Source organism: Ambystoma mexicanum, chromosome 2q (assembly GCF_040938575.1).
Source record: "Ambystoma mexicanum isolate Mex_15411 chromosome 2q, UKY_AmexF1_1, whole genome shotgun sequence".
Taxonomy (NCBI): domain Eukaryota; kingdom Metazoa; phylum Chordata; class Amphibia; order Caudata; family Ambystomatidae; genus Ambystoma; species Ambystoma mexicanum.
Genome location: NC_090924.1, coordinates 358,822,876 through 359,976,308, shown reverse-complemented (window position 1 = coordinate 359,976,308; position 1,153,433 = coordinate 358,822,876). Strand labels below are relative to the sequence as shown.

General features: G+C 46.9%; 2 protein-coding genes across 5 annotated transcripts; one reads left to right on the top strand and one right to left on the bottom strand.

Annotated features, from left to right (window-relative positions):
- Positions 1-204,087: 204,087 nt before the first annotated feature.
- On the bottom strand, positions 204,088-476,032 carry DCTN5 (dynactin subunit 5). The gene is made up of 6 exons (XM_069647388.1): positions 475,870-476,032; positions 455,747-455,815; positions 416,912-417,030; positions 305,734-305,845; positions 212,875-212,977; positions 204,088-208,301 (listed from the first exon to the last, which is right to left on the bottom strand). The coding sequence occupies exons 1-6, from the start codon at positions 475,915-475,917 to the stop codon at positions 208,204-208,206; spliced, it is 549 nt and encodes a 182-aa protein (XP_069503489.1). The 5' UTR covers positions 475,918-476,032; the 3' UTR covers positions 204,088-208,203.
- A 113-nt stretch (positions 476,033-476,145) lies between these two features.
- PALB2 (partner and localizer of BRCA2) lies at positions 476,146-1,121,687 on the top strand. 4 transcript variants are annotated; one of them, XM_069647386.1, is made up of 14 exons: positions 476,146-476,391; positions 527,630-527,814; positions 575,506-575,565; positions 591,275-591,368; positions 644,781-646,544; positions 734,025-735,433; positions 792,082-792,174; positions 793,354-793,518; positions 861,382-861,467; positions 862,614-862,775; positions 889,024-889,140; positions 902,619-902,706; positions 1,016,255-1,016,403; positions 1,119,834-1,121,687. In XM_069647386.1, exons 2-14 carry the CDS (start codon positions 527,764-527,766, stop codon positions 1,120,048-1,120,050), a joined length of 4,455 nt encoding a protein of 1,484 aa, XP_069503487.1. In that variant the 5' UTR covers positions 476,146-476,391; positions 527,630-527,763; the 3' UTR covers positions 1,120,051-1,121,687. The 4 variants fall into 4 exon arrangements, 3 of the variants coding, with proteins under 3 accessions (XP_069503487.1, XP_069503486.1, XP_069503488.1); XM_069647385.1 differs by having other exon boundaries at positions 527,627-527,814; XR_011303236.1 differs by lacking the exon at positions 902,619-902,706 and having other exon boundaries at positions 527,627-527,814.
- Positions 1,121,688-1,153,433: the final 31,746 nt, after the last annotated feature.

The following is a 1,153,433-nucleotide window of genomic DNA, read 5'->3' as shown; positions in this document are numbered from 1 at the left end:
GCTCTACTGGCAAATGACCTTATGTTCCTAGCTGCTTTCTACCCTCCTCACTCACCTACGTGCTTCTTCCTACCATCTGCAGTACTCAGTGTGGTATTTGGCGGGGCCTGGCGCGTAGGCGCTGCGGACACCACGCAAGTGTATAAACACACAGACTCCAGCTTGCAGGCTCACTGGGGAATCCTGTTTTGGCGGGCTTCCCCACTATTTTTCCTTTCCTGCATGATGATGCTGCATGTCATTTCGCCTCCACATCCAGTCCTCTACACCACATCCCTCCCCACCTTACATGATAAATGTCAAACAGGCACCCGTGGCATTGATGCACACAAGCAGGTAATTAAGTAAATAATGTAGTCATCTCACAGTTCACTAATACACGCCATGCAGAATGAAACCTCTTAGCTTCGTGGTTAGCTGCGGCCGGTCTCGCAGGGAATATTTGGATCTGCTCCCACGGGGCGGCTCTGTATCAGTCACTGGAGTCCCTGGCCTCTCTCGGCTGGATTCGTGAGGGTCTTGATCTAGGTGCCGGAAGCCAACTGTGGTGTCTGTTTCATTGCAGTCGCTCGGCTGTCTTGACGTTTCACGAGGATGATCTTAACTGATAGTCGCTCCCCCAACTGGGGTCGCTTCCCTCCACATGGTGGGTGGTACTCGTCGAAAGTGGGAGGTATTCCAGGTTACTGTCTCTTGGCCTCTCCTTGCCATCACCATCCTGGAATCTTTATCGGCCACTATCCATGGGGCTGGTTCATAAAATAATCCCAGCTTTGTCAGATGAGACTGGTTCTTGACTAGCACTGTGTCCCCTAGGGTTACATTGTGGTGCATGGCTCGACGTGCTTGGCTTTGCTGCTCGTTCCATGCTTGCCCGTCTTCCTTGACTCACTCATGGTCTACACTTGGCATGGTCCAGCTGGTGAGCCCTTCCTGGATGGGGGTCCAAAACATGAGGGCTGCGGGACATACGTGAGTTGATGAGTGGGCTGTCTGCCGATATGTTCGCAGGAATCGATATATCTCTGGAAGTCACGGTGCTCCTAGGTCTTTCGCAATGCGGATCACTTAGTTTTACTATGCCATGAAGCGTTCCGCATCCCCATTCGCTTGGGGCCAATGGGGGGGATTCTGTGGTGTTCAATGTTCACATTGTCTAGATAGCATCAGAGTTCTCGCTCTTTGAATGGGGGCACGTTGTCACTTTTTAGTTTGTTCGGTATGCCGTGGACAGCGAACATTTTCTCTAGTGCTGTGATTTCAGATGCTGCACCGGTGGATCTGACTGGTTCCACTTCAGGATACTTGCTGAACTCGTCAACTGCTACGAGTAGGTATGCCTCATTCGCAACTAAACAGAAGTCCACACTGATTGTGTCCCACCTCAGCCGACTGCGTGGGGGATTCTCAAGGGGTTCTGATGGGCCTTGCCATTGAGATGCTGGGCACATGGCACAGGACCCCACCAGGGCCATCATCTTTTGCTGCATGTTTGGTATCCACAAGCGTGAATTAAGGAATGCTTGCATTTTAATAATGCCTTGGTGGCCTTTTTTGGCTAGTTGGAATGGCTGTTCTTCCAGGGCCACTGGCAGGACGATACAATGTCCCTTCAAGCCGATACCCTCTGGGGAGATGGAGAGTTCTTTACGCACCCCAAAGAGGTTCTGCAACAGTTCCTGGGTAGTCGGTGTCTGGTGGGCTGCCACTGCCAGGAAGTTCTTCCAGTCCCCTGATCTGATGGAAGGCACCACTCGGTGTAGGCATGGGTCTTGTTCTGTTTCACTCTGGACTTCTTCCAGCTTCAGGCTCTTCAGGCGGGCGCATGCAGCCATGTGACAGACATGCTCGTCTGTCTCCTGGGCCGCCTCCTGTTCTCCTCGGGTGACTGGTCGTGGGTGCTGTGAGAGGTAATCAGCAGGATTGTCTCCTCCTGCCGGTCAGCCACCTCAACGTAAAACGGTTGCAGTTGGAGCATCCACTGCTCTAGACTCGTCGGTGTGTGAAAAATCGGCACACGTGTCTTGTGGTCTGTGTAGACCGTTGTGTGGTGTCCTAGGTAGTACACTTGGCTTCCTTGTTGTTTCCCTCACCTCGGTGTGCACCTGGGAGAACTATTCCCACTTTTATTTGTTTATCTCTTTTTGGCTGTTTTGCTGCCATTCAGGGGCGTTGCTAGGGGGGCTAAGGGAGCTATAGCCCCTGTACTTTTGGTTGTAGCCCCAGATAGAATCTCAGGAGCTACAGCCAAAAGCCTAGATAGCCCCCAGTCCCAACAGTTCTGACATCAGCTTAGCCCCGGGTCTTTTCCTGACCTAGCAACTCCCCTGCTGCCATTCACCTCGCTCTCCTGTGTCTCGTAAGCTCTGGTGCTGGCTCTCATGGCGGGAGTGTTGTTGGTGAGCTCCCCCTACCTCGCAGGGGCTGTCGTCACTGTGTGTGCCTCGCGCTCTCCGCGTCAGGCAGCTGGGCTAGCAACACGGCCTGCGCCGCGTATTTCGCTTGCTAGTGTTGCCGCAGCTGTTTCAGTGTGTTCAACTGTTACTGGCGAGAGGTCGTCGTAGGAGGAGCGGTTGTTCCGCCAGCAGGATCCGGGACCACCGTCCTCATCACCAATGTGGTATTTGGTGGGCCCTGGTGCATAGGGGTTGTGTGGGGCGCGCAAGGGAATAAAACACACGGACACCAGCTTGGGGTGTCACTGGGGAATCCCGTTTTGGCAGACTTACCCACTATTTATTTTCTTTCCTGCATGATGATGTTGCCTGTCATCAGGCCTCCACACTCTTTCCTGTACACCACACTCAGGTGCACACTGGCGTTCTGGAGGCCTTCTGTGCAAAGCTTCCCATCTACGGACTTTTCATGTGCCCTCACTGGCTCCATCTTACAAAACTACATGCTCTTTTCCTTTGCCATATTCCAGTGCCCACCAACATCCCATCTAACTCACCATCCCTACTTCTTCCAGTACTTTTCACTATCAGGCAGCTGTAAAGTCCACTCACCTTATATTCTCTGCAAGAGATGTTCCTGTGTAACCCCATGTTTCACAGGGAGTGGCTAAAGTACATGTCTGACCAACAGCCAAGGAATGAAAAGCAATTTTTCATTTTTCAGCTATTATTATTTTAAGGAACGATTTGATGAATAATGATAAATCCTGTGCTCAGCACCGCTCCATGGTATCTGGTTTCCAAATCATGGTATCTAGTTTTCCAAAGGGTGGGCTCAGGCACTTCCTACTGATATAAAACCCTCAAACAAATGTATAAGTCAGTACTTAACAGTTATATATAAAATATTATTTAAACGATTTTATTTATTGCGCACACTTCGTCTTTGATGGAGAGTTGGAGTGAGCTTGTGAGGGGCTGTAATACATTAACCCGATGACGGGTGAAACAATCCCAGGCTAGTTACTACTTCGAATCAAGAGGTAGGTAATACCCTTAACTCCTAGACACCCGTGGGATGAATACAGTTAGTACTTGGAACATTCCTTCAACGGGGCAGAAAACTAGGCCACGGAACTCCCATGTATTTCTGACCGACTAGAACATACCTCTAGCTTTCTAACGGATTGAAAAAAGGACCCTGCAGTTGGGAGCTCGCTCTCTTGGTTTATGACAAAATGACCTCTTCTCTGAAGGAGTACAGGGACGAGTATTGGCTAAATTGCCTAAATCCAGAGCTTAATTTATGAGGGTGTTTGCCAATGCTCAGCCCTGGCACTTATTTTTGAGTCCCGGCACTTCTTGTCTCAGACTCACTTTAATTATGAAGTGGTGATAGTCAGTGCATCCATCAACCACAATGAGCAGGTGCGAGCTATAGCGTAACGCCAAATATGTCAACACTGTGGGGAGCAGCAATGGGTTGGTGGAAGCAGTGGTGCCCACCCGCAGTGCCACACAACTGCTAAACTAGCAGTGCTCCCAATCGAACCAGGCACAGCCCGAAAGGTATACCTCCTTCCCCTTTTGGTAATGCAGGCCAAGGGCAGGCTATATCTTCAGGAGGGGTGTGAATTAATAAGAGTAGTAATACAGTTTTAGTACAATGGTTCCAAAATAAAATGTCCAATCAAGGTTCTATAAAAACATAAGGAATTTAATAAATACAATCAATGCAACAAACTAACTAAAAACACTACACACCAGCCCCTATAAAAGAAACACAGAGAATGCAGAGCTTTGCATGAAAGGGCAACTCTGGCTTGATAATCATGGGTGTTCAGGCAAAAGACTTGGCTACAATATCAATAGTTCCAGGTTATGTTTCTGCAGAAAAGGCAGACAAGGGGATGTAAAAGTTACAATGGTTCTTTTAAATGGACCTGGGTGCAGGGCTCTTTAAATGCTCTTTTATCTTGTTGTTGCAGCTGAACAACATCAAGCCAGGATTGAAGGTACTTTTTGAGATTCAGCGCTGTGTTGTGGAACTGGGCGACAGAGTCCAACACACAGTGTGGTTCACAAGGAGCAATAGCATGCGGCACGAAGAAGCTTGGAACAGGCAGGAGATGTCTGGGATGGTGTAGCTCGACCCAAACACAAGCAGTTTGATGTGAAAACCAGGGCCCAGAGCTGTTGCTTGACTTCAGGTTTGCTGGTGAGGTCAATTCAGGGTGAGTTCTTCAGGAAGTTGGCTGGCACTGAAAAGGAATCCTTCACTTACAGTGAACAGGGGCCTGGTTCCAGTGCAGCCAGCAGACAGGCAGTTCAGACCCACTGCCCCCTGGGGATGGTTAGGGGACAGAGCTCCTCTCAGCCTTGGATGACTTCTGTCTTCACATCACTGGTGAAGGACTTTGGAATGGACTGCACTCCCATCAGTGGTCCAGAGAATTCTTCTTGTGCTTAAAGTGCCTGAAGATGACTCAAAGAATTGGGAGGTGCCCCTTTCTCAAAATTAAAATGCCACAGGGGATTGGTCCAAAGCAAGCCTGCTGTAGGGGGCCAAATCCTGTTTTTGTAGCAAGTGCCATTTTCCTTATGACATCACACCCAGAGTACCTTGTCCACAGGAAATAGAGGGGGGAGATGAACAAGGAAGAGATCTCCAACAGAAACCAAGATGGGGCGGCCCTTCTCCAGGACACCCTTCCCTCTCTGTCTACACTTACTCCAGCCCCTTCCCATTCCTGCTGGCTTCAAGGGAACTCCAGTGATGAGCACCCATGTACAGCACTGTCCCTTCCCCTTTCCCCTGGCACTTTCCCCTCCCACTCCCCTGCACTTGCACAATCTCAATGTCACTTGGCCTAGTAAGATCGTTGTTTCTGTCCTCCCTCTGTTCCCCCCTTCCTTGCCTCATCACGCCTTGAAACACTTGTGTGTAGGTGCGTTACAAATGCCATATCATATCATATCACCCTCATGTGAGGCTGACTTTATTATGTCAGTATTGCCCCTGAAGTACTGTTTTCCGGGAGACCTCTTGGGGTAAGATGCTATCTCCTGAGGGAAGGTGTTACCCTTCCTGCTGAAGAATCAAATGGGCAGCATCCTGGCTATTGTTCATTGCAGCTGTGAAGACAATCACAGTAGACACGAATATATATCAGTCTTGACATAGCTGGCCATGCTCTCAGAGCTGACACTGTGCTATCAATTTCTGTGGCTGTATAATTGTGAGTCCTTAGCAGCCATCATGCCACAATCAGGCCTGGGTTAAGTTTAAAGATGTACGTGCCACTTGACTTACTAAGGCATACAATTGTTATAATTCACATCAGAGATTCAGCAAATTAAAAGCCACCTCCCCCTGCAGGAACCTTGTGTTCCAGTAACTGTCAGGAATGCACAGTTGACCTTTGCACCTGCCCTGTGCCACAGCAGAGCTGGGGGCTGAATGTGTCTGTAGACTAGCTCAGCAAAGGCACATATGTGAAGCATAATTTCAGCCTGCATCATTTATGAAAGAGGGTCTCATTAGAAGACACACCTTTCAGAAACAGAATTATGTGCATCATTTTATTTTCATAACATGTTTTCACAAGCTAGGGCTTTATTATTATTATTTGTAGGGTATTTATTGAGCGCAGGCCTAGCTCTGGAAAGCAACAGTGCGCTTTACAAGTCATACAGGGAAATACACAGTGAGGGAAGCAGAGATACAAGTGAGAGGTCGTTAACAACGGGGGAGAAAGGGTGGCAAGTGTGTGTGGACCTAGGTTTGAGGAAGGAGCCGTTCCTTAAAGCGGACGGTCTTGAGCTCCTTCTTGAAATGTAGAAGGGAAAGGGCGAGTCATGCATTGATGGAGAGAAATTTCCAGATTCTGGGGGGATAGACAGGGAAGGCCTATCTTCTGGTTCATTCCTTCCAGCATTCCCCACCAGCACTTGTCTGCTCTACTCTTGCCACCATCAGGCCGCTTTACCATCGTATTTATTCCTGTATTCTGTTATGTTATTTTGCATTTATATATGTACATGTACTGCACTTCCCCCTCTCCCTTCCCCCAGGCACTTTTCCCTCTCTCCCTACCCTTGCACTTGCGCGATCTGAATGACACTTGGCCTAGTAGGATCGTTGTCTGTCTTTCCACTGTTTTTCCCTCCTCTGCCTCGTCGCGCCTTGAAACACTTGTGTATAGGCGCGTTATAAATGTCATATAATATCATATCATATCACCGGCAGAGTTCAGGTCTGCACATGTCCTTACTTCTGGTGGATTCTAAGATGCAGAACTTCCTGCCGAGGTAGCTTGGGGACTTGAGGTCAATGAACTTGTAGATGATGTATTAGCATTAGAAAGGGGGCCAGTACAGGCTAATGAGACTCGGGGTGATGTGGTCAAATTTAGGGAGTCCTTTGATGAGTCATGATGCAGCATGCAAGGCACATCTCATGGTACCAGGGTGATCGCCAGAAGGCCTTCCAGAAGGGCATTGTGTTGTATCACTTGCCTTCCACCTAGGCTGCCTCCCTAATACCCCAACTGGTACTGGTTACTTTATGACCAGTCCTAATGCCCAGCACATCTGCTCAAGCCAATACCATTTTCCCCACCTGCCATGAGGCCTGGCACGGGTTTTGGTCACTCCTCTCACTAACGCTGTTTACATTTTAGAGTCATGATTACTAACTACCCTGCGTGCCTTTCCCACAATTGTTGATCATTAACTAGGCTTCCTTCCTCAGAGGCTGTAGATGTGGTGAAATGTGAATTGCTTTGCGCAAAGATTTGTTCATTTTGCTTACAAGAGAAATGGTTGGATATAAAAGCTTTTGCGGCGAGTGCCACCAATGGGAGCAGGCCTGCCTGAACTGCCAGGACAGGTCCTGTCTGCACAGAAACACAAGTAACCCCAGACACGTTTCGGCCTTGTTGGGCCTCATCAGTGAGGTGCAGCTTGCTTCCTTATGGCGCAGCGAGCAAGGGACCCGCGTCTCGGCATACTCCCTCTCACATTGGGAGACTGGCTTGGTGAAAGCCCCCACAATACTGGTGCCTGCTTGAGCAATGCTCAACTCCATCACGCAACCATCACCCACCAATTTGATCGAGCTCCCATACTAGACGGGCCTAGATTATGCCGTCACTGGAAATTAAACTACACATAATCTATGCACTTACCACTGATGACGACCATCAGTTATCACATAAGCACACACACAACCACAAACATGTCCACCTCTTCCCTGTGTGGTGTCCTCAAAACTTGTTTGTATTATTTTTCTCCCTATTCACTACCACTCTACACCAAGGTGTCTGTCCTACCTGCTATTCCAGAATGTTCTATCTCTATCCTTCCCTAGATAACAATCAGGCGAAGTCACAATATGCTTAATCTTTGGACAGTGTGCAGGCACTGCAAGACCACCACGTTGGTGACGAGCACTGTTCACATGCTGTATAACATGCCATAACAATATTCGCAGTTTAGTATGTCATCATAGAAAGGGGAGTTGCCTCCATCGATATACATGTTCTTTTTATCACAGGTGCTGAGTACACATTGGGCCTCATTATAAGTTTGCCGGTCCAGTAACAATGGTATCAGTAAGCTTGCCGGTACCATTGGTACTGGACCGGCAAACTACGAGTTCTGCTGACAGGTGCCTTCCCGCTCGCCAGGTCTGACCTGGCGGGCGAACCGGCAACCGCGAGCAGAATGGTGCCGGTGCATCCGACCTCCCCATTCCCATTGAGCCTTATGGGGCTTAAATGGGAATGGGGAGCATTTTATTCCGGCGGCCGCGAATGGGCAATTACGGGTCAGGCGGGGCCGTAATGACCCGGTAATTGCCCATTCGCAGGTGCCGGAAAAGTTCGCAAATTTGGCGGCAGCCTGCCAGTTCTACCAGCAAGGCTGTCCCCCCCAACTTTCAAAGCACACCATTTTGTTTCCCATTCATTTGGCTGGGGCACCTTTTCTTCAGTTGTCACGTCCCCCCCAACATTTTCAGCATCTTGTGTATTCAGGGTTCCTGTGTCTTTTCTCCATTTTCCTTGAAGAAATGTGCTGAGTTTTCAGAGACATTATTTACACTTATTGGCAAGTGACCCCGCCCAGCCTCCCTAAACCAGTAGTGCTCATATTTAGTGGGAGCTGATTTTTTGCCCCTGCAGCGAAAATAGAAAGTTTGGCATCCATGTTTTTCTTTGACGTGAAAAAACGGGACGAAATGTTGATAGCAGACAGTGGATCATGAAAGGTAGAATGTGTTCACTCTTAGGCTCAGACAATGTGGACATCAAATGTGAGTGTAAAATGGGCAGAGTAGTATACGCGTCTCCACATGTATTCTTGGGAAGCAAGTTACCAATTGCAATTTCATATCAAAGGTCTTGTGTTAGCATATAACAGTTATACATTGTATGCAGGCTGTATACATGACTATATATACGTATTCAAAAGATCATGAGATCGGTTTGTTCCTTCATACAGCCTTACCTTCTGTGATCACATTGACGCCTGCATAACTTGGAATAATAATAACCTTTTATGAAATGCTACCCATCGTCAGCAATGCTATCCATACTGAGAATGTGTGACACTGCACACACCGTTGCACTCATAGCAGCATCGGGTGTGGATATGGACACCTGTGTATCGGCCTGGGCTGGCATTCCGTAGCTTATCGGTTGCCACTGCTCCCGTCTTCATTCTGCCCATCATCGTCCCCTATTTCCCAGGCTATGCTATTCTGTCATGCACTGTTTTATTGCAGTCACACGACCTTCTTATACAATGCGGTAAACTGGCGGTATTTGGAGGTGGTGCAGCACTGTTACGCTGACATGGGTGATATTACACAGTGCAGCCACCGTCTTGCTTGAACTGTTCTTTGGTGCCTTTTTTCTAGGCCTGGAATGGGGGGCTCTGCTTAAGCAATGATGCAGCCGTGTCCAGGACATGCAAAACTGTCACTTGGCATTTGCTGGGCACAGCAAAGAATACCATTATGTGTATTGTACCATCACTGTCCTGCCACTGAGAAAGCTGCCAACGCAAGAATGGGCACAGGGTTTTCTCAGGTAATCAACCACTGCATCCAGCCAGAACTCTGCATGGCAAAGTGCTGTGTTCATTGTAATTTACAATTGTCCCCTATAGCAAAGCATAAAGGTCAGTTTATTCTAGTGTATAATTGTCACGCTCGCTCTGTGCACTAGTATGGTTCGGGTGGGGAGACTCTTTGTCATATTGACCTTTTGTCCCCCACACCTTCATTCAGCACACATCCAACTCTTGGCTCTCACTCCTCTGTCAGCGGGCTCAGCATTACCAGGCTTCTTGAGTACTCCTCACAAGGGAACTCATTATGAATGCCTGTTGGTTTAGCCCCCACAACTCACAGAAACTCCTGAGTACATCCCAAGACCCTCACACATCAATAACTCGATTTTAAATAATACTAACACATTGCTCTGCAAACTGGCACGATACATTTGCTGTGACCTATGTCTGTTTTGTTCAGTGAATACTCAACGAGCACAGTAAGGGTGTCCTCTTTCTTGTGTGGGGGGCTTGTTGGGTGAGGCCTGTGAACCATGTATGAGAGAGAGATTCCGCAATAAGCTATCCTACAATATTGCACTACAAGTTGGAGACATAACCTGAACCTAGGCAGAATTAGAAAATCATCTTTATCACCATATATTAAAGATGAGATAGTAGGGTTACCAAAAATATATCAAAATGTATTCAATATAAAACATCCTAAAAATCAGACCACTCGGTCACATTTGCAAGTCAAAACAAAAACAACATAAAACATGTTATTCACTACAAGACTCATTGCACGTAGTGCGGTAAGGGTTTACCGGTACCGGTAAGGGCACCGGTACCGGTAAACCCTTACCGCCTTACTACGAGGTCCCTTTGCGGGTTGGTACTTTAACGCCTGCTGTTTAGCAGGCGTTAAAAACCAACCCGCAAAGGGACCAGGGTGCTAATTAAGGTACCGCAATTTGCGGCACCGTAATTAGCGCCTTCCCCATTCCCATAGAGCCATATGGGGCAAAAATGGGAATGGGGAAGGGCAATGGGGAAGGGGGAATTACCGTCCCGCCAACCTTGGAATAGGGCGGTAATTCCCCTTTCCTCCAAGGCGGTGCCGGTATTTTACCGGCATGGACCAAGGTGCTAATAGCACCTTGGTCCTCCGCCTACCGTGTAATGAGGCCCTATAATCTGGTTATTAGATGATGGTATCCTTCAGCTATGTGACTTTTTTCAGAGCAATTCATTTTTATATCTTGAAATAAATCCCCAGTCTGTTATGACACAACAGGCTGTTTTGTTCTCCTACTTCCTCCCTCGTTGCAATTTCCCTCTTACCTTTTCAGGCCACAGTCTGTTTTGCACTGTGGGTTGGGGCCACAGTTTGCCTTATCAGACAAGGTCTTGGCGCTTTAAGACCACTATGCCGGTGATGTGTGCATTATGCAAGCCAATTAACACAATATAGCATAATATTACATAAGATCCAGTTTTGGGCGGGCCAAGGCTTGGACAGCAGATCTGAAGTTGTTTGTTGGGATGAAGGCCTTGATTTACCATAAGAGGAAAAGTTGATACCAAGCCATTTGTGTCTTCCTTGTTACATACTGCTTGAAGGAGAGGTGTCTGTCAATGTTGAACCTAATGGGTTTCGCGCAGGTGGTCAGCTGCAGTGTGAAGACCTCGAGGTTCATAGCTGAGGGTTACGTCTGGATGTCAGGGTGTTCAGTGTTGTTGGTAAGCAGTAGGAATTTGGTCTTGAAGGGGTTGAGCTTCTGGTAAGCACTGGACATCCAGGACTGGATCAATATGAGGGAAGGCATTAACCTACGGATGTCTTTGATGGAGGATATCTTAACGTAGAGCTGCATATCATCTCAGTACTGGTGGAAGTGGATGTTGTGAGAAGCCAGGAGCATTCAAAGCAGTTCCAGGTAATGGTTGAAGATCATGGGCGGGGTCTCTGCAGGACTCGAGGTAATGGGTACAGTGGGGGATCAGGAGGAATTAATTTGTACAAATTGTTTGCGTTTAACAAGGTACGATTTAAACCAGCTGAAGACAGTCTCACTTATCACCATGAAGTGTTGTAGAAAGTCAGTGAGGTCTTGTTGTCTACTGTATTTAATGCGTTCTTGAGGTTGAAGACAACCAAGAGGCCAGGATGGCCATCGTTGAGAATGTTAAGGACATAGTCAATCACCTTTATGGTAGCCGTTTCTTTGTTGCATCTGCGTCTGAAGCCAGATTGGTAGTACTGAAGAAGGTTGTTGACATTGATGTGTTGTGGGAGCTGCACGGCTATTTCTTTCTCAAGGATCTTACCAAGGAAGGGAAGTTCGGTGATGGGTCGGCAATTGATGAGGTCCTCAAGGTACAATGTTGGTTTCTTAAGAAGCAGGAAGATTTGTCCAGTCATGAGGATTGAGGGGAAGCTGCCTTGAGTGAGAGAGCTGTTGATGATTGCCAGGTAAGGGCAGAGTGCTTCAGTTGGAGGGGTCTTGAGTATGAAGGCAGGGAGGATGTCATCCCCATATGATGTGGTCTTGAGGGATGCAAGGGAGGCAGCCAGGTCTTCCATGATGCGTGTCATGAAAGTTGTGCAGGTAGTGGTGGTTTTGCCAGACAGGATGTTTGGTGTGCTGTCAGCTGTGTCGTTGGTAATCGTACAAAAGAATGTCATCACAGAACTCTTAATTTAGTACAAACATTGCACCGAATGCTATTAGGTTACAGATCAAGCAGTCGCTATAACATATGGTACTAGTATATTTATTACATAAAAATATAAAAACATCATATCTGTATCACAAAAGACAAACTTTTTCACTTACATTCATATTATTTAGCACATTAACTTATTTGCTAAATAGAAGGAAGCTCAAATAGTGTGCGCAAATTAGTAAAGAGAAAAGAAAAAAGGAAGTAATATAGCTCCACCTCCCCCATGTGACTGATAGTTACACCTGTGCAACAGATCGGTCACATGTGTTTGAAAATACAATCATGTGTTTAAAACACATACTTGGTACAATTATTCTTAGTAATTGTGCGGGTGTCCATCTTGGGACTGCATACAATACTTAATTTGACGTCACTGTTTTGTTTCATAGTGCCAAATCCTTGAAAAAAAAACACATCGGCCCTCATTAGGACCCTGGCGGATTTTTTCCGCCGTCGGCGGACTTTTCCGCCATGGCGCAAAGTCCCTTTACGCCATGGCAGATGGCGGACTTACCGCCCCATTCCGAGGTCGGCGGGGCGGTAAGTCCCCATTGACCCATTTACCCTTCCCCATTCCCATTTCGGCCCCATAGGGCTCAATGGGAGTGGGGAAGGCGTTAATTACGCCACCGTAAATTACGGTGGCGTAATTAACACCAAGGTCCCATAGCGCCATGGATTTTTACGCCCGCAAAAAGCGGGCGGAAAAATGACCATGGCGCTATGGGAACTCGTAGTTGGCGGTAAGGGGTCGGCGCAGCTAACGCTGGCGCAAACCCCTTACCGCCAGGGTCCTAATGAGGGCCATCGTCTTATGTATTTGAATATGAATAACACCCTATGTTCTGAAATCATACATTTGTCAGTAGATTCTCTATTTCTGTAATACGGGTCACGCTAGGAGTCTATGGGCCTCATCACGAGTTTGGCGGTAACCCTTAAATCCGGCGGTAGCGGTGTTACCGCCGGATTTAAGGGTCCACCAAATCAGGGCTTCGGCTGATTTCCCCCCAGCTCCTAGCTGGGGGGAAATCTGCCAAAATTTCGTGCTCATACTGCCGGCGGGAAATCCACCAGCACTAAAAGCCAAAATTTTCCCATTGAGCCCAATGGGGAATGGGGAGTTCCCGAATGGGCTCAATGGGGAATGAGCAATACCCGTTCCGCCAACATGATCGCTAATAGCGCCAGTGGGTTTGGCGGTAGGGCTAATAACGCCAGTGCTTTTAGCGCCAGCGTTACTGCCCAACTCGTGATGAGGCTCTATGTCTCCATTGAATGTATTAAACATTATATTCAATGCCTCCTCCTCCTCCTGATTGGAGGGTTGTCTGGCAACTGCACACAGAGACGTTTCAGCGAAGTATGCCTCTTCTCGCCTTCATCAGGATGACCTGATTATAAGTGAATTCTGCACAAGAGACATTTTAGGTAATAATTAGTCCAATGCACCCTTCATCAGAAAGCCTACTCTATAATGATCCTTTTCTGTATTGACTGACTTTATCTGTGCAGTAGTGAGGCGTCAGCTGTCAATACCCTGGCTTTAAATTTTCAGAAACTTAACACTTTGCTTGAAGAACAACAGAATCACCTGTGCCTCACATGGAGACCTGCAAAACATAACTAACACTAAGAATGCCCCTGTTCATTTTCTAGAATCGTACCTTACTTTCTTCAGCCACCAGCAGTAGGGGTTCTCCATTTAGGAGATGTAGCTGTGTTGTTGGTGCCCATCTGCTGGAGGATCATGCTGAACTTGATGAAGATAGAGTTTATTGCAGTGGATTTTTCAATGAGTGTGGTACGTGTGGGTCGGGCAGAGGGTTGATGCAATGCTTGATGGCTTAAAAGAGGGCTATTTGCGATGCTCACTTTGTCCCCTAGATACAAGCGCCGGATACAAAATCAAGATGGAAACCACAGGCAATGAGTTTAGCACCTTAAAGCAAGAGCACCTCTATCCATCCTCTAGACATTGGAGCTCATTTTATAGAATTTCATAATTTGACGGTGGGGACGTGGCACGTTTGCTCTCAGACATAGCCATGTCCTTGCCATCAAATTACAAAATTCTGTAAAATGAGATCCTTTGTGTTCAGGGCACTGGGCCTGACATGCTGTGAGTAGAACATCCCAGGCTTAATACCCAGTGAAACCGATACCTGACATGGTCTCAAACGTTGAATCACTGTACCATGGCAGAACAGGTTTGTATTTGCCTACAAGATAATGAGATTAACTGCACATTCAATATTCTTAGAAAAAACAAACCTGAGCCTGCCGATGCATGCTTTCTAGGAAAGGTGTGTATCCGTCTGCTGGGGCTCGGTCACTGGTGCAGCCTCATACGGAACCAGTGTTACCATTTAGATTTTGTGGTTTGTTAAAAGAACAAAGCTGCTGAGAGCTCCAAAGCACACCAAAAGTAAGGAAGGTCTGAAGGACAACTTAAACAATTATATTATAGTTATTGAAATAATTAAAGGTGCATGGGAAGATAATATCATCCTTGGCACAAAGGATGAGTAACAAATGTGAAACAATCTACTATCCTTACACTTAGGATACTCCTGTACCCCACAGACCGCCGTCCTTTTTTTTTCTTTTTTAATTCCCCCCACCCCCAACTTAACTTATTTCCGCTGCAGCGTCAGGAGCTGCCACTGATAGGCTGCAGAAGAGTAGGGGTGAGGCTGTGGGTCATGTGCAGCATCAGGACATGCTCCTGCCATCGACCTGAGCAGAAGTGAGACCTATGCAGTCTTACAGAGGCCTTGAAGAAGCAGGAGATCGTCAACACTGCTGTCACAGCACAAGATGGCATTTTCAGGAATGTATGGACTGACAATGGAAATGACCCAGTGATGTAACCAATGCCAAACACTGGAATGGCATGAGAAGGAGGTTGTTCCAATTCCTTGAAGGATCCAATCAGAAAACAAAGTTCTGCGAAATTTGACCCATGTACCCCTGGAATTGAAAGCCGGTTATGCTAAATCTGAGATGTCTGAGGAGCAAGACATGGTAGAACCTTGATTAGATGCAAAGCTTGGGTAGCTGATCCAAAATCCCAGAGGGCAGAAAAGAAACTCTCATTTTTGTGGTTAGTGCAGTTACTAACTAAATCCTGTTTTTACTCTGAACAGATCTAGGGAGAGACTTGCACGTTTTTTGCAATGTTGGAGGAGCTGTCCTGTGAACCTAGAACCCCAGAGCGAATTTACGAACCACCAGCAGAATTTCCCTGAAAGTCTTCAAATCCCCACGGAAACCACCACAACATTTCCCGCTGCAACGGTTGAACCTTGCACCTCTAGAATGAGCAAAAGTTTACTGGCGCAGGTTTGACTGATTTCCTGGTCTGCCACAGGAGGGTGTCGCCTATAGAATCCAGCATGGCCAGACTTTTAAAATGCACCCTGTACTGAAAACACACGCTTGGGAACCAATTGAGCTGCACCCTTCAAACACAAACAAGATCAACTGGAAATAAAGTGGAATTTAAGATAGATAGATAGATAGATAGATAGATAGATAGATAGATAGATAGATAGATAGATAGATAGATAGATAGATAGATGACAGGCCTAAGCAAGGCTTCATCAAGCTCCCCCATATGCCGCTGACCACCAAAGACCAGTCCTCGGGGAAGGGTCAGCTCTGCATAAATACTCAGACTCCCAGTTTGTGGTCTGGGAGTTTGGAAAAGGGAGTTGGAGTGATCGGGTAGAGAGTATTGCAGGCGGGGCAAGGCCAAGTGCAGAGAATTGTCAGAAGTAGTTGTAGACCAGAGGGGAGGGAGGTAGAAGAAGAGGATGGAGGAGGTGAGAGATCAGTGGGAGAGAAGGTTGGTCGAGCCGAACATCAGGGGAAGTTGGAAACAGAGCAGGTTGTGGAAGGTGAACATTAGAGAGGTTGGGAAGAGGAAAGTAGATGGTTTACAAGAACATCAGAAGATTGAGGCTAAGATGCAGTGCTGTAGCCAGGATTTCTTGCCTGGTGGGCCTTCACATTATATAAGATGACTCAGGGCAGGGGCCACTGCGATTAAAGGAGATATAATCATGTGCTGGGATGTTTTCTTTGGTCTGCTCATGCAGACAAAGACAGAGTTAGAATTCTATGCTTTGAACTAGTTAAAAGATGCAATTCAACCAAATACCCATTTCCATTGTCATAGAAGTTAAAGTAATGTAAGTCCAAAAATAAACTCATCTGAGTTTAATAACTGTACTTTCAAGACACAACAATCTAGCAATAGGTACATAACACATTTTAACAATAGCAGCCCCAGCAAAGCTATACAGGCTGTAATATAGATGCAGGCATAGATGTATTTACAACAAGGACGACTGGGCCCAGGCCTAGGGTGGCAGATTGCCAGTGGAGCAGCATTTTATTGCAGTTTATGTTCTATTTACTGGTTGTCATTTCTGAAATAAAAAGCTCATTTTGTTTCTCGAGTGTGGCTGATCCACAACACTGCGAGTAATTTTGAGCTGTTAGCAGTCACTCCATTCTGACAGCTAAAGTCTTTGATGGCCAAACTTGTATATATGCTTGATATTTGCAAAAGCTTTGTTAGGTTGAACTTTGTTCTAAAAAAAAACCAAATGTTTAATTAAAAAAAGAAATGCATACCAAAACCAGCGTGCTTTAGATATTTAGTCACACAACTCTCACAGCATATATGACAGATATAAAGCTCTTTGGTCATTCTCATCTTCCCAAAATGCCCTATAATATGCAAAACAGACAAAACATTATTGGTTTTATTGGTGCCACTTCACATTATCTTTGGAGTTCTTTCTAATCAATACACACATACACTGTTTTAAGCAATCACTTTTATATATAAATACACAACATGCATTTTTTAAACCGCTGCAAAAAAGAAGGGGTTCCCTTCAGAAAAGTAAAGGTTAAAAATTATGAATCATTTTACCACATTGAACGCATGCCTATGCTTAAGTCAAGCACTTGGTAGGTGGCACTTAAATGATGTTCAGAAGCAAGCACTCATTTCCCTCCCCAACCCTACATTTCAGAGGTCTGTGGCTACCCAAAAGGTGCAAGCCTGAAATAGATCATAGAGAAGTTAAAATGGCAAAGAGTAAATCTGAATGCGCAAGTGCATCAAGACACCTCTGAAAGGATGCCCAAAGCCATACAAGGTTGAGATCAAAACTGTGTGCCAAAGGTATACACTGTTTCATAGCTGTAAGGGGTCCCGTATAAATATCCATTTAGTCATCTTTACAGAAGCTGCTCAGTGCTAAGCAGGCAAATGGCATCCCTGCTGTGTGTATCACGTCTCTTTGATGACATTCTGCTGCATGTTCAGTACTACCAGGATAACCAACTGCAAAGTATGTCACACAATGCATAGCTGTGATGCTTACTAAGTAATCTTTACATTAATTATATTTTATATACAAAGTAAGACTTTCACTGTGAAACAGTACTTCAAACGACAGCAGGACAGCTACATCTATACCCACACATCTCAAAATGTTCCTATGTTTTGTACAGTCCAACCAACTCTATGGAGTTAACAAACATTTTAAATGCCCTTAAACGCAAACTAGCAAGACCCATAGCCTAAACCACAACCACAAAGGTAATATTGTGCTGCAATGCCCGATCCATTGTTCAATTTTACCCTTAGTGTTTTGGTATTTTTAACAATTGCACAAACAGCAATGATGTAAACAGTATGTACCACGTCATTGGTTATAAAAGGTGCCTGCTTTGTGCAGCTATGGAGAATGCAGTTGCTTCACACGCATGCATGGTCAGGGTCGCCCTTTTCCATTACTCCACCTTGAGAATCGTGAGAAACCAGAAGGTGTCACCCTGACTACTCACTGGGGATCTGTCATCCAGGTGGCCAGGACATGGCCATCACCTTTGGATCCAGTTCCTGGGGGTGGACCAGTGCAGGAGGATCACTTGTGTGTGGGGCCCTCGGGGAGTGGGACACCTTGTGGTGAGATGTGGTATCCCCCCTAGAATCCCTATAAATCAGGTAGGATATTTGGGGACTGTAACCCCCCACCCTTCCCTTCACAAACACTACTAAACAGCCAACAAGCTCTGGGAGAAAACAGACGAGTACCTGAACAATGTACTGGACATGTCCCATTACCATAGTCAGGGAATCGCCGTTAACGACTCGCACCTGATCTCCATTGAACTTCCCCACACAGATAAAAGGCAGAGCATGAGATCCCACTTTGAGCGAGAAAGAGCACACAAAGAAGCAGCTTCTTCCAGGCCACAGCTGAATCGATGGAGAAAGACGACAGGTCGAGGAGAGAGAAAAAAGAGGGAGATGTCCTTGAGCTTTTCGACAAGTGATCATTATACTCTTGAGAATTTGAAAGTAGCACGTGTAAAGTCAGGAAGTGAAGCAAGAGAATCCTATTCTGTGTGTCCGAGATACCCAGAGCACTCCTGCATGACTGGTCGAGTCAGGGAGGAACAGCCGCTGCCATGGTATCATCCTTGGCTCCCGGATCAAAGACGAAGGCAGAACCTTCAACACAGCCAGTGCGTCCGGAGGAACTGTGCGAAGCGGCCTGTGTTTAAATGAAGGTTACGAGCGGCGACAATGTCTCTTCAGAGAGCAAACGTTGAAGCGTTTGAAGAAAGACGGAAGTAAAATAAGGAAAGCTGATAAGTGTGTTGAACATTTTATGAGAGAATCAAAAGATACAAGTTTGCCGAGTGGTCTGGCACCACCCTGGGGCTCAATTGAAGGTCTCTGGCGAAAGGTATCTTACAAAGAAACAAAGCAGTGAAATTTTAATATTTGAATAGTGACATTGCAAATGGAAATCCGATACGAGAAAATCAAAGTAGTCATGCAACGGTCTGAGAAAAATTCTTTGCACAATCGAAAGTCTTCGATATAAGTGAACTACTCATTAAAGTGAACCCTACCAAGGTCCAAGCCCGGCTGAAGGAGGGCTATTAGGGTTGCAAGTCACATGTGGGTCCGAGCCCGGCTGAGGGAAACCTATTGTGCCTTTGAGTTGTCAAAAAGGGGTCAGAGCCCGATCAAGGGAGTCCCGTTCAGACATTGTGGAAGAATACGGTCAGAGCCCGGCTGAGGGAGACCCAAAATGAATGTTATACCTGAAAATGAAGGACAGTGAACTTTTGAGGAGAGAGAACTTTAAGTATTGTTTTGGTAACCCATGGCCTTCTGCAAGCGAGAGACTTGGGGAGAACGAGAGACTTTATCGCAGAAGGTCCTATTTAATTTTTGAACTGCATCCTTGTGCTCGAAAAAGCTACAGTGTTTCCAATCTCCAGTGTGACGCTTTGTCCCTTGCTGAAACGTGGGGAAGAGGAGCGTATCACTCTTCTGTCCTGACATATTGTTTTTTCCTAACATATTGTTTTTTGAACATTCTTTCATTTGCATACATCATTTTCCCACACCATTTGTATTTAGAAGGATTGGCAATAGGTGTATTAGTATAGGCCCTTTTATTTCGACAAGACTGCACTAGGACTGTGTTATTTTTACTTTGATGGTTGAAGCCTGCTCCCATCCTTAGATTTAGGGTTAGACAGGCGTTCATCCAACCCACTGAAGTTCAATAAACCCCCTTGAAATGTGATTACTTGTGTCTGTTTTTACTGTTTGATACCATGCCTTCCTAAACAGAATGCACGGCCAAAGATTCCAAGAACCTTCTTCAACTGTCTTTACTCTACTGAGGTGTCTATGCCCAGGCCGAGTTTACAAATTTCACTTGCGATTTTGCAATATTTTAATGGTGTTCCAGCCCAGGGGATTTGATGTACATCAGCTGCAGCAGGTAACTTGCCTTATTTCTATTTTGGCCACTGCTAACACAGAGTTGTAACCATGAGAAGGGGGTTGAGTTCTTTTAATTCAACATCTTTATAAGATGTGCCTGTACCACTTGCATATATTTCATATGTAAACTTTACCATTTGACTAGACCGGATGTAGAAATTCAGTTATGCTGCATTAATATTACAGACCAGTCTAGGTGCTTTTCATAGAGTGATAGTGGGCAATTTGTCAGAGAAACCAGATATTGGCACTGAAACCAGAATTCCTCGTTCCAACCTTCTCTCACTTGTGTCAATTTGGCAGACAGTTGATGTTCTTATTGCTTCCTCTAAAAGATTTTTTCAGACTTAACCGAAAGTAGACAATTAGCCATACCAATCACCTCTAGTGCACTCAACTGTAGAATACACTGCCTTCTCCAAATCTTGGGCAGCAGAGATCTGAGAACACTCTTTCAACAAACATAACACAGAAGAGGATATGATCGAATTAATAGAGGGGATGCAATAACTTTCTCATCCTTGCAGCCTTAAAAACGTCTTTATAATGTTATAGAGCCAAAATGGGGGTGAAGGGGCACAGTTTAGACAACGCAGACAGAGTTTGTTGAAGGGGTGGAATCTGGTGAAGGTGCAGAGTCTGGCAGAGGTGAAATAATGTTGATGGGGGGCACATGCACTTATTTGGGCCTATGGCAGCAGAAAGCCTAAATACGCCACGGGATGCAGAACACAGGTCAGTAGACGTATGACAAAGGTATGTATCCCAGCATGGGTATAGAACTCAAACTGTCTGCCCCACAGAATGTACAACAGCTGAAGCATGGACGAAGGAGACAGATTGGAGTGTAACGTACACATAGCACAGCAAATCAGAAGTTACTGGGAAGGCGCACATACCCGAACATACACTATTATTAGTAGCGGCCATGGTGCAGCATATCAATGCTCACTATTATTATGAAGCAACACTAAAGGCATTTAAACCATGAGTATAGATTTTTTGAAGAGGGCACATTGAAAGAAATATTACTTATAGGATAGGAGCTGACAATTTAGAAATACTACAAACTGGCAATTTTGAAAAGTTATGCAGACTGAGATTAAATGAGTTTCCCAGGATGACACACTTTTGGTGTAGTCTGCAGTTTTGGATCTGACTGCATAGTTCCCAAATTATTTTCACACAGCAAGGTGTAGTATTTGTGTATGTTTGACTTTCATGAACCGCAAATTATACTTTCTTATTTTGTTCCGACTTGAAAAGTACAGAAATCACATGATAAACCAAAATTACAATATTTTTAAAAGAATAAGTGCAGATAAATGTCATCCAAAAGCAGAATGACTGAAGCTTTATTTTCTTCATCATACATGGCATTCTAAAACTATCAGAATACTAATTGATGTTAAACTAAAAGGTTGCCTATTTTATTTTTAAAATTAAACCAGACCCAGCAAAAGAAATGTTGTGATATGTTCACCTTATTGTAGTCATTGTTTGACACAGACTTGCAGATTATTATTCATAATGTGAAGAATATGTGAAATTGTAGAAAAAAGCAAACCGTTTTTGTGTCAAATAATCAAGCCTTTAAATACATCTGCTAGACGCTGCTGACATTTGGTTGGCTCTCTCCAATCTTTCGACGCCAATGGCCAGCAGGAAAAGAAGGAGCAGGCAATCGGTTAAACAATGCCATCATAGTGTGAGAAAGCAAACCCTTTCACTGAAGACAGCACAGTTCTATACAATGGGGTAAGATGATCTTTCCAAGATCACATTCTTGTCCCATGGCAGAGTCAGGATATGTGCCTTGGCACTTTGGCTACACGGTTTCTAATTTGACTACCTAATCAAGGTTCCCGACTAATGCGTTATGCCCTTCATTAGGGCTGGATACCCCATTTTTATAAGCCTCATTTGGAGGACCAAGCTCTGGACCTGTAACAAACTGATGCTAGGTTCGTTTTTCTAACAACCAATTTATGGTGTAAGTATGTTGATTTGTAGCACAATAGATGTTCCTATCAACAACGTTTATATACTCAAGATTACCAACTTCAGAGAGAAGAAAGGCTAATTCATGCTAACTCTGCATTGGTGAGATGTGTGCCTCTAATGTGGCATATGAACAAAGGCCTAGCCATTAGAATATCAACACTAATCGATGACTAAACCATGACTAAGTTTGCCTCTTTAGCTCTAGCACACTCTCCCATATCAGTGGCTAAAGCACTTTAGTCTATCACATCATGAGCTCTACCTATGGATAACATACTTGCAAGATGTCTCTGCCAAACTCATAGAATTTCCCATTATCCTGCTAATGCCTCCCCTTTTTACGTACAAAGCCACACTCAGCCAGGCCACCAAAAGTGGCAGAAGACCACTTACATTACCTCGTATCACATTCTGCACTGTACATGGGAGTGCTTTAGTCAGCAGAGCTATCCCCTAAATTGCATACACAGCACCTTGCATGGTGAGGTCTTAAAAAGCAGTGCTATCCCCCTAAATCAGTTGTCCCCAACCATACAAGGTGCGGCTATAGAGACACAGATATTCCCCTAAATTACCATTCCTGCATTGTACATGGCAAGGCTTTTCATAGCAGAACTATCTCACTAACTGACATATACCATATCGTACCTGGACAGAACAATCCCCTAAATTGCATGTACTGTACTTTACATGCTCCCGCTTTAGACAGCAGAGTTATTCCCCTAAATGAAGAGCCCACATGCCACGAGAAGGTAGAAAATGACCAGGCAACCAAACAGAGCCCACATGGCCAAAACATATGTCTTTTCATAGCTTTTGGAACCAGTTCAATTCTGCGCTCTACAATTCTCTGACATTCATCCTCAGAAATCATACCAATATATCTAATAGTAGTGCATGCTGGAGAACAAATCAGTACACCCCCAAATCCCCCAACAACTTCAGTAAAGTCAGCCTCCCTCTCCCATCCTCTTTTTAATGCGTAAATAGCTGTTAATGGGTGTGGCAGTACCTTCCTGTTTCAAGGGAAAGCTCATTACCCTGTGCATATTCTACTCCATGACAGCCATACCCTACCTTTGAAAGGGCAGCCTTAAACATCTGGATACATGAAGCATGCATGTGTTTGTCCTCGTTCCATCATTTAGCTGTTGTGCAAAGCTTTATAAGGAACTTGGGCAGAGATCCATTACCTGGCAAGGGGCCAATGAGACTGTAAAGTCAAGATTGAGGTCCTACTCTGCTGTCTATCGTATCCTCCCTCCCAAATATCCTTTCTTTCACTGCCAACATGCTTCTCTCCACATTCCTGCTGCCACCACACCCCCTTTAGGCCAATCTGGTGAACTTCAAAGAATCTACACTTCACCTACTATCTTTTCTGCTCCTTGTTTCATCGCAAAGAAGGCCCTGCAGGACTGCAGCAGCACTCTGATATCGAAGTCCTTGTGCGGCCTCAAAAGCTGGTGAATTGTGACCGTTGGTGTCAGGGATAGTTTAATTTTGGCATGTGGCTGTGCCTTGTGTTAGAAGTGTTTGGGGCTTGTGGGAGACAGCAGGGAGGACCTTTGGGAGAAGCGCCCCTTCCTGAACCACATGACGAACACCCAAAAAAACTCCTTACCCAACCCCCGATGGGCCCTGCCCCACGATGGCAAAAGTCCGAGCAGGCAACTGAGCTCAGCACCTGAGCATATTAGAGTGAGGTTTGAGGTGTCTCTGAGCCTGGCAACCAAAATGTTAAGGAAGGTGAAATGGGTGACTGCTGTCCTGAAATTTCAACCAGCGCTATCTCTGAACCTAATGTTCTTGCATTCCATAACCCTTTGCATGTAGCTTGTGGTAAAGAGTGGTGTTTCTAGACTGCTCCAGCCAACTCGCAAATGCTTGTTTTGTTACAAATGGCATACAATGCATCTATTATAGAGCGAGAAAGAGAGAGCGAGAGATATAACAACAGAGAAAGAGAGAGAGCGAGAGAGACAGAGAGAGAGAGAGAGGTTCCATGCAATAATGTCCCTGTGAAAAAGTCATCAAGTTCTGGCGACTTTTTCCTGGCTATCAAAATTCTTTCCCCAAATATTCTAGGAGGGGTATAATTATATATTATTACCTCAAGCCCTAGAATATTTGGCGAAAGTGTTTGATAGCCTGGAGGTTCATCATTAAAGCATTTTTTTTTAAAGTCGCCAACCTGCCATCTTTTTTCATGTGGACATTATTACCTGATACTGAGAGAGAGAGGTGAGCAGGGGATTGGCAGTGACAATGTGAGCTAGTGAAATGGGACCTGCCTGCAAGAGGATAGAGGTAGGAGTGCTGGTTGCAGATTGTTTTGCCTTCTAAGGCCTACTCCCCTGTTCCCCCAACTAAGTGACATCCCTCTAAGATAGCCCACCATCTTCCACTACACACACGAATTCCCCACAATGGCAGCCACATGCCTATACATTGGGACATCAACACTAATAGAACCTTGGCTAAGTTCTTCTCTTTAGCCCTATCACACTCTCCCACATCAGCGGCTAACCAGACCCAAAGCACCTTAGGCTATCAGATCTTGAGCGCTTCTCTATGGATAACACACTCACAAGTTTCCTCTGCCAACCTTCTTGATGGCCAATTGGCACACACGAACATCAGACCTGCAGCCATCAACACCACAGGATTTGCATCTGCCTCTCCTATTATCTTACTAATGTCACTTTGTTTTTTCTTAAAAAAGCAGCACACAGCAAGGCCATGCCAAAGTGGCAGATAGGCACTATACAAGACCACTTACATTACAACTCAGAATTTCAGAACCATCGTGGCACTCAACATGCCTTTAAAATGTGGGTATTGCACATTATCAATGTACTCCCCAAAGAACAGCGCAAATGTGGAATAAGTTGTACTATGTTGGACTCACAAACTGTATGTACTAGAGTAAATACACAGTGCATTACAGTACTAATGGATCAATTCAGAATTTAGTTAACAAAACACACACTACACACTCGGGGCACAGGATCACACTATACAAAATCAAAATGAAATATTTTTAAACAAAATGCACACTGACTTCTTTGTATGAGGCAACCAGGTGGGGGCCTTTCTCAGAGTTTTAAGTGTGGTCACTTATCAGCACACTGCAATCAGTATTCCAGTTAACTCATAAACAGAGCCGCTTCCCGCTCCACACTTTTCCCTTTCCCTGTACTTAATGTCACAGGTTGGGTCCTGGAGATTAGAGGGTAAACCTTGACCCTCAGGCCACAACCTGTCTATGCCACCGCTGAGGAGAGAGAGGAGCTTGACGAAAGAAATCCTCAGATTGCTAGAGGTCAGAGGAGGAACAAGCAGCGGACAGGAAGACCAGAAGTCTTCTAGGGAGGCTTGGAGAAGGAAAAGTAAAGAGTCTCTGAATATAGATCTGTGGGGTCCTGTAGGAGATGGAGGATCCTAGCTGCAACTCTATCCTAGGCAACAGCTGATATTGTGCACACAGATGATGGAGCAGCCCAGAAGATCATACAATGTGGCACACACTGTGATAAACTAGAAGGTGTCTCACCCACTAGTCCCCGGGGATCTGTCACCCAGGTGGCCAGGACACGGCCATCGCTTTTGGATCCAGTTCCTGGGGGTGGACCACTGCAGGAGGATCACCTGGGTGAGGAGTCTTCGGGGAGAGGGAGTGGGACACCAGATGGGGAGACGCGGTATCCCCTTCCCTGTAACACATTTACCACATCCAATCACGCCGGATATTTAGGAACTCAACCCCACCCCTTTTACAACACAACACAAACCCTTTCTCACGGACAGCCCGCTATCAGAGAAAATGGACTAAAACCTGAGCCGTATACCTGACGTATCCCAATACAATGGTCATACAAGGTCAGGCAATTACTGACTATCACACACACACACCTGACTTCCATTACACTTTCCCACACGGACAAAAGGCGGAGCAGGAGAGCACACTCTGAGCAAGGCAAAACACACAAGAAAACAGCAGTTACAAGATGACAGTTTAACAAGAGGAGAAAGACAGCGAAACAGAAGGGGATTGCAAGGAGGGGAGTTCCCTTGACCTTTTCGACAAGGAACTGTTACTTTCATGAAACCTTGAGAATAGAAAACGTAAGACCAGGAAACCCAGCAGAAGAATCCTGTATTTTGTGTCAGAGGTAGCCGGGGCTCCCCTGTGTCAATAATCAAGGCTGGGAGAATTGACAGGTGCCGTGGTACTGTCCTTGGCTTCAACAACAAAGCAGCGTCAGTGAAATCCACACAGCCGTTGAGGTGGGGAAACCGATAAAGTACAGGTCTGTGTTGAAGCCAAGGTTGCAAGCAGCAACATTGCATGAAACAAACATTGTTTGAAAAGCATTTGATAACCAACGCAAGTGAAGTTGAAAGGCAGATGAGTTATTGAACTTTGAAACCAATATACAATACCTTTGACAGAGTGGTCCGGCACTGCATGTGTGCTCAATCGAAAGACTCTGTAAAGTGTCCAGCTGAGAGTTAACAAAAGTGAAAGAGTGGCAAAGAATTGTGAATTGAAGTGGTCCTGCAACGGGTCAAGCAAAATCTTGCACACAGTCAAAAGTCGTTGATGTTGATAAAGAAAGTTTATGGCAAAGTAGATAAAGTTGGTCCTAGCCCGGCAGAGGCAGATGAATTGAAAGCTTTGGGTTAACGCAAATGTATGTTATTGGTCCGAGCCTGGCAGAGGGAGACTGATTGAAGATTTGATGTCAAAGTGGATGTGAGCCCGGCAGAGGGCGATCCGGGGTGAACAGTGAATCACCTGAGAAATTGGATACGTTAAAATGCAAAAAAAATGTTTAAAGTGGATCTGAGCCCGGCAGACCGAGATCAGAGGTGGATAGTTAAACACCTAAGAAAATTGTGTATATGTGAAATACAAAAGAAAAGGAACTTTATTGTTTGTTTGTTGCATCAGGCCCTCTGAAAGAAGAGACTTTGAATGGCAAAGAGACTTTGGCACAGGCCATGATGTTGAAATTTTGAACTGCACCTTTGTGCTAGAGAAGGCAGACACTGTGCTAAGCTCGAATGTGCTGCCTTGTCCCGTGCAAAAAAACTTGGGGAAGGGAAGCCTATGCCTTGAATATCCTGACATATGATATCTTGAACACTTTTTCTTTTACATAACATTGTTTCCCACACTATTTGTATTTTGAGGTAAAGATTGGCAATAGGTTTATTAGAATAGGCTCTTCTATTTTGACAACACACCACTAGGACCACCTTATTATTATTTGATGGTCATAGCTTGCTACCATCTTTAGATTTACTATTAGACAGGCGTTTTTCAATCCCAATGGAAGTTCAATAAACATCATTGAACTGTGGTCACTTGTGTCTGTCTTACTGGTGATACCATATCTTCCTTACAACACTGAGAAACATCCACCAGCAGTGGTCAGGAACTCCTCAAAAACCTGCAATGAACATAGATGAAGGGTGTGGGCAACCTATAAACTTGGGAATAAAACTGAGAAACACACTCATTATCTGCTTTTCCTGTGCTCCCAAATATTCTTTGTTGTGCTTTATGTAATTACAACATTGTGAAGGAGTCCCATGTTTAGTCTGTTTGTCCACCTCACTTACCATATGGCAGTGGATCGTAGCAGCTTTACCTATAAAACGAAGTCTGGTATCTTGTCCCAGGGTTTGTACTTCTCTTCCTGCCCAGAAAGTCCTTCTCCAGTCCCTCAGTCCCATTCGCTCCCTGAAACTCATTTAAGGATGTTTCTACAATAGTCTGGACATAATGGTCGGATGGTAATCATTCAAAAGTATCTGGGATATTAGCAACAACCACAGCAATATCTTTTCAACATCTCACCAGGTGTTTCCCTGGTGTCATTCACAGTCTTTAGGAAAGAAGACAATTCTCCATATCTCCAGTCACTGATTCTCATGATTGTGATTGTGGTCTGAGCCCCACGTAACCCTGTCATTCTCATTTCCCTTAGTAGGGCGTCATTCATGGAAGAGGTTGGCGACAGCTTTAACCAGCGTCACTAACTGGTGCCAAGCTTCTCACCAGGGCAGGTGTCAGCCCTTAGGGTTCTGTGGTTGAGCAACCAAACCTGAGCCAGAGGTGGGCAGAGATTGTGGTACTGGTGGTTGCAAATGGAGGATCATATCCTCCCACAGTTCAAAGGTGGCCGTGGGTTCCCTCAGACGCCTCTTACTGTTTTCCTTATTGCTCGACTTCCACTCATACCTAGAGGGATTGTCTCTAGTCCTCCCTTCTCACCCTCAAATCTAGGACACTACTGCCAAGCATTCTCACTGGCCCACCACATATGTGTTCCTCCTCCCTCATTCACCCTGTAACCTAGACACAGGGAGTGTGATTCCCTTGTCGTTGCCCTCAACTTCCATTGTGCTCTTCTCCTGACTTGTCCCTCACTGCAGCCTTTCCTCTTCACACAGCCAAACATGCATAGTCTCCTTCTCTAAAACCCCACGCATGGTGCTTCCTGGTTTTCTTTTTACAGTTGTCCTCGCCTCTTGAGCTGGCCTTTCCGTGTGACTGTGTGCAGCTTTGCGTGATTTCCCTTGCCAGTGCAGAATTGGGTGTTCACTAATAAGGTTTCTTCAGCAGGTGATTTGATTCGGGAAGCATGGTTCTTCTGGACAGCCATTATAAAGCTTATCTGCCATGTTTGATTCAGATCACCTGAAATTCCCGGACATGCACAGATGAGCGTTAGCTTTGTGCTGAACCAGCAGTCCTAGCCCAGCCGATGGCACCAGCTCCTCCATGAAGCATTCTTCTCAAGCTGATGTTGTTAATCGATTCCACTTCAAATACATTACAGTGTACATTAACGTGGTGTGAACATTTCTTAACCATGGGCCTAATTTAATGTGCCCATAGAGCATTCACTCTCAACACCAACTCTAGCTTTATTCTGTACATCTCTTAAAGTGCTAGGCGCTGCTGGGGGTACACATGTAATGAACATCTACCTCCAGGCCAGGGTTTTGTAGGGGTGATCAGGGAATCCTCACACCACCATGAGCCCATGTGGTCACCTCCACACACACTTCAAAGAATAGGCACAGGACATCACCATACTACTTTAAGACTTTTGACAAAAGTGTCAAATTAGAAAGATTCACAGGACCCAAAGAAGGGCCTCCAAATCAGGAAACACTTAAGTATTACAGGTTGGGCCTGTCGGTAACATGCGCAGTTAAGTGTACAGAAGCCTGCCATAGAGGCCCAAGCTGCCATTGAAGGAGCATACAGAGGTCTATTGGCACATCACTTCCTATATTGTCTGTGGTACCATATAATTATGTTCTGTTCTGTGGCTGGGTGCAAGTCTGCTCCACAAAAATGGGGGCCAAAGTTGAAAATACTAAATGATGGCTGTAGGTCAATGGAGACTCACAGCTTTTTTATCTGAGTCCTTCTATAGTTTTCAGTGAGGTCAAGGGGGATTGCTGGTGAAGCACAAAGCATGTGAGAGAGTGTAGAAGACTAGGAGAGGGATAGGGCAGGTATAGGGACAAGAGCAGGCAGAGAGGAGGTCACCGGAGTGGCTCCTGGAAGCCATAAGGTTGTGTGGTCCTACCGGCAATTAATACCCAGCAGGTCAGTAACATAGTTGATAGTCAGCATGAACACATTCTACTCAAGGTGTTAAAAATGTATACAACTATGAAACTTTGTAGAGGTATTTCTGTTAGAACCAAAAATCTGTAGCAAAGCCAGGAATGGACAGGGCATTATGGAGTAACTGGGCCAAAAATAAAGCCTGCCCCTCTAAAGATGCTGGAAGATTTTCAAATGTTGCTACTTAAAAAGCCAAAACTCCTCTTGAGGACAGAAAAGAGGAAATGAATAATGAACAGCATCTCCTATTAATTTTCAAGACTGGTGATGTAACCCTAAGTCACAGAAACAATTAAGTCATCACAAACTCATAAAAAGGTACCAAAATGACTATGTGATTGCATGTTCTGTGTTTATCAAGCTCTTCCTCACATGCCAGCGTATGGCATGTGTGAGGAAAATGTTTCTGTGGCAGAGGTTTTGGCTGCAACATTCATAAATTAATGCTTTATTGTGGGGTTCTTTAGCTCTATCCAGGAAGGTGGGGATTTCTTCTCATGGTTTCTCAAGTTCCTCGAGACTGCGCTTAAGATTTCCAACCCTCTTCTTTGTTTTAAGGTGTGGTCTCTTTACCGTGGCGGAGCATTATCTTTACGACCCCAAAGGAGATCTGGGACCTCTTGGAGCACACACAGACTGTTCCGCGTCTAGGTATAGATTGCAGAACATTGCTTCTCAGTAATGGAACACACTGTTCCAGATAGTACCGCTGATATTGTGAGTCAATGAGCTGTAAAATGAAAGCACATATGGCGCGCCAAGCATTTAATGTCTGTAATTCAGGGATTGATCGTCAGCATGTAATTGCCAGGGCTGTTTCATGAAGTGAGAGTAGCCTAAAGTAAATGCTCACAGCAATATGGCCTTGTTAGGGGAGGTTTCCTAAAGTCCACCTGGAGGAAAGACTCTATAAAACTATCCCTTGTTAAGACTCTAAACAACTATCCCAGGTATCCAACTCTTAGTATAAGTCTGTACTACCCAAAGGATTAGTAGAATGGGAGAGCAGCCAGGCTTATCTTATCAAGAGAAGGTGAGCTGTAGGTAAGTACAATGAACCTAGTCAGTACATTAGTCCATAGAAACTGTTACACACTGGAAGTTATAATTACATATACGTATTTTATATACACAAGGCAAGGTAGGTAAATACTATTTTAGACTAACCAATATGCAAAGGAAACATCAACAATACTTCTCATAGGTGACTGCTTCAATAGTAGTTGCTTGCGCTTACAATTGTTACAGAAAAGTACGGTAATAACAGTTCTACTGTTTAAATAGTAGGGGCGCGCACCCGCATTATTTACAGTGAAATGACCGTTTCTTTCGTTGACAAAGTCACTGAAAGTCTGTAGAAAAGAAAAGAAGGGTTATTCAACACTAACAGCAGTGATTTACCTCTTAGCAACACTTTTCAAGGCTCTTAATGAAAGCAGTCCAGTCTCTAACTAGTCAAGAGTTCATCAATGTCAGTGTAGGATGGGAGTAAAGGTCTTATGCAGAAGCAGAAAAGGCAATGTTCCTCAGGACACTTTAGTTACTTAAATAAAATGCTTTAGTAGGATAACACAATTAATAAGGCCCCTGCAAAGGACTCCCTAAAAGCACACCAGCTGCTCAGCCTGGGCAAGAGGTATGGATGGACACCCAAACACCTGGTATCGCACTCCAGTCGCACTGGAGTGACTATTTGGCTTGAGGTAAGTTCTACCTTGAGCCGCACAGTATCTTAGGGTGGTTGAAGAAAACGCAGGTGGGTTCTTTCCTGTGCAGCAACGACAAACCCAGTCTCCTGATTCCTTGGTCTTGTGATGAAAGGAAGGATTCTGAGTGGGATGTCACAGCAGCAGTCACGAGAAAGTACCCTCAGCAAGTATTTATTTGGTCTCCCAATGTCAATCTGCGGTTATGGTGCCTTTTTATCAGCTTTAAGAGTGAACGGTTATCGCCCGGTCGATCTTCCTCGATTCTGCAGTCCTGCACTCTGGTAAGGGGTCTTGGATGAGTGGGATTGTGTCTCTGGAGATTCAACTGGAGCTCACCAAAGCTCTGGGAGGATTTGTTCACACAAAGATGGTGCACTGCAGATTGGTCAGAGGTCCCCTGGTATTTGTGGTTTGAAGCCCTGGAAGGTCACAGCCCCTCTGGAAATGGATCGATCAACAGTTTGTCTCAGGGCTGGTTGGTCACACCAGCCAAAGGGAAGGAGTCATCCTCTTCTGTGCTCCTCTGTCGATATGAAAATAGGGTCAGGACATCAGTGGTTACTTCACTGTTACTGGAAGGATCTGCAGGCATCTCTGGTCATCTTCGGCCTTGGATATTTTGTTCCAGTGGTTGACTTGCCTTCTGCCTCATGAACCTCACCTTTTATTAGGATTTCCCATTCACTGCTCTGCAAACTCTCCCTGCAGTTTACAGAAAGGGGTGGGTGGTTGTCCAATCAGGACCCCCAGAAGGAACTGGTTGCATTCAGGCACTCTGGCAAACAAAGGGCAGGGGAGTTTCAGGCTGCTCCCCTGCTTCCTGCCTTCACAGACACAGTGGAGCCTAGGTGGGGACACAAAGGGTTCCCGCCAAAGGCAAAACTCACATTCAGACCTCCCCCTCCTAGAATGGTAGAAGAAGGGCTAACAAAGGGCAACCATACAATGAATGGTGAAAAAAGGAAGGAGCCACCATCTTAGAACATAGATTACCCCCTGGTGCATAACCAAGGCTGTGAATAGTCTGCAGTAGAAAATAGCACAAAGGTTGGCAGAACACATCCACTGCCACAAGCCATAACTATAGGGTTGTCACTGTGACTAAAGAGTCACAGGAAATTAACAAGGGGGTCCTGGGAGTCCCTCTGCCAGACATTAGTCCTGGTTACAAGAGACTAACCCAGAGTCTTTAGCTCACTATCTTTCACAGAGAAGAAATATCCCAAACATATCAGCCTTTGTCCTGCCCTGGGTCAGTCCAGCACTGAATGCTAGGCAATTCTCCTCTGAAATAATTGCTAGACTCATTAAAAGTTTATTTCAGGCACACTTCAGGGGGTGAGGCACTGATTTAGTATGTTATTTAACACTGCAAATTCAAAATGCAGACACAAACTATAAGCATCCATTTCGGACTATGTATTTTGCTTTTTGCAAGTTGCAGTTATAGCCTATTTTTTTCTGCCATTGTCTCTGTTAGGATCAACACAAGACATTCCATCTCAGTGTCCTCGGTCACTTGACAAAATCCTTGTGCCTAAAAGCTTGTGTACAGTGTAGAAATGTTTGACCATAGCAGATAAAGTGGCTCTTGATTTCATTGTGACACAATTAATGCGTTGTTGCAATGTCTCCATCTGTCCTATTTCCTTAGCAAGCTGTTGAGGATGTTTGTTTACATGTATGAGGTAACGGGTGCCCAGAGTACGGGATGCCGTGTTAGTGGACTGCTTTACCAGCGCCACTGTAAATTCTGTAATACACAGTTATGAACCCTCTCGATGGTATGTATTTTGCCAACCTCTGAAGCCTGAAAAGTAGATCCACGCAGGCTTGACATGTGGCCAACTTTGCACCAGACCCACAGATGAATTGGTCTGGTGTTAAATCTCAGTTACCAGTGTAATGGTGTCCACTACAGATTGTAATTTGCTTTCTGACTTTGAGATCGTTCAGACATGTAATTGTTTATTTTACTATATCCGGTAAGATAACTATAGCCAGTAGGATAGCTCAGTGGGTTGAGCGCTCACTGCTGGAATGTGTGTGTGATGTGCAGGTTCGAATCATGGCAACACCAACACAGCCTTTCATCTTTCTGAGGTTGATGAATGAGTACCAACACAGGTTGGGTGATATTGTATGTATATTTGTTCTATATAAAGAGTGAAAGCGTACTTGCTATATAATAACATCTATATCATTTGGCCTTGGACGTCTGCCTGCATTCACAGTCATTTGGTAATATGGTCCTATACACAATGATATTAACAAAACAAATGGTGATCCATTCTTGGACAAACTGTATATCACATTACAGTGATATCGTAACCATATTTTTCCTAGTGTACTGGAACAATGCTATGTGATGCCACGTCCTGTTTTGGTAAGGGGTGAATGGTTGTGTTCCATTGATTCCTGTGAAGTCACTTCGGGGTCTGGTCAAATGACATCCTTCCTGCTATGTCATCAGAGGTCAAGGGTCATGAGATGTTACTTCCGCTACCCCTGGCATTTTTGTGAAATGACATCCCTGCTCCCCCTCCGACAATTTAGCAGACTTTTTAGAGGTGTGTGACAACATAGTGTTCAATATAAGAGTACACTGGACATGTCTATAATCTCATCAAAGCAGTGATAAGTGAAAGCATTATAATTTATTTCATGCATTATGCTTCATTCTTTCGAGAGAGGGGAGCCTGCTACCTTATTTTACTTTTTTGTAAGGAACTTGGGGTTGGTCACCCTAAGTTACCAGGGGGAACCGAGACGTGGACCGCTTGCTCACTGTGCTCAGTGAGGCACAGCTCCACCTCACTGATGAGGCCGAACAAGGCTGAAACACGTGTATGCGGTTGCTGTTGGTAGTCTTGTTAAAAGGAGGTTTGCCTGCATTTCGGTGCTGGTCTGCCCTTGTGGGCAGGACAAAGACTGATCTGCAAATGGTTATTCCTCCTTTGTGAAAAGTACTGTGAGCTAAAAGCGATGGCTGCAGACTTTCAAAGTGGGTAAAAACCACTGAACAGGTTATCATGCCATGTTCTTTCGCGAGAGGGGCGCATGCTACCTTTTTTTATATTTTTCCTAGTGTACTGGAACAATGCTATGTGATGCCACGTCCTGTTTTGTTAAGGGGTGAAAGGTCGTGTTCCATTGCTTCCTGTGAAGTCACTTGGGGTGTGGTGAAATGACATCACTTCCTGCGATGTCATCAGAGGTCAAGGGTCGTGTGATGTCACTTCCGCTACCCCTGGTATTGTTGTGAAATGGCATCCCTGCTCCCCCTCCGACAATTTAGCAGACTTTTTAGAGGTGTGTGACAGCATAGTGTTCAATATAATAGTACACTGGACATGTCTATAATCTCATCAAAGCAGTGATAAGTGAAAGCATTATACTTTATTTCATGCGGTATGCTTCATTCTAACCTAGGCATTATAGGTCATGAGCTTCATTAGTGCGTAGACACACGGGTAGGGAAGTATAACAATAATTGGATTTTGAAGCTGTTCTTGCAAGTTTACAGAATTGGAGAGGTATGTCAATAAGTGCCCGCCCTAAATTTTCATTTTGGAAGCAGTCACCATTTCTAATTCTACTAACACGGCACATACAAATATGCAGTAAGTATATATATATATTTTCTGCTACTTTCGTTTCTCCCATTATCGCACACCAGCCAAGATGGGTTCCGATTTATATATTGTTAATAGGCCTTGGGCTTTTACAGCAGACCCAAGTACATTGCATTATATTACATTTCCAATTCTGCTTTTACAAGACAGGGTGGACTTTGGCATAAACAGAGGTCTTAAGAACTATGCACACTAGGACTACCATGAAGAGTTCCTTGCTATTCAATGATGCTCTCTCTTTACAGTACCACAGTATGGAATAGGTTGCCAGGTAGAGAGGCAGCCCATCTGGGGACTGTGGGAACTCAATCTGGACATTAGGTGGATGCATTGCGAGTAACAGCTTTATTAGGGATTGGGTCAGTTTCTTATTTATGCACAAGTAAAGATCATTTCAGTGTTGACGTGTGAGTCAGGCTTCGTGGTCCTCAGGGACAATTTCGGTGAACTTCTACTGTAGGGTTTTCTGTGCACAACAAAACACGAAGGTTTATGTCATCAAAGCGTGACAGGATTGGGTCAAAACAAGTGTGTGAATCACCTAACCTAGCAGGACCTATAGTCGAGAGTCCAACAGGCCGATTCATGGAATTAATGTGCGCTGAAAATTTCGGCGCAGGCGTGCGAAAACTTGCGAATCGCAGTGAAAGAGCGAAAATCGCAGTGCAAGTGCGAATATCGCAGGGAAACCAGCGCACATCTATTCATGGAAGTCCGTGTGCGAGTAAAATCTGGGATGTGCGCTGAAAAAGTGCGCGGCGCACGCCAGCGCACAGGTTATCTAACGGTGTGCGCTAAGGCCACAGCGAAAGCGCACATAGCGCGGCGCACATAACAAAAGTAGGCGGAACACGGGGCGTAACACTCGGAATGGGGAACAACTCATGAAAATGTGGGCGTCACGGGGGAAGTACAGGAGGCAAGTGCGCGGAACGCCCACACGCTCGCCTACAACACGTATTCATGGAATCGAATAGGGCAAACCAGCGCACGGGCAAAGACGCGCACAGACCCAAACCCGTCCGCCACACGAAGGCAGGCGGTAGCGTCCCTGCGCTGGAAAATAATGTGCGCCAAAATGTGTGCTAACAAAAAGCACGAATATACAGCTCTGATGAATGTCCCATACTGTGGCCCCCTAGGACAAATGACGTGCTAAGGGGTACGCGACAAACAGCGACACCCGCTGTGTGAAAAATAGCGTGTGCGTGTATTTCGGGAGTGCGCGGGAAGTTTTACATGCGATCGGGCCCGGGGGAGCGTGGTACGTGTATTTCAGGGGTGCGCGTGAAGTTCTACATGCGATCGGGCCTGGGGGAGCGGGGTACGTGTATTTCAGGGGTGCGCGTGAAGTTCTACACGCGACCGTGCCTGGGGGAGCAGGGTACATGTATTCCAGGGGTGCGCGGGAAGTTCTACACGCGATCGGGCCAGGGGAAGCAGGGTATATGTATTCCAGGGGTGCGCGGGAAGTCTCACACGCGATCGGGCCAGGGGAAGCAGGGTACGTGTATTCCAGGGGTGCGCGGGAAGTTCCACACGCGATCGGGCCTGGGTGAGCGGGGTACGTGTATTACTGGGGTGCGCGGGAAGTTTCACATGCGATTGGCCTGGGTACGTGTATTTCAGGGGCTCGCGGGTAGTATCACACGAGATCGGGCCTGGGGGACCGGGGTACGTGTATTTCAGGGGCTCGCGGGTAGTATCACACGTGATCGGGCCTGGGGGAGTGGGGTACGTGTATTTCAGGGGCTCCCGGGTAGTATCACACGCGATCGGGCCTGGGGGAGCGGGGTACAAGTATTTCAGGGGCTCGCGGGTAGTATCACACGCGATCGGGCCTTGGGGACCCGGGTACGTGTATTTCAGGGGCTCGTGGGTAGTATCACACGTGATCGGGCCTGGGGGAGCGGGGTACGTGTATTTCAGGGGCTCCCGGGTAGTATCACAATCGATCGGGCCTGGGGGAGCGGGGTACGTGTATTTCAGGGGTGCGCTGGAAGTTTCACACGCTCGCCTACAACACGTATTCATTGAATCGAACGGGGCCAATCCGGAAACACGTACGCCAGCAGGAAGCAGGCGTACATCGACCCGCACAGCATAAAAGTGCGCGCAAACAACAAACAAGCTCAGACGCCAGGATGAATATACCGTTCCTAGCAGCAGTGGCCGTGGGATACCGCAGGAGGAGAAGGAGGATAGTCAGGGCCAGAGTATTTACACCCAGAACCAGCCTTTTTGGGATGCCTGATGACCATGTGTATGGGAGGTACAGGTTCCCACCTCACATCATACTCGACCTGGTCAGTGAGTGGGAGGATGACCCCACATCACCCACCCTGTGCTCACAAGCACTCAGCCCCCTGGAGAAGGTCCTTAATGTACTGCACTTCTTGGCCACTGGATCATTTCAGCAGACAAGTGCCATAGTGGGAGGGGGGTGTCACAGGCCACGCAGTCAAGCTGCCTACACCAGGTCTTGGCCATCATCACTGCACGCCCATCAGTCCGCAGGTACATATACCTGCCCAGAACACCTGCAGAAAGGCAGGCTGTCGCCCAGGATTTCTACGGGGTGGCACAATTCCCCAAAGTGCTAGGTGCCATTGATTGCACCCATGTGGCTCTACGTCCCCCCAGGGCAACTGAGCACATCTATAGAAACCACAAGCACTGGCATTCCATCAACGTCCAGGTAGTATGTGATGCCAAGGGAATCATCACCTCAGTATATGCCAACTATCCAGGGTCCACCCACGACAGTTTCATTTACAGAATGTCAACCCTAAACCGGGACCTAGAAGCTGGGCGGCATGGCGATACATGGCTGCTTGGTGAGTATAAATGCCACTGCGCATGCATGCATGTCAGATACTGAGTAATGTCACAACCCCACTAATGATACCCATCACCACCTCCCCAGGGGACAGTGCCTACCCTCTCAGCACCCACATGATGACGCCAATTCGGAACCCCACCACGCCACCCCAGGTAAGATACAACACAGCCCACATTGCAACCCGGGGCATAGTGTAGAGCACATTCGGAGTGCTCAAGTCACGCTTTCGCTCCCTTGACCGTTCTGGCGGGCAGCTGTTATACGCTCCCCCAGTAGTGTGCAGGATCATAGTGGCAGCATGTGTCCTGCACAACGTTGCAACACGCCGGGGCCTGGCCGTGGATGTGGTGGTGCCCCCACATCCCCAACCACATGCACGCCCGCTGCGCATGGGAGGGGAAAGGGCACGGGGTGAGGCAGTCCATACGCAGCTAGTGGCTAATTACTTCACCTAAAATCACACCCGTGTGGAGTGCACACAGCCCTGGCACATACCATCTGACAATCAATGATGACTCAATCTGACAATGATGATGCCTCAATGGACAGTCAACTGTCACAACCATACCAGCCTGTGATTGTACATCTGAAAGTGTTCCATTGTGTGCTTCCCTACCTACACAAACACCACCAATGCTGTGTCATCAAAAGACACACTTCTATGCTGCAAAAATCATTACCCCCTTGCAAGATACAACATGACAACAGTGCCATGTCACCCAACCCCTCCACAGCACCGCCACCCAACACACCATGGCATGTCATTCTATGTGAGAGCAAACAAAGTCATCCCCCAAACATGACACAAGTATCACAAAGTACAGTGTCCCTAATGGAAACTGGCCACACACAATATGCCCCCATTAATGTAGAAATAACAACACACATGACCAAATACTTACCACAATACAATCCAGCTACCCAACCCCAAACATAGCATAAACATGACAGTACTAAGGTAAAGGATATTGTCATCCGCAATCGCTACCGCGGGTGGCGGCTCCTTCCACGTTGGAGGCTGCAACCCGGCAGGTAGGGCAGTGCAGTCCCTTCTTTGTGTCTGGTCTCGAGTCATTGGCCTATCGTAGCACTGCCGGAAGTTATCTGACCAACAAGCCCGGCAGTCGCTGCGTTTCAACCCTTTGCTGGTCCTCGCTCCAGCGGCTCTGGTTCTTACGCTCTCCCAGCTGTGCCCTCTGGTCGCCTCGGCGTGCGGCGGGTTATTTCTGCCGGCTTGTTCCTTTTCCTTGGGAATGAGCTTCCTCTCCTTCTCTGTCGGCCGGTTCGTTTTTCTGGCGGCGGCCCTCCCTCTTCCAGTCTCTCCCTCGCCGACCTCTCGGTATTTTCTCGCTTCCTCCTCCTAGTCTCGGTCGCTGCTCCGGCGGCGGGCGTATTTCTCCTCTTTGCCGCTCTTTTCTCTCGCGGTTCTCCAGTTTTTCCCTTTCTTCTTTCTGTTGTATTCTCTCCTGTAGGTCCTCTCTTGTTCTACCGCGCCTGTGTTTCCCTTGGGCCGGTTGCTCAGTGGCTTCCTTCTCACCTCGGCTGTTGGATCCCGTTTATCTAGGGATCCTCCCCTCTCCTGCTCCCATTCATCGGAGTTTTGTCGTATTGGATTTACTTCCTGTGTTCAACCCTGTGGATCTCGTCTCTGCTTCCAGTCCTACTGCTACATTTGGATCTTCACCTACTTCATTGCCAGAAGTCTCCTAAGGGTTTTTTTCCCACGTGTGGGTTTTTTCCCTTTTGTCCGGCCTGTTCCCGGAAAAGGGGCCCCAGGACGGCTGTCTATTCAGCAGTCACTGTGGCTTCTCACCGAGACAGGCAAGTGCTACCTAAAAAAGAACAGGACTACCTGACCCGGCGGAATCTACGAAACTCAGGTCACTCTGAAGACTCATGTGAGGAGAGTGTGGAGGGACGGGAAGACGAAGGAGTTCGACAGCTTAAGCATTCACAGATACGTAGTCTTACAACATGATTATGCCAGCACATTGACCACTTCCAACTGTACAGTGTTGGTGCCACCCACATCTGTAAGTGCACTGCTTACAACATGAACTCCATCTCCAAAGTAGACGGCCTTGTGAAGACATGAGGAATGAACCTGCAAATTAGGAGGGAGACATGGATGCACAAGCACACATCAATACATCATGCAGTGCACAATACAACAAAAATATGCACTAGGAATGTATACACAGTATTGACTACAGACTGCCCACACATGTCGTGGGAGTCCAACGTCACTGTGTAAGTCACTGTCACTTGGGCACACCCTTTGCAAGCCCATGGAAACGGGAAGCAGGAGGGGTGTGTGTCTCACGAACCCAAGCATCTAACCCAAACTCAGGACAAGCCTGCATGTGCCCAGCCGGAATACAGTGGATGCCCACGGGAGCCACACAAGGCAACACACTGCAACAAAAAATCAAAAATCAAAAATGGCCATGTGGGGCTAGGGGGTGGGGGAGGCACCCAGGAGGTCCGAGGACAGGGTGCACACCAACAGCCACCTGTGTGGATGTTGCGGAAAAAAAAAACCTCCATGGGCTCATGGCCTGCACGGCTACGCTATCGTGAGAGAATCAGAATCTCTGTGGTCGCTCTCTTCACCCTGTGCTGCTGCCGCCACAGGAGGTGGTGGTGCTATGGGAGGCAGCCCATGCAAAGCCCTAGTCTGGTCCTCCATGGCAGCCAGCATGCGGGTGTGGAAGGTCTCGTTCTGGAGAAATATGGTGCAGAGATCCCCATGCACCACCTAACGTGATGCCCGGACCTCCTCCCGAGTTGCCTGCATCTCTGCTGAGAGCGTACGTGTGACCCGCTCCAGCAGCTGTTCTGTTCTTGTGACAGTGGAACCCTCAAGGTCCACAAGAGTCTGCCTGAGGTGATGGACTTCTACCCTCAGGGCTTCCCTCTGGCCCTGGGACTCTAAAGAAATGGCTTCCCGCAGAGTGTCCAGGGCCGCCCGTCTGTCCCTGTTGGATGCCATGTCCTCCCTGAGTGATTGCAAATGGAGTCTGTTGCCTGCTGTAGTTGCTCCATCTACCTTTCTGGGGGGACAATGGAAGTGGCCACCCTCTCCATGGCTTGAGCCATCATCTCAGATGATGCTGCCTGTTGGTTTGCCATACCGTATATGGATTGCTCCCATGCGGTATTGCCTGGTGGCAGACGGCCACCGCGTTGGCGAACACCACACCTGTCTGGGGCAAGGCGAACTGCGCCTTGCTATGTCGGCACTGCCTGAGGCTGCAGGACTGCATTCCCCCTCTGATCTGCTGGCCCAGGAACAGGATCAGATGTTGCGGAGTGTGGCCCTGCATCCGTAACCACCAAAGGCGGACCTACCAACACTGACATCCCCATAGTGGGCTGTACCCCTGGTGCAGGTGGGTCGGACAGAACAGAATCCCTTCCAGAAACACCTACCTGCGAAGCCACATAGGTCTCATCATCCGAATCAACACCTGAATAGAGGTCCGGGGAGGTGCACCCAGAGACACCCCGAGAGATAATGGTCTGCAGCAAGAGAGGGTTCTCCCCCACCACCACACCACGTCCCCCATGGGTGCCCGGTCGTGCCTGAGATCCCTCCTGGGTCTGCACCATCTCCTCAGCCTCAACAGCATCAAGTGCGTCATCCCCTGCAAAAAAATGAAAGACAAAAAATGGAAACAGGCATTAGCACCATGGCACACAATTAGGCCTGACAAGCTACAGAACCAGTACTTGATTGACACATGTCCCACATGACTATAACCCTCCCATGCATGCACTGTCTCTGAGTTTGAAGGGGAGGCAAATGTCAGACACTGATGACACCAAGATGGAAGAGCAACACATTAGCTGCATGCTGGCTAGCAGTGCCATCACACATTGGCCTGTGAGTGGCATGTCCAATCCACATACATGACACACGCCATCACACAGATGGCATGTACCATAGGCATGTCACATATGTGACAATAGGGCTGAGAAATGCGTAGCAAAAGTGGGGGAATTGAAACAATCAGCCTGAATGAACACAGAAAAATACGGAACAATGTTGTTGCAAGATGCCACTTCAAGGGCAACTGGCGTGATGTTGCACAAAATGTCTACTGTGGGCAGAAGAGATACTGTAATACCCAAATCCAGGGCCGCAGAATATTTTGGATGAAGCACATGGGTGACCCAAACCACTCAGGCACACACACCCTCACCTGGCACTCAACCAGAACCCCTCACACACACAACATACACATGGATCACACACACATGGATGTGCACTCACCGGACAATGCCTCGTAATCTGGCAGTTCTCCCACACCTTGGATCTGCTCCTCTGTGACGTAGGCCCCAGCAACATGCTCATGTAGAGTGAGTTCAATGTCCTCTTGTGGAGACCTACCTCCAGTCACCAGAGTTGCGGCATGACTTGAGGCCAGCTTTTTCTTTGCCCTGCGCTTAAGGTCGTTCCAGCGCTTGTAGCACTCACCAGCTGTGCGCCTCACAATCCCAAGGGCACTTATGCTGTCCGCTATGGTCTGCCAGTGTGCCTGACGTCGAGCAGGTGTGGTCTTACACCCTGAAGTGATCAACATTTCGCCGTCATGTGCGGACACATACTGCACAAGTGCATCAAGTTCGGCATCATTGAAGCTAGGCTTCCTTGGCGTGCCGGACTGCGTAGCCGTGTCTGGGGTATCAGCCTGTAGTGGACGAGCACTCTTCCTCTTTCTTTTGGAAGGTGGTGGGGATCGTGAGTGGCTTACGCCGCTCCGGTCACCAGGGGCATGAGCACCGGTGGACTGTGTAGTAGTAGTGTGCGATGGCACACTGACCATAGGACTTTCTGCAGGCATTAGCTGAAGTGTGATGTTGGCAGGGGGAACCTCAGTCTGATGGACCGGGACCGACACTGTCCTGGCTGGGAGAGTCAGAGCTGGGGTGGATGGAGCTGCAGCTGCCCCTGCAGCCTCCCCACCCTGCCTACTCGGGGCAGCAGATGACATAGCTGCCCCTGATCCACGTGGCCTGGTGACACCAACTTGCACCGCCACACGTGGCCCAGACTTGGCGACCTGGAAGTCAGCCTGGGAGTCACCCTGTGCCAGGTCAGGTGCCACAATGGGCCGGTCCAACAAGGGCTAAGCAGAGATGGTGTCAGCCACGTTTCCCTCAACCATGGGGGGGGGCATGGGTGTCCCTGACTGGTCCTCCACACATGGGGGGCTAGTGGTACCCTGCAAATCCCGGCCACGTCCCCTACCGTGCCCACCACGCCCAATTCTTGAGGCTCGGCCACCTTTGCCACCCTTACCGCTTGGTCGCCTCCCAACCATGGCACTGATCTTGTTGTGCGTATAGGAGTTGCAGTAAACTATTGTCCTGGGCAATTGGGGGTCAAAGGGGTAGGGTACTAGATGGAATTCGTACCCTAGTGCTCTAGCAAGGCTGCATGTGACCCCTGGGGAAAGATGACGGGTCACGCAACGCACAGGCACCCCAAATACAGAAAATAACGTGCACGCAACCCCTCGTAGACCACGTGCGTGGGAAAATGAACCCGCACTACTCTGTGGCACCCAAAAACACAAAAATGAACGTACGTGTGTTACACGCAGCCTACAATGACCTCTGAAGGGGTACGCGACACACGGGGCAAGCACAGTTGGTAAATACGTGCGCGACTCACCGTCTGCCTGGAAAAAGAGCATGAAAAATAAGCGCGTGTGCACGTTGGCAACACCCCCGCCAAAAGAAGAATTGTACGCTGTCTGAGGAGACAGGACAAAAGAAGAAGTGAACGCTGTTTGAGGAAACAGGCCCAACAGAAAATCAGAAAAAAGCTGTCAGAGGTAACAGGAAGTACGAACTAGAAACGCTGTGAAGTAAATCGCGTGTGAACCGACAAGAAGTACAGAATTCACCCACTCACTCTCCACGAAAAGCACGTACAAGGAAATGACGTCCTACATGTACCTTTTGAACCGGCCCACACGTCCCACGCCACTTCCGCGTATACGCGCTAAGGCCCTATCCTCCAATTACACAAGCTGACACTCGGACATGCAGTTCTTGGACGTGTAACATGCACCCGTCTACAGGGAAACGCCTGTGCACGCACATCACAGATGCACTTACGCGATAAGGGCCTTTGTTCCAATGAAATCGTATACGCGTGCTGACGCGCTTACGCGCTAAGGGCCTTTCCTCGAATTACACGCTGACGTGCAAGATTTTCATGTGCCAAATCACTCCGTATCAAGCTGGCCACGCGTAAGCACACGGAAGACCACACTCCTGCCCAGAAAGCCGAATTGCTGCCCCACAGAGCCCCGAGCACGCTCCCACCTGCCATCTGCTGCTGCCTGCCTGCCTGCTGCCCACGTGCCCTGCTATTTGCTGCCTGCACATCAGCCAGGGGTGCAGTTGCTGTGACCACCCCTGCTGAAACCGAAGACTCCCGACTGGAGTACCATCTTGCTCCACAGCCCAGCCCCAGGACCCAGTTGCCCACCCACTCCTGCCTCTGGGGTTGCCATGTCGGGCACTACACCATCTGGCACCACTGGCAACCCCCAGCCAGAGAGGCAGAGGGCCACCAGCTTCATTGCCACCGAAGTTGGTGTCCTGGTGGAGCAAGTCCTGGGGCAGTATGACGCCCTCTAAGGAAGTTTGCGCGCCGACAAGGAAGGACGGACCCGGATCTGGACGGACATCGTGACTGCCATCAACGCGGAGGGGGTGGCAGTCCACCTATTCCATCATGTCAAGAAGCACTGGGAGGACTTCAGGTCCAGGACCCTCAGCAAGGCCCGGCGCCTCTTGAAGGCAGCGGATGCTAAGGGGCGCCGGGGCCACCTGTCGGAAGATCAGATGAGGGTCCTGGAACGCATATCCCCAGCGCTTCACGTCCAGGTCCTTGGGAGGCAGACCCGTCTGGAGTCGAGCGGTAAGTGTACATGCATACTGATTGTATGCTGTGCGTGTGGTGGTGTGCCAGTAGTGTGCAGGTTGCACATGTGTTTTTGTCGGGCCATGTATGTACAGGGCCGTGAGGCTGACACATGCGAGGCCTCTCATGTGTGACACATGGATGGTGCATGTGTGTGTGAGCTTGCATGCAAAATGCTGATGTGTGGGCACACATGTTTGGATGACTGTGTATGTATGTTGGGATGGTTGTGGTGTCACACATGGATGTTGGTTCCAGCTGCATGTGTCTGCACCGTGTGCATGTGCATGTGTGTGTATTTGACATGGGTGCAACAGTGATGCAACATGGATGCCTGGGACACTGATGTGTAGAAGACTGATTGCCAGATGTCACATGGGTGCAAATCTCATCACTGCGACAGTTGTAGGAGGTGTACACATGCATGTGAGTGTGGTGGCGTGTGTGCGTGTCTAGTGCACTCCTTGTGTTTCATGTGATGTCAGGCTCACTTTTGGTTGTTCATGCTGTTGTATGTGTATGGATGGTGCTGGCTGTTGCAATATGGCTGTGGAATAGCTCATGTGTGTGAATTTAAATGACATGTGTGTTGGGGAATGTGATGCCATGCCTGAAGTTTGACAATGACACTCGTGTGCAACTGTCATGTGTGTATGAGTCCATTGTACAGTGCTCTGATGTCTGTCTCCTATCTCTCCCTGTCTCCGTGTCAACTGATGAAGAGGGTGGAGAGGGTGCTGTGGAGCACAGCGGCAGGGATCGCACCGCCAGCCGGAGACGCAAGGCCCGGCTCCCCTCCCAGGTTGTCATCTCGTCGGGGAGTGAGGAGTCCGGTGCCGCGTCCCAGGTCGCAGCTGCCGAGGGGAGGTTCAAGAGGAGGAGGTCGGAGTTGGACTCCTCGGCAGCAGAAGGGGCAGCTGAGACCCCACAGGGCCTGACGGAGGAAGATGGCACGGAGTCATCCAGGTTGGTGGGGGTGTTGGTGGAGGAGGAGGCCGTGCAAGGGACAGAGACGGGGTCTGGAGGTGGGGATTCCACTGGTGCTAGTGGTGCAGTGCAGGGGCAGGGACAGGAGGCAGCACAGGCCGCCGCGGAGGTGCCTGTGTGCAATCCTGTCCCTGATCCTGTTACTGCATCATCTTGCACCAGCAGGGATGCCTACGTCCAGACCCGTTCTCAGGGAGGGGATTGGCTTACACCAACTGGCCTTCCTCTCCCTGCGTATGTGGCTATCCGGCACCGGGTTGAGCATGTCCTGGGTGGGGTGGCGTTGCGTCAACGGGCCATGCGAGCTGACCTGCAGTCTTTTCATGAGGAGACTGCACGTCTTCTCGCATGGCTCGTTGACCGCGTTGACCCACTGGGACAGCTCACCAGGGCCGGGTTCCTCTGTTTTCTGGACCTTGTTCCGACCCCCTCCCCTCAACTGAACCCCCTATGCCCCAGTCGTCCTCCATGCCATCTTCCCACCCATGTATCACCTGGGTACCCTGTGGAGCTGCCTCTGACCTTGCGGCCAGGCTGGTGGAGGACACATCCCTGCCACAGTCGGGAGTCGTACGTCCAGCAGGGGTGGCCACATCAACAACTGCACCCCAGCCGGAGGAGGATGTGCAGGCAGCAAGAGCCAGGGCACAGGCAGCGGCACAGCAGCAGCAGCAACAAGGTGGGAGCCATGATGGCTCGAGGCCTTCATCATCGGAGGGGCAGGCATCGGCCGAAGGGCAGGACCCTGGACGGGAAGTGTCTTCCGTGTGGCAGCGGTTGGGCCATGCGATAGATGCGGAGGGGCAGCGGGCGGAAGAGGCACAGCTCACGATGGTCAGGGCGGAGAACTCCATGCAGAGGGCCCTGAGGCGGTCCGAGTGCCACGAGGCCATTCGCAGGGACCTGGAGATCCAGATGTCATCGTCCCTGCGAACCCTCGTGGCCATGGAAGAGGACCGCCTCCAGGACATTGAGCAGGAATTCGATGATGCCCTGGCCCGGGACATCAACGAGTGAGCCGTTGGACTTGCCCGCTGCCCTTGTAAATAGTTAGTTAGTGTTAGGTTTCCTTTCGTTTTTTCTTTATTTTGGACCGCTTGAACACTGAACCACATTTTTGTATATAGTTTTTTTATTAGGTAGTAGTATTTGGTAGGTTTCATTTATTGAGTTGGGCTCATGGACCCTGGATTCTTCAATTGTACATAGTTGTACATTGGATTCATCTTTTTATATATTTTTTTTGTGTTCACCATGGAGCAATGGTTTTTACTTTGTTTTTAACCTTGCATTTTATTATTTGGACTGTGACTTTGGACACCATTCCTATTTGGATTTCTTTGGCTTATGATTTCTTGTTTTTCATTATTTATCGGACATGGACCATTTCTTTTGTTATTCCCATTGTTGTGTGTTTAATTTGATTTACGTTCATGTTATCTTTAATATATATTTTTTAATACTTCCATTTGTGGTATTATCTCATTGGTTTCATGCATGTCATGATTTGTGTTTTGAGATTCACTTGAACCCATTGTGTGTGTGTGACGGACATGTGTTCATTTACATACTTGCCATTGGGGTTGTATCATGTAATTGCCTTTTCTATGTGGGTGGATGCAATACTTGGTTGGGTCTTTGTGCTGGGTAGGCTGGCCATAAGGGCCATGATTTAGGATCGTCATGACCTGGGGGCAAGGGGACATGAGCGGGGGCCTGCTGACAGGTGCCCCGCACTGCTGGGGGGTGGGGGTGCAGGGGGACATGAGTGGGGGCCTGCTGGCAGGTGCCCCTCACTGCTGGGGGGTGGGGGTGCAGGGGGACATGTGTGGGACATGAGTGGGGGCTTGCTGGCAGGTGCCCCTCACTGCTGGGGGGTGGGGGTGCATGGGGACATGAGTGGGACATGAGTGGGGGCCTGCTGACAGGTGCCCCTCACTGCTGGGGGGTGGGGGTGCAGGGGGACATGTGTGGGACATGAGTGGGGGCCTGCTGGCAGGTGCCCCTCACTGCTGGGGGATGGGGGTGCAGGGGGAAATGAGTGGGACATGAGTGGGGGCCTGCTGGCAGGTGCCCTTATTGCTGGGGCGTGGGGGTGCAGGGGGACATGTGTGGGACATGAGTGGGGGCCTGCTGGCAGGTGCCCCTCACTGCTGGGAGGTGGGGGTGCAGGGGGACATATGTGGGACATGAGTGGGGGCCTGCTGGCAGGTGCCCCTCACTGCTGGGGGGTGAGGGTCCAGGGGGACATGAGTGGGACATGAGTGGGGGCCTGCTGGCAGGTGCCCCTCACTGCTGGGGGGTGGGGGTGCAGGGGGACATGTGTGGGACATGAGTGGGGGCCTGCTGGCAGGTGCCCCTCACTGCTGGGGGGTGGGGGTGCAGGGGGACATGAGTGGGGGCCTGCTGGCAGGTGCCCCTCACTGCTGGGGGGTGGGGGTGCAGGGGGACATGAGTTGGTGATCAGTAGTGCAAGGTGACATGTGGCTTTGCTGGGGGGCATGCCCATGGTGGATGGGCTGCCTGTGGGACATGACCAGGGGTGCAGGGTAGTCCCCTGTGGTGTGGGCTGCCTGCAGGGGCTGTGGAGAGTGTAGAGGGAACACCTGGGAGGACCCACACTGCCAATTCACGTGTAGGACTACCCGGCACCCCCGTAATACACGTACCCAGCCCATTTGCGTGTGAAACTTTCCACGCACCCCTGAAATACACGTACCCAGGCCAATCGCGTGTGAAATTTCCCGCGCACCCCTGAAATACACGTACCCAGCCCATTCGCGTGTGAGACTTCCCGCGCACCCCTGAAATACACGTACCCAGCACATTCGCGTGTGAAACTTCCCGCGCACCCCTGAAATACACGTACCCAGCCCATTCGCGTGTAAAACTTCCCACGCACCCCTGAAATACACGTACCCAGCCCATTTGCGTGTAAAACTTCCCGCGCACCCCTGAAATACACGTACCCAGCCCATTCGCGTGTGAAACTTCACGCGACCCCCAGGAATACACGTACACCACTCGCACAGGGCCTATCGCGTGTGAAACTTCCCACGCACCCCTGGAAATACACGTACCCAGCCTATTTGCGTGTGAAACTTCCCGCGCACCCCTGGAATACACGTACCCAGCCCATTCGCGTGTGAAACTTCCCACGCACCCCTGAAATACACGTACCCAGCCCATTTGCGTGTGAAACTTCCCGCGCACCCCTGAAATACACGTACCCAGGCCAATTCGTGTGAAACTTCCCGCGAACCCCAGTTATACACGTACCCTGCTCGCACAGGCTCTTTCGCGTGTGGAAGTTACCGCGAAACCCGTAATACACGTTCCCCGCTTGGCGTTTGCTGTTTGGCAGTCCGGTAAACTGGTTTTGGGTTGGCGCAGACCTTTGCACTTAATTGGGGATTTTGATGCCTTTTCCTTGCGCGAGGGCGTTCTTGGGGGCGTAACTGGCGCTGCTGCAGGGTCGCTGCGCCACTTTGAGCCGTGGCTGGTTTTGGAGGCTAAAATCCATGAATACGCTGTGCGCTGAAATGGATTTTATCGCACGCGGCTGGCGCAGTCTATCGCACGGGAACACTGTGTGCCAGCCGCCTGCGCCACTTTTGTGCAAATTTCCATGAATTACCCTGTCTATGCACTATTCTACAAGTGCAGGTTCCTGGGTGATCACAATAGACACACACACTCAGATGCCCTGTTCACCACCTTTGTGAAAGAGGGTAAAGAAGGAAGCGTTTCTGGCTATTTTAAAGTGCATTCCGAATTCACACGTGGATGCACTTCAAAATGCACAGACAAAATAACCATTCCCCTGAACATGTTTGAATGTTTGAACAGGGGCAGATGGACACACAATGCAAGAAAGTGCCAATGGACTTCTGAGCACTTCTGAAGGCATGTATTGGCCAGCACACGTCTGTAGCGATACAGTGCCGAACTCACTTCAGAAAGGGCTATGGCGCCCAACACATTTCTGTAGAGATACAGAGCACAGCTCACAGCTCACTTCTGAGGGGCTGTACCCACCAAAACACTTCTGTAGGGATACAGTGCCAATCTCACCTTTGAAGGGATAAAGGCCCTCGTTATGAGTACGGCGGTAAGTGTTAAAAGTGGCAGTAATGGATTTACCAACACTTTTACCACTGCACGACATTAGGGAGTCAGAGAAAATGGGTTCAGGCAGAATTGCCACTAGTGCAATTGGCACTAAAAACTATCAGAATTAGCCCAGCGATAATTCCGACAGCAGAATGACTGCCAGCATCCAAAACGGTAATTCTGTTGCGTTATAAATTGAAATGCTGCCGAAATACCTTCAAAAAAGGGCAGTAATTCCTCCACAAACACAGTGCAGTTATCTCCACCCAAAAGGAGGAGGTAAATGCAAACATGTGAGTCAAATGAAGCTACGGGTGTACCCAATGGACTTAGAACGGGTACATAAGGGCCACACCTTTCCCAAACACACTTCCCAGCACCATGCTGTCACTAGCAGTTGCGAATCTGGAGATGCAGCACAACCTGCTCTCAGGGACGTCAATTCACCACATGCATGGGGTAGCGAAAGTGACATCACTCACCCAATGACCTCACAGGAAGTGATGTCATTTGACCTTTGACTCTGGTGACATCACATGAAATGACATTTAACCCCAATGTCAACACATGAAGTGACCAACGGGTGTAAAAATATAAGAAAGCTTACATTCATAAAATACCAAATGGGCACTAAAGCAGACATAAGACCTTTTAGATACCAAGCTTATTTTCATTATAGTGCTGCCTTGACATGCCATGAAGGGGGTCATGTTACGAGATAGGTAGACTAAGTAGAACCAACGTAGACCAGTGGCATTGCCATGCATATGGGGCCATGTTGCTGCACAATTCAGGTCTAGTAATCATATGCCAAGTAAAGCCCCACATATGCAGATGCTGCCATAATACAGTGTGTCTAATGTGACCTCTGAAGATACAGCCATCCCATGTCTGTATAGCCTTGATGCTTGGTATGATCAAAATATGTAAGTTACAGCTTTGTACAACCAGCAGCACTTCACATCGCAAGGTCCTTCAGGACAACACAGTAGCATGAGAGTCGAGCAAGGTCCTTCAGGACAACACAGTAGCATGAGAGTCGAGCAAGGTCCTTCAGGACAACACGGTAGCATGAGAGTCGAGCATGATCCAAAAGCCAGTCAGATATCCACTAAGAGGGAACTTCCAGCACCACAATGCATAGGGAAATGTAGTATGCATATTATGTGCGTACCTTTCCCTGCTGTCAACAGACCCAGCCACGAGATGCAGCCTGCACGAGCGCCAGCTCCTGGAATGCAGGAGACGTGCTTGAGAGCGAGGAACAACAACGGGTGATTCAAAGGACAACCGATGATGCAGCTGCCAGTTGGTGGGCTCCACAACTAATCCCTTTTCCCATATAATCTATCATCACACGTGTTAAGCTATATAGTAATAAATATGTATTTGTATAAACGTACCGCGTCATTGAATCCCTGTTAACCACTACAGGAAACCATACCTACACAGCCAACACTACAGCTCGGCACTGACAGGCATTGATGTCATGTACACTGCAAACCATGAATGTAGAGGTACAGTGCCAACTGCCACTACCTTGTTCCTTACAGAACACCAGATGACATTTTTCTTCTGGCCTAATGTTTATCTTTGGCTTCTCTCAAACAGCTCCTCTGCATGGATCACTACCACAGTGAGGACCTGCAGCATTGCCTCACCAAATTTTGAGTTTCATAGCCCCATTCTGGCACTTTTCCCTTCCATTTGTCCTGGGACATGTTTGCCACAAGTTCAGCCTTCGGTTGGCTACAGGAAATGGGTGATTTAGGATGGATTGTATTCTTAAAGATGGCCACCACTGATCTTCCCCTTTGCAGCATGATGTTCTTTTCACCTGCCGGTAATTCCGCCGGCGGAATTTCCACAGTCTTTTCGGGGAGCAATGGTAATTCTGCAGATATTTGGAAGAATTACCATCCAGTGGTAATTCCACCAGATGGAATTACTGTTACAGCTGAAAGTTTGTGCACGCTCCCGTCCACATGTAATGTGGCAGTAATTCTGCCAGACAAACAGCGCTAACTGTTATTCCGTCCAGTGGAAATACTGCCATACTTACCACCGGACTCGTAATGAGGGCCAACGTGCCTAAAACACCTGTGTAGGGATAGAATGCTCAACTCACCTCTGTTGCAATACAGTGCTCATCTCACCCTGAAGGAATATAGTGCCTGGGATGAAGCTACATTTAGGAAGCTGTCTGAGGGGAGCAGAAAACTCTGGGGGACAGGAAGAATTTGGGGCCAGGTGACACCACTCACTATGCAATCCAACCGCTGGAGGCACTATACAGCAGAGCTCCCAGAGTCTTTCCACACTCCGCATGATTCAGGGAGGTTGTAGGAGAGTTGTTCTTAACGACTCTTATTTCCAACAAAGATAATCTCAATTGCTTCATTGGAACTATTATAAATAAATAAATAAAATAAATAAATAAATAAAATAAATAAAACTCCAAGTTATGGTTTCTGGGAATAAGATTCGAGACATACCCAGGCAATGGATCTGGATTGAGGAGTGCATCCAAGGAAGGGGAAGCCCTGCCTCATAAATGCAATATCTAACAGGGAGCTATGTTGTTCCTTTAAGGGAAACCACCAGCAGCGCTCCCCATGGAATAGAGGTGAGGTACACCAGACCCCAGACGGGGTGGAATGAAGATTCCTCTTGACCCTCACTTCCTGCACAGATAGTACCTTCCTCTCACTGAGCCAGAATAGTGCAGTGGAAAAACACTTATTTCGCCAAACATTACATACAAAACACTAATCCACACATTAAAGGTAAGTGAGCAGGCCCCAGTAATTCGAAATTTGGCAGGCGTAGACCATTTTACCTGGAGGGAGGGCAGTACACCTGGGAAAAATAGAATCCAGCTCTTCCCGAAACAAATTCCTACAAGCACATGAAAAATGTCCAAGATGGAGACCAGATCTATTAATGCCTTCCCTGATAGGTTCTGAGCTACAAAGACTCACAGGGAGAAGTGGTTCCCTGCAGGTCACTTCAGGGAACCAGCTATCACCCCAGTAAATAAGAGAGCAGACACGTGGTCCTGGCAGCAAAAGAGAGTTTTGGATTCCTTTGGTCTGGTGAGGGGAAGCAGGAGTGAAGACATGCCACACAGAGCAGAACCCCATGAAGGTCCAGGATAGCTGAGAAGATTCAAAGGGGGCAGAGGGAACGAAGAGACTGGACATATCCAACCACCACACTGCTTTTATGGCGAGGAGAGCATCCTATCCATTGGAGAGTTAGAGCCCTGGGTGAGAGCCAGTGCCTGTGAGAAAACAAGCTCCTTGGAGGGCGTCAGATCCTGCAAGAGATCCAGTCCCACAAAGCCAGACCCAGGAAGGATATCAGACCTGGTACAGAGCCAACCATAGGAACGGGGACAGATCTTGGGAGCGAGCTTGTCCAGTATGGAAGCCAGACTCAGAAAGATAATACAGGAATGCAGCCAGAGCCTGCTAAAGATTCAGTCTCATTAAGAAGGCCAGCCTGAGAACAAGAGTGAGACCACACCAGGCAAACAGACCCAAGGAGATGGGCAAATAAGGGGAGCCAGATCCCAGGAACAATGTGCCTGTTAGGGGCTATAGTACTGCCCCTGGCCAGAGACCAATGCAGAGAGACACGTGGTACCAGGCTGCACTGGGAATCCACTTGAGACCGAGAATCCGAGCCTGTTGTGTGCTCCACTGGAGCGAGAACTCAAGCCTGTTATTGGCTCCACTTGAGAGAGAGAATTCCAGCATGCTGTGGGATCCACTGGAGAAAGAGATGTCAAGCCTGTTGTGGGCTATACTGGAGAAAGAGACCTTGACCCTGTTGTATGCTGTCCTGAGCAGGAAAACAGGAACCGATAGTGGGCTCCACCCGAGAAGGAAAACTATAGCCTGTTGGGGGGCTTCGGCCCAGAAGGGTGGCCACAGCCATTGGATTACAATACCTTGCTAATGGACAGGAAGGACCAGAAAGAAGTGCCGGGGTCTTTTAAGCACACAGTTAATGGGAGGGACCCTTTTTTTGGTAAGCTCATTGGGGGGTCAATACGACTATGGCGGTGTGGGAAAAAAGTGACGGTAATTCCATTACCGTCACCATTCCCGCTCCACCATACTACAAGTTTGGCCATGGAGTGGAGGATGTACCACCAGCATCATGCTGGAGGTAAATCCTCCCACATTCCGCCGAAAAATCGGCAGAATCGGTAGACTTACTGTGGCGGTAATTCTGCCAGCAGTAATCCCACCAAACTGCCCCATGGGGTCCTATGGAATCCAAATGAATTAACACTGCCACCACCACTTGTAATCCGGCACTAATTCCGCCAGACCAAGTGGCGGAAATGGTAATTCTGTTGGGCAGTATTCCATTGGATTTACCACCGTAATACCACCAAACTCGAAACGGGGCCCAGTGTATTGAAAGCCTGAAATATATGCATAGAAACAAGCAAACCAGACCTGGATTCAGATTAGATTGGATTACTTTCACCACATTTCATTTAGCACATCCTGACAGTGTTTTCCATTTTTTTTTTATTTTTTTTTTATTTGACCCAACTGTTTACAACAAGTTTTGCAAGTTTGAGTAAGAGATTCCACTTTTGTCCTTCTTCAATGTTAAAACAAATTAATGATGAGCATGTCAAGTCTTCCCCCTCCCTTTCACATGTCTTGATTAATTCTCCACGGTGCTAGTAGCAGTTGTTTTCCTTCAGAGTTTAATGTTTTCGGGCACTCTGACCACCTCCAGCTGGATGTTCTGCAGAAATTGTGCTACTGCTATTACGAATTTTGTACTTTTGCCGCTCATTATGCGGCTCCTCCAAAGGTCTCCGTCACAGAACTCGAGGTCTTTGAAGAGATGCCCCATATGTATGGATCTTTGCCTAGAGGTGCCCAGACATGGCAGGAGCAAATGTCTTATTGTTTCAACTTTATCCTTGGTGTCACAATATCGGCAAATGTTATTATTTGAGATTCTTCTTATCGACAAGATCTTGTTCGTTTTCAATAAGTTTTAATAAGTGTTTTCCATTGCGTTTTCCTCTTCCATTTTAGCTTGCAACCCTGGGTACTGTAGGAATGTGCCCAACCTACATTCCTGGGCATTTTTCCTTGGGGGCTAACCCACATTCCTGGGAATTTTTCCTTGGGAGCTAAGGGAATCCTGAGGACAAGGAGAAAGGTCCCAGTAATGGACAGGTCACAACTAGGAATATCAACACCCACACCAGCATTTGTTTTTATCGCACCCTATTCACTGTTTGTGTAGGTTTTGTAGGCCACCCTGCATGCTTTACTCCCAGATATCCACGTAGGCTTTCATCCACCATTCCTCACATTAAAAATAAAAGTGTTCTCTCTGTGTGTGTTCTGTATCTTCCCAGGATCATTGCATGGCCAACACAGTTCTGAAGGGTTAAGCGCCAAGCTCACTTCAGTAAGGGTATAGTGCCCACACTACTTGGTAACAATCCTCAGCTTTCCAAGCCCAAGGTTCAGTAGCTCTCTCAAGTGGGCCATGCAGCACAGTTGACTTAGGGAACCTCCCCATCGCGGTGAAGTCCCATGGGCCATGTGCATGCCGTCCGGTCCTCCCTATCGGCTCCTGGTCTCTGCGGCTGGCTATCTTCTTCAGGTCAATGCGGCCTTTTATAGACATCTTGCACAGATTTCTTATCTTGCATGCCACTGGATCGGGTCGTCTATTTTAATCTACTTTTTAGATTGTGGTGTGCATCCTGATAGGTTGGAGCCTGTTTCCCATTCACCCATGTCACCTCAGCAGGGCCTGAGGTTTCAAAAGCCCCGGCTCACATCTGAGACTCGGGCAGAAATCCCACCTCTTTTACTGGGCCTCCCAGCAGCTCACCACTGCCTCGAGTTCCCTGGCTCGGGTTGCCCCATCGCTTCCGTCCTCTCTGTACTTGCCTACCTTAATGCCAGTCCCGTCTGGAATGCAAGATCCAGCATTGTGGCCTGGTCTGCCACCCCGGTTTATCCCAGTTCTTTGTCCTTCTTTAATGGCCTGGGTCCTATCTGGTACCAGTATACGGAGCCTGCAGCTCACTTTGACCTGTTTTGCCCTCCGTTGGCAATATTGATCGTCCTTGCTGGGTATGAGTGGATGCCAGCAAGGGTACCAACTGGCATGGGGCACCCTGCGATATGTGTCTGCCCTGTCAATTTACCCTCTGCGTTATTCACCTTCCGTTTGGCGGATTGGGGGTGGGGGTTTGAGGGTATACTTGGATGACCACGAGGGTACCTGCTGGTTTAAGGGGCTGGAATACCAAGTCCTGCTCTCTCTGGATAATCCATTACGGACTGGTCACCTGTGTGGTGCCTGGTCTTGAGTGATTTGTATGCATGCGTCATGGTGTTGTGTTGTCTCACTGGTCCTCCATGCATGGTAGCCGAATGTGGGTGCCTGTGAGCGAATGACACCCCAGAGAACGCTGGGCGAGTGTGTTGCACGATTCCAACAATGTTAGTTGGACCTGAGCTGGAATGCCCAAGTATGGACTGGTGGATGTCTCCCATGTGATACAAACAAACTCAAGCATAACTGGATTCTTGTAACTACTAGTAAAAAAGGCCCACGTTTTCCCTAAATGCCTAACTCCTTGCACAGAAGAGAAGTACATGTTTAAGATATAACACTAGTGTGTTGATGAGGTCTTCTGCAACAAACTCTAAACGTGTTGTGGAGGGAGGGGCGGGGGGCACAGTCAAGTGAGACCCTCTACCCACGCATAAACTGTCCCTTCCATCATCAGGTTATGTGTTGCTGTGCTGTTAAGCTTCCGAGTTGGGCTTCTAACCGGACACTTGGCAGAGAACGCCCTCCAGATTATGCTACATTGGTGGGCATTTGCCCAGGTAGCCACCTAGTGATGAAACGGGTATGGCATGGTTCATTTGACGTTTCCCGTCTTGGGCTGCCAATAAAGAGGGCGATGAAGGAGAGGTACTCTTGATACTGCGAATGCCGGAGCCTGGAAGCAGCTGAGCTGTACAAGTGATGGCAGTGTAACGAGCGTTGCCGGTGGTAGCACTGTCGATGCCACAGGTCATTTCCCATTCTGAGAAAAGACTTGTGTGGTGGCAGAAGCAGAATATGTGGCGTGTCAGATTATGTTGCACGTTCTCCATTGTGTGGTGCAGCACGTATGTGTGTATTATTTCCAATGCCTTACCTGGCCGACCTCTCCTCGATGATCAAAGTTGCAAGAGGAGTGTTGTTCCCAGAGACTGTTGGCAGGCAGTTCCCCACCATTGCTGCCATCACCCACAGCTGCATCCCACAGTGGCAACACATTTGGAGTTACGCTACAGCTCACACCTTCTCGTTGTGGTTGATGGATTCTCTGGCTATCATTACTTCATGACCAATCCTGAGTCTGAGACAATAAGTGCCAGGACCGCAAACACCCCCACAAATTAAGCACTGCTGCTCTCCCGTTCGTGGAATGGTGTTGCGTTTGTTCTCTATGCTGTGCACGAGTACCACCTGATTCCACCAAGTGGCCACTGGAAGCTTTCCAAATGGATTTAATCCCCTTGAAGGCTATAGCTAGCTATCAGTGTGTTAAGAAGCCTCCCACTACTGGCATTGCCAGCGAAGTCAGGGCTTACACTGCCACAACTCCCTGACAATATTGAAAAGTGGATAAAAGATCACATATATGTTAAATGTACATCAATACAGATCTCCAAAACAAGAAGGTATGCTGACATTGAACAACATATGTTTGAGAGTGCCCACCTCCTCATGGTAGGACTAATATAGCATGCCAGAAAGAGTCGTGTCCATATTTTCTGTCATTATTTATAAACAGGGTTTGAATAGTTGAAGCTGCCAATGACCTACTGCAGATTTTCTTCCAGATGGCTCGCTTCATTGCCCTTGCACCCTAGAATTAGGATGTATCATGGTGGTTGAGGACAGGAATTTGCAAATGGCGGAACCCAAAGTATAAGTCAACATGAAGCGAGGGCTAGCTGAGACACTGATCTCCTCAGGCTTAGAACCACTGTGAGATAATTGAAGGTTCCACAGATATTCGCCAGCAGGGAGATCGACTGAAGACTGCAAAGCACACAAAGTCTCTGGTATTGGATAACAGAAATGATGCCATCTAGAAATGGGCATTGGAATCTTTTGTCAGGCGGTAACAGTTAAATAGAACTTGCAATTCTGGTCTTTATCTATCAATTTAGGGGCTAGGGGAACAAATCACAATGCTAGAATTTTGGTGAAGAACTTCAATTCTGAATTCATCAGGGATACAGGTCAGTCATTCTTCAGCAGAAGGGGTTCCAGTTTTGGAATAACAGAAATCCTGGCATCTAGACATGGCCAATTGAATCTTTTGTTAGGCGGCAACAGTTAAATAGAACTTGAAATTTCGGGGAGAGTAAGTCTACAAAGTGTGACGAAATGTGGGATTCAGTCACTTCTCCCCAGGGGCGAGCCTTTGCCTGTGAGGCTGTGGAGGTGAGCCCGCTACGCCATACCATCCCTTAGGGTAGAGGCAAGCAGGACCACACCAAGAGAGACTCTCCCCTTGGGGATAATGACTCCCGCTCCCATGAGGAACTCCCTACCCAATTCCCCAACAAACCAGTGCTGATAAAAGCTACTGGAAGAAAGCATGAAGAATCAGTGGAGATTTGCTATTGCTATATGGAACCCTTAAGAAAACCTGAAGAAAGTTACCTATGTGGTACTCAGAACAAGAAAACCGCAGGAATAATATTGAGTGCAGAAAGAACACAGAACAAGGACTTGAACACTACGCCTGGGAAGTCCCAGCCCAGCATCATAAAGCTGGGAGGAGGCGATCCACAAGAGAGTGAAGTCCTGGAGTTCCAAATCCGCTGTTGCTGCAGAGCAGAAGGCAACAAGAAAACATAGCTTCCAAACCGGGAGGGATGCTCTCATGTGAAAGTGCCAGACTGCTAAGAGGTGGTGGCTCACCCAAAGGTACAAGGGAATACCTCAAGGACGCTGAGACTTCTTACTCAAGGGCACTGCTGAGTGTGCTGGAAGAGGAGAGAGCAGTGAAACGAGACGCCATCCTGAGAAATGGGCCCTGTGCAAGCTGTAGACCAAGTGACACAATCCCTGAGTCAGAAAGGTAACGGGGAGAGCAGGAGACCCGGCAGGGCACCGTATATAATGATTGGGACACTCATACTGATTCCAGTGAAAACGAAGTGGGGAAGAAGAGTGAACATTTTTACTGGGTCACTCATACTCGTCCCAGAGAAACACAAGGGTGGAAGAGAACTGAGAATCATTACGGAACTACTCATACTCATCCCAGTGAAAAACAAGGGTGGAAGAGGACTGAGAATCATTACGGAACTACTCATACTCATCCCAGTGAATAACAAGGGTGGAAGAGAACTGAGAATCATTACGGAACTACTCATACTCATCCCAGTGAAAAACAAGGGTGGAAGAGAACTGAGAATCATTACGGAACTACTCATACTCATTCCAGTGAAAAACAAGGGTGGAAGAGAACTGAGAATCATTACGGAACTACTCATACTCATTCTAGTGAAAAACAAGGGTGGAAGAGAACTGAGAATCATTACGGAACTACTCATACTCATCCCAGTGAAAAACAAGGGTGCAAGAGAACTGAGAATCATTACGGAACTACTCATACTCATCCCAGTGAAAAACAAGGGTGGAAGAGAACTGAGAATCATTACGGAACTACTCATACTCATTCCAGTGAAAAACAAGGGTGGAAGAGAACTGAGAATCATTACGGAACTACTCATACTCATCCTAGTGAAAAACAAGGGTGGAAGAGAACTGAGAATCATTACGGAACTACTCATACTCATCCCAGTGAAAAACAAGGGTGCAAGAGAACTGAGAATCATTACGGAACTACTCATACTCATCCCAGTGAAAAACAAGGGTGCAAGAGAACTGAGAATCATTACGGAACTACTCATACTCATCCCAGTGAAAAACAAGGGTGGAAGAGAACTGAGAATCATTACGGAACTACTCATACTCATCCCAGTGAAAAACAAGGGTGGAAGAGAACTGAGAATCATTACGGAACTATTCATATTCGTGCCAGTGAAAAACAAGTTTGGAAAAAGAGTGATAATTATTACTGGATTACTCATACTAGACTCAGTGGAACACAAGGCATAAAATAAGTGTGAGGATTATTATTGTAATGATCCTAGGTGTGTAAGTAAAAAGTTATCAGCAGAGTCATTCTCCTGTGCCTTGGTTCCTTTTGATAGTGATAGGGTCAGGAAAGATTAGTTTTGTGTATAGAGGACAGATTCTTCTTTTTCGGCATTCACGGACAACTGATGAGCACCCTAGTTAGTTTGGTTAGTCGAGTAACGCCATAGTATAGGAAAAGTCGGACATGTTTCCTTTTCTTTAAATAAAGAATTAATTGAATGCCAGTTCAGAGTCTGTCTCCTACTTCTGACTCATCACAAAAGGTAGACAAGAAATCCATAGGGACCTGGAGCTTTAACCTTTTTTAGTTTGTTAATTGTTAACTTAATATCTTCCTGAGATACATCTTTCACTAAATTTGAGAATTCAACTGGTGCAATGGTGTGTTGCATGGTCTTGGGGGTATTTTGCAAGTAATTGTCAATTTGTTCATTGGGAGTTGTCAAATTCGGCAGTGTATAAAGAATCATAGTATTCAGCAAACAGTCGTGCTACATCATTATCTTTCACAATAGCCGCATCCCCCACAATGAGAGAAGCAATTTTATTGTTGTCATTTGCTGTCATTTCTGGCTTTCAGTAGGGTGCCAGTAGTGTACCAGCTTTATTGCCACCACCAAAGAACTTACATTGGCCCTCATTACGACCCTGGCGGAAATTGACTGACCGGACCGCAACAGCGTAAATAGCGTTTCCGCCATTGCACGAAGGAGCAAAGTGCGGCTAATTACGACCCATCGGGCACGAGCATTACGCCATGGCGGAATCCGAAAGGCTGCGATGGCGGAAATGACCCCAAAACGGCCCTTACCGCCGCCGTACGCTGCACCAGGTGCAATACCGCCACCCATCTTAGCGGTCACCGTAATGAGCGGGCACCGTAATGAGCGGGCACCGCAAATTACGGGCACCGTAAATATACGGAAACGGAAGTAAAAGCATGTGGCCGGAACGGGAAACAGCACGCCGCACAACTATAAAATCCGAATCCCAACACAACCATTAAAAATCCGACCCTGACACACATCCCAACCCGTTAGCAACCCCAGTTAAAAAAATAAATATGGGAAAGGTAGCCAAGAAAGCGTGTGATCGCAAGCGGCAGGTCCACTTCTCCCGAGAGGAACTGACCGTGCTGACCGAGACCCTGCAGGAAAATGCCGCCGTCGTCTTCTCCAGTCAAATGACCAGGACGGCCCTTGCCAACAAGAAGGCCATATGGGCCCTTGTGGCACAGCGCGTAAGTGCGGTGGGGACAACACCCCGCACGCCACAGCAATGTCGCAAGCGGTGGGACGACCTGCGGATCCGCGTACGCAGCATACTTTCTGCGAACAGGAACATCGCCACAGCTACCGGGGGGGGATCAGAGTCGCCCATCAAGTTGACCCCCTGGGAGGAGATCTGCGCCTCCACCATAGGAATGGAGAGCATAGAGGGAGTCGGAGGGATGGAGAAAGGAGTGCCGACATCCGGAGAATCAGGTAGGTTGGCCAAGAGAAACAATGCGAAATCCACAAACCACGAACATGTGCAGTACCATGTGACCCCATAGTGCAATACATACTTTGCCCTGACAGCGCCCTCTAAAAGTCAGAATGAATAAACAAATTAATCAAGATGCCATAAACAACCCCTACATGTGCAGCATGCACCCCCTAACTGCAGGCAGCCAAATGAATGCATCCTCAATCCACACGAAAATGAGACCACCTCCAAGGCCCAGTCCCATATCAGCCTCATGTACCACCCCAATGCATTTGATACGTTGCCATTCCAAATCCGACAGACCCATAACTAACGCTCGCCCCTCTTTACTCCACCACAGGGTCCGATACCAACGACGAGCTGCAGGACACCCCTACCAGCACGCCTGCAAAGAGGGCCAGGACCAACGTCCCAAGAGCCTCCACCTCAGGTGCAAGGATCAAGACACGGCAGCAGCAGGAATCAAGTGCCAGCACACTGGAGGGGACTGCAACAGGCACCCCAGCAGCCAGCAAGTCCACAACCCCAGCACCACAGGTCCCCCCAAAGAACGTATCTGATGGCACTGCCTCTGGTGGTAGCAGCACCATAGGTGACACAGCTGTCATGCCAGCATGCTCCGACACGGAAAACAGTGCTGGCGACGTAGGTACCATCCATGACCTTTCCCAATCCCCCTGCATGTCCCATCCCCTACACCATGACGAAACCACGCAGGGGCACCCAGAAGACGACGACTGGCCAACCCCCACAAGTCCTGTGCCAAGGCAACATGTGTTGAGCAGCCCCCCTGTCACACCACCGCAAATGTCCATGGCCCAGCAGAGGCAACAGTCCCTCGACCTGCTGATCGAGCAACAGCAGGAAGTGTCCACGCTACTCAAGGACCATGCGAATGAATGCGGGGGTTCCAGGGCAGCCATGGAAACATCCACCGAGACACTCAGGGCACAAATAGAGAAAAGTAGTGAGAGCCTCAGGGGAGAAATGGAGAGAAGCACCGAGAGCCTGAGAGCACAAATGGAGAGAAGCACCGAGAGCCTGAGAGCACAAATGGAGAAAAGCACCGAGAGCCTGAGGGGGGAACTGAATGCGACGTCCAAAGACGTTTGTGCTGAACTTGCTGCTGTGCGCCGTGTGCTCTCGGAGCTCTCACAAACCCTCAGAGACATGCATGGACGCGAGCAGGCAGAGACGTCATCCGTGGCAAGTTCCGTCCAGGGCAGCCCCCAACGCAGATCTGGCAGGAACCTGCGCTCCACGGGCAGGGGTGCCCCTGATACCCGTAGAGGGGGCTTGCAATAGCGTCTACCCACGGGCAGCATGCATATTTGGACACTGGTGTTGGGGGGGGAGGAAGTAGGGTGGAGGGGGTGTGTTGGGCTTCACTGGGTGGCGGGTCCATAGGGTGTATGAATCAAATCACATTAACAATACAGCACTTCATTATCATCCAATGACATGTGTGGACATTGATATTTGCGTACGAGGCCTTCATAGGCGTACAGTCCACTATGTGCCTGTACTACACACACACAGTGCCACAGGTCCCCTTTCCGTGTAATAGGCACCATGCGTGGTTGCTAGAAGCATGCATCTATGATGCTCTGTCGGATTGCACGTGCATCCTGTGCCTCATGGACTCCTTGGGGTGCCTCCACATCCCCACCCTCATCATCATCATCTTCAGGTGCATGCAGTACAGCGTCAGGGGGCATGGGCACATTCCTACGTATGCACATGTTGTGCAGCATGACACATGCCATGACCATCTTAGAAACCCTCTCATGGCTGTACATGAGTGCCCCGCCAGACCTGCTGAGGCTGCGGAAACGAGCCTTCAGTAGGCCGAATGCCTGTTCAATGACCACACGGCTACGTGAGTGGGCATGGTTGTAGTCCTCCTCATGCTGGTTCTGTGGGTTCCGGATTGGTGTAAGGAGCCATCTCTTCAGTGGATACCCGGCATCACCTGTATGGGACGAATAAAGGGTGTCAGTGGAATGATAGTGCTAAGTAGCCCCCCCCCCCTCCTGCAAGGTCATTGACGCATCAAATGGGCCACGATGTCATGCATGGAATGAGACTCACCGAGTAGCCAGGATCTGTGCCCTGCGTGTCGCTCCATGTAGCGTGGTATTCTTGTGTTCCTCAGGACCATAGAATCATGGGTAGATCCTGGAAATCTGGCACAACAATGCGTAAAGATCTTGTTGGAGTCACACACCATTTGCACATTGATTGAATGAAATTGTTTCCGGTTGCGGTACTGGACCTCCATGGCATGTGGGACAACCAATTCAACATGGGTGCAGTCGATGGCACCAATGCAACCCGGGATGCCGCCAAGTGCATGGAATCCCACCTTTGCGTTGGTAATCTCCTGGTACGTGCGTGGTAGTGTGATGTGGTCGTCGGCGTGCTTCAGGAGGGCATCGTGCACTTGGGAGAGTGTCCGTGAGAACAGTGGCTGTGAAATGCCATGCAACTGTCCCACTGTGTGCTGGTAGGTGCCTGTGGCCAGGAAGTGGAGTACAGACACCACCTTCAGTAGGGGTGGGATGGCGGTTGGGCTATCTATCATGCTCACGAGGTCAGCATGTGTCATGTCCACAATGGCGATTATGGTGTCCCGGTCCAAACGGTAGAGGGTGTGGATCTGCTCAGCAGTGAGGTTGAACGGATCAGCTCGGAGGCGTGGGATTGCGGGCCGCCTGCGTGTTGGTAGTGGCAGTGCTTGTGGGCCTTGCTGACCCTGCCTTGCCCTCCTCCTCCTCCTTCTCCTCCGTCTCCCCTGTGCGCCCGGTTGTTGTACCTGTTGTTGTTCGTCGTCTTCTTGTAGTTGTAGCACTTGCAGTGCTATCTGGTGCCCCAGGCCCAACATCGCTAGTCCTGCCGGTAGCATTTTGGAGTGGGAGTGGTTGTGGGAGGGGTTTGGGTCTGCTATATATGTGCTGTCGGCCTGTATGGCCTCCACCTGTGCTGATTGAATGAATCTGTGGCAGATGCAATCCCTTCTGGCCGAGCACGTCCCGCACGTAAGGCTGCATTTGGCCGCATGGCATCTTGGGATTGGAATCATGTATCAAATCCCGATGGCAGTGTGATGTACTTTGACTGATTTTCATGCTATGCTCCCATTGTTACACATGCTATGATTGCAGCCGCTTACATACCTGTGAAGAGTCAGTGGTATGTAGGGCTCGATCGATGGCCGACCCTCATGCAGCACAGTATCGTACTTCACCGACGGGCGTGGCGTCCCATTTGTGATTGCAGCCAGTTAGCATTATGACACACAGCCGCACTACATTGATGTAATTGTGAATGCAAGCGTTCACAGAAGCCTTTTCGACGTAATGTTGCAAGTGAGGAATTCGAAGGCCAGGATTTTTGGTTGCGAAGTAGCGGTGAGGAGACGCCCACAGGTCTGCCTGGAAATGTAACGTTCTATTGTTGAATGTCCTTGGGACAGGGCCCATAACGAGCAAGCAATGAATGACATGAATTGAATGGGATGCGCAATAGCGTAGTGGACGATAAGGCAGGACGTTCCCAAGTCCATCTAGCTTCACGACACTACAGATCCGGCCAGGAGCACAGTGGTTTTTGCAGACTGCATTACGCACAGACGCGATGGAAGTTTCACATATTATGTGAGTGAATGTTCATGCGTTTTCATTGCGGGATGAGGGAATGATGAATGGATGCATGGACAGATGATTCCATTTAGGGTCTGCCATGTACATGTGTTTTTTGATTCAATCCCCTTCCCCTGCGCTATGTGATGCAAGGCTGCCATAGTGGGACTTACGTCTATCTGCCCTTGTCGGATCCTCCCTGTCTCGACGCGCCTTCATACACTTGTGTCTAGGCACGTTACTAATCCCATGTCATGGGTTCTATCTTGACGGACGCATGCACAGTAACCGACGTTGCCAATGGTGTATTAACCTCGATTGGTTTCGTTATGTATCGATACTGATTTAGGGGTGTGTATATTCCTTTGGAGTGGGCTAGCATGCATATGGGTGTGGATTTGGTGTGTTGAATGAAGATAGTGATGCATCATGTGTCCTGTAGTGCAATCGGTTAATTTGTGTTTCATTTTGGTGACAGGTATCTCCTGCCCTATTGCAGATGCCATCTGTACGCCACTCCTCCAGATGGATTTTACTCTCGACACCTGCAGCTTCGGGTGAATCAGTGGAGCACCATTACGATCTTATGGGACGATCGCCAATGGGCCACATGCCCTTACGCTGTTCTGGTGGCTAGGTGCAACATTTCGGCCTTTCAGCTGGACTAGTGCCTGCCTCATGGGACGGACCTGCGGTTCTTGCCGCTTCCATGTTGCCTTTTGGAACGTTGATGTTGGCCCTGTGTGCCATGATGGTACAGGGCGTCACACAAGTGGAAGCTGGTCAATTATTGCAGATGCAGCCCTCGGTGATGATGGATGTTTTGGTGTTATTTTACAAATTGCTGTGAGGCCTTTGTCATTTGGATGTGCATTTAAATTGTATTCCGATATTTGGCGTGTTGCGTTATTCTTTGCAGGTGATGTGACGATTTTCGATTTGTGGCGGTATGTATTGCGAGATGATCTGCATTGTGTTCCGCCTTCTGAGTTGAGTTGTGTGGTACAGTACTGGCCGCTTTTGCCTACGTAGCACAGTGTGGTCACGGATAGGGGCTGCCATTGTGACTGTTTACATGATGTGCTGTTCAGGGGCGGGGGATTGGCTTTTGGCCGACTGGTGCCTGTCAGCCAGGTCGATTGATGGTATGATGGGATGTTCAGAATGTGGCTGGTCACAGGTGCCTGTGTTTGCGTGCGTTTGTTGGAGGGGGACTGGGGTCATGTCCATTGGAATAGCTTCTGTATTGATGCCATCTGTGCCCTGCAGCTCCCATCGGCCCCTCTTGGGATGTGCCTGGCTGCTCAGTCACTCTGCCAACTTGTGTGGTACATGCTTCTGCTGATGGTTGGTTTGTTTACTGGCAAGAGTACAGGGCTGGTGCAATCCCCCTCAGGATGCTGTTTTGGATGTTGCCTTGAGCTGGTGGCAAGCGATGGGGGACTACTGTTGTTTTGTGTCATGTGTTCTTGATTTCCATTTTGATGTCTTGTACCTTCACATGCCTGTGCTGCATCAGTACGGCTATGGTGACATGCCGTACATGGATGCCCACTCACGGGGCGCTTTGAACACCTGCATGCATTTCTACGTTGGCATGCATGGGTGAATTGTAGATTTCACTGGTTGCATGGTGTGAGTACATTGCGCCTGCCAGGAGTTGTGCAATGTGGCCAGGGAGTGGAGTACAGGCACTCAGTGGGCCATTTACGGTTGGTTCACGATGCCGTATTTCTCGCCATGGCGGGATGGTCCATTCCGCCATGCCTGATGGCGTTAGGTACATGTCCGCTAGGGTCGGAATTGGCGTACCGTTGCACCATGGTGGTGTTTGCGGTTTGGCATGGTGCGCGCGCGCGTGCTTAGTGCAGTTAGCGTTGGCGTTCACTACGGTGTCGCTAATGGCTTCGTACTTTGCGGTGACGGGTCATAGTCGCACCGAGCGCTTTTCGATGGCGGTATTGCTTTTCCGCCATCGTTTTCCCCTTTCCGCCAGGGTCGTAATGAGGGCCATTGACATTTCAAAAGCACACAAGACGTTTTGTATGAGTTTTGTATGTTGTATTAGATTTTGGCATGTATGATGGATTTCGACATTTCATTAGTGACATATTCAAGTAATCTAATTCCATATTTTTGATAGCCTTAAAAGATTCAGTTACAGCCTTCTTTGCTAATTTGTTTGTCCTTGCCACAAGGCTGTGTGACGAATCGAGGGAATGTGTCCATTCTCCCCAAGGGGAGCCCCCTTTTGAGGCTAGAGAGGTGAGCCTGATTCGCAAAACATCCTCCCTTGGGGTCGTGGCAAGTGGGAGCTCACCGGGAGAGACTCCCCCTTTGGGGACAAGGACTACCATTACCGTGAGAAACTTGCTGATGCCCTCCATGTGATGGCCTATATGTAATTATGGAACACTCCAAATCAGCACAAGTTAAATAACTGGGACGAAGAGAAAATGGACTTATACCATTACCAAACAGAAAAAGAGCCTATCTCTTTAAGTCAAAAACTGTGCCGAGTATGCATAAAGAAGAGGAACAAGCAGAGAAAAAGAGATGCAAGCAGGGAAAAGCCCCTGTACAGAGAACGTCTGAGTAAGGCAGAGGCAAGGCAGGCCACGGTGCCTGCATATTTTAGAATTGCTTCATAGAGGAGCAAGAGAGTGTCAGCATGTTCGAGGAAGCAGAAGCCAAGAAGACCGGAACGGAGAGCTTGGTGGTGGCGTGGCTGCGCAGGCAGCAAGGTGGACAGGCTATTCCCACAACCACGCCAATACCACTGCACCGACAAACCGACTCACAGGCCGAGTACCCCTAACAATACCGAGACGCCAGGAAGGAGAAGGAAAGGCGTCCAAAGCCTATGTCACAGAGAACAAACACACAAACGAAGAGAAGGAAGAAGAAGGTCCCACACACCTACGGGTACCAGAGACGTTCCCCCTCAAGACTGAAGGTAAAGGAGAGAACAGGCATACCAGGAAGGAAAGGGGGACTTGTTATAGGATCAGAGATACTCGTCCCAGTACAAATGACGAGACTGTGAAAATCCCATTAATAAAATTGCACTGTATCAATGTGATAAAAAGAAGCCTAGAATCTACACAGAGGGGAAGAAACAAAACGGGAACATTGCCACCTTGGGAAAATAACCCAAAGTCTAAGAAGCACAAATTGGAACACAATAGAGAGAGATATTTGTGTCCCAAAAACAAAAGGGACACCTAGTATAGACTGTATACAAAGAAGTCCAGAGAAGGAAAAGATGAATCACAACTGTATAGAAATACAAAGTCTCAGAGGAAAAAGACACTACATCAGAACTCTCAGAATCATATAGGAAAGGGAAAAGGATACCGACCAGAACCAAGCAACCATTAATGATGGGAAGACTATCAATCCCATCAGGGAGTTGCAACAACTGATACAAGGGATCACGAGAGACTATTTGAGAAAGAAGAAAAGTCAAGTGGAGAAGCACAACCAACGGGAGAAGGGAGTCATTCTCCTGACCTTAGTTACATTCTCATGACCTTAGTTAATTATAAAAGCGGTAGGGTCAGTTAGCTTAGCTTTGGACGGCAGACTGTTTTTTGGAGGCATTTTACCACGACTTATGAGCACCTTAGTTAGTAAAGTAGGCAGGGAATCCCCATAGTGATAGGAAAAGATAGGCATTCTTTGATTCTTTAATAAAAACACATTACAAATGTTCTCAGTGTCCGCATCCTTCTGATCCACCACAGCTGATTTTATGGCCGTCAAGGGTAGCTTTATAGGTGTCCCATACAATAACATGGGGATATATGTTCTTTGTCCTTGAACTGGAAAAAGCTGTGTCTGAATTTTACAATGGAGTCCTTAAAGTCTTGGGAGCAAAGGAGGTCTCTGCTAAGGCGCCCACTATTATTTCTCACTGATGTATCTTCCCAATCCAAGGAGATTGTGACAGAAGCATGGTTAGAAATGAAAAAAGGGACAGTTCAGCTTTGTACCCATGACTCATCAATTGCTTACATAAGAAAAGATCTATTCTATTCTAGAATATGAAGAGTGTATTGGAGAGTAAAAAGTATATTCAAGACGATCCGGGTTGCATAGCCACCACATGTCTGCTAAGTTATTGCCATAAATAAATGTCATCATGAGAACTGGCTAACATACCTAGTGATATAGAACTTCTGAGAAGGATGCTTTAGGAGCCTGGTGATACCATAACCGAGACTGAATAACTAGCCAGGGAGGTTTGGGGGGGGTGGGTTATTGGAGCCATCTAATGAGCAGTAAACAACTGAAAATGGTTGAAGAAGCAAAATAATGGAGGCTGGGAAAGCTGAATGGGGTTTAAAGGGTATGGAGGGCACTTGGCCCAATGAAAGGGTCAGATAGAAGGACCGTATTTATAGATGGATGCAAGGGCTTGACGACTGCCACAATAAAATGAAAAGTAAGATTAAACCTTGAAGATCTGAATCTTCCAAAGCCGCCTTCTCCCATTCTTAATAGGGCTTTGATACATATACTGAGTATTGCTGCAGGGTGGCGAATAGGTAGGAAGGGCTGAGATCTGATTTGGGGAGAAAGGTTGTTTGTTACAGAACATGCGATTCCAGAGCCTGGCTATGTATCACGTAGCATGTATGTTAACCAGCAAAGCATGCGTACTTTTTGTAATTTATGTCTGGATCAATAAAAGATAAATCAATAAAATATATATTTTTTAAAACACAATTATCACCCAGCAGTTGGTTGTGGTGGCATCCCAGCCAATCAGGAGGCTCGAAATGGGGTCTTTAACTCATAGTAAATCCCTTGCTCCGAGCTACCTAGGAAGCGGGTGGCCGCAATCTTCCCCACCGGGATTAAGGTAAGTGGGCCCTGCAAGTCCCCTTATCCACTCCCCTCAGCCCCCGTTTCCACATCCCGTATGCACTTCCACTCTGGGCCCACTTACCTGACACTCTCTTGTCCCTAACCAGCACTGGGAGCCCTCTGTGTTCCTGGCGCATCTCCGTCACGGCAATGACCGCCATAGAAACGCAGAGAGGATTACATGTAGTTGCCTTCTCCCTAGACCATGGCGGACACCTAGGTGTGCAGTTTTTTGTCTACTGGGGAAATGATAATCTGTTAGCATCACAGTATAACATGTTGGGGTGGCAATAGCAATAAACCCCTCTGTGCGGGGCATAACCGGGTCTGGTAATGCCTCGCGGCTAACTTATTGTGAGTACTCCGGGTTTCCTGGGATTGGCTCAAATCATCTTGGCGGTGGCAGGCAGACTTCAGGTGGCATTCCTTAGTGGATTGCGTGCCCCCTTTTTTGAATTTAGGTGCAGTGCCATATTGAATTTCAATTGACATCCGGGGAAAGAAGAGGCTAGACCCTGTTGGCAGCTATTTTGGGCTCTTTCGGTTCAATTATAGGACAGTTTAAAGAAACAACATGCCTTGGTGTCAAAGAACTTTTGGATTCGTTCTATTTCTGTTTTTGAAAATAAATAGAGAGAATGTTTATTATAATCATTTAATTGTTATTTATGTTCCTGTATCTGGCCTAGTAACAGTAATAGTTAAAAATAAAGACGGTATGAGGATCCCTTGTGCAGATTAATGTATATTTTTCAATGCTGCGTACCCACCTCTACAGTGAGTGGTTGGATGTCTACTTTCCACTAACATGGGTTTCAGTTATGGACAAAACGTGTATACGCACCTTGCCCCTACATGCCTGTCCACCCGATATTTGGGGTTCATAGAAGCAATACTCGTTGACAAGGCCTAGGGAGGAGTCCTCCAATGGACAAAAGAGCGTCTCCCGCTGATATTACGTCATGTACGTTCCCACAGGGGTAGACATTCTGTTACGGAAGATGCATGGTTTTTCTCTTGCTGACTCTGGAATACTCAGGTTTTGTATGGTTGTTAAATGAAACGAATAAACCACATAGTTCTCATAAAAGGAGAAGGTTGTCACGTGCACGTAAGATAAAGTCCAGAAATAGCCAAACACCTCCACAATTTAGAAACCATGAGGTCAAAAACTAAGCTAGAAGAACAATGTTTAAAATAAAATGTCAGTTGGGGTGTCTCAGAAGTATGTTTAAAAATGATAATGGCAATTTTGTTTTTCTTGGATGCCTCTCAGAGACCCCCGCACTCCTCCAAATGCAGTAGCCAGATTGGAACTTTTACAAATCCAATTGCTAGCCTGTGTTCTGTTTTGTTCTCGGACATGAAAACACAGAAGCGTCTAAATACTACCCGTCTTCTCACACAAATATTGAAATCCATATATTTTCTGACAGAGGTCATTTATTACTCCCATTTTTTTAAGCTTGGAGGCATTTTGACTTTCAATGAAATGTGATGACTTTCACATGCGCAGTTATGGAGCCTTTGATCGAATTCCATCCACAAAAATATACTGTGCTTAATTCCTTTTTGATTTTTGTAGAACAAAGTGAAGGTGGTTTCTGCAAGAAAGTGTGCTCTGCTAAAGACACTGGGGTCATTACAAGTTTGCCGGTCCGGGAACTATGGTACCGGTAAGCTTGCCGGTACCGTAGTTGCCGGACCGGTAAACTACGAGTTCTGCTCGCAGGTGCCATTACGGCCGCCCGGTCTGTACTGCTGGCCGTACCGGCATCCGCGAGCAGAGCATGGTGGATGCACCGGCACCATTGTCAATGGTGCCGGTGCATCCGACCTCCCCATTCCTATTGAGCCCAATGGGGCACAAATGGGAATGGGGAAAAATGCTTTCCGGTGCCCGCGAATGGGCAATTACCGCATCTGGCTGGGCCGTAATAACCCGGTAATTGCCCATTTGCGTGTGCGGGAAAAAAATTGCAAGTTTGGCGGCAGCCTGCCGCTTTTACTGGCAAGGCTACCGCCAAACTTGTAATGAGGCCCACTGTCTCCATAAAATGTGTGATTAAAAAGTGATGCCCCAGGTCACATCCAACCTATCATCTGTTACGCTCACCTGGCTCCCACAGAGGCGTCAATCTGGACTGGACTGCTGCGGCGTCCACCAATGTGATGCGTAGGGCCGAGATGACAGACTGGACTGGCCCACCTAGCTTTGTTTGCTTGGCCCCTAGGAATATTCTTCTGTAAATGGAGAAAAGGAATTAACCACCCATGGAGTTGAGCGTAAATCCCCCCACCCCACTGTTCTCCCCACTGATCACCTTGGATGTCCCCTCTTATAGTCTCACCTGATGATTTGAAAAGATGAGCTCTCCATCCTGCATTGAGCGCAGGGGGGTGTAGATAACCAGTTGCTTCACTGGCTCGAAGGAATTGGTGAGTTCCAGGATAATATTGACTCCGATATTCCCGGCAAGAAGCTGTAAGTATGTAGTTCGTAAGAGTTCAAATGCCTGACTTTCACTCTTGTCCGATTCCTTGGAGGTTGCAGCTTGACCCTACTGAAGAGTTCCTCGCGGCAACCGGTAATGTTCTGGTAAGGATTTGTATTATCCAACACAGTTCGAAAAAATAATGTCCATATGTAACCTGTTGCTTTCTCCCTTATTCAGGCGCTGAGAGAAAGTAGGAAGTCTCGGGGAATAATGCCTCCGGCAGTAAAATCAGGTAAGTCCTTTGTGGTGAGGAGGGTTCCCCTTGTTAGTCCCTTGTTTCACCTTGCTGTCCTTTTGTTTCCCCTTAGGGGCCGGGGTTCGGCTAGGATGCAGTGGAAGCTGCGCCGACCCGTGAAAAAGAATAGTACCCCCGGTGGTAAAATCAGGTAAGTCTATGGGGGGTATTCCTCTGTGTATTCCCTTGGCTCACCTTGCTGTTCTTGTCTTCTCCTTAGGTGCCGGAGTGTGGTGGGAACATGCAGGAGGATGCGGTGAAATGTGAAGATGCAGCGAAGGCCGGTGAATTCAGCGCGGCGCTGCAGCAGGCGAGGCGACGTGCATAAAATAACTTCTTTCTTCCAGCTCGAAGGCGTGATGGATCGGGAATTCAGGTAAGGATCAAAGGTATTGCTCTTGTTCTAAACTTTTCTCCTTCTTTCTCCCTTTTTCTAGGAGCTCCAAACTCGAGGCGGGCGTGGCAGAAAACTGTAAGCGCACTTGCAGGCATGGTGAGCGTTACGCTGCTGGATGCAGAATAACGCGAAGCGTGTGCTGCTCTTTGGGCGTGGTTTAAATAGCCTCCAAAGTAGTTCCAGTTAAGTATTCCTCCCCAGCCCCACCCGAGTAAAAAAAATAGTCCCTAGGTAAAATAGTCCCTTCCAAGCCTCGTTTGGCTTGGAGCTCTTGCAGCATGGTCTGCATCAGGTAAGTTTGCAGCATGGTCTGCATCAGGTAAGTTTTAATCTAGGAGCCTGGCGCCTATGGCGCCAGGACTGACTCTCCATTTGAGCCTGGCATCATAGGCGCCAGGACTGCACCCAAACAGCCCCTAGCGGGGGTTGTTGGGCTTGCTTGGGGTAACTTGATGCCTGCTTCCAGGGTTGCTGGACTTGGTCTGGGTCCCCGGGGGTAGGCATCATGACAGCACTCCCCCACAAGGCCCCTCCTAAAGTCGTTCTTCCCTGTGGTTTCGGTTTGTCTGGGAAATTTCGGTGGAGTTTTTTCACCAATCGAGGTGCATGAACATGATCACTAGGTTCCCATGACCTTTCCTGTGGTCCGTAACCTTTCCAGTCGATTAAATAAAAAAGTTTTGACTTTATCAACTTGGAGTCCAGGATGTTCTTAACTTCAAATTCGGGTTCTCCGTCTACAAGGATGGGGTCTGGTGGTTTGGTTAGTCTTGTCCCTGGTTGTACTGGCTTTAAATGTGACACATGAAAGACGGGATGAATTCGCATATTAGCAGGTAAATCCAACTTGACAGCCACCGGGTTGATAATGGCCTTAATAGAGTAAGGTCCCAAATATCTGGGGTTAAAGGTCTGTGTTCCCTTTAGAGGTATATGTTTTGTGGCTAACCATACTTGGTCCCCTATTTGGTATTGTGGAGAATCACTTCTATGCCGATCAGCATCTTTCTTTCGCCTGTTTTAAATGTGTAGTTGCTTCCTTAAAGGCTTGTGTAATCGTAGCGTGCAGATGGTCCACTGAGGGCATTTCTAAGTGTTGGGGTGAGTCAAGGTCTGAGGTGCGAGGATGGTGCCCATATAAGGTATAAAAGGGGCTTTGTCCAGTTCCAGAGTGTACTGAATTATTGTATGCATATTTGGTGATCCAAAGAATGTCTTTCCAATTACTCTCCGTCTGATGTAACATACAACGCAGGTATTGTTCGAGAGTCTGGTTGGTCCTCTCCGTTTGACCATCGGTCTGGGGGTGGTGACTGGTTGATAACCTCACATCGATTTGTGCCAATTGACAGCATTATTTCCAAAAATGTGAAATGAATTGACTGCCCCGGTCAGAGACAAATACGGACGGAAATCCGTGTACGCGAACAATGTTTTCGAGGAACTCCTTGGCCAGGATTGAAGCAGAAGGTAATCCCTTTAAAGGAATAAAGCGGGCCATCTTGGAAAAAAGATCCACAATAACTAGAATGGTGTTAAATCCATTGCATGGGGGTAGATCAGTAATAAAGTCTAACGATAAAGTGTGCCATGGTGTAGGCAGAATATCTAAAGGTTGTAAGAGTCCAGCTGTTTTTTTCTTTTGTTTTGGGCGCAAATGCCACAAGACATCACAAATGATTTAATATCCTTTCGCCAGGTGGGCCACCAGAATTGTCTTTTAATTTTAGCTTCAGTTTTTGCAATACCTGGGTGCCCCTCCATTAGGGTATCATGATAACGGGAAAGGACTAGCTCTTGTAGTTCCTTGTGTGGCAGAAATAGCCGTCCTTGGTAATAAGGCAGATCATTGGTGACAGAGTAGTTTGGGCCTTTCTTTATACAATCCTGCAAGGCTGTAGAATCAAAGAGTTGCTGGATCTTTACCTGAATGTCCTCTAGAGTCTGTAGAGCAGTCATGCCAAGAATCCTTTGTTCGGGTATTATAGGTACTGGTTCAGGGTTCACTTCTGCCTCTCCCATCCTTATTCGGGATAAGGCGTCTGCTTTACCATTCTTACAACCTGGTTGATATGTTATCACCAAATCGAACTCGGCAAAGAACAATGCCCATCGGAGTTGACGTGACGATTGGGCCTTGGCTGTCTTTAAATACTGTAAGTTCCGGTGATTGGTGATCACAGTAATGGTATGCCTGGCACCGAGAAGATAGTGCCGCCAAGCCTTGAAGGTGGATTTAATGGCTAATAACTCCTTAACGGTAACCGCATTGTTTAACTCAGGTGCCGAGAACTTTCTGGACCAAAACGCTACTGGATGAAGCTGGCCAGTTTCAGGGTCCTTTTGAGACACGACAGCTCCCATGGCTAGACTGGATGCATCAGTTTCCACTATGTATGGAAGTTCAGGGTGTGGGTGCTTTAATACAGGTGCAGACGTGAATTTCGCTTTCAGCTCTTGGAAGGCATTTTCAGCTTCTTTAGTCCACATAAAGCGTTTATTTTTCCGCAAGAGTGCTGTGATGGGATGTACAACATGTGAAAAATCCAGGATGAATCTGCGGTAGAAATTGGCAAAGCCGAGAATACTTTGTACTCCTTTAACTGAACTTGGTGATGGCCACTTAAGGATTGCGTCCCCCTTTCGTGAGTCCATTCGGACTCCCTTTGGGGTCAGGATAAACCCAAGGAATTCAACTTCTGTGGCATGAAAAACGCATTTTTCCAAATGCATTTTTCCAGTTTTGCATATAGTTTGTGCTGGCGCAATTTCTCAAGGACTGCTCGGACGTGCTTCACATGGTCAGATTCTGAAGAGGAGTATACTAGAATATCATCGATATATACGACAACACAAACGTCAATGAGTTCATGAAGGACATCGTTCATGAAGTATTGGAAGGCTGCAGGTGCATTGCACAACCCGAAAGGCATCACCTGGTATTCGAAAAACCCATACTTAGTGCGGAAAGCAGTCTTCCGTTCGTCACCCTCTTTTACACGTACCAGATGGTATGCCCCCCGGAGATCTAATTTAGTGTATATGCAAGCGTCCTTCACTTGGTCTAGTCGTTCAGGGATCAGAGGCAATGGGTATAGGTTCTTAACAGTTATCTGGTTCAATGCGCGGTAGTCTATGCATGTTCTGAGGTCACCTTGCTTTTTGGGCACGAAGAACAAAGCTGAAGATGCAGGGGACTTAGATGGGCGAATAAAGCCATTGGAAAGGTACTGGTCTAAGTATTGTCGTAGGTGAAGGTTCTCAGGTTCTGTAAGGGCATAGAGCCTGCTACAAGGGTGTTGTGCACCGGGTATGAAATCGATTTGGCAATCGTACGATCTGTGAGGAGGTAAGGTGTTTGCCTGTTCTTTTTGGAAGACATCCTGGAATTCAGGAGGTAGTTGCATGACTGCTGTGGTTACTGTGGCCAGGCCTGCGCTCAGATTTTTCTTTGGGTAACAATCCGGGAAGGTTATTCTCTTCTCTCGCCAATCAATACAAGGATTATATGTTTCTAACCAAGGTATCCCCAGTATTATTTGGAACTGTGGGGCCTTGATTAGATCAAACACAATAGCCTCTCGATGCCCATCCGGACCCAATAATGTCATCTCTGCGGTGGAATGAGTTACAGGCCCAGAGGCAATTTCAGTTCCATCAACTGTGGTGATGACATCTGAGGTGGTTTTTCGGCAGAGAGGCAGATTAATCCTGGAAGCCAATTCGTAGTCCTCATAGTTTCCTATGGCCCCGCTATCAATGTATGCCATTACTGCATGCATACGCGATGGCTGCCCTGGATCTACGAGGACCATTGGTATGATGAAATGCGAGGTCTGAGTTTCCTTCTTCAAGCTCGGCAAGCGGACCTCTACGCTTGTCGGGCGTGGTCGTTTCCCGAGTCTGACTCCATATGGCTTTTATCAGCAGCTCCTACCACCTTCTTGGGTGGTTTTACAGGGCAATCCCGTAGAAAATGCCCAGAAGTTCCACAATACAGACACAATTGCATTTGCCGTCTCCTTTCTCTTTCCTTCTGGGTTAAGGGTCCTTTAACCCCTCCGATTTGCATGGGTTCTGAAGCCTCTGCTCCTTTGGGGTTAGCGTGGGTTTTGACCAACACCCTGTTCTCAAACTTGGCTCGATCAGCCCTTCTGTTCTTAAGTCTGTGATCTAACTGGACCACTAAGTCTATATATTCAGCACAGTCTTGAGGTGGGTTCACGACTTGAGCCAAGACATCCTTGAGTTCTCCTCGAAGCCCTCGATGAAATAACGTGATTCGTTTTACCTCAGACCATCCAGTTTCCACTATCAACCTATTAAAGGTTGCGATGCAAGATAGAAGGTCCTGGTTACCCTATCGTAGGGACAAAAGTTCGTTATCCAGGGCCTGTTCTTGGGGGTGCCGGGCAAATCATCTTTCCATGCTCGTTTGAAAGCCCTGAAAATCCCGAAGAATTGGGTCATCCTGAGTAACTAGTGGAATTGACCAATCAGCTGCACTGCCGCTGAGATATGACAATACAAAGGCTACCTTGGCTTGATCGTTTGGGAAGGCTCCAGGTCTGCATAAAAAGTGCAAGCGGCATTGGTTCATAAATACGGCAAACCGTTTGGGATCTCCAGCAAAGCGTTCGGGTGGAGCTAATGGAATATTTCCAGGTAGGTTTATTTGCACAGGGTTACTCGATAACACAGAAGCTGGATTTCCCCTGGAACCAGGTAGGGGTGCTTGTCTAGCCTGGCTTTGCAATAGTTGTCTACAAAGGTCATCAGTTCGCTCCTTTGACAAAATCAGTTCCCTCCTAAGGGCATTGGTTTCTTGACGGGCGGAATGCACTTCGGCCCTCAGTTCCCCTAGTAATTGGGCCAATTGGTCAGTCACTGAGGTATCCAGAAAGCCTGTAGGTAGGCTTCGCGTTCTGTTACGCTCACCTGGCTCCCACAGAGGCGTCGATCTGGACTGGACTGCTGCGGCCTCCACCAATGTGTCACGAAGGGCCAAGATGACGGACTGGACTGGCCCACCTAGCTTCGTTTGCTTGGACCGTAGGGATATTCTTCTGTAAATGGAGAAAGGGAATTAACCACCCATGGAGTTGAGCGTAAATCCCCCCACCTCGCTGTTCTCCCCACTGATCACCTTGGATGTCCCCTCTTATAGTCTCACCTGATGATTTGAAAAGATGAGCTCTCCATCCTGCATTGAGCGCAGGGGCGCGTAGATAACCAGTTGCTTCACTGGCTCGAAGGAATTGGTGAGTTCCAGGACAATATTGACTCCGATATTCCCGGCAAGACGCCGTAAGTATGTAGTTCGTAAGAGTTCAAATGCCTGACTTTCACTCTTGTCCGATTCCTTGCAGGTTGCAGCTTGACCCTACTGAAGAGTTCCTCGTGGCAACCGGTAATGTTCTGGTAAGGATTTGTATTATCCAACACAGTTCGAAAAAATAATGTCCATATGTAACCTGTTGCTTTCTCCCTTATTCAGGCGCTGAGAGAAAGTATGAAGTCTCAGGGTATAATGCCTCCGGTGGTAAAATCAGTTAAGTATTTTGTGGTGAGGAGGGTTCCCCTTGTTAGTCCCTTGTTTCACCTTGCTGTCCTTAGGGGCCGGGGTTCGGCTAGGATGCAGTGGAAGCTGCGCCGACCCGTGAAGAAGAATAGTATCCCCGGTGGTAAAATCAGGTAAGTCTATTAGGGGTATTCCTCTGTGTATTCCCTTGGCTTACCTTGCTGTTCTTGTCTTCTCCTTAGGTGCCGGAGTGCGGCGGGAACATGCAGGAGGATGCGGTGAAATATGAAAATGCGGCGAAGGCCGGTGAGTTCAGCGCGGTGCTGCAGCAGGCGAGGCGACGCGCATAAAATAACTTCTTTCTTCCAGCGCGAAGGCGCAATGGATCGGGAATTCAGGCAAGGATGAAAGGTATTGCTCTTGTTCTAACCTTTTCTCCTTCTTTCTCCCTTTTTCTAGGAGCTCCAAACTCGAGGCGGGCGTGGCAGAAGACTGGATGCGGACTTGCAGGCACGGTGAGCGTTACGCTGCTGGATGCGGAATAACGCGAAGCATGTGCTGCTCTTTTGGCGTGGTTTAAATAGCCTCCAAAGTAGTCCCAGGTAAGTATTCCTCCCCAGCCCACCCGAGTAAAAAAATAGTCCCTAGGTAAAATAGTCCCTTCCAAGCCTCGTTTGGCTTGGAGCTCTTGCAGCATGGTCTGCATCAGGTAAGTTTTAATCTAAGAGCCTGGCGCCTATGGCGCCAGGGCTGACTCTCCATATGAGCCTTGCACCATAGGCGCCAGGACTGCACCCAAATAGCCCCTAGCGGGGGTTGTTGGGCTTGTTTGGGGTAACTTGATGCCTCCTTCTGGGGTTGCTGGACTTGGTCTGGGTCCCCGGGGGTAGGCATCATGACATCATCTGGCTCAGGGAGTAAGTAATGTAATCGATGGCATCCACATAGAAGATACAGCCATGCTTCTGTTGGTCATAATCCAAAGACATCAGCCTTTGGAAGGCAAAATGTAATACTTTCAGATACAAACTTACACACAGCTTCCAATGTGCACATGGGCAACTGTGTAGCAGCTTTCACATGTTGTCTTCCTCTATGAGTCCATTGGCAGTAAAGAGGGTCACTGTATGATGCTGGCCATTCTGTCGGTTGGGTGATGAATCATACAGATCCCTCACTGAAACCCTGCCTGATGTCTCCTCCCATGTTACCAAGGAAGGTAGACGCTTCCTGTTCCTAACCCTGGGGGGGGGTGGTGTACTGCAGAAGGATCGCTTGGGAGGAGATGGGGCCCAGGATGATGAGGAGATTCTGTTGGATGAGAGGCAGTATTTTTTCTCTGGAAGGATGTTCCCAAGATACCTAAATAGTTAATGGCTTATTGTCACTTTAATGTCCCTAACCCTCATGTTAGATCTAGAGTTGTGGACTTTAATGTTGTAAAAGCTGCCCAAATTCTACCAAAAGAAAGATCCTTTTTGGTATCCCAAACTAAACAGCTTCCTCAATCCCAAGGGTACAATGTAAACGCATATAGAAATATTGTCTTCAATAAACTAGCTTCCTCTGTAAAGACTAATCTTCATAGCCCTTCTCTTAATACCTTTAAGGGAATTAAACCTACCCTTAAAAGTAATTCAAATATGCTAAAAACAAATGTTGAAAGAAACTACACGTCCCAGAATTCCAGAGGGACAATGAAGATAGCTGAAGAGTCATGCAGATGTAACAGTCAGGCAATTAAGCCTACTAGACATTGCAGTAGTAAGGCAATTGAGGCTAATAGCCCACACCTGAAGACTATTTCTGAACCTGGGAGGCATAAAAGGCTCCCTCAGGTACAGAAAGGCAGAAGGAGTGGAAGGCGCTTGAATGTGAACTGGAGTGCAGGCTGCAGCAGTGGAAGCAGGAGGAAGGCCCAAGGCTGGCAAACCAAGCAGAAGTGGGAGAACAATAGAGATGCCGGAACGTGGAGGCAGCAGATTTCACCTGCGTATTCTGAGAGGGTCATCACAAAAAGTGCAATTATCCTGAGGACATGTACAGGCTCTCGTAGCATTTGTATCATTCAACGGTGTTCAGTTTTAATACTTTCTAATACTCATCAATCCAATTTATTTTGTAATTATTTCATATTTTATTCTGATTATTTTACAATTTAAAAAAAAAATCTTACTGTATGAAAAGACAGTGAACACGGCAATACACATTAAAACATTATTACAAAAACCATACCACTACGATTACATCAGATTAACATAGCAGCATATTGTGATCCACATACTCACTCATTCGTACCAATTTAATGCATACTCATCCAAAAAACACTCATCCTGGTGCAAATCATGCAATCATAACAACAGTTAAAAAACCAAACTCAAGGTCTCACAATTAGACTTCTGATGCAGATACAGTTTAATATCAATCAATGCACCACTAATTTGATATTTCTGGCATATATTGTCATAAATTCAATATATACAATTGCCACAATTCTCATTTGTAAACCAAAAAGGAAAACAATCGGGATCCTTAAAGAAGAACTTGAGCTGTAATGTTGTCTACTCGAGTTTCAGGCTTGAGGCACACTGTATTTTTTCTACCTCAGCCCTCATCAGGACATAAACAAGTATCTTCTTTCCAGATCACAATAGAAGATGTTAGACTATTTTGCCAGTGGTAAGTCTATCTTGACTGTGTTTTTCACATTCCGAGACTGGATCTTCTTGTAGGGAGAAAGTTCAATGCAAGGGTTCCATTCTCCACTCTGGAGCACTATCTTCGCTATTCACTTACACAGCCTGTGCATCAAAACGCTCCAAGATGGTGGTATGTTCGTTGTCGGCACAATGTTCCTTTCAATTGTGCAAGGGGAGGCAGACTGCGCATATGCGAGCCACGCATGAAGACCTAGGAAAATCTCGCTCCCGGCGGCCGCGAGGAATATCCTGAAATCTCCTGTTCCCCAGCACCCACTTTAGGTGAAAAACAGAACATTTTCGGCGGCGGGACCCCAGGAAGAAACAGACCAACACAGGGCAGAAGGTACGTCTGGAACACCAGGCCTGAGTGGGGATGCTGGGCCATGGGTAAGGAGCGGGGGGAGCCCCAAACAAAGGGGGACAAAGGTCGCCACCAGCAGCACTCAACCCACAGCAATTGAGCACTGAACCACCTAACACAGGCCGCCCATGAGGCTGCGCCTCACACACTCAGGCTGCAGCCCACCCTCGCAGAGACAAATTGAGCAACACATCCCCTTACAGACTTGGCCGCGCAACAATAACCCACAGATTCTCCAAAGCAAGGTGGCGTAAGAACACCCCCCGGCAACCAGGCGAGATATCCCACAAGGAGCAAATAAAAGGAACTCCCCCACGCACGTCTACGGCACCAGAAACAAGTGGGCACACGGCAACCCGCATGGAGGAGAACATGGTCACAACCTTGTACCCCCAAAGGGCAACTACTGGCGCAGAGAGGTCCACACATGTCAAGAATCACAGCCTATCACTGCCACACCACCCCTTGCTCCAAACATCGCAATGGGTAAGGACAAAGCCAAGTGACAGTCCCTCCAAAGCAAGATGGACCTATATACGGTCGGACCCCACCAGGGTCCCCCAACTACAACTCTCGAAAATGGGGAGAATGGAGACAAAGAACTCCACATATCCTTGCTAGATGTCATGAAAGCCATTAACGAATCGCGGACGTCCCTCGAGGGGAAAATGGGAAGCTTGGCTGCAGAGGTATCCTTCCTACGGCAGACCTCCATGAACTATCCTCGAGGGTGGGAGAAGCCGAACAGAGGATCTCCAACTCGGAGGACATCATTGGACATATAGAGAAGCAGTTTGCCACCATAACCGAAAAAGTATTGCAACTTCAGAATACAGCCGAAGACAGTGAGGGGCGAGCGAGGAGAAACAATATTCGGATCCTCGGAAATTCCCGAAAGAGAAGAGGGCCCCAGCGTAGAGCTATTTCTGGAAGACTGGCTGGCCGACGTAGTTGCCCCCAAAAAATTCTCGAAGTTCTTCTCCATCGAACGAGCTCACAGAGTTCCGACCGGCCGACCCGTCCCCGGAGCACACCCACGCACAATCATTGCAAAACTCATGAACTTCCGAGACAGGGACGCAATTCTCCAAATGGCCCGCACCACAGGGTCCATCACATACAATGGCCACAGGGTCTGCTTTTTTCCAGACTACACCAGAGAGGTACAAAAAGCACAGCAATCATTCGACTCAGTCAAAAAGAAGCTGCACTCTCTCTCAATGAAATATGCTTTGTTCTTCCCAGCGCTACTAAAAGTGCACTACGAAGGCATCACCCACCAGTTCCACTCACCCAAGGAAGCCTGGGACTGGATAGAGACACAAATTCTGAATGGTCCAGAACATTCAAGATCACCACGAGAGCCATCGCGGCAGATGCCAGAAAAGGATAGCTCACCACCACAACAGAGCCCACGGAGCCACAATCATCCCACTCTGTCACAAAACAGCCCGGACAGAGAAGGGACCAGGTGAAGCTGGCCGCAACGACCCCTCTCTCACACACAATGCAGAATTAAGGGGACTGCAATCTGGCGGCCGCCACCGAACATCGAAAACCTTCTCGCAGTTGATGTAAGCATCCTGCTATCTTCACAGTAAGCCTCACGAACAGACGAAGCGAACACTTCATAACATCAACGATTTCCAAAGAAGTTTTATAGTTTAAGTTCAATGTTTGGGCGACAAGTGCTTCCAGTTGGGGGGGGGGGGGGAGTACAGGGCGGGGGGAGTTCTACAGGTGTTGGCAACCAGAACCACAGAATAAAATGGCAGGACATCCATCCCTTCCGACGCAGGAAATACAAGCACTCCACCGGCTGGGTCAGAGAATGCCACAATACCCAGTTTCAAGTCATACAGCTACAGGGCAGCCTTCAGACATCCCCCTACAAGAGATACAACCGGCTACTCCAGGTTTATACTGCGCACCCACTGACAGCGATGGACCCAGGTATGGGAGACACTAAGCAAAGATCGAGAAATCACAACACACGGACCAAGAGACTACCAAGACAAGGGATCCTCTTAGATTCCTCTAAACGAGACCCACATATCCAGGACAAACACAGATAAACTGTCCCTATTGACCTGGAATGTCAACGGCCTTGGCTCCTGCATGAAACGTTGACTGGTGCTCCAATACCTCAATTGATACTCATCAGATATAGCCCTCATCACGAAAACCCACTTGATTGGAACCGGCAACGGCTTCTTCAGAAGGTCCAATTACCCGCATGTATACCAGGCAGGGTTCACAAAAGGTTCCAGGGGCACGATGATACTTATCCACAAACAGGTACCTCTGCAGGTCAGGAAAGTGCTGACCGACCCCTGTGGCCGATTTGTAGTGCTACTTGCCGACATCTGGAGAAACTATGAGGCCTATTTGCAGCCTACGTTCCCCCCACACTCATAAAGGAACTCCTTGGCGAACTACAAAACATACTGTTCGAAGAAGAGGCGGACCTGTGGGCTCTCGGGGGGGACTTCAATGAAGTGATGGAGGTCACCGCCGATAGATCCCACAGAAGAGCCGGAACCCGACATGCCCCGACCGCTCTGTACACTTTCACCGAGACACTGGGAACGTCTGACACCTGGCGATCGCTACATGAAACTGATGCTGGATTCTCGTTCTACTCCAGTGCACACAAAACATTCTCGAAAATTGACTATACTTTCATCCCCCGCAACATGTCCCACAGGCTAGTATCTGCTGAATTTATGGCAAGAGACATCTCGGACCACTCCCCACTCCTTATAACCATGGCACTTTTTTGCCACTGCCCAGACACCACCTGGCGCCTGAACACTTACCACCTAAGGCTTCCTGAAATTGGTGAAGAAGTAGAGAAAAAGACAGCAGAACACTTTGAAATAAATGAAGGCTCAGTGGAATGCTCAATCTTGATATGGATGGTGGATAAAACGGTGCTCCTTGGAGAAGCCAACTCTGCGGTGTCAGCCCACTGCAAACGACACACTCAAAAGATCGTGGACGACGAAAAACGAGTATCTGAATGTGAGGAACAATTCCTTGCGCAAGGAACCCAAACCACAAAGGAGGCCCTGATAACGGCTCAAGAAGCCCTTAGCAACGTATCCCTGGATAATGCACAGACAGCTCATCGACTAGTTTGAAGCCAAATCTACAAGAAAGGGGACAAGGCAGATAAAACTCTAGCCTGGCTGGAGAGACGCGAACAAACAAAAGGGTACGTGCGGACTATCGGATCACCTGAGGGGGAACTACTAACTGGAAACTCCGACATAGCAGAAGCATTCGCCATCTTTTATGAAAAACGCTATGCCCCACCCATAAGGGACTCCACACGCGCTCCTTCTAAATTTCTTGACCGGATCGAGCTCCCGAGACTCTCAGCACAACAAGCAGACCTTCTAGATACCAATATTACTGAAAATGAAGTGCAAGAAGCGCTTGCACAGCTTCAAACCGGAAAGACCCCAGACCCCAAAGGCTTCCCAGTGGAGACCTGGAAATACCTCGACACCACACTAACTGGACACATGCACCGCATGTTTCTCCAAAAGTAAAGAACAAGGCGCACTCCCCCTGGACCTCAGAAGAGCGTGCATAGTAGTCATACCTAAAGCCGGGAAGCCTCCAGAAGAATGTGCATCCTACCGCCCCATCTCGCTGATCAATGGAGAGGCCAAAATCCTTGCTAAAGTACTGGCAAATAGACTGCTCAAGGTGATTGAGTCTCTTGTCCACCCAGATCAATGCCAATTCATGCCCAACAAGTCCACCCGCATGAACCTATGTAGAGTCCAACTTGCCCTTGACAGGGCCCGAGAGATACCGTGCCCACTGGCCCTCCTGGCAGTCGACTTTGAGAAAGCATTTGACTCTGTCGGGTGGGAGGCCCTGTGGGAAATCATGGCCCGAATGAATTTTGGGCGAGACTTCATCTTCTGGGTTAAATTCCTATACGCATCCCCAGAGGCATCCGTAAGGGTAAATGACAAGACATCTAGACTGTTTCCACTGGGCCGTGGGACCAGGCAGGGCTGCCCCTTCTCTCCTCCTATTCTTGCTAGCTATTGAGCCACTAGCAATTAAACTCTGATCGGATAAAAACTGGTCCGGATTCACCTGGCCAGGGGGAGGAGAAGATCGGCTCTCGCTCTACGCGGACGACCTCCTCATATACCTTAGCAATCCTCTCACCTCATGTCCGATTATGTCCCACACCCTCAAGGAATATCAAAATGTTGCCGGTCTGAAGGTGAACAAGCAAAAAACCATCTACTTCCCGATCCAGGGTGGCAACACTGCGATCCCCGAGACTTGCCCTTACCACGTCTGCATCCGAGAATTCACATACCTAGGCATACGCATTGGCCCGACCCTAGCCAGATACCTCCAACTTAACCTGCAGCCTGTACTAGACAGATTCACAAGGATGTCTCCCACTGGCAATCGCTCCCCCTATCATTAATGGGCAGGGCAGGGCAGCTCTGTTTAAAATGATGACACTCCCAAGACTCCTATATGTTATACAAAATGCTCCACTCCCCATCCCACACGAAACCTTTGCATGCATAGACAGGAACCTACGCACACTGCTCTAGGGAGGGAAACAATCCAGAATCGCTCTTACTACACTCCAACGCTCTGTATGGGAGGGAGGCATTGGATTACCATGCATACACACGTATTATCTAGCAACACAGACAGAGGTGGTAAATGAATGGCTACATGCCAAAGCCGCATTACTACATATCTGCATCGAAATCGAGGCTATGCACCCCGTACCACCCCTTCAAGCCCTTTACACCACCAACAATCGAACCTCGAAAATACCAAGAATGTCACTCCATATCTGCCATGCCTGGAGGGAAGCACACAAACATATTGGCTGGGGAGCAAAACCAACACTAGCCCAACCTATATGGTACAACACATACCTCCCAGAAATACAGAGAATGGGCTGTTTCGACAACTGGGAAAAGCGAGGGATAACCACACTGGCACACGTGATCCAAGAGGGACGCGTACTAGAGTTCGATACTCTTCACGACAAATTTGGTCTGACACAGATGGACCGGTTCCGACATGTACAGCTGGCTCACGCTATACACACCCAGTTCCCAGACATATCCACCATACTTGCCTGCTCCCCCTTGGAGACCAACACTCTTCCACAACGTATCCCCTCCAAAGTCACCTCCATGCGCTACCAAGCCCTTAACTCTTTCTGAACTAAAGAACTCACTTAACTGAAAGAGAGATGTGAAGAGGATCTAGGCGACCTGGAACCGGAAGACTGGGTAGATGCATTGATGTTTCCCCGTGAGATAGGTATCGAAGCCAAACTTAGACTGATACAACTCAGAATACTTCACCGCTCCTACTACCCTCGCACAGCCCTCGCCAGATGGGGAAGGACCGGAGCGGTGACATGTCTCTGATGCAAACGGGAGACAGGTAATTTTTTTCACATGATCTGGGACTGCAAGGTGCTACAAACCTTCTGGGACGAATGCTTCAATACGGTTTCCAACATACTAGGAGCACCAATTCCGAAAGACCCCAAAATGACACTCTTCGGAATCTGGGTGGAGATCGACCTTACCAAACATGTAAATCCGTTCCTAGCGGTGGCATTGGGAGCAGGGAAATGACTGATCGCTACAACCTGGGGCTCGGCAGACTCAATATGCTTGAACCGCTGGATCAATGAACTAAGCAGGTGCGCATCTATGGAACGCTGCATCTACAAAAAAAATCTGAAAACATATGGGGGAAATGGCTAGACGTGTACTGAGAGACACCCCCTACACCCCCCGTCTCCCCTCCCTCCCCTTCTGCCCTCTCCTCATCCTGGGACATATTACATAGCCAGAACTGCCACCCGTTTTATGACTCTCATGTGTACTCAAGATAACCTTATGACTTTGCTACCTGCCATTGTGAATACTGCCATAATTCTCTTTACTGATGAATGCCTATGTTTATGATGTTTTGATGTTTTAAACTCAAATAAACAGAGTTATAAAAATGCAAAAAATTGCGCAAGGGGAATGCAAGAAGGGGAGAATTCCTGATGCAGGACATTTGACCTCATGCCAGGATTAAATTGTTATCTCAGATGTTGTCTGCCTTCAATAAATGACTGGGTTCACTCAGTTCAACACGGCGTGTGAGGCTTTGAAACACAGCTCACTGTCCATTCAGTCGTCCTGTGCCACGTCTGCGCAAGCTAATTCACTGGAAATTCTATGAAACGGTCAAACTGTGAGTCCTCTCCTCTCAAACTCTGTAATTCAGAGGCTGAGCAGCGGAAGACGTGCAGGAGAAACAGTTTTCCCCATGTGAGCATGATTGCAATGGTTGCCGAGTTGCTGGGGTGCCGATCACTGAAGCAAGAAGCAATTATCAAGTCGAGGGTCTTGCGAGTATAGGAGACTCCCAAGACGTGTGGGTCCCCAGCGTGCCAGAAGCAGTAGAAGTTGTAGCAGTAGTAGGGAAAGCAGTGTGACCCACAGCGCAAATGCTTTAGAAGCCAGCGAGTAAAGCACAATATTCTAAAGTATTGTGCAAGCCTTGCTGGTCACAGTAACCAGCTCCTTTGCCACTCGTGTAAGACTTTCAGCAAGTAGAAGTGGACCACTGTGTTAAAAATTCTATGAACAATGGAATTGGAACACACATATATTAAGTAAAAGGCGTCTTGCTCGTGTGGGAAGTTAACGATTTTAAAACCCATTGTTCCACTAACCGAAGACTATTATCGTTCAAACAGTTGTCGGGTGTCCCTAATTAAGGAAAGGGAACACTGTGAAGACCCTTGCAGAACACTTAACTGTGACAATATCAAAGTTACAATCTTTACTGTGGCAAGACTACATCAAGAAAGGTTTTTTGTGTGCCTTACTGTTCATGTCATGTTGAATTGCCATACCTTTTCTTTATGTGTTTGTTGTTTAGTGTGTGGGCCAGTTATCCTGTGTTACAGTGTGTACCCTTAACTTTTAGAGTAGGCAGGGAATTCCTCAGCAGAGTAGGGACAGTGAGGCGTTTTGATATATTTTCTTTAAAAATAAAATGGCATATTTTGAAAGATCTTGAAACAGTTGTCCGCCTCCCATTAATGACCCCTCACAGATGCCTCTACCTCCAAGTCACGCCTCAGATAGCATCCTTTCTTCCATACCATGACCAATGGTGCTTGCCATGCTCACACACTGCTCCAGTCAACCAGCATGACATTGTGCGGCTAGGCTACCGTGCTAACTATCAGCAGTGCCACAGCAGGGTGGGTTGACAATAAAAGGACAGCCAGTAGCACCAACACAGTGGCAATGCCAGGAGGGAAATGCCATTGATGAGTAAGAGTGCCCGTCCTGAGTGCAAGCACACACAAAAAGATCTGGCTGCAGTGTTTGGCAGGAAAGTTACAGTTCAGTAATTATTTTGTCTACATTTATTCATCAATTTACCATAGGAGGAAAGCATGTTTGCCCTATTTTCTCTGGCTAGGCCCCAAGGATCGGCGCAGGTAAATTATCATGGCTTGCCTACGCTGATGATATTGTTGTAATGGACCATACTCAAATTGGGCTGCAGCGGCTATTGATAGCCTTATCTGACCATTCAGACCAAAATGATGTGAATATAAATCCAGCAAAGTCTAAGATTGTGATTTTTAAACATCCTAACAAAAATATCAAATCAGATCCATGGCATCTGAATAATATTGTGGTGCCGATAGATAAAGAGGTTACTTACCTGGGGTGTCAAATACCATCCTACCCCTCTATGTCACATTTGATGTCAATATTGGAATCCAAACAAAGAAAACTGGGAGCGCAAATGAAAAGGGTGTACTACAAGTACTGCAAATTTTCCCTTATACATCTGATCAAATTCTATGGGGCAAAGGTACTTCCATCTATCAGTTAAGGGATAGAATGCTACCCACAATCCTTTGAGGTAAATTGGGACAAAATAGAGAGTCAGCTATGGAAAAAGGTCCTATCTCTACCAAACTGTATACCAATTGCAAGTTTACGATATGAGTTGGGCCTCGGCTCTTTGCTATTTCAAATGGAATGGAAATGGCTAAGTCTATATAGACTATTTCTGTGTCCCCAGAAAGTTTCTCTGTATGAGGCAATAGCAGATCAAATGAAAAGTAATGATAACAGCTTCCTAAAGAAATTGACTGCTTTCTGTACAGTTATTTTGACAGCAGTGGACTCTAAAGTGGATATTCTAATCCAGAACCCTCTTATGGTAAAGAAATATCTAAGGATAAATGACTGGATTAGAACTATATCCAAAATGAGAGAGGCCAAATTATTAGCCTCATGGACAAAAGACGACAGACCACTTGGTTTCCTTCCAGCATATCTTAAGAGAGCATCTAGCAAACAAATAACATCACATTTTTTAAGATTTAGGCTAAATTTGGTACTGACTCTGGAATTACAGCATATTCGAGACCCAATAACTTACCCCTGTAACATCTGTAATAAATGTGAAGGAGTGAGACAAACCACTCCCCATTTGTTATCTGAATGTAAGGGTGCGTGGCCCATGAGGCAGAAAGGATTCCAGTAATTTGTGCATAATCAGGAAACCTTGAATTCTACCCTTTTCTGGGAAAGATTGTCACAAGGTCATGAAACATTTCTTACTTATGAAGTAACAAAAGTCTTGGTTGACATGAATCTATTAGTAAATGAAACTGAACTGCCTCTACAAGGTTGAGGACGTTTTAGATATGTTTCTAATTTCTTTTTTTATCTGTTTGTTTATTTTGTATAACTGAAATCCTTTTTTTTTTTATTTAAGATGTTATATATTGGTCGGTTTTTGTAATGTTGTGTTGATGTTTTTCTTTTCTTTTTTCATATGTGCTAATGTTAATGTATCTTTTTCTTTTATTTGTGTAAAAAGTCAAAAATGTTGACTAATATCACAATAAATAAAAAAAATAATAATTCTCTGGCTAGACAGTCAAGTTCCACTTGTCACCTATAAAATCAGAGCAAAGCATTAATGATGATGTGTTTAAAGAAGCACTAAAACGTGTCTTATTTCAAGACACAGCTAGTACGTCAAGTTATTTTATGTTATGTTGATCGCTATTTCTAAATCGCATATCTGCCATAGTCGGAGCATCCATCAACCCCAATCAGCCAGTGCAAGTTGTAGCTTTTACCCCAAGTATGATGATACTGTGGGAAGCAGCCATGGTTGGTGGCAGTGGCGGGAGGAGGCCCGTCCGGTATGTCACAGGCATGCTAGACAATATTTGATCCCTGGCACTTATACTTTTACAAATGAAGACTGGGGGTTACAAGTCAGCTTTAGTCTTTTCTGACATGCCTATGATATTCCACTGCACTAGCCTCTTTCACGGAGAAGTGGACGTGAAATTGCTGCCTCAACCATCTCACATTGATTGACCAAGGAGGCCCCTAGGTGAGAGTATCTTAGAAGGAGGATAGCTCAGGGGCAAGGGGATGATAGCTCAAGGGCAACGCGCTCGCCTTGGAAGCAAGACAACGTAGAGCAACACAGGTTCGATCCCCAGGTCCACACTTAGAAACCTCAGGGTATTAAGCGCGTTACAAATAACCAATCATATCATAAAATAACAATAGATGAAAAGGAAAATAAGAGACCTTTGAAGGAAAACATTATTTAATAACAGTGTGTGTAATGGTGTAAATGAAGGTAAAAGTAAAGCTAAAAATACACAACAAACCAAATAAGTCAGCATTGACAAAAAGGAATGCACATTAACAGGAATATAAATGCAAGTGTACAGAACATGAAATCAAATGAAGTATATTGTGTCACAAGTGCACGTGTCAATGAATATTAGCATCACATATCAAGAGACAACTGTTGTACACAATGGAGTATTTAGACATGAAATTAAATCCAGAGGCGCAGGTCATATGTTTTAAAAAATTTAAAAAAAACAGAATACATCTAAATGTTGACCCACATAGAGGGGTTTTCGGCTAAGTAGGCCTGTGGTGTCTGTGTGGCCCAGCCTTCTTCAAGACAGAAGGAGTTTTTTACAGTACTGGCACCCACAGGTGAGTTGTGTTTCAACCATCTAACATATCTGAGGTCATCGGTCCAGTAAGGGGGCAAGAAGTATCCCTTTTATTCGGCCCACACTTTAACACTTAATCTTTTGAGTTCTGGAGTCCACATTCTCATTAACTTTAATGTTACTGATAAATCAGTGCCCGACTAGTGGGGGTGTATATCATTTGTGAAAGTAGCACTCTTGCTGTACGCTCTATGGTCTACTGCTACTGTAGGGACCAAGCAAGCGAAAGAAAATGGGCTGTAACCTACTCAGACATCAAGTGGAACGCTGTTTCAGCCCCATGTTAAGTAGAGGCCTTTCAGGTGAAATCATACAAGGAGCTAAAATAACGGCTCTGGCTAAGGTGGTGAGGTCTGGAAAATATGTGGCCAAAAGGTTCTTGAAACAAACAATACGACCAGTTGAGAAGATGAGCGGTGTGTAATTTGCCTGTTTCCAGTCGTGGGCTGGAGTAATAACTCTACCCAGTCAGCTCAGGATGTGCAGTTTTTATTTTTATTATACTGGATCTGGCACCAGTGAGTGATAATCCTAAGGCGTCATTGGCTACTGTGATTTCCTCAGTTTGTTCTGCTGTTCAGGATCTAGAATCTCCCTCAATAGTGTTCTCTATCGGGCCCTTCCATTTCTGCAGTGTGCAATCATGATGTGAATCAAACCCTGCCTTTTTGGGCAAATGTGTGAACACTGATGCTGCAGATACTGGCATTGAATATTCCATGGGGGTGCAGAAGATAAAGGATGGGACAGACGGTATTTGCTCTTTGGAAAATAAATAGACCCAGTTAGCATGTATGCTTTCTGTAGCACCAGTAAATGATAACATTGTTCGAAATAGGGAGTGGCCAATGAAGACACCCTTCCCCTCAATCAAAGTTTGCGTGCCTTACTATGGTTTGTGTACTTTTCAGGCCATGCCCATCCTGAAAGCCACGCCCCCAAATGTGGCCCCCCTCTCAATTTCTTAACCCACTTAAAGCTCTACCCAGGGCTCAAACTGCACACTACATTTAACAGCCTTCAGGCTACCAGAGGAGAACGCGCAGAGAGAAGACAATGGGTGCTCATCATCAAGCCAGAGAGGTGAGGCCGCTCAGCCTGCAGTGATCCTCTGCACAGGTTCACGGTAGGGTCACAGATCACCAGAACACAACTGCTGGCCATGCCATGCAAATTCAGGTGATTGAGTCCATGCCCTGCTCTCAGACAGCTGATACATCCCAACGGGTGCAGGGGTGCTCACAGTTAAAACCGAGGCCAGGGTTAATCTGAAGATCTTTGCAGGGCCACATTGAGCGGAGGACTTCACGGCCAATCTAGAACAGCTTGTTCATAAACATTTCTTGGATTCCATGTCAGAAACCGACTTCGAGATAGATATTGCAAAAGGCATACCAAGGGCCCATAGGGTCCCCGAAATAAAGATCCTAAAAGAGAAAAACTGCAACCTGCTATAGTAAACCCTTTGGAAACACTGTGTGGAGGCATCACGGCCAGGGCTGATATATCAGCTGGATCCTACTCTTACTTTATGTGCAAGCTGAAGGCTCCTGAAACATTATGAGATGTTGGGAGCTAAAGACTATACCCGTAGCACTTAAGAGTAAGGGCTGCAAGGTTGTCATTCCCCAGAGATCTATCAGGTATCTGCAGCAGACTTCATGCATAGGTTTTTAAACTGGAGTAAATTAAATTTGTAGTGGCAATATTTACAGGAGAAACTAAGCTTAATAATTATAGGTCCAGTTATTAAGTTACATTATTTCAATTTAATATTTTGACTCCGAAGGGTGGGCACTCTGGGAATGTGCTTGGGGCTTATTTTTTTGTTTTTAGCAATTCTGGTCACTCTGGGAATGTGCTTGGGGCTTATTTTTTTGTTTTTAGCAATTCTGCTCACTCATTCTTAAATTTCACGCGGATGGAAAGACGGTTTCCTTTCAATGGAACAACACTGGTGTGGGGAGGTGTTATAATAGGATATGAGGGGTCATTTATAACGCACTTAATACCCAGAGGTTTCTAAGCCGGAGCCGGTTATCGCACCTGTGTTGCTTCCTGTAGTCTTGCTTCCAAGGCGAGTTGCCCCTGAGCTATCCTAATGAGACTATAGCTCTACTTCACTGAGAAACGAATTTAAGGCTAAAGGTAAAGCTATAACATGTATTAAATGCTGGAGTCAGTTCCGAGGACCTATAACTACAATGGTTTGCCTCTGGCTGTTAGGTTTTAAAATGTGTGCCATACATTTGGTAATTTTTGTAGTTGCCGTGTTCCTGCTGACTTGGGATGCTCTTTACTGTATTGCTTACAGACATTGTCATGAGGGTTCCGGATATTATTTGCGGATATAATGTGCTATGCATTTCTCACTATGGATTGTACTTTGGCGGGATGACACATTTATGAATGAGTTGGGTATGGCATTAAACAATAAAAAGAGTATGCAACCCAAACATAAAACTGGATTCTACCTGAAAATAATTATAAACTATTAAACAAGTTCTTGTTAGGTCTGGAATAAAACAAAATGTTCTCTAAAAAAGAAAAGCTCTAATGTCAGATGCCTAATGGCACCTGTAACCATGCCAGTACCATGAATAAGAGCCAGGGAAAGCATAATATTAATAATGAAATGGCTCCTCCCTAACCTCTTGGTCCACATCTCCTACCAGAGAATGAGTGATTTGATCGCCATTGTTTCTTCCCCTAGTTACTTGTAGATCACTCTATGACAAATTGCCCACCTTCCCCTCCCGTTGTTAGCTCCCCACTCCCTTGCTTCTCTGCTGCCCTCACCATGTTCTTCCCCCTATGATTGTAAAGCGATTGGTTCCTTCCCGAAGCTAGGTCCGCGCTCAATAAAAACCCCAATAATAAACAATTCTGGCAAGGCCCAAAACCGCCTGACCGCATTGGGGTTTATTTGGATTCATGTACAAATCATTTGTTTTACCAATGTTTGATCACACCCCATGCAGTGTCGTAGCAGACTACAAATGGAGTAATTTGCCAGATTACACTCTCTTACCTTTGGGTAGCTAGAGTCCATTGGTCTTGAGAAAGCAGAATGTGGATAGAGAAACGGCAGCATGGGATCTCAGACAAAGAACCCTTTTACCTTTTTGGAACTCCCTTTATGCTTAGCTTCTGCCACTCAGTGACTCCAACAGGAGCAAGCCACTCTGGGAATGTCTGGAAAAAGCAGAGGACAATTCACAAGGTAGTTGTCCCTCTTGGATCTTAGTTCGAGCTTTCTGACAACAGCAGTGGTAAAAGTTCTCGAGAAGTATGACATCGTGATGTCAAGAAGAAGGCAAAGGTCCCTCCCTGAAAATTGTGCTTCCAGGAAAATGTCCTCCTTTGAGAATCTAGACCCCCATGTGTTCATTAGTTAATGTGTCCTATATAGACCATCTTTCTCCTGTTTCTCCTTTTTTCTCTTTTTTTTTCTTCTGTGCGCTTTTTAGTAAATGTAAATTTAAAATTTTAGTTTATTCTGGTTTCCTGCATTTTTTTTTTTTTTTAGCGCTGTATAGCTATGCTAGTAACTAGAGAAGGAAGACTGCATTTTGATAGTCTTTCGTTTTGTTTTTATTGTGAATAGAAATAGAAGATTTTGTAAAAGGTTTTTGTATAACCAAATACAAATAGAAAAAACAAAAAAAAACAATCCCCTGCTTGGATTAACGAATGAAGGTAATATGAGAGCGCCACTCTGTTAGTTACATATTGAAGTTATTGATAGTTCAAAGCTCCTTTCCAAAGGTGAAGATAGTTGGCCAGATAAGGGAGCGAGACCCTTCCTTTGATGCCTTAGAGAAGCAAAAGGGACACTGATGGAAGTTCTTGGACCTTACCTGCAGTTGAGGACCTGAGACCAGGACAAGTAGGTACTGTGAAGGCATAAGGAAAAAAGACACAGACAACAGATTCACTTTTCTGAAATAAAGTAGTTTATTTCTTTATGTCAGGATGGAGTAAGGTTTAACTTGCCCTATGCTAAGGTGGGATATCCCTTCTAAAGTAAATAAGGATAGTCTACATCATTAAGCTCAACTCCGAAGTCCGTCTGTGTCCAAAACCTATACTTGCCCTCACAACTAAAGATATACAATGTGTAGGGATGTCAGCAACAAACAGTGTCCTAACATAACATTCCGAGCTTCTTCCAGCTTCCCCTTCCTAAAGTTAAAAATAGTTCCACAAAAAGGCCTCAGGTTTCCTTTCCCCAAATTCAACAAAGTTCCAAAAGGTCTCAGGTGTTCCCTTCCCTAAGAAGGCAGCTTTTCCAGCTTCAAAACCACAGTTAGTTCAAATCTCTCAGCTTTCAATAATGGTTCCAAATCAACTTTCTAACATTTCAGGCTTTTCAACAGTTCACATAGAGTTCTCCTTTCTTTAATCACTTCAACAATTATTAGGCAAAACAGCTTCAGTATCTTAACTTTCATTGCTTCTTTCAAAGTAGGGGATTACTCGGTCTGGGCGCAGTTGTCAGATCACACGGCCCTCCCATTACAGGTTACGCAACCGATAACCCTTCACACCTGGTTATATTCACATGTTCTCATTGGACTTCCTTGCCAACACAAGCGTTCTCTCTGAATCTGTGTCATTAGTCCACTTTCAATTCTGTTTCTGTTTGGCAGTCTCTTGGCTCTGCCACAGCGGGACTTTCACAGAACTTGCTTTGTGGTGTGTATTCCTTTCCACCACTTGCATTCATATTGTCCATAAGTGCTCATCACTTGGTTTTCACGTATTCCATAAGTGCTCATTACAGGCTTTCACTTTATTCATACTTTCACATTGTTCATCAATGTATCTCTTGCTTTCACTTACTCCATAAGTGCTCATCACTGGTGTTCACTTTGTTTGATTGATTGTTTATTTATTATGCGCTCATACACAAGTGTTTCAAAGCGCAACCATACATCGGAGGGGAAGACATAGGGAACACAAGACAAACGATCTTGCTAGGCATGGTACATTCAGATTATGCAGGTGAACAGACACAGGAAGTGCGTGGGAGGGGGGCTTTAGGGACCAAGTGCGCCCAGTCCTGTCAGAACATGGGTTAAGTGCAGAGAGCTACCACTCTAATGGGTCGTAAAAGAAGTACAGCAGTGCTGTGACAGTGCAAGGTCCGGGGGCAAGTGCAGGAGACTTGCGAGGAAGCATGGGACCTGTGAGGCTCTGAAGGTGCGCCAGGCAGCCAGTCGGCGAAACTGAGCAGAGGTAGAGGAGAGAGAGAGCAGAGCGAGAGAGCAGAAAGAGGTCGTTAGCAGGGGAGGAGGAGAGAGAAGGAGGAGGTGAAGAGAAAGGTCTTGAGGAGTTTCCAGAACTTAGGGAGGTCTGGCTCAAGACGGACAGAGCAGGGAGACTGTTCCAGACGGAGGCACCTACAGTGGATAAAAATCTTCCCCCAAGTCTCTGCTTGGAGAAGCGGCTTAGCCGCAGAGATTTGGAGTAAGATGATCGGAGGGCTCAGGAAGGTGAGTATTTAGGAAGAGTTAGGAAGAGAGCGTTTCAGATAAAGTGGGCCCAGACCCCAGAAAGCCTTGTGGACAATGCAAAGGGTCTTGAAATTAATCCTTACAGCCAGGAGGAGCCAGAGAAGGGATTTCAGTGCTGGAGTAATGCAGTCCCTGGGCTTGAGGCCAAGGATAAGTCTTGCGGTTCTGTTTTGGATGCGTTGAAGAGGACGCAGGATAGAAGAGGGCAGGTTGAGAAAGAGGCTGTTGCAGTAGACCAGCCTAGAAAGGACCAGGGCTCTGGAGGCGGTGTGCCACTGGGGGAAGGTGAGAAAAGGTAGAATACCTCTGAGAAGGTGCAGTTGGTAGTGGGACTTTTTAGAGATGTATGTGATGTGAGACGAGAAGGATAGAGTGGAGTCGAAGATGAGCCCAGATTTCTTGCCTCATTGGTAGGTGGAGGCGCAGGGCCAAGGGAGGCCCGCCAGAGAGAAAGAGGGAAGGTGGGAGCAGGGGTCCCGATTAGGACAATCTCTGTCTTACTGGCATTGAGGCAGAGGTCGTTTGCAGCACACCATGACTGAATTGCGCACAGACGGTCAGGTATGAGTGAGGAAGAGGCCAAGGGTAGCCTGAAGGAGAGCTGCGTTTCATCCGCATAACACTGAAAGTTGTAGGTGAATGTGGCTATTATATGGGCCAAGGGGACCATGTAGCCGTTGAAAAACCAGGGGGATAGGTTAGATCCCTGGGGGACACTGCACATAGAGAGAGTGATAGGGGAGAGGAAGGACCCCAATTCCACCTGGGATGGGCGGTCAGATGAAAGGAGGTTAGCCACGCCAGGGCCTGATCAGTGATGCCCAGGGTATCATGGAGACATGCGATCAGGGTGTTGTAGTTCACTGTATCAAAGGCCGAGGAGAACTCGAGAAGAATGAGGACAGAGGGAGGGTTAGAATCGAGGTTTGAGAGCAGATCTTCACTGGTGTTCCAAAGAGCAGTTTCCATGCCTCTGGATGCTCTAAGGCCAGACTGGTGGTCATGGAAGCAACCAATCGATTCAGTGTGGAAGGTAAGCTCAAAAATAGACAACTTCTCACAGAATTTGCCCAGGAAAGGAGTGATAAAGATCGGGTGATAGTTTGCCGGAATGGAAGGGTCAGCAGAAGGTTTTTTGAGGACAGGGTGCACAAGGGAGTGCTTAAGAGCTGTGGGTAAAACTACAGTGGCAAAGGAGAGGTTGCAGAGGTCAGCCAAGGCATGGGCGAGAGAGTCAATGTTGTCCATGATGGTTTTGGAGGGACAGGGGTCCACAGGTTTGGAAAGGGCTTTCATAGACCGGACTGGTCTATTGACCTCCTCAGGTGTGACAGGGCGGGGGAAGAGTGAAGAATGGGAGGGGTGGGGTGGCCAAGGGCTGTACAAGAGTTGTTGGTGTATGAGGTGGTGAGGAAGAGAGAGAGGATAGGATGTCCTGTGTTTTTGAGGTGAAGTGTGAAGCCAGGGCCGAGCAAAGGGCATGGGTTGTTAATAATATAATTTCACATTACTTTCTTTTCACTTGTGCAGTGTTTTCATATACTTTGCATATCTTTCTTCTAGTTCGGTATTTAATAATACTGTTTGTAACTCAAAAGTACTTTGCAGCTTGTTCGCTATTCAAAATGGGTCCATTCAGTCTCCAGACTGAACCCGAGGGGGCTCTTTAAGACGAGATGAAGCTCTTATGGGAAGGATGGGGAGGCAGAAATTACTCAAACATCAATAATGAGGCTGACTCAGGAAGTTGGCAAAATGTACGCTGTTTTATTAACAATTATCTAAAACAGGGAGTACAACGGACATCTACGAATGTCAACAGTATCAAGCTCTAAGAGTTTCATAAAAAACACTCTTTTATGTTAATGTTAAAGGATATTTGTACCGCACACTATCACCACCGGAGTGGTCCCCTGGTGCTCTGGCGGCTCTGAGAAAAAAGGGAAAGGGGGGGATGAGTTAGTGGGAATGAGCTGAAAAGTACAAGATAGCAGTGATGTGCTGTTAGCATCCTCAACCCGGTGGGGCTTAGTTTATACAAAAACTAGTCGCCATTGATGTCATGCTACATGGCAAATTGTAAAAATGTATGTGGGTCTGTGGTTGGGTAATGGGAAACATCTACATATACTTTCTATGGGGTTTCATGTCGTGATTGGGTCTCTACTATCAGGTGGGCAAATAAGCTCTCCTCTAGCGCAAGTCATCTTCATCATCACAAAATACACAATGATCTATTGGTTCACAAACTATAGGGCTCTTTGCTACATGGCCCTCATTGGTTGGCACGCATGTACCCTTCCAGAATATTCCACTCGCTAGCAGCGCACACGCTGGCACTCCAGGTGCGGGTGGGTTGGTTTTGACCATACCTCCCCACCCAATTAACCCAACATCTATCATCACTCAAGCTGTCTGTCATAAAATTAGCCTTTGAACATGGCCTTGCAGGCTTCACAAACTGCTGGGAATAATATTGAGTGAGCATACTCTTATCTTCTGTTCCCTTGAGTAGTTCTGCTCACATCTATTTTCATCTAGGTGACATGTCTGAAGACCATGATTCGAGCTTCAATTCAATATTAAGTGGTATTAAAACAAATAGAACTTGGCAGTCATTGGGCCTCATTTCGAGTCTGGCGGTAAGCCTACTGGTGAAAAGAATTACTGGCGCCTGACTTCCCGGTAACACCAGGTTATTACAACCCAGCAGCCAGGAAGTCAGGCACCGGGCCATTTTTTAAGTCCCCATTCCCATGTACAACGGTGCCAGTGCTTCCGTGAAAGTCTGCGGGCGGGTGCCGTTCCGCCTGCCAGGTCTGACCTTGGCGGGAAGGACAGCACCCGCCCGCAGACTCGTAGTGTGCTGGTCCGGTAACAACCATGCCTGTAGGCTTACCAGCACCGTTGTTACCGGACCAACACACTTTTTAATAAGGCCCATTGTCTCTCAGCTGCACCTTGGCAGTAGATTGGCTTGTCTTTTGTATTAATTGTATCCTTTGACTAGACAACCAGTTCTCGGCTGCATTGGCTTTCTTGACACTGGGCCAGACAAGCCTCCTTGATTCTTTCTTGCTCGTCAGCTAATGTTTGTTAACTGTGACACACTTCAGGATTCCTTCTCATAAGATCCCAGTTTGCTACAGATTTCTTATGCAGTCTATTATACTACGTATAGCTAGCTTCTATGATCACCTAGTCTACTGTAATTGCTGGCTCTGTACATTCATAAAACGATTTGCATTTTCTTCGTGATCTTCACATGTGTAATCTTCATTTTACACGCAACAGGTTACTCGATTCTTTACTTCACCATCGGATTCTATATGTTCTCTTTATGTGCTTCCCCATTATCTCTTCTTAGTGCGACACGTTGCATCATGTGACGTCACCAGTCTGCTCTTTCATTCATCTTCTCCTGCTCTTCGGGGATCTTCCCCAAGAGACTGTCAGCTCTTCATGGATACATAAAGAATGGCTTTCTTAATGGATACTTTGCATCAAAGGCTGCTCGTGTTATTGGAATCAATACCGTTGTAGTCTTTATCACTATCTCTGGTTCCCAAAATACAGGCAGGTTAGGGGCGGGACTTCTGGTAGAGGCTTTTGGATCCCGCTCGACACTCCCCACTCTGGTTGATTCATCGACCACTCCTTCATCAGTCTTCATATTCAGACATCCTTTCGTGAAGCAGTGCTTCTTTGGGGTTCATATCTTCATCACCCCTTTCAAAGATCCTACTGATTTTACATGACCATCAACGCTGCAGGTCATGTGACTGCATTGTCCACTTGGGCTGCAATAGATCCATCTTCCTACATACTTCTTATGGTCTCTTGGATACAGGAACTTCGTTCGACCAGGTGCTTGGATGCTGTCCTTTATATAGTCTCTGATGTCTTCATGAGTCAGCTCCTTTAGTTGAAATCCCGATTTGGCATTGATCATGATTTTCATCCCTATTGCTTTCTATGTTATCTTTTTGCATTGTGTAATTATTATCCTGGTCACACAAAATCCAAACATTATCATCACTAGAAGTGCTCCAAGAAACTTGAAGATGATTTCCATCCACTGAGGTACCCATGAGAAGATTGACGCAAACCAGCTGTCATCTGCAATGTCCTCTACTTCATCTTCCATCTTGACGTGCAAGTTCGTCAATATTGTTATGGCCCCTGTCAAGGTTCCATTCTCTTCATCATGAGAAGGTGTGAATGTACAACATGATTGTCCAATGTTGGCACAAACACCTCCATCCATGGCTGTAATCATATCCAAGATATATCTATTCTGGAGTGTCATTAGTCTTATGGCTCTCAACTCTCCTTTGATTGTGTTGAATCCCTTTATGGCAGTGTTGAATGTCTCCAGGTGCTCCAAACTAGTTGTTTGTAACCATTTAGTGTTTGCCATCGTCTGGATCCCTGGCTTGAAGATAATCATGAATACTGATGAGGTCTTACTGAACAACCTGTGCTCATATCGAATAGTCAAAATCTTCTATTGATTTGGCTGAGAAATAATTCTCCCTCTTCATTCGAGTAAGAACTTCAAGGAATCTCTTCCTTCTTAGATGAGCATGGACTTTGGTAAACTCCCCAATGTTCAGGTCACTTTTTGGGATCACCAATGCTGGCACATGAATAATTACTATAGAACACAGTCCTCCCCAGTCTCTAGGTAGCTTCATATAAGCTCTGGATCCACACGCCCAGTAGTGATCCATTATCACAATTGTTCCATCCTTCATTCCTGGTACATCAAATTTTCAATCGCATTGTTGATTCTCTCAAACTTTTCTTGTGCCATTGTTTCTGAAGCAAATTTCTGCACTTGCTAGAGGCACTATTTGCACTGGGCCTCCTCTATCTTCGACCCAGGTCAGCAGCTTAGCAAGCTTCGCCATAGTGGTTTGCATCCTGTTTCCACACGGTCTATAACTGCTCTGCATATAACTGCATCTTCTTCCCATCCATCTGGTGAAAGTACTGTTCGGCAAACTTGCATCTGTCCTCTTTCTTTGCAACTTCGTATTGCTTCTTCAGTCTTTCCTGGGCAATTGAGCTTTCTGTTTATTTCCCATCTGATTCCTGCTCCCTTCATTCCAGGCTGTTCGTATCTTATCACATGATTTCTGGTGTGTGCTCCTGCTCTCGTCTTCAAATCTTGAACATAATGATATTCATCTGGTGCTGTCCATTCTGTTACCCATACTAACGATGCTGTTCAGCCCTGGAACTGACCCTTTGTATGCCAGAGTGCAAGTTGAGTTAGGCAATGAGCTGTATGACATCTATTTCTATAGCTATGAATATCTTAGACTTCCCCCAATGCGTAAGGTAGGAGTGCAAAAACATAGCAACTCTCCTCAGAGGTTCTTTTGCCTGCCTCTTTCATCTGCTGATACCACATGTTATTCCCCAAATGTGCTGTGCTGTCAAGATAATTATTTAACTCATAATCATCTTCTCTCATACCTCTCCTAGGTCTCTTTCTTTTATAGTGGGTGTGTATCCAATGGTCATGGAGCAAATCATAAACCAACCTTCCTCCAAAGGGGTGTAGGGCCATCTGTCACAGAAATAGGTGACTTCACATGTGTCACTGGTGTCGGGACAATCACATATGGCCTTGGCCTTTGTGAAACAGCTGTGTCTGCTAGGTTCACTGGTGTGGTAAGGATCAAAGGGACTGCTGCCCTTTTTGGAACAACAAAATAAACAGTGTGTATCATGAGAAACAGGAAAACAATAATGAATGTGGTGCATGCATATATTATACACCAATACATCAATCCCCACCAGCAGTGATTCCTTATATGTCGCTTTGCTGTTTCGTTGTCCACTACAGTATCATTATTAGAACTCCACATTATGCTTCTGTGCTACTTTTTAAGGAAGGAAAAACATCTTTAATTAGGCAAATTTGTCAGGTGCTCAGGAAGCTGCCGAATCTGTTCTATTATTTCCACAAGTAGGACGATTCATAGGATCTTGTACAAACACATAAGTGTTGGTGTTGCGCCAAACAAGATAAGGATGAGCTTGAAGTAAATAGTAAAAGATCATAACAAGTAATCTGTGGGCATCGTCATTAGACAGGACCATTATTAGGGAGACCAAACAAGAACTCAGTAAGGAACAAGTCTGGAAACTGCTCCCTCTTCCAGTCGTTAAACAAAAACTCAGGATTTGGCATATTTTTCTGGACTTCAATACATTCTAAAGTCCAAGTTTTAAAGATATTTCGGTGGCTCAAGCAACAAGTTTGCACGCCTACTATAATACCTATAAGGAGTGTTCACGAAAAGCCACAGTCCAAATGCACACTTGCATTTATTTATTCAGCACTTTCTGCGTCCTTCTTCCTAGTCATCGATCGAGTCTGCTCGTGCTGAACTACTTCGTGTTGACTTGCTTCCAATTCAACGGGTGGGGGTGGATTGGTCTCACCCGCGTAGGGCTTGACGTCACTCAAGTGTATCCAGGCACGCCTTTCCAGGACTTTTAGTGCTGAAGGGGTAATGTTCTCTATTTTAAAAGGACCAATAAAACGGGGCTTGTGCCACTTCCTTGTGAAGTTGCGGATTAGGGTCCAATCTCCAATAAATAGTCTACATACAGGTAAAAGTACTTGAATTCTGGTCGCTGAATGGTCTTTGCTTGTATCTTGAGACCAACACCCCTTGCTGCTGTATTGCTCTGAAATGACAGCGATACTAGCGGTTATACATGTCAAACAGTCATTCATCTAATTTCCTAACATTTCAGCTGTTATGTTATGTATATTTCTTAAGCGCACATACACACAAAGGTATCTTGGCGCTTTGGTGACGCAGGGAGCAGGAGAAAAATGGAAGACCCTAATAGAGAAGTCTTTAGGGCGTGGCAGAAGGACAAATGATTTTCAAACGCGCGAAGCGACAGTGGAAGACTATTCCAAGTTTTTGCAGCAACAACAGAAAAGGCTAGGCCGCCAACACAAGATAGTCTGACTCGGGGGATGAAAATCACGAGAGCAGACTGAGAGCGCAGAGGGCGGGACGGCACGTAGCAGGGGAATTTGGTTTGAATGTATTCTGAACCCTGCTTGTAGAAAGCGCGGTGGACAATACACATGGATTTCAAGAGAATGCACTTCTCAATAGGTAGCCAATGCAGTTGCCTGAGGAGCGGGGTCATGTGGGTTCGAAAAGGGGGATGAATGACCACCCGGGCAGCAGCATTTTGCAGCAACTGTAGGCGGTTGGTAAGGTGGCCAGGCTGGCCCAGATAAAGGGAGATACAGTAGTCTGTGGTGCTCAGCACTAGGGCAGCTACCACCAGAGCGTGGTATTTTGTCGGAACAAAAGGGAGCACTTTGCGCAGTATACGCAATTTAAAGTGTCCAGACTTGCATACATCACCTAATTGGGGTGCCATAGATAAGGAGGATGAAAGTGTCACACCAAGATGTTTTACTGATGTCGCCGGAGTGGGGCAGATGCCTAGAGACTCTGACCAGAACTCAGGGGTCCAGAATAAAGGGGGCTGGAGGTGCCAACCACCAACACCTCTGTCTTGGACCCGTTGAGCTTCAGCCAGTTTGCAGCCATCCATGCGCCGAGGTCTTCCAGACAGCCCCTAAACCGAGTCGCAGTGTCTGCTCTAGTGAGATCGAGCAGGACTACAAATCTGTGTATCATCGGTGCAGGAGTAATATCTGAACCCGTGCGACAGGATGAGAAGCAAAAGTGGACGAATATACATATAGAACAAAATGGGGGAAGAGAGCTGATCCCTGGGGTACTCTGCTGGGGAGTAGACCGGGAAGAGAACAGAAAGGGGGGAAAAGATACTGACTGGGTCCGATTGGATAAAAAAGCCTGGAACCAGTCAAGCACTTGACCTGAGATACCAGCGTCGGACAGGCAAGCCAGGAGGGTGAGGTGGTCGACCGTGGCCGACAGATCTAGCAGCAGTACCACACCCACCCCACCCTGATCCACCAGCCGAGAAAGATCGTCCATTACGGAGTTAAGGACGGATTCCGTTCCTCTTCCGGGGAAGAAGCCAGATTGAAAGGGATCAAAAATGCAAGACTCAAGAAACGAAGAAAGAATAGGAGAGACAACAGCCTCAAGATCCTTCATAGAGAAGGGAAGTAGGGAGATGGGTCAGAAGTTAGCCATTCCCTCCGGGTCAATGGATAGCTTCTTCAGTAATGGAAGCACTAAAGCATATTTCAGTTGACTAGGAATCGATCCAGTTTGTAAAGAGTCATTAAAAGCCGCAGTAATATGGGGAAGTATCACATTAACCGTGTCTTTGATCAGAGTAAGAGGAATAGCATCTGCCAGAGAGGCAGATTTAAGGCCCTGAATAGCCTTAAGTATCTCCGAATTAGAGAACACAGGAAAGGAGGACCACTGGGCAGTAGGCGCAGGCAGCCCAGGGAAACAGGGAAGATTGCCAGTGGTGGGGGCTGCTTTAGCAATGCCAGCACAAATAGTTTCAATTTTGGAGGAAAAGAAAGATGATAGCGAGTCACACAGGGCTTGGGAAGGAGTAATCGCCTAGCCTGTTTTAGACGGAGTAGATAGAGAGCTGACTAGTTCAAAGAGGGCTGTAGTTCAAAGAGAAGCTGTCCCCATCTAGAAAATACGGCTCATACCAAAAACTTCACTGCGCAAGTGGCGTCAGGATGTGTGCATGGGCCGGCTTCAACCCATCTCGAAAATGGGCACACTACCACTATCATATACCTATATCCATTACATACTTGCAGCATGTCAACATAGTCAATGGGCCTCATTATGACCCTGCCAGTCCGGAAAGAACGGTGGTGGTAAAACCGACGCCACCATTCTTTCCAGACCGGCTGATTAAGAGTCCTGCAGGTGGGAGGTGTCACTCCTGCCAGGTCTGACCTGGCGGGTTTAACACCACCCGCCTGCAGGCGGACATGGAAACACCGGCTCTGTCATAGACACAAGCAGTGTTTCCATTGTCCCCATCCCCATGGAGTCCTATGGGGCTCCATGGGAATGGGGACTTACACAATACCGCCTCCGGAACTCCCAGGTCACCGGGGTCGTAATGCCCCGGTGATTCTGGGAATCACGGAGGTGTAATGGTAATACGAGTTTGGCGGTAACCTACTGGTTTTTCCGGCTGGTTACCGTAGGACTCGTAATGAGGCCCAATTTGTAAATGCTGAAACGGACCGTTCAGTCTAGGAATTACTCCCCTGATTGTTTGCAGCGTGCGCCCAGCAGTAAACCGTTGACATGCGATGCAATTTACTACATAAAATGCAACGTGTTCTAACAGGTTTGGTACAAACCAGTACTACGCAATAGCTGCTGCAAGGCTTTCCCTAGTTACATGCGCAGGGGAGTGCAGCTGTTCAAGCGTTACCTTTAGTAATGCTACTGGCATCACTGGCTTTCCAGTGCTGCCTTGCCGACATAAGGCTTCAGTGGGGGGTAAAGAACACCCCTCCTTTCCCATAGCTCCTTATCCTGTGTAGCACTTCCTTGAACTCCTATCAACTGTGTTTTCGGCAAATGATTAAATCCTTCTTGTATTACCGTAGCTATAGTCACCCCCCCTCTTTATACTAGGCATGTCAAAACTTGAAATATCTGAAGAATCTGTAACCCTTTTGGCCTCTTGGTCTGCTGCTTTGTTTCCGTGTGAAATAAAATCAGTTCTCTTAGCATGTGCTGCGTATTTAACTATTGCAATGGCTGCTCTGAGCTGTAGTGCCTTAATAAGCCTGTCCAATAATACTGTGTGTTGCACTGGAGTGCCGTTCGCTCGGAGGTAGCCCCTCCTTTTCCAACGTGCTAACCCTGCGTGCACAGTTGACGTCACATAGGTAGAGTCATTGTACTTCGTCACTTCCTCTAATTCGTATTTCTCAAGCGCGATAATAAGTGCCACCAATTCTGCTGCCTGTGCCGAAAAATGAGATAGCAGCCTTACGCTTGCCACTATTTCAAATTCTCTGTTTCCCCTGTATTTCACTACAGCTGAACCAGTCCGTCTTTCTCCATTATTTTGATCGATCTTCGACGACCCATCAATAAAGAGAATCTCCCCTCCTGACAATGCGTTTTCATTTACACGCGGTATGTCATCATACAACTCTTCATAGCTAGCGCAATCATGGACCTGCTCACCCTCTGCCACAGGCTCAGCTACAAATTTGGCAAGGTTCACTATCCTGCATCCGACTATCTTAATACCAGGATTCAATATAACTACTTAATACGCAGAAGCTCTCTGGTTTGTCAATGTACCCTTAGGTTTTTCCAAAATTGCAAACAAGGCAGGCTCCACAAACAATGTCATAGAACATGCCATCACTATATTTGTAGCCTTCTCAATGGCGAATGCGGCTGTAGCCAGCGATAGTTCGCAAGGAAAGTGTCCTCTCATAACTGGGTCTAAAATCCCACTGTAATATGTCAGAGGTTTATACCCTAGAGTAGTTCTTTGTGTCAACACTGCTGTCATAACTGTCCCATTTGTATGCTAAAACAGGTAAAACTCTTCAGAATAATTGGGAATCCCTAAAACTGGAGCTGTACAAATTGCTTTCTTTAATTCATCAAATCCTTCCTCCATTTCCTCAGTCCATTCTATTTTATCTTGGTTCACTTGTGCCTTCGTAAGAGCCTGCATAAGTGGTCTTGTGTATGAACTATGATCAAATACCCACACTCTAACATAGTTGCAAAATCCCAGAAACTGCTTTATCATTCGCGGTTTTGCTGTTTTTCATAATTGCCTCTGCTCTTTTAGGTGTAAACTTTTTTCCCTCATGTGAAATCAACCGACCTATATACAACCCCTCCTTTTGGCAACACTGTAGCTTTTCCTTGTCCACCTTACATCCCTTTTCTGCCAGAATAATCACTAACTGAATTTAGTCTTCCCTGCACTCGTCTTCTGTCAAGCTGCAAACTAAAACATCATCTACGCATTGCAGTACAACACTTTTCCCTTTCAATTCAACATTGCTTAGGTCCATCTGAAGGACCCTATTAAAGATCGATGGAGACTCAAAGTACCCCTGAGGTAATCTTGTGCTTTTCAGTTTTGTCTGACGGAACGTAAATGATGACAGATCCTGAGAGTCTTTATGGAACGGGATTGGGAAGAACGCATCCTTTAAGTCATCACAGTGAAATATCGTGCTTCAACAGGAATATTACACAATATTGATTGATTTATTTATTTATAGAGCGCTTTACACCAAGGCGCTCTTTGCCTTGGTGTAAGAGCCAAGATATCTTTGCCTTGATATCCTTTGAAAGATATTCAAAGGATATCTTTTAAGATATCCTTTGAATATCTTCAAAGGACTTGGAGCTAGAGGAAACTCTGCCTCTACAATCTGGTTAATTGGTCTCATGTCCTGAAAAACGCCATGTCCCTCCTTTAGATTTTTAATCAGACACAGTACCGTATTGCATGGTGACTCTGCCATCACTAGAATACCCTGTTCTATTAATGCTAAAATGGTTTTTAAAATTCCAGCATTTGCCTCTCGAGACATGGGATACTGCCTTGCTCGAGGTAAAACTGCTCCTGGTTTCAGCTTAATCTGAACTCCTCCTACGCCCTTAAATAGGCCTACGTCATAGTGGCGTGTAGTCCATAACGAGGTTGGTACTTTGTCTAAATCCTCCTTAAAATATTCTGGACGCTGCCGTACTATCATCATTTGCTGCAGGACTTCTCTTTTTTCTATATTAAACCAATATGTAATATTCATTTCAAATATCAACTCTGCTGGATAATCTTTAAACAAATCCTCATCTGTGACATCAGTCAGTTTATATCCTTCTCCAATAGCAATGACTGTTCTTCATGGTCTTCCCTTATCCCTTCCTTCAAGCATGGCTAATTCTCCTTGTATTTTTAACTTGAAAAAAAACACTTCTACTGGTTGCGCTCCTGGTGTACACGGTTTAATCATGCATTTATTGTTTTTCAGTAATTAATTTCCAGTTAATCAGCCACTGGTGTATTTACTATTCATATACATTTTTTCAAATTGTTCAATCAATCTCACATTTGCATTAATTTTCATCCAGTTTCCTCCCATATATTATCTAGTTTGTTCCATGTATTTTTAATTCCCCTCGTACTACAGCTGCTACGAATTCTAGAGGGATAACTCGTCCCCCCTCTTCGATCATAGGTATCTGTGGTCTAAACAGAAACTCATCAGTTATTCTCATAGTCTTTCCCACTAACCCAGACAACCATGTTAACAAAATGTGTATGCCATACAGAAAAATCTCAGGTTCGAGTGGCATTCCTCGCAGAGCCACATGCCCTGTAAATGCCATTATAAATTCCCCCACATTTAAATAGTGCATCCCAGGAGTGGAACACACTATGCCATCATCAGTAAATGAAATCGTCATGTTAAGCTTTGTCATTAAATCTCGCCCCAGAATATTAACTGGTGTCTGCCGTGAATACAATAAAGGGGCAGACATATCACATTTTCCCATAGAAATTGGCAATTCATCAGTAAAAGGAACTCTACTTGTAGCTCCAGAGAAGACATGAGCATTCATGTAATTTCCCGATAACGGAAATGTTCCCTCCCGTATACATGAGCGAGTTGCACCCGTGTCTAATAAAAAAAAAAAAGATTTGCCTTCTATCGATACATCAACCCTCGGTTCCTCTTGGGGGTCTAGTGTTACCGACAGTACTGAACACATCAAGTCACCCTGTGGCTCTCCTATTGTCGATGTAGCCTCATCCCAGCACCCGTGAAAGGATTCTCATTTATTACAGTAGAACCTCCCACTCTAGGTGTCATTAGTTGTCCCGTGTTTGCATTCTGCTGTATTTTCATGGGTACATGTTGTGACTGCCCTTGCAGCGGACTCAATGGTGCTTGCTGTGCCTGCTGTATTTGTGTCACTTGCTGCTGATACACTGGGCCCCATTACGAGCTTGCCGGTCCGGATATAACAGTACCGATACAACAGTACCGATAAACTTGCCCGTACCGTTGTATCCGGACCGGAAAACTCAGAGTTGTGCTCGCGGAACCGGTGGAATGAAAGTCACCCGCGAGCACAGGCACCATAATGATTGGTGCTGGTGCTACAGGCATCCCCATTCCCATTGAGCCCTATGTGGCTCAATGGGAATGGGGATCACCCCATTCTGGTACCCACGAAAGGGCAATTACCGGGTCCGGCTGGGCCAGAATACTCCGGTAATTGCCCATTCGCGGGTGCCTGTCATGCCACATGCCCAACATACAAGAGACCCTCTTCTAATTTGCCCTCCTTGCATATTCTGATTGTCATTCTGCATGTTCTGAAAACTATTTTGGTTATTCTGAAAAGCACCCCTTCTTCGAAAACCCATTCCTCGGCCTCTCTGCATAAACCCAATTCCTCCTTGACCTGTTTGACATTGATTATTTCCCTGTGATGCACCCATAGGTTGCTGCATTCCTAGCCCTTCTCCGCTTGTCAAAACCGCCCATTCTAACGTGTATTTTTACAATTTCTTCTGTACTAGCTTGGCTTCTTCAAGCATTATGGTTTCTTCTTTTTTCTTATTCTTCTCTTGCCACAGTCGACAGTGATGCACTATGGTCAACTATATTTCTGCCCAAGGTTTTGGTTCCATACCCACTAACTTCTTGAGCTGCTTCTGCACTTGCTCTGGCAGTCCTTGACATAAAATGTGGTAAAATACTGCCACTGATTTCCCCCAAGTCTCCCTCGTTTCCAAAGACCACAGTTTCTTAATAGTCTGAATGTAAGCAAGCGGATCTTCCCCTTCTTGCATTTTACGTGCCATAATTGCACCCATATCTGAGGTATCAGGATACTGTACTATGCTCTCCAAATACCTGCCCTACAATTGTTAAATTACGCTCCATGGTGAGCGGTATTCTGTGCCGTGACACTAGAATAGCCTGCTCATGCCCAAATGTCATCAGCCCTTTCCCCAATAATGGCTTCTAGGAGACCCTTAATGTCCCCTATTGCTAGAGTATTCCCTTCTGTCATTTTTTCTAGTTCATAAATACATTTTCCTGCGCCCATCGTTAAGCTAGGAAGTTTACATCTTAAATCATCCTTATCCATTTGTGGCCATGGGAAATACTGTGGCCTAGCTCCCCCTTTCTCTAACAAGGGGAACTGCGTATACCCAGCTCTGCCATTGGCTCACATTGTCTGTCTACCCATAGTAGGGACAATGGTTCTGCATCACCTTCTTCCTAGCAAACGCCTTACAGGCCGATTCATGGAATATTTAGCGCGGCGCAAGTGGGCAAAAACGTGCGAATCGCAGTGGAATAGCGAAAATCGCACGAAAAGCAGCGCACATCGATTCATGGAAGTCCGTGCGCGAGAAAACCAGCGGATGTGCGATAAAGTGCGCGGCGCACGTTGGCGCACAGGCCATCTAACAGCGTGCGCCAGGTCACAGCGAAAATCGCACAGGCCACAGCGAAATTCGCACATAGCGCGGCGCACGCAACAAAAGTAGGCGGAACACGGGCGTAACACTCGGAATGGGGAACAACTTGCCAAAACGTGGGCGTCACGGGGGAAAGTACAGGGCACAAGTGCGCGGAACGCCCACACGCTCGCCTACAACACGTATTCATGGAATAGAATAGGGGAAAAAAGCGCACACTCAAACCAGCGCACAGGAACAAACACGACCGCCACAAGAAAGCAGGCGGTAGCGTCTCTGCGGCTGTAAGAAATGTGCGCCAAAAGGTGCGCCAACAAATAGCACCTATATACTGCCATGATGAATGTCCTATACTGTGGCCCTCCAGGACAAATGACGTGCAAAGGGGTACCCACAAACACGGACACCCGCTGACAAAAAATATGTGTGCGTGTATACCGGGGTGCGCGGGAAGTCTCACACGTACAGGTGTTCACGTGAAGTTTCTCACGCGATCGGGCCTGGGGGAGCGGGCTACGTGTATTTCAGGGGTTCGCGTGAAGTTTCTCACGCGATCGGGCCTGGGGGAGCGTGCTACGTGTATTTCAGGGGTTCGCGTGAAGTTTTTCACGCGATCGGGCCTGGGGGAGCGGGCTACGTGTATTACAGGGGTTCGCGTGAAGTTTCTCACGCGATCGGGCCTGGGGGAGCGGGCTACGTGTATTTCAGGGGTTCGCGTGAAGTTTCTCACGCGATCGGGCCTGGGGGAGCGGGGTACCACTCACCGTCTGCCTTGCGTGTAGAAGAACGCGTAGCCAACACCCGCTGTGAAGTAATAGCGTGTGAACCCCAACGGATGGAAAACACACGCACCGCACGAAAAGCACGTACAGAACATAAAGGCACGCGGGATCACCAAGCCCTGCCAGGGCAACGCCCGTGTGCAAAACGTCACAGACGCGCTTACGCTGTAAGGGCCTTTGGTCCAATGAAATCGCGTACGCATGCTGACGCGCTTACGCACTAAGGGCCTTTCCTCGATTTTCACGCTGACGTGCAGGATTTTCACGTGCCAAATCACTCCGTATCAAGCTGGCCACGCGAAAACACACGGAAGACCACGCTCCTGCCCAGAAGGCCGAATTACTGCCCCCCAGTGCCCCGAGCAGCCTCCCACGTGCCATCTGCTGCTGCCTGCCTGCCTGCCTGCTGCCACCGTGCCCTGCCATTTGGTGCCTGCACATCAGCCATCTGCAGGTGTCCAGTTGCTGTGTCCACCCCTGCTGGAACAGAAGACTCCCGACTCGGATAACATCGCTCCACAGCCCAGCCCCAGGACCCAGTTGGCCACCCACTCCTGCCCCTGGGGTTGCCATGTCGGGCACATCAACATCTGGCACCAGTGGCAACCCCCAGCCAGAGGGGCAGAGGGGCACCAGCTTCACTGCCACCGAAGTTGGTGTCCTGGTGGAGCAAGTCCTGGGGCAGTATGATGCCCTCTTCAGATCGTCCCGCGCCAACAAGGAAGGACGGGACAGTATCTGGGCCGACTGTGTGGTTGCCATCAACGCGAAGGGGGTGGCAACCCGCACCATCCAGAAGGTCAAGAAGCGCTGGGAAGACTTGAGGTCCAGGACACTCATGAAGGCCCGGCGGGGGGCCGGGGCCGCATGAGTTCCATCCAGTTGAGGGTCCTGGAACGCGCACACCCAGCGCTCCACGCCCAGGTCCTTGAGAGGGAGACCCGTCTGGAGTTGAGCGGTAAGTGGCCAAGCATTGCTGTGTGAGACAGGGCATGTTGCAGTGTGCTGGTTGTCTGATACTTGCCTGCATGTGTGACATAGGCCATGTACGCATGTATGTGTGCAGGGACATCATGGGAATGCATGTGCGACCTGTAATGTGTGAACCGCACGGTTGTTGCATGTGTTTGAATGCGACATGGGGAGCCCTGTGCAGATTGCACACATGAGAGCATGGCAGTCTCTGTTCCTGGACATGGGTGGGGGCGAGGGATGGGTGCTGATGCCAGATACATATGTGGTATCCATGTCTGTGTGCCTGACCTGCGTGTCTGTGACTTGTGAGTGCCATGGATGCATGACACATGTCTGTGACAATGTACAGATTCACTGATGCAGCCTAGTCATCCTTGTATGCACTGTGATTGGGGTGTACGGGCCAGATGGATGTGACTGAGGTGAAGTGTGTGCATGTGATAGGCATGACCCATGATGCATGTGAGTCCCATTACATTGTATGATTCGAGAGTCCATTGGACATGCATTGAAATGTCCATGGCACGCACCATGACTGTCACTGTGTGTGTTTTGCCTGGACTGACACATGTGTTGTGGTGTGACATGATGGAAGTGTACTTTGACAGTGGCACTCATCTGCTATTGCTTCCTGTCTAGGGGACCATTGTACAGTACCCTGATGCTTGTGTTCTATGTCTCCCTCTACGCAGCGGCTAGTGAAGGAGAGGGCGGAGACGGCGCTGTGGAGCAAGGCGGCGGGGATGCCCCCACGGCTGCAGCGGAAGGGGTGGGTGTGCCCCCACAGGGGCCTGCTACGGCGGTAGACGGCGAGGAGCCATCCAGGTTGGTGGTTTCCAGAGAGGAGGAGGAGGCCGCCACTGAGGTGCACATGGGGCCTGGTGGGGGCATCCCTGCTGGTGGAAGTGGTGCAGTCCAGGGGCAGGGGCAGGAGGCAGCACAGGTCACCGTGGAGGGGCCTGTGCATGTCGCTGTCCCTGAACCTGTGGGTGCACCACCTTGCACCAGCAGGGATGCCCCGTCCCAGGCCCGTCCGCAGGTAGAGGGGACGTCCATGTCATCCGACTCCCCTCCACCTGCGGACGACGGGACCCCTGGCCGTGTGGAGAAGGTCCTGATTGGGGTCGCGATGCGCACGGCTGTGATTCGTGATGCCGTGCGTGCTTCCCAGGAGGAGCACGCACGTCATCACGAAGAGCACCGTGCCGACGTGGCCCAATTGGGATCGGCCATGTTCGGGGGTTTCCTGCATGTGTCGGCCAATCTGGCGGCCCTCTCCTCCTCTGTGGAGACTATACGCCAGTCGTTCTCCTTGCCGTCTTCCGGCCCAGATGCCACCAGGGCCCCCTGTGGACCTGCCCTGACCAATGCAGCCAGCTCGGTGGGGATCCCATCCCTGCCACAGTCGGGAGTCAGAGGTCCAGCAGGGGTGGACAACACAGCAACTGGACCCCAGCAGATGGAGGATGTGACGGCATCATCGGGCAGGGCACGTGCACGACGGCGTCGGTGGTTTCCATCATCCTGGATGCCGTCGTGCTGGCAGAGGCAGTGGCGTCGGAGGCAGCAGCAGGCTCGACGTGGGAGGCATCATGGCTCGGGGCCATCAAGATCAGAGGGGCAGGCATCGGCCGGGGGGCAGGAGAACCCTGGGATGGTAGTGTCTTCCGTGTGGGAGCAGTTGGTCCAGCGGATAGGTGTGGAGCGGCAGCGGGCGGAAGAGGAGCGGCTCACCATGGTCAGGGCGGAGTTCTCCATGCGTCGGGCGTTGAGGCGGGCTGAGTGCCTCGAGGAAGCTCGCAGGGAGTTTGAGGTGAACATGGGGTTATCCCTGCGAGACCTCGGGGCCAGGACAGAGTCCCGCCTCCAGGACATCGACATGGAGTTCGATGATGCCCTGGCCGGCAACATCACAGAGTGAGCCGCAGGACTTCGTCGCTGCCATTGTATATAGTTATATAGTTAGTGGTAGGTTTCCTTTAAATTATTTTTTTTTTATTTGGTTGCGATTGGACAATGCGCCACTTTTTGGTATATAGTTCAGTTTTTAGTTAGTTAACATAGTTAGGTTTCATTTGGTTGGGCTCATGGACCCGGGATTGTCTTGTAAATAGTTCTTCTATGGATTTTTTGATTTTTTGGATTTTTTTCATGGACATTCATCTTCTTTTTGTTGTTTTGCTTTGTGGTTTTTCTCATTTCATTTCCATTCTAGTTGATTTTCAATACATTTTTACTTTCATCCTTCAATGTGTCGTATCATCTCATTACTTTCATGCATGTCATGTTGGGTGTTTTAACATTCACTTGCAGCCATTGTGTGTGACAGACATGTGTGTTCATTTGCATTATTTACATTGGGTGTGTAACATGTAATTGCCTTTGATATGTGGGTGGATGTGATCGTTGGTTGGGCCTTTTGGCAGGGGAGGATGGCCATTACGGACATGATTGGGGATTGTTGGGACCCTGGTGCAGGGGGGCATGGATGGGACATGGGCGAGGGCCTGGTGGAGGGTGCCCCGCAATGCTGGGGGGTGGGGGTGGTGGGAGACATGAGTGGGGGCCTGGTGGAGGGTGCCCCTGCACTGCTGGGGGGTGGGGGTGGTGGGAGACATGAGTGGGGGCCTGGTGGAGGGTGCCCCACACTGCTGGGGGGTGGGGGTGCTGGGAGACATGGGTGGGGGCCTGGTGGAGGGTGCCCCTGCACTGCTGGGGGGTGGGGGTGGTGGGAGACATGAGTGGGGGCCTGGTGGGGGGTGCCCCTGGATGCTGGGGGGTAGGGGTGATAGGGGCCATGAGTGGGGGCCTGTTGGAGGGTGCCCCACACTGCTGGGGGGTGGGGGTGGTGGGAGACATGGGTGGGGGCCTGGTGGAGGGTGCCCCTGGATGCTGGGGGGTGGGGGTGCAGGGGGACAGGAGTGGGGGCCTGGTGGTGCTGCCCCTGCACTTCTGGGGGGTGGGGGTGGTGGGAGACATGAGTGGGGGCCTGGTGGAGGGTGCCCCACACTGCTGGGGGGTGGGGGCGCTGGGAGACATGGGTGGGGGCCTGGACGGAGGGTGCCCCTGCACTGCTGGGGGGTGGGGGTGGTGGGAGACATGAGTGGGGGCCTGGTGGGGGGTGCCCCTGGATGCTGGGGGGTGGGGGTGATAGGGGCCATGAGTGGGGGCCTGGTGGAGGGTGCCCCACACTGCTGGGGGGTGGGGGTGGTGGGAGACATGGGTGGGGGCCTGGTGGAGGGTGCCCCTGGATGCTGGGGGGTGGGGGTGCAGGGGGACATGAGTGGGGGCCTGGTGGTGCTGCCCCTGCACTGCTGGGGGGTGGGGTGGTGAGAGACATGCATTGTTGATCAGTAGTGCAAGGTGACATGTGGGTTGGCTGCGGGACATGCCCATGGTGGATGGGCTGCCTGCGGGACATGAGCAGGGGTGCAGGGTAGTCCCCCGTGGTGTGGGCTGCCTGCAGGGGCCGTGGAGGTTGTCGAGCGTACACCTGGGAGGACCCACACGGCCAATTCACGTGTAGTACTCCCCAGAACCCCTGGAATTCACATACCCTGCTGAAATCGCGTGTGGAACTTCCCGCGCATCCCTGGAATACACGTACCCTGCTCGCACTGGCCCAATCGCGTGTGGAACTTCCCGCGCACCCCTGAAATACACGTACCCTGATGAAATCGCGTGTGGAACTTCCCGCGCACCCCTGGAATACACGTACCCTGCTCGCACTGGCCCAATCGCGTGTGGAACTTCCCGCGGACCCCTGAAATACACGTACCCTGATGAAATCGCGTGTGGAACTTCCCGCGCACCCCTGCAATACACGTACCCTGCTTGCACGGGCCCAATCGCGTGTGGAACTTCCAGCGCACCCCTGAAATACACGTACCCTGATGAAATCGCGTGTGGAACTTCCCGCGCACCCCTGTAATACACGTACCCTGCTCGCACGGGGCCAATCGCGTGTGGAACTTCCCGCGCAGCCCTGAAATCCACATACCCTGCTCGCACTTGCCCAATCGCGTGTGGAACTTCCCGCGCACCCCTGAAATACACGTACCCTGATGAAATCGCGTGTGGAACTTCCCGCGCACCCCTGGAATACACGTACCCTGCTGTAATCGCGTGTGGAACTTCCCGCGCACCCCTGTAATACACGTACCAAGCGAAATCGCGTGTGATAATTCCCGCGCACCCCTGTAATACACGTACCTGGCCAAATCGCATGTGAGAATTCCCGCGCACCCCTGTAATACACGTACCCAGCCGAATCGCGTGTAAAACTTCCCGTGTACCCCTGTAATACACGTACCCAGCCAAATCGCGTGTGATAATTCCCGCGTACCCCTGTGATACACATGCCCTGGCTAATCGCGTGTAAAACTTCACGCGTACCCCTGATATGCACGTTACCCGCTTTGCGTTCCTTGTTTGGCAGCCCTGTAAACTGGTCCAGGGTTAGCGCAGCCCTTTGCGATGATTTTGCGATTTTGATGGCTTTTCCTTGCGCGAGGGCGTTCTTGGGGGCGTTACTGGCGCTGCTGCAGGGTCGCTGCGATACTCTGCGCCACGGCTGGTTTGGGAGCCTAAAATCCATGAATACGCTGTGCGCGGAAATCGGTTTTAGCGCACGTGCCTGGCGAGACAATCGCACGCGGACACTCTGCGCCAGCCGCTTGCGACACTTTTCTGCGAAATTCTATGAATTACCCCGTTAGTCTGCTCACATATGGCGGAAGTGTTCTTTAGGGGGCTTAGAATGTACTGTAGGCTCTGGCATCCTATCTTCAAATTTTTCTTGATCTGTCCATCTTACTTCCTTGTCCGACATCATGCATCCTTCCGAACCACATGCACTTTTCTCCTTCTTCCCCTTGGAAGGCTTCCCCGTCCTCATCTGACATATCTAATCCCCAACTAGTTTGGCTTTCTTCACTCTGACCTCTGTTCAAAGTCAGCCTGTCTAACGACAAGGCTCTATGCTCGAGATTAAACAGGCTTCCTTCTTTGCCTTGCGATTGGGCAATCATAGATCAATCTTGCTTCTTGATTCACCTTTTGTCCTCATCTCTCGATAAACTTTATCAATCCTATCTCTGATGCTTCCTATCTCGAAACTCTCATCTATGTTTACCCTAGACGGTCCTGGCGTTGCCTCCTATACTGGAGAAAACTCCTCTAGGTTTATTCTAAGTGGCTCTATCACTGCTCCCAGTGGCAGGAGGAACTTCTCTATATGGCTCCATGATATCTCTGGGCATGGTTCCAATAACCCCTTTTCGAATATGCTCAATGTCGTGTTCACTTTGTCTCCTTTTTCATTCCATTTCTTCATCAAATTCTCTTAGTTTCTTCGCTTCCCATCTAACTCTTTCCTCCTTCCTTTTCTCTATGGATTTCCTCATCTCCTTGTCTTTGCATTCTTCTATCCTGCAATTTCTGTTCTTCTTCTCTCTTCCTTTCTAACCTGTCATGTTTTTGAGTGCTCTCTGTCTGTTGTCATATCTCCTTTGCTCCTCTGCCCTTTCTTCCTTTCTTTGCTGTTCTTCCTGATACACTTGTTCTCGCTGTTGTCTATTCTTTCTCTTATTTTCATCTTCCCTCAATCTTTTTTCTCGTTGCCTGTCTTTTTTATCTTGTTCGGCTTGATCTTCTCCTTGCCTAACTTCCTTGATGCTTTTCCCATTAAGTTTAAGCAATATATGTCCACCCATCCATTTGTTCTGCACAAGCATTATCTCGTCAGGTTTATCCTTTTCCCCTTTCCATATTTTAATTTCTCGTTCTATCTCTAATGATACATTTGGTCATTCACTTTTCTCCTCCTTGTTCTGCAAGGCCTTAAAGATTTCTCTCTGTTTCTCTTACTCTCTTCTGAACTATCGCCACTGATATACGCAGGTGGCTCGTATATTGAATTTCTATATCCTGTCGCACCTTTCAGTGCCTTTAACGGATACAGCCCTATATCGTCTGCACTATAGCTGTTTACTTCCAATGGAGTAGGGAGAGAAGAAGGCTCAACACCCTTCTCCTTGCTCTGGTTAAGCATCCATTCTTCATGGGGCGGATCCTCTTGCTCCTCCTGGTACATTTTCCAGAGCTCTAGAATAGCAAACCTTTTCTCTAATTTCTTTCCTGTGAATGCTGCATGCAGGTATGTGGTCATGTGCTGCAAAACTGCTTTTGACAGTGATCCCCCTTGTGGCCACGGCATAAACATCTTATCTGCTATGCCTTTTAACCATACTGAACTATACTGTTTGATCTTGGGCATATGTTTGGGCAATGTTTTGCACATGTGCATCAGTGGTGTCTCTTCTCCCATTTTGACAAGTCTCAATTGACTGTCTATACTTACCAGTGTTTACACAAGAATACACTTTCAGAAAAATGATAAATATCAGCGTGCTCCACACTCGCCGCTCAAAACCTTCTCTATGATCGACGTCGATATTAACTTAGAGTAGATAATAACTTGTCTCTTTTAAACACAGCCTATCTTTGCCGTTTTTTTTCCCGCAACACTTCTTTAAAACACAAAATCCACAAACAGACAAACATAGTCGACTCTCACATGCACGTCATGACACCACTTTCCACTAGCCACTAAAATACCCTCCAATGGGAGTTTAAGTCAATTCCTTTTGCACATCTATCTGTGTGTAGCCTATTTTTATCCACTTGGATTTTGAAATGACTTCTTCAATGCTCCTTGGAGGAGGACTTCTGGGCTTCTAGATGCTATATGTCTCTGCTTAACACTCTATCATACATCTTTGATGTTTGCCTGTCACACACTAACAAAACACTGGTTACTTTATTCTATCATAACCCCTTTCCCCACAATTTGCCAGTCTCTTAGTCTACTCACCAGTCGCTTTTCAGCTGTAGGTCCTCGGTATCGTCTCCCCTCCTACAATCCGGCCACTGCTGCCTTCAGTCCGCTCGGCGCCTGTGGTAACCAGGAGGGATTTCGTCAAAAAGGGACCCGTCCCACCTGTATCTTCTTTACTTGCAAGCTTGACTATTTTGGCCGTTCTCCACGGGAAACTTTGCGTCCTTCTAGCTAGATGGCGACAGGTGTCTGATTATCCGAGAATCTCAAGTCAACTAAATCGATGGACCTTTTATTTTAACCATCCGACCCACTACCACTTGAACCTGAGGGAGCTCTTTACGACGAGGTGGCGCTCTTATGGGAACAATGGCGACCTTAAACATCAATAATAAGGTCGACTCAGGAAGTTGGTAAAAGGTACGTTGTTTTATTAACAATTATCTAAAACAGGGAGTACAACGGACATCTACAGATGTCAGCAGTATCAAGCTCAAAGATTTTCATAAAAAAACACTCTTTTGTACTAAAAACTTGTCACCATTGACGTCATGCTACGTGGGAAATTGTAAAAACTTATGTGGGCTGTGGTTGGGTAATGGGAAACGTCTACACATACTTTCTATGGGGTTTATTGTCGTGATTGGGTCTCTACTATCAGGTGGGCAACTAAGCCCTCCTCTAGTGCAAGTCATCTTCATCATAACAAATACACGACGATCTATTGGTTCATAAACTACTTCTGGGATTTTCCACTCGCTGGCACCGCACAAGCTGGCACTCCAGGTGCAGGTGGGTTGGTCTTGACCATACCTCCTCACCCAATTAACCCAACATCTATCATCACTTAAGATGTCTGTCATAAAATTAGCCTTTGAACATGGCCTTGCAGACTTCACGAACTCCTGGGAATAATAGGGTGTGAGCATGCTCTTATCTTCTGGTCTCTTGCATAGTTCTGCTCACGTCTATTTTCATCTAGGTCACATGTCTGAAGACCACCATTCGAGCTTCAATTCAATATTAAATGGTATTAAAACAAATGAAACTTGGCACTCATTGTCTCTCAGCTGCACCTTGGCAGTAGCTTGGCTTGTCTCTTGTATTAACTGTATCCTTTGAATAGGCAACCAGTTCTCGGATGCAATGGCCTTCTTGACACTGGGTCAGACAAGCCTCCTTGATTCTTTCTTGCTCGTTAGCTATTGTTTGTTAACTGCAACACACTTCAAGCTTCCTGCTCAAAAGATCCCAGTTTGCTGAAACACGATGTGGAATATCCAGATGTCTTATGCTTATATATATCTTGGCGGCACCGCCTGCACTCTATTATACTATGTATAGCTAGCTTCTAGGATCACTTAGTCTACTTGCGTTGCTGGCTCTGTACATTTATAAAACAATTTGCATTTTCTTCCGTGGTCTTCACACGTGTAATCCTTATTTTACACGTAACAGGTTACTCGATTCTTTACTTCACCATCAGATTCTATATGTTCTATTTATGTGCTTCACCATTATATCTTCTCAGTGCATCACGTTACATCATGTGACTTCACCAGTCTTCTCTTTCATTCATCTTCTCGCACTCTTCGGGGTTCTTCCCCCCAAGAGACTGTCAGCTCTTCGTGGATACATAAAGAATGGCTTTCTTAATGGGTACTTCGCTTCAAAGGCTGCTCGTGTTATTGGCATCATTACTGTGCCGTAGTGATCACTATCTCTGGTTCCCAACATATAGGCAGGTAAGGCGCAGGACTTCCAATAGAGGCTTTTGGGTCCTCCTCTACAAGACCCATTCATTATAGGTTTTCATTTGATCAGCATTTTCCTCTTCACAAATCCAGCCCCTGGAGCACCCCGGCATGAGTGTTCCCTCTCTGTCACTCACCGGTGTACGGCCGCTCCTCTGGGTGTCTTCAGTTTCTTCACTGGCTTTCTCTTGCTCCCCTGTCACTTATCGGGATCTCTGGCGAAAAGCACTCGCCTCTTCTGGACCTTGCTGCTGTGGTCGGTGGTACACTGGAGTATTCTGTGTCTCAGAGCCCTGGCTGTGGACACTCGGCACAGGAGACTGCAGGGCTCTCAACTCCCTTGTGGCCCGTTCAGGCCTCAACATCTTCCTCAGCCCTCGGCAGCCTTCAGCGTCCTTTTCACCAGCCCCTCTCCAGCCTGCTCCACGTCAGGTTGCAGCCTCCTTCTCTGCAGACAGGCTTTGCTCTTGCCGGTCTCTCCTTTTACGCATCTGTAGCCTCTCAACGTATGCTCTTGCTTGTCTCCCTTTTATGCACCTGTAGCCTCTCAATTGGTTGCAGGTGCAAGTCCTTTGCCGGACCATAGTTAACTTTATAAGTGGGACATGCCTGACCTTTGTAGTGGTACTCCATAGTCCTCTTCCTCTACACTAGGTGTATACCATGTCTCACCTAAAGACATCCTCTCCCCATTCCCCAAGGTTCCTCCACCAAGGGGATCCTCCCTCTCATATCCGCCCCCAGGGTCGGGATACAAAAACTATGGCCTTTCCCTGGCCACCTGAGAGGAAGATCCCAGTGGAGTAGATGGGAGGATGCCCTCAGGTTTCACAGTACCCAGAGAGTGACAGTTGGATTGGAGTTGCCATCAAGCACCGAATTAGCTCATTCAGCAACCTATGGCCTAAGCTATTGAGTCTGCTGTGAACCATCAAACTGACCAATCAAGCTTTATCAAGCCAACCACTTAAGAGATGCCATTGATGTGACATGCCCATTGGGCCACCTTACCAACCTTGGGACACAGCTGAACCTACAGCTTTGTACCATTGGTCAAAAAGTGAGAGAGTCAAGATTTCCTAACTTGAAGACACAACACCGGGCAAAATTAAATCGGGCCTTCTAGCCATTGAGGTAACTGAGTGCATTTAATCAACTCAAAGACGTCAAACCAAAGCGCAGACTAATGTAAAACATGCAGATGACCACCTTGACAGGGTTCAGTAATCAACAAAGACACTAAGGTAGATTATTTGTGGGCTAGTTGTTATTCCCATGCAACCTATGCACCCTGACCCAAGCCGCAGAGACTGGTCAGGTACCCATTACCTATATCCAAAGACATTTTAAAACACTTGTTTTGTGCTTTTTCCCTTTTAAAATCAATTGCCTATTTTTCCTCTTCTGCAGTACAATACCGAGTTAAACAGACTGCATTTACATCATAATCAGCTTGTGTTTACTGCACAGTTTCTTTGCAAGAGTAAGTGGTTAGTCTGTTTTGTATTCTTTGAGTTTTTATTAAATACTTTATTTTTACTGAGCCTGGCTTGGTTATTCCTTTATTTTAATACTTTTGTATTTTATTGTTAAAAATACGAACCTAGCTCAAGAGCAGCGGAGCACTGTATAAGGTTTGGGTAGCCATTGTCTGGGCTGGCATCTTTTAACAGTAGCGCAGTATTGTGAGTTGCGTTATGTGCTTCCATGGGGTTTAGTCCATGTCCAAGTGCTGTTGAAAAACCATGTTTTGAGAGATTTGCAAAATTAGAGCATTTTGCTGGGATTACTAGTCGATACTGGTAATGAGTTCCAGAGGCCAATGCAGTTCGCACAGGATGTGAATGATTTGGTCACATTTCCGAGCCCCCGTAATAAGACATGCTGCAGAGTGTGAACTGCTTTTAGGGGAGCCAAGTGAGTGGCTAGGAGCTCTGTCAAGAGGACATTTCCCCCCATCGATGTGCAAGACTACAGGGGCCGGCACTATTGTGCGGAAGTTTTGCAGTGGGATGAACGGGTTGATTTTCAGAAGGGTGGAGATTTGGAATTGGCTTGGTTAGCTGGTTTGGCCCTCTTGTCTATGTGTTTCTGGAAGGACAGGCTGCTGTCAATGATGAAGCCTAGGGATTATGCGGAATCCGAGAGTTGCAGACTAAATCCTTCCAGGTGCATATCACTGAGTCATTGTTGGACAAGCTGTTTTAGTAGAGGGACTGATGAGGACGAATTTGGTCTTTGCTGGACTACGTATGAGGCAGGCAGTCGACATCCAGGACTGGATGATGGCTAGGTATTCGCAGAGGTGACTGATGTCCTGTGGGCTTTTTATTCTCACGTATAACTGAGTATCGTTCACCTATTGATGGATGGCTATATCAGAGTCTTTGAGGAGTGTGCCCAGAGGCTCCATCTAAAGGTTAAAAAGGATCTGTGAGAGGATGGAGCCTACGGGTACTCTGCAGAAGACTGGGAGTTGGTCTGCTTGCAATGTGTTAATCTGCAAGCCTGGTGTATGCCTGAGAAGTAGGAGGTAAACCAATTCAGGGCAGTGCCAGAGAATCCCATCCTCTCGGCGAGGAGGGAGAGGAGGATACAGTGGTCGACTCGGTCAAATGCAGCCAAGAGGTCAAGAAGAACAAGGAGACACGAGTCATGATTTGGAGGGCATCATCTACCACCATAATGGTGTCCGTCTCAATGCTACGTTTGGAACGTTACCCCGACTGATACTCATTTAGGAGGTGTAGTTGATTGAGTTGAGTGAGTAGTTGTGAAGCAACTACTTTTTTCAAGATTTTGCCAATAATTGGGAGGCTCGTAATGGGCGGTTAGTTGACCCAGATGTCTGGGTCTAGAGTCATAGGTTGTATGAGACACGTCTTGAGGGTGTCTGGGACTGACCCTCCTGTGAAGAAAACATTAATAATGCTGAGTAGTGCGTTGAGTGCCGGGCCCATCAAATGTTTAATGTAACACATGTTACCTTGCTTTGATGATTGATTTGCATGCATGATGTGTGCATCATACATTATGATGCATGCATCATTCACATGCTGCTGCAGCATGCAAAGTTGAGGGGCCGGGGCTGCCGCCGGGCTGGCGGCTGTCATCGTGCCACCACTCCAGGGGGCACGGTGCCCCCTGGAGTGGCTGTGCTGTTGTATTAGTGATAAATGTGTATTAGTGATATTAGTAATAAACGACCAATTTTAGAGTACAATAAGCATCCATTTCGGACTATGGGCCTCATCACGACCTCGGCGGTAACGCTGGCAGTATTAGCGCGGGGGCTATTAGCATGACCGCCATAGCCCCCGGTGCTAATAGCGCGGGATCGCGAGTTGGGCGGACTTGGAAGTCTCCATTCCCCATTGAGCCCATTCGGGAATGCCCCATTCCCCATTGGGCTCAATGGGGAAATTTTGCGCTCACACCGCCGGCGGATTTCCCACCGGCGGTATGAGCGCGAATTCTTGGCGGATTTCACACCACCTCAGAGCTGGGTTGAAATCCGCCGAGGCCCTGATTCGGCGGACCCTTAAATCCGGCGGTAATAGCGCTACCGCCGGATTTAAGGGTTACCGCCGAGGTCGTGATGAGGCCCTATGTATTTTACCTTTCGCAAGTTGCAGTAATAGCATGGTTTCTTTCTGCCGTTGTGTCTGTTGCGATCATCACAAGACATTCCATCTCGGTGTCCTCCGTCACTTGACAAAATCCTTGTGCCTAAAAGCTTCTGTACAGTGTAGAAATATTTGACCATAGCACATTAAGTGGCCATTGACTTCATTGTGCCACAATTAATGCTTTGTTGTAATGTGTCTATCTTTCCCATCTCCACGGCATGCTGTTCAGGATGTTTGTTTGCATGTATGTGGTACGAGTGCTCCGAGTATGGGATGCCCTGTGAGTGCGCTGCTTTCCCTATTTTGCCAAACTCTGAAGCCTGAAAGTAGATGCATGCAGGTTTGACATGTGGCCAACTTTGCACCAGACCTGCAGATAAACTTAACTGGTCTGCTGTTAAATCTCAGTTACCAGTTTAATGGTATCCACTACAGAATAATTGCTCATTTTACTATAGCCGATATGACAGCGCAGTGATGTGTGTGTTAAGCGTAAGTGCTATACAGTAAGATATTATCATTTGGCCTTGGACATCTACTTGCATTCACAGTAATTTGACAATATGGATCTATACACACAGATATTGATACATATGGTGATCAATTCTTGTATGAAATGTATATCACATTAGTGAAATCATAACCATATTTTTCGTAGTGTACTTAGGAACAATGCTATTTGATGCCACTTCCTGTTTTGTCAAGGGGTGAAAGGTCATGTTTCATCGCTTCCCGGGATGTCACTTTGGGGTGGGGTCAAATGACATCATGTCTGGTGATGTCATCAGAGGTCAAGGGTCGTGAGGTGAGGAGTAGGCCACTTTCTTTGAGGCGAGGGGTGGGCAACCTTTTTTTTGGGTGTCCGGGCCTATTTCTTGTCCCAGTCCAACCCTGGCCACAATGGTGGTGGAGTGCTAAGCCACTTTGGATTGGGTAATCAGAATCCTACAGCTGATGTGGAGAGATTTGAGATTTGTGAAATCTCCAGGGTTATGGTTTTGCACCACCATTTCTATAGGGCTCAAATTGAGCCTTTGTCTGAGGTGGGCTTTGGGGTTACCAAGGGGCGTATTGTTTGGTCTTAGAACTGAACTTTTCATTCTGTGGTTGTTTCAAAGTTTCCGCTGCTGACCTACAACCCTGAAGCATATAACCAGCCATTGGCCCGTGTTGCCAAAGTATTCGATCTACTTTTGTCTCTTTACCCTTATGACTGAAACACTTCTGAGCCAAGCTTCGGTACAGGTTTGGGCATAGCACATGGACGACTCGCCTCTCCCTTTTGCTACTTCTAACCAGAATAGGATATTGTCACAGAACCTCAGGACATCGTCTCCCAAAAAGTTGCCCAGCACCCTGAGGAATAGAAACTAGTGCAGCAGATTTAGAAAGTGGCAGGGATATTTAGAGAACAGAAGCTCATTAAAAAAAAGATATTTTATTAGAATTTCACAGAATCCAATTTCCAGAGTGACAATAGTCCTCAAAATGGCTCTGTACCTTTTACACACATTGAAAGAACAAATTATTATTGTGGGCCAGTTTCTAAACTTAGAATGTTTAGTTTCCCTTATCATCACCTTCCCTTTTTTATACAATTTAGTTTGGTATAAAACCGATTTTGTAAATATTTATTTTACTAATGTGCTTTTACCCCTGTGTATGAAATATCAATAAACCAGTGCTGACAACAGAATGGTCTCCTACAAAAGCTTTTAGACATGGAATGCACCCTTGATACACAGATGAGTGCTTCGTATCCCTCAGTACATAAATGGGAGTTCTTTTCTCCTCTACCAAAACACCGTCTGACATTTGCTAAAGATAACAGAGTGGTGCGAATGGCTGAGAAAAACAAGGCAGGCTGTGCCCTTCTTGACCGCCCAAACACCCTTCGCGCACAGACAGGAAGTTCCTCCCTATTTTCATTTGTCAATGCACTCGTCCTTCATAAGCACAGACGACAAAAACATCCGGCTGGCTAGAAGGTAACGAGGACCAGCTGACAGTGATTACAAACACACAGCTGGAAAGGAAGTCATTATTAATGTGTTGTGCAACAGAGACCAAGAATGTGCAACACCTGACTGATCCTGAAGGATATCAATGGGCCTTTCATGAGTCGCTTCGTTCGTGAGGTTTTGTGTCATTAGCACAGGTGGCAAAGGAATCGTTTAATGACCAGATCGTGCCAGGGCGCTGCATTCTGGAGCCGACCTGGGCTTTGGATTTGTTAATGCACCGATTACTTACCAGTAACCTTCGTTACTCCTACAGTTCCTCGTCTGAGTCTTAACAATTATGAGCCATTCTGCCTCCTGGAGACATTTCCAAGCATTAAAGATTTTTTATGAACATATTCCCTGCCCTTGGGGTAGCAGATAGTGTTATCCATCCAAGGCTCTTTCTGTCCATATCAATTATAGATAAGGAGAAGGCGGTTGGGGGGAAGGGTCTTAGGGAGAATTTACATTTCAGTACTTAATTCCTGCCACCTTAGAGACCCTCACCTCTTTTGCTGGACTTAGGACTTTTTAATTTGATCCCTGCAGTGAATGAGACCTTTTTCAACACTCATGTGTTTTTACCCGATTTGGATTTTGTTTTTTCACAGTTTCAGTAGTCTGACAAACTCCATGACAAACTCCATAGGCATCTACTTTTTGTATGGTGACACACAGCACCTTCAGAGCAGTGTCACAGAGAAATCCTTTTAAATCTCATAAGGTCTAACTACCTTTTCTTTTGTGAACTACAGTTACCAAGAATAGTCAAGTGAAATTGACTTTACTTACCTTTTCTCTTTGTAGGTCCAGCACACACCATTTTATGTGGAGTGCTGAGGGGTTACCTAGTAACCCCTTATCCTACATTCTCATGTAACATTTTTAGGCTACCCTCCCTACTTTAAATGGCTGGTGGCAGTGGTTTACTTTTTCTTACCATTGTGCTTTTCTACCGCAGGTTGAACCCTCAGCTGCAGTACAGCACCCATGGGTGACCATTTTGTCAAAATGGCCTCTGTCTTCTTTTTTTGCCATTTTCTGTTTGTGAGGTCTTTCTTGGCTTTTACTCTGTGTGTTGAGACAGATTTTAGCTCTTTGTTTTTCTTGCCTTTGATGGGTATTAGCCCTGAAGCGCGCCCCTGGCTCCAGTGTAAAGACAGGATGTGAGGGAGGGTCCTGAATCTCCCCGGTCCTTTGTCTCTAGGAATGCCCGAATGCAACTAGTCCTGATTGGCTGGGTGTGCGATTGACAGCCTAGGCTGTGCATGAATGGGAGAAACCTGCTTAAAAGGTGAGTGTTTTGGGACTACAGGCAGAGTCGACCACTGGGAGAAACACCCAACAAAGAAACCATGAACAAAGCTTGCTGCAACCTCCTGGACCTTTGAATTGCTCGGTGAAGCCCTGCTGCTGTGCTGAACTCCATTTTTACCTCGACAGAGAAGCTCCGGACAGAACAACCTCTCCCCTTGGGTTAGTGGGACCAACTAACCCCTAGACGAACTCCACTGGACCACCATCCCCGACTTGCTGTGTCTCTCCGTTGCTTCGTAAACCCAATGCCAGGGGTCGAGTATCCGTAGTCGAGTGCAATGTCAGGCATGGAACGAATCCGGCTAGAAGCTCCAGGAGACGCCTAAGGACCATCCAGAAGCAGGACCTTCAGATCCAGAGTCCCCTCACCAGAATGCAGGACCAAGGGACAGGGTCGGACTGGGACAAGGAATAGGTCCGGTCAACCAAAAAAAGTCCTCTCATCACGACCCTTGACCTCTGATGACATCACCGGAAGTGATGTCATTTGACCCCACCCCAAAGTGACATCTTGGGAAGCAATGAAACATGACCTTTCACCCCTTGACAAAACAGGAAATGTCATCAAATAGCATTGTTCCTAAGTACACTAAATTACTGTGAATCCAAGGCCAAATGATAATATGTTATTGTATAGCACTTAAGCTTAAGCTCTTTTTTATAGAACAAATATGCATACAATATCACCCAACCTGTGTTGGTACTCATGTATCGACCTAAGAAGGATGAAAGACTTTTTGGAAAAAAAAAAAAATTGGAGAAAAAAAAATTATTTTCCAAACCGGCCCAGGCATGGCCAGAAACCGGCCACCACTCCCCCAGGGACGATTTAGGCCAAGGGGACAATCTGACCTTGTCGAGGGAGCAAAGAGAGCCCAACCGGTATCCAAGAACCGCAAACGGTGCTGTTTGCTAAGCGCTCAAACCGCAAAGTGCCGCTGAACCGAAAAGAGCCCGAAGCTGCCGATGACCTACCAAGTACCGCCGCAGGAGCCCTCCAGACATCCTCCCTCTTGCTCAGGAACCAGTGTCTGCACCGCTGTAGCAAGATAGAATCCATCTGGACCACTCTTCTTCTAACCAGAGATACTGTTTAGGCTTGGGGTACTTACCTCACTGCCTGTAGCCACGCTTTTCTCACTGGGGAATTGCATTGGCTTACCTTTTGGAGTTAATTTTCACTCTCTTCTCACAGGCTTAACAGCGTGTGACCCTACAAGTGATTTTTCTAAAATAACTCTCTAACCTTGTGCAAGACTTTGATCTAAGAAGTGCAACAGATCCCAAATAACTTTGGCTGTCCTTGCTCCCTGAGGACACTTCTAGTCCATCGACTTTGATACTGTTTGTCCCTCATAGGTGGTAGCTTGTATTCTGTTACTGGTGGGAAAGGCTTATCTAGATTTCATTGGAAGGTTTAGTTATCCTCACATATCCTGAGAAACTGTCCTACCTTTTTCCTTCCCTAACCTTTCCTTTCTGCAACCTCAGAATCTGCAAAGTATAATAGTGAGATATATAAATGCCAATACTGTCCTTGTGATTGAAGTCACCTCAGGGTGTAGGAATTGTGTATGAAGCATATTCAAAGATTATCCACTAACTTGTTTTGATTCTGAAAAGTCATTTTAAAGTATATTTCCATTGTTACAACCAATTGCCTTTTTAGAGGTTAATTAAATAAATAACTATTTATAACTGAAACCTTGAGTGTAAGCGTTACTTGGCTACTTGTATTTACGCATTTCATTTGTACAGCTCTACAGCTCACATTTACCACTCTTGAGATAGGCCTGGCTGCTCAGTCACACTACCAACTTGTGTAGTACAGACCTATACCAAAGCGTGGGTTACCTAATACCAAGCAGATAAGTGTTGTGTAGTCTCACACAGTGCGACAACATCCATTCTTACCTAACAAAGAGGAAAAGCATTGGGACCATAAAGAGTAAAACCCAGAGCAATGAAGATTACCTTCAAGTAATCAGGGCATTTCCCCTCTTGTAAAAACAAGGAAATATCGAGGCTGAGTACCACAAAAGGAAATACATCAATCACAGGCTAAAAAGATTCACAGATCTTTATTCTCTACAGTTACAAAGACACACAGATAAGCTATCTGGCTCTCAACACCCCGCAATGAGTACCAGCCCGTCAAAGAGAGGAGAGCGAGTGCTGGACATCTAAACATTTGTGGAGTAATATTGTCCAGCCCCTCTTCGTGTTAATAATCTGCGGTCTAGAGTTCATGCCTAGTTCACATTTGGTTAACATAATATTTTACAAAACACAAAAATACACTTGCCCACCAATTTTCAATAATGATTCAATGAAAGGTAAACAATGTGAGTTCATGAAGTGAAATAACAGAGTTCAAGGTGCAGGGGAGAGAGACTCGGCCTTGGTGTCTAGGCCGGGATATACTAGGAAACAAAGGAATCCAAATTATGGAAAACTGCGTCCCCTGCACACTTTCTAAAAGTCAATAGGCCTAAATGAGTTTATCAAAGATATTTGATACATAGTTACTGTCTCTTATGATTTAAATATTCATAATTCAAATAAGCAAAGATTCATCAAGAAATTCAGTGACTCCTTTCATTAGAGAAAACGTTGTTCTCCTTTTTATTAATTTTTTCAGTTGGCCCAACGAGTTTCGAGATTCAATTACTCTTCATCAGGGGCATAGGTTTCAACATAAATTTCACAATCATCTATAAAGAAAAATTTTTAAACAGATACATACTGATATTAATAGCTATTTGGAAGCAAGAACACAATTTTAACCACAAATCTAAACCAAATTTTGAACATAATTTAAAGCAAAGACCTTTTGTTTCTAGTCACAAAATGGACAAACTGTCCCTTGTGTCATTGGGCACCTAATGGTGCTTAGGTGTAAGTATTTTCATAAAGAAACATTTGTAAACAGTAACATGTTTGGTTTGCATTTAGATTTTGTCACAGTGTGGCTGCGAGATGACAAATTCCTCAATTTACCCACACATTTTCTTGATTTAGTGAGACAAAGGGGCTTAATCTATACATACACAGCAATGCATATCTCTGATCTAATTTATGTATTGTATGTAAGAACGTAACAACCTAACTGTTGAATTTGTAAAATTATATAGCAAAAATATATATCAAAAGAGGACTCACCCTTCTTCTAAGGGTTTGTAGAAGAATCTTTAGCAGGAGGGATGAAAGCCCAAAAATGTCAATGTTGAAGAAACATGGTTTCCATCATGTTTAAATAAGGGTGAAGCTGACTCTAGTCTGCTATAGGAGGATGAGAGCGTAAGTAGAGAAGGACCTGGTATATATGGGCAGAAAGTGGCTACCCATAGAGAAAAACTTACTTGGTAGAAGACGCGGACGTGATCTGCAACGGAGATGCGGCCAGGAAGCACAGCTTTCTGAACGCATCTCCCGTGGCTGGGTTTATTTATGTTAATTGCATCGTATGCCGTCACTCGCGCATGCGCGAGCGGCGTTCGAGGTAATGACGTCACTCACGCACGCGCGAGCGACGTAGATGGTTAGGTAAGTATTGGCCATAGAAAAGTCTGTTGACCTCTTCCGGACAATCATGTAGGAAACAGATTACTTGGTAACAATGGTACCATAAGTATATATATGTGAATTGCATCGTCTGATGTCACTCACGCATGCGTGAGCGACGTAGAGGATTGGGTAGGTATTGGGCATAGAAAAGTCTATTGAACTCTTCTGAAACAATATGTGGAAAACAGATAACTTTGTAACATTGGAGGAAAACTGGGCAAAGGGCGCCAGCTGTATATTGCACGCGCACGCGCGGGGCACGTTTACAATAGTGATGTCATTCAAGCCTGATGTGATGAAAAAAAAAGGGGGGTAAAGGAAAACGAAGTAAAGAAGAACATTTAGAGAAGACCTGGGGGCAGGCACGTATGAATGGCTGTCGTGCCATATGTAAAACTTGAACATAATTAAATAAATGCAACGTACTGACTAACAAGTCAGACGTGGTGATGTACTGCAGAACGCTCAATGTAGGAGGGCAAGGCTTTGAAGTTAAGATGTAATTGTGAGGTCTGGGGTTTGTGGGTAACCTACCTTATGGGTAAGTAGGCCTTATTATGCAGAATGTCTGTGCTGTAGAGCGCATAGTGTGTAGAGATGATACTAGAGGAAAAATGAGCCCTGACTAGCATTTGTGTAAACGTGTCTGAATGATAATAAGTTGAGATGCAGAGACCTATTCAGAGATCGAGTATTGCTGTGATGGATAAAGCCATAATTAAACACCAACATTTCGTGTATACACATGTTAAAAAATAGAAAACAATAGTCATTTTACATAATTGTCTACCCCAAAACAGATGGGTGTACAATCTGATGTTAGCTCCTTTGGATGTTAAAAAAAGGGGGGGGGGAGTTTGTGCACTTGTTAGTACTACTACTCCAGAATTACAAGAAAATAGAGGTAAAAAGGCACTTAGTATCTTGATGATATGTGTATGTACAGCTACAAAAATGGTCCTATGTAATAGTCTTCATTCAGACCTAGAGGGGTCATTGAATCCAGTTTGTTGATCCAAAATAGTTCCCTTTGTGCCAGCAGTTTGGGTAAGTTGCCTCCCCTACTGAATGGACGTAAGACTTCCAATATTACTAGTCGCGTTTGGAAAACATTATGTCTCATATCACGAAAGTGTCTAAAGACCGGTGATTTGGTATTTTGTGTCCTAATACATGATTTGTGCTCCGTCCACCTATCTTAGGCCCTTCTGTTTGTCTTGCCAACATAATATTTCCCACAAGGGCAACGTATAGCGTAGATAACATTCTTTGTGTCACATGTTGCAAAGTTCTTCAGTAAAACCTTTTTTCCTGTATGTGGATGGCGGATAGGTCGCCTTTGATCAAGTTGTTGCAGTGTTGACAATGTAAGCAGGCAAAGGTGCCAACTTTTGGTTTGCTTAGTGTCCTCTGGGATGTTGGTTTAATTCTTTCTGCTCTTATTAGTTGATCTCTGAAGTTCTTCCCTCGCTTGTAGGCCATCATTGGCGGATCCGGGAATAGCTGTGATAGTGTCATCTGATTTGATGAGATCCCAGTTTTTGTGATTCATTCTTTTAATTTGAAAACTTTGGCTCAAGTATTTCAGCGTGTTTATCAGGTTTCTGTCTTCAGTCTTCTGGTGACCTTGTAAGAGAGTATTTCTGTCCTGAGCTTCAGTCCGTATGATAGCTTTGTTGATAGTTTACGGCGGAAATCCTCTATTCAGGAATCTTTTTTTCATGGTATTATATTCATCCTGTAGTGTGTTGGTCTCTGAAGTGATTCTTTTAAGTCATAATAGTTGACTCTAAGGCAGGTTGTCTTTTAAATGTTTCGGGTGATGGCTTGCCTGATGTAGGCAGCTGTTCACACCCATGGGTTTTTGAAAGATTTTTGTTTTGATGTTCGTGCCAGTATATTCCACTGTGACATCAAGGAAGTTTATCGAAGGTTTACCTATTTCGATCGTGAAACCAATTCTCGGGTTGCAGGTGTTCAAATAGTTCCAAAATTCGAGGAGTTCTGTTTCTGTGCCTTTCCAAATTCCAAATATATCGTCGATATATCTCAACCAAATTGTATTTTGTTCTTCCATGTGGGGTTGTCAAGTACATATGTTTTTCATGAAAATATTGGCATAGGATGGGGACACTGAAGACCCCATCGAAGTGCCTGAGATTTGAAGATAATATTGTCCATTGTACCTGAAATAATTATTGTAGAGAATGATTTGGAGTAATTCTAGAGCAAAGACTTTTTGGATATTCACTTCTCTGTGTGTCAGCAAGAACCATTCCATTGCTTCATTACCTTCTGAGTGAGGGATGGAGGTGTATAAGCTATTGACATCCATTGTAAAGAGTAGTACATTTTCTTCCACCAGCTCTAGTGATTGTAAGATTCTCAGAAAATGGGTAGTATCTTTAAGGTATGTACTAATAGAGTGTACTAATGGTTGGAGAGCAGTGTCCAAGTAGATGGCAAGTGGTTGAAAAATGCTGTCTGTCCCTGCAACTATTGGGCAGAATGGTGGATCGTTGGCATTTTTATGAATTCTTAGGAGTCGGTAGAAAACCGGGGTGACAGGATGTTTCTGAATTAAATATTCTGCTGTTTTATCAGAGATCCAGCTCATGGTCTCAGCTTTGTTCACAGTTGATTGGATAATAGAAATGATCCCTAGTACTGGGTCATTATCAAGTGGTTTGTAAGTACGGGCATCTTCCAGAAGTTTCAGGCATCCCTTGTCGTAAAGTGAGGTGTCCATTAAAACAAGGGCACCGCCTTTGTCAGCTTGTTTAAGCATAAGGGTGTTATCCTCAGCCAATTGTTTTATGAGTTTCAATTGGTGTTTCCTTATGTTAAATTTTTTTGGGGGAGCATATTTAAGGCATTTCAAGTCTTTCATAGTTCTCTGTTTAAACACATTTAGGAGAGGGTGGTTTACCTGAGGGTGGAAGGTGCTCTTGTTCTTCATCTCCAGATATTTTGGTGTCTCTTTAGGTTGTAACTTATCTTCAGTATTGTGGAAGAATACCTTTAGCTCCATTTTCCTTATTAATTTAAACAAATTAACTTCTTCAAAGAAGGAGGTGGAATTAGTTGGAATGAAGGAAGTTCCCAAATTTAATGTTTCCATTTGTGCTGAGGTAAGTTGTTTAGATGAAATATTGATGACCAAGTGTTTATCTATTTCTTTTTCTGACGCAGTTTTCTTCTTTCCTCGTCTTGCTTTTCATTTCCTAAAAAAGGACGTGGTTGGGTTTCAGCTGCGGGCCTGGTTCTGAGATCTTCAAGATGTTCTGGGATTGAGTTATTAGTGGAAGTTGATGCCTCTACGGGCAGAGATCTATCGTCGACTTCCCCACTTAATACTTTGCTGCTGTCGGTGTTACTGTTCGGTGTATTCTGGGGTCTCTGTGGTCTCCTTGGTGTTGGTCTGTTGTTCGCATAGAACTCCTGCCAGGGGTAAACAATGTCCGTGGTGTAATCCAAGGTATCACAGCGAAATTTTCTGATCTTACGCTGTTCTGTGTCTTGTTTATATGAATCCAGTTTGTTGTTTGTATCTTCCAAAATTTGTTTTAGTTCCGTTTCTGTTTTGAGTTTCGACAATTGTACTGAGACCTCTTCTATTTCTTGCTGTAGGGAATGACGTCATCACCTTGAACGCCGCTCACACATGCGCGAGTGACTTCAGACGATGCAATTAACATATACATATACTTATGGTACCATTGTTACCAAGTAATCTGTTTTCTACATAATTGTCTGGAAGAGGTCAACAGACTTTTCTATGGCCAATACTTACCTAAGCATCTACGTCGCTCGCGCATGCGTGAGTGATGTCATTACCTCGAATGCCGCTCGCGCATGCGCGAGTGATGTCATACGATGCAATTAACATATATATACCCAGCCCCGGGAGATGCGGTCAGAAAGCAGTGCTCCCTGGCCGCATCTCCGTTGCAAATCACATCAGCATCTTCTACCAAGTAAGTTTTTCTCTATGGGCAGCCACTTTGTGCCCATATATACCAGGTCCTTCTCTACTTACGCTCTCATCCTCCAATAGGAGAATAGAGTCAGATTCACCGTTATGTAAACATGATGGAAACCATGTTTCTTCAACATTGACATTTTTGGACTTTCATCCCTCCTGCTAAAGTTTCTTCTACAAACCCTTAGAAGGGTGAGTCCTCTATTGATATATATTTTTGCTATATAATTTTACAAATTCAACAGTTAGGTTGTTACATACAATACATAAATTAGATCAGAGATATGCATCACTGTGTATGTATAGATTAAGCCCCTTTGTCTCACTAAATCAAGAAAATGTGTGGGTAAATTGAGGAATTTGTCATCTCGCAGCCATACTGTGACAAAATCTAAATGCAAACCAAACATGCTACCGTTCACAAATGTTTCTTCATGAAAATACTTACACCTAAGCACCATTAGGTGTCCAATGGCACAAGGGACAGGTTGTCCATCTCAGACTAGTTTTGTAACTAGAAACAAAAGGTCTTTGCTTTAAATTATGTTCATAGATTTGTGGTTAAAATTGTGTTCTTGCTTCCAAATAGCTATTAATATCAATATATATCTGATTAAATGTTTTTCTTTATAGATGCTTGTGAAATTTATGTTGAAACCTATTCCCCTAATGAAGAGTAATTGAATCTCGAAACGCGTTCGGCCAACTGAAAAAATTAATAAAAAGGAGAAGGCCATTTTCTCTAATGAAAAGGAGTCACTGAATTTCTTGATGAATCTTTGCTTATTTGAATTATGAATATTTAAATCACAAGAGACAGTAACTAAGTATCAAATATCTTTGATAAACTAATTTAGGCTTATTGCCTTTCAGAAAGTGTGCAGGGGACGCAGTTTTCCATAATTTGGATTCCTTTGTTTCCTCACATAATATTTTACAAAGGATTATACATGTTTGTATTTCCACAGTGATACAATGACAACGTAGGCTCGCAAATCTTACAGCAAGCTCCTTTTACAAGTTGCATTCAATCGAGTTCAGCCTATGTCCACGCTTGGCGTTTACATTTCATTGTTACAGATGTGTATTCCTGGATGAGGCTTGTTAGCGTAGACAATGCTAGGACAACAGTTCATGTATAGTACAAGGTCTCATTACCTAGTCTAAACAGTCGGCCTTTGGACAGTCTAACCGTTAACAGAACTCAAAGGTTGGGAGCTTGGTTGCAAGTTGAAAGCACAGTCCACCATTTTAGAACAGAGAATATACGAACAGAAAACAAAATGGCGGATGATTCTAAAATGGCGGTGAAGTCGATCCAAAATCGGAACTTTGCAACGCGGTTTTCCCCATAGAGCGACTAGGCTTAGGCCAATATAAATCAAAAGGAGGCACAATACGATTTCCGTTTAACACTCTTGTCTCTCTTCCCCATTCCAGTCCAAACGATCATGAAGATGTGCCCAGCATTCAACCTTTTCATCATCACAGGAAAAGGTTGAATGCTCAACACATATAATTAATAGAGAATACAGATACAGTCAGGGCCGCCTTATCCATAATGGGCAACAGGTGCCATCCTGCACCCATTATGGATAAGCAAAGACAGACCAGGGAAACCTGAACACTCTGCAGTTGAGATAGTGCTCCTGGGCCAGCTGTGTTGTTTAGGAAACAAGTTTCCCTTTTGCATGTAGTGCCCCTTCTACACATACCCAAGGAGTCATACAAGGCTAGGGGTGTTTTACGTCCTCGGGCTTGCATGCCCATTACTTGAAACGAAAGAGGGGGCGTCCTACCACTTACTTTTGGTTACTTTACATATATATTTCTGTAAAGGCTAAACTATTCAGCATGCTTAGTATGACAGAAGCTATTTTATTAAGCTAGCTTTCATACAAAAAGAAGAAGGCGAGCAATCAAGCCCTTAAAGGTTACAATGTAGCCTTTTTATTTAGCCAGTGTTAGTAGGTGCAGATACGTTTTTGCATTAGGTTAACATGCCAATGTTTAGTTTTTTATGTACATGTACATTAAAGAACATTCATTTTGCTCAGCAAATACATCAAAGAAAAGTAGCAAATGCATAGGAGGAAATTAACAAACAAAACATGTAAAAACAATCAGGCTTAGTGATTTTCAAACCCACGTGAACATTGGTGGTTGACCTCAGCGTGCAATGTGTACAAAAAACATAGTATAATGTTTAAACACAAGGCAACCAACTGTGTAAAGTGCAAGGAGTCAAGACCATGAATCAAAAAATCATTTCTTTCTGACATTGGGTATATTGATGTTGACTCATAGACAAAGGGACCTAGTCGTTGGTCTACGTCTGGAAGTAGATCGGATTATGATGCGGGATTGGGGGAAGTAAGCCCTCAAGGTGATGTAATCCCGAGACGTTTTGGCGGGAAGCCTTCTTCATGGGCCTCGACTTGGTCTCCCTATATGAGAAACAGAACATGCGAGAAAGGCTCAAATGTTGTGGAACTCGCCTATAAAGAACTGGTCTAGTGGTTCAGATACTGGCATGCATTAAAAACTAGATTTAAGACTGTGCGGGTGGACAATGGAGGCATTGTCCGGTAGCTTGCTTACACTAGTTACTAACCTGGACAGAAGTCGGGGGTTAATGCTCCTTCCAGTTGGGGTGGGCAGGAAAAAGGGGAACAGGAGGCTGCGTACGGCGGACCCCTTAGAACTGGTGGAGGTAACTGCTAATGATGGGTAAGGCAGCTGGTGTGCTGGATGCGCTGAAGGGGAGGAGAAGAAATAAAAGCAGGGGATGTAACCGAGGAAAAATTCGGGTAGTGTTGTGGTATGTGCCAAAAACATAGAACTGCTGAACAGATTGGTGGAAAAGTACCTGTATAAGCGGTCGAAGAGCTGCTGAAAATGCTGGACTCTGCAAGGTAGATGGTGGATCTGTGGCAGGTGCCTGGATGTGGTGGTCAAACGTAAGACCTCATGATTGGGGGCACTGAAGCCAATAAGGTGAGGGCTGTGAATGCTGTGGCTGTGTCTTAAGATCGATGTAGGGCTTCAGGACCGAGTAACGAAAGCAGGGAAAATTATTTAATTAGAGCAGGAGCTAAAAAGTGGAGGGTGTTCTCGCAAGGACTCACATTATAGTGCGGTCCCTGATGGAGGGGAGCACAGGAGACCGCCTGCCCTGGCCCACAGGCTCTCCCACCGGGCGGGGGACCGTGGGTGGGGGCGCCAGGGCACTCATACCTGTGTGGCAGCGTGGGGGCGGATGGATCGCTCAGGATGCGGTCGCCGTCTGCAGTGTCGGCGCACGTAGAGCCGTGGACAGAGCTGTATCAATTGTGCGTGGTGTGCATGCGTAAGTGGGTAGTTGCCTTGTAGTTGCGCATGCATGTACAGCGTGGGCCCGAGGGTTGGTGTGACAACGGGCTGGAGGAAGAAGGTCCTCGCAACCCAAATTACAGGGAGTTCTGCAAGAAGGTGGATCTAAAGTCCGGTAGGGCATGGTTGCTTGAGTTTGGACATCCTACAGGATGGTGTCAACAAATGAGGGAAATTACATGTTCATCGCTGTGGCTGACAGCATGCCTGATCTTATACGAGCGGCACATGCATGATAACAATATTTACATGGCCCAAGTGTAGAGTTGATGCACATAAATATGATCCAAGACATTAACCTGTTCAAAAAATATATATATTCGTGAATGGTACAGAGTGAGAAGTCATTGCTGTGTAGCGCCTTGCTATACAATTGATGAAAAGGATGCAACAAGATGCAGTTGAAGGCACCTCGGGGGAGCTCATGCAGAATACATGCATGATATTTTGCATGATGACATTTCTAAAAAAACATATTTTGCTTGTGGATGCAACTTGGCTGTGTACTGCTCTAAGGGTGGAGGACAGTAAGCCGGAGTTGTGGTCGGAGTGGACTGTCCTGCTCGTGTAGAGGCAGAGCTGTAATGGGTCTCCCTGGATGATAAATAGAAGGGCAGTAACAAGGAGGTATGAGGATAGGGAAAAGAAAAGGGAGCCCGAGTAGCATGATCATAGAGCAGCTGTAGCCTGCATGTCTGATCATGTAAATGTAGTTGGCATGGCTTAATTGAGTCCCTTGGTGGTGGCTTTAAGTTTGAAAATCCACCAGGATTCCTTGTGGTTGAGTGCATTGGATGCGTTGGTGGTGTTGAGCACTGTATCCGCAATCCACCAGTGTATATCATCCGCGCTGTGTTGATACTCCATATAGTGTGAAACCAAGGGTGCCGTGTAAACTTGGCAGCGAATCCTACAGCGATGTTCGCCAATGCTTTTATTTACTTGCCTCTGGGTGTGGCCTACATATCTTAGTCCGCAAGGACATTCGATTATGTAGACAACATTTGCAGTTTTGCAATTAGAGAAATGTTTGATCTTCCATTCCTTTCCTTCGACCTGGAATGATGTTGTGTTCTTGGTGAACCTACATACATTGCACGTTCCGCACGGGTGATGGCCCACTAGTTCCCGCATGCTGCAAAGTTTTGTCCTTTGGGACTTTTTATTGAGCCTGGCATGTGTCAGCATGTCTTTGAGGTTTTTGTCCCGCTTGAGTGCCATTCTTGGGGTTGGTTCATTCGGGAGGCTCAATTGCACCAAGGGCCAGAATTTCTTGATGGTGGCCTTGAGTCTGGTTGTGTTGGGAACAAACCAAATCTAGATAGTCCTAGTGCACTCCCAATGCATTCAGTGACTTACAATCTTTAAATTGTCTATATGTACTTTAATAGGGTGCGGGGGAGACAAAAACAACCCTGGCACTGGGTTGTGGTACTAAGATACAATACAACAGATGTCCACTACCTTGTGGATCTCTCCCGTCCCCTGCACACCCAATGTTTGTTGTAAATACAACCAAAAAGTAATTTGTTTTTTTGTAGGTTCAAACCTTATTGTAAATGTAAATATCAAATAAAATTAGTATCAAACAATCTTGTGATGTATTTCATCAATCAGTTTATAGTAAAAAGAACATTCTTTTCCAATCTTCATTATTATTCAAACAAAGTGCATTTCAAAATTGGTATTAGCTTTTGACTTATATTTTGTTTCAACATAGTGTGGATAAACAAATTCAAATCATTAATATCAGATAGTTTTTCATTCCTTTCAATAATACTTCTTATTGAACATCCAATATTAGATTGTGTCTCTACGCGTTTCGGGGTATTAACTCCCCTTCTTCAGGAGTTGTCTATCCTTTTTCATGTGCAGTTCTCACATCTAAAATAAGTAAATAGAGTATTGTCACTCATCTGTTACATTTACATTTTCTTATTTTATATCTGTCATTCATTTTCATCTCATAATTACCTGTGTTCTTTCTTATAGCAGCCGTTCCTGTTATGCTAGTGAAATCGGCCTGTAAGGTTAAAAGAATAAATATAAGGATGAACCCACTATTGTTTATACTACCAGAAAGGTTCGTGTGTTAAAAACCCATATGTGGATAATAAGAGTCATGGTGTAATACCAATGGTTCAAGAGTTATCTGTTTGCTGTCCTCAGCTGATGCACCAATGGGTGCTCAGATGCCTCTTTCCTACGTCAGTATTCTTCAATCAATATTTTAAAGAGAAGATTTTGGTTCAGGAAATCAACCGGTACCATCATCCAATGATATGTGTCCTTGTTCCAGTAAGGGGTATTCAAATTGTCCTCCTAGTTAAGTTGGTTAACTTAACACCCGATAGTGAATCAGTAGAGAATTAATATGGAGTTACTTCCTCATCAAGTTTAGAACTCATGCTCCAGTCTATTAAGTCCTCAATGGTTATGTGCATATGGTTCCAAGTTCCCCATGTTTTTAGGGCGTTTTAGCGCTTACCTCAATTCGTTCTCCTAATCTTGCTAAGCTGCCGCGGTAGAAGGGATCCGCAAAATGGCTGCTTTTGTTTATGTAAGCGTCACGGTGATGACGAGTTTGCGTGGTGACATCACGCGGCGTGAACCATTGGTATTACACCATGACTCTTATTATCCACATATGGGTTTTTAACACACGAACCTTTCTGGTAGTATAAACAATAGTGGGTTCATCCTTATATTTATTCTTTTAACCTTACAGGCCGATTTCACTAGCATAACAGGAATGGCTGCTATAAGAAAGAACACAGGTAATTATGAGATGAAAATGAATGACAGATATAAAATAAGAAAATGTAAATGTAACAGATGAGTGACAATACTCTATTTACTTATTTTAGATGTGAGAACTGCACATGAAAAAGGATAGACAACTCCTGAAGAAGGGGAGTTAATACCCCGAAACGCGTAGAGACACAATCTAATATTGGATGTTCAATAAGAAGTATTATTGAAAGGAATGAAAAACTATCTGATATTAATGATTTGAATTTGTTTATCCACACTATGTTGAAACAAAATATAAGTCAAAAGCTAATACCAATTTTGAAATGCACTTTGTTTGAATAATAATGAAGATTGGAAAAGAATGTTCTTTTTACTATAAACTGATTGATGAAATACATCACAAGATTGTTTGATACTAATTGTATTTGATATTTACGTTTACAATAAGGTTTGAACCTACAGAAAAACAAATTACTTTTTGGTTGTATTTACAACAAACATTGGGTGTGCAGGGGACGGGAGAGATCCACAAGGAAGTGGACATCTGTTGTATTGTATCTGGTTGTGTTGGGACCAAAGGTGGTCACGCATGTCATCAGATGTTGACTGTCTGTATCTCGTGTTTGGGGGTGAGTAAAGTTTCTCTTGGAGTATATTGTGCTCTCTTGTTGGTGTTGCGGATCAATTTTTTCGGGTACCCTCTGTTTTAAGTTTGTTTTGCAAAATGCTGGCATGTTTTTATATTGTTCAAGCTCCGTACAGTTGCGTCTGAGACGTAAAAACTGGCCAAATGGTAAGTTGTTCCTGAGGTTGCTCGGGTGGTTGCTCCTATAATGCAAGAGAGTATTTCTACCTGTTTCCTTCCAATATAGAGAGCAGATAAGTTTGTCTTCTTTGGCAGTGATTTCCAGGTCCAAAAAGTTGATGGTAGGATTACTTTTGCAGAGGGTGAATTGGATTTCTTCTGTTTGTTCATTAGCCCAATGTAAGAAGTTGTCCAGAGAGGTGTCATTGTCTTGCCATATGAGGATAATATCATCGATAAAGCGGTACCAGTGGGAAATCTTGTCTCTGAATGGATTGTTAATGTTCAAAAACACCTCATCAAACGAAAAGAAGTTGTTGATAAGCGCCAGTTCCAGTAGTTCCACAATGAAATTAACCAGGACTCTGGTTTGTGTCATGTGATGTGTCAGGTGGTGACGGATGCATTCCAAGGCAGAGTCTTGCGGGATGCTGGTGTAAAGACTAGCAATGTCCATGGTAACCAGAAGTTCCCTCGTTGAATGGAAGGTTTGGTTCTCGAAAATAGAAATGGTGGCCATGGTGTCTCTCAGGTATGTTGGAGTTTCCTGGCTCAGAGGTTTGAGAAAATGGTCCACAAACCTGCAGATGGGTTTGAGAATGAACCCGCAACCAGAAACTATAGGTCTGCTGGGTGGGTCCAGTTGTTTTTTATGAATTTTAGGGACGGCGTAGAATGCCGGGGTTCTGCCCTCCGAGGTGTTGAGGAAGGCTTCCTCCTTGTCTACCCCCGTTCAAAAGCCAATTTGGTTGCTTCCTGGATTTTGATTTCCATTGTAGGATCTTTTTTCAGTCTTTTGTAATTGGTAGTTACGTCAAGGAGATTCCTTACCATGCCTTTGTATTGGTTAAGGTTTTGTGCTACTATGCCCCCACCCTTGTCAGCCATCTTGATGACTATTTGTTTGTTAGTGGAAAGGCTCTTGAGAGCTCTGTGTTCGTCAGTGGACAAATAAGACCTTGATTTTGCTGTGGTGTCCTGAAGTTTGGACATTTCTTTTTTGACGCATTTTTCGAAGGTTATGATGGAGGGTGCATTCTCATTTTCTCTTGGATTGAAGTTGGAGGGGACTCTTAGACCCGAGTCTTCATCCTGTTCCATCGGTTCTTTGTCCTGAAAGAATGCTTTGCGTTGTATTGTTCTAAAGAAGGTCGACAAATCCTGGTCCAGTTGGAACCAATTAGTCTTGGTGGAGGGAACAAAAGAGAGACCTTTGGTTAAGACCATAATTTCGGCTTGGGAGAGTGCAGTCCCGGATAGATTAAAAATAGGGATATTTTCGAATGTCTCCGTTGGTTGCAGCGCCCTCTGGGTGGTTGTCTCCACTGCTGGTAATTGTAAGGGTAAAAGGGCATGGGCATAGGCATTGGCGGTGGTGGGCCCCACTATCGGCCTCTGGGACCCCCTCTCCCTAAAAAAGGAACCTGGGGAGGTAGTGGTTGAAAGTATCCCCCTTGTTGTTGTCTCCCTGGGGTTTGCGAGTGGTCGTCCGATGATCCTGAACTGGAGATGTCCGAGAAGGTCACCCATTTTCTACGGCCTCTGCTGGGTCCGGTTTGGTTGGCTGCTCTTTCTTTTTCTTTTTTATCTTTATAGTCTGCTGCTAGGTAGGGATAAACATTCTAAATCTTGAAGTTCTGGATGTCCTTGGCTAGTTTTTTGTGCTTCTTTTCTAAGGTGAGGGCCATGAATTGGTCAAATGTGGTATTTATTTCTTTCAGTTTATCTCGTGCGTTTTGTAAATCCTCATTACTGAGGAATTTTCCTTCTTCTGTGGCTAACTCCACCTTGATTTTGGCGTGTATTCTTTGTGCCATGGCAATCGTTAGAACCATGAGATCTCGTGAACATTTAGGGAGTAATTCATGGATTATTTGCGCCGAATAAAATGGGATTTGTGCGCCATTCTGACCGCAAATCCCCATTTGTTAAACAGGGATTTGAGGGCAGAATGGCGCACAAATCCCGTTTTTTCGGCGCAAACAATCCATGAATTACCCCCTTAGTGGAGATCTTACTGAACCCAAGCATATATTCTGGGTCCTCCAGGAATAGTGCTGGTTCATTGTGGATCGTGAGTCCCAATGGGACCATGTTCACTCTTAGGTATTCCCTAAGGAAGTGCCCTTGGACCTCCGTCCGGAAGCACTTCTTTTTGAGTTTCAGCAGGTCGTCCCCTGACGCTGCAGAGGCAATGTGTTGTTGAGCGCCTTCAAGATCGAACAGAGTGGGTCCCTGGATGATGTCTGAAGTTTCTGCTCCAGAGAAACTGAAGGTTTGTTCCATAATGGGTGTTGGAAGTCCGGGGCAGAGCCCATTAGCCAGGAAACACTTGTGTATAGGGGCGTGATAAATGCCATATCATATCATGCTACCACACCATAAATAATTCATAGAGGGCCCACCTATGCCTCCGTACTCCCCGGCCGGTTAGGAGGGCCTGGGGCTGTGTGATCCTGCCACTCCGCCATTACATAAGGAACCAGGACTCAGGAAGAGGTGTCACAGATGGCCTCAATAACAAGGCAACCCCCAGAGACAGTTTAAGGGCTTTTAATGCAAACAGGCTCTAAGTGCTGCCTCTCACTTTCTCATCTAGAGAAAGCAAGTCCCCCCCCTAATGCAGGTGTTCCTAATCTACAGGTTAGTATCTATTGATTATTTTCCCCTACTGTCTAAGTTCTGTCTGCCTTTTGGTGATGGCCTAAAGGCAAATGCCTTATCTACTTAACTCCCTCAGGGTTGTCCTAGGTGTGACCTACTCTATTATCCCGGTTCCATGTTGTGGGGGTACCTTCTCGACATTCAAGTCCCACTGTCTTTCTCTCTCATGCCCTGGTATTCCTCCACCTTTCTACTTCCCGCTCTCGTCCTCCTACATCTCCACCCACTTTCTGTTCTCTTCTGCCTGCACTGTCCGTCCAATATCTCTCTCACTCACCTACCTCCACCCTCACCATCCTCCAATCTCGGATCCTACTGATTCCTACTCTTCTTCATGCAACTCTTTGCACTACTACTCTCTCCACCCCTACATTACTACGACTACTCCCACTTCTCCACACTTCCACTAATCTGTACTCTCCAGACTCCCACCACTCTGGCCTTTCCACACAACCACTACTCCACCCCACATTCTCCTCAATCACCCTTCTTTCACTCCCTCCCTTATTCCTCTCTCACTTCCATGCAGAATCATAAAACAGTACCACTTTCTCTCACCAACCAATACTCACCTTTTCTCTAGATCACCTCCACGTTCCTTTCCACCATCCTTCCTCCCTGGGTTCTCTTGGTCTGCCAACTCCTCCGCCTTGGACCTCACCCGCACAACCAACATCTTGCTGTTCCCTGACCCGGCTTTATCCTCCCACTTCATCTCTAATTGATCCTCCACTGCTGGCTAATCATGTCTTCTCCACCACACCCACCCGGGAGATGTTACAGATTGGTAGATACATAAAATGGGGACTAAGCCCCCTCAGCTTTGTGGATTTTGGTAATGGTGGCACGCATGGAATAATGTCCAAGTTTGTGTCCCAGAGCCGGTCCATGACTATAACACAGGTAAGCGGTTTGCTATGCAAAGTGCTTACGTTCATGACAGGGAGCTGCTCCACGGCTTCTCTGCCTGTACTGGAGTATGTTCCCGAAGGCAGCGAGTAGTGATCCCTGGCTTTGCTCAGTGTTTATGGTGGGTCGCAATGCAATTTTCTACCCCCCTCCCACCCTGTTGGGGATACGCTGGTGTGAGTCTTTTCGCTGAAGGCTCTGGTGAGCTGCCTTGCGGCCGATCATCTTTCAGGACGGCTGATAAAGGTTGTTCTATGAAATAACAATACAGACTGCCCAGCATCTTTTTCAAGCGGTATGGGTGATCAACAGTAGTACTGCTCAAACACATTTAGGCACTTAAGGAGGGGACAGGAACTATGGTCCTCAACTGCCACCTTCCTCCTCTGGAGCAGGAATGGATCTATTTTCCACCCCAGTAAGCCTCCCACCCCAGGCTGAGAGGGGGCACCATCACAGGTGTTTGACCGACAACCCCGAACACCTATGTCTTCCGGCCTTTAAGGCTTTAAGGTGTGCAAGGCAGTCCACCTGAAGTAAAAGCAGCGGGAGCCCAAAGTTGCAGAGACGAAGGGAGAGAGGGGCAGGGAGGAGAGATAGAGAGGAGAAAGTAAGAGAGGGGGATGAGAGTGGAAAAGTCTCACATGGATGTTTCTTTGCAGTGGCATGGCACTATGAGCAAAGCCAAAGTGAGTATTCTTACGTGGAGATACTGGCCTATAGAGGCCCTACCAGCATGGACATCTTTTCTTGCAGTGTATGACAGGGTCAAGCTGGATCCCGCCAAACCTGTCGTAGGTGACCTACAAAGTGCATGCCAGAGCCAATCCTACCCCAGCGGCAGGGTGAGGGAGTTGGGGCACCCTATTCCCTGAATGTGCCTGGCATACTTTTAATGGTGGCACCACTGTCGATCACACCATGCCTTCAGGCTTTTTTCTTGACAGAAATGTTTCTTATTCCTTGCAAACCGCCGGCTCCAGAAACCAGTTTGTCAACAGCAGAGAACCCCAGGAATGGAAACCGAGATGCCAGACGCAAGTCTCGCTCCATTTACAGCATCCAAATTAGCAGCATGAACACCAACTTCCCAGACTGTAGGAAGAAGATATGAACAGCAGACGTCACCGAAACGGGCCACGGAAGTGCCATAAACACCAGAGAGTGCAAAAGGGGTGGGTTCAAGTGGCTTTTTTGAAATAATCGGCAAGTGTAAATCAGCCCCTAGGAAAAATGAAGAGATCAATTGGCCAAAGCAGTTAGGTGCTAATAGGGAACAATGGGGAGGGAAAGGAAGCAGTAGAGAAAGAAGCACAGAGTATATAACACCCACTCTCACAAACATGGATGAAGGGGTGTATGAGTGAGGTCAGGAGGAGAGTTGGTGGACAGGGTGACCAGGTGGAGGAAGGAGGATGGAGGAGTGGGGAGCTAAGGAGTTACTCGAGATATTGGAAATAAAACACGTAAGGTATTGTGTGTGTGAGAGAGTGGTACTAAGGTGAGAGAGTGGTATGGTTGTTGGGAGCATAGATGTTAGAATGAGTCAGAGGAGAGGGAGGGCATGGGAGAGAGGGAGAGTAGGTGGGTGAAGATAGATATTGGAAGGCAAGATAGAAAGGGTGTGTGTGTTCTTACCTGGGGATACTGGCCTACTTGGGCACAGCCAGCAAGAAGATGTTTTCTTTCAGTGGCATAGCATTATTACTGACTTCACGAGCAAGCCCTATGTGAGGGGTCCTAGATCGGGATTCTGGCCATAGTGGACGCAGCCAACACAAACTGATTTTAAGTGGCACAACATTATTACTGGCATTACATGCAAAACCAAAATGAGTGTTATAATGGCTGTGACGAATCGCAGGATTCAGTCACTTCTCCCCATGGGGAGCCTTTCCCTGTGAGGCTGGGGAGGTGAGCCAGCTACGCAATACCCTCTCTAGGGAATCGAGGCAAGCAAGACCTCACTGGGAGAGACTCCCCCCTCCCCCTTGGGGACAATGACTCCAGTTTGGATGAGTAACTCCCTAGGTTACTCACCCACAACACAGCAAGAATATTTGGGCAATACTGAGAAGAAGATAATCATGCGAGTAATACAGAGTATTCACGCAACAGAGAAAAAGGCCTTTGGTGCTCCACCGGGAACGACCCAGCGATATGTAATAAAAGGAGGAGTCATCGTCCTGCAAGCGAGAGAAGCCCAGGTTTTTCAAATCAGCTGTCAGAAGAGAGGTTAAGAGACGGGGCGTGCAGCTTCGCAGCGGGGACAAAAGCTGGTGTGTAAAGGCTACACAAGAGAAGCCTGGAGGAAGAGAAGCTGACGGAATGAAACTTCAGACGAGTTAACAAGTCCTAGGTGTTGGCGTGACCATAAGTCGGTGGAATGGGAAGACCAACAACAACACAGAGACCACAGACCCGTGCAAAGCACGGAGCGGGTACGAGAGAGAGAGAAAAATGCAGAAGCCAAATGCCAAACCAAGGAAAGGATCCCATCCTGAACACAAGCCAGTGATTCTAACCCCAAGAGAAAAAGGTACCGGGGAAGGCGGGCGACCCAGGAGGGATACTGGATATAAAAAGTATAAGAATCCTTCTCATCCCAGTAAGCACCTAAAGTTAATGTTCCCTATGAAGGGTGGAACGTTATATGGGAACACTCATACTGGTCACAGTAATGACAAAACACTAAGAATTATTATTTGAACCTTCATACTAATCTTAATAACTGTGAAGTGGAAAAGGAAAGTGGGAACCCTTTTAAGACCGTCTCTAGCTCAGGGTTGCCCAGCCCTGGGCCTTGAGGGCCAGAATCCTGACAGGTTTTCAGAATATCCCTCATTAATATTGACAAGGAAAAATGTGCACTCAGAATCATTGTATGGAAATGTCTCATGGATATTAATGAGGGGTATCCTGAAAACCCAGCATGGAACCAGCCCTCGAGGACTGGAATTGGACAGCCCTGCTCTAGCTGACCCAGCCAGGGAAAAGAGTGGACATTGTCTAAAGAACAAGTGACACATTTGAATAACAGAGAGAGAGAGGAATCATTTCAGAAGGGGAAACCATGGTGTCAAAAACCCGATTGAGACATTGAAGAGCCCTATTTCTGAACTGCATGAACTGATCAAAGTAGTTGCCAAGAACAACCTGCGAATAAGTTACTAAAGTGACTATGCTGAGAAGCAGACCACAAGAGGAGGGAGTCATTCTCCTGCGCCTTGGTTGTTTTTGATAGTGGTATGGACAGAATAGATTAGCTTTGGACAGAGGACAGATAATCTTTTTGGACTCAATGATGAGGACCCTAGTTAGTTTGTGTTTGGGGCAGGAAAACCCCATAGTTTAGGGAACGTTAGGAGTTTGCATCATTACATTTTTTGCCTTAATCTTCCCAGAGTTGATTCCTTCTACCATCCTACACACTGAGCACTATTCTTCCTTTGAGATCCTGGTGCGCAAATTGGTCATCTCTCCTTCCTCCACCTTGACCATTGCTACCATCTATCAGCCCCCTGGCACTTCTTCTTTTCCTTTCTGAGTGGGTGGACTTCTGTTCCTTCCTTCTCTCTACCGCCTCCAAGCTGCTACTACGAGGTGACTTCAACATCCACCTAGACTCCCCTTGCACAACAACCACCCTTTTCACTGACCTCTGCTCCTCCCTATCCCTCTCCATTCTTCCCTCTGGCCCTACCCATTCTGCTGAACACACGCTAGATGCCACCATCCACTCCAACCTCACTCTCTTATCTCCCCTGATCATCCCTCTCTCCTGGTCTGACCACTCTCTCCTCACCTCCCACTTGGGTCCATATGGCCCTGAGACAACTCCTCAAAGCTCTGCCAACCTCGTTCACGGACATCCATACGATGAAACGAGTTTCAGCTACCGCCTTCTCTTCCACCTTCATTTCCCCTTGCCCACCCAACACAGACGTTTGCGCTGATTCTGTCCTCAGCAACCTTTATCTGTCCATCACCAACATCCTTGCCCCAGTCAAGAGGATCCGCCTGAAACCTGCCTCCAAGCACCTGGCAAGACTTCAATCTTGCAGACCAAAAACATAATTGCAGGGCTGCTGAATGGAAGTGGCACACTTCAGGCTCACTCTCTGACAAACGGGCCTGCTGCCTTATCCAGAGACACTACAGACTCTCCATCCGTGCCAAAAAAAAAGAGCCCACATTCAGGCACCAGTGTCCAATGCATCCAACAATACGGCTGAACTCTTCAAAATCGGCAGGGAACTTGCCAACCCATCCACAGCATCCTCTGCCCCTACTCCTTCCCAGGACCTCTGCAATGCATTTGCCTCTCACTTCACTTCCAAAACCCAAGTCATAGTCAATAGCCTTGTCACGCACTCTCGCAATCCAACCCTCCCCCAAAAACCGCCCGCCCCCCCACTATTCACCCTCCTTCTTCCTCCTTCCCCTCCTTCACTCCTGTCTCCCCTGAAGAAGTCACCAGTGTTGGCAACTCCATGAAGGCCTCATCCAAACAGGTTACTCCTTGCCCCTCCAGAACCATCAAGGAAAATGGGCCTCATTACAAGTACTCCGTTCCGGAATTAACACTGCCGGTAAAACCATACCGGCACCGTTTCCACGTCCGCCCAATCATGACCCGCGGCCCCGGAAATAGCACCACCCCCATCCGCCACCGCGGAAATAAGTGTTCCGTTAAGTCCGTGTGCACGGAAACCCCTCTGTTACCGGCAACACGAAACACCGCGAGCATCACAACTAGCGCGGACACGGAAACACCGCCAGAAAAATGGCGTTAAAACCGTGATCACGGTGGCGGTACCGCCGCCACCGCGAACATGACGTTAAACACTGCCTGCTGAACTGAATCAGGGCACAGGTGCACCAAATCAGCCCAGCTGGACCTAGCAGCCCACTGGGAGCCTACAAAAGGGCCACACCCAGCCCAACACAACACAGAACCATGCAGGCAGCAGCTCTAGTAGCACTGGGACTGGGCCTACTCAACCAACAGGCAGCACTGCACATGATGGCAGTAATGGTGCAGAGGAGGAGGAGGCGGAGGAGGCGCAGGCGGCAACCAGCCAACCCTGCACCTATGGCAAACCCCATTGTCCAGCCGGCCACACCCCGCAGGCAGCCAGCAATACCACGCATCAGGGCCTCACCCTGGAACCTCACCCCAGGACAGATCCACACACTATACCGGCTGGACCGTGCAACAATACTGCACATCACCGCCATGATTGAGGACGACATCAGCAGCCAAATTGACACCCCCACCGCCATCCCCCCCCTCCGGAAGGTTGTGGCAGTACTGCATTTCCTTGGCACTGGCACCTATCAACACACGGTTGGTGAGCTGCACGGCATATCACAGCCCTGTTTTCAAAAATCCTGGTACAGGTACTGGATTCCCTGTTGCGCCATGTGTCGGAACACATAGCCCTACCCCGCACCCTCCCCGAGGTCATTGCCACCAAGTTGGCCTTCCATGCCATAGCAGGCATGCCAAATTGCATAGGTGCAGTTGACTGCACCCACGTTGAGCTGACAGTACCACGTGCAATTGAGCTGGTGTTCCGCAATAGGAAACAGTATCACTCGTTGAATGTACAGATGGTATGTGATGCCATGCAACTGATCACACACTACTGCGCAAGTTTCCCAGGCTCAACCCATGACTCAATGGTACTGCGGAATTCCACGTTGCCACGGTACATGAAATGCTATGCCGGACAAAGCACATGGCTATTGGGTGAGTACAGCTGACAATGCACAAACCCTGTCGAAGTGGTGTGTGTGTGTCCAGGCCAATGAGCATTGTGAGTGTGCCGCTGTGACCGCACATGCATCACCCCCCCTTCCATCTGCCAAATACACAGCGGATACCAAACATCACAAAGGAAGACATAACAGGTCGCCACAATGTGCCCGTGCACACCCTGCCACAGCCCATCCTGTCACTGTCCCATGAACCTTGTGCCACTGCAGACACCCACCCTCAAATGAAACACTGCCCTCAAAATGCACGAGATGCCTGTAAATGAGACGTTGTGCATTTACTACTTCAGTACAGTGGAGTCACTCTGCCATGTGTGGACAGCACTGCACTGTGACATGCTCACAATCAAATGTCACCCGCAGGGCACAGTAGACATGCACGTTAATGTGTTGGCCCATATCCAGTTTCCGACAGACATTCTGATGCCCAATATACACCTCCAAACACTGCATGGCACATATGCATGAATGAACAATGATACAAGATTGCACAGCATCAGATGAGTACATGATGCACAAACACTGACATGTTCCCCCCATCTACATCCCATGTAAGTGATGCCGGATATGCACTCACGCCATGGATGAAGACACCTGTACGGAGACCAAGGAACAGGCATGAAGAGGCATACAATAGGGCACATGTCCGCACACGTGGAATGATTGAGAGGACATTCGGACTGCTGAAGACACGTTTACGCTGTCTGAGCAGATCTGGCGGAGCACTGCTGTACAGCCCAGTGAAGACAGGTAAAATCATGCTCGTATGTGCCATGCTGCACAATATATGCCTGCGCAGGAACATCCCAATGCCACCAGACGCAGATGAGGAGGATGGGGATGAGATGGCACCACCTCCCCCTGGGGGTCCACTTGATGGCCAGAGAGCATGGGATGGCCTGATTCGCATTTACTTTTGAGACACATCACATTCACAGCAATGCACGAACATGGTGACGACAATAAATGATTAGTTGCACTGCCAATGAAATGATCAATGTCCACACATGTATGTCTTGATTTCAAATGGTGATATATTGATGTAAACACAACAGGGAAGGAGGTGCATTGGTTAGGGAAGCTGTACACCCGAGCCCACCCACCACCCAAACGTACCCACCCCCACCCAGGCCCCATTGTTCAAACCCCCAAAACTACCTCCCCCACCACCCAAACGTACCCACCCCTACCCAGGTCCAATTGTTCAAACCCCCAAAACGACCTCCCCCACCACCCAAACGTACCCACCCCCACCCAGGTCCCATTGTTCAAACCCCCAAAACTACCTCCCCCACCACCCAAACGTACCCACCCCCACCCAGGCCCCATTGTTCAAACCCCCAAAACTACCTCCCCCACCACCCAAACGTACACACCCCAACCCAGGCCCCATTGTTCAAACCCCCAAAACTACCTCCCCCACCACCCAAACGTGCCCACCCCTCTCACACCCTTCAAGTCCACGTCCTGCACTGCCCCACACACATGCCATCACTTCCGTGTGCTCTTCTGTGCCTGTGCAACCTTGCCCGAGGGCCCCGTTAGCCTACTCGAGCGCCTCCTTGGACTGGCAGTAGTGGAGCTGGATGGTGTGGTGATGTTTGATGGCACTGAATCTGGTATTGATGGCATCCGTGCCAGATTTGCCTGTTGCCCAATCAACATGGCCTCTATGAGCCTGGAGGTGTTGTCATTACCCTCCCGCACATGGCGTGCAAGGGTGACTATTGTGCTTGCAAAGCGTCCAATAGACCTTGACAGGCGACGCACTGAGGTGCTATAGCTCTCCCTCTACAGCCTAGATTCCTCAAGCTGCCTCTCCACCAGCTGGGTGAGGGTAGCCTGCTGCTCCTCCATCCGCTGCATGCGGGTATTCAGCTCGGCCATAGATGGGGTGGGTGACCTCATGGGACTCCTGAGTGAGGTGGGGCTGAACTCCAGCTGATGGAAGGAACCCATGTCCTCAAATGTGGGCATCTCCCCCTGTGGCCCAGTATCAGAGTGCTCTTGCGGGGCACTGTTATCACTACAGGCCGCCCCCTCTGCAGTGCTGCAGCCTTCTGTGTTGGGTTGGGTGGCCAGGATGGGTTCCCGTGGCACCTGTCTTGCCTCAGACAGTGTGGAGACAGTGGGGATGTCGGTGGTGGTGGGCGGCACATCTGTTGCAGTTGGTAATATGGGCAGAGATGCCGAACTGCCGGCAGCATCCTCTTGTGTGGTGGCGGTGGCTTGGGCACTTGCCGGTGCAGATTGCCTGGCCTGTTGTGCAGTGTCACTGTCACTTGATACGGCTGTGGGGACACAAAGGACATGCAATTAGTGTTGTGGTGGTGGCTGATGGGTGCATCACATGCGTCATACAGGTTGGACATTGAATAGTGTTAGTTACATGCATCTGATTGCTGGGGGTGTGCATTTTTCTGATGTTGGTTGCCATACGGATCATGTGTCCTAAGGGCCAGTCATGCACTGCTGGGGGGGGGAGGGGGGGGGGGGAGTTGTTGATGGGTCCTATGGGCCAGTCATGCACTGCCGGGGGGGGGGTTGTTGATGGGTCCTATGGGCCAGTCATGCACTGCGGGGGGGGGGGGTTGTTAATGGGTCCTATGGGCCAGTCATGCACTGCTGGGAGGGGGGGGTTGTTAATGGGTCCTATGGGCCAGTCATGCACTGCCGGGGGGGGTTGTTGTTAATGGGTCCTATGGGCCAGTCATGCACTGCGGGGGGGGGGGGGGTTGTTGATGGGTCCTATGGGCCAGTCATGCACTGCTGGGGGGGGGGGGGTTGTTAATGGGTCCTATGGGCCAGTCATGCACTGCCCGGGGGGGGTTGTTAATGGGTCCTATGGGCCAGTCATGCACTGCTGGGGGGGGTTGTTGATGGGTCCTATGGGCCAGTCATGCACTGCTGGGGGGGAGGGGGGTTGTTAATGGGTCCTATGGGCCAATCATGAACTGCTGGGGGGGGGGGTTGTTAATGGGTCCTATGAGCCAGTACTGCCATCTACATATTTTCATATGGCATTCAGGTTTCACCACTTACCAGCATCTGCAGGTGGGCTCACTCCTGCCTCAGCCTCCCCGATCCCATGGATGCCCTCAAGGTGGAGGACACTGCTGCAACGCTCCTCCCATGCTTGCAGCCTCAGTGGGGAAGGGGGTCCTCCGCCTGTACCACTGCTGCGTTGGCGGTGTGTGGATATCAGGTTGCGTACCCTCAGCCTGAGGTCGTCCCACCGCTTGTGGCAGTCCTTGACGCTCCGCAATGTCACGCCCACAGCGGTGCACTTGCGTGCTGCTTCCGCCCACACTTCCTTCCTCCGCTGCTGTGTGGCACGCCGTTGATCGGCGCTGAACAGCATCTCTGCATTCTCCACAATGTGCTCCACCAGGACAGTTAGCTCCGCCTCACTGAAGCGCTGTTTCCGCTGCCTCTGAGCTGGAATCCTGGCAGACATGCTGGTGGTTCCTTTTGCCTTCTCACAGTATGGATTGTGCTTGTGCTGACTCTGGATGGCAATGGATTGTGCTTTTATATGATGGCCGCCTCTCCGTTTCCTGTTTTGGCGATCATGGTATTTCCGGTTCCGTGTCCGTGGCGACGGAGGCGGACACGGGTTTTGCGCTACTTGTGGCAGCGCTATGTCCGTTTCCGTGACTTTTTCCGTGATGGCAGTAACAACGTTTCCGCGTCCGTGTGGTGCGCGCGACCGACAACATGTAATCGGACCGTCTTTCCGCAACCTTGCGGACACGGAAACATTTTTACCGCCGTCACGGATTTGCCACGGTCCGGCCCTGGCAGGTTGTAATGAGGCCCATTGTCTCTCTTGCCCCTGCTCTGGCTGATCTCTGCAACCATTCCTTTGCTACTGGTTCTTTTCCATCCTCCCTCAAGCACTCCCTTGTGCACCCCCTCCTTAAAAAACCCTCTGCAGACCCTTCCTGCTCAGCCAACTACTGCCCCATTTCCATCACGCCCTTCCTGGGAAAACAGCATGAGAAGCTGGCCCTACCCCAACTCAACTCTCATACAGAACTTGTTGGCGGTCTACATGACCACCAGTCTGGATTCCAAGCATACAGAGGCATAGAAACTGCTCTTCTGAACACCTGTGAAGAACTGCTTGCATCTCTTGATTCCAATTCCCCTGCTGTCTTCATCCTTCTTGACCTCTCTTCTGCATTTGACACAGTGAATCATTCCATCTCGTAAAAAGGCTCCATGACACCCTTGGCATCTCAGAGCGGGCACTGGACTGGTTTACCTCCTTCCTAACTGATAGTTCCTCCAAAACCATTCTGGGTCCTTTATCCTCCCCTTCTTCCTCCGCTACCTGTGGCATCCCCCAGGGCTCCATTCTTTCGTCTTGGCTCTTTAACATATACCTTTCTCTGCTGGCACAACTAATTTCCTCCTTTTCCCCCAATTTCCAGTGCTATGCTGACGATACACAACTTTTCTTCAAACTTCCCACTGACGCCCTTGCACCCTCCTTCATCCCTGGCTGCCTCTCTGCCACCCAGGCTTGGTGCACTGCCAATGACCTCTGCCTCAATGCCAGCTAAACAGAGATTCTCCCTATTGGGTCCCCTGCACCATACTTCTTCCCGGCACTCTGGCCTTCATCCATGGGCCCCTGGCCCTTCCACTGTAGCTAGGAATCTCCGAGTCATCTTTGACTCCTCCCTTTCCTTCATCCCTCACATTCAGGATATTGTCAAGAAGTCCCACTTTCAGCTCTTCCTTCTTAAAGGGATCCTACCCTTCCTCATCTTCCAACAGAGACTTAATGTTACCCGAGCTCTGGTTCTCTCCAGGCTAGACTACTGCAATTGCCTCCTCCTTAATCTTTCTTCCTCCACCCTGCAACCCCTCCAACTAACCCAGAATAGGGCAGCAAGATTTATCCTTAGCCTCAAGCCCAAGGACCGCATCTCTCCAGCCCTACAAAGCCTTCACTGGCTCCCGGTCTCAGCACAGATTACATTCAAATCCCTCTGTATCATACACAAGACTATCCGGGGCCCCGGAGCCACTCTATCTTCAACGCTGCCTGACCAAATACTCTCCTTCTAGACTCCTCCGTTCCTCCGGCACCAACTCTGTATGTTAAGCACATTGTAGCTGGTGTGCGATCACTTTCCTCAGCTGGCTCCCTGCTGTGGAACAGCCTCCCTATCCCTCTGCGTCTTGAGCAAGACCTCCTTAAGTTCTGAGAAAACCACAAGACCTTTCTCTTTACCTCCTCCTTCTCCTCCTCCTCTCTTCCATGCTAATCTTACAGCAGCGTGACTGATGTGCAGGGCCCTTATGTGTTCTCGGTGGCCTGACCGCCCAATTCTCTCATCCCAGCAGCTGTCTTTCTACTGCACTTATTTGGCTCACTCACTGATCGGGGATTGCACTTACATTCTTCTCTTAGCACTTCTCCATGAGCATCAAACCACCTCATCCCTCACCCCTCTTCACTTGCACATTTAACACTCACAAGGCATAGTAGGTTTGTCCCCCCCTTCCCTTTATTCTCATTTTTTGTTTATACTATTATGCAATTATTTATCATTGCTGTAATTCATTGTCCCCTGCCCCCACCCTGTTTGCCCTGTGGACGCTTTGAAACAGTTTTGCTAATTGTATAAGTGCCTAATAGGTGACCAATACAATAAAATAAAGTCCTCAAAATGGAAGATACAAATCTCTGTCCATCTTCTGACGCACCACATGGGATACGGACTATGTGGGCATAGCCATCTCAGACATGTTTTCCTGCAGTGCCATGGCATTAGTGTTCTTATGTGGGAACGCTTAGAGGATTCACAAACTGTAACTCCAAACAAGTGATCTATTCAATTCATTGTCCTTGCAACAAGCTATATAGAGATGACATCTATCTCTGCGTGCATTAATGAACACAGATCAAAAATCTGTAACGCACACACTGAAGCCCCATTTATAAAAACACTTTCTGGAGTTCATTCAAACAGAGGACCATCTGCAATGGGTAGTGATAGACAATCTCAAACCTGATCTGCACAACTTCTCCGCTGGTAACATCTTCTGGCCCCCACACTCTAAATAAACTCTAAAGGTGTAAAGGGGGTTGTTTCTTGACTTTTCCGAGGGCTAAAATGTTCAAGTTCAACACAAGAGTTCAAATCCAACAAAAAGGCTCTTCTCACGAACAATGAGTTCTTGACTTTTCCAAGTGATCAAATGTACAACTTCAACACCAAAAGTTCCAATTCAACAGAAAGGATTTGCTCATGAATAAAGTTCTTTTTCCAAGGGATTAGCTTTATTCCCTAGTTTCCTTAGATTAACTTTCACTAGTTCAACACTTGTGGGGAATCGGCTCCCTTCCCCTAAGCTTTCTCTTCCTTTAATACTTTACAGTTCTTTAAGGGATATGCTTTCTCCTAAGGACTTATCTCTTCTCGTTATAGTTTCCCAATAGTTCATTAAACCAAGGACCTTTCCTTGCAGGTCAATATTCTTAATATCAATCTCCACCTGGGCATACTTCTGCCAGGTCATGTTGCACACTTGTTTCACCTTCACCTGGTATACTCTCTTGCCAGGACTTTGGTGTATAAACAGTTTGTTGCACAAAACCTTAACTTCATATGGCCCGCTATCTTGCTAGGACCCGGTTACTTACAGATACTCAACTTCACCTAGTATTCTCTTTGTCCGGGGCTAAATTATACAAACACTTTGTTGCACAAATCTTTAACTTCACCTGGTGTATTCCTGTGCCAGGACTTTATAAACACATTGCTGCATAGATTCTTTACTTCACTTGGTATACTCTCCTGCCAGGACTCCATTACTTTTAAACATTCTTATACAGATACTAAACTTCACCTGGTATTTTCTTTGTTCAGGATTTTATTACACAAACCATATTTTGCACACATCTTTAACTTCACCTGGTATACTCTTGTGCCGAGATATTTTTACATAAACAGTTCATTACTCAAATACTTAACTTCACCTGGTTTGTTTACGTCCCAGGACTTTCCATTATGGAACACTTTTTAATCACAACCTTCATTTAGTATAAATGCTTGCCAGGTCTTTGGCATATGGGTTGTTCTTGCCTACCCGGTTGAGGTTCAATAACCCACTAGCAACTGGCATTATAAACAGTCTGGCTTCTTTAATGACTTTCCTGCCTCCTGCTCGCAGCGTTCTCTAGAAGCGTTTCCCTTTTATTTAACCACCCGGTAATCCACTAATTTCTTCTAGGTTCACTGGTTATTCCTGTTGCTGCTACACAGCAACCTTTATTCGCTGACAATCCGGTAACCCTGCTTTCTTCCCAGTGCCTCTTAGTTCCTCTCCACCTTGCTGTACTGCCTTCGCGTGTGCTTCCTACAGCGCTCCAGTCCCATGGTGTCGGTTTTCATGATGCGCGGTTCCCACAGCTTTCTCTGTCTGACATGTTGGCTTCTCCATTCCTTCGTCGGGTCTGCCTCTCCGACTTCTGCCACAGCGTCCCTGCCTTCAACGCAGTGGTCAGCAAGCTTATGGTTCGCGAGGTGATTCAGCGTCTGTAGCTTTCCTCTCTCCTGCCTGCTCTCAGCTGTGACCATCCCATATTTAAAGTTCAAGGTCTGCTTATTCATTTCCCAACAACTAGACCACAGTATTCACTGCCCAGCATATGTAATCATCATTACTCAGTCACCCTTCTTCATGTCAGTTGTTCTGTAATTGTTTTCTGAATGACTTGGCGACAGTGGGTACTGAGCTTCCCGGAGAGTGATCTTCACTACTCCCTGCCTCTTCATTGTCCAAACCAGCAGTATGTTTTTCCTAATGGGAGTTTGGGGTTCAAACACCCTAGCTTTCTACAGAGGCGGGGGATAACTGTGACAATGTGCCATTAAGACATGAGGGACTAAGGAGACATTCCTGAAAGGGAAAGGAGGGCATGTGTTTTCCACCATGGATGTCATTGAGTCTCCCTGAGAGTCACCTTTCGACGGTCAGGGTCAGGTAGCGGCTGCTGTCCCTTGGCCATATAGGGGAAGGCTATTGCAAGGAAAGGAGTGATGACATCCTTGGATTCATCACAGTACACAAATGTATACGCAGTCTAAAATGTGTTAAAACCTGTAAAAACTCATATAGTACATACGTGTATGATATAAGAAAACTAACATAATGGTTTCTAATTTGTGGATTCCCCAGATATCCAACATAATGCCTCAATCGATGACATACACGCCCTGAGAAAGGCTGAGCCATAAATTGTAGGTACTAACAGCGAAACCTAAGTTGGCTACCCTGAAATACATGATGTGACACAAGATTGTTCCTCTACAGACTGCAACCAAATGATTGGAATGTGGCTTTGTCAACTTCGTAGTATGAGAGTACGACGTTGAATAGTTGACTCACGTAGCCTGTACTCTACTTGACTTTATCCAGATTGGTGTACACCGTTTATCTATTTTTTGATGAACGAATAATTGATTGATTTTTGTAAATTATTTTGATGGGTTCACACTTGGCGTTTTAATTATATGTCTGTTCTGTGTGTGGGTGAATTTTCTATCTAGTAAACATATCGACTGACTATTTGGATGTGCTGAAATGAATTTTCTATAGTACATTTGAAATAAATGTTAGTGTATTTTCTAATGGTATTTGTTCATCTTTTTTGATGTTTTCTTAAGGTCTTTAGTTATTTGTCTTTAAACTTATCGGGTTCTAATTTATGTCAATGCAATGGTTGCTGACCCATTGTATCCAGATACAGCTTGAGCATTAGGGTTGCCCCTATACAAGTGTCTTATGTGGGAATACTGACATATATATTGGTAGTCAGCATGAGCATGTGTTTACAATGCCATTACTGCCATGATGGGCAATAGAGAGGAGGGGAAATACAGATCTCCCATGCTCCCCGGTCATTTAGCCTCTTCATGGGTATCACTACCACCAAGATCCCCAACCAACATTGGCAAAGCAAAACATGCCATCGTAGTCAGGCTACACATCCAGACTAGAAGGAAGGGGGCATTTCAAATTAGTGGAGGATGACAAAAAGAAAAAACTGAGGAAGATGAGGAGAGAATACATATTGGTGGTGTAGGAGGAGAGGAGTCTTAAAGATCAGGTGGGGAAAATGTGAACAGATAACGAAGGGGAGAAGAAGAGTCTGAAAGAGGAGAGAGACCACTGGGGATGAAAAGAGAGGCAAGAGAAAGAGGGTTAGCAGAGGAGGAGCCTCAAGAATTGAAAATCATTAAAGGAGAAAGAAGCGAAGAAGATAAGGGGGATAGAAAAGGTGAAGAACAGAAAGAAGGAGAGGCAGAGTTCAAACAAGTAAGTGGAGTTGCCCAAGAATGGAGTCAGTTAAAGAAGAGGCTGTATAAGACCCAGGGTCCAAGGGAGGCTTCTTAGCTGGTGTAAGAGCAGCACCCAGGGGAGATCCTGACAGCCTATAGACAGGATTAAGTCTGGGAATACCAGGGTTTAATGCAAACCAAAGAGTCTGACATCTGACTGATGTTCAGACTAGCCAAAGCAAAAAGTGTGGTGGTGGTGAAGAGAAGATAAACGACATCCTGATAAACTTTACAGAAGGACAAGAAAGACATCCCACTAGGTCAAGAAAGAAGTGGGGGCATTTAAACACCAAAAACTGAGTGATGTTATATCTACCACGGAGGAGGAGATTCAGGCAGAGGGGGAAATACTGAGGACCACAGTCCTAATAGGCCTACTTTTCGATTTTTGCACGACTCCAGCACTTGTTTTCAGTTACACCTAATCTTTTATATTCTGTTTGTAATAAATCCCTTGAACTTTATACATCTTGGCTTTCGAGATGACTGTTGATCCCAAGATGCAATAGTACTTAAATCAGTAGATTCCAACACAGCTGTGCCGAAATGTTCCCAATCCATTCAGAGGCCATCACCTGTAACCAGTAATACTTCACAAAGGCCAAACGAGTAGGTTGTGTGTCAGCCCAACACAACTCTGACATGGGTAAAGCCTTCCTTTCAGCCTCAGGATGGAGGTACCACCCCAGGTAAATCTCTCAGGATGTGATTAGGTCAAACCAACCTATTGTTGTTCGAATGCAACCACAATTGACTGCCTCACCTTTGTTCTCAATGCAGCCGTACACCACTCTTTCAACCTATGCCCTTAATGCAGAGTATCTGAATGGAGCTTTTCTGTCTGAACATATTCAGACAGCTCTACAGACTTCCAAAGGGTCATCCGTAGTCCGATTCGACTGCCCACTATCGAATTGTAGGACGATTGATTCCTGGGACAACTGGAAAGTAGAAAGAAGCCTTGGAAAAGATGAGGGAGCTTATCCAAGAACCAGCCCGTCCCAGAAAAAGGTAAGGAGAAAGGTAATGTTCTGAACCCAATTCACAAAGCAGATGGGCAGCGGAGACAGCAGCTTAAAGAACGTCTTAGTACAGACAGTTTTTTCCTGCCTTCCCCAAGGGCAGGAATGGAGGGACCAGTAACCAACAAAGGTATGTAACTAGTCCAGGACAACAGGTTGAGATGGAGAATGTGAAATATTGAAGCTTCATAGGAGCAGAGCTGCATGAGGTACCACTTGTATAGTACCACCCCCGAGGATTCTCTAAATGCCCTTGTGGATGCAAGTTGATCCCTTAAGGGGGATACTGGCAGGCCCAACTTTAGGCCATCTTGCAGAGAAATCTGAAATGTCTATAGGTGCACAGGATAAGTGGAGCCAACCTTTGGCCAGACACCAAGCAGAAAAGAAAGACCAGTGATGGTTAGACGCCTTAAATGTAGCCAGACACCTGGAATGCTGGATAGACAAGGGAAGATAGTAGCCATACGGATTACCAAAGCTTACACAGGGAGCTGGCTTCAACAATCAACTCCTGTAGATAGGCCTACTTTTTTTCCTTCACTCCTTGTTCTCCTAAAGCACCAGGTCTTTCTTACAATCAGGTGATTACCCAGGGATGCTGGAATGCCTGGTTTCCCTGGCTCCCGAAACTGGCCAAACGCTCTGTGATGATTGATGCCGATCAGCTGCACACTCATTGTCAGTTACTAACTACCAGAAAATCCTTCCCTTCTTTTTGAAGAGTATTGATGGTGGTCTCTGTAGAAATGCATTACACGAAATGTAACTATCCATTTAGACAGACGCTCCACTAGGGCAATGCCGCACTTGGCTTCAATGGCCAATAAAGTCTTATCCAACATTCTGGGCATTCTACGTTTTTTATTTAACAAGACTTGTCAAGTATGCAACCCCTTGCCACTCTAAAAATGAAATCCCCCTGTCGATTCTGTGTTCAACATTGCATTTATACTGGGCCACCAATATGCATCTCTCACTCCTTTTTTTGAGGTAAGTTCTTAGATGGCCTTGTGATCTGCCAGTATTATTGTATGTGTCAAGAACACTGGGAAGTATGATTTGGGATCTGTAGATAAGTGTTTCTTTTTGAACAAAGATATCTCCTGCAATGTTGCAGTGCAGCTGAAGTGTGAGTACGATTCCATTCAGTGGCCCAGAGTTGTGCAGTATTCTATGTGTCCTTTGTCATAACTTCGTCTTCTTGCATGCATTTAGTCTACTGTTCAAGGGACAGACCAGGGGTTGTCTCTGGAATGATTTTGCGCATTAGGGCTACTAGACGCTCGTCTTTTAATAACATGTTTGGATTCTTTGGTCTGGAGAGAAGCCTGGAAAGGCAATCAGACTATCTGTTGGGTTTATAAGGAATGTATCTAATGTTAAACGTAAATTCTTGCAATTTTGCTGCTAGCCTGACGAGTCGAGGAGTACATGCTTTGGTCCTGTCGAGCCACAACAATTGAACAAGAGGCTTGTGATCAGCGAGTAACAGGCAACTTCTGCCCAGATGTATGATCTGAAGTGAGCTGCGGCTAAGGCACAGGTCAACCTCTCCTCTTTGAGAATGGAGTAGCTAATCTCAGAATCAGTAAGTGATTTGGGTGCACAGGCAATAACGCCCTCATCAAGCTTTCTGTTCTCCCCCCCCCCCCCCCCCCCAACAGTCATTATTACACAAGACAAAATGCTAAGGATTTGTTAGATCTGAAAACAATTTGGTGGTGGTTAGCAAATCAAGTTTTCTAGAGGACCATTTCTGTCAATCCTTCCCTCTCTCCCTCAGGCATCACCAACGGGCAGTGAACAATTCAATCTCAGTGGCTGAGGTTTAAATTGCCAGGCACTTCTTTCTTGGTTCTTGTAGATGGAAGCATGTCTTTTGGTTCTATGTTAGAAGACAAAATTGTTTTGGTGGAAATAAAATGGTTGAATTATTTTTAACTGAATATTTCACTGCAAAATGTATGGAGACATCCCGCTTCCAGTTCACCAACTCTCTCACCCACCTCTTCTATATACCTGACCCCTACCCGCCATCTACCTGTTTGCGGTTAGGCTTTCTGTTCTGTATCAATGTGGCACTGACTCCACAGGGGCTGGCGTCCACCACTATGGACTTCTGTAGACTGGGTTGAAAGGTTTCAAGCAGGGAGCCAGTGCAATTTCATATCTTATTGCACGAAATTCTGCTTGTGACTCATCGATCCACTGGCACGTGGCGCAGCCCCAACTTTCATAGGTTCTGTTTTATTGGAAATGTTCTGTACACATTTTGCATAGTACTCTACTAAATCTATAAAAACGAGTTCATGTTTATCATAGGGGAGCTGGTGTTGGCATCTAACAAGTCCATGCTGACCCTTATGGCATCAGCTGACCAGTTGAACCCCAAGTATTTGACTTCGTGCTGGAAGAACTTGCATTTAGTTATCTTTGCACAGCATTTGTCCAGCAAGATGATGTGCTCTTTCCGCGACAAAATCCCAAACGCACAATACAAATGCACTCGTAGGTGCTCACACATATATCCTGCAATCTTTTCAGGAACATTCAGGCCCATTTGAATACAACTGTGCGCGTTTGGAACAAAAAACTTCATACAATTCATCTTGCTTTCATGCTCCTCGCCTATAAACACATTTGTACTCCTCTAGAAAAAACAACTGTGTAGCAGAGGCAGTCTAAGAATAAAGTTTAAATAAGTCCTTCTCTGCGCTCCCTCAAACTCTCTCTAGACAATCTCACAGTGCAATGTTTAAGAAGCATTATCTTACAACCTATAGATCTTTTCTCTTTTTGACGAGGCCTTCCTAAGCTTCAATGTCTACAGTTTTCATGTTGCTAAGTCGCCATTTAGAGCAAACCGTTTCCAAAATGGCGTTATTGCTACAATGTATGCAGGTCATACAATTTACAGATTTCACACAGATTATACCATATTCTGCTTCAGTAAAACAGCACTCCTTGCCAGCTGAAGGATTAATTAGATCAAGCACCTGTTGTTCGCCATGCTGTTAGTCTCTTTTCCTTTTTACTACACTATGCACACCAGCAAAATCTTTCCATCTCTCACAATGAAGCGTGGGCAGTTTAGCCCATCTAGAGTTAATCGCCACTTTCTGAATTATGCCAGAAGCAGTGCATAGTTTTTCACATTGACAACTGGAAGACGGTCATAGCACACTAACTAGGAAAAGCAGCCCATCCGTCCACCGGATGTTAAAACTGTGTAGTCGATAACCATCTTTAAGAAATGCGTAAAAACCATTCTCTTCGACAGGATCGACAAACCTATAACCTGGCCGATCCATCTGCTTTATTCTGTTTCCTCTTACTTGCCACGCTCTAAGGCCTTTGGGTATTTGGCGCCTTACCTAAACATTAAAATAAATTAAGGTGTGGCGTGCTACCACACCCAATATTTACACATCCCTCCATCCTCATCTAAAACCCTGCGTTTATTCAGAAAATGTCACAACTGAAAACCCCCAGTTCTGGTACCAATAGTTGCAATCTGATTCGTTTGACACTTTCTGGGTGACAGCATGCCGAAAAAACACGCACAAGGAAAGTTACAATATGTATCATTATGAGATGGAATAATAATAAATGCAGCAGAACAGAAACAAATACCTCCCTACAATGTCCAATCAGCCTCTGGGAAACCACAACCTCTGGGAAAAAAACTTACTACAGGGGACAGCGACATAGGCATCACTGACTGTGTACACCCACTTGCTGCTGTCTAGAGAGTGTGTAATACATAATATTGGACTATATAATACAACAAAACAGACAAATCGTCATCTTTACTTCATCATGGAGTACACCAGAAGCTGACAGCTTCACGATTCCCTTGCTGGTACAATCTGGCCTGTCCATCAATGCTGACGCATGCCTTTTCATAAAAGTTTCAGAAAACAAAACATTGGCAGGCACAAAAACATTTACTTGCTTCCGATGCCATTCTACAGCAGAGATGGGCAAAAAACCCCCTGAAAACTGCTTACATTAAGTTGCAAGCACAGACAAGAGATCAATACTGTTCCAACACCAAAAAAAGTACCATACATTCCTAGTTCACTATAGACATTAAAATGTTGGGCACTAGAAATTTCACAGGCAATTCCAGGAAAAACCTGATCTGGCATACGCTTCCAGAAGCTCTTAGACTTCTTAGATAGAATAGGGCTTGGGCACTAGGTGCTGAATCAACGTGCGCAGCACTGGCATAATTCTAGCATGCTGTATATGAGAGAATTATAATTCTGCAGCAAGGCCACGAGGAGGAGGTGTGCCCACTACACTTGATGTATTGGCTAATAGGTAGTTGGACCAGGACATCTTGCACTCAAAGAAATATATGATTGTGGTAGCCAGTAGGTTTTGTATTATTTAATTGGTAATGTAAGTGGTCAGCCGACATATGTTTCGACCCCTCCAAGTCATTATCAAGGCTGAGTTTATACATGGTTGTCTATTGGTGCATATTTATTTCAAAACGTATGTTCGTGGTTGTTGATTCACCCATTTGAAGTCATATACATTGTGAAAACAATCATGTAAAGTGTTTGTTACAAAAAATAGCTAGTGAGCAGAAATCATATGTGATAGAGTTTTTGTGACATTACATTAGTAGTTTTCCCACATATTTCCAAAAGCGTAGTGATCGTATACATCATTTTTGAAAAGGGTTTAAAAAGGAGAGATAGAGAGGGGAGAGAAGGCAAAGCATTTAGTTAGCTTATGTTAATCTTTGTGTTATTTTTGCATATTGGGCCTTTTTATAAGCAGGGGAGTTGTAGCCAGACACGGACAGCCTTACCTATAGAGATTGGTTTTCAGTTACCACGTTTGGCAGATCTGGATAGGTTTTCATCTATCCATGTTGGGTGTGGATAAGGGATTCAATTCCGTCCTTTAGTAGACCATTGCCCGGTTGGGCGGTGGAAGTCTAGAATTGAGAGGGAAGTGCAGGTGAGCATGTTGCGTGGTCGGATACCCAAGTGTAGTGAATGGCCTGAGGAATCTGTTGGTTAGGTGATGGCTATACATGTCTCGTGGGCAGCACTGTCTGGGCGTAGGGCACGTGCCTGGTTTCAGTTTCAGTGTATATAGGTTATTGTTACAGTTTAATAGGATATTGGTATGTTTAAACCTTGCGGTGGAGCAGTATGCTGGGACGCCCAAGTTCTAATATTTAAACAGCTGCTGAGTCGTTGCTGTAGGTGTCTGTTTGGGCATCGGCTTCCAGGTGCAGGCGTTAAGTAATGGAGTGGTCATGATGGCAGGACTGCCTATTATAGGCGTGAGAGCATGGCTCACTTGTCTGGCATGCAGCCATGTCTTGTTACACAGACAGGTGCAATTATAATACAATTCGAATAGGTCGTATCTAAGGCTCTAAAACTGAAAGGAGTTTAAGTGGTGTAAGCCCTTTATGTACAAGGGGAGTTTTTAAACAGCCGCTGCTGTGTTGCTTACCTGGCCTGTTGCCCGTTCTCTGTCTCGGTGGGATCCTTGAAGCTGGTTGGCTCTACAATTCACTACTGCCTGCAGCTCTATTTGAGCCTGTTCAGTAATTGTAAGTCTCTGCTGTCGGAGACACTGCTCCATACGTGCGCATGTGCACGAGTTCAATATGCAAGTCATTTCAGTCGGTGAAGACACTACGCCATGTGCTCGCGCATGCACGCAAGTTCAGTATTCTAGTCATGGCTCAGGGCTGGAGGCGCCCATGTGCTGAGTGTTGCAGTAAATGAACGGGGCAGTGGCATGTTACATCTCTGGGATGCAAATGTGTGCTGTTTGTGTACAGCACACAAGTGTGATTGTTGTGATGCTGCTTGCTGGCAGTGGCAGTCTTGTGATGCATATTTGCTGGAGCTGGTTATTGTTAAAAAAATGCCTGGAACTGTGAGGTTTCTCGTGGTCCTGCTGGTTAACGGGATCGGGATGGAATTGGCAAAGGCTGATGCTTTCAATCACAGAGAGCCCCTTGTGTGCTTCTTGGTGGTCCTGCTGGTTTACAGGACTGGCCTAGGGCTTAGTAATTAAAGGAGCTTGTGATATTTAAAGTCAATCGGAGCCCATTGGGAACTAAGGGGGCTGTTGGTCTGATTGGACAGGGAAGGGGGAGGCTGGCGAGGTTCATGTGGGGTGGGACCCATCGTCGGTGAATGGGGGTGCTCATGGGGGTACCAGGTCAATAAGGGTGGTGTCTAAAGTTAAGTAGTTCCGTGCCTGGGTCTGCAACTCTCATAGCGATTCATCATTAGTTCTTTACAAAAAATACATTGAATGGAGGCCGTTAGCCACACATCTAAAACGTCAAATTAATCTTGCTTCTTGTTGTCTTAGTTTTAGTTTGCGGTTGACGCCTCTCGTGCCACAAGTGGCGGCCTGCAATCCGACAAACCGAATGTTCTTCTAACTGGTGTTTTATTTGCCGGTGGGAGTCTCAGATACTGTGATCCCATCATGTTCAAGTGTCCTTGAATACGTGTCCGAAGCTCTCTAATGGCACTTCCTACGTACATTTTATCACAGACAATCGCATAGATCACATATTTAGTGCAGCAGTTTATATGCTCATTGATCGTGAATTCGTCACAGTTTTTGAATTTTGCAGTTTGTGTATTCATTGCACAGGTACACATTGAACATGTCCCACTTTTCGAGAAGCCTAGGAACCTGATTTGGTAAGCCAGTCTGCTTGAGGTTTTGGACTGTGAGGCATACATGAGGGGCTTAGTAATGAGCGCAATGTCGATGCTCTGCTGAATGACAATGAAGGATAGTTTTTCAAGCTTCTTTTGAGGTCATCATCCATTAATGAAAGTGACCAGTGTTTAACTATTCTTTGGAATTTAAAGCTGTCAGAATTAAACTTGGTCACAAACCTGATGTTTTTGTCAGTGGGTGCCTTGTTCCTGGGTATTAGCAGTGATTGTCTGGATAGATGCAGGCCATCATTTCTGCTTCTGCTAGGATGAATTGGATGCAACCATTGGTGCAGTAGTTGCCATTCTTTTCATGCTTCCTCATTATTGCAGTTCATGCTGGCTCTTATGCACTCTCCTTTGGGTAGGTTCTTGATAACTGAGTTTCTGTGACAACTTGAAGCATGTAGTACTGAGTTTACCTCAGTTGATTTTCTATAGGTTTCTGTTAACAGGCTTTTATTAGAGACCTGTATACTGAGGTCCAAGATGTGGATCTCTGTTGCACTGGCCTTGCTCGTAAGCTCTATACAAACTGATTGATATTAAGGAAGGTCACAAATGTATCCAGTTGCTCCTGGATTCCTTGTCACACTAGGACGATATCATCAATAAATCGATGCCAGTGTTTGATATTACTCTTGAATGACTTGTTTACAAGTGCATGAAGCTGTTGTCCAGGGCATAGTTGGCTCTCATTGCCACACCTTTTGTCTGGCGATAGTACTCACCATTAGATAGGAAGACCTTGTTTGTTAGCGAGAAATCCAGTTGTTTTTTTGGTCATTTCAAGATGGCAAAATTATGAGGCTGATTTCTTTGAAAAGAGAACATCTATACTGTCTGGGGCCAGTTGGTGGTCAATGGATGTGTACAGTGTTTTGACGTCATGGGTGGCTAGTAAAAAGCCTGATTCCCATGTGATCACCTCTAAAATTTGCCACGAGACTCTCAGGGATGAGGGTATGCTTGGCACTTCCTTCTGTATGATGTTAATATATGTGGACAGGGGTACAGTGATCCCCACTATGCTGCTCATGATTGGTGTTCCTTCAGGTACCTCTTCAAAGATTGTGTGCATCTTTGGTAGAAAGTGCAGTGTTGGCATTCTGGGGTAACTCACCCCCAGGCATCAACCTTTACAAAATCCAGCCCGGTCCCCTTAACTAGCAGGACCACAAGAAATCACACAGCTCTAATAGCCATTTTTTGACACTAACCAGTTCAATAAAGCTCCAGCAAATATACTTCACAAAATTGGCACTGCCAACAAGCAGGATCACCACACAGCACACATTCGCATACCAGAGATGCATCGCGCCACTCCACCGTTCATTTACTACAACACTGAGCACAGGCACGCCTCCAGCCCTCAGCCAAGACTTCAAAACGGAACTTGTGCAAAAACGGAGTAGTGTCTCCACCTAGCTCAATACCCTTTAGCCATGACTAGAATACTGAACTCATGAGCATGGAGTAGTGTCTCCACAGACTCTAATGACTTGCATATTGAACTTGTGCGCATGCGCGAGCATGGAGCAGTGTCTCAGACTGCACAGATTTACAATTACTGAACAGGTTTAAATAGAGCTGCAGGCAGTAGCGAATTGTAGAGCCAAACAGACACAAGGATCCCCCAGAGACTGAGAACAGGCCAATAGGCCAGGTAAGCAACACAGCAGAGGCTGTTTAAAATCGTCCCATGAAGTTTGAGAGCCTTAGCCACAACCTATTCGAATTGTATTATAATTGCACCTGTCTGTGTAACAAGACATAGCTGCATGCCAGACAAGTGAGCCATGCTCTCACGCCTATACTAGGCAATCCTGCCATCATGACCACTCCATTACTAAACACCTGTACCTGGAAGCCGGTGCCCAAACAGACACCTACAGCCACGACTCAGCAGCAAATGTTTTAATATTAAAACTTGGACGCTCCAGCATACAGCTCCACCGCAAGGCTTAAACTATAACAATATCCCGTTAAACTCTAACAATAATCTATATACAATTAAACTGAAACCAGGCCTGTGCCCTACGCCCAGACAGTGCTGCCCACGAGACATGTATAGCCATCACCTAACCAACACATTCCTCAGGCCATTCACTACACTTGGGTATCCGACCACGCAACATGCTCACCTGCACTTCCCTCTCATTTCTAGACTTCCACCGTCTAACGGTCTACTAAAAGACAGTAGGGGCAGAATTGAATCCCTTATCCACACCCAACATGGATGGATGAAAACCTATCCAGATCTGCCAAACGTGGTAACTGAAAACCAATCACTATAGATAAGGGTGTCTGTGTCTGGCCACAAATCCCTTGCCTATAAACATGTTCGATATGTAAAAATAATACACAGCATAACATATACTAACTAAATGCTTTGCCTGGTGGTCAGTCAAATAGTCGGAAAGAAAAGTCGAATGACAAAAATGTCGAAAAAAAAATATAGAAAAAAAAGTCGAATGTATTCCTTTTTTTATTTATATGTATTTTTTGGGTTCGGTAAGTAAAAAAAGGGGTAAAATGAAAACAAATTGAAAAAAAAGGGAGGTTGGGGGGAACCCCCCCATTTCGAGAAAAAAAAACGTATTGAAAAAGAAATTCGACTTTTTTTTTTCAACATTTTTTTTTCTATATTTTGACTTTCGACATCATTTTTTTCTACTAAATGACTATAAACCGATTTGCCTACTCTCTCCTCTATCTCTCCTTTTTTCAACCCTATTCAAAAACTATCTATACAATCACTATGCTTTTGGAAATATGTAGCAAACTACATCTGCTCAGTTGCAGATCTGTGGGAGATTTACTTTTTCACAGAAACGTGAGTCCAACACGCGCGTTCCTCATCCGAGAGTATAGCCCTGAAGAAGGAGATTGTATCTCCGAAATGCATAGGCACTAAATCTCTCTAACATTTGTGTTAGCCTATTTTGGCTTTTGCTTCTGAAAGAAATTATTTGCAATTCAAAGAAAACTTGATAATTAAAGGATTATTTGTTTTTGGACATATTTCTCCTGTGTCCTGGAGTAGCGCTACAAAGTGAATTTAAAGAAGAATGCCTGGCTTCTCAATACGGTTGCATGAACCGCTTTCACAAATATATCTAGTAACCGCATATGAGATACCATGTGTGAGCGACTGTATAGCCAAGCATGTATACTTGGCTTCTTTCTTACATGTTTTCAATGGGCTCAGGTGTCTCTGAGCTTTGCACAGTCTGCTCCTCTGAATATTTAATTTATTCTTTATGAGTAGATCTTATTTGTTTTGAATTTAGCTCTACATTTTTCAAATTTCCGGCTGTGCTCACCTTCACGCTTTCCAAACTACAAATGTAATGTCACAAAAACTCTATCACATATGATTTCTGTGCACCAGCTACTTTCTTTTAAACAAACACGTTACATGATAGTTTTCACAAAGTATATGAGTTCAAATAGGTGAATCAACAACTATTAACATGCTTTTTCAAACAATTATGCACCAGTTGACAACAAATGTATAAACTCAGCCTTGATAAGGACCCAGAGGGGTCGAAACATGGATAGCATTGGGCGTGCTGGTCTTGGAAGAAAGACCACGTAGACTAACAGAGGCTTGAATCCTGGATCCGCGCTTAGAAACCAAACTCTGATATTAAACGTGTTATAAGAAACCAATTAAATAAATGTGTTGGCTGACCACTTACATTACCAATTAAATAATTCAAAACCTACTAGCAACCAGATTCTACATATTTCTATAGATCTATATATTTCTTTGAGTGCAAGGAATCCGGGTCCAACTACCTCTTTAAATTCTTAGTTGTGTGAAAGAATACTTGCTGAGGCCTACTTATAGGTTTGTCTATTTTAGACTACTCATTTTATATATGTATCAAAATGCCCAAGTACTTATGTAAATAATGACATTTTTGTATAACAATTTCTATTAGTTTGACATTGAATGCTGAATAAACCGATTGACTGGTCCATTGATTCCTCAAACTAGCACCTTTCAACCTCTGAATACCTTGCTATTCTGCATACTAAGTATGCCTTTAATATTCCACCATTCTACAAACAGTCTCTCTATGCAGGTCACCATCTGTCACTGCATCTTCTCACTCTTTCTAAATTTACTTTATGGCTACAATTTCTTTACAATCGCCACTCTCCTCATTTGGCTTATGACGTGGGTTCTTTAATGGAAACACAGATGCACAATCTGCAGCAACTTGGCAAATACGATAGCACCTCAAAGTTGTAACGCTACAAATTCACATATTGTCTAGAGATTCTAAGTGACATTCCATGGGACCCTTTGTTAGAAAAAGCTTGGATCAGTGTTTATGGTCCGACTTCACAGTCAAAGTAATTGCCCTAACATCGGATAACAAATACATATTTAGACCACAGCAAAGGCTTCTCTTTCCACCACTCAATAATTCCTTTACCCGCTGGCAAGAGACAGCGAGACAAAAGAAACAAGAACCTACATTCCATCTGTTACCTATGCACAAATGACTCGCATGCGTACTTATAAATGCATTGGCTTGTGTCAAAGTTACACAAGATGGGCAAGTGAAAAACCCCTTTCTGTATTTCCTTAAATGCCGCTCAACAAGCCAGAGAACAGTAAATGTGTACTCCTTTCTTTAGGTAACGCCTTATTGGCTCAAACATAAGTGTAGATCGCTTACAAATTTTGATTGTGCCATTCACAAAAAGGACATGAATTGGTCTTTATGGTTCCATTCAGATGACTTTGAAATTGTTCAACAAAAAGCAACTGAAGGGCGGGTTACCCCTACACAGCAGGAAATGGGGTAGCAACACAAAATGGTCATCTTGGACAACATACTTGATAATTCAGCAATTTAAGACGCAATTAATGAATACAATTAATGAAGGCATCATCAACCACATCAATATACATTCAAAGTGATTCTCAATCCAAATGAATTTAATGAAGAAAATAAATAAGTTCAATAGATTAGAAAGAGCAATGTTACAAGCAATTGCTCAAACAATTATTTAAACAAAGTGCACATGCCAGAAGTACATTTGAACAAAAATAAATTCAGTGATCACAGAAGGTCCTAGTTAAGTAAATGTTCCTATTATCATATTTACAAAAGCATTGGGAGAAAGCAATGTACATGCTGGAAAATATTTTATGCGATTTGTCAACAGATGAATACAGAACAATCTTGTGTGTTTCAATTCATTAGAAGGGAGACTGGAATGTCTTCCATGGGGATCCGTGACTCAAAGATAAATTTTAAGTCCCAGTGTCCAACCGTGGATGGCACCAGAAAAGGATATCTTCTAAAATCGAACGGAGAGAAGATAGGCGAGGTGAAACACTCCCAATATGATTGCAGGGATGGGTCGACATCGTTGGATGTTTCGGCACCAGCTTATACTGTGCCTTCCTCAGGGCTAGGATTCTAGTGAAGAGCACTCTTATAGGTGAAGAGTAAGGTAAAGTATAAAGGTAAGAAGATGTGGAAGAGTAGCAAAGGTTTGCAATTTAGAAAGTGAGTGTGAAGAAAGAAAAGTCTCACCTTAAACAGGTGGTAATCCAGTTTGCTGTACGTAGTGGAGGTGTGTAGGCAAAGCCTTCCCCATAAGGATGAGAAGAATCCTTTTAGATAAATGATAAAAACAGTAAGGGCTGGATTTATGGTGGCCAGCATCCATGTGCAAGGAGGCAGGACGCCAAAAAAAGGGAGTTTGTACATACCTAACAGTAAATGGGCTTAGGACTGAAGCAATTTATGGAAGAGAGAATTATTTTGCCAGTAATTGACAGCACATGAATCCTACAGGGAATAGAGTATGGATGTCACAGTTATAGATGGACAATTAATAACCAGCAATGAGTTTTTGAAGGCAAAAACATCTCCGAATATATGCACATATCTTAATAATGTGCAGGTTTTGGCAGAGAATCAATGTCTAATGGTGAACTGGGAATAGTTCAAGAAAACAAGTGCAACTAAACAAATTAAGGGGGGGTCCAGCAAGCAGTTAGAAAGGCAGAGAAAAGCAAATAGCAATGGGCTGTGGCTGGAGAGCGGTAGCCTCACTACCAAAATTCTGGAAAATTACAAAGTTCAAATGAGGGACAGAGGTCCGGTAGCCTGTCTCAAGGTGCAGAGGAGGAGTTTTAAATGGGACAAGGCTTATCGCACTCCAAGGGCGATCACTGCCATGGATGGTCGTGGAGAATGACATCAGGGCATGCTGACGTCATGTCAACAACGTAATGGTGTCAATAGAATCCAACGGGCTGAACAGGTAGGATAAGAAAAGAAGAAACGATTTTCTATATGTTTAGATATGTGCCTGAGATTGAGAGACTCACCACCATGATGTAGAAAAAGAGTCTGCTGTGAAAATTAATAAATGGAGTCCCTGCAGGTTAATCAAGAAAAAAGGAGTCATCAGGTGACTAAGTTAGCAATCACAATGTGTGGAAATTGTCAGGCAGCATATCAGTAACAACCACCCTAAAGTTGTGAATGACGGGGGGGGAGGGTAGCTGAAGGTCTTCATTCAAACCAAAGATGTGTTTGGAGACGATGAATCCATCAAGCATCCTTGTAAATTAGGGCTCTTTCAGGTATGGTGCTAGAATATACCCTTTTGCGGACCCACCAGATCATATCCTCAGGGTATTGGTTCATTTGAGTATAGTGATGTACAAGCATGCATTAGGGGTTCTGCATCTAATGCGGGACCTGTGCTCAGAGATCCTTATGTTCACAGCATGGTTTGCTCCACATATCTCTGTTTGCAAGAGGCATTCAATGCAATACACAACCTTTTGACTCTTGCAGTTAATCATCTAGTTGAGAATCCATTCTTTGTCTCTGATAATGAAACATTCAACTTTTTTAGTTAGCCTACATACTGAGCAGTCCCCACAAGGGTGGTGGCCAACAAGAAGTCCCAGGTGCCAAACGGTTGATGGTTTTTCTTTCTGTATCGCGAGTGGACTAAGCGGTCCCTGAGGTTTCTCGATCTCTTGAGCACAAAGAGAGGTGTTCCTACCTACGGAAAATCGAGTTTGAATAAGTACCAATGTTTGCAAATGATCTTCTTCAGGTCCTGTGTATTGGGGCAAAAGGCGGTGACCACACATGTTATTCTATTGGTGTCATGTTTAGTTCTGGTTGTGATAAGGGACTCCCTTGGGATATATCTGGCTCTCTTACGTGAATGGCCCACTAACTTCTCAGGGTATCCCCTAGCTAGCAGGCAAGAGTCTAGGGTTTCTGCATTGAGTTTGAAATCATCCAATGCTGTGCAGTGCCTTCAAAGTCTTAACTATGGGCCCAGCGGGAGATTGTCCCTTGTGCTGCGTAGATGGTAGCCCTTGTAATGCAGCACAGTGCTCTTATCTATGGGTTTTCTGAACAGGGTTCAGGCCAGTTTTCCATCCATGTATTTGTCAAGTCAAGAAAGGTGATGGTATGGTTAATAAACTCCAAAGAGAACTTAATGTTGGTACTGTATATATGGAGCCAATTATGGAAGTGCTTCTCAGTGGGGATATCACCATGCCAGATAAACAGAATATCAATCTATCTTCTCCATATCCTTATGCTGTTCGTAAAAGGATTGGCAACTGAAAAAATGAAATCATCCTTAAACTGTGCCATGTATAAAATGACTGAGCTAGGTACCAAAGCCACACCGATAGCCGTGCCACAGATTTGCAAAAAGACATTTTCATCACATCTGAAATAGTTGTTTTAAAGACAAATCGTCATGAGCTAAGTCTGGGGAAGTTTTATATGTGGTTTCACTTCTGGATAGACAGTGCCGAATACAGTCAATAGCCTCCTGTGATGGTCCGCCTGGACTAATGTCCAGGCTGACAAGAAATGTATTGTTGACATAGAAGTCTGTATCTTTGAAGTGTCAAATAACTGCTGTGGTATCCCTCAGGTAAGGTAGATTGTTTAAGGCTTAAGCTTTATGCCTTCCACCAAGATCCAGGGGCATAGAGTCGTCATATGTCGACCAGCAGTTTGGCATTTTCTTTTCTTAAATGTTAGTCCACACTTCGACTCTCTGCAGGTTATCAGCAAGCTCCTCTCGATTCTGGCTTTAATCAAGCCATCTTCTTGGTAAAAAAGCAACACTTTCTAGTACTGGCTCCTTCAAAGTGCCCTATGTGCTCTTTCCCTACCCCTTCACACTTTATGGCTAGACCAGTTGCCCATATTATGCCTTAACCTTTTTTAGTGCCAACAGCAGTAACAAAGAGAACAAGAAATTGAAAACAGAAAGAGCAATAGCAATTCAGCAGGTTCATACTACAAATCCAAGAATACCAGCGAGCAGCAATCCATTAGTCGCCTAAGGCACACACACATTCGGGGACCTGTAGGCGCAGCTGCTGCCTAGAAAGTAAACCTTTTTCGATGCTGGCAGTATCTACAGGTCATGTATTTCTTCTCTCCCGTTTTCTCTATTGTATTTGCTTGCGGTTAACACTACTGACTTATATGCATGTGTTTTATGTGGCTGGTTAACCACGAGTTAAGAGCCCACCTGTGCATTGCAGATAAGACATGAAGGCTGGTGAAGGTACATCCCGACACCCTCATTGACAGTCATCATCTTCAACAGGCTAGTAAGCAGTGATCTCAAAGGGGTGTCTGGGTGCGTTGCCTTAGCATTATGCTTACAGACCCCCTTCGCCGGACTCAATTTTCTCAGAACAGGTCCCATCCCGGGCCTAGATGAATACTGTCGGCACAGAACTTCTTGCAGTTTACTCTGCGTCCTTTCTGATTAATATGTGAAAAGACTGTTTTTGTGAATAAGGTTATTTAAAGAAACATTTTGAGTTGAGGTTACATGGCTAAAAATAACAAATCAGTAAAGCACAGAAGCTGGGGGGCAGGGAGCGGGGGTAGCAACAATGTGTATAGGGGACGAACACCTGCCCGATAAAGTAAAATAAATGACCTGGCAAAATGCTGTCCAATTCGAACAACCTTCTTTTTTTTTAACTTTCTTTATTGGTTTCATATAGCAGTCAGTAATAACATTACTAATAGAACAGTAACACGCCCTCCCCACTAAGCGACCAAGTACAGCACATCCGTACAAATACAACCATTAAGCATGAAGTAATATGACATGGTCCGTCACAGTGTCGAAAATGTTTGTCCACATTAAGCCCGATTCCCATATATTTTACAATAGAATATATTGGCCCAGCACTCATGAATTCTCAGCTCACCAGGTCCTGTTATTGTCCATATTTAGCTTCCCACATAAATGGCGTCATGCGTCATCATGGAGAGTGAGGGCCCGCAACGGAAGGGCTCCCCCCAGGGTAGGCAAGGTTCTGTATCTTTTCGGCAAAGTAGTGTCTGAAAGGGTCCCAGTAATCACTTGGTCTGCTACCGCTTGGCAGCGTGGCTGCGTATTGCGATTCTCTTTTCTCACACATATTCATAAAGTTCAGCCATCTCTGAAAACATGGTGCTTTGTGCTTTCCCCAGGTCTTATCAATTAGAGATCTGGCGGTTACTGAAGCCATCCCCAACTATTTCCTTTCCGCTCAGGAGCCCCCTTCAATCATTGCCAACGACCACAACTCTGGGCAATAATGGCTTTGAAACGTTAACATTTGAGACATGGCGTCCTCGACTTTTTCCCAGAATGGTCTAATATGTGGGCAAGTCCATGCTACATGACAGAAATCGGCCGAATATGAGCCACATCTTTTGCAAAGAGGGGATCTTTCAGGATGCAGGTGGGAAGGTGAGTAATAGACCTGGTGTAGGAATTTAAAATCGATTAATCGGAACCGGCTATTCTGGGACCGGTTACGTGTTTGCATGCATACAATTTTCCACTGCGCTTCAGTTATCAATTTCTCGAGTGCTGACTCCCACCTGATTCTAAAGTTCTGACCCTTTATTTCTTTCTGTGTTCTAATCTTGTAGACCGAGGATACAAGTTTCCTAATGGACAGCGGGGTAATAACATATTGAAGTATTGGGGAGGGGATAGGGGCACGTGGGAAAACTGGCCATTTGGACTTCAGTACCTCCCCGAGATGGAAATACAGCAGCACGGTCACCGCCGTCCAATCGCCTCAGGTTTTCAGGATGTCCCATGTTATAAACTCCCCGTTGTGTACACAATCCCCCAGAGTCAGGATCCCCAGACTTTCAAAGTGAGTTTGGAATACTTTTTCATGGGTAATGAGGGACTCCGAGTACCTTAAACATGGGCACATTTTGGGAATAACAGGCACCCCCTTCCACCACTTGGCCCCATGTTTTACATGGGGTTTCCACTGGTTGAATCTCAGATCATCCCGATTTCCCCCAGTTCCCCATAACAGTAGCTTCAAATTGTTTGGGTAAGTGAATGCTTTTGCCAGGTGCATATGTGGGAATTCCACCATGGGGGACCACCACCATACAGAGTTTTGAATCTGTGCACCCATGAAGTATGTATATAAATCTGGATATTCCAATCCACCATATTCGTAGGGAAAGGCCAGAGTGTCAAGACACTCTTGCCTGTTTGCCCGGCCAGCCAAGCCGCACCATCAGGCTTCTAAGCCGGGTACAGAAGCTTGCAGGGGGCCACTGTATAGATCTCCTGCAGATTGGGTCATTAGGATACCGAATGCTGTGTGGGCACCATCTGATGTCCTCTCCTATGTCTGACTGCTGGACTCTTGAAGTCAGAGGTAGTACCTCCGATTTAGACCAATTTACTCTCAACCCTGAGAGATTTCCCGAACCTGCATATTTCCTGTACCAGAGGTCATACATTTTTGCCCGGGGTGTTTCACGTACAGCAGTATGTCATCCACATACAGGGAGATAATGGAGAGATGCAAATTAATCTTCAAGCCTCGCTGGGAATGGTGTTCCCGTATGCAACAGGCCAATGGCTTGACAGGCAGAACAAATAGAATTGGCGACAGGGGGCAGCCCCGTCGCGTCCCCTGCGTTGGATAAATATATTCAGAGGTCATTTCATTAGAGTAGACTGCCACTCTGGGTGCAGTGTATAACAAGCGGACCTATAGTAGAAATGTCAGCCCAAACCCAGAGCGATGGAGGACCTCAAACAGAAAAGGCCATTCTACAGAGTCAAAGGTCTTCTCTGCATCCAGTGCGGCCACAGCAATTGGAATTTCAGGATTGACATTATGCATAAGTATAAATAGTCGCCTCAGGTTATTTTGGGTGGACTGTCGCGGGATGAAGGCCGGCTGGTCTGAGAGGACCAGTGCCTGCACATAGGGTAGAAGTCTGTCAGCAAGTATTTTAGCTAGGATTTTGTTATCCGTGTTGATTAGGGACAGTGGTCTATATGAGGTACATTTTAGGGGGTCCTTGTCCAGTTTAAGCAACACTGTCACAAGGGCGGTTCTGATAGACTCGGGGAGGACACTTGAGGATCTAGCAGCCTTGTACATGTCCCGCAGGTGTGGCAACATGAGGTTCACGTATGCCTTGTAAAGTTCAGCCATTATCCCATCTAGGCCGGGAGCCTTTCCGTTAGGGAGGGAGAGGACTGCACTGCAGATTTCCTCATCCGTGAGAGGGGCATCCAGGCTCTCGCCCTGAATTGGGTCCAACCAACCTAGAGCTATTTTATCTAGATATTGCGCTATGGAGTCATGTCCAACCTCCAACTGCGATGTGTACATGCGGTCATAAAAATTGCAAAATATACCATTGATCCCCTCATGTGTCTAGGGGTTCTACCCAGATCCTCTACTTCTATAATAACATCTAGTTACTGCTCGCTCTTAATAGCCCAGGAGAGCGTCCTGCTAGGCCGGTCGCCCTCGCTGTATTTTATCACCGGTATAGGATCTCCAATAATCCTCTCCTCCCTGGCCGCCAAAAGACTCAACTCCTCCCTTTTCATTCTCAGCATATTACGCACCGCTGGGGAATCCGGATATCCATCTGTTTCTGCACTGGGCACATGGCTACCCTCTGAATTCAGGCCCGGATCCCTGCCCACCCAGCTACATACCTGCACTGCCTCATGGCAACCCTTACACTTGGGTCTGTATCTGCAACCCTACAGTCCCCCTTCCTGCACTAGTTGTCTGTGCTTAATTCTTGCGCTTACCAGCTGGCCACAATATCTGTTTATTGATCACGTGTTCAGCACTTTCCATTCCTCCCCTGCCTCTTGCACTTTCCTCCCTCCCTCTCTGCTGCACTTGCGCATTCGCAGTGTCACTGGGCCTAGTAAGATCGCTGTTTTGTTCCCCCCCGCCGCTTGTGCCCCTTCCTTGTGTATGGGCGCAATATAAATAAAATATATCATATATCCCTGTTGTATCTCCATGTATTTAATAACAATCTCTAGTGTATTCATGGACATACGTAAAGCCTTCAGGACACCTCCTTTTGAAATAAAGCATCCCCCAATGTAAACCTTAAAGGCTTCGCATACCACCCCCGAGTCAGGGACCGAGCCCACGTTGGCTTGAAAGTTAGTTTGTATATTTTGCCCAATTTCTTCCCGGAACACCATGTCATAGAGAGCACTAGCCCTAAATTTCCAGCGTAATTGTTTTGTGGGTCTAATCAGTCCTGTAATGTGAATTAATACCAGGGAATGGTCTGAAAGGGTTTTGGGGAGTATGCTGGCACTAATAATATTCTTAGCCAGGGTTGCTGTTACCATGACATAGTCTATCCTGGAGGAGTTGCCGTGCACACTAGAATAAAAGGTGTATTCTCTGTTAGTGGGGTGCATCATGCACCATGTAGTCCGTGATATTCTGCTATGGCGCTCCACTTCTGGGCCGCACGTGGGAGGGCGAGTTGTACCGTAGTTGACCTATCCAGGCCTAAGGTGATGGCCATGTTAAAATCACCCGCCCACACAATCTCATAGTCCGGGAATCTACGTATGTGGTTAGCACAGCATTGAAAGAATTCTGGTAAGTCTGTGTTTGGAGCGTGTATGTTCACCAGAAGGGCCCTTAGGCCAGACATCTCACCTGCCAGTAGGATATATGACCTTCCTCATCCCCAATCTGTTCGAGGAGCTTGAATTCTAGTGAGCGGTGTATGACATGGCCACCCTCCGTGAATGTGAAGTGTAGGAAGAGCAGTACCTATGTATACCCCCCCACCCCGCTGTCTTAGGGAGGGCTGTTGTAAGTAAAAAACTTACAACAGCTGAGGAAAATAAATGAAAAAGAGATGCCGTGCCAAGACTATCTTGGCACTCAAGAACTTAAACAAGCTGATCAAATCAGAATTACAGTAAAAAACTCACAGATGGCGTCCAGAATAAATGAAAAAGAGAAAAATCAATCGGATAACACAGAGTGGAATTGGCTGGCTGCCACTTTAGCGAACAACAATGAAAGCTAATGCCTAAAGAACTTAAAAGAAGAACAACTTGTCCTTAGCTCCTGGAATACAAGAGGTTTTACCCATTTGTTTAACAGCAATGGGAAATGGACCTGTGACATGGATCTGATCTGTTTGCAAGAAACTTGGATGGTTACGTGTCCTATAGCAGAAAATTTTGAAGTTGCAATCAACCCGGCTATCAAAAGAAACAAAAAGGTAGACCAAGTGCTGGCCTGCTTATATTCATTAAAAAAACATCTGGCTATAGATTGCAAGTCTAAGAACGTATCACTGTACATCCAAAGTAGCTACCATCATAAAGAATGATGGCACAGAAAACAAACCTACACCACTCTCTATTTTAAACCTCTATTGGAATCACCGTGAAGCTGGAACAGTTTCTTTTGTCGACCAAGTCATTGACTTAATCGATGAATTACTGATTGCTGACAACTCTACTCATATTATTGTTTGTGGAGATCTCAATATCTTTGCATCAGATAACCTAAACATCATTGATCTGAAAGTACACAAAATGCAAGCTAGCGACCATGATATGGTCGTAGCTCGCTTTAAGATGATCAAGCAAACTGTTTTGCCAACATGGAATCATAATATAACGCTAAACTGCGGAAGAAATAGATTGAAATTTAACACAAAGCAGATGAGCGAAATAAAAAATGAATATGAAAATCATATCGACCGTTTGGGTGTTGATTACACCCCATTGTTGGAACAATACAAGATCGGAAATAATCCAAACAATACTCAGAGTTAAAAGCTAAAACATGCTTATTATACAGAAATTGCTGGCAGAAAGAGGGAAATGTGCAAGGCTTTACGACAAATTAACAATCTCCCTAAATCAGATCAGTTAGAGAGGAAGAAAAAATAAAAATCAGACAAAAGGTATAAGAATTGGATCATAGCACATCGATCCATGACGGAACAACATGATGCAGAAATAATGATGAAATGTCTGAAAGAGAGGAATTCGTCTGACTTCTGGACAGTAATGAATGATGAATGCAGTGTACAGCAGGCGTCACAAGAAAACATGGTGACCGAAAAAAAATGGATTGAGCACTTCTCCACGCTGTTTGCAAAAAAGGGCAATACCATTGATCCTTCTATGCCATCTCTACGACATTGGGATATTCATTTTGACCAAGATGACACTCCTGACGTGTCGGCTGAGTTTTTTTAAATTTTGTTTGATAAAGTCGCAGCAGATGCAATTACTCCTAGCTCCTGGAAGAAAGCTATTGTCGTGCCTATTTTCAAGAAAGGCAACAGAGCTAATCCAACGGACTATCGTCCAATTGCCTTACTTGATGTTATAAAGTATACGCAACCCAACTTCAGCAAAAACTAAAGGAATGGCTAGCTCTAACTAACCATCTAGATGTTAGACAAAGCGGATTCGTAAAAGGAGTGGGATGCTGTTTAAACCTCATACTAATTAACTTATTGAAAATGGAGGCAATACGAAAGGGCTCTAAAGTATATCTTGCTTTTGTCGATCTGTCCCATGCTTTTGACAGTGTTGACAGGGAAAAGCTCTGGACAAAACTAAAAACCTGGAAATGCCCTGAAAGTCTGCTCGCTGCCATTAAAGACCTACTTATAAACACTGAAATGAACATCCGATTAGATGCAAATGGCACCTTGTCAAAACCTATCTTAACCTTTTGTGGAGTCAAGCAAGGGTGTCCCTTAAGCAGCCATGATATTCAATGCATTCATCTCTGATATTGGCGAGGTTTTTGGAAAAATTCAGGGGTTTGCTCCAAAAATAGATGACTCCGCCCTGAATTGGATTCTCTATGCTGACGATTAGTATTAATGGACCTTACACCAATTGGGTGACAACGAAAATTGCAAGCTTTGGAGCAATATGTTAAGGACAACGGTTTGTACATAAATCCAAGCAAATCAGTTGTTCTTATCTTACAAGATCTTAAAAAAGGTACAGCTAATGCAAACATTTTTAGATGGCACTTGGACGGCGCGCCTGCAACACGTGAATCAGTTAAATATCTGGGCATGTGGCAGAATTCAAATATAAATGATCACAACTGGATAGAAAAAACAAAATCCAAATGTCGCCAGCTTAGTGCTCAAGCTGCAGCACTTGATAAAAAATATGGTAAATTCTCTTTGGTTCCCATAATAAAGTTTTATAAATAAAAGGCGGTGCCATCTTTAATCTTTGGCGCAGAAACTGCTTTTGGATGTCCAGCGACAATGTGGGATACCCTTGAAAATATTTTTTGGTCAAGAATTCTGAAAGTAGGGAAGGGCATTCCAGCTGCAATAGTACGATACGAATTGGGACTAATATCCATTAATGCAAAGATAATTTGGAACACCTTGGCAATTTTCCGAAAAATAATTTTGCCCAATGGTCCACGATCAAGAGAACAAACAATCGAATTCAGTTTTTTCAACTTGGTTATAACAATGCCACCAAATTTTGGCTGATATAAACAGTGATAAGACCACCCTGGTTGAAAATCCAGATGCTGTAAAGAAGAAATTGTGGGAACATGATTGGATAAACACTGGTATGAGCAGAGCAAAATATTCGCTAATGAAAAATGTTCCTCTGGAAGGAAAAGCCTACAACTCTCTGTACAAATACCTTGAAAAATGTCCAAATAAACAAAAAAGAATACTCCTCATGAAATTCAGATTGTACCAATTCAAAACAAAAGAAGTGATTAAGCGTTGGCCTAAATATAAGAGGCTCGATCCAAAGTGTAGGTTTTGTAACCATCATGAAGAAAATATTAAGCATCTCATTCTTACCTGTAACGCTTTTAAAACAATAAGAAAGACACTATTTGAAGCAATTGTTGCAGAAAAAGCTCACCACACAATGGAAGAATGGTGGGAAGAATGCTTCATGGAAGCAAACAAAAAGTTTACCTATGCCTTGACACTTCTCCTAAAAGAAATCGAAGAACTTACTAAATCCAGCGTGATATGGGGACGGAAATCTGTACTTCTTTAGGCTTCCATCTATTCAAATAGTGTTTGACTGATTTTTCGTATAATTTGAGCGATGGTTTCGTCATTCATGATGCTTTTGTCTGTAATTGTGTAAATGTGTGAATTTTACTTTATGATTTGTCTTTTTAAAGGTTTGTATAAACCAATAAAAAAAAAAAATCTTGTTGCAAATGCGTTTCATGCAAACATATTATGTTTACACTATGGTTCTTAACATAATTCGTAATCAGACAGATTTTTTTCCAATTGGTAAACCCACATTTATTCCACAACATCACCGACAGTACATTGTCCGATTTATCCCCTGCTCTAGACATTCCCATGTTGTAAACAGTAGAGAAGATTTTCAGAACCTCTGGTGCGTTCTGGACTCGGTTATATCCAGCCAGAAAAAAAGGGTTTGTGCCTTATTATGCAATGGGCATTGTTTTTTTCTTTTCTTGCGCTGCGCTCATGTCCCTCCCCCATCCCATTTACAAACCCCTCTTTAAAAAAAACACACAGTACCAAATCCCACTAGTAACCACCCCCCACCCACGCCAGAAATGTAAACCTACCGGCACCCATATCCCCCCCCCACCCAAACAGCCCTCATCAACTAACACCAAACAGTGTCTACAGTGGCTGTGGAGATCAGGGAGCCGTAGGCGGCTAGATTGCTTGTTACAGCAAAAGACTGTGTCCATCATATTTGCTTTCCTATCTGTTCTATCTAGGATTTACCATCAGGATTGTCCAGGCAGTGACAAAGATCCATGGAAATGGGACAGTAGTATCATCAAGGTGAGCATCCGGGTGATCCCTCAGGGTCGGGGAGGCCCAGTGCAAAGCATTCAGCAGCATCCAGAGAAGTGAAAAAGATTGCTGTACCATTATGCACCACTCTAAGCTTGGCAGAATATAACATTGATTAGCGTACTTCCTTCCTCCGCAGGGTATTTTTCACGGCCCGAACGGTTTTTCTTTGGTCCTGCACTTGTGAACTAATGTCTGGGAAAAGGCGAATAGTCGCAGAACCCCACTGCAGTTCTTTCCTGTCTCTGGCAGCTTAGAGTAGAATATCCCTGTCGCGATAGTTGATTCTGGCAATGACGGTGCCACAGGAGGTGGTCTGGCCGCCAGAGATCGGTGTGCCTGCTCCACCATGAACATGCTTGTGACCGCGGGTTCCACCACCACCTCCATTTGCAATGTTTCCACAAATGTTTCCCCATGTTGTCGACAGGCATGGACTCAGGCACTCTTAGGATGCAAATGTTATTCCGTCGGACCTTCCTTCGAAATCTTCATTTATTCGCCACCACTTTATTGACCGTTTGCTGGAGTTTTGCAACCTTCCATTGCAGGGCAGTTACTTTGTCTTCACCTTCACCTATCCGCTGCTCCGCTTCAGTCATGCGGCCACAAAGTTTATCTATTTGAATGGCTGAAAAGTCAACTTTACAAGTGAGAGCATAGATTTTTGGACCAAGGTTGTCTGTGCTACTTTTCAGGGTCAGCAATGTTTGGTTTAGGGCCGATACATCAAGCTCGGTGGGGCCCTGGCTCTGCAATGGAGGGGGCTGCAATTGATCAGGCCGTGTAAATTGATCCATTTTAGCTTGCCTTTTGGAGTTGCCATTTCACAATGTCCAATGTGGTCATGCCCTCTATTCCGTTCTGCTTTTTTCCGGGGTATGAATTTGCTGTCTCCTGTTAGTGGAGTGGGGTCCGTGAGCCCCGGCTACCCAACTGTTGAGGATGCCTTGTGTAGATCAGGCTTTTCGATGTCTTTGGTGGGGATTAAGGCAGGAAGTAGAGTACAAGGAGAGAAGTGGAGAATCAGCACCTGCCTGTCCCAGTGTGCTAGTACATTTCAGTTAAGTGCATGCACAGGGCCGCGCAATGAAGCACCAGCATGCGATATGTCGCAGGGCCTGCCCACATCAGACCCTCGGGTCTGTGAGCGCGCTACACCAAATCCATGGGCAGAAAGCTGAGCTACGCCCGACCCAGGGGTGTGGGGGTGGATCTTCAACAGTGCCTACAAGGCTACTCTCCCCATTTCAACGGCCAGCCCCTCACGCATGGAACGGAGGACCAGAGGGGTCACACCACTCACACCAATTGGCCTGGGGCCGCTCAAGCCTCCGCTCCAGTGTTGCAGCCGTGCGGTCAAGAGGTCAGCTGTCCCCCTGCATAGGTCTCTTCGTCCCACCCCCTTATCGGGGCAGGGTATGTGCAGCCGGCCTGGGCCCACTGGCGCCACAGAGCGCAACACAGGGCTAAACGGTCCGTGGGAGCCTCACCTATTGTCTACGTGTTGCCGGCAGGTCCCAATGCAGCCAAGTTGTCTCTCTTTGCCGTCGGCAAAGATCAGGCAGGTCCGTCCCTCAGTTCGGTCCACAGCGGTGCAGTTACAGTGTTCTACCAGGTAGTCCGTATTGCTGCAGAGAGGGCACCCTGCAAACCAAAACTTCAGTATCCCACTGCCCCAGCCTTCATACAAACATACATTGAGTTTCAAGCAGGTTCAGAGTCTCTAGAGGCAGGATGTTCGAAAAGGATTTCATGCCTTTGCCGGAGCTTTCTCAGGCGGTGGCCATTTTCCATGCAACAGCAGCCCCCCGCCCCCCAAAACAACCTTCTTTCTAAAGACGTTTTTGACAAAGTTTCCATTGGAACCCCTTTCAATCTGCAGCTCTGGCTGGTTTCCAAGAGCTAAAGCAGGGTCTCCAACTTCACTGCCAGTGTAGCCTCTGCCGGCAAGGTACTCTGAAGACGTATCACCCCTTCCTCCCCCTCACCACCACCACCATACAAGGGCACAGCTTCTTTGCAGCAAACTTTCCCTCAGTGCCCCTAATTGCATGGTGGGATGCATTGCCCCATATATGGCACACTATCTTGGTATATTACAAAAGACTCTTTTTTCTTTTCTTTTTTTTTTTTTCTTCTGGTAATTGTATCAAATTTATTTTAAACCAGGGAAAAGCAAGGTTTCTAAGTATTTCTATATTTCAATTTGTATCTAAAGCAGGAAAGTAGCATTTGCTATGTACATCAGATTAAATTACAGCAAATGGTAAAATTGTGAAGAACATTTACACTGCACATTTTATTTCAGTTCAAAGTTATTCATACTTTTTTTTTTTTGTTAATGTGTTTATTGGTTTTTGACACAGTTAACTCATTGATAGACAATGTGGTATGCATAACTCAAGAACAACATTGTGTAACTTTCCCAAACCTCCCTTCCCTCCCCCTTCCCCCTTCCAACCGAGACCACCGAAAAGTCCTCAGTCTTCTTTAGGATCTCGTGCCGGGCCGGGACTGTTCGTTTTGTCCGAGGCACAGTCCTGCGCCTCCGGGTGGAGTAGTGGCACCGTAAGCGCCACCCAACTGAGCAAATCAGCGCTGGAGTCGAGGCGCTGCACGTGAATCGCCGTTTCCCACGCTGCAGTCTCAGCAGCTATCCATCTCCTGAGGTCACCCCACCAAAGGGCCTCGGTCGGACCTCTGGCGCTCTTCCATTTCATAGCTATGCGCCTCTTCGCGGTGATGTAGATCAAGTCAGTGAGTCTATTCAGGGGCTTATTCTTGCTGCTTCGCTTGTATTGCCCCAATATGCAGGCTGCCGGCTCACGTATTTCTACTTCAATCCCCGCAGTCGCCACCCTCTCCTTCACCTGGGCCCAGAACCTCTGGATCGTCGGACAGCCCCAAAACATGTGGGTCATTCCTGCCCTTGGCTCGTGGCATTTTGGGCATGTCTGGGTTGTAGCGCCTTTGAACTTAGATATAGCTTCGGGCGTAAGGTAGGCCCTATTGGTGATGTACAGCTGGATGAGTTGAAGACGGGCATTCCTGGAAATCTTTCTATGGTAATGTGTTATTTTCTCCCATGCTTTGTCTTCAAATTCCAGGCCCATTTCTCTTTCCCACCTCCCTTAGCATTTTAGTTCATTCTTGGTCGAGCCCTGCAGAAGGGCCTCATATATTCTGGAGATTTCGTGGCCGCCTTCAGCAGTATCCAGTATTGACGCAACGATTTCATTTTCTATGATTTGGACGGTAGTCCCCGGCCATCTAATCTTCAGGGCCTGTGTCACTGCTCTGTGGAGCAAGAACTGGACTGTGGGCAGGCCTGTGGATTCACTGAGGTCCGTGAATATCATGAGTTCCTGATCGTGAACAAGGTCCCCAAGCACTGCCACCCCATAGGGTTCCAACTGGGTGCGTGTTTCTGTGTGTCCCCATGAGGATTTAGCCATGACTGCCGCAATGGGGATCTGCGGGGAGTACGGGTCTGGCGGTCCCACTGTTCTGCAGGCTCTCTTCCAGAGCTGAGTTCCAAGCTTAATCAGGTAAGGATACTGTCTTAACGCCCCCTGTTCCACCCACAGCAGGTCTCGGAGTAGCAGTCGAGGCAGGGCGGGTTGAAGTAGTCGGGTGTCTGTAGTGGCTTCGTCTGCCATCCAATGTGTTACATGTCTCAGTTGGCTGGCCAGGTAGTACAGTTCGAAATTAGGGACTTTCAATCCCCCTTTTTCATAGGGCCTTTGGAGAGTGTCGAGCGCCACCCTGTGGCTGCCACCCTGCCACAGGAACCCTCTACAGAGTTTGTTCAGCTCCCTGAAAAAGGCGGGGGGGATGCAAAAGGGGATGTTGGTGAAGCAATGCAGTAGGCGGGGGAGTGCCACCATTTTGAGGAGACCTGCCCGCCCAGCGACAGAGAGAGGGAGCTTACCCCAAAAAACCATGGACTTAGCCAGTGCATCTTTTGCCCTGACTGTGTTGAGGATGTGTTCGGTACTCGGGTTACGGTGAATGGTAACGCCCAGGTATCTAAAGGATGTCACCTGCCACTGAAGGTCCAGGGGGGGCAGGGATCTGTGCTCCTCACTATATAGCGCAGCGAGGGGGTAGAGACAAGACTTGTCTTTATTAATCTGAATGCCTGTGTGTTTGTGGAAACAATCTAAAGTCTCCAGAATGAGGGGCAGGAGGTGCTCAGGGTCATGTAGGTACAGCAGCATGTCATCTGCGTACATGGAGATAAGATGTGTCACTCCGTCCAACACAATGCCTCCGTCTCCGTATTCCTGGCGGAGATATGCAGCAATCGGTTCTGCAGCAATAATGTATAGCATGGGGGAGAGAGGGCATCCCTGCCGTGTGCCTCTGTAGAGGGGCCATTTGTCTGAGTAAGTCTTGTTAATGCGCACCCTGGCGGTGGGGTTAGTATAGATCAATTGGGTCCATCTAAGGAAGGCGGGTCCAATCCCCATCTTAGCCATAGTGGCATATAACCATTCCCATCTCACCGAGTCGAAGGCCTTGGTGGCGTCCAGTGACGCTACAGCATATTTCTGGGGCCCTCGCTCGGTGCTATATATAATGTGGTGTAATCTACGCAAGTTTTCGGTAATGGAGCGCCCTGGCACGTAACCAGTTTGGTCCTGGTGAATCAGCACAGGAATCACTCTGCGTAATCTGTTAGCGAGGAGTGCCGTCAGTATTTTACTATCTACATTTAACATAGAAAGTGGCCTATATGACCCACAGTCCGTCCCATCCTTCCCGGGTTTCAGCAAGGGGATAATAACTGCCTCTCTCATGGAGTCTGGGAGCGTGCCTTGTTCATAGGCTTCGTTATATACCTGCGCTAGCAGTGGGGCAAGGATCCCTCGTACGTCTTATAGAATTCCCCTGGTAGGCCATCCGTGCCCGGCGCCTTCCCAGAGGGTAGTGTTCTAATTATTGCCACCACTTCCTCAGGGGTGATCGGATCATCTAGGACTTCGGCCATCTGTGTATCTAGTTTGGGTAGCCTTATGCAGTCCAGGGCATCCTCGATCCCGGAGTCGGGTGGAGGCAGGGTCAAAGAGTAAAGGTCACGATAGAACTCGGAAAAAACAGAGTTAATCTCTGCCTGGGTGTGCGCAGTAGTACCATCTGGTCTGCGTACGTGGCAAATGGGGGTCCTGGGGGTTTCTCGCCTGTACAGCCACGCTAAGAGTTCCCCAGGTTTATCTCCCAGGGCATGAGTCCTTTCCATGTGCTTAGCATAACTTAATTTCCCAAGGGTCTCCCAGTGCGACAGACAGGCTTGTCGTAGTTTGGTTATTTCCTGCAAATGTTCAGGAGTCGAGCCTGCCTCGCTCTCCAGTTCTCCCAGCTTCTTTTCCGCACCCGCCAGGGAATTTACGATGGATCTCTGGGCACCCCCCACCGTGGCTATCATTTCCCCCCTCATAACCACCTTATATGCCTCCCATGCAGTGCTGATATATTGTACACTATCTAAATTATTTTGCCAGTATTCCTCCGTACTGTCTTGTATGTGGTCGCGGAAGGCCGCATCGAGCAGGGCCTCGGCTCTAAGTCTCCACGTGGGAACCGGGGGTCTAGGCGGGTACACCTCCCAGGTGGCCAACATGGGGGAGTGGTCAGACAATACCCTTGGTAAATAATGTGCGTCATGGAACATGGCTTGCTGCCCATGACTGACTAGAATATAGTCTAGTCTAGTGTGGACATTGTGTGGAGGGGAGAAGGAGTATTCTCGCCGCTCCGGGCCCAATTCCCTCCACAGGTCACAGAGTGAAAAGTGGCTTATCAATTTAGCTAATATTTTAGCTGGGGGGGACGGGCGTGAGTGTTTAGTGTTTGACCTATCTAAGAGGGGGTCTAGGGTGCAATTATGGTCTCCTCCCCAAATCATAATGCTGTTTGCGTGAGGGCCCAGTCTGGCATATAGGGAGTTGAAGAAAGCCGTGGCATCGTTATTGGGCGCATAAGTGCTAACCAGGCACAGGTCTCTACCCTCCACGGTGCCCTGTACAAGGGCCATCCTGCCCTCATCGTCCGTCTTGGAACCCATTACTCTGAAGGGGACGGACGGGTCGATCCATATCAGGACCCCTCTTGCAAATGAGGAATAGGAGGAGCCAATGAGGGTTCCTTGCCACTTTTTGGCTAGCGCCTTGAGTTTTTCCCTTGTTAGGTGTGTTTCTTGCAGCATGGCGATTCCGACCTTCTGGCGTCGCAAGTATGTGTGAATCCGGCGTTGCTTCACGAAGCTATTCATGCCTCTGACATTCCATGTCATAACTTTAATTCCGTCAGCCATAGGTGGCATGGTGTCCGTTACTTCTCTCCAGCCCTGAGCAAGGTCCAATTAATGGTGGATCTGTTGTGAGGTTATCCAGTGATCTCGGTGTTTGTTGAACAAAATTCCCAACATGGGTGTACACCCCCCTTTGCTCCCTCCCCTTTATTCCCTGTGTCCCGCCCCCCCCCATAACTGCAAACAAGTCAAACATAGAACTAGCCCAGCGAGGTCTCCCTCGTTATGACAAACCCGTTTCTGCTCCTTGGAACCGTACATTGGCTCCAGGTGCCCTACGGGAGGGTATGTGTACCCAAAAAAAAAAGAACTTTCAAGGGGTTGGAGTGAACCTTGACTCGTGCGTCTCCTAGCGAAGGATCCTTTCAGCTGTATGGAATTTCAGTGCACCCACCGGTAGTGGGTGAAGAACGCGCAGTTCCCAGCAAGTTAATGGGGAGCAATCATCTAGGCTTCCGTTTCCTTTCTTCAATATCCGGTACTTGTAGACCGTCCATCCAGTCCCTGGCCTGTGCAGGGGTGTCGAACAAGTGTGCTTTGTTTTTGTGCAGTACTTTAAGTTTTGCCGGGTACAGGAGCATGTAGCGCAGCCCGGCGGCTTTCAATCTGGCCTTCGTGTGTATGAACTGGGCTCTGTCCATTTGAACCTGGAAGGTATAGTCGGGGTAAATAGCGATTTTGGCAGAGTCACGTATTATCTGGCCGCCTGTGCGGGAAAAAGCCAGGATTACTTCACGGTCCCTGTAGTTGAGAACTTTAGCTATCACAGGTCTTGGTGGGGCCCCAGGTGGTGGTTTCCTAGCGAGGGAACGATGGGCCCGTTCAATCGTGAAGCCCTGGGAGAGTTTCCCGGCGCCCACTTCCTGTAAGAGGAGGTTTTCTACATAGGTTGTGGGGTCTGAGCCTTCGGAGCCCTCAGGCAGCCCGAGGAGGCGTATGTTATTGCGTCGGGCTCTCCCCTCTGCTTCTTCTGCTCTATTTTCCAAGTTTTTGACCCTTTGTTGGAGTTCATCTACGTCCCGGAGGAGGTGTGTTTTAGATTCAGTGTTTTCCCTGACCTGTGTCTCGAGCACCTCCGTCCCGCCAGCCAGGGTTCGGACGTCCTGTCTTAGGAGGCCCAGGTCTGTAGCAACAGCATCTATCTTATGCTCCATTGTCGCCTGAAGCAGCCTGATGGCTTCCAGGATCTGGGTGTTGCTGGGCTCGGTAGGCGTTGTAGTTGTGGGGTCTGGATGATGGTCTGTGGTCCCCCCACTCAGGTCCACGAGGCCTGTTGACTCGCTGGCTGTGTAAGTATCCATGGTTGTCTGCCGCTGTCGGGGCTTGCTGTTTTTACCAGCCATCTCGGGGATGCACAGAGGTCCAGCACCGGAAGCACCTAGAGCACAGGCGGCAGTCCGCAGATTCCTGCTGCAGAGGGGAACCTCTCACTGACACCGCAAGGCCCACCCGGCAGCGCCACCCGGGACCGAGGCGAAGATCTGTAGGTGTCTTTGTGTCCTGGGGGCACCCGGGGGTCGCCGCAGAGGGGGCAGCGGCCCAGTAATATGGGAGGGAAGGCAATGTCCGTTCAAGAGGGCAGGTGGAGGCAGCTCGCAGTTCACTGATATGGGTTGCCTAGAGGTGGTGATGCTCCGAAGTTCATTGCAAGCCCTCAGATCAGTGGATGCAGGCCTATGTTATGGCAAACCAGGTTGGCCAGTTCGTCGTGGGTGCCGCTGGGCATCCAGGTGTCCGTAGGGGCACTGCATTCTAGGCGGGATCCCACCGGCCGCCAGGTGCAGGGTGCCAGGTAAATCCGGGCAGTGGGGGAGCGCTGATGCCTCTTGTTGAGGGGTTGTAGGGAGCGGGTGGGCAGTCCAGACTGCTAAATCATACAGTTGTGTAGGGTGGGGAGCTGCGGCTCCAGTGCCTCGAGGGAGGCCAGCCTTGCGTGGGTGCGGCGAATGGGTTCCCTTTATTTATGAAACTAAGCCTAGGGGGCTTTCCAGCAGGATTTCCTGGCGAGAGATGAGGCCCCACTTGAGCGTGGCGCACCAAGCGGCGGGGGGGAATGCCCGCTTCCTGTCCTGCAGATGCCGGCTCGATTCTGCCAAGCCAGGCGGCCAGTTCACTGAGAGCGCCCCCGGGCGCCCGGATGCCTGCGGGGACACTGTACACCAGGCGAGAACCCCCCGGCCGATGGGCGCAGGCAAACCCGGGCAGCGGGGGAGCTCTGAGGCCTCAGGAGCGCTGAGGCCTCTTATCGGAGGCGCTGCAGGGATCGGGCGGGTAGTCAATCCAGGGCGCAGGGTCGGGATCAAGGGCTCCGGTGGCTCTAGGGGGGCCAGCCCCGCGTTCCCACCACACCCAGAATCCCAGTTCGGGCTGGGTCAGCCCCCTTCCGCCTACCTAAGCCGCGCCGGCCGGCCACGGGTCTCGCTGGCGTTCCTCCTGGCTCAGCTGGGCTCCGCTGCTCTCCCCAGGCTGGTCGCAGCTCAACGGTGGGCTCAGGGGCCCGATCGCACCTCCGCGCCGCTCCTCTCCCTCGATCCCAGCGTGGGCTATCAGCTCCGGGTCCGCCGCTTGTCTCGGCGGGCTACGTCCTCTGCAGTGCAGGCGAGCTCCGGTCCTCCAGACGTTAGGATGCGGGAGCCGCCATCTTGGCACACTCTGCTCGGCACAATTCGTCCGCCTAACAACGGCGTTCGTAGTCTTCGGTCGACTGGCAGATGGTTCGGGTGTATGTAGATGGGGGTTCCGTTACAGACGGTGCCGCTTGCCGGGTTCCAAAATTAGTTAAGATTAAGTAGAAACAGCTTATAGTGGCACATCAACTCAGAGCTCACACGAGACACGTCCGCTCTACATGGCGGTTAGCCACGCCCCCCCATTACAAAAGACTCTTGTATATCAAGCCACGCAGTGTCAGTAGTCTGGCCCAGTCAAGAGGTGATGGAGATTCGACTCAACCTAGGGTGGGAGGCCTGCTTGGGCGGAAGTCCGAGCCAATCCTACCCCAAAGGGGCAAGGTGTCCGTTGGGAGGGTCACTGTCACTTTCCCTTCCTTATGTGCCAGCATTATTCATAGTAGTACCACTCTTGATCACCCCATACCCGAGTTACAAGACGCTGGTCAGTTTAGAAACCTACAATTACCAGCATGCAGAGTGGTGGACCAGCAAGAGAACAGCTCACACCAGTCTCCAGAATGGGACAGCATACCAACTTCCCCTCAACTGGAAGCTCTAGGAAAAACCACCACTATGTAATGCCGCACAGCGGATTATGGACTCAAGCACATACGCAGAAAGCTACCACCCACTCCGGAAAGACACAATGCTCACCTGTGGCAAAGCCGCAGCGTGGCTCATTGGAAAAAACTACAATAGAACGGACATTGATAACAAGCATATGAACGCTTACCATAGCTGCCCACCTGTGTGGGACTGTGCAATGCCGTGCCTGAGAAGGGGCCGGGCTTAGATGCCCTCATATGGATTTTTATGTTTGTAACACCTCCTTATATCCTCCCCCTCTTACCTCAGTAGCGTCTGGGTGTAGATTGTTCAGGTGATGTCAGAGAAGGAGGCGGCATACCAAGAGACCAGTAGGAGAAAGGGGAGTGTAGCAGAGAGTGGAGGTGAATTATTGAAAAAGATAATATTGGATGGTGAGAGAAAGTGGTACTGTGTTGCGAGTGTGCATGCAAGTTGTGTGAGTGATATTGGGAGTAAGAGTAGGGAGTGATTGAATGCATGATTTGGGGAGCAAAAGGATGGTGATTGAGAACGCTGCGAGGAGTAATTGTGTAAGAGTGGTGGTGTGGAAGAACTAGGTGTAGTGTGGAGGCTGGAGTAGTTAAGGAGAGGAGGGGGAAGTAGTAGTATGGAGCTGAGAATATTGGAGGAGGGAAGGTAGGCATAGTAGTGGTGCCAAGTGGTAGCAGAGGAACCAAGGAGGGAGTAGTTGTGATGTAGATGTGGAATTAGGAATAGTGAGGGAAGAAGAGTGATTGGAGCATAGGAGGGAGTACAATTGGAGGGTGGAGGTAGATAATGAAGAGGAACATCAGAGGGAGAGAGAACGAAGTGTATGTGAGAGACAGTGGGTGGAGCAGAAGGAGATCGGGGAGAGTGGCATAGAGACATGCAGATAGGAATATCAGAGCACGGAAGGAGAAGACTAATGGGCCTCATTTCGAGGTTGGAGGTAGTCGTGGCGCTATTAGCGCCACGACTACCTCCAATACCGGTACCGAGTCCGCCCTCGTTCAATGGGGACTTACCGGTCTAGTCCGACCTTTGCGGGACCGGTAAATCCCCATTGAAAAAGCCATTCCCATTTCAGCCCCCATAGGGCTCAATGGGAAGGCGCTAATAACGGTACCGCAAATGGCTGTACCGTTATTAGCTCTGAAGTCCCTTAACGGGCCCCGTTGATAACGCCTGGTAAAACCAGGTGTTAAGGAAGGGACCCGCTAAGGGACCTCGGAATAGGGTGCAAAGGGATTACCGGCACCAATGTCCTTAACGGTGCCCAGCATCCCTTTGCACCCACCTCGTAATGAGGCCCCAAGTGTGTGAAAGGCACAAACCCCGAGTAATAACACCTTGGGGAAACTTCCAGTAGGAACCCCTAGATTGTTCCGGGAAGTAATTAGACAGATAAGGCAGTTGCCTTTAGGTCATCACCTTGAGGTAGGCACTTTTTAGATAGTAGGGGTGACTGATCAGTGGTGATAAGCCTAGGGTTAAGAGATGCTCAGGCTAGGGAGGGACCACCGAGGGTCCCTAGACATGTCTGAAATGTTATGTAGTAACTTGTTTTTGAGTTGAAGGAGACAATGATGTCCTTTGTTTTGTAGTAGAGAACACCACCTAACCTGACCTTGATAGGCATATAGAGGGGTAATCCTTTTCTCACTTTTGTTATATTTGGTCTATTATTGTTCTCCCGTTCTGAGAAATTGATCCCCCATACAAAAAATTAAGGGAGATTACCTTTGTTGAGGTAACAGCTGGGGAGACCTACAGCTAGGGATTGGTAGCTGAGCCAGACACATACCCAAAGACAAAGGAGGGATTAGTTGCTTGGCAGAAAACTGGCTATGCCTCAACGGGGCGAAAACTGAACTTCTGTTAATTGAATCCCCGGCCATCTTGGGTAAATTGGACAAGCAATACAGCTCCTTCACTGTTGTTAATATACTTATCACTGTGTCCCAGTCAGTCAAGACCCTGGCTGTCTATTTGGACTCTAACCTGACTATGAACAAACAGGTTAATGCCATTTCCTCCTCCTCCTCAGCCTACCACTCCAAACTCCTCAATGCAGGCAGACCCTTCTTATCCCAACAAAACTGCCTCACCATTGCAAGGGCAATAATTGGGTCAAGATTAGACTACTGTAATGCCCTCTTCATAGGGACTTCTGGCAAGAAAATTGCTAAACTCCAACTAGTACAAAACATTGCCCTTAGGTCCGCCACAGGCATCTCCAAAAGGGGCCATATCTCTGAGGTGAGGAGGCAAGTTCGTTGGCTGTCCGTCAAAGAGGATTGTTTTTAAAACCCTCGCCTTCACGCATAAATGCATCCATGATCTGGCACCCCTACTGGGTCCAAAGAATTGCCAAACCAACCTCAACCAGGCCTACCAGAAAGGCTTACACCAACAGAATCTCTGTGCCTAAGACCTGCAGAGTTTGCACTGGCGGTACCCTTTTTCCTACTATGGCCGCCTTGCACTGGAACTCCCTCCACTCTCATATTAGGATGATTGACTCTCACATATCCTTCCACAAAGAAATTAAGACCAGGTCATTTGTATGACTCTGCACCCTTTACATACCCCTTGCATCTTTGATGTCTGTCGTTTAAGTGCTTGGATGTTATCCCTATGCAATATGGAACCTTCATGAAATTGTACTCTTTGCCAAATGCCTAATTTACCTATATCCCCAGGCAATATGGAAACCTTCATGAACTTGTATTTGCCAAATATTTAATTTAACTATGCATGGAACCTGAGGATCACTGCGGAACCTTGTTAATGGTGCCGGTGGGAGAAGCGCGATGACATTATGTCATCACGCACCCGTCGCCATGTAATTTCTTAATTTACTCGTGGAAAGTGTGTCTGTGCTTGTGTGGTACGACCATGTTGAATTATGTAAACATTAACGTCTCTACTGTGTGCATCAATTTATATATAAAATGGATTCTTCTGGTGCTTTCTGGAAATCTCACAATTGTAGATTCTTAACACGCAGTAGCCTTGTATACAATTTAGACACTGGCCTAATTGTTAACCAAATCAAGAGAATTGTTTGCAGTGGTCTCTAGATTTTGTAAACCAGGCTGTATTGCATCATCGGTTGAGCCTTCACCAGCACAGGCAAATAGATTTCATGTATTTTTCAAAGAAAACATTGAAAGTATACAAGAAAAGACTGAAGAGACTCAGACACCTCATAGCCAGATAACAGTTAAGGTCAAATGCTCCAGTATATGCAGCGGCAGTCAGAAGTAATACCGAACATGCAAAGTTCCCTTTTCAGCCAGTGACAGAGGAGGATGTTCAGGCTTTGATATTAAAGCTTAAACCTACCAACGACTCCCGGTTTACTTTACCGGCATGCTCGGCCAGAAATATGGCAGAAAATATTGCCCCTTTTGTCACCACATTTGTTAACAAATCACTGACCAGGGATCTCCTTCCTCCTCAAAGTGCCCAGGTCCTCTTCCATGGTACCAGGGAACTAAAAAAGTGGATTATCACCCCCTTGTTAAAAAAACTAATTTAGACCCAGCGGAGCTGAAAAATTACCACCCAGTTGCGCGCCTATCATGGCTAGGCAAAAGTTTTAGAGAAAGTGGTGACTTTACAACTGCAAACATTTGTTGAGAAGGAATCACTACTTTATGAGTTGCAATCAGGTTTCCGGCACATGTATGGGAAGGAAAGAGCCCTGCTGACAGTGTATGATGAGCTATTAGAGGCTGCAGACAGAGGCAGACTTACTCTTTCTGTAACGTTAGACCTGTCCTCAGCCTTCGACACAGTCAAGCATAGTATTATACTAGAGCGCCTTTCAATGCCTGGGAACGTCTCCGACCAGGCTTTAAGGTGGTTTGTATCCTTTCTTGGTGGCAGATATCAACAGGTGAATTCCGGGGCTATTTGTCAAATGCTATTGTAATGAACTGTGGAGTTCCACAGGGGTCGCTGCTTTCCCTTTTGTTATTCAATCTATAAAAGTCATGCGTTAGTTATCATTCTTACCCCGATGATACACATTAAGGTTGACAATATTGAGGGGACCTTAGTCAAAGTGAATCAGTGCCTGGAAGATATAAATTGATGGATACGAGAAACCAACTCCAGCTGAATTCAGCAAAAACAGAGCTGATTCTGTTAAGATCAGACAAGCAGGTAGCAGCTGCAAGAGAGTCTCTGACCCCATGCATTCTTGGGGGAAAAACTCCAATTGTCCACCAAGTTTAAGAACCTAGGATGCTCATGGCAGGAGAATTTGGGTTGCGAGACACAGATGGGGGGCAAAGGTCCAAACTGTGTATTACTCATTACGAATGCTACAAAAAGTTATTTCATACATTCCCATAGTGGTTGGAGCAATGACAAATACCCATCTAGACTATTGTAATAGTCTCTTGATGGGGATCCCAGCCAAACAATTGTATAGACTTCAGAAGGCCCAAAATGCAGCCGTTAGACTGATTGGCAGTCTGAGGAAATCAGAGCATGTTTCCCCTTTACGGAGGTCACTCCATTGGTTAACGGGTGAGGACCGTATTAAATTCAAGGTCACCTGCTTGATTTTTAAATGCCTAAAGGGACTGGCCCCGGAGTATCTAAGTGAAAAAATCCTACCTCACAATCCAGTGATGAATCTCAGGTCAAGTAACTAACTGTTGCCAAGCAATCCCCGGTCAACATTTGTTACTAGAGTGGACAGGAGATTTGCAGTCTTTGGACCTAAATTATGGAATAGTATTCTGCAAAAAAATGAGGGAATGCCAGATACATGTCCAGTTTAGGAATTGTTCTGACAACTCAAGACACAGTGACAAAACATGTATTGGGGTAGTTTCTGCAACTGTACCTCAATATGGATAATTCCAACTGCGCCACTATATGGTTAAGTCTGTCGTGGGCGTGTTACGAAAACAAAACAAAAAAATACAAAAAAAACATTAATCAACCAATTTTACATTCAAAGGTGACTAACCCGATAAAATAATTTCAAGTACAATCAGTCAACAGTGCCTACACTTCTGTTTCCTTAACAAGCAGCTTGAGAGTTCGGCAATATAAACATTCCCATTTCTATACAATCTTCTCAAGTGCAACGTATCATCTGGTGGTAAACATTACATGTAAACAAAATTGTTACTTAACCTGTTCTACTTTCAGAGGTAACAACCCAACCTAGGTAAAGTATTTTCAAGTGCAATCAGTCGATGTTACCTGCACAATTATTTTAACAAACAACTTAAGAATTTTCTAATCTTAGCATTCCTATTTATGTCAATTCTTATCTAGTGCAACAGTATGATTTGTTGCATTTACTGGTAGGCACTCCAAACTAGAAGATAATTTTATTCCATATGTTTTTATCCATTGTAAAAATTCATAATGGTTGATGGCAGTAGAATATATTGCATATAAGCCTCATTGTTAATTAACTCATTGTACAATCCTTAATGATGATCAATACACAATAGACTGTTTTCACATACAGTTTGTGAATTGTAGAGACCATTTCTTTAACAATTGGTTACATCAAAATTACTATGGAGGCAGTATATGTCATGCACAGACCCTGGAAACTATGGCAGCGCTGGAGATTCCACTGATGTGCCTCCACAGTCCAGACCGCAATCACATCCATGGTCTAGTCTTTCCCAAGATGGCTGCCGCTGCTTTATCCTTTGGTGATTGCAACGGATCGGTGCCTCTGGGTATAAAGTTTGTAGTTCACTTCTTGCCTTTCCTTTTGTCCTCTGCCTTCAAGCTGTTTTTCCCCTGGCCTCTCGCTATCACGTCTTGTGCTCTGTTTCGCAATCGGTGGGTGGATCTCCGTTTCCCATCTCTCCCGTGTTCTCCGCTACTGCTCTGCCGGCTCTCCCTCCTGTTCTGTCCATCCTGGTTGTCTCCTGGCTTCTCCTCATACTGCTTGCTTGGTGCCCTTTGTTCTGTGCTACTCCTGCCGTGCATCCCTTCCTTATTAACGGCTTGGAGCTTCTGCTAGACCTTGCTGGTTTCCCCGCAAGACCCTCATTCTTCAGATTCAACGGAAGCCTGCACTTTTCACCGTTTCTTTTGGAGAATCCCGATACATTCTCATCACACCTGGTCTTCCAGCGATCTCCTCGCATCAACACCACACCAGTTTTTTTTTTAGCCTCTCATCTTATTTCCTGGCGGTGGTTGGCTCCTTGGAGTCCCCACTGCCTGGTGTGTCACACACACACAGGCAAAGTGGCCTCCGGAGGAGCTCGCCCCAGCTCTTCAAGAAGAAGGAAAAGAAGACAGCCAAGATCAAAAAGGATAGAAGAAAGAAACAGAGGCTACTGAAAGCTCTTTGGAAAATACAGGTGAGGAAGGACAGAGGGAAGATCATTCAGAGTTTGAAAGTATAGTTCTACTGTGTGTGGACGTTACAAAAAAATTGGATTCTTCCTATAGGCCCACTAGGGAGCAATGGCCACAAGTTAATATATCCTGCATTTTAAATGTACCAGGCAAAATTGCATTCTTCATTAAGAACATTCGGGAATAATTAATTGAGCCGGTCTATACGGTAGGTTTCTCTTTGGTGCAAGAGTTTTGTGATGCTGCATTTGCTTGATTTAGGTTCCACCACTTCTAGGATCTGGCAACTCATTTGTGATATTTGGCGATTGGCTTCCAAAAAGTGACACATCATAAGGGATCTCATGTTTCCTGCACGTACAGTCGAGCGATGCTTGTCCTACGTTATTCTGCTTTGCGTGTAGATTGCCTTATGTAGTATTTGCCACAAGGGCATTTAATGCTGTATATTATATTGTTGCTGTTGAAAGTTCCAAAACACTTCAAACACATTTTCTTAACAGAATTAGGATGAAACACTGAATTGCCTTTCAATGCAAAGCTACAATTTGAGCATTGCAGACATGGAAAGGTTCCACATCTGCCAGGTTTCATAGGAGGTCTGTTTGTGCCGCTTCTTACCGGCATATATTTAATGTTTCTGCTTCTAGTGTATGCAAACATTAGAGCATTTACGATTTTACTCACTATTAGCACATGATGGTAGTAGTAGCAATACATGTTTTGGTGGTGAAGTAGAAATGTAACTTTAAGAGTGAGTAAAGTAATAGACAAACTGAGTTAGTAAATTAAATTTGGTTTTATTTTGTATCATTTCAACAACATGGTTGTCTTCAGAAGTTAAGCAGGTTAATTGCAACTTGGTTGAACTGGTATAGGTGTAACGTGATCATGCATTAGGTGCGATCTAAAAGTAAACGTGAAAGCATTTCTCAATGTTTTCATTTTACTCTTTAGTGTGCTAAATAGCATGCTTCAGCAGAAAACAATGTCCTCCAAGAGAGGAAGTTTCTTGTGGAAAAGAATCTTGGCTGGTAACTGCATTGTTGTTTCCCTCTCTGATTCTGAAGACAGAATGCACTCCATACCAGTAGTTATTGACTGCATTCTAAATATTCAGATTGGCTGAGAGGAGGTCAATAACAATCTCCATATACAAACATGAAATAAACTGAGAAATTATAAAAACATTTTGAATTTACAGAACATGTTATTTATTCCACGTTTCAATTTGCAGTTTGGCTTCCCAGCCATCGGGGACCACGTGTGCCATGGGGAAAAGCATGCTCATCAGTCCAACTGTGAGATTTAAATTGCTTTTTAATGGAATAATGACAATTCTTTGGATGTAACATAGGGAAATTATGATGAATTTCTTGGTTCCTGGTCAATGGAAGTGCATTGCTTGATGGAGTCAGTGTATTCTAGCATTGTACATTTGGGATTTGTCGCCTTTTTTTATCGTGTTAGTGTGAGGTAGTGTCAAATGGATGGGACATGTGAAATATTGGAAAGTCTTTTTTTCATTGTTCCTTTAATGGCAGTGGTTTTAAAGTTAAAGATTGTTACAGATTTGCAGGCTAGAATAATGCTGTGGTTTATCTATCAGATTTCTTTTTAATTGGAGTTTATGATGGTACACCATAGGGAGGCCATTGATTTACATATTTAAAATGTGGGCTGTTTTAATTGAAGTAAGGCACATGCAAACTGGAATTCTTGCTTGAATTTTAGGAATAATGTATTAACAGAAAGGATTTCGAATGTCTGAAAAGATGTTCAGATTTAAAACAGGTAACAGAGCAGATTTATATTTCTGTAAAGGTTACTGTTAAAGGCTACACACTAGATAATGTAGCCATTCATTTCTAATGTTTTTTCACTTTTTCTAAATACATGTTGTGCTCAATATTTTCATATTTTCCTCTTGCCAATTAGGCTCTTTTAATGTAGGAGTAATTCCAAAAACTTAGCATGCTTGTCCTCGATTTAATAAGTGACCAAAGGATTGGACAGTATGCCCTTAAGAAATGGTTTATTCACTTTTGACTCCCCAGTTTGTTCAAAAACATTTCCAAATTGTATTCCAAAAAATTATTATCTCCTTAACTCCCCTTGTGAAAGTCTTCCCAATCGCCTTTGAATCTGTTGAGTATGGAGAAGCAAATACATTTTCATTTACAATAAAGTACTTTAAGTTCATTATTAAGTCATGTTGTTGCAGTAATTTGGTTTGTTAAAAAAATAAACTTAATGGACACAGACCTTTACCTTGAAAAGGTCATTCAGTGGCTGTTTAATGTACAACGTACAGGCTTGATTTGGAGGATTATTCTTCAAACAATTGGTTTAAAATATGAACATAATTTCCTCATGCAGTCTGTAGGTGGATGGTTTGAGTTTCAAAATCATTACTATTTTGAGAGCGAATGACCTCAAGAATATATTCCACTGCTTCCCCACAGTTTGTTTTTTTGTGATACATCTGTAAACAACTAGATTATTTCATGAAAAAACTATAATGTATTGAACATATAAAATGGTGCAGGATTTTCAGATCTCAATTTGTTTTGGTTTAAAATATTATTCTAGTTGATAAATGCATCTCCCTAAACTGGACTCAATTCCTCTGGTATGCACAATTCTCCATAACTTGTCGATTAGTTGGTGCTTGATCTTTTTTTGTCAGTCCTGGTAACTTTTTCCTGATAAATGGTAAGGTTACTTTGCACAACTTTCCTTGAGACTGGAGCTTGTGCTAGCTCCGCTTTTTATTCATAGTGTTTTCTTCCAGTAATTTTTCCTGTCCCTTCGATTTCAACCAGATCTAGCAGAGGGCTGTGTTTAGTTTGTGATGTAGCCTCTTTTCCCACGGAATTTGTCTTCCCCCAACACGTTTCTTGTGAAATAGTAATTTCCACATCAGTTTATGTCTTTGATTTTTTTTTCCTTCAACCTGTATTCTTTCATGAATATGTATTCCCCTTTTCAATGCATATGTTCAACTGAAATTCTTTCTGATCTTGCTTTGTAGGTCTTAGAATAATTATTTCTAGCTCATTTCAGTGTACATTTTTAGCTTAAAAATAGTGTGTATGCATTTGTTTGCAGTCTATATCAACCTAACCTTTTCTGCAGGTCAGATAGGGCACCGGATAAAAAGCATTGGAATAGAACATTGGCCTCAGTGACAGCATGTATGGCTGCATTTGTCTCGCCTCAACTCAGAGGGTGGTATCATTCGTGGCTCATGAAGGTTTTATTGGAAACTGTGTTTGATTAGTACTTTAACTTTAAATGTGGTTGCATGTGAGCTTTTAATTTTATAATTACATTCTCAATGCATGGTATATTGATATTGTTTTTGAAAACATGGAATTTATTTATTTGATAGGTTTAACTAACAACTATTTACAAGACACCATTGCTGCCAGGTGCAACTTACTTCTGGCTGTTTTCATGTGCGCAAAACGTTTTTGAATCCATGGTCTTGCAATAATTCATCAACAAGTGTTTTATATTTTTACAGCCATACCCTACAGGGCTTGCCCTGCCCCAACAGGTGAGTGCTTTATTCCATCTGACACAACTGAGAGACTTTTTAGAACTGCCAGAGAAACAGTTTGGTCAGAAGGCACTAGTGCTGAACAAAAGACTGCATCATCTTTTGAATACCACAATTTGACTGTGACAGGTTTCCAAACTTGTTAAATAAATAAATTAAAATGACTCCAGACGAACATATAACCTCTTTAATTAACCACTCCATCATATTCATGCGCCCCAACGACAAATTCAGAGGTTGGGCTGACTGGAATCAGGATATGTTTTGCACTTGGTTTTGAAGTGCAGGAGGGCCAATTGCTGATTGGCTCAGAGCAGGCTGATTCACCACAAATGGATCTATGGATAATTTAGTCTTGCCAGAGGCATCATCTTGCTTTCGTTGCTGCTCTTTGTGTACATATCTCAAATTACTCAGGCAATAGCATCCCTACACAACACCCACCTAAAGCTTCCATTAACACAACAATCAAGCCGAAAAAACGATGACTAGACTGATGAGGAGCTCTCTGCCAGGAACCAGCAGATCCATGAAGAAAGATCACAGAGGGTAGAACTGGATTCAATTACAAAATTATTAAAATAAAGGAACAGGCTGGAATGTGGCAGCACACAGCCATGTAACTGTAATAAATACAAAGCATGTAAACATAAGACATACCGAGTTGTTCTTGTTCTATAATGGTTGGCAAAAGCCTGCAAAAGAGAAAATATATAAAAGGGCTAGGACATAGTGAGCAAACCAAAGCTGGGAGAAGTTTCTTCTACCAGTGGGTCTTAGTCCAGGGTATATTCTACTGGAGCTCAAATCAGTTCGATCGAGATGGGGTACTGATGGTATGTCAGATCTACTAGGAGAACGATCTAGTTTGATGCAGTTCCCACAGCATGGACAAGTCATGACACACCTTAGGCCAGTGGCGGATACATCACCAGTGCTACAGGGGCTATATTGACTGTTCTGAGGGGGATCTGTCAGGAGTGGGATAAGAGTGAGGCAATGCTGTACTGCCTTTCTGGACTATAGAATGATGCCACAGAGGACGTTAACAAATATTTATTTAGCAGGCACGGACTTGGAGAGTTCTATCCAAAAGGGGGTCAGATCAGTGGGAAGAGAACAGGAGCTGGGATGTATGCATTCTCCCTCTGCAATTTTCTCCAGTCAGGATGCATGTTGGCCTATGTCACATCTGTCAGGAGATGTGCAGAGGCCAAATCTGATAGGTTGAAGGGAAATAGGGGTTGGAGAAGGGGAATTGGTGTAGATTTGGGTGGTTGCTCCAGAATTAATCAATTCCTGGCTGCACCTCAAAATGGTCCCACGGAGCTTTAAATCTGTGTTAGGGGGAGGAACTTCTGGTAGTAGCTCTTAGTGACATCCACCATCAACTCTTGGGTGCACTCGGGAAGTTCACTGGAGAAGAGCCCTGGAAAAAAAGATAGACATTCAAGGTCAGAGGGCAAACAGTAAGGATATTTCCATATTAAGAATGACATTTTAGAAAGGGGATCCTAGCAAATGTATGCCTTCTGGGGAACTTCAGATTTCATTTGTTACAAAATTGCATTATCCCTCTGACCAACTCATCCAACATTAGGTGAGGTATTCAGTACAGACAAGCCTTTCACTTCAAGACACAAAACAGACAGGTTACTATGTCAGAGACTGAAATAGGTCAGGGATATTTCGCTTTGCCTTGCAGTCTAGAATAGCCTGGTAGCTTGATACCAACTACTACCAGAAGCAACTACCTGGATAACGGATGCCGTGCAAAAAAACCTACTTCTCCTTGTCAGAGCCCACCCTTCTGTTACTCCTATGCAATCCCAGCAGCCGCTGCTCCCCTTGCATCCTACCTGTAACCCCATGGGTATGTGCCATGTGTAGAGCACTCCACTGATTCCCAGCTATGTTTCTGCTTTATAAAAATACAATATATACAGCTCTGTGACCTTAATTCTTGTTAATGCACCTGAAGGAGCATGGACATCGAGAAGACAATTAGAGCAAAGTAGGTCATAATTAGTGGACACAAAGTTGGTTTGTATCTCATGTGGACGTTTGAATTGCAGAATGCAATTTACTAGATCCTTGTTCTGTAAAGGTAGCTCCAGCTTAATGTTGATGTGCTATATCCAGATTTAGCTCCTTGCCATCCTACTGTCCCATGTCGGATTTATTCAGTCTCTAGTAATAGGTGGGGCGATATCGTTCCCCCTGCTTGCTCGGGTACAACATCTTGGTTGTATTGGTTCATTATCAGAACCATTGTGTGCTTGACCCTCTGTCTTCAATTCTAGGAGATTCTGATGCAGCCGTAGGTCTATGTAATTCCACATGCCTTGCCCTTTCTTGTTGTCTGAAAGTGTACCCCAAACGAGCACAGATGCACCTGCTGTTACTTTGCAATTGGCATCTGTGCACTTTCTTCCCTTTGTCCAATTCTCTTTTCCACTAGTCTGATGCTTTCGGTAGGCCTGGGATTAGACCCACTACTAAATCCTCCCAATCTCCATTTAGACTGACACCATTGAATATTAAAACACACACACACGCACACGCACACACACACACACACTTCCCTTGACAATACATGTATGGATTTTGTGTGTAGATAGGTAGCCTGGCAGACATTCTGTGAACACTCACTTGACAATGATTTTTGCTTAACAAAGCAGACAGATTTGTTGCACTTCTGATGCCGTGGTACATAGACGAGTGTATCTGCGAGAGACTACCCCAAAATAGATTTCCGTATACTAGCAAGGGAATGGAAAGTTAAGTTATTTCAAATGTTTGCAAGAGAGATTGTTTTAAGGTATTAGACATAAGAAGATGAATGCACCCGTCTACCCCTCGGTGCGCGTGGTGGCATTCCCACTTTCTATTTTACAATAGCATTGAACGCAGCAAGGCGATGACAGTTATCCATTGAGAGTTGGAGCCCAACAGTGGGGTCAGAGCCTGACCTGTGTTAGATCGTAGGGAGACCGCGTTTGGAGTCTTATATTGTGTTAACCTTAAATAAATGAACATAACTTCATTAACTGTTGCTGCAGCTTCCTTACCACAGCACCCTTATCTCCTCCCTCTCAAGATGGTTATTTTGTTATTGCCCTTTTTAACAATTCGTGGACTTGTTCAATAGTGTTTTTTCATGAAATAGGGTTTGCCCTAGTTTTGTTTAAAATACCATGCAATACCAGTATTGTAAGGTCAGCAGTGTGCAGTTGTCTAGAGTTATTAATGGCCACTTCTCTGGGTAGAACTTTAATATTCCTTGATTGGAGCGATGACATATGAGGGTTATGGAGGGAGACAGGGCTATGGGTTGAAAGCAGAATCACTAGTTTTGCGCAGAGGCACCACCTTTACTGAACCAGCCGCTTCCCTTTGGAGTTGGGTATTGCCTCTGTAACCATAATCCGGTGTCACACTTTGCCAGGGCTGTAAATAACCGATTTTGGGAATGAAGGTGAAAGTCATGACACTGTGTGGGGTTAGACCTTGCACAAAAATAGTGTTGTAGTGTGCATGATGGTATTGTGCAGGCAGAAAAGGTCCTTCAGCCGGCTTGTTTTTGCTCTTATCATGTGCTTTAATGCCACTATCAGTTTTGGTTTGCAGGTGGCACTTTAGCACTACCTAGTGAGGCGGAATTGTTTTGGCTCAATAGGCATCACCATTAGGTTTGGCTCTTAAATGGCACTTCAGCAGCTACTGGTAGGTTACACAGTTTTGGCTCCTAGGAGACACTTTCGCACTAGCAGTAGTTTGCAATGTGTAGCACTTTAGCATTATCAAGTACAAGTACATTGTAGCATAGAGCGTGCTTAAATGCCAGCATTCGGTTTGTCTCATAGGTGGTGCTTTAGCATCACCTGGTGAGGGTACATAATTTGGTCTTAGAGCTATTGTGTTACCTTTAGAACCTGGGAGGCAGGATAGCTTCAAAGTAAGCCCAAAAATATTATTCTAGATAATGGGGGTATGGCATTTTACAGACAGTGAACAGTTGAGCACAGGGCCTCAAGTGGGGTAGGAGGCACTGAAGTTAAGGTAACTTTTCCGGTTTCTTTGCCTGGGACTTTGGAGGACGGCTGCACAGCTGAAAGTAATTACTTTAACAAAGCTGCACTGTTTGCTTTTCCAATGGTTGTTTTTAGTTTGGGCCAAGAAGTTGGTCATTTTCCCCCTGCTGCATGTTGATCTTGATGTGTGCAGCAACAATTTCTACAATGGTGTTACATAATAATGTTTTAAAACAATAAAGTGGCGAGAATGAAAGAAAAGGTCCCAACATTTTTTCAAACGACGATTCAACTCCAACTCGCCCATATTTGTTCAAAGCACACAAATGTGTGGTTTTTATAGTCTTATTTTTTGGTGTTCCCATGTCAGTCTAGGATGTGTCTTCTGGTGAGCAGTGACAAATGATTCTTCTGAAGTTAATTTTAGTAGAGGTTTGGTGATGGTGGGGACATGAAAATTCAACACCTTTATTCCTTTGGGTTTTCCCTTTCTGGTCAAAGCCTCTAAAAAGGCTTTGTGTCTCAGACCTTCTGCATCAATGTGACATGCTTAATATATTAATCCCTTCCAGCACCCTTTCCAGTGGGTGAATTGGAATATGTGTCACTGTAATGTTCTAATAGGATTTTTGTCTCAGCATTTATCAAAGGAACATCTTCAAATAAAGAACGCCCTTCGATACCTTCATTTATTTGTACTAGGAACACCAGTATCCTTCAACTCAGACTCTTTCTGTCCAAGACTCCTGTGCAGCAGAAGACATGGCGCAAGGAGTCTAGTGTTTAATTACGTTTTGTACATAACCCAAAACATTAAAACTAGGGAAAATCTAATTGGGAAAGAAGAAATAACCCATTCTTATACAACCTAGCCCGTTGTTAGGTGTGTCAATGATTGTACGATCTTTGAAAAAATAGATACAATCTTTATTAGCCGAACACTGTAGGGATAGACAGCCAGTACACGATCCATTGTCCTTTAAATCTCCAACTGTTTCCGTATAAGGTATTATCTGATGTTGGCACTCACTGTGCACATGCTTCTGAGCCCTATGGCACAAAAAACACAGACAAAATGCATTGTTGGATGTGTGGATCACTGCGACAATTGAGACAAGACCAAAAGGAGTCATTCAACAAGCTCCTAAATGACGCCCACACAGGAAGAGCTTTTTTTCCAACCCAAACGCTAAAGTGCATGAGTATGCAATGTATGTGAATCTAGAACCATTGTGCCACTCTGTGTGGGTAGCCAGAGAGTTGCTGTGCAGAGGTAGCCTTTGGGTTTCTTTGTTCCTGCAGAAATAGTAATTTCCTTGCATTGTCACTAGTGGTAGACGTGGAGCAAAATATTAGTGGAACTGTGACTGCGGTGGCGGACAGAGTAGGAAGGAAGGGAGCAATGTGCAATACATGTTTCAAGGGTTGCAGTCATGCTGTTTGACGGTCAATTGAGTTGAAACAGCTTTCACTTTAGCTGTAACTGTTATCCAGTGATAAAATGGAGCTTTGACTTCACAAAGAACTGTTCCGGAATGGTGAAAATGGTTGCAAAAAAGTAGTGGAGCTGTTAACAGTAAAAAATAAAAGTAGTAGAACACGGCTCCCGACCGTTCCCGCTCAATTCCACTACTGAGAGTCACAACAAGGGTAATTAATTCATTTGCAGGAGTAGCTCCTGTGCCATTCTGCAGGAGTAGCTTACAACCCACATTTTGCTTCACTTCTGAAGGGGTAACTGACAAAGTCACCCTTCTGCAGTTCAGCCCTTGCACTGCTGTGAGTCTGAAAGGGCAGCATTTGAGCTGCTCTGAAGCATAGTCCTTATGCTGCATTGCAAGGATAATTATTGGATTGCTCTATGGATAGCATCTATCCTACTGTGGGATTGGTAGTGGAAGGCGAAATGGGCAAGGATAAAACTCACATCTTCATACAACCACCTCAAGGACTTTGCGCACGACTTACCTGGGCAGCCTGAAAAAACTGTAAACGGAGGGACAACAGTTTCTGGTGGCAGCACAGTGTTATCGAGAATTTTACAGCAGTCTTTTAAAACACACCTTCGTCCCTGGAATAGAAAAACAACATAGGAAGAATAAGAACATATCAACTACACATGCATAAAGATTGACATCTCTTTATAGGCATCAACATAAAGGCAACACAACTCATACTCATCAGGAGATAACCAGAGCGTCCCAAGAAAATGGCACCATAGTTCAGGTCAAAGTGTGTTTGGCTACGTTTGAAACTGAAATTGCACTGGTTTCCTGGCTACCCTCTGATCTCGGGCCCAGGACCCCTCCCCGCCAGTTGCACTCCTGAACTGCGCCCCTGGCAACCCTTGCCCTCTGGGACTGTTTCTGTATCCCTACAGCCCCCTACCTGCACTTGACACCTTATGTCTGCACTTACCCTTGCACTTGCCACCAGCTGGCCGCACTTTTTATCCATTGTCTTTATTTATTTACTGTTTATCCTATGTACTGCACGGCCACCTCCCCATTCCCCCTGCACTTTTCCCCTCCCTCCCCCCCTCCCCTCCCCTGCACTTGCACGATCTCAATGTCACCTGGCCTAGTAATATCGTTGCCTCTGTCTTCCTTCTGTTCCCCCTCCCTTGCCACGTTGCGCCTTCAAACACGTGTGTATAGGCACGTTATAAATGCCATATCATATCCTATCATTATGGCACAATCAGGTTACAGTGGGAGGATTGCTTTTCTTGACCACGAAATGAATGAAACGAAGTAGGAACTAATCTGTATGTGTCTTTGTGAAAGTCTTACTGGTCAGTCAAGCATGCATTTGCATTATTGCGTTTATCACAAAAATGATATATATATATATATATATATATGCAATATTGTATTTATGTATGGTGCAACTTTTTTTGTTAGTTTGAGAATATTTCTGAGCCATATTTACAAAAAGATAAGTGAAATGGAATGTTCACAATGGAAGATGAAAAGTAACTCTTGTATTTTAGTTAACGACAATGGCACTATAGCACTTTCTTCTTTTAGCTGTTCTTAAGGTGGAGAATTGAGAAATAGGTCCAGAGTGGTGCATTCATATTTTCCCTTTGGTGATATTATTTTACCTCATTTCCCTACTGCACAACAAGATGGATCATGAAAAACTGACTGTGGAAAATATGTAATATATCAATGCTAATCTTGATCGCGCACTAAATTTCTTTCGATTATAACAATAGTGTACAGTTGCTGCCATGGCTATTAAGAGATTTTATCGGGAAGGTTTTTAAGATGAAATGCATATTAAGTAGGAAGTGTTATGGTTATTTGTAAAAATAAGTTAAATGTAAACAGGCAGTCCTTTAATCATTGTCTTCTTTCATATTCACATTTTAGGTGGTTGCATTTTATTACATGCTATGGATTGCGTGGAGAACTATGTGGTAAATTGAAGGCAGACTGTATATATTATTAGCTTTTTCGAGCCTAGTTCTTTAATCATTTCAAACTACTTGAGAAGGAAGGGCAGACGACCCTTAAGTTACGTTGGATGTTTAACTTTGCAAGATGTCACCAAAAGACTTGCCATACTGCCATATGGAGCATTGCAAAATGAACTCCAGTAACCTTAATAGCTGCTGTACATTGTGTCTGGCTGTCATCTTGGTTTAACTCCAGTAAGCTCAAATTAAATGGCTTCTGAACATGTCTCTGGCTGCCTTCTTAATACATTTGAATGGCAACTGAAGAATTTGTCATGCTGCCACTTTCATTAGAGATTCATAGCCATAACAAGACCTTGAATGCCTCAGATGCACCTGCAAACATAGTCCGATGACTCTTAGCGGGAGATGGCATTATATAAGCAGATTGTTAAGGTATAACAGAGGACCGGGGTTCACAATACACCTTCACCGCTCAAGAGCACCCAGGGCCCAATGGACCCTCCCCCGGTATACAGACTGGGATCTCAGCCAAGGGCAAGTTAGAACTGTCCTTTATTTTTCATAATCATACAGGAAATAGGAAATTCTCCAGCAATCACAGCTCCTGAGCCTGTGTCAGGGGATTTTGTTGGGATGTGGCGTCATAAGTCGAGGCTCCCAAAAACCTAATAGCTTACATGATTGGGTAGATGGGGTGGTAGTGCATATAGCCAACACCTATAGAAGTTAGTTGACTGGCCCTCTCATGTCAGGTGGCTTTGCCCGAGCCTTCCACGAAAACTATCTATTACACTGTTGCAGGGTCGCAGGATTACCATTGGCCTTGCCCTTTGCCATCCACCCCTGTATTTGTGTTCCCCGAATGGCTGAAGCAGGTCTCCTCAGGTCTGGGACCCAGCTCTGTTCTCAGCACTCTGTGTACCTTCTCATGGTGATGAGAAAGACTATGTGTCCCCATTGTTGCTACTGGTATAACCACTTTGCCTTAGAGAGCCGGCAGGTTGCAACATTGTAAAACAAAACATGTATCATTTCTTGTCTGCTTCGCTGGGAACTGCTCCTCTTCCCGCCATGGGTAAATGGCTATTGTTCGACCGCAAAATTTAGCTTTTCTGTCTGCAATTAGTGAGGATTGATTCTGTTATTTTGCAGGTGGCTCCTTGTCACTGGGGCCAGGGATGTTCTGCTTATCTCCGACCTTTGCTGGGAGCACCAGCCCTGGACAGTGTGCTGCAAAATCTGTTTTCCTTCCTCCCATATTCTGAGGCCTGTGGCTTCATGTAATTCTACTATAATTACGCTATGATTTCTATATGTCTACATTGTATTATTTTCCTTATGTGTTAGTGGTAATTGGTCCTTCCAGGTTCCTTATATGATCCTGTAGTTCTATATGGTTAGTTGCAATAAGTGTCTGCAAGCTTGCTCTGTATCTCTAGCTTTCCTTGCGTTTCCGAGTTTGGCTGACAGAAAATAATAAAAGGCTTTCAACAGTATGTACAGAACTGTGTAAGCATGTTCTTTGTGTGTGCACGTGTGTGTCGTGTAACTTTGTGCATGGATGCGAGTTTGCTTTGTGGCTAACGTTACTATGTTGTGGTGTCTCGGATGACGTCAGCTCAGCTGGATATTTCTCTGTCGGTCAGGTCCAGTGAGGCACCTGCATCCATAATCAGTGTTGAGGCACCTGTATACAGGAAGAAGTCAGCTGGATAAGGTTTGAATGGTTGTCTTGAGAGAATATCTGTTCGCATATGTAGATGTCACTGGCCCTCCTGGGGGCTGGTCAGTGACTGGAATCTTGCATTTCTGGCTCTTCGGGCTGTCATGCTTATGGGGGGTCAAGAGGGGCATTCCATGGACCCTCTCTTCAAGATGTAATCGTGTGCTTTTGTGAAATCCCATACATGGCTTTATAAGTGGGAGATATTTTGGAGAAACAAAGGAGCAGAATGACTAGGGACCAGAGAAAGAGGTCACGCCACTGTGGCAGAGCTGGCAGGATGGACCATGAAGCTATACTTTGCGTAGCAGGGGGCAGATTGCTGGAACCCATTTTATTTAATTTTTGGAAACCATTATTTATCCAAGGCTATTGTTTTTCTTAAATTTTGAAATATTCTGTCTACCTGAATCATTGAAAAAACTGGGACGAATCAGGGTACAGTTTGGCTGCTTTTACCACTTCCGATCAGCCTAGGATTTCATTAAAATGGTGGCAGATGTTTTTTATAGCTCTTAAATTGATTTTTACATTTTAAGAAAGCCATTGGTTCAATTGGCTTTCAATTTCTAGCACAGCACTCAATAGCTGTCTATATGAACAGCACTAGCAGGAGTACAATCTCACTGTATCATGGTTCAGATGGCTTCAGACATTCATGAGTGGCTTTAGAGGTAGATGGGAAGAATGGGGATGCTATGAAGGTTTTGTGCATACGCTTACATCAATATACGCAATAGATCTGTAGCAGAACAGAACGCAGCGCAATTGTGCGAAGTGGAAAACTTTGCATTACTAAAATTTCGAATCCCGCTTCCCCCCCCCACCCACGACCCCTGTTCCCTACTTACTTTTCTTATTGGCACCAACCTTCTCTCCTCTCCGATCCTCCCAGCGCACCTATGCCTCTGACCCCCAAAATGGGTAGTGACTCCCGTCGCAGGGTCCTTTTATTTTATTTTTTAAACATTATTATCCCTTCCCTAGGAAGCAAAGCAGGGAACACCCACCCCCCCCGAAGTCCCCGAATCCCATTACAAGGAACAGCGGGTAGCGGGGCACAACCCCGTTCGATAAAATGGGATTCGGTCTTTATTCTATGGCAAATGCGCATTTCTTTTGTTGCATTCAGCATTTCTTTTGGGACATTTTTCCGGGACTTCGCTGCAATGCTTCGCGCCACTTGTTTATATATGAGGAACAAAACCTAATAGGTCACAAGTTAGCAATTGGATACTTCCAGGTGAATTACATTACCCATCTCCAGTTTTTTGTAGTTTAATACCACAATAACGCATTGCATTGTCGAATTGCTACGATATTTTTCTTGAATTAAAATGTAGCAATTTCCACCATAATGAGCTTCACACCTAAATGATATTTCATGTATTTATCGCAATTGTGCTAATTTACCAGTTAAAATAATATATATATATATATATACACAATGAAACAGATGGCACCGAAAATCTCTCATAGAAACAGTTTAAGGGTTTTATTTTTCTTTATGGGCCCTAACGCTGTTCCTCTCTCCAGCGTCTATATTTGACTCCTACCTAACCCAGGCATTTGTGACCCCTGGTTAGTGCTAGCAAATGTGACGCCCTACTGTCTAGAAACTGTCTCATACTACAGATGGCACTCCAAGATGATGGCCGTCTACTCTTCCTTCAGGGTTTTCCTAACTGGCCCTACTCTATCCAAGGGTTAGTGCTCGAATGGGAATTGGGATTGTGCCTTGCACTGACTCCAGTTTGAGTCAGGCTGTCCTTGCACGTCCACTCTCACTGCTTCCTGCTGACTCCTCCCTCCTTTCTTCTGTCCCTTAAATGATTCACTCATCCTGATCCTGCCTCCACACTCTTATGTTACTTCTCTTCTCACTCCACTCTACTCCTCCGCCTTCCTGCTACTAGTCCCCACTTCCACGCCACTACTCCGCTCCACCACACTACTTCCTTCCACCTACTAATAATACTTTCCTCTCCTTTCCTCACCTACTCAAACACCATTTCACCCTGTACCATTCTTTCATTCACTCCTTACACTTCTCTACTTACTCACAACACAAACATGCACACTTCGTAACTGCTTCCACTCCTACGCCAATATGTCACCTGCTCCATGAATCTTCTCCACGAGCTGCCAATCCCTCTTTCCTCAAGCAGGTCTCTTGGTCGACCTCCACCTCCAATCACACACGAAAAACACACACTTACCACGACTGTCACCTGCTACTCCCTTTTATCCTCCTTCCGCTCCTTGGATTGTGCCCCTGTTCTAGCCAATACTGTCCTGTCCTGTCCTGTCCTCCCATGGTGTGTATGTGCAAGGAAGAGTCTTCAAAGGGGGGCTAAGCATGCCCACTTTCTCTGCATGGGCTTGGTGTGTACTGGGCCTGGAGGCACAGGAATATCAGAGCTCATGCTCTTGTTTCGGGTGCCCATTCTGTGGGGTCTGTCGTTAAGTCTCTCTAGGAACGATGTGTTCTGTTCCATTTTTATTTCCTGGTAGTCCACGGGGCTTCCGTGCTTGTGAGTGGGCTCACCAGCTCCCTCCGACAGCTCTCCAAGGCCATTTGTGTGGCCACATAGGGGCAAGCTTGGACTGGCCTATTGGGCAATAGGCCAATGCCTGAACCAAAAACCCAACATGCTAGTGTGGACCAGTTTTTTGGGTGAAAGTGGGCCCGTTTTATGGCTAATATGGGCAAGTTTGACGAGTTACTTCACTATGCGGCAAGTATTTTTGACCATTGTTGGTGAATAAACATTCTTTAAATTGCACAATTTGCATCACATTTACTCAAAAAACTCTCCCTGGCATACTATCCAAACAGTCTGTCACAAAAGGAATGAATTGCCATTTGCAACTGTGGGCCCCTTTTTCGTTGGTGCCTGAGATAATGTTATGTCCCAGTCCGACCCTGCATAGGGGTGCAGCTTCTCTCTTTCATTCATGCAGTGAGATTGCCTACAGCGTTCTTCGGTAGCTGCGTGTTGGTCCCTCTCTTGCGGCGACAGCGCTGGTTTCTCTTCTGTTGGGGCTGTGTTCTTGACTTTGGATGCCCGCATTCTTAAAGTAACAGAAATACACTGGCAAGCCTCTACTACAGGATGGAGAAAAAAGTCTGGGAGCAAACATACGGGTACTGGTGGGCAAAACTTCCACCCGCAAAGTGAAAAGTGCAGAATTCGTACTGGATTCCGCTTCTGCCCGTTCCGGGAAATCAGCATTATGGTTCGCCGCCGTTGATGTTTCCATGTTGGTTTCATAAAGCGAGACGAGAAACATATTGCACGGATCTTCTTTTAGATCTGCGCTTTTTTTGTGCAATGACATGTGAAACTTTGCACAGGGTGTCGATCCGTACTAGGTTCATGCAGCGATCAAAGAAACTTTGTGCCTGTCTTTTGCGATCCGTGCTAGTTTTGTGCCACGGTACAAGAAACTTCGGACCGTCTTTTTTTGACCCATACTAGTTTTGCGCTCCTGCACAAGAAACTTTGCATGGGTTTTTCAATCCGCGAGTCAAAAATGATTAGCAATTAATTTTTTTTATTTCCTTTGTATCTCACGACTCACCTTAACTATAGGGCAGTGGTATAATACAAGTAGAATAGTCAATTTGAGCCAAGTCACACATTCCACAAAGCTACCTAGTAGCCATTACTGGAAGTTTACCTCCAATTCCGAACCACATCAGCAAGGCATTGTGGGCATGCAAATTAGCTCAAATGCGAACCCTTTTTGCCATGAAATTGACTTTGTTTTAGAGGGCAGTGTTACTTTTACATAGCTTAATCAACCCAAGACAAACGCATACATATTTATATATACACATATATATTAATAAATGAGTGTGTTCTGGATATTCATTTACAGACAGGAACATTACCAGGCTCATCCCTATTACTCAGTCCTAAAAAGGGAGCGGTTGAGATTTATCATCAGTTTGTTAATCACATGCTCAAGTGGCTAAATTCTATTTTTGCAACATTCATATTTGTATTTTAGCTCCATGCTACATCATATATAGGAAAACCAGCACACCCAATGTTGTAATGTCAAGGATCAAAGATCATAATCCGATAACGGGCTGTGGTTGACCACGTAGCTCTAATCTGCGACCCCCAGAATGATGCTGCCCTGGTATTGGAAGAATCTTCATCCATATAGCATAGTTTGAAACCCCAGCTGACAAAAAAAAAAAAAAAAAAAAAAAAAAAAAACATGCAGTTTCACAAACCAAGGAAGCCCTGGTTCGAGGAGGAATGCAGAAAGAGAGAGGACTATTGCAGACATAGTCCACCAGAAAAATCTTAAAGCAGCTTATAAACTAACCATAAGAAAAAGATATTGGCAGAGAAAAGCTGGGAAACCTTAACCGAGGCATGCAGAAAAAAGGATTCCAATTCTTTCTGGAAGCTTGTGGTTGGGGATATCTCTAGCCATACAGGTGAACCACAGGGCAGGTGTAGTATTGGCCTCCTGATACCTGGCTGAGCCATTTCTCGACACTATATCAGGTAGAAGGGAATGGAACTGCTACAGTGTTGGAATCTGCGAGTGCAGTCTCAGTGGACAGGAGTTTTAGAGCCCAACTCGAGGAGGTGAACAGGGCAATCAGCCATGAAAAGTGGAAAAGCCCCTGACCCAGATTGTATAAGTATTGACATGTCTAAGGAGGAGCTAATAGTCTAGGGCACTGTACTAACCAGAATGTTTAATGCTGCCAACAAACTGGGCATAGTTCCACCGACATGGCAAGAGGCTGTAATAATACCCATCTATAAAAAAAAAAAGGAGGGGGGGGGGTGGTGAGATGCCTGGAAACTATCGACCCATCTCCCTCCTCGATTGAGCCGGGAAAATCTATGCAAAGGTCATATTGGATCACGTGTAAAGTTGGACTACATCAGAAGGTATTTTGAGCAAGCTGCAAGTTGGTTTCCAGGAAGGTATGGGAACTGTGGAACAATGTTTCGGTTTGGACCTTCTGGTGAAAAAAATATACAACTCTGCAATACTAAATTATACGCCATCTTTGTGGACCTCTGCACTGCTTTTGGCTCAGTCCCACGTAGTAAATTATGGTCCATTTTGGTAACTTATAAAATACCACCAGCGCTACTTAGTGTAATACAAGCGTTACATAAGGACAGCAAGGCTGTTGTCTGCTGGGGTGTGGAAGGTGAATACACCGAGCCATTTGCTGTTCAGTGGGGTGTTAGATAGGGATGCGTTTTGGCTGCACTACTTTTCTGCCTCTACCATCAACGGTCTTATTGAAGAGCTGGAGGCTAATAGTCTGGCTGCACCAACGATGGGCAATTATTTCTTCATGGGTAATGCGGCGCTGCTTGCAACTAGCCCCATGGGAGTTAAACTTGCGATGAGAACCTATGCAGAGAAGTGCGAAAAATTATGCCTGGACATAAATACAGCTAAAATCAAGATGTGGATTTTCAGGCATAGATCTAGGAAAATGAACATCCATATTTAAGTTAATGGGGTAAAGCTGGAGCAATTGCCAGCCTACGATTATTTGGGTCTCTGATTCGCTGAGAGCGGCCTTTGGTTCGAGCATGTGGTGAAAGAGAATTTGAAGCTAGAGATGTATAGAGGAAGAATAAGGACGCTTCTTCATCGCATTATCCCCAGCTTTACAACTCTTCAGGGTGCAAGCAGTCTTGTATGGGGCTGAAATCTGTGGATATGCTAATTCAACTGCTTTGAGCATCTCAGAGAATAACTTTCTAAAATGTCTGCTTATACAGCCGAAAGGAACTCATAATGCTATTTTACATCTGGAATGTGACATTCGTCCCATTGAATAATTTATAATCATAAAGCCGTTGCTTTTCTGGGCCCGTCTCTGGGCGTCTTCTGCCCCAACAGACTTTAGGTCAATGTTAACTGAGTTTAAATCATTGGAAGGCAGTGGTGCTACTCCGTGGCTCAGATACGTCAAGTTCTGGGTTGCAGGCTTGGCTTGCCTGACCTGTGGTAATGGCCATTTGCTATGACCAGGGATGTTCAGTACACAGTACAATCACCATATGCAAGTTCTCTTTTTTTGAATTTGAGAGCTGGTATCCTGAAAACAGCTGCATATACGACAAACCGATTTCTACATAATTCCCTCGCTTGGCTAATGTGCCTCAGTGGAGTCGATTTCTCATTTCGTGTTATGTCCAGAGTATGCTATATTAAGATCACAGTACCTATTATCCATGTTCAGATCGCACGATATCCGCAAGGTTATGGATGCACTTTACTTCTGCACTAAAAGTAATAATCCTCTTGAGATTCATTATGTGGCTAAGTATTTGTACAGGGCTTGGTTAAAGAGATGGAGAGTCCTTGATTAATCTGACAACACAATCTAGTTCCCGATCCATTTGTTCTTATCTTCTTTTGAATTTTTTTTTTAAAAATGTGTTGAATTGTTTTATGGTTTATATTTTATGACGAATGGCGTATATTTTGTAAAAAGTGCTTTGATGGTTTTTATATGCAAATAAAGCTTGTTTGACTAATGTATATTTAGTTGCTGTCACAGAGTATGCTCTCTGCTGCCTTCTCTGGGTTTGGGACCAACTAACTATACTCAATCTTATACAGGTAAGAACAGTAGTATCACTGCTACGGACCCTTTAAAAATTGATATATAATTGGCCCTTTCCTGCTGTGCCTCATCTACAAAGTGTGACATCCAGGTGGCAGTGGCAACAGAAACAAAATATTCGTTGCAAGGGTTTGTGCTAAAAATATAGGAGCACATTTCTGAAAAGTTTTCATCAGTTCTCTGCAGTCAGGTGGAGGAGGGGCTTGCACTGAATATAACGCATACATGCCGTCTTTGTAGTGCAAGTAAATTGCATTTATTGTTTTCACATTCCGCACACAGGTGCGCATGTCAATTACCAACAGAAATAGTATTATTTCAGCAAGAATCACTACAGCACAAACCATTGAGTAATTAACTTTCTTGTGCAGTTGGGACTCGGTCTATAGCGACTACAAAGAAAAACACCAGAAATGTGGGGGGTTTCTGCAACTGAGAATGCCAACATTCTCATTTTATTTGCATTCTACAGTGCCCGTGACATTATAGCAGTCCCATTCCAGCATCAATGTGGCATTTGGGTCTGCACTTAGCTACGATGGCAGCACCTGCAAGCCTTGGCCATACGCATCGTAACTATACCAGTCATATGACAGCGTTATTGGGACATTAAACGCAGCACTTGGCATAAGATAGGATCGGCACGTTTATGGTTATACCTCAACATACGGTTTACTTTTCCCAGGTTATAATGGAAGAGCCACCAGAGCACCTGGAGAACACGGAAATGGCAGCAGTGCACCCTGCCAATGCTTGTTTTAGTCATGCAAAGGGAAAAGAAGCCCCAGCTTCACCCTGCATACCCTTTTTCAAGAACAATAACTCCATCCCTGCTTTTGTGTTCTTTTTACAACCAGATGTACACTTCCTGTAATTAAAAAGGCTATCATCCCCTGGAGGAGATTATCCCCTGGCCAGGCGGCCACACCAACTATTCTGACATTGCATGGACGCGACACACTCGAGCCTTTTCCATCATTTTAAATCTAACAGATTTGGAGTGGTGCACGGATTCCTCAAACGTTTTTAAAAGCTTATGTTTGGAAGCCAAGTAAAAGTTTTTCAAAACATATACTTTTACAATCGATACAGGCAATCGCAGCTCAACTTGCTACTACTACATACAGACTACACATTGACAAGGCACGTTTATTTAGTGTCAGAAGGGGGGAAATGAAAGTATGCATTGCAGGGCAGGACTACAGGCTATGCTAAAAACAACCAAACAAGAAAATTGTGTGTGTAAAAAAAAAAGATGTGCAGTCGGTGGGCGTCCAGACGCCATCCATTCTCCCATAAAGTGGTTCAAAAAGGTCAGACTTTGATGCTTTTTAAGTGTTTTTATATCGAACATGTCCAATGCGACGGTAAGATGTATTCACTTTCCTCAACTTCAAGGTGCAGTAGCCCCCTCTACATATGACTGACCGTTCTTAAAATCACACGGCATTCTCCCGGCACACCCCCACACCAGGAAACGTATAAGACTCATTGGCTTGTGTTGCTGGTGTGAGGCATGGGGAGATTGGGAACAGCTCCAAAGTACTGTGCAGGGTAAATGGGTTTATCCAACAAAGGACAACCATAAAGGATAAACTGAAAGTTCTGCAATATTTGATGAAACACTAGATAATACTGTAACGAGAACAGAAGGTCGACACGCTCAACGAAGCTCAATGGCTGGAGCATGTGTACAGTAGTTATTTCTACACTGGGACGCTGTACACCCCTGCAATATCAAAGTGGAGTGGAGTGGATATCAGGCCTGAAATTCGTGCAAAGGCCTAGTGCTTACACAACTGATACTGAAAGCTATCAGCGGCTTGTGCAATTAGTACAAACAGAAGCAGGTGTGACCTGGCGAGCTCAACATTACAGTTCCCACAACTCTGCAGCACAAGAGTCTGTGGCTCATGGCTGAAAATGTACAAGGTAGTCACCCTATCGACTTTTGCAGTCCTAGTTCTAGCCCCCTTGATCAAGACACATGAGGGGCGTTTATCACTGTATGGGTGCTGGAGAATGCATTTTTATGCAGCAGCATAAAAATAGCACAAAGCAAAATGAAAGCCATGGCACATGTGCACATCCGACCATGCCTCACCCTTTCTTCTTTCCCTGGTCTTGTCCCCTCTTCCAATGCTGTAACGTGTCAATTACATCATGATGGAGAGGGACGTCCAGAGGTGGGCTGACTGGAGAAAGGGACTAGAGATTCAAGAGCCAATTTGCTGAGCAACTTGCACCTACTACTATATCCAGTCCTTTTTTTCCACACGGATGGGCTAGCTAATGCAAGAATCATAAAAAGAAGAGAGAAGGCCCCAAATCCACACGCCAATTTAGCCAAACAGGTTTCTTAAAAAAGCCTGTTCAAACTGCGGATCAGCTCCTGAGGACTGTGGGGGATCAGAAGGAGTCGAGACACGTTGGACATTTATTGAGCTTTACATTGAAATAATAGCAAAACACCTAACTTGCCCTGTTGCTAAGGGAATGATCCCTACCCAACCAAACTAAGGGTGCTTGTCTGTCGTCAAAAGTCCAAGTCAAACATATAAAGTCTACTTCTACCTGACACTACCACTGGAACTAATAACTAAAGATGGCAAAATATAAATCTGCTGGCAACTTACCCTTTGCCCGGTTTCTTGGGCTTTGTTTCAGGGTTATTCCAAATGCAAACAGTTCTGGAAATGTAACCAACTCAGAAGCGTATATTGATCTGGGTTTACAAATTCTCTTTCATGAGCTTTTGCAGCCGTTGGGACATATTCATAGGGACATATTCATAGGTTGGATATCCCGGAAATTGTGAGACCTATCAATATCCTCAATGTCCTTCTGACAGTCTTTCTGTATGCAATCTCTTCTTTTAATTTGAGTGTTAGGACAGTTTTTCTGCAGGCCAACTAAGGGCTTAGTAAAACCACTCAACTGAGACAGTACAAGACTCCATGCTTAGTATAAGGCTATACCACCTGAGTTCATGGTAGCGTGGGCAGAGCAGCTAGACATATGGTAGCGTAGGCAGAGCAGCTAGACATATTTTAGGAGGGAGAGAGGGCTGTAGAATGAGTACAAAGAAATTGCAATACAAATATTGCCCAAAGAAACACTAAAACACTGTGTATTGTAAAAATAAATGGTTTATTTTAATACAAGTAGGCTCAGACATCGGTTTCATAGTTTTCCCAAGTTTCTTTGTTTACGATATGCTCCCCAGGCGGCCTCCCCTTCTTCCTTCCACTCAGGTACCTTTGTTTATCGCGGATGGAGCGTTTCAGGTTTTGGTGCTCGCCTGGGTCTCCTGTTTTGGTCTGTCCCATATGCGCTCAAGTCTCCCCAACTGCTCCACTCTGTGCTTAAGCGGTTTGCCACGCTCTGCAAGGGTTCGCTGACGGGAGGTTTCAGCTCTCTGGCTTCTCTGGGTGTCGGTGTTATTAGACCGGCTCAGGGCCTACAACGTGCTTCTGTAGTCACGCCACCACATTGGACCATCCTCCACTCCGTCCTCACAGTAGCTAGTCTGCTGTGTTCGGGATGCCACGTCTCCAGCATCTTGATGTGGCGTTCTCCGCTTCTTGGATTGCTGCGGTCTCTGCAGCTCCAGTCGGCTCCATCCCTCCAAGGCGTAGCTACGTCAGAGGACTTCCCCTGCGTATGGCTCTCCTCCTCCTTTCTGTTCCACTCGTCCTGGTTATATACAAGTTTGTTCTTAAAAAGCATATTCGCTTTTTCTTCAGGTGCTGTGGTTCAACCAAAATGGCCTACAACCAAACAAAAGGAGGGTATGTTTTCCATTACTGAAGACATTCATATATATGTAGATAAGGTGGCTTGCATAAGGAGTTCCCTGTGGGAATGAGTCCTTGTCCCCTAAGTCACTCCCAGTGAGGTCTCACTTGCCCAGACCCCTAGGGAGGGTCTTGCAGAGCAGGCTCACCTCCCTAGCTTCAAAGTTAGCGATATATATGGGGTACGGGAAGCTCACACATGAAATGGGAAGCGATAACCAAACTGTTCGAACAAAGAGGCCTAACGGCGTCCCACTTAGAGCTCTATTTAGCATCACAAGCACAATTTGCAGGCCATTGGTACTCCCACCAATGACACCACAATACACCAAGCCCTTAAGTTATATAGTGCTTCACCTGCAAATTTAAAATCGATTATTCTAACTAATCAACATGGAGATTAATGCTCGTTTAGACCAGGACCGTACAACAGTGAATGCCTGATCAAGGCTTATTAAGAGACTAGGACATTTGTTACACTCCAGGAATTTGTGGCTAAACTGGGCGATAACCCTATCAAATCGCTAGAATATATCAGAATGAGGTCGGCTGTTCATAGCCGGTGATCCTCATTCGCCCAGGAAGCAAACATTTGCGAGCCGATGGAAATGCTGGTACACAGCGTAGACTCAAGGAAACCTGTGTCCAGACTATATAAAGCATGCCAAGTTAGTCGTGGATCTACTAGTGGTGCCAAAGAGAAATGGGAAAAGGGTCTAGACATAATAATACAAGATGAGCCATGGCAACGCTGGTGTTGCCCGACCAAAGGTTTCCCTTAACGGGACATTCAGGCTCATACAATTTAAAATACTTAATCATCTACATTACACCCCTGCACATGTCTCGAGATTTGTACCAAATGTCCGCAGCGAGTGCATGAAATGTGATGCGACAATTGCAAACTCCCTCCATATGTATATACCCGTGGATCACCCAATTCTGGCAGGAAGTGCCAGATGTCTTATTCGGCATCACTGAAGTACCACCTACACTCTCACCCCTCAAATACCTGTTGGGCGACATCGGGAAAGTAACAATAAAAATCTGTAGGCTCTTTAACTTGGGCCGTTTGATTGCCAAGAAATGTATTCTGAAATATTGGAAGTCTAGCACGACCCCCAATGCTGCTGAATGGCTTAAATAATTAACATATTCTAACGAGAGGGAGGAAGGCTATATTTCAACGATTGTGCCTAGATGCAGGCCAAAGGACATCTGGGGCCTGTTTCGAGATTATTTGTTATGATATGATAGGTTATTTATAACGCGCTTAATACCCAGAGGTTACTAAGCACGGACCGGGGGATCGAACCTGTGGTGCTCCATGTCGTCTTGCTTCCAAGGCGAGCATGTTGCCGCTGAGCTGTGTTGAGAATGAATGAAGCTTAGCAAAATACGTGACAATAAAAACTAATCTATAACATGTAATCGGACTCCTGACACTGCCACTGGAAAAATGATACTTGTTCGATGCAATGTTGTAATTTGCTCGTCAATGTGAAACGTGTTGAAGGAAACGTGTATGGTAAATAAAGTTTAATTTAAAAAAAGAAAGTGGAGTTTGTCGAGAAAGCTGGAAAGCACCAGAGAAGAGGAACCTAGTGAGGCCAGAAGAGAAGTGTGCTCCAGTGAGTGGGAAGAAGAATCCCTTGAGCCCCAAAAGAGGGGTGTGTTCCAGTAAGGGGTTGGGCGGGGGATGAGGGGAAGAGAGCTGGGTGAACCCAGAGGAAGGGTGCGCTCCAGTGGGGAGGGGAAGAGTCCCTTGAAACCAGAATAGGGGTGAGCTACAGTCAAGAGAGATAGACTGATCTCCAAGAGGGGCCGGGCTCCTTAGCCCTTGAAGAGGAGAGCGAGTAACAGAGATAAGGAGAGCCCCAAGAAGGGGAGGACTTTTGGGACACTAGGCAAAGGGAGGAAGCCCTACAAATGGTGCAACACCAGGTAACAGATACAAATGACTGAAAACAGAATTAGAAAAACATTAACGCAAGGGAAATAAAAAGAAAATTAACCAGTGCTCTGCACTTGAGGCTTCAGTCCACCCTCGTGCAAAAAAAGGACTCCTGGGGTGAGGCTGGGGCGGCACCTGGAGGGGTATAGCTTTGCGTGCACAAGGCTATGCATTCAAGGCGGGAAGTCCCAAGGGTATGGAGGAAGGGGGGCGGGACGTAGAAGTAGTGTGGAGTGGCAGGTCCTGGGGTACCTGCAGTGCTGTGCAGCATAGAGGCCTTGTTGTCCCCAGAAGAAAGGATAAGAACTGAGCTCTAGAAATCACTAAGCAGGAGACATTCCTGTTTAGAACGTTCTGTGTGCATTTTTATTTGGGGTCATCATATATATAATCCCGCTGTCAAGGACTATGTGTCCCAAGAACCTTTATGTTACAACCATCGTGAAAACAATTTCCATACAATAGTCTTATGTCTTATTTTTGCTTAATAAACCCTTTAAATTGCTCCGCTGTTGATAGTTGTGTTCCCTCTCCCACGTGACACTTTTCTTGCAGCCCCAGTTCATTTAGTGATGGGGCTGCAAACTGTGACTCTACCAATGTATTGGACAAATCTTGCATGATTCCTCAAGATTGATTATGCTGGCTAGGGATGGTAGGTGTTTTAATCCAAAACATTTAGAGGTCCAAAGGTTGAAGGCACCTGATTAAGGGGAATCAAAAAATAATATAACGTATCAATGAAATGTTTGGCTACTGTTAAATTGGCTGTTTTTCAAAGAGACTTTTCCATCGGTAAAATGTGGCGCAGGGTGCTGTTCGTGCCCAGATTAGTGATGAATACCCGCATGATACAGAAATCCGTGTAAAAATTATGTTCTTATGAGACCTGAAAGCGGAGGTCTCTGAAAGAATGTAATCTGGTAATCAGTGGTCTGAACAAAGGCACTGGAGACAAAGAGGAGGTGGGTCCGCATCAGAGAACTGCCCAGACCCTGCACTATTTAAAGCCAAACGTCGGGAATATTAAACATTAGCCAGAAACAAGAGTATAGAAGAGGGAAAGGCTAAAGACCCCAACTTCGAATCAGAGAAAAGCAAGCACCATGACAAAACCAAAACTGAGGCCTAGAGAGGGTGACACAAGCTTCAGCAAAACCACCCATTCACCATGAGGGGAGGGAAACCAGTTGGTGTAAGGGGGGCATGGAGCGGGTGGAACTGGCATGCACAGGGCTTCCCTTTTGCCTCGTCATATTTTAAAGTTGCTGCATAAAAGGTAGGAGGCCTAAAAGAAAAGCGTGGAAGGCAGAACGGAATGTGTGACGAATCACATAGATCCATCACTTCTCCCTAATGTGGAGCCTTTCCCTGTGAGGCTGGGGATGTGAGCCCGCTCTGCAAAACATCCTCCCTAGGGGTAGAGACAAGCGGGACCTCACCGGGAGAGACTCCCCCTTTGGGGACAAGAACCCCCGTTCTTACGAGGAACTCCCCAAGAAACATACCACTAATATACTGCATAAAACATCCAGTGAAGAAAGGTATGAAGAACATACCAAAATATGGTATTGTCATCAAGAAACTCTGATTATCCCTTTGAAGGAAAATGTACCTTCTAATGAGATGGAGGAAAAGATCTGTGGATGGATACAGAGCGAAAAACAGAGAAAGGACTACGAGAATGCACCGGGGAAGACCCACGGCGACGTAATAAAAGAAGGAGGCAGAGACTGGTAAGAGAACCTGCGAGTTACATATTCGCTCACAGCCATATGCGGAAGAAAAGCAGGACGTGCAGCGTCCCGTATCTAAGAAAGAGAGAGAGAGAGAGAGAGAGAAGAGAAACCTCAGGCGCACGGCATCGGGAAGGAGCAGAGAGGAGAAAAAGAAAAAGAGGAGAGAAACCGAGGTGGATGCAAGGCGTCCTTATCCCAGACGAAAGCCAACTGGTGGCGTGAACACACCAGAGCAGTGGTGGACCAGTGGGGGTCTGTGAATGACGCCAACACCACTTCCGTGGAAACTACACGGAAGATACCGGCAAACAAAATACAAGCAAGATCATACATGAGACAGGAGTGCGGAACACCGGAAGAATTCCAAAGGCCAACCTGACAAGTAGAAGAGAGGTTCCCAACCAGGCAGTAAAACCGGTGACGTTATCCCTGAGCATGAAAGGTAACAGGGAAAGCGTGAGAACTGGGAGAAGGCCTGAAAATCATTACTGGAACGCTCAGACTCATCCCTGTCAAGATAAAGTATTAACATAGAATGCTAATCCTTACTCGAAGATTTATACACTAAGTATTGAAGGAGAAAAACTTGAGATATTACAAAATAAGAAACTTGGTGAAAAAGGACAACCTGAAGAGCCGAATGAAATAGAGGATAAGGGCCAAGCCCAAAGTGAAACCACAGACTATTTATAAATAAATAAATGTTAAGTAAAGAGAAAAGTCCTAAGTGTTACCTTCTGAAAGGATAAGAATAAATACCATAAAATAAAACAAAAGAGCCAGAGGAAACGAAAAAGTACACACGAGAAAGGGAAGGGGTTAAACTTGAAGATCCCAGTATCAGAACTGTGTGAAGCACTAAAAGGAATTACCAAAAACTATCTGAGAATAGTGTATTGAACTTGGTGAAGAACCAGCTTGCGGGGTAGAGAGTCACTCTCCTGTTATGATAGTGGTAGGGTTAGAGTAGGTTAGTTGGGGCAGTGGACGAATTCTGATTTGGGACTCTCACTGATGACTGACGAGCACCTTCGTTTTGTTAGGTAGGGAAAACCCATAGCATGGAGAAAGGTAGGCGTTTATGCCTTTTATTTAATAAAAATCATCAGTAAAATGGAAAGTCAGAGTTTGTGTCGTCCTTCTGACCCGCCACAAAAGGGATAGACTAAGTAGCAGTATAGCAACAATCAGGTAGTAGACCAGATGAAACAGAAAGAAATAGGGGGCAAGATACAGTGAATAACTGACAAGCAAACATTACCTTGGCTGTTACTGTGAGTAGTCAGAAATGCAAGACGGTCAAGTAGATAAGAGTTTTCTCACATGTAGCCATTTTATTAAATAACTAGTGGATATACCTGGCGTTGCCCGAGCTTTCATTCCCTCATAGGTAAAGGTAACTGCATAATTTGGTGAAACAGTGTGGAATTGATTAAAGAACAAAGCTTTGCCAGGCCACAAACTCACAAACCAATGTTGACTTCTGCTGAAATCCAGGGAAAGGGGTGGGGTGTCCAAATGTCATGTAGCCAGTAATGACCGGTTAATGTCCTAACAGGGCCCGAACAGGTGGCACTGCAATATTTTGTGCAGATTGGTGAAACGGTGTGTAACCATATCCTACACTCTTCATGCCAAAGACCTTTGTGGCAGTGCTAGAACAGAATGTTTTTCTTTTTAAAGTAATTGCAAACTAGAAGTAATCGGGATGATATGTTTATTAAGCTAACTATATCCAGTCTGGTTAGGTTAGTGTATCTAAATCTCATATTGTCAACTACATTTCATTAGGAAGAGGTAGTTGCATCATATTTGAACACTTGAATATGTACATGATTACACGGCCAAATGCTTCTTATGGCAAACCTAGTTCTGTGACCCGTTGGTTGCTTTCTTCTGTGCAACTGGTTGTCAACCCATGAGCTGATGCCCATATTCCTTGACTTCTCACCTTGTTGCTTTATACTAGATACCCTGTAAGTGAAATTGCTGCAAACTACAAAATTACATGTAGTTTGTCAGTTCTCTGACTGCTACACCATCCACTCTCCTTGCTCTTACCTTGTTTCCTTTTACATAATGAATACACAAAGCTAACTAGATGTTTACGCAGAGTAGTGATCAATAGTTTCATTGAGTCCATACATCTACAGATCTACTGCAATACCATACACTGTAGGTAACCTCCAGAGCTCGATTTACTCTAAGATTACCTTATATATTAGCTCCTGCAGGAGAGAGCTGGCCAGACTTGTGATGATTTTTATCATATTTATTTTTGTGTCCATTCATGTAGCTAACATTACATTTTACAGGCACTCCTCCAGGGCTGGCAAAGTCTTTTAACCCCCTTGGATAGTCGAGTAGCTTTTATGAAGGGTGGGTACCATTTACCATTTGCAGGAGGTGTTTGAACTTTTCTTTTAAACATTTACTTTCATCCAGTAAATGCCAAATAAAAGTTTCAAATATGCAAGGCTGGCATCGGGGTGGCAGCAGTGTGCCAAAAATAGTGGGTTTGTGATTTACAAAAAGCACATTTACATTTATTTTCTCATCCGTTGCCATGGGTCAAGTGCATTTTCGAGTAGGTACACTAAGCTACTCTACTTGCAGGTCAACCTGAATTTTAAAGAATTTGCAAGGCTTGGCTCATATCACTAATGTCTTACTTCAGCGGCAAATACAACTATGTATTGTTGCACATTTTATGTCTTTGGTACAAATAACTTGTGAAATTAAAAATATGACATTGTCTGGTGGCACATTTTTTTATGTCTGGTGACAATATAAGTACAACATTGCTAATCAAATGGGTTTGTTTGCTAATCAATAACATTTTAATTAGCAAACTCTGCTAATCGATTTTTGAAAACTAGTTTATGCCTTGTATTCGCTTTCCTGGTATACTCGCCTGCCAGGATAAAAACTCCTACCACTACTACAAGTACTCGGTTATGAGGTTTGCTTTAAACTTTCCACACTTAGATCCTCAATGTGGAAGGTTAAATTTAAAAAAGTGCTTTTGACTTTCAACAATAACACTGGGGTTCACAACTTCTTCACTACGGGTACAGTACACATAGACCCTGTTTTTCTCATTGATTCGGTTGCCACATACAATGCAAGTTAAAATTCCCTTCCCTTTTGATGATTTCTACAAGGAGGGCTTCTCTACTGCCACCTTTGGATTTCTTTTTACACCACCAATTAACTGTTGGTAATGTTTCTTTTTCAGGCATCCCTCATTAGGGAAGCTGTATTCCCTAGTTATCTTCCCTTTCAGGTAGTAATCTTTGTAGATTATATTCATTTGGTTCAATTATTGTCCCCTCTTTACTTTGACAATGGTGGTTACAATATTTTTCCATTAGGTCTCTCTCAACCTGACAATCACGCCAAAAATGCTTTCGTTCAACAGTTTGCTGACTCAAAGCATTCCCTTTGAATGACAGTCTTTTGGGGAGCGCCCCAGGGTTACCTAGCGAAGTCCAACTCACCTGTCTTTCCTTGCGCTTCCATTGGACCTGCTGCTGCTTTAACTTCTTCTTTCGTCTGGACAGTCTGGGCATCTAACAGGTCTGGTAAAACTCTCTCTACAGGACAGCTAGACTCCGTACCGCTTTCTGCTGCGAGTTCTCTGCATTCAGGATTTCCGACTCTTGCGACTCTCTTGGCACTGCATCCCACTGACAACACAGCAGAGGTTTCGGTGTATTCTTCCTACTACGTCTGCTGCAGCCTGCACCTAAAAGGGCTTTAAATATTTGCTCAGGTGTGGGTCATTATTACCACTAGACTGCACAATACAATTCTGCAACTCTGAGCTCCTCCTCCTCGTCTCAGTACTAAGAGCATTGTGGGACTTGAAGTCCCTAAGGTTCTTATTCATTTTAACATCAAACCCTTCAATTTTACAATAGGCCATTAAGACTGTGGAATTATTAGGGAAGTTGATTAGAAGTTTCTGCGATTTCTCCTGACCAGAGTCCCCTCCCATGTGATCTTCCTGCAGAACATCAGCCCCAGTGTTAGGGTCATGTGGCGGCTGCCTTTCCCTGGCCACATGAGAAGGGTCCCAGGACAGGGACTTTGGGATGATCACCTCTGATTGATCACGTAACGCTGAAAGTGGTATATGATGCCCATCAAGACATTCACTAAAATGACCAAACTCCCTCCCGCCATCCACCCTCTGCCGACTGTGCAAAGGTCAGTTATGCAACCTCAGCAGTTTGCAAACCAGGAAGATGCAGAACACATGGACTACAGTAGGGTTTTAGAAACCACTAGGTTAGGCCCCCTGTAGGCCTATATTCTTGTTTTCTGCTAAACGGAGATTTAAAGAACAGGCTGAAACAAGTTATTGTACGGTTCACCAGGGGCAATAGCGGTTTCCCCAACTACCTCTTTGGTTCACCTAGCATTGCACCCGCAACACCTAGTTGTGTGAGAGACAGAAGGCAGACAAGACTTGCATGTATTCAATGACTGCCCTTGAAGCATGAAGCTGTGTAAGGAGACAGTCCCTCTACCCACTGTTCACCCTAGTCCCCAAACGCTAAGAAGAAAAACATCACTGCAGGGCTTGCTCAGCCTCCAGCTCAGCATGTCTGACTCAGGCCCCCGTGTTTTTGTCTTTTGTCCTAATACTGCTGGTTTTAGATGTGAAACATTTAGAAGTTTATGTTTGTATTTGTTTTCATTCTGACTACGACCAGCTAAGCAGGACTGTTGAGTCCCTCCATTCCATAATAAAAACAGTACCAAACAGCCTGCAACAAACATCAAACAGTGGGATAGACTGCAATCTCAAGTATGCATTCACTGGCAATCTATACATATTTATATAGTTTAGGATAATTACATTGGATGTGTTACTTTGCTAATACACACGTATGGGGTGCTTAATGCTGTGTTTGCAATATGATAGTAGCAACTGAATCTGTAACCAAATCAAGAGCCTGTACTCTAACACCCCCATAACAGTCTGACTTAACACCTTAGGACTGCTAAGCAAAGAAATACAAACGTATAGAGGAGTGAAACAGGGCTGCCCATTGGCCCGACCCTTTACAATTTTTGCATTGCTGATCTGGGAGAACATCCAAATTCTGTCCAAGCTTCCCTCTGAGAGTAGGCAAGATGAAAGTGACTCATTAACTGTATGCTAATGACTTGGTCCTTCTGGACCACACTGAAGTAGGATTACAACGCCAGCTGGATGGCCTTCAGAGATATGCGGAAGATAATCATCTAAAATAAACATTTAAAAAAACGAAAATTATGACTATAAAAAGGAGCACCAAATACAAAAAGACAAAATTCAAATGGTTTCTGAATAAGACAGAAATAGTAAGGGTTTCATCATTGAAATACTTGGGAATCGCTGTTTCAAGCGGCACAGTGGAGACTCAAGCTCCTGATACACTAAAAGCTAAGGCCATGGCATTGGCAAGTCAAGCGTTGATTTTGAAGAGAAAATACTGCATATATTCACTAGTACCAATACTATAATTCTACAGATAAAAGGTTATACCTACTCTCACTTACGCATTCTAAGTGTTCCTTAACTTGTCACATAAATGGTGGCACCTAATGGAGGGCCGTTTTGGGGAAAAAGTTATTGCTCTGCCTCAATCGTTACCTATTCCGGTCATCAAGAAAGAACTAGGCCTGTGTTCACTAGTAATGACAGTCCAGTGGAAGAAACAGTTTGTTTGCAAAATGTCTAAACCAGTCTTCTACACCCATGATTGAGGGGATCCAACAGGAACTATTGTATGGTACCAACCCTTCAATTAGGAAATGGGTAAAAGAGTGTGTACACATATTAGAGGATTTAGAAAGCCAAATTGAACAGCTGCTTTGAACTCCAGACACAATAAAAAAATGACAAAGAGACTGGATCACTACAATGGAGGAAGTAACTCGGCTAAAGCTCCACCATGACCTTGCGGCTGGAGACAAGAAAATTAGGTGTGATACAACCGTACCTAAAAAGATGCCCGGACCCAGGATTCTGAGCAACGTTCATGAAAATTAGATTTAACCTATACAACGTGGGAGAAATCACAGCCGCAAGAGACTCTGCTCATTATAAGAGCTCTTCCTGTAGATTTTGTAAGCAAGAGGATACGAAAGAAACCCTGATGCACCTCTTCACTCACTGCCTCTACTTTTCAGTACAGAGGACACGTTTCTTTGACAGTTTTCTAAAGGATTACAAAACAGTAACCGCAGACGCATGGTGGAAATTTATGTTGAATGGTCTGAAAACATCAGTGTTAATCGCCACAGTTGGCTTTCACAGAAACGTTTTGGAAAAGGCGCTCACAATGAGAGTTACTGCTGATACACCCGAGATACAGGTCGGATGACTTTATTATGAGGGGCTAGGAAGGTAGATGATGATCTGAATGAACAATACCTGGGCTTTCGTTTCTTTCCTTTTCTCCGGTCTCTGTTGCCAAAAGTTTTATGTAAACTACAATGCAATAAAATAAAATGTTTGGAGAACAAGCGTACAGAGGTGCGGCTTGACACGTCAGTAACGCGGAAGTGAGGGTCCTTTCCTCTGATCGCGGAGAGTGGTGATTTCGGAGCTCCGAGTCGAGCAGGAAGCAGAGCGCTAGCGTTTTTTGGAGCGTCTGATCACGCTTGATCACGGTTGCCTCAGAGGTCGCAGTTTCTCAGCAGTTTCTTGGCGGCCTGACGGCACCCGCTATCTGAGGACTCCAGGAGCACAGGGTACGGGGTGTCCCTAGTGTGCTCCCCAAAAAATCCCTAAAAATCTGTTACTGCCAAACAACACTAAGCATAGCATGCCGAGTCCTACACTTGCTTTGACAGCACGTTTCACCAGCTTCACCAGTATCCCTTATTTACAGGCTCTGGTGCGTTAGGTACTGGTGTGTCAGTAGCCTTGGTACCTTTGAAATAGCTTCTGTTGCCTCTGTTTCTTGCGCAGTGCAGTGCAGAGCAGTGATAGCCAGGTGAGCCTCATATTGGTCACAACACCACGCACCAATACGCCCCCTCCACCTTAATCAGTTTCCGGGGTAAAGTTGGAAACTGAGATATATCAGCGGTAGCGGTCAGGCGACTGTGGGGATTAATTCCCTTTGATCCTGAGCTCCGATACCGACACTGATACTAACACTGCTAGAGCTTGATAGAGCTTGATAGAGCCACTGAGATAAGTTTGCAAAGCATCCATTGTGGCTGACTGTGGAATTATTTGACATTATCTGGTTTACATCTGGTTTCTATCTCCACTGATCTGATTTCTCTTTCAAAGCATTTCTTTGGTGCGAAGAGATTTGGTGTGCCCCGATTGCTGTTTGAGCAGATGACTGTCAGCAGAAGGCCCTCTGACACGGAAAAAAACTCTCCAACACCGGCGAATGTTAAACCCGTGGATGGCAATGAAAGCATCAGTGGGAAAAAATGTAAGCAAAAAAAACTGCTAGCCGAATTCTGCTTGCATCTCATACCTTACCTACAGCACTAGCCTTATTAGATCGACTATCCGCTCAACAAACACTCCACCCACGTGATGATGGTGCGGAGCTGCGAACGAGCCAGCGAAGGCGATCCAGACCCCTGTTCTTCTGGCCCCTGATCACCGGTCGAGTTCAATTATTGTCTCGGCGGTAAACATCTCAGTGAATCAAATTCACCAAGGCAAACTCAGTGAATCTATTATAAAACAGTCCCAAGAAAAGCCAGTCGTAACAGAAGGGGAAGCTTTAGAAGAACTGGCATCCGCAGTACATCTTGCCCTCCCGGCGAAATCTACGTTACTCCAGTCAACCAGAAATATAAATAATGAGTTGGATGATCTGATTGTTAGCCCCTTGTTCCCCACAAAGTCACCACATGCAATAAGCAACGAAATCCAAAAGAGCACTGTAATCATTTAATCAACCTGGAATCTGAGGCGACGGCTACGAATTCCACCAAACAACTGCTTGCTGTCAACAAGAACTCTCTCCCCTTTGTGGTGAGTGATGACGAACTATTAAGCCTCCCAGAGGGGGAGGCTGAACATTATATTGCAAAGAATGCTGCTCCAAGGGACCCAACACAGCTACCTGCTCAGCTGATGAAGACACCTGCAGTTGACAAACTTAAAAGCCCGAGTAAAGGCTCAGAATTCTCAAGGCTGGCACTGAATCTTCCAATCAGTATCCCATCTTGTATTCCGTTACTAACGACGGAAGAGCAAACATCAGGCTGTGTTCAATCTCTTCTGCAAAAAGAATATTTATTCGAAAAAAAATCACAAGATTTCATTGCAATCAGAGAAACATATTTCAAAGATCAGAGTAGGTAAACCAACGTCGAATCTAACACCTGAGCCCTCAGATCAAGGAAATCGTAGCAGTTATGCCTGCCAGGCACCTGCGGATCCAGGAGTTCGACCCAGAGCATCGCCTGACTTGCCCTTGCCACAGGTCGTACAAAAACTACCCGATTTAGACTAGAGCTCCATTGCAAGGGCTCGACGTCTACAACGTATTGTCAAACTTAAGTCAAATTCTAAACACCTCTCTAGAGATCAAGACCAGCTAGTGACACATGCAAGCACCCCTCAAGCCCTGAGCATAACTTTCAATGATGAAATTCAACCGTTAAACCCAACAAGAAATCTATCTCCCATTGATCCTCAGTTTTATCTGGATTGTTCAAATATCACATCCTCTGAACAAGATGGAACCCCAGTAAATACCTTGCAAGCAAACATCTCGGCTGAAGCATTATCGCAAATTCATAATAACATTCTTGCAGCATCAGCGGTTGTGCTTGCGCCATTTACCAAATTGTATGAATCTTTACATGGTCAATTAATTGACCAAGGAGCAGTGATTCAAAACTTGGTTAAAAAAATAGAAAAATAAATAAAAATAATCGACCTTTTTACTGAATTTCTTTAAACAAAGATGACAAAAGACGCTGACCTATCGATCAGATGGCAAGAACGCCTTAGCGATTTAGCCGCAAGACATCATTGCCAAAATGACACACTGATTGAAGGCTTACTAGATGCCGTAAAATGGAGGAGGAAAAACGTCAACCAAGATTCTCTAACTCAAGAAACAACATCTATCACACAAAGTAAATCAGTTGTTTCAAATGGCGATGTTCGATCCACAAATGTGACAAACACTGCTCCAAATGGCGCTGAACCATCTTTAAATGTCGACATCATCCTTCCAGTTCCTCCACACCTTTCCTTACCAGAACCTGATCTTTTGCAGGCTGGATTAGGTCCATTGAAAAATGTCGACCCTCCAAGACACGAGTCTGTCCCGCTGTCGGACATTCCAGCGGCACGCAAGGAAATTCTCGGCCAAGTGAAATTCCAACCAAACTCGTTTAATATCTTCAGTGGCCCAGCAAAAACTATACCCACAATTAAAACAAGTAAACCAGGAACAAAGCTTGACAAAAAGAAAACTTCAAATCGTGGTGAAAAAGACAAACAACTAAAAAGTAGACCTCAAAATGTAAAAAAATGTATAAGAATTTTGACAACACCAAAAAAAAACAAGCCTGTTTGAACGGAAAAAAGATCAATCACAACAGGATCTTCAAAGAAAAGTGTTGGCACTGACAAATGAGAAAAAACAGAACTGACCAAGCAATCGGCCAAGCGCCGACGAAAGGACTCTTGATACAAAAAGCTCAGACAGCTCGGCAGCTGAGAGTTCTGTAGATTTATGTAATCTATCTACGTACTCAATTAGAAGTGATGCGGATTTTGACTCCGCCTGCAACAACCTATATCGACAAATCTGCTGAAAAGAAACTCCTTCCAAAAGTGCAATTGAGTAAACGACAAATCCATGAAGCATCAAACAATGAAAACTCCAATGAGTCAAATGTTGTGAACTCACCTGTAAATTCTAAGTTAAATCCAAAGCAAACACTGAACCAGAGAAAAAACGGACTGCATCTTCGCTCTAGAGTACATGGCGACAAAAGCTCAAAATCTAACCGGAGCTCATGGAAACTTTGTCTGCAGAACATTCAATCAGACGAGAATGAAGTAAACCTGAACAGAGCCAATGTTTTGAAATTATTTGCCTTTGTTCCACAACTTCGGACAATAACGACCGACGACATAAAAATCGTCAAATATGCAACAGAAAAAACTGCAGACCAGGTTTTGCTTCACATAACATCTTGTGCAGTAAAAAACATTCTTTTACAAGCAATAGAAGAGCTGCTTGTCTTCTGATTCGACATCACCCTGGAACCCGATTTGACATGACAAAACGGAAGGCCTACAAGTAAAACAAATACAAATGATCTGCACAGTGATGCTCGTCGGATGTCCCTACGGAAATCATTATCGCTCCCCCAAACAACAAGAGGTGACCCGGAATACAAAGCCCGATCTGAAGGAAATAGTTCTGAAACCCATTTGAGCAATGTGTTCCGTCAATAACAATGAGTGACCCGGATCAAGCAAAGGATGCTTTCCTGGAATACCCGTGGATTCACTCATCCGTTTAATAACTTTACAGAACCCTTAAATCACGTTTTTGTTATTTGCCTTCAAGAAACTTGGCTTCGCGAGGCTCCCATCCGGGATATATACGATCTTTCTAAATCGAGCAAAAAAAAAAAACATCAAAGGACGACCTTATTCAGGCTTATTAACTCTAGTAAAAATAAAAAATTGGATGACGCCCCTAGTATCGACACATCCAAATCCTTTCGTACAATGTACGCTAATCCAAACTTCCAAGGCTAATACTAACAACTATAGTCACCTACTTGTAATAAATGGTTATTGGAATCCGGCAATGATCTCAACTTTGCAATTTATAACAACTGTAACAACTTTAATTGATGACGCTTTCGTCAACTACTCTGACTAATCAGTAATCATATGTGGTGATCTGAACTGCACCTAGTTTCGATTTAACGATCAAACTCTGGAAAACGTTCAGTTTCCCGAAATAGAAGTAGCAGAACGAGGTCAACTCTGGTCACAGGCTCTTGCCTCACGAAATTGTCAAATGGTCAATGGTAACAGCAAAGGTGACCAACCCTGCAAGACAACTTGGAAACGACTCCAATGTAGAAACAACTTCGATTACTTCTGGGTATCCCGAAATGTATTTGAAAGAGTGGAGACCCTAGAGGTAGTCGTGAAGGACTCTAGTGATCATAACTTGCTGTGTCTTTCATTGGACCACGAAGCCTTGGACACTATTGTCCCCATTAAACTACGCAAAAGCAAGCGAGAATCTCACCTCAACTCTTCGTTCACCCCCTCACCTCAAAGAATTACGGATCCAAAAACGTAAACTCCAAGCTATTTGGAAGCATACACCCTCAGTTGAGAACAAAACTCTTCTCGACAACCTGGCCAAAAAATATAAGAAGTAAATAATCCAAACTAAAAAGACTACATTTAATGAGAATTAGTAAAGCCAACTCTAACTCCAAAGAGCTTTTCTCCATCCTCTGAGAAATGGAAAACCCAATTGCTCCTATAGATAACGTCCCCAAGGACAAACAATGGTGCACTAGTATCCAAAACTAGTATCCTTAACTAATAAAATCACAACCCTCCAATCCAAAATTGCTACGAAGAAAGCATCCTTGAACCACACTGGAACTGACACTTCCCACATCATAGATCCGGCCAGAATAGACAATCACAGTAATCACAAACTGTTCAGATTTACCAATATATCCATACTGGAAACTGAAAAGGTGATATTATCGCTGAAACCGTCCAACTGCCAAGGCGACAGTTGCCCAGCACAAGTCATTAAGGATGCAGCAAGAGACTTAGCGCCCTTCATTTCTAAATTAATAAATGCCTCCTTCAGATGCAGTTCTGTACCCACTAACATCAAAGAATCTTGGGTACTGCCTCTCCTTAAAAAAACAGACCCTTGACCCAGCTATCCCGACCAATTGCAGGCCCCATTACCACAGTCCCATTTCTCCTTAAAATCATCGACAGAGTAGCGTATCTCCAGATTCAAAACTATCTGGAGACAAACCAACTATTAGGATCACGCCAATCTGGCTTCAGACCACTCCATGGTACTGAAACGGCCCTAATCGACCTTAAGACACAAATCGACGAGTTGAAGGATAAATGTAAAACAGCTATGCTCCTCCTCCTTGACCCATCGGCGGCCTTCGACCTAGTGGACCACGCAGTGTTATGCAACCATCTAGCGTCTGCCGCCCACTTCTCAAGTGAAGCTATAGCCTGGGTACAATCCTTCCTAGCTAACCGTACGATGAGAGTGTTCTCCCCACTAGCCTCAGTGGACCCAATACATATCACTTGTGGCGTCCCACAAGGTTCATGTGTCTCCCCTACTATGTACAACATCTTTACTAAGCCACTCTTCGATAAACTTGACAGATTGGGGGTAACCTACACCAATTATGCGGACGATACGCAGATCCTCATACCCCTATCTGGCAACTTTGTTGAAGACACAGCTCTAGTTAACAAGATTTACCTCATCATTCAGGCATGGATGGCCTCCCACGGCCTCTGCCTGAATGACGACAAAACTGAGATACTTATTTTGGGTTCAGACTCTAACCTCAAAAAACTCAGCCCTAATCATCTTACCTTCAATATAGATGGCAATATAATCAAAGTGGCAACCGAGGTAAAAACTCTAGGTTTCTACCTTGACTCTACCTTATCCCTCAAAAAACAAGTTAATTCCCTGGCCGCCTCCACAGCTTATACCTGCAAATTAATCAGGGCCTGCAGACCTTACTTGTCCAAAACCAATTGTATCACAATAGCCAATGCCTTAGTCATGTCCAAACTGGACTATTGCAACGCCCTATACGCGGGCTCCAATAAAACTGTCATAAACAAATTGCAGATAGTACAGAACAATGCTCTTAGAGCAGCCTTGGACATAGCCCGCAGAGCACACATTTCCAACATCAGGAAAGACCATCATTGGCTCAAAATCAGCGACAGAGTTCTCCTTAAAACGCTATCGCTCACACACAAAGGACTGAACTACACTGCGCCCCCATACATCTCAGCTAGACTGATCAGAAAAACCTCTACTCACTACACAAGAGCATCCAACCACTCTCTACTTGAAATTCCTAGATTTAGACTAACTAAAGCGGGCGGAGTAAGCTTCCCTATTAGAGCTGCCCGTGCCTGGAATGCTCTCCCTACTGCACTGAGAGCCAATCTACCTTAATCTAGATTCAGACATAATGTGAAAAGATGGCTTTGGATCAATGACATCTAACTACTTTGACTCTTCCATGACCTGACCACTAATGACCTCACTGCTTACAAGATGTGAGGTACACATTTCGTGTATCTCCTGCATATTTGTATATCTGTATTGTGCACGTCATAACATATACAATGTATCTTCTGTATATATCTCTGCTATGTATGTATCCTTGCTATGTATGTAACCTAACTTAAGTATTCTTGCTACTGCTGTGCCCGGCTACCCCTGGGTTTGGAGCACATTATCAAATAATAAACTAAACTAAGTACATCTACAGTCGGACATATATGAAGTACCCCTGTCAATAAATGCGGCAGGAAATCGGCTGAGAACTAATGGCCGTCAAATTCAGCAACTAGCCCTGTGGCTCTCAGATTCAAACAGCGTTGAATATACTCCGATGTTGGCCGAGTTTATGCTGAAATCTACTTACACTCCAAAACATCTCTTCAGCAACGAAATTGCTCAGGCAAAAAAGATATTGAGGAGAGATCTACGTATGATAAGGAAGTCCCAATGTCATCAAGAGGTCATACAAAGAAAAATTCAAGAACAGCGCCAGGTTTACAGAAACTGGCTTAAATCCCACTCGGTGATAATTGAACAAAACAGAGCCGAACTCATGCCAAAATTAATCATTACCAAAAACACGCAAGAAATATGGCCAATTCTAAATAAAGGAAATACAAAAACAATTCTAAATGTATCTAATGGAATAACAAGTGCAAAATGGGTTGAGTACTTCACAAAGATATACGAACTACCCCATCAACATCTACAGGAAATGTTTCCAATCATCAAAAGCCTGGGACATAACACCTTCCAGTGAAGAACTAGAACTTGCAATTCAAAGGTTAAAGAACTTGAGAGCAGCTGGCCCAGATAGAATTTCCAACATCATGCTAAAAAAACACAAACATCACTGGGCCAAATTCATGGAACGTTTGTTCTGTCAAATCTCAAGATCCATGAAAATCCCTGACTCATGGTCAAAAGCAATACTGGTCCCGGTTTATAAGAAGGGCAATAGAGATGATCCATCCAACTATCGCCCTATTGCCCTCCTGGATACCATGGGTAAAATATTTGGATCATTCCTTCGCCTGAAGTTGACAGCATGGGCATCAAAAGAAAAGCAAACAGATTGCCGACAAACTGGCTTTACGGCCTAAGTAGGTGTCGATGTAAATCTCATACTACTAACCATACTCAAACTCGAAGCTCTAAAATCAAAGAATAAAATATTTTTCGCATTCGTTGACCTTAAACAAGTGTTTGACGCAATAAATCGGGGAAAACTCTGGTTCAAACTCCGAGGGCGGAATTGTCCAGCACAGATTCTTGGTCCGCTTATAGCCTTGCATACCAACACTACAGTTCAAGTCAGAGTAAACTCGCAAGGTGTCTTGACCGAACAAATTCGAACGTATAAAGGAGTAAAACAAGGGTGCCCCCTAGCAGCTGAACTTTTTAAATTATTCATCTCAGACTTGCCAAAGTGGTTGGAATCTGTTCACTGCTTCTCCCCAATGATAAATGGAACACCAATCAAATGCCTTGTGTATGCAGATGATATTGTGCTGATTGATAAAACTCAGATAGGTCTGCAACACCTGTTGCTCAGTTTAAACGAGTACTTAAAAGCCAATGATTTACATCTAAACACAGGAAAAACGAAGATCATGTGCATTGGAAAAAGTTTATTGAGGAAAGATAAAAACTTCAAATGGGCAATTGGAAAAGCTCCTCTAAGTATTGTCACATCTATACGATATTTAGGAATAATGGTCAATGACTCGATCTGTGAATCTGCTTGGACAAACGACTTAATTGACAGAACAAATAAATTAGGTCTACAAGGAGCAAAAATCAATAAGGATTTTGGGAAATTCTCATTGGTGCCAATAATAACTTTCTACCTGCAGAAGTTCATACCAACAATAAGCTTTGGCAGTGAAATAGGCTGGAATCTTGACCATCGTCGTTGGCAGCAACTAGAAGGCAGGTTCTGGAAGCGAGCCTTGGGGCTCCCTAAATGCATCTCAATGGTAGCATTAAGATACGAACTGTCCTTAAACTCGCTTTATATGACGATAATATGGAATACGAAATCTTCACCAAGGAAACGAACATACACAATCGAGTTTACTTTGTTTATGGAAGTCACAAATAAAAACGATCATGGGAGCCGCAAACATTTCCGTTGATGACCTGCTTGATCGACCCCAGTATGCGAGAAAAAAAAACTTGAAATGTGGGACTGGATTAATACCTACGACCATCGAGCAACTCTTAAATCCACGCTCCCTGGTTTCCTGTGTATGCTGAAACTACACTCCCAACCTAAGTACCTAACAATGTGTCCTTCATGCTATCACAGGAATCAATTTCTCAGATTTATATTGAACGCATTGAATAACAGAGAAAGGCAATGGTTGCAGCGATCAAAAAAAATTGTCTCTGACAAATGCAGGTTCTGTAATATAGGCAAAGTTGAGTCGCTAAAACATCTTATAACAGCTTGTTCTGAGCTTAGTACCACCCGAGAGCTTCATCTCCGTATCTTCAAACCAGCATGCTATGACGCCGAAGAATGGTGGGAAACCGTCTCAGCTGGGAACATCATCATGTTAACATGCATTATAATAAACTTCCTCGATGCGATCCTGATTACAGACTAAATTTAAATCAGTAAAATAAGAAACTGGAAAACATCTTTGATAAGCATCAGGGAGTTGTTTATCTTCAATTAACTTTGAGTTGAACGGATAAATTCAACTTTTAGATACCTTAATGTAACAAAAGTTTGATACATGTATTGAACTGAAGTTTTACAATAACATTTTTTTTTAATGTTTTTTTTAAAAGTACACTATATGGTCCTAACGCACTGCAACTAACAATCGGATGTGTGCAAGCCAAGGCTGCCAGAGATTGGTCACATAAAACCCCAAGCTTAAGCACGAAAGAGGCAAAATGTTAGAACTTTCATGATTTTGAGACGGCTCTTGATATAATAAAGGGGAAAGGAATTGCAGGGCAAGTGTGCAACTACAGAGAAAGCAGAGCCTCCCTTGAAGCGCTGTATATAAATACCTGCGGTTATTACGAGGTATTAACAAGCATTGTATGGCATTACAGGGACAATTTAGGATACACTTGGCAAACGATCATAGCTACTTAGCATGTGAAGCTGTGCTATACAAATGAGTATACCAGACCTTAACTGGCATTTCTGACGTATTTGAGATTGCACTTGACATACGATGGCCTCAACTGCACACACAAGTCTGCATCGCATATAGAATGATCATAAGATAAATATGAGCCATTCACTGGCATTAGATGGTTTTTGAGTTGAGGGTGAGCTTGGCATACAATGGCAGTAATTAGACACGTAAGACTACACAATGCTTTGGAGGCATTAGAAAGCGCTTCCTAGGAAATGAGGTTGCACTTATAAAGGTGCACCAAAACTTGCTCGACGATTGCTTACATATTATTTACCTGGTACTGTTTTCTAAAACAAGCATATAAATGCAGTATCTGTACATAGTAGGCTACACTTGGTATAATATGGCAGCAACTGAAAACAGGGTTGTGTAATAACTATGCCTGGTGTGTGATGCTATAACTTGCATAACTTGCATTAGATACCAGTAGGCCATATGCAAGTTTATTAGCATATGAAGGTAGTGTTCTGTTAGGTGGAAAGAGCTCATAGCATTAACTGACCCATAGCACAAGGTATTACCATAGTAAAATATTGATAGGGGTCCAAAACTGTCATTTATTTGCTTCGGTAACTATTTGTGGAATAGGGAACTTACTAAAGTTGTTTTTACGTCCACAACGCCACTTCCAAATGTTATGACATCACTTCCTCTGATGTCATCAGATGTGTGAATCAGTTCCCCATTATATAGGGCTGTGCGACCAACTCGCTAGCAACAATGAAACGGACGGCACTCGAAAGGCCTGGTAAGTGAAGCCTCACAGGTAGGGTGACGAGATTAAAAAAATAAAATAAATCGTGAAAAGCCATTGAAATAAAAGTGGGACTAAAGTAGATACAAATAAAACGTTAGTCCTACTCAGTGTTGCCAGGTCTGCTTATTATAAGCGACTTTGGGCTTGTTTTTGCCCAAAGTCGCTTATAATATTTGGAGGTCGCTTGTCGCGGTTTTGTCTGCTTGTTGGTGTCTGTGCGCTTGTAATTGGGCTTGTTTACATTGCAGTTAAGCCCATTACACGTTGCACAGAGCGCCCTGCACTGGGCTGCTGGCAGCCTGTTAGGACATGCGATTGCCCCTTTGTCTTGCTCCTGGGTGCTCTCTGTATTTTGCATATGCTTAGGCATTTGACAGTGATGGGATCGTTACCTACCCACTAGGTGGCCCATCAATGTCAAATGCCTAAACATATGCAAAAAGAAAGCCCACTTTGAAAGTCGAGTCATGCTGACAGACACACTGACATTTAAAGAAGGGATTGTTTCAGTTCACCAAATGTTTTTAGGAAAATAGTCACACTATAGCAATGTTATCCGGGTTATATCCCCAGTGCTGCTGCATTATCCATTGAAGTCCTTTATTTATTATCTTTTTTTTTTTGCAAGCCTTGGTTTGATACTTGGTTAGATATCCAAGGATTCAGTGTCATTGGAGTCTATTTGGAACATCTTCTCAGAGAGATTTTATTTTCAAACTTCCAGTTGGCTATGTTACAATGTATTTAAAATTCTTCTAATTCGGTTCATGTTGTTAGTTACCCTGCTCAACCTCCACAATATGCACACTTCCATCGTCCCCACTACAATTGGCAGATGTTGCAAACGGATGACTAAAGCCATGTTGTGCTTAATCAGTAACACATCTGTAAAACCCATAGATGTTTTCTTAGCAAGTAGTAGTGGAGACCCAAGGCAATCCTGTGGGCAACCAATTAAAACCAAGTTTTAAACTTTTTTGTGCCCCATTTATCTGTCTATGGGGATCAATGTCAACATAGATATACTTTGCGATCAGCAGCCAGGATTACCAGTTTTTCAAACAGCTCCCTGCCTCAGGTTCCTGTCCACTCACAACCGGGAGCCGGCGAATGCTCTATACCCAAACACTGACTGCTCTACTGCCAAAATGGTTTGCAATGTATTGAACATAGCCAGCCAGACGTAGATGACCAATCTCAAGGTGAATACAATACAGTAGTGCACAGTAGTGTAAAAAGAAAATATATTTCAGGGCAGCATTATTTTGCATTCTGGGACCTCTAGTCTCCATTCAATAGAATATTGTTGTTTTAACACAATGTGTCAGTGTTCTGTCTATGTATGTTTTTGCTATTATGTTAATTTCCTTACTTTTGAGACCTTTCCACAACGTTTTAGGTGCACGCTTGCTTTTTCAGCTTATTTGTATGGGAGTCAGCTTGTTTTGGAAGGGCATTCAGCTTATTTTTTCCTTCTGACACTGGTCCTACTTCTATATTGCTGCCTTGTGGCGGGGAGGCTCACAGGCACACTCCCCTCATTGGAGGAGAGCGCCGGTGAGGGGAAGGGGGGAGGAATGCACGCAGGAAGAGTTGTGCCGGCCGGGACAGATTTTGAAATCGGGCCCCGGCAAAAAGCGGGGCCGTAGCCACCCACCCTTTCAAACCCCAGACAGGGTTTATAAAATCAAAAAACTCCTGGGATCCCGGGTGATTTCCCCAGGACGAAGGGCGATTTCCCCGGACTGTCCCTGGAAAACCGGGACGTCTGGTCACCCAACTCACAGGGTGTGCGTTTGCATACATGCCAACCCTCCCGATTTAGGCGGGAGACTCCCGATTTTCCAGTAAAAAACCTTGCCATTTTTTACTTTCTCCCACCTATAATATTTAATTTCCCAATACAATCCTATGGCAAAATTCCTCTCTCCCGATTTCTGTGGCAAGATCTCCCTCTCAGCTGCCCGAGAATGTTGGCATGTATGAAAACGCTCTAATGTTAGGCGAAGAGCTACAGTCCCTTTCATTGGTTAGGGGGTGCTCAGCAGGCAGCAGTTGATGGTAAAAGGTGTAATAAGGACACGCTGCCTTGCAGTAGACCCCCACAGACCAACACTGGCACAGGTATTCCGTCCGGGCTCTGCATGCGCGGGGATGCTTTTTATTCCCCGACTGAGTTGCATCATTCCAGTCGCAGGCTTAACCAGACCACATGACTACAAAAGGATTGTGAGGGTAAGCCCATTTCAATGAGCTTTTTATATGAAATGTTCACAATCTGTTTGCCAAATGTGATAGTTCAAATGAATGTTCAAGCAAAATCCCAAACACGTGTTAAATATAAGAAAAAGGAAACTAAAAACTTCAAAAATGTAAGTAACTGTTTGCTTGTTTGACAAGTACCGAAAAAGAATAACTTTTTTGCCGAACCGTGTGTTTTAAAAATCACAAAAATACATGCCAATGTCTACGACATGTTTCTCGAATATACAGCCCACATCAGAGTGTATATGCTCCATGTGCTGAGCGGCTAGTGTTTGCTTAAATATACTGTTAACCAAAGCACTGCATTTTCCCGTGTTCTGGTTTAAGTAAAACAAATCTCTCGGCGCGCGGGTGCTTGGCCCTGCTGGCCACCGCCAACAGGGCGCACCTAAAACTAAAAAGGACCTGCGCCAAAGCACTGTTCCAAAAGATGGCGTACCGTTAATGCTAACACAAAGGCAGCCAGACTGACGCAACACTGCCATCTAGTGGCCTCTATCGGAAAGCACAAGCCGGCTGTTTTAGACAGCAGATAAACACAGGGACCACTGCAATGCTCGGTTAAAACATCACACGACCCCAGAGTTATCAACGCGTTTAAAGGAAAAAGCACTAAGTTAGTATTCTATTAAGGTATTATTTCACATTTGGCACAAGGCATTAGAACCCAAACTTTAAACATGTTTACCAATAAAACGAGTTACAAACTTTCATAGTGCAAAAAGAACAAAGATGTGGAAGCCAACAGATTCCACTTTTTTTTATTTATTTTTTAGACACGTTGACGTGAGTCATATTAACATTACAACTTTTATATATTGCGATTTTGTACATATCCCAAAGACAATAACCATGAAATACTCGTTACCCTTTCTGCACAATAACAAAAACTAAAAACAGTACTTGAACTCAGGGTTATGGTTTTGCTTAGGAATCAAGTGTTTCTCGGTACACTTAAACCACAAGCTATTTGTTAGACACACTTAACCCATGCCCTTTCCGACAGAGGGTTTTTGTAGTATGGAATCTGCCAGGCTTCCCACGACATCTGCACAAGTATGGCCCCTGCCCAGCCTTATCACGTCATCTGCGCGCTGGGGGTTCGGAAAAGAGCGAGGGAGACGTTTGGAAATGGACAAAGAGAGGGGCGAAGGCTGGCGGGGCTCTTAATCATCTATCATTCACTAACAAAAAACATTGTTAAAAGGGACGTTATGGTTAAGTAGCACTACTAAAAGCCTATCACCTTTACTGAAAACACTATGCTAAAGCAACGATCCAGTTACAGTGCCCTACTAAAAACCTATGAAATTCACTAACAAAAAAATTGTTAAAAAGGGACGTTTTTGTTAAGTTGCGCTACTAAAAAACGATCCCCTTTACTGAAAAAACTATGCTAAAGGAAGGTTCTGGTTACAGTGCCCTACTAAAAACCTATCAAATTCAATGAGAAAATGTTGGTAAAGGGACGATATGCTTCAGTTACCGTAAGAACACCCTAGCAGATTCAGTGCAAAAACATTTGTTACAGGGACGTTACAGTTACTTTGCAGTAACAACAACCTATCCATACTATGGTTACAAGTAAAACCGAAAATCCCCAGAAATTCGCCAGTTATGGTAAGCTAAGCAACCATAACTCGTACCACCACTGTGCATTGCTAAGACTAACACCCATGACATCAAAGATGACATCACACATGTCAGCCGTCCCACGACATTTGCACGAGTCTGCAGGTGTGACAGTTTGTAGTGAGTCTGCAAAATGGCAAAGCTGGTGCTTCTTGGTCACTCACATACTAGTGCACGTAAAGAGAAGTAAGCAAACAGCAGATTCTTCGGAGCGCAAGGAATATCAGTGATGGTTAGAAAAGTATTGTAGCCGCATGGGTCTCACTGAATAATTAGCGTCCGCCTCCACGTAATGAAGCTGCGTTTCTCGTTGTTGTAAGCATTCTTGTATTTCATAACATATTAATCTCTGTGAATGCTAGTCCTACGGCTAATGTCGTACCATGAAGTGTCCGTACTGCATGTGACGAGAAATGAAATCGAAGCAAAAGGGACCAGTGGGCATGGTACTGCTCTGCCAACAATACAGTGGGGTAATTTCATGTACAGCATTCCAAACATCTGCTGCGGCCAACAACAGGGACACTGCTGTAGGGCAGCAGATCTTTAAAGCATCCTTGCAGATCATATGCTGCGCTACAGACCCTTACCTGGCAAAGGACATTGTATTGTGCATGTACTGTGACGCAATACTCCACAGAGGGAAGCTACTTGGAAGTGCTTGGAAAGGGTTGGTCTGGGAGCATGGCAATGACTGCTGCCCATTTAAGTGAGGGCCACCCAACATTTACCTTTCTCTGCAGGTCCCCTATGTTATCCCTGTAGGTGCTGCCCCTTTTGTACCGGCCCTTGCCTTCCGTTCCTTCTGTGTCGTGTGTTACAAGACCAAAATTAATAGAAATGAACTGGAAAAGGGAAACAAGTTAAATAAAGAAAGCTCCTTTCAGAGATGAACAATGGAATTGCCAATGAACGGATACAGTGTGCCGCGTACCGTATACGCTCCACAGATTGTGCGCTAAATAATGGGAGGCGTGGCACTGTGGAAAACACTAGTAGAATCGGGTTGAAAGGGCTCGCTGTAAAAAATAGGATTTTTTACGCGTTGCAGTGCGTTTTGAAGAGTTTAAGTGCGCAACACCTACTACAAAAATTCTTCCTGTACTTCCAAGAAGGCCAGCAAGGCTTTTTGGATAGAGCGTGCAGAAATCGGAATGGCAGGAATAGTAAGATGAACGCTATTTGTGGGAAAAACTCTTTGTGCTGTGAAACATCATATTCCCATTTTTGAAGTACGACAATGGCACATGTCGTAAAATGGCACAAATAGACTTCTTCACAATGTACCGCGCTTTCTCCATTTCCGAACCAAATGAAAAATAACGCAGCCACATCAATGTCATGCAATAAAAAATTATGCTGGACATCGGAAACAGACGCATGACCTGGGTAAGTGCCTCCTTCATCGCAAACTGCACTGAAACTCGTGTAACATGTGAAATTTTCCCTCCACAATGAAAAACAATGTCGCCATGATCGCGCGTCACCAAAGTCTCACAGACAAACCAAAATCAGTAATTTCATTGTAGGTACTCCATAGCAGTACACATCCACACAATAAAATCCAAAAAGAGCAGCCACTGCACAGTGTTTTCCATTCACTTTCAATCAATGTATTTAGAACTCCCCCAAAAACCATACACTGTGGCACTGTGAAACACAAAGCCATAACCGCACCCTCTGCATTTCTATTGACAAATACACTGTGTACCACAGTCTGTGCGTACAAACCACACCCAGAAATCTTATTGAGCAATCCTGTATCCTCCACAGGCACATTTCTATGGCCGCCATCTGCAAAAGGGCCGTATGTGACACGTGCAACCCTGCAACTATCACGGTGTCCGCTGACTTTTCGTGCTTTGCGCGTGCGGGAGTGGGGGAATACATTTCAACCAGGGTAGGGGACTTCAGTAGTAGTTGTGGCTCTGAAAAGAGCTTTTTTTCTTTTTTTTTTTTTAAAGGTGCTTCCATAGAAACACTCTTTGTGCGCTTTTTATAAGTATTTTTGTGTTTTGTAGTTCAGCTCACATTCTAACAATAGGATCTTCAGTGCAGCCTGTAGATTGTAAAACAAATTATCATTGCTACTGGTCGACAAAGAAATGCCATTTGCATTTGCTTTGAAAAGGCGTATATATAGAGAACCAACGTTGTCACTCTCATAGGAGAACATCCCAGCAGCACTCAAGAAGTCACACATGGTTCTGTTGATGAGACCCCTTCCGACCTCTGGTTGGTGACAACAATCGTTTGAATAGTCCCATACTACTCCTGGTGAGAAAAGCATCTTGGCAGTGGGAAAAATGCGCTTCACTGCTTTCATCAACTTCTTCAGTTGACGGTACACACGGGAACAAGCCATGGAACCCAAATGCAACGCACCATAGTGCACGACCACACCATGTACAGTTGTGAAAGTGGCCAATCGTCGACATTCTGCAAGCAGACCGCCGAAACTGCACACATCGCCACAGCACCACAAAGCCTACACTTCCTCCAAATCGAAATTGCCATAAAAGCCTTTTTCGACAGCATCCTGGAACAGATCTTCCACAAAGGCATCACCGACTATCAAAACAGTGCGTCTCTCCATCTCTGCCTGCCACCCTCACTACACAGAGTAATGAAAATAAATGTTGCCACCCTTTCCAGTAACGCACACCGTGAGCACCCGATTGGACAATCCCCACAGTCCCATTTCCATTGGCCAGAATGGTGAGAAGCGCAGAATGTGACACGTGCGCTTCCCAAAGTACCACGAGGGTCGCGCCCCAGTAAAGCAGGAGCAGTCCTTCCCTTTCCACTATTTTTTGTCCATCACTACCTCATTGGGTACTGTTAAATAGTCACACACGCATCCAACAATGGCATCCAAGACATTTGCATCTAACACTGTCACTTCTGTACAACACTGCACATGTACCGTTGCACATTAAGCCTCCAAGCGTTGTGTCATTGGAAAGCATGTCCATTAGAAAGTTCAGTAAAAGAATGCAAGATTTGTGCATCAACATTCATCCACATGAGCACCCATAACCACAAAGTGGAGGTATGAAAACTTTTTCTGCAGTATGTTTAGAACTCCGTTATAAGTGCCTGTGCACACAGTATCTGCCAGTGAGCGTCCATTATGTTCTTAAAAATGTTACTGCTTTTTTCTCCCATACACTATCGTCAAGTGGCACTTCAATTGTATATGCTTGCAATGTTTCCATTTAACCAGATCACCCATTGTAATATCGAAACAGGAACTCTTCTTTCCTTCCGACAATACTATGAATTTGTTTCCCCACTAACACATCTCCTACATAAATCGTAAAAATATGGCACCAAAACCAACACTGAATGTGGGTTACCAACCTAAAGCAACGTCCGAAAAGCTCACTGTCTCCACAGCTGTGGATCGCTCTAGGCTAGACTATTGTAACAGCCTCGTTCTAAATCTGCCTGATTCTACTCTCTGCCCTCTGCAACTTATTCAGAAGACGACTGCGCGCCTTGTGCTTGGCCTCAAGCCCAGGGATTGCATCTCTCCGGGACTGAAATGTCTGCATTGGCTCCCAGTAGCTGCGAAGAATAAGGTCAAAACCCTCTGCATTATGCACAAGGCCTTCTGGGCACTGGTGCCTCAATACCTGCAACTCTCACTTCCTAAACATCTCTGTGCTCGAGCTCTTCCCTCATCCACCTCCAACCCCCTCAGGGTCACTCTCTTCAGCAAGCAAACAGTTGGTGGTAGATCTCTTTGGCAGGGGCCTCCCTCTGCAACAGCCTCCCTGCCTCCCTAAAACATGAGGAGAATCCTCACCGGTTTTGCAAGCACCTCAGATCCTTTCTCTTTGCCTCTGCTTTTTCTCCTCCTACCCCCTACTGACTTCCTGGCTGAAACTGATTCTGCACTGGTTACCTGGCCAACCTCTGATCACAGGCCGAGGCAATCCCCCCCCCACCAGTCGCACCCATGCACTGCCTTTCTGCCAAACCCCGCACTTGGGGGACAGTTTTCTGTATCCCCAACAGTTCCACCACCACCTGATGTCTGAAGTTATCCTTGCACTTGCCACCATCGGGGCACATTTTTACTTATAGTTATCGTTTCATCTTCCCATTTACTGCACTTTCTCCTCCCCCCTCCCCATGCACTTTGGCGATCTGAGTGATACCTAGCCTAGTAGGTTTGTTGTCGCAGTCTCCCCTCTGTTCCCCCTCGCTTGCCTCGGCGCGCTTTCAAAAACGTGTGTATATTCGCAGTATAAATGGCATATCATACACTATCACATCATATGATATTATACAGACATTTCATGCATAACAGGATGCCTGCCACTTACCTTGTACACTTCACAAAAAGAATTCTGCAGCACTCCACTTAGTGCAAACTTATGAAAAACTATCGCAGAAAAGCAACACCAAGTGTATGTTAGCAACTGCATACAAGTACATACAGTGCATGCATTCAAACAGGATGCATGCCCTTAGCTTGCACACTTCCACCATAGTCTTCTGCATTTCTCTGTACAAAGAGATCTTCTGCCACAGTTTTTCCATACACACCACAACCAGAAACCTTATTGAGCAATCCCTTTGCCTCCACAGTCCCATGACTACCATCCTTAAAAGGGCCGGATGTCGCACGTTTAATCCTGAAACTATAGCGAATCCGCTGAGTTATCGTGCTAGGAAGAGGGTGTGTTGGAGGTGTGTTGGGGAAGAAGTGTGAAACAGGTTAGGGGTTGGGTCTTTATTGGTCCCTCAGAAAAGATGTTTTTTTGTTTTTGTGTTTTTTTACGTGCTTACAAAGACCTTTTTTGTTTTTGCTCTTTATCTGAGTTTCTCTTTGGTTTGCCTCCTTACATTGTTACAGGATTGTCTTCAACACTTTTTGCATAGTGTAAAACAAAACGGTATTGACAATGTTGGTAAAAAAAATGCCATTTGCATGGAACCAGTGCAAATGTCGCTCTCTAATGATGTCATAGTCGGTGGAGAACATCCCAGCAGTGAACATAAATGGACACATGCTTCTGTTAATGAAACACCTTCTGACCTCTGGCTGGGGACACATTACACTGGCATGATCCCATGCTCCTCTTGGTGGTATGCTTGAGAAAACCACCTTGGCAGTGAGAATAATCTGCATCACTTCTTCCATCAACTTCTTGAGGCGATGCAGAAAACGTCCACACGACATGTACCCCAAATGTAGAGCTCCATAATGCAGTACGACAACAACAGTACAGACAAAGGCCACACATCTGCAAAGATCAACCATACCGCAGAAACTGCCCTCAGACAGTGCCCCAGAAAGCCTCCACTCCTTCCAACGCAAAATTAGCAGCCATGCCTCTTTGCGCGGCATACCTGTACAGATCTTGCACAAAGGAATCACATACTATTAGGACTCTGCGTCTCTCCATCGCTGCCTGCCACCCTCACTACACAGACTGATGGGGGGAAAAAAATAGTACTGGCCCTTCCTGTGAGGCACACCCTCGACACATGATTGGCTAATTCCCACAGTTCCACTTCCATGCCCACCATGCTTAAAAGGGCAGGATGTAGCACAATCTCTTTCCCAGCTATAGTGTGGGCCGTGCCCCAGTAAATCAGGGACACCCCTTCCCTTTCCCTTTCCACTCCAACCATGCATCCAAGGAGCTAGGCCCTCACCACAGAGAGCACACCATAGACACCCTATGTTTAAATGCTCATGTCTTATGCAATGCACTCCCCATCTGCAATTGAGCCTGCCAGCTTTCACCCAGGCCACATATTTGCATGCATGGCTGCATAATGTTGCATTGGGTGTGCTGAACGGTATGTAGGTGCCTGTGTACATTGGCCATATTTTACATATGTGCTGCTGAGAACTTCCTTTCATGTCGCAATATCTTTAAGCACATCCTAAAGCAAGGGTCTTATAAGGGCCTAACCATAGCAAATGCAAATGGTCACATGTGGCTCCCTATTGTGCAACAGGTGCAATGATCTACACCATATGCTAATCTACGCATAGCAGCTCACTCCGCTGTTCTACCAAGTCAACAATGTCCTCCACAACCTTTGTGTAAAAGTCACCAACTTCAAATACATGCAGAGTTACAACTGCATGCCTGCATTATGTTGTGGTAGCTGTGGTGAAGGCCTACGCTGTTGGGTGAATGGCCTACAACGTTTGGCCATGCACCCAACAGTCTAGGCCTTGCCCACACCCACCACAACATAACAGATCCATGCAGGCGAACATGTAGCCAGGTTCCAGAATTCACAAAGGCAACATAGGCACTGGCACTTCTACCCAACCGCCGCCCCATAATACAGCGATGCATGCAAACATGTTCCAGTTACCATAATCCACAAACATACCACACTGGTTGGCAACCCTACCCACTTCCATTCACAAAGCATTCTATTACTGCCAACCAAGCAACAAATTCTTGACAACATTGGTCCTGCTCCCAACACTCTAGTAAGTGCATAGAACCAATACTGCATACTACACGACAACACTTACTAATCTGCGCAATGCAGACTACCCAAGCACATATAAGAACCAGTTCAACCGTACCCTCTTCTATATGGACACTATTCCAACACTGCACCCAGTGGACACGCTGCAGCACTGCTCACTGCAGCATCTCCACCCATGCAGCGACAACTGTAAGAAGTAACTGCATACAAGCAATAGTGCAGAGTGCAGTACAACACTTATTAATCTGCTCAATGCAAACTACCCAAGCACATATTGCATCCACTTCAACCGTACCCTCCTCTATATGGACAGTATTCCAACACTGCACCCACTGGACACGCTGCAGCACTGCTCACTGCAGCATCTCCAGCCATGCACCGACAACTGTAAGATGTTCTAACAATCACCACACCAATGGAACCAACAATGTATGCAATGCAGCCAAACCACACACACAAAGCAACAATGTGACACCTACTTGCAACCAGTGGAAATACCTTTTCAACCAGTGGACATACTTTTCCGTGCAAGGGCTCCAGCTAGGCATCGAAGGGGCTACGGACTTACCACACACAGAATGTAACGCTCACCTGATTCCCGCAGAGGCGCCGGTCTTGACTGGGCGTATACCGTATCTTCAAAGGTGATGTGTAACACACGGCTGGCTCTTTGGGCTGGACCTCTGTGCACTGTATGTCTGACTCGAAGGGTAAGATGTCTTAGGTAAGTGAACGCCGTGCTCTCCATCTGCCTCGGGGCAGGGTGCTGTAACCAGTTTCTTCACTGGATAAGGGGAGCAGGCCTCTTGACTTCAGAGGACTGCTGTCCGTCGTTTACTGCACGAACGGTAAGTTTCGAGTAATTCTAATGTCTTTAAAAGTCTTTAGTAATGATGTCTCTTGTTTTGCAGGGTTCCGGCGATGGCGGATGACGGGCTGAAGTTAGTTGAAGATGGAGCCCGTGTGATGAATAGAAGCGCCTGGAAGCACGTAAGTAAGCGCTTGTTGCCTGCTTCACGATGCGCGCTAACTGTCTTTTTATTTTGCAGGTACAAGTTCGGAGCGGCTGCAGGGTGCCGGAATACCCACTGGGTTAGATGTGGAAAGGAGTAATGGCACGTGAGTATTAAAGTTCCCCAATGTCTTTAAACGCACCTTGTTTTGTCTTTCAGATGCGGGATGCAGCGCCGAAGGCCTCCGGAGCGTGCGAAGAGTTGGTAAGCTTTTGTCTTTCAGATGCCGGAATGCAGTGCGAAGACCTCCGGAGCGCACGAAGAGTAGGTAAGCCTTTGTCTTTCAGATGCCGGAATGCAGCGCGAGGCGTTGGTGACAGCCGATGGACCAGGTAAGTGAAGCGCTGTCACTGAAGACCGTAATGCTAACCTATTCTTTCTTGTCTTTATAGGTGTTGCTGAAGACTGGATTCAGGATGGTAAGCCTTTTTCCTTAGGCCCATAATCAGATGCAGAAGACACGATGAGCGTTCTGCTGCAGAGGATGCAGAATAACGCAAAGCAAGTTTCATCCATCGGGTGTGGTTTAAATAGCCTCCTGTAGTGCTTAGGTAACTCCTTCCACAGCCACGCCTAGGTAAGAAAAGAGTTCCTGCTTTCCAGAAGAGTTCCAGTGTTCTGAACTTAGGGAGTGGCTCCTGCCCCACCCAACAGGAAAAGTAGTTCCAAACAGAAGAGGATCAGAGGCTCAACTGGCAGGCAAGTAAGCAGCATGGTCTGCTGCAGGTAAGTCCACCCAAGCATTATGAGCCCGGCGCTTCCAGCGCTGGGACTGGGCATATTTATGAGCCTGGTGCCACTGGCGCCAGGACTGGGTCCAAAAGGTCCCAATTGGGACTGGTTGGCACTCGGAACCTGGGTTATGGATCTGCTTCCAATGGAGTTGGGAAAACCCTGACCTTTTGGAAGCAGAGATCATGACACAGAACACACCATGTTTAAATGTTCATGTCATGTGGAATGCTCTCTCCTTCTGCAATTCAGCCTGCCACCACTCATCACAAAGAGATCACCGCTGCAGCTGTCATGCCATAACGAAGGCTGCCTGCAATCACCACACAAGGTTGTTCCCTGTGGAGGTAACCACAAATTGGCATTGTATGCACGGAAACCGCTGGCAGACCACCGTCTTCTTCTAATGAGATATAGCAGATGAAGCACTTCTCACTCCCCCACATTTTCCATCCCTTCTTCCCACCACCAGATGCCGTAAAATATGTTTTCCAGGCACATTCGCCGCCGCAAAACTTATGACGCACATGTCACCGCACACTGCAGTGCAATCAAATTTTTGACCGTGCAGCAAACAGGGAAATGGCACGCCAGAGCAGAGCCAGATATGACTAATTTCAGTGTCCACACTGTTACGGACAAGAGCCCCAGCCATGCACACAATGCCTTAGGGTCTTGGCACACACACCACAACACTATCCTCAGATACACCATGGCAGCGTTTCCCAAAAACTTTGACGCACAGCAAGCTTCTCTCCAGTCAACCACTGGCCGCATTCCATGTTCGCCGACATCACGGCGTACTGCAAGCCAATGACACTTCTGTCCGTGGAGCAAACAGGAAAATGGGTCAGCAGAGCGGAGCCAGATATCAAATTTTTTAGATGTACATTTCAGTTCTTTGCAACAAATGTACTGGTCTGATTTCCACCAAACACACAAAAGCAGGTTTTCTGAACCAATCCCACTCTCCTGATGCCAATTTGGTGAAAATCCATCCCGCCGTTCGTCATGTAGCCTTGCGCAAAATTTTTCCCCATTCAGTCTATGGAAAAAAAGAATATTGGGACTCCCCTGGACGAATCGTCACCAAACTTTGAAAAAGAAATATATGGCCCACTCTGGTTTTTTTTTGCAAAGTTTGGTGAGGTTTGTCAACGGGGGGAAAAGTTAGAGGGCGGGGTCCCAAACTTTTTTTTTTCCATAGACATAATGGGAAAAAAACTTTGCTCACGCCTACAGCCCAAATGCTGGACGGATTTTCACCAAATTGACGGCTCTATAAAACGGGTCCAAAAAACTAGCGATATCTGGATCCGGTCTGCGGAACCATTTCCCTGTTCGGTCCACGGACAGCACTCGATTGGCCCATCGGGCAACATGAAGTCCACAGACATCAGGCACGCCTGCTGATTGGATGGGGAAAAACATGAAATGTGTCAGTTTTCCTGAAACTGCCGCCATCTTGGATTTGCAGACTTTTGCCTGTGTCCTGGAGAAAGAAAAAAAAAACGCAACATTGCACTTCTCAAACTCAACAAATAATCTCTGGGGCAGTCCTATGGTGTCCGGGGACACTTCAGATGTCCTGGGACATCTGTGGCCATTTCTGCATTGCAGGGTTGGTGAAAAGCAGTTTTTGGATGGCTTAGAATGTTGGCGCCACTCAATGAAACTGCATGTTTGGATTTTATTCTAGACCTAATTCTGAATGGTTTTGCATGGTTTGGTGGTATTCTGTCATGAGGGGGCAGAATTAGAGGGGGATGTCACAAAATATTGTAAAGGCTTATAAATGTCGTGCCATTTGACGAATATGTACAAAAGTTGGCAAAACTATTTTGGATCTAGATATAAATGGTTTTGCAAAGTTCGGTGGGATTCTGTCAAGAGGGGCCAAAATTAGAGGGGCAGTCCCAAAATAATGTAAAGGCTTATAAAAGTGGTGCTATTTGACGAATCTACACAAAAGTTTGCAAATTAGATCAAGATATACATTTTTTTTCTAAAGTTTGGTGGGATTTTCTCCAGAGGATGCAAAATTTAGAGGGGGGGGGGTTCTCAACATTTTTAGATGGCTTATAAACTTTGTTGCCGTTTGATGAATGTGGACAAAAGGTTTTGAGAAAGATTATAGACCCAACTTTCAATGTTTATGTAAAGACTGAATGGATTTTTTCAGGTGGGGGCTAAGTTATATGACTATTGTATGTACATACATTTTGACACTTTTGAAAAAATAAAACATGGGTGGATTTCAAGCAAACTCGTGTAAGGAGCATTGGCAAGGACATTAAAACATGGTTTTGCAAATGTGGCCCTGTTTTATTTTAAGACAAGTGTCTTAATGTAGGTACAAAAAAATTGTGATATGTCTTTGGTGACTGAGGTATAGCCTGTGGCCATGGACAGTGGGCAGATTGTCCGGGTCATGCTATAAGGTCATGACGCAGACAATCTGGCTACTGGCCATGACTGCGAGGGACGAAAATTGGTGTTAAAGTGGCCATGTCCACCTGGCACCGGCTATGTGGTAAAGTTATTCGAAGGTACGATAGGTTTGAAAGGGAAAAGAAAATGTGCTTGTGGTAATATGGTCATAAGGTTCTGCAGGCTGCCATGGAAAGGGAAGAGGGGCTCTGTACGGAGCCCTGCCTTCTGGGAAAAGGATTTTTCCTTCATACAGCGGGACGCTGCAATGACATTTGTGATGTCATCTTTGATGTCATGGGTTTTAGTCTTAGCAGTGCACAGTGGTGGCGCGAGTTATGGTTGCTTAGCTTACCATAACTGGCAAATTTATGTGGGTTTTCGGTTTTACTTGTAACCATAACATGGATAGGTTATTAGTGCAAAGTAACTATAACTTCACTTTAACAAAGTTTTTTACTGAATATATATATCCATCCCCTATTACAAACATGGCGACGAGGATGGCCAGATTCCCCTGTTCCCCTGAGCCTCGCAGCAGCATCTACGCAGTCTTGCGCCGACAACGGTGAGCCCATCAGGCCCAACGGTAAGCTGGGATCCTCTGGGCAAGCCGAGTTCCCCTACTGCTCCTCCAGCTGAGCGACAACCCCCCCCCCCTTCCTGTACGAATACTGCGGAGCATAACACCACAGAGATCAGGAAGCTCAGTAATTACTACCGTATTACACAGTGTATAAGGGTCACACATTTCTACACTGCAAAGGAAATTAATGTAACACTACTACTACAGCCTCCTCGCAATGGACTGCCAGACAACACGTAGCACGTTTGCTAGGTCCACGCTTCTGAGCTTATAAAATCAGAGGTTCGGAACCACAGTGGCAAAGCTCTCTCAGGATAAGGCAGCGCAGTGTTGAGCGACGCAGTTGTTTGGCGGCGATGGGGTTGCAGCATGGACAGCGAGTGCAGACAACCTCACCCTCCTGCCTATGGCCGGCAGGTAAGAAGTTGAGGGGAGAATTAGCTTGCTTCACTCCACGTAGCCCTCTGACCAGGTGCATCTCGACCCCTGGACCTGGTGCTCCGTCTGCCCTCGCCCCATACTACTCACATTCCCCTCCATCTCCCCTTGGCCGTGTGTGTTCTTCCTGTGCACCCCTGCACCCCAGGTCGAGTGCCCTTCCGCACTCCCCTGCATCCCAAGTCGATTGCCCTCCCGTGCATTCCTCACTTGCGTGGTTCCTCGCCCTCCTCGATCGCTGTGCTCGCTCCCCCTTTTGGCTGCGTGCCCTCCCGCGCACCATGATTTCACAGTCCCCCCGTTTTCCTTGAATTTGTGTGGCTCGCTTGCCTCTTGTTCCATCCATGCCTGCACATTCCTCGATTAAGCAGCTCCCTCGCTATCCATGATCACGTGCGCTCCCTCACCTCCTAGGCTGAGTGTCCTTCCGCGCATCCCTTGATCGTGTGGTTCCCTCGCTTATCCTTGATCACGTGCGCTCCCACGCATACCTCGATCACATGGTTCCCTTGCTTCCTGATCGCGTGCGCTCAATCACCTCCTTGGCTGTGTGCCACCCGCCCCCCGCAGCACACCCTGTGATCGCGCGGCTCCCTCGTTTTCCTTGAATTTGCTTGGCTCACTCGCACCTTGTTGCGAGCACGCCCACGCAGTCCTTCATCACGTGGCTCCCCCGCTATCCTTGATCGTGTGCGCTCACTCGCCTCCTAAGCTGCTTGTTCTCGCGCGTGTCGGCCCTTCATTGCGCAGTTCCCTCGTTACCCTTGATCGCAGGTGTTCACTTGCCCCCACCCCCCCCTAGGCTGCGTGAACATCTGCGCATAATCGATTACTTGGTTCTCTCATTTCCTCGATTGCGGGCGCTCTCGCCCCTCGGGCTGCGTGTGTTCCAGCACATCTCTCGATTACGTGCGCTCGATTGCAATCCTACACCAGCTGCGCGTCCTTGCTCTCCTGTGGGCCCTTACCCACGCCTTCCCCTGCCATGTCCCTCCTCCCAGCCGTTCCCTGTCCTTTTGTGTATTGCTCTGTGCTCTTCCTTCTTCTAGGTTTCTTTCTTTGATGCCCCGTTATCCTGATTGTGGTTTACATCATACTGCCCTGTGTTCTGTTGTGCCCTTTCTTCTTCTAGGTTTCCCTTCTGTTGACTGTTCACATCATATTGCCTGCATTCTTGTTGTTCTGACTCTTTCCCCTAGGTCCCCTTGTTTGGTTGTTCTTTAACTTGGGAGTTCTACTTCTTGGTGGTCTCCTCACACTGTACTGAATGCGTCTATGTAGCACACTTCTTTCTTCTAGGTTCCCTCTGTCGTCTGCTCTGTTAATTTGGTTTGTTATTGATTGCTGTGTCCACGCCACCATCCAGAGGTCCCTTGGGAACTTAATTAAGCCAGAATTAGAAATGAAAAAGAGAGAGAATGTTTGGTCTTTAAAATCTGACATTGCAAGAATATAATTTATGTGACAATGCATACTTAGAAGGCAAAAAAACTAGAGAGGAAACCAACCAAAGTACAAGCAAAGCAGCGGAGACTGTTTTGGATAACGTTAGAGAGAGACTGGGGATAGTGATAGAAGGCAGTGCTTTAAGTGGCGTGAGAAATCGACGGAGGCTGTAATGAGGGGGTATGGCCTAAATGATGGGCATGTCCTGAAGTGTCCCCAGCACGGCACAATAAAAAAGTGCCTTTCCTCGCAGTCCAGAAGCTTTTTTTTTTTTTTTTCTTTTTTATTGTCCCGAGCAGGGGGTTCGAACATGAGCCATGCAAGTGTTAAGGTAGTGTCGCTTCGCACTGTGCTATTTCATAGGTTTTCAATTTCGTTTGTTTCATTCAATAGACTGCTTGGCATATGTGTCAAACAATCTATTGAATGAAACAAAGAAAATCCAGAATCTCCGAAATAGCACAGTGCGATGTGGTATGATATTGTTTGGTATGGTATTGGTTTATTTATATAGCGCCTATACACAGTCAAGTGTTTCAAAGCGCTCAAGGAGGGTGGGAACATGGGGAAAAAAACAATAGTCGCTCAGAGCCCTTGAAATTCTGAGACAATAATAGTCTGCAGTAGCAGAGTAAGTGAGTAGAAAATACATTTAATAGTTTGGGAGACAGTAAATAGGCCTGGCGACGATTCTGCAGTTTTAACAGTGCAATTAAGGCGTGAAGACAAGGGAGAACAGACATGGGATCTTCAGGCATGGTGCGTAACGATTGAACAAGTGCAAAGAGTCACAGGGAGGTGGGGGGGAGGATCAAGTGCACCTGGTCGGTTGAGACTGGGGTAAGTGCAGAGAGCGAGAGACACTCTCTAGGGTTAATTTCAGAAGTGCATTGATTGTGGGTGGGGTGTAGGGCCCTGTGGCAAGTGCGAAAGAGGACTGGCGGGGGTGCTGGGGACCAGTGAGACTCTGAGGTACACCCGACGGCCAGTCAGCGTGCTGTAAGGAAGAGGAGGGAGAGAGGGGAAAAATAGAGAGCTGGGTTAGCAGGGTAGAGGTACAGAGAAAGAAGAGGCGAAGAGGAAAGTCTTGAGGAGTTTCTGGAATTTAAAGAGATCCGGCTCAAGAAAGAGGGCGGCAGGGAGGCTATCCCAGAGGGAGGCACCTGCTGAGGATGAGGAGCTCTCTCCAAATCTTTGCTTGGAGAACTGCTTCACTCGCAGAAAGTTGGAGGTAGATGAGCGGAGGTCTCGTGAGGGACAGTATTTAGGTAGGAAGCGTTGCAGGAAGGTAGGTCCCAGGCCCCAGAAAGCCTTGTGAACAATGCAAAGGGTCTTGAATTTGATCCTTGCAGTCACAGGGAGTCAGTGGAGGCATTTCAGCGACAGAGATATGCGGTCCTTGGGCTAAGGATAAGTCTTGCAGTTCTGTTTTGGATGAGTTGCAGAGGGCGCAGGGCAGAAGCAGCGAGGTTGAGGAAGAGGCTGTTGTAATAGTCCAGCCTGGGGAGAACCGGGGCTCTGGAGACAGTGAGCCTCTGGAGGAAAGTGAGAAAAGAGTACCTCTGAGGAGGTGTAGATGATAGTAAAGACTTTTTACAGATGTCTGACGTGTGAGAGGAGAAGGAGAGAGTGTAGTCAAAGATGACACAAAGGTTTCTTGCTTTGCAGGTGGTTGCAGGCGCAGGGCCAAGGGATGTGAGCCAGAGCGAGAGTGGGAAAGCGGGAGCAGGGGTCCCAATGCGAACGATCTCAGTCTTAGTGGGGTGGAGGCAGAGTTAGTTTGCAGCACACCAAGACTGAATAGCGGACAGGCAGTCAAACGTGAGCCAAGAGGAAGAGGCGGCTGAGGGTAGCCTGAAGGATAGTTGCGCATCATCCATGTAGCACTGGAAGTTAGATGTTAAAGTGGCAATCACATGTGCCAGGGGAGCCATATAGACGTTGAAGAACCGGGGGATAGGTTAGATCCCTGGGGAACGCCACAGGTTGAGAGTGATAGTTGAGTGAAAGGCTCCGAGTTCCACCTGGGATGGGCAGTTGGAGAGGAAGGAGGTTAACCACGCCAGAGCCTGACTTGTGATTCCCAGGGTATCACGGATATGTGCGATCAGGATGTCGTGGTTAACTGTGTCGAAGGCAGAGGAGAGGTCGAGGAGAATGAGGATAGAGGGGGTGTTAATGTCAAGATTTAAGAGCAGGTCTTCACACACGTTCAGAGAGCAGTTTCCATGCCTCTGGATGCTCTAAAGCCAGACTGATTGTCGTCGAAGCAACCAATAGATTCAGTGTGGAGGGTCAGCTGAGAGATAACCAGTTTCTCCAGGAGTTTGAGTAATGGAGATAGGATGGTAGTTTGCCAGAATAGTGAAGTCGGCAGACGGTTTTTTGAGCAGAGGGTACACAAGGGAGTGCTTCAGGGCAGTTGGGAAAGCTCCAGTAGAAAAGGAGAGATTGCAGAGATCAGCCAAGGCTGGGGCAATGGAGTCAGTATGGTCTTTAATGGTTTTGGAGGGGCAGGGGTCCACCTGTTTGGATGAAGCCTTCATAGATCGGACTGGTGACCTCATACGGTGTGATGGGAAAAAAAGAAGAGAGGGTAAAAGGAGGAGTGGCCAAGGGAGGCTCCGATGTTGGTGTATCCTGTGGTGTGGAAGAGAGGGTGGACAGGATGCCTTGGGTTTTTGTGGTGAAGTGTGCAGCCAGAGCCGAGCAAAGGTCCTGGGTGGGTGCAACAGAAGAGGTTGCTGCAGGATTGGCCAGTTCCTTGCAGACTTTGAAAGATTTGGCCAAGTTGCTTGATGCCGGGGAGTTGCAGGCTTGAATAAGACTCTTTTCTTGGTGTGGATGCAGAGTCGATAATGCCTTTGAAGGATGCGGCAGGCTAGTTTGTCAGATGGCTCTCCCGATGCATTCCATTTCCGCTCAGCTGCCCTACACTTGTGTTTAAGGGCAGCCAGTTCAGAGTCGTACCAAGAGTTGCACTTTTTGGAAGGCTTCAGTCAGACCCTCATGACGGGCAAGAATGTCAAGAGTGTTGGAGATGTAGAGATTGAGTTTAGCGAGGGCTGTGTCAGGATGGGAGTAGGCCGAAGGGGTGGGTGGAGGAGAGTAGGAGGTGGCAAAGGCAACCACTGTCACTTTTTTCATGTGTCTGGTGACTTTGAAGCCAAGTGGCTGTGCCAGATGTATTGCTGCAAGAGGAGAGGAGAGCTTCAGGTGTGTAGAGAGAAAAGTGGTCAGTCCAAGAGAGGGTGGTAGTGAGAGGGATAGCGAGGAGGATGTCAGTAGAGATGAGAGCATCCACGTTGTGGCCTGCGTTGTGTGTGGGACCAGAGGGAAGGATAGAAAGGGGGAGAGAGTTGCAAAGGTTGCACAAAGGACCTGAGGATTCCGGCGAGTCCAGATTAATGTTAAGATCACCCATCAGGAGGAGGAGGAGGACGAGGAGGAGGAGGAGGAGGAGGAGGAGGAGGAGAAGGGGAAGGGGAGTAGGGAGGAAGCCAGGTCAGCCCATTCAGAGAGGAATAGAGTTGACTGGCCTGGTGGCCGATAGAAGGTGACCATAATGAGAGAAGATTTAGGGGATAGTGAGAGTCTGCAAACTAGGCATTTGAAGGAGGAGTAGGCCTGAGTAGGGATGATGGACACAGGTATCCATTCTGGGAAGATGAGCGCCACTCCCCCACCTGTCTTTTTTGGCCTGGGCGCAGAGAGGATTTTGTAGCTTTCAGGGAGGACTGTGTCAAAGTTTGTGACAGAGCGATCCTTGAACCAGTTCTCTGTGATGGCGAGAACATCAAGATCCACAAGTTCGAGGAGGTTGCCGATGTCGGACAAGTGTTTGACGGCAGAGCGGGTGTTCAGTGGCAATGTGGAGCAGCTTGCCATCTTGGAGGGTATTCCTCGGGGTGGCACAGTGGTCCCCCCAGAGGGTGGCAAGAGGGCCAGCAGGATAGTGGAGGATGGCAGAGGAGCCAAGGCCAACAAGAGAGCCGGGACAGTGAGGAAAGGCAAGGGAGGGTGGGCAGTAGAGGAAGGCACAGAAGGCAAGGGAGCCTGGCCGTAGGGAGAGGTGAGGTTCGAAAGGCGAGGGAGGAGCCTGTCGAAGAGACGAAGGTTGGGTTGAGGACCCTGGACCATGATGGTTCCATTGAGATAAACATTAATGATGACTCTGGAAATGGCAAAGAGGTCCAGGAGAACCTCCCAGCGAGTGCCACCATTAATGGGAGAAGAGGCGACAGGAGAAAGCCGACCATGTAGCGAGTCCATAGATCAGGTGCATTAACAAAGAAGAGGATGTCAGTGAAAGTCTCTCTGGCAGAAGCAGTGACGTAGGTGTCTGCAATAGGAAGGCCTGGGTTGGAGGGCAGTATGTCCTTCTTAAGTTTCTTCTGGACAGATCTAGTGATAGGAGAAGGATAGGAGATAGTGAAGCACTTGGAGAGAATACGAGAGATCGAAAGCGACAGGGTTGGCTGAAGTGGAGGGGGAAGACACTTACCAGGCTGAAGCACTGATGCCCTTGGAGGTAGGGGGGTGGTGAGGAGCGCCAGGGGAGGGGGTGGAGACAAAGGGAGCATGCCAGCTAGTGAAGAACACAGCAGTCACGAGGCAAAACTAAAATCGTTTTCCTAGCAGGGCCAGGTGAAATACATGCAGCACTGGGCACAGTCACACTAGCTCATCACCGGCAGGGCTCGGTTTCTAATCCAGAGCATGGGCCAATAAAAAAAAAGTGCCTTTCTTTGGGATGGTGGCTGCCGAGGGAGCCCTGGCAGCACTCCGGCTCGATCAAAGGTTCGGGAGACTGCTGAGGCTCAGCCCCAGCCCACTTAAAGCCCTGGTGGAAGGGTAAATGCTAGGCTACTCAGTTCCTAGAAGCTTATCAGATTGTTTAACAATCACCCTCCTACTGTGGCATTTTGATATGCATCGCTAACAGGGGTAATGGCATAAGCAGATCAAAGGCTCAGACGGGAGAGCATAGTGACTTGGTTTCCTAGGTAACAGTCTTTCTAGTTAGTGCTCCCTTAAGAAATATCTGCATCTTAAGCTAAATCAGTTCACTGACTGTGAGCATCAGTTACGTAGGAGAGTGTGTGATAACGCCAAACAGCGCAGCAATGTGGGCAAAAAGCCCCAGGGAATGCACTGAGAAAGCACAATGCGTTCTAGTTGACTTTCTGAACAGGTTGGTCTCAAGATGACAGCTATTAGAATTTCTAGCGAGTTTCCTACTTGATTGAGAGTGATCAAATTTCAGCTTTTCGCCAGCTGTTCATATAGGGTGCCCTCAACCAGCATAGGCGTATTTATTCTGTCCACAGCGCCATGGATGATGGATTCGGTTTCTGCAAGAAGGGTCTACACATCCTCTTCCCCTTCCATGCCTAGGGTTCGGGGGGGGGGTGGACGTTGAGACATCGGCGCACGCTAAGTGCGCGGACATCATAAGGAAGTGATATTTACATGCTGAAGCAATTAGGCTTCAGCATATAAATATCGCACCTACGCTTTTGCGTGCTGCTCAGGCATTTCTAGCACTATTTCCTTGAGTGAGGGCTTGTTGGATAGGGGAGACTCTCCCCTTTCCAAAGAGCCTTTAGGATATTGCTGGTCGAGGACCATAAATCCTCGACCAGCAATCACCACTGCAGCACGAGGGAATAGGTTTTGGGGTGCCCCCCCAGCAGGCTAAACAGCCCCCACCACCACCAAAAATAACAAAATAAAACATGGGAAAATATTTTGCCTTCTTTTGGGGGTGATGGGTGCTGTTTTGCACCCATTTGCCCCTAAGGAAGGCAAAGAAAAAGGGGGGCTAGCCCTGTGCGTTTGGGCCAGCCCCCCCAGAAAACCCCGCAGGGAGGAGCAGATTATTGCTGCTTCCCTGGGGGGGGGGGGGCAAAAGGGTCTAATCCCATTTTGCCACCCCAGGGAAGCAGCTAGCACCACTAGGCCACCAGGGTTGGGATCTTGGGGCGGGGGCAGGCCAATCTGAACGGCGGCTAGCCTGGGAGGCAGAGTCCCACGGTCCTGTGCCTGGTAAGATATACTGACCACCCCTGCCCCCTCCCAGACAGATTTATGCAGGGCAGCACTCGATGCCTGGGAGGCAGAGTCCCACAGTCATGTGCCTGCCAAGATATTCTGCCCCCCGCCCCCTCCCAGCCAGAGTTATGAAGGGTAGCAGCCAGCACTCCATGCCTGTAATGCAGAGTCCCCACAGTCCTGTGCCTGGTAAGATATACTGACCCCCCCACCCTCCCTCCCTACCAGCCAGAGTTATGCAGGGCAGCAGCCAGCACTCAATGCCTGGGAGGCAGGCAGAGCCCTCCGGTCCTGTGCCTGCCAAGATATACTGCCCCCGCCCCCTCCAGCCAGTTATGCAGGGCAGCAGCACTCGATGCTTGGGAGGCAGAGTCCCACAGTCCTGTGCCTGGTAAGATATGACTAAGCCCCCCCCCCCGACCAGAGCCAGAGTTATGCAGGGCAGCAGCCACCTCTCCATGACTGTGATGCAGAGTCACACAGTCCTGTGCCTGGATAGATATACTGACCCCCCACCCCCCTGTCCCCTCCCAGCCAGAGTTATGCAGGGCAGCAGCACTCAATGCCTGAGAGGCAGAGTCCTGCAGTCCTGTGCCTGACACGATATACTGCCCCCGCCCCCTCCTAGCCAGAGTTATGCAGGGCAGCAGCCTTTGATGCTTGGGAGGCAGAGTCCCACAGTCCTGTGCCTGGTGAGATATACTGACCCCCCTTCCCCCTCCCAGCCAGAGTTATAAAGGGTAGCAGCCAGCACTCAATGCCTGAGAGGCAGAGTCCTACGGTCCTGTGCCTGCCAAGATATACTGCCCCCCGGTCCCTCCAGCCAGAGTTATGCAGGGCAGCAGCACTCGATGCCTGGGAGGCAGAGTCCCACAGTCCTGTGCCTGGTACAATATGACCCCCCTAACCCCCACCTGAGCCAGAGTTATGTAGGTCAGCAGCCACCCCTCCATGCCTGTGATGCAGAGTCGCACAGTCCTGTGCCTGGTAAGATATACTGACCCCACTGCACCCTCCCAGCCAGAGTTATGAAGGGTAGCAGCCAGCACTCCATGCCCGTGATGCAGAGTCCCACAGTCCTGTGCCTGGCAAAATATACTGACCGCCCCCTTTCTCTCCCCCTCTCGAGCTAGAGTTATGCACGGCAGCAGCACTCAATGCCTGGGAGGCAGAGTCCTGTGCCTGGTAAGATATGCTCCACCCCCCTTTATGCCTAGAGCCAGAGTTATGCAGGACAGAAGCACTCCATGGCTGGGAGGCAAGAAACTCACAGTCCTGTGTCTGGTAAGATATAATGCCTGGCCCTTATGCCCAGAGCATAGGTTATGCAGGGCAGCAGCACTACCCGTGTCTGGGAGGCATGGTCCCACAGTCCTATCTGTGATCTACTCCCTTCCTATCCCCCTTGATGTCCAGAGCCGGAGTTCGGACAGCACTCGCCATGCCAATCTGTGCTGTACACTGTAAAACTCTCTTAAAGGACATAATCCCTGCAGGGCCTCAAATCTCTAAGCACTTACGTGTCTGCATGTGAAGTGGATGTTTGCACACGTTAAATTGGGGACCACGGCTGCATAACTCATTTAGATTTTAAATAGGCACAGTAACTTGACAGCTGCCTGTGGTTGTACAGGTTTTTTAACGTGGTATCCATCCTGTCGCTTTAAATACGCATACCGCTATGTACGCCCCTCTGTCCTGCTTTCGTACCTGGTCACAGGCGCTTCACTGATAACTACCATATCACACTCCTACGCTTACTCTCTCCTATACACCATCACTCAACTAGAACACAGCTAAACCATGATAAATTTGGGCTAGCTGTTCTCATACTAACATGACCTCACAAACACCTCATCATCCTAATAAAACACAGCTAGCTGAGCACATTCCGGCTAGCTTAGGCGTCTCCTCAGGCCTAACGCAGCCAGAACTCAGTCTGGGTGTCCACCCTCCAGACTGAACAAATCCAACTGATTTCCCCAGCACCACACCTAACGCTAAGAAGCAGCTACCAGTCAAAAACCGCACCAGCTGCACACATATCCGGTGCGCCCACAGGTATTACCCAAGGTCAATTGTCATTCGAACAGTTGTAAAACAAACAATTCGTATACAACCCGCCCACACACTATACGACACTTTACGACACTCTCTCTACTGACATGAACTACGGTTCCCGAGGGCGTTCAACCTACCAGCGCTTTGAGGTCATACCAATGATATATAAGGCGCTATATAAATGCCAAGTAACAACATAACACAGAAAATGCCAACCAGATGCCATACTGTTTTGTCTTTTGGGGGCAAGTTGCTGCAGTTTTGCACCAATTTGCCCCAAGGAAGGCAAAACAACATGAGGGTATCAGGGGGCTGGCCCTGTGCCTGTGGGCCAGCCCCTTTAGGATCCCCTCTGCCCCCAAGGATGGGCAGACCCTTGCCGCTTCCTTGGGGGGTACAATTGGGGTTCTGGCCCCATTTTGCCATGCCTGGGAAGCAGCAAGGACCACTAGGCCACCAGCGACATGATCTTGGGGGTGGGTTCCCCGGGTGGGCCCCCCACCAGGCCAATCCGCCTCCCACCTTCACCCCCCAAATAATGGCAGCAAGATGGCATAACGTTTTGCCATCTTTGGTGCAAATTTGTGCTGTTTTGCACCCATTTGCCGCCAAGAAACGCAAATCCATATAGAGCAAATTTGCCAGAGGAACACTTGGGGGCATCAGGGGGCTGGCCCTATTCCTTGGCTCCCATTTTGCCAACCCTGGGAAGCAGTAAGGAGCACTAAGCCACCAGGGAAAAGATTTTGGGGTTGGGGGGCTGTTTCACCCATTGCCGTCGCAGTACGCCTGGCCGTCCTGGATCTCTGGTCGGGCCACGTTAGAGCTTTTCCTTCTGGGGACGTATGAGACACTGCAGGGTCTCCCTGGGGGGGGGGGGTCGAAATTGGGGGTCTGACCCCATTTTGCCAACCCAGGGAAGCAGCAAGGACCACTATGCCACCAGGGATACGATCTTGGGGTGGGGGCAGGCCAATCAGCCCCCCACCCCCAGAAAATGCCAACCAGATGGCATAATGTTATCAGTCGTCCTAGAGCTCTGGCTGGGCTGCATTACAGCTTTTCCCTCCGGGGAGGGATGGGGACCCTGCCGGGTCTCCCTGGGAATGCTGCTGGGCTTGGGGAAGCACAGCCCACATGGGAGACAGGCACCAAAGGCTGGGTGCAGCACTCCTGACTGTCCTGGAGCTCTGGCTGTGCTGCGTTACAGGTTTTCCCTCAGGGGAGGGATGTGGATGTTGCTGGAGCTCCCTGGGACAATCGCTGGACAAGTGGACGGTCGACTGAGAAACCCGAGGGTATTCTCCCAAGCAGACATCGAGAATCCCCTATTCAGGTGGCCTGGGAAGGGCTGACGCTCTCAGACACCAACCCTAGGGGCAGACAAGAGAGATAGGATCACCTGGATGGGGGAACCCAGGGTTGTGCTCGGGGAAATACCCCAGGTGAGATGCAGTATTATACCGGGGTAGAAGGGGAGGGGGGACGAGATCCTTAAGACTTTTGTAGGCTGTAGTACATCTGTCTCCCTTCCTCCCATTGAATCTCTCTTGTCCAGACCCAATGACCCCTCCATATATAACAAATCCCCTAGGATCCCAAACCCTATTGCACCCAGAAACTATCTCTACCAGAATCCCTGTTTTCCTGTTTCCTACCCAAATACTCCCAATCGTTCTTCTCCATGTCCCTCTGGTTATTATTTCCCGAACACCTAGTCTATTTTAACAAAACACTACCGTTCACACAATCCCCGCTGTTCATTTCACAATAATAATGCCAGTCATTCCCGTTTGTTTCACAAACCCTACCAATTTAATCCTTCCGAGTTTATCAACGTCCCAGTACGAGGGTTTTAATTCCATAACACCTGTTCCCCATCCTACCGCGTAGGACGCTCTGACATTCTAGCCCCCCCCCCTTTCCGGCACAAACACTTTCGTACTCCGTGAAAGAGAACAAACTAATATCAAAACTGTTTACCTGACATGTCCCAACCCAAGGGTCAGGTAAAGTCAGGCAACTGACAGACTCGCACTCACCTGACGGCCCTTTCATTTCCCTACAGGGATAAAAGGTGGAGCAAGAGAGCACACAACAAGCAAGGCAGACCGCACGACGAGACAGCTATCCAAACACAGCAGTTCAAGAGGAGGAGGAAAAGTGGCGAGGACCGAAAGGGTGAAGAGGAGAGATGCGACCTTGATCTTTTCGACCAAGACCTGTGAAACTTCTGTGGAAGGAATCGTAAGACCGCGAACAATAGCCAGCGTTTGTTGCAGCAGATTTCAATGGTACACGGGCCACTCCTCCACTGATAACCAAGCCATGGAGAGACGCCTGCTACCGTGGTACCGTCCTTGACTCCATAGACAAGAAAGGCCAAGCGGTTCATCATAGCCAGTGAGTCAAGGGGAGAGCCGATAAGAAACCAAACTGTGTTGAACAAAAGTAGCAAACGGCTAATTGAAGAAAATACAAAGAACTGTTAACATTAAGGGAAAATGAGCTGCAGAGGGGTCGGGCACCAAGTGGGTGCTCATTCAAGAGACTCTGGTTGATCCCACGTTTGTTGAAACTACTGATAGCAGAAGGCCCTATGAGAGGCGCAAGGAAAAGGTCAAAGTGGTCATACAGGGTTCTAGTAAAATCCTCTGTACAGTTGAAATTATTTGACCGGCAGATGATTAGAATGCTAAAGGAAGTGAATCCTTCATCATAAGAAAGTAGAAGAAACTGAGAAGTTGGCAAGAGTGAACCCGACAGAGGGATGCCGATGGAAAGGGGCGAAGCCTAAAGTCCCAATGAACCATGTGTTGACAAAGGTGAACAAGACAGAGAGATCCACAGTGAACTGTTTAAAAAGACATTAAGATTTCTGAATTCCACAAGTGAGGTTTATTTGAGCCAAGCCATAGTGAACCCGACAGAGGGAGGCAAACGTTCAAGAATGGTCAGAACTCGGAAGAGGTGGAACCAGGGGTGAAAAGCCATCACCCACCGGGAAAAGCCGTAGTGAACCCAATGGTGGGAGGCAAACTTTCAAGAAAGGTCTGAGCCCGGAAGAGAAGGACCCAGGGGTGAAGAATCATCATCCAAGTGTAATCAGAAAATAACTTTTGTTTATGACTTTGAGGAAAGGAAACGTTTGTGGATCTGAGCCCGGAAAAGGGGGAAACCGGGGTGAAAACGCATCACCCAATGTAGAAGCAGAAAGGAACTTTTGTTCATTATTTTGAACACATAAGTTCCTCAGAGGCAAGAGACTTTGTAGAAAATAGACTTAACCACTGACGGTCCCGATATCTGAGAGTGGAACTGTAGTCTCGTGCTGGGAAAGCTCAAGCGTGTGCTGTGCTCAGGAGTCCCGCCTTGTCCTGTGCTCAAAACGTAGGGAAGGAAGACCCCCGGCTACCACATCCTGACATCATTTGTGAACACTTTTTTTTTGTGAACCTTATCCCACACTCTTTTGTATTTAGTTGTAAGGATTGGCAATAGGTTTTTCTTAGTATAGGCCTTGTTATTTGACAAAACGCCACTAGGACTGCCTTATTATTTGATGGTCGTAGCTTGCTCCCATCTTAGATTTAGGTTTCGATTCAGTGTTTTCCAACCCGCATATACAGTTTGATGAACACCCTTGAACTGCGATCACTTGTGTCTGTCTTTACTGTTGCCACCATGAGTTCCTTACACGACCCACACAGGAGACAGATGCCCTGGCCCTCCTAGAGCTCTGGCTGGGCTGCATTACAGCTTTTGCCCACAGGGAGGGATGGCAACCCTGCCGGTGATCTATAGGACCGCCGATGAACTTGTGGATGGTCGACCCACATTGGAGACAGGCGCCCAAAACTGGGGACATCACCCCTGACCGTCCTGGAGCTCTGTCTGTGCTGCATTACAGGTTTTCCCTCCAGGGAGGATGGTGACCTTGCCGGGCTGTAACGCAGGCCAGCCAGAGCTGCAGGATGGCCAGGAGTGATGTCTCCGGCCTTGAGCACCTGTCTCCCTGGTAGGTCGACCGTCCCAAAGTTCAGCAGTGGTCCCAGGGAGCCCCGGGAAGGGTCCCCATCCCTCGCTGGAGGAAAAACCTGTAACACAGGCCAGCCAGAACTCCGGGATGGTTGGGGCTGACGTCCCCGGTCTTTGGTGCCTCTCTCCCATGTTGGGCGACTATCCCCTAGTCCAGTGGTGGTCCCAGGAAGCCCCGGCAGGGACCCCATCTCGCCTTGGAGGTAAAACCTGTACTGCAGCCCAGCCAGAGCTCCAGGCTGGGCTTGGGGACGGTCAACACACATGGAAGACAGACGTCAAAGGCCAGGGATATCAGACCCTACCATCCTGGAGCTCTGGCTGTGCTGCATTACCGAATTTCCCTTCGGGAAGGGATGGGGACCCTGCTAGGGCTCCCTGGAACCGGCGCTGGACTTGGGGACGAACAACCCACATGGGAGACTGGTGCCCATGGCCGGGACATCACCCCTGACCGTTGTGGGGCTCTAACTGCGCTGCACTAGAGCTTTTCACTTCGGGTAGGGATGGGGACCCTGCCGGGGCTTCCTGGGTCAGCCGCTGCACTTGTGGACGGTCAACACTTTCTGCCCAGGAAGGTGCACCCACACATGTGAGGTACCATTTACGTCAGGACATCTGTCAGAATGTGGAAAGGTAGGACATGTGGTGTTGGCGGCGTGTTTCGGTGGTTTCCTGGTGGCAAAAGTCTGAAAATTGTGAGTTTTCTCCTAGATTTTTGACTTTGCCGGGGTTGTGGGTAATACATTCTAGGGCGATTCGCGCAAGTCAGACCTCTGTGGATTCCCATGGGTGTCTTCTTTTCAGAAATGCATGGAGTTCCCCGTTTTCCCTGCTGGTTGCGACACCCCAGGCCTAAATCTGTAGGTTGCCCACAAGACAAAAATCCTGAAAAATGTGCTCTCCCGAAACCCTTTGGGATACCAGTGGTTTATCCTTTTCCCTTTGAGCAAAGGTAGGTGAACTCACACATGTGAGGTACCGTTTTTGTCAGGACACCTGTGGGAACGCGGGAAAGTAGGACATGTGTTTGGCGGCATGTTTTCGGTGGTTTCCTGATGGCAAATGTCTGAAAATGTGTTTTTTCCCTACATTTTGGACTTTCCCGGGGCTTGTGGGCAATACATTCTTGGGCGATTCGCACAAGTAAGACCTCTGTGGATTCCCATCAGTGTCTTCTTTTCAGAAATGCATGGGGTTCCCCGTTTTCCTTCGTGGCTACAACACCCCAAGCCCAAATCTGTGGGTTGTCCACAAAGCAAAATCCAATCTTGCCCATTGCATTTGATGTACCAGTTATTTGGCCTTCTCCCTTTGCGTCCAGGTAGGTGCACCCACACATGTGAGGTACCATTTTCGCCAGGACACCTGTGGAAAGGTAGAGCATTTGTTGTTTTATCTTGGTTTTGATAACTTTTCATACATTTACTACTGCACTTCGTTACACAACCCTTTAATTTCCCAAATGTACCCGACATTTAGTCGCTGCACGCTTTTGCAACCTGCACAAGTCACCAATCCTTCAAAAGGTCTGCCTGTGCCCTTTCAAAAAATGTATGCTAGCCATTCCTCACCACATTTGTTTTCCTTATTTTCACATGCTAAATACGTCGGTTTAGGCTGTCAGCATAAGAATCCTGTGTACCATGGCTCTGTTTTTGGCTTGTGGTATTGCTCGTTTTGTGAAACATTCCGAAAAATGTGCGATTTCCTAAATAGAAGAGTCGGGGGAACGTAGTGGTGCAATGCCTTTCTCAATATTCACAGAAGTCATTACCTTACAGGTCCAAACATGTCCAGCACATACCTTTTTTGCTGTCATTTTCCAATTTTTCCCCAAACTCTGGGCATTTTAGCTACATAGTTGTTGCCTGACGTGCGCAAATGACCCCTTCCTAAACCTGGGATTTTGTCTACTTTTTAAACTTGTATGCCTTTCTGTCTTCTTATTCAGCTTTCCTACCCTCCTCTTCCATTCCCGTCCATGCATGTCCTATTGGAAAAAAAAGGGAAAAATTGCCTATCTCTCACAAAACTGATGGTAACGGTAAAATAATGTTTTTTTTTCCCACTCAACATTTTTCCAAAAGCCTGGAAAATTGCGTATTTAGAACAGCAAACCATTTGTTCCTGGCTCTCACAAGGAAAAAACACACAGGCTTCTTTGTACATCATTTTATTTGCATTTTCTGAAAAAACACAAAATGTGCTCTCTTTTTTGTTATTTTCGCACACCCCCATACGGGAAACTAGGATCCTTTGGTGAGGTTATGACCGCGTACATGTGGGAAGAAAAGGGGCCAAATTCGGCCCAGATATCGCATGTAACAAAAAAGTTAAAAGGGATGGCGACATACCGAAATCAAGGAGAAAGGGCTAAGCACTGGGAGGGAAAAACCCTCAGCAGTTAGGGGGTTAAAGCCAATGGTTGTGCCGGTTATCGCAGACCAGATATTATTGATAAAGATAAGGTTTTATTATCATCCTAGCCCAAAGTAGCTGGTACAATGTACCCAGGGTAAAAATCTGTTTTGGGTTAAATGATACTGAAAAGTTTCCTTAAGAACTCAAAAAAGAGGCCCAACAGCTACTTCTGGGCACCTGGGACCAGAACATAAGGGAAGTTGCTAATGGAGAAACAAACAAAACAGAAGAGCAGTACAAGGAGTTAAGAGGACTTCAGGGAATTGTCAAGGGTAGGAGTCCCATTAAACAGCCAACACCTTGAGAAAGTGTAATGTTTTCGGAGTTTCTCTAAATCCAACACTGTTCACTCCTTGCCAATAATTAGGTGAGATGATTCAGTAACGTAACTGTAGGCTCTGTCAATATTTTCAGATTTTACTTTGCAAAGAGAAATTGAGCCAGGCGTTTATCATTTTGGTGGACTGTTGGGACCGGGGGTTGTCCTTGGGGGGAGGTCAGAGGGTGGGCTGAAGTCAGAGGCAGCAAAGAGCATTTTCCTAGCAAAGTTGGCACATGAGGTCCAGCCTCCTCAAATCGATTGCCTGTGGTAACCAATGCAGGGTTTTATACTTCGATTCATTCAGTCTTTTTGTCAGTGTCTAGAGATGTTTGACAGCCGGATTCTGGACTTAAAGGAGATGGAGGTCTTCGGGAGACCACCACAGGCAGCATCAATCCAGCTCTTTGGGGATGGGAGAGAAAGGGCAGAATTGTATAGATCATGCATAGATGAAAGGGATTGCTTACAGGTATAGCAGCAGCCAGTACTTCGAGATATTTGTGTAGATGTTTGGTAGTGAGTTACGTTACTTTTTGCTGCCACTTCAAAGTCCTTGCTTGCCTTGTGGTGAAAGCATGGCCTCATGGATTTCTAGTCGTCGTAATTGTCTGAGCAGCCGCTGGGTTATTTCATCTGGCATTGAAGACAAGGGACTAGTGGAGTGTTCTGCAATTGGCAGGGCTCTGATAAACAGCCAAGAGCATGGTTCTCCTAGTCCAGTCTGTTATGGGCCCAAAGTTAGGTTTCAGTTCCACAGCTTGCACAAATTACGAGCACTTAAATATACCAGTTGATTGTTCAAGCAGAATAAGGCAATCTAAAAGGCACAGGAGCAGTAAATAAGGAGGGCAAGCAAGAAGGCATGCAAGCAGTGAGAAAACGGTAGCAACAATTATGAAACTGGTATGGGCAAATCGACTACCTAAAACATAGAACACAAGCATTCTAATTTAGCCTGCTAAGGATATTTAAAAGTGACTGGCCCCAACTGAAATAATTTGCATACAGCTGATATATAATATCAAAGCCTTTTACGGTTGCCAGTTAATGGCTTCCAGTAAATATAAGTAAAGTTGACAAATAGTTTTTTGTAAATCTTATTGGGCAGCATTTCAGCAAATGATAGGACAGTAACCTTGTAAATACATTTGTACCCCAGTAGATACCACATGGTGCCTTGGGCTGCAAGGTTACAGTAAAACAAATATGGGAAACTTAAAATCCTGGTAAAAGTTTCCCAATCTTGGCTAAATATGCTGTGGCAAGTCAGAGGAAGGAGTCAGACAAAGGGGTGGCATTTCCACTTACGGTTCTTATTCAAATAAGAAAATGACCTTTCTTCCCCTATACTTAGAGGAGTTGCCCTACCTAATCAAACTAACTCTGTTGCTCATCGTGCGGGGTGGTTGCCAAACTTAAGAATCAGTCCTCTGTCCAAAAACTATCCTACTCTGACCCTACCACTAGTCCAACGTATTCAGCAAACAAAAATGAAGCCAGGAAAATGACTCCCTTCTCCAGGTCCAACTGGTTCAGCCTTGGGGGCTGGTTTTTGATAGTTTCTAGCTACAGTTCTCATCATTTCTTGGAATTCCTCCAAAGGACTTCTATGGACTTGCTGGAATGTCCAACGGTTATTCTTTCTCAGTGTTATATATACTTCTGGACTTTCCTGATCTTCCACTTGGCTCTGGCAACCAGGGAGATTACCCCATAATGTCCTTGGCTCGTTCCACAATGTCTCTGATGAGGGAGATTGCTCCTGTATTAGTCTTTATCCTGCATAGCTCTTTTGTAGTTACTGTGACGAGGGAGAATACTCCTGAGATGTGTTTCAGCCTTAGTATCATTTCTACAGTTACTGTGGTGAGGGAGATCCCTCCCAAAGCACTCTTCACTTATGTTACCTTTTCAGTTACCACTGTGACGAGGGAGATTACTCCTGACAGATTCTTTACTCTAGGCCTAACCCCTACCGGGTTTCCCGTGGCTCCAATTACCTCTGTTCTGGAAGAGGCATGTCACGGTTCTTCCCAGGGTGTTGGTCTCGCTCTCTCTGGTCAAACACTCTTTGCATCTCTCTCTACGCTACCCGCTGCACTGCGCTGCGCTGCCTCTGCAGGCTTCTTGACCTTTCATTATCGGCGTAGTTGAAGGACTGCCTGGTCCACCTCTCTGAGATCACGCCACTGTTGGATTCTCGCCAGTTTCTGCATAGGTTGGATCTCAGCCTGCTTACGGAGTGCTCCGACCGTTCCAGGATGTCCTTTCGACCAAGGACCAGCTTCTCCTGTTCACTTCCTCATTCCCAGGTTTGAATCTCCCCGGGGCTGACAGGCTTCCCACTGGGTTCCTTTCTCATCAAGTCCCTTCTCGCTTTGTAGCTGGGTCCTCCCCAGCGGAGTGCCATAGTCCTTCTTTGATGTCAACTGAGTATTCTACACGCCTGCTTGGGGCCACTTCTTCGCAGAACTGTTTAAACGTGGAAAAGGAGTAGTTTGAATCACTGTCGATATTCCTCTTCTCAGTACTTTTGGGAGAGGCCTTATCACTCTATGTTCTTCCTCATCTTGGTTGCATTAACACATCCGTGAGAAAAGGAGGGAGTATTTCACTAACAAACATTAGTGCTTTCCGGTTGGTTCTTGGAGGAAATCAAGGATTTCTTGGTCTCAAAGGTAAGGGGGTTAGGGAGTTCCATCACAGAATGGGAGTCCTTGTCCCCATGAGGGGAGTCTTTCCCTGTGAGGTCCTACATTCTGCCACCCCTAAGGGGATTGTTGCATAGCGGATCACATCACTGAGAAGTGACTAGATTTGGTGAATCGTCAAAATCCCTCCATACTGATAAATCGATGCAGTCGGTTAGGGCAGAAATACATTTTTGGCTTCTCTGGACCCAATATGTGGGTCCCCTGAAGTTTGTCTTGCTGGTTTCCCTATGTTTTTCACTTTCTTTTGTGACAAGATGGGCATCTTCTGACGTCCCCTTGCCACTGCAACTCTTTCCTCATGTGCTGCCCTCGGAGCCCATCTTGCTACTAAGGCAGAGGTGCTTTTTAATGGATCAAGGGCAATTCTATCACACTACAAGAGTTTTGTGGAGTACGTTGGTGGCAGTTTTATTTGTTTTGGCTTCACATGGAGTGCAGCCAATTTCACTGCATTAGTAGCTCCCTGCACAATTACAGTCATTAGAGTAAAAATGTATTTTTTAAGTGCAGCTCCTGGACATTTTTTTTGTGCCATGTGTAGCATGAGGCATTCCTAAAATGGCTGTTAAGCTGATGTGGGCTAACTTCGACCCCAGTCCTGCTGCTCTAGAGTAGTTAAGAATTGGGTAGCCAGGTTTCCTGCCCCAGGCATGCCCAATAAACTAACGTTTGTCGGTAGACCTGTGTGTTATGCAGTTTGCAGGACCAGGCTGATTGGCTGGCGGGTAAAACCTTTGTCTGAAATCCTGTGATGTGCGCTTGCAGGGTTGGCTAAATGTAGCCCCTGAATAAATGTGTTAAAAGTGGGAGACTATGCATTCCTCAGATTCTTACATGAAATATTGGGAGGACTGCTGTGAAGCTAGGCTGCTGCTACGGTGGACCTAGTTAGGTAATATGGGCTGAATACTAGCTCCTTTGTCCTTGCTGCAAATTTCTTAAGCTGCAGGAAACCCATACTGGACTCTTCCTTGTCCTTCTCCTAGTTCTCTTTGCTGTTAAGAATGCTTATTCCACCTTGCAGCACTTTCCTGGCCACTGCAGTACTGCCTCTTTGCAAAATCCTCCTGGACCAAGAACTTTGAGATGTGGCGTTCCCCTGGCCTAGATAACCAGTGGGTTGCAATGGTATCAAGTGATTTTATCATTAGAACAAAACATTGTTGGGGAAACAATAGTTTTTTGGGGACACCACACTATCCCGAACTTTCTCCACCTATTCTACGATTGGAGTTTTTTATATAATTGTACCGGTTCTGAAAGATGTTGGGAAGGGTGTGTAGTGTGTCGAAAAAATATTGTTACCCATCAATGTTTTGTTTTAATGATAAAATCACTTCATACCATTGGATAGAAAAACATTTTTGTTAAAAAACAAATATTTTTCAACAAATCATTTCTTCTATACAAGTTTTTGCCAATTTGTGTGTTTATATACACGCCTTTGTGTTTTTTTCATATAGATTGCATTTTCCCTGATAAAGACGTGCAAAATTTGTATTTCACGTCAAAATCGGTCGGTAACCAGAGTGGCTTGAAGATGGAAATATGTAATAAATAACCATCTCACACAGTGAGCCACTTGCGTTAGTTACATTAAGTCGTGCTGTTGTTGAATTATCCACAAATATGTAGTGGTGTTTTCCTAATCATTTGTTAGTCCTTTAGTTTATATTTACTATACAGTCACTTATGAGTGCTAGCTGCTTTTAATTTTTATAACTTTTATTGTTCATGTGTTTCTGTCACTTAAAGCGATTCATTTTTTATTCAATAAATCAATCAATTGATACCACCAGATCTCTTTTTTGCATACAGTGATACAATTTTCCAGAAGGTCGGAGGTTTTAGGGATACCTGCTTTTCAGTTGCTCTGGTTTATTCATAATCAGCTACAAGAAGAGAAGCCCTGATTTGCCACCAGACACGTGTTGACACCAGCTAGTGTTTTCAAAATGCTGAAAAGCTTCCATCATTTCAATATGTCACCACCTGGTCTCTCCTAACCCTCACAATTGGTACACAGGCCGCCCTTGGTCCTTTTTCAGCTCAGCCAATTCATCTTTAGGTTTATTTGGCAGAGTGGAGGGCGGGTAGCATACAGAACACTGCACAACAGTATATAGGATACTCTAACCAGCACCTTGAAAGTCTCTCAATCAATCATCCTAGTGCCAGTGGAGTCCTCATTCTCAAAATAAGTTTCAATTGTCCTAATGCAGTCCTTCTCGCAGACCAGTATAATTAAGTGAATCAACAGACAAGCCTAGGTTCAGAAAGCATGCAGATTGGCAGTATGGGAGAGATAAGACACCGCAAGCTCCAACGAAGACTATTTTGGGCCAAAGTTGCTCGTAGATCCTTTTATACCATTATTGGTCAACCTGAAACTAATATAGCTGTAGATGTTTGGGTAAACATTTTGGAAACCAATAACCTGGAAGGTAGTAGGTTTAATTTAAGTAGTGTAATCAATTTGCAACATAAATGCCCTGGGCCAGATTCTGTGCCGGTTGACCTCTTTTAAAGGCACACAGAGTTTTGGGACCCTTTGTTAGCGTGGCTCTTTAACAACATTTGGTGGACAGGCCTTATCCCGACAAGCTGGAATAGGGCCCCAATAATCCTGTTTTTATTTTAATTAAAAAAAAAAGGGGGGGGGAGATAGGTACTCCCAAGATCATATCAATCTCTGTCCTTTTTTAATTCTTCTTTGAAGTTCTTCAGGAGATTGGTGAATGAAAGGTTGGTGGAATGGAGTCATGATAATGATATTTTGGCTTCCATGCAGCGTGTTTTCAGGAAAGGTATTGGCACCAAAGAGCAAATTGCAAACGTGTATTTGGTGGCGGCCAAATATTTTTTGTAAGAAACTTCCAATTTATAGGGCCTTCATGGACCTTTCTTCTGCCTTCAACATGGTGAACCAATGGAAGTTGTGTAAGATTCTGAAGACCATGACTTTGCTTAGGCATTTGTTAAAAGTGATCATGCTTCTACACATGGGTTGTACAACTCAAGCTCTCAAGAGCCGGAAAGATTTCAAGATTTTCAGGAAACCCCTCATTAATATTAACGAGATAAATTTGCATACAGTGATTCTAAATGTATGCACATTTCATCTCATGAATATTAATGAGGCATATCCTGAAAACCTGTCAGGAATCCAGCCCTAGAGGCCTGGAGTTGGACAACTCTGTTCTGAACCACGAGACCGTAGCTTTTGTTAGGTTTGTATGTGAGCGTTAACATTCTGCATGCTTCCCAGTCATCAGGGATGTCCGACAGGACTGCGTCCTGTCACCCCTTTTGTTCCACCTTCATACAAACTACTTAGAAAAGGAGTTAGTGAGGAGACACCTTGACATTCCCTCAGTACAGTGGTTTTTATGTTCCACTTCTTACCTATGCGGATGTCACAGCCCCATTAGCAAGCACCCCCAGAAACGAAATAACACCTATAGCCAATTTATAGAGACAAGGGATCAGCGGCGCCCCCAGACATTTTTTATAGGGGTGGCCTGATGAGGCCACAGGAAATCTATGGGTGGCACACCAAAACAAACACATAACTGAATTTCTGGGGCATGGGTGCAAAATACCTTCAACTTTCCCTCTCTAAAAACCTTCCCACTCGAGCTCTTCACTCCTCCACCTCCACCTCCTAGAGGGTCTGACACTTCTCCATGCAACAAGTTGGTGGCATATCTCTTTCCTCAGCAGGGGCCTCCCTCTGGAACAGCCTCCGTGCAACTCTGAAACTTGAGGAGAACCATCTCCGGTTCTGGAAGCACCTCAAGACCTTCCTCTTTGCTTCTACCTTCATGCCCCCTCTGCCCTGCTGATCTGTCTGCTTTGGCACAATGCACCAGGTTTTTGCACTGATTTCGGGCCAAGGTCCATGTCCACCCAGCCACTCACCCGCACTGCCCCTTGCAACACCTGCACTTGGGTCTGTATCTGTTACCCTACAGTCCCCTTACCTGCACTTACCAGACACCCCTTGTCTGCGCTCATAACCTGCACTTGCTGCCTGCACTACCTTTTGTATTGTTGTACCCCTTGCTCTGCACTTTCCACATTTCCCCTCTTCCTTGCACTTTCCCCCTGCACTTCGCAATGTCACTGGGCCCTAGTAGGATTGTTGTCTTGTCTTCCCTTGTTCCCCTCCCTTGCCAAGTCACGCTCTGATACACTTGTGTATGAGCGCGATACAAATAAAATATCATATCATCACCAAAGAATCCTCTAAATCCTCACTCACAAGTTTTCAATTGCCAACATATCTATCGAATATGATGCATGCAGCAGGGTTTGATTTATGTAGGAATAGCATACAAGATGTATCTTGCCGTTGGACTGCATTTACGATGGGAATGCACCCAGTGGTACATTTTACGCATTGGTCTCCACAAAAGAATCTTAGGGAAGTCAGGTTGATGGTAAAATGAGGGTCTACCAAAAGGATTATTTTCAGTTTCTGAAATGGCAGCTCTTCTGCTATCCCCAATTTAGTTTTAGAATGTTCCTTGTAAGTTGGAGCAACACATCTTTCCTTTAATATTTTCTGTTTCACTGAGAACACAACCCAGGTAAAGTCACCACTTGCCAGTGTGCATAAAAAAAACGCAGGCAGTTCAAAAGTTAGACTTTCTTAAGAATATTCTTACTCTTCAGGTAATGGGTGGGATTGGCCATAGGAATTAGCATGACATGGCAAGTCAGTGGGCTGGTAAACAAAACGCCCTCAAGTGTCCCTCCTCACAGGTCCTGTCCTTCCTAATTGTACTAAAAAAGAATGAAGTAAAACTAAGGTAAAAGTGAACCTCTCTGGTCAGTTGCCCCTCTGGTCCTTGGCTGCTCTGGTGAACTCTCCTCTGGTCCTTGGCTCTCTTGTAGGTGAACCTTTGGTCCATCCCTTCTTTGGTCTTTGACTATCTGGTGAGTTGGTGGCAAAAACAAGAAGCAAAACGCTTCAATTTTCTGTCACTCATACAAACAAGTACCTTACCTACCTGAAAACAGAGACATACCTTTTAAGATCTGCAAACATCAATGTTGTAACAAAGCAATCTTGGCCTGATCCCTCTGCTACTGCATTAGCCCCCTACCCTATTACTTGCAGATTCTGAAGCTCCTAGAAAGTGTGAAAATGGCAGATGTTGTGCAATGAAAGACTCAATATCATAGCATACCAGGACATTGCAGAGGGTGGGGCAGTACTCTGGACGGCACAAGCAACTTCAGTGGCTAGGAGCAGCAGGGGAGGAAATGTAATGTTGGTTCACTGCAGTTAGTCCGTTTTGCTACAAACTCTGGTGCACTGACTGGCTCGTGAGACTATCTGACTGTCAAATCAAGTGATTGGAGACTGGGGGAGGGCCAGTACAGCAATCATGCAATGATTTGTGACAGTATTGGAGCCACTAGCAGAGGAGCACCACCAGGGTACACTGATTTGTCTCTACACTTATTAAAACGGTCCTATTGTAAGGGCGACACATAGTCACTGATAAGCACTCACATTTTAGAGTTGAAGTCAGGGTGAGCTTGCATTATTTGCCCAGGATCACACGCTTATGCTAAACAGCGAAGAAGGGATTTTCGGCCACTCTCTAATTTCGGCACAAACACCTTCCACTCTTTACTTGGAAAAAATAATAACGTTGTGGGAGTCGAGGCCTACAATAATACTGTCTTAATGAGTTTACTTGCAAAATACACAAATTGCATAATAAAGCATCATTACAACATGTAAATCCTTACATCAGTAAGTTGAGAAAAAATAATATCAGAGTAACTTTATTTTCCACATCCTGAATGGAAAACTTAAGATGCAAAAGGCAAACTATCTATTTACCCACTTTATTTTCAGCGCTTTAAGATGCACAATAAAAAAAGTTGTGTAGTAAACTCACTTAGATTTGGAGATTCGTCACAAACCTCCAGCATGTTATGTATGGTTTAAGGACATCAACACAACCTTTACTTTAATTTTTATGCTTTCAATGAAATGAAACTTGGGGCTTGTCTTCCTTGCAGCAGAGCGCCTCTCCATCCCTGTCATGATGGTCCAGTGGCCTCGCAAGCAATTGCATGGGTGCATCTGATCTGCATTTTGCAAATCGGAAAACGAGCTGCGTATTGATTGGATCTGTAGCGATAAGATCAGATCAGCTCATTTTCCAATTGCACTTGCTTAAGACCTCCGGACAGTCACGGTGACCTCAGTGGACTGGAGAGGACTGCTGCAAGGCAAGCCCACGTTTTCTTCTACTGAAAGAATACTGAACACCAGCATTTTGTTCAGTAGGACAAAACGTTGGGAGAGGCACCCAGGCACTCTTGCAGGCTGCAGCTGCCCATGGGATGCTCCATGTAAATAAATTAGCTTCTAACTTGGTCGGGTAAAAAAACAATAACAAAAAACACATACCTTTCTTTCTGTGCTGTGCTGCATCCAAACAGGGCACCAGACAAGGCCGGTGCAATACAGCACTTTGAATGTAATTAGCCCCATCCACTGAGCCGACAACACCCTCCTGTCATCAGCTTTCTGTTCTTTGTCAGAGAAAGATCTTCTGTAATGATCTGCACTCAGAAGTCTGCACTGGACCATGATGGCCCAGGCTGGCTGGGATGCTTTAATTAAATTAGAGGTTTTATTTATGTGTGGAGCCCTACACGGAGCACTGCGTTGCCGACACCTGTAACTCTTTTTCTGACTTTCTGTTCGTCGGGCACATCTAAGCAGCCCTGGGCAAACTCTGCCTCCAGTCCCAGGCTCAGGCTCGCGGAGACTGCAAAACAGAGTCAACTGCGACAGCCCTGCACGCATTCCAATGTGCACTGCACACGTGCACAACTTCATTCGATATACTGCCATTGCAAACAAGATAGCGGCCATGATGAGAATGACATTTATAACAGCATTTCATTTCCGTTACAACCCTACACTGAACTGGGCATGTTATTGAACATGGCAAGTTCAGTGCAAACCAAAAAAAAGTAATTTTTGCTTGCTTTTTCGCGGGGTGGCCGATGGGGGGGCCAGCATTTTTATAAGGGTGGCCATGGCCCCCCCTGGCCACCCCTTGGTGGCGCCCCTGCAAGGGATCCCCCTATAAATACTGCAAAGTCTTAATGCCTGGTTGATGGCGGGAGGAAGGGGCATTCGTATACTTTGGTCCAGACAGAGTGAAACTAGAAACAGTGAAGTAATTCACCTATTTGGGAGTGGCACTTACAGAAAATCTTCGAGCCGATGCATCTACATAAGCAATCAATGATAAACGAGTTCATTAACCAAGCTATGCATTACTGGAGGAATCAATCATTAAAAGTAATAATGTGAATTTACAATGCCAGATCAAGAGCAATTGGCCTATGTGGGGGTACAGACATTTTGGAATTTGACACATATGACAAGATCTAAGTGAGTTCATTTGTTTATCTATAAAGTGCTCCTCACCCAAAGGTATCTGGGCGCGACAAGATTATTCAGCTTTTTATATACAGCACAGGGTAATTACAGGTAAGATTATTATTTACAGTACATGAAGATTACAGGTAGAACACAATACAATATGGCACAAAATGAAGTGCAGAGCGACGAGGTTACATTCAGATGTCATTCCAGACCAGGCATGTTTTCGTATTTTTCCTGAAACTTAAGGTTTGGTCTGTTCCTAAGTGCAGAGGTAGTGCATTCCAGTATTGGGCGGCTTGGACAGGGAAGCTGTTCCCCCCCTGCTCTTATCAGGTTAAATCTGGGCACTATAATACAACAAGATTGGGCAGCTCTCGTGGGGCGAGATGAAGATTTTCTGGTAATTGTTTCTTGGAGGTACTGTGGGTCAGAATTGTTTAGACATTTATGGGTGATTGAAACTAGTTTGAATAGAATCCTATATTTAATGGAAAGCCATTTGGTTTCTCTTCTGGCCGCAGAGATGCGTTCTCTCTTAGGACTGCTTAGTGCGCGTCTCTGTGAATTTTTTGTAATATTTGTAGTTTGTTAGTTGTCTGTTTGCTGGATCCTTATATGGATATAAGGCGTTGCAGTAGTCGAGTTTTGACAGTATTAAGGCTCTCGCTAGGGTAGTACAACTCTTGGTGGACAGGTAGGGTTTGCAAGCATGAATGAGCTTACATGCGTACACTGTAGCGGAGGACGTGGCATTGACTTGCTTACCCATGTTCAGGGTAGAGTCCAAGTAGAAGCCTAAAGTTTTGGTCTCTTTAGCCACCTTGATGGTAATACCATCAATAATAAATGCAGTGTACTGCACCTCGAGTTTATTGAGGTGGGAATGACTTTAGAGATTACTTGGTTTACCCGGCGCAAAAGCTTACTTTGCAGTACACAATGAACTTGATCAAGATTGTATTCATTTTGTTTGTCCATCTGGGCCAATCCACATGCGCTAATATTAAGATGCATTTTGGGCATCTCTGCTCCAGAGAACACTCAAGTAAAACTCCCTTGCTTACATATGTCCACAGGGTTTTATCACCGTTTCAGTGTTCCCTACTTGTGTTCCCTACTTTTTAGATTTACATTTTATTTTTTAGACCATAGCTTATCAAAGGTAGCAATAAAATAAATATTTGCACACGTCTCAAGGGAAACCTCCAGGACATTAGAGAAGATTGTGAAATTAACAAGAAAACAAAGTCGCTGTCACTGTATCATTCATTATCTCTTAGGCTCAGATGCAAGGTTATCTGGCATGGATGACAGTGTCTGCAATTTCGATTTGTGGTTCTCTTTTGGGAGGACGGTGGATTTGTGGGGAAAAGCAAGGGACAAAATAACCATTTGACTGTTCTGTCTGGGGCAGGGCGAAACCAAAATCAAGTGTTTTGTAATTTGGCCCATGTATGCACACCTTAGGGCAGTGATGCTGCTACCAATCTTGAGGGCACGATGCCTTAGTTAGTGTTTTGCGGCACTTCTATACCTCAAACAAATCAAAAACCCAGCTGTGGCAAGGGCACTTGAATACTATATCAATGACATTATATTAAAACAGTTTTTCGGGTCAGAGCAAAAGAGTGAGTTAAATCTGTTCCCTTTTTTGCACTGCTAAATGTTTTAATATGTCAGATGAAATGTCCCACATTTTTAAACTTACTTCACCTTTTATCTTATTATCCAATTGAGAATGTTTTTTTTAATGCATCTTACTATTTCACTGACTTATGGCATTTATTACTGCATTAAAGTATATACATATATACATAGATACAAGATGCAGTCTCCATAAAGGGTTTGAAGGGCGTACCGAGTGGCACCAAAAACTAACCCGAGGGTTAGAATGATCAGAGAACACTACAACTAAGACACCAGAACAAAGTGGAAGCCCTGACATGAAAAACTGGTGTTGCTCGGTGGAAAGGGGGAACAGAACTGCAGCCTGCAATTACCAGTAGCAGTTTCTGTCAGGAATGTAGCTATTAATATATTAAATTTAATCGATTTATTAAAATTTGTTTCAGTTGTACATTACAACTTTTTCAAATAATTACACATTATACACAAACAATCATGGCATTAATTGCTAGAAATTATCCCTTTAGAAAACAAACAAGCAGCATGTACTTAAGAAAAATATCATAAATAACTTACTACAACTAGATAGAATCACAATCAAAAGATTTTTCCTAACAGCACTCGTCTTGGCGAAGACGCAATTAGAATACAAGACTTTGATCTGAATGCCAACCTTTAGTCATGAGTCATTCCTTAGAAAATTCACAAATTGAGAACCAACATGAGCCTACACAGGATCAAAGTGTACAAAAAAAAGACCAAAAAAAAAGTTTTGCAGCATCAACAGAAAAAAAACAACCAACTTGGACTAAGTGAGCAGGATGTAAAATCTATTAAAACCAGTAGACAGACAAGGAATAAAACACAATGGGGGTCATTACGACCCAGGCGGTAATTATGGCAACTTTACCACCATGGTATAAACTACGTTTACACCATGGTGGATGGCGGATTTACCGCCCCATTCCAAGGTGAGTGGGGCGGTAAATCCCCATTTCCCATTTTCCCTTCCCCATTCCCATTTTTGCCCCATAGGGCATAATGGGAGTGGAGAAGGTGCTAATTACGCCACCGTAAATTACGGTGGCGTAATTAGCATCATGGCGGGTTAGCTAAAAGCAGCCATTAAAATCGGAATCAGGCATTAAGGGTTAACGACGGCGTTAACCCTTAACGCCTGAGTTGTAATGAGGCCCAATGACCATTTACATATTAAAACAATAATGCTTAGCATTCTTAAAAATCAGATACAATTTCCTACTAAAATATCAGGGTTTGTGTTAAAACAAGAAGATATCAATATTTAGGACAAGCTTTGCCATCAATTTTTAAGGCGAGCATCTATTTCATCACAGCAATGTTCAGAGAAACAGATTGAGCATTGAATTCTTTTTCCCATAGGCTGTCTTCAGTCAATCTGTGTTGGCTAAAATATTTAAAAACAACTCCTTCCTACGTTGACAGACTCAGGCGTGAGACCATTAAATGGTTCAAAGATTCTTTATGATTAGGGTCCATGCAGAAGAGACAAGTGGTATCTAGATTCCTATTTTTTGAGCGAATCGCATTCTGAACTCTAGTGGGCCAAATGTTTAATCGCAGCCTTATGATTACTGTAGCGTATCTGTTGTCAGGGAATCTTTCCAAATAGCGAGGTAGGGGGTTTTGAGATTTCGGCGCAAAATCACCAAAGTTAAAACTGGAGTACTGAGAACATTTGTCCCGAGTCATGATCCAGTCCCAAGCCCAGAGTTTGGATTTTGCTTTATCCGGATTAAGAGTCAAGAGTATCGACTGAGACATCTGCATTGGATAGATATTGGATACAGTATTGCTCCCAGTCATGCAGTGGGCTGGCTGAGCGGCCCTTACGGGCTGATTTTAACACTGGCAACAAGGTTGTGGCATTAATAGAAGCACTTAAACATTTCCTATATAATGTTAGTGCTTGTCATGCAACCATTGTGGCCAGTGATACTAGGCCTAATTCATATCATACAATAGCAATTGGTGTGCACTTTGGTAAGGACTGTAACTTCTTCCAATATACTCCCTCTATGTACTCCCATTGTGGATGGTGCGTAGGGTATTTGCATTGTGCACCTTATATGATTACTGGGGCTACTTTTTGTTTGTAGGAGATAGTAATAGGCAAGTGAGAGAATTTCCCATATTTTTTATTAATCACTCTTCCTTGCGCAGTGAAAGTCTGCATGTTAATCATAACTTCCTTGAGGTATGGGAGATCTATGACACTGTTGCTAATGTTTAGCACAAATATTTGTACTCGTTAACCATAAAGATGGGTCTTGCCAACTCCCCAGGTGAGTTTACTCAATAAGTTTCCTTTTAGTCAGCCACAAAATAAGAGTGTTGAAGTTTTGAGTAGTAATGGGTAGACCCTTGGTGCATGCATAGGCTTCTACTGCTGTCAATTTCCTCTGGATGCGATGGGGGTCTGAACTATTAAAACCAAATCATCTGCATAAAACAATCAAGATATTTGCCAAGTTTAGGGGGGAAAGAATGGATCCAATTTAAAACAAGATGAAGATCATTAATAAAAAAATTTAAAAGTATGGACGCTAAAATGCAGCCTTGTTTGAGACCAGAAGTGGTTGAGATTGCTGCTGTTGATAGACCATTGGTTGTCAATTTCACCTTAATCAAGGTAGCTGTATAAAACTGGTGAATAAAATGTAATATGTAATGAGGACTTCCTGCCTGCTTCAACTTTACCCAGAGCAGCTTGCGAGAAACAGAGTCGAAAGCCTGCTTAAAATCAATAAAAGCCAAATATAACGGTTGGGCTGATTTAAAAGCCTATTCTTTAAGTGTGGATAAAATCAGTAGGTTTAAGGGTGTCGCTATGCCATTCACAAAACCCGACTGGTGTCAGTTGGTCAGATCAGCTTGTTGCAACCATTTTTGAAAATCTTTCAGAAAGAGCCTCGCAAAGATCTTGCCGGGTATATCAAGGAGTGCTATGGGACGATAATTGCTCGGAATGGCACACTTCCCTTTTTTTTAAATTGGAATGATTATGAATTCTTTCCATGTTCGCGGAATCAGTCCAGTCGGGCATATGTTGCTAAAGATAATTTCTAGAGGGTTCATCAGGATATTTTTTCAAAATTATGTTTCGTTAGACCATCGGGACCTGGTGCTCGCGAGCTGCTGAGGTTTTTAATAAGCAACACAATGTCTAAATGATCGAATGATTAATCTGGCTTCGGAATTACTAAAGGAGCATTCGAGGATGGATATTTTGCAAACAAAGATGTAAAGTGCATGACCCAAACCTCTTCACTCACTGTATTTAATAATAAAGAATCTGATGCTGAGGCTGGATGTTCTTTTACAAGGGTGCATATCTGTTTAGTTGACTTAGTCGTTAGGGACCTTAACATACATTTATTGTTAAATTGACTCTGCTTAATAATTTGTCAAACTGCATTTTTGTAACAAGAACGTAATTTAACTAATGCATCTGTAGCCTTACTCCTACAGCATTTTCTTTGCTCTTGTCGATGGTCTATTTTAAGAGCATGAATATCCGCATTCAGTGGATATCAATGAGTAAAGTTTGGCTTATTAGAGAATGAAGTGCTTTGACTAATTAACATCAAAGCCTATGTACATTAAAGTCTAGTTGTGGCTGGATGGCCGTGGGCCTGTCGTAAGAACGTGAGTAAGATGTTTCAATTTCGGGAGGGACCATGATATTCAATTTCTGCTCGTATTCAGTGCCAGGGTGCCCTCAAAAACAGATCCTGCTCTATTAATATGGGGGACCATATTATACAGTTAAAATGTTGCGATCCCTAGTAGTCACCGGGATGACTATAAAAGTTTGAATCCTCGTAACACGATCTGCAGAAATGTAGGCATAGTCCAGGTTAGCTTTAGACATACCTCTAGAACAGGTTGGGGCCGGCGGGATGTCTCCTGTAATGGTCCCATTAAAAACTGAAATTACGACTGTCCATAAGGGCTACTCACTTAGCAGCTTGCTCCAATAAACATTTGGATTCAGTGGGAAGGCATCTAAGGTTGAGATCAGCCACTATAAGGGTGACAGTAACACTAGCTTCATGAAGAATCTTATGTAAAACTGATTCCAAGTGTTGGAAGAATTTCTGTTCCTCTATTGCTAGAGGATTCCAGTAAATGTTAACCAGAGCGGCACAAGAGAATGAGGGATGAGCAGTATTAGGAGTGTATAGCCTGGACAGCTCTATTCCTGGGTACGGGAAAGCCCATGGTTTGAGAGATATTCCCGAATTGATTTTTACTGCAGTTAATAAACCTGCCACGGGGCAGCCCTTCTTGCGTTTAATTGCTGCTATCCATGAGATCTGGTAATCAAGCCACATTGGCTGAGTCGTCATCCATGTCTCCTGGAGGGCTAGTATGTCATACAAAGTTAAGGTGTTATTATTGGACTGGAGAATATGAGAGAACCCTCTAGTATTCCAGATAGCCATAGATAAAGAGGTATGAAGAGTTTGGAGTTATTGATGAATAAAAGGATTCTCATTGCCAATGGCTCTAGTCAGCCAAGACCACTTGGAATGCGATGACTGGGGAGATCTAGCTTGATTGTGAACTTTGCGCCTAGATTGGTCTGAATTAGTATCATATTGAATCTTCAAAGGTTGAAATGGTAAATGTCGATTGGGATCTTGGAGATCTTGATCCGACTTTGTTGGATAAGGGTTGCGAGATTTATGAGACTAGTGACAAGTAGTGCTGAGGTCATTATTCTGCATAGTAGCATGTGAATCATGTATGTATTTGCTCAAGACAAATCTTGATTCAAGAAGTGCATTTCTAGAATGCCATAGTAGATCAGCCACTATATGAGACGGAATTACCAATTTGAACATATCGTACTTGGGGATGTTGATATACTTTATGCCCTCGATGTCTGTAGAGCAAATATATTGCAGGTTTTCTATTGCTTGGAAAGCGGTCAATATGGTACTTCGGCTCAGATAGGGGTCTCTTCTGTGACAATCTACCATAGCTACAGTAAATAGCTGTGGGCCATTGCTCAGACTAGATGGCAGCTTTTTCCTAGGTGGCACAGGAGATTCCTCTTCTGCTAGTGCACGTTTGTGTGCCGAAGGGTTGGAACTTCGTAAGTCGTTCGCTGGTTGTCTAGTTGAACGGACCCCTGGATACTGGATTAGAACCCTCCTTTGTTCGAGCGTGCGGAAGTGCAGGAATTGTCATTCAGATCATTGGTAGTTACTGCTCTGTTATTAGATTTGAGATTAGTAGGATAGTGGCTGCTTTCTAAGATGGGATCAAGATGTGGCAATGATGTGACAGTATGTGGAATAGTTCAGTAAATCATCTTGAAGATGGGGACTGTTATCAATAATTATACTCTTCTCTTCATTATCTTGACTATTATATGAGGTTGATTGTGAGTTTAGTAATATAGAGGGTAGGATCATTCGGAATAGGGGGGGGTGGGATTATGTCTGAGGATAACCCTGGCAAGGGAGGAACTGGGTTCCTATCTAGTTTAGCCTATTCAAGGTCTGTAGTTTCTGATGCGAGACCTCTCGAAGGAGTTGTTAATCCATTAAGACGTTTTATTTTTGTTTTAGATTGAACTGATTTTTTTGATTTCGATTGGTTCTTAGTTTTTTGGGGATGCTTTACTTGCGTGATCAAGTTACATTTTTTGGATTTCTATTTACGAGGAGCAACTTGAAAAAGATCAAAAATCTGGGGAGGCTCAATTTCCTCGAGATTTTCCAATTCTATAACTATTTGGGGCTGTTCATTTGTAAGAGGAGAATCCTGTGTCAGAATAACAATTATTTCCATGGAACCTGCTGCAGGTGCTAAATTAGTGTTTCGGAAATTGTGTCTCGTACGATGACACACTGTTTTGAGGGACTAGGTCATTAGTTGGATTTGGACAACAAAGTGGAGCAGAGTTGCCCAAATTAGACATTATTTCAATCGCTACCTAGTCAAGTTTAGCGGTCAATAGTGCCAAGATTCCATTACATTGATCCACTTTAGAGTCCAGGTTCTCATGAAGCTTGCCATGGCTATAAATGCTTTTATTCATTGCAGCAAACAAGGATTCATGCACTAAGTAAGGTGGATGGGGAAAGCCAAAGGATGGCCTCAGGGTGGGTTTTGCAAAACTAGCTGCTGAAGACACTGAAGAGAAGGAAGAGTCTGCCACCTTTTGTGTTGCTGTCTATCAGTATAATATGGGGGAGGCCGAAAGATTCAATTGAGACTGATACTATAAGCTCACCTTGTGTTTAAGATACAATATTAACATTCCGTACTGGAGAGGATCTTGAATCAGTCTCCAGTGCTTTCAGAACTAGGACATTAGTCGATGGCACAGCATTAGACAGATCTATTGAGGTATTCTGAGGAAGTGATGCCAAGCCAACCACTTGCAAATTTAATAAGGGTATGGCTGACAAGTCTATATTATGAACAATAGGGATACAGGTATTTAATCTGTCATCTGATAGTGGGGCTATCGGGGCGGCAAACAATTTTGATTCTGTATCAGTTGGTAATGGCAAAACACAGGCAAGCAGAACAGAATCAGACCTGAATTGTGGAATCGGCATATTTACATTTAGAGCTTTGTTTAACATAATTGGTGGAGTGGCGGCCCTCGGTCGACTGATAACCTAGGCAGTGGTGGTTGCGAATCCTTATGGGCTACCAAAGTCATCCTGCTCTTAGTCATGTGGTAGAAGAGTCCGATGTTGGGCCTGGATGATTTCGGGTGCTTTGAATGAGTACGCAAGCTCACTGCAGGTGGAGTTAACTTAACTCCAGCAGAGGACATCGCAAGGTTCTGCCGCAAGAGCGAAGCTGCCAATGACATGGGCATATTTGATCTGAGGCTCTAAGCAGCCATAAATTAGTAACAGCGCTCCAATAGCTAGCGTAATAGTGGAAGGAGCGGGGAGGTAATAGACAAAGAGGTGAGCTAAATCAGCTGATAAGGAGTAGGCATGCTGCAATACTGGAAAAGTATAAAGGCACACTCCAGGTGCACACGTGTGCGCGCAGTGCAATTTTAAGCATGCCTTTTAGAGTGGGAGGGGCTTGTACACACAAAAGAAACAACGCTGAAGGCGCGTATATTGATGAATCAAAGCAGAGGTTCCAAAGTGTTCCACAGTATAACAATACACTCCCGGTGCACTCGTCATGTGGATATTACTGTGGAGTCTGATTTTATTTCATTTACACACAGGCATGCCGATTATTTTTGTGCTAAGGGACACATATTTGTCTGTCTATTGGTAGATTGAATTACTAAAGCAGGGATTGTTTTAAAATTATATTTAATATTTGTTCGCGTCAACATTGATTTTGAAGAACAATAACTGATATAGAACAACCGTTACTTGGGAGTAGACAATGCATTTAAATAACTATGCTTTTAAATATATTTCTACCAAGCATTTATTTATATAAATGAATGAGGTTATTAGGAAAGCACATATAAAGAGTTACAAAGGTTAAAAAAATAGAAAGCTTTTATCTTGTGTATTTTCTTTAAAGTGAACAGCATATATGCATACCTTTCACTAGCAATATAAATTGTTAGGGTAGCAAAGTATTGTGGTATCAAACTGTGCAACAGAAAGATTATCCAAGACATGTGAAATGCACTTAATAACCTGACTTTACACAGTTAAAACAATACTTTTTGTAAATGTTCTTGTATTGTGATGGTTTAATCTGCACCCCCGCCCCCCATGGTAACTTAACGCGTATGTGCTAAACCAGGAATTGTTTTGACTACACACACTGCTTCTGCAACCCTTCATCTATTGCGACAAATCAAAGGTATTCATCCCTTCTCCCCAGGGGGAACCCACTCCCTTTGAGGCTAGGGATGTGAGCCCACTCTGCAAGACTCTGCCTAGGGGTCTGGGCAAGTGGGACCTCACTGGGAGTGACTCTCCCTTAGGGGACAAGGACTCTCACTCCCACAGGAACTCGCTAGACAACCCACCCTATCTGCAATATGGGACTGCATTCCATAAAGAATATCTCTGTAAGAAGGTGTCTGTATATAACTGGGACAGGTGGATCACAAGAGGCGAGATATGATATGACAGGTTATTCATAACGCGCTTAATACCCAGAGGTTTCTAAGCGAGGACCCGGGGATCGAACCTGTGTTGCTCTGTGTCCTCTTGCTTCCAAGGCGAGCACGTTGCCCCAGATCTATCCTCCCAAGAATGGTGCACAGGGGAAGTCCCCTGACGTTATCACGCCTTGGAGAGGCAGACCAAGAGCAAGTTGCGTAACCTGTGACAGTTTGAAAAGCGAAAAACGCCAGCTCAAGACACTGGAGTCCCGGCGAAGAAGACAACGGGGAAGCCATTGTGAGGACAGGGAGAGAAAACCTGGCTGACGTGGTGACGTGACCACGACCATCCCGTGGTGGGCCATACACTTTAACAAAACAGAGACCATTGCAGCCGAGAGCGTAAACAGCTCCCACCCACCAGTGTCCCTCGACCACAGCAGACGACAGACGCGAGGAAAGGAACATTGGAGAAACCCAAGACCGAGAAGCAAGAATGCAAAGCAGGTTACCCGAGTAAGTGCCGAGCCCTGCGATGTCACCGTGGACAAACAAAAGGCACAGAGGTAAACGGGAGAGGCCACTGGGGCAATATAGTGTAAAGAGAAAAACGTATTAAAGGCCTGAGGGTGACATTCGAACAGTAAACCTGAAGAAGACGATATGTGAGGAACAAAAAAGTGCTTGACAAACAAGGCTTAGTGGAAAACAGAGAAAAGGTGGAAACGAATGCCATGGGAAGAAGGGAAACGACCACAGGAGTTCAGTGTTGAAGAGTGGGAAAAACACTCCATATACAAGTGTAGTAAGAATTGGGGTTTGTAACTGCCAAGTGAATTAAATAAGAGAAAGAAACCAGTAGAGAAAACCCAGGTGTGTGGGATTCCAAACACAGATAACATCTTACAAAACCTAAGAAAGGTTGGATCTCAAGAAAGTGAGAAACATGAAAGCCAAGTAAAGACTGAGACAGTTATCTTCATGAGAATCGTTATAAGCATAACACTAAAGATTTGGGATGAGCTAAAAGAGCTCATGAAGTTAACTCCAAGAGAGTATCAGGGAGGATTAGCATAAGCAACATATATTTCTAAAACAGAGACATTTTGTTTATTGACAATATAAGGTGCCAAGATAAAAACCCTGAGAGAAAGCTGCAGCCAAGAAGGCATGAAGGGAACCGACCAGCAGATGAGACATTCTTTTGGCCGACTTTAGTTGTTTTGTATTTAGTGGCAGGGTCAGGTACAGTTCGGTTTAGGACATTTAATTTAGACTGCCTGACAACAGACAAGCACCTTTAGTTACTTTAGTAAGGCAGGGAAAACCCTCTAGCAGTAGGGAGAGATGGGCCTTTTCTTTTAGAATTTCATTAAAAGAAAGTCAACATGTCCAGAGTGTGTCTGACCCTTTGTTCGGACCCGTCACACTATCCCAGAAGCCTTACTCATACCTTTCTTCCAGTATCTCCCCTCTCCCTTTCCCTTTCCAATATGTACTATGAAACAACTGTGTTCTATTTTGGCCCTCTACAAAACATCAATAAAATAATTTTGAGACCCTAGCAGGAGCCAGACACAAAATGGAAAAAACAAGAGGCTGTTCAGGGCTTAAGCTTCGGTAAAGGGGGGTAATCCTGGGCTGGTGGCTGAAAAATAACACAACCAGGTCTCTACAAAAGTGGCCTGCGGGAAATTTTCATGGAGCAATTGATAGAACACTAGTATTGAAAATTCAAGACGCGATTTGAGCACTATATGCATGGCACTGTATGAAATTAGGTAAACTTTAATGGATTAATGGTCCTGTAGATATGCCCTCACACCACTCTGTTATCCATCATGAAACTTCAAGTACAGCTATTCCCTTACAGTTTTAATTGAAATTCAGAGACTGTAGGGGCATTACCCAACCTGTGATGTGCAGAATCAAGGAGTTGAAACTTGTCCCCTGTTGATTGGGCATCACATTGCAATAGGTTATTTGTCTGTCATGTCCCAGACAGCTGCGATGGCCCTACTAAAACTTAGCACCCGGTAAAGGGCGCTCAACCAATCAGGTAGCTGGAAACTTGGGCAAGAACTGTCAGGGTCCCACCTGCATTCCACCAGCCATCCAAGCCCCTTCCCTGTGTGCCACCACCTCCCCCCGCCCCACATTGGCCAATGGCCCCTTCCAGTACACTCCTCTGGCCCCCACACTCTCCTCCAAGGCCCCCATAACATTCCACACCCACCCTGTCTCCCCCTTCCCACACATACCCTGCCTCCACCTTCTCACCCACTCACCTGCTGGCATGGAGCGATTACCACACTGAGTCTCCATCTGACCGCGGCCCACCACCGAAATAGAAAATAGACTTTTAGAGGGGATCGATGCCATCAGCATAGATGTGAACTTGTTAAAACAAGATGAGAGGTCGCTTGCTGAGCGCCCCGGAACACTTGAGAAGGCAAAATACAAGCGATCTAAAAGGACACCCCTGAAGAAGTCAGGGTCCTACAACAACATGTGTGTAATCTGGAAGACCGAGCTGAGAATGCAGAAGGCAGAGCAAGACGTAATAATGTAAGAATAATTGGGCTCCCAGAAGGAGAGGAAGGAGCAAACCCAACGGACTACAAAGAGACCCTGCTGCAGCAAGAAATAGGCCCAGGTGCCCTCACTCAAGGCTTCACGGTCGAACAAGCACATAGATCACTAATGAGGAAGCCACTGCCTGGAGCCCGCCGAGGCCAATAATAGCCCGGATCCTGAATTACTGAGATAGGGAAAAGATCCTCCAACACTTCCGCAAAGGAGGGACAAATAAATGAGCGTCTGCCACGATAACTGCATATCCGGATTACACCCTACAAGTGCAGAGGCAAAGGATGAACTATATAGTGGATAAAAAGGAGATTACGAGTGGCTAACATGAGGTACATGTTGCTGTACCCCGCCAGGCTGAAAGTGATACACAGTGGTCAAGCCATTTTCTTTGATAACCCAGAAGACGCATACAAATGGATGGACATGCAGAATTTGCCAACCGGAGCAGAGGCTAGTCAGAGTAGCGACGAGTAGACACATGCAGAAGACCAAGACTACTGCATGGCAGCAACAGACTGTAAATGCAAGATACACGGCAGGAAGACCCCATAGATGGAAGCTTCAGGAACATAAGAATTGCCAAATGCAGGAGCCTGCGACGTGGTGCTTATGTAAGCGCGCATAACGCAGGTGTACCCTACTCCTAAAATCGGATTTGTGCGTTCAGATACTAGCAGTTACATATCCGCCTACTGCGCCCCAAGCGCCAAGACTAGACCCTGGAGTGGAGGCGAGAAGTGGGGATGCCTCAGCACAAGGTATTGAGCTGAGCAATTGTTGGGGCGTGGGGGGGCGGCAGGGGAGTTGTGGTAGTTAGTTAGGAGTTAGCCTATGGATCCACATTGTATATACTGATCTTGAACATTGGACTGCTGATACATTTTAGAGTTTTTAAGTGCGATGGGGGAACTTAGAATAGTATCCTGGAATGTCAGAGGCCTTAACAGTTATGCTAAATATAACAGGATCATGACTTACTTAAGGCGTCATAAAATGGACATTGAACTCCTGCAAGGGAATTGCCTCACAAAAGAGAAACAAACTGCAATTGCTAAAAAATGTAGAGTCAGAACGCTGGGCTCGCCATACTCTGCCTATGCAAGAGGTGTATAAATATGGGTGGCGCCATTGATACCTTTGAGGGTGCTGGAGACCTTGAGGGTAGGATGTTCATATTGCGAGGTCGGGTTGAACACAAACACATTTGTATAATAAACACATATGCACCAAACTAAGAGACTGCAGCTTACTTTCGCAAGTTATATCTCTTAATAAGCCCACACAGAGATGGAACATTGATATGGGGGGAAGATTTTAATTGTACGCTTACCCCTACATTGGACAGATTGGGTGATAAATGTACGCACCCTGCCCCCTCCGCCAAAGCCCTGTGCACATTGTTGCAAGCATTCAAGCTTTCAGACATATGGCGGACCCTACATCTGTAGGCCTGCAAATATATTCACATTATACTGCTCCCCAAACTTGTACACTAGACTAAACTATATTTTTACAGGTGAGGACACCTAGGGGCAGTTTGTGGGGGTGGAATATAAAGCACAAGTGTTGTTGAATCACGCCCGTTGGTGGTTACGCAGAGAGTTTCCCCCTCGGAGAGCGCGTATCCCGACATGGCTAATGGCGGTGTTGAGAAGTTTCGGTATTGGCCCTACATATATCAAATGGGTTAAGCTACTGTACAGCAGCCAGGTAGCGAGAGTTAAGACAGGCATCACAATATCAGAACAATGGGAGTTAAGCAAGGGCATCAGGCAGGGCTGTCCTTGGTCTCCTATGTTATTTATATTTGCCTTAGAGCTGTTAGCGGTATACTTACGGAAAGAATATCATGAGGCAGGCATCAGGATACGGGGCAGTGCAGTACACACCTGATCTCCCTGTATGCGGATGATATGCTTCTTTACCTACAACAAACAGAGACCAATTTACAGTACATATTGATGTGCTTGAGCGCTATGCGGACCTTTCTGGGATTGCAATGAATGCACAGAAGTTAAGCTTATTCCCCCTTGAAGGGAACCTTGCAGGAACAAAGGGAGTCCCCGAAGTGCACTACCAGTATTACTGATTAAATGGGAAATCGACAAATTTAGATACCTGGGAGTGGACATTTTCCATAATCCCAAGGTAGAACATGAGCAGAATACGTTGAAAGCGGTGACTAAAATGGAAAACTCCTTGAAATGTTGGAACTGAAGCTGCCACCTTCATTAATGGGAAGGAACGCTTTGTTGAAAATTGTAATGCTCCCAAGGCTACTTCATTTTTTTATGAACGTCCCATATAATATACCCAAAGCCTTCTTTAAGGCACTGAACACCATCTCTCAGAGTTTCCTATGGCATAACTCGAGATGTAGATTGTCGCTGGAGAAATTACAGAGACCATACGAACAAGGAGGGATAAAAGTGCCAGTTGTAGAGGGGCATTTTGTGGCGTGCCAACTATAGCTTGCCACTTATTGGCTATCTGATGAACAGACCCAAGACTCAGAGTTACTACAACCGGCATGCGCCCCATTGTTCCTGAAACAGATGGTATTGGCTACGATATCACAGGATCACAGGCCCCCCTGTTGCTGCAGCTAGGCGTGACAATGTGGCACAGGGCCTGCCGATTTCTGGGTAAAGCAACACCCTATTCGCCTCAGATTCCAATGGTGACACTAAAGTGATGATGCGCTGCTTCGGCTGAATGTTAGGAAATACTGGGAGCCTAGAGGAGTGGCGACTTTGGGAGATATACTGAAAGAGGGACGGTCGAAGACCTTCACCCGTGGTTGCTTCGGAATCACGAGTGCGGGAGGGGCAGCACATAACCTATGCCTCACTTCTCCATAGACTGAAATTGACATGGCCAGGTACGGAGGGAGTATTGGTAGAAGATGAAACGATAAAAACACTATGATATCTCTGAAGGGGGACATGCAATATCTACACTATATGAGCTACTGATTGCAAAACCGGATGGCAATTTAATACAGATTAGGCAAACTGGGGAAGCAGATTTGCAAGAGCAGCTCCCAGACACAGCTTGGAGTAGGGCCCTGGGGTATGATAAGAAAGTATCCAGAAATGCAAAAGTACAATTGATCCAATTATACGTCACTCACAGAGCATATTTAACCCAAAAGAAGATTGCCAAATGTGGTGAGGCAACTGAAAAAGCTTGTCCGAAATGTGGCCTGATCAATGCAGACCTGATACATAAATAAATTCTGGGCCTGCGTGGAAATATGCCTATTTTGGAAGGAGGCGGCCGAACTAACAAGGATTGGCCTATCGCCAGACTCGGTCTCTCGCAAAGCATGCCTGCTGGGTATATTTTCGAGACCAAAGCAGGCAAGACATGTTAGTAAATTGAGAGATCTAGCGTACATCTTGGCGAAGCATAGGATAGCAATGGGATGGAAAGCACGTAAAGGCCCAGTCATTGGCGTGTGGTTGAGGGACCTCCAGAAATGGTCACTCCCAGAAACCGCTGTGTGGCAAGAAGCATCCCATTGTGGCCAAGTGGAGCAGAATACGAATTTAATGGCCTGGAAACATGATACAGGAATTGACGCCCCCTGCACATGAGGACACTCGTAATCAGATACATACATCATAAATGGTGAAATAGGGATACGACATGAAGTTCAAGCTGTTTAATACATTGTAAGTGGAATAGGATGGGGGAGGGATAGTGAGGGGGTGGAGGTTTGAGCAGACGAACACGGCGATGTACCAATGGAGATTATTTACGTCTGTATGTTATTTTGTTGGAAAATAAATAAAAATTGTGAAAAATAAAAAAAAGTATACATTTCACAGTCTACCTTTCTGTCTGTGTGGATGACATTATGGAAAAATAACATTTCTGCATCACAAAATTCCGGTAAGAAAAAGGCACATCACTTACAATGACACAGTTCTTCCCAATGTGGACATAGGAACCGATTTGTGCAGCATTCACGACACAGTCTTCTTCAATGAAAACATGATCCCCAATGTGCAATGGGAAGAAAGCCACCCTGCAACAATGAAAAAGAGGGGATGCCCAACATTAAATGAAATCATCACAATGAGATCATTCCAGGTCACAGGATAAATTAAACAAATGTGTGATTATTCTGTTAGGTTTGACCAAGAGAAAGCAGGTTGGAGGGAAATGCTCAGCATTGTGATATCATGAGGATGTAATCAAGAGGGTGAGGTGGCAGCAGTGAAAATATGTTTCTTTGTAAAGTGCTTGCAGAAACACTTAATAGACCATCTCCAACATGCACCTTTATAGATGGTAAAGATGCTAAAAGATCCATCTCGTTAGGTTACCAAATATGCAGATTCTAGAAACAAGCAAGAGCAGGAAGCATGTTTATAGTGTAAAGAGAACATAGAGAGACCTTGGTACCTTTAGTACATTTGGTAGATCTAGAGCCTCTATATCAGGGGTCTGTAACCTTTGGCTGGCCAGAGGGTTTAGACTACAACACCTGCGGATACCACTATCCTTTCAACAATGCCCGTCAGCATCTTTTCTGGACAGTTCTTTTTCAGGACAGCAACTACCAGAATGCACTTGGGTGCAACTCGAATCGAGAACAGAAATGGAATGGACTTGGATTTTTCTTGCCAAACAGAGATGAGACACCCAACATCCGACCTTCCAAACCCAGGCGAATTGTGGGGCAAAAGACGACAGGGCTGAAAGCCTTTTTAAAGCCTTCAGGTGGCACTTTAGCAAGCGATTGGCCAAGAGGAGCATGTGACCAGGGAGACCAATGGGAGCTGGGAGGAGAGTTGAAAGAGGGTAGGCTTGGCTATAAAAGCGCAGCCAACATACAGGAGATGGAAAGGTATTCATGTCAGATCAGGTGGAGAGGTGGTGGATTAATAGGACAAGGCGGAGGGAAAATGGTGGAGTGGAGTGCGGAGGAGACTGGCTGTGTTCGGAGAGAGTGCAGGTATGGTATTTTGTGTGGGAGAGTGTGAATCCAGTACAGTGTAGTGTGGCGAGTAGGATGTAAAAATTGAGTGAAAGTAAGGTGAGAGAGGGGATAAGTGGTGGAGAGAAGGGGAGGTAAGGGGGAGGAGAGAGCAAGAGAGAGTGCGAGAGAGAGCGAGATTTATTGTTGTCTGTGGATTTCTGAGGCTATCTGTGACACTCTAGTCGGGCAACATGCAAAATCAGACAGATTTTCTGGGACAGGTGCCATACGGGCCTTCCTCAGTATGAATACGACCTTCAGTGTCACATTTCTTGTCCTGGTACACCGCCAGGCCCCTATCCATCATGGCTGCCAGAGTCTATCTGAGCCGTCGGGTCTGCAATGAAGTTGTGACGACATTGTGCTGTGACATGTGCGTGCCGTGTTGATGTCACAAATTCAACATTCTTCAGCACAACGAATAACCTGGCGCACCTTAACGCTCCACTTCTCATCAGAGAGGAATCTTTACTTCAAGTCCTGTGAGTTCTTCATGTTTTCACTGTTCCGGTCCTGTCCTCATTCCTTCCTGTCATTCTTGGCCCACAATCTCCTCTGTTCCTTTGTTCCCACAGTTATTCTGGGGGCTCCTTCCTCCATCTTTCCTAGCTGGCCTTCATCTTGCTTGGTGGCTGTATCGGTCTGATACTCTGACTCCCTCCTGGGTGCTCAACATCGGACCTGTACCATGGCCAGCACTCTACTTGGGAGGAGCTGGGTCTGTTGGTTGCACTGAAGCACTCCAGGAGACTGTCTTCACCAGACCTGCATTTTCAAGACAGACCCATCGAAGCGGTCGTGAAGGAGAGAACAAGGATCATATCCAGTACTCATCCTGCTTTTATTCAGTGCCATTGTTCCCTACAGAGCTTTGATCTTTACTGGCCATCTACTCTTGAGTCAGGGTGTCTACCCTACCGCTTATGAGCGACAGTGGATGGCCATAAGAACCAGCCTTACCTCACCTAAATACCTACATGACATTTGTAACGGGTAAGATATGGTCGCTGACATTCAGAGATACTTTGCTGCTAGTTGGTTAGCCAACCCAACTTCCATCTATAAGAGGAACATGTGTATTTATTTTTAAATTCCATATCAATCTTATTGTTCTGTTCTGAACCAGTTGAATCGTAGAAAACTCTTGTGGAAGGCCCATGTAAATATAAATCATGGAGAAGGGAAGTGTCGCTGTGCCAGGGGTTTAGAGCTGAAATGGGGGTCATTTGATTACCAAGGCTCCCCTAGGTAGCTCAATGTTTAAGCAGTAAATGCTGCAGAAATTTATTTTGAGAAAATAAATCCTCTTGACCCAATATGTAAGATACCAAAAGGAAGCAAGTATCACATAACAAGCGTTTTTTTTAATGTATGTAAAGCAATCAACAAGTGATAAATCAGCAGGGATAAAACAGTGAAGAAACAACGCTAAAAACATATAAATCTCAAACCATATAAAACAAATTGGTGTGGTGTGACATACACCAAAACTTAATCTGTTATTTCATCACAGAAAAAGATGCATTTAAGTCAAAGCGGTGGTGTCCAAAAGGCGACAGATATGCAGAAAAGAAAAAAGAAGTAAAGGAGTGATAGGTTGAAAAAGTGTAACCGGAAATGCGGTTTAGTGTTAGCAGCAGAGTGGTAGGACCTGGATGCGTCTGCCTGTCCTGCCACGGTCTCGGGGAAAGATTTCCAAGACAAACAACCTTTTGTTGTGCTGCTCTAGTCAGGGAGTGTGTCCTTCATATTCCCAGTATGGAGGTCTGGAAGGGTTGAATCAAACAGAAAAAATCCTGATAATACTGTTCAGGTATGTCGTCTGTTACCAAGGTTTGCCAACGCAGTGGGGGAATCTATTCCAATGGATTTAAAAGGATGTGTGGGTGGATGAAGTGATCCCTACACTCCCCTCACGTTCTTGCGTTTCGGCCGAGGCCGGTCCCTTAACGGCTGAGGACCAGTTTTAATATTCCGCCTTCATCAGGGCTGGCGAGTTCTGCAACAAAAAAAAAAAAAGAATAAAAAGGTATTCAGTGCGCGAAAGAAAGAAAAGACTGTATGTAAGTGGGGTGTGTAGTCCCTACCATTGGTATCCTAGTAGATGAGTCAGGGTTTAAAATCAAGTGTGATGGTAAAAACAAAAAAAAATTATTGTGCTTGAGGTAGATAGATAGCAGAGGGACTCTCCACGATAAAAAACAAAGGTGAGTGAACTGATAAAAGAGTAATGCAGCACTTTCTCCTGTGTCTGCCTAATGAACAGGGAAGTGGTGGAAAAGAATTAAACTATTTCTAATCCAGCATGCTCCCCAAGGGTGGTGCCCGACAAACCAAGTGCTCCCCGCATGCCGCCAAGATGTAATAAATAGGAAGTGGTACCTGGATGTCTGTAAAGGAACAGATCCAATTATCACGGGGGTGCCAGGGACCACCCGTGGGAAGGGGTACCAAGAATGGCTCAGCTTTGATGGGAAAAAGCAACGTTGTGGTCTGGATGACGTGCCGAGGCAGTGAGATGGTGAGAATCCAGTCTGACCCCACAAATGGGAGAGTGCCACCGAGTACGACACTGCTGTGTGGTTTCAAAATTCGGCTGCAGTTCAGGACACTGTTAGCTGGAACGGACCTAAAAGAGGTAGAAGGGAGGGAACGCGAGTGTGCAGTGGGCGAAGGGAGGACTGAGACGAGGGGCTGGGAGCCGAAAAATGGGTACTTGGAAGTAAATAAAAGAGACCGCTCACCTGGATTATCAGCGCTTTGGACGTGCGGACAGAGTGTGCAATCCACTCTGTGTGATGCAGAGCAAAGCCTGTCTGAAAATGAAGACGCCGGGCTGAGACAGCAGGTCTCGTAGTGGGCGGGAGTGGGAAACGTGTCGGACAGCCATTGGCTGTCGGCGACACACCCGCTGCGTGAGCAGAACTCAGCCAGTGAGTCTGCGTGGTGTTTCGTCATGCACTGTAGGAGCGTGGCTCGGTTGCCAGGGAAATCCTAGAATGTCCACGTCGGCACGGGGGAGTGGCCTCAGACTATTATGAAGCCCACACATTACGCTGGCTTGCAAAGCAGAATGCGAGTGAAAACGGGAGAGTGCCCAGATCCCGCGCTAGCGGTGAGAATGGGCAAATAGCCCCGGTTTACCCAGGGTGTTGTTGTTGGGAGGGAAAGGAGGGTCCTGAAAGAGGAGGGGCGTGCTTGTCTTGGGAGCATGACCCTCCTGGGTATATCAGTGATCCTAATTAGCTATGGGGTGCTGTAATAACCCACCAAACGGATTGCGGTATGTATGTGTGTGGGGATGAACCCAGTCATAGAGGGACAAAGATGTAAAGCAATGAAAATAGTAACCCACAGGATGTCGCAACGGATGGACGGAGTGGGGACACGGAAGTGTCAGCTGACCAGCAACAAGCTGGAATCCGTGTCTACCTGCATAGGTAGAGCGGGTGGTGGGAGTCAGAGAAATCAAGTCATGGGGAGAAGGAGTGACACAAATCGGAATTCAGTAATGGTTCAAGCTAGCACACCCCAGAGAAGGGGGTGTGAGGGGGAGAGAGCCTGAAGGATGCAACCGTTAAATGGGAAAGTGTGTGTTTAGAACTGGGGAATGTTAAGTTCATTCAAGCCATGTTCAAAAGTGTCCAATCGATGGATCCATCTGGCTTCTAATGCGCGAAGTCTGGTTTGGATTTTGGGACCTGATTCGACTTTTTCTAATACCCACCACACGAGATCGTCTGGTGTGTGTCGGTTCTCTAGATAATGTGTTACCATAGGCGATGTTGTAAGTTTACAGCGAATCCTAGACCGATGTTCGGATATGCGGGTCCCCACCTTGCGTATGGTCTGACCTACATATCTGTGTCCACATGGGCACTGAATACAATAAATCACCTGGCTGCTTTTGCAGTTTGTGTGATGTTTCAGGGTCCATGGTCTTCCATTTATGAGAAAAGACTTGGTTTTCTTAGTGAATTTGCATACTGAACAGGATCCGCAAGGGAAATGTCCAGTGATTTTGCGTAAGTTCCATGGTCCAGTAATAGGGGTATCCCGTGTGTGCATGGAGTGTACTAGATACTCTCTAATGTTCCTCCCTCTATTGAAGGCAAATCTGGGGAGTGGTTCCTCTGGTAATTGTAGCCTCACTATAGGCCAATATTTTTGAATGGTCCTTTTGGTTCGAAATGAGTTGGGGCCATGTGTGGCGACGCATGTGGTCCTGTCTTGGGTCACGTGTTCTTGTGGTGGTTCAGGTGTCAGAAGGCTATCTCGATTGGTGAAGGCCCATGGAAACACTGTTACAATACCTGAGACTGAACAATGCCCATGCTAGAGAGTCCAGATGTGTAGCAACCAGAACTGGAAACAAAGTAATTGAATGGTATTGGGCACTTCACAAGAGCACCGCCTTGAACCTTGAAAGGAAGGCGTCTGAGAAGTACCGGAAGACTATTTTCCTGCATCTTTGCATCCTTTGCCACCAACAGCATATGATCTGGTAAGTCTCTTACTCCATTTGTTTTCTGCTGCACTGGACCACCTTTCTACATACAACGTGCATCACGTGTAAGGAAGGCATGGCATCAAACAGACAGACACAAGTGACCACAGTTCAAGGGTGTTTATTGACATTCAATTGGGTTAGAAAAACGCCTATCTAATCCCAAGTCTAAAGATGGGAGCAAGGTACGACCATCAAATAATAATAATAAAGCAGTCCTTGTAGAGTCTTGTCAAAATAAAAGGTCCTATATTAATAAACATATTGCCAATCCTTACTTCTAAATACAAATAGTGTGGGAAACAATGTTATGCACAAGAAAAAAAAAAAGTGTTCAAGAAATGATATGTCAGGATATTTGAGCCGTTGGCTCCCTTTCCCCACATTTTCAGCACGGCACAAGGCAGCACACTCGAGCTTAGCACAATTTCTCAGGTGATTTACTATTCACATTGGGTCCCCCTTCCGCCAGGCTCAGACTCACTTCTCTCAGGATTTTCACATGCACAGGTTCGCAATTGGTCTCCTACGTTCGGGCTCAGACCCCCTTTTTCCATAATATTCACAATTGGTTTCCCTCGTTCGGGCTCAAACCCCACAAGTACAATGTTCACAATGGGTCTCCCTCGTTCGGGCTTGGATCCCTTTGATTTCACAGTTTAAGAAAGATCCCTCATTTCCTTCCTTCCTTCTTAATGTCAGGGGCTTTCGAAAAAACGCACAGTATCTTTTCCCCAGCCCTGTGCGGTCCCCCCCCCCCCCGATATCCTGGCTGTGGCGTGTCTCTGGTATTTTAAGTTTCACCACAAGTCCAATAAGGCTTTGTTCTTGCCTCCTTCTCTTTATATTCACACTCTTTAAACTTCCAGTTCCAGATTGCACTGCTTCTGTACCCTTTTCACACTGTTCTTTCTCTTGCTTGGCTTTCAGCAATCTTGCTCTCTCGTGCCCTTTCTTTGGCGGCAATCTACTTCACATATATGTGCCAAAAGGTTTCTTTTACTGTTTTTACTTAATCCTTGCGCACACGCGCACCGAGCTCCTCTGAACTTTGGACACTCGCTGGCTGCCGCGTGGCACTGTAACCATTTCTTTCCTTCAGTCTTGGGGATCAGGGCTCACTCTCACGGCCCCTTTGACGCCTGGCCTCTCTCTACCCCAGGGGAACAAGCAAGCACTTGTTCACACAATGTGTGAATGTCTCGGGAGGCACGGCTCCCTTAACGTAGTGCAGCCTTTCTTGCTCAGTGGGTCGGCGATCGGCATGCCGTTCTCCTCCTCGCTTCTGGTCCAGCAGTCCATGCGATCTCCTCAGTGTGAAACAGGTTCCCAGCTCGCTCACTGTGCTGTTTAGAACGACACCTTTTATACTTTGCATATCGGTTAAGTGAGGTCAGGTGTGGATGATTGAAAATAATTGCCTGACTTCATTAAGGTGACAACATGGCCATTCTCCATAGGAAGCTGTTCCCTGTTGATCCCTATGGGAAATCTTTCTTACTCTTTGCTTGCTCTTCTTCGTCCCAGTGATTGGGGAGGGGGATATGGGGTATTATGGTAAGTGATCTCTGACTAAAGAGGAGAGGGTTCTGGCTTGAATAGGTGAAAGGGGGCGGGGGGATCTCGAGTCCTAAGCCTGGGTACTTTCCTCCCATTTCCCTGCATTCCCTTAACTTTGTCACTATCTAAGGCGTTGTGGGACAGGTAGTTCTCGGATAGTTTGTACACTCCTTTATGTTTTCTGACTGGTATGGGAGGAACTGGGTATGGTGATGGGAATATAGGTGAAGTAAACTGGAGAATACCATTAGGTTTCTCACACATTGAAGTGCAGGTGAGAGAACACCAAGTGGGTCACTCAAGCCAGTTTGGTGTGCAGTGCATCTCCCCTCGAAATGGAACTAGTAGGGAACTGGTTTCTGTATTTTTAATGGATGTTCATCTAATAACTTTGGTCAAACAAAATATCCACTTTTACCCTCAGCCGGTGATTACAAAAGAAATGTACATGGGTAAACTCACATTCGATATAGCATCCCCTGAAAGAGGATAACCTAATACTGGTAGGTTAAATAGGGCGGGGGGGGGGGTGAAAGTTATATTCAGTGTCTTTTACCAACTAAAACAGGCAATCACTTTGCAAAGGGAGCACAATCCATCAATCCACTGGCTTTAACAAGTTCGTATTCCAAGTCAGTAATTGAACCAGTGTGTTCATTCAATTCTGTTTTCAAATTCTTTTGCTCCCCGTGTCTCTGCATGCAGTACAAACCCAAGATCCTGTGGGGAACAATGCCCATTTTATGCTCAGATATAATTCTTAAAGGAGCACCCGCCAGAGGGTGGAGCAATCTCTTTGTCATAACTGAATGAAATTCAGGTGGACAATTCAGGTTATTTAATAACTGGTCATCCTGTTTCACACATGAAGGGAGGTTTGTCAACTTGCTCAGATTGTGATCTGCAAGCGGAGGTTGTAAATATGAAGAGTTTGTTCCACATGAGTTACACAACACTACATCATTTAATGCTGATGTTTCTGCCTTGTACGGCAACAATGGGTCCACGAGAAATACTACTGGCATCCCTAATCTAATATGTGCACTCAGAAATAGGTACTTGGTTACTGATGATATTCATGAAATATCTTTTGAAGTGAATTAAAGAAATATTGTTTAGAATAATGTGCCTCAAAATTGTCTCAGGCGATACTTGATGGACTGTTTTTCCTGATAAATAGGAGAGCAAAGCTGAAACATTACATTGTTTTCTAAAAAGGAATTGTTATTTATGGAAGTGGGTCAAGTATTAACAGTAATCTTTCCACTGACAAACTTACTACGTTCATGCAGCTGCAAGGTCTCACCAGACATGTCTGTGTAAACCCCAGATAGGTGGAGGGTCAGAGTTTTGGTGGTGGGGTTATATAGGTTAAGGAAGATCCAAGGGGGTACCCCTCTGTGAACAAGAGGGAAGTGCAGCAAGTGGGGAGAAAATCAGAGCGGGGGGTGAAATGCACAGGATAGAGCATGGCCAGGCCAGTAGTGTGGGGGTAGAATGTACACAGAAGGTATGACAGATTGGACAGAGGGGTGGGGGGGGGGGGGTTATAGGGAATATTCTTGGCATGAAGAGAACCTCCCTACTGAATGCTGACCTTCTAGATAGAGAACACTATATTAAGCTTTGCCCTCAAAACCCCTCTTTCATAGACAGTCTCTTTTGAATGTAGAGATGTGTACCGCAGCCATTCAATTTCACAGCATTGATTTTATAGGAGTGAACGCCACTAAGTGGTTTACAAAAAGCCCTTCACTTGTCCCCCTCTTAAGGGGTAGACCCATTCTGTGCACAAAAGAGGGCTACAGCTGTAGCATGTTCTCAGCTGCTAGTCGTCCATCTCCTAATTGAAATTCTTAAACTTTATCAACATAGGTAACAGTAACAGTAGCCTTACTCCTCTAGACTAGGTGTAATTATTTTCTTTTCTGTTCGATCTACTACAAACCGCAGGTCAAATAATGTATTCAAGTGTTTATTTATGTTTGTGAATGCAGTAGGTGTGGGGGGAAAACTGCACAACCATTACTGGTCGGCTTTTATAGAGCCCATGAAATCTAGGTGTTTTTTCACACAGATAAGGTTTTATAAATTGTCACTATCCAGCAATGGTCCTGCCTGGGGTAAGGGACACACTGAGTTTGCAAGTGCAGGAATTACACGTCACCTGAAAAACTAGCAATCTTCATAGTGCAACCAGTGAAATTGCAGTGGATTCACACGATTTCATGTATGTCAAATTAACCGATTGTTTGGAACCTTACAATGGATTAATATTGATAATTACCCGGGTGGTGAAAAATCTCTCTCACTAACCTTAACTACCTGGTTGTACTGGTATTTATTCAAACCTACTCAAAAACTGTTCCTCCAAACTGGTGACTAATGGCAGGAGACTGAAATGGCCAAACGGGGAATAAAAATGGTTAAAAAAGAAAATTGATCTACTACAGGTCCTCGTTTAAGGCATCCTGACACCAACTTTCAGTTGCTAGGATCGAACTGTCCAAATCTATCCTTCATCTGCCATCATTTTCCACAGAGAGTTTGAGATCTTTAAAGGGGAGATTACATTGGATTTATCCTACGTACATCATCTTATAATTGACTGAAATTTAACAACTGTGGTGAAACAGAAGAGGGACTCAGACAACAGCGGATCCAGTCTCAACAGGATTTATTTGAATGAAAGGAAAAATGTCTAACTGACCCTATCACTGTGTGGGAAGTTCCCTGCCTTCAAAACCAAAAACTAAGGGTGCTCGACAAAGTCCAAATCAAAAGAGTCCAAATCCTAGGCAACTAACTGGTCCTACCACTTTAAAAAATATAAAAAAGGGGGGGGGGCTTGTACAACAGCCTCTGAGTGAGCTTATGCCTGGCCTAACTCGTAATTGACTTATTCTCAGTTTTAAAGTTCCTTGGAAGTATATGGTCATAGTTTACAACCTTCTTATAGGCTTTGTCAATTTAAAAACACAAATGGTCCTCTGTGTGGATTTCTCTCTCCCCACCCCCTTTAGGAAAATAATTATTCTTTCGTTACTTTTATCAGAGTTTACCAGTGGTTAAATCCTTTGAGGATTCTTTTTTAACACACCTGTGTGTCGTACTTCGTGGCACAGGCACTCCCCAAAGGCCTGTGGCTCTTCAGTAGGTATACTGGGTCTCAGTCCAATTAATAAACATAGGGCTCGTGCCCATTCGATTTTCTTAAATTCTCATACTGTTGGAGGCTTCCCTAGCCTTGACATATAGTGTTTGCATCAATTTCACTCTGCTTTACCTTTCATCGGCTTTCGCAGCCTTGGTATGAAGCATAAATGTTTATTTCTCTCCTCTTTACATAGGGCGTGTAGCCATTAAATTCTCCTACACTCTCGTGATCTTGGCAGCTTCCCCGGCCTTCATATACAGCGTCCGTTCCTTTTTCAGCCCGTTTTACATGGATCGTGGTTCCGTCCCGGTCCCCCCAGGCTTTCATACGGTTGCTGATTTCATCCCTCTGGACAGCCGGAGTTCATAGTACTCACCGGAATACTCACATTGGGAGCGTTAGCTTCCCTCTGGGATCTCGTCTCTTTGGGAAACACTTGCTGCATGGAGCTCGGGGACCCGGGCTCCGCTCTCTCTCCTCGCATCAGCGTTGGTTGCCGGGAACCAAGCCCAACACTGCTTACTAGTGGTCACGCCACCAGGAAAGATGGTTCTCTTTCCGTCTCCACTTCTCTCCTGACCCGAGTCGCTTGCTCAGTCAGATTACTCGCCTCGCAAGCCTCCAGCCAGCGGGTGTCACTGCTTGCACGCCACCGCTGGCTCTGCGTTGCTCTGCCCCTCCAGGTCGGCGTCTCCACAGAGGCACGCCACTGCGTAGCAAGGACTCTCCTCCCTCCATAGGAGTCCCTCCTCCATTGGCAGCCCACACTGCTCTTATGCATGTCATTATAACAAACATAATGGAGTCGGTCTTGTTTGATCATGGCCTTCAGATGACATTCACCATTACCTGAAGCCAATAGAGTGAAAGAAGGGTCTTTGTTGAATATAGGTATGACAGGAGATGCCAAAGTCTTTCCAACACCCATAAAGGCAGAAAGGGTGGTTTTGACTGGGAGTTCTTTAATGGAATGGGATTCCTTGTGTCCAAGAGGGGAGTCACTCGCAGCGAGGTCCCACTTGCCCAGACCCCTAGGGAGGGTCTTGCTGAGCGGGATCACCTCCCCAGCTTCAAAGGGGGTGGCTCCCCTTTGGGGAGAAGGGACGAATTGCCCAGATTCGTCACAAAACTACACAAAAAGGTCTGGGAGCCCCTCTACCGAGAAGGAACACTGCCAAATAACCGGTTCTGTGCAAGGGTGCCCACTCGGGACGGTCTACAACCACAAACAACTAATTGATTGTATGTGTGTGATGTCAACCTGGTGGCATCATATGAAGGCAATGAGAATGCATCTCAGGCTGAAAAGTGATAATCATCTGTTCTAGCCAAAATAAAATCATGTACTCACTCCCTCAATTCTCCATATTCACACATCACACCATTTCGTATTCACCAAGAGTCAATGATCATTAGCCAGCTGCTCATTTTGAGGCCTGTGTTCATTGCATTGTTTAAGTGCGAGTCTTCTTTTAAAACACTGCGTCTTAACTCAATCACTTGGCAGACAACAGAATTTGGCTTTCCTGGCCCAACTCAATAAAAATAACATTCTGTATAGTAGTAGGAACCGCCACAGGTATACATTTTGAGCAGTGCATATCACTGCAACATCATTTTGAAGGCTGGTTGCACCTTCTAAAAATATTGCATCAAGATATTTTCCTAAATAGACCAGATGTGGTGGGGTCATAGAGCCTGCGGGCACATGGTTTGATAGACTGATGAAAGAACAAGGATTATTGTGGTATTTTCAAGAAGAAAATAGAAATATACAGCCATCATCTTGGAGAAATTATAACAGACTCCCAAGCTGCACCACGAGGCTCTGGAATAACATAACACTCATCACACTGACCCCCGTCTCTCCTGCACTTCAGGAAGGAACTCAATACCTGCTTGGTGCACCTGTGAAAAAGTACAAAAAAAATGGAAATGTTTAATATTGAATAAATAACTCTGTACACCGGCCTAGGGCACACTATATCTCCCTCACAAAAGAAGTCCAACTATCCCTTTCGATATTCGTCTCTCCCTAGGTAGCATTGTGCGTTTCCCATCTAGGTAAAAGGAATAGAGAACAGAAGAGGCTTGCCCTAGTCTAACTCTTCAATTTAGATGGTGGTATTGTGTTCCAATAGTGAACTGAACCCTATCTGTTGATAATCTGCATGTCACAGATGTCAACTAAAACAGCCTTATCCACAAGCTGTCTAGGCCAACACAAACACTGGATGAGTTCCCTCACTTTATTACACCCCCTAATGTGTTTCACTAAACCACAGAGGATTCTCTGCAGCTAATGAAACATTTTTTCTTTGCATTCACTTATTGTTGAATGTAATGAGAGTTCAAGGAAGTCCTTGAACTCAAGTGGTCGACCGGTTTCAGCGAGTAGCGTCTTTCAATTGGCTTTCTTCAGGACCCCAGTCTTATTCAGAGGGCATATGGTCATTTAAAATGTTCAAGACAGTAGGGTTTTCAAAGTATTTTGTCGTGTTGCTTTTCATTAGCTCAATTTTTGAACTTGACCTGTCCTTCGACTCTCCTCACATCTCCAACGTCTCTAAGAAGTCAAACTATTAGCTGTACCCCCTCAGAGGTATTCTTCCTTTTCTAACGTTGCCCATGAGGCTCACTGTCTCCAGAGCTCTGGTCCCCTCTAGGCTGGACTATTTCAACACCCTCTTTCTAAATCATCCTGGCTCTACTCTTCGACCTTTACAACTCATCCAGAACAGGACTGCAAGACTTGTCCTTGGCCTCAAGCACAGGGATCGTATCTCTCCAGCTCTGAAATCTCTTCACTGGTTCCCCTGGTTGCAAGGTTCAAGGTAAAGACCCTCTGCATCGTCCACAATGCTTTCTGGGGCCTGTGACGGCTCGACCTCCAACTTTCTCTTCCAAAACATCTTTCTTCTTGAGCTCTCCGCTCATCCACCTCCAACTCTCAGAGGATAAGATGCTTCTCCAAGCAGAAAGTTGGGGGCAGATCTATCTCCTCGGCTGGGGCATCCCTCTGGAACAGCGTCCCTGCCTCTCTCAAACTTGAGCAGAATCACCTCCAGTTACGGAAGCAACTCAAGACCTTCCTTTCCCCTGCTGATGCACCCAACTGCTCCGTGCACTGGTCACACTCTGAACTCGGGGCCATGCTCCTGGATGTCCAGTTGCCCTTGCACTGCATCTGGGCTCCCCAGCACTTAAAGGTCTGTATCTGCAACCCTACAGTCCCTTCTATCTGCACTTATGAGCCACCCACTGGCTGCAATTCTGAGTTAACTGCACTCCTCCCACCCCCCTTCTCCTCTTGCCTCTTCCTGTTACGCTCACCTGGTATCCACAGGAACGCCACCCAGCCCTGGTTGGATGATTTGCACTCTCGAACCCTCTCCCGGTTCCTTAGTAATGCCTCTTGTTAAAGATGGGTCTGCAATATAGGAGAGCTGGATTCAATACCAGATTGTCTTTATGTTTTCCCACCTCCCTTGGCCTCAACTCCTTCCTCCCCCTTGGGCCTTCTCCTCACCTTAATATTGTAAAAGTTGGATTCTCTGTCCTGTTCCTCGTGGCAGGGGCGCGTAGATGTGGCGGCGAGCAGCGACCAAGTTACTTCACTGGTGCAAGTCCCTCTGTGGGAATCCAGGCCTGCTGCGACTCCGTAGGTTTGCTGCTTTATAGTCTTTATATGCAGTTCTTATGTGCCTCTTAGTTCGAATAATAATGTCTTGCTTCTTTCCTTTTAGGTATGGAAAGGTATTTTGGTGTGGTCATGCAGTTTGAAGAGGAGCATGGGCCAGTCGGCGAAAGCGCGGTGTGCGCGATGCTGTTCGGTGAGTAATGCACGATGCGCGGCGCTGTTTCGCCTTTTATATTGCTAACCGGTGTCTTTTCTCTCCCTGCAGGTTGCGATGTTCCTCGCCGAACGCCGTAATGTTCCAGCAATGATACTGACCAGGAGAGGACTACCCAGGTAAGAATTGTGTGGCTTTCTTAATTCGGGAGGAAACGCGAGTAAACGCTTACTAATGCCGTCTTTCTTTCTCCTCTTTCCAGGTTATGGTATTCCAGGATGCATGCAGTGCCGGATGATGGAGTTCATACCTTCAGGTGAGTGGAACTGAAGTCGGCGATGGATTGAAGACAGGATATTGTTCCAGGTAAGTTTCATAGTGTTCTTTCTCTCTCTGCAGGTCCTTGGTTTCAGGTAAGCTGGCATCAAAGAACTGGTGAGCGTTATGCTGCCCACAGCAGAATAACGCAAAGCATGTTCTGCTGTTTGGGTGCGTTTTAAATAGTCTCAGGTAAAGTAGTCCAGGTAAAATAGTCCCAGGCCTGCCACACCCAAAAGACTAGACCACATAGCTCAGTTCCTTGTAAATGAGCTATGTGGGTGTCTCCATGTTGGCTGAACCCCCCCGCCCTCCTTCCCCCCCTCAAGTTAAATAGTCCCAAGTAAATAGTCCCATTCTAATGTTGGTCTTCATGATGGTTATGATCCTGGCGTCAAAGGTGCCAGGACTGACTTCAAGAGAGTCTTGGATGAGGTTTTAAGGCCTTTGACCTGGCCCTAACTGGAAGGCTGACGGCTGACTTGCCAGTGAGGGCCAGGGGCAAGGGTCATGACACTTCCGCCACACTTGCACGATCTGAATGACACAAAGCCTAGTAAGATCATTATTTTGTTATCCCTTTGTTTCTCCCTCCTTGTCGCGTCTAGAAATACTTATGTACAGGCGCATTATAAATGCATTATCATATAATTTACACAATGCTAATCAGTCCGAATGTCCCTCTGATTCTCGCCTATTATTGATTTCTCAGTGTTTCAATTTTTCTGCTTTTTACCCACTATCCATTTTTCAGAGGGTGCTTGTCCAGGTAGCCTGCGTTTGTATTGAGCCGGCGTGACCCTGCAATGAGATACCACAGAGGGAACTCTCAATATACAGTCTACAGACAACAACATTAGAAACACTCCTTGTGCCATTTCGAATATGTTATGCCTTTCATTATGTTTTGTCTGACCATGGGCTATCTCAATTTTCTGTGATTTTACCGGTGTGCAGGCAAAACAGAACCAAAGTCCAGCTTAGATGATAGGCTTTTTTTTAAATATTTTATTCTTTCAGTGCATAGTATAACTATGAGGGTACACTAACAGCTTGCCTCACTCCCTGTATTTGGTGAAGATCTATGTAAAAATGAAAGTTAAATATTTCTGACTTGCAGCATTTTAATGTATTGAGCATTTATTCAAACTCTGTTTATAGCTCTGTTTCTCTCTTGCACTGTATTAGTCGTGACCCCGCTGCCGTTACACGATTTCATTGTTTGCCGTGCACCTCATGCAACATTTTTACTGTTTCCACCTTACAGCGTCTTGATAATAATGACCATGCTGCTGCACAATCAAAAGCACTCCTTACTGCAGTAGTGCTTCTTATTTCAATATTTCCCGTTCTACAATCACAAGGTTGCATGTTATGCCACGCTCCTATGTATGCTGCCAAATTAATCAAAACGAAGAGCTCGATCAACCTTCTTTTATCTTTTTCTTACCCGAGCCTTGCAAGCACGTAGTCTCTGCGGTGCACCTCCCAGTGGAACATCATAGTTAAGTTGCACTAATAAAAACCTATGAAATTCATTAGAAAACACTGTTAAAGGGAAGTTATGGTTAAAAATAAAATCGAAAAAACCCAAGATATTCGGCAGTTATGGTAAGCTAAGCAACCATAACTCGCGCCACCACCGTGCACTAAGACCAACACCCAAGACATCAAAGATGGCATCACAAATGTCATTGATGACATCACATATCCGGGCCACTTGTTTTTGTTCACCAACATACCTAGGCCATGTGTTTTTGTTCACTGACAGAATATGAAAAGTCAAACGATGCTCTATACGGACGCTACCCTTGTATGTTCTTAAGAGTAATTTCCTTACGTTTTGGCCTCAGCTCATGGTGCACATACACGGGGCAATGAGCAGGCCTCAAACATACAATTCATTTGTACACATGAAGATACATTTTAATGTTATTGACATTATCTGGTGATGTTGATTCTTTCCTCCTTACTGGAGTTTCCCTGTATGTGCCTCACATTTGTATATATTGTGGGTCTTCATATGTATTGTTTCTACTAGCACAGGTGTGTAGTAAGTCTTCAATTGTTAGCTATTTACTCCATAATTAGCATTAGTCAAAATTCTCATAGGATTGAAGTTATTTTACTGCCCAATATTACCAGATTAAAAATGCTATACTTCTATGCTGTATGGTGGAGCCATTGCCTATGTGTATGTATGATTACGTTCCTGTATCAACAACAGTACTCCAATCTAATGTTTTGTTAAAATAAGTACATTTGTTAATACATTAAACAGTTCATGATAGATCCCCCAATCACCCCTGACCTCTTGTTATCAACATTATAAACACAGTCCCTTGTAAGGACTTTTAATCAAAATTAAATTTCATATGTGATGTCATCAATGTTAGTCTTTGGAGTGCCCGGTGGTGGCACGAGTTATGGTTGCTTAGATTACAATAACTGGCAAATTTCTGGGGGCTTTCGGTTTTACTTGTAACCATAATGTCCCTTTAAAGTTTTTTTACTGAATTTCATAGGTTTTTATTAGTGAAACTTAACCATAACGTCCCTTTAACAAAGTTTTTCAATGAATTTGATAGGTTTTTACCAGTGCACCCTAATGTGCACAACTTCCTAATATCATACTTACTCTCAATATATCAGCATTTTCAGTCAATATTTATTTGTGTATGGTTTTACTTTACATAAAAGGAAACCTTTACAAAATTTCACAAATTTAAAAACAAGGGGGCGTGGCTAAGCAGCTATGCGGTGAGACGCGTTACTGGAGAGCACCGTCAAGATTCTGACTACAATCCTCGTAAACTGACTAAAATCAGCCCAAATTCGACTGAAAGGCGTCAGAACACCTGCAGACCACTCGGTCCAATTCTGGAAGAAAATCAGACCGAGGATTGAGGAGAAACAGCCCAAAGAAGTAGCCGATCGCGAGAAACAAGATGGCGGCCTGCCGATGGTGCTTCTCCTGTGTGGCGATCTGAAATGAAGCTGGAGGAAGCCGTGGACTCAGCTACAGAGTGGGAAAAAGAGGACGCCTGCGGCAGGCGAACGGACACAGCAGAGGAGGCACGAAAGTCAGCCCGGAGCCTATGGGAACCTCCGCAAAAGCCACGGCACGGGACGAACCCGCGCAGAAGACTGAGCCAGTGACAAGAACCCACTCCGCTCCCCTCCCGCTTCCAGAGAAAGCAGCAGCGCCGCGGCCCAGCACACGGGGCCGGGCATCTTTGCCACAGGCGGAGGCTAGTGGGGAGGAATCTGAGCGCCCCTCCGCTCCTTCAAGGACTTAGGACAGCCAAGAACCGGCGGACGGTGCGGCCCCATAAAAACACGGAGGAAGAGACGAAGGGGGGCCGAGGCGGAGCAGGTCCCACTCCGGAGACGCGCCCGCGGCCCAGCGGTGCGGGAGGCACCCAACACACCCTGGAAGAGACAGATACGCAGGCGAAAAATAAAAAAAGGGGGAGAAATATTAGAATAATACGGCAAACCAGGCCGAGACCACCTACAGACACTGCGACAGAAGAGGGTTCCCGATGCACAAGCCCCCAGGGACAAGGCGGACAATACGAATCACAGCCCCAGCACCCACTGGAGAGTTGTCCCACAGGGCAATAGAGGCTGGACCAACAAGCATCAAGGACATAAGCCCGGGAGAGAGTGAAAGAAGGAAACCAGGGGACTGCAACTAGCCGGACACAGATCCTCACGACGGGCCACACGCAAAGCACGCAGGAGTAGTATAATACGCACAGCGGCCATGCCCAACAAGAAAACAGAAGGGAAAACCAAACAAATCAGCATGGACACTTTTGCCAAAATATTGGGGGATAAACAGCAGAACCCTCCGGACATAGCAATGGCGGAGACGAGCACCCCGCACCAACGAGAAAATGGAAAGGATGGCCAGATCCTGGAGGCGATAAACTCCCTAAAGACATCCCTTGAAAACAAGATGGACACTGCTATAGGAGCCCTGAAAGCATCCTTAGAACAGAAACTAGATACAGTTATGGTGGAAGTTGGCCTCCTTCGCCAGGACGCAAGGAACCTGACGGACAGAGTAACGACAACAGAGCAGCAGGTGCAACAAAACACTTCAGACGTCGCCGTCACGTGGACCCAAATGTCAGACGTGCTGCAGAAAGTGAAGATCCTAGAACGAAGCGTTGAAGATGCGGAAGGTAGGGCAAGGAGGAACAACGTTCGCATAATTGGAGTTTCCGGAGGGGGAGGAAGGAAATGACCCCACAGAATATATCGAAAATATGCTTCTCCAGGAGATCGGAGCTGGGACACGGTCCCAAAATTTTGTGGTGGAAAGGGCACACAGAGCCGTAACCAGGAGACCCCGGTCCGGTGCCGCCTCCCCCCCCCCCAAGGGGGATGATCGCCAAGATTATGAACTTTAAGGATAGAGAAAGGATACCAGCATTCTCCGGGAGGTTGGGGGGGGGGGGGGGGGGGAGATATCATCAGGGGTTCCTCCAGGGTCACCATATACCTGGACTATAAAGCCGCGGTCCAAAAATAAAGAGCACAGTTTGGGCCTACAAAAAAATGCCTCAGAAGAGCAGAAATACGATATATGCTCCTTTTCCTGGCCAAACTGAAGGTGTTGCACAAGGAGAAAACATGCTTCTTCGAGTCCACGGAAGAGGCCCACGCATGGATGGACGCGCAGGGTATCCCCCATCTAGGGCGGAGAAATAGCAACAATGATGCAAATCAGCCTCAGTGAGAGAGCCCGCAGATAGTTAGGAGCAACAACGCCGAGCATCTGACAAACATGAGTCAGGAAGAAAAGAAAATGTGAAGGAGCAACCAGTTGTACCCAGTCACGTTGCCGAGAGGAACCTACCCCTAAGAAAAAGTGCAGGCTAGTTCGGATGTCAGTTTTAAGGCATCACGCTGCGGCGAGTCGGCTCCATCCAGAGGAGCAAGACAAAAGAAGCGGCGAGGCCCGAACAGGGGGAGGGTGGCTGGGCGTCAGTTCTTTAGTTACAGTTCGAGTTATTGACTTGTGTGAATGGTTTGTGAAAGGCACTGGCAGCAGAGCAGATAACAAAAAACATATAATGGGAGAATTCTAGCCGCACCAAGAGCAGGCGCAAGAGACAGTGGACAAGCAAGAGGCTATGGGACGACGGATCAAATAAGTACACATGGGTCCAGATGAGTTAATAATTGTAACCTGGAACGTGAGCGGACTTAACGCATACGTCAAGAGGCTGCGAGTCTATGCCTGGCTGAATAAGATGAAGGTGAAGATAGCGATGCTTCAGGAGACGCATTTCACACCAGCGAAACAGGCTAAGGTCGATCAGAAATGGGGAGGACAGGTGTATACTGCCACGTGCTCAAATTATGCGCGAGGAGTACTAATATGGATCGCTCCAGGGGTGCCATTCCAGCTCATAAAACGAGAAACTGACTCAGAAGGCAGACTGGTGATAGTGCACGGCATGTTGGAGAACAAGGATGTGTGCCTAGTTAACACCTACGCTCCAAACCATGATGCGACAGAATTTTTCAAGAAGCTAGCACCCAAGCTGGCCCAGTACAGAGAAGCTACGTTTATCTGGGCCGGAGACCTTAATTGCACCTTTGACCCGCTCCTGGATAGGTCGGACGACAAGCACAAGAAACCAGCACCCCCTGCCAAGGAGCTACTCAGAACCCTCGACCGTCTAAAGTTGGAGGACGTTTGGAGACAGGTACATGGAGGGAAAAGAGGGTACACACATTATAGTGCACCCCATGGAACATTTACACAAATAGACTATATATTCACGGGCACTCAGTCACTGAAGGAATTTACAGCGATTAACATCAAAGCCCGCACACTTTCAGACCATGCCCTGATACTAGCAACATGGGCACATACACACAAGAAAGCTCTGATACCAACATGGCGACTCCGGGCAGAGGCTTTGGGAGAGGGAGAGTTTGAGGAGCACCTTCACGAGGTGATCGAAGACTACTTCAAAAATAATGAGGGAAGCGTAGAAAGTAACTCTACACTCTGTTGTGATACGGGGGGGCTATTGGCAGGATGGGGGGGACTGAAAGGTGCAGCCATAGAAGAACTCAAACTGGAAAGGCAGATAGAGACAGAGGAGTGTAGAGCAGAGGCGGTGGGGGAAGAGCCTAGGGAGTTGATGGAGTTGAGGACAAGATGTATAGAGCTATGGGAGAAACTGGGAAGGCTGAACTATGGGAAGTATTTACAATGATTGCATGCGGAAGGGGATACGTCTGGTAGGCTCCTGGCGTGGCTCACCAAGCAAGAAACCAAAAGGGACCCCATAATAGTCAAAGACGAAACGGGGATGGGGATGGGGATTAGGAACCAAGGACACATTTATTAGTCATTTGCCCACTTTTATGAGCAACTGTACGCCCCTAATCCAGAAATTGACCCAGAGGACATTACAGATGCGTTAGTAGAGATAAGGCTGCCAAAGTTAGCAGAAGAGCAAGTTCAAATACTCGATGCCCAACTCACAGTGGAGGAAATAGAGCGTAATCGCCGAGCTCCCCACAGGCAAATCCCCGTACCCAGACGGACTCCCGGGAGAGTTCTATAAAACATACAAATGTACCATCACCCCAAAACTATTAGAGACATACCAAGATGCATATGAAAGCGCACAGTTACCGACCAGCATGTCGGAATCAATAATTGTACCGATCCTCAAACCAGGAAAACCACCCACGAAATGCGCTGCATACAGGCCGATTTCCCTCATTAACCAAGACACCAAAATACTCACGGCGGTTCTGGCCAATCTCCTGAAACAAGTCATCCCCACCTTAATACACTCTGACCAAACAGGCTACGTCCCAGGACGGAACACGTCATGGAACCTCAGCAGATTACATAATGTGACAGGTAGGACAAACCAGAGACAGGGGGAATGCGCGATAGTGTCCTTGGACGCCGTCAAATCATTTGACTCGGTGAACTGGGGGTGGCTACTGAGGGTCCTCGCCCATTTTGGCATCGGTGAAGGGTTCCTCAGATGGATTAGGTTACTGTACAAGGACCCCAGAGCAAGGGTAAAGACCGGGCGATAGATCTCGGAAGAATGGAGAATACATAGGGGAACCAAACAGGGGTGTCCACTGTCACCAATGTTGTATATTTTGGCCCTTGAATCGCTGGCGGAATATGGAGAGACAGGGATAGACTTGGACGGAGTGCTGCATCAAATCTCGTTATATGCAAACGACATGCTGCTTTTTGTGGGAAATCCGCGTACCAGTCTGCCCTGCCTCCTAGAAGCAATTGGGGCATTCACTAGACTCTCCGGTATAGCAATCAACAAAGAAAAATCCTTGATCTTTCCTCTGGCTGGCCTGAAGCAGGTTCCCCGGCAGAGCTCCCGGACCTGGGCTTAACCTGGGCACCACACTCTTTCCGATATCTGGGAATAGAGATACATCGTGACACTGCAGATTCTCATCAACATAACACGCAGGCAGCCCTGGAAAAAACACAAAGGTGTATGAAATTTTGGGGCACACTGCCACTGGGAATGATGGGTAGGGTGGCCCTCTTGAAAATGGTGGTACTCCCACGCCTGCTATATTACCTCACAAATATCCCACATAGTATTCCCAAGGCCTTCTTCACCAAATTGAACACAATAGCAGGGAACTTCCTGTGGGCATGGGGGAGAAGCAGGATCGCGCTGAAAATCCTACAGAGAGACTATGAAGAAGGGGACTTTGAAAAATGCTATTTAGCAGGGCAGCTGCAATTTGCAGTCAAGTGGCTGGGAGAGGAAGAGACAATTGTCACAATCATCTTTCAACCAACATTAAACCATACTACTTGATAGAAATACTATGGCTGGACAAACCCCTACTCAGGTCCCTACCACGCCTACTTAGCCTCGCAGAGGGGTTATGGAACAGAGCGTGGAAGTTACAAGGGACACAGGACCCCCAGTCGGTAAAAATCCCTCTTGCGGGCCTTGTGGGCACGGGCACAAATACGCTAGCAACATACCGAACCCAGTGGGAAGTAAAAGGCGTAGCGCAAATTGGGGATCTGCGGAGAGAAGAGAGGTGGGCAGACTTCCAAGAGATGGTGGAGGAACACGATACACACAAAGGCCAATTCATCCTCCATAACAGAATAATCCTCACAATCAAGAAAAGATGGCCGGAACGGGAGGACCAAGAGGATGCCACAGGGGAGCTAGACACATGGTATGATATATCTGAGGGGACGCACACAACCTCCAGGTTATACGAACGGATGCTAAGAGCCAGTTACATGAAAGAGTTACACAACATAAGACAGAGCTGGGAAGAGGAACTCCACAGGCCTTTTGGCGACCAAGAATGGGGCAGGGTGTTAAAATATCCAAAGAAAGTGTCTAGGAACGCAAGGCTCAGACAGACACAGCTATACGTGACACACAGGACGTACCTCACACCCAAGAGGATGAACAAGATGTACGAGGGAGATCTTAAGTGCCCCCGATGCTCAGCCGATGAAGCAGACATGCTCCACATGTTTTGGACCTGCCCAACAATACAAACCTTCTGGGAGGGTATCGGAGTCAAAATAATAGACAGTGGACTCCAGATACAGGCGGAGCACCCAGAGAGGTACTTGCTGGGCCTCTTCCCGAGAGGAGGCAGACATGGGACGCATCTAGCAAAGATGAAAGACCTGATATGTATACTAGCCAAAAGAAGGATAGCAATGTCCTGGAAATCAAGGGAAGGCCCGACCGTAGAGTCATGGTGGTCGGATCTACGCAAGTGGATATTTGCGGAAACTGCGGTGTGGATAAGAGCAGTGCAAAGAGGGTGAGGGGGGAGAAACAGCAGAGAAAATAGCTGCATAGAACTCCCTGGTACAGGACTTATTTGGCCAAGAGGGGGAGGAAGAAGGAGAAGGCCCTGAGGAGGCACGAGAACAATGATAGGTACAAGTTAGTGGAGCACGGGTAACCAACCAAAAGACAGTATAAACGGGAGGGTCGAACCTGCCCACATAAGCAGCCAGAGACCTAAGATGGCAAGGTCGCCAGAAAGCGCAGAGAAAATGAACCCATAGAAGAAACCCGTAGAAATGCCAACATGCCAGTTTGTTATTTGTTTGTATGTTATATCTGTTGTTGTTTTTTTTTTTTAAATAATTAAGAAATTTTAAAAAATGTTTTAAAACAACCAGAATAATATAGAAAGGAACAGATTACATTCACAAAATTCAACAGTATAAATAAACTAAAATCATTTCACAGAGTTCTCAAATAAGAGCATTTGTATTAATACATTAAGTTCTAAAACAAAAACTTATTTACCAATAGAGACGCACTGAAGCTTATTTCAGTCTTCATGCACAGGGGCAGACCACTAGCAATATTGCAATTTTTAACCTCGAATCCTCTAAGCTAAACCACATTCTATTTTCAAGAATCTCACTATCGCTATGTATAAGGGAGTATATTTATCATACAACATACGCTTCCATAAATAATCAGAATTAATGCAATTTGCATCTGCAGAAAAACGGCTAAAATAAGAAAGCCTAGGTAAAGACCGTGCCGGGCAATCAGAAGGTGTCTCAGTGTTTCTTCGATTTGATTATTTTTACAGAAATTACATGGAATAACAGAGTCCTTTACTTTATTTCTTGCTGCTATGATTTCTCCCGTGGCGAGAAAGTTAAAGTAAAAGATGTTTCTAGAGTTCCTATTTGGGAAACGAATGAGATAAGGTTCCATTATACCCATAGGTTTATAATAGGAAACCAAGTGAGAATATAAACCATACTTTGTCAATTTTTGGATTGTGTTTGCCCAATCTACATTTTGCAGTAGTTGTTTAACTTTTTTTGGTTTGTGAGTTAATGTATGCACGGTAGATCCTGCGGAATTTAGTAATTTCTTTTTACAAATTTCCCCTAATTTATTAAGAAAGGCTGATCTGGAGATATCTGACTTCATATGATGGCCCAAGTCGGAGTATAAAGAGTTTGCGCCTTCTGCCGTCAAATTCCTAAAAATGCAAAGACATTTCCATTCAATGACGCTTTGTAAAGATTGTAGGCCAAACTCATATCTCAGTGCGACCAGAGGGACGCATTTTGGTAGGCAGCGAGTCATTTCTCTTAGGATAATGGACTCCAATTTACTTATATCAAGCTTACCAGCGATAAACGGGATTTCCAAACCATAAGAAATTTTTGGTGTTAGTTTTTCTTTGTAATACTTTATCATTGGAGCACAGGGGAAGGCGCCAAATTTGCGATCAACTGCTTTCATTTGGGCGATACTTTGTTTGGCCTTCAAATGGAAATGATTTCATATCTGTAAATACCTTGGGCCATCATTAATCAAAAAGCCCAGATATATCATAGTGTGCTTTGTTCCTAACTTGATTTTGTCCCGAAACCATTTATCCGTAATTTGTGTTCCAATTAGACTAAAACGCATTACATGGGACTTGGATGGGTTAATAATTAGTCCATTAAGTACCACATACTGCGCAAAAGCAGACAACAATCTCTGATGTCGCAAAGGGGTTTTATCAAAAAGCAGTAAATCTGCATATGAGCACCAGCACATCTTTTTGCCTTCCAGAGTAGGTTGAACAAAAGCGGACTTCACAAGGCAAGGACCCACATCAGAGGTATATAGATTATAAAGAGCTGGGGCAAACATGCAGCCCTGTCTAAGACTGCTTGATGTTGGAATTTGGAAGGATAATAATCCTTCATTATGCAGGCGTATTTGTATTTTTGAGCCTTCGTGAAGCTAAGGATTGCTAAAATTTCCTTTGGAAGGCCTAAATCATCTAATTTCCGCCATAGTGTCGGTCTATCGACCAGTTCGAAAGCAAGTGATAGATCTACACTTGCTCGATATACAGGAGACCCTCCTTTATTCCACACAATTTCTTGTAGCAGGGAGATAATTTACCCTCCCGCCATGGTTCCTACTCCTCTTCTAAAACCGAATTGCGTAATAGCAATTATTGCATTAGTAGTAGACCAAGCCTCCACTTGTTGTAGGATCAGACTCGCAAAGATTTTCGATTCTGCGTCCATTAAGAGTATTGGGCGATAATTAAGAGGCAAAGATCTATCTCCCTTCTTACACTGATCAGAATAATCAGTGATAGATTCCAGGAAGGGGGAATAGACTTGGTAAGCTCCATGTTAGAAAATAATAGAGATAACACTTTGGACCAACAATCAGGGAGATCCCTTAGTAGTACATTTGATAGGCCGTTAGGGCCCGCAGCTCTAGAGGAGCTAGACTTCATGATCCCATCTCTAATTTGGGCCACTGAAAAGCTACACTTCCATTGCGTAGATTGCAAGGCATCCGAGAAGACAAATGGTGGGGCTCTGGGGGCATAGAAAGCAGAAAAGTACTCCGACCAAGATTGTTTGGAAATTGGGTTTTGCATTTGGATTCCGCGGATCGCTTGCCCATTTATTAGGTGCCAAAATGTACGCAATGAATTATCCCTAAGGGCCCTCAGCATTGCTTCATTATCCGCTTGAAATAGGGAGCACTTATAACCTTTTAGCCAGTTTTTATATAATTGTTTCATGTATCTTGCCCCCTCCTTTTTGTCAATGTCCGAGATCTTCGGTTGAGTAATCTTAAAGATCTTCTCAAGTGCAACTTAGCTAAACGTACGTTTTGATCATATTTATGAGTATGAGATTTCTCAATACTTTTTTGTTTTGTTATGAACATGGAGCTGTCAATCAATGTCTTCACATAGGGGGTGAAGTTGGCATAGGTGAACCCATTTTGTTTTATTTTCAATGATGTTGTGATGTGATCTTTCCGAAACATATTGTTGCATGATTGAACATTACCAGGGTGCCATACAATTCGATTTTTTGCACAATTCAGACCTAGATCTGGAGAAGTGTTTTGATAAGACCACGCACCTCTTAAGAGGTTAATGTCTACTTCTAGCATTTTGTGATCGCTCAAAGTGGTCTCCGTTATATTGAATGTTTCTACAAGGCTAACAATTTCCGTACTAAAAATGTAATCAATTTCCGAGGTCTTATTGCCCGATGACCAAGTAATGTAAGGCACTTCCGGTTTGAGTATGGAATGGAATGAAACAAGGCCCCAGAAGGTAAATAACAAATTCCATTTTTTTTGTATGCCGCCTCTGTAATTTTTGGAAGAGAATCTCCCTCATGCTTTGACTTGTTAAAACTTTCTCTAGGTGTCACTGATAGATTCTCTATTACTAGATTACTATCCGGATACAAATCACCCCGGGTCATATTTGTATTAAGGTCACCCATAACCAATGTGTGAATAACTTTACATTTCGAAGAGCATTTTTCCATAATTGCTTCCATTTTCAGAATTAGCTCATACAGATTTGCACCAGGAGACCAATAGACATTCAAAAGTAGCAAATGAGAAATTCCCTCATTACCCTCCACCATTAACAATGAGCCCAAAACATGAGAAGCAATTACAAATGTTTCGACCATCTGCAAACCCATACCCAGCTTTAAAGTGGTCAAGAGGCCACCAGATGGGCGGCCCCTTATCCCCTTAGTAGCTGGCACATAGCAACACACAAAGCCATCAAGATGCACTGGTGTAAGTAACCATGTTTCCTGAATGCACAAGAGATGCTTACTCCTCAATTTTTGACATGGTTCATGTGAGGATAGTAAATGTGTGTTGCCTCTTGAGTTCCAACACAAAATTGCTAATCTCTTGTCTTGGTTAAAGTTGTTGTTTCATTGTTTGAAGCTGGCAGATAGAATCTCTTAATGTTAAGGCTAGCCATCGGCAGCTGGATTCCTGATCCCCACTGAATGCCCCTTAATTTTTTTGTTGTTGATTAGAATTGTCTTGTGACACGCGTGGTGCGATTTGGGGAGTGGCCTCACGCTCTGAGTTGCCTTCACCGAACATCAACAAGTCAAAGCCCAGACCATTCAGCTGCTCAACCTCTGCCAGTACTTTTTGGAAGACCATTTTAGAATAAAAAACTAGTCTTACATGATCAAAGCACATAGGATGGATGAAGTCAACTCTCTTAATATCCGCTCGATAGATTTTTTAGTGATGATATGTCATTTAATAGGGCAAGAGAGCGTGCTCTATTCATGGCGGGTTGATATCCGCAGTCGAATAGAGGATATAATAGGACACTAGGGGAGTCCGGATAGGCCGGCTTTCTCCACGTTATGCATGGTAAGTCTGTCTGGAGATAGCTTTTTGGACTAAACTCTGGTTTATTTTCACCTGTTTGATGCCTGCATTTACCTTTGTCTAAAACCGGTAAGGCCACCCCTGCGGAGCTTTGTACCGGCTCTTTTGGATCGGAATTGGTATAATAGACTGCAAGGATGCCTTTGGGTCCCTCATTGGAGTGGCATATGCTTCCGCGTTAACATTCGCTTGGATTTTAAGGGGAGGAATAATGGGACCCTTTATTTTCTGTAAGTCTACTGCTCCCCCTTCTTTCCTAAGTAGTTCTTCTATAGTAGACTGAATGAGGGAATTTATGTAACTTTCATTAGGCCTGTCGTGTGCCAATCGAGACTCCGATTGTACACTTGCATCCTTGTCACTTGTCAAATCAACTACCGGGGTAGGCACGGGGAATCTTTCCGGCCCAGTGGTAGGCTTATGCAGCTGTTGTCGGGGGGGTAGTGTGGAGTCAGGTTGTGCTCTATCCGATTCTGTTTCCGTAAGTTTGATTGCTATTACTGGAGTCGAAGTTCCTAGCATAGCCGCTTCCTTGTCGATAGTAAGTATTTTCGGTTTTGCGAACAAATCATAAATTTCCCTCTGCTCTCCCTGCAGAGAGTGCGGGTTCTTAGATTGAAGAGGATTTGGATGTTGTGGGAGAGAAGAATCTGAACCCTTTAGAACTACTATGTTTTTTTTTCTTTGCTGCTTTATGGTGCATCTTCTCTGAAAGGGTGTTAGAAGGAATGTCATACGTGCTAAGATTCGTTTCAGGGGGAGTGATCATCCCTGCCTTCTTCACCACTGCTATCCCGGATGTATGTAATAGGTCCTTTTCCTCTATAATACATGTTCTCCAGGTATTTTTGGAAGCTTTATTCCTTCAATCATGAAGAGCGGATAGCAATTTGTTTTTCTTACTTTTTTGCGATTTTTTTCCCCTCGTTTTATGAAGAAGTTGATTTTTGTATCGGAGGAATAGAGCTTTCAAAAACTGGCGGCAACTCTGTAGATGGAGCTGCTACCCCCCGTTTATTATCCGGAAGTTCAGATCAGTTTTTAGGAATATTGGTTTTGTCTACCCATAGCTGAGCAAGCTTATTTGGGAGAGCTTCTAAAATATTTGTACCCATTTTAGATGTTGCTAACACTCACTCCAATAGAATTCTCATTTCAAAATGGCAAGTGGATTGATCTTATAACTCCTTCAATATTAACAGGAGAGTCCCCGTCTTATCCACTTGCTTGTATTTTATTGAATTTATATAGCCCTTTAATCCAAAGTGCTTTAAATGAGAACAAGCAAAATACAACAAGCATAAAATGGCAATTAAATCACAACTTGAAAACAGTATAAAGAACAATGTACAATATTGCAGAGGTGAGGAGGGAGTAGGGAGGGGCAGAGGTGTGTGAGGGAATAGTAGGCGTTAGTGGAGGTAAGAGCGGGAGTAAGAGGGAATGCAAGAATGTGTGAGGAAGAAGAGAGGAAAGAGTAGAGTAAGACTAGATGAGAGCAGGGGGTGGGGAGGAAGGAGGTAGAGAGGATGGAGAGGGTAAGGAAGAGCAGTAGTAGGAGGTGAGGAATGAGGGGGAGGGAGAAGAACGAGAGGAAACGAAGGTGTGCTAGGGAGGGGAGTGAAAAAGATAAGATTTTAGAGAAGAGCGAAAGGAAGGGTAGGAGGGGGAAGAGCAGATGTAAACGGGGAGGCGGTATCAGTGGAAGGGAGCAAGGACTTGGAAAGAGCGGAAGCGGGAGGGGGCGCAGGGAGGTGGAGGAGGAGAGAGAGTAGGAAAAGATTAGCAGAGCGGAAAGAATGAGAAGGGGTATAGAAAGTGAGAGGTGGGGGGGGGGGGGCAAGACCATAGAGGGATTTGAAAACAAGACAGAGGAATTTGAGCTGGGAGTGAAAAGAGAGCCAACCTAGAGAGGTGAGAGAAAGGGAGATGGAATCAAGCGGTAAAAGAAGGCAGAGGGAGCGGATGCAGAGTGGTAGATAGATTTGAGTGGGGAGAGACGAGAGGAGGGAGTCCAAAGAGAAGGGAGGAACAGTAGAAGAGTCTGGAGAAGATGAGGGAGGTAATTAAAAGTTTAGTAGCGTGAAAGGTAACGAGGGGCCGAATTTAACGTATGTTGTAGAGATGAAAGCGACAAGACTTGGCAGTAAGAGAAATGTGGTGAGATAGAGAGAGGCGAGGGTCAATATGAAGACCAAGGTTACGGGCATGGGGAGAGAAGGAGAGCTAGGAGGGGGGAAAGAGAATGGAAGCGGGAGGGGAGGGTGGAGGAAGAGTGTTGGCAGGGAAGAAGGGGAGTTCATTTTTTCAGTATTAAGAGTAAGGAAGTGAGGGGACATGCAGGATTTCATAGCAGAAAGGCAAGAAGAGAGTTTAACATGAATGTCGGGAGAGAAGGAGAGGAAATGCTGGGTATCATCCGCATAGAAATGGTGCGAGATGCCAAAGGAGGAGATAATAGGCGCTAAGAAGGAAGTGTAGAGTGAGAAAAAAAAGGGGCCAAGGACAGAACCTTGGGGAACTCTGTGGTTAAATTGCTGTTTTTAGCTGGCTGAGTAGCAAATAAACATGAGCTCGACGCCTCTTCCTGTGGAATTTGGGGAGGTCCCCACCATAGAAATCATTGATGAATTTGTGATTTCTTCTGCATTCAATATTAACGAGTCACTGGGTTCTGGGGGAGAAGGCGGGAGAGGTAGATTTAAAGCCATTCGCATTGTATTTTTTATTGGGGTAAATACAAGGGGGCGGATAGGATATCCTCATACATCCGCACCCCCTGTGTAGTTGAACTCCTTGTGGCGGACCCGTCTGTGCAGGACGAGAATATGTATATTCTACACTCGCTCTCCTGAGGGACATCGTGGATGAATGCTGCTAAGCTAAAGAATGGGATGCCTTAAGAGTCTGTTTTTATCCGAATATAATGCTGTACATAACTACTTGGCCTTACTTGTTATAATGGAGGAGCTTCTGCCTCGCGCCTACTAATAAGCGTACCCAAAGGGCACTTCCGGCCGAAATATATGCCCACTCATTCCAAACCCACCAGCCGCGGTACAGTATACAAAAATTTGTGAATTCTGATTATTAATCTCGATATCCGATGGAGCAAAAAAAAAAAAAAAAACAAGTTAGCAGAGCTCAAATGCAGTTTTTTCCTTCTCATACAAATTTAATTATAATACTTAACATGATATTACTGCCCATCGCCTCCTCGCCGAACAGCCAAACAGCCAGGGCACTTTCTGCGCACTTCACGTGCGCAGAACCTGGACTGTTATAGAGGCTGCTGGGAGTTGGTGGGCGGAACTTGTGGGTGAAGAGACTGAAAACCGGAAAAAGGGAAAAGTACCATGTTAAAACAGACAAGGGAGTTGGTAAGTGCACAAAGTCAATGGCAAAGTCAATGGAGGAGTTTTTCAAAGGCGTCGCGTTTCGCCTGTTTGTGAAAGCGTGGCTTCTTCTTGCACATAAATCAGTTCACAACAAACGCGGGGCACGTCTATGAGGCAGGAAGCATCAGAGGCATCTGGGGCAGCCAAACAGCCAGGGCACTTCATACGCACTTCACGTGGGCACACACACACGTGTGCAGGCCCTGGACTCTTATAGAGACTGCTGGGAGTTGGTGGGCGGGACTTGTGGGTGAAGAGGCTGAAAACTTTTTCAAAGGCGTCACGTTTCGCCCGTTCGTGAAAGCGCGGCTTCTTCTTGCGATATATCAGTCCACAACAAACGCGGGGCACGTCTATGAGGCAGGAAGCATCTGACAGATTTCAGTCAATTTAGAATGTTTCAAGTAAAAACGGTGCCGTTCCCCACCTCCTAGCAACATTTTGAACACTTCTACGAACTTTCTACAATTTATTAGCACCGTTTCATGTTCGTCGCTGTTTGCGGATGTTCAACGTTATCGTGGACTTCACGGACAGTGCCACGTGAGTGCACGCACCGAACAGGTCTGCGCTTCGTGAACTAGTCTGTGCTTCACTAACAGTTCAAAACTGCATTTTCAGCTGATCTAGGAAAATGTTGAAAATGTAACCTTGCACAGCTCCTAGACCTATTGTTACTGATTTTCCATTTCCAATCCAGGAGAGAGCACATGTTTGGAACAATATAAGCACAACTGCTATTTAACTTCAAAAATGGCATCAGACATGGTCATGGTTAAATGCATTGAATTCAGTCACGGGCAACCTGGGCAGTACTCCAACGGGGCCACCTCCATGCGAAGCCCCACCAAATCCAATCACCGGGATGGTCTGAGAACGGCTGTTCCTTTTTCTGGAAGCAATAGGCTCATCTTCCTCAACCAATACTGCCACCACACAGGCTACTCGTGTGGGGCAGAAGATCTCACCATCTACCTTGGAAGCCATAAAAGAGGCTGTTGATCCATATCTTTCCAAGGCCACAGTACTCTGTATATACTGCAACACACCACTCTGCAGGGGGGAGCAGTTTCGAAGCGCTTGCGAGGCTGCAATAAAGGAGCATGAGAAACAATGTCCCTTACCTTAGATTTAAGGCACACCAAACATCTTTACCTGTCCACCCCGCCCCCATATCTTTCACTGGTGCCCCCTTCCCTCAATACCCTCCCCACCTTACTTCCTGGCCTCTCCTGCAAACATTTAAAAGAAAAAAAAGGAAATACAAAAATCAAAAAACCACCACACAAAAAAAAAAAAAAAAGGTTTGTTTAGGAACCACCATTCACAGTTAAAAAAAAGCACCAATGCAAATAATCTTATAGACTCCATCGACTTTACATTTCTCAGTAAAGTATTTAGATTCAATAAGATTCTCCAACATTTCATTAGCATTTTATATTATGCTAATGGGAATAATAGACAATTGTATACTAGAGAAAAACAAAAGGAAAGAAACAATTTTCTGTTCCAAATACTTTTCTCTAGCATACAATAAGGACCATAATCCATTCTCCTCTATAACTTATCCGCGGTCTACGCAGTCCCTTTTCGAGGCTGCGCATCACTAAAAGACCCGAATGGCACGTGCCCAGCATTGTACAGGCCAGCCCTTCTACCCTTTTTTACTTTTATATGTGTAACACTCCCTCATTCCCTGCTTTCGAACAGTCACACATACATCCACCAATCACTTCCAAAAACACTACATATAACCCTATTAACATATTAAACTTCCACACACCAACTGCCACTTAAAGGGATGGTCTAGTAAAAAAATTTAAAAAATAGATAGGCAACATAAAAAAAAATACTAGCATTCTCCGTTTTAAAACTTCCTATGTCAAATTTTGAGCTATTCAAGCTCAAAATTCACAAAAGCAAGCACATGGACGCATCCATTTTGTGAAATGGAGGCCCTCCTGTGCTGGCTTTTACTTTTGCGGCACTAATGAAGGAAAAGCCAGCCAGCTGTAGTAAACAAAAGCTACCGCTGGGTGGCTTTCCCATTCATTAGTGCTGTAGGCGGAGGACGGGGACCAGAGACCAGAGCAGGAAAGCTGCAGCTGAATCTCGGTAAGTGCTATTTATTTCTTTTTAAAAAATAAGCACTAGCTGCGGTTTTTATTCTAAGTTTTCCGGGCTGGAGGAGCCCGGAAAACTTAGAAATAAAACCGCAGCTTTAAAAACGTTGTATTTATGTTTGCGGTCGCCTGAGGAGCCTGAGAAACTTGGAAAGAAAAAACGCAGCGTTTTCCATCACAACCGCGTGTGTTTCTGCCTGCTGTGGCTATCACTTTGGGTCTCCGATGCTCCCAGGGCAGCACCGGAGACCCAAAGTGAAAGCCACAGCAGACAGAAACACAACGCGGTTATGTTTACATGCCGCGTAGTATTTCTACCTACAGCTGCTTTCCCATTTGGGGCTCTCGGGCTCCCCGTGGGGAGCCCGAGAGCCCCAAATGGGAAAGCAGATTCAGGCAGAAACAGCCCCAAATGGGAAAGCAGATTCCGGCAGAAACAACACGGTTGTTTTCCGCAATGCCGCATTGTTTCTGCCTGAATCTGCTTTCCCATTTGGGGCTCTCGGGCCAGAGGAGCCTGAGAAACTTGGAAAGAAAAACCGCAGCGTTTTCCAACACAATAACGTTGTATTTATGTTTGCGGTCGCTACAAAAGCGACCGCAAACATAAATAAGTTTTTAAAGCTGCGGTTTTATTTCTAAGTTTTCCGGGCTCCTCCAGCCCGGAAAACCTAGAAAAAAAACCGCAGCTAGTTCTTATTTAAAGAAAATAAATAAATAGCACTTACCGAGATTCAGCTGCAGCTTTCCTGCTCTGGTCTCCGGTCTCCGTCCTCCGCCTACAGCACTAATGAAGGGAAAGCCACCCAGCGGTAGCTTTTGTTTACTACAGCTGGCTGGCTTTTCCTTCATTAGTGCCGCAAAAGCAAAAGCCAGCACAGGAGGGCCTCCATTTCACAAAATGGATGCGCCCATGTGCATGCTTTTGCGAATTTTGAGCTTGAATAGCTCAAAATTTTACATAGGAAGTTTTAAAACAGAGAATACTAGTATTTTTTTTTTTTATGTTGCCTATTTTTTAAATAAACATTTTTACTAGACCATCCCTTTAATGTTCTACAAATCCTTTGCATCTGCATTGCCCTTTCTTATAACAGCGCTCCTATGAAGTCACATATGCATTATGCAGTGAGAAAGGTGCATACATAGAAAAGGCACTACGGCTGGGCAAGTGCTCATGGGAGCACAGGAGGGAAGTGCCAAGGGATGCTAAGGTGGGAAGCCACTGGCTAACTGCTGGGCAGAGGCGTCCCAAGAGTGGGGTGCATCTTAAACGTAACCTCCCTTTAACAAGGTTTTTTCTGTCAATTTAATAGGTTTTTATAAGTGAACATTTTGTATTATGTTACATCACTGTATATAAGTTATTAATAATACCTCTTAACATATATGAAAGAACTATAAAACTCCTTTAACAAACATATTGTTTGCAACATATACTTATGTGTGTCGTTATTAGCAGCGCATGCTGGGGATGCAAAACATCATTGAATTGCCTACGGCATGAGGCTTGACCATAACCCCAGCTCCACCAAACCGCCCTGTTATCCACTGCACCTACCCTGCATTCTAGTCCATTGTCCACAATATCCTCAAAACGTGACCAATGGAGAGAGCTCATGGCTTGCAGCCATGGCCAGTTTCCACAATCTATGGGGCATGGGCTTCAGCCATGCCGCATTGACCAATAGGCAAATCAGAGTAGACATTTGTCCTAGCCGAGGGACAGGCTCACTGCCCAGGCACCAAAGTTATATCACTATTTTTTGTACTTACATTTTGACAATTTAGAACAAATAAAACGCAGGACAGATTTGCAAAACCATACTTTGAGGTCCTTGCCGATGCTCCTCGCAAATGTTTGCTGAAATTCTGTCCAGCACGTTGGGCTGTAGCTAATTGTTTTTCCCATTCAAACCTATCCTGTTACCACATAGCCGGGCCCTGGTGGCCAAACCCACTTTAACCCCATTAACAGACCCTTGTGGCAATGGCCAATAGCCAGATTGTCCCAGTCATGGCCTTGGACCACAGCCCGGACAATCTAGCCACTGCCCATGGCCACAGGCCTCAGTCACCAAAGGTATATCACTATTTGTTGTACGAACATTATGACACTTTTCAAAAAATAAAACACGAACATGTTTGCAAAACCATTCTTTCAGGTCCTTCCCAATGCTCCTTTGCAGCAAATCTGTCCATGTTTTTTTTTTAAGTGTAAACTGTACATACATAATACTCAACCTCCACTTGACAAAATCCATTCAGACTTTGCATAAATATTCAAGGCGGGCCTCTAATATTACTGAAAACTTTTGTGCAGATTCGTCAAACAGCACCAAATGTATAAGTCTTTCAAATATTTTGGGACCCCCCCTCTAATTTTGCTCCCTCTTGGCAAAACAGCACCAGACTTTGCTGAACCATTCAGGGTCAGGTCTAGAATGATATTGCAGAATTTCATGCAGTTTCAATGAGTGGTGCCAAAGTTATAAGCCATCCAAAAACTGCTTTTCACCAACGCAGTAATTCCGAAATAGTAATGAATGTGCCCGAACATCTGTGATGTTCACAGACTTCAAAGGTGAAAAACCTGCCCGTTTTTTGTTTTTTTGTATGGCCATTTCCCATCCCATTCTCATCACCCCTCACATCCACAGAGATTGTTTCCTTAGTTTGACAAGTGCAATGTTGTGTTTTTTTAATATGTTTTTACCACGATGTCCACGGACAACGGCGGCTGTCTGCAGATCCAATACGGCCACCGTTTCAAAATATCTGATGCAGCTCACGTTTGTCGCCATCCTATCAGCGGGGGTGTCCGTTATCTGCGGACATCACGCCAAGTCCCGATTGTTCCAGGGGGGGTGTCCGCAGATCGAATAGTGAAGTGAGCCCGCAAACCGAACCCAGATCACAGATTTGTTTTTACCTACTTTCTGGCCTACTACTGGACGGATTTACACCAAATTTACAAGAGCACGCTTTCGGGACCAAGCGGCCGCCCCTAGGCGCAAATTTTGTGAAAATCCATCCAGCGCTTTACGCTTTAAGTGTGAGCAAATTATGTTTTCCATTGCGTCTATGAGGATTTCTACAAATTATGGCCCCCTCCTATAACTTTGCCCCTCCTTGACAAAACCACACCAAATTTCACAGGATCATTCCGAGAGGGCCATATACATTTTTTAGCAGACTTTCGTGAGAATTCCTCCAGGGGGACGGGGGGAGGGGGAGTTATAAGCCACCCAAAAAGTGTTTCTTCCTATGAGTTGAGCAATAACTACAGGGCCCTGTAATATAGCCCAAACTCTATAATGTGCCTATTCTAGTTATAATTCTGTGTTTGCACTTGGTTCATTTTATTTACTCAGACTGTATTGCATTTTGGCATCAGTGTTTTCATATTCTATTGGCTTTCTACACGTTCTCCTCAAGTGTTTGATTTAATGGCAATGGTTCACACATTAACATGTGGGGGATTCTCTCATCTGAGTCATTCACAAATAATGTATTGCAACAGATGTCAAAACGGTATCCTGGTCTCTCTCCCAATATCTATCGTCAGGTGTTGGTGACAAATTCTGTTGCCTTTCTTGCGCTCTTCACTTGTTATCTTCAACAGGCCCACCCGACGTCTTTGTTCTACCGCTGTTGTGTGTTTTCTTTCCTTTTCTTAGGTGATTATATCCTATCAGCCCATATTACATTGTGGCTAGCGTTTTGCCAGCATATTTCTTCATTCAGCCCACTCGGCTGGGTTTTTAGGCAGAAAATCCATAATTGTTCCCTTTTCAGGAGCATTGATCCAATATCGCCCCATGCGTGGGTTCTTGCCTTTTTCCAGAAAAGTCCATCGAACGTCATTTTCACTCTGTTTGCAGTGACAAAATGTTCCACTAGAAGGGTTTTGATTTTATTTGTTGTTCTAATACATGAGCAGTGTTCACCAATCCTTATTTTGATAGGTTGTGTAGTCATCCGCACGTACCAGAGGCCACATGGCAATGTTATTAAATAGATTACATGTGATGAGTTCCAATTTGTGAAATTCATTTGATAACATGGTGTCTTCCATCCGATATCAATGGATGTACTTTGCCTGGTGAGGCCACAAACAGAACATAGGCCACCTGGCGAGTGACCTCTTGGTTTAGTGGTGGCCCGTAAAATGGTCTGATTCTCTTCATCTACCTCTTGATACATGTTCACCAAGGTGTCAGGTTACGTCTTCACTTAGTGGCAAACCGTGGGATCATTAGTTGTGTCTTACCCACATTTAAGCAAGGCCACAGTTTTGTGATTTCTTGGTTTATGCTTTTCACAAGAGGATTTCTTTGTCAATCCTTTAAGTTTGGCATTTATGCCAACTAGACATCGAGAGGGGAGCAAAGAAAAGTGAGTCTGAGCTGACAGCTCACAAAGGCAGAGACCACAGAGGTTTTGAGCATGCCCGTCAAGCTTTGTAAGAGATTATCTGGGTCTACTATATTGGACTACACACAGTTGATCTCAAATCCCTTATTCCATTCAGATACCTCTGCTAAAGGTACAATGAACCCTGAAGTTCCAGCATTCCTTTCCTGCAGGTGGCCCAGAAAAATTATTTAATTGGCCCATTGCAAGTTGACACTGTATGGGCTCCAATATTAACATCATATTTTTTTAGCAATATTGCTATCAGCCTAAAAACCAGTCAAGCTAGACATGTGACCTGGCCATACTTATGCATATTTTATGAAAATGCCAATAGTGATGATCATTGTAAAAGCCACCTCCTTTGACAGATTCCCTTAATAAACTAGAATGACTAGTTTCTAAATATGTGAGGCTGAAGACTGGCTGTGGGTTTATGACAGCCGTTAAACCCTGGCTGTTAAATGCAAGTGCACAAGTAAAAATATAAAACAATTGTAAAAATATCACAGCTGCTACCAGCTTATCTTAAGTGTCATGCATCGGTGCAGCTTCCTCTTACATGCATCCGGCTGGCGCCTGTATCCGCGATGATGCAGGGTCCAGCGAGAGCAATGCGGAACCTCTCTTCCTGTGGCAGCGGACCGAAGACGGTAGTAGCAACCCGCTCCCGTACTGAGCAATGCTGTGGATCGTGGCCATGACACCCATGCACCTACCACAAGTCATGTGCCACTAGTATGGTGCCATGTTGTTTTGGCCTTTTGCTATGGCACCGCACCTCGCTCAACGTTTCCGTTGTAGCTGCAGCATCCCATAAAAGACACTGCTTAAACATGGCGCGTTTTAATGCTCCCTTTGTCAGACAGGTCCCAGACAGACTTGTCGTGTTTTCTCTCCCCCTTCGTCCAGTTCTACCTCCTTCCTTGTTACTGCCTTGTGCTTCCCCTTCTCATCGCTTCCTACTCCAGCTTTTCGCCTTACCTTGCTCCATTCCCTGTCCAGCCTTATTGGTAGGAGTGCCATCCTGCTCATCCATCTTCCATATACTCCTTACCTTGCTCCTTTTGGGTATACTTACTGTTTACCATCTTGACACCCCCCAGACCAGTGTCAGCAGTGTTCTAACGCCACGCAAATTCTGGTCGCTGGCCATTCCGGAGTTCCAACACTTCAGGGTGGGAAGGGGTTGGTGCCTACCACTGCCTTGTCATCAGGTGCAACCTGGAACTACGTCAAGGAAATACTGCAAACAAAACCCCAGGAGCTCTGCATCCGCGAGACAAGGTACTTGACACTTATGCACATTGTCAAAGAAACCAAAACGCCATTATATAAAAAGTTAGGATAGAAATTATCCTAATTGCACTTCACTGTAAGGTGATGTGAGCAATTGTAAAAATACAATAAATCATTAAGAGAGACAGTCTCTCAGTACTAACAGTCTGATGAGACAGTCTCTCATAAGAATCATCAAAACAGGCAAGGGACGTATAGCAGAACGCTTAACTGGGCTCTAAAATGTCAGGACAGGGTTCAAAACAAGCAGCAATATGGGCCTCCCATAGGAATCTATGAAGGGAAAGGTGCAAAAAGAAACTATTTCCTAACAATGACCTATAATGAAATGAAGGATGCATTCAAGTCCTAGAGATAGCTTGTTTTTCTGGCATACACTTACTGGCTTAAAGCATTTTTTATACTGAGTCCAGGGAATTTAGTCTCTCCATTCCCAAAATGCAACTATGACTTGTAATAGTAAATCTGGGGAATTGGCAGACCTATATTGCACTGTTTAAGGGAACATGTTTAAGGCTGGTTTTAAGCCCATATTAGTACTCAAGGTGTTCAAACATCTCATAAAAGCTAAACTGGAACAGAAGCATCTCACTATTAAACTGTTGAGAAAACCGAAGTTCTGTAGTTAGGCTAAAGAACATGTTCAATTATACTAAGAACAGCTGGCACATTTAGTGGGCTTGCAGACGTGGTTTAAAATCACAAGCGAGGTAAAACAGTCTCTATGGATAACGACATCACGCTAAGGATCTATCCTTAATCCTTTACAGTACCAAAGAATGAGGATACAACCATTTTCATCCACTGAAAACAATTGAATATCATTATCTTTAATTGCTGTTGGGTCTTTAATGCAGCACTACTGATATTGATATTTTATTTATATCACGCTCGTACACAAGTGTTTCAGAGCGCGGCCAGACAAAAGAGGGGAAAACAAGGAAGAACAAAAACGACGATCTTACTAGGCCCAGTGACATTGAGAATGTGCAAGTGCATGGGAGATGGAGCGGGGTGGGGGGTGAGAAGTGGAAAGTGCGAAGCAAAGGAGAAAACAGGTAAATAAATAAATGGACAACAGACAGTAGTGCAGCCTGCAAGTGGCAAGTGCTGGGTTTAAGGCAGCAGACAGGGGTGGGAGGGCTGTATGGGTACAGATACAGATGCCAGTGCAAGGGGTGGGCCGGAGGCAGTGCAGGAGACTGGCAAGGTTAGCAGGTGCCAGGGCCCAGATGTCAGATGGTAGGCCTGGTGCAAAGTGCCAAGAGAGAACAGGTCAGCAGTGGAGCGGGTGGGCAAAGGCAGAAGCAAAGAGGAAGGTCTTGAGGTGCTTCCGGAACCGGAGATGGTTCTCCTCAAGTTTCAGAGTGCCAGAGAGGCTGTTCCAGAGGGAGGCCCAGCCGCAGACAGATCTACCCCCAGCTTGTTTCTTTGGAAAACGACTGACCCTGAGGGACTGAGGTCCATTAAGACAAACTAGTTGTTTAGTCTTAATGGTATAAAGATAGAAACTAATTTTGGCGTATGTAGATCTTTACCCAATTGTTTTTCAAGTTGTCCTTCTCCTAAATTGAACCTTTATCAAGGTGCAAACACTGACTACATATAATTGAATAGGTCTCCTAGTTTATAGTGATTTCAGCAAATTAAATGGTAGCCATCTAAAATAGTATTGCACATCATTTTAACTATTCAACTGGCTTGCATTATACGTTTGAGTAACACCATTGCCAGTATCAGCAAGGATAGAATCAGGGCGAGCCGAAAAGACTTGCTCAGCCCTTTCGTATATGGGCCTCAAGTCTGTTAAGGCGTATGAGCCTTGCTTATGCAATATGTCTGGCAAAGCCCTTTTCTCTTGGTTCGGAGATGGCCAACCACACCTAAATAACCACCCTCCTGTCAGATGAAAGCATCTAGATAAGAGGCTCTTGCAAAATGTGTCCTGAAAAACATGTTTTGTGCATTATCCTGATCATTTAGCCGGTAAATGGCTGCTGGATATGAAAGGGCTCAGCACACATTACAGAGGTAAATCCTGTTGTAGCATGATCGTATTAAGGGGCGACAGCCCAGAAGCATTCTACTCCGTTAGCAGTACCTGAAGAGGTGCTGAATATAACAAGAATATATCATGCTTGCTGCTTATGGTGATTGTGTCTGAATGAGAAAATGTTTGAAACTTCAGCAATGTTGAGGAAAGCACATGATGGGTTTTGTGAGACAAAATGAAGTATAAAATATGATTAGCCCAAATGCTAAAAGGACTTGCAAACAGAACAATGTTGTGCAACTGTGTGGGGAGTTGGTCTGAGAATACCAAACTAAAAGAGCTCTTGCAAGGATGAGAAAAGAACATCAAATTACAGACGAAAAGCCTTTTTAGGGTTGCCAATGTGGGACCCTTACCTCAGGTGGGGTGAAGTAGCGAGAGAATGTGATCACTGACCATTCTGCACATTCACCAAATTACAGTTATGAGGTGAATAGTTACTTTACAAAGGAAGCTAAGCACCTCTCACCATTTTTGGCAAAGTAAAACTTCAGATGGCATGATCAAATCTGGTGTCCAGTCATTTGGTGGACTGAAAACTGGTCGAATGACATTTGGTCGACGCAATTTGGTCGAAAACCAAATGGTCGAATTTTTTATTTATTTATATATTTATTTTTCGGGTTTTCGTTTTTTAAAAAAAGGGGTTTTTAGAGAAAAAAAGGGGGTTGGGGGAGACCCCCCCCCAAAAAAATAAAAAAAAAAAGGTGAAAATAATAAAAAAAAAAATTCGACCATTTGGTTTTCGACCAAATTGGTTCGACCATTTGTCTGGTCGATCAATTTTTTTCGACCAAATGTCTGGTAACCATCAAATCTGACTAACGTAGAGGAAAGATAAGTGTGGTAAATAAGGGGTTTAGTAAAATATTTAATAGCTAATCCAAGAGCGATATACTGTTAAATAGTCTAATTATTACAGCTGAAGGTGAAACTCTCTCCCAGAGGCAGCTATACAATGCTTGGAATAGATCCTTTGTAAAATAGGTAAACTAAGTGAAACTGGCTGAAGAAAGGGTAAGTAAGGTTATGAGGGAAAACATAAAATAATCTCTCAAAGGGAGGTAGGAACGTGAATTCTACTTTTGGTGGTAGTTTTGGTATGGATTAATTAACAATATAATTTCAGAGTGAAATCAAATATCTTAGAACACTAACAAAATATGTAATATGGCTGTTGTATATTGAAGTTTATGCACTGCACTGTATGTAAAAATATTATGAAATATATTGGACGCCCACATGTTTTCCTGTTAGTGTTTGTAATGGTAAAATGCTTTACACTGTCCAACCTTGAAAGGTGACGTGGAGGTGCTGTGTAGATTATCATACGGGCCTTATATACTGGTGATGAGGGGGTCCTAAAGGTGGTATGGTAACTTCTTTACTGTAATATGTGATCCCTTTCCTGTGAGACCCCTTGTTAGGTAAGCACTGCACTGCCACTCAGTAAGAAAAGGATTACACAAGGCGTTGCTGAAAACATGTTTCAGGGAATATAAAATTTGACTTCCAAAAGGAGGCTATGCTGCCAAAGACAACCACAATGTTTTACTAAGCCTTCTTCATTTATCTTGATTGAGGTACGGCAAGAAAATGCAAATGGTACTCAGCTCCTACGTTTATAAAGAATACCTTGGCATTGCTTTTAATCTGTACTTTCACGTAGATCCATCCCACACATCCATTTTCCTAATGGTATTAAACTCTGGACCTTGACTCTATAACCGTTTGCCAGTTTTATGGATGATTTGGTATTGGAATTACTTGTTTAAGGCCAACACAAACATTTGATAAGGATTGAAACACTGAAACCACTGTGCAGGGATAGCCTCCCTGGGAGTAAGAAGCTGCGTTTTAAAGCCATGCAGCCCTCTATCTTGCCAAGAAGGGTGATCACATAAACTGGCAATCTCTTCTTCACCTCACTACCGTTCCCCTCCAGCCACACTCCCATTGAAGGAAGTCACATCCCAAAATAGGATTTCAGAGTACAGATGCCAGAAAACAGTAGAAAAGGCAAAATATAGAAACCAAATGTTAGAACAGGTTCCAATGTTAGAAGCAAAACTCTCATAAATAAGCCATGTAATGTGTTTTTTATATACTGTTCAGGTATTTATAAATATTCTGCTTTGTTACATCACAAATTGCAGTTAATTATTAACTTGATGACTTGTCATCCTGACAGGTTAGTCTAGTGTGCCGACAACTCTTATGGCCAAAAGGTTTAGCCCATTAGGCTTTCTCAAGGCAGTGAGCAAATACTTGAACACCAAGGTTAAAGTTAGGGAGAGTCAGAAAGCTAATGGTCTTCACTGGTCCATTTATTTATTTTTAAAGAAAAATGGTGTTTTGATCACAGTGAAAGTTATGTCCAAGAAAAAGTGCATTGCTTAAGGAAGAACCAACGTCTTTGCAACTGAAACGTTACCGAAGGTGAATATAGGGAGAGCTACCCAACTTTAGATTGTGGACTCTACTATGGCACGATACACGTAATGGTTGAATTCTAGAGGTTTAATTTAAATCCTACAAACACACACTCCCATTTATAATCGCGAATATCAGGATGATGTGCAGCGGCATCCGTTAGAGGAAAAAGATCTGATAAAGACCAACTGATGCACAAGCCTTAAACTCTGGTGAAAATCAACTTCACAGGTAATTTTAACTAGATTCACTACAGGATATTTAACATTTAGAAGAACGTCCAAAGTATACATAGAGATGATTGCCCTGTATACACCCAAGGATAGAAAGCAGTGGGCATGTGCCTTCCTAATCAATGTTGAAAAGGGTTCCATTGCCACAGCGAACAAGAGAAGGGAATGGAGAGCGGGCACCCTAGCCTGCACCATGCCCAAAGGAGAGTACTTTCGAGTGCCTAACAGCAACACACATTCTAGCTTCCGGGTTTGCAAACAACAACTGTATTGCATTGACAACAAAATCCCATCCTCCTCAAAACTGAAGAAATATGTTAAAGAGATGGAGTTAACCATCTGTTCTGCATTCAAGAAGGTGGCTATTGCTGGAGTCCTGGGGTTTAAATTGTGCAAAAACATAAAAGGCGCAGATGCTTAATGGCTGTGGAACCTTGCAGAGAAAAAGTATGAATGGTTGGGATGGTCCAACAATGATATACAGTCAACGTCTACCTGCCAAAATCTTGGCAAATATTTGTGGTTATCGAGAGCGTTCCATAGAACCTGCAGGTCGGTTTAAAGTTGGCTGTTCACTGGCTCCTCCCAAACTCAGTAGTGAGACCATCAAACCCTGGGATCTTAAAAGTGGCCAGGGCTTCAATAAACCCAAGAATGCTGTGAACTGTGACAGGCTCATAAAGAGACAATGGCAGATGGATCCAATTACTGCAAAGGAGTAATGTCAAAATATGCGGATTGGGTATCAGGTGTCACTGTATCTTTATTATAAAACTCTTGCCACTAATCAGCAAACCTATTGTTAACATGGACAAGATCAGTATGAATAATACTGCCAAGGTCTAATATTGCTGAGACAGTGATCGGGCCTCTCTCATTTGGGAGTAAGCACGCTAGAATTCCGCCTGGCCTATTGCCCTTTGCATATTACATAGACATTAATGGCTCAGAGAAAAACTTCACTTCCCTTTATTCTGTAGAGCGATAAACTTGCAATTTTGATTTAATAGCACAGAGAAGGACATCTCTGCCAGTGGATGTTAGCAATTTCAAGAGAAGCAAGTGGCCTCTCTACAGCAACAATGCAATCCTGATTGTTATGAGGAGCTAACCCTATGCCCCGTTACCTACAACCCTAAAAAAAACCTTAAAACGCTTCACAAGGTTAAACGTGCGAGAGACCAAAACCACATTATGCTACGATTACTTCAGAATTCAAGCTCCAAGGAAAGAGACTTGAATTGCCCAGGGGAGTGTTTGAGGAGTCTCCTGATTAGCAACTGGGGAAATGATTAGAATGCATGCACAGCATATAATGAAGCATTATAATGCAGTTCAAAATTGCAGGAAACATGGCAGAGGGGACAAGAATAAGGCTGATCCGAGTGTACATATAGTGAACGGTTGAGGAGCATTTGTGAATATTTGGGTGAAGCACCCTCCACAGGTCTACTAGTTCAAGGAACTTAAAAAGACCAAATAATCATTGAGCAGTGTGAGTTAATGCCCGAGGAGAGTGGGAGAATCTAAAAATAGTCACATTAAGACTGTGATATGATATGATATGGCATTTGTAACGCGCCTATACACAAGTGTTTCAAGGCGCGACGAGGCAGGGAGGGGGGAACAAGGGGAGACAGACAACGATCCTACTAGGCCAGGTGTCATTCAGATCGCGCAAGTGCATGGGTAAGGGGGACGGGAAAAGTGCAAGGGGGAAGGGAGAGGGGAAAGTGCAGTACAGGGTTAGTAATGAACAAGATAAATAATAAGGGCCAGCTGGTGACAAGTGCAAGATAAGTGCAGACAAGTGCTGGGAAGGGGGGCTGTAGGGATACAGAGACAGTCCCGCAGTGCAGGGGTTGCCAGGAAGGCAGTGCAGGGGAGAGTGGCTGGGCCAAGGACCGAGATTGGTGAGTGGCCCAGTTGCTGATTCAGTACAGTTTCAGTGATTTAGCAGGGGAGAGGGAGAGAGAAAGCAGAAGCAAAGAGGAAGGTTTTGAGGTTCTTTCGGAACCGGAGATGGTTCTCCAAGTTTCAGAGAGGCAGGAAGGCTGTTCCAGAGGGAGGCCCCAGCTGCGGAGAGAGATCTCCCCCCAACTCGTTGCTTGGAGAAGAGGCTGACCCAGAGGGAGTTGGAGGCGGAAGAGCGAAGTGCTCGAGAAGGAAGATATTTAGGAAGGGAGAGTTGAAGGTAATTTGGCCCCAGGCCCCAGAAGGCCTTGTGGACAATGCAGAGGGTTTTGAACTTAATCCTCGAAGCCACAGGGAGCCAGTGTAGCGATTTCAGTCCTGGAGAGATACGGTTCCTGGGCTTGAGGACAAGGACAAGTCTCGCAGTCCTGTTCTGGATGAGTTGCAGAGGGCGGAGAGTAGAGGCATGCAGATTTAGATAGAGGCTGTTACAGTAGTCCAGCTTCGAGAGAACCAGGGCTCTGGAGACGGTGAGCTTCTGGGGGAAGGAGAGGAAAGGAAGGATACCTCTGAGGAGGAGCAGCTGGTAGTGTGACTTCTTAGAAACGTCAGAAATGTGAGGAGAGAAGGAGAGTGTGGAGTCGAAGATGACCCCGAGGTTTTTTGCCTTGCAGGTAGGAGCAGGAAGAGGGCCAAGAGAGGCCCTGTGTTGAAGTCCCCAGCAAAAAAAGATTCACAGATCCGTGGCATTTATTGACCACCTGACGTTTAAAGTCTTTCAGACTCTTAGAGCATAAATATTCACTAAAATAATGTCAAGTCTCAGAAAGGTGCCCGATACAAAAATATATCTGTCTTCATAGTCTGTCAACAACAGTCGAAACAAAGGCCAGTGACCTGTGAACTTGGATGATAAATGCTCTAGAAAAAAAGGAATATGATGTGTAGAATAAGGCCACCATTCCAACTAATTAGGGTCAAAGTAATCGGCAGAGAGACAGGTATACATATTTCACTCCCCCACACCAGCAAAGATGCTCTGCACACAGACAATGTGACTAACAATAGAATTTCAAGCTAAAATGAAACCCCAACCCATCAATCGTCTTTCCATCCACATTGCAATCCCACAATAAACAGTGAACATCCTTCCACAAATCAATCAATAAGGAGTAGCGTGAAACTGTAGGTGGCCACTGCCACAGGCCAGTAGTGGAGACAATGGACTGAACACCAAAACTGCTTTAGATGAACAAAAAAGGTAGCAGATGGACAGTTCCATTACATTCCTAGTGCATTATGCTAATCAATGCAGGTAAGGATATATTGCTGGGATCAACAAAGAACATTATGTAAAACCTTAAAGAGGAGTGTTGGGTTGATAACCTGGTTGTCACATACACGAATTACGCTGATGACACCCAGGTTCTCATCACACTCTCGGGGTGCTATGAAGATGATTGTAAAAGGATTAACGAGATTTACTTGGAAATCCAGGTGTGGATGGCAGATCACTGCCTCTACCTCAACGGTGAAAAAACCAAGCTCTTGATCGTCGGCTCCCAAACCCGGCCTCAACAAATTAGACCCCCGCTATGCTTCCATCAACATCGATGGAAACCCAATCAAAGTGGCCAGACAAATCAAAACCTTGGGGGTATACCTAGACTCCACCTCTCCCTCAAGAAGCAAGTGAATGCCACTGCCTCCTCCACCGCCTACACTAACAAACTAATTAACGCTTGCAAGTCATTCCTTTTGCCTAGTAGCTGCATTACCTCAGCCAGGGCACTCGTGTTATCCAAGATGGACTACTGTAACACCCTCTATTTAGGCACCTCCGAAAGGAACCTCAACAAACTCCAGGTCCTTCAAAATAATGCCCTAAGAGCTGCACTATGTATACCGAGATCTACCCACATCTCCGGCTTCAGGCAAGACGCCCACTGGCTTCTGGTACAGGACAGAATTGCCCTTTGCATGCTCATTATCACCCACAAGTTCCTCTTAAATTCCGCTCCCAAATACCTGGCAGATAAAGTTAAGAAAAGTCAACCAACCAGACCAACTAGAGCCACATACACACGCTGCCTGGCCGTTCCCAGATTTCTTCTAAAATTAGCAAGGGGGTGGGGGGTGCAAGCTTCCCTGTGTTAGCTGCCAAACTGTGGAATGCCCTACCCCTTAGCCTCAGATTGGAACACTCATTATGGACCTTTATAGCAGAGTTGGCTCTTCGGTAAGAAACAGTAGTGATCAGCTACCTTTCCCTGTGTACACCTTGCATGCTTACTCTCTCTTATGCCTATTGTAACTAACTGCTTGGTATTGTAACTGATTCTGTCATCTCTCGGCCCTCATGTAACCATGGTCGACCAGCACTTATTTCTGCTGTTGTTTTTCCTTACTGTTATTGTATAAACTGTCTAACTCTTGTATAATCTTTAAGCGCCCAGTTACCCGAGGGCTTGGTGCGCGGTACAAATAATGAAACTAAACTAAGCCACTGTGAAACCTCATTATAGTTAGCAGTCTATGTAGATCTGTAAAATACAAACGAGGAGCAGAGTCTTCGATCCCAAGAAGTTGCATATATAACAGCCGGTCATGTTACAGGTGCCAGAGGACAGGGTAACCCAGGGTTCACCTAGGGTAATACCCTAGGTAGTGGACAAGGTAAAATAACATATTAGGGTCTCTTATCCAAAAGCTGACCCAAGGGAGCTTACACGTAAGCATGCTCACCACAGTGAAGAGAAATCCAGTTGTGTGGGAAAAGAGGATACAATAGTGCGACAGCCAATCACAGTACACAAGTTATGGCAAAGGACCCAACTCATCACTGAGCTATAACTTAAAGTTAGTGAGAGGTGAAAGTGGTGTGCACCATAAAAAACAATCTGTACTTAACTGAGGAGAGCACATCACACTAATGAATGTTACACCCTGATAAAGAGAATGGTGATTTTAAATCAATCCCAATAAGTAAATTTTCCTAGAGAAGAGGGGCATAGAAGTCACCAAACAGGATCAATTGGAAGAAGAGGATTGGGCTTCTCGAACATGTACGGCACTATCGGTGCTCTGAAATATTAAAGCAGTCAATCGAGAAAAGCTGTAGCATTGTCAGAGCGCAAATATGAAATGCGATTTATCCCTGTGCATCACTTAAAGCTTGCACAAAAGAGAATGGTGCATCGGAAGCCCCGCTTCCACAGCCTTGACTTTACAGCTGTGAAATTGCATGAGGCATTAGAACGTTAGAAATGCTAGAATTGAAGGAACAGAATGATTACGAAAGTGCTCTCCCTGAGGTTATTTTGGCTAAGCGTGCCACTGCAATTGCATGCAAGACTCCAAGGGGCCTCTTTTTGGTGCCTGGATAAGGGAGGTCCGAAAATCTATCAAAGCGGAAATGGACGTTGCGAATTGGTCAAGGATACTTGAGGAGGAAGCAAGTCATTATTTTATCTGGCATGAGGCGTGGGACCAACTGAAAACGTCATCAGATCTTAGGCCCCCCCGCCTTGAAGGTGGTGTTAAATATACATGTTTTAATGTAAAATTGGAATTGAAAGGTTTCAGCCACGTGAAGGTCATTTAGGATGTTATGACCTGGTAATGTTCACTCATGGCACATGTAAGATCCAAAGACTTATGTATTTGATATGTGCATCCACAACTTTAAAGCGGTGAAATTTTACGAGGCAACCTGATCAGATGCAGTGAAATTGGGAAGTTGGAAATGCAAGAATTCTCATATTAGAGCTTGCCTTGCTCTCTTGCCCTGCGAACAGACAAGTTAACAATCACAGTATTTGGATAGACAAGCAATAATAGGGTGCAGCGAATGCACAGGCTTAGGTGGAGGTGCAAGTGACCTATGTGCCCTTTCAACAATAAATTGTGATGAGAACTTAGGGTTGTGAAGAGCTTTTTTTAATAATGATTAAATGATGATCTCCCTGTTGGAAAGGGTGTTGGATTCAGGCAATCCAAGGATGCGTATGTTGTTGCGACCCAATTGCACATCCAAGTCCTCGTTCGTTGCCAGGACCCCTTTAGTTTGTGAATGAGTTTCTTCAGGCAAGTTTGCATTCCATAAAAATCATTTTCGATGGCACTCTTATTTTCAGCTTCTGTGTTCCTTCCGCTTCCTTTTTTAATTCGTACCTGCTGTGTTTCAACCTTCAAAGCAAAGTTATTGATTTTTAGCCCCATCTGAGAAAATATGACCGATATATCCTTCGTAGTTGAAAACTGCTTCCAGGGCAGTGCTGTATACATTTTAGGCTGAGCAGCAACAGGGGAGCCAGGAGACAACTTCTTGGTGGAATCTAGTGGAACTTGCTTTTTGCCCCTCTTCGCCATCAGTTTATCAAGGGTTGACTGAAGAGCACAAATACCATAATTTGCTCTTGCCAGGTTAATGGAAGATTTGAGTAAGAACCAACAGTGTCAGACATAATAAATAAACCACCAAAATGGCTCACCAAACAAGTTAGTTTCCAATTGGACAGGGCTGTCATCTGAGGGGAGAAACCTAAGCCCCTGCCCACAGAGGGACATGCAGCGATTAAATAATCGGTTGTTGCAGGAAAAATGTAGAGCCTCTACCAAAGAGCAGTTGTGAGGCAAAACAACTGTCGACTCTTGGCCTAAACAGCAACCAATAACAGCTGAAATTGTGTACCAAGAGTGAATACAACCTAGCGAGGCACAGAACGGTTCAGCGTCCACCAGAGCTGCTGTAGTCTCCAAGTCTGGGCTGACCAAAGGGTTATATGCAAGCGCTGTACTGTAACTGCTAAGGTTTAATCAGCCGGAAAGGAGGGATGATGCGCTGTAAGGAAGGTACAACGAAAGATAAGTCTTTGAACCAGCAGTCAGCTGTAATAACAGAGGCAGTCCTGTTGCTCTACCCTCCAAGCCTTTCACAGGACCCCACACAATACTCACCTCACAAGTCAGGCAGAGGATGCACGTTGCTGCCAGAGTGAGCAGAGATCCCAGCAGCTATTCAAATCCTGGTCACCAGAGCAGTGCTGCAGGCTGACAAGCACATTCCACACCAGGCTTATAAGCCTAAAGGTGCCCGGATTTCCAGCGCAAGCACAGCACAAAAGTTCCTAGGATCTGGAAGTGCTGTCTTGATGGCAACTATGGAGAGGATGTGCAACCAGCACACCAAGAGCAGGTGTTAAGACGGATTTCTGAACTCTGTCCTGGAGGGGCAGAGGTTCAGAAGGCCAGCCTAGTTTCTTGGAACAGGGTAACCTCTGGACAAGCCAGACCAATCAGGGTAGCGATCGCGGCGGTCAAGACTAGGTCTCAAGAGGGGTGAGGGTGACTGAAAGCCCGCAATGAGCACACAAAGCAAGGACACTTACAAATTACTCCAAGCAGGTGTTATATTAAAAATATATACACATTTATTACAAGGCCTTTGTAACATTGACCGTAGCGAGAAATCACAATACAACTCCAGTAAACAAACACATACCAAACCAATACAATATATATACAAATACAAACGAGTCTAACGAGTTGGACGCACGAAATGTGTAGACCACCTAGATGGGAGGAAGGCAGTGCGAATAATAATTAGACCCAGTCCGCCTTCAGAGGCACCTAACTAAAAGGAAGTCCAAGCCCTACGAAGAGTGGAGCCTTGTGCTCAAAAGTACCTGCACACACTGGTGCCAACGGGCAAAAAGGGAAGTCTCTTCGTGGGAATCAGGCAGTTTAGTTTGGTGAACAAATGAAGATGAACAGAGCTCCGCGACTCAAGCGCAGCCTCCACCCACTGTGGGCAGAAGCAGAGCGCGAGTACGGAAAGGCGAGCTGTTAGACACAGCGGGGAAAAGCTATGGGCTCCTGCAGGAGGGCGACCAGTTCCTAGCGATGCTACTCACCGGTCCCCGATGCAAGCAGACCCAGGCTTCTCCGCGTCAGTTTCAGTGCTGGCAGGTTCAGATAGGAGCAGGGGACGTCTCGTCGTCGTGTAGATTCCGCAGCAGCAGAAGTTGAGTTGAGGACGTCCCAACCGCAGTGAACCCGCATAGTTTGTTACCACAGCAGGGCAACGGAGCGGCCGTGTGTATTTCAGCCAAATGTACACTACTCACTTCAGACCTGGGAATGCCAAGTGTACGAATCGTGTGAGAGTGACAAGGACTCGTAATACAACACAACCTGACGGCGGTTACAGAGCAAGACTCCTGGGTAGGCTGGTCAGTCTGCTTGATGGCCCAGAGACACTTCCGAAGGCTTACGTGCAGGAGATGGTAAAGATGCCGAGAATAGTTGTTCCCACTATTCCAAGGGTCGAAGTACCAGTACAGGCCTTCTCGTTCGATCTGAGGTAGAAAGGGTTTCACAAAGCGACAGCAGTGCAGAGGAGCAGTCCTTCAGCGGGTCACCAGCGATTCCTCGGTTCAGCCTCGTGGTTGCAGGATACTTGGCTCCTGTATGCCTGTTGAAGTGGGAAAAGTGAACAAAATGCTCCCACCAATCCCCTCTCAACCCTGGCCTAGAGGATCACGGCCCAGACACCCGCCACGAGAGGAGTTCGCCCATCTCCCAGACGACCAAATACCCTGGTACAAGAACATACGGATGTGCCCACCCGCCTGCCCTGCACATGCCGACACCTGCGGCATGGATGAACTCGACTAAACCATCCAGCACCAAATCAACACATCGTTAGAGATGCCATGACGACCTAGCCAACGGTCAGCACACCCGTGCAAACATACACACCGGACACTCCCACACCAATCCACACGAAGAACATACTCAGTGCTATGACGTAGGCGACGGACACACCCACGGACGTGCATCTTTATTATTTTCCACATAGGCTTCTCAAAATGCAGAAACGCAAGACGCATAATGAACTCATCTAAAAAGGCTTGCTCATGCTTCTTCTAAACCCTTGTACCATAATGAGAAATATAACGAAGACACGATACTGGGGATAGAGCAATATGATACCATAACCTAAAGCGCTCTGTATCAACAGTTCCACCTATGCACCAGGCCCAAGTAGGCCGCAAGCAAAAGCTTCCATGAACATTGAATGAGCAAGAGCTCGGTTGCTGACCCTGCAGAATGAGCCCGGCGAAAGCAGACAGTCAAGGGCACAACGTTGCAAACTCTCGAAGCGCAAGCCGACGCCAAGGTCGCACCTGCAAGATAAGCCAGGCACACAGTGAGAAATGCAATATTAATTGTGCAGAATTCTGCCTCAAACATGGTCCCACCTCACGTGACCAAGCCAAACCTGACAGGATGCCAAGCCCAGGAGGAAGAAGGCGCCTGGATCCCCCGTCTCAAGACACAGGCAGATACAATTAAGCGACTCAATGGACATCTGCAGCGGTGGGAGTATTCGGCCTTCCTGCTTACGAATAAATCCTCACACTGTCTGCACATACCCATAGTGAAACATTGTTGCAAATGACAGGTGCACCGCGAGCTGGGAACAGCGATGGTCCCAGACTGGGGGGCTCGCGGGAGAACCAATCAGAACATGGGGCCCTTATCACTGACGCCAATAACATTAACCAATCCTCAGGGGTCTTCATGTAACAATTTTTATGTATCAAACTGAAGGGACAACCCAAGTATACCACCTGACTGACCCTTAACCAATAACGACGTTCTCTATACGTATGCTATACTAACCCTACCACTCAGGGAACCAATCCAGAGTGGCGATAGGTTTTTTGCTAACTTTCTCAGGTGACGCAAGTAGCGCGTCATACTAAGGTAAAAGGGGCCTGCGAGCCCCACGATGTTGAGAGAGTGTCAGGACGGACGCATACGATCCTTGACCCATCCCTGCCGTTTTGTTTAATAAACAGCAGAATCACCTTGCTTCTTGCGTGTGTCTCATACTCTATCTCTTTTGGGATATACGGGAGGAGTTGGGGCCTCCCTGCCCGGAGGTCCGCGGACGGCCCAGCCGGCCCCGGGAGAATTCCCTCCCCAACAAGTTGGAGGCACTGCTGAGATCTGTTTAAGGTCCGCTTTTATTTTTATTTTTCCAAGTACTCCCGTTGCGAGGAGGCCCGGCGGCGCGGCCCCCTCTGCCGCTGCCCCCTTTTGAGGACTACAGGACCGTTGCGGAACTGCGAGAAGACCGGACAGCGCAATCCGGATATTGGCCCTCGGGAGCCGGTTGAGAAGTATCCCGCCCGCGGTTGGCGAGTGTCCAGACGTAGTCCAGACGAGGGGAGGTGGCGACCCGCTTGGAGGGGTGCACGCAGTCGAGCGACCCCGCATCAAGAGAACTTGGCGAGTATGCCACGCCCAACAAGCAATGTGAAATCGTGAGGGAGGGGGGAGGAATTGAATGCGGGAGGTATTGCACAGGTGCGCGGCGAAGGTTTGATAATTTAGTGTTGGCAATGAAACGAATGGTAGCCGGACGAGTGCGAGAGCAGTCCGCTACGTTACGGGAGAGAAGAGGGCGGAGCACGAAAACATCACGTGCGGCCGCTCGTAGACACTGATTGGCCTAGGTCGCGACCATGTGTAGGGGTGTGTGTGTGTGCGTGGTTTCCTACGATTTGGCATTTATTGATCAATGAGTAGATGAGGATCCCTATTGTTCGAGCAGGAAACTCGATAGATAGATGACGTTTCCCTGTAGGCGGTAGCTAGCTAGTTGCCCAATACGGAAGATAATTGGCTGGTTAAGCCCTCCTGTCGAGGGGCGTATCACACGCGAGGCGACGCAGCGTGTGCAGTCCGATTATATTATTGACTACCTTGTTCCAGGGGTAACAGGAAGACAGCTGTGGGGTTAACGGGGGTAGATTGCAAGTGTATTTTGGACTTAAAGAATATATGAAGAACTTACCAGTAGTTCGAAGAGATCGGTGACGTCACCAGTAGGGCTTTCATAGGACATCTCGAGAACCAGGCATCTTTATTTTTGAGTGGCGGGGAGGAGAGCTGTGTTAAGGGCGTGGAAACGGAGGTACACGGTAATGAGTTGATCGGGGAAGGCGAAAAGGGGGACGTGGCTGCGCACGGAGAACGCCGGCCACGGCAAGTGTAGAAGAGGGAGGAGGGGCAAGTGAAAATAGGACGGCAGTATAAGAACGTCACAAGGGGCACGCAGCCGCAGGGGGCTACGTGCGCCCCGGCCGCAGGGGGCCGTAAGGGTGTTGTATAAAGGAAGAAATGAAAGAAAAGAATATACAGATGTAAATACTATATTTTACCAATTTTTCCTTAGCGGACTATCGCAAGTCCCCAAACTTACGGGGCCAGGTAAAGATATAAGGCTGTATATTGTAAACTGCTGGTGAGATAACCGCTACCAAATAGGGGAAGGGTAACAAGTGGAGCGCTACTATGTCATACAGGACTGGATCGGGTGGGGTGGGAGAACACCCTCACTACCCCACTGCAACACTTATGTAAAACACTATCACCCCATAGGGAGAAATTGATCAAGTACAGCATAGAATGGACACAGGGGACGGACAACAAAATGACGACACCATGGCCGCCTAATGGTAGCTTTGATCCATATACCCAACACTCACTATTAAACCATCTGCATAATACATACAAGGGGAAGAAGTTGGCACACCATGTGGAGGTGTTCAACTTATGGAGGATGTTCCAAGGGTCCCGACCAGGACCAAACGGAATGTTCATTATAGGAGAAAAAACGGGAGATAAGGAGATTAAGGAGGAGGGAGAGAATGGGGAAAAGGAGAGTGAAGGGACACAGAACACGGGGAAAGGACAAAAGGGAGGAGAAAAGAGTGACAACTCAACCGAAAATGAAATAAAAAAGGAACAGAGCGACGATATACCTCTAGCGAAGGTAGTGAAAACAGAGGGAGGGGGGTTGTATCCTTTAAGAGAACTAGGAGAAATAGCAAGAGAACAATTAAGAGCGGCTGAGGGGTACTCGAACCCGGCATACAGCCCGCCTCCATATACAGCTACAGGTGGCAACACGGGAGGGGAGCAGACTAGTACAACGGGACAAGCTCATAGGAAGATGCTAGCAGAGGTGGGGAGGGCTGAAGAAGAGCAGACTACGGACGTAGGAAATGATGAGTGGGTAGCTGCGCAGATACTATTAAAATTACAAGGTTCATTAACAGGAGAAGAGAAGGAGGTAGTAAGGAAAATGGACGAGGATAATACCAGGGGGAGTGAAATAGAGGGGGAAGGAAAAGGGGATGAGCTGTTAAGACAAAAGGAAGAGACTTTGGAGGAACGATTAGCAGAATTGAGGGATGAGCAGAATGCACTGATAAAGCAGCTCGAGAAGGGGGAAAGAGAGAGAGCACAGGAAAGGAAAGAAGGTAAGAATGAGTTGGAAAAAATGAGAGAACGAACTGAGGAGCAAAGGAGGGAAGCCGAAAGGTTAAAGGCAGCAGCAGAAAGGGTATCAAGAGCAGCACTGCGCGACAGGAAAAAAGAGGAAGAGGAGAAAGAAAAAGAAATGGCAATATGGAAGAAGAGATTGCGGTCAGAAACGACAAGGAACTACGAAGAAGGGAGGGTGATAGAGAGTATATTAGAAAGGGAGAGGGAGAGATGGGAAAGGAAGAAAGAAGATGAAAAGATATTGGAAAAAATGAGTTGTGAAGTAATGGAAAAATTAAAAAAGAAAAGAGGAAATTGGTAGAGAAATAGCGGAGAGAAATGAAGGGGGAAAAGAAGATTGGAGGGGGGAGAGTGAAGTAAGGAGGCATGTATATAGATACACAGAAGTAGCAACAACATCGGCACAAAGGGGAGCGAGTAGTAAAGAAGAAAAGGGAGGAGCGGACCTAATAGACTTAAGAACAGTAACGATTGGGGGAAAAAGACAGTTTGGGGGTTACCATTTATGAATGACTTTTGTAGTGAGGAAGAAGAAGGAATGGAGAAGGAAGGAAGAAATAGTGAAAGGGAAAGCCTAGATAAACTATACACCACCCGGACAAATAGAGACTCACCATGGATCTGCACGAGAAAGGAAGAACTGCAGAGAAGTGAGGAGGAGGAGCATGGAATAGCGGAAAGGCAGACACGTGAAGCAACGCCGTCACCGTCCCGCCCTGCATGCTCCACCACCTCACGCTCATTACGTGCAACATGCCCATCTAAACTAGCGCCCTTCACAAGCGAACTGACACCCTATGCAGGAAGGCTTAGAGACCTCCCTGGACGCAGGCAGGGACAACTAATACACACGCCCACCATAAATAAAGGAAACGATGAAAGAAGGGGAAGTGGTGGAGGTGAAAGGGTGAAGAGCAGGAGAAATATGGACGAAACTGACGATGTAGAAGAGACGGAAGAAGAGGAGGGGTGTGAGGACTCGATTTTGTGGAACCCAGGGGGTAAAACGGGACACAACTTAATGCCTCTTCTAGAGAGGGGAGGGGTTAGACCACAATACGTGCCTTGGAAGCATATAGACAAGGAAAATATAAAGTGCAGACTCCCATTATTAAGCGGAGGTGCGGGTAAATGGATATATGAAATGGAAAAACACACCGCAGGACAGAAGTTGGCAGTGGGAGATGTAAAGGGCCTTCTAATATCAATATTAGGGGATGCTGCGGATGACATCTGGAAGAGAGCGGGCTTCCCCGGGGTCACAATAACAAACACATCGCACGATGGGGCACCATTCGCAAACTGCAGACATGCGTTATGGCAGGCACTGAGGGTGCAGTATCCAGACACATCAGACATATCAGACATATGAGCAATTACCTCGCGCAAGATGGTGAGAACGAAGATCCTGTTGATTATATCCAGGAAATTCAAGAGAAGTGGCGTATGGAAACTAGAGAACAATGGGACAAAACACCAGCAATATTCTATCATATACTAGTACAGGGGCTCCCAGAACCAGTCCAGAAACAAATAAAGAAAGTAGTGGGGATGTAAGCAAAAGCATGGCCAGAAATACAACTGACTATAGTACATCATTGCAGGACATGGCAAGAAAAAATGAAAAAAAAAGGAAGAAGATAGGAAAGCGGAAGAGGCTAAACTAGTACAGAAGAAACTCACTAAATACACGATGGAAGGCGCACTAATAACTACACCTGCCACCATAAATCAAAGCCCCACACAAGTAGTGGCTGCACAAGACCCCTCCCAAATACAATCATCGCAGACTGTAACACAATAGATGCCGCCACTCCAACCATACACGACTAACATGGGAGGAGGATACTCAACGCCAGGAGCTGGGTATTATATTTACAACCGGGGAAGGGGAGGAATAATGAGAGGGAGAGGATATAACACACAACAACAGGTGGGGGGACTTAGAAATTCCTACCCCACCGGGCACCCAGTATACCAGGACAACACAGGAAGCTTTCCATGGCAGAACAGGGAACCACTGGTGTGTTGGATTTGTGGATTGGTAGGACACATGTCACGTACGTGCAGAGTGAGACCAGGCACACCGTTGTGGAGTGAACAGGGACAACAAGAGCTCACACAGGAACAACAGGGCCTCCAGCAACAGCAGACATTGCAACAGGGAAATGGACAGCAACAAATAGTAACACCACAACAGCCACGGACATATCCACCGCCTCAACAACAGGTAGCGATTACACAACAACCCCAAGCACAGCAAGTACAGCCACTTGCACAAGTCCAAGACCATAACATAACCTCAACCAATACCCAACTACAGCAAACACAACTGGGTAGGGTGACAGTGCTGGGACACAACCCTTACACGGGAAGTGGTCAATCATTATACCCCCAATAGGACAGCCCACAGACGACCTAGGTGTGTCCCATCCTGTCGGTAACACCTAATAGTGCGGAGGAACCACGCATAGAGGTAACGATAGGTGACAAAAAATTATCATTCCTTATTGACACCGGGGCGACCCGGTCTTGCATAAGGGAAGGTAAATTTAAGATGTCAGGTGAAGCCATGAACACCCAAGGATTCTCTGGGGCTAGGGGGTTGGTTCCCTTTACTGATAACATTCCCTTATCAATAGGGGATTATGACATGTCAGTCCCACTTTTATTTTCTAGGGCCTCACCAGTAAATATAATGGGGAGAGACATAATGAGCAGGTTGAATATGACGATCTCCTTTACGGAGGACGGCATAATTTGCTCCACTCCAGGAATTAACATGCTCACTGCACGACCGATTATGCAGGCATACTGTGAACAGACAGTGATTAGGGCTGAGCCAGTGGATGGTGAACTATTCCAGTACGGGACGGACATGGCATTTGCATGGATGCCAGGGATAGAGGGCAAGATCTGGAGGAGGCCAGCAGCCTACTTGTTTAGACCAGAAACACCAGCCAACGAACCAGAAGGAAAGGTGATTTCAGTGGACATAGAGAGCATTATAGCAACCGCTGATTACATTGCAGTGCATGCCCAAGACAGAGAAGGAAGAGCATGGAGGGCAGTAATAGCACTGGCAGAGGGATGTAGACTCACCCAGGTGTCAGATGAGGAGCTCTTCTCAGGAGAAAAGGAAGAAGGTGAAATGGTATTTATGATGAGTGTGGAAATATGGCTAAGGGTGACGTACAAACAAGTGGCACAGAAAATTGCAATGGCACTTGAGGCACCCACGTCCACCCCAGTTCCCTTTTTTGAGGAGGATATGGCAAAAGTACCCGCATCATTATGGACTACTAGCCCCTATGACGTGGGGTGCATAAAAAGCATAGGGGGAGTAAGAATAAAGTTGAAAAAGGGTGCAATACTCCCCAGAGTGAAACAGTACCCACTATCAAAAGAGGCAGATGAGGGCATATATGAAACAATAACGGCCCTTATAAATAATGGCATATTGGTCCCATCAGAATCTCCATGCAACACAGCTGTATACCCAGTGCGCAAGGCTAAAGGGGGATCTTGGCGCTTCATACAGGACCTCAGGCCTTTGAACAACATAGTGGAAGCAGAATACCCTATAGCAGCAAACCCAGCTACAATATTGTGCGGCATTCCAGCAGAAGCACCACGGTTTACAGCGATCAACCTTAAAAATGCCTTTTTCTCAATACCACTGCACCCAGACTCACAAGATCTAACAAGCTTCACTTACAGAAACACAAAGTGGAAACACACCAGACTGCCACAAGGGTACTGCGAGTCACCCTCAATATTCAACAGAGTAATACAGATGGATTTGGGTAACATTGAAGTAGAAAGCACAGTGTTACAGTATGTTGACGACATAATAATTTGCAGCACAAACGAAAAAAGATGCAGAGAGGACTCATTAAAGATGCTGACAATATTGGCTGAAAAAGGTTACAAGGTAGACAAGGAGAAGTTACAATACTGTCAGGAACAAGTACTTTATATTGGACAGCTCATATACCAATATGGAAGACAGATTGCACCACAAAGAGCACAGGCCATTTCAAAAACGCCATTGCCACAGTGAGAGAATTACAGCAGTTCCTGGGCCTGTGCAACTACTGCAGAGCATGGGTATTTGATTACAGCTCATACATAGGACCCCTACTTGAGGGGTTAAAGGAAGCTAACAAAGGGGAGAAAAAGTTGGGGTGGACAATGGAAATGAAAGAAGCTTTTGATGAACTGAAAGATGCAATATCAACAGCTCCAGTACTGGCCACCCCAGATTATGAACGACCATTTTTTATATTTTCACACTGCGACTCAACAGTAATGAAAGCAGTGTTGGCTCAAAAAACAAGCATGGGCTACAAACCAGTAGCGTTTTACAGCGGCCACTTGGATCCTGTGATGCTAGGTCATTTCCCTTGCGAACAAGGTCTCGCCGCAGCTGCCTTTGCGGTAGAGAAAGCATCAGCAATCACCATGGGGTGCCCGACCACACTATTTGTGGAACATGCACTATTTGCGATATTGAACAAGCCTAAATCCACGCTAACAACGCAGAGGGCGTCAGGTTATGAGATAATATTATCTAGAGCTGAACTATCAATTGTTAGAAGCAGCACGGTCAACCCTGCAAGGTTTATAGCAGAAGCAATTGAGGAAGGAGAATATGCACACGATTGTACAAAGATTACTGAAATATATTCATGCAGTAGAAGGGTTGAAGAGAATGCACTGGACGGAGGTGAGCTCTTGTTCATTGATGGGTCATCAACAATTGACCAAAGTGACGGGATTAGGAGAACTGGGGCAGCAGTGGTAAGAATGACGGAGGTACCGGTGTGTGTGGTGATGAAATGCGTACAATTACCACAGCTTTACTCCGCCCAAGCAGCGGAATTAGTTGCACTGATCTTGGCGTTGAAGGAAAGCTTTGACAAACGAGTGACCATTTATTCCGACAGTGCATATGTCACATCTACTGTCCACTCAGGGTTGTCCAAGTGGAGGAGAAGAGGGTTTAGGAGAGCTGACGGCACCCCAGTACAACATGCCCTCCTATTGGCTGAACTAATTGAAGTAATAAATGACCCCCAAGAATTAGCCTTGGTCAAATGCACCGCACACACTAATGGTGAAGACCATATTTCAAAAGGGAATGCAGCAGCAGACGCACACGCGAAGTATGCTGCATATTTTGGCGAGATATATAACCCCCCAGAGTCAGAGAGAGGGAGAGGGAGGGGAATAGCTAAGGAGATGTTAATAAGAGAAGGGTACACCCATCTCCCAGCCACACAGATAATGGAGCTACAAGCGGCTGCACCAATGGCAGAAAAAGAAATATGGGTAAAAAGAGGATGTACAATGTCGCCAACTGACGCACTATGGCGCCAGGGTAGCACTGGAAAGATGGTAATGCCACTGGCACTATTGAACACCGCCCTGAGCCAGCTACACCACCCAGCCCACACAGGCAAGGAAGTCATCGCAGCACGAATTAGGGAAGATTGGTTCTGCCCCGAGTTAAATTCCCACGTGTCAAATTTTATCAGCAATTGTCTCACATGTCAGCAGTTCACGGCCGGTCACACGCTGAAGGTGATAAAAGGTACTATACCCCGGCCAGAGGGACCTTTCCGACACATCCATATTGACTATGTTGATATGATCAACGTATGTCAAGGAAATAGGTATATGATTGTAGTTGTGTGCCCATTCTCGAGGTGGATTGAGGCAGGGCCCTGCTCACACCCAGATGCATTCCGAGCAGCTAAATTCCTAGTGAGGGAGGTCTTCCCCAGGTGGGGGGTGTGCGAAATACTGCGGTCAGACAATGGGCCGCATTTCGCCAATGAAATGTTCCAGCATATCACATCCTTACTGAACATCAAGCATAAATTTGCAAGTGCATATCACCCGCAGGCCAACGGTATATGCGAACGCCTGAACGGCCTATTAAAAGAGGCAATTGCAAAAATACAGCAAACAACAAAGAAGAGTTGGCTGTATTGCCTTCCGCTAGCCCTATTTGAGCTGAGGAATAGACCAGGCTCCGACCACCACCTCACCCCTCATGAGGTGGTGACCGGACGCCAAATGCGCCTTCCTCTGACGCCAAGCATTCACCGACCATGAGAGTACTGCAAATGTCCTTGGTGATGAAACGTACCAATATGTGTCTTCTTTGATTACTAGTGTAGTGTTTGTGTCTCAACAGCTCGAGCGCACACGGGGCGGGTCTAAGAGTGATCAACAAGAAGACGCGGATGAAGAATTGGAAAAGGGAAAACTGTGCAAAATTGCCAAAGGGGACCACGTACTACTCCGCAATTTCAACAGAAAGTGGAACAGCCCACGCTTCACTGGCCCCCACCTGGTAGAGGAAGTATCAACGAGAGCAGTAAAGCTACAGGACAAACGTGCCTGGAATCACCTACACGATGTAAAGATCTGCAAACTCCAGACCCGCCCCAGCGCCACCGACAGGGCCATTGGAAGAACAGCAACAGCGTCGCCAACGGAGGAAGGGACTTCTACCACAACTAACGGCCAAAGTGTCCCCATACCCTGCCACCCCCGATTCCCCAGAGACAACTACTGAAATAGAAAGGGGTAATTACCATACCGCCCACCCCATGGTCACACGATCAAAGAGTAAAGAAACCTCTACCAATTGAACCCCAACCCTCTGCCCATCGACCCCCTACCCACTGCAGTAATAACCCAACTGAAGGACATTGTTTTGCACATACACATGTAAACACTTGAATGTTCTCTTTTTTTTTCTCTCGCACATGCAGGTACGGCGTATTATTGTACTGCTAAGAAAACAGATAACTAACAAAGTTCACTGCCCAGGAGTAGATGATACCCTCAGACAATAACTACCCCGAAGAATTATCGCACCAATTTGTCTATTACATAAAAAGGCCAAAGTACCTGAAAAGGAGGAGGGTACGTGTCTACTACACAGCACTTCTCTTGGCCATAGAACAATCAATGCCCCACCTCCACCCATACTTGCCTGTCCTAAGAGATAGATTGCTTAGAGTGGCGTGGGAACAGCTCTTCGCCTGGGCACTGAACGACTACTTGATAGGGAGAGCTTGAAAACAACAACTAACACTAATAACAAGCATTTTAAGAATTTTCAGGCGGGCAACTTTAACGTCGCAAGAATTAGCTGCCGGACCGCAGCAAGGTAAGAGTAAAATGCCGGTGAGACTAGCCTCTGTAATAAAGATGATAGGGATTTTGATGATCACCGGGTTTGTGGCTGCCTCTGTATGGCGGAACAGCTATGCTATAAACATTTTTGCTGTACCCAAATCTAACATACCCCCACCCCCAGCTGCAACAGGTGTTACGTCAGGTGGTACTAGCAAAATTGCACACAAGGGAAATAGAGTTAAACGCAGCACATACTCAGACAATAAAGATATTGACAACTACATACAAAATTCAGCACACGTCTCAAACAACATGTGGTACCAGCACATGACTCAAATAGGTAAACAAACAACAGAAGACAGCTGATACGTCTGCTCATTGATCCCATACGCCATGAATGCCTCCCGAACTTTCGTTGCCACGGAAATAGATGAAAAAACAGTACGGTGTATAATATACCTGGCACTGTTCCAAACCAAAGGGAGATTTCAAGGGAACACGGTGCACCTGGTATGGAAAACACGAGACACGTACCCGTACCCGTACGAAAATAACTTCAAGAGTTATTTGGGTTACCACAAGGCCAGTTTACATGCTGAAGCATTCAAATACATAACAAGTGGCCCTGAAAAAGGAGAAACGAAGAAAGTTACATTACAGTACCTACCATGTGATTGGTACGCCACTGAAGTTCCTGGTAAACAAGGATGTTGGGAAAGACCGTTAATAATAACAGGAAAGGTGTACCTGGGCGACAAATGGGACACAGGAGTGGTTGGCAGCAACATGGTAATGAGAGAAGATACTACAACTATTGCTGAACACAACAACAGATGTTGGATGACTTGGGTCAAGTACGTACCCATGCTAACGTGGATAGAGAAGGATGAAGACCCAATAACAATACTGCCGATGACTACACCTAAGGTATGCTACCAACACAAAGGAGAAGTGGACGTAGGATACAACACCAACTGTGCAAGCGTGACAGAGCTACCTGAGGGGGGAGCAGGAACAGCAGTAGTAATGGACCATTACTGGGCCTGTGGAGAAAAGGCATACCACACACTGCCCCCTCTGTGGAATGGTATATGCACAATAGTACACGTTAATGTACCATCACTAGTGGTGCCCCAGAAACATGTGAACGTGGCGAACTTCCCAAAAATGGATGAAGGAAACAAAAGGAAGAAGAGATCTGCACGGCTTCAGAAGGGGCCAGAGAACCGAAACAACGGCAACAACACTGTCCTGAATAGGAAAAAAAGACAAGGAGAACCTCTGACAGGAAATTACCTGTGGGGAAGGTCGGAAACAGCACTCACTTGAATTCCGCCAGAACACAGACTATTCAGCAGAGCAGCAATGTTCTTCTCCTCAATAATACATCCTGGACTACAGGCCTACGCAAATGCAAAATAGCTCCAGATAACTAGATGAGAACTAAGGATGACAATTAACTCTACAGTAAATGGATTCAACGCAATAAAAGAGGAACTGCGAGCAGTGAGGATGGTAGCACTACAGAACAGATATCTACTGGACCTCCTCACAGCAATGGAAGGAGGAGTTTGCGCAAAGATAGGACAATCATGCTGCACATTCATTCCTGCTAACGATGCTGACAATGGTACACTGACAGAAGCAGTATCACAATTGGCCCAGATGCACTCCAAAATGATGGATGAAAGTAAAGGTGTAAAAAAGGATGAGAGCTGGTTTTCGACGCTATGGTCATGGATGCCATCTTGGCTGTCGGATGGACTGAAGATCATAGTTGGATGCATTATTCTGGCTGGAGCTGCACTTATCATAATAAGATTTTGGAAGGCCCGGAAGGCACGCACCACAGACGAGATGATCGAAATGGTCGGTATGCACCCCTTGATGCCAGCAGACGACGGCCAACACACAGGCACAATAATAAAAGAGAGAGAGGTTGCGCAACCAGATCATCACTAACCACCTGGACCCACCATCTGTGAAGCTCGAAAACCCAAGAAACCCAAGGAGCTACATAGGGAAATGGGTATACTGCACACCTGGAGGAACCTGTGTATATATGTACTGGTCATTTGAAGACCATGTTAATCACTATGGACATCTGGGAGGAGTAACTAAAATATGGAGAGTGAGAGGAGATAAGGAAAAGGATATGTTTGTGGTCGACAAGTCGACCAGAGGGGGGACTGAAGTGGGAAAAGTGAACAAAAGGCTCCCACCAATCCCCTCTCAACCCTGGCCTAGAGGATCACGGCCCAGACACCCGCCACGAGAGGAGTTCGCCCATCTCCCAGACGACCAAATACCCTGGTACAAGAACATATGGATGTGCCCACCCGCCTGCCCACCAGCCTGCCCTGCACATGCCGACACCTGCGGCATGGATGAACTCGACTAAACCATCCAGCACCAAATCAACACATCGTTAGAGATGCCATGACGACCTAGCCAACGGTCAGCACACCCGTGCAAACATACACACCGGACACTCCCATACCAATCCACACGAAGAACATACTCAGTGCTATGACGTAGGCGACGGACACACCCATGGACGTGCAGCTTTATTATTTTCCACATAGGCTTCTCAAAATGCAGAAACGCAAGACGCATAATGAACTCATCTAAAAAGGCTTGCTCACGCTTCTTCTAAACCCTTGTACCATAATGAGAAATATAACGAAGACACGATACTGGGGATAGAGCAATATGATACCATAACCTAAAGCGCTCTGTATCAAACAGTTCCACCTATGCACCAGGCCCAAGTAGGCCGCAAGCAAAAGCTTCCATGAACATTGAATGAGCAAGAGCTCGGTTGCTGACCCTGCAGAATGAGCCCGGCGAAAGCAGACAGTCAAGGGCACAATGTTGCAAACTCTCGAAGCGCAAGCCGACGCCAAGGTCGCACCTGCAAGATAAGCCAGGCACACAGTGAGAAATGCAATATTAATTGTGCAGAATTCTGCCTCAAACACGGTCCCACCTCACGTGACCAAGCCAAACCTGACAGGATGCCAAGCCCAGGAGGAAGAAGGCGCCTGGATCCCCCGTCTCAAGACACAGGCAGATACAATTAAGCGACTCAATGGACATCTGCAGCGGTGGCAGTAGTCGGCCTTCCTGCTTATGAATAAATCCTCACACTGTCTGCACATACCCATAGTGAAACATTGTTGCAAATGACAGGTGCACCGCGAGCTGGGAACAGCGATGGTCCCAGACTGGGGGGCTCGCGGGAGAACCAATCAGAACATGGGGCCCTTATCACTGACGCCATTAACATTAACCAATCCTCAGGGGTCTTCATGTAACAATTTTTATGTATCAAACTGAAGGGACAACCCAAGTATACCACCTGACTGACCCTTAACCAATAACGACGTTCTCTATACGTATGCTATACTAACCCTACCACTCAGGGAACCAATCCAGAGTGGCGATAGGTTTTTTGCTAACTTTCTCAGGTGACGCAAGTAGCGCGTCATACTAAGGTAAAAGGGGCCTGCGAGCCCCACGATGTTGAGAGAGTGTCAGGACGGACGCGTACGATCCTTGACCCATCCCTGCCGTTTTGTTTAATAAACAGCAGAATCACCTTGCTTCTTGCGTGTGTCTCATACTCTATCTCTTTTGGGATATACGGGAGGAGTTGGGGCCTCCCTGCCCGGAGGTCCGTGGATGGCCCAGCCGACCCCGGGAGAATTCCCCCCCGACACTGTGTTCGTGAGAACTCAGGAGATCGACATAGTAGTGGTGTTTCCAGCCCCCTCTTATCCACGGTTCCCTTCGCGCCAAAACGGAGGGGACCCAATGGGAGATCTGCTCACAAAACACTCACACCATACGTGGACCTATCACGGACCACGGAGGTCCCAGGCATTCACGACACACTAGACTCTCTGGCACCCAGGATGTGTATTGGGACCAGACATCCCAGCCCCCATCCTCGAGGCACACACAAGGCCTGTAGAAGCCCACGAAAGCATCTGTGTTTCGTGGGAAAGTACATGCCCAAATAAGGAAGGCCCCGGGTCGGCTCGACCTGGGGGAGGTGAAGGGGGCAAGGCGGTCAGCGGACAGGACAAAGAGCCTCGTGGTCTGGCCATTTTGGGAGCCAGGCCACCATTTTGGGCTAAGCGCGAGAAACACGCTTAAAACGCCAAAAGGAGCTCAAAAACACAAAAAACGATCGCTGCCACCAATCCCATCCGTGATTCACTTGCACCGTTGATTTACAATCCAAAGAGAGTATCTACGGCCTGTAGAAGACTAGAGACCCAAGAGAGCAGTAACTTAGCTTACAGTGCCCTCTTGTGCCATGTTGCCCGAAAGCTGCAACATGATAAAGAAACTACGGAAAACAACGTTTCCCGGTAGTGACTGTCTTAAGGGCATGTCAGTTTCCCCGTAAGAATGGAGCGAAAGCCCAGAGGAGTGCGGCAGAAGGCTGCACCTCTCTGGCAAAATCTAGATCATGGTGAAAACAACAGCAAAAAGTTTAGGGGTTGCCACATGGAAGGAAAATTACCCACAATTAAGAAATCTTTCCTAACACTTGCCCCTCCCAGACTATGGACAGGGGGAATCTTTCCTAACAGCAGGGTCTTCCAAGCCACGGTCTGGCAGCAGGTGACCAGAGCTCTGCTAAGAGGAGGATACCTTGGAGGATTGCTCTCTTGCACCCAACCATTTGCGTTCTATTTGCCAAATGGAAGCCAAATAATCAACTATGATAAAGGTGGTAGGTCAGACATAGGAGACGAATAAGTAGACGTGGTCCAACTGTGTTTATTAGAAGAGAAGAAACCTCAACTAGAGCCATCTCTACGATGATGGGTCCCCAACTTAGAAAGGAAATAACAAATCTGGCGTTCGACAGGATGTTGCACATAAACCCCGTTCTCTGTCCATAAAACCTATTCTAACCTATGCTTTCCATACTACTAAAACTAAGCAATATATACACCTTAGTCTAAGTCAGTTTAAGACTCAAAATACTTTGGCTTGGGTGACTGGTTTTCAGCCTCAACCTGTTTCTGATTTCAGTTCTCAGCGTCTCTCATGCCCTGGTTTTCAAAAGTAGGTCCTTTTAACTCCTGGAAAAGGTTATTTGGAACCCCTGTGCAAAGCTTCTTAATAGTTCCAATATTTGCAGCGCTTTGCGGCTTTCTTAACTCTGCTTCCCCGTCTCTAGAGATACTCTCAGTTTCAGCTCGTTTTGGCCATCTTAGTTTGGTGTTCCCCTCTTGAGGGATATTCTCCATTCCAGCAACTTCAAGGCTTGTTAAGTTTGATTTCACCCTATGGAGGATGTTCTTGCTTGCAGTCCTTTGTGGATTTCTTCTGTGTCTGTGCCCTTCACCAGTCCTTCTCCGACACTGCGTAACTGTGTTTTGGTGGCAATATATCTCAGGGGAGGCAGCAGCTTCAGGTACTGTTGAAACGTGGACCCAGTTTCCTTGCTGTTATTTCTCCTTCCTCGTTCCTCCGGTCACTCAGGGACAGGACCGCAACATCTGGGGTTTTCTACGCCAGTATGCCACTTCAAAGGCGATTCACCTCCTGGATAGGGAGATGGTGCCTGGCTCTCCAGTTGTTTCGTGGACTCGTCAGCGTTCCGCAGTCTCTCCACCCATCACGCTTCCAATGTGGTCCCGCCTCCTTGCTGCGGCAAGGGAAGCACCTCTTCCTCTGTGCATCAGCACAGGCTGCTGGACTCTTCTGGCTGGCTTACTCATTCTCCCCTTATGCAGGAGCTGAGGCTTTTGAGTTCCTCCCTGGAAGGAGGAACATTATTGCATTGGTTCTCCGCTGTAGTTGGGCGTGTCAACCAACCAAGCCGAACCTGTTAAAAGGGACCGGCATACCATGACACTGTTTAACTGCCATATACCCTATGAATCCTTGGAAGTCATGACATGGAGGTAGAGTGACATCTCTAATTGGGGGAAGGGCAGAGGGAGGGGGGGAAAAGAGTTCACCCCCATTGAAATCCTGCATACCCTGTACCATAGGGAGTGTTTTGCGTAGCAGGATCACCTCCCCAATCTCAAAACGGGTGCCTCTCTCTTGGGAAGAAGGGATGAAATCCCAGGATTCAAAGCAGTACAAAGATTACATTTAAATGAGACCTCTGAAGAAACCACTATTTTGGTTTGTCAAGGCACTAAATAACAGTTTGATGCACCCCAGCAATGTAAGAGTAGAGGTGCCTGTTCAGCAAAACTTACAAACAAAAGACTATCCCAGAAGATCCACTACCAGTGTTTCACAGGATTAGCATGCGAGTAGTTTACTCTGCTTTACAGTGCACAAAAACAAAATTAAATAAAATTTCAGTGGGCCACCATATCCTTTGTGACTACACGTAAACGTAAGGTCTGTTGAAAATCCCAGAATGGTGATTACATGACTTTTATAAGCACTGAAAATGTCCCTCCAATTACTTAAATTGCTTCCTTTGACTGTGCTGTATGTGTGCATAATAGACAAATGTAGGTTGCAGCCTTGGAACGAGTTCAACAGTCTCTCTACTTGCATTCAAATGCAGATCGATTTAGTCTTTTCTTCCTTAGGAAAATCTGCATTGAGTAGTGAGATAAAGAAAATGCCTTTGGGATCGAAGCAACGTGCCATGCTCACTAAAAAGTGTGCCATGTTCATTATGAAATGCAGACCACAAACAGCTAGTCAAACAACTTCATGCACGTGTTGCACTCCCACACAGTCCAGAATACACAAGCTGTGCTCTTAGAAGGCACCAACTAAGTCCAAGTGTTCTGCTTTCACGTGTCATCAAGTCCATGTGGTACGCAATTAACCCGCAACAGATGCATGCAGCATGCTACTCAGCACTAGCTGCTCCATGTGACATATCGCTCACATGGCAGTGGACATTTTACTGTGTCCTTGTGCCGTAGCATCATGGTTTCCTAGTGTCTCCCTATACCGGACAGAGGATGGAAAGCAAAAGATATTGTTAACTTAATGGGCGGTGGGGAATAGTTTGATGATAGGGTTTCCTTGTTTGGGCAAAGGAGGTCAAGACCAGAAGAGGATACTTCTGTTGTGTACACTGTGTGGATAATGTACATGCTGGGAAGTACTTTTATAACGCTCAAACCACAGTTTACTGCACAATATTTTCTATATCAGAGCTAGGATTTTCAAAGAAATGTGAGGCAGAAACTAGAAAAAGAGAACAAATGACTAGCAACTGAGCGCAAGTCTTTTCTGAAAGGTTATGGATTAAATGAGCGATATTTCGGACTACATCCTTTTGTTTGAGGCCTTGAATCCACACTATTCTAAATCCTGCACCTTTAGAGGACAAAAAATCCACAATATTGTGTTCTATATACACTACTGTGTTATGTACATATTATAAACTACTGCATGAACATTGGGGAGGATTTTTAATTAAAACTGTAAAAAGTTTTGGAAAGAAGCATCATTTTGCATGGACAAGAAGGTCGCATATGCATCCATTCCACATCGTTACTTCTAAAACACACAATGTCTGAGTGAAGAACGAACGCGAGAAACTGCTCTTAAATGCAAATAGTGATGGTTTTGAATCTCCAAACAGAAATAGAAGACCTGGAAATAAAAGAAATGCAGTTCTCTTTTCTCTTAAATGTGTTTAAACATTTGTAATGGAATCCGGGGATCAAAGCATCAGGCCTTGACTTGAAATTTTCATTAATGTTTCCTGGACAAACTGCAAATAACTCATCAAATATTCTTTGTTGCAACTTCCCCAAGTAAGCACAACTTTCCTCCTTGAGCCAAAACACGCCTTTTGAATAACCAACACAGATCGGAGTACAGCGGTAGGGGTGATCTATTGCGTGGATATTCTGATAAATAAGGTTTAGCAGCATTCTCTGAAATCCAGAAGGTCTGGTGAGGAGCACAGAAGTCACGAGACTGATGCCCAGACTTGCAACCTATGTGATGTCAGATACAGAGCATGTGCCTATCTATTAGGTTGATAGGCAACCCTGCGGAGGTGAGCGAGTAGACAGCAAGGCTTACATTAGTTTTCAAAAATTGATTAGCAGAGTTTGCTCATTCAAGTTTGCTTGATTAGCAAACAAACCTATTTGATTAGCAATTGTGTACTCATACTTTTAATGTTACCAGACGTTATTTATACTCAAGACATAAGATGAGCAACAATACAGCATTTGTGTGTGTGGCTGAAGTAAGACATGAGTGAGACGAGTGTCTGTAAAATGTAAAGGTTAGCTGCATGAAATGGCACAAATCAAGAAATAGATCTGATTAAAAAAAAGACTCTGAAAACAGTTTTTGGTGCACTTAACAGGCTCTTACTAGAGTCCCTGCCAGCTTTAGTATGCACAGTGCGCTCTGGCCCCTTTTTTATTCTCGACTCTGAAGAGATGGTTGATGAGGCAGCCTTCTCAAAGACTTCAAGCATTTTGGGCCTGAACTGTTTCCATTTCTCTGCCGAAGCAGATTTCAACGAGAACTTTACCTGTATTTCCAGTGGGGACTAAGATGAGTGATGGGAATCCCTCCAGGAGTGCGACCTTTTAGCTTTTCTTGATTTTCTTTGGGAATTTCTCTGAAATTCGATTGGTCAACTTTGCCTCTTTCCTTTCGGAGGGTGGCACCTTTGAGCGTGTTATTCCTTGACTTGCAGAATTACCTTCCAAGTGCCCATTTTGCTTGTCTTTTCTTAAAAGCATTTGATGTCATTGTTAAAATGGGTTTGAAGAATCTGGTCTGATGGACAGATTTTAGGAGGCCACCCTAGTGCTGATGAATTGGGAACTCAGAGGCTTGCCAAAACCCAATCAAGGTATGTGGATGAGCAGTCAAAGCTTACTCTCAGGGGAGTGCGAGTGGGTCAGGGATACTCAACGGGTCCACACAGTATGAAACACATTATTTCAATTTAGACAATCATGTATAAAAATACAGATATTGGGATTCTAAAATGGCCGCCAAGAGGGGGAGCACAGCAATCTGTGTGCTCGTACCTCCAAGCCCCCGGGGCATACAGTCACCCTGTAGACCTGTTGGGGGCCAGCAAGTCCGTACAGTGGGCGGTGTGAGAACCAAAACATGTCTCACTAGTCAGTCCCCGGGGAGCTGTCATCCAGGTGGCCAGGACACGGCAATCACTTTTGGATCCAGTTCCTGGGGGTGGACCGGTGCAGGAGGATCACCTGGGTGAGGGGTCCCTGGGGAGTGGAAGTTGGGCACCCAGAGAAGAGGTGCAGTATCCACTTTGCCATTTCCCCCATCAACCCTCCGGGTTCCATGTATTACCTAGGAACTCTACCCTACCCCCCACACCTTTCCTATACACACACTGCTGCATGGACAAAGTATTTGGAAAGAAGACAGACTCGCACACAGCCCGTCCATTTGACATGTCCCAATGTTAGGATCAGGCAATTAATCTTGATGACCCACACCTGAATCCTATTACCTTTCCCCACTGGGATAAAAGGCAGAGCAATGGAGCACTCTTTGAGCAAGGCGAGAAGGGCAACCGTAGCGAGCAAGACCAGCAGAACGGAAGGGCAGGAAATCCCAGGAAGTCGACGCAACCATGGAAGCAGAGCAGAGGGGACCAGGAATGAAAGGCTGTGTTCCTACCAGCTGCGGGGTGAAGGTCGCTGCAGAATCCCAAAGGGGCAACTCCCTGCTACTGCAGAAGGTCACGGCGGTACCTCCTTCATGTGCGCTGTGAGGACTTGAAAGGAGGCGAGCCGCGCTGGGCCAAAGGCCTTGACTAGATGGAAGGTCTTGATAAACTATCAGCTGCTGCCGCCGAGTGAAGTGGTAGACCGACTTGATTTGATAAATGAAAAGGACATTAACGTTTGAAGTGATCACTGGGTTGTCGAGAAACCCCGAGCAAAAGCACATTGTAGCAAGAACGAAGAGCAGAGATTGTGCGTTTGAGAGAAGCTGCAAAAGAAATGTGAAGCACTTGAGTGTAACAGAGAGGAGGCGAATAGTCATATACGAGGGTAAATCAAGGGTACAAGCCACACCCCCCCACCCCCCTCGTACAGTCATAAGTCTTTGACAAAAGGTGAAATGAAGTATAAAACTAGCCTAAGGAACTATTAGCCCTGTGGTGCCAACTAAGAATTGCAGATATCAGAAGGCCTCGGGAGAGGAGGCGAAAGTAAACACACTTGCTACAATATAACAGAGTGACCCGGCAAGAGGTGATCGCCTGTCGAAGTCTCTGTATTGAACTGGCAAGTACTTTGAAGTGAAAGCGTGAAAGATTGCAAAGTAACAAGTGTGATGCTAGCAGTTTGAAGGTTTGCGCCTGATCGAGGGAATCCTGAAAGAAGGTCTGAGCCCAGAGGGGGACCTCAGTGAATCGGTGAAAGTGAACCACATATTGGTTTGAAAAGACATTAAGAGCTCCTGAGTGTTATAAGCTAGTAGAACTGGCAAAGTTAACTGAACTGTGGTTTGAAGGCTACAGTGAACCCGACGGAGGGATGCCAAGTGAAAGCAAGGGAAAGTGAATACTGCATTTTGATAAAGTGACTGAACAGTGGTGTAAAGATGAAGGTGAACCCAACAAAGGGGTATCAGGAGAAGGCAGCGGAAGAGGGGAATCCTGCATGGTGAGAGCTTGGGAAAAGTCTTGTGATGCCAAGCAAAAGACATTGATTCGGGGGATCCTGCATTTTCTCAAGAAACTGCTTCCTGATGACTATAGACTCAAGGGGTGCTCACAGTCATGCCACTGTTCAGCCTTGTCCCGTGAAGTAACGTGGGGAAGGGAGTGCATTAGTTCAGCAGTTTTGTCCTTTTGGACATTTCAGTTTGTACTACACTCTTGTTATACACATCATTGTCCCACACACTTTTGATATATAGAGTAAGGATTTGGCAATAGGTGTATTAGAGTAGGCTATTTTGTTTTGACACAACACCACTAAGACAGCATTTTATTTTCTTTGATGGTCATAGCTTGCTCCCATCTTTGATTTAGGTTTAGATTAGGCGTTTTTCTCACTCATATACTGTTCTGTCTGTCGTACTTCTGATAACCACGCCTTCCTTACAGCAGCGAGGCGAAGAAGAACAGACCACCGGGCAACAGGTCTTTCAAGCCTTGGGAGGCATCAAGTGTGAGCCCGGACACCCCGGGAAGTCACACCAACAGCCGGCAGACGAGGAAGGAGGTGCAGCCACGTCCAGGAAAGATAGAAAATCAGGAGGAGAGCCACAGAGCCACAGCCACTTTCAAAGGAAGAAGGGTGAGCCCTGGGCCAGGAGAGGGGAAGGGACCCGTGTTCGGAACCAAGGGGGACCACATTGGAGTATGCGCTAGCCCCACAGCTGGAGATGTGAGTGGCTGGCGGGGACGACTCCAGAATACTGACAGAACTGGCACACTAGACCACTACTATATGAGACGAGCACAACCCGCCACCATATGCGCGGTACGCCCTGCAGAGGGGACTAAATCCAAGGACGGCACAAGACCCCAGCAAGACCCGGAATTAATTAAATTGCGGCATCCATCCACATGGGAACGGTGCACCTAAGGGGAGAAGGAACACCCCAGAGGGACCCTGTGCAAGGGCAGGCTCGCATTCAAAGCGACAGAGGGCTCACTTACCCCCTAGCCCCAAGGCGATATTGTCAGATGTCGCGGCTTAAGCACCAAGAACCAAAGAAGGGGGTCTTGACACCCAAAGTCGTGAAGAAACCACAGGACGGAACCCTGCAGAAGCTTTGGCAGAGGGAGGGGGAGCCGGGCACGGCCGCAGAGCAATCATCCCCGAAACAGGAAGAAACAGGGGAGTCACACCCCAGATGGAGGGTCGAGTAATGACTAGCTAGCTTCTCCACAATGCAATCACAACTAAGCCGGATTCATACTCAGTTAGAGCAATCACTACAGGAGGTGAAAGGAGACATCGCTGAACTAGGGGAGAAGACGAACGCAGCAGAAAACACGATTCAGGAACTGGTGGAGGACTCCCGCAAGACGGATGCCTCGGTAGAGCAGCTGGCTAGGGTCACCCAGAATTTAGAGATCCAGAGTGATCCAACAAAAGGATAAAAGGGTTGTCGGTGGCTGTGGAGGACCGCGACTTGCGAGAAACGATGCAACAGGCCTTTGCGGATCTGTTAGAACTGGACAAAAGCATAGAGGTTCTGCTGGACCGGGTCCATCGGGTTGGACCAAAAAGAGGGGAACCGGGGGCCAGGCAAAGAGACATGGTTGTGGCACTTCAACGGTACGGACAGAAAGAGAACATCCTGGCAAAGGCCCGAAAAGCAGGCCCGACCAAAGTAAATGGCACCGAAATACAACTGTATAAGGGTCTGGCACAATCGACATTGGTGAAGCGCAGACTGATGGGGCCTATGCGGTACAAATGGACCTTCCCCTTCTGTCGCTTATTCACCTGGCAGGCCGTTAGCATTGCATCACTACATGCAAAGAAGGACTGCGGCTCCTGAACATGGAGGAGGAGGGGGCCGAGCGACACGATAAGAGGCTGGCACATGAATCAGCCAAGAGGAAGCAATGGGAATGGAGGAGAGTTCTGGAGTCTGGCATTAAGAAGAGGGTCCCGAGCGGAGGGTGATTGAGCACGCTCTCGCATGGGGGCCTCCAGCAGCTGCCTCAACCAGTAAGGGGGACGGAGTACAGAGTGAATACCAGCCATGGAAGGCAGCAATGGGAGTGGGTGTTAGGGGGTCTACGTGGAAGAGGTTTTTGGGATTGGCCCTAGTTCTGAATCCCAGTAGATCTGCATTGTTTGTCTCTGGGTTGCTAGCGAGACTCAGCTCACATGGTTTGTTACATGGGTGGGAGAGAAGGAGGGGCGAGTCTGACCGGAGAGTGGCGGGGGGAGCTTGGGGGGATGGCGGGGGGTTGGTGACATGGGTGGGGGGTACAGCAGCAATACACAAGCAGACATTAGGTCATCTATGGGGGAATAATAACCATCAGTTCCACTTACTCACGCTCAACATTAGGGGATTGAACTCCCCAGTCAAAAGGAAAAAGGTGGACCATTATTTGGGAAGGAAAAGGCCCGAAATTGTGACCCTACAAGAGACACGCATACGAAAAAGAGACAAACACAAAGTGAGACTCAAGGGGTAGCCCCATATTGTTCAATCCAGTGCCCAAGGCAAAACAGGTGGAGGTTTGATAGCTTTTAAAGAGCTAGCTGGGCTGTATGTTGCAGCAACCGAGGTAGACATAGGGCAGATACACCTTTGCCCAATTCAGTTGGGGGCTGGTGCAGCACACAGTGGTCTCCATTTATGCGCCAAATACGAGGCAAGATAGGTTTTTGCGGGGGGTGTTGGCGAAATTGGAAAGGTTTGTGGATGGGCAGGTAATAATGGCGGAAGACTTCAACTTAGCCTCAGATGAATAGGAGTGTAAGTACACACCCAGAACAAAGCCCGACAAAGAAACTTAATGCACAAATGGCCCAACCTTGCATTGGTAGACGCCTGGAGAGAAATTCATAAGGGGGGGGTCAATGGGTTCACGTTTTACTCTCACGTGCACAAGCCCGTCTCTATAATTGACTACATCTGGGTATCCAACACTCTGCTAGGTCAGGTTGGGAACCTGGAGATTGGGGGCCATTGCTTTATCCGATCACACACCACTCACAATCACGTTACATCAGGAAAGGGAAGGGTCAGCGCTCTGGTGATGGAAATTTCAGGAGCAATTACTACAGGGCCCAGTGATATAGGAGGAGATACGGGACAGGATGGGGAAGTTCTTTAAACAGAACAGGTCCCAGGAACTGCAAGAGCACATAGTGTGGGATGCCTTCAAGGCGACCATAAGGGCGAATTCATCGCAAAGAAAGCCCTGCGGGAAAAGTAATTAGGCTACCTTCAGGCAGAGCTGGAAACGCAGCTACAAAGGGTGATAGCGTGAATGGTACGGGACAAGGAGGGGCCCTTAGGAAGGAGTTGAGGCATCAGGGGGATCTGTCGTTATTGCAACCACTTTTATTACGACGGGCACAAATGGCGACTTTTTTTGTGAATGGTTTTTAAACCCCCTTACACCACATACATATGCGGGGGGAGACCCCCTGCACACCCCCCATTATATATATATATATATATATATATATATATATATATAGTAAGGGGGAGGGTCTAAAAGAAAAGAAAGAATAAAGAATAAAAAAGAAGTCTGCATTTTCTGGCTTTCGTATTTGTGAGGGCGACATTTTGACCCATTAACGCATCAGGGGACAGCTAGACCTACTCCAGACCAAACGAGCTAAAAAATCCTGACTGTATATGCGACAGCACTACTACATAAAGGCAAACAAAGCTCACCGTATGCTAGCAAGGCAGGTCAGGAAAAAGGAGGCCTCAGAGGTAATTCTCCAAATCAAAACAGGGAAAAGGATCCTTAGCTCCTCGACTGAAGATATTGTCCAGACCTTCAAAGACTTCTTCGAGACCTGTACTCCACTGATTCCCCAAAAGGGGAAGTCAACAAGCCTCCACCAGGGGAGAGGGAGATGTTGGAAAGGGAAATAACACAGGAGGAAGTGCAGGCAGTGATTCTCTCACTTCCGATAAATAGAGCCCTGGGCACGGATGGCTTCCCAGCGAGTTTCTACAAGACATTCAAAGATCCATTTATTACGGTACGGACTTACCTCTTCAAGGCCTCTGGGCGCATAACCCGAACCATGAAGGAAGCTTAAGTAGTACTGTGCCCTAAACTTGACAAGAACAAGACGCAATGTGGGTCCTACCGGCTGATAGCCCCAATTAACTTGGACGCAAAAATGTTCACGAAAATATTAGCAACCAGGCTAGATAAGATTCTTCCCACACTGGTGCAGCCAGATCAATCGGGCTCTGTCAAAGGTAGGCTAACTTTTGATAACATTAGATGGGTATGCCACCTTATAGAGAACGTGAACAAGACGGGAACCCCTTCAATGGCGCTCGCCCTAGATGCCGAGAAGGCTTTGGACAGGGTTGAGTGGTCCTTTTTGTTTCTTACAATGAAAGCCATGGGGTTCGGCCAACGATTTTTGCGTTTGGTCCAGGCAAATTATCACACACCCACACTCCGGTTGGTTATCAATGGTCACATATCCAGGGGAATCCAGGTTTCACAGGGCACCAAGCAAGGTTGTCCGCTGTCCCCAATTTTGTATGCACTCTACCTTGAACCGCTACCGATGCGTATTTGGGACAGTGGGGACATTAGGGGAATCCAATTTGGGGGGCGAAAAGCACAAAGTGGCCGTGTTAGCTGATGATATGCTGCTCACAGACACGTCCAGATCCCTAGCAGCAATGGCCTAGAGCCTGGAGGAGTTTGGAAGGGTGGCAGGACTAAAGGTCAATACCCACAAATCAGAGTTGATGCATATAGCAAGAAGGAGTACGTCGCCACCAAAGTTTGTGTATCCATATAAAATGGCACACCGGGGCCTTTGTTAAATGGGGGTGAAAGTCACAGGTTTGTGGAATCCCTATACCAGGCCAACTACCCCACGCTGTTAAGAGTCGTTCAAGCATTGGTTGGAGAAACGCAGGTCTCGCTCGATATCCTGGCTAGGAAAGATAAATGTCAGCAAAATGGTAGTTCTCTCCAGGGTTTTATATTACTTTCAAGCCCTACCTGTAACACTGCCGCAGAATTTTTTTTTTAAATATTGCATGGGATGATCAGGGCCATTTGTAAAGGGAAAAAGCTGATGTTGGCCTGGAAAGTAATGACAGCATCAGTGGGCAACGGAGTTTTCGGGGCCCCAAACTTTCAGAAATATTACCAAGCGACCCAACCGAGGGTAGTAAAGGAGTGGTTCTCGGGGAATCTATATAAGGTGTGGCAGAGGATGGATGGGGCAGTAGTGGGCAAGCCCCTGCGGAAGTCCTCTGGCGTCCGAAAGAGGATTGACCGAGCAATATGTACCACAGCAAAATTACAACCCTGATGGGTGACAAATGGGACTCCTTAGTGCAGTGTGTGGCCCTCACAACGTTCCCCCTCACCGCTGACACCACTATTTCACAATTTCATCCAGGGGAGGAGCGTGGGGCCTTTGCAAGGTGAGAGAAGGCGGGTTGCCAGAAACTGAGGGACATGACGGAAACCCAAGAGTTGAGGACCTCCTTCAATGTAAGGAGCAATTCGGGTTAGGGGAAGAAGAAAGGTTTAGATATGCGCAGCTAAGACATTGGCTACTGGCACCAGGGAATAAGCAAGCTGCAATCGGGGAGCTCACTCCCTTTGAAAAGTTTGTGACAACCAACTCTGGGGACCACCATATGATATCAGCTCTCTAGAAGATATTCCCCAGAGTCCCAAACATATACCGAATGGGCATATATGAAGCAATGGGAGAGATAATCGGGAGGCCCTATTCCAGAGGGGCAGTGGCAGGGACTGTGGAAAGGTATATCGTCACTCATGAGGGCTCCGCAGATCCGGGAGATGTGGGTAAAGATAATGGTGCAGTGGCATATGACCCCAGAGAAATTGAATAGATTCTATCCGGGGGTGCCAGCGGTATGCCGGCGGAGCTATCGGGAGAGAGTACCTGGGAACACATATGGTGGACATGCCTGCCCCTTACACCATACTGCGTCAGTGTCAAGGGGACAATGAAAAGTATCTTTGGTCACCAAATTAACAGGAACTATGTGGAGGCTATGCTGGGTATGGGAGATGTCCTAGATGTGTGACCTACGAAAGCTCAGCGCAAGGCCTATGTGATTCTTAGTATGGCGGCGCTCTCCCTAATAGGGCAGAAATGGAAAAAAAGCAGAAATCCCCATTGATCATGAATGGATTGCAAAAATATGGCACTGTGTATCCTTGGAATGAACCCAGGGAGACCAGGGGAGGTTTCAAGACTATTCGAACGTGGTGCTGGGGTTTCTGTAGAAAGACTTCTGCATAAACTGGTGTCCAAAGAGAATCGGTGTCCTGGAACTGATGTGATGTTAGGGGCAAGAAGCAAAAGTACCCTATTGGCATTGAAGGACAAAATAGGGTTGCTGTCGGGAGGGGAGGGAAGATACAGGGCATGAGCGGTGGTTGGGGGGAGAGGGAGGGGTTGTTTATTTGTGGTGCAACTATGAAAATGATCAATAAAAATACTCAGGATCTGCTTTTAACTGTGGCCAATCATGATCCTAAATTAGATTATACAAGCGAGTGCACCCAGAACCCTTTTGACAGATGAAAATCTAAATATAAACCATGTCTTCTTAGTACATGCTAGTCTCTGGGAATCCATATTTATACTAACAAAAATCTTTTAGTGTGATTATATGGTCAGCTTAATTTCTAGCGACCACCTTGTCAGGTCACCCTTGTGTTTACTGTCTAGGACTGAGCTTTACCGAAAACAGCCTATGTGGGCCCAGCCACAGCAAAACACTTTGGTTTCCCTAGGAAAGATTTTACACCTTCCAGAAAGATAGGAACTGGCCCCAGGGGTCAGGGGGAGGGCAAGTGCTTCAAAGGATAGGGTCTGCCAGGTCAAGGGAAATCACTCTAGAATGTTAATTAACAGGCAGACAGGGGTGGAGTTTGAGTAGAAAGATGATCAGCCCCATTTCACATAAGGGTCCCACCATCTTGGATTCTCCCAGGGCTCCCAAACTTCCTAAGCTCCTTTCCAAGTGACTGCAGAAAAATGCCCCTTGGTGATGACATCACCAGTCAGAAGACACAAACAACAGCCAGGATTGCACCCCTTACTAAAGGATAGAAAGGAACCAATCTGCTGTAGAACATCGTCTATTTAAAGAGGGTGAGAACAGCCCTCCTTTTGACTACTATGGAAGAGGGATTACACCTGGTACTTTGTTTGGGGGGGCTTCAGTGTTCTCCAAAGTCCTCCTCCATAGAGGAGGAGATACAGACTTCCAAGAAAAGACGAAGCCTTTTCCCTCAACCGTCCAAAAGGAAGGTTTAGGGTGACCTGCAGGCTGGAAGAGGCATACTGGAAGCTGAGAGCACTAGTATCCAGGCGGTGACAGACCTTGCAATTGCTCTCTAAAAATATTCCAGGCTGGGAAGTGCACAAAGGACATATCTTGACCCTGGACGGGTCCCCCAGCAAACAGAAGTCAAAACAGCTCTGGACTCAGTTTTTCACCTTTGATCCATTTTCAAGCTGGCTCAACCACCTGAAGACGCTGTGATGCACTGCAAGCAGCCAGAGCTCCCTCTGACACTCTGTGCTTTTCAATCAGTGTTCAAGTCGCTAACTTCACCAATCTCCTGCATGTGTTTCAGCTATTTGAGCTGATTGTCACTGTAGAACCACATTGCACTGTTGGACCTCTTTGAGTCAATTCAACTGATTTGAGACATGTGCCCCGACCCATGGCCTGCCCGCTCTTCAAAACATTCAAGTCGTCTCAACTGTCAAAACAACTGCGATCCATTGGGGACAACAGACTCTAAACATCTTAACACTGACACAACCCTTTGCAAAGCACCTAGAAGCATGGATTGCTGCTGAAAAGCCCCAATAACAAACATTAAAAGGTATTTGAATTCTAAGTTCCTTTCCTAGCTGGCAGTAAAGGGCACAAGTGACTAGTAAAACCCCAGTAGCTATCTTTTTTAAAAAGACATCTTCAGGTCGGAGCTGCCGCGATCGGGATGGCTTCCTAGGAGCTCCTGAGTGGCTCAGTGCACCGTAGCCAATATCGCCAGATCCAAACCCCATTTATGTCTGCAAACGAAATATAACTTGGGGGAACGTCTACTGCAGCTGTCGCTCGAGTTGGACCCCACTCTGCGGCCGAACCATCATGATGCGGCCCGAATCCCCAGTCAAGGCCCACGCAGCAAAAAGATGGCGGCCGCCACTACGGACCATGAAGACCAGCTATGAGGGGGAGGTGCAGGCGAGCTAAAGTAGCCCGGGCCGCCAGACAAGACCAGCTTGTTGGCCCGCAACCCAGCACCTTGGCTCCCTACCCCGCAGGGGACATACGGAATCGGGAGGAGGTCCTGGCGCCGTAGCCCAGCCTGACACGCGGACCCAGCACACTGCATAATCATCGGCCTGCACCATAGCGGATCATCTGAAGCTCCTTGGGGGCTCGGGAGAGCCCTGCGGTAAATCGGAGCAGTGCCCCGGGGCATAGCGTTCTCTCGTGGGACAGCGGGCGCTGACTGGGGCTTCCCCCCCCTCTCACCTCCAGTCTACACAGCCGCTGCGCCGGCATTGAATCTAACGCAGCCGCCGGCTCCACCAGTGGGGAGGCCACGCCTGGCACAAGCAAGATACCCAGAGCGGGATTAGAACCTGCTCGCATCGATCCAGTGCCGCCCCCCCCCCCAATCGCCATCTGCTGACGCGGCCCCCCCCGGGGGTGCAGTGCTGCATCAGCGCGCCTTGGGCTACCCACGGGGCTCATCAGTGCCGCTGGGGGAACCATTGGACAATGCCTTCGGCAGCTGCACATTGCTCAGGCACAGCAATCCAACGGCCCCAGACCACCTGCGGCAGAATCTAATGAGGAGCAGCCACAGCCACCGCATGATCCAGCCGGCCCGGCCATTTGCAGCTCCGGTTTTCCCATCCTCTGCGGACATTCCCCCTGCGGCCACCCAGAGGAGCAGCACCAAACGAACTGAATCCTGGAAATGTGCAAGGTGAGGAGTCGAGGGAGCAGGGGGGCCCAGCCGAGACCCACATGAAACCCAGGCCTTCCGTTGAGATCAGCTCCCAATCCCCTCCTCATCGGACACCAACAGGGATACCCAACTGAACGCCCTCGGCGGGGAACCTGGATCTCTGCTCTTGACAAGTGGCCTTTCCCACCGCCAGCCCACATCCCTCAAGGGTGATTGTCAATCCCCCCCCCCCCCATCCAGCAAGGGAACGAACGAAAGGCATCCTCTGGCTCTTTCCGGTACTCAAACCTTCCCTGTCATCAGTGGTGCGACAATACCACACTCAGTTCAAGGACCGATAACACCAGGGCCCCCACCTCCTGTCCCGAAGAACTACCTTGCTAAGCTCATTGAAGCCCCGCAGTGGGGGCTGGAGTGTGGGAGGCGGGAGATTGGTGCTGACCCCTGCAGTCTCCACCTGGGGAGCAGCGCCAGGAGCATTTTGCACCACGCGCAGCGCAAATTACAGAAGCAAAATGGGGGCATGGCCAACTGCGAGATGCGGTAGACGTGCGCCTGAAGAGCTCCCACTGCCGCGGCTAACATCCTGACCCGAACGCCTGCTTACCAGCACCTGCCGACCCCCAGAATACACCCACCGGTGCAGGACGTCCTGGGGCACACTTGTGTCCAAAATCAGCCCGTAACGCACCCGGGCAGAAAAACCAGGAGCGAGTGACGGCAGCGCCGAAACACCACACCAGGCACCCAAGATGGCCGCCGGAGTCATGGGCGCGATTTGAATGGGCATCGGAGTGGCCCCGACACCAGCAGCCTGACTCCATCGAGCGGAGCCAAGGCACCAGAGGCGAGCGAGGACCCAGGAAAGGAGATTGCCACAGCGGACGCCGGCCCGCGCCGGTGGCAGAGACCCGGGCGGCCTTCGCCGAAGGAGTGGCACAGGAGGGGAGCGGAGGCGGAGACCAGCAGTAACCCGGACTGGCGGAGTTGGAGACCCGGGCCGCCCATCCGGGCGCGAGGAGACAGGAGAGATCCGGCCAAGCACCGCCGCAGCGTCCCGTGAGCGCCGGAGTCTGCCCCCACCGGTGAGTGCCAGCGCCAGAGTCCCCCGCACGGACATCGCACGCGGAACTGGGTTTCCCGCTCCAGGGCACACAACAACGAAAGGAGGACTCTAACGCCCAACCTGATCCCAGCCCCTGGCTGCTGTGCCCACATGCGGTGCATCGCTGGTACTGGAGGCCACAGTAATATCAGGGCCCCCTGACCCCCACATAAGGCAACCTCAACCTTACTGGGAGGTCACTGAAAACTAGGGGTGAACAAGGACACAACTGTGCAGACAACCCACGGAGGGGCCGTCTCCCTCCAGTTGGAACTACTGCCACCGGACCAAGCAGAAGACGGTGGGGTGACCCACTGCCGTGCGGGGCGAATCACTGGGGGCAGAACTCTATACAACCCCCCCTACCTCACTCAAGTGGACACTGGGCTCCCAAAAGGGAAGCGGAGTGGGAATTCAACGCATACAAACCCGGTTAGGTGCGTGAAACCTCCCTGTGCGACCCTTCAACGCCTGCAGAGCGGACAGACCACCACAGCCGCAAACACGAATCTGGCACCAGGGCCTACGTCCTACCATCACTTGCCGCCCTGCAATAAAAGAAGCACTACTTTGTTAGATCTCTTCCCCCCTCTGCAACGGAACGAGGGGGCTTCCTAATCCTGCCATAGTGCCACCAACTGCATGCCGAACTGGGCAATAAGCCTGGGCGGACAACCCCTCGAGCAACCGGACAAGGCTCTGGATACAAAAGCACACCCGCAGGGCCTAGCGGCAAGCATGGGGAAGGACAAAACTAAGAGGCCCACTGTGCAAAACAGGATTGACCAGTATACGATCCCCCCCCCTTCACAATCCCTCGCACCTCAACCGTCGCCTTCTGAAGAGGTGGACCCTGTGCCCGTGCTCTGAGAGACGTCATGGCAGCAATAGCGGACTCCCGCTCATCAATGGAGCCGAAGATGGACGGAATAAGCTTGGATGTATCCCTCCTCCGACACGACTTGCAGAAGCTATCGGCACGAACTGGAGAGGCGGTACAGCGAATCTCCAACACAGAAGACGGGCTACACGCTGTGCAACAACAACTCCAAGGAGTCTCAGCCAAACTCAAGATCCTGGAGGCTAGAATCGAAGAGGGAAGATCCAGGCGCAATAACATTCGAATCCTTGGCATTCCCGAGAAAGCCAAAGGCCTTTGTATGGAGCTCTTCCTGGAGCAGCGGCTGATGGACCTGTTCGACCAGAAATCCTTTTCTAAATTATTTTTCTATAGAAAGGGCACACCGAATGCCCACAGGCAGACCCGTGCCCGGAGCTCCGCCACGAACGATGATAGCAAAGCTGTTAAACTATCGGGACCGTGACGCGATGTTGCACCTTGCACGAACCAAAGGCACGATCACCTTCAATAGCTCTAAGATAGCCCTCTTTCCAGACTACACGAGGGAGGTGCAGAAGGTGAAGCAATCCTTTGAAAAGCTTAAAAGACAACTTCAAGCGCTAGAAGTCAAATATGGCCTGCTCTTTCCTGCTCAATTGAAAATTTATCATAAAGGCACAACGGTCCATTTTAACGATCCGAAGGAAGCCTGGCAATGGGCGGAGCAGCACATTGAGGGGGACTGGTCGACACCTCGAACCAACAGGAGCAGAAACCCCAGATCATCAGCGGACCAGCGTCCGATGCCGAATCAGCCACCCTCACCGAACCGGCCGGCGGAAGACGTGGACTGACCTCGGTTGGTTCCCCAATGAAGAACCAGATCCCACAGGCAGATTCGGAACTGAAACTGTGGAATATACCGAGCAATGCCACAGAGACTTTCGTAAGGTGTTTACACCTTTTATAATGCGGCTAGCGGAGGCGTACAGCCATCGCACTTGGGGAAAAGTTACAACCCCCCCAATTTCTTTAGTTTCATTTGATCAAGGGTCTGTTAAATTGACACCCTACCTCTTTTGAGTGTCAGCGATGTTCAGGCTACAGGTACTTCGTGTTGGGGTGGAGTATGGGGAGGGGGAGGGAAGGGAAAGTTGTGAAGAGTTTTTTGTTACCCCGGGAGCAGCGCACCCTTGAAAGCTCCAGGGTTTGTTATGGTTCATGGCAAGACGAGGCCGCAGTTTGTCCAGACAGCAAAACAATCACCACTTAAGGCATACTCTACAATACATCACCATAAACGGGGACACCTTCCCCGCAAGACACCCGCCCAACCCTCCAACTAAATTACTAGATGGCACCCATACAATCCCAGTCGACTCGGACTGAACGCCTCAAATCCCTCAAGGTGCTCACATGGAATGTAAACGGGATGGGCTCCGCGATTAAAAGGCGCCTGATCAAGCAAGTACTCAGTAGACATTCCCCCGACGTGGCCCTGCTATCTGAAACGCACCTAGCGGGATCGAATTGCTCCCTCTTCCAACGCACCAATTATAGGGCTGCCTTCCATGCGGGATACACAATGGGATCTAGGGGTACTTATTCTCATACATAAACGCATCCCTTTTGCCCTCCAAGGCTTGGAACAGGACCCCCGGGGTCGCTATGTGCTAATCCTGGGAACGCTGTGAAACGAGAGGGTCGCTTTTGTCTCTATATACTCCCCGCCCGGACTGGGGCAGGAGCTGTTGGATGAACTGACTGCCCTCATAGGCAAACACCAACCAGATAAGTGGTTTCTGGGGGGTGATTTTAATGATGTCATGTGCAACACCACAGACCTTACCCATCTCAGACAGCGCAACCCAGATACTCCCACAAGGCTGTTTAACTTTGCGTCTGCCTTGAGTCTTTGTGACGTGTGGCGAGAGTTGCACCCGGATACTAGGGGGTACTCCTTTCATTCCGGAGCCCACAGCTCCCTCTCTAGGATCGACTATCTCTTTCTCCCGCACACAGATCTTTTCAGAGAACTGTCAGCTTACCTACTCCCCTGGGGCGTCTCGGACCACTCACCCCTACTTGTGGAAATCCGCATACAGGGCGCGCCTCCCCCTAGAACGTGGAGACTAAACAATTACTACCTGGGTTTCCCCAAGCTCGTGGACCACCTTGCTGAAGTCTCCACCGAGTACTTCGAGCTTAACGACAATGGAGAACAGGACCCGGTAGTAGTTTGGGAAGCCTACAAGGCAGTCTTGCGAGGCGCACTAATCTCCTGGGTGGCGAACAAACGGAAGGAGCGACTCCAAGACATAGCGAAGGCGGAGGGAGAACTGACCCAAAGGGAGAACTAACACATCCTTGCCCCATCCCCTCAGACCCAACTGTCCCTCAAACGAGCCACCAAGCGCCTCCGAAACGTATTACTAGACAATGCTAAACAAGCCCCCTGGGACTCCAGAGCAAGAATTTACGAGCATGGGGACAAGGCCGGCAGAATGCTAGCTTGGTTGGAAATAAGAGATGAGGGACAACGCTGTGTCCGGGAGATTATCACCCCACAGGGTGAAAGGTACCAGTCGGGCGCAAAGATAGCGGAGGCCTTTGCCCAATTCTATGAGGCACTATACCAGGCCCCAACCTCGACGCTGGACCCAACCCTCCTAAATGACATACTACTCCCAACTCTGTCAGCACAGCAGAGGGCAAGTCTGGACTCTGATCTTTCGGAGGCCGAGGTAGCCGAAGCACTAGCACAATTGCAGACCGGGAAAACGCCCGGCCCCAACGGGTTCCCAGTCGAAACCTGGCAGAAGCTGGGCGGGGACACCATAACGACCTCCCTCCATAAAATGTTATGGAGAGCCCGGGAACAAGGCACCCTCCCGGCGGACCTGTGTAAGGCTACCATCACGGTTATCCCTAAACCTGACAAGCCCCAGGAAAAATGTGCCTCCTACAGGCCAATCTCGTTAATCAATGGTGAAGCCAAGGTCCTCGCTAAGCTACCAGCCAACAGGCTACAACCGGTTGCTGACACTCTGATACACCCGGACCAGTGTGGCTTTATGCCACATAAGTCAACCCGAATGAATCTGCGTCAGCTCCACTTGGCACTAGAGCGGATTCCTATCATTGACAGCCCGCTTGCCCTTCTGGCAATCGACTTTGAGAAGGCCTTCGACTCGGTCCGATGGGATAGCTGGGAGATTATGGAACGTATGGGGTTTGGTGAAGGGTTCCTGGGATGGGTGAAGCTGCTGTATACAAACATCCAGGCGGAAGTCAGGGTGAATGGGTGGACCTCTCGATCATTCCACTTGGGCAGGGGCACGCGACAGGGACACCTCTCCTCCCTTCTCTTTGCTCTCGCGATTGAGCCGCTGGCCATATGGCTCTGCCAGAGTACATCCTGGACGGGATTTAGATGGCCAGAGGGACACGAAGATCGAATCTCCCTATATGCGGATGACCTCCTGGTATATCTGGGAGAACCCGCCCGGATTTGCCCCATAGTGACTCAGATGCTTGTCCAGTACGGGGAATTTAGTGGCCTAAGGATCAACTGGAAGAAATCCGTTTTCTTCCCGGTGAAGGGAGGAGGACAGACTAACCCACGAGAATGCCCATACCGTACGGAGTAGCTTGGCTTCCGATACCTTGGGATCTGGATAACAACAAATCTTGCCAGCTATACCACGCACAATCTTCTCCCCGTGACCCTCATGGGCAGAGCCGCACTTTTTTAAAATGATGGCCCTTCCGCGATTCCTCTACGTCCTTCAGAACGCCGCATTGCAGATCCCGAAATCTGAATTCGACCGGGTGGAGACCCTTCTCAGGGAGCTTCTATGGGGTGGAGGTCAACCACGTATTGCCCTGACTACACTTCAGAGGTCGGTCTGGGAGGGGGGTGGGGAGATAGGAGTGCCCCGCCTTCAGACCTATTACTGGGCCTCACATCTTGTGGTGGTCAATGACCTACTGCATGGGGACCGGGAACTACCCCATGTTAGAGCCGACATGGGGGCCTTGCATGACACTGATCCACAACACGTATTGTATCAATCCCGCTCCCCCACCCCCGAGACCCTCCCCGCCAACAACGAAGGCACATATCACCACCATTTGGAGAAACGTACACATGTTTGTGGGGTGGGGGAACAAAATAACGGCGGCTCAACCTCTATGGCAAAACGACAGCCTGAGGGGAAATTGTGAAATTTGAGCCATGGCCATGCTGGGTGAGGGCCAGGATTCTGAAAGTGGGGGATGTCTTAAAAGACGTTAATCTGGCCCTGTTTGAGGTCCTGCAGCGCAAATTTCAACTCCCAGACACCGAGAGGTACCACCACATGCAAATGTCCCATGCCCTGAGAATCCACATACCGACAGATGAAAATATCCCGGATTACACACCTATAAAACGCAACATACTGCCTGAATATATCCCCACTAAATGCACATCCATCCTCTATAACGCCATTGCATCCTTTGCTACTCCTAATCTGGCCAGTTTAAAGGCCAAATGTAAAAGGGATGTAGGGGATATCGACCCCGAGGACTGGATCCGGGTACTAATGCACCCACGGGAGGCAGCCATCTCCTCTAGACTCAGACTGGTACAACTCAAAATACTGCACAGAGTGTACTACCCTAGAATTGCACTGTTTGGTTGGAAAAGGGCAACGAACCCGAACTGTCTCAGATGTGGGGAGGAGGAGGGAACCTTTTTCACATACTGTGGTCATGCCCCCGCATCCGAATCTTCTGGGATGCCTGCTACCGGGAACTGGCCAGGGTACTCTCTAGCACGATTGAACTGGACCCGAAGGTCCTAATCCTGGGTGCACCGGGAGATATCGATTTCAACAAATGGGAAGAACTGTTACTGCACACGGCAGCCGCCCTGATGAAGAGCAACATCGCACAAAAATGGGGAGTCCCGGAGCCTCCGACACTGGAGCAATGGGCACTGGACATGGACACATGTGCTATGATCGAACGACGAATATACAATGCAAGAGGCTGTCCCAACAAAGCTTCTAAAATATGGGGGAAGTGGGAGGAGGGAGGACCCTGATGTATACGGAAACTGGTGATGTAACTCTGTACACATGGGAAATGGGTCACAGTTGGGATCAACGCGAATGGTGATACAAGATCCAATACTACTGTTTGACTGGTCGAGCCGGCCTCAATTGCTCTAGCTGCCTTTTTTCTTTTGTTTTTGCTTGTTTTGTTGTTATAACTTTTTAATAAAAAATGTTTTATTAAAAAAAACAGAAGCAAAATGGCAAAAAGCAGGAAGGCAACCAAGCAAACGGACATTGCCGCCCTAATGAACAGCACATCCACCGAAAGGTCCAAAAGGGGGGGGGACACATCGGAAGACCCAGCACCACTTATAATGCAGCGGCCCACAGTCAGTCACAAAAGCCGATCTGCAAGATTTGCTATCAGCACTAACTAAAGAAATCCAGAAAAGCACGGAAGAGGTAACGAAAAAGATCAACTCCCTTTATAAGAGAGTGGTGGATGTGGAACATCGAACCGCTGAACTCGAAACCGAGATCTGCGACAAACGATTTGAGGGTGAGCAAGACCGGGACAGAATTGCAGCCCTAGAAGCGAGGTGCGACATCCTGGAAGCAAAGCAGGAGGATGCAGAGAATTGGCCCCAAAGGAACAATATCCACCTGCGAGGGATTCCATCCTCAATCCCAGACGCAGACCTAAAAAGTTATGTATCTGACTTGCTCAGATTCATAATCACCCTCCCGGACTATTCGCCTTTGGAACTGGACCGGGTCCACAGAACAACTCCTAGACAGGCATCAGCTCTTCCCCCGTACGTCCTGGTGAGAATAAATGTTTTCCAAGTCAAGGAGGAATCATGCGGGAGGCGAGGCAAATGCACCAAATCACCTTTCAAGATTCCACAATCTAGCTCTATCAAGATCTAGCAAACTCCACTCTTCAAAAACGAAAAGCCATGTGAACATTCACAGAGTGGCTGCGCGAAAGGAAGATCCCATACCGCTGGGGCTTCCCGACCTCTGTCAGATTCACATGACATGGGAAGGTGCCCAGAAACAAATCCAATTACCAAAAGAGGCGGCCAAATTCATGGGCGTCAAAGGAGCAGAGGGGGAATTAGAATCCGAGGGGACAGGCTGGGTAATCCCCAGAAAGCAATCGGAAGGAACCTGGTCGAAAGCCAGCAGACGGCGCAGGCTCCATGGTCCCCCTAGGAAAGAATCCAATCCGGGATGATCAACAGCAATATTAATGGAAAACCCAGGCTCCACGACACTAATTTCCCGACTTGGGGAGTCAAAGGAGGAGGGGGACCAACAGCCCTCACAGAGTTAGCTTCACGGCAAGCTGGATCCTCAGTAGAAGGAGCCTACTCTTAAAGTTGCAGTGCGGGAGCAACGTTTGAGCTCCACCATATTTTGTTTCGGCGGCCCAGTTGGCCACCTTCTAGTGCACTAGTGCCACCAGTTTTCCCAGTGGCAGTAGGATGAGGTTTTTCCTACTAGTTCAAGAAGGGGTAGGGGGACGGGGGGGAGGTACATGTTCAAAGCACTGAGAGTCGGGATGCTCAATGTCCGCCCTCTCGGCCAACATCACAACACGTCACATCGACACCATTGCCTGAGCTATGCCAATACAGCGACTTCAATACGCACTCAAAGATGCAGGAGTCAGCGGGGGACAAAGAGCTTAGCATAGCCAAAGCAGAAGAGAGAGGGGATGGCTGACACAAGTGAGGTAGTAATCCTCTCATGGAACGTCCAAGGCCTGAACCCACCAAGGAAGCGCAGATCAGTTGAACATAGGCTGGGGCTATTAGCCGGAGACATCGTTCTTCTCCAAGAAACTCATGTGCTGCAAGAAGATGAACATCGGGTTAGATTCAGCAGATATAAAAAAGCTTATTTCGCCACGTCTGGATAGAAGAAAAGAGGGGTGGCAATATTGCTGAGTGACAGGGTCCCATTATCGAAAATCACAGTGAGAAGAGACCTGGGAGGTCGCTTGCTTCTACTTAAGGGCCTATTCGAGGAACTCCCCATCACTATTGTTACAATCCATGACCCCAACACGTCCCAAGCCAACTTTATCTCCGACCTAATTCCGATCATTTTATCTTTTCAGGAAGGGCACCTGATTATGGGCGGGGATTTCAACACTATGCCAAACCCCAAATGGACAAAACTCTGCCACCCACAAATGCAGACTTCGCACAAGCATTATCCCTGGCAAAGCTGCTCAGGGAAACAGAATCGGTCGACGCCTGGAGGTAATTCAACGGAGCATCAAGGGACTATACCCACTACTCCTGTGTACATAAAGGATTCTCAAGACTAGACCTCATACTAATCTTTGGGGTGCTGTATCCATGTCTAAATAAAGCAGAAATCCACACATGCATGATATCTGATCATGCCCCAGTTTCCGCAAACCTTGTCATATCGTGCCAAAAGCACCCTACTCAGAGACATCGGAGCAGAAATCGGGGAAACGATAACCAACTATTTTAAGGAGAACACAACTGATGACTCCCCCATCAATATGAATTGGGATGCTATGAAAGCAGTGGTCAGAGGGTCCCTAATTAGCGCAGGGGCGGAACAGAGACGAATCGCGAACAGCGCTGCAGCCAAGCTGGAGGAAAGGTTAAACATTTAGAGGTGGAGTTGAAATCTCGCAGCTCCAGGAAAACAGAAAGAGCCCTGAGGAAAGCCAAAATAGCACCAGAAATGCACTGGGCCGACCCGACTGCCAAGTCATTAGCCTTCACGAGGCAGTTCTATTATAGCAAAGGGAATAAGGCAAACAAAGTGCTGGCGCAAAAACTGAAAAACATCCATAGTAGAAACAATATCCTCAAATTAGCAGGAGCCGACGATAAATTATACTACTCTGAAGCGGATAAAGTTAGCGAACTAGTGAGGCATCATAAAGCCATAATGTCAGGGAAACCTACATTGTTAGACAGCCTACCAGAGTATTTGCGAACTATCCGCCCCCAAAATAAAACTCAGCTAGATTCCCTAGAATCCCCTATCACTACCGAAGAAATCACCAAAGCCATTAAATGCCTCAAAACCACTGCACCGGGCCCAGACGGCCTATCCGCAAACTTCCATAAAAAATATCAGAGCATACTCGCACCGCAGATGTCGGCCGTATTCAATTCTTTCCTGTCCTCGAACTCGGTCACCGGGTCAATGGCGGAATCGCTCACAGTTCTGCTACACAAAGCAGGGAAAGACCCCGAGCTGGCTACCTCTTACCGCACAATTACACTGCTGAACAATGACGGGAAAATGTTTACTAAGATCCTAGCTTGCAGACTGGGGGCAGTTCTTCCGTACCAGATAGACCGCAATCAAATGGGATTTATTCCAGGGAGGGGGACCCACGACAACGCAAGGCGGACTATAAATATCATTGAAAGCGCCCACAAGCTGAGCGTGGGAATGGCGGTCCTATCTTTGGATGCACAAAGCCTTTCATTTAGTGGACTGGGGGTACATTCGAGCTGTGCTAGAGCACTTCGGCCCAAATTTTACCACATGGGCGATGGCCAATTATCAAACCCCCACTACCCAATTACGGGTTAACGGCACCAGGTTTGAGGCAATACGCATATCTAGGGGCACTAGGCAGGGCTGCCCACTCTCACCCTTGATTTTTGCCCTATCCATGGAGCCCTTCGCAGCGAGAATCAGGCAGAACAGGAGGATAAAGGGGATCACCGCGGGAGACTAAGAATAAATACAAAATTGCATTATACGCGGATAACGTGTTAACAGCGTCAAACCAGACATCGTCTCTGGGGGCCCTATGGGAGGAAGTCAAAGAATTCAGAGCTCTATCCGGGTTCAGGGTAAATCTGGACAAATCCTCAGCCCTAGCAATTAATCTGCCTAAGCAGGAAAGAATCAGCCTTAAGCCCCTAATGCCGATCCAATGGGCGAAAGGAGCAATTGAATACCTTGGGGTATACAAAGACCCGTCACGCTTGTACTCAAGCAACTTCCCGCAGTTAATCAATGAATTCCAAAGTGATTTAAAGCGATGTAAGACCCAAGAAATCTCCTGGTTCGGGCCGATCACAGCCATGAAAATGAATATAATCCCCAGGTGGCTGTACTACTGTACAGCATTACCGATCCACATCCCGGGCCCCGTCCTGACAGCACTGCAAATGAAAATACAGGAATTTGTCTGGGTGAGGGAGGCGGGGTGTTGGTACTATCGGTGTTAAGCCCCGAATCGGAAGAAGAATTATGATGCAGGGGAAAGCGCAAGGGGGGCTGGGGGTACCAGACGTTGCCAGATATGCCCTAGCGGCGCAGCTGTCACATGCATACTCCTGGGTCCAAGAGTCAGACCTCCCGAAGTGGAACCAATTAGAGGAGGCCTGGTGCCCGGTCGCCCCATCAGAGCTCCCACAACTGCCAAACAGAAAACCACTAGCAAATAGTGGTCCACTCTCCGCGACAATCACAATCGTTCGCAGTTGGAAAGACGCAGCCCGGAAATGGGGTGTTCCGAGGTTCTCTGGGTCCCCTGACCCCCATCTGGAACAACCCCGAATTCTCACCAGGCAATCCCCTGCTTGGCTTCCAGCCCTGGAAGGGGGGGGAGAGAGAGGGGGATTACTAAAAACGAGCGACTTCCTAGAAGAGGGAATGCCCATACCGTTCGAGAGATGCAAGACAAAATTCGGGGTGGATGAGCGGGAAAGATTTCACTATGCTCAAATTCGGCATTGGCTGTCCCACAGGGTAGTCAGGGAAAAATGCTCCAGAGAGTTAACGGCACTGGAACTTTCTCTAACAACCCCAACTAAAAGAGGGAGAACCTCGGCTCTTTACCAACTCCTAGATGGGTCAAAGCCCTCCAAAAAAGAAAGATGCATGCTTGAACGGGAGAAGGACTTGGGACAGGAAATAGAGGCTGGGGAATGGGAGAAAATCTGGACTAGACTGCATAAGAGTTCTCAGTGCATCACGAATAGGGAAGGGGGCTACAAACTCTGCTATAGGTACTATGTTACCCCAGCTCAGCTAAACAAGGCTGACCCGGACATCCCCGCGACCTGTTGGCGCGGCTGTCCCGCCCTCGGCTCACTATTCCACATGGTCTGGGCCTGCCCAAAAACAGAGGCCTATTGGAAAGATGTAACAAGCTACATCAAGGAAATCACCGGTCTTTCAATCCCCTGGGACCCTGGGATAATCCTTCTGGGCGAAACAGGAGGAGGGGCATTCCCAGTTTCAGGTCACATCCCTTGCCTATGCACGCACCTACTCCTGGCAGCAAAAATTGCAATGGCTCGGTTGTGGAAAAACGAAGATGGACCCTCAGTAGCGTTATGGTGGTCCAAGTGTTGGGACATAGCCGTCGCTGAAAAGGTCACGGCAATTTGAGCAGGCTTTCTGAACAGAGCCCTAAATATCTGGGACCCATTTATGGACTACGAAGCTAAGTTTCCAGCTCTCACCAGAAGGCCTCCACTAACCAGATGGCTCCAAGGCAGCCCGCTTTATTAAGCTAAAGACTCAGGCAGGGATGACACAGAGCACGGGTGCCCGCTTGGGCTCCGTGGAAAAGGCATGGTCATGGACAATTATTGACAGGTCACTAACCATCGCACCCTCTATCCTAGACTTGATCTGCATTAGTGTATTGGCACGATTATCATTATTGCAATGTTGCTGATGTTGTGTTTAACTGTAAAACCCAATAAAATTTTTATGAAAAAAAAACAAAACACATCTTCAGTAAACTTGACATTGCTATTCAAATGAATGCCAAGTGTTTTTACATAGTGATAGTATTTTTAGTTTAAAGGATTTTATTGTTATAGAACATTGGCTGGACATACCTATTTTTGTACCACAATACTTTTTTTGTTGGATCGGCGCTATGCTAGCACACATCCTGCCGCAAGAATAGAGTCTACCCACGGCCCATGCTACCATAAAGAGGCGAAGTATACCGGTCGGGGCTGTGTCAGCCAATCACTGTACACCACCGCGCAACCCTGCTGGCTGCACAGCAGTGTCCCATAGAGCAAGTCATCGCACCCACCCCAAACAAGGAGAGTGCCACCCAGGGTGGGGGCATGAAGGACCATAAGCATGCAAGCCATACATCAGCTGCCCCAGCATGGACATACTGCCCTCTGCACACACAGGCCAAAGATCAACTGGCCATGTGTCAAGCACTCATTGCTGCAACTATACTCACAATGCTGTGCCCACATGCAATCTCCCCAGACCAACCATACCCATCTGCCCATATGTGTGGGGTCCCACTCGGTACCATAGCAAATGAGCCTTGCATGCAGAAACATGTGGGAGAACCATACCCGACAATATTTTCTATGTCCACTACAGGTACTCGCGCATCGCCAGAGGCATCGCAGGAGGATGAGGGGGCAGGCCCATCTCAGAGTGGCACATCCAGGCCCTCAAGGTCCGCCACCACTACCCCACAAAGGCGCAGACAGGCTATGCTGAGGCGGATGTCCCGCTGTGAGACACTGCAACCCAGCAGGGCCAAGCCCAAGTCGATTCCACAGCCCACCAGAGCCACTGCAAGGCCCACTGCACCCACTCCTGCAGCTGGAGGATCGGACACCGAGGCCACACCTCCAGGCTGGGCGACTGTGGAGGAGACCAGCCTGGTGTCACCACCTACAGAAGGGCCAAACCCCAGAAAGCACACACAACCGCCAGCGTGAACAAACCAGCACGCAAAAACCCTTTAGCGCCCTCGCTGCCGCCAGCGTGCTCAGACACCTGAGCCGGACATTGACACGCCTTCCTATGGCTCCCCTAACAACAGCCCACAGCCACTGCAAAGACCCCCTCCCATACAGCACACACCACCAAGCAAGCACCGTGCTGGAGAGGCTGGAGGAAATGGAACAGCGAGACAAAGGGAGATGGAAGCAATAGGGCACACACACACACACTTGGAACACCTGCAGGCCATCCGTGACTGCCTACAAGGGACCACCCGCAGGATTGTGCAGGCCATGTTGAGGAACTGGGCGGAGGCAGCTGCCAGTACGTCCGCGCTGACAGTATACGGGCAGAGGGTCAGTGAGATGACCGAAGGAGTCTCAGCACTCGCAGAGGCCATCTGCCAGAGCACGGAGGTCACACTCCAACATATTGTTGTGCTCAAGATCACTGGGGCCTGGCAGGGCAGGAAAGAGGGCATGGTTATAACCAACATCGAGACACTTACTGCCCTGAGTGGCCATGCTGGGGAGTTGGTGGTTGGAGGAAGGGGGGGGGGGGGGAATAGTGTGCTGGGCAGTTGGTGGGTTCGGGGAAGGGGGGAATAGTTGGGGCACTTCACATCATTAAAACTGTTAAACCTCATCAATGCAAGGACATTCCTATTTGTGTCATTGTCGCGTTTATTGATAGAGGGGAGTGTCATCGCTTAGACCATTTCTTCTGACACTTTCACGTGGTACATCAGGCCCTGGTGAGCCAATCTCCCATCCCTCACGTCATCTCTGGCAATATGTGCATTTGCCGCTGCCACAGGCACTGCACCCTCTGGGGGTGGCATTTCTCTTCAGGCAGCATCGCACACACCAGCACAATTTTACATGCTTTCTCTGGAGCGTACAGAAGGGCTGCAGCGGTACGGTCGAGGCAGCGGATACGTGCCTTCAGGAGGCCAAAAGGTACGCTCAATACAAACAGGTGTGTATGAGTGTGGTTTTAGGCAATATCCTGCGATGGTTGTGGATCACGCCCAGGGGTCGTCAGCCAGTACAGCTTTGGGCATCTGGGGTCACCTGCATGGGGGAGGCACAGCCAGTAGTCGAGGTGGAAGCTGTGGGGGTGGCCTTGCACAGTATCAGGGCAATGGACATCTTGTGCATGCAAATAGGCCTTCATTTCACATCATGTCTGTGCATGCGGAGTCACTCGTCTCATGCATTGTTTCTACTTCACGTGCACCCTCTTCCCTTGCAGCATAAGGTGTCTGTCGTTGACATGTGCAGCTGACATGGTGGCTGTCATGTGGCAGTGTATTTCCAGTGTATTTCCACAATGCATGTGATATGCTGGGTTTCCCCATGGGCCCTCCCTGTGAATTTGGGTCAACTGGGTCGCCATTGTGGATTGGGCGGACATGGGTTCATGGCTGTGGTGGCAGGGTTCTTGTTGTGTGATGCGATGTGGCCATTTGTCAGCATTGTTTTGGTTAGTGCATGTTGCATTGTGGTACCTGTAGTCATGTTTGTGTTTATAGTTGCTACTGTATGTGTACATCAGCTTCTCGATCCAGGTAAATCCGACATGCGCATGCTCCCTTGGCTGTTCTGTGACATTGGTGCGGGAGGTAGACATGTACTTTGCAGCGCACGAGTGCAGGCATTTCTCCGCACCCACTATCTAGGTCCGTAGTCCTCTGTGCCTCTCCATGTATCCTGGCAGTGTGCTATTCCATAGGACCATGGAATCATGGGTGGACCAGTGGGTGATGTACAGGTTGGGGTAGTGGTTACGGTACATGCTTCGTGGGCCTGGGCAGCCACCAACACAACATGGGTACAGTCCAGGGCAGCAATCACATCTGGCATTTGGGCAATGGCACAGAACTGTGCCTTCATGGCATTGACCTGGGGTGGGATGGTAGGTAGTGAAATGCAGTGTTGCACTTGCCGCAGAAGGGCTTAAAGCACCTGGGCCAACACTGCGCAGAATGTGGGCTGTGTCATGAAGTGAATCATGGCCACAGAGTGCTGGAAGGTGCCAGTTCCAAGCTATTGTAGCACTGACACTAGCTTTAGCATGGGGGCACAGCTGTCGGGATGTTGATCCTGCTCCCTGTCGTCCTGTATTGTGGTGAGCAGATCAGTTATGGTCTCCCTGTTGAGGCGATACAGGGTGATCAACTGGCTGTCAGTGAGGGTCCAGGGTGAGGGCCTGACCCTGGGGATCGGTGCACGCCTTGCTTGGGCTCTTCTCCTCCTTCCCCCGTAAACCCCCCATGCCCTGTGCTCTGGCCTGGTTGTTCTGCCTCTTGACTTTTAGGCACAGCATGAGCCGCTGACTGGGTGGGAGCATGATGTTGGAAACAGTGTTTGGGGTAGTAGTGTGCCTTATGTAGCCCTCTGGAGTGGATTGGGTTCACCTGTGGCTTCATTTCTGACACCAGTGTTCATTTACCTCCAACATCCAGCTGCGCCCTGTGTTTTCATCAGTATTAGCGCCGGTTTTCAGCACTAATACCGCCACACATGGACTTGTGATGCGGCTGTGTTTGCGCTTTGTGTGGCCGGCGCAGATAATGCAGACTTTGATGGTGCCGTGATGGTGCATGCTGTAATATTGCAGGCCTGATATTACCAACCAACGCATCGTATGTGCCACCACCTTTAATTCACATCATAAAGGGATTTAAAAAAATGATTTATAGACACTGGCATCTCCTTCAACTTAATAATCCTGAATTAGAGCAACAGTTGTTTGCTTTTAGAAATTAAAAAAAACTGCCTCTCACAAGCAGATCGAGCCAAATCAGTCCCCAGACAATCTACCATCCATTCACAATGGGGTTTCCAGACGATATTGGGACACTTTCCATGTGGGTTTTGCAGTGCCTGTAATTCCACCACTGCCTGCTCTACTGTTACCATCAATGAGAGAGTATGGTCCCTTAAGCAACATACGACATGTAATTCTATCAATGTGATCTGTGTCATTATCTGCCCGTGTGAGAAATCTTCTATAGGAAAAACAGCAAGACCTATTAAAAATAGGATTTCTGAACAGAAATCTAGAATTCGCACTAGAACCAGCAGTGCTCCCTTAGTGGCCCATTTTTTGGAACATGGCCATAACTGATGACTTTAAATGGTGGGCCCTAGAACGTGTCACAGGGACTGATTGGCTCAATACTGCAGCTAGACTTTCCCAACGGAAACAATGGTGGATGTACCAGACTGATAGCTACCATAAGGGCCTGAATCATCAGGAAGAGTGTCTTCACTGTGTTACCTGAACGCAGGGTGGTGTTCTTTGCCTTGATAATGTGTTTGCTACCATCTACATTATGGGGAGCATAATTTTCCTCCTTATGTGCTACTTTTGAATCACGTAGCTAGACATGTGAGATAGCGTTAGATAGCTGCGCATTTATCTAATGTTTCAGCTACTACGCCATGACCGCTGCCCAATATTCTAATACACAATTTTATTGTGTCATTTACCATGGCTAATTTCATTTATTTTCCGTAGGCTCAATTCAGTTGAATATATAATATAATCTTTAACGAGCCACTGGAATACGGGCTCTCTCCATATTTATATACATGGACTTTATTGCCCTAATCAGTGAAAAAGTACAGTGAGTGCCTTTCTCTTTAAGTAATACTCCCACGGCACCCTGTCACATGATTGTCCCTCGCGATCACATGTTTCGCTGGATGTGCTATTTCCGGAAGCACACGTCGGGAGGGGTTCGCTCACCAGGTTGCTTGGACGAACGCGGGACTCGAGCTGCCTTTCTACGGCGCCGAGACGCATATGACATCAACGGTCCATGTATCCTGACACCGGCGAACAGCCATTTGGGTACCCCTTCGCGAGGAGACGCCTCCTCCTCTATTAAGGGATGGCCATGGACACTTTCCTTTTCCTCTTTGGTCTTCCTGTGCTTCTGCACAGAGGATATATATATATATATATATATATATATATATATATATATATATATATATATATATACCATTGGGATATGGACAAGCGTCCTGTTATAACTAGAATATGCCGTTATTTATTCTATGTAAAATATACATGAATTTACGGCGCAGAACCTTTGAGGCTATTTAAACAGAAATGATTGTTTCTTTGCTCTTGCTATATGGCTGTGTGAACATTGGAGATTATTTTGCAAATTCTGCTACATCACATCTCTGTCGTTAGGGAGAGACTGTCTGGCATGTTTTTGCTGGATGGATATTTGTTCCCCCGATTTCGGACTACATCCGTGCTAGCTAATTACAGAGTCGCTATGAAACAACATGGCCTAGTTTAGGCTATCCACTCTTTTCCAGTAATTGGCGTTATTAACACCACGTATAACGTCCAATGACTATAACTAGTCAAAAGTGCTAATGAATTAGTAAGAAGAATGTGTGTATGGAACAGCAGGACTTGTGAGCTCTGGTCAACACCTGACACCAGGCCTTTTTTGCTGTTGAAAATATAGGTTCATGACTCATTGGTTTGATGTGTCTTTGCCATTTTTTTTGCCATTCTTCTTCCCTTCTTTTTCTCTTTTCTAGTCAGCAGAATACAAGCTTGTTGAATTCAATAGAGTTCCTGCGCAAATGAATGGCACAAAATGTAACTGTGACATTGTAATCCTTGAGCAAAGTGGTTCCCTTTCTCTGTGATTGAATCCAGGAGGAGCTGGTCCCTTCCAACTTCGAAGGTTTGGATTTTTATAATGTTCTTTTGACTGATTAAGTGTTCTGCCCTTGCATTATATGCAAATGCCATAGGGATTGCAGTGAGTTTCCTCATTGATTTAGGTACTCCGCTCCCTTTTACATGTTTTTTCGGATCAATTTAGATGAATATCCATAACTTGTTTTACTGGGATGGAGCAGAGTTCTCCACCCTACATCCAATTTTGGATTTGACAAGATGACTCGTTTTGAGCATTTGGTGTGTGATTTGGATTCCTTTGAGAACCATATTGTGACAATCTGAATGGGGTTACTGTGGGGTTGCTAGGCTAGGTCAAGGATTATTATTGTGTGTGTTTTTAACCTTCGTGTTTTTGTCCATTTCTTCTTTTTTCCTCTTTTTGACTCTGATGCATTTTAGTGATGAATTGGATAAAGAAGGAATATAAGGATCACTTATATATACAGAAGATGATTCATGATATGGAAGGACACATGGAAGAATACCAAGATGCCCATCCATTGATTTTATAACTACATTTGTTGTTGATCCACTAGTTTATAACCATTTCTTTCCAGTCCTGAAGAAGACGACTGTCAAGCCGCCCCTCTCATTTTTGAGAGAGTGACGACTTAGACACTTTTGGGGTCGTCGAAACTACTATTTTAGGGATACCAGTGTAATACATGAGAATGTTGAAGTTTACATTAGGTACCGGTGGTTGGCTATTAAGGTCGAAATGGTGAGGAGCGTTGCATGCATTATTCTAACTATTATTGCATTGCAAGCTTGACTGACAATTCCTAATTCACTATTTACGAATTGTGTTATTTCAGACCATTAGGCTGAATAGAATTTGTGATATTGCACGCAGCACTTTTTCGTTCCTAATCTGTGTCTATTTAGAATTACTCTACTTCCATTATGAGCTGAATTTTGGATTGTATATGTATTAATAGATCAGGGGTATAGGATTCATTTAGGGACTTATCTTCTATATAGTCCTTTTTTCCTTTTCTCCCCTTTTCGAACAGCAGGATATTTTTTTCATGTTGTTCTTACCCTGAACTGCAGTGGGGGCAATTGGTGGTCATGCACTTTATTTGTGTATATTCAATAGGAGTTGTATGCTTTTATGCTGTTTTACTATGCACTATTTGTTATGTGATTTGATACGTGATTAATAAAGAAATGTTATTTTATACTATCCTTGACCTGGCCTATCCCCTTATTGGTTTCCCTGGTTGATGGCTAAATATCTCGCTTGATCTATCTAGCGGGCTGTACGTGTGACCCATCTTTTTTCTGGCTATGTGGCAGTATTTGTGCCGGCTTATGATACGGCACAGTGGTATTGGCGGTGCTATTTCCGTTAAAGCCACTTAAGGGCTTGCGACCCAATTTGTGATGAAGCCCAAAGTCTTTTCCACATTCAAATACGCAGACAAGGTGGTTTAGCCTGGGAGTTCTGCTCTAGAATGGGAGTCCTTGTCCCCAAGAGGAGAGTCACTCCCACTGAGGTCCCACTTACCCAGACCCCTAGGAAGGGTCTTGCGTAGCGGGCTCACCGCCCTTGCCTCAAAAGGGGTGGCTCCCCTCAGGGGAGACGGTACGAATTGTCCAGATTCATTACACTACCAAGACCATAAGAGACTTATTAGACGTGGGAGGTCATGAAATTATGCTGCAAGGCAGACTGACAGAGCCCCACACTGGAAGAGATCATTTTACTGGCACAGAGGGCATAAGAAGACTCAAGGGAGTTGTTAAGGGAAACATAACCCTGGGAAAGCAGACCCCTGCCCTCACATACAGTGAGTGAAGTAGTGAAGTGTGAAACAGATCCCAAATCAGTGGAAGCCTGTGAAATGGAAGCTTTAGCAGAACAGCAATAAGGAATGTACAAGTGTCAGAAAGTGCAGCAAGTGTTAAGAATTTGCCATTTCAATAAGGTGTGCTTTGGGGAGACCATGACATGGGTGGAAATGGGAAACGAGTAAAGAGGGAGAGTCTGATGAAATTGAGGAATCACCAGACCAGAAGGTGCGGAGCGCGGCCAAGAAACCAATGCAAAGTATGTGCACCAAACCCTAGTGTAACATCAGAGTAAATGGACAAACGGTGAGAATGATGGCAGCAGACTCTGGTGACAATCTTTGGTGACATCTTTCAATCATCTACAAAGGGCATTTGAGAACTTGTAAGGTGGAGAGAACCCCAGACTAAGCAAAACAAACCAACCCAGATGCTAATTGGGGTACAAAGATCCAACTCCTGGGATACACCCTGTGCAAAAGCAAAGATTTAACAAAATAATTCACCCCACGGAAAGGGCAAATGAGCAAGTAATGGCAGTCTATTGCATGTGCAAAGAACATTCTAAAGACGCATGAGAAAATGTTTAGATCTTCAGTAGAAGCATTCAAAGGGTACGTACACAAAATCAGAAAAATAAAAAAGGTGACACTACAGTGAAGCAAACGTTAAGAGCAGTCCAGAGGTACTACAGTGCCTCACCAATTAATTTATTATGCAATTGTATGGCGCCTATACAGCCAAAGGCGTTTCCAGGCGCCACAAGGCAGTGGGTGGGGGAACATAGGAGAAAAACCCATAACGGACGTACTAGGCCTGACATTCGGATCGTGCAAGTGCAGAATAGGAAGTGCACTTGGATAAAGGAGAGGGGGAGGGGGAAGTGCAGGAGGGAGGGGGCCCCAGGGACTGGGCAAGTGCTAAAGAAGGCCCTAGAGGGCAAGTGCCAGGGGAACATGGTGGATGACGGGTGAGAATCAACTAGTGCGAGGGCGGGGATGGGCCACACTCAGTTGGCTGGTCAGGGAAGGTGCCCATGGGCAAGTACTGGTAATAGAGGTGCTGGGGAGGGTACTGGTCATGGAGGACCTGTCCCCAGTAAGACTCATAAGGGACCAGAGACTGGTTGCATAGGTAGCGGGGGCATTAGGAAGGGAGGGGGAAGAGGGACGGAGGAGGAGAAAATGAAGGTCTTGAGGAGTTTTCCAGAACATAAGGAGATCCGGTAAGTCTGAGAGGAGCTGGGAGGACGTTCCAGAGGGAGGCTCTGGCCGAAGAAACATCTACCCACCACTCTCTGGCTGGAGAGACGTCTGGTCTGCAGAGAGTTGGAGCTAGCGGACCGAAGGACTCTAGCAGGGAGGTATTTAGGGAGAAAAAGTTGTACGTAGCGAGGTCCCAGAAAGCCTTGTGGATGAAGCAGAGGGTCTTGAATTTGATCCTTGCAGCCACCAGGAGCCAATTGAGAGATTTTATGGCTGGATAGATGCGGTCCCTGGGCAGTCCTGTTCTGATTAGTTGAAGGGGGCGAAGGAAAGAAAGAGGCAGATTGAGGAAGAGGCTGTTGCAGTAATCCAGCCTGGAGACAACCAGAGCTCTGGAGACATTGAGTTTCTGGGTGGGGCGGAATTGGGGGGGGGGGGGGGGGGAAGAGGTGAGGAAAGGGAGCATGCCTCTGAAGAGGTGAAGCTAAAAGTGGTCCTTATTGGCAAGGACAGTGATATGCAGTGAGAAAAAGAGAGGAGTAGAAGATGACAACAGTGTTTTTTGCCTCACACAAGGGTGAGGGAAGTAGGCCCAAGGAGGGCGCCAGAGAAAAGGAGCGAAGGAGGGTACGGGAGTTCCAATGAGAAGGATATCAGTCTTACTGGCATTAAGGCAGAGATGATTAGCAGCACACCATGCCTGAAAATCAGTCAGGAAGGAGAGGAGGTAGAGGAGGAAAGCTTAAAGGAGAGCGATGTGTCATCAGCAGAACATTGGAAATGTGGTGTGAAGGTGGAGATCAAGTGGGCAAGAGGGGCAAGGTATATGTTGAAAAGCCATGGCGAGAGGATAGAACCCTGAGGGACAGCGCAAGAAGAGTGGGAGGAGAGAAAGGGGACCAATGAACCTGAGAGGTTCGATCGGAGGGGAAAGAGGTCAACCAATCCAGTGCCCGGTTCTTGATGCAGAGGGAATCACGGAGCCGATATATGAGGATGACATGGTTGACAGTGTCGAAGGCAGAGGACAGATCGAAGAGGGTGAGAACGGAAGGAGACTTGGAGTTCAGGTTTGAGAGCAAGTCTTCATGGGTGTTCAGGAGAGCAGTTTCTGTGCCTCTGGCTGCTCTAAAGCCAGACTGGTGGGCATCGAGACAGCTAACATATTCAGTATGATAGATTAGTTGGGAGATTACCAACTTCTCCAAGAGTTTGCCCAAGAAGGGGGTGGCAGAGATAGGATGGTAGTTAGCCGGGCAGGAAGGGTCCGCAGATAGCTTTTTTTTTTTTTTTTTTAAGAAGGGTGCATAAGGGAGTGCTCGAGTGGTGAAGGGAAGAAGACAGTGGCAAAGGAGTGGCTGCAAAACTCAGCCAAAGAGGGAGCAAGGGTGGAAATGGTGTCCTTGATAGTTCTGGAAGAGCAGGGGAGCACTAGAGGAGACTTTCATAGAGCAGACTGTCTTGGGGACCCTCTCGGGTGCTATGGGTGAGAAGGCGGAGAGTAGGGGGGGGGGGGGAAGCGAAGGGAGGCCTGAGAGCACAAGGGGTGAATGGAGGGGGGGAGGGGTAGAGGAGAGTGAGGGCAGGTTGTCCTGAGTTTTGGATGTGAAATGGGAGGCCAAAGCTGTGCAGAGGGCCTGGAAAGGAAGAGGAGAAGTGGAGACTACAGTAGGATTGGCAAGTTCCTTACAGATTTTGAAAAGTTCAGCTGTGTTGTTGGTGGCCCCAGGGATGTGGGCTTGGATATGGGCCCCCTTCTTGAAGGGGATGGAGAATCTGTATTGTCTTTGTAGCAGGCGACAGGCCAGTTTGTCAGAGGATGTGCAAGAAGCCAACCACTTCTGTTCCGCAACTGTGCACTTGCTTTTCAGCGAGGCAAGGTCGGAATCATGGCAACATTTGCACTTGGAAGCAGGATTCAAGTGGATCCTCATGGCAGGGGCAAGAGTGTCAAGGGTATTGGAGAGGTGAAGGTTAGCAAGGACTGAGTTGGTGGGTGAATCAATACCAGAGGTGAGGGGAATGAAAGCACCCGTCAAAAGCGGCTACAGACACTCGCTTCATCTGTCGAATGACAGAGAAGACGAACAGAGCGGGAAGAGGCTTAGCCGGGGAGCCCAAGAGCTCCAGAGAAGAGGTGCGGCGAGCATGGTCACACCAGGAGAGACGTGTAGTGAGAGGGTTAGAGAGAGGAATGTCCGCTGAGATCAGCGCATCCAGGATGTGCCCAGTGAGTGGTTTGGCCTGGAGGACATCATTGAACCAGTGCTAGCCATAGAATGGCTGAGTCTGATAGAGCTGTGAAAGGAAGTGCAATCAGGGCAGCAATTGGCCTGAGTGAGTGTGGCCAGGGCAACACAGCGTAAGGAGGCAGGGGGGCTGTAGAGGTTACAGTTACAGCTCCTACGCGCACGGTATGTCCGGAGGCAGTACAGGGGAGACGGATTATGGAGGAGCCTGGTACCCAGTCAGAGTCTGGGGGTAGCCAAGCAACCAGTCAGCGCAGCACAGGTGGGTCAGCAGGGGGAGAAAGAGAAAGACTTCAGCAGCTTCTCGAACTTCAAGTGGTGCGGCTCAAGTTTGAGAGGGGCAGGGAAGCCATTCCAAAGGGAGGCACCTGCAGAGGAGAGATCTGCCCCGCCTCCCCTCCCCCTCGAACCTCCTTCCCCCCCGAACCCCTGCTCCCTGTCTGGAGAAGCGCCTGATCCCTCAGAGTTGGCGGTAGCGGAGTGAAGGGCTCAAGAAGGCAGGTATTTTGGAAGAGAGAGTTGGATGTAGTGTGGGCCCCAGCCCCAGAAAGCCTTGTGGACGATGCAGAGGGTCTTGAACTTGATTCTTGCAGCCACCGGGAGTCAGTGAAGAGATTTCAGGGCTGGGGAGATACGGTTCCTGGGCTTGAGGCGAAGGACAAGTCTTGCAGTCCTGTTCTAGATTAGTTGCAGAGGGCGGAGAGTCGAGGAAGGAAGATTGAGAAAGAGGCTGTCACAGTAGTCTAGCCTAGAGAGAACCAGGGCTCTGGAGACAGGGAGCTTCTGGGGGGTGGGGGGGTGGGGGGGTGGGGAGTAGGAAAAGGAAGAATACCTCTGAGGAGGTGTAGCTGGTAGTGGGCCTTCTTGCCAAGGTCTGTGATGTGAGGAGAGAAGGAGAGAGTGGAAGGAGAGAGTGGAATCGAAGATGACACCAAGGATTTGTGCCTTAAAGGAAGGGGGGCCCACCAAGGAGGGCGGCCAGAGTGAGAGGGAAACCGGGAGCAGGGGTCCCAATGGGAAGGATCTCCGTCTTACTGGCATTAAGGCAGAGATCGTTGGAAGCGCACCAATCCTGATAGACAGTCAGGAATGAGCGAGAGAAGAGAGGAGGCTGAGGGGAGCCTGAAAGAGAGCGCAGTGTCACCCGCATAACACTGAAAGTTAGAGGAGCAGGTAGAGGTCAGGTGGGCCAAAGGGGCGAAGGAGACATTGAAGAGCCAGGGAGAGAGGATAGAGCCCTGGGGTACACCACATGTGGAGAGAGAGGTTGTGTAGAGAAAGGATCCAAATTGGACCTGGCATGGGCGATCAAGGAGGAAGGTGGCCAACCACTCCAGGGCCTAATTCGTGATGCCCAGGTTCTCGCGGAGTCGATTGATCAGGATGGCGTGATTGACAGTGTCAAAAGCAGAGGAAAGGAGAATGAGGACAGAAGGAATGCTGGAATAAAGATTAGAGAGCAGATCTTCACGGGTGTTCAGGAGAGCAGTTTCCATGCCTCTGGCTGCTCTAAAGCCAAACTGATGATCATGGAGACAGACAACAGATTCATTGTGGAGTGTAAGCTGAGAGATGGTCAGCTTTTCCAGGTGTTCGACCACAAATGGAGTGATAGAGATTGGTCGATAGTTTGCCAGACAGGTAAGGTCGGCAGAAGGCTTTTTAAGGAGGGGATGCACAAGGGAGTGCTTGAGGAGAGGGGAAGGTTCCAGTGGCGAGAGTGAATGCAGAAATCGCCAACAGCTGGAGAAAGGGTGTCAACGTGGTCCTTCATGGTTCTGGAGGAGCAGGGGAGCACCTACTTCGACAACACATTGATAGATCTGACTGTTCGAGAAACATTGTCAGGTGTTGTCAGAGAGAAAGAAGAGAATGGAGGTGAAGGAGAAGCGGCCATAGGGGGGCCGGGAGACGAAGAGGGGAGCAAGGATGTCCTGGGTTTTAGTGGTAAAGTGAGAAGCTACAGCCGTACAGAGGTTCTGGGAGGGAACATGAGGGGTAGAGACTACAGAAGGATTGGCCAGCTCCTTGCAAATTTCAAAGAGTTTGGCCATGTTGTTAGAGGCTGCAGCGACTCAGGCTTGTATGTGGACTCTCTTCTTGGACAGGACAGTCTGTATTGCCTTTGGAGCAGACGGCAGGCAGGTTTGTCAGAGGATGCGCACAAAGCCCTTAACTTCCTCTCAGCCACTCTGCGCTTGCGTTTCAGGGAGGTGAGGTCAGAGTCATACCAAGAGTTGCACTTGGAGGAATGCTTCAAACAGATTCTCATGACAGGGGCATGAATGAAGAGATGATCCTTACAGAGATGCCATACAGAAGAGAATACACAATTATGTTTTTAATGGGTGTCCTGGCAAGACGAACCAATCACTTCAGTTAAAAAAAAAATAATAATAATAATTCAGGGCATCTGTCCCATAATTACACAAAAAAAGGAAGCGATTAATAGGAAACACAGTACTTCAGCCCCCTTTGGGTAGGAGGCACAAGCATAACTGCCCTGGACATGAATGAGTCAGTCAGTCATAGCCCTCGCCAAGCAGATGGAGAGAGCGGTGGTCGAGACAAAACGGTAAATCGAGACTCGCTATGTCTGCCACAAGAACTATGAAAGACTCCCCACAAGACTTGCTACCCTACTGACAGCAGAATGGTCGGCCAAGTTCTGGCGCAAAGTCAAGATTGACGTAATTGGTGCCATGGAAGAGTTCAGGAGTAATAAAAAAAAATGCAGATACCCTAACCAAGGCCATGTCCAACTTTGTCAAACTAAATTCATTGACATATGTCAATCAAGACAACAATCCAGGTTGTCCCTGACATATCTCACAAGGGGGACCAGCCTGTTGATGCCAGTCACAGATAATGGAGTACAGTTCCCCAAACTAAATGAGAATGTCTTCAACATAATGGCTTTACCCATTTTAGAGGAGCCCTCCAGCAGCCAGTATGAGTCCTTTAAAGCAGCATACAGGCAAGGATTGGGGGTAGGAGGTGCAGAAAGCCAGGTCACGACTTAACGTTCCATGTAGAACTACCAAGGCAACACTACACAAGCTACTAATTGGAGAAAACGGAATTCTCCACTTTTCCCTAATTGTTCAAGTCATAGTTAGGAGGTTGCAATGCCTCCAAAAGTAGTTGCACCACGAGGAGGAGTCCAATCCTCACATAAAGCAATTGGCTAAAAACCACACTGCCACAGAATAAGTGACCCACAATATCTAAAATACAGTGACTCTAGACAAATAGCCCAACAGATGGCAAACCATGGAATGTTGAAAGAGCTGCCATGTACTAAAAAACATGTTTAGGTAAAGGAACGCATCACAGCCAGTGGAAGAACCTCTTGACGGGGATGTTTTTGCAAAGCTTCCCATTCCTGAATATCACGAGGAACAAGTTGCATACAAGATCCCAGAAACACAGGGTTTGCCAGAACCAGAGTGACTGAGAAATCCCTAGAGAAATGGACTCAGTGTCAGGGAAAACGATCAGACCGAGAAGGACTTTGAGACAGCAAAGTAGGTTTAGACATTAAAATAAATGAAATCCCCATTGTACTGCAACTCTTCTTTTCCCTAAGCAAGCTGATAGGATAGCATCTTTAAGAACTATGATCCATGAAGTTCTGTATATGCAGACCTTTGTCATCGTGCAACATGAAGACTGTAAAAGTATGGCAAAGGGAGGCAGTAGAAAGTGTTTTCAAGTCCTGAGCTGAAACACGGAAAGTCTATACAGGAGTGCTACAGGGTGCCTGAGCACATGCTGTGTAAATAAAGCTCATGCTCAGAAAAGCACTTAACACTCCATGACTTTTCTCAGCAACTCCAACAAATACAGCTGCAGCCACCGCTCCTTGATGAGCACACCAGTATCCCCCCCGCTTCAGAGCTCCCCTCCAGTCTACCTGGTATTCATACTAACTGGAGCTGAAGCAGTCATCCGGCCACCTGAGTAAGACAGGAGAAAGAAGACTACATCCGAGGGCAGCTATCTGACTTCAGGGGACAGGCAGAATAAAAAGTAAGACAGGAGAAAGAAGACTACATCCGAGGGCAGCTATCTGAATTCAGGGGACAGGCAGAATAAAAACTGTACAGAGCAGTATGGGAAAAGGAAGCACAGAGCAGGGGCTTGGGGAGAAACCTTAAGGATTTGCAAGACAAGAGCATGCACTTCTCTACCAATCCAAAGTAATTTCATCACAGAGTGTGAGGGTGGGTGTAGGGTAATATGTACATAAAGTGAAGTGACCACAAGGGTTTTGTGGGGCGGCGCACTGTGTGTGTGTGGAGGTCCTACTTGAACCGGTCTTTCATCTCTCGGGACACGCACAAGCCAATGCAGCGCATCAGAGGCACATTCATCTCTCTAGCCACAGCCAATATTCATGCTTGACTATCAAGGGAGCTACTAAAATTATTACTATAGTGACGATGCGCAGGTTAGCATTTATGCTCAAAACAATAACGAAACACTTAAAAGAAATATTTCAAAATCAGTTCTTTATTCTTTGTTTAAAAAGTAAAAATGTCAAAGATGTTCTTTATAAGCATCATGCTGTTTTACCTGTGCTGACACACACATTTGAGTGTAGTCGTATAGTCACACCCATTTAACGGATATTCCAGAAATATTATGAAGGAATGTGGGATAAGACGAGGGTGTGGGGGAAAAGTATCAGACCTTGATTAGAGGTAATAACTTCACCCAAACCATGCAGCCAAAATGGTGAAACTTATTAATGACTAGAACCAAACTGCAGGCAAGGAGAAGCTTACCCTTTGCTGAACTTCTTGAATGGTGGCCGCACAACACTTCGGCTTTTGATAACACAGTGGCGACCGACTCGTACATTGGCAAGGTCCCCTCTAATTATGCAGTCATTCATTACAATGGTCTGTTGAACAAAGAAAAGGATGAAGGTGGAATAAATGCTGCACAACCGTGCAACCATCAGCAACGTTCAGTCTTTAAACAATTGTACCACTTAAGCTTCTTATAAAAGGCAACACATCAACAGTTCCTCTGTTCATTCCACAGCAAGTGAAACATCAACTGCAGTCTTTTCACTCAGTATATAGCGGGAAACGGAGTGGCAAGTGTGAGTGTGAGTATGCATGTGTGTACTGTAATTTCTTGAAAGCGCTTTAGGTTGTCTGGCCGTTTGGAAGAGCTCAGTATGAACCTACATGATAAACACTACATTAGATCACAGCAGAACAGTAAATTATACTTTACATTTTGTGAGGAGCCGGTAATGAGACACAGGACTCATGATAGTTGCCATGTATGTTTATTAAATAATAAAAGGGCTTGGAAAATGCCTCACAGGTCAGTAAAAAAAGGACTGAATTGTCCTACCTCAACCAAAAACTAAGGGTCCGTCAGATGTCAAGATGTTCAAAGCAAAATGTCCTGTGTCTGTAATCCTATGCTAGCTCTCGCATTCTAAAATTAGCTACAAGGTGTTAAGGGAAACCTCTTTGGTTCCAATAGTGCACAAATTTTCAAATTCACCAAAAGGTACAACTCCAACTAAAAGGCTTCCACTTAGATGTTGTTCACTGTTTCTGGGAATGACTCCCTTCACCAGGTTTCATTCCAACAAAAACAAAACTTCAAAAGGATAACCTAGTTCTTAGTAGCCCAAGAGGATAACCCGCTGCTCTTGGTGTAGCAATTCACTCCCTGGGAAATGGCTCCCTTCCCAAGGTCCTTTCCACATACTATATATAGTTCAAAATCCTAAGGGCATGAATCTTACTTTGGGATTCTCTTCTTTCAAAGTTACACAACTCGGGTGAGGACTCAAGACTCGCAAATGCCTGGTACACTCTCCTGACAGGACTTTTAAGCAGAACAACTCTTTCTCAACATTGGGTCCCAAACTCGCACACAATGTCGGGCAACAGCCTTCTTCATGCTTCCCTCAAAGTGGGCCAGCGACCCTCTACTTGGTAATTCGTAGACTCTTTGCTTCACAGGGCTTCCCGTCCTCTCAAAACAACCTCCTTAGGCTTTCCCAGGATGTGCAGCATTCGCCATGAAGCGACCCGGCATCCCATCTCTTCCCACTGGGCTCACCGCTTTGATGTAGTCGCTTCAATATTCCTTGTGCATCCCAGTTGCTGCTTGCTGGCGCTTAGGGGGGAGCGTCTGGCTTCTGCTCGTCTTCCCATTCGGTCTCCGACGTCCTCCGACAGCCACATGCTGCCTCTGACTCCCCTCCCCCCCAGGCAGATCTCTGGTTCTTCAGTGCATGGGGAACAGAGTTCCCAGAGCGCTTCAAGCTCCTGTAGCCCTGTGCTTGCTTCCCACAGTTCGTCCGGTCTCTTCTGCAGCCCAGCTTGCTCTGAGTCTTCTCCGCACCTAACGGGAGCTGCCTGCTCCTGTCAGGTACCTCTCTCCTCTCTGCATCAGCTGTCGGGGACTTAAAGATCCTGCCAGGGCGCCACTCCTTCCAATTACAGCGCGTTGTTGGTCTTCGGGCTTTGCGGATCGTTCTTGCTCTGTCCCTCTTCCTCCTCCCAGCAGGGAAGATTGGGTCTTGTACATGTACCGAATAGTCAGCCATGTTTGAAGTCTCTTTTGCTACAATACGGCATAAAGGCATGAGGAATGGAGGGGACCTCCCTAAAAAGGAAAGGGGGGCACCATGTCTTATCTGACCATGTATCATCTGCCCTTAGGGTTGCCTCTCCCCATGTAATCCTCCCTCGCATAGCCACCAACAGGGTCAGGATCAGCTAGCGTGGCATGGCCATATGAGGAGAGCTACCTCTGGGAAAGGAGTGGTGACATCAGATTCATCACAATTTACAACTGCATGCAAATAGATTTTTTTTTTTTGCAAAGATGACTAGCACTGTAATGTTACAGTTAGTCATTTTATAGGTTGGGCAGTGAGAAGAAACTCACATCTTTGCAGGGGAAAAGAACACTTGAAGCTTCCCAAATCACGACTTAAAATCAACGGTAGGCATCAGGCTTATGACATCTGAAATCTGTGAGGGCTCAAAAATGCGAGCCGGACAAGTAGAATTTTCTGAAAAGTAGCCATTTTATTATCCAATAAGGGTGAGACAAACACCTACTTTCCTTAACCTATCAAGAGTTTCCCTACCTGTCAAACTAAGGCTAAAGGAAAATAATGTCCAAAGATTTCTGTTCCTCACAATTATACATACAACAAAATCATACAGGGATTGTTTGGCTGTTCAAATTTAATAAAAACATTTAAACTCAAACAAAGAAATAAAACAGAAATAAACATACCTTCTTGTAACAAGGGTTGAATCACCTTCCCCCTGGATCAATTGAGGATGTCTCAAACCAAAGTCCAAAATTAAGAAAGTTCTTTTCAATAACAAAGTTCTACTCCAAGTATAACACACAAATCCTCTCATTTCATAAGTCCTTCACTTAGCAATTGGAAAGTCTCATTTATTATATTTAGTTGTGTTGTTTTACCAAACCTTAACAAAAGTTAAAACAATCCATTCTATGACAATGAAGGTACAAAGATTGTAGTTAATATGATGTAATACATAACGATATACAATAAATATAGAAATAGTAAATATTGGCTCCATTTTATTATCAGTAGAAGAACCAGTCAAGTGTTTCATTTATTTGCAATATAAACACATTAACACTAATTAATAAGATTACAGATGTTTTTTTAAAAGATAATTATAGCTTAACTCAGAGAAACTGATTTCCCATGCATAATGTTCAGCCATAGAAGGTCCAGCGTCACACAATGCACGTTGGTAACATATTTACTAAGATATTCGATTCTCTGAGGCCTTAAGGCTAAACAATAAAGCAGCAGATGTGGTAACATTTCTTTTTCATGAGGACATTTACAAAATCGACAGTAAGCTTGCACATCCGGAAACCTAACTTCTGATAGAGAGAATTTCCTTCGAGGGTAACACATTTAGCCTGAAGCCCATAAAATAATTTTTCGACTTCCTATTATGAAAGCGCGTCAGATACGATTTGATCGAACCAAATTCCTCTCGAGTAGAAGTGACCTCATCATAAAGACGAGAACTTGACACTCTGTCAATAGTATTAGCCCAGTCATTTCTTTGCAGTAACTGTTTTGCCTTATCTGGAAAATTCAATAAAGTTACCACAGAAATTCCCAAGGTATCCAAAGACTGCAAACGTTCATAATATAAATCATGGACAAAACTATCCTTCGTTGTGCCTTACCGAACCTCTTTACTCAAGGAGGAATATACCATTTTTACCAGTATTAACAAAACATTTCCAAAAGAGGGTTAACCTCCTCCATAAGACAATGCTCTGAAGCAACTGCAGACAATTGCTTGGTGTGCCTTCCATTTTTCCCTTACACCTGGAATATAAGTGGAAATGCCCCAAGAGGGAAAGGGGGCAGAGGTGGCCGGGGTCAGGGATCTCCTTCAGAGGCAGCTGTCCCAGCCACAAGGGTCCAGGGACCTCTTGCGGAAGCAGCTGTCCCGGCCTCAAGGGTCCAGGGACCTCCTGCGGAAGCAGCTGTCCAGGGACCTACAGAGGAAGCAGCTGTTCAGGGACCTACAGAGGAAGCAGCTGTCCCAGCCCCAGGGGGTAATGCCATGCCCCAGGCCACTAGCGGTCCGGCATCTGGAGCCCAGAGCGGTCCCAGCCACACAGGGTCAACACCAACACCACATGGCAAGAAGGCAAAGCCTGCACAGCAGGAGCAAGCTCAACCCCATGGCATGGTACAGGACACTGGCACATTGCGGAAGAGGAACTTCCATGATGAAAAACTCCAGATCCTCAGACTACGTGACCATGCACTACCTTGGCACGTGCCATCAACCGGGGAGCACACATACACCTGCTCATCGTATGGTGCATTGGCAGCATGTCACGGATGAGATCAACACACTGCTGCTCAGGTAAGCGCTGGAATGACCTCAGCCGTCGCACCAAGTCCAAACTGAGTGCCAACCTCGCCTCTGCTCTGGCAAATGGAGGGGGTGGGTCACCAGAGGAGGAAGAGCCGACTGAGCATGAAGAGGCTATGAGCCAATTCATTCTAATGGAGCAGGTGGGAGGCCTGATAAATTACGAGGGCACGTCCGGTGAGTGACCACGATTGTGCCTCCTGAGTACGCATCGCGAGGCATCACCAAGATGTAGGATTGTGGTGCACATCTGGCTGCATTTGAATGACTGCCCCGGGTGAACTATGTCGTGGTGTACGTACTCCTGTCCAGTGTCATCAAGAGTGGATACAACCCAGGTGTTGAACATGGCCGTGTAATACCCACCCAACATACCACAACGTGCCCTCTTGTTAGTTGCATCCTTGATGTCAGTGACTACTCTGCTAGACATGTACTTGTGTCTGAAAAACTAGTTACACTTCATGCCCTGCAGGGTATAGGTTCTCCATTCACGCATGTACGTAGGTGCTTCCATGCTACATAGAACACCCAAGATGACAACCAACACTCCTTACGTCATGCCCCGAGTGAGTGTGCATATTTCTAGACTGTGCACATCCCCCGCTGCCGCTATGGCAATGACTCCAGAGTGAAATGGATTTGAGGCCTGATCCCGTTACTCTCCCACACTCAGCACACTCCATGGGTCCATGCCCCTCTCCTTCCTGTGTGTCACTGTACCTTGTTCCTATCTCCACCTATCTCCAACTCCATTTACTTACTCTCTCCACTTCACAGACCTTGGCTAGGTGGTACTCTTACAGTCATACATCAACTAGGAGAGTTTCCCCTTTTCCCACACTTACAGCATGTTCCCACTGTGTAAAGTCAACACTGGTGCGGCATGTGATGGATGCGGACTCGGATGAGAATATGTGTGCCTGTCTGTTGACATGTCATAATTGCACGTCACAGAGCCACATGACCATGCCTATTTCACTAGTATTAGTCAACAGTTAGCTGTGCCATGTCCCATAGTGTGCTTGCTAATTACCCCGTTTGTTGGCAATGTGTCCACAGGCAGCATGGCCCTGAGCAGGGAATGTTGTTGCCAGTCTGCATATGCCATGATCAAATAGCTTCTTATACATAGTGTGTGGATGCCATTTCTCTAATGCCGACATGCCCAGCATTTTGTTGCATGACAGCAATGTGATACACATGTTTACTGTAGACACGTTGCATATGACTCCACGTCTTTTTCTGTCCATGTGCAGGTGAGGAGACACTAGATGAGGAGGAATAAGAGCCTGTGGCACTTGGACCACCAGTGGAGGACATGGCATGGCAGGCCGTGAGAATACACTGGTGCTACAGACCATCCTGAGCCTTGATGCAGACAATTCTATTCTTTGGACTCCAGTAGCTCTGATGCTGAACCGGAAGTGCAGTCCTCAATGCTGGTGGAGGTGAGGGCACAAATGGGTGGAACAGTTGGGGTCTGTGAGTCTTCAGGGGGTCTGGTGCCTTCACAAGGCCAGTCAGTGGTGTCACGCCCATCTGTGGTGGTTACGGCTGCAAGGGCACACTCCCATGTATTGGTTTCTGGTCCTGGGGCAGATGTCCAAGGGAGGGTTGCAGTCCTGCAGCCAGAGACAGTGGCATCACAGCAAGGGCCATGCTCCCTTGGGTCAGGCAGGGTGGGCCCTGCATACGTGGGGGATGTGTGCAGCCTGGGCCTACAGTGTGGGAGCAGCAGATGTTGCATTCTGCACACCAACAGGGTGCTGCCTATGAGAGTTTGGCTGAGGGCATGGTTTGGGTGGCCAGTTTCATGATTCCACCCTCCCCCCGCAAGACACAGGCAGAAAAACAGCTGCAGGTCATGCGGTCCACATGCCGCTCCCATAGGCTGCGCCTGTAGGCCAACATCAGGGGCCAGCGGGCAGATCTGAGGTCTATGCAGGCATCCCTGCTTGCAGAGGGTCAGGCACACAGGGAAGCCCTGAGGCGCGAGTTGTTGGCCCACAGAGCTGCAATCGTGAGACTGTCCCAGCGGAACTCCATGCAACCCGTGAGGTTGTGCATATGACCTCCAAGCCCTCAGTATGCTGGTGCATTCATCAGTGTCACGCATCGCCACTGCCATGGAGGACCAGGTCAGGGCACTGTGTGGGCAGCCTCCAGCACCACTTCCACCTTCTGATTCAATGCAGGATGGTGATGCCAGCAGACACATGCCTCCCGGTCCACCAAAGCCGCGCTGTCAGTTTATCCATGGAGGGGATTTAATTTTTTTTTTTTTTTTTAATTACACCCATGTGGAAGTTGACATGCACCCTGCCCTCCTCCACCCCCGGTCCATGATGGACATTTTAGATTTTTCTTTTTAATACATTAGTTGACCCCCAGGCCCGGATGTTGGCATTTTATTTTTGAGTTGCCCTTTCCCGGTTTTATTTTTATTTTACATATTTTTTCCTTGAGTTGTGATGTTGACATCTCGAGGCCATGGCGTTTGCAGTGGTGGACATGCATAGTAAGGTCAACTTGCATGTTTGCATGGTGGTGCACAGGATGGCATGTGCAGGTAACTTTGGGTTCAGTGTTCCTCTCGCACATGTGTGTTGTGTGAATGGTACTTCACTATGCGTGCTGTAATGTCTTCTCCCATGTTGTTTCAGTAATCTGTGATCTGGCAGTGACTGCTGTCCCAGGTGAAGACACCCTGCACCCTTTGATGTCCATGCTGCACATGCCCTCCACCAAGCACTATCCCCATACCTAATTTGGAGACACAGTTCCAGGTGAAGGGGATGTGGGATTCACACCATGCCGAAGCAGTCAGCGGGTAAACATTAGCACTGTCTTGCATGTTGAGCATGCATCATTGGTCACCATGTTTGCTGCATGTGTAGCTTAACCTATATGTGCTTTGCATGCTAACATGCTGGCATGATTATTTAAGTGGTACTCGTGTCACTGTGTTACCTACCTTGGTCAATTCATCTATGGCCGCACATATTGTGGTGTAGTGCATGTAATTGGCCATCTCCAATACAGGCAGTGTACTGCTTGATGTGGCATTTGCTAAGACTTCCCTTTCAGTGTCACTCTCTCTCCCGCTCTCTGTTGTGGTACGCTGCACTCATGGGAAAATCACAATCTATGTCCCGTCATCCTCTTGCTCCCTCTGGTGCTCCTGCAGTGGGTGCTCGCTGCATATTTCAGTATCAATTCATGTGTTGTCATGGATGTGCATGTTCTTTTTGTTGTTACTATGCAGGTCATTGGATTTAGGGGAAGTGTCTATCGATGGTGTGCATCGTACGCAAAGCAGGTGGGTACCCTGCGCAGGTAAGTGAAGGGCATTTGCAGATGCTTGTGTGGTGTTTGCCTGGGAGTCTCGGACTGTGTGTGATCACTTGGGATTGACTTGTCTTGTGGATCACCAATGCTTCTTAATGGGTGCATGTTTCACAGGGTGTGGTTCTGGGCAGGGTGTTGTTTCTATGGATTGGTGAGGCAACTGGTTTCATATTCTAAATCGTGGGAGTACCAACTGTGTAGGCATTTTTTGTGGGTTGCAGGGCCAGCTGTTTGTGGCCTGCGACAGGTGTTGATGGTTGTGCTGGTGTGTGACTTGTGCCTGTGTGCGTCTCATTGCACTTTGACCATGTGTACTGAGTGACACTTCCATAGATGTGATCGACGGCACATTTGGCCTCTCTTGCTTAGGGTTCCCCAATTATGGTGTGCAGCACCAGTTACAAGCCACAACCATGTAAACATTGATGCACATTTTTGGGATGCTATGTTGTGTACCAGCACATTACGTTTAGTGGGGTTTTCACATGCATGTCCCATGCATGCTGCACCATAGTGTTTGCAGCTTCAAGTTGACCACAGCTGGGTGCATAGTACTGCTGCATTAAACAGAATGCAGTATTTGACCAATTGTATGCTGTAACAACGAAGTCTGCTTTGACCATGCACTTTTTGTGTGCATCCTACATTTAGCATGTATTTATCTTTGCTTGCTGTATCACATTGCTTTGTGTTGTTTGCTTATGTCTTCAATGGCAGTTTCCTCAGTGGCAAGCCTTCGATTCTGACATCGGCCTCTGAAGCGATGCAGCAAGCATGATCCTGCCAGGAGAGAAAGAGGTGAGTATTTGAGTATGTGCATTCTTGTGCTTTGCATCACGGTTGAACTCTACAAAATGTGCAGGGAGCTTGCAAATCCATCCGCTGTATCTTATATGCACTTGCCTCTGACTTCTTTTGAAAAACAATGGACATACTGAACATCCTTGTCATGCACTCTTCCAACACAGCCCACCCCATCTGCCCCCACTACCACTCACCCTCCTCCTTCCTCCATCTCCTCCTTCGACCAGTCACCCCTGAAGTCGTCAGAGTTGGCAACTCCATTAAGGTCTCTTCAAAGCCAGTTGTCCCATGCTCATCGCGAACAATCAAGGGCAACATCTCCTCTCTCGCCACTGCTCTTGTTGATCTCTGCAACTACTCATTTGCTACTGATTCTTTTCCATCGTCCCTCAAGCACTCCCTTGTGCGGCACATCCTTACAATACCATCTGCAGACCGTTCCAGTCCAGCCAGCTACCGCCCCATTTCCATCACCCACTTCCTGGGAAAACTGCTTGAGAAGTTGGACATAGCCCAACTCAACACCCATACCCGACAGGATGGCGGTCTACATGACCACCAGTGTGGACTCCAAGCTCCCGGAGCCAAAATACACTGCTCTCCTGAACACCCGTGACAAACTACTCGCATCCCTCAATTGTAAATCCCCTGCTGTCCTCATCCTCCTTGATCTCTCTTCTGCATTTCCATCCTCATGAAAAGTCTCCATGATCCACTTGGTATCTCGGAGCGGGCACTGGACTGGCTTGGCTCATTCCTAACCGACCATTCCTACTAAACCATTTGTGGCCCTTTCAGCTCCCCTACTTCCACCTCCACCTGTGGCATACACCAGGGCTCCATTCTTTAGCCCTGCCTCTTTAACATATACATTTCCCTGCTGGAATGTGTCAGTGCCTCCTTCTCCACCAAATTCAAATGCTATGCTGACGACACACAACTCTTCTTTAAAATTCCTACTGACGCCCTTGCACCTTACTTCTTCACCGACTGCCTCTGTGCCATCCACGCGTGCTGCACTGCAAATGACTCAGCTTTTACAACAGCAAAACCTAAAATCTCCCTATTGGAACCCTGTGAAGGGGTGAACAATGATAATGTGCTCCCTGAGGGGAAAAGGTGGAAACACAGGACATCACAGCATGGGAAGGGTTGTGAGCATGAATAAGGAGGGACAAAGGGGAAGAAGGATGGATGCAGCCACAAATCAGGAAAGAGCTAATATGGATGAAGGTGCTTAATGTATTGTTGTTCGTTGTTGACAGGGACCAGGAGTTGTGGAGGATGTTGTGTATGAATGGGCATACTTAGGCCCTGGTCGGATGAAGAGATTTGCATCACTGAAGAAATGTGTTTGGTTGAACTAGCCACATTGGGCTGAGTTCAGGAGAAGTCGCCGTCTCCTGCCGCACTGTTATCGGAGGGACGTGGCTGTAGAGAAATATCCATTGACGTTGTCAAGGGAGACCGAGGCCAAAATTGACGAGGCTCGTGTTTGGAGCCTGGTATGAGGAGCATCTGAGAGAAGAGAATGTGTCATTTCTCGCGGCCACTGTCGGAGAAGATCAGCTGGAAAAGAACACTTAATTTCACCCGGCCGTCACCGGAGGAAAAAACAGCTGAAGAGAACGGGTCATTACTCACGGCCGCTGCCTGGTGAAAAGCAGACAAAAGATTCTTCCTCTCCGTGAGTGAAACTGACAAAGCTGAACACCCATGCAGAAGAAATTACCCCATTCAGCTACCCCTGAGAAATAAAGGAAAGCGGGCATAAGGTAATTGACTTAAAAAAATCTATCCACAGTATTGAAGCTAATACCCACGAACAGAACTGATTCTGTCGCTTACCCACCGAAATAGACTTTACGGTTCAGTTCTGAGAAGGAGTTATTTTCTGAATGAGTGTAGTAACGGCTCAGAGACTTCATACCATTTCACGCTGACACAGATAAAGAGGTCAGTGGGGACCGCAGAAAGGTGTATAAGGCTGTGGGGGTCGCCCCTTGCGAGCCAAGCAAAGTACTGTGGTCACTGTCATTAGGTAGCTTAGCTCAAAAGTGTGACTGCTGAGTCCAAAGGGGTGGAAGCAACCCAGTGAATGTTATTTACCCTCTGCAGAAATTGTGCACTCCTATACAAACGTTTTACAGTTTGCTCAATTTAAGAGAAATAAACGTTCTCATGAGGAAACCCATAGTGACTGCTGTCTTTATTCCCACCACGAAGTCGTAACATTTGGTGGCAGCGGTGGGATATAGACTAAGACCATGGAGGCATTGACCAAGACACTGAGTGAGGGACAGCACCAGCTACAACAGGCATTGCAACTTCAAAGTCAGCAAGCGCAGGCTGATTGACAGGCATTTCAACAAGCAATACAGTTACAACAATCCCAAATGATTGATGCTGGCAATTTAAGGAGGCATACACAGGTATCGGCGTCGGTCCTAGAGACGTACACACCAGGAGAGGACCCTGCGCATTTTTTCGTAAACTTTGAAAGAGTGGCATTGAACTGTCATGCCTGCGTCATGGGCGCATACATTTGCGATCAATATGGACCTCATTTCCCCATTTGCGAGACTTTGGTGCTTTTCTATTTTTCACAACAAACTACACTTAACACAATGCACTTGGCTATAACCATCTATTCCTGGCCATTCCTATTCATCATCTTCGGAACTACAATCCTAGGAAGCCCTAGGGATCTCCTCTGCTTCCACCAGCTCAGGAACAGAGAGGGAGGTGGCCGATTGTCTGCAGGTGTGCTGATCCAGGTGCGACCAATTAGCCTGCCTCTGTGCTGGGCTGGGCGGTATAAAAGCTGCTGCCTGCAGGAGCTCAGTCTCTTGCATTAAGAGTCCTTCTGGCACCTTTTTGCTTCGAGCTACGGATCTTGTATGCGGTTCCTCCTTACTCCGGCTTTGGATCCAGTGCCCTGCCGGGCTCTCTACATTGCAGCTGATCACGCTCTGCTGCTTTCCAGCCTCCGCCCTTGCCCTGCCGGGCTCTCTGCTTTGCAGCCGATCACGCTCTGCCGCCTTCCAGCCTCCGCCTTTGCCCTTACGGGTTTCTGCCTTGCAGCCGATCACGCTCAGCTGCTACCTTCCTCCCTGGTCTTCCAGGCTCCTGCCCTGCAGCCTGCCTCACTCCGGCTGCCTACAGTCCTTGTCCTCTGGGCTCCCTGCTCTGCAGCCTGACTCACTCCGGCTGCCTACAGCCCTTGTCCTCTGGGCTCCCTACCTTGCAGTTTACAGTCCTGCAGCCTTCTACAGTCAGCGGCCCAGCTCCTCTGGGCTTACTCCTTGCTGCCAGTCCTTCTGGCTCCTTGCCGCACAGTCTGCTTCTCTCCGCTGCCAACAGCCCTTGTCCTCGGGGCTTCCTACCTTGCAGCCGATCACGCTCCGCTGCTTGCTACCTACAGCCTTTGTCCGCTGGGTTTTCAGCCTAGCAGCCCTCTACAGTCCTCTGCAGCCTTCTACGGTCAGCGGCCCTGCCCCCCCAGGGCTCACTCCTTGCTGCCCGGCCCTTCTGGGCTCCGTGCCGTGCAGCCCGCTTTACTCCACTGCCTTAAGCCCTTTCCCTCTGGGCTCCCTACCTTACAGCCCTGCTCCTGTGGGCTTGCTCATTGCTTTCCTGCTCCTCTGAGCGCTCAACCTTGTTCCTTACTGTCCTCCGCTATCCAATCCTGTTACACGACTTTCCCTTCATATCCTTCTGCTAGTTTGCTATCGACTTCCTTTTTCCTGGATTTGTCTGTTAGTATCTTCTCTTGTACCGTTTGTAGACCCTTCGGTACAGAGCTTGTCTGTTGGTTTCCGTCAGGCAACCTCTGCCCCTTCCCTTGTCTCGTTTCTACGTTACAGACACCCATAGCTGTTGTTCCAAGCCATGAGCAAACAGCGAGGGCCCCTGTTATAGCAAACTGTGCAGAAGGCTAGAGTTTTTCCTAAGGTCAGTGGAATACTCTTTTCCTATATCTGCATACACCCCTAGAGGGAATCCATTCTGTTGTAGCTTTGTCCTTGCTACACTTGCCTACTCTTCGTTCTCATTACTTTCAGCTGTGTGTGTACTTATCTGTCCACCTTACTTCGGCACAACCACCCAAAACCCTTCCTGGGTGTCCTGTCCCACTCTTAACAGGGTGTCATCCGTGACAGGAACGCACAGTGGCCAGCAGATAGATGGGGTCACTTTATTGCCCCACTGATGATCGGGGAAATGCAGAGTGCCTATCAAGCTGCGAACAACACAGGAGATACAACGTATGTGGACATGAAAAGGGTTGTCCTGGAGAGACTTGGACATGACCAAGAAGCCGGTTGAAAACAGTTCAGAGAAACTAAACTGCTACAAGATGAAACTCCTAAACAACACTTCTATAGAGTAAAAGAATTAGGAGACAAATGGTTACAAACTGTCACCACCACAACCCAGGAAATGGAAGACAGGATAGTATTGGAGCAATTTGTAGAGGCCCTCCCGCTACCAATACAACGCTGGGTGAGACAACAACATAGACCCAGTTTAAAGGAGGCAGTTAACATAGCCTCCGCCTACCAAAAGGCAGGACATGGGAGGTTGGTCACTTATCCTCAACCAGGCAAGATGACTGGCGGACTCAACTCCACCACGGTCCGGCCCAACCCAACCCCGAGGTGGTCTAACCCCCCCCCGAATAAATGACCGGAATGGGAAGGACCAAGGCAGCAAGGGAAATATGAGTCGACCTCCAGGGTCGGGCTAAGAGGTCCTCAATGCTTTGAGTGTGGAGAATGGGGTCATCTACCCCGCCTATGTCCAAAGAGGAATAAACTAGAACCCATGGATGTCAGAACCTTTGATGTACCAAAAGAAGGAGACTACCCAGAGACAGATCAGCCCACAAAATCTTCCTATGTCTATACTTGCGATGCTGATGTGGAGGGACGCCCAACCCGAGCCATGATTGACTCCGGAAGTCTACAGTCAGCGCTGACCTGGTAGGTAATAAACATAAAACTGGCAGAAGTATTCCTATCAGACGTGTGCATGGGGATCTTAAAAGATACCCTACAAAAGAGATTTGAGTTAAATCGGCAGGGGTAGAGATAGATGCGAGGGCCGCAGTGATGCCTGTGTTGCCCGAGCCCCTCGCGATAGGCTCGGATGTCCCAAACCTCCCCCAAATTATAAAAAGCATAGAAAAAAAGCTGGTTGAAGAGTGCCCCTCTTCACAATCAGGAAATTATAGCACCCATCACCAAAGAGAAGAGGAGCAGAACAGAAAAGAAAAAACTCAGAAGGATTAACTGGCCCACAACATGTTTCCGTTAACAGTGGATTGAAAACTGGATGAACAAGGAGACAGTTTTCGTATGGTTTGAGAGCTGGACCCCGTATTGAATCATGCATTAACCGCCTCAGAAGTGCCAGCTAGAGAGGGCCCATACTTTCAGAAAGAGAAATGCCTATACTACCGAGTGACAAAGAAACCCAGGGGAGAGACCATCTGGCAGCTATTGGTACCAAACAAATTTCAAAGTGCAGTGCTAGAAGTGGCATATCTACAAGTAAAAGAAGGTCATTTAGGGGCAGGAAAGATGACCCAAAATATATTAGGAAGATTCTTTTGGCCCAGAGTGTATGGACAGTTGGCCAGGTTCTGTCAACAGTGTGGGGAATGGAAAAAGAAGAACAGAGCAAACATGCCAAGGGCTGCATTACAACCCATGCCACCGATACTTGAACCTTTCCACTGGATAGGAATGGACATTGTAGGACCTCTCGACCCCACGAGCTGGGGCCACAAGTATTTTCTGGTGATAGTAGACTACGCCACCCGTTACCCAGAGGCATTCCCCTTGGGAAGCACCAATGCTGTACACATTTGTGATGCACTAGAGCCCTTTATAGCATGAGTCGGCATTCCACGAGAAATTGTCACCGATCTTTGCACCAATTTCATGTCTTCCATACTTAAGTGTGTGAGACCCTCCACATCGAGCAATTAAGAACAGCTGTTTACCATCCACAAACAGACGGGTGGTAGAACGCTACAATCAAACGATTAAACAAATGTTGAAGAAAATGGTGGAACCCGACAAAAGAACTTGGGACAAATTGATACCCTGGATACTGATGACCTTACGGAACACCCCCCCGTCCTCAACAGGGTTTGCGCCTTTCGAACTCTTGTTCAGCAGGCCAGTTAGAACTCTACTCAACATACTAAAGCAAGGATGGGTAGAATAACCTCCCCAAGAGATTACACTCACCGAATATGTGACCCAGCTGAAAGACAGAGAAGAAAAACTTCAAGGAAGTGCTCAGGCACACCTCCAACAATCCCAGGGGAGAGAGGACCAGAACTACAATCGAGGCACCCGTTGCAGACCCTTCAGGAGGGGGACCAGGTGTTGGTCCTACTACCCACGACAGAGAATAAGATGTTGCCGGCCTGGAGAGGTCATTATACCAGAGAACAAGTCCTCGGCCCGGTCACACAAAGTATGTCAGGCAGACAGGAAGGCTCCCGTACAAACTTATCACATCAACATGTTAAGAAATTGGATAGAACCCGCAGCCACTGTTGCATTGATCAATACAGAAGATGTCCTGACTGAATACCTTCCCCAGAGATGGGAAACAAGCTGGAAAAGAGGCCCTACAGATAAATCCTGAACTAAGTCCTCACGAAAGAACGGAACTACTACATTTAGTGGTTTGATTCTCCAACATGTTTTCCTCCTCTCCAGGTCGAACCACCAAAGCCTATCACCACATAGAGACTACCCCGGGAACCACAGTCCGGTGATGCCCTTACCAGATCCGGAAGCCATAACCCAAGAGGTGCAAACTATGCTACAGATTGGAGTGATAGACCCTCCCACAGCCAGTGGTGTTCTCCTAGGGTTCTGGTACACAAGCCCGATGGTAGTCCAGGTTCTGTATAAATTTTGCAAGCTAAACGAAATATCCAAGCTCAACGCATACCCCATGCCCCGGATTGAAGATCTCTTAGACAAGTTGGGGAAAGCCAGATATTTGACCACCACTGACCTCTCCAAAGGTTATTGGCAAATTCCCCTTTGCCCAGAAGACAAAGAAAAGACTGCCTTTGCAGCTCCTTCTGGACTCTAGCAATTCACTGTTCTTCCTTTTGGCCTTCAGAGAGCTCCAGCCACCTTCCAGAGACTTATGAACACTATACTCAAGGGACATGAACAATACGTGGGGGATTACCTCGACAACATCATTATATACAGCCAGACTTGGAAGGAACACCTGGAGGCCATTCTTGAAACCTTACGACAGGAAGATCTACATGTTAACCTGAAGAAAAACACATTTGGCAAACTTTCACACGAATTATCTAGGGTACTTTGTCGGGCAGGGTAACATCAGACCGCAGAAGGAGAAGATGGAGACGATTCAGAAACTACAATTCCCGGCCAACACCTGGCAAGTCTGAGCCTTCCTCGGTTTAGTCAGCTACTATCGTTGTTTCATCCTCCATTTTTCAATTATAGACGCACCTCTAACCAACCTACTAAGAACATCAGCCCCTGCCAAACAGGAATGGGGAAACAAAGCTACGCTCTCACGGATCAAGCGATACTACGATGCCCTGATTATGAGGCCACCCTTCTTTCTTCATACCAACGCTCTGGTACCGGCCCCATTCCAAAACCAGGGAGAGGCGGAAAGACGAATCCTCTTCATCAGCTGGAAATTACTTCCCCACGAACTGGGATATGCAACCATCGAGAAAGAATGTTTGGCGGTCAAGTGGGCAGTAGAGGCACTACGATACTACCTCTTGAGACAACACTTCACCCTGGTGACCGACCACGCACCCTTGGTCTGGCTAGCGAGACACAAAGATACAAACCCCAGAATATTGAGATGGTTTCTGTCCCTACAACCTTTTTCCTTTCAAACCATCCACCATCCTGGACGAATGATGGCTCAAGCAGACTTCTTATCACGTGCCCATGCTCTTCCTGAACGTAATGGTTTAGAGAGGGGGGTCTGTGAAGGAGTTTACAAGGATAAGGTGTTCCCTGAGGGAAAAGGTGGCAACAAAGGACATCACATCAGGGAAGGGATGCGAGGATGAATGAATAAGGAGGGACAAAGGGGAAGAAAGATGGATGCAGCTACAAATCAGGAAAGAGCTAATGTGGACAAAGGTGCTTTCCTCGAATGTACTGTTGTTGACAGGGACCAGGGGTTGAGGAGGAGGTCGTGTATGAATGGGCATACTGAGGCCCTGGTCAGATGAAGATTTGCATCAATGAAGAAGTTTGTTTGGTTAAACTAGCCACGTTGAGCTGAGTTCGGGACAAGTGCCTGTTTCCTGCCACGCTGTCATCGGTGGGATGCGGCTGAAGCGAAATATCCATTGATGTTGTCACGGGAGACTAAGGCCGAAATTGATGAGGCTCATGTTCGGAGCATCTGAGAGAAGAGAACGGGTTATTTCTCGCATCCGCCGCCGGAGGAGATCAGCTGGAAAAGAACGCGTAATTTCACCCAGCCATCGCCGGAGGAAAAACAGCTGAAGAGAACAAGCCATTACTCGCAGCCGCCGCCTGGAAAAAGCAGACGAAATATTCTCTCTCCCCGTGAGTGAAACTGACGAAGCTGAACACCCACACAGAAGGAATTATCCCATTCAGCTACCGCTGAAAAATAAAGGAAAGCGGTCATAAGGTACTGAAGGGGAAATTGACGTTAACGAGAATATCCACACTATTGAAGCTAATAGCCACGAACAGAACCGATTCTGTTGCTTACCCACTGAAATAGACTTTAATGTTCGATTCTGAGAGGGAGTTATTTTCTGAATGAGTGTAGCAACTGCTCAGAGACTTCATACTATTTCACACTAACACGGAGATAAAGAGGTCTGTGGGGACCGCAGAGAGGTGTATAAGGCCATGTGGGTCGCCCCTCGAGAGCCAAAGTACTGTGGTCACCGTCATTAGCCTCTTAACATAAAAGTGGGAGTCCAGAGTCCAAAGGGGAGGAAGCAACCCAGTGAATGTTATCCACCATCTGCAGAAAGTGTGCACTCCTATACAAACGTTTTGCAGTTTGCTCAATTTAAGAGAAATAAAAGTGCTCATGAGGAAAACCATAGTGAGTGCTGTCTTTATTCCCACCACTAGGTTGTGACAATCCCCTGCACCCTACTTCTTAACTCTGGCCTTCCTCCATGGACCCTCACCCTGCCCCCTCCTCTGAAGCCAGGATTTTGAGTCATCTTCGACTCCACACTTTCACTCATATTCATGACATTGTCAACAAGTGCCACTTTCAGCTCTTCCTTCTCAAACTAACTGTACCCTTCCACACCTTCACCCAGAGACTCAATGTTACCCATGCTCTGGTTCTCTCCAGGCTAGACTACTGCAACAGCCTCCTCCTCATCTTCCTTTGTCCACCCTGCAACCCCACCAGCTTAGCCAGGATAGGGCAGCAAGACTTATCCTTGGCCTCAGGCCCAGGGATCGCATCTCTCCTGCCCTACAAAGCTTTCACTGGATCACAGTCTCTGCACGGATTCATTTCAAATTCCTCAGTATCATCCAGAAGGCTATCTGGGGCCAGGGACCACTCTATCTTCAACGCTTCAGGATCAAATACTCCCCTCCTAGACTCCTGGCTTGCTCTGGCAGCAACTCCCTGTGTGTGAAGAAGTTTGCTAAACAGAGAGCTGGTGGTTGATCAGTTTCCTCTGCGAGCTGCCTTCTGTGTAATAGCCTCCCTCTCCCTCTGCGTCTTGAGCAGGACCTACTTAAGTTCCCAAAAAGCCTGAAGACCTTGGTCTTCTCCTCTTCCTTCGCCTCCTCTGTTCCCTGCTAATCATACAGTAGCATGACTGATGTGCAGGGCCCTTATGTATCCTCTGGGCCCTGACCCCCCCCGCCCCCCACTTCTCTCATCCAAGCCACTGTCTATATACTGCACTTGCTCAGGCTCAGCCTCACCACGGAAGGTTGGACCTATGTTTTAAATTTCTTTTCTTAGCACTTCGCCCTGTGCACTTTTACACCTGCACATTCTGACACTCACAAGGCATGGTATGGTATGTTCATCTCCCCTACCAGTAATTCTCATGATTTATTTGTACTATTAATTCAATTATTTAGATTGGTTGTAATTCATTGTCTAACTTCCCCTGTCCCCACCCTGTTGCCCTGTGTGCGCTTTGAAACAGTTTTGATAATTGTATTAGCGCCTAACAAGTGACCAATACATAGATTAATAAATAAATGTGCTCCCATGATTGTGTTCAGTGCACTGTCACAATACTACGCAGGTGATGGCATGCCTTGTCATGTCATTGTTAGTCTTCCAGGGTTGTCCCTGTTTTTTTGTGTGCTCGATTATCTGCATATTTATTTTCTTCATTTTGCAGCTCAGACATGTCTCAGGATTCATCGATGCTTACACATTTGACAGGTATGTTAGTCAGATCGGCCAGGGGACCACTACCGTGGGGATAGTGTGCACTATCAATATCCTTGAACTTTACACATGGGATGGTTTGGGTGCCAAAGAGGTGATTTAATAAATGGATGGCAGGTCGGTAGTGGTGTCATCACTTGTCAATGTGTTCCTTTTGGAAACACTAAAAGAAATGCCTTTTTAGTTCTAAGATATGCACACAAATGTGCACTTCCAATGGCACTTTCTCTTAGTGGTTATGTGGGCACAGTGGATTGGCCCATTATCATTGAATGGCACCTTGGATTTGGTGGGATTGTGTGCAGTCCACAGGGGAAGGATTTTATGTGAAATAAGATTGCACAAACTGGGTACGTGCAGCGCTCCATGTGCCCGTTGCCCAGCCATACACAAGCAGTCTGCCTGTGAGTGTGGATGGGATGCCACCAGCATGTCCACCGGGATGCCACGCCGTGTTGCAACATTGTGCAGGACACATGCTGCCACTATTATCCTGCAGACTACTGGCGGTGCATATAGCAACACACCACCAGAGTGGTCAAGGGAGTGGAAACGTGACTTGAGCACTCCGAATGTGTGCTCCACTATGCCCTGAGGTGCAATATGGGCAGTGTTGTACCTTACCTGGGCAGGTGTGTTGGGGTTGCGTATGGGCATCATCATGTATGTGCTCAGAGGGTAGGCACTGTCCCCTGTAGAGGTGAGAATGGTTGTCATTTGTTGACAGTATCTATTGGTCTGTGTACCACATGCTTGCATGTGCATGTCCATTCATACTCACCAATGAGCCATGTGTTGCCATGCTTCCCAGCTTCCCAGGCCCGGTGTAGCGGCAACATCCTGAAGATGTAACTATCATGGGTGCTGCCAGGATAGTTGGCATATACTTCAGTAATGATCCCCTTGGCATCACACACAACCTGAACATTCATGGAGTGCCAATGTTTACGGTTGCGTAGATATGCTCCGTTGCTTGAGGTGGGCGTAAAGCAACATGTGCGCCATCAATGGCACCTAGCGCTTTTGGGAAGTGTGCCACCCCATAAACATCCTGACCCACTGCCTGCCTTTCTGCCGGTGTCCTGGGCATATAGATATGCCGGCAGACAGAAGGACGTGCAGTTATGATAGCCATCTGCTGGTGTAAGCAGCGCGACTGCGTGGCTGGGAGATGCACCGTCTATGGCGGTGGTCCGCTGGAATGAGCCAGTGGCCAAAAAAATGCAGAACAGTGAGCACCTTCTGCAAGGGGCTCAGTGCTTGGGAGCACATGGTGGGTGATGTGAGGTCATTTTTGTTTGCCGGTGGAACATCCCTCATAACGCCCAGGTTTTTAGGTGGTTGTGCTGGCCCGGCCGTCCCTTGCCTTGGAGTCTTGCGCAAGTCGTTCGTCTGCAAGTCCTGGATAGGCCCAGCGCATTGTGTTCCATGAATCAACGCACGGTGACGATTTCGCATGCAAGTCCCATTTTTTCAGCGCAGATTATTCCATGAATCGGCTCCACTGTCTTCACATACCAAGTCTGTAGTTATCCAACTCCTGAGCTGTCTCCAACCCTCTCTTCCCCACTCTCCTCACCTGAACCGCTGGATTCGAGGTCCTCACATTGTAGACGTCGTCGGATCAGGCAGTCCTTCTCCTTTCTTTGTGGAGTCTACCTGCCACAGGAGGAAGCCACAGGGAATGCTTGGAGAACAGCAGTCCTGTGGCTCCGTTCCCGTGATCAGGCCAAAAAAAAGGGAAAAAGCCCAAAGGCATAAAAAACCCTTATGCAATGATTGGGTAGTTCCTTCTCCAGGAAATTAAGAGTCCTGCGATTCCCCGATGATCCGGCCAAGAGGAGTCTAGCAGGACACAACTGGAGTAAGGGTGAAACAAGGCAAGTATAGCTGCAGCACTTCGCCTGATGGGACTCAAAGTTGCACGGAACTCCAAGCAGGTAAGCAGAGCTTAGAAGGAGAGACAGAGCCGCCGGGGAAGGAAAGGGGAAAATAAAACAGGAGTGAGAGAGTGAGAGAGAACCGGACACCGGAGAGGTGAAGCCTGAAGCCGGTACCGAGGTAAAAAGTGTAAACAGGGAGCGGGGGAGAGAGCTCACAAAGTAGCACAGGGCAAGAAAAAGAACAACCGACTTCAAAGGGAAGTCGAGAGAGAGAGCACTAGCGCTGGTACCCGAAAGAGAAACAACTCGCAGGGGTTGCAACGCAATGACCGCTTGGGGGGGGGGGGGGGGAATTAGTACCTCCCAGTCGTCCCCATGTTGAAAACAACTAGACGGGTACTTCGCGTAAACGAAGAAACCTGGTGGAGCTAATGGGCCGTATAGCACAAAGCAAATGGCAATGCGGAAGTAACCGCCAGTCATGGCAGCGTATGACAGTATGCCCCCTTCCAGTACGGAGAACCCCGGGCTTACTAGGGTGCAGTAGATGAAAGCGAGCCAGAAGCCTGGGAGCATGAACATGAGAATCCGGTTCCCATGAATCCTCCGACTCCATGATATCAAATATTCAAAACGGCCCCGGTAATACCGGGAATCACATATGGCAGAGACCTCGTACTCGTCTCTACCCCTTCTGTGAATCTTAGTCTGACGAGGAACCGGTCTATGGTAGGGGTCCGGAATATAAGGCTTGAGAATCGAGGAGTGAAAGACTGGGTGTATGCGACTAACACTAGGAGGGAGCTTCAGTTTAAAAGAGACAGGGTTGATCCTAGATAGAATGGGAAAAGGCCCCAAGAAACGAGGTGAAAGCTGCTTGATCCTTATTTCGTCTCCTTCTAGCCTCCAAACAACGTATGGCATTGGCGTGGGCCTCTAAAGTTCTTCAACACTGCCTCTGCCGCTAGGGAATTAATAGGGCTGGGAACTATCGGTAGAAATGATCTCGGGTGAACGCCATAGATACAAAAGAAAGGGGTTTGGCCAATGATTGAGTGTCTGGTATTGTTGTAGGTAAACTCCGCCACTGGAAGCAAGGAGACTCAGTCGTTTTGATATTGGTTGCTGTAGCATCGAAGATACTGTTCTAGAGTTGCGTTAAGGCGTTCAGTCTGACCGTTGGATTGGAGGGTGAAATCCTGATGAGAGAGCCCTTTGACACCAACCCGGGTACAGAGCGCCTTCCAAAATTTGGACACATATCGGCTGCCTCGATCCGAGATTATCTTATCAGGAAGCCCAAGTAATATGAAGATGTCTCTAGCAAATATCTCCACCATACCCGTAGCTGTAGGCAAACCCGGCAAAGGTGAAAAATGCGCCATTTTTGTAAGAGTGTCAACGGTCACCATAAAGCACGTGCAAGACTCTGACAGAGGGAGATCCACCACGAAATCAGTGGTAATGAGCCCCTGAGGATGCGTAGGTAACTGAGTCAATAGGCCGAGGTGTTTGCCGGATGGATATTTGGTCCTGGCACAGACCGGACATGCCTTGAGATAATCCATAACCTCTCCTTTTAGATTGGGCCAAAAGAAAGATCTTGCGTTGAGTTCGGCTGTGTTGTTCTGGCCCCTATGTCCAGCGGTGAGAGACTCATGACACCAACTAATTATCTTCTTGCGTAAAGGCCCCGAAAGAATGTACAGACGATCCTTGTAGAATACCAATCCGTCTTTTTCCGTGTAGGGAGTCTTACGGTGTAGTAGCAGTTCAGGTAATTCAGGGATCAGAGCCGTCTTAACCTCTTGAAGGAAAGAACTCACAAGAACCAGAATCTTGTTCCTAGGGAAAATAGGCTCTCTGAGGTTAGTGGCACAATCCGTTATCGAATCTTTGTGAGACAATGCATGAGCCAACCTGTTGTACGTTCCTAGGAGGTAGGTTATTTGGAAGTCGTACTGGGCGAAAAAGTGGGCCCACCGGGCTGGCCTCGAGTTAGCGCATTCCATAGTTTGTAGTACTTTTAAGTTCGTATGATCGGTTCCGATTGTTAACTTGTGCAGAGATCCCATCAATATGTGACGCCACTCTTCACAGGCCTGTTTCATGGCTAAGAATTCCTTTTCAAGGACTGAATAATTAAGTTGACTGGGAGAGAGAGTTCTAGACAGATAGGCTACAGGGTGTTCAAGACCGTCCAAAGCTTGTAGAAGAACTGCCCCAATGGCTATGGCTGAAGAATCAGACTCAACAATGAATGGTTTAGTCTGATTGGGGTGCCGTTATATCAGAGCGGAACAGAAGAGCTCTTTGGAGGTGACAAAAACTCTGTTCCGCTTCTGTGGACCACATGAAAGGACGAGCGTTCTTTTTGAGAAACCCTGTAATGGGATTAACTATTTCCGAGAAGTTGGGGATAAACCTTCTGTAGAAATTGGACAATCCGAGGAACCTTTGCACCTCCCGTACAGAGGTAGGGGTGGCCCAATCCAAGATGGCAGTGACTTTGTCATGGTCCATAGCCATCCTGTCTTCGGACAAAACGTACCCCAGATACAGCACAAAAGAGACTGCAAACACACACTTCTCCGGTTTGACTAGTAATTGGTTCTTTTGAAGGCGGTCCAGGACTTGCGTGACGTGACGAATATGCTCATTCATACTAGAGGAGAAAATCAGAATGTCATCAAGGTAAATGATTACCGACACCAAAAGCATATCCGAAAACATCGGTACATGAACCGCTGGAAAACAGCTGGTGCGTTCACCAATCTGAAAGGCATTACTTTGTATTCAAACAAATCGAATTCGTGCACCTTGCACTGCCTCGATATCGGTTATCAAAGGCATTGGATATCGGTCACGGACAGTGACCTTATTTAGGCCCCTGTAGTCGATACAAGGCCTAAATTCAGCCGAATCCCTCTTCTTAATGAAAAACAAAGAGGCTCCTGCAGGAGATTTAGAGGTTTGAATGAGACCGTTTTGTATGTTAGTATCCAAATAGTTACGCAAGACTTGCTTCTCGGTTTGCGTCAGGGAGAACATCCTACCAAATGGAACTAGAGCGTTCGGTTCCAGATCTATGGTGCAATCCTATGGCTGATGCAGAGGTAGTGTAGCAGGTTTCTTTTCCATAAAGACACTATGATAGGGGGAACAATATCGTGGTAGTGCGTGAACTCCAACATGCTCCTCCGTAAGGACTGTCGCGGTTTGGAGGTCACACCGGCTGGCCAGGGGAAGGCAATGTAATTTGCAAAACGAGGAACAAAAACTCAACTGATTGTTTGTCCAGTCGATCTGTGGATTGTGCCTTCGTAGCCACCTGATTCCGAGTATGATGGGAAAATGGGCAGCTCGAATGATATCGAACTTTAAGACCTCCGAATGTTGAAAAATGGCGACGGACAAGACCTCTGTAGTGTGTGTCATCGGCCCGGAAGAGAGGGGAGAACCATCAACTCCTACCTTCGGACCTTCTTAGCGGGCTATCCTGCGAAGACCCACTCTATCAGCCCACAGTCTGTCAACAAAGTTACCGGCCGCACCACAACCCAAGAGAGCTAAGGATTCCACCGTTTTGTTTTCAATGTTGATGACTGCTGGGATAACCATTAATCTGGAATACTCATTGGTGTTGGGTGCAAAGACTGAGAGGGAGACATAGGGACTGAGAGAAGTATTAGATAACCCACAGAAACCCGTCCCTACTGGCGCCGAGTGCGACGGTTTCCCGGTCTCTTGCTTGGTACTTCAGAGCAGTCTTTGAGGAGGTTTTGGTCTGATCCGCAATAGGTACATACTCCTTTCTCCTTTCTTTGTCTTCTTTCTGCTGCCGAAAGAGGTGCCCTAGTAGCACCAATCTGCATCGGTTTTTCTGGAGAATAGGAAGGAGAGGGTGAGGGTGACAGACGGGGATAGGAGTCAGCTAGAGAAACATTTGGTCATTGATTAAGACGTTCCAAGCACCTTTCCTGGAGCAGATATTCGATTTGTAGCACGGATGATAGTAATTCCAAAAAGGTCAGAGGGCGAGGGGACCTGGCAAGCTCATCCTTAATCTCCTCCTTTAAACCCCTCCGGAAAATAGCATATTGGGCTTGTTCCGGCCATCCAGCCCCGGCTGCTAAAGTCTTGAAGGTAGAAATATAAGATAGGACGTCTGAAGAATCTTGTCTAACGTCCAATAAGTCTTCACAAGCCGTGAACGTCAATTCTGGTCTTTCGAAAGTTTGCTTGAGTAAGGTCTGAAAGCCGGCGAAATCCTGAAGGATAGGGTTCGTACTGGTCACCAACGGGGTTGCCCATGCAAGCGCATTCCCAGTCATGTTGGATATCAGGAAGCCGACCCGCGATTGATCAGTAGCAAAGGTACGATGCCTGAAGGTAAAATATACTATACAGGCCTCCAGAAACTCCTACCTTTTTTTGGGGATCCGTCAAACTTCCCTGAGGAAAGCGCCATTGGTGGCAATTCTGCCAGAGGTGGATCGCGAGTTGAGACCAGTTGCTTAAGGACGGCGTTTTATGCCTTTAATGTCTGTAATTCTTGGGACATCCCTTGGATGGCCTTCCAGAGTTCCTGGACCTGCTCCTCGGTAGACATCCTGTCTTCTTTAGGGTGTTGCAATCTGTCCAACTCTTGAGCTGTCTCCAACCCTCCCTCTTCCCCACTCCCCTCACCTGAACCGCTGGATTTGAGGTCCCCGGATTGTAGACTATGTCGGGTCAGGCAGCCCTTCTCCCTTCTTTGTGGAGTCTGCCTGCCATGGGAGGAAGCCACAGTGAATGCTTGGGGGAACAGCAGTCCTGTGGCTCCGTTCCCGTGATCAGGCCAAAACAAGGGAAAAAGAGAGAGGTGGGGATGAGAGGGGGGGGAGCAGAGCACCAGACACCAGAGAGGCAAAGCCGATACCAAGGTAAAAAGTGTAAACAGGGAGCGGGGGGAAGAGAGCTCACAAAGTAGCATGGAGCAAGAAAAAGAACAACCGACTTCAAAGGAAAGTCGAGAGAGAGCACTAGCGTTGGTACCCGAAAGAGAAACAACTTGCAGGGGTTGCAACGCAATGACCGCTGGGAGGAGGAGGAATTAGTACCTCCAGGTGGTCGCCATGTTGAAAACAACTAGACTGGTACTTCGCGTAAGCGAAGAAACATGGTAGAGCTAATGGACCATATACCGCGAGGCAATTGCCAACGCGGAAGTAACCGCCAGTCACAAAGGCGTATGACAGTAGTCAATATATGTATTCCTTTTGTCTGAAGACCAATTACTTTTTATAATATCACATTTTGTCTTCTTCATAAACAACACCATTTTGTCAGGATGGTTTTTCAAATGTTCATCATAACACATTAGGGGAATTGCAACTTCCTTTCCACCACAAACTTCTGCCACATTGCAGTAGTTCAAGACAACTTCTTCCTGGGCCACTCGCCTGCCAGGACAAACCACGAATGTCCCTTTCCTGGTATGCTCGCCTGCCAGGATAAAACTCCTACTACTACTTGTACTCTGTGATGAGGCTTACTTCAAACTTTCCACACGTATATCCTTAATGGGGAAAGTTGAACCAACAAATGCTTCTTGGAGAAGTCTTTTGACTTTCAACATAAAGGGGTTTATAACTTCTTTCACAAGGATACAGTATATTTTGACAATGATCCACACATTGATTGGTTTGTCCCAGGCAATGCTGGTTACATTTCTTTACTCCTTGATTCTTTCAACAAGGTGGGATTTTCTACTGCAGTCTTTGGTTTTTTTCTGCAACAACATTTATCTGCTGGAAATGCGGTTTATAATGTCTACTTGTGTATCCCTCTTTAGGAAAGATGTATCCCCTTGAATTTATAAATGCCCGTGATTGACTTAGGCAATGCTGGCTACAATCTCTTATAGGTAATCTCCCCTTTCGTTTGAATATTGTTCCCTTTTTACTTTGACAATTGTGGTTACAATATTCTTCTACTCGATCTCTCTTAATATGAGAGTTGCGTCCAATTTGTTTTAATTCAATAGCTCGGTATTTAAAAGTTTCACTTTGTGACAGCGGTCTATTTCGGAGCGCCCCAGGAATACCTAATGAAGGCCAAGTCACTGGTATTTCCTTGCATCTCCATTGGACCTGCTGCTTCTGTTTCTACGATCGTCATGATTTCTTTGGTGCCTGGCGGCTCCGGTTAAACTCCTGCTGCTAGTGCTTCCTGTAAATGGAGTTTGCTCTGCTCCACACACACTCCCTGTGAACGCCACACACAGGAGTAGAAGGCAGGACACAGAGCTTCTCTCTGCCTCGCAACAACTGGCCTCACTACTGCTTCCCGCTGCGTGTTCTCTGCATCTTAGAGGATTCGCGACTTCTGCCACTTTCTCAGCACAGCAGTGGCCCGGTCTTCTGCTTTTTCCTGCTGCTTCTGCTGCTCCCACTGCTTTCCAATGACCTGCACCTGAAGGGCCTTTAAATGTTTAAAGGTCATGCTCAAGTGTGGGTCATTACAACCACTAACTACTGTTTGATAACTCTGAATCCCTCTTCCTCATCCCAGTACTAAGAGCATTATGATGTTCTTATTCATTTTAAGTTTAATTTAAGTTTATTTAATTTACTCTGTTATAATGGTTTATGAGATGGATCTGAGGCGACGCTTTCAGAGGAAATAACAGTTTGTTCTTGGTTTTATAATCCAAACAAAATGTGGAATGATAGCTAGTAGAAGTAGTTGTATTAACTCCTTGACCCTTACATATATCATTTCCATGTTTACAAAAGAGGGGTTTCATGTTTGACCCGTTGGTTAAATCTGGGAGGGTATGATCTACTGTTACAGCATGCCATTAAGTAGTCAGGCATTAGGGAATCCTCATCCTCACAAGAAGGTTCAGGAGTGGTATCAGACAAACAGAAAGACTATCACCTTTACAGCTTTTGTGGCCCCCATAAAGGCGGAGAGTACAGATTACACAGGAATTCTCATTACAACCAGGAAGTCCTCATCCACCAAAGGGGAGTCAATCCTGGGGAGGTCCTGCTTGCCCAAACGCCTAGGAAAGGGTCTTGCGGAGCGGGTTCACCTCCCTAGACTCAATGGGGATGACTCCCCTTTGGGGAGAAGGGACGAATTCACAAGATTCGTCACACTCCCTAGCCAATCCATCACTGCCTTCTCAGCCCGGTGAGTGTAAATGAAACGAAAAGTTGTTAAAAGTTGTTAACTTTCCCCTTGGGTTTCACAGATGGCGGCCCAAGTGGTCCAATGTCCATGTTGGTGTACCAAGACCCTTTTCCATGCAGTCTCACTGTAAGTCTGTACAGGGGGTGTGGGTATGACTCCCCACTATATCCGTGGTGGTAAAGATTCTTTGAGGGATTGTGCCTGCCTGCAGGTGGTCCTTGATGCTGCTTTGCCGTCAGTAACTCAGAGTCGCTGTTTCGTCGGGTTGCTCTCTCTTTTTGCCAGGGTTTCCCCATTGAAGATGAAATAGTTTGTTCGTTTTATTCACTTATAATGCGCACCAAACCCGAAAATAGCCGGGCGCAACATTACAGAAAAATGCGAAGCTTAGGTTACAGGGTAGGGTCAAGGGTTACATCAGGTTACATACAGAATACAAAATACAGTATATTACAGGTAGATGGAGAAGGCAGTTTACAAGCATGCATGAAGAGTACAGGGTACAGTGAGGACAGTGAATGTACAGGTTCTGGATGGATATTAGCTCATCGGCCAGATGGGCAGCGTGAGGGGGTCCAAAGAGGAAAGGTAAGCAGGACCAAGATGTGTATATACAAAGGTCTTGTGGGGATGAGTAGGCACTAGTGGGCTAATCAATGGCGGACCTCAGCAGATTAATGTAGTCTGATCTAAATTTCAGAAAGTGCTGCTCCTCGCATAGAGGGTGGGGCAAAGAGTTCCATAGTTGGGCCGCTCGAACCTGGAAGCTACTTCCCCCGCCTTAGTTAACCTAAATCTTGGTATGATGAGGCTATTGGCATTTGAGGTTCTGGCTGGGCGTTTATGGTTTCTTTTTGTACGTTTATTTGTGAGATAGCTCGGTGTGGCATTGTTCAAGGCTTTGTGAAAGAGGGATGCTACTTTTAAATTGATTTTATTTTGGGTGGAAAACCAGTTGTTTTGGTGCCTGATCTTTGAAATGTGCAATCTTTTAGAAACACAGAAGGCATCTCGAAAGGCGTTATTTTGTAAAATTTGAATTCGATGAGTGATGGATTTATTGGCTCCAATGTAGAGGGCATTACAATCGTCGAGCCTAGAGAGGATTAATGCTCTCGCAAGGATAAGGCAATTGTTGTCAGAGATAAAGCGCTTGCCCGCTCTAATGAGCTTACATGTGTAAGCAGTAGCTGATGCCAGAGACTTCGCCTGTTTGTCGAAAGAAAGGGTGGCATCCAGATAGAAGCCAAGTTTCTTCACCTCTTTTGAAATCGATGTTAATATCATCAAGGTGTCTAATGAGGTGTAGTCCTGACTTAGTTTTTTGAGGTTAGCATGCGTCCCTAGAATGATAAGCTCTGTTTTGTTTTGAATGTTGCGACTCCACTTCTGGGCTCATTCTCTTCTCGCTACTGATCTTCAAATTTGCCTGTGTCATTTGTAGCGATATCTCTGAAACAAAAAGACTGACACTGGCGAGCCGTGTGTACAGGGGGTAAGGCTGGAGCATCTAATGGTCTGCAAAAGTACATGCATGCACCAGGGGGTGCAGGGATAGGGGAGGCAGGAATTGGGACCCTCTATGCTGGCCACCATTCCAGCTCAGGGATGGACTCACTTTGAATATATGATATGATAGGCATTTATAACGCGCGTATACACAAGTGTTTCAAGGCGCAACGAGGGATGGGAACATGGGGAAGACGGACAACGATCCTACTAGGCCAGGTGTCCTTCAGATCGCGCAAGTGCGTGGGAAGGGGGCGGGGAAAGTGCAGTACATGGCAAGATAATAACAATAAGTAAGTAGCTGCCAGCATATGGCAAGTGCATGAGTAAGTGCGGGCATCAGGTGTCAGGTCTGGGAGGGGGGGGGCTGTAGGGATACAGAGACAGTCCCCAAGTGCGGGGGTTGCCAGGTGGGCAGTGCAGGTGTGAAACGCTGGCGGGGGAGGACCTCGTCCCGAGATCAGAGGGTGTCCATGTAGCCGGTGCAGTTTCCAGATGCACTAGGAGGTCAGCAGAGGAGGGGAGGAGAAAAAGCAGAAGCAAAGAAAGGTTTTGAGGAGCTTCTGGAACCAGAGATGGTTCTCCTCGAGTTTAAGGGAGGCAGGGAGGCTGTTCCAGAGGGAGGCACCAGCTGAGGAAAGAGATCTGCTACCAACTCGTGGCTTGCAGAAGCGACTGACCCTGAGGGAGTTGGAGGCGGATGAGTGAAGAGCTCGAGAAGGGATATATTTAGGAAGAGAGAGTTGAAGGTATTGAGGCCCCAGGCCCCAGAAGGCCTTGTGGACGATGCAAGGGTTTTGAACTTAATCCTCACAGCCACTGGGAGCCAGTGCAGAGATTTCAGTCCTGGAGAGATACGATCCCTGGGCTAAAGGCCAAGGACAAGTCTTGCATTCCTGTTCTGGATAAGTTGCAGAGGTCGGAGAGTGGAAGGAGGCAGATTTAGAAAGAGGCTGTTGCAATAGTCCAGCGTAGAAAAAAAAACAGCTCTGCAAACAGTGAGCTTCTGGGGGAAGGAGATGAAAGGAAGAATACCTCTAAGGAGGTGCAGCTGGTAGTTTGACTTCTTAGAGATGTGAGGAGAGAAGAAGAGTGTTAAGTCGAAGATGACCCCAAGGTTCTTAGCCTTGCAGGTGGGAGCAGGAAGAGGGCCAAGAGAGGCCGGCCAGAGAGCTGCAGGGAAGGAGGGAGCGGGTGTGCAGATGAGGAGAATCTCAGTCTTACTGCCATTAAGGCAGAGGTCATTGGTGGCACACCACTCCTGGATAGCAGACAGGCAGTCAGAGATGAGAGAGGGAGAGGGAGGAGGCCGAGGGTAGCCTGAAAATGAGCTGGGTGTCATCAGCATAGCACTGAAAGTTGGGGCAGAGAGCGGCGATGTGATGGGCGAGGAGTGGCAGGTATTGGTTGAACAGCCAGGGAGAGAGGTTAGACCCATGGGGCACACCACAGGTAGAGAAAAAGATAGAGAGGAAGAACCCAAGTAGGACCAGGGAGGGTCGGTCAGAAAGGAAGGAAGGAAGGAAGTCAGCCAAACTAGAGCCTGACCAGTGATACCCAGGTCATCACGTAGACGGTTGAGCAGGATGGCATGGTTGACCGTGTCAAAGGCAGAAGAGAGATCAAGCAAGATGAGGACACAGGGGGTGTTGGAGTCAAGGTTGGAGAGCAGGTCTTCACGGATGTTCAGGAGAGCAGTTTCTGTGCTTCTGGCAGCTCTGAAGCCAGACTGATGGGCATGTAGACAACCAACAGATTCAGTGTGGAGATTAAGCTGGGAGATGGCCAGTTTCTCCAGGAGCTTAGTGATGGAGATTGGGCGATAGTTGGCCGGGCAGGAGGAGTCGGCAGAGGGTTTCTTAAGAAGAGGGTGCACAAGGGAGTGCTTCAGGGGGGTGGGAAGACTCCAGTGGCCAAGGAATGATTGCAGGAATCAGCCAGGGCAGGAGCCAGGGAGTCGATGTGGTCCTTGATAGTTTTGGAGGAACAGGAGTGAATCTGTTTCAATAAGACTTTCATAGATCGGACTGGTCTAGAAACCTCATCTGCAGAAAAAAGAGGAAAGGCAGAGAAGGAGGGAGGGGAGGTGGCTGCAGAAGGACCAGAGGAAGAGCAGGGAGTAGGGGGAGGGAGGGGATAGGAGGAGAGTGAGGACAGGATGTCCTGAGTTTTAGAGATGAAGTGAGAAGTCAGTGCCGTGCAGAGGGCCTGGGAAGGGACAGGAGAGGTAGAGACTGCGCAGGATTGGCCAATTCCTTGCAGATTTTAAAAAGAGTTCAGCCGAGTTGTTAGATGCTGCAGAGACGCGGGCTTGGATAGGAGCTCTCTTCTTAGTGAGGACAGAGCCGGTATTGCCTTTGGAACAGGCGGCAGGCCAGTTTGTCAGAGGATGTACATGAAGTACACCATTTCCTCTCGGCCACCCTGCACTTGCGTTTTAGGGTGACGAGGTCGGAGTCATACCAGGAGTTACACTTGGCTTTTGGCTTCAGGCGGATTCCCACGACAGGGGCAAGGATATCAAGAGTAGCAGATATAGCAGAGTGGAGGGTGGAGAGGGCTGTGTCAGGGTGAGAGTCAGCCAAAGGGGGTGGGAGGGTGAGAAGGTGGCAGCAAAAGCCTCAGCCGACACGCGCTTCATGGGTCAGATGACCGAGAAGGTGGGTGGCAGTGATGGAGGTGGCTTGGCCTGAGGGGTAGAGAGGGTGAGATGGGAGGAAAGGAGAAAGTGATCACTCCAGGAGAGCGGAGTGGTGGGGCTCTGTAGACCTCCAAAGCATAGCTGAGAGGTGTTCTCATCCTTTTATTTATTGGTTATTTAGAATGCACCTATACACAAGTGTTTTGAGATGCAACAAAGCAGGAGAATGGGGGGGGAACAGGGGAAACAAGATGGAGCGATTTTACTAGGCCTTGTGATATTCAGATCGTTTAAGTGTAGTAATGGAAAGTGCACGGGGTGGGGAGGTGGTCGGGGGGTGCAGAACAGGGCAGAAGGTCCTGTGAGAAGGAGTGCGCTAGGTGCGGCTAGGTGGCCAGGGGAAGGGAGGACTACAAGTTGAGGGCAAGATAGTTGGCTGGAGAGGCTTCAAGGCCAGCCAGACAAGTGCAGGCAGGAGGGTCAGGGGGTGAAAGGGCAAGTGCAAGATGAGGAGGTGGGTCAGGGGAGACCAAGTGCAGGGGTAGACTGGACATGGGGGAGGAGGGGCTGGCGCCCTGTAAGACTCTGAAGGAACCAGGCCGCCAGTCTTAGGCAGAAGGTGACATTAGCAGGGGAGGGGGGGGGAGAGGGAAAGAAGAAGAGAAAAGGACGAAGGGAGGAATTAGGCAGATTGAGCAAGAGGCTGTTGCAGTAGTCCAGCCTAGAGAGGACCAAAGCTCTGGAGGCATTGAGTTTCTGGGGGAAGGTGATGAAAGGGAGTATGCCTCTGAGGAGGTGCAGCTGAAAGTGGGCCTTATTGGCAAGGTCTGTGATTTGAGGAGACAAAGAGAGTGTAGTCGAAGATGACAGCAAGCTCTTTTGCTTCACAGGGGGGTGAGGGGAGAGGTGGGGGCCCAAGAAGGGGGGCCAGAGTGTGGGAGGGAAAGAGAGAGCAGGGGTCCCAATAAGAAGGATCTCTGTCTTACTGGCATTAAGGCAGAGATTGTTAGCAGTGAACCATGCCAGAATAGCAGACAGGCAGTCAGGAATGAGGGAGGAGGAGGCAGAGGAGGGAAGCTTAAATGAGAGCTGTGCGTCATCCGCATAACACTGGAAGTTAGGAGAGAAGGTGGAGATCAAATGGGCTAGAGGGTCCAGGTAGATGTTGAAAAGCCAAGGCGAGAGGATAGATCGCTGAGAGATACCGCAGGCGGAGAGTGATTATGGTGGACGGAAAAGGGCCCAGTTGAACCTGGGATGGGTCGGTCCGAGAGGAAGGAGGTAAACCGGTCGAGAGCCAGGTCCGCGATGACAAGGGTATCACGGAACCGATTTATCAGGGTGGCATGATTGACTGTATCAAAGGCAAAGGAAAGGTCAAGAAGGATGAGAACGGAAGGAGAGCTGGCGAGCAAGTCTTCACAGGTGTTCAGGAGAGCAGTTTCCATACCCCTGGCAGGTCTGAAGCCAGACAGGTGGTCGTGGAGAAAACCAACAGATTCAGCGTGGTGGATAATCTGGGAGATCGCCAGAATCTCCAAGAGTTTGCCCAAGAAGGGGGCAATGGAGATAGGGCGGTAGTTTGCCGGACAAGAAGGGTTGGCAGAAGGCTTTTTGAGGAGAGGGTGCACAAGGGAGTGCTTAAGGAGTGAGGGGAAGGATCCAGTGGCAAAGGAGCAATTACAGAAATTGGTCAATGCTGGAGCAAGAGAGACAAAGCGGTTGATTCATGGAATTTGTGTGCCGAAAAATGGGGATTTGTGCGCCATTCTGCCCGCAAAACCCCATTTGTTAAACAGGGATTTGCGGGCAGAATGGCGCACAAATCCCAGTTTTTCGGCACACAAATTCCATGAATCAGCCCCAAAATGTTGTCCTTGATAGTTCGGGAGGAGCAGGGGAGCACTTGTTTGGATGAGAGTTTCATAGAGCGAGCAGGTGTTAAGGGAGAAAAAGAGGAGGGGAAAGTGGGACCAATGGAGGCCTGAGAGCGGGTGAGGGAAAAGGGTGAGAAGTAGAGGGGAGTGAGGACAAGATGTCCAGAGTTTTAGAAATGAGACGAGAGGCCAGAGAAGCGCAGAGGGCCTGGGAAGGAAGAGTGGAGACTGCAGTAGGGTTGGCAAATTCCTTGCAGATTTTCAAAAGTTCAGCCGTGTTGTTAGTGGCCGCAGAGATCCAGACTTGGAAATAGGCTCTCTTCTTCGAGCAGATGGAGAGTCTGTATTGCCTTTAGAGCAGGCTGCAGACCAGTTTATCAGAGGATGTGCTTGAAGCCTGCCACTTCCGCTAAGCCGCTCTGCACTTGTGTTTCAAAGCGGACAGGTCAAAGTCATATCAGGAGTTGAGCTTGAAGGCAGGTTTCATGCGGATCCTCATGACAAGGGGAAGGATGTCCAGAGTGTTGGAGATGGAGAGTTGAAGGTTAGTAAGGGCTGTGTCAGAGTGAGAGTCAGTGGCAGGAGTAAGAGGGGGAGTGAAGGTGGTGGAAAAAGTGGCAACTGACACTCGCTTCATAGGTCGAATGACAGAGAAGGAGGCTGGCAGTGCGGGCAGGGGCTTAGCCGGGGAACCCAGGAGGTCCAGGTGAGAGGACTGGAGAGCATTATCAGACCAGGATAGAGGAGTAATAAGAGGGTTGGAGATGGGGAAGTCTGAAGAGATGAGAGCCCCCAGGGTGTTTCTGGCTGAGGGCGTCGGACCAAAGGGAAGAATGGAGAGGGGAAAATATCACAGAGGTTGCGGAAGAGCCCACAGGTCGCATTACGGGAGTCAAGGTGAATATTGGAGCTTGAGGAGGTCAGAAGACAAGAGGTGAGGTCAGCTCATTCAGAGAGGTAGGGGGAGACCTGGCCAGAGGGCCTATAAATGGTGGCCAGGGTTAGAGAGCACAGGGGAGACGTCAAGTCTGCAGACAAGGCATTCGAAAGAGGAGTAGGCCTGAGTGGGTATGATAGTAACGGGGACCCACCCAGGGAAGATCAGGGCCACTCCGCCCCTGGGCCGGTTAGGCCTAGGTTTAGAGTGGATCTTGTAAACCTCAGGGAGGAGAGTGTGAAAACTTGTGGCAGAGCTGGCCGTGAACCATGTCTTGGTGAGAGCGGGGACACTTAGGTCGAGGTCCTCAAGAAGTGTGCAAATGTCAGAGGAGAAGGCAGAGCAGGAGTGGAGGGTAGCTAAATGGAGCAGGTTGACATTTTTGAAGGTGTTCCGAGGAGGGGTACAGGAGTGTGGTGCAACCGTCGGAGGTGGCAGAGGAGTGTCAGGAGAGGGGAGGAAGTTGATGAGAGACGGCAGACGCCCATCAAGAAGGAGGCAGCTGGGCTGAGGAGCCCTTGGCCATGCCAGTGCCATTTAAGTAGACCATAATGATGACTCTAGAGGACAGGAAGAATGCCAAGAGTACCTCCCAGCGGGTGCCACGCTTAATGGGAGAGGAAGAGAAAAGGGAGAGAGCAGAGACCATGAGGGGAATCCAGAAGATCCAGAGAAGGAACAACAAAGAGGATGTCTGTAACAGTCTGCCTGGAAGAAGCATTGACATAGGGGAAACCAATGTGGAAACCAGGAGGTCCTTCTTGAACGTTTTCCTTCCAGATAGATTAGCAATTGGAGAAGATAGGGGAGATTGGGAGCACCATTGAGAGCACCATTGAGGACAAAGTGGAGAGAAGGAAGGGGTGGGGAGCGGGAGAGAGAGGGCGGAACTGCAGAGCACGATCCAAGTACACACAGCAATGCAACGATCAAGAGAAGTGTAAAGGAAGAGGCCTAGGAAACAACATACAGCAGAAAACACAATTGCAAACCAAGCAGATTTGAATTTCCCAGAGGAATGGAAAGGCATACAATTAAACAGCAGTTGTAAAAACAAGCAGTTTTGAAATACCCAGACAAGAGGGAAAACAAATTTAAACAGAGCCAGCAGTTGTAAAATCAGGAAGTTTTGATTTTTCCAGACAAGAGGGAAAAGGCCACTTTAACCACAGCAGCAATAGCAGAATGCAAACAGATCTGAGCTATGCTGGAATCAGTAAGAAGTTGCAGCGAATATAAAGATGGTGAGGTGATTGTGGAATGAAGGCAGAAAAGTCCACGATACAGATCAGGGTAGAGGCCTGGTAAAGTGCAGGACAAGTTAATATAACAATGGTGGCCAGTAAAGTAAGGTCCGTAGGCAGGAGTCAGTACAGATACAGCCGGCCAGAATGCAGGAGCATAGGAGACGGCGGGAGTGAGGCATCCAAGGTGCCGAGAGGTGCAGCTCAAGGCGAGAACAATAGGTAGAACAGGAGCGAGGGACAGGAAACTAAATGCTGCGAAGAAGGCTTAGACAGGAAGAATTGGTGGCAAAGTCCTGGACTCAGCTTCCGTGGAGGGCATGGCAGCCCGCATCAAGGGGCCGTGGGAGGGCGCGATGCCGTGTGTCAGGCAGCAATGAAGGGGACCCTGAGCAATACTCACAGGTGAAATTGGAGTGGGTCAGGAGGGACTTACCATCTGTGTGCAGCGTGCAGGGAATGGCGAGGAAAGTATTAGTTAGGATCAGTGGAGAAAGGGAGGGCCCCTCCAGAGCCCGGACAGGGTCGACCAAGGCTATTATAGGTGGGCCCACTGAGGGGGCCGGCATTGCCTGCCAGCTCCCGGGCCAGAGCACAATAAAGCATGCATGTAGCCAATCAGGCACTGCGTCCAGGAACCAAAGGTGTTCCAATGCGGGTGCAGTAGTCCGCGGCCATGATGGAGAGACCGACTTAATGCAGGTGGAGATCCTCATGAGAACGGGACTCAGGGGCAGGATGTCGTTTGCTCAGGTAGTGAATGCAGAATGAGACTCAGACATGGTCAACCCAGGCTCTTATAGATGGCCCATTGTGGGGGCCGGCATCGCCTACCGGCTCCCGGGCCAAAGCACAATAAAGCGTGCAGCCAGTCAATCAGACACTGCACCCAGGAACCAAAGGTGTTCCGATGCAGGTGCAGATGTCAGTGGTCATGATGAAGAGGCCGACTCGATGCAGGTGGATGTCCTCACGGCAACTGAGCTCAGGGGCAGGATATAGTTTGCCCAAGTGGTGAATGCCAGGCCAGGGCAACTACCATGTCACAATGGCAAATGCCGAAAGGCATAGTCTATGGGATCTGGTTATTTACTAGGTAGGGGACAAGGGCCACATCTGTAGTTTAAGGCCACTGGCTATGGCCAAAGTCTGGGGGCAGTTGACAACACTTGTTTTACTAATTGGTGCACAGTGGACAGTAGCCATGGTCGAAGGTCCTCGCCAGTAGGGTCTGCTTAGTTATTAGTGTGGGCGATATGGGCCATGGTCTTTTGCCTAATTTCTGCAATCTGTACAGTGAACATGGCCAAAGGCCATGGGCGGTGTGATCTTGTTAGTGACTAGGCAGGGGTATATGGGCTACAGTCGAAGGCCATTGTCAGTGGGCATCACTCCTTTTTACTAATTGGTGCAACATAGGCCATGGTCGAAGGCCATCGTTACTGACCATGAAGATATACCACCCTTGCAATTCAGTGAAAAAAACAGTTACGATAAAGTTAAAATGATCAAATTCATCACAACAAAACCCAGGACATTCAGTGGGTGTGGGAAGTGGCAACAATCTTAACTTGAAGTGCCCACCCCTCTCAATTGCTCAGCCCACGAGTACATACGATCACAGCAGGCGTGAACAATTAAATAAAAAAATGGCATCATGGAGGAGATCTATGTGAGGGACAGAGTTAAGATTGCCATCACTTCCCACAACCCCCGTATTTCCTGAGCTTTGTTGCGATGAATCAGATGATCATAAAATCGGTCTGAACTAAACTTTTTCACTGAATATAAATATAGTATGCTTCATAGTAGGTTTGCTATTCATTTCCTCGGTTCATCTTTCCATACCACCCCATTTCTAAATTAATGTGGAACATCGAGTGCTCTGCAACATCAGGCTCAAGGACAGGGCCCACAATTTCTCTCTTCTTGAAAGCAATGCATTTTATCTCTAGACGGTCGAGCATAAAGTGCACATTGGCTGTTAGGCATGTTTAATGTGTTTGTGTTACCAGAACACTTCCACAAGAAGGACATGAAGCTAGACAGAGTACGAACAGTGCTGCAAATGGCTCCAAGTTCTGATCGTATCAATGTTCAATGTAATTCTTGACCCTCTGACTATCCTTTGCATGCAATCATGCTTTCCAGGGTGCTCAGTGAACGCCTCAAATGTCAGTGGTTTGAATGATCCTCCCTCCTCCTCAATCTCCTTTAAAGCCGCCATTGGATTCTTTTGGTAGGCATGGCCTCGTCCTGAATTGCTTGTTCATGCTTGGAGCAAAATTCAAGTTTTTGTAGAGCACACAGACCATACATATGTACCAGCTACACTGCCAGCCCTGATTAAACTCTTAAGATCATTGTTTCTGGATCTGGAAAGTAATACAGGGGACAGGAAATTCAAAAAGACTGGTCCAGTTTGAGAAAAAGATGTAAGCATCAATACAAACATCTACCTTTGGGGGAAATAATTAAGTGCATGCAAAAATCCCCCAAATAAAAAGCAGGTCTTTCTGTTTTGAACATGAGTCTTGAGTCATGTGGGTATCTAGTGGGGAAAAGCAGAAAAGACATAGCGTTCCAGTTAAACACAATTTGTATATAGCTCTCTATACCTAAATTGTCTAGAAGCAGATAGGCAATATCAATGGAAACAAACACATACGACACATCGAGTTATATTTGCTGTTCAAATGGAAAGGATATCCAAAGACAAGAAAATTTCACAGAGTTGCACCAATCGCCCTCAAAATTTAGCTCAAAAAGGAACATCAGCACAGAGAAGACCACATACCTTTCCATTGAGGACAATATTTTGGCTTCCACAGAGTACGGACTGCCTGCTGACTTTATTTCCCGATGCCTGAAAGAAAAGCACACATACATTTTGTCAGTGAAATGTTGCACTATGCATCCAATAAGGTTGGGGTAGCTGAGCATAAGTGGCTCCTGAAAATGTATTTCTCCCAGGAGGTAGAAAGAAACCAGCAGAAGGTTTCCAATAAATATCTAGAGATAGTGTTTCACCAAAGTTTACAGAAGATGGCATACAGCAAGTACATAATAAAGCCAATATAAAATGGGACACCTGCCTATGATGAACTACCAAAACATGACATCATTTAAAATCGAATAAAAGAAATTATTAACAATACTATAAAGGAGCATAGCTTAGTAAGTAATAGTGGTGGGGGGTGATTGATATTGGATCAAGTGATGTGGTTGCCCAGACTAAGACAACAAGAGTGTAACGAGTTGCGAACCAGCACTTTGTTACATACTTTTTGTTAGGCAGAATTGCATGCAGTACCCTCTGGGACCACTACACACAATTAGGACTACAGGCGTTAGACAAACCAACCTTTGGTATAAGTCTGTACCACACAGTTTTTGGTAACGAGCTGAGCAGCCAGGCAAGCAAGAGTGAACGTGAGCAGTACAAGGGTGTCTGGTCAAAGGATCGAGTGAAAAGGATCGAGTCAAAAGGACCGAAAACCAAAGGGTCGATTTTTTTTTTAAATGTATATATTTTTTTTCAATATCGTATAAGTAAAAAAAGTGGTTTTTACACCAAAAAAATAAAATAAAAAAATGTGACCTTTTTTGGTCCTTTTGACTCAAGCCTTTTGTCATTCGATCCTTTTCATTCGAACCTTTGACCTATAACTCAGTACAAGTAGTTACAAAGAGGACTTTCAATCACAGTGGTTCAAGTAAACACTTCTACTCAAGGTTTCTTGGTAAAAACATGTATTAATTTATTAAACAATAATTTAGAAAACATTTCACTAGCAGAAGACAACTTATATACCAATACACTTCAATACAAAACTATTAAGATTGAGACAGTTTGAGCTCCCCTGAAATAGGAGCCAAATGGCAGTTCAGTTACTTAGAAATGAGCAAAAGGGACATGGTAAGTAGAATAGATCACATATACTTGTTAGACAGTGCGAATAGTTTCAGTTCACCAGAGGAGTTCAATTCAAGTTAATAGGCCAGGCCAAAGTCAATGGCTAGTGCTCTGGATAGGAAAGAGCAGTTCTGGAATCAAACGGTAAAGTCTTTGCAAAAGTTCTCAGAAGTAGTTTAGGCGAAAAAGAATCATATGTCGGGTCACAAGCTGTTTAGGCCTGTAAGTTGGGAAAGTTCCACAAACTTTCACCGCAAGAGTGGCGTTCTCTCAATCGGGTTGGCACAGTACCTTAGTATGAAGAACAAAATGCAGCTGACGATGCTGGTTCCTGGCAGGTCCTGTAGATCTCACTGTTCCGGAGCCTCAGTCGTGGGGACAAGAGGGAGGACGTCAGGGGACTCCTGCACTGCACGGGATCGTCGAAAAAGCAAACAAGATGGAGTCACTTCAGTTCCAGTAGCTGTAGTTTCAAGCACACAAGCTGGTATCCCTATCCCTGGTTAATCCTAACCAGCCTGGAGAATGGTATCCAGGTCGCTTACAAGTTGATTGGTCCCACCAAATCAAGGAAGAAGTTGTCCTTGAAGGGGCTTCTCCGTCGAGATGAACTTGGCAATTCATACCTGCAGCAGGGCTTCACCGGGCAAACCAACAGCCAAGGAGTTGCAGCAGCCGTCCTCTTCCAGCTCTTCTTCGGTTCTTTCGTTCCAGTGGTCGACTCTGCTTTCCACAACAGTTTTCTTCCTTTCATTCCAGCCTAGCTGTCACTCACCCAGCCGGGTGCCTGTCCTTGCCGGAGAGTTAGCCAGCCAATCACGCCAAAGTGCATTTGGGTCTCCTAGGAGACTAAGCACAGGGAGTTTTGGGCACCTCCCTCACTTCCTGCCCAAGAGAAGTCTTCAGTCCTGAAGCCCGCCAAAGGCACACAAACACAGGGACCAAACCTAGTTTGGCGCGCAGAGACAAACACTAGAAGGACCTTTCCAAAAAGAAACAGCGAAAAAAGAAGGCTGGGATCTGTTTCGACAAAGGGGCTTAAGGCGCCATCTTGAAAATCATGGCTCCCGTGATTTTCAGCTACCAGTGTTCGCAGTCGGGAAAAATCATGGTAGTTCATTGTAAAACCACTGCCACCAGCCTTTTCAATAGCAAAGGGTAGCATTTGACTGCTACATGAGTATTTAGGCACAGGGGATACTATGTAACCCCTCCAGCACTCCATCATAAGATGGTGTGTGCTGGGTCTGTGAATTTGGAAAAATTAGTAAAGTCAGTTTCACTTTACATTCTCTGGGAAACAGTTTATCCCAGAGAAAATATCTAAACCTTTGGGAAGTCTAAACGACATCCCTGTGTCACTGCAGTGAGGGTGCTGTGTAACACACATGAAAAGATGACGCCTATGGAGTTATCTAAAACTCCATAATCAAAGAACACAAGTGAAAAACACACATCAAATTAAAGAGTGGGAAAAAAAAAGGCTCACACTCTTTCCAGGTAAATAAAATCAAGTCCTCATCCAGCAAAATTGCAGGGGGTCTCTAAGGTAAAGGGAATTAGCACATCTATGAGAATTCTCCCTAACACTTTTAAATGGAAAAACAGCTATTCTGTGCTGTAATTTCTATGTCTTCATGGTGTTCATTATATTTGTTAGTGAAGATGTGTTTCATTGTTCCACTATAGATTTCAATGAAACACCCAGCCTATTTGCTTATACCATGAACACAAGCCTGGCTTATGAGGCAACTAAAGCTGTTTTAGCTTCACTTACCTGCTCAGCTAATTTGTTTTGGGGGCACTGGTGAGCCTTTAAAGCTACCAGTGCAGGAGCACTGTTTCCCTCATCGTATTTTCTGTAGCACACAAGCACTAACTATCTTAAGGTAGCGGCCCACAGAGGCAGTTTGCATCTTTTTTGTTTTGTAACTTGCTATGCCTGGTGTGACTGGAACTGGCATTTGCGAAAGGGGGATGGGATCCCCCTCCTTGCGGGAGGTTGGAAGGGTAGGGGGGAATCCAGAGCCTGTCCTAATTCTAAGGGCAAGTTTCACAGAGTGGGTCCAAACTATTGTCTACCCACCCCTTGTGCCAAGATGTTTCTGTGCAGGCAGTTTTATACTCGGGTCATGCCTCGACAAATTGTTCACTAGTCTCCTCTTATCTTTTGCAGAGCTATCACGGCAGAACAAGAAGAGATGACCAGGATGCACAACAGGAGAGTGTGAGAGATGCGTTCAGGAGTGAAAGCTAACTACATGGCAGACATGCTGCAGCAAGCTGCGGCACGGGGATAGAGACCCGCTCCTATACACGACAATGCCGCAGAGCTGCCCAAAAACATGCACCAGCACACACAAAACTCTGAAGCCCCCCCCCCAGACCACCAGGGACCAAGAAGGGAGAGGAACCCATCCTCCCCAGACAGACTTATAGGGAGACCCTCCAGAAGCTGGTCTTGGAACATGAACAATTGCCTTTCGGGTCGCCAACTGTGGTACAAGACAAACAAACCTGGGCAGAGAAAGTAGGTGGTGTTTATCCCCCTACTTATGCTTTTTGGCATATATACACACCCGGCATGGGGAAGACAGGCCCAGATTGGCCAGGGAAGAGTCATTCAATCTTGGCAGACCGGAGGGATATGAGCAGGGAATTAACAGGAAGCAGAAGTGTGGGTTTTTCAGGTGAGGTCAGAGGTTGAGGTCCACCAAGAGACCAGCAGGAGGAAAGAAGATGGGGCAGACGAGCTGTGGAGAAGGTGAGGGATTGGCTAAAGAGTGAACGTGGTTCTGCCGTGTGGGTGTGTGTTGCAAGTGGATAGGCAAAGTAGTGTATGTGAAACAAATACTACTGAGTGAAAGGAAGGTGTTTGAGTAGTTTAGAGGGAAGAGTAGCGGTTTGGGGGGGAGACTTAGCCATTTGGAGGGGATGTATCCAATTGCATGGAGTTGAGGGAGAGGAGCCGTTTGGGAGGAGGAGCAGTAGTGTAGAGGAGAGAAAGAAGGAGCTATTAGTTATGCTAGTAGGGGGAAGGGGGAATATCACCAAAGGTTTGAGGCTCGAGCTAGGAAGAGTGAGAACCTAGCAGGGACAGAAGAGTTATGGGAGGAGTGAGACAAAGAACTAGAGCAAAGAGTAGTAAAGGGAGAGGTCAGAGTGATCATGTTGGATGAAGACTGGATCACCCAGAGTATGTAAGACACCATCCCAAATCCCATTTGATCACCAACAACTGCATAGATTATGGGCGGTTAGTAAGTCCCCGAGGGAGTTTAGACATCAGGCATTTAGATCGTCATCTCTAGCACCAGCCAGCTTTTAGACAGATGGGGCAGGGGACAAATATTCAAGTAGCTAGCTACTAGCCAGCCATAAGAAAGTTGCTTGTCAACTCAATTCTATGCATATAAACAGCACACCATTTCTTATTTGTCAACAGTCAAATATCACTAGCCTATAACTAGTGCAAGTTTTGCGCCCTAGTAGGCTTCAACATGGAGTAGCACTAACTGGGGGTTACGGATGCATATGTTATGGAGGAGGGTCATAAAATGGGAGAGAGATGGGTGGCTCCAGGCTCCAAAAAGAGGAAAATAAAAATCCATGAACCATTTCTGCAACTTGGAGTAATTATTGTGCCATCTGTGACGCATTAATATGTGCTGGTGGCAGTGAACCATGTTGGTCATCTTTTTTCCGGTGCAACCGCATGAACCATCATCTTTACACCATAACGCATTTTGACTACGATATAATCAATATGGCTGCTCCACGTGGGTTAAGCCCTGTACTTTGTCCATCTTGCTTTTTGCCCATCTTCCTTCTCTCTCAGATCAGGAAACTACATATATGGGCAGGCACTTTCGTAGTGCTAAGCCTGCACTCTGAGGCAAATGCCTCTGACTGAATTTGATAGGTTGGTTTTTGGGGCAGTCCCAATAAACATCCTCTACAGGAAGTGGCTGTTTTGGGGTTTGTGGCTGTCCATGACTGGATATCCCTTACTTGTTTGAATGGTGCAGTTCCTTGCCAGTGCTGGACTGGGGTAACCCCAAGTGGGACGGGTATGCCCAGACGCGAGTCCTGTGCCTGCTGGGCCTAGAAACCCAAGCTACTCCTCACTGATGAGGCCCAACAAGGCTGAAACATGTTTGGGGATGCTTGTGATCTCCTGCAGAAGGGATGTGACCAAGCAGTCCGGGCTGGACTGCATCTTTTTGGGGTGGGATCAAGCCTGATTTGCATATGGTCTATCGCCTTTTGTAATGGCTTGGCAGGTGAAAGATGGTCTGGAGGGTTGCTCAGAGCAATGCCAGAGGTTCAGATTAATTCAAAACCTTTCAGCGATTGCCTTTTTGTTTTGCTGGGGTAACCCCAAGCCTGCCACCATTCTGTAGGCAACCCACCGGAACCAAGCTTCTAAACACGAGAAGACTGCCTACGAAGAACTGTAGCACTGCTAACAGAAGCGAACCAGCATCGCGCAAGCCTTCGACCAGTATAGCTGCTAACTCTCCTACAACCATAAAAAACTCTCAAAGTGGTCATCCTTTCTTGGACTGGTGGGAACAACTGAGCCTGCATCTTGCAATAGTGTCCTGCCATTGGTGGTCTTCGAACAGTCCCTGGACCATCCGCGGGGCTGACCACTACCAGGTACCTCTGCCGTTACTGTCGCGAACTGGAACTTGGGAACTCTGCAGATCTTCAACTTGTGACCCAGGGAGCACTGCATCTTTCTTTAGACACAAGTCAGGCTGCTGACCTCTGAGTGCAGTTTCTTTGATGCACTTTGTCTGCTAGGTCCTAGTGGTCCAACCTCACTGTGGCAATTACTGTGGCAGCTATACTGGCGCTTCAACGCTGTCAAATGATCCCAGAAATGCAGATCGGAAACACCACACCCAATTTCGACACCATCTTCAGCCACTGCTCCTCCAAACCCTGGTCCCCTATCGATGGGACCGACAACTGAAGTGTCCCGGCAATTCTGGTTCCCCAAGAGTGGTCACCTAGAAAAACTAAGTAAATTAGAAGTTTCAGTAAACGGCTCAGAGCTCGCCCGGGCTCTCATAAGGATTGCATGGGCACAAAGTCCACTCCTTAGCATTACTCTTACAAGACTGATGTAGGAGGGCCACTGGGAGCATCCTCACACAACTCATCAGCACTGTGAAAGTTAAATAAGCACCCAGCACCATCATGCATATTTGAAAATCTTACTTTATTAGAAAGAGCGTGTGCTGTGTACATTTAATGGCGCAGAATGATTATGATTATAAGTACTGTCGTGAGGAATCCTGCTCTGATCTCCTTGATCATCCGCATTTATCTCTTTATGCCTTTGCACCGTCCCTTGTTGGAGACTGCGTGATGACACCAGCACTCGAGTGCAGGAGGGACCACTAGAAAGCTATAGTCGGTGTAATGGCCGCTAGGAAAGATGGGTAATTTTCCCTCCAGTTGTGTACCCCCCCCCCCCGTTCCCCAACTTTTTGCTGATGTTAAACACCATAGTCTGACTTTACCAGGGGAGCCCAGCCTTCTGTTGCACTGGGCTTTCGCTCACTTTTTATGGGGAAACTGACATACCCTTAAAACAGTCAGTACTGGGAGACTTTGTTTCCCTTAGTCCTTTCCAATGTTGCAACTTTTCTGCAACATGTAACAAGCGTGCAATGTACCTTCCAGTACCGTACACTTGGGTCTCTTAGTAATTTCCAAAGGCCCTAGATATTCTGGAAGGATTTCTTAGGAGATGTGCAGCTGTGTTACAGACAGGGCTAGTGGCAGCTTATCTTTTTATGTATTTTTTAACCCTTTCCTGCCAGGTAAACCGCGATTACCGCGTTTGGCACAAATAGGTGGCCTGGCTACAAAATGGCCAGGCCATGAGGTTCTTTGTCCTGTCCTTTGGCCATCTTGCCCCTTCACCTGCCCCAGGTCGAGCCGACCCGGATCAGTCCTTCTTTGGGCATGCATTTTCCTGTGAAATGCCAAGCTTTCGTGGGCTTCTGCATGCCTTGTGTGTGCCTCCAGGGTGTGGGCTTGGGTGTCTGTCCCCAATACACATCCTGGATGCCAGAGAGTCGGGAGTGCTGTGAATGCCTGCGACCACAGCGGTCTGTGATTGGTCCACGTATGGTATGCCTGTATGTGAGCAGATCTCCCATTGTGTCCTCTTCGTTTTGGCACGAAGAAGATTCTGGACAAGAGAAGCCCCCAAACACCCATACCATGTCGATCTCTGGAGTTCTCACTGAACGAAGGATAGGATCCAAGTATCCTGAAGCTAAGAAGCCGAGTCGAGGAACCGCTGGTGACTCGCTGGATTGTCTGGCGCCCTGAGCCCGCTGTCGTCCCTTGGGACCCCATTGCATCTGGTCACCCTAGAAGGTCTGCGAAGACGCTTCGACCCATTGGAATAGTGGGCCCAACTATTCTCGCCACCTTCATCAAACCCTGCAAGTAAGCCTTCTCGGATGTGTCCCGGGACAACCAGTGGGCTAACCAGCTGACGCAGGACCTTTGCTCTGTGTCCGCCGCCGATTCGAGGAGGCCCTCGAAACTTGGTATATCGCTAGCTCTGTGTTCACAGCATCCTCACACCGAATTTCGTACACTTGGCGTTCCCAGGTCTGAAGGGAGACGAGCGCGCCAGAACCGGAGCATACGCGGTTACCGTGTCGCCCAGCCGTGGTGACGACCTTTGCAGGTGCGCTGCATTTGTGCCCCTCTTGCCCCTGAAGCATGCGGTTGTGAATCTGGCCTGATCCATCCACCAGGAGCGGAGAAATCGCCACTGTCCCGTTTGGGAATCATCGCTGTATCTTCGTCGCTGAAAGCCGCAGAGCAGCCAAATTGCTGCACTTGAACCTGCAACCGAAGTGGACGCGACTGCCGAAGTTTGGTCCGGAGTGCGCTGGGGGTCGGTGAGTAATTGCAACCCTAGCACCTCCATCCATTTTTACGCACAAGTGGCCCCTGAGGGCCCCTCTCCTGTCCACTGCTAGTGTGAACTAGCAGACTATTCCCAACTCTTGGAATCAACTCTGCCCTTAAGTGGAGACCCTCCTCGAATAGTGGGAACCTATTCTTGATCGCCTCACCCACCTTCCTGAGTTGCTACAGACCCTTGAAGAAACCCCGTTTTGCCCATTTTAACTACCACGTGCGCCTGCATTGCGTGTACATTTGAGAATTAGGCTTCACAGGGATTGGAATGCCTCTTAGTTAGGAGTGTGTTGGATGCAGAAGGGACCATTTGCACTGCTCGTTTCCTCCCCCTTTTAGGTTGTGGACCTATTTCGTGCATTAACCCTTTAGACCCCATTGGTCTTGTATATATGTATTTAGATAGGAATGTGTTGGCCTAATAAGTATTACTGTGATTTGAATTGTGTGTTTGAAACTCAAAGGCCTTGAAATAAATGTATATGTATTTTTAATATATCTACACCTCACTGGGAGTGATTTGTAAGTGTCCATTACTCTGTGTGCTCATTGAAGTCTTTCAGTCACCCTCACCCCTCCTGAGACCTAGTCTTGACCGCCGCCAAGCTACCTTGATTGGTCTGTCTTGTCCAGAAGGTTACCCTGTTCCAGGAAACTAGGCTGGCCTCCTGAACCTCTGCCCACCAGGTCAGAGTTCAGAAATCCATCTTAACAATGGCCAAAAGCACACACAGAGGAACAGGGGGAACAGGCACAGCAGAAACTTTATCTTCAACAGTCTCCACCAACCGCCCCCAGCAGAACCCTCACATGCACACATTCAAGACACACATGCCAATCCTAGGTAACACATTTGTCTGTTTTGGGACAGTGAACACAAATATTATGATGAAAGTACCTGGCTCACGGCTTAAGAAAAGATTATTGGGCGCTCAAGTTCATTGTGTCTCCTCTTCCCCTCTCTAGGTTTATCTCACTCATTCATCTAAAACACATATGAAACTTGGTGTCGATACATCTGTCAGCTGGTTTGGCAAACCTTTTTACAGAGATTGTTTCTTATAAAACTAAGCTGGTAAAAGCCTCCATACTACTAGGATCTGCTTGAGCACCACTCAAGTCCATATCATATTCACACACGTAGATCTAGCACAATACATTGTATGATCTAGTTACTGCCAACCCATTTAGGCCTTGCTAATGAACTGAAATGCATATTCTTTATGTTTCCTTTCACCCGTACCAATATCCAAGCACAGTTAAACATGCATCCCAGCTGCCATAATCCCTCCTCCTCATCTCATGTGCTTCTGTCCCACTAAATTATCAGTCTGTTGGCCAGTGCTTTAAGTGGCCTATAAAATCGAGCCTGGGACGTGGCCTGGCAGGAGGTTGGCGCTTCAATTAACACTCGCCTCACCTGAAAGCAGTCTGTTAAGCCACGCCCCGTAAGAGCCCCAGGTCGATTTTGCAAAAAGGCAGTGGCCTACAGATCAGGTAAGTGCTGCTGCTAAATTGCGAACCGACCCCCTGCCAGGCACCACTTTCCATCGATCACCCTTGCACTGGGGCGCGATTGTGATGATATCTGCATTTTCAAATGAAAGCGGTGTCTGGAGGGTGTGGGTGCCATTTGCTCATAGGCGAGAGCTTCAGGCTTTAGAAAAAAAAGCATTGGCTTGTAGGGAGCTGGTGTTAGTAGGGGACATTAGGGAGCCCCAGCTGAGCCCCCATCTCAGACAAAATGTTTGTTGCTGGCTAAACTTAATTCCCTGTCACCCCTTCTCCCCCCAACCCTTTCTCTTTCAGAATCACACAACCAAGGTCTGGCAACCCCGTAGCAGGGTCACAATAAACCTCTCGGACAAGATCAAGCGCCTTAACACCACTACAGTGTTGATATGTGCATTAAAAGTACTCAATAACATAACCTTAAAAACGTATTCCATTTGCGTCTAACAGGAGTACATCTGCGATGCTCAAATAAAACAATTAATATAAGGATGAGGATAACTGGATTGGATGAGCTTAGGTATCTGATATACAAGACAGCTACACAATTGTATGGAAGCTGAGATTTACCCCTAAATCTCTCCAAGTTAAGAACATGAAGAGTAAGGCTTTCTGATGTGTGCGTTTATCTAGAAAACATATACTGGATACAGTCGCCCCTAAAACCCACACCAACAGATGATTCACATCAGAACTACAAATGTTACGTGCATCTAAAAGATCTGCAGAATATAACTGGCGGAAATTGCCAACATCCACAAATAAAGCCATCATCCAGTCTCTAGCCAACAACTATAAAGAAGCAATTACCAAAGCTAAAAGTAACCTTTACAACACCAGAATCCAGAATGCCCAATCACGCCCTAAGGAACTATTCGCCATCCTCTGCAAGCTCAAATCACCTGCCCCGACCATTCCATCAAAGACCAACTATGGTGCACTAACGTGCAAAAAGCACTAGCAGATCAAATTACCCTCTTGCAAAGTAAAATTGAAACTAAAAAATCCAAACTCAACTTCGACCTAGACTACCAACCTGTACCAGTGACCTTAGAACCACCTATGATCTCCAAATTTGCATTTAGGCCAGTGACTACAATAGAAACTACCAACATCATTAAAGGGCTAAAACCATCTAGATGTAAAGGCTATACCTGTCCCGACACATTGATAAAAGAATGTGCACATGAACTAGCTCTTCTCATCACCGCCGTCATCAATAGTTAATTTGCATCTATATCCATACCCGATGAAAAAAAAAACCATACACATATATATATATATATATATACACATATACACACACACACCCTTGACCTTAACATCCCAACTAATTTTCAGCCGATCACCACAGTACCATTTTTATTAAAAATGATCGACCGTGCAGCTTATCTGCAGATCCAACAATTCCTAGAAGATAATAAACTATTAGGACTAAGACAATCAGGATTCAGACCTGGCCATGGTACAGAAACAGCCTTACTGGATCTAAAAATACAGATGGACCAATTCAAAGACAGAGGAGAACGTTGCATCCTTCTTTTATTAGACCTCTTGGCTGCCTTCGACCTGGTCAACCACAAAATCTTTTATCACCACCTCAAACCTGCAGTACACTTTTCACCACAAGCTATCAAATGGATCGAATCATTTCTTTCCAACCGTACAATCGGAGTCTCTCACCCACAGCAACAGCATTCCCAACCTCGGTAACATGTGGCTTTCCACAAGGCTCATGCTGATCACCAACCTTGTACAACGCTTTCACAAAACTCCTATTTGACATGGATATCACATACACTAATTACGTGGATGATATGCAAATACTAATCCCTATAACAGGATGCCATGACACCGACACTTACATTTGCAACAAAATATACCTTGCCATCCAGGCCTGGGTGGCACAAAATGAATTATGCCTTAACGATGACAAAACGGAGCTCATCCTAATAGGAAATAAATCCAAACTAGATAACCTACCAAAACTATACGACTCCTTTAATATTGATGGCAACAAGATCCATGTCGCCAAAAAAAAAACATTAAGTGTCTACATTGCCTCATCCTTCTCCCTCACCAGAGAGGTCAATGCCATTGTCTCGTCCGCAGCCTACACGTCCAAACTTATTTGATCCAGCAGACCTTTCCTCTCCACTGACAATAGTATCACACAAGCAAGAGCGCTGATCCTCTCTGGGATAGATTATTGTAGCTCACTATTCGCAGGCACCAGTATGAGAAACATCAATAAACTTCAAGTAGTACAAAATAATGCTATTAAAAGCAGCTTTGAACATACTGAAGAACAAGCACATCTCCTCCACCAGACGACTCATACATTGGCTCCCTGTCCACGACAGGATCAAATTTAAAATCCTCACCCTTACCCACAAATGCCTGGCCAACAATGCACCGGCCCATCTCAGCAACCAAATCACCAGAACAAAATCCATTACACCTACTCACTCTTCCTACTCCAACCGTGTCACCACCCCAAGATTTAAGAGTAAAGGCAGGTGGGTCCAGCTTCCCGGTAGTTGCAGCTAACCTATGGAACTCCCTACCACCACACTTAAGAAATTACCCATCTGGGGGGCCTGGCTAGAAGCCGACTGAGCAGCATGGCTCCCCGAGTGCTCCTGCCCAGCCCCGCCGTCGAAGTGTTGTTATAAAGGAAGGACCTGCCAAATCAAACAACAACCCTCACCAGGGGCAGGGATTGGGGAGATAGATTAATACCTGCCGCTTCTAATCAGCCGAGGCTCCGCTCCCGAAACTCGGTACACGAGAACAAACAGCAGCAAGAGCGGAGCCCTGGGACGTGAAGGGAGAGCCAAGACGGCGGCCGCCCGCAGCAGGCCGCGGAGGGAGAGGGGTGTCGTACCCCTAATCTGCCTGATGACTTACAGGTCCATCAAAGCCTGAACCGTCTCAGCCGAGAGGAGAGCCGCCGACCCCTCTGATCCTGCTTCCCACAGGTGATACGGAGTGCCCCCCCCCCTCGCCAAGGATCTCTGTCCCATCGCCCAGACTTCAACCCTCAGCTCTCGAAGTATCCATCTGTGACAGGGTGGGCGCCCGGAGTCCGGCCCATACAGTGCAGGGGCTGATCTGGCGGAAATCACTGTCACTATCGCTCTGCTCCCGCCACATAAACAACAACAGCATCACCCGCACGGTGCGCCGGATGCACAGCCTGCACACCCTCAGCTTTGACCAGTGCGCTCGCATCTCAGACAGGGGGCTGGAGTTGACTGCAGACTACATCTCACAGCTCATGGACACCCACCGGTACGGCTGCACCCGCATCACCAGATGTTTCCTGGAGCACATCACAGACACGACCAGCTGCTAAATCTGTGCGAGTGTAGGCAACAGAAGCGCCGAAGCAGCACTCCAATCTGGAGAGATCCACACCATTGGTGGGCTCACTCGCCACCTGAAGCTGCGGCAATGTCTATAAGGTGAGTTCCATCCCAGTGCTCGCCCACCTGCCCCACGGAGCCCCTGGATCTCTCGCTCCCCTACCAGTGGGGAGGCACCCCTCGTCTCTCTCTGCCTCTCCCTGTCTGGTGGGAGCTCAAGGGGGGCGCCGGCACACTCCACTACCAGCCGGTGCATGGGCCTGGATCAGTGGACTCGCCCCCATCTACCAACCCTACGCCCACCTCCGACAAGGGCTCCCCCTTGGAGTAAAGGGCCGCACTGGGCGAAGAGCGAGCCAGCGAAGCCCACTGGATATTATCAGTGCCCTCCATACCGCCACCCATGCGAAGAGGGCGAGTGGAAAAGACACACCAGGTCCCCAGATCCCGAGCAACACCTTGAACTAGAACTAATTCTTACCACAGTGAATATCACGAGAAGACCCCGACTGACCCTGAACCTCACAATACCTCCCACCTACTCTACAAGCAGTTTGTGCCGACACACCTCAAGAGATATCTCCCTTTACCCCCAGCTCACTTCCCCTCGGAGGCACCATGGCGAAGAGTGGAAAATCAATGAAGCAGGCGGACATTGCAACAATGATGGGGAATCCACTCAGGGAATATCGGGGAGATGCGATCCATCAACGGGGCCGCCAATGGAAAGTACCCATACCTCGGAAGCCCCAGAGACTGGCCAGTTTGCCACCAAATCAGATCTCATGGGGCTACTATTGGCACTCAGAAAAGAAATCTAAAAAGGCACTGACGAGGTAACTAGAAAGATCTCCTCCCTGGAAAATTGGGTCGAGGAGGCGGAAAAACACACTGAAGGGGTGGAGAATGAACTATGTGACAACGCCTTCGGGCTGGAATGCAGCCTGAACAGAATTGCAGTGTTAGATGCCAGATGCGACCTACTCGAAGCCAAAGAGAAGGACGCAGAGAACCGCTCTTGCCGAAACAATATCCGCCTCTGATGGATTCCTACCGCAGTAACTGATCCCGAGCTCGAAAGCTTCACTAAAGACCTGTTCAGGTTCATCCTAACACTACCGGACAGCTCTCCCCTAGAAATCGACAGAGTCCATCGCACCGCGCCAAGGCAAGCAACAACATCACCACCGGACGTCCTCGCTCGAATTCACTTTTTCAAAGTCAAGGTAGAGATAATGAGAGAGGCCAGATCCTCAAAGCAAATTACTTTCAGGGGAGCAACCATATCACTTTACCAAGACCTAGCGAACAATACCCTCCAGAAGTGTAAAGCCCTCTGAAATCTCACCGAATGGCTGCAAGAGCGGAAAGTGCAAAATCAAGGAGCTTCCCTACCGTCCTCAACTTCACATGGGAGGGAACCCGTAGGCAGATTCGCACCCCAAAGAGGCAGACCGCTTCCTGGGAAGGTGGGGAGGGGAGGAAATCAGCTGACGAGGGCTCTGAACCAGACACGCAACCTCAAGAATAGACCGGGTCATCCTCATCCGGCACCCTGGTCGCGAGCCAGCAGATGCTGCGGCCCCCAGAAAAGTCCTGACCGGAGCCAACACTGCCGGGCCTGAGGATTACATCTTCATCCTTACAGCAGGCTACTCCCACATCCCTATGTACATTCCCCCAGCGCCAAGCACTCCTCCAATATTTCTCAGAATCTTAAGCCAGCTCGGCAGAAATTATTCCACAGTCACGAAAAGGAGCCCCCAATCGCACACCAGCTTGCGCTAAAATATACTAGCTTCATCTGTTTCGCTCCCCCTGCTTGGGGCGCGAGCCCGGCTAGGCTTCCTCCTTCCGGGGCCCCAGTTATGTCTTCTCTTGCCTTTAAGCTACAATTCAGTAAACAGCGGGGTTGGTCAGCAACCCCATGGATGAGTTCAATTCATCAGTTAAGGGGACCGGGAACAGTTCTGAGCCCCGGTTCACCCCATTGACAACCCAGTTCTTTAAACAGACATCTCCTAACATGGCACACCAACAATTGCACATGGGGACTCCTGGGAGACCTGTTACCAACCACACCCCAACGGCACTACGAACTGAGCACACCAAGTTACAATACACGGGCTTGGATGCTGCTAGGGATATCCGCATCATAACCTGGAATGTCCAGGGTCTCAATTCCCCTAGAAATCGTAAATCGGTGGAGAACAGGCTAGCCGCGCTAGGCGGGCACATAGCAATCCTTCAGGAAACACACCTACTGGCAACTGATGAGCACCAAGTTAGATTTAAACGCTATAGGAAGGATTATTTTGCCTCCTCGGGCGAGAAAAAGAGGGTAGTAGCGATCCTCTTAAGCGATAAATTCCCCCTGTACAACCCTTCAGTTAAAAAGGACCCAACAGGCAGATACCTCCTCCTACGAGGACAAATCACTGAGCAACCAATCACCAGAGCAGGGATATATGTTCCCAACACAGGTCAGGACAAGTTCCTACTGGAGCTACTCCCGACGCTCCTAACATTTGCTACAGTATACCTCCTTATTGGGGGAGACTTCAACACAGTCCCTGACCCCACTAGAAATAAGACCCTGCCACCGTCCAACCCGGATTTCACCCGAGCACTGGCTAGATTACTGAGGCAATCAGGCACAGTTGACGCCTGGAGAGTGGCTAGCCCAGAGAGTCGCGACTACACCTACTACTCCAATGTACACTGGGGACACTCCCAGATAGATCTAACCACAAGTGCACTATTCCCCTGCTTAAGTGAGGTTGAAACACACACACACGCATGGTACCTTGATCACTCCCCAGTCTCTGCCGACCTCTCGATTTCAGGTGCCCCAGGCCCGGCCCCTAGATATTGAAAGCTTAACGACTCCCTTCTATTAGATCCGCTGATCAGGGGAGAGGTGGAATAATCTCTGACCAACTACTTTAAGGAAAACACCAACCCCGACACACCAGTAGGGACAATATGGGAGGCTATGAAGACGGTGATTAGGGGAGCCCTCATCAGCTCAACCGCCGAACAATTTCGAATCTCCAAGCTCCACACATCGGCCCTAGAATCTAGAGTTACCACACTAGAAAAGGAACTAAAGGCCCATTACTCCAGGAAGGCAGACAGGTAGCTGAAAAAGGCCAGGAGAGCCTTGCGAGATGCACTGGGCTGATCGTATAGCTAAAGCGCTCGCCTACACGAAACAGTTTTATTATCACAAAAGTAATAAGGCAAACCGTATACTAGCATATAAACTGCAGAAGACACAAAATCAAAATAACATTGCTTGCCTCAAAGGACCGGATGGTAAAACCAAATATATTACCTCAGACATAACAGAGATCCTAGTGGACCACCACAGGTCTATCATGACAGCTCCGCCCCCATCTCCGGAAGAGTTAACCCAACAACGCTGCTACCTCCAGACCTGCCTCTCCCATTCCAGCCCCAGCCATCCCAAAACCCTAGAGACCGCAATCTTAGAAGCTATAAAAATCCTGAAGAGCACTGCCCCAGGCCCCGACGGGCTAACAACCAAATTCTACAAAACATTTGCACATATCCTAGTCCCCCAGCTAAAACTCCTATTCAGCTCCTTCCTGAACACAGAAAGAGTGACCAAATCCATGGCGGAATCAATTACCATTTTAGTTCAAAAGCCAGGGAAGGACCCCGAGCAGGCGCTCTCATACAGACCTATAATACTCATGAACACAGATGGGAAAATCTACTCCAAGGTGCTAGCATTCAGACTGGGCGGGGTTCTCCCAAAATCATATCCAAAGACCAGACAGGTTTCATACCGGGCAGAGGCACGCACGTCAACATCAGGAGAACACTAAATCTCATTGAACCTGCCAATAGAACAGGGGCAGGTTTACTGATTATCTCCCTAGACGCACATAAAGCGTTCGATCTGGTGAATTGGGACTACATTCGAAACACCCTCACACACTTGGGACTAGGCCAAAATGTTATAAAACGGACCATGGCGAATTACACGACCCCATCCACACAGCACCGAATCAATGGCATAAGATCAGCAAACATTCCAATATCCAGAGGCACACGCCAGGACTGCCGCCTGTCTCCACTAGTGTTCGCTCTCTCCATGCAGCTGTTCGCTGAAAGGATCCTGCAAAACCCAAATATCAGAGGGCTCACCGTGGGAGGGACAGAATACAAAGCTGCACTGTACGCGGACGATGTGCTCCTAACTATCACCAGCCTGGACACCTCCCTGCAACCCCTGCTGGAGGAGCTTGAAGCTGTTGGGGCAGTATCCGGCTTTAGGGTGAACTATAATATATCCTCAGTCCTACCGATCAACCTAACAAAGCATCAAAGAGACACCCTCAGCCTGGAACTCCCCATCCGATGGGCTGGATCCACAATCGAATACCTAGGGTTCTGCATTCCTAAATTCAGTGCCCAGATCTACACACATAACTTCCTGCAGCTCTGCAAGGACCTCCGGGCAGACTTGAATCGCTGGAACAACCAAGAGATCTCCTGGCTGGGCCGAGTTGCGGTGGTAAAGATGAACCTACTCCCCAGGCTAATTTACCAGTGCTTAGCGCTCCCAACTCACATTGCAGAGGGGGACCTCACCACCCTGCAACGGGAGATCATGAAGTTCATATGGAGGGTGAAAAGGCCCTGCTTCACAAAGAAAATGATGACCAGCAGCCGTGGCTTTGGAGGCCTAGGAGTTCCGGACATATCCCGATACAGACGAATGGCCAACTATCGCACGCTTTCACTTGGTTCTGAACCACAGATTGTCCATGCTGGTTGCAAATAGAGGAGGCATAGTGTAAACCACCCTTATCCGACCTACCGCACATACAAACCTGGAAAGCACCCCCTACCCTAAACCCACTACCGGCAACATGCAACACAGTGGAAAGCTGGAAAGCAGCCGCCAGGAAATGGGGAGTAACAAGTTTTCTAGGCCCACTGATGCCAGTATGGGACAACCCAGCATTCTCCCAGGTCTCTGCAATCACAGCTTCGCCATCTGGAAGTGCGGAGGCCTTTGGAAAATCTCTGACTTCCTTGAGAGAGGCCATCCCCTCACATTCGAGAACTGTAAAGCAAAGTTCAAGATCCCTGAGGAGGAAAGATTCCATTACTCACAGATTTGCCACTGGATCTCCCAACGAGTCATCAAAGAACTGGGCTTCAGTAATCTAATACCCCCTTGGGGCTCACATTAACAGCAACCCCCCCCCCCCCCCCAGGGGGAAGATCTCCATGTTATACAGACTCCTGGAAATGACAAACCCGGAAGAGAAGGGAAGATAGATGACCAACTGGGAAAAAGAGATATGGCGCCCTCTGGATCCACCTGCGTGGAATAGAATATGGACAAGGCTTCACAAAAGCATCCAATGCATCACCAACAGGGAGGGAGGGTACAAGGTGTGCTACAGATATTACATCACTCCGGTGCAGTTGCATTAAGCGGGCTCTGCCCCCTCCCCGAACTGTTGGAGGGGATGCCCCCTAGAGGGTTCCCTCTTCCATCTCCTCTGGGAATGCCCGAAAGCAACAAGCTAGTGGAGGGGTGTGTTGAACCATATCCAAGCGATCACTGGACTCTCCATCCCCTGGGATCCCAGGATTATCCTGCTGGGGGGACGGGGATCTACCCTTATTGGGCAACATGGCCCGCCTATGTACTCAACTACTAAAAGCGGCTAAGATAGCCCTTGCAAGACTTTCGAAGCACCCTGAAGGACCCTCCATACCACTATACTGGTCTAAGTGCTGGGACATTGTTACAGCGGAAAAGGTTACAGCACTCCGCCTGGGGAATATAAACCTTTTCAGAAACACATGGGCCCCCTTCATGGACTATGCAGAGCGCTTCCCCAGACTCACACACATGACCCCACTTACCCATTGGTTAGACTGACCCACAAAGCTAAAACTGCTACCACACAAGGAGCACATCCCCTCTGAAAGGGAGAGACCCACACCCCCAGCCTCCGAACAATTTGAGTGCCCACATCGATAATGAGTTGTGCCATACTATGTCTTACAAATGCTAATGTCTGTTATTTTACCATGTTTAAAATCCCAATAAAATACCTATGTTAAAATAAAAGAAATGACCCATCCTTGTGGTCATTCAGAAAAAGTTTTAAAACTAGACTCAAACCAGCGATAGACTAACGAGCCTTAGCTGTACTTTTCATGCACATACTCTAGAACTGAAATGTCATTATTTTATGTATGCTCACCTGTTTGTACTGGTCTTGTGCAAACAACTGTAATATGCAACATGTATCAAGTTACTTGTACGCTGTACCAGTACCCTACTGTAGCCATTGTCTTAAGTATGAGCGCCTTGATGCCTCTGGGCTAAGTGCACCTCATGAATGCCTAAATAAATAAAACCACCGCTAGGTGCCGTGAATGCAAATTCAAATTTTTAATTCAGTATCCCAAAATCTCTTTGCATATTCCTTGTTTGCCCTTGCCTACACGAGTTTCGACCCTCAGCCGTTCTCAAGGCATGGCACAGTTGTAAGATAAAGATCAATCTTTGCTAAAGTGGTTGATATTGATGATTCCTGTGTTCAGGTCATCTAGATGACAAGGCAGTATTGTCTGTTCTTAGGGCTGTGTATGCTAACAGAGTATTGTTAGCATCCTGTATTCTCTATTTCAAGTTAAGAAAGCGATTTTTTCTGTTGTTGACAAACATGTGTTTAGCAATATATTATCAGTATCAATGTCTTTCGATATTGAATTAAAAATGTGAATTTGTTATTACGGCCCCTAGCGGTTGTTATAGGTTTTCTGGATAAGCACACACATCAGGAAGATATACTCTTCATGCCCAAATTAAAGTAATTATTAATCACGAAATGTCCTTGCTGGGGCACAAAAGTGATGTCAATAGACTTGCTGTTAATAAGATCTAGGTATTTGAAAGTATTTCTGTAATGTTCATAATTGGGAAATGTCCTTTTAAAATGCACAACGGAGACAGATGTTCCACGTATTGTTGAGGCGATCCTCAATAGCCTCAAATCATCATAAAACGATTTGCTCATTGCAGGACACAGGCTCTTATTTGCCCCCACGCCTTGTCCTCTCCGAGTCTTGACACTTCCGTTGGACTACACTTTGCCCACTTACTGTCTCGATGTATTCGCTCTTGTTGTATAGCATCTCCCCGAGCTCCATAGTTGTTCCGAAACCGAAACGTAATCACCGTTGACACTACAACTGGAACAACTGTTTTAGGGAGGGAAGGAATCACTTCCGGGCTTTCATGGGTTAGAGACACTGAAGAAGGACTAGTTCAGCGGTTGAGCATTCGCTCTGTCAGTCCCGCCCAATACAGGGAACCACGCCCCTGAGAGTGGTGAGGAGAGGGATGGGGAGATGGGAGGGGCACAGTGTAAGGGTGGTGTTAGAAAGCAACTCGAAAAAACCTCGATTGGACTTAACGCCGAGGAGGCGTGGCATGAGTTGTAGTCCTGTCATCTAAACTTGACCTGCGCGCGTAGATTGGAAGCTGTGGTGCTTTCTCCATGGTTTACGTTCTGTAAAACAGTCCGGGAGTCGCAACAGCGCAAGAAAGAAGCAGAACTGAAGGCACGTTAATTACAGAGACAGATGGCTGCTTCAGTGTGCACAGGGTTCCGCGTTTCCGAGGTAATTTTGACGACTTAAGTTCGCATGCGTGAAATGCCAGAGAACAGTTTGAGATGAAAGAAAGGCACAGCCAATTTAGGGAATGTTCCCAACCAAAACACAGAGGGCCGGATCATTTGCTCTCTGTAAAATAAAAGTGCAATTTCGTGATAAAGACACGTTTCTTGTTTGCTGCACATTCTGTGTCGAGCCTGTTTACAGACAAGCAGTCGACGTGTCTCCGACTCGTCAGAGGAGATTCAAGGGGGTTTGAAGACAGAGATGGTGGTTTTATGGGAAGCAGGGTGGAAGGGTTTCGGTTAGAGGTGGGAAAGTCCAAGAATTCATAGGTAATGCTGAGCCAGAGGGCCTGGCTTCCACGTCTGGATTACCCTAGTAACTAAGGGTGAAAACCAAAAGCTACTTAATATGCAAATACAAGGGGGCTTCTGGGAGTTTATCTACTACCAGCCGAGTTAGAGTCTCAACCAGAGTCTTTAGCTCGCCATCCTTTCACAGAAGAGACATTTCCACTACACATCAGTTTTTGTCCTGCCCAGGGGCAGTCCAGCACCAAAATGCCTGGCAATTCTCTTCTGAACAAGAGTATCAACAGCAACCCCAGACACGTGTTTCGGCCTGGTTGGGCCTCGTCATTGAGGTGGCGCTGTGCCTCTCAAAGAACAGTGAGCAAGGGTTCCATGTCTCCACCTCACTGATGAGGCCCAACCAGGCCGAAAAACGTATCTGGGTTTGCTGACGGTACTCTTGTTCAGAAGAGAATTGCCAGGCATTTCGGTGCTGGACTACCCTTGGGCAGGACAAGGACTGATATGTAGTGGGAATTTCTCTTCTGTGAAAGGAGGGTGACCTAAAGACTCTGGTTGAGACTCCAACCCGGGATTTAGGCCGGTAGTAGAGAAACTCTCAGACCCGCCCCCCCTTGTTTTAGCATCTTGTGAAGTTTACCATACCTGCCTACATTTGAAAATAAAACCCCAGGGATTTTTGATGCCCGCAGTGCAATCTTCAACCTATGGACAGCCAGCCACACAGGAACAACACCGAGTCAAGTAAGTAAAAACAGGAAATGTATTTAATTGCTTAGATCTTAGGTAGAAGGTTACAAGGGAGTAAAGGGGTTGGGCATCCTTCGACTTCAGGTTCCCATCTCCAAGTGCCCATCAAAGGTCATCTCCAGAATCCCCAGCACTCCTCATCCTACATTACCTCTGGCATTCCTAAGATAGCTGACCCACACAGACAGCAAGGAAAGCATTCACTCAGCATACAAACATGCCAAATAAACAAGCAGCATACCACACACCTCCTTTCCCAGAGAAACAGAAGAACAACCAACCCTGACGCACATTACAACCAACCACTCAAGACCAAAGACTACAACCAGTCATTCAACACCTGTTACTTACAGAGAAAAACTATTCATCCTCCTGCCCTGGGCTGCCACCCCAGGGTGCCAGACCTGCCGCGCCTGAGCACGGCTTGCTCCCAACTGAGCAACAACTTGCCTACACAGAAGCATTAAACGTACCCACACACACGCAGCCCTCTTCATCCAGAACCTGCCAAATTCCAGCCTTAGATTTGCCACATCTGAGAAAAATCCTGCTCAACAAACCAAAGCAACCAACAACACAAATCATAACCTGTTACGCCTCTAACACTAACATACGATACATATAAACAAAGTGACTGCAAAGAAACAGCACTTTGAAGACCCACGCACATGGTTGACTAGTCCAATATAACGTGGAAAGCAATCTTATCTCACCCAGGCTCAGGTTAGTCACTCCAATGCCCAGATGATGCTACAAGATAGACAAAACATTGTTTAAACTTCAGCTCCAAATTTTTCTATATCTCCATACTTCCTGCACAACTGTGCACCAATTCCTACTCAAGGCATAAACCACAACTATACTTCCTTTACAACATTGCAACCATGTCAACGCCCTGACATCTACTACAACAACACTTCCTGCACGACAGTGCTGTAATGCCCACAACCTGGCAAATTGGCTACTGAACTTCCTGCACAGCAGTGCACCAATACCTACTCTTAGACATTAACTAGAAAACCACACTGTTGACATAAATGACCAAAAACGTCTACAACTAAACCTGGTGTGACAAACTCCCATAACAACACCTACTCATAGCAGGTGCATAAACTCCAAAACTGCGCTCCGGGAACGCCTCAACCCCGAACAGTGATTCGCTAGGCCACTAGCCAGGTGAAGATATTTAACTCCTACTCTAGCCTGGTAACAGAACTACACCCCGGGACCACCACACCTTAACCAGTGATTTGCTAGGCCACCGGGTAGAGAAGAAATGTACAACACCTACTCATAAGTGGAGTGCCTACGCCCTCCAAGAACTAATACCATGCACCTAGAAATCGCAGATGCATAATGTCCTCCTCCACACCAGGTGCACACAACTGCACAATTACTACATCACCACAAATTCTACGCAACTGCAAAAATACAACAACATTGCCATTGGCGCTAGACAACTTGCACCTAACCACTACACTCCTCAACAGCTACACCCAGTATCATCGGCTCTCCACGAGCTATGACCACAACTCAGTCATGTAGACATCCACAGCATACAACCTACACCAAACGATACTCCACTCTGCCAAATACATCATACTCGCAAAACTACCGTACAATAGATTGAAACATGCCTGCGTCATGTACAAATAGTGGTGATCAGGCACTACATTATGGCACAGAAACATTTTGAAAAATGCTAACTAAATGTTAAAACTTTTCATCTACATGGCATACAATATACACCCCAAACACATCTAGCACGTGTAAATGGCATAACATTTTTTGACAACATGGTGCACAAAACACAACTGTAAATGTGCACTTAACTTCAAACATGTAACGTGAAAATCAATAGGCAGAAACATTCACATTTTTACTATCGGTACGTCATCCTCCACAATCATGGCAATTGGCAACATCATAATTGCTCACTAACTCCAATATTCAATGCTGCTCATTAGCATTAAATGCGTTAATCAAATCAACTTTGCATACGCTATTAATAATTTAAACACTTAAACACCAAATGCATTCCACATTCCTTCTATGCACATACTGCTCATCATTACAACATTAAAATACTATCATTGTAAACCACGAAATCAACATGTCACATAAAAACACCCATTCAACCCTATCACTGCATTGTCTACAGCTCTCCTTCAGTAGACAGCTTCTTAATACACCTATTCCAGTGCTCCTAAAACACCTAGCATTTCTTATTCACTGCAATAATGATTAACAACTTCTTCTTTCCACTACTTCCGAAATATGCATTCCAAGTAAATAACTCGTGCAACACTACTGGATTTCGAAAGCATCCGTGAAACAATAAAAATTACAAGTTCGGAACTCCAACTAAAATGTAACATACACAATACTTAGCAGTGAATGCAACACGTACATATGTCCTCATGATAAACCACGTGGCAAGGACACATGAAACAATATTGAACTGACAAATTGCTAGATAATTCACTATAAATTAAATCATCATTTGCGGTGACGTGTGCTTCTGCTGCTGTTTACAAGTATCGTTTACTGCCCATGGCATCCACTAACAATAACCACCCGATGTTCGCTCCTTCCGAAGCCAGCACTTCACAAACCCTGCTGTACTGCACGCCAGCAGCAGATAGTAGAACCAGTCATAACGTGATGACATCACGTAGAGGAAACGTCAGCCAGTCCCTTCCTTGAATAATTTCACCCTTCCAGGTGCTACTTGTTGGCATGGCAGCCGAACGCCTGGAAGAGCTAAAGTTCCAGTGTTCACCAGACTCCTCTGCAGTGACAGTGACGTCAGCATTCTCCGGGAAGACACAGAGCTGTCAGAGCACCATATTACCAATGGCGAGCTCTCAAATAGCCCAGCCCATCCACCAGTCACTTCCAACCGTGTTTCGGCTTCTCCAGCAGGATTTTATCTGCACTTACAGCATGTCACAAGAAGTGCTCTGCTGGCCTCCTCCCAGGACCATCCTCCTCCTGCAGGAGACTCCAGCTCAGTGTCCAGTCTGCAGCCCCCATCCTTCCCCCTGCAGGCCACGCATTCCAGCTGATGCCCCCTGCTGCCTCCTGGACTGCCATTCCTCTTCCTGTCACCTCCAGGACAGCGCCCGCTCTGATGCCCTCCTGCTGGGTTTCTTGCCACCTCCTTGATTGCCACTCTCCCCCCTGACAACTCCAGAACCTGGATGGCCACTGGACAACTGCAGCACCTCCTGGCACCAACAACTGGCCAGCTACTGCACCTCCTCCCACTATTTTCTGGACTCTTACAACGTTTACATCACCAGGATAGTGTTCCTCACTGATGGTTTGGAATCTTGATCTTCCGGATTGATTGTAGAGCTCGGGCTGTGTTAGAACCCGAGCCTCCTCTCTTGAGGGAAAAACTATTTTCTATGATCTCCCCCTTTGCTGGGCCAGATAAAGCAGACACAGGGGCTGATCACCTAAAAGAGCGGGAAGAGCACAACGCCACGGAACCAGCTGGAAAGGAAAAATCCACAAGTCGATAATGTTGCAGGCATCAAAGACCGACTAGCAGGAAGTAGTGAGATGTATCTACCTGTACCAACTGTTTTCCCTCTCTCCTAGAAGATGGTAACCAGCATGATCTTATCCCTAGAAAGAGTAATAAGGATGGTTGCTATTCTTTCGCTAGAGGTACAGCATAATCACAGTATAACCGTTAGGAAAACAGGGAATTCCTTACCTTTGCAGCAAGAGAGCGTTGACGTGATGAAGGAGTGCTATGAAGACCAAAAACGACAGGAGAAAATAACAAAAAGGTATGTTAGTACAGGAGAACTTCACCCGGGCGGCACGAGGGGCGCACTAGGATCGGAAAGGTGCACTGGATGCAGAGCGTCCAATAGTGCACGGAGGTTGAGCACAAAAATCCTGGAATCCAGAGGTAAGGCAGAGGCCATCCGGGTAGGAGCAGGAAGAGTTCAGTACACAGCAGTTCAACAGACTCCAAAGCGTGAGGCAGAGACAGTCTGTGTCAACAAAGGCAGGATTCGGTACATGAGAGTTCAGGAGAGTTAAGCCACAAAGCAGGGGCAGTTCATGTCAACAAAGGCAGGATTCGGTACCCATGAGCTCAGAGTGTTTAATCTGCAAAGTAAAGGCAGTCTGTATCAACAAAGTTTGGATTTGGTACACGGGAGATCCAATTAGAGGCAAAGGCCCACGGAAGATAAGACGGAACTTCGTGGGTTGCCGGGAGCTAACTTCAAACAGAAGCACCGCTTGGCGGATTGATGACGCTTATGGGTCCTTTGGTGAGGACGAGGCTCTGGGCACCCATTGGCGAATCGCATGTCACGAGTGTAAATGGAGGAATCAGTCTTTTGGCAACATCTGGCTGCCGTAGCCCGTTTTCACTGCAACCTCCAACGACGGAGGAACGGGGCAGAGAAGCCCTTATCCCATGCCGAACAGCTGGAAATAGCCTGGAATTACCAGCCCTGATGGACACGTGCCTCCACGAGTCTGGAATATGGGTCTGAGATGTCGGAACCATGCTCTGAGGTGTGACAGACAGGCCTCCACCAACGCTGCTCAGCAGTTCATTCTGGGCTCCTTTCTCATCCAATCCTTGACACCAAAATGAAGCATCTGGGAACCTCCGGACATCCAGCCAGCATGCATGAACAACGTTGAGTCAAGTAAGTACAAACAGGAAATGTACTTTATTGCTTAGATCTCAAGTAGAAGGTTAGAAGGGAGTAAAGGAATTAGGCATCCTTCTAGTTCAGGTTCCTATCTCCAAGTGGCCACCAACGGCCATCTCTAGAATCCCCAGCACTCATTCTACATTCCCTCTGGCATTCCTAAAATCGCTGACAAAGACAGCAAGGAAAGCATTTACTCGGCATACACACATGCCAAATAAACATGCCAGACGCCACATACTGCTTGGCCATAAGTATTGTAAACTCTACCCTTGCCCCACCGCAGGCAACAACATTGTGTATATAAAATATTTACACACACACACTGACAAAGTTTTCTAAGTATGGAGAAAACTGGGCACGGAGAACACGTGGGGGTGATGGATGTGCACATGGGTAGGGATGGGCTGCACGGGTGGTGGGCTAGGATTGTTGATGATGGTGGTTGACCTAAGGGTAATGACATGAAATGTCAGGGGGCTAAATGATTTTATTAAAAGGAACAGGGCATACAACTACCTTAGACGGAAGAACATCTCTATTGCCCTGTTGCAGGAAACATACTTAACTTGGAGTAAGCAGGAGGTAATGCCGAAATGATGACTGGAATTGAATTTGGGTCAACCTAGTCTCCCTATTCTGGGCTGCTTATTTGGGTCTTGAGTGAGGTTCTGTTTAGGGTGGATAAGGTAATAAAGGCAGGAGAAGCATTGGAGAAGCTGTTCAAAATTACTTTGCGGAAAATGAGTGGTGTGTAGCTGATTACTGAACAGTTGGAGGCCTTTAAAGTGTTGGTGCGCGAGGAGTGCATGGCCGTCTGGGCTGAGATTTGAACGGTGTTAATGAAGACATTAGAAAGGGTTGAAAGGGGGATTGCAGAGGCGGACTGGCTGGGATATTTGTATTTATTTAATTTATTGAGCTCTTTCGCCAGGGCGTTTTAAACAATTAGTTACATCAGTACAATAAAAATGACAATGACGACAAAATCATCAAAGAGGAACTAAGCAGAGGAAAGAGAAATAATAGGGTGGGTTTTTAATTGAGAATGGAAAAAAGATACGTTTAAGAAGCATGGATAGATAGCAGAAGCATTCCAATGTTTCAAGGATGAAAAATAAAGAAATCGAGAAGATGCACAAGGTGGCTAAGGAATAGAAAAAAGGAAAAGAGATTGAGAACGAGGGGGGAGAGTAAAAAGACACGAGAACAAATATAAGAAGGAGCAAGGCCATAAAGGGCAATCTAGACAAAGCAAATGAAGTATATAAGCTAAAGATCAAAAGAAAGTAAAGAATCTAACAATCGGAGCAAAGAGAAGGAGTAACAGATGAGCGAAAAGGCAGCTGAAAGAGAAGACGAATAGCATAATTAAAAGCAGAACGTCGAGGGGTAAAATGAGACTTGGGAAGACCTAATAAAATAACTGAACCAAAGTTTAGATGAGAAAAAAACAAGTGAATCGATCAGAAGTTTAGTAGCCTGAAACGAAAGAAAGGGGCGAGCACGCTGGAGAATATAGAGATGGAATCGAGCAGAGCGAGCAGTATTAGAGATATGTAGAGAAAAACAGAGAGCAGAGCCAAAGACGACACCAAGGTTTCGAGCAGAGGAAGAAAAGGAGACAAGAGATGGAGGAAAAAGAAGACTAGGAGGAAGAGAAACGGGAGAAGGTGAAGAAGGAAAAAAAAAGAACCTCCATTTTAGAGGGATTAAGATGAAGAAATCAAGAGGCCACCCAAGACTCGACGGCAAGCAAACATGAAGAAACTTATGAAGTGAAGAAAATGTGAGAAACGATTTGGGACTCATCAGCGTAGAAATGGCACGAAAGATTAAATGAGGAAATAAGATCAGAGAAAGGAATGGTTTACAAAGAAAAAAGAAGAGGACCTAGAACAGAGCCTTGTAGTACACCATAAATGAGTGGACAAGATGAGGAAAACTGACTAGCTCAAGAAAGAGAATATGATCAGTCATAGAGAGATGGGAATCAAACCATCTGAGCACAGACACAGGTAAACCAATAGTTGAAAGAGAAAAAAGTTAAAATAGTATGATCAGTGTCAAAATCAGCAGTAAGATCCAGAAGAATAAGGATAGAATATTGCTTATTATGCCTAGCAGAAAGTAGAGCAGTAGAAACGTGTAGTAAAGCTGATTCAGTGGAGTGAGCAGGACGGAAGCCAGATTGCAAGGGAGGAAGAAGATTGAAGATGAAGAAAGGAAGAGACTTGAGTATATACAACTCGCTCAAGAAGTTTAGATGGAAAAGAAAGCAAGGAAAAAGGACAAATGTTCGATGGAAAAGCAGCGTCCAATGAAGGTTTCTTGATAATAGTAATGATAACAGCATGTTTAAAGAAAGCTGGAAAGGATGCAGTTTCAAGTCAACAGTTAAAGACGATATGGGATCAAAGGGGGATAGATGGAAGGAATCAAAGCAGAGGGAATGGGATCCAATGGGGACTCCGCAGTTTGGTCCCTAGTCAAGAATAGAGAAGTAGCCGAATCAGAAAGAAGAAAGTAAAGGAGAAGTAACAGAGAGAGGAGACGCAATAGAAAAAGAATAAGAAGGAAAGGATGAACGGATAGAGGTCACTTTAGAAGTGAAAAAGTTGACAAAATCTGTAGCTGAGAGAGGAGAGAGAAGGGTCCGGAGGACAAGAGGAAATAATATGGCTTAGTAATTGGAAGAGATGCCGAGGATGATGAGAAAGAAGAGTACGAGACGAAAAATACTGTTTCTTAGCAGATCGGAGAGAAGAATCAAATGAAGAGAAGATAAAGTAAGTAGGTCTTCAGGAGTACAAGACGTCTTCCAATGACATTCAGCCTTATACACGGCTGAACGAAGGGAACGAATTGCAGGAGAAAGCCATGATTGAGAAGGTTTTTTGGTGAGGGAAAATACAGGAAGGATAAAATTGAGCAAGTATGGAGCTCGGAGCAGAATCTAAATGAGTAGAAGCAGAAGCAACTGAAAGAGAAGAGAATTGACGAGGAGGAAGTATAGAAGATGGGGAATAAGAAAAGGTAGTGGAATTAAAAGAATAAAGATATGATGTGAAAGAGAAATAGAAGGCAAAGAATAAGAGTGATACTGGTAAAAGCAGATGAAATGAAAGTAGAAAATGATTGCAACCACAGAAGTCTGGGCAAAAGAAGTAAAACTTAAATCAACTGATGAACCCGAAAGCATGAGCTAGATGGAATGAAGTAAGAACAGAAAGTAGAGGCAAAGAAGCATAGGTAGTAAGAAGGTGAAGATTGAAGTAGCCAAGAAGTATGAAGGAGGAAGAAAGTGGAAGAAGATGTGAAAGAGCAGAATCAAGATCAGCTAAAAAGGACAGTAAACAGTAAGAAAAGCAAATGAGCGTGGATGAAAAAACTAAGCTAAATTATATTCAAACGAAGAGAAGTAAGGAAGTGGGATTGGTGGAGAAGGATACCAAATTGAATGAAAGAGAATGCCAGCACGCCCCACTCCTTTTCGATGTTCACAATGTGAGTGTGAAATTAGTAGGGGAAGTAAGAAAAGAAGCAGGAGTGGCAGTATTGTTGGGGCAAATTCATGTGTCAGTGATGCATATAAACTGAAAATTAGAACGAAAATAAGTATCAAGAATATGAGATTTTTGACACGCAGAATGAACATTCTGAAGACCGATAGCAGAAAAGAGTTAACAGACGATAAAGGAGGATAAAGTAGATTAGTAGAATCACAACTACGTGATGACAGAGGAAAAGGTGTCCGAACGGAACAGTAAACAGGTATGCATTGTGGCACATCCAGAAGAGCTAAATGAAAAAGAAAGTAAAGAGCACCAAGCAGATGGAATGGGTTGGCCATAGCTAATAGCAGGCAGCTCAGTTAAAATATGAACATACAGCTCGCACGAGCCAACAGGATCAAACGGGATTAACAATGCCCTTGGATGAGTCGCCCTTCGATGTGGGCGCCCAAGGGCCAGGGCACCTAAATCTGGTGAGTATAAAGGATCACATAGATGCATGATCCGTCACGTGACCCAGATATCTGCAGGCTGTAAAATGGTATACTGCAGGGCCAGGCCCAGCGAGGAAGGGGTAGGGGAGGACCCCAGATAGTACCCCAGTCCGCAATGGTAAGTGGGTCCACAGCCCCCGGCAGACCCTCCTCTGTGGCAGAGCCAGATGACTAAGGCACTAGCAAATGTGATTTGGAATGGTCTAGGCAAGCATAGCTATGCATAACTATGCAGTATGCTCCGACTCCATGGGCAAGGAGATAATCCAGGTAGGCTGCTGGCTGTGCTGCAGCGCTGGGAAAACCAGAGAACTACTCTAGTAGAAATAAGAGTTGAGTGTGTCATATATGGAGAGCCCGATTAGAGATTAACCATGTTTCTGGCGCCTTCAATAAGAAGCTATATGGTATAGATATGCAGGATCTACAATTTTATTCACTGTGCACCCCTATTCGTGATGATTCTTTAGATACAGTTGTAGTTTGTAGCAGAAATTAAGATCTATTACAGTGGGCGGCCCTCACGGTGACCCTGGGTGTACACGAACTGCAGCACACTGTTACGAACTTGGTCTATTTGGAAGGGAGGGTGGGGGGGGAGTTATCGCCAATACGCAAATGTCCTGGAAATGATACTGTGTTTGTATTGTTATTGAAAAATAAAATGATAATAAGTTTAAGGTGCAGGGGAGATAACAGTCAACCCTGGCATATGGGTTGTGAAATATATGAAGACAGAATAAGTTCCTACAAGAGGAACGCCCGTCCCCTGCACACTTTCACAAGCTCAACAATAGATCCAAACAATCTAGGTTACATTTTGTTGACACAATGTGTGTATTGTATAAAGTTCTCCAATTATTTCAATCCGCAAACAAACAGTTTTTATCTTCAATGATAACTCCAAGTCATTATTCTTTATAATCTTCATATGTAGTTTCATTTTTCAAAAAGGCCCATTGCATTTCGAGAAAACATCTCTTCTTCAGGGGCATATTCTATATTTCAATCACATCTAAAGAAAGATTTCAAAAGCATATAATTACTAATTCTGAAGAATAAAGCATACAATTTTGATTTAGTATACATTAAATGTGTTCCAAAAGTAGATATGCAAGCACACCCAGGGGACATAGACTACATTCTAGTGAACATTGAGTTGTTGGGGGTTGTCTTAGAGCCAATGTGAAGAACTGGAGGCTCCTCTCAAAAAACATAAAATTGCTGCAGCTATAGCCCAGCTTGCGCCTCTGAAAACCCAAAGGGATGGCCTCCCTGATGAGTTTCATAGAACAAATCAACAACAATTGGCTGTGAAACTGATGGCAATGCTGAATGTGTCCCATGAGAAGGGCTCCCTACCTTAATATGTGAGGGAGGCAATGATTGCACCGATCCTGAAGGAAGGGAAAGTTCCCACTCTCTGTGCCTCTTACAGGCCATTGTCCAAGCTAAATGTGGACACCAGGATTCTTAGCTCTATAGTGGTGAAGCAGCTACGGGGGGTGTTACCCTAGTTGATACACCCGGATCAAACGGGAATTGTACCCCAGAGAAATATCTCCCAAAATCTGAGAATGCTGCAGCATGTTATCTCTCACACTAACAATAGTCAGGGGAAAATAACGGGGGTTTCGCTAGATGCGATTAAAGCCTTTGATTCGGTGTGATGGAGGCGGATGTTTGCAATGCTGTGTAAATTTGTTATGCGGGAGGGCTTCTTAAAGTGGGTCTAGCTACTGTATGCCGAACCGGTGTCGAGGGTCGATACAGTGTGGGTTGTCTCCAAGGAATGGAATATTAATACTGGTACAAGACGGGGTTGCCCACTTCCACTGATTCTGTTCATAATTGCCATTGATGTTTCTATACAAAGGCTAACTCCATAGGAACTGGAGTAAGGACATAAGCAAATACACAAAAGTTTTCCCACCAGGAATTATTTGGCAACTTATTCAGATGTTATTTACTTTAAATGAGCTGGGCTGTGGCCTCATCTCCCACAATAGTGCCATATATGCTGTATGAAATATTCCAAAAAAATCAATCAAGCAAATTGATATAGCAAGTAGTATAAAAAAAGATGTAAAATGTATTTAATCATTCAGTGCATCAAAGAAAATCATGTGATGTGAAAATTACTCAAACACAAAATATATTTCAAAAATGCTGCACAAAAACAATAATGTAGACAGCATAAAAAATAATAGAAATATAATAAAGAAGCTGTAAAAAGCTGAATAATCAACACCTCAGATACCTGAAAACAGATATCTATGACAACCCTAGTCTGAATCAAGTCTAAAGTAATATGAAATCAGTACAGAAATCAATGTCACTAAACCTCACAGGTCTACATACAATGGTGTACCCCTATACAACATAGCTATGTTCTACAGGAGGCTAAAGAATATCTGCCACTCTCCAATTAATAACATTTTAAGGTAATTCAACATGAAACTGGCACATCCCGCATGTTTCAGCGATATATATTAATCCTCGCCTTCATACGGACCAGGAAAAATGGATAACCTTGTAAACAAAAATAAATGTTAGGTACATCACTAGGTAAGGCCATGAAGCCAAGGACATAGCAGATAATGCCGTTACCAGAAAATGCGTGTGACAAAACATTGACACACCTGACCAGTGGTGAAAAAAGGAAATAACGTGCCTGCCATCATAAAACAAAAGAAATAAACATACACACACCAAGAGTATGAGCTGGAAGAAGAATATGTGAAATCCAAAGTCCTAAATGATGATAAAAAGAATGTTTTTAGTTAAAATAAACCTACGATAGCCACATGTGTGCCCCAACTCAAAGTTAGGTTATGAGAAACCAGTGAATCCACTCTCCACAAGCATCCATATAAGCCAAAAGATTGCCTTGTGAATGCAAAATATATATTCGCAGCTCCAAGCAAATAGGTCACTAGATGTAGAGACAAACATGTCTGTTAGTGCGACAGAAACAAGGTCACAAAATGTCTCTGCTATAATACTCAGACTGAAAATTTAAACTTGTATGTACCTATTGCAAGGATGTGAAGTGGAGCTGAAAACTAGAACCACCGAAACTGAGGAGAAAAAGAAACAAAAAATAAATACACTACCAAATATAAAATCAGAAAAACACACATTCAAACTGTCTGACCCACATAACTGACTAACGAACTCTAGGGGCTAAAAACAAGGATCAAAGAGAACTCAATCACATAAATGTCTCGGAACGCCAAAAATAACAGGCGTACAAACCCGCAACCTGAGGGGTGTGTCATTCAGTAAAGGAGGCATAAAAAGACTTGCCTCATGACTGCTCCAACTCAAGTCTATCTGCCCGAAAAGGCGTGTTGACTCCTACATGGAGTAACAAACAAATGTGGAGAATCCTTGCACAAAAGCAAACAAAAGAAAAAGAGGATACAAAAATGCATTTGAACCACCTGACCAGTAGAGCTTCTTTCGCAGGGGAACGATTTTAGAAAGCTGGCGTGATAACCGCGGGGAGCATCCATAAGTGAGGAGCCTCTTTATATGTACACATGAACCCTAACAAGTGACAAGCCCTGGTCACATCACATGACACGGGGAGACTGTAACAAATAAGCTCTGCCCCCCAAAAACAAAATAGGGTTGCAGTGCAACGCCATATTGGAAGGTGGAAGCATGGAGGGAACCACAGCAGGAAATGCTCACTGCGCCAAGCCAGTAACTTCAAATGAAGTCAAAGGCTGCCACCACGTATATGGAGGCGTCCAGTATAGACAATTGACAAAAGACGCCAATTGCATTTACATTGCTCAAAAAATTGTTCAGTTTCTCAAAAAAGAAAAAAATATAATTATTTACACTCACCGACTTGGAACTGCCTGGCTACGGAGAAGGCTAGAACTACCTTCACTAATAACCGTCTCAAATACGTGGGGCTGCTTCTACAGTTCTGCCAGCAAAATGTAGTAAAATAGAAAAAAGACTGGGGGGGGGACAAAGGAGGCTGTACCTACCTTCACTAATAGCCGTCTCAAATGCTCGAGGCTATGACAACAGTTCTGTCAGCCAGAAATAGAAAAAGGACTGGGAGAGACTGGCCCGTGCAGCCTAAAAAGGTTGACATGTAACCAAACGTAGTAAATTACCTAAATGCAGAACTTCCCAATCCTAGGCAGATGTATAGAAATGACTGCTGTTCCCCAGGGAGATAAAGAGAAAACCTAGCAAGAATTTAGTCACCTGTCACGGTTCATGCCCCCAAACATCAGCCGCAGACCAACCTGCCTAGGGCATCAGCATCCATGGGGGCTTTTAAGGCCCCAAAGAATCCCTTGGGGGCTTCCTGGACTCGCTCCTGGCGCCAGTGGCGCCAGGCTCATGCTGCCATCACTAATATGGCAAGTTTCAAACTAAGTGAACCACGTGTAGACCAGTCTGAGGCAGGCTGAAGGGACTACTTGCCTGGGGAACTATTTGCTGGGGTGTGGTTGCTGGGACTACTTTACCTGGGGACTACTTTCTGAATGCTATATAAACCACGCCCTCAGTACAGAACACGCTTCGTGTTATTCTGCACTCCTGCAGCGTAACGCTCACCGTGTCTGTTACCTTCAGGCCAGTCTTCAGCTATGCCCGTCCAGTTCTTCTCGAGCTACCTGCAAGGAAGGAAGAGAAAGGTGAAGAAACAGAACTAGACTCTTACCTGAAGCTCTGTGTCTTCGTCTGCTGAGCTGAAAAGGAAAAGACATCAGGTTAGCCGTGCAGACCGAGAAATCCACATCTCTATCCAGCACATTGTTAATATTTACCTCAAAGTTGCTTATTCCGGTCATCCAGCGAAGCACCATCACTCGACCACCGCCATCCTTCGCCCGCTGCTCCGGAGTCGCCGCACCTGTTGAACATAAGAATAAACATCAGGTTAGCTGCGCGTTGGGAAAAGCCTGCATTGGACATTAAATTCTTACGCAGCGCAATTACTCACCTGAAGGCTGCTTTTCCTAGCGGTCTCGCAAGGCTTCACCACGCAATCCATTCCGGAGATACAGCGCCTGTAAAATACAAAGAACAGCAGGTCGGTCGCGCAGAAGGACAATAGCGCATATAAAGACTTATTACAGAACGCCGGTGTGAACTTGCCTTGGAAAAACAACTCGGCATTCTTCATATTTTCGCACCATAGGAAAAAGGCACAGAAGTGAACTTGGGCAATTTGAACTCGACAGCGAACCATATCGTTGCTATAAGACTTAACCATTTGAGTCAATGTTGTCTGGAACTCTACAGGATCAGTGAAGTAACTAGATCCTTGAACTCTATGCACCCCTGCATACTGTTGCAGGATGGAGAACCTACCATTCATAAAACTAAAGTGAGGCATAGAAGAGGGGTGAATTAGAAGACCACGGGAGGTGGGAGTAGGCCTTCCACCTTACAGTTGGGTAACATTTCATTTAACCTTTTAGGCACACCTTTGTGACGGAAGCTGGATTCAGAGGGGGCACGTGAAACCACTTAACATCGGACCAGCCAGTCCCGTTCGCCCCTGTGGAGACCAGGTGAGCGTAACATCACCCCAGCCAATAATTCTCAATCGAGAAAACTCACCAAATATGTGGGTAATGTCTCATTGAGTCCATGCCCCAATGTATCAAGATGATGTATCCATCTTGCTTCTTTGAAGGCCAGTGTTCGGGCAACATATGGGTAAATTTCTAGCTGTGGCTAATATCCACCAGGATATGTCCTCCACAGTATGTCTCCACTCAATATAGTGAGCGACTACAGGGGCTGTATTGTACCTACATCTTATACGTGACCTATGTTCCGTGATATGGATGTGGACTGGTCTCACAGTTTGGCTCACATGTAACCCTAGCTTGCGTCCCACTGCCACTCATCTGGGTGGTGACCAAGACACTCCACCAGCGGACCAACACAAGCTGCCCTAACAGTGTCCACACTTGTCAGACGGGGACTAGACGCCCATCATCCTGTGTCAACAGATAGGGTAGGCACAACTTTCAGGAACTAATAGCCACGTTAACGTTCAACTCACCCTGAACAACCAAAACTTGCAATAATTGGACCAATCACAAACGCCCGTGACATCTTCTGGGAAAACCAGTGGGAATCAAATCGCACAAATGCCCTTCTTATTTTGAAACCTAGGCCTTTCCCCTACTGTTGAGGAATCTCAAATTAAGCTGTGTTTATATCTGCCATTTTGTGAGACCCAGGCCTTTCTCCCGCTGTCGAGGAGCCTCACATTTGGGTGTGCTCATGTCTGCTACTCTGCGAAGCCTAGGCCTTTCTCCCACATTTCAGGAATCTCAAATTGTTTATATCTGCCATTTTGTGAAACCCAGGCCTTCACCAACTGTCCAGGAACATCTGGCTACCTGCTCCAAGCAAATAACCATAGCTTTATCACTACCCAACTAAGATCCATCGTCGGGTCGTTCACCTCTCCCCAACTGACCGATAATCCAACTGCCTACCGTCTCTCCCACACTTAATAGCCCAACACCACTGCACTTAGACCCTCCACCCACAGGAAAGAGAGATGCAAAACCCAAATCCGCTATTTAGGCAGCCACCCAGGAAACCCCCAGCAAACTACCTGCACCATAGAACAACCCAAGCCCAGAATCCCCCTAATATCTCAAAAATTACTCATGCGCAGACGCCCCAGCCAATCGACAACAGCAGTCCACTATATCACAACTACACCAAACTAGCCCGGATTAAAACTATGTACAAAAGAAGCAAGGCCACATAGTGCACAGCGCAATCACAAGGCAAAAGGACAAGACTCAACACCATCCAACAGCCTCTGTAGCCCAAACCAAAAAGGAAAAAGAAATAATAATCCAAGACAGGACGCCACCAAAGAAACACAGAAAAAGGAACAATCCCAATGCAGCCGCTCCCTCTTCCAGCAGAAACTGCCATGAATATAGAACACACCCCTACAAACACCACTATCAACAGAACAAACGTCATGAGAAGAGAAAAATCCCTATATCTAACACAGTACCTCGCGACTGCCTCAAAACCGCACCCCAATGTCACCAGCAGTTCTAGGCAGACAGAAAATTGGAACCTGGCAGGAAAAGAAGAGAAGATCTGAGAAGAGAAAGGAACGAAATCAATGCCCTCACTCATTATATCAGAAAAATACAAGGGCAGCGTCAACAACTACATCTAAACATAGAAGATGAAGAAGTAGATTTCTCAAACACAGCTATCAATCTAACAGAACGATTCAACGACAAAGTAGAGCCCACAGAGCTCCAATCAAATTGTGTAAGCAAAACAGAAGCAACCCAACAGAACTACTGCAAGACAAAACGGACATAAATACAAATAAACATAACACCATCGAAAAGAGCCATTGTAACCTAATCGACGCAAGATCAATGTCCAAACATGCCACAGAGATTTTTGACTTCTGTGCGACGGGGGTATTGACCTCCTATTCATAACCGAAACTTGGCTAGACGAAAACTACAAAATCACACTCCACAACTGCCTCCCTGGCAACTTCAAGTGCTCACAAGCAAACAGAAAAAACAAAAGAGGAGGAGGGCTGGCAGTTGCTTACAAGGAACACCTGAAAATTAAAACGGATGTACCACTAAGCATCGAAAACTGCAAATCCCTAATCATTCACAACAGAAAACCCCCACACAAACCTCAAATTTAGTTTACAGACCACCGACATATGATGCAACCTTCGTGGACTCCTTCACAGAAGCCATTACCAACCTAGCCATCGAGCAGGAACACCTGATAATCCTGGGAGACTTCAACATCTAGTTTGAAGAAGAAACGGTTAACTCACAAAAATCAATAGCAAAACAAATGAAGACAATGAAACGGCATCAACTAGTCAAAGGAGCAACTCACACGGCGGGTCATACACTAGATGCAATTTTCACTAAAAAAAAACCTCATCACCTCGGCACCACCAATGCAGATTCTCTGGAGCGACCACCTCATCATCCCTTTCATAATCGCGCTACTCAGGACAACAGCCAAACAACCGGACAAACTGGCCACCATCATGAAAAGAAACTGGAGGACAGTGAAAGCTAGCAACCTAATAAAACAGCTGGAAATCAACAAACCACCGACAACGACCCTGGACAAAGCTGATCTCAACAAAAAAACAACCGCTGCACAAGTGGATCGCCGAAACAATCGACATCTCCAAAGAAAAACGTTTCAACCCATCACGCAAAAGAGCAACAGCAAAATGGTTTAACCTGCTTCTCAGTAACATGAAAAGACAAAACTAGAGGGTTGAACTAGAGTGGAAGAAAAAATACAATCAGGCAAAGAAATTACAAATCCAACGACCAATCCCCTCGTACAAAAAGGAAATCCACAAGGCCAAAATAAAATTCTACGACAACCGAATCTCCAAAGCTGTCAACACTAAAAAAGAACTGTTTAACCCTTTAAGTGCCACCGACGAGCCGGCTCGTCGTTGACAAGCGCTCCAAGCCCCAAATCTGTTGGTTGCCCACATGAACAAAATGGCAGTGGCTAAAGGCTTGTGGTTACCAGCGGGTTACCCTTTTCCTTTTTGCGCCCCTGATAGGTGCACCCACACATGTGAGGTACCGTTTTCATCGGGACACCTGTGGGAACGCGGGACAGTAGGCCATGTGGTGTTGGGGGTGTGTCTCGATGGGTGAGCCGAGCGAAATGTGTGGAAAATGCGTTTATTTTCCCACATTTCGGACTTTGCAGGGGTGGCTGGGTAATAAATACTGGGGCGATTTGCGCAAATCATACCTCTGCGAATTCCCACGGGGTCTGCTTTTCGGAAATGCATGGGTGTCCCTGTTTTTCTTGGTGGCTGCAACACCCCAGGCCTAAATCTGTAGGTTGGCCCCCCAAACCCTTTGAGGGGATAGCAGTGGTTTAGCCTTATTACTTCGCGCCCAGGTAGGAGCACCCACACATGTGAGGTACCGTTTTCATCGGGACACCTATGGGAACGCGCAACGGTAGGCCATGTGTTGTTGGGGGCGTGCTTCGATGGGTGAGCCGAGCGAAATGTGCGGAAAATGCGTTTTTTTCCCCCACATTTCGGACTTTGCGGGTGTGTCTGGGTAATAAATTCTGGGGCGATTTGGGCATATCATACGTCTGCAGATTCCCACGGGTGTCCTCTTTTCTGAAATGCATGGGGTTTCCTGTTTTCCCCAGTGGCTTGAACACCCGAGGCCCATATCTGTATGTTCTGCCGGTCAGCGTAGCGTCTCAAATTCCGGTCTGAAAACAAACTTGGGGTTACTTGTGTTTTAGGCTTTCCCCTTGGCGGCCAGCTGGGTACACCCACACATGTGAGGTACCGTTTTCATCAGGACACCTGTGGGAACACGGGACGGTAGGCCATGTTGGCAGTTTCCCCTACGTAGTTGTTGCCTGACCTACGCAAATCACCCCTTCCGAAACGTGGAATTTTGTCTACTTTTCAGAAATGCTTGCCTTTCTGTCCTCCAATTCGGCTTTCCTACCCTTTTCTTCCATTCCGTCCATGCATGTCCAATTGGCAAAAATGGCCAAAATCGCCTACCTCTCACAAAACGGTTGATAACCACATCAAAATAATGTTTTTTTCGTTTCCACTCAACCTGTTCCTGAAAGCCAGGAACTTGGGGAATTCAGCACAGCAAACCATTCGTTCCTAGCTCTTACAAGGAAAAAAACACAGGCTTTTTTGTACATCATTTTATTGGCATTTTTTTTAAAAAAACCCACATTTTCGCCATTTTTGCTTATTTTCTCTCACCCCCTACAGCAACCTAGGATTCCTGGGTGGCGTTACAACCGCCTACATGTGGGGAAAAAAAGGAGCCAAATTTGCCCGACATACCTCATGTAACATAAAAGTTACAAGCCATTGAATGGCCACATACCGAAATCACCAAAAAAGGCCCTGGCACTGGGGAGAAATACCCATGGCACTTAAGGGGTTAACATCATAAGCGAAATAAGAAACCCCCTTGGCTGCAACAACACACCCATGCCCTCACTGAAACTATGCAACAACCTCGAAGATCACTAAATTGGCACCATCCACCAAATCATACAAACCAGACCAAATCTACCACAAAACGCAACCGACCTGGTCAGCCGAGGATCGTCAGAACAAGCTACAAAACTTTCCCCAGATATCAGCGGATACATTTGTCAAGCTGGTAAGAAACAACAACAAAGCCGGCTCCACCATGGAACACTGCCACCCCCAGACATACACCAATCAATCCTCGCGCAAGGAGCACCCATGCAACACTACAGAAGCCTTTTCAACCAATCACTATCAACAGGGAAAGTGCCATGATCATTCAAATCAGCATATGTCAAACCGCTCCTCAAAGACCCAGCAGGCAGCGTGGAAGACCTCGACAACTGCAGACCCATCTCAAACATCCCATATCCAGCGAAACTGCTCAAAACAATAGAGAACAATACAAGATTACATAGAAGAACACCTTCTGCTCGACCAAGCACAAGCAGGCTTCAGATCCATGAGAGGAATAGAAACAGCGCTGCTCTCAATCTGGGACGACCGGAAGGCTAATGCAGACTCAGACACAAGTGCAGCGCTAATACTTCTGCATCTCTCAGCGGCATTTGACACAGCCAACCATAACATCCTCATCAGGAGATTGGAAGAAATGGGAATCACTGACCTAGCCTTACGCTGGATTAAATCTTTCCTAACTGATAGAACAGAAACCGTCTTCAAATCCACCCCAAGGGAATCCACCTCTGGAGTACAACAAGGATCCTCTCTATCTCTGCTGTTCTTCAACATATACCTGGCCCCACTAATCAAGCTCATTAAATGAAATGGCCTCACGTGCTACAGCTACGCTGATGACACACAGATCTACAAAGTGCAAAACGCACGCAAAGAAAACACAAACCTGCAAGAATGCCTACAAGAACTCTCACTGGATGAACACAAAACCTCAAACCCAACCCGGGCAAAACAGAAATAATGGTTATATCCAAAAATAGCCACTACATCCTATGGCCAACAGAGCTAGGACACCGACACCATCAACAACAGAACTAGGACACCGACACCATCAACAACAGTAAAGAACTTTGGAGTCCTGATGGACAACAAACTAACACTTTAGCCACAAGTAAATGCTATAATCAAGAAATGCTTCTTCCTCCTGCACACAGTAAAAATGATCTTACCAGTCCTCTCCTACATCCACACAACACTCGCCATCATCGCACTCATCGTGTCCAGAGTAGACTACGCCAACAGTTTATATCTAGGAATGCCAGAACGCCTATTAAAGAAACTTCAGCGTATCCAAAACACAGCAGCCATACTCATGCTCAATCGACCACGAAGAGAACACATTAGCCCAGCACTGAAAATACTACACTGGCTACCGATAAAACAGCGAATAAGGTTCAAAACAATGTGCATAACGCACAGAGCAATCCACGGCCGAGGAGCAGAGTTCCTAAAGAAGAAAATAACCATCCAGCAAGATCACTCAGATCAAGCTACGACATTTGCCTAGAACCAAAACTATACATTAAAAACTATACAATAAAAGAAATTTCAGAGGAGCATCTTTCTCACACCTGGCTCCTAAAACATGCATTTCCCTATCAAAGGACATTTTGGACCTCTCATGCACATACCTCCAAGTTTACAGAGGAATACCACAGTAGGCAGGGACCCCCCACTAGAAGTTAAGGGAGAGACCCATAACCTTCCTAACCTAACCATCTCTAACCCTAGGGCAGCGGGGGGAGACACACCTTCATGACGCATGTCCACATACCACTAGACATCTACGGGAGATAATTACCACACTGCAACGTACCTGCCGACTAGGATGCCAAACAATATCAAAGCACACAGGCTGGTCATAGATGCTGAGGTAAGAAAAAAAACCCTGCTAACCCAATACTAAAACCTAATTTTTCCACAAACTCTTCTACAGAAACTAGACGACCATATCTCTGCACAGCAAACCGCACGTACTTCACCACACTGCAACAACATACAAACAAATAACCATGCACAACAGCACATGAGAATGAGACTCCAAAATTAAGCTCAGCAAACCGAAATGAAGCTGCCAACAGAACATCATATCTCCCTTTCACATCCCCACTGCACCCTACTAACCGCTCCCCCATCCTCCCTGTTTCACACTGTCCTTTTTTTCAGATACGCCAAAGCACCAGGGAACACTCCGGTGGTGATAGTGCACGGTACAAGTAACATTTAACATTAACACATACTTAAGGCCACAAGGACATTGTATGCATTTGGAGTCTCGCAATCAGTGTAATTCCTGAGATTCCATTGCCTCCCGATTTCAATATTTTACTATACTTGCAGACTGAACAATTACCACACAGATAGTGTTCCACGAGTGGTCTCCCTGGATTTAGAGTGGACCAAATGATCTCTTGGGTTCTTTTGTCAGTTGAAGGCGGATCTAGTTGAAGGCAAAGACGGGCTGTGGTTCATTAGAGATATTGAGTCGGACCAATGGCCAGAATTTCTTTATAAGTTGCTTAGTAGCGAAGGCATGCGTGCCATATGTTAGAACTCGCACCAATTCGTCATGATTCTTTACCTCTTTCGGTTGGAAGAGTGATTCTCGAGGTGTAAATGTTACTCCATGTAGGAGTCGGAACGCCTTTTTGGGCAGATGGACTTGGAGCAGTCATGTGGCAAGTCTATTTATGCCTTCCCGTTCTGAATGACACTGTCACATAAATATTCTAACACGGCCAGAAAGTACACAGAAAACACCTACCTGAGTCCTTTCCCTGCGATTTATGGCGAAAATGAGGAAATACCTAGAAGTCCCTCCACTGGCCAGAACGAAAAAATCCAGGCCAGGGGTGAGCCCTCCAGGGAAAACCCCCGTAGGGGAAAAAACCCTTTGCCGAGAAGAGCTGCTGGGGTTCGAGGCGTCCAGATAGCTGCTCCCCGGGGAGGTTCCAGATGATCGGGATGTTACTTCTCAATGTAGTAAATGATCTTCGTGCAATCAGTAAGGACTACTGGACTGGATAATAATATAAGGGGAAATTTAAGAGTTACCCACAACACATTCATAAACTGAGAAATAGAGTTTAAGAAGGAAGAAATGGAGGCTTACCCAAAACTAGCCAGAGATAAGCCTTGAGTGAGGAAAGGAGTGTCTCCCGATTTTAGACCCGGGATGTTAGTAGGAACTAACCAGAAAACTGTGAACAAAACAGAAAAATATGAACCTGGTAGCAGAGGGAGTTGAACTGACTTCCTAAAGATATTCGTGAGGAATCTTACCCTCGGAAAAAAATGGTGAGTAAGGCTCGGCTCCAAACGTGGGTCGGAGTATATAATCACGACAGATGAGATGAAGCTTTTGCCTGACGGAAAACAAGGAATGAGATACCTGTGAAGGTACAAGATCTCTCCCCACTATACAATGAGAGAGCAGAGGAAAAAATATATGAAGAGACGTACCCGCTCAGTGAGCGTTGATGGTTAAAGGAGGCGTCTCCGCCCTGAAGTGCAGGCAGAGGGATTCGGAAGTGAGGAAGGGATTCTTCTGCCGAAAGCTAGGAACACATATAGGGACGAAAGCCAGAACAAGGATTAAAGTGCCTATCAGGACAGAGGAGCTAAAAAGGCAATTCTAAGTATGGGGAAGAACAAATAGTAAATAGTTAGTGTTCGAACTCACGAAGCGTCTCAGAACTCTGTGGAGAGTAGCAACGCACTGAACTGCCGTCGCCGTCTCGTGATAAGCGTTGCGTGCGTAGAGGGGCGTGGCCATGGAAAGGTTGGTCGCTGCTTGCAACACTAGACCGTTGCCTGCAGTACTGCAATTCGCCATGATACCGGAAGGAGCCAGGTAAGGTACTGCCAGATCGCTGTGCCGTGTCCTCATCCCGACAGTGTTTATTACAGACACCCCTCAGGTAGCTGGTTTGTATGCTTGTTGTTTTGGCGTTCTTGGACATTTACAGGATCAAGTTCACTTTGATCCTTGTTTTCAGCCCCTAAAGCTTGTTGGTCAGTTATGTGGGTCAGGCATTTTGCGTGTGTATTTTTCTGATTTTGTTTGGTAGTTTATTTATTTTTCATTTATTTTTCTCCTCAGTTTCGGTGGATCTAGTTTTCAGCTCCACTTCTACCCTTTTCCAGTTCCATTGTCCGAGTTGACACCCTTGCAATAGGTACATACAAGTTTCTATTTTCGGTCTCAGTATTATAGGGGGGACATTTTGTGACCCTGTTTTTGCTGCACTAACGGGCATGTTTGTCTCTACATCTAGTGGCATATTTGCTTGGAGTGAATATATATTTTGCATACACAAGGCAATCTTTTGGATTGTATCGATGCTTGTGGAGAGTTGTTTCACTGGTTTCTCATAACCTAACGGCGTACTCTGTGATCAGATTGTCTGGCGGAAGCGAATATGCAACGCAAGCGAGAAGAACGCTTTGGCACAAAAAGGTCCCTCTAAGTACAACAAGAACAACTCGCCTACTAGCAATCCTTCATCCAGATGAAACATAGAGGCTCACTGAAGGCGGTGAAAACCAAGAATTGATACAACGTGGAAGGAAAAACACCACAAGAAGAAAAGAATAACCAGTTTGAGAAAAGAAGACCAAAGATTATATAAGAGACCCTAATTATCTATTAGTGGGTTCCCAAGACCAAGATGGGTGTTTAAAGAAAGAAGAGACGCTCTCCCCAAATCAGAAGATGGAGATTGAGACAAAAAATAAATGTCTTTTTTAGATGAATGTTGAACCTTGACTAAATAAGTCCGGGATAGTCCTGAAGAAAGCGGTATACTAGATGAAACCCGCTGAAACCATTTGACTAATAAGGGTCAGTGTGATGACCAGATCCCCGGAACAGGCACACTATTGGCCTAGCTTGGATGAATAAAATCATTTTAGATTTTTTGAATTAATGTGTCAAAAAAGTGGCAAGAATGCATGCTATTTCAGGAAGACGAATATTTTCAATCTTCAAAGAAAATTACTGTTTTTTTTAAAAAAAATTAGCAATTCTAGTTGCTAAAACACACTATGAGGAAGTAAATAAAAAAGATTTCTACTTCCACAAGCGTGCATTACTACATTTTTTAGAAGTTACCAAAAGTAGTGAGAGAGGGTAGGGCTAGTCTCTTTTTCTATCCCCCTAACCTAGATAGGTGGCACACGAGCACACACTAGGGAGAGCACATCCACATGAGGGATAGTCAGTCTCTCTAGGGAGATTTAGTAAGAAGTAAGGCTTTTAGATGTAGAAGTTACAATAACATAACTCGAATGTTGTCTGTCTGTTTTGCTGGCTCATAGCCTTTTGTGGTAATATAGTACCTTAAGGAGAGACCTGGTATCCCCCTTATCCTGTTGAGAATCAACCAAACCCTTCCCTGACGTTTTATAGGTTATTCTAAGGCTGTTACCCTAATTTCCCCATATATGGCTCTTGACAGTACTTGGACGAAGAAACAACTGAGAGTAATGAACACTACACCCTTTTACCACTTTAGTAGTGGGACGAGGAAGATGACCACTAGTAGCTGTGAGGGTCAGGCACGAACCTTTTTAACCATGGTCAGGCAAGTCTAAGAGATTCACACCTGCAATCTGTCAAGGGCCAGCAGGTATATAAAGAGAGACCAGTGGAGCAGAACAGAGAGCAAGAGGGAGGCCTGTGTGGGAGATACTGGGGACCGTGCTTCAGAGGAGGCAGCGGTGGTGGGACCGGACAAGGAGCCTGTGTCACGCCTCTTAGGAAGCGCTGGTCGCTATGGTGCCGTTGGGCCAGAAGGTATGCGGCGTCCATTTTTTCACCCAAGATGGCGACTACAGCTTTTGGTAGCAGTCTAGCTGTTGTTTATCCGCACGGCAACCTGACTCCTCCCTCTCAGCCGAACGCCGCATATCAGTCCCGTTTGTCAACAAGCAGGCGCGTTGCTACTCCAGCATATCAACGCTACTTAAGTTCGGACCTAGGCTGTCCCTTTCTGTCCTTACAATACTATAGTGTTTATTGACCTTCTCTTCTGTTTCCTTGCCAGCTATCCCTATCCCCATGTCATAGGATAGATACCGCGAAACCTTCATCAGCAGATCGAACGTTATCTCCTTCCAGGGACGCTTCTGGGGTTTCTCGGTTATCCGAACTGGAACTTCCCTCGGTCACATCCGAGGTACAGGGACCGAGTAGGGTAATTCTGTTTTCCATCTGTTCGGAGAGATTAGTTCTAAATTAATTTTCTTCCTTCCTCAAGCTAAAACCTCACTTCCGTAAAACGGTGATCTACTTAACTGAACCACAGTTCAGCAGGCAATCCGATTCCTCTAACAGGTACTTCTTTTTGTCTGAGACCCACGTACCTTTGCTTCCAGTATCTCTGCCCATATTCACCCCCTCTTTTCCCTGTTTAGTGAATCCTTCCGAAAGCTGAATCCCTGGTCTTTGGCATAACCATTGCCCAGCCCGCTACAGGTGCTTGCTCCCTCTTGCATTGATTTCTCCGTGAGTTTAACTACCCATTACCTTTGCCTAACGTGTCTCTTTACTTTTATGACATTAGACTACACGATACTCCCTACCTTGAGGTGCCACAACTAGAAGACATCAGAAGGCTGACGAGGGAGCAGACGCGCAGGGTTTTCTTCTTACTCGAGGGTTTCCCTGTGAGTTCTCTTCTTTTCCAGGGCTTTTGCCACGGGAAGGAAGGGAGAACCCAGCGGGATTCATTTCAGCTACTTCCTACCTGTTATCCAGTTTCAAGTAGATTCAAGAGACCTTCTTTGCGGGTGAGTCCACTTTAAGGTTTCGTTCCTTGCCACCACCACTGAAGTTTGTTTACCATCATAACTTACAATTGATTAACAGCCTGGGACATTGGCAAACTGCCCAGAAGACTTGCATAGCCAGTGGGCCATGCAAGTATTGCCGCATAGCCAGTGGGCCATGCAAGTATTGCCGCTCTGGGAGCCTCTGTTATAGAGGATTGGCAGCAGGAGCTGCGATAGAGCACCAAGAGACAAGGACGCTGTCCGCGTCAGAACGAAGCACTCTGCTCGCCGGCGTGCAGAGAGGGACACACGGCAGGCAAGCAGAGTTGCAGCATGTGAGTTTTCCCAGCTTCACCGATGACAGACAAGTAGAGGGAACCACCGGCAGGAGATGCCACAAGGCGGAGAGTGTCGTTGAGGACGCTTGGATACCGGGGCGCTCCTGCAAACGTGTGTTGAATACAGAACTGAATGGAACTTTAAATTTAAGCAACGACAATGGTTATTGAATAACAAATGAGGTGGAACTTTAAATGTTTTTTTAATACTAAATGAGATGGAACTTTAAAATCAAGCGAAACCAATACTCATTGAATACTGAATCGAATGAAACTTTGCAATTAAACGGCATGAATGCTTATTGAATACTGAATCAAATTCAACTATGAAATGAAGCCTGATAAGTGTTGAATGGAATGAAAACCTTTATGGCACAAGTAAATTTAGTGAATCACCCAAATGCCCAGCTGAAAAGGAATTACAGAAGTGGGCACAAGTGCGACAGAGAGTCATAAGAAGGTGGGTGTGAGCAAAACACCCTTAAACGGAACTTTTGTGAATGAATGCAATGTGACAAGGCCAAAGACTGCAAAGGATGTGTGACAAGTAATCGCAGAACCAAGAGGCTGAAGGAAAAGTCAAAAGACTGTGAATGAACACATCAAAGCCAAGAGGCAGTGAATCGGGGACCCTGGTTCCGTGACCTGTGATGGGTCGGCCATTTGGTCTGACAACTGCGTGTGAGAAACCGGACGGTATTCTCCCACCTACTCCCCCGGCATCTTCCATTCAGGTGACCAGGGAAGGGCCATCTCTTTTGTATCCCGACTCTGGGGATGGACAAGCAAGGGAGGATCATCTGAGTGGAGCATCATAGGGGATTGGGAGGAGGATACCCAAGGGCGAGACATGGTATTCCCCCTTTCCCAATTATACACCAACCCACTCTCCCTGATCCTTAATGGGGTATTTCCAAACACACCCCAGTCTTTCCCCTCCCCATTTCCAATAAGTACTGGGACGAAGAAGAGGCGACCAAGAGCAACGGGGAGTACCCATAGAAACAACATAGAAATACAGAGTGAGGCCTGCCATGTAACACCTTGAATTGTCCCACTACTAGAGTCCGGCGTAGTCAGGCACTTTATTCTGACTATTCACACCTGACTCCACTTGACTCTTTACACCAGTATAAAAGATGTGGTTCTGTCCAAGAGTATGAGCGAGTGCCAGTTGCTGCTGGGACCAGGAGAGCCAAGGAGCAGGGAGCTGCAGTGGGAGAAGCCTGGAAAGTCCGGAGGGGAGCGGAATGCAGAGACGGGAGCGTGCGGGTGGCTGGAGTGGAAGTGGAATCCGACAAGATTTGTAAGTGGCACAAAGGTAGAGAAAGTAAAGAATGCAGAAAGCAAGAGAAGGAAAAGCATACAAAAAGATGTGCTAGTGCCGCAGAAGTAAAGCGAGAAAAGAAGAAAGTGAACCTTAAATATGGGAAAAAAGGTGCGAGCGACCCGACAGACAGTGAGAAAGCAACAGAAATCCAAGAGAGGGTGCAGGCGACCCAAAACAGGAAAGAGGGTGCGAGTGAGCTGACAGACTGAAAAAGTGAAAGTAAAAGTAAGAGAAAGCAAAGAGAGGGTGCGAGTGGCCCAAAGGCTGAAAGGGAAAGTGCAAGAGGCATGACAAAGAGAAAGGAAGGTGCAAGGGTGCACAACCAAAGTAACAGTGTGTGTGCCAGGGCACAATAAAGACAGGAGTGTGCAAGAGGCACAGTAAATTGAGAAGTGGGAATGGCGCGGTGCATAAGGGAAAGGTGCCAGAAGAAATATACAAAATACATAGAGCGGGGCCAGGAGTCAGAGTGGTCACACAGGGGAAGAGCCTAAGCCCGGCGTTTTCGAGTCTCTGACGCTACCCTGTGGAAATAACTGTTTGTTGAAACTGTGCATCCTGACAAAGTGAATTTTGAAATTACTTGAATTCTTTCCCTGCCCGAGCATCTCCCCCACTCTCCCTGTACTCACCCCCTGGGCCCCTTCTAAAACGGTTACCAGACATTTGGTCGAAAAAAATTGGTCGACCAGACAAATGGTCGAACCAATTTGGTCGAAAACCAAATGGTCGAATTTTGTATTTTTTTATTTTCACCCCTTTTTTTTTTTTTCTTTTTTGGGGGGGTCCTCCCCAACCCCCTTTTTTTTTTTTTCTAAAAACCCATTTTTGTAAAAAACGAAAACCCGAAAAATAAATATATAATTAAAAAAAAATTCGACTATTTGGTTTTCGACCAAATTGCGTCAACCAAATGTCATTCGACCAGTTTTAGGTCGACCAAATGTCTGGACACCTTCTAAAACCAAACCCAGACACACTTTGCTATCCCTGAGCTTCATTTTTCTCCGGTCCGCAGTGTGAGATGGTAAGATTTTCCATGCATTTCTCTGCACTTTGTAGCGTGATTTTTTTTTTTTTTTTTTTTTTTTTTTAATTCAATTTTTATTGATCTTTTGAAAACAGCATAGGTACACAAATCACAAGATTTGGGCAATCGCCCTCAACAAATCAAACTATAGGCCATTATTCCCTGCGTTTATTACCCCCCCATCCCCCTCTTCCACCCACCCCATCCAGTATCTCAAGCGATGCAGTCTGCTTATAGAAGTGATGCGGCATAGGGCAGCGTCGATCCGGGTTTTCTCCGTCAGTGGTCAACCGGCTTTCCAAGTTCCAGGTCCATTCGTTCCATGTCGGGGCTTGTTTTTGGGCCGGGCCAAGGACGCCTGAGGGTCTCAGGACGTGGCCTCTGTATTGCCAAACACTTCTTGAAATTGCAGCCAGTCTGTCTCTATTTGGGTGCTTGAACCATGTAAGGCCACTGTAAGTCTTTCCATAAGGAATATGTCTTTGGCTATCATCACCCATTCTTTCTTCGTTGGGAGGTCGGGCCTCTTCTATGTTCTAGCGCGAGCCGCTCTGGCTGCCAACAGTAGGGAGTGTGAGAGGTCCGGTAATTTTTCCCAGTGGTCATCCTTATGCTGCAGGCCAAACGGTATCAAAATCGGGTCCAGTGGGAGTACACCTTCTCCCGCCTCTTTCAGCCAGCTGAGGACTTCGGACCAGTAAGTTTGGACCTTCCCGCATGTCTTTGGACCTTCCCGCATGTCTACCACATGTGCCAATAGTTTGCCCTTTCCCCACACCCGTGCCAGAAAAGGGGGATTACATCTGGGAACATCCTAGCGAGTGTGATCGGGTCATACTGCCATATGTGCAAGAGTGTAACAGCATGGGTTTTGTATTGGCAGGAGATCGAAGTCTTAAATGATCTACTACAGAGTCGCCCCCAGAGACCGTCTCCGATCCTACAACCCAAGTCTCTTTCCCATTTCCCTCTGAGGCTTTTGGTGGTTCCCTCCCGGGGGATTAAAAGGGCAGAGTAAAGGAGTAAGATGAGGCCTTTCATTACTGCATGGGTGTCTAAGATTTTCTCAACTGGGGTGAGTTTTCTTTGTAATTTGGGCTTTAGTTTTGGTTTCATTAGGATTCCCTTAAGTCTCAGGTAGAGGAGTGGGGAGAGCCTGCCTATTCCCAAGGATTCTTCAAGCTCCTGGGTACTTATAAAGTACTCCTCCCTGACCAACTGACCAACTCTGCATAGGCCCGCGTCAAACCAGGGCTGATAGTTTTTGTGGCTTGGGATTTCCTCTAAAACTGGTGTGGACCAGATGTGACTCATGGGGGAGGGCCAAGTGGTCACCTTCTCTCCGTGTCCCTTACCCTCCAGCGCCTTCCACATTGTTACTAGTATTGGGTGTTCCCTATTTCTCCTTGGGAGCTTTTTCATCGGGACCCATAACCACTCGCCCACTGTGACAGGGTTCAGGAGGGAGTTTTCAAGAAAGACCCATTGTTTGTTGGGGTCCTCTTTGAGGTGGGGGGCCAGGGTTCTGAGCTGGCCTGCTCTGTGGTAGGTTTGTAAGTCGGGGAGGCCGTCCCCCCCCTCTATCCTTGGGGAGGGTGAGTGTTTCATAACCTATTCTGGGTCTCTGGCCTTGCCATACGAATTTCGTTATGGTTTTTTTGGCTTCTTTAAGGAGTGCTTCTGGGACTTCTCAAGGGAGCATCTGGAAAACGTACAGGACCCTGGGGAGGAGGTTCATCTTTACGGCGTTTATTCTTCCCATCCACGAGATTTGCCCCCTACCTCATGTCTCCATCTCTTTGAATAAGTTATCGAACAGCGTGGGGGTAATTTGCATGGCTTAAATCTTCGTGGGGCCGGACGATGTTGATCCCCAGGTATTTGATCTCTTCGGTACAAATTTGAAAACCCATGGGGGACAGTTCCGTCAGGTCGCTGTCTGCATCTGGGGCAAAGGGGAAGATCATTGACTTCCCTATGTTTATCCTGAAGCCTGAGAGTTGGCCAAACCGTTCAATAACCCGAACGGCAGCCGGGACAGAGCTAGTAGGTTCCCTCAGGTTGAGCAGTATGTCATCTGCATAGAGGCCGAGCTTGAAGGTCCGACCTCCAACGTCAATACCGCGGACCATCGGGGCACATCTGATGTACTCCGCGAGTATTTCCATGGTCATGGCAAACAGGATTGGGGAGAGGGGGCAGCCCTGCCTCGTCCCCCTTTGAAGGCTGAATGTTCATGACAGGCGACCATTTACCATGACTCTAGCAGAGGGGTCTGTGTACAAGGCCTTAATGGCTCGTCTGATTCCCTCGCCAAAGCCCAGTTTGACAACTCCCAGTCCACCCTGTCGAATGCTTTTTCGGCGTCGATGGCCACCAAGACAGGGTTGTCCCCCTTCGGGGCCGCTTCCCTCATGAGGTGCAGGGTTTTTCGGAAGGTGTCCGCCCCCTGTCTCCCCTGTATGAAGCCCGCCTGGTCGGAATGGATGAGTACCGGCATATGGCTGTCTAGTCTCGTTGCTATGATCCTGGTGAACAGTTTAGCGTCCACATTCAGGAGGGAAATTGGTCTATATGACCAGCAGTCTGCTGGATCTTTGCCCTCCTTCGGGATCACTGTTATCAGTGCTTTGCCAAAAGACGGGGGCGCACTCCCGGTCCTCATGATATTTGTGAATAGAGACGGGGGTGCACTCCCGGTCCTCATGATATTTGTGAATAGAGACGGGGTGCACTCCCGGTCCTCATGATATTTGTGAATAGGCCCGCCAAGAACCCCGCTAGTCAGCCTCCAAAGGCCTTATAGAAACCTGTGGTGAATCCGTCCTCCCCGGGGACTCTACCCAGCTTAAGTCCCGATATTGCCTTGAGTACCTCCTCACTCGTTATTGGGGCGTCTAAGGCTGATGCCTCTGGGGGGGGTCCATCACAGATAATGTTACTCCTCCGAGGTATGTTCCCAGTGCCTCCGCCTCCACTTCTCCTTCCCTCCCGTAGAGAGTCTCGTAAAACCCCGCAAATTCCTCCACTATTCCCTCTGGATCCGTTTTTGCCCCCTCATCCCTGCTTGAGATCCTTGTCACCCATCTATCTCTCCGTTGGCCCCGGAGTTTGGCCGCCAGCATAGCGTCAGCCTCCTCTCCTTTTTCGAAATACCTTTGACGCAGGTGCTGGAGGCCCGCTACAATTTTCCCCATCTCCAATGCTCTCAGCTCTTGCCTTTTCTCTCTTGCATCCCCCAAGTCCCTTTCCCTCTCCTCGTCACCCTTCCCTTCAGATCCCTCCAATGCTACTATCTCCGCCTGTAGCCTTTGAGCCAGGAGGGTCCTGGTCCTTTTTTTGGAAGCCCCCTCTCTAATCGGAACACCCCCCCAGGTCGCCTTTGCTGCCTCCCAAACTGTCTCTATGTTGACTTCGCCCGTGTTGTTCAGTTCGAAATATTCATTGATCGCCTTCTCCATCTCCTCCTTAAAAATCACATCCCTTAGTAGGAGGTCATTGCATCTCCACAGGGATTCTCTGGGCTTCAGACCCGATACACTAATATCTGCCCAGACCATATCATGGTCCAACCAGCTAACCGGGCGGATGGTGCAGGACTCCACTCGGCTCATGTTCTGGTGCCCCATGAAAAGGTAATCTATTCTCGTTCTGGTGCCATGGACCGCTGAGTAAAAGGTATATCCCTTTCCCTCCGGATGCAATTCCCTCCATGTGTCCACAAGCCCATAGCCCCACATCAGCTCCCGGAATTTCCTCTGGGGTCTACCCCCTCGGCTGCCTAGCAGGATGGTCCCTCCACTATGATCTAATTCCCGATTTGCCCACATGTTAAAGTCTCCACCCAGTATAAGGAGCCCCTCTGCCCTGCCCATTATCTCTCCCATTGCCTCTTTGAGAAATTCAGCCTGGCCCACATTAGGACAATAGATAGCTGCTAGGGAGACCCTGGAGTTGTGCAAGTCACCCGATATAATCATGGCTCTACCGTCCTCCCTCCCCCACCTTGTTACCTCTGTGAGTCTCTGGTTTCTCTGCAGGTTGATCCTGACTCCGCTCCGTTTCGTGGGAACGGATGCCCAGAAGGTCTGGCCCACGTGTGCTCCCGGGATGGCCCTCTCCTCTCCCGTGACCATTCTAGTTTCCTGGACGAATAGGACATCTATTTTACCATTCTTCATTTCCCTCCCCAAGAGGGAGCGCTTTGATGGGGAGTTCAGACCGTTTACATTGAGTGAACCAATTCTCAGTGACTCAGCCCGGCCCCTATTCTCATTTTCTGCCATTGGATCCTTGCCTTGTGTATACCGTCTTCCCGGATCTATGCTTGCTGCCACCTTCCAATGTGGTTTTGAGACTGTGTGGGTCCCCAAAATCCCCAACCCCAACTCCCTCCCTTCCCTCCTCCCCCCTCCCCCTCTTTATCGCGACGCCTGCCAACGGGCAAGCCACCAGGGTGAATGCAAGTCCATCCACTGCAGTCCCCTTGTTAAGCTCAGCGTCCCCAGCCGGGGCTGTTTGATTCAATCTCTCGGTTTCTCTAATAGCGAGCCTCTGACCACTTAGTCCCCTTCGGCTTCCGTTGTGGGGGTGTTTAGTTTCTTGGATTTCCTTCGGCCCTTTATCTTCTTCTTTGTGGACCAGGGGCCCTCTGGCTCCCTCCTGGCGCTCTGAGGCCCCTGCACATCCATCTCGTTTCCTTCCTCTGGGGTATCCCCTTTGAGTACCTGCAGCACTTGGGATGCCTCCTTGCCGCTGGTCCACTCCTGCGCGCTCGAAAGACAAGGCGAATGGGAAGGACCACCTGTATCTTATGTCCTGACTGGTGAGCCACTGGGTGAGTGGCCGGCACTCTTCTGCGGGTAAGAGTGAAAGCCGAGAGGTCCTGGAAAATCCTAACTGTGTCTCTTCGAACAAGAAGCTCTCCAGCCTTCTCGCTTTCTCGAGGACCTCCATTTTTTCTTTGTAGCGGAGGGAACGCACAACTATGGACCTTGGGCCGCCCCTCGCTCCACCTCCCCCTCGGTGGGCTCTTTCCAGCTGGACTTCCTTGCTCCCCCTCGAGTGTGAAGAGTTGGTTGATGAGGCCCTGAACCTTTCTCCCCACATCTGCGGCAGTCTCGCCTCTCTGTTGAGTCACACCCATAATGCGCAGGTTGTTTCGGCGTTCTCTGTTCTCTAGGTCGTCCATTTTCAGGGCTATGTCCTCCTCTCTGATTTCTTGGTCCGTTAGCCTCGCTTCGTATTTCATGTCTAACAGGTCCGTTTGGAGGTGGTTGTTTTCCATTCCCTCCATTTCTTTCCTCGAGCGTCTCATCTCTCCCCCTGAGATCAACTATAGAGGCTTGTATGTCCGTTCGAATCGCCTTTATCTCCTGGAGGATGTCCTTGAGGTCGTCCTTCATTAGCACTGCGGGGGACAGGGGTCGGCACTCGAAGGCATGGTGACTCTGTGTGGTTCTCCGAGGGGTGCGTTGGACCGGCGGAAGCGTTGGAGGGAGTGGATTGTGCAGATGGGTTGGATCGGTTCCAGGGCTCCGATCTCTGGGTGCACTTTGGAGTATGGGTGAGGGCGGGGGCCTGCTTCCCCAGATGCGTCACGGCTAAAATGTTCCAGGGGGGCCCCTGTACTCCAGGGGGGAAGGCCGTGCCAGCTTTTGTGGGGTGAGTTGTACTGGTCTGTGCTCGGTGGGCGCCGGAGGGGTTGCGGGGGGGGGGGCAAACACAGTCCGCTGAGTCTCAAGTATCAGTTCTCCCCTCTGCGCTCCTCACCTTCTTTGGGCCGCCGGGGGCCGCCACACGTCCGTTGTGGGCTCGGACCCCTTCACTGGAGGCCCCTTTTCGAGTAGGCCTCCGTGCGCGGGGGATGGGTCGGGAAGATCCCAGAGTCCTGATTTGCTGCTGGTGGTGATTTCCCGGGGAGGCCCCGCACTGGAGCGGTTCTTGGTGGTGGGGGGCTCCCACCAGGATGCCCCACTCGCCCCCGGCCCCGCGTGACGTCCACACACCACCGGGGCAGAGCTCCAGGGTCCGCTCGGCGTCCGTGCACAGTAGGGGGCGTGCTCCGTTGTCCTCCTCTCTGTGTTATGGGCGCGGGGGGGAGCCCCCAAAGCTCCAGGCCGCGGCCACGGAGGCGGCTCCGAGCTCCGCAGCGGGTCCGGCTGAGGCCTGGGGCACTGCGAGATGTGACGCCCCCAGTGGCTCTGCTGCACGGTGTCCGAAAAGGTGTCCTTTCTGTTGCTCAGCGAGCGGGGCCTCAAATCGGGCCCAGGCTGTATCCACTTTCGGAGGAGCGCTCGATTCGTTGGGCCGCTGCCGCGGGGGCGCACGTTCCCGTCGGGGTTACTCCAAACTCCCGGCCGGGGATTGGCTCAGAGTGCTAGGCCCTGCGGTGGTGGAGGAGCGCTGGTCTTACACGTCCAGCATGCTCCGCGCCCCCTGGCGGTCTCGTAGCGTGATTTTTAGCTTGTGTGGAGGAATGAATGGACTGTGGTGATAGGCATACCCCTACGTGGTGCCACAGAGATCAATATATTAATATGCTGTACCAAGTTGCCTAATTTTTTTGAAGGTTTAAAGTTTGATATTGCACGTGTTTTGTATGTAAATTGTGAGATATGAGCGTATGTTGTGCAACTTAGTGCCTAATAAGCCATGTCTGGCTCCAGAGCACTGTACATTATGCAATCTCGCTTTGCATTGCCATTTCCCTATTCACCTATTCAAAAAGCTCATGGCACATGGTCCCTAGTCTGTGACACCATCCCACAGTAGTGACCGTATGGTGAATGGCATAAATATGTATTTGTTATGGTAAATAGAACAGCCCTGTGTAGCCTGAGTCTCAAAGCTAGTGCTTAAGAAATGTGTCTGGTGCGCCCATTTCTCATTCAGATTACTTGAATTCTTTAACTGCCCCGGCATCTCATCCCCACTCCCTGCACTCACCCTCTGGGCCCCTTCTAAAACCAAACCCCAGACACACTTTGATATCACTGCGCTTCATTTTTCTCTGGTCCCCTGTGTGAGATGCTGAGATTTTCCATGCATTGCTCTGCACTTTGTAATGTGATTTTGAGCTTGCGTGGAGGAATGAATGGACTGTGGTGTATGAATGATTTCAATCGGGCGACACACCTTGGTCTTAGCCTTGGATGTGGCGCACAATTGGAATGTTTCCTCTTTATTTTCAACTAATTTAAACTGAGCCGATACCCGACCCATCTCACACCCCCTTTTTCAAATACCCCGAGTCACAATGGACCATGAACCAGGCGGTGGGTGGTAACACAATATTTATTCATTTAAATTTCAAAGAAAATCACACAATTGTTATATGGGGCAGCAATCCCCAATGAGGTGATAATCACAATGAAAACCACTGAAATACACTTGGGTAACCATCTACAAGCACATGTCCAAAGCACAAATGAATAGGAGCACTTTTTGAATTAGGATAGATAGCACCCAAGATTTGGTTTCCCCCTGCATTGTTCCCTCAACCCACAATTAATCTAATTCTGAGTGGATAAAAAGAAGCAGCAGGTAGTCGGGGATAGGAGGCAGCAAACAGAATCAAAAACATTTTGTAACTCAAAAGTCAAGCGTTTTCCTGTGCGACTGAAAATAAAGCTTTTGATTTCTCAGATTTGACAGCCTATCATACAGGGATAATGTTCTATTTTGCTGGAGCACAATATGGATATGGGTGGGCATGGCAGGGCCTCATTGATGAAAGCAGTGTGATGTTGAACAGATGGAAATAGCGTTAGGACGCCATCATTATGAAGGCCAAATATTTCCTTTTTCAAGCGGAATGTGGAACAAGCAGCAAAGCACTGCTGCTTCTCAATTTCCTTCTTGGTGCATGTAAGAAACACTCTGGCAGGCTTTCTCAGTGTGCCCCCTTGTTCGATCCTGCCCAATGGGCGCTTGGCAGGATGGTGCAGCCATCCTTTTGTGTCTGCAAAACGCAGTTTTGAGGCAAGGCAATGGTGCTCCAAGGAGCCAGCGCAGACATTTTGCTGGTTCTGCTGAAGTGCAGCTTGGTGATGTGGGGGGAGTACTGCCTAGTGGGTAAATATATCCCACAGGTGATAGGCATACCTCTACATGGTTTGTGTGTGTATATATATTTCTGAGGCTTGTGGCATCTGCTTAGATCACATGCTGTGCATAGGCCGACATCTAGTGGAAGCTGCAGATTATTACAGTTGTTGTTTTCGAAACACAAAAAGGGACGTTGACCGGGCGTGCCAGTAATACTATCCCTAGTGTGACGTCCACTGTACCCATGATCCCTCACGTGTCGAGGTTCCTCAGATTGTTTTTTTCCACCATTCTACACAGACGCTAATAGCGGAGTTCCTCTTTCGGCTTATAGCCATTTGCTACTTCACAATTAGCAATAGTCAGTTTATTCTTTCTATCCTTTATACCACTATCGAAACATCACGCCGGTGAAGACAAGAATAACGGCCGTCGGAAGACTCCCGCGACAGATCTGTTTCGGCCTTGGAAGGCCGCCCCAGGCTTCGGCCCACACAGTAGGGAGAGAGGGGGAGGTCATTTTAGAATGTATATGCCCCTTTTCCTACACTACATTCGCCTTGCTACCATATCCTTTCGTTATGGACAAGACCTCCTTTAAATTCTGGCCCAAGTGCGATAGGACATTTCAGTTGGTCGATAAACACCTAGATACGGTTGGTTGGTTGGAGTTTGAAGGACAATAGGGCCCCTGCGCTAACTGGTGATAATTAATTTGTTAGTGTAATACTACCTGCAGCCTGACACATGGTTTGTCGGGAAACCAAAACTCCAAGATTCCCATTGAATGAGTTTAGAGACGGTTTATTTGGCAAACCTTGTTAAGCAGAGGCTCTGGTGGATGTTTTTGGCCAGTGGTTGTAGCGTGAATGACCTGGTTCTTGGTTATTGAAATAATTGAGCAACTCCTGACTTGTTGTCATCAGTGAGGGTTTTAATGTTGTTACACAATTAAACCAAAGGGCCTAGCAGAAGATGCTAGGTGCATGTGAGAGGGGGGCCAACAAGAGTTTCGACCGTAGTGTTTGTCAAGGCAGTGCATTGGTTGATGGTCCTGTATAAGGGTTGTTGCGCCTGTTGAGTAATTCCCAATTCTGCTGGGCGCTGGGCTGGTTAGCCAATCTTGTCTCGGGCGGGATGCGTTCCGTGGTTTGGTGTTCGGTGTTACTCACCGGGCGCAACAACCCTTATACAGAACCATCAACCAATGCACTGCCTTGACAAAGGCTATGTTCGAAACACGTGTTGACTCCCCTTCCCAACCATTCGTTCCTTCCCAACCATTGGTCATCCCTAGTTCGGCACAATGGTCGGCTGAGTATACAGACAGGGTCATGAGGAGGATGTCCTTCATGGCCAACTTCTATGAAAAAGACCATGCCTATTTTGAAAGTTTCCACTCCACTCCCCCCACTAGAGAACCCTCTGGGTCGCAAATCCCTGGTCAACCTGCTCAACCCCCTGCTAAGAGGTCTCGCCCGAGAATCCAGTGCAAGGCACAGTCATTGATCTCTATGACCCAGACTCCGACCATGAAGACCTCTCTATTCAAAAGGCAGCAGACCCTTATTACAAGGATGATGCAGCAGACCCTTATTACGGGATTGATGAAGACCCTGAGGTTGACACCAAGGTAAATATGTATCCCATGGACTCTCCTGTTGATTAGAATCCCCCAGTCATGAACTCACCCATTGACACCCAACCTCATCTAAATGAAGTGCTCATCAAGGCGGCAGCGCATTTTTAAATAGAAACCCAACAAGTACAGCAAGATAAGGATTTTGTAGAAGAAATCCTAGGAGACAAGAAGGCTGTCATTCAGTTTATCCCTCTCCTCAAGTCCATTCAGCGAAAAATACAGCCATAGCTGGAAACCCCTAATCTTACACGGCCAGTGAACGCCTGCATAGAGGAACTGTTTAGACGGGCCCCATCTGACCCGCTGTATATCAGAGGGCAACTGAAGCCCGATTCATTAGTTGTCACTACAACAAGGAAGAGGGCTGGTACTCCCCTAGCTTCCTCTGAGGCCCAGCATGACAAGGAAAGCAAGAGACTTTACACGATGGGCAGAAAAGTGGCATCCTCCGTGGCATTCCAGACTAGGATTCCCAACAATTTGACCCTGTTGGCCAGTTACAACTGCCACAAATGGGATGAGGTCTTGGCATTACTATCTTCTGCCCCGGAACCACTTAGGTCTCAGCTTGCCCAGGTAGCTGCAGAAGGCAGAGCAGTGTCAATCTGCTTATTAAGAACCAATCTTGACGCCACGGAAAACGCATGCAGGATAATATCAGAGGGGACTATTAGCAAGCGTCACGCTTGGTTGCGCCACTCGGTTTTTAAACCAGAGAAGCAATCTACCCTTATCAACATGCCCATTGAGCCCAATGTGTTCTTTGGCAAGGCTGTCGAGGAAGCCTTCAAGACGGCCGAAGAAGAATACGATATTCTCAAGTCATTGGGTCAACTTACCAATAGACCTACTGGCTAGAGGGGAAACAGGAATTTTCGTCGCTTACGCAGCCAAAATTCACAGAGGGGTTCCACTTATACCCAGAGCCAAGATACTACCTGGGGAAACAATCTGGGTCAGTCCTCTCAAAATTACCCAAGAGGAGCATGCAGATCCTGTGGACGCGGTAGAGGCAACTCTGCCCGAGTTGGTACGCCACCTCAAAAGCAGTGACTATCCGCTCCAGGTGCCCTCCCATGCCTCTCGAATAGGAGGGCGCATATCCACCTTCACCCACGCATGCGAGGCAATTACCACAGACAGATTGGTGCTGTCCAGTGTAACAGGCAGATATTGCATAGAGCTCCTCGAGCAACCCCAGAACTACTCCTACGACAAAAAAAGACCCATTCCAAGGAACACCATCGTATCCTCCTCGAGGTAGTCGCCACACTTCTATTAAAGGACGCCATCGAAGTCATCCCGGCCAATCCAGTAAACAAGGGTATTTGTTCAACTTACTTCCTTGTGCCAAAGAAAGATCTAACTATGCGCCCAGTATTAGATTTGCGCCCTGCAAACAAATATGTAAAGCCACAAAAGTTCTGCATGACTATGCTAAAAGAGGTAATCTCTCTACTAAAGAAAGGGGGATTACATGGCAACATTGGATATGAAAGATGCCTATTTTCATATTTCAATGTTCCCAGCACACAGAAGATTCTTGCGTTTTCAAGATAGCGAACCAGCACTACTAATTCAAAGTGCTACCCTCCGGAATAGCACCTGCTCCAAGGGTATTCACGAAGGAACTGGTGGTGGTGGCAGCTGTGCAGGGAGGCAATCCCACTGTACCCTTAACTCGACGACTGGCTGATTACACGGGAGTCACCCCTAATTTGCAGGCAAAACATTCAGAGAACTATCAACGTACTCTTCCAATTGGGCTTTTCTATCAACGAGAACAAATCAAGCCTTGTGCCAAGCACAACCAAACAGTTCCTAGGAGCTGTCTTAAACACACACGAGGGGTTGGTCTTTCTATCAGAGGAAAGAGTCCAGAATATGTTACTGCAAATACCACATTATAAGGCCGGGTGCCAGGTATGGGTGCGCAAAGCAATGCTTTTGCTAGGCATGATGGCATCTTGCATTTACCTGGTTCCTCATGCGTGACTGCGCATGTGACCCTTGCAGGAGTGGTTGTCGAAACAGTGGTCTCAGGCAAGTGGTCAGTGGGACGATCTAGTGGTCGTTTCGCCAACACTAGTACAGAATCTTTGCTGATGTACAAGAGAAAATCTGCTGAAGGGGAAACACTTCTATGATATGGAAGTACAAACGATTGTCACGATGGACGCAACACTTGCTGGGTGGGGGACTCACTACCTTCACCACACAGCTCAGGGTCTGTGATCTCACACGGGAGCACAGAACCACATTAATCTGCGAGAACCCCTGGCCGTATTCAAGGCCCTTCAGGCGAACCTCACCTCGCGAACGAAACTGTGCAGATCTTGACAGACAGCACTACAGCAATGTTGTATATCAACAAACGGGGGCACACAGTCTCCAAATCGGCCAAGGCTTGTGCAACAAATTTGGAAATGGGCACTCTAACGGAAAATATTCCTATCATCAAGAACGTTCCAGGGGAACTCAACTCTCTCGCAGACTCATTGAGTAGAGATCGACGACCAGAAGAACACGAGTGGCAACTACACGCAGGTGTAGTAGAACACCTCTTCTCTCAATGGGGGTTCCCCACAATAGACTTGTTCGCTACAAGCTAAAACAAACAATGCCCAGACTTTGCATCCAGGTTCCCCCAGCCAGGTTCCAAAGGGAACACCCGTTGGATGAACTGGTCAGGGAAATTTGCTTACACTTTTCCCCCAACACCTCTAATGAGGAAGGTGGTGAACAAGATCCACAAGGAACAGGTGTCGCTCATCCTAGTTGCTCCTATGTGGGCAAGACAACCCTGGTCTCCACATCTGGGCAAACTGGCGATGTGCGATCCCATCAAACACCCGTGCCCATACAATCTGCTCACTCAGCACGGGGGACTAACTGTGCACCCTCAACCTGACTCAATGAACTTGGCAGCATGGCTCCTGAGGTAATAGAGTTTGGACATCTTAATCTGCCTCAAAGATGTATGGATATCTTAAAAGAATCAAGAAAGCCTAACACTAGGCACTGTTATTTTGACAAGTGAAGGAGATTTGTAATTTGGTGCCAGCCTAAACAAATTAACGCCATAGAATGTACTCCTTCCCACATTCTAACTTATATGCTCCACTTGCTAGATGCAGGGTTAGTATTCAACTCCTTAAAGGTTCACCTGGCGGCTTTGTCAGCCTATACCACTTCCCACAATAAGGTCTCGTGGTGGAAGGTACCTGTCATCAAAGCATTCATGGAGGGAGTAAAGAGACTCCACTCTCCAATTTCGAACCCACCGCCAGGATGGGATCTCAATGTTTTACTCGCTAAGCTCATGGGACGCCCTTTCGAGCCGATGAACAAGTCTAGTCTCAAACATCTGACTTATAAAACTGCCTTCTTAGTGGCCAGCACTTCCATAAGAAGAGTTAATGAAATACAAGCATCGTCAGTGCAGGATCCTTTCTTTGTACACAAATGGTTTTACGTATTCACCCCAGGTTCTCCCCTAAGTTCAGCTCTAAATTTCACGTAAGCCAGTCCATTGACCTACCGGCTTTCTTCCAGGAACCCACCAGCTCGGCTGAGGTAAAACTCCATACACTAGATGTGAGGAGAGCACTCCTCTACTATGTAGACAAGACCAGACCGCTAAGAAAAACAGATCGACTGTCTCCGTGGCGCCAGGCAGAGAAGGAGACCGCATTTCAAAGAGTGCCATCTCTAGATGGATAGTCGGATGTATTCCCTATCAGACACGACACTGCGTTTTACGCCCAGAGCTCACTCCACAAGGAGCACAGGAGCCACTCTGGCTTTCATTGCAAATGTCCTCTAGACAGCATTTGCAATGCAGCTACATGTAGCTCAATACACACTTTCACTCAGCACTACTGCATTGACACACATTCCAAGACAGATACACAAGTAGGACAAGCGGTTCTAAGACATTTGTTCGGCAATGAACCTTCTCACATCCCACCAACTTCTTCTAACACTGCTTGCTAATCCAATGCACAGCATGTGATCTAAGCAGTTTCCACAAGCCTCAGAAGGGATATATTACTCACTGTAATCGTATTTCTGATGCTTATATCTGCTTAGATTCACATGCGCCCAACCTTCCTCCCCTCGGAGAGAAGGCACATGGATGCTTATGAGCTTGTCTAATACGTACCTGCTTGGATACAACTGTACTCGCGCTACACCTCATGTCAGAAAAATAACAATCTGATGGACCTCGACGCATGAGGGATCATGGGTATAATAGACGTCACACTAGGGAAAGTATTACTGACACGGCCTGTCGACTCCCCTTTTCGAGTTTCGAAAACAACAACTGTAATACTCTGCAGCTTCCACTAGATGTCGGCCTATGCACAGCATGTGAATCTAAGCAGATACAAGCATCAGAAATAAGATTACGGCGAGTAATGTATCATATATATATATATCTTGTGGAATCTGCTTAAATTCACATGCTATGCATAGGCTGACATCTAGTGGTAGCTGAAGAGTATTACATTTTTATTTTATCCGAAACTCGAAAAAGCACGTCGACAGGGCGTGCCAGTAATACTATCCCTAGTGTGACGTCTATGCCAGTAATACTAGCCCTAGTGTGACGTCTATTATACCCATGGTCCTTCACGCGTCAAGGTCCCACAGATTCATTTTTACCGCAAGATCTTTGGCGATGGCTTCAAGGACAAGTTTCATTCGTCGACAACAGCGACTCCCGTCTCGACAATCCTTGGTGTACGACCTCGGCCCTGCACAGTAGGGAGAGCGGGGGGAGATTCATATCTAGTCTCCTTGAGAGAATGTATATTCCCCTTAACTCCCATCTATTTCGCCAGACTCATCCCCATAAACCATGGAAAAAGCCCCTTTTTAAATGTTGCCCTTCCTGTAATAGGAAGTTTCTCTGGAAAGACTTGCACTGTGTGTGCAACCTTTGTCTCCTAAGGGACCACGACGACGGACAGTGCAAGTCTTGCAAGCTGTTCAGGACAAAAACTCTAAAGGACCACGAAACCAAAAATGCTGGGCCCACTACGCCATGCAGGCCGAGGCTGCCGTGCATGTCGAGAAAGTCTCCAGCGATGGCACCATCGACGTCGTGAGTGACGCTGAGGGGGTTGCGATCCATCAGATTCCTGCATGCGAGCCTATACCCCAACAGACAGGCTGACCGTTCTGCTACGGGGACGGCACCCGGTTGCTCAGGCACTACCAAGTTACATCACAACAAGCACACCCCCGCACGGCCGAAGGTCCACCACATCGTCGACCGATAGGCCACACGCAACGTTGAGGTGGAGGTCTGAACTTTCCCTATCATCCAGGCCATTGCGATAGTGATCACCACACGACAGGCCCCCCAAACAGACGGTAAAGTCAGTTTCCGACACTGCGTCTAAAACCGCAAAGTCCTCGGGCGCCAATGACCAGGCATCAAAGGACGCGTTGACGGCCTCGAGGAAAAAGCGCTGAAAACTAAAAAATGAGCTAATTGATTAAAAAACATGTATTAAAGGCCAGAACGTTGAAAAACCATAAGTCTTCAACGCCCTAGGTTAAAGAATTTCAAGCTACTAAAAGCAGCCATTACACTGCCCCAGAGGGCACCCTTTCAGGGGCTATGCACCATAAGAAAACCCCTGTCGCACAGCCTACACCTGCCCCTCCTACTACCTCTGTATTGCCAAGCTCCTCAAAATGGACTGCAGAACAAATCGATAAAGTTATGAGAGAATGTCCTGTTTTATACATTTCTGATGAACTGGTCAAGGAAATGTGCCTACGCATTTCCCCTGGCCCACTACTGAGCAGGTTGGTGAACAAGATGCACCAGGAATAAGTGACACTACTCCTAGTTGCTCCTCGGTGGGGGAGACAACCTTGGTTTCCACATCTGCGCAAACTGGCGCGATCCAATCAAACTCCCGTGCCCCAACAACATGCTCACACATCAATGGGGGGACAACATTCCACCCACAACATCAGTCTATGAACTTGGCAGCTTGGCTCCCGAAGTCATAGAATTTGGCGATTTAAAACAACCTCAAAGGTGTATGGACATTCTCAAGGAGGCACGCAAACCAAACACCAGAGATAGTTATTTTAACAAATGTAAACATTTGTAATATGGTGCCAGTCAAAAAGTATAAACCCAATAGAATGTACTCCATCACACATTCTCCACTACATGCTGCACTTACTAGACTCCTGGCTAGTATTTATCTCCATCAAGATTCACCTGGCGGCTCTATCCGCGTACACCACTTCTCAAAGCAAGGTGTCCTGATGGAAAGTCCCGGTCATTTAGGCATTCATGGAAGGAGTAAAAAGACTCTACCCTCCCATTTCAAAACCACCTCCTGGGTGGGACCTAAACGTGGTACTTGCAAAACTCATGGGAAAGCCCCCCCCCCCCCCCCTTTGAGCCTATGCATAAATCCAGCCTTAAACACCTTACAAATCAGACTGCTTTTCTTATGGAGGTGACAAAGACAAGTTGGTACTACGAACGCACCCTAGACTTTCACCTAAGTTCCTATCTAAGTTCCATGTCAACCAGTTCCATCGAACTAGCAGCTTTCTTTCAAAGCACTTCAAGCTCTGCTGAGAAAAAACTCTATACGCTAGATGTAAGGAGGACGGTCCTTTACTATGTAAACAAAACAAAACTGCTAAGAAAAACAGACCAACGGTTTGTCTCCATAGCTCATGGAAGGGAAGGTGATTTGTGTAAAAAAAAAAAAAAAAAAAAAACACCCTCTACAAATGGATAGTGAAATGCATACAGCTCTGCTACTCCCTGTCAAATAAAGCTCTGCCTTTCACACCAAGAGGTCACTCTACCAGGGGTACAGGAGCTACCTTGGCCTTTATTGCAAACGTCCCGCTGGACGGCATTTGCAAAGCAGCTACATAGAGTTCTATTCATACCTTTACTCAACACTACTGCATTGACACACGTTCTAAAGCAGATTCACAGGTGGGACAAGCAGTGCTAAAACATATTTGCCGCTATACCTTCTCGCAACCCACCACCTTCTCCAGACACTGCTCGCTAATCCATGCACAGCATGTGATGTAAGCAGATTCCACAAGCCTCAGAAAGGATACATTACTCACCATAATCGTATTGCTGATGCTTGTATCTGCTTTGACTGACATGCGCCCAACCTTCCTTCCCTGTGGAGTAGAAGGCGCATAGATGTTTCTCTGGCTTTATCTGCTTCATCTTCTTTATTGCATCTGTACTCGCGCTACATTTCATGCTACCTCATGTCAGAAACAAAACAATCTGAGGGACCTTGATGCGTGAAGGACCATGGGTACAGTAGAAGTCGCACTAGGGATAGTATTACTGGCACAACCTGTCGACGTCCCTTTTCGAGTTAAAAAAAACAAAATGTAATACTCCACAGCAACCACTAGATGTCAGCCTATGTGAATCTAAGCAGATACAAGAATCAGAAATACAATTACGGTGAGTAATATATCATATATATATATATGCGGCCCTGTAGTTATGGTTAAGTTGCTCAACCCATAGGAAGAGCACCTTTGGGCGGATTATAACTTTGCCCCCCTGGACGAATCCCACGATACTTTGCAAAAAAAAGTATATGGCCCCCATCAGATTGATTCTGTGAAGTGTGGTGAGGTTTTGTGCAGAGGGTCACGCGGGGCAAAGTTATAGGGGGGACCCATAATGTGTTTTTCCCCATAGGTGCAATGGAAAGAAATGTTGCTTATGCCTACAGCCCAAACCGCTGGACGGAATTTCATTAAATTTGCACCAGGAGCGGCGGCTTGTTCCAAAAAGCATGCTTTTGTACATTTAGTGTAAATCGTTCAGTAGTTTTATTTTTAAACAAGCAAAAAGAGTCCAAAAGAAATTTGACGTCTGGGTTCGGTCCGCGGACTCACTTCCCTGTCTGGTCAGCAGATGGGCCTCCGATTGGCCCTGAGGGCGGCGTGATGTCTGCGGACATCATAAGCGCCCGATGATTGGATGATGAAAAGCGTGAGGTGGGTCCTATTATTGGGAAACGCCTGCCATGTTGGATTCGCGGACAGCGCCCGTTGTCTGCGAACATCGCAGTAAAAACATATGAAAAAACACAACATTGCACTTGTCAAACTAATGAAACAGTTTCTGGGGAGGTGACGGATGATGAGGATGGGATGGTGTATGGCCATAAGAAGCCAAAAACAGGGGTTTTCATCCTTGAAGTCCGCAAACATCTCCGGGTTGATGAAAAGCAGTTTTTGAGTGGCTTATAACTTTGGCGCCACTCAATGAAACAGGATGGAATTGTGCAATGTAATTCTATACCTGACATTGAGTGGTTCTGCAAAGTTTGGTGCTGTTTCGTCAAGAGGGAGCTAAAGTAGAGTGGGAGGTCCCAAAATATTTGAAAGGCTTATTATACATTTGGTGCCATTTGACGAACCTGCACAAAAGTTTGCAAAAAGATTTTAGACCCAGAATTGAATGGATTTGCAAAGTTTGGTGAGATTCTGTCAAGATGGGTCAAAATTGGAGGGCGGTCTCAACATTTTTAGATGGCTTATAACTTTGTTGCCATTTGATGAATGTGCGCACAATTTTGCAGAACGATCATAGACCGAACCTTGAATGTATGTGCAAAGTCTGAATAAGTTTAGTCAAGTGGTGGCTAAGTATGACTATTTTATATTCGTACAGTTTAAAAAATAAAACGTGGACGGATTGCAGCAAACTCGTGCAAGGAGCATTGGCAAGGATCTGAAAGCATGGTTTTGCAAATGGGCCTGTGTTTTATTTTTTGAAATGTGTCGTAATGTAGGTACAAAAAATAGTGATATACCTTTGGTGAGTGGGGTATAACCTGTGGCCATGGGCAGTGGCCGTATTGCCCGGGTCATGGCCAAAGGCCATGACCTGACCCGGGCAATCTGGCTACTGGCCATGACCACAAGGGACCGACAATGGGGTTAAAGTGGGCATGGCTACCAGGGACCGGCTATGTGCTAAAGTTTATTCAAAATCGGTATAGGTTTGAATGGGAAAAAAAATTCTGCTTGTGGCTACATCCCGAAGTGCTGGACAAGATTGCCACAAACATTTTCAAGGAGCATCAGCAAGGTCCTCAAAATTGGTTTTAAAAATCTGGCCAGTTTTTTTTCTAAAGGGTCAAAATGTAAGTACAAAACATTGTAATATAACGTTGGTGCCTGGGCAATGGGCCTGGCCCTGAGCAAGGACAAATGTGTACTCTATTTGCTTATTGGTGCATGCAGCATGGCCGAAGCCCTAGGTTTAAATGGTAAAAAATCTGCTTACGGCTTCAGCTCGAAGTGCTGGACGGGATTACAGCAAACTTGCATCTGAAAGCATGCTTTTGCAAATGTGTCCGGTGTTGTACTTTGTCAAAAAGTAAGTACAAAAAATAGTGATATGACTTTGCTGCCTGGGCAGTGGGCCTGGCCCTCAGCAAGGACAAATGTCTACTCTGATATACCTATTGTGGAATGCGGCATGTCCGAAGCCCATGCCCCATGGATTGTGGAAACTGGCCATGGATGCAAGCCATGAGCACTGGCCTTTGCTCACATTATGAGGGTATAGTGAGCACTGAACTAGGATGCAGGGTAGGTGCAGTGGGTAACGGGGGTGGTTTGGTGGGGCTGGGGTCATGGTCGAGCCTCATGCCCAGGACAATTCAACCATCACTTGCATCCCCAGCATGCGCTGCTGATAAGGACACACATCAGTATGCGTTGCAAAAAATGTTTGTTAAAGGAGGTTTACAGTTCTTTCATATATGTTAAAGAGGAATTATTAAGAACTTACATACAGCGATGTAACATCAGGAAACATTTTCACTCATAAAAACCTATGAGATTCACTGAAAAATCGTTGTTAAAGGGATGTTCTGGTTGGAAACGTCCAAAAAGACAGTGTTTAAAATCTGGAATGGGAGATTTGGCCGAATTTTGGCCGTTCGTAAATTCTGAACATCTGAAATATTTGACTAAATCCCCCATTCGGTAGCAAGGGGTGCAGGGGTGTCCCCCGCACAATACTGTGAGTGGGAGTTGCGGAGGTGTCCTCCGCAGCCAGTCCCGTTTACGAAAAGTGACAGGCAACAGGCGTCTCGGGGACACAGCAAGCCGGCGACACACAGTGAAATTTGCCGCCGCAAGGTAAGTACGGGCATGGGCGAAGGCTGAATTGTTCAGGGTAGAGAAGTCCGACAATTATTTTAGAAAAATTAACTTTTGGTATTTCCTCCCTAGAAAAAACTTTCTTAAAGAGATGTTATGGTTACAAATAAAACCGAATTCGCCAGTTATGATAAGTTAAGCAACCATAACTCGCGCCACCTCCGTGCACTGCTAAGACTAACACCCAGGGCATCAAAGATGACATCACATATGAAATGAATTGTGATAAAAAGTCTCGAAAAGGGATTGTGTTTAGAATGTTAGTAACAATATGTCAGGGGTGATTGCGAGACCTATCATGAACTACTTAATGTATTAAAGAATGTACTCATCTGAACAATGTTGTTAATACAGGAACCTAATTATACACACACAATGGCTGCAGCATGCACTATAGAAGTGCAATATTTTTTATCTGTTAATTTTGGACAGTAAAATAATGAATGCTACCTTATGAGAGCTTTGAGTAATGATGAGCATGGAATAAATAGCTGATAATTCAAGACTTACTACATACTTGTGTTACTATAAACAATACAAATCTGAGTCACTTACAGGAAAACCTCAGTAAAGAAACAACACCACCAAAAAATTACGGTCACATTAGACTTTATAATGAAGTACACAAATGAATTGTGTGTTTGAGGCTTGGTTATTTTCCCATATATGTGCACTATGAACTGAGGCCAAATGCTAAGGAAGTGCCTTAACAACATACAAAAAGGTTAATGTCTACATATGTACATTTTGTTTTTAAAATTGTCTCATTGAACAAAACCACGTGGCCTAGATATGTTAGTGAACAAAAAGAAGTGGCCCAGATATGTGATGTCATCGGTGAGGTCATCCATGACATTTGTGATGTCATCTTGATGTCTGGGTGTTAGTCTTAGTAGTGCACTGAGGAGGCGCGAGTTATGGTTGCTTATCTTACCATAACTGGCTAATTATAAGGGTTTTTCGGTTTTACTTGTAACCACAACGTCCCTTTTAACAGTTTTCTACTCCCTCATTGGCTGTGAAAATCCGGGGTTCTATGCAGGGATGTTATTGGGAGTGAGACTTTGTAATTCGGAACTCGGGTGCAGGGCTTTAAAGAGGCTGGTGTCCACTTTTTATTAATGCCATGTGCTTTAGGAGCTGCAAGTTTCCCATTCTCTGATTTTGCTTTTTTTCCCCTTCAGGTTATGGGTTTAAGCCTGTGGGATTTTTTTCAAATCTCTGGCGCCTGTTTTCTTCTCTCTTCCCAGGGAATTTCGCATCCATGTTTCCAATGTGGCTTTAGAAGTAGAAAAGTATTATGCATATACAAGCTCTGATGCTGAATGGGGATGGGAGTTGGCTTTCCATTGTTGTTTTCTCTAGGTTTTCCATTGTTTTCTCTAGCTAGGTTAGGAGGTGCCACTATTAGTGAGTGGTAGCAGTGTCCGATTGTGTTTCCTTGCCCTCTAAGTGGTGCTCGAAGTAACTTAACTCTCGTCTCTGAGGTGCGTAGCTGAAAGTTTGATTTAAAACATCAGTATGGCTGTCTGAAATTGGAGTTGTGGGGAGTTATTTTTCCAACAGTCTGGGTCTTGGGTGGATTCCCTGGGGTGCCCCTAAACCTCATTGTAACTACTGATGTGAAATTACCTGGGAAGAGAGAAGCAAACGGGCGGCAGATGGTGGAAACTGGATTCTCGAGGAAATTGGCAACCCTAGAACAGCAGGTGGGTGGTTTGAGAGGGCAGGGGTAACTAAAAAGGTTTATTGAGGCTTATAAAAGGGTTGTTGATATTACTAGACGCTTCCTGATATTGTGGAATCATGGGGGGTACCTGAGAGTTCTTGGGTCTCAAAAAACTCTCTGGTAGGACAGAAGGTGGCATGGTCACACAAGGGGACCTTTGCATCACTAATACATTTCTGAAGAGACCCTAGTGTATTTGAAAAGGTGCTTGGGTGAGCAGAAAGTGCTAAGGCTGTTGACGAAGGAGTAGGAAGTGCATTGGAGCAACCTTCATTTGGATGTGAAGTGATAATACTTTTGTTTCTCTTTACAGAAGATTCCCCACCGGATGTGTCCATCTGACTATGCTTATTCTGGGAGATAATGGCGGTGGGCGGGATCCTTCGATTCTGAAGGTATCCAGTGCCCAAGAGAACCCTTGACATCAGGCTACAGAAGGAACTGGCAACCATGGATGAACCACTGGGTGCTAAAACTCTAACACGGGAAGAAAGAGAAAAGGTAAAAGCATGACTTTCCTTTTTTGGCAGTAGGTTCACAATTTCATTAATCTGGAAAAACTGATGCAGTCCTCTCATCTCCATAAAAGAAGGTTGCAGGACATTTTGTTTTACTCCCACCCCCCTAAAAGAACTGAAAGACCAGGCTTGCATGTCACAAAATTACAGATCCACCAATTCAGCCATCACAGAGAAAGATCACAAGCAAATCAATTCTCAGTTGTCCCATAGAATGACCAGGTGGTGGCAAACCAGCCCTCAAGTTTTCCACTAAACAAATGAGCAGTTCTACCAAACCACAACCATTACATGGGGCACTCAAGGACAGACAGACCAAACCCTATCACCTGCAACAATTGGGGGCAAAATGACAGTACATCAACTACCTCACAGACCAGTTGCGGGGAGAGGCGGGTGGAGTATAGAAAAAAGTTACCTTTGCAAAAACATTGGGGCTTTTTGTCATTGATAAGTGCTAATTTTCACGACTCTTGGTATCCACCCCCATCCCGCTTCCCCTGCAATCAAGGTTAACAATAATGTTCGGCAAGCCTCAATGGTATTGTGACTGCTTCTTTTGCTCCTGCAACTGTTCAAAATACTCCTGAAGGTTCTGCCATTTCTTTCTTCATTTTGCCGTGCTCCAGTCGTGGCTTCTCTAGTTCTTAGTCGTATTGACTACTGTAATTCTCTTTCTTGCTCAATCTCTCTATCTTACTCGCCAGCTCCAGCTTTTGCAAAATGTGGCTGCTTGTATCACCACTGACGACCGTTATGGTTCCCACATTTCTCTGGTGCTCCGCTCCCTCCACTGGCCTACCATCTCTGAGCAGATTAAATTCAAGTCACTATGTATAGTTCATTGTGCGTTTTAGGACCTGGGTTGTTTGTGCCGCGTTTGTTTCGGCCGAACTGCCTGTAGCATAATTGCTCGGGCCCCGGTTTTTTCATTCATTTTTAAAAAATGTTCGTCCTCTGCTGCCATTGCAATGGATGCAGGGGACAACCCTGAAATCCCAAAATACCGAATATGTGGAGAAGTACAGGGCAAATTCGGTCAGATGAGGGATGCGATCAGAAAATGTTTATCAAAATGAGTAGTTCTACATTCATGGTGCGGAATAACTGCAACTCAAGATTCTACCACACCTTCCTGTGTGTTCCCAAGTTACGTTCTCGCAACACTCGGATAATCTCTGTTCCTCGCTTCCGGCTAAACAGGGCTGGTGGTCAATCTTTTTCTTTCACAGCGACCAAACCCGGGAACTCCCTGCTAATTTCTCTTAGAGCAGTTGAAGATCATTTCCAGTTTAGGCACTTTTTGAAGACTTTTCTCTTTTAGATATCCTGGCTCGGTTTCTGGCTGTATCTGTTGTGTCTTTAGTGCCAAGATGCCTCTGGTGGATGTGCTCTATATAAATATATATAACCAAACCAAAGCAGCCTCGAGACTGAAAACATTCAAGAGCTCTAAACTATCTTCCTCCTAAGTCCAGCAGAGCCTGATTATTATAACCGAAACTGCAAAGTAGGCCTACTTAATGGTAGTTCACTGACAAGAAAGAATCTTTCGATCAAGATTATATGTATATAAGAGGCCAAAGAAATCTGTGCACCCCACCTGATGGGATCTCAGAGATCCATCTGGGGGCCCGTCATGGTGTTTGCCTTTTACACACTATTCACCAATTACCTTCAAGAGGCTACTCTGCATTCAGTGCTTTATATCTGTCATCTAGTCAGTAGTAGTTTATGATTTTGATAATGGTCCTACGACATTACAATATGCGAGCTCGGAAGTGGGGACAGCATGAGAATTGAGTAGATGCCAAGGCGAAGTTTTAAACTTCATATTTGTCTGCAGTGCTTGGTATTCAGCACATCTTTGAAAAAGCACAAACGACATGCGTGAATAATTGCTCTTTAATGCACTATTTTAGGGTTGGGTCGAGTCGATGCATTTGTACCCGACTTTCCTGACCCAATGCAATGTGGCCACCTGTCTTCCAGATATCACTTAACAACAAGAGACTGATGGAGTAATTTATCAACGTCTGGACCTAACTCCAACTGAAGCATTATAGACAAAAAAACAAGATCCAGCCGTCGCTCTCTTTTAAAGCTTATCTCCTTTCTAAGAAACTCGGTCCATGGACCAAATAGGTACTGAGTCATCAATTGTGAAAAAGCATAGTACACAGTTTATTAATACATCACAAAGTTAATATCACAATATACAATACATACATCACAATAAAAAAGTGTAAAACCTAGTGCACTTTACTAAAACACACAGTACAAAAAAATCTGTACAAAAACCTATAAAAACCACTATCCCTAATGTAACCTGTACAACCTACTGAACAAAGCAGCTTGCCTATGCAAATCTTCCAAGTCGAATCTGTGACAAGGGAGATAATCTCAAAGTGTATAGCAACACAATGGTTTGTAGCACCTCAGAATTCTAACATCAGAATTTATTAGGAGGTCACCATTAATGGTTCACCAGCGTACTGTCTACCCTTATCTCTGCTACATAGGTGACTGTAACAACTCAATGTGATAATAATCGGGACCAATATTATTTTTGGTACCTCTCTATACCCAACATGTTTCGTTCATACACATCTTTACAATTGTTACACGAACTTCTTCAGGGGACCATAGATGCCCTATATACACATCAACTACAACGCAATTTTTGCACTGTCCTACTGCCGTAGTGCTAAGGCCCTTCTGGAATAGAATCCAATTTCAATCTTCCAGACCAAAAAGTAATTAATTAATCTTGGTTCTGGTATCCGGGGGAGCGTCTTATCAGTAGACAGTCATCACATCCTTCAGTATAAATCTCCTCAAGGTAATCCAATGGACACGTCATGCATGTTCCGTTCCCTCGCACTCTGTGCTGCCAAAGGTCCAACTCAATCGTCTCATGTGGACAAGTAACTTGTTTTCAGACTGTGTCCCGTGTTCCAACTGTAAACGCCTTATAAGTCCTCCCGGTGTACTGTCATGCTTCCCCAATGGAAATTGTGGCATTCATGGAGACGCCATTGAATGGGTCGTTACGTTCTTGCAACGTTCCGCAGTGCGCGGTCTAGTGCTTTTCAAGATGGCCGCCCACTCCTTATACTGGAGACGGTGCTGGCGTTCTTCGCGTTGCACCTTCGGTTCTTTCTCCGTGCTGCCAACGCTAGTGTATTTTCATTCTGTGAGCTAACGCTCCGCGTTATTTGCTTCTGACTTTCTCTCCCGCGACCGTCCCTTCGGTTGCTGCTCTGTCTTCATTACTTTCAACTACCTTGTTCTTACCTGTTTTTCTCCTGTTCCGCTCTCCTTCGTCCGTACACCCCGTGTATCGGAACTTCCTCTTCAGCTCCGGCTTCCTCGCTTCTTACCTTCTTGCCTCCCCTGACTATTCCGTTGGTTATATCCCCCGGCTGCTACCTCGTTGTCGGCAAAGGAGTGCGTCTGATTCCTCGAGGCTTCTCGTCCGGAACCCAGGCACTACACAAAGAGGGAAGTAGGTCTCCTTCCAGCAATCCCGCAAACCAGCAAGCCGGCAATCCAGAAATCCAGCAATTCAGCACAGGGTTTTTGCCGGGAGGCTTTTTTCCCTGTTGGAGGACGGTCTCCCTGCGGAGCCTCGCTCTCTGGGGGATTCTCTCCCCAACAGCGTGGCTTCCAGTGGAGACCGACCTTATTTACACGAGAAAAAGAAGACTAAAGAGCCTAAGGAAACACGCAGGAGAAGAAGGGCTACTCTACAGGAAGACGCCCACGAAGGCAAAGGTGAGGAGGAAGGGAGGAAGGATTTGGGTAGTTTTGACAGTCCTGCCTCCGTCTTGGATAGTGCACCAACACCGACATTCCAGATATCTTTGTCACAACAGCCAGAGTTACTGCCTATAATTATTTATGAATTAAGTGGCAGATATGCAACGGTAGCCATCAAGTTAAAATCCTCTACCCCGTTGCCCCCAAAGCACCAGCAAATCTGCCCAGACACCACAAGGGTTGTACTGCTGCATCTGAACAGATGAGCGACATGAGATTCGGTCAGTCAAATCACATGATCCTGAACCCAACCCTGCCAACCTTCCAGAGGCACTAGCATGTTGATAAATGGGTCATCTTTCACCCCAAACTCAGTCACAATGCTTTAACTACATGGGGAAAGTAGTACAAATGACCTTTCCGAAAAGATTAATTATTGGAGCTTAATGGTAACCATTAAACTGCAACAGATGTATGTTTAGTGGGGTTGAAAGATTCATTACCAAACAGCACTCAAAATTAGCTCTGGCCAATGTAGTTTGGGTTACCTTGCATGTGAAGTAAGGCAGCGTGATAGCCCAGTGAAACCAATAACACCGGAGCTGCTGCTCGTTTTTCCCACTAACTCATTCCTGGAAAATATGCAAAACACTTCTTTCAAGTTTTCCCCCGCCAGTACTGAGATGCTTACCATTTTGTCGCCTATCATTTTGTGTTCCTGTGCACTAATTGCATTTTTATTCGCACGATAAATGCAGGACTCCAGTAAAATAATGTATTGATGTAAGCTTAAAAGCAAAGACTGGTTGACGGAGGGGTGTGGATTTGTCTTTTTTCAAATCTACTTGTCTAAGAGACAAAACGAACGTAAAAACCTGCTCGTCCTGTAGAACAATTTACTTGTCTCATGTTGTGTTCAGAATCCATGAAATTTGGCACCCGTCACCTCCCGTGTCACCCAGAGCCCCTGTCCGATATTGCTGTCATTCTATCAGATGATACCAGCTACTATTAAAGCGCTTGGAGGGGGAGGAATCAAACATGAAGTTCTCTGTAAAAACCGGTTCTGATGCTTGTTAATCTGCTTAGAATCACATGCTGTGCATATGGTCCGACATCCAGTGGTAACCGCAGAGTATTGCATCTTGTCTTTCGGGGACCGAAAGGGGACGTCGGCATAGGCGTGTCTGAAACACTATCCCTATCGTGACGTGTATAGTACCCAAAACCCCTCACGTGCCGAGGTCCCTCAGATTGTTTTTTTCCGCCCAGATAACTGGTCGCCCTATAGCGGAGCTCTTCATGAGACATTATTTATCTTACCGAATTGTCGGTTTAATCCCCGTTGAGTCACTTCGCCAATCAAGAACATCTTCGACGAAGACTACGGGGGAATCGTCTACGGCTGTGGGTTCTGGCGCCTAAGATCCGGCGTTCGGACTTCCACGTGGTCGGGCCTTCTGGCCGGCCTACACAGTAGGGAGAGTGGGCTCGGGGTTTGCCATAGTGTTAAAAATTATGTCTTTCCTCTTTTCCACTGCTTTCCTTTTTGGTCTGGTCACCCTTCCCTTCTGCTATGGAAAGGACTCCATTTAGATTCTGCCCTGTGTGTAGGGTCAGATATCCGTGGAAAGACGAGCACACGTTGTGTAACGCTCGTCTTCCCCCTAGAGCACGACGAGAAGCGGTGTTCGGCGTGTAAACACCTTAGACCTAAAACCCTTAAGGAGTGCCGGTTGAAGCGGTGGGCCGCGTACGGAATGTCACGCGTGGAGCCTCCCTCCCCTGCCGCGACACCAGCCGAAAGTGACAGGGGTACATCGGATGCCCAAACGTCCAACGAGGACGTTATAGACCTTGAGGCGGACTATTCTAGGGCCGCCACACCCTTCCCTGACCCTTCCAGGCTCGACTCTGGTCTTGCTACAGGGACCACACCCGGTGACAGGGGCGTACAATCGCACCGCACAAAGCACGCAACCCAAGCGCCCTCCTCGACGACTTCATCGAAGAAGGCAAAAGCGCCAACGGGTCCGCCGGAAACTTCAGCGGCGCCCACGGATCGGTCTGAATACCGGTTCCGCCCACAGTTATGGGCCAATCCGCCGAAAAGTTTTCCACGGATTTGGAAGACGATCCCGAAGACGCTTACGAAGAAAGCCAGGTACCCATCTCAAGCACCCTGAGGAGATCCTCTCAACGCCCTAGGGCGGAGAACATGGTTCCTACTCAGCTAGGTCCATTTGGGTCATCCAAGTGGACCACAAAGCAATTCGAGGGGTGTATGGATCGGCTGGAGCAGTTTTTCAGGGTTTCTGATCAACCTCTACCGCAAAAAGCTCAGGTAGACCCTAACCCTCAAACACAAGATGTCCAACACCTAGATGTCCAACACCAAGTTGACTATCAAGAAGATGTCTAGATGGACACGTATAGAGACATCTATACAGAAGAAGAGGAGTCTTCTTTTCTGGACAACTATGGGGAAGATCGAGGAGCAACGGACAACTGGGAGGACACCCAGCAGGACGATCACAACTCGGATATCGTCTGCCTCGACTCTCCCCCATACACCCCGATTCGACGAGCTTCCCCGGAGGATGATCAATTGGCTTTCAACAACATGTTGAAAAAAGCAGCGTAATTCTTTAAAATTGCCACGCTTGAAGCCTTGCCCGAACAAGATTTCGCGGAGGATATTATTAATGAAAAGCCTCCGGCAAGCCAGTCTATCCCTCTCTTGAGCTCTGTAAAGAGACGGCTGGCCCCTTCCTTACTCACACCCGCTCAGACTACGGCTGTGAAACCAAGCGTCGTAAAACTTTCCCGACCCTTCCCCACCGACCCGCTTTATATCAAAGGACACGCAATCCCAGACTCGCTGGTGGTGACCAAACTCGCAAGAGAGCAGGGGTTCCCCTTGCCACGGGAGAGTCACCCCCGGACAAGGAGTCCAAAAGGTTGTATGCCTTAGGCAAATGGGTTACGTCGGCGGCAGCCTATACCGTCCGGATTGCCAATAACACAACATTACTGGCAAGCTACGTCGACGCCCAATGGCACCTACTCCAGGAAGGCCTTCAAGAGTTTCCGGAACCAACCAGAGCCAAGCTTCTCGCCATTGTCTCGGAGGGCAAACTTGCCAATCAGAATGTGGTAAAGAATACCCTGGACACCGCAGAGACAGCAGGCAGGTCTCTCGCACAGGGTACTCTCCTAAAGAGGCACGCGTGGCAGCGCACGTCAGGCTTCAGGCCTGAGACCCAGGCATCCATTATCAACAAACCCATCGAAGAGGCCAACCTCTTCGGGAAGGCGGTAGACGATGCGTTGGAGACAGCCAAGAAGGAGCACGAGACTATTAAGTCGCTGCACCAAATTTCCCAGAAACCCTCTTCACAGAGGGGCAGTAATTCTCGGCGGTCCTTTTGAGGACAAGCCCACGCCGCTCAAAATAATTTCGGCACGGGCAACTTCAACTCAAGTCAACCTGCTGCAAGCCCCACTTACTACCCCCAGAGGGGTCAGAAGCGCGGAAAGAATAGAGGCAGAGGCTCCAATTCCAGAGGAGCGTCAACTTCGGGTCAGAAATGACCACCAAGTCCAGGTCCCCTCCCATGTCTCCCCGGTCAGGGGGCGATTACCATCTTTCCTCAAGGCATGGGAGGGGATAACTTCAGACCAGTGGGTCTTAAAGACGGTCGCCCACGGTTACTGCGTGGAATTCGCCCGACCTCCACAGTTCAGACCGCCGAAACATCAACGCCTTTCACTGGAACATCTGCAGATCCTGATCCAAGAGGTGGAAGCGCTGCTGGGAAAGGACGCCATAGAAGCCGTCCTGATTCTTCAGGTAAACAAGGGTATCTATTCAGTGTACTTCCTTGTACCCAAAAAGGATCTCACCATGCGTCCTGTTCTAGACCTGCGCACAGCGTACAAGTTCATAAAGCCCCAGAAGTTTCACTGGTAACACTGCAAGAGGTGATCCCATTGCTAAAACAGGGGGACTTCATGACAACATTAGATATGAAAGATGCATACTTTCATATTTCGATGCTGCCAGCGCACAGAAAATTCCTAAGGTTCGTGATTCAGGACAAACACTACCAGTTCAAGGTACTCCCCTTTGGCATAGCCTCGGCCCCAAGGGTGTTTACCAAGGTCCTGGCAGTGGCAGAGGCACACCTGTGCAGACTTCCAGTTCCAGTTTACCCTTACCTCGACGATTGGCTCATCACGGGGGACTCGTTCGACGTTTGTTTTTCGAACACCCAAAAAACAGTAGACCTACTGTTCAGCCTGGGATTTTCTATCAACGAAAAGAAATCCAGCTTAGTCCCCAGCCAAGTAAAACAGTTTCTGGGTGCTCTAATTCGTACGGAAGACGGTCTAGTCTTCCCTTCCAGCGAGAGGATTCAGAACATGCTCTCTCAGGTTCCTCAGTATGTAGCCAGTCGAGAGGTGACGGTACGCAAAGCTATGCGTTTGCTCGGGATGATGGCGTCATGCATATACTTGGTCCCGCACACGCGGCTGCGCACGCGTCTCATGCAAGAGTGGCTCAACAGCCAATGGTGTCAGGCCAGCGGACAGTGGGAAGATCTGTTAATTGTCTCGCCAGCCCTCGTTCTCTCTCTGCAGTGGTGGTCGAGGGAGAACCTCTTGAAGGGGAAAACCTTCAACACCCCGGCAGTGGAAGCCACTCTCACGACAGACGCATTTCTCACAGGGTGGGGTCTCACCTGCTTCAACAGACTGCGCAAGGAGTGTGGTCCCCTCAGGTAGCGTCCAACCATATAAACCTACTGGAGCTACTAGCAGTGTTCAAAGCATTGAAAGCCTTTCAGGAGCAACTGCACGGGAAGACAGTGCTGGTCCTAACCGACAGCACAACAGCAATGTATTACCTGAACAAACAGGGGGGCACTTCCTCTCCAGGGCTATCCAAGCTGTCCCAAAACATCTGGATATGGGCTCTCAAACACAAGATGTTCCTGATATCCCAACATGTTCCAGGGGAACTCGATCTTCTGGCAGACGTACTCAGCAGAGATTTTCCTCTGCCAGAAGAGTACGAATGGCGACAGCACGAATACATTGTATCCAACGTCTTCGCAGAATGGGGGTTTCCAGAGATCGACCTGTTCGCTACTCAGGAGAACGCCCAATGCCAAGATTACGCCTCCAGGTACCCCCAGAACCGATCCAAGGGGAACGGTCTCTGGATAACTTGGTCAGGGAAATTTGTCTATGCTTTTCCCCCCGACTCCCCTTCTGAACAAGATAGCACACAAGATGCACCAGGAACCAGTCAGCATGATTCTGGTGGCTCCCATGTGGGCCCGCCAACCTTGGTTCGCGCACCTGATGGAAATGTCCCTCTCCCCACCAGTCAAGCTGCCCTGCCCGTACAACATGTTGTCTCAGGACAGGGGGGGGAGACTCTGCACCCATGCCCACAAACTCTGAATTTAGCAGCCTGGCTCCTGAGGTCATAGAGTTTGGACATCTGCAACTCCCTCAAAGATGCATGGACATACCGAGTGAGGCAAGAAAGCCTAACACACGTTATTGCTACGCCAGCAAATGGAAACGTTTTTTCATCTGGTGCAGTTCCAAAGGCGTCAATCACACCGATTGCTCGTTTTCACACATTGTGTTATATCTAACCCATCTGTTGGACTCTGGGTTAGTCTTCAATTCCTTAAAGGTTCACCAAGCGGCGTTGTCAGCCTACACCACATAACAGCAGAAGGTGTCGTGGTGGAAAATACCTGTGATTAAAGCCTTTATGGAAGGGGATAAAATAATTTATCCCCCCATCACTCACTCAGGCCCTGGGTGGGATCTAAATGTGGTTTTAACTAGGCTCATGTGATCCCCTTTTGAGCCTATGCATAAAGCTAGTGTGAAAGACCTGACTTGCAAAACAGCCTTTCTAGTAGCTATCACTTCTATCAGAAGAGTTAGCAAACTACAGGCCCTCTCGGTTTTGGACTCCTTTGTTATAGTCCACAAAGATAAGGTAGTTCTGCGCACTCATCCCAGATTTGCGCCGAAATTTAAGTTCCATGTGAACCAGTCAATCGAACTACCCAGGTTCTTCCAGAGACCTACTAACATGGCCGAAAGAAGCCTTCACACACTAGATGTGCGCAGGGCAGTCATGTTCTACATGGATAGAACTAAACCACTGAGGAAAACGAAACAATTCTTTGTTTTAGTGGCAGCTGGTAGAGAAGGGGATCCTGTCTCTAAATCGGCAATATCAAGGTGGATTGTCAAATGCATCACACTATGTTACACTCTTGCAAAGAGAGAACTGCCCTTCAAGCCTAGAGCACATTCTACTCGAGGCACTGGGGCATCCATAGCATTCATTGCAAATGTTCCCCTAGAGTCCATTTGCAAAGCGGCAAACTGGAGTTCTGTACACACCTTTACAAAACACTATTGCCTAGACACTCACTATAGGTCTGATTCTCTGGTGGGACAAGCAGTACTAAGACCTGTTTTTTCTACTGTTCCTTCTCACAACCCACCTCCAACTCCGGGTACTGCTCGCTAGTCTATGCACAGCATGTCATTCTAAGCAGATTAACAAGCATCAGAAGACATGCATTACTTACCGTAAAAGCATTTCTGATGATTGTATCTGCTTAGATTCACATGCGCCCTCCCTGCCTCCCCGCTCGGGGTGGAAGGAACATAGACTTCTTACTACTTTCTCTCTTCATGTACTCGCTCACTATAGCCTTGGGCTCCCTCATGGCAGGAAAAATACAATCGGAGGGACCTCGGCGCGTGAGGGATTTTGGGTACTACACAGGTCACGATAGGGATAGTGTTTCAGACACGCCTATGCCGACGTCTCGTTTCGGTCCCCGAAAGACAAGATGCAATACTCTGCGGTTACCACTGGATGTCGGACCATATGCACAGCATGTGAATCTAAGCAGATACAATCATCAGAAATGCTTTTACGGTAAGTAATGCATGTCATATTATTATTATGATTATGAAATCGAGCAGACAGTTGGTATCAGTTGACATTAACACCTTGGTACACAGAAATCCCTAATGTCCTAAAGTAAAAAGGAAAGGCAGTAGAAGTCTCAGGTCTTTATGTTCCATTGGTGCCATCCTCACTCACAGGTTCACGGAATATGTGGTTTCACCACCCACAGAAATATGCATGCTTTTGTTCTATAGGCAGACATGCAAGGAATCGAAATAAAGGGCTTCAATAGTCATCAAATGAGACATTAGAAATAAGCTGAAAACATCCTCAAATTTATCTTAGAAATAAGAGGACTCGCCCTGACAGAATCTGGTAATAAGATATTTGAACCATTGGAGCTGGCGCATTCTCCCTGAACAAAACCAAGGTTTTGTATCACTTGTCACCATCAACAGTTTTTTTTTTTTAGAAAAAAGTGATATATTTTATTTTTCTTCTTTTTGCGCATGATTATCATACTAATGCGGCATCATGGTATTTTGCATTACACGCACACTTCAATGTGCAAGACAAAGCATAAAAGGATAAGGCTGTGATGTCCTGTGATGTGAAAAGATTTCACTTAGCAACACAGTGGGATCTGAAAATCGTTTTTGAATCGTGTTTGCAAATGCTTATGCTGCAGTTTTATGCGCTCTGTGTTGTTGTCCTGCATATAGCTATGTGTGACCTATCCAGCATGTACATAACTAATCAATTTGATCTGAATGAGTTGGAAGGCTGCTGTATTTTTAGCGAGAGCTAGGCTGTTCCGTTATCTTGGAAACAACTTGACCCCGTCTCTTGCTCGTCTTGCTTTAAATAGCTTGGGTGTACAGGATGGCTACTGCTGTAATCCACTGCTTTATTGCAGCTTCTGTTTTTGCACTGTGCCAGCCTGCGTTGCACCCAGTTTGTTTCAACATAATCCTTTTTCTTTTCTTGTTACTGTAAGATGCCAATTCATATAAGAAAATCTTTGTGGAGTAACATTATTAATAGGTTTTTTTCTTTGCTCTTGGAACAATTGGGACTAAATAATATTTTGTTAAGGACAGGAAGAACGTCGATACGTAATGGGGTTGTTTTGCAGCAGTGAAGGTTGGAATCAATAGGATATTATTTGCATCGCCCAGATCAGCTTTTTGGCAAAAACTACTACTTGAATATCTCGATGAGTGTCATTCTAGTTAAAAAGGTCCCTACTTGGGATTATAACTGTAAGAATTTCTGAAAACAAGCACTAATATTGATGGCAAACCTATCTAGGTACATGGCATCTCAAGAGGCTGCTTTCAGCCATCCACTCAGGTATGACATCCTTCCTAAAACATTGGCATACTGAAATGGACTTCTGGGTAAACTGGAATATAATTGTCTTGAATTTTTAAAACTCTATTGTGAGCAGAGCATCACAATGGAGTCAGAAAACATGACCCTCATTAGGTCAGAATATGTGCTTTTTTCCCCCAACCCGTGTACAGGTATTACCTAGAGCTATTCAAGGTGCCTTCGGCATTGCTTGTATAGAAAAAGATATGCTCATGTAGCAGGGGCAAGACAGTAGCACATGATGGTTCCTCATTTTCAATGGGTCACTCTAGGATATATTTCAGATTTTCTATTTTTGCCAACATCCTAGTGGGATTAATTGTATATTTCGGGAAATTGATAGTTTTCCATAATTTTCTTTGGGGAGATCCCTAAAGATCTGCCAAAAATATAAAGTACGAAACGTGAAGGCTCTGTGATACAATGCGACGTCCGGGAATCCAAAACCCCCCCTGGCTCACTGGCCGCAGGAGAAGATCTTTAGGGATCTCCCCAAAGAAAATTATGGAAAACTATCAATTTCCTGACGTATGTCTCCTGACAGAGGAAGAGGGAGAATACTAAATATATATAACAATTTAGGCAGGAGGGGCGTGGCTTGGCGGCCATGCGTTGAGGAGCTGAACTCGAGAGCTCCCGCATGATCCGAAGAACAGATCCGTAGAGCTGACAGTAAAACATCACAAAAGTTGTGGGAAACTGACAGAAAGGTGCCTGAAGTGCTGGAGCCCAGCAGATGGCAAACCCAAGGAAAAATCAGACCTGGTAACGGCCAGGGTAGTGACTGAGGCGATCACTGTGCCGGCCTGCAAAATGGTGGGCGCGACCAGATGATCCAATGGCAGAACCCTGTGAGGACAGCAAGAGAGCAGGAGGTCCGGGGAAGGCGCGAGGCATACGTCACCAGCGCCTGCGAGGTGGAGAAGACCAGAACGTGCCTTCCGGCCAGCGAGGTGATAGCCCAACGACACCTGGAGGCTGCTGAGGTGGACCCGGCCGCCACGTGGGGCGGAGGAAAAGAAGAGGCACACGGAGCCAAGCGGAAGTCATTGCGTGCCTCTGCAGTGGAAACAGGCGGCGAGTAACGAAAGCGGAGAGAACAACGGGAGACGCCTTCAGCCCCAGTCGAAGGACCTGCAATAACCCAGGACAAGAAGCCCAGCCCAAGTGATGAAGGAAGGGTCTGCTACTCGAGGTGACGGTCCGCTGGAGTGCTGGGGGGAGAGCTGCGCCAGGACCGGTGTGCGTTCCTCCCCCCACCCCATCCCAACCGGCGTGGACCCAGAGAAGGACTGCCCTGGTGCCCAAGCAACGAAGAAGAGTGACGGGAGGTACATTGGAGTGCCGAAGGGACAGGGGGAAGCAGCCAGGAAGTGTGCAGCAGGCTCAGAGGCCATTACGAGGCCGGGTCGGTAAATGGGAAGGCGAACGTAGGCTAAATTATACTGAATACGGGGGAGGACACAGTCCATTGCCTCAGGCAATTAGAACGGACAATTAAATCCCTGAAATGAGCAAACCCCACACAGCCTGGCAGTGGACCCCCATGGGCAAGGACAATAAAGCGGCATGAGACCACCGCACACTGGCATAACGCAGCAAGCCTTGTCAATAGCCAGAGCTGGTACACAGTGAAAACCGCAGGTGGACAGAAGGCACGAGGACGCCCACGAACAGTAACCTCCGCAAGATCCACAGGTCTACTAAGATGCACGGACTGTTGTCAGCAGAGCCTCCCAGCTGGCAGCCCTGGGACAGGCAAATTGCGAGGAAGGATCAGCGGAAGCACTGTGGGAGAGAGGCCCAACTCGACATAGAGGGACATCACAGTGTGAGGGACCTTCCTGGGCGGCGGCACTCTGCTATCTTGCACCGGGCACGAATACACCACCAGGGGACATCACGAGGCAGATAGCCACCCCAGAAGGGGCCATTCCGATACACACGACCGGCGTATGTGGGAGAGAGCACAGCCCAGGGCCTGAAATACCACGAACATTACCGGGAGAAGAGTCCAGCGCAGACATGATGCAGACGCCAACAGAGCAGGGGTGGAAGTTGGCGGTGAGTGTGCATTGTGTCGCTGCCCTGACGCGGGATGCCCCATCACTACTAGCTACTGCTGCCACATAGCAGGAGGCCCCGGTGGAGAGCGAGAAAGGCCAAGACCATCAGGAACACAGACTTGAAGAGAGGGGGTGCGGACCACGGGCCCACTGCACCACAGCTGATCCTATCGGCAGGGCCATGCGCTCGACTACCACGACAGAGCTGGGTAGATGAAGAGGGGAGGCGACACGGCTGGAGCAAGGTGAGAGGCGACCCGCTCCCGGCCAGAGGTCATCCGGGGGAAGGTGGCCACGCAAGAGGCTGCACGAAAACAATACCTAGAACGTGGGAGGGCACAACCCATTCACTCACAACAAGCAGGCCACCGCCTCACAGGGGGACCCCAATGCACGCAAACAAAGATACCAGGTAAGGTTAAAGGACTGAGCGGACCAAACGCAACACTGGTGCACTTACGACTGGAAAAGAACGGCACACTGCTGCACTATCACTACCCCTACCATGGAAAAGGCAGTGAAGGGATCTGAACTGAACCAAGGACATATCTTACGTGGGTGGTCACAACCCATTAACCTGTTAGAAATGGGCACCCGCCACAAGGGGGATCAGGACTCACAAGCGCAGGGACATAAATGGATAGCTATAAGCAACAGAAAGGGGCGTTGCCTCGCAGCAGGCAGAGCTGATCCAGGAAAAGCCCCAATGGAGGAGGGCGCTGCCACAAGAGAGGAGCAGCAACGGGGCATGTCACCTGCGGCAAACGTCGACGCAAACTCGACTCTGTAGCCTCTTGTAAGGATAACCGGGACGGGAGAGAACCCCGCAACCCATCAGGGGGAGAGAGCACACCCGTGCCGAACACCAAAGCGCACAGAGGGGGCCCCCGGGAGAAGATACCTCAAATTCCCAGCTACAGCAGGGAGCAGGAGATGGATACCGAGAGCTGAACAACAAGAGGTCACCCACTGACGACCGCGCTAGGGGCAATGAGAAGAAGCTGGGTCCCCGACATAGACGCACAAGTGCCACTGGCGCTGGCATGCCGGACAGAGAGGCGGCAAAGGGAGGCAAACCAGTATGGAGGCGTTCGCCCGGAAGAACAGAGAGACTCAGCCTGAGATACCAGAGGCCGGTGAAAGCACATCCAACCCAAAGCAGTCGGGGAACGGACAGGAGGAGGGCCCCATACTGGAAGCCATTGCAGCCCTCAAAGCATCGATAGAGTGCAAGCTGGATGTAGTGATCATAGATGTGGGGCTCCTCAGGCAAGACACAAGGAACCTGAACATCATGACTTAACAATCCTAAATGACAGAGGCACTGGAACGTAGAGCAGAAGATGCAGAAGGGAGAGCCTGACGCAACAATGTGCGCATAGTGGGGCTGCCGGAGGGGGAGGAACGCAGAGACCCCACAAATTACATAGAAAACGTACTGCTCCAAGAAGTGGGGCAGGGAACCTATCTCAGGGCTTTGCAGTAGAGAGAGCACATAGGGCTCTGACCAGGAGACCCCATCCGGGAGCACCCTCAAGACCCATGTGCGAAGATCATGAACTTTAAGGATAGGGAGAAGATCTTGATGTTTTCAAGGGAAGGGTGGGTGATAACGAGGAACGCCGGCAAAATAACCATCTACCCGGACTATACGGCACTAGTACAAAAGCAACGGGCGCAGTTTTGGCCGACCAAAGAGCACCTTCGGGCCGCTGGTGTGCGATTCATACTGCTATACCCTGCCAAACTAAAAGTGCTGCACAACGACCGGTCACACATCTTCGAGACCACAGCTGATGCCCAAGAGTGGATGGATCAACAAGGAATCCCACAACCGAGAGGGGGGAGTGAGCGGAACAGGAACACACCCTGATGAAGCACGGAGTTAGGTGAAGATGAACGAGCCACTTTAAAAAGTGACAGACCAGCAGTTAGATGGGCGGGAGCCCGCACGACTCTTGGGGCAGACCGCCAATTGCCACAAGGAACCCCACAGAGAATCAGAACTTGTGATGCCAGTTTTGAGGCATCCCGCTGCAGCGAGTGCGCCCACGGAAGGAAGGGTGACACGAGGAAAGCGGCGAAGCCCGAGCAGGGGGAGGGAGGCTGGGTGTTTTGTTAAAAGTTATAGTTAGTGAGTGGTTAGGTAGGACAAGTGAAGGCACAAATGGAGGAAGAAGCACCAAGCAACAGGGACGAAGCGCAAATGGCAGGCTAAGAGAAACATACCCTGATGAAGGCGACCAAGGAAGCACAGAAAGGCGGGGAACCCGCAAGAAATCCGTACAGGCAAGAACCAACATGGAAGGGAAGGGTCAGACCCATCCCATAAAGGGGAAACCAACTGCAGATGGAATGAGAATGCCCGCTGGCAGACATAAGATAACACGCAGGCCTTTGGCAACAGATGGGCCACAGGACAATGCAACCAAATGGGCCAAGGGAACATCACCACCTGGAACGTCAGGGGACTGAATGCCTATGTCAAGGGATTAAGGTTTTATACCTGGCTGAATAGAGCAGAAGTACAAATTGCTATGCTACAAGAAACGCATCTGGCGGCCGAAAGGTTGATAGATCTGACAGCAAGCAGAGGAAGCCAGCCCCGCCGGCCAGGGCTTTACAGAAGGCACTAGACCAGCTGGAACTGCTAGACGTCTAGATGAAGGTACATGCCAACACCAGGGTATACTCAAACTACAGCGCCCCACACAGAACATACACCCGCATAGACTATTTATTTACGGGCAGGGAGTCCCTCAGAGACTTCATATTAAGGCTAGGAAAGCAGTCTGGCCACACCTCTATAGTAGCAACCTGGACATACACACATAAAGGGGCTCCCATACCTACCTGGAGACTGAGGGCTGAGGCACTAACAGATGGGGACTTCCAAGAGCACATTAGAGAGACGATAGATGACTACTTTCACCATAATGTGGTGAGTGTGGATAGCACTGGAACGGTTTGGGAAGCCGTCAAGGTGGTAGTCAGGGGAGAAGCGATGGGGGAAGACGAGTGGACTCGGGGAGTCCATTTTGTCCAAACTGGGGGAAATAGAAAGGGAGATAGAAAGGATAGAGGCACGGGCGGGTGTGAAGGGGGAAGAACCAGAGGAACTCACTGCGCTGAGGCTGCAGTGTGGTGCCATTTGGGAAAAACTGGGAAGACTAGACTTTGGGAAGTATATACAGAGACTACACGTGGAGGGAGACCAGCCCCGCAGGCTCCTGGCCCGGCTTACCAAACAAGAGACAGACACGAGCCAAAAACCCCAATTAAAGATGAGCAGGGAGAGTAAGTGAGGACCCAGGAAGCGATAAATGGCGTTTTTTCACGGTTCTATGAGGGGCTATACTCCAGGAAGCAGAAGCAGAAGCGGAAGATCTAACCGACGACCTGGGGGAGATTAACTTCCCCAGGCTCACAGAAGAACAGGTGCAGATCCTAGATGCACCCCTCATGCTAGAGGAGTTGACCACTGTAATAGCAGACCTCCCAACAGGTAAATCCCCAGGACCGGATGGGTTACCCGGGGAATTGAATAAGAAATACAAAGATACCCTGGCCCCACGGTTGTTGGAGATCTATCATGAGGCACAAGAGGAGGGAGGGTTACCGCAGAGCCTATCAGAATCAGTTACTATACCCATACTGAAACCCGGGGAAACCGCCCCTTGAGTGTAGCTCCTACAGACCGATATCCCTGATCAATCAAGACGCCAAAATCCTGACAACGGCCCTAGCGAACCGACTCAAGCAAGTCATACACACGCTGATACACCCAGACCAGACGGGATATGTACCAGGGTGGAACACAACATGGAATCTGCGCTGACTCCACCATGTCGTAGAGAGCACAAATCAAAAGCAGGCAGACTGCGCGGTGGCGTCACTGGATGCCATTAAGGCATTTGATTCAGTGAACTGGGACTGGCTCCTGGGAGCGCTGGCCCACTTCGGGATAGGCTAGGGATACCTCCGTTGGATAAGGCTCCTTTACAGGGACCACAGAGCAAGGGTGAAAACAGAAAAACATATTTCGGGGGGGTGGAAAATTGGCAGGGTCACAAAGCAGGGTTGTCCACTATCCCCGATGCTATATATACTGGCCTTGGAACCATTTGCAGTTTTCCTCAGGGCAGAGTATAAGGACGATGGAATAGAAATAGAGGGGGTGGTTCACCAAATCTCGATATACGCAGAAGATATGCTCCTCTACGTCGGGAACCCGAGAGAAAACATGCCAGACATGCTAGAAGCCCTGGGGGCATTTGCCAGACTGTCGGGAATCATGATCAATAAGGAGAAATCTTCACTCTTCCCCCTGGCGGACCTGAGAAAGGCCGCCCCTGACCAGTTGCCAAACCTGAGACTCACATGGACACCGACCACCTTCTATTACTTGGGTGTTGACATACACCACAGCACCTCAGCAAAGCATACAGCTAACACACAGACGGCCCTAGTCAAATTAGAGCAATGAAGTTCTGGAAGACACTCCCACTAGGGAGGATAGGAAGAGCAGCTTTACTGAAGATGACGGTTCTGCCATGCCTGCTATATTACTTTACCAACATCCCATACAACATTCCTGGGCCCTTTTTTAGACAACTTTACACAATGGCAAGGGAGTTCCTGTGAGGCGTAGGGAGGAACAGGATACACTGCAGAGAGATTACGAATGGGTGGGTATTAGGCTGCCAGACTTCGAATGCTATTTCCTGGCGGGACATCTCCAATTAGTAGTAAGATGGCTGGGGGATGACACATCCATAAACGCACTGCTTTTTCAGCCGGCAACACAACACTATTATTTGAGGGAACTCCTATGGACAGATGAAACTCCAGCAAGCCACTCCCTGCTATGGTTAAATTGGGCCTGACCCTATGGAGATGAGTGCGGAAAATACAAGGAACACAAGACCCCTACTCCAGACAAATTCCCCTCGCAGGACTAATCGACACCCGCACAGTGTCCCTGACTACCTATCGCACGCAAGGGAATGGCCCAGATTGGAGATCTATGGAAAGATGGACAATGGGTAGACTTTCAGACTTTAATGGAAGAGCAGGACATACACAGAGGACAATTTCTGCTGTACAACAGTTTTATCCAGAGGATCAAGAAGAGGTGGAGGATGTTGCCAGAGGCAGAAGAAAGCGAGGGAGCATTAGACGCGTGGTACAATGTGTATTGGCGGGAAGACACACGGTATCAACACTCTCTGAATGTCTCCTGGGCAGGAACAATGAGAGGGGGCTGCAAGCAAAAGCTAGATGGGAGGAGGAACTCCATATAACCGTCACTAACGAGGAGTGGAGCAGGACACTATGGTATGCCAAGAGTTCCCAGGAACGCGAGACTTAAGCAAATGCAGCTTTACCTCATACACAGGGCATACCTCACACTCGAGAAAATGTCAAACATGGGAAACAAACAAACCCGTAGCTGCCCACGCTGTGTGACAGAAAAGGCGGACATGATGCATATGTTCTGGTCGTGCCCGGTGTTAACTAACTTTTGGGATACGGTGAAGAATAGGGCGGCGGCAGGAGGGATCCAAATGCAGGCGTGGTCGCCGGAATCTTACTTATTGGAGCTGTTGCCGAGGGGCGACAAACAAAGAACACATGTAGCAAAGATGAAAGACCTGATGTGTATCCTGGCAAAGCGCCGCATAGCGATGGCATGGAACACAAGTACAGGGACATCAATAGAAATGTGGTGGGCAGACCTGAAGAAATGGACAGTAGCGGAAACATCAGTGTGGACCAGAGAGACGCAGAGGGGAGATGATGAGAGCGGGGCCAAGTTACTTGCATGGAACCCCCTTTATACAAGACCTATTCCAAAGCACAGAAGGACATGGCACAACAGGCCCAAGTGGGCCAGAGGAAGATTGAACTCCAGGCGGCAATGTGGGCGAGGGCACTCAGCGAAGAGGGAAACCAGAAACCAGAGGCCGCTGCCAGGTCAAAGGGGGCTAGACTTGAGAGGCTTGAGAGTTTTGGACAACAAAGAGTCGAAAATTGAGGACAGACGAGGAGCCAGCCAAGCCAGCGCGCTAAGAAAACGGACAATACAGTGCGGATCCTGACATGTAGTGCCAGTTGTAGAGTGCTGTTTGTTGGTGTTCGTTTGTTATATGTTTGAAAAATTAATAAAGAGTTAAAAAAATAACAATTTAGGCAGTACAGCCTTTTTAATTACATTAACCTTTGCCCATAAAGTTAGATTTAACCTCCCCCATTTTAGACCTAATATGTTAATCTCAGCTAGTATGGATCAGACATTAGACGTCAACAAAGTATTAATGTGTCTGGTAATATGTATACCAAAGTATTTGAAACCACCCTCCACCCACATTTCTCACCCCACACCTAATAACCCTCTATAACATGAAGTCGAGATTGGAAAGTACAACGATTTCGAGACATTTACTTTATATCCAGAAACTTGGCCAAACGATTGCAGAAACAACAATTCTCCATAGGAAGGAACGTGATCAGAGTAAAACCAAAAGATCGTCACCATATAGGAGTGCCTTAGATACTCGGCCCCCCATTTTAAATACCTTTTTAATAGCCACATTTTCTCTATTTGCAACTGTCAAATGCTCAATTGATAGATCAAAGAGTAGAAGTGATGGAGGACATCCCTGTCGTGTGCCTCTACAAATAGGAAAGCTAGTCGAAATGCAACCATTAACCGCGACTATAGCCTCTGCGTCCGTATACAAGACATTGAAGAGTTTCAAGAACTGCGGTCCACAATTCACCCTAACCAGCACTTGTCGGAGGAACATCTAGTTAACCGTGTCAAATGCCTTCTCTGCGTCAATACTAACTGCAGCGAAGTATTCTGGAGAGTTACCCTTAAGGTGTTTACATCCAGGAGCTCTCTTAGATTGCCATTACTATTCCTTCCAAAAGACACCTTTCTGATTCTGGTAGACTAGCTTAGGCTATAGGGGATTCATCCTTTTGGCATTGATCTTGGCTAGGAGCCAACAGGGAAATGGGTCTATAGTTTCCACAAATGGAGTGGTCTTTCCTCGACTTGGGAATCACAGTGATTACAGCGGCCCTCATGGAATTAGCCATTTCTTCATTGGAAATAATCTCTTTAAATAATTCCACCATGAACGGAGCAAGCGAAGAACTAAAAGCCATATAAAACTCAATGGGAAACCCATCCGGACCAGGACACTTACCAGGTGACATCAATCCCACAGAAACTACGATTTCCTGAGTCATAATATCCCTATCTAGACCAGCTTTATCGCAGTCCTCCAACTTTGGGATATTAATTTGGTCTAAGAATGCAGGCGCACCTGCAAAGTACCGATCAAGTACTGTTTGCTGTGTTTGCCGGCAACTCTTGTTCAAGGATTGTGAACCAGCCTCTTGGGAAACATCTCGACACTGCTCAAGGAGGACGTCTGCTGCTGTGACACCCTCTCCCTGCCTGACTTCAGAGTACACAGAGGAGGTGACTTATTTTGACTAACTCGTTAACCACAGCGGCTTACCTAAAGGGTCACGATTAAATCAACGTGCCTTATCACTGTCCTATTGTGCCCAATTGCTCACTGTGTGCCCAATTGCCCCGCTTTGATTTCTGGACACAGGAGGGCTCAGGAGGGCAAACGATCTAATTTGTGTATTGTGTACTGGAGGAGACTAATCTAAACATTTCTAAACCCACCCCCCTAACATATGCGCTCTCTTTCTATTTGATTTAGACTATTTCCGGATTGACTGCTTCCGGATTGTGAAGCACCGCCCCCGGGTCTGTGACGTGACTGCTCCAGAGCTCATTATCCCATCGCCCAGCGCACCGCGCGCGCACCTGCAAAGTACCGATCAAGTACTGTTTGCTGTTCGCGGCTCGCTGTGCGGCGGACGACGGGACTGGATTTCATTCACGAGGTACCTTGGGGATTTTGAGTGTATATGGGAGCTAATCCTGATGATCTCTTGTGTCAAGCACCTAAACGAATGTTCGCATTACAGTGGTGCTCATAACTACCACCTTGTTAGGGGTCGAGTGGCAGATTTGATTATCAATTACTTTGCGTAACACTGAATGCTTCTCAAATTGTATGGTATAATCAACACTCCATTCTTTTGATTGATTGTCTTTTGAAGTTGCATTCATCTTCCACATAATTGAAGAGCACAACATACATTGTTGAGCGCCTAAGCGTACTTGCGTGCAAACTGTTTAAAAACAGGTCTTCGCGACTACGCAGTGGATTAAAGGAATCTATAATAATTCCAAAAAAGCGTAATATTGATGTTACAATGGCCAAACTGGATAAAATGTATGGGCCCCAAAAGTCTGCAGCAAATGAAAATCCTACTATACCAAGTAAGACTCTATCTAGCCAAGAGAACAACGCTGTGACATCCAACCACAGGCGTAGTTTCTTAAGTGTCCCAGAACCAGAGATAAATCACGACTACTATTGAGAATATTAACATAGGTCTGCCATCCGACATATCGATTCTTGCACCTGCAATACTCATGGAATTGGAAAAGCGAATAATACTATCTGATGTCCCATCTACTCCAGTTACAGTACGGCCTATTGGAAAACATAAAGTACATCTCCATAGCGAGACTCCATGTACTTTGACATTAGAAGTACCTCAACCCTATCTCGACTTAGAAGACTCATCTAGTAAACATGCTAATGTCGACCTATATGATGGAGCTGCCGTGTAGAGTAAAGAGGGGGGAATTTATTCATCCCTTGATGCTCAACATATCTCTCAATCTAAACATATGAATGAGGAAATGATTGGGAACTTTCAACGCAAAGTCACCTCAGAAGGAGAGGACATCCACATTTTTGAAGCCTCATATCCGGTAATGTCAAGAATTCTCAATCTTCTTGACAAGGGGCATGACTACACCCATTACGAACTTCGCGACATAAAATCTGCACTTCTTGAAAGCTCATCAAAAATGAATAAATTGGAGGGATATATATTTGCTGACAACGATAAAAAGGAAAAGGGGTGTTATATTCCTATTATTCCTCATACATCTACTGTCACAATTGCATGTCAAACAGAAAGTACATCAAACGAGCTCCATGGCCCCGTAAAAAGAAACGTGGGTGCTCCTGTTTATGAATTCCAGTCGTCGTTTGCGCAGATAGTCAATGCTCCAAGAAATGTGGAATCCATCCAAATTTACACCCATGCACAGCTGTGTCAAATGATATCGCAGCATGCAGAGAAAATTGACCAGCTTATTTTCTTCAATCAACCAAATAATATGGAAGCCTCAATGGAAGGTGCAAATAAAGGGGTTGATCAGCTTGTGAACTTGCTTGCAGCCCCAGACAGCCCATGTGATCTAATTGAAATAATAAATGAGCAAAATGCGAACGAAGTCGCAAAATCGGACCCCCCACCAGTGGAGGAACCTTCTCACCCCGAAGAAAAAAAACAGTTTCTCTCAAGAAAACAAAAAGATTGCACACACGTGCATTGAATAGATTAAATCTGCGCAATTCGAAATCACACGATGCTCAAGAATGCAATCAAAAACAAAAAAGAAAACTCAGAAACAACTTTCCAGTGGTGAGATAAAACTCAACGATAAAATACCACCAAATGAGGCAAAAACTAATACCTCCCTCGTTAATTCAAGTAATGAGAGGGGAATTGATATGGAGGAGCTTTCATTTGAAAGTCGACTTGCACTACAACTACAATTGAGCTTGGGTGGAAAGAAGGGAAAAAATGAAACATCTGTGACAGAAAAATCAATTACTGACAAACAAAAAGAATTTGCGTCTTCATTGTCTCACTCACAACAATCTCTGCTATCGGTATTTTACAAGCCAATCCCCACTAAATGAACGACTGAACGTCACAATATGGATTCAGTCTCTTCTTCAAACCTCCAACTAGAGGTCTTGGAAGACATTTTACAAGTACATTTGTTAAGGAGAATTCTCTCTTTAGGCTGAATTGCCTAACCTAGTGAGTCCCCCAGCAGCTTTGCTGGATTTCTGGAGTTTGTTTTTTTCTCCTGCCAAGAGTGAGACTCTTTTTCTCCCACTCTTGGACATGATTTATGGTGTTCCTTTGACTGTTAATGTGTTTTATGGGCTATGGGGTCCTTTACTCCATAGGGTCTCATGTGTTTTTACTATGTGTGTTACACAGCACCCTCCGTGAAGTGACACAGGGGTGTCATAGTTACACCCCACCATAGACTCCATACCCTGGGACTGACTGACTGTCTCCCAGGGCATGTAAAGTCACCATTGGCTTTACTAGTCCCAAATTATCAACAGAAACCGGTACAAACCATCATATTGTGGACATACTGGTCGGGGCAATTCGATTGCCCCGGGGTCTGTTAGTCGGGGGGGTCACGTCTCCGTCCCCCCTGATCGAGTTTTGGCTGGTGGCAGAGGATACTACTTTTTATATTCGACCGCAAATATATCCCTGTGGGATTTTCCCATTGTTCGAGGCTACCAACTTTAATTATTTAATTCTCATAGCCTCGAACATACCGCCGGTTTATTTATTAAATATTAATTCACCGGTTGGTATTTTTTGCCAGGACTCTATTCTAAAATGGCGTTTGTGTTCTCTTCTGTGACTCCAACCCAAGTCGAGCCCTTTGTTCCACTTTTTGGCGGGCTTCTTCACAGAAGCCTCCAAAAGTGGTGCCACTCTGTCTGGGTACCACAGGGGGTGTAGGAGGGGGTTTAGGCACCCTGGACTGAGTTACCTTGGTAACTCAAGTCGCACTCTTGTGTGATTGGCCCAACCACTTAGCATGTTTGATTGACAGCTAGGCTGAGTGAATGGGGGTATGCTGCATAAAAGCAGGGCTTTGGGGACTGGAACTTCAGAAGTCGCCACAGGACCTGAGAATACGATGAGGGAGAAGCTGAGCCGACCTACCACGACGACACCACCGGTGGAGCCCTGCGGAACCGACTCACCACTTCCCGACGACAGAGAAGATCTCCCGGCTGGAGAGGCTTCTTCCCCTGACTGGTGGGCACAACCAGTTTGCCTTCTTCTCTTCGCACCCCAGACCGGCTTGTGGTCGAATTGCCCCTGCCAAGCACCCCGGCAACCGGATAGCCACTTACCACTGGACCGCGAATTAAAGGACCGCTCCTTTTACCTGAGAAACTCCACGGCTGGTTTCTTCCCTGGCAGTGCAACGGACTCCTGTCTTCCTCCCCGACGAGATCTTCTCTTCCCCCGGACGAAGCACCGACTTGCATCCGCTGCCAGGAACAACTGCCCCCGCTTGAGTATTCTCACCACTTTAAGGTACCGTGTCCGCCAGGCCTCCCTTTCTAAAGATTGCTACAAGGTAATAATAATCCCTTAACCTTCTGGACTGGGCTGCCCGCCTTGACCCTCTAACTGGTCTCTTTCTTTGGTCCAACTCCTTTCTGAACCTTTTCACGACTTTTGTGCACTTCAACCGTGTGACCTTGGACACATTTCGTTCTGATCCTCTGAAAGTGGATCCGGCCCTCTGAACTCTAACTTCACGGTTTTACTTTGCCTTCCTCTCTTGTTGTGTTCTTATGAAAGTGTTGGGTCCTGTTTCAAATTATACTCTGCTTTTCTCTCCCTTTTTTAAAAACAAATTATTAGAGTGCCATCTGCGTTAAGCGCTCACCGCTGTCTGAAAATAAGTGGGGCTTTACTTAAGACTTGTCTAATATTCTTTTAAGGGAGTGTATATCTCTTAGTGACCGTGTTTTTGGATTGCTTACTACTAGTGCCTGTGTGTTTTTTCTAGATGTGGTTTTAAATAAATAATTATATCTCTTTTACACCAAGCTCTGGTCAGTGTTTACTTGTTCTATTGTGTTCTTTTGACCTATTGTGAATACTCTGTATACTGTCTAACTCTTCTTGAGGGAAGTCTGACTGCTCAGCCACAGCTACCAAGTGAATCTGTGTGGTACAGACTGCTACCAACAGCCCTACAGTTAAGGTGCGTAACGTCCCATTTTACGCACATAATGAAAGGAAATACGGATGCTTTATTTTTCTACTGCTTACCATGTACGCTGTATTTATTAATAAAAACAAAATACTTTCTGCCACTAGATGGCACTGTAGTACACAAGCTCCTGTCTTGAGGCAGGCAGACACTTCCCTTGACAGTCTCTCTCAGAAGAATGTATCCTAATCCAGGACTCAAACCACCCCCTCCTGGAAGACCTTTCCAGAAACACACGTGTCCTGCTGCATTTTTTTACATGCAGAGTGAGCTGAGAGTGGAGGCTGCAAACGCGGTGACATCAGCCAGGTAAGCATCCCGAATGTTAAAGGAAGTTAAACTGTCTTTAAAAGGCCCAGTTTAATTCCTATTCCCTTGTGCGTTTTTGTAGGCTGTGAGGGGAAATGTACAAGTAGCAGGGCCACACGTAGAGGGTGTTTGAGGTGTTTTGTAGCACTTTCAGCACCGTTTGGAGGTTAGGTGTTTGTTTCTGTATCATATCTGTGTTTCTGCAGCTGGCAGCGCTTTTCAATTGCATTTTTATTTTCTCTCTGACAGCCCGGACCTCTATCTGATATAATCTCGCATGGTCCGGGCTGCCAGAGAGAGAAAAAAACGCAATTTACAACAGTTGTGAATCATGCTCCGTGTCTGTCTCCCTCCTTTTCCCCCTCACCCCCCGCTCATGGCCCGTGTCTCCCTTCTTACCCCCCCGCCCCCCGCTTATGGCCCGTGTCTCCCTCCTTTCCCCCCACCCCCCGCTCATGGCCCGTGTCTCCCTTCTTACCCCCCCACCCCCCGCTCATGCCCCGTGTCTCCCTCCTTTTCCCCCCACCCCCCGCTCATGGCCCGTGTCTCCCTTCTTACCCCCCACCCCCCGCTCATGCCCCGTGTCTCCCTTCTTTCCCCCCCACCCCCGCTCATGGCCCGTACCCCCTTCTTACCCCCCACCCCCCGCTCATGGCCCGTGTCTCCCTTCTTTATCCCCCACCCCCCGCTCATGCCCCTTGTCTCCCTTCTTACCCCCCGCTCATGGCCCGTGTCTCCCTTCTTCCCCCCACCCCCCGCTCCTGCCCCGTGTCTCCCTTCTTACCCCTCATGCCCCGTGTCTCCCTTCTTCCCCCCGCCCCCTGCTAATGCCACGTGTCTCCCTTCTTTCCCATCCACCCCCCGCTCATGCCCCGTGTCTCCCTTCTTCCCCCCCACCCCCCTGCTCATGCCCCGTGTCTCCCTTCTTCCCCCCCATCCCCTGCTCATGCCTCGTGTCTCCCTTCTTTCCCCCACCCCGCTCATGCCCTGTGTCTCCCTTCTATCCCCACCACCCCCCACTCATGCCCGTGTCTCCCTTCTTCCCCCCCAGCCCCGCTCATGCCTTGTGTCTCCCTTCTTTCCCCCCACCCCCGCTCATGCCCCGTGTCTCCCTTCTCTCCCCCACCCCCCGCTCATGCCCGTGTCTCCCTTCCCCCCCACCCCCGCTCATGCCCCGTGTCTCCCTTCTTTATCCCCCACCCCCCGCTCATGCCCCATGTCTCCCTTCTTCCCCCCCACACCCACTCAAGCCCCGTGTCTCCCTTCTTCCCCCCAACACCCGCTCATGCCCCGTGTCTCCCTTCTTTATCCCCCACCCCCCGCTCATGCTCCGTGTCTCTCCCCTGTTCCCCCCACCCCCGCTCATGCCCCATGTCTCCCTTCTTACCCCCACCCCCCGCTCATGCCCCGTGTCTCCCTTCTACCCCTCCACCCCCCGCTCATGCCCCGTGTCTCCCTTCTTTCTCCCCCACCCCCCGCTCATGCCCTGTATCTCTCCCCTGTTCCCCCCACCCCCCGCTCATGCCCCGTGTCTCCCTTCTTACCCCCCCACCCACCGCTCATGCCCTGTGTCTCCCTTCTTCCCCCCACCCCCCGCTCATGCCCTGTGTCTCTCCCCTGTTCCCCCCACCCCCGCTCATGCCCCGCGTCTGCCCTGTTCCCCCCACCCCCCGCTCATGCCCCATGTCTGTCCTGCACCCCCCACCCCTGCACATGCCCCATGTCTCCCTCGTGTACCTTTCCCTGTTTGGGACCGGTATACCCAGATGTGGAGCCCAGGTTGCTGTGCAGAAGGGAGGTGACCTAGCAGTTCGGGCTGCACTGCCCTTTTGGGGATGGGGCCATGCCTGAATTGCATATGGTTTTTCCCCGTTCTATAATGACTTGGCAGGTGAAAAACGATGGTCAGGAGGGTTGCCCAGAGAAATGCCAGTGGTTTAATATCAATTCTAAGCCTTCCAGCCATCACCTCTTTGTTTTTGCTTACATTATATAGCGCCATTGGCACACTCATGTGATATCATGATGTGAGCTGTTTGATGTCATGACTTGCATTTCAAATGCACTCTTTGCCACATATTTTATTTTAAAGGTCACTTGTTTCTAAGTAAAGGAGCAAGTCGAGCATGGCGACTGCTAATAACGTTGAACTGAACTTGCGCTATTATTATCACTCGAGTTAGCAGCTAGAGCACGATTTCGTTGTGTGTAGGTCTTGACACCCAAAACTTAAATATTTGTTCTAAGTAAAGCGTGGAAGAAAGTGGCCATGCCCAAATTCAAAGTGTGGGTTAAAATCCCTGCTTCGCTGTTTAGCGTAAGTGTGTGATCCTGGGCAAATATTGTAATCTCACCCTAATTTCAACTGCAAAAATTGGAGTGCTTATGAATGATTACACATACACGGTACACCCTTACAATAGGACAGTTTTAATAAGTGTAGTAGGGCCACATTGGTGTACGCTGGTGCTCCTATGCTAGTAGCTCCAATACTGCCGCATAGAAATGCATTATTGCTGCACTGGCCCTCTTCCAGTCTCGTAACACTGGATTTGACAGGCAAACGGTCTCACAGCCAGTCTGTGCAGCAGAGATTCTAGTATAGCAGACTGGTAGAACCAACATTACATTTTCTCCCCTGTTGCTCCCAGCCACTGAAGTTGCTTGGGCCGTCCAGAGTACTGCCCCACACTCTGCAATGTCCTGTTATGCTATGATATTGAGTCTTTCATTGCACACCATCTGCCATTTTAACACTTTCTAGGACCTTCAGGATCTCCAAGAAGTGGGGAAGTGGGTGTTTCAGACTTAAAGGAGAGTTAACCGATTGTAACATTGAAGCTGCACTAGAATAGTCTTATTACAAGTAATCAAGTTAAATGCCCCTTCATAAGTAAGTTTGCCACCCCTCCACCATCTCCGAAGTTATTGCTTCTCCCAACATTTGAAGGGTTACCCCCGTCTAAATTTTAGCCTAGGTGCACCCCTGGATGTGTGCACTTGCATTTTGTTAGGCAGAGAGGTGAGGGAAGCTTTTCCCCGAAACTGGCGGTGTTAAAGTTTTACAGTGTTTGCTCAGAAAAATGTACTTGAACAAACACAGTAAAAATTTAAAGCTGCTACTTTCACGAAAGACTTCATCACCTCTCTGCATATTGCGCTTTAAAATATACTTTGATAGTTGGTCTCCAGACAGTGGGGGAGGGGGTTAGACGGGGGCAGAGCCTCCAAGTGTGCCCAGTCTATTTTCTGAAGTTGCCCCGGCCAGCCCTGTCTCTCCCTTCCGGCTTGCATTGCGCACTATTACGACTCCGGCCAACCCATTTTGCTTTGATATGAGCCCTGGGGGTTTAATGGCCGGGCCCCACAACCATCCCTTGGGGCCCTGTCCTGATTTCCTGGCATTTCTTATCCTTTCTAGCTCCTGCTGCATCATTCCCCCCCACCCCTCTTCTCATTCACTTGGGTCGAGTTGATCATCTCATTCCCCTGGGGCCCTCTCCCCTTTTTTAGGCCTTTGTGTACCACTCTGAGGCCCCCACTCCCCTGTTCCCGACCTTGGGTTGGGGGGGGATTACTTTGACCGGGCAGGTATGATTAAAGTGCATAGAAGTAGGAGGAATCTGGCATGAAGTACTAGCTAAAATGGTGGTAAAGTGTGTTGAAGGCATTTCATAACCAAGAAGAAGGCAGAACAGAAAGCACACTCACAAACGGAACCTGGAAGGTAGAGGAGCCCTGTGCTGTTGCTACTAGACGACCAGGCACATATGGGGATTATATAGGGATGGATGTGGAGGGGCGCTGTTTAAATGCAAAGTAACAATGCAGAGAGATGCATAAAGACTTTACCAAGCTTGGGGTGAAGTATGCACAATTTACCCAAGTAGTCTGTTCTTCACTGGATTACTATTTCCGGGAGTGAGTTGGTGTCTTCCTTTCCCCCAAGTTAGCTAAATTGTGTCTGCTTATGTAGCTTCCTACATTTATTAATTCATGCAGTCTTGTGGGTCCCGGTCGCCTTTTGTGAACAGTCATAGATTTGTATGGAGTTCAGGCCTAAGTTAAGAAAACAATCCCTCTGTTCACTGCAAAATAATGCCATCTCGTAGACCTCTTTATGCCAATGTTTCTGGTCTTCATTGGTATATGGTCAATAAGCAGCAAAACCAGAGTATCAGAGGCCCTGCTGGACCAACCAGTACTCGGACTCCAAAGAGCTGAACTAAAAGTGGGGAGGCGGGCACAGAAGAACCATCCCAGCCCATGTACTTAGAACTTCAAGTACATGGGAAAGGAATTGCGCTAATTGCAGAGATTAATGTCTACACACTTGGCACTACTCTTACTATCTGCTTGGCATTTTAAGAGCATTGCCAGGAGGGATCTTTATTATGTTATGAATAGTACGCTATAGTTTCAAAAGCTCAAGCTATGATATGCAATTGAACATAAAGTTGTTCAAAACGTAACTAATATAGAATGAAAGGTCATGTCAGGAAGGGTGGTTCAAGTTGTTCATGCTGTTTTCCAGGTAGGAGCAAGGTGCCTGGCAGTGGCAGAATTCTAGGGAGAAGCAAGAAAAGAAATGCAGAGGGAGGACCGCTAAAATGGCTACAAAGAGAACACTGCTAGATTTCTTTGCGCCTAGTACAAAAAAAGCCCAGGAATATCCTGTACTGTTATGTGGAGCAATTCTACATGACATTATTCGCAACGTAGTTGACAAAGTTGAGCAGCAGAAAAAAAAACATACAGGCGAAAATGTTAAAGATAGCACTTTTGCTGAATGGCAAGTTAGGTATCCATGGTTAGAAACAAAAATGGATCAACAAGGCAATAGGAGACTTCTATGTAAAGTTTGTGTTAAGGCAAACGTTCGTAATGTGTGGGGACAGGAAGGAGCCATCAATGTTCAATTATCAACCATATCGCGCCACAAGGATTCCAAAGATCATCAAACTGCTGAACGGAAAATTGCATACCTTGTGATGTCCAACATCGATTCAGAATGTGTAGGTAGTAGTGACAGTGAGGAAGATGTCAGCATTGTTGTAGAAGAGAATGAAAAAAAGATTATTCAGTACAGTATTTTATGCAGCAAAAGAGGAATTGCCATCCGAAAAAGTAAATGGTTTACTTGAACTTCAAGCTAAAAATGGAGTTACTACTGTACACAGTAAAGATTACAAAAATGTAAGCTGGGATTCGGTGAAGGATGTACAAAGTAGCATTGCATCTGTTATAGAAAAACAACTATTTAAGCAACTAAAGCAATCACCTGTGTTTGGTATTATGATAGATGAAAGTCAGGATCTTGGTGTTCTAAAGAAACTGGCTATTTGTGTCCAGTACCTTGATAGTACACAAGCACCAATTACTAAGTTTTTGTGTAATTTACGCATTGACGACGGTAAAGCAAGCACAATTGTAGCACGGGTGACAGAAAAAATGAAGAGTATTGGTCTTGATATGGGAAAGCTTGTATCTCTTGGAACTGATGGCGCTGCAGTTATGTTGGGATCAAAGACAGGTGTTGGTGTGCAACTCCGGGCCAAATACTCACCATTCCTTACTCACACATTGTCTTGCACACAGACTCAGTCTAGCATGCACAGACTCTATGAAGAAAATGCCAGTCCTGGACAAATTTACATCCCGGTTTAATTCTTTATATGCCCTATTTCATACTTCTGCAATAAAAAACAACAAAACTTGAGAAGGTGCAAGAAGTAATGGACGATCCTGTTTTAAAAATGAAAGAGACACACTCGGTTAGGTGGCTTAGTATGAGAAAAGCGGTTGAAGCAGTCCACAGAAGCTACCCTTCGGTTGTAGTTTCTCTATCGGAGCTTGCTGCGATGGGAACGCTACTGCATCTTCACTGCACAAATACTTTAGCAGCTACAAGTCAGCCGTTATTACTGCGTTTATGTTAGATGTACATAATGTTGTGGTAATTCTTTGCCGGGAATTGCAGAAACAGACTTTACTATTTACTGAAATTCAGCCATTGGTAGATGCTACTTGAATCCTTACTCAAAGAGGATGGTGATAATTTAGGCTATTTGAGATTATCGTTGGGGTCGCCTGACACAGAGGGTAAATGTATCTCACTAAAAGGTGTAATACTATCTTATAGTTCTCTTTCGGATGCAGAGTTTAACTTATTAAGAGAACAGTATGTCACAAATCTAAAAGAAAACATTGGGAAGAGATTTCAAAATGAGGATAATGCCATTTGTACTCATTTAGGGAACTTGTTAGAACCAGCAACAGTTTTAGACAATAGTGAGTCAGAAATCGGGGAAGCACTCAATGCCATATCCACATTTTATGGACAAGCAAAAAAAGTAAGAATTCAGTATGACAGCGAAGGTCTGAATGTTGAGGAAAATGAGATTGCTTCTTTATTAGATGGCCAAACTTTACAGAAAAAAGAATGGCCTCTGTTGCATGGTATGATTAAGGGGAGCTATAAGGGTTGCAGTATGACAAAAATCTGCAAGCGTGTTGCTAGTCTACATGGTGATTTGATGCCAAATATTGCAAAAGTATGCAAAATTGCTTTATGTCTGTGTGTAACCAGTGTAGAATGCGAACGTGCATTTAGCACACAAAACAGGATTAAAACAAAATTGAGATGCCCCCTTAAAAGTGAAACCATAGACACTTTGATGAAAATCGTCATGTTAGAACCATCCTTTAGGGACTTTGACCCAACTACTGCAATAAAACTATGGCATGCAAGGAAGAAAAGACGCCCAGCCAGGCTTTCACATCCATACACACCTAGACAATAGAAAACTAAAATTAACTGAATTCGTGTAGGTTTTCTTCACCGTGGTACTTTGTTTCCGCCGTGATGCTTTCAAAAGCATTATATACATTTGATGGGTGTGTGTGTATTAGCAAGGACACAGCAAGCCTGGAGTTTTGCATATTCAATCCTCTTAAGCATGGTTGGAGGAGTGAAAGTGGAGACTTTATTTGCCAGAGACTAAACTTCACCCCAAAACAGGGCAGTCATGTACTGTGTAGCCAGGAGTGTTAGTGGATGCAGATGTTTGCAACAATATATAAGATTGTCTTTTGAAATGTAGACTGATCCGTTTACCTCCATTCTCTAAGTGACAATCACACACACCTATAATCAGCATGCTTTTTAAGTGTATCAGGCTGTTTTTTCATGTTTTAGTGTGTGATTGTGCAATGGGTGGCCCAGTTTACCTTGCTTCGAACTACCATGTAAGCCAGTAAAAGTTGATTCTGGCTAGTGAGTAATGTGTGGAATACTTGGTGATCAAAACAGATTACCTTGGCTCTACGTAAGGGTAACACTTTTATTTGTGAAGCGTTGCATGTTATTTTCAGAATTTGTGAAGTCTGTTTTAAATTATAGGAAAGGAGACCACATGTAATCTTTCCGATGAGAACAACACACAGAACATGTTATAGAAATTGATTTTGAAGTTATATAGTTCCTAAACTCTAGCCTGGCACTGTTTTGTTGACTGCTTTCACTTCTTTCAAACTATGTAAGCAAGTTCTGTACTGTAACACTTGCTTACTCACGCTCCATCTGCAGGAAATGCATTAGTCTCATTCTATAGTTCTTAACAGAGTTTCTAGGCCCAGAATTTTGAAAATGAAGCTGCGTATGTAGCATGTACTCGCAAGTTATTTTATGGCAGAATAGTTTCCACAAGTGTAATAAAATGGTTAAAGGCAAGCCAGACAACTTTGATCTACAATTCTTTTTGTCTACGGGTCTGACTTTACGTATGCACTGGGTGTATATGTTGGATACGTTTTCCTCTCTTGCAGGAGAAAACTCCTTTTTACTCTTAAAATTGCATTTACTCTCTAATTTCAAAAATCATGCGTAAAATACTCCCACCTCAAAATCCTATCTGGAGCACTGGCTACCAAGTTGGTTTACTGCCAAACACCTGTAGTCCTAAATCTTTTGCAGTGGTCCCAGAGGGAACTGCACAGTTTTCTGCCTAACACTGGTGTACAGCGGTGGGATTTGTATTGAGTATACACTTTAGAGTGCTTGTTGAACACTTTAGGACAACTAACCACGGAGCTTAGCACTAAAAAGCTGATTTTCTAACTATTTCTGCTATGGAGAGTTATACCTTAGAATCATTGTCTGCCAAAACTGCTGATTGCTTAAAAGTATTGTGTAGACATAAGAATCTCTCTGAGAAGGGCAAGAAAATGGAACTTATAGAAAGATTGTTAGAAAACCAAAGTCTGGGTGGTACAGAGGAATCCACCCCCCCAGCAAATGTAGAAAACAGTGATGGTATTGATCTGAATCAAAGTCTTGATACTGAGTCAGAAGAGGAAAATGAGCCTAATGAAGTTAGCCCCTCTGAGCCTCTGTCTGCCCTACCTACTGTACCTACTGGGCCTATACCATGTCCTACCTGTAACCCTGCTTATTTTGAACTTGAAAAAATGAAGCTTGAATTAGAGTACACATGTTATATTGCTCAATCTCAAAGAAACCAAGAGCTAGAGTTCAGAAGGATGAATGCCCAGGCTGAGCAGAAGCAAGCTGAGTTAAGACTCAGAGAAATAGAGCTTAATCATGAACTAGAAATGAAAAAGTTGTCTGTGGAAAATGCTTCTTTCTCCTCTGGTTCTTCTAGGAGTTCCAGTCCCAAAAGACCCCGGATGCCTAAGGAATTAGTGGGTATGTATGAACCTAGGTTGGATGTGTTGGATTGGTTAAAAATGAGTATAATCATGGGCTCCAGGACATCACAGGGAATGAGTTGCTTCCCTGGTTGTTCTCTAGGCTTCCCCCTGTTGCAACTGATGTGGTAATGGAGTTCGAGGAGGTGGATAAGAAGGATTATGAATGTGTGAAACTAGCTTTGATAGCTAGATTTGGGAAGACCCCTTCCCAGTACCTTAAGAGGTTTAGGACCCTCAAAAAGCATGAAGGTACCCCTTGGGCTACCTGGGTGAGTGAAAGTTTGAAAAACTTAGAGGGATGGATTAAGGGTTACAGAGTTAACACTTATGAAGGAATGAAGATTCTTGTAATGTTGGAGTCAATTTATGATGCCTGCTCTCCTGAGCTCAGACAGCACTTGGCTGATTCAAAGGAATTAGATTCCAGGAAGTGAGCTAAGGCTGCTGACTTGTGGGTTGCCAACAGGGCCACTCACAAGGATTCTGGGGCTACTCAGAAAAAGGATGAGGGAAAACAGCCAAAAAAGGGCTCAAAAGAGAATTCTAATAATTCCAATTCCAAAGAGGGCCCTAAACAAAACCAAAAGGGTAAGCCACAAGGGAAACCAAATCATGCTAGTGTACCTCCTGGTGCCAAACCAGAAGGAGGTCAGAACAAGCCACCATTCCAGAAAGCATTTGGTAAATGCTTTGTTTGTGGCTCTACTGACCATGTGAAAGGAGATCCCAGATGTAAGGGTAAACCTTCAGGGGTCCAGCTTGTCTCCTTAGCCTTCGCTCCAGAGGAGGAAGTACAAATGGCAAGTGGAAACTTTCTATTGCTGGCAGATGAACCCATTGGAGTCTCAGCCAGTGTTTCTTTAGTGTCTCTGGGTCTGTGGGAACAACAGAACTTAGATGTCTATAATTCTATCCCAGATAATACTAAAGAGTATTATAAGGACAGTATCCAGGTGAATGGTCAGGAGACTCCTGCCATTAGGGACACTGGGGCCAGCATAACTGTGGTGGACAAATCGTTTTTTCAGGCTGAGGATGTTGCTAAGGCACCCAAACGCCTCACCAAGTTAGCTGGAGGGCCCGTGCAGATGCTTCCCCAATTACCAGTTCTCATCCAGTGTAATGACATGACTGTGAAGATACCTGTCAGCATACAAAGTGAGGTGCCAGGAAGGGTTCTGCTGGGTAATGACTTGAAAACTCTTGGAGTAGTGTCACATACCCCCAGACCTCCTAGTAAAAGGTTACAGGAGCTCATCAGACCTGCAAGGGAGAGAACCATGAGAGGTACTCTCAAGGAGATGATGAAGAAAGAGATCACTCCTGCTCCACTGGAGATGTCAGCTGCTGTCTCTAAGAAACTAGAAGAAAAAGGGAAACCTAAAACCTCTAAAAAGAACCTCACAGCCAGCACTCTGGTGCAGCCAACAAGGACTTCCCCTAGGTTGTCCAGAGTTACACCAGTAACTCCAGCTGAGGCTGAGGGGGAGGTACAACCCTGTGTGGTTGAACTAGACTCTGAAGAAGAGCTAGTGGAAGGCCAGGAACTCATTGGAGATTTGGATCCTGTTGACCATCCTGAGCTGCAGTCTTTACTGGCAGAAGGTGGACCCAACAGGGCAGACTTCAGTAAGGGACAGAGAGAATGTCCAACTCTGGAAGGTCTTCGCCTCCAGGCAGATGCTCAAGCTGAAGGGCAAGAGTCTGGGAAATATAGGTTACACTGGGAAGATGGCCTCTTCTACAGTGAACCAACCGAGAATGCACCTGGGGACAACAAACGACCTGTGGTACCCCAAGAGAACAGACCTCAGTTCTTGCAGTTAGCCCATGAGATTCCTTTGGCTGGTCACTTGATTTTCAAGAAGACTAAGGAAAGGCTCTCACTCTACTTCTATTGGCCAAAAATGGGGGCTGAAGTAGACAAATACTGCAGGAGCTACCACACCTGCCAGACTTCTGGCAAGGTTGGCTCCAAGAATGTGGCACCTTTAGTGCCTCTCCCTGTAGTGGGAGTCCCATTTGAGAGAGTAGGGATTGACATTGTTGGTCCCCTTGATCCTCCAACCTCCTCAGGCAACAGGTTTGTACTTGTTGTAGTAGACCATGTTACTAGGTACCCTGAGGCAATTCCTATGAGGACTGTTACAGCTCCGGCTGTGGCTAAGGCCCTCCTTGGTATTTTTACCAGGGTTGGGTTTCCTAAGGAAGTAATCTCTGACAGGGGGTCAAATTTTATGTCCCACTACATGAAAGCCATGTGGAAAACCTGCGGAGTTACTTACAAGTTCTCAACCGCATACCACCCTCAGACAAATGGGATGGTTGAAAGGTTCATCAGAAACTTGAAGAGCATGATAGGGGCTTTAGAGGACCCCCTTAAACGAAAGTGGGACCTTCTACTGCCATGCCTTCTCTTTGCTTATAGAGTGCTCCTTCCCCCAAGCCAGTCAGAGTGACTATGTGATAGGTCTCCGAAGGAGAATGTCACAAATGATGGCAGAAGCAAATGATAACTTGAAAGCTGGACAAGCATTGGTCAAGCACTGCCATGACCAAAAGGCTAACATGGTTGAGTTTACTCAGGACCAGCTAGTTCTCGTTATGATTCCAACAAGGCAGAGGGCCTTGCAAGACAAATGGATGGGACCCTTCAAAGTTGTGGGTAAACTTGGAGAGGTCAACTATCTGGTGGACTTGGGCAACCCCAAGGAGGCTCCAACAGTCTTCCACACCAACAGACTAAAAGAGTATGTCTCCAGACCTGATGTAGGAGCTTTGCTTCTAGCATCATCAGAGGAAGAAGAGAGTGAAGCTCTTCCTGATCTCCTCAGAGGCTTACCTTTAGACGAAAAGATTGAAGGAGTAAATCTCTCTTCAAATCTGACACCTGAGCAACAGGAAGAGTGCAAATCTATGTTAAATCAATTTGCCTCTTTGTTCTCACTTTCACCAGGCTTGACCCCTTGGGACAGCATTACATACTCACTGGTGACTGTCTGCCAGTCAAAAGCAGAGGATATCGAATGTCAGAAAATGTAAGAACCCACATCAAATATGAGGTCAACAAGATGCTTGATCTCGGGGTAATAGAGCCCTCTACTAGTCCATGGTCTAGCCCAGTGGTGTTAGTACCAAAGGCAGGATCTAAAGAACTTAGATTCTGTGTGGATTACAGAGCTCTTAATGCAGTCACTAAGACTGATGCCCACCCTTTGCCAAGGACAGATGAGTTGGTGGATAGACTTGGTGCAGCCAAGTTCCTCAGCACATTTGACTTGATGTCAGGCTATTGGCAAATAGCCCTGACAGACCATGCCAAGGAGAAAACTGCATTTTCTACCCCAGTTGGCTTATACCAGTTTAAGGTTATGCCTTTTGGATTGAAAAATGCACCTGCTACATTTCAAAGGATGGTAAACCAGGTTCTGAATGGGATGGAGGACTTCTGCATGTCATACTTGGATGACATAGCAGTGTTCAGCAATTCCTGGGAAGAACATGTGGACCACCTGAGATATGTTTTGCAGGCTCTTGGAAAGGCCAATCTGACCATAAAGGCAAGTAAATGCCAGATTGGACAGAGTAAAGTGGTCTACCTTGGACATGAGGTAGGAGGTGGAGAAATCAGGCCTTTGCCAAGTAAGATTGAAGCTGTGCAAAATTGGATAACACCTACTACTCCGAGTCAGGTGGGAGCCTTCTTAGGCCTCACTGGGTATTACAGGAATTTCATTGAGAACTATGGGTCCATAGCTTCTCCACTGAATGTCATCTCCTCTCCTAAATTCCCTAAAAAGGTTAGGTGGGATGAGGAATGCAATCGGTCCTTCGAAACCCTGAAAAAGGCTCTTTGCCCAGCCCCAGTACTCAGAGCTCCTGACTACCACCAAACTTTCATTGTGCAAACAGATGCTTCAAATGTAGGAATAGGTGGAGTCCTCAGTCAACTGGATGGGAAAGGTAGGGAGCACCCCATTTGCTTCATCAGTAGAAAACTGAAGGATCCTGAAACAAGGTGGGCAACCATTGAACGAAAGTGTTTTGCTATTGTGTGGGCTCTGAAGAAGTTTAGGCCATACTTGTATGGTTCTACTTTTGTCATTCAGACTGACCACCAACCCTTGAGATGGTTAATGCAAATGAAAGGGGAAAACCCAAAACTATTGCGATGGTCAATCTGCCTGCAAGGGTTTGATTTCACCATTGAGCACAGGTCAGGGTGTCACCACCAAAATGCTGATGGTCTCTCTAGGATGTATGTCATCGACTAGAGGTATGAGATTAATCCAGAAGTGGATTAAATCCTCCTGTCCCTTAGTCTGGGGGGGCGAGTGTTAGGGAGAATTCTCTCTTTAGGCTGAATTTCCTAACCTAGTGAGTCCCCCAGCAGCTTTGCTGGATTTCTGGAGTTTGTTTTTTTCTCCTGCCAAGAGTGAGACTCTTTTTCTCCCACTCTTGGACATGATTTATGGTGTTCCTTTGACTGTTAATGTGTTTTATGGGCTATGGGGTCCTTTACTCCATAGGGTCTCATGTGTTTTTACTATGTGTGTTATACAGCACCCTCCGTGCAGTGACACAGGGGTGTCTTAGTGACACCCCACCATAGACTCCATACCCTGGGACTGACTACTGTCTCCCAGGGCATGTAAAGTCACCATTGGCTTTACTAGTCCCAAATTATTAACAGAAACCGGTACAAACCATCATATTGTGGACGTACTGGTCGGGGCAATTCGATTGCCCCAGGGTCTGTTAGTCGAAGGGGCACGTCTCCGTCCCCCCTGATCGAGTGTTGGCTGGTGGCAGTGGATACTACTTTTTATATTCGACCGCAAATATATCCCTATGGAATTTTCCCATTGTTCGAGGCTACCAACTTTAATTATTTAATTCTCATAGCCTCGAACATACCGCCGGGTTATTTATTTAATATTAATTCACCGGTTGGTATTTTTTGCCAGGACTCGATTCTAAAATGGCGTTTGTGTTCTCTTCTGTGACTCCAACCCAAGTCGAGCCCTTTGTTCCACTTTTTGGTGGGCTTCTCCACAGAAGCCTCCAAAAGTGGTGCCACTCTGTCTGGGTACCATAAGGGGTGTGGGAGGGGGTTTAGGCACCCTGGACTGAGTTACCTTGGTAACTCAAGTGGCACTCTTGTGTGATTGGCCCCGGCTCACCACTTAGCATGTTTGAGTGACAGCTAGGCTGAGTGAATGGGGGTATGCTGGATAAAAGCAGGGCTTTGGGGACTGGAACTTCAGAAGTCACCACAGGACCTGAGAATCCGACGAGGGAGAAGCTGAGCCGACCTACCACGATGACACCACCGGTGGAGCCCTGCGGAACCAACTCGCCACTTCCCGACGACAGAGAAGATCTCCCGGCTGGAGAGGCTTCTTCCCCTGACTGGTGGGCACAACCAGTTTACCTTCTTCTCTTCGCACCCCAGACCGGCTTGTGGTCGAATTGACCGTGCCAAGCACCCCGGCAACCGGATAGCCACTTACCAAAGGACCGCAAATTAAAGGACCGCTCCTTTTACCTGAGAAACTCTGCGGCTGGTTTCTTCCCTGGCAGTGCAACGGACTCCTGTCTTCCTCCCCGACGAGATCTTCTCTTCCCCCGGACGAAGCACTGACTTGCCTCCGCTGCCAGGAACAGCTGCCCCCGCTGGAGTATTCTCACCACTTTAAGGTACCGTGTCCGCCAGGCCTCCCTTTCTAAAGATTGCTACAAGGTAATAATAATCCCTTAACCTTCTGGACTGGGCTGGCCGCCTTGACCCTCTAACTGGTCTCTTTCTTTGGTCCAACTCCTTTCTGAACCTTTTCAAGACTTTTGTGCACTTCAACCGTGTGACCTTGGACACATTTCGTTCTGATCCTCTGAAAGTGGATCCGGCCCTCTGAACTCTAACTTCACGGTTTTACTTTGCCTTCCTCTCTTGTTGTGTTCTTATGAAAGTGTTGGGACCTGTTTTTCTCTGCTTTTCTCTCCCTTTTTTTAAAACGAATTATTAGAGTGCCATCTGCGTTAAGCGCTCACCGCTGTCTGAAAATAAGTGGGGCTTTACTTAAGACTTGTCTAATATTCTTTTAAGGGAGTGTATATCTCTTAGTGACCGTGTCTTTGGATTGCTTACTATTAGTGCCTGTGTGTTTTTCTAGATGTGGTTTTAAATAAATAATTATATATCTTTTACACCAAGCTCTGGTCAGTGTTTACTTGTTCTATTGTGTTCTTTTGACCTATTGTGAATACTCCGTATACTGCCTAACTCTTCTTGAGGGAAGTCTGACTGCTCAGCCACAGCTACCAAGTGAATCTGTGTGGGACAGACTGCTACCAAGTGGGTTTACTGCCAAAAACCTGTACTCCTAAATCTTTTGCAGTGGTCCCAGAGGGAACTGCACAGGTTTCTGCCTAACATCATGTGCCTGTTTCTAAGTTTGAAGGAAAAACAAACACTTTGCAACTAGATAAACAAAGGCACCCCACATCTCAAGAAATAACTCCAGGAGAAACGGGAGAGAATAAAGTGCCAAAGAACTTGCTGCTATCCACTCTCCCTGAAGCGATAAGGAATCCTTCAGCTCAATGAAAAGATTCCATGAAAAATTCTGAAGGCGACCCTGGGAGGAAAAATTCTCTCACAATGACAGAACCTATGGACCAAGCGACTTCTGACAAGCCCATGTCGACCATTCTGGGATGGATTAGTGCTCCGGAAATAAACGGAGAGCAGGATCTAAATCAAGGATCTAAAGCAGTCACCCTCTCATCCTCAATGAGCCCATCATTACAATACAGTGACTCATAAAATCTACGGAAAGTATTGCAAATGTCTTCATTTCTCCTAATTGGAGGCTGGTGTCCTCTGCAATGAATAAAAACTGCTTCCCCGTCTCTCTCCCTTTCAGCCTGCTAGCCAATAATGCGCCAGACCTTTCCCCACGTTCCCAGGATGCTTGCCTGGTATAAAACAAATCTTTCTCTGCTTTCTTGTGTAATACATAGTCTAATAGACGCTTGGCAGTCAGCATTGAGGACATTGAGGAAGCAGAGGGCAGGAAGTATAAACTCCCACAGATTCTTTATAGCTGGACTCTAGGCGTTCAGTCTCTGTCTCAGCTTTTTTCTTTTTGTAAGAGGCAAAACTGATTATCTTTCAGTGCAGAAAGGGGTTCAGAGCATCCCAGACGCTGCAGACCCGGTTAACATATTTTGTATTCTCATTGAGAAATATTAAAATCTCAGCATCAATGTGTTTCAAAAACTCCTGATCCAACAACAAATGAGTTTTGAACCTCCACTGACCTCTCTTTTGCCAGGTGCACACAGGCATGATCAGAGATCAGGACATCGCCCATTTCTGGTGTATTCACATCCCTGCAGAGGTCCCTACTTATTAAGAAATAATCAATATGGGATGAGGTTCCGTGAGGGACAGAGTGAAAGCTATAATGCAGTTTATGTGGGTTAAATTCGCGTCAAACATCATGCAAATCCCATGTCTGTATAAACCGTAGAAGCCCCTTCCTGGCCCTGGCCTCATCATAAGAATGAGAGATTTCCGACGTATCCAGTGTATCATTCACAGTAGCATTGAAATCACCCCCTATTATTATAGCCCCGTCCCCCATACTTGCTAGGGCATCACATTTCCTGAAAAAACCCAGCCTGCTCCACATTAGGGGCATAAACATTGAGGAGTATCAAGCGTCTGTTCCCCACCAGCAACTTGACTGCCACATAGCTGCCCTCAGAATCTAGGTCCACTCTGTCGACAGTAAATCTTAAACCTTTCCTAAACAAGTTAGCTACTCCTCTGGAATAGCTAGCAAATGTGCTGGGAAACTCCTTTATATATGTATTATTCAAAATATAATCCACTATACCCTGTTGCAGATGAGTCTATTGAAGTAAGACAATATCTGGTTTCTTTTTGCCTAGGAAGTAAAGTATTTTTCGCCTCATAATTGCACTATTCATCCCTTACACGTTCCAGCTTAAAATACATAGACAATCGGACATATCTCATTGGACTGGCTATCCTCTGTGAAACTAGACAGATGCAATCCCTTCAGGCATCTAGACCAAGACCAACTTGAACTTCTTCTAAGAGACCAATTTATATCAAAGCATGTACACAATGATTTGGAATTCGCAAACATTTGTTAAAACCTCCATCAATGGAATGAGAGAATCTAGAAGTAAACAATAAAAGACAGTTGAAGTAAACAAAATTGGGTACTAAAAAGGAAAGGAGGAAAATGAAAGGAACAGTCGGAGACAAAAGCCGGAACATGGTGAAAGAACAGCCGCTGGATAGTCCACAGCTGCTCTAAAAAATAAAACCATTACAAGGCAGACGAGAAAGAAAGTGAAGGCACCTTAAATGAGCATTAGATAAAAGAAATAGGAATCAAACAAATATTGGTATGTGTATAATGGACGAAAACAAATTGTGAATCAGTAAAATAGATCAGCCAATCATGCAAGAGGTACATTATTTAACAATACAACATCTAAAAAAACAATGAATTTTTTGATTTGATGTTCTATTTTACATTTCTATATTTTTATTTTGATCAGAGGTTTACAGACGATTACTTATATTTTAATACATCTTTTGAAGTAGAATTTACTCCCTTTCATTGCGCAGATAAAAAACGCATTTTTTTCTGTATGTCACTCCTTAAATTAAATATGCCTGACCTCTTTTAAAGGTGTACTGGCTACTTGGGATTTTGAGGCTGCGCCACACCCTTTATAGAACCCTCCCCCAAATATTGCATCAAGATCCTCCCCTCACCCTCCCTAATTTCGAATCCCACTTAAAGCACTGGATGGGTCTCTTCCTGCACTGCAATGCCACCAATCCAGTGCTGTGCGGGGAGGTCAGACGAGTATCTCAATTGCAGCTGAAAGTCCACATAGCCCCATCCACACCTCTCCGGCTCGCATTTGCACCCGGCGTCTCTGCAAGTGAGGAGGCGGGGATTAACAGAAAGCACTGCACTGCCAATACGCAATCCTCATATGTCCCCAGGGCACTGAGCAGTTTTGCGGGTATTAGCGGCGACGTTTGTGCCTGTTAAAAGGATAGAGTTGGGATACACGTATGTCCCTCGGCCACCATCTTGGCCAATCCCCTAAGCTGCAGATATTTAGTAAAGATGAAGTACATTTGACCAATCACTTTGAAAAGGCCTCATAGCCCAAGCAGCGCTAAACCAGAAACTGCAGAAAAATGTAAATCAATCCAGCTTCACAGCACATGCTGTTAATCCTTGTAATAATGGACAGAACCCAACAACAAAACGTCTTCATAGATGCACACATTTTTATCCGCGTTCTGAACAAACTAGTTAAACCCATTAGAATCCATGTTTATATAATGCCCAAGACCATTGAACAATAGCAACAACCGAACTGCACTAACGCAGCACGAGAGGGAGCAGCTAGCTGCTGGCTCGCTTGTAGGAGTAGATCAGGCAAGACGTGCTCTCTTGTACAGCTTCATAGAATTCCTATTGTTAATGCACCTTTTTTTAAAAATGTTCTGATCGCATTTGTCTCTCTTTGAACAGTTTTAATTATGTTGATGTTATTCTCCATAATCTTAATATTTCGGTCTTTCTTTAAAATGATAGTTAACCATGCCAGTCCTGCACGCTTTGCGTGTTTCCTAAAGATGTCTAAAAATGTTTGTTTGTCAATCAGATTCTAACATCTCTCATATTTAAAACATACTGTATGTGACTAAATGTATTCTTTGTCAGTGGGAAACAAAATGTGCCTGTATCCAAATTCAGTAAATCAAAAACTTTATTTCGACTGAACGCCATACAAGTGAATATAAGCAGCGGACATAATAAACTATTAAAATATTTTAAAACCATCGCTAACTTTTACAGTGCATGTGGTCAAAGAAATATAGCTAGCCCATTTAAGGTGCAAAGTTCAAGTGCATTTTTGGATATAGCACATAAAAGATCCGGCACATTGGGAAGTATGAAGTACAAATGCATTATTAGGTATGACACACACATAATCATGTAAACATTACAAATGCATTAAAAGGTATAAAGTGCAAATACATTATTAAATGTGACACATTAGTTAAACATATGAAATTTTCAGCAGTATAAATCATAGCTATGTTCTACAATTTACATATTCTTTGGGACAATAAAGCTTTGTTAATACAGCACTTTGTACAGCAATTTGTTCCATAGATTTTAAAAGTGCCCATCTCTTCAACCATGACCTATAAATATATTTTGCAACTGTGAACCCAATTGCTTCATAATATTCTTCTACAAAGTGCCACAGCATCACTTGTTGTATTAATTATTTAAAAAGAAACCTTAGCCTCAGGTATATCCTCCTATAATGCAAGTAGAATGGGCATGCTAGAAGGAAGTGCTCTATGGTCTCAATCCTGTCACAGGAATGTGGGCTTTTATTAGACTCCCTAGTATTCCATTTATTCTTTATCTGGGCCACTGGTAGAATGCTGAATCTCATCTTGACAAATAGGGTACGCATGGGTCTCGGCTTCATTATGTCTAGAAAAGATTCATAACCCCTGGTAAGCTTTTTTTTTCCTAATAAATAGACGGAGCAATAGAAGTGCTATTAAAGTTCATGCGATCTTGCTAACCCTTTTGCCAGTAATCTACTTTGATCATTTCTTTCAAACTGCCCGCTATCAATTCAGGATGTTCCCAAAGCTTGCTGCAGCCGACATCATACAATATTCTTATGAAATGCGCAAACCAATGCAAGGATAAACCCCCTAACTGCTCCATGACATCCTTGGCCGCCTCGTTATTGAAGGTTAGTACCGCCCCATAGTCTGACGCAATACAGGACAGGTCTAAGGGAAACCACATGCTCTACCCAAGGCAGTGCTGTTTCTTCATATATTAGGAGCGTAGAAGTACCAATTCCAAGGCCTACGTTTTTTTCAGCAAGCTGTTCTCAATCGCACAGAGTGTACAGCAGTTGGCAGGTCCCCATAATTCAGCTCCATAGAGAGCAGCCTGTCTAGCTTGGGTTTTGTATGCCTGTATCAATGGATAACCGAACAAACATTTTGTGATGGCTCCACTATATATAGCGAGTGATGCTCAAGCTTCACTCATTTGCTCGGTCCTTTGGACCTAGCTGGCAAACCTCAGTCCCAAATAATCATAAAAACCCACTTGTTTCATCCCTTTTTCCTCTAGTAATACTAGGTTACGGCACATCTTTTTTTCATTTTTTTTTTTTTTGTAAAAACCATAGACTTTGTCTTACTAGCGTTAATTGCTAAGCCCCTCTCACTGCATAACTCCTGAAACAACCGAAATTGTTTTTTAGACCAGAGGGAGTTAGTGAAATTAAAATTGCATAATCTGCAAATAACAAAGGATACTTTTCCCCAGCTAAAGATGGACCATGTGTTGGTGTAGCCAGAATCCTATCAGACCAGGGTTGTCCAACTCTGGGCCTATAGACATGGGCGTAATTTCAGGGGAGGACAGGGGTGTTTGTCCCCCCCAACTTTCATGGCACACCATTTTGTCTCCATTCATTTGGCTGGGGAAACTTTTCTTAAGATGTGATGTCCCCCCCAACATTTTCAGCAAAGTTACTCCACTGCCTATAGATCACAAATAATGTTGGGGCCAACACACAGCCCTGGTGCACACCCTTTTCTATTTAGAACGGAGCAGTAGCCCCCCCACCCACCCAAAAACCCCATCTAACTATGGCTTCATGCTGTCCATATACAAATTTGTCCAAGAGGGAAGCACGTGGTACCGCATCGAAAGCTATGCGTAAATCTACAAATAAGGCAAAAATGTTCACTTTTCTCAGCACAACACACTTTTCCTTAATTAATGATAATCTAAAACATTGGTCCACAATACTCCCTCTCTAAACCCAGCTTGACGATGATCATTAGACCATAACTTGTTAACCAGTTATTCAGATGGCTGAGAACCACCCAAGCGAACATTTTCCCCACTGAGTCGAGTAAAGAAATGGATCGATAATTACCCAAAGACATCACATCCCCGAAAGTTGGGTATACTCGTTATGGCAGTCCAAGACCATTCAGGCCAGGGTTGACTGGGAAGAAACCACATCACGGCTAGAGAAATTGGGAGTCGACTGTTTGCCTAACTGCACACTCCCATACAAATACTTGATAGACCTCGATTTGGGAAATCTAAATCCATCCTCTGGAGCATCATATGCCAAACTCCCTCTTAACCCCTTACCCTGTGCCTCTGAGAGAAAGAAAAAACAACACATACACTGCACTAGTCCCCTCCCACAGGATTTCTTGCATCTCACTAAATAACCTGGAAAAAAAGTGTTCCTTGTTACAAATCTTTCTGCCATTCACACCGTGAAAGTCCATTTTGAATGTATACCAAAATACATGTTAAATAATGTGTTTTCTCTTTACAGTTGAAAGAAAAGCTGGCTTTCCTTAAAAAAGAATATAATCAAACAGTTCGCCGACTGCAGGTATGTAATCTCAGCCGCTGTACCGTGGAAGCCACCTCCTCAAAGGTAGCAAAGGACTGTATGGATTATCAGTACTCTAAAATGCTTTGAAAGCACTGTGCACAGGTGTTCTGAATGTAGTAGAATGTTCGCGATGGGACCCAGCTACAGTCAGCAGTGTACAGTCTTCGTTGAGATATCCATTGTGTTTGAAAAGCAATTTATTTGGCTACTAAGAAAAAGTCCATTGGTGATTTTAAGTCCTGGATCGAATGATATCCGCTGGAATATGTATTTTAAAAGCACTATTGTACCTTTTTTTTTTTTTAAATCTATAAATGTGTTTTTGTTTGACTATAACGTTATGTTTTCACTTTAGAATTTCATTTTGGAGTAGTGGCTCTGGCTGCCTTAACAATATCCAGGGCTCTTTTTGACACACATGCACGCGGTAGATCAGCTGACAAGTTAATCAACCAAATATGTGAAATTCCCAGGGTTGACTTTAGAAAACCACACACAAGGCCTCATTGTGAGTTCATTGGTGTGGTCAAAAACCGTTGTAATTCAGTGGTAAGAAAGTTACCACTGCATTACCGCACCACCGAACTATGGGGTTGAAGGCAATGTGGAGGAAAAACTTCCAGCAGAATGCTGCAAGTTATTCCTCTACCTTACCGCCAAAAAACAGCTCAGTCGTCGGAATTACAGCTGGCAGCAATTCCGCCAAAATCCCTGAACAGTGCTAGGGGCTCCAATAAATGGGGACTAACACTACCTACCACCACTTGTGATCCGCCAATAGTCCGCCGGACCAAGTGATGATAATGGTAAAGCTGTTCGCTGGTATTTTGGCAGATTTACCGCCACACTACCACCAAACTTGTATTGAGGCCCATAATGTGGAAATGTAATTTGTTTTGTGTGACAAAAAAGTCCACATATCCTGTAGATGCTTTTCTTTTTGTTAGGTAAGAATTGGCGCTGTCACACTGTGTGAGACTACACAACACTTAACTGCTTGGTATTAGGTAACCCACCTTTTGGTATGGTCTGTACTACACAAGTTGGTAGTGTGACTGAGCAGCCAGGTCTATCTCAAGAGGGGTAAAGGTGAGCTGTAGAGCTTTAGAAATGAAATCCATAAATACAAGTAGCCAAGTGACATTTACATGTCAAGGTTTCTGTTATAAAAAGTTATTTATTTAACAAACATCCATTTTTAAATGAGCGTTCTTTAAAATGCCAATTCATGTAACACTGTAAATATACTTTAAAAATACTTTTCAGAATCAAAACAAGTTAGTGGATAATTTACGGATATGCTTCGTACACAATTCCTACGCCCTGACCTGACTTCAATCACAAGGACAGTAATGGCATTTATATATCAAACTAGTTATACTTTGCAGATTCTGAGGTTGCAGAAAGGAAAGGTTTAAGGAAGGAAAAAGGTTAAACAGGTTCTCAGTATATGTGAGGACACTTAAATCTTCCAATGAAGTCTAGACAAGCCTTTCCCAGCAATAACAGTCTAAAACAAGTTACCACCTATGATGGACAAACAATATCAAAGTCAATGGTCTAGAAGAGTCTTAAGGTAGCCAGGACAGCCAAAGTCCATTTGAAACAGAGAATCAAAGTCTAGCACAGTGTTAGAGAGTTTAGGAAACATCACTTGTAGGGTCACAAGCTGTTAAGCCTGTGAAAAGAAAGTTGGAATCGACTCTAAGGGTACGCCACTCCAATTCCCAACTGAGAAAATCACAGCTACAAGACAATGAGGTAAGTACCCAAAATCTAAACATTACCTCTGGTTTGAAGAAGAGTGGTCCAGCTGGATTCTGTCTTGGCACAGCGGTGCAGACCCCATGTTCCTGAGTCTCAGTTGTGGGGACAAGAGTTAGGATGCCTGGAGGGCTCCTCTGGCGGTACTTGGGAGGTTGTCGGCAGCTACGGACTCTTTTCGGCTCAGCAGCACTTTGCGGTTTCAACGCTTAGTAAACAGCACCGTCGCGGATCTCAGATACCAGTTGGGCTTCCTTCACTCCTTGGGTCCTGCACTCTGGTGAGGGGGCTCAAGCTCTGGTCGTCCTGCTTCTAGAGGGTCCTTAGACTCCTGGAGCTTCCAGCTGGATTTCAGACGTTGCACTCGACTAAGTATTTCTTGACCCCTGGCACTCACTTCTTGCAGCAGCGAAGAAGTACAGCCAGTCAGGGAAGATGGTTCATGGGAGTACGTTTTGTGGTTAGTTGGTCCCACTAACCCAAGGGAAGAAGTCCTCTCTTCCGGAGCTTCTCTGTCGAATTGAAAACAGAGTTTCAGCACAGCAGCAGGCCTTCACCGGGCAAGTCAAAGGTCCAGGAGGATGCAGCAAGCTTCGTTCATTGTTTCTTCATCGGGTATTTCTCCCAGTGTGTCGACTCTGCCTCTAGTCCCAAAACCCTCACCTTTTAAGCAGGTTTATCCCATTCATGCACAGCCTAGGCTGTCAATCGCACAGCCAGGAAGTACAGCCAGTCAGCTAATGGGACTGGTTGCATTCAGGCATTCCTAGAGACAAAGGAAAGGGGAGTTTCGGGAACCCCCCTCACATCCTGCCCTTCCAGACAAACTGGAGCCAGAGGCAGACTTCAGGGCTGAAGACCTCCAAAGGCAAGACAAACAAAGTAAAACCCAAGAAAGACCTCACCAACAGAAAATGGTGAAAAAAGAAGACGGGGGCCATTTTGACAAAATGGTCACCCATGGGTGCTGTACTGCAGCTGAGGGTTCAACCTGCGGTAGAAAAGCACAATGGTAGGAAAAATTAAACCACTGCCACCAGCCATTTAAAGTAGTCAGGGTAACATAAAAATGTTACATGAGAATGTAGGATAAGGGGCTACTAGGTAAACCCCCAGCACTCCACATAAAATGGTGTGTGCTGGACCTACAAAAAGAAAAGGTAAGTAAAGTCAATTTCACTTTACTATTCTTGGGAACTGTAGTTCACACAAGAAAAGGTAGTTAAACCTTATCAGAAATCTCAAGGATTTCTATGTGATGCTACACTGAAGGTGCTGTGTTTCACCATATAATAAGTAGATGCCTATGGAGTTTGTAATACTCCAAAAACGGTGAAAACACACAATCCAAATCAGGTCAAAACACATGAGAGAGTGAGAAAAATGTGTCACTCACTCTAGGGTTAAAATTAAAGGTCCTAAAGTCCAGCAAAAGAGCTGGGGGTCTGTAAGGTTGAAGGGAATTAGCACAGACATTAGAATTCTCCCCAACATTTATGCTCTCCATGGCACTCGCCGGTTCATCCTGCTGGTATGTTTTGGTGCACCAATTGCCTTTGTTTCAAAGAGCTGGAAGGATTGTGATATATGTTGGAGCAACATGCTGGAAGGGCACTGGTTGCAAAGAGAGTCTTGCTTGATATGACGCACACACCCTCCCATGTTTGAAGTGAAAGTAACTCGGTGCATTGAATTCTATCATCTAGAAAACAGGAGAAGGAAGGGGCTTTCATTCAATTTATCTGATCACATTACTGAAGAGTTGGAGAGCATCTGAGCATTCAGAGGAAAGGGCATACACAGGTGTCCAAAAGTGGAAAAAGCACCAATCATTAATGTCAATAGAGCAGTAAAGTTGGATAGCTGCAGTGGCACTGACGAAAGCTTGTTTAGGCCATAGATTAGATCTGCAGAAGAAATCCTATTTGTGAGTTTTCCAGAGCATATCATGTGAATATTGAGTCTCATTCCATGTCTCTTCCAAGACTGCTTACATTTTATTTCATTTGTTATAGTACCATATTTGAAGTATTCATATATGCAGAATCACGTAATGTGCCCTACAACTCCTGCTTATCAATGTCTTGTTTGTTCCTTTGAAAAGGACAGTTGCTGTGGAAAGAGTGGAGATTAGAGAAAAACAAAGTGCCTTTATCTTTGCTTCCATGTGTGCAAAAGATTAACCACCGATGTCACAATTGAATCAGCTAGCAACACCTACATTACATCTCTGTCAAAGTTCTTTTCCTCAGCTTCCTCCTTCTCAATGGAGCCCTGATTTGGTAGACTTTCAAAATGACAAACTATTTGACGTTGTTTCTTACTTGTAATGTCAGAGCTTACATAACTGTGTGCTGACATGTTTTTCCTTGCAGTTAGCTTAAATGGTGTTTACTTTTCGATCCAGTTTCAGCAGTCCACATTTTTGGTGTTCAATGTGCCATTCTAAATAGGTTTTCTTTGTTGGTGTTATTTAAATAGAGCTTTGAAGGGGAAGCAGTACCAAAAGATGCACTCTTCAAACAAAACTATAAGAAGCCTATTCAAAAATAAATGGTCGTATTTGGAGAAGAAAGGTGTGTTGTGAGGAACTTGAGGGCCTCTTCACTTCTTTTCCCCCAGTATCCTCTTCTGAGGTGGCCAGGGAAAGGCCATCACTTTTGGATACCAACCATAGGGTGGATATGCAAGGGAGGATCACCTGGGTGTAGGAGTCTTGAGGAGTGGGGAGAGTACGTCCTTAGGTGAAACATGGTATCCACCATTTCCCTTTCACCACAAACCCTCCATCCCTCAAGCCTTCATAGGCTTTTGTCAGCCCTTTCCTTGCGATTCCCCTAAAGTATTCACCAAATGGTATCCGCATGGTACTGGGACGAAGAGGACAACTAGACAAACACCTCCACCTTTTGTACAAACAAACATCTATCAACCCCAGCCAGTACTGGGAGGAGGAGGACAACAAGAGCAAGGCAGGACTACCACTTTTCTGGTCAGCAGTCTAGTTCTTTTTGTAATAGAAATGGAGGCGGGGTCTTTAAAAGCTGGAAGCCAGAGCTAAATGGAGTCGGCAGTAGGAGTATGATCAGCTGTGGAAGGAGAGTCGGCTGTGTGAAAGCGGACCTCTCTGATGTGGAAGGAGGAGCGCTCAGGACCCATAAAGCAGTGCATAGTGTATGCGGCAGGAAGCGAAGGCATATAGAGCTGGATGACGGTGGCAAGAGGTGGGATGGAGGCCGGAGGGACCAAGAAAAGCGGTTGTGAGTGACCTGCTTTGCAGAGGAAGCTCTGCTGGGTGTGTGCGAGCCACAAGAAGATCTCCGGGAGGAGACGCGAGCGACCGCATGGAGAAACGGGAACCGTGGTGGCGGAAGACCTCGCAAGGAACCCAAGACCGACCGGTGAGTGCAATGAGGAAAGGGGGAACACCGGGCTGGCAGGCTGTGATATAAATAAAGCAAAGCAAGGCATTTTGAATATCGAAACGAAATGAAAGTTAGTTTGCATATTGAAAAGAGTGAAAGGAAGATTTTGAACCTTATTGAGAGGAACGTTTTGAACTGCATTGAAATAATGAACAGCATTAACTAAATCCAGTGCTAGCAAAGCCCAAAGCATTGTATGAAGGATAAGATGAATCCAACATTGGCTACAGCCAAAAAAGTGCAAAGAACTGTGTATCCTAAGGAAACCAGCACTGGCAAGAGCCAAGGAAGCATAAGAAGGTGTAACGAGCACAAGGTGGTTAAACTAGCCACAATACAGTGTCAGGAGAGTGTGACAGATGTGACTGAAGCAAAGCTCACTGCTGAGAAGGAGTGGACTGGCATTAAAGGAAAAGTAGACAACCAAGGGTACCGGTTGCACGACCTTTAATGGGTGGACCGTGTGGTCTGACAACTGCGCCTAGACCAGGTGACCCTGAATGGAAAAGTTACGGAGAACACCTATAAAGAAGCTTGTGTTGTGTAAAGACCTTGTTACATTGAAGTCAAGTGTTGTTTTGACATCTGGAAGAATTGCACTATTTTTGTTTGAAAGCTGGAAGATTTGAACACTTGGGGAAAGGACCCGCTGAATTTGATGAACCACTGTGAACTTGGGGAAGGGGAGCTGATTGTAATGATTAACCATCGCCGCGCACGGCCCTGGCAATTACAAGTGTCCTTGTCCCTATGGAAATACGGCGCGATGGCCCATACCAAGATGGCGGTCGCATCCTGGGAGTCTCCGAATTTGGACCTCATTATGGCAGGATAACGCTGCACAGACTGGGACAGCTACAAGAAGGAGGGTGAGACGGTAAGCAGCGTGTCGCAATCGCTATCTGTTCCCCAGATTGTACAGTGCTCATTTCACTGCTTCTCAGTATTTCTCTTCCTTGCACTTTCCACTAGCTATTCTCCTGGAACTCGCTACTTCTGCTCGCTCTGAGCCTGCTCCTTCTCCTTGCTCTAATTTTCCTCCAGCTCTCGCCTTCCTGGCTTTTCTCTCTAATGGCTGGGCCCTCGCTCCTGATTTTTTACGGCACTGCCCTTATATTCTCTTCACCGAGACACCAATATACCTGGTCCTGCTCAGCCTACACGGTCATCATCTACACTATTCTGTTGTGTGATCCATATGCAGGAGGTTTTTTCCCTGCAAGGAATTTTTCCTCCCTTTCTGAGACTGCCAACTTTTTAAGTAGCCTCCACATTGACCTGTGATTCTATTCAGGCGGCAGTGTGGCTACCAGGGGGTACAGGCCTTACCTGTAAAACTCGAAGTCCTGCAAATCCTCCAATGTAAGGCCTGTTGCTGACACTGATTACCAGCCAAGGAGCTAGAAGAAGCTCTGAACTTTACTTTGAACACTGTTCCTTTTTGATGCTGATATTCCTACACATTGTATGCAGTTAATTGTGAGGGCAAATATATGTTTTAGACACAGACAGGTGTTCTACTTTGTACGTCCTGACATAGAATATCCTTTTTTTAAAAAAAAAATGCATTGGACATTTAAAAGGCACTTATACAGCTAGAATAGTGTTTTAAAGCACCAAAAGGCAAAAGGGAAGGGAACAAAACATGACAATAGATTCAAATGATAATGAAAAACAAATGACAACAGTGGTCCTACTAGGCCTTGTGACATTCGGAATGTGCAAGTGTAGAGAGAGAGGGGGGATAAAGGGGGTGCGGGTAAGTGGTGGAGGGGCCCCCCACGGGACTGGGGGTGGGGGGTGCGGATTGACAATTGCAGTGGCAACAAGTAAGTGCAAGGCAGTGACCACCTGGTAAGATGGAGGTCCGCCGCCAATCAACGAGTGCGGACCTGAGGAACACCACAGGCCAGATAGAAGTGCAGGGTGCGGATGCTGTAGGCAATTGTGCAGAAGGCCAGGACCCAATAGAACTCTTAAGTGCCCAGGCGATTAGCACGGAGAGAGGGAGAGAGGGAGGGGAGAGGATAAAAGGAAAGTCTTGAGATGCCTGCGGAACTTGGAGATCAGGCTCAAGGTGGAGAGAGAGAGGGAGGCTGTTCCAAATTAGGGAGACAGCGAAGGAGAGGGATCGACCGCCAGCTCTCTGCTTAGAGAAGTGTTTGACCAGCAGAGAGAGTTGGAGCTGCAGGATTGGAGAGATCTGGAACGAGAGTATTTTGTGAGAGCAATTTGCAGATAGCATGGTCCCTGGCCCCAGGCAGCCTTATGGATGATGCAAAGGGATTTAAATAGGATCCTTGCAGCAACCAGGAGCCAGTGGAGAGATTTTAGAGCTGGAGAGATACGGTCCCCGGGCTTGAGGCCAAGGGCAAGTATTGCAGCCCTATTCTGGATTAGTTAGAGGGGGCGGAACGAAGAAGAAGATAAAGGAAGAGGCTGTTGCAATACTCCAGCCTGGAAAGAACCAGAACTCTGGAGCCATTGAGCTTCTGGGCAAAGGCGAGGAAAGGCAGGATGCCTTTGAGGAGGTGAAGTTGAAAATGGGCCTTCTTGGCAAAGTCCAAGATGTGAGAAATGAAAGAGAGCGAGGTGTCGAAGATGACTCTGAGATTTCTAGTTTCAGAGGAAGGAGAGGGGGGAGGGCCCATAGAGGGTAGCCAGAGTGAAGGGAGGAAACGGGGAACAGGAGTCCCGATGGGAAGGATCTCAGTCTTGCTGACATTGAGACAGAGTTCGTTGGAGGTGCACCAAACTGGATAGCAGACGGGCAATCCGGAATGAAAGGAAGTAGGAAGAGACGCAGTAGGGAGCTTGAAGAAGAGTTGTATGTCATCTGCATAACACTGGAACTGCGAGGAGAAGGTAGAGATCAGATGAGCAAGGGGAGCGAGCTAGATATTACAGAGCCAGGGTGAGAGGATAGGGCCATGGGGAACACCACAAGTTGAAATAGAGGTGGAGGAGAAGAAGGAACCCAGCATCACCTGGGAGGAACGGTCAGTAAGAAAGGAGGTCCGCCTATCCAATGCCCGGCCTGAGAAACCAAGGGTATCATGGATCTGTTTTATGAGGATGGAGTGGTTGACTGTGTGAAAGGCAGAGGAGAGGTCAAGTAGAATCAGAACAGCAGGAGAGTTGGAATCAAGATTTGCAAGCAATTCTTCACGGGTGTTCAGGAGAGCAGTTTCCGTGCCTCTGGATGCTCAGAATCCAGATTGATGGTCGTGCAGGCAACCAATGAGATCAGTATGTTGGGACAGCTGGGGAAGACCAACTTCTCCAGAAGTTTCCCAAGAAAGGGAGTGATGGAGATGGGGCGGTTGTTGGCCAGACACAAGGGGTCAGCAGAAGGCTTTTTCAGGAAGGGGTGCTCAAGGGAGTGCTTGAGAGAAGAAGAGAAAGGCCCAGATCGAACAGAGTGGTTGCAGAAACCAGCGAGCACTGGGGCGAGGGAACAGATATTGCTGTTGATGGTCCTGGAAGAACAGGGAGAGACCTTTTGGATGAGACCTTCCTAGAGCGGACTACCCCTGTGACCTTGTCCGATGTGATAGGAGAGAAGGAGGAGAGGGAGAGAGGTAGAGGGTGGAGAGGCCAATGGAGGTGGGGTATAGGGGAATAGTGGGGGAACGGGAGGAAGAGAGAGAAATCGGGATGTCCTGAGTTTTAGCAGTGAAGCGGATGGCCAGTGCAGTGCTGAGGGTCTGTGAAGGAAACCGCGAGTTTGAGACTGCGAATGATTGGCTAGTTCCTTGCAGATTTTGAAGTTCAGCCGTGTTGTTAGAAGCTCCAGAAATGTGGGCCTGGATGTGAGCCCTCTTCTTGGCGCAAGTAGAGTGACGCTATTGCCTTTGGAGTAGGCGACAGACCAGCTTATCAGAGGATGAGCCCAAGGCCTGCCACTTCCGTTCAGCAGCTTTACACTTGCGTTTCAGAGCTGCTGGACAGAATCGTACCAACTGTTAAGCTTGGTGATAGGTGTCAGGCGGATCATCATGACGGGGGCAAGAATGTGAAGGGTGTTAGTGATAGCAAGTTGAAGATTGTTGAGAGCAGAGTCAGTGGGTCAGTCGTCAGCAGGGGGGGATGAAGTTGGAGGCAAATGCAGCAACTGACACCTTGTTTCATCGGCAAGATGATCGGGAACAAGCCTGGCAGTGCTGGGGAGGCTTGGTCAGGGGGCTGAGAGTTCCCAGGTGGGAGGAGAGGAGGGAGGTGTCAGGAAAGTGGGGTGGAGAGAATGTCAGAGAAAAACTCTGCATGGATGAAGGCATTCAGAGTGGATCTAGCCGAGTGAGTAGGACCCGAACTGGAGAACAGAGGGAGAGAGAGGTGCAGAGGTCACAGAAAAGTTGTGGAGGCCGTGACTGAGGAGTCATGGATGTTGAAGTCACCCAGGAGGAAGATAATTAGAGGTCGAAGTCAGGATAGAGAAAGAGAAATCGGCCCATTCAGAAAGGAAAGGAGACATAGGGCCAGGGGGCCTGTAGATAATGGCAACGGTGAGAGAAGAAGTAGGAGAGATGCCAAGCTTGCAGACGAGGCTTTCAAAGGAGGTGTACAGCTGGGAGGGTATGAGGGAAGAAGGGACCCACTCCAGGAAGATCAGGGCTACTTCACCACCAGATCGGTTAGGACGAGGCTTGGAGATGATCTTGTGGCCATCGTGGAGGAGGGAGTCAAAAGCAGTGACTGAGCAGGCATTGAACCATGTATCACTGAGAGCGAGGATCTCGAAATCAAAGTCTTCAAGAACGAGGCAGATATCAGAAGAATGTTTGACAGCAGAGCGAGCTTTGAACGTGGCCAAGTGAAGCCGGTCACCATCCTTGAAGGTTTTCCATGGTGGGGTACGGAGGGGTGGTACACCCTTCGAGGAGGTGCAGTGAGAGAGGTAGAAGGGATAGCAGGAGTGGGTAGGAAGTTGACGAGAGATGGCAGGCGCCGGTCAAAAATGAGGAGATTAGGGTGGGGATCCTGAGCCCTGATAGTGCTATTGTGATGGACATTAATGATACACGTAGCGGATGAGAAGTGAGCCAAGAGTACTTCCCATCTAGTGCCACCATTAATTTGTGAGGAAGAGAAAGAGGAGAGAGTTCATAGGTCTGGAGAGGGGACAGAAAAGAGGATATCAGTGACATTCTGGTTGGAGGAAGCACTGACCTATTGTCTGTGATAGGTAAGCCAGGATTCGAAGACAGAACATTTTAAAACCTTTTTCTTCCAGACTTCGTGATAGAGGAAGCATACGTGATAGAATAGCGGTTACAATAGATGGGAGGGATGGAGAGTGCCATAGAGATGCTAGAGAGGGGAGTAAAGGGATAAAAGGAGAGACTGCACAGGCACTACACGACTTACGCCTAGCAGCCGAACATGGCAGTTACATGTCCAACACAAAGTCTTAGATGGAGCAGGCAGTTCCAGGGGAAAGGAAGACCAACAACAGACTAGAGGTTGGCTTCAAGAAGAGTCCGGGCAGTAGGGCAGCAGAAGAAAAGGGGTGGAGATGAGAGCCCGGAGTCAGCAGATGAAGAGGCTTGAAAAGATCATTGTTGCGGGCAGGCAGCATTGAGCCCCATGTTGCAGTGGACCTCCAGGCAAGCAAGCGGACCAAGCGACATGGGATCGTAAATTATGTCACCAAAAACATCCCTTATTCTTTGTCAGCATACCCTATACCTACTTCAATAACAGGAAAAAGAAGGTGCAACATAGTTTGCAAAGACATCTTTCTGATGGAAAGGCTGCATTGCAATTTACCAGTCTCGAAAGGTCATACGGGACACTGATGGGCTTTTGAGGAGTTTCACCATCTACAATTTCCGCATCGCTACCATCTTTCCCTTCATAGACTGAAAGTCCAGAGGTTTCAGTTCTGCTTCTTTCAGCCACCCAGGTGGATAGCCCAGCTGGCACATGCAGCATATAAATGGAGGAAGATGATTTTCAGACACTCTAAGCGCCTCTAGAAGCTCATTTTGTTGCTGTACCTTATTTGTGGTTTGGTATTATCCAGCTACTCAGCAATTTTCTTCATTAGTCTGACTGCAGCATTTGCATCAGCAAACACTAATTCAAATATCAATCTGCACTCGCCACGTCTACCTCCTCTGTGCAGTATTCTCCTTGGCAGAGTGCAGTATTTACATCAGCAGATGTTCATTACATTCCAATCTGCACTCTCAATTTCTTTCTCATCTGTGGGGGTATAGTTGTCACACGTGTAGGATGTTAGGTAGAATGGGAATGCTCACACCTTGTAGTGGGATTGGCCCTCATATGATGTTAGGTGGAATGCTGTGTCTGAAAAAAGTGTCGTGCAAGTCAGCCCTGCCCCTTAACCGTGGTAGCGCTTTTGATTTCATAAGCAGCTGATCCTTTCTCTCTGATGCTCCGTCTTCCAACTACAGGCTGAACTGCCTGCTCCCTACACTGCAGGCTGCATATACGCATCGCGTCTCTGTTAATCTGTCACCACTCCCGTCCCACAGCACTTTTCCATCAGATGCTTTGATACTGGTCCCCCGCTCACCTTTTTATGCTACTGCCCACTGGGCGATTTCTTTCACAGCGTCTTGTTCATCCCCACTGCCCCAGCACAGTTCTCTCGCCATCCCTCACTCCTGCGGGGTCCGTTAGTCTCCGAAGGGAACTTCATCTGCCATTTTACTGCTGTGCTCTCTGGTGGATGCTGTTGCTGCCAGTTTCGGATCTTCAGAAACATCCAGAGCTGCGCCACAGTTGCCATTCTGCTCTCTGGACCTTCATTAACTTGTGGATCTACTTGGTGGGGGAGGGTCAGGGTTCAATGAGTACCTGTTAGGGAGATTTAGCATTTTTATGCTTCATCCCCTCTCCTAGTGAGACCCCCCCCAGCACATTTTGCCGGGCTTCTGGACCTTTTTCTTTAAATCCTGAATGAGTGGAGCCTTTTTCCACTCATTAATTCTTGTGGGCTCTGTCTTTTGGAACTCTCTTCTGTCTTTTGGAACTCTCTTCTTTGTATTTTACCTGTACTATGGAATCTGTCTGCTCCATAGCTCATAAAGGCATCTGTATTTTAATCTTGCAGTACACAGCTCCTTATAGGCAGTGTTGCTGGGGACCCTTAGGGTCCTCCTTTTGAGATGTATAAAAGGTGAGGCTTCTGGAGTGAAAAGCAAGTTGGCCACTGGAAACTGAAGTAACCAAAGAAGAAGACGACCAGAGACGCCTGCAGACTCTTTGCAACACCGTGAAGTGACCACTGTTGTCCTGACCCCGTTTTCTGTGCGCCAGATGAGCTCCGAAGAGGACAGCTCCTTCCCTTTGGCTGGTGAGAGCAACCAATGCCAAGACTAACTTTGAATTATCTCCCGAGGTTCTAGGAGTTTCCAGAGCTGAGGAACCCCAATACCAGGAGACCTGCTGCCCATTTTGAGTGCATCATCGTGGAAAGGCGGAATTCGTCCGAATCTTTGCTGAGCCCTCGAAGACACTCCAGAGATCCGATCCAACTCACCCAGACCCCCTCATCAGAGCGTGGGACTACAGAAAGCGAAGAAGAATGACCGGGCGATCCGCATCCTTTGTTGCCGCTGCAGAAAAGGCACCAAAACTGAGGGAACCAAGAATTTCCTGAAAGTTGTGCCCGAGGTCCACCCTTTAGGCTGCTGCTGAGACCCCGTCCAGTGTCCTGCCTTCAGTCATCAGACCAAGGAATCCAGAGGTCGGGTCCAGGGCTGCAACATCGCAGAATATTTAGCACAAACATTTTCTTCTAACCTAAGATACGGTGGGGGAAAAAGGTATTGCTTACCTGATTCCAGAAAGTCGCTCCAGAGCATCAGAGTGCATGTAGAGGTGCCCAGGGCAACCCCCTCTTACCTCCATTCAAGCTGCTGCTTGCTTCCCTTTAGAGAGTCCTTTCTTCGGGTCTCTGACATTGGTTAAGCCTTCTTGTATCTGCTTCCATAGGGACTAGAAAGTAACCACAGGAACTTTTTGATTTCTCCTGCTTTGCAAGACCTTAAACCCTATATGAACCACCTTTTTAGCTAGGTTTGCGCTTTTTATTTAAAAGGACTGGCTGTGCTGCGAAACTGCCTCTAGATCCTGAAGCTCTACTAGGAAAACACTAACCAACTGTTTTCGTCATACAATTACCATATTATTTTATGGGTGCGCAATATTACTGATAGAACTGTCAAACTCCTGTAACAATTGTATGAGTTCAGCCAACTACCAACTAAGACGTAACTATTTGAAAGTACTGAAAAGTATATCTATGTGTGATGGTTTATTGTGCTAAGTATTTAACAGTCACTCTTGTGTAAATAATAATAAACATATGTTTTATAATAAACATATGTTTTAATATACATATGTGTGTTTCCTTGATGTGCTTTACTTGCTTGGTTCAGTGTAATTACCTACAGCTCACATCTTGCTCTTAAAAGAAGCCTGGCTGCTCTGCCACTCTACCAAGGTCCTGAGTTAGTGCAGACTGATACTAAGAATTGAGGATCTACAAACCACTGGGATAACTTACTAAACTCTTACTACCAGTAGGACTTTAGGAAAACTCCCCCAACAGTACCATCCATTTGGGAGAAATTACTGAGGATGGGGAGCTCTGCCGTAGGTGACCATTTTGCAACTTGTAACCGGAAACTCATCGTTTTCCTTGGGTAGGGGAACGCCACCTTAGCATAGGGCAAGTTAGGCATTACTCCACCCTGCCTTTTAAGTTAAATAAAGTTCTTTTGAGAAAACTTGAACCTATTGTCTGTGTCTGACTCATGATGCCTTCACAGCGTCCTGCAGCCACTTAGGAGTTTGATTGGAGCATCATGCGTAAGATCGGAAGACTGCTGCTGAGGACAAACAGCAATGCCAAAGCCAAGTCCCAGTGAAGCCCTGCCTCTCCTGTATTGATCCAAGATTACCCTCACCACGGGCTGGGGGGAACATCCAGTCCAGACCCCTGCGCAAGATCACCTCTGTCAAAAGCTGTCCAATGTGTCCCGGACCATCCTGTGGGCATACCAGCCTTTGCAAGGGTATCTCTGCTGGATTGTTCATCACCCAGTGTTCAACTTCAACACCCTGCAGGTCACTGACTTGCAGGAGAAGGCCATCAATCCACTAGCTGCTGCTCTCCAAAACGAAGACGGACCGGCTGATGGCTATCTTGCTTGTCTCCACATACCGCGCCTGCAGACATATTATCAGAGTGAACATTGCTCTGCTGATCATCTCTGCCGTGTCCTAAGGTGGATGTAGTGGGGTCTCTTCTCATTGTGGGACCTGCTGTGGCTGTTGTCTGTAGGTACTGAGCATGGTCGCTGAAAGCTCTTTTGAACTGGAGTGCCAAATCACCTTCTAGCCTGAACCGATTCTAGTGCCAACATCGGCCCCTGCATCCGATACCCCTGCACCTCCATCAACTAGACCAATGGCAGAAGTAGGTGTTCTCAGTGGTTTTGCATGGCATAGAGGTGGTCGCCCAGAAAGTCTGAGTAAGGGGCTTACATACCTTTTTCTTGCCCCAAGTCCTGCCAAGGGGTTTGGATGGGCATAAGGTCCACTCCCTAACTCGCCCTTTCCTGGTAGTAATTAGTGGAGCTGTGGCCAAGGATCCCCCTCAGGGTAATCCCTAATGTGGTAGGATTGGGAGAGTACCTCTAAAAACGTTTATCTACCGTTTGAAGTGTAAGAGCTTTCACCTAGAAGAGGCCAGGAACTAAGATTTAAGCACTGCGACCGACTGAAACTAAATCCTGCATCCAAAACTGACCTCTGCACCCACGACCCCTGGGCCTCTGGGCCTCCCTCAACCAAACTAAGTACAGAACAACATGTCCCCAATGGAGTACAGAATCTCAGTAGTGGTCTCTGAAGAAATCGGAGGGGGGGGGGGGTATACATGGGCATAAAGTGCTGTCCTTCTCACTTTCCTAATCTAGATCAGTATAGGTCTGGTTAAGGATCCACTCCTGGACCTAGTGTAGTGGGATTGAGAGAGGTACTTACCTGAACCTTTCTTAACCTTTTGGAGCGCTACCTGAAAAGTATAACTTTGGAACGTATGACTTTAGCGTACAAAGCCCCAATCCATCTTTGGTCTGAAATGACTAAATCCTGGGGAATTATTCTAGTGTTGCTCTTTAAAGTGCTTCTTCTTTGTTTTATGCATCCGACTGCTTACCTGTATTGCACTGTTTTCGAATCCTATTCTTTTTCTATCTTCTCCTAAGGGTGAATGTATATTTGCATTTTATAGTAAATGTGTGACTGTTTGCCTAGAGGTTTCATTGCTTAGTGTGTATTTTAAAGAAGGAACAAGCAGCAATGTGGTTAGAATCCAGATACACCCTTTCCTAAATGGAGCTGCTTTTGTCCTCTTTCACCTTTGGGGTGTCGGAAGAAGTCCTGATGGAATGAAACGTAACGTGCTGAGATAATAATTTGGTGATGGCAGGGCTTTGCCATGAATTTTACTGATGTTTATCTCCTTTTTTATTCAGCGATCACAGAAAGCGGAGCGTGTCAAAAAGCATGTAAAGAAAACAATAGAGGAACAAAACCGTGTTCTCAGTCAAGCCGAAATGGGATTTACAGGTAGGATTTCATAACGTAGATTGCGAAAGGGAATGCAGCTGTTCCATATGAATGCTTGGGTACCAGTATAATGATGTTTGGTGCTTTATTGAAGTTAAATAAGCAACATGACCAGGATTTGCTGCTTATAAAGTCCATCTTGGCATTACATGGTGCCTCCTAGACAGCCACCTTGAGCTGCCTTTCTGCAGACCAGGCCATGCCACTCAGCTGCTCCCCACCACCTATTTCACCAGCCCTCGTGAGTCGCCCTCAACAAAGGATGGACATGTTGGCATCTGGTTGGGCCTGTTTGTGCCATACCTTCTATCTTGCTACTACCTACAACTGCTACTACTACTACTCGCCATGTGTCTCCTCCCTTCTCAGCCTATCCCCACTCTTGCTAGGGTTCTAATGGCCAAGCGCCCTGGAAAGCCCCAGCAAACTACCCTAGCAAACATAATGTATATCGCCATTGTCACCATCCAACATCCATTGACCACACGCGCACACACCCTCATGCTGATCAGTGGTTGATCAGCAGTCACTCACTCTGCAAGGATCATGAAACTCATCTCGTGCAACCACCTTGATGCCCTCTTCATCACTGAAACATGTTTGACCCTGTCTGCCCCCATGTTTTTGACATCCTCCTAAACCCAAGCTACAGCTTCCAAAAGGCCAACCGGCCAGGAAGGGCAGGAGGTGGAGTGACAATCATCTATATGAGAGATTGACCATGCTCTGACATCCACTTGCAGATCAAGCTTGTTCGAATCATTCTCCTGCCGGTTCCCTTCTACTTACCACCTCCCAGGAGTTACTCATTGCCAAAATCTCCAACTTACTCTCCTCTGCCAAATTAGCGTACATTCATTATGTCTTTCTCTGAGATTTTAATGGCCCTGAGACTCAGGCCAACAACCACACGCAGTGCCCTTTTCACACTGACTGGATCCATGGATGTTTAGCAAATTGTGCTCCTCCCTCAAACCAAACAAATGCAACACCCTATACTTAGTCTTTACATCTTTCCTCTAATCACCTGAGCAGATCCAATCTCACTCGACTAGTCTGACCACTGTGGTGAGTCAGAAGACGGACACAGACTCCCAGAGGACATGATCTACAATCTTTTATTAAAGTTATGATACACGATGTTAGACAAAGTTTGCATGCAGTACCCTCTGGGACCACTGCACAAAACTATGACTACATGTGTAAGCAAAACCAACCTTTGGTATAAGTCTGTACCACACAGTTTTTGGTAGCGGCCTGAGCAGCCAGGCTTATCTCAAGAGGGAATGTGAGCTGTAAGGGTGTTGTTACACATAGGTCTACAATCGCAAGTATTCAGATAGAAACTTATATTCAAAGTTTCTTGGTAAAACACTTCTTAATTTATTAAAAAGTCAATTAGAAAACATTCACTAAAAGGAGGCAATCAATATCACACAAAAATATACTACAGTACTTCACACTATTCGGTTCTCTGACATTTAAACTACTTTGAAGTAGGAGCAAAATGGCATTGAGAGCATTGAAGTAGGAGAAAAAAGGCATAAGATAATAAAACGAAAAAAGTACAGTTACTCTTAAACAGTACAAATAGTTTGAGTTCACCAGAGGAGTTGATTCAATGCAATAAGTAGGCCAAAGTCAATGGACTAGAGTCTTGTATAGGTAAAGACGGTTCTGGTAGTTAAACGGAAAAGTCTTTGCCACAGTTCTCAGAAGTAGTTCATATAAGAAAGGTTCATATGTCGGGTTGCAAGCTGACTAGGCCTGCAAGTTGCCAAAGTTTCACGCATTTTCGCAGCGAGAGGTAAGTTCTCTCGGTCGGGTTTTCACAGTACCTTATTTTGAAGAAAAAGATGCAGCTGAAGACTTCTGTTCCTGGCAGTTCCTGCAGATCTCGCTGTTCCTGAGCCTCAGTCGTGGGGACAAGAGGGGGGACGCTACGGGACTGCTGCACTGCACGGGGACTGGTCACAAAGCTGGCAAACTGGCAAATCTTCGATTCCGGTAGCCGTTGTCAAGTACACAAACTGGTGTTCTCTCTGGTATATTCGGTTTCCCGCAGCACGCTGGGGAAAATACAACCAGCTCCGAGAATGGTGTCCAGGTGGCTTACGAGTTGATTGGTCCCACCAACGCAAACGGAGACGTCGTCCTTGAAGGGCTTCTCTGTCGAGATGAACTTGGCGATTCGGACTTGCAGCAAGGCTTCCCCGGGCAAACCAACAGTCCAGGAGTTTCAACAGCCATCCTCTTCCAGCTCGTCTTTGGTTCTTTGGTTCCACTGGTCGACTCTGCCTTCCAAGCCAAGAGACTCACCTTTTAAACAGTTTCTCCCATTCATTCCAGCCTAGATGCCACTCACCCAGCAGGGTGGCTGTAAAGACCTAGTAAAGTCAATTTCACTTTACTTTCTCTGGGAAACGGTAGTGTATCCCAGAGAAGGTGTTTAAACCTTGGGAGAGCCTAAAAGGCTTCCCTGTGTCACTGCACTGAGGGGAAAGATGATGCCCATGGAGTTGTCTAAAACTCCATAATCAAAGAACACAAGAGTAAAACACACATCAAAATACACGAGAGAGTGGGAAAAAAGTCTCACACTCTCTCCAGGTAAAAAAATCAAGTCCTCAAAATCCATCAAAGTTGTTGGGGGTCTCTAAGGTGAAGGGAATAGCTCATTTATGAGAATTCTCCTTAACACACAGTAAAACTTTCCTTGTCTATGGGTGGTCCCTACCTGTCTTACTAAGGTGCTCATTTGTCAGTCGTGAATGTCCAAAGAAATAAGTCTGCTACCCAAAAATGACCCTAACTGACCCTACCACTAAGCAAATTAACATCAGTTAGGAGAAATTACACCTTTCTCCTAAAGTACTTCTAGTACCAGTTTTTAATATGCAATTCGCACGTAGTGTCTTGTGACTTCTTGTATTAGTCTCTACGAATCCATGAGGGAAAACATGAGCTTTCGATCTTCTCTTGCATTCCCTTTTGGCTGTCTCCTATCAGCAAAATCATCAGGGTACCCTTTTAAGGGAGTATGATCTTTTGTGGTTTTCACTCCCATTTTATAATAGAACTCTCTTGAGCCCCTTGATTCTGTATATGGTTTACAGGTATAAGCCCATGACAATTGGGCCTCATTACAAGTTTGGCAGTGCAGGGAAAAAAGTGGCGGTAATTCCGTTACAGCCACTTTTCCCGCACTGCCAGACTACACGTTTGGTGGTCGGGTGGGTGGAATTACCAGCAGCTCCGAGCATGAGGGTTGTGGTGGAGGGTGTTGTCTTTGAGCAAGTACACTGGTATGATTACTTGGGCATATGGTTTTCATCGAGTACTGGTTGGACTGCCCAACCTCTAAGGACTAGACTATCATGGCCACAGGGGTGGGGAGTGGGAGGGGGGGGGCAATCAAACCAGTCTTGGCAATCTATCAAGTCCAGGCAAAGTCCTCAACCCTTTTTGGATCTGAGGTTTGGGGTTATACTAACACCGGCTGCTCACAGTAATTGAAAATAAGTTTCTTTACCGTACTTACCTCCAAAGCATTTCACCTGCAGAATTGCAAATGGAGTGTGATCTAGGTCTAATAGGCGAGGATACTTAAATGAAGCCGATTTATTACTGGTTGAGAATATGGGGCAATCCTGGTTTGTCTAAGTGCCAGGCTGCACTCCTCTATGTGATCTCTCGGGGGCGGTGGGGTGCTCATAAGATTCTGTGGTTGCAGCACGTGCAGAAATTGCTTCTAACACTAGGATTACGTGTGTACCGGGAATGGCTTCTAACACTAGGATTACGTGTGTACTGGGAAAATCCTTTGTCTGTGCCAAGGATCGCTAAGCTAAATGTCAAGAAGGCTTACCAAATGTACAGTAGGAATAAAATGAGTGTATTCTGCTCTTTACTGTCTGGTGGGCTTCAATATTTAAGGTGTAAAAACACTGCCGGGATATGAGAAATAACTTGATGTTATAAGACCTACCTACACCGATCACTATACATAAGATTTCGATTGTTCACCTTACCTCTGAGAGCCATTACTGCCAGCTGTGACAGTACCCATAGTAGCAATTACCAAATTGTGATGCTGTGCCAGAGAGTCTAATTCATTTCATCCACAAAATAGTCCATAGGCGCACCTCTGTGAGAACGAACATGGCTAAATGACCTGTTCTTTGGGAAAGTACCCACTTGAGAGTCCGCAGCCACAATTTAGCTCACATAACCTTTCACAGAAGGGAAATATCCATTTGCATATCAGTCTTTGTCCCACCCACATGGGCAGTCCAGCACCGAAATGCTATAGCAATTCTCTTCTGAGTATCAACAGCAACCGCAGAAATGTGTTTCAGCCGGATCTGCGTGAAATTACTGAGTTCAAAAGTCTGACCACCAAAAGTCTGGGTTTTTTTCCCTCCATTTTTTCCATATATATATATATATATTTCTGAGGCTTGTGGAATCTGCTTAGATCACATGCTGTGCATAGGCCGACATCTAGTGGAAGCTGCGGAGTATTACAGTTTGTTTTTCGAAATTCGAAAATGGGCGTCGACACAGGCGTGCCAGTAATACTATCCCTAGTGTGACGTCCACTGTACCCAAGATCCCTCACGCGTCTAGGATCCTCAGATTGTTTTTTTCCGCCATACTGGTCGGAAGCATCTTGCGGAGTCCCCCGGCCTTAGCCATACTTTTGCTAATAATTGAAATTTATAATTCTTTATTGACATCCTTCCCCACCCCAACGTCGACCCTCGACACTCGACGACGGCTGGAGAAGACATCGACCGTCGGCTGCCGCACGACGGATCTGGGCCTGGGAAGGCCGCTGGCCTCGGCCCGGGCCTAGTAGGTCGCTGGCCTCGGCCCTGCAAGTAGGGAGAGTGGGGGGTGGTACATACTCTTCACTCTTGGTACATAGGTACACCTTATCTTATATATTTCCTACACTTACCAGCCCGCTGCCTTTAGGTGCGTATGGAGGGTACCCCTTTCCAATTCTGCCCCAAGTGCAACCGCAAATACCCTTGGGTCGACAGGCACGCCTCGTGCAATCTCTGCTTGCCGAGGGACCACCCCGAAGCGAACTGCAGAGCGTGTAGTAGGTTTAAACCTAAGACACTTAAGGACCGTTCGACTAAGCGTTGGGCCCACCACGCCAGGCAGGCGGCCATGGCAGCGGAGGGCGCCTTCAGCGATGGCAGCGACGCCGTACTTTCGGACGGCAAGGGCATTACTGCATCGAAAGACAGCCGAGCGCAGGTCCCCGACCTCGGAAGGTCGTCCGGCAGGGCGGCTATGGGGAAGACCCCCAGCGACGCAAGCGCTACACACCCTACACACACTAAGCACACTAAGTCCAACCGAACCTCGACGACGTCGACTTCTCGGAAAGAGGCACAAATAGAACGGTCCGACTCGGTGTCCTCTGGGTGCTCTCGATCGAGATCGCCTCATGACGCAAGGCAATCATCCACTCTTGCCAAGAGTGCCTCGCTCCCTAGACTAACGGAAGTTCGATCGTCGGAGGACGAAGACGACTTCCACCCCCAGGCCGCGCTCCAAGAGACGGAGCCCGCAGTTAACTCCAGCGAGGCCCCACGCTCGAAAAACACAGATACCTCTCCAGATCCTCGACGCCAGGCGTCGAAAGTCTCCGGGGCCTCCAAGGGACAGGGAAAACATTTTTCCACGCACGGGGAGGGGGGGAAACAGCGGAAAGCACATTCTTCCACCCCTGTACGACCATCCTTCCCCCCCCTAAGCAGACAGACAAATACAAGTCTACTGAGAGATCAACATCCAGCAAGGGTACCCTTGATAAGTCCCCTAAATTGCCTACTAAAGTCATCCCCTGTTCCAAAGAATGGTCCAGTGAAGACATAGACAGGGTCATGTCAAGGATGTCTTCTTTGGCTGATTTCTACGACAAAAATCCAGAGCATTTCCTCTCGTATGACCCTCAGGGGGCCACACCCTCAGGTTCCACTGATCCTATCCCCCTAAGTAAAAAGGCCCGGTTCGAAAGACCTGAACCCTTCGAGGTGCAGCCTTACTCTACTCCATTCCCTGAGGGGGACCAGGAGTTTGAAATTATGGAGGAACAAACCGGGACGGAATACTATGCGGATGATGGGGATCAGGAGGAGGGAGAAGATGAGCAGGAAATTTACAGAGTAGATTCCCCGGTAGAGAACGAAGCCCCAGTTACCGACTCGCCAGTCGATAACCAGCCCCTCCTTAATGAGGTTCTCGCTCGCGCGGCAGAACATTTTCACATCGACACCCACGGTGTACAGGAGGAAAGGGACTTCGCAGAAGAGTTGGTGGGAGAGAGGAGGCCGGTCGCTCAGACCATCCCTATCCTTAAATCCATCCAACGAAGAATAGATCCGTCCCTGGTGAACCCAAACCTCACCAGAGCAGTCAACCCCAGGGTCGAAAAGCTTTTCCGGGCAGCCCAGTCTGACCCTCTCTATATAAGAGGACATCTTAAACCAGACTCCCTAGTTGTTACCAACACTCGGAAGAGGGCTGGAACACCCTTATCTTCATCAGAAGCTCCTCCCGACAAGGAGAGCAAGAAACTTTACGGGTTTGGCAGGAAGGTAGCCTCAACGTCCGCCTACCAAGCAAGGATTGCTAACTCCACCACCCTGTTGGCCAGCTACAACTGCCATCAATGGGAAGAGGTCGCGGCGCTCAAAGCCTCTGCTCCTGAACCGTTAAAGGGCCGATTGGCTCGGATCTCGGCAGAAGGGAGAGCCGTGTCTGGTTGCATATTAAAAGCAACTTTCGACGCCGCGGACAACGCAGGAAGATTGATAGCAGACGGTACTGTTATCAAAAGACATGCCTGGTTACGGCAGTCGGGGTTCAAAACAGAAACTCAGGCTTCATTAATAGACAAGCCGGTGGAACCCGATCTATTGTTTGGGAAAGCGGTCGAAGACGCACTGAAAAACGCCAAGGACGAATACGAGACACTGAAATCCCTTGGCCAACTAACCAACAAACCCCCTAACCAGAGGAGGAATAGTAATTTTCGTCGCCCACGCGGCCAAAATTCACAAAGAAGCAACTATGCCCAGGGACAGGGTACACAGTGGAACAACAGCCAGCAGTCTACCCAAAGTTACGGCAGGGGTAACAAAAGAGGGCGTGGAAGAGGCAGAGGCAGCCCCAACAAGGGAGGTGGCACGCCTCCACCAAAGCAGTGACGCTCAGTTCAGGGTCCCTTCTCACGCAACCCCAGTAGGGGGACGCATTTCCAACTTCACCCAGGCTTGGGAAGGGATCACCTCAGACAGATGGGTGCTGTCAACAGTGTCCACAGGATATTGTATAGAATTACTGCAGCGTCCCCGGAACCATCCTCCACGACAAAGAGTACACTCCTTAGAACATCAGAAGATCCTTCTCGAGGAGATTGCCATTCTGCTAGAAAAGGACGCGATAGAACTCGTCCCAGGACACCAGGTAAACAAGGGTATCTATTCAACTTACTTCCTTGTGCCAAAGAAAGATTTGACAATGCGCCCAGTACTGGACTTACGGCCTGCCAACAAGTATGTCAAGCCCCAAAAATTCCTTATGACCACGCTACAAGAGGTAATCCCCCTCCTAAAAAAGGGGGATTACATGGCAACCTTGGGTATGAAAGATGCTTATTTTCATATTTCCATGCTCCCGGCGCACAGAAAGTACTTGCGCTTCAAGGTGGACAGTCGCCACTACCAATTCAAGGTACTGCCCTTCGGGATAGCTTCAGCACCAAGGGTATTCACCAAGGTACTGGCGGTGGCAGCTGCACACCTACGCAGGGAGGCAATCCCAGTGTACCCTTATCTGGACGACTGGCTCATAACAGGGGAAACCCCAGGAATTTGCAGGACAAACATTCAAAGGACTATCGACCTCCTCCACGATTTAGGCTTCTCAATCAACGAGAAGAAGTCAAGCCTAGTGCCAAGCACCTCAAAACAGTTCCTAGGAGCAATCCTAGATACTCAGAAAGGGTTGACCTTCCCTTCGGAAGAGAGAATTCGGAATATACTACTGCAAATTCCACATTATCAGTCCGGTCAACAAATAACGGTACGCAAAGCAATGCGGTTACTGGGCATGATGGCATCATGCATTTACCTGGTCCCCCACGCGCGACTGCGCATGCGTCCTATGCAGGAATGGTTGGCGAAACAGTGGTCTCAGGCAAGTGGTCAGTGGGACGATCTAGTGGTCGTTTCGCCAACACTTGTACAGAGCCTACACTGGAGGACAAGAGAGAATCTCGCAAGGGGAAAACCCTTTTACGATCCCGAAGTACAGGCAGTGGTGACTACAGATGCATGCCTGTCTGGGTGGGGAGCTCACCATCTCCACCACACAGCTCAGGGTCTCTGGTCTCACTCAGTAGCCAAGAACCACATCAACCTGCTAGAGCTTCTGGCAGTATTCAGAGCGCTTCGGGCGTTCGAGCCCCATCTAATAAACTTGTCGGTGCAGATCCGGACAGACAGCACGACAGCCATGTTCTATCTGAACAAGCAAGGAGGGACTCGTTCGCCAAATCTGTCCAAGCTTGCCCAGAAAATCTGGATATGGGCACTCAGACGGAACATCTTCCTGTCATCGCAACATGTTCCAGGGGAGCTCAATTCCCTAGCGGATGCTCTAAGCAGAGACTCCCTCCCAGAAGAACACGAATGGGTCCTTCACAGAGAGATCGTAGAAGATCTCTTCTCTCAGTGGGGTTTCCCCACTATAGACTTATTCGCCACAAACGAAAACAAACAATGCCCAGGATTTGCATCCAGGTTCCCCCAGCCAGACTCCCAAGGGAACGCCCTGTGGATGAACTGGTCAGGGATGTTTGCGTACGCTTTTCCACCAACTCCTCTCATCAGGAAGGTAGTGTACAAGATGAACAAGGAATCGATGACACTCATCCTAGTTGCTCCCATGTGGGCGAGACAACCATGGTTTCCACACCTACGCAGGATGGCGGTGTGCGAGCCCATCAAACTTCCAGCCTGGTACAACCTACTGTCCCAGCAACAAGGTCAAACCGTGCACCAGCAACCCAACTCAATGAACCTGGCAGCATGGCTCCTGAGGTCATAGAGTTTGGACATCTCAATTTACCACAGAGATGTATGGACATCCTAAAAGAATCCAGGAAACCAAACACAAGGCACTGTTACTTTGACAAGTGGAAGAGATTCGTTATTTGGTGCCAGAATAAACATATCAACCCGGTTGATTGCACTCCTTCCAACATTGTGACATACATGCTCCACCTGCTGGATGCAGGATTGGTTTTTAACTCTCTGAAAGTACACCTGGCTGCCCTCTCGGCTTACACCACATCCCATAACAAGGTGTCGTGGTGGAAAGTACCAGTAGTTAAAGCCTTCATGGAAGGAGTAAAGAGACTTCACCCTCCTATTTCTAACCCACCGCCAGGATGGGACCTTAATGTGGTGCTAGCTAAGCTCATGGGCCCCCCTTTCGAACCCATGCATAAAAGTAGTCTGAAACACCTGACTTATAAAACTGCCTTCTTAGTAGCCATTACCTCTATAAGAAGGGTCAGTGAAATTCAGGCTCCGTCAGTGCAGGATCCTTTCTTTACTATCCACAAAGACAAACTGGTTTTACGCACACACCCTAGGTTCTCACCTAAATTTATATCTAAATTCCATGTAAACCAGTCCATCGAGCTTCCGGCTTTCTTCCAGAACCCGCAAAGCTCGGGTGAGGTGAAACTACACACCCTAGATGTGCGTAGGGCGGTCCTCTACTATGTAAATAAAACCAGACTGCTAAGGAAAACAGATCAACTGTTTGTCTCCGTAGCTACAGGCAGAGAGGGAGATCGCGTCTCTAAAGGCGCTATCTCGAAGTGGATTATCAACTGTATACAGCTGTGTTACTCTCTTTCTGAAAAAACTCTGCCTTTTACGCCAAGAGCCCACTCTACTAGAGGCATTGGGGCCACTCTGGCTTTCATTGCAAATGTTCCCCTCGACACCATTTGCAAAGCAGCTACTTGGAGCTCTATTCACACTTTTACTCAGCATTACTGCATTGACACTCATTCCAAGACAGATACACAAGTGGGACAAGCGGTTCTGAGACACCTGTTTGCTCATGACTCTTCTCACATCCCACCTCCTTCTTCTTGGTACTGCTCGCTAATCTATGCACAGCATGTGATCTAAGCAGATTCCACAAGCCTCAGAAGGGATACATTAATCACCGTAATCGTATTTCTGATGCTTGTATCTGCTTAGATTCACATGCGACCCACCCTTCCTCCCCTCCGAGAGAAGACGCATGATTGCTTGTAGTCTTACCTTTCTGTCTATCTGCTTGGATTATCTGTACTCGCGCTACTCCTCATGCTTCCTCATGTCAGAAAAAATACCAATCTGAGGATCCTAGACGCGTGAGGGATCTTGGGTACAGTGGACGTCACACTAGGGATAGTATTACTGGCACGCTGTGTCGACGCCCATTTTCGAATTTCGAAAAACAAACTGTAATACTCCGCAGCTTCCACTAGATGTCGGCCTATGCACAGCATGTGATCTAAGCAGATACAAGCATCAGAAATACGATTACGGTGAGTAATGTATCCCATATATATATATATATATATATATATATATATATATATATATATATATATAGGGAGATCTTTGTCCATTGACGCCCCTCTGCGAAAACGAACATGGCTAAATGACGCCTCTATGAGCACAGTGAGCAAGCGGTCCACGTCTGGATGACCCTCAAGGAAGACCCTCAAGGGAACTTATGGATCTTGATGTTCTTGCTCTCGCTGAGATATGGTTTAAGGACCGCTCTATCACAGGTTTTGACACACTTCTCCCTGAAGGCTACAAGATCCTCTCCGAACCCAGGCCCAACAGGTCAGGAGGTAGGGTAGCCTTCATCTTTCCTGAGTGGATCCCTGTTTCTGTTATTCACACTCAGGCCTACTCCTCCTTTGAATGCCTGGTCTGCAGTCTCTCTCTCTCTCTCTCTCTCTCTCTCTCTCTCTCTCTCTCTCTCTCTCTCTCTCTCTCTCTCTCTCTCTCTCTCTCTCTCTCTCTCTCTCTCTCTCTCTCTCTCTCTCTCTCCCTCTCTCTCTCTCTCTCTCTCTCCCTCTCCTCTCTCTCTCTCTCTCTCCCTCTCTCTCTCTCTCTCTCTCTCTCTCCCCTCTCTCTCTCTCTCTCTCTCTCTCTCTCTCTCTCCCTCTCTCTCTCTCTCTCTCTCTCTCTCCCTCTCTCTCTCTCTCTCTCTCTCTCTCCCCTCTCTTACTCTGGCTACCTTCTATCGGCTGCCGGACCAGTCTACCCTCTTCTGCTCGGAATTGGCAGACCTGGCCTCTGCTCCCCTTTTCTCCTTTTCCCAACTCCTCCTGCTGGGGGATCTTAACATATGCCTGGATTCTCCCGACTCTTCAGGACCTTACGGCAACCTTTGTGACTTTCTTTCTCTCTCCATTCTACCTTCTAGCCCGACGTTCACCGCAGGCCATACCTTGGATGCCCGCATCTCCACAGACATCCCTCTCACTACCTCACTCACCTGGACTGATCACTCACTTCTCTCTTCACACTTGAAGCTCCCTTCTCCTTTAGCACTGGCACACCCTGCACTGCCGACCACCTTCAAGGTCTTTCGACCCATGAAGAGTGTCAGTGGCTGCCTTTGCCTCCCCACTCTTCTCCTTCGACTCCAGGCGGCTGACTCCCACCCTGACAAAGCGCTCTAACCTCCACCTTTCCATCTCCAACACCATCAACATTCTTGCCTCTGTCTTGGAGTTCGACTGAAGCCTGCTAAGAAGTGCAACTCTTTGTACGACTCCGCTCTGGCTGCCCTTAAGCGCAAGTGCATATCAGCAGAACAGAAATGGGGATCCTCAGGTGCACCCTCTGACAAGCTGCCCTGCAGCCTTGTTCAAAGGCAATACTGACTCCTCATCAGGTCCAAAAAGAGAGTCCATATTCAAGCCTGCATCTCCGCGGCATGTAACAACACGGCCAAACTTTTCTAAGTCTGCAATGAACTGGCCAGCTCTACTGCAGTGTCATCCTCTACTGCACTCACCCAGGCCCTTTGCTCAGCCCTGGCTGCCCACTTTACTGCCAAAACCCAGGACATCCTGACCGCTCTCTCCTCTGCACCCACCGTTGTACCAACATCACGTGGGGCCCCCCCTCATCCGCCCCCTCCCACCTCCTCCTCTCTCGTCCCACTCCCCTGTCACACCTCAGGAGGTCTCTAGACAAGTCAGGTCTACGAAAGCCTCTTCCAAACAGGTGGGCCCCTGCCCTTACAAAACCATCTAGGACAACATTGGCACACTCGCTCCAGCCTTGGCAGACCTCTGTAACCTCTCCTTCGCCACAGGTGTATTCCCCACTTCTCAAAAGCGCTCTCTTGTGCACCCTCTGCTCAAAAAACCTTCTGCCGACCCTTCCTTCCTGGCAAACTACCACCCGATCTCTATCAATCCCTTCCTGGGAAAACTCCTGGAGAAGTTGGCTTTCTCTCAGCTTACCCTCCATACAGAATCTGTTGGTTGTCTCCATGACCATCAGTCTGGCTTTAAAGCATCCAGAGACACGGAAACTGGTCTTCTGAACACCCGTGAAGACTTGCTCTCAGATCTGGACTCTAACTCTCCTTCTGTCTTCATTCTTCTTGACCTCTCTTCTGCTTTTGACACACTAAACCACAACATCCTGATATCCCGTCTCTGTGACAACCTGGGAATCTCAGATCAAGCCCTAGCATGGCTTGCCTCCTTTCTCTCTGACCGTCCTTCTCAGGTGGAACTATCGGTCTTTTCTCTCCTCTATCACACTCTCTACTTGTGGTGTTCCCCAGGGATCTAACCTAGCCCCCTGGTTCTTCAATGTCTACAAGGCCCCTCTGGCCCACAGGATCTCTGCCTTCATCTCCAACTTTCAGTGTAATGCGGATGACACACAGCTCTCTCTCAGGCTACCCTCGGCCTCCTCCTCGCTCATTCCTGACTGTCTGTCCACAATTCAGTGTTGGTGTGCTGCAAACGACTTCTGCCTCAATACTAGCAAGTCAGAGATAGTCCTCATTGAGCCCCCTGCTCCCGCTTTCCCACTTTCACTCTGGCCAGCCTCCCTTGGCCCTGCATCCTCACCCACTAGTGAGGCAAAAGATGTAGGGGTCATCTTCAACTCCACTCTCTCCTTCTCCTCTCACATCTCGGAAAAATCCCACTACCAGCTGCACCTCCTCAGATGTATTCTACCTTTTCTCACTTTCCCCCAGAGGATTACCGTCTCTAGTGCCTTGGTTCTTTCTAAACACTACTGCAACAGTCTTTCTCAATCGTCCTACTTCTACTCTCAGACCTATACCACTCATCCAGGACAGAACCTCAAGTCTTATCCTTGGCCTCAAGCCCAGGGACTGCATCTCTCTGGCGCTGAAATCCCTCCACTGGCTTCCTGTGGCTGCAAAGATAAAGTTCAAGACCCTCTGCATAGACGAGGCTTTGCCGGGCGCCGCACTACAACTCTCTCTCTTTGCCTAAAATACCTAAACACTCTCCTTCTAGAGCCCTCTGCTCATCCTCTTCCACCTCTCTGCGGGTGAGACGATTTTTAAAACCGATTTGGGGGTAGATATTTATCCTCTGCTGGTGCTTCCCTCGGAAACAACCTCCCAGCCTCTTCTCTTCCTCTTTCTCTCTCCCTTGTTAACCCTGTCTGTCTCTATTCTTGCCTACTGTTAAACAAAATTGTATGCAGTACCTTTTGGGTGCACTATAAGAACCTTGACCTCCTGGCAATAGGGGCCCAACCTTTGGTATAAGTTTGAACTACACAAGTTTATAGTGTGGCTGAGCAGGTAGGCTTATCTCAAGAGGTGTCAATGTGAGCAGTAATGTTGTGACACAGAGTTTCACAGTACAGTTATTCAAATAAACTCTTACACTCAAGGTTTTCTAGATAAAAACAATTATTAATTTATTTCACAGTCGGTTGTTTAGGCCTTCTTCTTCAGAAGGGAGCAATATATCTAACACTTAAAATACACTTCGAAACACACTCTTGGTTTCTCTAAATAAGATGATACCCATTGGGGATGGTACAAAGACATTTTCTACACCCTCAGGTGACTTAAATAGCTAGGTCACTGTGGACATTGATTTATCACTGGTATATTTAGAGCAATACTGAGTTTGGTGTAAAAGCTAGAGGAATAAAACAAAGGTTAACAAATAATTGACAAACGGGTAAGTACTTTTAAGAACCCTCTAATGTCAAATAAGTTTAACCCTTTCCTGAGGAAAAGATAGAGTCAAAGGGAAGCAGAGTATCTCAGGGAGCCAGGACAGCCAATGTTAATTGCACAATGTCTAGGGGAGCGGAAGATCTTCTTTGCATGTAGGTAAAAAGTCTTGCACAATGTTTTTAAAAATGTTTGTAGAAAATAGAACACTTGAAGGGCCACAAGCTGGGATGCTTGTGAGGGGCAAAGCTGTAGCAACTCTGCAAGGTAACCAAGACAGGTCTGAACTCAGAGCAAGTACGGCTACACAACAAGAGGTAAGTTCTCTTAGACTTTACAGTACCTCTCGTTAGAAGAAATGGTTCCAGCTTGCTTCTGTTCCTGTACAGCTCTGCAGATCCTGTTGTTCCTGAGCCTCAGTCGTGGGGACAAGAGGGAGGACGTCTGGGGACTCCTGCTCTGCAATGGTAAGGTCAGCGGCAGCAATGGGCAAATGTCAATTCACCGGTCCTTCTGTGTTTCAGCTCCTCGCGTCTGACAGCAAATGGCAACACTGCGGTTCTCGCATACCACTATGGACTTTCCTCGCATCTGGGGTCCAGCACTCTGAGGTGGCTCAGGCTTGGTCAGTCCTTCAGGGAAGTCCGGAGGATCTTCCTGGCGCTCGGGTCTGACTTAAAAGCAGTGCACACAATCTGGTGTTCCTCTCCCTGGCACTTCGGTTCCAGCAGCAGCAGCATTGGAAGTACAACCAGCACTGAGAGGATGTCCAGACAGGCTTACTTTGGAGTTGATTGGTCCCATCAATTCAAGGGGAGAAGTCGTCCTTGCAGGGCTTCTCTAGTTGAGGCAAATTCGGAGCTTCAGCACAGCAGCAGGGCTTCACTGGGCAAACCAACAGTCCAGGAGTTTCAGCAGGCATCTCTCTTCCAAGTTCTTCTTCAGATTCCTTCGTCCAGTTGTGGACTCTGCCTTCCACGCCAAAAAGCCTTGCCTTTTATGCAGGTTTCTCCCATTAATTCCAGCCTAGCTGTCAATCACACACCAGGGTGGCTGTCCTTGCCAGACAGCCAGCCGGCCAATCACATTTTGGGTGCATTCGTGTAACCAAGGGGATTAAGCACAGGGAGTTTCGGGTACCTCCCTCACTTCCTGCCCCTGTCAGACATACTGGAGCCAGAGGCATGCTTCACTTGTGAATCCCGCCAAAGCCGAAAAGAACAAAGGGACCAAACCTGGTTTAGTGCGCGTCGTACATCTCAAGAAGGACCTTTCCAACAAGAAATGGCGAAAAAAGAAGACCGGGGCAATTTTAACGAAATGGGCACCCATGGGTGCCTTACTGCAGCTGCGAACGCAGCCCGCTTTAAAAACACCCAATGGTAGTAAAAAGTAAACCACTGCCACCATCCATTAATTGTTGAAAGGTTAACATAAAAATGTTACATGAGAAACTAGACAAAGGGGATACTAAATAACCCCTCCAGCACCCTATGGTAAGATAGTGTGTGCTGGGTATAGAAAGTTACAAAATGTAAGTAAAGTCAATTTAACTTCACTGCCCTTGAAAACAGTAGTTTCACCCAGAGAAAGTATTTAAAGGCATGTAGTAAAACATTTTATTTAAAAAATAGATAGGCAACATAAAAAAAAAAATACTAGCATTCTCTTTTTTAAAACTTCCTATGTAAAATTTTGAGCTATTCAAGCTCAAAATTCGCAAAAGCAAGAACATGGGCGCATCCATTTTGTGAAATGGATGCCCTCCTGTGCTCGCTTTGGCTTTTGCGGCACTAATGAAGGAAAAGCCAGCCAGCTGTAGTAAACAAGAACTACTGTTGGGTGGCTTTCCCTTCATTAGTGCTGTACGCAGAGGACGGGGACCGGAGACCAGAGCAGGAAAGCTGCAGCTGAATCTCGGTAAGTGCTATTTATTTAAAAAAAAAAAAATAAGCACTAGCTGTGGTTTTTTTTCTAAGTTTTCCGGGCTGGAGGAGCCCAGAAAACTTAGAAATAAAACCGCAGCTTTAAAAATGTTGTATTTATGTTTGCGGTCGCTTTTGAAGCGACCGCAAACATAAATACAACGTTATTGTGTTGGAAAATGCTGCAGTTTTTCTTTCCAAGTTTCTCAGGCTCCTCCGGCTTGGAGGAGCCTGAGAAACTCGGAAAGAAAAACCGCAGGTTTTTCCAACACAACCGCGTTGTTTCTGCCTGAATCTGCTTTCCCATTTGGGGCTCTCGGGGAGCCCGAGAGCACCAAATGGGAAAGCAGATTCAGGCAGAAACAACGCAGCATTGCGGAAAACAACCGCGTTGTTTCTGCAAGAATCTGCTTTCCCATTTGGGGCTCTCTGGCTCCCCAAGAGGAGCCAGAGAGCCCCAAATGGGAAAGCAGATTTAGGCAGACACAACGCAGCATTTAGCATTTCCCATTTGGGGCTCTCGGGCTCCCCACGGGGAGCCTGAGAGCCCCAAATGGGAAATCAGCTGTAGGCTGAAACACTACGCGGCATGTAAACACAACCGCGTTGTGTTTCTGCCTGCTGTAGCTTTCACTTTGGGTCTCCGGTGCTCCCCTGGGAGCACCGGAGACCCAAAGTGATAGCCACAGCAGGCAGAAACACAACACAGTTGTGTTGGAAAACGCTGCGGTTTTTCTTTCCGAGTTTCTCAGGCTCCTCCGTTCTTAAAATGGCGGCTGCCCGCGAGGCGGTTCACTAAGGACGCTGTGTGGCCTCTGAGCTGTGGGGGATGCAGGCGAGACACGGGTGCAGAGGCACGGCTGGGCCAGACCGGTGGCCCTGGAAAACAGAATCTGGCCAGGAAGGTGAAGCGGAAGAGCCGTCGGGCTCCGCGGACCTGAGTTACAGCCGACCCGCACAGAAAGTGCATCCATCTGACAGACGGCGGCGGGGAGGCTGGTCGCCAGCCCATTCAGATCGGACGGACCGGATCGGATCCATCAGGAGGTCCGGGGACTGATTCTCCAGAGTGGCGGAGTGAGCAGCCCAGTACCCAGTGGGCACCTTGGGCAGCCCCAGAGCCCAGGGTGAGGTGTGCGACTCTGGCCCCCCGGGAATCCCCCAGGGGGGAGCGGCCAAGCTCTACACTGACCCCCTAGTGGTGAGGGAACACCGACCACCCTCGCTGGGACGCGGGAGGATCTGACACTGCTGGCCCCTTGGGCACGAACAGAGGGAGAGTGATCCAAGAGGGAGCCGACACGGGCACAAGAGAGTCCCCGGTCCGCCCACACGTGGGTCTTGATGGAGCTGCCGGGTCAGCGAGCTGCGCAGGTGAGTTGGAAAGACGCCTGGTATCGGTTGGAGGTGAGGGAGGAGCCCCTGTGCATCGGCGGGCCTCATGGACGGCAGAGGGAGTACAGGCGGCCCAGGGGAGACGCCAAGCAGCTCAAGGGGTCACTGCACATTTCGGAGCTCGCAATCCATCACTGCCTCACACTGGTGGATTGGGATACCGGCTTTGGCCCGCAAGGCTACACCAGGGGGACATCTTGGAGGCAGCACGGGGCCTTTGGCCAGGCCTGAGACTGTGGTGCGTGGGATATATTCATCAGGCTGCGAGCTGACCCAATGTGAGGGACAGCCGCGGCAAAAATGTTTGGGCCAGTGGGGACCCCCTACCCCCTGTAGAACGGGGTTGAAGGAAGACAATCTCCCACACCGTGAACGAGGCGAGGATCCTGTTCGGTCAGAGGGGGAAGCACAGGCCACAGACCCCCAGAGTGGTCCACCTGGGAACAGAGAGAAGGGGCCCCCCTTGGTTAATAATCACTGCAACACCAAGAAAGGGCACGCTGGATGCTAGTGCTGGCACGATCCACGGAGACCACCCCCCGGCCCCTCGGTTGAACCCCACCCGTGCTGCTGAGCCGATGGACACTCAGAGGGCCTCATCACGAGTCTGGCGGTAACCCTTAAATGTGGCAGTAGCGCTATTACCGCTGCATTTAAGATCATGGCCTTGGCCGATTTTCCCCCCCAGCTCTGGGGGGAAATCCGTGGCAAATTTGCCAATTTTCAGTGCTATTACCGCTGGTGGGAAATCCGCCAGCGGTAATAGCGCGAAATTTCCCCAATGGGCCCAATGGGGAATGGGCACTAACCGTTCCGCCAAACCTGTGATCCGGCGCTAATAGCGCCGGGGGTTTGTGGTAGGGCTAATGGCACCGGCGGTAATACCGCCGGCGTTACCAACCAACTCGTGATGAGGCCCAGAGTAAGGACCCATGAGCTGTGGGGGTAACATGGCACTGTGAAGGAGCAACAACGACTGGTGGACGTGGGAGAGCACAGTCCACTCGCTGCGCAGCACAGCAGCATTTAAGCAAGTGAGGCACAGTTGGGAAGGTAAACAGCTGAGATAGGCTGGTGGTTTGCCGCTTGGGGGAGCCCACCACCAGACTCTCGGGACTAAAGCCACCGCAGGCCCACTGCCCAACCTGATGGACCACAGGGCACAGCAAGCTGCGGTCTCCCCTCTTCAACAAGGGGCCAACAACAAGAGACAGCTGAGGGCGGGGAACACACATGGGGGTGGGTGGGCTGGCTCACAAAGCCGACGGCCGCATAAGCACTCAAGAAGAGTAAGGCACCTCAGGAAATGGAGGGTATTACATGACAGGCCCCCCGGGATACCTCAGTGAGCACACGGGGGAGGCCTGGTGGCCCCCTCGTGGGGTGAGGAAGGGAGTGGATGGCGCAAGATCAAACAGCACATAATGCCAAGCAAATCAAAGGGAGGAAAAAGCAGACGAACCAGCATTGAACCTTTTGCCAGGAGGGCAGGCAAGGACCAACCTGCTCCATCGGACGCAGCCATGGCCTCGTCCAGTGCACAACAGGAGGAGGGCAAGAATGAGAACCTGATACTGGAGGCCATAGAGGCTCTGAGGGTGTTGCTGGGAAATAAGCTAGATACAGCCATAGTGGCCCTAAAGAAGTCCCTGGAAAATAAGATGGAAGCAGTGATGGTAGACGTAGGTCTCCTCCGGCAAGATGTACGGACCCTGGCAGACCGTGTGGGCACAACGGAACAACAGGTGCAGCATAACACCAGCGACGTTGCCACCACCCGGACCCACATGTCGGATGTGCTCCGACGGGTGAAGATCCTGGAACAGAGGGCAGCGGATGCAGAAGGGAGTAATATCCAGATCGTTGGACTTCCCGAGGGAGAAGGTCAGGACCCTACGAATTACGTTGAGAACCTTCTGCTGCAGGAGATTGGGGCGGGGGGCACTATCCCAAGGCTTTGTGATGGAGAGAGCTCATAGAACCCAGACCAGGAGGCCCCAACCAGGGGCTCCTTTGAGATCAATGATTGCAAGAATTATGAACTTTAAAGATAGAGATAACATATTGACATTCTCTAGAGAAGGGCGTGGTGGGGTGATAACTAGAAATTCTTCCAGAATAACCATTTACCCAGACTATACTATCCTGGTCCAGAGACAACGTGCACGATACAGACCCATCAAGGAACACCTCAAGACAGCGAGTATACGACATATGCTGCTGTACCCGGCAAAACTGAAGGTGATACGAGAAGGCAGATCGCATTTCTTCGAGACCACGGAGTAGGCCCAAGCATGGATGGACCAACAGGGTATACTGCAAGGGAGACCCAGAAACGGCAATAACAAAGAGAATTCACCAGGGGGCCAGCGGGAGTGAGCCTATCATGGGAAAGATGTTTCCGACACTATAGACATTACGCAAGATGGAAGAAATATAACTAAAGGAGCAACGAGATTCGATATTGCCGCGGATGGCCGCGAGACACGCAACCCCAAGACTTTTGTTATTTAGGATGTCAGTTTTGAGGCATCACGCTGCCGCAAGCTAGTCCCACCTCGGTGGGCGGTGCAAGAGAAGCAGCGAGGCCCGAGTAGGGGGAGGGTAGCTGGGCGTTTGGTTAATAGTTATGGTTAGTTAGGAGGAGTGAAGGCATGAGTGGGGATGAAAGCACCAAGTGTTAAGCAGAAACCTGTGCAGTTCCCTCTGGGACCACTGCAAAAGATTTAAGATTACAGGTGTTGGCAGTAAACCCACTTGGTAGCAGTCTGTACCACACAGATTCACTGTGGTAGCTGTGGCTGAGCAGTCAGACTTCCCTCAAGAAGAGTTAGGCAGTATATAGAGGATACAGGATAGGTACAGAGGCACAGTAGTACAAGCAAACACTGACCAGAGCTAGGTGTAAAAGTATATACTTATTTATTTTTAAAGCACACTCATAAATTACAGTAGCACAGAAAAAGGTAAGTAAGTCAAAACACAGTCACTATTACTTATATGTACATCCCTAGTCATTTGTTGGACACGTCTAAGTTAACACCACTTATTTCCAAACAGAGGTGAGCGCTTAACGTCAGATGGCACTCCAACAAATTATTAGAAAAGGGAGGGCAAAAGCAGAAGTAATGAAAGCAGCAAGGTAAAACACTTTTCACATAAGGTTAGAAAAGGCAGTCAATTGTGGAACAAGGAGAATTGGTTCATGGCCCGCTTTAGAGAGAGCCAGGCGAAAATATGCCCAAGATCACACAATGTCACAAGTCTTTGCAGGTGAGTAGAAAAGGTTTTACTGAATTTAGAAAAAGTTTAGTTAGGGTGTCCCAGGCTTACCCAGGTTCGAGAGCCGAGGGCTAAATCTACCCCGTACAATCGGTGGCAAGGGAAGCCGGGCGGAACACAGTACCTTAAAAGTGGGAAGGATCCTCCAGCGGTGGTAGTTGTTCCCGGTAGTGGGTGCAAGTCGCGGCGTCGTCCAGAGGAAGAGGTGATCTCGACGTGGAGGAAAGCTGAAGGTCGTTGCACTACCAGGGACGAGACCAGCCGTGGAGTTTTCCGGTCACAAAGGATTTTACCCCTCTTTCGCGGTTGAGGTAAAAAGTGGTATCCCGGTTGCCGGGGTGCTTGGCACAGGCAAGGCAGCCACGAGATGCTTCGGGACGGCGAAAAGAAGGCAGCAACTGGTTGTCCCCACCAGTTAAGGGAAGGAGACTCTCCGGCGGGAGATCTCCTCTGTCGTCGGAAAAAGTGGTGAGACGGTTCCGCAGGGCTCCACCAATGGTGTCGTCTTGGCAGGTCGGCTCGGCTTCTCCCTCTTCGGCTTCTTAGGTCCTGTGGCGACTTCTGAAGAACCAGTCCCAAAAACCCTGCTTTTATGCAGCAAACCCCCATTCATACAGCCTAGCTGTCACTCAAACATGCTAAGTGGTGAACGGGGTGGCTCACCACTTGGGCCAATCACACCAGAGTGCAACATGAGTTGGCAAGGCAACTCAGTCCAGGGTGCCTAAACCCCCTCCCACACCCCCTGTGGTACCCAGACAGAATGGCACCACTGTGGAGGGCTTCTGTGCAGAAGCCCGCCAAAAGTGGAACAAAGGCTCGACTCGGGTTCAGGGTTACTGAAGTGAACCTAGATGCCATTTTGGCGGCGAGTTCTGGCAAAAAATCCCAACCGGTGAATTTATATTAAATAAATAACCCCGCGGTATCTTTAACATTGCACCAAAAAGTGGTGCATTAAAAACAATGGGAAATCCCATTGGGAAATATTCCAGTGGAATATTTCCGTGGTATCCACTGCCACCAGCCAGAACTCGGCGAGGGGGGACGGGACAGTACCCCCTCGACAACAGACCCAGGGGCAATCTAATTGCCCCTACCAGTACTTCCACAGTAAGATGGTTTGTACTGGTTAAGTTCCTAAGTTAAGACTAGTAAACTCAATGGTGACTTTACAGACCCAGGGAGACAGTAGTCAGTCCCAGGGTGAGGAGTCTATGTTTGGGGGTCTCTATGACACCCCTGTGTTACTGCACTGAGGGTGCTGTGTAACACACATTCAAAAACCAATGATAGCCTATGGGGAAAAAAAATACCCCCTAGCCCATAAGCACATAGCAAGTCACAGAAACACTCTCAAGTCATGTCCAAGAGTGAGGGTAAAAGAGTCTCACTCTTGGCAGGAGAAAAAAATAAACCCCAAAAATCCAGCAAAGCTGCTGGGGGGCTCACTAGGTTAGGAAATTCAGCCTAAACAGAGAATTCTCCCTAACACTCGCCCCCCCAGACTAAGGGACAGGAGGATTTAATCCACTCCTGGATGAACCTCATACCTCTAGTCGATGACATACATCCTAGAGAGTCCATCAGCATTTTGATGGTGACACCCTGACCTGTGCTCAATGGTGAAATCAAACCCTTGGAGGCAGATTGACCATCTCAATAGTTTTGGATTTTCCCCTTTCATTTGCATTAACCATCTCAAGGGTTGGTGGTCAGTCTGAATGACAAAAGTAGAACCATACAAGTATGGCCTAAACTTCTCCAGTGCCCACACAATAGCAAAGCATTCTCTTTCGATATTTGCCCACCTTGTTTCAGGATCCTTCAGTTTTCTACTGATGAAGCAAATGGGGTGTTCCCTACCCTTCTCATCCAGTTGGCTAAGAAATGCACCTATACCTACATTGGAAGCATCAGTTTGTACAATGAAAGTTTGGTGGTAGTCAGGAGCTCTGAGTACTGGAGCTTGGCAAAGAGCTTTCTTCAGGTTTTCAAAGGCCTGATTGCATTCCTCATTCCATTTGACCTTTTTAGGGAATTTTGGAGAGGAGATCACATTCAGAGGAGAAGCTATGGTCCCATAGTTCTCAATGAAATTCCTGTAGTACCCAGTGAGGCCTAAGAAGGCTCTCACCTGGGTCTGAGTAGTAGGTGTTGTCCAATTTTGCACAGCTTCAATCTTGCTGAGCAAAGGCCTTATTTCTCCACCTCCTACCTCATGTCCAAGGTAGACCACTTTACTCTGTCCAATTTGGCATTTGCTTGCCTTTATGGTCAGATTGGCCTGCTCAAGAGCCTGCAAAACATGTCCTAAGTGGGTCACATGTTCCTCCCAGGAGTGGCTGAAGACTGCAATGTCATCCAAGTATGCCATGCAGAAGTCTTCCATCCCAGCTAGAACTTGGTTCACCATCCTTTGGAATGTTGCAGGTGCATTTTTCAGCCCAAAAGGCATAACCTTGAATTGGTATAGGCCAACTGGGGTAGAAAATGCAGTTTTCTCCTTGGCATGGTCTGTCAGGGCTATTTGCCTATAGCCTGACGTAAGGTCCAGTGTGCTGAGGTACTTGGCTGCACCAAGTTTATCCACCAACTCATCTGTCCTTGGCAAAGGGTGGGCATCAGTCTTGGTGACTGCATTAAGAGCTTTATAGTCCACACAGAATCTCAACTCTTTGGATCCTGCCTTTGGTACTAACACCACTGGGCTAGACCATGGACTAGTAGAGGGCTCTATTACCCCGAGATCAAGCATCTTCTTGACCTCACCTTTGATGTGGGTTCTGACATTCTATATCCTCTGCTTTTGACTGGCAGACAGTCACCAGTGAGTATCTCATGCTGTCCCCAAGGGGTCAAGCCTGGTGAAAGTGAGAACAGGGGAGCAAACTGATTTAACATCGCTTTGCACTCCTCCTGTTGCTCAGGGGTCAGATCTGAAGAGAGATTAACTCCTTCAACCTTTTCGTCCAAAGGTAAGCCTCTCAGGAGGTCAGGTAGAGCTTCACTCTCCTCCTCCTCTTCTGATGAAGCTAGAAGCAAGGCTCCTACTTCTGGTCTAGAGACATAGGCTTTGAGGCGGTTGGTGTGGAAGACTCGGGGAGCTTCCCTGGGTTTGCCCAGATCCACCAGATAGTTGACCTCTCCAATTTTTCCCACAACCTTGAAGGGTCCCATCCATTTGTCTTGCAAGGCCCTCTGCCTTGTTGGAAGCATAACTAGAACTAGCTGGTCTTGAGTAAACTCAACCATGTTAGCCTTCTGATCATGCCAATGTTTGATCAGAGCTTGGCCAGCTTTCAAGTTGTCACTTGCTTCTGCCATCATGTGTGACATTCTCCTTCGGAGACCTATCACATAGTCAGTCACTCTGACTGGCTTGGGGGAAGGAGCACTCTCCAACCCCTCCTTAATCAGGGCCAAGGGGCCTCTGACTGGATGGCCATAGAGAAGTTCAAAGGGAGAATAACCTACTCCCTCCTGAGGGACTTCCCTATAAGCAAATAGAAGGCATGGCAGTAGAAGGTCCCACTTCTTCTTAAGGGGTTCTTCTAAAGCACCTATCATGCTCTTCATAGTTCTGTTAAACCTTTCTACCAACCCGTTTGTCTGAGGGTGGTATGCGGTTGAGAACTTGTAGGTGACTCCGCAGGTTTTCCACATGGCTTTCATGTAGTTGGACATAAAATTTGACCCCCTGTCAGAGATCACCTCCTTAGGAAACCCAACCCTGGTAAAGATACCAAGGAGGTCCTTAGCCACAGCCTGAGCTGTAACAGTCCTCATAGGAATTGCCTCAGGGTACCTAGTAGCATGGTCTACTACAACAAGGATAAACCTGTTGCCTGAGGAGGTTGGAGGATCAAGGGGGCCAACAATGTCAATCCCTACCCTCTCAAATGGGACTCCCACAACTGGGAGAGGCACTAAAGGTGCCACATTCTTGGAACCAACCTTACCAGAAGTCTGGCAGGTATGGCAGCTCCTGCAATATCTATCTACTTCAGCCCCCATCTTTGGCCAATAAAAGTAGAGGGAGAGCCTTTCCTTGGTCTTCTTGAAACTCAAGTGACCAGCCAAAGGAATCTCGTGGGCTAGTTGCAAGAACTGTTGTCTGTTCTCTTGGGGCACTACCAGGCGTTGGTAGGCTCCAGGTTCAGATTCAGTGGGTTCACTGTAGAAGAGGCCATCTTCCCAGTGTAACCTATACTTCCCAGGCTCTTGCCCATCAGCCTGAGAAGCGGCCTGTTGGCGGAGACCCTCCAGAGTTGGACGTTCTCTTTGTCCCTTACGAAAAGCTGTCCTGCTGGGTCCACCTTCTGCCAGTAAAGACTGCAGCTCAGGATGGTCAGCCGGGTCCAGGTCTCCAATAAGTTCTGGGCCTCCTACTAGCTCTTCTTCAGAGTCTAGTTCAACCAGACAGGGTTGTACCTCCCTCTCAGCCTCAGCTGGAGGTGGAGTTACAGGTGTAACTTTGGACAACCTCGGGGAAGTCCTTGTTGGAAGCACTGGAGTGCTTGCTGTAGGCTTTTTCCTAGGAGTCTTGGGTTGCCCCTTTGCTCCTGATCTGGTAGTTACTGCAGTAAGTTGCTCCAGTGGGAGAGGAGTGATTTCTGTCATCATCTCCTGAGCTAAACCTCGCAGGGTTTTCTCTCTTGCAGGTTTGGTGAGCTCCTGTAACCTTTTACTAGGAGGTCTGGGGGTATGTGACACAACTCCAAGACCTTTCAGGTAATTTCCCAACAGAACCCTTCCTGGTACTTCACATTGTATACTGACAGGTATCTTCACAGCCATATCATTACACTGGATGAGAACTGGTAACTGGGGACACATCTGCACAGGCCCTCCAGCTAACTTGGTGAGGCATTTGGGTGCCTTAGCAACATCCTCTGCCTTGAAAAATGATTCATCCACCACAGTTATGCTGGCCCCAGTGTCCCTGATGGCAGGAGTCTCCTGACCATTCACGTGGACACTGTCCTTATAATACTCTTTAGTATTATCTGGGATAGAATTATACACATCTAAATTCTGTTGTTCCCACAACCCCAGAGAGACTAAAGAAACACTGGCTGAGACTCCAGTGGGTTCATCAGCCAGTAGTAGAAAGTTTCCACTTGCCATAGTGACTTCCTCCTCTGGAGCGAAGGCTAAGGAGACAAGCTGGACCCCTGAAGGTTTACCCTTACATCTGGGATCTCCTTTCACATGGTCAGTAGCCTTACAAACATAACAGGCCCCAAAGGTCCTTTGGAATGGAGGCTTGTTCTGACCTCCTTCTGGTTTAGCACCAGAAGGTATACTACTCTGCTGTGGTTTCCCGGGTGGCTTACCCTTATGGTTTGGTTTGGGGCCCTCTTTGGAATTAGAATTATTAGAATTCTCTTTGGAGTCTTTCTTAGGCTGTCTTCCCTCATCCTTCTTCTGAGTTACCCCAGAATCCTTGTGAGTAGCCCGGTTGGCAACCCACAAGTCAGCAGCCCTAGCTAGTTTCCTAGGATCTAATTCCTGTGAATCAGCCTTCTGAGCTCAGGAGAGCAGGCATCATAAATTGACTCCATCATTACAAGATTCCTCATTCCTTCATAAGTGTTCACTTTGTAACCCTTAATCCATCCCTCTAAGTTTTTCAACCCTTCACACACCCAGGTAGCCCAAGGGGTACCATCATGCTTTTTGAGGCTTCTAAACCTCTTAAGATACTGGGAAGGGGTCTTCCCAAACCTAGCTATCAAAGCTAGTTTCACACATTCATACTCTTTCCTATCCTCCTCCCCCAACTCCATTACCGCATCAGTTGCAACAGGGGGAAGCCTAGAGAACAACCAGGTGAGTAATTCATTACCTGTGATGTTCTGGAGCCCATGATTATACTCAAGCATAGACAACCAATCCAACACATCCAACTTAGGCTCATACATACCAATCAATTCCTTAGGCATCCGGCGTCTTTTAGGACTGGAACTTCTAGAGGAGCCAGAGAGAGAAGCATTCTCAACAGACAATTTTTTCATTTCTAGCTCATACTTGAGCTCCATTTCCCTTAGCCTTAGTTCTTTGTCAGTTTGAGCATTACGTTTCTTGTACTCTAATTCAAGTTTCATTTTCTCCAGTTCAAAGTATTGAGGGTTAAATGTGGGACCTGGCAAAGGTCCAGTAGGTGCAGCTGGTAGAGCAGACAGATGCCTAGAGGGAACATCTACAACAGTTTCATCCTCCTCTTCTGGTTCTGACCCAAGATCATCAATACTTTGTTCAATATCAATATCATTGCTGTTCTCTACATTTGCTGGAGTGATAGGTTCCTCTGAACCATCATCCAGACTTTGGTTTTCTAACCTTTCTATTAGCTCCATTTTCTTTCCTTTAGTCATGAGATTCTTATGCTTACAGAGAAGTCTTAGACAATCAGCAGTTTTGTAGCAAGGGATTCTTGACTATAACTTTCCATAGTAGACAGGTTAGAAAATGACTTTTTCTTTCTTGTGCTTAAGCTTTGTGGTTAGTTGTACTAAGGTATCTCAAAAGTACACTAAAGTGTATACTCAATACAAATCCCACCGCTGTACACCAGTGTTAAGCAGAAACCTGTGCAGTTCCCTCTGGGACCACTGCAAAAGATTTAAGATTACAGGTGTTGGCAGTAAACCCACTTGGTAGCAGTCTGTACCACACAGATTCACTGTGGTAGCTGTGGCTGAGCAGTCAGACTTCCCTCAAGAAGAGTTAGGCAGAATATAGAGGATACAGGATAGGTACAGAGGCACAGTAGTACAAGCAAACACTGACCAGAGCTAGGTGTAAAAGTATATACTTATTTATTTTTAAGGCACACTCATAAATTACAGTAGCACAGAAAAAGGTAAGTAAGTCAAAACACAGTCACTATTACTTATATGTACATCCCTAGTCATTTGTTGGACACGTCTAAGTTAACACCACTTATTTCCAAACAGAGGTGAGCGCTTAACGTCAGATGGCACTCCAACAAGTTATTAGAAAAGGGAGGGAAAAAGCAGAAGTAATGAAAGCAGCAAGGTAAAACACTTTTCACATAAGGTTAGAAAAGGCAGTCAATTGTGGAACAAGGAGAATTGGTTCATGGCCCGCTTTAGAGAGAGCCAGGCGAAAATATGCCCAAGATCACACAATGTCACAAGTCTTTGCAGGTGAGTAGAAAAGGTTTTACTGAATTTAGAAAAAGTTTAGTTAGGGTGTCCCAGGCTTACCCAGGTTCGAGAGCCGAGGGCTAAATCTACCCCGTACAATCGGTGGCAAGGGAAGCCGGGCGGAACACAGTACCTATAAAAGTGGGAAGGATCCTCAAGCGGTGGTAGTTGTTCCTGGTAGTGGGTGCAAGTCGCGGTGTCGTCCAGAGGAAGAGGTGATCTCGACGTGGAGGAAAGCTGAAGGTCGTTGCACTACCAGGGACGAGACCAGCCGTGGAGTTTTCCGGTCACAAAGGATTTTACCCCTCTTTCGCGGTTGAGGTAAAAAGTGGTATCCCGGTTGCCGGGGTGCTTGGCACAGGCAAGGCGGCCACGAGATGCTTCGGGACGGCGAAAAGAAGGCAGCAACTGGTTGTCCCCACCAGTTAAGGGAAGGAGACTCTCCGGCGGGAGATCTCCTCTGTCGTCGGAAAAATTGGTGAGACGGTTCCGCAGGGCTCCACCGGTGGTGTCGTCTTGGCAGGTCGGCTCGGCTTCTCCCTCTTCGGCTTCTTAGGTCCTGTGGCGACTTTTGAAGAACCAGTCCCAAAAACCCTGCTTTTATGCAGCAAATCCCCATTCATACAGCCTAGCTGTCACTCAAACATGCTAAGTGGTGAGCGGGGTGGCTCACCACTTGGGCCAATCACACCAGAGTGCAACATGAGTTGGCAAGGCAACTCAGTTCAGGGTGCCTAAACCCCCTCCCACACCCCCTGTGGTACCCAGACAGAATGGCACCACTGTGGAGGGCTTCTGTGCAGAAGCCTGCCAAAAGTGGAACAAAGGCTCGACTCGGGTTCAGGGTTACTGAAGTGAACCTAGACGCCATTTTGGCGGCGAGGTCTGGCAAAAAATCCCAACCGGTGAATTTATATTAAATAAATAACCCGGCGGTATCTTTAACATTGCACCAAAAAGTGGTGCATTAAAAACAATGGGAAATCCCATTGGGAAATATTCCGGTGGAATATTTCCGTGGTATCCACTGCCACCAGCCAGAACTCTGCGAGGGGGGACGGGACAGTACCCCCTCGACAACAGACCCAGAGGCAATCTAATTGCCCCTACCAGTACTTCCACAGTAAGATGGTTTGTACTGGTTAAGTTCCTAAGTTAAGACTAGTAAAGTCAATGGTGACTTTACAGACCCAGGGAGACAGTAGTCAGTCCCAGGGTGAGGAGTCTATGTTTGGGGGTCTCTATGACACCCCTGTCTTACTGCACTGAGGGTGCTGTGTAACACACATTCAAAAACCAATGATAGCCTATGGGGAAAAAAAATACCCCCTAGCCCATAAGCACATAGCAAGTCACAGAAACACTCTCAAGTCATGTCCAAGAGTGAGGGTAAAAGAGTCTCACTCTTGGCAGGAGAAAAAAATAAACCCCAAAAATCCAGCAAAGCTGCTGGGGGACTCACTAGGTTAGGAAATTCAGCCTAAACAGAGAATTCTCCCTAACACCAAGCAACAGGAACGAAGCGCAAATGGCAGGCGAACAAACACATATCCCGATGAAGGCTACCAGGGAAGCACAACAAGGCGGCAAACTTGTAATAAATCCACACAAGTAAGACAAAGCACGAACAGGAAGGGTCAGACCCACCCCATGCAGGAGAAGTCTGCGGAGGATGGAACAAGAACGCCCACCAGCAGACACAAGTTGACAGGCAGGCCTATGGGAACAGATGGGCCACGGGACAAGGCAAACAAATGGGCCAAGACAAAGCAGTCATAGCCGCCTGGAACATCAGGGGACTAAACGCCTACCTCAAGAGACTAGGGGTCTACGCCTGGCTGAACAGAGCGAAAGTACAAAATGCCATGCTACAAGAAACACATTTGACGGCGGAAAAGCAAATAAAGATAGCTAAAAAAAGAGGACAAATGTATAGCTCAACATACTCTAACTATGCCAGGGGAGTTCTGAAATGGATAGCTCCAGGAGTTCCCTTCAAACTAATAAGACAAGAGAGACATGGAAGGCAGAATGGTGATCGTACACAGAATGTTGGAGAACAAAGAGGTTTGCCTGATAAAACACGTATGCCCCCAACCACAATGCGACAGAGTTCTTTAAGAAGATTACACCCCGGCTAGCCTCCTACAGAGGAGAGTCATTCATATTGGCAAGAGATTTCAACTGCATGTTGAACCCGCAGGTGGATAGATCCGACAGCAAGCAGAAGAAACCAGCTGCGCTGGCCAAGGCCCTACAGAAGACTCTAGTCCAGCTGGAACTGGAAGCGTCTGGAGGAAGGTACATGCCAATACCAGGGGATACACACACTATAGCGCCCCACACGGCACACACACTCTCATAGATTACGGGCCGGGAGACCCACTGGCAATTGACAGGGATACATATTAAGGCAAGAACGCTATCTGATCACGCTTCGATAGTAGCAACATGGACATACACATAGAGAGGAGCCCCCATACCCACCTGGAGACTGAGGTCGGAGGCATTGACAGATGAGGTCTTCCAAGAACATATTAGAGAGACGATCGAGGACTATTTTGACCATAATGTGCGGAGCGTGGACAGCAATGGCATGGTCTGGGAAGCGTTCAAGGTGGTGGTCAGAGGAGCGGCGATGGGGAAGGCGGGTGGATTCAGGGGATCTATTATGGCTGATCTGGGGAAAATAGAAAAGGAGATAGAACGGGCAGAAGCACCGTCGGGAGAGAAGGGGGAAGAACTGGAGGAGCTCACAGTGCTGCGATTGTATTGTTGCGCAGTCTGGGAAAAACTGGCAGATTAGACTATGGGAAGTATGTACAGAGACTACATGCTGAAGCCTGGCTCACTAAACAAGAGAACAGGCACGAACCAATAACCACAATTAGGGATGAGCAAGGCGAGGAAGTGAGGACCCAAGACAGGATTAATGGAGTGTTCTCGCGACTTTATGAACTGTATTCCAGGAAACAGGAAGCGGAGGCGGAAGATATAACTGATGCCCTAGGGGAGATTACCCTCCCCAGGCTATCGGAGGAGCAGGTGTAGACATTGAATGTGCCCCTTACGCTAGATGAGCTGACTCCCCGGGACCGAATGGGTTACCCAGGGAATTCTATAAGAAATACAAAGACACCTTGGCCCCACAACTGCTAGAGATGTTTCAGGAGGCATATGAGGAGGGAAACGGTCATCATACCCCTATTGAAACCGGGGAAGCCGCCTCTTGAGTGTGGCTCCTATAGGCCGATTTCCGTGATCAACCAGGACTCCAAATCCTGACCGCAGCCCTAGCAAATCGACTGAAGCGGGTCATATCCACGATGGTGCACCCCGACCAGACGGAATACGTACCAGGGAGAAACATGACATGGAATCTGCGCAGACTCCACCACATTATAGAGAGCACGAACCAGAAACAGGGGGACTATGCAATGGTGTCGCTAGACTCCATTAAAGCATTCGACTCAGTGAACTGGGACTGGCTCCTGGGGGCACTTGCCCATTTTGGGATCGGGCAGGGGTACCTCCGCTAGATATGGCTCCTTTACAGTGATCCTAGAGCAAGGGTGAAAACGGGCAGGCATATCTCGGAAGGGTAGTAGATTGGCAGGGGTACAAAGCAGGGATGCCCACTACCTCCAATGCTATATATATATACGCGCGCGCGCGCGCTTTGGAGCCATTTGTCGTTTTCCTTAGGGCAGAGGACAGGAACGCAGGAATAGAAATAGACCGGGTGGTACATTTAATTTCGATATATGCAGACGACATACTCCTCTATGTCGGGAACGCGAGGGAAAACATACCAGACCTACTAGAAGCACTAGGGGCATTTGCTAGACTGTCGGGTATCACGACCAACAAGGAGAAATCCTCGCTCTTCCACCTGCAGGCTTGAGGATGGCCGCCCCTGACCAGATACCGAGTCTTGGACTCACTTGGACACCAACCACTTTCTGCTACTTGGGAGTGGACATACACCACGGTACCATAGCAACGTACACGGCTAACACACAGGCGCCCCTAGCCAAAATAGAAAAAGCCATGATCTTCTGGCAGACACTCCCACAGGGGATGATTGGAAGAGCAGCTCTATTGAAGATGACGGTCCTGCCCCGCCTACTGTATTACTTTACTAATATCCCATATAACATTTCCAGGCCCTTCTTTAGACCGCTACACACTTGCAAGAGTTCCTGTGGGGCTGGGGGTGGAACAGGATAATGCTGAACACACTAGAGAGATTATGAATGGAGGGGGGGGGGTCGGGGGATCAGGCTACCAGACTTTGAACGCTACTACCTGACTGGACAATTCCAATTTGTCGTAAAATGGTTGGGGGATGATACATCCATAGATGCACTGCTTTTTCAGCCAGCAATACAACACTATTACCTGAGAAAACTCCCATGGATGGACAAAGCTTTAAACAAATCACTCCTTACTATAGTTCAACTGGGCCTGATGCTATGAGGAAAGCGTGGAAGATACAAGGGGCCTTGGACCCCTACTCTAGACAAATCCCCTTTGCGGGACTAGTCGACATCCGCATGGCGTCCCCGACTTCTACCGCACGCAGTGGGAAGGCAAGGGAGTGGCACAGACTGGAGACCTATGGAAAGATGGACAGTGGGTGGACTTTCAGACCTTGATGGTTGAACAGGGTGTACACAGCAGACAATTCCTATTGTACAATAGCATGATACAGAGGATCATGTAGAGGTGGAGGACATTGCCAGGGGAGGAAGACAGTGAGGGAGCACTGGATGCGTGGTACAATGTGTCAGAGGGAGGACACACGATATCCAGACTCTATGAACAGCTCCTGTGCAGCAACAATGAGAGGGAGTTGCAAGCAAGAGCTAGATGGGAAGAGAAACTCCACGCAACTTTCACTGATGACGAGTGGAGCAGGACACTTAAGTATGCTAAAAGAAGTCTCCAGAAATGCGAGATTCAAGCAAATGCAGCTGTACCTCATGCACGGGGCATATCTCGCGCCCAAGAGAATGTCACACATGAGACACAAACCCGATGCTGCCCACGTTGTGCGACAGAAAAGGCGGATATGATGCATATGTTCTGGACCTGCCCAGTGATACTTAACTTTTGGGACACAGTGAAAACGAAGGCGGAGGCAGGAGGGATCCAAATCCAAGTGTGGTCGCCGGAATCTTATCTCCTGGGCCTGTTCACGTGGGGCAGCACACAAAGAACAGATGCAGCGAAAATGAAAGAATTAATGTGTATTCTGGCAAAGCGCTGCATAGCGATGGCTGAATAAAAATATGGAAAAACCAGAGAATGTGAGGGATGCTGGATGGAGACCACACACTTGGGAGACTTCTGTCAATCGGAAGAAAGACACTTGGTTGTCTACTTATCAGAATCTTTTCATTTAAGTTTTGCATTTTCTCTGTACAAGAGCCGAGAACCTCAACTTGGGAAGTGACTTATTAAAGAATGCTCATTTTAACGTTCAAAAGCTATTCTAGCCATTGGGCACAACATTCTGAGAAATACTGACTCAAATTGGAAGCAGAGAATTTTGGCTTGGGACAGGCGGTAACTGAATAAAGTTAAAGACGTCACACACTGAATGGAAGGAAAAGCCCAGTATCACTTTGCATTGTATTTTCAGATGGTAACCTTTTCCCAAACCTGACTGTGTTGAAATAATATACTAATAGACTTAGTCTGAATCATTTCCCTTTCTTCTCCCATTCAAACTAATGCTGCCACAGCTAATTTTAACTCATTTTTCACAGGCCAAACTGATCTTAAGTTGGTAATGTGGCAGAGCAGTCGGCTTTAACTCTGGCAAAGGGATGTAGTTTAGCACTTTATCAACAAAAATTACCGCCATAACATTATCTAGTGTATTATACAAACGGATGTAGTAAAGACGCAACACATCACTATTATTATATTGTAAGTCCACTACCTGGTGGTAGGCACTGTGGTACAAAGAATTACGAGGACATTTTGAGTAATGGTTTATTAAATAGTAAGAAGGACCATATCTCACTATAGAACTATGGGGTGTTCCATAACTATATCATTAACTTGTCAGTCGTCCGCAAATGTCCAAATCAAAAGAAATTCCACTGTCAAAAAACAAACCCTTTCGAGGGGATTGGGTCCTCCGACGTATCCTATATCTATGACAGGTAATGTCCACAGCTGTGCTGCTTCGGAAATTCTTCTGCGTCGATGCGCCGTCCCCGAGGACCTCCTCCGACGGCCGACGTCACCCGATGTGATAAGTAGGACGCACGACGCCCATAGCCTCAGTTCAGTTTTTTTCCGCGAACGTGTTCGCTTCGTGAATCTCGGTATGCCTCGACTCTTTGGAGTTTGCTGTTTTCTTCTCGGTTCATTGAACCTGTTCGGTTTTTTGTGAAGACCTGTTTGTGGCGATGTCTACTTCGTCTTCAACCCCGCATCCGTGCTTCAAGAAATGCGGGGACTGTCGGTCCAAGATGTCGGTCACGGACTCGCACGACGCCTGCCTCTGGTACCTGTGGGAGGCCCACGATATGGACGACTGTGTCGACTGCCAGTCGCTCACGGCAAAGGCCCTGCGGGAACGCAAGAAGAAGCTGTCGGTAGGTCGGGTGTCTAAGCCCCGGAAGTCGAGGTCTGCGGGGCTTTCGACGGATGACTCGAGGGGCGACTCTCCGCGTCATCGTTGGAAGTCCAGTGGGTCTCCTTCCAGGAGTTGGTCTCGCCACTCCTCCGCCTCTTCGAGGCATTCCCGGAAGCGCCGGCATCAGTCGCCTTCCCCGTCATCTTCCGAGGACTCCGCCCGTCGGCGGGTCGCTTATCCCTCCATGCAAGCGACACCGGAGGAATGGGCTTCCTTCGGGAAGCAGATGTCGACGCCGGCGCTGACTGGTTTGGCGCCCTCGACGCCTTTCGAGGCGGTGGTGTCGGAGGGGCCCCGTGGCACGGGGTTAGCCCCTACAAAGGCTCTGGCTAAGGTCAGACACTGCTTTGGTCCCCAGATGTCTTCCTCTACCCGCCTGGAGTACATTTCAGAGGGTGATGAAGGCTCTGATGACGGCTTGGTTCCGGTTACGGTACCAGATGAGCATATCTCGGGCCATAGCCAGTTTGATGACCTGAGGCAGTCACTGCATGATGCCAGTGGACTGGACACCTCTCGGAGGTGGAGTTTTGTAGGCCGGGGCCTGGCACTCATACCGATTCTTCATATTGGCGCCTTATGTCTCGGGTCACTGAGTACTTGGGTTGGTCAGCTCCCCCGGGGGAGATCGTTCAGGATGATCTCACGGACATCCTTGATCTTGGTCCCCCCACTGACCCGGTTTTGCCGTTTCATATGGCTCTGCAGAGAAGGGTGGCGGTGGCTTGGACTGCTCCGGAGAGTCTCCCGGCAGTGGGCAAGTCTTTGTCGCGAAAATACCGTCCAGCCAGTAGCGACCCCTGCTACTTGTCCAGGCACCCCACTCCGGAGAGTTTGGTGGTGCAGACGGCTACGGCCCCGGCAAAGCAGGCGTCGTATCCTACCATCCCTCCGGATAGGGACGACAAACGTTTTGACGGCTGGGCGAAGAAATTGTTTTCTTCAGGGGGTATGGCGCTTCAGGCGGCCAACTCCATATGTGCCTTGTCTCGTTTCACACACACTCTGTGGAACTGTGTTGCATTAGCGGCTGAACGTATTCCCGAAGGGGACAAACGGAATGGTTTCCTTGCTATGGTTCAGGATGGCAAGGATGCAATGTGTGAGGCCGTTCAGTCGGGTTTGGACATGGCAGATTGTGTCAGCCGGTCCATAGCGGCGAGCACTGTAATACGCAGGTTTGCGTGGTTGCGGAAGTCTGGGTTCGCTCAAGATGTGCAGTCCCGGGTCCTCAACATGCCCTTTGACGGTGAACATCTTTTTGGCAGCAAGGCTGACGAGAGCCTTGAGAGGTTGCAGACCTCCAAAGCTGCAGAGAAGTCGTTGGGCGCTGCAGTTCGCCAACCTCCACCTTTTCGTCCTAGGGGACAGCAATGGAGGGGAGGTTCCTTTCGCTCTTACTCGTCCTTCAGTAAAGCGAGAGGAGCTAGCAGTCAAAGAGGCCACCGTTAGAGTGCCAGAGGTGGAAACAAGGGTACTCGAGGTGCCAAGGCCGCTCGGGCAGTTGCCTCTTTGCCCTCAGGCAACGCTGCAGCCGCTACCACTCAGTCATGAGGCCAGGTCCCATGGTTCGCCGGTTGGGGGAAGGCTGGCGCAGCATCTTGTAGAGTGGCGAGCCATTACTTCAGATGTGTGGGTTCTGGAGATCATAACCCACGGCTACTGTCTTCCTTTTCGGCAGAGGCCTCACGACAATCCACCTGTGAACCTCTTTTTGAAGAGTCCGGATCCGCTCCTTGCGCAGGAAATTCAAGCCCTGCTGGAGAAAGGCGCCATAGAACTGGTGCCTGTAGCGGAGAGGAACAAGGGATGGTATTCCCCTTATTTTTTGATTTCGAAGAAAGACTGGGGATTGTGACCCATCATGGACTTGCGCGGTTTGAACAAACTCCTCAGGAAGGACAAGTTCAAGATGGTTACTCTCTCTCAAGTCCTCCAGGCCCTTCAACTTCAGGACTGGTTGGTGTCTCTCGACCTCAGGGATGCTTACTTCCATGTGCCGATCCATCCCAAGCACAAGAAGTACCTGAGGTTCGTGGCTGGCGACTGGCACTTTCAGTTTCGGGTCCTGCCGTTCGGATTCACCTCCGCCCCGAGGGGTTTCACCAAGCTCATGGTGGTGGTGGCAGCGCATCTCAGGAAAGGGGGGATTCACGTCTACCCCTACCTGGACGATTGGTTGATCAGGGGGAGCTCTCCTGAGCAAGTCCTGGATCATCTGTCCGTCACCTGCCACTCCCTTCACAAGCTGGGCTTCTCCCTCAATTTAAAGAAGTCCCATTTGACACCAACGCAGCGGCTCCAGTACATCGGAGCAGTGCTCGACACATCCCTGGGGCATGTTTTCCTCCCCAGGTGAGGGCTCTTAACCTTGTTCTTAAGTTTCTTATGGGTGCTCCGTTTGAGCCTTTACATTCTTGCCCTTTGAGACTGCTAACTCTTAAAACTGTGTTTTTGGTTGCGGTTACTTCCGCTCGCAGAGTGAGTGAGTTACAGGCACTTTCAGTTAAGCCACCCTTCACTGTGTTTCATAAGGACAGGGTTGTCCTTAGAGTTCGTCCTTCTTTTCTTCCGAAGGTGGTTTCGGATTTCCATTTGAGCCAGAAGGTTGTTCTTCCGGCAATCTATCCTCCTCCACATCCTGGTAAGGAAGAGGAGAGGCTCCATTAGGCTTGATCCTAGGAGAGCGTTGAGCTTTTATATTTCGCGCATGTCCCGGGTCAGAGTGGACGATCAACTTTTCATTGGTTACGCTGGAAAGCGTTTGGGACAAGCTGTGACGAAACAGACTTTGTCTCGTTTGATTATTTTAGCTATCTCCAAGTGTTACCGCTTGGCGGATAAGGACCCTCCGGCTGGCTTGCGGGCCCATTCTACCAGGGGAGTGGTTGCATCTACTGCCCTGCAGAGGGGTGTTCTATTCGTCACATCTGTGATGCAGCCACCTGGGCTTCAGTACATACTTTTGTACGTCACCACTCACTCGATTCCATCAGAGGGCAGGATCTGGCCTTTGGCAAGGCCGTCCTATATTCCGCAATTTGATTGGGCATGCTAAGTTTGTGTTCTAAATTCTTTTCCCACCTCCTTGCTTGGTACTGCTTTGGGAGTCTGTCATAGATATGGAATACGTCGGAGGACCCAATCCCCTCGAAGAACAAGTTACTTTCTTACCTGGTAACGTTCTTTCGATAGGATGGTCCGACGGCGTATTCCATATCGCTCCCTCCCTACATTCCCCGCTGCAGAATGTATTTTGCGATTGCAGCTTGCGTTCCGCAAGGCCTTGTGTGTCTGACTGGCAGAAAACTGGTGGCACACGTTCTGGGGGAAAAAACTATAACTGCGGCTATGGGCGTCGTGCGTCCTACTTATCACATCGGGTGACGTCGGCCGTCGGAGGAGGTCCTCGGGGACGGCACATCGACATCATCGACGCAGGACGCAGACGCCAAAGATTTTCCGAAGCAGCACAGCTGTGGACATTACCTGTCATAGATATGGAATACGTCGGCGGACCATCCCATCGAAAGAATGTTACCAGGTAAGAAAGTAACTTGTTCATCTGACACTACCACTATTCAAAACAAACTAAGGCCAGGAGAATGACTCCCTTCAAATGGATTGTGTCCGCCCACGTATTCCTCATCTTGTGATAATTCGTTATCTCCAGCTTCGCTGCTTCGGAAAAATATTTTCTCGGCAGAGGGCGCTGTGCTCAAGGTCGTGGCGTCGATTGTCCCTCGACGTACTCCGTACTCTGTCGACGTCACCGATGGTATAAATGGCTCGAGCCACGCCCGTTGCTTCAGTTCCGTTTTTCCGATCGCTTCACTATCGAGAACGGCGTGCTTCTATTTTCTGTGAAGAAAATGTCGTCATCTTCGACACCTTCGACACTCAGGACTGGGTTCAGGAAGTGTGCAGATTGTGGATCTAAGATGTCGATCACTGATCCCCACCGGATTTGTCTCTGGTGTCTCGGTTCCAGTCACCGAACCGACGACTGCGGGTCCTGCCAATCTATGACCGAAAAAGCTCTTCGTGAGAGGAGAGGTAAACTGTCGGTGGGGAGGGAGGCATCAAAAAAAGTTTCGTCAAAAAGAAACAAGAAAGTGACTGATTCTAAGGAATCGGATCGCCATAGGCACTCAAAGAGATCTCGATCTAGGAGTAGATCGAGACATTCTTCGTCATCATCGAAAAAAATGAAGAGGAGACATAGATCTCCCTCATCATCTTTTTCTTCAGAGTCGACCGAAAAAATTCGTTGTCCGACTAAATCGGATTCTCCCAGTAAGTGGGAAGAATTCCGCAAAAAGATGATGGAGGTTTTCGAGAATGCGGCCCCGACCCCCTCGAAAGACCCTCGAAAAAGCCATACCCCTAAAGTCGCTCCATTGGACGACAAAGGGAAGTCCAAGGCTACCATGGAAAAGACCGGTAACGTCGAAGAATCCAAAAAACCTCGAGTCGACGTAAAACCGTCCAAGACTCTTAGACTTCTCCAGTGCCATACAAGAAACACAAGTCGTCGACGCCCTCAACAACTTCGTCGACGCCCTCAACGTCGATAATTTCGACTCCAAAGACAAAAACATCCTCAACGCCATTATCGAAGTCATCTTCGAAGATCCCTTCGACAACTTCGAAGGATTTGCCAATTCCTTCGAAGCAGATGGAAGAGGAAGAATGGAGATTCACTCCTTTGCCCAGGTCTGACTTGTTCAAATCTATGTCAGCAATCTATGAAGAGTCTGCTTCAGAAGAAGACGAGGTTACTCCTTTGGGAGTTACTTATGGTACAAGACAAGCTCCTGAGGAACTTATTGACCAGGAATCTAGAATGAGAGACCTGAGTGATACTCTACATTCTGCCAGTGGAGTTGACACATCCCCAGAATTAGAGTTCGCCAAACCTGATCCTGCAGAGCATGCAGATGCTGGGTACAGGGGTCTTATGACCAGGGTAGTTGAATATATGGGTTGGGGTAATACTTCACCCATTTTTGAACAAGATGACATGACGGATATAATCGTCAAGGGACCTCAGAAAGATCCGGTTCTCCCTTTACACAGAGCCCTCCAAAGGACCGTGGAGAAAAACTGGGAGAAGCCAGAAACTATTGCTGCTGCAGATAGCACTTTTCCAAGAAAATATAGACCGGCTGGAACGGATCCTGAGTATTTGAATAAACATCCGACTCCAGAGAGTTTAGTCATTCAGGCAGCATCCACTTCAAAACAAACTGCTTATCCAACTATCCCTCCAGATAGAGAGGATAAAAAAATGGATGCCTGGGCACGTAAAGTTTTCACGTCAGGCAGTATGGCACTTAAGTCGGCAAATGTCACCAGTACCCCAGCAAGGTTTACCCATACCCTGTGGGACTGTATTTCGGCGGCGGCTGATCATATTCCGAAAGGCGAGGAAAGGGAAGGCTTCCTGAGTATAGTCAAAGACGGGAAGGAGGAAATGGGGGAATGTCTCCAGTCTGGACTGGATACTGCTGATAGTATCAGCAGATCCATGGCTGCAAGCGTTGTGCTACGCAGATTTGCGTGGTTGAGGAAGTCGGGGTTTGCACCAGACGTGCAAGCCAGACTTCTCAACATGCCCTTTGATGGCTCGAGGCTCTTTGGCAGAAAGACTGATGAAAGCCTAGAAAAACTTCAGACCTCGAAAGCGGCAGATAAATCACTTAGCACCTCTTTGCGCCAGCCTCTAAAACCCTATTCCGGCTCATCTTCCTGGAGGGGTCGTTCTTTTCGATACTACTCCTCTTTTGGTAGAGGAAGAGGACAGGCTTCTCAAAGGGGCAAAAGAAACTTCCCTCGTGGATCACGAGGAAGAGGTGCAAAATCAGCCTCAGGAGCGGCATCTGTACCCTCAGCCACTCCTGCAGCCGCCTCCAAATCCCTCTGAGACCTTGTTACACAAAACACCAGTGGGAGGCAGGATCTCTCAACATCTGAAGGAATGGCGGGGCATTACCTCAGATGCTTGGGCACTGGAAACAGTAGCCCAAGGTTACTGTCTCCCCTTTCTAAAAAGGCCTCAGAATCATCCACCGGGAGCCAACTCCACCAAAATTCCAGATCCGCTCCTGTTTCTGGAAATTTTAACCCTGCTAGAGAAAGGTGCCATAGAACTGGTACCTGTAGCGGAGAGGAACAGGGGTTGGTACTACCCATATTTTCTCACCCCAAAAAAGGACAGAGGATTGAGACCCATCTTGGACTTGAGAAACTTGAACAAGTTCCTCAGGAAGGACAAGTTCAAGATGGTGACTCTTTCTCAGATCCTTCAGGCTCTCCAACGCCAAGAGTGGATGGTATCATTGGACCTTCAGGATGCTTACTTTCATGTGCCAATCCATCCAAAGCACAGAAAGTACCTGAGGTTCGCGATTGGCAATTATCATTATCAGTTTCGAGTTCTGCCATTCGGGTTGACCTCCGCCCCGAGGGTTTTCACCAAACTGTTGGCGGTTGTGGCAGCAAGTCTCAGGAGAGGGGGTATTCACATATATCCCTACCTGGACGACTGGTTGATCAGAGCAAGTTCTCCAGAACAAGCTCAGGAACATCTTTCGATCGCCTACCACTTCCTCCACAAATTGGGCTTCTCCCTCAATTTCAAGAAGTCCCACATGATACCATCCCAGAAGTTCCAGTTTATTGGAGCAGTCTTGGACACTTCCTCGGGAAAAACCTCGCCTCCCGAAGTGAGAGCTCTCCACATCCAGCAGATGGTAACGAAGTTTCAGAATGCCCAACGTCTACCGACCTTCGATTTTCTCAGGTTGCTCAGCCTCATGGCATCCTGCATTTTCCTAGTACCAGAGGGCAGGTTGAGAATGAGATCCCTTCAATGGGCATTCAGAACTCAGTGGTCTCAGTTCTCAGGGAATATGTCGGATCTTCTGCAAATCCCGAGCACAGTTGCTCAGGATCTTCTATGGTGGGCTTGCAACGACAACATTCTCGAGGGAGAGTCTTTTTGGCAACCATGGCCGGAGATAACGGTAGTGACGGACTCACGGGGTGGGGAGCTCACACCAACGATCTGACAATCAGTGGTTGTTGGTCACCCATCGGAGTCCAAACTACACATCAACCGGTTGGAGCTGAGGGCAATCAGACTAGCTCTGAAGGCTTTTCTGCCATCTGTACAGGGAAAGAATGTCCTGATAATGACGGACAACACGGTGGCCATGTACTACCTCAACAAAAGAGGATGAGTAGGGTCGCTGCCACTGTGCAGAGAGGCAATGCAGCTCTGGTTCTGAGCAATACGAGAAGGAATCTCTCTATCGGCAATTCACCTAGCCGGAGAGAAGAACACGGTGGCAGACTCTCTGAGCAGGCAGAGCACGGTCTCTCACGAATGGGAGCTGGCTCAGGAAGTCCTTCTGGAGATCTTTGCCCTTTGGGGAATCCCTCAAGGGGATCTGTTTGCCACTGCGATCAACCGGAATTGCAATCAGTACTGCTCAAGGGAATTTCCTCAAAGAGGAGCTCTGGGAGACGCATTCGTAGTGGAGTGGAAGTTTCCACTGATGTACGTGTTTCCCCCAGACCCGTGATTCCTCAAGTAATCAGGAGGTTGAGAAAGTTCAGGAAAACCATGATCCTAATTGCCCCGGATTGGGCCAGGAGGAAGTGGTACCCGGACCTTCTGGACATGTCCATCTGCCCTCCAATACGTCTTCCGCAAAGAGAGGATCTTCTCTCGCAAGAGGAAGGTCGGGTTCTCCATCCAGAGGTCAAGACACTCAACCTTCACGCATGGTTTCTGAGAGGTTGAGATACAAAGTTTGGGATTTTCTGGATGACGTAATGGAAATCTTGCTTTCGGCCAGAAGACCAGCAACAAAATCTTTGTGCCGATGTCGCTGGAACAGGTTTAGTAACTGGTGCAAGGACAAGGATGTGGACCCTTTTCAGTGTGGCACCCTAATGGTGCTTTCTTTTCTTCTACATCTAGCTAATCTGGGGCTCCAGATGGGAACAATCAAAGGATACCTTGCTGCGCTGTCCATTTTCAAGCGCTCCTCGGAAGAGGTTTCATATTTCAAAATACCGTTAATAATTCAATTCTTAAAAGGGCTTACTAATGTATCCCCTCCAGTACCTTTCCATGTACCAACCTGGGACTTAAATTTAGTATTAAAATTCTTGACTTGCATACCTTCTGAGCCTCTGCACTCCTGTCCATTGAGGCTTTTGACTCTAAAAACTGTCCTCCTTGTGGCCCTATCATCAGCCCGCAGGGTTAGCGAACTTCAGGCTCTCTCGTGCAAACCACCATATACTAGTTTTTATAAGGATAAGTTAAACCTTCGTTCTTGCCAAAAGTAGTCTCAGACTTCCATTTGTTGCAAAAAATAGTACTACCAACCTTTTATCCTCCTCCTCATCTGGGCAAAGAAGAGGAGAGATTACACAGATTAGATCCCAAGAGGGCTCTTAGTTTTTACATCTCAAGGATGGCTAAATTGAGACAAGATGACCAACTATTTGTGGGTTATACTGGTCATAAATTAGGCTTATCTGTAACAAAACCGACCATTTCCCGCTGGATCATATTAGCCATAGTTGAATGCTACAGATTAGCGGGAAAAGAACCACCAGATGGGCTTCGTGCCCATTCTACATGGGGAATGGCTACTTCTGCGGCTCTAATATATTTTTGCAGCTGCAACCTGGAAAACAGTGCATACTTTTGTTAAACATTATTGTTTGGATACTGCCTCCTCTAATGAGGGTTTATTTGCCAAGGCAGATCTGCATTCTGTCCACGAAAACTGTAATTGGTACTCCCGCCTCCAAAAATTGATACTGCTATGTGAGCCTATCACAAGATGAGGAATACGTGGGAGGACACAATAATTTCGAAGAATAAGTTACTTACCAACTGTAATGTTCTTTCGACTGGATGTTCCTCCCACGTATTCCTCATCGACCCTCCCATCCTACCCCACAGTACAGTTTACGTTTTCTTACACTTTCCTCTCACGAAGAATGTATCGGTCATGGGGCACGCCTGGGTGTTCCTCCTATATATATTTCATCGAAAAACAGAACTGAAGCAACGGGCGCGGCTCGAGCTATTTATACCATCGGTGACGTCAACAGAGTACAGAGTACGTCGAGGGACAATCGACGCCACGACCTCAAGCACATTTTCGAGCACACTTTTCCGAAACAGCGAAGCTGGAGATAACGAATTATCACAAGATGAGGAATACGTGGGAGGAACATCCAGTCGAAAGAACGTTACAGTTGGTAAGTAACTTGTTCTTCTCCTGATGAAGCAGGGTTCTGCTTTGCTTTAGAGTTCTTATTTTAAATTGGTCTCTAGCCACCTTCTGTACCAGAGCTTGCAATTCTTGGATAAGGTATTTTACTTTTCCCTTATCTCGCTTGTGTGATTATTTTCCTGGGGTTATATCGTGAAGTTTGTTTGATCCTTACACCACATAGTTTTGCCGTTTACAACCTTGCGTGATATCTTCTCTTGGCTGGGTTATCCCTTTAGTTATCTTATGTTATTTTGGCATTTATGTAGCACTCTATATATCATTGGTATGACCTCAAAGCGCTGGTAGGTTGAATGCCCTCTGGGACTGTAGTCCAGGTCAGTTGAGAGAGTAAGGTGACAAACGGTGCTTGGTTGGACCAGTTAAGTGTGCAGCTGATGGTAGCTGCATCCTAGCATTAGGTGTGGTGGAATTGATATAAGTTAGTTGGATGTGTGCAGTCTGGGGGGTGGACTCCAAGACTGGGTTCTGGCTGCGTTAGGCTGTGTAGGACGCTTATGTGTGCAGCTAGGCCGGTTTGTCATGGTTTGTAGCTGCATATTATTAGAGTGATGAGGTGTTCATGGGGTGTTCATGTTTAGGACTGTTATTATGTCCCCTTCTTTGCTCAGACATATCTTGGTCATCTGTTTGTTTATCCAGTGCTCTCCAATTAATCTCTGTTGACGGTTGGTATCTTCTCCCCTCTTCCAAGGGTGGTCTTAACCACTGATTAATATTCTCTGTTTGTTTCCATCCCTTTCACTATGCCGAGTTGTCTTAATCTCGTAGTGCTCTTTCCTTAAGAGGCTCCTTTTTGTATCTCTTGAATTTTGAGATATTCTTCCCACTTCCACGGGTGGTCTTCTCGGCTTACTAATATTCTCTTGCTCAAGTTTTAATATGACGTTTCTTCTGATATTTTTACAGTTCAGATTTGTCAGCTTTGTAGTTTGAGTTTCAACAATTTAATTGAGACAAATTTCTCCAATCGTGTAGTGATTCCCATTTTGGCTTCCCGGGCCTCCGGTTCTCCCTCTCTCTTCATGGGGAAAGTCTCTAAGGCCTGTGGTCGCTTGAGAACGTCTCTCCTGCTTGGCTTCTTTTTCTCGGTTGTTTTCTCCATTGGCGTCTCTTCACCAGTTTTCCCCTTTCCTTTCGTGCTACGGTCCAGCATCCTTCTGGCAATCGGTGCTGGTGCGGATACCTCCGCAGGTTAGTTGCGGAGTAGTTGGTTGGGCTCCCTGTCCACCACGAACTACTCACTACCAACTGGTTTCAGGTTCTCAGACTGTCAGTCTCTCGCTAATTCGGTACGCTGCCTTCCCAGCATCTGACACTCTAGTCATTATGAATTTGGTGGGCTCCACGACTCTCATTGGCTCTGCCTTCTGCTTACGTTAAGCTAATGGAGGGTATCCCCCTACTGCTGCATGGTTCTCTCCTCAATCTCTGCGTGTCCTCCTCCTTAAACATCCTTGTCAATGTTATGTTGTGGCTTGTCCTTATAGAGACCGCTTCTTTTCTCTGATACTCCTGGTGGATGTTAACATTGGCTTCATCCTAGTCTTGGTTTTTATTGCTGTTGCGTATCTCAGGCAATACCATATATGCCATCACTGGGCAGGGGTTAGGGAGTTCCTTAGAGGAATGGGAGTCCTTGTCCCCTAACTGGGAGTCTCTCCTAGTGAAGTCCCACTTGCCCAGACCCCTAGGTAGGTAGGGAGGGTCTTGCAGAGTGGGTTCGCCTCCCTAGCTTCAAAAGGGGAGGCTCCCAGGGGAGAGGAGATAAATTCCCTCGATTCATCACAGCACATTACATATAGTCGGGCAGTGGCAAGAGCAGGGAACCAGACATTGAAACGCAATTAAAATAGTCATACAGGATCCCAGTGCCAACACCAGCAATCGTCACATTTCACACTCTGTAATAGTTTAGCGGACTGGTCACAATTCTAAACCACAGCCAGGGACCACCAAAAGACAAGATATATGTTTTGCACGAATTAACAAAACATTACACTTGGAAAAATAGTTTTACCAAAAGTAGTTCAAGTGTAAATCATTTGAAAAAGTGGAGAACATGACTTTAAATAAACATTAGAAATTACAAAAAGCAGTTAAGTCCCAGTTCTACCTCTAGCAAATATCCCCGTGGAGGACCAATGGAGACCTGAATGAAGAACTGCGGATAATGGTTTGAGAACTACGTTAGAGACCCACCACTGAATAGTCTCGACCATGAACCACATTGACTAGTTAGGGTGAGCATCTCGAGTAACCCAGGACTCAGAGGTAAGTACTAACTGTATATTTACTTCCCAAATGTTGCTTCTAGGAAGGCCATACAACCCGGTAAGTACAAGACTTCTTTTCTAGGTGTCGCTTACAGGATGCGACTTCCCAGGGACTTGTACCCTGGTCCAACCATTACTCCAACCGCAGAAAAGAAGAATAAACGTCCTACATGAGTGCCACGCAAGCCAAAAGCAGCAGCAAGGATGACTCCAGAAAGGGGGGGAGAAACCAGCAAAGCCTGTTTTAGAGGCTTGAAAGGCAAAGGAAGTGTGCCCAGCCGCAGAAGATGGTTCCATAAAGAACACTATATTGGGGCAATGTAGGACAGCCCTGAAGAGTATACCCGGTCGGGTGCTGGAGTCTCAACACCCTTCCAGGTGACGGCAGCGACCAGCACCAAACTGGGGACAGGGGAAAGTGGTGGTAAAATGGCATGAGGATGGTCCCTTCACACAAGCGGAGTCAGCAAGTCAGCAAGATGTCGGAGGAGGCACAGGGCAAAGGCCAAGAACTCAAACAGATCAGCCAAGGACCTGGCATCCAGCTAATATGTACTAATCTTGTAATTTAAAATACAACTTTGTCTGGAATATGGCAGGAAATCCTTCAACAAATTCCAGTACAGAAATTAGCTTAGGTGTATAATTTCACATGTTCCCAGTGCAATATGAATTGAACTCAATTTGAAAAAAACATTCAGGATATCCTGAAGAACAAGCTAAAAGTGAAGGGGACTCAAAAGTGAGCAAAAGAAGATATTCTTCATTACAGATCGGGCACTTTTTACAGATACCGCGCAACGTTATGGTTGGACTCTACAAGACTTATCCCTTGGTTTTAGTGCCCCAACTTCTAATATAGGCTTGTACTCCCAAGGTTGGTAAAATGGCAGAGCAGCCAGGCTTTTCTTAGGTGGAAGAATGTGAGCTGTACATCAGTGCACAGAAATCAGAATATACACAGATCCAAAGAAAGACTTGAACACTTTTAGTTACATAAAAAATATTTATTTATTGTGTATACATACAAGGCAAGAAGTAACTACAGCATTACTGTATCTACTAACAACATCAAATGCACATCAGTTTCATAAGGCGGAATAAAGCACGTGAACAAATTATCATGTACTTTTCTATCTAGACATGAGCGACTTCAGTCAGGTAAGTAAAATCACTTATTTGAATTAACTCAGCATTATTATAGCAATAAACGCTGAGCCGGCTGGCCATTACCGCCCAAGGTAATGCCCCCTGGGCCTGAAGTTACATGGCTGAGCGTAGCGAGGGCCTTAACGGTGGCCCCGGGGCATTACCTTAAGGCGGTAATGGCCCTCCAGCAAGGCGGTTATTGCCATTAGTATTCCGGGTTCTGCAGTCTCGGGATACTAGTTCTCCAGTTATGTGTTTGGGGGAAACGAGCACTGCCAAAGCCAGTAGGAATGGAATATTTACTGTAGGGAACCCATCACTGCCCAAGTCAATAGGAATACAACAGTTCTGGTGAAAATCATCTTAGTACAGGTATGTAGTAAGTTAGTTGTTCTTTGAAAAGTCACAGGAGCTTTTGAGAAGCCTTCCGTTAGGGCCACAAGCTGTTAGGATGGGGCAACTGGAGATGGGTGAACACCCAAACAGCAAAAATACAACTCCAAAGCAAAGGAGTGACACAAATGGCTCTAGGTCAGTTTACCCCGAGCCCCACAGTAACTGGAGAGTGAATATGATGCAGCCGGATACACGATTGCAAACCTGGTCTCCTAGTTCTTAGTCTTGGTGATGAAAGTGGGTACCCTGGATGGGCTCCTGCAGCATTAGTCGCAAGAGGGACTCGCCAGCAAGGACTTTTTCATACTCCCTGTTATGGGAGGTTTCCTAAAGTCCTACTGGCAGTAAGACTTTACTAAGTTATCCCAGTGGTTTTTAGATCCCCAACTCTTAGTATCAGTCTATACTAGCTCAGTACCTTGGTAGAGTGGCATAGCAGTCAGGCTTATCTTAAGCGGAAGATGTGAGCTCTAGGCAAGTACACTGAATCTTACCTAGATAGGCACAACGAGAAGCACTTACACATATAGTTATATAAAAAGTATATATTTAAGTACTTCATGTATACTAGAACACTTAGGATCACTTGATAATACATTTCAAAGGGCACTTTCACTTTTGTGTTTGTTCGCGGTTACATTTGAAGCAACGTTAGAAAGGGAAAAGACAATCTTATCGTATTATCGGTTATTGCACACTCATGCGGTTTTCAACGGTTTATACTGTAGGACATTTTCTCTGCAGACACATATAGTAAAGTCACTTAAAGGGAGTAAAATGGTTGGTTAGTGCAACATGAGCTTAGTTAAAGGTTATAGAGATGGTTTCTTTGCATAGTTAGTTTTAAGTACAAAAACGCAACCCTAGCTAAAGGCAGTTCAGCGAGGACTTTGACAAGCAGCAAATTACAAAGAGTTCCTGTGGATTTCTCCCACTGTCTAGAGTTATTGAAGCAGCAAGTTAACAACTAACAAGGGAGACCTTAAAACGGACTCAAGAAGTAGACGCAAGCAGTGGCTTGGGTCTTAGGTAAGAGGGGGTTGCCCTGGACACCTCTACATGCACTCCAACGCTCTGGAGTGACTTCTTGGAATCAGGTAAGCAATACCTTTTCCTCCACAGTACCTTAGGTTAGGAGGAAATGTGTGTGCTGGATGCTCTGTGATGTTGCAGCTCTGGACCTGACCTCCGGATTCCTTGGTCTGATGACTGAAGGCAGGACAATGGAAGGGATCTCTCAGCAGCAGCCTCAAAGGAAAACCTGTGGCATTACTTTCAGCAACTTCTTTGTTCACTCTGCAGTTTTGGCACCTTTTCTGCAGCACCAACAAAGGACACAGATCGCCCGTCAATCTCCTTTGCTTCCTGCAGTCCCACACTCTGGTGAGGGGGTCTGAGCTAGTTGGATTGGATCTCTGGAGGGTCGCTACGGGTTCAGCAAAGATTTGGACGGATTCAGCCTTTCCGCGACGATGCACTCGAAATCGGCAGCAGGCCTGGTGTTGGGGTTCTGCAGCAGGTCTCCTGGTGTTGGGGTTGTGCAGCTGTGGAAGCTCCTCAGACCTTGGCAGATGGCTGGTTTCAAAGTTCGTCTTGGGACTGTTTTTCCCACCAGCCAAACGGAAGGAGTCATCCTCTTCGGAGCTCCTCTACCGCATAGAAAACCGGGTCAGCAGTGGTCGCTTCAGTTTTGCAAAGGGTCTGCAGGCATCTCTGGTCGTCTTCTTCGGTTACTTCTGTTTCCAGTGGTCTACTTCCTTTCTCTTCAGAAGCCTCACCTTTTATACAGTTCCAGCACACACTCCTCTGCAATCTGTCAGTATTTTGCAGAAAGGGGCGTCCGGCTGTCTAATCAGGAAATGAAAGAAGGAAAATTGGACAAATGTGGCACACCCTGTTAGTGCAGATGTTAGTGTGTAAGATTATTACCCAAGTAAGAAATTTAAGGGATATAGGAAATGGATATGAGGTGCAGAGGAGAGATAAGCAACCTTGACAGATCCCATGTGGGAGCTGGACCTATTCAGGCACTCTGGCTGGCAAACCCCTCCCCTACTTCCTGTCTGCCCAGACACTCTGGAGCCTAGGCGGGGATACCTACTGGTTCTCGCCAAAGGCAAAACACGCACACACTGACGCCCCCCTCCCAGAATGGTAGAAGAAGGGCTAACAAAGCACAACCATGCTAGTAATGATAAAAAAAAGAAGGGAGGCCCCAAGCTGGTACTTGGGTGCCCCTATTGTGCACGACCGAGGCTATTGGCATAGCCTGCGGTATATAAAATACACAATAGTTGGTAGAACACGTCCACTGCCACCAACTAAAACTAGGTGATTGTCTAGGTGACTAAAATGTCACAGGAGCAGAGAGAAGGGGAATACTAGGTATCCCTTTGGCACTCCAGTGAGTGGTGTTTGCCAATCTCTGACTATAAAGATTTGGGAGAGATACTAAATATCCCTCTATCCTTAAGAACTGTAGTTACTTGAGGATACAGAAAAGGAATCTTAAAGGAGAACTCTGTGTCCCCAGCAACACTGCCCAAAAGGAGCTTTGTGCTACAGTACTAAAAACACAGATGCCTTTAAGAGCTATGGAGCAGACAGACTCCATAGTACAGGTAGACTACAAAGAATAGAGTTCCAAAAGGCAGATTCCACAAGAATGAATGAGAGGAAAAAGGCTCCACTCATTCAGGATTGAACGAAAAAGGTCTAGAAGTCCAGCAAAAAGTTCTGGGGGTCTCACTAGGCGCCAGGAGCAAATGATCAATGCTGGTTAGGATCTTCTTCTTTTCTCGGTCCTGCGCTCTGGTGAAGGGACTCTAAGGAGAGGATTTGTGCTTTTGGAGGTCCACACGGATACCACAGAAGTTCTAGCGAGATTAGTCAACGGTAAGATGATGCACTTCAAGGTGGTCGAGGTACCTTCGGTATTTTGATTCGTCAGCCCTGGAATGTCATAGGACGTCAGAGGACAGCTCAAATTGAAGTTTGCTTTGAGGCTGGTTATTCCCACCAATCCAAACTCGTCCTTGGCAGAGCTTCCCTGTCGATGTAAAAGCAGGTTCAGGACAGCAACGGTACTTCACCGGTGCTTCTGCGGTTACTGGAGGTACTGCAGGCATCTCTGGTCATCTTCGTCGGAGCTATAGTTCCAGTGGTTGACTTCTGTCCACAAGCCTTGCCTTTTATGCAGGAACCCATTCATTCAGTCCTATGGAGTTGCAGGACAGTCAGCCTGCCAGTTTAAACTGATTCCAGCCAGGCATACTCTCAAAGACATGCAACGTTTTGGGCTACTCCCTTACTTCCTGCCTAAGCAGACACACTGGAGTCTTTGCTGGTTTCATAAAGGAATCCTGCCAAAGGCAAAACTCAGAGGACCCACCCCACCTGGATGGGTAGAAGGGCCAAGAAGGAACATCCAAATGCAAAATGGCGATAAAAGAAGACTGGGCCATTTTGGGAATATGGTCACCCATTGGTGCTGTACTGCAGCTGTGAAAACAGCCTACGAGTGACCTACAAACCAATGGTAGAAAAATGTATCCATTGCCGCCAGCCATTTAGATTCTTCTGTTATTGTAACAAAAAAGTTACAAGAGCAGCGGGGAAATTAGTTACTGTGTAGCACTTAAGGTGGTGTGTGGCGATCCCACAAAAGAAAAGGAAACTAAGATAAGAAGTATCCTACTAGCCTTTAGAACAGTAGTTCTCAGGGTAAAATGTAAAATTAAAAGGGAATCCCAAAGGGCTCCCCAGCAACACTGCACAGAGGGTGCTGTGTGCTGCAACGACCACTTACCGATAGATGCCTGTAATGAAATACATGGAGGAAAGCATGACTCCATTAAAGTTAAAAGAATTACAGTAGCAGTAAAATGTTTTTTTTTTTTACGTCGGAGCAATAAGAATGAGTGAGTGGTAAAAAGTTCCACTCACTCAGGAGAACAGATCACGAAAATTCCAAAATCCCAGAGTCCAACAAAAGTGCTTGGAGTCTCTTACGTTGAGGGAAATTGGGACAAGAAATGTACATTCTCCCTAACAGGCAAGTAGGGCCATATTTCTGGGAACTTCGTATGTCGAGCAAATGAGCCTAGAGGGTACTTTCATATAATGTGCATTAATCGAGCTAAAGGAGTTGGTGAAATGCCAGTAAAGTGTTCTTATAAGCTGTATTTATTGTTTCAGAAGGATTAAATAGGCCTTGGGACATATCCTTATTTCCTCCCCAAAGTAGCCTCAGATTTCAATGTAAATCATACCATATGTCTTCTTTAGTTCTCTCCTAATCACTCTTCTCTGGCAGAGCAAGCCTCACACTTTTGATGTGAAAACAGTCCTCATGTGTTTGGCCAGAGCCATAAATGTAAGGAAGAGTTATTTCGAAACTATGATCTCCACAATACAGCGATTATTAGATGGTTATTTTAATTTATATTAACTGCTATCAGAGAGCTATTAGGGCTATTCCTTTAGACCCGGAGCACATTAAACACGAAGAAAGGCTGCTATTCTGGCTCTTACAAAGAACAGTCCAGTAAAGAAACATTTCCAGAGCAGCTACTTGGCAGCCTATTCACTATTTTACCAGATGGTATTGCTTAGACTGTGACTATCGGTTGGTATTTTCTTTTTATTGCTTTACAGTTTGTCTTGTTAATATAATTGAGTTTTACGGGAGCTGAGTTTGTTCTCCATCATCACCATAATCCAAAAAAACTCTACATCTGACCAGTCATGTGAGTTTGATAGATTATATTATTTGCAGAGGAATCCTTACCTAATGTTGCTAAAATGCTATTTGATAGTGCATTCATTATGGGGTATTTTGTGTAGCTTTTGTTATATTGTTTTGTTAAGGTAGAGTGGTCCACATTATGTATGCAGTGTGCATGCATTAATCTTTTCTTATTTTATATTTTTTACTACAATGTATAAAAGCTGATCAGAAAATTCATAACCTCCTTAATGTTTTCTGCCTTATTTATTTCATACATACATTTAGACAGAAACAGTTAAACCGACTTTCCTATCAGTTATTGGCTATGTTTCAAAGGGAGAGGTTGCTCTTATTAAAATGTGGTCTTGGATCCCACTCATGCATAGAGAAATGCATCTCTAATTTTAATAACTGTGTAGCCATGATGCAGCACTAGGATTACAGAATGAAAACGTTGCTTCCACACAATGGTCACAGCTGGGTCTAATCTAGATGGATGACTGTTCTTGGTCTCCCCTGCTCTTAGATATGAATGTATATTTCCATTTGTTTGGTGATGTCGTTTCTTTTTGTTCAGAAATCCTCAAAGGAAAAGAGTTGGTGGAACAGGCCGACACCGGTGGTGCTTTTTTTCCAACAATCATGCAGTTTACAAATGTAGAGTGGGCTCCTAACTGTATAGGAATATCTTCCCCACTAAAATGATTTTTCACACCACTTCCTGTTAAAACACCTTCATTCTCACAATTGCAATGACCCTATGTTTCTGGCTGTTTATAATCATGCCCCATTTCTTTCCTCAGATCCCAAACCTGAAGCAGGCATCTTGCTGCATGCCACTGCTGGTTGTTCTGATGTAGATACTCTGAGAAAAACATCTGTGACCTTTAACCTGGAGCCTGAGGTTTTCTGCATCGAAGATGGAATGGAACGAAGTAATCTGCCTGGAAATGAAGGTGATCGGCTGTGGAGTGAAGGCACTAGCATTAAAATGGCAGAAAAGACACATAGGAGCCGGCTAAAATTAAGGAGGAGCACAGCCACAGACCAGGAGAGAGAGTCAGCCTCTATGCCTCTCTTGCGTGAAGTCTTAGTAGGCTCTGCGTCCCTGTCCTGTGAGGTCTCACTACCAAGCAATACATCATGCTTGCAGGCAAGACTGGAAGATCAAGAGTCAGATCCACTTGCATTGCTTGTTGCAAACAGCAATACTCCTCACCTTGAGAGGACTGGAGCACAATACTCTGCACAATTTGATGGAAGGCTTGAAATGGAAAGCATCCCATCTCAGGAACCCTCTTCAAAGGTCGAGATTCACAAAACTGTAGTAAATAACATTGACAAGACAGAGGATTTCCAGTCATTGCTTGTCGACTTGAGCACTGCAAGCCTAGAGTCTACACCATCCCTTTTCATTAGCCCTACACCTGGTTCTCCAACAAACCGAGAGGAAGCAGGAAAAGTATCTGCCATTTTTCTAGATGAAGAGATTTTTCTAGATGAAGAGAAACATCAGGATAAGGGGTCAGACATAGAGCTGGGGCCGTGCATCTCCATTTCTAATATGTTAATGAATGACACACTTGATGGTCCAGGATCTGTTACGAGTCCATTCTGCGCACAGAAAAGGCCCAGCGTTATGGAGCCCCCCAGCCATCCTGCCAACCAAGCAACAGATGACTGTCCACAGCTAACAGAGAATGAGTCTACAGATGCTGCTGTGCCAGAGTGTCTGCCCCCACCTGTCACACCAGAAACCCCTCTTAACTCATGTACTCTGGTTGAAGGACTCTTATTTCCTGTAGAATACTACATCCGGACAACAAGGCGTATGTCCAGCTGCCAGCGAAAGGTAAACCTGGAAGCTGTAATTCAGAGCCAATTGGGTACAACCAGGAAGGGTTCTCGCAGTAAAGGCAAGCAGGAAACTGACGCCAAAGGGGACTCTTTTCCAGCCAACCAAAAAATGCCATTGGTGGATGCTGAATTGCTTTTTCCATACACACGCAAGGATTATGTTGTGTTGCAGGACACGCATCAGACCTCTGGGGAAGCCTCCAGACAAAGTACTGTCCCATTTACTGAGTCTAAGACAGAAATCAACACCTTGAAGAGTGAAAGTAGGACAAGCACCCCAGGTAGAGGAAGGAGGAAAACGAGATCCAACAGGAACCAGCAAGCAAATGTCTGGCAGGGTCCAGCTGCAACCAACCACCAGCGTTCGCCACTGCACACAGTTGGAATGGAGGTGGCTGAGGCAGCTGTACCATCATCTGAAAGCTGTGACAGTGACAATCCGAAGGCGAAAACAAAATGTTTGAACATTAGTCCTGTCCGCAGGGACGCCTCCGGTATGATGGAGACATCAGCTGATGATATGATTGATTTTGAAATGAGCTTTGTTCGTCGGACTCCAGAGCAACAAAATGAATTTATTCGGAATCGCACAATGATCCCAGGAACATCTCGTAATCTGGCACCCCAGCGTTTGATGATTGAAGAAACTTCCCCTAGGCACGGCACAAGACTGTCCTGCCTGCAAAGGAAGAAAGCAAAAGCAGCTGGTGGTAAGGGTTACTACTTATTAATAGTATGTGAGTTGAATTGGGATCTACGCGTTAAAATCGCGGCAGAGGTTTCCGCAGTGGAAAAAAACAAAGCTGAAATGTGTGCATTATGAAAATTTCGAAATTCCTTATCCCTCTACCCACCACCCCTTTACCCCTTAAAATTATCCCAAAATACACACACTTACCTGCCTTTGCCTCCCTGCACCTGGCTTCTCCTTGCAACAACAGTTCCATCTCCCAATTATGGGTGGGAACTGATGCTGCAGGGTCCCTTATGTCTTTTAAAAAAAAAAAAATCTTTTATTTCTTTATTGTCGCCCACTTTCCATGTAATGGAAGTGGGAAATACCACTGCAATCCCCAAACCCAAAATTTCGAACAAAGCAAATGAGGACATCCCAGCTCCCCTTGTGCAACATTATGGGATTTCAGAATTTTGGTCCAGGGCAAATTCAAATAAATGGTCCATTCGAAAATGTATTTTCTAAATTTTTGGGTACTTTGGAATTTGCATATATTTGTTTGGGTGGGTATTTCATTTTGAAAATGCTAAACTCTGGTTCCAGTAAATGGTTAATCAAACTGAAATAGTAGTATGAGTTAATAACTATTTGCTATAGCGGACTGTTGTGTTTACATATAATAAATGTCATTAGGTAAACATGGAATGAACAAACACTAACAAAGCTATTTAGTTCTGAGTATGGAATTTACATATTCAATGTTCTGTTCATGTGCCTCATATAATGTTCCATGAGTATTCTTAGAGTGTTATGATTAGAGTGTTTACATGTGAAGTTCTGAAAGTGTTCAGTTGGGTCCTGCCTTCAGAGGTGGTGCCTGCTGTCGTTGGAGTTAATCTTTAATAAACAAGTTTGGATATATAAACTTTGCATGGTGCATTTAAACTTTACATTGGCGACGAGGATTCATACCGAGGACCGTGAGCGGCGCCCGGGTTGCCGTGTCTTCTCCGCCGCCAGCGACAGCAGGTGAGGCGGACCGACGGCGGAGAAAAGAAGAGGTGAGGCGGACAGACAGCGGTGCCCTTTGTCTTGGACATCAACTGTGCCGCCTTGTGGGCAGTGGAGAGCCGCGGGGGAGCCGCGCACGATCGACGTGAGGAGGAGGCCCATTTCAGGCAAGTGACTGATTCGGGGGGAGAGCCGCGAGGAAGCCGTGTGCAGACAGGCAGCACAGCGGGCCTCGCGAGCGCCGCGAGGAAGCCGCGTGCAGACAGGCAGCACAGCGGGCCTCGCGAGCGCCGCGGGGAAGCCGCGAGGAAACCGCGTGCAGACGGGCAGCACAGCGGGCCTCGCGAGCTGCCACACTAACGCTCGCAGCTGTGCGCGATAGCCCCGCCCCCACTCGCGCGCCAGAGCACGCGGCCCAGCTGATCCTGGCGCGCACATGCAGGCGTAACAATATACGCTGTGAAGGAAAAGAGCCCCGGTCTCCATTGTGACATTTTTGCATAGCAACGAAGCATTCTCACTCAGAGCCCCGGTCTCCATTGTGACATAACAAAACAAAAAAAAAAAAGAGAAGAACTTCGTAAAGAAAAGGAAGAACACAAAAGCCATTCCAGAACGCATGTGAAAGTAAATACAGAGGTGTTTACACAACTATAAAAGGAAAAATCTATGCGGTGAACAAAGTGATGCATTTGAATAATTGTGCCAATTAGTCAAAGATCTACTGCCTCACAGCCCCTACATCACAATGGCAACATCAATTCCTCCACCCATTTCATTTCTCAATGAGCCTGGCCGCCCACTCCTCAGGTGGGATAAGTGGAAGGATACATTTGAAAACTATCTAGTGGCAATGGGCGGTGATAGATTTTCTTCAGCTCGGAAAAAGGCCCTGTTGGTTCACAATTTAGGCACAGAAGGACGCAGAATCTTTGATGGACTGTCTGGAGAAAATATGCCTGAGGCGGGAGAGGCTGATGAATATGCAGCAGCTATAAAAAAACTAAAAGACCACTTTGAGCCCAAGAAAAATGTCAGTTTTGAAAGACACAAATTTTTCCAGCGAGTACAGGAACAGTCAGAGTCGGTCATTGAGCTACTCATGTGAATTTGAGAATCTGACTGATTCTCTAATCGGGGACCAGCTGCTCAGGTGTACTAACAATGCAAGAATTCAAGAGAAGCTATTGGCCAAGGACATGAAACTAGACGAGGCGCTTGAATTAGCCAGGAGCATTGAACGGACATCATTATATGTGAAGGAATTAAAGGGGGACAAACAAAACACGACCACCATGTCAGTATGTACCATAGATCAGAAGAAAAGGTCAAATGCCATCAGCGGAAAGAAAGGAAATTGGACCGTGAGAAATGCTTGTACCAGATGTGGTAATCCCAGACATGGTGCTAATTTTCCGTTGTGCCCTGCAAAGTTCGCCGAGTGCTTTAAGTGCAAGAATAGAGGACATTTTGCAAACGTATGTAAAGCTACATCCATAAATTGCATTGAGCCCAGAGTCGAGAACAGAGCCAGCATCGAGGAATCGGTTAGGAGAGATTACAACATTCAAGAGGTGTCAACCAACCAGGAGCCAAGTGCCAAGTTTGTATTTGAAATTTCAGCTATTTCAGGCGAGGCCAAAGGACCGGCAGACACTTTTCTTATCGATGGGCGCAGTTTAGTTATGAAAGTGGACACTTGTTCTCCGTGGTCTATAATATCTAGGGACACTCTGATAAAAATATTGAAGAAGGGCGAAGAGGAAATTAAATCCACTGATATCAGAGCCTGTGGATATGGAGAATCTACAATAGAAATCCTGGGGGAATTTTCTGCATCTGTCAGCTACAAAGGAAAAGAATGCCAAGCCAAGATTCTGGTAGCAAATAAGGGAGCCTCTCTTCTGGGATGGGAGGAACAAAAGAACTTGGGTGTGAGAATACAAGCGAATGCCCCCCAGCCTATATCCATTGCTGAAGTGGAAGATGACTCCTGGACTAAAGAGTTTCCTGAAGTGTTCTCTGAGAAATTGGGGAAACTCATAAACTTTGAACACCATATCAAATTAAAGAATAATGCACAACCAGTGATACACAAGGTCAGACAGGTACCATTGAAGATGAGAAGCAAGCTTCGTGTTGAATTGGATGACTTGGTGAAAAAGGGAGTAATTGAGCCCATAACAGCAACGGAATGGTTGTCGCCGGTTGTACTGGTAGCCAAGGCAAATGGAAATCTGAGACTATGTGTGGATTTACGCAGCCTTAATCGGAACATAGTTGTGGAGAGACATCCTCTTCCTAACATATCAGAGACCCTTTCCACCCTGGGGGAACCGAAGGTATTCTCCATTATAGACTTGTCAGCGGCATATCATCAAGTTCCGTTGTCCAAAGAATGCCGGCATCTCACAGCATTCATCACTCCGGAGGGAGTGTTCAAGTACAATCGCATGCCTTTCGGTTTAGCCTCTGCAGCCTCTGTCTTTCAAAGCGTGATGGAGGAGGTGCTTAGAGGGTTAGGAAAAGTAACAGTGTTCCAAGATGACATACTAGTGTTTGCTGAGAATGAAGAGGAACATAATGAAGTAATGAGGGCTGTGTTAACGAGACTTAAAGAATCTGGCTTAACTGTGCAAAGAAAAAAATGCAAGATAGCAGTTAGAGAAGTAGATTATTTGGGACATAGAATTTCTGGCGATGGAATTGCTCCAAAAAATCTCTCATTGATAGTATCAGCAGTGCTCCCCAGCCACGTGATAAAGATCAGTTACGTTCATTCATGGGGCTGGCGGAGTACTATCACAAATTTGTCAATGGTTTTGCCACCATATCCACTCCATTAAGAGAATTGTTAAGAAAGAATGTTAAGTTTGAGTGGTCGGGTGAATGCCAGGAAGCCTTCAGGAAAATAAAAGAGTGCATAGTACAAGCACCCTCTTTGGGAGGTTTTGTGTCAGGAAGGAGAACTGTGTTATCAGTTGATGCAAGCAACATGGGGTTAGGCGCAGCATTATCTCAATTGGATTCTGGTAAAACGGAACATATAATTGCGTTTGCCTCAAGGCCATTGAAGGGAGCGGAAGGAAACTACTCCGTGATTGAGAGGGAGGCATTAGCGGTCTCGTGGGCTGTAGCACATTTCAAGTTTTATTTATGGGGTCAGACGTTCACGATAAAAACTGATCACAAACCATTAGTTCAACTCCTAGGTAGTGTAGAGTGGGGAAAGGGATCACCCAGAATTTCTAGATGGATGATTGAACTACTAGCTTATGACTTCAAGATGGTGTATATAGCTGGTAGAGACAATGTGGTAGCAGACTGTTTATCTAGACTACCGGTGGAGGGAAAGGATCTTGAGGAAGCACCATTAGAGCAGGGTGTGAGTATTGCTGAGGTTGAATACAATGCCATAAGCAAAGATGAGTGGGAGATTGCTGATAATGAGGATTCCATATTAAAGCAAGTCAAGGCGTGGACTAGGGCAGGGTGGCCCCACAAAAACGAGGTAGGAAAACAATTCGATTGTTTCTATTGCATAAAGGATGAGCTAAATTTATCGGAAGATGGCATAAAGCTCAGGAAGGGCACCAAGGTGATTCCACCTAGTAATGTTAGAGCCAAGCTGGTGGGTATAGCTCATCAAGGTCATCTAGGGATGGGAGGAACTAAAAGATATATCAGAGAATTTTATTGTTGGCCGGCAGTTGACAGCGAAATAGAGAGGTGTGTAAAAAATTGTAGAGAGTGTGAGAGGAGCGATAAAAGTAAAGTGGTGAGGGAAGCACCCATTAGACCGGTTAGTGTTCCGGGTGAACCCTGGAAAAAGGTGGCTGTGGACCTGATGGGTCCAATACAGAACTTAGGAGAGAACCTTAAATATTTGATTGTGTTAGTAGACTATCACTCAAAGTGGATAGAGTGGAAGGCTATTGGGGAGGCAACCACGGCCCAAATGATAACATTTTTTGAAGAGACATTTTACAGGGAAGGCTTTCCCACGGAATTAATTTCAGACAATGGTGTTCAATTTTGTTCCGACAAAATGACGGAATTTTTCAAAAAGTTTGGCATAAGGCATTACAGAACAGCACTCTATCAACCCAGGGCAAATGGGTTGGTAGAGAGAGCTAACAGGTTTATAAAGGGAGGAGTGCAGTTGGCCATGGCGGCAGGTCTGGAATGGCAGAAAGTGTTGAGGGAAATGGTTTGGAATTACTGCACGACGCCTCACATTATCACTAAAGTTTCACCATTTATGTCTCTCAAGGGCAGGCAGCCGGCTACAAAACTGTGTCCAGGGTGGCTTGAATTGGCCAAGAGTGTAAATATTGATAGAGATAAGATAGTTACATTGATCAAAGAAGCTCAAAATGCATACAAGGAAAGATTTGATTTAGAAAAGAAACCCAGAAGTGTGGTATGGAGAGAAGGTGAGATGGTGTATGTAAAAAACCCCAGGGTCTCTCCTAAATGTATTGAGAGTAAATTTATTGGGCCTAAGAAAATAGCGGTAGTAAGAGGGAATGTGGTCATAATGGAAGGTGGTGAGTGCTGGTCCATGTCGAAACTAGTTAAATGTAACAACAATGGTCAAGCAATGGAGGATGGAGAAAATAGTGAGGAAGATGATGATGGGAATGATAATGAATTGGTGCAGCATTCTGGAGAAGTTAAAAGGAGTGGTCAACAGGATATAATGTCTGGTACTAGCACAGAAAGAAGGAGAGATAAACCTTTTTGGTTGAGAGATTATGTGCTAGAGTAAACCAAGTTATTGAAAGGGGGAAGGTGTGTTGTGTTTACATATAATAAATGTCATTAGGTAAACATGGAATGAACAAACACTAACAAAGCTATTTAGTTCTGAGTATGGAATTTACATATTCAATGTTCTGTTCATGTGCCTCATATAATGTTCCATGAGTATTCTTAGAGTGTTATGATTAGAGTGTTTACATGTGAAGTTCTGAAAGTGTTCAGTTGGGTCCTGCCTTCAGAGGTGGTGCCTGCTGTCGTTGGAGTTAATCTTTAATAAACAAGTTTGGATATATAAACTTTGCATGGTGCATTTAAACTTTACACGGACGTGTGGTGTATTGTAAACCTTCCAGTACATTATAGCATGAAAGGCCCAGTAATTTCTGAGTAGCTGCAGAGAATATTGAATTTTGAGGCTCAGAATTGTGGAAGGGGAGTTGGTGGCTGGGGCACCATTCATCTGGAGATGGTAGTTAAGTATTCAGATGGATTTCCAAAATAACCATGGGGGGTGGATTCTGGGAGGCAATCTATGATGCTGAACATAGAAGACATTGAGAATAGCCAAACCCAATCAAGGTCAGGTAGTAGAGCGGCAAGGCTTAGTCTCAGGATGGTTGTGAGAGCTGTATAAGCTGTAAAATGAGTCCACACAAGGCAATATGAATAATTCAAGTATAGACAGTGTGACGAATCGCAGGTATTCGCCCCTTCTCCCCAAGTGCGAGCCCTCCCCTGTGAGGCTAGGGAGTTGAGCCTTGCTCTGCAAAACCCTCCCTATCGGTCCAGGAAAGTGGGACCTCACCCGGAGAGACAGGGACTCCCTCTTTGGGGACAAGGACTCCCCTTACTGTGAGAATCTCCCTACACCAACTAATGTCATTGCATACATGGAACTACCGGATACGCCTCAGAATGTGGCATCCTTATCGTGGGCTGAAGGCAATGCAAGAGAAAACCTAATGGCACCAGAAAAGGAAGATGTCTATTTAATGGAAGACAAATGCATTACCGGACTGGGGAGAAAATTAAGGGAGGTGTTAGGGGGGTTTACAAAGGTTATGTCTGTCAGAAATTAGTTAGGGTTAGCCTGAACCACACCAGGGTTTGCTAGAATGGCGAGCAGCCAGGCTTAGTTTAAGGAGGGAGGAGGGCTGTAGTGAGGTACAAAGAACTCAGAGCGTAGACCTAGTCCACTGATACACTCAAGTCATGTAAGTACTTTAACACAGTAAAACAATAGAAGAACACTTGCAATATTCTTTGTATAATAAACCACAGTTGTAATCGCATTAGAATAGCTTTTTCAGTAAAACGTCACTTCATAAAGCCGTCTGTAACATATATGCAAACTTTTACAAACTCCTATAACTTTAAGTAACTTTGTTCCAACCTGTCTTAAAGAGGCCAACACTATCTTATGAGAGTCTCACAATGTTTAGAGGGGACACTGGGCCACCAGTGACCAGGGGTTGGGCAGAAAAGGTGGGAAAACAAAGTAAAAGGTTCAGAGTGGCAGAGTCCAAAGGAATCTCTTCTTGGTTTTGCAGGTAAGTACAAGTTAGGTTTCACAAGTCAAGGAAATCAAGATGTTTCCTTGAAGCATTGCCCCAATGACCAATGTCCTAAAGCAGGATTAGAGTACAATGGGTTGTCCACCCCATTGTAACTGTATGGAGGCCACTAGGGGTGTTGGATACATCTGCAGCCCCCAGGATCACAGGGTCAAACAAGCAGACTCCAGGTATGTTTTATCAGAAGCGGGACAGTACCTTGAAGTGAAGAAGCAGTTGCTGCAGGATGGTTCCAGCAGTGAGGCGACAGCAGACCCGGTCACAGGTTTTTCTGTCTTGGTGAGAGAAGCAAGGGACTTTGATGGACATGATGAGCACTCTCATGCAGATGGACACCCAGCGAAGGATCATTGCAGTTCTGGCTTGTTTGTGCCTGTTTTAGGCTTGGGTGAAGGACATTTGTCACAGCAGTAGACTCTTCTCCGTTTATCGGTACTCGTCTCTGAGGGGAATTTGGGGAGCCGGCTCAAGTCACTGCAGGTTTAGGAGGATGCCCACATAATTCCAGGCAAAATCGCACTTCAGGTAACGATGCACAGCGATGCAGCACAAGTCCCCGAGTATTGGTGAATTGTAGGCCATGGAGGTCACAGTTCTTCCAAGGATGGTGCAAATTGTAGTTCGTCTTGGGACTGGTTGGGCCCATCAGACCAAGGGAGGAAGTTGTTGTTTTCGGATCTTCCCTGCCGCTTAGAAGTGAAGGTCGGGACATCAGCGGTTACTCAGCAGGCTCTTGCGATCACCGGATGTTGCTGGCGGCGTCCTTCTTCGTTCTTCTCTTTCAGAATCTTCTGTTGCAGTGGTCGACTTTGGGTTTCAGCCCCAGGACCTTTGAATGTATCCAGGAATAATGGCCGAGTCCACCAAACATGGCCCATACACCATTCAATCTTGGGGAGTGATTGTCCAATGGGGCCAGCCAGCCTCCCAGTCTGAACCGGTATTTCAGTCAGGCACACTGCAGAACAAAGGACTAGAGAATTCTCCCCCACCTGAAAGGTAGAAGAAGACATCAGAAAGGACAGGTCATCTTGTTCAGAGCTTAAAGTACAGCCACCTTTGTGGGTAAATGGTGTCCCTTGTTTCCTCTACCACACCTGCGAAGACAGTCTGTGACAAAAGTCCACAAAAAGTCATGCAAAAATGTACACTGCCACCAGCCTGAACAGAAAGCTTGTCGCAGTAACCAAAAAGTTACTGGAGAGTCGAGAAAAGGGATACATTGGATCTCCTCAGCACCCCACATAAGGTGGGGTGTGCTGATCTCGCAAACGAAAATACAGGTAGTATAAAAAGTATCCCCCTGCCTTGGTAACTGTGAGTTAACCAAGGGAAAATAGTGAAACAATAAAGTGTAAGTTCTAGGAGCTCCCAGCAGCACTGCTTTAGCAAAATGTATGTGCCAAAAAAGTTGGTGGAAACTTGACTCCAAAAAGAAATACCAAAAAACAGTAAAAAGGGCTCCTAAAATCAGAGTAAAAGGAGTGTGTGTGGAAAAAGGCTCCCACTTACTCGGGAAAACCAGTAAAAAATCCAGTGGTCCAGCAACAAGTGCTGGCTGAATCGCTGGTGGTGAGAATTTCACACAAATAGGGAAATCTACTCTACCAATAGATACCTGATGGGCAGGGGAAGCCCCCTGCTATCATTACACCAGCTGGAGGCTGAGCAGAAGTTAGTCCATAATGATTCCTCACAGAAACCTGGTCTGGGAACCTCCTCGTGTGGCCAGGGAAAGGCAGACGTTGCCTGATCACGACCCATGGGGTGGTGTACTGCGGGAGGATCACAGGGAGGTTAGGGGGGCAGACGGAACAGGCCAGGAAGACTGGGAAACCCCCCTGTTTAACTTTCCCCATAATCCTACACTTTCGATGGCTGTTCGCCAAACTGCAGAAATTGAAAGAGCTCTTAGTTGAAGGGGAGTACAAGTACCATAATCCCAGGAGAACTGGGACGAGGAAGACTGGTGAAGAGACATGCTGCAATAGTAGTCCGGCAATTGAGCCTAACAGCCCACAACTGAAGGAACCTGGGAGACCTAAAAGGAAGGAGCTGGAACCGTGACTGGAATGTGAGCTGTAGCAGTAGTAGCAGAAGGAATAAGGCACCATGCTGGCAGACCAAGCAGAACTGGGAGAACAAGAGGGACGCCGGAACGTGGCAACAGCAGATTTCCCCTGCTTGTTCTTAGAGGGTCCTGTTCCCCCAAACTCTGAGGTGCAGACGGTGCACAGCGTGCTGGAAAGCCGTCTTTCCCCATGCAAGCCTGAAACAGTTCATTTGAATGGATTGTGTCCTCCAACGTATTCCACATCTTTGACATGTAATGTCCACAGCTGTGCACATTACATGTCAACGATGTGGAATACGTTGGAGGAACATCCAGTCAAAAGAACATTACCAGTTGGTAAGTAACTTGTTCTTCTCAAGTGGGGCATTACAGACAGAGAATATTTATGAGACTTGATAATGCAAAATTCCACAGCTTTGCATCCAGGTGTCCAGAATCTAGATTGACTGCAAATGCTCTATGGATGAGTTGGTTTGGAGATCTGCATGCTGTTTTCCCTAGTCACCTCAATTACACAATGTGGTACACAAACTGCTTTAGGAAAAATGAACACTCATCTTCTGTACATGCCAGTGCAAACAGCAAAGGCATCAGACAACACATCCTTACCCACTGGTCATGAAGTTGGCAGCCTGGCTCCTGAGGCATAACAAACGTATTTACAACAAGGCTGACTAGGCCCAGGCCTAGGGCGGCACATTGCCAGAAGAGCAGCATTTTATTCCAGTTTGTTTATAATTAACTGGTTGTCATTTTTTAAATATAAAGCTAATTAATTTCTCGAAGTCTGGCTGATGCACAACATTGCAAATAATGTTGAGCTGTTAGCAGTCATTCCACTCTGACAGCTGAAGATTGTTGATGCCCAAACTTGTATATATGCTTGATATTTACAAAAGATATATATATATATATCAGTTTTTTTGTCAGTGAATTTCATAGGGTTTTAGTAGGGCACTGTAACCAGAATGTTCCTTTATCATCGCTTTTTCAGTAAAGGAGATGGGTTTTTACTAGCGCAACTTCACCATACCGTTCCTTTAACAATGTTTTTTGTTAGTGAATTTCATAGGTTTTTAATAGGGCCCTTTAACCATAACGGTCCTTTATCATCGTTTTTTCAGTAAAGGTGATAGGGTTTTAGTAGCGCAACTTGGCCATAACGTCCCTTTACTAATGTTTTTTTCACTGAATTCCACAGGTTTTTATCAAGACTCTCTTAGTGTGCATAGATCTACTGTACAGCATGCTGAAGCTGGTGGCTCTATTCTAATAGACACAATGGTTGCAAACAGTGCGTCTGTTCACGGACATCGCGTGGAGTCCCACCTGCCGAGAAAGCGAGGGGTGGTCGTACAAAGTGTTACCATGCAGCAAAGACAAGAAACATACAAACGGCAGCAAGTCCGTGAATTGGAAGGTAAAATGCAGTAGCTGCACAAAGTCTGTACTTTCTAAACAAACAGCGCAAAGGCATAGGGTATGCAGCATAATGGAATGCACCAACAAAAGTAACGTTTGCCATCAACAATCTTATGGCACACCTGCTTCACGTTCCAACAAAGGACGAAGAAGCAGAGTTAGGGACGCCAATTACTGAGAGCAGAACGTCACAACAACGTGGTAAGTACACTAAAGTTTGTTGTAACTGCACAGGTCCTGTAGTGTACAATAGTAGGAAAGCATGATGTTTTCCGTTTGTGCGCAGCAATGGCAACCACCCTAGAATGGCTGGAAGAGAGTTTACTGCATGAAGAAATGAGTGAGGACGATAACCCCATTGCTACCCGTCGCAGTGTGAAAAGGGGAAAGAGTTACTGCAAGGGCAAGCACCTTAGAATGGCGCAAGGAGAATTTCCCGCATGACGAAATGAGTGACCATGGTAACCCCATAGGTAGTGAATGCAGTGTAAAAAGTAACACAATTACAATATATTGCTTCATGTTTACTAAACACATTTCTTTTTCTTTAACAGAACATACTGGAATACAAAGGAGTACACCAGAAGCAGCACCTTTTCCACACCAAGATACGGCCACAGAAACTGAAGGAAATGCTGTAAATATAAAAGTAGACCACCTGGCCGCCAAAATGGATGAATTGCTGAACAATTTTGCCTCCTTGAAACATTTTGTAGAAGAGCATATTATGGAGAAAATAAGATACCACTGCCCCACCTGCACATGCCCCCGTTCCCCATTTCCCAGCCGTCCATCCCCGCAAATTGCATGTCATGAAAGACGCTTCGATGACCTCAATCCCTTCTTCCCCTCACCACCAGCTTGTAGAAATGCCGAAATCCCCAGTATATGTATCTGTTTCTGGTCCCCCTTCCCTTTCCGAATAGTGGCTATGAATGTGTGCTAATAAAGGTTGATATGTAAATTGTTACTGAATTCATATGTGCCTTTTCCTTTGTTTTAAGAGGCCCATTGTAACTGTGAAGGGCACAGCACTGGTGGGGATGATCGCAAGTGAGGGAAATGGAGGAATCATACGGGCCAGTCCACTATCTCGCCCTTATGACTTTTGGCATATGATCACGTTCACTCGATCGTAGCCTAACTGAGTTGATCCCTGTTTTTTGTCTCTGTTCTGTAGACGTGATTCCATCGGACACACCCATACTACACACGCGGTTCCGCTGTGCTTACTTCTACATCATACAACTATTCTGTTTTGAGAAGCGATGCTGCCAGATTAGGTATGATCTAGCTGTGTTTTTGGGGATTAATCATTGTACTATCCCTTTCCGTCTAAAGTACCCATGATTGTACTTTGACAGAGGTTTCCACCGTTGCCTCTTCCCTTCTTGCAGGTACCCATCCCGCATGTTGCAGTAATAATAGAGATCACAGATGTTTGGCATTGACTACCACATCGTCCCATTACCTATGTAGGAATGATGTCTACTTATTAGTTAAGATAGATTCTATCATTCTGGTATTTGCCAAAATTGTTTGTACACCAACACTAGACCCAGTACAGCTGCAATAACAGCGTTGGTCTTTTCCAACAGATCCGACCCATGCCTTGGATTCACACTGTGCTTTGGTCCAGGACTCATTGATACAGTCCTCCATAGTTTGCCACAACCCACCTTGGTACATACACATCACGGTAAGGAATACCAGCCTCTACTCCTTTAGAGTTTCTTCAATAGTATGCATTGACTGCCTTTTTGTAATTGGCAATATCTGTAGTTGAGATTCCCACGCACACTCCTCATACGCCCTCCTGTCTCATTTTGCTGACAGAGCCCGCTGGAAGCTACAAGCATTCTATCCCGTCCCGATGAAGGCCGACGCAACAACAACTTTCATGCGGTGTCTACGCACTCCTCCTTGGCAGTTATGGAATAGATGGAAGCTCCGCCGCCATTAAGATGTTCCATTAGGTACCTGCACTTCCTGATTCTACGGTGTAGACTTTCTCTCCTTTGTTTTCTTTCCGGTACTTAGCCATGCCCCTTGGTCCTGACCGGTGCGTTGCAACCCTTCGCTTTCTGCTCCGGGTGCTTTTGCTCTCTTGTTTTCCCCTTCTGCAGTTTTTGTGCTTTGAGCCTTCGCTGTGGGATTTCTCTCTGCCATTCAGCCCTCTACAGGGCTCCACGGTTTTCTGCTGATTTCCTTCTGTCACTCACCCGCTGTTTGTTTTTGGGTATTTTCACGCGGCTTGAGCGGCATTTCTCTCTCTCTCTCTTACTCGCTCTTGTGCTTCTTTACCTGAGTCCTGGGACGCCTTCGGTCCTCGTTCTTCCCTTTTTCTCGTTCTCCCTCTCCTGTTTCCCGGGGGCAGTGTCCTGTGGGCTTCCACTCCCTGACGTCTGCGGCTTACCGTGGATTCTCCTCCTGCTCCACTTCTCCGAAGTACTTCCATCCGAACCTGGGACGTCTTCTATCGATTAGCTTTGCTTTTCTCCTCTCAACTGGCGTATCCCGGAAGGGGGTCCCCTGTTACCCAGTCTTCTTAGGGTCCCAGGGTGGCTTCTTTTCAGGGACGACCATTCCTCTTCACAAAAAAGCGGACTCCCAAGAAAAAGGACGGAAGAAAGAATTCTTCCACAGAAGAGTCAGGTGAGGAGGAAGGGGGTTTAGAAGGGCGAGATCCAGGAGTTGACAACAGCTGCCAATACAGCGTTTTAAGGCCGAAACACTGTCGTGTTGACCATATGACTCTGAGTCCTAGTGCTCTTTTCAAACTGGTTTCAATTGTGATTGCACTTAAGCACTATGTACTTTTTGATTATATTGTATCTCCAATGGGACCTTTTGAGTTCTTCAGGGTTTCTATGTGTAAATTAACCAGATGATACATGACTCTGGCTATGTACTAATTGTTTCTTTTGTTGTTCGTTCTGTATAAACACTGAGTACCCTGCTATGATGTATAGTAAAACTTGAATATAACCATCAAATACTGGGAATTTCATTGTATGTCTGAGAGGAGTGTGTTCTCTAGGTGTCTCTGACCCTGTTCACTTTTGTCTTATTGAATGCTCAAATTACCTGGTAAGAACAGGGGCGTAACCAGGAGCCCGATTTAATTACTGGAGTCGTATGACCGCCGCATCAGGCTGCCCTATGCGCAATCACAATGGAAGCATCCGTAGGACACCACTGCAGGCTGCATGTTTGCATGCACAGAACCGCCTGTAAGTTGTTGTAGGACCGTACGTTTGTCAGTCGCACAACTTCGCACATGCGAATCTCTTCCTGTGACGCCTGGTAACACTGCCCCTGGCCAAGATATGCGAAGAAACGTGTGATGTACTTTTAGTAGGTGGAAGCGCTCACCCTCGTCCTGCGAGTACCTTTGCACGTGAACATGCCACCTACTGTACTGTGCACACACCACGCTTATTTCGAAATGTTCAGTGCACGTGTGCCGTACATTTAAGTAGTCCGGAGATTCCAAGGGTATCCGTAGGAGATCTATGCACGTGGTCACAAAGTAATCCGGCCGATATGCATCCTGTGGACAACCGTCCAAATGGAGAACAATGGAGATGTCACCATGCGAGCGGAACCACGCTGCGTGTGGGACTTTATTTGGTGGACACAAGCCAGACCCATGCACATCGAAAAACTGACCATTTTCTGCAATGTATGGAATGTTACAGTGAGAGTGCATACTTACAGTGGTCCTACACTTTCCCTTCTGCATGTAGTTATTGTAGGGAAAGATTTAGGGCCACTTTCCGGTTGCACTGCTCTACAACAGTCCTATGAAAGGGCACACCTGGCAACTGTGCTCCAATCTGTGTTTGGCTTTCCAGAGAAGAGCATCGGTGCACATTGGTTAGTGCAGAAATTGCTTTCTGACCAATTCTGTGCCTGGAAAGTACCTCTCCGAGTAATGGTCACCGAGGCTTCTGCTACTACCTCTGACTCGGGAGCACCCACACCGTCACCACCACCATCTCCTTCTAAAGTGCCTGAGCAAGGGAACCGGCGTGATAATGTGGATGGATATCCAAAAGGAAACGAGGATAAAGTAGACGGAATCCCCATTGCCTGCAACCAGTGTGAGTCATGGGTATGGAAACTATTTGCAAACGTTGGAGATGTGCCCAAATCTCATGCAAACCAGGTAAAATGCACTGAGTGCACTCAGTCGTGGAAAACCTGCCTTGTACAGCTACGGCACCACCGCCATGCGGCGGCATCTGAAAGCATCCCACAAGGCAGCTGCTGGGAGGGTTGTCCCCTTACAAGAAGGCAGTAGGTTACTTTCCTCTACAGCATCCTCCGCATCTGCTCCTGCTACCACTGGGGACACTCCAGTGGGCCAGCGCGTCCCGCAACCAGCCTTGTAGGCCATACGCACCGCAATAGACCTGTACCTTTCAAAGGTCACTGTCTTGTGCATGTACTGCGACGCGGTACTGTGCAGGGGGAATAATTTCGAAGTGCTTTTGAGGCTTCGATCCGGGAGCATGACGAAGAGTGCCAACCCAAGTAAGGTGCACCCAACATTTTCAGCTCTCCACGTGCAATTTCTTATCCCTGTGGTTGGTACCCTTTGCCAAACCTCCCTTCCATTCCTGTCCTTCTGTGGTGTGTCTTATAACAATAGGGAAATGCAACACAACCAGAAAGGGGGAGAGGGGTGGCAACAAAAAGGCTCTTTTCAGAGCCACCTTGCACTGTTCAAAAATAAAATTTGAATGAAAGCATGCAGGCGTTGGCGCAGCCTACGAGCGCCACGTACAGGGTTGTAAACAATTGGCTGCGATACTGAGTCAAAAACATTGTACTTATTCGCAAAACAAAGTGATGGCTCTGAAAAGAGCCTTTTGCAACTTTCGAAGGGGTGAACACCCACAGGGAAAAAGCTTGCTAAACTTGCAGGAAGCGCTGCACTGCATTTTGGATATCACGCAGAAATCGCTCATTGCCAGCATCAGTCAGATGAACTCCATCTGAACCAAAAATGTTGCTACTACGAAATGTAATATTTTCATTGTGGAAGGAGAATATGCCAACGTCTCGCCAAAAAGCGCAAACCGCCTTGTTCACTTTGGCCCGTGCTTTCTCCATTTGTGGCACACACGAGGAAGAACGCAGCCACGTCTGTCTCTGGGCAATGCGAGAAAAGATGATGTGCAATTTTGGAAACATTTCCATGAGTTGCCGAAATGTCTCCTTCATCGCAAACTGCAGTGAAATGCCGCTATTATGTCCTAAACTGTTCCCTCCACAATAAACAATAATAATGTCTGGATGAGAGAGCGTCACCAAATTGGCACAAAGAGGACCCACATTGAGCCACTTCATCTCACTTGTTCCAGTGAACAGCGTTCTGCGTAAACTTGTATCCAATGTTAACCTGGAGTCGCCCAAAAGCCATATAGTCCGCCTACTAAACGGCACAACCATACCCGTAGCCATCTCCACTCCTATTTACAAACACTTGTTCTGGCACAATCTGTTGCTAAACAAGACACCCAGGAAATCGTATTGACCAATCCCAACTCCTGCACAGTCCCATTTCCATTGCAATCACCCTGAAAAGACCTGGATGTAGCACATGCGCACCTCCTAAATGCCGGAGCTTTCGCAAACATATTATCCTCTGTGGGGCGCTGCACAAAAACATTTGAAGCATGATAGAGTATGGCCGCTTTGTTGGTAATTGTGAAAAGTGTTTATTCTTTATTTTTGTAAAGCGGCGTGTAAAGAAACACCTGTGGTAGTTGTTGGGGATTGCTCTCTGCGTTTCCTCCTTACATTATTACACACGTTTCTGCAACCTACATTTTACATTGTGGAACGGAAGACTAATTTCAATAAGGGGGAAAAAAAATCAGCTCCACTTTCAAACGTCACACTACAAGCACTAAGGTTTGCATGGGCACAGAAGAACATCCTAGCATGGAACAGAAAAGCAGACATACAACTGATTTGATAATCCGTAATCCCATTTCCATGGCAAGCATAATTTTAACTGCCATGGGTTTCCCCCCCAGTGCCAAGGCCTTTTTTGGTGATTTCGGTATTTCACCATGCAAAGCCTCTAACATTTTCTCCTTCATTAACCCCTTAAGTGCCAAGGATGAGCTATCTTGTCCTTGGCACTGGGGAGGTAATCCCAAGGACGAGATACCTCGTCCTTGGCACTTAAAGGGTTAAGAAGAACAACATGTAGCACATGCACTTTCCACAACTACCACGAGGGCCGCGCCCCAGTAAAGCAGGGCCAGTCCTTCTTCCCTTTACAGTAGTCTTCTCCCAGCACTCCCTCATTGGCTACTGTTTAACGGTCACATATGCATCCACCAATTACATCCAAGAATTCTGCATCTCACGCTATCGGCTCTGTTGAGCAGTCCATACCAACCGTTAAACACGCAGAGTTCAAGTGCCCTGTAAATCAAAAGCACCTGCATGGGAAAGTACTGTAAAACGATCTACGAGTTCTGCATCCACATACATCGGCATCGTACATTTGCAACTGTTATACGTTCGTAGCAACAGGGTACTTGGCAATGAATCTCCATAACATACTCAACATTCATACTGTTATTTCTCCCATCACCTACCATTAAATGGCTCCTACAGTGGTAGTTGGTTGCAAAGTTGCCATTTGCCCATACCAGCCATTGTTATATGGAAACGGTTACTCTGTTCTTTTGTTCTATCAATTTTACGATGCTTCCCCCATTAACGCACCTCCTATCAAATATGTATAAATCGCTCACAAAAGGATCAGTCCGCGTATCCCACAAACTAAGCCAAGTGCATACATTGCTTGTATAACAGTTTCCTGACACTTACCTTTCACACTTCATAGATCAGAACATTACTTAAAAAAGAAAAAAATGTATGTGTGCATTGACAGCAGTAACATTCATAAATGCGCATAAGGAAATTAAAGACCGGAAACAGTGGCTCCACTCATGTAGCAAGCATATATATGCAGAGAAGTACATACAAATGCACACACAAAAACTTCTGCTTTGCACTTTGTACATCTTTCCACACCTTTTTGTTATCCTTCCACAATGCGAAGTACTCCATTTTGAAAGTAAATAGTCCTACACAATCATGTTCAATAAGAGGTCCTACAATACACTCCCAAATAACCCACCTACTGCCTTCAGAAACATGCTTATGCTCCCAAGTCCCCTGTCATATCGTAAGCCATCCATCTATATACTGTCAAGGAGTTCCTCCCTTCTCACCTGGGTCCGATGTTTGCCGGTGACTTCGATCGCTGCCTTCTTGCGAACGCGCCTGGTCTTGAGCAGCGCTGCTCGAGATTCGTCTGGTTCCAGGTTGGGTTTAGTTCTGGGATCACAGAGTCCAGGAATCCGGGAGACTGGAAAAGGCTAGAAAAGCTCGGAACCAGGAAAGGGGAAAGGAAAAGGAATGGGTAATAGCCCTGAGACAAGGGAAACAATACCGCGAGCTACGAACACACGTCTGGGCTACTCTGCAATAGCATTGAGACGCGCGGAGCCACGGAAGGCGTGGTCTATAAATAGACCACGCCGCGTTCAGCGCATGGAGCGAGCAAGGGCTTCAGCTCTGGACAGCCATGTTGGAAGTAATACGGAATGCAAGCCCTGTTGAGACAAGGACCAGGAGTTCCAAAAGGGGCGTGATCTGAAGTTCATGACATATACACACACACTTGCTCTTCCTGCCAAGCCATCCCCTAGAGTTTTAAAGAATGTATTGTACAAATGTAAGCACTATGCCATTAGCCAACATATTTTCTTACCATCATTTTATACAGGTGCAATACCCACCTCTCTCCGGAAAGCCACTGGCCTGGGCACTTCAAAATACAACCTGCAATAAACTTACTCTCACCAACTAACAAAGTAAGTACTGAGAAATCCTACCTTAAATTTAGATCTAGCTACATCAACCAGCTGAAGCAATCTTCCAGCTAGCCAGTGTTTTCAAACTCCCTTCCCCATATGCCTAGATATACCCCCTACCTGGTATCTGTACTCGCCCACTCCGGCTTATCTGGAGACATGTGTGGTACAGATACGGCCTTTATATCGCTATCTACTCGACTATCACCCGTACCTATTCCACTGCCTGTATTTTATCTGTGTCCATGTATAGTACTATCTACACTCCATGTCATGTATATTCTTGGGTATCTGTGTTACTAATATGGCCTGTATATACATTATCTGCATTTTATTACCTGCATTAATGCCACTACCTCTACTCTATTTGCTACTATGCATAGTACTTTGTATATAATATTTACTGCATCATTGCCACAGCTTGTATATTTGTTACATTATTGTATATTATTTTCTGTAACTATGTAACCTAAGCTTCGCATATCCTTACTGCTGCACCTTATTACCCACGGGTCTTGTGCGCATTATAAGTGAATAAAACAATCAAACAAACAGTACCATCATAGTGTTATACGTCTTAGTAGAAGAGTGCACTATTGTTGGATTGCAGCATATACATTTGCGGCAGTCCACCATTATGTACTTCATTATTACTCATGACACCTCTACAGGTTCTCAGTGTTTGTTTTGTCGCCACCATTAGACTAATCCCCACATAGTAAGATACTGTCCCCAACCGAAAGTTAGAGGCCATTACACAGTGACACACTTTCATTTATATGCCTACACTCCTATTGCTCCACTCATGCATATTGCACACATATACATTTGAAAATCTGCACACCCACACTTCCCTTTCTTCGGCAACAGCTACCACACAATGCCTACCAAACTGCAACTCCGTAGAAAGCAATGCAGAAATAGTGCCACGCAACCTAAAAACATAGAAAGTAGCCATCCATTACAAGCTGAACTTCTACAGAAAGTTGAAAGCAAAGAGTTAATCCAGTCATTAAGGGAAACGGATGCATCTACCAGTAAAGACAGTGTAGTTCATCTGTCAAAATGTGAGAATGAAAAGAAAATCACTAAAAGCAGTGCAACGCGCACTACTCCTAACAGAGCATGTACAAAGGGTAATGTAACCACAAGCAAGCATTTCAAAAAATTAATTTCATATAATTTCCTCCAGAGTCCTTCCGAACCTTAGAAATAGAGGACAGAAATCACACCCAACCCTCAAAACCTACAGCAGAAAGGTCATCCTGGAAGCTCTTGTAGACAGTGCAATGATCGTGAAACGGAAATTATTTATAGTAATTTTGAACAGAATGAAACCACTAACAACATTAATTCGTAAATTGCAAGCACTACTTCGAAACAAACGCAATATCAGCATAGATACCTTTGGCCACATCTGTATAGGTGAGTGGAGACACACCACCAACACAGAGCCATACTTCAATGAAGAATCATACAAACAAGAACAAACAAACCAAATTGCCTTACATCCGAGTGGACAGGGTATGAAAAGATACATAATACCATAATGGAAGAAAAAACACTGCTTTCAGAAATATCCCCAACAAACTTAGATGTCACTCACCATTCCACCAAACCAACATGCCTCACCTACAAATGACCTTGCACATCAATTTGTAACGTTCGCCAATGCTTAAGCAAATCTTTGCAGCAATTCCTCAATCAGTATGTCAATGGCAACGAGAAAATAAAAATACTACAAACTATGGACTCCTGTCCAGTGCGCAACAACACAGGAATGCAAGGACATTTCTTGGCCTGTATTTCTGGACCTGCTTGCAAAAACACCTTCCACCGTATCAAAATGTTAGCAACCCACCATTCAACAGTCAGAAATCTAGTCTACAAACTGTACTATGCAAAAAGTCCAGCTTTAGCACTGCAACATTTAAATGATATTCTCCTACAGGGTACAGCCAAACAAGTGCTAAAAAGAAATAGAGCACATCCAAAGGAAATATTGTGGAACTGAAGACCACTTACACACTCCAGCATTTTCAGACAACAGTACTGACAACATTGGAGCTATCAACTTTTTATATCACACATACAGAAAAGAAATACAAAAGTTCAAAAGCACATCTGCTGAAGTGCCAAACCAAGTATGTGAGTGTTGTCGTAGAACCTTCACGGCCAATCAGTAATAATTTGGAAGGATTTCCACTGCAAAACGCACTGCAGCAGCTTGATTTGTATGAGAGCATTATAATCCAAACAGTGCACCCATTTCAAGCAATAATACGACTTCAACCGAAAACTGCAAAATTGCCTCCCACCGAATTACTGAGAGGCATTTGTGGGAAAGTAGTTTATCTACCATTAGATCTCAAAGAAAATGTAGACATTCTACGAGTGCAAAGGCCAATAGAAGAATCTTTGATTATCCTAGTAAATGGTGTACTTACAAAAGACAAAAGAATTTGGCAGCAACTGGTGGACTTAAGCAAAGTTAGGGAAGCCTTGCAATACCTTAAACAAAACAATGAATACTACAAGGAAATAAATGTTGAAGAAAACCTGAGAGAAAGAACCAAAATACTTCAGGACTCCACAACAACTGGCCAATTTGAACGTCTAGATCCTAGTGCAGCCTTCAATATTTTAGACCACTATACAATTCACCCACTGCACTCCAAGGACACCATAGACGATGCATTAGAAACCTATCAAATGCGGCAAGCCAAAGGAGCGCCAATCAGTATATGGGACAAAAGTGTAGAAGCATGAACCTTTCCTCTACTCTTCCTGACTGGAAAAGGTGGACGATATGATGAAAGATGCACACAAATAATAGTATCAGAATACCGCTGTTTACAAATGTATTCTGAAGTCCCTAGATTTAGACAGAACGTGGAGTACATATTCCACCTCCTCTTTGAAAGTGAACTGGCAACACTATGTAATGGAGTTGCCCACACATTGAAAACAGGTTCCCATTTTCAAAACATGTCTGCTACACAGCTACTTCAAAAGGTGCAAGAGAAGGTCGAAGTTTTACAGTCAAGTATTACAAATCTCTTGGCAAACATGCGTGGTACGAAAGAATACTGGTTCTGATGGCATGCAGATGTAGGGTGAATGCTACGCAACCTTGGCCCACCCACATGGTTTGTCACTTTAAGTTGTGCAGAGTGTTCATCGGAAAACTTGGACACTTTCCTACGCATAGCAAACAAAAATAAATCTGGTGTAGACATGAAAACACCAGGACAACTTTGCGCTCTCGATCCAGTAAATGTTTCACGGTACTTCCATCATCGCTTCCTTGCCATTCTGCACTTCATATGCAATAAAGCACTTCCTCCCCTAGGAGATGTGGAACACTTTGTTTGGAGAAAAGAATATCAAGCCAGAGGAGCACCACGCATCCACATGCTTTTGTGGATTAGAAATGCTCCTAAATGTGGTGAGGAGAGTGATGGAACTGTTTTGCAGTTCATTCACAAATGTCACTTGCAAAATCCCTTCTGAACGTACACATAGTGACCTACATGCACACATTTTGCAGTTCCAAAGACACAAGTGTGCCAAGTATTGTCGGCGCAAATATAACAACAGAGGCAAATACTACACCAAATGCCGCTTTGGTTTTCCTAGACCAGTTTCAACAACAGGGCAAGTAAACAGCTTCATGACTTCAGTTCCAAAAAAGTGTGAAAGGGAAATCTCATAAGAACACATACTGCATAAAAAGGAGCGAAGCATCAAAGTACATCAATGATTACAATGCAATAATTGTCCTCCTATGGAATGCTAATGTTGATGTATTCCTTCCTAGTGTTTGTAGTAACTTCCTGGTTACTACTTCCTGTTGCCAAACGGGAAGTGCATGATAACTCATGAGCTCTCCAGTGTTTGGGTGTGGCTGGCTATATAAACCACACCCAAGATTCTTCCAGTGCTTCGTGTTGCTTACTGTTAGCTGTATCAGCAACACACTTGTCGTGCTCTGGATCAGCCAGCATCTGCTTACCCGCTCCGGATCATTCAGCTTCAGTTTACCTGGTTCTTACTCCACGCCGCAGCTATCTCCAGTCAAGAGGGGACTTCTACACCGGCACCTGTAAGAACAAAGAAGAACAGCGTTAACACGCGCATATCAGGAATGCTGCGCATACTCACTGAATCTTCCCGCAACGCTGGAATCCAGGTTAGTTGCACGAGCGCACAAACCCCTGTAAGAAAGAAGAGACATTATTCATTGCGCTCGCTCCAATAACGCGGACACTTATTTCACTGCACTCTCTCTCTCCGCGGTGCATACTTAACTAAAGCCTCCGTGCAAACTTACCTAACCACCAAGTCTCCAGAAGCGCTGAACCCGGTCTCGAGGCGCTAATACCACATAATTTCTCCTGCAGGGGAAAGGGAGAGACATTACCAGGCGCGCTCGAATTGAAGGCGCTGCGCAAACCTACCAGCAGCTAGCTTCAACAAGCAGCGCTACTCACCCACAAAAATACCGGCAAAAAAATACAATACGGACAATTTTGGACACTCAACATTCTCCGGGCAACGTTCACTTGTGGGAAGGACTTTCTAGCCAGTGAAGAAACTGGCACTATAAACTCTCGGCCTCGCTGTGAAGGCATAAAACAGCGTTTGGCATCTGAACTCAGCCTATAGACATTGGCACCAATCAAATGAATAAATCGCACCCCTGCAAATGCAGGATGGAGTGCACACCCTACTAGAGATCAAGGTAAGCCCATAGGGGGACATCACAGCACACAGTAAAGAGAAGGGAAGGGCTCAGGGGAATCGGGTGAATTCAGGTCTGAGTGTACACCTTGTATTTGACAGGTATTCCTCCGGGTGAAACAGGGCAAGTGAAGACTCTGGGTCAAGGGAGGCTTGTCCATCGCTCCTGTAGAGACACAGGGGAGTGTGACAGAACACAAAGCCATCCTCACTACCTCTGCCCGAGCGATGGAAACCTCTGAGGTAGACCAGCTTTCCCTATTGTTAGGTGAACTACGGGCCGAGGTGCATGCAGCCCGCTCAGAGACAAATGCCTTAAGGCGCGAACTGGTAGTCAACAGGGACAAAACAGCCAATTTGGCAAGACCGCTCCTACAGCCCAAGCTGGTCTAGCACCCCTACCAGATGGAGTTCCACAGGGGCAGCCTACTGTCGCACCTATAGCCACACCCGTTCAGGTATTGCTTCCAGGCAGCATCCCTTTAGGACCCCCGTAACGCTTCTCTGGGGATCCCAAGAAATTTGGAGCGTTCATGAATCAATGCCGGCTACATTTCATATGCAAACCAGACACCTTTCTGAACGACCTATCTAAAGTAGCTTTTGCCCTTTCCTATATAGGAGGGCACACGGCGGACTGGTCTGTCCCGTTAGTGCTTAGGGACGACCCTTTACTGAGAAATTACCCAGGTTTTCAACGTGACCTGGAAAAACTATTTGCCCATTGGGCTCGAGGTCAGGCCCTGGATGATGAGCTACTCTCTCTGCGACAGGGTGGTCAGGAGCTAATCTCATATGTCGCCACATTCAATCGCTTAACAGCCGAATCAGGTTGGCCAGAGGAGAAACGAATAACGTTATTTTATCGAGGACTGCGAGGAGAATTAAAAGATGTCTTGGCGCAAGTAGTTAATCCTCCCGAAGATTGCAGTGAATACATCGACCTAACTATGCAACTAGACCACCGGTTACAGGATCGCAAGGCCAACCGAACCAGATCAGAGCATAGACCAGTGTATGTCCGACCAAAGGCAGCGTCCCATCGACAGGCCTCAGAAATACGCTCAGAGCCCATGCAATTGGGTGTTCTCAGGGGACCACTCACCAAGGCGGAGAGAGAACGGAGGCGTCAGGAAAAACTTTGCTTATATTGCAGCCAATCTGGTCACTTCCTCCAGAACTGCACGATTAAACCCCCACGGAAGACAATAGGGGTACTAGATAACATAGGGGAAGACACAGGTGCGGTAGCGGAAAACTCCAACACCCGGCAGATGTAGCGGTCGGTCTGTCGAGCCAGGAACGGAGCACTCAGATCTCACATTTCAGTATTCCTGTGGTTTTGGTAGACCCTTCACAGCCCAACCAAATGCATGCCCTCAAGGCTTTCATAGACAGTGCGGCTATTGGGAACTACCTGGACATAAACACCGCAAAGGCCTTGGGATTAGCATTCCACCGTAAAGACACCACAGAAAGCGTGACAGCTGTGGATGTCACAACTCCTTTCAGGACCAGTAACACAGTGTACTTCCACCATCACCTTAATCTGCCAAGATGGCCACAGAGAAAGTATTAGATTAGAGAAAGTATTAGATTCGACCTTATCGCTGCACCCCTATTCCAGCTGATTCTTGGGATACCGTGGCTAGAGAAGCACAACCCAAAGATAGATTGGTGAGCTCGAACCTTACTCTTTTCCACGGAATGCGCCTCTTGCCACGACATCAAAGGGATCAAAGGAAGCCCATTGTTAGCTTCACAGGAAAAGATAGCAGGTTTAGGCTTGGTGGGCACTTTACCAGAGGAATACCAGGAGTTCCAGAATGTGTTCTCGAAGGAGCAAGCTTATACACTACCACCACATCGAGTTTACGACTGCTAGATCGACATGCAACCAGGGGCACAAGTACCGTGCAGCCGCATTTATGTATTAACCGAGGAAGAAAACGCTCATCTACGGACCTACTTGGATCAATACCTGGCCAATGGCTTCATTAGACCATCCAAGTCACCAGCCGCCACCCCACTCTCTTCGTACCAAAGAAAGAGGGGGACTTAAGAACGTGTATTGATTACCGGGCCCTAAATCAAGGCACCATAAAAAATAAATACCCGTTACCTCTGATACCAGTACTCATAGACCAGGTGAGGGAAGCGAAGATTTTCAGCAAGCTAGACTTACGCGGTGCATATCACCTGGTACGCATGAAGAAAGGGGACGAGTGGAAAACTGCGTTCCGTACCCGCTACGGCTTGTACGAATACAAGGTCATGCCCTTTGGGCTTTGCAATACCCCAGCTGCATTCCAGCATTTTATGAATGATGGGTTACAGGAACTCCTCGATGTCTGCGCAGTCGTCTACATCGATGACATTCTGATCTACTCCACCACTCCCCAAGAGCACGTAACCCACGAGCAAGCTGTACTCCGCAAACTGCGTGAAAACCAACTGTACACCAAGCTAGAAAAATGCTCCTTCCACATCACCGATGTGGAGTTTCTGGGATATGTACTGACACCGCAGGGGATCAAGATGGACAATAGAAAAGTGGTAGCAATCCTCACTTGGTCCTCACCCACGTCTGTAAAATGAGTACGGAGTTTCCTAGGGTTTGCAAACTTATCGATGCTTCATACCAGGATTCTCACATATTGTACATCCAATAACGTCCTTGCTGCGCAAACACCGAAATTTCGAATGGACACCAGTGGCGGAAGAAGCTTTCCAAGTTCTCAAGGAAAAATTCACCTCAGCCCCAATTCTGCAACACCCACAGCCCGATTTACCGTACATCGTGGAAACGGACGCTTCAAGCATTGCCATTGGGACTGTATTGTCTCAACAAAATCCTGAAACCGGATGCCTTCACCCCATTGCCTTTTGGTCAAGGAAATTTTCCCCAGCAGAATTAAACTATGCAATTTCTGAGAAAGAACTCCTAGCAATCAAAAGCGCACTGTGTGAATGACGACATTGCTTACTAGGTGGAAAACACACCATCACAATAATAACAGATCATCGGAACTTGCAATGCTTATGCTCAGCAAAAGCTCAGTCTTCTAGACAGCTCCGTTGGGCCCTATCCTTAATGGAATACGACTTTGTAATCACCTACCGCCCCAGAAATAAGAACGGGAAAGCGGATGCATTATCCCGCATTGGCACAGAAGAGGAAGTCTACAATGCCCCTAACCCGGTGGAGATCATACCCAGCCATAACATTCTCGGCCTCTGCATCGGCCCATCTCTGTTAAATACTCTGCAGGAAACAATAAAAGAAAATATGTCTGAAGAAGACCTACTGGCTTGGGACACGGAGGGAGATCAGTTCACCATTCAAGACAAACTACCATACTACCAAAAACGCCTCTACGTTCCAACTAAGGATCTGCAACAAGCTATCATATCAGACTACCACGACTCACTGTTAGAAGCCCATCCGGGTATAGCCAAAACCATGAAGAAAGTAAGCAAATCTTATTGGTGGCCAACTTGGCGAGAAGATATTGTCACCTACATAGGCACCTGTGAGGTGTGTGCACAATACAAAACATCCAGGCAAAAACCAGCCGGCCTCCTTTAGCCAATCATCATTCCGCCAGCGCCCTGGCACACAGTATCAATGGACTTCGTCACTGATCTACCTCCTAACTCAGGTTATAATACCATCCTCGTAGTAGTGGACCTCTTCTCCAAAATGGCCCATTTCATAGCTCTAAAGGGTATTCCCTCAGCTCAGACCCTGGCGCAGGTTTTTCTAGACCGAATCCTCAAGTTACATGGATTCCCTACCATAATCGTTTCTGACAGAGGCAGCCAATTTGTATCTCGTTTTTGGAAAAAATGTTGTGCCCTGGCAAGAGTAGAAGTCCGTCTCATCTAGTCACCACCCTCAAACGGACGACCAAACCGAGTGCATGAACCAGACCACGGAACAGTATTTGCGCTGTCTATTACACCAAACAAGCCAAAGCTGGACAGAAATTCTATGGATGGCAGAGTATGCCTACAACAACTCCACACATTCATCAACCCAAGCAACACCCTTCTTTACTATATATGATCGAAACCCCAGAACGTCTGTCTACGATCCGCCAGAAAAGATTGAAATGCCCACATTAAAGAATCTACATGCCAGCATCATGAAAGCAGCCAGAGAAACCAGCAGGAACCTACAGCAAGCCAAAGAAAAACAGAAAAGAAACGCTGATCGCCATTGACAAAAAGCCCCAGATTATCGAGTGGGAGACTCGGTCTGGCTGGCAACGAGAAACATTGCTTTAAAGGGTCCCAAGAAATTTCAGCCTAGATACATCGGCCAGTATACAAAAGAAAAAGTAATTAATCCAGCAGCCATGAGACTGGCGTTACCTCAACATATGCGTATACATCCTGTATTTCACGTGTCACTATTAAAAGCAGCACACACAGGAACCCGAACTTCCACACCTCCCGCACCCATACAAGTGGGTGAAGAAGCACCAGAATATGAAGTAAAGAACATATTAGATTCCAAACAAGTACGAAAGACCCTGTATTATTTGATTGACTGGAAGGGGTACAGACCCCAGGAAAGATCATGGAAATCCAGCACGCACGCGCATGCCCCCCAATTGGTGCGAAAATTCCATCGGGACCATCCTGAGAAACCAAAGCCCTCATACACATCATTGGTAGGAGTTTTGAGGGGGAAGTCTGTCATGGGTATCAGGCAGGTAGTTGGGGCAAGCTGGGTGGAGGCTTGGCAGGCCTGGCATAGGCACACAAAGAACCCATAACAAATCCCTCCTTTCATTCCTTCCTAGTGTTTGTAGTAACTTCCTGGTTACCACTTCCTGTTGCTAAACAGGAAGTGCATGATAACTCATGAGCTCTCTAGTGTTTGGGTGTGGCCGGCTATATAAGCCACACCCAAGATTCTACCAGTGCGTTGTGTTGCTTACTGTGAGCTGTATCGGCAACACACTTGCCGTGCTCTGGATCAGCCAGCATCTGCTTACCTGCTCCGGATCATCCTGTTTCTGCTTTCTCTGCTCCGGATCTTCCTGTTTCTGCTTTCTCTGCTCCGGATCATCCTGCTTCTGCTTACCTGCCCCTGATAATCCTTCTTCTGCTTACCCGCTCTGGATCATTCAGCTTCAGCTTACCTGGTTCTTAGCTATCTCCAGTCAAGAAGGGACTTCTACACCGGCACCTGTAAGTACAAAGAAGAACAGCGTTAACACGCGCACATCAGTAACGCTGCGCATACTCACCGAATCTTCCCGCGACGCTGGAATCCAGGTTAGTTGCACGAGCGCACAAACCCCTGTAAGAAAGAAGAGACATTATTCATTGCACTCGCTCCAATAATGCGGACACCTATTTCACTGCGCTCTCTCTCTATGCGGTGCATACTTACCAAAAGCCTCTGTGAAAACTTTCTCCTAACCACCAAGTCTCCAGTAGCGCTGAACCCGGACTCGAGGTGCTGATACCACATCATTTCTCCTGCAAGGGAAAGGGAGAGACATTACCAGGCGTGCTCGATTTGAAGGCGCTGCGCAAACCTACCAGCAGCTAGCTTCAACAAGCAGTGCTACTTACCCACAAGAATACCGGCAAACAAAGACAATGCAGACAATTTTAGACCTTCAACATTCTCCATGCAACGTTCACTTGTGGGAAGGACTTTCTAGTCAGTGAAGAAACTGGCACCTTGAACTCTCGGCCTCAGTGTGAAGGCATAAAACAGCGTTTGGCATCTGAACTCAGCCTACAGACATTGGCACCAATCACATGAATGAATCGTTACCCTGCAAATGCAGGATGGAGTGCACACCCTACTAAAGATCAAGGTAAGCCCATAGGGGGACATCACAGCACACAGTAAAGAGAAGGGAAGAGCCCAGGGGAATCGGGTGAATTCAGGTCTAGGTGTACACCTTGTATTTGATAGGTATTCCTCCGGATGAAACAGGGGAAGTGAAGACTCTGGGTCAGGGGAGGCTCGTCCATTGCTCCTGCGGAGGCACAGGTGAGTGTGACAATATGTCACAGCCTACTTAACCAAAACAGAGAAAACCGAGCTCAAAGATCTCTGGGATGACATATCATCTAACAAAACACTGGCACAAAAATTGTACAGCTTTGGCATAAAAATGCTATCCCATAGAGAATGTGGCTTCTACGAAGCCGCAGACCGTTTAACCGGTAACGCCTTTTATGGGAAATCTGAAAACATAGTGTGGCTAAGCCTTGGTCCTGCTGCATCCAGAAAGAGAGTACTGAAATCGGAAGGCATAAAATCAATAGCCAAAAACGATCCCAACAGCAAGGACATTTTGAAAAAAAACATATTGGACACATACTACCCGAACAGGAGTATTACTTTAGAAACCTTGTGCCTGTACCAAATAGCCCAAAACTTTGCATACAAAAATAACATTAAACCGGATGAGAAAAAAGGTAGAATCAGAGTGGAAAGTGGTGAAGGCAGCCTGGTGAAACTTACCAAACGCAGCCTAATTAATCATATGATATTGTCATTAAAAACTCCTCAACACATAGAACTGTACTACATGGCTCAACTGCAACTTTTCAAACCATGGAGAAAAGAAGGTTTATTAGCCACCCACGCCTCCTATGAAGATGCTTTCAATGCAAGTGAAAGTACAATTACAGAGGAAAATTTTACACGGTACAAAACCATATTGGGCAATAAACGCCAACAAGACGAAAAACTTCAAGCACAACTAAATGTAGACACTTCTGAGAGCAGTGAGCCTTCTGTAACAGGCAGCCAAGAACCACTTGGACAGCCACGCATAGCAAATGAGGCAGAATTAGCCATGACAGAAGTAACCACCACCAAGTTTCAGCATAAGCAGTCTGCAGAAGAGTTGGCTGTACTGCAATCCCAATTTAACAATGAGCAGAGTACCATTTTTCTAGAAGTAAGTGAAAAAATTGAACATGGATTACAGCACGAAAGTAAAACTTGCACCTGCGACAACTACAATCCTTTACTGTAAATACCTCCAACAATTAACAAACAACAACCTTTCTGCTGTTGTAACCGCCCCTACAGGCTTGGCTGCCTATAACATAGGTGGAGTCACTCTACATCGATTGCTAATCCTTCCAGTAGAACACCAAAACAAATTAGAATGCTATACATTTTCAGCAGAATCTGCTATAGAGCTACGCAGAGTTTTGAAACAAATGAAAATGCTCCTGATAGATGAGGTGAGCATGGTCTCCAACCTAATGTCGGCTTTGATTCACCTCGGATTGCAAGAGGGCCTCAAAACAGACTACGAAGAACGCTTTGGGGGAAAACATGTCATTGTTTTCAGAGATCTCCTTCAATTAACACCAGTAAAAGTTGAACCTATCTTCAAAATCTTGAGACCCAATGTGTGCAGTAAAAGTCTTCGGGAATGGCAACATTTCCAATACAGAGAGCTAACTCAAAACATGCGTCAGTCTGCAAACCTCACCTACACCCACATTTAAAAAAACATACAGATTGGTGTACTATCAATGGAGGCGCAGTCTACCCTCAATAATAGACGCATCCATGAGCTGTACAGGCATAACACAGGTGCTGCTGATGTCATGCCGCAATTAGCACACAAATATGTCACCTGTATGTCCTTAATGCCGACTCTAGCAAGCTGTGCACAATTCAATGCAACAATACTGAAAAAAAAACAACCACTAGTGGAAATTCATGCCACAGACAAACTGGACGTACATGGTATGACAATACCTATGTGTCAACAAGGCATAGCACAACTAAATACCTTAGAAAACTCTATCTCTAACACAGCTGGTTTGGAGAAAATGTTAACATTATGTGTGAACTGTAGAGTAATGCTGAAGCGTAACCTTGACGTAGAGCAAGGGTTAGTTAATGGAGCACTTGGTACAGTTGGTGGCTTCCTGACATACCCACGCAACAACAGCATTCAGTTTGTGAACATCCAGTTTGACAAACTTTTAGAAGTTAAAAAGATAAGACGCACAGCGGCCCCATTCCTTCTTGTATGTACGCAGAGAACCGTTTTCTATGTTGCTAGCTTATGTAGCAACTGTTCATAAATCGCAAGGTCTAACCTCGATTAAAGGATTGATTGATATTGGCAGCACAGTCTTCAAAGAAGGCATGAGTTACGTAGCACTGTCACAGCTACGTACACTGGAAGGACTGTATCTATTGAATTTTGATGCAACTGCAGTCAGCGCAGACATTCCTTGCATCATAGAGTACAATAGATTACATGCACTTTACACACCCCATCTGAACATGTACGCTGTTCTGCAGAAACCCAAAGGTTTGAAAAGAAGGCTCATTCAATCAGAAGTTGTAAATGATTTGGCAACACTACCACCAAAGAAATTGAAATAAAAAAAGTGCCTCTTCAAAGAAACCACGTACCCTTCCATCAAAGTACTCAGACTCGGAAGGGCATGGTCCATTCAAATTTTCCAATACAACAGGTGTTAATTGCTATGCACATGTAACAATGAATGTTCTATCCCAAATGCCAGCAATTGTTGAACACCTTTATTTAAATCGCAGACCAGTTGTGTTTGCAAATGCTCGTCCTTCACAGAAATGTCGTAAGTAATCCTGACAACATTTACAGTGTCTCAGGAATGAGGCAAGAATTGGACTTCTGTGCTGGAATGGTGAAATTCACTTTAAACCGACAAGAAGATCCACAGGAATTTCTAATGTACTTAAAACAAATACTGGAAAGGAAAAACATACTCATAAATTACATCTTTCACATTTCCTACATGTGAAAACATACATGCAATCTCGGCAACCATGTCATTCAGGAACAAATCCCTAACAAATGCTTTGTGTATGTAGCAATATGTAACTGTGACTCCATTCCATTTCAGCAACTGGTGCAAAATGTAAACCATAGCATATTGTGTACGTTGTGCAATTCTGATAATCGTTCGACGCTACATATACACTCACATAGTCAATATGTAATATTAATGCTCTTAAAATACAATGCTGATGGAACCAAAAACAACTGCAAACTTACTGCCTTCACACACGGACAGGTCTCACTTGGCAAGAAAACCTTCACAACAGTAGCCATAATATAACACACAGGCGACACAACCAGTGGAGGCCACTATACTGCATACATTAGAAAGGAATGGTCATGGTGGGGATACTTCCATCATTGCAAAGCAGAGATTACCTGCAAATCTTGCAAATGCCTATCTAATATTCTTGAAGCCAACATGTAGTCATTGATGTACAAACCTACTATACCTTACCCGCCAGCACCAACCAGTACCTTCGTAATTGCACCCAAAAAAATGTCCTTCCACACTGTCGACCTAAAGCAACTTAGCATACAGCAAGCATTGAAGAAATGCGTTAGTGTGTGTTGGACAATTTTATCCACAATGAACCCAATGAGTACACTCGCACAAGTCACAGTTGCAGTATTTTCCACAGGATACGTAAAAGGGAAAGTACTAAGTATGAGGGTCCAAAACTATCCTCAGTAACCTCTGAAACCACCAAGTACGCAAATGAGTCACCTGCTCTCTAAGAATACTCATACAACTGCAGACATATGCAGCTATCACTACGTAAACCCATAATGGGAGACTACCACTTCAGAATGTACACAGATGTGAAAGTAGCAACAGGAATGCACAAGCTTGTAAATGTACCCTTTAGGAATGGGACTCTGTAAACAGTTAGACTACTCCACCTGGTATCTAACTGCAACCGGAATACTACAATGTTATTTGCAGCATCCAAACAACCCAACTCAACCTTCAACAATGACTGTGCTACAAACATATACTCAAACACTTCCAAAGTATGAGCAGTTACAGTACGCCAACAGGTACGTAACTACCGTCACAATTCTGCAGTAGCACAGTACAGTGCCACAATACTTGCAAACCACCAGCAGTAACCAAACGCAGAAAGAAACAGTGCTACAAAAAGGAAGTAGGTAAACATTTACAAAACACCAACTGCTATACTATGCCACCCACCCTACCAACATTTATAGGGCATAAAGCATAAACCATTACATTTCCTCCTACTTCAAGAGTACACCTTAAAAAGTGCTATTACCACTCCAAACGTTAGTGTATTTTATTTGCACCATAGCAGCAAAAAATGTGGAAGTTTTTTATTTTAATGCAGCATGGATGTTTTTCCCCCACAAACCCAGTGATTAGGCAAAGAAACACGGGAACTGCGCTCATTACACAGTACACTGGTTCAAAGCATAGTACTTACGATGTACTAGTTATGAGGGTCCACAAAGTAAATAAATATATGCAATGTAGTGGACTGCAAAGTAACAAAATACCTGCTCTAACATGTTCTGTTCTCTTTTCCCACAGATAATGCAGCAACGATTACTACAACGTTTCACATTCCATACACAAAAAACCGCACAGGTCCTCTCCAATTCAAACAGTAAGTATGCAATTATTGGTATCATACTTCTCTACAATGTCCACAGTGCAATGTGTGCACTTATTTTCACAATGCACATAGCAATGCAACAGTTTGCAATGCACACCTATATTACACTACGCAGCTTGTGTCTATGCCCTACACACTTCACTATACCCAGTACAGTGTAGGGGCTCCAGCCATGCACTCAATATTGTAGACCCTGCCCAAATCTCCTCACTCTATTCTCCCCCCCCATTCTTCCCATCACCCCCTTCCCTTTCTCATTGCCCCAATCTTATCTACCCCCCTATTGTCCCTCCCTCGAACATCATCAACATAGCCCTCTGGAACGCCCGCTCTCTGCAACAAGACCACAGCTGTACTTGACCTGTTTCTTCATCTAAATCTTCATTTTCTATGCATTTCTGAAACCTGTACCCCCCCTTTAACTCCACCGTACCTGCTTCTCTCACTTCCTCATTTTCCTCCTTTACTCATGTCTCTCGCCCCTCTGGCCTTGGCCTTCTCTATCACCCTAAATGTCTTCCTTCCCTCTGTTCTACTCCTCTCCCAGTCTACCCCTCCTTTGAATACCTATTCAAAACCTTCACCTACTCCCATGCTATCTCCTTCCTTAATATCTACCGCCCTCCTGGTCCTCTCACCTCTTTCTATGATGACCTTGATCACCTCCTCTCCAGCATATCCCCTACCCTCACTCCCCTCACCGTTCTTGGTGACTTTAAACTTCACCCTTCCCCCTCTTCCCAACCTTCCCCTCTTTTTTCCATACTTTACTCCTATCTTCTATCCCCCCTTCCTACCTCACCTACTCACTCCTCTGGGTCCACTCTCAATCTCATATTCATCTCTTCCTTCTCCCCCTCCTCTGTCTCTACCCTCCCTAGTTACCTTTCTGACCATGCCCTTCTCTCCTTCTCCCTCACACCCCCTGTTTCCCCTCCCCCTGCCCCTCTTCTTTCTCTTTCTATAGATGAGACCTCTGCAACTTTAACCCTTCTCAATTAATTGAATCCTGCTCCTCCTCTCTACCCCCTTTCCCTCAATTTTCCATCTTACAGCTAATGATGATCTTTCTACTCTTTCCTCCTCTCTCACAGTCTTGACTTTTTCCAACCATCCTCCCCCTTCCGCACCTCTCGCAAGCCTGCCCAGCCCTGGCTTTCCTCTCACCTTCTGTCTATGCGCTGCCTTCTCCAATGGCTCGATAGATGCTAGCTTAAACATTGTTCGCATGCCAACCAATCCTCCTACTTCTCTTACCATTCCCTATTGGACTCCTGCATTAGCTCAGCCAAACGCTCCTACTTTTCTAACCTTCTCCATTCTCAAGCTTCTCATCCCAAACAAATCTTTCAAACCCTTACTCGTCTTCTCTCCCCCCACCTGACCACTCCACTAATTCTCCTCTCTCTCCCTCTGATTTCACTGGCTTCTTCTCCTCTAAAATTCTAGCCTTATGCCAAAACATCCTACTTTCCCCCTCCTAGTCTCCCCCCACTCCATCCCAATCCACACCTTCATCCTTCTTATCTAACTTTTCCCCTTTCTCCAATGCTGACATCTTCTCCTGTCCAAAACTCGCCCCTCCTGATCCCTTACCCAGTACTCTTATTCCCAAAGTCTACCCGCTTCTAATTCCTTACCTCACCTCTTTCTTCAACATATGCCTCTCAACTGCCACCTTTCCTACTACCTTCAAACACGCCTCCATCATCCCCATCCTGAAAAAACCCTCAGCTAACCCTCTCCAAGCTTCCAACTTTCGCCTCATCTCTTTTACCTTTCCTCTCTAAGCTTCTCGAACGACTTGTCCTCTCTCAACTTTCTGCTTTCGTCGCTAAACTCCTCCCTCCCACTCAATCTAGCTTTCGCCCTTTTCATTCCACAGAGACCTATCTTACCTCTGTTCTAAATTCTCTTCTTTCTGCTTGCTATTCTTAACAATCTTCTATTCTCATTCTCCTTGACCTCTCTGCTGCCTTTGACACTGTTCACCACCCTTTAATCCTTAACACGCTCTCCACTTTTGGTCTCAGAGACTCGGTCCTTAATTGGTTCTCCTCCTACCTCTCCAATCGCTCCTTCTCCATCTCCTGGGGCGGCCACTCTTCCCCTACTCACTCTCTTGACTTTGGTGTCCCACAAGGCTCTGTACTAGGCCCCCTCCTCTTCTCACTCTATGCTTCTCTTCTTGACGCACTCATCTCTTCCTTCGGCATCTCATCACTTTTACGCCGATGACACCCAACTCTTCCTCTCTTTCTCCTCCTTCACCCCTGACATTCACCTTAAAAACACCTCCTGTCTCACCGCTATCAAAATATGGATGTCCTCCCAATTTCTCACCGTAAAATCTGACAAAACTGAAATCTTATTCTTTCATGCCAACACTCTTCCTCCCCCTCCCCTCCTCCTTCCATCCTCTTTCCTCCCTCTAATCTCCCTGTCTCTGCCTCTGCCCGCAATCTTGCCCTCCATTTTGAGACCTACCTCTCCTCTACCCACCATGTCTCTCTTACCTCTCGTGCCTGCTGCTTCCATCTTCATAACATCCGTAAAATCCGTTCCTCTCTCGCCTTCCCCGCCTCCAAACGTTTAATTTCCTTCATTATCTTCTCCCGTCTCTTCTTCTGCTGAGCCCTCCTATTTGGTCTCCCAGCCTCTTATCTTGCCCCCCTCAAATCCCTCTACCACTCCGCCATCCGCACTCTCTGCTTCCTCACTCCTTTCGACTCCATCTCCTCTTCACTCTCCTCACTTGGCTGGCTCTCCTTCCACTCTCAACTTAAATTCAATTTCCTCTGTCTCGTCTTTGAATCACTTCACGATCTTGCTCCTCCCTACCTTTCTTCCCTCCTCTCTTTCTACTCCCCCCTCACTCACTCCGCTCTGCTGACCTCTACCGTCTCTCTGTTCCCCCCCCTTGTGCTCCTCCACGCTTTCGCTCCTTTATGCTTCTCGCCCCACTTCACTGGAACTCCTTACCTCCGCCCATCCGTTCCATCTCCTCCTACTCCTCCTTTCGCTCCTCCTTAAAATCTCACCTTCAATCTTCCCCCTAACTCACCTTCTCCTTTCCCTCCCCCATCTCTCCCCATTCCAGGTTTCTACCCAATCAAACTCGGCAAATTGTTCTTCATGTTGTTCTTGTTCATTTGAATCATGTAATTTATTCTACTGCTTCTCATGTATTCCTGTTATTTAATGTAAAGCGTTTTGGCATAACGCGCTATATAAAAATGTATAAATACAAATACCACAACTGCCGCTGCACTGTACAACTATGCATACAAACATATATCCACGTACCAGAAACCCAACACATAACACAGCCACCTACCCCTTAGCCACTGCAGTTGTCATTGCCTGCCATTTCTTCCACACTATACATAACTTGTTTCCTACGTACACTGTTCACCTAAGCATATAATAAGTTGACACACTGAATGCACTACACTACAATAAACTACCCGATAATCTGCACAATCACAATGCAAATTGATCAATGCATCCATATATCTTACGTAACTGTCCTACCTGCTGCAACATTTGGCTCCTCACATTCCACTGGCACAGTTTAGGCCATTAGGTCATCTTCATTGTTATGTACACCATTTCAAAAGAAGGTGTACACCACAGATTTCACAGCAGCACATGGTACATAGCTCAGCAGCCATATTTCAAACACTGTGTTACTCCTTACTTTTTTAAACTTCTGTTTCCCTTTCTTATTGTATAATGTAAACACCATTTGCACACCCTAGCCCCCTTACAATGTTTGAAGGATGTGCGCAGTAATTCCTTTTCTCTCATCAACGATAGCCCCAAACATGTTCACGCTGCAAGACACCAAACTGCGTACGATGGTCCAGCCACCCATGTATGCGGGGTATACACGCATTTCGCCGACCTATTTTTGGTCGTCGTACTTTTCATCGCCAGATTTTACATCGCCAGAAATCCCGTTTTTTATTTTTTTTATTTTGGGGGGTGTTTGTTGGGGTTGGGGTATTATTATAATAGTAAGGGGGGGTCTGGTGGTGGGCACCCCCCCAGAATAAAAAAAAACCCAAACTGGGTTTCTGGCGATGTAAAATCCGCCGATGAAAAGTACCACGACCAAAAATAGGTTGGCGAAATCATGTAGAACCGTATGCGGAGGCAGCGCACATAGTTTACCATCGTCCACCGTTGTCTCATAACACACTGCTCATATAAATGTTCCTTAGGGACCGTAAAAGCAGATTTTATGTATGCTGCCATCTGTGCATTCAGGGCAGCATGTGTACGGCACCATTCTCTCTACTTATACGTCGTACTAACTTCACCGTAATGACACTACCAACATTCGGAAATGCATGGTACAATCAAAACACTTTGCCGGCTGAATCCTTTTTTTTTTTCCAGCATCTTCGGAAAGCGAAACCTAACATACCTCTACTTCAACAGGACAAATGCGCATTGTAAACCAGCCTTGAGTAAAAAGCATGATTAGCTCCAAGGGCAGAATTGTAGAAAAAAAGGATACATAACTTACACTGCAGTTGCTCTGCCCATGTGCCCCAAAGGTAGTCTGCAACGATTACATACGCCGTACACTGCAATTTGTCGGCCACCCAATACAAGCATGGGATTTGCCGAAGTTATGTAAGTATAACTGTACATCTCATGTGTATTACGACTAAAATGTATTAAGCTGTAGTTCTGTATGCATAATTGTACATTTACTGTACCGCACACTTTCTCTATGTGGATTGTACAGAGGTTTGTGACGGCACTAATCACGCGCTGTTACAGTGGCATGTCTCCACCATTCCCCGTAAAATGCAACTGCGATTGTACTTCCTTTTATTGCCATTCTTCCCCAGCCCCTGCGATCGAGACATAAAGGACAAGACGAAAAGGGAATGCAAATCGTGCAGTGAAACAGCACACCTTATGCTCACTCGTGCAGTGCTAGATTCCCTGTTTTGCCCTTACTATGCCCTTTCAAACAATTACCAGTTCTACGCACCCTCATTGTATTGAAAGTAAAAACGGCCACAGGTTCACGCAGCGCTCAACCGGCACACTACCATTGACAGCTCACATTTTAATGTTGCATTTTTAAGCAAACCAGCTCCTGCAATCCGAGGGGACCCCCATGAGGGTTGTTTTTTAATTTTTTTATTTGGTCACACACAGAGACATTATGCCGAGGGTCTTACAACACTCGCTAGCACTGTCATTTTTTGTAAAAAGGAAACACATGAAAGGAGCATCTGGTGGCAACGTATCAGACATTTTGCTTGGGTGGAGCCGTACAAGGACAGTATCACCTACAAAACCGAGAGCAAAGCCATGGGTTAACATATGACGCTACTCAATAACGCACACTACATGGTCCATGAGGCAGTCACCTATTCCGACATCCTTCCCGCAAACTCTTGTCCTGTGCGCTGCCACTAATAACAGCTACTTACATCTATTCTTATTCCTATTTCTTCTGAGATAACTGGCACCTTACTGCGCGTGTCAGAACTTCCACATTCCAACAGACGGTTGGTGGACCAAGCATTGCAAGATTACCATAAGAAATGTCTTTTCCTTCGTTATTTGGGCTGACCGATATGGGCCTGTATGTCCATTTGCAGTTCCGGCAATACAAACCAACCTGCAAACATTTATTATTTAAAGCATCCCAGAGGCAACAGCTGCTACCTTGCAAAGAAAATGTGTTCTTCTACACGGCCCACCAAGGACCGCAAAGTTATCCTTTTCCCACTTTGCTAGACGACAAAAGAAGTACAGAAGTGCACAGACGGCATTGCACACTGGATTTTGTTTGCGAAATAAGAGTGGTGATGGCAGCCACCTTACACGTTCGCGCGAACATTCTGTAGCAAAATAAAGCACTTGCAACAAATCAGTGTTGTTGGTAAAGTATGGGAATTTTCTGGAACCGTACGCTCTGTGTGCACATGTCTGCTTTTGCTTTTGTTTATGCTTTTGTTTATGTTGTCCTTTCCGGAGTTAGGTGCTCACATGACAGAGTGCGCTACGCTTGGCACATACGTTACAAAAATACCTGGAGTGCATGCCGTGAGCAACAACTCTCCACAACTAAAGTCAGCTATGCCAGTGACTGTTGCGATGGTGTATGCCGCCCACAGGTACAGGTAATGGAACGATGCACACATTACAATTGCGCTCAATAGGAATGCCAACCGCGTTCATTGACCATCTCAACAAGTACGCTAAAGAAAGATAACAGTCAGATGGCCTGCCGTCCTGTATATGGTGGGACTTAATAGCCTTGATTATTTTCCCCGGTGCAAATGTATGTGGGTCGGTCTGTACATTATCCATACTTTAAATGTGTAATGCTTAGAAACTCGCGTCATGTCGCAATATCTTCCTTCACTCTCAAAGCACAGGGTATTATCAGGGGCACACCATACCAAACACAAATGGTGTCTTTTTAGTCCGTGAACGGCAACAAGTCCAAAGACGTACGCCATATGCAAGTGCAGGCACTTCACGCCACCTCTGGTGGTGTACCAACTGCAAAATGCCCTCCACAACCATTATGTAATGGTGAGCACCCACAGGAGACATGCATATTTGCAAGAGTGTACGCTGGAGTTACATATCAGTATAGGAACGGACCCAAAAAAGGCAACATTCTGAAACCTACTTCCAACCAGTGTCCAGGCTGTTAGTTCAAAGGGCCCTAGCCATGCACACAAGGCAGTAGGGGCTTGCCACTCCCAACACAGCATAGTACACTTAATGGAAGTATCCCAATATCATCTCCAATACTCTCCCCATCCCCAAAGGGCTCGGAAGGTAGTCGCCTATGCAGCTACCCGCCAATGAAGGATTTGTGAGTAGCTGCGCAAATGGTGGCATATCTCACCTATGCTGCTGTAGCAAGTCTAACATGTCCTCCACAATGATTCTACCTTAGGACATTCACATATTGAAAAGTGTATGGGATGGAACAAAGTATGGTTATAATAACTTACTGAAGTTAGCGAAGGCAAATTAAATGGACTCTGTTTACATATGTGTGCACTCGAGATACCATTATGACAGTGTCCCTGTGCATGTTCCAATGTCTTCCTGCACTCCCTGAAGCAAGGCTCTGTTCACGGCTACACCATTTCAAAGGTGAATGGTGGCATGTCTCATCACTGCTGCTGTAAGACCTCTAATATGTCCTCCACAATGAATCTACAAACAAGTCTGTGGGATATCAGATGGTATAGTTATAATAACTAATCCAAATGAGCTAAGGCAAAGAGAATGCAGTCTTTATACATTTGTGTGCAATCCACATACCAATATCACAGTAGTCGCATACATGGCTGCATTGCATTGCGGGGATTGTGCTCAAGGCCTAGGCTCTTCCGCCCATGCACCCAAGAGCCTAGTCCGTGGACACACTCACTAGAAGGCAATAAAGCCATGCATGGGAACATGTGGCCACGTAGCTTTCCTGACTACAGGTAGGGGCTTTGCAGGCGCAAGACAACATAGTACACCGACTGCAAATATCCTCATATTGTCTCCAATTCACTCCCCTTCCCCAATGGAGTCTGCCTGCACTCACCAAAAAATGATAGTTGCCTGTGAAGCTACCCGCCAAAGGTCCATATAGCAAAACTGTGATAGTAAAAAAAATCCTACCATGTGGCAATGTCTTACTGCCCTTCCTGAAGCAAGGCTGTGGACAAGGCCTAGCCTCTTGGGTACATGCAGAGGCCTGTGCCCTCCGCCCATGCACTCAAAAGCCTAGGCCTTGCCCACAACCACTACAAGACGATGGAGGCATTCAGGGGAACATGGCGCCAGATACCATACTTGACAAACGTACCACTGCCTCCAACACCCCTACCCACCGCCACAACACAATGGGAACCCACACCGTACTACGGACTCAGCCCATGCACCCAAGAGGCTAGTACTTGCACACACCCACTAGAAGGCAATAGAGCCATGCATGGTTACATGTGGCCACGTAGCTTTCCTGCCTACAGGTACATATGGGTATAGTAATGGACCCAAACAAGGCACCATTCTCAAACCTACTTCCCATATTGTCTCCACTGCAGTCCCCATCCCCAATTCAGTCTGCCTGCACTCAAGAAAGAATGATAGTCGTCTGTGCAGCTACCTGCCAATGAAGGATATGTGAATAGCTGCATGAATGGTCCATATTGCAAAACAGTGATAGTAGAAAGTCCTTCCATGTGGCAATGCCATGCATTCTCACTTTCTTTACATCATCTGCAATGCAGTCCCCATTCCCAAGGGAGCGTCCATGCAGTCACCACAGAAGGTAGTCCCCTGATGAGATACCTGCAAAATGCCTCACTGCTCTCCCATGCATGGAGGCATTGCATTGCGGGGTGGTGGCCAAGCCCTAGGCTCTTGGGTACAAGCGGAGGCCACCATGCACCCAAAAACTTAGGCCTTGCCCACAACCACTACAAGGCAATGCAGGCATGCATGACAACATTTGGCCACGTACCACTGCCACCAACAGCCCAACCCACGGCCATACCGCAAGGGAATCCCACAAAGTCAACATAAGCAACGGCACCCCTAGGCAGCAGCACAACACATTGTCACTTTCTGTGCATCATCTGCAATGCACTCCGCGTTCCCAATGGAGCGTCCATACAGTCGCCACAGAAGGTTCTCCCCTGAGGAGCTACCTGCAAATTGCTGCACCACTCGCACTCCACCGTCGTCTTCGACCTGAACAAATGTATCATATCTTCCACTTTTCCCTCCCTCAAACTTTTCACCCCTCCTTCACCCACCCCATCCTGCAAACCATGTTTTGTAACCCCTTCTGGCGCGGCCGAATTGGCGCAGTGTTCGCGCACACCACTCGCTTACCACCGTCTTCTTCCACCTGAACAAATATATCATATGTTCCGCTTCTTTCTCCCCCACCCTTTCCATCCCTTCTTCCCACCACCACATGCTGTACATTATGTTAGTCAGTCCCTTTCGGCGCTGCACTGTCCTCCGATACACCATGGCGGCATTTCCCAAAAACGTTGACGCACAGCACGCTTCCCTCCAGCCAACCACAGGCCACATCCAAAGTTTGTTGACAGCACAACGTACTGCAAGCCAATGAGACTTCTGTCTGCCGAGAGAACAGGGAAATGGGTCAGCGGAGCAGAGCCAGATATCACACATTAATGAGACGTACATTTCAGTTCTTTGCAACAAAAGTACTGGTCGGATTTCCACCATACACACAAAAGCACGCTTTCTGGGGCAAATTTGGTGCACATCTGTCCAGCCGTTTGGGCTCTAGCCATGCGCACATTTTTCACCCATTCAGTATATGGAAAAAAACTATTTTTGGGCCCCCCCTATAACTTTTCCCGCCCTGCACGAAACCTCACCAAACTTGCCGGTAAAATTCAAAGCGGCCCATATACTTTTTTTGCAAAGTTTGGCGAGGATTCCTCCAGGGGGAGTTATAAACTGCCGACAAAGTGCTTTTCCTATGGATTTAGCAACTTAACCATAACTACACGGCTGCTGCCGTGTAATTATCATATATATATATATATATATATATATATATATATATATATATATATATATATATATATATATATATTCAGTGAAAAAACTTTTGTTCAAGGGACGTTATGGTTAAGTAGCGCTTCTAAACACCTATGAAACTCAGTTAAAAAACGTTGTTTAATGTTGTCCATGTAAAACCGAAAAACCCTTGAAATTCGCCAGTTATGGTAAGCTAAGCAATCACCGTGCACTGCTAAAGACCCCGGACATCAAAGATGACATCACAAATGTCATTGATGACATCACTGATGACATCACATGTGTATTTACTTTTCATGAAAAGTGTGTACAAGGGATTCTTATTATAATGTTGACAAAAAAGTGTCAAGGATCATTGGAATAAATATCATGAGCTAATTAGTGCATTAAGCAATGCATTGATATAAATAGCATTCTATTATGACCATAACGTCCCGTTAAACTTTTTTTACTGATTTACATAGGTTTTTATTAGCGCGCCGCAACTTAACCATAATGTCTACGAACATCTGACTTCATTGCACATCTTCCGGAGAATGCCACATGACCATATGCTGGCGCACAGCATGATGACGTGTCCGAGAACCCATACACACTTCACAATAACATCTGTGCTTCATGGACAGTTTGGAACTACATTTTCTGCTGATGTAGGAACTTGCAACTTGAACATTTCCCTTGCACAGCTCCAACACCTATTCGTACTCATCCATTAACAATCTAGTACACAGTACATACTTTTGGCAAAACGGCTTTTTACGTTAAAATGACATCAGCTAACGCCATCCCTCCTCCCCAAGAGACACCACCACTGCTGAAATCAAGGGGCATGAGAAACACTGCCCCCTAGGGAGGCCAACTCTTTGATAGTCTGTCGCGGGACACTTGCCCACAAGGCGGTGATGACGTCACGTCATTCACGTTTGGCCCGCCTCTTTTTAAATTGTTTTTTTTTTTTTAATGGCTCTTAATTCCTGGCTTAATTTAAATGCAAATGGTTTGTCCTTGGGAGGTGATGATCACGTTTTTTAACTGCAAACATGACCATCACTACCCCATGAACAAAGCATTAGCATTTGAATTAAACCAGATGTCTGAGCGTTACAGCTCGACCTGTAGGCTCAAAAGGAGCCAGGGCTGCAGAGCTGCCTAGAGAGAGAAAGCAGGAGGCGGCAGCGCCGTGCTGGGCAGATGGCACTTCAGTTTGCAGAGTGGCTGTGCTGGAGGCAGGTTGTCCGACGCAAGTCAGGACAACCTGCGTCCCGCACAGCCACTCTGCAAACCGCGGGGCGGAGTCCCTAATTGCGGGACAATCCCACGAAATCCGGGACACTTGGCCACCCTACTACCCCCCTACCTTAGAAAGAACACACGCGCAACATTTCCCCCTTTTCCATCTGCCCCTCCATATTAGTGTTTGGTGCCACTTCCCTCATTTCCGTCCCCACCTTTCGTTCTTAGCTCTCCTGCCAAAGAAAATCCATCCAAAAACAAAATAAATGTTCTTTTAGGAACCGCCTTTCACAGTTAAAACATAGAACTAAAAAAAAATGCATAGACTTCATCTACTTTGTATTTCTCAGTAAAATACATAGACGCAATAAGATTTTCCAACATTTCCATTTGCATTTTGTGTTATAGTAATGGGAATATTGTAGCGTTCATGCGCCGTTGCAGGGACTGGAACGGTGGATAACGGCCCAGTAGCCCAAGTTATCAGGCCAAGTGACGCGAGGGTGGATAACGAGGTTTCTGGACCATTACCCCCCATTTAAGCCCCTAAAATGGGGGATGAACGCCATTAGCAACCTAGGGTTCCAAAGCGGTAACCCATACTACTAAAAAAGAGGATTTTTCGTTCTATTCTGGGACGCCTTTGGCCTTTGGCGTCCCGGTTTAGGAATAAAATCCTTTTCCAAGATGGCCACCATGGAAAGGGAAAGTGCCAGTTCCATACAGGGCCCCTCTTCGCTTTCCATGGCAGCCTCCAAAAGGCAACAAAAAAAAATCCCTCTAACCATATTAACATGAGCACATTTTTCTTCCCTTTCAAATCTATCCTAATTGCAAATAAGTTTACCGCAAAGCCAGTCCCAGGTGGACATGACCACTTTCATCCTATGTTTTGTCACTTCTGGTCATGGCCAGTAGCCACATTGTCCGGATCATGACCTTATACCATGACCCAGACGTTTGGGCCACTGCCCATGACTACAGCCTACCCCTCAGGCACTACAGCCATATCGCTATTTTTTTTTTTAGAAAACACAGCCACATTTGCAAAACCATGCTTCTCGATCCTTGTCAATGAACCTTACGCAAATTTGCTGTAAATCCACCCACGTTTTATTTTTTCAAAACTGTCAAAAGAATACAAAAATGATTTGTCATTTAAGCTGTGTACAAAATCCCAACAAACTTTGTAAACTCATTCGAAATCACGTCAGAAATATTCCAACCATCATCATCACCCCTCACTTCCCCAAACATTATTGCATAATTTTCACAAGTGCAATGCTCAGAAAATATTATTGTCCTGAGGTTTTGACCATGTATTTTTGTACATACGTTGATCTATCGCAAACATTTCCAAATCAGCTTACCTCATTTTTCCTCTTTGAGAAACATACGAAATCTGGCAGCAGCGTCCATCTTGTTTTATTTTTAACCATTGCTGCATTCGCCTAAGGTAAACTGTCCTGACGTCACTAAATCATATGCCCCGCCCCTGACCCTCACATAAGCAACCCTAGTGATAATGAACACCTTTCTCGGTACTGTTCCTCTTCAGCGTAGCCAAATGCGCCCATAATCACCTACGTGACGTGACGCAGAACCCGAAAATCAACACACATCGACTAACAACATACCACGTCACAATTCAAATTATTAAACCGGTCTTTAAAAGAAAACAATAACACTGTACAATTTGTAAAGTACTTTTATCTCACAATAAACTCTCTGAGAACATGTGACTGTTCCCATATTCAATCAAATTGCAAATTTGTTTCTTCGCTCGTGATCGAAAATCTTAATCGTGAGGCACACGTTGTTCTTTTTCCATACACAAAGTGTTCGTTTTCGATAAAGGTACCACTTGGGTCCCACATTGAATTCCAGGGCGTCTGCATCAGCTTGCGCCTAGACCACCATAAAAGATGTTATGTTACTCCTAATCGCTAGTGCAGCGTACGGACACATGGGCCCTGGGCGATCATCCCACAAAACAGTCACAGTGATCCAGCCGTTGACGACTACGTGCACCTGGCGAATGAAGAACCCATCAGTTGGCATCTGGAATCCATGGCAATCGCAGTAAGGCATCATGTAGCTATTTGGAAAACATAACAGAAAATATGTATCAATACCCGACCTTTATTACAATATATCTATTGTTTTCTCAATTCGGCATAGAGTTTAAACTAACGATTAGCACACACATCAAACAATCTCAAAAAAACAAAAAGAACCTGGAAACTGATACACAATTCCATATGGTCATACATGACGTTTTAAAGAAATATTAGCATTGAACCTGGGTGAATCTAGTTATAGTCAACATACACCTAGATTCTGCACTCCCCATAACCACATAAAAAAGACAACCACACAGAAAAATAGTACTTGAGTTACATTGCCAAAATTAATCTTCATGTAATAATAAGTTAAAGCTCGTTCTAGTACACAGTCGTCAAAAGCAAACTTACTTGATATTCATCGTTTCCATTCTCTTTGCGTAATTCAGTCCGTTATTCTCAATGCGCTCGCAACAAGGAATCTTCATGAACTGATTTTACATGTTCCGTACACACTTTTGAAATGCATAACCTTATCAAATGTCCATTATTACAAACCTCCTCTTACTGCCTCTTCACGAAATATTCTCTATCTCTCAAGGTCAAAAAACAATTGACCCTTCTACTTTCTGTCCCATGCGAGGGCTTCCTTAGCTCGCAACCAAAAAATCAAAGCTGGTTACCTTCACTCAGAATCTAATTACATTCTCACTTTGCAACAACATGGCTCAACGCATTCATGAGAACTGGTACTCGCATACACGTGCAAAGCCGCTGTTTCCATCAAACACTGCAGGTAGCTGCCTTAGATGCCAAACTCTAGGGGGCGCCGATCTGACTCCAATATTATTTTAAATAAATTGTAACACAGACGCATTAGTCCTTCGCCGGTACTTTACGCACAATATATTGAGGAATACCTCCAAATAGGGTGGCCAACTTTGTCACATCCCTTTGCGGGACAAAAGGTGGCGATGACGTCACGGCGTCATTCACCTGGCAGAATCAATTAATTGCACCCGAAGATACTGACATGACCGGCTTGCAAGGCTGTCACGTCAGTAGCTGCGGTTGCAATGCAATGCAATAGGACTCTTATTTACAGATTAGCTGCCACTTGCCAACCACTGTTATTCCCATTTGCGGGAAATGTATGGATATGAACCCCTCCCCGCTCGGCCCCAACCCCCAGCATGACTAATTGTGACTCCTGTCTTACTCTGTTAGATATCAAATTGTGCTCGAACAGAGCAAGCCGGGACGACCCGCATCCCGCAGAGCCACTCGGCAAACTGCAGGACACAGACGCCAATTGCGGGACAATCCCGAAAATTACGGAACAGTTGCCCACCCTACCTCCAAATATACTGTATGACTTTTGTGACAAAAAAACACCACTTTTTTGCTTCTTGCTGCCACATCCCATCCTCATCAACCCTCACCTCCCCAGGCAGTATTTGATAAGTTTAACAAATGCAATGTTGTGTTTTTGCAGCGATGTCCGCGGACACCAAAACACGGATCAAAGATGGCGGGCGCATCGGAACAATCTGACGCACTTCACGCTCTTCACCGTCCAATGAGGGAAGGCGTCACATGTCCGCAAGACATGACGCACCCGTAACAGTCATTACCCAATCAGTGTCCTGCCCGCGGAGCGAACAAGGAAGTGTGTCCACGGAGCGGACATAGATATCACACATTTTTTTAGACCTACTTTTTGATCATTTTAAAAAAAACTACTGGACGGATTTTCAACAAATTTACAAAAGCACGCTTTTGGGACCAAACCGCTGCTCCTGCCGCAAATTTGGTGAAAATCCGTTCATCGGTTTGATCTGTAGCCGTGCGCAAAGTTTTCCCCCATTCAGTCTATGGGAAAAAATACGTTTTGGGCCCCCCCACCTATACCTTTGCCCCCACTGGACCAGACCTCGCCAAACTTTGCAAAAACATTCAGAGTGGGCCATATACTTGTTTTTGCAAAGTTTGGTGAGGATTCGTCCAGGGGGAGCAAAGTTATAAGCCACCCAAAAAGTGCTCTTCCTATGGAAACAGCAACTTAACCATAACTACACGGCCATAATCGTGGCCGTGTAATATATATATATAAAATGTAAAAAGGGAATGCGTACCAAACCCAGCGTGCTTTATGTATTTAGTGATTCAGTTATACAACTCTCATAGACCTTTATATTCTCATCTTCCCAAAATGCTCTTTAATATGTAAAACAGCCAAAACCTCATTGATTTTATTAGTGCCACGTCCCTTTATCTTTGGAGTTCTTTCTAATCAATAGACGCATACACTGTCTTAAGCAAAAACTTTTATATTCAAATACACAAGCTTTTTTTTTTTTTTTACCATTGCAAAAATTAGGGCTTTCGCTTCTGAAAAGTAAAGGTTAAAAATGATGCATAACTTTACAATATTAAACGCATGCCTATGCTTAAGTCAATCATAGAAAGTAAAGATATCTATTCAACCATCTTTACAGAAGTAGCTCAGTGCTAAGCAGGCAAATGGCATCCCTGCTGGGTTTTCATGTGTCTTTGATGACATTCTGTTGCACGCTCAGTACTACCAGGAGAACCAACTGCAAAGTACACATAATGCAAACCTATGATGTTTATAAGTAATCATTACATTAGATTTTAAATATAAGGTAGGACTTGTACTGTGAAACAGTATTTCAAACGGCAGTAGTACAGCTGTATCGATCCCCACAAATCTCAATATGTTCCTATGTATTGTACAGTCGAACCAACTCTACGGAGTTAACAAACATTCTAAATTACCTTAAACGCAATTTGGCGGTTGGCGGTACATTGGCTGCAGCAGGTAACTTTCCGTATTTCCATTTTGCCCCCTGCTAACACCAGAACTATAACCATGCGGAGGGAGTAGACTTCATCTTATTCAACATGTTTTTAAGTTGTGCCTGTACCACTTGCATATATTTCATATGTAAACTTTACTATTTGACAAGACTGGATGTAGAAATGTAGTTATGTTGCATTCATATCACGGTCGAGTCATGGTGCTTCTCATAGAGTGACAGCAGTCAATTTGTGAGAGAAACCAGATATTAGCATTGAAACCAAAATTCCTCGTTACAACCTTCTCTCAATTGTGTCCAGTTGGCAGACAGCTTATTTTCTTATGGCTTCCTTTAAAAGATTGTTTTCGGACCTAGCCTAAAGTAGACAATTGGCAGTAACAATTACCTCTAGTCACTGAACTGTAGAACACAGTGCCTTCTCCAATTCTTGGGCAGCAGAGATCTGAAAACACTCTTTCAACTAACATAATATAGAAGATGGCAGACTTGAATTAATAGAGAGGAAGCAGTAACTTTCTAATCCATGCAACCTTAAAAACGTCCTTATAATGTTATGGAGCCAAAATGGGGAACAAAAGAAGGTGAAGGGGCGTAGTTTGGCCACTGTGGACAGAGTTTGCTGAAGCTGAGGAATCTGTTAGCTGCAGATTCTGGCCGAGGTGGAGTGAAGTTGGGTGCTGGAGGGCATACACTTATTTGGCCCTAGGGCAGCAGAATGCCGAAATACTTCAAAAAAGGTAGCATACGCTCCTCGCCAGAAAGAACATGGCATGATAAAGTGTTCTGAGATGAGTTTGCAGCACACCCTTTTTGCTCACTGTACCTTTCACAGATGGGAAATAGCCATTTGCATATCAGTCTTTGTCCCGCCCACATGGACAGTCCAGCACCGGAATGCTATGGCAATTCCTCTCTGAACACGAGTACCAACAGCAACCCCATACACGTGTTTCAGCCTTGTTGGGCCTCATCAGTGAGGTGAAGCTGCGCCTCTCTGGGCACAGTGAGCAGGGAGTCCACGAAATACACCACTGCCTTGAGGTCATAGATTTTGGTTCTAAATCTACCTCAGTGGGGTATGGACATATTCTGACTTCTTGCTTCTCGGAGAACTAGGGTTTGCAATTTCAATAAAGGGAAGATATTTGTAAGTTGGAGCAACAAAAGAGATTACAGTTGGCCTGTCATCTAAAGGAATTGCAAGAATAGGAAAAGAGACTTTAGTCCAATAGACAATCATACTTACTGTACCTTTTAGACTGTAGTTAGTGCACATTTCTCTCAAGTTCAATTAGCCACACTGGCAGCATACACTGCTCTCACGTTTTCTTCCTGGGATGTACCATTACTTAAGGCTTCTATGAAAGGCGTTCAACTCCAGTACCCGCCAGTTTCCATACCCAGCTACTTGGTTGGATCTTAACACACAGTACTTCATATAACTCATGTGTTCTCCATTCAAACCCATGCACACCGCTTCTGTAAAGTTCCTTACTGGAAGCCGTTCCTTCGATAAGGAAAGTGTGTGAACTGCAGGCACTTTCTGTGGACATGCCTTTTGTAGCTATAGACAACAATAAGGTGGTAATCGGGGCACACCAATGTGTTTCAGCCAAATACATTTCCAAGTTCCTTTTTTTAAAATTTGTTTTATTTCTTATTTAAGTTTGAACATGGATACACATAATACTCGGAGAATTTCAACATAGCAACGATCATTAGAATGGTGTGGTACTACATGTTTGCTTTTTTTAAAACCTCAAATGGAATGTGCTCACTCCTCTCCTTGCTGCCTCCCCCTTATGACAGATGCAGTGCCTCCCTAAACTCTTTCTAAGACGGTGGCATGGGCAAAACCAATTTCCGCACCCTTAGTCTTGGTTCTTGGGGCTGTAGACACAGCTTTCCCTGGGTCATGGAGTCTGGGGTGGCTTTATGTGATCCGTGGCAATTGTTATGGTGGGTTTGTAGGCGCCATCTCTATTAGGGCCCATCCTCCTTCAATTATCCCTCAATGCTGTCTTCCTCAACAGCACCTTCCCCAGAGGGATTCAATAGACTATACTTTCGAAGGAAAGTCTCCCACTCACACTCCATCTCTCTTGAGTGGCGTAAATCATGAATGGCGCCAGTGATATTTTCCATGTCATAAAACTCCCCGGACTTTAGGGCCCACATTCTTTCGTTGGGTAACTTTGGGCATTTCCACCTTATGACAAGGCAGACCTCCGGAGCCAGGAGCAAGAAATGGGGCATGTGCAGGAGGCGCTTCCATTCCCCTTCGTCGTCTTGTAGGTCAAATAACATCAGTAGCCGGTTGCAGACGCTCTATTCCGGCAATGTCTTACACCCACCCTAGCACCTCCTTCCAGAATCGCTGTATCCTCGGGCAGGTCCATCACATATGCCAGTAGTCAGCTTTCTGGCCACATCGCCTCCAGCACGATGGGTCAGATCCCTTGAACACCTTGGAGAGTCGGGCCGGGTCGTATAGCCATCTATAGAGGTGATTCAAGCTATGCAATTTATACTGACGTGAGATGTACGTTCTATGAGCATTTCTACAAAGATGTTGCCATCGTTGGTCCTGGAATGCAACTCCCATGTCTCGTTCCCACCTTTTCCTGAGGGCCTCCATACTACCCCCAGCCAAAAGTGCACTGTAAACACTTGAGATCCACCCCTTGGTGTGGTTGGCATTGCTCAATGTCCCCTCTGTGGCTGTTAAATCCTGCTGTATGCTTTTCTGCCCCATATCAGACATCAATTGCAATTAGTGAAAAACTGACAGGGCCCCAATGTGTAGCCCCTCCTCCTCAATCCATTTTTGAAAGCAAAGAGGTTCCTGAATTTCATCCCTGATTGGTATGGGCCCATATGTGGCTCAGTGTTGAGGGACATGTGGTGATGCACTTCATCTCATGTTTCATCCACCAGAGCCTTAAAAAAGCCCCCAGTATCCTATGGTCTTGCACCTTTCTTGGCACTGCTGATTTTGGGTCCCACAGCCATTCCGATAGTTGCCAGACAAAACATGTAGTTTTCCATCTCCACCCATTGCTTGTTCCCATCTCTTCTCAGGTGTGGTACCAGTGCCCTGAACTGTGCAGCACAATATTAACTGTACATAACTAGAAGACCCACTCCTCTCGCCTCCTTTGGTCGTATTAGGGTCGAGCAAGCCACCCTCTAGCGCTGCCCTTGCCATAACAACCGATACATTCTGTGCTTTAACTCCACAAAGTGTTCACCCGGCAACCCAAAGTCCCCAAATGAACTAGCCCTTGCTTTTTTACAAGCAATTCCTGAAGGAGAGGGTGTAGAGAAGTGAAGCCCTTTCTTCTTCTTAAAGCAAGGATTGCTATATAGGAAAGAAACATCCACAGAAGGCTCGAGTAAAACTCAGTTGGTAATCCCCAAAACCCACTGAAAGATCGTGGTCGAAATTGCGCATTCCATTCTGACCGGACAATGCAAAACCCAGGAACATATCAGCGGGAAGTTTTACTGGGCAGGTATTCTTGCTGATACAAAAACCTTTATTCAGACGTGTGAAATATGTCAGAAAACCAGTACTCGCATCCCATTGCCCTGCCACTCTGAATCATTTTCCAATCATAGAAGTACATTTTTCCAAAATTGGGATGGACATCATTGGACCTTTAGAAACATCTAAACTGGGCAACAAATATGTCCTCGTAATTGTCGACTACGCAACCAGATACCCCGAAGCATTCCCTCTGCGGAACAACACCACTCCGCAAATTCTAAAGCACCTCCTACCGTATTTTTAAAGGGTTGGCTTTCCTAAAGAAATCCTAACGATCAAGGCTCACATTTTATGAGCAAACTCATGGGGGAAGTCAAGGAACTACTCCATGTTACCACCTTATGAACTTCATTGTACCATCCCCAAACAGATGGTTTGGTAGAGAGATTCAATAAAACACTTAAAATGATTCCAAGAAAGTTGGTAGATAAGGATGGGAAGGACTGGGACCATATGATCCCCTAAACACTGTTTGCATTGAGAAAAACCCCTGTGGCATCTACTACATTTTCTCCTTTTGAACTACTCTATGATAGAGAACCTAGAGATGTCCTGGGCATGCTCCGACAGACCTGGGAAGAACAAGAAGAGTCACCCATTCCCCTTTCGCAGACGGCTTCCAGACTGCGAGAACATATGAGACTTGTTCGCAATCTGGTTTATACTCCTATGGAAAAGGCCCAAATTCAGCAAAAATCTTCCTTCGATAAAAAGGAGAGCTTAAGATCGTTTTCAGTAGGACAAAAAGTATTAGTCGTCTTGCCTTCCTCAGAAAACAAACTTGTCTATAAGTGGCATGGGCCATGTGAAATACTGGAACAAGCAGGAACCTGTACTTATAAGGTAGCACAACCTGACAGGAAACGGAAGGTCCATCTATATAATGTAAATCTCTTAACAGTGGAAGGAAAACCCGTCTGCCACCAATGCCATGATACTATCCTGTTTGGTTTCGGAAGAGGTAGACAGCTTTGAATTAATTCTTCAAGCGCTATCTAGTCAACAACAAGAAGATTTAAAAGATTTAATTATTTCATTCCCCGATGTATTCTTGGAGAAGCCAGGAAGAGTGAAAGGCACCTATCACTACATTAGAACGCCTAAGGTAAAAGTGGTTCATCTGAAACCATATACCCTCCCGGAAGCCTGCAGTCAGATAGTGGTTGAGGAAGTGAATAAAATGTTAACAGCAAACATTATTGAACCCTCTTTAAGCCCATGGTCCTCCCCTATTATATTGGTCACCAACCCTTTCGCCAAGTTAATGCCATTTCCAACTTTGATGCTTATCCCATGCCATGCAGCGATGACCTAATTGGTGAACTCGGAAACGCCACCTTTCTATCAACCCTAAACTTAACAAAAGGGTACTTGCAGGTCCCAGTGTATGAACCTTAGGAGGAAAATATAGCTTTTAAAAACATCCCTAGGACTGTTTCAGTAGAAAGCCCTCTTTTGGCTTACACGTGGCTCCAGTCACTTTCCAACAGCTTATGGACCAAATATTACAGCCCTACTCTGATTTCTGTGGAGCTTATATTGACAATATCGTCCTTTATAGTAAAACTTGGAAAGAGTACCTTTTCCATCTTTTTACCATTATGAGAGCTCTGAGAGAAGTTGGCCTAACTGCCAATCCATCCAAATGCAGACTGGCCCAATCAGCCGTGAAATACCTCTGCTTCTTTGTAGGGAATGGGAGTGTGCAACCTCAACGCAAGAAAGTGAAAGCCGTACTAGATACCCCTACACCTAAAACTAAAAGAGATCTTAGACCATTTCTAGAGTTAATTGGTTATTACTGTAGGTTTATCCCAAACTTCTCGGACAGGACAGCTAGGCTGACAGATAAACTAAAGAACGCTGAGCCCCAGAAATTCCATTGGACTGACGAGGATGATATGTTACAACAACCTAAAACAAACCCTGTACCGAAACCCGATCTTAAAGGTAGTAGATTTCTCAAAACAATGTGCAATGCAGACAGACACCTCCCTTACAGGGCAAGGAGCAGTCTTATCACAAATGTGCGACGGATTGGAACATCCCATCTTGATTACGAGTCGAAAACCTTTCCCACATCAAATAAAAATTACTCTGGGCTGGAATTCAAGGCTCTTGCCATCGAGTGGGCCATTATCCTTAGTCTTAGATACTACCTCCTCAGAAGAAAATTGATACTCTCCACTGACCATTCTCCACTTATTTGGATTAGCCAATGAAAAGACTATAACCCTCGAGTCATGCAATGGTTCTTAGACCTGCAATCCTGCTGTTTCACTGTGGAGCACCGAAAAGGTAAAGTCCAAGGGAACATGGATTTCCTCTCGCTGTTTCCCTGTGAAACAGATGGAGCTACATCGCATAGGGGAAGGGTATGTGAGAAACCTAAAGGTTTCTCACCCACTAGTCCCCGCAGATCTGTCATCCGGGTGGCCAATGTGTTTCTGAAAGGCACAGGGAACCCCACACTCTAGATTAGGGTATTAACATAATAGTTCATCTCGGAAAGAAAATCCAGAGGATACAATTTGAAAGTACAGTATCGAGGGTTTTATTATACCTGATATATTTTTCATTATGTGAGTTGAATCACGATTTAATCTGCACTCAGGCAATAATTTTACATAGCAGGAAAATAATTTAAAATCACATTAGTTCCATAAAATTCATACTATTGAATCATTCAAGCATTCATCCACATACATTCAGCATACATCAATCCACTCATACCAAACATCAATGGATACAAGATAGAAACCTATAGCAATATCATAGCAAAACAATTCATCAACAATTCAATTATTATACAACACATTTTTTGTGCTATACAAAGTGCATAACCACAATAAATCTTATAGGTGGTCAACAGTTGGGATGGTCCCCAGAGGACTTCACAAGCGGCCTCCTCCAAAATTTCTCTACCTGTTTCCACGTATTAACGTTGTTTATGTTCCGTCTTCATCAGGAGATTACAAAAAACTTTCTAAAGGAAAAAGGAAAACATGAAACCACAAGTTCCCTGTGGGGGTGGTGTGGGTAACTTAGAAAAAAAGAGAGAGAAGAAAGAAAGAGGGGTACAATTACATAACTTAACAACAATCCAAAAAATGTGTAAAACCTAACATCCTGCTCTCACCCCAAAACTGGCCATCACTTTGGAACCAGTTCCTGGGCGTGGACCAGTGTAGGAGGATCACCTGGATGAGGGGTACTCGGGGAGTGGAAGTGGGACACCGAAGGGTGAGACGCAGTATAACTGTCTCAATAACACCTCTTTCCCATCCTGCCAAGTAGGATACCTAGGAATTCAACACCCCTCCCCCTTTTCTTACACAAACACTTTCTCACGGAAAGTTCACCATGAGTGACAACGGACTAACACCAGAGTCGTATACCTGACATTTCCGAACACCATGGACAGACAAGGTCAGTCAATTACAGATTATTACACACACCTGACTTCATCACACTACCCCACTTGGATAAAAGGTGGAGCATGAAAGCACACTCAGAGCGAGGTAAACCACACGAGGTAGCAGCAGTTCCAAGATGGCAATTTAATACAAGGAGAAAGAAGGCGAGACCAGAGAGAGTCGCAAGGAGGGTAGAACCTGTGACCCCTAAAGCCTGTTACTTTCGTGAACCTTGGAAAGTAAGAAACCGAAGACCAGGAACTAAGGCTGATCAAACTGCACAGTGTGTCGGTGGTACCTGGGGCTCTCCCACGTCGATAACCAAGGCGGGGAGGAGCGATTGCTGCTGTGGTACATAAAACAAAGCGACATCAGAAAAGATAGCACAGCCAGTGAGTTGGAGAGACTGATACCAAACCAGCTTGTGTTTTGAGCCAAGGTTGCAAGCAGCAACGTTGTATGAAGAGAACAGTGTGTGAGGCATTGGCAATGAGCGACGCAAGTATAATTGGAACCAAAGAAGTAATTGAACTTTGTGATTGACCTTTGGGAGAAAAGATACCGTGCACAGAGTGGTCCGGCGCCATGTGGGTGCTCCTTCGAAGGTCTCCGTTAGGTATCCAACTGATGCTGAGTGTGAGAAAAAGGAATACTGGGATTGAAGTGGTCATGCAATGCGTCTTGCTAAATCCTGTGCACATTCGAAAAGTTTTCAGTGGTTTAAAGTACATCACATTTGGTGTTAGCCCGGCTGCGGGAGACTGATTGACCAGAAAAAAAACAGATCTGGGCCCGTCTCAGGGGGTTCCGAGGTGAACAGTGAGCCACCCACGAAAGAACTCTCGAACATTGGTGTGAAAGGGATCTGAGACCGGCTGAGGGGGATCCAAAGAAAAGAACATTTCCGTGTTTTGTGTACACCAGTCCCTCTGAGTCAAGAGACTTGAAAGAAGCAAATAGACTTAGACACAGGAGGTCCTGAACTGTGAAAATAGAACTGTATCCTCGTGCCGCAGAAGCCAAAGTGTGTGCTTGGCTCGAATGAACTGCCTGTCCCATGCTGAAAACGTGGGGAAGAGGGACAGCGGCCCAACCATCCTGACTTATCGATTTTTAGAATAGGCCCTTTTTAATTTGACAAGACTCCCCTAGGACTGCATTATTATTATGTGATGGTCGTAGCCTGCTCCATTCTGTAGATTTAGGTTTAGATAGGCGTTTATCTCCGCCCTTCTGAAAGTTCAATAAACATCCTTGAACTGTGAGCACTTGTGTCTGTCTAACTGTTGATACCATGCCTTCCTTACAATACAGACACAAACATCACCCAAGCCCCTTCCAACCTTCCCTGTACTAAAAACAGCCTCGCCCCCATCAGGGCCACTTCCTCGGACTGCGCCAGCCGGAGGCGCTTATTTAACAGTATGCATACTCCACCTTTTTTTTAGCATACCGGAGGCCCAATATGCTTGTCCTATACCTCCCCCCTCAGGGGCCTCTCTTCCCCGCCTTTCAACTGTGTCTCCTGCAGAAACAACACATCACGCCCGGTACTCTTCAATTCATGAACAACCAAGGACCTTTTGGTGGGGGAATTGAGCCATTTCGTATTCAGCGTACCAATCACATAATATTCTCTCCCCTCTTTGCCCTTGTCACTCCCGCAATTCCATGACCGTTTGTGCCAATTCCAGCCCACCCCTTCCTATCCCTCTCTCATCGTTTTCCCTAACACATGCCCTCCCATCCCTTCAAGTGTTTCCCAATCTGTCATCCCTCACATCCCTCCACAATAACCATTAACAAAAACCTCTAAACTGTGGAGTAACAAACCACCATGCCCATTTTGGGACACCCTCTTTCAGGCGAAGGGCACCAGAAGGCTACTCCAGCCTGCTGCAGGTGATATGCTGGTCACACCCACCTGCCAACCCTTGAGGGTGGGACACCATACAAACACCAGACCACGCCCCCCACCACCTGGGCCCAAGTCATGACTGTTTGTTCGGCAGGGGCCACTAAGCTTCAGGAAGTTTCTGCCTCCTTTGCCCCTTTTACGTCTTGGGAAGTCCATTGTAGGGGATAGTCTCCTTTGAGGCATTCCTCCCCGGCTGGCTTCCCAACGCTACTGTATCCAATCCCACTGCTAGGTGCCGCAGGGCTTGCTCCACTTCCTTAGCACAGGTCACTCTATATTCTTCCCTTCCCTTTCAAAGAACAAATGCCAAGGCGTAGGCCCAGCTATACCAGATCCCTTTGTCCATCAGCCATTGCGTTAACAGGCGGCAGTCTCTTCTTCGCTCCAGCGTAGTGCTCAATAGATCCTGAAAAGGTTTTACTTTTGAGCCCAACTACTCAATTTCCCATTCTTGTTTCGCTGTCCTCCTTACCTCTGTTTTTTTCTTTTCGTGGAGGAATTTTGCCGCAATGGAGCGTGGGCCACCTCCAAATGCTCTTATACCTCTGTGGGCCTGTTTGTTCTGCACAGTTTTGCCTCTCTCGGATTAGTAAAGAAAATTGACTTATGTCCTGCACCTGCTCCTCCACCTGGATGGGTGTCTACCTGTCCCTATCCGCCAGACCAATGATCCAAAGGTTGTTTCTACGCTCCCTGTTCTCGAGCTTGAGGGCCACTTCTACTTCTCTGAGCTCCAAATCTGTCATCCGGGCATCCAATTTCATCTCCACCCAAGTCTTCATTCATTTGATTATGCTCCAGGCCCGCCACTTGCCCCTCTATTTTCTCAACTTTGCATGCAGTTCTGAGATGGACATCTGGGTGGTCGCTGCAGAGGGCTTTTATTTCCACCATTATACCTGTAATGTCCTCCTTGAATTTGGCCAACTCCATGATGTGTTTAATGGCAGGTACACTTGCCACTGCCTTCCACTTCTGTCCGGAATTTTTGGAGGGGCGCTATTCCACCTTCCCCTTCTCTCCAAGACATCAGCCTGCACCTTTCCCAGGCCTTTTCTGCCTTATTATCGCTGCTTTTGTAAATGGGGCGTGATTCTGACCTGTTGTGTCTCTGGATCTTGCTTGATGTGGCGCCTGACACACTCTACTACCACCTCCTCTCTTTGTGGCACGGGAGCGCAAACTCTCTTCCTGGTTTCACCAGCCTGCCATGATGGCCCTGCCCTTGTATGTGTAACCTCCCCTGGACACTTCATGATATGGGTCCACAGGGCACTGCACACCCCCCTTCCAGGTTGGGAGCACTTATCTCAACAATTGCCTCAGGGCCTGTTCCGTTGTGCCCATCTCTGCCACGCTCCTCCAGTGCCCCCGCTGGCTTTCGCTGCAGCACCTTGCCCTTTTTAGCAGATGCTGCCGCGAGGCAGGCAGCACTCCTCTGTTCTGCCCGGGGACTGGGGCTACTCGTTCTTCCATTCGCACTCTCAGCAGGGCCGTTGTACCCTCATCAGCCGCTCGCAGCCCCGGGTCCTTCTTCGTTGTGGACCGCTGCAGCTTTTTCCTCTCTAGACTGACACAGTGCCAGGTCCAAGCCTTCTCTTTTCGGCGCCAGCGTCCCGCTCAGTGTTATCTGGGCCGTGGCACTTTGCGCACTGTGCAGCTGATCCAAGGACTTCCCTTACACTGGTCTGGGTCCTGCACCATCTGCACCACGGTTTCACACACCTCTGTACCCAATTACAGTCAGATCAGGCTACGATGGACGCTCCTCTCATCTGATTTCTTCCAACGGGTGTCTGAGAAGAAGTTCAGGCAACCATTACAATCTGCGCCCCCTGATGGTCTCCAAAGTTCCATTTTAATCAGATGAGCTGGCAGCCTCCTTTAAATCCCCTCAATCTAAAAGGGAGAAAGCATTGCATTTACTTGAGGTGTGCAAAGCGGTCATGTTTTATATGGATAAAACAAAACAGTCTGTTTTTCTCTTTTTTACCACAGATCAGGAGAGCTCTCCAGTTACCATGGCAAGTATTGCCCGCTAGTTTGTGTGTTGCATTCAAGAACAGTATAAAATCAGGTTCTATGTGATTTGGTCGAGATTATTTTGGAAAATTCGAGTTAGTCTACTTTTTAAAAGATTTTAGTAACATTTGCCCAGACCCCCCACCAGACTTCACCCTATCTTAATTGTCATGATTACCCCTATCCATCTATCACTTTTTGTATTGCGCTTTAAACCCATGGGCCTGTAAGAGCTCACTGGACGAATACAACAAGAAACATGTAAAGTCCTAGCAGACGGGGCGTCCAATAGGGGCTAAAACAGGACTTGTCTGGGTCTGAGTCAAAGAGATATGTCTTCAATTGTTTTTTCAATTGAGCGGTTGACTCGTTGCTCTTAAGCACTGGTGGCAGCTGGTTCCAGAGGAGGTATGAGCCCCAGCCATTGAAGCTTGTGCAGCACAATATTTTCAACAGGACACAGGGTTGCTGTAAAAGTGTCTTTATTCGTTCGGAGGGTGCGACGAAAAGGCATTTTGGATATTCTAGTTGAAAGATAGTAGGGGGCTTTACCTGTTAAGCAGTTATGGGTTATCGTAATGCCTTTAAATCTGATTCTTTGGGTAACGGAGAGCCAGTGCAATTTCCTATGAGTGCTGGTAACATGGGTACATCAGCCAATGCCGCAAACGTCCCGAACCGCTCTGTTCTGATCACCTGAAGACTTCTTATGTTTGCCTGAGATTAACCAATTAGTAGGCTGTTGCAATAGTCCAACTTGGTGTTGATGATAGCAGCTGCAATCAGTTTATGGTCTTTGCATCGAATGCCTTCCATTGAAATTGGAATGCATCGAAACGTATTCAATGAAAGATGTTCCATCGAATTACCATACATAGTGCAAAGTGTTTATGCATCGAAAACCCTTTCATCGAAAAGGGTTTCATTGTATAAACAGAAAAAAGAAGGGGTGAGGCGCGCACTCTAGTTCCCAGCTTTGTATACTTGCTGCAGTTCAGTTGCTCTTCTCCTCCAAGCGCTTTCATGTCTCTTAAGATCTTCAGGAACGCAGTCTTTTCAGGTGTTACTGATTAGTCTCAATTTTGGTCTCAGGGATTTCTGGTAGCTGTAGTCAATTCTGGTAACCAGGAACCAACTCCCCTCCTGGAGACTGCCTCCCTGAAGAACCTGGGATCTAGAGTGCGCGCCTCGCCCCCTCTTTTTTTCTTCGTTGTATAAACACTTACATTTTTTTGCATTGAAATTCGATGAAACGTGCTTAACGTTAAAACGTTACATGGAGCTGTCCAGTAAGTATTTCGGCACTGGCCAGCTTCATGTAACGTTTTAGTGTTTGTTTATTGGGGGGTGGCAGATTCCCCTCCAAACCCCACAGGCACCACCCCCCAACCCAACCCTAATTCTAACTCTGACTCTAACCCTAACTAAATGTATTCAATGAAAGTGCGTTTCGATGGAAAAGGCTTTCAATTAATACGTTGAGTTGGATTTTTATTCAATGAAAGTTTATTCGATGGATAGACTGGATACCGCTGTAATCATGGCCCTGTTGGTCTCTGAGAGATAAGGACAAAGTTGCCACAGCAGGTGAGTATAGTAATAGCAGGAGGATTTAAGATAAAGCACGTGTTTATTAAAAGAAAGATGAAGGTCAAAATAGACCCAGAGAGTTTTCACATGATCAGAGACCTTGATCAACTTACCTGCGATTAGAAAGCTACTGTGGGATTGGTCAAGCCTTTTAAGTTTTGTCTCTGTGCCCAGAAGGAGTAGCTCAGTTTTCTTATTGTTCAAAGCTAGGGAGTTTCTAGCCATCCAAGATTGTATACTGTTAAAGATGATGTTTATCATTTCAAGGTCTTTGCTGTAGTGGCCTGAGAGTTCAAGCACAGTCTGGGTGTCTTCCGCATAATTAGCGAATCGTACACCCAGAGAGGAAAGCAGGTCACACAGGGGTTTTATGTAAACATTGAACAATAGCGGCAAAAAGATTAGTCCTTACGAGACCACGCAGGTTAATGTTGCTTTAGTGGAGTGCGCATTTTCCTTGGTCACATAGACATTGCGAGTACCAAGGAAGGATCTAAGCCAGTTAGCTGCAGGGATTGAGCATCCGCCCACTTGTATTAGTCTGTCGGCCAGGATGGTGTGAACAACAAGATCAAAGGCGGACGACAGATCTAAGAGGAGCAGCAAAGCTTGTCCACCTCTGTCAATTATCTGAATGATGTTGGACTTGAGATCTAAAAGAGCAGTTTCGGTTCTGTGATTCGCACGGAACCCAGACTGGACAGTGGCGAGAATGTTATTTTCCTGCACATAGCTTCATTGCTAATTTGTCCAGGATCTTTAAAAGAAAAGGGACGTTAGTAATCGGACAAATGTTTACAGGGTCATTGATATCAAGATTCTCTTTTTTTTAGTAAAGGCGAGATCCGGGATTCCTTAATGCTCTCTGGAACAAAGCCTTCAGCAAAGGAGCGATTAACAAGCGTGGTTACCCGTGGCACAAGTGAGCTTTGAAAGTCTTGAAGAAGCAGGGAAGCTATCTCCTTTACAGGATGTCGACTTCAACTTAAAAATGACATCTTGAACCTCACTTTTCGACACCTCTCGGAAGGAAAAAGAGGACGGGTATTGGTCAGGAAAAACACAGAAAGGGGGAGTTCCGATTTCAGAGGGTTGTACTAATTTAAGGTGGTCTGCAATGTTTTGTTGGTGTGTTTTAGTTTTCTACGCAAAACTGTTGTGGATAAATTGACACCAGGCAATATCTGCTGCCGGAAGAGGGTCAACTGGAATGCCCTTTAATTCAGAGAGTATTTTAAACAGTTCCCTCGGCTTACATTTAGCAGATTCATTTCTGGTATTTGGTTTATCCTCTTTAGCTTTCAGCAGAAATTTCTTGTAGGATTTCATGGAAGAGCTGTAAGAAGAAAGAGAGACATCGGAGGGAGATTTGCGCCATTGGTGCTCTGCTCTTCTCTTTTTGACTCTAGCAATAAGGATATCTGGGGATAACCACTGCTTATGAGGGCTTACTTTTTTTTTAGATGGGCTGTTTCTATGGGGCCAGAAGTTGAAACGACTGATTGATGGCGTTACTAAACGTTGAGGTAAAAACATCCAGGGGTATGTCCTTGTCCAGGGAAGGAAACAAGGGGAGGGCAGTGGATGCAAATATGTCGTGTGTAATCCCTTTGGAATTCTTAATAGGGGCAGGTCGCTTGGTAGACACCTGAGGTTTCACCCTCTCTATATGAGAAGAGGCTTCAAAGGCAATAGAGAGATCAACAGACCAGGGGCAGGTCTGGGTCTTAACATTGGAAATCATATTGTGAGACACTATCCAGTCTATGGTGTTACCTGCAACATGGGTAGGACCTGTGACTTGTGTAAATCCTAGAATTAATAACATGTTTGAAAGAGATACAGCATTTTGGCATGTGAGGTCATTGGCCCATAAATTGAAGTTGCCAAGGACTAGAAAAGGTGAGTGTGATTTAGTAATGTTGCCAATCAAAGCCACAAGTTGTTCCTCAAAGGACGGTGTGACTATTGCAGGTCTGTATTGAAGGACACTAAGAGGGTTGGTAGAGTTAAGCTTGAGTTTAGCTAGCAGTTCCCCACAGTGTTCCATGTGGGTTGTGCTAGAACTATACTATTTTTTGCATTTACAGAATATCAGGGCAACTCCTCCACCCTTGCCCGTAACCCAGTCTACGTGTAGAATCTCGTATCCCGCAGGGATAGCAAGCCGTTTAGAGGGATGAGCAGCATTGTGAAGCCAGGTCTCAGTGAGGGCCATGATATCAGGTTTTAATTCAGTAATAAAGTCTGCAACCTCTATGGTGTGATGTATTAATGAGCGTGTATTAAGCAAAATACATTTAGGCGCATAGGATTCGGAAAACATATAAAGCTTAATGCGCTGCGCCTCTGTGCTAGGTGAAGGCCTAAGAGAGTCCTTGATAGTGTTACAATTATTAGGAGCGGAGTCACAAGGCGCGTTCCATCCCAACGCAGAAGCAGCAAGAACTCCTACCTCCCCTTGACGGTCTTGGCGCCTGGATTGGATAAACACAGGACGCCGCGACCCTCACGTGGTAAGAGGGTTAGGGTCCACGGGTTGGATAGGTTTCGGGGTGGTAGGTAAACCGGGTTGAGGGTTAGGAAATAGTTTTGGACAGGAAAGGGGTTGTTGAGAAAGGCTTGCTCTTGACTCTGACCTCGAAAGGTTTGTTTTGCCGTGATACAGAGTTCAGTGTTTCACATAATGCATTCATACACTCATATCCCATGCATGCATTACCCAGGTTGCGACTCAGCACTCTGTTTGTTTTCTGCACAGAGTTATGCCCCGTAATGATTTCTCATGCATGCATTACCCAGGGCGAGTTTTAGCACTCAGTTTGTTTTGGCACTGAGTTTGGTTCAGTAACTGGTACCTCATTCATGAATTGGCCAAGGTATACGGTTTTACAATGACACTGGTAATATATCTAGTTCTGTAGGCCTTCCAACCTCTAAACAACAACTCTAAAGTGTATCAAACAATGTTTTACACAGTAAGCATGATTCAAACACTTAGCTCAGGTTTTCCAACGATTTTCTCAAGTTTCTCTCCGCCCGCCGGCTCTGCAGTCTGTGGGCCCTTGGGTACCAGGATTTGAAGGGACGTGTCGGGTAGCTCCTGACAAAAGAGGAAGCAATTAGTCTTTGATCTTGCGCTACGAGCACCCGCCACTGGCGAGTGTGAAGTTACAAGCACCCGCAACAGGCGAGTGTGATTTTGGCATGCAGGTGTGTTAGTACAGCTTCCGTTAGTTCAGGCAGTTTTCTCTAGGGCTGATTCGACCCCGTTGGTTGTTTAACAACAACCGGAGCCTCTGTGAGCGTTAGTTGTCTTCAGCCGAGTTACATTACATGCTCCGTATCATAAGAGTTAAATAATGCACTTATCTTTGATGCCGCGGGGCCGGAGGATTCTATTCCAGCAGCGAGGGCGGCCCCGCGAGTGGCTTTGCTGGAGCTCAGATGAATGCGTCCTCTCGGCAGCAGCGTAGAGCGCGAACAAGCGTTCCGGGATCGCGCATGCGCACTAGCAGTCTTGCGCATGCGCGTTGCTTTGGGCGTTGGCCTCTGCGTTCCCTGCGCTGTTTGCAGGCTCCGTGTGCCTGATTTCTTTCCACGCGGGATCCGGGTTGCCAGGGCTGTAGTCCTGGGACATGAGGCTGCTGGGAAGTGTAGTCTTCCTTGGGCCCTGCCACCAGAAGGCCTCTTCCCATTGCACCAGGTGCACCTACAAAGGGGGCAGAGATGACACCTGCTCAGAGAGGTTCCTCCCACAATACCTGCAACCACCTTTCCCTTGGTCTGTCCCCGGGGGCATGGTCTTGGCTTTATGACAAGGAGGCGGAAATAGATGTGTAATGTGCAGCAGCTGATGTAGCTATCGGCAGACATACTGCGTTGATATCAGAATTATTAGAATCTGCAACAGGGTACACGTCGATTCCTTTAAATGGCAGCAAGTAAGCTTCAGCGTGTAGACATACTAAAAATACGTAGGGTCGCAGTGAGGACACAATGTATAGGGTACGGAAACAGCGAGCAGCACTGCCCAGCGTGCCTGGCTACGTCTGTAAAAATTTTTTAAAAAGGATGGAGATCTGGAGAACTACACAACAGTATGGCAAGTGTAGTTCAGCACACTGGTCGGCAGAAGAGAGTAAATAAAGTATGCACGGATAAGATAAAAGCATAACAAATATATACACAATAAACAGCAAAATCACCAAGTTTGGGGGAACTAAAATCTCAACTGCAAATTTTTTAAACTAGCTACTGGACAAAACAAGCAATTAAAATGATATTCAGATACACAAAGTAAGCAGCGAAGTAAAAAGCCCCCCACACCACCGTATTTTCAGCCAAATTAGTTTAAAATAAGGCCACAAATTCATTGAAATCTCCTATGTTGCAATCTTCCTCTGCCATAAAATCATTTCTGATGTTTGTGAAATCTGCTTAGATCACATAATGTGCATAGGCCGACATCTAGTGGAAGCTGCAGAGTATTAAAGTTTTTTTTTGAAACTCGAAAAGGGACGTCGAACAGGGCGTGCCAGTAATACTATCCCTAGTGTGACGTCCCTGGACCCATGATCCCTCATGTGTGTAGGACCCTCAGATTGTTTTTTTCCGCCATACTAGTCGGATGCATGTTGAGGAGTTCCTTCGCCGCTAAGCCGTTTTGTACTTCAATTAACGTTAATATTCCCCCCCCCTTCCATCGATGCCGAAGACCAACGCCGGTGAAGATCAGAGAAATCAACCGTCGAGGACTGCCACGACAGACTCCGGGCCTTGTAAGGGCTCTGACCTCGGCCCTATACAGTAGGGAGAGTGGGGGGTAGTCATATAGGTTCTCTGTTCCCCCCTTTTCATATACATATTCGCCCTGCTGCCATTCTGTACCATATGGAGAGTACTCCATTCAAGTTCTGCCCTTAATGTAATAGGACGTTTCCCTGGGTGGACAAGCACCTTACGTGCAATCTGTGTTTCAAGCTTGCAAGCTCTCCAAGCCGAAGCCCCTTAAGGACTGCTCGACTAAGCGCTGGGCCCACTACGCCAGGCAACTAGAGGCCAAGGACGTGGAGGTGACATTCAGCGATGTCAGCAACGCCACTGAATCGGACGGCGAGGGCAAAGGGGTGACTTCGGACACCCAGGCGCAGTCCCCCGACTCCAAAGGACTGGCCGGTGGCCACGTTGTGGGGACAACACCCAGTGGCAAAAACGCTACACACTCTACCACCACTAAGCACATCAGCCCCGGCCGTGACTCGACACGCTTGTCGAGTGATCGGCACCGGACGACACCACAAGAGCGGTCCAACAAATCTTTGTCCTCTGGGCATTCCTGTTCGCCTCATGGCAAGGCCCAACCGTCTTCGTTGAGAAAGGTGTCGCCCGATCAACAGTCCCCGAGGCCCGATCGTCGGATGACGATACCGCCCGGCACCCTCAAGAGGCTAGACGCGATGCGTCTGTCCGTACTCCTGAGATTCGATGTCCTTCTTCGAATCCTGCCTCTGAAAATCGACGCGAGGCGTCGGACCCCTCGGAGGCCCCTAAAAACACTTGAAACACTCCTCTAGCCATGGAGCAGGGGATAAACAACAGAAAAAGAGATCTTCAGGTCCCCATGTTCATAGGGAGAAGTATAAGTCCCCAAAGCTAACAGGGAAGTCCTAAGTTTCAGAACCTACCCCAAAAACAAAACTCATTCCTCCCACTGCTGAGGATATGGGTACTGATGAGGAACCAGTCCCAGTTATTATTCCTAGCTCTAAAGAGTGGAGCTCCGCAGACATTGACAGGGTCATGAAAAGGTTAACATTCATGGCTAACTTTTATGAAAAGGACCCCAACTACTTTCGTAGTTACTCTAACACCCCTCCTACCTCTGCCCCTTCTGGGTCCAAGGTAACACCTGAGTCCTCTCAACCCCCTACTAAAAGACTCCACTCAGTCTCCCCTTTCCAGGGCTTGGTCACAGACCCCTTTGTGGTGGAGCCTTACCACCGTGATCCATATTGCGACGAAACAGAGCCTCAATATGTTGATGACCAGGCGGGTGACCCTTATTACGAGGATGACTAAGACCAGGAGGAGGATGAGGAAGCTGAAGATCACATCATTGATTAGCCGGTTGCTAAAGACCCCCCGGTGCATGACTCGCCTGTAGATAGCCAGCACCTCATTAAGAAGGGGTTGGTTAAGGCGGCTGCCCACTTTAGTATTGACATACAGGGTGTACAGGAAGACAGGGATTTCGCTGATGAAATTCTAGGGGATAAGAAAGCCTTTACTCAGGCTATCCCATTGCTAAAATCCATCCAGCGCAGAATTGATCCCTCGCTGCAAAACCCAAATCTCACTTGAGCGGTTAATCCGTGGGTCGAGAAATAGTTCTGTGCCGCACCCTCTGATCCCCTGTACATTAGGGGTCAATTGAAACCTGATTCCCTGGTTGTAACAACCACCAGGAAGAAGGCAGGCACTCTGCTTGCCTCCTCGGAAGCACCTCCTGATAAGGAGAGCAAACGTCTATATGGCCTGGGAAGAAAAGTTGCCTCCACTGCGGCCTATCAGGCAAGAATTGCCAACAGTGCCACCCTTTGGCAACCTACAATTGCCATCAGTGGGAACAAGTGTCCGCTTTGGTTTCCATGGCACTCAACCACTTAAATAGCCTGTTGGCTCGGGTGGCAGCAGAAGGCAGATCTGTGTAAGACTGCATGTTAAAGACTAACTTTGATGCAGTGGATAATGCTGGGAGGTTAATCACTGAGGGCACTGTCATCAAGCGTCACGCTTGACTTAGACAGTCAGGTTTGAAACCTGAAACCCGGGCAACCCTAATAGATATGCCTGTGGAGCCGAATGTACTATTCGGCAAGGCAGTTGAGGAAACTTTAAAAACGGCAAAGGATGAGTACGAGACCTTGAAATCTCTTTGCCAACTCACCAACAAACCCTCTGGACAGAGGGGTAACGACAATTTTCGCCACTTTCGGGGCCAAAATTCCCAAAGGGGTTCCATTTATTACCAAAACTAGAACTTCATGGGGTAACAACCAATCCCAATCCTCACAGGGCTACCCCAGAGGGCAGCGTGGGGGACGCACTCTGGGTAGAGGCAGCCCCGCCAGAGGTGGTACGCCACCCAACAAGCAGTGATTTTCCTCTTCGGGTCCCCTCCCATGCATCCCCAGTATGGGGGCGCATTTCCACCTTCACCCACGCATGGGAGGGGATCACTTGGGACAGATGGGTGCTGTCCACAGTGTCTGGAGGATACTGCATAGAGTTGCTAGGGCGCCCCCACGACCATCTTCCGCGACAAAGAGTACAATCGCTGGAACATCAGAAGTTCCTCCTCGCGGACATCGCCATTCTTCTAGCATAGAAGTCGTCCCGGTCAACCAGGTGAACAGGGGTATTTATTCAACCTACTTCCTTGTGCCAAAAAAAGATCTGACAATGCGCCCAGTATTAGATTTGCACCCTGCAAACAAGTATGTCAAGCCACAAAAATTCTGCATGACTACACTACAAGAGGTAATCCCTCTACTAAAAAAGGGGATTACATGGCAACATTGCATATGAAAGATGCCTATTTTCATATTTCAATGTTCCCAGTGACAGAAGATTCTTGTGTTTCAAGATAGACAACCAGCAATTCAAGGTGCTGCCCTTCAGAATAGCCTCGGCTCCAAGGAGGCAATCCCAGTGTACCCTTACCTGGATGACTGGCTGATTACAGGGGAGTCCCCCCTAATTTGCAAACTAAACATCCAAAGAACAATCAGCCTCCTCTTCCAATTGGGCTTCTCAATCAACAAGAAAGTCAAGCCTGGTACCAAGCACCTCAAAACATCCTAGGAGCTGTCCTAAATACCCAAGAGAGGTTGGTCTTTCCATCAGAGGAAAGAATTCAAAATGTGTGGCTGCAAAATCCTCCATATCAGGCCAGTTGCCAAATAAGGGTGCGCAAGGCGATGCATTTGCTAGGCATGATGGCTTCTTGCATTTACCTGGTTCCCCACGCGTGCCTGCGCACGTGACCCATGTAGGAATGGTTGGCGAAACAGTGGTCTCAGGCAAGTTGTCAGTGGGACGATCTAGTCGTCGTTTCACCAACACTAGTACAGAGTCTTCGCTGGTGGACAAGCGAGGATCTTACGAAGGGGAACCCCATCTACTATCCAGAGATACAGGCCGTTGTCACAACAGACGCCTCCCTTGCAGGGTGCGGAGCTCACTACCTTCACCACACAGCTCAGGGTCTCTGGTCTCACACGGTGGCTCAGAACCGCATCAATCTGGTAGAACTTCTGGCAGTCTTCAGAGCGCTTCGAGCATTCGAACCCCTTCTATCCAACCAGTCAGTGCAGATCCTAACAGACAGCACAGCTGCAATGTTTTAATTAAACAAACAGGGGGGCACTCGTTCTCAAAATCTGTCCAAGCTTGCCCAGAAAATGTGTTAATGGCCCCTCAAACGGAAGATTTACCTGTCATCCCAACATGTTCCGGGGGAACTCAACTTGCTAGCAGACGCTCTAAGCAGAGATCCCCTCCCAGAGGAACACGAGTGGCGACGACATGAAGAGGTCATAGGAGACCTCTTCTCTCAGTGGGGTTTCCCCACTATAGACCTATTTGCCACAAGCGAAAACGGGCAATGCCCAAACTTTGCATCCAGGTTCCCCCAGCAAGGCTCCAAGGGAACGCCCTATGGATGAATTGGTCGGGGATATATGCCTACGCTTTTCCACCAACCCCTCTGATGAGGAAAATGGTGAACAAGATCCACAAGGTACCAATGACGCTCATCCTGGTTGCTCCTATGTGGGTGAGACAACCATGGGATCCACACCTGCGCAAACTGGTGGTGTACGACCCCATCAAAATACTGTGCCGGTACAACCTACTCTCCCAGCACGAGGGGCTAACAATGCATCCTCAGCCCAACTCGATGAACTTGGCAGCATGGCTCCTGAAGTCATCGAGTTCGGACATCTCAATTTACCGCAGAGATGTATGGATATATGGAAAGAGTCAAGAAAACCGAACACGAGGCACTGTTACTATGGTAAATGGAAATGATTCGTAATGTGGTGCCAGAATAAACAAATCGGCCCCGTTGATTGTACTCCTTCTAATGTTATAACCTATATGCTCCACTTACTGGATGCAGGGTTAGTGTTTAAATCGATAAAGGTACACCTGGCAGCTTTGTCAGCCTACACCACTTCCCATAACAAGGTGTCATGATGGAAGGTACCAGTCGTCAAAGAATTTATGGAGGGGGTCATGGGACCACCCTTTGAGCCCATGCGCAATGCTAGTCTCAAATATCTGACTTATAAAACTGCCTTCTTAGTAACCATCACTTCCATAAGAACGGTCAGTGAAATCCATGCTCTGTCAGTGCAGGATCCTTTCTTTGCTATACATAAGGACAAACTGGTTTTATGCACTCACCCTAGGTTCTCACCCAAGTTAATTTCCAAATTCCATGTTAACCAGTCTATTGAGCTACCGGCTTTCTTCCAGGAACCCAAAAGCTCTGCTGAGGTAAGACTCCACACACTAGATGTGAGGAGGGCGGTCCTCTACTACATAGACGAGACCAGACCGCTAAGAAAGACAGATCAACTGTTCGTCTCCATAGCGCCAGGCAGAGAAGGATCTCTTAAAAAATGCCGTCTCTAGGTGGATAGTCAGATGTATCCAACTGTGCTATTCCCTTTCAGATAAAACACTGCCTTTTACGCCAAGGGTCCACTCCACAAGAGGTACTGGAGCCATTCTGGCTTTCATTGCAAATGTCCCCTTAGACAGTATTTGCAAAGCACCTACATGGAGTTCCGTTCACACCTTTACTCAGCACTACTGCATTGACACTCATTCCAAGACAGATACACAAGTGGGACAAGCGGTTCTAAGACATTTGTTCACTCATGACCCTTCTCACATCCCACCTCCTTCTTCTAACACTGCTCGCTAATCTATGCACAGCATGTGATCTAAGCAGATTTCACAAACATCAGAAGGGATACATTACTCACCGTAATCGTATTTCTGATGTTTGTATCTGCTTAGATCCACATGCGCCCGGTCCTAAAATGTTTGCAACATATATCCATGGATTTTTACAATAGCCAGAGCCAAGGGCAACAGAATTGCATTCAGTAGGGCAGAGTCTCAATATACTAAGCTATTGGTTTTAAATGACTTCTTGAATCTTTGTTCGAAGGCGCACACAAAAGGTTACACCTGGGCTTGCAGCACAAAAGGCCGCATTCGGAGTTACAACCTTTTCTGCGAGGCCCTCTCTAGTTTCCTGTCAGGGGTCTCCAGGTCCCCATCCACCCCCTTGAACCGCTGTGAGCTCCGTGGCACTGCTCGCCACCTACCTGTTCCTTCCTCCACTTGTATGCTGCAGGCTCCAGCTGCCAGTTCACTTCTGCCATCTACAGTGCGCGGCCGGAATCCCAGGGACACAGCACAGCGTGCTTTTGTGTGCTACCTTTTGTGCCCACAGGCTTCCGTCCACACTCTCTAGACGGCGAACAGACTTCTTGGCTACGATGATCTGTGTTCCTGGTGGGTTGTGTAAATGTATATGCATTGTCAATAATACATAGAACAGTGGCATAATGGGATCATTATTGGTTAACAATGTATTAGGGGATAGTGCAATATGTGCATTTTGTTCAACCTGTTCAAGAATTTGTTAAATTAACAGCATAGTTACCAATTTTGGGTTTTAATCAAGCTGTATGTAGGTGATTGTACCTTGCAATATTAACATTCTTGTAAATAGTCTGCTGTATTAAACGGGTATCATAAGGAATTCTTATCAGCTGGCTTCTGTGATAAATCCAGGGAATTTGTCCCATCTCCCCAATGGGGAGCCACCACCTTTGGGATTTGAGAGGGGTGCATGCTAAGATTAACACCCCCTAGGGGACAGGGCAGGCAGGATCCCACTGGGGGTACCTCGCCTCCCCTCCCCATACAGGACAGGCAATCCCTAAATAGGGATAAGCGTTAGTCTCCCTTGTCTCAAGAATCCAATAAGGGTGTTGGTTAAATGGGAATTGACTTGAATAACTTGCCACTCATATACCAATGGCAAGTATGGTTTAAGCAGAGATAAGCGCACCCTATTGTTTCATGAAAGAAGGAGAGCCCATCAGCATTGGCAGGGAAGAGGAGCTACACGGGAGGAACATCCTCCTCAGAGGTGTGGCAAAGAGAGGCAAGCCTGCACCCGGAATAGCGCTTCGACCCACGTTAAACTGGCCAACATGCAGACAAGAGAGGCCTGAAGCACAAGACTCAGTGTAGGATGCCGGAACCACCAAGTCACAGAAAAGACGCGGAACTGCAGCCAAAGCCCTGCAGTGGGACGGGAGCGCAAGCTCCAACAGAGGAAGTTGACTGAGAAGACCGCATCAGTCCATTAAAATGCCCGACCGCAGGAGCAGTGCCGGAAAACAGAAAGTACGCGGTTGCTCTGGTAGATTGATAGGGACGCAGATTGATAGGTGAAAATGAACCGACCCCAGGGTGGGGGAAGAACGAACCGACCCCAAAGTGGGGGGAGAACGAACCAACTCCAGGGCAGGTGAGAGCAGACAGACCCCCAAAACAGGGTGAGAACAAACCGACCTCAAGGCAGGGTGAGAACGAATCATTCCCAAGGAAGGGTAGACCAACCCCGCGGTGGGAAAAGACCAACCCCAAGGTGGGGTGAGAGTACTCAAGCCAATGTGGGCTGAAGAGAACCAAAACTCAGTGTGGTGTGAGACCAGCGACACAGGGGGGGACTTACAATCCAAAGTATTCCCATGGGTGGTAGATGCCCTGGGATTGATTAAAAAGTGCCTAGGGAACCAGAGAGAGAGAACAGAGAAAAGACACTGACCCAAAGATTCATTCACAACCCAAGGATAGAAAGGTGGGAGATAGATTTCCATGCCTGTTTACTTCTGTGTAATGGGGCCAATGGCCCCTTTTTGATGCTGAAATAGAACAGTGGGGTCTACCATTACGTGTTCTATTCCAATCACTTTGACATCCTCAGGGTGTTAAATTTGTGGGAGCTGGGATATATTTAGTTCCTCATTGTAGTCTACAAGACCCTGGTTACCTTGATATCAACACCCAACAGGAGCTATGTTTTACATCCCGGACTAACTGGTGCAATACAAACGTATGTCAGAGCTTTTGGGCACGTTCAAAAGACATTTTGAAGCATAATCGGCCATACATATTGAGCACAAAATTATAGTTTGCATCTCATGCACAAGCTAGAATTCTGACATACTACGTATTAGCTCTTCATTCTCAAGAAGTAGCTCCTTCTCATGGGTGTTGCCGGATGCCCACAAACTGATTTTAGCTGCTGTTCCTCACATGATTCTGCATCCATGAGTGATATGTCTACTTGCTTGTACTTGGGCACCTCACCTATGTAGATTATAGAAATTGAATAACATTTAGGAGAACATAATTCACTTCCAGCCACTCACAAAGGTAGTTTATTTGGGTATTGACTTCTAGTAAACCTCCTTATTTGCAGTTCTTTAGAATTGTGAATTGTGCTCTTATTGCTGTAGTCCACGCAGCTTTTTAAAGAATGTTCTGATGGACGCTTGTCTTGTGGATCGGTAGCTCGTTTTTGTTTTTACCTTGTGACGTCTGTCTTCTTTATTAGCAGTCAAATCTGTAAGCTAGAATGCCCTTTTTAACACAGTGCAATTCATTTGTTGTAGTCTATACAATTTGGGAATTAGCCATCATAGTATTTTGACCTGGAGCAAGACCAGTGTTTTGTATAGAGATTTCTGGTCAAATGGTCATCCAACACAATTGTGCAAGTATAGTTTTAAACTACCTCCTTTGGTAATGTTTTTTTTATCCCAATTTAATATTGATATACAACTATAAAAATGACTATAAGCAAGTAATAATATCTCACAACACTAGTAATACCATATATCTGTAACTAAGTAACAGCGCCGCGATGCCCAAGGGTTGCCTGAGCGCTATACAAATTTAAAATAAATAAATAAAAAATATACAGCCCGTGTAGCCAGTGCAATAAAACCACAATATACCCACCCCACAATACTGAAAGGAAAGGTAAAGGTTAGATTTGCAATGGCATTCCACAAAAATGCAACCCTAACTTTAGAAGTCCAGCCCTAAATTGATTGGGGATTTGTGCCCTACAAGTTCAAAAAGTTTCCAGTAGTTTTGCGAGCCAGGAACTAGTTAGGAGGAGGGTCTTGTGGATGGGGAAAAAGGTTCCAAATGTCAGGTAAGGATCTATTCTAGTAAGTAAAACTCCCCAGCTTTCAGAGGGCTTTCGGCAACAAGTATTGCCAAAGCCAAACAAAAGTAAAACTTTAAAAGTGTTCAAAACCGGGGGGCGTGGCTCGGAGCCGCCGTGACGGTATGGCTTCCTAGGAGCTCCTGCATGGCCCTGGCACCGTCACAATCACTGCCGCTTCCAGACCCCGTTATGGAGTGCAAATGACATATATTGCACATCAACCCTCCCCGCGGCTGTCGCTCGAGCGGGTCCACGCTCCGAGTCCGATTTATCATAATTCGGCTCGTTTCTCCTCTCGGGACCCGCTCGACTTCAAGATGGCGGAAATGAGATGAACTACGGAGGCTTCTCCATGAGGGGGAGGGGCAGGCGCACTAAAGCAACAGAAGACGCCTAGCACTCCCAGCTCGCCTACCCGCACTGTTGAACCCTACCCTGCACCTCTGCTTCGTGGCCAGCACCAGCAACACCCGATCCCCCGAGCAGCACTCACCACATTACAACTGCAGCGTGATCAGAGGCCGAGCCCGCTACCAGCACACACCGCTGCAGAGTCGGGAGAAGATCTTCAGCCCCAGGGACTACCCGGCCCGGCATCTCCGCCTGAGCCCTGCGCTCCTCCCACACTCTGTCCCGCATGGGAGGCAAATCATTCACGTCCCCCCCTGAAGGCGCTAGATGCGGTGCTGCGCACCCGGCTGGGGCCGCGAGCGGAGGGAGATACGCTCCACAGGCTCCCCGTCTGAGGCTACCCAGCATCGTTCCACCAGTCGCCGTGCCAATCCAGCGACCAGGTACCGGACAAACACCCTGATACCTGCATTGCCATTGTACGGTGGGGCCTCATAACCTACAGCAGGTGGCGGACACTAATGGAGCTCAGCTGAACTCGCTATTCGGAGGGCTGACCAGAGTGAAGAGCTTCCACTTGAACGCCTGCCCCTCAGCTCCAGCGCCTCAAATACCCAGCACATCGGACCGGCGCATCAGCAATCTCCCGGGGCTCCTGGTGTCTCAACACCCTCTGAAGAACACACCAACCTAGGCCCTGCGAGGTGAGGAGTGGGGAGGGGCAAGGGGACCCGCTTGAGCCCACCACAGTCTATAGCCCTACACCAATCAGGCTCCAGGTCCTCACTCTCTTTGGGCACCCCTGGGTCGCCCCAGCCGGACTCAGTCACACCCTCTAGACCCATCCACCCTGCTCGCCACTTCCCCCCTCCACCCGCCTGGGCCCTCCAAAGCACACACCGAGGCCCACTACAGCCAACTTAGGGCAGAAAAACGTTCACTCATAATCGCCCTCCTGCAGCCGATCTCCCGAGGCTGAGCCTAGCTGGGCAGGAACTCAGCGAGGGCTTCCTAACTGCCACAGAGAGCCAACAGCATCAAAATGTCAAAAGGCAGCAAAGCATCCAAACAATCAGACATTGGGCCTCATTACACGGTAGGCGGTAAGAGTTTACCGGTCCGGTAAAATACCGGTACCGGTAAATCCTTACCGCCTTACTACGAGGTCCCTTTGCGGGTTGGGGTATTTAACGCCTGCTTTTTGCAGGCGTTAAAAACCAACCCGCAAAGGGACCCAGGGAGCTAATTACGGTACCGCAATTTGCGGTACCGTAATTAGTGCCTTCCCCATTCCCATTATGCCCTATGGGGCAAAAATGGGAATGGGGAAGGGCAATGGTGGAAGGGGGAATTACTGCCCCGCCAACCTTGGAATGGGGCGGTAATTCCCCTTTCCACCAAGGCGGTGCCGGTATTTTACCGGCATGAACCATGGCGCTAATAGCGCCATGCTTCTCCGCCTACCGTGTAATGAGGCCCATTGTCTCCTAAATGGCCAACTCAGCGGCTGAAAGACCTAGAAAGGGGGACCCTCCGGAAGACTCGACCAATAACCCCATGCCCACGGCACCCACATCAGCCCAATGCCCCTCCCAAATGGTCACCAAAACCGATTTACAATATCTCCTGTCAGCTCTAACTAAAGAAATACAAAAGAGCATAGAAGAGGTCACGAAGAAAATCATGGTTCTGGACAAGCGGGTGGGCGAAGTAGAACACCGAACGGCTGAACTGGAATCCGAGGTCTGTGACCAAAGATTTGAAGGAGAACAGGACAGGGACCGGATATCAGCCTTAGAGGCGAGATGCAACCTCCTAGAAGCCATACGGGAGGATGCAGAAAATTGCTCTCGGACGAATAGCATTCGCCTACGAGGCATCCCAACATCCATCACAGACGCAGAACTAAAACACTATGGGCCTCATTACGAGTCCGGCGGTAACCGAGGCCGTAAAACCGCATGGTTACCGCCGGACTCGTATTACCATTCCGCCTCCGTGATTCCCGGAATTACCGGGGTATTACAACCCCGGTTTTCCGGCAATCATGGAGGCGGAATGGTGTTAATCCTCATTCGCATTAAGTCCTATGCGACTCAATGGGAATGGGGATCATGGAAACACCGGCAGCATCTTGTAATGCTGCCGGTGTTTCCTCGTCCGCCTGCTTGCGGGCGGTGTTAAACCCGCCAGGTCAAACCTGGCGGGAACATCACCGCCCGCCTGCAGGAGTCGGGATCAGGCAGTCCGGAAACAACGGTGGCCGCGGGTTTACTGCCACCGTTATTTCCGGACCGCCTGATTTGTAATGAGGCCCTATGTCTCGGAACTCCTCAGGTTCATAATCACACTCCCGGACACCTCACCCCTGGAGCTGGACCGAGCACATAGAACATCCCCGAGACGGGAGTCCACCTTCCCCCCGGATGTCCTGGTCAGAGTCCACTTTTTCCGGCTAAAATAAGAAATCATGCGCGAGGCGAGGCAAATGCGAAAGATCACTTTTCAGGGAGCCACAATTTCGCTGTATCACGATTTAGCCACCTCCACTCTACAAAAACGAAAACCATGCGGCCATTAACGGAATGGCTACGCGAAAAGCAAACCCCATACCAATGGGGATTTCCGGCCTCGGTCAGATTCAAATGGGATGGGTCTCAGAAGCAAATTAACTCACAAAGAAGCAGCCAAATTCATGGGCCTGGAAGGATCAGACGGTGAGTCGGGAACTGAAGAACCAAACCGCCCCCAGCAGGACAAGCCCTCAATAGGAGAATGGTCAAAAGCTGGCAGGCGACGCAGACCCCGGGGTCCCCCTAAGAAAGCCAATAATCCGGGATGACCAATCAACAACAATTTTGGAGGGTCCCGGCTCTCAGGCCCCAGGCCCGCATCCCTCGCCGGCCACCAAGCTTAAGGAGAAGCGCACCACTTAGCCCGCAAGGGTCTGAGCCGATGTCCTCATAGGGATGAAGCCCACAAAGAATACTACGTGCAAACAGGTCGACAGTGCGGGAGCAATGTTCGAGCTCCAGCATATTCCTTATCAGCGGCCCAGTTGGCCATCGCCAAGCGCTTTGGTGCCACCCGTTCCCCAGTGGCAGTAGGATGACAGTTCTCCTACCAGTTCTTGTTGAGGGGGTAGGGGGGATAAAAGGGTTTCAGCGGATTCAGGCTATGGAGGGGAGCACCAGCTCCACCAGACCCCGGCCTTTCCTTCAAGACAGCAGCACGACACAACAACGATGTCTTTACGAGTCCAACGCAGCAATCATTCTTTTCTAACAGACTCTCGACCCCGGTGGCGGATCATGGATAGAGGTACAGTTAACACAAAAACAAAAGACAATGTCAGTCTCCAATGAAATAATAATCCTCACATGGAATGTCCAAGGCCTAAACTCGCTACACAAGCGCATATGAGTGGAACACAGACTGGGACAACTATCGGGAGACATCATACTTCTCCAAGAAACCCACCTGCTGCAAGAAGACGAACGCCGGGTGAGATTCAGCAGGTATAAAAGAAGATACTTCGCCTCCTCCGGACAAAAGAAAAGAGGAGTGGCAATTCTACTAAGCGATAGAGTTCCACTGTCAAAGATCACCATAAGGAGAGATCCAGAAGGGCGCTTTCTACTTTTAAAGGGCTTTTTCGAAGAACTCCCTATCACCATCGTCTCGATATATGGCCCCAACACGTCTCAAGCTAACTTCATATCAAAGCTAACACCAACTATCATAGCGTTCCGCTAAGACCATTTTATCATGGGTGGGGACTTCAACTGCATACCAAACCCACAAATGGATAAGACCCCCCACAAACGCAGACTTCACGCATGCTCTATCCATTGCCAAACTGCTCATAGAAACCGAAACCGTCGACGCATGGAGGTTATTCAATGACACCTCGAAAGACTACACCCACTACTCCTGTGTCCAGAAAGGATTCTCAAGAATAGACCTCATACTAATTTCTGGAGTCCTGTTTCCCTGTCTTTAACAACGCAGAAATCCACACTGGCATGATATCGGATCACTCCCCAGTCTCGGCTACTCTAGCCATCTCAGGCCAAAAGCACCCTGTTCAAAGATACTGGAAGATTAATGACTCATTGTTATTAGACGCATGCTTTAGATCAGAAACCGAAGAAACGATCTCCAACTATTTCAAGGAAAACACGACGGAGAAGTCCCCCATCAATATCATCTGGAACGCCAAGAAAGCAGTCATCGGTGGCACACTAATCAGTGCCAGAGCAGAACAGAGAAGAGTCTCAAATATCATGTCAGCCAAGTTGGAGGAAAAAGTAAAGCAACTAGGGAACGAACTGAAATGGCACAGCTCCAGAAAAACAGAGAGAGCCCTGAGGAAAGCAAAAACCGCACTTGAAATGCATTGCACCGATCGCACGCCCAAATCCTTAGCGTTTACAAGGCAGTTTTATTCCAGTAAAGGGAATAAGGCGAACAAAGTGCTAGCGCAAAAACTGAAAAAGATTCGCACTCGGAACAATATTCTCAAACTAAAAGGGGAAGATGGAAATTTGCCCTACTCTGAGGCAGAGAAAATCGAAGAACTAGTGAAACGCCATAAATCTGTAATGTCAGGGGAGCCCACCACACTAGACAACCTGCCTGACTATTTGCGCACCACTCCCGCCAGTAGCACATCACAGTTTCAAGCCCTGGAATCTCACATAACTAGCGAGGAAATCATGGAAGCTATAAAAAATCTCAAACCCGCCGCCCTCGGGCCATGACGGCCTGTCTGCAAACTTCTATAAAAAGTATGCTAGAATCCTAGCTCCCAAAATGGCAGCCCTATTCAACTCCTTCCTATCCTCGAAGTCGGTCACCGGCTCAATGGCAGAATCGCTCACAGTCCTGCTGCACAAACCCGGGAAAGACCCCGAACTAGCTGCCTCCTACCGCCCAATCTCACTTCTTAACGATGGCAAAATCTTCGCCAAAGTTCTGGCCAGAGGGCTGGGCCCGATCCTACCATCCCTGATTGACCGAGATCAAACAGGATTCATCCCAGGGAGAGCGACTCATGATAATATCAGGAGAACGATAAATATCATTGAAAGCGCTCACAGACTGAAGGTAGGAATGGCGGTTATATCTTTAGACGCATACAAGCCTTTGACCTGGTCGACTGGGTGTACATCCGGGCAGTCCTCGAGCACCTCGGCTTCGGCCCAAATTTTATCACATGGGTAATGGCTAACTATCAATCTCCTACTCCTGGCACCAGATCAGGGACAATCCACATATCCAGGGGCACCAGACAGGGTTGTCCACTTTCACCTCTAATCTTTGCTCTATCCATGGAGCCTTTCGCAGCAGAAATCAGGCAAAACCCTAGAATTAGAGGGATATCTGTGGGAAACCAAGAATATAAAATAGCACTATATGCGGACGATGTTCTAATAACAGCATCTAATCTGGCATTGTCCTTGGGCGCCCTATGGGAGGAGATCGCAGAATTCGGGGCCCTATCAGGGTTCAAGGTGAACCTCAACAAATCCGCTGCGCTCGCAGTTAATCTTTCCAATCAAGAAAAAGACTCCTTCAGCCACCTTATGCCAATCCCATGGTCGACAGGGCCAATCGCTTACCTCTGGGTACAGATCCCCAACGACCCACTACGCCTGTATTCAAGCAACTTCCCGCAATTGATTAAAGAGCTCCAAAAGGATCTTAAACGAGGGAAGCCCCAGGAAATCTCCTGGTTTGGTCGGATTACCGCCATCAAAATGAATCTACTCCCTAGATGGCTGTACCATTGCACAGCACTACCAATTCAGATCCCAGGTCCGGCCCTGATAGCCCTACAAAAGAAAATCCAAGAATTCGTATGGGTGGGGGGACCTCGCATCGGCAAACGGATAATGAGGGGGATAGCACAGGGCGGTTTGGGAGTTCCAGATCTGGCCAAATACACCCTAGCGGCGCAACTGTCCCATGCTTTTTCATGGGTTCAAGAATTAGACACACCGAAATGGACACATCTCGAAGAAGCTTGGTGTCCGGCACCACCCTCCGCACTCCTGCACCTACCCAACATACAACCTCAAGCAACTACCGGCCCCCTACTAACAACTAGAACAACAGCCCGCTGCTGGAAGTCAGCAGTCCGAAAATGGGGCATCCGCGGTTCTCTGGGCACCCTAACCCCCATCTGGAACAACCCTGAATTCTCCCCAGGCATGTCTCCTCAAAGCTTCCAACCCTGGATAGAGGGAGGCCTGCAAATAACCAGTGAGTTTCTAGAAGCAGGAGCACCCATTTCATTCGAGAGGTGCAAAGCAAAATTCGGGGTTAATGAACGAGAAAGATTCCACTATGCCCAAATCCGACACTGGCTATCCCACAGGGCAACCAGAGAGAAATGCTCCAGAGAATTAACTGCGATGGAACTATCTCTAATGACCCCTACTAGCAAAGGCAGAACCTCGACCCTCTACCGACTCCTTGATAGGGCAGACCCTTCTAAAAAAGAAAGATATATGCTCGAATGGGAAAAGGACTTGGCTAAGGAAATCGAAGTTAAAAAACTGGGGGAAAATTTGGGCCAGGCTACATAAAAGCTCACAATGCATCACTAATAGGGAAGGGGGGCTACAAGCTCTGCTACAGGTACTATGTAACCCCTGCACAAATCAACAGGGCCAGCCCGAACATTTCCGGATCATGCTGGCATGGGTGCTCGACACCAGGCTCACTATTCCACATGGTATGGACGTGCCTGAAGGCTGAACTGTACTGGAGAGGGGTAATCAAACATATCAAGGACATTTCAGCCCTCTCCATCCCCTGGGACCCTGGAATCATCCTGCTGGGTGACACAGGCGATGGCGCTTTCCCACTCTCAGGCCAAATCCCCCCGCTATGCACGCACCTACTCCTAACTGCGAAAATCGCAATGGCCCGGGTGTGGAAAGACAAAGGAGGACCCTCAGAGGCTCTGTGGTGGGCTAAATGCTGGGACATAGCGGTCGCCGAAAAAATCACGGCAATCTGAACCGGCTCTCAAAATAGAGCCTTAGATATCTGGGACCCATTCATGGACTATGCTGCCAAATTCCCGGCTCTCACCAGAAGGCTTCCACTAACTAGATGGCTCCAAATCAGCCCGCTCTACTGATCCTCAGCCTTAGGCCATAGCAACCTAGCACGCCAAATGCCCCCTTGGTCACCAAGGACAGATCGGGCCACGAACAATAACGCTCAGTTCACCAATATGGCCCCTCCCCACCCACTGTTTTCACCGAGAGACATTATCACCTTATTAAACCTAGCGATTGCTGATTTTCTGTCATTATGCTCAATTTACTACTCATTTGTAAAACCCAATAAAAAGTTATGACAAAAAAAAAGTGTTCAAAACCTTTACAGGTGGAGGTGGGGGGGACAGGTAAGTATTGCTGTAACTTCCCCCCACCCCCTGTACTCCGGTTTCTTTTCAGACTTGGCAGGTCTTTGTCGAGTCATCCGAGCTTGGTTTTCCCGCTGTTAGTTCGATCGCCAGAGCCCAGGAGTCACAGGTGCAAGAGATGTCCCAGTGGGATACAGAAGCTGGTGCAACCTGTTCCTGTCTATGAATGCAACTCACACTGATTCTGCACTGCTCTAGGCAGTGGACCAGACTCGGGTATGCTGGTTTCGACGATAGTCACCCATGCACAGCAGCACAAAGGGACAACTGTCGCTGTGAGTCTGCCTCTATCTTGGGACCCGTTGAAGCTGGAACCCTGACATTTCGTAGGCGGTTCTCTTGTAGCATAAGCTGAGTGTCCACAAAGTTCCATGCCAAAACCGGGAACCACAATGCCTCTACTACGGTAGCACAAACTGGAATCGGTCCATCCACAGGATGGTTCCAGGAAAGCTTCTGAAGACTCAGGATGGCTGGGCACCGAGCAGACGTCCGGAATGGTTGGTCCCACCACTCCAAGGGTCTACATACCACCAAAGGCCTTCTAAAGATCACCAGCCAGACGGGGCCTTGCCAGGACTGCAGCAGAAGTTGGTCATCAGGCCTCCTTAGAACTAGTCCATGAGTTTTCCACGGTCTTCACAGCTGGCAATGATACTTGGCTCCTCGCAGGATTACTCCAGGATCTTTGAGGCATGACTGCTGGATTCCAGAAACTGAGGTCAGACCGAAGACTCATCTCACCCAATGGAAGGTCTGCCCCCCACATACACCCCAGCAGTAGTCCAGTCAGGACCACTCCTGGGGAAACTCGTGCATACTCCCTAGACATTCAGAAACCAGTTTGTGGTTTGGGACCAGACAGTTCCAGTCCACCTCATGGTAACACACACACATGGTCCTGCACTTGCCCATGAAAAACAAGACTTTCCCTGGAAAGTGCATGACCAAAAAGGATTTTCCTGATCTGGCTGGGAAGGAAGAAGGCCACATAATACAATGGCCAAAAGAACAAGCAAAAACTTTGTGACACTAGCCACAGTTAGCAGCCAAATACATTAAGGCTAATGAAATGTATTGCAAAAATAGTCAAAATACAACTGCTGCCACCAGTTTGTCTTTAGGCACATTCAAAAGTAGCCAAAAAATCCCTTTAAGTGTAGTGTATTGTCCAATGATAAACGGTACCGACAGCCTTAAGGACTGGTCAGTTTCCAATGAGCAAAAGTGAAGTGAAGTGAAGTGGAGTGAAGCTGAAGGAAAAAGTCAGGACTGAGTACACAAATAAAAGCAAAAAGTTTGGAGTACAATAGAAATGGAGGGAAAGTTGCTAAAAAAACTTTCCTAACAGTGTTACCCTCACACACTCTGGTTTTCATGGAAAAACATGGTTTGAAGTATGCATATGTAGATGTAATTCATAACAAAGATATCAGAAATGTCATGTGCAACCTTTTGATTATCTTTATCAACTGTGGAATTATTTACAGTAGTTGAATCTGTTTTATTCTAAAATGATGGCTCTCTATTGAACATAATTGTCTAATGATAACCTTCAAGATAGTAAATTACTTTTTATTTTCATGTTTTCATTCATTTATTTACACATTTACATAAAACATGCACAGTCATCTTGGGGTTTGTTTTCCCTTTTTGAGTATGGTGGTGTTGGTGCACATGTTGTGCACAACATCAATCTTGCAATTTAAAGAGCCAGATGCTGGAGGTTCCTTTAGCAACATCCTCAATACTAATGTCAGGAGGTGCACATGGCATTCTAGGGAGGATTGGGGGCTGCAATGCTAATATAAAGGGACAGGAAAGTGCATAGAGCAGGAAGGTAAACCAGAATGAAGAACAGGCAAGATGAATAAGAACTATGGAACAGGAAGAAAAGGCAGACGGCGATGGTGAACAAGAAGGGATGGGAACCATGTACTGGACAAACGGAATCCCACTTGCGTTTTTCACATGTCAGACTTGAGACTACTCGCAGAGATAAGGGAAGCTTAGTGCCTCTTTGCAAGTTACTCTTACAGGCATCACCCCTTGCAAGCCCATGGAAAGGGTCAGCAAGAGTGGATTCTCTATCTAGACTCTAATGCACAAACAAGGAGTGGGCTTACACGTGGCAAGCCTGTGTGGGTCCAGCCAAAGCATACTGTTGATTCCTTCTGTGGGGACAGCAAGCAATGCACTGCTACATGAAATACACTGCAGACAACAGCTAGGATGTGGCAAATGAAAGTGCAGAGATTGCCTCAGAGGATATACGAGCCAAATAATCTCTGTACAAAGGGATACGCAGAGGCGCAGGTGTGAACACCATAACACCATAAAACACTCACCAGGGACTAAGCGCCTGAAAAGGGAAACGGGAATCCAGAACAGGTAATCGGGAACTAGGAATGCAGAAAACTGAAGCTCGGAAATGGTGCAAGTTAATAGTGGCGTGGAACTGGTACACCGTAACAGAGACACAGAACTGGTACAAAGTAACAGAGGCAAGCTACTGGTACAATGTAACTGAATTTAGGTAACACATGCAGAGTGGAGAATGGGACTGGAAAGCACACAAACTATGCAAGACAAGGAACACAGCGCTGGAACTATGGGAAAGAATACAAACGAAAGCAAGTGGAAAAGAGTGACAAAGTGGGGCATAGCTTGAGAGTAAATAGACCTGAAAAAATAAGAAAAGGCAGAACCGGGAACAAAACAAGAGACTGTCGGGGGAAAAGCACAAGGAAGCTGGAAGCTGCAGGGGCACTGCACAAAAAACAGGGGCTGAGAGGTGCAAGAAATCAGCACAAGAAACAATGGTTAATGGCTGCAGGGACACAATACAAAGGAAAGGAGAAAGTACACTGGAGGTAGGCAGACAAGGGGACAGTGTCAGCCGGGCAGTGCAATGGAAATTGGAACATGGCCACCAAGGAGCAGGGATCAGTCCCATGCAAGACAAAAGTCGCAATAGTCAGCAAAGCAGAGAGATATTCCAAATGGGATTTACCTACACAAGGTACAGAGTTCAATGCACAAAAGGGGAGCTTGAGGGCATGGCACCTTATAAGTAGTGCTAGCAGGAAGAAAATCCAGAATTGAGCTGTATGTTTGAACTGCACACAAGCAGTCACAGGTGTGGTTAACAGACATCCCTGGTATGGACATTGGAGAGGATCCAGTGCGGAAAAACTCCATGAAAAACACATCAATTGACGTGATGTTAGTGTTTCAGTCCATTGAAATGTGTGTCTCTTTCCAGTCGCAATGAAACCAGTGTACATGCAGCTCAAAAAGAGTTTCTGGATTGGGCTGGTGGGTTTTCCAGACATTATGCTGGTGCATTGGACTGATAGTCCATGTTTCTAGAAATACAAATGTGTGCAGCAAGGAAATATTACATAGCGATTCAGGATCTTCTCTGATAATGGTTGACAACGTCCTGGGAGTCAGAACCACTCAGAGGCCGAGATGCAGAGACTTGCAACCAGTCTTTTTACATTTTGAACTGGAAAAATGAGTGTCACATATACATTTGTAGAAGGCTGGATATGCAGTTTTGCCGTCATTCTACAAAGGACTGGATCATCATTATTCTCTGTTCGTTATTTACCAGCTGTGAAGAGGCTTTTGATGCTTAACCCCTGAAATGCAATGACATTTGAAAAATGTGAATTGGGGATAACCACTAATACAAAGACAATGTATCATAGAGCATACAGTATCTAGTGGCTGTACAATTTGACGTAAAATGAATAGTAGTAAACTTAAGGATTTGAATGTTCTGGGCTAAAGCCATTTTAAAAGCTGCTTGCTACTCAGGCTTACTTTTGCTGCCTTGGTGGTGCTGTTTATGGGAAAAGGGAGATGTGCAAAATGTTAAGGATCATGATTTCCCTCTAGAAGGCAGCAGGAGGCGTGGATGTTTTGAATGGGGATTGATTATGTGGATTTCTTGGACACTGAAAGTGGGACATCGCATGTGGCAGGACATGACTTGCTTGAGCCTAATAATAGTATGTTTTTGCAACCACTTCTACAAAACCAGTGTTTTGTAAGGGCGTTTCAGTGACATACTTGGGGCATTCAAATCACTTCCTAATGGGACAGTTTGCAAAAGCATTTTTAAAGCATGATGTTGATGCACATAGATGTTTGAAAATTGACATATTTATCTTAATTATTGTTCCTTCCTTACAGATCAAAGACGTAGTTGTCTTAAGGAGTCACAGGAAGTATCTAATCGTCATGTATCCTTGGGATTGGCCACTCAGGGTTGGAATGCTCCCTTTCAAACTCCAGATGAACGACTCGGCCTGAAAATGCTTCAGCTCCCCTTGGGGATACAGGACTTTCATTTGCCAGATGAGGAATTTGGTCTCCTTAAACTTGAGAAGCTTAAATCCTGCTGTGTGCCACCTCTGGAACCCTTTGTATGTCAACCCCCTAAAGAAAAACTTGGAATCAGTGGGCTTCAGAGTCAGGCCTCTGGGAGTGAATGGGATGATATCATTCAAAAGGTGAGGCTTTCGGGAAGCAGTCCCACTCAAATTGCAACTGAAGACCCCGTTTCTAGAGAAGAGCCAACGTTAAAGAAGCCAGAAGATTACCCTTGCACTGCTGAGTTAGCTGTTCAAGAACAGACTGCTGAAACAGTCCCTGAAGTTAGTTCATGCACTGAAGAGGCAACTGTTGATGGGCTTGTCAACGCTATTAAATCTTATGCTGATGGAGCTCCCAGAACGGAACACATCACAATACCAAATTGTGATGCTGTGAAAGAATCCAGTTGTCAAACTCACTGTGGCAAGTCCCTTGTTGAAGAACATGTCCCTGAAGTGGATTTCAATCAGCAGATGCAAAATGATGGCTCTCCTGTTGAAGAACAAAGCCCCACTAGGGAGAGCGTTCTTAAGCAATGTATTGCAGAGGATAACATCACAGAAGATCATGTTCTCTCCGGGAATTCTTTGGATGAGTTGTCTTTCTTGGAGTGGCAAGACTCTGTCGTACAAGAGGCATCATCCAGTTGTCTTTTAGTTACACCTGTGAGAACTTCCCTGCCTGGTACACTTGATTGGAATGGAGTACAGACATGTGCACCAGCTTTTCCTGTTTTGGGACCAACGCCAGCTCTTTGTACCTCATTGCACTCTATAGTTTCATCCAGTGTTCTCTGTGGACCCGATCCCCAGATATCACAGTCTTTCTGCAGCCAAAGTGCAGATGGTGCTCTTGGAGAACGGGAAACTAATTTATTGGCCTGTGTGTCAGATGGCAGTGACTATCTGAAGAGACCTAGCGCATTACAGAACCAGCGTTGTGCAAGCATTAAGCCACTCTTGGAGAAGAGACTCCTCAGATCTGAGCAGCCATGTGAGGCCAGTGGGTCATATTCTGACAAGAGACTTCTACAATCAGGGAAAGGACCCTGTGAGACCCACCATCAAACGAGAGCTCTTGGTTCTAACTCAGAATCTTGTGAAACAAATGAGTCCTGCAACAGACCCTTCGCACTTTCTCATGAGAGACCTAGCATGGCTGCTGGTGAGGAAAACCAAATGCCAGGGAGGGATTCCAAGTTGGACAGCTACAGAGGCACTAAAAAGGTCAGTTATTTACACAGTCTAATGTTGAGAAGACCCAGTGGTGCCTTTTTATATATGGCTTGAGATGCACATGAATCTTCCCCGTTGTTTCTGTCATCTGCACTGTGGGGTTATCTTCTGCACAGAGAGTTATTCGTGCTCTGCTGCAATTGTTAGCTAGTGTGTCCTCCGAAGAAGTGTGTGCTCTGCTCCCAGCCTAATCCTGTTTGTGAATTGTAAAACATTGCTCTGTGCCCAAGGCTTCACTTTTTCTCTGTCATGCTCCTTTGCCAGTGTTCTCATAAAGAAGATGGTCTCCGATGTTTTTCTGTAAATTCCGATCCATCTGCCCGCTGGTCTATCAGGCTGTGTGTCTGCCTATCCATCTATCTGCCTGTTTGTGTGCCTATCTTTCATTTTATTCATCTTCTACTATCAGCAGCCTATGATGCAGTTGAGCACAGCAAACTCCTAAATGCCTGGAAGTTACCATAGGCACTGCAGGAACAGAACTTAAATGGTTGCCCTCCTTCATGAAGGGCATATTAGCCAAAGTCAAACATGGCGAATTTACATCTGCTAAAGTGCCGCGTTGAGAGGGGAACCTCAAGGCTCAACCCTTTCACTTTGGGCTTTTCATGTATTCTTAAAACCACTGGCGTACCTACTGAATTATTTTGCCAATGGTTTCTAGGTTTGTGGTGTTCACTTCCAAATGTGTTCAACTTAGACCCCAGCCAGGTGCATCACCCCTCAATGTCTAAGTCGCATCCTGATCCAGAAGTTCATGGTTGTACACAATGTGCCTGAAAACAGATAGAAACAAAATAACATCTATGACGTGCCCGCTCGTTCACATTTTACCTTCAAAAGCCTATCTCTAGAGGGAATCGCCCAACCCCTAACTACACCGGTACAAAACCTGGGCTCCCCCAGACAGTAACCTAGCATAGTCCGCAAATCAACAAGGTTTTCGGTAAACAACACTTCCAACTACACATGCTCAGAAAAATCTCTACCTTCTGTACAATGAACACAAAAATTGAGCTGACTAGAGCAAAAGTACTTTCAAATCAAAACGACTGCCAAAGTTTCTATCTGAGCATTAACGAACAGACATCCAACAATTGCATCTCCAACACTGCACAGCTTGATTGGTAGATGGTCCTCAAATCATACAATCATCTCTCCTCAGACCCTCAAATTGTTATCTATCAATGACAAGATAACTCTGTGCCTTGAGCTAAATGTATCAGTCACAAAGGATCAAAATATCTGGGCCAACTAATTAAACCCTTCTGCCCACTAGACTATTCATATCAGTAGGTTTAATAAGCAAAATATCAGTTGTAGTTAATTTGACTCTGCATCTCCGCCTACTTGAATACCATCCCAAAAGACCCCAGACTGGAAGCCAATTACCCAAGAATAAAAGATCTTAAGAAATGGCTCTTGAAATCATGCTCTTCCCAAGTTTTTTTTGCCACATTGGAATACCTGCTCCACTCGTATCCCTTTCAGCCTAGTCCCTCAACTTCACTGCTATTACACTTCATCAGGACCAGTACCAGCCCATGTTAGTATTTAATTTATTTGTTCATAGTTTGATCTCATATTATATTTGGAATGTACAATTTGTACCATGATTGCTGTATTTCGCTACCTTCAATGCCTTCCTCCAAGACCTATGTACCCTTATCTACCCTCTTTGCTTGCTAAAACAATGACTGTCCTCCCGCCTATGTGACTGTCTACCTGGCTGTCTTCCAGACAGCCTGTCTAATAATGTGCGTATCAATCTATCCATCATCCCCTCTGCCTGCTTATTTATCAGTCTATCTTCAGGTCTCTGTCTAACAATCTATCTGCATCAGTTTCTTCCTATCTATCCATCTGTTTGCCTGTTTATTCTTCTATCAATCCACCTGACTTTATCCGTCTGCTTATCTCTGCCTGTAAATTTATCTGTTTAGTTTTCTATATGCCTGACTCTATCTGCCTGCCCCTTCACCTATCTACGCATCTATTTTCTGTTCAATCTATCACTCTACCTACTGTGGTGGGCCGGAAGAAGCAATCTGACTCTGGGACATTATATTCATGGATATTTATTATCTGGTTTTACAATAAGTCTGACCTCTTGGCCAGTTTTAAAGAAAATAAACTCAAATAATGAAAAGAAGCTCTAGGAGCTATATTCCCTAGTCTAAAACTCAGTCTCTAGCCCAAATTGTATACTAGTCTACCACATATATAGAAAAACAAACACACATACAAGTGTTTAACAACTAAAACGATGCTTGACTGCTGCTTCTGTGTTCTGTTTCAGGTTTTCACCCCTAGATATAAAGTTTGTAAGCTGCCACTGTAATGGCTAAATTTCAGTCTTTTCACTTGCTTACCCTAATCAATAGTATTTCAGTCCCCCAGGGCATCACACACTCTTTCACTCCACTCGGTTATTTTTCTCTTTTTTCTCTCCATCCTGTTCTAGGGTGTCTTCACTCTTTTCCCCTCTTCCCTCCCTCTTCTGGGGTGTCTTAACTCTTCTTCCCCTCTCTTGGGGTATCTTCACTCAGAGAAAGGGGATGAGTCCCTTCTTTGCTCAGCACAAACCTTACCCTTATTGGGAAAAAGGAACTGATATCCAATTGATGTAGTCTGTTTCCCTGTTCATATTCCTCCCAGAGAGCAGGTCTCACCCATGAACCTGTAGAATAAAAGGACATAAGAAGTGATTATTTTGTTGCCTGTAGGTTTGTAAGTTTTAATAAAAATATCTTTCTAACACAAAGCAGTGTCTTACCTGGCCCATGCCTCAGCATGCACACGTTTCCAGTAGAGACTGAATTGTAGTGAAAAATGGCTGCCATTCATATTCTGACATCATCACGTTGTAACATGAAGCCATCACCTTTGTTTACCCGTGCGGAACACCGAAAATATCTTAACAAGTTTAGTGGACCTGCTTGTGTCCCCTAATGCCTGCAAAATATGTCAAGTCCCACCAGTGATTGTAATTATGAATTTTAGTATTATACATAATAGAAGCAGATTAGTATGTTCAAGCCCCCATATTTGAGTTATCAGGCAACTGTGAACTTAATGTATTATCAGTTTAGGTCTGCTGATCAAAATTGTTCTTAATTCAAAAAACCTGACTCAATCCTCGGGCATACAGCCTTAGATACTGACAAATTGTCCAATATCGATAATGATAATTGTATCTAGGGAGTGATGCTCCTCTGCGCAAACCACTCACTAATAAAATAGTTTATTGATCAATTAAGCAAATGCTAAAAACATTGGTGTGTTTTTGCTGCATGGACCAATGACAACAGACTCCAAGCCCCCTAAATGACTCCCTCAGCTCTGGAATCTTTCCCGATGCCTTCAAAATTGCACATGTCAAACCTCTTCTTAAAAAAACATCCCTTGACCCCAAAAACTACAGACCAATCTTGAACACCAGATTCCTTGCAAATCTTATCAACCGTACCGCATACTCCCAACTAAACGCCTTTGTCGAATCCAACAACCTCCTTGACCCCGCCCAATCAGGCTTCAGACCGCGACATGTAACCGAAACCACTCTGGCCTCAATCTGGGACAATGTTAAGATCACTGCAGACTCTACAGGATGCGCCGCACTAATTTTCCTCGACCTGTCTGCAGCCTTCCACGCGATTAACCACTCAATCCTTCTTGACCGTCTCCACTGCCTTGGAATCAGTGGAACTGCTCTCAAATGGATCGTCTCCTTCCTCAACAACAGGAAACAAATAACCCTCCTCTCCCCTTTTGTCTCAGCTGCTCGCTCAGTTAATACTGGAGTACCGCAAGGCGCATGCCTATCTGCTCTCCTATTCAACCTCTATATGTCCACCCTTCCTGGAATCAACCTCCTGCACAATATCTTGTGCTACAACTAGGCCGACGATACCCAAATCATCCTTAAAATCCACAACTCAGACTCCAACTCCCAGCCCGACCTCACATCCTGCCTCCTAGACATCGACCATTGGATGACTATAAACCACCTCCTCTCAAACCCCACTAAAACCGAAATCATGGTGTGCGGCAACACTGAGCTTCTACCTCGTCCACTTCCTTGGCCCCCTTCCATGGGCTGTCCGCCCATCCCCACCGTCACAGTAAAAAACCTTGGATGCACTATGGACTCTGTCTTAACCCTCTCCCGACAGGTCAACAACATATCTAAATGTTGTCACTACCATCTCAAAATTCAGAGGCGCATCTTTCCCTACCTCTCCTTCCCAAACAGACGTGCCGCTGTTATGTCTATTGTAATGTGGAGACTGGACTATGCCAACTCCCTTTACCTAATACTCCCTGCATCCCACCTTAATAAACTCCAAAGAGCACAAAACGCTGCAGCTAAACTGCTCCTCGCCCTGGGTCCAAGATTTGATTTTGATTTTGAACCATTTGTATAGTGCACCGGACAAAGTTAATCATGATTAGGAGCAGATGTAGTCTTTAGAATTAGAAAAACGTGCCCCTATCAAGTACATTTATAAAGGCCAAAGAGTAAGTCAGCTCAAAATCGAGAGTTCTAACAGAACAAGCAGGTCTTTACCGCCCTATGAAATCCTGTCAGATTTGTGATTTCTCGGATTTCTCTGGGCAATTTATTCTATGCTCTTGGAGCGTAGACTCCAAATCTACAGTCCCCTTTACTCACACACCTAGTCCATGGTACCAGAAGCAGATTATTATCTTCTGAGCCCAGCTGTCGGGTACGAACATATTTCCTGATTTTATCTGCTAGATATCTGTATTATAGGCAGCCAATGTAAGGCTCTCCTTAGATCAGAGATTGGGGCTGATTTTTTTACCCTAGGCACCAGCCTAACTGCTGCATTTTGAGCCACTTGTAATCTGCGTAGCTAATATATTGGTATAGTGCATTTCCATAGTCCGGTTTGGATTTGACCAGGGTACCAATAACCACAGCTCTCTTGTCATCCGCAATGAAAGGCAAAATCTGCTTAAACAGGCGTAGTGAGTAAAATGCTGCCTGAACCTTCTCACTGACCTGAGCTCCACTTCCCATGTTGTCCTCCCAGATACATCCCAAGTTCTTAATTTCGAATGGATTGTGTCCTCCCACGTATTCCTCATCTTATGATAATTCGTTATCTCCAGCTTCGCTGCTTCGGAAAAAATGTTTCTCTCGGCAGAGGGCGCTGTGCTCGAGGTCGTGGCGTTGATTGTCCCTCGACAGACTCCGTACTCTGTCGATGTCACCGATAGTATAAATAGCTTGAGCTGCGCCTGTTGCTTCAGTTCCGTTTTTCCGATCGCTTCGCTATCGAGAACGGCATGCTTGAGATTTTCTGTGAAGAAAATTTCGTCATCTTCGACTCCTTCGACACCCAAGACTGGGTTCAAGAAGTGCGTAGATTGTGGATCAAAAATGTCGATCGCGGATCCTCACCGGGTTTGTCTCTGGTGTCTCGGTTCCAGTCACCGGACCGACGACTGTGGTTCCTGCCAATCCATGACCGAGAAAGCTCTTCGTGAGAGGAGAGGTAAACTGTCGGTGGGGAGGGAAGCCTCTAAGAAGGCTAACTCCAAAAAATATCAGAAAGTGACTGATTCTAAGGAATCGGATCGCCATAGGCACTCCAAGAGATCTCGATCCAGGAGTAGATCGAGACACTCTTCTTCCTCGTCCAAAAAAATAAAGAGGAGACGTAGATCTCCCTCATCATCATCTTCAGAGTCGACCGAAGAAATTCGATGTCCGACAAAATCGGATTCTCCCAGAAAATGGGAAGAATTTCGTAAAACGATGATGGAGGTATTCGAGAATGCGGCCCGACCCCCTCGAATGAACCTCGGAAAAGCCATACCCCTAAAGTCGCTCCATTGGACAACAAAGAGAAGTCCAAGACTACCATGGTAAAAAACGGTAGTGTCGAGGATACTCGAAAAATTTGAGTCAACGCCAAGTCGTCGAAGACTCTTCGAGAGTCGAGCACCTCTCCGGTGTCATATGAAAAAAAACATAAGTCGTCAAAGGCTTCAATGATTTCATCGACGCCGTCGACCGTTTCGGCATCAAAACCAAAAACAACCTCATCGCCTGTGTCGAAGTCATCTTCGAAGTCTTCGAAGATTCCTTCGACAACTTCGAAGGATTTCTCTATTCCTTCGACGCGTAAGGTAGAGGAAGAAAGAAGATTCACTCTGTTGCCCAGATCAGATTATGTCCTCAATTTATGAGGAATCTGGCTCAGAGGAAGACGAAGTTACTCCTTTTGGAGTTTCATATGGCACAAAGCAAGTTCCAGGGGGAACTCATTGATCAAGAATCTAAAATGAGGGACCTGAGTGATACTCTACATTCTGCCAGTGGGATTGACACCTCCCCAGAATTAGAGTTTGCCAGACCTGATCCTGCAGAGCATGCAGACACTGGGTACAGGGGTCTTTTGACCAGAGTAATTGAGTATATGGGTTGGGGTAACACTTCACCCGTTTTTGAACAAGATGACATGACGGATATAAAAAAAAAATGATCCAGTTCTCCCCTTTCACAGGGCTCTTCAGAGGACGGTGGAGAAAAACTGGGAAAAGCCTGAGAGCATTGCTGCTGCAGATAGTAATTTTCCCAAGAAATACAGACCAGCTGGTACGGATCCCGAATACTTAAAACAAGCATCTGACTCCAGAAAGTCTAGTCATTCAGGCAGCATCCACATCAAAGCAAACTGCAGATCCCACTATCCCTCCAGATAGAGAGGATACAAAAGTTGATGCCTGGGCACGTAAAGTTTTCACGTCAGGCAGTATGTCCCTTAAATCGACAAATGTAACCTGTACCCTGGCCAGGTTTACCCATACCCTGTGGGACTGTATTTCGGCGGCGGCTGATCATATTCCGGAAGGCGAGGAAAGGGAAGGCTTCCTGAATATAGTCAAAGACGGGAAGGAGGCAATGGGGGAATGTCTCCAGTCTGGACTGGATACTGCTGATAGTATCAGCAGATCCATGGCTGCAAGCATTGTGCTACGCAGATTTGCGTGGTTGAGGAAGTCGGGGTTTGCACCAGACGTGCAAGCCAGACTCCTTAAAATGCCCTTTGATGGCTCGAGGCTGTTTGTCAGCAAGGCTGATGAAAGCCTAGAAAAACTTCAGACCTCGAAAGCGGCAGCTGAATCGCTTAGCGCCTCCATGCGCCAGCCTCTAAAACCCTATTCCGGCTCATCTTCCTGGAGGGGTCGTTCTTTTCGTTACTACTCCTCATTTGGTAGAGGAAGAGGACAGGCTTCTCAAAGGGGCAAAAGAAACTTCCCTCGTGGACCACGGGGAAGAGGTGCAAAATCAGCCCCAGGAGCGGCATCTGTACCCTCAGCCACTCCTTCAGCCGCCTCCAAATCTCTCTGAGACCTTGTTGCACAAAACACCAGTGGGAGGCAGGATCTCTCAGCATCTGAAGGAATGGCGGGGCATTACCTCAGATGCTTGGGCACTGGAAATAGTAGCCCAAGGTTACTGTCTCCCCTTCCTAAAAAGGCCTCAGAATCATCCACCGGGAGCCAACTCCGCCAAAATTCCAGATCCACTCCTGTTGCAGGAAATTTTAACCCTGCTAGAGAAAGGTGCCATAGAACAGGTACCTGTAGCGGAAAGGAACAGGAGTTGGTACTCCCCATACTTTCTCATTCCAAAAAAGGACAGAGGATTGAGACCCATCTTGGACTTGAGAAACTTGAACAAGTTCCTCAGGAAGGACAAGTTCAAGATGGTGACTCTTTCTCAGATCCTTCAGGCTCTCCAGCGCAAGATTTGATGGTATCATTGGATCTTCAGGATGCTTACTTTCATGTGCCAATCCATCCAAAGCACAGAAAGTACCTGAGGTTCGTGATTGGCAATTCTCATTATCAGTTTCGAGTTCTGCCATTCGGGTTGACCTCCGCCCGAGGGTTTTCACCAAACTGTTGGCGGTTGTGGCAGCGAGTCTCAGGAGAGGAGGTATTCACATATATCCCTACCTGGACGACTGGTTGATCAGAGCAAGTTCTCCAATACAAGCTCAGGAACATCTTTCGATCACTTGCCACTTCCTCCAGAAATTGGGCTTCTCCCTCAATTTCAAGAAGTCTCATATGATACCATCCCAAAAGCTCCAGTTTATCGGAGCAGTCTTGGATACTTCCTCGGGAAAAGCCTCGCCTCCCGAAGTGAGAGCTCTCCACATCCAATTGGCACTCAGAACTCAGTGGTCCCAGTTCTCAGGGAATATGTCGGATCTTCTGCAAGTCCCGAGCGCTATTGCTCAGGATCTTCTATGGTGGGCTTGCAACGACAACATTCTCAAGGGAGAATCTTTTTGGCAACCATGGCCGGAGATAACAGTAGTGACGGACGCCTCACTCACGGGGTGGGGAGCACACACCAACGATCTGACAATCAGCGGTCGTTGGTCTCCATCGGAGTCCAAACTACAAATCAACCTTTTGGAGCTGAGGGCAATCAGACTAGCGCTGAAGGCCTTTCTGCCCTCTGTACAGGGAAAGAATGTCCTGATAATGACGGACAACACGGTGGCCATGTACTACCTCAACAAGAGAGGAGGTGTAGGGGTCACGACCACTGTGCAGAGAGGCAATGCAGCTATTGTTCTGGGCAATACGAAAAGAAATCTCTCTATCGGCAATTCACCTAGCCGGAGAGAAGAACACGGCGGCAGACGCTCTGAGCAGGCAGAGCACGGTCTCTCACGATTGGGAGCTGGCTCAGGAAGTCCTTCTGGAGATCTTCGCCCTTTGGGGAACCCCTCAAGTGGATCTGTTCGCCACTGCGATCAACCGGAAGTGCGATCAGTACTGCTCAAGGGAATTTCCTCAAAGAGGATCTCTGGGAGACGCATTTGTAGTGGAGTGGAAGTTTCCACTGCTGTACGCGTTTTCCCCCGTCCCCGTGATTCCTCAAGTAATCAGGAGGTTGAGAAAGTTTGGGAAAACATGATCCTAATTGCCCCAGATTGGGCCAGGAGGACGTGGTACCCGGACCTTCTAGACCTGTCCATCTGCCCTCCAATACGTCTTCCGCAAAGAGAGGATCTTCTCTCGCAAGAGGAAGGTCGGGTTCTCCATCCAGAGGTCAAGACACTCAACCTTCATGCATGGTTTCTGAGAGGTTGAGATACAAGGATTGGGATCTTCCGGATGACGTAATGGAAGTCTTGCTTTCGGCCAGAAGGCCAGCAACAAAATCCTTGTACCGATGTCGCTGGAACAGCTTTAGAACTGGTGCAAAGATAAGGATGTGGATCCTTTTCAATGTGGCACTCCAGTAGTGCTCTCTTTTCTATTACATCTAGCCAATCTGGGGCTCCAGATAGGAACAATCAAAGGATACCTGGCTGCGCTGTCCATTTTCAAGCGCACCTCGGAAGAGGTTTCATATTTCAAAATACCATTAATCATTCAATTCTTAAAGGGGCTTACTAACGTATACCCTCCAGTACCTTTTCATGTCCCAACTTGTGATTTAAATTTAGTACCAAAATGTTTGACTTGCATACCTTTTGAGCCTCTGCACTCCTGTCCATTGAGGCTTCTAACACTAAAAACTGTCCTTCTTGTGGCCCTATCATCAGCCCGCAGGGTTAGTGAACTTCAGGCTCTCTCATGCAAACCACCATATACTGTTTTTTATAAGGATAAGGTAGTCCTTAAGGTTAAACCTTCCTTTTTACCAAAGGTAGTTTCGGACTTCCATTTGTCACAAAAAATAATACTACCAACATTTTATCCTCCTCCTCATTTGGGCAAAGAAGAGGAGAGACTGCACAGACTAGATCCCAAGAGGGCTCTTAGTTTTTACATCTCATGGATGTCTAAATTACGACAAGATGACCAACTGTTTGTGGGTTATACTGGTCATAAACGGTGCTTATCAGTAACAAAACAGACCATATCCCGCTGGATCATTTTGGCCATAATTGAATGCTACAGATTGGCGGGAAAAGACCCACCAGATGGGCTTCGAGCCCATTCTACAAGGGGAATGGCTACTTCTGCGGCTCTAAAGAGGGGAGTCCCGGCAGTAGATATTTGTTCAGCTGCAACTTGGAAAACAATGCATACTTTTATCAAGCATTACTGCTTGGATACGGCCTCCTCCAATGAGGGGTTATTTGCCAAGGCAGTTCTGCATTCTGTCCATGAAAACTGTAATTAGTACTCCCACCTCCAAAATTGCCACTGCTATGGGAGTCTGTCATAAGATGAGGAATACATGGGAGGACACAATCCATTCGAAGAACAAGTTACTTACAAAATGAAACGTACTTTCGACTGGATGTTCCTCCCACGTATTCCTCATCGACCCTCCCATCCTACCCCACAGTACAGTTTACGTTTTCTTGCACTTTCCTCTCACGAAGAGTGCATCAGTTATGGGGCACGCCTGGGTGTTCCTCCTATATGTCTCATTGAAAAAACAGAACTGAAGCAATGGGCGCGGCTCGAGCTATTTATACCATTGGTGACGTCGACAAAGTATGGAGTCCATCAGTTCCATCACTTCCATTCTATCCATCCATCCAATGCCACGACCTCGAGCACAGCGCCCTCTGCCGAGAATTTTTTTTTCCGAAGCAGTGAAGCTGGAGATAACGAATTATCATAAGATGAGGAATACGTGGGAGGAACATCCAGTCGAAAGAACGTTACTGTTGGTAAGTAGCTTGTTCTTTCTTAGAGAACTCCAGCTGTGTCCCCAGGAGGCATGGGGGGTGTAATTGCTCTTGCTGTAGAAGGCGTTTTGATGCAAACAATGCCACTTCCGTCTTACTGTAAACTGGTATAGAATCAAAGACTTAAATTTTCACTAACCTGGGCAGACAGAGACTTGCACCGGAGACAACAGGCAGAGATTGATGAATCCCCCGTGGGAGTCCTGCTCTCTCTCACTCCCCGGATTGGATATCAGAGAGGAGGGAGGCAGAATCCCCAGGGAAACCCTCCTGGGGAATAAAACCCTGAATCGCTGTGGCTCTTCGGAACGAAGGGTAGCAGCTTGGAAGGTCCCTCTAGGCGAACTGGAGTGCGGAGAGGATTGGAAACCTTTCCGGGGAACAAGATAGAACAGGTAAATGCCAGGTAGGAAGGAGTGAGAAAAAAGAGAGTACTACTGTTTTGGAAGGTAAAACGTACGTGGTATTCAGAATGAGATCCTCAATGGGATGAGGAACTTCTTGGGAATCTCCGGATGGCTGGAAGTCATAAATTTGTTGTGCTGAGTGAACGGATAAGTAAGGGAATGACTGTTAGCAATGGGAGGATTGAATGTGTTAAAGAGGGCACTAAGTTTAAGGGAATTTACAGACACGGGCGAAACTCCTAGCTTGAAACCTATGGTGGAGACGGGATACGGCCTGAGAAAAAATATGTGGGTATGGGAGGCAGACAGAAAAGAGGTAAGTTTAGATTTCAGAGGAGAATGCAAGTTAGCAAAATCAGAAGGAGGAATCCTAGCGGCGAACTTACGGAGCGTCGGTATGAACAGTAGCGACGCGTATGCTAGTAACACTTTCTTCCTTATCAGGAGTCACGTGAGTAGACGCAGGAACGTAAGATGTGCGTGGAACAACTAGGCCGCGGTCTTCCTCACAAGGGACCGTCGCTTTGGGAGCCTGCATTATAACGTTATGTGCCGTTCTTCCTAATCTCCTTCTTTGCCACCATGACCAACGCTGATAATGTGTAACACTTACTAGCATTCAACAGTAGTTGGTTGGCACACATCCAGGTCTGAATTTCCTGCAGGCACTGTTCCACTTTTTCATATGTCTCCTTTAAGTTATGTATCCTCATGAACACCTGGGTATCATCTGCATATGAGTGAACATGTATGCTATGTTTCCTAAGGATATCCATGAGTAGTTTGATGCATAAATTAAAAAGCAACAGGGAAAGGGAGGATCCCTACGGAACACCACAATTTAACAGTACTGAGTCTGACATGAAATCTCCAAATCAAACTCTTTGTTCTGTTTTAAAAAGGAACTATTCAAAACATCTGATAGCTGCTTCCCCCACCCCACCAACTTCTCTCAAACGTTTAAGTAAGGTCCTATGATTCACCGTATCGAATGAAGCGGATAAATCCAACATGACCAGCAGGGATAGACGCCCCTGGTCCACCGTTTCCAGCAAATCCCAACAGTGCCGTCTCTGTCCACACCCCTGGTCGAAAACCAGATTTCAGCGGATCAAGCAGATTATCTTGATCCACATGTTCCTGTAGCTGGGCTGTCACGATTTTTTCCAGGATTTTAGCTGGCCATGACAGTCCTGCTACTGGTCTATAATTCAGAAAAATGTTGGGATCTAAGTTGTTGTTTTTTAAAAGTGGCGTAACCACCAATTTATTCAGGATCGTTGGTACTACCCCTAATGTAAGAGATTTATTGTCAAATGTTGTAATAAAGGGGGTAATATCTGAAGCTGTTCGCTTGGCCACTGAGGATGGGATGACAAAAAGTGCATTGTTTGTTGCCTTTAATGCAGAGAGCAGAGAACAGACCCTTTCTTCTGACAGTTCAGAGAACATAAAAAGCTTCTGGTCTGCCCCAACCCCCATATCCTGGACTCTGTTTTTTTGGTTAATTTCCTCCATTGAGTCTGGGACCGCAAATGGGTCTGATGGTTTAATTTCCCCAATCTTACCCTGTATTCATTCTATTTTATTGATAAAGAAATTATTAAAGGCATCCACCTGTGCTTGTGATGATTCTGGTGCTGCCGATGCACTCCCTGGATTAACTAACTGAGAGATTGTTGCATACAATTCCCGTGGCCTGTTCATAACTTCATCAATCTTCTCAGTTATGTATGAAAGAGACCACATCTCTCCAGCTCTCAGAACCCTCCACTGGCTTCCAGTCGCCCCAAGGGCCACTTTCAAAACCCTGTGCATCACTCATCGTGCAGTGCACAAGACTTGCCCACTGTACCTGCAAGGTAAGTTAAAACCCTGTCTCCCCCGTCGCACCGTAAGATCAAGCTCTGCCCTCCTTTTAGTGATCCCAACCACTAACTCCGTCAGGATTGGAGGATCCTCTTTCTCAGCACTGGCCCCGACTCTGTGGAACTCGCTCCCACCACACATCCGGCACACCCAAGATTATATGACATTCCACAGATTACTAAAAACATGGCTCTTTCCATAACACCAACAACAACCATAAAGATGCGTCTGAACTACCAACATCCCAATGACTAAATACACAATGGCCACACAATGGGACTCCCTCCTTTTCTCCATTGAATGCGCCCACTGATTTGACTATAGACAACCGTATATGAACACTGAAAAATGATCTTTAGATCTTACCCACAAGATATAATGGATAGTTGGAATGGATGCATGAAATGGATGGATGGGGTGAATGGGTAGAGTGAATGGATTGAAGGGATGGATGGATGAAACAGACAAATAGAATGAATGGATGGAATGATTGGAATGGATGGACGCATGTGGAATGAATGAATCAATCAATCAATCGATGGAATGGATGGCATACATGCATGTGCAATGCATCGAAGAAGTGTATATAGTGAATGGATATAATGGATGAAATAAATAGGATGAAATTAATAGAACGGATGGATGGATGGATGGATGGATGGATGGATGGATGGATGGATGGATGGATGGAACAGATGGATGGATGGATGGATGGATGGAACAGATGGATGGAATGGAGGGTTCGCATAGATGGTTAGAATTGACAGATGGAATGGATAGATGGAAAAGGTGGATGGATAGATTGAAAAGATGGAATGAATGGACGCTTGTGGAACAAATGGATGGCATAGAAGGATAGAATGGACGGAATAGATGGAATGGATGAAATAGATGGATCGCATTAAATGGATAGCATAGAGGCATGGGATAGATGGATGAAATGGATAGATTAGATGAAATGGATAGAATAGAGGAAATGGATGAGATGCAATTGGATGGATGAATCGAATGAATGGACAGAATGGATAGAAAGGATGGAACTAATAAAATGGATGGACACATGCGAAAAATGGATAGAATGGATGGCATGGATACATGCAGAATGAATTAAATATATGTGTATGGAATTGATGGATGGAATGTATGTATATGGAATCAATAGATGGAATAGACAAAATAGATGGATGGAATGGATGGATAGAATGGAAGTGATGGAACTGATGGAAGCGACGGAAGGCTTTAGATGGATGGAACAAATGAATGCAATGGACGGAATTGATGGATGGAATGGATAGAAAGGATGTAATAAATAAAATGGATGGAAACACATGAAAAAATGGATAGAATGGATGGCATGGATACATGCGGAATGAATGAATGAAATGTATGTGTATGGAATTGATGGATGGAATGTATGTGTATGGAATCAATAGATGGAATAGATGAAATAGCTGGATGGAATGGATGGACTGAATGGATGGACTGAATGGATAGAATGGAAGTGTTGGAACTGATGGAAGCGACGGAAGACTTCAGATGGATGGAACAAATGGATGGAATGGACGGAATTGATGAATGGAATGGATAGAAAGGATGGAATAAATAAAATGGATGGGCTCACACAAAAAATGGATAGGGTGGATGGCATGGATACATGCAGAATGAATGGAATGTATGTATATGGAATTGATGGACGGAACAGATGGAATATATGCATATGGAATCAATAGATGGAATAGATGAAATAGCTGGATAGAATGGATGGATAGAATGGAAGTGATGGAACTGATGGAAGCCCCGGAAGGCTTCAGATGGATGGATGGAATGAATGGATGATGAAACGAAAAATGGAAGGATGCACTGACGGAATGGATAAATGGAACGATTGGGTGAAGAAATGGAAGAAATAGAATGATTCATCTATGGAATGGATAATCCCCATATGTGCCCACCTTACACGTGTCTCTGTATACCTTGCCTTCTTGTCCCCCATGCTGTTGCTGTATATCCATATGCCCCATCCTATCACTGTAAGCCTAGCCCCTGTCACTGTGTGTCGCTGTGCTCCCTGCCATCCTGTTCCCGTGATGTCGCTATGTATCCCAATGTATTACCCAACCCTCTTATCACCACGTGTGCCCATCTGCCACTGTGTCCTCTGCTTCCTTGTCCCCCGTGCTGTTACTATATATCCCCATGTGTCACTGTTGTTTCTCTGTTTTCTTGTCCGCCATGCTGTTGCTATGCATCCGTATGCCCCCTCCTGTCACTGTAGGACCAACCCACTGTCACTGTGTGTCAGTATGTCGATATGCTCCCTGCCACCCTGTGCACGTGCCTGGTCACGAATGCTTTAAAGATGAACCATCATACCACATCACATCACTATGCCTACTCTCGACTATGCACCATCACACAACTAGAACACAGCTATACCCTTGATGAATTCGGCCTAGCTGTTCGCATACAAACACTACCCCATGAACACCTCATCACCCTAATAAAACGCAGCTTTCCCATGACATTCCAGTCTAGCTGCTCACATAAACGTCCCTCAGGCCTAAAACAGTCAAACCCAGTCTGGATGTCCACTCACCAGACTGCAAACACATTCAACTAATACCTTCAACACCACACCTAACTCTAGGATGCAGCTTCCATCTGACAATTAAATCAGCTGCCCACATAACAGGTGCACCCACGCACCCTATGACACCTTCTCTTTCTACTGACCTGATGTACGGTTCCCGAGGGGGTTCAACCTACCAGCGCTTTGAGGTCATACCAATGATATATAGAGCGCTATATAAATGCTAAGTAACATAGCATAACGAGCCTGACACAAGAAAAAATGTGTTTAAGTCTGTCCGACCGATGCGCATATGCGCATAACACTCGTGAACTCTACTGAAAAGTATTTAGTGTTGGAAGAATAATTCTAACCGTTTTAACACTAAATTGAACACAACACAATATTTGTCAGTATTTAATACAGTGTGTTAAAATTCTTGGCCTTGCCAACACGTTTTTCAACCCCAAAGAAAATAGGTCTTCATCAGGGCTAGACCAAAAATGTAATATGCACAACATCCACATACATTTTAAGTAGCTTCTCACCACTCCATTTTATAAATTCATGTATCCATGATTCTCAATATACATATATTGTAAGCCCACATATATTGTTCCCGCTGGACACCATTTTATACCTCACTTAGTTTCCTTTAGGTAGGGAAAGGCCACCTTAGCATAGGGCAAGTTAGGCCTTTTTCATCCTGGCATTTAAGTTACTAAATGTGTGTATTTTGAACTTTGAATCTGTTTTCTGTCTTGCTTCATGATGCCTTCACAGGTGGTGTCAGAAGTGGGATGCGGCTCAACCAATACAAGTTGGGCGACCCTAAAGTTTGATACGTTGAGTACCAGACCATCAGACCCCTCAGTACACACTAAAGGCTCTATCAAGTTTGATATCTGTAGTAATGTGGATGAAACCATTCCCTCAGGAGAAAGGAGAATGATACCTACTGACTTTATATTGGTTCCAACCCCTGATACATACATTAGAGTGGCACCCAAGTTAGGGTTAGCATGGACATTTGGGATTGATGTTTTAGCTGGGGTGATAGTCACAAACTTCTGAGTTGATGTTAAGGTATTGCTACAAAACCGCAGAAAAAATCAATTTCAAGTTTACCAAGGCCATAAGACTGCTTGAGGGGTAATTGAAAGAGCGATCTTTCCCAGATTCAAAGAAGAATCAGAGAAGGAAAGCACCAACAGGGAAGTTCAGGGTTTTGAGGAGGCTGTTGAGACACCTGGTGGACCTTCCAACCCTGAATCCCGAAAAGATTGTAAGGGAGAACCAAATGCACATTTGCACTTAACCTTAGCCCAACAAATCAACCCCTTTATGGCTAAGGCCTTTTCAAAACATGGGTTTCTCCAGAGGGTAGGTTAAAACTACAGTTGGTGGTCCCAGAAAGTCATAAAAAGGTGATCCTAGAGAGAGCCCAGTCACATTTGATGGAAGTTTACCCGGAGCACTTGAAACGCCAAACCTATTTGAGAGTGGGGTTTTCTGGCCTGGAATGGTCGCCGACATTAAAACTATAATACATGCACATTCTACCTGCCAGAAAACTAGCATTCCTATACTAGCTGCGTGTCCCATCATTGGATTAAAATCCCAAGAAGCAGCGGCTGGCCAAAATATTTTTGTATGGGTCAGCTCTACAAAATACGAGCCTGTGGGAAAACGGGAACTCTCCCAACCAAGTAGATCATCAGGTAGAGTTAGCCTTCCAGGCTTTGAACTCGCAAGTCATTCTCCCCACCAGGAAGTTTGTAGAAGGGAATGATTTCCATCTTTTTTGCCCCCACAACTGTCGAGTGCCGTAGAGGGACAAAAAATCTCTTTGGGTTTGCAGCTTAATTTCCCTAATGGCACGGGCATCTACAAATTACCCCTTTTAGGAATAGGATTGAGAATACAGTCTATGCTCTCATGGGAAAGGAATTGAAGTTTGTCCTTTGGAATTTTTCTGACAATCTCATTGAGATAAACAGGTTCAGTTAGTAAGGTCAGTTAGTAGGAATTTTAAGGTATGAAATCTTATGGGAACCTTCATTCTATCCATTTCTGAAAGAAAGTTTATCGGGAGAAAATCTTCAGTAAGGAGAGGAGTCACGGTCTTGTCTTGGATCTTTTAGAAACAGAAAGACAATGTTCCTGTGGGGAATACAGGTTGCCAGAATCAGTCACTCCAACCAAAAACTTTAGGAATCCAGAAAGCCAGGGGAAAAGAGGGAGAGTATTTAATTTCAGTAAGTACTTCTGAAGAGAGCCCCAAAACATCATCATTTGATGTTCTCTCTTCCTCACCAAGGTTACTCGACATCCGTCTTCCCCAGATAACGACAACCTTAGAACAAGGAGCCACAAGATTCGAAACACTAAGGGAACAAGCGGAGGAAGGGGGTTACCCTTCAGTAATAAACCCATCTCTTGATCCCTATCGGAAGTGTTCCTCTTGTAAAGGGTATGGACACATTGTGAGGGGTTATCCGTTGAACATAGTTGACCTTCCTAATCTATCATCCAGAGAACCCAACCAGACTCAAGGAACTAAGGGAGAAAGGTTGGAGCTATCATATCATAACAAGTTATACTCATAACATCGGGATGGGAGTCTACAAGAGAAGAACTTTAAGAAATCTGAAGAAAAGGGGAAAGACTGTAGGCATCAAAGGAAACCTTATGTCTTTTTATATACTGGAGGGAAAACCTCATACAAAACCTGTTACTTTAGAGGAAAAATTTGTTTGAATACCAGAAGTAGGGAAACTGCCATAACAGAGTTACTTTCTCAGGGGTGGAAAGAGGTTGGAAAAGAGAAGGTAACCTGTGTACATGGCCATACAAAGAGATACCCATTAACCCAAATCTCTATTACCATTTTGGGAAAGAAATTAGACCTGACTGTAGCAGTGATTTCCAACTTGCCAACTCAATTAATCTGGGAAGTGACATACCCCAATTGGATCAATGGGGTTCACGGGTAGCTCAAATAAATTCCAAGACTCCTATAGTTGGACCTCATCGCCTAATGAAACTAGAACCTCCACAATTGAAAAGAAGAGCTAGTGAGGAGGAAAGTGTTAGTATCTCAACTAAGAGGATCTAAACTAAGAGATATGAGGGGGTTTCTTGGACCGTCAACCTGGTTGCTTCGCAGTTGAACAACGGAAAGGACAAGAGCAATGTAAAGTGGACTTCCTCTCACGGTTTCCCTGTGAAGCACCTTGGTCCAACCCACATTGGGGAAGGGTATGTGAGAAACCCGAGGGTATTCTCTTTCCTAAACCCCTTGGATCCTCTATGCAGGTGGCCAGGTAAAGGCCATCGCTATTGAATCCCTACCCTGGGGGTGGAGAAGCGAGGGGGGGGGATCACCTGGGTGGAGGGTCCTTGGGGACCGGTAGTGGAGTCACCTTGGGCGAGACATGGTATCCCCTTTTCCTGTTGATAACCAGCCCAACCCTTCCCAAACCTTCATAGGCTGTTATAAGCCAGTTCCCTCATTTTTCCACAATTGACATTTGACAGTACTGGGACGAAGAGGAGGCAACTAAGAGCAATGAAGACTATGCTCTTTTACCACTCTGGTACTGGGACGAGGAAGATGCCTGCTAAAAACTGTGAAGGTCAGGCATGTCCCTTTGATTCTGGTCAGGCAGGGTTAATTGAAAATTCCCACCTGCAGCCTGCTCAGGGGCTGCAGGTGTATAGAAGGAGACAAATCCAATGGAAAAGAGCAACAGGAGAAGCAGCAAGGAGGATGGTGCAAGCGGCTGGAGCAGGATGCTGAGACGCTGGGGACTACGGAAAGAGGCGGTACATGGAAGCTTGAACTCCCTGGAGCTCGCTGAACAAGGTGAAGGGAGCTGTGAGGAAAGGCTGCCCCTTTCCTTGGTGTTTGAAGTGCTCGTTCCCTCTTAAGAGAGGACCAACACAGCGGTGTCTCAGGGACAGGATCTGGAGCCCTGGTACTGAAAGCAGAAGGCTGTGTGATCCGCGCTGCAACAAGAACTATGAAAGTGACCAGTGAGTTTCTAATGAATGGGAAACCCGATGCGCAAATATGTGAACTTTATTACTGACTAAATACTTTGTATCAGAGTGGTTGCATTCTTTGAATGATCACGTTTTCGAAAGTCTCTGATGATTCATTGTCAATTACCGAAAAACTGGGAAAAGCTGAGAATACTTTGTATCGGAGTGGTCGCATGTGTCAGGAAACACGTTTTGAACCACAGATAAAGCGCAATTGAACCAAACCCTAAATGCAAAATTATTGAATACCAAACTGAATCAAAACCTTAACAATAAGAATGAAGACATTTACGACCCATAAAGAGAACTGAGCATCAAATATAAACAAACCATTGTATGTGAAAATATTGAAATTAATACAAATTCAAAGGATAAATAAACCACAGCTAACTGAGTTATACAAATGAATTTGACTTTAAAGAACATGCTAACAAAAGGGGTTGCATCTTGATTTACAGTGGAACTTTATTAAATACAAGGAACATCGATTGCCACTTGTTTGAAAGTTACAAACTAATGGAACCAATGTTTGAAAATCACAAAAATGATTGATCTTTGGAACTTAAAAAGGATACCTTTTTTATTTTTAACAGTGTTACCTAAATCTTGCGGAAGGGGACCCTGTGATCTGATTCAGATCATTTCATCTTAAGTCCAAAGAAGGTAATTTTGAGGCTTTTTTGTGGAACTGTTTTGCACTTGGTGAAGGGAGCTGAGGGGAAGCTGTGAGCTGTGAGCTGGAAGAGGCTTAGAACGTTGTGTTAAACACTGTTTTCTTTTGGGTTGTTGACACTTCTACACAATGTACAGATTTAGTTGTGAGGGCAAGTATAGGTTTTGGACACAGGCAGATTCTTCAGTTAAACTCTTTGACTCAGACTTTCCTTAGTTTTCTTTAGGTAGGGAAATCCCACCTTTGCATAGGGCAAGTAAGGCCTTTTCCCATCCTGAGATTTAAGTCAATAAAAGTGTTTATTTTGAACTTTGAATCTGTTGTATAGGTCTTGCTTCATGATGCCTTCACAGGCCATAGAAACCATGGAGGAAAGGTTGCCAAAAGAGTAATCTTTCCCAACGCTCGCTCAACAGCAAAGTGCAGCAATAGTATGGGGTTGCATGCATAGCAACCTCATGAGGAGTTCTTCCATACATTTCTCAATGGACCCTTAGTGTTTTCCGGCACCCCCACTATGCAGAAATTGTTGCTCCTCAAGCATGACCCAAGGTCATTGCATTTCTATAGGGCACACTTGAGATCAGCTACAGTAGCAATAGCCATTTCCTCCCCATTGGTGATCATGGATTCAGCATCAGTAATCCTGGTGCTCTTTCTCAAGTTTAGTTTTTAAAGATTTGATGCTTGCAGTTGTCATCCAGCTTCCTATTCACTGATTCAAACCCAGCATGTTTGCTGTGCAATATCTGTTGCATGTCGGGGGAGTCGTGTTCTCCTGGAGGCAATTGTTTGCCTCAGCCAGGCCTGGAGTTCTGTTTAGTACAGGCGTCAAGATTGCCCAGCTTTTTGATATTTCCTCCACCCTTGGTCATCGTGCTCATGGGTTTTACCATGTAGTGGCGGCTCAGTTGCGGTGGGGCAGCACGCACATTTATGGGACGGGCAGTCGGCCCATATTGTCGGCAACTCACCTTCCTCGCAGCAATCGCTGTGGTCCCTCTTCAAGCAGCATACAGTGGCCTCACTCATACATCCCTGGGGGGGGGACTGTGCTCAGTGTTGTTCTTTGGGCGCCCTGCCTCAATCCAGTACCGGCTGGAGCTCAGATCTAGGCAGTCTCATCAGGAGCTGCTCCCGTGGTGCACATCCCTGACCAGCATGTGGTGGGCCCAGCCGTTTCGGCGCAGGTATTGGAGGGAGGGGGCCAATGAGCAAGTAGCCTCAATTCACCCGAACAGGATTACGCCACGGAAACCACATCTGCGGATGCCGAACACCCTTACTGACCCAGGCATGTAGCAGTAGCAGCAGTTGGCCACAGGAGCATGAGGGTCGCTCAGTCACCGGGCCCAGAAATTCCAGCACTGCAGGCCCCGGAAGGCTTTCAGGATATCCCAGCCATTCCAGGGCAGCACCGCCGGGGCCACATCTGCACCTCTGCGCCAGCAGTCACTCATTTGGGCATGGATGGTCACCCTGATGGGTATCAACGATAATGCGCGGATAATCATCCGGAGAATGAGAAGCACACAGCCATCTTGTTAGCTGCACAACATCGCCCCCTCCTTAGTTTTGTGTTTTGATATCACAACTAGCTTAACCCATGGAAAACATGTTTGTATCATTTAAATAGCTGCAGTGAACACTGAGAGGTTCTTATATGCTAGCATGTATTCAGTAAAGACTGGACCTGTATGAACTGTAACACTATAACCTTGAATCAACTGGGAGAATCTGGCGAAGATTGAGGCACAGTCGCTAATGCCTTGTAGTTTGCATTTGAGCTTTGTTGCAGCAGACAGTTTATTCAATGTCCTTGCTGCCTTGCGCATGTCCTATGTTTTATGCTGCTTGGCACAGCATGCCCAGTAACACTGTGTTGTCCCATGGCTCGGAGGCATGTTAGCACCTGCACCCTCACCACTGCTGGAGGGGGAGTTGGTGGCCGGCAGGTCACTAGTGGGCTTACTGAAGGCGCGCTCGACTAGCTTGCCCATTAAATTTCTTCATGACCGCAGCAAACGTGGTTTTGCATTGGCCAATGTCCCCAGGGAGTAGCCCTTGCCTTTCTACACCTGCTTCACTTTCTTCCCACAGCCCTCCATCCTGCAGAAGACCTCACTCTCCTCTCCTTTGACGGTCTTCCCCGGTAACTGGTTAAAGGTACTCCCACATCCAAGGCCATGTGGGCTGTCTGACTGGCATATAGGTATTTTTTCTCTGGAACTCCTGTGCCTGCCTTTTCTTCTTGTGATGCATCATAGGTATTCGTCCCATCTTGTGAGTTTAGGGAGGTGAGCCCGCTCCGCAAGACCCTTCTTAGGGGTCGAGGCAAGTGGGACCTCACTGGGATATGCTCCCCCTTTGGGGACAAAGACCACCCATTCCTGTGAGGAACTCCCTTAGGCAACTACCATAGCCACATATTGTCACGATCCGTCCCTGGAAGCTATGGCACGATTGGAAAGCACTGCCACGAAGAACCTGACAGTAACGGCGTAGCCCTCAACCAACATGGAGGCCACCGCTACTTAAACCAACCCCGCCCACTTACCTGCGCGTTGTATCTGTGATCGATTTTCAACGATACGCTCGCTCGGCGACTCCTCCGAGTAGCCTCCTCCCAGCCTTCTACCGTTCTCTACCTGCGCTTCACTCTACTTGCCCTGCCTACGATTTTACCTTGCTTCCTTCTTTCTGCGGCGTCTGCCGCTCATCATTCCACTCTGATTCCTTACCTTCGGCGCCTCGCCGTTCCGACTCGCGGTCTCCTCCGCCACTCTCGCGCCTCCTCGCGTTCTCCTCTATTAGCTTCGGGGTTCTGTCTATCCTTTGGGTTTGGGACTATACCTGGCTTCTAGTCTCTCCCTCTCTTTCTATCCTTTCTGCTTCCATCGCTCTCTTCTGAAATTGTTACGGATCCTTCTGTGACAGCTTACAGTACTCTTCTACTTCTCCCAATACCTCGTACTCTTTGCTGGTATATTATTCCTGGGGCTTTGCCGGCTTGCTTCCTATGTGATCCTGAGAAGTGAAAGTCACCCCAGAACTTTACCGGTCTGCCTCTTGCAACTATACTCGACTCGAGTATCCTTCCTGGAACAGTCTGCAGGGTATTTTGTGCCATCCATCGGCTTTTTCCCTGTCTTTTTGGGGCTTGGCTCCTCGGGGCCCCCCTCAAGACAGGTCCCATTCCCTGTCGAGGTGGCCTCCGAGGGAGCCAGGCCTTACTTGCATGACAGGAGGTCAAAGGAGAAACCATCTAAGGAACATCCTACGGTACTACGGAAGAAGCCATCCAGTGTCCGAGAAAGCCAAGGATCTTCAGGTGAGGAGCAGGGGGCGGAAGGTGATCAACGTGACAGAATACAACGCCCGAACGTAACCATGGCTTCTCTGGAACAGTACCAGGAGTTGGTTGCCGCCTTACAGGGTTTAACCATAGAAGTACAAGCCCTGAAGACTGAGAACGCCGCTTTACGCCAACAAATGGTCTTCCGTAGAGATGACCAAAGGGATTTGCCGCCTATGCCTCTTACATTTGGAAAGTATGATGGTTATCCCGGCGGTCTAAAGGAATTCTTAGACGCCTGCCAAGTTCACTTTGTCTTTCGACCTTATGCTTTTGAAACTGCTAGAGCTAGGGTCGGTTTCCTTATCACCAACCTAACAGGGAATGCCTTGGCATGGGCCACCCCTTTGGTGACCAGAAACGATCCCGCTCTGTCCAACTATGACCATAGTGGATCTCTTCAAAGGGAGATTCGATCGTCCTGAGGTCCTATACACCTCTCTTGAGGCAATACTCGATGTGAAACAGGGGAACACAGACGTGCAGACCTACATATCCCGATTTCTGAGACTAGCGGCGAAGACAGACTGGCCTGATTCGGCTAAGCAGACGATATTTAGGAGAGGTCTCCAGGACGAACTAAAGGACGAGTTGGCTAGGGTAGCTCGCCCACCGTCGTTCCAAGATCTCATGACACTGACCCTGCAATTGGAATACCGGCTATCTGAACGCCGACAGGAAAGAAGGAGACCTCGGCTCAATCTACCATCACCTAGCCCTGCTCCACATCCTCCCAAAGACATGCCGACATCAGAAGAACCAATGCAGATAGGAACAGCCCGAGGTCCTTTGCCGCCTGCAGAACGCAAAAGAAGGAGAGACTCTGGTCTCTGTTTATACTGCGGCTCCTCGAAGCATTTACTCAGGGACTGCCCGGAAGTACCTCCACGAAGAAAGGAAAACTCCAACCCTCGGTCCTTTGCAAGGGTGGTCTCGGGGGAACAAGAAGCAGCCCTTGCAACCTTACCCGACCCTCGGAACTAAGGGAAGACAACAGTCTGATGATCTTTCGGGTTCAACTATGGACTACAGAATCCTCCCCCATAGAAGTTCTAGCCATGCTGGACTGCGGAGCCGCAGGAAACTTTATGGATACCGAATGGGCTAAGGCACAACGAATCGCCATTAGACGCAAAGAGAGACCTATCCCTGTAGAAGGGGTAGACGGTGAACCCTTGTCCTCAGGTCCCATAGATTCCGAGACTTTACCCTTACACTTGGTCTTGGGAGAACACCATGAATCTATGATATTTGACCTGATTCGAGCAGCACATTTTCCTTTGGTGATAGGTATTCCATGGCTTAGACGTCACAACCCTCAGATCAATTGGACCACCAATGTTGTGCGTTTTGACTCTACTTATTGTAAGGACCACTGTACCATCAATCCCCCTACCCAGGGAGAGAACAAGGCGCACCGAGCACCCCAGCATAAGGTGGTAGCTGCCATTCCCCTACGATACCAGGAATATGCTGAGGTGTTTCAGGACACTGTACCCAAGCTATTACCTCCCAATCGACCAGAGGACTGTGCCTTAGATCTCCTTCCAGGGTCCGTGGTTCCCTTTGGTAGAATGTATCCTTTGTCTCCTTCCGAAAAGCTAGCCTTACGAATCTACTTGGACGATAACCTTCAGAACGGACTCATTCAGGAATCCCGATCGTCCAGGGGAGCATCGTTATTCTTCATCCCCAAAAAAGAAACCACCGAATTGCGGCCTTGTATTGATTACAGGGGACTCAACCAGATCACTGTTCGTGACCGCTATCCTATGCCTTTAATCAGAGACATTCTGGAAGCGGTCAGAGGGGCCTCTTATTTCACGAAACTAGACCTCAGGGGAGCCTATCATCTTCTCAGGATAAGGACAGGCGACGAATGGAAGACCGCATTTCGAACCCCATTCGGGTTATACGAATACCGTGTCATGCCCTTTGGTCTCGTGAATGCCCCAGCTGTTTTCCAAAGATTTATAGATCAGATCTTTTCTGACATGTTGTTTGTGTCGGTTGTCATTTATCTGGATGATATCCTTATCTACTCTGAAAGGCTTCAAGAACACCAAGAACATGTGAGACAGGTGTTACACCGACTCCAGTCTAACCACCTTCTGGTAAAACCCGAGAAATGCCAGTTCGAAGTAACAACTGTTTCTTATCTAGGTTATATCCTATCCAAGGAAGGAATCCAGATGGAACCCGAGAAGATCAGAGCCATCATCGAATGGAAAGAACCTAGAGGAATAAAGGAGGTTCAAATATTCTTGGGTTTAGCCAATTTCTATCGCCAGTTCATCCCTAACTTTTCCGACCTGATGTTACCTATTACCGGTCTTCTTAAAAAAGGAGTCAAGTACGTTTTTGGTCCAGAACAGAAGAGGGCATTTTTGCGCCTTAAGGAGTTATTTACTTCGGCTCCCATACTTATACAACCCGATTAAACAAGACCCTTTATCGTGGAAACTGACGCGTCTGGAGGAGCACTGGGAGCCGTACTTCTACAAAGAACGGACGATGGCCTCAAACATCCAGTCGCTTATTACTCAAGGACTCTGACGAAAAGTGAACGTAATTACTCAGTTCTGGAAAGAGAATTACTTGCCATAAAATCAGCCTGTCAAGAGTGGAGGCACCTACTCTTGGGAGCAGCTTATCCTTTCCAAATACTTACAGATCATCGCAACCAACGGGTATTGCAGCAGATGGAGTGCACCAATGCTCGACATGCCAGATGGGCCTATTACTTTTCCCAATTTGAGTTCACCATTTCATATGTACCGGGTACTGAAAACAAGATGGCAGACGCACTCTCCAGATGCCAAGGAGAGGAAAACAACCTACTGCAAGAGCATGACCTCTTGTTCCCAAATCTGAAGATTATGGCTAGGGTCGTGCCACTTCTACAAGATCTGGTAACCCAATACAGTCTTCTACCGGCCATACCCGCCTCCGTCACTCAGGCCAATGACGGTCTATACTACCATGGTACAGAGCTGTTTCTCCCTTCCAGAGAGCTTCAAGAACAGATACTATCATGGTGCCACGATACCCCCCTAGCGGGACACCCAGGTATCAAGAAAACACAGGAACTCATAAGCCGCAGATTCTGGTGGGCAGGACTACCCAAGGATGTCAAAAGATATGTAACCACCTGTCCTGTATGCGCCGCCAACAAATACCAAACAGGCAAACTTTTGGGCCTGTTGCAACAGCCTATCCTACCCACTAGACCCTGGGAACTGATTTCCATGGATTTTATTGTTGACCTGTCGGAATCCGAGAATATGACAGCTATTATGGTCACTGTAGACACCTGCAGCAAGATGGCTCATTTTTCTGCTCTTTCAGGTCTTCCGTCAGCTCCAGAGACGGCTTCGATCTTTCTCAGAGATGTCATTCGTCTCCATGGATTGCCTCGGACCATCATTTTGGACCGCGGAACCCAATTCACCTCCAAATTCTGGAAGTTACTATGTCACCAATTGGGTATCAGCCGAGCACTTTCCTCTAGTTTTCACCCCCAAACTAACGGACAAACCGAGAGACTCAATGCTGGGTTGGAACAATATTTAAGGTGTTTCTGTAGTCACAAACAAGAAAGATGGTCAGCCTTTCTCTCTCAGGCCGAATTTGCCTATAAGAACAATTACCACACGTCCATTCGCATGAGTCCATTCTACTGCACTTACGGGTATCATCCACAACAACTGCCCTGGACCGGAATGCAACCTACCCAATCTCCCGCCATAGACGACAGGTTGTCCGAACTCAAGGAAGTTCATAGAATGGCTAGAGAAGCACTGGAAGGCAGTCAGCTCACACAGAAAAGATGGGCGGATAGAAGTCGACGGTCCAACCCAGAATGGAAGCCAGGACAGAGAGTCTGGTTATCTACCAAACATCTTCCTAGATGGATACACACAGGCAAATTTGCACCTCGATACCTGGGTCCTTATCCCATCATCAGACAGATCAACCCCGTAGCTTATGAACTACGCTTACCTAGGGGTCTTCAAAGGGTACATCCAGTCTTCCACACCTCATTACTCAAGGAATACAAGGAGGATCCTTTTCACCGCAAGACTATGAAGATTAAGACTCCGAAGATAAAGGAATCCCAAGAATACGAGGTTGATTACTTAGTGGATTCACGTTACCACCGAGGGAGACTCCAATATCTGGTCCATTGGAAGGGATATTCCGAAGATGAAAGGACGTGGGAACCCAGGTACCATCTTCACGCACCCAGACTCGTAAGAAGGTTTCATCTGAGGTATCCAGGAAAACCAGGGGGGTTCCGGGGAGGGAGAGGCCATACTGTCAAGATCCGTCCCTGGAAGCTATGGCACGATTGGAAAGCACTGCCACGAAGAACCTGACAGTAACGGCCTAGCCCTCAACCAACATGGAGGCCACCGCTACTTAAACCAACCCCGCCCACTTACCTGCGCGTTGTATCTGTGATCGATTTTCAACGATACGCTCGCTCGGCTACTCCTCCGAGTAGCCTCCTCCCAGCCTTCTACCGTTCTCTACCTGCGCTTCACTCTACTTGCCCTGCCTACGATTTTACCTTGCTTCCTTCTTTCTGCGGCGTCTGCCGCTCATCATTCCACTCTGATTCCTTACCTTCGGCGCCTCGCCGTTACGACTCGCGGTCTCCTCCGCCACTCTCGCGCCTCCTCGCGTTCTCCTCTATTAGCTTCGGGGTTCTGTCTATCCTTTGGGTTTGGGACTATACCTGGCTTCTAGTCTCTCCCTCTCTTTCTATCCTTTCTGCTTCCATCGCTCTCTTCTGAAATTGTTACGGATCCTTCTGTGACAGCTTACAGTACTCTTCTACTTCTCCCAATACCTCGTACTCTTTGCTGGTATATTATTCCTGGGGCTTTGCCGGCTTGCTTCCTATGTGATCCTGAGAAGTGAAAGTCACCCCAGAACTTTACCGGTCTGCCTCTTGCAACTATACTCGACTCGAGTATCCTTCCTGGAACAGTCTGCAGGGTTTTTTGTGCCATCCATCGGCTTTTTCCCTGTCTTTTTGGGGCTTGGCTCCTCGGGGCCCCCCTCAAGACAGGTCCCATTCCCTGTCGAGGTGGCCTCCGAGGGAGCCAGGCCTTACTTGCATGACAGGAGGTCAAAGGAGAAACCATCTAAGGAACATCCCAAGGTACTACGGAAGAAGCCATCCAGTGTCCGAGAAAGCCAAGGATCTTCAGGTGAGGAGCAGGGGGCGGAAGGTGATCAACGTGACACATATATGGGACTGTCTTCTATGAAGAATACTATGGCTACTTCATGTTTGGTTTAAGGCGATGTAAAAAGAAATCCATGTGGAGAATGTAAGGAAAATGGCTCTTTAAACATAAACATGCATTTAACTGCAACAAACCAGAGTAGAGGGGAGAAGGTGAGTGCTATGCGTAGGGGAAGCCCCCGGATCATGCAGATCGCATAGTCCGCAAGTTTAGAACAACCAGAGTGTGAAAGCCAGAGCCCCTGTGTGTAGGACCGCAAAGGAAGCGATACGCATGCAGAGTGGTGGTCAGGACGCCCAAAGAACAGTCTGAATGCCTTCCTAGGCAGATGTCCGACAAGGAACCGAGAACGGGAAACCAAAGAACAACAATTCGAGCGAGAAGCAGTACCCGAGCGAGAGCTGAGCCCTGCAACCGGCCCGCATAACAAGAGTTACCGGGGGAATTGGGAACAGGAGGCTGCCGGGGAATCATTATCTACGTGAAGGAACTCGTCCCAGCCCTAAGTACGAAAGAATAACCAGAAAATGAATTATTAGAACGGTAAAAATTGAAGAGAACGACTAATAATTAACCCGCTGGGGAAAGAACCATATACTTTCCAAGTTGAAGCCTGGGGAAAGTGTAACCCTGAAACACATAATGAGAAAGAGAGGCGATAAGGCTCACAATTGAGCAGTACAAAAAAGAACAGCAAGCCTCACAGATGGTATTTTTGGCTACAAAAGCCTGAGGGGAAATACAAGTAAATATAATTTGGAAAAGACTAAGCAAATAGGCTGTGAAGAGTATATATGTGGTGGCAGGAGTGTGAGGAACTATTGTAAGGAAAGGTACTACAAAGAGAGGACCACAGAAAGTACAAGATGCAAGCGTTCTCTTGAGGAACTAAAGAGTTGATAAGGAAGACTATGAAAGGAAATTATGCTAAAAAGTATATATCCAAAATGAAGAGAAGACCAAGGGAAGAAGACACATTCGAGGGGATTGGGTCCTCCGACGTATTCCATATCTATGACATGTAATCACCACAGCTGTGCTGCTTCGGAAACTTTTCTCGGTGTCTGCGTCCTGCATCGATGACGTCGATCCGCCGTCGTCGAGGACCTCCTCCGGCGTCCGTCATCCGATGTGATGAGTAGGACGCACGACGCCCGTAGCCTCAGTTACGTTTTTTCCGCGAACGTGTTGCTTTGTGAATCTCGGTTAACGCCTCGACTCTTTGGAGTTCTGTTCTTCTCGGTTCTTCGAACCTGTTGGTTTTTGTGAGAATCGCCTTCGTGTGAAGATGTCTTCTACTTCGTCTTCGACCCCGTGTCCGGGCTTCAAAAAGTGCGGGGAGTGTGGGTCCAAGATGTCGGTGACGGACTCGCACGACACCTGCCTCTGGTGCCTCGGGGAGGCCCACGACACGGATGACTGTATCGACTGCCAGTCGCTCACGTCCAAAGCCTTGCATGAACGTAAGAAGAAGTTGTCGGTAGGTCGGGTGTCCAAGCCCCGGAAGTCGAAGTCTGCGGGGCTTTCGACGGATGATTCGAGAGGAGACTCTCCGCGTCATCGTCGGAAGTCTCGTGGGTCTCCTTCTAGGAGTCGGTCTCGTCACTCCTTGGCCTCTTCGAGGCATTCTCGGAAGCGCCGACAGCGATCGTCTTCCAGGTCCTCTTCTGGGGACTCTGCCCGGCACGTCGCTTACCCCTCCAGCCGTGCGACGCCAGAGGAATGGGCTTCCTTCGGGAAGAAAATGCTGGCGATTCTCATGTCGCAGGGTACTAAGCCGTCCGTGCCCCCGAGTGGGGTCGGTCGTGAGAGGTCGAGAGACACCGCTCGCAAGAGTGGTCGGCACGAGTCACGGGAGAGGTCCCGTTCGGACAAGGGGACTCGTTCTCGACGTACCCGTTCCAGGTCCCGGTCCTCGACGCGTTCGAGACCGTGTGCACCTTTGATGTCTTCGAGGAAGACATCAACGTCTGAGGCGTCTAGGGCGTCGACAGGCTTTCTCGAGGCTCCGGCTCCGAGGAAGTCGTCGAAGCCGTCGACGCTCAGGTCGTCGAAGGACACGCTCAGAGCTCCGGCTTCGAGGACTGTGTCGACGCCGTCGATGCTGGCAGCGCTGCATCTGACGTCGACGCCGATTTACTCGACGTTGACGCCAATCCTCTCGGCGCCAATGGCTGTTCTCTCGCCGCCGATTCACTCGACGCCCTCGACGCCTTTCGAGGCCGGGGTGTCGGAGGTACTCCATGGCACGGGGGAACCCCCTGGGAAGGCTCTGGTTAAGAGCAAGCACTCTCGGGTGCCTTCTTTTCGCCACCTGGAATATATTTCGGAGGTGGATGAGGATTCTGATGGCCTGGTTCCTAGTCAGGTTCCAGATGAAATTGTCTCGGGCCATAGTCAGTTTGACGATTTGAGGCAGTCACTGCATGATGCCAGTGGACTGGACACCTCTCCGGAGGTAGAGTTTTGTAGGCCTGAGCCTGGCTCTCATGCGGATTCCTCGTACCGGCGCCTTATGGCTAGAGTTTCCGAGTATTTGGGATGGTCTGCTCCCCCAGGGGAGTTTGTGCAGGATGATCTCACGGACATCCTTGATGTTGGTCCCCCAACTGACCCGGTACTGCCATTTCATATGGCTCTACAGAGAAGGGTGGCGGCGGCTTGGACTGCTCCGGAGAGTCTCCCGGCGGTGGGCAGGTCCTTGTCGCGAAAATACCGTCCAGCCAGTAGCGACCCCTGCTACTTGACCAGGCACCCCACTCCGGAGAGTTTGGTGGTGCAGGCGGCCACGGCCCCGGCATAGCAGGCGTCGTACCCTACCATCCCTCCTGATAGGGACGACAAACATTTTGATGGCTGGGCGAAGAAAGTGTTTTCTTCTGGTGGTATGGCGCTTCAGGCGGCCAACTCCATTTGTGCCTAGTCTCGTTTCACACAGACTCTGTGGAACTGTGTTGCGTTAGCGGCTGAACATATTCCCGAAGGGGACGAACGGGATGGTTTCCTTGCTATGGTCCAGGATGGTAAGGATGCCATGTGTGAGTCCGTTCAGTCGGGTTTGGACATGGCTGAATGCGTCAGCAGGTCCATGGCGGCGAGCACCGTGATACGCAGGTTTGCGTGGTTGCGGAAGTTGGGGTTTGCTCCTGATGTGCAGTCCCGGCTCCTCAACATGCCCTTTGACGGTGAACACCTTTTTGGCAGCAAGGCTGACGAGAGCCTTGAGAGGTTGCAGACCTCGAAAGCTGCAGCGAAGTTGTTGGGCGCTGCAGTTCGCCAACCTCCGCCTTTTCGTCCTAGGGGACAGCAATGGAGGGGTGGTTCCTTTCGCTATTACTCGTCCTTCAGTAAAGCGAGAGGAGCTGGCAGTCAAAGAGGCCAACGCAGGGGTACCAGAGGTGGACAACAGGGTACCCGTGGTGCCAAGGCCGCTCGGGCAGTTGCCTCTTTGCCCTCAGGTAACACCGCAGCCGCTACCACTCAGTCATGAGGCCATGTCCCATGGTTCGCCGGTTGGGGGAAGGCTGGCGCAACATCTTGTAGAGTGGCGTGCCATTACTTCAGATGTGTGGGTTCTGGAGATCATAACCCACGGCTACTGTCTTCCCTTTCGGCACAGGCCTCGCGACAATCCACCAGGGAACCTCTCTTTGCAGAGTCCGGATCCGCTCCTTGCGCAGGAAATTCAAGCTCTGCTGGAGAAAGGCGCCATAGAGCTGGTGCCTGTAGCGGAGAGGAACAAGGGATGGTATTCCCCTTATTTTTTGATTTCCAAGAAAGACGGGGGATTGAGACCCAGCATGGACCTGCACGGTTTGAACAAACTCCTCAGGAAGGACAAGTTCAAGATGGTTACTCTCTCTCAAGTCCTCCAGGCCCTTCAGCTTCAGGACTGGTTGGTGTCTCTCGACCTCAAGGATGCTTACTTCCATGTGCCGATCCATCCCAAGCACAAGAAGTACTTGAGGTTCGCGGTTGGCGACTCGCACTTTCAGTTTCGGGTACTGCCGTTCGGATTGACCTCCGCCCGAGGGTTTTCACCAAGCTCATGGTAGTGGTGGCAGCGCATCTCAGGCAAGGGGGGATTCACGTCTACCCCTACCTGGACGATTGGTTGATCAGGGGGAGCTCTCCCGAGCAAGTGATGGATCATCTGTCTGTCACCTGCCACTCCCTCTCCCTTCACGGGCTGGGCTTCTCCCTCAATTTAAAGAAGTCCCATTTGACGCCAACACAGCGGCTCCAGTACATCGGAGCAGTGCTCGACACTTCCCTGGGGCAGTGTTTTCCTCCCCAGGTGAGGGCTCTTCACATTCAGCAGATGGTGCAAAAGTTTCAGCATGCCCAGACGCTCCCAGCGTTCGAGTTCTTGAGGTTGCTCGGCCTCATGGCATCCTGCATTCTTCTGGTGCCAGAGGCTCGCCTGCGGTTGAGATCTTTGCAGTGGGCACTCAAGATGCAATGGTCGCAGTCCTCCGGCAGGATGTCGGACCCGGTTCAGGTGCCGCCTTGGTCGCCCGTGACCTTCTGTGGTGGGCCGTCGAAGGCAACTTGATGAAGGGGGCTCCATTTTGGCTTCCCTGGCCGGAGGTGACGATCGTGACGGATGCATCCCTCACGGGATGTGGAGCTCATGCCAACAGGCTGACAGGCAGCGGTCGTTGGTCTCCGTCGGAGTCCAGACTCCATATCAATCTGTTGGAGCTGAGGGCCGTCAGGCTAGCCCTGAAGGCTTTTCTGCCGACTGTGCGAGGAAAGAATGTCCTGATCCTGACAGACAACACAGTGGCCATGAACTACCTCAACAAAAAGGGGGGGGGCAGGGTCACTTCCTCTGTGCAGGGAGGCGATGCAGCTCGAGTTCTGGGCCATCCAGCAGGAAGTTTCGATCTCGGCAGTTCATCTGGCCGGAGACGAAAACGTGACGGCGGACGCTCTGAGCAGGCAGAGCACGATCTCTCATGAGTGGGAGTTGGCTGAGGAGATTCTCCTGGAGATCTTCGCCCTTTGGGCGACCCCTCAAGTGGATCTCTTCGCCTCCAGTGTCAACGGGAAGTGCGAGAGGTTCTGCTCGCGGGAATTTCCTCCAAAAGGAGCCTTAGGAGACGCGTTCGTGGTGGAGTGGTCATTCCCGCTGCTGTACGCGTTTCCTCCAGTCCCCGTCATCCCGCAAGTGCTGCGGAGGTTACGGAAGTTCGGTTCCCAGATGATCCTCATTGCTCCGGCGTGGGCTAAGAGGACGTGGTACCCGGACCTGCTCGACTTGTCCATCTGCCCTCCACATCGTCTTCCCTACCGAGACGATCTGCTCTCACGGAAGGGGGGTCAGGTTCTCCATCCAGAGGTCAGATCCCTCAACCTTCACGCTTGGCTTCTGAAAGGTTGAGGTATAAGGATTGGGACCTCCCTGAAGACGTGATGGAGGTGTTGCTCTCGGCCCGAAGGCCAGCAACAAAGTCTCTGTACCATTGCTGTTGGCGTAAGTTCTGCGACTGGTGCAGAGTTCAGAATGTGGATCCTTTTGCAAGTGACATCCCCATGGTTCTGTCCTTTTTACTTTCTTTGGCCCACAGGGGTACCATTAAAGGTTACCTGGCGGCGCTGTCCATCTTTAAGCGCTCGTCTGAAGTGTTCCTACTTTAAAATCCCTTTAATTTCACAGTTTCTGAAAGGGCTCACTAATGTGTTCCCTCCGTCACCTTTCCTGGTGCCTGGTTGGGATTTAAACCTTGTTCTTAAGTTTCTTATGGGTGCTCCATTTGAGCCTTTACATTCTTGCCCTTTGAGGCTGTTAACTCTGAAAACTGTGTTTTTAGTTGCGGTTACTTCCGCTCGCAGAGTGAGTGAGTTACAGGCACTTTCAGTTAAGCCACCCGTCACTGTATTTCACAAGGACAGGGTTGTCCTTAGAGTTCGTCCTTCTTTTCTTCCGAAGGTAGTGACGGAATTTCATTTGGCCCAGAAGGTTGTTCTTCCGGCATTCTATCCTCCTCCGCATCCTGGTTAGGAAGAGGAGAGGCTCCATAGGCTTGATCCTAGGAGAGCTTTAAGCTTTTATGTTTCACGCATGTCCCGGGTCAGAGTGGACGATCAACTCTTTATTGGTTACGCTGGAAAGCGTTTGGGACAAGCTGTCACGAAACAGACTTTGTCTTGCTGGATTATTTTGGCCATCTCGGAGTGTTACCGCTTGGCGGGTAAGGACCCACGGGCTGGCTTGCGGGCCCAGGGGTATGGCTGCATCTACTGCCCTGCAGAGGGGTGTTCCTATTCGCAACATCTGTGATGCAGCCACCTGGGCTTCAGTACATACATTTGTACGTCACTACTCCCTCGATTCCATCCGAGGACAGGATCTGGCCTTTGGCAAGGCGGTCCTTTGCTCTGCTATTTGATTGGCAATTCTAAATTTTGATTCTAAATTCTTTCCCTCCTCCTTGCTCTGGTACTGCTTTGGGAGTCTGTCATATATATGGAATACGTTGGAGGACCCAATCCCCTCGAAGAACAAGTTACTTTCTTACCTGGTAACGTTCTTTCGATGGGATAGTCCGACGACGTATTCCGCTCCCTCCCTGCCTTCCCCGCTGCAGAATTTCTTTTGCGATTGCAGCTTCCGTTCCGCAAGGCTTTGTGTCTGACTGGCAGTTGACTAATGTCACACGTTTTGGGGGAAAAAACTACAACTGAGGCTACGGGCGTCGTGCGTCCTACTTATCACATCGGATGACGTCGGAGGAGGTCCTCGACGACGGCGTATCGACGTCATCGACGCAGGACGCAGACGCCGAAAAAAGTTTCTGAAGCAGCACAGCTGTGGTGATTACATGTCATAGATATGGAATACGTTGTCGGACCATCCCATCGAAAGAACGTTACCAGGTAAGAAAGTAACTTGTTCTTCTCTTGGCTTATTTACTTTAGCTATATTTAGTGGTAGGGTCAGATAGGGTTAGTTTGGACTGAGTACATATTTATTTTGGATTTCCTGACTTCTGACAAGCACCTTTCATTAGGTAAATAGGGTATTCCCTTTAGCCATAGGCAGAGATGGGCCTTAATCTCTAATTTTAATAAAGAGAGTACATAGTGTCCTCAAAGTGTACGACTCCTTCTTCCAAACCACCACACCCTCCACAATGGTAATCGCAGGGGGAATCACCTGTACCACCAACTTCCTTCTCTACCTTTCGGGTAGGACCAATGCCTACTACAGCACCACCACAGGCTGGTCCTCCTACTGAGGCTCCTTCCCAACATGAGGCTCGAGGCTCCTCCTGATGAACCTCACCCCTCTTCAACTTCTCACACTCCTATTAGGAGACCAGTTCATTTCAGCAATTCCTCCTCCCAGACGTATGACCATCTCACTGTACTCCTCCTTTCTGCACTCGCCCTTTCCTTGCACATGAGGAACATGTCTTTGTCCTCCTGCTTCACCACAGGCATGAATGCCTTGACCAGAGGCCGTGCCTCTGTGGGACCCTCCACTGGAGCCATGCCTTCCGCAACTTTGTGCTCAGGGAACTCTTCTATCACCCCTACTTCTGAGGCCTCCCCAGCTGACTTGGAAGACTAGTGAAGGTGCGTGGCCGGGCCCATTAACCAGCACAAGGTCCTCTTCCCTGCTACCCATCAATCGTGGGGCAATCCTCTTGCAAGGCTAAAGACAGCTACTCTGTACCTCCAACTTTCCCTTCCAATTCCCCTCCTCAAGAAAGAGAGCCACGCAAACCAAAAATACCTTCACAAATTAGAAGAAGACCACCGGAGCGAGGAAGGAACCCAAGGAACAGCAAGCCAAGATTTAAGAGTGAACACTAGACTGAAAACCAAGAAGAATAAAGAGCTAGCCAACTGTACACACTACCCGCTATCAAACCTATACCTAACCCACCACATGTTGCAGAACTGGAGCTATCTGGGTAGCATGAGGCAAATAAGCTAATGCCGAAGAAAGGAAAACAATGAGAATCAAGCTTAGAAACACTTGTGTAGAGGCGCAATACAAATATCATACCATACCAGGAGGGATGAGAGGGAGGTTGTTGAATGCAGAACGGCATCCAAGTGAAAGGAGGAGGGAAGAGCAATCTCAGATCGCCAAGCCAAAACAGGGCTTCAACCTATTACCATACCAGTAAGAATGCAAAGTGTCCATAGTACCAATATTGGACAGCAAGCAAGCTCAAAGGGGCAAGAGAATGAGCAAATCCAGATGCTGGGACAAGGGAAGTACCCTCGCCTTGTCAGGAGCAGATGAAACCCATCTCAGCCTGGGATGGGAGGTTTACCAGGGAGGAATCCAGAGGCAGTCCTAGGGGGGTGGTAGCAGATGGGAGGGCCCCAATTCTTGTCCCCTCCATGAGTGCAAGTTTATGTGCAGTACTCATTTTCATCACCCCATGCCTAAAACTCAAAATGATGGGCAAGGTTTTCCTTTGTTTTCCACAAACACCACAGATATGGGAGAAGAGTACTTGCAAGTGAGAGAGCTATTAGTGCCTCCGGAGAGGTGGAAGAATCTGAAAATAAGGGGCCAAGCACACCGTTGCAGAGTCCTGCGAGAGCAGCATATCATCACTGCCAGAGTGAAGAATACCACTATGCGTGGAGCTGTAGTTCCTGCACAACTGTCTCCAAAGCTGTGCACCCTGCGCCGATGGAGACAAGTGGGGTTTCCCCTAGTCTACCAGGGTGTGAGGCATACATGGTATCAAGAGAGAGACAGACTCAAAATTAACAGTGTGAAAACCTGTATTATAAAATGTTGTAGGGTTGGTGTAATGCCTAACCGGCCCTAACTATAAGGGGATTGTTCTTTCAACTAATGTTTCTAAGGGTCGTTGATATTCATAAATACAAAGCCAAGGTCTGTCTGTGCCAAAACCTATGCTTGCCATCACTCTTAAAACAAATGTGATGATGGGTCTTAAAGATGGTGGTTCAAAAAGAAATGCCAACCAAAGCTGGATTCAGGTAGCCTTATCATCTGGTTTGGTTTAGTTTAGTTTAGTTTGCTTATTTGTATAGCGCAGCCAAACCCTGGGGTAACTGGGCGCTTTAGCTTAGACAACGCATAGGTTAAAGAAAGTTGCACACACGATATACAGGAAAAGAAAGTACAGTACAGTCAAAAGTATGGGGGACCAGGTTACAGAGTGGTCCGTGATAAAAGGGAGGTTGTAAGGGGACCAGGTTTCAAATTGGTCCATCAGTGTCCGTACACATTTGATACAAGGATACAGGATTTAGCTAAGTGCAGTTCACAGTCTATTGATGAGGAGAGTAGTTCCTCCACCTTGGCTCTGAATGACCAGAACGAGCTGTCCACTCTGATTGACATGGGAAGCGCGTTCAAGCATTTCGCTGTTAGTACAGGGAAGCTTGCTCCGCCTGTTGTTTTCAAATTGAATTTAGGGATGTTAAGTTGGTGTAAGTACGGGGATCTGGTTGGTCTGGTAGAGTTGTGTCTGGTGAATTTGTCTGATAGGTAGCATGGGGCTGTTGAATAGAGGCATATGTGTGTGATGAGAAGTGCTCGAAGTTTAATTCTCTCACGGATAGGGAGCCAGTAAGACTCCTTTCTGACAGTAGAGATGTGGGCCTTGCGGGGGAAATTAAGGGCACATTTGAGCATTGTTTTGGAGTATCTGAAGTCTGTTTAGGTTATGGTTGGTGGAGCCGAGGAAGAGTGTGTTACAGTAGTCCAGTTTGGACAATATGAGGGCCCTAGCCAGTGTGAGGCAGCTATTGGTAGATCAGAAAGGTTTTCAGGCATTGATAAGTTTGCTGGTATAGGCCGTAGATGAGATAGTGGCGTTGATTTGTTTTTTGAGTGAGAGGGTGGAGTCGAGGTGCACACCCAATGTTTTGACTTCTTTAGACACTTTTATGATGTTGCTGTCAATAGGATTGGTATCTAGAGTCAAGTTTAAGGCGGGCCTGGGAGCCGACGATAAGCAGTTGTCGTTTATGCAGAGGCTGTGGGTGGCCATCCATGCTTGGATTTCAAGGTAAATCTCATTTATCTTTGCAACATCTTCCTCATAGCTCCCTGTGAGTGCAATGAGGACCTGGGTGTCATCAGCATAATTAGAATATGTGAAACCCAGGTCATCAAGACGGTCAAATAGGAGCTTGGTGAAGACATTGTAAAGCGTGGGGGAGATGCAAGATCCTTGGGGGGGGGGACTCCACATTGGGTAGGGACAGGGTCTGCAGCGGCGCCGCCTGAGGGGGCGAAGACCCTAGTTGTTCTGTCCAATAGGAAGGACCGAATCCAATTGGTGGCATTCTGGTAGAATGCAGCAGCCGAAGAGAAGCGTTTGGTAAGAATTTGGTGATCAACTAGATTGAAGGCTGCAGACAAATCCAACAAGAGCAGGATGGGCAGATTGCCCTTGTCTTTGGCTTCATCCATTTGGATTTTTAGGTCCATGAGAGTCGTTTCTGTCCCATGCCTGGGTCTAAAGCCAGATTGTCGCAGACCGAAAAGGTTGTTGTCTTCCAAATGTCGTTGTATTTGGAGCTATGCTACTCAGTCTGATATTGTTAAGAGAACGGGTACCGTTGTGATTGGTCTATAGTTCGGCGGGGTGTTAGGGTCTAGGTTGGGTTTTTTGAGAAGAGGGACCCATGCCTCTTTAAGGTTGTTACGGACAGTGGAATTCTTGAACGAAGAATTGATCAAGTTGGTGATAAAAGGAGCTAGGTCTTTGGCCCCGTCCTTGATAACTGATGCAGACCATAGGTCACCTAGGCAGTTAGATGGTTTGAGGCTAGCGATAATGTTGGTTACTTCGCCTTCCGTGACTGGGGAGAAGTGGAAGAGAGGACAATCAGGATGGGGAGAACTATGTGTGTAGCTGGAGTGATCTTTGGCAGCGAGGTTCCCTTTTTTGGATTCTATTTTAGCTTGCAGGACAGCTATTTTGTTAGAGAGAGCTAGTTGAATGTTGTTGCACCAGGCTTTGTCCTTGACGCAGTCATCAGTAGGGGGCACAGGAGATTCCAGTTCTGAGGATAGAGAATAACTCTTTTGTGGCAGATTTGGCATTGTGGATTCTTGTATTAAAGATATCTTTTTTGGCGTTTGTAATGGCAGCTTTGTAAGTGGTTGCTGTCTCAGCAAATTTTTCTTTAGTGGAGATGGGAGATGGAAGGTGCTTTTCTCCAACTAGTTTCAGCTGTTCTTTTGAGATTGCGAAGAGCTTTTAATTTTGCGGTGAACCATTTGCTCACATGGACAATTGGTTTAGTCTTTCTCAGTTTGAGTGGTGCTATTTGGTTCAGAGTTTGTTCCAATGTGTCGTCGTAAAGTTCGACTAGGGATGTCGGGTTGGAATTGATGGTTGCGTGATTAGTAATGGTGATCGGATGTAGTAAAGGTCTAAGATTCTCAATAGTAATGTTGCGTTTGCTCCGGGCTAGGCTTTGCGCTACATCAGTGGCAGTTATACTTTTTTTTAGAAGCTTTAGGTATAGTGAAGGTGATGAGGTGGTGGTTTGACCAAGCACAAGGTGTGACGACAATTGACATCGGCCAGCCAGTCCAAAATTCTCCCTTTGGTATATGTAGGTTTTTGATTCGTTGTGTCAGCCCATGTTGGGCGATGGTGTCATTAATCAAGGACGCGCTAGCATCATTAGTGTCCTGAAGGCCAAGATTAAAATCGCCCATTAGAATGATTTGGGAGCCTGGTTTTGTATTGGAAGTTAGTAAGTGGGATATGTCCTCCTCGAAGGTGGTGATGGCGCCTGGTGCTCTGTATATGAAGTGAAGAAGTATAGTACGGGAGTGAGATAGTGGGAGTTTAAAGGATAGGAGCTTGGCGGATGATATGTCTGTATTATTGACTTCTCTAATGTTTAGGTTGGATTTCGTGATGACAGCTACCCCATCCCCTATCCCGGTGGTTCTGTCAGCTCGGATGATAGTGTAGTTCTCTGGGATGGCCGTTGTGAGTGAAGGTTCGGCAGCGGGGTGTAACCAGGTTTCTGTTACTGCAAGGAAGTCCAGGTTGTTGGAAGTGATCACATCTGCAATATCAAGAGTATGAGCTACTAATGATCGAGCGTTGATGAGGGCGGCCTTGATAGTGGTTTAGTTCTGCCAGTTAAAAAATAGGTGCACTCAAGAGGGTTCAGGTTCACCTTTGCCAGTTCAAAAACAGTTAAATTCAAAAGGGTGTCCTTGTATCTTCCAGGCAGGGCTCTGGTAACAAAACAAACAGTTTCCAAATGTTCTCTTGGGGTTCCCGTCCCCAAGCTTTTTATAGTTTACAGTTTGTATAGGCCTCTCAGGGTTCCCTTCCCCAAGCTCGGGCTCCTCTAGTTCAAAAGGATTCACAATTTCTTCATTCACAATTCCTCTGGGCCTCTCGGGGTTCCCTTCCCCAAGCCTCTGCCTTTCTCCTTACAAAAATGTCTTTCATAGTTTCTTGTGGGCCTCTTAGGGTTTCTTTCTCCAAGCCTAGGACCCTTTAATCTCAAATGAAAGTTCACTTAAAAGTTCACAAACACAAAACACCAAATGTTCACCTTTTCAAGATGCACCTCTCAAAGCACAGTTCTTTCTGGTGAGGTTGCAACAGCCTTTCCGTCACCTTGGAGGATTTCGCTCCCACTTCACTTCACCCCCTTTTTCCACCTTCTATCAAGTGGCACTGTACTCCTTTGGTCAACACTGGGGCAGTATCAGAGACTTTCCACAACACAGGGCTTTTGCTCCTCCCCATGCGTGACCACTCGTGGCCCCTCTCCTTACATTCTTTGTTTTCCTTCTGGCATCTTTTGCTACTCTGTGCCTCTTGCACCTTTTCCTTCACCCTTGTGTCCTTTCGTGCCTCTTAAAAACTTTCTTTATCTTGCCGTGCCTCTTGCACACCTCCTTTGCCTTGACATGCTCTTGCACACTTCCTTTGCCATGTCGTGCCTCTCGCACACTTTCTCTCTGTTCACTTCGTGCAGCTCGCACCTTTTCCACTTTTCCTTCTTTCGGGTTGCTCGCACCCTCTCTTTTGTTTCTGTCCTTCACAACTTAAAGTTTCTGCTTTTTCTGCTTTCATGCCACCTGCACCTTCCACTGCTACTGCTCCCACTCCAGCCACCTGCACGCTACAGAGTTTCGCTTTCTCTCTCATGAAACTCAGAGTAGCGCGGCACGACGTCAGGGTCTCACCACCTGCCCCTCAGACACCCCTGAGCCAGGCACACGTCCCAGGGGAACAAGCACTGTTCATTCCTACATACCTTTACTGGCCATAGTTAAACACGCCCAGGATTGGCCGAGTCCAAGACACACCCCGGCCACGTCCAAAATTGGTGGGGATTGGTCTATCTGAGGACAACACCCATGTCCAGCAACCCGATTATTGCTTAGTGGCGCTTACTCCAACACATGGTCACCATAACTATGGGCTTGACCCTCGTTTCACTTGCTGAGCAGTCCCGACACAGAACAGATCGGTCCGTACTTTCACTTGACTACGGACATCTGGAACACAACTCGGAACAGATGACCTTCGGGCGTCCCTGCGACTGTGTTTATTCGCAAGCAGGTACTTGAATACCTCCACCCGTTTCTATTCCAAGTTTTTCAATTCTTTCTCCCCAGCCCTCGGCAGTATGCACATTTGCAACTATGCCCCCCGTACTCTTTCTCCACCCACAACCCTCTGATCGGTTCCTTGTTACCTTTGACCATTGTTTGTAGGTGACTCGAAGGAAGGACATATCGCCCGCGAAATTCAATATACGCCCTGCCGTACATGCACCACGGAAACAGCTTCATCCAATGAATTACCAGGTTTTCCAACATGCATGAAACCTCTTCCTCCTGCATCTTTTAGCAGTACAGACTGTGTTCTGTATTCCAACAAAAGACCGCACAAGACACCACATTTAGGTGAGCAAAGTACTAGTTCGTTGCACTTTCTCCGCTCTTTGTTTTTTACTGTCAGTCTTGTACTACAACAGTGACTGCAAATAGGTCTCTGATTCGTCCAATGAATTTGGACCCTTTTCTTCTGTGAGAATACACAAGAATCATATATGTTTATCTGCTTCCATAGGACGTGCCTAAATCCTCATGTATAAAATCACGCATTGGGAAATAAGCTATGCGTGAAACCGGTCGAAAAAATTGGGGATGTGACTGCAGACTACACCTATTTGATCCAATCCATTCGTAGATCACATATGTTAGAACTTTAGTGATATTGTACATTGAATGCACTTTATGAAATGAACGTGTTAGTTGTGACCAATAATGGGTCTTACCACATATTTAATGTATTTTGGGTAGAATTTTTGGAAGTGAACTGTTGGATGTATGGAGCTGAATGTGGACGAATGAGTGAATGATTCATTGGCAGTTGTATTCATTGTTATGTTCTTAATGGTTTGTTCTCCAGCAATGTAACTAAGAGTTTAAGTGCTGAGTAAGTCATGATTAATTCATTTGCTCAAATGATGTATCAAGTTTAATAAAATGGTTTTGATACTTTATTTAAAAAAACAAAATCTCTCTGGACAAATGTTTCAGTAGAAATGTGCTACGTTAATACCCTAGTCCAGAGTGCGAGGTGTCCTGCGCCTTTCAGTGTTTCGTTCCTTCATTTTCCAACATGGTACATAAGTAAAACTAAATAACCTTTTCTGGTCTGTGTGTGTTCTTCTGGCATAGAACATAATGAATAATTCGACTTTGAGTCTCTTACAAATCAGAAGTTTATCCAACTAGGTCTTAAATATTATAACCTTTTTTCAGTCAACCAGGTGTAGCAGTTCCTTCTTCATGTTTTCACTATTGTATTTGCCCAATACTGCTACCCTTCCACTAGGGCAACCAAACTCACCCTTTGGTGTTTTCTTGTGTATGAACAAGCACTGGCCAACAGGTCACAGCTTTCCCCAATCAGGCTCCTTGGAGACATGGTTCCTTCAACACGCTGCAAGCGCTCTGACACACCGGGTCAGGGTTCTGGCGTCCCGTTCTCCTCCGGATTCTCTGGGCTCCTCCAGCTGCAGCCTCCTTTTCCCTGACTTCTACGATCCATCCAGCAACCGCAGCTCACTCTGCTTTAATGGCAAACCCTGGTTTGGGACTGAGAAGGGATCCCTGCTGGACTCAGCCACACATCCTCCCTTCTGCTTATGCTTACACTGCTGAATGCCCCACCGTTTATACACCTAAGCCCTGTTAAGAGGTTTCAGGTGTGAGTCATTGGCCTCCCTTGCCTGACTCTCCTTGGGCCAGTTAGTGTGACATGCCTGACCCTTAGGACCACTTTCTTTCCTGGTCAGCCCTGGAGTGGTATTTAACAGAGTGCTGGTGTGTATAATTGTTGTTCAATGCCTGACCTTATCAAAGGGGCAGCCTAGTGGTGGAGTGTAGTAGGTCTTTCCTTTATTCTTCCTCATCACAATGCTATTCCCATGGGTAATCTTTATAACTCTTGGTTGCCTTTTCCTCGTCCCAGTATATGTTGGAAATGGGGAGGGAGGAACAGGATAAGAATGGTAGTCCCATAAAGGCTGAGGGAGAGTAGGGTGATTGATAATTGGGAAGAGGACGATATTGTGTCCTACCCTCAGGCATTCCCCTTTCACGCCCCAAGGACCCCCTGCTGAGGTGATCCTCCCTCGCTTGTCCGACGCAGGGTCGGGATACAAACGCGAAGACCGTTCCTTGGCCACCTGAGCAAAGGATCCAGGGGGAGAAAATGTGAGGACGGCTTCAGGTTTCTCACAAAGGACTGAAAGAAAACCACAACACTTGAAAACTAGGGACAGTCCGGCCAGCCCCTCTAACATGAACTAGGACATTGAATAAGATGGATCGCCATCATTGTTCGACGGTGGCTTTGTGCATGGAAATGGGGAACGGCTTAAGACTTTCCTGTCTGTAACCTCTCCTGGGTGGGAAAGACATGGGCAGATTGGCCAGGGACAGCAGACCAATCAGAAGGCAGGAAGGGGGTTAAGAGACCCCAAGAAATAGGAAGTTGTGGGTTGTTTGGAAGAGGTCAGAGGAGGAGGTGGCAAGCCAAAAGTCTAGCACGAGGAAGGATTGTGGGGTGTATTATCGAGGCAGTTTTTTGGAGCAGGTGAGACGTGTGTGTGTGTGTGTGTGTGTGTGTGTGTGTGTGTGTGTGTGAGAGAGAGAGACTGGACAGTACGATTAGGGGAGGGAGTGAATCTGAATTGCTTGTGTGAGTGAAAGGAGAGTGTTGAGTATAAGGTTGGTTGGATTAGTGGTAGTGTGGAGGAGGGGGCAGTAGTTTAGTAGTAATATCAAAGGGTGGAGGTGAGCCATAGAGGCAGTGAAGGACATCATAGGGACAGAAGAAGACATTGGAAATGGAATAAGAGGAGTGGGGTGGAGTTGAAGCCAGATGAGTAGTAAGGGGAGGACCTCAGGAAGTGAGTGGGCGTGGAGTAAATGGGCTCGATAGGAAAACTACCGAATCTGAAAGGCACAATCCAATACCTCTTTTTAGATCGCTAACCACTGGATAGTGCAAGGTCGACTAGGAAGTCCCTGAGAGAGATTGGATAGATGAGGCATTCTGTCTTTGTCTCCACATAAGCTAACTTGGAACGCCTAGACTACGTAGGGTTGGCGCTCTCTAGATGAAATGGAGATGGATGACCCTAAGGCTGTGAAAAATCAAATAAAAACCCTTGAACCGTCTTTTGAGACTCTGAATATTTCCTGAGCCATCTGTGACAATACACAGTCCAAGGTCAAACCGGGAGAATTAGCAGAAATGCTGAAGAGCCAACAGTGGAGCAAGCAGAGCAAATCCAGAAATGAGTAGCCCGGTCCAGTACACAGGAAATATTCCCAAGGAGCAACAGGAACCGTGAAACACCAAAGCAAGACAGGTCTAGCCTGTGTTGCTGAGTGCGTTGCCACAGATCCTTGCCAGACGTATAGAGTTGGCTTCTTTGTGCCACCGGCAGAATGCTCCATGCATCACACCCGCAAGTATGGAAACACACGTTTGTCAGGAATCGTAAGTAACGCAGTCTGAAATGGGACTCTCCAGGAAAGTTAACATATGTGCTCACAATCATTTTCCAGTGTCTCAGAGGAGGCTTATCCCGTTCATCACCTCGGTGCTGGGACATTATTGATGGTGGTTCTGCTTCTCCAATACTGTTCCATGTTTACTGTGTGTCAATTGTCCAATACAGTACTATCCTATGGCAGTTTGTAGGAATCAACAGTCGGACCAGGTGGTTAGTTGCTGAATTTATGCTTTATTCTTGTAACTTAACCAAAATGAAATTAAAGTCAATTGTTTCAGCTGCTGAGAGTTACTTCACTTCTCTGGCCGCCTTCCAGGAATATAACCTTCCTTCCTAAGCCTCTTGGGTGTCCGGATAGGCCCACCAGTCGTTCCTTCGCTCTTCGCCCTCTCCGTATGACTAGAAAAGGAAACAACAACACGTTGATCAGCTCTCGGTCTTTTATGTGTTGTGAGTGACTTGTTACCCCTCCAATCGGGTCCTTCCCCGTCTATCTGGCCTTCTATTGGTTGATCCTGCCACATCCCGCCTCCTTTAAAGGCTGCCGTCTGGGTTTGTGTTTCCTGATTCTCCCGCCTGCCAGGGGAGTCCCGTCCACCTTCCCAGCTGTGCCCCGAGGCCCTTCCTCCCCCCTGCATTGGTGTCCCCACTCGCCCGCTCCCGCCGAGCGAACTGCACCGGCAGAGCGGCCCGCTCCGTTTGGCAAGCCGCTTCTCTCTTCTTGCCTGCTCCGGCGGCGAGAGGAACACGCCGGGGTGCGCGTGTCTCTGCACCGCGGTTCCCGCGTCGTCTCCAGCCCTGAGCCCCGGTCAGCACCCACGACGGCCGCCACGGCGAACCAAGGTAAGGGCTGGCAAAATGAATGGGCAGCTTCGTGGTCCACTGCCACGACTCCACGTTCTCCCATTTCCCCTCGCCTGACGGGACCCACCTCACATCTCCCCATCACAAACCCTGGCCGATTGGGCAAGGGAGCATTCCTGGACAGATAGTCGGCCACTAGTTGGAATCCAGCTGGCTTGTGAATGGTAAGGAAATCGAATGGTTGCAGTGACAGGAACCAGCGAAGAACACGCTGGTTGGTATCCTTATGCTTGGCAAGCCATTGTAGGGGTGCGTGGTCAGTATATAACGTAAAGCAGCGGCCCAAGAGGTAATACTTGAGAGTTTCTACTGCCCATTTGATGGCCAAACACTCTTTCTCCACAGTCGAATAGGCCTCCTCGTGAGAAACGAGTTTCCTGCTCACAAAACAGACCGGTCGAAGTTCACCATCATGTTCCTGTGAAAGAACTGCACCTAGACCATGGTTCGAAGCGTCTGTCTGCAGAAAAAAATGGTCATGGAAGTCGGGGCACTGGAGTACCGGATTCGAGGTAATCCTTTGTTTTAGGACCTCGATAGCGTCCAAAGCCGCAACATTCTTGGACAGATCAGGAGACCCTTTATTTCTTAAAGCGTTGGTTAAGGGGGCTGCCACCGTGGAGAAATCAGGAATAAACCTTCGGTAATAACCGATGAAGCCTAAGAAGGCTCGGATTTGTTTTTTTGTAGTTGGCGTCGGAATCTCATGAATGGCTTTGATTTTTGATGTTTGAGGTCGTAACATGCCTCTACCAACCAGGTGCCCAAGATACTTAGTTTCGTGTGCACCCATCACCGTCTTCTTCGGATTGATGTCTAAACCTGCCTTATCTAGCTCGGCCACCACCTGTTCCAAGTGGTATAGATGGTCCTTCCAGGTCGTGCTATACACGACAATGTCATCTAAGTAAGCTGCAGCATACTTCTCATGGGGGCGTAGTATGACATCCATCAATCTTTGGAAGGTGGCTGGAGCCCCGTGTAGGCCAAAAGGTAGAACCTTAAATTGATATAGACCTTGTGGGGTTGCAAAGGCGGTTTTTTCCCGGTCTGTGGTTTTCAAGGGGATTTGCCAATATCCTTTGGTTAGGTCCAGCGTACTGAGGAAGTTGGCGGATCCTAGGCTCTCCAACAACTCGTCCATCCTTGGCATTGGATAGGCTTCGTATCTGGAAATGGCATTCAACTGTCGATAATCCATACAAAACCGAATCGTACCGTCCGGCTTCGGTACCAGTACTATCGGGGAGGACCATGAGCTGGTGGACGGTTCAATTATATCCATGCGGAGCATGTCTTCCACCTCGTTTTTGATGATTATCCTTCTTGCTTCTGGAATCCGATAAGGTCTTAGCCGGACAGTCTGCCCGGGATCGGTTCTGATTTCATGTTCGATTAGGTCGGTTCTTCCTGGTAAGGTCGAGAAGGCCCCTGCATAGGGTGACAAGCTGGCTAAAAGTTCTGATTTCATGGAAGGTGTCAGTAATTTACCCCATTGAACGTCTTCCAGCTTGCCCTGTTGGCGATTCACATTTTGTTCTGAACCATCGTCACCGATCTCCATCATTGCCGCTGATGTGGGTGCGGTCCATGCCTTTAGTAGATTCACATGATATACCTGGTCTGGTTTGGTCCGGTCGGGTTGGTGGATTCGATATGTCACCGGACTAAGGACCTCCTTAACTTCATAAGGACCTCTCTATCTGGCCAGGAGTTTGTTCGTACTGGTAGGTAGGAGGATCAATACTTGGTCCCCTACCTTAAACGTTCTCATCCTACTTCCCTTGTTGTATGTTTTCTCCTGAGTTAATTGGGCTTGTCCTAGATTCGTCTCGGCCATTGAACGGAGTATTGTCAGATGTTCTTTTAGCTCTTCGGTGTACTCTGTTAAAGAAATCTCATCTGAAGTCTCCCATTCCTCCTTTACGAGATCCAATATGGTTCGGGGTTGTCTTCCGAAAAGGAGCTCAAAGGGAGAGAAGCCTGTAGACGATTGCGGGGTATCTCGTAATACCATCAAGACCAAGGGTAATACTCGTTCCCAGTTTTTCCCATCGGGTCCTGTTACTCTTCGTATCATCTTCTTGATTGTTTTGTTATACCTTTCGACTAACCCGTCTGTCTGGGGATGATACACTGAGGTACGTAGCTGATGGATTTGTAGTCTCTCGCATACTTGTCGAAGTAGGGTGGACATGAAATTGGTCCCTTGGTCGGTAATGACTTCCGAGGGTAACCCCACCCTCGCGAAGAAGGGTATGAGTTGGTCGCATAACTGTCGGGCTGAGGTTCCCTTCAAGGGGAACGCCTCAGGATATCGCGTAGCATAGTCAACGATGACTAGTAGATACCTGTACCCTCGGGATGCAGGTTCTATAGGCCCCACGATGTCCATGCCTATTCGCTGGAAGGGTACATTAATGAGGGGCATTTTCTGTAATGGGGCCCTTGCTGGTAAAACCCCACTGGTTAACTGGCAAGTGGGGCACGCCTTGCAGAACCGAGCTACTTCCCCATATATGCCTGGCCAATAGAACCGTCTCAAGATGTTCTGCTGGGTTTTTAGGGAGGCCATGTGCCCCCCACAGGGGTGGTTATGCGCCAACTGCATTATAACCATCCTATGTGTTTTCGGTAAGACCAGTTGTTCCTTTACGTTCCCATCGTCCGCTTTGTATTTGCGATATAAGAGACCATGATGAAACAAGAATCCCGGTCCCTTCGTTACGTCTGGTTCCATCTCGTTAGCCGCTCTCTCTCGGGCTACCCGAAGGGTTGGATCAGTCAGGGTTTCGCCTCTCAGGGAATCTTCATGATCTTCGGGGTTCCAATTGATTGGCCGAGTCATGTAACTGGCTTGACACCACTCCAATCTATTCCGTCTTTTGTGACCGGGAGGGTTTCTGGGGTTCTCTTCCTTCGTGGCTTTGTGGTTGACCCTGCTCCCGCCTTCCTCCTCTAGTGCCCTTAGTGCTTTATCAAAGTGAGGCAGGTCTGTCCCTATGACTACTGGGGTAGGTAGGGTAGGAAGGACGGCAGCCTTTAACTGAGTGGTTTTATGGTTCATCTCTAACTGTATCTCCTTCACCGGGTATGATTTTACGTCCCCATGAATACACCTTATCGGTAAAGAAATGTTAGACAAGTTAGGTTTAGTACTCACGGTTGGAGATATGGCTGTTTGTCTACTTCCACTATCCAGCAGCGCCCGAGTTGGCCGACCATCCACCCTTATATCCACAACGTAGGGTCCAGGGCTGCGTTCTTCTGGATGGGGTTTCATATAGCCAATTTCCATGGGCTCTGTCGTCTTCCTTCTGGGGCAAAACCGGGCAATGTGGCCCCATTCACTGCACTCAAAGCATTGGGGTTGTCGAAACCCCTGGGCCATAGGAGACTGCTTCTCCTCATATCCCAATTTCCTTTCTTCATGTTTTTTTGTGGCGTCCTCTGGTTGCCTCCATCTGGTGGGGGTCCCTCTTGGTCCCTTTTGTACTGGGTGTTCTGGGCTGGATAAGGTCATCCTTCCTATGGTACTGATTATGGGTAAACGGCTATACCCGGCCTTTTGATAGGCCGACGCGATGTCCACGGCCTCTGCCAATGTAGGCCTGTGGTGCTGCCGAACCCATCTTTGCATTGGGCCTGGCAAAGCTTCTATGAACTGTTCCAGTATTATTTTGTCCAGGAGCGGTTGGTTAGCTGGAGTAGGTGCCTGTATCCACTTCTCCGCCAGATCTTTGATGCGGTAATATAACTGCCGGGGGCTTTCCCCACTCCTTAGCTTGGTGTCCCTTAACTGGATACGGTAGGCCTCCTCATCCAGGCCTAAACGGTCCAGTACGGCTGCCTTGATTTCACCATATGGAGTGTTACCATTGGGATTCATCGCCTGATATGCTCCCTGCATCACTCCGGATAACAGGGGAGCCACATATTGTCCCCAACGTTCAGGTGGCCATTGCGCATTTCTCGCTATTCTTTCAAAGCTGATGAAGAAAAAGGCTGGATCTTCCCCTTCCTTATACTTCTGAAGCAGGGTGGACGGCACCATGGGATGGTTCCTGGAGCTGGCTACCGCATCCGTAAGCCTAGTAATGTTCTCGTGTTGTTTGTCTTGCGCCGTAGTTTGCAAGGTGCCCTGCAACTGGATGGCTTGCTGGAATGCCTGGCGGTCAGCCGCCGCTTGCTGTGTTTGCAGCTGTATTAACTGCTGCAACTGTTGTTGGCCGTCCGTCAGCGCCTTAATTAAGGTCTCCATCGCGTTGTCGCTAAATCCCACCTTCGTCGCCAATGTAGGAATCAACAGTCGGACCAGGTGGTTAGTTGCTGAATTTATGCTTTATTCTTGTAACTTAACCAAAATGAAATTAAAGTCAATTGTTTCAGCTGCTGAGAGTTACTTCACTTCTCTGGCCGCCTTCCAGGAATATAACCTTCCTTCCTAAGCCTCTTGGGTGTCCGGATAGGCCCACCAGTCGTTCCTTCGCTCTTCGCCCTCTCCGTATGACTAGAAAAGGAAACAACAACACGTTGATCAGCTCTCGGTCTTTTATGTGTTGTGAGTGACTTGTTTCCCCTCCAATAGGGTCCTTCCCCGTCTATCTGGCCTTCTATTGGTTGATCCTGCCACATCCCGCCTCCTTTAAAGGCTGCCGTCTGGGTTTGTGTTTCCTGATTCTCCCGCCTGCCACGGGAGTCCCGTCCACCTTCCCAGCTGTGCCCCGAGGTCCCTCCTCCCCCCTGCATTGGTGTCCCCGCTCGCCCGCTCCCGCCGAGCGAACTGCACCGCAGAGCGGCCCGCTCCGTTTGGCAAGCCGCTTCTCTCTTCTTGCCTGCTCCGGCGGCGAGAGGAACACGCCGGGGTGCGCGTGTCTCTGCACCGCGGCTGGCCGCGGTTCCCGCGTCCTCGTCATCTCCAGCCCTGAGCCCCGGTCAGCACCCATGACGGCCGCCACGGCGAACCAAGGTAAGGGCTGGCAAAATGAATGGGCAGCTTTGTGGTCCACTGCCACGACTCCACGTTCTCCCATTTCCCCTCGCCTGACGGGACCCACCTCACACAGTTGTATAACACTCATTCAGCACAATCTCATGCAGGTTGTTACACTGCGAATGATGATACGCTCCACCAGTATTGCTCGATTCTGCATACAATAATTACTTATCTTCTGTTCACTGCAGTTGGTTAGACAACAGTCATTTCATAGCCTACTGAGTGAAGAGTAAACACAGTACATTACTTAATTTACTTTTTCAGCTGCAGCCATTTTGGCTCTTTTGTCATAAATCAAACCCTGTCAGTTGCTTTTAATTTCATTTTCCCCTATTTACTTGGGTTTCGTCTATCTTCGTGACCTTTTGGGAACTATGAGCACTGCTATGTAATTCCCTTTGAAAATCTGTGTTTTCACAAACAAAATGATCTTCGATTCAAATAAATTCCCTTCTATTCAAATCGCTCTGTTCAATTTTACACCCTGGCACAATTTGCCCGAATTCATGAATGAATGCAACATATCTTGGGTCCAATTGTGAAAAATTCAACCATATTTACTTTGCATCAATTATTGGAATACATTATTTATAATAATATATAATATAGACGTGTTCTGAGCTGATGTCAAATGTGATTCATTTTATCCATCTGCAGAATCGATAAACAGATCTTCAGCATCAGGTCCATATTATTCACACAGCAATTTCTAAACGGGAGCTTTGAGGTCAACCCTAGGTTTAGCAAAGTGCTCTCATGGCTGTGCAGTAAACTCAAAGCAAATCAGGTCATGCCATTTATAAAGTTAACAGAACTGTTTTGAAATTGTTTTTTTGAATATGTTATGTCATATTTTCAGACTATCTGTTAAAAAGGTTGACACTGAAGTGTGCATGTAGTCTTACCTAGGTCTCTAGGTGGAAGGCTTAGGAGGTGGGGGGTTGTGCCTGTTTGGGGAAATGGCTGTCTTTATTTAATACATTCTGAAGGATTTCCTAATGAGGAACTCTGGTAAGTCAGAACAATACTTTCCTTTATATTCAATATCAAAACGAGGCTCTTGTCTTAAAGCTGGTCTGTTCGGTGACACCTTTACATTAGTTCCTTTTCTTACATGTGTGAAATATTGAATTGGTAAAGCTAATTTTGTTGCCTGTCGCTTCTCACTGGATTAGGGCGGCGAAAAGCCAAAAGACTGCTCAAAAATATATGAGAAAAAATACTCCCAGAGACCTGCGCCAAGTAGTTTAACATTCTCAAAGTTTAATCACACAATTCACAAGGTGCCCCTCCTGATGACACGTGTTTCGTCAAATCGCCTTTATCAAATCAGGGCAAGTTCTCTGTAATAACCACAATATATTTGACACATAAATAGACATTTTTAAGTGAACATATGTTATGTTCTCATGTGAAAACTATATCCAACCAGTTCACAATATATATATTATCAACCAAAATGTGACAGACATTAGCGGTTGATGTAGACTAAAGAGCAAAGAGAAACATGTCACTTTATATGTTTCTTGTTCCATTGCATTCACTATTATATGAATTTGACATGTCAGCTGTTATTGTGCTCCATATAAATGTATTAGAAACTTCTTGCCATAAGTCATTCTAAATTAATTGCTCTCAGATTTCACATTTATCATGGGTCAGATCCCTATAACAAGAAAGAAATAAATTGCGTGTTGCTGTTCATGTGCTCAGGTTTCATATCTTCATACCTTGTATTATGCATCTTGATTGAGTGGTTCTTAGTTGCCCTTTAACGCTAAGGTAATTTTGATGTGCTAGTCTCATATTACACTCGCATTATGGATTGGTACTACACATTAATGCTGTGTGCTTTCTTACATGTGTATGCTCGAAACTACCTTTTATGAAATTCTGACATTTTCTACAATTCCTATATAAGTTTGGATTATACACTAGTACGGTATTGCTATTGCTCATAAATATTATTCCTAACGCACTATGGATCGTAATTCTAAAGTGCTTGTCTTATATTTCGGTGCCATTGTGGATTGGTACTATGCATTGATGTAGTCTTTCACGCGTTAAATTATGCAGCAATAAGCTGATGTTCTTATTCACAGTTTTTAGTCCTAACACCCCGTTGATCGCAGCCTCTTACTGTAACTCCTGCTGTCATTCACGTTGGCTCTTCAAGCCACGCGAGACGCTGCTGCCATGGTTAATGTATATGGAACAGTTGTCATGGTGATCGTACAGTGTTTGTGACCGGTCATCATGGTGACCACAGTGGCGGCTCGCCGTTTTCGCTTTCTGTTAATGATATAGCACCGCCATCTTTAAGTGTTCTACTTCCTATTATGATCTTACGGCAATGCTTGTGTGGCCCAATCTATTTTACTGAATTAAAAATATTTTCATTTGGAGTCTTGTAATGTTTGTACAATTTTGAGACCCTGTTACTTATGCGTTCTATGCAATCTTAATTAACCCATTGTATTATATTTATTCTAATTAAATTGTGATATTGACCTGTAACCAAGTGGAGAGTAAATTGACTTATGTTGACATACCACATTGATGTGCCTGTTTCATGTTAATCTCTATCTTAATATAAAGTTCTACACCTTCAATATGAACTGTTTATTCTCTATATTCGTATCAGCTCTCACATGTGTGGAGCATATACTTACCGGGTTTAGTACCTTCAATTTATTCTAGTATTGTGTATTTTGCCCACGTACCCGAAGCAACTTATGAATTTTGTAACACTGGCACTTATTTATTTTTTTGTTTGGAATTGTGGTAATTTGTCATACATGTGATATCGAAGCGCAAGTAATTGGACAGTAGAGAATTGATGTAATTACACAATACTCGGGCTAGAATAAATCGTAGTTACTAAACCCGGTACGTATATGCTCCACACGTGTGAGAACGAATATGAATATACAGAGAATAAACAGTTCATATTGAAGGTGTAGAACTTTATATTATGATAGAGATTAATATGAAACAGGAACATCAATGTCGTATGTCAACATAAGTCAATTTACTCTCCACTTGGTTGCAGGTCAGTATCACAATTTAATTAGAATAAATACAATGGATTAATTAAGACCGCATACAACGCATAAGTAACAGGAGCACAAAATTTAACAAACATTACAGCAATTCAAATGAAAATATATTTAATTCAGTAAAATAGATTGGGCCACACAAGTATTGCCTTAAGATCATAATAGGAAGTAGAATACTTAAAGATGGTGGTGCTATTTTACTAATAGAAAGCGAAAACAGCGAGCCCGCCTGTGTGGTCATCGTGACGACCGATCACAACACTGTATGATCACCATGACAACTGTTCCATATACATTAACCATGGCGGCAGCGTTTCACTTGGATAGAAGAGTCAACGCAAATGACAGCAGGAGTTAGGGTAACAGGCTGCGATCAACGGAGTGTTAGGACTAATAACTGTGAATAAGAACATCAGCTTATTGCTGCATAATTTAAATATATTCAGGAATGGTATAAAATGTCTGAATATAGATAGAAAACATGTGTTCGAGCATACGCATGAAAGAAAGCATGCTACATCAATGCATAGTACCAATCCACAATGGTAGCGAAATATGAGACAAGCTCTTTAGAATTACGATCCATAGTGCGTTAGGAATAATAATTGTGAGCAATAGCAATACCATACTAGTGTATAATCCAAACGTATATAGGAATTTTAGAAATTGTTGGAATTCCATAAAAGTTAGTTTCGAGCATGCAGCATTAATGTGTAATACCAATCCATAATGCTAGTTTAATATGAGACTTGCACATAAAAATTACCTTAACGTTAAAGGGCAACTAAGAATCAATCAATCAAGATGCATAATACTAGGCATGTAGATATGTAACCTGAGCACATGAACAGCAACACGGAATTGATTTCTTCCTTGTTATAGGGATCGGACTCATGATAAATGCGAAATCCGAGAGTAATGAATTTAGAATGACTTATGGTAAGAAGTTTCTAATACATTTATATGGAGCACAATAACGGCTGACATGTCAAATTCATATAATAGTGAATGCAATGGAATTGGAAACATATAAACTGACAGGTTTCTCTTTGCTCTTTTGTCCCCCCCTGGTTTCTCAACCTGTAACAATCCTTCCCTACACCAACCCCTAATGTCTGTCGAAATTTGGTTGATAATATATAATTTGTGAACTGATTGGATATACTTTTCACATGATGATAACATAACATCTGTTCACTTTAAAATGTGCATTTATGTGTCAAATATAATGTGGTTATTATAGAGAATTTGCCCTGATTTGATAAAGGCGATTTGCCGAAACACGTGTCATCGGGAGGGGCACCTTGTGAATTGTGTGATTAAACTTTGAGAATGTTAAACTAACTGGCGCAGGTCTCTGGTAGTAGTTTTTCTCATACTTTCCTTTATATCCTTGGCTAAAACATTTAATTTAAAAATTCTAATAGATGTTTGTCAGACTGAAGCTCTAAATGTTCTGCAACCACTGCATTTCCAGCTATAGTACGGAAATGCACCCTATTGTCCTAGTTATATATCAAATCCAGCTACAGCTAGCATGTTTAAGACTTTTGGCTGACGGTTCTCTCCAGGATGTCTTTTGTTTTTGAGGATTGACTTTGAGTCTCCTTTGAGACAGTTGGGGGTCTGCATTTAGCTTCTTAAATAAATATGCAGTAAAGTCACTAAATTTGCCAAATAGTGGATACATTCTTCTTGGACTGAACACTGTGTTTACAGTTGCGCCTCACACGCCTTTAGATGTACAGCATGCTTCATGCACACGCAGTGTTCTTCTCTACTTGTTTTTGCAGAGTGAGCAGCAAGAGGATCCCGGGTATTCCTTACTTTGTAAAGGATCAGAAAGAACATGGAAGGGAAATCTTCAGCTTCTCTCAGAGATACAGGTATGAGTAGTGCATTCACTCTCATTAATAACAGTTGATTGTGCTTCTTGCCACTCAGCCACCGCAACACCTGATATTGGAGTTCAAGAACGCGCACACACACACCTCACTGACTTGTGACAGCACTTAGGGAGACCCATGCATAACATTGCCACTATACCACATGGGGATGCTCACATAACTGGGCTAGCATACTGCAGTCCTGGCATATACCAACCCCCTTCTGTGTCAGCACAAGGCAAAGCCCATGCAAAACACTTGCAGTAACCTTCAATCCTGACTTGTGTGGAACCCCATCTATTTCAATCTGGAGACCCACATAGTTCAGTTTAGTTTATTTTGGAAGAAATGTAATCCATAAACTTATAAATACAATTGATATTGCATCACAAAAATAAAAATAGGCCAACAAAAACCTAGAAGCTTGTCTGCCCACACATAGCTCTAAAAGCATGCTTCTGTTCTGAACTATGGGGTCTATTACTGCTGTAGTATGTAAACCCACGTGCATCTTTGCCTTTTGCTCCAAGCACCTGACTTTGTAATATACATACTGTTCCAGTTCTGTGTGTAAAACACCACTCTGCCAATGCGCCTCACTACTGGCATGCAGCACTCCTACTTTGCTTTTCTTGAAACTCATGTACAGCTTGCCTAGTGCATCTAAATCCTGACCTATAACACACCCTCCAGTTCAAGTATATAGCGTGAATCCATCCATTTACACCATGACTTGCAGCCCCTCCTTTATTTGTACTGATATCATACAGAGCCTGTGTCACTGAACATCAGTTCTAACCTGCAGCATGCTTTGCTGTTCCTCTACTAGTGCCCACACAGTTCTACAACTGCACCTAAATCTGGATCTGCAGCCTTCCTTCTACTCAAGCTATTGTAGTACTGGAAAGTTCAGCTTGCGCTTCTCCCATTTTTCCAATACTCTTGTGTACAGAGGTGTTCCTGCCTCTAAGCCTATTCCATTATTATCACACAAAAACCTCAGTCTTGATTTACAAAACTGGGCTTCAGGGGCTCCCACGGGTCCAATGTTATAGCATGTTTTCTACCTCCTACCTGCCTCTGCATCTGTGTAGCACAGTGTGCTGTTATTAGTTATTGATCAATATCATGCAATGTTTCTCTCTGTGAGTGATGCAAAAGACTACCCTCTTTTTGCAGTTTGCTGGCAGCGGCACATGTGTGGTGGACTTCAGCACAGTGTGGTGGGACTGTGCAGGTTGGAGGGAGCAGTACATGGTGACCGCAAGCAAAGTATCTGTTTCCTTCTGGAAACCTGTTGATGGGGACCAGTGGGAAATAGTTTACAACTGGAACTCTCCTGAGGTAAGCAAAATCCCTTTTGTAATTTGTTGTTGACCTTTGCTGCATGATTATCAGTATACGGTTCAAACTCTGTGGTAAATTGGAAAAGGTGACTCTCCCGCCGCCTTGCCCCAGATCCTGAAGTGGTGAAAACCTTGGATGTTAGGATCTCTCAGATCCAAGGCTGAGAGCTGAACCCCTTAAATTTGACGTTTGGATCAATGCTGGTTCTAGCCAGAGCCATGTGTTTCACTATCCATTATAGGCGAATGGCTAGTGTTAGGTTTTTCAGAACCACTCTTGATGTACGATTTTGACAGGCCAACCTTACTTAGCTGCAGGAGTGGGCAGAGCCTAAAAGGATTGATTCCTTGTGGGAATTCATGACGAACATACTCGCCTTTCACAACTAAGGAGTTAAACGACATGCAAAGGTTTACCACAGAAGTCTAACCAAACTCTTAACTAGGTAGCAAGGCAGAGCCTTAAGGCTTTGACTAAAGATATCAGGTGTTTGGTGTAAAGCACAACTAACATACACAAGAGGCTATCAAGACATAGATTCTCCAAACAGGCAAGTAAATACAAGTATTTATCAAAACCAGTGCATTAACTCAAAATACTAAAAGGTGTCATTAAAACAATATCTACACATATACAACCACAATTAGCTGTCCAAGTGGAGAATTTACACATTTAAAGGTAAGAACTGTTATAATTTAGCCTAAAAAGATTTAGCCGGGATAAAGATGTTACGCAAGATATCACAGGCCTTCTGAATTATAAGGGAGCACACGTCCAGAGTAGCTAAACTTAATTGGACACATTCTCAAAAATGAAAGCAAGGAGGATCCTCCTTTTTTCATTTGCATTAATTGCATTAATTCCAGAAATGTGCAAGTCCCCTCTTAAAAGGTGGCCTGCGCATTTCAGGGGTCCTGAAGAGCAGCTCCCAAAGCTAATGTATGGCTGGCTCCTTGCTCCCGCATGATTACTGGGAGCGCATTGCGCAGAGCTCTAGACATTAGAGGGCCTGTCACTGTAAGATGATGTAAAAAATAAAAATGAATGTCCTTCCTTGTTTGAAAGATGCAAGTGGGGGAGCAGCATTTCACACCTTTGCTCTCACACCTCAAAGAAAATGCATGAAAGGTTCAGGAATGAACATGTCCTGCATCGTGCCTTACCCTGCACCTATTCCAAACAGATGTGCACATTTTTATACCCTTTGAGATTTGTGCAATGGGATACACCTTTTTTGGTGCCAAAAATGTTTTGAGAATCTGCCCCAATGAGTGCTATCCCAAACCTAAGAGCAAGTGTTGCACAATGCTGAAGGCAAGCAAACCATGTGTTGTCTACTTTGGGGGAGGTTTAAGTTATTCAGTGACCTCCCATACAAAGTAATGGGTTCAATGCGGTAGGTGGTACTGTAGTCAGTACACAAATTGTATGAATTTTAGAAGTAGCTTTCCTGCAAAAGAAGGAGGAAACTGTCTATACCAGTTGTCCAGGGATACCCCAAGCAGGCACACCAAAGGCAAGGCGAGGGTAGCTGAAGTGGAGGACTTTGCGCCAAATGTTAATGAATGGGGAACAGGTGTCTTTTAAAGCAGGTATGTGCCCCTCGCACTCAGATCAGAACTAACACTGACCACAGATAAGTCCGGACCATTGGGATTTACAGAGATTTTCCCCTTCACACATGAGCCTCCCAGCACTTTTTGCTAGACTACTGGTTTTTTGGTATGTTCACCTGAGTGAGTGTTAACCTTTTTCCACACTCAATCCTTGGCATTCTTTTGTATTCCTTTTTATACCCTTTTCTTGGAGCAATACTTTCCTCCTTGTTTTGTGGCGTCTGTTTCTGATTTTTGTAGCATACAGCACTCTCTGTACAGTGCTGCTGAGAGCCCTTTGTGCTTCCCGTTTTATTTTCTGTTATTTCCCTTATGGGAACACATGTTCCCAAGGGCAGGGGATATTTGTATCCTTCCTATCTTTTTCTACTGTGAGATCAGCACACCCCAACTTATGTGGAATGCTGAGGGGCTACATTGTATCCCCTTTCTCACTGATCATGTAACGTTTTGGTTACAGTGACAAACTAATATGAATGGCTGGTGGCAGTGGTTTTATCCTACCTTCTTTTGTGCAATTTTGACCCCCAGGCTATACTCACAGCCGCGGTAGTGCACACAAACGTCACCATTAACCCAAAATGGTGACAGTGTTCTTTTTTTGACAATTCAAGATGGCTTGTCCTTTGTCCTTCTTCTGCTGTGAAGGGTGTAGGAGGTCCTGGTTGGACTTTTGTTGTAGGCAGGATCCCTTTGTGAAGCCCACCAAGGCGCCAGTGTGTCTGTGAGGACACGAAACAGGGGAGGACTCTGAAATTCTGCTGTTCTTTGTCTTCTGCTGTGCCTGCCTGGAACCAGTTCCAACTCAGAGGCTGCCTGTCCTTAAAGGAGAGCCACCACCCACAGTTTGAATTGTGCATGGGTGCTGATTGGCTAAGCTCCTGCATAAGAGGCATGGATTCTTAGGCTGAAGACAAGCTGACCACTGGAACTGAATATTCGACAAAGAGGAAGAGGAGAGTTGCCTGCAGCCACTTGCAGACGACTGGAAATGCCTTCTGAGTAATCGCTGCTGTCTGACCCCTTCTTCCAAGCATCAGGGGAGCCCCAAAAAGTATGACTCTCTCCCTTAGACTGATGGGTGCAATCCGTCTGAAGACGGACCTGCATTCCGAAGAACACATCCTCCCAAAACTTTGGTGGACTCCTTCCGTACCTCCAGAGGCAAGATTAGGCTTCTCGAAGTCACCTCACCAGCTTGTTGGACCGGGAAAGCGGAACAATTCAACCGGGCGGTAACCATTCTTCATTGGTGCTTTGAAAAGGTCACCAAAATCACAGAACCATGAAGAATCCTTTGCCTGTAGCCTCTTCACGCGACTGCTGATGCAAGATCCATTCCAGTGTCCCTTCTTTCGTTTGTCAGACCAAGAATCTGGTGATCGAGTCCGCTTCTGCTGCATTGTGGGAGCATCGTGCTGCATCCTCTTCTTAGACATTTACTGTGAGACTCTTTGTAGAATTTACATAGAGTTCATCTTTTTCTTGCGTCCAAGTCAGCACTTTTAGCCATTCTTTCTCAGTAGGGGGCGTTTTATTTTTCCAATGGAGGAGTATTGCCCTTTTAGCAATCATGCATCCCATGTTGACAAAGGCCCTGTTACTTCTACCAAGTGCCTCAGACCACATACCAAATAGAGCCCCAAGTGGGTGTTTCTCAAGCGGGGTGCCCATTAAGTCCGGCAGTACATCAATTATTCTAGTCCAAAAGTATCCAGTTGAGGGCATCCCCAAAACATATGTAGGTGGTCTGCTGCAGCGCCGTTCCATCTGTGACAGCAAAGTTCCGTGAGGAGGCATTTTGCAAAGTCAGGCAGGAGTGTAGTATAAGCGGTGCAGTATTTTAAATTGCATAAATTTAAACCGAAAGTTAGGCGAGGCCATTGGGGGTCTGTGAGTTCCATTGGAAGTTCATCGGACCAGCAAGATCGTGCTTTCTGTGGGGAGGGAGTACCATCCTAGCTAACAACATTCTATAATAGTGTGGATAAAATATGCCTGCTATCTCCTGAGTTAGCTATGTAGGCAAGTATCATAGTTTCAGGCGATTCGCTAGGATATTCGGCCATCTTGATGCCAGAGTGGAGTGGTAGAATTGAAACAAACCCCCCCTCAGACACCTCTGGCATCTCCGTGGCCCAGCTTCCAGGTCTCTGGCGTAATAAACTCACAGTTTGGGAATAGGTCTGCTAGTGCTCTGTAACCCAATATCTCCCACCTGGTTTGGGTGGCAATAGCCCTGGGAAGTTCTAGATTGGCAGCCACTTGTAGAATGGGTGTTCAGTCCCTACGTGAGAAAAGATCAGTTGCCAGGCCCTCAGTGTGGAGGCAACTGGATCCATCAGGGAGTCCTCTTTGTACTTCCGGTCCAGCACTAGGGTCTTGAGGTCAGTGCGCCCCGCTGCCAGTGAATCAAGTTTAACCTGAGGGGGGGCACTCCACTAAGTACCAGTATGAGGAAAATTGCACCTCGGAGGCCATCCACTTTAGTTCAGTGTAAGGTGCAGAGAATCCCCCCTTCTCTAGGGAGCAGATAATTTGACCCATTTAATTCGAACCGGCCGAAGTGCCATAGGAACTGAGCGAAAAGTGAGTGCCGTTTAGTGAAGCAAGTTTCCTGGCCAGACTGGGACGATGGAAAATACGTAGATTAATTTGGGTAGCAGTGTCATCTTTATTAGTGAGGGTTTGGCCGGTGCGGACAATGGGAGGGTTTGCCCCTTGTGCATTTTGTTCTCGACTATTGCGGCAGCAGTGTCATAGTTATTCTTCAGCAATGTGGGTCGCGTCCTGGGTATCAACACCCCCAGGTATTTCATATGATCTGGCGACCAGCGCAGGGGGAAAGGGCCCCGGTATTCAGAGGCGTAGTCGGTGAGTGGAAATCTTTCCGATTTGGAAAGGTTGATTGTGAACCCGGAGAATTGACCAATGTGGACTACGTCCTGTAGTATTGGGTCCAGGTTAATATGTGGATAGCGGACAATACAGCAGTACGTCATCGGCGTACAGAGACACAATCTCCGGTCGGCCAATTAGACGGAGCCCCCGCTGCCCATGATGCTTTCTGATGAAGTCTGCCATGGGCTCCATAGCCAGGGCAAATAAGATGGGGGAGAAGGGGCAGCCCTGGCGGGTGCCTCTACTCAGTTGAAATTGCTCAGACAAGAGGGAGTTAACCACCACTCTAGCCACTGGCTGTGTGTATAGTAATTGAATGTACAGTATCATGTTTGGGCCAATCCCCATTTTCCCTAGGACCACCCACATGTATTCCCTGGACACCTTGTTGAAGGCTTTTTGCTCGCCGATGGTTACCGCCACTCCCTGATGCACGTGGTTTAGCCACGCAAGGACATTGAATAATCAGATGTTGAGCGATGTAGACCTCCCAAGAATGAACCAGGCTTGATCAGGTGTGGTATCAGGGGAAGCAGGCGGTTGGCAAGAACTTTGGCAAAGATTTTTCTGTCACAGTTCATAAGAGATAGGGGTCTGTAGAAACCGCACAGGTTACTGGGTTCATCCAGCTTGAATAGTACTGTAATCACCGCCTCCCGCAGAGAGGTGGAGAGCAGCCCTGCCCGCAAGTATTCCTCCCACACTTCGTGAAGGACGGGCCCAATGTCGCTGCATATTCCCGATAAAATTCTGCAGTTAGTCTGTCTGAACCAGGGGCTTTCCCCCTGGGCAGGTCGGAAATTACCTCCATGATTTCTTCAAGTGAGATGGGGCAGTCAAGGGCATCCCTGCTTTGAGCGTTAAGATGAGATTTTGGTATGCCCTCCAGTAGCGCGTGTAAGGCATGGCTGGGATGCACAGGTCACTGGGTTCATTCTGCTTGAGGAGTACTGTAATCGCCGCCTCCCGCAGAGAGGCGGGGAGCAGCCCTGCCCGCAAGGATTCCTCCCACACTTGGTGAATGGTGGGACCCAACGTCGCCGCATATTCCCGATAAAATTCTGCAGTTAGTCCGTCTGGACCAGGGGCTTTCCCCCTGGGCAGGTCGGAAATTACCTCCATGATATCTTCAAGTGAGATGGGGCAGTCAAGTGCATCCCTGCTTTGAGTGTTAAGACGAGATATTGGTATGCCCTCCAGTAGTGCGTGTAAGGCATGGCTTTCCTGGGAAGGGGGGGGGGGCCTACAGTATACGTTGGTAGAAATCTCTGAATACCCCTCCCACCTCTGCATCTGTCCACATACATTCCTCTCTCGTGATAATTATGGACTCTACATGGGATTGCCCTTTTTCCGCCTGTACCAATCTGGCCAGTGTCCTGCCACGCCCATCTCCCTCCCCATACCTCAAACGGGATGAGAGAAGTAACGGACCTTGCATGTCGCGTGTGATTCAAATGTTTCTAGTTCTGATCTAATTGGCAATCGAATATCGGGGTGAGGGGACTGGGCGTACTCTGACTCTAGCTTTTTGAGGGAAGTCTCGGATTTCTCCAGATCCCTATGTATGCGCTTGAGGAACCCGGCTTCCCTGGATATCGCCATCCCCCTAATAAACACCTTAAAGGCCCGCCATCTAATTCCATGGGATGTGTCGTCTGCGATGTTATTGGCGAAAAAGGTGTCAATGTCTGCCTTAATGTCAGTGCGAAAAACTATGTCAGCCAGTACGGTCGACTTAAACCTCCAGGGACAACCGCCATGCCTAACCTCCATCCGAAGTGTCAGAGATATCGGGGAGTGGTCCGAAAGTGTGCAGGGTTGATGTCTGTGTCGGTAACTCTCCCATTATGGAACCAGAAACCAAGAACATGTCAATTCGTGAAGACACATCATGCACAGAGGAGTAAAAGGTGTAGTCCCTTGTGTGAGGGTGCATAATCCCCCAGGGGTCACATAGGTGTAGAGACAGCATGAGAGAGTGCAGATGGCGGGCAGCTCTTGATTGTGGTCTAGAGGCGGGGCTAGTTCTGTCAAGTGTACAGTCTAGTATTATATTCATTCCCCCCCCCCCCCAAAACTACGGGCATACCCACATATGTAGACAATAGCCGCTCCATCGCCTCAAAGAACTCCAGGGAGTACACATTCGGGCAGTAAGTGTTGGCTAGAACCATTTCCACGCCTTCTAGTATACAGTGGATCACCACGAACCTCCCTTTCGGGATCTATATGTGATTTCTCATTGACAAATCTTAGGTTTTTATGCACCAGGGTTACAACACCTCGAGATTGGGAAGAGAAGGAGGTGAAATATCTATTGGGGTCCCAGCTAGGGGCTATACTGCGGCAAATTGCTTCCTTAGCACGTGTTTCTTGTCGGAACAACACATTTGACTTGTGCTGCATAGCATACAAAATGATCTTGCAGGTCTTTACAAAATTACAAAGTCACGAGACGTTCAACCTCTGGAACTTTAGTTGCTGTGCCATATTCTGTGAGACATTTCAACATGTGCCAAACAAGGTGTATTAGCCCCCCATGTTTTGAATGATACAGTCCTCTCCCTCAAGCACCCAGTCGCCAACTTTCTTAAAGGTTTTTCCCCAAGAACTTACAGGGGATGTGCCCAGTGCACCCTCAACGGCACAAGGTCGCTCCCTGGTAACATCGGAACTGTCCCCTCCCTCACCCGCCCCCACTGCAAACCCCAACCTAGCAGTGCCACTACCCCCCCCCCCCCAATCCTCTCCACCACTCCCCTTGCGGTCCAACCGGGACCTAGTTGACGCTTCGCCTTTAGAACAAACATTGCAACTGCAAGGGGGTACACCATTTGCCGCACGGCCATAAACAATATAGATGGGGTTGGAACCCCGTATCTGTAGTGAAGAAAGGTGGCTGACACTTTAGTGCGCCACTATCGGCTCATAATAGTGAAGTGATTAGGAGGCTGCATCCAGTCAACGTGACCCAGGTGCGTTCAGTCCGGTTGGTTTTCATAAATCGGGTCAGCCACCGGGTTAACCACAGGTACCTGTGCTTCTATGAATTTCACTGCTTCACTCGGGACTGTGAAGAAGTAGAGTTTGCCCAGAAACCTGAGCTTTAGCGAGCTGGGAACAACATGGCATACTGTATATTTCTCCTTCTAAGCAACTTCTTCACCCCTAAGAATTGGCATTGTTCTTGTTGCACCCCAGTGGAAAAATCCAGGAAAATCCTGATGGTCTGGGATACCAGCCTCAGCTCTTTCTTTTCCCGAGCCAGCCAGAGAAGCTGGCTTCTGTCCCGGAAACTCAGTATTTTTGCAATTATAGGCCTAGGGAAGTCGCTGGGTTTGGGGCGCGGGGCCAGGGCCTGGTTGGCGCGCTCAACAGCAAAGAAGGGGGAGAGATCAGCGTTCCCCTGGAGATCTTTAAGTAGGTTCTTGGTGGCCAGTTCCATCTTTCCTGTGAGTGCGCCCTCTGGGACCCCAACTATTCGAACATTGTTCCTCCGTGAGCAGGACTCGAGGTCGCTGCACTTTTTTTTAACGAACTTCATGTCTCGGGTAAGGTTCGCCACCATTTCTTGAAGGGCATGTAGGCCATCCTCGTTGGCCCCTATCCTGGTTTCGGCCTCTGTGATGCAGGCTCCTTCGTGGGCCAGTTGTGGCCGCAAGGATGACACGTTTGTATTAATATTATCAAGTTTCTCATGAATGGCCGCTAAGTTGTTGGCCATAGCCTCCATCATGTTGGTAAAATTGGCGGGCGGAGCAGGGATCGGCATAGAGGCCTCACCCTGAGCCTGTGGTAAGAGGCTTTGTTCGGATCTTGGAGTTGACTTCGCAAATTTGTCCGTGGCTCTGGTTTTCCTCCCTCCCTTGGCACCCCTAGTCATGACTTGGAGTCCAAGCCCCCCACCTCTCCTATGGCTGCAGTTTACAGTTCAAAGCGGTGTTGGAGAGCTGGGACAGACACGCGTAGCTGGGCCCAGTACGTATCCTCACCCCCTCTCGGCAGGTTCCGTCAGTGGACACTTTTACAGTGGTTCGTCAACTTTGTCCCTTCTTAATGTTTCAGTTCATAAGGTGTATGGTGCCGTGAGGGCGCAGGTGGTGTGGATCCGCCAAGAGTTCGGCAGACTGGGGAGGATCAATATGCGTGTTGACCCGTGCAGTCCAGGGTACACTGCTAGGTTTGGATGTCCAGTAAGGCTGTACGGAGCTAGTCTCACAAGTCTCATGTGGCGATTAAGCAGATATTTACGAAGACCCTGGGGGTTGGGGGGGGCGCAATAGCAAGGGGCCCAGGCCTTGTTTATCTCCAGACGCGGGACGCCGGGTCAGCCCATCCCTGGTGGGCTGATGCATGTTCGTTACTGGGCTCTGGCAAGGCACAGGCACACTTGCAGACCTCAGTTGGAGTTATGGGGGGGCCAAACGCCCCTTTGGTGCGGTGGTATTAGAGTAAGTATATCTTGAAGTAGAGATCATGCAGGTAAGAGTTTGTGGGAAGGTTTATGGCCTTATCTCAGTTTGAAGTCTAGACCGGAGTGCGGAACACACTCTTGGGCCCAGCCCTACTGGCGTAACAATTTGTGGCTCCAAAGCTTGCCCCAATTCGGGGCACTATCATGTGGGCGCAATGAGCAGGACTATCGCAGAGGGGATGTTACGCATCTGGAAGGTTTCCGGTGGCCTCTCCTAGAGGGGGAGCACCATGCTGCCTCAGCGCTTAAGGAGTGACGTCCGCCACCGGACCAACAGCCCGGTCCTCCACCTGGATCCGCGAGTCACTAATTACAAGGCACAGTGCGTGCCACGACTGCACGTCCAATGGAGCACAGTTTCGGATCTCGTTCCGCGCTCTCTCCTCAACGAGCTCCTCACAGTGCAGGAGAACAAAGCATGCGCACCAAGGAGGACAAGTCCGGCCGGCTGTCCGTGGCAGCCCAGAGATAGAGGGGGCCACCCAGTGTCTTGCGCCACTCCGGGCTGAACTCTGGCTAGAGTGGGAATTGTGGCACAGGCTGGCAGTTCAAAAGGCTCACCTTAGGCGTGTTAGGAAGGAGTCCAAGTAGATGGCTGCATATGAAGCCAGGCGACCCCGAGCAGCCGCAGCCCCCACTCAGGGCAGGAGCCGCTCCATTCCAGGAGGCAGCAGTATCTCAGTCGTCGACCTCAACGGAGGAACTAGTCTGCAGAGGATGGTCGTGCAGTGATACCGCTGGTTCTCAAAGGGATCCCACAGACGCATAGGTGTCCTCCCTCATGTGGTGTGGTCGGAGGAGGGTCAATTCGCCTCCGATGCCGCTTTCCAGACGGGGACGGCATGCAGTCCGGCCGTTGTCCGTCAGCACAGCAGTTCAGGATGAGGGCAGTCCCTCACAAGAGACTCTGCAGCGCCTCTCCCAGCTGGATGTCTTGCGGTATCGTGAGTGTAAGGATGGTAGCGAGGACCTCGCCCTGTATCACGTCGCTGGAGCGGGGAGGCCGAAGCCCGTGGGATCTCCCACCAGGACCCGTGCGGCCCAGGCCAAACCGCTCGTATCCCTCCAGCGGCCTCTGCGCTTCTGCACAAGTCCAATGTGACCAGGCCTCAGGACGCCGCTCTCCGGGCTCGAGGGCCCCTGCGGATGGGACACCAGTTGCGCTAGGTCGTCCCCTGAACTTCTCTCAAGTTATATCAAGCGGCAACCCAGGATGACGCCACCTTCTTGCTGGATTTTCCGGCCGTAGAGCGGAGCGTAGGCAGCCATCTTAGTTGGCTGCTCAACAGTGCCCCCCAAGTGTGAGTCTTCTAAAGTCCTACCTAAGGTGGACTTTTGCAAAACTCCCTAACATTGGGGACAACTGTTCTCACCAATGCTTCTGGCATTGGTGGTCCAGGAGTCACACGTGTTTTTGGAATCACATTTTTGACAGCTGTTTCCAGTGATTCGCCAGTACCGGTCTCTGTCAATAACCTAATCGTTTCAAAGCTCACCAAGCTAGACTCAAGTTGAAGATGATAAATAACTTCTGCTTCCTCTGTGTTGGACCCTCAGGATTTCACAGACACGATCACACAAGTTATAGATTTGAGTACCTTTTATTGGACTAACTGAAAAATCTATGCAGAGATTGTGATGAATCCTACGGAGTCCTCACAGTGAAGCTGCCTAAAGTCTCCTCCCAGATGGGCACGGGAAGGCAGACGCTTCCTGCTCCTAACCCTGGGGGTGGTATTAGCCGGAAGGATCATCTGGGAAGAGAAGGATCCCTGGAGGAGAAAGGGAGGACTCAGTTGCATGAGATGCTGTATTTGTTTTCCTCTAGGGAGGAAATATCCGTAATTAATTGCTTGCTGTCAGAGAGAGCTGTTAATTTCCAAAAAGGACTATCCTAATGTGGGTGAAAACAACTATAACCACCTATCTATCAGGAGGAATGAAACCCCTCTTAAGAGCACAGACCTACCTAAAAGTGAAAGCCCTCATGACTGTCCTAAGGAATAGTAAAGATAAGTCTTTAAATAGCTCCAAAGTTAAATCTAGAAAATCCTCATTCCTCTGTAAAGCCAGGTTCCCCATTGAATCCTTATGATATCCCTCTGAGGAATATAATTAAGGCAAGAGATGAAAGTGGCATTAATATTTCTGTTGAGAAAAACTGATTTTTATGTTGTGGACTTCAAGACCCACAATCCCCAATGTCCTGGGATGAACAAGAGGGCTGCAGAGCCCCAAGACTGTAAAGTGCAGCCTATTGGTAGTAATGACCCACACCTGAGGGAGACACAAGAGCACCCCCCAGTCAACAGCCAGGGGCAAACTCCACAAATAGACACATCAGTACGATTATGAATGGTTGCACCAAGTGTGATGTCGCCCACAAGTTCGGCGAAGGCTGCTGCTACAAGCACCATGGGCACTAAGACCTTGCTTAGGTTGCGATAATCGATGCACAATCTGAATTCCTGCTTTCTGTCCTTTGTAGACTTCTTCTGGACCGGCCCCACAGAGGCAAATAATCTGTTATGCGTTCTATAATTTTCTATCAGCTCCAACTCCATACATCTATTTGCCTCCTTGTTTATAAAGGGTATACTATATAATGGGAAGGGACATTGCTTCACTTGCTTGGGATCCTTCATAATCCTAATGATACTACTTTCCCCACATTGAGTTTGTCTTTTTCAAATATATCAGTAAATTGACCTGTTAAATCCAAGCAGGTGCCAGCTATTGGGGCTCAGTTACTATGTCTGATTTGTGCATACAGTGTAATGAGGACACTGTCTGAGGAGATGTCCGTGAGACCCACCTTGAAGCTGCCACAACACTCGATGTATAATGTCAACCAACAAGTGCCTTTACCAGTGTGACTTCCGAAATGTCTGTTGCAATGCAAGCCAAATCTTCACATTCTTGGGGTCATTATGAGTTTGCTGGTATTCTGGCTGTAAATCTACCAGAATACCTCCCAACACAATTACAGAATTACTGTTACCACCACTTGGTCCAGCGGATTTACCGGCAGATTACAATTGGCGGCGGTGAAATAAATCCTCATTTTCTTTTCTGTATTCTGTAGGACAATTGGCTTTTTATGCCCCTGTCCTAGTCTGAATAGCATCCTTTCAATGGGCATGCGGCGTGATGCCTAGTCTCACCAACTGATCTCTCACTGTAGTCGCTGCATCCCTTGCTTTGTGTAGGTCTGCCAATGCTGCATACAGATTTTTCACCCACTCTCGCACTATACCATTGCTTTCCACTCTCGCACTATACCATTGCTTTCCCGGTACATTAACTTCTCTGTGTTGTCTCGCCGTAGTCTTCATTGTCTAGTCTCTTGAAGTCTCCATATCTATTGTTTTCTCTTGTACTGTTCCCTTGCCCTTCATCAGCCTTCTGTTGCCATCTACCTTCCTTCCACTGCAGCTGTACCCCAGATCTCTGCTCATTCAGCTGTGTGCAAAACCTTGAACCACCCATCTGTCACCTTTGTTACCTTCTCCAGATCCTTTGAGATCAACATGTGATACTTCACTTCTCTCCTCTTTGAATATATTGGTAACCTCCTGTCCTTTTCCATAGCTGTTCCCACTGCTATAGTAGAGGAAGGGACATTTATCCTCCATTCTGCCATTACATTTGGTCAGGGGATTCTACTTCATTCTATCATCTGCCTCTGCCCCTTGTCCTCAATAATGCTTATTTCTGGCGTTCATAGACCTGTTGAGCAAGTGTATAGCCACAGGCTCTGGTAAGATTGTCCCCTGAATATGTTTTTTATGTGTCTGTCACATGTTTCATAATCCCATCAAATGTGTCATGCTGCTTTTTAGGCAGCACTGTCACTAACTTTCTGTTTTTCAAAAAATCATAGACTCCACCTACTCTGGGAACCAGGTAATACAAGCCTCCCTTAACCAGGGCTGGAAACCCTGCCTCTGGCGCTGTGCTGTCAAACGTAGGGCCTGCTTCGGAAAGGACAAGTGCTATAGGTGGGGGAAACATTGTACTTGGAAAGGAGAATGGCGGGCTGCCTTTCTGGATTGCCCCAGAGGTAATAGAAAGGAGGTTGAGTTTGGATGTCACTATGTAGATTTGTGTACCTCCACTCGCAACACTTTACTTGTACTTCTCTAACAGGTCAAATGCAGAAGTGTCATGGCATGGGAACAGTCCTTACTCATCTTCATCTTATAAATTCGCTTTGGCCAATCCTTTTGTTCACTGAGTTTATCCTCTTGTCTTCCAAACCAGGTCTGTATGGTGGCCATCTCTACAAGGGCCTTTAACAGATGAGGGGAGTGGTGTCATGAAAGCATGGCTGTCACATTCACAGGAGTTGATATGTAGTGTCTCCCTTGGAGGCCCCCTATGTGACGGTGGCCATATTCTCATATTATATCATGTACAAAGTTTTAAGGTTTTTATTTTTAAACTTGTCAATCACTGTTTCAGAAACCTTGTAAGAGATCACATGAAGATGGTTCTTTGATGAACCAAAAGAAGGACTCGGACTACATGTGGTCATGATTCACACCTTTTATTTAAATAAAACTGAAGCGACTAACTAACCCTATCGCTATTGTTAGGGAGTTTTACTAAAGTCTGGCTGTGGTAGGGTTTTAGAAGACTTACTCTTAGGAGTACAGTACTCCAACTCTTAGGTTTGGCCTGAACTACCGAAAAGGTTTGGTAGCTATGGTCGAGCAGCCAGGCCTAGTCTAGGAGGGAGAAGGTCTGTAGGTGGGTACAAAGACTTTTGAGCACGCACACTTATAGTCAAGGAACACATAGACACTGTAGTTATATAAAAATATGGTTATTTATTATATATAGTAAGACAATGTTAAAATCACTTTGCAGTTCAGGTAAGTAAAGAAAGTTTCACATAGATACACAGCAAGACATTTGCTGTTGCAATGCTCAATTCAGTAGTAGACCTTTAGATGATAAACGGTTAAGTGTAAGAGTAGCTGCAGGTTAGCAAATCATTAATCAGCCAATGTTTACTAAATAGCAATACCGGTAGGTTAATAACTTTGTGTGGGCCTAAACTTTAGAAGTCCAAACCTATCTGGGGAGTGAGTGTCTCAAATGTCAGATTGGGACACTGGGGGATCATTGGCCCGTGGGCGGCAGAACAAAGGAAGACAGATGCTGTCACGTATAAATTCACACAAGATCCGTTTTGGTAGAATGTAAGTAATGGATTTGGATTGCAAGGATTCAAGGGGACTAGGTAGGCCACCTGAAGTATTTTAGCCTCAAGGACGGATGTCCTGAGGCCTGGGAGACCACGGTTGGATCGTCCACCCCAGCGTGACTCTAAAAGCTCAGGGGGAGTGAACAGCAAAACAGCAGCTCAGGAATGTACCTGTGGGGGGACAGTACCTTATTCAGTGAAGAACAACAATGTCACTGGCGGGTCCTCAAGGCAAGACGCGAGCAGCACTGGTTCGGTCTCTGGCGTTGGCGGCTGGAGGAGGAACTTTTGGTGGGAGCAGATGGTCAGACTCGGTCACAGGAATGCCCAGCGAACGATCTTTGCGGCACCAGATTGTGAAGGTGCGACACTGGCTTCGTTGTAGCAGCGATTGTCACCCGGCAGACTTTCTTCTTTCACTCCGTCCACGACTCAGCTGAGAGAACTTCTACGGTCGAGATGTAGTTTCTGTAGGCCCAGACAGATGCCCAGAAGTATGCACCCGGGAGAGCGCTTGAAGAGACGATGCACCACAGCAGTGCCAGAGGTCCGAGGGTATTCGGAGATTGCAGGCCTGGAAGGTCACAGTTCATTGTGGGATGGCTCAACCTGTAGCTGGTCTCAAGACTGGTTGTTAGGGAGAATTCTCAGAAATGTGCTAATTCCCTTCTATCTTAGAGACCCCAAGCTCTTTTTGTTGGACCTTAGGGCTTTTAATTTCTAACCTGGAGAGAGTGAGACCTTTTTCCCACTCTCTCGTGTATTTTTCTGTGATGTGGACTCTGTGTTTCTTTTGACTTTGGAATCTGACAAACTCCATAGGCATCATCCTTACATTGTGACACATAACACCTTCAGTGCAGAGACACAGGGAAGTCTTTTAGAGTTCCCAAAGGTTTAAATACCTTCTCTTGGTGAAACTAATGTTTCCAAGAGCAGTGAAGTCAAATTGACTTTGCCTACATTTTGTAACTTTCTAGACCCAGCACACACAATCTTACAATAGGGTGCTGGAGGAGTTACTTAGTATCCCCTTTGACTAGTTTCTCATGTAACATTTTTATATTACCCTTTCTACAATTAATGGCTGGTGGCAGTGGTTTACTTGTTCCTACCATTGTGTGTTCCTACTGCGGGCTGCAAGGTGCCCATTTCATCAAAATAGCCACAGTCTTCTTTTTTTGCCATTTCTTGTTGGGAAGGTCTTTCTTGAGATCTACTCTGTGTGCCAAACCAGTTTTGGTCCCTTTCGTTTTGTCTTTGGTGGGATTCACTGGTGAAGCCCGCCTCTGGCTCCAGCGTGTCTGGCAGGGGCAGGAAGTGAGGGAGGTGCCAGAAACTCCCTTTGCATAAACCCCTTGTTAACAGGAATGCACCCAAAGATGATTGCTCGGCTGGCTGCCTTAGAGGACAGCCACCCTGCTGTGTGAGTGAGGCAGAGTTGACCACTGGACGAAGGAAACAAAAGAAGAACTTGAAAGAGACACTTGCTGCAATTCCTGGACCGTTGATTTGCCCGGTGAATCCCTGCCGTATTGCTGAAGCTCTGAATTTGCCTCGACTAGAGAAGCCCTGCAACGGACAACTCCTGCCCTTGGGTTGGTGGGACCAATCCACCCCAAAGTGAACTTGTCTGGACATTCTTTCAGAGCTGGCTGTACTTTCATTGCTGCTGCAGGAACCGAAGAAACAGGGAGAGGAACACCAGGCCAAGTGCATCGCTTTTAAATCGGACCAGAGCTCCAGGAAGATCCTCCGGACTCCCTTGAAGCAGGACTGACCAAGCCTGAGCCACCTCAACAGAGTACTGGACCCCAGATGCGAGGAAAGTCCATAGTGGTATCTGAGAACCTGCAGTGGTGCTATATGCGAGAGACGCGAGGAGCTGAAACCGCAAAGTGCCGCTGATCTGAAGTTTGCCCATTGCTGCCGCCGACCTTCCATTTAGGTACCATTTAGGGTTTTTAAGGGGTAGTGAGGTGCTGCCTGGGAATTTCAAGTGGTAGTGAGGTGCTGCTTGGTTAATTTAAAGGTCAGTGTGGTGCTGCCTGTCGTTTTTCAGGGAATGGGAGGTGCTGTCGGGTTGTTTTTAGGGGCAGTGAGATGCTGCATGGTGTTCTAGGGGCAGTGAGGTGATGTCTGGTGTTTTTAGGGACAGTCAGGTGCTGTTTGGTGTTTTTAGGGACAATGAGGTGTTGTTTGGTTGTTTTGGGGGCATATTGCCAGTGTGCCCTGGTTGTTTCAGAGTTTAGTGAGGTGATGTCTGGTTGTGTTCTGGTGTGTTTTGGGTGTTTTAGGGACAGTCAGGTGCTGTGTGGTGTTGGGACAGTGAGGTGCTGTCTGGTAGTTTGTAGGGGCAGTGAGGTGCTGTCTGGTGTTTGTAGGGATGGTTTGGGGTTTATGGAGGTGCTGTCTAGTAGTTTTAGGGGCAGTGAGATGCTGCCTGGTTGTGTTCTGGTGTTTTAGGGACATTCAGGTGCTGTTTGGTGTGTTGGGACAGTGAGGTGCTGTCTGGTCGTTTGTAGGGGCAGTTGGGAGGGGACTGTGAGGTGCTGTCTGGTCATTTGTAGGGGCAGTGAGGTGCTGTCTGGTGTTGTAGGGATAGTGAGGTGTCGTCTAGATGCGGTCTATATGATGTTAGGTGGGGTAGCGAGGTGTTGTGTTGGTTTTAGGTTATTGAGGTGCTGTCTGAGTTTCAAGGGACTGTGAGGTGCGGTCTGGTTGTTTCTGGTGTTTTTAGGGACAGCGAGACAGTCAGGTGCTGTTTGGTGTTTTTAGGGACAATGAGGTGTTGTTTGGTTGTTTCAGGGGCATATTGCGAGTGCGCCCTGGTTGTTTTAGAGTTTAGTGAGGTGCAGCCTGGTTGTTTCTGGGTCTGGTTGTTTCTGGTGTTTGGTTGTTTTAGGGGCGGTGAGGAGCCCTGGTTGTTTTAGAGGCTGCGAGGTGTAGTCTAGGGTTGTAGGGGCAGTGAAATGCTGTCCACATGCTGTTAGGTGGGGTAGCAAGGTGTGTTGATTTTAGGACAGTCAGGTGCTGTTGGTCGTTGGTTGGGCAGCGAGGTGCTGTTGTTGATTTAGGGTTTATTTAGGTGCTGTCTAGGGCCCGGTTAGGGGTAGTTAGTTAGTTGCCATTGCTGTACTTAAGGGGTTTTGAGGTGCTGTTTGTTTTGGGTAAGGGCAGCTAGGTGCTGTCTGGTCATTCAAGGGGCAGTGAAGAGATGTACCAAACATCTCTTCAGGGTGGTGCTGCCTGTATCTAGGTTAAGGGGCAGCCAGATGATCTTTGGTCATGAGTTTTATTTCTGGGTTCCTTCTCCTTGTTGTTATTTAGCTGGTTGATAGCGGAGTGTTGGTTCTTCCATGTTGTGGTTCATTCAGCGGGTTTGTAGCTGAGTGGGCTCAGGTTCTGGGGAGATCTTGCGCTTGAGTTAGTTTTTCGGTTTTCCAGTTAAGATCTTGGTTAGATCTTGTGGTGTAGTGGTTTGGGCTCAGGGGGAGTAAAAATGGTTTCGGAGCTATAAAATTTCTGGTATTTGCACTTATGGTGGATTACTACCATGGGTCCAGTTGGTGTTATTGAAGAGAGGGGCAATTGTCGAAATCTGTGCTGGTCATGATCATAGCGATGAGTGTTGTGTTGGTTGAAGAGAGGGACATATGTCATAATCTGCGTTGTGATTGATTATGGCTATGAGTGTTGTGTTGGTTGAAGAGAGGGACATATGTCATAATCTGTGCTGTGATTGATTATGGCTATGAGTGTTGTGATGGTGGTGATGTCACTAACATTCTAGGTGGAGTGTTGGTATGATGATGTCACTGGGACTCTGGTGGAATGTTGATGTATGTTTTGGGTTCTACTGGTGTCAGTTGGACCTAAGCTGCTGGGCTAGATGGATGTCCCAGTGCTTTCTCTACTTAATGATTAAGACAATAAACCTACATGTAAACTACTTACCTTCAGGTGTTCTTGATTGGCGAAGGAGGCCTGGTTTATATCAGATACGGAGCAGGGCAAAAAGAAAGGCAAGTGCGCCGGCAGAAAAGTATAGAAAAGGGAAACCGAAAAGTAACAAGCGAAGGCCAGCAGTGAACTTGTAAGGATGGCGGCAGAGCACCGCCAAGAGGAAAAACACAAAGGAGTAAGAGCAACAAATCTGAGCAGAAAACTAGTTGCAACGCGCAGGCCGCCGGGGATCTGAATGAATAAATGGTTCCCGGCGGCGGCGATGTTGCAGGAAGACTAGACAGCGTGCGGGCGAACACAGAAGAGCGCAACGGCAACATCAATTGAGCCTACTCCTCCAGCAGCTCCACATTCTCCAGCCTCTCGGAACTGTGACAACCTAACGGCTATGAGGGAAGTTCCCTACCTAACATAGGTAAAACTAAGAGTGCTTGTCAAGTCCAAATAAATGGTCTTCTGTCCGAATCCTGGCCCTACCACTGTAGAAAAATATCTAACTAAAAAGAAAAGGGAGGCTGGTTCACTAGCCTCGGTATGGACTTCTGCAAGGCCCAATTGCAGTTGACTTATTCTAAGTCTTAAAAGTTCTTGTAGATTGTCTTCACAATTATAGTACAAAATCCTTTTGGAAAATCAATCACTCTTCTCTGAGGGTTTCCTGCCCTCTGAGGAAGCAGTTCCTTATTTTTAAATGTTCCAATACCTCCACTGCGACTTGAAAATACTCTTCTTTCTTTCCTACCTTCGTAGCCTCAGGATTTTCCCAAAGTCTGTTTGCTCTGTGGTAAAAAGTCTTATTTCTCAGTGTACACTTTAGCTTGAGGTTCTTGCCCGTCGATTAACACTGCTCTATGTGCACTATGCTGTCCGTGTTGTAAAGTATTCAGTTTCCCTTTACTCTGTCTCAATATGGGGCGTCTGTCTGTGCTTTCTTGATACTCTTGACGGTTACTTCAACTTTGATATACAGTTTCTGTATCTTTTCTCACTCTTATTTAGTGAGGGCTGTGTGTACGTCTCAATCTCTTAATGCATACTTTTATGACTATTCTAGCCTTGCATCACATTGTTTGTATCCCTTTTCGCTATAGATTTGAGGGGCGGGGGTGCCTGTTAAATTCTCTTGTCTGTTTGTGGTATTGGCGGCTATCCCAGCCTTTGAGTACAATATTCATTTTGTTTGCTCTCTGGCTGAATGGGGCTGTGTGCCCGTTACATTTGCTTTGGCTTTCATACCTGCATAATTTTCTGTGCTCCTGGAAACCCGCAGCCATGTATCCTGCTCAGCTCCAAAAACCGTAGCATCCCTTTCCTGGTTGGTGCTTCTTGTGGTGGCAAAGACTCTTGTTGATGGAAGCTTGGAATTTCGGGTTCCTCTTTCCTCTCGGGCTCAGTGTTGGCTGCTGGGCTGTAGGCCCACCACTGTTCTTCAGTGGTCACGCCACCCGGAACAACGGTTGGCCTTCTGTCGTCTCTCACCTTAACTGGAGTCTCTTGCTCGGTTAAGGCACCCGCCATCAAGCCTTCAGCAGGCCGGTTACTCGTTCTGCTGGACAAAGCACAGCCTCTCAAGGGCGTAGGTGCTCCAGGGGCTCGCCTCTGCGTAGCACTTGCTCTCCTCCTCCTGTGGGAATCACTCCTCCATTCACAAAACAATTGCGCCTTATATCCGTCATTACAATTAATGATATGATGCCCCTCTTCCATGATTTCCACTCAGGCAAGGTTCGCAAAACATAACATGTGAGTGGGCACCACCGCAGTTCAAAAAATAACTTTGAGGTAGGGTTGGACGTTCTACACAAAGTGTATGAAGAGCACTACAGAAAACCCAGTGAAACTACTACTTTAAACCGGAGTGCAGAGTGGATCATAGCGGACTAGCGATAATGCTGTATGCTCACAGATGGTCTGTGCTCAAGGCATAGTACACTAAATGTTCGATATCAATCAGAATAAAGTACAACAATCGGTGTATTTAACAACCAATTTTATAATCATTGGTGCCGATCAACAGTGAAAACGGAGGGAAACAGATATTGTGGCCAATGCATTTCGGAATAGTTCACTATCCTTCAACAGGGCCGCCTGGCATTTGAAGTGCTGTCCCGAGCCCTTTATAGTAAGCACTATCGGGTACCCTGTTGCCTCTAGCACTCTTGGTGGTTTGATGGCGGTCTCCTGACTCCTCCCTCCTTTTTCTTTCCATACCGTTAATCATAATGATTTTAGGAATCTCAAGTACTCCATTCAGGAACAATTCTAGAGCAACAAAATATTTTCTCCTTACAGAGGTTTCGCCAACATAGTCACAGATTTCTTAATAGAGTGCATTTACACTGTTTTTTCTTGTTTTCGTCTCCCATTTATTTGGATGTTTCTTACCATGTTTACATTGCATGTTTTTTTCTCATGATTTTGTTATTCTTTTGTGATTTACAGCTGTTGATGCTCTAGCAATTAGGAGACAGGTATTCTTGCTGGATTACACACATTTATGTTGATTCTCGGATCGATATTTCATGTGTCATTTCTGGTCTTTACTTGAGGTTTTCTTGATTACTTTTGATCTTTGACACTTAGTTTTTTTAATTCCAGGCGGTCCAGATGAAGGTTAGTGGACTATCCGAAATGCATTCGCACCAATATTTCTTTCCCTCTGTTTTTACAGTTGATCGGCGCCAATGATTATAAATTGGCTGTTTAAAACTCACACTAATTGTTGTACTTTATTCTGATTGATATTGAATATTTAGTGTACTACGCCGTGAGTGCAGACCATATGTGAGCATGCAGCATTATAGTTAACCCTCTATCATTCTTCGGTACTCGGGTGAGGGTCACCATTACCTAAAGCCAATAGGGTCACAGAAGTGATTCATAGTTCTAACAGGGAATGCAACCGTTTTTCCAACATCCATGTATGCAGAAACGGTTGTTTTGACTGGGAGTTCCATGTTGAAATGGGAATCCTTGTCCCCAATAGACAAGTCGCTCACAGTGAGGTCCCACTTGCCCAGACCCCTATGGAGGGTCCTGCATAGCTGTCTGACCTCCCTAGGCCTCAAAGGGGGTGGCTCCCCTCTGAGGAGAAAGGATGCTTTTTCCAAATTCATCACAGTTCCTGCTTCTTCCATGTGGGCTACCTCTGTCCCAGCCCGGGATGACCTACTCCCAGGTATGAGCTTCCAGGTCTTTTAACTGTTGATCGGTGACCCCTGCTACCTTCTCTAAAGCTCTTGCTATGGTAGGTACTAAAGGCTCTGGCCTTTTCCAACTATCTCTCATCAGATCTTCTGATTCTCACCCTTTCAGTGGTCAGTACGTTCTGGCTCTCCTCTCCTTCTATTCTCTACTTACTCTCTCCTCTCCTTACTCTCTCCTTACTCTCGTCTCTCCTTACTGTCTCTCTCCTGTTCTCACCACACTCCCTTCACCACTAATCTCCAATGTTCGCCCTTTGACCACTTCCACTATATCCGCCTTCTTACTACCTGCGTGCTCTCTGTGAACTTGAACCCTTGCCCACACACTCCTACACTCCCTCTAATCTCCTACTCGCCTGCCATACACTCTCTCTCATCCACCCAACACACCACACTAGACAATCAAAATTAGTACCACACTTTCTACATCATTGGATCTTTCATAGTCACATGCTTGAATATTCCATGTCGTCAAACTTGGAATCCCCTGTAATTTAAAAATATATTTTTCCCATAAGAAAAAGGAATGTAGATTGCCTATTATGCCTGATGAGGCACTCATAGTCCATCCGCCTCGTGTGGTCCCTTTTGGCCCTATCCAATGAGGTGGCAGGGCTTAAGCTCCATCCCAAGCAGCCATCTTCAGATTTTTCACCAGTCTAGTTACTAGGGGATCCTCCACAGCTCTCTGCGCTTTATCCTTAGTATTCCAGTTTTTACAAAGTCTTTTTTCATCTTAAAATACAGGCTCTAAAGAGCCTGTGTTTTGTAGCTCAGGAACCTCTGTAAGTTTTTTCCAATCATCAAAGTAAAGTCCTGCCCAAGGCCCCTCAGGGGCATTGCAGAACCAGGCACTGAAGGGTCCTCTAAAGGGAAAACCTTTCTCTGCAAGGACTGCCTTGTGTTCCAAGGAGATTGTGTTTGTCAGAGACTCTCATCAAGAATGCATGTACTGCCTTTACCCACATGACATCCACAATGGTCATATTTGTCAAACCTTCACTCGGAAGACTCTAGGAGACAGGCACAGAAGGCTTCTTCTACATCAAGAGAGTATGTGCCATCCTTCGGATGAAAAATCTGTCAAAACAGCCCTTGTCACCACCCACCAGGCCCATGAGAAGCATGCTTCTAAGAGGAGAGCCTCTTGAGTGGAGAGAGCGGCACCCCCTCTTGCAAAAAGGAGGGTGAGAAATAATCAAAAGCCGGCTCTGATGAATCTAGGGGACACAAGAATCCTCATTCTGAGGTACAAACAGCTAAATCTAAAGGTAAGGAGCCCTTGTCCATGGCTAACGTCAAGGCTTCATCTATGTGTAACACTCACCTGGTATCCACTGGGACGTCACTCAGCCTGTTCTGACCTCTTACGACCTCGAACCCTTCCTTGGAGTCTACTCGACTGGAGACTGGGCCTGAAACACAGGATTGGTACGGTTTAACTCCCTATTGTCTCTGTGTGCTTGAACCCCTTCTTCCTCGGGGTCCAACCCTTCCCTTTGATCCACAGCTCACATTGTTTTCTTGGATAGTGTGGTCTCCGTCCTGCTTTTAGCGCAGGGGCGCGTTGATTGATGCAGGCTCGTTGCTGCCTAGTTACTTCACTGGCAAGAGTCCGGCAGGTAAGTATGAGTCTTTTGAACAGTTCTCCAACTTCGCTCCTTTCCTTCCTTCGATGATGGCCAGCGTCTGGGGATGGCGGCGTGCTGCTGAGATGAGTAGCGCTCAAGGTGAGTGAGAGCGCGATGCACCCCTTTCGTATTTGCATTGAACTGAGTTCTTTTTCTGTGTCTTTTAGGTGCCGCGACGTTTTCAGCGTGGAAGTCGGTTATGACGAACAAATGCGGTGGGTAAGCGCAGTATGCGGCGCCTCTAGATGTTTCCATGCTAACCTGGAGTGTCTTTTCCCTCTTGCAGATGGATAAGAAATTCCAGAGACAGAGTTCCCCTAGAGCGGCTGGGATTCAGGTAAGCGTTTGAAGCTCGTCCAGTATTTAAAAATAAGCGAAGATTTGCAGAATGCTTACTAATGCCTATTTTCTGTTCTTTTCCCTTTTCTTTAGGAAGCAGCGTGCCGGGATGGGAATGACACCGCCGAAGATGCCCGCAGAACAGAAGGAGCAATGAATTATGGGCAGAAGCGCCGCAAGGTAAGTGTAAACTGGTATAGAATCAAAGACTTAAATTTTCACTAACCTGGGCAGACAGAGACTTGCACCGAAGACAACAGGCAGAGATTGAGGAATCCCCTGTGGGAGTCCTGCTCTCTCTCACTCCCCGGATTGGATATCAGAGAAGAGGGAGTCCTGCTCTCTCTCACTCCCCGGACTGGATATCAGAGAAGAGGGAGGTAAAATCCCCAGGGAAACCCTCCTGGGGTATAAAACCCTGAATCGCGGTGGCTCTTCGGAGTGAAGGGCAGGTAAATGCCAGGTAGGAAGGAGTGAGAAAAAAGAGAGTACTACTGTTTTGGAAGGGAAACGTACGTGGTATTCAGAATGAGATCCTCAATGGGATGAGGATGTTCTTGGGAATCTCCGGATTGCTGGAAGTCTTAGATTTGTTGTGCTGAGTGAACGGATAAGTAAGGGAATGAATGTTAGCAATGGGAGGATTGAATGTGTTAAAGAGGGCACTAAGTTTAAGGGAACTTACAGACACGGGCGAAACTCCTAGCTTGAAACCTATGGTGGAGACTGGATACGGCCTGAGAAAAAATCTGTGGGTATGGGAGGCAGACAGAAAAGAGGTAAGTTTAGATTTCAGAGGAGAATGCAAGTTAGCAATATCAGAAGGAGGGATCCTAGCGGCGAACTTACAGAGCGTCGGTATGAACAGTAGCGACGCGTATGCTAGTAACAGTTCCTTCCTTATCAGGAGTCACGTGAGTAGACGCAGGAACGTAAGATGTGCGTGGAACAACTAGACCGCGGTCTTCCTCACAAGGGACCGTCGCTTGGGAGCCTGCATTATAACGTTATGTGCCATTCTTCCTAATCCTCTTCTTTGCCACCATGACCAACGCTGATAATGTGTAACAGTATACCCCTTTCTCAGGGGAGGTGAACCCGGCTTTCCGGGGTGGAAGCGATAGAATTTTCTCACCAATTTGGGGGCATGGACCCCTGAAGCATCTTCCCACGTTCTTTCAGAAGATGAGTATCCTTTCCAATCAATCAAAAACTGAAGGTGACCTTGTCTGTATCTTGAATCACAGATATAGGCCACTTCGTATTCCGGACCTGTCTCAGTGTTCACTGGTGTGTCAGATGAGTTCTAGCAAATCAGTCCGGAACGGATAACTTAATCTGTGAGACATGAAAAACCGGGTGAATTCGAGACCAGGAATGAGGTAGCTCTAATCGCACTGCTGATGTGCCTACTAGGGAGAGGATCTTAAAAGGTCCAAAAAATCGAGGAGACAATTTGGAAGGAACCAGATCTTTGGGGAGAAAACGAGAAGCTAACCAAACCAAGTCTCCCTTCTGAAGTGGAGGTATCTCTCTGCGATGACGATCAGCATATCGCTTAGCCCTATCCTGGGCTGCTTTCAAGGATGGGCGAGCCAGAAGATGACCTTTCTGAATGTCGCAAATCATGCGGTCGACTCCCGGGTATTGTGAAGGAGGCGGCGAGATGGAGGGTAAAAAGGATGGGCGATAACCATAGGAGCAGTAGAACGGGGTTGAGTTCAATGCAGAATGATATGCATTGTTATACGAAAATTCTGCTAGTGGAAGTAACTCCATCCAATTATCCTGGGCTGCGGATACAAAACACCGAAGATACCCTTCCAACGTTTGGTTTAAACGCTCAGTTTGACCATTGGTCTGTGGGTGATATCCGGAACTGAGAGACCTCTTTATTCCCAATTCTCGACACAGATATTTCCAGAACTTAGAAGTGTATTGGGACCCACGATGTGAAACGATAGTATCTGGAAGTCCATGCTTGGAGAAGATTTCTGTCAAGAACACTTTTGCCATCTGCTCTGCACCAGGAATCTTGATGAGGGGTGTAAAGTGGGCCAATTTAGTAAGGTAGTCGATGGTTACCATAATGGTGGTGTGTTGAGACGAAAGAGGGAGATCGAGTATAAAATCCGTAGAAATAAATTTCCATGGTTGATACGGGATAGTAAGCCGTAAGATGGAACACAAGGAGTCTTGGACTGTTAACACACCACACAGGCGGAAACATAATCACGGACGTCAGATCTTACTGTAGGCCACCAGAAATGTCTAGAGATGAGTTCCAAGGTGTTTCGATAGCCACGATGTCCAGCCGCTCTGGAGTCATGGCACATCTTTAGTACCTCCTTTTGTAAAGAGGCTGAGGGAATCAGGACTTGAGCTTTATGGAAGTAAGAGCCTTGAGTCAATTTAAGCGAATGTTGGCTCGCTATTTCTACACATGTCTGTCTGTTCTGTGACGTTGCCAGTTTCAGCTCCTGAAGAAAGTTGGTTGTCATTGCTTCAAATCTAGCTTTAGCGAATAAAGGTTCTGGAGTGAATCGATGAGGAGAGAAATCTTTACGTGAAAGGGCATCTGCACAGAGGTTTCTGTTTCACGGGAGGTATGTAAACTCAATTCTGAATGGCAAGAAAAAATGCGCCCATCTCGCTTGTTTGCTGTTGGTAGTATGTGCTTGTTGCAGTACTTTGAGATATGATATGATATGATATGATATGGTATTTGTAACGCGCCTATACACAAGTGTTTCAATGATTCTGGTGATCCGTGCGTACTTCGACCGGGTATCTTGTTCCCAATAGCAAATGCCTCCACTCTTCAAAGGCTCTTTTAATAGCCAATAACTCCTTTTAAATTACAGAATAATTCTTTTCTGAATGATTAAACGTCTTGGATAGATACGCTACTGGTTTCTCGTCTCCCTGTTCGTTCCTTTGCAGTAAAACCGCTCCCAGTGCTTGATGTGAAGCATCTGTCTCCACAATAAAAGGTCGATCTTGATTCGGTGTAGCCAGTACCTCCGCAGAAGTAAAAAGGCGTTTAAGCTTTTCAAAGGCTTTCTGTGACTCTTCATCCCAATCAAAGATAAACCCTTTCTTTAGGAGCCTTGTGATGGGTCGAACAGTTTCAGAGAAACAGGGGATAAATTTGCGATAGAAGTTTGTGAAACCCAGAAATCTCTGGATTTCTTTGATGGACGATGGAGAAGGCCAATCCAAAACTGATGATACTTTTCTAGGATCCATAGAAATCCCTTGTGGAGACAGGACAAACCCTAAATATGTTACTTGACTTTGATGGAATTCGCATTTTTCTGGCTTGCAGTATAGCTGGTTCTCTTGAACGCAAGCTAATACGAGATTGACATGATGGATGTGTTCTTCTTTTTCCTTAGAAAAGATCAAAATATCATCGAGATATATGATGACAAAGTGAAGAAGGATATCTGCGAATAGATGGTCCATGAATCTTTGAAAGATTGCTGGTGCGTTGACCAGTCCAAAGGGCATGACATGATACTGGTAGTGTCCGAAAGGGGTTCGAAAAGCTGTCTTCCACTCATCCCCGGGGGTAATTCTAATAAGATGATAGGCTCCTCTGAGGTCCAGCTTAGTATAGAATGAGGCTCCTCGAACAGCCTCCAGGATATCAGGAATCAACGGCATGGGATACTTGTCTGGAATAGTAATCTTGTTTAAGCCGCGATAGTCTATGCAGGGTCGTAATTCTTCCAAATCTTTTTTCGGGATAAAGAACAAAGAAGCTCCAGCAGGAGAAGTGGATTCTAAAATTAGACCATTTTGGATATTTTGCTGAAGGTACTCCTTCAGAGCTGCCTTTTCTTTCTGGTAAAGCACATACATGCGCCCGAAAGGAATTGGCTGATCGGGCATTAGATCGATGTGGCAGTCGTCTCTGCGATGTGGTGTAAGAGTGGGAAATTTGGGGGTAGGGAAAACTGAATGATAGTGCTGATGGCATTTAGGAATCCTACTGATGTGGCTAATAGACGGAACTTTCTGGCAACTTTCCATCTCCGACGGGATATGTACTCCTACTGAAGAACCGGACAAACAATGAGAGATGCAGTATTCGGATCCCAAAAAGAGAGTACTGGCTGACCAATTGATGAAGGGATTATGTAATCTCAACCACGGTAGTCCCAAGATTACGGGAAAATGGACCATTCTGATATGGTCAAATTCTATGGCTTCCTGAGTCCTAACCAGAACATTTAAAGGTACTGTGTGTTCTCGAATGGGACCCGAACTCAAAGGAGTCCCGTCAACCCCTTGAATAGGAGTTACCAGTGGTTTGGCTACTGTAGGGATCCCTTTACTGTATGCCCATTCGTCATCCAAGAAGTTCCCCGCCGCCCCACAATCGATGAGTGCAGGTTCATTCTTCAGGATAGAATTTGGGAGGGTTATTGTCAAATAAATCACGACCATGGGTTGGTCAACCAACCCAAGGTCTGGGGAAGATGTTACTAGTAGGGGAACCCTGCCTAAACACTCCTACCGTGGTTCCCCCTACGGTAGGGGTTTGGCGTTTCCCGAAACCTGGGATTGCTTTCTACGAGGTGGTACTAAGGGGCAGTCTCTTAGAATGTGTACAGATGATCCACAATACATACACAGTCCTAAATTCTTTCTCCTCTCCCTTTCTGTGCTAGATAAAGGACCCTTCATAGTCCCAATCTGCATGGGCTCTTCCGTAGAAACAGATTTAGTATTTCCGGGGAGAAACTCCAAATGAGCTCGAGGACTCTTACTCTTCTACCTTTCATGATGGCGTTCTTGCACACGGTAATCTATCTGCATGGTAATCGAGATAATTTCTGCCAAATTTATTGGTCTAGGAATCTTTGAGACCTCATCCTTCAGCTCTTCAGACAGTCCTCTCCTAAATAATGTGATAAGACCATCATCTGGCCATCCAGTCTCAGAGGACAATTGTTTAAAGAGCGTAATATAAGAGATAAGAGCCTTAGATCCCTGTCTCAAATCTAGTAGTATTTCTTGTAAAGATACCGAAATTTATTTTCGGCCAAACATGGTTTTCAGACTGTTTATGAAAGCAGGATAGGAATCAAGAATAACATTTCCTGACGTAACCAAAGGGGTAGCCCATGCTAATGCTGGACCCGATAAATGGGAGATCACAAATCCCACCTTATCTTTCTCTGTGGGAAAGAATCTGAGCTTAAACGTAAACTGAATAGTACAGCTTTCCAGAAACTCTTTCAGCTTAAGCGGGTTTCCATCAAACTTTTCCGTGTGAAAAGTTGACGGTGGAGTTTCAGAAAAGGCTCGACCTATCTGCTGTTTTAATTGTGCATTGTCTTGTCTTAGGGTCTGCATCTCAAGCGACATGGACTGCATTGCAGCCATGAGTTGTTGCATCTGTTGTTCCATAGCTAATCGCCGTCTGCCCCGGTATAACGATACCTATGGCGTTGCTATCTGTAAACTGGTATAGAATCAAAGACTTAAATTTTCACTAACCTGGGCAGACAGAGACTTGCACCAGAGACAACAGGCAGAGATTGAGGAATCCCCCGTGGGAGTCCTGCTCTCTCTCACTCCCCGGATTGGATATCAGAGAGGAGGGAGGCAGAATCCCCAGGGAAACCCTCCTGGGGAATAAAACCCTGAATCGCGGTGGCTCTTCGGAACGAAGGGTAGCAGCTTGGAAGGTCCCTCTAGGCGAGCTGGAGTGCGAAGAGGATTGGAAACCTTTCCGGGGAACAAGATAGAACAGGTAAATGCCAGGTAGGAAGGAGTGAGAAAAAAGAGAGTACTACTGTTTTGGAAGGGAAACGTACGTGGTATTCAGAATGAGATCCTCAATGGGATGAGGACGTTCTTGGGAATCTCCGGATGGCTGGAAGGCTTAGATTTGTTATGCTGAGTGAACGGATAAGTAAGGGAATGAACAATGGGAGGATTGAATGTGTTAAAGAGGGCACTAAGTTTAAGGGAACTTACAGACACGGGCGAAACTCCTAGCTTGAAACCTATGGTGGAGACGGGATACGGCCTGAGAAAAAATCTGTGGGTATGGGAGGCAGACAGAAAAGAGGTAAAGAGTATAGATTTCAGAGGAGAATGCAAGTTAGCAATATCAGAAGGAGGAATCCTAGCGGCGAACTTACGGAGCGTCGGTATGAACAGTAGCGACGCGTATGCTAGTAACCCTTCCTTCCTTATCAGGAGTCATGTGAGTAGACGCAGGAACGTAAGATGTGCGTGGAACAACTAGACCGCGGTCTTCCTCACAAGGGACCGTCGCTTTGGGAGCCTGCATCATAACGTTATGTGCCGTTCTTCCTAATCTCCTTTTTTGCCACCGTCACCAACGCTGATAATGTGTAACAGTAAGGCTGTTCCTACAGTGTTCTTGTTCTTTCAGGAGCTGAGCACAGAAGAAAGATGCAGGCCTACTGGAGACCGATCCGAACAAGGTGAGTGTTACGCTGCAGGTGCAGAAAACGCAAAGCATGTTTCTCAGCCTGGGTGTGGCTTAAATAGTCTCTGGGTATTCCAGGTGTCTCTGGGCGAACCACACCCAAAAGACTAGATCGCACATGCAGTTCTAGGAACTGAAATATGTGGGGGCATCCATCTTGTCCCCATCAATGCACTACAAGTCCAATCCCCAATGTTATCCTATGGGAGTGAGTGAGTCTGGTGCCACAAGCGCCAAGTCTGACTCCAAGTGGGTCTTTGGAGGGATGGAGAGGCCCTTGAGGGCCATGTAGGTGAGCGTGGCCTGGCTCCAGCCTGACTTCTTGGAGGGCTGGGGACATGAGGGGCAGGAATCATGACACTATGGGACATTCGTCCACAAAGTGGTCGATGCCAAAGTCACACCCCACTATCAACCTATCCCCCGTCAGAGAGATGGTGGAATTGCCTGATATCCTTCAGGATGAATTTTCAGACCTAGAGGGCACACCAGAAGAACCACAGTCTGTGCCCAAAGAGTACAGTCCACCATGGGAGCACACCTCGGAAGATACCGCTGATCTCTTCAAATTCAATTGATGCAATCATGAAAAACATAATTGACGAGTTCCAAAGAAGACAGAGGGCACGTATAGCTGTGCAACAAGTCCACAGACCACCTGTTGAAGAGCCTTCCAAGAGGCAAATGAGCATTTTCTGGCCTCCAAGGCACAGCGCTCCTCCAGGAGGCCAAGGAGCATTTCTCCCCCACAGAGACAATCAAGCTCCCCCCACCACGACCCCTGTCACAGGGTACCTGAGTTTCGTCCACTCAGTCCTTAACCGATTGGCAAGATTCTGTGACTGACCCGTACAGGGATTTCTCCGATCCAGACACTCAGGATGATGAACCTGAATAAGGAGTGACTCCCCAGGATTCAACCCAGCAGGACGTCGACAAATGGGACAAGTATGTCATTGAAAAACAGAAAGCACGGGACTCCCCCGGGAGCTCCTCGCCACCAGACAATGTTGTTTCCTTTCACACCATCATAGCCAAAGCAGCAGAATTGTTCAACCTTTAAGTGTCCTGTGAAGAGAAAAGGTCAGTGCTATATGAACACAGGGACAAGAGGAGGAAAACAGTTACTTTACTGCCATTCCCATCCATGACACCATATGAGAGGCAGGAGAGAAAATATGACAAAATCTGCTGTCTACACCTGCCATGGTGGCTTGTCCAAACAAAAAATACAAGGCCCCAGAAAACGTGCCTTTATGCCTACAAGGTCCTCCTTAGTCAGAAGCTTGCTTCTATTCTAACAACCCCCAGACAGGAAGAGTAGAAAGCTTGAGGTGGTAGGCAGAAAGGTGTTGTCTGCAGTGCCAATGTCCATTAGGGCAGCAAATGCCCTCTCCATGTCGGCGAGGTACAATAGAGAACTATGGCATAGAAGATCCAAGTCCATCAAGCACCTCACGGCTGAGTTTCAAGGGTAGGCAAAATCTACCGTTAGATGGCGAAGTGTAATGAATACTGCCGAATCCTCACAAAATCCCAGCTTAAAGACTCCTCCTAGGTGACCAGGGGAAGGCAGCCGCTACCTGATCCTTACCCTGGCAGTGGTGTTAGCCGGGTGGATCACCTAGGAGGAGAAGGGCCCCAAGGTAACCAAAGGATTCCATTCAGAGAAACGCAGTATTTGTCTTCTTCAGAGAGGGAGATTCCCATAGTACCAGAATATTTAATGGCTTGTTGTCAGAGTCAGAATTCCCTCCATAAAGATACCCACATCGAGAATAGGGAAAACTCTTGGGATTCCCAGAGAAATAATATATGTGGGAATCAGAATATTAACACTGACTTCTAATAAATGTTATTTCTCTTTGAATCTGAATCAACCAGTAAACCATCAAAAACCCTTTCCAAAGGATTTATTCACTAAGCAATATAAATCCCATGAAGTGGAAGTTTGTAATTATGAAGGAAATGGTAAACAGAACATTGGGACAGGGTAGAGGGACTCAGAGGCACTAAACTGCTGTGTGCAGTCTAGTACTTCTACTGACTCTCACCTGAGCAGGACCTTTGAATCTATACAGCCCCCTCAGGTGCAGGCCCAAGCAGGTGGAGTTGCAGAAACCACCCATTGCAGTTGTTGGGGAAGAAGGTAGATGCTGAAGCTGCCGCTCTGTGTAAAGTGGTTAATGGTCCTGAGAAGGTCTCCCAAGATAATAACCTGAATTGCAGAGGTCGTGCAGGAGCAAGCAGCATTGTGGCCAGCTTTCCCCCTGGAGAGAGAGGCTCTCCTGTTAGAAGCAAGTATAAGAAAGACATATTGTCAGCAGTTAATTGATGTAAAAGTGGGAAACCGGATGTGATAAGGGAGGGGCCCTCCTGATATAGAGTGTTCTTGAGGAGAGAAGTATAACCTGCATTGCCTGTGGCAAAACCAAGGGAGGAACAAACAGCACCAATGTGTAATATGTTTTCCCATCAGACGTTGTGGATGTTGATGAAAGTTAAAAGACGTTTCTAAAAGGTTGAGGTAGACCTCACCACAGAGTACTCCTAGTAGTAGGAGGAGCTTTTTGTCCTGGCAGGCGAGTCTGCCAGGATAGGGACCTTCTAGTGGTAATCCCGCAGGTTAGTGGACCATGAAGAAATCATTGAAGTACTGTATTGTGGTTGAAGGTTATACGATGAAGAAGTGGCAGAGCCCCTAATTGTCTCATGAATTGGTGGTTGATCATCTTAACAAAAAGCTTTTCATACAGAAGAATTGTGAAAGAGTTATATGTATCAAGAAGAAGTTGTGTTGAACCCTTGACTATAAGTGGAGAGATAAAGATCTGTCATCTAATTGAACTGTTGGTTAAACATCCAAGTGAAAGACCTTTGAAGTAAGAAGACATTTATGATCAGAACTTGGTTATAACAAAGGAACTTGTTTGTTTGAACCTTTGATTGAAATTCCTGTTTTGAATCTGGGAAAGGGGATCCGACTCAGGTTACAAGGAATACAGTTATTAGGTCTTTGTTGAATAGAACTGTTATTTATGTTACATTTGAATTACCATGTGTTACCTTTGAGTTTGATGTATGTACAAGTATGAGGGACAGATTCCTTTTGTTAGAATGTTTCCTTCAGTTTACTTTGGTGGGCAGGAAAAGTCCTCTTTAGGTAAGGGATAGTGAAGCGTTTGTCAACCCCTTATTGTTTTAAGATAATGGGGGTCATTCCGAGGTTGGAGGTAAGGAATTACCGGCACCGGTAAGGGTGCCGATGCCGGTAATCCCTTACCTCCGTATTCCGAGGTCCCTTTGCGGGTCTTTCCTTACCTCCTGCTTTTAGCAGGAGTTAAGTACGGGACCCGCAAAGGTACTTCGGAGGTAATTACGGTACCGTAATTTACGGTGCCATAATTACCTCCTTCCCCATTCCCATTGAGCCCTATGGGGCAGAAATGGGAAGGGCAAAGGGTGAATGGGGAATTACCAGTCCCTCCAACCCTGGAATGGACCGGTAATTACTCCATTCACCATGCCTGATTTGGGACGGTTTCGGAGGCAATCATGGAGCTAATTACTCCATGGTTACCTCCAAACCCGGAATGAGGCCCAATGGCTTCTTGTGAAAAACATTTACCAACTTGTCAGGCTCACATTTCTGAACCCTCACAGAAGCTACTTCAGATTATATGATAGATTCTGCAGTTGACGTGGCTCTGGGTCCGGTTTCAGGCAAATGGCACATGGTACTGTGCTCAGATGCCAAGACTGTATGAAAGCTACCAATTTCAGGCCAGAAGTCCCGGCCCAAATACACGAAATGACGTTCGACGGCCAGGAGTTGTTCGGTAAAAAGGTCAATGATCATCTCAAGGGTATATAGACGGACATAGACACAGACGGAGGCATCCGCTCGCTAAGGGAAAAGGACAAAGACCAGCGCTCCTTTTGCACGTTTCGAGGGGCATCAGGAAAGTATTGAGGGTATAATAGACCATATACCACACAGAGGAAGTCTTCTTCCTCATTCCCGCCAGGCAATAGAAACTAGCAGTCCTCTGCCAGGTACAACACACAGAGGCAGACGTGGTTCGGGCCAGGCAAAGGCCCAATCGAAACAAAATTGACACAGATGCCCCTCTGCACCCCTGTGGAAGGAAGGATCAGCCAACATATACACCATTGGCACAACATTACATCAGACAGATGGGTGCTTCAAATAGTACACAAGGGACATACCATTTATTTCATAGACCGTCCACCTTCCTCACCACGGCGACTGTGCAACATGCACCATATGGCGCAGCGCAAGCTGGAGGTAGGCAAACAGTTACAGAAAGCAGCCATAGAGCCTGTACCAATCAGCTAAAGAGGAAAGGGATTCTACTCTCGTTTCTTCTTAGTCAGAAAGAAACATTTACAGTGTCGTCCATTCCTAGACCTATGCGCTTTTAACAAGTACGTGAAATACACAAAGTTCAAGATGACCTCTCTCCAACCGGTTCTACCCTGGTTACACAAGGACGATTTCCATGCAAAACTCGATCTAGAGGGTGCGTATTTTCATGTTTCCATACATCTGGCACAAAGCCGCTACCCCAGATTCACAGTGGTGAACAGGCACTTCCAATTCTGCATGTTCTTATTCAGTCTAAGATCACCACCAAGGGTCTTTACCAAGTGTCTTGCCCCCGTGGCAGTGCACCTCAGATGGACCGGAGTAGAAGTATTTCCCATACCTCGACGACTGGCTAATAAAGGCAAAGTCACAACAACAACTATGGGTGCCAACCAAACAAGTTTAACCTTAAAAAGGTTATACTCCTACATCCTGTCTCCTTTCCTCCATACTGCATGGGCGTCCCTCGCTAGAGACGGGAGACGGAACCTTTTTCACCAGAAAAAACCTTCTTCCCCTTTAAACTTAGAAGCATGTGGGGGCGCAGCCCTGGGAGCATGTGCTCCCCTGACTCCGCCCACCGGCACCACTCCACAGTCCCCTTTTCTGCGTTGACGGGAACGGGCCGATTTCCCCAGTGCTCCTGGGTTTGACTTCGGCCTTGTAATACCACACGTTCTTCCCCGGATACTTTCTTCTGTCTTTTTGTTTTCTTTTTATCAATCAGGTACTCGGTCCTCTGGCGCCACGCTCCTCCCCGGCACATGTCGACATCAGTGGGCTTCAGCAAGTGTCCAACCTGCAAGGGGCTCTTCCCTATGTCCGATCCCCAGCTGCCTTGGCCCCGACCATGGCTGGGAGGGTTGTACCGCGTGCAACGCACTTACACCGCATGCTCTGAAGAACAGGTTAGCTCGGTGGAGGGAGCTCTTTGAGAAGTCGCCTCCAGAGGACTTGAAGGACTTTGTCAGACATAAGTCGAGGCCCAAAGAAGGGCCGCTTCTTTCCATCACACCCCGAAAGGGCGACTCCTTCTCAAAGAAGCGCCCAAGCGGGAGGAACCTTTCAGGTTCTCGCACCAGCTCTGGTACCGAGGCTTTATCAGCTACTGGCCCCCAGGCCGTGGGGTCATTAGATCCTTCCAGAGACAGTGCTGAAGGTTCTTTTACCGGGTGTACATCCGAGGGGCTATGCCCTAGTACAGGCCAGATGTCCGAGGGGGCACCTGCACGCAGCACTACTGCTGAGGACAACACTCCTTCCAGGCCCTGTCCTGAGGTGCAGGGTAGGTCTCATGCTCCACCACCAAGAGTCTTGGAGGAGGCCGGGCCGAGTGAGCCAAGCGCCATGACTTTGACACGTGGCACGAAGCTTGACAAGATGGCCACCGTGCCAGTCAAAATGGCAGCTTGTCCGATACCGCCCTTTAGAACGGAACAGGTGGGAGAGCGAGTTACAAGGTGGGACTGGCGTCAACCAGGTATGTGGCCTACAGCATATCCATCAGCATCGCAGGGAAGGTTTACCCCGCAGCCAGCTAGACAGAGTACGCACCGGCCCCAGCTGTGGCCCGCTACCTTGTCAACATCACCTGCCACTCCACCGGCCTGTGAGGACAGGTTCTTTGAAAAGTTCTTCACTCTCATGAGATCTCCTCAGATGGGGACCATCTTCCGGGATATGATCAGGGACATGCTCCCTCCGGCCCCTCCAGCTGTGCCTAGTCATTCCTTCTATGGCTCAAGCGCCGCAGGCCCCGTTGCAGCCCCTGCTGCCCTTGCCGGCTCCCTCGATTCCTGCTCCCCTGCCTCCCACAATTCAGGTGGTTCCACACCAGCCTCCGCTGCAGCTTCCGGCTCCGTTCTCCACACCGCAGCCCTCGGCCCCCAGCACTCCTCCACTCGCGCCGTACCAGCCGCACACCCTGGTGGACACAGACGAGGAAGAATACCCTGACATGCCGTCGTCAGCCAAGGCCTTCCACGAACAGCTTGTAGGTTTGGCAGAGTACTTGGGGCTTCCTCAACCCGAGGTCGAACAACCAGAGGCGGGGGTCTTGGCGAGGTCCTCACTCTACGCCCCTTGGCTAGAACGGCGATCCCGATGCAGAAGGACATTGTTGCATTGGCCAAAAAGGGGTGGCCTAAGCCCCACTCTGCCCAGCCTGTCAATCTGTGCCTTGATGCCAAGCATAGGCAAATGGAGGGGGATCCACTCTTGCTGTCGGCACACCCTCAACCACACTCTTCCGTGATCGCTGCAGCGTCACTCTACTGAAAGCCTCGGTCGTCCTCGACCACCTCGTGCTCGGCGCTGTTAGGCAAGGAGGAGAAGATCTTGGAGGCTTATGGATAGAAGCTTTATTCCAACGCCTCACTGCAACTTTGTCAATCCATGCTGGCAGCCGTTAACGAGAGGCTTTGGCGGGAAATAGCAGACTTCCTTCCAAAACTTCTGGTGCAGAGCCAAGCACGTTTCAAGACGTGACTGGCGAAGGCTAAGCTCGTGGCACAAGCCATCATGGAGTCCACTGTGGCCCACATCGACACCTCTGGCCGGGCCATATGCATCGCCACGGACATGAGGACTGCCTGGCTTCAGGCTACTAAATTCAACCCAGACGTCCAGGAACGCATATTGGAAGCTCCAATCGAGGGTGGTGACCTCTTTCACTCTATCAGCGATGAGGAGCTAGATAAAAAGAAAACCAGTTCTCAAACTGCAAAGTCTTTATCCTTTACGAAGGCCACACCCAAGGCGTACGCCCAGTCGCATCAACACTTTGATAAGGGGCAGACGTTCCGTGGGTTTCCGGGGCTTCCAAGAACGGAGGTCTAGGAGCCTGCCTGTTCTCTGAGTCAGCACCGGCGCAAAGAACAAAAGGGGGTGGGGGGGCAAGAGCTTCTTTCATTCCCCCTCCTCCGCAACAGCCTCAGAGGGAAAGAAGGCATGACCCTCCTCCCCTTCGGGTCCACGTTTCGCCGGTGGGGGGCGGGCTTGCCCTTCATTCACAGTTTTGGCATCAGAAGTGTCTACGGGGTACCGCCTACCAATTCCTTCCTCTCCTTCCGACCTGCACTCTACTCCCACAGATTGGGACAGCAACTCTGTTGGCGGAAATTCCGTCGCTCGTTGAGAGCCAGGCAGTGGAAGAAGTCCCAGCCTCCCAGCGAGGCTTGGGCTTCTACTCCAGGATTTTCGCCTTACAAAAGAAGAACCAGGCTGGCCTGAGAGTTCTGTTGGACCTCTCCACCCTCAACCTCTCCCTTCCTCTTCAAAAATTCAAGATGGTTACGCCAGCACTCACAGCGGAGACACTGTGCAGGGGAGACTGGATGTGCTCCCTGGATCTGAAGGACGCTTATCTACACGTCCCTATTTGGCAGCCTCATCTATCTTTTCTGCGGTTCAGGATCATGGGCTGACATTTCCAATACAAGGTTCTACCCTTCGGCCGCAACAGAGCCCCAAGGGTGTTTACCAGACTAATAAATGCATTGGCAGCCCTCCTCAAGGCTCAGGGCCACCACGTCTACCCATACCTGGACAACTGGTTCGTCAGGGCGAGATCTCCGGAGGCAGTGCATCTCACTTCCGCCGCTCTTATGACCACTCTTCACAACCTTAGATTCTCTTTCAACCTCAAGAGGTCTCAGCTGCAGCCTACTCAGAGCTTGACCTTTCTGGGCCTCATATGGAACACAAGCTCCAAGAGAGTTTTCCCCTTGAGGACAAGATCATGGCCATCAAGAGTAAGTCACTTCCTCGGCCGAGAGGTGACCTTGGCCTGGTCGTTCCAGCATTTACTGGGGATCATGATCGCGGTCCTACTGGCGGTACCCCACACAAGGCTCAAGATGAGGATATTACAGCTGCACTTCGCAGCCTCATGGAATCAGGAGAGGGGCTCCCAAGTAGAGCTGGTTAGCATTCCTCCTTCTCTCCATCCGGACTGCACCTGGTGGTCCAGGGACTGCAACCTGCGGACTGGCAGGCCCTTCTGACGGGCTCCCCCTCAGGCCACTATCACCACAGATTCCTCCCTTGAAGACTGGGGGGGCTACACTGGACAACCCGTGTCCATGGACTCTGCTGCCTGCAGGTGCAGGAATCTCATATCAACTGGCTGGAGCTGAAAGCTACCTGGCTAGCTCTCAAGGCTTTCTGTCCACTCATTGGGGGCAAGGTCATCCTCATCCAGACGGACAACTTCACCAGCATGTATTATGTCAACAAGTAGGGTGGCACCATGTCCCCTCCGCTGTGCAGCCTTGCGGTCAGAAAGTGGGAATGGGCCCTGGAGAACAACATCTACCTGACTGCAATTCACCTCCAGCGAGAGTCCAACCTAGAAGCAGACAGGCTCCGCAGACTGGGATCGGACAATTACGAATGGCAATTGAACAATCAAGTCCTGCTTGGGGTCTTCAGCAGATGGGGACATCCGCAGGTGGACCTCTTTGCCTCCTGGTCCAACAGGAAGTGCCAGCAGTTTGCGTCCTGGCAGGGCAGGGCCCCGACTGCCTGGGTGACACACTCCAGATACAGTGGAATGGCATGACAACGTATGCATTCAAATTGATTGTGTCCTCCCACGTATTCCTCATCTTGTGATAATTTATCGCCAGCTTCGCTGCTTCAGGAAACATTTTTTGGCAGAGGGTGCTGTGCTCGTGGCATCGATTGTCCCTCGACGGGCTCCGTTCCGTGTCGACGTCACTGTTGGTATAAGTAGCTCGAGCCGCGCCCGTTGGCTTTAGTTCTGTTTGACCGATTGCTTCGATCTCAGGACCAGCACTCTTCGAGATTTTCTGTCAGAAAATGTCTTCATCAACCGCTTCTACACCCAAAACTGGATTTAAGAAGTGTATCGACTGCTGGTCGAAGATGTCTATCACCGATCCTCACCATATCTGTCTTTGGTGTCTGGGTTCGGATCATCGAACCGGCGACTTTGGCTCCTGTGAGTCGATGACGGAGAAGGCCCTCCATGAGAGGAAAAGTAAGTTAGCGGTGGGACTGGAGGCATCAAAGGCCACTTCGAAGGCCTTGTCTAAAAAGCATAAGAAATCGTCCGATTCAAAGGAATCGGAACGTCATAGAAAACATTCAAAGAGATCCCGATCTCGTAGTAGATCGAGACGATCTTCTTCGTCTTCTAACAAAATAAAAAGGAGACATAGATCTCCATCGTCATCATCCGATACATCGACTGAATTGGTTCGATGTCCAACAAGATCGGATTCCCCTACAAAATGGGAACATTTTAGAAGAAAAATGATGCAGGTCTTTGAGAATGCACCCTTGATCCCCTCAAAGAAACCTCAAAAAAGCCAGACCATGGTCGCTCCACGGGACGACACAGGAAAGTCGGGAACTACGCCGGTAAAACCCAGTAGTACCCATAAAACTCGTCGACAAATCGTCAAGAGATCCTCGAGGATCGAGTGTTTCTCCGATGCCTCATAAAAAGCAGAAGTTGTCGAAGTCGATGTCATCCGCCGCCCTGTTTGGTGTTTGTATCCGCGTTGGCGGCTACGTGGTGGGAGGTCGAGCGGATGTTCCACTACGTTGTTTTCCCAGCGCACTTGACGGTCTAGAGGTTTTCCAACATGGCGCCCGCTGGGAAGTACTCCTTTCCTTCTCACCCAGTGATCGCCGCGTTGCAACCCTCCTTACTGCGTTTCCTCGCAACTTTGGGTCTTGACGCTAGTTTTCCTGCTTTGGCCTTTCAGGCCACCTCTCTGGTCTTCGGTCCACTTCCTCTCCGGGCCGCCTTACCATTTTGATTCTTCTCCTCTCTCTACTCTGCTTTCTTTCTCCGCTCGCTCCCTTCCTTTGACTTCCGCCTATCCTTGCCGGCCGCGGCTTCCTCCCCGCGCCCGCCTCTTGCTGCTCCTCTCCCGGCTGTGTTTCTCCCCCCAGCCGCTTCGTTTCTCTGTTGATTTCCAGAGGAAGCGTTCGCTGGTTTCTCTTCCAGTAGCGCTGCCTTTTCTCCGGTTCCTCCTCTACAGTGGATTCCGGCTTCGCCTGCTTTCTTCTGCTACCTACCTCAAGGACTCCGCTGCCAGCTGCTTGCTCCGGACCATCTTCAGCTGCTTTTCTCATCGGAGGGTTTTTTCTGCCTGTTCAGGTTTTTTCCCTTCGCAATTGTCTGTTCGCGGGAAGTCCCAGGTTTGCTATTTATTAGCGCTCACTGTGGCTTCCTCTCGAGACAGACACGCTTCACATAGGAAGGAGCAGGACTACCTCTCACACAGACAACTGCACCTGGAGGACTTGGAATCAGGTGAGGAGAGCGGGGAGGAACAGGAGTTGGCGGACACCTGCAGTCAGGACAGTTTGCAACGCCATTCAGAAAAGATGTCGGCGGAAGAGCAAATAGAAGAGCTATGGAAGGCCATTCAAGGAATGTCCCAAGAACTACAAACTGTAAAAGCAGAAAACGTTGTTTTGAAACAAATGATTACTGCCCGCGAACCTCCATCTCCTGAACTTCCTGTGATGGCTCTCTCGGCAGGAAAGTTTGATGGAACTCCTAAAAAGGTTAGAGTTTTTGGAGGCCTGCATAGTATATTTTACTTTCAGGCACCGGTAGTTTGCTACCGATCAGACAAAAATTGGGTTCATGATTTCTAATATGACCGGCAATGCCCTGGCATGGGTTACTCCGCTGGTTACCGGGGCTAATCCCATTCTGCACGATTATGCTGGGTTTCAGACTTTGTTGAGACAGACCTTTGAGAGGCCGGAGTTGAATTATACCGCCTGTGAGGATCTACTAGATATCCGACAAGGGTCATCGGATGTTCTGTCGTACATCTCAGAGTTCAAGACGTTGGCATCGGGCGCTGGGTGGTCAGAACAGGCACAATTTGCCATATTCCGGCGAGGCCTCAAGGAGGAAATTAAAGACAAACTCGCCAGAGCACCCAGACCACCTTCTCTTTCGGATTTGCTCTCTGCGGCCTTACAAATTGAGTACAGATTGCAGGAACGGCGTTCGGAGCGTCATAAACAGCGACCCGCAGTCCATCTTGCTGATTCCGCCACATCCTCCACCGTGTCCTCCCCTCCTTCCCACACTTCAGACGAGCCCATGCAGATCGAATCTACTAGGGGACCTTTATCCGCTGCTGAAAGAAGAAGGAAGGAAGGAGAAGGGCCTATGTGCTTATGTGGGTCTGATCAACATCTCCTCAAAGAATGCACCGAACTTTCTCAAACGACAGGGAAACGGTTTCCCTCGGCGCCAGTAGGGCCCTGGTTCCGAGGGACTTCTGATCCATCCTCCAGTCCCTATGTTTCTCTTTCTATCTCGGCTCCCTGCATTCCGGAGGATTCCAGGCTTATGGTCTTACCGGTACTCATTGATGTCAACGGCAAAGCTGTGAGTACTTGGCACTCCTGGACTGTGGTGCCGCGGGGAACTTTGTTGACATCTTATGGGTCAAACAGATGGGTCTCCGCAGACTGCCTCGCAAAGAAGATCAGAAGGTGGAAGGAGTCGACGGTTCTCATCTCTCTTCAGGGCCCATTACTCACACCACAGAGGACCTCTCGGTTACCATTTTCCAACATTCCGAGGTTATTAAGTTCGACATAATTCAAGCTGCCCATTTTCCAGTTATTCTTGGCATCACATGGCTCAGAAAGCATAACCCTCATATCAACTGGGCGGACAATCAGCTAAACTTTTGTTCCTCTTACTGCAAGCTTCATTGTTTTTCCGAATGCGGCAATCCTCAGACTGTTACTGGGTCGATCAAGCAGCTGACCGGGGTTCATGCCCTACCTGTAACGCTCACCTGATTCCCGCAGAGGCGCTGGTCTTGACTGGGTGAATGCCGTATCTTCAAAGGTGATGTGTAACACACGGTTGGCTCTTTGGGCTGGACCTCTGTGCACTGTATGTCTGACTCGAAGAGTAAGATGTCTGCAGATAGAAAATATGGGATTAATGAACTGGGGTTATTGGGTGCCTCTCTCCTCTTCCCTTTCTCTTCTCCTGTAGAACCCCAAAGGTTAACGCCCTCACCTTAGGTAAGTGAACGCCGAGCTCTCCATCTGCCTCGGGGCAGGGTGCCGTAACCAGTTTCTTCACTGGATAAGGGTGCAGGCCTCTTGACCTCAGAGGACTGCTGTCTGTCGTTAACTGCACGAACGGTAAGTTCTGGGCACTTCAAATGTCTTAAAAGTCTTTTGTAATGATATCTCTTGTTTTGCAGGGTTCCGGCTATGGCGGATGGCGGGCTGAAGAGAATTGAGGATCGAACCCGCGTGAGGAATAGAAGCGCCTGGAAGCACGTAAGTAAGCGCTTGTAGCCTGCTTCACGATGCGCACTAACTGTCCCTTTTATCTTGCAGGTACAAGTTCGGAGCTTTAGAGAAGCTGAAGGGTGCTGGAATACCCACTGGATTCGGCGTGGGAAGGAGTAATGGCACGTGAGTAATAAAGTTGCCCAATGTCTTTAAACGCACCTTCTTTTGTCTTTCAGATGCGGGATGCAGCGCCGAAGACCTCCGGAGCGTGCGAAGAGCTGGTAAGCTCTTGTCTTTCAGATGCCGGAATGCAGTGCGAAGACCTCCGGAGCATGCGAAGAGTAGGTAAGCCTTTGTCTTTCAGATGCCGGAATGCAGTGCGAAGACCTCCGGAGCATGCGAAGAGTAGGTAAGCCTTTGTCTTTCAGATTCCGGAATGCAGCGCGAGGCGTTGGTGACAGCCGATGGACCAGGTAAGAGATGCGCTGCCACTGAAGACCGTAGAGCTAACCTGTTCTTTCTTTGTCTTACAGGTGCTGCTGAAGACTGGATTCCAGGATGATAAGCCTTTGTTCCCTTAGGCCCAGGATCAGAAGCTGAAGACACGATGAGCGTTCTGCTGCAGAGAATGCAGAATAACGCAAAGCAAGATTCATCCATCGGGTGTGGTTTAAATAGCCTCCTGTAGTGCTTAGGTGTCTCCTTCCACAGCCTCGCCTAGGTAAGAAAAGAGTTCCTGCTTTCCAGAAGAGTTCCAGTGTTCTGAACCTAGGGAGTGGCTCCTGCCCCACCCAACAGGAAAAGTAGTCCCAAACAGAAGAGGATCAGGGGCTCAACTGGCAGGTAAGTAAGCAGCATGGTCTGCTGCAGGTAAGTCCACCCAAGCATTATGAGCCTGGCGCTTCCAGCGCTGGGACTGGGCATCTTTATGAGCCTGGTGCCACTGGCACCAGGACAGGGTCCAAAAGGTCCCAATTGGGACTGGCTGGCACTCGGAAAAGGGTTATGGGTCTGCTTCCAAGGGTGTTGGGCAAGTCCTGATCTTTTGGAAGCAGAGATCATGACAGCACCCCCCCTCAAGGCCCCTCCCAAACCGGGCTTCTCCGGGGGTTTTGGCTTGTTAGGAAATGTTCGATGAAATCTTTTGATTAGACGAGGCGCGTGGACATATTCTGCAGGTTCCCAGGATCTTTCTTGGGGACCGTAGCCTTTCCAGTCAATCAGGTAAAATAGTTTAGATTTGGAGATCTTGGAATCCAGGATGCTTTTGACTTCAAACTCGAGTTCTCCGTCAACTAGAATAGGTTTTGGAGATTTAGTTAGTCGAGTTTGAGGTTACACGGGTTTTAATAGAGAGACGTGGAAGACCGGATGTATCTTCATGTGAGGGGGCAAGTCCAACTTGACCGCTACTGGATTTACTATGGTAGTGATGGAATAGGGACCAAGGTATCTTGGGTTGAATGTGCGTGGTCCTTTTAGAGGTAGATATTTGGTGGATAACCAGACTTGATCTCCTACTTGATACTGGGGGGCTTCCTTCCGATGTTGGTCTGCTCCTTTCTTGTATTGTTCTTTAGCCCTTTGAAGGTGAGAAACGGCTTCCTTAAAGGCTTGGGTGATTGTAGAATGCAGGTGGTCTACTGCTGGTGTTCCAAGATCTTGGAGTGGATCCAACTCCGAGGTTCGAGGGTGACTACCGTATAAAAGAAAAAACGGGGTCTTCCCAGTTCCCGAGTGGACAGAATTATTGTAGGCATATTCGGCTATCCAAAGGATATCTTTCCAAGTTTTTTCAGTTTGTTGTAGCATGCAGCGCAAATACTGTTCCAGAGTTTGATTGGTCCTCTCGGTTTGTCTGTCGGTTTGAGGGTGGTGGCTGGTCGAAAGTCTCACATCAATTTGAGCCGACCGACAGCAACTTCGCCAAAAATGAGAAATAAATTGACTCCCTCGATCCGAAATTAGAACTGAAGGAAAACCATGCAGTCGGACGATGTTTTCGAGAAATTCTCGGGCCAGAGTTGCTGCTGTTGGTAAGCCTTTGAGTGGAATGAAATGCGCCATCTTGGAGAATAGGTCCACGATTACTAGGATCGTATTGTATCCGGAGCATGGAGGTAGATCGGTGATGAAGTCCATAGAAAGCGTATGCCAAGGGCGAGGTGGGATGTCAATAGGGCGTAAGAGGCCGGCTGGTTTTTCCTTTTGACTCTTGTTTTGGACGCATACTCCACAGGACATTATAAAACCTCTGATATCTTTTTTCCAAGACGGCCACCATAAGTAGCGCTTGATCTTTTCCAAGGTTTTGGCCATACCGGGATGTCCTTCCATTAAAGAATCGTGATAACAAGAGATAACCTTTTTCTGTAAATCTGTGCTGGGCAGGTATAACCGTTCTTGGAAATATAATAGGTTGTCCTTCACCTTAAAGTCCTTTCCCTGCAGATGCCAATTCTGTATGTCTGCTGGAGTTACCAGTAGCCTGGCTTTATCCTTAACTTCCTCTATGGATTGTGTGGCGATTACACCCAGAATTCTTTGTTCGGGAATGATAGGTACAGGTTTAGGATTGATCAAATGTTCTTCCACTCCCATCCGAGAAAGGGCATCAGCTTTACCGTTTTTTGTAGCAGGTCGATAGGTAATTATGAAGTCAAACTCGGCAAAGAATAGTGCCCAACGGAGTTGCCTAGAGGATTGAGCTTTTGCGGTTTTCAAATATTGCAGGTTTCGGTGATCTGTAATCACAGTAACGGTGTGTCGGGCCCCCAGAAGATAATGCCGCCAAGCCTTAAAGGCGGACTTGATAGCTAGAAGTTCCTTATCAGTAATAGTGTAATTGATTTCAGGAGGCGAGAATTTGCGGGACCAAAATGCCACGGGATGCAACTGATTGGTTACTGGGTCCTTTTGTGATAGAACTGCCCCCATGGCAAGGCTCGAAGCATCAGTTTCAACGATGTAGGGGAGTTCTGGGCGTGGATGTTTTAAGATTGGTGCAGAGATAAATCTAGTCTTCAAATTCTGGAAAGCTTGTTCCGCCTCGGTAGACCATTCAAAACGTTTGTTTTTCTTTAACAAGGCGGTGATGGGCTGGACTATTCGAGAGAATTCAGGGATAAACCTGCGGTAAAAGTTAGCGAAGCCTAACATGCTTTGAACACCTTTTACGGAGGATGGCGATGGCCATTTGAGAATTGCATCGACCTTCTTTGAATCCATACGCACTCCGCTAGGTGATAATATGAATCCCAAGAATTCAACTTCAGTCACGTTGAAAACACATTTTTCCAACTTAGCGAAAAGTTTGTGTTGACGCAATCTCTCGAGGACCATTTTCACGTGTTTCCGATGTTCAGTTTCCGATGAAGAATAAACGAGGATGTCGTCAATGTAAACAACAACACACACATCTATGAGCTCTCTGAGGACATCGTTCATAAAATATTGAAAGGCGGCCGGGGCATTGCAAAGTCCGAAGGGCATGACCTGATATTCAAATAGCCCATACTTGGTGCGGAAGGCCGTCTTCCATTCATCGCCCTCTTTTACTCGTACCAAGTGGTAGGCTCCTCTAAGATCCAGCTTTGTATATATGCATGCTTTTCTGACTTGGTCCAGGAGTTCAGGGATCAACGGATATCTATTCTTAACGGTGATCTGGTTCAGGGCGCGATAATCTATACAAGTTCTAAGGTCCCCTTCTTTTTTTGGAACGAAGAACAAAGCTGAGGAAGCAGGGGACTTGGAAGGACGAATAAACCCATTCGCTAGGTATTGATCCAGGTATTGTCGGAGGTGAAGATTCTCAGGCTCGGTGAGGGCATAAATTCTACTACAAGGAGGAGTAGATCCAGGTATCAGGTCTATCTGGCAGTCATAAGACCTATGAGGAGGTAGAGAGTTAGCCTGATCCTTCCGGAAAACATCTTGGAATTCTAGGTATTCAGGAGGTAACTGGGGAGCCTCCGAGGAAATTGCTGCCAGTGCAACACCAGGTCGAGGGTGACAAGTAGAGACACATTCTGGAAACTGAACCGTTCTTGCTCGCCAATCGATCTGAGGATTGTGCTTTTCTAACCAAGGAATTCCTAGACTAATCTGGAACTGAGGGGCCTTGATCACATCGAACACGATCTTCTCATGGTGTCCATCTTGACTTATTAGCGTCACTTCTTGGGTGGTATGCGTTACTGGTCCGGAGGCTATCTCCGTACCATCCACCGTAGTAATGACGTCCTTTACAGCCTTTGGACAAAGAGTCAGATTCATCCTCAAAACCATTTCATGATCCACATAATTGCCGATGGCACCGCTGTCGACGTAAGCTTCAATCGCATGTAATTGATCCGGATGTTCAGGGCTAATGAGGACCATAGGTATCACGAAATGCGAGGTCACGGAACTGGTTTTAACGCTCGGCAAGAGGACCTCTATTCTTGTCGGGCAAGGTCGTTTCCCTGCTCAGAGTTTGTGACCCTGGTAACTGCAGCTCCTACTGCCTTCTTGGCTGGTTTCACTGGACAGTCTCGAAGAAAGTGCCCCGAGTTTCCGCAATAGAGGCATAATTGCAGCTGTTTTCTCCTTTCCCGCTCCTTTTGTGTTAGTGGTCCTTTCAGGCCCCCTATTTGCATGGGTTCCCCGGAGTCTACTCCTTTGGTAGGAGTTGGTGATTTGGAAAATACTCGAGCATCAAACTTGGAACGATCGGCCTTCCTGTTCTGCAGTCTGTGGTCAATTTGAACGACTAAGTCAATATAGTCCGAACAGTTTTGCGGGGGATTCACTACTTGGGCTAACACATCTTTGAGCTCTCCACGTAAACCTCTATAAAACAGCGTAATCCTTTTGTCCTCAGGCCATCGAGTTTCCACTATCAGTCTGTTGAAAGACGCAATATAAGCCAAAAGGTCTTGATTACCCTGTCGCAATGAAAGGTGCTCATTGTCCAAGGCCTGCCCCTGTGAATGTCTTGCAAACAGTTTTTCCATACTGAGCTGAAAAGCTTGAAAATCATGGAGAACAGGATCATCTTGATTAACTAGAGGGATCGACCAGTCTGCCGCATTGCCACTAAGGTACGAAAGCACGAAAGCTACCTTAGCTTGATCAGTTGGAATGGCTGCTGGCCGGCATAAGAAGTGCAACCGGCACTGATTAATAAATACTGCAAACCTCTTTGGGTCACCAGAAAATCGTTCGGGCGGAGCCAGAGGTACATTCCCAGGTAGGTTGATCTGCACTGGGTTCGTAGAGGATGTTGAAGGAAGATTTGCCCCTGATGCGGGTAACGGAGTTTGTCCGGCTTGTGACTGTAGCAATTGTCTAGCGAGATCGTCTGTTCGCTCCTTGGAAATAATCAGTTCCCTTCATAGAGCATTCGTTTCCTGACGGGCTGCATGCACTTCTGCTCTTAGTTCCCCAAGTAACTGGGCTAGCTGGTCGGTATCCGAGGTTTCCATAACGCCTGGGTGGGAGTTTTGCGGTCGGCTTTGCGTTCTGTAACGCTCACCTGATTCCCGCAGAGGCGCCGGTCTTGACTGGGTGAATGCCGTATCTTCAAAGGTGATGTGTAACACACGGTTGGCTCTTTGGGCTGGACCTCTGTGCACTGTATGTCTGACTCGAAGAGTAAGATGTCTGCAGATAGAAAATATGGGATTAATGAACTGGGGTTATTGGGTGCCTCTCTCCTCTTCCCTTTCTCTTCTCCTGTAGTACCCCAAAGGTTAACGCCCTCACCTTAGGTAAGTGAACGCCGAGCTCTCCATCTGCCTCGGGGCAGGGTGCTGTAACCAGTTTCTTCACTGGATAAGGGTGCAGGCCTCTTGACCTCAGAGGACTGCTGTCCGTCGTTAACTGCACGAACGGTAAGTTCTGGGCACTTCAAATGTCTTAAAAGTCTTTTGTAATGATATCTCTTGTTTTGCAGGGTTCCGGCGATGGCGGATGGCGGGCTGAAGAGAATTGAGGATCGAACCCGCGTGAGGAATAGAAGCGCCTGGAAGCACGTAAGTAAGCGCTTGTAGCCTGCTTCACGATGCGCACTAACTGTCCCTTTTATCTTGCAGGTACAAGTTCGGAGCTTTAGAGAAGCTGAAGGGTGCTGGAATACCCACTGGATTCGGCGTGGGAAGGAGTAATGGCAAGTGAGTAATAAAGTTGCCCAATGTCTTTAAACGCACCTTCTTTTGTCTTTCAGATGCGGGATGCAGCGCCGAAGACCTCCGGAGCGTGCGAAGTGCTGGTAAGCTTTTGTCTTTCAAATGCCGGAATGCAGTGTGAAGACCTCCGGAGCATGCGAAGAGTAGGTAAGCCTTTGTCTTTCAGATGCCGGAATGCAGTGCGAAGACCTCCGGAGCATGCGAAGAGTAGGTAAGCCTTTGTCTTTCAGATGCCGGAATGCAGCGCGAGGCGTTGGTGACAGCCGATGGACCAGGTAAGAGATGCGCTGCCACTGAAGACCGTAGTGCTAACCTGTTCTTTCTTTGTCTTACAGGTGCTGCTGAAGACTGGATTCCAGGATGATAAGCCTTTGTTCCCTTAGGCCCAGGATCAGAAGCTGAAGACACGATGAGCGTTCTGCTGCAGAGAATGCAGAATAACGCAAAGCAAGATTCATCCATCGGGTGTGGTTTAAATAGCCTCCTCTAGTGCTTAGGTGTCTCCTTCCACAGCCTCGCCTAGGTAAGAAAAGAGTTCCTGCTTTCCAGAAGAGTTCCAGTGTTCTGAACCTAGGGAGTGGCTCCTGCCCCACCCAACAGGAAAAGTAGTCCCAAACAGAAGAGGATCAGGGGCTCAACTGGCAGGTAAGTAAGCAGCATGGTCTGCTGCAGGTAAGTCCACCCAAGCATTATGAGCCCGGCGCTTCCAGCGCTGGGACTGGGCATCTTTATGAGCCTGGTGCCACTGGCGCCAGGACAGGGTCCAAAAGGTCCCAATTGGGACTGGCTGGCACTCGGAACCGGGGTTATGGGTCTGCTTCCAAGGGAGTTGGGCAAGTCCTGATCTTTTGGAAGCAGAGATCATGACACTACCCTTATACTGTTCACCATACTCGGAGGTGTTCGTCGAAAGAAAGCCAGCGACCTTACCTCCCCATAGGCCGGAGGACTGCACCATTGACTTGGAACCTAATGCTCTGGTTCCTTTCTGTAGAATGTTCTCTTTAACTCAAACTGAAAGAAAGGTTCTGAGAGACTACCTGGATGCAAATATACACAACGGGCTTATTCAACCTTCCAAGTCTCCTGCCGGAGCTTCTTTGTTCTTTGTTAAAAAAAAGAACTCTACTGAATTGCGTCCATGTATTGACTACCGAGGCCTCAACAAGGTCACGATCCGAGATCGGTACCCCATGCCATTAATACATGAGATCATCGAAGCCGTGCAAGGGGCAAGTTGGTTCACCAAATTAGACCTCAGGAATGCTTATCACCTGTTACGTATCGCCAAAGGAGACGAATGGAAGACGGCTTTCCGCACTCCGTTCGGCTTATATGAGTACCGAGTCATGCCCTTTGGTTTGGTGAATGCCCCTGCTGTTTTTCAACGGTTCATGGACCGGATGTTCTCAGACTTGTTGTCAGTCTCCATGATCATATACCTGGATGACATCCTGATTTTTTTCTAGCAATCTAGAGGATCACAAGGCGCATGTCCAACAGGTTCTAGAAAGGCTTAAAGATAACCAGCTCCTCGTTAAGCCAGAGAAGTGTGTTTTTCGCTGCCACTTCAGTTCCTTATCTAGGGTATCACCTTTCTGAAAAAGGAATCTCTATGGATCCTGGCAAGGTGGCAGCTATTCTGGATTGGCCTTCTCGGGCTTCGATTAAAGGAGTGCAAAGGTTTCTCAGACTCTCAAATTTCTATCGCACTTTATTCCTAACTTCTCTGAGACTGTACTCCCCATTACTCGTCTGCTTAAGAAGGTCAACAATCCCTTTCGCTGGACCAATGAAGCAGAACAGAGTTTTCATCATCTAAAGAACCTCTTTTGTACTGATCCCATTCTGCGCCATCCTGACCAGAACAAACAGTTCATTGTAGAGACTGACGCCTCTGCCATGGCCATCGGGGCTGTTTTATTACAATTGTTCAAAGGACGGGAACATCCCATTGGGTACCTCTCTAAGACGTTGTCTCCTAGCCAATTTAACTACTCTGTGCTAGAAAAAGAATTGTTGGCCATAAAACAAGCATGTGAGAACTGGCGACATTTACTGATGGGAGCTAGGCAGACTGTCATCATCAGAACGGATCATAAAAATCTTAAGGTTCTGCAGAATATGGAGTGTGTCAACTCCAGACAAGCTCGTTGGGCATACTTCTTTGCACAATATGACCTGCAGATTACTTACTTGCCTGGTACCAACAACACGCTTGCGGATGCACTCTCTCGGAAAGGTTCTAAACATGAAGAGAAGATACACACCCCTGAACTGATGTTCCACAGGAATAAGATCCTGAGTTTGGTCAATACTTTTCTGCACGAGGTTCGAGCTGGTGTAGTTTCGGAAGGAACTGTTCCACAGCCCAGAGGAGAAACACCCTACACCGAAAAGGAGGGTTTATTATACCATAACCATCGGCTGTACATACCTTCCGGACCATTACGTCCGAAGATCATTAGTTGGTGACATGATTCACTCACTGCAGGTCATCGTGGTAAGTTCAACCCTACTGAATTGATCGCTCGATCTTTCTTTTGGCCGGAACTCAAGAGGGATGTGGAGGAATACATACTCAGTTGTCCTGTATGTGCTATGACGAAACCCCTCGCCGGCAAACCCTTGGGTCTTCTTACCCAACCAGAAGTACCTACTCATCCATGGGAATTGATTTCTACGGATTTCATCGTTGAGCTTCCCGTCTCCAACTCCTGCACATGTATCATGGTGACAGTCGACACCATGACTAAATTGGCTCATTTTTCCCCTCTACCTGGTCTACCTACCGCTACCGAGATGGCCGAGGTGTTTTCCAAGGACATTTTTTGTCTCCATGGTCTTCCTGATAAGATCATCTCTGATTGTGGCAGCCAATTCATTTCTAAGTTTTGGAAAGCTCTTTGCTCCCGCTTGGGTATGGAACGTGCCCTATCTTGTGGATTTCGCCCACAGACTAACGGTCAAACTGAGCGCCTTAATGCTACCCTGGAGCAGTACTTAAGATGCTACAGTAATCGACTTCAGAACAATTGGGTCTCATTGCTTCCCACGGCGGAGTTTACCTATAATCACTCATCACATGCTGCCATTGGTCTCTCTCCTTTCTTCTGTACTTACGGAGTGCACCCTAGATCCCTCCTTCCATTCATACCGTCGCCCACCAACTCCCCGACGGCTGAAGAGGTCCTGCAGTCAATATCTGATGCGCACATCACTGCCAGACGATGCTTGGAGGAGAGTTGCAGATATAACAAGTCTCAAGCGGATAAACATCGTAGACCTTGCCCTGATTGGAAGGAGGGGGACAAGGTTTGGCTGTCCACCAGATTCTTGCCACGATGGGTTCACCCTTCTAAACTTTCCCCTCGTTTTTGGGGCCTTTTCCCATTCTTTTCAAAGTCAATCCTGTTGCTTTCCAGCTTAAACTACCTTCTTACCTTAGCCGCATTCATCCTGTCTTTCATGCTTCTCTTCTCAAGCCTTTCTTTCCGGATCCCCACCAGAGAGCTGTTCCCGACCAGCCTTTCCCTCAGGTGGATTCCTCGGTTGAATATGAGGTCTCCACTTTGCATGACTCCCGCCACTACCGTGGAAGGTTGGAGTACTTGGTATCCTGGAAGGGGTATCCCAGGTCGGAGGACTCGTGGGAACCGGCTTCCAACATTCATGCCCATCGGTTGTTGGCTCGGTTTCATGCTCGCTTCCCCTATAAGCCGGGGGTTCTGCGCTCTGGAGGGGGGCATACTGTCATCCGCCGCCCTGTTTGGCGTTTGTATCCGCGTTGGCGGCTACGTGGTGGGAGGTCGAGCGGATGTTCCACTACGTTGTTTTCCCAGCGCACTTGACGGTCTAGAGGTTTTCCAACATGGCGCCCGCTGGGAAGTACTTCTTTCCCTCTCTCCCAGTGATCGCCGCGTTGCAACCCTCCTTACTGCGTTTCCTCGCAACTTTGGGTCTTGACGCTAGTTTTCCTACTTTGGCCTTTCAGGTCACCTCTCTGGTCTTCGGTCCACTTCCTCTCTGGGCCGCCTTACCCTTTCGATTCTTCTCCTCTCTCTACTCCGCTTTCTTTCTCCGCTCGCTCCCTTCCTTTGACTTCCGCCTATCCTTGCCGGCTGCGGCTTCCTCCCCGCGCCCACCTCTTGCTGCTCCTCTCCCGGCTGTGTTTCTCCCCCCAGCCGCTTCGTTTCTCTGTTGATTTCCGGAGGAGGCATTCGCTGGTTTCTCTTCTAGTAGCGCTGCCTTTTCTCCGGTTCCTCCTCTACAGTGGATTCCGGCTTCGCCTGCTTTCTTCTGCTACCTACCTCAAGGACTCCGCTGCCAGCTGCTTGCTCCGGACCATCTTCGGCTGCTTTTCTCATCGGAGGGTTTTTTCTGCCTGTTCGGGTTTTTTCCCTTCAGAATTGTCTGTTCGCGGGACGGAAGTCCCAGGTTTGCTATTTATTAGTGCTCACTGTGGCTTCCTCTCGAGACAGACACGCTTCACATAGGAAGGAGAAGGACTCCCTCTCACACAGACAACTGCACCTGGAGGACTTGGAATCAGGTGAGGAGAGTGGGGAGGAACGGGAGTTGGCGGACACCTGCAGTCAGGACAGTCGAGTGCAACTTTGTCAACACCATCGGCGCTGACAGCTTCGTCAACGAAGCCTATACTATCTTCGACGCCCTTATCGAAGACTTCGACTTGACAAAAAATCAGGAGGAAGAGAGAAGGTTTACACCTTTACCCAAGTCAGATTTTTTTAGGTCCATGTCTTCAATTTTTGAAGAATCTGGTTTGGAGGATGAAGATGTCAATCCTTTTGGAGTAAAATATGCCACTAGAGAAGTTCCAGAGGAACTTATAAACCCTGAAACTAAAATGAGAGACCTATGCGAAACTCTACATTCTGCTAGTGGTGTTGACACATCACCTGAATTGGAGTTTGCTACACCTGATCCTGCAGAACATGCAGACTCAGGGTACAGGAGTTTGATGAACAGGGTGATAGAATATATGGGTTGGGGAAGAGCCTCACCTACTTTTGAGCAAGATGATATGATGGACATAATAGTCTGAGGACCCCAGAAAGATCCAGCTCTCCCTTTCAATAGGGCGCTTCAAAGGACAGTTGAAAGGAACTGGGAAAAACCTGATAACATTGCTGCAGTAGACGGCGATCTTCCAAAGAAGTACAGAACTTCTACTTCTGATCCAGAATATCTGAATAGACACCCTACTCCAGAAAGTCTGGTTATTCAGGCTGCTACTACTTCGAGACAGACAGCATACCCAACCATACCTCTGGATAGGGAGGATAAGAAGGTTGCTGCTTGGGCTCGTAAAGTTTTTACTTCAGGTAGCATGGCCTTGAAATCAACCAATGTCACCTGTACCCTGGCCAGGTTCACACATACCCTGTGGGAATGCATTTCGGCAGCGGCTGAACATATTCCGGAAGGCGAGGAAAGGGAAGGCTTCCTGAATATAGTCGAAGACGGGAAGGAGGCAATGGGGGAATGTCTCCAGTCTGGACTGGATACTGCTGATAGTATTAGCAGATCAATGGCATCAAGCACAGTGCTACGCAGATTTGCATGGTTGAGAAAGTCGGGGTTTGCATCAGATATGCAGACCAGACTTCTCAACATGCCCTTTGATGGCTCGAGGCTGTTTGGTAGTAAGGCTGATGAGAGCCTAGAAAAACTACAGACCTCAAAAGCGGCAGCTAAATCCCTTAGTGCCTCCATGCGACAGCCTCAGAAACCCTATTCGGGCTCATTTTCCTGGAGGGGTCGTCCTTTTCAATACTACTCTTCTGTTGGTAGAGAAAGGGGACAGGTTTTTCAAAGGGGCAAAAGGAATGTCCCTCGTGGTGGACGAGGAAAGACTACAAAGTCATCTTCAGGAACGGCATCTATGCCCTCAGCCGCTCCTGCAGCTGCCTCCAAATCTCTCTGAGGTCTTATTATACAAAACACCAGTGGGAGGCAGAATCTCTCAGCATCTGAAAGAATGGCGAGGCATTACTTCAGATGCTTGGGCACTGGAAACAGTAGCTCAAGGTTACTGCCTTCCCTTCCTAAAAAGACCTCACGATCATCCACCAGGAACCAGCTGTTACGCTCACCTGGCTCAAACAGGGGCGTCGATCGGACCAGGACAGCTGCAACCTCCTCCAACGTGAAGCGTAGTGCAGAGATGACAGACTGGACTGGACCGCCTAATCTCGTCTGCTTGACCCGTAGAAGTATTCGCCTTATGTTTTTAAATGATGAGCTCTCCATCCTGCGTGGAATGCAGGGGCGCGTAGATACTAGTTACTTCATTGGTTTGAAGGCGTTGGAAGAGTTCCGGATGCATATTGACTCCGAGGTTCCAGGCGAGAACCCATAAGTATAAAGTTCAAAGAGTTCAATATGTCCGATGTTCACTCTTGTACATTCCTTCTTGTGTTGCAGCTGGATCCAAGGGAAGATTGTCTTGTGGCAGCTGATGGTGTTCAGGTAAGGGTCTGTATTACCCAACACTGTCCGGTAAAAGATGCGTGTATTTGAATTGCTGGTTTCTCTCTCCTTACAGTTGCGGCGTAAGAAGTTGCGGTTTGTTACAGAATAATGCTTCCGGTTGTTAATCAGGTAAGTCTATGGTGGAGAGGTTGTATTTGTTGGCTGTCTCGGCTCACCTTATGTTTCTTTTGTCCCCTAGATGGTGGAATTCGGCAAAGGAAATGATAGAGGCTGCGCCGGATCGAAAAATGCTGAGAGGACTGGTGAGTATGGCGCAGCGCTGCAGCTGGCGATGCAACGCGTGTAGAATAATGTCCTTTTCATGTTCGAAGACGTGAGGGATCCGGAATTCAGGTAAGGATTGAAATAATATCTGTGTTCTAACCTTTCCTTCTTCTTTCTTCTATTGCTAGGAGCTCTGGATTCGAGACAGGCGTGGCTGAAGACTGGATGCTGACTGCAGGCACGGTGACGCTGGATGCAGAATAACGCGAAGCATGTGCTGCTGTTCGGGCGTGGTTTAAATAGCCTCCAAAGTAGTTCCAGGTAAGAAGTCCCTAGCACCACACCCGAGTAAAATATTCCCATCCAGGCCTCACGTTGGCTTGGATTCATTTGCAGCATGGTCTGCATGAGGTAAGTAAAGTCTATGAGCCTGGCGCCTATGGCGCCAGGACTGATTTCTATTATGAGCCTGGCGCCTAGGGCGCCAGGACTGAACCCAGACAGCCCCCAGCCGGGGCTGCTGGGGTTTTATTAAATATCTGGATGCCTGCTCCCGGGGCTGATGGGCTTGATCCGGATGCCCGGGGGTAGGCAGCATGACACCAGCTCTACCAAAATTCCAGACCCGCTCCTTTTGCAGGAAATTTTAACCCTGCTAGAGAAAGGTGCAATAGAACATGTACCTGTAGCGGAGAGGAACAAAGGTTGGTACTCCCCTTATTTTCTCATCCCAAAGAAGGACGGAGGACTGAAGTTCCTCAGGAAGGACAAGTTCAAGATGGTAACCCTTTCTCAGATCCTTCAGGCTCTCCATCTCCAAGACTGGTTGGTATCATTGGACCTTCAGGATGCTTATTTTCATGTGCCAATCCATCCCAAGCACAGAAAATACCTGAGGTTCGCAGTTGGCGGTTCTCACTATCAGTTTCGATTTCTGCCTTTCGGGCTGACCTCCGCTCCGAGGGTTTTCACCAAGCTGATGGCGGTAGTGGCAGCGAGTCTCAGGAGAGGGGGGATTCACGTCTATCCCTACCTGGACGACTGGTTGATCAGAGCACGTTCTCCAGAACAAGCTCAAGAACATCTGTCGATCATCTGCCACTTCCTCCACAACCTGGGCTTCTCCCTCAATTTCAAGAAGTCCCACATGATACCTTCCCAACAACTCCAGTTTATCGGAGCAGTCTTGGACACTTCCTCGGGCAAAGCCTCGTCGCCCGAGGTAAGAGCTCTCCACATCCAGCAGATGGTAACAAAATTCCAGAAAGCCCAGCATTTGCCGGCCTTCGATTTTCTGGGGTTGCTCTGCCTCATGGCATCTTGCATTTTTCTGGTGCCAGAGGCCAGACTGAGAAGGAGATCCCTCCAATGGGCCCTCAGAACTCAATATGTCAGATCTTCTGCAAGTCCCGAGCGCAGTTGCTCAGGATCTATTATGGTGGGCTTGCAACAACAACATCCTCAAGGGAGAATTTTTTTGGCAGCCATGGCCAGAGATAACAGTAGTAACGGATGCCTCACTCATGGGGTGGGGAGCTCACACCAGCGATCTGACAATCAGCGGAACGTTGGTCTCCATCGGAGTCCAAACTACACATCAACCTATTGGAGCTGAGGGTAATCAGACTAGCGCTGAAGGCCTTCCTGCCCTCTGTACAGGGAAAGCATGTCCTGATAATGATGGACAACACGGTGGCCATGTACTACCTCAACAAAAGAGGGGCGTAGGATCACTACCTCTGTGCAGAGAGGCGATGCAGCTCTGGTTCTGGGCAATACGAGAAGGACTCTCTATTGGCAGTTCACCTAGCAGGAGAGCAGAACACGGCGGCAGACGCTCTGAGCATGCAGAGCACAGTCTCCCACGAGTGGGAGTTAGCTCAGGAAGTCCTTCTAGAGATCTTCGCCCTTTGGGGAACCCCTCATGTGGATCTGTTCGCAACCACGGTAAACCGGAAGTGTGATAGTATTGCTCAAGGGAATTTCCCCCGAGAGGAGCTCTAGGAGACGTGTTCGTGGTGGACTGGGATTTTCCCCTGCTGTACGCGTTTCCTCCAGTCCCCGTGATTCCTCAAGTAATCAGGAGGTTGAGAAGGTTCAGGAAAACCATGATCCTAATTGCCCCGGACTGGGCAAGGAGGATGTGGTACCCGGAATTTCTGGACATGTTCATCTGACCTCCAGTACGTCTTCCACAAAGAGAAGATCTTCTCTCGTAAGAGGAAGGACGGGTTCTCCATCCAGAGGTCAAGACACTCAACCTACATGCACAGTTTCTGAGAGTTTGAGATACAAGGATTGGGATCTTCCGGATAACGTAATGGAGATTTTGCTTTCGGCCAGAAGGCCAGCAAGAAAATCCTAGTACCAGTGTCGTTGGAACAAGTTCAGTAACTGGTGCAAAGATAGGGATGTGGACCCTTGTCAATGTGGCACCCCAATGGTGCTTTATTTCCTGTTACATCTAGCCAATATGGGGCTCCAGATCGGAACAATCATTCAGCTGCGCTGTCCATTTTTAAGCGCTCCTCGGAAGAGGTTTCTTACTTTAAAATTCCAAAAGTCATATAGTTCTTGAAAGGACTTACCAATGTATATCCACCAATACCGTTTCATGTTCCAACTTGGTTCTTAAATTCCTAACTTGTATACCATTTGAGCCTCTGCACTCCTGTCCTTTGAGGCTTTTAACACTAAAAACTGTCCTTCTTGTGGCATTAACATCAGCCCGCAGGGTTAGTGAACTACAGGCTCTCTCATGTAAACCTCCATATACCATCTTTTACAAGGATAAGGTAGTTCTTAAGGTTAAACCATCTTTCTTACCGAAAGTAGTTTCCGACTTCCATTTGTGACATAAAATTATTTTACCAACATTCTATCCTTCTCCTCATTTTGGAAAAGAAGAGGAGAGATTACATAGACTGGATCCCAAGAGGGCCCTCAGCTTTTACATTTCAAGAATGACAAAATTACGTCAAGATGACCAACTCTTTGTGGGTTAGACAGGTTGTAAATTGGGGTTAGCAGTGACAAAACAAACTATATCCCGCTGGATCATTCTGGCTCTATTGGAATAGTACAGATTAGCAGGAAAAGACCCCACCTGATGGGCTACATGCTCACTCCACTATGGGAATGGCTACTTCTGCGGCTTTGAAGAGGGGAGTCCCTGAAAAAGACATTTGCTCGGCTGCAACATGGGCATCAATGCATACCTTTATCAAGCATTACTGCTTAGATGCCTCCTCCTCCAATGAGGGGTTATTTGCCAGAGCGGTACTTCACTCCGTCCATGAAAACAAAAACTAGCACTCCCACCTCCAAATTGATCACTGCTATGGGTGTCTATCACAAGATGAGGAATACGTGAGAGGACACAATCCATTCGAAGAACAAGTTACTTACCAACTGTAACGTTCTTTCGACTGGATGTTCCTCCCACGTATTCCTCATCGACCCTCCCAGCCTACCCCGCAGCACAGTTTACGTTTTCTTACACTTTCCTCTCACGATGGGCCTATCAGTCACAGCATACGCCTGGATGTTTCACAAGTATTTCCTCGAAAAAACAGAACTGAAGCCAACGGGCGTGGCTCGAGCTACTTAAAGCAACAGTGACGTCGACATGGAACGGAGCCCGTCGAGGGACAATCGACGCCACGACCACGAGCACAGCGCCCTCTCCCGAAAAATGTTTTCCTGAAGCAGCAAAGCTAGCAATAACGAATTATCACAAGATGAGGAATACGTGGGAGGAACATCCAGTTGAAAGAACGTTACAGTTGGTAAGTAACTTGTTCGTCCCTTCCACACGCCTCATCCACAAGGTGATCTGCAAGTTAAGAGAATCGTGTCCCCACTGCATCATTCTGATAGCTCCGTGGTGGCCTGCCAGACCATGGTTCTCTGAGCTCCTCAGCCTCTCGGGACAGGCCGCCCATTCACCTGCCGCTGGGCCCAGTTCCGTTCCTCTCGCAGCAGGGGGGCAGGGTCATCAACCCAGCTCCACAGAAATTAGCCCTTGCAGCGTGGTTTCCTGAACAGGTCACACTGAAGCATCTGAGCCTGTCGCAGGCCAACCTGGACATCATTCAGGGCGCTAGGAACAAGGCTACTAGGAGCCAGTACAAGAGTAAATGGAGCAGGTTCTGTCACTGGGTGGACTCTAAGGAGATTACCCCCTTACCTGCACATTGGATGATGTGCTCTCATGCATTCTGGAGAGACATGGACTGGGGTCCCTCCCAACTTGCTCACACAGCCTCTGAAGTAGGCCAGGCTCTGGAAATGCACTGGTAGGCCATCTACCACAGGAATAGAAGACCACTCCTGTGACAGGGTCCCTGCTTCCTTCTGATAGGGTCTGGACGCTGTCACAGGAGTGGTCTTGTATTATTCTGCAAAATCGTTATTGATGTCCAGCTTGCTATTTTTAGTTGCATGCAACTGAAGCGAGACTCTGTATTTTGACTTCATCAATAACCTCTAAAACTTGTGCATGGTCATTTCCGACTACCAGTATCTTATATCTCAGCAATTTCTTCCACCTCCACAATGCTGCTATTATTATTGGCTATTGTACTTTTGATTATTCTTTAGATTTTCAGTATGCAATATTTCCACAAGATTCCTTCCATACATCTCTGGGGCTACATCTGTGTCCCTCCTGGGGGCGGTGGAGGAGGATACCTGTCTATTTTAATTTATTGGGTATTTATAATGTTCCTATACAGCAAAATGCTGTTTCAAGGCGCATTAAACTGTCTAATGATTCACTTAGTGATAACCTCTCCTACCACTGCACATACTCACCAGTGGGTTGGATAGTAATTGAGTCTGCCATTTCACTACTACTTGCCTACTGCATTGGGGTAGAGTACTGTTGTACCTGTTCCCCCTAACCAGGAACAGGCTGCGGTATTTAGCACATTAATAAATTCCAGGCTCGACAACGCCAATTTGCTCTGTCGGCATCCCTTCCTATTAAGTACATTGGCTGCAATTTGCCCAGAATGCTTGTTGGACCTATGTTCAACCTGAATAAATCTTGCTTGATTTCATCCTACGGGGAGTTTCTTTCATTGGCTGCCTGTACATTGTACAGTTCAAATTAAGCCTCTGTGTATAATTATTTCATATATTCAAAGAATTGCTCCCAGCTGTTTAGCAATTAGAATTGAACACTACAAACCACATAGCTGTTTGCCCTTATTGTTCTTAACACTACGTGTAGGTTCTCAGGTGATGGCCACTTTCTTTGAAAAACTTTGCCCCTGGCTATCCGGGACCTTAACTCCCTGCTCTCTTTTCATAGGACTTTGAAGATCTATTTGTTTTGTTGACTTATTTTCCCTTTGTCATCTGTTCTATTTCATTGCTAGCACCTAGACGGTTCTGCTCAGTTACATGGTATAACCTGTTCAAAATCAAACCGTCTACCCCCACTGACTGTCTCTTGGCCTTCACGCCTGAAGCCTAATCTCATATTCTCAAGATCAGTAGGAAAAAGTTAAAATAGGCTTATCTGTATGTTATCTTGGGTTGCATAGCACCTCCTGCTGTATGTTATGGTGTTGAAGTACAGGAGGGAGGTTGGCCCTTCTGGAGACAATAGTCTGAGAAGATCAGAGAAGGGAACACAGCAGTACATGCAGCAGTAATTGTAGCAAGGGACTGGTTGAATACATTCACTACTGTTCAGGAAAGGCGGAGACGTTTAGTGTGGATACGTTGGGAGACAAAGGGTGGATATAGAAGATGCACAGGTTGTAATGAGCTGGAAAAGTTTGTGCTGTGAATGGATGGTCACAAGAAAATCACTCTCATGTCTTTAGATGATTCCAGGGATTTCATGTTTAAACCACAGCCTGTAACCACTGTAAATTGGTTAGACTAGAGCTAACTGTAAGCAGGCCAAGATTTCTGATCCGGGCATGGGATGCTAAAGGGTTTGGAAGTCCCTCGCTCTCTCGCCTCCCCTGCGATTCCTGCCATAGCCCAGGAGTTCTAAACCGCTGTTTTGTTCTACTGAACGGTAATCCCTGCCGTCAGTTTGCTTGAATTTAATGCTCCACTGGTCTCCCTAAATGTTGGCTCACTGACACCCTCTGGGAAGTCTTAGTTGTCCCTACTCTAGCCCTGCTTAGTGTTCTATATGAAGTCAGGGACAATGCCTTACAGTCGCCCCGGTGGAGCCGACCAAGTCAATTGTGCACAGTCTTACCCCGCCCTTCTATTCTACCTCCTTCCCTCCCCTTGTTCTCCCTTTTAGTCGCATGTCCCTCGGTTATTTTACTCCTCCTTCCTGCATGTACCCTTAGATATTAACTTCTTTCCTCTTCCCACTCTCCGTCCCTCACTACTCCTCCAATCACTACTAGACTACCTTCTTCCTTTACTCTTCCTACTCTTTTATTCCTACGACTACGGATGCACTCACTACTACTTTTCTTCTCACACTACTATTGCTCTTCTCACCATACTACCACTATACCTCTCCTCTTTTCTACAGTAACAGCCTCTGCACTCCACCACTCACTTCTGCTTGTATCTTGGTCCAGCACCACCCCACTGCTAACCTCACCCACTTCACCACACTTCCTGTTTCTTTCCTAATTTCCCTCCGCCCCTAGATCCTGGGATTTCCCAGGATGTATAAGGACAAGGAAGAAATTCAAATAGGGCTCTAAGCCCTGCCCCTTTTCTCTGCTCAGTTTGCCAGTAAACAAGCTGGGAATGCCCTCCTCCACCCCTCATTCTAAGGACAGCATTTTGAATTCCCTTCTGGTAAGTACTTCTGATGTCATTTTGGGCCTCACTGCCTTTAAGAGGGCGCTGTTGGTCAAGTGGGTTTCTCCCACCTGCAAGACCCCACTGTCGCTTCTACGTAGCAACATGATATCCCAGTGCCTGCCATGTAGACTGGGCTCCGGTGGCATTTCTACCCCACTGGGACCCATGCAGGACGGCCCCAGTGTAACGTCAGTCTAATTGACAGCAGCTTTTCTACTCTTCGTCACGCTCAAATGTAGTTTTGTTGAGCTCTTCTTCATTTCAGTACCTATGTTATGAGGATGGTTCAATGTTTCACAATAACACATGGTTTAGAACATAAGTTTAGACCCCTAAGGTTCCAGTACTATTGTCAGCATACCAGGATGGTGTTTAAAGGGGATGTGCCTCCCAATCGTGTCTTTATCCCCGGAGAGGAGTTCCTCTCCATGCTCCATGAGAACCTCCCGCATATTACCACCCCTAGGGGGACTATTGGTTAATGGCCTCACCTCCCTAGGCTCATGGAAAGGGGTTCTCCCCTGGGAAGAAGTGACACCATCTGAAGGATTGTCAAAGTGGTCCCTACCTATGTTATTAACTTAGGTGCTCATCAGTCAGTCGTCAATCTTCAAAAAGGAATATGTCCACTGTCCAAACCTACCCTTTTCTGACCCCACCACTTTGAAAACTAACTCAAGTGTGGAGAATGACTCCCTTCTCCTATCGGTAGTTCTAGTACCAGTCTTTCAATACATGACTTGCAAATCTATCAAACTCTTCAATTCCTTAATTGGGTTACTTGTTTTGTATACCTTAGTATGTGCTATGTTAAAGGTTCTTATATCACACACTGTTGCCACTGTGTGGTTTCTTGGTGCACTGGTGGATTTGTAAAGCAAGGGTTAGGGGTACGTTAGTAGGCCTGAGCGGGAGAAAAGAGCAAGAGAGCTGTGATGTGCTGTTTGCTGCTTCAGTTCGGTGTACACCGTTCACTGAGCGTAGGTATGTTTTACAGTTGGTAGCCATATAAAGTATGTGTCACGGCTCTTTAGACAGAAACACCTATACACCAATAGACTAATCACCAAAATTCATTATTAAAAAATAGTTCAATTTTATTATAATTTTAACAACACACAAAAAAAGTTTTAAAACATTACAAATAATGTAAAAAACACAAATTAATACAAACATGTAAACACGATTGATAAAATGTACAGCAGACAATCCATGTCTAACTCTACACTGGATTATAGCCACTACAGTGTGTTTCTCATCCTTATTTTCATTACACTCCTAGCCCTACTTGTGCAAGTTTCTGTCCCGACACAGCAAATAAATGCTGCACATTCATCAGGGGCATCATATTCTACTTCTGTGTGCTGCGTATGGGACCCAGCGATGTGATTCGATTTCTTGGTGTTCTGGTCTCTGTCAATCCATGGTCGTTTGAATGCAACCTCCATCTCTGTGCAACCATTATTTGCAGCTTGCACTGGCTTCCTTAATCTCTGAATGTCAGTCCGTCTTCCGCTCTATCCGCTGAAGGATGTGGCGCCAATTAATCAAGCTGAACCCTCCACTGTGTGCTGATAAGCAGGTGCTGCTTTCCCTGCTCTCGGTAGCACTGTAGAAATGGGTGCTGACACAGGACATGTTCCTAATTCCTTTCCACCTGCCAGGTGGCATCCACAATACATACAGCTGAGAACTCGGGTCCTGCCATGAATGGGAACTTTGCCTGAGGGAAGTTCTCTATCTCGTCTCAGAGTGGGGATGGCCAGAGATCGATCTGTTCGCTACAGAAACCAACATGAAATTTGCAGTGGGATGGCCTGTTCCTTTTATGTCTTTCCCCCAATCTCACTGCCAGCTGAGAACTCGGGTCCTGCCATGAATGGGAACTTTGCCTGAGCGAAGTTCTCTATCTCGTCTCAGAGTGGGGATGGCCAGAGATCGATCTGTTCGCTACAGAAACCAACACGAAATTTCTAGTGGGATGGCCTGTTCTTTTTATGTCTTTCCCCCAATCTCACTGCTTCCCAGAGTTGTCAGTACACTGAAACGGACCAGCTGCCGGATGATTGCCCCCGGCAAATTTGGTCCTCTGACCTACTGCACCTCTCAGCGACAACCCATATCGGGTTGCCTCCTCTACCCGACATGCTCTCCAGGGAGGACAATTCAGTGCTGCATTACAGCCCTGCATCACTCTCCTTGACAGCTTGGCTCCTGCAGCCCTCTACTTCGGTGACATTCCGCTACCCACAGAATGCAAGGGGATTCTAGCCAGGGCAAGAGCAGCATCTACACCATCATGCTACAAGAGTGTAAACTTGTTACCATCCGGTGTGCAATTCAGCACCTACATCCGTTACACATTCAAGTGACTCAAGTCTTGCCATACCTGCTGTCTTTTAGCAGAATCTGACCTTTCGCAGTTGTCCATAAGGGTGCATTTGGCAGCCATTTCATGCACCACAATCAAACCGTCTCTATGGTTTTGAACGTAAGAGTTCCTTAAGGGCCTGTTTCGTACCTTTCACTCAGTTCGGGCCCCAGCCCCATCGTGGGAACTGAACGTTGACCTCTGTGGCGGGTCGGAAGGAGTTGCCGCAGTGGTTTCTTTTATTAAAATAATAAAGCAAAGGCCTCTCTCGCCCTATCGCTATAGGGAAAGCCCCAACCTAACTAACTGAAAACTAAGGGTGCTTGTTTATCGTCAGAACGTGAAAATCAAAATAATGTCCTCTGTCCAAAACCTAAATCTACCTGAGCCTATCACAAATAAACAATAACTGAACTTGAAACAAAAGAATGTCTGTTTGTTCAAACATTGCAGCTGTGGAGGCCTGGCAAAATCTGGTGAGTGGGTGCCTACACCTCTTGAACTGGTCATAAGACCCTTTTGATCTAAAAAGCAAATATCACTGCTGTACTGAAACGAAACCTCCTACAGTTACGGTCTAATATTTAGTGAGGATATCTAAAAGGGCTTTTTGTCTTTTGACTTGTGTGCAAGTCCCAGACTCGCTAAGTTCCTGGTTTACTCTGCTCCCTGGGCTTTTTGAGTCCTCCCAATATTCAAGTGCAAATCCCAGGTTCATACTTTTCATTAGCATTCACTCGCTTCTGTATCCAGGTAAATATATCTTTCATATGTCGGGCCACCGACCCTTCCAAAACTGTGGTAAATGTCCCAGCTCCCATGTGTGGGTTTTTGGGTTTTTGCTCTTTACTAATTTTCATGTGTCATCTGCCCTGAAGCGCATCGGTATCCCAGTCTCCTTCTCTGGGCCCACCGGTCTTCTCTGGCAACTTCAGCATCCCTCGCGCCTCACTGTTTTCTCCACTATCCGCCTCTTGCCAGGGAGCGCGTCTCGTCAGCTTCTCGATTCCCACCTGGACTTCTCCTTCGCTCGGCAGCTACTGCTGCTCGAGATGGTAGAGCGGCATATACTCTTCCACCTGACTTTCTTGGACGCCGTCCTAACCAGCTTCTTTGCTCCGGTCTGCAACTCGCTTTCCTCCCGTGTCCCAACCAGCTTCGGGGGGGTTGACTCTCGTTCTGTTCAGGTGTTCCATATTTGAATGTCCTGGCACCTGTTAACTTTCCAATGACTAGAATGAGATGTTGGCTTGCCGCTTCTCGTGAGCTTCATCACTCCATACCTCTTCCTCGTTTCAATGCTATAAGGGGGAGGGGGATGCACATAAGTCCCAGTACTTATTGTTTCAGTGTTATTAAAGGGAGAGGGATTTACATAAGGTCGGTGTTCAGTAAATAGTGGAGATTCTTTATCCACACCCCTCTCAAAACACATGGGCCCTCCTTTCAATCCTCTACACAGAGCTTCTCTGAATTTTCTCTCATGGAAGACTGCATTTCTATTTGCCATTACCTCAGCCAGAAGGATCGACAAACTGCAAGCTCTCTCCTGCAAGCCCCGATAACTAGGTTTTCACCAGTCTTGGGTGGTATTGTGGACAAATCCTTCTTCCATTCAATAGGTACCTTCTGCATTCCACCTGAAAGAACCCTTAATTCTGCCAGTGCACTTTCGCTCTCCTTCCTCACCAGCAGAGCGTTCCTTACACTCGCTTGATGTCTCCCGAGCCCTCAAATTCTACATGGCTCCCACTAAGGAGTTCCGGAAATCATTGCAGCTATTTGTTGCATTGGGACCGGTCGCCCTGTGCAAAGCCCTTTCAAAGTCTTCCATTACAAGATGGCTGTCTGTGTGTATTTCCGCTGCTACCATCTGCCCAGCAGGTCCCTTCCCGGAAGACCTAAAGCTCACTCAATAAGATTTGTGGCGTCCAATATGGTTTTCCTGTCCGGTGTAACCTTGCTCGAGATCTGCAGGGCAGCCATGTGGATGTCAGTCCACACCTTCACAATGTTTTACTGCATCGATAGAGCTTCTAGGGAGGCTCAGCCAGGCAGTGCTTCTGTAACCTGTTTGCATGAGGTGAGTGTTCCAGAGGTGAGTTGCTTACTTCTGTTGAGCTTGCCAATGCCCGTTTTTTCTGGTTGTGTGTACCTACTGCTGTATAATCTTATTCACTAACATGTGGATCCATGATAGATCTAACGCTGGAGAAGGAATAAGTTACTTACCTGTAACTCCTGTTTTCCGGCATTGGTATCTTTCATGGATTCACATGTGACCCTCTCGCCTACCCCTCTTGTGCTTTTCTTGGCTCATACTGCCACACCATGTGCGCTGCCAAATGTGAAGATGGCCACCAGGGGTGGAGCAAAGGGGGTCCTGTCTAATTCGCTGAGGTCAGTATGACCCAAAGTAACTCTGAAAGAGCACTAAAGTGACAAGCAGTTTAAAAGTAAACTGCTTTAATGGTACTAAGGAGTCCCAGCCTGACGACGGGGCCTATTCACGAGCATGTGAATGCATAAAAGATTTCAATGCCGGAGAAAGGGAATTACAGTTAAGTAACTTATTCACTATTGGTGCAGCATGCATGGACATGTTTCAGCCAGCCTGAAAATGTTATGTTAAGGTATAGTGAAAATGCGTTGGAAAATGGTCATGTGCACTGTTGGTGACTTTATTCTTTTGGGGGTTTTCACGTGCTACCATTCAAAATTGATTTAAAACTTTGTGGCTTTTATCCAATTTTTCAGAGATCATGCTGTAAAATGCACCATTTTAATCCATTGGGCCTCATTATGAGTGTGCCGTTGTGGTAATAACATGCCAGTATTTCAGCATACTGGCACATTACCGCACCGGCACATTCCCAAGTTTGGTGGTGGGGTGGCCGGATTTACTTGCAGCTCCGAGCTGCTGGTAATTCCGGCACCCCATCACCAAGAGATTCTGGTTTACTCGCGTCGGTAATACCAGCAATTCCCACCCATGGAGTCTAATGGGACTCCACGGAATGGGGAATTCCAACACTTAACGCCACTTGTAATCTGCTGGTAATTCCGGCAGACAAGGTGGCGGTAACGGTATTACCATCTGGTGGTATCCCGCTGGATTTACCGGCTGCATACTAACAGACATGTAATGAGGCCCATTGTTTTAAAAAGTTTCTTGTGGGGTGAACCCCTTCAAGTCCCCCCTTGTTTGGTTCAGGCTCCTTACCTGCACTTGGTCGCGCCAGCCTATTATACACATACATTTACGCCCTCCCAGTTATAAAATTCACAAGCTTCCAATCCAATCCTTGTCTTTTTTACATTATTAGGTTCCGATTCTGCAGCTCATCTCTCTTCCACACCAGGATAACATTTTGTGTGTTGCTTTGGGGACCATCAATATTGAGGAAATATGGTAAGCATGTCTCTGTTTGCTTCATAGTTTCAGAGGCTGTACATTTAGAATCGAGTCTTTGCTTTTATAAGCAATTCACTTTATTTTCTAAAAACATTTTGTTTGAAAAATGTGCTTTCACTCTTATTGCTTACAGTAAATTCCAATAGGTGTTACCAGTTCAAACACTGCATAGTTTTCCTAATTAACTTCCTATCATTTATCCCTTACAGGGAAAGTTATATAGCTTGAAGACATGGGTGTGAACCAAAAATGTGATTTTCTGAGAAAATAGCTCTTTTGTTTACGGTGTTAGCCTGTATTAGCTGTGTACCGCGAGGCAAAGGTCTGCTGTATAAGGCCATAGCACATACAATTGTGGTAATCTGAGGATTTGCTTGTCTCGGAGTGATGACATGGCAAATTTGTTTACACTAAAATTACAACTGCTCTTTGAGCTATGTAATATGAGGATTAATTATGTTTCTACCTTTAGATTAATCACAGTAACCAAAAGGCTGAAAGCATCCTCAGACAGTACCTTACCCTGTAACAGCACGTTGTGCAAAACTGTACTACTGTTGATCTTTGAAGATGTCCTGTTTGTGATGAGTAGTTTGTGGGTTGTGTTGCTGGACGCTTCATGTATATGAAAGGAATATATTCTGAGAAGAAAGTACTTAGCCTTGGAAATGTATCACTGTTAAACACAAAATATCCCCTGACTAAAAGAGAGTGGCCTATCGGAAGCAGATATGTCTTCTAGACTACTAGTAGAAAACATATTCTATTATGAGATCATCTGGAAAAATAGTAGATTTGTATTGGTACATCATACTAAAACCAGTATATTGAATAAAAAAAAAGTATATGTAAATATGATTACACTGGTATTCCTTAGTCCAGGATACATTCAATATAAACCAGCTGTATACCCAATTCCACACCACTAGCACAGCTAACATGTCTACACCTGTATTCTTCATAAGTGAGATAACCCTGACACATTTATGTAGAGTAAAGGCCTAGAAGAAGGTTGATCCGTCAGGGCAGATCAGCAAAAGTGTTCTACCTTCACTTTAGCATCTTTTTCTCAGGCTGTGCATGTGTTCTGCACTATCTATCACTATTTAATATGTTCCAACCATTTATACAAACTTGTTCTAGGGCCTTGTTTGGTACCCCTGCCAGTGGTGGACTTTCAGCTCTGCTAGTGAAGCATGGACCTATACTGGTGGTCCGTGGCATTTCCTGTCAACGTATGGTCAGTAGCAGTGGTAGGCACCCTGACCAAGAGGTGGAAGTCACGTCACTGTCTCAAGTTGGAAGGTGAGGAAAGGTTTAAGTTAATTGGTCTTGTTAGTGAAGTTGTATCGATTATATACATGTTTAAATCCAAGTGAATCCTGTTTGGGTACACATATGCATATTATACAGCCTTCTTAATTTAGTTCTTAGTGTGCCACTACAGAGCATTATTATGATATATCTCTTGTATTATAGATAATAATGAATGTGAAACTGGAGAGAGAATTTCAGACCTGACCCCCGCACAGATGCCGTCAGGAATGAGAAAGGGTTCTTATTTCAAATTGTTAAAAATAAATGACTATGAATATCAATTTGTTGCAAATAAAATTGTAAACTCCTAAGAAGCATATTACATCAGTTCAATTCATTGTCCGATATCTGACTTCTTCATTCATATTCAATACATGACCTCCATACAGGGGGGATCAGTCCCGTTCGAAGCGTACGTACGTACTGCTGAATGCTCATTAGCTGATATTCATGTTCAATACTTGGCTTAACAAAATGTTCAACATCCACTGATGATTTTATTTGACAAATTGAGTAGTGCCTAAAGGTTAGCTTGTGGTCTGGGCACTGTCAGTAAAAGGCAGAAAAAAGAGCTTGGGAAAGAGCATGGTAAGAAAAGGGACAATACTGAAGGGGATAGGCGGAGGATGTAGGGTTACTGGGAGTTTCCTCCCTTTTAGGGGAAGAATAGACAACAACATGTAATTGGGAAATTACTATTTTGGTCAATTTGTCAAAAGCAGTCATTCTCAGAAAATGCATTCAAACTCAAGAAAAAGATAATATTTCAGATGGCTCGTTAGTGACATCTCTGATTTACTCAAATTGTTGATCATTAAATGGACTAGGAAAACCTTACTTTTAATAGCATGTATGCTTCAAGCTCCATGTGCAAAGTTCTGCTACAAGAAGTTGGGTATTGGTCAACAGATTAAAAAAAACTGTATAATCTCCATTCACAGAAGCACTCGAATATAGTTAACATGCTCACAAGTTCATACATAACAACCCTTGTGTTATGTTGAACATCCATGTTGCTTTACCATAAGCAAAGGTTACTTCAGAGCAAGCCTAGATCAAACAAATGAATTAGCTCATGCAGAGTAACCAATAATATTAATACATATTGGTTCTTTGGGGCAAACAATAACCCTGGTGGTGCTAGTTAACTTCAGAGTGAAGACCCTGACATTGGATGCTAGATCAAATAATGCAACCTCTCTGTTCCATAGTAGCGGCAGGTTTGTCTTTTATTTCCTCCTTGCATATTCTGGTGACAGGGAATGAAGGAGACTGACCAAAATGTTTTTGGTTATAGTCTTTTTATTAAAAGTGAAGATAACCTATCTGTACTTATCTCTAATGGGATTTCCCTACCTAAACTGAAGAAACTCCACCAGTAAGTCTGTGAAAGTCCAAATCAAAAGGCACTGTCCCAGTCCAAAGGCTCCTAGTCTATCCCTGTCGCTACAAAAAACAATGATAATGTTCAGGTTCTGATCGTGACCCAGGAGAATGACTCCCTTCTCCTGGATTCAAAGTGTCCCAATGATGCCAAGTCTTCTCATAATACAAGATCCATTACAGTTCCAACCTTTCGTAACAATTAAAACAGTTCTACAGGATAATTGTGAGACTAGGAGAATGACTCCCTCCTCTTAGCTGGTTCCCCTATGCCCTTTATAGAATTCAACAAAACGTGTAATTCCTTCAAGGAAGTTTCAACACATTTTTGTTTTCTTTTTTATCCTGTCCCCACTGGGACGACAAAGATGCTCCCCAAGTTCCTGTTGACTCTCCAGCACCACACTCTTGAGGAACTGCCCAGGGAATTGTGCTGAAAGTGTTTCACTACATCTACTTCATGATTTACAGTCTCAAGTCTTTCCGGTCCCCTCCTGGACTTTACTTGTTCCCGTTACCTTCTCCTGGGGAATTTTTCACCGGCTTTGCAATGGGCCACGGGCTCCCTCTCTCTGTTTCCGCTTTTTCTTTCACGCTACAGGAAAGACTGGGGATCGACTCTTGACTGATCCGGTATTGACCGAAGACAAAAAAGGAGGACTAATCCCCAGGGGCTGTTGGTTTTCCTTACGCTTTTGCGGTTCCCCACAGTAAGGTGGGATCTTCACTTGAAATGCATGTCCCTTCATGGCTTTGTAAAAAGACACCCCCTTTTCAAATCAGGGAAGTTTCAACGTGTGCTGGTTTCTGCTTAAGCGCGGTCCTTTGTCCATTTTGTCAGAATTTTTCGCCATCCGGTTATCCTGCTTTATTGGTGTGGGATGAAGTATCCCCCAAAGAACGACTTGCCTACAATGCCACGATTCTCGACGGCTTTGGTTTGTGCGCTTCTGCAAGGGAGATCTCTCCTGGTAAGTCATTAACCTTTGTAAATGTCTTTTGAAGCTTCCCAGCCCCTCTAGGGTTTGACACAGAGCAGGTTACCTGGGTTCCGGGATTGTATCTTAAGTTCCTTTTGAGGCCAAAATCATTCTCGAGTTGGGCCTGCTTGCTCTCACGGCCGCTTGTGGCTGGCGGTTTGGGCACGAGTCTCGGACCACACGATCCACCTGTCACAGGTTGCGGCACCACCACTGTCTGATTCACCTTCTGTTCGCTTTCCTACGTGGCTCCGTGGCAGGCTCTGCTTGGTGGTCACTGCGTAGGTGTTGCTCCGCAGAGTCCATCCGTTACAGATCATGCAACCACCACCCCGGTTCCACTCTCTGTGAGGAATCCTAGGGTGACCTCACTACTTTCCCCAATATATCCTCCTTCCAGGGGGCCAGGGAAAAGCCCTTGCTTATGGATCCTGACCCTCGGGGGTGGGGGATGTGCGAAGGAGGATCACCTGGGTGAAGGAGACTTGGAGAGTGGGGATGAAGCACACTTGGATGAGACGCGTTATCCCCCATTTCCCTTCCACGAGGAATCAGATGTCCCCCAGGCCTTTATATGCTATTATCAACCATATCCCTATATTTCCAGAAAGCACTCTCCTAACACACTCAGTCAGGTACTAAGACGGGGAGGAGACAATACAGAGTTACTTCCTTTATTAACTCATACATCCCCAAACACCACTCTGGCACTGAGACGAAGAAGAGGGCTATGGAGGTATACAGGTGGAACAACCAGGCAAGTCCACCTAATGGGTTTTGCCATAGTCAGGCAATTTGAATTAATGACCCACACCTGAAGTCACTAACAGATATTAAAGACTTTTCTGCAAAGAGGAACAGGCTGGAGAGAAGGGAGGTATAGACACAGGAGCAGAAAGTGGTATCACGCAGGAGTGAGAGACGCTGAGGCCGGTTGCGAGAGGGTCTGGAAATCCTGCTACCCTCCTTATCGGGTGCATGCAGAAGGACCTGTGGTACGCCCAAGTACCCCAGCTGCCGCGGGAAACCAGGAAAGCGAGTAGTGCTCTCTTGCTGCTGCGAGGGAAAGGCAAAGCTTGTGGAAGCTGGGAAACATGACGAGGAGCGTTAAGAGTCCTGTCGCAAAGGACAACAAACCTAAGGGAGCTGCTGTGTGCAACTTGTGAGTGGAAACCAGGGAAACAATCATACTGGGGCGCTCTGATAACTTGTAACAGAGTTATTTTTGAATACTGACATTTGTATCAAGACAAAAAGACTTTTGCAAACAAAAAGCATTGCCCACAGTCAAGGGGCATCTATAAAGCTGTAGAGTAAGAGCAAGTACCTGTGAATATCGATCTGAATGAAAACCGTGGTGTTGAAAATAATGCTAACATTGGAAACTGTGTGAAACAAGCATTAGCAAGAGCCGTTAGAAACTGTGTGAAACAAGCATTGGCAAGAGCCATTGGAAACTGTGTGCTTTGAGAAACCAAAGATTGGCAAGAGCCATAGAAGTGTGTGAAGTGGCAACAAGTGCGAAGTGGCCAAACAAGCAGTCGTAAAGCAATAAAGAAATGTGAAATACGAAGCATCCCTTTACCTGGCAGGTGAGTGGACCAGGCTCCACTGTAGAAGTGAAGCAGTGGCATTGTGAATATCCAAACTGGTCATACGATACAAGTAAGGTGTATCGGTTGCCTGACCTGTAATGGGTAGACTGTGTGGTCCAACAACTGCGCCCGACCGAGGACACCTACTGAAAGAGACTTGCTGAGAAACCTGTGATTGAATATAAAGGAAGTTTGATGTGAAACAGAAAGTAAGGAACTGTAGTTGTGAAACTCGTAAAGAATAACCAAACCAGAGGAGCTGGGAAGTGTCCCTGGAAATTGTGTTGTGAAGAGGAACCAGAAAGCTAGGAATCCCTTGGCATTGTGAACGGTCTTGAAACTAGGGTAAGGGAACCCCCTTTGCAAGCCCGGAGCTGGAAAAAGCTCAGAGCATTTCCTTTGAACATTTATTCCTTTTCAAGCTAGATGCTAGAAGAACAGAACTTTTACTTTGAACACTTATTCTTTTGACTTCGAGAATCGCGCACAGTGTATACAAATAGTTATATGGGCAAGTGTAGGTTTGAACACAGTTATTTTCTTTGGACCTTTCTGATGCAGGCTATCCTTAGTTTCACTTAGGTAGGGAAATCCCCTGTAGCAAGGGTAAGCTATGCCTTTTTCCAACCCTTATTTTCGGTTAAGTAAAAAACTGTTGCAAACTTTACTCTGTTGTCTGAGTATAACTTCATGATGCCTTCACATCTCTCTGTGTTGGCCTCTGGCCAGCATGTGAGACCCTTGCCCTGTGCCGCTGGGTTTTTCTTTCTCCTTCTCTCAAACTACCTCGTTGTGACCTTGCACTGCCTGAATTAGGGGTACCGGGCTTGCCTGGCATTTGACCGATAGTTCCTTCTCTCAATCGGTCTACCGACCTCCATTTTATTGTTTCGTCTTCTGCGACTAGTTCGGTTCTCTTTTCCTGTTTTCTCTCTGCTACTTCTGCAGCTCTCAGAGCCGACGCCCTGTCGGCCGATAAGAAGACTTTCTACTACAGTCGCCTTCGCCACACCTTTCTCCATCTTCGGATATCGAGATCTTTCTCCTTTTTCAGAATATCAAGCTGCTCGCCTTTCTTTGCTATAAATAGTGGGGACAGCCCCAGCGTAACCTCAGTCAAATTGGAAGCAGCTAATCGAGCATTCCTCACACTCGATTGTAGTGTTCTCAAGCTCTTCTTCGTCCTTGTACCTATTACATTAGGGTGGTTTGATATTTTACAATAACATACAGTTTCAGATATGATCTTATCTGTCAAAGGTTCGTGCATTAACATCAGTATCTGGGTTGGGCGTTAAAAGGGGCTGTGTCTGCCATGTGTGCCCTTATGCCCAGGAGGGTAGTTTTTCTCCATGAGATTCTCCCACATGTTACCACCACTAAGGGGACCCTTATTTTCAGTTAGCGGCCTCACCTCCCTAGTCTCATGGAAAGGGACTCCTCTTTGAGGAGAAGTGACACCATCTGAAGGATTGTCACAGTATCCATGTTGATTCTTGCAAGGATTATTTAGTGTGTGAGTGAAAAGATTTACTTTGAATGTCATCTGAAACTGTTTGAACTTGTTATTTGAACCTCACGTAATGTGGGATCTTAATTTCGTTCTCGTTGCCTTGGTTTGCCAATCTTCATAGCAAATGCCTTCTTCAACTCCAAAGCATGGCATTTTCAAAACTTAATCTGTTTGCTTTCCCTTCTGCTGGGACAGTAAGTAAAATTGCATGTTCTTTCACTGAAAAGTTGAATACCGTTCATTTGAGAACTCCGCTTTTTGTGCTGATTCAAGATTGGTTTATTTTTTTTGGAACCAAGATCTCTACCCTCGTATGTTTTTTTTTTTTTTTTTTCTCCAATCCATGCTGTAAACTCAGAGTGCTCTTCACAATTTCGAATATACAAAAACGCTTTCATTTTTACTTGGATAATTTAGAGTCTCAGCATTCTTCAGAGATATTTATGAACCTGGCAAAGAAAGAAATATTACCTGCTACATCTTGTAGTTTAGACAGTTTTATTGGAGAAAGTTATTATTTGCAGTGTTTTCCAGATGTTTTCTCTCTCAATTGTTCTTTCCCTTAGTCCTGCAGTCTAGTATATTTTAATCAAGTTGTAGGTTATGCAAATCTACGCACTATTTTCCTTTAGTTTGTTTTACAGTGGTTATTTGTCATCTACAAATACTGTTAGTTTTCAGATTTATCAGGAGGCAAACCCCTTGCAGCACTCCTTCCTAACCCTTACTCCCCTTTATCTTTGCCTTTTATTACAGGGTAAATCCTCTGTGCTAACTTCCAGTTTCCTAATTTCTCACAAACCCCTCCTAATTTTAATACGAACCACAAATAATTTGCTGTTATAAAGTTTCCTCTAATCCAAATTCCTATTCATGTACTCATAAAAATGACACCCGGTGAAAATACTCCCTGAGGAAAACTATCCTTGATGTGAAATTGCTTGGTGTTCATATGGATTTCCAAAATCAATGCTGGGTGGTGGATTTTGGGAGGCCAAACCTTTATGGTGAACAGGAAAGACACAAAAGTCTAGTCAAGCTCAATCAAAGTAAGGCTGAGACTTCAGAGGGGATCAGAGGATGGTCTAGGACTACAATGCGTCCACACAGATCAACCTCAATTGTGATGAATTGTCCTCTGGCTAGGGTGTGAAAGCCCTGGCTTTTAAAAAAAAAATTATTAATAAAATGCTGCTAGTTATTTCATCTCTTAAAGGGTAATCTGCTGATCAGATTACGCTTTCATAAGCTCCATGCAAAAGCATGGTGTGTATCCTGATCTGCAGTGCCTGCTGTGACAGGGCCCGCTTTCAGACCCTGTCGGGGGAGTGAGGGAGCTCAACCGCAACAACCAGCGCTGCGCGAGCGAGTGCGGGCAGCCCCCTCCTCTGTGCACCTTAGCTGGGATAAAGCCGGCATCCCCGCCGCAGGTGAAAACCAGTGGGGAGAAGCCACAACGGGCAGCAGCCGGAAGACGCCGGAGCCCCTATGCAGCGGGATGATGCGAACCACACAACACCGGCCGCAAGAGAAAGTGACGCCACAGAGGTTTTACTAGTCATTGCAACATCCATTGGGGGCAAACCTTCTTCTGGAACAAGACCTGCCTTTCTACCAGTCACAGCAGTGCCCAGCGCTCTAAAATGGCCATGCCATGAGATTTTTCACGTGTCCTTTGGACATATTGTTTCTTGGCATTCTTCCTGCCCTCTAAGGTCAGGAAATCCATAATATGCTCATGCATTTGACCAGGAAAGCTGCTGCTTTCGCGGGCTAGTACTTGTAATTTGTGTGTGGAGCCAAGAAATGGCTTGGGACTGTCTGGTCCCAATCCACTAACTGGTATCAGTGAGTCTGGTGTGCATGCACGAGTAAAACCCACAGTGGTCCCTGATTGAACCACTGCTGGCTGAGTGAGTGGTGCAGATCCTTGCTATTGGAGGACTGAGTTTGAGCACTCACCTGGATTTAGGAGATCACCAAATGAGCCAAGTATCCTGTGTAGTCGTGCAGCAGACTGAAGACCCATGGACGACTCCTGAAGAGGCCTGGCAACCTTTCCTGCAACAGTCTCGTGAAGCCCTGCTGGGCTAACTGAGCTGAAGACCCTCATCGGTCCTGGTTTTTATATCCAACACTACAAGTCCCATAATGCAACAAAAAACAAGACTTAATTAGCAGTCCAAACTGGAGTGGGGCTTTAATGCAGTACTAGGCTTTTGTTTTACGATTTGTTCATATATAGTGCTGAAGTCCAGTTATTTTGGTTGACCTTTGCTAAGGTTACAACTTTCAGAATGCATTTGTACGTTAAATGAAAAAATTGAGCTAGATAAGTGCTTTCCCTGTGTGCTGTGGGCATCTGACTTCCGAACATAGTATTGGTGTTTCAGTAAACAGCACTTTGGTCTCTGTGATTTGATTCTGCAAACGGTTCTAAGATTCCAGGTATGTTGAGAGATTTTGGTTGTAAAGCACATTTTGCTCTTAGACAGGGGGCAGATGCCATCCTATGCTAATCTTGAATATTGTTTCTACTATTTGTTGACCCTAGTTGGCTAAATGAGGCAATGTTGTCAGTTGGTGCCAGTCCTGGATTTTTAGCTAAGAGCTCTTTGCACTCTGGGGCATTTCGTTTTACGTTTCTTTTGTACATGTGGGCCTACAAGTGCTGTTTGCTTAAAAAGTAGTGACTATAGTTGTACATATCAACCTATTAGAGCTGAGAGCGATCAGACTAGCGCTGAAAGCTTTCCTGCCATCAGTACAGGGGAAAAATGTCCTGATAATGACGTACAACACGGTGGCCATGCACTACCTCAACAAAAGAGGAGGCGTAAGATCACTGCCACTGTGCAGAGAGGCAATGCAGCTCTAGTTTTGGGCAATTCGGGAAGGAATCTCTCTATCGGCAGTCCACCTAGCCGGAGAGAAGAATTTGACAGCGGACGCTCTGAGCAGGCAGAGCACAGTCTCCCACGAATGGGAGCTAGCTCAGGAAGTCCTTCAAGAGATCTTCGCCCTTTAGGGAACCCCTCAGGTGGATCTGTTCTCCAAAAGCACCAACAGGAAGTGCAATTTGTTCTGTTCAAGGGAATTTCCCCCGAGAGGAGCTCTAGGAGACGCGTTCGTAGTGGACTGGGAGTTTCCACTCCTCTACGCGTTTCTGTCATGCCTGCTGGACATACCTCTGGACCAGGAACGACTTCTCCATACAAAATGAGTTACGCCCATAGAACCACTAGACCATTCTACTCAAAATGGAGGTTGTTCGATGCATTGCCCGGAAAACGACGTCTGCATTTTTCACGTCGTTAAAATTCACGTGATTTAGGTCCGTCACGTGTTTCACGGCAGTGCGTACATAAGCAGCGTGGAAACTCAGATTGCTGCTTCTGATTAAGTCAATTTTGGCGTTTTGGTAGCTGAACTCCGGACCTGCGTGCTCGCATTCCCTTCAGCAACTTCTTTGGCCTATTTTTGAGCGTGTTTCCTACACACGCTAATTCCGGAGCTGCGTGAATCCTGTTCGCGTGCCAAATCTCCACGCGGACGCTGTCTGCAAGCGCAGCTGTTCTGAGCTGCGTGAATCCTGTTCGCGTGTCAAATCTCCATGCGGATGCTGTCTGCAAGCGCGGCTGTCCTGAGCTGCGTGTATCCTGTTCGCGTGCTAATATCTACAGGCGAACTCTGTTTTCAAGCGCGGGTGGCCTGGCTGCGTGTAATCTATCGCGTGCTATCCTGCACGTGGTTTTCTGAACTATTTTTGAACCTTTGGTCCCTGTGACAGTTAACAGGTGAAATTCTAATTTGTGTTCATCATGGGAAAGAAAGTATTTCATGAACTATTGGAAGGTTATTGTGCACAGTACTTTGGACGCTATCCTGTGGTGCACCAACCCGGTATCTAGCGAGAGCCTCGTGCTGTTCGGGATAAGTCTCCCTTACTAATCTTCCCTTCCTTTGTCGTTTGTTCAACTCCTGGTTTTCTTCAAGGAACCTTCGTGGATTACTTCAGTTTTTGCCATAAGGTCAGTGTCTGAATTAATGCTAAAACTGTGTTATCTTAGTAATTCGATTGGGACAGTTTCTTATGATACTTTATCTATCCTAGGCATACTTCCTACACAATTCCCACGCCCTTTCCAGTGATCCATCTCTCTGCCTGTTTTATTCAGTCAGAGAGTTGTATCATTTGGAAGGTCTAATTTGACCTGCCTTCAATCAAGTCGTGTGAAAATAGGATCCGGAAGAGCCCTACCAAATTGTATCCTTTATTGGTTACCGTATCCTTTTCAGTTGATACATTGGTGATTTATGACAGTTTCCACCAGTCCCTGTTATTCCTCAAATGATCAGGAGGTTGAGAAGATTCCGGAAAACCATGATCCTAATTGCCCCAGACTGGGCCAGGAGAACGTGGTATCCGGACCTTCTAGATATGTCCATCTGTCCTCCAATCCGTCTTCCACTCAAAGAGAATCTTCTCTCGCAGAAGGGAGGTCAGGTTCTCCATCCAGACACCAGAACCCTCAACCTTCACGCTTTGCTTCCGAAAGGTTGAGGTACAAGGATTGGGATCTCCCTGATGATGTCATGGAGGTGTTGCTTTCGGCCAGAAGACCAGCAACAAAGTCTTTATACCGCTGCCGTTGGAACAAGTTTTGCAGCTGGTGTAGGGAAGAGAATATCGACCCTTTTTCATGTGGTACAACAACGGTGTTATCGTTTCTACTCTACTTGGCAAACTCAGGCCTTCAAGTTGGCACTGTAAAAGGCTATCTCGCAGCGCTTTCTATCTTCAAGCGCACTGCGGAGGAACCATCGTATTTCAAAATTCCTCTAGTGGTACAATTCCTCAAGGGTCTAACTAATGTTTACCCTCCAAAACCATTCCAGGTTCCATTATGGGACTTAAATTTAGTCTTAAACTTCTTAATGGGCACTCCATTCGAGCCACTTCACTCTTGCGCATTGAGATTTCTCACACTTAAAACTGTCCTACTTGTAGCACTAACATCTGCTAGGAGAGTGAGTGAGCTACAAGCTCTCTCCTGTAAACCTCCACATACAATTTTCCACAAGGACAAGGTTGTCCTTCAGGTGAAGCCTAATGTTCTCCCAAAGGTGGTTTTTGAATTCCATATTACTCAGAAAATTACCTTGCCTTCATTCTACCCTCCTCCCCATCCGGGGAAAGAGGAGGAAAGGCTACACAGGCTGGACCCTAAGCGAGCTCTCAGCTTTTACATCAGCAGAATGGCTAGGATCAGGCAAGCAGACCAGCTGTTTGTAGGATACTCAGGTCACAAGCTGGGACTACCCATAACAAAACAAACCATCTCCAGGTGGATTATCTTGGCCATCCTGGAATGTTATAGACTAGCAGGGAAACAGCCACCCCAAAACCTCAGGGCTCATTCAACCAGGGCTATCGCAGATTCTTCGGCTCTCCAGAGAGGGGTACCGGACCGGGACATATGTGCGGCTGCCACATGGTCGTCCGCACATACATTCACAAAATTTTACAATCTGGATTCCTCCACTGCTCAAGAGACCAGATTTGTCAAGGCTGTATTACACGCGGTCCATCCCTAAAGGGATACATAACACTATCACACCCTCCTCCAATTACATACCACTGCTATGGGAGTCTATCAAAGATAAGGAATACGTCGGAGGACACAATCCCTTCGAAGAACAAGTTACTTCTTACCTGGTAACGTTCTTTCAACGGGATATTCCTCCGACGTATTCCTTATCGCCCCTCCCATCCATCCCCGCAGTGATAACTTCCCTTGTGGTTGCAGCTTTCGCTCCTTCAAGGTTACTAACCGATTCAGGCATGTCTTTTCTTATACTACAAAACGGAACTGAGCAACGGACGCAGCGCGTGTCTATTTATGGGCATGGTGACGTCGGCGCCGATACGGTGGCTGTCGAGGGACATCGACTCGGCGGATGTCGGCGCGCAGCGCCCTCTACAGAAAAAATTTCCGAGGCCAGCAAGCTGGAAACATATTATCAAAGATAAGGAATACGTCAGAGGAACATCCCGTCGAAAGAACGTTACCAGGTAAGAAGTAACTTGTTCTTCTAAATCCAACAGTGTTGGCTTGTGTGTAGTATTAAGCATTTGCCAGGCACTGTTATTAGATGCCCAGATACTTTCACCATTTTGCACCTGCTTCATCAATGACCAGTTAATGGCACTACGGCAGTGCCCTGTTTTTATATGGCTCTTGCCATTGGTTTGCTGTTTCGTAGTGTTATAAATAACCAGTGTTGATACTAGCCGCTTAATAACACTCAAATGTGTGACCTTACTGTACAAAAGGCTAAGTCTGCTGTATTGGGGACTTGTGCTTTCATGTTGAGCTGCAAGCAGCAAGTGTCTAATATGCTTATAGGGTCTGTTCCTTTTTAGTTTGGCCTACGTGCCACCTATAAGCCAAAACTATTGCATTAGTACAGATAGGGAGAAATGGCATATTAGGAGGGACACAAAGTTTGAAGGTGTTTGGTTATTTGCCTATCCCTTAACTGCACATGTGTTGTAAGTATTATGCATTTGGCGGGCGCTGCTATTAGATTCCCACAAAAGACCAAACTGTTGGCATTGCCAATGCTTGTTCTGGAGTGTTTGTGGGCCTATAATAAATATAGTATTTTTGCAATTACCTATCTAAGCAGAATCATTCTGTATTTCACTGTGTGAACTCATTGTGGATCCCTAACCAAACTCTCCTCTCCTGAGACTACATCTCCATGCTTACCCTGATTGGGTTTGGATAACCTCTCTAGGTTCCCCTGTTCACTACAACTGGTCCACCAGGCCAGATTTTAGAAATCCCTCTTGACAGCCTCATCCGTGTTTGGGAGCACGAGAGAAGAACTCATCTTGTCCCTGCGCCCATGAATTCGGACTTGCAGCACCCTGAGTGCCAATACAGCCAGAAGCCTAGTGCTTTCTGCTGTTGAACTACATGAAGCAGTGTTTCAATAACCATTTGAATCATTTGAACCTCCAGGACCCTCCTGTGCTTCCTTTTGCCTGCTCCTGATCTTCGGATTGCTCGCACAGCGTCAAGAAGTCGGATTCAACACTGCCAGGTCACCAAAAACCACCAGAAAATGTACTATTGACTGCTAACTGACACCATTGGTCTGTTGTTGAGCCCTAGAGACTGGTCGGTTCACTTTATCTCTTTTGCACCCAACAACATATCCTTTTTTAACATTACGGTCTTTAATTGCCTTTTCTCTCCTTGTCTCCTCACCCAGAGTACTGTATTTGCTTTCTTTGCATATTCTGTGTTCTTCCTATAGGGGTGGGTTTTTGTAATGTTTTCTAGTTAGTTAATACTGTACAAGGTGTGTTTATTTTATTGTTTTTAGCGCTAACCCATCTCAAGAACAGCAGAGCGCTTTACAAACAAAAGGTGCCAGAATCAGACTTGGCATTTTATACAGTAGCGCAATACTTTTGGTGGAGTGAGAGCAGGATTTTATTCATCCGGCAGGTATTGTTGAGCCATTTTCTTTAGTGTTTTGCAGAACTGGAGGATGGCAGGGGCATTTCAAGGCTCTACTGGGATTGCATTCCCGATGGTATGGACGTCTTCTGCTTGCATGTCTTCTCTTTGCAGGCAAACTTTATCGCCTACCTTTTGATGGTTTTGCTATGTGAGGTGCGAGAGCCTCCAGAGGTGTGGAATTTAGCTGCCAAGTATTTGGGTGTTCCGACTCAGACTGCTTTGTAGGTGATGCATGCAGTTTTAATATGATCCTGGTGGAGTGCGGAGCCAGTGGAGCATGCACACTGTTGGAGAGGCACAGATGAATTTGCAGGCACCACACAATCGGCCCAGAAACAGACCTTCAGGCACCAGGATGTGGGCTCAGACCACACAGTCCTAACCAGCAGGTCCGTCCACACACAGACCACCCCTTAGCCCGCAAAAGCAGCAGCTTTCCTCTGGAAAGGGCATTCCATATAAGGTATTTCCATCCTTGAGAGGACAGGAATAAGGCCAAATTACAATACGGCCAAAGGACAGGCAAAAGTCTGTGCCCCTGCCATCTTCGAGTGCTAGCCACTCTTCATAGCCATTTGAGTTAATTACAAAAGTGCACTAGTAAAATTTTAAACCACATTAGGAACATATCCGCTGCCACCAGCCCAGTGTGGAGACGTTGTAGTTGTAACCCAAAAGTTGCAAAATACAAAGATATAAGGGTACAAAGTATCCTAACTACACTTCACTTTAGGATGATTTGTACAGTTGTAAAACTGCAAGAAATCCATAAAGAGAGCCATAGTCTCTAAGCGCTGATAGTTTTATGGACTGATCAGTCTCCCCCATACAAATGAGCACAACGCAAGGGAAGTCAGCAGAGGGTGTTACTTGCCTCCAAAATGTCAGTTTAGGAGTCCAAACAAAGCAGAAAGAAAGTATGTCCCATAAAAGTCTATGGGAGGAAAGTAGCAAAAAGCTAATCTTTCCCATCACTTGGGAATGTGCTACTGGCAGAAAATACTTGAGTGATTGAATAGAACCTGGTATTTCTCCCCTAATGATATTCAGGTTCATTAAGTCTGAGCAAAGACTACATTTATAGTCTTCTATGTTCATGCTCCCTGAAACTATTTCTTTAAGGCTGCAACGCTGTGCATAGGCCTTCTGCAAATGAGGCTTATAGGGATACATTTCTTTTCTGCAGTGCTCCCTAACTTTGTAGGTACCCAACATTTGTGCAGATTTCCATGATTTTTGGGCTTTGCTTTCGTGACTAGTGGGACAACTCCCCGTCACTGCAACCTTTTTTTGGTATGCTACTCTTAGCAGCCCATATGGCTACAAGGGTACTTTTGGTCCCATGTGGATAGTCACCCTGAAATTGTGTTGTGAAGTAGACTGGTGGCAGTCTTGATTCAGTTTTGACTGCTCATGGGTGGTATCTGATGCTTGTTAATCTGCGTAGAATCACATGCTGTGCATATGGTCCGACATCCAGTAGTAACCACAGAGTATTCCATCTCGTCTTTCGAGGATCGAAAGGGGACGTAGGCATAGGCGTGGCTGTAACACTATCCCTAAAATGGCGTGTAGTGTACCCAAAATCCCTCACACACCGAGGTCCCTCAAATTGTCTTTTTCCGCCCAGATTACTGGTCCCCCTAATGCACAGCTCTTACATAGAGATGTCGTTATTGTCAAGTCACTTTGACAGTTGAATTCTGTGAAACAACGCTGAAGACTGCTGCAGATTTTCAACGCCTGATGATCCCGGCGGCGCTGTCGTCCAGGTGGCCGGGCCTTCTGACTGGCCTACACAGTAGGGAGAATGGGGTTGGGTGGACATATTCTTTACAAGTATGCCTTTCCTGTTTCACCCTCTCTGCTCCCTGGGTTTTGTCATCGCTGTAATTGTCTTTCGCTATGTAAAAGACTCCATTTAGATTTTGTGCTCGTGCAGGGCCAAATATCCTTGGAAAGATGAGCACGCTGGGTGCAACAATTGACTGCCCCTCGACCACAATGAAGCGAGTTGCGTGGCCTTGTAGACTCCTGCGCCCTGTGACGCTTAAGGAGCCCGGCTTAAAGCGGTGGGCGGCCTATGACATGTTGCAGGCCGAATGTTCTTCCCCCGCTGTTGCAACCGCCGAAAGCGATGGGGGAACTAGCGATGACCAGGCCTCCATGTCGGAAGCCTTAGGCCTAACAGCAGACTGCTCTCTGTCTGGGACGCCCGTCCCCAACCCACTGGGCCTGACCTCGAGTCACGCTGTGGGGAAAACACCCAGCGACAGGGGCCACACAGTCATAACACCAAACACACAACCCAAGGTTCTGCTTCGGCGGCACTGTCGGAGCGTACCAAAGCGCCAATGGAACCGACAGGACCCTCTGATCGGCAGCCTTCCCCGCAGTCGCGGCCTGCGACTGGGCAATCCAAAGTAAACTGCGCTAACACTAAAAGACACGCGGACGTCGAGGCGCTCCAGGAGGATGCGCAGACACAGCTTAAGGCCCGGGTGGTGTCGAAATCCACTGCTCAGCCTCCGGTTCAGCCGGTAGACCGCCCGGATTCTCCGACCTTTACCGAGAGCATTGCAAGGATTACTTTGGCATTTAGACTGAAGGAGCGGTCGAAGGAGGCAGCGAAGCACAAAGAACGGCTGAGAGACGTGTAGAGGGACACGCCACAGCGCCCTGAATCCCACCAGGACTACGTTGAGAGTCCTGTGCCTTTTTGTCAGGCACATTAGGGGGAAAAATCTCGACGTCACAGGGAAGATTAACCCTTTCCTCTCCTGGACCCCTCTGGTTCATCCTCATGGATTAGAAAAATGTGTCTTATTCTGAGACCCTTGCTCCCATGAGGCCTCGAGAAGACTTTCTTTCTACTCCTGTATCCAAGTTTCAAAGTACCTTGGAAGATCCACATGAGCAGTTTACTTGTATCCTCACAGATGATGATTAATGGACACTTATGATCAGGATGAAGATGGCACCTTTCTGGAAAACTACAATGTGGATGATCAGACAGGTCTTAAGGACAATTGGGAAGACAGCCGTCAGGTTGATGCTCAACCCTGGACGTCCCCTACTCCCACCCAGGACACGATGTCCTGTGCATAGATTCCCTCACCCCCTCCAATCCGGCTCGGCAAGCCTCCCCAGTGGACGACCAGATGGCATTCAACGCCATCTTGAAGTAGGCGGCTGACCATTTTGAGAACACCACTCAAGAGGCCTTGCCAGATTCTGATTTCCTGGAGGATATACTCAAGGAAAAACCTCCGCCCAGCCAGGCCATCCCTTTGTTGAACTCAATCAAGAGGAGATTGGCACTTTCTTTGTTGATGCCAGCCCAGCCGAAGGTGCTGAACCCTAGGGGTGGGGAAGCTGTTTAGGCCTTCTCCGACCGACCCTGTCTGCATCAAGGATCATGCCACTCCAGATTCGTTGGTGCTTATCACTACTAGAAAACAGGCTGGTGTTCCCCTATCTACAGGAGAGGCACCAACCGATAAGGAGTTCAAGAGACTTCATGCACTGGGGAAAAGGGTAACAACTGCTGTTGCGTTTACCACCCATAGAGGAATAACACCACACTATTGGCCAGCTATGCAGACGTCCAGTGGAACCTTCTGCAAGAAGACCTTTAGTAAGTGCCAGAACCTACAAGGACCAAGTTACTCAACATCGTTTCCAAAGGCAAGCAGGTGAACCAGAATGTGCTCAAAAACACTCTGGACGCTGCCGAGACAGCGGGAAGAACCCTAGCACAAGGTACCTTGCTCAAGAGACATGCATGGCTGAGAAACTCCGGTTTCAAGCCAGATACCCAACCAGCACTGATTAACAAACCCTTGGAGGAGACCAACCTGTTGGCAAGGCTGTGGACGATGCTCTTAAAACAGCCAAGAAAGAGCTTGAAACACTCAAGTCCCTTCAACAGATTACCCAGAAACCCTCTCCTCACAGAGAAAGCGGCTCCCGCCGGTCCTTTTGTGGGCAATCTCGTTTTTCCCAGAACCAGTATAATGCAGGAAACAATTGGAATTCGGGACAAGGGTCTAATACCTCCACCACTTATCCACCCAGAGGACAGCGACGTGGGAAAGATAGAGACTGAGGTTCCAGCCCTCTGGTCAGAAATGACCTGCAGATCCAGGTCCCCTGCCATGCAACCCCGGTCAGGGGCGTATAACATCTTTCCTTACTGCATGGGAGGAGATAACAGACCAGTGGGTACTGAAGACGGTCGTCCACGGGTACTGTATAGAATTTGCCCAACCACCCCAATTCAGACCGCCAAGATCAAGACACCGGACGCCGGACCGCCTGCAAATCCTACTGCAAGAGGTGCCATAGAAGTCGTCCCTATTCTACAGGTAAACAAGGGTCTTTATTCAGTGTACTTCCTTGTACCCAAAGAGGATCTCACCATGCGCCCTGTGCTAGAGCTGCGCCCAGCGAACAAGTTTGTCAAACCTCAAAAGTTTTCGTATGGTGACTTTACAGAAATTAATCCTGCTGTTGAAACAGGGATTACATGGCAACACTGGACATGAAAGATGCATACTTTCATATTTCGATGTTGCCAGCGCACAGAAAATACCTAAGGTTCATGATAGAGGACAAGTACTATCCATTCAAAGTACCCCCCCTTCGGCATTGCCTCGGCACTGAGGGTGTTTACAAAGGTACTGGCAGTAGCGGCAGCACACCTGCGCAGATTATCCATCCCAGTTTACCCTTACCTCGACGACTGGCTCATAACAGGGGAGTCCTACGAAACATGCCTATTGAACACAATGGACCTCTTATTCAGTCTGGGATTCTCAATCAACGAGACGAAATCCAGCATAGACCCCAGTCAAGTCAAACAGTTTCTAGGGGCTCTAATTCGAACAAAAGACGGCCTTGTCTTCCCCTCCACCAAAAAGGTTCAAAACATGCTGTTTCAGATCCCTCAGTATGTAGCCAGTCGCGAAGTGACGGTATGCAAAGCCATGCGCCCCATGCAAGAGTGGCTCAACAGCCAGTGGTGTCAGGCCAGCGAACAATGGGAAGATCTAGTAGTTGTCTCGCCAGCCCTCCTCCTCTCTCTGTAGTGGTGGTCGAGGGAAAACCTCTTGAAGGGGAAAACTTTCACCACCCCCGCAGTAGAAGCCACTCTCACAACCGATGCATCTCTCACGGGGTGGGGGGGCGGGGGGGCTCACCTGCTTCAGTAGACGGCTCATGGCGTGTGGTCCCCACAAGTAGCGTCCAACCACATGAATCTGTTGGAGCTATTAGCGGTATTCAAAGCACTGAAAGCCTTTCAGACACAGTTACAGGGGAAGACCGTCCTGATCTTGACAGACAGCACCACAGCCATGTACTACCTGAACAAACAAGGGGGCACACACTCTCCAAGGCTATCCAAGGTGTCCCAAAACATTTGGATATGGGCTCTCAAACACAGGATGTTCCTGTTGTCCCAACACGTTCCAGGGGAACTCAATCTTCTGGCAGACGTGCTCAGCAGAGATTTCCCACTGCCCATAGAGTACGAATGGCGACTACACAAAGACATCGTCTCCAATGTTTTCGCAGAATGGGGTTTCCCAGAGATTGAATTGTTCACAACTCTGGAGAACGCTCAATGCAAAGATTATGCCTCCCGGTACCCACAGAACCGTTCCAAGGCGGAACGGGTTCTGGATAGCATGTTCAGGGAAATTTGTTTACGCTTTTCCCCCGACTCCCTTACTCAACAAGATCATGCACAAGATGCACCAGGAACCAGTCACCATGATATTGGTGGCCCCCATGTGGGCCCGCCAACCCTGGCTCGCTCATCTGATGGAGATGTCCCTCTCACCTCCTATGAAACTGCCATGCCTGTACAACATGTTATTTCAGGACAGGGGAGAAACACTGCACCCATGCCCGCAAACTCTGGTTTTAGCGACCTGGCTCCTGAGGTTATGGAGTTCAGACACCTTCAACTCCCTCAGAGATGTATTGACATACTCAGGGAAGCGAGAAAACCCAACACCCTATATTGCTATTCCAGTAAAACGATACACTTTGTTATCTGGTGTAATGCCAAGGGCGTCAATCCCATTGACTGCTCTCCTACTCACATTGTATTATACCTGACCCGCTTACTGGATTCAGGCCTGGTGTTTAATTCCCTAAAGGTTCACTTAGCTGCTCTCTCAGCCTACACTTCGTCACAACAGAAGGTGTCATGGTGGAAAATACCAGTTATCAAGGCTTTCATGGAAGGGGTTAAGAGGATTCATCCCCCCCATTTCAAACCCAGCTCCCGAATGGGACTTAAATGTGCTTCTGACTAGACTCATGGGATCCCCCTTTGAGCCTATGCACAAGGCAAGTCTGAAAGACCTTACCTATAACACAGCCTTCGTAGTGGCTATCACTTCTATTAGAAGGGTTAGTGAACTACAGGCCCTTTCCGTACTAGACCCTTTCGTTACTGTCCAAAGAGATAAGGTGGTTCTGCGCACTTACCCTCGATTTGCGCCTACATTTATTTTCAAGTTCCATGTGAACCAGTCAATAGAACTGCCCACTTTCTTCCAGAACCCCACTAACATGGCCGAAAGAAGCCTACACACGTTCGATGTGCGCAGCGCAGTCATGTTTTACCTGGAAAGAACAAAACCATTAAGGAAAACAAACCAATTTTTCGTTTCAGTGGCAGCTGGCAGAGAAGGGGATCCTGTCTCCAAGTCAGCTATCGCAAGGTAGATGGTCAAATGCATCACACTTTGTTACACTCTTGCTAAGAGAGAACTGCCCTTCAAGCCTAGAGCACATTCTACTCGAGGCACTGGGGCTTCCATAGCATTCATTGCAAATGTTCCCCTAGAGTCCATTTGCAAAGCGGCAACCTGGAGTTCTGTACACACCTTTACAAAACACTATTGCCTAGACACTCATTCTAAGTCCGATTCTCAGGTGGGACAAGCAGTACTAAGACATCTTTTCACTACTGTTCCTTCTCAAAACCCACCTCCAACTCAGGGTATTGCTCGCTAGTCTATGCACAGCATGTGATTCTAAGCAGATTGACAAGCATCAGGAGACCTGTATTACTCACCGTAATAGCATTTCTGATGATTGTATCTGCTTAGATTTACATGCGCCCACCCTTCCACCCTGCTCGGGTGGAAGGAACATAGACGTCTTACTACTTTCTCTCTTTTATGTACTCACTCACGTTAGCCTTGGGCTCCCTCATGGCAGAAAAAATACAATCGGAGGGACCTTGGCGCGTGAGGGATTGTGGGTACTCTACATGTCACGTTAGGGATAGTGTTACAGACACGCCTATGCTAACGTCCCCTTTCGATCCTTGAAAGGCAAGATGCGATACTCCGCAGTTACCACTGGATGTCGGACCATATGCACAGCATGTGAATCTAAGCAGATAAAATCATCAGAAATACTATTACGGTGAGTAATGCATGTCATATTGTTTTAAGTTCTGCCCCCCAGCCATTTTGTTTTGTGGTCTTTTGACTGTGTTTACCACGAGGCACAGCCAAAGGACACAGTGTTGATTTTGGCAGCGTAAATGTTGATTAAACAGAAGTGTCTGCTTTCTAGCTAACCTGTCCCCATTCCAACTCGTCCTTCTCCATTGTTTTAGTCTTTTCAATGATGAACAGGACCTATTTCAGGATCCAGATGAGCAACCCCCCCTAGTGTATGTGAAGTGTGTGTAGCCAAATCCCTGTCCCCACCTCATATTTGCATTTGCGTTTGCCTCGTGGAGTCTAAGGACCTAATTCACAGAAGCGTTTCATAATGATACAACCCCTTTGGAAAACGCTCTGTGAATCAGGGCCTAAATGTGATTTCTTGAAGTATCACGATTAAAGCCTGTTTTCTGGTAATATATTGTTTAACTCCGCAGCCATTCACAAAAACGTTCAGGCCACGAACATTCCATGTTGCTATCTTAACAGGTGTCATGAATGTGAATTATCAGTGTTCATCAGGGCTGTATACCCCTTTTCCACACCTGTAGTTCATCATTTTTGTAGATCTGTGTTATTTCATAGAGCTCCAGTTTAGTAAGTTGATTATCTTTCTGTGAATCATTATTATGTCAGTTGTGGTAAACAGTGTTGGTCACCCAATTAGTGGAAGCTTAAAAGTATGAACTAGTAAAACGTGCGTAACAGAACAACAAACCAGGGGAAAAGCTGAACAACATAAGCCATTAGGGCAGCACACCAATTGTCTGCCCAAACTGTTCACTTGAGTAGTGCCTCCGAGGGAGGATATTCTCAACTGATTTCCAGAGAGCACTGCTGCAAGTGTGTCAAATGAGGGGGATTGTGGTGGTCAATTTCCATGTGTGCTTTCAGTAGTGAATTCCGAAGTGTGAAGCTTTGGTGTTGTAACCAATGGCTAAATCCAGCCTAGTAGTATCTACTTTTGGATGGTGGACAACAGTCTGATATAGTGAGCCACTTCAAAACATCAACAATTTGGATTTCTTTCGGCTCAATCAAGCACAGATCGGGAAGTTTTCCTCACAAGAAGTTATGAGGGAATTATATATGGTGTTGTCCCAGGTATTTTCTTTGGCCTCTCTGCTGGTTTTCCAGGAGTCCCTCATCTGTGCTATCTTGTGTGTGCCAGGCTGGCAGCTCGGTTTTCTCTCGTCCACTTTGGTTGTTGAGGTGTGAGTACGTATATATCTGTGCTTTCCAGCCAATTTAGGACATCCACAGGATTTTTGAGGAAGTGCTGTTTGGGTACTATTAAATGATGTATATGTGAGAGGCCATGGTGCTGAATATCACGCTTCGTCTGGCTTAAAGGTGGCACTTGCTACATAATAGTCCTCAATGCACAATGGGCTGCCTGTTTTAACTTCAAGGGTTGTAAATTCCAGTCTTTTCTCAGTTACGCATGTTACTTTGTCATGCAACAGGACCATCAACTCTGTATTTGCAGTACCATTACATGTTGGCTGTGGGGCCTGATCCAACCAAAGGTTCATCTATATTCCTGGCTTCCACTGGCTGTTGCCCAAATGGTTGGGATGTTTGGTGGAGCAAGGTGGATTCTTCATTACAAATTAAGGGTGGGCTGTGTGGGTTGTGGTTGGAGGGTGTTTAAAGACCATTTGTTTAATGTTTCTATACATAACATTCGTCAGAGAAGTCACTTCCCGGGATGGCAGACAGATACATTCTGCACATGGCACTCCAAGCCTTCTGTAGCCAAATTTCGGTCCAGGAGCAGAGCCCGATCATGTTGGTTAGCTGGATAGTTTAGCGGCTGATCAACCTTTTTAAAGGCATGTAGATTACAGCCTATTTGGATAGACAGAGCAATAAACTAGCCATTCTACAAGAGTCCTATCCATCTGAGACCATTATTGTTAATTTTGGTAAGTGTTTGGGCATTTCTAGACATCATATGTGTGACAAAGGTCCCCCCTTAACCTTGATAACCCACAATGGAGCTAGTGAATGGTAGGCCTGAAGGAGATATACCAGGGATACCAAGACCACTGTAAGGGTGCAGAGGTAGATGCGGGACCAAAAGGTGGCATGCTTGTTGGCATAAAGCCATATCAGTCCCTATAACTAAGAGGGGTTTCCCTGCCTCAAATAAAACTAAGGACGATGTCAGGATGTCCGTCAAACTCAAAATAGTTCTCTCCTGTGTCCTGAACCTATTTCTGTCCCTTACATTTCAAAGGAAAAATAAAGAATGAGTTAACCCTGATTCCAGAAGGATGGCTCACTCCTTCTGTATGGTTTATAGACAGGTTGTAAATGATAGGGGAATATCCTCCTTCCCCTGGCATTCACTAGGCTTTTCTGTAAAGTTCCACACACGGGTGGAGGGAATCTCCCTTCCCCAGACCTTCTCAGGCGAGTCTTTACAGTTCCACAAAGGAGGAGGAAATCTCTCCCTTCCCCAGACCTTTCTTAGGCTCTCATTCTATAGTCTCAATGATGTCTTGAATTTTACCTCAGGATATATCTTTCCTCCTCTGTTCTTCTCTTGACTTTTGTCAAAGGATATTTTTCTCTTCCCCTTGTCTTCTCTTGTCTTTTTCCAAAGGATATTTCTCTTCCCCTCCCACCCCCCCTGTTCTTCTCTTGACTTCTCTTTGTGGATCCCAGACCCCTTTCTCGGGTTTATAATGTCTTTTAATCAGGCCCGGTTCACTATCCTGCCAGGCATTGTCTTCTCTTCTGCTTTCTTTGAAGTGTCCTCTCATCAAATTCATCTCCATTTTGTTTCTCTGTTCGGTCCCAGTGGCGCGAGGAAGACTGTCCTCCACTTCCTACCAACCACAGCCTCTAGGGGTTCCTAGTGCCTTCCCGGTCCCCCTCTGCGTACCTTCTAACTTGGTCCGTGAGGGGTCCGGTCTTCAGCAACACTGGCAAGATTCTCTGGCTTGCTTTTGGCTCTTGCGGTCTGCTCTCGACGGCTCTGCCATACTGGTTTCTCTCTGCAGGACGGGTCTCGCCTAGACCTCTCGGTGGGATTCCTTCCTGCCACCAGACGTTTGGTATCCCAGCCTTCAGGTAAGTTTAGGCTTCTTTCCGCCTTTTTGGATGCTGGCTTCCTTCTCCAGGCATCCGGGTCTGCAGCTCGTTCTCTCTGAGCGGTGTCGGTTTCCAGCTCGATGCTCCTCTGGGGCAGGACTGACCCTGAGGAAAGTCCATATAGCTAGTATGTTAGTCATGGTTTCGTGTAGGGCTCTTCATTGCCCTGCTCTTCTTCGTACTTGTGGAGCCATCTATTTCTATACTATTCTCACACTTCCTTATCACGGTATTGTCTATCTTATAGACGGGGCTACTATGCATTAAGTAACTAACAGAAGGAGTTTGGGGGGATTGGGGATTGGGGTGCTTGGGCCCTATCCATGTGGTGTGGTGGATAATGTAGGGTAGAATGGTGTTTGACATACAGCGTTCACCCTTGATAGTCTTCCCTTCTCCGCAGAGGGGGTCCCCTCCCATGGGATCCTCCTGCTGAGTACCACCCCCAGGGGGACTATTGGGTAGCGGCCTCACCTCCCTGACTCCATGGGAAGGGAAGGGTCCCCCCTCCTGTGGAGAAGTGACGACATCAAGGAATTAGTCACACTACCCTCACTGGATCCCTGCCCCAAGGCAGAGGGCAGTCACATGAATACTCACCCCCTATCACTCGTGCACATGCTCTGGATCCCCAATGGGGATGTCACAGGGGCATTGCAACCAAGAACTCTCCTGCCGATATGCAGGACCGCCAATGGAGTAGTCACAGGGGCATTTAAGACCCTACTGATTATGCTAATCTGCAGGAATTAGAGCGGACCAAAGGGAGTCGAACACATATTTGACATTTCTTAGGCTTCTTGTTGAAATAATAACAAAACCCCTAACGTGACCTATCGCTAAGGGAATGATCCCTACCTAACCAAATTAACTAATGGTGCTAGTCTGTCATCAAAAGTTCAAATCAAATGTCCAAAGTCTACTTCTACCTGACCCAACCACTAGAACTAATAACTACATTTGGCTGGAATCTATATCTTCTGACACCTTCCCTTTAGTCGTTTCCTGGGCTTTCTTCCAGGGTTACTCCAATTGCAACCAGTTCTGGAAATTCAACCAACTCAGTAGCATATATTTTTCTGGGTTTACAAATTCTCTTTCATGAGCTTTTGCAGCTCATGGTACATATTCATAGATTGCATATCCTGGAGTTTGTGAGACCTATCAATATCCTCAATGTCCTTCTGACAGTGTTTCCATTTGACTCTGTCTCTGTTAGGCTTCAGTATACCATGTTAAATGTGTAGCACCACCAGGCGTGGGGCCCCTCCTCTGGTTTCCCCTTAATTTCTATGGGATTGGTCCTCGTGCTTGATTTAGAGGGTTTTTCAAGTGTCTCTTCATAATAGATTCCAGTGTTCATAAGATGTAATACCACTACTCCGGGGCCTCTCCCCTGCTCTACCCTTTCTCTCCCTTGGATTGTCACTTATGCTTAATTCAGATGGGTTCTTAAGGTCTCTGAATAATAGATTCCAGTGTTCATCACCACTTATACTTGGCAACTTTCTTAGTGATGCACAATATATAGGTGTATGCTTTCTCCATGACCCACAGTAAATATTGCTGTTCCTTTTATGTAATACATATAGTAGCTGTCGCTTCCCCCTCTCCTTATCCACCCAGGTAGCTTAAGGATTGCCGTATGGACAGTTTGCTTCCTTCACCCTGTCTGCGCTTTATCAAGCTCCGGCGTCTCGTTATGTCTCCATGCTCGAAGTAGGTCTGCCGACGGGAGATTTTGTTCCTCCAATTCCTTCTAGTTTTGGTGTTGTTGATCGGGCCCACCTCGGCTTTCCCGTGGTCACACCACCACGTAGGACAGTCTACAGAACTCTATCATGACAGAGGTTTCCCTACTGTTCATTATGCCAAACCTCTGGCGTCCTTCTCTGGCGTCCTCTCCCTCGAGGGTTGCTGCGGAATCCGCGGCTCCACACTGCTCCGCCCCTCAAGACGTGACTACATCAGAGGGCTTCCCCTGCATATGGCTTTCTCTCTCTCGTCTCGATCGGTTTGTCCCTTTTACATACAAGTCCCTGTTCAAAGGGGCGTTCCGTTCTCCTGCAGGTGTTGTATTTGATCCAGCATTACCTGAAGCCAATGGAGAGAAGGGCACATTAGTTGTTATTACATGCAATCCCACATAAGCAGATTGTTTTGCTTGCATAGGAAGTTCCTTGTGGGAATGATAGTCTTTGTCTCCTACGGGGGAGTCACTCCCTCCCAGTGAGGTCGCACTTGCCGAGGCCTGTAGGGAGGGTCTTGCTAAGTGAGCTCACCTCCCTAGCCTCACAGGCGGTGGCTCACCACGGGGAGAAGGGTCAAATGCTCTTGATTTGTCACAGACCACAAAGGTCTGGACTTTGACAAGCACCCTTAGTTTTAGTTTTGGTAGGTAGGGAACATCCCTCATAGAAATAGGGAAAGTTAGAAGTTTTTTGTTATTTTGATAAATCTAATTTTGACCAAGTCATTCAGCCGTCCGACTCCTTTTTCTGGTTCTCCACAGTATATCTATTTCTGATGTTTGTTAATCTGCTTAGAATCACATGCTGTGCATAGGTCCGACATCCAGTGGTTCTATATCACAAGCCTTCCCTGATCTACACTGACATCTTGCTTTGTTTTACTCCCACTATCTGACCAGGAGTCTAGAGACATGTATCCTGTGGCCTCCGGGAGAAACTGTCCTGTCTTTCGCTGAGGTAGAAGGAGAGAAAAATGCTTTGATTGCAACAACTGATGTCAACAACGCTATTATTTGGTAAGAAATATACTTTAATTTGGAGTTAGGGACCTAGTTCATCTGATCAGGTAGCGTTTGCTAGAAACCGTCAAAGCTCTGATAGCGTCTGCAAGACTAAACATTTTTTGCATGTGGTGTCCTGCTCCCAAGGACATCCGGTCTTAGGCTCGTTGGACGCACAGAATGCATTTGACTGGTTCTCTTGGGAATTTTTGCTTGATTGGTTTTGGTCTGAATGTCGCAGTTATACTCTGCACTGCGAGCAAGTGTGATGGTGAACTGTTGTTCATCGCAAGACTTAACTTTGTGTAGAGGTGCTCGTCAAGGGTGCCCCTCATCGCCATTATTATTTGCATTAGTTATTGAATAATTGCCAATTAAAATTATGAACTATCCTCTTTTTATACAGCGTTTTAAGATGGATCATGGAAATACAAATGGGGCTCTTAGCTGATGCAGCTATCTAGTCCCTAGAGCTCAATATCCTTTTTTGTGGCTGATTTGAAGGAATATGGGAGACTTTTGGGTACAAGATAGGCAAAGAAAAGTCCACTAATTTATCATGCTGCCCTAAAACACGTATATTAGAAATAGTCATGGACTTAGTTCTGTTCCAATCTTGTTGGCATAAAATACTTAGGTGTGTGGCTCCTGGTCGTTCGTTCGTTCGTTCGTTCGTTCGTTCGTTCGTTCGTTCGTTCGTTCGTTCGTTCGTTCGTTCGTTCGTTCGTTGTGGTTTCAGAGGAAATATGTTCAACTATGGGAACACATAAAGGGGATATGGAAAGATAGAGCTTCTTAAGGCTCTCTTGGATGGGAAGATTGACATCACTGAAAATGATCATCCTTCCTACTCTTTTATTCATGTTGGATATGGTTAAGGTGGATTTCCAGTATCTGGCCTGGTAGACAGATTTTAGGAGGCCACCCTAGTTATAATGAACAGGGAAACTCAAAGAGGTTAGTCAAAACCCAATCAAGGTAAGCGTGGACAGTGGTCAAGGCTTAGTTTCAGAAGAAAGGGAGTGGGGTCAGGGGTCCACATAGAGTCCACACAGTGAAGCTCCCAATAGTTCAATATCAAACAGCTAAGTACAACAATGCCCTATTTATTATAGGTCCAAAAAGACACACTAGAAAAATGAAACACGCAGATGGTAATATCACACACAACACTCAATTATCAAACATGTATACAGTGACTTTTAGGTATGTTGGAATACATACAATAACTTGGGCAACGAGAAAGAAGTGTGATGAATCTGATAATGTCTGATAAGGGCCTGTTAAATTACCAACAAACAGGTTTTAGGAAAAGCTGTGCAACAACCCATTCGATTTGGTCCCTCCTCACCCTACTCTGACACCTAGTGCTACCCCGAGACGACATTGTTTGTGCTTTGTCTTTTATTCAGCAGCTTTTGATAGTGTGGACAAAGGGAAATTATGGGCAATGATGGAAGGCTGGCATATTGAACCCTCACTCCTCTATAGGGTAGAGTGAGACTATCTCAGGGGGGAGAATTGACATCACCTATCTCTACGAGGCGAGGGTTAAAACAGGATTGTTAATTAGCTCCCCTGCTCTTTAATTTATATATCTCAATTATATCAGAGGCTGAGATTTTTTAGGAACTCACATATATATGGTGATGAGGCACTCCCCTGTCTGTCCTATGCAGACGATGTTGTCATTTTGGAACGGACCCAGATTGGTCTTCATAGATCACTCCAGGCACTCCATGGTTTTTCAAATGAGCTGGGGCTCATTCCAAATCCAAATAAGGCCAGGGTAATGGTGTGTGGGAAGGGGGCGAGAAATAAGGCCACTTTTGACAAGTGGCAGGGAGGGGTCGACTTAGGACGAATATTGGAATACAAATATCTGGGTTTTCTCATTAGCCCCAAACTGGCCCTTGCCCAAATGGCAGATGACATAACTCGGAGGGTGTGGTGCAAGTAGCTTATTTTCAGGAAAGCGATTGATGCACAGGGAGGAAGATGTATCGAAGCAAAAATATTAGCATACAAGTCTTTGATCATTTCAACACTGATGTAAGCCTTTGAGGTCTTCCCCTTGAGAGTAATGGGTCCACTGTGCTGACTTGAGGGGAGGATCCTCCGGTCACTGTTGAACCTGTCTCCCTGTTTTCTGGTAGTGGCGATTAGGCTTGAACTCAGCCTCCAATCGCTAACCTCTTTGTGGTCAGTAGCAACCTGTACATTTTGGGCAGGAATACACTGACTTCAGAGGAAAGTTTTCTGTGCTAGGCCATACAATAAAACATTCCTTGAGACACTCTTATCTGGTTCAGGAACCTTGACCGTAGTGTGAAGGGATGTCTGGACACGATCGGGGGGTATCTCCGGTTCTAGAGTCATGGCTTGAATTCAATCTCGCCAGGATTCCGGAGAAGTCCCGGTCTTGTGACGCAGATCAGGCATTGACATATTTGGCCTCCTTGCAGAAGTTTGGGCAATACACATACAAAGCTTTTGTGTTGGGACTTCCCAAGTCATATTTAATAAAACTTAGGGTAACTGCTCTCATTAGATGTATTCTATCAATAAGATTACAGACCATGCCGGTGTTGGAAATACAGGGTCTTGGGTGGGTCTTCCGTACAATAACAGAACGTGCAGATTGTTTTAAACAAGTGGAATCCGCCCAACATGTGCTGACCCAATGCGAGGCGCTCACTTGTGTGTATGAGAAAGCATATAGTAAGTTTAGCCAGTTGCTATCTGACCAGTTTTGGAGTAGTGTGCTTGCTGCCAAGTCATTGGTTATTGCGTCGGCGGCACACCATGTATGTGAACTTGTGGCCAATAGGCTTCCAACACTGAGATTATAATGAATTAGAATGTGCATGAATTCAACATTCCCTCATCCTAAAAAATAAATACTAATTTTAGTATTGGTATGTAGAGTTTGTAGTGGTTATAAGTTTCAATGATTTGTAAATTATTGTTGGAACTATTGATGTGAATTATGATTGATTTGTATTTTATTGTTTGCACAGTGTCAAGGTTGCTATGTAACCAAAATGCACTATAATTAAACACTTTTAAAAATAATGTCATCACTCCTTTCCAGAGGTAGCCTCTCCTCATGTGGCCAGGGGACGGCAGCTGCTACATAATCCTGACCCTGGGGGTGGCTATTGGAAGGAGGATCAGATGAGGCGACCCTAAGGGAGAAGCCCGGCATCATCATGAGACATGGGGCCTCATTACAAGTTTGGCGGTAACCCCCCGGTGCCGGTGAACTCGTAACATTGTTCTGCCGCCTTAGATCCCACAAAGTGCAAGTCACCATTCCCGAGGAGTCCCACGGGAATAGGAACATGGAAGCACTGGCACTTTTGCCAACGGTGCTGGGGCTACAGTGAAAAGCATGGCTGTAGGTGCCGGTGCTCTTGGCAGGTCAGGCCTGCTGGGAACAACGGCGCCTCCAGGCATACTTGTAGTCTGGCGGTCTGGAAAGGGTACTGGTATGCTGCTACCGGCACCCTTATTTCCAGACCGCCAGACTTAGAATGAGGCCCATGGTATCCTCCTTTCCCTTTTAGGGATACCTCTTCCATTCCTCATGTCTTAATGCCATACTGTGATTACCCCCTTCAGTAACTCTTAAAGCCTGCTGATAGTATCCCTCAATATTCTGTAACCAACAGAATAATCAAGACTGAGACGAGGAAGAGGGTCCGAGTAATGGCGAATGCTCAGCAGAATCGGAAGGAGCAGTCTAGTGTTTGGAGGAAGCCAATTGGCTCCTAGCAACTGCAAGCGGGAGTTTAAAGATGGAACCACTGAAGTTAACAGGGAGTTGCAACCAGCTAGTTACTGCCGGGGAAGCTAAGCTGAGAAGCCCACAGGCGAGCAGGGAGACGATGAGAGAACGAGGACTGCAGGAACTGGTTCTCTGTGCTGGGATGGCAGCAGGAAGAGAAGAGGATCCTTTCTAGCGACCGCGGGAACCGAGAAGCAGTGCTTACGCTGCCCGAACAAGGACATGTGCTCAGGAGTGAGGCGGCGGACACGAAGGACATGGAAGCCACCGGACAAAGCTGGTAAGCCTGTGAAGTGGAGGCGGGACGCCAGGGCGCTTCCGTGTGTTTGCCGCAAGCGGTCAGAAGAACGCCAGAGAAAGCCGGTGAGCCCTGGCAAGGGAGGCTGGGTCACGAGAGCAGCTCCACCAAGTACTGACGAGTGCCAGGTAGATCAGTCAGGTGATGGCTTTCCCCCTTCCCCTATCAAGGGTAAGATTTGTGCTATGGGGGAAGAGTTTGTCCCTGTTCACCTACATTGAAATAATTATGCAACTACAGCTAGCAGAATCCTTAGAGACTTTAATGAAAATTAATTAGACACACCTGAAAAGGAAAACAGCCTCCCTGATGATTGATAAGTCATGAAAACGTTTGGGGGAGAAGACAAACTGTGTTGAAGCAGGTAAACATGACTGGGCACCAGAATGCGCGTCTCATCCTCTTTTTTTCACATGAGTCGGGTGACCACGAGCAAGGAGGAAGGGTCCCTGGGAGATTTAACAAAGAAAGTGAACGAAAGAGGGTTAGAGACCCAACACTTAACTAATACAGAATATTTGAACTTTATGAATATGAAAAATACCAGAATAAAGGGAGATCCTGGCAGGACAATATACCAGGTATTTGGACATTTGACAAAGGACCCAGTATTTTGGTGAAATAAAACAGAATATTGGAACTGTGTGAATGCATGAAATACAGGAATAAAGAGAAAGCATGGCAGGAGAGTATACCAGGTGTTTGGCGAGTCAGGGAACTGCACCCAATTTGTGTTAATTTGAAAAGAGAATCCCTAGGTACAGTCATGCTCTTGGGGTTTTGAATTACAGTGTTTGTGGAAAAGATTTGGGGAAGGTAGTTCTTTCCCCTGGAGTGGATTATAACACCAAGAGGAAAGAGGCATCCTCTTGTGCCTTAAAGAATTCGCTTTTTCTTTGGAACTTTTTGTTTTGATGGAGAGAAACCTGGGGAAGGGAGCCATTCCCAGGAACTGTGGAGATTATCCATTTGGAACTTCTGTTGGATTCTATCTTTTTGTTGAACGAGAACATTTGTGCACTTTTCAAGGCATAGACAATACTCTTAGCACCTTGGAGCTAGTTTTAGATTGTGAGGGCTAGGATAGGATTTCAGACACAGGAGCTTTTTTGCTTTAGACATCCTGACACAGGACAGACCCTTAGCTTTGGTTGAGGTTCGGAAATACCTCCTAGATTAGGGACAGTGATGCCTTTTCCAACCCCTTTATCGTTTAATCAAAGTCTTTAACCAATACCTTGAGTCCTCTTTGTCCGCGAATCATTCCTGGTTCCTCACAGAAGGTAAGTAGTGATGCAATAGAATGAACCCAGTTCACAAGTGTAATACCCTAATTGTATATGTTCAATCCCTATGATGCATGGGGTCCTGTGTCCAAAAGTTACAAAGCTTCTTAGGAGAGTCGAATGATGTGGGAAGAGTTCTTGTGGTGGTGAAAATGTTCCATAAGATACTTCAACAATATCACAGTTCAGTAACATTATTCCCCCTATCTTTAGATACAACTTTTAGATCAAACAGTCAAAAAGCAATGGAATAAAATAACCAAAGTTTATTCTAAGGAGAGCAGGGGGAGGTGAATGTGTTGCAGTTTATTTTTACATTTTTTATTGGGTATTTATAATGTGCCTATACAGCAAAGGGTGTTTCAAGGCAAAAAGTTACTGCCCCTTTGACTCCGATTTTCCCTAGTGACTAGGCAGGTCAACTGGGGATCGCTGGAGGTAGATTTTCCCACCATTGGATCCAGAATAAAATGCCCAGGAGCTGAAGGATTCTTCTGGACAGCTCCAGGAGCAGAGTGCAACCCTTTGCAAAGAAGAAATGCAGAAGGCAACACTGCAGACCTCTTCAGGACACTTCACCAGACGAGGGAAGGCGAGTTCCAGCGACAGCTGCCACACAGTCGACAGCAGGTTTTTTTTCAAGTCACGGTTGAAGACCTTCCAGAGGAGTATCCCTTGATGCTGAGAAGCTGAAACTTGGCTGAAAGGCGATTTGTGGCATGGGCTGGCGACCACTGAAATTCTGGGTGAAAAATGCGGAACAGAGATGATTCTACCAAGGTAGCCCACTCGAGAGCTGGTTAATCCACCAGGTGATCTAGGGACACTTCTGAAGACTCACAATGGCTGGAACCTCGAGAATGGGTCGAGACTGGTTGGTCCCACCAATCCAAGGGTTGAAGCACTGCAGAGGGTCTTCACAGAATAGGTAATCCAGCAGGGCTTCACCCGGCCAAACTCAGGAAAGGATGCCAGGTCTCCAGGGGTCCATGGATCTTTAGTTGGCTGCTCGTCCACACAGGATAGTTGGCTCCAATGCTAATCTGAAGAAATGGCCACAGGAGTCCTCTTCTTACCCTACATCCTCGCTGGAGGACAGCCAAGCCCACCAATGATAAGAATCTGCACTGTTCAAACAGCCAGCAGTGGTCCAATCAGGGACCACTGTGGGTTTCACCCATGACCAACACCCAGACCCTCTAGCACCACGGAGAGAGACACACACACACACACACACACACTCACTCACTCTCTCGCGAATGCCAAACAACAAAGGAAGTAAGTGAAAGTGGGTTTGAGACCCAGTATTTTTGTGAAAACAAGAGCCTGGCAGGAGAGTATACCAGGTGTTTGGCTAAAAAGTTACCAATAAGTTAAAAAGACAAAAGTGAAACATAGTTTCCCAGTACTGATTGTCTGAAGAACTGATCAGTTGCTCCATGACAAAATAAGCAAAAGTCCAGGGGAGTGAAGCTTCCTGTAAATCAAAAGCAGAAAGTTCGGGGGTCTGTAGAATATGGAGGGAAAGTTCACTAAAGAGAAATCTTTCCCAGCAGCTTTGTTGCCAGTTGGTGTCCCAAAGAGTAGGTTTCTGTGGGAGATGCAAGTGGCCTTTTTGACGTTCTTATGGGTTAACCTGGGAAACCATGTAGTATGCTAAACCTAAATTTGTTTAAGAACACCCAGTTTTGGGACCGTTTTGGTGGCTGTGGAGAACCTGGAGAATGGAAAATGAATGGGATGATCACTACTTGGTCATCCCCCTTGAGTTGCATTTATGTCCCACTGTACATTGCAGAACTATGCAATCCAGCGAGCTTTCAAAGCTGGTTTGAAGCGGGCTTGGAGAGGATTAGACGAATCTGGAGCTGAGAGAAATGCATTGGTATTCAGGGACTGGAAATAGTTTAGGAGTTTGGCAATTGTCTTTTGCATTCCTGCAATTGAATGATGTTCTTTCAGGGAGGAAGTGGAAGAAACTAGCGACTCGTAAATTGACGTTTGAAACTGCTGGACCAGCAAGTCGGCACCATTCATAGTCAGGATATATAAGATTCTATTGGAGGAGAGAGGTCAGAGATATATTCCTGCTAAGAGTAAATAGAAAGAAGACTTGGGATCTCCCTTTTCAGATGGCATGTAGTTGGTGCTCTTTGGGGCAGTAGCTAAGATTTCACTCTCTAATCAGTATAAACTACATAGCTTCAAGCGCCTACACTGGCAGTAGTTAGATTGTTGACAGTGTTTAGCAACATCAGTCCGCTATGCTAAAAGAAATGAGGGGAGCGAGGTACGCATTGACACATGTGGTGAGAATGTATGAGAGTAAGAGAATACTGGCAGTAGGTTTTGTCGGGAATCAAAGTATATGAAGGAATTGAGAGACCTATTTGGACCCGACTGATATTATTAGGACTTCCGTCTGGGGAAGAGAATTTACAACATCTCCCCCACATGGTGAATTATATATTGTTGACAGTGAGAGCCTGTTTAGCCACTGCATGGAATAGAGAATGCCTACATATAGGGGGCGAGTGGTTGAGGGAGATTGTGAGCTCTAATAGTAGAGGAGTGGTTCCTCTTTTGGTCTGAGGAAAACTGAGGGAACGTTTGGTTAGTAGATACAAGCGTAGATGGGACAGGAGAAGGAAGAAAGGGACCCTGATATGCACCCCAATTCGGCCTCTGAAGCCTCCTAAATGTTATCTGGTGCAAGGAGAAGAATTCATGCAAATGGTGGAAGGCCCGTAAAGACTAACCACCATAGGATTCTCCCAAAAAAACCTACCGGAGAGTCTCAGAATCAGAGCCAGGATGTTAGGCAGATCATTCCATATCTATTCCTGAACACCTTGAGAGAACAACTAGTTAACCGGTCCGAAAGAAACCGGATATTCTGGACTGCATTTCCCAGGATGCATCATGTTGTGAGCTCCAATGTTCTACCAGGGATAAATAGCAAGATACCCTGCAGCTGGTGATGCCTTTTAAAACACCTGAACGCACCAAATGATTTTCCTTGCAGGGGAACAGCCTGGAGGCAAGGGGGAGTAGCATGTACGGCACATGATCCTACGAAACATGCTCCTACGAAACACACTGCACTGAGACACATTCCTATGACACGTGCTCCTAGAACACATGCTCATATGAGACGCGCAGCTATCACTCCTTTGATATATGTTACTATAACTGTAACGCTCACCTGATATCCCCGGGGGCGTATGGAAGGCTCTGGGATCTGGAACCCCGGATACATAGTTGCCCAGCGCAGAATAACAAATCTGCAATCACAGAATGGAGGATTTGTGATAACTGCCTCTAACGGGTGAATCTCCCACCTCCCTCTGACCGACACCTCTCCCACTGAGCCTTTTCTCACCTTAATTGTTTGTAAGGTGAGCTATCCGTCCTGCGTCTGGTGCAGGGGCGCTTGGCGTTTGTTGGCGATCTGCCCGAGTTGCTTCACTGGTGCAGTGCGCCTTTCTCAGGGTCTAGGCCGGCTGTGACCCCGACTCTGCTGGTAATCGGGTAGGTTGGTTAATTGTAAGTCTTAGTTCTGCTTTATGGTGGAATCCCTTTAATGTCTTTATCTCCTTCTTTTCAGGTGTGAAGGTCTTGTTGCTGACGTGCCGGATCAAGAGGCATGTTTTTAGGTAAGAGAAAGCACGAAGCGCGGCGCCTTTATTGTCTTTTAAAGCTAACCTGTGTTTTCTTCTCCTTCTCCTCACAGGCCGCTGTGGTGCTGCGAGTGGATGTTTAATTAATTATATACAATCTCAAATCATTCGAAAGTACATTATATGTATACCTATAATAAATGTTAATAGTATACATATGTTTGTAATACAAAGTTACTACCTAATAACAAACTGAAATTTTAATATACAGAAGCCTAATTCCTCCCAACAAAATGCAATTACAAAAAAAGAATATTTTCTAAAATAAATCTGCAATAGCAAAATATGCATATGCATTAAGTCTTATACTTTAGATATTGTGAGAAACCTGAGGGTATTCTCACTCGTACTCCCCTTGGATTCTCTGCGCTGGTGGCCAGGGAAAGGCCATTGCTCTTGGATACTGACACTGGGGGTAGAGAAGCAAGGGAGGATCACCTGGGTGGAGGGTTTTTGAGGATTGGGAGCGGGAAGCCCCCTGGCGAGACATGGTATCCGCCTTTCCCTGTTAACGACCAACCTAACCCTCCCCCAACCTTCATGTGCTGTCATAAGCCAGTTCCCCTCTTTTTTTTCCACACATGGCATTTGACAGTATTGGGACGAAGAAGAGGCCACTGAGAGCAATGAAGATTACACCTTTTCTCTACTCTAGTACTGGGACGAGGAAGATGCCTGCTAAGAGCTGTGAGGGTCAGGCATGTCACTTTGTGGTCAGGCAGGGCTTATTGGACACCCAGGCCTGCTGCCTGTTAAGGAGCTGCAGGTCTATAAAATGAGACCAGCCCAGCAGGGTAAAGGGCGACCAGAGCAGGAGGCCGGCAACCCTCCCCAAGAGGCCTACACAGACCGTAGCCACGGGGCTGTGTGCGCGTGTGCAGCCTGGGGGCCTCTGTGGCCGGTACTCGGCAGCAGGTGCTGCGGGCGAGCACCAAGAAGGAGGGACGCTGTCTGTGCAAGAAGCTGCCTCTCTGGAAGCCGGCGTCAAGCGGAGCGCGAGAGGAGACACCACAAGCGTGAGTGTCAGAGGAGGACGCATGAATGCAGGGGCGCTCCTGCATTATTATTGAATGCCAGACTAAATAGAACTTTACAAATTACATGATAAACGAAATTAATGGTTACGGAATACTGGAGCGAATGGAACTTTAAATACAGTGAAACCAAAGAGAACTTTCTGTCAGCGGCATGAATTCTTAAGGAACACTAAATGGAGTGGAATACTGAAATCAAACATTCTAAGAGGGGAATGGAGTAAACCCAGGCAGTTAAAGTGAATAACCCAAACGCCCTAGTGAAAAACAGGCACAGCAGAGGGCAAGGGTGACAAAGAGACATAACAGGGGTGTGTGACTAAAACACACTCAACTGAACTTATGAATAACTGCAGAGCGGCAAGGCCTAAAAGTCTGTAAGGATATGTAACAAGTAGTGGCAAAGCCAAGAGGCTGATGAGAATTAGCCAGAAGACAGTCATCCCATCAAAGACAAGGCAGAGAATTAGGGATTCTGGTTGCTTGGGTGGACTGTTTGGTCTGACAACTGCACCTAGACCAGTGAGTTGATCTCTAAACATTAAGAATCAGAGACAATGCCATAGGAAGATAAGTCTTGGGGAAGGAAACCCTGAGACTTGAGTGATTTTAGGAACAAAGACTCACGCTCTTTAGTTTTCTGTGAACAGTGGTGCTGGAAACTTAGGGAAGGGAATCCCGAGGATTGTTTTTGAAATATTCTCAACTATATTACTGTGAACTGGAGAAAGATAATCTTGAGACTTTTTCATGGAACTTTGTTACACTTGTGGCAGGGGAGCTGAGAGAAAGCTGTCATCTGGACGAAGCTCAGAACTTTCAGTTGAACACTACTTCTGTTGCTTTTGACATCCTTACATATTGGTTAGATATAGTTGCGAGGGCAAGCATAGATTTTGGACACAGACAGACTTTTAAGTTGAACTCTTTGACTTCGACTTTCCTTAGTTTAATTCACGTAGTGAAATCCCACCTTAGTATAGAGCAAGTTAGAGCTTCTACCATCCTGACATTTGATTTAATATAGTATAGAGCAAGTTAGACCTTCTACCATCCTGACATTTGATTTAATAAAGTATGTTGTCTGTGTGTTGCTTCATGATGCCTTCACAAAATACAGTATCAATTAACAAATAACTTGATCAAATAAAAATATTAATTAACAAGGTACATGTCATTGTAAATACATATAATTTATTAATCAATATACATAACATTATAAAAATAGAACATACACACAACAAATGAAATATTTGTGAAATATATACTGTAAAATCCTAGTAACATTTACTTCTACAAATAACATTCAAATATATACATCTGTAGTCATTAAAATGTTTATAAACAATTCAGAAATGTAGGATGTCAGCTAAATTTTATTTTGTAAATAGTGCAACTGACTCACTCTGACAAAGCCCTTACTAACCTAGTGCAATTCCTGATATGACTCCGACCTGGCTGCTCTGAAACGTAAGTGAAGAGGGGCTGAGCGGAAGTGGCAGGCCTCAGGCACATCCTCTGAGAAACTGGCCTGCTGCCTGCTCCAAAGGCATTACAGACTCCATCTGATCAAAGAAGAGGGCCTATATCCAAGTCTGCATCTCTGCGGCCTCTAACAATACGGCTGAACTTTTCTAAATCTGCAAGGAACTTGCCAACCCTACTGCAGTTTCCACTTCTCCTCTGCCTTCCCTGGCACTCTGCAATTTTCTGGCTGCTCACTTCATTTCTAAAACTTAGAACATCTTGTCCTCACTCATCTACTCCCCTCTCTTCTCCCTCACCCGCTGTCTGGACTCCCTTGGCGCCCCTCCTACTCTCCTCTTTTCCCCCATAACACCTGATGAGGCTTCTAGACAAGTCTGCTCTATGAAGGTCTCATCCAAGGACTATCAAGGACAGCATTGTCTCCCTTGCCCCAGCATTGGCCGATTTCTGCAGTCACTCCTTTGCCACTGGATCCTTCCTCTCACTCCTCAAGCACTCCCAATGTGTCCGGGGCTAAGCCGCCCCCCCGGCCCTCCATCTCTCTCTTCCCTCTCTCCTGACAGGGTCATGACACTGTCAGATAAATCACTGCAGTTCCCTCTATGCATAGGAAATCTTGCTGTAGCCATAACCCCTTTTTTACCCTCCTTTTTATGATTTATTTAGAACTACCTGCTAGGTTAGACTCCCATGTTCTCTCCTAGAATGAAGTGGAATCGGTGCCTTTCCCCTTTGTTTTTTGCTACATGCTTGGTTTGTTGGTATATTTTACAGTACTTATGAGAGTGTTTTTAACTTGGATGGAATGGATATATGTGCGAGTATGTATATATTTACAGTATATCATGTGTAGTTTATTTTGTATTTTGTGTATGGGACTAATTGTACGTTGGTACCAGGCCATCCCTGCCTAAGGGTAAAGTTTGACTACTGTGCTCCATTGCCTTTTATGAAAATGTTGGTTTAGTTTGGTGAGCACCCTTTACTTCCACTGAGGATAGGTCTCTTCACACACTTCACCAGAGGGCTGTCGAAAAGCCTCTGTAAACATGTATAATAATTTTTCATTTATGTAGCTCTCTGCGTACAACAATTATTTCTTTCATGTTTGATTCCCGGGAAGAGAGGGTGGGATATCCATTTAAGAAAACGTTGTGTGACATTTCTGGATGTGGGTTCTCCCATGGTCTGACAGTCATAGTCCCCAGTCACATTTATCCAATGAAATCAGTTTTCTGAATCCTCTATCTTTACGTTTTCTTGAATGCCCAAGTTCGGAAAATAAGGAGGGTAAGGAATGCATTGGGCATATCTAAGGATAAACACTGTCCCACATGCTCCTGGCTGCCTCTCATCAGGGAAGCTTCTCCACCTGCATCAATTACCATCAAACCTGCACATGCCGAACAAGGCTCTGCATGTAAACCTAGCCCTGCTCAGTTTGGTGCTTCACTTTTCCACCCACTTTTGGGGCAGGCCAATAGGCAGGTGTCTGCACCGCTACTTTGTGTTGGTTCCAAAAGAGGAAGGGAAGGAGGCGACCATGCAATGCTTTCATGGCAATGTCCCCATCAACCATCCTCCTTTGCAAATTTCTCCATCTGCTGCCCCGGTTCGATGGCATCTTTCTTTTTTCTCCCCCTCCATTTCTGCTCTTGTCCCACATGAGTCTGCTTCCCTAAGTGCAAAAAGTGTCTTCCGGCCATCTCACGGTTGATAAGCAGAGCCACTTGAATCTGGGGGTGTTTCTTCTCACTTCAAGTAGATGCTTATGCACATTCTTTACCTGAAAGAAAGATAGTGCAACCACCTGCCTGGGAGCACACCTTCTACATGACCTCCCAGCAGCTGTATATTGAATTCACCAAAATGCAAAGTTTGATTGGGAATGTAACATTGTTCATTTTTGTGGTCCAGGAACACCAGCAGTGGACAGCTTCTGAAAAAGATTCCAATTGAAAATTCGCAGCAGGCTTCTCTCTGTCTCCAGGCTTACTCTGAATTGGTGAGTGTGTGAAATATTGTGTAGTAAATAAGAATGTTAAGGCAAAATCCAAGCAGTGAAGTCAGCAGAGATGAAGGGCTACATGGCAATGTAGTCATTAACTGTGAGAGGCTTTAGAGCAATGAGATTTTCAGAGACTAGAGGTTCCCAGGTAGTGAGGTATGGTTAGCAGAAGGGTCCGGGTTGGTGGTAGGAGAGTTTCATGGAAATGAAGAGTGCACAGACTATAGGTTAGAGTAGTGTTGTGTGAATTCTAGAGAGGGCTCCACAGGGGAAACCTCAAAAAACAGCAGGCAATTAAAGGCAGTGAGGACAGCCGCTACAAGCTGTAGGACAGTCGGTCTTGAAGAGGCGAGGCACTTCAGTGCATTAGGACTGCAGAGGCAAGGGGCATTGAGATATTGAGGTTTTCAGAGGGGGTGGGTGGTGTTCAATACCAAAGCATCTCCAGCCACTGAAGTCTACTGGCATATACAGCACACTCTGCATGAACCACAGAATCCCAGTACCAGAAACTGGCGTCATGCAAAGATATCATGCTGCACCACAGGTGGGTTGTACTTCCTTTCTTTCTGATCAACAATTGTTTCAACCTATACCAATGATTACACCTACACCCCCAAGCATACACCCTCCCTCCACCCCCCCTTCTACCTTTGCATTTGTCTGTCTGCTTCTCCTACCCTTTCACGCTCCCCCCATTTCGTTTGCACCACAGACCACCGTCTGCTTCACCCTGAGTGGGGGCAGACCACATCACTATCCAGACAAGCCTTGACTCTGTAACTGGTATGATCATGTCACCACACCTCCCTTTCCTTTACAAAGTGAAAAATAAGCAACCATCTGTTTAATTCACAATCTTTATCCCACTTTTGCGTACCACTGCTCAATCCTTGTTGCATGCCTTACCATGCACTGGTGCAGCGGTTTTCTTCTGTACTTTTCACCCTGATTGAGGAGCTGAAAGCCTGGGCAAACCCTTGTTTACATGACAGAGCAACCTTATTCTGACTGTCACCCAGACTATGTTAGTGTCAATAAGACAAAAAAAACCCCGAAGGGGAAGAGTTCACATGGAGGAGTACTATATTAATTTAAGTACCCAATTATAGGAATAGAGGTGGAAAAGAATAGTGGCCCAATCATAACAGATTCATATTTTCATATTTTAATAATCATCGCAAAACATTATAAAATTGCATAATATATAAACAGTATAACAACAATAAAATAGATGAATTAATGTTAGTATAAAATACTTGTCCAATCTAATACATTAAACCATTCAATCGCAATTTAATTACCACAATTCATGACCCAGTATTAATCAAGGTAAAGCATCACTATCTTCATATTTTTGAATTTCATTCGAATGGTAAGGATGCTATAGAACAGGAAATTACTGCCAATGGAATAAAGTGCTGAGTGCAAAAGAGTAATGAGTGCCTAATCAAGATAAAGCATCGTTGTCTCATATTTTTAAATTTCATTTGAATGATAAAGATGCTGTAGAAAAGGAAATTGCTGCCAATGGAATAAAGTGCTAAGTACAAAAAAGTGCTAAGTGCCTACTGTACATACATGATCTTCAAATGTCATTACAGTTTCGGCGAAATCAACCTATCTGGCTCAATTAAGTGAGCCAGTAGTCGCCTTCTTCAGGGCGCACTATATGCTGTAAGTATTGATGCTAAACTTTTAACAGTGACACAGTAGTTCTCACAGGTGAAGCTTTAGACAATTCAAAAGACTTGATTGTAGATCTTGAAGTCTGTTAGAAGCCTTAACCCTAAATTAGTCCACGTATGGTGCCGAAAATTGTATAATTGTTTCGAATCTGCCACCCAAGCAGGACTGGAGATGAAATTGAATTTGCATCCCGTCGAAAAGCGCTGTCGGTGGAATAGCAATGAATCAAGATGCCCAACACTCGTTTCCAGCACAAAGGTCCTACGAACGCATCAGCACCTTCTATCCACCACGCTGGCAAACATACGAATCACTAAACGTAACGCACACTAAAGTCATCACATAGCCATGGACATTGTGTTTTGGATGCAGTTCTGGTGGAAGGTTTTATTACGCGGCTATGTGATGACTTTAGTGTGCGTTACGTTTAGTGATTCGTATGTTTGCCAGCGTGGTGGATAGAAGGTGCTGATGCGTTCGTAGGACCTTTGTGCTGGAAACGAGTGTTGGGCATCTTGATTCATTGCTATTCCACTGACAGCGCTTTTCGACGGGATGCAAATTCAATTTCATCTCCAGTCCTGCTTGGGTGGCGGATTCGAAACAATTATACAATTTTCGGCACCATACGTGGACTAATTTAGGGTTAAGGCTTCTAACAGACTTCAAGATCTACAATCAAGTCTTTTGAATTGTCTAAAGCTTCACCTGTGAGAACTACTGTGTCATTGTTAAAAGTTTAGCATCAATATTTACAGCATATAGTGCGCCCTGAAGAAGGCGACTACTGGCTCACTTAATTGAGCCAGATAGGTTGATTTCGCCGAAACTGTAATGACATTTGAAGATCATGTATGTACAGTAGGCACTTAGCACTTTTTTGTACTTAGCACTTTATTCCATTGGCAGCAATTTCCTTTTCTACAGCATCTTTATCATTCAAATGAAATTTAAAAATATGAGACAACGATGCTTTATCTTGATTAGGCACTCATTACTCTTTTGCACTCAGCACTTTATTCCATTGGCAGTAATTTCCTGTTCTATAGCATCCTTACCATTCGAATGAAATTCAAAAATATGAAGATAGTGATGCTTTACCTTGATTAATACTGGGTCATGAATTGTGGTAATTAAATTGCGATTGAATGGTTTAATGTATTAGATTGGACAAGTATTTTATACTAACATTAATTCATCTATTTTATTGTTGTTATACTGTTTATATATTATGCAATTTTATAATGTTTTGCGATGATTATTAAAATATGAAAATATGAATCTGTTATGATTGGGCCACTATTCTTTTCCACCTCTATTCCTATAATTGGGTACTTAAATTAATATAGTACTCCTCCATGTGAACTCTTCCCCTTCGGGTTTTTTTTTGTCTTATTGTTGCTCCCCAGTTCCATGGTTTAGGGGATACCCATCTTGTTTGATGTTTTATGTTAGTGCCAAACCTTAACCTTGGCTTTTGCATCTTTCATGTATAGCCTTCTCCTAACAATGTCATCTACATCTAGTAACCTGGCTGTGTAGTGCCACCCTGGGTATAACTTAGAGTTTGGCTTGTGACACCCAAGTAATGTAAATGGAGATACTGTGGTGATGGTATGTAGAGCCACTCTGTTTTGATGCACTTTCTCCATCACAGCTCTCCCCAAGTCTACATGTGATGCTCTAGCATGTTCCTTGTCGTTCTCGTTTTGGAATTAATCAGTTTCCCTTAACGCCATTCGTGTGCCATTGTCCGTTAGTAGTTCTGAGGGAAATGAAGGACCTTGTGCTTATTTAATTTGGAGGTGAACACTTGCAGCCACTTGGAATACATGTCTATTAAAACCATCACATACACGCTACATCTCTTTCAATAATGCAAAGTTCTTAAAAAATCTAATGCAACCCTCTCGCCCCCCCGCCCCCAGTCTAGATCTGGCACTTTGTTATAACCCTGGACTTCGGGTATCTCATCACTGTCCCGAAATGTCCTACAATCCTTGATTGCTTCTTAAAACATGTTAAGGTAGTGTTTGTACAATCCCTGTAGAGGGCTGTCCAACCACTAACCCTAGGGTGTGGAAAAGCACTCGGCCATATAGAAAGTCAACGTTCTCTGACAGGTAGGTAGAGTGGCAGAGCCATCAGGCATAACACTTAGGAAGGGAAAGCAGTCGGACAAAAAGCTATGGTTAGTCCACACACTTATCTTTCGAAAAAATATACTGAAAAATATATACATTTATATATTATGTTTTATGGTATTTATTGTTCTTACATTTCCGTCTGTATTTATCCATATATTTTTTAAATCTTTTATATCTGTATTTCTCCATTTATTTGTTGTCATATAAAAAGATAATTCGCAACCAGTATTTTTCTGCATTTATTCTAATAAAAACAATGCATCTATTAAAGCACACGTGCAGCCATATAGGAAAGAAATGCTAGCTCAATTTGTTCCATAAAAAAAGAACGGTTGCTTTTACAACTTTTACATTCTCCATGCTGCCAATCTGCAATGTAACTGTCCTGCAATGTATGAGTGACAACACAGAGAACCTGACAGAAAGACCTATTTTTCTGTTTTTTACAAATAAATACAGACAGAAAGCTGATTGATTTCCGTCTATTTGTATGTTAAAAATCAGTAAAAACTGACAACTGGAAGCCTTAATTATTTTACACATATAAAACTCAGTATAAATACGTACGCGAACAGTATGAAAATCCACAGCACATGTTCAAAAACAATACATGTCTGAGGATTCTTCTGAGCCCTATACTTTAATGTGGAAATAGACACATGGCATATAGTCAGGAGGGACTTGAGGGGGTGGTGAAAAGAACCAGATATTTTAACATAGAGTTGGAAATCCCTAGTGCCTGCACAACAGCAGTACATTGTTATTGTTGTTATTGTTATTTTGCATTTATATAGCGCCTTATATACCATTGGTATGGTCCGAAGGCGCTGGTAGGTTGAACGCCCTTGGGAACCGAAGTTCAGGTCATTAGAGAGAGTAGAGAGAGTCAGAAAGGTGCGTGTGCGCACCGGGTATGTGTGCAGCTCGTGCGGTATCCGTGAAATAGCTGCTTTGCGGTAGGTGTGATGGTTGATAGATCAGGAATATGTGTTCGTTCTGGCAGGATTTATCCAGACCGGAAGTGGCTGTGTTAGGCTTGAGGAGAACGCCTGGCTGGGGGGATGTAACCAGCAGTGATTACTTAGAATGATGTGGAGTGAGTGGCGGATGTTGGTATGAGAACAGTTATACCGTATGGTGTCATAGTATCTCTGTGTTCTAGTTGAGTGGTGATGTAAGGAGAGAGTAAGTGTGGTGGTGAGATATGATGCGCTCCTGTCTGCCCCAAGCATGTGCTCCTGTCTGCCCCACGCATGCGCTGCTGTCTGCCCCACGCGTGCGCTCCTGTCTACCCCATGCTCTACGCATTCGGCAGCTCTACGTATTCATCCATTCTACGCACTCATCAGTGTTGGATGCAATCTGTGATTGTTCGTTCTACGTACTCGTCTGCTCTACGCAACACGTCCGTTCACTCTGGGCACTCATTCGCTCAGGCATTCATTTGCTTTATGCCATCACATGTACTAAGCATTCACCTGTTTTACGCACTCACCCCCTCTATGCACTCACCCCCTCTACACACCCCCCCTCTACGCACTCACCCCCTCTACGCACTCACCCCCTCTACGCACTCACCCCCTCTAAGCACTCACCCCCTCTAAGCACTCACCCCTCTACCCACTCACCCCCTCTATGCGCTCAGGCATTCATTTGCTTTATGCCATCACATGTACTAAGCATTCATCTGTTTTACGCACTCACCCCCTCTATGCACTCACCCCCTCTATGCACTCACCCCCTCTATGCACTCACCCCCTCTATGCACTCACCCCCTCTATGCACTCACCCCCTCTATGCACTCACCACCTCTACGCACTCACCCCCGCTACGCACTCACCACCTCTACGCACTCACCCCCTCTACGCACTCACCCCCTCTATGCGCTCAGGCATTCATTTGCTTTATGCCATCACATGTACTAAGCATTCACCTGTTTTACACACTCCCCCTCTACGCACTCACCCCCCCTCTACGCACTCACCCCCTCTATGCACTCACCCCCTCTATGCACTCACCCCCTCTATGCACTCACCCCCTCTACGCACTCACCCCCTCTACGCACTCACCCCCTCTATGCACTCACCCCCTCTATGCGCTCAGGCATTCATTTGCTTTATGCCATCACATGTACTAAGCATTCACCTGTTTTACACACTCCCCCTCTACACACTCACCCCCTCTACGCACTCACCCCCTCTATGCACTCACCCCCTCTACGCACTCACCCCCTCTATGCATTCATCTGCTCCCCGCTTATTCTCTCTGCACACTTATCTACTCGTCCGCTCTAACCACTCGTCCGCTCTAACCACTCGTCCGCTCTATGCACTTGTCCGCTCGGTACATTCGCAAGGTCTGTACATTTGTCTGCTTCAGCGATCTACACACTCTCCGTACTTCCATATTAATCCATTATCCATAATGATGTGCTCTACATACTCATCTGCTCCACATATTCATCTGTTCTACACACTTATCTCATTTACGCTGATCCATTCTGGACATTCATCTGTTTACGCACTCCTGCGTTTTACTCGCTTCTCTGTATTTACGCACTCATCCGCGCTACACGTTCGTCCGTTCTACACACCCAGCCACTCTACACACTCATCCACTCAACATGTTCATCCATTCCATACACTCATCCAATCTACATATTCATTTGATTTCCACATTTATTCGAACTATATAGTTATCTGTTCATGCATGCCATTCATTTCGTTCACTCCGCATGCATTCTGTCCATTTCAAGAGTTTAAATCTGTTTACTGTTTCCGTATGATTTCCTCTTATTAACCAATTCACTGCTTTGATCTACTTTATTCGTTTAATTCTGTTTGTCCTTCTAGTTTATATTAGGGGTTGTTAGCTGTCAGTTTCTCGCATCAGGTGGTTTGATGGATTGATGTCATTGAGTTGCTGTTGGTCTATTTGGGTTAGTTTGGTACGGGTTGGTTTTAGGGGAAGAGCCAGGTTTTCAGCAGTTTGCGGAAAGACATTAAATCCTCAGTTAGGCGGATGTGGGGTGGGAGTGAGTTCCATAGCGTGATTGAGTTTGTCTTCGGTATGACTAGGAGGCCGGCTGAGCTTGATCTTAGGGTACATGAGGGGTGGTAGGGTTTTAGCTTGTCTTGAAGATTTTGAGGTTCGGTTTTATGCAGTGTCCAAAAATACACAGCCCCCTCTTATTATTTTGTGTAAATCCAATACCTGGTGGTAAGCAAAAACCACATATAGACAAAGGGTTTGACGAAAAGGGAACCTGACGTTTTACCACTGAGGAAAAATAGTCCTGCTGGCCCCTAAGGCCAATACCAACATTCCACTCTAATTCTGGACCTCTGGGGCATATTATGTTAATAAAACAAATAATGCACATATCGCAGTTAAAAACAGGCCTGTGCTAGAAGATGGAAAACAATTCTGAAACACAGGCAAAGGCTTCAAAACATTTCAGATACATTTTAGACACGGTTACCATTGCACTTCTGATCTGGGAAACATTGTTAGTCACTAAAATTAAATACAGTAAATCTACTTTCCAAGTTAAAGAAGTGGGGAGCATGGCTTTTAAAATTCATCTAAAAGCACAGGTAATTGCTACAAATCTAGTTCTTGGCCCATAACTTCCACAATCACAGAGTAGTACAGGGCAAATATCCTGGGGCAGGTGAGTACCCCCGCAGTCAAATTAGGAGAGTTACAAGGTGAGTAGTAAGTTCCATAGGGTCAAATGGGACAAAGCCAGTAGGCCAGTTGTGTGCATGTTGAAAATGAAGGTCTCTTTTTTACCCGACAGGTGTGCATTCAGCACCAAACAAACCCTAGGAGGGCCAGACTGGTGGGCATAACCCAGTCCAACGGAGGAAAAACAGCTACAGAACCCCAATGAAGAGATCCAGAGGTCAGTTCCAGAACCAGGTGCTGCAGGATGAGTTGAAGCACAGCAGGACAATTCCCGATACTATTCAATGGGAAAAGGCCAGCTTCCAAAGATCCAAGGATAGGGGAATTCTTTTCTCCTACCTATGCTTTTCTTTTGTGAGATCAGCACACCCCACCTTACATGGAGTGCTGAGGGGACACATCGTATCCCTTTTCTCACTTCTCTTGTAACTTTCTCGTTACAGTGACCAGTCTATCTGAGTGGCTGGTAGCAGTGGATGATTTTCTACCGATTTTGTGAAACTTCCATCGTAGGCTGTATTAACAGCTGCGGTAAGGGGCACGTGGGGCACCATTGTCCCAAAATGGTGCCCGTCTTGTTTTTTGTACAACTCACAATGGCTTGTCCTTTTTTGAGCCTTCTTCTGCCGGCCTGGGTGGCGGAAATCCTGCTCACTCTTTTGCCTTTGACAGGCTCCCATTTGGAAGCCTACCCGAAGGCGCCAGTGTGTCTGCGAGGACAGGAAGCTGGGAGTGCACCCAAACTCTTCAGGTCTTTGTCCTCCAGTGTGTCTGCTTGGATCGAGTTCTGACTGGGGGCCTGGCTGTCCCATTGAGCCAGCCACCACCCAAAGATTGAATGTAGCATGCATGCTGATTGGCTGGGTTCCTGTATATAAGATCAGGGTCTTGATGCAGAAGCCAGAGTCGACCCTGTGGAAGATCCATTCTGAAGAAGAGGAAAGGAGGAGGATGCCTGCAACTACCTCTAGTGACCGCCAAAGTTGACTGACTGCTGCAGCTCCAGCCCTTTCTTCTGTGCGACAGGGAAGACCCAGCCTGGACCACTTTCTCCCTTGGACTTGTGGGCATAACCCAGTCCATGGGAGAAAGACCAGCTACAGTTTGAGACATCCCACGACAAGCTGCAACCTTCCACGTCTGCAATCTCTGAGTACCCTTGGATCTCTGGCACTGCGGGTTCCGGCTGCAAACTTGTGGTCATCTGTCTGGGCCTACAGAGACTCCATCCCGATCATGAGTCCTCAGCTGAGTCGTGGACTGAGTGAAGGAAGAAAGTTTGCCCGGTGATGACCGTTGCTGCAACAAAGCCTGTGTTGAGCCTCTGTGCTGGTGTTGCGAAGATTGTCTGCTGGGCATCCTTGTGACATAGTCTGACCGTCTGCTCTCGTCAAAAGTTCCTCTTCCAGCTGCCAAGGCCAGAGACCCGAACCAGAGCTGCTTTCGTTTTACCTTGGGGACCTGCAGATGACATCATTGTTCTCCACTGAATATGGTACTGTCCTGCACTCAAGTACTTACTTGAGCCGTTGTTGTATTGCTGTTTGCTCCTCCTGAGCTTCTGGAGTCACATTGAGGTGGACGACCCAACCGTGTTCTCCCAGGCCTCAGGACATCCGTTCTTGAGGCTGAAATCCTTCAGGTGGCCTACCTAGTACCCCTGAACCCATTGAATCCAATTCCATTAATTACTTGCTACAAAGAAGCATCTTCTGTGAACGTATCACTTTGACAGCGTCTGTCTTCCATTGTTCTGCCGCCCACCGGTCACTGGCGCCCAGTGTCCCCATCTGACTTTTGAGACACTCATTCCCCAGATAGGGTTCGACTTCTAAAGTTTAGGCCTTCAACAAAGTAATTAACCTGCCAGTATTGCTATTTAGTAAAGGTTGGTTGATGAATGATTTGCTAACCTGAAGCTACTCTTATACTTACCTGTTTATCATCTAAAGGTACTACTGAATTGAGTATTGCAATAGCAAATATCCTACTGTATATATGTGTGAAACATTCCTTACTTACCTGAAATGCAGTATTGGTCTTAACATTGCCTTACTGCATACTATAAATAACCATATTTTTATATAACTACAGTGTGTGGGTGTTTCCTTGGCTATAAGTGTGCTCAAATGTCTTATCACTCACCTACAGCCCTTCTCCCTCCTAGACTAAGCCTGGCTGCTCGACCATAGCAGCCAAATCTTTTGGGTGGTTCGGCCCAAACCTAAGAGTTGGAGCTGTGTACTCTTTAGAGTGAGTCTTCTGCAGTCCTACCACAGGTGCACTTTAGTAAAACTCCCTAACACCAACAAAGACCCGTACAGCCCAAAGGAAGAATAACCAGCCTTCCCATGACAAAGCCCCATAAGCCAACAGCAGAAATACCGGCCAGTAAGAAGAGGGAACCCTGCAAAGAGGATTCCGGTGATAAAGGATGGTGGCCCAGCCAAAGAAGACCGTCCCATGGTGGACATGATGGTGGGTGAGACTCAGGACGGCCGAAGGAGCAAATGTGGTAGGGTAGGGGTGTCCCATCACCCTTCCAGGCAACGGCTGCTACCAGCATAAAGCCAGTTGTCCCTTGCTGTTAACGGTAGGTATTGGGTGTAAAACGGCCTGGAGACGATCCCAACCTGGGGGGCCATCTAAATATCGAACAGGAGGATACAAGAATTCTGGCCTGAACCAACCAGGATGTGCCTGAACTACTGCATCCAGCCATTATGGCCAGATGGTGGCCTAAAAATGCATCAGTGGTGGGAAACCACAAGAACCTCTCCAGCAGGTAAGTACACCTGCTTATTCTGCCAAGAGAGCCAGCTCGGACTGGGAGAACCCTTCAGCACCACTACTCTTAGGATCTGCCCAAAGCCCAGTCCACCAATCACAAGAGGGGACAAGGGTAGCCAGCCATTCTGGACCTTACAACTGCCTTTCAGCCCTAGGCCCACAAGTGTGTGAGGGGCAGAGCCCAGAGAGTGATTCTGGTCTAAACTAGCAAAAAGCAATATGGAGGCTTTCTTGTGCGCTCACAAAGAGCACACATGTGCAGAAAAGCCATTTTAAGCCTTTGTCGCAGTTCCCTAGGACAAAGGAAGCCCAATAATACAAGATGGCTGAGAGTACCAGGACTTAAAGAAATACATTGGTACCACAATGGCTACCAAAAAGGAACATTGGGATACCAAATTGGTAAAACGGCTTACTCTCCTTGTGAACCGGAACCTAAAGTACAGCTACCAAAAGCCTACTCACTAAAACCAATATAGGATACTAAAATCACCCTAGGACATAAATGTGGTTCTTAACATGGGTTGGAGGCAATGCACCTGGATGGTGGCTGTTAGGGAGAATTCTCAGAAATTGCTAACTCTCTTCTTCCTTAGAGAACCCCAGCTCTTTTTGCTGGACGTTAGGACTTTTAATTTCTAACCTGGAGAGAGCGAGACCTTTTTCCCACTCTCATGTCTTTTTCTCTGATGTTTCTTTTGACTTTGGAGTCTGACAAACTCCATAGGCATCATCTTTACATTGTGACACACCGCACCTTCAGTGCAGTGGCACAGGGAATTTTTCTTAGATTTCCCAAAGATTTAAATACCTTCTCTTGGAGAAACTACTGTTTCCAAGAGAAGTGAAGTGAAATTGACTTTACTTACATTTTATAACTTTCTAGACCCAGCACACACACTATTTTACATTAGGGTGCTAGAGGGGTTACTTAGTATCCCCTTTGTCTAGTTCCTCATGTAACATTTTTATGTTACCCTTTCTACCATTAATGGCTGGTGGCTGTAGTTTACTTTTTCCTACCATTGTGTTTTAACCGTGGCTGCAATTGCAGCTGCAGTAAGACACCCATGGTTGCCCATTTCGTCAAAATGTCCCTGGTCTTCTTTTTTCGCCATTTCTTGTTGGAAAGGTCCTTCTTGAGATTTACTCTGCGCTCCAAACTAGGTTTGGTCCCTTTGTTTGTTTTGTCTTTGGTGGGATTCACTGGTGAAGCCCGCCTCTGGCTCCAGCGTGTCTGGCAGGTGCAGGAAGTGAGGGAGGTACCCGAAACACCCTGTGCTTAATCCCCTTGGTTACAGGAATGCATCCAAAGGTGATTGGCCGATTGGCTGTCCTTACAGGACAGCCACCCTGCTGTGTGAGCGCCAGCTAGGCTGCAAATGAATGGGAGAAACCTGCATAAAAGGCAAGGCTTTTTGCTTGGAAGGCAGAGTCGGCCACTGGATGAAGAAATCCGAAGAAGAACTTGGAAGAGACGCTTGCTGAAACTCCTGGACCATTGGTTTGCCAGGTGAAGCCCTGCTGCATTGCTGAAGATCGGAATTTGCCTCGACTAGATAAGCCCTGCAACAACGACTTCTCCCCTTGGGTTGGTGGGACCAATCAACCCCAAAGTGAACTCGTCTGGACATCCTCTCGGAGCTGGCTGTACTTCCATTGCGCTGCAGGAACCGAAATGCCAGGGAGAGGAACACCAGACCGAGTGCATCGCTTTTAAGTCAGACCCGAACTCTAGGACGATCCTCCGGACTCCCTTGAAGCAGGACTGAGTAAACCTGAGCCACCTCAACAGAGTGCTGGACCCCAGATGCGAGGAAAGTCCATAGTGGTATCCGAGAACCCGCAGTGGTGCTATATGCGAGAGACGCGAGAAGCTGAAACCGCAAAGTGCCGCTGATCTGAAGTTTGCCCATTGCTGCCGCCGACCTTCCATTTGTAGTTCTGGAGTCCCCAGACGGTCCTCCCTCTTGTGCCTACGACTGGGGCCCAGAAACAACAGGATCTGCAGACCTACACAGGAACAGAATCCAGCTGGAACCAATTTGTTCTAACCAAAGGTACTGTAAAACTAAGAGGATTTACCTGTTGTATTGTGGCCTTGCTAGTTCTCATTTGAGACTTGTCTTGGTTGCATTGCAGAGTTGCTTGCGGCTTTGCCCCTCACAAGCCTCTCAGCTTGTGGCCCTTCAGTGATTTTATTTCTACAACATTTTCTAAAAGCATGTGCAAGACTTTCACTTACCTGCAAGAAGATCTCCAGCTCCCCCAGATTTTGCTCAGCTAACATTGGCTGTCCTGGAACCCTGAGAGACTCCTCAGACTTTGTGCTTTTGCCTTTCCCCCAGAAAAGGGTTAATTTACTTTGCATTGAAGGGTCCAAAGATTACTTACCAGTTTATGAATTATATGTTAACCTTTGTTTTATTCCCATAGCTAACCTTTGCACCAAACTCAGCATTGCTCTGAATGTACCAGTGATAAATCACTGCCCATAGTGTACTAGCTATTTATGTCCCCTGATGGTGTAGGAAGTGTCTGTGTGCCACCCCAATGGATATCATCTGATTAGAGAAACTATGAGTCTGTTTTGAAGTATATTTTAATTTGTTACACGTTTTGCTCCCTTCTAAAGAAGGCTTATTCAACTGACTGTTAAATAAATTAATAAGTGTTTTCTCAAGAAACTGTATAAGTGTTTATTTGAATATCTGTCATGGTGAAACTCTATTACAACCTTACAGCCCACATTGACCCCCTCTTAAGATATGCCTGGCTGCTCAGTCACTCTACCAACTTGTGTAGTGCATGCATATACCAAAGGTTGGGTGAACAATTGGCAAGAGGACAGGGCTGGTGCAGTCTCCCACAGGGTACTGCATACAATCTTGCCTAACAGTGGCAATGCACTCCTCAAAGGCCTCCCGTCTTACTCCCTTGTGCCCCTGAGAAATGTCCTACACACGGCCGCACGCCTCAAGGGTCTACGCAGATACGACCACATCACCCCGGCCTTCATAGAGCTTCAATGACTCCCACTGCACACACAAATCATCTTCAAGTCTTGCTGCATCATCTATAAGGCAGTCACTCTGAAGTCACCCAGCTACCTCGCCGAGAAACTCAGCATCTCCGGTGGACAGCGCACCACCAAAAGCCAGGACAGGTGCAGACTTGAAATCCGCTGCTACAATAAGGAAATGTGAGACACTCACCCGCTAGTCCCCGGGGATCTGTCATCCAGGTGACTGCCATCGCTTTTGGATCCAGCTCCTGGGGTTGGATCAGTGCAGAAGGATCATCTGGATCATCTTCGGGGAGTGGAGGTGGGACACTAAATGAGGAGATGCAGTCTCCCCTTCCCTGAAACACCTTTACCCCATCCTACCAGGTAGGCTACTTAGGAATACAACCCCCTACCATCCCCCCGACACCCTTTCCCAACACAAACACTTTGTCACAGACAGCTCATTGTGAGAGAAAAGCACACTCTGAGCAAGGCAAAGCACACAAGGAAGCAGCAGTTCCATGATGGCAGTTTAATACAAGGTGGAAGACGGCTAGAAGGAAGAGGATTGCAAGGAGGAAAGTGCCCTTGACCTTTTCACCGAAAGACTGTATCCTTGATAAGCCTTCGAGAATAGGAAACGTAAGACCTGGAATCAAAGCTGAAGAATCCTGCATTGTGTGTTGGCTGTACTGGGGGCTCTCCTGTGAGGCGGGGAGAATCATTTGCTGCCGTGGTACTGTCCTTGGCTCCTACAACAAAGCAGCACCAATGAAATCAGCGCAGGCGGTGAGTTGGGGAGACTGATACCAGACCGGTCTGTATAGAAGCCAAGGTTGCAAGCAGCAACATTGTATAAAGAAAATTGAAGAGAACAGTGTATGTTGCAAGCAACGCAAATATAATTAAAACAGCAAATGAGTGATTGAACTTTGAAGTTAAGATACAATACCATAAACAGAGTGGCCTGGCACCACGTGGGTGTTCATTCGAAAGTCTGTTGGGTATCCAACATAAAGGTGAGAAATGTTAAAACAAAAGGAATTGTGAAATCGAAAGTGGTCCTGCAACCGCTCAAGCCAAACCCTCTGCACATTCGAAAGTCTTTGATACTTGAAGTAAATTGAAATTGTTCCTTGTCCGGCCGAGGGATACTAATTGTGTTAAAAGGAATATGAGCCCGGCTGAGGGGGATCCGTGGTGAACTGTGAGTCAACTGAAAAAGACTGTCCTACAAACATTGTGTTAAAGGGATCAGAGCCCTGATGAGGGGGATCCAAGGTGATGAACATTGTGCTAAAGGGAATCTGAGCCCGGCTGAAGGGGATCTGGGGTAAATAGTGAATCACCTGAAGTGAATACTTGTATAAATCTAAAGAGGAGAAGAACTTGTTGTTTATTTGGTTTCATCAGACCCTGTGAGTGAAGAGACTTTGAGAAGCAAGGAGACTTGCTCACCAAAGACCCTGATTCTAATGATTGAACTGTATCCTCGTGCTAAAGAAGCCAGAGACTGTGTAACGCTCGAGTGACCCACATTGTCCCGTGCTGAAAATGTGGGTAAGGGAGGCCAACAGCCTGAACATTCTGACATATAATTTTGAACACTTCTTTCTTTTTCATAACATTATTTCCCACACTATTTGTATTTAGAGGTAAGGTTCGGCAATAGTTTTTTTAGTATAGGCCTTTTTATTCTGACAAAGACACCACTAGGACTGCGTTATTATTATTTGATTGTTGTAGCTTGCTCCCATCTGTAGAGTTAGGATTTGATAGGCGTTTATCAAATCCTTTTTGAAGTTCAATAAACGCCCTTGAACTGTGGTCACGTGTGTCTGTCTTACTGTTAATATCATGCCTTCCTTACAGAAAGGACCAGAAAACGAGCCATCCCTGCCTATGCCCGAAGACTATGGAACCTCCTCCCCATCAGCATCAGACACGCCCCCACATTCCTACAATTCAGAAAAGGACCCGTAGATGTATTTACAACAAGGCCGAATAGGCCCAGTCCTAGGGCGGCAGATTACCAGAAGAGCAGCAGTTTATTGCAGTTCATTTTCAATGCACTGGTTGTCCTTTTTTAAATAGAAAGCCAATTTTGTTTCTCCAAATCTGTCTGATCCACAACCGTGTGAGTAATTATGAGCTGTTAGCCGACATTCCACTCTGCTAGCCAAAGTCTTTGCTGGCCAAACATGAATATATGCTTGTTAATTACTAAAGCTTGATTGTTAGGGTGACTTTTGTTTATAATTCAAAAAGGAAACTCTTACCAAACCCAGCGTGCTTAAGGTAATTAATGATTCAATCATACAACTCTCAGACATATATGACGGATGTAAAGTTCTTTGGTCTTTCATATCACCCCAAAATGCTCTTTAATATACAAAACAGGTAAAAAAACCTCATTGATTTTATTGGTGCCACTTCACATTGTCTTTGGAGTTATTTCTATTCAATACATACATACACTGTCTTAAGCAATCACTTTTATATTCAAATACACGACATGCATTTTTTAAACCGTTGCAAAAATAAGGGTTTTCTCTTCAGAAATGTAAAGTTTAAACATGATGCATCATGTTACAATATAAAACGCATGCCTATGCTTAAGTCAAGCGCAGAGTTCCCCACAGGTGGGACTAGAATGTTCAGAACCAAGCACTAATTTCTCTCCATGGCCCCACATTTCAGAGGTCTGTGGCTGCCCAAAAGGTGCAAGCATGAAATAGATCATAGAAAAGTTAAAATGACGAAGAATAAATCTGAATGCGCAAGTGCATCAAGAAACCTGTGAAAGCCATCGAAGGGTGGGAACAAAAAGTCTGCCAAAGGTACACCCTGTTTCATAGCTGTAAAGGTGACCCATGAAGATATCCATTCAGCCGTCTTTACAGAAGCTGCTTAATGCTAAGCAGACAAATGGCATCCCTGCTGAGTTTATCATATTTCTTTGACATTCTGCTGCACGTTCAGTACTACGAGGAGAACCAACTTATGTCACACAATGCATAACTCTGATGTTTATAAGTAATGTTTACATTAATTATATTTTAAATACAAGGTAGGACTTTTACTGTGAAACAGTACTTCAAATGACAGCAGGACATCTATAGCTATACCCACAAATCTCAAAATGGTTCAATGTATTGTACAGTCCCAACAAAATCTACAGAGTTAACAAACATATTAAATTCACCTAAACTCAAGTTGGCAAGGCACATAGCCTAAAATACATCCATAAAGGTAATATTGTGCTGGAACGCCCGATCCATTGCTCAGTTTTACTCTTGAGGTTTTGGATATTTTGAACAATTGCACAACAATTGCACAATCAGCAATGATATAAACGGTATGTACCACTTCATTTGTTATGAAAGGTGCCTGCATTGTGCAGCTACAAGGAATTCTGCTGCTTCCCACACATGAATGGTCAGGGTCGCCCTGATCCATTACCCCACCATAAGAATGCACAGCCAAAGATTCGAAGAACCTTCTCCAACTGTCTTTACTCTACTGAGGTGTCTATGCCCAGGCAGGGTTTACAATCTTTACTTTTGATTTTGCCATATTTTAGTGGCGTTTCAGCCCAAGGGTACATCGGCTGCAGCAGGCAACTTGCCCTATTTCCATGTGAAGGGGGTTGAGTTCATTTTATTCAACATTTTCATAGTATGTGCCTGTACCACTTGCATATATTTCTTATGTAAACTTTACCATTTGACAAGACGCAATGTAGGCATTTAGTTATGTTGCATTAATATTACAGACCAGTCTAGGTGCTTCTCAGAGAGTGAGAGCAGGCAATTTGTGAGAGAAACCAGATATCAGCATTGAAACCCAAAATTCCTCGTTCCAACCTTCTCTCACTTGTGTCCAGTTGCAGACAGCTTATGTTCTTATCACTTCCTCTAAAAGATTGCTTTCTGACCTAATTGAAAGTAGACCATTAGCCGTAAAAATGACCTCCAGTGCACTCATCTCAAGAACACGCTGCCTTCTCCAAATCTTGGGCAGCAGAGATCTGAAAACACTCTTTCCTTGCATCTCAAAGCTAGGTCTGCGCCCAATAAATACAATAATAATAATAATAATGATAATAACAAGCATTGCTAGGACTGTGAGCCTTGTAAGCAAAACAGGACTGTATACTCGAAGAGTGAAAAGGGGTTGTACTGGTAGGGGAATCCCATAAGAAGTCCCTCTGCCCACCAAAACCTCTGATTGAAAAAGAAAAGGGGGATTAAGCTGACTGTTTAACGGCTATAAAAGGTAGCCCTAGAATCCCCACAATAGGTATTCTGCCTAAACAAACTATCTAATTCTGGCCATCAGTAATCATTCCATATCACGATTCTAGTTTGTGACATCCCTGCAATCAGGGATGACACAAACTAGAATCGTGATATGGACCTAGCGGGCCAAATACACAATTGTGGCAGGCAGAGCAACAGGCGGAATGAGTCTTTCTCCTCTTAACAACTTAATTCTATGCATCACCAATTCATTTACTCGCCTGAAGCTTCTTGCTTCAGTGTTTTTACCAACCTCTGGCCATTTATCAAACATGACAACTTCTTGGTAGCATTCATCGCTGTTAGGCAGGAGTGTATGCAGTAACCCAGTGGGAGACTACACAACCCTTGTCCTCTTGTTATTAGGTAACTCACCTATTGGTATAGGCCTGTACTACACAAATTGGTGGTGTGACTGAGCAGTCAGGCTTATCTCAAGAGGGGTACATGTGAGCCATAGAGCTGTAGCAATGAAATCTACAAAGACAAATAACCAAGTAACACTTACACTCAAGGTTTTTGTTATAAATAATTATTTATTTCACAGTAGTTTTTCAATAAGCATTCTTTAAAAAGGACAATATATGTAGCACTCAACTACACTTTAAAATACTTTTCGGAATCAACACAAAGCTAGAAGATACTCTTTAGAGATGCTTCTTACACACTTCCTGCACCTGGAGGAGCACTAACTAGGACAGTGGTGGCATTTATATATTACTAGTACACTTTGTAAATTCTGAAGTTTGTAGAAAGGAAAGGTTAAAGGAAGGAAAAAGGTTACAGGTTTCCCAGAGCATGTGAGCACTTTAAATCTTCCATTGAAGCCTAGATAAAAACCTTTCCCATCAACAATAGTGTAAATCCCATTTCTCACCTGTGAGGGACAGTAAGCACCAGCGTCAAATGGACAAGAATAGTCTGCAGGGAGCCAGGACAGCCAAAGTAAATTGGAGCACAGTTTGTGGAGCTAAGGCACTTCTTGGATAGCAAAGTCTTGCACAAAGTAAGAGAGGTTGTTCAAGAAAAATCACTGTAGGGTCACAAGCTGTTACACTTGTGAAAGGTAGAGCTGAGATCAACTCTAGCAAAGTAGCTACTGCAAGTCTCAACTGAGAAGAGCAAGCTACAGACACTGAGGTAAGTATCCCAAGTCAGAACAGTACCTTTGGTTAGAAGAAGAGTGGTCCAGCTGGCTTCTGTCTGGTTGCAGTGATGCAGATTGTGGGTTCCTGGGCCTCAGTCATGGGGACTAGAGAGGGGACGTCTGGGGACTCCTGCTGCAGCAATTCGGCGGCCAGCGACAACTATGGGCTCTTTTCGGATCAGCAGCAATTCGCGGTTTCAGAGTTCGGTAAACAGTACCACGTTGATCTTGCATACCAGTTGTGCTTCCTTCACTCCTTGAGTCCTGCACTCTGGTGAGGGGACTCGAGCTCTGGTCGTCCTGCTTCTGGAGGGCCCTGGGGAGACTCCTGGAGCTTTTGGCCGGATCACAGACGTTGCACTCGACTATAGATTTCTCAACCCCTAGCTCTCAGTTCCTGCATCAGCAAAGAAGTACAGCCAGTCGGGGAAGGTGTTCCAGTGCAGTTCGTCTCAGGGTTAGTTTGTCCCACTAACCCAAGGGAAGAAGTCGTCCCTTCCGGAGCTTCTCTTGTCGATTAGAAAAAGGAGTTTCGGCACAGCAGCAGGGCTTCACCGGGCAGGTCAACGGTCCAGGAGGATACAGCAAGCTTCGTTCACAGTTTCTTTGTCTGGTTGTTCTTCCCAATGGTCAACTCTGTCTTCAGTCCCAAAACCCTCGCCTTTTAAGCAGGTTTCTCCAATTCATGCACAGCCTATCTATCACTCACACAGGGTCAAACAAGGACAGCCAGCCAATCGGGACTGGGTGCATTCAGGCATTCCTAAAGACAGGGGAGTTTCGGGAACCTCCCTCACTTCCTTCACTTCCAGACACAATGGAGCCAGAGGCGGGTTTCAGTACTGAAGCCCGCCAAAGGCAAAACGAACAAAGTGCTCAAACCTGGCTTGGCGTGCAGAGTAAAACCCAAGAAAGACCTCACAAACAGAAAATGGTGAGAAAAAAGACCGGGCCCTTTTGACAAAATGATCACCCATGGGTGCTATACATATTGGAGCTGAGGATTCGGCCTGCGGTAGAAAAGCACAATGGTAGGAAAATAAACTACTGCCACCAGCCATTTCAAGTATTGAGGGTAACATAAAAAATGTTACATGAGTAGGTAGGATAAGGGGATACTAAGTATCCCCCCCAGCACTCCACATAAGATGGTGTGTGCTGGACCTACAAAGAGAAAAGGTAAGTAAAGTCAAATTCACGATAGTTCACACAAGAAAAGGTATTTAAACCTTGTGAGAAATCTAAAGGATTTCTGAAAGTGCTGTGTGTCACCATACAAAAAGTAGATGCCTGTGGAGTTAGTCAGACTTCAAAAACAAAGGAAACGTATAATCCAAATCGGGTCAAAACACTTGAGAGTGAGAAAATGGGCTCACCTACTCCAGGGTTCAAATTAAAAAGTCCTAGGGTCCAGCAAAAGAGCTGGGGGGTCTCAAAGGTTGATGGGAATTAGCACAGAAATGAGTATTCTCGCTAACATTCGCATATTGCCGGTTTTTCCCACTCTTCAGTCACTACACACTTGGTTACATTGCAGTCTTCCTTTTCCTCAGACTCCAAATCATGCCCTGCTTCCATTTAATGTTTCTTACACAAAGCTTTGCACTGAGACTTTACAATGTATTTAAGTGCGCACTTCAGCCAACATCCTCAGTCTGCTCTCTGGCACCTTGGTGACAAGCTCCTCCAAAGCTGTCTCGTTGCCAATGATGTGTCCCACATAAGACTGGAAACACTAGCTGTACTTAATTCCTTTCAGACACAACAAATTACAACCTCACTGCACCGCATGCTGTGAAGCCCCTCAAAAATTGCTTGGAATCTGCAGGTGAGTTCCTTTTCCTTAACTTTTTTTATGGGTAACTTAACAGGAAAGAAGGAAGGATAACAGAGGATATCCATTGATAAGCTGTACCTGGTGTGGCGAACCAGATGCAAGACTTGGACTAAGATGTGCCATGTTTAAATGCTTTTATTTAAATAAAAATAAAATGCCTTTCCAATCCTATACTTCTATGAGGGCAGTTCCCTGCCTAACAAACTAAAATATAAGGGTGCTTGTCAAAGTCCAAAAATAATAGTCCAAATCCGATCAGGTAACTAGTCCCTACCACTTAAGAAAAATATAACAAAAAAAGGAGGCTGGAGCAATATCCTTGGTCCTTGGCTTTTGCCTGACCTAATCACTTGGATCTCTTTTTAAGGCGATTTCAAATGTTCATTTAAGTCTGATAACACAGTTCAGTCTCTCTGTAGACTCTATATACAAAGTCTTACTTCCATATGGTTCTCTCTTTCCAGGAAACATTTATTTGCCTAATGAAATTCCACCATCTCTGGCTCAGTTTCTGTTGATTTTATTTCGTGGTTCTTGGGCTTCCGCAAACCCTGTGGCCCAGGCTTGCTTCAACTCTGTTCACGTTTTGTGGGCTCCCGTAACCCTTGTGGCTGTGCGCCCCTCTCAATGGTGTTACCTTTTCAGGAGCACTTGCTTCCCTTCTGCTGCTCAGCTTGGCAGCTAGTGCGATTCTCGTTCGGAGCTCGAGTATCCTGGCTCCCTGCTGCAGTCTGTTCTCGGCATCAGTTGAGGGTCCTCAGCTCCACCACGGCTTCCATATGGTCGGGTCACCAGGAGAGATGGTGCCTTTTCTGTTTCCATCTCTTTCTTTTTCTTGGCATCTTCCGGCCAGGACGAAAGCCTTCTGGCATCTTGTGAGTGTTTTGTTCGTCTCAATGCTTCAGCTGGCTCTGCGTTCTAGTGTGGCTCTGCCCCTCCTGGACGTCTTCCCTTCAGTGGCTTGCCTCTGCGTAGGATTCACAGCTGTCTTCCATTCAAGGTTCCTCATTTTTTATATACATCATCACAAAAAGGGGTGTGTTGCTGTTCTTTGTCTCTGGAGTTCAGGTGAGATCCAACATTACCTGTAGCCAAAGAAATTGAAGAAATTTCACTATTTGGTGGATTCAGAAAAGATGCAAGTCTTTCCAATTCCCATGTAACCAGAGAATGTTCCGGGTACCGGGAGTACGTTGTAAGGATGGGAGTCCTCGTCCCAAAGTGGGGAGTCACCCCAAGTGAGGTCCCACTTGCCCAGACACCTAGGGAGGGTCTTGCGAAGCACGCTCACCTATCTAGCCTTAGAGATGGTGGCTCCGCTGTGGATAGAAGGGACGAATAGTCCAGATTCGTCACACTGGTATGATCGTGTCACTACAGAGGCCTATGGGGCATCCCATATTTACTATCTCCAGTTTGCACATTGCACCGCAGGTATGAATCCTTAGCCCCCAGAGCCCTTCTCGTCCCCAAAGGAGACGGTTATCCAGTGCAACTTTTTCAGAGCCCTTACTGTGTTGAACAGCCACCAAAGGTGCTAGGATCTTCGTAAGCATTCTCAATGTGGATTAGAATGTTTAAGGGTGAAACTTAACACTTTGACTGGGTTCAGTGTGTCTGCAACCAAAAAATTACATTTTAGCCATGTGTCATTGGGACTTGGGGGGTCAACTGATTCTCTGCCTCCAAATGTAAGACGTATGCATGAGACTTGTGCATCTGTTTAGACTAATGCTTGCATAGGCCAACATCTAGTGGTTGGTCCAGAGTATTACATGTTGTTTACTTCCAAAGTAAAAAGGAAGTGCGAGGGTGTTCCTGTCAGACTGTCCCTATCCTATTTATACAGGTAACTCCTGATGCTTCACGCAAACTACATCCTGAGATCCTGCGGGCCTCCAGCTTCTCATGGTCACCCAGGTACCGCTCTCTTGGTAATGGCCAGTGGGTGAGCTTGGTTCCTGTTCGGCAGTGTTTTCTCACTCTGTCTGCTACTCAGCTCTATGTTCTGGGGTCCAGGTCAGACTCCTGCTCCATACTGGTGCTGCTCATTGGAAGCGACTCACGCTTCCTGTATAGGCAGTATCAGCGTTGTTCCTGTGGCATCCTGCCCACCACGTGCAGCTTGTGGTCACGCCACCACCGGGTTGCTTGTTCCTTTTTCGGTCGACATGAGACTCTTCTTGCGTCTGCATAGGCCGGTACTATGGCATCTCGTACTCATGTTCGCTGCTGCTCTCCTGGTCGCAGAGTCAGCGACTAGCTTGTGCTCCGCCTCCAGCTAGTGTGATGATGTCTGGGGCTTCCCCTGCACATCAAGCTCCTCACTTTTCTTCCTCCTCGTCGCAGTTAAATGTGCATCTCATAATAAAGAGGCACATCTTCCTTTTCTTGTGCAACTGGGTTTAATCTTGCATTGCCTTCAGCCAAAGATAAGGATGCCCCATTCTTCAGCTTACCAGGTAGTTCATGTATGCAACTATATTTGTTTGTCTATGCAGTTCCTCACAGAAACGGGAGTCCTTGTCCCCAAAAGGGGAGTCTCTCCTGGTGTGGGGCTACTTGCCTCGACCCCTAGGAATGGTTTGCAGAGTGGGCTCTCCTCTCTAGCCTCACAAGGGGGTGGGGGGGCTCGCCCTTGATGAGAAGGGGTGAACACCTTAGATTCGTCACAGAAGGCAGAGAAAGAATTGCGACTTCGTATACTCCTCGACGTCGATTGGAAACTGACACTCAACTCCATCGAAGACATGCCTCCAGTTGACTTCACCCACCATACGTCTTATGCACAAATCTATGCCTTTCGACCAGTCACATCTCCTGTGGTCGACAACCACCACCCAACAATACCCTAGGGAGATTGGGGTTGGACTTTCTAGTTTTCATGAACAATCAGAATATCTTCACATCCCCTTACTTATGCATTTGTATCCTGCCTCGTTTGCCTCACTTTAAATAGAGAAGACACTGTTTAAAGACAAGGAACCAGGAGACTAGGGCCAACTCTGACTCCAAACATCCATCACAAAAGAGTACCTTAGGGACACATTCAGTCTGCCCCCAGATCCAATGGGTCTGCTAATAGCAGGTCCAAGGAGACTCTTTATGGTGCCCCCCCAGACTATCGCTCTCTCCTCCCAAGCTAATACGAGGACTAGTACTCAAAGGCTGAGATGCTGTCCTGCAAAGCAAGTGACAAATTCTCAGGATTAGGCCCAAAGCAAACAGCCACCAATCGTTCCAAGACTCCATCTTAGCACAGCATTGAAATGGTTTCAGAGACTCCTAAGAAGCCCAAAAGAGAACTCTGTCTATATGCCTCATACTACAAGGGCCTCACACACGCCTATGGACAGTGACACAGGGTATCCCCCATCTAAACCTCCCTGTCTCACAAGCCCAAAAAATGGGAGACTTTTGTTTCAGAAGCACGAAGCACATGTACACACCTCCTCGATGCCGGTGTCTTTGCAACTGGGAACTCAGTCTAACACAAAGATGTATGTGCAGCTTAGATTTCACTTCCTCTGAAAAAGAGAAAGAACAGTAGAAGGAAGAGGATGAGTCAGACTTCCCAGCAGACTCTCCTTCATTGCCTCCTAGGACTACTTGAGGGGTCGGGGGTGATACAGTTTTACTACAATGCAGAGGATTGCTGATTCCCTGCAATACAGATATGATAGATTAGAAAGAAAGAGCCAACTTCCGAGAGAAGCCGGAATACAACATATCGACTTGTGCGCCAACCTGGAATAGCACGGAGCAACTCGCATAGCTAGGAAGAGAAGCTGCAAGCGTGCCCGACAAACACAGAAACGGCACGGTCCCAGTTGGATGCGGCAGCAAAGGGCCACATCCAGAAAATGAACAATTACCAGAGACTCACTAAGACACCATTACACGGCAAAGACCTGTGGAGACAGTGGGTAGGGATAAAGCCCATTTTGAAAGGTTTCCCATCCACATAGACCTCTTAGGACGGGGAGAGTGAAGTGGAATGGTTAGGGGAAGAGACCCAATCCCTTTGAAGGGAAGGGTTCTTAAGGGACAAAAAGAAACAGTAAGTTGTGTTTGTACAGGGATAATTCCGCAGTGGAGGTGGAGGAAGGCCAAGGGACCAGAATGAGGGTGCAGCAGATTATGGAGAAGATTTCTTGAACAGGTGGTTCTGGAGTGTTAGTGGTTCTGTAGTGCGAGAACGTGTGAATGTGAGAAAAGTGTATAGTGAAGATAGTGACTTTGTGAAGACTATCATTGGGTGAAAAGAGGGCTCTTGAGTAGTGTTGGTGGAAGGAGATTAGTGGTGGCAGGAGGAGAGTAGCAGCAGTTGAAGGGGAGAGAGGAGTGGTACTGGTAAGTAGAAGAGGAGTGAGATAAAATCAAAGGGTGGAGACGGGAGGAGTGAAATAAGACTGGTGGGGAAGGAGAGTGGTGAGAAGGAGCCGGTACAGTAGAAGGGAAAGGTGAGAGTGATTAGAAGTGGAATAGTTGAATCTTACAGGATGACTGGCGGCACTATTTCCACTTCCGCTAGAGAACTAACCCTTGGCAAGAGTAGGGAAATGTAGTAAGTCCCTGAATTATTGAGCCTGCATTTAGGGATACCATTGTTAGCACTAGAGCTGAGACATTAGGAGTTACCGTTCCATAGAACTAACCTGGAGCTACAGACACCTGGCCTAAGGTGACAATCACAAGGAAGAAGAGAGAGAGAGAGAGAGGGAAATGGCCAATAGGCCCCCACAATACAATCAATACAAACCCTATCCCAGGGCTTGAGGCCAAGGACAAGTCTTGCAGTCTTGTTCTGGATGAGTTACAAAGGGCGGAGAGTAGAAGAAGGTAGATTTAGAAGGGGGCTGTTTCAGTAATCCAACCTAGAGAGAACCAGAGCTCGAGAGACAGTGCGTTTCTGGGGGAAGGAGAGGAAAAACAGAATGCCTCTGAGGAGGTGCAGTTGGAAGTTTGACTTTTTAGAGATGTGGGCAGAGAAGGAAAGTGTGGAGTCGAAGATGACCCAGAGGTTCTTAGCCTTGCAGGTGGGGGTAGGAGCAGGGCCAAGGGAGGCCGGCCAGAGGGTGACACGAAAGGAGGGGGGGTGTGCTGAGGATTTCAGTGTTGCTGGCATTCAGGCAGAGATCATTAGGGGCACACCACTCCTGAATAGCAGATAGGCAATCAGAGATGAGAGTAGTAGAAGAGGTGGCCGAGGGAAGCCTGAAGATGAGTTCAGTTTCATCCCCACAGCACTGAAAAGCTGTCATGATGCCTACCCCTGGGCATCAGGACCAAGGCCCTCAGCTCCGGGAGCAGGCATCCAGACATTTGTTTAAACCTCAGCAGCCCCGGCTAGGGGCTGTCTGGGTTCAGTCCTGGCGCATTAGGCGCCAGGCTCATCATAGAAATCAGTCCTGGCGCCATAGGCGCCAGGCTCATAGACTTTACTTACCTGATGCAGACCATGCTGCAAAAGAGTCCAAGCCTACATGAGGCTTGGGTGGGACTATTTTGTTACAGGGACTATTTTTTACTCGGGCGTGGCTCTAGGGAACTTCTTACCTGGAACTACTTTGGAGGCTATTTAAACCACACCCGAACAGCAGCACATGCTTTGCGTTATTCTGCATCCAGCAGCGTGACGCTCACCGTGCCTGCAGCCAGCATCCAGTCTTCTGCCACACCCGCGTGTCTGCAGCCAGCATCCAGTCTTCTGCCACGCCCGCCTCAAATCCGGAGCTCCTAGAATAAAGAAGAAGAAAAGGACAAGGTTAGAAAACAAACTTATTTCAAATTCCACATCTAATTCCGGAACCATTTCATCTCCGGACCTGGAAAGTGCATCAGTCCTGCACGCGTCGATTCGCCAGCTCCAGCACGGCGCCATGCTCACCAGTTCTCACAGCATCTTTCGATCCAGCACTGTCTCCATCATTTCTTCGCCGTAATCCGACACCTAGGGGACACAAGAAAAAACAAGGTGAGCCAAGGGAATCAACAAATACAACCTCTTACCACCATAGACTTACCTGACATACCACCGGCGGTATTATTCCATAACTCTCCACATTTTCATATGCCGCTTCTGTAAAGAGGGAGAAAAACAACACGTTAACGCATGCAATAGTTACCGGACAGCGTTGGGTAACACAGACTCTTACCTGAATGCCAGCAGCACAAGCTCAGTTGCAATTTAAGGAAGGAAGAGGGGACAAGAGTGAACATCGGGCACATTGAACTCTTTAAACTTGATACTTACCAATCCCGCCAGGGACTTCAGAGTCAATACTTACCAGAACTCTCCCAATGCCTTCAAACCAGTGAAGTAACTGGTATCTACGCGTCCCTGCAAGACACGCAGGATGGAGAGCTCATCTTTTACGAACATAAGGTGAGGTTACTAAGGGGATATCGGAGGTGATTAGTGGGGGAGAGCGAGAACAGTTGGGAGGCCATCACTAAAACCCACAGGTGGTTAACCCCTGTCTCCACTCGCAGGAAAATACTTCTTCGGGTCCAGCAGACAAGACTAGGCGGGCCAGTCCAGACAGTCATCTCTGCACTACGCATCACGTTGAAGGAGACTGCAGCTGTCCGGGTCCGATCGACACCCCTGTGGGGTCCAGGTGAGCGTAACAAAATTGGAGCAGAAAACGACAATGCGATGGGCGAGAGTTGCCAGGTACTGATTGAAAAGCCAGGGTGAGAGGTTAGACCACAGGTAGAGAGGGAGATAGAGGAAAGGAAGGATACAAGTTCGACCTGGGAGGGTCGATCAGAGAGGAAAGAGGTCAGCCAGGCCAGAGCCTGATCTGTGATACCCAGGTTGTCATGGAGACGGTTGAACAGGATGGTATGGTTGACCGTGTCGAAGGCAGAAGAGAGATCGAGTAGGAGGAGGACAGAGGGTATGTTAGTCAAGGTTGGAGAGCAGATCCTCACGGATGTTCAGGAGAGCAGTTTCCGTTCTTCTGCCAGCTCTAAAGCCAGACTGATGGTCGTGGAGACAGCTGACAGAATCAGAGTGAAGGTTGAGCTGCGAGATGGGCAACTTTTCCAGGAGTTTGCCCAGGAAGGGACTGATAGAGATCGGGAGATAGTTTGCAAGGCAAGAAGGGTCGGCTGTGAGTTTTTTGAGAATAGGGTGCACAAGAGAGTGCTTCAGAGGGGAGGGGAAGGCTCCCGAGGCAAAGGAGAGGTTACAGAAATCGGCCAGGGCCAGGAGCAAGGGTGTCAATGTGGTCGTTGATGGTTTTGGAGGAAAAGGGAAGAACCTCTTTTGAAAAGACTTTCATAGATCGGACTTGTCTAGAGATCTCGTTGGGAGAAAAAGTGAAAAGAACAAGGAGGGTTAGGGGCGCGGCTGCAGGAGGGCCAGCGTTCGCAGAAGGAGAAGAGGGGGCGAGGACGAGAGTGTGGACAGGATGTCCTGTTTTTTTTAGATGAAGTGAGAGGCAAGGGCCATGCAAAGGGCCTGGGATGCAACAAGAGAGGTAGAGACTGCAGTAGGGTTGGCCAGCTCCTTGCAGATTTTGAAGAGTTTGGCTGAGTTGTTAGATGCCGCAGATATACGGACTTGGATATGTGCTCTCTTTTTTTTATGGACAGAGAGTCGGTATTGCCTTTGGAGCAGGCAGCAGACCAGTTTGTCAGAGGATGAACAAGAAGCCCTCCATTTCCTCTCAGCCACCCTGCTTTTACTTTTGAGGGTAGCTAGGTCAAAGTCATACCAAGTATTGCACTTGGATTGGGGCTTCAAACGTATCCTCATGACAGGGGCAAGAGCATCAAGAGTATCGGAAATAGAAGAGTAGAGCATGGAAAGAGCTGTGTCAGGGTGTGAGTCAGCCAGAGGCAGGGGTGGGGGGAGGAGGAAGAGAAGGAGGCAGCAAACGTCTGAACTGACAAATGCCTCATTACGGATTTCCGAGAAGGCAGCTGGCAGTGTTGGGGCTGGTTTGGCCTGGGGGAAGAGAGGGAGAGATGGGAGGAGAGGAGGCAATGATCGCTCCAGGAGAGAGGAGTGGTCAAGGGGATGGTGAGGGGGAAGTCAGAGGAGATCAAAACATCAAGGGTGTGCCCTGCAGAGTGAGTAGGGCCAGAGGGCAGGATAGAAAGGGAGAGGTCATCACAGAGGTCACGGAAGAGTACAGAGGAGGAACAGGGCGAGTCTAGATGAATATTGAGGTCACCAAGGAGGAGGAGTTGAGGCCAGGAGGGAGGAGGAGAAGTCCGCCCACTCAGAGGGAAAGGAGGTGATCTGACCAGGAGGCCGATGGATAGTAGCCACGGTAAGAGAGTGGCCAGGAGAGAGAGAAAGCCTGCAGACAATGCATTCGAAAGAGGATTATGTCTGCGTGAGAAAGATAGAGGCAGGAATCCACTCACGGAGGACCAGGGCTACACCCCCTCCAGACCGGGTGGATCTGGGTGCAGAGAGGACCTTGTAGCCGTCAGGGAGGAGAGTGACAAAGCTTGTGATAGATCTGGCTGTGAAATATGTCTCAGTGAGACCAATGTGGCGTTCTTCCAGCAGGAGGTGGCAGATGCCAGAGGAGTGTTTGACAGCAGAGCAGGTGTTGAGAGTGGCAAGATGAAGAAAGTTGCCAGCCTTAAAAGCCTTCCGGGGAGGGGTACAAATCAGAGATATGCCCTGTGGAGGTGAAGAAGGAGCCTGAGGGGGGGCAGAAGGGGGTGCAAGATAGGGCAAGGTAGCCGGGGGGGGTGCAGAGGGGACAGCAGGAGATGAAAGGAAATTGATGAGGTGGGGGAAGCACCTATAAAAGAGGAGGAAATTGGCCTGAGGGCCTTGGACCATGACAGTGCCATTTAGCTAGACATTAATTATGACTTTAGAGGAGTCCATTGATCTGGCGAAGGAACGAAAAAGAGGATGTCGGTGAGGGTCTGTCTGGAGGAAGCACTGGAATAGGTGTTAGCAATTGGGAGACCAGGGTTGGAGGCCAAGATATCCTTTTTTTAACTTCTTCCTACCAGACTTGGTGACAAAGGAAGGATAGTCGATGGAGAAGCAGTTGGAGAAGATAGGAGAAACAGAAAGCGCCATGGGTGAGTAAGAGAGAGGGGGGGAAGGGGACAGCAGGGAGAAGTAGAAAAGTACAACGGTACAGTGCAGTCACTGTGCCAGCATGTTACAGAAAAGCATGCGATACAAGCAAAGGGCACAGCAAGTTTGCATAAACACAGCTAGAATTGAAATTACAGTTGGAATCAGATGCTAGAAATAGGTGTAAAATATTATGCAATCAAGAGTGTAAACATGGTAGACAAGCAGGGAAGGAAGAGAGAAGTCAAGAGAGGGTAGGAGTGTGTCCAGAAGGAGGGAACTAACCCATAATTAAGGCGGTGTGAATGGCAAGGTAGTCCAGATTTCATTGAGGTGTGAGGTAGCAGCATCATGGTAGCTCATGTGCAGGGGTGCACGTATAAACCCTAGTCAACGTAGTGTTCTAGTAGCGGACAGGGAGCAGACAGGGGCCTTCGTCGTGGGCCTTGGTGAACTGGGCCGCCTCCCGGTTGTTCTGGTTGGCCTATCAAGGCCAGGCAACCAATGGGAGGGGGGGAAGTGTAGCCAGCCAGGTCTACTCGCAGGAGGCAATGCATGCGCCCATTTTAGGGGGCCAGAGAAACAATGAGGCACCAGTGGAAAACAGATCAAAAACCAGATGGTGCGTTAAGTGCAAGGCGCGGAATAGTCAATTTGTAATCATGCAGCTGTCTGCACCTATAATGCAGAATTTTTGGAGTAAAAGTAGAAAACTGCGCACAGGCACGAGGCGCACCACAAAAATGCGAGGGCTTACTACAGCAATGCGTCGGTAGATTCAGCGCAAACAGCAGGATGCCAAGTGGCACGGGCAATTTTCAAGACACATGCATGTGTAAGGAGTATCAGCTTTCACCCAGAGACACAAAGCTGCCCTCATAGACTAGCCTCTGGAAGATTCCTTGCTTATCGGGGAAGCTGTCGATCACACACTAGAGAAAGCAAAAAAGAAACATGATACATTGAAGACACTGGGCCAAATGTCTAGCAGCCCACTGGCAGACCCTCCCAAAACTCTCAGGTCAGTGTACATTTCATGGACTAACAGGCTCCACACAATACTCCTAACCATTTTATGGAGGATGGGGGTCATTGCACCACAGGGGGTCAGGCACAATCCTACTTATCACTAAACAGGTTCCAACAGCCCAGAATAGGCACACCCACAAGACGTGGTAAATCTTCAACTAAACCGTGACTCTTCGATTTGGTTCCCTTCCCATGCTGCCCACGGAAGGGGTAGAATAGCATCATCCACCCAAGCATGAAAAGGGATTCCAACAGACAAGTGGTGGCTAAGCACAGTCGAGGCTTGTTACTGTATCAAACTTTTAACAAGACAGCACGGTCTTGCATCACACTATGGAATGTTTCCAGCACATCACCTTAAACTTCTCCAAGCAGAAGTGAAAGGAGCCGTTGAGAAAGTATCTGCCAACAAGGAAAATACAGGTATTTTCTCAGTGTGTTTTTTTAGTTCCAATAAAACCTAACGATGAAAATGAGTCCAGTGTTTAGGCTTGTGGCCGGTACACAAGTTTGTCAATCCTTAAACATTTAGGATGACCACACTACAAGAAGCAATACCTCTGTTGAACCAAGAGGTTACATGGTGACCCTGGACATGAAAGAGGCACACTTTCATATTTCCATATTCCCAGATCATTACCATCAACTAAGATTCAAGGTGGTGTGACGAATCGAAAGGATTCTCCCTTTCGCCCCAGGGGGGAGCCACCCCATTTGTGGCTAGTGTGAGAAACCAGAAGGTGTCTCACCCACTAGTCCCCATAGGTCTTTCATCCAGTTGGCCAGGACACAGCCATTGCTTGAGACGTGGTATGCCCTTCCCTGTAACACTTTTACCCATTCCTACCAGGTAGGATATTTAGGAACTCTACCCCCTCCCTGTTTTACAACACAAACACGTTCTCACGGACAGCCCGCTATGAGAGAAAACAGACTAACACCCGAGCATCATACTTGACCTGTCCCAATACAATGGTCAGGCGATGTGAGGCAAATACTGACCATCACACACACCTGACTTCCACTAAACATCCCCACATGGATAAAAGGCCGAGCATGAGAGCACACTGAGGCAACGAACACGAGGAAACAGCAGTTTTGAGACGACAGCTGAGCGACAGAGGAAGGATGGTAAAACAGAAAGGGATCACAAGGAGGGAAGTTCCCATGACCTTTTCGATAAGGAGCAGTTACTTTCTCGAAACCTTGAGAATGAAAGCGTAAGACCAGCAAATCAGGCTGAACAATCCTGCATTGTGTGTCGCAGATACCCGGCGCCCTCCCGCGTCAATAATCAAGGAGGGGAGAATCACAAGCCGTCGTGGTACCGTTCTTGGCACCAAGAACAAAGCAGCGTTTGTGAAATCCATACAGCCAGCGAATTAGGGAGACCCATACAAGAACGGCATGTGTTGAAGGCAAGGTTCCAAGCAGCAACATTGTACGGCGAGCGCTGGAACAAACATTGTTAAAATGTGTGTGATAAGGGACGCAAGTAAAGTTGAACTCATGAGTGAATTAACTTTAAAGCAAGATATAATACCTTTGACAGAGTGGTCCCGTACCACATGGGTGCTCAATCGAAGGTCTCTGTAAGGTATACAGCAGAGAAGTGCCAAAAGTGAAAGTGAGAAAAAGGTTATATCGAGAATATAACTAATAATTGTGAATCGATGTGGTCCTGCGACGGGTCAAGCAAAATCGAAAGTCTTTGATTTTGATGGAGCTGAAAAAGTTGTATATGTGAAGTACTTGGTCCGAGCCCGGCGGAGGGAGACCATTTGAAGATTTTGTGTCAAAGTGGGTCTGAGCCCGGTGGAGAGGGACCCGGGGTGAACAGTAAATCACCCGAGAAGTTGCATATGTGAAATCCTAAGAAGAAAGGAACTTTAATATTTGTCATGTTGCATCAGCCCCTCTGAAATAAGAGACTTTGAATGACAGAGACATTGGTACAGAAGGCACTGATGTTGAAGTTTTGAACTGCATCCTCGTGCTAGACAAGCCAAAGAGTGTGCTAAGCTTGAGTGTACCGCCTTGTCCCGTTCTGAAAACGTGGGGAAGGGAACTGTACCGACACCAGCAGAAGCAGGAGTGCTGGAACCTCCCATCAGAACATGACGGAGCTGAAGCCTGATGTGGAGTGACCAGAAACCAGAGAAGGAAACCTGTCGAGCGTCTAGCCCTAGAAAGTAAACCACACTGAAGGAAGATACCAGGAAGGTTTACGGAAAGGGGAGGCCGCCGGGGGAAGTTAAGAAAATTTGGGAAGACTTATATTAAGTTTGGAATACTGAAAAAGCCAAACGGTGTTTGGTATAAAATACCTACAAAGGCTAATCATAATTTAAAGGCTGAAGCTTGGAGAAAGCTTGAAAGTGGGAAGGCGAGAAAAAGCTATCAAAAGCATATGAGAACAAAGTGGAAAACCTTTAAAGAGAAAGTGAGAGAGATGTTGTATCCTGAAAATATCTGGAAACAAGAAACCACAGACTCAACACAGTAGAGAGAACACAGGAGTGGATGTGTTACGTCCCTGGTGTGACGGGTCAGAAAGAGGAGACAGACCAGTAGTTGTCATTTTTAAAAGGATTTCATTTAAAATAATAAGCAACGGCCTCACTTTCCCTATACTATGGGTTTCCCTACCTATAAAAACTAACTAGGGTGCTCGTCGTCATTTTGTCAAAAAGTATCTGTCTCTGTGCAGAACTAAACTATCCTGACCCTACCAAAAAGACAAAACAACTAAAGACCAGGACAATGACTCCCTTCTCCTGGGGCCGCTTTCCTAGCCTTGTTTATTGTGAACTTATTTGAAATCCAGGAGAATTAATCTGTTCTCCTGGATCAGCTTTCTCAGTTCAGTGTATTTTAATAACAAATCCTCAGATAGTTCTTGGCTACCTTTTGCACAAGTTTGTTCAGTTCAAAAAGGGTATTTTTCCAGTCTTTGGGTTTCCCCTTCCCCTGGTGTTGAAAGATCCCTTTGATCAAAGTTCCTCGTCTTTGTCTTTGGTTCTCTTGGTCTTTCGTAAACATCGATACGTCTCTTTCTCTGGTTGACTCTCACTGTCTTGGCTACTGGTTTTCTAGCCCTCCTGACTATTAGCCTTTTCACTTGGATAAATGGAATGATTCAAATGGTGATTCGCACTCTTTTGATTGACCTTCTCACTGGGATATGTCTTAGGATACCAGTGTTCTTTCTCGCTCTCTTGGTTATTGGTCCTTTAATTGGGACGAGTGTGATGTCCACAATAAGCATTTTCGCTGTTCTTATTACTGGGATTAGTATGATCAGTACAGTATGATTAGTCCAGTAGTTATTCTCACTCTCCTTGTTTCTGGGACAAGTAGGATTACTTGACTCGTTATATTCAGTTTCGGTACTGTGCCGACTTTGATTATACCAATTGTTATCACTGGCTCTCTCCCTGGGTCTCCGGCTCTCCCCGTTTCCTTCTATGTATAGGGGTGGCGTCACTGGGTTGACGTTCTCCTTCCATTTTTCTCTTACGCTTGTCAGGATGACTCTTGTCTGTTTCTGTTGCTTTTCTATATATAATTTAGTGTATTCCTCGTTCTGTGGTACCGGCACTGAGAGGAATTCCCTCTCTTCCCCCATTTCGGCCAGCATGGTTCAAGGCTCCTCTCGTCCTACGCTCTGCTCCTACTTCGGATAAGAGCTCCTCATCCTCTGTTCCTCCGAGAATCTCCCCTGTCTGGGTCTTTGCTGCCTCTCCAGCTCACCAGCATCCCTCCTGGACCTGGTTTGAAACTCCCGGGTCTCACTCTCTCCTCTCACTTTAATGACGCTATCCTGGAGCTCCCGCAGCGTCTTTTGTGAGTCCTTTTTCAGTGGCTGAGCCATAATCCCTGACTTGCTTGGGTTTCTTTCTTTCAGTACCTAACATGTACTTGTTCTCTATAACTCTACGGATCTTCTTTTTCTCAGTACAGCACAGGTACTGGTTTTGTTCTGCAATACCACAATAACAAATGGAGGTAGATTTCTCTTGTTCCTCTCCAACAACATCGGGATGGTTGGGTTGCAATGGGAGTTCCATCGGAACGGCAGTCCTTGTAGCCATGGGGGGAGTCCCTCCCGGGATGGTCCTGCTTGCCTCTACCCCTTGGGAGGATATTGTGTAGCAGGCTCACCTCCCTAGCCCCACAAGGAAAGGCTTTCCCCTGGGGAGAAGTGACTCAATCCATCGATTCATCACACTGGCCAAAATATAATAAAGGAGAGATTACTCAAATTGAGGAAGAGTAAAATAATGTCATATCTGGAAAGTGACTTTGGTACAGTTGATAAAAACGTAAATCAAGTACACCCCGAAGAGATATGGATGGGCAACGGGGAAGCAATGAAGAGAGTTGAGACATTCTTGTGGGCCATTCTTTTGGTTACATTTAGTGGTGGGGTCAGGTAGATTTAGGTTTTGGACTGTGTACCTTAGTTCGTTTTGATAGGCAGGGAATAAATACCCCTATACCAATGGGGCAAGATAGGCATTCTCCTTATTATTTCAATAAAAGAGAAATTTCCCAAGTGTATCCGGCACTTTTCCAACCCACTACAGTGGACAGAAGTCATTCTCAGCTCAAAACCTTCCTTTTGTAATTGAATAGGAACCTTGAGTATTCATGAACTTGCTAGCACTAGTGGCTGGCTCATTATATGGGTGGTACATATAAAATATATCATATCAAAGCACCCCACAATGTTGCACAAACACCCAAATGACCATCAATAAATTTACACGAATCAAGCCTAGTCACAAGACAGCCCAAGTAATTCCCCTGAGCCTTTCTAGATACAAGAAAGACAATGGTGTACCCCCTTATAGGAAAGAGAAGACACACTTCTGGCTCAGATCCCCTTTCAAAAAGTCCATAACAATAGGCACAGTAATGAGACATGTAGGATTGATGACGTCCTACGTTTACCTCATTCCATTTGCATGTCTGCACAAGAGCCTTTTACAGGAGTAGCTTGCAAATCAATGGTCACCAGCAACATGCATCTGGGAAAATCTAGTTTTTCTTTCTCCAAAAGGTGGTGAAAGCACTGAACTGGTGGTCCCGCAAATGCATTAAGGTTGGCCTGCAGCCTCACAGAAACTCGAAGTACAGGGCAGTTGGACACCTGAACAGGCAGCCCTCTACATTAGCATGCTAGAACTGCTGACAATCAATCAAGCTCTGCAGTTTCCAAATGCTTCTCCGTCACAAAAGTGTTTAATCAATGACAACACTTCAGCCATGTTTTAAATAAACAAACCAAGTGGAACACACAAACGCTGTGGACACTCGCTCACCAACTATGGCGATGGGGAAAAACAAGACATTTTCATTTAAGCCTAACATGTTTCAGCATTCCACAATTGTCTAGTAGACATTTTAAGCAGATTATTGGTACAAGACCATTGTGGCAACTAAACACAAATAGTCTAAGAAAAATTCAAAAAGTGGGGACATCTATATACATGTACTTATTTGCAACAAGTACAAATGCAAAATGCCCAGTCGTAGCATCCAGATACCCTCAACAGGGTCACTCGGCAGCACTATATGGATTAGTTGTTCACGATTTCCCTCCTGCACCAAGTAATTCACAAATTGTTGTAGGAGAGACTAACATTGATCTTTTCAATGCTGCAAGTTGAGCACAACAAATCTGGTACCCTTACCTCTTACACATTTTCACTGGAACCACCTATAAAGCTGAACCAAGTACACAACATGTTAACACAATCTACAAGGTATGAACTTTGCAACCTACTCCTGAGGTCATAGTTTGACCACTTGAACCTTTGAGGCCAGAACACAAGGCACTGCTCTTTTAAAAATCGAAGCAATGTATGTTTTGGTGCCAAGACAAGCAGGTCAATCCTGCTGTTTGCTCACATGCAGACATTGTCAAATACCCGCATTACCTTTTGGACTCTGTATTGGTATACATTTCACACAATATGCATTCAGCTGCTCTGGCAGCATTCACCACCTTGCAACATAGCGTCCTGGTGGAACGTACCTGTGGTCAAACCTTCATGGAAGGAGTAAAACGCACATATCCACCTGTGGTGCATCCTCCACCAGGTTGGGATTTAAACACAGTTCTCTATAGGGTTATGGCACCCCCATTTGAAACCATGCATAGCATAAATCCCTAGGAGCCCTCACTTACCAGGTTGCTTTTCTCGTGAATGCGTGCATGTGTGTGTGTTTGTGTTTATATTTCTGAAGCTTGTGGATCTGTTTAGAATCACATGCTTTGCATAGGCACACATCTAGTGGTTCCTGCAGGGTATTGCATGACTTGTTTTTGAATTTGGAAAAGGGACGTTGACAGGGCGTGTCTCTAATACTATCCCTAGTGAGACTTGTACTGTACTCAAGGTCCTTCATGTGTCAAGGTCTTCAGATTGCTTTTTTCCGCCATCATAGATGGTCCCATTACGCGGAATTCCTAGATTTTATAGCTAGCTTGATATTATCTTTAATATTATCTTTAATATATCACCCTTGCTACTGAACGTTGCCTTCGACGCTCAACTAATCAAGCAGTATTTCGTGACATTTCATCAAAGATTTGTGAAAACCTTTTCGACGACCGTCTTCTACGTTTCTTCGATGGCTTTGCCCTGCATCAGGTTTCGGCCTTCACAGTAGAGAAAGTGAAGGAATCAACACTTTACATTCGCGCGTAAAGAATGTCTCTGTTTACCCTTGGCTTTCATACTCATTGTCTAGCTGCCCTTTCTCTTATTTGTGAAGGGAACTCCCTTTAAATTCTGCCCCATATGTAACTGAAAATTCCTGTGGAAAGACACATAACATGTGCAAACACTGTCCTCTCTAGACCATTTAGAAAATCAGTGCCACCTCTTTCGTCCAAAGACATTGGCCCTCATTACAACACCGGCGCTAAACTATGGCGCTATTAGCACCATGGTTGGTGCCGGTGTTGTAACGAGTCCGCCATGGGGAAATACCGCCCCATTCAAGGTTGGCGGGGCAGTATTTCCCCATTTCCCCATGGCCCTTCCCCATTCCCATTTTTGCCCCATAGGGCTCAATGGGAATGGGGAAGACAGCAATTACAGTACCGCAAAATGCGGTACCGTAATTGCCTGCGAGGTCCCTTTGCGGGTCCGTACTTTGGTCCAGACCAGCTGTTCAGGTCGGGTCCCGCAAAGGGACCTCGTAGTAAGGCGCTAAGTGGTTAACGGCGCCGCAGCCTTTTACGGCGCCATTAACCACTTAGCGCCAGGGTCGTAATGAGGCCCATTAAAAGATTGACGCACGAAACAGTGGGCCGCCAAGGCCATGCAGGCTGAGGCCTATTCAGACGACTACGCCAGAGCAGACGAGTCCAATGAAAAGCAGGGCAGCATCAGCACCTTTAGTGATGCCGAAAACACAAGGAATTTGTGGACTCCTGCGTGCTCGTCCCCAGCTTCGTAGGGCAGGCGTCTCGCTCTGCTGTGGGGACTACCCCTGGCGACAGGAGCGACCACAAACATAAACATGGGGGTACACAAACACAGTAAACGCACTAGCCCCAGCCACGCTGAAAGGTCAATCGGTGGAACAAGATACCACCGTTATATTAACATATCCAGCGCGCAGACAGTCCTCTGCATTCACAACCAAGCTTTCGACGCAGGACCCTGTACCCCAAAAGCTGCTGATCAAAGTTAGTTCTGCTCAAAAATCCTCGACGCCTTGGTCTTCGCAGACGCATGCGTGGAGAGAAAAGTCTAAACAGGTGTCCGTTTCACAATCACAAACACACACATCGAAACAGCCGTCCAAGCAAACGGAATCTGTTTCACACATGCCAAAGTAGCAGCCGAAAAAGACAGAGGCTGTTTACAAAGGATCCTAGTACACCAGAGTTACTTCCCATTTATCTGGGGCTTTGCACAAAAAGTCCTGTATTGACCCAGAGGAAGTGGTATTTCCTTTACAGGAAACACCATCCACAGTTGCATGGCCAAAACATTTGTTTTGAACCACAATGGGCAATGTCTGCTCCTTTGTTAATTTCTTAGAAAAATACCCCATAAAAATAAAAATGTTTTTCACAGGGTGAGGGTGAATCACCAACAAACGCACCTAGAGTCGAACAGGTCACGCCTCAAACAGTAATTAACATTGATGAGGATCTGGACATTTATACTGATGATGATCAGGCTACAGATTATGACTGAAGGTGATTATACCATCCAAACAACAGACAGCCCAGAGGAGCCTGTGGAAAATTCACCTATTGATGTTCAGCTCCTTTTGAATGACATGAAAAAGGCAGGCGATCACTTTAAAATTGAGGAGGACACCGATTTTGTGAATATTATTCTTAATGAGATAAAAAATCTGTCTACCAATATATTGCAGTATTACAATCAGTAAAAAAGCGTTTCCTACCATCCCTCTCCACCCAATCACTCACAAGGCCAGTTAACCCACGTATAGAAAAGTTTAAGCCATCCCGCTGGGACCTGGTTGAAAAACAATTAAACAAGATGCCAGAACCTCTGAAAACATATGTCTTAAAAACTATGTCCGAGGGTAAACAAGTAGCAAATTCCTTTATTAAAAATTCATTAGACGTGAGATTCCAAGATGGCGGCGGTACAAGGAGGACGTGTGTGAGTGCGTCTCCGTCCCCCCTTTAGGCCGCATGAGCTGCTAGCAATGAAGCAACGTGACAAGCAGCATTGAAGTACCCCAAATGTAAGCATTGGAACCCCAGGAGGGGAGAAGCAATGGCGGAATTAATAAGTGTCGCAATTTATGGACCCTGACCAGAGAGGAACGCTGGAAACCTGATCCGGAGGGTGCGCAAGATCGCGGCCCTGAGCAGGGGAGAAGGGGTTAATAGCGATCGCGAGCAGTGCGATCATAGCCTTCTGCCTCTGCCCCTTCATTCCTCCCCCACCCCCAGGACCCCGGAGCACATATCAAGGAAGGAAGGTCCTAATATTCACCCCACACAGAAGCGATACCGGTGCAAGATGGCAGCTGAGGACTGGAGCGAATTGGACCGGAGAATCGCTCGCCCTGGGGGAGGCGAACCAGAAAGGGAACACCCTGCAAGAGACTCTGCTGCAGCGGTAGGGTATGGGTACTGTGAGAGCAGGAAGCGTCCCCAGATCAAAGGGCAGTGGAAAGTGCCGACCTTCCAGCGAAGGACAAAGAGGGACGGCCCAGGAACTCATGGTGGCAACAGTAGAGACAGACAGAGGTGATAACAGTTTAAGGGTGTTTATTGAACTTTATAATGGGTGAGATAAACGCCTAATCTAAACCTAAATCTAAAATGGGAGCAAGCTACGACCATCAAATAATAATAAGGCAGTCCTAGTGGCGTGTTGTCAAATAAAAAGGGCCTATACTAAAAAAAACTATTGCCCATCCTTACTACTAAGTTACAAAAAGAGTGTAGGATAATATTCACCAGAAAACAAGAAGTGTTCACAAAATGGTAGTCAGGATGATGTGGCTGAGTCTCCCTTCCCCACGTTTTAAGCACAGGAAACGGCAGGACTTCTGAGCACAGCACACTCGGTTCACAGTTCACTTCAACAATATCAAAAACCTTCAGAGGCTAAGTCTCTTTCTCGCAAAATTCTCTTGCCTTAGAAAGCCTGCTGATTCACAACGACAAACAAACAAAGATTCTTTCCATAGCATTGTACTTTGGACGATTGCTCTTTGCCCCTAGGATCTCCCTCCGCCGGTCCCAGATCCTCCTTGCAAAACGGGCCTCCCTCCGTCGGGTTCACTACGGCCTTTCTTTAACACAGTTCATGTATTTCTAACACTCATTTTCATCAGAAAGCAGGGTTCCCTTCCCCTAGCTTTCTCCTAGCAATGGGTCAGAGGCTTTCGATTGTACAAGGGATTTGACGTGACCCTTGCAGGACCACTCTGACGCTTCACGCCTTCCTTTCCTGGGGACTTCTGGTCTTCGCAGTTTTAACCTAAAACCAAAGGGGCCAGCGAGAGTCCTTCGAATGAGCACTCCTCCGGCACCTGACCACTCTGCAGCTGGCCCTTGACTGGGCTTTCTTAGCAGTTCAAACACACACACACACACAAGTTCTTCCTTCTTGCGTTCAAAATTTTGCTATTTGCAACATTGGGCACAACACAGTTCGGTTTGCTATCAGCTTCCTCCGACTCACCGGCTGTGCAGAACACGCTGGTTTCTCTGATCTCTGCAGTCAAGGACAGTACCACGGTAACCAGCTTGTCTCCCAGCCTGCGCTATCAATGCGGAGGCTCCTGTGTACCGTTGACATCTACTGCTCCACACGCCAGGCAGTTTTTTTATCCAAGGCGCATATCACATTACCAGAACTTGCCTTGTAACCAGAGGATTTTTCTCTGATTCTATCGCGATCATTAACAAACAATATATTAGGAAAATTAGGAGTATATATTTGCGGCAATCATACGTGTGAAGTCGTTGTGCTTGGCGCGTATGACGTCCCGCTCATGACGTCACACGCACGGCCACATTTCAATACAAAATATGGCGGCGGCGTGTTTCCTAACATGCGCTGAACCTGGGATCCTAACCCTTTGATTTGGAGCACACACAGAACTTTGAGGTAAAATAACATGCTTAATACAATGCTGCAACATAGGCCCATTCAATCCAGCGCCAGTTTGTGCTCTTGTCTCTGGATCAGGTCCAGTTATAATCGATATTGAAGAAATTATTTCAGTCATTTTCAGGTACTACTGACAAGATAGAGGTTTCGATTTTCGGGGAATTAATCCTATACTGCAAGGAACTCACACAGACAGTTTTAGGGATTACCTATACTTAATCAGCGCGCCATATTACTGGTAAGAATATAGACTGAATATACAGGTAATGCCAACTTTTGGGCTTTACATTATCAGAGAATCATCGACATAATTAGTATTCCAGACAAAGGGTGAGTTTGGATATCCAGTTCACGTACTTGCACTGTCTTGGGTTACAGGTCACAACATGATGAGAGGCCATGTTATGGACTTGATGGTCGTGCAGAGTATAAATACCTCCGTCCCCAAGTACCCCACAGACAACACCAGAAATACTGCCTGTGCGGTCTTTGAGGCCACAGGTGGAAGTCCGTCGAGCCGATTTGGGTACAGCCGGAAGAACCCCTTGAACGCTGTAAAGCAAAAGGTTAGGCAGTTATGCACAGAACAGGAAGGACAACTAAAGACACAGGTAAGTTGGTGCTGCTTACCTATCTGTACAAGAGGTGGCCCAGAGATGTGAGAGAAGGCTGAACCCCGGAGCAGGAGTTGCTGGAGGCTAGGAAGATGGATAGGTAAACACCTAGAGTGGAGGCCGGAGGCCAGGTTACCAAGCAGACAGACGTGATCCGTAGAGTATCCAGAGACGAAGCCGAGGTCAAGTAAACAAGAGGACCAAAGTTCGAACAGGAGGGTGAGGCAGAAGCAGTCCGTGGAGCAAAGCGTAGTTCGGCAACTGAAGATCCAAAAGTTCTGTTAGTAGAAGGGCAATGCGAGGCAATCCGTGAAACAAAGCGTGGTCGAAAACAATCCGTAAGTTTCAGAAGCGTAGAAGTAGCGTCACGTGATCCAGGAGGAAAACAGCTGTGAAGCAACGCTCCTTGTTTCCGGAAGTCTTATATATTCTTTCAGGGGTCACGTGATACGTGACACGGGAGCGTTGCTGCGTGAAGGGCAATCACGTGATCCGTGACGCGCGGGTCTCCGTGGGCAACGCTTTGCGTTGTAGCGAGATGTCAATCTCCAGTTCAGTTGCCAAGAACGGGAGGGGCGAAAAACGCCGGGTCTGCCATGCAGTGTTCTAACAGGATGGTTGAGGGTCAATGGGTTACGTGGACCCAGGTAAGTGTGTGGGGTGGTGGGAGACGTAACAGGCCACCAGGCACAGTCCAAGATTCTTTTATCACTAGGGAAGTCATCCTTGTATTTCTATGACCACAGACGGCAACCACTCAATTGGGTAACTTATTGTTTTTGCACCTTGTGCCACGCATGAATCACAAGTGACTTATATCTTATCGGATTTAACAGGGGGAACTGCTATAATGGCCATGACGGAACAGGGTGTATCACATACCACATACCCACTCCCAGTATGTAATTTTGACACAGTTAAAGTGTGTGATATATCGGGACAACCATGACTTATTGCTCTTGTCTTCTCTTTTTGTTTCTGCATACCCCTTCATATGGGACATGATTTTGGGTATGTAATCTTTTGCTTTATTTTTGTTTTTGTGATTGGTGCATTTTCTTCTTTCTATTTTTCTGTATACGTTCTGCACTATTTTCAATACCTGATTATGCTTTTATGATTACTGTATCATCCTTGAGGACGACTTAAGTCGAAACGCGTGTCGGCTGATTCTATGAGAATGAACCATTAACAGATGAAGATTTGTTAAAGACTACTTCAGTCATTTAAACAATAACTTTGTTAACTTACTACTGCTGAGGCAGAGCGCGCCCAGCCAGTACCAACTTTTCACTTGTTTCACTTTTCTTGAGGTCTTTATGGGCAGACCTCGTGGAATTGGCTACGCAGCTTGCTGTCAAATAATTTCTTAGGTGGTCATAGCGCACTCTCGAGTGGTTGGACCCATTAACCTTGTTACTTTTTTTTCAGATCTATCGGGCGAATGCCTTGGATAAGACGGCGGGGGTGCTCATAGCATTACAAGATAATGAATTTCCATGCCGATCCAGAAGGCAGGTCTATATTTTTGAATGTAGCAATTGAATCATACACGTACACATTGGTCCCAGTGTATGCTCCCAACACAGGTCATGATGGGCTTCTGAGGGAGAAGATGTCAAGATTGCAGAATTTCGCAAAAGGGGACATAATATTGGCGGCAGAGTTTTATTTAGTGTGGAGTCCCTAACAAGAACACATGAGCTAACCTACAGACACATGCCCCCTCCAAGGCTCTTAAATTAAGGATAACAACACTGGGACTACACAACACATGGAGGGCAAAAAGGGGGCAGACACAGGGATTTACTCACTATTCACAAGTACATCCATCAATGTCTAAGATAGACTATATTTGGGCCTCCACATGCTGGATTGGTCTCCTCAAAAGTGTTGAGTTGGGGTCCATATCCCGATCAGATCATTCCCCGCTGATGATTAACTTAACGGTGGGAAACCTCCAGGGAGGACTATGGAAATGGAGATTTCCGACAGAGGTATTACACGATCAGGTAATAGCTGATTCGATACAGGATAAACTAGATTTGTATTTCGCGGACATTGAGATATTGGACTCTCCCCCGGGGATGGTCTGGGATGCCTTTAATGTAGTCTTGAGGGGCCAACTAATATCTATCAGAGCAGCACTGGACAAACAAAGGCAGCAGTGGGAGGGGGAATTGAAAGCGAAACTGAAAGAGATACAATGAGTGCTGATGAAAGGCCCAAATAGGAAGATGCAGAGGGCTCTGAGACGTTCAAGGCCAACTAGATGCTCTACGTACAAAACGAGCGGAGATGGCCTTACTCTATACAAAACAAAGATATCAACTGAAGGCAAATAAAGCAGATTGACTGCTAACTAGACAATTGAAAGGAAAAACTCGAGCCCAATGGGTAATGAAACTCCAGAACACAAAGGGGGACTTAGAGACAGCGCACAAGGCGATAGCTGATATATTTCACGGGTACTATCTATCATTGTATACGACGGAGAATCCCCCGTTGGATAAACAGGCAGTCTACTTGGCAAGAATTAAGCTTCCGCATATTTTGGAAGAGGAAAAAGAGACTTTAGAGTGGGAGATACAAGAGGAAGAGGTGAAGAAGGCGATTAGAGCACTTCCGATAAAGAATAAAGCGCCGGGCCCGGGCGGCTACCCAGCAAGCTTTTATAAAAGATATCTTGATTGTACGACTTACAAAACTCTTTAATACATTTAGAATGAAAGGCACAATCACACAATCCATGAATGAGGCAATATTGGTAGTATTTCATAAACTGGGTAAAGATCCTACAATTCCAGGATCATACAGACCTATAGCGCTGTTCAATCTGGACGCTAAACTTTACACTAAAATCCTGGCAGGCATTTAATGCCCAAACTTATAAATCAAGACCAATCAGGGTTCATCCCGGAGAGGCAAACGCACGATAACACCCGCAGAATATGCCATCTAGTAGAGAAAACAACCAAGATGCAAAAACCGGCAATACTAGTTCCTTAGATACAAAAAAGGAATTCAATAGAGTCAGATGGACCTTTTTATTCCACATAATGGAAAAAATGGGGTTTGCCAAAGGGTTTCTCCAGGTGATCAGAGCCAACTATAGCTCTCCAACAATGCGAGTGGCAATAAATGGGGTGGTGTCGGGTAGTATAAAGATTAGGAGGGGTACGAAGCAGGGTTGTCTGTTGTCTCCCTTATTGTATGCTGTATATTTAGAACCATTATTGTTCAGAATTCGTGGGACGGATCAAATTAGAGGGATTGAAATAGCAGGGGTGACCATAAAACTATAGCGTTTGCTGATGACCTGTTAATTGCGCTGTTTTCCTGCCAGGGCTTTCTCACATGAATACGCTTACAACTTGCATCTGCCTGATGTACTCTTTTGACAGGGCTTTTCTTATATGAAAACACTTGCATCTGTCTGGTATAATATTTCTGAGGCTTGTGGATTTGCTTAGATCACATGCTATGCATAGGCAGACATCTGGCGGTAGTCACAGAGTATTACATTATTTGTTTTTGAAACTCGAAAAGGGACATCGACAGGGTGTGTCAGTAATCCCTCGTGTGATGTCCACTGTACCCATGGTCCTTCATGCGTCAAGGTCCCTCAGATTGTTTTTTTCCGCCATCATAGTCGGATGACAGTTGCAGAGTTCCTTTGTTCGGGCTAATGCTTTTGATTATACAAGTTTTAAAAGTTAGATTTCTTTCTATCCTATTGATGGTTGTACCAGCGTAAGATCTCTGACGGCTTGCAAGGGCTGATTCTTTGACGACTACTTCAGCCGTCTCGACGAACTTTGACTGTGGCCTTCTTAGGCCACAGCAGGCCTCGGCCCTTCACAGTAGGGAGAGTGGGGGAGGTCATAACTTCTTTCCTTTAAAGAATGCCTATTTTCCTATTCTTCCTTTTCCATCACTGGGCTGCCATCTTTTCGTACTATGGAAATTACACCATTTAAATGTTGCCCTTCCTGGAAGGACTCACACAAGGTGTGTAACCTCTGTCCTCCCAGGGACCACTCTGAAAAACATTGCAAGTTTTGCAAACTTTTTCAGCCCAAGAAACTAAAGGACCATAAGACTAAGCGCTGGGTACATGACGCCATGCAGGCTGAAGCCGCTATGGACGTGGAGGGAGCCTCGAGCAATGGCAGCGTCTGCATCCTAAGTGATGCCGAGGGTGATGGGGACCTGATGATTTCCCGCGTGCAAGCCCCCGATTCCATCAGGCAGGCCGGCTGTTCTGCTACGGAGACGACACCCAGCGGCTCAGGCACCTACACTGCACGCCACACAAAGCACACCCCCAATGGCCAACATTCGACTACTTCGTTGTCCATTAAGTCGCACATGGTGTCGAAAGGAAGGTCTGAAAAATCCCTGTCCTCTGGGCCATAGCCATCAAGTTCGCAACATGACAGGCCCCTAAAACAGACGCCAAAGTCTGTTCCTGATACTGCTAATAAACCGGACAAACCCTCGGGTACCGCCGAATGTGCGTCGAAAGATACTTCAACGCCCCTTTGCAATAGTTCAAAAACGGGGGAGCATACTAAGAAACATGCCCCAGACACACTCCTTATGTCCAAAGCATCAAAAACTCAAAATCCTTGATGCCCCTACTCTCTAAATCCCTTCTTTTAAATGATAAAGAGCCCTCTGTCTAGTGACACCCTATGAGGGGCCATGCAGCATAAACAGTCCTCTACATCAGGTTTTCCCAGCTCCAACCATGGACCCCTGAAAGATTCGACAAAATAATGCAAAGAATGTCCTGCTTTGTAGACTTCTTTGATAGTCACTCTGATCAACTGTCCAACCTCCAAAGGCCCTCACAAAGGGAGGCAGCAAAAGACAAACCTGCTGCCAAATGACCACAACTAGACACTGCCCAGCCAAGCACTTCGCAGGACATGTCACCATGACCCGGACAATCTGCCCACAGGCTATACCTCAGTCACCAAAGGTATATCACTATTTTTGTACCTATATTATGACACTTTCAAAAAATAACACATTTGCGTAACCATGCTATTGAGTCCTTGCCAATGCTCCTTGCACAAGTTTGCTGCAACTCCGTCCACGTTTTATTTTTTGACAAACATTGAAGGTTGGGTCTAAAATCTTTTTGCAAACTTGTACGCAGATCCGTCAAAAGCCACCAGATTTATGTATTCAAACATTTTGGGACCCCCCTCTTATTTTGCCCCCTCTTGGTGAAACAGAACCAAACTATGCAGAACCATTTGAAGTAGAGTCTTAAATGATACTGCAAAATTACATGCAGTTTCATTGAGTGGCACCATAGTTATAAGCCATCCAAAAACTGCTTTTCGCCAACCCTATGATGCAGAAATATGCATGGATGTCCTTGAACTTTTGGCAAGTTTGCAGACATCACAGGAATGTCCTCTAACATCAGAGATGTTTGCAGATAACGGAGATGAAAAAAACCACTGGATTTTTTGCTTTTTATGGCCATATCCCATCCTCATCACTCCTCACCTCCCCAGACATTGTTTAATTAGTTTGACAAGTGTAATGTTGTGTTTTTTAATGTTTTTACTGCGATGTTCACGGACTATGGGCACAGTTGGCAAATCCAACATGGCGTCAGTTTCAAATGTTTTGGCGCACCTCACGTTTTTAATTGACTAATCAGCGGACATTGTACGTCACGTGGCTCTCTGATTGTTTCAGAAGCGTTAGCGGACCCTGAATCAGGAAGTGAATTGACGGCCCGGACGCAGATATCACTAATTGTTTTCGACCTACTTTTTGGCAATTTAAAATAAAACTACTGGATGGATTTAGACCAGCTTTGCAAAAGCACGCTTTTGGGACCAAACCGCCACTCCTCCTGCTAGTTTGGTGCAAATCCGTCCAGCGGTTTGGGCTGTAGGCGTGAGCACATTTTCTTTCTATTATTTCTATGAGGATTTCAAAGGTTCTCCAGCATGGGGTCTGGCATGGATTCACATGCTCATGAATATTCCCCGTTGTCAGGCTGGGAATCCTCGGTAAAGAAAAAACCAGTATCAGTTTCGTTTCTGATCTGTCTTTCGTAGTAATAACCAATCACTGGTCTCTGCGTCATACTGACCACAGCCAATGACTGCCCTCTACCTAAGCACCGCCTCTGGCAGCCATCTTCAGATTTTTACCGCACGTTCATGTGTTGGGATCCTCGTGCTATTGCTCTCGAGCGTTAGTGCTTTTTTTTTTCGCGCTTTTTCACAAAAAACTTCGATTCTTTCGGTCAAAGAGCCTCAAGCTCCACCGATCCTACATCCGATCAACGGGGACCCGTGTCGGATTCATCTGTGCCCCTCAAGGGTGAAGATTTCGTCGAGCTACACTTCGGAGGAATCCAGAAGCTTCTCAGGCCCGGTCTCGGAGATGGCCCAGGAGAAGGGAAGCTCGACGCCCGGAAAGCTGTTCAGGGTCTGCCCTGGATGCCAGCTGCAGAACGTCTTCAAGGAGGACGAACACTCTTTCTACCTTTACTGCCTTCATGAGGACAAGACGCACGTGGAGAAGGACTGTGCGTTTTGCGGCAACATGTCGGAACGGACCATGAAGGACCGCCATCAACGTCTCGCCAACTGGCTGGAGGGTAAGAGCCCGTCTGGCGAGAAGAAGAAGAAATCCGAGCGGTCTTCTAAGACCTTTGAGGGCGCCCCGGCGACGGGGGCCAAACATAAGGCCAAGCACCGCGAGTCCGCTGGCACCGGGAGCGCCGTACGGTCGGGCTCTACGGGCGCCAGGCAGGGCGCACCCTCCCCGGCACCATCAACCACGAGCCAACGCTCTGGGTCGGGTAAGAGGAAGGCCGAGCACCCGGCGAAGCTCCTGGAGAGGCCCCGGTCGAGCTCTAAGGCAGAGGAGGAGCGTGGCAGTGCCCCCTCCCTCAAGGATAAGGCGGTGAGCGCACCTAAGGTGGTGAAGGCCTTGATCCATCCGACCAAGCCCTCTATCGAAACGGTCGCGGCGGCCCTGGCTCAGCCTGTGGTGGCTGCACCAGTGGTGGCGACCTCAGGGCCCAGAATCTCCCTGCCTCCTCGGAGGGAGTCTTCCTTTGTGCCCATCGATAGGACCCCCGTGAAACCCTCCGTGGGGAAGAAGAAGGGGGGGCAGGGCGTCGTCGGAGATTCGGCCTCAACCTCAGAAGAGGAGCTGATCGAGGTCTTAAGCCACGGCCTAGGCGTGGAAGAAGGCCAGCCCGTCGGAATGGACCCCGACGCAGGTGACGACGACGACATCGTCGAGGATACCGACGGGGCCCCTGCTCGCCCGTCGGATTCCCCTCTGCCAGCGCCGCAAGACAACTCGGCGGCCATTTTGTTGGCCATACAGTCCTTATGCTCCGAGATAAGGACGAGGCTACCGTTACCGACGGAGGAACCTCTCCCGTCGGGGGATCCAGAACCGGGACCTTCTGGTGTTCCCCCTACCAAGAAAAGAAGGATCCATCCACCACCTCCTTTTCAACCGTCGCGCCCCTTCCAGCCCTCCTCCCCGTCCACCCGAGGGGATGATACGGGGACTGACACGGCAGCGACGGGTACGGACGACGAGGCATACGACGAGGATTTTCCGTCGTCGCCTCCCACCAGGGCTTCTCCGCCCGACGAGATCGGATCTTTCCACTCCATGATCTCCAGGGCTTCCGAGCTGTTCCAACTCTGCCCTGAGGAGAAGAAAAAGGAAGGCTTCCTTTATCAGCGGCGCGAGGCCAAGAGGAAGACGGTCCTCTCAGTGCCTCTGTTGGACGACATTTGGGATGAGGGCCTTTCCCTCCTCAAGAACCCTTCCACGACGCCAGCTAGAAGAGACCGGTACGAGAAAAAGTACCGGGTCCCGGACACGGCCCCCCTGTGCCTCCGGGCGCAGCCTACCCCGGACTCCGTCGTCTCCGCGGCAGCCAGGAAGAAAGCGGGGGGGGGTGCGGCCTCCACATCGACTTCCCCGCCGGACGGCGAGGGAAAGAAATTGGATGCTATGGGACGTAGAGTCATCTCGTCGGCAGCGACGACGATTAAAGCGGCCAACGCCTTGGCTATCGTGGCCCGCTATGACAGGGAGCTCTGGTACAAGATAGCTCCCCTGCTGGATTTTCTGCCGGACGACAAGAGGGCGGAGGCCCTTGAGATCCTGCAGGAAGGTGAGGTGGCCTCGGACCACGCCATCACCGTGGCGACGGACATCGCCGACACCGGGTTCCGCCAGCTGGGCAACGGCGTTTGCCTTCGACGTCGTGGATGGCTCAAAGCTACGGATTTCCGGCAGGACGTCCAGACCAGAGTCCTGGACATGCCCTTCGACGGGAACAACCTGTTTGGGAAGACAGTGGACGATTCCCTTCAGGCCATCAAGGCGGATACTGAGACGGCCCGGGCCCTTGGAGTCCTGCAACGACGGACGCCCTTTCGGAGCGGCGGAGGCAAGGGCGCCTCCAAAGGTTCCGGCGGCGGTTTCGCTTCCTACCGTCAAGCGGCCCGCTCGTCGTCGCAAGAGGCCTACAGAGGACGAGGCAAGTCTAGCGGACCCCGCCGTCGTCGCCAAGGAGGTCAAGGCGGCAAGGCCGCGCCCAAGCAGGATTGAACCGGCCGTGGGGTCGGCCCCCACCGAAGCACCCCGGTGGGAGGCCGGCTGGCGGGCTTCGTCAGCGTGTGGGAGTCCATCTCCACCGACCGTTGGGTGCTGGACGCCCTGGCCCGGGGCCACGCGCTCGAGTTTCAAAGAAGGTGCCCGCGCGTCCCCCCCGTGGCCAGGAAAGAACTTCACGTCCCTCAACTTCTCCTGGAGGTAAAGGCGATGCTCAGAAAGGGCGCCATCGAACTCGTCCCAAAGAGGCTTCGGGGCTCCGGAATCTACTCGAGATACTTCCTCGTGAAGAAGAAGACGGGAGGATGGCGCCCCATCCTGGACCTGCGACGTCTGAACAAGTTCATCAAGGCGCAGAAGTTCCGGATGGTCACCCTCCAGCACGTCCTGGGTCAGCTGGAGGAAGGAGACTTCCTATCGTCGTTGGATTTGGAGGATGCCTACTTCCACATTCCCATCCTAAAGGGGCACCGCAAATTCCTCAGATTCGTGGTCCAAGGGCGTCATTACCAGTTCAAAGCCCTTCCCTTCGGACTACGGTCGGCACCCAGGGTATTCACCAAGTGCCTCGCACCGGTGGCGGCGCAGCTGCGCCGCGAGGGGATTCACGTCTACCCCTACCTGGACGACTGGCTCATCCGCGCCAAGACGAGGGAGCTCGCCGTGGTCCACACGGCAAGGACCGTCCAACTCCTCTCGGACCTGGGATTCTCCGTGAACTACGCCAAATCCCACCTGGTGCCCGCGCAAGTCGCACTGTTTCTGGGAGCCAGGCTCGACACAGTGTCCCTTCTGGCCTCCCCGTCGGAGGAGAGGACCAGGACCATCTTGGGCAAGGTGCAACGGATGTTGGTGGCCGACGCGGCCAAAGTGAGGTCCATCAAGTCCCTCCTCGGGATGATGTCTTCCTGCATCTACCTCATTCCCATGTGCAGGCTCCGGATGCGCCCGTTGCAAGAATTCCTGGATGCGCGCTGGATCCAGACGACGGGCAGCTTCGAGGAAAGGATCAAGCTCGACGAGAGTTTCCGACGAGCGATACGGTGGTGGGGCACCCGCGCGCATTTGACGGCGGGCATGGACTTCCAGACCCCAGCCCACCAGGAGACCGTGACCACGGATGCCTCCCTGGAAGGGTGGGGAGCGCACACCGAAAATCTGCATGCAAGGGGACTCTGGCTCCCGACGGAGAAGTCCCTGCATATCAACGTCCTGGAGCTCCGTGCAGTGTTTTGGGCCCTCAGGTCCTTCCTTCCGTCCCTCAAGGGCAAGGTGGTGAGGATCTTCACCGACAACACCACCACCATGTTTTACATCAGGAAACAGGGCGGAACCAGGTCCCCAGCGCTGTCCAAGGAGGCGCAGGACCTGTGGCATTGGGCCGTTGCCCAAGGGATTTTTCTGGTGCCGTTTCATCTGGCAGGGATAAAAAACACCATCGCCGACTCACTCAGCAGGGAGCTGCGCTCGTGCCACGAGTGGGAACTACGGCAGGATCTGGTGGATCGCCTCTTCCGACGGTGGGGCACACCCCAGATCGACCTGTTCGCGACGGCGACGAACACCAAGTGCCGGAGGTTCGCCAGCAGGTTTCCCCAGACGAGGAGCATGGGCGATGCTTTCTCGTTCCCCTGGGAGGGCCTGTTCCTCTACGCGTTCCCTCCCTTGCCTCTGCTAATCCGGCTCGTCAACCAGCTCAAGAGGTCACGGTGCAGGATGATCCTCGTCGCACCTGCGTGGCCGAGGCAGATATGGTTCCCGGACCTTCTGGACTTGTCAGCGTCCCCGCCGATCAAGCTGCCGGCGGACGCGGATCTACTCTCCAGGGAAGGAGGCGCCATCCTCCACCACGACCCGAAGTCGCTGAACTTGCAGGCCTGGCTCCTGCAGCGCTAGAGTTTGGAGGATACGACATACCGGCCGATTGCAGAGAGGTTCTTGCAAAGGCCAGGGCGTCCTCGACTCTTAAATGCTACGGACACAAATGGAAGAGGTTCTCTGTCTGGTGCCACGCACAGAAGATTAACCCTCTACGGATTACGGCCCCCCAAGTACTGCCGTACCTGCTGACGCTGGCCAAAGCTGGTCTGGCACACGCGTCCATCAAGATTCATCTTGCTGCGATCTCCCGATACACCAGAACCACGGGCGGACGTCCTTGTGGTCTCATCGTCTGGTGAAAGAGTTCATGAAGGGACTGTTCAGATCGTTCCCGCCGGTGAAGGCTCCGGCCCCGGCGTGGGAGCTCAACGTGGTGCTGACCAAGCTCATGGGACCTCCGTTCGAGCCTCTGCACTCGGCCCCGTTGAAGTTTCTATCGTGGAAAACAGCTTTTCTTGTGGCCATCACCTCCGCACGACGAGTGGGAGAGATCCAGGCCCTTTCCTGCAAGGCCCCGTACTTGACTTTCCACGACACGAGGGTAGTGCTCAGGACGCACCCCTCCTTCATGCCCAAGGTACTGTCGGACTTCCATCTCAACGAACCCTTGGTGTTACCTGTGTTCTTCCCGTCGCCTTCGTCGCCGGCTGAGAGGACTTTGCACTCGCTGGATGTAGCTAGAGCGCTGAAGTTCTACGTGGACCGCACGAAGGGTTTTCGGAAGACGTCACAACTCTTTGTGAACTTTGGACCTGTCAATCAGGGGAAGGCTCTCTCGAAGGCTTCCATTTCCAGATGGCTCTCCGGCTGTATCATGTACTGTCATCGGTTGGCAAACCGACCGCTGCCTGGCCGTCCGAGAGCCCATTCCACCAGAGCGATCGCAGCTACCACAGCGTTCCTTTCTGGTGTGCCCCTGCTGGACATATGCAGGGCTGCTACGTGGAGGTCGACGCACACCTTCACAAAGTTCTACTGCGTCGATCGGGATTCCAGGGAGGAGTCCAGGGTCGGCCAAGCAGTGCTGCGCAACCTGTTCGCCTGAGGTGAGCCTGGTGAGGAGGTAAGATGCTTAATGTTGAGTTTGAGGTAATGCTTAATGTTGAGCCTTTGCCACCTCACCTGGTTGTGCATGTGTGTACTGCTATGTATTCTTTATTCATGAGCATGTGAATCCATGCCAGACCCCATGCTGGAGAAGGAACAAGTTACTTACCTGTAACTGTTGTTCTCCAGCATGGGTCTGGCATGGATTCACATGCGAACCCTCCCGCCTACCCCTCTGCGGCTCTTCACTTGGTCATACTGCCACTTCACGTGCTTCCAAATCTGAAGATGGCTGCCAGAGGCGGTGCTTAGGTAGAGGGCAGTCATTGGCTGTGGTCAGTATGACGCAGAGACCAGTGATTGGTTATTACTACGAAAGACAGATCAGAAACGAAACTGATACTGGTTTTTTCTTTACCGAGGATTCCCAGCCTGACGACGGGGAATATTCATGAGCATGTGAATCCATGCCAGACCCATGCTGGAGAACAACAGTTACAGGTAAGTAACTTGTTCCTTTTAGGACCCCCCTCTACTTCCCCATTGTTGGGTAAGATTTTCATATGAATGATAAATCTTCCTGACCTGTGTCGCCCAGAACATTTTGCTGGCCTGGTAGATTATTTTTCCTTATACCTCAGTGAGTCTGAATCTTTTTCCAAATTCAGAGTCCTTTCCTCTTTTTAGGCGTGTCATTTTTAAGACTCTCCATAGTGTATTTTAAAAGTTATCCTCCTTGACAACGTTTTGGCAATAAGTGCCTATTGTTGTTGCTGGGTTGTCCTAGGGGCTCCCCTTTTAACTTTCACTGGCTAACCTTGTGAGAACTACAGTTCCCAAGGATAGAAAGGATCTTTGGTTCCCTTTTACATTGAATTAGGTGAGACCAGTACCCCCACCCTTTCACAAACTTACCTTTAATGGCTGGTGGCAGTGAACCTTTTTATTAATTCAGTGCACCTTGACCGCTGCTTGTTTGCCTTGGCAAAGGCCCCCATGGGTGCTCATTTTACCAAAATGGCCCCTATCTTTTTTGTCGTATTTTAGCATTCCTTGTCCTTTCTTGTTCCTTCTCCTGACATCTTGGGCGGGAAATTCCTTTGGGTTAACTTTATTTTCGGTGGGAATCCTGTGGATTCCCTGCCCAGGCTCCAGAGTGTCTGTGAAGGCAGGAAGCGAGGGAGGAGTCAGAGACTCTGCAGCCCTTTGTCTTCCAGCCTGACTGCGAGAATCCAGTTCTAACTGGAAGGCTGGCTGTCATGAAAGGACTGCCAACCCCCCAAGTTTAAATGTTGCAAGGCTCCTTGACTGGATGGGTTCCTGCATAAAAGTCAGATCCTGGAAGCTACAGAGATAGTTGACCACTGGGACCAAAACCGAAGAGGAAGATGAAGAAACCGTAGCTGAAACGATTTCCAGCGACCAGAGCCTGCTGTAGCCCTTCGTTCCAATCGGCCTGAGGACTCCAAAAACAGTGACCCTGACCCAGAGCCTGGTGAGACCCACTAGACGCAAGAAGACCTGCATTTTGAATCATCTGACGCCTTGCAGTGACCTTGCGATGCTGCAATACCCCAATACCTGGCCCCTCGAGCCATTGTGCGTTGCAGTCTTCTGAATTCCGAATCTTGCTGAAACTTGGGGGCATCCCGCTGGATCTCCAAAGGCATGATTCCAGTCCGTAAACCCCCCCTCACCTGAGTGCTGGACCTTGCAAACAGCAAGAATCTGACTGACGATATTCTGACTCCTTTTGTGCTCCTGAAAAGGCGCTAAATCCACAGAGCCGCATCCAGCTGCGAGGAAACACTTGCCTGGAGCCTTCTTCCATGATCCCTGCTGCAATAGTCCTTCCAAAGTCCTGTCTTCCGTCTTCTAGACAAAGGAAGCCATCATCCAGGTTTTTGGTTGCAGATCCAGAAGTCTTCCTGCTGCAACTCTTTTTCTGTGCTGAGATACTGTGTTGGCTGGGGTATATTACCTACCTTAAGCCTTTGTGATTTCTGTATAGCTTTGGGATGTTTTCTGTGATTGGGAGGCAACTCATCCAGTTCACCCAGGCCCACTGCAAAATCTACCTAGCGTGTCTTCTCTGAAGTCCTTGGACCCTCACCTAACTTTAGAGTGAAATACTTAATTGTTTGAACAGTCTTCCCCTGGAACTCTGACTTTGCCTGCAACTGAACCCTATCTCACCCTGCCTACAACTGGCACCTAGACCACTAGGGTCACTCTACTGTCTCTGAGTGAACTCATGCTATAGAATAAGGGAAGGGCTGAATAAGAAAAGGGTTCTGCCTTGGAAAGAATAACAAGTGTGCAAAGGTTACTTACTTGTAAAAGAAGTTGGTTGGGAACTGTAACTCTGAGAGTCAACAGTTACAAAAGTTACTACTTTTGCCATTCGGAAAAATATATGTAACATCCTTCTTTCATTAGGAACTGTTTTGCTTTTCTAACAGAAAGTAGATGTAAGGTTATATTACTCACATGTGATTTGGTTGTGCCTCTTCCCAAAAGGAATGCTGTTGGTTCCTCTTCACTATTCCTGTCAGGATAAATGTATGAATGTCCCCAACTGGCTCTTGCTTCCCCTGACTTGCTGTTAGCCTGTCCAGAATAAGTCTGCCTTAGGTTTTACCTACCTAGAATAACCTTGAGTCATTCTTAAAGAGCAACATTGGGTTTTACTTTCCCTGGTCTGGTCTGTTTTAGCCAGACACAAAGAGAGTCTTGGGTTTACACCTGCCTTTAAGTTGCTGATAGCTCCTTTAAAAAGTGTATAGGTTTTACTTACCTTGAGCTAGCTGTGTGCCATTGTAAAATAAGTTACAAGAGTTGATGCTTATCTCAATCTGTGTTTCACTGATCTCAAAAAGCACCTGTAATAGTATATTGCACCGTTAGGTTTTACTCGCCTAATGTAACTGTGTTATCACAAATGTAGTTATAGGTTTTTACTGTTTCTGGAATAAGTGTCCCACTATTCCGAAAAGTATATTGTCCAGTTGATTTACTAAGTGATTTCTTGGTGAGTGTCACGGTACAACTATTAGGGTCTACTACCCTTGCATTACTTTAAAGTAATCTGAAAGTAACTCATGGTTTTGCTCCCCAAGAATAGATGTGCCCCATACTGAATGTGTAAACACAGGTCTGACTTACCTAGAAATACTATTATGTGTTCTAAATAAGATCTGTGCTTTGATCTGTGTATTTAAAGAACAGTGTTTTATTTTTATGTGTTTATTGTCAAGGAGTTCCCCCCTTCTCACCTGAGTTCGATCTTTGCTGGATTTCTTGGTCGATGCCTTCTTGCGAACTGATTGAGTCTTGAATAAAGCTGCACAAGTCTCTTCCGACTCCAGCGTGCGTTCAAGGTTCCGGGATGCAGGGATCCAGGAGTCCGGGAAAGTAACAGGGTGCGCAACAAGCACACGAGTCCAGTAACCAAGAAAGGAAGGAAAGGGACTAGGATGGGTGTTAGGGAGAGTTCTCTGTAAGGCTGATTTCCCAAACCTAGTGAGTCCCCCAGCAGCTTTGCTGGATTTTTTGGGGTTTCTTTTTTTCTCTCCTGCTAAGAGTGAGATTCTTTTGCTCCCACTCTTAGACATGATTTGAGGTGTTCCTTTAACTTTCCATGTGTTTTATGGGCTATGGGGTCTTTTACTCCATAGGGTCTCATGTGTTTTTTTGATGTGGGTTACACAGCACCCTCCGTGCCGTAGCGACCCCCCAACATAGACTCCATACCCTTGGACTGACTACTGTCTCCCAGGGCATGTAAAGTCACCATTGGCTTTACTAGTCCCAAATTATGAACAGAAACCAGTACAAACCATCATATTGTGGACGTACTGGTCGGGGCAATTCGATTGCCCCGGGGTCTGTTAGTTGAGGGGGCACGTCTCCGTCCCCCCTGATCGAGTGTTGGCTGGTGGCAGTGGATACTACTTTTTATATTCGACCGCAAATATATCTCTATGGGATTTTCCCATTGTTCGAGGCTACCAACTTTAATTATTTAATTCTTATAGCCTCGAACATACCACCGGTTTATTTATTTAATATTAATTCGCCGGTTGGTATTTTTTGCCAGAACTCGATTCTAAAATGGCGTTTGTTTTCTCTTCTGTGACTCCAACCCAAGTCAAGCCCTTTGTTCCACTTTTTGGCGGGCTTCTCCACAGAAGCCTCCAAAAGTGGTGCCACTCTGTATGGGTACCACAGGGGCGTGGGAGGGGCTTTAGGCACCCTGGACTGAGTTACCTTGGTAACTCAAGTCGCACTGTTGTGTGATTGGCCCAAGTGGTGAGCCGGCCGGCTCACCACTTAGCATGTTTGATTGACAGCTAGGCTGAGTGAATGGGGGCATGCTGCATAAAAGCAGGGCTTTGGGGACTGGAACTTCAGAAGTCGCCACAGGACCTGAAAATCCGACGAGGGAGAAGCTGAGCCGACCTGCTACGACGACACCACCGGTGGAGCCCTGCGGAACTGACTTACCACTTCCCAACGACAGAGAAGATCTCCCGGCTGGAGAGTCTTCTTCCCCTGACCGGTGGGCACAACCAGTTTACCTTCTTTTTCTCGCATCCCAGGACGTCTGGTGGTCGAATTGCTCGTGCCAAGCACCCCGGCAACCAGATAGCCCCTTACCACTGGACCGCGAATAAAAGGACCGCTCCTTTTTGCTGAGAACTCTGCGGCTGGTTTCTTCCCTGGCAGTGCAACGGACTCCTGTCTTCTTCCCCGATGAGATCCCCTCTTCCCCCGGACGAAGCACCGACTTGCACCCTCTGCCAGGAACAACTGCCCCCGCTGGATTATTCTCTCCACTTTAAGGTACCGTGTCCGCCAGACCTCCCTTTCTAAAGATTGCTCCAAGGTAATAATAATCCCTTAACCTTCTGGACTGGGCTGGCCGCCTTGACCATCTAACTGTTCCCTTTCTTTTTGGTCCAACTCTTTCTGAACTGATTGCGAGACTTTTGGGCACTTTGAACCGTGTGACGTTGGACACATTTCGACCAGAGCCTCAAGTGGGTCTGGCCTTGTTAACTTTGACTTTACGGTTTTAACCTGCCTTCTTCTCCTACTGTGTTCTTCCGAAAGTGTTGGGATCTGTTTCTATCTTTGCTCTGCCTTTCTCTCCCTTTTAAACCGATTGATTAGAGTGTCATCTTCGTTAAGCGCTCACCGCTGTCTGAAAATAAGTGTTGCTTTACTTAAGACTTGTCTAACTAATCGTTGAAGGGAGTGTATATCTTTTAGTGACCGTGTTTTTGAACTGCTTGATATTAGTGCCAGTGTGTTTTATTAGATGTGGTTTTAAATAAATAATTATATCTCTTTTACACCAAGCTCTGGTCAGTGTTTGCTTGTTCTACTGTGTTCTTTTGACCTATTGTGAATACTCTGTATACTGCCTAACTCTTTTTGAGGGAAGTCTGACTGCTCAGCCACAGCTACCAAGTGAATCTGTGTGGTACAGACTGCTACCAAGTGGGTTTACTGCCAAACACCTGTAGTCTTAAATCTTTTGCAGTGATCCCAGAAGGAAATGCACAGGTTTCTGCCTAACACTGGTGGCAGCGGCGGGATTTGTATTGAGTATACATTTTAGTGTGCTTAAAGATACCTTAGTGCAACTAACCACAAAGCTTAGCACTAAAAGAAGTATTTTCTAAAAAAAAACCTGTCAGCTATCGAAAGTTATAGTCAAGAGTGCCTTGCTACAAAAACTGCTGATTGTTTAAGAGTTCTCTGTAAGCATAAGAATCTCCTGACTAAAGGCAAGAAAATGGAGCTAATAGAAAGGTTGTTAGCAAACCAAAGTCTGGATGGTGGTTCAGAGGAACCTACCACTCCAGCAACTGTAGATAATAGCAATGACATTGATATGAATGTTAGTATTGATAACTTTGAGTCAGAAGCAGAAGAGGAGGTGGAAGATGTTAGTTTTCTCCCCTGGGCCTCTCCCTGCCCTGCCAGCTGTGCCTCCTGGACCCTTACCAGGTCCCACACTTAATCCTCAATATATGGGATTAGAAAAAATGAATCTTGAATTAGAATTCAAAAGAATGAATGCTCAAACAGAACAACGGCACCAAGAACTAAGGCTCAGAGAAATGGAGCTCAACCATGAGCTAGAAATGAAAAAATTGTCTGTGGAAAGTGCTTCTCTCTCCGAATCCTCTAGATGTTCCAGTCCCAAAAGACCCCGGATGCCTAAGGAATTGGTGGGTATGTATGAGCCAAAGTTGGATGTGTTGGACTGGTTGAGTTTGTTTGAATATAATCATGGGCTCCAGGACATCACAGGGAATGAGTTACTTCCCTGGTTGTTCTCTAGGCTTCCCCCTGTTGCAACTGATGTGGCAATGGAGTTGGGGAGGTGGATAAGAAGGATTATGAATGTGTGAAACTAGCTTTAATAGCTAGATTTGGGAAAACCCCTTCCCAGTACCTTAAGAGGTTTAGGACCCTCAAAAAGTATGATGGTACCCCTTGGGCTACCTGGGTGAGTGAAGGTTTGAAGAACTCAGAGGGATGGATTAAGGGTTACAAGGTGAACACTTATGAAGGAATGAAGAATCTTGTGATGTTGGAGTCAATTTATGATGCCTGCTCTCCTGAGCTCAGACAGCACTTGGCTGATTCAAAGGAATTAAATTCCAGGAAACTAGCTAAGGCTGCTGACTTGTGGGTTGCCAACAGGGCTACTCACAAGGACGCTGGGGTAACTCAGAAAAAGGATGAGGGAAAGCAGCCAAAAAAGGACTCTAAAGAGAATTCTAATAATTCCAATCCCAAAGAGGGCCTCAAACAGAACAATAAGGGTAAACCCCAAGGAAAACCAAATCAGAGTAGTGTACCCTCTGGTGGTAAACCAGAAGGAGGTCAGGGCAAGCCACCATTCCAGAAAGCATTTGGTAAATGCTTTGTTTGTGGCTCGCCTGACCATGTGAAAGGAGATCCCAGATGTAAGGGTAAACCTTCAGGGGTCCAGCTTGTCTCCTTAGCTTTCGCTCCAGAGTAGGAAGTACAAATGGCAAGTGGAAACTTTCTACTGCTGGCTGATGAACCCATTGGAGTCTCAGCCAGTGTTTATTTAGTGTCTCTGGGTCTGTGGGAACAACAGAATTTAGATGTCTGTAACTCTATCCCAGATAATACTAAAGAGTATTATAAGGACAGTGTCCAGGTGAATGATCAGGAGACTCCTGCCATTAGGGACACTGGGGCCAGCATAACTGTGGTGGATAAATCTTTTTTTCAGGCTGAGGATGTTACTAAGGCACCCAAACGCCTCACCACGTTAGCTGAAGGGCCTGTGCAGATGCTTCCCCAATTACCAGTTCTCTTCCAGTGTAATGACATGACTGTAAAGATACCTGTCGGCATACAAAGTGAGGTGCCAGGAAGGGTTCTGTTGGCTAATGACCTGAAAACTCTTGGAGTAGTGTCACATACCCCCAGACCACCTAGTAAAAGGTTACAGGAGCTCACCAGACCTGCAAGGGAGAGAACCATGAGAGGTACTCCCCAGGAGATGACGAAGAAAGATATCACTCCTACACCACTGGAATTACAACTTGCTATCACTGCGCAAAAAGAAGCAAAGGGGAAACCCACGACTTCCAAGAAACAGCCAACAGCAAGCACTCCAGTGCTTCCAACAAGGACTTCCCCAAGGTTGTCCAAAGTTACACCTGTAACTCCACCTCCAGCTGAGGCTGAGAGGGAGGTACAACCCTGTATGGTGGAACTAGACTCTGAAGAAGAGCTAGTGGAAGGCCAGGAACTCATTGGAGATCTGGATCCTGTTGACCATCCTGAGCTGCAGTCTTTACTGGCAGAAGGTGGACCCAACAGGGCCGACTTCAGTAAGGGACAGAGAGAATGTCCAACTCTGGAAGGCCTTTGCCAACAGGCAGCTTCTCAGGCTGATGGGCAAGAGCCTGGGAAGTATAGGTTGCACTGGGAAGATGGCCTCTTCTACAGTGAACCAACTGAGTCTGCACCTGGAGACTACAAGCGGCTTGTAGTACCTCAAGAAAACGGACAACAGTTCTTGCAACTGGCCCATGAGATTCCTTTGGCTGGTCACTTGAGTTTCAAGAAGACCAAGGAAAGGCTCTCCCTCTACTTTTATTGGCCAAAAATGGGGGCTGAGGTAGATAAGTTTTGCAAGAGCTGCCATACCTGCCAGACTTCTGGTAAGTTTGGGTCCAAGAATGTGGCACCTTTAGTGCCTCTCCCAGTAGTTGGGGTCCCATTTGAGAGGGTAGGGATTGACATTTTTGGCCCCCTTGATCCTCCAACCTCCTCAGGCAACTGGTTTATCCTTGTTGTAGTAGACCATGCTACTAGGTACCCTGAGGCAATTCCTATGAGAACTGTTACAGCTCAGGCTGTGGCTAAGGCCCTCCTTGGTATTTTTACCAGGGTTGGGTTTCCTAAGGAAGTAATCTCTGACAGGGGGTCAAATTTTATGTCCCACTACATGAAAGCCATGTGGAAAACCTGCGGAGTTACCTACAAGTTCTCTACCGCCTACCACCCTCAGACAAATGGGTTGGTAGAAAGGTTCAACAGAACCATGAAGAGCATGATGGGTGCTTTAGAGGATCCCCTTAAGCGAAAGTGGGACCTTCTATTGCCATGCCTTCTCTTTGCTTATAGAGAAGTCCCTCAGGAGGGAGTAGGTTATTCTCCCTTTGAACTTCTCTATGGCCATCCAGTCAGAGGTCCATTGGCCCTGATTAAGGAGGGGTTGGAGAGTGCTCCTTCCCCCAAGCCAGTCAGAGTGACTGACTATGTGATAGGTCTCCGAAGGAGAATGTCACAAATGATGGCAGAAGCTAGTGATAACCTGAAAGCTGGACAAGCCCGGGTCAAACATTGGCACGACCAGAAGGCTAACATGGATGAGTTCACTTAAGACCAGCTAGTTCTAGTTATGATCCCAACAAGGCAGAGGGCCTTGCAAGATAAATGGATGGGACCCTTCAAGGTTGTGGGTAAACTTGGAGAGGTGAACTATCTGGTGGACTTGGGCAATCCCAAGGAGGCTCCTAGAGTCTTCCACACCAACCGACTAAAAGCGTATGTCTCCAGACCTGAAGTAGGAGCCTTGCTTCTAGCTTCAACAGAAGAGGAAGAAGAGAGCGAAGCTCTACCTGATCTCCTCAGAGGCTTACCATTAGACGGAAAGATTGAAGGAGTAAATCTCTCTTCAAACCTGACACCTGAGCAATAAGAAGAGTGCAAAGCCATGTTAAATCAGTTTGCCTCCCTGTTCTCACTTTCACCAGGCTTGACCCCTTGGGAACAGCATGATCTACTCAATGGTGACTGTCTGCCAGTCAAAAGCAGAGGATATAGAATGTCAGAAAATGTAAGAACCCACATTAAAGGGGAGGTCAAGAAGATGCTTGATCTCGGGGTAATAGAGCCCTCTACTAGCCCATGGTCTAGCCCAGTTGTGTTAGTACCAAAGGCAGGATCCAAAGAATTGAGATTCTGCGTGGACTATAGAGCGCTGAATGCAGTCACCAAGACTGATGCCCACCCTTTGCCAAGGACAGATGAGTTGGTGGATAGACATGGTTCAGCCAAGTTCCTCAGCACATTTGACCTTACGTCAGGCTATTGGCAAATATCCCTGACAGACCATGCCAAGGAAAAGACTGCATTTTCTACCCCAGTTAGCTTATACCAATTTGAGGTTATGCCTTTTGGATTGAAGAATGCACCTGCTACATTCCAAAGAATGGTGAATCAGGTTCTGAATGGGATGGAGGACTTCTGCATGGCATACTTGGATGACATTGCAGTATTCAGCCAAACCTGGGAAGAACATGTTAACCACTTAGGATATGTTTTGCAGGCTCTTGGACAGGCCAATCTGACCATAAAGGCAAGTAAATGTCAAATTGGTCAGAGTAAGGTGGTCTACCTTGGGCATGAGGTAGGAGGTGGAGAAATAAGGCCTTTGCTCAGTAAGATTGAAGCTGTGCAAAATTGGACAACACCTACTACCCAAACACAGGTGAGAGCTTTCCTAGGCTTCACTGGGTATTACAGGAATTTCATTGAGAACTATGGGACCATAGCTTCTCCACTGAATGTAATCTCCTCTCCAAAATTCCCTTAGAAGGTCAAATGGAATGAGGAATGCAATCAGGCCTTTGAAAACCTGAAGAAGGCTCTTTACCAAGCACCAGTACTGAGAGCTCCTGACTACCACCAAACTTTCATTGTGCAGACAGATGCTTCAAATGTAGGTATAGGTGCAGTCCTTAGCCAACTGGATGAGAAGGGTAGGGAGCACCCCATTTGCTTCATCAGAAGAAAACTGAAGGATCCTGAGACAAGGTGGGCAACAATCGAAAGAGAATGCTTTGCTATTGTGTGGGCACTGAAGAAGTTTAGGCCATACTTGTATGGTTCTACTTTTGTTATTCAGACTGACCACCAACCCTTGAGATGGTTAATGCAAATGAAGGGAGAAAAACCAAAACTATTGAGATGGTCAATCTGCCTACACGGGTTTGATTTCACCATTGAGCACAGGTCAGGGTGTAAAATGCTGATGGACTCTCTAGGATGTATAACATCGACTAGAGGTACGAGGTACATCCAGAAGTGGATTAAATCCTCCTGTCCCTTAGTCTGGTGGGGACGAGTGTTAGGGAGAATTCTCTGTAAGGCTAATTTCCCAAACCTAGTGAGTCCCCGAGCAGCTTTGCTAGATTTTTTGGGGTTTATTTTTTTCTCTCCTGCTAAGAGTGAGATTCTTTTGCTCCCACTCTTAGACATGATTTGAGGTGTTCCTTTAACTTTCCATGCGTTTTATGGGCTATGATACTTTTACTCCATAGGGTCTCATGTGTTTTTTTGATGTGGGTTACACAGCACCCTCCGTGCCGTAACCCAGGGGTGTCGTAGCGACCCCCCAACATAGACTCCATACCCTGGGACTGACTACTGTCTCCCAGGGCATGTAAAGTCACCATTGGCTTTACTAGTCCCAAATTATGAACAGAAACCAGTACAAACCATCATATTGTGGACGTACTGGTCGGGGCAATTCGATTGCCCCGGAGTCTGTTGTTCGAGGGGGCACGTCTCCGTCCCCCCTGATCGAGTTTTGGCTGGTGGCAGTGGATACTACTTTTTATATTCGACCGCGAATATATCTCTATGGGATGTTCCCATTGTTCGAGGCTACCAACTTTAATTATTTAATTCTTATAGCCTCGAACATACCGCCAGTTTATTTATTTAATATTAATTCGCCGGTTGGTATTTTTTGCCAGAACTCGATTCTAAAATGGCGTTTGTGTTCTCTTCTATGACTCCAACCCAAGTCGAGCCCTTTGTTCCACTTTTTGGCGGGCTTCTCCACAGAAGCCTCCAAAAGTGGTGCCACTCTGTCTGGGTACCACAGGGGGTGTAGGAAGGTGTTTAGGCACTCTGGACTGAGTTACCTTGGTAACTCAAGTCGCATTCTTGTGTGATTGGCCCAAGTGGTGGGCCGGCCGGTCTTAAGGACTGGTCTTAAGTGCTGAATGGTCAGAATTGTTGTAGGCAAATTCAGCCACGGGTATCAGGAGCGACCAGTCATCTTGAACCTTGGTGGCGAAACATCGAAGATACTGTTCCAGGGTCTGATTAGCACGTTCTGTGGCCCCATTGGTTTGGGGATGATAACCAGACGAAAGGGCGCGTTGGATTCCCAAAATGCGACAGAGATGTTTCCTGAATTGAGAGACGTATTGAGGTCCTCGATCAGATATGATCTTGGAAGGAAGTCCATGTAAACGAAATATGTGTTCCAGGAAGATTCCAGCAAGCTCGGACGAGGATGGCAGCTTACACAGGGGTGTAAAATGAGCCATATGAGTGAACAAGTCTATGGTTACCATGATGGTCGTATATCCTCGGGAAGGTGGTATTCCACAATGAAGTCTGTAGCAATGAATTCCCATGGTCTTATTGGCAGCGATGGTTGCAGTAGAAGACCCGCCGGTCTCTTGTTATCATGTTTGTTTTGACTGCAGACAGCACAAGCTTTGATGTACTGTTGTACGTCGGTCTTCATTCCAGGCCACCAAAACTGTCTCTGTATAAGACGGAGGGTGTTAGTTATGCCACGATGTCCGGAGTGAAGGGTATCATGGCAGAGGTTTATCATTCTTTGTTGTAATTTCTGTGTAAGAATGACCAGTGCATTGTCCTTGAATAAATATCCTTCCTTAACTCTTAGGTTCCATGGATTCTTCCTTGAAATATCCTTCCAGAGGTCAGAGGACTGGGTTTGCACTCAGATTTCTTCCAGGAGGTTGACTGCTTGAGCTACAAAAATCGTGTGGGGAAACATCCTAGGATAGGCCTTGTCTTCAGTGGTTACATAGTCAGGACGTCGAGATAAGGCGTCAGCAATCATGTTTTGTGATCCGGGAACATGAGTGATTTGGAATTGGTACTGGGCAAAGAAATAGGCCCAACGCGCCTGACGACTGTTCCTGCACTCCAACGACTGTAGAATTTGAAGATTGCGGACCTGCACTGGATATCTAGCACCCAGAAGTAGATGTCGCCATTCAGTGAAGGCTTGGCGGATGGCTAACAGTTCCTTTTCCAGGACGGAATAGTGTGTCTCACTGGGAGTCAGGGTTCGTGAGAGTTAAGCAATGGGGTGTTCCAGTTTATCCTCAAGTACCTGTTTCTAGACCGCTCCTATGGCGTAGTTAGAGGCATCCGTTTCCACTAGGAATGGGCTATTTATGTCGGGTTGGGCCAGGATGGGGGCTTTCGTGAACTCTGTCTTCAATCATTGGAATGCTTTATCTTGCAGTGTAGACCAGAAAAAGGGAGCGTCTTTCTTCAAGAGAGCAACGATCGGCTGAACGATCTCGGAAAAGGTAGAAATGAACTTCCGGTAGAAGTTGGCAAGCCCCAGGAAGGATTGAACTTGTTTCACAGATGTGGGAGTGGGCCAAGCCAGTATGGCTTTTACCTTTTGAAGGGTCCATACCAATTCCTTCTGGGCTAAGGATCAATCCTAGGTAGTGAACAGAAGTAACGTGAAACAAGCATTTTTTGGGTTTGGCTAAAAGTTTGTGTTCACGGAGTCGTTGTAATACTGCCTTTACATGTTATTCATGCTTTAGAGGATCCTTCGAAAAGATCAATATGTCATCCAGATAGACAATGACGAAGAGGAATAACATGTCAGAAAACACCCTATCCATAAACCGTTGAAAAACTGCGGGGGCATTAGCTAGTCCAAAGGGCATGACTAGATATTCATAGTGACCAAAGGGTGTTCTAAAGGCTGTTTTCCATTCGTCTCCTTCCCGGACACGGATTAAATGGTAGGCACCCCGGAGATCCAACTTCGTGAATATTACAGCGCCTCTCACAGCTTCCAGGATATCTGAGATCAGGGGCAGTGGGTACCCATCTTTGAGGGTGCATTGATTTAAGCCACAATAGTCGAGGCAAGGTCTGAGTTCCTTGGTGTCCTTCTTGGGAACGAAGAACAACGAAGCACCCGCTGGAGATTTTGAGGGTCTTATGGTGCCGTTTTCAAGATTGGTGTCCAGGTATTCTCGGAGGGCCTTTTTCTCAGGTTCAGAAAAAATGAACATTCTGCCGAAGGGAATCACTGGTGAGGGATCTGTATCTATGGCACAGTCTTCAGGTCTGTGAGGGGATAAGGCCTGGACTATGGCAGTTGAAAATACATCAGCATATCCGTGATAGGCCTCTGGGACTTGTATGATATTGGAAACCATGAATGGTGTTTTCTGGTCTCTTAGTGGTTCTTTAGGAGGTGTCGAGGAGGCATCCAGGGATAGACAGTGGGACATACAAAACTCTGAGCCCAGGAATAGTGATCCTGCTGTCCAATTAATATACGGATTGTGCTTTTGTAACCAGGGCATACGCAATACCATGGGGTAATGGGCTGACTTAATGATGTTGAATGCAATCCGCTCTTGGTGATGCTTTATGGAAAGTTGGATCTCTTTTGTCTGCAGGCTTATGGGTCCTGAAGAGAGGGGTCTTCCGTCGATTGCTTCCACCGGCTGCATGGTGCTTCATGTCTCGTACGGAATATGATGACTAACAACCCAGTCTTGATCAATGAAGATTCCCATATCTCCGCAGTCCACCAAGGCCAGAATGGGATAGGTCTTACTCTTGGAGGGCGACAGGAAGGCCTGTAGTATCACCACATTGTTTTGTCCAGGAGAGTTCAAGGATGGAATTGATGTGGAGCAAACATCTCTCTCCCGAAGCTCTGCTCCATCTAGGATCGGGAGCTGGCGTTTCCCGAACACTGAGGAGGGGCTAGAGGACACTCCCTAATCAAGTGTTTGTCTGAGGCACAATACATGCACAACCCCATATGAATCCTTCTCATTCTTTCTTGCTGGGATATAGGTCCACGGAAGGCTCCTATCTGCATGGGTGCAGGTTCAGAGACTGAGCCTGGGTTTGTGTCCGTCTTGGTGGTATTCTCGAAAGACAGCTTTGGAGGATTAGCTCTGGATTTCTTCTTCTCTGCCTTCCTTTCCTGGATACGGAAATCTATTTGCAAGGCAAGGTCCATTAGTGCCTGAAATGAGTTTGGGTGAGCCACTCTGGCCAACTCATCCTTAATCTCCTCATTCAGTCCTCTCCTGAAAAGGGTAAAACTAGCCTCCGGGGGCCGATCAGCTTCCTTGACTAATTGCTTGAATCGGGTAACATAGGTGAGCATATCCTGGGATCCTTGCTGGAAGTCTAACAGGCGTTCCTGGGCACTATAGACCTGCTCTGGACGGTCAAACATGGTCTTAAGGGCTTGTATGAAGCCATCATAGTCATCCAGAAGAGTATCGCCGGAATTAACGAGGGGCGTAGCCCAGGTCAAGGCATTTCCTGAAAGGTGGGAAATTATGAACCCCACCTTGGCCCTGGGAGTTGAAAAGTAATAAGGTGTGACAATGAGGCAAAACAGGCGGTTAAAGGGAAAGAAAATGTTGGTCTTTATTCAGATTTAACCAAATAATGCTGGTTAGCAAAATAAAATTCTTTTCCCAGAGTCCTTCTGGGTGTTTTTTTTGTGGAGCAAATGTTTTCCTCTGTTTTCTTGTAGGGTACGCTATAAGGACCTCTGACAATCTTCTTCCACTTAGTCCTCATACGCCCAGGTGCTTCCTGTAGTTCCGGAATCCAGGTCTGATCGGCTCTGCAAGGAGAACAAGAATGAGCACCCATCTTCCAACTATCTGGCTCTTTATATAGGCAGGTAAGAATGGGCCAATCAGGGTCTACTTCCTGTCTTGGAGCATAAAAACCCCCATAGGCCCGCCCCCTTTTCCTTGTGAGCCACCCTCCGTGTTCTTCCCTGACCCTGTTCCCCTGGATGTCCTGCTACCGCCCAGGTAAGTGTCTGCTGTTTTGGTTGCCCCCATGTTCGGGCTCTGTATCCCCTGTAATAGAACTCCCCCTGTGTGCTCGTGTCTTTGCTGAAGCGGAACGCCTTCCTCCAGTTCGCTGGTTCCGCGGGACACGCGGTTGGCGTCCTGCTCGCGGTTGCAATACACGCGGACCGCGTCTCCATACGAAGACTGGGCTTCTTCCATCCGGCGGCCGGTTGTAGCCGATTCCTCATCGCGGCTACAGTTTCCTTCCTTCCTCCCTCCCGCTGACCGCCAGTGCCGCTCTGACAAGGCGAGTCTTCCCCGGCTGGACTCGGCGCTCTGCTTCTCGCTCCGAGAACTTGGGGGCTTCGTTCCAGCGGGGACGGCTACCCTTCCTTCTTGCCATCAGTGCCGCTCTGGCGAGGCGGGACCTTCCCGGCTGGACACGGCACTCTGTCTCTCGGTCCGTGGAGTCGGGGTCGGTAACCTCGTCTCTGCGGGCTGACCCATGGTCTGCTGTTCAGGGTTCTTATCGTTATTCCATGCATTCCCAAGCACTGGTGTTATGCTCTTCCACTCATGTAGTTCCTCTGTACTGGGTAGGTTGGGTTTGCCTGTGTGTTCCCACCACTCTCCTACCATACAGGCCGCGTTTGATTCTTTCCCCAGCCCGCAGGTCTCCCTTCCATATTCCTGGGTTGTGTGGACCCCCATGTCTGGGTCATTACATAGGGCTTAAAAGTAAAGTGGACCAAACATGAATCCAGGAATCCATGAAGGGTTTTTGATGAGCCATCGTATTTGTCCACTATGCCGCCCAGCAATACACTTTCTTTTGTGGCAGAATCACGGCATAGAACTAATTGTTTGAGAGCGGCGTTTTACGCTTTTAGATTCTGCACCTCGGTTGATAGCTCTTGCATGCCACGCATCAAATCCTGGACAGCTGCTTCCATGTCCATATCGAGTTCGGTCGGGTGGCGTCTCAAACTGTCAAGGAGTTCCCCCCTTCTCACATGAGTTCGATCTTTGCTGGATTTCTTGGTCGATGCCTTCTTGCGAACTGATCGAGTCTTGAATAAAGCTGCACGAGTCTCTTCCAACTCCAGCATGCGTTCAAGGTTCCGGGATGCAGGGATCCAGAAGTCCGGGGAAAGTAACAGGGTGCGCAACAAGCACACGAGTCCAGTAACCAAGAAAGGAAGGAAAGGGACTAGGATGGGGTAAGCTGGAAGAAGCAAATGATACTACGGAGCACACGTCTGGTCGCTACTTTGCAATATCATTGAGACGCGCGGGGCCGTGGCACATTTATGGGACGTACAACGTCCGCCGTGAAGGCTGGTGCGAGGCGTGTCATGTGATACGGCCATGTGGGAAGAAACAATGAATACAAGCCCCGTCGCGATAAGGACCAGGAAGTCCAGAAGGGGCGCGTTCTGTGTGTCATGACATTTATATGCTTTATGGTAGTACTTACTTACCGAAGTATCTCTTGGTCTGGGTGTATATAAAATAAAACCTTTATTTTTACAATACATAGTGTGGCAGTGTTTCTTTGGACCATATGTATAATACATTTTTTTTTTTTACTGATTCTACAGCAATCTCTCCCTCCTAAGATAAGCCTGGCTGCTATGTCTATGCTACCATGAACTCGGGTTGTACAGCCTTCTACTAAGAGTGGAGTCCTGCACTGTCTCAGTTGAATGGTTTTACTAAGCCCTTAGTTGGGCTTCAGAAATACTGTCCTAACACACCTTGACAAAACCGCACCAAACTTTTCATAATCATGCAAAGTTTGGTGAGGATCCGTCAAACTGCACCAAAGTTATAAGATGACCAAAAAGTGCTCTTCCTACGAGTTGAGCATCTTAACCATAACTACACAGTCGCTACTGCAGGCCGTGTAATATATATGTATATTTCTGAGGCTTGTGGAATCTGTTTAGATCACTTGCTTGCGGTAGCGGTCCTGTAGTTATGTTTAAGTTGCTCAATCCATAGGAAGAGCAGTGTTTGGGCGGCTTATAACTTCGCCACACCAAACTTTGCAAAATAGGTATATGGCCCTTTCAGATAGCTTCTGCAAAGTTTGGTGCGGTTTCGTCAAGGAGTGGCAAAGTTATAGGGGGGGTCCAAAAATGTGTGGTTTTCTCTATAGACGCAATGGAAAAACGTTTTTGCTCATGCCTACAGCCCAAACCGCTGGACAGATTTTCACTAACTTTGCAACAGGAGGGGCGCCTTGGTCCCGATAGCGTGCGTTTGTAAATTTGGTGTAAATCCATCCAATTTTTTTCATTAAACGGCCAAAAAGTAGGTACAAATAAATGTGTGGTATCTGGGTTCTGTCAGCGGACTCACTTCCCTGTCCGGTCCGCAGACACACCACCGATTGGCCCAAGGACTGTCGTGATCTCCGCGGACATCGGAGGCACCTGACTGGATGGTGAAAAGCGTGAGGTGGTCATATTTTTGGAAACGACCGTCATGTTGGATTTGCGGACAGCACCCGTTGTCCGCGAACATTGCGATAAAAGCCTATTAAAAAACACAGCATTGCATTTGTCAAACTAATGAAACAATCTCTCAGGAGGTGAGGGGTGAAGAGAATGGGATGGGATATGGCCATAAAAAGCCAAAATAAGACGGTTTTTCATATCCGAAGTCCGCGAACAGTTTGGGGACAGCCCTGTGATGTTTGTGAACATCTCAGATGTTCGGGGGCATCCATACATATTCTTTGCATTACAGGGTTGGTGAAAAGCAGTTTTTGGATGCCATATAACTTTGGCGCCACTCAATTAATCTGATACCATTGTAGACGTGACCTTGAATGGTTCTATAAAGTTTGGTGGTGTTTTGCCAAAAGGGAACACAATTAGAAGGGGGTCCCAAAATATTTGAAAGGCTTATACATTTGGTGCCGTTTCACGAATCTGCACACACGTTTGCAAAAAGATTTAAGATTCAGATTTGAATGTGTTTACATAGTTTGGCTGATTTTGTGAAGAGGGGGCACAATTAGAGGGAGTCAACATTTTAAGATGGGTTATAACTTTGTTGCTGTTTGACGAATGTGCACAAAAGATTATTAGAACGATTAAAGAACAAACCTTGAATGTGTCTGCAAAGTCTGAATGGATTTTGTCAACTGTGAGCTAAGTTAAATGACTGTTATGTATGTACATTTTGACACTTTTCAAAAAATAAAACGGATGGATTTGCAGGAAAGTTGTGCAGGGAGCATTGGCAAGGACTTGAAAGCCCTGGTTTTGCAAATGTGTCTGTGTTTTATTTTTTGAAAAGTGTCATAATGTAGGTAAAAACAATAGTGATATACCTTTGAGGGGATTGGGTCCTCCGACGTATTCCATATCTATGACAGTAATCACCACAGCTATGCTGCTTCGGAAAATCTGTCTGCGTCCTGCGTCGATGACATCGATACGCCGCCCTCGAGGACCTCCTCCGACGGCTTACGTCACTGGATGTTATAAGTAGGACGCACGACACCCGTAGCCTCTTTTCTGTTTTTTCCGCGAACGTGTTCGCTTCGGGAATCTCGGACAAGGGGAATCATTCTCGTCATGCCCGGTCCAGGTCCCGGTCCTCGACGCGCTCGAGACTGTGTGAACCTGTGTTGTCTTCGAGGAAGACGTCGACGCCGGTGGCGCTGGGGTCGTCAATGGACTCTTTCGAGGCCCCGCCTCCGAAGAAGTCGTCGGCGCCCAGGCTGTCGAAGGACATGCTCGGGGCTCCGGCCTCGAGGCCTGTGTCGACGCCATTGATGCTGTCGGCGCCGCGTTCGCGTTGATGCCGATTCACTCGATGCCTTTCGAGGCTGTGTCGACGGGGGTACCCCAGGGCTCGGTGGAACCCCCTAGAAAGGCTCTGGCCAAGGTCAATCATGGCTTTGGTTCACATTCTGTGCCTTCTTACCGCCATCTTGAGTTTATTTCAGAGGTGGATGAAGGCTCTGATGATGGCATGGTTCCTAATACGGTGCCTGACGAGATTCTCTCGGGCTATAGCCAATTTGAGGACCTAAGGCATTCCCTGCACAAGGCTAGTGGGCTGGACACCTCTCCGGAGGTGAAGTTTTGTAGGCCTGAGCCTGGCACTCATGCCGACTCCTCGTACCGGCACCTTATGTCTAGGGTCACCGAGTACTTGGGATGGTGTGCTCCCCCAGGGGAGTTTCTTCAGGATGACCTTACGGATATCCTCAACCTTGGTCCACCAACTGACCCGGTACTGCCGTTTCATATGGCTCTACAGAGGAGGGTGACGGCGGCTTGGACTGCTCCGGAGAGTCTCCCGGCAGTGGGCAAGTATTTGCAGCGAAAATACCGCCCAGCCAGTAGCGACCCCTGCTACTTGTCCAAGCACCCTACGACGGAGAGTTGGGTGGTGCAGGCGGCTACGGCCCCGGCAAAGCAGGCGTCTTCAGGCGGCCAACTCCATATGTGCCTTGTCACATTTCACGCACACTCTGTGGAAATGTGTTTCCTTAGCAGCTGAACATATTCCCGAAAGGGTTGAACGGGATGGTTTCCTTGCCATGGTTCAGGATGGTAAGGATGCCATGTGTGAGGCAGATTGAATCAGCCGGTCCATGGCGGCGAGCACCGTGATACGCAGGTTTGCGTGGTTGCGGAAGTCAGGGTTTGCTCCTGATGTGCAGGCCCGGCTCCTCAACATGCCCTTTGACGGGGAACATCTTTTGGCAGCAAGGCTGACGAGAGCCTTGAGAGGTTGCAGACCTCAAAAGCTGCAGCGAAGTCGCTGGGTGCTGCAGTTCGACAACCTCCGCCTTTTCGTCCTAGGGGACAGCAGTGGAGGGGAGGTTCCTTTCGTTATTACTCGTCCTTTGGTAAAGCGAGAGGAGCTGCCAGTGAAAGGGGCCACCGTAGGAGTGCCAGAGGTGGAAAACAGGGTACTCGAGGTGCCAAGGCCGCTCGGGCAGTTGCCTCTTTGCCCTCAGGCAACGCCGCAGCCGTTTCAGCTCAGTCATGAGGCCATGTCCCATGGTTCGCCGGTTGGGGGAAGGCTGGCGCAGCATCTTGTAGAGTGGCGTGCCATTACTTCAGATGTGTGGGTTCTGGAGATCATAGCCCACGGCTACTGTCTTCCTTTCCGGCAAAGGCCTCACGACAATCCACCGGGGAGTCTCTCTTTGAAGAGTCCGGATCCGCTCCTTGCGCAGGAAATTCAATCCCTGCTGGAGAAAGGCGCCATAGAACTGGTGCCTGTAGCGGAGAGGAACAAGGGATGGTTTTCCTCTTATTTTTTGATTTCCGAGAAAGACGGGGGATTGAGACCCATCATGGACTTGCGCGGTTTGAACAAACTCCTCATGAAGGACAAGTTCAAGATGGTTACTCTCTCTCAAGTCCTCCAGGCCCTTCAACTTGAGGACTGGTTGGTGTCGCTCGACCTCAAGGATGCTTATTTTCATGTGCCGATCCATCCAAAGCACAAGAAGTACCTGAGGTTCGCGGTTGGAGACTCGCACTTTCAGTTTCGGGTCCTGCCGTTCAGCTTGACCTCCGCCCCGAGGGTCTTCACCAACCTCATGGTAGTAGGGGCAGCGCATCTCAGCAAAGGGGGGGATTCACGCCTACCCCTACCTGGACGATTGGTTGATCAGGGCGCACTCTCCCAAGCAAGTCCTGGATCATCTGTCCATCACCTGCCACTCCCCCCACAAGCTGGGCTTCTCCCTCAACTTAAAGAAGTCCCATTTGACACCAACTCAGAGGCTCCAGTACATCGGAACAGTGCTCGACACATCCCTGGAGCAGTGTTTTCCTCCCCAGGTGAGGGCTCATCACATTCAGCAGATGGTGCACAAGTTTCAACTTGCCCAGAGTCTCCCAGCGTTCGAGTTCTTGAGACTGCTCGGCCTCATGGCATCCTGCATTCTTCTGGTGCCAGAGGCCAGGTTTCGGATGAGATCTTTGCAATGGGCACTCAAGCTCCAGTGGTCTCAGTCCTCCGGCAGGATGTCGGACCCTGTTCAGGTGCCGTCCTCGGTCGCCCGGGACCTTCTGTGGTGGGCCGACGAAGGCAATCTGATGAGGGGGGCTCCATTTTGGCTGCCCTGGCCGGACGTGACGATCGTGACGGACGCATCCCTCAAGGGATGGGGAGCTCATGCCAACGAGTTGACAGTCAGCGGTCGTTGGTCTCTGTCGGAGTCCAGACTCCATATCAATCTGTTGGAGCTGAGGGCCGTCAGGCAAGCCCTGAAGGCTTTTCTGCCGACTGTGCAAGGAAAGAATGTCCTGATCCTGACGTACAACACAGTGGCTATGCACTACCTCAACAAAAAGGGGGGGCAGGGTCACTTCCTCTGTGCAGGGAGGCGATGCAGCTCTGGCTCTGGGCAATCCAGCAGGAATGCTTGATTACTGGCTTTTGCCTATCCTCAACAACCTAGGTACTGTAAGTCACAAATAGTAAGATCTGTGCAATGGCGAAAAGATATACGCTATAGACTGTACATCTATGCGCTAATATCTGCTAGGTGTCCACCCAATGTAAATGACGGATTTCAAAAAGTGAATATATGTCACAAGCGTCGGCTATGTCCTCTTCTTCAAATGAAGTTTCTGTCTCAAAACCCTCCCCTTCCTCCTCACCTTTGTCTTTTCTCCTGGGTTTCCTTTCTTCTTTGTTCCTGGGCCTCTCCTTTTTTTTATGAAGGTAGGGACGGCCACAAAAGGACGCCACCGTGACACCGTATAGGTGAGGCGGTGGACGATCCCCCGTAACCATCAGAAAAGGGGAAAAAGCCAAAGGCACAAAAAAAACCTATATGATGACTTCAGGCTGACACCGGGCAGTCCGGAATCCTTGGAAACACAGGACGAAATTAGGTGTTCAAAATGAGGATCCGGAGGTGAGCGAGGATATGGTAAGCAGAAGTGCAGCAGTTCGTGTGGCAGAGGCAGTCCAGTAAACGGTCCAGGTCCGGTACACAGAGATTCGGGAAGGTAGCAGAACGGGAGGCAGCAGCGATCCGAAGGGCAGGCAGGGTCGGTAGACCAGGTATCCAAATGGCAAAGGAAAGGAAAGAGGAGTAATAGGGGAACAGAAAAGGGTACAAGGTCAGATGTAGAAGAGATGAGGGGGGAATAGGAACGGAACGAAGGATAGGAAGGATAAGTATCGAAAGAGCTACCAGAGGAAGAAAAGAAGGGAAGAGGGAAGCGGAGACGGGTAAGAGCGGAAGGAAACAGGGGAGGAAGCCAGGAAGGGAAGAACAAGAAGAGCAGAACGCTCGGAAGGCAAAACACAGAGCGGCACCCACGGCGAAAAAACCTAGGGAACATTGCAACTCATACACGACCCGGAAGTAGAGGCATAAAAGCTCCCGGTCGCGTATGCGAGTGGAGAAAACTAGACCTGCAAGTTACGTTCGGGAGAAAACGTGGCGGCAAAAACTATGGAGAACCGCGGCGATAGCGATTCCAGACTCGCCATTTCCCCCAGGATGTGACGGTATGCCCCCACCGGAGACTCACCCCCCCCCCTCCAGTTTACCTGGATGAAAACGGTGAAATTTACGTAGTAAACGAGGGGCATTAATATGAGATCTAGGCTCCCATGAATTTTCAGACCAGGGGTACCCTTTCCATTTCACCAAACACTCCAACCTTCCCCTGTGATACCTAGAGTCGCATATCTGAGCAACTTCAAATTCTTCTTGCGTAGAGTCTGAGGGTAAAGGACTGGGTTTGGTATTGCGTGCCCATTTATCCTCTATGAAAGGTTTCAATTGGGATGTGTGAAATACGGGGTGTATCCTTCGTAAACTAGCAGGGAGTTGCAGACGGAAGGCAACAGGATTTATTTTATGGATGATCTTGTATGGACCTATGAACCTGGGAGATAACTTAGAAGGATGTACCCATCGGGGTAAATATCTCGTGGACAGCATGACTTGGGATCCTACTTCCCACCCTGGGACCAGTCTACGATGTTTATCTGCCTGGGTTTTATATCGGTCTTGTGCCTCCTGAAGGCTCATTTTAGCTTTCTCATGGACTTCTTGAATGTGTGAGAGGGAAGAATCAACCGAGGGCATGTGAGAAGAGGTTATCAAGAGAGGTTTAATGGAATGTGGATGATAACCGTAGGTACAGAAGAAGGGGCTGATACCTCGTGAAGAGTGAATGGAATTGTTGTAGGAGAATTCGGCCAAGGGTAATGGGGGAACCCAATCATCCTGTTGTAGGTTAATGAAACATCTCAAGTATTGTTCGAGGGCACCATTAAGTCCCTCTGTCTGCCCATTTGTCTGAGGGTGAAAACCCGATGTTAAAGCCCTCTCAATACCTAACCTCTCGCAAAAAGTCTTCCAAAAGCGTGAGGTGTATTGGCTACCTCGGTCAGAAATGATTTTAATGGGTAAACCGTGTAGACGGAATACGTCCTTTAAAAATACCTCGGCCATTTCGATAGCAGAAGGAATACCCGGTAGGGGGGAGAAATAGGCCAGTTTGGAAAAAGAGTCTACCACCACCATGATACAAGTGCAACCCTGAGATAGGGGTAGATCGACGATGAAATCTGTCGAAATGGTGTTCCAAGGACCTGCAGGGACGGCATTAGACTCCAACAATCCTATCGGTCTTTGGTGTGGCACCTTGTTACGGAGACAAACCAGACAGGACTGTACATACACTTTGACGTCTTCCTTCATGTTAGGCCAATAAAAATGTCTTTGAAGATATTCCTGGGTACCCTTGATGCCTCTGTGTCCTGCAATCTTGGAATCATGACACCATGACAGCGCTGTTTTCCTCTGGTTATACGTGGCTAGATACAGTCTATCCTTCACCAGATAGAACCCATCCTGGATTTCATACGGGGTATCTTTGGGGTAGTGTTCTACCTCGAAATTACCTCCCGAAGACTCCCTGACTTGTTTCAGGAACGTGGACAGTTCTCCAATGGGTTTGGTCTTGGGAAACATCAATTCTCTGGTACCTTCCGTCTTGGCTAAGTAATCACTGCAACGAGAAAGAGCGTCTGCCACCAAGTTCTGTTCTCCTGGTATGTACGTGATGTTGAAGTCAAATTGGGCAAAGAAATGTGCCCATCTAGCTTGACGCGTATTGTAACACTCAAACTGTCTTAACACTTGCAGGTTCTTTTGATCAGTTCTGATGGTAAAGGGAAATATGCCTCCTTGTAGTAGATGTTGCCACTCTAAACACGCCAGCTTCATAGCGAGCAGTTCTCGTTCGATGACGGAATCGTTTTTTTGGCTGGCATTGAGTGTTTTGGAGAAGTAAGAGACAGGATGTTCGATGTTTCTATGTATTTGGAGCAAAACAGCTCCAACCACAGCAGCTGACGCATCCGTCTCCAAAATGAAGGGAAGTCTCTGATCCGGTTGTCGTAAAACAGGGGCGGAGCAGAAGGCTTCTTTGAGAAGGTGAAAACTCTCCTCAGCGGCTGTCGACCAACTGAATGGCATAGAAGACTTCTTAAGCAGTGATGTAATGGGCAACACTTTTTGGGAGAAGTTCGGAATGAACTTCCGATAAAAGTTTGCAAGACCAAGAAACTTCTGAACCTCTTTAACTGACTTAGGTGATGGCCAATTTAAAATTGAAGTGACTTTCCGGGGGTCCATCGAGATACCCTTGCTGGAAAGAATAAACCCCAGATAGGAGATGGAAGAGGCCGAAAAAACACATTTGTTTAGCTTGACAGAAAGATGGTTGTCCTTTAGTCGTCGGAAGACTTCCCTGACATGTTCTTTGTGTTCTTCTGGCGACTGAGAAAACACCAAAATATCGTCCAGATAGACGATAGTCGTGTGGCACAGTAGATCCGAAAAGAGACGGTCCATAAAGCGTTGAAATATGGAAGGGGCGTTGACTAATCCAAAGGGCATCACTTGATATTCATATAGCCCAAATGGAGTCCGAAAGGCCGTCTTCCACTCATCCCCAGCTTGAACTCGAAGTATGTGATAGGCATTCCTTAAGTCCAATTTTGTAAATATAGTGGATCCTTGAACAGCTTGGATGATTTCCGTTATGAGTGGCATGGGATATCGGTCTTTGATGGTCACCTTATTTAAACCCCGATAATCTATGCAGGGACACAGTTCCTGTGACTCCTTCTTGGGAATGAAGAATAAAGAGGCCCCTGCTGTAGACTTCGAACGTCTAATAAGCTCGTTGGCTAAATTCTTGTCCAAGTATTCTCTGAGATAACGCTTTTCTTCCAGAGACAGGGGAAACATACGACAAAAATGGACTAGAGCACCAGGCGTAAGATCCATACAACAATCTTGAGGACGGTGAGGAGGTAACTCTAGAGGTATATTTTCCGTAACTACCTCGGTGTACTCTTGAAGATAAGTTGGTAGACAATGTACGGCTCTCGGCTCACAACTGCTGGCTGTCTTGACAATCTCGAATCTAGGTTCAGGCAGGCATTCAGCCTTACAGGTAGCAGAGTGGAAGCTAAGAAGATTTTTGGACCAGTCAATCTTTGGATTATGCTTCCTTAACCAGCCAATCCCAAGGATGATAGGGAAGTGAGCAGCGCGAATGAGGTCAAAGGTTATCTTTACGGTATGTTGTTGGATAGACATCACAAGTTCTTCCGTGGTATGAGTTATTAAGCCGGAGCTTAAGGGCTCGCCGTCGACGCCTTCCACCTTCTGATCTTCCTTCTTGGCGACGCGAGTCACGCACTTCTGTGTGGCCCAATGAGTATCCAGAAAATTGCCGGCTGCACCACAATCCAACAGGGCTTGAGACTGGATCTCTGAATCGCCCAATAATAAAGTTACTGAGAGAATCATGAGGTGAGAATCTTCAGGTATTTCTGGAGAGGAAACCGAAAGAGTGATATAAGGACTTGTAGAAGCCCCTCGGAAGTGAGTCCTAAGACTCACCGAGGGCAATCGTTTCCCGATCGTCTTGGAGGGACGTCTGGACAGTCTCTAAGTAGATGAGTAGAAGCTCCACAATACATGCACAGACTCCCTTCTCTGCGCCTCTTTCGTTCCTCAGGTGTAAGTGGGGCCCGAGTGGTCCCTATTTGCATTGGTTCGTCTCGATTAGATCGTGAGGAAGATGTCGACACAGGAGGAAGGGGGTCCGCTGGAGGAGACATATAGGGTTTGGACTTCCTTTTTTCCGCCCGTCTTTCCGTCATTCGGAAGTCGATGCGAAGGGTAGCCGTAATGAGATCATCAAAGGTAGGAGGTTCGGGCAATCCGGGCCAACTCGTCTTTGAGGTCTTCTCTTAAACCACGTTGAAAGATCTTATACTGCGCTTCTTCTTGCCACCCTGCTTCTGAAGCAACTTGTTTAAAGTTCGTTATGTAGGTAAGCAGGTCCGAGTTGCCCTGGCGAATATCCAGCAAATCTTCTGATGCTAAGAAGGTACTCTCGCTACGTAGAAAGGTCTGTTGTAATAGGTCTTGAAGGCGTTATAGTCTTGAACAACTGGGTCGGTCCGGTTCACTAGAGGGGTGGCCCAGGCAAGGGCATTGCCAGTCATATGTGTAATCATAAATCCAATTTTTGCGTGGTCTGAGGCAAAAGTCTGTGTATGAAAAGAAAAATGAAGATTACAAGCGTCCAGGAATTCTTTGACCCTTTTGGGAGCACCATCGAATTTGCCGGATACCAAAGGAAGAGGAGGTAGTTCGGTCGAAAGACATTCTCTCTCAGTCAGACGCTGTTGCAAAGCAGTGTTGGCACTCTTTAGGTTCTGAACCTCTAAGTTCAAGTTCTGTAGAGTGGCTACCAGTTCCTGAATCTGTTGAGGGGTAGCCATGTCGATGTTTTGGCGTTGCAAACTGTCACAAGGGTCGGCTATGTCCTCTTCTTCAAATGAAGTTTCTGTCTCAAAACCCTCCCCTTCCTCCTCACCTTTGTCTTTTCTCCTGGGTTTCCTTTCTTCTTTGTTCCCTGGCCTCTCCTTTTTTTTATGAAGGTAGGGACGGCCACGAAAGGATGGCACCGTGACACTGTATAGGTGAGGCGGTGGACGATCCCCCGTGACTGTCAGAAAAGGGGAAAAAGCCAAAGGCACAAAAAACCCCTATATGATGACTTCAGGCTGACACCGGGCAGTCCGGAATCCTTGGAAACACAGGACGAAATTAGATGTTCAAAATGAGGATCCGGAGGTGAGCGAGGTTATGGTAAGCAGAAGTGCAGCAGTTCGTGTGGCAGAGGCAGTCCAGTAAACGGTCCAGGTCCGGTACACAGAGATTCGGGAAGGTAGCAGAACGCGAGGCAGCGGCGATCTGAAGGGCAGGCAGGGTCGGTAGACCAGGTATCCAAATGGCAAAGGAGAGAGGAGTAATGGGGGAACAGAAAGGGGTACAAGGTCAGAAGTAGAAGAGATGAGGGGGGAATAGGAACGGAACGAAGGATAGGAAGGATAAGTACCGAAAGAGCTACCAGAGGAAGAAAAGAAGGGAAGAGGGAAGCGGAGACGGGTAAGAGCGGAAGGAAACGGGAGGAAGCCAGGAAGGGAAGAACAAGAAGAGCAGAACGCTCGGAAAGCAAAACACAGAGCGGCACCCACGGCGAAAAACCTAGGGAACGTTGCAAAGCATACGTGACCCGGAAGTAGAGGCATAAAAGCTCCCGGTTGCGTATGCGAGTGGAGAAAACTAGACCTGCAAGTTACGTTCGGGAGAAACCGTGGCGGCAAAAACTATGGAGAACCGCGGCGATAGCGATTCCAGACTCGCCATTTCCCCCAGGATGTGACAATATATGAGCACTCATATTCATGTCTTGGTAAAATACCTCAATGTAATGCAGCATTTGCTGGAATAATTCCTCAGTGCAGTCTTACTTGTAATAAAATGCGAGATGCTAAGCAAAAGGTTGTCAAATATCACTGTGAATAAATATGCAAATAATTGTCAAGTTTGTAAACATTTGAAGTGTGGGGCTGCACATTAATATCTGGCTACTCACCTCCAAACGGTGGAACGGACCGCATAGTCCAATATTTACAATACAGCAGTTTGATGGTATCACTGTGACTAATGTATAATGATGCACGATCAATGCCTAAATAGGAGCTTGGCAAATGGTTGCACAGTGCATTATGCCAGTAAGCCAGAGAGTACCTCATCTGTAGGCTAGTGTATTGAAATAAATGCCTGTACCTTGGAAGTTCACTGCGGGACTCACATTGCAAAATGCTTATAGGCATGGGATTTTTGACAGCCCACTAGTCAAAAATTAGGTGGAATACAGTAGGGTCGAGTAGTGGCTTGTCCTTACGCAGGTCTAGGATGAGTCCTATCAGTCAAAAAGCGACATGTTCAGTATACGAGGTTGAAGGCCTCGACTCTCCATTACTGGAAATACTCCAAATAAGATGTCTGCAATGGACAGTGGTCAATTAGAAGTGAAGATTTTAAAAAATAAAGTCAAAAGGTGATAACATAGTAAGATTACAACTGAATTAACTAGTAATTGAGAAGATTAACTGGTTGTTGGGAAAAATGAAAGGAGTGATCCATTTTCACATAACCTATATATGTTGATATACCCACAAATAATTCAATGCTAAGAAAAGAACAGAAACTAAGAGGAGAGGTCATCTTTGTGCAAAATACATGCATAAAAGACGTTTCATTGAAATATAAGTTCATCTATACAAAGGTTCAATCACCAAGAAAAGTATGAAGCTCTTTGTCTATATTGTGTCCTATGGGATTTTTTGTTTAAAAATCGATGATGTATCTTGTCTCCTGTTGGCGTAACAGCCGTTCCCTATCGCCTCCTCTGGGTCCAATGGTGACCCTATGAATCCCAAAGAAAGAGAAACCTTATAGTTTGCCATTGTGCTTGTCTTTAAAGTGCTTTGCCATTGAGCACTAAATTTCACAAAAGCGTTGAGACGCCTCCTAAGAGCGCGCCGACGCATAAAGCTCTGGTTGTGCCTAAGTCTGTAGCGCAACCGTCTATACAGCCTAAACCCCTCCCGGTAACGCCGAACATCAGCGAGAGTCTCGCTAAGATCGTTCGGCGGCCAGTAAACAAAAGGTCAAGTCTAAAGACACGTCAAAAGACACGTTGAAAGACAGACACGTCGAAAGACACGTCTGAACGCCCAGAAGGGCGGGAGGATTATTCTGAAAGCCCCCATTCCTCATCTAAGACCCTTCTTGATAAATCTCGGCGTTCTAGGCTAGGGCATACCCAGGAGGAGTGCTTTTCCCCTCTGGACCCACCTGGCTCTTCTCCATGGACCAGAGAGAAATGTGAAGGGTGTATGGATAGGTTGGCTAGATTTGTGGACTTCTTTGAGAGGTCCACCCCTAAGACGTTTCATTGAAATATAAGTTCATCTATACAAAGGTTCAATTGCCAAGAAAAGTATGAAGCTCTTCGTCTATATTGTGTCCTATGGGATTTTTTGTTTCAAAATCGATGATGTATCTTGTCTCCTGTTGGTGTAACAGCCATTCCCTATCTCCTCCTCTGGTCCAATGGTGACCCTACAAATCCCAAAAAAAGAGAAACCTAGTTTGCCATTGTGCTTCTCTTTGAAGTGCTTTGCCATTGTGTATGCTGCATCATGATACTTGATGGCTCCGACATGTTGTAGAATGCGTACCTTCAGTTTGCATTTCGCACTGCCGATGTACCACTTGTTTCAAGTGCACCTCAATGCATACACCACGTAATCTGAGTCTCGGGTGATCTTGCTATGATTCTAATGATGTTATGAATTATGGGATGTTGGTATGTTTCACAATTATAGGCAAACTGGCAAACTTTGCATCTGGTGCATTTGTGGAAGCCTTTTGTTGCTCTATCAAGCCATGTACCGGCCGTATTTGTATTCTCGTACTCCATGAAACTGCTTACCAGTGTGTCCTTGAAGGATGTGCATTTCCGAAAACTAATGTCAGGATGCAATTGTAATGCAAAATTTAAATCGGGATTAATGTTAGGGAGAATTCTCATTTCTGTGCAAATTCCCTTCAACCTTCAAGGCATAAATTAGTTTTCAAAAATTGATTAGCAGATTTTGCTAATAAAACATTTTTTGATTAGCAATGAACTAATTTGATTAGCAATTTTGTACTAATATTGAATGTCACCAGAATTAGTTGTACCCCAAGATATAGAATTAGCAAGAATGCAAAATGATTTCTATGTACCTCTGAAGTATAACATCAGTGCAATGTCTGTAAAATGTAAAGGTTTTCTGCAAGATATTTTCAGAATAAAATGTTGGGCTAGGCTTACCTCTCAGGGCTGTTGTTATCAAGTGGGAAGGTCCCCTCTGCCTAATCTTCCTCTACACTGCAGACCAATTCCTACAAAATAGGCAAAAAGCTACTCATTTACCGGCTACCCACAACAATGCACACTCACTCTGGAGGGGGGCGGGCTCGAGAATCGACAGCCGAACAAATGCCAGCACAGCCACATGCCAACACACAGCCCAGCAATCGGGGACAGCTTTGGGGCCTTTCGTCTTTACAAACAAACGGGGCCTCGAGCCTTTTGAGGTCGGGAGGGTCCAGCAACTGCCCCCATGGTTCCAGTCCGCAAACTGCCCAGTGTAAAGCTTCCTACTGGCTCTGGCTGCTTGCCTCGTGATAAATAAGGCAGCTAACCTCCATGGACCACTGCAGGCTGCTTGGACTGGCCTATATAGGGCAATAGGCCCATGGCTTAACCAAGAACGCAAAATGCTTGTGTGGGCCCATATTTATTGGGTCAAAGTGAGCCACCTTTTTAGCCAATGTGGACCAGTTTGATGAGTTACTGGAGTCCAGTAACTCATCAAATTGGCCCAATAGTTTTGACCAGTGTTGCTGAATTGAAATGTACAATTTGCCCCACCTCCCCCTTGGGTTATTCAAACAATGTCACAAAAGGAATTAATTCACTGTGGAGCGCTTTTTCGGTTGGTGCCTGAGACAATTGTATGCTCCAGTCCGACCCTGCCCCACTGTTTCCACCATCAGCAGTGGGGGGGCCGGTGGGCACACATCAGAGTCCCCTCCATGGTTCTATATCTGGTCCTGCACCCTGGCGTCTATAATGTGCTCTTATTTTATGACCTTCACTGTATGACCAGTGACGTAGCTAGGAAGGGGGCAGTGTCCCTTGTGCCCTCCTACCTAACCTGATGAAAAACAACTAAGGTGAAATGTCCAATTTCGGTACTGCAAAATTCAGGGAAAACCTTTGTATTGGTTCTTGGAGTTTACATGCAAATGCCTTTTGTCCAATGCAATTTGGGTGGTTGTGAAAAGGCAATTTAATGAAATATGCATATTTCAATTTGAACCGCAAATTTCTGACGTCATATCACATTACAACAGAGTTTACCTTTTTGACATGTGGGCAGAGCACGGTTTTGTGTGACTCGCTGTGGGCAGGGCATAAATCTCAGGAATTTTGATTTTCAAACATAGGCAGGTATGGGTGCTGGGTGTTAGAGAGCACCTGCTCTGTAACACCCAGCACCCGCCATAATAATAACGCAGCCTTGTGCTCGTAGAAGAGGCCTTCTATGAACACAAGGCTGCGTTATTACGGAGGGTGCTGGGTTTCTTCTACGAGCACAAGGCTGCGTTACTACAGCAGGTGCTGGGTGTTACAGAGCAGGCGCTCTCTAACACCCAGCACCCGCCGTAATAATGCTGCCTAATGCTCGTAGAATTACGTCGGTGCTGGGTGTTAGAGAGCGCCTGCTCTGTAACACCCAGCACCCGCCGTAATAACGCAGCCTTGTGCTCGTAGAAGAGGCCTTCTATGAGCACAAGGCTGCGTTATTACGGCGGGTGCTAGGTGTAAGTGGCTGAGAATATTTCTCCCGCCCGAACGGGCAGGAGAAATATTATCAGCCACTTACACCCAGCACCCAACAGATACATTTATAAAAGGGGCCCGGCTCCCCCACCCAAACCTCCTTACCGTGGAAGCCGGAGTCGCGTGTGAGAGGGGGGCGGAGATCCTCCTCTCACATGACGCAGCACCCCGGCTGAGCTCACATTGATACAATGTTTGGAGCCCAACCCGGTGCTTCTGCCTGCCTCGTCTGCAGTGCACTCTGTGCACAGAGGCGGGCATTTTAAAGGAACAATTTTTTTTTTTTTGTGAAAATCATATCGCAGTAATTGCGACATGATTATGAACATAAAAAGCAAAAGCTTAATTATATCGCAATTTGCGATGCGATACCGCTTATTTTATGCCTTGAACTTAGAGACCCCCATCTCTTTTGCTGGACTTGGCACTTTTTAATTTTCACCCTGGAGTGATTGAGACCTTGTTCTCACTCTCTCATGTGTTTTTACCTGATTTGGATTGTTGTGTTCTCACTGTTTTTGAAGTCTGACAAACTCCATAGGCATTTGCTTTTGTATGGTGACACACAGCACCTTCAGTGCAGTGTCACAGAGAAATCCTTTTAGATTTTGCATAAGGTTTAAATCCCTTTACTTGTGTGAACTACAGTTCGCAAGAGTACTAAAGTGAAATTGACTTTACTTACCTTTTCTCTTTGTAGGTCCAGCCCACACCATTGTATGTGGAGTGCTGGGGGTGGGGGGGTAACCTAGTAGCCCCTTGTCCTACGTTCTCATGTAACATTTTTGTTACCCTCACTACTTTAAATAGCTGGTGGCAGTGGTTTACTTTTCCCTACCATTGTGCGTTTCTACTGCAAGCTAAACCCTCAGCTGCAGTGCAGCACCCATGGGTGACCATTTTGTCAAAATTGCCCCTGTCTTCTTTTTTCACCATTTTCTGTTTGCAAGGTCTTTCTTGGGTTTTACTCTGTGCGTTGAGAAAGATTTGAGACATCTATTGCTTCGGAAGCCCAATACCAGGGGTCGAGAATCCATAGTCGAGTGAAACGTCTGAAGCAGTAACGAATCCGGCTAGAAGCTCCAGGAGTCTCCTAAGTACCCTCCAGAAGCTGGACGGCCAGACCCTGATTCCCTCACCAGAGTGCAAGACCCAAGGAGTGAAGGAAGCCCAACCGGTATCCGATATCCGCGACGTTACTGTTTGCTAAGTGCTAAAACCGCAACGTGCCACTGAACCGAAAAGAGCCCGTAGCTGCCGACGGCCTCCCAAGTTCTGCTGCAGGCACCCTCTAGACATCCTTCCACTTGTCCCCATGACTGAGGCTCAGGAACAAGGGTCTACACCGCTGTAGCAAGACAGAATCCAGCTGGATCACTTTTCTTCAAACTAGAGGTACTGTTTAGGCTTGGGGTACTTAACCTTATCACCTTTTAGCTGTGCTTTTCTCAGTTGGGAATTGCAGTGGCTTGCCTTTTTAGAGTTGATTCCAACTCTCTTTTCACAGGCTTAACAGCTTGTGCCCTACAAGTGATTTTTCTACAAACTCTCTAACTTTGTGTAAGACTTTGATTTAAGAAGTGCCTCAGATCCTTACACTGTGTTCCAATTGACTTTGGCTGTCCTGGCTCACTGAAGACTCTTCTGGTCCATTGACTTTGATACTGTGTGTCCCTCATAGGTGGTAGCTTGTTGTAGACTATTAGTGCTGGGAAAGGCTTATCTAGATTTCATTGGAAGATTTAGTTGTCCTCACATATACTGACAACCTGTTTAACCTTTTTCCGTCCCTAACCTTTCCTTTCTGCAACCTCAGAATCTGCAAAGTATAACTAGTGTTTTGATGCTTGTGAATCTGCTTAGAAACATAAGCTGTGCATATAGTCCGACATCTAGTGGTAACCGCAGAGTATTGCATCTTGTCTTTCGAGGATTGAAAGGGGACGTCGACTTGGGCGTGCCTGTAACACTATCCCTAACGTGACATGTAGCCCAAAATCCCTCATGCGTCGAGGTCCCTCAAATTGTTTTTTTCCGCCCAGCTAGCTGGTCGCCTTATGCAGAGCTCCTACTTATAGCAAAATTGTTATTTCACCAACCTCCGGTCATTTATTATTATCGTCCCCTCTTCAACAATTTCTTACGAAACCACTGCCGAAGACAGCCAAGAACAGACTTTGACTGGTGCTCCATATGGTCCGGTGCTATATGGACCATATAGACTGGTGCTCTATATATTAGGGGTCATGCCATCCCAGATTCTCTTGTGGTTAGGACTACAAGAAAAAGGGCAGGGGTCCCCTTGTCCGCAGACGAGGTTCTGCCAGACAAAGAATGTAAAAAGTTGTATGCTCTTGGGAAGAGAATCACCACTGCGGCAGCATATTCTACCCGCATAGCCAACAACACCACGCTGTTGGCCAGCTATTCTGACGTCCAATGGAACCTGCTGCAGTAGGGCCTACAAGAGGTCCCTGAACCAGTGCGTTCTCGTCTGCTTTCAATTGTTTCAGAGGGTAAGCAGGTAAACCACAACATCCTCAAGAACACTTTGGATGCTGCTGAGACGGCAGGGAGAACCTTGGCCCAGGGTACCCTTTTAAAACGCCACGCCTGGTTGAAAAACTAGGGTTTCAAACCAGAGACACCGGCGTCGTTGATCACAAACCTGTGGAAGACTCTAACCTATTTGGCAAGGCCATTGATGAGGCACTGGAAACAGCCAAGAAGGAACACAAGATTTTAAAGTCAGATCACTCAACGACCCTTTCAACAGAGAGGGGGAAGTTCTCGCCTCTCACTTCATGGGCAGTCCTACTCCCATTCCCCACACAACCAATATGGCTCAGGCAACAATTCGTCCTCAGGACAGGGGTCTGCCTCCACAAACCCTTATCCACCCAGAGGACAACGCCGTGGGAAGGGAAGGGGTCCCAACACCACCCCTAGAGCCTCCACGGCCTCCAGTCAGAAATGACTCTCAAATCCGGGTCCCCTCCTATGCCTCCCCGGTCGGAGGACGTATAACATAATTCTTGCATGCTTGGGAGGGGATTACCACAGACCAGTGGGTGTTCAAGACCGTCACCCACGGTTATTGCATCGAGTTCAGCCGGCCACCTCGATACAGACCTCCAAGATCCAGGGCCTAACACCGGAACAACTGAAGATCCTCCTGCAAGGGGTCAAGATCCTGCAGGAAAAGGGCGCAATCGAAGTCGTCCCCGTTGTACAGGTAAACAAGGATATTTATTCAGTGTACTTCCTTGTACCCAAAGAGGATCTCACCATGCGCCCTGTGCTAGACTTGCACCCAGCAAACAAATTTGTCAAACCACAAAAGTTTTGGATGTTAACTTTGCAAGAGGTAATTCCTCTACTAACGCAGGGGGGTTACATGGCAACATTGGACATGAAAGATGCACACTTTCATATTTCAATGTTGCCGGCACACAGGAAATACCTAAGGTTCATGATAAAGGACAAACATGATCAGTTCAAGGTCCTTCCCTTCGGCATTGCCTCAGCCCCAAGGGTATTCACAAAGGTACTGGCGGTTGCAGCAGCACACCTGTGCAGACAATCCATCCCAGTTTATCCTTACCTCGACGACTGGCTCATAACAGGGAACTCCTACGGAACATGCCTGTCGAGCACTCTTAAGACAGTAGACTTCTTATTCAGTCTGGGGTTCTCAATAAATGAGAAAAAAAGATAGCCTAGACCCCAGCCAAGTCAGGCAGTTTCTGGGGGCTCTAATTTGGACAGAAGACAGCTTTGTTTTCCCCTCCGAGAGGGTTCAAAACATGCTGTTTCATTTCCCTCAGTATGTAGCGAGTCGAGAGTTGACGGTACGCAAGGCCATGCGACTGTTAGGGATGATGGCATCCTGCAACAGCCAGTGGTGTCAGGCCAGCGGACAATGGGATGATATGGTGGTTGCCTCGGCAGCCCTTGTTCTCTCTGCAGTGGTGGTCGAGGGAAAACCTCTTGAAGGGGAAAAACTTCACCACCACCGCAGTAGAAGCCACCCTCACGATGGACGCATCTCTCAGGGGGTGGGGGGCTCACCTCCTTCAATAGACAGCACACACGTTTGGTCCTCAGCAGTAGCTTCCAACCACATAAACCTGTTGGAACTGCTAGCGGTATTCAAAGCACTGAAAGCCTGTCGGACACATTTGCAGTGAAAAACTGTACTGATCCTCACAGACAGCACCACTGCCATGTACTACCTGAACAAACAAGGGGGCACTCACTCTCCAGGGCTGTCGAAACTGTCAAAGAACATTTGGAAGTGGGCACTCAAACACAAGATGTTTCTATTGTCTCAACACGTTCCAGGGGAACTCAATCTTGTGACAGACGTGCTCAGCAGAGACTTCCCGTTGCCCTTAGAGTACGAATGGCGACTACATGAAGACATTGTCACCAACATTTTCGCAGAATGGGGCTTCCCAGAGATCGATTTGTTCGCAACTCTGGAGAACTCACAATGCCCAGATTACGCCTCCAAGTACCCTCATAACCAATGCAAGGGGAACCGTCTCTGGATAACATGGCTCGGGAAATTTGTTTATGCTTTCCCCCCCACCCAACTCCCCTTCTCAACAAGATAGTGCACAATATCCACCAGGAACCAGTCACCATGATATTGGTGGCCCCGATGTGGGCACGCCAGCCCTGGTCCTTCCATCTGATGGAGATGTCTCTCGCTCCTCCGATAAAGCTACCTTGCCCATACAACATGCTATCTCAGGACGAGGGGGAAACACTTCATCCATGCCCGCAGACTCTCACTTTAGCGGCCTGGCTTTGAGATCATAGAGTTCGGGCATCTCCAACTTCCTCAGAGATGCATGGATATACTTGGGGAAGCAAGAAAGCCTAACACCAGACATTGCTACTCCAATAAATGGAAACGCTTCGTCATCTGGTGCAATTCCAAGGGCATCAATCCGATTGACTGCTCTCCCGCTCATATTTTGTTATACCAGACTCACTCACTAGACTCAGGTCTGGTATTTAACTCCCTGAAGGTTCACTTAGCTGCACTCTCAGCTTATACCATGTCGCAACAAAAAGTGTTGTGTTGGGAGATCCCAGTTATTAAAGCTTTCATGGAAGGGGCGAAGAGAATTCACGCACCCATTTCTAACCTGGTTCCCGGATGGGACATAAATGTGGTATTAACCAGACTTATTGGGTCTCCCTTTGAACCTATGCATAAAGCAAGTCTCAAAGTTCTTACTTACAGAACCGCTTTCCTAGTGGCAGTTACTTCAATAAGGAGAGTCGGTGAACTGCTGGCCCTTTCTATTCTAGACCCCTTTGTCACAATTTATAGAGATAAGGTGGTTCTGTGCACTCACCCTCGGTTTGCGCCCAAATGTATTTCTAAGATCCATGTGAACCAGTCAATCCAACTACTAACGTTCTTCCAAAACCCCACTAACGTGGCGGAAAGAAGCCTACACACACTGGATGTGCGTAGGGCGGTCATGTACTACCTGGAAAGAACTAGACCACTAAGAAGACAAACCAGTTTTTCGTTTCAGTGGCAGCTGGTAGAGAAGGGGATCCTGTCTCTAAATCGGCCATCTCTAGGTGGATTGTCAATTGCATCAGATCTGCCTTTCAAGCCTAAAGCACACTCTACTCGGGGCAATGGGGCTTCCATAGCATTTATTGCAAATGTCCCTCTCGAGTCCATTTGCAAAGCGGCAACCTGGAGTTCTGTACACACTTTTACAAAACACTATTGTCTCGACACTCACTCTAGGTCTGATTCTCAGGTGGGACAAGCAGTACTAAGACATCTTTTCACTACTGTTCTTTCTCACATGCCACCACCAACTCTGGGTACTGCTCGCTAGTCTATGCACTGCATGTGATTCTAAGCAGATTTACATGCATCAGAAGACATGCATTACTTACCATAATAGCATTTCTGATGATTGTATCTGCTTAGATTCACATGCACCCACCCTTCCTCCCTGCTCAGATGGAAGGAACATGGACATCTTACTACTTCTTCTCTCTTTCTGTACTCACTCACTATAGTCATAAGGCTCCGTCATGGCAGAAAAAATACAATCTGAGGGACCTCGATGTGTGAGGGAATTTGGGTACAGTACACGTCACGTTAGGAATAGTGTTACAGGCAAGCCCGTGTCGACGTCCCCTTTCGATCCACAAAAGACAAGATGCAATGCTCTGCGGTTACCACTATATGTCGGACTATATTCACAGCATGTGAATCTAAGCAGATACAATCATCAGAAATGCTATTAGGGTAAGTAATGCATGTCTTATATATAAATGCCATTACTGTCCTTGTGATTGAAGTCACCTCAGTGTGTAGGAATTGTGTAAGAAGCATATCCAATGATTATCCACTAACTTGGTTTAATTCTGAAAATTAATTTTAAAGTATATTTACATTGTTACACACATTTCCTTTTTAAAGAATGCTTATTTATAAATGTATGTTAATTAAATAAATAACTGTTTATGTCTGAGATCTTGAGTGTAAGTGTTACTTGGTTACTTGTATTTACGGATTTCATTTGTACAGTTCTACAGCTCACATTTACCCCTCTTGAGATAGGCCTGGCTGCTCAGTCATACTACCGACCTATACCAGAAGGTGGGTTACCTAATACCAAGCAGATAAGTGTTGTGTAGTCTCACACAGTGTGACTGCACCAATTCTTCCCTAACAATCAACCATCAGGATCTTCCAATGTCTCTTGAGGATGTTGCGAATGGGGGAAGCGTGTGTTCTGTAGGTTAGTATAAGGTGAGTCACCTCTTTCTTCTTGTCAATACTCTTAGCATGCTTATTATTTGACAGAAGCGATGTATGGTCACAGAGACGCACCTTTATATACACACGTTCGATCACTCTTTTCAGATAAGCCTGCTGTTGGAAATCCCATGCAGTGACTTTACTTTCTCTGTCATAGATCTCAATCTCCGAACAATTCCGTCAGAGTCTAATAAACTCACCATAGGGGATGCTCCAAACAAGATTGCTTGGATGGCCACTGGTGGCATGCAAGGGAATATTGGCCCCTGTTGGTTTGCGGTATGACTCGTTTTTGAGCTGATCACCTTCTACTATGATCGTAACATCTAGAAAGACAACCTTTCTATGTGTCTCTGTGAGTTTGAGGTTATGGTTATTTTTGTTGAGTTGCTCCAAATGATGAACAAGTCATCAATGTAGCAGATCAACATTACAATTTTGTCTGTGAGTGCTTCATTTGTTTCATGCCAGACCTCAAACTTCTCCCAGTAGCCCATTGTCAAATTTGCGTAGGAAGGCGCAAATGTTGTGCCCATAGCCGTGCCTTGGGTTTGTCTAAAATATTCCTTGTCGAACAAGAATACATTTTTAGTTAAGCATAGCATTATTATTGGCTGGATCATTTCGGTATGTCGCAAATAATTAAGCGACCGAGTATTGAGAAAATATTCAGAGACTTTAATTCCGAATTGATGTTGTATCAATGTGTACAAAGACACAACATCCATTGTGGCCAGGATATATTTAGGTTCCCATGGTAGGTCATCTATTTTAGACATAGAATCCTCTGTGTCTCTGAGATAGGACGGTATGGAAGATAAAAAAGCAAACAATACCTCGTCGATATATTTAGACATATTTTCTAGTAGGGTCCCCATCCAGGGTCACAATGGGTCTACCAGGAGGCTTATTTGTGCTTTTGTGAAGTTTTGGGAGGAAGTATATAATGGGAAAAGTGGAATGATGTTTAAATACAAATTTAAGATCATCTTCAAGTATTACTCTGTCTTCCCCATTCTGATAAGGATGTTTTCTCCTTGATCTCCTGTTCCTAGGGTTAACAGCGAGTTTCATAACCGTTCTTATCGTTGAGTTGTTTTCCCGCTTCTCGGATATAATCGCTCTTATTCATGATTACAATGTTACGTCCTTCGTCAGAAGGTTTGATAATACATTGCGTGAGGTGGTTTAGTTCTTTCAACGCATTCCTCTGTCTCAATGAGAGATTGTCTGTGTGACGCTTCTTCTATTACTAAACTCTGAAAAGCCTCAATGATGTTGCCAGACGTCACAGGTGGACTGAAATTTAATTTTGATTTTAGTGTGATTTTCTTATACCATTCCACATTCATGGCAATCTCCTCAAAGTTGGTAGCTGTTTCTTCAGTGGTCGCATCTAGGCCCTTCTCTAGCTTTATGATATATGATATGGCATTTATAGTTATATTTATAACGCGCCTATACACAAGTGTTTCAAGACGAGACGAGGCAAGGGAGGGGGAACAAAGGGAAGACAGAACAACAATCCTACTAGGCCAGGTATCATTCAGATTGCGCAAGTGCATGGGGAGGGGGAAAGGGAAAAGTGCGCGGGCAAGTGCAGTACATGGGATATTAGAATAAATAAGATAAATAAAAACGGCCACTGGTGGCAAGTTCAAGGTAAGTGTAGACAAATGTGCTGTTGGGGGACTGTAGGGATACAGAAAACAGTCCCCAAGTGCAGGGTTTGCCAGGGAGGCAGAGCAGGTGGTGGGGCCTGGGTCCAAGAATCAGAAAGGGTGGCCAGATAACAAGTGTTGTTTCTGCCAGGAAATTATCAGGGGAGAGAAAGTAGAGGCAAAGAGGAAGGTTTTGAGGTGCTTCCCGAACCGGAGATGGTTCTCCTCAAGTTTCAGGGAGGCAGGAAGGCTGTTCCAGAGGGAGGTCCCTGCCGAAGAGAGATCTACCACCAACTCGTTGCTTGGAGAAGCAACTGACCCTGAGGGAGTTGGATGTGGATGAGCGAAGAGCTCGAGAAGGAAGATATTTAGGAAGAGAGTTGAAGGTATTTCGGCCCCAGAAAGCCTTGTGGACAATGCAGAGGGTTTTGAACTTAATCCTCGCAGCCACTGGGAGCCATTCAAGAGATTTCAGTCCTGGAGAGATACGATCCCTGGGCTTGAGGCCAAGGACAAGTCTCGCAGTCCTGTTCTGGATAAGTTGCAGAGGGCGGAGAGTAGAGGCAGGCAGACTTAGATAGTGGCTGTTACAATAGTCCAGCCTAGAGAGTACCAGGGACTCTGGAGACAGTGAGCTTCTAGGGGAAGGAGAAGAAAGGAAGGATACCTCTGAGGAGGTGCGGCTGGTAGTGTGACTTCTTAGAGACGTCGGAGATGTGAGGAGAGAAGGAGAGTGTGGAGTGTAAGGTGACTCTGAGGTTTTTAGCCTTGCAGGTGGCAGCAGGAAGAGGGCCAAGAGAGGCCGGCCAGAGAGCTGTAGGGAAGGAGGGAGCGGGTGTGCCGATGAGTAGAATCTCAGTCTTACTGGCATTAAGGCAGAGGTCATTATGAAGGCAGTCAGTGTGTTCAATTCACCAATTACCTGCTTGTTTGGGAGTTGGAGGTTTAGAGTAGGAGTCAGTTGCAAAGAACTTCTTGAGCTGTATCTTTCGTATATAATGATCAATGTCTATACGTGTCTGTACATAGTCAAACTTGGATGTAGGGCAGAAATTCAGGCCAAGGTTTAGTTCTTGATGTTGGTAATCGGTTAGTATATGAGCTGATAAATTAACCATTTTCGTTTTCATGCTTTCTTTTATCAGTTTATTATCTATTTTCCAGAGCGCAGAGATCTCCCTTAGATATTGTTGGTTGCGTTCCCGGCCCCTCTGCCCCCTCCTTTTTCCACGACTCTTCCATCTTGGCAGAGCAGGTGCATCTCCTAAATAATTTAGCAGTTCTATGGGCTCATCATTTTCACTGCCAGTAATATCCGACTCGGGGGTAGATGGTGCTTCACTAGTTGTGCTTTCATTGTTCCTGGATCCCACTTTGGACGTCATTCTTGTTTGTATTCGCAGGTGATCAAAGCGACGAGCAAAAGTGTAAACTCGTCCATTCTCATCCTCTTTGTCCCTAAAAAACGTTTGTTATTTCCTCTGTTTAATCTCTTCTTCATGAGTTTTCGAGTTGTTTTCTATGTTACATTTCAATTTTTGTCCTTCGATGATTTTGAGCTGTTACTTGTTCTTTGATCACAGTCATCTTTGTCAGTGTTTTCTTTTGATCACTACCAGCATATGTAATCAGTATTTTAAGAACCTATTTGAACAGCAATTCGTCGTTTTGCCCCTTTCTTCCAACATATCAACATATCAGGATCTTGTTCTTCGAAGGACTGTGTTGTGAGAATTCTTAGGCCTCTTGGGATTCGTCTTACATCAGTGTAATTCTATGGGGCGTGTTCCTCCCACCATTTACTGACTTCCTTCCTTTGCAATTTTTCAAGTTCTTTTAGTAACAATTTCATTCTTCTCAATGACAGATGTAGCATTCGGTTTCTTAGTTGTGGTACCAACTCTCAAAGTTTGATTAAATAGGGTGATTGTTTGCTCCTTCCGTGCTGCCTTGCTCCTTCCGTGCTGCTATCTTGGGAGCTCATCTTTAAATAGAATATACATAATTATGCGGGTCTGCTGGTGTCGAAAGTGTATTACAATAATACTTCCTTCCTAGTAATAACGATTTCTTTGTTTCCTTGTGTTACTGTCTGGTCACAATGTTGACAAAAATTGGCATACATGCAAGGCTCAGTGGTTGATTGCATGCTATCTCGGAACAGCAGGTTGAGGGTACAGGTCATAGCACTCGCCCAAGCAGCGTCGTACTGCGTCCTCCGATGAACCAGGTAAGCGCTGCCGTTTGTGAGCGCTCCTCCTGCACCTCTCTTCCTGCTAAGTTATTCTGGCAATAGTCTTTCGCAATCCGAGCAGCAGCAGGACTTGCAGTGTATCGAGCGTGAACAACTGCACACTCTGAATCCAAATTGGTAGCCGGGGCATACTCTGCGTTGACATGCATCAACGTGTCAAAATCCTGTTGAAGCCTGTGTACACACAGGGGAGAATGAGTCGCACTCCCAGTCAGTAGCCTCTCAACAGCAACAGATGGCCCTCAGATTCGACAGGCACCAGCATCCACAGTGAATGTTTAAAAGTCTGTTTTATTTCAAATCTAAATGTTACAATTATCAAATGCAGCTCCACAAGTAACAGATGGAGGCGGCAACAAAAACGGTGCGTTTCACAACTGCTAGTTGCTTAATCACATGATTTGTCCATATGTTCACACAAGTTAAATACCATGTACGTGGAACAAAAGAAGGAAAATGTAAAGAGAGAAGGAAATACGTATACGTGAGACTCCACCGTCAATTGTCCTATATTTGTGTTTAGTTGGAAACGGGAGTGTCAGAGTCGGCTGGACATATAAGAGGTGCTTCTTGACTAAGGTGCCTGCTACGCGGCATTCCTCTTGTGGTGTTCCACGCCTTATGAGATCGAACACACATGCCACAATACAACTGAGGTAAACTGTTTGTTGCAGAAATGTAATTCACAAATATGTAAAGTGCAAAAGTTCTGTGCAATGTTTTAATGTAGATATGTCCCCATACGCGAACACCTCGTATCCGGGTTGCCGTTGGAATTTTGACTGAGATTTCACAATGATAAAGTGAATAGTGCTGTGCAAAAGACTGCTGTGCAAAAATCTGCAATGCTTGATTACTAGCTTTTGCCTATCCTCAACATCCTAGGTACTGTAAGTCATGAATAGTAAGATATGTGTGATGCCGGAAAGATATACGCTATACACTGAACATCTATGCGCTAATATCTGCTAGGTGTGTCCACCCAATGTAAATGACACATTCCAATGAGCAGATATATGAGGATTTCATATTCATGTCTTGGTAAAATACCTAAATGTAATGCAGCATTTGCTGGAATAATTCCTCAGTACAGTCTTACTCTTAATAAAATGCGAGATGCCAAGCAAATATATATACATAGACTATTGGGAATTCAATCTTCCTGGTATCCTCTCCTACCAGAGCTATATATATTCTTACATTCTCCTGCCAGGGCTTTTCTCATAGATATATTCTTGTGACTGAAATCTGCTTGGTATACTTTCCTGCCTTCTTTAAATGTGCACTGCGCACACTTACAAACTACATAGTTCTTTGTTTATTCTGTTCTGTCTTGAATTTGTCTTGTATACTCTCGTGCCATGGCTTTCCTTATATGTGCATTGCGCACACTTATGAAATTGATAGTCACATATATTTGTTCTGTCTTGTCTTAAATCCACCTGGTATACTATCCTGCCAGGGCTTCTCTTATAAGTGTACTGCATACACTCACAAATTTGACAGTCTCTTATTCTGTTCTGCCTCTTCAAGAAATGTTCACTAGTATACTTCATTCACTTTTATTTGGTTTTGGCATGGTTGCCAATGCGCCCCTGTGTCCCATGTATGGACTCACTGGCTCTTGCTGACGTATGTTGGTTCTCCCGCAGTAAGCCTGTGGCGATCTTTTGGTGTTCCGCTCCCTCTCGCTGCCTCTGCTTCCCCTCTGCTATGCCTCTTGTGGCTCTGGCTCCCGCCCATCTGTTCTGTGTCTTTCTGGGCTTTGGTGGTGTGGACGCTGCGTTCCAGTACCCTCGAATGCGGAGAAGCCGTTCTCGCAGCATACTCCCGAATGCAGTCCACTCCCCTCTTTCTTGACGGCGAGACTGTTGGCTTTACAGACACCGCACCAGCCCCAAGGTCCCTCTGTCGGCACCGAGAGAAGTAGCGTTTTCCAGCCAGAGTCTGCCTGTCAGCTGGTCTGCCGGTTTAAATCTCCCTGCATCAGACTTGTTCCTGCAACAACTAGAGTGCACCGTGTGCTCCTGGCTGCCAGTGATCTTCATTACTCTGCTCATCTTCTTAGTCACAGTATTTACGTGTTTAGGGCAATGGTAGTCTGTTTCTGATAACTTGTACGCAAAGTCTGAAAAGGGGTTCTCAGTGATCTTAGAAGGTAAGTAAGTTCTTAAGGACTTGAATGCAGAGTCTGGAAATGTGTTTTCAGGAGTTTTGAAAGGCAAGTCAGATTTTACAGACTTGTTTACAGATCCTGTGAAAGTGTTACCAGTACCTTTCCTAGGTGGGAGAAGGGAGGTATGACAAAATGCCATTAAGGCATGTGGAATGGCACAGGTATCCTCAAAAGCAAAAGGGGGGTACCATGTCTCGTCTGATGTTACGACACCCTCCTGAGGGCTGCCTCCCCCCATGTGATCCCTCCTCATATGGCTGCCCCCAGGGTTAGGATCCGGTAGCGGCTGCCATCCCCTGACCACATGGGGAGAGGTCACCACCAGGAAAGAAGTGATGGCTCCATCGGATTCATCATATTTCCTACAAGAATGCTTTTCTTATAGCTATCCCGTCTACAAGAGTTAGTGAACTGCAAGCACTTTCAGATGCAGATCTATTTGTCTCCATACTAGAATACAAAGCAGTCTTGAGCACACATCCATGCTTCTCAACTAAACTAATTTCAAAATGTAATGTTAATCATCAGCATTCTTTCAAAACCCACAGAATTCTGGAGAAAGAACCCTCCATACACTAGATCTCAGGGGAGCGGTGATGTATTATCTAGACAAAACTAAACCATTAAGAAAGACTGATCAGTCCTTTGTTTCACTTGTTGTAGGTAGAGAAAGGGTGTCACAACCGCAGGGTACACAGGGTTAGTGCACCCAAACTACTCACTTTCATATCGACCACTCATTTCACACACACTCAGGAAAGGACTCAGTTGGACTCTGGCCTGGCGCACCTGGCACCAAATGCATGTCCATTAAGACACCACTGTGAGGCATCCTTGTCCAGTACCTTCGAGATGGTGGTAGAAGTCCGCTCCAGTAAAGTTTTACTTCTTACAGACTAGCTGCTGGGTGTGGCTGGGAGTGGCAAGGTATAAAAGGCCATGCCCCAGCATGCAGCCTTGCTTCTTGTTGCTCTGCTGAAGGCAGCGTAACGCTCACCGGCCCGGCTCCTGTAAGCCTTGAAATACTTACTTGAAGACTCAGATAATCGCTTCCGACCGCTTCTGCAATATAGTCGCGGTCATCAGGGTCGCGAGAATATTCACACGCCTGGAAACCGACGAGTCAGCTGTTCTGCAGCTCTTCCCCTCACAACGGCGGGTCTCCATTCCGCGGCTCTCGAATCGGCAAACAGCTGCTACGACCCGCTCGGCAACTCCATTGCAGCTCCGGCAGCGAGTCAGCTGTTCTGCAGCTCTTCTCCTCACGACAGCGGTTCTCCTTTCTGCGATTCCCGAATCGGCGCACAGCTGCTGCGACCCGCTCGGCTACTTCACTGCAGCTCCGGCAATACCTGAAAGAAAGGAACAACAAAAGACAATAAGTAACGTAAGAAGTAAGTGGTAGTGCATGCAATTAGCAAGAAAGCAATACAAGCTATACGCGCAAGGACAAGGACAAAAAGCAAGCACTAAGCAGACGAGAACGTTAATTCAAGTGCTGGATACAGATGGACATTCAAACAATGGACACATAGAATAGAGAAGACGTGCTTGCAAGAATCTACCATTAAGGAACAGTTCTCCAACACCGCAGCAGGTCTGGGTTGGACTTACAGATCAGTGAAGCAACTGATTTGCCCGCAACAGGTAGCGCCCCTGCTGAAGAAGAAAGCAGGGCGGAGAGCCATCTTTCAATATCTACACGGTGTGCCAGACATATACATTATCCGGGAAGCACGGGGTGCTGGGCGGGAACTGGGGAGGCAGTTCAACAGCCCACTTGACCATAACGCGCTCATTTCTGTGTCGTCTTGTAGATATAACCCCATCCCCGAGTCCAGAGAGTCCAGGCACAGGTCCAGCACGTGGTGAGAGGTTCCCGGCGCTCCTGCAGAGTTAAGGTGAGTGTAACAGAATGCGAAGCCACTTTTGAAGCCTATGCCTGAGCGTCATGGATACCTCCGATACAGATCAGCTAGCCCAATTGTTAGGGGAATTGCGTGCCGAGGTGCATGCCTCCCGTCAAGAAACGAATGCCCTCCGAAGGGAATTGATTGTGAATAGGGATCGGACTGACGAACTGGCTCAGCAGATGCTCCAGAGTCAGGCTAGCCAAGCCCCTTTACCAGGAAACCAGCCTTCAGCACCATCTCCTTCTACGCCTCCCATGCAGGTGTTCCTTCCAGGAACAATCCCTTTGGCTCCACCTGAGCGTTTCTCAGGAGACAAATATGCCATCTTTATAAATCAATGCTGATTGCATTTTCGGTGTAGACCCGGATCACTCCCAAATGGCCAGTCTAGAGTCGCTTTCGTGTTGTCATATTTAGGGGGGAGCTCTGCGGACTGGTCCATTCCTCTGGTGAACAGGGATGATCCCCTGTTGCGTGACTTTGCAGGTTTCCAACGTGAACTCGATAAACTGTTCGTTCTTCACACGAGGGCAGGCCCTTGACAACAAACTACTGGCACTTCGGCAGGGTGGTCAGGATCTCCTTACATATATAGCTACCTTCGATAGGCTGATTGCAGAGACCAACTGGCCGGAAGAGAAAAGAACCACTCTGTTCTATAGAGATCTACGAGGTGAGCTTAAGGATGTTCTAGCTCAGGTTGTGAACCCACCGGAAGGTTGTGCAGGATATATCGATCTGGCTGTACAGATGGACCAAAGGCTCCAGGACCGCAAGGTGGACCGTGCTCGGACAGAGGGAAGACCGGTATTTGTTCGTCTGAGGAAAACCCAACCCCGTCAGCCTAGAGAAAGTCAACCACGACAACCAGAGAATTCATCCGAGCCTATGCAGATTGGTGGGGTACGAAGCCCGCTTACCAGAGCAGAGAGAGAAAAAAGGAGACAGCAACAATTGTGTTTGTACTGCAGCAAGGCGGGGCATTTTCTGCGTGATTGCCCTGTGAGACCACCCCGGTGTGCTGGGGTGGTCTCGAGCACAGCGAAGAAACCGAACCCGATCCGGAAAACTCCAACACCCGGCAAGTGTAGGGGTCTGCTTGTCAAGCACAGAGAAGGAACCACAGACCTCTCATTTCCTCATTCCAGTGATCCTACTGTGTCATCAGCAACCGTCTCGGATGCATGCTGTAGAAGCATACATAAATAGCAGTGCAATTGGCAACTATATGGGCCAGAACCTGGCAAAAAGGATTGGTCTTCCCATACGCCCGAAATCATTGACACAGAATGTTACAGCTGTGGATGGAACCCAATTATCCTCGGGACCGGTGACCCACTGCACAGAAGGTGTAACACTCCTCTACCAAGACGGCCATAGGGAAGAGATTTCCTTTGACCTCATAAGTGCTCCCCAATTTCAGATGATCTTGGGAATTCCTTGGTTGGAGGTTCACAATCCACACATCAACTGGCGAACTAGAGTGTTAACCTTCTCTGATGAATGCACCCGTTCCTGTTACTTGTCCGGTCGTTCTCCGGAAAGACAAGTGCACTCCATGCCCAAGAAGGCATCAACGCTGGGCCTGATTGGCAAGTTACCTCCCATGTACATGGACTTTCAGGACTTTTTCCAAAAAGAACAAGCAAATACCCTGCCCCCACATCGAGCATACGACTGCCAAATAGACCTCGTTCCGGGTGCTCAGGTCCCATGCAGTCGAATATTTGCTCTGACGGAACAAGAAAATACCCACCTAAAAACTATCTCGACCAATACCTAGCAAACGGTTTCATCCGTCCGTCCAAATCTCTGGTGGCTTCGCCTCTCTTCTTCGTGCTCAAGAAGGAGGGAGACCTGAGGGCCTGCATCGATTACCGCCAGTTGAACCAGATTACAGTAAAAAAATGGTACCCCTTGCCACTCATCCCAGAGCTTCTAGACCAGGTGAAGGATGCACAAATTTACACCAAATTGGACCTAAGAGGGGCATATCATCTGGTTAGGGTAAAGAGCGGGGATGAATGGAAGACCGCATTCCGCACCAAATACGGTCTTTATGAATACCAGGTAATGCCCTTTGGGTTTTGTAACGCCCCAGCCGCATTCCAATACTTCATGAATGACGTATTACGAGACCTGCTTGACATCTGCGCAATGGTGTATATAGACGACATCCTGGTGTACTCCACTACAGAACAAGAACATATCGGTCATGTGCGTGCAGTCCTTGAGAGACGCCGTCAACATCAGCTCCATGCCAAGCTTGAGAAATGCTCCTTCCACGTTGATGAAGTTGAATTCTTAGGGTTCATACTCACCCCTCATGGTATTCGAATGGATAATCGAAAAGTGGACGCCATTCTCAACTGGCCATCACCAGCTTCTGTCAAGGGGGTGCAAAGCTTCCTAGGTTTCGCAAATTTTTACCGCCGCTTCATACCAGATTTCTCTCAAATAGTCCATCCGATCACCTCATTGTTGCGCAAAAACAAGCGCTTTGAATGGTCCCCAGATGCTGAAAAGGCATTTCTCACTCTAAAACAGAAATGTACTTCTGCCCCGGTGTTACAGCACCCAAAGTCTGACCTCCCATATGTGGTAGAGACTGATGCTTCCAACATCGCTTTGGGGGCACTTCTATCGCAAAGGAATCCTGACACTGGCCAATTACATCCAGTAGCATTCTGGTCAAAAAAGTTCTCACCAGCTGAAATAAACTCCCCCATCACAGACAAAGAACTTCTGGCAATCAAAGCGGCCTTCAAGGAATGGAGACATTACCTCCTCGGGGCCCGGCACACAATTACAGTTATCACAGACCATCGTAATCTACAGTACTTAAAATCTGCTAAAGCCCAATCCTCCCGTCAACTGAGATGGGCCTTGTTTTTCGCGGAGTACGACTACGTTATAACTTACCATCTACGAGTCTGCAATGGCAAAGCTGATGCCCTATCGCGTTTAGGTAAAGTAGAACATGCATACGAAAAGCCAGAGCCAGTAGCCATCATACCAGAAAGCAGGCTCCTAGGAGTTACAGTAGCAAACACTCCTCTTGACGATCTGAAGGCAGGAGTGCGACATCACATGAACCCAGACATCCTACGAACCTGGACCACTAAGAGCTCAAACCACACACAAGTAGATGGGTTGCCATATTACATGGGACGCCTCTTCCTTCCAACTGCAGACCAACAGAAGGCAGTCATCGCTAGTTACCATGACATGTTGATTGAAGGAGATCCTGGAGTGGCTAAAACCATGGCCAAAGTCAGGAGGAATTATTGGTGGCCAACATGGCGAAAGCATATAACCCAATTTGTACTGTCATGTGGGATTTGTGCACAAAAGAAGTCCCAAAAACAAAAACCAGCGGGCCTTCTACATCCACTTGAGGTTCCACCTGCACCTTGGCATACGGTATCGCTAGACTTCATTACTGAATTGCCACCCTGTAATGGTTACAACACATTCTAGTCGTAGTTGACCTATTTTCAAAAATGGCTCGTTTTATACCCTTGAAAGGGTTACCCACAGAATCCACCCTGGCAAACGTCTTCCTAGAACAGGTGGTTCGATTGCATGGATTTCCCACAGTTCTAGTGTTGGACCGCGGCAGTCAATTTACTTCCAGGTTTTGGAAGAAAAGTTGTGAACTAGCACAGATCGACGTACGCATGTCCACAAGTCACCACCCTCAAACTGATGGCCAAACTGAGCGTACCAACCAAACCCTCGAGCAATACCCGAGATGCCTGCTCCATCAGTCAGAAAATACCTCGAAGGATATGTTATGGATCGCAGAATATGGATATAACAACTCATGCCATACTACGGCTGGCCAAAGTCCGTTCTACATTCTGTATGGACGACACCCCAAAACTTCCATCTTCGACCCCCCCCGAGGCACTGGAAATGCCTGCTGTAAAGACTCTACACGCAACAATCAGCAACATCCTTAAAGAAGCCACTAAGCAATTGGCAAAGGCAAAGGAAAGACCTAAGAAGTTTGCAGATCAGCATCATAGAGCTGCTCCGACTTACCAAATCGGTGACGCTGTATGGATAGCTTAAAAAAATAACCCAACAAAGGGACCCAAGACTTTTCAACCCAGGTACCTGGGTCCATACACAAAAGAGGCAATAATCAACCCAGTCACAATGAAACTAACCCTGCCATCCAACATGCGCATTCACCCAGTATTCCACGTCTCCCTTCTGAAACCTGTCCTGGCAGGCACTCGACTAAAGACACCCCCAACACCTAAGGTTGTTGACAGCGAACTTGAATATGAAGTCAGATATATTAGACTCAAGAATTGTCAGGTCCAAGTTGTACTACCTTATTGAATGGAAGGGTTATGGTCCACATGACATGATAGGTCCTGGGAACCCAGTGAGAACGTTCATGCCCCGCGATTAATTCGAAAATTCCATCTCAACCATCCAGCCAAACCGGGGCCTGGAGGACCCGCCTTGAGAGGGGCCTTGGGGGGGGGGTGTACTGTCACAACCGCAGGGTACACAGGGTTAGTGCGCCCAAACTACTCCCTTTCATATCGCCCACTCATTTCATACACACTCAGGAAAGGGCTCAGTTGGACTCTGGCCTGGCGCACCTGGCACCAAATACATGTCCATTAAGACACCACTGTGAGGCATCCTTGTCCAGTACCTTCAAGATGGTGGTAGAAGTCGGCTCCAGTTAAGTTTTACTTCTTACAGACTGGCTGCTGGGCGTGGCTGGGAGTGGCAAGGTATAAAAGGCCACGCCCCAGCATGCAGCCTTGCTTCGCGTTGCTCTGCCTAAGGCAGCGTAAAGCTCACCGGTTCGGCTCCTGTAAGCCCTGAAATACTTACTTGAAGACTCAGATCATCGCTCTCGACCGCTCCTACAATACAGTCGCCGTCATCAGGCTCGCAAGAATATTCACACGCCTGGAAACCGACGAGTCAGCTGTTCTGCAGCTCTTCCCCTCACAACGGCGGTTCTCCATTCCGCGGGTCTCGAATCGGCAAACAGCTGCTGCGACCCACTGGGCTACTTCACCGCAGCTTCGGCAATACCTGAAAGAAAGGAACAACAAAAGACAATAAGTAACGCAAGAAGTAAGTGGTAGTGCATGCAATTAGCAAGAAAGCAATACAAGCTATACGCGCAAGGACAATAAGCAAGCACTAAGCAGACGAGAGCGTTAATTCAAGTGCTGGATACAGATGGACATTCAAACAATGGACACATAGAATAGAGAAGATGTGGTCGCAAGAATCTACCATTAAGGAACAGTTCTCCAACACTGCAGCAGGTCTGGGCTTGGACTTACAGATCAGTGAAGCAACTGATTTGCCCGCAACAGATAGCGCCCCTGCTGAAGAAGAAAGCAGGACGGAGAGCCATCTTTTAATATCTACACGGTGAGCCAGACATATACATTATCCGGGAAGCACGGGGTGCTGGGCGGGAACTGGGTAGGCAGTTCAACAGCCCACTTGACTATAACATACACATTTCTGTGTTGTCTTGTAGATATAACCCCATCCCTGAGTCCAGAGGGTCCAGCACGTGGTGAGAGGTTCCGGGCGCTCCTGCGGAGTTAAGGTGAGTGTAACAAAGGGACCCTGTGTCTAAAGCAGCTATTTCAAGATGGATTGCCAACTGCATTCAACAATGCTACACATTGGGCTTCATTACAAGTTTGACGGTCCGGGAACTACGGTACTGGTGAGCTTGCTGGTACTGTAGTTCCCGGACCAGCAAACTACAAATTGTGCTTGCGGGTGTCGTTCTGCCCACCAGGACTGACCTGATGGGCAGAGCGGCACTCGCAAGCACAGCATGTCGGATGCACCGGCACCATTCTGAATGATGCCGGTGCATCCGACCTCCCCACTCCCATTGAGCCGTGTTGGGCTCAATGGGAATGGGGAGCATTTATTTCCGGTGCCTGCGAACGGGCAAATACCGGGTCCGGCGGGGCCGTAATGTCCCAGTAATTGCCCATTCGCAGGCGCCAGAATTTTAAGGAAGTTTGGCGGCAGCCTGCCGGTTCTAAACTTATAATGAGGCCCATTATCTCATAAAACACTACCATTTGCACTCGGAGCACACTCAACTCGGCCTACCGAGGCAATTTGTGAAGCAACAACATGGAGTTCAGATCATAAATTCATACAACACTACTATGTAGATACTGTGGCAGCATGGAATGAGGAGTCTGACCAAACAGTGTCATATTATTTGCTATAAGCCTTTATTAACAACCAACAAATCTATCTATCCCTAACTAGAGGTGGTTTCCCTACCTCAAACAAACTCAGACAATCAGGAAGTCTGCGTAGTCCAGATCAAAAGTTCACCATCCTAGTCCAAACTCCTATTTTATCCCTACCACTTAAACATACATTCTAATCTAAGAAACGTTCTTTCTACAGCCCAGGAGAATGACTCCCTTCTCCTGGGTATGAGTCTCTCAAGGTGCAGCGTTCTCAAATTCTGGAAATGTTCCAAGGTTCACACTACAAGAAGACAAGGTTCCACAACACTCCATTGAGGCTAGGAAAATCACTCGCTTCTAGCTTGTTTGTCGTTCTCTGCAAGCCTCTTCCGGTCTATCTTAATTCTAACTTCTTCAATAGTTCTTGTAGTTCCCTCAAAGGGCTTCTTCCACTCTCTTTACTTTCTCTAACTTGCCCCCACTGGGACGGTGAAGAGGTTCCCTGAGTCCTCCTTGATTTCCCAGCACCACACTCTTGTGGAACTGGCCAGGGAATTGGCTCACAAAGTGTTCCACTACTTTCTCTTCTTCTGCTTCACAATTCAGTGTCTCAAACTTTCCCAGCCCCCTGCCGGGCGTATTCCTATTCTTGTTACCTTCTTTCAAGGAATGCATCGCCGGTTTCGCCATAGGCCACAGGATCGTTCTTCCGCCTTCTACATCTCTTCCTGCGCCCAATGACAGGTACTGTAGGCAGACTCGGTGCATGTTCCAGACCGTCCACCCATTACAGATCCCGCCAGCGCCACAGTTTCTTGTGCTCCTCATACATTCGCTGCATGGCTCAGCGGTAGGCCAGAGTAGGCGATCTTGGCACAGTTCTCTGAACGCACTGCCCCTTTCAGTTTCTTCACTTCCAGGACACTGGCTCCCAGCTGACTCGCAAGACACTTCTCGGGTGTCCCACTGCTTGTCTCTGCTACTCTGGAGAGCTATCTCGCTGCAGTCTCTCAAAGCCCAATTTCAACCTCGCAGGCTTCTCAACGGCAACCTCACACGCCAGGTTCTCCTTCCGGATTCAGAACAGAACAAAGTTCTTCTTTACTATTCAGTTTAAATAGCCGGGACAGCCCCAACATATCGTCAGTTCGATTCACAACAGCGTTTTGAGCCCTTCATCTACTTAGTGGCAGCGTGCTTGCAATCTTCTTTGTCCCTGTCCTCATCAGAGTGAGATTGTCTGACCGTTTACAATACCACAGTTTCAGACTGCACCATTTGTAGAGAAGGTTTGGGTGTTGTTACTACTCTATTGTATTAGGAGTTAAAGGGGCCGTGTCCACGACTCGCGTTCTTTTCGCCAGGAGGGGAGTTCCTCCATATGAGATCCTCCTGCATGTTACCAACCCAAGGGGGGCTATTGGGTAGCAGCTGCACCTCCCTAGCCTCACATAGAACAAAAAACAATACTACAAATGTCTGGTACCCAAGAGAAAGACAGCCAATACCAAAAGGGTCTGGGACATCGAAGAGAAAGAAAACCAATACAAAAATGGGTGGACTGTTTGGTCTGACAACTGTGCCTAGACCACTGATCCCTAAATGTTGAAAACCCAAAGACATTATGATGATGAAGTGAAAGTCTTTGGGAAGGGAACCCTGAGACTTGAGGAGCTACATTGTGTGGCATTGAGAACGTAGCCTCAAGTCCTTTTGTTTTCTATGAACTGTGCTGCTTGGAATTTGGGGAACGGAACCCAAAGCATAGGTTTTGAACTGTATTACTGTGAACTGGAGTAAGGAAATCTTGAGACTTTTTTTGTGGAACTTTCTTATACTTGTGGACGGGGCGTTAAGAGAAAGCTGTGAGCTGGAAGGTCAGAACTTTGAGTTGAACACTATTTCTTTTGGTTTTGACATCCCTACACATTGGTTAGCTTTAGTTGTGAGGGCAAGTATAGGTTTTGGACACAGACAGACATTTAAGTGTAACTATTTGACTCAGACTTTCCTTACTTTCATTCAGGCAGGGAAATCCCACCGTAGTATAGGGCAAGTTAAGCCTTCTACGATCCTGACATTTGATTCAATAAAGTATTTTATTTTGAATACAATATATACACCAAACAACTTTTTGATCATTTAGACTGGCTAGGCATTTAATATACCAATTATGCCGACGGCACACGGATCATCATCCCCCTCTCTGGCAGCTACGTCAAAGACGTCACCAAGGTGAACGCCATCTGTGAAACAGTCCAATCATGGATGGCCTCACATAGCCTCTGCCTTAATGATGAGAAGACTGAGATACTCCTCGTTGTCCCCCCCCTTCCCGGTGCACCTAACCAAGCTGCACCCTACCTACAAAACCTTTACCAGTGGCCACCTCCGTGAAAACCCTTGCAATATACTTGGACTCCTCACTATGTCTCGCCAAGTCTATCACATTACTGCTACATCAGGCTACGCTACCAAACGCATCACAGCCAGCAAACCCTTCCTCACCTCAAAGAACCAATTATAAGTAGATTGGGCCCTCATCCGCTCTAAACTATTGTAACTCCCTGTTCAGCGGCACATCCGGAAATAACCTGAGCAGGCTTGAACGGTACAGAACAATGTCCTGAGAGCAGCCCTAGACATCGGTAAGAGAGAACACATCTCGCAGGCTCGAATAGCTGCGCACTGGCTCCCAGCTAAAGACAGGGTCAATTTCAAGATCCTCTCCATCGCTCACCGCTGCCTCTCAAACAATGCTCTGCCCAACCTTGTAAGCAAACTCAAAAAACACACCTCAACAAGGCCTCTAAGAATATGCTACAAACACTGCCTTGTCGCCCCGAGATTCCACTGGAAAAGGGCAAGCGTTACCAGCTTCCCAGTCCAGACTGCCATGCTCTGGAATGAGTTACACGTGCACTTGCACAAAGAACCGTCCTACAATTCCTACAAGAAGAAACTAAAAAACCTACCTCTTCAAATGACACTTCACTTTGCAATGAGACCGTAATGCTCATTTCTTTTTTTTCTCCACTACTGTAACCAGCACCTAGTTGCCCATGGGCTTGGTTCGCTCTATAAATGAATGAATAAAGTCTGTTGTCTGTGGCCCTCATTACGACCCTGGCGGAAATCGTGGCGCCAAATGCACCATGGAGCACGGCGGAAAGCTGCCGATAGCGCCATGGGGGTTGGCGGATTTACCGCCCCATTCCGAGGTTGGCGGGGCGGTAAATCCTCATTCCCCATTTTACCCTTCCCCATTCCCATTTTTGCCCCATAGGGTATAATGGGAGTGGGGAAGGCGTTAATTACGCCACCGTAAAATACGGTGGCGTAATTAACAACAAGGTCCCGTAGCGCCATGGATTTCTCCGCCCGGAAAAACCAGGCGGAAAACGCTCCATGGCGCTACGGGAACTCGTAGTGGGGCGGATGGGTCCGCCGCGAATACCGCTGGCGTAAACCCACTCCGCCAGGGTCGTAATGAGGCCCTGTGTCTTGCTTCATGATGCCTTCACTCTTCCCCAGATATTGACAAACCGGTTTCATCATCCCCTGCAGATGATCGTATTTTATAATGGCCTCTTGAAGAAGATTGCTGACTACTTTAAAATAGAGACACAAGTCAGGGGAGGACACTGATTTCGTAGACGAAATCATAAATGAGGAAAAGCAAATTGGACAGTACATTCCCTTAATGCAGTCAGTGAAAAGAAGGAACATTCCATCTTTAGCCACTCCTGCACTCACTAAAGTGGTTAACTCCTGCTGAGAAAAACGCTTTAAACCTTTACGCCCGACTCAGTATTAGTGTCCACTATCCATAAGAGGGCTGGAACACCCTTAGCATCTTCTGGTGCACAACCAGATAAGGATAGCAAGACAAAATATGCTCCGGGGACAAAGATAGCAACCTCTGCAGCATACCAAACTCTGATTGCTAACATCACATCCCTCATGGCTAGTTTTAATACGACACAGTGGGATCAAATGGGGAGCTGGTTACTGATGTCCAAGATCTTGTAAAGTCACAAATGATAAAGCTTATATTGGAGGGCAAACAATCTGCAAATGCATTTATTAAAAATGCACTCGACTCAGCACAGACGGCGAGCAGACTAATAGCTGATGGGGACTTTGGTCAAAAGACATGCCTGGTTGCGAGGATTGGGATTCAGACCATAGACTCGAGCCACTCTTCTAAACATGCTGGTTGAGGACAATGTTCTCTTTGGTAAGTCAGTTGACGAAGCCTTAGAAAAGGGCAAAAAGGAGAACGAAACAATAAAAACCTTGGGTCAAATCACAAGTAAAGCTTCAACACAAGGGTTTGGCAACCAGTCAAAGTGGTTTTTGTATGCAAACCTTTTCTAGAACAGGCACTCAATCAGCCTATTCACTAGGATCAACTAATTGGTATGCAAACCAAGGTCAACAGAGCACAACACCTTGAGGCTTCCAAAGACAGTTTAGGATAGGAAGAAGCTGTGGAAGAGGCCAGTCCTCTAGAGTAGCGGCCTTTACCCCAAGTTGAATAACGTCATATACCCGCGCATGGGAGGGAGTAACGTCAGAACAGTGAGTCTTGTCTACTTTAAAGTGGGGGTATTGCATAGAGTTTATTGAGAAAGCGCGCAATCAACTGCCAAGAACCCCTAGAAACAAAAGAATGCTGAGCACCTTCACATTCTACATGCGCAAATACTAACATTATTCGAGAAGGAAGCAATTGAGCAAGTCCCGCTCTTGTAGGTAAACAAGGTATATATTATGTGTACGTCCTTGTTCCAAAGAAAGACGAGACAAAAAGACCAGTGTTGGATCCAAGATCAGCAAATACATTTGTCAAAAGTTCAGTATGACATTTCATGAGGTCATTCCCCTACTCAAGAAGGGCGATTTTCTGCCAACACTGGATATGAAAGGTATACATATTCATATTTTAATGCTGCCAGCACATTGAAAGTACCTAAGAGTCCAATTGGGTCCTGCTCATTATCAGTTCAAAGTATTCCCTTTCAGGATAGCATCAGCCCCTCGAGGGTTAACGAAAGAACTTGCTAGTTTTATCAGCACATCTCCACAGGAAGAGAATTCCAGTGTACCCTTATCTGGACTGCTGGTTAATAACAGGAGAAAATCCAACCGTATGCTGCCAAAATACTCCGATAACAATCAATCTTTTACATCAACTGGGGTTTTCAATCCACGAAAAGAGAGACAATCTAGTCCCGCGCCAACAAAAGCTTTCTAATGACACAAAATCAGCGTTGGTGTTCCCCTCCAACGAGAGGGTTCAAAACCTAGTAATCGGATCCCCTGTTATGTGGCTGGTCAACAGATAACAGTCAGGAGGGTCATGCATCTGCTCGGCATGATGGCATCCTGTATCTTCATCGTGCCACATGCCAGATTAAATATGCGCCCAGTACAACTGGCATTAGCAAAACAGTGGTCTCAAACAAAGCGGGATTGGGACAATCTAGTGAAATTTTCACACACACTGGTGTTGGGTCTAATATGGTGGATGAAAGAAAACATGCTAAATGGGTAGACTTTTGTCATCTCACCAAGTCACCTTATGATTACAACGGACGCATCACTGACTGGTTGGGACGCCCATTGCCTACACCTCACTGCTCAAGGAACATGGTATTTCCTACTATCTCACTAACGAAACAGCACATAAGCGTACTGCAACTTCTGGCAGTATTCAGAGCATTACATGTTTTCCAACAACATCTGAAGGAAAAGAATGTTCTAATTACAACCACACCAGCCCTTTTTTACATCAGCAAACAAGGCGGAAAATATTGCCCGAGGTCGTCTGTACTCCCCAAAGAATTTGGAAATGGTGTCTCCAAAGGGAGATGCATCTTCAAGCCCAACATGTCCCAGGGGAACACAGTTGTCTAGCAGACACTCCAAGCAGATTTCAACCCTTGGAGCACAAGTAGGAATTGCATGCAGCTAAAGTGTTGGAAGATTCATGAGCAGCTTGTTGCATGAGTGTGCATCAGTCAGTGCAGTATTGTGCAAATCTTTTTCATGAGGGCTTGTCAGAGCTGCAGCATGGTGGCAAACGAAGGGAAAATGAGGAAAGAGAGGTTGTGTGGAGAGCATGCCAAGAGCCTGATGCAGGCTGTCCTCCAGGCTCTGCCTGTGCTTTGAGGACTCATTACATGTATTGGGTGGTATAGATTGTTGTGAGGTGCAGACATCCTCTGTGTCCCCGGGCTTTGGGCAACACACCTCACAAAGCCAGATACCTTGCAGAAAGTCAGAATTCACCCAAAGGCACAACATTGTGTCCTGCCATGAATGATGTGATTGAGTTGTGTGTACTACCTGTCCATGCTTTCATCAGCAACAGCACTTTTCTACTTCACTCTTGTTATGCTACTCCCCAAAGCTTCACTCTCTTCTGGCAGTACTTTCAAGTTCACTTAAGCTTTTAAAAGAAATAAAAAAGAGCAACCGTATGAAAATGAGCCTCTTGGGTCATTCCTTGAACTAATATTGATGCCCTCTCCTTATTGTTCTATTTGTTAGCAGCACCCAAATATGCTTCTCAGTGGACATTCCTCTTTTTTTATAATGTTGCAATTAGTGGTGACTAGAGGTATTAGAACTTGACCCATTGATGTGTCTTAGAGCATTGGAACTAGTTTTCCTTCAGGTACAGTGTCGTTAAACTTGTGTTTCCTTTCTTTTAACTAGGGGCTGCTGTTCATAGTTTTATGTCACCCACATGCCCTTGAAAATGAATCTTCCAAAAGATGTGTATTGAGTCTGATTGCAGCGAACCCCAAACAAGCTCTCAGCGTTCATGTGATGTCATATACACTCCCTGAAGGTTTCTCCGGAAGGTAAGTGCACATAACACCTCTATAATATGCTTAATTGCAGGAAATCTTGCCAACTCATCTGGGCAATAACTATATCTCTACTATTGAGTCTTTTTTAGATTCACAAGCTGTACTTTTTAATATTTCCACCTCCCAGGCTGGAAGCCCTCGAAATGTATAAAGTATTCTTTAGCTTAAAAACAGTCAACGCAGCAATGCCACAAGCACATGCCAAATAATTTCATTCATAGATATTATTTTTTAAGTGCTCGTTATTTATTGCTACTAGGCACAAATAGGGCACAATATCTTCCATCACAGGGTATGTTGGTGTTAAAAAGAAACTGGAAAATCCACACAGGAATAAACATGCTGTAGTTGTGGAGGAGAACAAAAATATGTTGGACTTTTAGTTGGAATGATGTGTAGATATACAGTATGGACAGATTAAAAAGAAAGCCTTTATTTCCACTGTAAGAAATATTGCCAGCATTTGCCCTGAAACCACACACCTCTGAGGTCTTTGACAAAAATGCCAGCATTTGCCTGTGATCGCGTTGCCCCAAAATGGCAGCATTTGCCCCTTTAAGGCACACATTTGATTAACCTGCTAGTGTTTGTCCCTGTAAAGACACACCTGTGATTGATTTGACGCAATACATCAGCGTTTGCCTCTGTAAGGGGACACCTGTGATGGCTTTGTTTGTCCCATCATATCAACCGTTCCCCCATTTAAGATGATGCAATGTCTTACATTAAGTGTAGACATAGTAGAAATAACTTTTGTTTACTATGTCGCTTAATGTATTAGCACACTGTACCGTGCACTGGGTATTGTAAGGAACTCATGGTGGCAACAGTAAAGACCGACACAAATGATCGCAGTTCAAGGGTGTTTATTAACTGTATAATAGGTGAGAAAAACACCTGATCTAAACCTAAATCTAAGATGGGAGCACGCCACGACCATCAAATAATAATAAAGCAGTCCTAGTGGTGTCTTGTCAAAATAAAAAGGGCCTATACTAAAAAAGTAACTATTGCCAATCCTTACAACTAAGTTACTAAATAGTGTGGGATAATGTTCTCAAGAAAGAAAAGTGTTCACCAAATGATAAGTCAGGATGGTATGGCTGGGTCTCCCTTCCCCATGTTTTTAGCACGGGACAAGGCAGGACCTTTGAGCACAGCACACTCCTGGACCTCGTCAGCACGAGGTTACAGTTCCTTTCAACGATACCAGGACCTTCCGGGGCCAAGTCTCTTTCCTGCAAAAGTCTCTTTCCTTAGAAGGCCGTCTATACCAAAAACAATAAACAAACAAAAGTTCCTTTGATAATCCTTCACGTTGGGCGATTGCTCTTGGCCGCTTGGATCCCCCTCAGCCAGGGTCTGATCCTTTTTGTAAAGTTAGCCTCCCTCTATTGGGTTCACTATGGTCTTTCACTCAAAATCGTAGCATTCAAACAATCTCAATGTCCCTTTGAACAACTATCCATTGTGGACATCCCTCAGCCATGTTCACACTTGTCGTCACAATGTTCAAGGGTATATCCCTGTTTACCCTCAATTCACAGACATCCCTCTGTCAGGTTCACTTTTGCCAATTACCAACTATTCATTGTGGGCATCCCTCAGCCAGGTTCACATTTGTCGCCACAATGTTCCTAGGGGTGTTAACACTATGCTCTTGGTTTTCCAACCTCCAGTCGGGCTTTCTCTTAGCCCCCAGTCAGGCTTCACCCATTCACAGTTCGATCAGTTTTCTCCAATGTGTCAAAGACATTTGGGTGTACGAAGGGTTTTGCTTGACGCTCTTAGGACCACTTTGACACTCCCCACCTGCCTCTCCTACAGCCTTTTGCCTCTAGTAATTTCAACAAAACAATATAACCCAAAAAGGCTTTGGTCAGAGTCCTTAGAATGAGTGCCCCCATGACGCCGGACCACTCTGCTTCTGAACCTTTTACCGGGATTTCTTTAAAGTTCAATAATACAAGTTCTCATACTTGTGAATCTGCTTAGAGTCACATGCTGTGCATATAGTTCGACATCTAGTGGTAATCGCAGAGTATTGCATCTTGTCTTTCGAGGATCGAAAGGGGACGTCGACATGGGCATGCTTGTAACACTATCCATAACGTGACATGTAGTGTAGCCAAGATCCTTCACGCGTCGAGGTCCCTCAGATTGTTTTTTTCCGCCCAGCTAGCTGGTCGCCTTATGTGGAGCTTGAGAAATTGCTAATATAATATATTTGTCCATGACCTCCGGTCGTTTTTATCATTTGTACCCTTCATCAACGACTACTTCACAGCCAACGCTGAAGACCGTGGAAGACATCTCCAGACTTCGGTGGCTGGTGCTCCGGTCGACAATGTCAACCGCGTGGCCTCGTCCCTCAGGCCAGGCCTACACAGTAGGGAGACTGGGGTCCGGGGCTCTGTTTGTTTTCAAGAATGCATTTCCTTCTCCCCTCTTTTCCCTTCTGGTTTTGCTGTCGCTATAAACCAGTGCTATGGACAGGACACCTTTTACATTTTGCCCTTCTTGTAAAGGCAAGTATCCCTGTAAAGACACACACCAAAGGTGTAATAAGTGTCTACCTCGAGATCACCACGAGGTGTCCTGTCGGTCTTGCAAGCTTTTACGTCGTAATATGATAAAAGAACGGCGAGTTAAACGGTAGGCCGCCTACGCCATGATGCAGGACGAGGGTAGCACCCCTGCTGCCACAGGCACCGAGAGTGACGAGGAAATGAGCGATAGCTGTGGCTCCGAGACAAAGGCCATTGACCTATCTTTGCAGCAGCCACGTGCTGAGTCGTTGGTCCCCTTCAGGCAGGCCACCGGTTCTGGTATGGGGAGTGTAAACTCCGGCGACAGGGACGCACACACTACACACAAAGGAAAGCACACAACCCCCCAGTCCTCCTCGACGAACTCGTCGGGATGGCCAAAGACGCCGACGGGTACGCCGATATCTTTGACGGAACCCACCGATCCACAGGGTCGGCAGCCCTTCCCGCAACCGTCTAGGCGGCATGCGTCTGGCCACTCAAGTGACAAGGGCATCAGCACCAAAGTTCATAAGAGCACCGAGACCCTCACAAGAGCGCGCCGGCACGTAAGGTATTGTCAATGTCAAAAACTGCAAAAAAGCCACTAGGACAGATGAAATCTGTTATGATTCCTGCCCCTCATGTCCCCAGCCCTCCAAGATGTCAGGCTGGAGCCAGGCCACAATCACCTACATGGCCCTCAAGGGCCTCTCCATCCCTCCAAAGACCCACTTGGAGTCAGACTTGGCACTTGTGGCACCAGACTCACTCACTCCCATAGGATAACATTGGGGATTGGACTTGTAGTGCATTGATGGGGACAAGATGGATGCCCCCACATATTTTGGTTCCCAGAACTGCATGTGCAGTCTAGTCTTTTGGGTGTGGTTCAGCCCAGAGACACCTGGGATACCCAGAGACTATTTAAGCCACGCCCAGGCTGAGAAACATGCTTTGTGTTTTCTGAACCTGCAGCGTGACACTCACCGTGTTCGGATCGGTCTCCAGTAGGCCTGCATCTTTCATCTGCGCTCAGCTCCTGCAAGAACAAGAACACTGTTAGGAACAGCCTTACCTTGCAGCGCTTCTGCCCATCATTCATCGCTTCTTCTGTTCTGCTGGCATCTTCGGCGGTGTCATTCCCATCCCGGCATGCCGCTTCCTAGGGAAAAGGGCATTAGTAAGCATTCAGCAAATCTTCGCTTATTTTTAAAGACAGTACGAGCTTCAAACGCTTACCTGAATCCCAGCCGCTCTGGGGGAACTCTGTCTCCGTCCATGCTGAAAACATTGCGGCACCTAAAAGACACAGAAAAATAACTCTGTTCAATACAAATACGAAAGGGTCGCATCGCGCTCTCCCTCACCTTCAGCACTACTCATCTCAGCAGCACGTCGCCATCCCTGGATGCCAGCCATCATCTAAGGAAGGAACGGAACGAAGTTAGGGAACTGTTCAAAAGACTCATTATACTTACCTGTCGGACTCTTGCCAGTGAAGTAACTAGGCAGCAACGAGCCTGCATCAATCAACGCGCCCCTGTGCTGAAAGCAGGGCGGAGAGCACACTTTCCAAGAAAACAAGGTGAGCTGTGGATCAAAGGGAAGGGTTGGACCCCGGGGAAGAAGGGGTTCAAGCACACAGAGACAATAGGGAGTTAAACTCTACCAATCCTGTGTTTCAGGCCCAGTCTCCAGTCGAGTAGACTCCAGGGAAGGGTTCGAGGTCGTAAGAGGTCAGAACGGGCTGAGTGACGTCCTCCTGGATACCAGGTGAGCGTTAACAAAATCCCTTGCAGACATGCCAGAGATCCACGAGAATCTCACAAACATCATCTCAGCGGCAAATAGGCCTAGAGACACGTTGAAGGACACTTCCAAACGTCGAGAAGGTCAGGAAGAATATTCAACGGTCCCATTCTGTCTAGAACTCTGTCAGACAAAACTCGAAGGCCTAAGAACACAGGTCCCCAAGAAGAGCCCTTCCCCCCCCCCTCCAGACCCCTCTGGGTCATCCTTATGGACCAGGGACAGGTTTGAGGGGTATGTGAATAAACTTTCAAAATGTGTGGATTTTTCAAAGAAGTTTATCACTCATAAAAGGCATAGAGAGGATGACCTCTATCCTACTATGTCTAAATTTCAAAGGACCTCCAGTCACTCTCCTCATGAGGAGGTATTTGATCTAACAGAAACAGAGGAGACCCCTCAGGACCCTTCTGATCAGGGTGAGGATCTCTGTGAAGAACCTGTAGACCACTCCCCAGATTGGGGTGAGGATAAACCTGTGGGTGAAGCACCATGGCTGTCACCGACTAAAATACCTGACCCAGACACATTACGCATGGATCCTTCCGCATCACCTATAAGACAGGCATCTCCCATAGGTGACCAGATGGCATTCAATGCTATCCTGACAAAAGCTGCAAACACTTCCAGATTGCCACGCAAGAGGCGGTGCAAGACGCTGACTTTGTGGAGGACGTTTTGTAAGAGAAACCACCTTCAAGCCAGGCGATACCTCTTCTAAACTCCATCAAAAGGCGTATCGCCCATTCTTTGCTCACTCCATCGCAAACAAGGGCAGTTAACCCACGGGTCAAAAAGCTTTTTTGCCCCTCGCCTAAAAAGGCACGCATGGTTGAAGAATTTGGGGGTTGAAACCGGAAACCCAGGCTTCCCTCATTAACAAACCGCTGGAAGAATCTAACCTGTTTGGAAAGGCAGTTGATGAGGCTTTAGAGATTGCGAAAAAGGAGCATGACAACCTGAAGTCCCTAAATCAGAAAACTCAGAGACCCTATCAGCAGCGAGGGGGTAATTATCTCCGCTCCTTTCGTGGACAATCTTTCCCGCGCTCCCCCCCACAAGCAGTACGGAATGGGAAATACATGGTCCTCAGGACAGGGGGCAGCTGCCTCTAACCAATATTGGCCAAGAGGACAGCTCTGTGGCAAAGGAAGGGGTAGAAGCAACACCCCTAGAGACTCCCCGACTTCAAATAAAAAATGACTTACCGATCCGGGTCCTCTCCCATACCTCCCCTGTCGGGGGACAGATAACATTATTCTTACACGCATGGGAGGGAATTACCACAGACCAGTGGGTGCTCAAGACCGTCACCCACAGTTATTGTATCGCGTTCAGCTGACCACCTCGATACCGGCCACCAACGTCCAGGCGAATGACACCAGAAAATCTGAAGATCCTACTACAAGAGGTCAATCGAGATCCTGCAAAAAAAAGGGCACGATCGAAGTTGTCCCCATTCTACAGGTAAACAAGGGTATTTATTCAGTGTACTTCCTTGTACCCAAAAAGGATCTCACCATGTGCCCTGTGCTAGACTTACGCCCAGCGAACAAATTTGTCAAACCACAAAGGTTTCATATGACAACACTGCAAGAGGTAATCCCTCTACTAAAGCAGGGGGATTACATGGCAACATTGTACATGAAAAAATGAAAAATGCATACTTTCATATTTCAATTCTGCCATCGCACAGAAAATACCTAAGGTTCATGATAGAGGACAAGCACTATGAGTTAAAAGTTCTTCCCTTCGGCATTGCCTCAGCCCCAAGGGTATTTACAAAGGTACTGGCGGTAGTTGCAGCTCATCTGCGCAGGCAGGTCTATCCTTACCTCGACGACTGGCTAATAACGGGATTTGCACGGAACATGCCTATCAAACACTCAAAAGACAGTAGATCTACTCTTCAGTCTTGGATGTTCAATAAATGAGAAAAAGTCCAGTCTAGACCCAGGCCAGGTCAAACAATTTCTGTGAGCTCTAATTCGGACAGAAGACGGCCTCGTCTTCCCCTCCAACAAGAGGGTTCAAAACATGCTACTCCAGATCCCTCACTATGTAGCCAGTCGCAAGGTGACTGTACGCTAGGCCATGCGACTGTTGGGGATGATGGCTTCCTGCATTTACTTAGTCTCACGCGCGTTTGCGCATGCGCCCCATGCAAGAGTGGCTCAACAGCCAGTGGTGTCAGGCCAGCGGACAATGGGACGATCTAGTGGTTTTCTCGGCAGCCCTCGTTCTCTCTCTGCAGTGGTGGTCGAGGGAAACCTCTTAAAGGGGAAGACTTCACCACCACTGCAGTAGAAGCCACTCTCACCACTGACGCATCTCTAACTGGGTAGGGGACTCACCTCCTTCATCGCACAGCACAAAGCGTTTGATCCCTGGCAGTAGCGTCCAACCACATAAACCTGTTGGAATTGTTGGCAGTGTTCAAAGCCCTAAAAGTTTTTCAGACACAACTTCACAGGAAGACAGTACTGGTCCTCACGAATAGCACCACGACCATGTATTACCTGAACAAACAGGGGGGCACACACTCTCCAGGGCTATCCAAACTGTCCCACAGCATTTGGAAGTGGGCTCTCAAACACGGGATGTTCCTCCTGTCTCAACGCGTTCCAGGGGAACTGAATCTTCTGGCAGACGTGCTCAGCAGAGACTTCCCTCTACCCACAGAGTACGAATGGCAGCTACAAAAAGACATTGTCGCCGACGTCTTCGCAGCATGTGGCTTCCTAGAGATCGGCTTTATTCGCAACTCTGGAGAATGCACAATGCCAAGATTACGCCTCCAAGTACCCCCAGGACCGCTCCAAGGGGTACGGTCTTTGGATAACATGGTCAGGGAAAGTTATCTACACTTTTCCCCACCGCCCGACTCCCCTATTCAACAAGATAGTGCACAAGATGAACCAGGAACTAGTCACAATTATTCTGGTGGCCTCCATGTGAGCCCGCCAACCCTGGTTCTCCCATCTGATGGTGATGTCAATCTCTCCTCCGATGCGATCACCTTTCCCATTCAACATGCTTTCACAAGACAAGGGGAGACATTCCATCCTTGCCCCAAACTCTCAATTTAGCGGCCTGGCTCCTGAGGTCATAGAGTTCGGGTACCTCCAACTTCCTCAGAGATGTATTGATATTCTTAAGGTGGCAAGAAAGCCTAATACCAGACATTGCTACTCCAATAAGTGGAAACGCTTTGTCATCTGGTGCCATTTTAAGAGCATCAATCCCATCAACTGCTCTCTTACTCACATTGCGTTATACCTGACTCATCTCCTGGACTTGGGTCTGGTTTTTAATTCACTGAAAGTCCACCTGGCTCCGCTTTCAGCATATACTGGGCCTCATTATGACCCTGGCGTTAACCAATGGCGCTATTAGCGCCATGGTTAACGCTGGTAACTTACCGAATCCGCCATGGTGAAATGGGGAATTACCACCCCATTCCAAGGTTGGCGGGGCGGTAATTCCCCATTTACCATTGGCCATTCCCATTTTTGCCCCATAGGGCTCAATGGGAATGGGGAAGGCGGTAATTACGGTACCACAAATTGCGGTACTGTAATTACCTTCAAGGTCCCTTTGCGGGTCCCTACCTTACCGGCTGGTACAGACCAGCTGTTAAGGTTGGGAGCCGCAAAGGGACCTCATAGTAAGGCGTTAAGGGGTTAACGGCGCCACATCCTTTTACGGCACCGTTAACCCCTTAACGCCTGGGTCGTAATGAGGCCCACTATGTACCAAAAGGAGTCGTTGTGGTGGAAGATCCCAGTCATCAAAGCTTTTATGGAAGGGGTTAAAAGACTTCATCCCCCTATTTTAAACCTGTCCCCTGGGTGGGACCTAAATGTGGTATTAAGTAGACCAATGGGATCCCCCTTTGAACCGATGCATAAGGCTAGCCTTAAGGCGCTCACTTACAAGACCGCCTTCCTAGTGGCAGTCACGTCAATCAGAAGAGTCATTGAATTACAGGCCCTTTTAGTTCAAGAGCCATTTCTTACATTCAACAAAGATAAGGTGATTTTGTGCACTCACCCTAGGTTTGCGCCTAAATTCATCTCAAAGTTCCATGTGAACCAATCAATACAACTACCTTCCTTCTTCCAGAATCCCGCTAACATGGCAGAAAAGAGCCTACACACACTCGACGTGCGTAGAGCAGTCATATATTATCTGGAAAAAACGAGACAACTAAGAAAGACAAATCAGTTTTTTGTTTCAGTGGCAGCTGGTAGAGAGGGAGATCCTGTCTCAAAGTCAGCCATCTCAAAGTGGATTGTAAACTGCATCACACTCTGCTACACTCTTGCCGAGAGAGATCTGCCCTTCAAGCCTAGAGCACACTCTACTCAGGGAACTGGGGCTTCCATAGCATTCATTGCAAATGTTCCTCTCAAATCCATTTGCAAAGCAGCAACCTGGAGTTCTGTACACATCTTTACAAAATACTACTGACTAGATACTCTCTTTATGTCTGATTCTCAGGTGGGACAAGCTGTACTAAGACATCTTTTTACTACTGTTCCTTCTCACACCCCACCTCCAACTCTGGGTACTGCTCGCTAGTCTATGCACAGCATGTGACTCTAAGCAGATTCACAAGTATCAGAAGACGTGCATTAATCACCGTAATAGCATTTCTGATGATTGTATCTGCTTAGATTCACATGCGCCCACCCTTCCTTCCCGCTCGGGGTAGAAGGAACATAGACATCTTACTACCTTCTCTCTATCTGTACTCCCTCACGTTAGTCACAAGGCTCCCACACAGCAGAAGTGTATTTTGTGCGCCGCCTTTTATCCCCGTGGAGAAGGGAAAGGCCCGTCAGGTGTGCATACGTATTGTCAATTGCCTGACTCTTGTGCTGGGAAATGTCAGGTAAACGGCTTGGGTTTTAGTCCGTTGTCTGTCATGGTGTAGGAAAATATTTGTGTCGGAAAAGGGGGAGGGTATAGTTTCCAAGTATCCTACGGGGTAGCATGGGGAAAAGATGTCATAAGGAAGGGGGGTGTTTGGTCAACCTGGAAAGGTGAGCTTTGCAAGGTGTGTGAATTGAATAGGGAAGATCGTAGGAAGGGTAGTGTTATGTCAAAACAAACTGGGAGTTCGGGAAATAATCAGAGGGCCAGGGAGGAGAATGACTGGGAGTATTTGGGTAGGACACAGGAAAGCAGGGATCCTGGGCAAGATAAGTTACGAGTTCAACAGGGTTTGGGTTCCTAGGGGATTTGTCATATACAGAGGGGTTGTTGGATCTGGACAAGAGAGATTCATTGGGAGGAAGGGAGGCAGATGTGGTACAGCCTACAAAGGTCCCCAGGATCTCGTTGTCCTCTCCTTCTTCCCCGATATAGTACTGTGTCTCACCTGGGTTATGCCACCGAGTACAACCCCAGGTTCCCCAACCCAGGTGATGCTCCCTTGCTCGTCCGCCCCAGGGTTGGGATCTGGGAGCGTCAGCCCTTCCCTGGCCACCTGAATAAGGGATTCTCGAGGTCGGCTTGGGAGAATATCCTCAGGTTTCTCACAGTATATAGGTGACATCACCATCTCAAAACGCACTGTAATTTTAAGATGAGTACTTAAATAATGCCCATATACCCAGTAAACACATTTTAAGGTTGAAATTGTGTGCCGATTAGTGTTTTCACACTGTTACATCAAGTGTAGACATAGTAAAAATACTTCTGTTCACCATGGTGAACAGGAGTCGTTCAACTATGCATGTTTATAGTAACAGTGTATAAACACTAACCTTTACGCGCTGCTACTCCACCTCATACCCCTTATCTTTCTGTACATTCTTGTCCGACGCTCGCAGCAGCTGCTACACCCGTTCCCCTATCCGGTACGCTGCCTCTTTGAAAATGGGATCCCTCTGCCGATGGGATTCAGTGGAAGCAGGGATTTTCCCATTGAATCCATTCATTGGGAAGTTTTCCACATTTGCTGGAACAAGAGTGTGGATCGCAACATAAGGCTCAACAACTTCCCTGTTGATACCTAAAAACATGTTTTATATTCTTTAATCATAGTCATCTTAAATTGCTGCTTGCTCTTTAAGTGCACATGCACAACCAGCCCATTATAACCAAGTTATTGCTGCTTGTATTCCAAAGCCACAGTTTGACTCTCAGATTATTTTTGTTGCCATTGGAAGAAAAACCCCATGTCGTAACTCCTGCTCGGCTATACCAGACTGCATGGGGAAAAGATTATTTCAGAGAAAGATTTCTTTTTTTCTACTGGCAGTCTGCGCCAGGGTTGAACTGGCTGCTCTTGGTTCCTCCTGAGAAGCCTTAGAAAGCGCCTAGAGCGTGAGAGGGGCACTGAGAAGTATGAATGATGCCTAGTGTCTGACAGAAGAGCTCAGGAACTTGAAAGTATATGAACCGCAGAAAAACTGTAAAGCCTTGGAAAGACAGTGACTGGTAATATTAGGAAAGGAGTAAAGAGTTGGATGAGCATAATACGAAGTACTTATTTCCTTGGGCTGAATGGAATTTTGAGCGTGTGTCATTGATGCTCAGTGCTGTGAAGTATTCGCTCAATGTTCTGTCTCTGCTCCGTGTTTGTGTTTTTGCGGCAGTGTGAGCTGACCACGAAGGGTTAGGCGTGACCTGTGCTCTGGCTACCTCTTGTGCAACCTGCCTTCCTCATATATATCTTATTTGGGAATTAACTTAGCTTCCCCCAGAAGCCTCCCGCGAGTCATCTCTTTCACATCCAGACCTGTTTGTTTTAAGTGGCAATGAGCTGTGAATCTACCAAAAAGCAATGCAGCAAGGATGGCCAGCATCAAGACGTGCACGGCACCGCCAAGAAACCGAGCATCGCTGCCAATGAACCAGACTGCTAGCCATCTGCTGAAGGGGGTACAGAGTATTTTCATGGTTGTTTGTCTGCACAGCAGAGGGGGAAGGCCAAGCAGCTGTCACCCTCCAGTGAGTACCCTAGGGGAAACGCGTAGGATCACACTCCCAGCACTGCACCCTAACGAGTTCATCCATATTGCAGCTTTACTCAACCATGTTCTTGCCTACCTCCACGCCGAGTCACAGCAGTCCTCCTGTTTTCTCTACTTCCCTCCTATTGCCACCACCTTAACTGCTTTCCATGTGCTAATGCCTCCATCCCTTCTCCTCCTACATTCTCTCTTAGAGTGTGTCTTCTCCTCTCTAGCCTCCCTCTGACATTCTCCTCCAACCTTTTCACTAACCTCCTTCTCAAGACCTCCTCCTCAAAACATTTTGTCACCTCCAAACTCCTCCTGAACACACTCTTCTACCTCACTGCTTCTCCAGCATTGGATCTTTCATAGATTCACATGCTGTGAATATTCCCTGTCGTCAGGGTGGGAATCCTCGGTAAGAGAGCAGTTTATATTTCAACGGAAAAACTTCAGTCAGTTTAGTGCTCTAGTATAGTCATTTTTGCATCGTATTGCCCACAGCCAATAAAAAGGGATTCCTTTGCTCCATCCTGGAGGCCATCTTCAGAATTTGGCAAAGAGCACGTAATTGGCAGTATGAGCCAAGAAGAGCCAGAGGGATAGGAAAGAGGGTTGCATGTGCGTCTATGACAGATACCAATGCTGGAGGACAGGTGTTACAGGTAATTGACGTATTCCTTCTCCAACATTGGATCTTTCATAGATTCACATGCTGTGAATAGATTACAAAGTAGGACCATATAACCATATTAATTTCTTAGTGTGTTTTTTGGGCCTATTATAAATATATTATTTTGTACTTAGCTGTCTAAATTGAGTTACTGTGTGCTTCACTGGGTGGTCTCATTGTGGGCCCCGAACCCCACTCACTTTCTCCTGAGACTAAGGGCCTCATTACACAGTAGGTGGTAAGGGTTCACCGGTACCGGTAAGGGCACCTGTACCGGTAAACCCTTACCGCCTTACTACGAGGTCCCTTTACGGGACCCGGCCTTAACGGCTGGTGTAGATCAGCCGTTAAAGTTGGGACCCGCAAAGGGACCTTAGTGCTAATTACTGTACCACAATTTGCGGTACCGTAATTAGCTCCTTCCCCATTCCCATTGAGCCCTATGGGGCAAAAATGGGAATGGGGAAGGGCCATGGAGAAAGGGGGAATTACCGCCCGCCAACCTTTGAATGGGGTGGTAATTCCCCTTTTCCCCATGGTGGTACCGGTATCGTACCGGCGGCAACCACGGTTTACCGCATTCAGTGTAATGAGGCCCTAAGCCTTGACCACTCTCCAAGCTTACCTTGATTGGGTTTGGCTAACCTCTCAGAGTTGAAACGAAAACAAGACCTTGGCCGTGAATCCAGCGGTGTGGGCTGCACTCCCAGATACCACTTCAGTGTGGTGTATGTTCTCTTGATTAATTTTTCAAGAAGGTACTTTGACGTAAGTGATGAGATTTCAAAAAGTTTTTTTTTTTAAAGTTAATGTTTTGCAGTTAGAATTCACTGTTTTGCAGATGCATCAAACAAGAAAGAGAGGTAGTAGCCAATGCATTTCGGATTTATATATCCTACCTCAGGGCCAGCTTATTCTTGTCTATACCAATGAACAATTAGATTACCCAATGTTCCAGAGTGTGATCAATTCAATTATACCATAAGAAACAAAAAAACGAACGCACAAAATGATTCAAATACACCAGAGGTCGTGAAAATATGTCATATCCACATGTCCATCAAAAAGCATTGCATCACATGTTCAAGGGTTAACATTCACCATAGAATACCCGAATTCACAATTAGAAACAAAGCAAGTGAGTAACAATTCATCACAATGCCAGTAGTGAATTCAACATTGATGTATAAGAGTATATAAATAGCCAGTATAACGTCCCATGTGTGGAGGTACCTAATATTCATACATATGTGTTTTCACATTGCAAAACCAATGTAACGGGTTTGAAGAAAAAAGGAAATGTAACAATGATCTGACAAGGAATACTCATCGAAGTATAATATATATATATTTTTTTTAAACAATTTTATTGATTTTGTCATAGGCAAACAACATACAACAAAACTTTGCAGTACATGTCCTTACATTCCAATTTGCAAATATCATTCACGGTCTACTGTTTGCCCCTCTCCCTCCCCCCATTTGAGCCTACTCCACTTCGCGGTCCGCGTCTCCTTCTTCCAAAGGGGTTCCCATTTCTGTGTCCTCAGCAGAGTCCTGGTCACTCAACCAGTTTTGGATGGACCCATATAGTATGGTCACTAAATGTTTCCAGGCTGTCGGGGTTTCTGCCTCTTCGTCCCCTCCTCTATTACCCGTGTCTTGGCATACTGCTGTTTCAGCTTCAGTCCATTTCTGGAGGTCTGCCCACCAAACTTCTATCCTAGGTCTGTTGCATGTTTTCCATCCCATTGCAATTCTACGCTTGGCAAGTATGTATGCCAAGTCTTTTAATTTACTTACATGTTTTAATTGACGCGGCCTAGGGAATCCTCCTACCAGACATGCCCATACAGATTCAACATCTATCTGATCCCTTTCTCTTCTAGCCGGTGTGCTACTTCTTCCCAGAATTTCCCAATTTCAGGACATGCCCAAAACATATGCGCATCCCCACATTTTCTTCCCGGCATTTGGGGCATGATTGTGGTTTTGCGTTTTTAAATTTGGCTATCCTCTGATGTGTCATATATGCACTATGGGTTATATATAGTTGTATTTGCTGTAGCCTCGCGTTCGTAGATACTTTCCTATGGTATCCCTAGGCCCTCTCCAACGTCCCATCACTCATGGGTACCCCAGCCTCTTCTTCCCAGTCATATCTCAATTGCGCCACTTCCTTCCCCACTTTGGTCATCAATAGCTCATATAGGGCCTCATTACACGTTGTGCGGTAAGGGAATAACGGTACCGGTAAGGGATTACCGGTACCGCTAAATTCCCTAGCCAATTACGACCCGGATTGGCCGCTATTAGCGGAACCGGTAAGTACGGTGCCACTAATAGCGGCAAGTCCGTGAGCGCGCGACCCCCAGGTCGGAAATAGCGGCATGGCGCTAATAGCACGCCATTACAAGCCATGCAGACATGGCAATAGCGGCATGGTAAAGACCCAAAAACCCCTTACCGGCATGGCGCTAATACCAGCATCGCGAACCACCCGTTAAGAGACCTGAGCAGTGTTCCCACCTGCCACAGATGGACACAATCAGCACAGGTGGAGGCAATGTAGACTGGCAGCACAAAAGAGCACACCACACCCCTTCCCACACCAAGATGGTTCCAATACTAGCAGTATTACATGGGCTGGAGGACATGATTGCAGTGCAGCACCAACAACAAGCAGCACAGAGGAGACGCAGGAATAGGAGTAGGAGGAGGGCAAGACAGGCGCAGCAAGCACCACCAGGGCACCCAGAAATACCACAGAGGCAGCCAACAATCCACAGGATCCAAGCCAGTCCATTTAGCCTAACACCTGAGCAGATACATACCCTGTACCGTCTGGACCGGGATACCATCACCAGCATCGTGGATAAGATACATGACGACATTGTGAGCCTCATAGACATCAGAACTGCAATCCCCATTCTACTGAAGGTGGTGACTGTGCTCCACTTCCTGGCCACAGGCTCCTAGCAGCATACTGTGGGGCAGATGCATGGCATCTCACAACCAGTATTCTCACGCACGCTGAACCAGGTACTCGATGCCCTCCTGAAGCTTGCACATGAAAACGCATTCCTGCCACGGACTGCTCAGGAGATCGCAAACACCAAAGTTGCCTTCTATTCACTGGCAGTCATCCCAAGTAGCATCGGGGCCATCGACTGTACCCATGTGGAATTGGTGGTCCCACATCACAATGAAGTAGTCTACCGAAACAGAAAACAATTCCACTCCATCATTGTCAAAATGGCATGTGAGGCAAACAAAATAATCACACATTGTTGTGCCAGATATCGCGGATCAACCCATGAATCAATGGTCCTGCAGAACTCAACCATACCACGCAACATGGAGCGACAAGCCGGACAACGATCGTGGCAACTTGGTGAGTAGCAGGGCATGCACATGGCGGTGTGATTAAGGGGGGAGGGGGAGAGATACATACTCCAACTGGGTGTTGACTGTCGTGCGTAGGACAAATGGACTTACAGATGTACGCCAATGTCCATCAGGGAAGGCCACAATGTACTTGAGAAGACCCCACATGCAATTTGAAGCTGCACAACATTGAAAACAATCCATGTTTCAAAAGATTACACATCCATCCACAGCCACATTGCACATCATGCCACACCATATAATACACAAATCAGCAACATGCCGTCAAGACAGTCATACAGAATTAGGGCAGCACAACATCAATACAGCAATGTGCCCTTGAATGCATGCAAAGGGATCACCCCTAGCCATAGCATCGAACCACACACCTATAGCACCACTGAAGTGATGCTTCACAGCATGGCAACATGGATATCGGGAATGGCAGTACACTGGCAGTGTGGTACTATATTTGCCTGGGCCCAGGGACACCTGCGACCTGGCCTCACCCAGGACATTCCTATTACTGTCGGAGGCATGATTCGGGCATGTCCACTTGCATGGTCGAGCTCAGCTTTGCACATTGCAGTCACGCAGATCGTCTGCATGCATGCAGGTAGTTGCGATTTTTAATCACAATGCAAAGACGATTTGTGTGACATGTACAGGCCACACCAGAGGTGACCGGTAACGGGTACCCATTCTTCACCCCATACAGGCGACGCCGGCTATCCCCTGAAGAGGTGGCTCCTAACCCCTGTACGGAACCCAGAGAACCAGCAGCAAGAGGACTACAATATTGCACATACCCGTACCCGCGTCGTGATAGAGCAGGCATTTGGCCTTTCGAAGACACAGCTCATGTGCCTAAGCGGGCCGGGTGAGGCTCTCCTGTACATCCATGACAAAGTGGCGAAGATAACCATGGCATGTGCAATGCAGCACAAATTGTGCATCAGACGGAATGTGCCTATGCCACCTGACATTGACATGCAACCACCAGATGAGGATGATGTTGATGGGGATGAGGATGGGTGAAATGGTCCGCCAGGACATGCAAGAGGCGAAGGCCAGGAGGGGACACGATGTGCGTCAGCATCTGATGTATCAAATTTTATGAGATTCAAGGGAGAACTATTATGGATGGAGATGGGTATTGTTGCCCTGAGGCATGTGTTGAGGCCCACAAAGGACCCTCTCCCCAACAAAGTATGCATACACAATGATGAAGACCAAGCCTGTGTTTCAACTTCTCAACAGTGTATTGTGATCAGAATGTGAACAAAAAGTGCATGGCCCCAACTGTGCAAACGACCTTTTCCCCCTCCCCCCACAACACTCCCAAAAACACCCTTTCCCCCCTCCCCCCACAACACTCCCAAAAATACACTTTCCCTCCTCCCCCACAACACTCCCAAAAACACCCTTTCCCCCCCCCACAACACTCCCAAAAATACACTTTCCCTCCTCCCCCCACAACACTCCCAAAAACACCCTTTCCCCCCTCCCCCCACAACACTCCCAAAAACACCCTTTCCCCCCTCCCCCCACAACACCCCCATGTGAGCCTTATAGTGTGTACGTGTCCTGCTCCACATGTGCCACCTAGTCCTTGCTGGCCCTAATCCTCAGTGCCTCCTCCGCCATTAGGTGGTTGGAATGTCGTGCGCCTCAAGTTGCGCAGAGAGCGGCGCAGGGGGCTTGTTTGCCGGGAGCTCGCAGAGGAGGAGGTGCCTGGTTGATCCTGTGTTGGGGGTGGGTATTGGCGCTCACTGGCGTCCGCAATACGTGTCATGGCCTGCCTGAGTTGGGCCATTTCCTCGCAAATCCTGTTCGTGCAGACCTCCATGCCCTCCCTTGTCTGTCTTGCATACATACTGAGGTCATCCCTCAGACGGGCTGCCTCGGCCACATGCTGCCCAACCAGCGCAGTGATTTCTACCTGCCTCTGGCTCATGGTTGCAAGGTCATGTTGCGTGCTACGAGCTGTTGGGGTGGCTGCTGCGCCCTGGTCCATGACTCTGGCATCAGGTGAGGACACCTGAGGGCTCCATGCCCCTTCCACAGTCTGGGTGGCTGATCCTCCATGGCTACCTGGTCCTGATGATAGCCTTGGGCTTGGTTCAATGGACCGTGTTGGGCTGGGGGTCTGGATTCGATCCAGAACGTCAATTGCCTCCTCCTCGTCGTCCGAAAGTGGTGCAGTGGCTGCTGCCTCACCAGTTGAACTGGTGGCAGCAGAGTGCGTGCCCTCCGTGCTGGTTTCACATGTAATGGGACACACTGCCGTGGGTGCAACAATAGCAGCAGCCGTGGCCTCAGGCTGCGTGGAACTGGTGCTCTTGCTGCCTTTGGCCCTCTGCTGCTGAACACTCCTCCCGGTTCCCCTTGAGGTGGTGGCGGTGTCCCCTGTCTCATCTCTCCTGGGCTTTTTCGTAGCTGGGGGAGTAGATGTCGCAGTGCATGGGTCTTCAGTGTCTGTCTGTGATCCTGTAGGGGTCAAAAATAGGGAATATCATCGTTTATGGTTCAACGTGCCTTATGCAGAATGTTTACGTCATGCCGCTCTATGCATTGGGGCCTCTTTATTTTCGATTCCGGTTATGGGGATGTCGGGTAGGTCATGCATGAATGGGTCTGTGTTGCACGTGTATGTGGTGATGCATGCATGCATGCATGTATGTTTGTGGCTGGATCCATGGCCTGAATATGGACACATATTTGGGGGGCCCCTCACCCTTCACTGTGAATTGTTTGATGTATACACTCACCTCCATCGGATGAAGTGGCCACACCATGCTCCATGTCTCCAAAACCCTCTATCGATTCCACACCAATTGTGGATGCGCAGGTCTCCTCTCACTCCCGGAGTTTCAGAGGTGAATCGGCGCCACCTCCTGTGCCCATTGCCAGCTTGCGATTCACTGACAGTATGTTTCTGACACGGACCCGGAGGTCGCCCCACCTCTTACGGCAGTCCTTGACTGTGCGGGTGGTGGTGCCCAACACACTGACTTTGTGGGCAATGTCTGCCCAGATGGCCTTTTTCTTGAGGAGTGTCTCCCGCCGCATGTCATTGCTGAAGACTACATTGGCATTTGCCGCAAGAGTCTCAGTGAGCATGATCAGCTCCTCATTGCTGAATTTTTCTTTTCGCTGGCGATCAGCAGCTTTTTTGACGGCCTTAGGCATCTTCGGGCTATCCGGGATGAATTTGTGTTAGAGTTTCCTGGAAAGAGGTCCTGGGTGCAGAGGATGGCAATGGATTGTGTTTTTAAAGATGGCCGCCGTGCTCTTTCCCGTTCCTATGCGATGACGCTATTTCCGTTTCCGCATTTAACGGTGACCGCTAATGGCGGTGACCGCAATTTGCATGTAGCGTGAGGGCGGAGGTGCTATCAGCACTTTAGTCGAAGCCGGTAAGGGACTTTTTGGGGACTTTTACGGCATGGCGGTAGGGTCATTACCGACATGGCGCTATGCTCGTGTCCGCGTACTCGTAATGGTACACAATTAGTAGCCTCTTGCGAGGGCGGAAACGCTAATAACGCAATGCCGGTAAATGCCGTTTTTTACCGAACAACGTGTAATGAGGCCCATAGTCTGGATATCTCATGCCCTCCTTCTGCTATATCGTATATAGTTTCTATGGTGGAGTCAGGTGGCACTTCTAGTGTTATTTCCGACCATGTCTCTCTGATCCGCCGCACCATTCTGTTATATGTAATATATTGCCCCGCATGTAACCCTGTTTCCTCCACTATCGTCCCAAACACCTTAATCTCCCCTTCTTGCCACATGTTTCCCAATGTTACAATTCCCACTGGTTCCCAGTGCCTCCTGATCGCCTTTATTAGTTGTCCTTCCCCTCCCGTCAGTGCGACCAACGGCACTTGTGGTGAACACGGGGTTGGGTTCTCCATAACCTGGCCAGCTCTGCGCCACACTTTCCATCCCCGTACCAACATCTTTGAGTGCTCTTTCACCTTTAATTTGGGCAGCCATATCGTTTCTTTCAGGAAGTACGGGGCATATTCCAGTCTCAGTAATCTTGATTCTGGGGACAGGTCTTCTGATAACCATTTGGCCACATATTGTAGCTGACTGGCTAAGTAGTAGACCTCATAGTTTGGCAGTTTTATACCCCCTTTATCATACATGTTCTGCAACTTCCAGAGGGCGATTCTGTTCCTAATCCCGTGCCATAAAAATTCCCTGCATATGCTCTGTAGCTTAATAAAGAATTTCCTCAGTATCAGGTATGGTATATTCCCGAAAAAACTTAATAATCTCGGCAACACTACCATCTTCAGCAAAGCCCCTCTGCCCATCATTGCCAAGGGGAGCTTAGTCCAGAACCTCATACTATTTTCGATGTTCTTCACCGCTTTCCTAGTCTTATGCTGGTGTTCCGCCTCTATCGTATAATAAATATCTATCCCCAGGTATCTAAATATATTTGGCTCCCATGGTATTTGCAAGATTGGTAATTTATCCTTTAGAAATCCTATATACCTCCCCAGTGGGAATATGCATGATTTTCTGGGGTTCACTGCTATGCCAGATAGTGATGCAAATCGCTCCATCACTTCCAGGATATATTTTAGGTTTTCTTTAGGATATCGTAATTACAGCAGCATATCGTCTGCGTACAGCGAGACCAAATGTGACTCCCCTTTTATGCTAATCCCTATTACCTCATACTGCTGTCTCAGGTATATCTGTACAGCATCGGAGACCACGGGCATCCCTGTCTAGTGCCCCTACTCAATTGCCACCTTTCCGAAATGACCGCCCCCGTTTTGACTCTGGCTAGCGGCGCACTATACAGTAGTTTGACCCATTTGAGGTACCCCGGCCCTATACCATAGTTAGTCTAGGCTGCAGTTAGCCAGGGCCATTTGACTGAGTCAAAGGCTTTTATTGCATCCAGTGATACTATTGCCATCTCACCAGAGTCGTCTTTTGTGTTCTCTATAACCCGGTGAAGTCGTCAAGGTTGTCGGATATGGTCCTGTGCGGGACATATCCTGTTTGATCAGGGTGTATTAATTTGTTAATGATCCGTTTCATTCTGTTTGCCAGCACTGCAGTAAGCATTTTGCTGTCTTGGTTCAGTATTGATAGCGGTCTAAACAATCTGCAATCCTTTCCTAGCTTATTGGGTTTGGGGAGTGGGTTAATGATCGCCTCTCTCAGGGATTCTGGCAGCCGCCCTATTTCGAATGCCTCATTTAGCGCCTCTAGCAGCGGGGGAAGCACCTCTTTTCTATACATTTTATAAAACTCGCTGGGAAGTCTGTCCGCCCCCGGGGTCTTGCTGGTGGGTAGTTGTATTACCACCTCTTCTAGTTCTTCTAGGGTAATTGGGGCGTCTAGGTCCTCTCGCTCCTCTGCACCTATTCGTGGCATGCGTATGTCTTCCAATGTGTCCATTATTTCCCTGCTGTCGCTTCCTTCATCTCCATTCAATCTTTGGTAGTATTCAAGAACTCTCGATTTACGCCCTCTTGGGTGTCCACTATTTGCCCATCCTCTCCCATTATTGCTCTAATCGCAGGTCTGGGGGTCTCGCTTTTGTACAGCCATGCCAGCATTCTCCGTGGCTTGTCTCCACCTGCATGTTGCCTCTCTACATATTTTCTGTAGTTTAAATTACATAGTCTTTCCCAGTGTCCTGCACACTCCTGTTGCAGTTGGCTTATTGTTTCAGCATCTACCTTAGTGCTACCTCCCCTGCCCAGGACTGTTTCTAGCTTGGTTTCTGCCTTCTGCAGTTCCCTTAATATGCCTCCCTGGAGCCCATTGGACTTGGCTATGGCTATCCCTCTCACCACCACTTTGAAAGCTTCCCATAGTGTACCAGCCGACTCGACACTTCTGTATTGGTCTCAAAGTAGCTTATAATTTCTTCTCTCAGGTCCTCCCTAAACATCGTATCTTTCAAAGCTTCAACTCTAAGTCGCCACGTTGGAATTCTGGCCCTTGGAGGTCGTTATTGCCATGTTAGAACCACGGGTGAGTGGTCCGATAGGACCCTCGCCTTGTATTCTATCTGTACGATTTCAGCCATCATCTCCTACGTGGCAAACATGTAGTCTAGTCTAGTGTACAGATTCTGTGGAGCAGAGTAATGCGAATATTGTCTGTCGTGTGGATGATGCACCCTCCACACATCTTCTAGCCTAAAGTCTATCAACAGCGTCTGCAGGGACCTAGCAGCAGGGGCGGGCCTGTCTTGTTTCTCATCTGACCTATTTACTTTCGAGTTCAGTGTGCAGTCGAAGTCCCCTCCCAGATCACCGCCCCTCCCTGACCTCTATCTGGAGCGCCAACGCTTGTGTATGTAAGCTAGTTCCCTTACTTAAACTACCCCTACCCAATAACACTGCAATGTCCCCAACTTAAATCCCTCCCCCCCCTCCCTTCCCTGCCCCAACTCAATTTCTAACTCCCTATATTCACTCCCCCGTCCCAACTGATGCCCAGCTCCATCCCTGGATCTGAGGCACCACACGCATCTAGTCCTTTTCTTGGCTATTGCTAGTACTCGGGTCACAGCAGGGAGATCTCGCCCTACTGGTGCTTCAACTATTCTACCTACTGGGGATAGGTCGTCTGCATCCAGTGTCACCTGTGCTGGCTCTAGGTCGCAGCGCACTGACTGCTCATATTTATCATGCTTAACATGCACACTTCTATATTCCAGTCCAACAAGTCCACTTTTTGACTGTGTTTACAATTAGCGTTTGCCCTTGTCTAGTGCGTCCCTTGCACCCCCTTCATTTATCACCACTGCAATTGCACCCGCCCCAGCAATATCAACATCGCGCCGGGTCACTTATCCTGAACATCTCGCTCCTGACCGTCTCCAGACTCTGGGCAGCCCTGGGCGTCCATCCAGCATGCCACCTCCTCCGGGGTGTCGAAGAAATGTGTTTTGCCTTTGTGTAGGACCTTAAGTTTCGCAGGGTACAAAAGCATGTATTTGAAACCGGCTGTTCGCATTCTTCTCTTCACTGCCACGTAGCTGTAGCGCTGTTTCTGCACCAGCATGGTGTAATCCGGATATGCGGTGACGGTCGCCGACGCTCGCGTTATTGTTCCACCTTTCCGAAAAAATTCCAGTATCTTTTCCCTGTCTCTGTAATTCAGTATCTTTGCTATGATTGCTTGGGGAGGAGCCCCAAGTTGTGGCCTTCTTGTCTGGGCACTGTGCGCATGTTCAATTGCGAACCCCTAGGAGAGCTTGCTAGCTCCAATTTCCTGGATTATCATGTTCTCCACATAGTCCGTATGGTCCGGGCCTTCTTCTCCTTCCGAAGGCCCACCACTCATATATTATTGCGTCTTGCTCGCCCTTCCACCTCCTCCGCTCGATTTTCCAGGTTGGACACTTGTTGTTTCAATATGTGGCCCTCCTTAGCGTTGGTGGTGCTGACCTCTGTGTTGGTTTTCACGTCGATCTCTAAGCCACTCGTCCTTTCTGCCAGCGCTCGTACATCCTGTCTCAGTAGGTTGACCTCTATCCCTACTGCATCGATCTTAGTTTCCAGTGCCGCTTTCAGATCTGCCATCGCAATCTCCCACGAAGATTTCAGTTCCGTGATGGCTGCAAGGATCAGATGGTCATCCCTTGGCGAGGTGGTCTCTCCCGGCGTAGTGGCCCTGGCTTGTGCAGGCGTGGTTGGGGACTGCTGCGGTTTAGTGAAAACGTCCATTGTTGGCTGCTTGCCTTTACCTTTGCTCCCTTTAAAAGCCATTGTACTGGGTGTCTCCGGCCCTACTCGTCTGCTGCTCAGGGTTGCGTTTCACCAGTTGCCTGTTGGTTCTTGTGTCGGCCCGTGGCTATGATTTCGCCGGTGCAGGGCTTCCAGTAGCGTCTCTTGCTGTTTGCACCTATTCCATGGAATGCGGGTCCGCCGCATGCAGGATCTGCAGTTCTCTTTTACAGACCCTTTGACCCTGTGCGCTCTTGATTGATCAGCGGGGGCCCTCGCACTTCCTCAGTTCAGTGTTGGAGTCCTGGCTCAGCGCCTTTGATGGTGTTCCACTTCCTGGTCTTCTCACTGAGCAGGGGACGGTAGGGCGGGGAGGTATCTGTTCTGTGTTCAATACTTCTGTCCAGGGACTCAACAGCGTCTGCCTCTCACATTATTCCGGGATGTCCTGTGCCGAGCCTCTCCATTATAGGAGGTGCGTCCTCTGGCAGCGGTCTACTGCTATTTCAGGGCTTGCTACCTGGCGGCCTTTGTCTGGGGCTTAGTTCCTCCACACTCCTCTTCTGTGGTGTTTCGCACTGGGCTCCTCTGCCCAGGCTTGCGCTACTGGGCCTGCTTACTGGCCGCTGTCCCCTTTAGCAGCATGCCCTGCTTCAACTATGTCTCTGCGCACCCGCACAGTGCTAGCCCCAGAAGGGTGGTTTCTAATTTCCATGGAGTTTCATCACTATTATAATCCGTTAGTGTTGTGCAGCAACGTCTGTATGCAAGCGTTTATATGACACTATTCCGATATCAATTTCACATCACAGGCAGGTGTTCTCTTCTGTTCCTTTGCCTGCTACTGTATCGCTCCGCACCGTTGTTATACTATCAGTAGCCTGCGGCCAGCCTGCACTCATCCGCTTTGATGTAATGCCCTCCCAGCTTGTTTAGCACTTGCTACGCTTAGGTCTCATGTGCGTGAGTTCAGGCTCTAATACAATGTATCTTGCGATGTGTTTGCCGGCACCAGCTTCTCGCAGAGTCTCGTCACTCGACTCCAGTTGGGCTCCTTGGCTTCATTTGTTGTGGACCTCGACTTTCTGCGTGCTCCGGTGTTCGGGGTTGCAGAGTTACAATGGATTTGCATTGTCGATCGCAGCACTTATCCAGCGAGTGGCTTCACTGTCCAGGTCTTTCGTGCATGTTACACCACCTGCTCTCCTTACGGCCACCATTGAGGGGTGCCTCTCTTCATTGTCAGAGCTGCAGTCCCCCTGATGGCACTCCACTTTCACACAGGGCGCCCGTTTCTCGTCGTCACTGCAGCTCATGCCTTCATTCTTGCTTTCATGGCGGGGGCGTAGTTACTGCTGCGGCGCTTTCACAATCCAATATCTTAGCTGAACTTGCTCGTCCTTGCTGCGGGCCCGCTTCCGAGTGTCAATCTGGTCACAGGCTTCCACCGGCCACCTGCAACTGACCTTCCTTGCAGTTTGTCCAGATGTTGTGCAATCCTTTGTTACGTAGCGCCGGCCATTTTGTTTCGCCCGTGTTGGTTCTAATCGTAAGCTTCCCTCAGCTTGTTTCCGTTCCGTTTCTGCATTATTACACTTCAACTTGCATGTAGGGCTGCACCACTACTTCATGGGTTTGCCATTCCGTTTGTGTGCACGAACGCACGTTGCTATTGCTGCATTTTTGCTGGATCATGTCGGATCACCAGGAGATTCTGAAGAAACGCGTCCTAAAGCATGGCCCTGTAGCCACGCCTCCCCACCCCTTGAAATATATAACCTGTATCTCACACTAAGGACTGACCTAAAGATGCTTGCATTAATAATTGTTCTGAAAGGCAGTAATTATAGTGTGTTACAGTAATGAACCATATCTAATGTAGTACAACGGCATCTACAACATAGTTGTGCGTCTTACCAAAAGACCTGTGATCGGGGGTTCTCGCTTTCGTTGGATGTCTGCATCCACGTTAAAGGCCGCGGCAACTGTGCGCTGAAAGAACGTTCACAATCTAAGTCATAATGCCTGAAGTGTTCAGTCGATCGAAAGAGCCATATCTGTGTAGATTGCTATCTTACCTGTACGAACAGTGGAGCTGTAGATACACTACTGGCATTGTGATGAATTGTTACTCACTTGCTTTGTTTCTAATCGAATTGTTCATTGGTACAGACAAGAATAAGCTGGCCCTGAGGAAGGATATGTAAATCCGAAATGCATAGGCCACTACCTCTCTTTCTTGTTTGATGCATCTGCAAAACATTGAATTCTAAGTGCAAAACATCATCTTTTTCAAAAAAATAAATACATTTACTTTTTGAAATCTCATCACTTACGTCAAAGTACCTTTTTGAAAAATTAATCAAGAGAACATACACCACACTGAAGTGGTATCTGGGAGTTCAGCCCACACCGCTGGCTTCACGGCCAAGGCCTTGTTTTCATTTCAATTTGGAGTGCCATTTCACAGAGGCACCTTACTAGTGGGTTTGCACCCCACGCAGTACTATCAAACTTTTTGTTAAACAAATTTAAGTAGTTACCAAAGCAGGTTGTGCACGATCAACCTCTCCCTAACCTCTCAGAGTTCCCCTTTTCACTATAGCTTGGGTGGCCTCGTACAATCTGTCCACCAGGCCAGATTCTAGAAATCCATCTCAAGTTTGGTGCTCAGCAGTGAGGATAAGGTCTTTGGTCCCAGTATTATTCACTGTCATAATGCTATTTAGACAGAACACTGTGATTTGAACTTAGTAATTGGTATAGCAATTGCCTACTCATTTTTAAATATGGAAACATTCACTAAGTCTTCTCTTGCTGCACTTGAAGTAGAACATTAAAAAAGGTTGTATGTAGCTTGACGATCCTCCAGATAGCGTTGCTTCTCCCCAGAGGGGAGCCCCTTTCCATGAGGGTAGCGAGGTGCGGCGCCTAACCAATAGACACTCTAGGGGTGGTAACATGCGGGAGGACCTCATGGGAAGACACTCACCTCCTGTGGACAAGGACGTGAGTCCGGGACACAGCCCCTTTAACTCCGACCCAATTGGGTAACACCACCACCCAAACCTTCTCTGCCTCTGATACAGTCCGAAACCATATGTTATTGTAAACTGTCAGACAATCTCGCTGTGATGAGTACAGGGACGAAGAAGATCCGAGCATGTTACAATCAAGCGGGACAAGTGCTGGACCAGCTGTTAATCGAAGTGACATTACGCTGGGCAGTTCCAGCTATTTAAACTTAACGGCAAAGAAGGACTCTGTTCTGAATCCAGAAGGAGAACCCGGTGAGTGAGGACGCCGTCGAGAAGCCTGCAAGGTTGAAACTGGGTTTAGGGAGGCTGTGGTTAGGCAGCTCTCCAGAGCAGCATAGACGAGTAGCGGGACGCCCGGGGAACCTCTTGCTAGTCGGCTAGGAGCCGGCGCACTTGAAGTGGAGAAACTGAGAGGTGGTGGCATGACCGGTCGTGGTTGGACCATGCAGTCCGGGAACTGCGCCCAGACTGCCTGGCCTACCGCGGAACTGCATAGGCAAATATGTGGGAAGCAAGAGAAACTGTGGTGGTGTGACCTGTAACAGGTTGACCATCCGGAACTTGCGCCGGGTCCACCAGCAGTACCTGGCCGCAAAGACAAGCGGGCCTAAGAAGAGAAGTAGAAGACGGAAGAACAAACCTGCATGCCCTGGCGAAACTGGGGAAGCATTCCCTGAGAGAAGGTAACAGGAATAAGAGTAAGTCCAGGAGAGGGCCGGGACTGAGACGGTGAATCGAGAAGAAGTAGAAATGGAAGAAGAAGAAGAGAAAGTAGTGAAACACGTTGTGTGGCAATTCCCTGGCCAGTCCCACAGGAGTGTGGTACTGGAGAGTCACGGAGGAATCATGGAGCCTCTTCATTGTTCCAGTGGTGGAAAGTTAAAGAACAAGTGGAAGAAGTCCTTGGAGGGAACTACAAGATTTGTTAAAGAAGTTGAAGATAAGATAGCCTGGAAGAGACTTACAGAGAACTCGCGAGCAAGCCATAGGGAGTCATGTTCTTCCTGGCCCCAACAGGATATTGTAGAACTTGGTTTCTTTTGGTTGTGAACCTTGGAACCTCTCCTTTGTTTGTATTACCGGGATATTAGGCGGTGAAACGGTAAGGCGAGTCTGCCGGTAACCCGTTGATACAACCAGCGGGTTACCGGCAGATTCATAATGAGGGGCATTCTCCTGATTTGTAGAAATAACTCTTTTTCTTAGATTAGGATTTGTTTTTTAAGTGGCAGAGATAGAATAGGAGTTTGGACTAGGACGTTGATCTTTGGATTTGACTGCACAGACTTCCTGACTGCCTGAGTTTAGTTTGTTTGAGGTTGGAAAATCACCTCAAGTTAGGGGTAGGTAGGTTTGATTATCACAAAAAATAAAAGTTTATAGCAGTCATTATGCCACCGTTTGGTCAGACTCCTCATTCCATGCCGCCAGTAGACATAGGATTGCCATCCTCTGGAAGCAAAGCTGATTTGGTACACAAATGTTTGGTTCACCAGGAGTCTGGAATTGTTCCTTTGCCTGTTAATTATGATGCAGTAGATGCGGGGTCAGGTTCCAGCAGTAGCAATGGGCTTGTGTAACTGCCACTATTGAGAATGCACAGGAAGGGGAAGAGTCGTCTTCCAATGTTTCCCTGTCAAGTACAGATGCTGAGGTCTTGTGGGAGCTTTAAAAGAGAGAAGCTCAAGGTCAGACAGAGTTGGATTTTAATATGGCTAAGCTGGGGTTTGACAGGATTGCTAAACCGAAAGATAGGTATCACCATTTGGAGTGGCCAGACTACAGGGGTCTCAAGGCTCCTCCAGACTTGGTTCTGGATCCTCTTCTCATCCTAGAATTTCTAAGGATCTGCTCAGTATGTGTGATTAAAAAAAATATTATGAATAATTGGCTGACAACTTTCGAGTATGCTTGTGAGGTGCAAGAAGTAGGTGAGCCTGGTGAGATTGCTTGTTTATTCGGGTAGACTACCCCATTTTGGCTGCAGTGCTATTATGGATTTGTCAAAGGTTGACCATAAGGACTTCAACAAATTGAAGCAGGCTCTCCTCTTAAAGTTTGGGGAAACTCTTGCCCAATACTTAGAGGTTCAGAGAGTATAAGAAAAAAGATAACACTCAGGTTTCTTTTGTTACAGATTCCTTGAAATACTTTAGAAGGGCATACAGTAACCACTTTTGAAGGCATGATCAATGGCCCTACTGAAACATATTTTTGCCTCTTGTTCCCTTGAGCTTAAGCAGCTGTTGGCATATTCTAAGGCATTGGATCCTAAGAAGCTGGCCATTGTTTCTGATCTGTGGGTTTCCCATAGTGTCCCATAAGGACAAGCATACTTCTTATAAGAATGGGGAAGGGACAAAGCAAAAAGAAAGAGGTTAGGTCTACTGATAAAACTTCTTCCCATAAGGCCCAAAAAGGTTTCATAAGGGGAATAAGTCACAAGAGCATGGGTAGTGGGACTAAATATCCCGAGCATGAGAGTGGACACTCTAAGGACTCCCTACATACAAAGGTCCAGTGGATCTTGTGGTGCACGTTGCAATGTGAAGGGGCACCCCAGATGTAAGGGTAAGACCGCGGGGGTCCACTCTGTGAATCTGTCACTTCCTTATGAAGAGGAAGAGATTATCACAGGGGTATCCTTCTCTTTAGGTACCTTGCCCAGTGGCGAATAATCTGAAGTAGTTAGTTTGCTTGGAACCTGTTATTGCTGGAGCTTCTGCTTCCATACCTGCTGTTCCCCACAGTTATAATCCTGAGGGTAGTATACTGGTAGAAGGTGTAATTGCATCTACCATTAGGAACACTGGGCCCAGTCCAACTGTGGTTGATTCCACGATGGTAAACCCAGACCCTCTTGCCAGGGCTCCTCTGGTAACTACACAGTTGGCTGTCCCTCTCTCAGCTTCCCAGAAATGCCTGTCATTGTAGCTGTGAGTAGTGAAGTGGTTATGACACCTGTCAGTGTGAGGAGGAGAGTTCCTGGAAGAGTTTGTCAGTGATCAGACTCCAAGACTTGTGTCCCGAGAGAGACTCTGCAGACCCTTCAAGAACTTGGTCTCAAAATCAGGCTGCCTTAGCCAAGTCTACGGGCAAGTAAGCCAAAGGCTAAAGGGGAGAAAAAACAAAACATAGAGGAAGAGGGAAAGAAAATATTCCCCCTGCCATACCTACAACTGAAGTTGAGGTAGTTGGCCAAATCTCTGAACCCGATGAGGAAGCAGGATTTCCAGAAAATCTCTATTCTTATGGGTCTCCTGAACTCTTACGCTTGCTTGCAGAAGAGGGGCACCCGAAGGATGAGAGTAATAAGGGCCAACAGAAAGGTCCATCGCTAAAAGGCCTACTTCCAACTGGAGGATGAGCCTTCTGTGAAGCAAAGAGTCCAACAGGAAGGCGGGTTACTAGTGTATAAGCCCACAGAACCCACTAGAGGAGACCATAAGAGATTGGTAGTTCCTCAGGATGTGTGGCACTTCCTCCAGCAGTTTGTTCGTGAGGTTGCCCTGGCGGTATATTTTGGTATCAAGATCATTCCAGAGTGGTCACCTGTGCAATCCTGCTGGCCAAAGATGGGGGGGTCCCAGTGAAAAATTACTACAGGAGTTACACTTCTTGTCAGCAATCTGACAAAAGTGGAACAAGTATTCAGAATCCCCCAGCATCACTATCAGTAGTGCATGCATCCTTTGAGGAGACCAAGACTACCTTTGTTAGTTCTCCGAATACGTTTTCATCCTCAAGCAATAGGGTTATGTTAGTGGTTTCTGATCACTCCACCAGGTATTGTGATGCCAACCCACATCACATAATCACTGCCAAGTCAGTCATTTTATTTTTACTGGACACTTTTACCAGGAGTAGCTTCCCTGAAGATGTTCTACCTGACTCAGGCAGCATCTTCAAGTCCAGGTATTGCCAGGTCCTGTGAAAGGAAGATGAGATGATTTATCATTTGTCATCCACATCTCCCCCACAATCTGTTGGTCTGAGAGGGGGATTCTTTGGAACTCCCCAAAGTATGATTGGAGCACTTAGGGAGCAGCAGAGAAGGCAGTGGGACCTTCTTCTATCATACTTGTTGTTCGGAAACCCTGATCATGAGATCATGGTCTGGTCCTTACAAACTTGAAAGAATCAGTAAGGTAAACTATTCTCGGGACCTTGGAAGTCATAGAAAGGCTCCCATAGAGTTCCCTATGAAAAGATTGAAGGATGTCATCGTTAGGAATGAAATGGGAGCCCTGATCCTGGTTTGAGAAAGGGAGGCAGATGCATCTGAATCTCTCCTTCACCTGTTCCATGGCAGTCCTTGTTATGGCTTCCTTGAGAGTGACCTGGTATCTCCTCAATTACTCTACAACAGCAGGGTGAGGTGACAACTTTCCTAAGACACCTTTCCCCTTGATTTCCCTAATTCTAGGCTTAACACTTTGGTTTGAAGTCCAAGGATATTGATTGATGACTTAGCTGGCTGTGGGAATTGAAGTTCACTGATGGTTTCTGATGTGCAATAGTTAGAGGGTCTTTTCAAAAGATACCACATGGAAGATCAATTGTACTTGAAGGAGAGCTAGCATGGCTATATACCATTACGGTGTTGGGTAACATGAGGTCTTCCTCATGGAAAAATGTGAGCTACCATGCCTCATCCAATGAATCTATGACCTCTCCCGGCATCTGTCTTCTCCCATGTGATCTTCCTTCATATAGCTGCCCTCAGGATCACGTAGCGGCTGCCGTCCTATGGCCCCACGGGAGGAGGTTATATGCGGTGAATCCCTGATGATTGAATTGGATTCATAACACTTCCCTTCATATTCTGTGGACCTCCAAATGTTTTGCTTTTGTTTTTCAACATGACCCGACTTTTTATAGAGACGTATTTTTTTTTTATATACGGTTTAAAAAAATCCTTTACAGTCCTTTAGGTTAAATACAAATCATCATCAGATTAAATAACAACAATAGATCAAACCTACAGTAAAAAAAAAATGAAAACAGATAAAGAAGATACCCACAGTGAAGTTAAAAACATATGTGACACAATAGAGCATAGTTGAAACCAGCAGCATCACAACAATGTACCCAGGTAAATGATCTACATTTCCTTTCTTCTGTCAAATAAAAACACCTATATCACCTACTTAAAATTAGTCAAAAGTGAGAGGCAAACAAAATGTATTTCTTTAAGCATCAGTTAATGCTTGGCCACTGCCTCGTCGTTCTTTTGAATGTAGCAACTTCAGTGAATTAACCAATGCAGCTACTGCAATTCCCACCACTGTCACCTTAGTGCATAAACAGTTTTTCTATAAATTCTCAATATCTGCCCACGGAATTAATGAAGGCATTTTCTAAAATATGCTGTTCTTTGAAGAGAGAATTCAGAGCATTCCAAAAATAGATATTTCGTGTTTCGATGGTAGTTAACATCTTTACAAAACCGACAACTGGCATCCCGATTCCAATCAATCTCCTTCTTAACTGAACCTCACGGGTTGGCAACAATTCCATCTCAGTCTCAGAAGAATTTGTCTGTAAAAACGATTTGGAAATAAAAGCGACTATGGAGCCGCAAAACCTTGTGAGGGATAACCATGGAACTGATCGATAGCATTCCAGTCCCCATCATACAAATCCGCTTTCACTTTGTAAGGATTGGCTTTCAAAGTGTCTGTGTCTCGGTTGATCTCTTTCAGCAAATTAACACAGTAATCCCCCAATCTTCCCATTAGGCTTGAGCAGTTTCCTTTTGGAATCTGCGTTTCCATATATACACATTCAAATCATAGTATAACAAACCCTTATGTTCAGTGATTAATCTATAGAGGAGAGCCAGTAATCTCCACTGGATGAAAACCTTGATTGAAAATAAGCCCAGTTCATAATGAACTGCTGCAAACGGAACAGCATTAGGCACTCTCAAGATTAATCTCCAGTATGAGCCTCCAATTTGTCTAATAAAGCAAAATATACATTGTTCCACAATTCCAGCCCATATACCGTTTTTGGTATAATTTTACCTTCAGAAAAATCTATAGCCAATTTCATGGAAAAACGACTGATTTTTTTCTGTCGACTCGAAGTAGTTGGTTGGTGAAAGTAGAGGTTTTCTGCTTAAAGACTAAGCGCATGTTCTCAAAATCCTGCTGGGCCAATATGTGAAAACACAAATAGGTCATGCTTGAAGCACAGCTGAGCACTATTTGTTTCTCCTTGAGAATTCTAATATTCTCATTTTCCCTGATTTGATCACAAGACCATTCAATTGTGGATAAGTCACCAGCGTAAGCAATCCTGGGAATTCTCAAGGTGCCCAGCTTAGGAGATATAAAAACACATTGGGCCTCATTACGCGCCCGGCGGTAACCTGCCGGTTTTTCCGGCTTGGTTACCGCCGGACTCGTCTTACCATTCCGCCTCTGTGATTCCTGGAAGTACAGCGGCATTACGACCCCGGTGTCCCGGGAATTCTGGAGGCGGAATTCGGTAAATCCCGGTAAATCCCCATTCCCATTGAGTCTCCTAGGACTCAATGGGGAAGTGGAAACACCAGCACCATCTCGTGATGGTGCTGATGTTTCCACGTCCGCCTGCAGGCGGGCGGTGTTAAACCCGCCAGGTCAGACCTGGCGGGAACGCCACCTCCCGCCTGCAGAACTCGAGATCGCCCGACCCGTAATGAGGCCCAGTCTTTTAAAGATTCATCTACATCAGATACATACAAGTTAAAAAGGCAGGGAGCCACAATGCAACCCTGTCTGAGGCCTGATTTATTGTTAATACTGCATGACAGATCGCTGTCTTTATTTATCCGCACCTTGATTCCTGACCCTTCATGTAAACCGATCATCAATTTCAATAGACCTCCCGGCAGCCCCAGTGTACTAGTTTTGTCCACAATCTGCCTCGATCCACTCTGTCAAAGACCCATTGAGGCAGCATAAGTGCGGCTTAATTTATCTGCCCAAGCTTATTCTCCGATTGCTCTTATCACCAAACCATTTACATTTATGGAGTGTCCCTTCCGAAATCCAGTTTGCAACCTATTTAATCTCCCGGCGGACTTCGCCCACTCCAACAAATGTATTAATAAAAGGGACGCAAATACATTACTGTCCACATAAAGCAAAGTGATTGGACAATCATTTTTGGGGTCTGTCCTCGCCCCCCCCCCACCCACTCTTATATGTTGGTACCACCAGAGCCATCTGCCACGACTCAGGACATCGGCAACTTGCTACCACGTCTTTGTAAAATAAAATTAACATAAGTGCCCGTAACAAAGGATCACCTTTCAGGATATTGTTGGTCAAACTGTTGGGACCAGGCACCCCAGAGGGCTTACTACGTTTTATCAGATCGACTACCAGGGCATTGTCCATTTCCAGTTTCCTCCCACCCTCCAATTTCTACAAGGGCACCTGACTTCCAACTGGAAGGTCACCTCGTCATGCACAAAATTATTCAAAATGTGTGACCACATAGCCTCAGGAAATGCATTTAATTCTGCTGTAGAAGCTACTCCCTCTTGGACATTGATGATTTCCCAAAAGGAACCCAGAATCCCTTTTAATCAATATGCGCAGCATAAGTTCAGCATCTTTCTGCAAAGTTTTGCCTCGATGGACTTTACAAAATGTATTGTAAACTCGTTTTACCTGTTTCCTCTGTTACAGTTTCTTAACTAAAATGCTACTCGAAGACATAATTTCCCTAATGTCTCGACGCATTTCTTTTCTTCACTGCTTGGACTTAGTCAAAACTATGGACATGGGGTCTTTTATTCGCATTGTTATTCCCCTTTGAGTTTATCCCATTGTAATTTACTCAGCATGTCCACTAATGATTTATTAAAATTATCAACATTAAATGTGGACAGCTTTCATTCATATGTCCTTTTAAAAGTCTCTGCAAGAGTGCTGTTCAAACGACGGATCAATTTTGGTGACCAACAAATTCTATTACTTGCTGCGTTCACCTTCAAATCTCTTTAAGCACTTGGAGTTACCGTACAGATGGAGACCCCGAATTCAGCCTTTAACATAGAATGGTCACACCACATATGTTTTGTTATAGTCATGCCCAACCATGAAAGACGTAGATAATTGTCCACAAAGACATAATCAATTGTGGACTCACCACACGATGCCATGTAGGTTGACTTACGAGGTCTCATTTGACCTTTCCATTAAGCATTTGAAGGCCCACAGAAGCTACCTCAGTACTTCATAGTCTACCAGCCTGTGCCTTTCTTCCCGAGGGGACCATTTGAGAAGTTACTGCTCATTCCTCTTCCCCATATTCGAGATCCATACAGGAGGCATTCAAATCTCCTGCCAGTAATATGTGACTCAACAGTACTTCTATTTTCCATACAACGTTTCTGTCTGTTATGGCCCTCAAAAGTTATCTAAGGGTGCAATGCCATTGTACCAATATTAATTTATTAACGCGCACGCTATAAGTTCCCCAGTCCCTGTTAATTCAATGGCAATTGCCCCAAACGAAAGGTTAAGAACTTCAAGCCCTGTCCAGAGCAAATAGTCGTTCTCAAACTCCCGATGGTCGTCCTCCAACGCTGGGTATGGCACACTGAGCAAAACTATGTAACCATCTAGCAGCTGTGCAGAAGTTAGCCATGTCTCTTGCAGAAGTACAGAATTGCATTGTTTTAGAAGACCAAGAGCATCAACATTAGAAATAAGATGTGCACTTCCACGTGTGTTCCATGAGATCATCTTCAAATGTTCAACACTGCTAAAAAGACTGTTGCACTGTTCCCATGTTCTGACCCCCTTTGTCCACAATGCTACCAGAATCCCGACCAATCCATAGAGGGAGTGCTCTTATGGGACAATACATCAATTACTTCACGTCCTGGACCCTCATTTGCCTTCAGTGACACTCTAAGTTCATTCAATATTGTCTGTCTCCCATGTTCAATTATGTTCTCTTCCCTGCCTTCTACAAGGAAACCCAAACATAGCAGATCATTTTTCTCAGATAGTACTAGATGCCTAACAATTTTCAAGCAGAAAGTTAAAATACTCTTCTCAGTTGTTAACTTATCCGTAAATTCCACCCGATCAATGTCTGCTGATGATAATGATTTCAAACTGGAAATCTCAGAAAAAATCAGTAAGACATTAAATCGATCCAAACACACCAGGATCTCTTTCCCCAAAACACTCGTAATCCATAATGTTTTATCTCGGAATTACCCTTTGTGCTTGTCCTTCAACGTGGTGGCCTTAACCCCTATCCTTTGCTCATCATTATTAGAGGCCTTCGGACCTGCGTTTTGAAAGGAGGTTTCTTGTTACTTAATCTAATTTGTGGAATTTGATGTTCTCCCGGCTCTTTGGACAGCCCTATATCGCTATTTACATGAACCAGGCTCGAGGGCCGAAGACCACTAAAGTCTGTACCCCTAGGCGTTACAATTGTCCTCACCTCCGGCCGATACGGTTTACCCAGCAGATGTTTTACCTCCAGCAATTCTCCTTTTGCTTGGTTACCATCGTTAACTCGGAGTCCGCATTGACAAGGGTAGTCTGTCCACCCGTACATAAAGCTGACCCCAAGTCTAACTTCCCATCCCGGGTACCTAAAGGATTGTTACCATAGTTGATCTTTTCTGACTTTTGGAGCTTCCTAATGATATGTTGATTGCACCCATTGCACCGTCTGTCTGAGCTGCCAAATAAACCTTAGCACTTAATTCCTTTTCAAAAAGGACATCACTGGTTGACCCTTGGCTCTCCACAAAATCATTCCTCAATCCATTAACATACGCTACCCCCTTCTCTATAGCAGGGTGTTTCAATTCACAGCAATCCAAATCGGCTTCCTCTGAATTTGTTGTTAATAACAGGAGGGTTAGAGATGACTTTATTTTCAGGACCATGGTGCCGGTTGTTTTATGGCTGCCATGATGGTTAAATTGCACAATTATGCCCCCTTATTCATTTTAGATTTTTTGTTTTCAGATTTCCTTCCCCTTTTCCCACCAATCTTGTTTCCAATTGCATTACCGTTGTTACCAGGTACACTGGAAGGTCCCTCGCACCACCGTCCCATTCACCCTTCTTTGTACTTTCATCAGGACCACTTGGGGGAGAGTTTACAAATACCCTCTCCGCTTCAGTTTGCCCTCAATTCACTCCCCTGGCCTTTTGCTCATTTTGTCAAAACTGGTAAGTCCTTCAGACTTTCAGTACTGGGAAACTGGTTCCCTTTTGTCTTTTTACCTTTTTGGTAACTTTTTAAGAGTGCACACAGCATCTTACAACACCCTAGTTCTTTGCACTTGGTATTTTCGGTTACTTTTTTGGTGCCTAAAGACAAACTGGTGGCAGCAATAACATGTTTACTATTTTTGCAGGACTTTTAGTGCGCACATTTGCATTTACCACACCTGGCTACTAAACTTGGCTTGTGCCCTAAAATGGATGGCCGTGCCACAAGAGTTTTCGCTTGTTCTTTGACCATTTTCTTTCTTGGCCTTCGTCTAGCTTACCCGGGTCAGGAAATCCCTAATATGGTCATGCATTGGCCCGAGACAAATGCTCTTTTTCACAGGCTAGTGCATGCCATTTGTGTGCGTGCACCCAGGAAGTGGATGGGACTGTCTGGTCCCATTCGACAATCCTGGTGCCTGAAAGTCTGGTGTACATGCAGTAGTGAAACCCACAGTGGTCCCTGATTGGTCAACTGCTGGCTGAATGAGTGGTGCAGATCCTTAACATTTGTGGGCTGGTTTTTGCCATGAGCCTGGATTTGGGAAAATAAGAGGACTCCTGCAGCCATTGCAGTAGATCAACGTTGGAGCCAAGTATCCTGTGTAGCCATGCAGCCGACTGAAGACCAGTGGATGACTTCTGAAAAGTCCTGGCGGCCTTTGCTGCATTTGTCCCGGTGAAGCCCTGTTGGACTACCTGATCTGTGAAGACAGTCTGCAGTGCTTCAACCCTTGGACTAGGGGGACCAATCAGTCTCAACGCCTTCTCGTGCTCTTGCAGATCTGAGCCCTCGAAATCGTCCCTGGATCCCCCGGTGGACCGACCAGCTCTGGATTGGGCTACCGGGCCAGATGCATCGCCGTTCTGTGTTTTCGCCTTGAACTTCGACAGTGGCCAGCTTATTCTACAAGTCACCTTCCTGTTTAATGTCGGCTTCTTAGCATCGAGGGATCCTATCCTGGAAGGTCTTCAACCGCAACTGCAGAGACGGTTGCTGTCGCCCATGTGTGGTGACTGTCGCTGGAACCAGCTTTCCTCCATCTTGTACAGTGTCCTGAAAAGGCCTGCATCGGTGCTTGCTGCATTTCTTCATCATAAAGGGTTGCACTCAGCTCCTGGACCCGACTGGAATCCGCTTTGCACCTCAGCGCCTGGGATTCCTCTACTGGATCGAATGGTGTGAAAACCTACCACCAGCGACTCCCAGTTGACCTGCCTAGTCACTTCGGAAAATCAGAGCAATGGTGGTGAGTAATCGCATTAGTTAGCCACGCCTGTTTCCTCTATAATAAACTTTTGTTTATTCTATTCCATCGCTTTTTAAAAGCTGTTCTAAAAGTTAGAAAAAACATCTTACTTACCTGTAATATTCTTGAGAAGTCTTCTGGAAAAGATTTTACCACCACAAGAACCTTTCCTACCTTTATTCCCTCTCCTAAGAAGAAGCTTTCGTGACTTTTTGGCACAAGGCCCCATTCAACAAAGGGATTTGACTTATAAGGATAGGGTATTATTATTGTGAACTGGTTTTCCTTACTGCATCATTACTTACTGTGAGATACCTAAGGGTATTCTCACTCCTGTTCCCCATGGGTCCACTGCGCAGGTGGCCAGGGAGAGTCCATCGCTTTTGGAACATGACCTTGGGCGTGGACAAGCGAGGGAGGATCACTTGGGTGGAGGGTCTTTGGGGACTAAGAGTGGGGTGCCCTTGGGAGGGACATGCTATCACCCTTTCCTTACTAACGACCAACCCAACCCTTCCCCAGCCTTCATGGGCTATTGTGAGCCAACTCCCCCGACTTCCTCATATATTACCCATGGCAGTACTGGGACGAAGAAGATTCAACCAGGAGTAATAAAGAGTAGGAGTTTTTACCACTCTGGCACTGGGACGAGGAAGAGGCCTGCTGAGAGTTGTAGAAGTCAGGCATGTCCCCTTAATGATGGTCAGGCAGGGCTAATTGCACATTTGCACCTGCAGCCTGTTAAAGGGCTGCAGGTGTATAAAAGGAACCCCAATCAAATGGTATCAGGGGAGGCGTGGCGGTGGTGTTGAAGCAGCAGCGGAGAGGCCAAGAGAAAGCAACAGGGAGCTGTGTTTGTAAAGTACGCTGACAGTTCATGGAAGTGCGACCCGTGAGCTGTGGCTGTGAGGAACCGATCGAACGCCGGAAAGGGAGCTGTGCAGAGTGGCTGTTGAATTGACGGTTGAATTTTAAAGTGAAGGAACCTCAGTAATGCCAGTGAACCGACTACATGTTGACCTTCAGAGTGAATGGAACTTTGCAGGTCAACTTTAACACTGAACCAAAGAGAAACATATTAAACAACAAAGTGGGAGAAAATGTAAATAATAAAAATATACTCTGAAAGCAGAATAAACCCAACTATCAGTAAAAATATAAGACCAATCATATAAAGAGGGTGTAAGTGTAGCGCAGAAATACTATTGTGACACAAAGTGAGTCTTGAGGAAAGTGAACCCTGAGGCTTAACCCACTTATTGACTTGAGGAAGGAGTCTCGAGATACTTTTGTGTTTGGAACTGTTATTTGGAATTTGGGGAAGGGAACCCGAGTGTTGGTTAAAACTAGATCATCCTGAACTTAAAGCAACCCTGAGACTTTTGTTGGAACTGTTCTATACTTGGGGTAGGGAGCTGAAAGGAAGCTGTGCACTGGACAGAGCTCAGAACATTATGTTGAACACGTTTTTTTTTATTGCTGACATCCCTACACATGGTATAGATTAGTTGTGAGGGCAAACCTAGGTTTTGGACATAGAACTCTTTGACTCTGACTTTCCTTAGTTTTATTTCAATAGGGAAATACCACCATAGTATAGGGCAAGATAGGCTGTTTTCCATCCCGACCTTTAAGTTAATAAAGTTGTATTTCTAATTCAGAATCTGTTGTCTGTGTCTTACTCCAAGATGCCTTCACATTACCCTCCCTTCAGGTGTTTAAGTGAATTGTATGCATTTCTACAAACCAAAGGTGACTGTAAATATGTTTAATAACTGAGTGCTTTGTTATATTATCTGCTTGGTTCATTTTTCTAGTGGGTTTTGGGCCTATATTAAATAGAGTATTTTTTTACTTACCTGTCTAAGCAGAATTATTATGTACTTCACTGTTTGAACTCATTGTGGACTCCTGACCACACTCACTCCTGAGACTAAGCCTTGACCACTCTCCACGCTTACCTTGATTGGGTTTGGCTAACCTCTGAGTTTCCCTGTTCACTATAACTAGGGTGGCCTCATGAAATCTATCCACCAGGCCAGATTTGAGAAATCCTTGTTAGCAGGTATGTCGACTGTTCTCATCAGCAACTTCAGGATTATGACTTCTCTCTCTCTTTTTCTCTCTCTCTCTCTTTCATCTGTATCCCTGTTTATTGCTACCCAACGGTAACCCGTACTGTCTGACCATGTCTCACTAAAACGATGGTTCTCTAATCTAATCCCTCTGGGACTTCCTAGCTAGCCCTACACTACTGATGGTTAGTTCTAAGGGTGGTGTAGGTGCATGCCGACGAAAGCTCTAGCCCCCTCCATCTCCTTACTAGCCCTCCAAATACTCTCCTCAGTTCAAATACACCCTTTTCCTCTCCTCCCTCCGTCTTTCTCCTCTCTATCTCTCTGATATTTCTCTCTCCTTCTTCTACCTACTATGCCCTCCTTAACACTACTACTCTCTCTGCACAACTTCAACTCTACCTTCTCTGCACTGAGGGTAAAGGGTGTGGCCGGATTCTGTGTCCTTGCTAAGGCAAGCTAACGGTTATGTGATCGGCCATATGCCAATGGAGGAATCACATTAGGGTAGGGTCGAAGCTTGGGGACAGGCTCTGTTACAAAGTATGGTAGGATCAAATATAGGTCAGAGCTGATCTGTCTTAACACCACTGTTAAGATGGATTTCCAAAAAGTCCTTGGTGGGAAGATTTTGGGAGGCCGCCCTAGATATGGTAAACAGGGAAGACAATGGCCCTCATTACGACCCAGGCGGTAAGGGGTTTACGCCGGCGTAAACTTCGCCGACCCTTACCGCCTGAGTACGAGTTCCCGTAGCGCCATGGTGATTTTAACGCCTGCTTTTTGCAGGCGTTAAAATCCATGGCGCTAAGGGACCTTGTTGTTAATTACGCCACCGTAATTTACGGTGGCGTAATTAACGCCTTCCCCACTCCCATTATGCCCTATGGGGCAAAAATGGGAATGGGGAAGGGTAAATGGGGATTGGGGACTTACCGCCCCGCCAAGGTCCGAATGGGGCGGTAAGTCCGCCAACCACCATGGCGGAGTTGGCAACTTAGCGCCATGGACCATGGTGCTAATAGCACCATGGTTCTCCGCCAAGGTCGTAATGAGGGCCAATGAGAGGTAAGCCAAAGCCCAATCAAGGTTAGGTAGTTAAGCAGTCAAGGCTTAGTCTCAGAAAAAGTGTGAGAGTGGTCTATGGCTACAATGAGTTCACACAAAGCAACATCAATAATTCAGGTTAGACAGTAGTGATGTATTAGGCCTTTAGTTACACACTAAGCTTATAAAGATCACAGGTAAGTACTGCCACACAAAAACATATAAACATATGTACACATTCACCATAAGAAGAATAGAACTTCATATGAATCGATTACCAGTGCAATACAGGTGAGTAGACAGATGCAAGGAAAAATAGGCAGAGCCCACACAAGAACACTTCCCTCAATCTTAAATAAGCCCAACACTAGGATGATGTTGGGCCTCTTACCCAAAGGTCACAAAGTTAGATAGGTATTTAGGAAAGTTCAGATGAGTAGTAGGGTAGGTATAGTAAAGGATTGTTAACCCATGTCCCATCACCACAGGGTCAGGTCATAGTGAGTTATAGTCAGAACTGTATGCCCAATCTTACCCTATGGAGAACGAGGGAGTTATGTTAACTTAGCCCCTGACTCGGATTCCTCCAGATACCACTGCAGGTCTTCCATAATCCGTTGGGGACAAAATCTTCTGCATTTGGTTCGTGTGAGGAAGGCTCAGAGGTCGTGGGTGCAGAGATCACTTTCTGTGTCAGGAGTCGTTCGCGTTGCACAGCAAACAGTTCCAGTCAGCTTCCAGATGAAGACCCCAAAAGAAAAAAGATGAAGACTTCTGCGGTGCAGTCCCTCTGAGGACAACTCACGGGATTGAAGGAATGTTCCAAAGAAGGTCACCATGGCTAGGCTTCTACAGGCCATTTTACCGCGGCAAACACAGTAGCATAGCAGCCCCACCACAGATTCCCTTGAAGCTAGATGGCTTAAAATGCAGGAGCAAGGGATTTGTAGCACAAGCTGAAGATCTAGAGAATTCCAAGGCTCTGCTTGAAACGACGACGGCTGCAGCAAGGTAGCCCAGGAGAGAGCTGGTCAGTCCACCGTGTGGTCCAGGGACCCTTCCGGAAGGCTCCGAAGGCATGGATCCTCATGTAGGGGTTGAGACTGGTTGTTCCCACTGGTCCAAGGGTTGAAGCACCAACAAAGTTCTTCTAAGATCAGGCAGAGGAGCAAGGCTTCACAGGGCCAGTCACTGGAGTTGATGCTGATCAGCTGCAGGGGTCATCCTCGGGTTGTCAGCAGGCTGCTCTTCTTTGTCTGATGAACAGTTGCAGGAGTCCTCCCTTTATCAAAGATTCAGGCTGGGCACAAGCCTAAACCCACCATTGATAAGGATCTGCAACAATCAAACAGTCCAAGGTTGTCCAATTATGGACAACCACTGGTCATCACATCCATCCAGCAACAGATCCTTGGGAGCCAGAGGATGTTGACTGGCACCAGACAGTAATAGTCAGTCAGTCATAACGTTATTGAGCGTTGAGCCATGAAAGTCTATCCACAACAAATACAAAACATCACAAATATAATACCATGGTAAATATAACAATTTCATTAAATTAAGACACATTAAATTGTACTAAGGCCCTGTGGTCGGGGGTGCATCTCAATGGGAACCTGCGCCATTACAAAAACGTATGAGTCCAAGCATTGATGCCATTATATTAATGTCCCTTTGTTAGAGTGTAGGACAGGGAGGATCAGTCTGCACCCGTCTCCCCAGTGGGGCATCATTTGTCCCTGTGAGCACTGGCTGCCATGGTAGAGTTCCCAACGGGTAGGCACTAAGTTCTATTATAGTGTTCTTCTTTGACTGGCATCTCCTATCATAAACCAATACGTTCTTGGCCATGTCTGGATCCCCAAAGTCAATTCGAATAGAATCAAGCGCAGTTCCCCACTGTTTGCTGATCCTGGTGATTTTGTCCCTAGTTACAAATAAGCATCCACTCACTGTCCGCATCCAGTGTAAGCATTTATTTATTAACATGTCCCCAGATTCGTATTGGTTTGAGGACAATTTACGGACCCCCTGTAGATAAATTGATCCCCTTCTCCAAGATGTCATTACACTGCTTGATTTGACAGTGGGGGTGGGTAAATAATAACTCTTCCAGGGTACTGCCTGGCCAGGGTTAGTGTTGATCCTGGGCACTCTACCTACTTTTGGCTTAAATTATGCACAATGGTCTGTACTCCTGTTAGGATCACAACTTCTCAGGTCTTTTGTGGCCTGTGTCTCTTTAACCTTGTGGGCGCATGCAGGCTTGGTACTCGCTTGATTCCTGCTACTGCCTTCCTCTCCACCCTGATACGAGCTAATGTTGTCAAAGCAGCTTACAAATAAGGTTGGGCCAGATGTCATCAGTATATTAGTTGGCCTTATTTCATTTGCTTGATTAATCCAATGGCCATCCTGGCCACTCCCTTCCCAACGACCTCGATCAGGGTTAGGATTAAGTTCTTTATTGTGAGGAGTTTAGATACAACAGTAATAAAGTAACACTGCTTGGTGAGATAGATCCGCTCACCAGTTTGGGCATGGCCAAATCTGAACCCTTGCTCACCAAAGGATAAGGCACCGTATGCCCTACTATCCAACGTAGCACCTATGGGCATATACTGCAGCCTCTCGGCCACGCTATCCCACTTAATGGCCTGACAGTCTGCTCTGTCCAATGGCGACCTACTGATAGTGCCATAAGGATCAGAACATAACTTAATGAGCACGACTGTCTTGGTAGTAAAGTCCACTTGTGATGGCATTATATCACCCACCTACCCCACTTGGCCCAGCAAATCCAGAGAAATCACATGGGAAAGATACCTTGGGCAGCGCTGAGTGGGGGGGCAGGGTTGCGAAAACTACAGGGATATCTGGGTTCCGATTGTGTCCACCACTGGCTAGAGGCAAACTGTTGTAGGCCCCCTAGCTTACGATTGATCTATTTGAGGGGATTGTGTCCTCCGACGTATTCCACATCTATGACAGGTAATGTCCACAGCTGTGCTGCTTTGGAAAATTTTCGGCATAGGGCGTCCTGCGTCAATGGCATCGATCTGTTGTCCCTCGAGGGCCTCCGGCGAGGGTCGACGTCACCGGATGTTATATATAGGACGCACGGCGCCCATAGCCTCAGTTCCGTTTTTTCCGCAAACGTGTTCGCTTTGGAATCTCGGCACGCTCGATTCTTTCTTCGTGTCTAATGTCATCTTCTCCTACTACCCCTAAGTCGGGCTTTAAAAAATGTCGGGACTGCGGTTCGAAGATGTCCATCACAGACCCGCACAACATCTGCCTCTGGTGCCTCGTCGAAAGCCACGCCACCGACTGCGAGGATTGTCAGTCCCTGACGTCTAAGGCCTTGCGGGAACATAAGGGGAAATTGAAGGTAGGTAGGGTGTCTAAGCCCCGTAAATCGAAGTATGCTGGGCTTTCGACCGATGACTCGAGTGGCAACTCTCTGCGTCAGCGAAAATCCAGGGGGTCTCAGTCTAGGAGTGGTTCCCGCCATTCCTCTGCCTCGTCGAGGCATTCTAGGAAGCGTTGTCACCGGTCGCCTTCCCCGTCGGAGGAGGACTCCGCCAGACGGTTGACTTGTCCCACCACGTCTTCGTCGCCGGCCGAATGGGATGCATTCCGCCAGCAGATGTTAGCGATTTTCGAGTCGCAAGGCACAGTTCCGGCTGCGCCTTCGAAAGGAACCGGCGGGGAACGGGCTGTATCCACCACTCGCACGCCTTCGGGCGGTCGGCGTGATCATTGGGAGACCTTGAGGTCCCGCTCGGACAAGGGAGATCGCCATAGACGTGCCAGATCCAGGTCCCGGTCCTCGACGCCATTGAGACCGTCGGAACCTGTGAAGCCTTCCAAGAAGGCATCAACGCCATCGGCGCTGTGTCCGTCGAGGGGCTCTCTCAAGGCTCTGGCCTCGAAGAAGCCGTCGGTGCCGTGTCCGTCGAGGGACACTCTCGGGGCTCCATCCTCGAAGAAGTCTTCGATGCCCTCAGCGCCTCAGTCGACGCCGATTCCTTGTTTGTGGAGGATTTGACGGAGGTGCCCTTGAGGGCTGTGGAACCTCTGAGGAAGTAAGTCTACGAGGCCTGTTTTTGAGCCCTATTCTGTTCCTCCTCCTAGATTGGAGTTTTTCCAACCTTTACAGGATATTTCAGAGCTCTACGAACTGTCTGATGAAGAGATGGTCTTGCCTGTGCCTCCTGATGTCCCTGATGACCTTTTGGCTGGGCATAGTCAGATGGAGGAACTCTGGCAGTCATTGCATGACGCTAGTGGCCTTGACACCCTCCGGAGGTGGAGTTTGGCCGACCTGAGCCTGGGGCGCATGCAGATTCCTCCTATCAGCGTCTCATGTCAAGGATGACAGAATACTTGGGATGGTCTGCTCCACCTGTTGAGTTTGCTCAGGATTATTTGACGGACATCCTGGATCGAGGTCCGCCCACTGACCCGGTGTTGCCGTTTCACATGGTTTTGCAAAGGAGGGTGGCGGCGGCTTGGACTGCTCCGGAGATTCTCCCGGCAGTTAATAAGTCGCTTCCGAAAGAAATACCAACCATCCAGTAGAGCGCCCTGCTACTTATCGACGCACCCTACTCCGGAGAGTTTGGTGGTCCAGGCGGCTACAGCCTCCTCGAAGCAGGCTGCGTACTCTACCATCCCTCCTGATGGGGACGATAAGCGCTTTGATGATTGGGTGAAGAAGTTATTTTCGGCTGGGGGTATGGCATTGAAGTCGGCCAACTCCACTTGTGCCTAAGCAAGATTTACACACACTCTGTGGAACTGTGCATCTTTGGCAGCTGAGCCTATTCCCGAAGGGGAAGAAAGGGATGCTCTTCTAGCCCTCGTGCAAGACGGCAAGGATGCCATGTGCGAAACCCTTCAGTCGGGTTTGGACATGGCAGACTGTGTCAGCTGGTCCATGGCTGTGAGCACCGTGATACGCTGGTTTGCGTGGTTGCGGAAGTCAAGGTTTGCTCCGCATGTGCAATCCCGTCTTCTGAACATGCCCTTTGATGGGGTCCATCTGTTTGGCAGCAAGGCTGACGAGAGCCTTGAGAGGTTGCAGACCTCCAAAGCTGCAGCAAAGTCTTTGAGCGCTGAAGTACGTCAACCTCTGCCTTTTCATCCTAGGGGACAGCAATAGAGGGGAGGTTCCTTTCGGTACTACTCTTCCTTTTGGTAGATCGAGAGGAGCTGCCAGTCAAAGGGGCCACGGTAGGAGTATCCGGGGTGGAAAACAAGGTACTCGGGGTGCCAAAGCCGCTCGGCAGTTGCCTCTTTGCTCTCAGGCACTGCTGCAGCCGCGTCCGCTCAGTCATGAGGTTATGTCCCATGGTTCGCCGGTTGGGGGCAGACTTGCGCAGCATCTTGGAGAATGGCGGGCCATTACTTCAGATGTGTGGGTTCTGGAGATCATAGCCCACGGCTACTGTCTTCCCTTCCGGCAGAGGCCTCACGAAAATCCACCGGGGAAGCTCTCTTTAAAGTGTCCGGATCCGCTCCTTGCGCAGCAAAACCTATCCCTGCTGGAGAAAGCCACCATAGAACTGGTGCCTGTAGCGGAGAGGAACAAGGGATGGTATTCCCCTTATTTTTTGATCCTGACAAAAGACGGGGGATTGAGACCCATCATAGACTTGAGTTGGTTGAACAAGCTCCTCAGGAAGGACACGTTCAAGATGGTAACTCTTTCTCAAGTCCTCCAGGCTCTTCAACTTCAGGATTGGTTGGTGTCTCAAGACCTCAAGGATGCTGACTTTCATGTGCCAATTCATCCCAAGTACAGGAAGTACCTGAGGTTCGCGGTTGGCAACTTGCATTTTCATTTTCGGGTCCTGCCGTTCGGATTGACCTCCGCCTGAGGGTCTTCACCACGCTGATGGTGGTGGTGGCAGCGTATCTCAGGAAAGGGGGGATTCGCGTCTACCTCTACCTGGACGATTGGTTGATCAAGGCGCACTCTCCCGAGCAAGCCCTGGATCATCTGCCCGTCACCTGCCACTCCCTTTACAAGCTGGGCTTCTCCCTCAATTTAAAGAAGTCACATTTGACACCTACCAAGGGGCTCCAATACATCGGAGCAGTGCTCGACACATCCCTGGGGCAGTGTTCGCCTCGCCAGGTGAGGGCTCATCACATTCTGCAGATGGTGGACAAGTTTCAATGTGCCCAGAATCTCCCGGCATTCAAATTCTTGAGGTTGCTCGGCCTCATGGCATCCTGCATTTTCCTGGTGCCAGAGGCCAGGCTGCGGATGAGATCCCTGCAGTGGGCTCTCAAGATGCAGTGGTCGCAGTTCTCTGGCAGGATGTCGGATCTCGTTCACATTCCGACCTCGGTCGCCCAGGATCTTCTATGGTGGGCCGACAAAGGCAATCTGATGAAGGGAGCACCATTTTGGCAACCATGGCCAGGGGTGACGATCGTGACGGACGCATCCCTCACAGGTTGGGGTGCTCATGCCAAAGAGTTGACAGCCAGAGGACGTTGGTCTCCGGCGGAGTCCAGACTCCCCATCAATCTGTTAGAGCTGAGGGCCGTCAGGCTAGCCCTGAAAGCTTTTCTGCCATCTGTGCGGGGGAAGAATGTCCTGGTTATGGCGAACAATACAGTGGGCATGCACTACCTCAACAAAAAAGGGGGGCAGGTTCACTCCCGTTGTGCATGGAGGCGATGCAGCTCTGGTTCTGGGCCATCCAGGAGGAAATTTCGAGCTCGGCAGTTCATCTGGCCGGAGCTGAAAACGCAGCGGCGGACGCTCTGAGCAGGCAGTGGGAGCTGGCTCAGGAAGTTCTTTTTGAGATCTTTGCCCTTTGGGGAACCCCACAAGTGGATCTCTTCGCCACCAGTGTCAACCGGAAGTGCGAGAGATTCTGCTTGCAGGAATTTCCCCCAAGAGGAGCCTTAGGGGACACGTTTGTAGTGGAGTGGTCCTTCCCACTGCTGCATGCGTTTCCTCCAGTCCCCGTCATTCCGCAAGTGTTGCGGAGGTTACGGAGGTTCGGTTCCCGAATGATCCTCATTGCTCCGGCATGGGCCAGGGGAGCGTGGTACCTGGACCTTCTAGACATGTCCATCTGCCCTCCACGCCGTCTTCCCTACCGAGACAATCTGCTCTCACGGGAGGGGGGTCGGGTTCTCCATCCAGAGGTCAAGTCTCTCAACCTTCATGCTTGGTATCTGAAAGGTTGAGGTATAAGGATTGGGACCTCCCCGAAGACGTGATGGAGGTGTTGCTTTCAGCCAGAAGGCCTGCAACGAAATCCCTGTGCCGTTGGAGAAAGTTCTGTGACTGGTGCAGGGTACAGAATGTGGATCCTTTCCAATGTTCCATTCCTTTGGTTTTGTCTTTTTTGCTTTCTTTAGCCCACAAGGGCCTGCAAGTGGGTACCATTAAGGGTTACCTGGCAGTGCTGTCCATATTTAAGCGCTCGGCTGAGGAATGTTCTTATTTTAAGATTCCTTTGATTTCCCAGTTTCTAAAAGGGCTAACTAATGTGTTTCCACCATCGCCTTTCCAGGTGCCGGGATGTGATTTGAATTTGGTTTTAAAGTTCCCAATGGGAGCTCCGTTTGAGCCCTTACATTCTTGTCTGTTGCGACTGTTGTCCTTTAAAACGGTGTTTTTAGTTGCAGTTACTTCCGCTCGCAGAGTGAGTGAGTTGCAGGCACTTTCCGCCAAGTCACCCTTTACTGTTTTCCATAAGGACAGCGTTGTCCTACGGGTGCATCCTTCTTTTCTTCCGAAGGTTGTGTCGGAATTCCATTTGAGCCAGAAGGTGATTCTTCCGGCGTTTTATCCTCCTTCACATCCTGGTAAGGAAGAGGAGAGGCTCCATAGGTTGGATCCTAAAAGAGCTTTGAGTTTCTATCTCTCATGGATGTCCCGGGTCAGAGTGGACGATCAGCTCTTTGTTGGTTATGCTGGAAGGCGCTTGGGTCAGGCTGTTTCCAAGCAGACCTTGTCCAGATGGATCATTTTGACAATCTCGGAGTGTTACCGTTTGGCGGGAAAGGACCCTCCAGTAGGCTTACGGGCTCACTCTACTAGGGGTGTGGCTGCCTCCACTGCTCTACAGAGTGGTGTTCCTATTCGCAATATTTGCAAAGCAGCCACATGGGCCTCTGTCCATACTTTTGTGAGACACTATTCCTTGGACTCCATCCATGGGCAGGATTTGGCCTTTGTAAGGCAGTCCTCTATTCAGCCATTTGATTGGGCATTCTAAAATTCAAAAATTGTAAATTCTTTTCCCACCTCCATAAGTTGGTACTGCTTTGGGAGTCTGTCATAGATGTGGAATACGTCGGAGGACACAATCCCATCGAAGAACAAGTTACTTACCATATTGGTAACGTTCTTTCGATGGGATGTTCCTCCGACATATTCCACATCGCCCTCCCAGCCTGCCCCTCTACTGAATTTCCTATGCGATTGCAGCTTACGTTTCCGCAAGGCTTTCTGCAGTCATACTGGCAGGAGATTGGTGCCACATGTTCTGGGGGGAAAAACTACAACTGAGGCTACGGGCGCTGTGCGTCCTATATATAACATCCGGTGACATCAATCCTCGACGGAGGCCCTCGAGGGACAACGGATCGACGCAGGACGCCCTCTGCCGAATATTTTCCAAAGCAGCACAGCTGTGGACATTACCTGTCATAGATGTGGAATACGTCGGAGGAACATCCCATCGAAAGAGCGTTACCAGATATGGTAAGTAACTTGTTCTTCTAGGCTAGGCTTGATGCAGTTATCAAAAGGCCAATACGCCTACTTGCTCTCACAGTTCATTACGTCGATGGAAGAACTGGCAGTTATAATCGGAGGTTTAAAGTTACTTTCAATACTTTTCTCTGAACTGGACAGGACATTAGATACATTGAAAGAACACAGAAACTGGTTGATCTCGCTAATCAGGAAGTGATTATCCCCCGGGGTACGTACAGGGTTAGTTGGACTAGGCTCTGGAATGCTTGTGGAAGATATGAACGTTTTACTTCACTTTTCATTGTTACAGTCAATATTCTTTTTTCGAGTTTAGTGCAGGCTCAGGTGCTGCCTCGGGCACATGTCCGGGTGCGGTTGCAGCCAACATAGCGTAAAGATGGCAAGAGTGGTTCAGCAGATGTAGTTAGCTAATAGCGTGCGGGGGAGGAGTGAGATACTACTACCTCCTTCAGATTCTAGGGCATTGTGATTTCATTTCTTTAGTGCTCATTGCGTGCCTCATGCGGGTTTGCCCCTCCCCTCTCTGCTCCCCCAGATGTCACCTCGTTGCTAATCAGCTGCTCAAGTCCTCCAGACTCACAAGCTCAGGTCGCCAGCCTCTCATGATGCTTTACGGGCAGATGGTTCGGGCATGGCGGATCCTTCCTACTTACAGCCTGCGGGCAGTCTGTATAATCAGTGAAGCCCCCGCTTGCGCCAACTCCCGCGCCCTTTAACTCCCACGGGTTTCATTCTTGCAGGGGTTGTAGGGAGTCTTTAAAGGTTTCCAGGTGGGAGGGGGCGGGGCAGCACAGAAAACAGCAGCAGCTCCAGTAATGACTGCAGGGTGTCCTCCTGTGGTGCCAACTCCCGTGCCCTTTCCCTCCTGCAGGCTTTCCACGGGAGGGAAAGCCTCTGACTCTCTCACAAAACCCCTTTGCCCTGCGAAAGCAGCAGCTTTCCCCCAGGAAGGGGGTTTTGAGACATTTCCTTACCAGATAAGGCAGAAAGAAGGCCAAAGAACAATATGGCTAAAGAACAAGCAAAGATCTTGTTGCACAGCCATTTTTGGGTGCTAGCCGCCTTTACTAGCCATTCACGGGAAATGCAAAAGTGCACTTGAAATTTATCAAAAAAACAGTAAAAATCATAAAGCTGCAAACAGCTTGTGTTAGGCAAGATGTCAAAATAACCCCCAAAAAATTCTATGAAAAGTTCTTAGTATGCCTATCCCAACTGCACTTAACTATAAGGTGATGTATGCAATTGTAATAAAGATTATTACATTATAACCTCATTATAGGTTTATCGGTATCTCGCTGGTAATTCCGGTGCGATACTGTCAAACCTGCCTTACTATCTCCGCCGCCCGATATCCTGGGATTACTGGGATTTTACGGGCAGCGGATTGCCGATGAAGTCCAGAGACCAGTAGGACTTGATGGAATGTGATTGGTGAAATTGCTGGCACCGGTAGTGCCAGTGCTGGTGATTCTAACAACTAATTGCTGGTAGTGGCCTGAACTACTAGCTAGTCAGACCTGCTGGGCACATGTCCAAACTTGAAGTGTGCCGGTCTGAAGAAAATGCTGGAGAATTACTGGCATTTATTCTGGGTTTTTTTCCAGACCGGCACACTTATGAGGCCCAGTAGTCTCTCAGAATTGACAGTTTTAGGGACTGGTCAGTTTCCCCACAAGAATGAGCAAAACAGGCAATGGAAGTAAATCAAAAATAATGAGGTCCATAGAAATCTATGGAGGGAAAGTTGCAAAAAGATAATCTTTCTCAACAACCGCCTTATTACTTTTAGGGCAGAATTTCATTTTGTTGTTCTGGCTCTAACTTTTGGAAGCCCTAAACATTTTGTTGGCTTCCTGAATTTGTCCAAATGTTCTTTTCTTTTTCTAATGAATGGGCATTTTGCCAAAATAGTTTTTAGGCTGATTCTGGCACTTTTTTTTACCACAAACATCAGGGGCATAACCCCTATCCCCTTCCTATATACCATCCGACTCCTAATCTACATGTTTGTGATTTAAAAAAGATGGCAAAAATGCAGCAAACAAATTTGGTGAAATGTCCACTCGGCAAAAGTGTGTAATAACTCAACTAAGTATCATGGTAAAACAGGGCAGTGGCGATGATGAGGGAAATGTGCACAAGATCACACAGTGAATAGCTTTGTGTCAAACATGCACTCAGGAACCAAGATAAATGTACACTAAAACCCAGGATGTACAAGTAGGGTGTATTAAGAATACACATATATGAAAAGGGATGTACGGTAAGCACTTGATTACAAAGAAAGTCGGCAAGCTCTTCACCCACAATTGCTGTTACAGGTACTGTCAGCAAAAAGCTCACATACAGGACAAGAAATGCCAGGATCAGTGTACTAACACCCTTGATGGCATTTTATAAGGTAACTTAAAGACAATACTCAGGAGGACAAGAGACACAACCCGGAATGTCAGCGAAGCCCACCAACCCTGCTGATCAAACAGGGACCCTGAAAGACTATAATAGCAAAGGGATGATAATTTAATACATAAGACTCCTGACAAGGGACAAGTAGGAATAGTGCTTACAGAATGGTGAGGAAAACATAGGAGTTCATACAGGAGCTGGATACAACCGCACACTGCACCTTCCAATCAATAGTGAACAAAGAGAGAAGTGCAATGGAAAACCAGGAAAAGACTCCAAGAAAAAGTCAAGGAACAGCGAAAACGAAATTACAAGTGCAAAACCGCCCCTATACCCACCCAGGTAAGGAAAGGAAAAGGGTACAACATAGGAAATCTCTTAATGAGGGGTGTCTAAAGGATCAAACTTACACTGTAGAACATGGCTAGGTCAAATGAATAAAGAACACAGGCAAATTGGGCTGCACAGGAAAAACACTGGAAAGTGCTCACTGCAAAACAGAGGAAGACAGAAAGGGAATCCAGGAAGCAGAAAATACTAATAAGCACACTAAATTCGAAATCGAGGAACAATAAATAAGAAACTAGGAACTAGACACAAAGCAACAATAAACCAGTCACAAACAAACTCTGAACCAATGACCAGCACTGGACTCAAGCAAGCTGAGGCTTTTACAGCTGGCTAACGATCACATGCCACAGGGGTGCTGTTTTCTAGCACCTGCCAGGCACAGGTGCTGCTTTTCCTCCACCCAAATTTGTCCTGCAAGAGATGAAGCAGTGCACCAGGCATTCTGGGAAGCATAGTCTTAAAGCAGCATACTTTTTGGAGCTCCCAAATTACCACAGCACTGTCTCATAATGTTGGGAAGGAAAGTCTAATCCGGAATAAACCCCAAATCAGGCCCCCAAGTGGCGGGAATGCGAGCGAAGGGAGCAAATCATGTCACTAAGAATCAACACATTTTGCCTCTGTGAAAGGTACAGTGAGCTAAAGTGTTTTTAGACCCTTCCAAGTGGGAACAACCCCATAGAACAGATTTTCAATTTTTTAAAAATGTTTTCGAATTTGTATTGATTTAATAATGAACCTTTACAAAATCATTCATACCTGAATATTTTCATTAAAAATTTCATTATCATACATCCTACTTCAAAGCTTAATCATCAACGTTGCAAAGCTATAACACAGCTTAATCATCAAAAGTTTAAAAACATTTTGTTAAAATTCAAACGTTGAGATATAATGATCTATGGTACACTTCATATTTATATTTTAAGTTTTAAGTTTCTCAATTGTAGCCATTCAATCAGTTAAGTGCTTTATTATGACACCCCGGATTTTATATAATGCAACATGTACAGCCTGGGAGTTGCTATTTACGCAAACGTTCAACAATTCAATGCTTTTAATAGCCTCATAGCTGCTCACAAACTGTCCCAGTGTAGTCATATAAATCGAACCCATTCGTGGACAGAGTCAAAACATGTCTTGGAGATTCAAAATTTGCCCGAAGCATACAAATGCGACATATTCTTAATTCAGATGGAATATTAGTTAGGGCACCATTTAGTGCCAACGCAGGCAATTGGTTTACTTGTAATTTCAATACAAATCCATGAACAGCTGGACTCGGACATTTCAACAGATATTGTAGTGTCTTCAGATCTGGGTGACCAATATTAGATACATATTTAAAATGTGCAGTGTCGGGGGCGTGGCCAGAAGTGCCAGAGATGTGGCTGCTCCTTTGATGGCCTCCGCACTTTGCCCGCAGCAACCAGCAAGAAAATGCTGTTCCGGATTGTGTTTTAACCCTGAAATAGCATCTATGGTTGGCGGAAGGTTTGGGGCATGGCCGGACCGAGAAATCCACACTCTCCTGTCGGTGTAGCCTGGATTCGGGGCTAGTGAAGCCTGCGCCCCTCGCCCGCCGCTCTGTGAGCCAAGATGGCGGCCGGGCTGAAGCTGCACGCCCTCCGCGCTACACCCGCGGCCAGCGAACAGATCTAAGCTCACCGCACCCCACACAGAAGGACTGGAGCCCTGGAGCTCCCCCCCCTCTTCGATCGCCTGCTTACCAGCTGATCGCGCACTCTCCTGCGGCTCTGCTCGGTGTGCTGGGGGAGGGGGAGCTTGGCCCCCCACCGCCAATGAGGAGCCCCCAGCTGGAGTTCCTCTCCGGCCTGTTTCGCAACAGGTGAGCGACCGCCAACGCCTCCACTGCTCCACATGTCCGGAGGATTCCTGGTCCTCCACCATCTCCGGAGGCAGTCACCCCCCCAGCTTGGAAGACTGATACATGACCACAGAGGGGCTCGGCGTGACCCTGTGCACTGGAGCTGATCCAGAGTGGCTGGCAGCTACCCAGCTGCAGTCCTTGCCTTCCTACAATCTCTCCCTACCGGAGTACTCTGCTAAGGGCCACATGATCTGGCCCCCCTCCCTGGAGCCTGGCCTGCGCTCCCCTCCTGAACTCCTACACAACCTCTGCAGAGGATCCTACAGGAATCAGTGTCATCTGCTGCTTCCTGGGGCGCCCCTTGCCACCTCCCACCACGGCCAGAACAGGGAGGCCGGGACACCCTGCCCTCATCCCGGGGGACGCCGATCTGAATGAAGCTATCTGACTGATACCTGGCCTAGTAGGATTGTTGTTCTGTCTTCCCTTTGTTCCCCCACCCCTGCCTCGTCGTGCCTTGAAACACTTGTGTATAGGCGCGTTATAAATGCTATATCATATCATAAGTAGATCGCTAACCACCACCACAACTTCTGAGTCCTCCCCCTGCCCTCGCCACCCGCGCTCGGATAGCCCCATAATTTTGCAGAGTCGCTTGCCGGCACCTACTCTACCTGCCGCTTCCTGGGACGCTCGGCCCACCTCCCTTCCTCGCCGTAGCCAAAATAAGAAGCTTACTCCCCCGGCTTTCATCTTGGGGGACCTCACCAGTCGATAGCTTCACCCGCGGCAGTAACAGTATCGTATCTTACAGGGAACCACCTACCCCCTGAATCCTGGGACAATACCTAAACTCCTTAAAACCTCCAAGTCCACGGACATCTCCAGAATGCTCCTCGCAGCAGACGAAGGGAAGAAATCGGACCCCCCGAAACTCACGCCTCAGAAGGCATCGGAGGATAAAGGGACTCTCGCAACTAAGGAAGACCTCCAAATCTTCATGTGTGATATTAAATCAGAATTTAGATCTTGCATGTCGGAGTTCACCTCCAAGCTGGAACAGACAGAGCAGAGGGTCACAGAGGTCGAGCACAGGTTGGGGGAGACCGAAGACCTGTCCCAGGAGCACTCATGGAGGTGCAACGCACAGTCCAGGCCCTAATGGACAGAACTGAGATCCTTGAATTTTAGCAAGAGGACCTCAAAAACCGAGCCTGCCGCAACAACCTGCGCATTCGTCGTGTCCCCTCCTCAGTTCCAGACAGGGAGCTACCTGAATATGTGGGCAACTTCTTCCAGTCGCTGCTACCTCACCTGGACAAATCCCAACTTCTGCTGGATTGCACTCATAGACTGTGCCACCGACGAGGGATGGACTAAGACTCCCCCCCACCCCCCCAGATGTGATCACGAGCGTCCACTTCTATACCACCAAGGAAGCAATCTCTGTAATAGGCTGCTCACGCGATGAACTTTCATTCCAAGGCTCCCTTCTCCAAATCTTCCAGGACCTCTCTCCTGACGCTGCAGAAGCGTAGGTCTCTGCGTCTGCTCACTCTCTTCCTCCGAGACCATCAGATCCGCTACCGGTGGCTGTTCCCAACTGCCCTGCAATTCTCTCACAATGGCACCTCGCGAATGATCAGCCACCTTGACGATGCAGCAACAATTCTACACCACGGCTCCCTGGGGGGTGTGGGGTCTTCCTCCCCCGGCCGGGCAGAAATCGAACAGGGCAAAGCTTCCCCCAAGCCGAGGCGAGCACCCTGGTCAAGAGTGCAGATAAACCGCAGAGCTAAATAAGGACCAGCTGTACCCCGAAGGAACACATAGCATTAGAACTTCACCTGCTAGACCTTGCTGCGGGCCCATGCGGCCCATGCCCAACTCCAAGGAGTATATCAGTTTTTCCCTTGGAGCGACTCCCAACCTTTTTGGTTGGCAACATCCCAGTTGGCTAGGGGATGCACTGATAAGTCGAACTCGGTCCCCCAAGTTACGGTTTTGGCTTCCCAATGGAGGCCGATGTTAGAAGTTCTTTCCTCCCGTTGGAGGCTACTTAGAAAACCTCAGCCACAGGCGAACCCAGACCAACTCGCACCTCTCGACTATGGCTGACTTGGGCTCCCCCCAAACCCCTCTCCCAGGACCTACGACCCCAGGGACCCAGCCTCCACATCAAAAGCTGAAATACATCACCTTAAATGTCAGAGGCCTAAACTCCCCTCCGAAATGGAAATCCACCCTGCAACGGCTACAGGACAAGGGAACGTCAGTAGCCTTTTTGCAAGAGACTCATTTGATGCCGGCGGATTTTTCTCGCCTTAGCACTAGACACTTCCCCCTGCAACTGCTGGCATCCAACGGCACCAAGAAAGGGGGCACTGCTATCCTCTTTGCAAAAGACCTCAGGCCGCAAATTCTGGACTCATTACGATGCTCGGAGGGCCACTTCATCGCAATCAAATGCATTATTTTCGGCCAACTCTACTGCCTCATCTCATTCTACGCTCCGAATGATAACTGTGGCGCTGCCCGATGACGGGCGCGCACGCGGCGGCATGACGTTGCACGCCGTCGCGTGCAGTTTAAATAAACGGGGCGTTCCCGGCCGCATCAGAGCGACCGGGAAGCCCGAACCAAGACAGACGTGTCGGTCCATGTTCTTGGGGCCGGGGCTTGCGGCGAAGCGCGCGGGGGGCGCCAGTCACCCTCAACAGTGGCGACGAGTGGGGGTAACGATACCCGGGCCCGGCGGTGACATTGTGAACAATTTTTCTCACCGGAACGAGGTCGAAGGACAGACTTTGTTTCATGCCGCGGGTAGTGCGTTTGCCCACGCGGCTGGTGGCCATTTTGTACAATGGCTGTGGGACTTCAAGGAGCTCCGGTTTGGGCCCTGAAACGACCCCAGGCCTAATTTTTGGACGCTTTAGTAGCTAACAGCTACATCTACACGGAGGTGTGCATGTTTGGTGCATTAACTTAATTTTGGGTTTACTACGTCGAGTGGAAGCTAGGAGAAGGCCTATCTTGACTGGGCCTGCTGCATCCAGTCACTATCCTGCTACTAATTTTTGGAAAACCGAAAGGCATCCTGCTTTTTCGTCCCCTTCATCATCATCCTGGTGAACCCGTCTGTCTTTATCCTCTTCATCATCGCAGAGGTGGCAGGACTCACTGCATCCTGGGGTGGTCCATGCTGAGAGTCGCTGTGGGCTGAAGACTTGAGTTGCGGCCCGATCAGCCTCATGGGGGTGCCTGTGCGCTCAAGCTCATGAGTGACACCGAAGACCAGGACGGAGCACACGGTGTGGCGGCGCAGTTTCATCCTCGTGCACCAGTGGCCCCACAGGGTTTTCTACTCCCGATGCAGCAACCAGTAGCTCCAGGAGACGGTCAGGCGGCGGTTCCCGCCCTTCAGCTCCCAGTTCAACCTGCTGTTGCTCCGGGTGCTCAGCTGGCAGCGCCTGCCATGGCGCAGGTGCGTGCACATGCTGCCCTGCAGCCCATTCCCGAATTTGATGTGTCGGGCCCACCATCCAGCCTGGGGCCCCGATGGAGAAGGTGGGTGGACCGCCTGGACATGTATTTCAGGGCTGCGCAAGTAGTGGATGACGACACCAAGCTGGCCACGATGTTGTACTCGTCAGGGCCCTCTGTCCAGGAGATTTTCGAATCATTGCCACAAGGGAATGGAACCTATGATCATGCAAAGGCCGTCCTCCAGGCATACTTTTTACCCCTGGCCAACGCGGACTATGAGCGATTCGTGATGCTCTCTGCCAAGCAAAAGGATGATGAATCTCTAGACACGTTCTACGGGCGCCTGAGGCGTCTGTCACTCGCCTGCGCCTGGGGCGATGCGGAGGACATGATCAGGACCATGCTCATCCAGGCGTGCTCATCAGGCAAGCTCAGGCGCCAAGTGCTGAGGGAGCCGGGAATAACGCTCCAGCGCATCCTTGAGCTGGGAAGGAGCCACGAGGTGTCAGAGGCGAGAGCGGCAAGAATGGAGGCCGGGTCACGCCCCATAAAGACTGAAGAGATCTGTGTGATGTGGCGAGGGGGAAGAGGTGCTAGGAGGTATGGCGGTGGCACACGGGACAGAGCTGGGAGGGCAGGAGAGATTTGCCAAAAATGCGGATACGACCTGCCTCACCCAGCGGAGTGCCCTGCAGCTGGAAAGACATGTGGACGATGCGGCCTGCCAGACCACTTCTCAAGGGTGTGTAGGGCGGCTTTGCCGGTGCTGGTGCCAAGGGGTCAGGGCCGAGCAATCGCCACTCGCCAGGGTCGGCCATCCAATGTTGCCCAGGAAGACCAGGGCGAGGAAGAAGCTCAGGCGGAAGAAGCAGAGGAGGAAGATGAAGAGAACATTTTCTTCGTATCAAGTGTGGACCTCCTAAGAGGCAGACATCGACGACAACCCAGATGCGTGGTTGAGGTGAACCAGTCTCCGGTCCCTGTATTTGTGGACACAGGGGCATCGGTGAACGTCATGGCCCGAGAACATTACAACGCCATGGATCGGCCGCCAAGGCTGGTCACGCCAAAGGCCCGCATCTTTGCGTTTGGTGGCGTGGAGCCCATCCCTCTGGACGGGGCCTTTGTGGCAAAAGTGGAACACGATGGCTCCCACATCACAGCCCGCTTCTACGTGACGCCAGTGAGTAAGAACACCTTGCTAAGTTGTGCAGCGGCGGAGGCTCTCGGCATCGTAAGCTTCGCGTACTCCGTCTACCTGGAGGACATTAATGACTTGCTAGAGAAGCATCAGGCCCTATTCAAGGGGATTGGACAGATGGTCGGAGAGCCGGTACGGCTGCACATAGACGAGTCGGTACAGCCGGTGGCCCTAAAACATCGGAGAGTACCTTTCCACCTCCGTGAGCAGGTAGATAAAGAACTGGACAGCCTCGTCGATCTGGATATCATCGAGAAGGTGGAGGGACCGACTCCCTGGGTGTCCCCCATAGTGGTGGCAAGGAAACTCAAACAACCGGGCGCAGTCAGAATCTGCATAGACATGAGAATCCCCAACAGGGCCATCAGGAGAGAGAGGCACCTCACACCGACACTGGATGACATCATTGCGGAGGTGCAGGGTGCTAGATTCTTCTCGAAGCTAGACCTCAGGGCCGTATATCACCAGGTTGTCCTACACCCCGACTCAAGGTACATTACCACCTTCACCACGCACCGGGGACTGTATCGCTACAAGAGATTGAGTTTTGGGGTGTCCTCGACCGCGGAAGTATTCCAGAATATCATTTGGGGTGCCCTGGCCGACCTGGAGGGCGTCCTAAACATAAGCAACGACATTCTGGTCTTCGCGAGGACCGAGGTGGCCCACCTGAGGCGTCTGGCGAAAACCTTCGAGAGGCTGCAGTCGCTGGGACTCACACTACATAAGGAGAAGTGCGAATTTCTGTGCCCCTCCCTGGAGTTCTTCGGGTTTGTGTTCAAGGAAGGGGGGGTGTCGCCTGACCCCAGGAAGGTACTGGACATACAGAAGGCCCAACCACCGGAATCTGTGTCGGAGGTGCAAAGTTTTTTGGGCATGGTCACTTACTATGGCCGGTTCATCAAGAACCTGGCGTCCAGATCTGAGCCCCGCCGAGCCCTGACAAGGAAGGACACTGTCTGGAATTGGGGTCCGCTGGAACAGGCGGCCTTCGATGACATTAGGGGCGCCCTCACGGCCGAGGACACAATGTAATTCTTCGATCCTGCCCTACCATCGGAAATCATCATCGATGCTAGCCCATTCGGCCTGGGGGCAGTGCTGACTCAGATTGACCGTGATGGCGGCGTCCGGCCAGTCGCATATACCAGCAAGGCGCTGTCAGACGCTGAACAGCGCTACTCGCAGATTGAACGCGAGGCTCTGGCTGTGCTATGGGGATGCCGCCATTTCCGGCTCTATGTACTTGGACGCCCGGTGACGGTGGTCACCGACCACAAACCGCTGCTGCCGATCCTAGCGGGGTCGTCATCCAAACCGCCGGCACGCATTGAGAGGTGGATGCTGGCTCTTCTAGAGTATGGGGTGACCCTGGTCTACCGGCCAGGGGTAAACAAAGCGGCTGACTATCTGTCCAGACACCCCGGGCCGCCTGGAGAAGGAGTTTGTGACGTCTGTGAACAGGAAGCGGAGGAGCATGTTCAGGTCGTGGTGGAAGCTGCCACGCCGAATGCCATGCCTCTCCAGGAGCTGGAGGCTGCGGCGGCACAGGATGAGTGCTTCAGAGTATTGAGGCAGTCCATGCAGCAGGGCTCCTGGAAGTCTGCGCTTGAGGCCCTGGCGGGACGCACTCAGGAGGCCCGGTCGGCTCTTGAACAACTGTGGAAGGTGCGTGAGGAACTGTCCTTCTCGACGTCGGGCCTGCTGCTTCGGGGCGACCGGATTGTAGTTCCCCAATCCAAGGTGGGTGAGGTGATCGCGCTGGCACACCGGGGCCACCAAGGGGCTGCCAAGACTAAGGCCTGCCTCCGGATGAAGGTGTGGTTCCCCGAGCTGGAACGCAAGGTGGACGAGTTCGTGGCGGCCTGTGTCTGGTGTCAAGCAGCGTCGCCCCTACAGCGGGAACCGGTCATCGAGGCAATGCCGAGAGGGACCCATCCGTGGGAGGTGGTTCATGCCGATTTCGGGTCCACCACCATGGGCACCCACTTCCTGGTCCTGGTGGACGAGTACTCCCGCTACCCGGAGGTGGAGTTCGTCGAGTCCGTGGCGTTTGAACACGTGGTGGTGGCGGTGGAGAAAGTGTTTGCAGCTCACGGATTCCCGCACACGCTGTGTTCGGACAATGGGGCCCCTTTTCAGGGTGAACGATTTGCTGAGCTGATGGTGAGCTGCGGGGTGGTGCACCGGAAGATCATGCCCCTGTGGCCTCGAGCGAATGGGGAGGCAGAACGCCTGATGAGAACCCTCGATAAGACGTTTAGAATTGCCCAAGGCCAGGGGCAGTCCCTACACAGGGCCCTGTACCAGTTCTTGAGAGTGTACCGCACCACGCCACATGCGTCCACGGGAGTGGCCCCGGCAGAAGCAATGTTCAGGAGATGCCCGCGGGGGCTATTGCCGGAGGTCGGAGAACGGGAACCTGCGGTCATTGACGTTCAACGGGTCGAGATGGACCGGCAAGCAAGGACGGACCAGGAAAACGTGCGGAGGGGGCTTCGCCCCCAACAGCTGGAGCCGGGCGATGAGGTACTCATTCGCAATCGGCACCCGCATGGGAAACTCTCCTTGCCATTTGAGCCTGAGCCACTGGATGTCGTGGCTGTCCGGGGCTCCATGGTGACGGCGTCGGATGGACGGTCGGAAGTGACGAGGAACGTGAGTTTCTTTAAAAAGATCAGAGACCCCAGGACTGACCCACCTCCTGATCCGGACCTGGAAGGAGCCCTGGAGCCCGAGGGAGATCCACCCTGCATGCCGGAGTCTCCGATGCGAAGTCCGCAGGCGGACCAATCACCCGTGCCGGAGGCGAGCAGGAGGTACCCCCAGAGGGCTGGGCGAGGGAAACCGGCTCGCCTCACCGATTATGTGCTGGGACAATTGGCTGAGGATCCAGAGGGTGAGAAAGCATAGTTAAGGGGACCCGGGTGGATGCTAATAAAGGGGTGTTCCTGGGACATATTTTGTGTGAGTTGTTTGTGTTGTCCCGTTATGATCATGACTTGTTTCCGTTTCCAATGTTTTACAGTGTGCAGTGAAGATTTAATGAGGAGTGTTGGTTCTCCCCGAAAAAGGAGGAGTGTGGCGCTGCCCGATGACGGGCGCGCACGTGGCGGCGTGACGTTGCACGCCGTCGCGTGCAGTTTAAATAAACGGGGCGTTCCCAGCCGCATCAAAGCGACCGGGAAGCCCGAACCAAGACAGACGTGTCGGTCCATGTTCTTGGGGCCGGGGCTTGCGGCGAAGCGCGTGGGGGGCGCCAGTCACCCTCAACAATAACCAGGAAGGGTTCTATCGAGACTTAGACGAGGCCCTCCTCCCATTCATCGAGCGACAAGTCATCATAGGGGGAGACTTCAACGGGGCCCCTGACCCACTTAAGGACAGATTGCACCCCCATCCTCTAGAGACCTAAAACTGGTAAAGAGCCTGCTTCACCTTTTCCGGACCCTGGAGGTCATGGACACCTGGAGGGTAATGTATCCAGAGGAGAAAAACTTCCTGTTCTTTTCGTACGTACACCGTATTTTCTCCCGAATTGATCTGCTACTGGCCTCCCCCCAGATCCTGGCCGTCACGGACGACGTCACTATTGGCTCCAGGGTCCTCTCTAATCACGCCCCGGTCTTGCTAACCATGCAAGCACATGACCCTGTCCCCCCTCTACCCCCCCTGCTCAAGGCACAGTCTTCCACAAACAAAGACATGTGGCCCACATCGCCCTGGAGACTGAAGTCCGGGAGGCCGAAGCCACTCACAAGCGGAAGGGTTGGTCCCCGAAATCTTATAGGGCTCTAAAGGCGGCACGAAAGAGACTCGAGGCACATTATGCCAAAGCCACGGCGCACCTGCTAACTAGAACTAAACAATGGTATTACGCCAAAAGCAACAAAGCAAATAAGCTGTTGGTAGACAAATTAGCCAAAACCAAGAGGAGAAACACCATCCTGGGCCTTCGCGACCCACAGGGCACGGTCCAATTCGCAGACCGTGAGAAGCTACGACTGGCGGCGGCCCATCTCTCAGAGATAATGACAGCATCTCCAAGGGACCAAGGCGAACAAGAGAACTACCTGCGAAAAGCGGCCCTCCCTCACCTCATGCCCACGGCGAGGGAAGGTCTTGAGGCCCCCATCACAGGCGAGGAAGTCGAGTCGGCCATAAAGAGCCTGAAACCCAGCGCACCGGGCCCGGATGGGTTCTCCACTCTGTTCTACAAAATCTTCTGCCCTCAGCTGGTGGCCCCTCTGACTCTCCTCTTCAACTCATTTGCCACCACCGGAAGTATCACCCCCTCCATGCAGGAGTCCATCACAATCCTCATCCTCAAGCCCGGAAAAGACCACAGGGACAACAGCTCATATAAACACATCACATTGCTAAACCTGGACGGCAACATACACTCCAAGATCCTGGCTAACCGTTTAGCGCTGATCCTCCCTGACATCATAGACCCGGATAAAACGGGATTCATAACCCACAGGTCAACGAGAGACAACATCCGCAGAGCCCTAAACCTAGTAGACGTCGCTAACCAAGAATCAAAACAACTGGCCCTACTGGCCCTGGATGCGACTAAAGCTTTTGATAAAGTGGACTGGACCTTCCTGCACCTCGCCCTTGAGGCCTTGGCCCGGAGTTTCAGAAAATGGTCCTAACGAACTACCAGTCCCCCAATACCCTTTGAAGAGTCAATAGTCTTCTATCGGACCCGATCCCTCTTAATGTGGAACAAGACAAGGATGCCCTCTGTCCCTCCTGCTCTTTGCCCTGGCCATGGAGCCACTGCCCCAACACATCCGCCTGAACCCTCGGATCAAAGGCCCTCAAGTAGGACCTTCCGAACACAAAATTGCTCTTTACGCCGACGACGTGTTGACCATCACTGACATTGCAGCCTCCATGAAGGCGGCCCTGGCCGAAATCCAGAGTTTCGGGAGTGTAGCAGGTTTTGCCATCAACTTCGCGAAGTCGGCGGCCCTGGGGGTGGGGCTGGGCCCAGGAGAAAGAGAAGCTCTAGAGAAGCAATGCCCGATTCAGTGGAGTGCCAAGTCGATCCCATATTTGGGGGTCCAAATCCCGGCCCACCCGGCAAAGGTTTATCAGACAAACTCCACCCCCGCCCCCCTCTTCAAGTAGATGGAAAAAGACCTTAACTGCTGGCTACCGCAGGAGATCTCCCTTCTGGGCCGCATTACGGCCTGCAAATGAACCTCCTCCCACGGTGTGTCTATGCCTGCTCCTCCCTGCCCTGCTCGATCCCACTCCCCCACCCTGCAGCGTCTCCAAAGGAAAATGATTAACTTTATTTGGAGGGGCAAGAAACCATGGATTCCCCAGAGAACCATGATGGGCAGTGCTAAATTCTCACCCTAAATTGGGAGGACTGGGGGTTCCCGACCTCCAAATACACCAAATCGCAGCACAACTAGCCCACATTCAAGCATGGGGAACCGCTTCGGGTGCCCGAAATGGGTAGAGATCGAATAATCCTCTCTCTCCCTCGTCCTTCGCTTCCTCCCATTCGTTCCCTCCGAACTTGGCCGAACACTCTGGCCTCCACTAAACATTCAGTGAGAGCTTGGGACTGGGCCCGCAGACACAAGGGCATCCCAGGGGGCCTGAGCTCATTCTCCCCAATCTTCCACAACCCGGCCTTCTCCACAGGATTCTGCCCAGCAAACTTTCGGAATTGGGTGGCGGGAGGCCTCGAATCCCTGGTGCAGCTGTTTGAGGAGGGCGGCCCGCGCACCTTCGAACAATGCAAGACAGCCTTCCAGTTAGCAGAAACTGACAGGTTCACCTACGCGCAACTGCGGCCCTGGTGCTCCCACCCCCTGACACGAACTGCATCGACCTGAGCCCCCGCTCCGCTAGAACTCACCGCAAATGATTTGCCAGCCCGTGGGAAGTTCTGAGCTATTTATAGACTACTTCAGGATGTCCCCTTTCTCGTCAAGCCTTCTTACATGTCTCAATGGGAAGCAGACCTAGGGCACGCCATAGAGGATCAAACTTGGGTAGACATCTGGTCGAGAACCCGCACGTCGTCCCCCTGCATCACCAATCGGCAGTGTGCCCGCAAGCTGCTCCTACGCTGGTACTTCCTCCCCTCCCCCCCTCCGCCTCCATCACTTTCAGCAGGCGCTGGACTCGCAATGCTGGCGTCTCTGCAGACTCCCAGGATCCTATTTCCACATGTGGTGGACTTTCCCTAAGGTGAGAGAATTTTGGTCCCAATGCCTTGCCACGATAAAAGATATTACTCAAGTAGCAATTCCCCTGGCCCCCGAAAACGTCCTCCTGGGGATCCCAGTCCCAGGCTCTTACTGGAGAACAGGAAGGAGGGCAGCCCTTATAACCCAACTTTTGCTGGCGACAAAAATCACTGTGGCACGCACTTGGAAATCCACTGAAGGCCCCCTGATGACCCTCTGGTAGATTAAGCTTTGGGACATCTAGATAGCCAAGAAGGTCACTGCAGCCAAGGCGGGCCTTCTTCACTGCTTCGCGAACATTTGGGCCCCGCTGTTAGACTATGACCAGAACTACCGGGCGCTGACTTATAAGCCCTGCCTAATCGCGAGAGCCCTGCACCCGAACAACGAGCACCCGTCGCTCAACCCAGCCCAGTGAGACTAAAAGCAAAAGCTCAACCTAAGTGGTAATGGGGGAGGGATGAGGGTAATGTCGTTTTCATATGCCATACTTTGGGTTGCAATTAAATGTTGATGTATATGTTCACCTGTGCACTGCTTTATAAATAAATAAACTAATTAAAAAAAAAAATGTGCAGTGTCTGGACATAGTTAACATTGTTAATCCAATCCCACTGCTCTAGTTTACTTTTTAAATATGGCCTGTAAGACATCAAATTCAGTACCGCGTGAAAAGTCAGAAGTCCAGTACATAGCAGAGAAACAGTTTTATTTATTTAATTTGTAAAGCATGCACAAACCCTTAGGCATCAGGGCGCTGATCATCGTTCAGTTTCACAAAGTTATTAGTAGATTTTGTCTCAAAAATTGTAGCCAGGAATTGTAGCAACTGACACTGAGGACAGTTGCGAGATTTAATATAAAATTAGCCTCTTCGAATAAGTGCTTGGCTCTCAAGTGATATTAATCCCAGTTCAGGCTGTAAATAGGCCATCGGAGTAGAGGGAGACAGTTTCAAAAGCTTCCTCCAAAAGGTTCTGTCCTCAATGCTTCTAATCCATAATGAATGGTGGGGGCGAAGCTTTGTCTATACAACTTAATAAGGCCTTCTATTGAATATCCAGCAGTCTGGTTCGCAAATTTGTATATCAGGCAAGTCAGCTGTCTGGCTTTTCTTTTCTTATTTTCCACTACAGCACTATATTTCCCAGCAGTTCAGCTCCCAGCTGTGGATAACGTTTCACATATTCAACATCGTGGGAGTCGATCTGAAATTTTACCCTAGCAATCTTGCTCCCAGAGACAACTGTTATTTTGGTCTTATTCATGTTAATAACCAGTTCATTTTGGTTTACATACTCTATTAGAGCTCTACATCTATTTTTTGCCCCTCTTATACTTGCTACATATTGAGGACCAATCTTGACTGGACAAAGTTCCGTAACCAGAAATTTTACAGGAAGATCGGCCAAGTATAAATTGAACAGAAGGGTTGCAAGGACAGAGCCTTGTCTAACCCCTCTGTTCACCATTACCGGGGCCGGCAAGGTGCAACCTGCGGTGCCTTCTCCTCGATCTCTTCGATGAAGATGAAGAGTGGCAGGAACCACTCCTAGACCTAGAGCGCTTTGGCCTTCTTCCTCCGAGGAGAGTCACCTCTCGACTCATCGGTCGAAGGCCCAGCAGGTCGGGAATTGTGGGGCTTAGAAACCTTACCTACCTTTAGCTTCCCCTTTTGTTCCCTCAAGGCCTTTCCCATCATGGATTGACACCTGGAGCACGTATCCGTGTCGTGGCCCTCGCCGAGGCACCACAGACCGACACAATACGGGTCCGTGATGGACATCGTGGAGCCGCAGTCCCTGCATTTCATGAATCCGGACCGAGGTGTTGACGGAGTAGAAGACGAAGACATATTCGAAAAACCAACAGCAAACACTTTCACAAGTACGAGGCGCGCAGAGTTTCTCACGAAGCAAACGCGTTTGCGGAAAAACTGAACTGAGGCCAACGTGCACCGCACGTGCTACTTATAACATCCGATGATATCACCGTCGACGGAGGCCTACAAGGGACACAATCCATTCAAACTGTAGTTACATGAGGATACAGAACAATAATTGTAAAAGGAGGACCCTAAGGGTCCCCAGCAACCATTAAGGGTTAGCTGGCAGGGCTTTCAATCTTTAAACGCTCTTCTGAGGAATGCTCCTATTTCAATATTCCACTGGTCAGTCTGTTTCTAAAAGGGCTCACAAATGTGTTCCCGCCATTTACCTTTCAGGTTCCGGTTTGGGACCTCAACCTGGTTTTGAAATTCCTGATGTGTGCCCTATTTGAACCCTTACACACATGTCCGTTGAGGTTATTAACCTTTAAGACAATATTATTGGTTGCTAATACATCTGCACGTCGAGTGAGCGAGTTGCAGGCACTTTCTTCCAAGCCACCCTTTACTTTATTCCACAAGGACAGAGTCGTGTTGAGGCTGAAACCCTTCTTTCTACCAAAAGTAGTTTCGGACTTTCACTTAAGTCAGAAAATTGTGCTCCCAGCCTTCTATCCTCCTCTGCATCCTAGTAAGGAAGAGGAAAGGCTCTTTTTTTGGGGTATACAGGACACAAACTGGGCCAGGCTGTTTCTAAACAGACCTTATCTAGGTGGATTATCTGCACTACTTCTGAATGCTATAGACTGGCGGCAAGGACCCACCTGAGGGCTTGTGTGCTCATTCCACCAGAGGCATGGCCACATCGACAGCCCTGCAAAGGAGTGTCCCTATTAAAAACATCTGTGATGCTGCAACGTGGTCATCAATACACACAGCCCTTTACTCTGCCCTTTTAAAAAAAAAAAGATTCTGCATGTCTAAATTCTTCACCCTCCTCCTACCATGGTTACTGCTTTGGGAGTCTGTCAAAGGTGAGGAATATGTTGTAGGACACAATCCATTCGAAGAACAAGTTACTTACCCCTGTTAACGTTCTTTCGACGGGATGTTCCTCCAACGTATTCCTCATCGCCCTCACAACCTACCCCTCTGTAGAATTTCCTGTGCTATTACAGCTTTCGTTCCAACGAGGCTGAGTACTGTCAGGCCCGTATTATGGGCATATCTGCTACACGAGGAGGGGAAAAACAGAACTGGGCGCCCTCTGCCGGAAAAAAGCAACCAAAGCCGGACATTACATGTCAAAGATGAGGAATACGTTGGAGGAACATCCAGTCGAAAGAACGTTACCAGGGATAAGTAACTTGTTCTTCTAAGGATAGAGACATACTTAGTGTCTCTCCCAAAACTCTATAGTTTGAGAGAATGGCACACACCACCTTCAGTGAAGTGCCAAAGGGATACTTAGTTTCCCCCTAGTCTCAGCTACTATAACTTTTTAGTCACATAGACAATCACCTAGTTAGGACTGGTGGCAATGGACATGTTCTACCAACTATTGTTTATGCGTCTGGGCAGGTAGGAAGTGGGGGTGGAGTATTCCACCCCCCTGTCCTTTGTCTGCCAGAGTGCCTGAAAAGGACCAGCTTCCAAAGGGGGTCTGGCTGTCCTGATTGGAAAGTTTGATGCCCCTTTCTGTAAAACGGTGAGAGAGATTGCAGACAAGTGTGTGCTGGAACTGTATCAAAGGTGAGGCTTCTAGAGTGTAAAGCAAGTCGACCACAGGAAACTGAATTAACCGAAGAAGATGAACAGAGACGCCTGCAGACCCTTTGCAACACAGTGAAACACCCACTGCTGTCCTGACTCTGTTTGGTATGCGACAGAGGAGCTCTGAAGAGGACAACTCCTTCCCTTTGGCTTGTGGGAACAACCAGTCCCGAGACGAACTTTGAAACGAGGTCCTAAGAGTTTCCAGAACTGCAGAACCCCAATACCAGGAGACCTGCTGCCCATTTCAAGTGCGTTGTTGTGGAAAGGCTGAATCCGTCCAAATCTGTGCTGAGCCCGTAAGGACACTCCAGAGACCTGACCCAATTCACCCAGACCCCCCCACCAGAGTGTGGGACTGCAGGAAGCAAAGAAGATTGACCGGACGATCCATGTCCTTTGTTAGTGCTGCTTGAAAGGCGCCAAAACCGCACAGTGAACCAAGAAGTTGCTGAAAGTCGTGCCACAGGTCCCCCCTCGAGACTGCTGCTGGAAGACACCGTCCGTTGTCCTTTTGTCACCAGACCAAGGAATCCAGAGGTCGGGCCCAAAACTGCCCCATCGTAGAGGAACCAACACGAACACTTTCTTCAAACTTAAGTTACTATGGGGAAAAAGGTATTGCTTACCTGATTCCGAGAAGTCGCTCCATTGTGTTGGAGTGCACATAGAGGTGCCCAGGGCAATCCCATCTTATCTCTGACCCAAGCTGCTGCTTGTGTCCCCTTTACAACTCCTTTTTAGGTCTCCTTTGTTAGTTGCTAACTTGCTGCTTCAATATCTTTAGACACAGGAAGAAATCCGCAGGAGCTCTTCATTATTTGCTGTTTGCCAAGACTTCAAGCCCCCTCGAACTGTCTTTAGCTAGGGTTGCGTTTCTGGACTCAAGATTTACCAGGCAAAGAAACCGTCTCTAGAACCTTGAACTAAGCACATGTTGCACTAACCACCTATATCGTTACCGTCTGAAGTACTTAAAGTGATTCTGGTGTAAATATAATGTATATATTTCTGTTATATAAATATACATATGAGTGCTTCTTTGCTGTGCCGATCTAGCTAAGATTCAGAGTACTTAACTACATCTCATATCTTCCTCTTAATATAAGCCTGACTGCTCTGCCACTCTATAAGGTCCTGAGCTAGTACAGACTGATACTAAAAGTTGGGGATCTTCAAACCACTGGGATAGCTTACTAAAGTCTTACTGCCAATTAGGACTTTAGGAAAACTCCACCAACACCCCTTTCTCCAATTAACCCACCCATCCGTCTCTGCTCTTTATGTGTAGTTCGATGTAGTGAGTGCAATCAAAACTGAGGACTAGACAACTGAAGCAGTACGTTAGGAGAGAATTCGCAAAAATTTAGAAAGAGTGCCTTTTTTGGCACTTTTGTCTGCCCCCTGCACTTTTTGTTGTGTGTTTGTGATGCTCTCAATATTTTTCCCCAGCGAGTCCCATCGAGGTCTGATTGGGGACGTGACTTTTTAATATTTGTCAACCCCCTTTCGACCACCATGGCTCCGAAGGTGGGGGTTAATGCAAAGGTTTCCCTTAGTAGTTCTGAGCAAGTGACCTAACCCAGAGAATACGCCTTGATTCTGGCTGTGGGCATTGTAACCTTATATCATGGCATCACTATGAGCCATTTTGCTGCACTGTCAGTGTTTCAAGATCCCTTAGAAGCCCTAAAATGTTTACTTCTTTTTCTCCACTACCCACACCACTCTATTTTGTTGACCAGAGGGGTCATATATGGCCACTCCTGATTTGAGCTCCACCCTGGAGCTCCCAAAGGGGCTCTGTCTGGGTGTAACAGTGGATGGGATGTCTGGAGGTGCTTTGGAAACAAAATCCCTCTGTTTCCCTGGAAAGATCCGGGTAAGTCTGAATGTGGTAACCTGGATCAATAGGCTGGAAGAATGATTCCCCAGACAATGGCAAAAGAAGTTGCTGCTGCATCTACCGGACCCTTGGAACTTGGACCGTGAAGCTTTCCTGTTCCGGGAATCAGAGATAATCTACTTAGGCACTCCTTCCCCTTAAATCAGTAGGGCTAGTCTGATCCATGCCCTCTTTCTACTTGACATTAGAGCTCCCCTGAAGCTCGTGGCTGAGTTGCTGGCGCAGAAGCACAATTTTCCCCCAGAGGCCCGGCGTGACTGCAGCTGTCACTGAACACTTCCTTTGTTGTCTTCACTCATCAAGCAGTGCCCTTCGTTTGTTCCTGTGGCATAGGCCTCTGCAGAGGTTTGCCCTGCTGCCTTTGACCTGCACAGCTACCGGTGTTGACCTGAATTGGGTTAGAACACTGCACTCTTCTAATCTGCGCTGCTGTGACTTGTCCTGTCTGCAGGAACTGATCTTTTTTTTTTAATTAAATTTCTTTATTGGTTTAACAATATAACCAAACTTCCAACAATATCAGTGCAACAATCATAATAAGCTCATCATTGAGATCCTTCTACTTCCCCTGAGGTCTCTGTCCCTTTCTCCTGACCCTGCTGCAGACCCTGCATCTCTGGTGGGAAACCGCAACTTGTGCCAGCACTGATTCAGTACACCACTCTGCAATCTCCAGATTGACACAACTGTGACGCACATTTTCTTCAGAGTATCTTCTTTGGGTGCACTGACTTTGTCTGTGATTTTTTTCTTTCGGGCTGAAAGTCTTCTGCTGACACTAATTTCAGCGCTGAACCGCAACTGATCCCAGCCCTGAATCTGGAAACCACTATGCAAATGCAAAGTCAGTGCAGCTGCAATGCATTTTGGTTGAAAGGACTTCATCTTTGAGTGTCCACATACTCTCCTAGGTCTACTTTCCATCCCCCAGTGTAAGGGGTGCAGTCTGCCTTACATCTTCACCAATATGATAACATTGGAATGGATTCACTGGAGAAATCTTGCTTAACCAATCACAGGACAGCTTTGTTATAAAGGCGATTTCTGTGAATTCTGTTTGAGATGCTGTTTTATCCTTCCAAGGTGCCTTTTGGGCTTTATTTCACTTTCAAAAACTACTGTGACCCACTTGGGTCACAATCTCTGGGCCATGCCTTATTGTGTGTAGTGACATGGGGCCTCATTATGGGTTTCCCAGTACAGGTAAAAGGCCTGAATAATTGCTGGTAATTTCGGCAGTAGCATTTGTTCCGTACTGGGAAAACACACGTTTGACGGTGGGGGCAAAGATCTACCTTCAGGCCTGACCTGGCAGTAAATCAGGCCCCCACCTGCAAAATAATGCCACAATTACTGGCACTGGTATTACAGTAATTGCGGCAATCCCTTCCATGGAGCCCTGTAGGACTCCATGGAATGGGGATTTACCAGTGTTTCCGCTGCCTGGAATATCCCGGTAATACCCGGTATAGGCTGTGGAAACGGTAGGGGCAGTTTGCTGGTATCCCACTGGAATTACCAGCGGGATACTGGCAAACTTGTAATGAGTCCCATGGTATGGTACTGGAACTTGTCAAGGGGTAGCAGGGGTCCCTCTCAAAGTGGGACAGGTGGCCTACCAGGTCAAAGGCCAGAGCCAGCGCTTTCCCAGAAGTGGGTTGTGATTCTCGGGGGCAGTTTCTGAAACTCCATCACGTCCCTTAATTAAGTTCTCGGACTTGCCGTGCAGGACCTGAAGTCCCAGTGACGAAGCACAAACAAAGCGAACAGTCAGAGGCCACATACAACACGCTCTGCACAATAATACCAGAAAGTAATTCCAAGTTCAGAAAAGAGTCAAATAACTCACTGCAACAGAGAACCCCGAAATGAGAGACCCATAGCACATCGCAAAAACAGAAGATCGACCTACGTTGGGCCAACAGGGACTTTTGAAGCACTTCACCTGTATAACCCTGCATCTAGGGAAAGGGAAGCCATAAATTGCCCAGCAGAGAAAGGTAGGCGTTGGAACCAATAGAAAGGCGGTGGAGGCGATAAACTGACGAGTAGAACTGTATAAAAGGGAAAAGAATGGATGTGAGTGTGGGTTGTATGGGTGAGGTTGGAAGAAGGGGAGGGCGAACCAAGAGACCAGGCAGAGGAGGGATGGTGGACAAGAGTGCTGAGCTGATGGAGTTGGTGCACATTTCTGGTGAGGTATTATTTTTGTAAGTGTGTGGTACCAATTTGTGAGTGGGTGACAAGGATTGTAGCGAGAAGGGAGAGAGGGAGTCGGTGAGGCAGTGAGAGGGGTGAGGAGAGCGGATAGGATAGGTGTGAGCGGAGAGACAGTGTGACCATTGGAGGGAGAGAAGAGGGGAAATAGAGAGAACACAAACACCAACCAGAGAGTCTGACAATTAGTACAAAATTGTTCTTGTAGAGAACACCTGGGGAGTGGTATGTAAGGAACTTCTTAGAAGCCTACGCCAGTGAAGGGCACGATTCACTCAGCTGTTAGCTGTGGCTGCGCACTCTTGTGTTGGACCGAGTGCCTGGAACTTTACCTTCTCCTCCCTGGAGTTCGCTGTAAGCCACCTTTCCAACTGCTCTTTTCCCTTCATTGGGATTTCATCGTTGCTGTGTTGCCGTGTAGTAGCTCTGCCCCCTTCAGGAAGTGAGGGATAAAAGTAGGCGTAGCTACCCTTGCAGCGTTAAGCCTGCGCCAGTGAAGGGCGCAAATCACTCAGCTGTTGGCTGCTCAGGTGCCGGCTGTCCTGCGTCTCTCATTAACAAAACTAGCCCTACCAGCTACTGGCGACCGGAGACTGCGGGACAAGTGCCTTGGATCCGGTCACGTCACCAGGATGTCTTTACAAGATAAAAGCAAAACGAAATCACCAAATGATGCCGAACGACAAGCTGATGTCAAACTCGAAGAGACGGGTAGGCTTTTACGTAGCAGACGGATCACCACTTTTGTGAGCCCAGACACCGCGATTCATCTTGACCTGCAGACTCTGCAAAATGTCAGTCTTTCGACGTTTCATCCGGATTCCTATATAACTCCTCCCATCCTTTCTCTAAAAACATTGCCTTCGCTCTCAAACTTTAGTCCCCCAATCCCTCTCTTGAGATCTCCTTATAAACAGCGGTCACCTCAGGGTTGGCGCGGAACTAGAGATGCCGAAGGAAGATCGCTCCCGTCTGATGCTGTCGTTAGTTCAGCAGCTGACCCAGTTGCTGTTGTGGGGTTGGTCAATCCAGGCCAGACTCAACGGGAATTCCCGGGGGCTCTGAGCGCTGGGTTGACTTTGCGAGAGGATACGACACAGGGGGAACAGCAGAGCAGGGCGGGGGAGCAAAGAGTACCATACTCTAATCAACGCCCCTAACACGACTCCGCTGATATGAAATCTGATACCTCTGTTGATTCACATAGGTCCGTTAAGGTGCCTATAAACCAGCCAACGGGCCTTTTTTTGCCCAGACAAAAACTTTTGCCAAACCGTGGAGAAATGCAAAAATCTCAGGATGATGCTGTACCATCTATCACCTCAAATGAAAAAAATGAAACGCATCCAGTAATTGCCAGAGGCGAACTCCCAAGCCCACAGTTGGACCTCACGGATTTTAAAGAAAATACTTTCTCCAATGAAACGTTGCCCATTTCTGAAGATCTTGATGACGATCCTAATCTTCTGAAACCACACAAGTTGGCCCTAGAATTTGAGGCATCTGCATTTGAGCCCTTTACCAGAGAACTAACTGGAGACACTCCTATTTCGACCTTGGCCCTTTTATCATCTAAGAAAAAAATGAGGAGCTAAGCTGCCCCCAGGAGCAAGCACCCCTACAAACTCCTTGTGTTATAACATCAAAAACAAGCATTACTCTTACAAACACCACAATCTTGCTTTCGCCTTGTTGGTACTCGCGGGTCTTCTGGTTCAGTGGTAGTCTTGGAGAAGTAAGAGGCGTCCCCCCGGAAGTCCAGAGACCTGTCAGGTTTCCTTCCCCTACTCAGGCTATTTTCCCTTATTCAAGTTTCCTTCTCATTATTTCTCTTTATTTATCCTTTTTAGATTAGCCTTGTGTGGGTGGGAAGTTTTCTATTGTAGTTGGTTTGGCCTTAACTTGCTGATTCAGAATCCTGGTTCTGACCCAAGGCAAAATGGAGTCTCACAGTGACAGCTCTGATTGGTTAGAAGACACTGCAGAACAACAATGAACATTCTAAACTGTCACTCTTTGCCTTTCATCATCTAAACCCCAACTGAGAGGACGTGTTTAGTGGCTGCTCCTGCTTTAGACTTGGCCCTGGTGGATTTTATCCTTCAGGCGTTAGCAGTTGAGCGGCTACTTTCTTGGGGGTTTCTGGAGAAGCTATCAGTTGTCAGGAATTCGTTTGAAGACGGGAAACTCTGAAGATCCTTAAGAATTCGCTCTGGAGATAAGTGACTTTGTTTGTACTGCAGCTCTGTTCTTCTTAATGACATTTACTTGAGAAATCGTAAAAAGTTACCTTTGAATTTATACTATTGAACTCCCTGAGTGCGCTTGAACGCTATTTGTAATAACGCGTACTAGGTGTAATCTGAAACTATCGTTGAACCTTTGCGTGTGCGAGAGTATTCAACTGCGCGTGTGTTTGCCAGCGCGTGTGCTCCCTAGCGCGAGAATCTGTTCGTCGCGTGAGAACTCTATAGCGTGTGTGTTTTCCAGTGCGTGTGATTCCTGGCGTGAGAAACGGCTCGCCGCGCGAGAACTCAATAGCGCGTGTGTTTTCCAGCGCGGGTGCTCCTAGCGTGAGATTCGTTCGTCGTGTGAGAACTTTAAAGCGTGTGTGTTTCCAGCGCGTGTGCTTCCTGACGCGATAATCTGTTTGCCGCGTGAGAACTCTATAGCGCGTGTGTTTTCAAGCGCGTGTGCTTCAGCGCGAGAACTCAATTGCGCGTGTGGTTTCTTGCGTGTGTCATTTTAAACGCGTGTACTCGATCGCGTGTGAACTCTTTGCGTGTGGGTTATAAGGCGCGTGTGAATAGGCGCGGAAGTTCATCAACGCGGGAATTTATTAGCGCGTGTGTTTTCTGCACGTGTTCTCGTTTGCGCGTGAATTCTACTTGGAGTGTTTTGGCAAGCGCGTGTGTTTTCTGTGCGTGGATTTTGCTTACCGTGCGCATGTTCTTCAACGCAGGAAGTTTTCAACGTGCAATTCATCTGTATTGAAATAACCCGCGTGTGTGTTTAACACGTGTTTCTTCAAGAATTCACAAACTTTATTGAATTGTAAATAGTTTGAAAAAACAAAAGAAAAGTTTGAAAGAAAAGGAAAGAATAAATAAAGACAATTTAACTGGACAACTAGTGAATTTTGGAAAAGAGGCAAAGAACTAAACTTTCCGGATTTGCCCAAATTAAGAAGTTGCTGTGAATTTCAAGAGTCTCAAGTAAGAGAGATTTTCAGCTTCTTTACAACCTTCTCTAAGAAATTTCAAGAGAAGAGCCAGGTATGATTCTTAATTATTAGTTAAGGATTTAAAGTCTTTCCCATTCCTAAGGTTAAGTAAGTAAATAAAGGAATTGTATCTGCTTTTCTTATATCCTCTGCAGGTTCAGCTTTGGTTAGCCTTGACGCAGTCAGCCTGGTGTTGTTTTGTTATCCACTTCCCCCTTTCCCTTTGGGGTGTAGTTTGCAGAGCTGAATTGAAATCTAGTTTTGGGAATTACATTTCAGGGGGATTGTCGGGGGTTCAGCAGCTTCCGCGGACACAGGACCTCTCAGCCTGACAGAATGAAAGGCCAATAATTTAGTCCGCCCGAGCTGTCATGAACCCCGACGAATCCATGGAGATGTTAGGATATTTGATCAGGGAGTTACGGGAGGAGTTGAAAATATCTCGGGATGAAAATGCCTTACTTAGTCAAAAGGTAGATGACTTGAGTGATAAAGTAACACAAATTCAACACAGGGGAGAAAGGAGAGAGGATGAGGTTTCAGGGGGCGCTGGTTCTCCACCTGAGTTAGAAAGGGAAGGTGAAGATCATTTACCACAAATACAACGGGTGCCTCCAGTGGCAGAAGGGGTAAGGAGTTTAATTATGCCAGTTCCTTTGGCGCCTCCAGAACGTTATCATGGGGATCCCAAGAGGTTTCGGGTGTTTTTGACACAATGTGAATTACATTTTATGAGTAGACCAGAATTATTTCCCTCGGATGCATCTAAGATAACTTTTATGTTGTCCTATCTTTCTGTGGAGGCATCTGCTTGGGCTGGGTTGTTGGTGAGTCAAAAGAGTACGGTTTTAGGAAATTACACCAGTTTTTTTAGAGATATTCCGAAAGATGTTTGATAGAAGACAGTTATCTCTGGAAGTGGATGGTGAACTTTTAGAACTCAAACAAGGTAATAGAGACTTGATTGCTTATATAACACAATTTAAGTCCCTTGTGTTAGAAAGCAAGTGGCCCGAGGATAAACAGGCCTCGTTGTTTTATCGGGGCCTTAGAGATGAGTTAAAGGATGCATTGTCTGGAGTAGTTGAACGCCCTTCTACTTGTGAAGGTCTGATTGATTTGGTTATTCAATTGGACTTTCGTTTGAGTGAAAGGAAGGCAGAGAGGCGTCATTCTCAGAGTGACGTAAAGTCTCTAGTTAGAGTGGATAGACCTAAGGTAGAGAGTAGATCCAAAGGGAATAATCCATCTCCCAGGGTCCGAGGCCCTTTAACAGTGGAAGAAAAGGCTAGGAGGAGAGATAACAATCTGTGTTTATATTGTGGAAGAGGTGGGCACTTTTTAGGGAACTGTCCTTCCACTCCCAAGAAGACTTCTACTTCAGCGGTCAAGGTACAACAGATCGCCAATACTGTGCAGACAGCGGTTCCCCATATAACCGTAAATGTATCCTTGTTCTTTGAGTTGGAGTGTAAGGGAAATGGTCCCGTTATGCTTGACTCTGGTGCCACCGGGAATTTCATGGCTTGGGGTCTGGCAAAATCTTTGGGAGTTCCAATTATTCAGAAGGAGGTTGTAGAGCAGGCTAGGGCTGTTGATGGTACGTATCTATCTTCTGGTCATATTACTCATAGGACTGGTTCTTTAACTTTGGAGTTATCAGGAGGTCACAGAGAGATAATTTTGTTCGAGTTAATTGATGCTCCTTTGTTGAAGATTATTTTGGGTATGCCTTGGCTTACTCTCCATAATACTCTGATTGATTGGAGTGCTAGGACAATTGACATGCAGTCAGATTTTTGTAAAGAGAATTGCTTTTCAGGAAGTCTCTTAGAGGAAGATGTCAAACAAAGTAATTCAGTGTCTAGTTTTCTGGCTGAGACTGGAATTGGATGTCATGATGTGGGAGCTGTAGTGGGTCAACTTCCCCAGTGTTACAAAGATTTTTGGGACGTATTTGATGAGAAAGTGGCAGGAGAATTACCACCCCATAGGCCCTTTGATTGTAAAATTGAACTGGAGCCAGGAACAATTTTGCCTAGTAGTAGGGTATATGCTCTTACAGAGAAAGAGAATGATTATTTAAAAGAATATTTGTCAGAAAACTTGGCCAAAGGGTTTATTCGTCATTCTAAGTCACCAGCGGCCTCTCCTTTATTTTTTGTACCAAAACCGGATGGAACGCTTCGAACTTGCATAGATTATCGAGCAGTTAACAAAGTCACTGTTAAGAACTGGTATCCTCTTCCTCTCATCTCGGAAATGCTTAATCAAATACAAGGAGCAAATATTTTCTCTAAATTAGATTTGAGAGGAGCTTACCATCTTGTGCGTGTGCAGGAAGGGGACGAATGGAAGACAGCGTTTAAGACCAGGTTTGGGCTGTATGAATACCAAGTTATGCCATTCGGTTTATGTAATGCTCCAGCGGCTTTCCAATTTTTCATTGATGAGGTTTTTAGAGAATACCTGGATATTTTTGTTGTCGTGTACATCGATGATATTTTGATTTTCTCTTCTGACCTGGATCAACATCAGAAACATGTGCGCTTAGTCTTACAAAAGCTGCGAGAAAACCATTTGTTTGCCAAATTGGAAAAAAGTCAATTCCATACAGATTCTGTGTTTTTAGGTTTTATAATTTCACCTAAGGGTTTAGAAATGAATCCTAAAAAAGTTCAAGCAGTTCTTGAATGGCCCTCTCCCACTAAGGTTAAGGAAATACAAAGTTTCTTAGGGTTTGCCAATTTTTATAGGAGATTTATCGAAGGTTTTTCTCGGCTGGTTGCTCCTATAACGAGACTTTTGAAAAAAGGAGTGAAATTTGACTGGGACCTTGAAGCAGAAAAAGCTTTTCAAGAATTAAAACAAAAATTTACTTCTAGTCCAATTCTAATTCATCCTGATCTCTCTAAACCTTTTTTTGTGGAGGCGGACGCTTCAAATTTAGCGTTGGGGGCGGTGCTTTCTCAAAGGAATGAAACTACTGGTCAGCTACATCCAGTTGCATTCTTTTCTAGGAAGTTTTCTGCCGCTGAAGTGAACTATACAATTGCAGATCGTGAACTATTAGCAATAAAGTCCGCTTTTGAAGAATGGAGACATTTTCTGAAAGGGGCAAGACATACGGTAACGGTTCTTACTGATCATCGAAATTTATTGTTTTTAAAATCTGCAAGAACCTTGTCTCCACGACAACTTCGTTGGTCCTTATTCTTTGCCGATTATGATTTCATTGTGACTTTTAAACCCGGAAGTCAGAACAAAAAAGCTAATGCCTTATCCCGCCAATTTCCTGGTAGTGAGGAGAGAGAGATTCTGGAACCAGAACCTCTAATTGCTCCAGAACGTTTTTTGTTAGCTGGAGCCATTAAAAAAATTGATTTTTTGAATGAAGTTCGCCAGAATATGTCCTTGCAGAAGATGGAGGAGTGGGTGAGACTGGATCCAGCCAGAAGTTTGAAAGACGATCTTCCTTTTTTTGATAACAAGCTTTATGTACCTACTGAAGAGTTAAGAGAAAAGGTTTTGAGAAATTGTCATGAATCCATTTTATCAGGACATCCTGGTTTCAGAAAAACTCTGGAATTGGTTCGAAGGAATTTTTGGTGGGAAAAAATTTGCCAAGACACATTGAACTTTGTTAAAACTTGTGTAGTCTGTGCACAAGCCAAAAGTCAAGTTGGGAAGCTGCATGGTTTATTGGAGCCGTTACCTGTTCCTCCTCGTCCTTGGCACACTATTTCTATGGATTTCATTGTTGATCTCCCTCAAGATAAGGGTTGTACTACCATTCTTGTTGTGGTGGATCTTCTTACTAAAGAAGCGCATTTTTTACCAATGGAGGGAGAGGTTACCGCGGAAAAACTGGCTCATAGTTTTTTGCAAGGCGTAGTTTGACTACATGGACTCCCAAGTCAAGTTATCTCTGATAGGGGATCTCAATTTATTTCAAAATTCTGGAGGGCCTTCTGTAAGAAACTTGGAGTGGACGTTAGTTTGACTTCTGGGTATCATCCGGAGAGTAATGGACAAGTGGAGAGAGTAAATCAGGAATTGGAGAAGTTTTTAAGGTGTTATTTACAAGCTAGAGAGGAATGGGTGGATTTGGTATGGTTGGCAGAATTCTCTTACAACAATTGTGGTAAAGAGGCTACTTCTATGTCCCCTTTCTTTTTGGGTCGTGGGTTTCATCCTCGCTTTCTGAGTTTTGAGGTGTTGGAGGATTCTGGGAATCCTAGAGTGGAAGATCGTTTGTTGGTAATGAAGAATAACTTGGATAGAGCAAAAAAGGTGCTGGGAGAAAACAAGTTGAAATATAAAAGGTGTGATGATTTGAGAAGGAAGGCTGGTCCTGAATATAAGGTGGGAGACTTAGTTTGGCTTTCTACCCGGTCCCTAAAAATTAAGGGGAAGAATAAATTCAGTCCACGATTTGTAGGCCCATTCGAGGTAGAGAGAATCATCAACCCTGTGGCAGTACGATTAAAATTACCCAAGCAATTGAAGATACATCATACTTTCCATGTTAGCCTTTTAAAACCAGTTTGTTCAGGAACTAGATTTAGAACACCACCTTCCCCTGTGATTTTGGAGGATTCATCTGAGGAATTTGTGGTTAAACAAATTTTGGATTCCAGGAAAGTGAGGGGAAGGTTGCAGTATTTAATTGATTGGGAGGGATATGGACCTGAGGAACGATCATGGGAAGATTCAGTTGATGTACATGCCCCCCGTTTAGTTGCTAAGTTTCATGCTAAAAATCCACATAAGGTAGGCCCAGAGACTGGGCATTAGGAGGGGGGTACTGTCAGGTTTCCTTCCCCTATTCAGGCTATTTTCCCTTATTCAAGTTTCCTTCTCATTATTTCTCTTTATCCTTTTTAGATTAGCCTTGTGTGGGTGGGAAGTTTTCTATTGTAGTTGGTTTGGCCTTAACTTCCTGATTCAGAATCCTGGTTCTGACCCAAGGCAAAATGGAGTCTCACAGTGACAGCTCTGATTGGTTAGAAACACTGCAGAACAACAATGAACATTCTAAACTGTCACTCTTTGCCTTTCATCATCTAAACCCCAACTGAGAGGACGTGTTTAGTGGCTGCTCCTGCTTTAGACTTGGGCCTGGTGGATTTTATCCTTCAGGCGTTAGCAGTTGAGCGGCTACTTTCTTGGGGGTTTCTGGAGAAGCTATCAGTTGTCAGGAATTCGTTTGAAGACAGGAAACTCTGAAGATCCTTAAGAATTCGCTCTGGAGATAAGTGACTTTGTTTGTACTGCAGCTCTGTTCATCTTAATGACATTTACTTGAGAAATCGTAAAAAGTTACCTTTGAATTTATACTATTGAACTCCCTGAGTGCGCTTGAACGCTATTTGTAATAACGCGTACTAGGTGTAATCTGAAACTATCGTTGAACCTGTGCGCATGCGAGAGTATTCAACTGCGAGTGTGTTTGCCAGCGCGTGTGATCCCTAGCGCGAGAATCTGTTCGTCGCGTGAGAACTCTATAGCGCGTGTGTTTTCCAGTGCGTGTGATTCCTGGCGCGAGAATCGGCTCGCCGCGCGAGAACTCAATAGCGCGTGTGTTTTCCAGCGCGGGTGCTCCTAGCGTGAGATTCGTTCGTCGTGTGAGAACTTTAAAGCGTGTGTGTTTCCAGCGCGTGTGCTTCCTGACGCGATAATCTGTTTGCCGCGTGAGAACTCTATAGCGCGTGTGTTTTCAAGCGCGTGTGCTTCAGCGCGGGAACTCAATTGCGCGTGTGGTTTCTTGCGCATGTCATTTTAAACGCGTGTACTCGATCGCGTGTGATCTCTTTGCGCCTGGGTTATAAGGCGCGTGTGAATAGGCGCGGAAGTTCATCAACGCGGGAATTTATTAGCGCGTGTGTTTTCTGCGCGTGTTCTCGTTTGCGTGTGAATTCTACTTGGAGTGTTTTGGCAAGCGCGTGTGTTTTCTGCGCGTGGATTTTGCTTACCGTGCGCGTGTTCTTCAACGCAGGAAGTTTTCAACGTGCAATTCATCTGTATTGAAATAACCCGCGTGTGTGTTTAACACGTGTTTCTTCAAGAATTCACAAACTTTATTGAATTGTAAATAGTTTGAAAAAACAAAAGAAAAGCTTCTCTAATAAATTTCAAGAGAAGAGCCAGGTATGATTCTTAATTATTAGTTAAGGATTTAAAGTCTTTCCCATTCCTAAGGTTAAGTAAGTAAATAAAGGAATTGTATCTGCTTTTCTTATATCCTCTGCAGGTTCAGCTTTGGTTAGCCCTGACGCAGTCAGCCTGGTGTTGTTTTGTTATCCACTTCCCCCTTTCCCTTTGGGGTGTAGTTTGCAGAGCTGAATTGAAATCTAGTTCTGGGAATTACATTTCAGGGGGATTGTCGGGGGTTCAGCAGCTTCTGCTGACACAGGACCTCTCAGCCTGACAAGACCATAAAACTGTGCTCTGTGCGACCAGAGGGCTACCCCCTGGGAAACCCTCATGGGGAAGAAAACCCAGATTCAGATGGCGAGATGGAAGTCCAATGAAGAAGAATATCAATCTTCCACGTGAAGTAGCAGAGATTAGCAGCAAGGGTATCCAGTAGAATAGGAGTCCAATGGAAAAAGTTATCGATCTTCACGTGGAGTAACGAAGATTGGCAGCAGGGTTATCTGGAATTGAGGAGTCCAATGGAAGAGGAAATACAGGAATGGACAGAGAAATGGTAAGGTAAGTGGATAAACGTCAGGTAGGAAGGAGAGTGGAGACGCGAGAAAAGAAGGCAAGCGCGAGGTAGCACGGAGAGCCAAGATCGGCGAAGAAATGCAGCGAGAAGGAAGGTAGGGGAGACGATCTCGCGCAGAGTGTGAGGAGAAAAAGTGTAGAATGAAAAATAGCCGATAGCTAAAAATGAGTCGGAAGCGGCAGAACGCCGAAAAGTAGAAGGGAGCCGATGGCGGAGCAAGCGGCATGAAGCCGAAAGTAGAAGGGAGCCGAAAGCGGCAGAAGGGGCAGGTCTCCGGAGGCAGAGACGCTGCAAGCAAGGTAAACAGCGAAAAGCAACAAACGAGTAAGGAAAACCTTTGGAAAGGTTTGAGAGGGAGCGTAGCTAGCAGAGCAATGCTAAACGTAGCAGTAGAGTAGCAACGCAGTTACCTGTCAGTTCTTGGGGCTTAAGTACGAATGAATGGTAAACAGCGTGCTTCTCGGAAGCACGAAGACTAGACCTGCAATGTTAGTCAGTGGTAACACTGTCAAGCAGGCGACATCTTGGATTCCACTGAGAATATCGCAGATTATGCATCTTCCAGTGTCTCCATAGGCTTCTAGGATTTCCTCTGATAGTATGCTCCTCCCCCCACCCCTTTGGGTGGAAGGACCAGGTTTCCAAGGATGAGACCTATGGAACCGGTGTACTAAGGTAGGGGCATGAACAGAGGAGGCTGGTTCCCAAGTTCTATCGGAAGGTCCATAGCCCTTCCAATCGATCAGATATTGTAAAGTTCCCCGATGATACCTGGAATCCGCTATAGCTGACACCTCATACTCTGGTCTTTCGGGTGTGTCGAGTGGAGGAGGAGTGAATGTTCTTAATCTGTGGAACCTGTCAGACACATGAGCTTTTAGTTGAGAGACATGAAACACATTATGTATCCAGGACCAGGATGGAGGTAATTGAATCTGGTAAGCTACCTTGCCAATGTCCTTGGTTACCTGAAAAGGGCCAAAGAATTTGGGGGATAATTTGGGAGGTATTGGTCTCCTTGGGAGATATTTAGAAGATAACCAAACAAGATCCCCCGGCTGGTAAATTGGTTCCTGGGTTCTCTTCTTGTCAGCTTGTCTTTTGGTTTTTTCTTGGGTATTCTTCAATACCGTACTACCGTACGGGCAAGATTATGTCCAGATCGAATGTTGGCCACCAATTCTTCAACAGCAGGTGAATTTGTTATCCGGGGTGAAGTGGTAGGTATTATTACAGGGTGAAAACCATAAGTACAATAAAACGGAGACATCTTGATCGCTGAATGTTGGGAATTGAAAGCGATTTCTGCATAGGGAAGCAGCTCATTCCGGTTGTCTTGTGTAGCGGAGATATAGCATCTGAGGAATTGCTCCAAAGATTGGTTTAGCCTTTCAGTCTGCCCATTACTTTGTGGATGGTAACCTGAGGTCAGGTTCCGTTGTATGTTTAGAGATTGACATAAATTCTTCCAAAATGTCAAAATGTATTGCGGTCCCCTGTCAGAGATAATGCTCTTGGGTAACCCATGCAAGCGAAAAATAGTCTGTAGAAAACAGGATGCCATTTGGGCGGCTGTAGGAAATTTCACCATGGGTATGAAGTGGGCCATCTTTGTCAAAGAATCAATGGTTACCATTATGGTGATATTGCGGTTAGAAGGAGGTAGATCTACTATAAAATCAGTAGAAATCCTTTCCCAAGGTTGGTTGGGTATGGGAGATTGGACTAACTTTCCTACTGGTAGCTTCCTAGGTGTCTTTTCTTGAAGACATGTGTCACAAGAAGATACGTAGTCTTTGTCATCAGTAGACAACGAAGGCCACCAGAAATGACGGCTGATGAATTCTTGTGTGTTGGGAATACCACAATGACCCGCGATCTTGTGGTCATGGCACATGTGCAACACTTGTTGTTGAAGGGACTCAGTAGGCACATACAGTTCCGTGTTGTGATAGTACAACCCTTGTTCTTCCTGGAGTTGGAACTTTTGGATATCAATATCGTTGATTTTATTTACTTGACTACGGACTTCTTGAAGGAATGTAGAGACTACAAAAACAAAAGTGGCTTGGGGTAATATTTTCTCATGAATACAACCTTCTTCTGATTGGAGGCTCCGAGACAAGGCATCAGCCAATTGATTATTGTTTCCTGGGATGTGGGTGATGACGAAGTCAAGGGAAGAAAAAAAAATAAGCCCAGCGGGCTTGGCGGCTGTTTTGACATTCGTAATTTTGAAGGGCCTTCAATTTTCTGTGGTCGGTTGTAATAGTGATGGGATATTTCGCTCCAATCAGAAGATGTCTCCACTCTTGGCATGCCTTTTTTATAGTGAGTAATTCTTTTTCAAGAACAGTGTAATTCTGTTCTGAGGAGGATAAAGTTTTTGACATGTAAGCTATGGGGTGTTCTTTGCCACTTAGAGAAGTCTGTTTCAATACACCTCCAATAGCAGAATGGGAAGCATCGGTTTCAAGAATTAATGGCTTGGTTTGATCTGGTAATCTTAAAATGGGCGCTGATGAGAAGGCCATCTTGAGTTTGTCGAATGCTTGATGTGTCTCCGTAGTCCAGATGTATTTTTTTCCTTTGTGTAGGAGTGTAGTTAATGGTTTGATGATTTTAGAGAAGTTGGGGATATATCTTCGATAGAAATTTGAGAACCCCACAAATCTTTGAATCTCTTTTACTCCTTGCAGGGCCTTCCATTGCAGAATGGCTTGTACCTTTCGGGGGTCCATGGAGGCACCTTCTGCAGAAAGTATAAATCCCAAGTAGGGAATACTGTTATCATGAAACGAGCACTTCTCCAATTTGGCAAAGAGATGGTTGTTTTGTAGACAACGTAAAAGTTCGGAAACATGATTTATGTGTTCATGCAGATTGTTGGAGAATATCAGAATATCGTTTAGGTAGACGATTAATGAATAAAGTAACAAGTCTGAAAATAACTGGTCTACAAACCTCTGCAAAACAGAAGGTGCATTCGCTAACCCAAAGGGCATCACGTGATATTTGTAGTGCCCAAAGGGTGTGCGGAACACGGTTTTCCATTCGTCTCCGCTTTTGATCCGAATGAAATGATAGGCCCCTCTTAAATCCAGTTTCGTAAAAATGGAAACACCCCTTACGGCTTCAAGGAAATCTTGGATCAGGGGCAAAGGGTATCGGTCTTTGTGGGTGACTTTGTTTAACCCTCTATAATCAATACAGGGCCTGAGTTCCTTGCAATCTTTTTTAGGTATAAAGAATAAGGATGCCCCTGTCGGGCTTTTGGATTCTGTTATAAGCCCATAGCACAAATTGGTTTGCAGATATTCTCGTAATGCTTCCTTTTCAGGATTTGACAAAGTATACATTCTTCCAAAGGGGATCTGAACGTCAGGTAACAGATCAATAATGCAGTCTTCTCTTTTGTGGGGAGGCAATTCCTTGAACTCCTCGTTGGAAAAGACTTTGTGGTACTTATGATAGCATTCAGGTAACATATTTAAGTTAAGTACCACAGAGGAGGGTTTCTGAGATGCGACATGAGAGTTTGATGTTTGCACTCTCGTGGCACAGTTCGGTAGAAATGAGGAAATACAGTACTCCGATCCCAAAAACATAGTGCCGGCCTTCCAGTTAATGTAGGGATTATGTTTAGTCAACCACGGAATCCCTAGGATTATGGGGTAGTGTGCTGCCTTGATAAGATCAAAGACTACCTCTTCTTCGTGCGTAGATATCTTCACAGTGATGACTGAGGTATTCTCTTTTATAGGTCCGGAGGATAATGGTTTCCCATCTACTCCTTCAACCGGTACAGCTGTGGTCTTAAATAAATGAGGTATCTTGTTCTTGTAAGCCCAGTCGGCACCCATAAATAGACCCGCTGCGCTGCAATCAACAAGAGCTTGAACCCTTTTGATGGTGACGTCCTGGAATTGGATTGTAATCGGCAGTACTACCATCTGTGGTGAACTAGATACACAATTTAGGGAACTCTGAAAATTGGACCCCTTCATGGGGCCTCATTACGAGTCCGGCGGTAACCGAGGAAGTAAAACCGCCTGGTTACCGCCGGACTCGTATTACCATTCTGCCTCCGTGATTCCCGGAATTACCGGGGCATTACAACCCCGGTTTCCCGGGAATCATGGAGGCGGAATGGTGTTAATCCCCATTCCCATTGAGTACTATGGGACTCGATGGGAATGGGGATCATGGAAACACCGGTTTCCCGGGGATCATGCAGGCGAAATGGTGTTAATCCCCATTCCCATCGAGTCCTATGGGACACGATGGGAATGGGGATCATGGAAACACCGGCAGCATCTCGTAATGCTGCCGGTGTTTCCTCGTCCGCCTGCAGGCGTGCAGTGTTAAACCCGCCAGGTCAGACCTGGAGGGAACATCACCTCACGCCTGCAGGAGTCTGGATCAGGCGGTCCGGAAACAACGGTGGCGGTGGGTTTACCGCCACCGTTATTTCCGGTCCGCCTCATTTGTAATGAGGCCCGTGGTTCCCCTTATGAACGGGTGGAGGCGTTTCCCGAGCGCCGTGGAGGGACCAGGTTACAGTCCTTAAGTACATGCTTGTCGGATCCACAGGCCATGCACAAGCCCAACGTACGTCTTCTATTCCTCTCCTCTGAAGTAAGCAGCCCTCGGGTTGTACCTATTTGCGTGGGTTCATCCTCAGTGGCTCGTGATGTCCTGACCGATTCACTTTTTACAGTTGGCGGAATTCCCTTTGCCTTTCCTTTTCTCTTTTCTAGGTTCCTTTCTTGGATGCGATAATCCATTTGTAGGACAAGAGTAATCATTTCCGCTAAGTTATGTGGACGAGGAACTCGAGACAGCTCATCCTTCAATTCTTCGTTAACATTTCTCCTGAATATGGTTTGGAGGGCGTCATCTGACCATGCCGTCTCGTTAGCCAACTGTTTAAATTGCGTGATTAAAGCCAGAAGTTCACTATTTCCTTGTTTTATATCAAGAATGTTTTCTTGGGCTGTGACCACTAATTCTCTGCGTCCAAACATTGCCTGCAGGCTATTTGTGAAGCCTGCTAGGGAGTCTAAGAGTTGGTTGTTTGTGGTCACCAATGGCGTAGCCCAATCCAGGGCACTTCCTGATAGGTTAGATATCATAAAACTAACCTTAGATCGATCATTAGGGAAAAAGGCTGTTTTTAGCGTAAATTGTACAGTACAAGAGTCAATAAACTCCTTAAGTCTCTTTGGATTGCCTTCATATTTTCCCATGGGTAGAGGTCCAGGGGGAATTTCGGTCCTTGAATGTACCATTTGGCGAAGCATGGTGTTCTCATTACACAAAGTCTGTACTTCAGTATTTAGGTTTTGGACTGCTGCCATTAGTTGCTGGATTTGTTGATCCATGTTCACTCTTGTTTTAGGCGTTGCTATCTCTTACAAACACCACAATCTTGCTTTCGCCTTGTTGGTACTCACAGGTCTTCGGGTTCAGTGGTAGTCTTGGAGAGGTAAGAGGCGTCCCCCTGGAAGTCCAGAGACCATATAACTGTGCTCTGTGCGACCAGGGGGCTACCCCCTGGGATACCCTCGTGGGGAAGAAAACCCAGATTCAGATGGCGAGATGGAAGTCCAATGAAGAAGAATGTCAATCTTCCATGTGAAGTAGCAAAGATTAGCAGCAAGGGTATCCAGTAGAATAGGAGTCCAATGGAAAAAGTTATCGATCTTCACGTGGAGTAACGAAGATTGGCAGCAGGGTTATTCTGGAATTGAGGAGTACAATGGAAGAGGAAATACAGGAATGGACAGAGAAACGGTAAGGTAAGTGGATAAACGTCAGGTAGGAATGAGAGTGGAGACGCGAGAAAAGATGGCAAGCGCGAGGCAGCACGGAGAGCCAAGATCGGCGAAGAAATGCAGCGAGAAGGAAGGTAGGGAGACGATCTCCGCGCAGAGTGCGAGGAGAAAAAGTGTAGAATGAAAAATAGTCGATAGTTAGAAATGAGTCGAAAGCGGCAGAATGCCGAAAAGTAGAAGGGAGCCGAGGGCGGAGCAAGCGACACGAAGCCGAAAGTAGAAGGGAGCCGAAAGCGGCAGAAGGGGCATGTCTCCGGAGGCAGAGACGCCGCGAGCAAGGTAAACAGCGAAAAGCAACAAAAGAATAAGGAAAACCTTTGGAAAGGTTTGAGAGGGAGCGTAGCTAGCAGAGCAATGCTAAACGTAGCAGTAGAGTAGCAACGCAGTTGCCTGTCAGTTCTTGGGGCTTAAGTATGAATGAATGGTAAACAGCGTGCTTCTCGGAAGCACGAAGACTAGGCCTGCAATGTTAGTAAGTGGTAACACTGTCAAGCAGACGCCATCTTGGATTCCACTGAGAATATCGCGGATTATGCGTCTTCCAGTGTCTCCATAGGCTTCTAGGATTTCTTCTGACAATTACTTTATCATCTACTCCACAGCAGAGGGCAATCACAAAAGCCCATCTAGGAAATTGCTTTCAAATAAACTGTACACCAACAATCATATTGGCACATTTTTTAGCAAAAGGGATAAAACACCTCTGAGTAGCGCTGGAGAATTGTCTGATGCTGAAATTCTAGAGGGAATGTCTACATCTAACAGCGATGATGCCCTCACCTTGAATGGAAAGGAACACACTGCTACAGATGGTAATCTAACAACACCACTATGCTGGCACTACAAGGAAACAAAACCATCTAGCCCAGCTTGCATGATTCATCAATCAAACATTCCCCCTTCCCTCTCAGGTCCTAATATAACGCATCAAGCAATCAAAGATACTGTCCCTCTTCAAAAATTAGAAAAAGCTAAGGAACCATGGATCGTAACCCTTGACCCTTTAATGGCAAACAATACCCAATCTACAATTCAGATTGGTTTTAAAGAAGATCAATGCTCAAATCCCACTTTAAAATCTAAAGAAACGTCATCTATTAACCAAAACGATCTGACTTCACATCCTAAATTCACTTTATTCACCCCAAGGGAAGACACTCCAGTGGATATAACAAGATCTATACCTGTTACGTCGTCCCAAGGGAAACATCAAAGAGACACATCCAGCTCTATGGAAAAAAGTTCACCAGGGGAAAAGATGGATATTTTTGCTATAATGTCGGCGGTGACGATTGCGTTGGCCCCCTTTGGGAACCTTTATGGATCTTTAAATGAAACATTAAAAGAACATACTTTTATGACCACCACCATGAGCGCTAAATTATCCCATTTGGAGGGCTATATTATGGCTCCCGAAGCTTGGAAGGCAAACTCGAGAGATCAGGGATCAATGACCGAGAGTCCCTACATACCAACCAACTCAACTGAAGGAAAAAAACAACAAATTTTCCAGTTTAAAAAACACTCAGTTCATGCAGAAACTCAAACATTATTAACAACAAACACAGAAAGAAACATCGTGAATACCTTGGCAAAAGAGGCTAATAGCTTTGCAAAAACAGACCTTTTGGGGTCGACCAATTCGACAACAACGACAGACATCAGGGGAGAACAATAAAGAAAAACAGAGAAACCAACGAGAGTCTTATCAGACGATCCTCTTCCTCCTGCTACGAGTAAACAGGAAGATTACTCCAAAAAAGTCAGTACAAGACCACTCCCTGAGTGCTCCCTAAAGCCTGGTGACATGGCGGGCCTCATGAGGGGAGACTCGAAGAAACGGACACTTAAAGTTGAAGACCTCCAAGATCTCATCGACAGAACTTCAAGATCGAACCCGGCTGATTCAAATAAGTCCGGCGGAACAACCAATTCAGATGTTATCATAACCCAGACTAGAGAGTCCGAGGCAAAAAAAGTCCTCTCCCTAGTAATATTGCTCAAAAAGCAAATACTTCGGATGCAAACGTGACCTTAATTAACTGGGTAACCAAAATAGAGAAAAAAAACATGTTGAGTCAAACTAACCAAACAACTCCAACAACCTCCATTGCAGTGACTTTAGATGACGCTGATAATGATTCAATCGATCTATCCAACATCAGCGTTTATTCTATAGAAAATTTGGATTCCGAAATTCCAGTTCCGATAGGGGAAAAAAAGGAAAGTCTCATTTACCGAAGAGTCATTCATTCAACTAGGAAAACGGAAGCATAGTTCCAATTAAAGCTTCAAAGCATGGAAATTACCGGGAAAAAAAAACGAATGGGTCCCAATTGGAAAGGAAACCTCTTAGTCCAGAAAGAACTATACACTGGCTTCTGGGCGTAAAACTGAATAAGGGCCCTTACACAGAGAGTAAAAGATTTAATTACCATTCAGTTGCCCGTCCGAGACCACAGAGATCTAATCACCCAAGACACAACGAAAAATCGTCGAAGGATTCAAGAAAGTTTGAAGAACATGCCCTCTTAATGTAAAGGAAAGATCGAAATTCCACTCTTCTCAAGAGCAAAATCATCGTCTGAAACAAAACAGTGTTGACAGTCTACAGAGGAATTTGGCGGATAAAACTAATAGCCATCGCAGAAATAATAGTTCTCCAGCATATGGGGTCTGGCATGGATTGACATGCTCAAGAATATTCCCCGTCGTCAGGCCGGGAATCCTCGGTATAGAAAAAAAAATCAGTATCAGTTTTGTTTCTGATCTGTCTTTCTTAGTAGTAACCAATCACTGGTCTTTGGGTCATACTGCCCCCAGCCAATGACTGCCCTCTCCCTAAGCCCCGCCTCTTGCAGCCATCCTCAGATTTTTACCGCACGTTCAAGTGTTGGGAGTCCTCGTGTTGTAGCTCTCGAGCTTTTGCTGCGTTTTCGCGCTTTTTCAGGAGATTTTTCTCATTTTTCGGTTAAATAGAGCCTCAAGCTCCACCGTTTCTACATCTGATCAACGAGGATCCGTTTCGGAGTTTTCTACGGCCCTCCAGGGTGAAGATTTCGTCGAGTTACGCTTTTGGAGGATTCCAGAAGTTCCGAGGCCTACCCCGGTATGGCCCAGGAGAAAGGAAGCTCGATGCCCAGGAAGCTGTTCAGGACCTGCCCTGGATGCCAGCTTCAGAATGTTTTCAGGGAGGACGAGCATTCGTTATGCCTCTACTGTCTCCATAAGGACAAGACGCACAAGGAGAAGGACTGTGCGTTTTGTGGAAACATGTCGGAGCGGACCATAAAGGATCGCCACCTCCGTCTCGCCAACTAGCTGGAAGGGAAGAGCCCGTCAGGCGAGAAGAAGAAGAAGAAGTCCGAGCGGTCTTCTAAGACCTGTGAGGGTGCCCCGGCGACGGGGGCCCAACAAAAGGCTAAGCACCGCGGGAACCGGGAGCGCTGAACGGTCGGGCTCCTTGGCTGCCAGGCAGGGCGCATCCTCCCCGGCACCATCAACCACGAGCCAATGCTCTGGCTCGGGTAAGAGGAAGTCCGAGAACCCGGCGAAGCTTCTGGAGAGGCCCCGGTCGATCTCGAAGATTCCGGCAGAGGGGGAGCGAGGCTCGGACCCTCCCCCCAAGGTGAAGGCCCCAGGCGTCCAGAAGGTGACGATGGCCTTAATTCACCCTGCTAAAACCTCGATTGAGGAGGTCGCTGCGGCCCTGGCTCAGCCTGTGGAGGCTACACCAGTGGAGGCGCCCTCAGGACCCAGAGCCTCCCTGCCACCGCAGAGGGAGTCGTCTTTCAGGCCCATTGAGAAGACCCCTATGAAGTCCTCGTTGGAAAAGGTGGGGGAGGGGCTGGTGGCCATCGTGGATACGGACACGACCTCTGAAGAAGAGCTCATCGAAGTCGTGGAAGAGGCCCAGCCCATCGGGAGGGATCCCGACGAGGGCGACGACGAGAGCGACCGTGTCGCCGACAAGGCTCCTCAAGAGCCCTTGCGCCTGTCGTTTCCGGCACCGCAGGACACCTCGGTGGCCATTTTGTCAGCGATTCAGTCCTTCTGCTCGGAGATAAGGACAAGGTTGCCCCTTCCCCTGACGGAGGTACCTGAGCCAGACCCGACGGGGGAACCGGAGCCAGGACCTTCGGAAAGTCCACCGCATAAGAGGAGGAGGCCGCATCCTAAGCCACCTCTCCCACCTCTGCGGCCTGCTCTGCCTTCCCCCCGGTCTACTACCCACGGGGATGATACAGGCACGGACACGGCTACGACAGGTACAAATGACGACGGGACGTGTCCCCCGTCGTCCCCTGCTCGGGCGTCCCCGCCCGACGAGATTGGATCCTTTCGTGTCATGATTTCCAGGGCATCCAAGCTTTTTCAGCTCTGCCCAGAAGAAAAGAAGAAAGAAGGGTTCCTTTACCAACGGCACAAGGCTAAAAGGAAGACGGTCCTCGCCGTACCGCTTCTTGATGACATCTGGGATGAGGGGCTCGCCCTCCTCAAGAACCCTGCCACGGCGCCGGCAAAGAGGGACCGGTACGAGAAGAAGTACCGGGTCCCCGACGCTGCCCCCTTGTGCCTTCGGGCACAACCTACCCCGGATTCGGTCGTCTTGGCGGCGGCAAAGAAGAAAGCTGGAGAGGCATCGGCCTTGACATTAACTTCCCCGCCGGACGGCGAGGGCAGGAAGTTGGACACGATGGGACGACGGATCATCTCATCCGCAGCAACGACTATCAAGGCGGCCAACGCCCTGGCTAACGTAGCCCGCTACGACAGGGAGTTGTGGTTCAAAATCGCCCCTCTGTTAGACTTCCTTCCGGACGCCAAAAGGGCTGAGGCCCTTGAAATCCTACAGGAGGGGGAGATTGCTTGAGACGACGAGGATGGCTCAATGCCATGGATTTCTGCCAGGACGTACAAACCAAGGTTTTGGACATGCCCTTCGATGGGAACAACCTGTTTGGAAAGGCGGTTGATGAGTCCCTTCAGGCCATCAAGACAGACACGGAGACTGCCCGGGCACTGGGAGTGCTCCAACAACGATGGCCGTCCTTTCGGAGCTCCAGAGGCAGACAAGGTGCCTCCAAGGGATCCGGCAGTGGCACCTTCACTTACCGCCAAGCGGCAAGATCTTCGTCCCAGGAAGCCTACAGGGGACGCAGCAAGTTAGGTGGTGCCCGTCATCGTCGACAAGGAGGTCAAGTAGGCAAGGCGGCCTCCAAACAAGATTGAACCGAGCGTAGGGTCGGGCCCCCGCCAAAGCACCCCAGTGGGAGGCCGGCTGGCGAGGTTAGTCAGCGTGTGGGCGTCCATCTCCACCGACCGTTGGGTGCTGGATGCCCTGGCCCCAGGGCACGCCCTCGAGTTTCAGAAGAAGTGCCCTCGCGTTCCACCCGTGGCCAGGAAGGAAAATCACGTCCCTCAACTACTGTTGGAAGTAAGGGCGATGCTCAAGAAGGGTGCCATCGGGCTTGTCCCAAAGAGGCTTCGGGGCTCCGGAGTTTACTCAAGGTACTTCCTCGTAAAAAAGAAGACAGGAGGATGGCACCCCATCCTGGACCTACGACGACTGAACAAGTACATCAAGGCACAGAAGTTCCGTATGGTCACCCTCCAGCATGTGCTGGGACAGCTGGAGGAGGGCGATTTCCTGTCGTCGTTGGACTTGGAGGATGCGTACTTCCACATCCCGATTCAAAAAAGACACCTCAGGTTCGTGGTCCAAGGGCGGCACTACCAGTTCAAGGCCCTCCGGTTCGGATTGAAGTCGGCACCCATAGTGTTCACCAAGTGCCTCGCACCGGTGGTGGCGTGGCTGCGCCTACAGGGGATCCACGTCTACCCCTACCTGGACGACTGGCTCATCCGGGCAAGGACAAGGGAGCTCGCCGTGGAGCACATTGCGAAGACCGTCCAGCTGCTCACGGACCTGGGATTCTCCATCAACTTTCCAAAATCCCACCTGGTTCCGTCGCAAGTCGCCCTGTTTCTGGGAGCCAAGCTCGACACAGTGGCGCGGCTGGCCTCGCCGTCGGAGGAAATGACCAGGACCATTCTGGGCAAGGTGCAGTATCTGCTGGCCACGGACATGGCCAGGGTAAGATCTATCAAGTCCCTCCTCTGGATGATGTCCTCCTGCATTTATCTGGTGCGCCTTTCAGGCTTCGGATGAGACCCTTACAGGAGTTCCTCGACGCCCGCTGGATCCAGTCGACGGGCAGCTTCGAGGACAGGATCCCTCTCAACGAGACGTTCCGTCAGGCGATCCGGTGGTGGGGTACCCGCTCCCATCTGTCGGCGGGCACAGACTTTCAGACCCCAGCTCACCCGGTGACGGTGACGACGGACGCCTCCCTGGAAGGTTGGGGAGCACACTCTGGAGATCTTCACGCGAGAGGCCTTTGGCTCCCGGAGGAGAAGTCTCTCCACATCAACATCTTGGAGCTCCGCGTGGTGTTCTGGGCCCTCAGGTCCTTTCTTCCGTCCCTCAAGGGCAAGGTGGTGAGGATCTTCACCGAAAACACCACCACGATGTTCTACATCCGGAAGCAGGGCGGAACCAGGTCCCCGGCCCTATCCAAGGAAGCCCAGGATCTGTGGCATTGGGCCGTCGCCCAAGGGATGTTTGTGGTGCCTCTTCATCTGGCAGGAATAAAAAACACGATCGCCGACTCACTCAGCAGGGAGCTGCGCTCGTGCCACGAGTGGGAACTACGCCAGGATCAAGTGGATCGACTCTTCCGACGATGGGGCGAACCCCAAATCGATCTCTTTGCGACAGCGACAAATTCCAAGTGCCGGATGTTCGCCAGCAGGTTCCCCCAGCCGAGGACCATGGGCGATGCTTTCTCGTTCCCCTGGGACGGCCTATTTCTTTATGCGTTCCCTCCGCTGCCGTTGCTGCTCCGACTCATCAACCAGCTCAAGAGGTCCCGGTGCAGGATGATCCTCGTCGCACCGGCGTGGCCGAGACAGATCTGGTTCCCGGACCTTCTGGACTTGTCAACGTCCCCACCAGTCATGCTGCCGACGGACGCAGACCTTCTCTCCAGAGAAGGCGGCGCCATTCTTCACCACAACCCGGAGTCGCTGAACTTGCAGGCCTGGCTCCTGCAGCACTAGAGTTTGGAGGGTACGACATCCCGGCCGACTGCAGAGAGGTTCTTGCAAAGGCCAGGGCGTCCTCAACTCTCAAGTGCTACGGACATAAATGGAAGAGGTTCTGTCTGGTGGCGTGCACAGAAGATTAACCCTCTGCGGATTACGGCCCCTCAAGTACTGCCGTACCTACTGTCGCTGGCCAAAGCTGGACTGGCTCACGCCTCCATCAAAATACATCTGGCTGCAATCTCCCGATATACCAGGACGACGGGTCGGGCGTCCTTGTGGTCTCATCGCCTGGTGAAAGAATTCATGAAGGGACTATTCCGATCATTCCCGCCGGTGAAGGCTCCTGCCCCGGCGTGGGAGCTTAATGTGGTGCTGACCAAGCTCATGGGGGCCCCATTCGAGCCTATGCATTCGGCGCCTTTGAAGTTCCTGTCGTGGAAGACAGCTTTCCTCGTGGCCATCACCTCCGCACGACGGGTGGGAGAGATCCAGGCCCTATCTTGCAAGCCTCCATACTTGACTTTTCATGACACGAAGGTGGTGCTGAGGACAATCTCATCCTTTATACCCAAGGTGCCGTCGGACTTCCACCTCAACGAGCCCTTGGTGTTGCCAGTTTTCTTCCCGTCCCCTTCGTCGCCGGCCGAGAGGACTTTGCACTCGCTGGATGTAGCTAGAGCGCTGAAGTTCTATGTGGACCGCACGAAGAGTTTTTGGAAGACGTCACAGCTGTTTGTGAACTTTGGGACTGTGAATCAAGGGAAGGCTCTCTCGAAGACTTCCATTTCCAGGTGGCTCTCCGGCTGCATCATGCACTGTCACCGGTTGGCAAACCGACAGCTGCCCGGCCGTCCGAGAGCCCATTCGACCAGAGCGATCGCTGCTACCACAGCGTTCCTGTCTGGTGTACCCCTGCTGGGCATCTGCAGGGCTGCGATGTGGAGGTCGACGCACACCTTCACAAGATTCTACTGCGTCGATCGGAACTCCAGGGAGGAGTCCAGGGTCGGCCAAGCAGTGCTGCGCAACCTGTTCGCCTAAGGTGAGCCTGGGGAGGAGGTAAGAGTTGCTTAATTTTGAGTTGTTTTATTGCTTAATGTTGAGCCTGTTGCCACCTCCCGTGGTTGTACATGTGTGTACTGCCATGTATTCTCTTATTCATGAGCATGTGAATCCATGCCAGACCCCATGCTGGAGAAGGAACAAGTTACTTACCTGTAACTGTTGTTCTCCAGCATGGGTCTGGCATGGATTCACATGTGAACCCTCCCGCCTACCCCTCTGCGGCTCTTCACTTGGTCATACTGCCACTTTACGTGCTACCAACTCTGAGGATGGCTGCCGGAGGCGGGGCTTAGGGAGAGGGCAGTCATTGGCTGGGGGCAGTATGACCCAGAGACCAGTGATTGGTTACTACTAAGAAAGACAGATCAGAAACGAAACTGATACTGATTTTTTTTCTATACCGAGGATTCCCGGCCTGACGACGGGGAATATTCATGAGCATGTGAATCCATGCCAGACCCATGCTGGAGAACAACAGTTACAGGTATGTAACTTGTTCTGTATTCATCTTCCAGCCGCAAAACTCGAATGTCAGCAGTCTTTACACACAAAAGCAAAGCAACTAAAACGCTAAAGTTAGAAAAGACGGCAAATAACAACGATAAAACCATCTTAAATAGAAGAGAAATGGTGAAACTCTTCAAGAGGACCCCTAATAAACTGCAATTCCATAGTGAGGACATAAAGGTAGTGGAATTTACTCATAAAGGAAGGATTGACAGCATCTTTCTACATATTACATCACAAACAATAAAGAAAGCTCTGCTTTAATCCTTGGCAAATTTACAAAAGATGGGCTACCACCTCCGCGAGACCACGTCGGAGGAAAGAGGTATAGATCCTCGCAACATAATGTGTGTGAAAAACACGCATTTAAATGTATCAAGTGGGCATAAAGAGATGGATAAAATCAATTTAACCCCATCGGTGAAGAGACACTTGCGAACCTATTTAGTTGGGTCTTCAAACCTGAGTAAAGGCTTCCGGGGCAGAGACAGACTACCATCAAGAACTCAGCCACGTGATATTAGCCGAGTCAGATCTATACGAGGCGTTCTGTGTCACCTATAGGTTCATCGTACTCTAACACAGAAAGAGATGACGCACGAAAACCTGTTGGTCCTCGTGTTAAAGCAGAGGGTTTAAATAAATCCTGAAAGAACATGTCAGATGCACTATCACCTACAGATAAACAGAAGACCAGTGGCAAAAATCAAAATAGATGGGTTTGGATTCCAGCTGCTTTGTCACGCTATACCAGGCAATAGCAACTACAAACGTCCAAGGATAAAATACTTCAAGGTACACTCAGAATTGGCTCATGGAACACCCGAGGTCACTCCCATCTTACTCAGATGGGTGAGATTAACCTGGGTCAATTCGACTTAGACTTTTCAGGAAACCTGGCTCTGATCCCCTCCGACCATAGACGGCTTTGAAACAACACTTGCCCCTGCGTCCAAGGGACTTAAAGGACGCCCGAGTTCTGGTCTCCTCATAGCCGTACGGATAGGAGGAAGTCTGAGAATAAAGAACGGCCTGGTTTCATCGACCTTCATTCAAGCAGCTATTTTGACCTGGAACCAAATTGGGAGACCCCCTGCAATTACAAAAGCAGTTTCAATCTTACTTTTGAATGTTTTTTGGAACCCCTGTGTTCAATCGAACAATGTATTTCTGAATGAAGTGAATTCTACATTAACGGAGGCAGTGAGATCCCATAATGTAGATCATATTCTTCTATGCAGTGACCTCAATTCAACTGTCCCTGTGCAGGGGGAGGTTTGGGGGGGGGCAAAGGTTGTAAATTCAGATATATCTTATCAAAAAACTAAATCAACCTCGAGAGGTATCTCTTGCGCAAAATGTATGGATTCTTGGGACTTATACAATCTAAATCAACTTGATACTTCTACAGAGCCGGAACCCACTTGGGAGAATGCAGGCCATAAGAGCATCATTGATTATATCTATGCATCGAAAGAACTCTATGCTCTCATTGATTCATTTAAAGTGATCAAAACCACTTGTAGTGATCATAACTTTCTATCAGCATCCTGGCCTTCTTTCAAAGAACCATCATTGGTAATGTCACATCGGCTAGAAGTCACGTCCCAAGGTACCCGTCTAAAAATCTCTAAAGAAGCCCTCACTGAAATAACTTTTGCATTCAAGGGCAATCTTTTACGTAAAATAGACGATGGAAGAGCATTAAATTTGGACTACTACCCATTATTGGTTCCACATCAAAGGCCGAGATCTACAAGAAATGGTCCAGGTAACCAGCATTTGCATAGTCACAACGAGGAAATCAAGCAAAGAAAAGCTGGCCTTAGGAAAGCATCAAGACTAGCCTCATCAGTTCCATCAGTTGAAAACATCGATCATGCGGTGGCACTAAAAAAAAGCTACAAAAACTGGCCAAAATCAGCGAGATGGAGTTTCTATCAACAAGACTCTGAACTAATGCTAGGGGCCATCTGTAAGAGAAACTCTAAAGACTTCTGGTCTATCGTTAAACAAAGAACATTGCCGACAACCTCTGCACTCATGTGTACCATCAGTGAAGACTCCTGGACGAAACACTTTACTGAATTGTTCAAACAAACCCCTACATTACAAAACATAGGGGACAAACAAATTTCAGACACTTGGGATATCCCATATGATAAATCAATCATTTTGAAAAAAATACAGAAGCTTAATAATTCTCGAGCCCCTGGGCCCGATCGAATATCTAACATCCACCTAAAGCAAGACCCAGAACAATGGACCTCTTTGATTTTTGAGATTTTCAATAGATCCATGGCTTCCAGAAATATACCCGGATCATGGAAGACTGCTACCATCGTTCCAATCTATAAAAAGGGTCCGAAGAACGACCCCAAATACTATAGACCTATAGCGTTACTTGACGTTATCGGAAAACTATTTGGAACATTGATCCTAGAGGTATTTCAAGCTTGGCAAAAAGAATCTAACACAATGGACCCATTTCAATCTGGATTTGTTAAACATCTAAAAACTTCAATTAACATCTTGATGATAAATATACTAAAGGTTAGTCATGGAAGATCACCCAAAAATATTCATTGCTTCTATAGACCTGGTCCAGGCGTTGTCATGACCCGGCGAAATTGCCCCTTCTGGACCTCATGGTCATTGTTACGAAGGGCTTGTACTCCTTGTTCCTCCCAACATGGCCGTACCAAGCTCCGTGCTACGCACTAGCTTTCACGTCGTAGCACGTACTATAAATTGGTCATGCCCCTGCGGGTCCGCGCGTCTCATCGCTATCTTCGATAGTGACCCGACGTGTGTTTGCTTTCTACATTTGCTTCCTTGATCCTCTTACTTCCTTCCTTGCCTTTTTTTCCTGTTCCTGGACTTTCCCCCTACATTGCTTGTTTATCGCTAATCCTGGACACCCTGGAACCACGAACTTCCCGGAACTCTGAACGCGCTCTGCAACCTGACGAGGTTCGGGCGAGCCTATTCAAGACCCGAACCACCCTCAGGAAGAGTCCTGCGGCCAAACAAGGGAGATCCCGATCACAGGTGAGACGGGGGAAGATTTATGACAGGCGTTCCACCGTATCAACAGAGTGAAACTTTGCTCAAAACTAGAGAAGGCCAAGTGTCCAGATTCTATCCTTGATCCGATCAAAGCATTACATTCTGAAACCTCAATGAGGGTTCGCTTAAATGCACAAGGTCAACTATCCTCCTCCATCCCTACAGCTAGGGGGGTCAAGCAGGGTTGCCCCCTGGCACCTACCCTCTATAATGCTTATATGGCCGACATCAAGGATAACGAAAATAACATCCGTTCATTTCCACCATCGATGGGGGAAGCTAAAGTCACCCGGCTCCTCTATGCCGATGATATAATACTGATGGACCAGACAGCTATAGGCCTTCAGCGCCAATTAAATAGCTTTGCAACATACCTCAAGAAAAACGTCCTGGATTTTAATCAGAGTAAAACAAAGGTACTCATCATGGAAAAGAACAATACTAAATCCAATGGCAAATTCCAGTGGTACATAAATTCAGAAAAGTTGGAAGTGGTCAAGAATCTCGCTTACCTGGGGGGTAAAATTTCACGAAGTTTCACTGAAGCAACGATGCAAGAACATCTCTTTGCAAAAACCAGAACCCTTACTGTTCAAGCAGGAATTTTAGATATAAAATCTGGAAAATTCTCATTACTTCCGGTAATAAATTTCTTCAAAACAAAAGTTGCGCCAGCAATAACTTATGGGGCGGATGCTATGTCCCAATTACCTTCTACTTTGTGGCCCAAACTTGAAGGCTTATTTTGGCAGCAAGTTCTGAGACTTCCATCCTCGACACCTATGGCTAAAATCCGAAGAAAATTATGCCTTCTATCAGTGAAATCAATTGTGGAGAGGAACACACTACTCTTCTTGGGAAACATCCTACGAAATTCAAGACCGAAAATCATTGAGATTCTCCACAATGAACTAACCACTGGCAAAAGCAGTACCCTCAAAACCTGGGTTAAAAAGCATCTTGACCTGCTAGTTAAAATCGGAAGTTCAGAATGGGAGCTTGAGTTTATCCCAGACAAAGTCAAGGAAAAAATGAAGATCTGGGATTGGATTGTGACCCTGGATAGAGCCAACAAATATAAATCATCTATGGATCTTTTCTGGGACTCGCACAAAGTTAACGAGACCAGAAAAAAACAAAAAGAAATTCCTGACAAAGGGCTCCTAACAACATTCTTGAGGACACGACTAAATCTCATGAAAACAAATGAAATATTGTACCGTCGAAATCAATCAAAAAGTGACAGTTGTCGATTCTGTGATAATCCAACATCTACTGAAACAGTGCGCCACCTTGTCACCCTCTGTCCAGGGACCAAACATCTTAGGCTTATTCACCACCAATTTTTCAGGCTTCAAGTATCAACATTATCTGAAGAAGCCTGGTGGTACCAGTCTATGAGCGGTGAGAATGTATCTTTGACCATAGCTACAGCTAAATTCCTTCGGGAACTCGACTTGGACTCAAAATATATTACACAAACAGGGAAATAAGAAACTTTAATTCTTCATTTACTCAGACAAGGAAGAGCCAAACATTGTAAAAATTGTCTACAGTAAAAAAAAAAAAAAACCTTATTCGGCGCCAGATGGATAAGGTCTTGGCCTTTAGGCCCACACCTATAGCTAGCTTTAAATATTAGTTGTTACTGATCGCAAGTTTGAAAATGTGTGTTATAGGGATGGCTGGGTTGGCGAGGCTATGGGAGATCAAGAGAGGAAAGCCCATTACAAATTCTTGCCTACAACCTAACCAGAATGAAAGCAATACATTTCCTTATTGATGAATTCAAGACCATTGAACCATCCTTCAGAGGCTGGGACTTTTCACAGCCATAGGGGACTGTGTCTAGTAAGAGTATCCCCTGTACCTATTAAACCATCCTGCTCCTTTCTAAGAGCTTTCCTTCAGTGACCATATATACTACTTTTTGGAGAGATAGGATACTCTGGGGAACACCCTTTAAACTCGTAGGTTGTGTGATCAAGTTCACTGCATGATCTTGTTGGTGGTCGGCGGGGTTTGCTGAGGGGCCCGGGTGTCAAAAATGCTACATAGTAGTTATGAAATATAACTTAGGACATTTAGAGCCTGATTCACAGAACATTTTCCTATGGGATTGTGCCATTATTAAACACTTCCATGAATCAGGCCCTTTATGACTGACGATAAATGTGTTGTATTAATTGCGCAACACTTAATATATTATTGTGGTTGACCTGTAATAATATTGACCTTGTAGACGACTGTGCCAAATAAATGACTCTAGCACTGTTGTCAAAACATGTAGGTCTTTGTATTAAAACTGATGAAATGTTGTTATAAATCGAGGCGGAGCATTGGATTGAATACCATATGTTATCTTTATTGAATATTGTTCTTCTTTGGCTTAAAACTTCTATTTTTGAATGCCTTGTTTTTGTACACTTTAGAAGAGGAATGTTTAGAACAAGAATAAATTAAATGTGTGAAGCTTTATGTATTTTTATTTGTCTTAGTCACTTCATATTATATGTTGCATCTGTAAATTAACAATTTGAGATTAAATTATAAAATTGATATTTTTCTATAACCATGTCCTTCTAATCGCGATTTAGTAGTGCTATGTCTGTCTGAACATAGGTAAAAATGTATTTTAACAAGTAAATGTTAGGAACACTTTTTCTTTTCTAAAAAAAATGTCAACCACCTGACCGTAACCGTTTCTGGACCCTACACATGGGACCCCCTAAGAAGGGTTTCCCTTGCACAAATGCCTTGCATAACACTCATGGGCTCAGGTTTCTGTTTTTGATCTTTTTTGTACTCCTTTCTTTGAGGATCAAAAATGAGCTTGATGACTCATGAGCCTAAAGGAAAAGGGCTGGCAGCTAAAGACTAGGAATGAAAGAGTGACCTTGTGCTTTTTTCAATAGATTTGTGAACCATAACCATCGGGATTATCGGGAATATCTCTGGAGTTTAACCACTGTATTGAATTGTTCTGCGGGAGGGTGTTTTGCTTGTAAATTCACTGCTTCTCTCTAGCTCTGCCTACTTTGTACCATTAAAGGGAAATCTGTGTTCATTACTTCTCTTGTAAACCCCTGATTGATTTTTTGTGGATGGTGATCACTTCACAGCAATTTACTGAGAATTATTTTGTACTGATTTCAGGTACCTCGAAGGAGATTTGAAAGATGGTACAGCTGTTGTCGTTTTGACAACTGGAAGCCTAGCACTCTGGGATGTACATCTGGGTCACTGCACTGCTCTGCTCCCACCTGGCTCCCGTGGGGACTGGAGTTTGGCTCGGTGGGGCATTATGGACTCTCATCTGCTAGCTGGTCAGAAAGATGGCAGCGTTTGTGTATACAAGTACTCTGAAACATGAACCGAGAAGAAGTGAATTATGGACTTTCTCTGCTTTGCTAAACACTTTTCTACTTAAAGATACAAGTTTAATGCAGTTTTTGTTGACCACATTTACGTCGGGTGTTTATTTGTTGCACTGACTTTGTTCACACTGCTCGTTCTTCAATCACTGACTCGTGAATCCAGCAACCTGCTACTTACCTTTTCATTTCCCTTCTCCATCTACACATTCCAAACACCTGTGATGTCCTTGGTGGGAAGAGAAGAGCATATAGTGCTTCATTCGTATTTTAACTATTGTACCAGTTTTCTCCTAAAATGTAATTTTCCACATGGAGGAATCTCAAAGGCTACTTCATTTGAGATGGCAGCTGAGAAATCTGCCAACCTTGTGCCTGCCATTTTCTACCCCTCCAAGCCTGATCCAGTGCATCTTCAGATACCTGAGCCACTAAATATATGCTTCAATTAAAGTATAGGTTTAAACTAAATCAGAGTGCTGGGGTAGCTGTAAGCTGCTCTTCATTCCATTCAAAGAGATCCTTTACAATGAGAATGGACGAGGGACCTTTAGGGCATTTTCCGGCTCTTCAGTCTTTATTTGGTAAATACCTGGGAGACAAGATTTTAATATGACACTGTTTGGGGAATGTTCTACTGTGCAGAATGACATCAGACATTTTACAATAGTAATGTGGTCTAATTTTCACTTATTTGCGCTTCTGTGTATAGTGTGTTCTACAGTTTTGAAGAATCCAGTAGTACATGTGTGTTTCTTTGAAGATGGTTACATCACTTTTGTGCAATAGTTGTACGTTTATTGCTGTTTGTGAAAGACGGTCTAATGTACAAAATGTTTTTTTTATAAATTTCATGACAAGAATTCTTGCATGTGTTACTTTAGTTAACATCTGTACTACATAAATAATAACTTTCTGCTGGATAGTGTCACAAAATGGTGGTTACTGTGGAAGGCAGGCAGACAGGCTTGGAAAATTGACACTCCTGGATGGCCAGCATATGTAACAGCAGAAATGGATAAATGGCAAACGTTTAATTAATCATAATTACTGGCAAATGCTCTGCACAGCTACCATGTCACATTTCTTTTAACCTGGTCTGCCATTGCAGGAAGGGAAAATCCATATGCAAAGCAGTCTTGATACCAATAGACAATTGGGAAAACCAGACTGAACTGCTAGGTCACGTTGTTTCTGCAGAGGAGCACAAGTAACCCTTGACATGTTTCAGACGTGTTGAGCATCATGAGTGAAGTAAGCTTAGCAATTCTAGGTAAGAGAACTTGGGCCCCATACCTGAGCATTCCCGTTGGACATAAGGCGATTTAACATAACCCAATATAACCACTGGCAATTCCTTTGTATGTTGTAGCCAGCACTGCCATTACAGAAGTGTGTAAAACGTATGTAAATCAGTCTAGGTCACGCCCTGAAACCTATATGGAATTGCTTGTGTTCACATACATGGGGACATGATAAAGTGGTTCGAGCTGGACTACCCCAGTTGGCTACATGACCGAAGTTGATAGCTTTTTGTATGGCTGAGCCCCTTCTGTAATGGCACAGTTGGGCTAACAATTCAATGATAGGTACCCAGGCCTATGGCCAATGGTAACGATTAAACACTTTGCATTTATCACTTTTGGTGTTTGTTAGGAGTCTTCCTAAAGGAGGGTAAACTCAGAAGGGGGTCCCTTCCTCATCTGCAGTGAGCGTTTTTTTTGGTGTCTTTTTAGACGGAGATCTTCTAGCTGATGGCACATCTGAGTCCAATTGTGACGGGGTCTACGTTGTGGCCCTGACAAGGAGACGGAGGGAACCCAGCCCAACAAGGGTGCCTGAGTGCAGGCAGGCCCCCTCCCCATCACTTCTTACCTGTGGTGATGGTGCCCTCCAGGCCGCCAAAGCAGAGAAGCAACCAGGAGATACATGCTTTCCAATGTCGAAGATTGAGGCGGCATCCCTCTGTGCTGCGAACACAAGAAGACGGGTTAGTTAAGGATGCAGACCTGCAGCAGGGGGAGCGGCGATCAGGACAGCAACGATTGCCCAGAGAGGAAAGGGTAATTAACCCACTATCTCACCAGAGATGGTTACTAAGGGTGAAACCGAAACCGCCCTATAAATCCGGGTCCCACTAAACCACCATGGAGTTTTGATAGGGGAAAAAGCCTTGAAAAAACAGTTGGCATTTTGAAAAGGAGCATGGATTACTAGCCCTTTTAATCCCTTCTATGGCCATTCTCTGTCACATCCCCAGGAGCCAGGTAAGTGATTGGGCAGAGTGAGTATCCAATCCTGCGAGTGGGGGATATTTGTTTGTGTGTGTGTGTGTATGTGTGTGTGTGTGTGTGTTGGAGTGTGGAGGATATTGTTAAGAAGGGGGTCTGTGGAGTGTTTATTTAAGAGAGAGGAGAGTGTGAGTAGTAGAGTAGGAGTAGGCATAGCAGAGTAGTGGTAGTTGGGAGTATGATTAGTAGGGAGCAGATGTAGTGGTAGTGAGAGGGGTATGCAGGGCACCATATCCCGGAGTGTCCCTGAGGGTCTGACCAGGAGCTAGTTAGGGGGGAGCAGGGCACGATATGCCTGAGAGTTTAGAGAGAGGAAGATGGAGAAGGGTAGGGGTAGTAGCGGACGGTGGAATAACTATTGAAAGAGACTGGGAGAGGAACAATGAGTGGGCGTGAGGGAGTAGATATTGGTATAGAGTAAAACAGAGCTTGGAATCAGATGAACAGTAAGGAGTAGGGAAGGAAGTAAGATCAAAGGGTGGAGGTGGAAGCGCAGAGTGAGCGACTGGAGGGTCAGTAGGGGAGGGGGAGGAGGCTGATTTAAAAGGGATCAGGAACAGGTACGAGAGTATATGCGTGACTATGGGCGACTGAAGACACCACTCATTACTCTCTGAGAATACTAAGCGGTAATAGGCAAGGGAGAGTTCGAAGATCCCTAGGGAGCCAGACATCCGGCGTCCTAGGGAAAACACCTGACGTGTAAAGAGAAGAAAAGACAGATAGGGGTTACTGATTCTCACCTCCCTAACCCTAACACCCCATTAGGGATGTCTGGGTTAGGGAGGTGAGAATCAAGACCAGGGCAGTTGAGAGAAAAGGGTCAGCCCTGGCGCCAATCCCACAAAGACCCCAGTAGTCCCGAAGATCTTTGAGATTAAAAGCCGTACTGACCACTTTTATTTCAATAAACACCCTTGGGACTTTCTTTAAGAGTCGGCGTGATTCTTTGTGGCTGGTCACCCTGTCACACCAATCATAACATTTGTGTCATTGTTGGCACTTCTCCCAGTGCCAATGCCAGTAGATGTAAAAAGTAGGTTGCCATATGGCTAAAAGCCCAAACTCCCATTTTGGTTCAAGATTTATAACTAGGATTCTAAAATCTGAGCTCTGGACAGTTCTAGCTGCCCTTTTCACAGACCCACAGCTGTGGGCCGGGCCTGTGCGGGCCTCGTGGCATCTTTAGCAAGTATCAGCTGACAGAAAGACGCAGGCTCGTGGATGCTGCCACACCATCTCAGTCTCAGACTGCAGTCCCTTGAAAGAAACAGGAGCCCGTTCCTCATGACAGAAGACCATAATGTAGGCATCAGGAAGCCAAGTGGCTGGAGGAGATGCACTGTCTGAATCCAAGATGCTGGGTGGCTATGATATCTTGGTGCATCGATTCACAGCATTCAGCTGCACAACCTGGAACTCCTGGGGAAATTGTAGTCTTGCCCAGTCTGCACCAGCCGCGGAGCCTGCCCTAAGTACACAGCTGCTACGCAGCTCACATTTATCCAACCAATCGCAAATTATGTGAGGGTATAAAGAAAAGATGAATCAAGTGAGAAGTTTGGGAATTAGGAGTTAGAGGCAGTAGGTGCAGGAGAGCCTAAGTGTGCAGAGTAAAGCATGGGGAGCTGAAAGGAGGTGGAGATTTGACGCAGGGAGAGAGTAGAGAAAGAAAGAGTGGCAAGAAGGTGTGAAGGAAAAGGAGAGAGAATGGAGAAGAGCCGCAAGAGATAGTATAAATCAGCCGAGGAGGAGAAGGCCAAAGAGTGGAGACGGAAAGAGGAGAAACAACATGTGACAAGAAAAGAAGGAGAAACGTTAGACGAGGAACATCATCAGAGGAGTCCCTGAAGGGAAGAAGGAGGTGAAACAAATAGAAAAAGAGAGAGAAGCAGACTGAGAAGGAATATCAGTGGAAAGTGAATGGGGAGGAAGTGTTGAGTGTTGAAGAGAAAGTAGAGGGTGAAATGGAGAGATGTAGATGGGCCAAGACCCGGAGGAGAGATAAATAGTAAACCCAAGGAGGAAGACGAGGACAACAAAGTAATTCGCAACCTGTGGAGGGGAAGTTGGAATTACCCTGGAATCCAACTAGCTCTGCCGTGCCAATGCCCAAACCCTACAAAAGTCCTAATGGTACCAGTTGGAAGTGCTTGTTCAGTAAGGTCAACTCTAGCCTCCATGCACAGTGATAGAGCCCTGGCCTAGTGGGTAAAAGCACCCTCTGTTATATTTCTTGGTTCAATCCACAGAGAAGGTTCTATACAGAAAAGGAAGATTCTAATCCAGGGCAGCCGAGTCATTCCAGGGTACCTGTCTACCCTCCATCTCCCTGTCAACTGCCTTCCTGCCCGAGTCGGAAATTGGGGTTTTTGTCTTGGCTGTGGACGAAGGACCAGCAGACGAGCCATACAGGAAGAAGGTGAAGAAACCACGGATAGCCGAACCCTAGAATCCCAGCCTTGATGAAAAGCCAAACACAACCCAGGATTCCAGAGTTCTCTTCTGGTTAGATGTGCTGTTGACCGCATTTCTGCTGCACCACAGCAGAGTCCACAGACCCAGGAAATAAAGGAGGAATCTAAGCTTCTGAGACCTTTCCCAGCTCTTCACCAAAGTACAAATGAAACTTTGGAATCAGGAGAAGGAGGAAGCCAGATCTGAGACTCACGCTATGTCCTTGGAGCCGCTCATGAAAGAATCTGTATTTGGCCAGCTGAAGGTAATTGGTGAACTGAATTTCTGTGGTAGTCCAACCCTTTTTGGCCCCAAAACCTCTCCCTGCTGTCCTTTAGAAATACTGCAATAGGGAACATCTAGTGGACTCCTTTACCAACTGTGAATGAGTGGCAGAAACAGCAAAATTGGAGAAGCACTAGCAATGATTTATCATGTCTCTGCTGACTGGCGAACTCCAGCAGGCTAGCAAATCTTTAATCCTGATGGAGATGCTGTTTATGAAGTCTTAAAGCATGTTATCCTGGAGAGGCCAGGTTACACTCCCGAATTTCATCATCAGAAATTATGGCATCTTCATCTACAGCCACTAGAAACGCCATGAAAACTCTTACACAAGATTCAGAGTTTGCTTAATGGATGGTTCAAAGGGATAACAGTAACTGAAGGAAAACGTCATAAAAACAACTTTATAACACCTTGCCCCCTTATCTCCAGAGAGCTGTACGTCAATAACATGACCCTATGGTAGAGGAGGCTATCCAAATGGCTGTCGGGCACCATTCTGGTCCAACTCTATCCAAAGCCCCAGTATAAAGGGGAACAAGCCTGGACTCGTGTAAGGAGAATAGGCAGCTTCAATTGTGATCCCTTTACAAATCGGAGTGCCAATACAGAACAGTGGGCATCTGTAAACCTGACCTACGACCTGGAGAAATCAGGAAGCAACAAAGCAGACGATTGACACCTTGGATGTGGCAGAAAGACCAGCACTCAGGGCTGTGCCTTTGGGAGGCTGGCCTGCCCTAAAAAAAGCTCATTAAGAGCCCATGGACACTAGCTAAGATATATACTTAATACTTAAAACATATATAAAGAATAATAGCAAAATAACAGAAATGTAACCCTTTTGCACATATATAAATAAATGTCAATTCAGTTTCAGCCCAAATTATGTATTATATATTATGGTTACCCTCCTCAGGGAAATTTTCTCAACAGCATAGTTCAATATAGAATATAGTCCGATAATTTCAGTACATCAATCCGTTGAAGTTTTTAGGTTTTACCCTAATAGACATTGTTATTAAGAAGTCGATCGGCATGTAACCACACTCTATATAAAGACAAATGGAGACTGGGATTGAGAGTATTTAAACACACTACCAGAACCCCTTATCCCCAAGTTGATTTACATATTCTACAGAAGCGATCTTTGTTGGATATTGAACGCTCAACGCCAATGGCAGCTAGTAGTGGTAGATGGTTAATGCACATGAGAAGTAAAAAGCATCTTAAATTTACAGATGGGCATAAGTTGAAATATTTCTGGGCCTTTCTATAGGTATATAGCATGTGAGTGACAAAGCCAAAGCTTTTGAGATTCTCTAAATGAGCAAAATTGTTCTGCCAATCCCATAAATCCAAACGACATCGTAATTGGTGTTTCTGATGTCCAAAGTTGTCCACCCACTTTGGGGACCATTCTATTGCTTTAAATAACGCAGCCATATCAGCTGCAAATTTGATTTGTTTATTACTCCAGATTTCTTCCTCAATACATTTCAGTAAGGGATTCGCAAAAATATTGCAGATTTTAACATATAATTCGGCCCTTTTTTTCAATACCACAGATTTCACAGATAAAATCCCCAACTCTAATCTCAGAATGGCTGTCATGATGCCTACCCCCGGAGCACCAGGACAGGCCCAGCACCCCCGGGAGCAGGCATCATGCCCTCGGGTAAAAGCCCAGCGGCGCCTAATAGGGGCTCTTTGGACTCTGTCCTGGCGCCTTTGGCGCCAGGCTCATGTTGGACATCAGTCCTGGTGCCATAGGCGCCAGGCTCATAAAAGAGGGTGTTTGGTGCACTTACCTGACGCAGACCATGCTGCATGAAGCCTCAAGCCAAATGAGGCTTAGGAGGGACTATTTTATCAAAGGAACTATTTTACTTGGGTGGGGACCGTGGAAGAATACTTACCCGGAACTTCTTCCAAGGCTATTTAAACCACGCCCGGACTGCCACACGTGCTTCGCGTTGCTCTGCATCTAGCAGCTGAACGCTCACCGTGCCTGCTCCTGCATCTTGCCTCCAGCCACGCCCGCCTCGATCTTGGGATACCTGAAAGGAAGGAAGGGAAGAGAAAAGGTGAAAACCAAGAACTTAATCTAACTTCCTACCTGTGTCCGGAACCATCACGCCAGCGATCCTGAAGATATACATTCTTTAAAAGCATCACGCTACTTGTTGCAGCGCCGCGCATCACTCACCTGCCTCGTGGGCTCTTCACTATCCACCGCGACCTTCTGGGCTTTCCGCCACATCTCTGCACCTGCAGGGGAGAAGAAGAGACAAAAGGTGAGCAGGAGGAACAAATGAGGAAAGCCTGATTTTCCGTCACAAGACTTACCTGGCCATATTTGACGGAACCATTCCTCATTTCGGGTCGGCGCCACTTCTTGGCCTGGTACCGCACCCCGGCCCCTAAGGGAAAAAAGAAAGACATTACTAGAGGGATTCAAAGACATTTAAAGGGATCATTTTATCACAAACTCACCTGAGTTTATCTCCGGCAATATCCCTCGAAGCATCACTTCCACTCTGCACCTGGAAATAAGGACAGATCGCAGGTTAAGAAAAGCAAACAAAGAAAAGACTCTACTCTGGAACTTTTTAAACTGCATACTTACGGCATTTCGCCTTCCGAAACCAGTGAAGTAACTGGTCAAATACGCGCCCCTGTACCAGAAGCAGGATGGAGAGCTCATCCATTCAAACATTAAGGTGAGCCTTGATTGGGGATTTCGGAGGTGGTCAGAGAAGAGCAAAAGGGAGGTGGGAAGCAATCACAATACTCTGCAGACAGTTAATACCCTTTCGAGGGGATTGGGTCCTCCGACGTATTCCATATCTATGACAGTAATCACCACAGCTGTGCTGCTTCGGAAACTTTTTCGGCGTCTGCGTCCTGCGTCGATGACGTCGATGCGCCGCCGTCGAGGACCTCCTCCGACGTCCGACGTCATCCGATGTGATAAGTAGGACGCACGACGCCAGTAGCCTCAGTTCCGTTTTTTCCGCGAACGTGTTGCTTCGTGTTTCTCGGTTCTAGCCTCGACTCTTTGGAGTTCTGTTCTTTCTGGTTCTTCGAGCCTGTTCGTTTGTGAATATTCCTTCGCAGCGATGTCTTCCACTTCGTCTTCAACCCCGCGTCCGGGCTTCAAGAAGTGCGGGGTGTGTGGGTCCAAGATGTCGGTGACTGACTCGCACGACGCCTGCCTCTGGTGCCTCGGGGAGGCCCACGACACGGATGACTGTGTCGACTGCCTGTCGCTCACTTCCAAGGCCTTACGCGAACGTAAGAAGAAATTGTCGGTAGGTCGGGTGTCCAAGCCCCGGAAGTCGAAGTCGGCGGGGCTTTCGACGGATGATTCGAGGGGTGACTCTCCGCGTCATCGTCGGAGGTCTCGTCGGTCTTCTTCTAGGAGTCGGTCTCGCCACTCCTCTGCCTCTTCGAGGCGTTCTCGGAAGCGCCGTCACCGGTCGCCTTCCAGGTCCTCTTCCGAGGACTCTGCCCGGCACGTCGGTTATCCCACCAGCCGTGCGACGCCGGAGGAATGGGCTTCCTTCGGGAAGAAAATGTTGGCGATTCTTGAGTCGCAGGGTACTCAACCGTCCGCGCCCCCGAGTGGGGTCGGCCGTGTGAGGTCGAGAGACGCCGCTCGCAAGAGTGGTCGGCACGAGTCACGGGAGAGGTCCCGTTCGGACAAGGAGGCTCGTTCTCGCCGTACCCGTTCCAGGTCCCGGTCCTCGACGCGATCGAGACCGTGTGCACCTGTGATGTCTTCGAGGAAGACATCGACGTCTGAGGCGTCGAGGGCGTCGACAGGCTTTCTCGAAGCTCCGGCTCCGAGGAAGTCGTCGAAGCCGTCGACGTTCAGGTCGTCGAGAGACACGCTCGGGGCTCCGGCTTCGAGGGCTGTGTCGACGCCGCCGATATTGGAGGCGCTGCATCTGACGTCGACGCCGATTTCCTCGGCGCCGTTGCCGGTTTTCTCGACGGCGGCGCCGATTCGCTCGACGCCTTTCGTGTCGGAGGTGCCCCGTGTCTCGGGTGTACCCCCTAGGAAGGCTCTGGTTAAAAGCAGGCACTCTCAGGTGCCTTTCCACCACTTGGATTATATTTCGGAGGCGGATGAGGATTCGGTTGGCCTGGTTCCTGATCAGGTGCCGGATGACATTGTCTCGGGCCATGGTCAATTTGACGATTTGAGGCAGTCGCTGCATGATGCTAGTGGTCTGGACACCTCTCCGGAGGTGGAATTTGGTCGGCCTGAGCCTGGCTCCCATGCCGATTCCTCATACCGGCGCCTTATGGCTAGGGTGTCTGAGTATCTGGGATGGTCTGCTCCCCCGGGGGAGTTTGTGCAGGATGATCTGACGGACATCCTTGATGTTGGTCCCCCATCTGACCCGGTTCTGCCATTCCATATGGCTTTACAGCGTAGGGTGGCGGCGGCTTGGACTGCTCCGGAGAGTCTCCCGGCAGTGGGCAGATCCTTGTCGCGGAAATACCGTCCAGCCAGTGGCGACCCCTGCTACTTGACCAGGCACCCCACTCCGGAAAGTTTGGTGGTGCAGGCGGCCACGGCCCCGGCAAAGCAGGCGTCGTACCCTACCATCCCTCCTGATAGGGACGACAAACGTTTTGATGGCTGGGCGAAGAAGGTGTTTTCTTCTGGTGGTATGGCGCTTCAGGCGGCCAACTCCATTTGTGCCTTGTCACGTTTCACGCACACTCTGTGGAACTGTGTTGCGTTAGCGGCTGAACATATTCCCGAAGGGGACGAACGGGTTGGTTTCCTTGCTTTGGTCCAGGATGGTAAGGATGCCATGTGTGAGTCCGTTCAGTCGGGTTTGGACTTAGCTGAATGCGTCAGTAGGTCCATGGCGGCGAGCACCGTGATACGCAGGTTTGCGTGGTTGCGGAAGTCGGGGTTTGCTCCTGATGTGCAGTCCCGGCTCCTCAACATGCCCTTTGATGGTGAACATCTTTTTGGCAGCAAGGCTGACGAGAGCCTTGAGAGGTTGCAGACCTCAAAAGCTGCAGCGAAGTCGTTGGGCGCTGCAGTTCGCCAACCTCCGCCTTTTCGTCCTAGGGGACAGCAGTGGAGGGGTGGCTCCTTTCGCTATTACTCGTCCTTTGGTAGAGCGAGAGGAGCTGGCAGTCAAAGGGGCCAACGCAGGGGTACCAGAGGTGGACGACAGGGTACCCGTGGTGCCAAAGCCGCTCGGGCAGTTGCCTCTTTGCCCTCAGGTAACGCCGCAGCCGCTCCTACTCAGTCATGAGGCCTTGTCCCATGGTTCGCCGGTTGGGGGAAGGCTGGCGCAGCATCTTGTAGAGTGGCGTGCCATTACTTCGGATGTGTGGGTTCTGGAGATCATAACCCACGGCTACTGTCTTCCCTTTCGGCACAGGCCTCGCGACAATCCACCGGGGAACCTCTCTTTGAAGTGTCCGGATCCGCTCCTTGCGCAGGAAATTCAAGCCCTGCTGGAGAAAGGCGCCATAGAACTGGTGCCTGTAGCGGAGAGGAACAAGGGATGGTATTCCCCTTATTTTTTGATTTCCAAGAAAGACGGGGGATTGAGACCCATCATGGACTTGCGCGGTTTGAACAAACTCCTCAGGAAGGACAAGTTCAAGATGGTTACTCTCTCTCAAGTCCTCCAGGCCCTTCAGCTTCAGGACTGGTTGGTGTCACTCGACCTCAAGGATGCTTACTTCCATGTGCCGATCCATCCCAAGCACAAGAAGTACCTGAGGTTCGCGGTTGGCGACTCGCACTTTCAGTTTCGGGTCCTGCCGTTCGGTTTGACCTCCGCCCCGAGGGTTTTCACCAAGCTCATGGTGGTGGTGGCAGCGCATCTCAGGCAAGGGGGGATTCACGTCTACCCCTACCTGGACGATTGGTTGATCAGGGGGAGCTCTCCCGAGCAGGTCCTGGATCATCTGTCCGTCGCCTGCCACTCCCTTCACAGGCTGGGCTTCTCCCTCAATTTAAAGAAGTCCCATTTGACGCCAACGCAGAGGCTCCAGTACATCGGAGCAGTGCTCGACACTTCCCTGGGGCAGTGTTTTCCTCCCCAGGTGAGGGCTCTTCACATTCAGCAGATGGTGCGCAAGTTTCAGCATGCCCTGACGCTCCCAGCGTTCGAGTTCTTGAGGTTGCTCGGCCTCATGGCATCCTGCATTCTTCTGGTGCCAGAGGCTCGCCTGCGAATGAGATCTTTGCAGTGGGCACTCAAGATGCAATGGTCGCAGTCCTCCGGCAGGATGTCGGACCCGATTCAGGTGCCGCCCTCGGTCGCCCGGGACCTTCTGTGGTGGGCCGTCGAAGGCAACTTGATGAAGGGGGCTCCGTTTTGGCTTCCCTGGCCGGAGGTGACGATCGTGTCGGATGCATCCCTCACGGGATGGGGAGCTCATGCCAACGGGCTGACAGTCAGCGGTCGTTGGTCTCCGTCGGAGTCCAGACTCCATATCAATCTGTTGGAGCTGAGGGCCGTCAGGCTAGCCCTGAGGGCTTTTCTGCCGACTGTGCGAGGGAAGAATGTCCTGATCCTGACGGACAACACAGTGGCCATGCACTACCTCAACAAAAAGGGGGGGGCAGGGTCACTTCCTCTGTGCAGGGAGGCGATGCAGCTCGAGTTCTGGGCCATCCAGCAGGAAGTTTCGATCTCGGCAGTTCATCTGGCCGGAGTCGAGAACGTGACGGCGGACGCTCTGAGCAGGCAGAGCACGATCTCTCACGAGTGGGAGTTGGCTCAGGAGATTCTCCTGGTGATCTTCGCCCTTTGGGGGACCCCTCAAGTGGATCTCTTTGCCTCCAGTGTCAACCGGAAGTGCGAAAGGTTTTGCTCGCGGGAATTTCCTCCAATAGGAGCCTTAGGAGACGCGTTCGTGGTGGAGTGGTCGTTCCCGCTGCTGTACGCGTTTCCTCCGGTCCCCGTCATCCCGCAAGTGCTGCGGAGGTTACGGAAGTTCGGTTCCCGGATGATCCTCATTGCTCCGGCGTGGGCTCGGAGGACGTGGTACCCGGTCCTTCTCGACTTGTCCATCTGCCCTCCACGTCGTCTTCCCTACCGAGACGATCTGCTCTCACGGGAGGGGGGTCAGGTTCTCCATCCAGAGGTCGGATCCCTCAACCTTCACGCTTGGCTTCTGAAAGGTTGAGGTATAAGGATTGGGACCTCCCTGAAGACGTGATGGAGGTGTTGCTTTCGGCCCGAAGGCCCGCTACTAAGTCTCTGTACCGTTGCCGTTGGCGTAAGTTCTGCGACTGGTGCAGAGTTCAGAATGTGGATCCTTTTGCATGTGACATCCCCATGGTTCTGTCCTTTTTGCTTTCTTTGGCCCACAGGGGCTTGCAAGTGGGTACCGTTAAGGGTTACCTGGCGGCGCTGTCCATCTTTAAGCGCTCATCTGAAGAATGTTCTTACTTTAAAATCCCTTTAATTTCACAGTTTCTGAAAGGGCTCACTTATGTGTTCCCTCCGTCGCCTTTCCTGGTGCCCGGTTGGGATTTGAACCTTGTTCTTAGGTTTCTTATGGGTGCTCCGTTTGAGCCGTTACATTCTTGCCCTTTGAGGCTGTTGACTTTGAAAACTGTGTTTTTAGTTGCGGTTACTTCCGCTCGCAGAGTGAGTGAGTTACAGGCACTTTCTGTTAAGCCACCCTTCACTGTATTTCACAAGGACAGGGTTGTCCTTCGAGTTCGTCCTTCTTTTCTTCCGAAGGTAGTGACGGAATTTCATTTGGCCCAGAAGATTGTTCTTCCGGCATTCTATCCTCCTCCGCATCCTGGTAAGGAAGAGGAGAGGCTCCATAGGCTTGATCCTAGGAGAGCTTTGAGCTTTTATGTTTCTCGCATGTCCCGGGTCAGAGTGGACGATCAACTCTTTATTGGTTACGCTGGTAAGCGCTTGGGGCAAGCTGTGACGAAACAGACTTTGTCCCGCTGGATTATTTTGGCCATCTCGGAGTGTTACCGCTTGGCGGGCAAGGACCCTCCGGCTGGCTTGCGGGCCCATTCTACCAGGGGCTTGGCTGCATCTACTGCCCTGCAGAGGGGTGTTCCTATTCGCAACATCTGTGATGCTGCCACCTGGGCTTCAGTGCATACATTTGTGCGGCATTATTCCCTCGATTCCATCAGAGGGCAGGATCTGGCCTTTGGCAAGGCGGTCCTTTGCTCTGCTATTTGATTGGCTATTCTAAATTTTGTTTCTAAATTCTTTCCCTCCTCCTTGATTTGGTACTGCTTTGGGAGTCTGTCATAGATATGGAATACGTCGGAGGACCCAATCCCCTCGAAGAACAAGTTACTTTCTTACCTGGTAACGTTCTTTCGATGGGATGGTCCGACGACGTATTCCATATCGCTCCCGCCCTGCCTTCCCCGCTGCAGAATTTCTGTTGCGTTTGCAGCTTACGTTCCGCAAGGCTTTGTGTCGGACTGGCAGTTGACTATTGTCACACGTTCTGGGGGAAAAAACTACAACTGAGGCTACTGGCGTCGTGCGTCCTACTTATCACATCGGATGACGTCGGACGTCGGAGGAGGTCCTCGACGGCGGCGCATCGACGTCATCGACGCAGGACGCAGACGCCGAAAAAGTTTCCGAAGCAGCACAGCTGTGGTGATTACTGTCATAGATATGGAATACGTCGTCGGACCATCCCATCGAAAGAACGTTACCAGGTAAGAAAGTAACTTGTTCTTCTCCACCTACAGAAAGATTTTTCTACGGGCCAGACAAGCCAGATTTGGGGGTCCAGTTCAGTCAGTGTTTCGTATCCTGCGCATCACGCTTGAAGAGGTCACAGCAATCCAGACCAGGTCAGCGCCTCCGTGGGAGCCAGGTGAGCGTTACAGAACACGAAGCCTTCCTACAAATTCCCACCCAGGCGCTATGGAAACTTCTGAGACTGATATGTTGGCCCAATTACTGGGGGAATTACAGGCCGAAGTACATGCCGCTCGTCAAGAGACTAATGCCCTCAGGAGGGAAATAATCGTATCTAAGGAACGAACTGATGACCTGGCTAGGCAGGTATTGCAAGGTCAAGCTGGGCAAACCCCTCTACCTGGTTCCGGAGGGAATTCTGTTCCTGTGGCTTCAAGTAACCCTGTGCAAATCAATCTACCTGGAATATGCCGCTGGCCCCACCTGAACGCTTTGCTGGGGACCCCAAACGATTCGCCGTATTCATGAATCAATGTCGTTTGCACTTCCTATGCAGACCTGGGGCCTTCCCTAATGACCAGACCAAGGTAGCTTTTGTGTTGTCATACCTTAGCGGCTGTGCTGCCGATTGGTCAGTACCACTGGTTACTCAAGATGACCCAATCCTCCGGGATTTCCAAGGATTTCAAGCAAGCATGGAGAGATTATTTGCTCGACATTCTCAGGGACAAGCTCTGGATGATGAACTTCTATCCCTGCGACAGGGCAACCAAGACCTCCTCTCCTACATAGCAACCTTCAACAGACTAATCGTGGAAACTGGGTGGCCAGAGGATAAAAGAATCACATTATTTTATCGGGGTCTACGCGGAGAACTTAAAGATGTCTTGGCCCAAGTTGTAAATCCGCCCCAAGAATGCACAGAATATATAGACTTAGTGGTCCAATTGGATCACAGGCTCCAAAACGGAAAAGCGGATCGGTCCAAGTTTGAAACGCGGGTGTTGGTCAAGACCCACGTCACTCCCAAGGGTGCCGATGTCTCCGAGCCTATGCAAATTGGAGGGGTTAGAGGACCTTTAACCCAAAAGGAACGTGAAAGGAGGCAGCAGTTAAAATTATGGCTTTATTGTGGGAACTCTGGATACTTTCTACGAGATTGCCCGGCAAAACCGCCCAAGAAGGTGGTAGGAGCCGCTGATAAAAACCATGAAGACTCTGTTTCGGGAAACGACTCTGCCCGACAAGCGTAGGGGTCTGCTTGCCGAGCTTGAAAACTAACTCTCAGACCTCGCATTTCATTGTGCCAATGGTTCTCGTAGATCCGGAACAGCCTAAGCGGTTGCATGCAATAAAGGCATACATCGATAGTGGGGCTATAGGAAACTATGTGGATCGTGAATTGGTCTCTAGGATTAACCTCCCTCTGCGTCCAAAAACCAGCAAAGATGTCATCACCACAGTCGATGGAACTGAAATTGCCTCAGGACCGGTAACACATTCCACTACTGAGGTGACTCTTATTGGTCCGGACGGCCATCGGGAGGCAGTTGTGTTTGACGTAATCAAGGCCCTACAGTTTCAGGTTATTCTTGGAATTCCTTGGTTAGAGACACATAATCCTCGAATTGATTGGCGAGCAAAGAGAATAACCTTCCCGGATTGTGCACAAACTTGCTACCCAGAAAATCTGAAGATTAGTCTAGCATCTGTAACCTCTGTCTCCATGCAACTACCTCCGGAATACCAAGACTTTCAGGACGTCTTCCAAAAGGAACAGGCCAACAGGTTACCCCCCACAGATCGTACGATTGCCAAATCGATCTGGTGCCCGGTGCACAACCCCCTTGTAGCAGGATTTATGCCCTTACTGAACCTGAGAACCGGCATTTGAGACAATATTTAGATCAATACCTAGCCAATGGTTTCATTCGCCCGTCAAAGTCCCTGGCATCCTCGGCTTTGTTCTTCGTGCCCAAAAAAGAAGGCGACCTTAGAACTTGTATCGACTACCGCGCATTGAACAAGATAACAGTTAAAACCCGTTACCCTCTGCCTTTGATCCCTGAACTCCTTGACCAGGTAAGTGACGCTTGCGTATACACCAAGTTAGATCTCCGGGGGGCTTATCATCTGGTGCGAGTAAAAGAAGGCGACAAATGGAAAATGTCCTTCCGTACAAAATATGGTTTATTCGAATACCAGGTAATGCCTTTTGGGTTGTGCAAAGCGCCTGCTGCCTTCTAATTCTTCATGAACGATGTCCTTCGGGAACTTATCGATGTTTGTGTTGTCGTATATATCGATGACATTCTTGTGTACTCCTCTTCGGAATCTGATCACAGAAAGCATGTCCGGGCCGTCCTTCAGAAATTGCGCCAGCACAAACTGTTTGCTAAGCTGGAAAAGTGTGTTTTCCATACCACCGAGGTGGAGTTTCTTGGTTTCATCCTGACACCTAATGGGGTCCGAATGGACTCACGGAAAGTGGAGGCCATCCTCAAATGGCCATCCCCTAGCTCGGTGAAAGGGGTCCAAAGCATGCTTGGTTTTGCCAATTTTTATCGCAGATTTATTCCGGAATTTTCACGTGTAGTACAACCCATCACTGCACTCTGGCGGAAAAATAAACGTTTCGAATGGACCAAGGAAGCGGAACAGGCCTTTCAGGAATTGAAAGCTAAATTCACGTCTGCACCTATTTTGAAGCACCCGCGTCCCGATCTCGCATAAATAAACGAAACTGACGCGTCCAGTTTATCCATGGGAGCTGTCCTGTCTCAGAGAGACCCTGAAACCAACCAACTGCATCCTGTAGCATTTTGGTCCAGAAAGTTCTCACCGCCTGAGGTAAATTATGCAATTACCGATAAGGAATTATTAGCCATTAAGTCCGCCTTTAAGGCTTGGCGGCATTATCTTCTTGGCGCCAGGCACACCATCACCGTGATCACTGATCACCGAAATTTACAATATTTAAAGACTGCCAAGGCTCAATCATCACGTCAGCTCCGATGGGCTTTGTTCTTTGCTGAGTTTGATTTCGTAATCACCTACCGTCCCGGCTGTAAGAATGGCAAAGCAGACGCACTATCTAGAATAGGAATGGGAGAAATAGACACTAATTCAGAACCTATGCCGATAATTCCCGAACAAAGAATTTTGGGATTAATCTCCTTACAAACCTTTGAAGACATTCAAGCACGAGTAAAACAACTCCTGGACTCTACCGCCTTGCAGGATTGGATCCAAAGGGGGTCTTACTTTTCGGTCAACGATGGCTTACCTTACTTCCAAGGACGCTTATTTCTGCCAGAAAAGGAATTACAAGAACTGGTTATTTCCCGTCATCATGATACCCTGATGGAAGGACATCCTGGCATTGTCAAAACTGAGGAAAAAATTAAACGACAATTCTGGTGGCCTTCCTGGCGAAAGGATATTAAATCTTTCGTGATGTCCTGTGGAGTTTGCGCCCAAAACAAAGGCCAAAAGACAAAACCCGCCGGTCTTCTTCAGCCTTTAGACATTCCACCAGCGCCTTGGCACACCTTGTCACTAGATTTTATCACGGACCTGCCCCCTTGTAATGGATACAATACTATTCTGGTTGTGGTGGATCTATTTTCTAAAATGGCTCATTTTATTCCGTTGAAAGGATTACCTTCAGCTTCTGTCCTTGCTAAGGAATTCCTCGAAAATATCATCCGCTTGCATGGATTCCCGTCCATATTAGTCTCCGACCGGGGAAGCCAGTTTATTTCACATTTTTGGAAAAGGTGTTGTCAACTGGCACAAATCGACATGAGACTCTCAACCAGCCATCACCCACAGACCGATGGTCAGACGGAGAGAACGAACCAGACCCTTGAATAATACCTACGGTGTATGTTGCACCAATCGGAGGGTAATTGGAAGGATATTTTATGGGTGGCCGAATATGCATACAATAACTCGGTGCACTCTGGAACTGGACAAAGCCCCTTTTACACCCTATATGGACATCACCCTCGTACTTGAGACCTGGACTCTCTTCTGAGCCTTGAAATTCCCGTAGTAGACCATTTGCATTCCACTATAACTCAAGCATTCAAGAATGCAACTGCCCATTTGCAACAAGCGAAAGAGAAACACAAGAAAAATGCAGATCTGCATCGGAAGGAGGCGCCTTCATACCAAATAGGAGACCAAGTATGTCTCCTATGTCGGCCATATAAGCATTATAGAGGGTAGGTGCCAGGGGGCAACCCTGCTTGACCCCCCTAGCTGTAGGTATGAAGGAGGATAGTTGACCTTCTGCATTTAAGCGAACCCTCATTGAGGTTTCAAACATTTATTGCTCAAGGGACCTCGAACTTTTAATCCAAGGTATTTGGGCCCTTATTCGATCAAAGCTATCATTAATCCAGTGGCAGTCAAGCTCGATCTGCCAGCTAACATGCGGATTCATCCCGTTTTTCATGTGTCACTTTTGAAACCAGTGCAACCAGGAACCAGATTAATAAAGCCACCAGAACCAATTCAGATCGATGGGGAGCCTGAATTCGAGGTGAAGAACATTTTGGATTCTAAAATTTCAAAATCAAAACTTTTCTATCTAATTGATTGGAAAGGGTACGGGCCTCAGGAAAGGTCTTGGGAACCCAACGACCACGTACATGCACCTCGGCTGGTAAAAAAGTTCCATCGGGATTTCCCAAACAAACCGAAACCTCCAGAGGGAACGACCTTGGGAGGGGCCTTAGGGGGGAGTGCTGTCATGATGCCTACCCCCGGAGCACCAGGACAGGCCCAGCACCCCCGGGAGCAGGCATCATGCCCTCGGGTAAAAGCCCAGCGGCCCCTAATAGGGGCTCTTTGGACTTTGTCCTGGCGCCTTTGGCGCCAGGCTCATGTTGGACATCAGTCATGGCGCCATAGGCGCCAGGCTCATAAAAGAGGGTGTTTGGTGCACTTACCTGACGCAGACCATGCTGCATGAAGCCTCAAGCCAAATGAGGCTTAGAAGGGACTATTTTATCAAAGGAACTATTTTACTTGGGTGGGGACCGTGGAAGAATACTTACCCGGAACTTCTTCCAAGGCTATTTAAACCACGCCCGGACTGCCACACGTGCTTCGCGTTGCACTGCATCTAGCAGCTGAACGCTCACCGTGCCTGCTCCTGCATCTTGCCTCCAGCCACGCCCGCCTCGATCTTGGGATACCTGAAAGGAAGGAAGGGAAGAGAAAAGGTGAAAACCAAGAACTTAATCTAACTTCCTACCTGTGTCCGGAACCATCACGCCAGCGATCCTGAAGATAGACATTCTTTAAAAGCATTGCGCTACTTGTTGCAGCGCCGCGCATCACTCACCTGCCTCGTGGGCTCTTCACTATCCACCGCGACCTTCTGGGCATTCCGCCACATCTCTGCACCTGCAGGGGAGAAGAAGAGACAAAAGGTGAGCAGGAGGAACAAATGAGGAAAGCCTGATTTTCCGTCACAAGACCTACCTGGCCATATTTGACGGAACCACTCCTCATTTCGGGTCGGCGCCACTTCTTGGCCTGGTACCGCACCCCGGCCCCTAAGGGAAAAAAGAAAGACATTACTAGAGGGATTCAAAGACATTTAAGGGGATCATTTTATCACAAACTCACCTGAGTTTATCTCCGGCAATATCCCTCGAAGCATCACTTCCACTCTGCACCTGAAAATAAGGACAGATCGCAGGTTAAGAAAAGCAAACAAAGAAAAGACTCTTCTCTGGAACTTTTTAAACTGCATACTTACGGCATTTCGCCTTCCGAAACCAGTGAAGTAACTGGTCAAATACAGGCCCCTGCACCAGAGGCAGGATGGAGAGCTCATCCATTCAAACATTAAGGTGAGCCTTGATTGGGGATTTCGGAGGTGGTCAGAGAAGAGCAAAAGGGAGGTTGGAAGCAATCACAATACTCTGCAGACAGTTAATCCCCTTTCTCCACCTACTGAAAGATTTTTCTACGGGCCAGACAAGCCAGATTTGGGGGTCTCAGTTTAGTCAGTGTTTCGTATCCTGCGCATCACACTTGAAGAGGTCACAGCAATCCAGACCAGATCAGCGCCTCCGTGGGAGCCAGGTGAGCATTACAATGGCCATGGGAATGCTCTGGGGGATCCCAGGAAGCCTCCTCCAGAACTTCCCCTGGATGATCTGTAACCATTCTAGATTCATATTGGTCAGAGACTCAAGGCCAAAGGTTTTCATGGGGACCACACACTGATGGAATATCCACTCTGAGTGCGCGTGAATTGACGGATCGTAGTTGTTAACAGAGCGGCCTTGATTTTCCAGACTCGCTGACACAATTCATAGTCGCCTTTATTGTCAAATTCAATACCCAGATATTTATATGTACTGGTGTATTGAATCTTGACAGATTTTATATACATACGTGGACGGGCAACCTTTCCATGTGCGTACAATAATATATCTGTCTTATTTTGATTGATGACAAGTTCATTTATCTCTGCGTACTCCCAAAGCCGCTCAGCGGAATGAAGCAGTCCGCTGAATGTCTGATCGAATATAACTAAATCATCAGCATAGGCCATTTCCATATTTGTCATCTATCTTACACAATTGGTTACCAAAACCAATGACTCTGCTACACAGCCAGTCCTTCAATCTAGATTTATGAGGTTTTTCAAACATGGGAAAGCCCAAATATAGAAAATGATCCACTCTCTCTAATTTCTCCTTATTATTCCACCATGAGAAGTTGGTCATTTTCTTCCTGGCTGTACACTGCAATACTTTAGTGGGTTTTTTTTAGAATTAACCGATAAAGACTTGCTCTCTGCATATTTCACAAAATCATTGATTAGTCTCTGCAAACCTATTGCAGCAAGATCAAAAATCGTCAGCATATGCTAACCAAGTACACCTAAACTTATCTAACCTAGACTAAATAAAAGCCTCATTCTCCGCGGACTCACCAACATCGGAAACTTAAAGATTAAAAAGGCATTGGGCTAAAATACAGCTCTGCTTGACCCTGAAGTAAGTTGGGATGTTTCGAGATAGTGAACCGCAAGGCCTAATCTCACTTGAATATTTGTGTGATTGTGTAGACCAATTATAAGACGCAGTAGACCCGCTGGAATCTGCCACCTAACTAATTTAGCCCATAGGAGGTTTCTATTGACTTTGTCAAAAGCAACCGGAAGATCAATAGTTACTATATACAATGCTTTTGAATTGATCTTAATATTAAGCCAATCAGATTGGTTCCATGATTTTTTCTGAAGCCAGTTCGCCATTTCTGTAGCCTACCCACTTCAAGCACCCAATTTTCCAGAAGATTTAATAGTAAAAACCGTGCTGTCTGTGTCTAAGATTGAAATGGGTCTATAATTTTTTGGGTTGGAGAGGACGCCTTTTTGTTAATGGGGACCACAAACACTGTTTGCCAGGAACTGGGTATAGTCTCATCTTTCACTTTTTATTTCATCAAGATCATGAGTATAGTAGCCCAAACCCCAGCGTTATCTTTAAAAACAATATTACAAGCTACTAATGCCCATTATAATTTTGTGTATACACTCTTGATCAAAGACCAGATGCCACTCACGACTTTCCCCCACCTTGGTAAGGAACAACGTTCTAATCATCTCGAACTACCTGAGCAATATCCTTATGGAAGTAGTCAATCCAAGACAATTCACTTATGGGGCTCAGTTGTTTTTCTGGTTGACTTAAACCCACTTGGTTAATTACCCTCCAGAAAGAAGAAGAATCAGTAGCACACAGTAACTCCTGCATCATTCCTGGTCTTTTTGATAAAGCTGAACACGATAGAGTCTTCGCCAATTCGTATAGTACTTCTTAGCCAAAGACACTCCTACTTCATGACCTACTCCATATTGTTTTCTGATCAGCCTCAGTTTGGCTCTCAAAACCCTCTTTTCTTGTACCACTCTAGAATCATATACATGTATGTGATTAACTGATCCCTTACTTTTCCTCACCATCACCTGGTCTAAGTGCCCCGCTAAAAAACTCTAAATGTTATTTACATTGAATGTATTACATTTCCAGCCCAAATTAGTGGAAATCATTCTATTCTCAAGTCTCTAATTAAGATGAGAGACGTTACCTTTATTCCACTAAATCCGATTGTTACCAGAATTTACTAACACAAGAGTAAGTTCAGACTGTTCACTTGACATCAAAGGAAGGTCAAATTCAGTGGCAACCATCTCATCACTCAAAGCACAGGGAACTACTTTTAGATATTTACAACGTGCAAACTGTTCATCAACAAAGATGTAGTCCAAAACTGATTTCTTAGATTCATGTGACCAGGTATAATGACACAGGATCTCCCCTGCCACAGCACCATTTAATCTTTGTAGACCCACATCGCCTACACAATTCATCCACCTATATCCATACCACCTTTTCTTATTTCCGCTTTTCACCCTATGTGCAACTTCTGTAGTATCCCTGTCCACACATGTAGAATTTTAACCTCCCCCAGCAATACCAAACCCCAATCATTCATTGACAACCAATCGCTGATAAAATACATCAGAGTCTAAGATTTGATGAATGGTACTTAACAGTTGATGCCAGTAAATAATAAGAAGCAACAAGTTGTGCCCAGCCCCGGCATTATATAGAAAAAACTAGGCCGCTAGCACTCACTTCATAATATTGTAGGATTGTACAAGCTTGATCCCCACAGTGGACTTAATAAGAACCAAAAGGCCACCTGAAAGTCGCCCACATTCCCCCTGTGTGGCAGACTGGAAGACAGTTTGATAGCTATCAAATACAGGACACTGTTTTAACCAAGTTTGTTGGAATAGCATAATAGCAAATTCTTTCATAACAACGAGAGCAGGATTATTAATAGGTGTTACCACAAGAATTCCATGACGGAACACAAAGATTTAACTCATTACTAAAGACATTTGTGTATGCAACAGCTCCTATTATTATCATGACCATGTATTGCCCCGGCTATCCACACCCAATCTGCCAGATGGAATCTTTGGGTAACTCCAGACCTAGCCTAATATACTTCTCTTGCATTTTTTCACTCTCCATGATGTAAATTAGAATTCCCTTTGAAGTTGAGCTTTGAAGGGCAGTAGGGCCAAGTCAAAGGGTCAAACGGGGAAATGACCTAACCCAACTGACAGAGAGGCTCACACTCTTTAATTATATAGTCATACACTATTTTGTAGCCTTTGTCCACAACTGCTGCATCGGTTCTTACTAAATCGATAAAATCCACTCTATTCACATCTTGGAATTTCAGCTAATAGAGCCACAATACATGATCGATTCAGTATATAGCACCTATTTATGGGCAGCAGACAGTCTACCAACATTTTCCAACTTGATGATTTAAAAGCACCTTTATTGTGCCCTGAATTAAAACCAAAGGGGGACGACCAGCAGGGCCTCTGCCATTCTTAACCAGAGGTTGTGGACCTTGAGCCCCCCTCGATACACTATACACCTCAGAATTCTTGGTGATACACCTCAGTCCCTCTGGACCATGCCTTTCACCTGTTTTATCCCCTGAAGTATTGTGATCCAAAGGGAGATTGGAGATGCTAGCATTAAGGCATTCAGGCACAAACCTATGCACTCACCTGGGACACTCTCCTACCCCACCTAATTGGCTTGCATCAACTGTTAGCAACGATTTATTAGGCATGCAAGGGACTCAAAGAGCTACTTGGGTTGAGACATGATTATTACCCATACATGAGTCTGTTTTTCCTCTCTCAGAACCCTCTGATAAACCCTATTGAGACCCCTTCACAGCCCTACAATTTGTAAAAATGCCAAACTGGAGTTAATATAACCACAATCTGCCCCTGGTCAGACATATAATTGATATTGTCCACACCAGGTTCCGTTTGCATGGCTGTATCCACTTGCAGAATCCTCACAGGGAGCGAAGACTGTATTTGAGGGCCTGACTACTCTTCATCGACCAATACAGTGCACAAGCTGGTTCCACTAGGGCGAGCTTAATCACAAAGTATGTAAGTCAAAAGGTAGGAAAGCCCTTAATACCTCAATCAAAGGGCTACATTGCATACTACTACACCAAAGATAGAATGAGGATACATTTTATACCACAACAATTGTTTATTTGATTGATAGGTTATTTATAATGCACCTATACACAAGTATTTCTAAGTGCAATTTAACCAGTCTATCATTTCATAAAGCCGCCAAAGCTGGTGTTGGAGACACATATTACAAATCGACAAATACAATTTCATCATTTAAAAAGACATCCCATTATAAATACATATGAAATATGATGAAATGCTGTGTGTAATTTACATAAATTGCTAACGTCCAACCACCACAATCTGACCACTGCGGATTGGTGGTAGAAGAGACTATTTGTACACCCTGGAGACAAAACCCTAAACATAGGTGTGCTCATTAATTTGAGATGAACATCATCAAATAGAAATAACCATAGTCTACTAGGTGAGACAGATTTAACAACTTTCTTCCAAATTTTAATAGTGCTGGGCTGCAGGGTCTACTTATTTTCCCCCCTCCTGTTTTCAAGATCCCGTCTGTGTCAGGAAAAGGTTTTCATCAGGACAGGTGTGTCCATGTAGATTTCATCACAACAAGTGCATGGATCGAGTCAGTTATCCTAGAATGATCAACTGAACCAGTATCTCTACTTCATCATGGACTTGTGTTCAATAGTAAATACTTCCAGCCAGTGGTACTCATTTGCCACACATGTGACTACAACCCATAGACCGTTCGCCCATCGGAGTGGTGATTCCCTGTAGTTCGTTCTTGTTGAATTAAACATGTTGTAACTCCAGAACCCTGGAACCGAAAGCGCGGTATGCCTCAGTTACCGTCTTAATCACAAAGTCAGTGATCGTCCTACGGTACTCAGATGTACTCAGTCTTTCTGGAGGTTAAGAGTTCTTAAAAATGTCCTATAACATCCCCTATTAACTTCTCTTGCTTTCATATTTTTTTGCTTCTTCCCCTGCGTAGGTTTAGATTTCTTACAGCCTTTATTTTCCTTATTTGGCATTTCCTGCAAGGAGGAATCACTGTCACCTCTACAATATCAAGAATTATGTCCTCCACTACATTAGGAGCAGAAATTGTGGCTCAATCTAAACTTGTGGCCAATAGGATAGAACAAGGGTGGGGAGAAGCAGATAAGAATCCTATCTCAGTGTTTGGACATTCATTATCCAGATTATGAGCGGGCAGAATAGAGGGGCCAGGTTTGTATGTTAGGATTCTGAGTTGACTGAAAGAACTCTTTTAATTTAACATGAATGCCAGAATCATGTTATTCTAGAATCGACTCCAACAGTATAATGTCATCCACCCCAAATCTGACATCCCTCTTCTCATCACCCCTCCTTATCACCCCCCTCATCAAGCCCAACACTAAATTCATCATCCTAGGTGACATTAACCTAGGATTCAATGACAAATTGGACTACAAGGCCACTGTTTTCCATACAGCCCTCCAAGAAATGCATTTTACCCAAATGGTCAGCTCCCCTACCCATTCCAAAGGAAGAATCCTGGACTACATCCTGACCCGAAATGTCAGCCTCTCACTAGAATCCATCGCTGAAATTACCTGGTCAGACCACTACCTAATAAGCTTCAATATACTGACATCCAGTACCCAGGGCAAATCTCAACCTACACTACTACACCATGTCCTATTGCGGTGAGAAACACCCGCAAACTTACAGTAGAAAATCCCCATTCTGACCGATTACCTTGTGTCCAACACAACATTAAATACCAATCCTGATAGTATTTCCTCCTTCTATCATATTTGTCTGAATTCAACCATTAACACAGTAGTCCCGTTCATGTCTAAAATACCCCGCTCTGCCAAACACTGCCACTCTTGGTTTGCTCTTCGACGAAACAAAAGAGCGTAGGAGCACATACAAAAGAAGACTGTAACTATTGATACTACAAATGTATATCTGGCAGCCAGCAAAAACTAACAAGCAGCTGTCATAGCCCACAAAGCTAACTCTGAATTCCTGCATAAACAACACCGCCTCCAATAGCAAAGAATTATTCTCTATACTTGGAGAACTGGAAGCACCTATCCGACCCACTATTCCCATTAACTCGAGCAAAGCTTGATGCACCACTATGTAGAATGCACTAGTGTCAAAAATCACTACATTACAACATAACATACTATCAAAAAGAAAATGATTGGCCGGTAAAAGTATGCCCACCCTGGCACCCTTCAGTTCCCCAATTCAAATTCAGAACTGTTTCCCAAGACCAAGTTCTGAACACCATCTCTATGCTGAAACCGTAAAACTGCAAAGGTGATAGCTTTCCAGCTTGACTTGTCAAACTCTGTGCCCCCACCCTAACCCCCTTCAGCAATTTCATCACTACCTCATTCACCACTAACTCCGTCCCCGCTAGTATCAAAGAAGCCTGGGTCACCCCACTCTTGAAAAAACCTTCCTTGTACCCCGTTATTACCACTAACTACAGACAAAATTGCCTACACTCAAGTCCAACAGTATCTAGAAAGCCACCATTTGTTAGGAGCCAGACAGTCAGGATTTCAGCCCAAGCACAGCACAGAAACGGCCCTGCTGGACCTCAAAATCCAGATGGACCATATAAGCGACTCTGGGAAATTGTGTATCCTCCTACTACTTGATCTCTCTGCCGGATTTTATTTGGTGGACCATGACAAATTATGTAATGCGCTGTCAGAAAACTTCAACTTCTCCACAGAAGCTACCTTATGGGTCAAGTCATTCATATCGGAACGTACTCCAAGAGTTTCCATTGGTAAAGAGGCTGCGGAATCTATTCCAGTACCCCTAGCGGTCCCTCAAGGTTTGTGCCCATCTTCCACCTTATATAACGCCTACACCAAACTCCTATTTGCAGCACTTGACAACATGGAAGTCATCTACACCAATTTCGCTGATGATACCCAGATCCTCGTACCCATCACGGGTGACTATGAACAAGACACTGCAGCCATTAATAAGATCTATGCCATCATTCAAAACTGGATGGCCACAAACAGTCTATGCCTCGATGATGAAAAAACTGAGATCCTCATTGTTGGTTCCCCCACCCGATTAAAAACCCTTCTTCCCGAATGTGCTGCCATAACCATGGACGGAACACCCATCCCAGTACTGAAACAGGTCAAAACATTGGGCTTCTAATTAGCCTCAATCCTTACCATGACTAAACAGATTAGTGCACTCTGATCTGCCATGGCCTACACAGCCAAACTCATTGCACTCAGCTGCCATTTTGTCACCCCACAAATTTGCCTCACCCTAGCGCAAGCCCTAATACTATTGAAACAGGATTATTGCAATATCGTCCTACTAGGTACCACAAATACCAATCTGGCCAAACTGCAATTGTTACAAAACAAAGCCTTAAGGGCTGCCTGTGGTCTCAAAAGAAGAGACCATATCTCTCACATCAGGAGAGAAGCCCACTGGCTACCCATCCAAGCCGGAATCCCATTCAAGGCCTTCATCATCACACAAATGTATCACCAAGGATGCCCCTGCATACCTCAACAACAGTTTCACCGAAAACAAGGTCCACCAGATCAATTTCCAGCACACACCCATTAATTCCAAGGATCAAGAGTGCCAGGGCCGGGGGTGCCAGCTTCCCAGTTGCTGCACTAAGATCTGGAAAGCCCTTCCCATGCACATTAGAAATGAGCCCTCCCTCGAGCGCTTTAAGAGCCTTATCAAAACATGGCTATTCAACAAATTCTAACTAGTTTCATTATATCCTGTAAGGTTGGGCCGTTATTGTAACTTTGCGTCTCACAAACTATGTGTACTTTTTGGTAATCTTACTTCTTATCCTGCCTATATTATAACTTCCACTGTAACCAGATAAGCACTCCTATGTAATTTACGCAGTGTTACCTCTGGCGTGTAATACATGCTATAAATAATGAAACAGAGCAGAATGTACCTTTGTTTCCTGTTTGATACCTTCATAAAGAGCAAGCAAAGCACAGAGAATTTAATTGATCTCTTGCATAATAGGTTCCCGGTTGTCCACAAGCATATGGTCCAAATGCCTCAGCATAGTTGAAAGTCTTCTTTGTGGCACAGGACCAAGCGTAGAGGTACATGAGGTGATGTAGTAGTCGGATTCTGATTGATTCACGTCAGAATAAATCGTAGGAGTATTCAAATATGAAGCAACCTGTATCTCTTGCCCATCGTGATGAGAGACTTGGGCATCCTGAATAGTAAGCAAGTCCACGTCTGAAACGAAAGACTCCTGCGGGGAGCAACAGAAATGTGAATGTTGTTGCTCGATACCCTGGCAATTAGAACCAGACGTACCAGGTTGCAGGCCTTGGAATTGAGGCCTTTTGGGATTGTGTTAAAGTAAAATGTGATTGTCACCTTTTGTTTTGCCTTGCCACTCAGCTGCCCTGCTCCACCCCTGCAGTTAACAGCCAGTGCTTCCATCCCTGTCTCAACATCTTCCCTTTCCTGCTCCACTGATGAAGAGGGAGGAGGCATTTCAGTTGCCATAAGCAGAACTGCTTTGGCATCTGAATGGCTTTGGCTTCTGCTCATTGCCGTTGTTGATTGTGAGAAACCTGAGGGCGTCCTCACATTTACTCGCCTCGGATCCTTTGCTCAGGTGGCCAGGAAGGACCATCGCTTTTGGATCCCAACCCTGGGAGCAGAAAAGCAAGGGAGGATCACCTGAGTGGAGGGTCTTTGGTGATTGGAGAAAGGGTGCCTGAAGGCGAGACATGGTATCCCCCCCCTTTTCCAACACTGATTTATCATACTCTCTCAGTTTTTATAGGATAGTGCCATTCTTATCCTGTCCTACCCTCTGAAAATACATCAAGTACTGGGACGAGGACAAAGTCTCAGAGTAATGCATAACTCCCTTAGGCTACACCAGCATGGTACTGAAACAAGGAAGACGCCTCAAAGAGTAATGCATAATGCTATTTTAAAACACCAATATAGTACTGAGACAAGAAAGAAGGCTATGGAGGAATACTACGACTCAAACCAAACATGTCCCATTAATAGGTTCAGGCAGAGTCAGGCAGTTGAGTACGATACCTTCCACCTGCAACCTATTATTGACTGGCAGCTGTATAAAAAGAGAAAGCACCAAGAGCAAACAGAAGGCATGGGAAATGAGCAGAAAGGAAGCCAAGCCAAGCTATCATGGAGCAGGAGAAACCAGAACGCTGTAGTGAAGCAAAGGGAGTTCATTCGTGCGAGCGTGGCGAGAGAATTGAGTCCCCGGGGAACTGGCAGCAGTAGTGGAAAGAGGCTGTGTAAGCAGGCGGTCCCTTAATGGCAGCTTCAAAGTGCACGTCCCCCTGAGTGGAGAAACAACCCAGGAGTGCCTAAGGGCAGAAACCATGGAAGCGAAGAAGCAGCAAGAACCCACAGAGCGACTAGTGAGTTTCAGTCTGTTAAGAAACCCAGTGTGCAAGTGACTGGATACAGTGTAGCGATGTGGTCGTGTGCAGTCGGCACGTTGTCGAAAGTCTCTGAATAAAGGCGAGAAGCCTTATCAAGAGGACAATCAAGTGTAAAAGTGTACAATGAATTGAATGATGCGAAGGAGCACAGGAAAGTTAAAGTGTTTGGAACATGGTATCAGAGTGACCGCATATAGGGAAAGACACGTGTTTGAAGAATTCTGAACAATGGGCAAACCCCTGCAAGTATCAAGGAAGGATATTGTGCCACGGAAAAGGGGAGCAAAATGAAGTGTGAGCAAAATAAGGACAATTAATGTAAAGTAGAGCCAAATAAAGGCTATTGTTACTAAACAGAATTAAGAAATACAGAGAACTGATTATTTGCTTAGAAACGTAATGAGGAGAGCTTGGTTGCGCGACCTGTAATGTGTGGACCGTGCTGTCTATCAACTGCGCCTAAACCAGAGGGCCACAGCCAACTATGAAAATAATTACTGATATCAAGAAATCTGTTGTTGAATTGTGTGACAAGATACTTTGTACTTTGGGAAGAAGGACCTAGAATCCTGTTGAATACTGGCGAACAGTTGTTGAACATTGTGAATCAAAGTGCATAAAGCTTGGGGAAAGGAACCCTGAGAAAACCATTGAACATTATAAACCAGAAGGCGTTTAAAGCTTGGGGAGGGGAACCCTGAGAAATCTTGTTGACCTTTTTGAACTAATTGTGTTTTGAACTTTGGGAAGGGAGCCAAAGAAGAGCCCGAGCCGAACTTTGTTTTTGCATTTTACTTTTGAACTCTATTTTTTGTTGAACAAGAATATCCCTACACTGTATTTTAGTATTAGATGTGAGGGCAAGCATAGGTGTTGACACAGAGTTTTCTGTTTGGACTTACAGACACAGACTTTCCTTAGTATTTTTTTAGATGGGGAACTTCACACCATAGATATAGGGCAAGCTAGGCGTCACACCATCCTGACAATCTTAATAAAGGTTTTGAAAACTGTCATATGTTGTCTGTGCAATCTCTTGATAACATGCCTATCTCACGTGAGGCACCCCCTAGATCGAATATTTTCTTGGATAAAGCTGTGACAAGCTTGATGGACTGAGTTACCAACTTCAACTACGCCAAGCAGAGAGGACAGCCTGGCTTGCCAACAGACACAACCAAACGAGACTCAAGTTGGTGCCCCGATGATCTCCGCCCTATAGAGAAACGCCATTGAAAAGACGTTACATCCCTACAGTTACAGCAGTTATGGTAAAATGATCCAAAGAAATGTTCAAGTATGAAACCTGGTTTGGACTTAAAGTAGTAAGTTCTCTTACCAGGGAAGTGGTATATAAATTAGCCGCTCAGCGTTACTTCTTCACGGACAGTAGTCCTGTGACCACCGCAGACTGCAGTAGACTGAACTTGTCCCGGGACTTTGAGCCGGCGCTTCGCTGCTGGTTGAGCCTATAATTTCTCCTCCGATCGTAGTTAAAGGCACAGGTTCACGGTCTCAGAGGACAGCCGCACACAGAACACTCTGCAGTAGACTGTTTTTGTCCCCGTACTTCACACAAGGAATTATAAATGTCATTCTGAAAACTCAAGTCTAGAGCATGGCCACCTTGTTTGCAGACCCACAATAGCCGCACTCCTTAGGCTGTGTGGTAACTTTAGCAAGTATGAACAGGGAGTAAAGTGTGTGGCTGCAAAACAGATATGCTGTCCTGGTGATACTCGTTTCAGACTGCACTTGCTCAGAAGTAGCAAGACCTCATTCCTCGGGGCAGAAAACCACAGTGAAGGCATCGGGGAAACCGGGAGATAGGTGCCATCTATATCGAATATAGCCCTACTAGCTAGGATCTGGCTGGCCTTATGTATCTTCCTGTCTCTGGAATTACTAGGTAGATCCTAACCTTGATTCCCAAAGAAGGCAAAGATATCAAGCAGTGGTGCCTTTCAATCTCCTTTAGTCTTTATCTCTGATACCTTTGAACTCCTTGTCCTGATGGTCTCTCCATCATTCTACTCTCCTCCCTGCTCTTCTACTCACCCTCCATTACTGTGCACTCTACTATCCTCCTCTATACACTCTTTTCTCTCCACTCTTTTACTCTGCCTCTACTTCCACTAATCTTTACTACACTCTCTTCCCACTACACACACTATTCAACCCTTCCTTCTTCCACCATCACCCTCCTTTCACTCTGTCACCTTTTCCACTCATCCTCACTACTGCCCTACACTTCCACTTCGTATCACTCGCCATCACCACCATCTCACATTCAAGTACCTCTTTCTCTCACCAACCAATACCTCGCCTTCCACATGCCCTTTATAATATTCCTCTACGCTCTGCTGGACCATCCTGCCTTCTCTTCGTCCAACTCCTTTGGCCGAACAACCCAAACTGCCCGGCATCCTCTGTCCCCTTTTATGCTTCTCTTCTACCACCAATTGGTCCTGGTGGCTCCCTGGTTCCCCAGGCTATTTGCTAGCTTGTTCTTTCTTTGTCAGTGCCTCTGAAGCACTACCCCATCCTCGAGCACAGAACTGCCGGAGTTCAGCAAAGGTGGCCCGCGACCAACACAGTCCTTCTCAAAGTTGTTGGTCGCACGGTATTCATCCGCGGGTCCACTCGAGGTCTGCAATAGCGGCCCACGTGAAACGCAATCAATCTCAACGTTCTTATGGGCATGTCTCAGTGGCCGGGAGCGGTGCTCCTCTGCTTTTTTAAAATTAAGTTTTACTGTTCCTATACTTTTATTTTTAAAAAGAAACCGTTCCAGAATTGTTTCATTTTAAAATAAAAGTGTATGAAGCAGTTGAAACTTGCCCTACAGTGCACTGCACTGAACATTCCCTTAAACAGCAGCCACATGTGTTTGGGGGTTTGTATTGTGTGTGGGAAGGGGCGAGGCAACGAGGTTTGTGGGGAGCAGGCCAGGCCAGCAGGGAACACAATTCCACTACTTCTTTTCATACACTTGAACCACTGGCGTGTATTGCAGCTTCCTGGTTGCTAGTCTGCAGTGTGTACGGCTCGATGGCCCTACTGTTCACCGCCAGCTCTCTCGCTGTTGGTTGCTCGTTTTCCTCCTCCACTTCAAGGACTTCTGGGTTCTGGACTCCTAAATGAGAGGAAAAAGAACACTGGCCAGGGCAGAGCACTGCAGGCATGTTGTGATAACAGGTTGACAGTTTCAACCAGGCACAGGTAGAAGGGAAAGCGAGTGGGGCCCTCACAACTTCCTCATCTTCACCCCGCCACTGGGGCAGAACTGGTTCTGGTAAACACCCTGGTAGGCCTGCCGGTTCAGAGGGGCCCCCTTCCCATCCTGAATGGATCAGGCACCTGACCTTGTCACAGATGCAACTTGTAAATGTGTGAGGTATGTTTTTTGGGAAGGTCTCTTTTGAGGCGAGGGTGTTGAATGGTGTGGCTTGGCAGTTCCCCACAGCTTTTATTGGTGGATATGAGGGACAGTGGTGAATTAGTGTGTATCGAAAACTTCTCTTCTCAGTCAGATGGAACTATTGTCTTGCAGAGAACAAAATAAAGGGGTGAGGATTGTTTGTGTAGCAGACATAGGTGGGAAGAATTGGTGACAAAGGTCTCAATCCATTCTCCCCCGACCACATCCTATTGCCCCTATCCGAAAAATAGAGAGCAGCTCAAGCTGATGCGAGAGGGGATCCGCATATGGCTGTTGCACTTAAATAAACAAAGATTCTAAGGGCACATCCATTGTGTTCTCTCTGAGTTGTACCCAATGTGGGGAGGATTCTAATCAGAGGTCGAAGTGGGTGGCAGCGGTCGGGAGCGATGCTCCTATACTTTTTATTTTTAAGTTTCACTGTTTCTATACTTTATTTGAAAAAGAAACCGTTCCAGAATGGTTTCATTTTAAAACAAAAGTGTATGAAGCAGTTGAAACTTGCCCTTCAGTGCACTGCACTGAACATTCCCTTAAATAGTAGGTGTGTTTATTTGGGAGTTTGGTTTGTGTGTGGGAGGGGCTGCAGCAATGGGGTTTGTGGGGAGCGGGGCAGGCCAGCAGGGAACATAGTTCCACTACTTCTTTTCGTACACTTTGACCACTGATTCTAATTTATTCCACTAAAAACTCTGGGGGATCTGAGT

Coding starts and splice junctions, on each gene's coding strand:
- DCTN5 (XM_069647388.1), bottom strand. CDS start 475,917: ATGGAGCTCGGGGAGATGCTATACAACAAGAGCGAATACATCGAGACA. Junction 305,846..416,911: donor TTCAAGAAGTTCAGCAAAGG/GTAAGCTTCTCC, acceptor TCATTGTTGCAG/GGTGGCTTTCTTCCCATTGC. Junction 208,302..212,874: donor AGTTTTTTCAGGCTGCCCAG/GTAAGTCGTGCG, acceptor CTTTTTTTCCAG/GGCTCTTCTCCAGTGAACTT.
- PALB2 (XM_069647386.1), top strand. CDS start 527,764: ATGGATGAACCACTGGGTGCTAAAACTCTAACACGGGAAGAAAGAGAA. Junction 591,369..644,780: donor AGCCGAAATGGGATTTACAG/GTAGGATTTCAT, acceptor TTCTTTCCTCAG/ATCCCAAACCTGAAGCAGGC. Junction 646,545..734,024: donor GAAAGCAAAAGCAGCTGGTG/GTAAGGGTTACT, acceptor CCTTCCTTACAG/ATCAAAGACGTAGTTGTCTT.